Here is a 1,153,433-nt window from a genome sequence, read left to right on the forward strand (position 1 = left end):
TTGGGCCAATGTTTGCTGATAAGTCTCCATATCCCTTACCTGCTGTGTCCATGGCAGTGTATTGATTAATATAATTGGTGTAAGTAGTAGCTTTAATGTTTGTAACCTGGGACCCTTGAGTTAATTCTTTTCTTGATTGAGCCCACCACACCTTTGCCCTATAGGAATGCAACTTTATCTAATGCTTTTGGACGGTGGCTCCTGACTTTGGAATAATCACCTTTAGAGAAAAATAAGTTTCTTAAAATGTTAACAGGCCTCCTGGCCAGAAGATGATGTAAATCACCTGAACTTTTGCATATGATAAGTTTGAAAGCCTGGCTTCGATTAGGATCAGGAACTGCTGTCCTTGCATGACTCCACCCCTTCCCCCATTATCCTCTATGCATAACTTAAGGTATAAAAACTACTTTGGAAAATAAAGTGCGGGCCTTGTTCACCGAAACTTGGTCTCCCCATGTCGTTCTTTCTCTTACCTTCTGGCTGAATTATTCAGCCTCTTTTCTCCACTGAATTTCCTCACTGAGCTATCCTTATTTCAGCCTCTCTTCTCCACTGAATTTCCTCACTGAGCTATCCTTATTCTATTACTCTTTATATCCTTAATTAACGTTTAATTGAGCAGTTGTTTCCTGATCCTCGCCGACGTCGTCCCCGCTTCGAATGCCCTGGATCCACTGGGGCTGGACCCCGGCAGGTGAGGGTGGGATGATTTGAGAAAATATCATTGAAACATGTATATTATCGTATGCAAAATACATCGCCAGTCCAGATTCGATGCATGAGACAGGGTGCTCGGGGCTGGTGCACTGGGATGAACCTGAGGGATGGGATGGGGAGGGAGGGGGGAGACTGGATCAGGATGGGGAACACATGTACACCCATTGCTGATTCATGTCAATGTATGGCAAAAACCACCACAATATTGTAAAGCAATTGGACTCCAATTAAAATTTTTTAAAAATAATGAAAAAAAAGAAGAGGTGGCAAGAATACACAGGAAAACTATACAAAAAAGATCTTCACAGCCCAGATAATCATGATGGTGTGATCACTCACCTAGAGCCAGACATCCTGGAATGTGAAGTCAAGTGGGCCTCGGAAGCATCACTATGAACAAAGCTAGTGGAGGTGATGGAATTCCAGTTGAGCTATTTCAAATCCTGAAAGATGATGCTGTGAAAGTGCTGCACTCAATATGCCAGCAAATTTGGAAAACTCAGCAGTGGCCACAGAACTGGAAAAGGTCAGTTTTCATTCCAATCCCAAAGAATGTTCAAACTACTGCACAATTGCACTCATCTCACACGTTAGTAAAGTAATGCTCAAAATTCTCCAAGCCATGCTTCAGCAATACGTGAACCATGAACTTCCAGATGTTCAGGCTGAATTTAGAAAAGGCAGAGATAAAATTGCCAACATCCACAAATCATCGAAAAAGCAAGAGAGTTGCAGAAAAATATCTATTTCTGCTTTACTGAATATGCCAAAGCCTTTGACTGTGTGGATCACAACAAACTGGAAAATTCTGAAAGAAATGGGAATACCAGACCACCTGATCTGCCTCTTGAGAAATCTGTATGCAGGTCAGGAAGCAACAGTTAGAACTGGACTTGGAACAACAGACTGATTCCAAATCGGAAAAGGGGTACATCAAGGCTGTATATTGTCACTCTGCTTATTTAACTTCTATGCAGAGTACATCATGAGAAATGCTGGGCTGGAAGAAGCACAAGCTGGAATCAAGATTGCCAGAGAAATATCAAAAACCTCAGATATGCAGATGACGCCACCCTTATGGCAGAAAGTAAAGAACAACTAAAGAGCCTCTTGATGAAAGTGAAAGAGGAGAGTGAAAAAGTTGGCTTAAAGCTCAACATTTAGAAAAATAAGATCATGGCACCTGGTCCCATCACTTCATGGGAGACAGATGGGGAAACAGTGGAAACAGTGGCTGACTTTATTTTCTTTTGCTCCAAAATGCAGATGGTGACTGCAGCCATGAAATTAAAAGATGCTTACTTCTTGGAAGGAAAGTTATGACCAACCTAGACAGCATATTAAAAAGCAGAGACATTACTTTGCCAAAAGAAGGCCTGTCTAGTCAAAGCTATAGTTTTTCTAGTAGTCGTGTATGAATGTGAGAGTTGGACTATGAAGAAGGCTGAGCACCAAAGAATTGATGCTTTTGAACTGTGGTGTTGGAGAAGTCTCTCGAGAATTCCTTGGACTGCAAGGAGATCTAACCAGTCCATCCTAAAGGAAATCAGTCCTGAATATTCATTGGAAGGACTGATGCTGAAGCTGAAACTACAATACTCTGGCCACCTGATGTGAAGAGCTGACATTTGAAAAGACCCTGATGCTGGGCAAGATTGAAGGCGAGAGGAGAAGGGGATGACAGAGGATGAGATGGTTGGATAGCATCACCAACTCAACGAACATGAGTTTGAGTAAACTCTGGGAACTGGTGATGGACAGGGAGGCCTGGCGTGCTGCAGTTCATGGGGTCGCAAAGAGTCAGACACGACTGAGGGACTGAACTGAACTGATACATAACACTGGTAAATTTGAAATTTTAGATGTACTGAATAATTTTCTATGAAAATATCAATTTTAAAAATTAATCCAATGAGATATAGATTCTGGGAATTGCCTGTCAACAAAAGAATTTGAAAATATAGTGAAAATCAAAATCCATAAAGGCATTTTTTTTTTTTTTGGCTTTACTGCACAGCTTTTATGATCTTACTTTCCCCACCTAGGTACCCGGCAGTGAAAGTGCTAACCACTGGACTCCCAGGGAATTCCTGGCATAGATGGTTGTACAGAGAAAACCCAACAAACACAAAATGATCATATATTTCTATTACTTAAAGTAGTCCAGAATAGGGGCAAAAATGAATGTTTCTCTTTTTACTAGGCCAACCATCTCTGAAAATGCTGCTGCTGCTGCTAAGTCGCTTCAGTTGTGTCCGACTCTGTGCGACCCCAGAGAGGGAAGCCCACCAGGCTCCCCCGTCCCTGGGATTCTCCAGGCAAGAACACTGGAGTGGGTTGCCATTTCCTTCTCCAATGCATGAAAGTGAAAAGTGAATTTGAAGTCGCTCAGTCATTTCCGACTCTTCGTGACCCCACAGACTGCAGCCTACCAGGCTCCTCTGTTCATGGGATTTTCCAGGCAAGAGTACTGGAGTGGGGTGCCATTGCCTTCTCTGCTCTGAAAATGAGCAGCACAAAATAAGGAGTGTTACATACAGATCTCTTCCACTTATTACTGTATACATGAAGTTATGAAGTAAAATACTGACAAATGTCATTCCATAGATTTGGTTATCCTATAATGAATGAATTTTAGTACACTACTATGTTAAAGCAGAAAAGCATATTAACATTTCAGTAGATAACACAAAGCACTGGAGAAGTGTCAATATCTGTTGTGCAAAAAAAACTACATAATATAGAAATGGTGGGAAACTTCCTTAATTTATGTCTACCAGAAAACTATAGTAAATTTCATTCCCAGTGGTAAAATATTGGACACATTCCCATAAATCCATGAATAAAGCAATACTCTCAACTCCTTCATCTCAACTAATCAACATTGGACTGGAAGTCTTATCTAACTAACACAATAAAGAATATAAGAAGCATAAACAGTGGGCAATGACAGATAAAGCTGTCAAGTATTTTTGGTATAATATTCTAATACAATTTTCTACATGGAAAATTTTAGTGGCTCAATAGACAAACCAGTAAAACCACAGAAATCAGTAACATGGTGAGATCAGTTCAGTTCAGTTACTCAGTCATGTCTGACTCTTTGTGACCCCATGAACCACAGCATACCAGGCCTCCCTGTCCATCACCAACTCCCAGAGTTTACCCAAACTCATGTCTGTTGAGTCGGCGATGTCATCCAACCATCTCATCCTCTGTCGTCCCCTTCTCCTCCTGCTCTCAGTCTTTCCCAGATTCAGGGTCTTTTCCAATGAGTCAGTTCTTCATATCAGGTGGTCAAAGTATTGGAGTTTCAGCTTCAACATCAGTCCTTCCAATGAACACTCAAGACTGGTCTCCTTTAGGATGGACTGGTTGGATCTCCTTGCAATCCAAGGGACTCTCAAGAGTGTTCTCCAGCACCATAGTTCAAAAGGATCAATTCCTCTGCGCTCAGCTTTCTTCACAGTCCAACTCTCACATCCATACATGACTACTGGAGAAACCATAGCCTTGACTAGATGGACCTTTGTTGACAAAGCAATGTCTCTGCTTTGTAATATGCTGTCTAGGTTGGTCATAAGTTTCCTTCCAAGGAATAAGCACCTTTTAATTTCATGGCTGCGATCACCATCTGCAACATGGTGAGACAGAAACCTTTACAAAACCAAAGTGCTCCTATATACCACCAATAATTAATTGGAAAATATAATTAGGTAAAATAGGTAGGGCTTTTGCACAAACAACTCTGGTCTGCACATCTATCCATCCACTCACTCACCCACCTACATGAAGAAAAAGAAGAAACAAATACTAAAAAACAAGGAATAAATTCAATAAGAAATGTGGAAAATGTATATGAACAAAATTGTCAAATATCATTGAAGTGTTTTTAAGAAGATTGTAATGGAGGGACCTGACCATATTCTTGGAAAAGAAAACTCAATATCAATAAGAATAGTCATTTCTCACCAAAATAATCTATTTTAATGACTAAATTGGTTACAGATCTTGGTGGAGAAGGAAATGACAACCCACTGGGTTGGGAAGATCCCCTGGAGGAGGGCATGGCAACCCACTCCAGTATTCTTGTCTGGAGAATCCCATGGACAGAGGAGCCTAATGGGCTGCAGTCCACGGGGTCACAGAGAGTCAGACACGACTGAGTGACTAAACAACAATACATATCTTGGAAAACCATAAAGCTACAAAAGAGTGGAACAGATTTATATGTACTGACAAGACAAATAACCAAGTGAAATGTTTCCCAGAATGATTCCATTAATGCAAAAGAAACATTGTTGCATGATTGTTTGTACACAGAGCCAGAGGTTGTATATAAATAGTAGTATCACAGAGAGTAGAAGGGGTAGGATGAGGGCAGGGCAGTAGAATTGTAATTTATTCCTATGACTGCACGCTTCAGATTTTTACAACAAGCTTTATTTTTCTAATTAAAAACTTAAAGGATATTAAAGACAATAGGACTTGCTTGTGCATGTGCATGCTAAGTCACTTCAGTCATGTGTGACTCTTTGCGATCCTAAGGACTGTAGCCCACCAGGCTCCTCTGTCCATGGATTTTCCAGGAAAGAATACTGGAGTGGGATGCCATGCCCTCCTCCAGGGGATCTTCCCAACCCAGGGATCGAACCCACCTCTCTTATGTCTCCTGCATTGGCAGGTGGGTTCTTTACCACTAGCGCCACCTGGAAAGCTCTAGAATTTGTTTCAGTTCAGTTCAGTCGCTCAGTCGTGTCCGACTCTTTGCGACCCCATGAATCGCAGCATGCCAGGCCTCCCTGTCCATCACAAACTCCGGGAGCTCACTCAGACTCAAGTCCATCGAGTCAGTGATGCTATCCAGCCATCTCATCCTCTGGTGTCCCCTTCTCCTCCTGCCCTCAATCCCTCCCAGCATCAGAGTCTTTTCCAATGAGTCAACTCTTCGCATGAGGTGGCCAAAGTACTGGAGTTTGAGCTTCAGCATCATTCCCTCCAAAGAAATCCCAGGGCTGATCTCCTTCAGAATGGACTGGTTGGATCTCCTTGCAGTCCAAGGGACTCTCAAGAGTCTTCTCCAACACCACAGTTCAAAAGCATCAATTCTTTGGTGCTCAGCCTTCTTCACAGTCCAACTCTCACATCCATACATGACCACAGGAAAAACCATAGCCTTGACTAGACGGACCTTTGTTGGCAAAGTAATGTCTCTGCTTTTGAATATGCTATCTAGGTTGGTCATAACTTTCCTTCCAAGGAGTAAGCATCTTTTAATTTCATGGCTGCAGTCACCATCTGCAGTGATTTTGGAGCCCAGAAAAATAAAGTCTGACACTGTTTCCACTGCTTCCCCATCTATTTTCCATGAAGAGATGTGACCGGATGCCATGATCTTTGTTTTCTGAATGTTGACCTTTAAGCCAACTTTTTCACTCTCCACTTTCACCTTCATCAAGAGGCTTTTTAGTTCCTCTTTACTTTCTGCCATAAGGGTGGTGTCATCTGCATATCTGAGGTTATTGATATTTCTCCCGGCAATCTTGATTCCAGCTTTTGTTTCTTCCAGTCCAGTGTTTCTCATGATGTACTCTGTATATAAGTTAAATAAGCAGGGTGACAATATACAGCCTTGATGTACTCCTTTTCCTATTTGGAGCCAGTCTGTTGTTCCATGTCCAGTTCTAACTGTTGCTTCCTGACCTGCATACAGATTTCTCAAGAGGAAGATCAGGTGGTCTGGTATTCCCATCTCTTTCAGAATTTTCCACAGTTTGTTGTGATCCACACAGTCAAAGGCTTTGGCATAATCAATAAAGCAGAAATAGATGTTTTTCTGGAACTCTCTTGCTTTTTCCATGATCCAGCGGATGTTGGGAATTTGATCTCTGGTTTCTCTGCCTTTTCTAAAACCAGCTTGAACATCAGGAAGTTCACGGTTCATGTATTGCTGAAGCCTGGCTTGGAGAATTTTGAGCATTACTTTACTAGCATGTGAGATGAGTGCAATTGTGCAGTAGTTTGAGCATTCTTTGGCATTGCCTTTCTTTGGGATTGGAATGAAAACTGACCTTTGCTGCTGCTGCTGCAGCTAAGTCGCTTCAGTCGTGTCTGACCCTTTGCGACCCCATAGACGGCAGCCCACCAGGCCCCGCCGTCCCTGGGATTCTCTAAGGCAGGAACACTGGAGTGGGTTGCCATTTCCTCCTCCAATGCATGAAAGTGAAAAGTGAAAGTGAAGTCGCTCAGTTGTGTCCGACTCTTAGCAACCCCACGGACTGCAGCCTACCAGGCTCCCCCATCCATGGGATTTTCCAGGCAAGAATACTGGAGTGAGGTGCCATTGCCTTCTCCCAAACTGACCTTTACTAGCTTCTAAATACTTTCAGATTCAAATTCCCCAAAATTAGTTCAGAACCAGTATACCGAACACATACCTGATTCTTCAAGAACAAAATAAAACATACATAAAATATACAGATACAAGCAAAATATATGTTTTTTGTTTTCTTCACAGTCCAACTCTCAAACAAATTATATGTTTCTCTTCTTTCTGAGTATAAAAACACCGAAAAGCGATAGTGTTAGTCACTCAGACATGTCCGACTCTTTGCAACCCCATGGACTGCAGCCCACCAGGCTCCTCTGTCCATGGGATTTTCCAGGCAAGAATACTGGAGTGGGGTGCCATTTCCTTCTCCAGGGGACCTTCCTGAACCAGGGATTGAACCCAGGTTTCCTGCATTGCAGGCAGATTCTTCACCATCTGAGCTATCAGGGAAGTCCCTACCCACCACATAGGAAGACTAAGTAAGGCACACAGCAAATATTATGCACTAAAATATGTGAACTGTTATTATTCCCAGACAGCAAAATCAGAGAAAAACATGCAGTAGCCAATTTGGATATAAAACATATTAAACTGCATACATAAGCTTGACTCATTACATGTAAAGACAAAATAGGTATTGTTGGGGGCCAGAGTGAGGTACTCCGCCCGTGACAAAGGTCATGAGGAAGGAGGCTCGACATACGCAAAGGCGGGATCGAGCCTCAGGAGTCCCCCTGGAACTCCTCGAGCATCTACCCCCATAACCAGACCCTGCCTACTTTACTACTTTGTGCTCTCACCTACATATCTGACTTTATGGGGGTCTGTCCCCCACCACCTCTTTCGGAGAAGGAGTTAACCTAGAGCTCCAGTTAATAATTCCTGGGCGTGATAAGAGTGTTTTAACCTACAAACTCTTCTGAAGGTTCTCTAGCCTGCCTGACAGGCTTGTCCGGCCACATGTGATTGCTCACAGCCTCCCAACCGTGAGAGGCACGAGATGCTTTAAACCTTCTAAAAACAGGTTCCTTAGAAAAGTTAGAAAACTATTAGTATAAGTATAGTGGGCTGATTAGAAATTGTATTGGTGAAGGGTTTTTCATTTGTTGAGCCAATGTTTGTTGCTAAGTCTCCACATCCCCTGCCCTTACACACATTAATGAATATATAGAAGAAATAAGTATTAACCTTTGATATTAATCACGTTAGACCTTAGGCTAAGTAAATTCTTTCCTTAACTAAAACCCACTACACCCTCACCCTATAGGAACGTAACTTTATTTGGGTGGTGTCTGTTTTGAGAATAATCAGCCCTGGAGAAATAAGTGTCCTGGTTGACTGACTGCTGTCACAAGGAGAGGGTCGTAAATTGTCAGCAGGCCCCCCTGGCCAGAAGATGATGTAACACCCCTAAGACCTCTGTATACATTTGTATGAAGCACCTGACTTTGATAAAAGTCAGGACTGCTGACCCCGCGTGACTTTTGCATAACATCTCAGTGTATAAAAGTAGACCATGGAAAATAAAGAATTGGGATCAGTTTCTCGAAATACTGGTCTCCCCATGTCGCTCTCTCTCTCACTCTGGTTGAGTCTCCATCTGGAGCGCGGAACCCACCATGCTTACTAATTATGCCTGGGCTTCTAAGATCCGACCAGGGAGGCCTCAGTGTCTCCTCTCCTTCGGGAGAACGGAAGGACGCCTGTGGCCTACGTAGGTGGTGCAAACTTCTTGTCTTGAAGTTTTATTGGTCTCCCGAGTAAACCAAGCTACTCAGCCTCTTTTCTCCACTGAATTTTCCTACTGAGCTATCCTCATTCCATTACTCTTTATATCCTTAATTAACATTTAATGAAGCTATTGTTTCCTGATCTTCGCCTACGCCGTCTCTCCTTCGAATACCCTGGATCAGCCGGGGCTGGACCCGGGCAAGGTATCATAACTATAGGAGAATCATGACTACAAAATACACGATCTTAAACCAGATTTGAGGTTAACAGGGAGAGGGGAGAAAGGAGCCCACAAAGCAGGTGAGAAGTAGTGAGGAAGGAAAGCCAGAAGCTTCACATGGATTTACCCGGCCCATGATCCTTTCACCACCAATTTTAATGTAAAATAATGGTTTTTGCTTAAACTTACAGATAAAGGGAAAACAGTTTTATCCTTAAAGATAATCTATCATAGAGATAGCACGGAAAATAGGAGTTTTCCCCCCACTGCATTGGAATTTAATATAGGTTTCTAGGCTATTTTCACTTAGGGCAAAGTTTCTCAGTCCTGGCACAACTGACCGGCACTATAAACCACTGGGTTGGATAATTCTTTGTTGTAGGGGGCTGTCCTGTGTATTATATATTATAGTATGTTTAGCAGTGTCCCTGACCTCTATTTACTAGGGCCAGCAGCACCCCTGTTTCCTAGCTATGACAACCAAAAATGTCTCCAGACATTGCTGAATACCTCCAGGTGTGGGGGAGCATGTGCAAAACGGCCCCAGGCTGAAAATCAGTGACTTACCGAAATGATGAACATTCTCCTTTGTCAAGAAATATTCTCTAAATGCATCTTTTAATGATTTTAAAATATTACAACACATGGGCTTCCCTGGTGTCTCAGACAGTAAAGAATCTGCCTGCAATGCAGGAGACCTGGGTTCAATCCCTGGGTCAGGAAGATCCCCTGGAGAAGGAAATGGCAACCCACTCCAGATTCTTGCCTGGAGAATCCCATGCACAGAGAAGCCCGGCAGGCTACAGTCATTGGGGTCGCAAGAGTCGGACACGACTGAGCAACTAGCACTTCCACTTTCACAACATATAATAAGTTAACTCAAGCATTACATATAATTAGGCATTTTACTTTCATCATCTTTCGTTTCATGATAAATAAGAAACACTTGTACAAAATTCTTTGGTTGGATAACTGATTATTTCCTTAAAATGAACTCCCAGGTTGCATTATTCAATCAGAAGGCATGAACATTTAAAAAATGAACCCTTGTTCCATTCTCCAGCAATATTGAGCCAAAGACACACTCCTTTGGAGGGAAAATATGTTTTCATACCTATGCAACACTGTGTATTATACTTTATAAAAATTATTTATGAATCAAGTACATTAAAAATGATATACCACATCACAGTATACCATTTTTATTTATCAGCATTTATTTTCCTATTTACCCTTCAGTGGGCTTAATCATTTTATTTGATGACTGAATCTTATATAAAATATTATTCTTCTGTATGCAGTGGTATTTTTTGAAGTAATTTCTACTTGTATATGACAGATGTCACCCTCTGTGTTCCCTGTATAATTTCATTTTACTGGCCCTGACTGCATTGCTAGGAAGGATCTGAAATGTGAGAGCAAGACAACAGAAAGGATTTATAGAAATACTCTGAGAGGAAGTGGACATTCTTTTCTACCAGCCCAAGAACAAGAATTTCTTACTTATCTATTGATAAACAGTCTAGTAAATTCAGGCTCTGGAAATGAACCTGAAAGCAAAGATAAAGCAGAGGCAGAAGAACTGTCACCATGAATCAAAAGCTAATATTGAACTGTTCTCTAGCATAACTCTAATATCTGTGTCATAGCAAAGTACAAGAATGGATATTCATAATACTATTTGTGCATTTTCAGAAATATTATATGAAGTACAATATGGTCTATTTGACAAGGCAGAATTCTAAGGTGATCTCCATGATTTTCACCCTCTTGATGGCGGTTGGAGATGCCCTAAGCAGAGGACCCAACAAACCCACAACTGGACTCCTGACCCATTGTTTTAGGCCATTACTTACAGTTACTCAGAATAGAAAACTAATACTGTAGGAGGTGACTAATATTAATTTAGGGTAACTTTCACTAAGATTGTTAAACTATTTGAGCCTGTAAAAAATTAAATTTCAATGATCATATCTGGAAATTTATTCTTTTTGAAGAGCTCAGGCCCCAACAAAGGCTTGATGAGGAGAGGGCAGTTTGTATATTTCACTGCCTGTTAAAATGTATCATTAATGCATAACCCAGGATAGTATACTGAAATCTAAATTTATGATCTAAGTTTTTAATATATTCCATTTACGACAAAGATAAGAAATGACACCAGAGAAATAACTAAAAATAGTAACTCTGATTTTGACTCTTTTCAGTGATGCTGATGAGACTAAATTATGCTCTGTTCAAAAACACCATGATCAGTAATGTAACTAATTGACAAATGAAAGCAGAAGGGACATCTGCCAAAATTTGGGTAATTAAAATAAATGCCTGTCTTCATTATATACACATTAAACTTATCATACAATTACGGTGTGATATTTGTATTCTTTGTTTCAAAGAATTTTATAGTATCAAATTGTTTTTCTAAAAATAAGCATGAGAAATTAAACTTACACAGTTGCAAAAAGGAAGAAAAAAAGGAAGAAAACAATTTATTCCAAAATAAGGTTTTGGTTTTTTTTTTTACTATTTAAACCATAGCTCATAGGAGTCATTTGAATAGACAATGCATAACTTATAAAATATATAAGAATGATCATTAAATTATTTGTTATAATAAAACACAGAATCACCTCACATACTCATCAATAATGGGGATTGTTAAATATTTTTTATGTTATGTAATAAATGTTATGTAGTCATTAAAAAGAATGTTTGTCAGATTTTACTGACATGGACATACCCATAATGTTTTATTGAATGGAAAAAGTTGTAACACAATACATACAGTTTGAGGACATTCTTATTTTAAAAATATTGTGTACATATTTACACTTGGTGTGAAGAAAGATTTAAAATATAAGGTTTGTGAAAATAAAAGGACAAAGATTTAGCAAAAGCAACTGCTAAGAGAAGATTACATTGGGGAGAAGGAATAAGGAGGAGGCACTCCTTTCATTCATTATAATCTTTATGAATCCTGAATCTACACGGTTCACAGATACAGAATAATGTATAAAATGTTGCTCTTTCAATCTAATTTCTAAAATATCTAATGACACATCTTGCAAACATCAAACCAGATTCAAGCACAAACCCTCAGAAATGGGGGTCATAGTCCCCTTCTGTCCTCCTAATCCACTACCCTTCTTCTGCCGCGTGGCCTTTTATGTGGCTTGTCTGACCATGTCTCTCCTGGCCCCCATGGCTCAAGCCCTCAGGCTTCATCTTCTCCTACGTATTCTAATCCAAAAACCCCTAAAAAATTCTTAGCCAACTGAGGCAAACTTCTTTCCACTTTGAATAAACTTGAGCAGAGAGAATGGAAACATCTACACATTAATAATTTATGACTTATCACATTACACTCATAATTTATTTTTTAATATCAAACACATTTTAGTTAAGTTAACATTTTCTTGATATGTACTTTTTTTTTTTTCCATTTGCTTCTTGGTAGCAAGATCAGTTCCAGTTCAAACCTTTCCATTTTCATCTGATCAGAGTTAATTAAGCTTAATTCAACAAATTTTTCTTGACCACTTAGTGACCAAAATGAAGATGGCAACCAGATGAAGATAGATGTTCTCAGAGAGATTACACTCTAGAGAGAAGAGGCAAAGCCTTGAACAACAGACATAATAAAGAAATAAATTACCTGGAGTGGGACTTGGAAGAGAAGAACATGGTAATAAGAAGTGTGCAGTGGGGAGTGCACAAGTCACTTAGATTTTAGAGAAACTAAAGGAAGCTGTGAGGAGCCAGGACAAATCAAGGACTCATCATCACACTGAGGACAGGTCCAAGATGCAGTGGGAGGGCGCTAGACTGTGGGAGGGGACATGTCTGTGGTCCATTTCCACTTGCTTGTCCCTTAAACCACTGTCTATGCCTCTGCAAATGCAGACAGGCCCCTCACGCCAAGCCCCTAATTGGAACTGAGAGGCAATTCATCTGTTTCCTAAATGTTCCCATCAAGAGATTTTGGAGAGGCTTACAATTAAGAACTGGCCACAGTTAGGCTGTTGACCTAAAAATTTTCTTCTGGCCTTTTTCCTTTGTAATGTGTAAGTCTTGATTGACCTTGCTCCCACATGAATCTGTTTCCCACCTGAATACATAGCTTAAGTTCAACTCTTAAGAGAGTGTTTTACAAGAACCTGGAATCTCACAATATGTCATAGACGTAGCAAGAGAAAATATGGTCCAAGTTAAGAATACCCTTATGTTGACTAAACTTTTCATTTTCCTTAACCACTTCTCCACCTTCCTTGATACCTTGGATCGTGGCCCTAAACACTGCTGTATTCAGGTTTTATTAATATTAATATTGGGGAGTTATTGTTGATTTATTATAGGTGACTTTTTGTCACTGTCGTTTGTTTAAAGTAACTGTGCTGTGCTTAATCGCTCAGTTGTGTCTGACTCTTTGTGACCCCATGGACTGTAGTTCACCAGGCTCCTCTGTCCATGGGATTCTCTAGGCAAGAATACTGGAGTGGGTTGCCATGCCCTCCTCCAGGGGATCTTCCTGACCTAGGTATCAAACCGGAGTTTCCTGCATTGCAGGTGGATTTTTTACCAGCTGAGCTACCATGGAAGCCCTAAAGTAACTGAGAGATTGACTAAGTGAGAGACCTGGAAAGGACTCCAAACACTGGGGGAATCCTGAATACATGGTAACTGAGTGACTGTGGGACAAACAGATAAAGAGATTGAGATACTCAGTGACTGATTTGGAATGGCTCATACTTGCCCACTGTCAAAGAGTAACAGAACTAATTAATTGTCCCTTGACTTTCAATTCAGGGCTTTCCATTCCCTCCATTCCCTTTTGTTATGTGAGTCAAGTATACACTCCTTTGCCTACTCAAACACCAAACATTTTATTTGTGGAAATATGTAAAGACATTATTTCAGTACTCAGATGCTCTCCTCCCCATGCCCCTCTGATTCTCTGGGTGAGTGAGATCAAAGTTACAATCCCATAAATTTCTTTGATGTGCTGGTTAGACCATCAATATAGCAAGCTGGGCAGAAGACAAAAAGGGCATTTAACGACCACAAGAAACACTTTTACAAGCTTCCCTTCTCTATAAATCTGACATAGTGATTTACACAGGACTCATCTGAATTTACCTCCAAGTAGCAGAAATAACCTTAAGAATATGGATCCTGGTAAAATCTTGATATCCTGATTAGCACAACACATCAAAATGGCAAAATGCCATTGGAACTTATTGCTGTGTTTAATCAACAAATTTTATATGTTTCAAAATTTTTAAAAAATCCTTACGTGAAAGTCACTCAGCCGTGTCCGACTCTTTGCAACCCCATGGACTATACAGTCCATGGAATTCTCCAGGCACACCATAAAAATGTGTCTAAATGATTAACAGACAAAATTGCTGGCTCCATTTAATGAAAAGAATTCTTTCACATTCTCTGCACAGCTTAAAATTGTCTCTACTGACCAAGATATCACTTCTCTCTTTGTGCTTCTGAAGTATTTGGAATATATTTCTACTCACATAGGGTTGTAACCACTTTCTTATATTCCTTTCTGCTAGACTTGGAGGAAAAGGAACATCACCCTAACAATCCCAGTGACTGGTACAACACTGAGCATTTACTAAGTTCATGGATAGATGTATGGATGAATGGTTATACAGTTGTGATATCTATAACACTTCACCACCACTACCACCATATAAGAGTTTATCAATGGTTTTCCTTTTAAATTAGCACACCTTTTCTTTTTTTAAAAATTAATAAATTTATTTTAATTGGAGGCTTATTACTTTACAATATTGTAGTGGTTTTTGCCATACTTGACATGAATCAGCCATGGGTGTACATGTGTTTCCCATCCTGAACCCCCTCCCACCTCCCTCCCTATCCCATCCCTCAGGGTCATCCCAGTGCACCAGCCCTGAGCACCCTGCCTCATGCATTGAACCTGGACTGGGGATCTGTTTCACATATGATACTATACATGTTTCAATGCTATTCTCTCAAATCATCCCACCCTCGCCTTCTCCCACATGGTCCAAAAGTCTGTTCTTTACATCTGTGTCTCTTTTGCTGTTTCACATATAGGGTCATTGTTACTATCTTTCTAAATTCCATATATATGTGTTAATATACTGTATTGGTATTTTTCTTTCTGACTTACTTCACTCTGTATAATAGGCTCCAGTTTCATCCACCTCATTAGAACTGATTCAAATGCATTCTTTTTAATGCTGAGAGTCATGTATGGATGTGAGAGTTGGACTGTGAAGAAAGCTGAGCACCCAAGAATTGATGCTTTTGAACTGTGGTGTTGGAGAAGACTCTTGAGAGTCCCTTGGACTGCAAGGAGATCCAACCAGTCCATTATAAAGGAGATCAGCCCTGGGATTTCTTTGGAAGGAATGATGCTAAAGCTGAAACTCCAGTACTTTGGCCACCTCATGCAAAGAGTTGACTCATTGGAAAAGACTTTGATGGTGGGAGGGATTGGGGGCAGGAGGAGAAGGCGACGACAGAGGATGAGATGGCTGGATGGCATCACCAACTCAATGGACGTGAGTTTGAGTGAACTCCGGGAGTTGGGGTCGCAAATTCATGGGGTCGCAAAGAGTCGGACATGACTGAGTGACTGAACTGAACTGAACTGAACTGAACATTCCATTGTGTATATGTACCACAGCTTTCTTATCCATTCATCTGCTGACAGACATCTAGGCTGCTTCCATGTCCTGGCTATTGTAAACAGTAGCACACACTTCCACAGCAAGGTTTCTTTTGTTACCCAGTCTACCTCCCAAAATTATGACATTTATTATAAAACATAGTTGTGTAGCCATCATACATATCAATAAAATATTATAAATATGTTTAAAGTTCTATGTGTATATTTCTCTCTACACCCTCTAAAGTTTGGATTATTCTGAATTTGTTGTTCATCATTTCCATGCCCACCTTTATATTTTTACTACACAGACATGTATCCTGAAATCACAGATAGTCTTATTTGCATGATTTTAAACTTTATTCACATAGATGATATTGTACTATATGTTATTATCTACATGGATCTTTGTGTAATGTGCTTTTTGTCTCTCAACATGAGATTTTTTTCCATTTTGACACATATAGCTCTAGCTGGGTTATATTTCCTGCTGTGTAATATTCCATTATAGTAATGTACCACAATTTATTTATCCATTCTTCTCTTGATGGCTATTTATGCAGTTTATAATATTTGACTCTGGCAATGTTAATATGAACATTGTATACAAGTGTAAATACCTGTGCACAAGTGTGAATCATTTTTAGGTGGGATTGGAACTACAAGGTCATAGGAAATTAATGAATTTGACTTTACTCAATATTGTCACACTGCTCTCCAGTGAGTGTACAAATATATATGCCCACCAGCAACATGTGAAAGTTCTGGTCATTTCACATCCTCACCAAGACTTAATATTATCAACTTTTAATTTTTGCTAACTTCAATGGTATGTACTGGTATGTTATTTTAATTAGCAGTCATCTGATTACTAATAAGAATAAGCTTATTGAGGCTTTCTTTCTGTGAATTGCCTGTTCATACTCTGGTCATGCCAAACTGGGTTATTTGTGGGATTTTTCCTATTGCTGCTGCTACTGCTAAGTCGCTTCAGTTGTGTCCGACTCTGTGCGACCCATAGACTGCAGCCCACCAGGCTTCCCATCCCTGGGATTCTCCAGGCAAGAACACTGGAGTGGGTTGCCATTTCCTTCTCCAATGCATGAAAGTGAAAAGTGAAAGTGAAGTCGCTCAGTCGTGTCCGACTCCTAGCGATCCCATGGACTGAAGCCCACCAGGCTCCTCCGTCCATGGGATTTTCTAGGCAAAAGTACTGGAGTGGGGTGCCATTGCCTTCTCTGTTTTTCCTATTAATATATTCTAAATAATTTATTGTCAATTTTATGTATAATAAACATCTTCTTCAAATTTGTGGCTTATCTTTTTTCTTCTTTACAAAAGTAGTATTTTTGATGCTTAGAAGCTTTTAATATTTAATGTAGTTAATGTGTCCATCTAGTATCTTATGGTTTGTGCTTTTTAAATCTTCTTTAAGAAACTTCCCCTATAGTAAAGCCTCAAATTATGCCTCCTGTATTTTCTTTAAAATATAGAAATTTTAAAGTTTTGCTTTTCATATTGCAAAAACTGTTTAATTCTACATGCTTGGTTGTACTTGACCAATCTTACCTGAATATATATATATATATATATACACACACACATATGTGTTTACATATGTGTGTGTGTGGCTTTTTTCAAAGAACAAAATTTAAGTTGTGTTGATTTTTTCTATTGTATCTTTGTTTTCTCTTTCATTTCTACTCTTTATTAGTTCTTTCTAATTTCTTTGAGTTTATTCTAACATCTTTACTGAAATGTTTAGCTTTTTAATTTTTAGGTTCTTCTTTTCCTTAGTATAAGAATTTAAGATTGTTAATTTTCTAAGAACCACTACTGCTACATTCCCCACATTCTGAAATACAGTATTTTTTTTTATCATTCCTTAATTACAAATGTTTTCTAATTCCATTATAAGTTTTTCTTTGATCTATGTGTTAATTTAAAATGTGCTTTTAAATTTCCAAGTGTACAGATACTCATAAATGAATGATTATGTTTGTGCTCCAATAAAAGCTTAGTAATAGACACAGAAATGTGAATTTTATATAATTTCCAAATGTCAATAAATATTCTTATTTCTTTCTCAACACTTAAAAATGTAAAGAACACCCTTGGTTGTTAGATTGTCTGAAAACAGGCAGAGAGCCAGATTTGGCCCACAGGCAAAGTTTGCCAACTCCTGGTTTAGAACATTTTCTAATACAAAAAAAGCAATGCTTGTGTTTGCTATTATAATTAAGCCAAGCAGCATTAATAATCACTTATTTTAAAGGATACTTTTGTTTCCACAGCAATTTTCCCAGCTGACAAACTGGCCAACAGAAGCCTCTTATTGTACCACTGAGGACAAAGTCAAATAGCTTGCAGCACATGAGACTGCAGCCTCCTATTTACTGATTGAATAAGATGGTTGAGTCTGCACTGATCTGGGAAAGCAGAACTTTAGAACTAGGACTTCAGTGACTGAGACCTGAAATGCTTAAGTGACTTGATCCATTTCTGACACTGGGAGAGTTGCATTAAAAAACCCTAGTCATCTTTCAACTCGGTCGCCTCCTCACAGACCTCTCCCCTGAACTGTCCAAGGTTAATGCCCCTGTCGTCTGAACTCACTTTGCTCTTTGCACATACTCCCTGTAGCAGCTCTCAGTGCACTGCTTTTCTCTTTCATTTGAACATTCCTTATTCACCCTCCTATCTCTCATAACTACATCAGTGAAGCCAACGCCTGGAAATGGCTCATTTAAAGATTATTAAATGAATGGATGTGGTCTCCATAGAGCAAAGCTCATATATTTCCAGTAGACAGGACCAACTGACAGAGTAAGAACGAGCCAGTCATTTCTCAGACCATACAAGAAGAATGATACGATATGCAATTCCCTTGCATATCCATACAAACCTCAAGATCTTTAGAACACAAGCGTTGTGATGAGACCATAACAAAATTATCTGAGTATGGCTCTAGACTGCCGGTTATAAAGTCATCTTCTGCTGCTTAGTCACTTCAGTTGTGTCTGACTCTATGTGACCCTATGGTCTGTAGCCACCAGGCTCCTCTGTCCACGGGATTCTCCAGGCAAGAATACTGGAGTGGGTTGCCATTTTCTTCTCCAGTAAAGTCATCTAACCATTGCTAAATTGATTTTTATAATAAAGATTTAAGAACTATGGGTAACTTTCTTCTCAGGCCCAAATAAGATTTTATCATTCAGAAAATTGGTAAAAATTAACTCAAACAGCTGAATTATACAGAAGGGAAAGCAGTAATTCATTTTTCCTGTCAGTTGTATAAAAAGCCTTTCTTATGAAGAACAAACTGTATTCTAATTTCATAATATTTTATCCTCTTAAAATAACTGAGTGAAACTGAGAAAAGCATTTAACTTCATAGGACTTACAGTAAATTTTCAAAATGCTAGAGATTGACATGCAGTGCAAAAATCTTAATTTTGCTAAATAACACCATGATAAGTCTATTCCTCTATTACCACTACTTCATAGACAAGAAAGAACACTTTAACATCAAAGTGTAGGAAAACAATGTTATACTGGTTAAAATGGAATCCTTTTTTTTTTTTTAAATTTTTGGCTGCACCCTGCAGCTTTTGCAATCTTAGTTCCCTGACCAGGGATTGAACCTAGGCCACAGCAATTAAAGCACAAGTCCTAAGTCCTGGACTGCCAGGAAATTCCCCAAAATGTAATCCTTTAGATTAAATAGATTTAGCTTTTAAAATGAAGGCTAAATAGTTACTATTTTTCATATTATGCTGCAGATTTGAGAAAAGATTTTCAGAGGTCCCCCAAGCTCTAATAATCCAAAAAGTCCAGTGTTTGAGGAATACTGAATTAGACAATATCCAAGGTCTCTTGTAACTCTTTTTAGCATAGTTATTTTTCTGCATCATTATATATTAGATACTTCTCTTCCTTATAACAAGCCTCATAATAAGTCACCAAAGACAGCTCTTTCAGAAGCTTCTAAGTTTTCTTTTTCTTAAACGTGATATTGAATTTGCTTTCTAATCTACATCCTTATCAATTTCAATTATCTTCCTGTTTGATTTACAGGTTTCATCACTAGCTCACTAAATTAGCCATATATCATGTCTTTCACCACAAAAAAGTCATATGGTTTTCTTTTAAAATGCTTATATGGCAGAACTTCCATTTATGACAGAGGGAAAATTTTGGCAAGTCCTCTCCCCAGCAAACACATATAAAGCTGGACAAAACAGTCACAAACAACCATTTCAGAGCTCCAAAAATTGATCAAAGGCAAACAACAAATAGAGAAGCACTTATTGATGAAAATCTCCCCAGACTTCAGGACAGAACTGTGGGAGTCTATGGGCTGCTTGCCCAGAGCTGCTTTCATCTCCACTACCTGGTTCAGCAGACAGGAATGGTAGCTCTAGGTAAGGCTAGATTGAAAATCAGCAGCTTCACTGCAAGAGAGGGTTCACTTGATTTGGAGCAGGGCTGAAAACCTATTCCCCAACAGTGTTGTCAGTGAAAGCAGCAAACTCTGTAGGATATTAAAAGGGAAAAGCCACAGTCCTGCCAGCCTCAGGTACCAGGGCAGAGGGGAAGCCAGGAAGGAATTTAACAAGGAGGTAGTCCTGGAAATAAGAACGTGTTACAAGAAAAGCTCTCCACACATCTCCAATTGACTAGGCGAATTACATGTATAGGCAGGGAGAGCTGAAAGTGCCCAGCGGAAAGTAAAAGTCGAGGCAGACTTTAAAATTGCCTGAAGTCCGAATGTGCTCCCAACCCACACACACACTCACTGGTGGAGTGTGGCAGCCAAACAACTTGAAGTGTTTGAGCACAATCTCTGCCCGATCACTGCCTCAGTATTATGCTATCCAGATAGAGCAGTGACGTCTATATATCCAGGATAAAAATCTCAACTAGAGGAAAAAATGAGCAGAGGGAATATCAACCACACCTGCCTAATTAACATTTAAAGGACATGCTACTCAACAGCAATATAATACACATGTTTCTTCAAGTATACATGAAACTTTCCTCAGAATAAACCATATCCTAGTGCACAAAAGAAATCTCAATAAACTTAAAAGGAATGAATAATTTAAAGTATGTTCTACACAATGGAATTAAACTGGAAAACAACAGAAAGGAATTTAGGAAATCATCAAATACTTGGAAATTAGGCAATGCTTTTCTAAATACTATATAGGTAAAGAAGAAATCACAAAGGAAGTTATAAAGTGTTTGAACTGAATTAAGACAAAATTACATAGACTAAAATTTATTAGATATAGCTAAAGTGTTGAGGATAATTTATAGTTCTGAAGACTTACCTAAGAAAAAAAGAAAAGTCTCAAAGCAATGATCTGTTTCCAACATTATAAACTAGAAAAATAAAGAAATTAGATCCAAACCCAGCAAGAAAGAAATCACAAAGATCATAAAGGAAATCAATCAAATGTACAGTAGACAGACAATAAAGAAAATCAGTCATAAAAACTGATAAATTTCTAGTCGGCCTGACCAAAAAAAGAAGAGACAAAACAAAACTCAGGAATGAAAGTCTGAATATTCCTACCAATTCTAGGAAGTTTAAATGAACAAGAAGAATTATGAACAAATTTATACCAATATATTACACTAATTAGTTGAAATAGACAAATTCCTAAGATAAGCCAATGATAGACCTAAATGTAAGAGCTGAAACCAAATCTAAGAGAAGACATAGGAGAATTCCTTTGTGAAGTTAAGTTAGGCAATGATTTATTATATGTAGACATAAAAAGCACACAGTATAACAAAAAGTGGTAAACTAGACTCCATCAAATTTATACTCTACAAAAGACAATATTAAAAAGTGAACAAGAACTCCACAAATCTGGACAAAAACATTTCCAAAACACATCGATTAAAAGGTTCAAATCTAGAGTACATAAAGAACTATTATAACTCAAGCCAGCAATAAGACATTTGCATGGAAAATTAATATCACAATGTTATACAAATACACAACTCTTTGAATGGTTAAAATGAAAAAGACTGAAAATGTTAAGTGCTAGCATGGATACGGAATAACTGGAACTCTCATTCATTGTAATGAGAATGCAAGGTAGTGTAGCCACCTTGGAAAACAATTTAACATGTATTACAATTTTAAAGGCAGGAGGAGAAGGGGACATCAGAGGATGAGATGGTTGGATGGCATTACTGACTCTATGGACATGAGTTTGAGCAAGCTCTGGGAGTCGGTGATGGACAGGGAAGCCTGACATGCTGCAGTCCATGGGGTCACAAAGAGTCAGATACGACTGAGTGACTGAACTGAACTGAACTGAAAATTTTAAACATATATTTAATATATATCCCAGAAATCCCACGCTGAGATAATTACCCGATAGAGATGAAATCACAGGTCGAAAAAAGACTGGCATATGCATATTTATAATGAACTTAATCATGATCACTCAAAAACTAGAAATGTTAACACCCTATCAATGCAAGAACACTGGAGTGGGTTGCCATTTCCTTCTCCAATGCATGAAAGTGAAAAGTGAAAGTGAAGTCACTCAGTCGTGTCCGACCCTCAGAGACCCCATGGACTGCAGCCTTCCAGGCTCCTCCGTCCATGGGATTTTTCCAGGCAAGAGTACTGGAGTGGGGTGCCATTGCCTTCTCCAGTGAATAAACTATAGTACAACCATACAATGAGATACCATTCATTAATAAAAAGGAACAAATTATTGATACATACAAGAACATGGATGAATCTCAAAAGCTTTACATTAAACTCAAAAGGTCACACACTGGATGTTTCCACCGGAAAATGTAAGACAATATGGACAGAAATCAGATCAAGGGCCAGGGGTGACAGGGAGAGGAGACAGGCATAAAGCAGCACAAGAGAACTTTTTGGCATGATAGAAATGTTTTATATCTTGATTGTGATGATGGTTACATGACTGTATATATCTGTCAGCATGCATCTTAAATAGGTACAAAAGGGGAAAAAAGATTATCAACAAATATCATCTTCATGAGAAAACAAGTTTAGAAGTAGATCCCCTCATCTTCTCACACTAAAAACTAATACATCTGTCTAGCAACTTATTCATTTCTTCTAAGTTTTCCAATTTGTTGGCATATAGTTGTTCATACTATTCCTTTATGTTTTTTGTTTTTTTTTTTTTTTTTTTAATTTCTGTGGTACTGGTTGTTATTTCTTCTCTTTCGTTTGGACTGTAGCACGCCAGGGTCCTCTGTCGATGGGGATTTTCAGGTAAGAATACTGGAGTGGGTTGCCATTTCCTACTCCAGGGGATCTATCTAACCCATGAATCAAACCTGTGTCTCTTGTGTCTCCTGCATTGTAGGCGGATTCTTTACCCGTTGAGCCACTGGGGAAAGTTCCTGCTAGATAGATACAGCCCACCAAAACAGAATCAAGAAGAAATGAATAACCTGAACAGGCTGATCACTAAAGGTGAAACAGAATCTGTTACACACACACACCACACACACACATACACACACAAAAAAAAACCTCTATTTAAAAAAAAAAAAAACTTTACAATTAAAAGTCTAGAACTGGATGACTTCATGGCGGAATTATATATATAATTTAAAAGTCTACTTTTCCATCTGACAAAGAGTTAGTATCTATATAATATTTGTCGAGTAAATGAATGGAACATAAAAAAAAATAAATAAAAACTCTAACAATACAGCTGAGAACACTGGAGAAATACCCAGAAGTTCCATAAGTCAGTGCATTGGCTGTGTGACGAGAAAGATATGGTGTAACCTATCTGTACAGTCCCAGTACCCAGCGTGTATGCGTGCTAAGTCACTTCAGTCATGTCCAGCTCTTTGCGATCCCATGGACTTCTCTGTCCATGGGATTCTCCAGGCAAGAATACTGAAGTGGGTTGCCATTTCCCTCTCCACCTGCTGCTGCTGCTGCTGCTGCTAAGTCGCTTCAGTCGTCTCCGACTCTGTGCGACACCAGAGTTGGCAGCCCACCAGGCTCCCCCATCCCTGGGATTCTCCAGGCAAGAACACTGGAGTGGGTTGCCATTTCCTTCTCCAATGCATGAAAGTGAAAAGTGAAAGTGAAGTTGCTCAGTCGTGTCCGACCCTCAGCGACCCCATGGACTGCAGCCTTCCAGGCTCCTCGGTCCATGGGATTTTCCAGGCAAGAATACTGGAGTGGGGTGCCATTGCCTTCTCCCCTTCTCCACCAGTACCCAGCAAATAGCCATCATCTCATAGCTTCTTAATAAACATTTGTATAGCATAATGGACAGGTAAATGGTTTCTAACGAAGATACTTGGCCAAACTCAGACACTCTGCCAGGTGTGGAGGTGGAATATTAAATGGTGAAATCTAAAAACAAAGGAGTCTATAAATTAATCTAATTCCCCACAGTACCATGTCAATAGTGCCTGGATGATTGTTTGAGAATCTTTGTGCATAACTGTAGTGCCGAATCAGTAAACAGACAAGCACTTTAAAAAGCAATCATGTATAAAGAACAATATGTCTTTCAAATGACTCACTTAAAGATTAAAACAGATAGACAAATCAAAATAGAGAACTTTGGGGGATATAGTTCTCTATATATAGAGAGAATAGAGAACTTTACAAAATAGAGAATTTTTAACAAATCTTAAAATTCTGTGCAAGTAAAAAAAAAAATCTGTGTAAGATAAAGCATGAGCTGAAATAAGGTTCTGTAATAAATTTGTTTCACTTGAAGTAGGCAGAATTTCTTATTTGCATTGCATTTTTCAATAACGAAGCAAACTTTAAAAATTCTCTACAAACTGTTCATTTCTTAGCTCTTGATTGTTTTCCCCCAAATTCAAATCAATTTGTATTATTTCTAAAGAAATGTCAGACAGTTCTCAATTGTTTGCAATGATTCACTATTTTTTCTTGTTCAACTTTTTACTTTGCAAATTTCCTAATAATATCCTTTATATAAATTTTTCTTTTTCTAATCCAGATGTAATGCATTGCTTCTAATTGTCATGTCTCTTCATACTCCTTCAATCTGGAACAGTTCCTCTCCCTTTCTTCCATGACATTTTCATTTTGAAGAGAAGAGGGGTCAGTTTTGTTGCAAAATATCCCTCAATCTGGGTTTCTAATGATTACATCATGCTTAAGCGTTTAAGGTGGGCTTCCCAAGTGGTGCAGTGATAAAGAATCCACCTTCTAGTGCAGGAAATGCAAGAGATGCAGGTTCAATCCCAGGTTGGGAAGATCTGGAGAAGGGAACGGCAACCCACTCTGGTACTCTTGCCTGGAGATTTCCATGGACAGAGGAGCCTTGTGGGTTACAGTCCATGGGGTCGCAAAGAGTCAAACATGACTGAGCACAGCACAAGCATTTTAGGCAGGTCCCTCACAGACCTGTTATACATAGGTTGTGCTATATCACATCAGAAAGAAAGGAATGTTCATTTGTGCTAGAATTGGGGGTGTTGATTTGGATCATTTAGCTTAGGTGGTAACTATCAGACCTTTCTACGGTAAAGGAATCTTTTATCCTTTGTAATTAATAAATAACTCATGTAGAAATACATTGATAGTTCATGTGATAGGGAGGCCTGGTGTGCTGCAATTCATGGGGTCGCAAAGAGTCAGATACGACTGAGCGATTGAACTGAACTGAACTGAACTGAACAGTTCCATTACATATATTTTAATACTAAAATATGACATTGTAAGGCATAATATCTTCAAAAAGAAACACATTTAGCCTCATGTGGTATAGTTTTGGAAGAGAAAGATGTGTTTACTTACCATACAGATTTTCAGAGGTTATCATATATTCCTATTATTTTTAAGACATAGATTTAAGTAGATGTTGATAGAAGGGCTCTATAGAAATTGCCTATTTTCTTCTGGTACCAACATGAGGCTTATTGTTTATGCTTTGTGCCCATGAGCCCTGTTGGACAGTCATTTCTCCTGTTTAAAATTCAAGAGCAGTCCTCTTCATTCTGAAGGAAACAAAATGCTTTTCCAATGTACTGACAAATGTACCATCTCACCAAATATCAAGAAACCCAAGAGGCCAGACTGGATCAATAAATAAACTTCCATCCCCCTGCCTAAGCTCCAATGATTTAGTTCCATTTGAGAGTCCCTTGGACTACAAGGAGATCCAACCAGTCCATTCTGAAGGAGATCAGCCCTGGGATTTCTTTGGAAGGAATGATGCTAAAGCTGAAACTCCAGTACTTTGGCCACCTCATGCGAAGAGTTGACTCATTGGAAAAGACTCTGATGCTGGGAGGGATTGGGGGCAGGAGGAGAAGTGGACAACAGAGGATGAGATGGCTGGATGGCATCACTGACTTGATGGACGTGAGTCTGAGTGAACTCCGGGAGCTGGTGATGGACAGGGAGGCCTGGTGTGCTGCGATTCATGGGGTCGCAAAAAGTCGGACGCAACTGAGCGACTGAACTGAACTGAACTGATGAAGTGTAAACCTTGAAATACAGTTTGAGATCAAGTTAGACAGACTTTGTTACAATACAAACTGGTAACCCACTAGAAACTCTACTGGCTTAAAGTTAGCATGTTATAATGGAAAGAGCCCTATAGTTTAAAACAGCCAGTGTTTTTATCTTAACTCCATCATTTAAACCTAACCTTGGTAATTCACTTTCCTTTCTAAAAATTCATTTATTCTTCTTTAAATTGGGGCTCGCAGTATCAGTTCTGTAGGGTTGTATAAGTAATAAAACATTAATGAGTTCTGAAAATCATAAAGCACTTACAGATATTTGCTAACGAGGGATAAATGCCCTTCAAAATACAATTATTATTATTTCCCACATGAAAAATCATTCCACTTAGATCCGACGTTAAATAAAAATCTATTGATCAAATAATTTCCAAAGCTTTGAATGTCTGAAAATGGAGCATCCTGATTGTACAAATGAAGCAACACTGAAGAGAACTGAAATTTAGTGATGCCAAGAATCAAACATAAACTGCTCAAGAGACTGACTACTTTCCACACTGACTTCATGGGATGAAGTACAGTTTTAGAAGGAACAGCTGCCAAGTTGGGTTGTCAGCTTACTGCATACCTTTTACAGTGATGCTGGAGCAGTCTACACAGAAGGCTATGGGAAACACTCAAGCACTGGCTGCTTTTATCAGTCACGTGTACACACATCCACATCTGCGCATGTGTGTGTACACACAATGGTCTGGCAATGAAACATATCAGTTTAACCAAAGTGTAACTCCCTTCAAGTAATGACTACATGCTGATTTATGAGTTCATCTAATCTAGTTCTTGAATAAACCACCAGAATAGTAGCTGTGTGTACCTTCCAGTGAAAGAACCTGAAAGGGTGGAGGCAAATGGTCCAGCTGTAATGTAACTGGTGTTCTATTCACAAGTGCTAAAATATGCATTGGTAAAGCTAGTGACTGTACTTGAAGCTTCATGTAAAACAGGATTATGTACCAGATGAAAATGTGTTCAGCTAAATCAATCTCCCACCCTAAGGAAATAGCAGAAGGCAAGAGTTGGATGGACTGGGGCTCAGAAGGAACGATAAGCAAGAGGAGCACTCATCTGCTTACCCATTCTCCCCACCCCCACGCTTCTGTCACTTCCTTCTCCAATTAATATGGATTTATGGACATTTATTCCACAATACCCTTCTTTCACTCTCCTCTCAAATCCACTTGGCCAAACCTTAGCCCTAATAAACCCAACTCCCTACACTGACACCACTTTCACCATATGCTGACAACTGCTCTAGAGAATTCAAAACAGAATGGATTCATAATATCGTATTGAAGGAAGTCAGCCTTAAATGGGCCCCAGAACTCCTTTGACTAGTAATCCTTTGTGTTCCTCTGGTCATCCAGTTCCCACAGCAGCTACTCTCAGATGTAACTGTTATGCCTGACATTCCAATAATGTATTTAATGCATAAAATTCCAAGAATGAACACTGCTTAGAAGGAACTCACAATAACAACTTACATATTAATAATCCAGGCAGTTCATATTAAGAATGATTAAAAACTCTACAAAGCAAGGGAGAGTCTGTCTGATTATGAGAAAAATCACATATATGAATAAATGTATTCATATACATGAACAGTAAATTCAACGGAAATGTAAGAAGAAATCATAACCAAATAATAGAAAGAAATTATTCTAGTAATCATGTTCAAAAATGCTCAAAATGCTAAAAAATCACGATTGAGCTTCAAACTTTCCCCCAAATTTCCAGGTTACTAAGGCAAAAAGAGAAAGAAGATCTATTATATGAATCTTATTGAATAAGCAATATGTGGAAATTCCCCCCGAAAGAGTATTCTTTTTATTTACTAGCAATGAAATTAAAATCAAATGTCTCATGTAGGTCATGAACAACATTTTTTATTAAAATGACAAATACCATGTTAAATTTTGTATGTTTATTTGTAGTGGTGGCTTCTGACAAAGGTAAAAAGCAAAACACTGAATAACAACTCTATGATTCCATGGGGGGCTAAACTGAGCCCATGAATATAACATTTGCTGGTTCAACTTGGTCCAATAATAGAATTAAAATACTCGCAGCAGGGTTTCACACCACAGCACTGTTTGTCTTTGCATGCGTGCTCAGTTCCTCAGTCGTGTCCAACTCTTTGCGACCCCATAGATGGCAGCCCACCAGGCTCCTCTGTCCATGGGATTTTCTAGGCAAGAGTACTGAAGTGGGTTACCATTTCCTCCTCCAGGGGATCTTCCCGACCCAGGGATCCAACTCGTGCCTCCTGCATTGGCAGGCAGATTCTATACCTCTGAGCCACCTGGGAAGCCCACACCGTTTACCTTTAGGGCCAGATAATTCTTTTGTGTGGGGACTGTCCTGTGCATTGTAGGATGTTCAGCAGCACCCCTGACCTCTAACACTAGATGCTGGTAGCACTGCCCTTCCTCTTCCCAGGTCATAAGAAGCAAAACTGTCTTCAAACATTGCTAAATGCCACCTAAGGGGCAAATTCACCCCTGGTTGAGAACCAGTGACCTAGACTAAATTAAAACCAAATGACTCCTCAGCTTTCACCTTCCTAGTCCACCATCTACACTGATCAATTTCACCTTGCCACTGGCCTTGTGGGAAATTCACCATGAGAGACATTGCCACCTTCAACATTTTCACATTTGTTTTTGACATTCCTCTATCCCTCCATATTCCTTCTTAACCTGCCAAAAATCCTTTGCAGATTTAATTTCAAAAGATTTTTATAAATAATTCTTTGCTCTGAATAGAATGCATCATACAGACAGATGATACAGGCTTCTATTCACTACTGTTTCTATCAGAAAACTGACCTCGTAGGGGAAAGCACAACTACTTCTGTGACTGAAAATTGTCGGGCATGTTGAAATATGCTTTTCTATATTCACTCCTCCTCTCTCCAGTCCTTGCATAAATTACCGTGAACTACTGGTGTTGGTACTTTATAGTTTTCCCTCTAAGGAGATTGCTGTAGACCACTGTAGACCACTCAAACTACAGGTTAACATTTGTTATGTGCATTCTTTATTTGTCAGGTATTATGGTAGATACTTTACAAATATTATCAATGTTCCTCACCAAAACTTTGCTATAGAAGCATTATTGACATCCATAGGGTATCTCAGAAAAGGAGATGCTCAGGGTTTGGGGAGAGAAATACAGTAATAGGCACTCAGCTTAAGAGGGAAATGTCTGCTGTCAAAACACTGCCTTCATTTCTTGCCCCTTTGCTTTGTTTCAATTAACATTCTGACTTTCCTTGTCTTGAGTAAGTCAATGGCTAGCTCCAACTTGATTTTTTTCCTTTTCTTTCTTCTCCTTCCTAGTGCTAATGAATAGTGCTTTCTCTAAAAACTTTCTTGGTGGTTCAGTCGGTAAAGAGTCTGCCTGCAATGCGGGAGACTAGGGTTCAATTCCTGAGTCAGGAAGATCCCTTGGAGAAGGAAATGGCAACCCACTCCAGTATTCTTGCCTGGAGAATCCCATAGACAGAGGAGCAGGTAGACTACAGTCCATGGGGTCTCAAAGAGTTGGACACAACTGAGCGACTAACACACACACTAACAACAACTTTCATGCCCATTTGTCTTAGAATGGTCCATATTCCTTTTGTAACTAAGGAGTGGTTAGATGCCTGTGCTTTGTTGTCATTTTTCAGATTTGCCATAGAAAGTAAATGCTGTTTTTGTTGTCAGCCTAATCAATCACTGCCAGACTTACAGAGATTTCAATTACCACAAAATCAGGCCTCACTGAGTAGCTCAAGATGAGGCTTTCCATGTTGCTGGTCATAATCAAGAGGCCCCAAAACAATTATAAAGAATACCAAGCACCAATAGCTCTACCTGGGGAAGAAGGTCTCATCTGGAGGTTTACTCCATCATCCTGTATTTGGGTGTTCAATTTATTGTGGGATATTGTGCTAATGGTAGTGGCACTGAACAAGCTTTCTTAGATGACTGTGAAAGATGATACAGTGTAGATACTAACTTTTCTGGAAAGCCCGTTCTTTTGAAATGATCTTGACGACTAACATTCTCATTGCAGGATGCCAGTGTGCTTCATGAAGTCTGGGAAGTGTCCTATGATTCTGTAAGTCAAACTGGTCTCTATCTTTACCACAATAGCATAATGAGAAAGACAGAGTTCCTGCTAGGAGTGGGGTCCTAATACCTGTAACAATTCTCATTTGATCTGCAATAGTTCTCACTTGACAGATGAGCAAATGAGGCTCAGAAATATTAGGACCATAAATTAGCAAATGGAATGTACAAGGCTGAATTCTAAGATAGTCCTCAACATTCCCATGGTATTGGTGTACAGGCCCCATGTAATTCCTTTTCTTTAGATGTGGACATGATCTATGAATATGATGGGAGAGTTACTCCCACAGTCAGATTACATTAAATGTCAAGGGTATTTTAGATGTAAAGTCCCTAATCAGGTGATGTTAAATTAATTAAAAGGGAAGTTATCCTGGGTTGTCCAGACCAAAAAGGTGAGCCCTTTAAATGGGGTCGAGGGCTCAGAGAGATTCTCCTTCTGCCTTTGAAAAAGTAAAAAATATGAAGAAAAACAAGTGGGAAGGAACTTCAGAGGTCTCTAGGTGCTGAGAGCAGCACGAGGCTGACAACCAAGAAGAAAGCGGGTTCATCAGTGATACAACCACATGGAACTGAATTACAGCAACAACTACATGAATGAGGAAGTGGACCCAGAGCTCCAGAAAAACACAGCCCAGGCAACATCTTGCTTTCAGTTTGGTAAAACACTGAGCACAGGGCCAGCTAAACTATGCATGGACTCCTGACTCTTAAAAACTGTATGTCTGCAAAGCTATCAGCTAAGTTTGTGGCAATTTATTATGCAGGAGTTGAAAACTAATGTATCCTTAATGTTGAGAAATAAAATTCAATGTTTGGCATTGGAAGGAGACTAGTGACCTACTTAATAAGCTTGCTTTTTCCATCTTATGGGAACTTCAAAGACGTGGCCAATTTTTAAACAAAAATAATAGAAAAAGACTGTATAGTTTATAAGCAAATAATTCCAATGCATTTAAGACTACACTGACCACTAATCAGGAATAATTTTACCTGTACAGGTAACACATCCCAGATACTAGCTTTATTAACATTTCTTTTGACTAGAAAAAGAAGGCACAATTTAGTTCAAAATAATGCATTAGATATCTATAAATGCATCACAAGGTCCAATTTATAAGAAGCAAAGGCTGAGATGTTTCTGTTTGAATTTTTCTGCATTGGGACTATCTTTTTTACTTACTTCAGTTCAGTTCAGTTCAGTTGCTCAGTCATGTCTGACTCTTTGTGACCCCATGAATCGCAGCACACCAGGCCTGTCCATCACCAACTCCCAGAGTTCACTCAAACTCACGTCCATTGAATCGGTGATGTCATCCAGCCATCTCATCCTCTGTCGTCCCCTTCTCCTCCTGCCCCCAATCCCTCCCAGCATCAGAGTCTTTTCCAATGAGTCAACTCTTTGCATGAGGTGGCCAAAGGGATTCCCGAATAGCTCAGTTGGTAAAGAATCCGCCTGCAATGCAGGAGACCCTGGTTCAATTCCTGGGTTGGGAAGATCCACTGGAGAAGGGACAGGCTATCCACTCCAATATTCTTGGGCTTCCCTGGTGGCTCAGCTGGTAAAGAAGCTGTCTGCAATGTGGGAGACCTGGGTTCGATCCTTGGGTTAGGAAGATCCCCTGGAGGAGGACATGGCAACCCACTCCAATATTCCAGCCTGGAGAATTCCATGGACTGTACAGTCCATGGGGTCATAAAGAGTCGGACACAACTGAGAAATTTTCACTATTTATGAGAAGCAAAGGCTGAGATGTTTCTGTTTGACTTTTTCTGTATTGAGACTATCTTACTTACTTACTTACTTACTTACTGCTTATCTTATTTATACCCCAGCAAATCTGTTTTCAAAAGGCTAGGACTGAGGAATGAGTGCTGACTTTCATGAATAATTTTTGCTGATCACTCTGTTACACTCCATGTAACAGGAAAGTATTGTTTCAGGCCGATTCTAGTTTTCCTCTCATAGATTGCTCACTCATATTAGATGATTACATCAAATGTCTATATGATTGAGGAAATTACAGCTTCTCAATTTAAGATCTGAAGATTGTCTCTTGCTGTAAAGAATCCATTGGACTGATGTGTGAACAAACTGAGTTAACTTTGAGAACCTAAAATTACAAACCATTAAAAAAAAACCTTAGTCATGAGGAGTTTAATATAAGATGAATTTACAGAATAGCAATGAACCCTAAGTTAGAATTACCCAGTTTTTCTAGAAATAAACAGGCTCAAAAGACATAAATCAAAAGGAAGCAAAATCCAAATCAATGTAAGAGGTTAAAACAGTCTCATCTTTGTAACCATTAAGAGCTGCCTTGTATGATAATCAGTTGCCAGTTCCTAGAAATGATTATGCAGAACTTGGAATATCACTAGTTATGAAAGTTATGGGGCAAATCCCCACACTACATGGGTGAGTGAACCCAAAGAACAATAAAAGTCCCCATTTCAATTCTAAGAGTTTTTATGATTCTTTTTTTAATTTAAATTTATTTATTTTAATTAGAGGCTAATTACTTTTATGATTCTCAAGAAAACAGATGTAATCATTTAAAGAGATATCCCACACAATGATATGCCTATGTTAGAACATGATTTATGATATATACATCACTTACATATTACAGGAAAAAATTTACACCTTTTTCCTTAGGTAAAATGCAATCTTGACAGTTTGCTCAAACTCTTTAATGGTGAAGGAAGAAAGAACACCCAGCCACAGTTTCTGGTATTTAAGGCCCCATCCCTAGATACTCATATATGGGGAGGGGAATTAAGGAAGGAAAGAGAATAATTAGATAATTGAATACAATGACATGTGCATAACTTTATGAACCATCATGTTCTGCACCACACTGGAAAATTCTACCTCAAACATGTTGGAAAACACCTCTGATCAAGAATAACCCTCAATATCCATTTCTTGGGAAATCCTATGTACAATGGGCAACACTGTGATCTTATTTTCATTGAACCAGTTATCCCTTCTTCAGAGAATGCTCACATTTTTCAGTTAATTTGATTAATATTTGTCTTCTTTATTTTATTGCAAACTCCATGACTCAGGGATGATGTTAAATTTTGATCACAATCACCAGAATATTAAAAAAGGACATCAGTAATCAAAATCTATTAAACAGGCAAATAAAATAATAATACAAAAAAGTCAGGAAGATAAAATGACTTTACCAAACCCTAACGTGCCCATTCATGACCTCTTCTTCCTGCATCAAGGCAAGAGATGAAGGTGGCTTTGCCTCATATGTTGATGGAGATAGAAGTAGAGATACTTAAGTTATATTTTGAAGAAATATTTTGAATAAAAAAGATGTAATCATTTAAAGAGATATCCCACACCATTATATGCCTACATTAGGCAAAAAATTAGTTAGACATTATATATAGTTAGAAGCTGCAGGACTAAAAAATGCATTGCTATAGGGGATGATGAAGAGGAATGAGTCTAGGTAAACTAGCTTATAACCTGAGTTACCAAGTGGATGGTTTATTGATATGAGGATCACTGGGACATGAGCAGGATTTGTATTAGTTGTCTACCACTGTGTAACAAATTATTCCAGAACTTAGAAGCTTAAAACAACAAACACTTATTTTCTCATTGTTTCTGTGGGCCAGGCATCCCAGTGTAGCTTAGCTGATCCCCTCTCTCAGAGTCTCTCACAAGAAAGGACTCAAGCAATCACAATGTTGGCAGTCATCACAAAGTTCAGCTGTGGCAGGAATAACCTCCAAGTGCACACTCAGGTCATTTTTGGTAGAAAGCAGTTCTTCAGTGGTTGTTGGCCAGAGACCATTCTCAGTCCCATGATCACTCTCAGTCACGTAGGCCACTCCATCCAACAGCTTACAACACAGCAACACAGAGTGAGGAAGCCAGAGAGAATGCAAGCCACGTGGAAGTCAGTCTTCTGTAACCTAATGTTATTGGTGATGTCTCATCACTTTTGCTCTATTTATCAGAGGCAAGTCATTAGTTTTAGCCCACACTCAAGGGAGGAGACACAGAGATGTGAATATGAGGAGGCGGGATCGCTGGGAACCATATTGGAAACTCTCTACCACAGGTAGAGACAGAAAAATAAAGAGCTTCTTTTTTCCCTAAAATGTCTTAAGTTTGAACTTAAGTGGCCTCTGAGATAACCAAGATGTGTCAAGTAGGTAACTGTCATGATTCATGAGTCTGGAGCTCAGAGATGTGGGTGAGAAATGGGACTTTGAGCACTGTCAGTTTATACTTAAAGTCATAGGAATAGATAATACCGTCTAGGAAGAAAGTGGGAGGGAGAGACAAGAGGCAATGGCTTGATACCAAGTTCTGAGGAACCCCCAAATTTTAGTTTAAATAGAAGAGGGCAGGATGAGAAAGAAAATTCAAAAGGAGTGGCCAGAGGAGAAGGATAAAAACAAAGACTCTGGGCGTTACTGAACCAGGAGAGAAAATGTAGAACAAAGAATGGCTAACTATGGAAGATGTTGCTGAGACATGGCATAAGATGATGACAGAAGAGTGACTTTATAGTTTTAAAAACCAAAAAGAAATATAGAAAGATCTAATTATATATCAACATGAGGCCAGGTAAATAGATTGTGGTATATTCATGCAATGGAATACTCTGAGTAATAAAAATGAGTGAAAAAGAGAGACACTCCCATCAAAATGGAAAAATCCCAAAAACCTAATCTTGAGATTTAAAAAAGCAATTGTTATTCACCTGGTCTCAATAATACAGTTTTATAACCATTAATGCATAATTGTGCTTTTCTCACTGGTTTAATAATTTTCTAGTTTAATAACTTCATCATTGTTCACCATTTATTTTCTAAACTGGATATTTGCTTCACAGATATTAGATTTATTGTAAAAAAAATTGTTTTGTGTCATCATAATATTATGATTGACCTAAAGTTCCATAAAGTGATCTGATAGGACAATGAAAAAAAATAAATAAAATGAAAAAATCTAAAATTAAGTATATAGTTTTAGAGATCCATTTGTATTTAGGAATAATGTAAAAGTAAGCATAGGAATTATTTTTAAAAATTCTTGAAAGCAGTGATATCTGGGAGCAAGCAGGGAGAATGCAATCAGAGAAAAGTATACAGACAACAGACATCACCTGCTCTGTAACAAATTATTACTTTCAAAAATCTGAAGCAACTATAGGATAATATATGAGTATTACTGATAGAATTTTCTCTTTCTGTTTATATATTGAAAATATTTCATAATGAAAATTTTAAAATAACAAAAATTGACAAGATTTGGCAACCTTTTAAAAGTAGCTTTAAATGGAGTAGTTTAAAATGTGCTAAAGAGAAAATGAGAAGTAAGAAAGGGTAACTTCTCCTATTGAGAAGCTGGACTTCACCCTCTGAGTGATCTTGGAGAAGTTATTTAACCTCTCTGAAGCTCAGTTTTCTCATCTGTAAAATGATGTGCGTGTATGTGTATGTGTGCATGCATGCTTAAGCGTGTATGTTGTTGTTCAGTCACTAAGTCATGTCCAGTTCTTTGTGACCCCATGGACTGCAGCATGCCAGTCTTCCTTGTCCTTCATCACCTCCCAGAGTTTGCTCAAACTCATGTCCATTGAGTTGGTGATGCCATCCAACCATCTCATCCTCTGTCGTCCCCTTCTCCTCCTGCCTTCAATCTTTCCCAGCATCAGGGTCTTTTACAATGAGTCAGCTGTTCAAGCTACTCAGGTGTGTATGTGTGTGTACAGATATATGAACATATTCACACATGCAAACACACAAATATATATACATACATTGGTGAATGTATTGCAGGCAATAAATAAATCAGAGCTATAATTCAACCTTCACAGTGAGGACTGAAAAAAGACAATTGTTCAGAGTTTAGCTAGAATGTAGATTACAGAGAAAAGAAATGAAAGGAAGGAGGAAGAAAATGGCAGGGAATACTGCCAAGTGGTATTCAGATCTATCTGTGTTAGTACAAAGAAACTAGAAAAAAGATCTTCAGAAGCCAGCCAAACTTCATGGCTTGACTGTAGTTACTCAACTTTCAAAAGAAAGCAGTGTTCCAGCTCTACCCTTTCTACCACTGCCCTCCCAAAAAAAGCATAAAGGAAAAAAAGAGAGAAGGCATCTCTTCAGTAACTGCTTAAATTAAAAAAAAAAGACGGACTGACACAGGAGCCTAAAGAAGATGATCATGGTAGTTATGACTAGAATGGGAAAGGCAAACTAAGCTCAGAGACCCTGAACAGAAATTTCAAGGGAGTTGATGCTGAGAAGGAGGAATAGAGCAGAATTCCTGAAGATGGATTCAGGAACAAAAGGTCCTAAGAACCTTTACTCATGTACAATGTGTCCATTACTGGTAGAGAGCCTCTAACAACTGTCTTTCACTTCCTCCCATGCCAGGCACTGTTCCTGGCACTAGGAAACCATGGCGAACATGACAAAGTCTATGCCTTCGTGAAGGTTATATTCTAGTGGGAAGAGACAGATAAACAAGCAATGAAAGAAACTGTGATCAGTACTAATTTAGAAAAATAAAGCAGATGAGCACTGGAGGGGGAAGGTTGGGAATTAAAAATCCCATGAGCAGGGACACACTCACTAATAAGGTGACTTGTAACATGTAATAAGTATGGTGATGAGAGGCCAGGAAATGAAGGATGACTTGGGGAGTCTGAACTCCTTTTTGTGAATCCTGGCTCAAACAGGATAAAAGACAAGATGAGATTTGATCTGATGGTTTCAAGGCACAGTGATAGTGGCATCAAGGCCAAGACTGTGAGCGGGGAAGGAAGAGATGGGGGAAACACAGCGGTCCAGACAGCTGCATCCAGACCCTAAGGGCTCCTTCTTGATTCTGATTAGGTTTTAAAAAGAGTTTGAGCTGAATAGTCTACTGAAAGGCAAAACTGAACTGATAGAAGAAATATGTTGTTGGTACCTGACCCTTGCTTGACCTGGGAAAAACTGTGAAGAATGCCGTAATTAAAGGCATCAGTACAGGAGAGAGTCTTGAATCCTAAGGGACATGACCAAGGAGATAAACAGATCTGGGCTTCCAGAGACATAATGATGCTGATGATATCTCGAGCGTGGGTGACAAGCCTGGGGTGCCATGTTCGAGCCAAGCTCCATGGTGATTTAACAACACACAATGACCCCGGAGTGAGCTGCTCCTGCTTAAGGGAGAAGATAAGGTGCTAAGTGAATCCACAAGTATTTCATCTTCAGGTCCATTTCTGAGAGAAATCCCAGTGTTGAAAATGTTTGATGTGTGTGCCCGTCTTATTTTTTTTTAACCAAGGAATGAGTGGGGCCTACCTACCAACAAAGGTTCAGCTCAGCAAGTCCTGTGCTACCAAATGGGATCATGACATACATGCTACCAGCAGTTTTCATGAGTGCAGACGGATTCTTAGTTAAAATAATAGCAAACAGCACACAGTGCTTTTTTAAAAAATATATAAATTTATTTATTTTAATTGGAGGCTAATTACTTTACAATATTGTAGTGGTTCTGCCATACATTAACATGGCTTATATTGCACCTTCCAAAGTACTTTATATGTACTGAGTCACTTTTTTTTTTTTCAATTTAAATGTTTGAGGGAGGATTAGGATCTGTAGATTTGAATTTGAACTAGCAATAGACAACCACATAATCCTTACTTTCTATTCCCTAATAACAATAAAAGCATTGTCAATAGGAAATTAAGAGCAAAACAAAACAAAATCATATACAATACTACATACCTATTAGAATAGCCAAAATCTGAAACAGTGACCACAGCAAATTCTCCTGAGGATGTGGAGTAACTGTCCTTCATTGCTGGTGAGAATGTAAATAGTAGAGTCACTTTGGAAGACAGTTTGGCAGTTCCTTGTAAAACTAAACACATGATTTCCCTAAGATCCAATAAACAAACTCCTTCATATTTACCCAAAAGAGGTAAAAACATACATCTACACAACACTTGCACATGGATATTTATAGCAGCTTTACTCAACACTGCCAAAACTTGGAATCCACCAAGATGTCCTTTAGGCAGTGAATGGATAGATGAACTGTGGGACATCTGGACAATGGAATATTATTCAGTGCTAAAAAGGAATGAATAATGAAGCCATGAAAAGAAATAAAAGTGAAAGTGAAAGAAGGAAGTCTGAAAAGGTTACATGCTGTATGATTCCAACCATGTGACATTCTAGAAAAGGCAAAACTATGGAGACACTTTCGGAAAAGACTCTGATGCTGGGAGGGATTGGGGGCAGGAGAAGGGGACGACAGAGGATGAGATGGCTGGATGGCATCACTGACTCGATGGACGTGAGTCTGAGTGAACTCCGGGAGTTGGTGATGGACAGGGAGGCCTGGCATGCTGCAATTCATATGGTCGCAAAGAGTCGGACATGACTGAGCGACTGAACTGAACTGAACTGAACTGAATGGAGACACTAAAAAGATCAGTGTTTGCCAGGGGTTAGAAGGGGAGGAAGGAATGAATAGGTAGAGCAGAGAGGATTTTTAGGGTAGTAAGAAATACGCTGTGTGATATTATAATAGGGATACATGTCATTATGTTGTTCAGTTGCCAAGTCATGTCCAGCTCTTTGAGACCCCATGGACTGCAGAATGCCAGGCTTCCCTGTCTTCCACCATCTCATGGAGCTTGCTCAAACTCATGTCCATTGAGTCGGTGAGGCCATCCAACCATCTCATCCTCTGTTGTCCCCTTTTCCTCCTGCCTTCAATCTTTTCCAGCATCAGAGTCTCTTCTAATGAGTCAGTACTTTGCATCAGGTGGCCAACAGCTTTAGCATCAATCCTTCCAATGAATATTCAGGACTGATTTCCTTTAGGATGGATCTCTTGAACCCAAGGGATTCTCAAGAGTCTTCTCCAACACCACAGTTCAAAAGCATCAATTCTTTGGTGCTCAACTCTCTTTATGGTCCAACTCTCACATCCATACATGACTACTGGAAAACCATAGGTTTGACTAGACGGACCTCTGTTGGCAAAGTAATGTCTCTGGTTTTTAATATGCTGTCCAGGTTGGTCATAGCTTTTCTTTCAAGGAGCAAGCACCTTTTAATATCGTGGCTGCAGTCACCATCTGCAGTGATTTTGGAGCCCAGAAAAATAAAGTTAGCCACTGTTTCAATTGTCTCCCCATCTATTTGCCATGAAGTGATGGAACCAGATGCCATGATCTTAGTTTTTTGAATGCTGAGTTTTAAGCCAGATTTTTCACTCTCCTCTTTCACTTTCATCAAGGGGCTCTTTAGTTCCTCTTCGCTTTCTGCCATAGGGGTGGTGTCATCTGCATATCTGAGGTTATTGATATTTCTCCCGGCAATCTTGATTCCAGCTTGTGCTTCATCCAGTGCAGCATTTTGCAAAATGTGCTCTGCATATAAGTTAAATAAGCTGGGTGATGTACAGCCTTGATGTACTCCTTTCCCAATTTGGAACTAGTCTGTTGTTCCATGTCCAGTTCTAACTGTTGCTTCTTGACCTGCATACAGATTTCTCAGGAGGCAGGTAAGGTGGTCTGGTATTCCCATCTCTTGAAGAATTTTCCACAGTTTGTTGTGATCTACACAGTCTAAGGCTTTAGCATAGTCAATGAAGCAGAAGTAGATGCTTTTCTGGAATTCTCTTGTTTTTTCTATGATCCAACAGATATTGGCAATTTGATCTTTGGTTCCTCTGCCTTTTCTAAATCCAGCTTGAACATCTGGAAGTTCTCAGTTCATGTACTATTGAAGCCTAGCTTGGAGAATTTTGAGTATTACTTTGCTAGTGTGTGAGATGAGTGCAATTGTGCGGTAGTTTGAACATTCTTTGGCATTGCCCTTCTTTAGGATTGGAATGAAAACAGACCTTTTCCAGTCCTGTGGCCACTGCTGAGTTTTCCAAATTTGCTGGCATATTGAGTGCAGCACTTTCACAGCATCATCTTTTAGGATTTGAAATAGCTCAGCTGGAATTCCTTCACCTCCACTAGCTTTGTTCATAGTGATGCTTTCTAAGGCCTACTTAACTTTGCACTTCAGGATGTCTGGCTCTAGGTGAGTGATCACACCATCGTGATTATCTGGGTTGTGAAGATCTTTTTTGTACAGTTCTTCTGTGTATTCTTGCCACCTCTTCTTAATATCTTCTGCTTCTGTTAGGTCCATACCATTTCTGTCCTTTATTGTGCCCATCTTTGCATGAAATGTGCCCTTGGTGTCTCTGAATACATTTGTACAAATACATAGAATGTGCAATATCAAGAGTTAACTATAATGTAAACTATGGACTTTGGGTGATGATGATATATTGATATAGGTTCATCAATTTTAACAAATGTTGCACTCTGGTGGGTATACTGATAATGGGGGAGGCAGTGCAAGTGTAGGGGTAGGAGGTATATGGGAGATCTCTGTATTGTCCCAGCAATTTTGCTGTGAACTAATATTGCTCTTAAAAGAACAGTCTTGGGACTTCCCTGGTTGTTAGTTAAGAATCCACCTTGCAGGGCATACAGGTTCAATCCCGGGTTGGGGAACTAAGTCCCTACATGCTGCAGAGAAGTTAAGTCTGTGCACGGTAACCACTGAGCCTGCACACCACAGCTGTAGAGTCCATGCAGCACAACTAAGACCCAACACAGCCAAGTAAATAAATAAATAACTCATTTATTTTAAAAGTCTTAATAAAAATATTTAGAAAAGCATATAAGAGAAAGTAATAGTGTTGTACCATAAACTTTTCCTTTATTTTTGGACAGTAGACCCTTGACCCTTCATTGACCATTTATTCAGCCTGAATGAGCTCTTCTATGAGGGCTGAATTTGATGTTCTTTTGAGATAAATGTTAAAAAAAGAGAGAGAGAGAGAAGGCATTGACTGTTAGGGGCCTGAAATGCAGACATCTCAATGAAGCCTGCCCATAAAATCAGCATCTAGGAGTTAACCAGTTCCTGACTGACTAAGAAAGGGATGCTATGAATAGTCACAGGCAGGAAGTCTGGCTTTTCCCATATGGTTGAGATAGGTGAGGCTTATGTGTTCACATGAATTTCCTGCTTAACAGTTCATCTCTTTCTGTTTCTCGGCATTTAACCCTGTAAAAGAACTCAACACTTTATAAGAGCCTGGCCAAGGAACCAAAGAAGCAGAGACAGGGTATCTGCTATTGACTGAGCAAGTACTGGAAGTCAGAGCAGGAAATGGACCAGAAGCCACAAGGCAAGCCAGTGAGGAAGTGCACACAATCATCAAAGATCAGGGCAAGTAAGGATTCCAAAGCTAGGTCAATCAGTGAGAAGCAGGATATAAATAGTCTGGTATATGGGGCAAGCACTATTCTAAGGCGAACAGTAGCCTAGTGAATGGAGAAAATAGAAGAACCATGTAAAACTCAGGAGGTCAGATGCAAGTTCTGAAGAAGTGAGACCAGAGTTTGCCTCCAATGAGAGGTTTTGGCTGGCTTCGCGAGAAAGCTGGGCCTTCCTCGAGTGTGGACAAACCCGAGGCCCACGCTAGAGTCATTTGGCAAGGTATTTCCAGAGGAAAGAATAGAGAGAGAGCCATGTTGTGAGCCTCTTAATGAGCACTGTGCTTTGGCCTGATCTTCCAAAAGCAGAGTTTTCTATTTTTTTGGTACTGTACTCTATATATTTAGAAGTAGAAACAATTGATTTAAATAGCTTATTTTGTAAGGATAATGCTCAATATAATTATTCTTTCTAGGCGAGCATTCCTTTAACTAACTTCGTTTAACAAAAGTATAGTTCTCAAGGTCAAATAAGTATACTAAGTAATCTATGACAGAAGTGAAAGGGATTCAGCAAAAGAAATCTCCTTTCCCCAAAAGCTTTTCCGGAGAAACACATTTGCAGCATTGTATTAGTCATTATTTTGCTTAAAAGATGGCAAAGGACAGTTATATAAAATCAATTCACTCCAAATTTAATGCACTCTGGTCTACTCAATGTACCACAATAAGTATACTAACCATATTGAGCTTTTCTTCCAACTCAACCACATGTAATACGCTGCACATTAGATATCCCACAGATTCTCATAATTTTTCTTCCATTTCTTTTGACTTAACTTATTCAATGAACACTTTTCTCTCCAGTGGGGTCTTGGCTTCACCCTCAGCTTTCTTCTACTGACTTCTTCAATCACAAGCTCCCAGGAAGCAGTATAACTTTCCCTCATATCACACCCCAGTCTAATAAAACCCTAATAATAGCTCTCTTCTCTAGGTAAAGTAGTCAATATCATTCCTTCTTTGCTTATCCTTCTATACTACTGCAGGAGAAACTGCAAAAAAAAAAAAAAAAAAAAAACCAAAAACACAATGAACATCAGCAAAGTGGTTATTTTTCTTGTGCTAAAGTCCCAAGCAGTATGGTAGCTGTGTGATGCCACTGGGGAATCTATGCCACATCTGTCTTTTTGCTCAGACTCAGCATAGAATATGGTTTTCATTTAATGTTTATTGCCTTATGTTTGCAAAGTGGCTGCTTCTCTTCCAATATTATAACTATGCCCTAAGCGGGAAAAAAGGGAATGTGACAAACAAAAGCCACCCAAGTCAGCTATCAGTTGTCATTTTGAAGAACATCCCTGAATACATGTTTTTCCAAAGAAGACATACAAATGACCAACAGATACATAAAAAGGTGCCCAACATGACTAATCATCAGGGAAATACAAATCAAAACCAGAATGAGATATGACCTCCTTTTCCAGGGAATCTTCCAGATCCAGGGATTGAACCTGGATCTCCTGCATTGTGGGCAGATTCTTTACTGTCTGAGCAACCAAGGAGGCCCTCAGTGGATATTATTCAGCCATGAGGAAGAAGGAAATCCTGCCATTTGCAACAACATGGATTGACCTTGAGGGCATTATGCTAAGTGAGATAAATCCGACAGAGAAAAATAAATACTTTATGATCTCACTTATATGTGGAATCTAAAAACATGATCTCATAGAAACAGAGATGAGAATACTATTTACCAGGGTCTAAGGAGTGGGGAAACAGGGAGATGTTGGTCAAAGAGCACAAACTTACAGTTAGAAGGTAAGTTCTGGCAATCTAATGTACAGAATGGTGAGTATAGACAATGACCCTGCACTATACATTTCAAAGGTGCTACAGGACTAGAGCTTAAATGTTCTCACGACAAAAAAGAAATGCTAAGTATGTGACATGATAAAGTTACCTAAGACTATGGTGGTAACCACATATCAACATATAAACATTTCAAATCAATATACTGTATACCTTAAACTTATACAATGTTATATGCCAGTTATTTCTCAGTTTTAAACGGGGAGAACAATAAATATCAGCTATCTGATGATAGACAAAAGAAATAAGTACAAAAATACACAATGATAAGCTTTGATAAATGGTAAGATGAAAAAGGTCAAGTTGATATGAGAGCATACATTGAAGCAGAGTAATCTAGTGCGTGGAACATGAGATATTCATGAAAAACCTATTGAGTGAAACCTGGGAAATAGGAATTAACTAGGTGAGGGAGCACTGTGTTCTCTCCTTGCTACCTCCAAACTGGGGAAATTGCCAAAGAGTCAAAACTGGAAAATGAAGCTTTTAAAATTTACTGTAAAACAAGGACTTCCCTGGTTGTCCAGTGGTTAAGACTCCACGTTTCCACTGTAGGGGCACAGGTTTGAACCCTGGTCGAGATTCCACAAGCCACACAGTCAAAATAGATCAGTCTTATGGACTCTGTGGGAGAGGGAGAGGGTGGGGAGATTTGGGAGAATGGCATTGAAACATGTATAATATCATGTATGAAACGAGTCGCCAGTCCAGGTTCACTGCACGATACTGGATGCTTGGGGCTGGTGCACTGGGATGACCCAGAGGGAGGGTATGGGGAGGGAGGAGGGAGGAGGGTTCAGGATGGGGAACACAGGTACACCTGTGGTGGATTCATTTCGATATTTGGCAAAACTAATACAATATTGTAAAGTTTAAAAATAAAATAAAATTAAAAATAATTTAAAAATATAAAAAAAAAGAAGAATATGTTCAGGAAAAAAAAAAAAACTTTATTATGAAACGAACTTTAACATGGGTGGGGGGTGCATATATTTTAAAATCCCTGAACTTGGAAATGACAATCTTCTCAAGGTTAGTCTACGTGAAAATCAATCCTTTTGTCTGAACTCACTCTTGGAATTAGAAAAAGAAGCCAACATTTTTTTCTTCTTTTTTCAAAATCCAGTATAGTGCTGCTAGTTATAGAAACACAGTTTAGAAAACTCACGTACTCTTGCCTTTCTTTATGTATCTTGGGGTCCAACCACAAAGCCCTCATTAAGCTAATGTATTTGTCCTTTACTGTCTAGCATGTTATTTTCTACTGTTGCCTATTGGGAAATAGAGGGAGATTTGCAATTTAATCATGACAACTGCACTTCTACATCCTTTACCCCATTTCTCCATCACACCCTGCCATCGTACAGTTACTACTTCCACAGAAGCTTACACTCAGTAAACTCACAGAGCCCTTGATTCTGTATATTTTCAGCAGCAATTCTGGCACGGCTCTCTCTCTCTAGAATTTCTTCAATAGGCACACACATTCATACTCACACCACATATGCACACAAGTACGTATATATTTCTATTTCTGGGGATCCATAGACTTTTAAAATTCTGTTCTTTCCTCTTTAGGATACTGAAAATGCTGATGGAAGAATACTATCTTTTGTTTTCCTTCTTTCTTTCTACACTATCTGGCTCAATTCTCTGTAAATTAGGCACTGAGCCGATAGGGATATCTATTATCCTATCATGCAAGTCGGATCCTATCAAACTTCTGAATTTGTGGAAGTGAGCTTCCAGCTCACAGAACAACTGGAATGCGGCATTCAAAATAACTTGTAACTATACATCAGGTAGCATCCACTTGGCACTGTAAAATCTCAGTGTTATAGAGACAGGCCATTTACTACTCATAGAATAGAATGCTGAATACCGCAAATGAGAGGGACAACAGCGTCATCCCTCATGGGCAGCAGCTGTCCCCTCTTTGTTTAAGCAGAGAGAGACAGACCCTAAGAAATCCCCTCACTTTGCTCTCCCCCCTGCCCCCACAGTTTCTTGTCACTGTTTCCTGTCTGCATGACTGCACTGTTGACAGCCAAGGCTTGTGCTGTCAAATCTGAGTCTGACATCCTCTGGATGAAGGTGTGGGGGAAACCCAAGCAGACACCTTCCCAAGCTTGGCTTGGAGGACATGTAGGAGAAAAATGAGACCTGGGTCTACCAGGACTTTTAGGGTCTAGCACAGTCCATGCTTCTCAAGAAAACTAGGAAAATATTAATATAGTTTAAATAATATATCTGATTTGAGAATGATTTTCAAAGAAGTACTAATATGTGATTTATATTAAGTTAGTTCCAAAATGATTTGTTCTCCTATACCCGTATGCTTTCTTCATGATTTAGGTAATGGGCTTAAAGAGTATACTCACATAGTATTTTCCTAATAGTGCCAAGCTGGGGGATGTTGCTGACAGCTAGAGAGAAGCAGTGGAAGTAATTCTAACAAGTTGGAGAACTGCAAGAGTACAAACCTGGTGCAGGTCAATGACAACTTATCTGGGTCAAATCATAAAGGAAAAGATAAAACTAATAACCTCAGAAACTGGCCTAAGTCAGGTTCACATAGTACTAGTAACTGTAAATTGAGCAAAGCAGATCCTGAAGAGTTTGTTTTATGGATTGTAAGGTTCTTAGCTGCTACAAGTAAAGATGACCTCATGTTTAAGAGTAGGCGGTTGTATCCACGGGGCAGAGCTAGGGACAGCCGCTGCTCCAAAATATTGCTCTTCCTCTTTCTGCACATCTGGATGCTCACCATTTGGAAGTCATTACTTTGGAGTACGTACTGTCCACTGGTATTATTATCTATTGCTACAAAACCCTTACTTCACTGCAAACACTTGCTGTCAGAGTTTGCCTTTCTGTGCTAAGGGCACCCCAGCCCTTGTTCAAAAATAGAAGGAAGTCACTAAGTCAGTTCCACATTCAAGAGGAGGGAATCACACAAGTGAGTGAAGACCAGGAGACAGAGTTCCCTGGTGCCATGTCAGAAGCCACCGACCACACCACTCCTGGCTGCCCTGTTTTTAAATGTTTGCTCTCTGGGGAAAGATCACATATGAAGCTTCTCATATCTCAGTGTAAATACATTTGTGAGGTTTCTTTGGAATCAAGAGGAAGCTAGATAAAGGCTGATACATAAGAGGTAGAGGGAACTGTAAAAATGGTCAGTGTCTTAGAAAGGGGAGATGGGCAAGAGTTAAGAGAATAGGCCTGACATCACCAGAGCTTGAGAAAATAGTATGGTCAAGTAAATTAAATATGAGTCAGCAAATTGGCACTGCAATGAAAACAAAGGAAGTTTGAGCTGGATAAAGAGGAATATAACACATAAGGGCTCTGGAGATGATGTTCACTGTGTACCCCACAATGGTGAGATCTTTGGGAGACTATAAAATCTCTCTTTGACCATGGATACAATGAGCTTGAATGTTCCTCAGACTAATATGCAGAAAATAAGGGAAGGCTGGGGATAAAATGGAAGAAGGCCACAATAAAACCTATTTATCTTCCCTGAAGAAAAGGGCTCTGAAACATTGAAATACACTGCTAAATCTGTAACTATAAAGAACTCTCAGGGAATTTCCTGGCATTCCAGTGGTTAAGACTCTGTGCTTCCCCTGCAGGGCACACGAGTTCCATCCCTCGTCAGGGAACTAGGATGCCACGTACTGCACATGTGGCTAAATAAATAAATAGCAAACATTAATGGTATATGGGTCTTATGCCAAGAAATAACAATTCCCACTGAAGTAGAACATGAATTCTGCATTGGTTCTTTAGCACCAGCCTTAATGTAGGTGCTATGGATTTGTCTAATGCAACCATATATTCTAGTCTGACCTTCCTAGGAAGAAAATTCTTTGTGGGATGCTACTAGGTACAGCCAGTGACACAGTTGGTTTCCATACCTATAAAGAGCTAAGAGAGAAAAAAAATATGTGAAAGAGCAAAGAAAATGTGATAAGCAAATTGAATGAGCAGAAGGGCATAAGAAAGGGCCAATACACTTCCATGACAACAAACAAGACAAACTAAAGAGACTTAGAAAAGAAGGGAATTTGCAAAAAAGAAAGGGTACAAGTGAACTTATTTATAAAACAGAAGCAGAATCATGGACGTAGAAAACAAACTTATGGTTACCAGCAGATAAAGGATAAACTGGGAGACTGAGACTGGCATATACACACTATGATGTATAAAATAGATAACTAATAAGAACTTGCTGTATAGCACAGGGAACTCTACTCAATACTCTGAATAGCTTCTAAGAGAAAAGAAACAAACAAAAAAACCCACAGTGGGTATATGTATATGTATAACTGATTCACGTTGCTGTACACCTGAAACTAACACAACATTGGAAATCAAATATGTTGTTGTTTAGTAGCTAAGTTGTGTCTGACTCGGCAACCCCATGGACTGCAGCCTGCCAGGCTCCTCGTCCATGGGATTTCCCAGGAAAGAATACAAGAATACTGGAGTGGGTTGCCATTTTCTTCTCTAAAATCAATAATATTCCAATACAAATTTTAAAAAAGGAGGGAATTTTCTCAACCTGATAAAGGGTTATCTACAAATAACCTACAGATAACATCATACTTAATCACTCACTAAGTCACTTCAGTCACGTCCAACTCTGTGTGACCCCATAGGCGGCAGCCCACCAGGCTCCCCCATCCCTGGGATTCTCCAGGCAAGAACACTGGAGTGGGTTGCCATTTCCTTCTCCAATGCATGAAAGTGAAAAGTGAAAGTGAAGTCGCTCAGTCATGTCCGACCCTCAGTGACCCCATGGACTGCAGCCTACCAGACTCCTCCATCCATGGGATTTTCCAGGCAAAAGTACTGGAGTGGGGTGCCATTGCCTTCTCCGATCATACTTAATGGTGAAAGACTAAAAACTTTCCCCTTAAGATCAGAAACTAGATATGAATGTCTGTTCCAACCATTTTCTATTCAACACTGTACTGGTGATTTTCATCAGAGTAATTAGGCAAGAAAATGAAATAAAAGGCATCCAGAATGGAAAAGGAAAAAGTCAAATTATTCGTGAATGACATGATTTTGTACATGGAAGCAAACAAGGAAAACGATGGTAATTACCCAAAAGTACAGAGATAGTATCACTGAAATAATACCGATGTCATATACTTATGTAGCATTTTACAGCTTCCAAAGAGCTATGCATCATTTTATCTTCATAACCACCTGTAAGGTAAGTACTATTATTAATGCACATCACAAGTGACAAAACTAATACTTAAAAAGTGATGTATTTGTTAATGAAGCCAGTTACTAAATATCATAACTGTCTCCCAAATCTCCAGCTCCAGGACTCTAAATCAATGCATAATGGTTGCTTGGTTTCTTGTCTTTTAAGAGCAGCATGGTAAAACAGAACTTTCTGCAATGGTGAAAATGGTCTGTATCTGCATTGTTCAATACTGTGGCCACAAGATCCAAGTGGTATTGCACACTTGAAATGTGGCTAGTACAACTGAATAACTGAATTTTTAATTTTATTTAAATTTAAATAACCACATGAGGTCACCATGTTGAACAATGTAGCTCTAGAGAGTTAGTCCCTGCTCAAGGACAGAAATGGTATGGACCTAATGGAAGCAGAAGATATTAAGAAGAGGTGGCAAGAATACACAGAAGAACTATACAAAAAAGATCTTCATGACCCAGATAACCACAATGGTGTGATCACTCACCTAGAGCCAGATACCCTGGAATGTGAAGTCAAGTGGGCCTTAGGAAGTATCACTACGAACAAAGCTAGTGGAGGTGAAGGAATTCCAGTTGAGCTATTTCAAATCCTAAAAGATGATGCTGTGAAAGTGCTGCACTCAATATGCCAGCAAATTTGGAAAACTCAGCAGTAGCCAAAGGACGGGAAAAGGTCAGTTTTCATTCCAATCCCAAAGAAAGGTAATACCAAAGAATATTCAAACTACTGCACAATGGCACTCATCTCACATGCTAGCAAAGTAATGGTCAAAATTCTCCAAGCCAGGCTTCAACAGTAAGTGAACTGAGAACTTCCAGATGTTCAAGCTGGATTTAGAAAAGGCAGAGGAGCCAGAGATCAAATTGTCAACATCTGCTGGATCAGAGAAAAAGCAAGGGAATTCCAAAAAAAAATCTACTTCTGCTTCACTTACTACACTAAAGCCTTTGATTGTGTGGATCACAATAAACTGGAAAATTATGAAAGAGATGGGAATACCAGACCACCTGACCTGCTTCCTGAGAAATCTGTATGCAGGTCAAGGAGCAACAGTTAGAACTGGACATGGAACAACAGACTGGTTCCAATTTGGGAAAGAAGTACGTCAAGACTGCATATTGTCACTTCACCTATTTAACTCAGAGGCAGAATACATCATGGGAAATGCTGGACTGGATGAAGCACAAGCAGGAAGAAATATCAATAACCTCAAATATGCAGATGACACCACCCTTATGGCATGGTGAAGAGGAACTAAGGAGCCTCTTGATGAAAGTGAAAGAGGAGAGTGTAAAAGCTGGCTTAAGACTCAACATTCAAAAAACTAAGATCATGGCATCTGGTTCCATCACTTCATGGCAAATAGATGAGGAGACAATTGAAACAGTGACAAACTTTATTTTCTTGGGCTCCAAAATAACTGCAGATGGTGACTGCAGCCATGAAATTAAAAGACGCTTGCTCCTTGAAAAGCTATGACCAACCTGGAAAGTGAAAGTGAAAGTTAAGTCACTCAGTCATATCCGACTCTTTGGGACCCCATGGACTGTAGCCCACCAGACTCCTCTGTCCATGGGATTCTCCAGGCAAGAATACTGGAGTGGGTTGCTATTTCCTTCTCCAGGGGATCTTCCCGACCCAGGGATCGAACCCAGGTCTCTGCATTAGAGGCAGACACTTTAACCTCTGAACCACCTGGCTGCTGCTGCTGCTGCTAATCGCTTCAGTCATGTCCGACTCTGTGTGACCCCATAGACAGCAGCCCACCCGGACAACATATTAAAAAGCAGAGACATTACTTTGCTGACAAAGGTCCGTCTAGTCAAAGCTATGGTTTTTCCAGTGGTCACGTATGGATGTACGAGTTGGACCATAAAAAAAGCTGAGCGCCGAAGAATGGATGCTTTGGAACTGTAGTGTTGGAGAAGACTCTTGAGAGTCCCTTGGACTGCAAGGAGATCCAACCAGTCCATCCTAAAGGAAATAAGTCCTGGATATTCATTGGAAGGACTGATCCTGAAACTCCAATACTTTGGCCAGCTGATGCAAAGAACTGACTCATTGGAAAAGACCCTGATATTGGGAAACATTGAAGGCATGAGGAGAAGGGGACAACAGAGGATAAGATGGCTGGATGGCATTCCTGACTCGATGGACATGGGTTTGAGCAAGCTCCAGGAGTTGGTGATGGACAGGGAAGCCTGGCGGGCAGCAGTTCATGGGGTCATGAAGAGTCGGACACGACTGAGCAACTGAACTGAACTGAACTAAATCAGACTCCTCCTCATGGTTCTAGTCCCACAGTGACCAACCTATATGCAATTTGTTGTTGACTATGAGGAATATATACAGAAGCACAAAGAGAGACAAACCATCCTTGGGAATAATTAGAAGTTGTTGTATATCCTCAGAAATACATACAACGACTCTGCAACATATAAACATGTAGGAGTGTTCTAACCAACCAAAAATAGAAGAAACGCTTTCCTAAAAACTACAGCTTTCTTTTCATTAAGGGGGTGGGATGAGGTCAGAAATAATATACCTTATGTTTAAATGATTATATATGTTTTTCTGTTCTTACACCCACTCCAGTGAATTCTTGCTTCTAACTCTACCACTACAGATTTGTTAAATGAATCGCTGTTCTTCTTTAAATACCTCCTTCATGTTTCCACTTTATACTTTTTCTTAGGCTATCTTTTCTGCTGGGAATGTCTTCCTCCATCTTGTAAATCCAAACATGACCACATCCTTCAAGGCCTAAGTCAAATTTATAATCTCCTGGAACACTTTCTTATCTCAGCTAGATGATGTCCTTCACTCTTCAACTATTTCATTTGCAACATGTAGTACTGTACCCACATATTATAGTTTTATGTACACATCTTCTCCCTGATTAGACCCAGTCAGTAAACCACAACTTATGGACAAAATCTGGTCTATTGCATGTGTTGTAAATAAAGTTTTGTTGTAATAGAGCCATGCTCACTATTTTACAGCCATATTTTCTATGGCTACTTTGCCCGATAATGTCAGAGTTGAGTAGTTGCAACAAACTGTCCCTCAAACGCTTATATATTTCCCACTTGGCTCCTCACAGCAAGTTGTTTGATCCTGTATCACTATAAGCTTTTGGAATGAACTATAGAAACCATATCTGATTTATTTTTTTAAATCTTCACAAGACCTAGAGTATTGCCCTATATATAGCAGTAACATCATAAATATTTTAAGAATTTTCTTTTTATAAGGAATTAACAGTGTCTGCTTATGTATATCAATTTTCTATTGGCAAACATTATCCCACCCAATTTCTCATTTACTCATCAAGACAGCTTCCTGACACAGAAAAAGTAGGTCTCATTATCTACATTTTACACCATGAGAAATTGAGGCACAAAGAGACTTATGCCTATGGTCACAGCTAGTAAAGAGAGTTGCAAAACTGGGTCATAAACCCAGATCTTCTGATGCCTGACTCTGAGCTACCTTGTTCTGCCTCTCTGTGCTTACCTGCTTTACTCTAAATTGACCTAAGGTGGTGATGGAACCCCAAATAACACTTGTCGTTGTATTGTTTTTCAGTCACTCAGTCATGTTCAACTCTTTGCGATCCTATGGACTATGCCCGCCAGGCTCCTCTGTCCACGGGATTCACTCAGGCAAGAATACCGGAGAAGGTTGCCATTTCCTCCTCCAGAGGATCTTCCCAACCCAGGGATCGAACCCACTTCTGCATTGGCAGGTAGATTCTTTACCACTGAGCCACCAGGGAAGCCCATGTATCTACTGAGTAAATTAATAATCATGTCTCAGGTAACTCATGTTCATTTTTAACAGAATTGCAACTATTTTTATGAAAGAAAGTGAAGTCACTCAGTCGTGTCTGACTCTTTGCGACCCCATGGACTGTAGCCTACCAGGCTCCACCATCCATGGGATTTTCCAGGCAAGAGTACTGGAGTGGGTTGCCATTTCCTTCTCCAGAATATCTTCCCGACCCAGGGATCGAACCCAGGTTTCCCGCATTGTAAGCAAGACGCTTTACCTTCTGAGCCACCAGGGAAGCCCATGTATCTACTGAGTAAATTAATAATCATGTCTCAGGTAACTCATGTTCATTTTTAACAGAATTGCAACTATTTTTATGAAAGCTAGTCATTTAAAGTATTTTTATGCTTCTAAATAAAAAAATGTATTTAAAAATTAAATTTAGAGAACTCTCTGGCAGTCCAGTGGTTAGGAGTCTTTGCTCTCACTGCTGAGGGCCCAGGTTCAATCCCTAGTTGGGGAACTAAGATCCCACAAGCCACAGTCTCCACCCTGCTAAAATTAATAAATAATAATAATAATTTAAAACTTAATATATAAAAAACTTTACAGAAAATAATTCCCCCCCTTTTTTTCCCCCCAAAACTTCAGAAGACAGAGGAAATGTACATTTCCCACGCTGGTCACACTGCCTCTCTCTGCTCTGTTTGTCTTCCTTACAAAGGCAGTTTCTCTTTTCCATTCTGTATCTTAAAGCTATTGACTTCAAAAGAGTACCTATCAGATTTAGCCATAAGCAAGAATCATATGCCCCACTGGTATGTTCAGTCTGCACAGGCCAAGTTTATCTAATTCAAATCCATTATCTGTTCAGCAACACCTCCTTACTATTCAGTATTGATTGTTTACACATCCAATATGAAACACTGGAAGAAAAGCAGAGTGGCGAGAATACAGGACATTTGTTTTATGTCTTCCTGTAAAAACCGTCTGACTTTACTCTGAATATATTAAACACTAGATTCATGAATTGTTAAATAGTATTTGTAATGTCTTTGCACTTATATTAGATAACTGCATTGTTTTTGATACACAAATAGGATTCTTTAAAGAAATACCCCCTTCTCTGCAATGGGTCACATTCTTTATAGTTATAAAGAGCCTACTTATTTCTGCCCAGTAAGAAAAAATGGATTCCTTTTGAGCCTCTTTGAGGTGTTAGATTCAGCTTAAATTATGCATGCAATGTAATGCAAATTAAAGGTTTCAATATAAGAAGGTGGTTCTCTGAGCTGGAGGCTATCCAATTGGCAAAATATATACCATCAAGTATATATTCAACTCTCTGTGGACAACCAATAAATGTTTGTAGACTAAAAAAAAAAAAAACCAACACTTATTTTTTTAAGAAAAGCAAAAATTAATATTTTTAAAACTACTGTAATAAGGGCTATTAGAATGTCTAGAAACTAAGGAACATGTGTCTAATACAGATGTGACCTCCTTTCTTGGTTCATCACCATAAAGACTACTGGGCTGGCTGGGGACTCCAAGATTTTAATTCTTATTACACAGAGTTATTCTGCTGTCTTTTTGTCATTTGCTTTTGTACCCTACCTTTGGGTATTTGTTTATTTTTACTCTGCCTTCTGAGAATGACTTCAAGCAGCCTACAAAGGCACATATATATTTGAGATTAAAATATGTTTTGAAAAGATGAAGCATCTCTCACCCTGTGTGACATGCTACACTACATGAACCAAAAAGACTAGAAACGTATTGTGAAGTCAAACTGGGCTCACCAAAGCCTCTGTCCCCAGAGTTCTGATGTCAGCAGTGACAGATAATGGAGCCAGATTCCCTGCAATTGAATCCTGGTTCTGAACTCGGTTCTGCACTGCCATGCCATGTGATTTTAGCCAAGTGTCCTCTCCACTAGAGGCCTCAGTTTCCTCAGGCTGAAGTAAGGGATACTAAAATAACATCCACCTTAATTTAAACAAGGTGTTGGAACAGTACCTGGCACAAAGAAAACCTCACCATGCCATCAAGAAGGAGTATTAGTACTAATCATAGTCATGTTTCAGCATCGGCCTGGCAAACAGTGATTCAAAAGTACTCTATTCTTAGTCAGGATAAACCACGTGAGTTGTTTGTGTTTTTGTTTTGATGCCATCTCCATTTCCTGTCTCCTTCTCAGTATATTTCTCCTTCCTCTTGTCAATGGTGAGTATCCTCACCATCCTAGTGCTCTTCAGGGGGAGGGTCCCATACTGTGGCCACTGACAGGCCAAGCTTTACCCTTGGAAGACTGTCACCAATCCCTACTCAGAATTTAAGAGTATCATAGATTTTAGGTATACCCTTAAGGGCATATTTTTATCATGTAAAGGAGGATATAGAAAATGGAGCAGCTTTTAACCTTGATAAAAGCCTTCTCTTGGCATGATGAGTAACAGTGTGCTGCAAATCTGCCACTACTTCTGTCTCTTGACTCCAAACACACTGGTTAATCAGTGGGCTCCAAAGGAGAGAAAGCAGCATTGTGTGAATGAAGGAGCTGAGGGAAGGCACAGAGGGCATTCTGGACTACAGCACTGTCAGGGAAAAGCACTGGGAAGGCACATACAAGGGCATTCTGGGTTTGGGAAATTCTGGCAGGGACCTTGTCTGAAAGGCTCTGACATGACAGCAACTGCCTCTTGGGGAAGCAATGAGAAGGAGTAGAAAAAAAGGAGATGCCAATTGTCCTGGATATCTATTGCTGCATAAAGTAGTTTAAAACAATGACAATCATTCATTTTGCTCCTGAATCTGTAAGGTGAGCAGGACTCAGCAGGAAGGATCATCTCTGAAGCACATAGCGGCAGCTGGGAAGTTCTACTGAAGCTGGGGAATCCAACTCCAACACGGCTTATTCACATGGCTGAACTTGGCGTCAGTAGTAATCCGGGCACAGTCCTCTCCATGTGAGCTTTCCCACAGAGATGTTTAGGCTTCCTCAAAGCATGGAGGCTGGGTTCCAAGAATGAGTGTTCCAAAAGACAGGAAATAGAAATACCATGTCTTTTAAGGTTCAGGCCCAGAAACTGGCACAGCAACATGCCACTGTAGCCTACCAGTTAAACCATCATCAAGTTTACCCAGGTACAAGCGGAGAGGACGCAGAATCATCCTCCAGTGAGAGGTGTGTCAAATAGTTTGTGGCCATCTTAACTGGCCACACTCAATGGTCTGAAGTAGACTAAGATTTACATAGCCTCTCTCTCTGCTCCTTCTCCATCACCTCAGCAAAGGAGAGGAGCTGCAGTTGGCTACCTCATAATGATGTAGCCCTTTCTCTAGCCTCAAGATCACAGAAACTCTTCAGTCTTTGAGTTGGCATGTATTAGAATCCCTTCCTTTTGGGGGTACTGATACCTCTTCGCAAAAATCTACTTCTTGCTGCCCTAAAATTGGTCTTTGTCTCACTAAGTCAGATTAAACTGTAAAAGCAAAATGTTACAGCTATGGGGATGGAGGGAGAGAGGCAATTACATGTACAGTGTTCCCCTCAGGGGATCTTGGGCCTTATTGGCCACCAAGTGACTTTGAATTTTTGATATGTTTCAAAATGATGACATTCTCAACTATATATTTACAGATAGAACTTAATTACAGATAAGACTTGCTTTTTTGATGGCTTTTCTGGTAGTAAAACTATCCACATGATATTTATTTAGTCCAAGGCAATGGAAACATGTTAAAAGTCCTTGTAAGAAAACCCTGAATTTAAAGATATCAGAGAAATCTTGTTTTCAGTTATTTCTGCTTCAATATAGATTGTATCTATTAAATGCTTCTGTTATTAAGTGAAAAAGTGTATATACCTAAGCCCAAGGGCTATTTTGCTAAGAGCCAATTTCCATTATGAGATTTTATAATGGGCTTAAAGAGCAAATGTTCAATATATGATAAAATTAGTTTTTTAAATCCTAGGTTTGGTGGGTTCAGAAAATCAAAGGAGTCAAAGGATTCTCAAATAAAGCTAAAAGATAAAGTTGATTTATACGTAGGGACCAAGGGTGGTGACTCCTGCGAGAAGTCTGGCAGAGGGCAAGGGGGCTCATTGTACCAAGGCTGTTTTTTCTAACAGACTGAAAATTTTCTTATAAAGCTCAGGTTCTTAAATTTTACCCAAAGGGAAAAAGGAAGCATGAGAGAGTTTAATGACTAATGATTTCTTCTCTAAAAATAAATCCCACTTTTAAATGTGGCAGCCTGGGAGGAGACAGACTTGCTCCCACAAGCATGGAGGTAGGAGGCTTGAGTAATAGGGTCACAAGCCACCCTTTCCCCACTCGGCACCAGCCACAGAGTTTTCTGTCACACTTCTGGGAACCCTCTCAAGTCAGAGTTGCTTCAGGACGGGCACAGTGAAGCCATCATTTCACATCAGACCTAAAGGCATATCAATTCTTCTCTCGGCAGAGCTCAGAAGGATGACATAATGCATTTAGTGAAGGCTCACATGTCTCTTAAAAGATGATTCATCAGGATAAAAACTAGGACAATAAAATTCTACAGAATGGCTCTGCATCTCTAGGGTACTCTGGGATTAAACTAAACTTGAGAAATAAAATAGACTCTGTCTAGACTGGAAATATATATATATATATATATATATATATATATATATATATATATATATATATATAAAATGGTAAAATAAAAAGAACCAAGCAAATGATTAGCTTTCACAAGTTCTTTGTGCTGGGGAGTCTCAATAATGGTCAAGCTGAAGTTAAAATATAAACTGTCAACCCAAGATGGTGTGTCCATGATTTAGGCCATTGCTACTCAAAGTGTGGTCCATGAGACCAGCAGCATTAGCATCATCTGACATGTTAGAAACGCAAATTCTGAGGCTCCATCCCAGACCTACAGACCCAGAATCTGTGGCAATGGGGGCCAGCAATCTGTGTTTTACTAGCCCTCCAGATGATTCTTAAGCACGCTAGTGTGCAACAAGCCCCAACTCAGATTGCAGAGAGAGGAAAAACGACAAAATAGACATTTGGTTGACTTATGCTTAACTCTCAAGAATGCATAACAAAAATGAGGCATAATTCATGTGTTATTTAGGTACTTGGGAAATTGCCTAAAGTTTGATAGGATTTGAGCAAATGCTAATAGATGAAACTTGACAAGTTCACAAATCATTTACTAAAATCACTCATCCCCAAATTACTAAAGATGTACTCCACACTTCAGAAAATAGTGATGTTAAGTTATGTATGGGCTTTAAGGATCTAAATAATACAAGGAAGAAGTCAGGCAGAGTGCTGGGGCCAGCAGAACATGGTCTTGCCCCTTGGACAGAGGAACACCTGGGCCCAGTACAAAAGTCAAGAGGCTAAGCTGGGCTGGACAGAACATGTTCCCCTGGCAGGGAGAGGCAGCAGGGCCAGGGAGTCCACACGGATATAAGGGGGCAGGTGCAGATCACGGACAGCAAGCAGAAACACAATCAGAAGCTTGAAATCTAACCTATTCCAATTTGGTTAAATTTCTAAGTGGTTCAACACCAAGGTGATAAACAATATAAGGGTTTGGGGGTCAGAATCCAAGCCTGCCTTGGGGAGATAGGGGAAGGAGAGACAGGACGTATTCATGACTGGAACCTCAGATAAGTTAATTCTGTTAGGAACCTATGTGCCTGAAACACCCACACTCAGACCTTTGTCTGCAACCTGACATCGGGTATAGTTTTTAATAATTGTACATTTTATGTTAATGATGTATGTTTGTGTGATGATGGGTAGATAAAACAGGCACAGTGAGAGGACCCAGTGAAAGGAACCAGGTGACAAATGGGGAAGGGGATCAATAGTTCCTCAGTGGAATCTCAATTATGTATTTGTTGAACTGAATGCAATGGATGAGAATACACGTACCAAGTTCTAAGTAACCTGTGATAGAATCACTTCCCTTAGTCCAGTGACTGTCTCTGTTAATCTTATCATATCCCTATTTTACAGATTAAGAAATCAAGGTTGACACAAGGTAAAGCAAATCAGTCCTTTCAGATCTCAGGCCCTCTTCCACTGTCTTGGGCTACAACAGGTAGGAGAATGTCAACGGGTAACCCAGCTCAATGCTGTTGCTGCTCCTGGGCCATCACAGTTTGGGATTTTGAGTTTGAGTTCCTGGCATAGGTGGGGGTGGGGGGCTTGATAAGAGTAACTTAAAGTCAAAGTAGCTTTTAGAACAGTTAGTAGACACCTACTCAGTTCCTGCTTATTTTACTATAACTCTACACAACCCAGTAGTATCTTAGGGCCTGGGTCTTTGGGAAAGAAGTTCCAATCCCCACCTTCTCTGTTAGTGGGACTACTGAAATATATGATCAACACGGCAACTTTAGTAGATAGATATTATGTAAGTGTGTCTTTATGTTCCAAATCCCACCTCCTTAGGCTTGAGAAACTCACGCACAAAGGACTCAGTCTTGCATTCTCAATGTCTAATACTATAAAATACACAGTAATTTCTTAGTAATGGTTTGTTGAATGAATGAATGAATCTAGACCTAACCCCACAGGGGATTCCTTCTGTAATTTCCAAGGGACTGTTCTCACTCATTTATTGAGCATCTACTGTGTACAATGCACAATTCCAGGAAGTGGGGGATACAACAATGAACACCAACAAAGGCTCTCAGTTATCAGCTCTACTGCATTCAGACTAAGGTTTTAAAAACTGGGAATGAGGTAGAGAGGAATAAGAATGTACTAAGACTACTTCTGACTTGTAACATTGCTTAATTTAACTTGGCTTTTCTGTTATATACTTGCTTTAAATGAATCCATCGCATTGAGCGGATGGATTAGACAGACAATTCTAAGAGAAACACTACTGAGTTTCTCAGAATTGCTGACTTGATACACAACCAAAGCCACCTGCCTATGAACAAACCTAAGAAGATAACAGATTCCATACCCACATAAGCATAAGCAGGCAGGCTATTAATTCTATGTATCACTCATGCTGCATAAAGGGGAATGAGGGGCCCACAAACTCACTGGAGATCCAGAAAGTTAATTAAAACACATTCTTCATTGTAATAAGTGCTCTACAAATGCACTGAGAAGGAAGTCCAATGCTCTGAGGCTGCATTTTGCATCTTCCTTTCTAGCACTGAGAACAGGTCTCTGAGGAGCCACTGAATCCTGAGTTTAACATGGAATTTGTATGTCAATGGATGTTCCACAGGCCCCTGGAAAGAGTGACAGCTACAAATACTACTATTTACTCCCTAATTCTGGTTATACACAGACATTACATGCATGGCACACTCCAGATCATATTTTCTGAAAGCCCAGGTGTTTGTTCTAGTCTGCCAAGGATGGCAAGTCAATCTTCATTCAAAACCAATCAGTTCAGTCGCTCAGTCATAACCGACTATTTGAGACCCCAAAGACTGCAGCACGCCAGGCTTCCAGGTCCATCACCAACTCCAGAAGCCTACTCCAACTCACATCCATCGAGTCAGTGATGCCATCCAACCATCTCATCCTTTGTCGTCCCCTTCTCCTCCTGCCTTCAATCTTTCCCAGCATCAGAGTCTTTTCAAATGAGTCAGTTCTTCGCATCAGGTGGCCAAAGTATTGGAGTTTCAGCTTCAGCATCAGTCCTTCCAATGAATATTCAGGACTGATTTCCTTTTGGATGGACTGATTGGATCTCCTTGCAGTCCAAGCGACTCTCAAGAGTCTTCTCCAACACCACAGTTCAAAAGCATCCATTCTTCGGCACTCAGCTTTCTTTATAGTGCAACTCTCACATCCATACATGACTACTGGAAAAACCATAGCTTTGACTAGACAGACCTTTGTTGGCAAAGTAATGTCTCTGCTTTTCAATATGCTATCTAGGTTGGTCATAACTTTCCTTCCAAGGAGTAAGCGTCTTTTAATTTCATGGCTGCAGTCACCATCTGCAGTGATTTTGGAGCCCAGAAAAATAAAGTCTGACAGTTTCCAGTGTTTTCCCATCTATTTGCCATGAAGTGATGGGACGAGATGCCATGATCCTCGTTTTCTGAATGTTGAGCTTTAAGCCAACTTTTTCACTCTCCTCTTTCACTTTCATCAAGAGGCTCTTTAGTTCCTCTTCACTTTCTGCCATAAGGGTGGTGTCATCTGCATATCTGAGGTTATTGATATTTCTCCCGGCAACCTTGATTCCAGCTTGTGCTTCCTCCAGCCCAGCATTTCTCACAATGTACTCTGCATATAAGTTAAATAAGCAGGGTGACAATATACAGCCTTGACGAACTCCTTTTGCTATTTGGAACCAGTCTGTTGTTCCATGTCCAGTTCTAACTGTTGCTTCCTGACCTGCATACAGGTTTCTCAAGAGGCAGGTCAGGTGGTCTGGTATTCCCATCTCTTTCAGAATTTTCCACAGTTTTTTGTGATCCACACAGTCAAAGGCTTTGGCATAGTCAATAAAGCAGAAACATGTTTTTCTGGAACTCTTTTGCTTTTTCGATAATCCATCGGATGTTAGCAATTTGATCTCTGGTTCCTCTGCCTTTTCTAAATCCAGCTTGAATATCTGGAAGTTCATGGTTCATGTATTGCTAAAGCCTGGCTTGGATAATTTTAAGCACTACTTTACTAGCATGTGAGATGAATGCAATTGTGCGGTAGTTTGAGCATTCTTTGGCATTGTCTTTTTTGAGATTGGAATGAAAACGGACCTTTTCCAGTCCTGTGGCCACTGCTGAGTTTTCCAAATTTGCTGGGATATTGAGTGCAACACTTTCACAGCATCATCTTTGAGGATTTGAAATAGCTCAACTGGAATTCCATCACCTCCACTAGCTTTGTTCGTAGTGATGCTTCCTAAGGCCCACTTGACTTCACATTCCAGGATGTCTGGCTCTAGGTGAGTGATCACTCCATCGTGATTATCTGGGTCATGAAGATCTTTTTTGTACAGTTCTTCTGTGTATTCTTGCCACCTCTTCTTACGGTATCACTGCTCTCCTAAATCAACATTTGTCCACACTTATGAAGTACCTGAGAAATAGATGGTCATTTATATAGTCTCTTATTTCTCCAGGTTGCCTTCTTTCTTTATGCAAACTATCTATCACCTATCACCTTCCTAAACTGTCAAATATGCTTCTGTATGACTGTCAAGTAAATCATCAGAAAAGACAACTGTCTGAGATTCCTGCATTTTCAGCTCAGTACAATATCATGTGGTCTATCTCAGATTAATATAAGGAATAATACACTGGATATGGTTGTCTCTCAGACTGTATTATAGCAGTTGTCACAACCAACCTTAACTAAAGACAATGCTTGCTCATTGAGTGTAGCTGCTGTATCAGGGAGCCCCGTGCATGTGGAGTGAACTCAGGGTGGGAGGCATGCCTGAAGTCATTCTTCTTCTGTTCTAGAAAGGCAAGCAGTGCATACACCATTTATTACATAACCCATCAGTAGAGTCCAGAATAGCACCTGATCTTCAAGTATACTTGCATTCCTGTAGCTAAATGCATGAATATTCACATGGGGCAAGAGAAACAAAAACTATAAAGAGATTCATATCAGTCTTTAAAATGCATCCAATGAGTTACAGATTGAATCAAGGTAAAAAGTAGGATTTACAGAACCATTCACTCGACAAATTTTCCTGAAGCTAGGGGTTCGAGAAGCAATAGACACAATTTCCTAGGGAAGGAACTCACATATGTGAAAAGAATGATAACTCAGCATGACAACAGAGCTAGCCAGAGGGTACTAAGGGTGCAGAGAGAGAAAAGATTTCTAATGCAGTTTGGGAAAACTTTCCAGAAGAAGGCAATGCCCAATCTCAGTCTTGAAAAGTGGGAATGTAACCTGAAGAAGGGAAGAGATGGACGAATATTCTGGGCAAGGAAAATGTACTCCAAGGCAGCTACTGTGGTCAGGAAGGACTGAAAAGAGGACACTCAGAAGCTGAACTCGGCATCATGCTTGACAATTTGGCTACAAGTAAACCAACTGTTTTTGGTTTGTTATGATGTTGAACTTTTCTTCTGTTAAACAGTATTGTATATTTATGTCAAGTTGCCTTTTATTAACCTCAGATACACAGATGACACAACCCTTATGGCAGAAAATGAAGAAGAACTAAAGAGCCTTTTGATGAAAGAGGAGAGTGAAAAATCTGGCTTAAAACTCAACATTCAAAACACTAAGATCATGACATCCGGTCCCATCACTTCATGGCAAATAGATGGGGAAACAATGAAAACAGTGACAGACCTTATTTTCTTGGGCTCCAGAATCACTGCAGATGCTGACTGCAGCCATGAAATTAAAAGACGCTTGCTCCTTGAAAGAAAAAGCTATGACCAACCTAGACATCATATTAAAAATCAGAGACATTACTTTGCCAACAAAGGTCCATCTAGTCAAGGCTATGGTTTTTCCAGTGGTCATGTATAGATGTGAGAATTGGGCCCTAAAGAAAGCTGAGTGCTGAAGAATTGATGCTTTGGAACTGTGGTGTTGGAGAAGACTCTTGAGAGTCCCTTGGACTGCAAGGAGATCCAACCAGTCCATTCTGAAGGAGATCAGTCCTGAATATTCATTGGAGGGACTGATGCTGAAGCTGAAACTCCAATACTTTGGCCACCTGATGTGAAGAACTGACTCACTGGAAAAGACCCTGATGCTGGGAAAGATTGCAGGCAGGAGGAAAAGGAGACAACAGAGGATAAGATGGTTGGATGGCATCACTGACTCAATGAACATGAGTTTGAGTAAGCTCTGGGGGTTGGTGATGGACAGGGAAGCCTAGCATGCTGCAGTCCATGGGGTTGCAAAGAGTCAGACATGACCAAGCAACTGAACTGAATTGAACTGCCTTTTACTAGGCTCTTACTGGACCTTATCTTTATTTCTCCTGTAATTCTAACCAATGTTCTGGGCATATTTTAAAATAAGAATTGAAATCCAAATATACTTTATTGGTTTTTTTGTCACCTTATCTCCATGTAACTCAAAATCTTCACAGATATTTTCACAGCTCTACTCTATGCCAAACTAATTGGAGAAAAATAATCCGAACTTGTATCAAAACCTACAGAAAAGATTTCATGTGGTTAGAGCGGAGGGAGGGCAGAGCAGAGATGGTAAAAGAACTGAAGTAGGTAAGATAAAAAGTAAAGTGGGTTTTTAAAACTATCATTGGAACATACGATTTGGCATAATTCAAAAGTAATAAATCTGAGGAGGCATATAATTTTATCACTTCAAGCTTAACTCTCAAACATGGACCTTTTAAATGCCAGTAAAAGTTAAGATCTTTTTCTCAAAAAGTAGGGCATTCAAAGCACAGAACATCTTTTCAGGATGTGCTCTGAGTGTTGACAAGGAAAGGCTCATCTTTACCACTTTCTGAATATCACTGATGGGCTCCAAAGACAGACATAGCCATCAGCGGCGTGCACAGATGCTCATAACCATTTGAAGAAGAGGTTTTTAGTTGGTGGGGCTGGTGTGCTCCATTTGCTAATTGCTTCCTCTGTAATCTCCCATTCAGGCTCGCGTTCTGCCTTTCTAGTCTCCGATGTGATCAGCAGCGGGGGGCACAGATCCAGTTCCCACGAGACTGTTACACGTGCACACGGCACTCTGCCTGTGCAAACTCATTTTGCCAGTGGTGAATTTCAGTGACTTCCGTAACGTGCCCCATCAGATTTCAAACAGGCTTAATGACCTCTTGAGGCTGCAATACACCCAGTACTATTTTGTCTTCAATGCACATTCTTTTGTCGGGGGCTAAAATAAAACATTTATTCAACTTGAAAGTTTTCTGATCTACTTGTTAGTATTTCTATGTTCATATATGGCGTTGGGCCATTTCCGCTTCTCTTTCTTCCTTGAGTTTCTTTAGAACACTTACATATAAGCCAAACTTCAGTTTTGGTCTGGCACAGCCAGCGATGTCTTAATTACTTTTGGATTGAGTGGCAGGTCACGGACAAATACGGCACCTCTCAAGGGAACCTTGAGGACAAGGGTAGAGGTAGGCTATGGGCACCCTGGATAAAGTGATGTGCTAGGTGGGATAGTTCCACAGATGACCATCTTCCAAGGCCTCCCCAGGAAGCAGCAGGCAAAGCGCTTTCTCCATGAGATCCTTATACACCAGCAGTCAGATAATCAACTGTTATTTATTGTATGTCACACAGACAGTGAAATTACACAGACTCATAGCCCATCTAGATAGGGACCCTGAGCCATCCCTACATTAAAAAACCAAAGGAGATTTCTCTTTTTTATTAAAAAAAGAAAAAGACATCTTCCCAGACAAATGGAAAAGTACTAGTCAACTAGTTCTTTTAAGTGACTGTGCAGCTGTTCCCCATGCAAGCTATTTGGAAAGACAAGATGTTTCCTAAAGCAGCATTCAAAGTTTGGATAACTTTTCATGAATCCTAAGAAATGAAAGTTTTGGAGGTAGGATATGTCAAGCTGACAAAACAATCATTTCTCCTCTGAGCATGAGCAATCACATTTCCTATGATATAGATACAATGTATGGATTTACCACAAAAAGGCTTTAAATTTTAAAGGTGCCCTTCTATGGCAGAACTTTAAAAAAGAGGATTTTGGATGACACTTAGGCAGAAAAGACTATATTATCATAGTCAAGATTTCAGTACAAGGTTAATACACATGGTCACCAAATTGGACTTGCCATCCCAGACCTCTCATCTTTGTTTCAGCCCCAGACTCTGAGCTATGTCTTGCTCTCACCTCAAATCTGAAAAGGCCCAAAGGGAAAACTCTTCACTTTCTTATCGTTCATTCACCCATACAAAAACAGCAATACAAACAAAGAAAATGCGTGGTTCTGCTTCCCTAGTTTCCAATTCCTTCTAAAGATCCCACCATTATCATAGCCTCATTCAGTCAACATGTGCAAGGGGGATCTAGATGGATAAGCCACATGGCCAGCCTCTAGAGCACAGCATTAAAATGTGTCATAATTTTTGTGGCAAAATTATGCATGAAGTATCAGGGAATGAAGATCAGCAGCATCCATCACAGCCTTTCAAGGTCAGAAGATCCTTTGAGAGAAGACAGCACTTAGGTCAAGACTCAAAGGACTGAAAGGAGAGGAGGGCATTCCTGACAGAAAGGAACAGGTATGAAAAGGAAGCATAAAATTTCATGGTGAATTGCAAATAAGTCAGTGGAATCATGGGCTTCCCAGGTCACACTAGTGGTAAAGAACCCGCCTGTCAATGCAGGTAGATATAAGAGATGCGGGTTCAACCCCTGGGTCGGAGAGATCCCCTGGAGGAGGAAATGGCAACCCATTCCAGTATTCTTGCCTGGAGAATTTCATGGACAGAGGAGCCTGGCGGGCTACGGTCCATGGGGTTGCAAAGAGTCAGACATGACTGAAGTGACTTAGCACACACGAACAGTGGAATTAGAAGGCGAGACAGATGTAGGAACCTAGCAGAACAAGGACAGAAACATGAGCAGACCATGAAGAACTCTACTAATAAGTTTGACCTTTACACCAGTAGGGAATCACTCGAATGACTTGTCCAGATCCATTTAAACAAATTATACCAGTTTTGAAAGTTTGGATTATTGCTCAGAAAATATTTGCTGAACCTCCCTTCTACTTGTAGTATATACGTCCCTGCCCCATTGACTTGGTTTTTGTCGTGTATCTTACTTTCAACAAAGGGATACAACTCTAACAGAAGCTTGAAGTACACTTTGCCCTTTGATGGCCATGTGAAGAGCATGCTCTAGGAAGCCTCTGTCCCTTCAGCCTGGGCCATGAGACCCACATTGTAGACGTGAAGCCTGGAATTCAAAGCCTGGTCTGTGGACTCTGAAACATGGAACCAAGCCCCACCAAGTTGCAGCCTGAAAAAGAGTCACATTAGCGAATCAAAAGACTTACGAGCAAGAAAAAGAAATGTTTTTTAGTTGTTGGTGGTGTAGTTGCTGTGTCTGATTCTTTGTGATCCCATAGACTATAGCCCACCAGACTCCTCTGTCCATGGGATTTCCCAGACAAGAATACTGGAGTGGGCTGCCATTTCCTTCTCCAGGAGATCTTCTCGACCCAGGGATCGAACCTGCATCTCTTGCTTGGCAGGCGGACCCTTTCCAACTGAGCCACCTCGGAAGCCCCAAATGCTTTTAGTTCAGTTCAGTTCAGTCACTCAGTCATGTCCGACTCTTTGCAACCCCATGAATCGCAGCATGCCAGGCCTGCCTGTCCATCACCAACTCCCAGAGTTCACTGAGACTCACGTCCATCGAGTCAGTGATGCCATCCAGCCATCTCATCCTCTGTCGTCCCCTTCTCCTCCTGCCCCCAATCCCTCCCAGCATCAGAGACTTTTCCAGTGAGTCAACTCTTCGCATGAGGTGGCCAAAGTACTGGCGTTTCAGCTTCAGCATCATTCTCTCCAAAGAAATCCCAGGGCTGATCTCCTTCAGAATGGACTGGTTGGATCTCCTTGCTGTCCAAGGGACTCTCAAGAGTCTTCTCCAACACCACAGTTCAAAAGCATCAATTCTTCTGCGCTCAGCTTTCTTCACAGTCCAACTCACAGACCACTAAATTTGCGAATGTTACACAGCATTACTGCAGCAGTAGATAACACATGCATGTTGGGAAATAAGACAAATTTTACCTTGTATTTAACCTTCTACTCCTTCCAAATCCAAAATATCAAGGTGATATTCTTACAGTCCCTCGTTAGAATTGTATTACTGGAACAGCATCCGAATCAATATTTCTGAGTCTGGTTTTGCTCGGTTCCCATGCATCCTGAAGCCTAGGCTAGACTACTTTTCTTAAACACCACCTTCATATCATATCTCATGTCAAAATCTGCAAGACTTCCCATTACATAGCCTTACAGCTTCAAATGCAGATGTTTCCAAACACTACCAAGTAGTTTATATCCCTTCACTGTTTGTAGCCCAAAGTAATCTTTTATGCCATATCTTTGTTCAGGCAGAACTTCTCCCCCTCAGCCTCATTTAGAATATTCACTATTTCTTTTCAACTCATCTACAAAGCTTCATTTTATGCCACCTTTCTTCCATGTAGTAATCACCCTTCCCAGACTTCTTAAGAGTTGCAAGGACTATACGTTTCTATAACATTTTTAGTCTACATTCCAGGAGCCTTTGTCAAGCAGTGACTTTATATATATATATGTGCATCTTACTTTCCCAAGTACCTTGAAATCTCCTAGAAAGCCAGAACTACATAAAATTTTACTACATTTTCTTGTCCCCCTGCCAAACTCTTTGTGGAATGGCTGGACACAATAGGCAATGGAAATTTGTTTGATACCCTAAAATAAGTTTTCACTTGATCAATACACATTGATTAAGCCCCACCTCATGTACCAGGCATTATGATATGTGATGGCTGAAAAAAGATAAACAAGCCATCACCTATGGCCTCAAAAGCTTTACAATTTACAGCAACAACAAATATATACAAAAGAAAGCATCACTGTTTCCCTCTGAAGGAATCTTGTGTCATTTGTTGTATATATTTTAACTGTTTATACCTATTGCCAGACTAAAAGGATGAAAGAGGAGCATGACAGATGCACTTGCTGAAGTCACAGTCATGTCTTACCCAGAGAATTTTCCTAACCTAATTGCCACCACTTTGGGAACATGATTGTCAATCCCTACTTATTTTCTCACAAAGGCAGTGAGGAGAAGCCAAAAGTTCATCTGGGAGGGAATCTTCTGCCAAAGCACACTATTTATAGTCTTCCAGTCTACCAAACAAGTCTCCCCTCTCCCACCCTTCATCTGACAAAGATGTAGCAACTTCCCTCATTTATCAAAGAGTCAGTGTATCACATTACAGAATCAATGAACTAATTAATGGAATTGTATTTTCTAGGTATACACTCTGCTTTTTTTTTTCTTTTTGTAAATGGAGATTCAGTACCTAAATAACTGCATCTTTATACCTGGCACATTTGGGGTAAAATTTAAAGTCCTGTTATTGATTATGAACTAGAACTCAGTAACAGAAGTTTAAAGTAAAATTGCCAAAAGATTCTGAAAAATAGTCTTGATGCATTTACCAAAGATGAAATTTAACTGAGGACCACTTCCAGCCTTCAGTATGTCAGCCACATTAAAAAAAAAAAAAAAAAACTTTTCATTGAAGTACAGTTGATTTACAGTATTGTGTTAGTTTCAGGTGTATAGAAAAATAAATCAGTTATACATATACATATATCTACTCTTTTTTTAAGATTATTTTCCCATATGGGCCATTACAGCATATTGAGTAGAGTTCCTTGTTCTTATCAGTTATCTATTTTATTTATAGTAGTGTATATATGTCAATCCCAATCTCCCAATTCATCCCTCCCTGCCTTATCCCCTGGTAACCAAAAGTCTGTTTTCTACATCTGTGATTCTGCTTCTGTTTTGTTAACTCACTTCATTTATACCCTTTTTTAGACTCCACATATGAGTGATATCATATGATATTTGTCTTTCTCTGACTTAATTTCACTTGATATGACAATCTCTAGGTCCATCCATGTTGCTGCAAATGGCATTATTTTGTTCCTTTTTATGGCTGAGTAATATTTCACTGTATATATGTACTACATCTTCTTTATTCATTTCTCTGTTTATGGACATTTAGGTTACTTCTATGTCCTGGCTATTGTAAATAGTTGCCAACCACATTTTAGCAAACATTAAGAGTTGCAGTGTTGGACATTTCAGATGCAATTTGATACTAATTATGAGAGTGGATATTTAACCACATAAGCCAAAAATTTTACCTACATATTTATTAGTCCAAGACCATGAAGGTCCCTGGCTATGACAGATGCCAAATCAAAAAAGGAGATAACATCACCATTGGGTAAAAGCCTTCTAATGACCAAGAAGGATAACTACATTAATTTGTGGTGACACAGTGAGATTTTAATAAAGTACTAAGTTTCTCTTTTTTTACTTTTTTTATTGAAGGATAATTGCTTTACAGAATTTTGCTGTTTTCTGTCAAACTTCAACATGAATAAGCCATAGGTATACATATATCCTCTCCCTTTTGAAACTCCCTCCCATCTCCTGCCCCATCCCACCTCTCTTGGTTGATACACAGCCCCCATTTGAGTTCCTGAGCCATACAGCAAATTCCCATTGGCTATCTATTTTACATATGGTAATGTAAGTTTCCATGTTACTCTTTCCATACATCGCACCCTCTCCTCCCCTCTCCCCATGTCCATATGTCTGTTCTCTATGTCTGTTTCTCCATTGTTGACCTGTAAAAAAATTTTTCAGTACCATTTTTCTAGATTCCATATATATGCATTAGAATACAGAATTTATCTTTCTCTTTCTGACTCACTTCACTCTGTATAATAGGTTCTAGGCTCATCCACCTCATTAGAACTGACTCAAATGTGCTCCTTTTTATGGCTGAGTAATATTCCATTGTGTATATGTACCACAGCTTCTTTATCCATTCATCTGTTGATGGACATCTAGGTTGCTTCCATGTTCTAGCTATTGTAAATAGTGCTGCAGTGAACAATGTGCCTCTTTCAATTTTGGTTTCCTCAGGGTATACCCTAGGAAATGCCTAGGGTATGCCTAGGAGTAGGATTGCTGGGTTATATGGTGGTTTTATTCCAAGTTTTTTAAGGAATCTCCATACCGTCTTCCATAGTGGCTGTATCAATTTACATTCCCACCAACAGTACAAGAGTGTTCCCTTTTCTCCACACCATCTCCAGCATTTATGGTTTGTAGACTTTTTGATGAGGGCCATTCTGACTGATGTGAGGTGATATCTCATTGTAGCTTTGATTTGCATTTCTCTAATAATGAGCAACGTTGAGCATCTTCTCATGTATTTGTTAGCCATCTGTGTGTCTTCTTTGGAGAAAAACGTCTGTTTGGGTCTTTTTCCCATTTTCTGATTGGGTTGTTTGTTTTTCTGGTATTGAATTTAATAAGCTGCTTGTATATTTTGGAAATTAATCCTTTGTCAGTTGTTTCCTTTGCTATTATTTTCTCCCATTGTTGGGGTTGTCTTTTCACCTTGCTTATAGTTCCCTTTGCTGTGCAAATTCTTTTATGTTTAATCAGGTCCCACTTGTTTACTTTTGTTTTTATTTCCATTACTCTAGGAGGTGGGTCATAGAGGATTTTGCTTTGATTTGTGTCACTGAGAGTTCTGCCTATGTTTTCCTCTAAGAGTTATATAAAATATACAGAACACTTCGTGAATTTGTGTGTCATCCTTGGGCAGGGGCCATGCTAATCTTCTCTGTATTGTTCCAATTTTAGTATATGTGCCTCCAAAGTGAGCACTAAGTTTCTCTTAATACTTTAAATAACTGCATTTTTAAAGATCTAACTGCTGAAAGAGCATACAAGAATTCATTGTCTTCAATTCTCAATCTTTCCATTTGAAGGAGCATTTTCCAAGAAAAGTAGACTATTTGGTGGGGAAAGAAACCTGAAATGTTTAAGACAACTCTATTTACAGCTCCCTGGCAACTAAAATGGGAAACTTAAGAAAATAAAGATAGCAGGACCCAGACAAGAGTGGGAAAGATTGGGATGACAAAATTAAATTTCTCTGGGACCTCTTCCAGTCTGATCTGTGACTTAAAAAAAATGTGTTACAGTATGCCACTGCAAAGAAACAGATGTCAGAAAACCCAAATTTGAGCAGAAGTGGTGCTTCAGAGTACCACACTATAGTGTGACATTCTTGATGATCATCTTTGATCTTCAGTTACTTTTGAAAGACTCTTCTAAACTCTTAATTAAACCCAACCTTCTTTGTAAAGAACTATAATTTAGCAGTGAGAAACATTTCAGAACAAAGACAAAATACATAATCTTGGGGGGAAGAAAAGGTCCAAAGACCACATGTTCAAGCTGTTCTGAGAGAAAAGGGAGAGCTGTTGCAAGTATTTTGGAGTGTTAAGTGGAAAAGGGACTGGGAAAAAAGGATTTTTTAAAAGTGATACCAGGATTTCAAATTATTCTGGGCTGACTTCAGAGCAGACATATGGCATTAAAAATGCAAGAATGAAAAGAAAGAACACAGACAGAAAACTGGAATGAAGGACTAAGCATAGAGCTTCCTACAGAATTGATGTCTTCTAGAAGTCCATGGGGTCGCTAAGAGTCAGGAATGACTGAGCGACGTCACTTTCACTTTTCACTTTCATGCATTGGAGGAGGAAATGGCAACCCACTCCAGTGTTCTTGTCTGCAGAATCCCAGGGATGGCAGAGCCTGGTGGGCTGCTGTCTATGGGGTCCCACAGAGTCAGACACGACTGAAGTGACTTAGCAGCAGCAGCAGCAGAAGTCTATAACCTAAATGTAAACTTTAGGTTGCTTGAGTTATCGGGATGAATATTGCTCATTATCACTCATTCTCTGGAGAAGTAGCAAGCATAGAAATCTCATTTTATAGGAATTATCTTTTAGATTTAATCTAAACACACACACACACTGAACACAGTTTGCCATTTCTATCTCTGTGAATTTAAAAATGCTCCTGAAGACAAGGAAACAAAGCAACAGAGTTGAGTCTTACAGACTCCACAGCCCCTTTTGGCAGCTTCTCCTGGCAGCTTCTCCCTCATCTGAAAGACCTCTCCCACTCTCAAACGTGCTATTCAAACAGTATTGTTAAACTTGCTCTATCCTGCTATCTTCTCAGCATAAGAGCAAACCATCTGTGGCTTCTCACTGTATTTAGTAACTCAACACCTTACATCTCCGAAGACTATCAACCTTTAAAAGAGAATAAAAAGTCAATGCTAGATTCAAAGAAATGAGCTCCACAAATAGTAGGGAAGGAACTGGGGTGAAAAATAACCTTCCTCTGACCTTCAAGCCCCCTTATGTGATGAAACTCTCCCGTATGTATATCCCAGGCTCTTCCAACCCTGGCACCGCTGATATTTGGAGATGAAGAACTCTTTGTCACAGAAGACTGCTGTGCACCGTCGGATGTTTCGCAGCATTTGTGGCCAATAGCATCCCTTTACTCAGTTTTGAAAATCAAAAATCCCCAGATATCGTCAAATGTCTCCTGGGGGACGAAATCATCCAGCCAAGAAGCGCTGGTCTATGTGAAGACAGGCTTTACTTGCAAATACCAGTCATCTTAAAATTCAGTGCCTCAGATTGTGGTTTTTATCCCTGTGCAGTTGCTGTTAGTACATATATTACTCTTTAGAAAACAAAAAACAACACAGGAAACCTGCTCATCACAAAATAATTAGCAGAACTGGACTCCAGTCAAGAGCTTTTGTTCTTATCTCATTGAAGAAAAATTTACACATGAAAATATTCTCAAACAAGGACTCAATACATTATCACATTCCTTGCCTTCAGACTTGTTTACAAATACCTATTTGAAAAGATATTAAAGGGCAAACAACTATATTCCTTCAGACTCACTGTGGCTTTTGAAATTACTGCATCACAAAAACAGATGGAATGAAAAAATAACTTTTAAGAACATATGAAGAGGCAGAGCTTTGTTTTTGCAAAAATGCTAATATTAGATCCCTGACTTGTACAATACATGTTTCTGGCTCAAGTTAGACATACTGGTCTATAGAATACGTTGATTTTTAAGTGAATGCTATTTTTGCTCAAGAGTTTTTTTAGGGTAGTACTCCCCATCCCCATTCCTGATGGTTTCCTGAGTTCAGTAGGACTCAACTGGGAGCAGTTTTGTCTCCCTCCCCCAGGGTGAGGGATCTGTCAATGCATGAAGATATTTTCGGTTATCACAACTTAGAGGTGGCAGGAGAGGGAATATAGCTGACGTATAGTAGGTGGAGACCAGGGATGCTGCTAAACACCCTATAATGCATGGGACAGCCCCCAGTTATCCAGCCCCGAAAGTCAGTAGTACTAAAGCTGAGAAATCCCAGTCTAGACACGTAATTAGAACTCCTGGACACAGCCCCTGATTTGCTTACAACCTATAGGAAAGAGATGGTACCCACATCTTCTCCATTTGCTTAATCACCATGCTGCCTAGGATAGGGATACAGCTACTGGAGGTACCCCGTTTATCTATTACTTGAAAAATCCAATTTTTTGGAAAGAGAAGACAAAGAAATAACTTCATTCTTCTTGATTAACGCATTCTTGGTAAACTAAAACAATTAAAGTCTTGTTGGAATAAATTCCTATCTTTTAAATGGATGAATTGCAACATTTGCAAAAAACAAGGACTATTTTGGAACCTGGTATCTGTTGGTTATACATTTGAACCTCCAGGGGGCGCTTAAAGTTCTTTTCCTCAGCCTCTACCCCCTGAGAGGCAATAATGCTGAAGGGCCTCCCCAGGGCAAAAGGAGGCGGCATGCTAGAGGGTGAGGACAAACAGTGAGCAATAAACAGAATTCAAGTGGGGGCGGGGTAACGAAAAAGAGAGAGAGCTCAAGTGAGGCTAGAACCTTTCTCCCTCTTGAAGTAAATCTCTTCACCATGAATTTATTTTCTCTGCATCTCTTTTTAGGAATTCCAGCTAAAATTTTTGAATGAGAGCTCTGACCTCACTTAATTCTTTTTGAAGATTTATGTAATTCTATCACATTGTTCCAAATTCTCTAAAGGCAGTGAAACTCAACAGAGGACAATCAAAATATTAAGGTTCAAAACACAGGTGGTGGTGAAATATCCCACCAAATGCAGGCATCTCCTTGGGACTCTGGGTAAGCCACACTAGATCCCTGTCCTGAGAGACTAAACACGTGGCAACAGCAATAACATGTTGGTTTTTGTAATAATCCTTGAAAGTATATAAATAAACCAAATATCTGCAAATAGAAATCTTGGGAGCTCTTCTTATGAGTAAGAATTTAAAGCAGCAATCTTCTCCTGGGCTTGGAGACTTTTAGAACAAAAAGTTTTAAGTGGAACTGGAAAACAGTTATATATTACAGATGCACCCATATTGCTCATGTAATATTTATAAGCCTCAGAATGATCATTCTGATTATTCCCAGCTGATTTTAACAACGGATTTTTTTCCCCTCTCTTAATTAGGTGCCTGCGTGCAAACAAAAGCCTATTATAGCACTCAAAAAGAACACACTGAATAAAATTAGAGCAGATCTATCTTCTAAATCATTGGATAGTAGTCTAGATATAAAAATAAAATGGTTCCCTGTGATCTGGATGTGAGTGCACTTGTAAGAAAGCTTCAATGATTTCAATTGTCACCCTTTGTAATCTGGGCAAGCAAACCCCAAATCAACTCTAAGTATTAATATAATGTATCTCAGTTGAGATGCACGCCTTTTTGGTGTCAAAGGTATGGTTGCCTCCTTCTCTGTTTAGAGTAGCAAATTTGAAAATGTTCTCAGGTGAATAAAGGGTAAATGACTAAAATGTAAAGGAAATAATTTTTCCTACTGTTCAAAGCACAGAAGTATTTCAGATTGAAGAGGATGTAAGAAGGATGGATGTTAGAAGCAGTCACTATCTGTAAGCTTGACTCTGATATCTATTCAACTGCAATTAGTGTCTAAATTTAAGTCCCTGTCTGTGGTTGGAAGTGAGGGACAAAGTTAGGAATTCTGCTGCAGTATGCACCTACCTGGCCTTTTTTTGAGGCATCTTATCATTTATGTTTCAACAAAAAGATAAAATAGATTCAAAGACATGGGATCCACACAGGTTAACAATAAAAAGGCTTGTTTTATATGATAATTACTTGATGTAATCATACTTTGTGTTTATGCTTGAAACATTGGACCTTATTTTGTTTTTTATTTTTTTTTATTTTTATTTTTTAACTTTACAATAGTGTATTGCTTTGGAAATGCTGTTAAGGATTACATTCTGTGACACAAGGACTTCCCTGGTGGCTCAGACAGTAAAGCGTCTGTCTACAATGTGAGAGACCTGGGTTTGATCCCTGGGTTGGGAAGATTCCCTGGAGAAGTAAATGGCAACCCACTCCAGTATTCTTGCCTTGAAAATCCCATGGAGGAGGAGCTTGGTGCAGGCTACTATCCATGGGGTTACAAAGAGTCAGGCACCACTGAGAGACTTCACTTTCACTTTCTTTCTTTCTGTGACACAAAGACCCTAACGTGACCCTGAAAGGTTGTTGTTGAACCATGCAAAGACCCTGGGATCCTTGGCCTCCTGAGGAGAAGAATTCAATCCGGGGACAGAGACTAGGCTTGATTGCTCAGAACTTTTGTGTAATAAAGTTTTATTAAAGTATAAAGGAGATAGAGAAAGCTTCTGACATAGACATCAGAAGAGGGCAGAAAGAGTACTGGCTTGCTAGTGTTAACAATGGAGTTATATACTCTCCAATGAATCCAAAGAATGTCTGGAGGTTGTAAAGACCTCACCGGACCTACTCCCATAATTTACATTTTAAGATAACAGAATTAGCCAGAAGGTTTAATCCAGAGACTGTCCTCATGCAGGATACATTATTATATAATCCTTGTAAAACCAGACCTACTCCCATAATTTAAAAATAATAACATCTATTTCTGCTTTACTGACTATGCCAAAGCCTTTGACTGTGTGGATCACAAAAAACTGTGGAAAATTCTGAAGGAGATAGGAATACCAGACCACCTGACCTGCCTCTTGAGAAACCTATATGCAGGTCAGGAAGCAACAGTTAGAACTGGACATGGCACAACAGACTGGTTCCAAATAGGAAAAGGAATACATCAAGGTTGTATATTGTCACCCTGCTTATTTAACTTATATGCAGAGTACATCATGAGAAACGCTGGGCTGGAAGAAGCACAAGCTGGAATCAAGATTGCCGGCAGAAATATCAATAACCTCAGATATGCAGATGACACTACTCTTATGGCAGAAAGTGAAGAGAAACTAAAAAGCCTCCTGATGAAAGTGAAAGAGGAGAGTGAAAAAGTTGGCTTAAAGCTCAACATTCAGAAAACGAAGATCATGGCATCTGGTCCCATCACTTCATGGCAAATAGATGGGGAAACAGTGGAAACAGTGTCAAGACTTTATTTTTCTGGGCTCCAAAATCACTGCAGATGGTGATTGCAGCCATGAAATTAAAAGATGCTTACTCCTTGGAAGGAAAGTTATGACCAACCTAGATAGCATATTGAAAAGCAGAGACATTACTTTGCCAACAAAGGTCTGTCTAGTCAAGGCTATGGTTTTTCCAGTGGTCACATATGGATGTGAGAGTTGGACTGTGAAGAAAGCTGAGTGCCGAAGAATTGATGCTTTTGAACTGTGGTGTTGGAGAAGACTCTTGAGAGTCCCTTGGACTGCAAGGAAATCCAACCAGTCCATTCTGAAGAAGATCAGCCCTGGGTGTTCATTGGAAGGACTGATGCTGAAGCTGAAACTCCAGTACTTTGGCCACCTCATGTGAAGAGTTGACTCATTGGAAAAGACTCTGATGCTGGGAGGGATTGGGGGCAGGAGGAGAAGGGGACGACAGAGGATGAGATGGCTGGATGGCATCATTGACTCGATGGACGTGAGTGTGAGTGAACTCCGGGAGTTGGTGATGGACAGGGAGGCCTGGCGTGCTGCGATTCATGGGGTCACAAAGAGTAGCCCAGGACTGAGTGACTGAACTGAACTGAACTCCCATAATTTACATTTTAAGATAACAGGATTAGCCAAATCCAGAGACTGTCCTCAGGCAGGATACATTATTGTTAAATGATCCTAAGGAATGTAGAGGGAAAAAAGTTTGTCTTTATTCCTCCTTGAGAATTCCAGACCCCTCTCTTGTTGGGGACCCCTAAACTTCTTATCAACCTGCCTAGGAAATGACTCTCTAAACCCCACAGTGATTCCCACCCTCCTGGTACGGGCATATTTCACCATAATTCATTTTCAAAATTAGTAAGAATTATAGAGGTGCTTAATGCTACAAAAAATAAGGTACTCTGAGAATAAAGAGGGACCTATTCTAGGGTGAGGTGTTGGCAGTGTATGTTACGGAGAGGAGAAAATACAGCAGTTCTACATATACTAAGTTTCAAGAAAAAGCACTGACCATAATGTGAATTAAGATCTTGAAGATGCCAAGATATGGAAACAACCTAAGTGCTAGTCGACAGCTGAATGGATAAAGAAAATGTGATATACACACACACACAGAGTTGTTCCTTGAACAACATGAGTTTGAAGTTGCATGGATCTACTTATATGCTGATTTTTTTTTCAATAAATACACAAAAAATACATGTAAAAACCATCATGTGCAAGACTTGTATTGAAGAGGATCACTTATCCTTATATAGATATAAGGTGATATTGAATATAAAATTAAATGTTCGTTTTCTTGCTGTTTTGCAACTTTGCTTTCAAAGAATTACAGTATTGTATAGTATATCTGTCTGTCTGTCTTTCTCATGTATCAGCCTATCATCAGAAGTGCTTTGTAAATATAATAGCGTTTTCAATACTAAGTTATAAATATGATTTATAGTGTATGACACAAAAATGTTATAAGCATTCATTAGTGTATAGTGCTACCGTATCAAAGCAATCATATTGATTGCAGGGTTCAGTTCAGTTCAGTTGCTCAGTCATGTCCGACTCTGTGACCACATGAACCACAGCACACCAGGCCTCCCTGTCCATCACCAACTTCCAGAGTTTATCCAAACCCATGTCCATTGAGTCGCTGATGCCATCCAACCATTTCATCCTCTGTCGTCCCCTTCTCCTCCTGCCATCAATCTTTCCCAGCATCAGGGTCTTTTTAAATGAGTCAGCTCTTTACATCAGGTGGCCAAAGTATTGGAGTTTCAGCTTCAATATCAGTCCTTGCACAAGGCAACCATAAAGCAATCATATTGCTGCTTATTCATTATCAATCATTACCTCTGCAAAAAAATATGAATTTTCACATTATCTTTTCATTTTGACATCTAGTGTTAATAATACACATAACATCTACAGTATTTTGTAGAACATAAGACAATTCTGATGTAGGTATTGACAATTTTGTAAACAGATGTCAACTCACTGTATCGATACATACAGTAGAATACTGAAAATGTATTTTCTCTTCCTTATGATATACTTTCTTTCTTTCTTTTTTTGCCACTCGGCATGTGAGATCTTAGTTCCCTGACCAGAGATTGAACTGGTGCCTGCTGCAGTAACAGTGTGGAGTCTAACTGCAGGAGCAGCAGGGAAGTCATGCTTACGATTTTCTTAATAACATTTTCTTTTCTCCAGCTTACTTTATTCTAAGAATACAATACATAACATATATAACATACAAAATAGGTGTCAATTGACTGTTTACATTATTGGTAAGGCTCAATGATAGGATGTTAGTAGTTAAATTTAGGGGGAGTCAAAAGTTACATGTTTATTTTCAACTGTGCAGGGGTCAGCACCCCGATCCCTACACTGTTCAAGGGTGAACTGTAAATAAAATGGAATATCATTCAGCCTTAAAAAAGAAGGAAATTCTGCCATGTGACAATAGATGAACAGAGAAGACATTATGCTAAATGAAATAAGCCAGACACAGTAAGACAAATCCTGCATGAGTTCATTTCTATGTGGGAATATAAAAAAGTTGAATTCATAAAAGCAGACAGAGCATAGGATGGTATTACCAGGGGCTGGGAGGTTGGGGAAATGGGGAAATTTAGTCAAAGGGTATAAAGTTTCAGCTAGGCAGGATAAATACATTCTGGAGATCGAAAGCACAGCAGGCTGATGACAGTTATGGTACTGTATAGTACTTAAAATTTACTAAGAGTAAAGTTTAAACATTCTCACCACGCACACACAAAATGCTAACTATGTGAGGCAATGGGTGTATTAACTAGCTTGACTGTGGTGATAATTTTACAGTGCATATCAAAATATGATGTTGCATACTTTATATACACAGTTTTTGTCAGCTGCATCTCAATAAAGCTGGAAACAATTTTTTTCCATCGTAGAGCTATTCCTTTTTGTCCCCGAGTTTTCTAATCGTTTCCAAACAAATTTTTGTATTTGTGGGGTGTGATTTATTCTCTACAAACACACTCTACTCATTAAGATTCCATTTTTTCTAGCAGCCCTGACTTATGTTGCTCATAATAACCATTTCATTACTTCAGTGATTCAGTTTAGATGTCTCCTGAAGTAATTACCAAAAAGATTTCTTTTTCTTCCTCTCTAAGATGGATAGCATATATTCTTTGAATCGGTTTTCAATTCCAAATGTACTTTGTTTCTTCTTTTTTTTAAAGAGGTACAATGTTCTATGCTATGCTATGTTAAGTCACTTCAGTCGTGTCCGACTCTGTGCGACCCCAGAGACGGCAGCCCACCAGGCTCCCCGTCCCTGGGATTCTCCAGGCAAGAACACTGCAGTGGGTTGCCATTTCCTTCTCCAATGCATGTACAATGCTCTGGATAGCGCAATCTTGCTCAGGTAGCTATGCTGCAATATTCATGGGTAGAGTTCTCTTCTTACTTCTCCACTTAACACCATTTAACACATTCTATCCTTTTGAATCACAGAGAAGGACATCGGCCTTGGAGATGTTTTCCAGGAATAAAACCAATGAGAAGCCCCAATGACATCAGATTGTTCTGAGTATCCATCAGAGCCCCAGAGAACAAAACTACGTGGGCTGACAGATGTCCTTGAGTCTGTTGTGTCCACAGGTGCCATTTCTGAGATTGCAGGACCATACCGGAATACTCCAAAAAGCAAATTTACACAAATGCAGCCATTTTCTCAGAGCTTGTTTTCTATAGTTCCAGCTACCTTTTAATAAGCAGCAGCAGCAAAATTTATCGACCTAAATGCCTTCTCGACATTTTTTTATTCGTTATACATGAGAAAAAAACACTATTTGCTTCATAGTCAAGTACAATTTGCTACTGTTTCCAGGTACAATCCAGGTACCAGGATTTATCCTGTTTTGTTTGTTGGTTTGTTTGACAAGAAAAAAACCTCTGTGATAAATATGATCCTGTGCAATGGAAAGTTAAAATAAAAATCTGATGCAATCCAAAACAAAGGACAAAATAAAGTGAAAATGATCACAGAACTGGTCCCATTAAAGCTGATGAGTCATGGCAAATAAGGAGGAAATAAACAGGGTCTAATAAAGATGCTGAATCACAGCCCTTCAGGGTCTTTTTGAGCCAGGTTAATCTCTTAAATTGGCTAGTCATTGGTAATTCTCTTTAGGCAACAACTTGAATAGTGATGGGCTTGTTTGATACACAACAGAAGTATTGTGATCTGAGGAATCACATTATATTTGGTAAATTGATCTAACATTTAAAGCTATGTCTTCCAATTAACACATTTAAAGGGTTAACCAGATTGATGCCTTGGCCAGAAAGTAGATTTCCCTTTCCATTTAAATAAAAATCAGTTTACTGATCAAGGTCACAGCTTACCGGAAAAAGGATGTGTAGTCAAGAGTGTTGCGTTTTAGATATTTCTTAAAGGGGGAAAAAAAAAAGACAGTACCAGATCAAGACTGCATGACTTTTTATTTTTTTTTTAAAGAAAAAAATAGCTTTTAGAGAAAGCACCTTTATCTTTCACGGTATTCACTATAAAAAGGCCAGTAGGCCCTCCTCTATTGTCCCTTAGTTCTTCATGAAGAATTTGTCTTTAAATTTTTTGTGTGATAAGCTACAGATTATTCAGATACCTCTGTTGCAAGACCTAACATCTCAGGCCTGAAAACTTGAAAAGAACCTACTCCCCACCTCAACATCAGGGAAGTTTAGGATTAACTTGGCAGAAGAGACACTCACCCAAAGAGGGAACATTCAGGAGTGCCACAGAGAGGAATACATAAAGTCTCCCTGTCCCTATGGCTCTGCCACAGCCTCAACAATTCCCAGTGTAAGAGCCACTGCTGTGAATGATGGTCTTTCTCTCTGGAATACCCTGATAAAATGCAAACAGCATGTATGGAGAGGGAAGGGTACTCACTGATACCCACTGCTACTGATAAGTCGATTCAGTCATGTCCGACTCTGTGCAACCCCATAGACAGCAGCCCACCAGGCTCCCCCGTCCCTGGGATTCTCCAGGGAAGAACACTGGAGTGGGTTGCCATTTCCTTCTCCAATGCATGAAAGTGAAAAGTGAAAGTGAAAGTGAAGTCGCTCAGTCGTGTCCGACTCTTCGCAACCCCATGGACTGCAGCCTACCAGGCTCCTCCATCCATGGGATTTTCTAGGCAAAAGTACTGGAGTGGGGTGCCATTGCCTTCTCCCACTAACTTCATGTAATTCACCACATAACTAGAAATGCTTCAATTTCAGCTGAGAAACTGGCCAGCACTTTATAGACATGAATTTTCAGAGCTTGCATCAAAGACTTTATTTCCCTCCAGGCTCTCTGCTCACCCACAGGGAAACAGGCAAAGTAAGGCTGTACTGTACATGGCTTCTAGGTAGTTCAACTTTCTATCAATTATATTTTTAACTAGGAATTATATTTGTCCTCATGCATTACCCATCAGAAATAGAATCCATCTTCTCTGTGCAGCGAATGCCCCCAAATTTAATATCCCTCAATGCAAAAAAGGGCTTCCCTTGTGGCTCAGACAGTAAAGAATCTACCTGCAATGTGGGAGACCCAGGTTCCATCCCCAGGTTGGGAAGATCCCCTGGAGAAGGAAATGGAAATTCATTCCAGTATTCTTGCCTAGAGAATTCCCTGGACAGAGGAGCCTGGCGGGCTACAGTCCATGGGGTTGCAAAGAGTCGGACATGACTGAGCAACTACACTTTCACTTTCTTTCAATGCAAAAAGGTAGGCTTCCCTGGTGGCTCAGCAGTAAAGAATCTGCCTGCAATGCAGGAGCCACAGGATATGAGGGTTCGATCTCTGGTTTAGTAAGAGCCCCTGGAGGAGGGCATGGCAACCCACTCAGTGTTCTTGCCTGGGAAATCCCATGGACAGAGGAGTCTGGCGGGCTACAGTGCATAGAGTGGCGAAGAGTCAGAAGTCAGACTGAAGTGACTTAGCATGCAGAGAACAATGCTAAAGGAGTAAGGAAATGTCCATAATGAGGCAGCAGTAGGCAGAAGGCTCAGGCAGCAGTATGATTGCTTTCTTGCCCCATGGTTATTTATTTGGATCTTATAAAGGCCCTGCTATATGCCTGGTGTTTCTGAGTTACATTTCTACATGTTTTAAACCTCCCCAACAAGTCTGCAAAGAAGGTAGCATTTTTTCTCGATTTTATGGAACCAGAAACTAAAGCTCAAAGATAATTTTCCAAAGCCCCAATGTGTCTGACTGCAATGCCTGCAAATTTTCTCGAGAGCATGCTTTGTCCTATATTCAGAATGGTGTCACTTTCTTTGGATGAAGGCTTAAACAACTGAAAGCACTAGGCGGAGACACAGGCCTCACAGATGCCAGGCATCTGCTCTTGTTCTCCACAGGCCTCTGCCCTCCTTTGTGATGTGATTAATGCTCAGGGTCATCAGTGCCTCATCAGACTCTGATAAAGCAGAGAACCAACAGTCAAATCTCAGCATCCTAAGCCAACAGTCTCATTCTCCTGACTGCGCTTACCTTCTTGACCTGAGCTGATGACCCTGTGTGGTTTTCCTGGCCCCCAGCAGCCCTTCAGGAGCTCTGCTCCTTAGCCTGGTGCAGTGGGGAAACCAGACCTCCTCCATTAATCTTTCCTGCTCTAGATTTTCTGACCGTGTGGACTTCATCTTTCCCACCCAGTCTTGCCCCACCGCCACCACCATGGCAGGGGTCGGCCTGGGTCAACAGCTCCCGGTCAGCAGCAGCCTCTCTCTGTGACCCTCTCTGCTCACTCCAGCCAGGAGCTCCCACTTAATAACAGCCTAGATTCCAGGCAAACCACACACAGGGCTCAATGTCCTGCACATACAATGGCATGTGGCTGGCTCAGAAAGAGATGCTCATTAGCAAAGCTGCTCAGAGGGCTGCCCCCCAGACCTCCCGCATGACTTTTCCCACCTTTCAGCTCCCATGGATCTCCTGGTTTCTGATGACTACTCTGGACTTTTAACCTTTACCCTTTCACTTTCCTAAAAAGTGAAAGTCGTTCCGTCCTGTGTCTGACTCTTTGCAATCCCATGGACTGTAGCCTGCCAGGCTCCTCTATCCATGGAATTCTCCAGGCCAGAATACTGGAGTGGGTAGCCATTCCCTCCTCCAGGGGATCTTCCCAACTCAGGGACTGAACCCAGGTCTCCCACACTGCAGGCAGATTTTTTACTGTCTGAGTCACCAGGGAAGCTTGCTCTTTCCTAGACCACTTGCAACTCTCCGTCTCTTGACTTTGACCTTTTATCTCAGCAAATCCTTCACCTCCTGGATGACCTGTGTTCCACTTTAAACCATTCCAGATCTCTAGTTCAAGTCTGCCTCTCAGCTTTCAGCCCCTCTGGAACTTATGTCTATGCCCACCCCTTTGAGCTGTAGCCGGGTCTGTCAAGCCCACCTCCCTTTCATCTAAGAAACCTTCTATCACTGTCAATTGCTGGACTGAATCCTAATTCTCAAGAGTTGAGAAGAATTCCTTTAACCACCATCCTGAGAGCCCGTGAGCTTTCTTTGGCAGACAACAAGTTTTACTGCTTGTTCCCTAGTGTTCTGTAGGATTCCTTATCACAAGCACATCTCTATTGGTCCAGTTTCTTTCTTATGAAGTGGTTAGCTTTCTCTCTTAATGACAAAGGAGAATAACACAAAAGACAGAGAATGAAAACTTATCAGCAAAAAATCACACACAGGCTTTCTTCTAGTTAGAAGATGAGCTTTATAGGCAGTTTTCCACTTTTGTTCAGATATGCTCTGGAGAGCACTGCTTCTCTCATTTTCAGAACTGCTGCAGATCCTTGTTAAAACGCAAATTCTTGCTCAGTAGGTGAAGGGGGAGAGGTGTGTTTCTAGCAGGCCCCTTGTGACAGCTACATCAAGGCTTACAATCTGTGCAGGGAAGCCCTAGATCTAGCGACATCAGGGGATGGATGTAGGCCCAGCCTCCTCCTTCAGCAGGACATAACATTAGATGGCCCTAGTCTCTGATTCAAATCTTGGCCCTCATCTTAGAAACACCACATTTTACAGAATACATGTAAACAAAACCAAATGTTTTCAAATGTAACAATGATTTCTGTATTCCTAGCTATGGATGGGAGCCTGAATTAATAGACACAGTGGTTGTTTCTTTCCAGAAGGGGAGGAGAAAGGAGAGAGAAAGTGAGGCATTGAAGTGGCGGTTACTGGGCAACCTAAAGAAAAAAGTTACTAAATCCTGGTGCTTAATGAATAAAAGACCCCCAAGGACATGACGCCATGTGAGAGGGAGGCAAAGTCAAGCCTCCATTTCAGAATGTTGCACTAGGCTAAGTCTAGATAGGACTTGACTGAATTGAGACAGGAAAGAGTCGTACTTGTTTATTGAGGTTTGGCAGCTTTTACTGGCTGAAAAGTTTTCCCTTTTTTTACTCAACCTAAATCCTTGAGCTTTAATATGAACTAATTTATCTTACATACTCATAAGGCTAGGGCAAACTGATTACTCTCTCTTCTAGATATGGCATATAATTGAAAATTTTCTAAATTTTTTGAATCTCAATAGCTAGCATCTGTAAGGCATTCTATATGTGCTTTCTGTGAGTCAATCTCAGCCAATTCTCTCAACAACACAAAGGATAAGGTACTCTTTTAGTCCTGTCTGGCAGATGAAGAAAGAAGAGAGGGAGAGCAGAGAATGTGCCTGAGGTCCCAGGAGTGAGCAACAACGGCAGGATTTGAACTCAGGCATATGACTAACTATCCTGCCTCTTCATTATTACATGTTTAAAAAAAAACTGGGCAATTACACTATATTTTCTCATCCATGGAAGACTCCTCTGGAATTCTAATAAGAAGTCCTCCAAGTGAACTCAAGAGCAGGAACTAAATATGATCTGAGAACCTAGCTCAAGAGAGAACATAGAAGGGACACTTTACTCTCCTTACCTGTGGTTCTTTCATCCACTTCTATACTGAATTATGGTTTGGATTTCTTCCCCTACAATACTAGCTGCTGTTCAGTGTATAGTCTGTCTTCTTTGAGCTCAGTATCCTTTATTAAAAGTCATATTCAGGATGCTTTAGCTTCAGAATTTTAAAAATACAGCTGGAACTGGCTCAAATGATAAAGTGTTAGTTGCTCAGTTGCGTTTGACTCTTTGCAACTCCATGGACTATAGCCCACCAAGCTCCTCTGTCCATGGAATTCTCCAGGCAATAATACTGGAGTGGGTAGCCATTCCCTTCTCCAAGGGATCTTTCCAACCCAGGGATCAAACCTGGGTTTCCCCATTGCAGGGAGATTCTTTACTGTCTGAGTCACCAGGGCAGCCCTAAATGATAAAGGGGATATATTAATCCACATAACTGAAAACTCCCAAGATAGGACAGGGTCAAGAACCCAGTTCCTTTTCAGCATTTCACATTGCTGTTGAAATTGCTGAACACATCTGGGGCCTGCCCCACTTAAGAGTTCTAGGATGTGGAAGGCCAGGGACTCTCATAGCTACTTGCTTCCTCATTTCTACTTGAGAGGAGGACCATCTCTTCCCCAAACTATCAAAGTCCTGAGCTTCACTCTGATAGAACCAACTCATTATACTGGATCTATTATAAGATGCATATTTTCATATTGTAACATCTCTGAAGTATTGCTAAAATTACATCTTACAACTCATATATAGTTAGGTCAGGGTTTTTCCTCATTTTTTCTTCAAAAGTGGAAGTGTTAGTTGTCAATCATGTCTGACTCTTTGCAACCCATGGACTATAGCTGACCAGGCTCCTCTGTCCATGGAATTCTCCAGGCAAGAATATGGGAGTGGGTCGCCATTCCCTTCTCCAGGGGATCTTCCTGACTCAGGGATTGAACCCAGGTCTCCTGCATTGTAGGCAAATTCTTTACCATCTGAGTCACCAGGGAAGTGGTTCCTAAAATAGTGTGTCCTTTTTGGTACCTAACACTGGGACTAACCAGTCAGGAATGATCTCCAGAGCCATGGCAGCCTCAATCCTTGTACCTAATGCATTACTGCTAGTTCCATGGAGGAGGGTGGAACAAGTGCTGGGAAGAAAATTGAAATGTTCTTTAAGTTACTAGGCACATACTCAGAGAAGGCAATGGCACCCCACTCCAGTACTCTTGCCTGGAAAATCCCATGGACGGAGCAGCTTGGTAGGCTGCAGTCCACGGGGTCGCTAAGAGTGAGACACGACTGAGCGACTTCACTTTCGCTTTTTGCTTTCATGCATTGGAGAAGGAAATGGCAACCCACTTCAGTGTTCTTGCCTGGAGAATCCCAGGGATGGGGGAGCCTGGTGGGCTGCCATCTATGGGGTCGCACAGAGTTGGACATGACTGAAGCGACTTAGCAGCAGGCACGTACTAACATGAAAAGTCTAGTGCTAAGTTATTCATTCTTTTATCCCATCATTTATTTATTCACTTAAATGAAAGCATTTATTGAATTCCAACTACGAGCTGGTATTCTTCAAGGTACTAGAATATAAATAATTGAGATATAGACATTGCAACTGACTAGCTCATACTCTCTGCTGCTATTACATTGTTAAATTTTACATATACATATGTTTCTACATAAGTAATACAATTACAATATTATAGTAACTCTGGAGTCATGTTCTACCAATAATAATCAGATAATAATCAGCTAAAGGAAATGGCCAGGCCACAGATAAAGTGCTGTATGGAATTTTTTACTCCAAAAGCTTTGCTGCAAGAGAAGGAAGCATGTCTCCTTGGCTCTAACAAAATCTGGGGCATGTAACACAGCAACTCAGATTTCGATTTTGGAGTAAGAATGGCAGACCCATCCATGGCTAAGATGCATTCAGTGACTCACAGATTCCAGAAAGGAAGGAAATAAAGAAATGTTGGGTATCAGATCATGACCTGCAGATATTTAGGAAGCCCAGTGGAAAAATCCCTGACAAATTCAGCCATTATAAACCATGTGAGACACACAAATGATCTGGAAGAAGGGAAGAACAATTGCCAATTACACATACTGACTATCAGATCAATACTATATTTATTTTCAGGGGAAGCTTAAACCAGGGGACAATAAAACAGAATTGGATTGAGCCAAAGGATGATTATCCAATTTCTATGAGATTCTTGGCTGGGAACAAATTCTCTGTCTCAGCTGTGTATAGTATGAGATAAATAACAGGCATTTGTGATGAGAGCCCCAGTGAGGTCAAACCACATTAGCAAAACTAGCAAGTGCTTTAGGCCATCACTGAAACCTTCCGGGAAAAATCATTTCACCCAGCCAAAGTGGCAGAAATTTGCAGTCAGCAGAAATTTTCCTCCTGACAGCTACTCTTTCTGTTCCCTGGTGGTTCTTATATACCTCCTATTTATGAAGAACAGTGGCATCCTGCAGATCATCTGTACAGAGCGCTATTAGTTAATTTTTATGATTGAGATGTGGTTGGTTAGTGCTGAGAGCATGCCCTTCTCCCGTTTTCTAGGCAACCAGTGTGCTTAGGCATTTATGCTGATCACAGTGTGTGGACTCTTGGCAATGATGAGGCAAAAGTGATCAAAAAGTTTGCACATGATATGGCAGCATCAGACTCCATCTAAGAAGGCAAGTCCCATGCCGATATGACATCTGTGTACTACAAAGTGCCAAGGGCCTGCAAGAAGATCAGATAACCTGATGGGCCCCAGGAGAGAAAAAAAAAAAGACACCAGGAAAAGCTCTCCTCTTTAGACTCTCTTGATGAAGGTGAAAGAGGAGAGTGAAAAAGTTGGCTTAAAGCTCAACATTCAGAAAACGAAGATCATGGCATCTGGTCCCATCACTTCTTGGGAAATAGATGGGGAAACAGTGGAAACAGTGTCAGACTTTATTTTTCTGGGCTCCAAAATCACTGCAGATGGTGACTGCAGCCATGAAATTAAAAGACGCTTACTCCTTGGAAGGAAAGTTATGACCAACCTACATAGCATATTCAAAAGCAGAGACATTACTTTGCCAACAAAGGTTCGTCTAGTGAAGGCTATGGTTTTTCCTGTGGTCATGTATGGCTGTGACAGTTGGACTGTGAAGAAAGCTGAGTGCCGAAGAATTGATGCTTTTGAACTGTGGTGTTGGAGAAGACTCTTGAGAGTCCCTTGGACTGCAAAGAGATCCAACCAGTCCATTGTAAAGGAGATCAGTCCTGGGTGTTCTTTGGAAGGAATGATGCTAAAGCTGAAACTCCAGTACTTTGGCCACCTCATGCGAAGAGTTGACTAATTGGAAAAGACTCTGATGCTGGGAGGGACTGGGGGCAGGAGGAGAAGGGGACGACAGAGGATGAGATGGCATCACTGACTCGATGGACGTGAGTCTGAGTGAACTCCAGGAGTTGGTGATGGACAGGGAGGCCTGGCGAGCTGCGATTCATGGGGTCGCAAAGAGTCGGACACGACTGAGCGACTGAACTGAACTGAACTGAACTGATAATCACTGCTCATTAGGGATGAAGATTGTTATAGTGACAAGAGGGGTAAGGGGAATTGAAAGGGAAATGGAGAAGATATACACTTTTAGAAAAGTATATCACTGGAGAAGGGAATGGCAAACTACTTCACTGTTCTTGCCTTGAGAAACCCATGAACAGTATGAAAAGGCAAAATGATAGGATACTGAAAGAGGAACTCCCCAGGTCGGTAAGTGCCCACTATGCTACTGGAGATCAGTGGAGAAATAACTCTAGAAAGAATGAAGGGATGGAGCCAAAGCAAAACAATACCCAGTTGTGGATGTGACTGGTGATAGAAGCAAGGTCTGATGCCATAAAGAGCAATATTGCATAGGAACCTGAAATGTTAGCTCCATGAATCAAGGCTAATTGGAAGTGGTCAAACAGGAGATGGCAAGAGTGAACATCGACATTCTAGGAATCAGCAAATTAAAATGGACTGGAAGGGGTGAATTTAATTCAGATGACCATTATATCTACTACTGTGGGCAGGAATCCCTTAGAAGAAATGGAGTAGCCATCATGGTCAACAAAAGAGTTCGAAATGTAGTACCTGGATGCAATCTCAAAAGTGACAGAATGATCTCTGTTTGTTTCCAAGGCAAACTATTCAATATCACAGTAATCCAAGCCTGTGCCCCAATCAGTAACGCTGAAGAAGCCAAAGTTGAATGGTTATATGAAGACCTACAAGACCTTTTAGAACTAACACCCCCAAAAGATGTCCTTTTCATTACAGGGGACTGCAATGCAAAACTAGGAAGTGAAGAAACACCTGGAGTAACAGGCAAATTTGGCCTTGGAGTACAGAATGAAGCAGGTCAAAGGCTAATAGAGTTTCACCAAGAGAACGTACTGGTCATAGCAAACATCCTCTTCCAACAACACAAGAGAAGACTCTACACAGGGACATCACCAGGTGGTCAACATTGAAATCAGACTGATTATATTCCTTGCAGCCAAAGATGAAGAAACTCTATACAGTCAACAAAAACAAGACCGGGAGCTGACTGTGGCTCAGATCATGAACTCCTTATTGCCAAATTCAGACTGAAATTGAAGAAAGTAGGGAAAACCACTAGACCATTCAGGTATGACCTAAATCAAATCCCTTATGATTATACAGTGGAAGTGAGAAATAGATTTAAGGGACTAGATCTGATTGATAGAGTGCCTGATGAACTATGGACAGAGGTTCGTGACACTGTACAGGAGACAGGGATCAAGACCATCCCCATGGAAAAGAAATGCAAAAAAGCAAAATGGCTGTCTGGGGAGGCCTTACAAATAGCTGTGAAAAGAAGAGAAGTGAAAAGCAAAGGAGAAAAGGAAAGATATAAGCATCTGAATGCAGAGTTCCAAAGAATAGCAAGGAGAGATAAGAAAGCCTTCCTCAGCAATCAATGCAAAGAAATAGAGGAAAACAACAGAATGGGAAAGACTAGAAATCTCTTCAAGAAAATTAGAAATACCAGGGGAACATTTCATGCAAAGATGGGCTCGATAATGGACAAAAAAGGTATGGCCCTAACAGAAGCTATTAAGAAGAGGTGGCAAGAATACACAGAAGAACTGTACAAAAAAGATCTTCACGACCAAGATAATCACGATGGTGTGATCACTCACCTAGAGCCAGACATCCTGGAGTGTGAAGTCAAGTGTGCCTTAGAAAGCTTCACTACGAACAAAGCTAGAGGAGGTGATGGAATTCCAGTTGAGCTCTTTCAAATCCTGAAAGATGATGCTGTGGAAGTGTTGCACTCAATATGCCAGCAAATTTGGAAAACTCAGCAGTGGCCACAGGACCGGAAAGTGCCACGGGTGGAGTTCCTCAGGTCCAGCCCCGGTGGATCCAGGGAATTCGAAGCGGGGACGGCGTCGGCAAGATCAGGAAACAACTGATTAATTAAACGTTAATTAAGGATATAAAGAGTGGTGAAATAAGGATAGCTCAGCGAAGAAATTCAGTGAAGAAAAGAGGCTGAATAAAATTCCGAAGCAGGGAATTTACATCACCTACGAAGGCCGCAGGCGTCCTCCCATTCTCCCGAAGGAGAGGAGACACTAAGGCCTCCCTGGTCAGATCTTAGAAGCCCAGGCAAAATTAGTAGGCTTGACAAGCTTCCCCGCCTCAGAGGAAAAATTCAGCCAGAAGGTGAAAGAAAGAATGACATGGGGAGACCAAATTTCGGTGAACAAAAGGATGTACTTTATTTTCCAAAGTAGTTTTATACCTTAAGTTGTGCATAGAGGATCATGGGGGAAGGGGTAGAGTCATGCAAGGACAGCAGTTCCTGATCCTAATCGAAGCCAGGCTTTCAAACTTATCATATGCAAAAGTTTAAGTGATTTACATCATCTTCTGGCCAGGAGGCCTGTTAACATTTTAAGAAACTTATTTTTCTCTAAAGGTGATTATTCTAAAGTCAGGGGCCAGCCTCCAAAAAGCACTGGATAAAGTTGCATTCCTATAGGGCAAAGGTGAGGTGGGCTCAATCAAGAAAAGAATTAACTCAAGGGTCCAAGGTTACAAACATTGAGGCTACTACTTACATTTCTATACACCAATTATATCAATCAATACACTGCCAAGGACACAGTAGGTAAGGGATATGGAGACTTAGCAGCAAACATTGGCCCAACAAGTGAAAAGCCCTTCACCAATACAATTTCTAATCAATCTTTTAACTACTCAAAGGAATCTGTATTTAGACAGTTTAGAACATCTCCTGCCTCTCACAGTTGGAAGGCTCTGAACAATCACATGTGCCCGGAAAAACCTGTTCAGGCAGGCTAGAGGATTTCCAAAGGAGTTTGAAGGTTGAAACACTGTCACACCCAGGAATTATTAACTGGAGCTGTAAAGCTAACTCTTTTCAGAGAGAGGTAGTGGGGGACAGCCCCCGATAAAGTCAGAGGTGTAGGTGAAAGCACAAAGCAGAAAGTAGGCAGACTCTGGTTTTGGGGGTAGATGCTCGAGAATTTCCAGGAAGACTCCTGAGGCTTGATCCCGCCTTTGCGTATGCCGAGCCTCCTCCCTCATGACCTTTGCCACGGGTGGAGTTCCTCAGGCCAGCTCCTGGCAGGAAAGGGTCAGTTTTCTTTCCAATCCCAAAGAAAGACAATCCAAAGAATGCTCAAACTACCACACAATTGCACTGATCTCACACACTAGTACAGTAATGCTCAAAATTCTCCAATCCAGGCTTCAGCAATACATGAACCATGAACTTCCAGATGTTCAAGCTGGATTTAGAAAAGGCAGTGGAACCAGAGATCAAATTGCCAACATCTGCTGGATCATCAAAAAAGCAAGAGAGTTCCAGAAAAACATCTATTTCTGCTTTATTGACTATGCCAAAGCTTTTGACTGTGTGGATCACAAAAAACTGTGGAAAATTCTGAAAGAGATGGGAATACCAGACCACCTGACCTGCCTCTTGAGAAACCTATATGCAGGTCAGTTCAATTCAGTTCAGTTCAGTCACTCAGTCGTGTCTGACTCTTTGCAACCCCATGAATTGCAGCACGCCAGGCCTCCCTATCCATCACCAACCCGTGAAGCTTACTCAAACTCATGGTCATTCAGTCGGTGATGCCATCCAACCAACATATCCTCTGTTGTCCCCTTCTCCTCCTGCCTTAAATCCTTCCCAGCATCAGGGTCTTTTCAAATGAGTCAGTTCTTCACATCAGGTGGCCAAAGTATTGGCATTTCAGGTTCAGCATCAGTCCTTCCAATGAATATTCAGGACTGATTTCATTTAGGATGGACTGGCTGGATCTCCTTGCTGTCCAAGGGACTCTTAAGAGTCTTTTCCAACACCACAGTTCAAAAGCATTAATTATTTGGCACTCAGCTTTCTTTATAGTCCAATTCTCACATGCATACATGACTACTGGGAAAACCATAGGTTTGACTAGACAGACCTTTGTTGGCAAAGTAATGTCTCTGCTTTTTAATATGCTGTCTAGCTTGGGCACAGCTTTTCTTCCAAGGAGCAAGTGGCTTTTAATTTCATGGCTGCAGTCACCATCTGCAGTGATTTTGGAGCCCCAAAAGTAAAATGTCTCACTGTTTCCACTATTTCCCCATCTATTTCCCATGAAGTGATGGGACCAGATGCCATGATCTTCGTTTTCTGAATGTTGAGCTTTAAGCCAACTTTTTCACTCTCCACTTTCACTTTCATCAGGAGGCTTTTTAGTTCCTCTTCACTTTCTGCCATAAGGGTGGTGTCATCTGCATATCTGAGGTTATTGATATTTCTCCCGGCAATCTTGATTCCAGCTTGTGCTTCTTCCAGCCCAGTATTTCTCATGATGTAGTCTGCATATAAGTTAAATAAGCAGAGTGACAATATACAGCCTTGACGGACTCCTTTTCCTATTTGGAACCAGTCTGTTGTTCCATGTCCAGTTCTAACTGTTGCTTCCTGACCTGCATATAAGTTTCTCAAGAGGCAGGTCAGGTGATCTGGTATTCCCATCTCCTTCAGAATTTTCCACAGTTTTTTGTGATCCACACAGTCAAAGGCTTTGGCATAGTCAATAAAGCAGAAATAGATGTTTTTCTGGAACTCTCTTGCTTTTTACATGATCCAGCAGATGTTGGCAATTTGATCTCTGGTTCTTCTGCCTTTTCTAAAACCAGCTTGAACATCTGGAAGATCATGGTTCACATATTGCTGAAGCTTGGTTGGAGAATTTTGAGCATTACTTTACTACGAACAAAGCTAGTGGAAGTGATGGAATACCAGTTGAGCTATTTCAAATCCTCAAAGATGATGCTGTGAAAGTGCTGCACTCAATATGCCAGCAAATTTGGAAAACTCATCAGTGGCCACAGGACTGGAAAATGTCCGTTTTCATTCCAATCCCAAATAAAGGCAACACCAAAGAATGCTCAAAGTACCACACAATTGCACTCATCTCACACGCTAGCATCTCATTGGGCTATTGCAAACATGAGTACAGTGTCTGGCATAAAACAATAACTTGCACCATGAACTAGACCTAAGGCTCAAAAACTAGGCGTTGGGAACTGGTTGTCCCCAGCTGGTCACAGGAAAAGAGAATTCAACAGTAGAGAAGATGGAATAGAAAGAGTTGGTGGACCTACCCAGTCAAACAGAGAAAACAGAGGACACAGAATTCTAGATGTTGGCCATATCTCTCAGTGAAGATTCCTGTGAATCTTTCACTTCTATGAGAAAAATCAACAGGTCAGTCACTGTAGCATCTGCAATGAACTACCCACTCCAGCTGCCATTCATCAGTCTTCTTAAAGAAACCACAATGCCCAGGAGTTAGCCACTTGTCAGTGTATCCCAGGCTCCTATCAGTCTGGGTCTAAGCTGAAGGAAGTTGGAGAGCTTCCCCTCCATTCTTGAGTCTGTAAGATCAGTTCTGGTCCTGATGCACTGTAAGGCCAGATGTTCATTGTAAAAATGCAAATGATCAAGGCCCACAGTAAGAGCTCAAGGCACCAGAAATTCACAAATTCAAACCCTTATTGCTATGAATGCATTGTGCAAATAAAAGTCATTCAGGGACTCTTGGGAGTCACAGCTCTAATCGAGACAGCAAATTGCGACTCTAAAGCTAAACTAAGAAATGCATCCATCAGAGTCTCACAAGTCATCACCATATAACAGCACTATCCATGCAAAACCAGTCCATGATGCTGTACATTTTCAGCAGTAATGGGAGTGGCAGGAGGTAGTGTCTCCAATTTCTGAAGGCAATGAATTGGGAAGAAATCCCACCATGGATGAGATATATTTACATCTAAAGTCTTTGCTCAGTTCTAATTCCAGAATAGTAATAGCACTTTATTTTTTAAATGGCTGTTACCTTTTGCCATGAAAAACATAAAAGAAACCCAGATAAATGACTAAAACTCACTCCCAAGCTACTTACTTTCTGATGGCTAGGGAAGTGGGGCCTGAAATGAGCACAATTAGAAGAGAATCCTCCAGTGTAATCCAAATAAGTGTGGGCACACAGAATACTTAATCTATCCTACTTGAAAAAAAAATCAGCTGTATTCATATAAGTTAGTTTCTTAAAAATAAATGAAAGTAGAGACATAAAGGATGAAGCATTCAGGAGTATTATGGATCAAAGCCAGAGTCTGTGAATTAAAGGATTGTCACTTGGCATTACTGGAAATAAAAAAGAGAAGAAAAGCATATTCGACTTACCTGGTGTTACTTATTGATTATGCTTTAGAAAATACTAGACTCATGAAAAATTAAGTCTTGGTTAAAGCATTTTGAAATCACAGATTATTTTTATATATCCATGCTATCTTTTCAACCCATTGCCATGGTCAATTGATAAAAATTAAGGCTAAAATAGCATTATTATGATTAGATGCAAATGTGTCCATGCCATATGACGGTTTCATTCATTCTATTCTTTGTATAAAAGCTTCTTTCTTTCCAACTTTGTATATGTTTTCCTCAATTTAAGTTTCTTTTGCACAGGATTTGTGTCTTAGATGGATTTTCAAGCATAGCACTTAAAAAATACCACCTGACTGAGTCACTAAATATAAAATATAGAGTTGAGGAAGTATGACACTATTGTGAGAGACTGTGAAATAAATTTCATATTTTAATGCAAAACAAGACAAATTTGTGAATGAAAAATGTTGCCTGCTTTATCAGTAAACAAAGGATGCTATAGCCATCAAGCTGCTTTGGCCTCCCCAACAGTGAGCCCTAAGGGGACTTGGTAGGAGAAAAATGGGCTGCTGGCTGCCAAGCCCTCAGCCACTGTAGTCACCCCCAATGGTGCACCCTAAGGGGACTCAGGAGGAGAACGAACAAGGTACTGACCCTAGATAAAGTGCATATCAAAGGAATGATTTCAATGAGCCCAGACTCCTGCATCTCCCCATACAAAGAAAAGCACTAAATTCATTACCTTGAGATATCTGGTTTTCTTTCATTAACAATAATCTTTTGACTTTCTGACTACCGGGTCTTTGCTGCAAAACTCCTATAAATCCTCCTCCTCTTACCTTTTTCCTCGGAGATATGAAAGTCCACCAAACAAAACATAAAACTCCACTTTTAGGTTGTGCAGTTTTTCAGTCGACAACTTTAAACACACAAAAAAATGTCTCTGCCCTTTGGCACCCTCATTTGCCTCTACTGTGCACTGTGGATCTACATTTAGGCATCTACCAAACCTTTCCATCAGGAGAAACACCGCTCAGACATAAAGGGCAATGTTCTCCTAGCGCCAACAAGACAACTCCTTAAGAGATTCTCTTTTTTCTTGATCTTATAAGGGCCCATGATGACCCATGACCTGTTAGACTGTGTAAACTGTCAATAATTCATCATTAATGTACAGCCCTGTCTCAAAAACATATATCTGTGCTTTGATTCCTAATAAGTGGAACAGTTCTCAGAGTTTTCTGCAATTCTGTTTCCAGGTTGCAATCCTCAATTTGACTTGAATAAAATTTTCCATTTCTTTTCTTAGAGCAACTACTTAAGTTTTTCATTGACAAGATATAAGAAAACTATTATTTTCCCCTTGTTAGGAAAGAACCTGCATTGCAAGACTATGGAACATAAGGAGTTTGCTTCTAAATAACAATCAAATCAAGGTACTATTCAAGTTCCATACTGGGGTGAAAACAACTAATGCCATTTTCTTTTATATTCATGTATTGTTTGATTTTTATTTTAAATTTAAGATGCTGAGAGAGTGGAAAGCAACAGACAAGAACCATGTACAACTAGCACAAGAATACTAATTTCTATTCCCAACAACGATGAAACAAGAGGATGCTTTTGCTGGACTCATCCTGCCAGACAGCCCAGGGACTCCTGAAGGAATGAAACACTTACCGAATCAAACAATGGGGAGAGCACGTGGTAAATGACAACACCTTTGGTAGCATGTGAATTGATATAAATAAGCAGATACAATATCTTTTTGGACACTGAGGTGAGTTATAGTGAATTGATGAGAGTCTTATTTCTGATTAAAATATCCATAACAAAATTATTCTGGAGTATGAAGTAACATGTAGGGAAGGGATGCCACTTGTTAGCATATGAAATTATCCAGCCCATATATAAGAAGCTTGATATTTCCCTTCCACTGCATCATAAAGGCCGGGAGAAATCAGTTCTACAACTGATCTTCAAGATAATGACTGTCCATCAAAAGAAGATGTCAAACAAGTTTACAAGAAAATCTGAAAAAAGCAAAAAAGATTACTAGGTAGCTCCAATGGGAAAACTATGAACTGAGAAGAACACAACCTTCTGGGTTATCTGATTCTAGCCTATCATTTTCTTTGAGCTACTTTACAACAGTAAATTGTAGATGACAGCAATGTAAAATAATTCTTGCTTATGGACATGCAAATAAATTGTCTGGTGGCAGTTGACTCCCTCAACCACATTCCTCGAAAATAAGGCAGCTTTGTGTCCATTTGCAAATTCGCTTTAACATTTCTTTACTCCATACGTATCAATAGTTCACTAATGCTACTTTGAATTGGCTGTAACATCTTTCTGGGACCCTCATTTAATTAATGAGTTACCTAAAATATTTTACATGTTCAGTTTGTATTTGTATGAATCATGATTTTACCTTTTGTTTAAAATTATCCTTTAACAGGTTCTATGAAGGAAGTTGTTAATAGTCAAGGTCTCTAGAGGGAGATGAGACCAGCCAGTGAGTTCATCTACCTTTTTATTGCTCTAGTTCTCTGGCTTGCCAACAATCACAGCTTTTCTATAAGGGAGAAAAGGCAATACAACAGGCATTCTTGTCCTCTTACAAACTGGTCTTTTTAGTGTGAACAAATAAATTTTGACTGATGATAAACCATTCTCTTGTGAGTATGATTAGGCTACACATAAGGCTGATTGACTCTGAGTACCACACAAGCCTCATTTCTGAAACTCCAAACCTGAGGGCCAGATACTAGAACATATGTTAGTAGCCAGCCTGCTTTCTTTGGCAACAATTCAACCTCAGTTCTCTAACTTTAACATGGAAAAAAATTTCTAATGCTCTTGAAATATTCTAAGTATATTTTCTGAAAGGCCAGAGATGAAAAGAACAAAGATGCTATTTAAAACTGGTACAGAAGAATGTTTCAAAGAGTTTGCTACACAAAAGAAAGCACAGTGATAAAAGAGGAACTGTCCACAAGCAAGGAAGAGCTAGGTCACACTAGAGACTAATTCAAAATGTGCACACATGTATCATAGGACCACAACACCCATGAATTCCACTAAGGGTCAATCTAACTCTACTAACAGTAAAATGAGCTCTTGTTACTATATTCAGCATCTTCTACTGTAATGGCTTTATCTGATTTTTGAGTAGCCAATGTCTCTAAAGCAGTCCTCCTCTCTTTGAAGCTCACGTACATTTTTAATTGAATTTATTACAATACCATCTTTTGGAACACAATAAATAGAATACATAGTGAAGGTAGCCTCCAGTCTCATTGGGGAAAATGGAATGCTTAGACATGGAGTAGAAGTGGGCAATGAGTTCAATGCATGCAGAGAGCTGGAGAGAGTGGAAGCTTTGTGGACACACCAGCGATCAAGCACATGGTGGGCAGTAATAATAGAGCACATCTTTCAGAGGGCATGAGCCATTGCATGGGAAGAAAAGTATCTTTTCCTTCTACTTTTTTAGGTTCTCAGCTGAGGCCACCATAAGAAAAGACAGATTAACAAGAGAAAAGCACCCACATTTATGTTTTATGTGACCTGGAAGCCTTCATAAGGAAATAAAGACATGAAGAAATGTCAAACCTAAGTTCTAGTGCCCAACACAGAGAGTCCAACCAAACCAAAATGGAGTATGGAGCACAGAAAGGTTTATTGCAAGGGTCATCCAAGGAGAACAGGTGGCTCATGCTCAAAGACCTGAACTCTCTTTGATGGGTTTCAGGGAAGAATGTTTCATAGGCAAAATCTCAAGGGAGGGCTGCAGGGTGTGTAACCCTCCTCCGGTTGGTGGGGAGGTAAAGAGTGGTGTTCCTGAAATCTCAGCTATCAGTCTTCCTGTTCCAACAGGTTTGAGGTGCGCTTACTTGTGTTCAGCCTGGAGTTCCCATCCTCCACCTTGGTGGGAGGCCTGCATTCCTGTAGAACTCACATATATGTACCAAATTGTTATGTACATCCCTGAGAAGGAACCAGGACCAGGCCAGGTGCCACTGGCTGCACTATTGTTTCTCTCTGCTTCCTCTCACTTCTCTAATTAGTAACTGTTTGAATCTGCCCTTTGGAACTCAGAGAAGGTCTAGGAGGTTGAAATCTTTGTTCAGTAAACAAGAAATGGGGAACACAGAATACCCTTTGTATTCAGGAGGGCCCCATGAGGTCCTGCTTGGTTTCAGAAATAGAATGAAGTGTTTTCATACTAGGTCTGATAAAGAATGGAAAGTTGTGGAAATGAGATAGGACAAAGGGTATGAGCTGTGGGTGGTCAACTGGAGGAAACTGAGCAAGCACAGTTCCTTCAAATTCCCTCCAGCATTGCTCCACTTGCAGAGAAAGGAATGCTCCTCTCCTCAGGTATGGGGGAGGGGGGCACCTCTCACTTCAGGGTCTTATGACCTGACTCAGGGGAAGGGCAGAGGCCTTCCTGCTCCTGCCATTTCTCAAATTTCTTCAGCTTAAAATGTTCAATATGCCAAGGTATCATAGTTTGAGGTAGAGTATCCTGAAACCTGTGGGCTTCCCAGATGGTGCTAGTAGTAAAGAACCCACCTGCCAATGCAAGAGACACAGGAGGCACGGGTTCAATCTCTGCGTTGGGAAGATCTCCTGGAGGAGGGCATGGCAACCCACTCCAGTATCCTTGCCTGGGAAATCTCATGGATAGAAAAGCCTGGTGGGCTACAGTCCAAAGGGTCACAAAGAGTTGGACATAACTAAAGTGACTCAGCATGCATGCACATCCTGAAACCTGTAACACTGCCATACTGTTTACCTCTGTCAGAGTTGATTTTGCAACTTGGCAAAGATGAGCCTGAAATGTGAAGCCGCTGAGGCCCATAGCTGAGAGAAGCTGGGAATACCTTCACCCCCACATTGAACCCTTATTTGTCCTTCAGAAATCTAGGCTCAAAAGGGGACACCTTTCTTTGCCATGTGTTTTAGAAGTTTCCTGTAGTAGAGTGATAAGACTGAGACTAACCCTTTGGAAATTCAATTTTGCATCTGTGGAGTGAAACAATATCCACTAAATAGGTTGTGAGGTTTAAATGAAATAAAATGTATAAACTGCTAGTAAGGTAAACTAGTTAAAGCTGAGTTGGAGGTCTGTGATTGGTATGAGGTTTCCCTGACTATGAGGCATGTAAGTGCAGGCTGACTTAGGTTTAGATTTGTGATGGGGATCAGGCCATGTGAACATCAGCCTCCATTTTGTGGGGCCCAATATAAGAATTAACTTTATCACTACCTAAGACAAGGTCTGGCTGATTGTTAACACATGGCTTTCTTGTTATTGCTGTCACTGTGGTTGTTTGGGAGGAGTTGTAGCCTCCTCCTTGGTGATAAGACTTCCCTGTGAAAGAAAAAAGTGAAAGTGTTAGTCACTGTCATGTCCAACTCTTTTGGGAATCTATGGACTGTAGCCCCCAGGCTCCTCTGTCCACGAAATTTCCCAGGCAAGAATATCAGAATGAGTTGTCATTTCCTTCTCCAGGGGACTTTCCCGACCCAGGGATTGAACCCGGGTTTCCCACATTGTGGGCATATTCTTTACCGTCTGAGCCACGAGGGGTTCCTACTCTGTTAAAAAGCTGCCAAGGACATGAGCAAGGTTAAGAACAAATTCTCAATGGAAATCAGCAGTTCCTACAAGCAATTCATGATCTTATAATGAAAGACAGAATGATAGCAAACAACAGTGCAAACTGTAGAATGCTATGTCAAGACTCCAGGATGATATTAAAAAGGATCTGCATTGTTTTATCAGAGAAGGCAATGGCACCCCACTCCAATACTCTCGCCTGGAAAATCCCATGGATGGAGGAGCCTGGTGGGCTGCAGTCCATGGAGTCGCTAAGAGTCGGACTTGACTGAGGGACTTCACTTTCACTTTTCACTTTCATGCACTGGAGAAGGAAATGGCAACCCACTCCAGTGTTCTTGCCTGGAGAATACCAAGGACGGGGGAGCCTGGTGGGCTGCCGTCTATGGGGTCGAACAGAGTCGGACACGACTGAAGTGACTTAGCAGCAGCAGCAGCATTGTTTTATAGAAGCTGTAGTCAGCTGATAGTCATAGTGGACCACGGCACTGAAAAATGTAGTGTTAAAAAAAATAACCTTTTTTCGTCCCTCACCTCCACTGAAAGATTCCCCTGCTCTTAGTTGTGTTTCTTAATTTAAATTATTAAGTTTTTCATATAAAAAAAGCACTTCAGCCATGAGGATTATTTTTAGGAGGTAATAATGGGACAACCTGTGAACACCCTCTTAGCCACAATGTTCTCTCATTACTGTAATTAATGACTTCCCAGCATTTCTTTGTTCACCAAAATCACATATTGGTGTACACCAGATTCACTGACAGGGGGAAAATTATGTAATATCTTTTTCAGTTGCAACTCTTTCATCCAGCTTTAAATAGTTTACACAATTCTATCCATCCTCAAAGTATTTTTTAAAAATCTATGCTATATATTTGCATGTGTTTAAAGAGAAATTCAGCATTCACCCAAAAAAGCAACATCTCTTTAATTATAAAACACATCAGTTAACTGAACAAAAGTCAACAAGTGTGTTTTGTATTAAAGAGAATCTTTTTATTAAATAAATGCTAAGAGGCTTGTGTTTTAAAATGTTCCAGTCACATACAGTGACAACATTAGACTTTATCTGAGCCGTAGGGGCTTGGAATATAGGAAAGGTTAAGAAATACCTCCATCCTTTTGTTTTCCAGGGAATGGCTTACTTAATATGGCTTCCCCATATGACTTACATAAGACTTGTGCATTTACCTAGGACAATGTGAGACACGACCCTCCACATTTCCTTTCGTTGCCATAAGTGATTAGCTAGACTGGTTTTACCACTGACTGGTGTGGACAAAATGCCTGCCAATAGCATTGGAATGCCAAGCCCTCTTGACGCTTCAAGAAAATCAGCTGACCCCAGAGAAAGACATTTCCTGCTCAACTGTTGGAACACACCACTTGCTCATCCCTCTCTGCAATATTTGGGTTCTTTCTAGCCTTATTTACCTGTTCTTATATAAGAAAACTATTTTCTTCCCAGCCTTTGAGATCTTATAGCCAAATTGTTCTCTCTACTGTTAAGTTCTCTTTCCCTAACGCAATAGTCCCTTCCACTTACTACAATAATCCTTGTGAATAAAGGTCTTTCCTTACCTAAATCTGGATTTGGTTTTTATTTGACAAGAGAAATCTGGGTAAAAGTTTTAAACAGTACCATGGTTAAGAATCTTTGACTCCTAAATTCCAGGATCCAAAAAAAGCTCCCTTTCTTTTTATACCCTCTCCACTATTTTTTAATTTCTTAATTTTATCTATTTGCAATGAAGTTAACAATAAAGTGCTTCTTGAAGGAAGAAGGATATTAACACAAATGATAAACTAACAGAGGCAGGTAGGAGACAGGAAGTCTCATTCACTTTTAGCCTAAATGAAAATGGTACCTGATGAAAGTGAAAGAAGAAAGTGAAAAAGTTGGCTTAAAGCTTAACATTCAGAAAACTAATATCATGGCATCCGGTCCCATCACTTCATGGCAAATAGATGGGGAAACAGTGGGTGACTTTATTTTTCTGGGCTCCAAAATCACTGCGGATGGTGATTGCAGCCATGAAATTAAAAGACGTTTGCTCCTTGGAAGGAAAGTTATGACCAAACTAGACACCATATTAAAAAGCAGAGACATTACTCTGCCAACAAAGGTCCGTCTAGTCAAGGCTATGGTTTTTCCAGTGGTCATGTATGGATGTGAGAGTTGGACTATAAAGAAAGCTGAGTGCAGAAGATGCTTTTGAACTGTGGTGTTGGAGAAGGCTCTTGAGAGTCCCTTGGACTGCAAGGAGATCCAACCAGTCAATCCTAAAGGAGATCAGTCCTGGGTGTTCATTGGAAGGACTGATGCTAAAGCTGAAACTCCAATACTTTGGCCACCTGATGCAGAGAGCTGCCTCATTTGAAAAGACCTTGATGCTGGGAAAGATTGAGGGCAGGAGGAGAAGGGGATGACAGAGGATGAGATGATTGGATGGCATCACCAACACAATGGACAAGGGTTTGGGTGCACTCCGGGAGTTGGTGATGGACAGGGAGGCCTGGCATACTGCGGTTCATGGGGTCGCAAAGAGTTGGACCCGACTGAGCAACTGAACTGAACTGAACTGAAAATGGTACAGTGGGTGCCTATTTGTGGGCACGTATATGCAAGCTTCAGAGGTTTGGATTCATGTCACCTGATTTCTTTTTGTTGGTTTTGCACCAGCTCTCAGAGCCATCTCGTTATGTCTTGCACTCTGAACCCCACCTGATCTTGGTCTTCTCACTGCATTTTGAATTTATATGTGCAAAAAGAATCTCCTGCAGAGTTTGTTAAAACACTGCTTGCTGGACATCACTCTCAGTTTCTGATTTTGGTGGAGCCTGAAATTTTGCATTCCTGATCAATTTCAGGGCAATACTGACGCTGCTGGTGGTCCCCACCTTGACTCTATTCATTATTTGGCTATCCTCAGGCAGGAAATTCCAACCCCCTTGGCCAGGGCAGCCATCCACAAGAGAGGTGTTGGTGACAGGGGAGATGTTGTATGAAAGTGGGTAGGGTGATGGCTGCAAATACATCCTCAGGGTTAGCTTTTCCCCTTCTAGAATCTCTAGGACAGGAAGAAATGCAAAACATCAAGGCCTTTCAAATACACTTTTTTGAGCTTTGAGTAACAGCTTCAATCTCAAGCATCTACTTCCTGCAATGGGAGGAGAAAGGAGACATTGGTTGGACTGCTGCCAGTTCCCACTGCCTTTCCAAGATTACAATCGGGCTCTGGGGAAGGCAGATTAGGTTTTGCTCCCCTGGGATGCAAACTGCAGCATCTGCGATAAATTTGAGGAGGTGTTACCCTGATAAACACGACTTCCCTTGTATGCTCCAGCTGTGATTTAATGCTCCCATCCTGATGTACCAAGAAGTGTCGATTTTGTAGCTTCAAGAAATAAAAGCACCAAGCTTAGCCTGACGGGGAAGGAGTCTGCATCCTGTTATTCTGTTAAAGCTCCCCTTAGGGGGATAAGGCTCCCACAGGCCCTGGGTCTCCCTGAAACACTGACCAGTGGCTGGACTATTCATGAAAGCAGGACTGACTCACTCACTAGGCACATGAGGCTTGATGCCCAAGCCTCGATCTTGTGAACATATTGAGCGCCACTGAAATGGGCACTTTAAAACGGTGAATTTCTTTAAAAGGTATGTGAATTATATCTCTTTAAAAGGTATGAAACTTTAAAAGGTATATGAATTATATCTCAATCTTTTTGCACAGAGTGATCATCGTCCAAGGCCAACCACAGTCCTTGCTGAGCCTATCCTTGACCCCAAGTAAACTTATAATAATACTGTTCTCACTTAAGAGTTCTGGAAATAAGACACATTCTAGATATGAAAAAAGAGGAAAAGGGAAAAATTCCGTCCCCCCACCCCTGCAAGCTAGCCTTCACCACCATATATGTACACATTTACAGAGTTCATTCTAGAAATGTCAACATTATCTGATCTCTTCTTTGGAAACTTGCCATCTCCCTGGAAGGCTCTAACTTGGATTAGGTGTTGGAAGCTGCTCCTCGCCCCAACTCTTCCCCTTCTGAACAAATACTCTGCGACTTTCCGGTTTCTTTTTTGTTTTTCCCATAAGGGCTCCCAAGAATAGGAATTCTTGAAGTACCAACAGTGAAGAAGGATGAGTAGGAAAAGCATCTTCTTATGAGACTTCACGGATCAGTCAGTGCATGAGAGGACAGCCATCTGTACATACACATACACCTCACAGCCCACACAATTCAAAAGCCAGACTGGGCTTTTGTTACTCAGTGACATCACATTTATCATACTAATGGGACCTCAAAAAGAGACTCTCCAACAGCCTTTTCTCAAAGCCTCTATTATACCTTAAAGTGGAATACTGATAGCCTCTCAGAGAACTAATTCACAAGCCAAGAAGGAAATTCTAGGAACTTTAAGTAATATCTCATTAAATTCTAGCTTAGCAGAGCTCTCATATGATTAACCTTACACATTTTCAAGACTATTATTTGTTTTTTGAGAACACAGGGAAAATGTTCTAAGGATTCAAATGCTCATGATTGCTAGGGAATCAAGTATTTTTTTTAAATGGTATGTCCAAATGCTACATTAAAACTTTAATTAGCCAGAATACCAGGACACCATGAATAATTTGTTAATTCATTTATTTTAAAAAGAAATTTATCAAAAAGCCTTGGTTTTCAACACTAGCTGCTGAAGGTCTCTCTGAAATATATTTTTCTTTTATTATTTTATTTTATTTTCATTGAAGTATAGCTGATTTACAATATTATATTATCTTAGTTTCTAGTGTGCAGCAAAGTGATTCAGTTTACACACACACACACACACACACATATATATATAAATATCTTATTTAATGGTCTTCAAGGTTGTTTTTAATCTACAGGACTCCTTCTTCAATCAAAGTCCTATGTGAAAGCTAACCCATGATGGCTGCAAAGTAGAGCTGTTGAGGTTGGAGTGGGCATTGATGGTTCAGGCCCTACCCACATAGCTGCCCCTTCCCCTCTCCAGGGTTGAGAGATAATCCACCCTAGAGGTATTAAAGAGATGCTTCAGAATCCATTGAAGAATAAAGTACAATTTGAAAGCCATAATTATTAGCCAGTTTCCCCTTTCCAATACAGTTTCAGGGGGATTGCTATTTTTTTTACGATTGGATTTATTTATTTATTTACCACTATACAGTAGGTTCTTGTTGGCTATTTATTTTAACTCCCAATGTATTTTTAATTAATATTAATAATAGCTACATTTATTACAGGTTAACTATAAACCAGGACTTCCCTGGTGGCTCAGTGGTAAAGAATTCGCCCACCAATGCAGGAGATAAGAGTTCAAGCCCTGGGTGGGGAAGATCCCCTGCAGAAGAAATGGCAACCCACTCCAGTATTCTTGCCTGGGAAATCCCATGGACAGAGGAGCCTAATGGGCTACAGTCAATGGGGTCATAAAGAGTTGGACACACTCAGCAACTAAAACAACAACTGTAAACCAGTTCTGTGCTAAGAGCCTTACTTGTTCAAATTACCTCAATTAATCTTGACATCCACCCATGAGCGTTAACTTATAGCCAGTATACAGTCCTTTCAAACAAGATTTGCTCTGCCTCCAGCTCATTATTTGAACAAGGCAAAACCATGAACTAGATGAAGTAAATAACTTTTGCCTTCACCTCATATCTTTCTCTTTTGTTCTCTCTCTCTCTCTCAGAGCCTCAAGCTCCAGGTATTATCTGTCTTTGTGCCATTAATTTTTTTCAGTGCCTAATTACCAAGTGTTCACTTCATATCAGGCATTGAGGCTACCAAGACAATCTCTGACTTTCAAGAGCTCAGTCCAGAGGGCATTGCCCAGATGCTAGTCTGCTCATTTCAGGCAACTGCTGGGCTCAAAGCATTGACACAGTTCAAATTTTGGGGGGGAAAGCACCCAACTTAAAATATTTAAATAAAGATCCACAATATTTTATCTGAAACCCTTGGTGCCAGATGTGTTTCAGAATTTAGGAATTTTCAGATTTTAGAAAGGTAAGGTGGTACTTATACCACTGTATTTGTCTGGATAGACTAGATTATACTCCAGGAACGAATATGTCCAATATCTCTGCTCTCTGTCTCTTCAGGTCAGAACAGAGACTGTCAGGAGCATTGCTGGTCAGAGCTGGGGAAAGAACGAAAACTAATTACAAACTGTCTCCTAAAACTTTGACTCGGAAGTGACATAGATTACATCCGCTCACTTCTCTTTGGCCAAATCAAGTCACATGGTCAAACCTAACTTCCAAGGGGAAGCAAAGTGCCAGCCTCACAATGTGCCCAAAGAGTGAAGAACAGGAAATGTCTGTTACAAAGCCCTTTGGATTTCCACATCATATATTATGCAGCAGAGTCTGCCACAGCAAGGAGTAAGAAAATCCAATATCTGTGCCACAAAAACTGTGAATATTTACACTGAGGGGTGGCTGTAAAAAGAGACGATGTATGACCTCACATTGGTTCAGTTCAGGTCTTGTACACAAATGACTTTGGGAGCCAAACTTACAAAAGTCTGTTTTTCAAGCTTTGGGCATTTCAGATGTAAAGGATAGTAGATATGCGCTGTGATCAAATTTCTATTTTTGCTCAGTTTTATATTTATTATAATTTGATTCTTTTCCATAAAGACAGTGTCTATTTGCAAAATTAAATGTAAAGGGAGTGTGGTCATGACCTTGAACCCTGGAGGTGGACTTCCAGATCTGCTACTTATTTCTTGAGTATAAATAATCTGGGATGGGGCCTGGGCATCAGAATTCTGCAAAGCTCCCCAGGTGATACCAAGGTACAGTCCCATTAGAAAACTGCTGCTCCTATGGCATTTCCTGAAACAGGAAATCAGCATTCTCTAGTTGGAAAAAACAGTGTATTTGTTTTTTAGCTCTCTTTCCTCAGTAACAGCGCACAAAGCTTTTGTGTCTTGCTCTAAGAGAAGAAGGGAGGGAGTTTTGGAGCATAATTGTGGTTTGTGGACATACGTGGTGCTGCTCTCAGCTTATTGGGAGGTGTTGGTTCAGAGAGTGGCTTTCTGTCCTATTTGCCACCATGGCTCAAGGTTCAGGGTACAAGGACTAGCAACTGCTCTTGGTGGCCTCAGTTCTACCCCTGGTGGGTGGTCATGGTAGCAGCAGCCTCTGGATTATCTGAGCATATTCTGCTGCTCCTGGCCTCTTCCTGGGAAAGCTGTTTTTCTCACCTGCCATTTGTAAGTTAGCCTCATACTGCCTAAAATCTATGTTCTATTAATTTTATACAAAATTACAAATGCATGGCCTAAAATCTATGTCCTATTAATTTTGTGTGAAATTACAAATGCTAACATCCCACCAACTGCTGGAAATAGATTTCTTGATAAAAGCTGAAATGAGAGTAAAATTTGTATGGTAAGAAAGGAAAACAATGATCATAAGCTCCAAATTAGTCAGCCCTGCAAAAGGGTGAAACAAGTAAAATCATTTAAATGGCCTACTATGTCTGGGTCAACTTACAGAAATGGAAACCCCTAATACTACCCTTTATTAATGCTTAACTGCCATGTTCAGGTAAAGGTGTTGGTAGAAACAAGATATTCCAATATTTATTTACGTTCACTCCTGAAACTCCAATAAAAGCACTGTAAAAACTACTTAAAACAACTAATCTCAAAATAGCAAGAATTGAACAGGGAACAAACAACAGCAACAAAATTCTGGAAGCTGGAAAGCAGATGGGTAAGAAGTAAGAAAGTTAGCAGACCAAAAGACACTCCATCCTAACTTGACAGTGGGAAAAGCCACAATGCAGCTCAATGTATATCACAGACCAGGGGTCAGTGAATCAAGTTTGACTGAAACACAGATATGCCCATTGCTTTCAGTATTGTCTATGGCTGCTTTCATGATACATCAGCAGAGCTGAGCAGTTGTGAGCAGCTGTAATTTTATGGTTGAGCAGTTACATGGTCCACAAAGCCTAAGATACTATCTGCCCCTTTTGAGAAGCTTGCTGATCCCCATCGTACATTACTCCAGAGGATCAGGAACTGGCAGTATCAAGTACCTCAGGGAGTTGGTGAGAAGGTGAAGTTATTAAAAAAAATTGTTGGTTAAAAGTATGTTTAAGAAGCAATTAGATTTCCAGTTTCCCAGATCCTGTACAAAAGGGACATCCAGAGATTAAATACAAAAAGGGAAGGTGGTTCATAGAAATTAAAAATAGCTCAATGAATGGGTCAGAAAATAAGATTAAATGTTCCAAAACCAGGGGAAAAATATAAAGGACTAGTCTAGTAGTTCAATATCTGAATATAATAAGATATCTACAAAGTAAAAAGAAAATGGGAGACAGGAAATCATTGATGAAATTATTTTTAAAATATCAGGTACTGAAGAGAATCAATGTTGAGAATGAATTTGCCCAGTGAGTGCCCAGCAAAATGGATGACCAGAGACCCAAACAAAGGCCTGTCAACATCAAAGAGTGGAACAGAAAAGATCCCTCCAGTTTCCAGAGAGAAAAACCAGGTCAAATCAAGAGATGAAGAATCAGAACAGCTTTGGTCTTCCCAACAGCAGTACTGGCTCCTGATAGATATACATGGAAGCAATGCCTTCAGAGTTCGAAAGGAAAATGGTGCCATCTGCTTGGCACAGAGAGATATTCAATAAATATTTATTCAGATCAGATCAGTCACTCAGTCGTGTCCGACTCTTTGCAACCCCATGAATCGCAGCACGCCAGGCCTCCCTGTCCATCACCAACTCCCGGAGTTCACTCACACTCATGTCCATTGAGTCAGTGATGCCATCCAGCCATCTCATCCTCTGTCGTCCCCTTCTCCTCCTGCCCCCAATCCCTCCCAGCATCAGAGTCTTTTCCAATGAGTCAATTCTTCGCATGAGGTGGCCAAAGTATTGGAGTTTCAGCTTTAGCATCAGTCCTTCCAGTGTACACCCAGGACTGATCTCCTTTAGAAGGGACTGGTTGGACCACCTTGCAGTCCAAGGGACTCTCAAGAGTCTTCTCCAACACCACAGTTCAAAAGCATCGATTCTTCGGCACTGAGCCTTCTTCACAGTCCAACTCTCACATCCATACATGACCACAGGAAAAACCATAGCCTTGACTAGATGAACCTTTGTTGGCAAAGTAATGTCTCTACTTTTGAATATGCTATCTAGGTTAAGCTGCAGCAAATTACCAACCTTATTGCTGATTTGTACTTTCTTTGTTTCCAAGTCCCCTAGAGGGATATTACATGGACAGAATATGACAAGAATATGAACACCCATGCTCATTCCACCTTGCCTGGCACAGTTGTAGGACTCCAGAGGTGATTAGTGTATAAATAGGTATACCTCCACCCTGTCCGGCCACCACTATCTTGCTCCCAGATGTTTTTATTACCCTCGTAACTCTACTCTTGCTCGCTTAATAGAATCTTCTCACAGCAACAAGTGAAAAAAATTGCATCAAGTCAATCTCCTGCTTGGTATTGCCCAATGACTGACGATTGCTTTCATAATAAATTCTGTACCATGGGCTGGCTACGAACCCCTGCACGACTGGCCCCTTGGCTACTTCTGCAGCCTCACCTCACTAAGTTTCTGGTCTTTTCTTCATAGAATGTGCTGTGATCCTTCTTGCCATGGGGCTACTGCACATGGCATTTTTTAAACCTGGAACTCTTGTACACCACTTTCACACAGTTGCCTCCTTTGTATCTTTCAACTCCTAGCTTGAATATGACATCCTTAGAGAGGCAACTCTTGAACACTTGATCTAAAGGAGCTTCCTACTTCAATTATTCTCACTCGTATTATGGTTTTCTCTTCCTTCGTACCACTTAAGAGCACAGTGTAGCTATTGATTTTATTGTGTCTCTCCACACAAGTGTAGACTCTGTGAGGGCAGAGATAATGCCTGCTTTGTACATCATTGCTTCCATTGTGTTGGCCATGCTATGTGTTTAATAACACTTGTTTGAAAAAGAAAATAAGGAAGGAAGGAAGGGTAAGAGACATGGAGAAAGCTGACTTCTCAGCTCACCATCGGTAGTTTCATGTACCATACTCAGGTCACTGTAATGACTTGAGATTCCAGTATGGAATTCTGCCCAGATTTCTGGTTTTGTGACACAGGAATTCACCTGAAATTCTAGAGTTTCATCCACAGTACCTAGGTACTGTAGCATCACTTTCTGCTCAATTATCAAGATTCTCCAGCTGGTCCTTCACTTTTGGCAGAAGGAAAGGTCGCAGATTGCAAAATCTAACCATTCACTTTTAGCATACTTTTCAAAGGATGATGATTGCTGGCTTAGATTATCCTGTTAAAAAGTTGATCCGTTTACACGAAATGTTCAGAATCCATAAATCTGAAGAGAAAGCATATTTTACTGGCTGCCGAAGTTTGATACTCGGTTGCAGGAGCTGGGAGGAGAGGGAAAGAGGAAAGGACTGCTCAGTGGATATGGGGATTCCTTTGTGGGTGGTGAAAACATTCTGGAACTAGCTCAATCTGAGAGAATATACTAAATGCCCCTGAATTGTGCACTTTAAAATGGTTAAACTGAGGAATGAAAATGTCATTATTTACAAATTTTGCCAAAATAAATAAATGGATCCTATGTGACTTCCTTTTACTTATTCTAAAAATAAGAGACCAGGATTATTGAAGACAACCTAATCCTTAACATCCCTTTTTTAGACACAAAAATCTGGTCCTAAATGGATAATAAATCTCACTATGTTTGGGGGGAGCTTCCATTTTCTCATTTCCAGTAGATTTTACGAGGTAGGAGGTTCCTATTTTACCTTAATTCTACTATAGCCAGAATTCTACTTTGCTTCTTTTGTGCCTTAATTTGTAGTTAAAGCTTTTTAAATTAAATACTATTCAGAAAACTAAGATCATGGCATCCAGTCCCATCACTTCATGGCAAATAGATGGGGAAACAATGGAAACAGTGACAGACTTTGTTTTTGGGGGCTCCAAAATCACTGCAGATGCTGACTGCAGCCATGAAATTAAAAGACGCAGGCTCCTTGGAAGAAAAGTTATGACCAACCTAGACAGCATATTAAAAAGCAGAGACATTACTTTGCCAACAAAGGTCTGTCGAGTCAAAGCTATGGTTTTTCCAGTAGTCATGTATGGATGTGAGAGTTGGACTATAAAGAAAGCTGAGCACAGAAGAATTGATGCTTTTCAACTGTGGTGTTGGAGAAGACTCTTGAGAGTCCCTTGGACTGCAAGGAGATCCAACCAGTCTATCCTAAAGGAAATCAGTCCTGAATATTCACTGGAAGGACTGATGCTGAAGCTGAAACTCCAATACTTTGGCCACCTGATGCAAAGAACTGACTCATTGGAAAAGACCTTGATGCTGGAAAAGATTGAAGGTGGGAGAAGGGGACAACAGAGAATGAGATAATTGGATGGCATCACCGACTCGATGGACATGAGTTTGAGTAAGCTCCAGGAGTTGGTGATGGACAGGGAAGCCTGGCATGTTGTATTCCATGGGGTCACAAAGAGTCTGACACAACTGAGAGACTGAACTGATTATTTAGGTAATGATATATTTTAAAATGCATCTTGCAACTACAAATCAACATAATCATCCAGAAAATTTCCACAGGGTAAGAGTTTGAAGCAAAGTTACTATTAAAATGCAAAACGTAGCATAAATTTCCGCTACAGCACAAATTTTCAAAGATACATTTACACTGGGAAGAATCAGTAGTAGCTTTTCCCTTGCTATTTTATATGCATCAAAACCAGAAGCCAATTTGAAATAATGTTTAGCCTTTGTTCACCTCCAAAGGTTTAGCATTCATATGCATCTGGGTGGTGTGTTTTCCTCATTTCCTCACCACACATGTCCTTCCTGGAAGCCTTTGGTCACAACTGACTATTGGGGATTGATGTTTAACAGGGCTTCTGTTGGCCTCACATGCATGGCCTTAGGAAGGTAAAAGACCTGAAGTTCTCAGCACAGGAGAAAAGCCTTCTCAGCCTACAAAGTGATAAAGATAATCCCTCCATGCTGCTAAGTAGCTTCAGTCGTGTTCGACTCTGTGCGACCCCATGGACTGCAGCTCACCAGGCTTCTCCGTCCATGGGATTCTCCAGGCAAGAACACTGGAGTGGGCTGCCATTTCCTTCTCCAATGCATGAAAGTGGAAAGTGAAAGTGAAGTCGCTCAGTCGTGTCTGACTCTTAGCGACCCCATGGACTGCAGCCCACCAGGCTCCTCCATCCATGGGATTCTCCAGGCAACAGTATGGGAGTGGGATGCCATTTCCTTCTCCATCCCTCCATAATAAGTAAAAATAACTGCCATGCCTTCAATCTCCCTTGCCTAAGTCCTCTAAATTAGGGGATAAATCTAGAAGCCTGCTTGAAGTTGACTGGATTTCTTCAAACTTTGAACACTAGATTTTTTCCAACAAAGGTACTGCTCTCTTTAAGATTCTCAATACTTGAGACTGAAATGTTTCTTAAGCAAATGAAACACCATTCATGCTTCTCATTTTGGAATAAGCCTTCATATATGTAAGCTGTTTTTTCTTCTCAGGAAGGGATGATATGTAAGAATTACCTATGGATCTGAAGTGGCATATGGCTAACTGTGGGGAAGGATGGGCAGAATGTTTCTATATTTCATCAAGTGTTCCGGGCTGTGGGGAATGTGGTTACTAGCAAATACCAGAATGGCCTACAGGTAAACATATGGCACTGCACATAATAATCATCTCCTAAAACCTTCTGAATGTACTGTAAAAAAATTCAACACTACTTTATTGTACTGCTAGAAATTCAGTGTCACAAAGGGCCCAAGTTTACTGGCAAACTTGAACCTGACCTTCAGCATTCACAAGAAAAGACCAATCACACTGCAAGTAATTTGTCTGTCCTAGGTTGGGGATACAGAAGTGGAAGAGACAGTCATGGTTCATAACTTCAAAGAGTTTATAAGCTTGCTGCTGCTGCTGCTAAGTTGCTTCAGTCGTGTCCGACTCTGTGCGACCCCATAGACGGCAGCCCACCAGGCTCTGCCATCCCTGGGATTCTCCAGGCAAGAACACTGGAGTGGGTTGCCATTTCCTTCTCCAATGCCATTTCCTTCTCAAAATACTACATACTACCCAATTATGTTTGTCAACAACACATTACTTTCTCATGTGGGAACAGAAAACACTTCCTCAAATGCTCTCTTTACATTTATAATGAAAGTCAGTCTACCTCACAAATTAAGTAAACCACTCTTACCATGGAGACTTTCCTGGGGGTGGGGAAGGGGTAGAGCTATAGTTTAGAAACCACTGTTTCAAGCAGGAAGAGAGTTGCTTCTCCATTTCTCAACAAATTCTGTACCGGTATTGTGCTTGGAGATGCTGAATGTCAAGATGTTCCTTCCAGCTTCAAACTTCCTATTTCTGTTTTAGATAAACTGCCATGCAGGTTGGCAGAACCACGCTTAAGTGTGAACTCAAGCACACTTTCCTAGTTTAAAAGTTAGGTAGACTCAAGTAAGGCAAGCAGACAGACAGAATCCTTGCAATTTCAAGTCTGAGTACCCAGTGCAGTGACCCAGTCAGCATGCAGGGTTCTTTTCATCTTACCAGCACAGTAGACTAAATCCACACCTCTTGGTTGAAATTCTTTGAAATTAAGATTATCAGAGAGCAGACTGGTTGCCTGGCATTGTCAAACCATCTTGATAAGCTCATCCCCCTTTAAGTATGACTGGCAATGGGCCAGGAGAGCTGGGTATATGCCATGAATAAGCCAGGACTACTTAACTGAAATAAAAATTCCACACCTTAAGCTTTCTTCTGAAGAGTTTAATTTAAAAAGAAAATTAGCACAGAGGCAAACATAAACAAAAGGGCAAGGTTATTGCATGCTTAGCACCAGACTGATCAACTGAATCATAATTAGAAGTTCTGCCACTGAAATAAAGTAATTTGATGCTACATTTATTCTAGCATTATATTGATCATCCCTAAAGAAACAAAACTAACTTCAATAATGTCACCAAATATTTTAGAAACTCAGTTTCAGTCCTACAAATGCACACAATTATTCTCCCCAATTGAGAGTAGGTGGATACAACTGGTTTCTGAAATAGAATTGATGGTGGAAGTACTGAGAAACAGTAAGGGTTTTGATTCTCTGGAATTTCTGGGCAGTGATTTGGGTGTAGGAAGAATTGAAAATCATTTTGCAGCAATAAAATAGAATGTTTGATTTTCTGCTGACTTTTTCCTGGTTTACTGCAACTCCACACATCTGGAAAACTTTCAATGATCCAAATGAAAGATATTTCCAACGAATCATTTGAGGTTGCTGAGATTAGCTCATAGCTTAAATACAAAAAAGGAGAACAGCCAATGGAAGAGAGGGGACTGCTATGAAAGGCAGTAAGCCCATCTTCATGAGGAGCATTGCAAGGGGATGGTTAGTACAAAACAATAAATACTGCTGACAAGCCATCTTCCAAGAGGAAGAAACAATTCTTTTTTATGATCCATGAATAATGAGGCCAATCTGAAACTGGCAGTCTTTTCCACAATTGGGGCAGATGTCTCCATGTTAGAACCTAGGACTTACAGTGGCAGCGTTTATCTTTCTCTTTTGTGGAAACGTGTACCTGATTTTGGAGTGTCTAAGCCCTCAACCCCTGTGCTGGCATTTGGGGATTTGGTCTTATGAATAATACATAGATATGCACTGAGCAGCTGCTGTATGCCAGGCACTATACGGTGGCAGTGGAAAGCAATGCCCCTGCACTCAGTGGAGAGAGACAAATTATAAAGAGCAAACCAATAATTCAATGTATACATCAAGAAGAAACTTAGAATAATGGGAATGATATTTTAGCAAGGGTAGTCAGGAAAGGTAACTCTGGTGCTACAGACAGAATTTAAGCAGGCCTGTGAATGGAATCAGGGGCTAGTCCTGCCAAAGATGTGAGTTTCAGGGAGAGGAGGATATGGGCAAAGAGTAGGCTGGACAAAGGTACCCAGGAAAATGCGTGTCAAGTTCAAGGTATTTTTGAATATTTCTTGTATTATTCTCTGGCCCTTAGGAGACCTCCTTTTGCTCAGAGAGGAGAACAGTACTTGCTTTGGGTATTTAATATCTGGAACCTGGTTTGAGACATTCTACTCAAAGTAATGAATGTTGAAGAATTTCATTGCACATTATATAGCTGGAGATTTCTGCTTTAAAATGACATAATCATTTGAACAGTTGACTAATCTCTCAATTTGAATAACATTTTCCCAAAAAGTTATTAATATTCCCCCAGAATTTTGATATACTTTAAAAAATATTTTTACGAATTAAAAAACTTTATTGAAGTACAACTGATTTATAATGTTGCTGATAAACCTTTTGTATGTTGCCTGAATCATTAATATAACTGGCAGTATTTAATTCATAAAATTAAAGCAATCATGATATCTGAAAGTAGAAAATTTATGACTTCTAGGATTCCTATCACAGGAAAGAGAGAATGTATATATCGATTTAAAAGCTTTTTAATTCCATAAAGTTTTTCAGTGAATACTTCATCTTTCTTAATTCATGCCTATAGTAGTTTTATCTGCTAGATTAGAATTCATTTTTAAAAGAGGAACTAAACGTTATTAATATCCCTTTATAACAAGTCTCCCACCTAATGGCAAGAGGCAAACACAGTGTTTTCCCTGGGCTCAGGATTGTGGTATATACAGCCACCTTACAATTAATACCATGATTTAATTAATGACACTACTTCATGCTGATTATCATACTCTTAACAGGACAAGATCCATGGGGTTGAAAAGAGTCAGACACAACTGAGCAACTGAGCACACATGCGCACGTGCACGCACACACACACACCAGGAAAAGAAGCTTTTCTCTTTTTTCTAATGTAATACCTAAACAATATTTCTGGCCAATTTCATTACAATGTCCTTGTTATGATCAAATCCTTTTGAAGTGACTTGGGAATTCTGAAACACAGGTGACTGTTTGCATGTGTGCATTCATGTAGTCATAAATCTATTAATCAAATATTCACTGAATACTTACCCTGTGCCTCTTCTTCTCCCAACTGTTCTGCTTAAGGAAAATGACAAAAGTGCAACTTTTTAAAAAAATCTCCTTGAGACAGATTAAATATGGCTACCAATTCTTGGTCTTCTCTCATCAAGAAATGGGGGTTATTTCTCCATTTCTCATTTTCCGTTGAATCTGGTGTACTGTGACTGCTTTAACTAAGAATGCAGCAGAAGTCAAGCCATTCTAATTTCAGACTTCCCTCTTAAGAGTACTCACAGTTTCTGTTTTCTCTCTCTTAGAACTCTCACATTTAGGACCTCCAAGTCACCCTGCAAGAAGTCCCATTCTCTTTCTGGAGAGAACACGTGGAGAAGCCAAGTGGAGGGGAGAGCTACTGCGACAACGTGGGGAGGGAGAGAAGCCTGGCCACCCCAGAGTCCCAGGTGAGCCTCTAGATGACTCTAGACCCAGCGTTACCTGACCACAACTGTGAGAAACCCCAAGAAAGGCCAGCAGAAAAGCTGCACAGCTGAACCCAGTCAACCAACGGAACTATAAGAGAGAATAAAAGGACTGTTATTTTAAGCCCCTGTATTTTGGGATGGTTGGTTATACAGTAATTAAATAATGAAATGATCCTCAAGGGAATTTGGGGGCTGAGGTCAGTATTCCAGAGGAGGCAATGTGTGGCCAGAGGGTTACAAACTTTCTGCCCTTTACAGAAGGGACTCGCTGAAAAGGATGAATTCCCCTTCCTCTAGTAATGAACTGGCTATTCTGGAGCTACATAAAGGCAGCCTCTTAGACATCCTCTAAGAGGGTGGTAGGTTAAGTCACTGTTTGAGAAGAGATTATGGGACCTCAGAGCCGAGGCACAGCGAGTGTCTCTAGAGGCAGATGCACAGCTCCAGCTCCACTGTACCTCAGGCTCACCCACAGGTCTTCATCACCCCCTCTCCCAAAGACAAGCAGGCTTACAGTAACTGTCTGATACCTTTCCAAGCCATGAGCATTGCCTTTTCTCTCTTTATCGATGTACAGTTGATTTACAATATTGTGTTAGTAGAGCTCCATCTTGAAGATTATCAATAATGTCTCCTGCACCCATTCCCTGCTCCCAGGATGATGTCCAAACTCCTCAGGAAGACACAGAACAGACTCTCCACATCTTCATGTATTAGTTTCCTGTGGTTGTCATAATAAATTACCTATATATAAACTTCATGGCCTAAAAACAATAGAAATTTAGTCTCTCACAGTTTTGGAAGGCAGAAGTCTGAAATCGAGGTGTCTGTAGGACAGTGCGCTCTTCAGAGGCACAAGGATTCTAGAAGAATCCTTGCTTCTTCTAGCTTCTGGTGGCTCTAGTCATCCCTTAGCTTGTGGTTGTATCACTCCAATCTCTACCTCTATCCTCACATGGCCTCTGTGTACATGAGTTCTTCTCTTCTTATGGGGACACATCACTGGAGTACAGGTGCTCACAGAGACGGGGACAAAATGCACACCAATATTGCATTTTCCTGGGCATTCTGGAAAACTGTTTCTAAGCCTCCCCTGCATTTAAGTTTGGACCATGAGATTAATTCTCATCAAAGAAATGAAAATAGAACGGTATATTCCATTTCTAGGCTTTTCCACTAAAATTTCCCAAGAAATCATTGGCTTTCTCTTCTTTCCATCTGTGTGTCTGTGCTGTTGCTGCTGCTAAGTCACTTCAGTTGTGTCCGACTCTGTGCGACCCCACAGACAGCAGCGCACCAGGCTCTGCTGTCCCTGGGATTCTCCAGGCAAGAACACTGAAGTGGGTTGCCATTTCCTTCTGCAATGTGTGAAAGTGAAAGTGAAGTCGCTCAGTCGTGTCCAACTCTTTGCGATCCCATGGACTGCAGCCTACCAGGCTCCTCCGTCCATGGAATTTTCCAGGCAAGAGTACTGGGGTGGGGTGCCATTGCCTTCTCCGTGTGTGCCTGTAGCCTTGTGCAAATTTCATTAACTCTTTGAGTTTTACTTTGTCTGTCAAATAACACTGATAACTGTGTCCCAGGGTTGCTGTGAGAAGTAAAGGAGAGAAAAATCCAAGCACAGAGTAGGTTTTCATTAAATGCTATTTTGTTTTCTTCCTACATCCTTCTTAGAAACTGAAGAAATTCATCCTGAGGGGAAGCTAAAGCTTAGCATGTATCAGTGTTATCAAAAGAGACATTTTCCTTTGCTGCCTAAATCATTATTTTAAATCAAAACTCATCTTAACAGGACTAATTACTGTATAGAGATATTGTGACTAATTGTATGGGGACTGCAGAGAGTGGAGATGGGGAAGGAAGAATGGAGGTTGTTGGAGCCAACCTGCAGGCAAGAAGACAAGGTCACTGCATTTGGTTAACAGGGCCACTGTGTAGCTGACTGGAGTTTCCTTGTCATAACAAAGCTGGCATTTAAATAAATAAGTTAGTGTTAATCATCAATGTTGATTAAAACCTGCAGTTACTGCAGAAGCTGAAAACATACTTGGCTTTTTTTCCCTGCCTTATTTTTCCCCTGGTCTTAGCAATGTAGAATCTCAATGGTCCGGAAGAAAATTTTTCTATTTTTATTAGAAACAAAATGAGCAGGGTGTGGAAATTATATAAGGAATTTAGATGGTGGAAGGGAGGAGAGTTTGGTGTGTTTGTGTAACGCTTCATAAAAGGATGCCAGCTGTGTTGTTTTTAATTCAGGAATTATAGGGCTAAAAAGAGATTTACTCACCAATAAATATCCATTTCCTTATTCTTCATGGCCATATTGTCCTCCAGTAATTCAGGACTAATTCCAGACCAGTTTAATATTAATAGTTACCCAGCAGATAACAGCACTGTCACAGATGCTGAGCTCTGTACCATGCATAAACTGAGACTCTGAAGAGGAGCAAGGAGGAGGAACGGAGGGCTTTTTCTAAAGATACTCTACACTGTTTAGCTTTAAAACCTAGAGAATGGGATATTATGAGGCAGCTTCAATCAACAGTCTTGAAGTAGAAGCATAAACTAGTTTTTGTAGTGGAATTCTGATTTGGCCAGCGTTTTCCTCAGTCACTTATCCTCAAATTCAACTCTTCAAGTAGGCAAGAACTGCCACTGGACCCGCCAATGGTAACTGCCAAGCATGGTTTCTTGGTGCTCACTGTTGGCCCTGAGTTCCTAAGAGTTTTCTGAAACATCGCAGCCAGACCAGTCACACCTGCGCAGCACCTATGTCACCCAGCTCCTCGACCGCTGTGGGCAGCCTCCCGCGCTCCATGGCCCCTGTCCTCCCCACCGCGCAATCCTGTCTGATGGATTCTTATGTATCACAACAGACATTTGCGTAGTTCCTATTATTTGCCCTTTAGAATTTGACATATAATCACAGCATCTACCTAGAGCAGTGGTTCCCAACTGGGGGACAGGTTTGCCTCTCAGTGGACAAGAGTAAGAGGATGTACAGAGTCAGGGGACGTCTGAGGAGAAGGGCAGTCCATGTTTGGTCCAGAGCCTCAACAACATCAGGATTCAGTGTCAGCTTCTATGATCTATTCACACTTGCCCCACTGTGACAAAAAGGGCGGCCACAACTCTAAGTATTATATTTCTATGGAACTATGTCTCAAAGCAGGAAGGAGAGAGAAGCTTCCCATTTCCATATGCTCCTCTGTCAAGGAAGAAAGTTTCTGTCTAGCCCCAGGCCCAATAGTTTCCTGAGGTCACTTTAGCCAGAACTGAATCACATATCCATGTCTAAGCCTTAGTGGCAAGGGAGGCAGGGAACATAGGTTCTGGCATTTTAGTGGGCGGGGGTGTCTGCTGGCAAGGAAAAGGCCTTGGGAGGTTCCACAAGAAGGCAGAGAACAGTGTAGACGCTGCCTGGCTCTGTCCTCAGAAAGCTCACAGCCTATGGCAGGAAGAATCAGAATAGTACAAGGCCGCTGCTGCCATCTAGAGCTAGAAGGTAAAACACAAAACAGGAGCTGTCAGCACTGTCTGGAGAGGTCAAGGAAGGCTTCACAGGAGACACATGCCTGGCCTTTGTCCTGAAATCCCTGTTTTAGAAAGAGCATCTTCACCCAAGTCAGAAGCTCAGAGAGTTGTCTTTGAATCCCCTCTTTCCACCTCTCCACGTGTGACTCACCCCCAATATATGTCAACACTCTTCTCTCTCCCAGCTCCATACTTTCTCAGTCTTAATTCAAGGTCACAGACTTAGTTCAAGATCTCATCCCCACTCCCTCCTGATTGCTGGACCCCTCGACTTTAATCCATCTTCCACACTACCTCCATAGTTATTGTTCCAAACCTTATATAGGGTCATGTCAAAACTGCTTGCTGACTCCTTACTTTTTAAATAAAATACAATCTGGCCTCCTTGGAGTGCCAGGCCCAGGGCACTGCAGTCTTTCCTCACCTGCCTTCCTAGCCTCACCTTCTGCCTTTAAGCTTCTGTACAGAAAAACAGGGCGATTTTGCTATTACCCAGATATGCCACATAATTTCATGCCTCCATGCGTTTGCACAGGCTACTTGTCCTTCTTTCCCATCCACTTCCCTTATTTGTTAAAGTTCATCATTTTAGGTCCAACTTAAATGTCACCAGATCCATGAAGCTTCTTCAGTCTCTCTGTGGCAGAATTAATATGCTGCCTCTTCTGAGTGTTCAGAATGTTCAGAATGTTCTGTTGAACCTCTACTGTGTTGAGGAATTCCCTCACTGTATCTAATATACACTTTCAATAGGCCAGGTACTTATAAAAGTTTTTTATATGAAACTCATTTAATCCTCACAGCTGCTGCTGCTGCTGCTAAGTCGCTTCAGTCGTCTCTGACTCTGTGCGACCCCATAGACGGCAGCCCACCAAACTCCCCCGTCCCTGGGATTCTCCAGGCAAGAACACTGGAGTGGGTTGCCATTTCCTTCTCCAATGCATGAAAGTCAAAAGTAAAAGTGAAGTCGCTCAGTCATGTCCGACCCTCAGCGACCCCATGGACTGCAGCCTACCAGGCTCCTCTGTCCATGGGATTTTCCAGGCAAGAGTACTGGAGTGGGGTGCCATTGCCTTCTCCAAATCCTCACAGCAGCCCTCTCTATAATTATCACCCATTTAACAATGGGGGAAGCTGAGGCACAGTGATCTCAAGAACTCTTCTTGGTTTCAAATGCAGTCAATGAGTCCAGAGGTGAGTTCATCATTTCTATACCAGCACTGTGTGATGGAACTTTCTATGGTGATAGACATGTTGCATATCTCCACCATCCAATATGGTAACCATTAACCACACACAGTATTGAGCACTTGTAATGTGACCGGGGTGACTAAGGAACTGGATTTTAGGTTAATTCATTTAAACAGCCATATGTGACTAGAGGCTACCATACTGGACAACACAGCTCTGTACCATATTCTTCTCCATATAAGGGCAGAGACTACAGCTAGTTCATATGTCCCTAGGACCCAGCTTCAAGGCTTGTTAGATTGAAATAGACTTACTTCCTTTTCTGCCATAAAAATGTAGTGCAGCCTTTCTACCCCTACAAATGAGGGACAAGACTATTTTGCTGAGTTCCATTCTGCAGCATATGCTACACAATTTCTATTATTAGAAAATTTGGTTAACCACTCTAATTGAAAATGTTTCTCAAAAAAGCTGTTTTATTACTTTTTGATACCATGAGCTCACAAAGCAACCTCATGTAGCTTAGAAGAGACTCCGACCTCTGTGTTCAGAAATACAATTCCACTTATTGACAATTCTTCTTTATATTTACAGGTCAACATCTAATAACATTTTTAAGGTCAGCACACAGCACCAAGGAATAGGAAATAAAAGTCAACTGCAGTAAACACAAGCACATCCTGAAAGCTATTAGTTTTACATTGCTAGAAGGCTATTTGTGTGTGTGTGTGTGTGTGTATCACCATATCCCATGAAGATTTATGCTTAACTTTGGAAGATATCCATATCAAGAAATAACATTAAATTTCTGAACACTATTCACAAATCAGTGTGAAAATATCTAAGTGACAAAGGCAGCATATGTTTTGTCTTCACCATGTTATTTAATGTATACATAAAAAAAGGTTAATTTTTCTCCTCCATTCAGCACAATGCACAGAGAATAATAATATCCATAGAAATAACTTTCCCATGTGGTTAGCTACAGTTTAAAGAACAGGCAGGGTTGTTTGCACATTTTGAGTTTTGTTTTCTTTATCAGGGAGGAAAGAGAGATGGCAAGAACCTGACTGTTAAAAGTTGTAAAGAATTTTCCAATAATCAAAGGATTGTGCTTTAAAGCTGTATATAACATAAGCCTGCAACAGGATACTAAATGGTTTTGTTGAATCGGGGGTTACAAAGTTGTGGCCCTGGGATGTATTTTATTTTACCCACACAATTTTTTTTTAAGAAATGTATTATCTGAATGCTTTCAGATAGGACCTGCATGCTCAAATCTTTCATTGTTCCCACCATTCCTTTTTGCTTTCTATCTGTTCAGTACTCCGTCTCATTTGCCTGTTTGGCCCTCTGGAGGCATTTAAGTTTGAACACCTGGCTAGGCAGTATCCCACTAACTCAGAGCACCCAGGCACTTTCCCCTGCAGTCCAATTCTTACCTAGTTATTATTCAAATGACATCATAATTGAAGGACACCGTGTAATGTGCTGCTCAGATGTAACACACCATCAGTTCACCAAGTTAGATTTATTGATCTTTTAAACAAAAAGGACAAATTCACTTCCTGCATTTATGAACCTTCTCTAAATCTAGAGGAATTGATTCATCCAGGAAATATTTACAGAAGACAGAGTCGTAGACCCACGTTCTTCAAGTCACAGAATCCTAGCAGAACTAGAATTCTGGGATATGTTGGCAGGTTTTAGTGCCTACAGTAGTTAAAATGATTATAGTTATCAAATCTACAAATCCCTCCACTTTCTTTCCTCCACATCTGTTTTCTCCAGTGTTTGCTGGGAATCCCAGTGAAACAGGAAACTTGAATTCAGGTCTCACCACCCCTCTGCTCACTCACTCAATCTACCATCTTCAGCTGCTGTCTTTATCCTATTTCACAGCTTTGGGGAAATTCTTGATCTTTCTTCTACAGGAGATGCTGAAACACAATCAGTTAGAAACCTGCAAATACTGAGTTTTTCCTTATTTGCCAAAGGAAAAATGACATCAAAATGCCAAAGGAAAAATGACATCAAAATGTTTAATTCCAGAAAGCAACAATGTATTCGAATATTTACTGAACCATGAACCATCCAATATCAACTAGTTTTCCTCTAAGACTCAGGTAACTCAAAGAGATCTTGAAGGTCAAGTTCACTATTGGTCAGGGTTCTCCAGAGAAACACAACCAACAGGATATGCAGAGATAATAGAAAATGTATTATAGGAATTGTTTCATGAGGTTATGGAGGCCAAGAATTCACCCTTCTTCTGCCTTTTGTTCTATTTGGGCCCTTGATAGATTGGATGATGCCCACTCACAGTGCTGAGGGCGCACTTTATTTACCCAATCTACTGATTCAAAGGCTAATCTCTTCCAGAAACACCCTCACAGGCACCATCTGAAATAATGTCTTATCAGCTATCCCTTGGCCTAGTCAAACTGACACATAAAATTAACTATCCCAGTCCCATGCCTTATGAAGGAGCAAGGACTGTTAGTGATCATGTAGTTACTCCCTACCGAAACTGAGATCAAAAACATCTAGACCAGAGATTCACAACCCTCAAACCCATCAAAATGATCATGACCCAGAGGGGCAGGACTTGACTTTAACATACTGATGCCTGGGCTCCACTCCAGAGAATCTGAGGTGAGGCACCAAATATTGGCACTTGAGGTGACTCAATGTGCAGCCAGCATGGAGAACCTCAGGTCCAGACTAGCACTCCGCCAAGTACTGGCTTCAGACAGTCAGCATCACAGTGGGAGGGGATGCCCAAGAAAATTGGAATTTCTGCCTACACTTCCAAAAGGGCGACAGAATTAGGATACCTGGGGCCAGGGCTCAGGAATTTGCATATGCCCAGCTCTCTCTGAAATACGTAGGCCTAGTAAAACTATAAAGCAGAGGCTAGACAAAAGTATAGAACTACAAGGACCACTGGCATTAGAGGCAGATATGGGTATTAATCTCAACTTGCCCACTTAAAAGCTACAGGCCCCCTTTACAGGTGAGTTTCTTAATCTCCTAAGCATTAATTTCTTTAGCTCTAAAATGAGGTAAAGGTAATGGCCTCAGACTTAAAGGAAATAATATGTTACAAAGCCACAGCATCACAGAGTTGGTGATCCATAAATTCCCTTCCCCATTTGCCACTGTCTAGAAGAAGCCTCTTTTGTGTAATCTCATTTATTCTGCCATAAATTTCAGAAAACAAGCAACTTGGGAGTCATGTCCTACAACCGTGATTGAGAAACAAAGTGCTTCCACATCTAGAAATATTGCAAGGATTGATGGATTATTTTTAAATTGTCTATTTGACCAAAAGAAATTTGCAGGCAGGGTCCCAAATCTTGTTTTGTCATCATGTACACATAGAATTTTTTACTCCATAGATCAAGATAAGTTCACTAGCTTGTCAGGCCAGTGGACTCAACTGTCAAGTGGCATTTTTGTCCTTGGAGAAATCTGAGTCTTTGTATTTTTTGTGTGTGTTATTATCCTAGCAAGTCATTTGCTATCTAACCTACCAGAGCAGTAGTAAACTCAAACTGTCTGTTCACTGTGTCAATCATTTAGACGTGTACCAGGAGGAAAACATCTTTCTGGTAAGTGATCTTTTTGATCTCGAGAAGAGAAAACAATTTGTCCTGTGTTAACCATGTGTTTTCATTTCCAAGGTAACCTTCTAAGGCTGCTTGCTTGCATGCTCAGTCATGTCCGACTCTTTGTGACTCCATGGACTGTAGCCTGCCAGGCTCCTCTGTCCGTGGAGTTTTCCAGGCAAGAATACTGGGTGGGTTTCCATTTCCTATTCCAGGGGATCTTCCCAACTCAGGGATTGAACTCATGTTTCCTGCATTGCAAGAAGACTCTTTACCTCCTGAGCCATCTAAGGCTGAGCTAAATATAAAGATGTAAGGCCAACATGGTTACACTAAAACTTTCAAACTAAGAGGCAAAAAATAAGACAAGAAGCTGGGAGTGGTTTAGAGAAACTCACTTTCCCCCAAGTGTTAGCTTCTACTGAGAAGACCAAGGGCCATGATTTTCCTTTCTTCAGTGGTTTCTGAGGAGGAGCCCACCTTTGCAACTGACATGGCCTGGGAAAGCCTTCCCCTCTTCTCTGCACTGCTCACCTTCTTCATGCTCAATAGCACTCATTTGTGAAGCAGCTGCACTGAAGTCCCCAACTCTCTCTCCTGCTATTATCATCACTGTAGCTCTCAGTTCCCACGTAGCCCCAAAATGGCTGCCAGCTACAGTCCATCCCGGCTGTCTACCCTGTGCTCCACACTCTTGCTAACCTGGTCTCTGTACCCTACCCACTGAGTCTCTAGGAGAAGCCTCCCTGATGCCAGGACCTATCAGGTCCCACCAAAATTATGCCAAAGAGTCTCTCTCTGGCTGCTCTCTAAGGTGTCAGCACGCAGTTGGGGTCCATTCAGAAGGATGAAGAAGCCCTTTGCCCCAGCATGGTGTCACAGTTTGGCATTCTGCACCACAAAGCTTCTGTAATTACTCCAGGGTCTCCTAGAGTACTTGAATGATTCTGTTAACCTTGGCCTCTATACTGCTTTCACTGTAGGGGGTTTAAAACCAGCTCAGAGTAGAGTATATGGATGATTTGTCTGAAGAATATGACAAAAGCTGAATCAATAAGGAAGGCTTCTTACTGTGGAACAGAATTATTAACCATGTGAAAGCAGATAGACCTTTCTACTATAGTAGTAGATAGTAGTAGTAGTAGATAGTAGAAAGTAGTAGTAGAAAGACCTCAATAAAAGAAGGTAGGGAGTTCCTAGCTTGTTGCCTTAGATCAACAAAATCACCAAGGTCCCAGGATCATTTCTATCTTTCCACTTTGTCACTGTCAGCATTTTTGCCTTATTTTGTAACCTCGTGGTTACAAGATGGACACTACAAATCCAGGCATTACATCTTATAACCACATTCAAGGCAGTAAGAAGGGGGAAAGTGCAGTGTATAGGAAGTGTTTTTCCAAGCTCCCTCTTTTGCCAGGCAGTAAAATCTCTCCTGGATATCCCTTAGTAGTCTTACTCGTATGCCTCATTGGTCAAAAGTCACATGGCCACCTAGTTAATAAGAGGGGCTGAGAAAGGGAGTATTTGTCCAAAGGAAAGGGGATTACCATGCATTTATTTAGACCACCAGTTTAGACCACTTTCTGAGACTCATCTTGTATAGTACATATTGCCATCTAAGTAAAATTGAGTTCTTGGGGGCAAGGGAAAGGGGGGAATACTATTTTGGATAGATTAGCTTAGTGTGCCACGGAAAGTAGGAGGAGAAAACACTGTCTTGTTACTTGAGGAGCTACTTCCATTATCACCGAAAATAGACTTACTCTGTACATGTCGATAATACTGTGTATCTTTAAACATAACCATAATATAAAAGTTCAGAAGCTGTGAGGACAAGGTCAAGACTTCAGAGTCCTAACATTAAAGGGAGAACAACAATCAAAGGATCAATAACAATTCTGTCTTAGTATGGTCACTGTTGATATTCCTAAAAGGTGCTGATGAGTATTGACCTCCCAGGAGTGTTGGAGGTCAAGGCTGATGCAGAGTCAATTCCAACTTGCTTCCTGAGAAGGGTAAAAGTGAGGACCAAGACAGGAAGCTCAATATTGGTTTCAGCTAATTGTGTGAAACCACTTGACTTGATGTTGGCAGGGCAAAATCGAACGCTGAATTTAAAACCCAAATTCAACTCTTGCCTTCCTTATAGCCAATATTTTAAGACTGTCCCTTATCCTTCATCTGAAAAGGTCAAGGATCAACGGGATTTGATGAAAGAGACATACACCCTCCTTAGCCTCAAGCTTAGTGGCAAAGTCTCTTCTTAATGATGTGAGTTAAGTGAATAAGACAGCATTTTATGAAGTCTACCTTTCATGATGAAGAGTCCTGTCTGGTTTTCATCGAAATAGATATTGTAATAAGCAAAAAATGACAACGGTTTAAACCAGATGATAACAATTTATACCTACTCATTTGAAAGAGAAAGACAGAGGGGATAAGTATGACCACTTCAAAATAAATGACACCATTCCTGCAATAGCCTAATGTTTCACTTAATGGATGTCTGGGTCAAGGAATTTAGACTATATATATAAATGTGGTTTTAATTTGCTCTTCAACCAAAGTTTCATTCAACTTTTCTTCAATAAAAGCGCTATATTAGAATAAATATTAAAATTGAAAATATTACACTTTAGAAAACAACGGCAATATATTCCATTTTGGGGTTGATGTCTGTGCTCAGGACTGACATATAAAACACATACCAATCATCTCTGCAGCCTTTTTCATTTACTAGAGAGATTTGGAAGATGTCCAGTGGTACATTAGACTAGTAATCACACTCAAAGACTATAAACAAAATGAAAAATGGCAGCTATCTCCTGCACAATGCCTTCCAAATCCTGCCTTCCTTGGTTTCCTTTCCATAGGCCTCCAAGAGTGCCCTGCTTATAAACTACATTCTTCCAGTTATTTAGGCCCCAAACCTCAGAGTTATGATATTTATCCTATCAGCAAATCCTGTTGGCCCCATATTAAAATCATGTCCAGAATCCACCTATCTTCTGTAAGCTCCACAACCAGGCCAATGGCTCCAGCCTCCCTATTCACTCACCTGGATTCTTGCAATAACCTCCAATCTCCTGACCCTTACTTTCACCTTTTTGTCAGCCACTCATTCTCCTTCAGGGAATTCTGCCCCATAATGGGTGTGATAGAGAAGAGGCCACTACCATTTCCATTTCAATTCCATTTAACAAGATGATCTCCCATGTCAAGTACAAGTGGACACAAAGTAAATTCCTACCAATTCTATTTTCTGGGGTGAGAGTTAAATAACAAATCTCACTGAAAGGAAATTTAATAAGTTGTTAAGTTATCATATCTTTTATATTGGATTGCTTATGATTGGATAAAAAAACAAAAGATAAACAAGGAACTTGGCACCCGTCAGACCTGAAGACTATTGTTCAGTGGTTTGGACCCCTGAGTCACTAACAGAGTATTTTTCCAAAGACCAAGCATTTGGATAATTCTTTAATACCCAATACTTTTGTATTATTGTGAGGTTATGGTAACAGCAGAAAATGATTCAGGGAAGGATGATGCTATACTGGTAGCAAATAACAGAGAGATGGAAAGGAAGGAATATTTGGAATTGTGTTCTCTATTTTTAGTACAAAATGACCCATAAACATTCTTTCACATAGTAGTCCATCTAAGTGCATGTGTACTCATGTTCAAAACTCCTCCTAAAAATAAAAGTATTATCAGGTAACTCAGTGACAACAATAAAATAATCATTAACATATTATCTATCATTTCAGCCTTAAACCTTAGATTCCATGAGAAGAGAGAGAAATATGTCAAGGGGTGACAATCAAAAGCAAAAATAAAGAAATAAAAGTGAAGGATAATAGCACAAAGTGTCAGCTGCAAAGAAAGTCAACATCACTTCTGAGTCAGAGCAAGTGAAAATAAGATTAGGATTGATATCAGGTTTTAATCCACAATAAACTCTTCAGCCATTTTCTTCTGCACTAACAAATTATTCTGCAACATGCCTCTTGCTACAGTCACCAGCCACAGCCTGAAAGGAAACAAATACACTCTCTATCACCCAGGTGCATTTTTGGCATGAACAATTAGAGTGCCACAGAGAGAAATGTAGAGCATGATGCCGTTAGCTGCTACATCACAGACATGTCCTACAAATTTATAGTTCAGACTTCCTGCATTCCTCAGTACAATGGAAAAGCCATTTTGTCATCTGTATGAAGCTGTTGCACAAACATAAGTCTGTCTTTAGGGCAGGTAGATGTTATGTTCACTGCAGAGTGGAGTTTGTCAAACTACCTCTAAACCCTTACTCAGACAACCAAAGCAGTCTTCTCATCTCATCCATTTTTTTCCCTTCACTCAGACTCTAACCTTGGGATATCCTTTGCTCACTGGTACTCTCACAGTCCACACACAACTGGTCAGGAAACCCTGTTAGCGCTACTTTCAAATGACTTCTAGAATCTGACTTCTCCCTATCTCCAGAGCTGCCATTGTGTCCAACACCCCCACAGTCTCTCACCCAGATTAGTGACAGGGCCATGTCTGAGGCTCCTCCTCCAGGTGAGGTTGATGCTGCTGATCCAGGGACCACACTTGGGTGGCCAGGCTTTGGGGTGTGTTTCCAATGGAAGGATATTGGAGAGAGGGGGAGAGACTGGAAAACAGGAGAGTATCCTTGGCTGTGAATAATAGGATATGGAGCCAGTGACACACAGCACGTGAGAGAAGGTACTGGAGACAGTCCAGGCTACTGGAGTCACCTGCCTGCCTGCCCCCCACCCCTTACTTCTGCCCTTGCTCTGAGAGTCTCTTCTCAACACAAGAGTCAGATTGAACCATGCCCTGCTCAAAACCCGCAGGTGACCTCCATCTGAGAGCAAGTTAGTCATTACAGTGACTGGTCTGGACCCTCACTGACCGATTTCCTCTCTTATTTCCTTCTTCCCTCTTCCCCACAGACCACTCAGTCACAAGGTTCTCTTCCTTTTGGCTTGAGCCTCAGGCTGCTCTTGTTGAGGTTTCTTACCAGGTGTTCTTTGCCTAGGATGTTCGGTCCCAACATATGTGTCCTCTGTCCCTCACTTCCTTCAGGACTTGATACAAATGTCATCTCAGGAAGGCCTATCCTGAGCACCCAACTCCTCAGTGAGCCCTCATCTGTCCCTCACACTCTTCCCCACTTCTGCTCCCCTTACCCTCTACTAGTTTTCCCACAGCACTTATATCTTACCCACTGTACAGTCTATTTACTTATTACCTTAACCAGTTACTGCCTGTCTTCTGCATCAGAATGCAAGCACTGTGAAGGCAGGGATTTTCTCAGCTCCATTCACTGATGTATCCCCATTACCTAGCACAGTATAGGGCACAACGAACATATGTTGAGTAACTGAATGAAAGTAATCTTTGGTGATAATATCGTCTACATGAAGGAAAAGCTTTCACTGTGACAAAAAAATTTTGAAGAAAAATAATTTTTTTTAGAAGTTTATGTTCTGGAAATAGTCACATATACAGAAATATATAACAGTACAATGAAGGTCTGTCTAGTCAAAGCTATGGTTTTTCCAGTGGTCATGTATGGATGTGAGAGTTGGACCATAAAGAAGGCTGAGTACCGAAGAATTGATGCTTTTGAACTGTGGTGTTGGAGAAGACTCTTGAGAGCCCCTTGGACTGCAAGGAGATCCAACCAGTCCATCCTAAAGGAAATCAGTCCTGAATATTCATTAGAAGGACTGGATGCTGAAGCTGAAACTCCTATACTTTGGCCACCTGATGTGAAGAACTGATTCATTGGAAAAGATCCTGATGCTGGGAAAGACTGAAGGTGGGAAGAGAAGGGGACAACAGAGGATGAGATGGTTGGATGGTTGGATGGCATCACCAACTCAATGGACATGAGTTTGGTAAGCTCTGGGAGTTGGTGATGGACAGGGAAGCCTGGCGTGCTGCATTCCATGGGGCTACAAAGAGTCAGACACGACTGAGTGATTGAACTGAACTGAACTGACAGTGAAGGCCATGTACCCAACACCCAGCTTCAACAATTATCAACACATGGCCACTCTTGTTTTAGTTATACCTTTATCCATTTCCCCAGTGGATTATTTTGAAGCTAGTCTCAGGAACTGTATCATTTATTTATAAACATATCAGTATCATCTCTAAAATATAATACAAGGGTTATTATCACCCCTAACAAATCCAGACAACACCTTCATCACCAGAGGCCCAGGAAACCACTGATCTAATATCTGTCACTCTGGCTGAATTTCAACTATTCTAGAAATTCACGTAAATAGAATTGGACTCTATGTACTCTCTTGTAACTGGCTTCTTTGCTAAACATACTGTTTTTGCAGTTCACCCATGATTTATACCATACTTCAAAGTAGAACTGGAACAGCAATTGTCACCCAGGTGGTACTAGCAGTAAAGAACTCGCCTGCCAATGCAGGAGACATAAGATACAAGGGTTTCATCACTGGATCAGGAAGATTCCCTGGAGGAGGGCATGGCAACCCACTCCAGTATTCTTGCCTGGACAATCCCATGGACAGAGGAGCATGGTGAGCTACAGTCCATGGGGTAGCAAAAGAGTCAGGCATGACTAAAGAGACTGAGCATGCATGCAAGATGCAGTGAATATTAAGTGACTTACACTCTGATTAAGTCAGATACTGAATTTAGCAGCTTCTAAACTTTATGGGCTTCCCTGGTGGCTCAGAGGTTAAAGCATCTGCCTCCAATGCAGGAAACCCGGGTTCAATCCCTGGGTTGGGAAGATCCCCTGGAGAAGGAAATGGCAACCCACTCCAGTATTCTTGCCTGAAGAATCCCATGGATGGAGGAGCTTGGTAGGCTACAGTCAACGGGGTCACAAAGAGTTGGACACGACTGAGTGACTTCACTTTCACTTTCAAACTTCCAACCACAAAAATACAGGGTTAAATCCTCATTGTCCAAAGTGTGTTCTGTTGGGGACCAGCAGCACTGGCATCCTCTGGGAACCTGCTAGAAATGCAGGATCCCAGGCCCTGCCCTAGATCGACTGAATTAGCATTTACATTTCAACAAGATCCCCAGGACACCTTGTTTCAGCAGCACCTGGTTAAGTAGTCTTTGGGGGAACAGTTCAGTAGCCCCATCCTCGTGTCACATGCAGACTGTTGCGTCAGGGCTCCCTGCGTTGGTCACTTGACATGAACTAATAAGCAAGGACTCCTAACATCACCTTGGCTTCTTTGCAAACACCAGCTTGGCAACAGGGGGTAGAAAGATCAGGCAGGAACACTGTGGGGAAAAAGCAATTAATGTAGTCAAGTTTTAATTTCCTTCTTAAAAATACATCTACTGCTAAGATTTAGAAAAGCTAATTGAATTGTCTAAACCATGATAGCCTAAAGAGCTCAAGAAGGGTGTCTGTGCATTTACACAGGGGAAATCATTCAGAACTCAATGGTTGACAGTCTGAAATGCAGGAATCACATCGAAGAGCATCCATAAGACACAGTTTATTTAGAGGAAAGAATCTTTGAATTCTTACATATTTACCTAAAGCAGAAGGGTAGCTTGATTACAGGGGATTACAAAATACTGGAAAGGATTCAGGTGCAAATATAAACAGTGACTTTAAAATGGCTATAAAATCTCAGGATGCTTACACAACCCTGTCAGAACCATAATCTCCCTATTACATGGTTAAGAGGTTTCTAGAAAAACAAGGCACACAGTCCCTGGGTAGGTACTAATGGAAGACCGAAAGGCAGACGTTCCCCATCTTAACCCAAAGTGAGATGAACCTACACACCACAATAGTTTATCTGCCCATCCACTGGTCTCTGCAGTGTCACCACCAGCAGCCAGATAGTCTTGTTCTGTTATTCTAAAACTGCCCAATTTTGAAGTTCAGAAAACTTTTTGTTGATTTTAACAGAGTCAAGAGGCAGTCCTAAGATGGCGAAGGAATAGGACAGGGAGACCACTTTCTCCCCGACAAATTCATCAAGGAACATTTGAACGCTGAGTAAATTCCACAAAACAACTTCTGAATGCCGGCAGAGGACATCAGGCACCTAGAAAAGCAGCCCACTGTCTTCAAAAGGAGGTAGGAAAAAAATATAAAAGATAAAAAGAGAGACAAAAGAGGCAGGGACAGAGATCAATTCCGGGAAGGGAGTCTTAAAAAAGAGAGAACTTTCCAAACACCAGGAAACACTCTCACTGGCTAGTCTGTAGTGAGCCTTGGAACCACAGAGGGCAACATAACTGGGAGGAAAAATAAATAAATAATCAAAACCCACAGATTATGTGCCCAATGGTAACTCCCAGTGGAGAAGCAGCTCAGACACCTGCATCCACCACTAGCAAGTGGGGGCTGGGCAGGGAGGCGAGGGCTGCATTGCTTAGAGTAAGGACCGGGCCTGAATGCCCCCAGGGCAATCTGAGGGAACTAACTTGGGCTAGCAAACCAGACTGTGGGATAGCTACCTCGTAAACTGCCCTAACCTAAGACACCGCCAGGCCCTCTCACAGAACAAAGGACTGACTAGAGCTATGCGAAAAGCCCTAACCTAAGACACTGTCTGGCCTGCTAACAGAACAAAGGACTGAGCAGAGCTAGCTGGCTGCAGACCAGTCTATCCTCCTCCAGTGACAGACAGACGAGGTCAGCCAGAGCCAGAAAGGGACAACTGCGGCCCCAGAGAGGCATTATCTACCAAACTGCATGCAGGCTTCATTGCTAACCAAGACTTCTTGGAATTCTGGACAGTCAACATCCGCCTGAGAAGGTGCGCTGAAAACCGAGCAGCAGGGACGGGGGAGGTGATAAGTCGCAGCGACCATGCTCACCAAACACCTGGTCATCTGAGCTGCTCGGACCTGGGAAGGGCACAAAATGCAGGCCCAACCAAGTCTGCGCCTTTGTGGAGTACCCCAGTGCCTGAACCTGAGCAGCTTATTTAGACCCGGGAAGTGCATACAACCCAGAGCCAGCCTCAGACAGTTCCCAGCAGAGCATCTTAGAGCCTGAACAGTGTAGACTGGGAAAGCACACACGCTGTGAGCAGGGGCAAACCCAGTGTGGCTGAGATATTGTGAGCACTCCCCACAGACACCCGTGATATTTGTTTGCAGCGTTCCTCCCTCCCCACAGCACGACTGAACAAGTGAGCCTGAGAAAAGGGACCACCACCACCTCCTTGTGTCAGGGTGGAAATTAGACATTGAAGAGACCAGCAAACAGAAGAAGCTAAAACAAACAGAGGGAACTGCCTTGTAAGTGACAGGTGCAATAGACTAAAACCCTATAGTTAGCACCGACTACATAGGAAGGGGCCTATAGATCTTGAGAAGTATAAGCCAGATCAAGGAACTATCTAAAAATGAACTGACCCCACATTGTCCAAAACAACACCAGAGAAAGTCCTAGATATATTTTTACTATTATCATTCTTTAATTTTTTTAAATTTTTATATTTAAAAATCCTATTACTCCTTTAATTTTCATTTTTATAACCTACTATTACTTTGCAAAAAAAAAAGACCCTATTTTTTAAAGCAAACTTTGTATATATATATTTTATAATTTTTGTGACTATGTTTTTGTTTGTTTATTTTTAATATTGTATTTTTGAAAATCCAACCTCTACTCTAGATTTTTAATCTTTGCTTTTTGGTATTTGTTATCAATTTTGTGCCTTTAAGAACCCAATCTTCATTACCCATTTTTACTTGGGAGCAAGATTACTGGCTTGATTGCTCTCTCCCTCTTTGGGATCTCCTTTTTCTCCACTAGGTCGCCTCTATCTCCTCCCTCCCCTTCTCTTCTCTACCCAACTCTGTGAATTTCTGTGTGTGCTCCAGACTGTGGAGAACACTTAGGGAACTGATTACTGGCTGGATCTGTCTCTCTTCTTTTGATTCCCCCTTTTATCCTCCTGGCCACCTCTGTCTCCTTCCTCTCTCTTCTCGTCTCTGTATAACTCCGTGAACATCTCTGAGCAGTCCAGACTGTGGAGCACACATAAGTGATTACTGGTTAGCTTGCTCTCTCTTTTGTTTTCCCCTCATCTCATCCTGATTTTAACAGGGTCAGGCTTGTTACATTGGATGAACCCAAGGCCCTCTGTACTCCTCTCCTTCTTCCCCTTGACCAAGTGCTCCCAGGGCAGTGACTAGATCTGTCATTCATTCTTTCTGCCTAACAGTTTTCATTATGCTTGAAATATTTCCTCTTGGAACCAAGTGCAACAGCCCTGTGCTAACTTTCTATCTATTTCAATGGATCTCAGCTGGGGGCAATTTTGTCCCCCAGGGCACATTTGGCAATTTCTGGAGACATTTTTAGTTGTTACAACTTGGGGGTGCTAATAGAACTTAGTGTAGGCTGCTAAACACCCCACAATGCATAGGATAGCCCTACAAAGAAGAACTGTCTGGTTCCAATTATCAATTAGTGCTGCTGTTAAGAAACCATGCTCTTCTCTAGTCTGCTATCCAAGCAAAAGCAAGAATCTTATGGTCCAAAATAACTATCTGGGAATCTTTCTGGTCCTTTGAGTTTACATTTCTTGGACTGTAGTTGAGCCCAGCCAAGTTGACACATCCAAAAAGCCATGGCAGAGTTAAATGCCTTATCATACCCAGCTCACCGGGTAAAGTACACCTCATTCATGGTTAGTACTCAATACGTGTGACAATTATCCTTACCAGAGCCATAAAAGTTTATTTAGTCCAAGATTCTTGTACCAAACTGCTTTGTGCATGTAATGCATTTTGATATTTTGAAACTGAAATTCTCAATTTCAGTTTTACATTGACTTATATTAGCTAAAACATATTTTCATCCCTAACCAAAAATAGATTATTTGTCATCAAGATGTCATAGATTCTTGACAGACAGTATGAAAGCTTAATAAAGAACTCATGGGGAAAATATATGCAAAATAAAGTGCAAGCTCAAGCACCTGCACAGAAAGGAGTTCCTAACAAAAGTGTCCTTTATAGACAGAGTCAACTCCAAACTTTTAAAAAGTAAATATACTCTTAGCCAGGATTCCTCAAGACTCTCAAGGTCATGGAAAACAAGGAAACACAGAGAAACTGTCACAGAACAGAAAAGACTGGGGAGACATGTCAACTAAATGCCATGAGGTATCTCAATGGGGTCCTTGAACAGAAGAAGGGGTAGTGAAAAAGTGGTGAAATCTAAATCTAGTCTGAAGTTTGGTTAATAGAAATACCATTGCAGCATGGAGATCTATGATGTTAACACTGAAAGGAAATGGGTGAGGGCTACATGGAAGCTGTCTGGGCTATCTGTGCAATATGCTTGTAAATCTGAAATTACTCTAAAATTAAAAGGGTTATTTAATAAAATAATAAACAAACATGAATGATCCTCCAGGAATTTTGATCAAAATCCTGAGGCCCAGACATGTATACAGTGACAAAGCTGCCACTGATTTTGAAGCAAACCCCAGGACTGAGAGTCTTCCCAAGCTTCATTTCTGAAAGAGCATATCCTATTGCCATTTCTTTTATTTTTTGCATAGTATACAGGATTGCAGTTCTCTGAGCAGGGATCGAACTCGTGCCCCATGCACTGCAAGCACAGAATCCAAACCACTGGACCACCAGGGAAGTACCCTGCTCCCAGTTATTGTTATAAAATCATCCCTTCAGGAAGAGAGGATACCTGAGGGACAAGAGAGCAATGTCTGCCCAGGATCCTTGTTGGGCTCCCCAATCTCTGACCTAAAGCAGAAGACCCCTAGGAAACGCAAGGCTAGTCTTTTATTCTAGGCCCTTTCTTTAACTATGGAAAGTCCCCTCAGTCTCACCATCTCAGAACTTAATTACTGAGCACAGTAACTCCATTCTCTGCACAGTAGATTTTTATGTACTGATTCTTGTGCCTCTGGTTGTGTCCTCCTGCACACGTGTCTTTTTGCTCATCCTGTCTTCCTTCCAGCACATGCAGGAGTGAAGGAGCAGGTGGTTGTCAGAGCCTTCAGGCCTCCAACAGCCCAGACTTGGAGGAGCTCCACTCCCTCAGATGCTCATTCTCCCAAGGAGGGCTGCAGAAGGACTGTCCTGGCGCTTAGTCTGAATTACAACAAAAGCAAGCTCATTGTTGAAAAACAGAGCACGAAGGTTGTACTATTTCACTTGGCAAAGACCTTGGGTCTCCACCTATGTTATTCATTTCTACTCTATTGTGAGCATGAAAGCAATCTATTCAGATAAGCCCTGAGGCAGGATTTAAATGCCAAAGCCAAAATAAGAACAGGAAATAATAAGAAAAAGAAAGGAAGGAAGGGGAAGAGAGAAGGAGAGAAGGGGGAAAATTAGTTTCAAAAAAAAAAAAGCAGTATCATTTTCGACCAACTTAGCAGCATCTGAAAAATCTCTGTCTACTCTCATAGACACACACACACACACACACACACACACACACAATCACACATATGTGCACACATATGGAAGTGCTCAACCCTCTACCTAAAGCTATTGAGCCATCTGATCAAGCACAGAAATAACAATCAGAATATTATATTATAGTATTTGGTAACTCATTCATCAAATAATTCATTTATTTATCAAATAATAACTAACTACTATGTGCCAGGAACTGTTTTGGGAGCTGGTGATACAACAGTGGATGAGTCAAAGTTTTTACACTCACAAAAACTTTAGCATTACTAAATAACATTTATCAAAAACACATTAATCGCCAGTTATTGGCCTATGTATTCTCTTAAAATGTATTTTTTTTCACTTATTTCTCACAGCAACCATATGAGGAGATAAAATTATCACTCTTAGTTTTCAAATGATAACCCTGAGGCTTGTCAAGATCTAGTAAATTACCCAAAGAAACTGACAGCACATAAATTTGAATCCAGAAAGGGTAATCATAGCACCAGGGCTAATACTGCACAACTAACATTAGATGTCAGCTGTTAACCTATCATGTGGTGGCATAAAGTGTTGATGGGACCAAAGCAAATGTGAATCTTGCTCTTGACTCCAATGTGGAAGAATTCTGGGGCTTTCTTTCTTTGCTCTCTCTTCCCATGGCTTCTGGGTCTGGGAAGAGGAGTGCCCTTGCTTGCACTTGGTCCTCATTCTTCACTCCTTCCTCCCTCATTCCTGGAAAGGGAACAGCAAGGAGGAAATTGCCTTTCCAGCCCACGCACAGCTGGTGGAAGGAAGCTCTGGCAGGCACCGAGCTCTCCCAGAAGCGGGATTCCAGGAGGAGCTATTCCCTGCTCCTCTCCTTCGCGTGCCCACTTTTGGATGCACTTCATCCACATGCCACCTGTTATGTGCAGCTCAAAGATTGGCACTGGCTCCCTGTAAGAGCCCAAATAGGGCTCTCTGCTTCAGGTGGAGACCCGAAGAGTGGCAGGAAGGTGTGTCTGAAAGAGAAAGCGGAGAAAACGCTGGACTGCACTCTCTGAGCAATGGCTCTTGGAGACACCTCGAGAGGCAGCTGCCCAACAGGCAAGGCCTGTGTCAGGCAGCTGTGTGCCCAGGAATGAGGAGCAGTGCACATATGGCAGAGCAGGGCCGTACCATCTGTCACACACCCATGCCAGCCTCTTCACTTTAGGCATGGTGGGAGTGGGAGGCGTCAGGAGAAAAGCAGCAGCTCACCAAGCCAGCCACACACCAGGGCTCCCCTCTAACGGGCTGTTCCTCTAAACATTTAGACTCCTTCACTGCTGCCATATGGCAGTTGCCAGTGTATACAGTCCCATAATTAAGAGCGTGGAGTCTGGAATCAGAAAACCCTAGGACTGAATTCTGCTCCACTAGGTACAAGTACAGGTCTTTGAGTATCAGTTTCCTCTTTTGTAAAATGGAAGTTATAATAATTACCCCTCAAGGTTGTTGTAAGGATTAAATTCAAGAGTAACTGTAAAGATCTAAGGGCAGTGCTTTAAAAAAAAAAAAAACATAATAAGTACTAAGTAAACAAAGCCTTTTCCATGCTGAGTCAAGCCTCTGACTGTAAAACATTCTTCTTTTGTAGGTGGTAGCTTTTCTGTCTCAGTTTTTCAAAGTAAAAAGAGCAATGGCACTTCTCAGTAAACTTGAATGTGCCTTCAGAGCCCCTGAGGATTGTGGGAAAAGACAGATGCTGGCTTAGTAGGTTTGGGGAAGCCTGAGAATCTGTATTTCTAACAAGCTCCCAGTGATGTTCACACTACTGGTCCAGGGACTATAATTTGTATAGAGAAGGTCTAGGAAAACAGCTGTGGTACCCTGGGTAAGGCATCTAACTTTTCTACGCTTCAGCATTCTTAGATGTAAAATTTTTAAAGTTTGTCTAGATGATGTCACATTTCTTTCATGCTATCATGCTGTGATAGATTATTTGAAAAATGGCCACGTACAGTTCCTCCCACACTACCTGCTCTTCAGCAGTATGACTTTGCTGCCCCTCCCATTGAGAGGCGGAGCCCCTTCCCTTGATTCTGGCTGGTTCTGGGACTTGCCTAAACCAGGAGAATGTGGCAGAAATAAAGTTGTATGACTTTCAGTTTCTGGCCTGAGGAAGCTTAGCAGCTTTTCTTTTTGCCTTCTTAGGAACCAGATGCTATATAAAGAAACTCAGGCTAGACTGTTGTATGAGAAGAGGGGGAGGGTCACCTGCCCCAGCTCTAAGTACCACAGCTGAGGGGCCAGACATGGGAGTATAGCTTTCTTGAACATTCTAGCTCCAGTTGACCACCTAACTTTACGCAGCTATACAAGTGACCCCAGCTGAGATTTCATGCAGCAGATGAATCACCCTGCTGAGCCCAACCCAGAATTATGAGAAATAACAAATCTATTTCTAAAGCCATTATGTTTTGGGAGGTGGTTTGTTACACAGCACTTCACAGTTGATATACATGTTTTACTCCCACAGGAGATAATACAACCTTCAAAACCAGAACTGCTGGAAGAACTACAAAGAAACATGCCTACCAACTGGAGAACAAAATGTATGCCAAGAGTTGACTTTTACATTTAGAGATCTTTCTTCTATATTCAGTTTAATTTAATAAGTACTTACTCAGGGCTACTATGAGAGAATTTAGAGATATAATTTCAAGAAACTTGCAATATATTTGGGAATGGTAATATGCTACAAAGAAAACAATAAGAAAACATGCACCAATTAATAATAGTACACTAAGCCTGAATTTGAGTCCCATGAAACAGAAGACTGGTTCCAAATCAGGAAAGGAGTATGTCAAGGGTGCATATTGCCACCCTGCTTATTTAATGTATATGCAGAGTACATTATGTGAAATGCTAGGCTAGATGAAGCACAAGCTGGAATCAAGATTGCCAGGAGAAATATCAATAACCTCAGATATGCAGATGACACAACCCTTATGGCAGAAAGTGAAGAAGCACTAAAGATCCTCTTGATGAAAGTGAAAGAGGAAAGTGAAAAAGTTGTCTTAAAACTCAACATTCAGAAAACGAAGATCATGACATCCGGTCCCATCACTTCATGGCAAATAGATGGGGAAACAATGGAAACAGTGACAGACTTTATTTTGGGGGGCTCTAAAATCACTGCAGATGGTAACTGCAACCATGAAATTAAAAGACACTTGCTCCTTGAAAGAAAATCTATAACCAACCTAGACAGCATATTAAAAAGCAGAGACATTACTTTTCCCACAAAGGTCCATCTAGTCAAAGCTATGGTTTTCCCAGTAGTCATGTATGGATGTGAGAATTGGGCCCTAAAGAAAGCTGAGTGCTGAAGAATTGATGCTTTGGAACTGTGGTGTTGGAGAAGACTCTTGAGAGTCCCTTGGACTGCAAGGAGATCCAACCAGTCCATCTGAAAGGAAATCAGTCCTGAATATTCATTGGAAGGACTGATGCTGAAGCTGAAACTCCAATACTTTGGCCACCTGATGTGAAGAACTGACTACACTAGAAAAGACCCTGATGCTGGGAAAGACTGAAGGTGGGAGGAGACAGGGACAACAGAGGATGAGATGGTTGGATGACATCACCGACTCGATGGACATGAGTTTGAGTAAGCTCTGGGAGTTGGTGATGGACAGGGAAGCCTAGTGTGCTGCAGTCCGTGGGGTCACAAAGAGTCAAACATGACTGAGTGCCTGAACTGAACTGAAGCCTGAATTTGAGAATCAAAATATTTTAATATCAACAATAAAATTCTATGGACACCTAAAAGGAGTTCAGTCAATGTATTCTAGAATTATCACAGAACAATTTACTAGAGGAAGTACAACTTAGGCCTAGATAAATGGAGAAGTAAAAAGAGGTATGTAAAGATTGAGTAATGGTGTTCAAATCTGCTATACAAAAATGAAAAACTCAGTCTTATTGACAAATGCATTCTAGAAAGTTCTCAAAGTCCTTTATACAGAGAATGACAATTTTAAACAGACTTTTGAAATTATTATTTGCTATAGCATACGGCATGTATAATTTCACTAAATTAGTAAATTGTGGAGATTCAAGAACATTATAGAATACATGTGACAGAAATACAATAGTAGAATTTCAGAGATGTAATACAGGTAAAAATTGGGATGTAATAGTGTGAAAGCCAAAAGATGATGACACAGAAATTTAAAGGTGAAAAGTGTATACAAAATAGACTTGGGACAAATAAATGTAAAAGATTCAATGTATATAGTGATCATCTTGAGCTCTTTCATCTAAATCCCAGTAGTAATACACTTCATTTTGAAAAGTATTTTCTATTAAGTGGTTGCTATTGGCAATGTGAAAACTCAGAATTAAAATTTTCCAATAATATTCCAATAAAATGAGTTCAGTGTCTAAGGATAAAATGTGAGGAAAATAAAATTATACTTATTTTTAATAATATTCTTTATAAACATTTTCTGTAAGAAAAGTACGCACTTAAAATCATATTTTAACTGTACTGGATAATAAATCAACCAATCTATTTTTTTAGGACAAGAAACTAATCTTTTAGGCATCCTCTCAAAACTCCATTTATCTATGTTATCATTTTGCTACCTCTTTCCCCATGAAAACCCAAGGGGAAAGAACAGAATCCTGACATACTGGTAATATGAGACCTCAGAATAGTACTTGTTTTAGACAAAAGCTCGAACCCAAAATCATAGCTGAGTGTTCAAGTATTCACAAAGTCTAGCTTAGTAAGGGTATAACGTCACTCTCCAACTAGCATGTAGATCAGTGCCAGGTACATAGTCAGCACTCAACAGTTACTACCTGAACACATGTCAGTGCATGAAAGCTTTCTCAAAGACAGCTTTGGAGAGAGTAAGTAAGAAAATACAGGGCTTTTTTCTCAACCTCGTATAGTTAAATCCTTTGAACACTCTTTCATTTATCCATTTAACAATGAAGCTAAAAGGCCAATATTGGAAAAGCTACAGTAATTTAAACTCTAAATAAAGGGTTATTTATTTGTTGAGTACCTACACCATGCTGGGGAAAAACAGACAATAACAAAGTAATACATTTATGGAATGTTAAATGACTGCAAATACTCTGAAGAAAATTAAAGCTGCATTTAGAGGAGGAGAGAAGTGAGCATGAACAATTTTTAAGTAAAGGGTTCAGGAAAATTTTGTATCTGAGAAGGAGACATTTGAGCAGAAATGTGAGTGGTAAAACATTCCAGAGAAAGGGAGCCATTAGCACCAAAATCCTGAGTCAGAGACTCGCTATAAAGATATGACTAACAGATTACAAAATTAATACTAAAAAATAGAGAAACAGAATAAGCCAAAAAGTTAAATAATAAAAAAATCAAAGATGTGATCACTGGAGCTGGCTTTGTGTGTGTGTGTGTGTGTGTGTGTTTATATTCTCCACTTCAGGGTTTTGAGTTCTGTATTAGGAAGAAGAGATGACATTTCTCAGGGCAAATAGATTAAAGACACAGAACTTTCAACCCATTAGCTTCAGTCCCCTGGGAGGATTCTGTTCAATCCTGTCAGCCATTATCTATAATACAGGATAACCATCTTTACCTGAGTGGGCTTTGAAAAGGCAAAGCATAGTCCTTGTCAGAGAAGGGTCCTTCAAGTGCATGTTGAATTGCCTCAGGAAAAACCTTCTGACATCTCTGCTTTTCAAAACACTGAGTTTGTCTGGGCTTTGAAACCAGAAAAAAAAAAAAAATGGTTTGTCTAAATCGATCTCTTCTCTATAATTCCAACATGTTTCCCAGCTGTTTCCTTCTAGAAATCCCGCTTATTGAGACAGTAGAAGACTCTCTAATTGTCATCTTAAAATATCTTCAGAAAATAGCAGTACATTTTGAGGAAAATTATGAATGGGGAGTATGCATTGGTGGGGCTTGAATTATTGATTACTATTGGATTCACTTTCTTGATTTGTGTTAGAAGAGCTGAGAAAAAGACAAATATGACTCCTCAGGGCAGGTGCATCTTTGCAGAGTAAAGCACTCTCTAATCTGGGCATCTCAGAGGGACACCCTGGTTTCATAAGTATTTAGCCATAAATTCATCCCAGCTACTGAAAGCGTAGATGGAATAATCAATCACACAAATGAGCCTTAATAAGATTTTGCTTTATTTGAGTATATATTCAACTCAAAGCTTTGACATAATAGCTTTTGTGCACAGTTAATTTAATAAAGTCTATTAAATAGAGACAATCTATCGGGCAGCACTTCCAAGCCTTTTCTAATGGGGAGGGAGCTATACACCTCTTTGAGAAACTGAAGAAAGTAATGCCCTTTTCCTCAGGAAAAAATGCTTAAACAAATGTCCTCAGAAAAAAAACTGCTTAAACAAATAAGAATCTGAATTAAGTATGGAGGAGTTTATGAATCTCCTGGGTCTGTTGTTGAGGCCCCCCTGCCTCACAGACACTGGAAGACAAAGAATGTGACAACGGTAACACCTCAGGTCTGCTGGGCACTAGAAGAGCTTGAATTTTATAGGTGATGTGTATACTCAAGCAGGCCATGTTGACATACAGCTTTTTTTAACATTAAAAATTTTTAATTGTGGTAAAATATACATAACATAAAATTTACCATTGTAATCATTATTTAGTGTACAGTTCAGTAGTGTCAAGTATATTTGCATTGTTGTACAACCTCTGGAAGTTTTTCATCTTGTAGAACTGAAACTCCAAATGCATTAGGCAAAAGGACAGCTCTCCATTTTACCTCCCTCTCCCTCCCAGGAACTACTGTTCTATCAATACTTTCTGTTTCTATGAATCTGACTACTCTAGGGACCTCATACAATAGTATTTATCTTTTTGTGTCTGTCTTATTTCACTTGGCATAATGTCCAAAAGGTTCACCCTTGCTGTAGCAGTCATCAGAATTTCCTTCCTTTTAAAGGCTGAATAACGTTCCATTGCAAGTATAGACTTTGAGACCCCATGGACTGTAGCCCACCAGGCTCCTCTGTCCATGGGATTTCCCAGGCAAGAATACTGGAGTGGGTTGCCATTCCCTTCTGCAGGGGATCTTCCTGACCCAAGGATTGAACCTGGGTCTTCTGCATTGCAGGCAGATTCTTTACCATCTGAGCCACCAGGGTAGCCATATGTATAGACTACATTTTGCTTATTCATTCATCTGTGATGGACACTTGGTTTGCTTCCACCTTTTGGTTGCTGTGAATAATTTTGCCATAAACATGAGTGTATAGCTATCTCTTCAGGATCCTGCTTTCAGTTCTTTTGGATGCATACCCAGAAGTGGAATTACACAATGATTTTGATGGAGCTATTTTTATGGTTCCTACTGACATAAGGAACACTTGTGGTGATCATTTAGTCAATAAGCCATCCAACTCTTTGTTATCTCCTGGACTATAGCTCGCCAGTCTCCTCCCTCTGGGACTTACCAGGCAAAAATACTGGAGTGGGTTGCCATTTTCTTCTCTAAAGGATCTTCCTGATCCAGGGATCAAACACGTATCTCCTGCACTGGCAGGAGGATTCTTTACTACTGAGCCACCTATGACTCACCAATTTTGAATCAGGTCCCTTGTTGAAAGGGACTCTTCAAAATGTATGATTGGCATTCTGTTACCAAGTCATGCATAGGACAGACTTCCCTGATCCTTATTCTATACTTAACCCCTCCACAATTATGTGAATTTCACTTTCTACTTTATTCATTTGTTATTTTTTTGAATATTTATAAATATGCATTAACTTTATAATAAAAAGGCAATAAAGATTATCTAAAGTCTGTTAGAACTATGTATCTAATGGTTTCTCAACTGTCTCTTAAAACCATCAATTCAAAGGAAATTTATAATGTGAATATTGGGAAATGAATTCTATAGAGAGAGAATATATATATATTCTAATATAATATATTAAAAGATCTACTAGAAATTTTTATTTGAAGATTTTCTATGCAGTGTGGAGCTAAGAATAGGAACACAAATTCCTCCTTTTTCCCCTAGTATCCAACATAACACTGACCAATAAAATTAAGTATGCTCAAGAAGCCTCCAAATATCAGAGATGCATATCTTTTAATTATCAAATGGAAAAGGAAACAAGTCAAATTTTTAGTTGAGTATGTATAAGCCTCTGTTGAACATAAACAAAGTAAGGCCATTGTAATTTTATAGGTGAAACTAATTAACATGAGGTGTTCAGTGGTAAAGAATCCACCAGCCAAGGCAGGAGATGCAGGAGACATAGGTTTGATCCCTGGGTTGGGAAGATCCCCTGGAGAAGGAAATGGCAACCCACTTCAGTATTCGTTCCTGGGAAATCCCATGGGCAGAGGAGCCGGGTGGGTTGCAAAGAGTCGGGCATGACTTAGGGACTGAGCATGCACACGCATAGACTCTTCAAGATGTCCATGTTAGCTCCAAGAATGAGTGGTCACTCAGCTGAGAATGGCCTTTAAGAGCCAAGGACAGTGGTTAAGACATGACTCCCTCTTATGGGTGGTTTGCCTACCAGGAGATGCTGAACCTACTCTTTACCTCCTCACTTCTAACTCCCACCTTCTCTCAAGCCCACCACAGGGGAGATGAGACCCTAGGATGGAGAAAGGGCATCCATTGGTTTATTTTTTTGGTTATCAGAACAGCTGGAATTTTAATGATTTGTTCTTGGGGCCATGCCAACACCATGACATCAATAGGTACCTGAGTCACAAGAGCTGTAAAACACAGCTGGGTCTAAACTGTTTCAATAAAGTAATCTCTTCAAATACCAGTGTCCATTTATATTGTTCAAAGCGAAACCCAAGAACTTGCTATGGTATCCCAAGCCACTGTGGATTCAGGTCTTCAATAACTGATTTTAGAACATACATGCTTTTAGAAGTGTACTCTATTACTTTAGAACTCTGCCTGGAAGATTCAGTCCCCTTAGCCAGTGAGAATTTGCACTTGTTTGCTTATGGCTGTTTTCAGGCACTAGGAAAGTTTACAAGGAGTCCGGAGGCTCTGTCTCTGTGTAGACTGGGAGTGTTTTCCGAACAGATACTAGGTCTACTCTTTTTTTGTTCCATCCTCTCTGCCCACTCTCCACCCACACATTAGTATTATGTTGTGCATATCTAAAGTATTTGTAAATTTTAAGATGTAATTATCTTCTAGAAAGATTAGAGAGCCCTTTACCAGGATGTCATAAAAAAGGAATATGGATGGATGAGAATCCTTGAGTTACAGCATACGCTAGATGTGCCGCTCCTTTCTCTCATGTAAGGACAAATCCTGATAGCAAATTATTGAGAATTTTGGTGAAAAAATTAGAACTTTTCCCCAGACTTATTAAGGTATAAAAATTGACTATTTAACAAACTTCTCAGGTTCTAATTTCTATCTTTGTGCCAATGAGTCCTGATTTGTATTTTCAGCCCAGACTGCTCTTTACAGTTCCCATCTACTAGGTATTATTACCTCAGAGGCCCTTTACACTACAACACTGCAAAACTTAGCTCGTTTAGCCTCTAAAATATCAGCTCCATAAAAGCTGGGATGTTGTTTTGTTTGCTGTTGAATCACCAGGACCTAAAATAGTGCCTAGCATGCAGGTGGGTGCTCAATAAAGATTTGTTGAATGAAAATGAATGAGTGAAAAGATCCTCCCAGAAGGCAGTCTTCCAGTAATGCTCCACATGTTACAAGAGGGTTCTCAAGCACTTGACAGTTAAAACTGAACCCTATACCTCTCAGCCTTCCAGCCTCCTCTCTTGAATCAAATCGCCCTCTCTGCTGCTTCATCCCCATTAACCTCTAAATATGCTCAAAATCTACTATCATAAAACAAACTGTTACTTTATTATACAGTTATCTATAAATCTTTTCACTCTGTATTCCTATAATTTTGAATACCCTAGAGATCCCACCAGAGAAGGCAATGGCAACCCACTCCAGTACTCTTGCTTGGGAAATCCCATGGACGGAGGAGCCTGGTAGGCCACAGTCCATGGGGTCGCAAAGAGTTGGACACGACTGAGCGACTTCACTTTCACTTTTCACTTTCATTCACTGGAGAAGGAAATGGCAACCCACTCCAGTGTTCATGCCTGGAGAATCCCAGGGACGGGGGAGCCCGGTGAGCTGCCATCTATGGGGTCACACAGAGTCGGACACAACTGACGTGACTTAGCAGCAGCAGCAACAGAGCTCCCACCTCACATCCCACTCTTTCTCTTCTCCGTACCTTTCTCAGGCAAGGAATAGCTCGCTTGGAATGCCCTCCTACTCTCCTGGAAAAGCCCTTTTTGATCTAGCTAGCTTCCTCTTACCCCTTAATTTTCATTGCAGGTATTATTTCCCTTATGAAGCCTTTCCCGGTACCCATCTCCTCCCAGGAAACCAGGCTAAGTGTTCTTCCCCTGTGCCCTCATAATATCCCCAGCCAGGCCTTCCCAAATTTTTTCACATCTTGGTACACATGGAAAATGCTTGAGGCTGAGTCTCAGCCCACCACAGTCCTTGTGCAGCACCATCCGGGTACACTTGTGACTGAGTCACAGTATGCCAGTATGGCACATCACGATGCTTCACACTCTGCTGTCAGGAGGGCACAATCACTACGTGCATCCCACTGTGCTCTGATTATCTGCATTTGTGTCTGTCCCTCATTGCACTTGTGAACTCCTCAAGGGCAAGAATTTTGTATTCTCGTATTTTACATTTTAAATGATCACATACTAAAATTGACCTTTCTCTGGATGTACAGTTCTATAACTGTTATCACATGCACAGATTCCTCCAACCATGACCACAATTAGGACATTGACTAGTTCCATCACACAGGGTTCTATCACACCCTCCTTCTACTTCTAACCCTCATTGGTCTGTTCTGCCACTATACTTTTGTCTTTTCAAAAATGTCATATAAATAGAACCATACAGTATGTATCCTTTTGAAACTGGCTCTTTCCACTTAGCATAATGTGTCTGACATTCATCCAAATTGTCATGTATATCAATAGCTTGTCCCTTTTTATTGCTGAGTAATATTTCATTGTGAGCATTTAAGACAGTTTGTTTATCCATTCATCCACTGAAAGATATATGGGGTGTCTCCAGTGTGGGCCAATTTCCAATACAGCTGCTATAAACATTTGTGAAAGGTTTTTCTGTGAACACCAGTTTTCATTTCTCTAGGGTAGATACTCAGGAGTGGGATCTTATGGCTTTTATGGCAAATGTATATATACTTTTATGAGAAACCAACAAATGGTCTCCAAAGCAGCAATAGTGTTTTGTTGCTACATTGTGCTGGCAATGTATGACACTTTCAGGGGCTCCACATCCTTTCCAGCACTTGGCATTGTCAGCATTTTTTCATTTTTCCCATTCTATTAGGTGTGTTGTGGTTTCTCATCATAGCCTAGACTTTTATCTTGGTACCCCAGCATTTAGCACATTGGTAGATCCTCAATAAGTACTTACCAAGCTGAAATAAACATCCCATTTTTTGACTCCTGTTTCAAGTTCACTAACATTTTAATTATACTTTCTATAATGAAAGCTTTATGTTTAAAACCAAAGAAGCTGCACAGAAGTATTGAACTCCCTTGTACCTTCCTATACTCACTGCTCCCAAGTCCTAGAGGAACCACTGTTCCTTTTGGAAGATTGATATAGTGATATAATATAATATATATTATATAATATATAAATATACACATATATATATGTATATATAATATAATATATATACATATATAATCTATGACTTTCACTGGAACATAAATCAAACTTAAAGACCTGCCAACAAGATTGCTTTGAAAGGCTCACTATCACCGCTACTAGGACTAACAATAAGAATCACCATAAGTTACCAGATAATTGGGTGAGCCAGGCACTGTGCTAGAAGCTATTCCTATAGTAACTCATTTACCCCAGAACCCCATGAGATAGGTGTTATCTTCTCTTTACAGACATCGGGACTGAGGTTTAATGAAGCTGACAAATTTGCCCAAAGTCATACAGCCAATAAGAGAAGGCATCAGGGTACACACTCAAGTCAGGCTGGTTCCAGAAACCATAGTCCTAACCCCCATCCTGTGTGGCTCACTCTCCTGAGCAAAGGAACCAGCTACTCTCTAAACAACAAAAACTCTCTCAAGTCACTTAAAATCTGAAGGATTATCACAGTTCAGGAAAGCAAACCATTCTCCTCATCACATCAGTCTTATAATCAACAATGAGTTTTTGATCCTTCTGATCAACAATGAGGCACCTGGATGAGGGGTGCAAGGAAGCCCAGTCTGGGAAGTCTGCTCTGACTGAATGAGGACAGACTCGGGATTTTAGATCTTATTCCCGTGAAGCCAGTAGCAGGAGTGGGACTCAAGTGAGCAGCACTTGTAGTTCTATGAAAATTATCCCCATCCACTGAATCTTGAGAGCATCCTCCACAGGAGACATGAGTTGAAGTTATAATAATAGTTGCTTTTTAGGTTGAGTCATAAAAATACAATGGCATTATATATGTATGCATATAAAATAAAATTAGTAATGTACTAACCTGAATCATCTAATGACTAAGCACATTCAGGGATAACACAGATCTTCAGTCCTTCAAGATATATCTAGCATTAATTCTAATAAAACAAGACATACTAGACTTTTCACTGGATTCATGGAGTTAAAACTCTGGGCAACAAACCATCAAATTGGAATTCAGTGGTTCGGCTTTAGAATTTTTGATTTAAAATATTTCTTATCTCTTTTATTACCTACTTTCTCCCAAACTCATAAACAATATGCTTCAATGAGCTTGGAGCTGAATCTATTTCTTTTTATGTTATTGACCAGGCCAGAAAGAGACACAAGTCTCAGGATCTTCTTCTATCTTAAGGTGTTACTTTCCTTAGCCCAAATATTCAATCATTTCATCCTTCAAGAATGAAATCAACAGGAAAATGTGTGCACTAAAAAGTTACCAGATGAAATTATGTCATAAGCAAACAATAGTTTGGAGGGCATAATAGCTAGTTCCAAAATGTCAGACCGTTCTGTGTGATTTAGTCCCACATGAGGACATAATTTTCTAAATTTTCCTTACAGTGAACTACATAACAGAGGTTTCATTTGCACTCATGCAAATGAGTTAAACTGGTTTAAAAGGAAGAGTACCACCAAGTGATTACTGCTGTGGAAAATGACAACAACTCTAAAAAATATTTGGCTCAAAGTCCCAAGTAGTAGAAGTCAAGGGTAATGAATTTTGTCCATTTGGAGAGCTTCTTTAACCTGTGGCAGTTCCTTTATAGTCGTGCCTCCACACAGTGTTCCTATAGCAATGCTTAAACACTCAATTCTCATATGGTCTCCCGAAAGAGTATCATTTAAACAAATTCGTAAGTGGCTTAAAATACACAGTGCCAGTGATTAATGAGGAAGCATTAAATAGCAGAATGACTGGAAACTTTCCAATCAGCATTCCAAAATGTATTCATTACTGACAAATTTCTCATCCTTGAAATTTTGACAACCTCGAGAAAGAATTTCGTTTTTATATAAACCATAATCCACTCAGCAATGATCTGAACTTGCTGTAAAATTGTGGTTTTTCTCAAAGGAGAAAACCTTATTTATCAAGACCACAGAACATAGAGATTAAATACAAACCAATTTGCATAGCCAACATAGCATTTTCTGTTTAAAATTCAAAACTTTTCATCCAGACAGATACATTTGTCTCTGAGAAGACACCTTTTTAAAAAAGAAAATAAACACAACATAATCCAATTTCCCTTTCAAAAAGAGCAGTCCAAAGTTTACCGAATTATAGCCTATTATAATACCATATCTAAGGACGAGCAGCTGAAATCAGTTTCTTTTTCCTCAAAATGCCTTTGGACATTCAGTCTTATGGAAATAACCAGAGTTGAGTAGAGTTTTGTACTTTTCTTTTACAGGATATTCCCGCCTCATCTGCAATATTCTTTTGAAATACTAGAAATTCCTGGACAAAAACTCAGAAACATCTCATTACTTTTCTATCAAAGGCATCATTCTTGTATAATTCTGACACATGGCTTTCAACCCTTGTGCAAATAAATTTGTCCAACCAAAAGACACGAGATAATCTCTGAAAACAATAAGTCCCCTGCTATTTGCACTTGAGGACTCTTACTCACTGGCATATGTGTGCTCCTTCCTCCTCTACTGCCTTGCCGAAGCCCCAGGGAATGGAGAAGGTCTGCCAAGTTCCTCCTTCAAGATCCTTATCCATGGTAGGAAGCCAAAACAGCCCACCTCTTCCTAAAGATAGAAAGAAAGAACTTAGTTTTTGATTATCTTATAAGAAGAAATGTTTGTACCATAATAAACAACTGCCAGACAAGAAGAGTGAGGGGGAAGGAGAGGCGGAATCGATGCTGAGAGGCCAATCGTATTTCATCACTCAGCTACTTGGAAACCAGATATGCTGAGATAATCACGTGCTTTGAGAGATTTGAAGATGCAAAAGAGGAGTAGCTCTGTCTTCTGTAAATTATTAACAGGGACCTTTTTCCCAACCATGAGCAAAGATTCACATGTTACCCATTTCAGAAAAAAAGTAATCATGTTTGGCAGGGAGCACATAAATCGACGAGCCAAGGAACAAGATTTCTGATCTGAGCTCTGCCACTGACCCGTATGAATCAGGACAACTCTGTGCGTTTAGAATCAAAGTGATATTACGCTGGGAATAAAGCAGCACCTTCTGATGAGGCCATAACTGCAGTTGCAGCATCTGCCTCTGATGAAAATGAATATTTGCTCCTCCCCCTCTGAAAACTCACTATGAGCTTTTGGCACTATGAGCTGGAATGAAGCCACACCTGCACACAATTCTCACAGCTCTCGTAGATTTCAAAGTGCTGTGAACTTCTCTCATGGCTTTCTTGTGTTTCATCCAAATTTGAGATTTAACACGACTGTCTTAAAGCCATTTGAAGTTGCCAATGTTAATGCTAGAGCCTAACTGGTAATTTAAACTCAGTGGGAAAATGCTGATTCAGAAAGCATCGGCTTCCAATGACAGATGGGGACATTTGGGGCACACTGTGTTGAGTGCCGTGGAATGTCTCTTTTTCTCTAGACCAGGATTTCTCAACCTCAGCATTATTGGCATTTTCAGCTGGAAACTTCTTTGTTGCCAGGCTGCCCGGTACACTAGGGGATGTTTAGCAGCATCCCTGGTCTCTACCCACAGATGCCAGCAGCACCTCCAGTTGTGACACCCAAAAATGTCTCCAGATATTGCCAAATATCCAGCGGGAGGTAGAATCACCTGGGTCAAAACCACCGCTATAGACCCAATTCTTTTTTTAAATTGTGCTTGTGCTTCGTTACTCAGTTGTGTCTGACTCTTTGCGACCCCATGGGCTGTAGTCCACCAGGCTCCTCTGTCCATGGGCTTCTCCAGGGAACAATACTGGAGTGGGTTGCCATTTCCTCCTCCAGGGGATCTTTCCATCCCAGAGACTGAACCAGCATCTCCTGTGTCTCCTGCATTGCAAGCAGATTCTTAACCTGTTGAGCCATTGGGGAAGCACTGTGCTGGGTCCTTGTTACTTTGCACGGGGTTTCTCTAGCTGTGGTGAGCGGGGGCTATTCTTCATTGTGGTGCTCAAGCTGCTCATTGTGGTGGCTTCTCTTGCTGCAGAGCATGGGCTCTAGGCATGCAGGCTTTAGTAGTTGTGGCTCACGGGCTTAGTTGCCCTTCAGCATGTGGAATCTTCCGGGACCAGGGAGCAAACCCATGTCCCCTGCATTGGCAGGCGGACTCTTATCCACTGCACCACCAGGGAAGTCCTAGACCCAATTCTTAACTAAAGCTTTTCAAAATAGGAGGAATGTTATTTACATTTGAGATAGGCTTATGCCAAAGACAGGTGGTACGAAAATAGTCAAGGCTGTGGGTTAACCCGAGGACTCATATGAGGGTGGCCAATTGATTTGTTTTAATGGACATTTAAAGTGGAAAATACAGTGAATTCCCTGGCTGTCCAGTGGTTAGAGCTCTGCAATTCCATTGCAGGGGGCACAGGTTTAATCGCTACCTGGGGAACTAAGAAAGCCACAAGTGCCCAAAAATAAATAAATAAAGTGGAGAATACAAACTTTACATTTACATTTGTCAAACTACTCCCTACTTGTGATGGTTAATTGTATGTGTCAACTTGACTGGGCCAAGGGGTGCCCACATATTTGGTTAAACATTATTTGGGATGTGTGAGATTTCATCTAGATGAGATTAACATCTGAATCAGTACTGAATAAAGAAGACTGCCTTCCCCAATGTGGGTGGGCCTCATCCCAGGGAGAATTCACTCTCCACATGTTTCCGAGCAGGGACATGGGCCTTCTCCTGCCCTCAGGCTAGAACTACACTACTGGCTCTCCTGGGTCCCCAGCTTGCAGATGGCAGGTCATGGACTTTCTCAGCCTCCATAATCATGTGACCCCTTTCCTTATAATCAATCAATAAATCTCTGTATGTATATATATACATACACAGACCTCAGAGATAATGTGCATTTGGTTCCAGATCACTGCAATAAAGCAAGTATCACAACAAAGCAAGCCACATGAATTTTTTGGCTTTCTAGTACATATAAGAGTGATGCTTATACTATCCTATAGTCTGTTAAGTGTGCAATAGCATCATGTCTTAAAAAAAAAAGTGTGTGCCTTAATTAAAAATAGTTTATTGACCCAAAAATGCTATCATCTGACAACACAGGGTTGCTCTAAATCTGCAATTTGAAAAAAAAAAAAAACAAAACCAAATGCTGTATCTGTGAAAGGCAACAAAATGAGGTATGCCTGTAAACACAACAATAGCAGCCTACTTAAATTCAACACTGAGAAAAAGTAGGTGCATGGTTTCAAAAGCAAAAGTACAGAGCAGCCATTCCACAGGTATGGCAGACCTCTCCTCATTAAGAAGACTGGCATGCCTAGGAGAAATCCTGCAATGGGGTAGTTGCCATGGGAGAAGGAACAACCTTCAGAGCCTCAGAATTTCCTTTCTGAGTAGGAGCAATGACCGAGGGGAAGAAAAATTTCTCACGTGGTACAGTGTGTCTGGATGGCTGGCTGTCCACTCCAGGGCCTTATTGTGGAAGTTAGTATAGAGGGGTCAGTCACGAAGGGTTGAGGTTTGCACTTTGTGGTTCCTACGGGAAGGGGTATGAGTGGGTCTGGAAAGAGATATGCTGCATCCCATTTCCTTTGGGATAAGACAGAGAAAGAGTTTTTAATAAAGCAGAAGGGTGTTCTGAGATGGTTAAACCACACCCCCCTCTATGGACTGGATTGTACAAGGAGGAAACTGTGTGCCTTGGTAACTGTCCAGGGTGATCAATGTGGCCTGGATGGGGGAAAGACCCTCCACCTGAGCACTGGGACCCAGAAGCAGGTGCTTCAAGAAATAAAATCTCTTTATTTCTAGTCGATTTATCATATTTATTCCTTGATTTGGTGCTATGAATTTTTCTTTTCTTTTTTTTTTTTTAAACTTGGAAACACTCCTTAATAATGTCAAGAGCTACCAACTGGAGAACAGAAATTTTATCCATATTTACAGCTGGACACCAAACATCTATTAAATACCTACCAAACAGCCTGTACAAGTGCAAATATGAAAGACAGATCACATGTTGCTATCCTCAAATACCTTACATTTGAGGATTGGAGCGAGATGGTAAATATCCAAGAGCAGCAGATCTGAAAGATTTCAATTCATATTTTCATTTTTGTTTTTACATTATGTTGAACTGCTTTGCTTAGTTTAAAAAAACTAAAGGTACACTTTGAGTGACTTTAAAATTACGAACATATCATCTTTTCTGACTAGCCAATAGAAAAAAACTATATTCTATTGCCCAGTCAAAAAGAAGTAAGATTACTATTTGAGAGTTGAGAAAATAATTTTATACTCTTCTAAAGGAAGGTGCTGAGAATTATTTAGAATTGTTCAGATAAAGTCCTTAATTCTGGGTCTGACATTCTAGGCTTCTGCCATCTCTTTCCAACCTTCCTTTCTGGTCCTTCCTCTCTTCTGCTTTTACTCATACATTCCGTGCTAATTACACTAAAGAAAGCAGTGAGCGCCCTGTAATTTTCCATCTCCAGACATTTGGGTTTCTTCTCTTCCTTCCCATTAGAACACCAATGCCCTTCTTCCTGACCAAAATCAATTCTTCCCCAAACACTGGTTTCACAACCCATCTCCTATGATGCATTTCACTCTCTCCAGGAGAATTAATCTTCCCCCTGGGTATTTATAAAGGACATGGTGTATGCATGCATGCTCAGTTGTATCTGACCCTTTGTGACCCCATGGACTGTAGCCCACCAGGCTCCTCTGTCCATGGGATTTCCCAGGAAAGAATACTGAAGAGGGTTGTCATTTCCTTCTATAGGGGATCTCCGTGATCCAGGGATCAAACCTACATCTCCTGTGTCTCCTGCATTGGCAGGCAGGTTTTTTTTTACCAAGGTGCCACCTGGGAAACCCAAAGGACATGTTACCTCTGTAAAAGCATCTATCACACTCTGCCTTCCATTGCAGGGACTTGTGCTCAATTTGCTAAACTCACTGACTGTCCTAATACGGTTTTTGCAGATACTTTAGGATTTTCTATATAGCTGATCTGCAAATTAAATCAGTTTTACTTCTTCCCTTTCAAAACCTTATTCCCACATCCCCTACCCCTGCCTTGCTTTAATGCACTGGTTAGAACCTCCAGTATAATTTTGAATGGAAGTGGTGAGAGTGGAAATCCTTGCCTGTTCCTGACCTTATGGGAAGAGCATTCTTAAGTAGTACAAAGAATTGATAAACCAAACTTTATGAAAAATCAAAAAACATGTTCTTCAACAGTGTATGGAGTAGGGAAAACATTTTTGTGTTTCTGAATAAATTTTGCTGAAAACTTGGGATCCTGAGCTAAAATCAACCCTTGGGACAGTAATTTAAAACTAGGTACACACCGAGAGAACTCCAGAGAGATGGACCTAACTCTAGGGGTATATGTTTACATTTCAAGGGAAAATGAGGCTCAGGGCCTTAGAGAGCCAGAGACATTCAGGTTTATACAGTCCCTGAAAAGATTTCACTACATTCCAAAAGATTAGAGTAAGAACCCAGGATTCTTCCATCCTATATCTGAGGAGCCAAAGTTTTATTTTTGAGAAAAGAGGGGGAGACAGCTGCCTCTTTCTCTTGTACACAAGCAGAGAAATCCATTTTTCTCCATGCCTCACCTATGGATTATCTGGCCCCTCACATAAGAGGTTTTTCCATCTGACTTTCATTGTGATGCCCCAGGGATAACGTCTGGGGCAAGGGGGCCAATGTAGTGATTATTAGGCAAGTAACACTAACGACAGTCTGTCTCTGACTCAGAAAGCCTCATGAACACATTAAGGATAAAATTAAAGAAGACGAATATTAAGAATGCAACAAAAAGACACTGGGCATGATTTCTGTCTCTCTTGTGGTAGGAGGCTGTAAAGAAAAGGTCTGAGAAATGGCACACACCGTCAGGTCAAAAGCAGTTTTTGTGCTCATTTACCTGCCAATTTTCTCATTTTTTTCTTTTATTGTGATAAAATACACATAACATAAAACTTACTATTTAAAGCCACTTTTCAATTTACAATTCAGTGCCACTAAGTACATTCACAATGTGCAACCAGCACTACTATCCATTTCTAGAACATCATCCGCCAAAGAAACTCTGTACCCATTCAACAATAATTCCCCATCACTCCCTCCCCCAGCCCCTGGCAATCACCATTATACTTTCTGTCTCTATGAATTTGCCTATTCTAGGTACCTCATATAAGTAAAACAATACAGTATTTGTTCTTTTGTCTTTGGCTTATTTCACTTACCATAATGTTTTCAAAGTTCATCCATGTTGTAAGATGTATGAGAATTTCATTCCTTCCTATGGATGAATATACCCCACTGTATGGATAGACTACATTTTATTTATCAGTCCATCTGCTGATGGACACATGGGTTGTTTCCACCTTTGGGATATTGTGACTAACGCTGTGAGTCTCTGCTTTCAGTCCTTTTGAATATATACCTAGGAGTGGAATTGCTGGATCACATGGTATTTCTATGTTGAACTTTTTAGGGAACTACCAAACTATCTGACAGAGCAGATACACCATTTTTCATTCCCACCAGCAATGCACAAGGGTTCCAATTCTCCACATCCTCACCAACACTTGTTGTTTTACAGTTTCCTTCACTTTTATACTTTTGTAAACTGTTCAGTAATTTTAAGCTTTAAAAAAACTTTTTTTATCTAGAGAATTGGTCTCAATAACTGGCCCTGCCACTCTCAGAAGCAGGAGACCTTTTACTTTAAAAAAAAAAAAAAAACAACGAATTTCCATGACAATATCACACACAGTTGGTACAATAAATCTCAAAGTAATCTCACTGGCTCTACAGAATCTGGGGAAACTTTTGATAGAATGCTAACAACAACTACATCTTTAAATTTACATTAAAATATATTATTTTCAAGTCCTATGCTCATTTTTAGTACTTTTCCTTAAACAGATTTCTGCCCTTCTCATGTGGTTGACATGGTGTTAACATGAAATGAACATGTTAACTCTAAAAATAAATCATCCACAGAATAAATTATTTTAAGTTAAAACTACCCTTTGAAAAGAAGCCTCCTTGGTGTTTTGTAAAAATGTTTTTCTCCAGTAACAATAAAAGCTGACTTTAATGAAAATTGAGGAAATGTTGACACTACTTTCCTGTTATCTATACACTGTCATTTATTTTTCTATTTTCTGTCATTTTCTCTGTAAAACAGTAAGGAAAATACCACACAGCTTGCTGGAATAAGAACAATCTTTTTCAACTTTGAACTTATAGTTAGAAATAATTGACAGAGAATGAGATTTTTATCCTTCCTGCATAAAGAAAAGGAAATGTCATTAAAAACATAAATTGATTATAGCCTTTTGAAATTGAAGGGAAATTTTTCTTCCCAAACTCTTTCTCTCAATCTAAATGCTCCCAGTAATATTGTTCAAGGTTCAGATAAGTTGGTTATTAAGTAAATTAGCTTTGAATATACAAGTGGCATTCAAAAACCTGTCTAACCATGAAAGATTTAAGTAAGTTCAATTGTACCTGCAATGAAAAATGACTAAAAGATTAGAAAAGCTCATTACTTAGAATTCACATAGCAATTCATGTTTTCTATGCATCCAAAATCAGATGCAAGTCATTGTTCAAAAAGGATCTGCATTTTTCGTTGGGCACCCTTCTCCATAAAACTCATAATGGCAGAATTTCCTATTTCCATCCATCTTCCTTCCCATCATTCATTCAATGTCTATTGACTACCAAGAGTGACCTAGGCATTGTTTCAGGCAGTAGGGCTAGAGAAATGAATAATGTCTGGGTAAGTGCAGTGACGTCAGCATTCCCTCCCTGCAGTGTTTGAGACTGCTGGCTGTAGTTTTGCTTCCCTTCCTGAGCTCTTCAAATCAATAATTCCTTATCTAGCACCCCACATCCATCTGCTGTTTGGTTCCTGACCTGGCTTTGGTGGTGGTGGTGGTCTAGTCGCTAAGTCGTGTCTGACTCTTGCAACAGCATGGGAGCCTGCCAGGCTCCTCTGTCCATGGGATTCTCCAGGGCAGAACACTGGAGTGGACTGCCATTGCCTTTATCCCTGGGCACCGCTATGTAAGTGTGCTAAATAGCACTCCTTCCACATGCTGCATCTTGCAAGCCAGTCCCAATCACCCTCCACCTTCTCTCCAGCTCTGAAATTCTGTCTAGCTGTAATGCCCAATGTTCCCAATGAAAGCTAGGATTCAGGATGACAGATAAAACCTAAGACTCCCATTATATTTGAATTTCAAATAAACAATGAATTTTTTTAGTGTAAATATATCCCACACAATACTTCAAATGGGACATACTCATACTAAACAATTATCTGATATTATCTGAAATTCAGCTGTAACTGGAATCCTGTATTTTTTTATTTGCTTAATCTGGCAACCCTAGTCACAGCAAATAAACTACATTCCTCAAGAAACTGACCACTGTGAATTAACATGCATGCTACCAGAGGAATCACAGCAGAACTTGCTTGGGACTGGTTCTAGGTTGAGTTCCCCTAGAAGCAGACCCTAAGACAAGAATCTGAGTGCAAGCAGTTTATTTGGGAGGTGACATAAAAGAGGGCAGGGAAGGAATCCAAAACAGTGTGCAGTAACCAACAAGTTACTGCTCTGGTTAAGTGAGAACCCACTTGAGAGATGTGTCCCCCAGGAGACAGAAATGCTGTGATACTGTTCATCAGCTCACGTTTGGCATCAGTTAAGCATCACTCCTGGGGATTTTAACTCCCCTGCATTTCCAGCCAAGCGTGTCTGGGCAGCCAGCTAAAAGCCTCTGGCAGAGAGTGATAGGTGCTTGAAGCAAAGCCAGCAGAGATGGTGAGTGCCAAGGAGAGAGGAATAGGCACTGCCATGACAGCATCTGCCACAGTGATATCTCTGGATGATGAGCCCTGTATAAACTGAGTTAATTTGGGAATCAAACCTAAGTCCAAAAATCGCAGCAAGTAAGAATTGGGAAAGACCTCAAAGATAATCTAGTCTAATTCCTTACTTCACAGATCAGGACGTTGAGTTTCTTATCCAAAGGAAAGAGTTACCTTTTGGCAGGTCCAAGATGCTGTTTCTATTACTGTAGGTCACCATCAAAAAGTGGTGAATGAGTTGCAAAGAATTTTCATGTTTCCTGACCCGGATCCTACCATTTCACACCCAAAGGAGAAGAAACTCTTTGAGCTTGCTCAGGAGTGGGGTGTTGAGCAAGGACCAAAGTGATCTGGGTATTATGTAGACTCAGAGCGTCCCCCTCACTGTGAACTGAGAAGCCACCCTCCTGCTTGGATCTGGGAAATAGAGTAGGGTGTGAATTAGGTATCAGGCCCCTTGTATGCAGAGGTCACCCTGCCCTAGAGCACATCACTACCGTTTTTCTGTTTCCCACCCATCCAATCCTTTGGCCACCTCATGCAAAAAGCTGACTCACTAGAAAAGACCCCAAAGCTGGGAAAGACTGAGGGCAGAAGGAGGCAACAGAGGAGAAGACAGTTGGATGGCATCCTCAACTCAATGGACATGAGTTTGAGCAAACTTTGGGAGATGGTGAAGGACAGGGAAGCCTGGTGTGCTGCAGTCCATGGGGTCACATAGTCAGGCACAACTTAGCAACTGAACAACAACAACAATGCTCAAGTCAACAAGATGCTTGGTTTTCCCCAGATCACACCAAAATCTCATATAATGAAAGTTGCCTGAGGAAATACGGGACTTATCCAGGAGTGCCAGCTTAGGCTCACCTCTTTACTCCATCATCTCAGTATTACTTCAGAGTGGTCCCATAGAAACTTTAGGGGTGGACAGAACTCTTGTTCTGATTCCCTCCCAAATTTGGGGTGAAAATCGAGTGGAATCATGGTGTGAAATCTCTAAATTTCTATAGGCTTGCAATCTACAAAAGATAACATAAAATAGATATTCCAGCTCCTGGCACAGAACCGCCACATAGTAGATGCTCAGTTAATGTTTAATGAATGAATGATAGAGTCCTTGAATTGCAACTTATTGCTTACTCTCACTGAAAAATAAAAGTATTCCACTTGTTCCTCAGTTTGCTAGGAACCCTTGACTATATGATTTGATGGTGAGGTTCATATTCCATGGCCTGGGATAGAGGGTGTAACCAATAGTATTATGAGTAGTTAAGGAAGAGGATGGCAAGTATTGGAAGAAATACCCAATGCAAACTTTATGACCTGAAGAAAATTTTAACAGATCTGTCTTTGGAAAGTATCCATGAGGCTTTAATTTATTTAAGCATTTATAATTTAAACCAAAACAAGAAAACCAACCAAGATAATGTAATTGATTCTAACTTATAATTTTTCTCCTGCCATATGTAGCAACTAATAATTTTCTTATCTGGTTCATAAATGACCTCACAGTAGGTCAAGGAAATTTGACTGGGATCTAATGTCATATTTAACATTATTTTTCACTTCTTAACTCAATATGCCAGACCTACACTTAAAGCATTACAGATTGTAAGTGAAGCCACTTATCAGAGTCACTTTGCAAGGTCTTTACTCTTACTTTAGTAAAGCTGTTGGGGAAAGCAGTGAGATAGTAGCAAGCGAGATAATAACTCTCTTCTCTAAGCACTAAACACCAAACCATAGAAACAAATTCAACCTGCAATGCTCTGTATGTCTTCAAGATATCTGTGGTAAAATCTTTTTGTTTTTATTTATTTTAATTAGAGGCTAATTACTTTACAATATTGTATTGGTTTTGCCATACATCAACATGAATCCGCCACGGGTGTACACATTTTCCCAATCCTGAACCCCCTCCCACCTCCCTCCCCATACCATCCCTCTGGGTCATCCCAGTGCACCAGCCCCAAGCATCCTGTATCCTGCATCAAACCTGGACTGGCGATTCATTTCTTATATGATATTATACATATTTCAATGCCATTCTCCCAAATCATCCCACCCTCCCTCTCCCACAGAGTCCAAAAGACTGTTCTATATATCTGTGTCTCTTTTGCTGTCTCGCATACAGGGTTATCGTTACCATCTTTCTAAATTCCATATATATACATTAGTATACTGTATTCGTGTTTTTCTTTCTGGCTTACTTCACTCTGTATAATCAGCTCCAGTTTCAACCACCTTATTAGAACTGATTCAAATGTATTCTTTTTAATGGCTGAGTAATACTCCATTGTGTATATGTACCACAGCTTTCTTATCCACTTATCTGCTGATGGACATCTAGGTTGCTTCCATGTCCTGGCTATTATAAACAGTGCTGCAATGAACATTGGGGTACACATGTCTCTTTCAATTCTGGTTTCCTCAGTGTGTATGCCCAGCCATGGGATTGCTGGGTTTATGGCAGTTCTATTTCCAGTTTTTTAAGGAATGTGGTAAAATCTTTATGTCTATTTAATGAGAACTTTTACTTCTTGAAATCAACTGTATTCTAAGAAGACAATGAGTATAACCTTAACTCTATATCACTCTGAGTTTTCTTTAGGGACATAGTGTCTTTTTAATCTTTTATTATTTTTAATTGGAGGATAACTGCTTTACAATATTGTACTGGATTCTACCATACAGCAATGTGAATCAACCATAATGGACATAGTGTCTTAAATTCTAGGGAATTCAGACATGAGTTCTGAAAAGGATCTTGGACACCACTGAGTCCACTGAATTCATTTTACAAATGACACAATCAATGCCCAAAGAATTTAAGTAATGTTCTCCAGCCCAGGGATCACCAAACTTTTACTCTAAACGACTAGACAGTAAATATTTTAGGCTTTGTGGGTCCTATGGTCTCTGCCACCCCTAGTCGGCTCTTTCACTGTAGTGTGAAAGGCAACGTGGTTGGCCCTCCATTTTCATGGATTCCACATCCACGGATTCAACCAATCACAGATCTAAAATATTCACAGACAAAAAAATTCCAGGAAGTTCCAAAAAGCAAAACTTGAATTTACTGCACACTGGCAATTATTTACATGGCATTTACATTACATCTACAACTATTTACATACCATTTACATTGTATTAGGTATTATAAGTAATCTAGAGATGATTTAAAGTATATGGGAGGATGTGTGTATATGATATACAAATATGAACAATTTTACATAATGGACTTGAACATCTTAGATATTCATATTCATGGGGGTCTTGGACCTAATCCCCCAAGGATATCAAGGGATGACTGTACTTTGACAAATGAGCATGGCTGTGTTCCAATAAAACTTTATTTACAGAAACTAGTGGGAGCTTGGACTTGGCCTCTAGGCAGTAGTTTGCCAAACCCTGACCTAGACTGCACAGCTGAGTAATGTCACAGCCAGGCCAGACTCAGCTTATATAACCGTATATGTTTATTTATTTAGTCATCTAACTAATACCTACTAAGAGTATACTGAGTGCAAGACATGAGGCAGAATGGTAGGGCATTCTGGTACAGTTGAATAACTCCAAGTTCAGACTGTAATATTTTGTCTACAGGGATAAAATTTAGCAGTCTCTACTAATTGGGTCTCAAGAAAACATCTTCATTTGGTGATCAAATTTTTGATCATTGAAACTGTCTATGAGACACAAAACTTTGATCTCCTTTAGAGCTAATAGCGTGATACACCTGCAGTTGTAAGTCTCTTTTCTCAAATACATAGGTGGCCTGATAGTTTTATTCCCAGAAACAAGCCGTCAGGATTTCCACTATCAGCACCCCTACCCTCCTGCTGGATCATGAGCATTTCTTCCAGTGAGTTTTCACAGAATTTGGCTCACCCTACAACCAACTCCTCCTTTCTAATACAGAGTCTCTGCCAAAGGATATCATGGGGAGGAACCAGTTTCATAAACCAATGATCCAAAGGCACTGGTTCAAGTGAAGCAGAGGACAGGAGAAATGTTTTGAATCTTTCCACAAATATTTACAAGTCCCAACAACATTCTGGGCATACTGGGTTGAACTGTAAAGACAAAATCCCTTTCTAGAGGGGCTTAGAGTAGAGTTTGGAGGACATTAAACAGTGAAAGGTCCTGTGAAAATAAATAAATGAGAGTAATTGAATGCAGAGGGATGGGGGCTGTGGAGAGAGAGAGAAGGGGGCTACATAATATACAGTGATCAGGGAAGGTCTTTTTAAGAGGGTATCATTTGGGATAAATGCTACATGGTGACAAGGAGCCAGCCTCATAAGGATCATGGTAATAAGAACTGATTCTTAATGCACTGAGTTCAAATGTCCTGAGGTAGAAACTTGCTTGGTGTGAGTTCAGTGTGGTTAGACTAGAGAAAGCAGGTAAGCACAAGAATAGTGTGAGATGATGTCAGAATGGGGGGCAGTGGTGTGCAATCCCTGGCCACTGTGCCTATGAGTCAGTGTTTACAAAGTAGGGTACATGTTCCACAGGGCAGGACCCCAGACCATGCACTGGGGTGAGGGATAAAGAAATTAGCATTTTTATTTGAATATATTTCTATCACAAATAACAGGAAAGGAATTAAGCTTTGCTAATAGGTCATATAAAGACTGACACTGGTGCTCTCTTAGTCAGGATGTCTGAACGTCACGAACCAGGTATGTTACTGGAAACTTTCCGAAGGAAAAGGGTTTTCAAAGGGTCTGTAGGACGCCTGCAGTGTTTTTGTCCTGTTGCAGCTGATGTGTGCCTTAAGTGAATGTATGTTATATTCTTCAGCTGTAACTAAATGAAATAAATACAATACATGAATGCTTAAACAGCTCTGTGCAAAGGAATCAAGCACTGAAAATAAGTCAAATAATAAGAAAAATGGTACAGTTTACATTGTTTCTTCTTTCCCTAGTATAACCTCTTTAATAGCAACAATTCCTGGGTGAGAACAATAATGATCTAATTCAATACTTTCAAAAGTGTTTGTATGCCACATTTCATATCATGGTTCAGTATTAGATATGTATAGAGAGTCCTGTAACTATACACAGATACACAGATATAGGTACATAAGTGAAATAAGAGTGTATCAAAACAATACTTATTAGTAACATACGCTGATATTTTATCTTGTTTTTTAAATGTTTTATTAATTTTAAGAGATAGTTATTATTAATATTATAATCTACCAATAGGTTGCAATATGCAGTTTGAAAACTACTGACACAATCAGATCTGAGGAGAAATCAGCCACACAAAACTGAGTTGAGACTATCTAAATATGGATTGACCTCCATTACTGTTAACCATCAATCTCACCACAAAAGTATATTTTTCCCTTTAGAAGTTGGCTAATGGTAGCAATGAAGTCATCAGAATTCACAAAATATTTTAAAAACCAGCATGCATGCAAACACCCAGGCCACAAAACAAACCACTACCATATTTTTCAGTACTATTAAAACAATGAGACAATACTCATATATCACTTAACAAAATCTTACTAAACTTCAAAGTCTCTTTATATATATATATATATAATCCGGAGAAGGCAATGGAACCCCACTCCAGTACTCTTGCCTGGAAAATCCCATGGATGGAGGAGCCTGGTAGGCTTCAGTCCATGGGGTCACTAAGAGTCGGGCACGACTGAGCGACTTCCCTTTCACTTTTCACTTTCATGCATTGGAGAAGGAAATGGCAACCACCCCAGTGTTCTTGCCTGGAGAATCCCAGGGACGGGGGAGCCTGGTGGGCTGCCGTCTATGGGGTCACACAGAGTCGGACACGACTGAAGTGACTTAGCAGCAGCAGTATATATATAATCTGTAAACATATATAGACATATAAAGACACAGGCATATATAGATAGTCTCACCATTTTTTTTTTTTTTTTGGACTGAGGTGATATATAAACATTAAATAAGTTTGGAGATCACCATTATAGCTCACAGAATTTGTCTGCCCTGGACCTTCATTATCCATCTGTGGATCTTCAGGACTCTAGAACTGAAAACTGGGATTTTCCACCTTGTTTCTCCTACTATTGCCTAAACTCAATGTTTGCAGTCCTTTATTACCTGAACTACTAGCCTGGAACGTGTACCCACACTGTGAAATCCTTTTCCCCAGTGCAAGTAACTGATGGACATAGGACCTCTAAAGAGTAGGCCACATAGTAGTTATTCTCATGCCAGACCCTTGTTTTTTGCCTTGTTTTGATTCAACTTACTCTACAATCTGGATATCCTTTTAGAAAAATCAAATGTGTAAAGGATTTGGTATATCCCAATCAACACTCAGTTTACCAGTTACATAATTTACTCTAGTTAGAACTATATTTGGAGAGATATAAACAAGTCTTCCCTGGTGGCTCATATGGTAAAGCGTCTGCCTACAATGTGGGAGACCCAGGTTCAATCCTTGGGTTGGGAAGATCCTCTGGAGAAGGAAATGGAAACCCACTCCAGTACTCTTGCCTGGAAAATCCCATGGATGGAGGAGCGTGGTAGGCTACAGTCCATGGGGTTACAAGGAGTCGGACACGACTGAGTGACTTCACTTTCTTTCTTTTAAACAAGTCTAGTCATATTAGATATATGAACCTCAGCCAATGTCTTAGCCTTCTAGACCTGTTTACATATTCATAAAATGGTGAAAATACATAGCTCTAATTAATCCTACTACAGGGATCCCCTGCTTTTCAAAAGTTTGCTTTACGCTACAATGTTTTACACTACTTGTTTTCACTAACTTAAAGAAATAAGATTTCTGCTTTTACAAAAAAAAAAAAAGCCAAAAAGTGAAAACAGTGCTCAGCGTTTGCTTTGTAGCAGCCCTTAGAGAGGCAGCATGAATCCCAAGCAGTGAGAGTGATACCAGCAACCTCCTTCCTCAGGAACTACACTCAGCACCTCAGCATCAAGCCAACACAGCCTTGAACTACGTCTGTGAGCATCTGTGCTTTATCTTATTTTCTGCATACATTAGCGAAATGTGTCCTAAGGTAACTGCCTCTTCGCTTTACATCATTTCAGCTTACGAAAAGTTTCATAGGAACACTTGACTTTTGGATAGTGGAAAAAACAGCATAAGGGTTAATTAGAAAATCTACAGAATGCACTTTAGCACATTGCTCAGTGTAGAATGGGTACTCCATAAATTGTGGCTCTCATTTTCTTGTGGAGATTCAGTTCTGTGTAGCACATCTTCATATGGTGTATACAACTGTCATAGATGTGCTTTAAAAAATCATACTTTTCCTCTAAGATCAGGAACAAGACAAAGATACCCACTCTTGCCACTTTTATTCAACATAGTATGGGAAGTCCTAGCCAGAGCAATTAGACAAGTGAAAGAAATAAAGGGCATCCAAATGGGAAGGGAAAAACTAAAACTATCACTATTTGCAGATGACATACTATATGTAGAAAACCTAAAGACTTCTCAAAAAAAAAAAACTGTTAGAAACAATAAATGAATTCAGTAAAGCTTCAGGATATAAAATTAATACTCAAAATCTATTGTTTTTATACACTTCATTATACATTTTATTAATACTCAAAAATAATGTTTTTATACACCAGGGCTTCCCTGGTGGCTCAGATGGTAAAGCATCTGCCTGAAATGCGGGAGACCCAGGTTCGATTCCTGGGTCAGGAAGATCCCCTGGAGAAGGAAATGGCAATCCACTCCAGCACTCTTGCCTGGAAAATCCCATGGACAGAGGAGCCTGATAGGCTACAGTCCATGGGGTCACAAAGAGCTGGACACAACTGAGCGACTTTACTTTCACACTAATAACAAAATATCAGAAAGAGAAATTAAGAAAAGAATCCCACTTACAATTGCATCAAAAAGAATAAAATACCTGGGAACAAATTTAACCAAGAAGGTAAAAATCCTGTATATTGAAAACTACAAAACAATAATAAAAGAAATTGAAGAAGACACAAATAAATAGAAAGATAATCCATACTCATTAATTATAACAATTAATACTGTTAAAATGCCCATACCAACCCAAAGCAGTAGGCAGATTCGATACAATCTCTACCAAAAGTCCAATGGCATTTTCCACAGAAATAAACAATCCTTAAATGTGAATGAAAGCACAAAAGATCCTAATAGCCAAAGCAATCCTGAGAAAGAAAAACAAAACTGAAGGTATCATGCTCTCTGATTTCAAACTATATTACAAAATTATAGAAATCAAAAAGTATGGTTTTGGCATAAAACAGACACATAGATAAATGGGACAGAAAATAGACCACAGAAGTAAATCTGCACATAATGGTCAATTAATTTATGATAAAGGAGCCAAGAATATACAGTGGGGAAAGGAGAGTCTCTTCAATAAATGGTACTGGGAGAACTGGACAGCCACATGCAAAAGAATGAAACTTGACCACTATCTTACATTGCAAACACAAATTAACTCAAAATGAATTAAGACCTGAACACAAGACCTGAAATCATAAAACTCCTATAAGAAAACATAAGCAGTAAGTTCCTTAACACAGGTCTCAGCTATGATTTTTTGACACAAAAAAAGTGGAAGTGACAAAAGCAAAAATAAACAAGGGGACTACATCAAACAGAAAAGCTCTCTACAGCAAAGGGAACCGTCAACAAAATGCAAAGGCAACCTACAGGGTGGAGAAAATATATGTAAAGTATATATCTGATAAGGGGCTGATATCCAAAATACATACAGAAGTCATACAACTCAACAGAAAAAAAAATCCAATTTAAAAATGGGTAGAAGATCTGAATAGACATTTTTCCAAAGAAGACATGAAGATGGCCAACAGTTACACGAAAAGATGCTCAACATCATTAATCATCAGAGAAATGCAAACCTAACCACAATGAGGTATTACCTCACAACTGTCAGAATAGCTGTTATCAAAAAGATAAGAAACAAGCGTTGGTGAGGATGTGGAGAAAAGGGAACTCCTGTACGCTGTTGGTGGGAATGTAAACTGTTGGTGGTGCAGCCACTATGGGAAGCAGTATGGAGGGTCCTAAAATTTAAAAATAGAACTATCATATCATCCAGCAATTCCACTTCTGATATTTACCCAAAGAAAAAGAAAACACTAACTCAAAAAGATACCTGCACTCCCATGTTTCCTGCAGGATTATTTACAACAGCCAAGATACAGAAACTACCTAAATGTCCATCAATGAGTGAATGGATGAAGAAACTGGAGTATAAATACACAATGCAATACTATTTGGCCATAAAAAAGAATGAAATCTTGCCATTTGTAACAACACAGATGGACCTTGAGGGCAATAAGTTGAAAAAAAATGGAGAGAAATAAACAAATATGTCCATGTATATGTACATAAGGTATGAATTTAACTAAATACATATATGTTACACACATATGGCTTTGAATATTTTGAGTGTATTATATAATACACAAAATATACAATACACATACACACAAAAAAAATTCTAAAGTCTTTAGTCCTGGTAGTGAGTGCAATTCCCAGCCAGGTACGTGGGAGAGTTCAGCCTCTGGCACTCTGGCAGAGGGAAAGGCAGCAATGAAGCAGAGCAGGAGCAGCAAGCACAGGGGTTGGGTAGGATGAAAACCAGATGAGGATGACATCCTAGAGGGCCAGAGGAAGCAGGGAAGGTGTGGCAGACGACAGGAGAACACTGCTGGGGCACGTGGCTCCCCTCTGCTCTCATTACCAGAGGTTCATAGAGTCGGAAGCCCAGGAGACTTGGGTGGAGAGTCAGATAGGCTGACTGGTCACCTGTGACTTAGGGCTGTAGTCTCATACCTCCCTAGCACGCAGATTTGTACACTGCCAGTGTTTCATCCTGCAGAATAATGCAGCAAACAGCTCTTCTTCGCAATGCCAATTACCACAGAAGCAAGGGTGGCATATCTTGCCAAACTAGTGTAACACAGCGTTCAGGCCAGGTGGTCCTCAGATGGCCAGACATTCACTGTGGGTGACTGGGAAGAGGCAAGGACTGGGAAGAATCTCCCGCCGCCGCCGCTGCCACCGCCGCCAAGTGGCTTCACTCGTGTCCGACTCTGTGCGACCCCACGGACTGCAGCCTACCAGGCTTCTCCGTCCGTAGGATTCTCCAGGCAAGAACTCTGGAGTGGGTTGCCATTTCCTTCTCCAGGGAAGAATCTCCCAGAGGAGTTCAAATACAGGAAGAATTGGTCATTGGTCATATTGCTGGCAAAATCCAGACTAGCCTGGCAGTCGGACCCACCTCCCCACACTCTTGCCGTTCTTTGTTGTCAAGAGAAAAAAAATCAAGTCACATACTTTTACATTCACAAATAAGAAAACAATACCATCCTAATGATGTTTGCAAGAAAATGAAAACAATCTTTCCGTCAGATCAGCACTGCTGTCTTCGTCACTTTCTGTTTCCATAGACACTAGGTCAACTTTGAAAATGATTCATAAACATTCACCTGTATTTTTCAAAGATGAAATGGAAGGGCAGGGATTGGAATCTTGCATTTTATTTTCCACTCTCTGGATAAAGTGAGGTTATGAAGCCACTTATTTTTTTTCTCTTGGTCTCATTTCCATCCACCTATAAGACAAATGATACGTTTGACTATCTTCTTCGCACAAAACACATTATACATTTTTAAAGAACAGTGTGATTCACTCAGTTTTACTCACTGGCAAAAATCCTTCTTTTGGGAATGTCACAGATGGATGTTCTTCAGACTTTTCTACCTCTACCACCCTCAATTTAAATAATGATTAACTTTATGAAACTACTGAGGACAATGAATTATAAGGTTTCTCTTACATTTTTCTGCACAAGAGTAAACATTTACCAGAGAAAACCCCATTTTACTATAAGCAGAAGTCAATATTGCCAACAACATCAAAGAGCAGTAAGGTCAATAGCAAGTGTCCATTAAATCCCTTCCAATTTTGGAATGCATCTTTGTGCCAAGGGATTAGCAGATGAGTGAAAGTCTTCGTGGATAAATGAGGTACCAATTTTCTAGAATAATCCCAGAGCAACAAAAGAATGACAGGATAGTTTTACATATAAAGACAAGAGGCCTGACTGCTGTTGCATTTGCTAAATAACCCCTCAGTCACTCAGAAGAAAGCATGAGTTTTCTCCAAAGAATACTAAAAGCTCCTATTCTCCAATAGTGCAAGCAAATCAAAACCACTGGCCATTTCCCCCTTCCCTTCTACTTACCCTGTTCAAAGTCCTGGCTTACTCTCAGGACTGCTCTAGATCCTCTAGGCAGTTTCCTCTGTTCTTGCCCCGCAGTGTGCCTGGCCATCTGTTTAGTGCTGCCAATGCAATGCTCTTTGTGCCCTCAGTCAGCACCCAGGCTCCTCTTGCTCCCACATCTCTTCACTCCTGTTAGCTATCTGATCAGTCTTCATTTATTTATTGCATGTATTCCCAGTATAAATTATTTTCACAGATGCATATAAGTGTGTGACTTGCCAAGGCTGCAGCGTGTGTGGGAATCCAGTTCCCCCTTCCTCTGCTTCTGCCCGTCAGACTATTGTCTCCTCTAGTTAGCACATGCAGCAAAGTCACAGCCTCAACTTGTGACAGTACCATGATATCCAAGGCAACCAATGGCAAGGTCCTAAACATAGAATTATTTCAATGCAAGACAAAGCATAACGCAAAGCTGAGGAACAGGCAGACAAAGCGCATGCTTCAACATATGTCTTCATTAATATTAAATTGAGTTAGTTTCTAGGTGGCAAAGAGTTGTTTCACAAATTATTCAAAGAAGGAGCACTGTAAATTAAGAAATTGTATGGCCATGTCACAATGCCTGATAAAATGTATTAAAAGCATACTGAGGAGAAAAAAATTAACAGAGAAAAGAATTTTTAAGTTGTTTTTCTCAAACACTTAAGACATCAGTTCTGAGTCTGAAGCACTGAACTAGAGGCAGAAACTATTAATATTATTCATTATTTTGAGTTTACATGGAATTAACTAGAGTTCAAATAATATTTTCTTTAGTCACACATTACATATACAACTTTAATCATACTTTATGACTGAACTATGAAATAAACTGCATCATCATTCTTGTATTAAGTCAAAAACTTTGTGACTCCCTGCCTACAAACACCCAGGTAACCTAGGGAGTGCTGCAGATTTCCATAGTTTTCACCAGTTTCTCCAGAGTCTCCTCAGATATCCATGAAACCAAAACAAAAGCAGTGTGTTCACCATAAAAACACCTCTTCAAGACAACCTCCCTAGCCATGCACCTCCAACCAGGTTACTATCCTTAAAAACTTTGAGTTGCTCTTGGTCCCTTGTCTAAGATGTAGAAGTCAAGATGAGATTAAATGTACAACGATTTTTTTAGTGAAAATGCTTGTGCAAAGAGAAATACAGATGAAGCCAGGCAAGGCTAAGACAGCTGATGCACCCACCTTCTTATGGATGGAAGCAACCCAGACTTCCTTAATGTATAAATAAAGGTTCAGCAAAACTGTCTGGGAGTTCTTGAGTCAAGGTCAACTGACAAAGGAGTTTGTGTCTCCTGGAACAGCATGCCTTATTGTCTTCAACCTGCTTGGTCACAGTTGGGGAGCAGCCTCTGGGAAGCAAGATCCACAGTGGATTCGAACTGTAGGAGTGGGGGCCCTGGGACAACTGTTCCACAGTGTAGGAAGGTCTACAGGGTGCATTCCCAGGGCTTCAAGTACCACTACTACACAGAAATTCAAGTTTGTACCTATAAAATAAATCCTGAGCCTCAAATTTTCACCAATCACCACCTAAACCACCTGCAAACAATTTCTAGCATTTTGTTTTAGATACCTTTTTAGTAATTTAAGTACCATTTTCACCTGCCCCACAGGTGACCAAAATGCTTTCCCTCATGTTATTTTCTCCTTCTAATACTTTCTTCATCTCAAACCCTCTTTTCAAGATCCTCCCCATTTTATACGGTCCATATGAAATGTCAATCAACTACTAAGACTGTCCTCAAAATTCTTGCTCTCACCCCATCTGCTCAACCTCCATCCAAGTTGACAGGTTCTCTCTCCTATCTAGGAACCTTCATGGGACTTCACCTACTTAGACATGAGCATTTAGAATGTTAAGCACCCTCCATCACTTTAGTTGTTATAAATTTTATCACCATCACAAACCCCTGGAAGGACTGCACATACTTCAAATTTGTATTCCTGTAATATTACACAAAAAATAAACTGAATAAATGAATTAATTTATTCGTGAAAGACCAATTCTGGCCTGGTGTATACAAACAACCCAGGTCTAAAAGTAAAGCTAAAAGACCTTCTTTATAACTTAAGTTCTATGCTTGTGCTGATTTTTTTAAATTTTGTAAGATAAACAGAAACTATTAAACCCAAGGGTAGCTCAGTGGTATAGAATCCGCCTGCCAATGCAGGAGACATGGGTTCAATCCCTGGGTCAGGAAACATTCCCTGGAGAAGGAAATGGTAAACCACTCCAGTACTCTTGCCTGGGAAATTTCATGGACAAAGGAGCCTGGTGGGCTAAAGTCCACAGGGTTGCAAAAGAGTCAGACACAACTTAGCCACTAAATACAAACAATATTGATTCTAACATTCGAGGCTAAAAATCCCATAGACCTGGGAAAGGACAGCTGCAGTCATAGAGAAATACACAGTAAAATAAGCTGACATAGGAAGTTGACCCAATAAATGACTATTTTGTGAGAGGTTTAAATATAGAATCCTGTTAAATTAATTAAACAAGGCCATTAGATTGAGGTGACGCTAATGCCCTAGAGGCCCACCTAAGTAAACTGAAATCTAAGTTTGTAAATGCCTCAAGGTTACAAGATCAAAATGCTAAGAATGACCAATCAGAAACAGCCAACTAGGCTTGAAGTTACAGTCAATCAATAATTTCCTTACTTTGCTTTTGTTTTCTATGTCTTTCTCCAGGCTCCTGTCAGTGGAATGTCCCTAACCACTTCTGACATGGCCCTGCCTGATTCAAACTGATTTTTGCTCAGAGAAATTCTACGAACTTTTAATATGCCTCAGTTTACCTTTTAACAGCTCTGGTATCAGCACAGGGAACCAAAGAAGCCCCGAGAGCCCCCAGGAGCAGTGAGCAAACAGGTACCTATGAAGTCACTTGATGGGCGGCCCACTCGCCTCCCGAGGTGACGGGTGGGTCCCTCTCAGAGCCTGGACCTTCACACGTTTCTTTTCTCACATTGGGTCCAGAAACTGCTCAGAATCAGACTGGATCCAACTTAGAAACTGAACTGAGTCCAGGGACAAACTGTGTCCACCTTAAAAACTGGGCCAGGACAGACCAGGTCCGACTTAAGAACCAAATGAGGTCCAATGGCCAACTGGGTCTGGCAAAGAACTGGGTCCGAATTAGAAACTGGACGAGGTCCAGGGACAAACAGGTTCCGACTTAGAAAGTGAAATGGGTCTGGGGACGGACTGGGTCCAACTTATTGAAAGAAACCGGAAACCTGGTCCAGGACGGACTGTTTGTTTATTTTTTTTAACTGTGGTAAAAGTCACATAATATAAAACATACTATTTTAACCATGCTGCTGCTAAGTCGCTTCAGTCGTGTCCGACTCTGTGCGACCCCATAGATGGCAGCCCACCAGGCTCCCCCATACCTGGGATTCTCCAGGCAAGAACACTGGAATGGGTTGCCATATATTTAACTGTAAAGTTCAGTGACACTATGTACATTCACATTATCGTGCAACTCACCATCAGGATGGACTGGGTTTGACCTAGAAACTTCACCGGGTCTGGTATGAGTCCTCAGGTTAATAAAATGTCTTGAAATCAACCTTACTGGACTTCCCTGCTGACCTGGTGGTTAAGATTCCCAGCTTCTAATGCAGGGGGGTGGGGGGGGGCAGGGTTTGATCCCTGGTGGGGGAATGAAGATCCTACAAGCCTTGTGGCACAGCCAAAAAATTTAAAATAAATAAAGACAAATTTTTAAAAATGAAGTTATGGGTGGGACCCCTCCCCCACCCCCCCAAAAAAAAATAAAAATGAAGTTAATTTTACCAAAGATAATCTTGAGTTACAGTGGCCACAGTGGAGAACTTTTAACCACCTGAGATGACCTTATCCAGTTACAAGGTGCCCTAGAGAAAAGGGTCTCAGCCAGGCACTCACTATGAAGGGTCAAGACAGAGTTACTTTTCCCCTTCTGTGGTTTCTAGTGACCAGGATGAGACCCACTGGAACAGCTCACTTGCTCTGAATCATGCAGACGGCATTATGAGGAAACTGGCAGAGGCCTGGCAAAGGGTAACAATTCTTAGCAAGGTCAGCTCTCCTGGATTTGCGGAGCACGGGCGAGAAAGGAAGGGGAAATTTCATATTGTCTTTTCCGTTCCAAATTCACAAGGGCAGGAAAACACATTGGCTATCGATTCTTTCCTTCCCAGGAATAGCTACTGCCTTCTTGTTTGGCTCATTTTGTGCCCTGAGAACTTAGCTTGGCCAACTGTCAGGTTGGGGACCTTAAACATATAGCCAGACAGAAATACTGACTGTTGCCAGCTGTCAGAGGAAGTAAGTCTTTCTTTCTTTTGGTTATTTTGTGGAGTGGCTCAGGATCTCCAGAGGGTACTGTTATTTACATTCTCTCTGAGAACCTCCCTTGTACCCATGAGGTTGTTCAACGTGCTGAGAATATTTACTCTTCAATCAGTTGAAACCTCCTGACAATATACTCAAGAAGTTTCTGTGGGTTTTTTTGTTGTTGTTCACTTTTTCTAAGTAGCTCCATGGTCAGAAGTTGGCCAAATTGGAAGCTGATATTCAGAGCCTGGTAAGAACATTTTTTAGGCCTTCTGCCCAAGCACTATGCACCAAAAGGGAAAGAAAAACATTCTGAAGCCATGGTGGAAGGCTTTATTAAAACATCTCAAAGACAAAGAGCTAGAAATCAATGATGTAATCTCTGTTACATAATTTGTGAGCAAGAAAGGTAATTGAAGATGATGGCTGTCAGTTCAATGTCTCATTAAATTTTCACAACTAATCTAAACAGTGCTGCACTCAATATGCCAGCAAATTTGGAAAACTCAGCAGTGGCCAAAGGACTGGAAAAGGTCAATTTTCATTCCAATCCCAAAGAAAGGCAATGCCAAAGAATGCTCAAACTACCACACAATTGCACACATCTCACATGCTAGCAAAGTAATGCTCAAAATCCTCCAAGACAGGCTTCAACAGTACATGAACCAAGATCTTCCAGATGTTCAAGCTGGATTTAGAAAAGACAGAGGAACCAGAGATCAAATTGCCAACATCCGCTGGATCATCAAAAAAGCAAAAGAGTTACAGAAAAAACATCTACTTCTGCTTTATTGACTATGCCAAAGCCTTAGACTGTGTGGATCACAACAAACTGTGGAAAACTCTGAAAGAGATGGGAATACCAGACCACCTGACCTGCCTCCTGAGAAACCTGTATGCAGGTCAGGAAGCAACAGTTAGAACTGGACATGAAACAACAGACTGGTTCCAAATAAGAAAAGGAGTACGTCAAGGCTGTATTTTGTCACCCTGCTTATTTAACTTATATGCAGACTACATCATGAGAAACGCTGGGCTGGAGGAAGCACAAGCTGGAATCAAGACTGCTGGGAGAAATATCAACAACCTCAGATATGCAGATGACACCACCCTTATGGCAGAAAGCGAAGAAGAACTAAAGAGCCGCTTGATGAAAGTGAAAGAGGACAGTAAAAAAGCTGGCTTAAAACTCAACATTCAGAAAACGAAGATCATGGTATCTGGTCCCATCACTTCATGGCAAATAGATGGGGAAACAATGGAAACAGTGACAGAGTTTATTTTCTTGGGCTCCAAAATCATTGCAGATGCTGACTGCAGCCATGAAATTAAAAGACGCTTACTCCTTGGAAGGAAAGGTATGACTAACCTAGATAGCATATTCAAAAGCAGAGACATTACTTTGCCAACAAAGGTCCATCTAGTCAAAGCTATGGTTTTTCCAGTAGTCATGTATGGATGTGAGAGCTGGACTATAAAGAAAGCTAAGCACCAAAGAATTGATGCTTTTGAACTGTGGTGTTGGATAAGACTCTTGAGAGTCCCTTGGACTGCAAGAGGATCCAGCCAGTCCATCCGAAAGGAGATCAGTCCTGAATATTCATCAGAAGGACTGATGATGAAACTCCAATAATTTAGCCACCTAATGTGAAGAACTGACTCATTTGAAAAGACCCTGATGCTGGGAAAGATTGAAGGTGGGAGGAGAAGGGGACAACAAAGGATGAGATTGTTGGATGGCATCACCGACTCAATGGACATGAGTTTGAGTCAACTCCAGGAGCTGGTGATGGACAGGGAGGCCTAGCATGCTGCCGTCCATGGGGTCTCAAAGAGTTGGACACGACTGAGTGACTGAACTAAACTGAATCTAAACAGAATTAAAAACAACCAAATTAAAGAAACAGAAGTAACATAAATGTTTGTAAATGCACTTTTCAACAATAATCATGCTTTATGGTATGTCTACTTAAAAATAGCTTTCACAGCCACTATGGAAAACAGCACGGGGATTCCATAAAAAAGTAAAAACCGAGTCACCGTATAACCAGCAATTCCACTCCTGGGCATGTAGCTAAAGAAAGCTCTAATGAGAAAAGATACATGCACCCCAATGTTCACAGCAGCACTATTTACAATAGCCAAGACATGAAGGCAACCTGTATGTCCACTGACAGATGAATGGCTAAAGAAAATCTGGTACATTTATACAGTGAAATATCACTCGGTCATAAAAAATGAAATAATGCCAATTGAAGCAACATGGATGGACCTAGAAAGGATCATATTCAACGAAGTAAGTCAGACAAACATCATACGATATCACTTATACATGGAATCTAAAACATGATACAAATGTAAAGTGAAAGTGAAAGTGGCTCAGTCGTGTCCAACTCTTTACGACCCCAAGGACAATATAGCCCATGGAATTCTCCAGGCCAGAATACTGGAGTGGGTAGCCCTTCCCTTCTCCAGTGGATCTTTCCAACTCAGGGATAGAACCCAAGTCTCCCACATTGCAGGTGGCTTCTTTACCACCTGAGCCACAAGGGAAGCCCAAAAATACTGTAGTGGGTAGCCTATCCCTCCAGATCCACTGGAAGATCCAATGGATCTTCCCAACCCAGGAATCGAGCCGGGGTCTCCAGTATTGCAGGCAGATTCTTTACCAACTGAGCTATGAGGGAAGCCCTAATACAAATGAACTTATTTACAAAATAGAAATAGACTCACAGAGATAGAAGACAAACTTATGGTTACCAAAGGGTAAAGGGAGGGGAGGGTTTACTCTATACCAGAAACTAACACAACTTTGTAAACCAACTATACTTCAATAAAAACAGTTTCAAAAATATTTTCGGTAACTTAAAACCCTAAAGTTACCTGAGGTAAGTTGAATGATGGCTATTAATTGAACATCTAGATCATTTTCAAATAAGATAAAATACTGAAACATTAATTAATGAACATAAGTTTATTCACTTTTGGTTTTCTTTTGCAGAAAAGAAAGATATTTGGTTCTACTAGTAAATTTGTTTTGTGTCCAAAACTGCTAAGAAGAATATACTTCTAGAAACTGTGAAAGGTATTTATAAATTTGCCAATCCACAGAATGCTAGTATAACAGACATTCCACACTGCTTACTTCTCAGTTTTCACTAGGGATAAAGTATTCTAAGGGTCAAGAATTTTAATAAATATATGTAATAAAAACCACTTAGAAATAATAAAGGTGAGAAGAAACAACTGTACCTGTAAACTGAACTTGATCCTGAATTCTTTTAGTTTCCTCCAATATCTGCTACAACTCTCCCAACTAGTGTTTCCAGTTTTCTCCCACTCTTCTGATTTGGAATCACTGAGAACAATGACTACCCTTGAACCTCCTTGGAAGGGACAATACCAAGTCCTTCTCACTACCCAGATGGCAGTCAAACTTCAGGGACCTGAACCTGGGTACACATCCCCCACTTAAAAAGGGTTTTTCCAGACCTTGGAACTGCACACCAGCTGGAGACATAAAACTGACTAGGGAGGTTCCTCCCCAGAAGCAGATGGCATCTTGAGGGAGACAGCTCTCCTGAAATCATGAATCAAAATTGTCATCCCCAGTATGAAATCTTTATTCCTTTGCCTTCCTGCTACTTTCATTTTCCTTCTGTTAATGCTGGGAAGACAATGCCCCTTAACTCTGAGCACTATCGATGCATCTGGGGCTAAGGCCATAGCGACAAAACAAAGTCACAAGACTATCTCACTAAGGTGGTTTAGATACTATAATTGCTATAGATTACTTGTTGGCTGAACAAGGAGTGTGTGTCACAGCAAATATCTCCTGCTGAACCTGGATTAACACCTCTGGTATTGGAGCAAATGCAATAAATTAATCAAGCCACCTGGCTAAAACTGGTTGATACTCCTTTGGGTACATTCTTTGATGTATTTGATACCAATTGGTTTGATTCATGGAGGCCCTGGTTAAAAAGTATACTTCAGGCTCTTGGTATTATCCTCCTATAGTCAGCACTGTAGAGCCCCTGATGTGCCGTGTTCTCTCAAAGTTCTCAAATGTGTGTTCACAGCCATCAGCAGTACCTCAGATGGTCTACTGTACTGAGAGACAAAAACAAGATGATCATCAAAAATAATTCTCCCACAGATCAGACATCATAACCGATGAGTTTCACAGTGAGACAAGAGCAACTTAAGTCTGTTGGTGCCTGAAAGTGGCTCTAATACCAAATTTTAAGTCAATGTCTCCTGCATGAGAGGATGACCAAAAGGGGGGAATAGTTTCATTAAAAAGACAACATTATTAGAGCTGAGGTGGCTGGAATGCCTTGGTAGCCTAGTTAAGCAAACAAAATCTAAACTTGTAAGGTCTTCAAGGTTATGAAATCAAAATGCTATGGACTACCAATCACAAACAGCCAGCTAGGCTTTAACTAATAGCCAATCAATACTTTCTTTGCTTTCCCCATTTTGTCTATAAAAGTCTCCCCCAGAGTTCCTGTTAGTGGAGTACTCCTAATCACTTCCAGTTTGGGGATTCCCTCTTCCAACTGACTTTTGCTCAAAAAAACTCAAAATGTTTAATATATCTCAATTTATCATTCAACAATCTTAATAATACCACTTCATCTATCTATCTCCTTTTTCTTGATTTCTTTTTCAGATATCACTTATCTCAGCTATTGGGCTTCCCTTGTGCCTCAGCTGGTAAAGAAGCTGCCTGCAATGTGGGAGACCTGGGTTCGATCCCTGGGTTGGGAAGATCCCCTGGAGAAGGGAAAGGCTACCCAGTCCAGTATTCTGGCCTGGAGAATTCCATGGACTATATAGTCCATGGGGTCACAAAGAGTCAGACACAACTGAATGACTTCCACTTTCACTCTCCCAGATATCATAGTCAACCTCCTATTTGAACTTGTGACTCGTTTCCTTTGTACCAAACACAGCTGACCTTTGAACAACGTGGGGCTTAGAGGACTGCACAGTTGAAAATCCAAGTATGGCTTTATAGTTGGCCCTCTGTATCCACAGTTCTTTATCTGCAGAATCAAACAACTGCACATCGTGTAGCACTGTAGTACATATTTATTGAAAAGAAATCTGGTATAAGTGGATCCACATGGTTCAAACTTGTGTTGTCCAAGAGTCAATTGTATATCCATAATTAATACAAGGAAATAAAATCATTAAATGCTTTTAAGTTGCTTAAGAGTCCCATAGCAGAGACTGAACTGTGACTGGAGTCCCTCAGACAGCAAGGAGATCAAGTAAGTCAATCTTAAAAGAAATCAACCCTGAATACTCACTGGAAGGACTGATGCTGAAGCTCCAATATTTTGGTCACCTGACACAAACAGCTGACTCATTTGAAAAGACCCTGATGCTGGGAAAAATTGAGGGCAGAAGGAGAAAAAGGCATCACAGGATGAGATGGCTGGATGGCATCACTGATGCAACCGGCATGAACTTGGGCAAACTCCAGGAGATGATGGGAGACAGGGAGGCCTAGCGTGCTGCATCTCATGGGGTTGTGAAGAGTTGGACACAACTGGGCAACTGAAGAACAGAATGTTGTAAAGTTTTCAATAAAAAATAACCAGCAGTAAAAGATAATTAATCAATCTTCATATCTGAGAATAACCAGGAATTTGAGCTTTATGGAAGCCCCTAAAACTCATTTCACCTTACCTGCAGCAATGAAGGAACCATCTATTCCTAAGTTGGTGCAGAAAGAATCCAACTGACTTATGGAATTGTTACCTCTTTCATGAGTTCATTTTTAATCAGGTTTCAAGAACCTCCTAAGATGCTTCCAAGGCAGAAACATTTCTCCAAGACAATTTGTCTCTTTTAAATATCATTAAAGTGTGATTGGCAAGGAGCCCTTAAGGATCAGACATCCAGAGGGAGAAGAACATATTACTAATAGCTAGTCAGGTGCCAACTGGCTCAAATTTGCCAACTCTCTTTCCTGGGAAAACCAAGGATATCTAAGCAAAGGGAACTTTGATGATAATCAGGAGACATTCTCTGGCCTCAATAAGCTGCTTGGCAGGAGATGAATCAGGATTGCAAATGACACCTGGGTCATGGTATGGCTTCAATCACACAGTCCTGATACATCCTGGAAGAAGCTGAACTTCAGGCCAAGATTTCATAGAAAATTCTCCAGCAAGTTCTCCTTAGACCCAATCACCAAAACATGATTAACCCAAGAGATAGTAACCATGTATAGTAAGTTTGCTTCAAATTGACAACCAAGAACCACAGCAATAGAGTCCCTTGGACTGCAAGGAGATCCAACCAGTACATCCTAAAGGAGATCAGTCCTGGGTGTTCATTGGAAGGACTGATGTTGAAGCTGAAACTCCAATACTTTGGCCACCTGATACGAAGAGCTGACTCATTTGAAAAGACCCTGATGCTGGGAATGATTGAGGGCAGGAGGAGAAGGGGACAACAGAGGATAAGATGGTTGGATGGCATCACCGACACAATGGACATGGGTTTGGGTGGACTCTGAGAGTTGGTGATGGACAGGGAGGCCTGGCATGCTGCGGTTTATGGGGTTGCAAAGAGTCGGACATGACTGAATGACTGCACTGAACTGAACTTTTAAAAGACAAAACAATAAACTGAGACACTCTTCTTTCCAAAATACATGCCCATTGTTGTAGATTGCCAGTGTTCTGGCAAATGTGTTCTTACTTTCATATTGTCCTGAGAAATGTGTCTGTTGCATTTAATTGATAATTTGCCTCATCTAAGTCAACAACAATATTCAGTAATTTGCAAGGCAAAGGCTGTTGCTGTTTAGTCACTCAGTTGCGTCCGAGTCTATGCCACCCCATGGGCTGCAGCACGCTGGTCTTCCCTGCCCTTCACCATCTCCCAGAGTTGGCTCAAATTCATGTCCACTGGGTTGATGATGCCATTATCATCTCATTCTCTGTCGTCTCCCCCTCCTGCTCTCAATCTCTCCCAGCGTGAAGTGTCCACTCCATCTCAAGATTCTGTCTCAAAGCATCATTCCAAGTTCAAAAAAGCAGAAGTGAATATATTTTGTAAAACTTGTTCATGTGAAAGCCTGAAATTCCTTTTTAACACTGAAGGAAAAATCTCAAAACACTGCATAATGCTGTACTTCCCTGCTTTATGCTTCCTCTTTTTAGCTATTATCAACTTCATACTGCAGACAATAAAAATTGATGGCCTGGATAATTTTGTCCTTGTCTGCGAGTGTATTTCTTCCCATGTGCCATAAATGAATACTATTTTAATTAAATAAATGTCAAATAGTTCAGTTCAAGCATAGGAATGGCCTTAATAAGTCTCTATTATGTACACAAGTGTTGAAGAATATGGTGAAGAAACAAAGAATATTTTCACATCTTCAACTTTATTAGAACCAGGGTAAGAAAAAATAAATTATTTTGACAGCTACATTTTTAAGGATTTCTGCAAGTATATTTGTTTTCTTAATAATCTATATTATAAATATGCATCATTTTGTTAAAGTTATCTTGGGATAGGAAGAAGGCTCATTTACACAGGGGTATTATAAACTGATTCAAAGTACATTTCACAGAATATTTCTTTTCAGAATCAACTTATTTTTTTCTACAAGAGCCTTCATAGTAAGTATTCTTTTAATGTATATATGGAACATTCTACAGGAGAAACTACAGACAGGGCCAACATACCATCCCCCCAAATTTGAAAAGGCTGAGATCATACAAAATGTGTTCTCACCATAGGCTCTGAAAAAGTACTGAAGTGTAACCCACTTTACTGCTGAAGTCTGCTGCCTCCTCCTCCTGACACATAAGTAATTTCCAAACAGAAAGTGTGATTGTAGGGTCCAGATGGCACAAAATGGCTGAATGGGAATATCCTAGGCCCCAACTCACCCATCATTCATTTTTCTGCCCAATGGGCTGGACTCTTATTTTTAGCTAACACCCAGTAAAGAAACAGGTTTCCCACCAAAACTAGGACTGTCTCCTTAGGCATACCAGACAAAGATGTTTCACTAACTTCTTTGTGATAAAGAATTAGAAGTTGGTAACAAAATCTCACTGTATATCTTTTAGAGGGGGTTTCTGGTATATATTTATACTTGAGTCGCTGTGGGTACACTGCATATAATTTGAATTCCATGTGGTCAGTTTCAGTTCAGTTCAGCCACTCAGTCGTGTCCGACTCTTTCTGACCCCAAGGACTGCACGCCAAGCTTCCCCGTCCACCACTAACTCCTGGAGCTTACTCAAACTCATGTCCACCGTTTCAGTGATGCCATCCAAGTGTCTCATCCTCTGTCATCCCCTTCTCTGTCCACCTTCAATCTTGCCCAGAATCAGAGTCGTTTCCAATGAGTCAGTTCTTCACATCAGGTGGCCAAAGTATTGGAGTTTCAGCTTAAGCATCAGTCCTTCCAATGAATATTCAGGACTGATTTCCTTCAGGATGGACTGGCTGGATCTCCTTGCAGTCCAAAGGACTCTCAAAAGTCTCCTCCAACACCACAGTTCAAAAGCATCAATTCTTCGGCACTGTGCTTTCTTTATAGTCCAATTCCCACATCCATACATGACCACTGGAAAAACCACAGCTTTGGCTAGATGGACCTTTGTCAGAAAAGTAATGTCTCTGCTTTTTAATATGCTGTCTAGGTTGGTCACAGCTTTTCTTCCAAGGAGCAAGTGTCTTTTAATTTCATGGCTATAGTCACCATCTGCAGTGATTTTGGAGCCCAAGAAAATAAAGTCTGTCATTGTTTCCATTGTTTCCCCATGTATTTGCCATGAAGTGATGGGACCAGATGCCATGATCTTTGTTTTCTGAATGTTGAGTTTCAGGCTAACTTCTTCACTCTCTTCTTTAACCTTCATCAAGAAGCTCTTTAGTTATTCACTTTTTGCCCTAAGGATGATGTCATCTGCATATCCGAAGTTATTGATATTTCTCCCAGAAATCTTGATTCTACCTTGTGCTTCATCAAGCCCAGGATTTTGCATGATGTACTCTGCATATAAGTTAAATAAGCAGGGTGACAAAATACAGCCTTGACATACTCCTTCCCCTATTTGGAACCAGTCTGTTGTTTCATGTCCAGTTCTAACTGTTGCTTCCTGACCTGCATACAGGTTTCTCAGGAGGCAGGTCAGGTGGTCTGGTATTCCTATCTCTCTCAGAATTTTCCACAGTTTGTTGTGATCCATACAGTCTAAGGCTTTGGCATAGTCAATAAAGCAGAAATAGATGTTTTTCTGTAACTCTTTTGCTTTTTCGATGATCCAACGGATGTTGGCAATTGGATCTCTGGTTCCGCTGCCTTTTCTAAATCCAGCTTGAACATCTGGAAGTTCTCGGGTCATGTTCTGTTGAAGCCTGGCTTGGAGAATTTTGAGCATTACTTTGTTAGTGTGTCAGATGAGTGCAATTGTGCGGTAGTTTGAACATTCTTTGGCATTGCCTTTCTTTGGGATTGGAATGAAAACTGACCTTTTCTAGTCCTGTGGCCACTGCTGAGTTTTCCAAATTTGCTGGCATACTGAGTGCAGCACTTTCACAGCATTATCATTTAGGATTTGAAATAGGTCAACTGGAATTCCATCACCTCCACTAGCTTTGTTCACAGTGATCACTGCTTCCTAAGGTCCACTTGACTTCACATTCCTAGATGTCTGGCTCTAAGTGAATGATCACACTATTGTGGTTATCTGGGTCATGAAGATCTTTTTTCTATAGTTCTTCTATAAATTCTTACCACCTCTTCTTAATATCTTCTGCTTCTGTTAGGTCCATACCATTTCTGTCCTTTATTGTACCCCTCTTTGCACGAAATGTTCCCTTGGTATCTCTAATTTTCTTGAATAGATCTCTAGTCTTTCCCATTCTATTGTTTCCCTCTATTTCTTTGCACTGATCACTGAGGAAGGCTTTCTTGTCTGTCCTTGCTATTCTTTAGAATTCTGCATTCAAATGGGTACATCTTTCCTTGTCTACAAGATGGCTATATCTATAAGATAGTGGAGTACAAGGACATGCACTCACCTTCTCCTGCGAGAACTCCCAAATTACAACTTGCTGCTGAACAACCATCGACAGGAGAATGTTGGATCCCAGCAAAAAAAGATACCCCACATTCAAGGGCAAAGGAGAAGCTCCAGCAAGATGGTGGGAGGGGCAAAATAGTGATTAGAATCAAACCTCATACCCACCAGAGATGCTTGGAGGGCTCAAACAAACCTTGTGCACACCACGACCCAGAGACCCCATAGAGACTGAGCCAGAACTGTGTTCAGTGTCTCCTGTAGAGGTACGGGTCAGCAGTGGCCTGCTTCAGGGGCAGGGGCTCTGGGTTCAGCAGGCCTGGGTATGGCATATGCCCTCTTGTAGGAGGTCACCATTAACCCCACCATAGAGCCACCAGAACTTACACAGGACTGGGGAAACAGACTCTTGGAGGGAAAAAACAAAACCTTGTGCGCATCAGGACCCAGGAGAAAGGAGCAGTGATGCCACAAGAGACTGACCCAGACTTGCACGTGAGTGTCCAGGTGTCTCTGGCAGAGGCGTGGGTAGTGGCGGCCTGCTGCAGGATCGGGGGCACCGAGTGCAGCAGTGTGTACACAGGACCTTTTGAAGGAGGTCACCATTATCTTCATTACTTCCACATAGTTTAGCCCCAGGTCAAACAACAGGGAGGGAACATAGCCCCACTCATCAACAGAAAGCTGGATTAAAGATTTACTGAGCATGGCCCCACCCATCAGAACAAGACCATTTCCCCATCAGTCTCTCACATCAGGAAGCTTCCATAAGCCTCTTATCCTTCTCCATCAGAGGGCAGACAGAATGAAAACCACAATCACAGAAAACTAACCAAACTTATTATATGGACTACAGCCTTATCTAACTCAATGAAACTATGAGCCATGCCCTGTAGGGCCACCCAAGATGAACGGGTCATGGTGGAGAGTTCTGACAAAATGTGGTCCACTGGAGAAGGGAATGGCAAACCACTTCAGTATTCTTGCCTTGAGAACCCCATGAACAGTATGAAAAGGCAAAAAGATAGGACACTGAAAGATGAACTCCCCACGTCGGTAGGTGCCCAATATGCTACTGGAGATCAGTAGAGAAATAACTCCAGAAAGAATGACGAGATGGAACCAAAGCAAACACAATACCCAGTTGTGGATGTGACTGGTGATGGAAGTAAAGTCTGATACTATAAAGAGCAGTGTTGCTTAGGAACCTGGAATGTCAGGTCCATGAATCAAGGCAAAATGGAAGTGGCCAAACAGGAGATGGCAAGAGTGAACATTGACATTTTAGGAATCAGTGAACTAAAATGGACTGGAATGGGTGAATTTAACTTGGATGGCCATTATATCTACTACTGTGGGCAAGAATCCCTTAGAAGAAATAGAGTAGCCATCATAGTCAACAAAAGAGCCCAAAATGCAGTACTTGGGTGCAATTTCAAAAACAACAAAATGATCTCTGTTTGCTTCCAAGGCAAACCATTCAATATCACAGTAATCCAAGCCTATGCCCTGACCAGTAATGCTGAAGAAGCTGAAGTTGAACATTCTATGAAGAGCTACAAGACCTTCTAGAACTAACACCCAAAAAGGAGGTACTCTTCATTATAGGGGACTAGAATGAAATGCAAAAGTAGAAAGTTAAGAGACACCTGGAATAACAGGCAAATTTGGCCTTGGAGTACAAAACAAAGCAGGGCAAAGGCTAATAGAGTTTTTTTTGAGAGAACGCACTGGTCACAGCAAACACCTTCCAACAACACAAGAGAAGACTCTACACATGGACATCACCAGATGGTCAATACTGAAATCAGATTGATTATATTCTTTGCAGCCAAAGATGGAGAAGCTCTACACAGTCAGCAAAAACAAGACTGGGAGCTGACTGTGGCTCAGATCATCAACTCCTTTCTGCCAAATTCAGACTTAGATTGAAGAAAGTAGGGAAAACCAGTAGACCATTCAGGTGTGACCTAAATCAAATCCCTTAAAATTATACAGTGGGAGTGACAAATAAATTCAAGGGATTAGATCTGATAGACAGAGTGCCTGAAGAACTATTGACACAGGTTTGTGACACTGTACAGGAGGCAGTGATCAAGACCATCCCCAAGAAAAAGTAATGCAAAAAGGCAAAATGGTTGTCTGAGGAGGCCTTTCAAATAGCTGAGAAAAGAAGAGAAGCGAAAGGCAAAGGAGAAAAGGAAAGATTTACCCAAATTGTCAGCTTACCCATTCTCAAAAATTTCTACTGCTATCATACCCAAGCTAAAGCCAAGTCTTTCCCCAAAGCCTGGGTTAGCAAAATCCATGTGTGTCAGTCGCTCAGTCGTGTCTGACTGTTTGAGATCCCATGGACTGTAGCCCGCCAGGCTCCTCTGTCCATGGGATTCTCCAGGCAAGGATACTGGAGTGGGTAGAGATTCCCTTCTCCAGGGGATCATCTCTACCCAGGGATTGAACCCAGGTTGCCTGCATTGCAGACATATTCTTTACTGCCTGAGCCACCAGGGAAGCCCAGGAAAATCTATAAGAAGAGTTTAAAAATTAACAATTTATTTCTTAGTTCTTTACATTGAGAATACATAGAATACTCTTGTAACTCAATAATAAAAAGACAAACCATTTTTTAAAAGACTTAAATAGATACCTCACCAAAAATGATACACAGATAAATAATAAGCATATAAAAGGATGTATATCATTAGTCATTTGGAGAAAGGAGAACCCTTATATACTGCTGATGGCAATGTAAAATGGTATAGCCGCTTTGTAAAATAATTGACAGTTTTTTTTTTTTTAAAGTGAAACTTCCCATATAAACCAGCACTTCTACTTGCTGGAGTCTACCCAAAAGAAAAGTCTACACAAAGACTTGCGTGAGAATGTTCATAACAGCATTAGTCATAATAGTCAAAAGGTGAAAACAACCTACATGTCCATCGACTGGTGACTCCATAAACTCAAGGCACTCTATCCATACAATGGAATGTTGCTCAGCAATAAAAAGAAACAAACTACTGATACATGCTACACCATGAATGAATGTCAAAAAACAATTGCGCTAAATAAGAGAAACCAGACACAAGGGATTGTATATCATAGGATTCCATGTATTAGAAATCTCAGAAGGGCACATCTACAGCTTCAGAAAGCAGGTCAGCATTTGCCTGGGCCTGATAAAGGCAGGGGTGAAGGTTGGGGCAAAGGGTTAGGAATTAACTAGAAATGGGCTCAAGACAAATTTTGAGGATAACAGGAAAATTCTAAAACAAGATTGAGATGATGGTTACACAATTCTATGAAACTTACAAAAAATTAAAAAGAAAACCATTGGGTCCATTTAATCCAAAATCTTTATTTTACAAATGAGAAAAGTGCCTTCTTTAGCCCATAAAAACATATGAATGTCTTCCAGCACCTTTTGCTCTGTCTCATATTTGAACTCTGACATTGATTTCTAATTTTTCATGTTGAGGATCCTATCTCTCATGGAATGAAGAATATGCCTTAGAATATAGGGCAAGAAATTTGTGCTAGATTCTTGATGAGTTACTTTGAACTGAACTGACTTGATTTAAATTTACTGGAATAAGCTTGGTGAGACTGAGCCATTCTCCTGAATCAGATCTAACACTGTGTTTCGTCGCTTAGTTGTGTCCGACTCTTTTCAACCCCATGGACTGTAGCCCGCCAGGCTCCTCTGTCCATGGGGATTCTCCAGGCAAGAATACTGCAGTGGGTTGCCATGCCTTCCTCCAGGGGATCGTCCCAACCCAGGGTTCAAACCCAGGTCTCCTGCATTGCAAGCAGATTCTTTACCATCTGAGCCACCAGGGAAGCCCAGATCTAACATACTAGCTTTTTTATTCATTAATTACTCAGCTTGTACTAATGCAAATTCCCCATACACAGAAATACTCATATCCAGGGGTAAACGAAAAATAGCCTCTAGGTTAAATACAAAAGCCAAATCACAGACTCCTCTCACTGTGAATCAATATTCATTTCTAGTTTTCTACTCAGTCCATGGGATTCTCCAGGCACAAGCACTGGAGTGGGTTGCCACGCCTTCCTCCAGGGGCTCTTCCTAACCCAAGCTCTTATGTCTCTTGTATTGGCAGATGGGTTCTTTACCACTAGCGCCACCTGGGAAGCCCCAGCAATATGGAGAGTCCATAGTGAGGGGACAGGCTGGGTGAGCTCTAAGTTTCCTTGAAGATCTAACATAAATCTTTCCCTTCTCCAGGGGATCTTCCCAACTCAGGGATTGAACCCAGGTCTCCCACATTGCAGATGGATTCTTTATCAGCTGAGCCACCAGGGAAGCCCAAGAATACTGGAGTGGGTAGCCTATCCCTTCTCCAGCGGATCTTCCTGACCCAGGAATAGAACAGGGGTCTCCTGCATTGCAGATGGATTCTTTACCAACGGAGCTATCAGGGAAGCCCACATCAATCTCAACTCTGTATTACTCCTGACTACTGTTTGTCATTGCTACCCACTGTCACCTATTTCTATAGCAGTTGAGCACGAGTTTATTTTTGTCTCACTCTTCTACCACATCCTTAGGAAAGTAAGATTTTTGTCAGATCGAGCATAGAAGAAACAATCTCAGCTTTAAAAAAAGCCTGAATCCAGGAACATTTCAAAATAATTTCCTCAAAATCCAACATCAACATAAATATTTGAGATTGCTAACTTAAAGAATTGACCAGTAGGATTTTTTTTTAATAAAAAAGAAATGTATTGAAATAGAACTCCTCTTCAGGTTAAAAATGAAGTGAAATATAAACCAAAATATTATTCATAGTAACATAATTTATAGTCTGAAACATAAGTTCAGTCCAACATGGCAATGAGCAGTCAGGATGCCCAAACTCTATCCAAAGAAGTTTTGAGGAAAGTGATTTATTATTTTAAGGATTAAATTTAAGTATTGTTGAGCTCATACCTTTTATTTGATATTTCCCAGTATTAGGGAATGAGTGGGACAATGGGAAAATGGAAAAGACAGTCTCTCTGGGGAATACTATGGGAAAGTTGTTGAGATAATTTTCTTTAGATTTGGCCAAAACCTTTTTGGTAAAGAAGTACACAATGCTGGCTTGTGTATTTAGAAAGGGGTGGGTAAAAATACAGCAAGAAAAAGCATATAAGCTAATATCTCATTAAGCTGACCACACCCTGAATACCAGTTGATGATTGACTTTATTCCTTTTTAATTATCTGGAATGTGCAACAGTGGGAACCCAGCCAGGGTCGGTATTGATTGGAAAGATGCATCTTTCTGCATCAAAAAAGTGTCTGATTCTTGGACAAAAATAAAACACACTAAAGAGCTGCTGCATAGGACAGGGAGCTCAGCCTGGTGCTCCGAGATGACCTGGAGGGGTAGGATGTTGGGTGGGAGGGAGATTCAAGAGGGAGGGGATATATGTACACATATAACTAATTCATTCTGTTGTACAGCAGAAACTAACACAACATTGTAAAGTAATTATACTCCAATTTTTTAAAAAAGCAAAAAAAATGGATGCAGATTTTAACTTTACACGTTACTTTTTTGAACTGTCAGACTTTTTTTTTTTCATGAAAATATACTTCTTTTACATTTCAAAACCTAATAAAAGTATTCAAGAACAAAATAGGGCTTTTTCATTTTTCTCATATGCATTTTCCCTGAAAGGAATGGGGGTGGTGTTATATCAATAATGAATTTTAAAAATAAAAAGCCTAAATTCTGCCATCAAAAATATTTAGATTCAAATTTCATATCACTGCCCCCCCCCCATATATTTGTCCTAAGCTCTCACCAGAGCCTAAAAATTAGGTTTATCTGTTTGTTTCCTCCTTAAATAGTGATCAACTCTATAGTTGGGTCTTGGCATCACTGATCATTTTTGCTCTTGTGCCTAGCACACTGCTTGTTCATTGAACTAAACCACTAATGTCCTGCCTCCTCCAACTCCATCTTTGTAATCTTTGCTGAGTCCGCTTCCTACATCCACTGTAGGAGTGATAATAAAAACCTCACAGAGTTGTTGATTAAGATGGCACAATGTACATACAGCACTTGGGCTTCCCAGGTAGCTCAGTGGTAAACAATCTGCCTGCCAATGCAGGAGACGGGGGTTCGATCCCTGGGTTGGAAAGATCCCCTGGAGAAGGAAACAGCAAGCTATTCAAGAATTCTTGCCTGGAGAATCCCATGGACAGAGGAGCCTGGCGGGCTACAGTCCATGGGGTCACAAAGAGTCAGACATGACTTAGCAACTGAACAATGACAACAAATATAAAGCACTTGGCACAGTGCCTGGTGTGTAACAGTCTGCATTCACCCTCACCTCTTTAAAAATAGGTCTCTTCCCAATGAGAAATAGTAATAGTTTTCACAAGGTAAAAAAACCCAGACTTTTTTATCAGACTTTTGTTTTTTTTAATTATTAAAAATTATATGTGTTATAAATGTTTCTTCCCAGTTTATACATATATATTCATAAAATGTGTATATATATATTTTGTTGGTGTTGTGTCTTTTGGCCACACTGCGCAGCATGTGGGATCTCAGTTCCCCAGATTTCAAACCTGTGCCCCCTGCATTGGCAGTTCAGAGTATCAACCACTGGACCACTAGGGAAGTCATGATCTGACTTCTGAATGCCACTTTGAAGGAGGCAAAGATGGGCCAGGAAAACCATTAGCCTTGGCACGTGTTTCAGGGGTCCCAAGACTGCCCATACATTCTTTGATGTGCGAGAAGAGCTCACAAAATTCAGAAGCCATTGGACCCATGATTACAGGGTATTAGAGTAATCACCAAAGGGGAAAAAACACAGCAGGAGGAGTCGGAAGGAATCCATGTCCAGATTTCCTCCATTCTCTCCTGGCACCAGGTAGGAATGTGTTTCTTCTAAAAACTAGATGCAGCAACAGATGGGCAGTTTTCTGCCCAGTGAGGCCTGCTTGAGACTCTGAGTCCAGAGTTTATATCAGGCCTTGGTCACTTCCCTTGTGGCTCAGCTGGTAAAGAACCTGCCTGCAATGAGGGAGACCTAGGTTCAGTCCCTGGGTTGGGAAGATCCCCTGGAGAAGGGAAAGGCCACCCACTCCAGGATTCTGGCCTGGAGAATTCCATGGACTGTATAGTCCATGAGGTCGCAAAGAGTTGGACATGACTGAGAGACTTTCACTTTCACTCTGGTCACTTAGGCATGATGACCTTCCACCACTACTGAACTTCCAGATTCCCAGAAGGAAACAGGTGTCTAGGAGCCCAGATGGGCCAAACAACCTAATGCCTGGAGAACGCTTCAAAGGCAAAGTTCCCAGGTATCTACCAAGGGCCAACCTTGTAAAGCGAGCCGTTTAAAGACAGCCACCTCGAGCCAGCCATGTTAACTCTTCCCTGCACACCTGGCAAGGGATAAATTGGGCAAAGAGGGCAGAAGTTACAGGAAAGGAGAGTAATCAGAACTGAGGAAAGCAGAGAAAGGAGACAATTGTTGAAAGGAGGAGAGAAAATGAAGTAAAAGGAAGGCAAGGAAAGAAGATAGGAAAAGGAAGAAGGTAGACAGAAGAGAAAGTCATCACCTGGCTGGCCCAAGCTGACCTTTCCTCCAGCCACCAGACCCATAAGCATCCTGGCTCCGTGCTGCCCTCCCAATGCCCCACCTCTTCATCCACTCTGTTTATATACATAACTGGCCTGCTGCCTTGGAGTAATCTGGCTGTTCTGATAAGGAGAAAAGAGAAGGGAAGGGGAGGGAAAGCCCAACAGTGATGAGATGGAAATAGGAAAAGGCATTTGAGCTAAATGGAACAAGATGGCAAGAACAGGCTCCGGGGGCCCCTCAACTTTGAAAGAAATACACAGTCCTTCCAGTTTTAAAAGACAAGAAACAGTGGGAAAATATCATGGCTAAATAGGCTCTTCTGAGTGTATTTTAAATTACAGTGGCCTCCTTGACTTCTGAGAGGTCCTTGCTTACTTCACTCATTTAAATACCTAGAGCAAGTTTTGTTTTTTAAGCTGAAACTTTCTAGGGTTCTTATTCTTTCAACCTTCCCTTTTTTGACTTGCTGAGTTCATGAAAAGGAAAAGAGAAAGAAACTCTTCCTTGCTTTAGTGCCTTTGTAATTGAAAAATATGACAGATCCTTTTCTCACATTCCATCATTTAAAAAATGCTGTCAGACTAAGGCTTTGCCAAGTTTCAACACCAAGTGAAATCTTACCAAAAAAACTGAAAGATGTATTAAAAGCAGATGGGTTATAGGTATAATCGTACAGCCTACACATGTGTTATGTTTTTTTTTTTTTTAAATAAGCTGATCTCTCTTGTGTTAAAAGTATAATATTAGCTACATTTATGTACTTAACTACATATATATCCTTTTATTATGCCTCTTTCTTATAACAGGAAAGTTTCACTTTTGTAAAAGATGTATATATTCACCTGGATGAAATGAGACACTCTAGATAAGGCAAGAAATTAGGAGGAACATGATAGCTTGCCATCCTCAGTTGCCTAGAAAACTACAACATAGGAGGAGGAGATATTTTCACAACTTCAGATAATGGTAGTTGAACAAATACAAGATAATTTGCATCAGGCACAGCAAACTCACTTAAGGAAAAACCTAATGTCGGTTACAGCCTTCTAAAAGTAGAATGGACTGCCTCATTCAGTAATTAAGTGAGGGGCACTGTCACTGAAGGAGCTCATGCCTGGAGCCCTCGTGTTGGTGAGACTCAGAGATCAGTGGAGAACCCGTGGAAGGACTGGCTGGAAGAGTGAACACAGAGATTCCCACAGAGTTTAAAGACAAAGAGTGAAGTGGGAGCCTGGGAAGCTTTACTGACATGGTATAGATCTCCAAAGTCTTATTGAGATGGGCCAGGGGCCAAAGAAAGCTAAAGAGGTTGGAAAGCACAGTTTAGCACAGACATGGACAGGAATTCTGACTGGATGGAGCAACCTTAAAGATCAGCAAACAGAGGTGTACTAGTTAGGTTAGGCTAGAATACGTGGGGGTAACAAAGTAACCTGGAATCTCACTGGCTTAACGTGACAAGAGTTTATCCTTACTCAAAATACATGCCCCAGTACAGGTGGGTATGGAGTTCAGTTCCACACAGGTATTCTGGGGTCCAAGCCCACGGACCTCTGGTGCCTTGTAGCTGCTTCATATGGGTTACAGAGGCTCCAAGTTCTATGAACATAAGGAACAGAAAGAGGCAGTAGTACACAGACTCTTAAATTGCTCACACCTGGAGAAGGCAGTGGCACCCCACTCCAGTGTTCTTGCCTGGAGAATCCCAGGGACGGGGGAGCCTGGTGGGCTGCCGTCTACGGGGATGCACAGAGTCGGACACGACTGAAGGGACTTAGCAGCAGCAGCAGCAGCAGCAGCAGAGTTAGGCTTCACCTCTCCTCTTACTCCCATTGGCCAGTGCTCAGTCACAGGCCCCAACTTAACTATGAGAGAGGCCAGAAAGACAGGGGAGGAGACAGATAGTCAGTGAGGTAGGTGGGTGCACTGCCCAGCGGAGGCACCACGAACATTCTTTATTCCAGCCTACCACCTGTAAGGCCTTCCTTGCCTGGCTATTATACATGTTCTGAATTTCTGACATAGTGACTTACCATTGTCTGAGCACTCAAACAGAAGCCAACGAATGGCCAACATCCAAAGCACTAAACACCACATGCGAGCAAGGATGCAGGGCAACCAGAACTCTCTCATTCACTGCTGGTGGGAATACAAAATGGCACAGGCACTTTGGAAGACAGCTTGGCAGTTTCTTACTAAACCAAACATACTCTCACTATATGAACCAGCAAATGCTACTCCTTCGTATTTACCCAAGTACCAAACTTATGTCTACACAAAAACCTGCACATAGATGTTTATAGCAGCTTTATTTATTATTACCAAAACTTGGAATCCATCAAGATGTCCTCCACACAGGACAGCAGTGGTGACACAGACACAGACAACAAATGTATGGACACGGTGTGGGGGGAGGGAGGGGAGGGAGGGATGCATGCAGAGAGTGACATGGAAACGTACATTCAGTTCAGTTCAGTCACGCAGTCGTGTCTGACTCTTTGTGACCCCATGGACTGCAGCGCGCCAGGCCTCCCTGTCCATCACAACTCCCGGAGTTTACTCAAACTCATGTCCATTTAGTGAGAGATACCATCCAACCATCTCATCCTCTGTCATTGAACCCTTCTCCTCCCGCCTTCAATCCTTCCCAGAATCAGGGTCTGTTCAAATGAGTCAGTTCTTAGCATCAGGTGGCCAAAGGCTTGGAGTTTCAGCTTCAGCATCAGTCCTTCCAATGAACACCCAGGACTGATTTCCTTTAGGATGGACTGGTTGGATCTCCTTGCAGTACAAGGGACTCTCAAAGGTCTCCTCCAACACCACAGTTCAAAAGCATCAATTCTTCTGCCCACAGCTTCCTTTATGGTCCAACTCTCACATCCATACATGACTACTGGAAAAACCATAACCTTGACTAGACAGACCTTTGTTGGCAAAGTAATGTCTCGGCTTTTTAATATGCTGTCTAGGTAGGTCATAACTTTTCTTCCAAGGAGCAAGCATCTTTTAATTTCATGGCCGCAGTCACCATCTACAGTGATTTTGGAGTCCAAAAAGATAAAGTCTGTCACTGTTTCCCCATCTATTTGCCATGAAGTGATGGGACCAGATACCATGATCTTAGTTTTCTAAATGTTGAGTTTTATGCCAATTTTTTCACTCTCCTCTTTCACTTTCATCAAGACAGTCTTTAGTTCTTCTCTTTCTGCCATAAGGGTGGTGTCATCTGCATATCTGAGGTTATTGATATTTCCTCCCCACAATCTTGATTCTAGCTTGTGCTTTATCCAGCCCAGCATTTCTCATGATGTACTCTGCATATAAGTTAAATAAGCAGGGTGACAATATGCAGCCTTGATGTACTCCTTTCCCTATTTGGAACCAGTCTGTCGTTCCATATCCAGTTCTAACTGTTGCTTCCTGACCTGCATACAGATTTCTCAAGGGGCAGGTCAGGTGGTCTGGTATTCCCATCTCTTTCAGAATTTTCCACCATTTATTGTGATCCACACAGTCTAAGGCTTTGGCATAGTCAATAAAGCAGAAATAGATGTTTTTCTGGAACTCTCTTGCTTTTTCAATGATCCAACAGATGTTGGCAATTTGATCTCTGTTCCTTTGCCTTTTCTAAAGCCAGCTTGAATATCTCAAAGTTCTCGGTTCACGTACTATTGAAGCCTCGCTTGGAGAATTTTCAGCATTATTTTGCTAGCATGTGAGATCAGTGCAATTGTGCGGTAGTTTGAAAATTCTTTGGCATTGCCCTTCTTTAGGACTGAAATGAAGAGTGACCTTTTCCAGTCCTTTGGCCACTGCTGAGTTTTCCAAATTTGCTGGCATATTGAGTGCAGCACTTTAACACCATCATCTTTTAGGATTTGAAATAGCTCAACTGGAATTCCATCACCATCTTGGCTAATAGAGTTTTGCCAAGAGAACACACTGGTCATAGCAAACACCCTCTTCCAACAAGACAAAAGAAGACTCTAAACATGGACATCACCAGATGGTCAATACCGAAATCAGACTGATTATATTCTCTGCAAATATAATAATCTGTTCTCCAAAGATGGAGAAGCTCTATACAGTCAGCAAAAAGAATGCCAGGAGCTGAATGTGGCTCAGATCGTGAACTCCTTATTGCCAAATTCAGACTAAAATTGAAGAAAGTAGGGAAAACCACTAGACCATTCAGGTATGACTTAAATCAAATATCTTATGATTATACAGTGGAAGTGGGAAATAGATTCCAAGGATTAGATCTGATAGACGGACTGCCTGAAGAACTATGGACAGAGGTTCATGATATTGTACAGGAGGCAGGGATCAAGATCATCCTCAAGAAAAAGAAATGCAAAAAGGCAAAATGGTTGTCTGAGGAGGCCTTACAAATAGCTGAGAAAAGAAGAGAAGCAAAAGGCAAAGGAGAAAAGGAAAGATATACTCATTTGAATGCAGAGTTCCACAGAATAGCAAGGAGATAAGATATCCTCCCTCAATGATCAATGCAAAGAAATAGAGGAAAAGAATAAAAAGGGAAAGAGTAGAGATCTATTCAAGAAAACTAGAGATACCAAGTGATCTTTTCATGCAAAGATGGGCACAATAAAGGACAGAAATGGTATGGACCTACAGAAGCAGAAGATATTAAGAAAAGGTGGCAAGAATACACAGAACTGTACAAAAAAGATCTTCACAACCAAGATAATCACGATGGTGTGATCACTCACCTAGAGACAGACATCCTGGACTGCAAAGTCAAGTGGGCCTTAGGAAGCATCACTATGAACAAACATACATTATCACATGTAAAACAGACAGCCAATGGGAATTTTCTGTATGAATCAGGGAACTCAAACCAGGGCTCTGTAACAACTTACAGGGGTGGGATTGGGAGGGAGGTGGGAGGGAGTTTCAAGAAGGAAGGGACGTATGTATACCTATGGCTGATTCATGCTCATGTTTGGCAGAAACCAACACAATACCATAAAGCAATTATTCTTCAATTAAAAATAAATATATTTTTTTAAAAGGTGTCCTCCAGTAGGTGAATGGATAAATAAACGGTGGGATATTCACACAATGGAATATTAGTGCCAAACATAAATGAGCTATTAAGCCATGAAAAAAACATGGAGGAAATTCATATAACTAAGTGAAAAAAGCCAATCAGAAAAGGCTACAAACTGTATGATTCCACCTAGATTACACTGGAAAAAAACAGAACTATGGCAATATTAAAATGATCAGTGGCTATCAGAGGTTATGGGGAGGAAGAGATGAATAGGCAGAGCACAGACGACTTTTAGGGCAGCTGCTAAATGAAATGATTACTGGTATTTGACCATTTAGTAGTTTCCTCAACATCTTTATACAGTATGCTTTATGTCACAATATCTTGCTTTATCAAAATCAAATTTCTATTCATCTTGCTACTGCAGATGAAGATTTAACCAACTTCCCTCACCCAAATTCCCAGAAGTCCTTCTTCCCCAAATTCTGCAATAGTCATATCTAAGGCAAGATTTTGTCTCAAAATTAACCTATCAAAAATGAAGTCATTATTAAGCCTTTCATATGACAGGCAGTCTCTCAATTACTTCATTTTGAATACCAAAGTTCTATGTGGGGAAGATACATTAACCTGAAATGACCTCAGACAAACTCAGTCTGAAAGCTTACAGAGGTCACTTGACATGATATAAGGAAGGTAAATCAATTTAACACAGATTGAGTCATCATCTGTGGAGAAACAACTTTAGACTGCAGCTCTAGGTGCCACTATTACAAGCTTAAAAAAATCAGATTATTACAATAAATTAAGTGCTTATGTTGTAGAGCTTAATATACATTAGTTCAGTTCAGTTCACTTCAGTCACTCAGTCCTGTCCGACTCTTTGCGACCCCATGATTTGCAGCACGCCAGGGGCTCCCTGTCCTTCACCAACTCCTGGAGTTCACTCAAACTCATGTCCATTGAGTCAGTGATGCCATCCAGCCATTTCATCCTCTGTCGTCCCCTTCTCCTGCCCCCAATCCCTCCCAGCATCAGAGTCTTTTCCAATGAGTCAACTCTTCACATGAGGTAGCCAAAGTATTGGAGTTTCAGCTTTAGCATCATTCCTTCCGAAAAACACCCAGGGCTGATCTCCTTTAGAATGGACTGGTTGGATCTCCTTGTAGTGCAAGGGACTCTCAAGAGTCTTCTCCAACACCACAGTTCAAAATTATCAATTCTTCAGCGCTTAGCTTTCTTCACAGTCCAACTCTCACATCCATACATGACTACTGGAGAAACCATAGCCTTGATTAGACAGATCTTTGTTGGCAAACTAATGTCTCTGCTTTTCAATATGCTATCTAGGTTGGTCATAACTTTCCTTCCAAGGAGTAAGCATCTTTTAATTTCATGGCTGCAGTCACCATCTTCAGTGATTTTGGAGTCCAAAAAATAAAGTCTGACACTGTTTCCACTGTTTCCCCATCTATTTGCCATGAAGTGATGGGACCCGATACCATGATCTTAGTTTTCTGAACGTTGAGCTTTAAGCCAACTTTTTCACTCTCCTCTTTCACTTTCATCAAGAGGCTTTTGAGTTCCTCTTCACTTTCTGCCATAAGGGTGGTGTCATCTGCATATCTGAGGTTATTGATATTTCTGCCGGCAATCTTGATTCCAGCTTGTGCTTCTTCCAGCCCAGCGTTTCTCATGATGTACTCTGCCTATAAGTTAAATAAGCAGGGTGACAATGTAGCCTTGACATACTTCTTTTGCTATTTGGAACCAGTCTGTTGTTCCATGTCCAGTTCTAACTGTTGCTTCCTGACCTGCATACAAATTTCTCAAGAGGCAGGTCAGGTGGTCTGGTATTCCCATCTCTTTCAGGATTTTCCACAGTTTCTTGTGATCCACACAGCCAAAGGCTTTGGCATAGTCAATAAAGCAGAAATAGATGTTTTTCTGGAACTCTCTTGCTTTTTCCATGATCCAGCAGATGTTGGCAATTTGTTCTCTGGTTCCTCTGCCTTTTCTAAAAACAGCTTGAACATCTAGAAGGAAGTTCACCGTTCACGTATTGCTGAAGCCTGGCTTGGAGAATTTTCAGCATTACTTTACTAGCGTGTGAGATGAGTGCAATTGTGTGGTAGTTTGAGCATTCTTTGGCATTGCTTTTCTTTGGGACTGGAATGAAAACTCACCTTTTCCAGTCCTGTGGCCACTGCTGAGTTTTCCCAATTTGCTGGCATATTGAGTGCAACACGTTCACAGCATCATCTTTCAGGATTTGAAAGAGCTCAACTGGAATTCCATCACCTCCACTAGCTTTGTTCATAGTGATGCTTTCTAAGACCCATTTGACTTCACATTCCAGGATGTCTGGCTCTAGGTGAGTGATCACACCATCGTGATTATGTGGGTCGTGAAGATCTTTTTTGTACAGTTCTTCTGTGTATTCTTGCCACCTCTTCTTAATATCTTCTGCTTCTGTTAGGTCCATACCATATCTGCCCTTTATCGAGCCCATCTTTGCATGAAATGTTCCCTTGGTATCTCTAATTTTCTTGAAGAGATCTCTAGTCTTTCCCATTCTGTTGTTTTCCTCTATTTCTTTGCACTGATCGCTGAGGAAGGCTTTCTTATCTCTCCGTGCTATTCTTTGGAACTCTGCATTCAGATGCTTATATCTTTCCTTTTTTCCTTTGCTTTTCACTTCTCTTCTTTTCACAGCTATTTGTAAGGCCTCCCCAGACAGCCATTTTGTTTTTTTGCATTTCTTTTCCATGGGGATGGTCTTGATCCCTGTCTCCTGTACAATGTCATGAACCTCCATCCATAGTTCATCAGGCACTCTGTCTATAAGATCTAATCCCTTAAATCTATTTCTCACTTCCACTCTTCCACTGTATAATCATGAGGGATTTGATATAGGTCATACCTGAATGGTCTAGTGGTTTTCCCTACTTTCTTCAATTTAAGTCTGAATTTGGCAATAAGGAGTTCATGGTCTGAGCCATAGTCAGCTCCTGGTCTTGTTTTTACTGACTGTAAAGAGCTTCTCCATCTTTGGCTGCAAAGAATATAATCAATCTGATTTCAGTATTGACTATCTGGTGATGTCCATGTGTAGAGTCTTCTCTTGTGTTGTTGGAAGAAGGTGTTTGCTATGACCAGTGCGTTTTCTTGGCAAAACTCTATTAGCCTTTGCCCTGCTTTGTTTTGTACTCCAAGGCCAAATTTGCCTGTTACGCCAGGTGTCTCTTGACTTCCTACTTTTGCATTCCAGTCCCCTATAATGAAAAGGACATCTTTTTTGGGTGTTAGTTCTAAAAGGTCTTGTAGGTCTTCATAGAACCGTTCAACTTCAGCTTCTTCAGCGTTACTGGTTGGGGCATAGACTTGGATTACTGTGATATTGAATGGTTTGCCTTGGAAACAAACAGAGATCATTCTGTTGTTTTTGAGATTGTATCCAAGTACTGCATTTCGGACTCTTTTGTTGACCATGATAGCTGCTCCGTTTCTTCTGAAGGATTCCTGCCCGCAGTAGTAGATATAATGGTCATCTGAGTTAAATTCACCCATTGCAGTCCATTTTAGTTCTCTGATTCCTAGAATGTCGACGTTCACTCTTGCCATCTCCTGTTTGACCACTTCCAATTTGCCTTGATTCATGAACCTAACATTCCCGGTTCCTATGCAATATTGCTGTTTACAGCATCGGACCTTGCTTCCATCACCAGTCACATCCACAAGTGGGTACTGTTTTTGCTTTGGCTCCATCCCTTTATTCTTTCTGGAGTTATTTCTCCACTGATCTCCAGTAACATTTGGGCACCTACCAATCTGGGGAGTTCCTCTTTCAGTATCCTATCATTTTGCCTTTTCATGCTGTTCATGGGGTTCTCAAGGCAAGAATACTGAAGTGGTTTGCCACTCCCTTCTCCAGTGGACCACATTCTGTCAGACCTCTCCACCATGACCCGCCCATCTTGGGTGGGCCCACAGGGCATGGCTTAGTTTCACTGAGCTAGACAAGGCTGTGGGCCGTGTGATTAGATTGACTACTTTTCTGTGATTATGGTTTCGGTGTGTCTGCCCTCTGATGCCCTCTCGCAACACCTACCATCTTACTTGGGTTTCTCTTACCTTGGACATGAAGCGTACCAGCTGTGACGGACCACGCAGAAGCACCCAGCTGCCACAGACCATGCAGAAGTGTGGCCCAGAGGGGCTACCTGTTGCCCAAGGTCAGAGGCGGCAGCCGAGAGGAGCTACCTCACGTCCGAGGTCAGGGGCGGTGGCCAGGAGTGCCAGGCTGTGATGGCGCAGGAGCGGCAGGGAGGAGCTACCCCATGCCCGAGGTCAGGGGTGGCGGCCAGGAGGAGCTACCCCATGCCCGATGCCAGGGGTGTCAGCCGAGAGGAGCAGCCCCATGTCCAAGGAGCGGTGGCTGTGCGAGCACAGGAGGGCTGAGAGGAGCTACTCCACTTTCAAGGTCAGGAGGGGCGGCTGTGAGGAGATACCCCTCGTCCAAGGTAAGGTGCAGCGGCTGAGCTTTGCTGGAGCAGCTGTGAAGAGATACCCCACGTCAAAGCTAATACACATTAATACATGAATTATAATAAAATTTCTATTGGCGGCATCACGCTCAGATTCAAAAAGGGCTGTGAACAATTGGAAGTGCGCATGGCACTGTTTTCAAGCAGCTCTATCTAGAGAAGCGTACGTCCACGTGCATGTATGGGAGTCTGAGAAAAATGCATCATCAAATGTGAGAATGAAAAAGGAATCTAGGTGGAATTCCACGCATTCGGGATGGAATTCCCTGGTGGTGCAATGGTTAGGATTTGTCACTTTCACTGCCACGGCCTGGGTTTGATTCCTGGCCCAGGAACTTAGGTTTCTCAAGCCACACAGCATAGCCAAAAAAAAAAAAGGCTACTTTGTAAAACAATATATTTGATATAACACAAGGTTTAGAATACATGTTTAAAATATGTATTTATATAATTAAACTTTAACTGAAATATGATAGGTAGACATTTGGCCAAAATATGGGTATTTTTATACTAGTTTGAACCATTTTACTTGCCAGATTCAACCATTTGTGACCTACAAAATATGAAAACAATATACATTTCAAACTGTGTTAAAAGCATACTGCTCAATAATAAAAAGACAAATAATATAATTTTTTAAATATGTAAAGGATTTAAATAGACATTTCTTCACAGTAGATACACAAATGGCCAATGAGCACCCAAAAAGAAGTTCAATATTATTAGTCATTAAAGAAATAAAAATCAAAACCACCAAGAGATACCACTTCATACCACTAACTTATATGCAGAGTACATCATGTGAAATGCAAGGCTGGATGAAGCACAAGCTAGAATCAATATTGCCGGGAGAAATATCAATAACCTCAAATATGCAGATACCACCACCCTTATGGCAGAAAGTGAAGAAGAACTAAAGAGCCTTTTGATGAAGGTTAAAGAGGAGAGTGAAAAACCTGACTTAAAACTCAACATTCAAAAAACTAAGATCATGGCATCTGGTCCCAACACTTCACGGCAAAGAGACGGGGAACCAATGGGAACAGTGACAGACTTTATTTTCTTGGGCTCCAAAATCGCTACAGACACTGACTGCAGCCATGAAATTAAAAGACAATTGCACCTTGGAAGAAAAGCTATGACAAACCTAGACAGAGTATTTAAAAGCAGAGACATTACTTTACTGACAAAGGTCCGTCTAGTCAAAGCTATGATTTTTCCAGCAGTCATGTATGGATGTGAGAGTTGAACCATAAAGAAGACTGAATGCCACAGAATTCATCCTTCAACGTGTGGTGTTGGAGAAGACTCTTGAGAGTCCCTTGGATAGCAAGGAGATCAAATCAGTCAATCCTAAAGGAAATTAACCCTGAATATTCAGTGGGAGGACTGTAGCTGAACCTGAAGCCCCAATACTTTGGCCACCTGATGCAAAGAGCCAATTCATTGGAAAAGAACCTGATTCTGGATTGAAGGCAGGAGGAGAAGGGGAAAGCAAATGACAAGACTGTTGGATGGCATTACCAACTGAATGGACACAAGTTTGAGCAAACTCCAGGAGATGGTGAAGGACAGGGAAGCCTGGTGTGCTGCAGTCCATGGGGTAGCAAAGAGTTGGACATGACTGAGCGAATGAACAACAGCAACCCACTAGAATGGCTAGAATCAAAAAAGACAGATAATAACAAGAGTTGGTAAGGTGGAGAAACTGTAACCCTCATACACTGCTAACGACAATGTAAACTGGTGTAGCCACTTTGGGGAACAGTTTGACAGTTGCTCAAAAAGTCAAAACCAAAGTTCCCATATAACCCAGTAATATCAGTTCAGTTCAGTTCAGTCACTCAGTCATGTCCGACTCTTTGCGACCCCATGAATCGCAGCACGCCAGGCCTCCCTGTCCATCACCAACTCCAACAGTTCACTCAGACTCACGTCCATTGAGTCAGTGATGCCATCCAGCCATCTCATCCTCTGTCGTCCCCTTCTCCACCTGCCCCCAAGCCCTCCCAGCATCAGAGTCTTTTCCAATGAGTCAACTCTTCGCATGAGGTGGCCAAAGTACTGGAGTTTCAGCTTTAGCATCATTCCTTCCAAAGAAATCCCAGGGCTGATCTCCTTCAGAATGGACTGGTGGGATCTCCTTGCAGTCCAAGGGACTCTCAAGAGCCTTCTCCAACACCACAGTTCAAAAGCATCAATTCTTCGGCGCTCATCACTAGGTAAATATCTAAGAAAAGTGAAAAAAATATGTTCATACAAAGAACTGTGCACAGATGTTCACAGCAGCATTATCTGTAATAGCCCTAAAGTGGAAATAACCCAAATGTCCATCAACGGACATAAACAAAATGTGGTCTATCGATACAGTGGAATATTTTTCAGACATAAAAAGGAATGAAGTACTCATACATGTAACACATGGATAAACCCTAAAAACATTATACCAAGTGAAAGAAACCAAACAAAGAGCCATTATATGATTCCATTTATATGAAATGTCTAGGGTAGGCAACATATATGCAGAGTACATCATGAGAAACACTGGGCTGGAAGAAGCACAAGCTGGAATCAAGACTGCCGGGAGAAATATCAATAACCTCAGATATGCAGATGACACCACCCTTATGGCAGAAAGTGAAGAGGAACTAAAAAGCCTCTTGATGAAAGTGCAAGAGGAGAGTGAAAAAGTTGGCTTAAAGCTCAGCATTCAGAAAATGAAGATCATGGCATCTGGTCCCATCACTTCATGGGAAATAGATGGGGAAACAGTGGAAACAGTGTCAGACTTTATTTTTTTGGACTCCAAATTCACTGAAGATGGTGACTGCAGCCATGAAATTAAAAGACATTTACTCCTTAGAAGGAAAGTTATGACCAACCTAGATAGCATATTGAAAAGCAGAGACATTACTTTGCCAACAAAGTTTCGTCTAGTCAAGGCTATGGTTTTTCCAGTGGTCATGTATGGGTGTGAGAGTTGGACTGTGAAGAAAGCTGAGCACCGAAGGATTGATGCTTTTGAACTGTGGTGTTGGAGAAGACTCTTGAGAGTCCCTTGGACTGCAAGGAGATCCAACCAGTCCATTCTAAAGGAGATCAGCCCTGGGTGTTCTTTGGAAGGAATGATGCTAAAGCTGAAACTCCAGTACTTTGGCCACCTCGTGCGAAGAGATGACTCATTGGAAAAGACTCTGATGCTGGGAGGGATTGGGGGCAGGAGGAGAAGGGGACGACAGAAGATGAGATGGCTGGATGGCATCACTGACTCGATGGACGTGAGTTTGAGTGAACTGTGGGAGTTGGTGATGGACAGGGAGGCCTGGCGTGCTGCGATTCATGGGGTCGCAAAGAGTCAGACACGACTGAGCGACTGAACTGAACTGAGAGTAGGCAAATCTGCAGGGACAGAAAGTAGATTAGTAGTTACCAGGGGCTGGGGAAAGGGGAGTGACTCCTAAAAGGTATTTTTCTTTTTGAGGTGATAAAATGTTCTGGAGCTAGACAGTGCAGTTGTTGCACAACTTTGTGAATATACTAAAAACTACTGAATCATAAACTTTCAAAGGGTGAATATTATGGCATTTGAATTATACCTTAATGATTTACAAAAGAAGACAGCAACATTTTCCAAATTTTCAGAGGGGACTAGCCCTTACACAGGATTGACTTTTAGGCGGTGTTATTTTCTTGGGTTTTCCTTCTAATCAGCAAAAGGGAGGTTGGGGGAGGCCATAATTACAGACTAAAATATGAAATGAGATTTCGTTTCTTCCTATCTATATTGTGGTATGAAAAATCCTGACCCCATGATATGCATAAAGATCTAGCCTTCCAGTTCTCTTAATTCTATTTTTTAAATCTGGTAACAGTAGGCTGGCAGTCCTGTATGAAAACTAGCCTCTCAGTTCAATAGCAGCAGCAGCAGCCCACCTTATTATTCTATTCCATTTTATTTTTCAAAATTGAACTATAGTTGATTTACAATGTTGTGCCAATCTCTGCTATACAGCAAAGTGACTCAGTTTTACACATATATACATTATTTTTTTTTCAATATTATTTTCCATTATGGTTTATCCCAGGAAACTGGATATAGTTCCCTGTGCTATGGAGTAGGACCTTGTTATTTATCCATTCTAAGTGTAATAGTTTGCATCTGCTAACCCCAAACTCCCATTTTACCCCCCACCTTGGCAAGCATGAGTCTGATCTCTATTTCTATAAGCACTTTTTGTAGATAGGTTTATTTGTGTCATATTTTAGATTCCACATATAAGTGATATTGCATAGTATTTGTCTTTCTCTTTCTGATTTATTTCACTTAGTATGAGAGTCTCTAGCTGCATCCATGTTGTTGCAAATGGCATTATTTTGTTCTTTTTATGGCTGAGTAGTATTCCCTTGTATATATGTACTGCATCTTCTTTATCCATTCCTCTGTTGATGGGCACATAGGTTGATTCCATGTCTTGGCTATGGTGAATAGTGCTGCTATGTATACAGGGCTGCATGTATCTTTTTGAGTCATGTTTTCGTCCAGATACATGAGAGGAGTGGGACTGCTGTGTCATATGGTAGCTTTATTTCAGTTTTCTGAGGAACCTCCATACTGTTCTCCATACTAGCAGGGGCCCACTTCAGATGGGATACTCATTCTCCACTTCACCAAGCCCCCTCCTCAACAGTTATCACCCACTCACATCACCAACCTAGTTCTGAATATATTCGAATTTGCGATTCCTGGTCAAAGAGTCCATTATAAAAATTAAACTTCAATAAGCAGTGCTTATATTGGCTTCAGTTAGGAATGTGTTTAGCTGCAAATAACAAACATCTAAATAACAGCACCTTAAACACTTAGGACTTTATTTCAAGACATCTGGAAGTGGGTAGTTACTGAAGCTGGATCAAGAGCTCAGTGATAATAAGATCTCCATGTTGTAGAGGCTACTAGCTGTCTATCAAATATTATTTTATCTTTTCTGAGTTACATGAACCTTGAGATTATTTGAAAGGATGATATAACAAGCTAAAAATGAAATCTCCTGTGGCTCAGCTGGTAAAGAATCCACCTGCAATGTGGAAGACCTGGGTTCGATCCCTGGGTTGGGAAGATCCCCTGGAGAAGGGAACAGGTACCCACTCCAGTATTCTGGCCTGGAGAATTGCATGGACTGTATAGTCCATGGGGTTGCAAAGAGTTGGACACAACTGAGCAACTTTCACTTTCACTTTCCAATTAGGAGTATTTCAGAAAGCTCCTTATCAGTGAGATAAGTAAAAGTAACTGAAGGGAACTTACAAGAAGGCAATTTTAAAGGGTTCACACAGCTGGCATATGCCTTCATTTCTCTTTGCTGTTCTCCTTCTTTATGCCTGAAATGAAACTATGATGGCAGGAGCTCTGACTGCCATTTCGAGAAGAGAGGGATCAGGAAGACAAAGCACAAAATCAAAAGAGCATCTGTCCCTGGTTAAATCATATAACCACCATAACAATCTTGGACTCCAGACTTAATAAAAACTGTCATTTAAGCCATCCTTTTATGGGTTTTTATTACTAGCAGTTGAATGTAATTTCTGACTGATACACTGCCAGTGTATCTATAGCTCCTTTGGCTTTTTCACTAAAATATTTAAATTACTGCTGCCTTGCTCATGACAAGAATATGGAGAAGGGGGAAAGGATCTGTCACAGGTTCAGCTTTTGTGTTCACTGAAAGCACTGGGCATTATTCAGGCACAAAGGATATCTTATCTAGTTGTGGTTGAAATTAGGAGCACACAAATTTTTCCTTGACTATGTATATACTACCACACTTCCTATTAAGGAAGTTTTGCTAGTTAGGAAAAAGATGGCATATATGCAAAACATGCATTGGAGCTCAGAATATACCACTAATGCTCTAGTCCAGGTTCTTTCAATTCCATGTTCCCAACTACCCTGTGCTCAGTTTTCTTACCTACTTTCAAACTAAAGCAAAACACTCACTGCAACAGTACATAGATGTAAATGCACTGAAACCATGTAAGATACAGGTTCATCCAATTCACAATAACTTCCATGTGGAAACAACCTATATATCCAGAGACAATGAACGGATAAAGAAAATGTGGCCTATTTATACAATGGAATATTCAGTTCAGTTCAGTCACTCAGTCGTGTTTGACTCTTTGCGACCCCATGGACTGCATTATGCCAGGCCTCACTCTCCATGACCAACTCCCAGAGTTTACTCAAACTCATGTCCACCGAGTTGGTGATGCCATCCAGCCATCTCATCCTCTGTCGTCCCCGTCCCCTCCCGCCTTCAATCTTTCCCAGCATTAGGTTCTTTTCCAATGAGTCAGTTCTTTCATCAGGTGACCAAACTATTGGAGTTTCAGTTTCAGCATCAGTCCTTCCAATGAATATTCAGGACTGATTTTTTAAAAATATAGAATATTTTTAAATGGAATATTAGTCAGCCTTAAAAAATAAGGAAATCATGGAAATGGGACCACATGAATGAACGTGGAGGACATTATGCTAAGAGAAATAAGCCAGTCACAAAAAGACAAATATTCTATGATTCCATTTATATGAGAAAGTGAGAGTAGTCAAACCCATAGAGGCAGAGAGTTGACTGGTGATTGCCAGGCACTGAGAGGAGGTGGAAACAAGGAGAAGCTACTCAATGGATATAAGATTTCAAATACAAAAGATGAATAACTTCTAGAGCTTTGCTGTACAACATAGGACCAGAGTTAACAATAATATGTTGTGCACTTAAAAAAGTGTTAGAAGAATAGACCGCATGTTAAATGTTCTTATTATAATAAAAAAAATGTTAAGTTAGATTTAGCCAGATAACTGGAAAAATATGTAAGTGTGTATATATATATATAATATAATTTCCACCTAAATGAAAACGCAGCAGCCTAAAAGATCCCATAAGCCATAATAAAGATCGAAGTTGTCACAACTAAGATTCAGTGAAGCCAAAGAAATAAATATTTTTTAAAAATAAATGAAAACACAGAAATTTTAAATTCTTGTAGTAAACTCAACACAGCCCAAGAATACATCTTTTTTTCAGACCCAGTTTAAGCCATGCTGTCCTGAATAGTTAATAATGTCTCCCTTATATCTTTCTTCTATATGTGCCTTTCTCACTGTGCTTGTCATTTTGTGATATACTTGTTTTCTCATCTTTTCCTACTTATCTAGGAGCCTTTTGAGGTCAGCAACTGCTCTTCTCTATTTTCTTACAGATAAATCTAATTACTTACCACTAGATAAATGTTCTAAAAATACTGGTTGCTTTGAATGAAGCTCTATATAAAACTCATCACACTTTGAAGGAGGCCCATCAGTATAATAAATCTGAAATTATCTGTACTTGCATTTGTGCACAGAGAAGGCAATGGCACCCCACTCCAGAGCTCTTGCCTAGAAAATCCCATGGATGGAGGAGCCTGGTAGGCTGCAGTCCATGGGGTCGCGAAGAGTCGGGCACAACTGAGCGACTTCCCTTTCGCCTTTCCCTTTCATGCATTGGAGAAGGAAATGCCAACCCACTCCAATATTCTTGCCTGGAGAATCCCAGGGACGGGTGAGCCTGGTGGGCTGCTGTCTATGGGGTCGCACAGAGTCGGACACGACTGAAGCGACTTAGCAGCAGCAGCAGTAGCATTTGTGCAACGCACACAAAAAGGAAAACCCACTAAAAAGTACTCGAGCCTCAAGAACTTGATTTTGACAACCTGCAAAGAAGACCAAAGAGGGCATCTTGTTCTCTTTGATGGGTATTTATTATTTATTCTTCTTACCAGAACTCATAGATTTTGTTCATCCTTTTGGTTCCATCAGCACCAAGAGGCATAACGATTGTGAAAGGTCCCCTAATGTCTTTGGCGCCCCATTCCCAGCCTTCTATTTTAGGGCAGAGCCGATGATGTCATTTACAGAGAGTCTTGCCAGGCTCTGCATATGGTTTGTAATATAAATAGATCACATCTTACGCATATCAGCAAGACAGAGGAGGCTTGCCCTCCCCAAAGTCTGCTGAAGTAGAAATTCTCAACAGAAAAGTAGGCAAGCCACCTCTACTTTATACTTCTCAGGGAATTTAAGGATGTGTTCGGCAAAGATTTCAAACTCTGGCAAATTTAGATGAATCCTGGACTATCCAAAGATAAAATATGCCCAAACTAAAGATAAATGATAATCCTGTTTCATTTTAGACTTCTTCCTTCCACTGGGCTTTGTGACTGCATAGTTAATATCAATTTATGTTCATGGTCTGTATTATAACCTATTGCATTAGCCTCAACATATATTGATTAGATTTTGTTTTGTTGTTTATAAATAAAACCTGATAATTGGGCTTACTCATGAGAGGAGTCACCATTAAAATAAAAATAAACCACTATGATTCTGAGCAACAAACTGTCACAAACAGGCAATCTTTCCAATCTATTTCAATACCTAATTATTTTTTTCTTTTTAACACTTGTTATTTGAAAAAGTTTAACACTCATAAGAAGCTACAAAAATAATATAGATGTCTGTGTACCCTCTACCCAGCTTGTCCCAGTGGGAACATCTTTAGTACCTACAGTCCATTGACAAAACCAGGAAACTGACACTGAGACAATATACTGACATTAACTAATAATCTTATTTAGATTTCACTCCTTTGTCTCACTTTTTTGGAGGTAAGTGTGCAGTGTCTAGTTCTGTGGCATTTTATTACGTTTAGACATGTATAACCACCACCACAACCAGGATACACATTATTATTATTATTTTTAAACACCTATGGAAGTCCAGCTATGCACAAAGGACTGCTGGGTGCGTTTATTTAACAATTTTATGAGGTAAATTTATTGTCTCCGTTTTGGAGAAAGGAGACTTAAATAAAAAGGAAAAAGCAGACATTTCCCCTTTTTTTCATCTTTTAGTATCAGGAGTGTGGCAAAGACACACTCCTGTCTAATGACGCTAAATTCAATGTGAGGGATTTATTTTTTTTTACTTTTATAATCAACCTTTCTTAAGTCATAGCTCTCCAATTTTCAAATGTATAAAGTTCACAAAATCTACTCACTTCTTAAAAATACCACCATTAGGCACGAAGTAAGGGAAGAGATCATAAAAGAGAGTCCATCCTACAGTTCAGGATGGCAACAGCTCCAAGTCTTAAGTCACTTTTGCTTTTTCTCAAAACCACAGCAACTCTATTTCTGTTCTTATTTTTCTCTTGCACCCAGACAATAGTGTTTTTGTCCTCTGAGGATTATTCTAAAAATAAAATGTGAAAGAAGAAGAAACATGTAAAGGTCTCTATCTTTGGTTTCTAAACATTACTTTTAACCTCCTATTTAGTTTAACTGCCATTCCCTACCAGAAAACGCTCTGCCCACTGCACTGTCTTCAGATTCCATACGGCTGGAAAACGCACATGGCCTTAGTGCTTCCTGCGCCCCTGCCCCTTCTACCACCACTGGGGGGCTCACAGAGGAAATACGGTGGAGCTCACTGGGGCTAGGGGACATTACTTCCTGTCTAATTTTCACCTCTGCCTTTCAGCAACCATTCAGCCAAGTCCAGCCTAAGCAAGTTGGGACCTCACATAGGAGTTTTCTTCCTACTTCCCTGGCCTCTCCTTCTCAGTCTCTTTTCCCATCTCCTTCTCTTATTTCTGACCTCCAAAGCCAGAGTCCTTGGAGCCCAACCTCAGTCTTTTCCCTAAAATACTGATACTCTACCAAGGGTGATTTTTCTCCCCAGGGGCCAATTGGGATTGTCAGTAGACATTTTTAGTTGAGGGACAGGGTGGGAGGGGGGCAGGGTGAGAGGTGTGCTAATGGTATCTAGTGGGTAGAGGCCAGGGATGCTGATAAATACCCTACAATGTATATTGTAGGACAGAACAGTCCCTGCAACAAAGAACTATCCCACTCCAAGGGTCATTGTGGATTCCCAGACAGTTCAGTGCTAAAGAATCCACCTGCCAATGCAAGAGCCACAGGAGAGGCAGGTTTGATCCCTGGGTTGGAAAGATCCCCTGGAGGAGGAAATGGCAGCCCACTCCAGCATTCCTGCTGGGAAAATCCCATGGACAGAGGAGCCTGGTGGGTTACATCCATGGGGAATCAGAGAGCCCGACACGACTGAGCGACTGAGCACAAGCACAAGCACACCGGGTCAACAGTCCCCGCATTATAAAGGCTTGCCCTAAAGATCTTACTCAGTGCCACACTATACCCAGACTCAGTCCATATGCTGCTGACTCCCAGACTTCAATCTCCAGTCCTGTCTTCTCCCCCATCTCCGGGTGCTTATACACAACTGCCTCCACTTAAATCTATCACGTGCTTCAAACTTAACTTGTTCACAACTGAATGTACTGGCATCCACAAACCTGCTTCTCCCCTAGTCCTTCCCATACTGATGATGAAACCATGCAAAGTAGTCATCTTAGACCCAAACTCTGACTGCAGGAACACTCTGATTAGGATCAAAGAACAGTGGAGCTGTGAGGGATTTCATTTGGGAGACGAGGAGAGCAAGATTCAGTAGTTTTGAGATGTCCCTACAGCTACACATTTAACTTGATAGTAGAGCCAGAATGAGAAAGACTTTCCTACAGCCAAGTAAGCTGACTTGGCTCCCTCAGGTAAAATACATAGCTTAGTTGCATTCTCTTTTTTCACAAGTCAATGTTAGACAGCTTCGTACAATGCAGGTCCAGCAAATCACAGCCCAAGGGCCAATGTGGGGCTGCCACCTGTTTTTATATGGCCCATGAACAGAATGATTTTACCACCCTGAAATATTTGGGGCAGGGGGAGGAAATTCAAAGAACAACAATAATGTATGACATATGAAACTGACATTAAAAACAAATGTTAGTGTCTGTGAATCAAGTGTGACTGGGACACAGACACATTCATTAATGTTTTATCTATGGCTGCCTTCATGCTACAGAGCTGAACTGAGAAGCTGCAACATTCACTGTATGAAGGGCAAAGCTGAAAATACCTGGCCCTTTCTAGAACAAGGTTAGTGACCTCAGTACATTAAGAGTCCAAATTAAACAAACAAACATGGATTTCAGTTTCATCTCAACCAGCAGTGTGATCTTTGACTGTGTTTCAATGTCTATGAGCCTCACGTTGAATAGGGGTAATGATACTGCCCTTAAAGGATTGTTTAGGAGTATTAGAAGTAATGCTTGTAGTGATCTGGAGTACACTAGGAGGAACTCAACAAATACTAGCAAAAATAATAATACTACTTACTAATACTATTATTACCACAAACTTTACCCCTCAAAATGTCCTCTTTGGTACGCTTTGAGAGATTTTGTGTCAAATGCCTTCTGAAATCCAGGCAAACATAGAACTTAAAAGTCCTAGTCCTTTTCATCCATTAGTTGCATGATAACAGAACAAGTACCCATCACATTATGTTTTTTGGTAACAAGCTGGAGGGTGGTTAATATCTTTATAACTCATATGACATTGTGCCCAATTGTGAATTCCCTGAGTTTCCTGGAAAAATCATCTCCTGAGTAATAAAGGTGACACTACGTGAAAGAGAAAACCATCGAGACCTACTCCATCCTTTTTCCAACTTTCTTATCCCAAGACTGTCAGAAAATAAGTTTAGTTAACAGAAAACGGGGAAATCAACATTAAGTTAGTGAAGAACATGTAGAAACAGTCCCCAAACCCCCAGGACCCCACTCTTTCAGATTTCCCAGAGGGCACTGCATGTGGCCAGAGAGGCAGAGCCTGGCTGTGGTTTTGGAACTGGCATCCCCCACAAGCTTCCAAAGATAAGAGATGGGAGCATGGCTGACACTCACCTTGCCCACGGCTGCCCTCGGGGCCTTGACCTCAGCCCTGGCCACATCCAGTCCTGCAGGAGACTCTGCCATCCCTGGGGGCTTCTCGGCCTCAGGCTTGCCTCCTGGCTTACATCTCATTCCTGGAGTGGAAAAGAGGTCAAGCCTAACTCTTTTTCTTTGTGTGACCGCATCCTTTCCCCCTCTCACATCCCGCCATTTTCTCTGGCTCTCCAGGTATTTTGGCTAAGCACAGGGTCCTTTCCAGCCTCCTCACACTTCCTCCTTCCACTGGACTGCCCCTTTCTATGGTACCTTCTGGGATGATCCACATTTCTCATGAGTGACAAGACGTCATCTTGCTAATTAACATACGGCCTAATTATGGCGGTGTTACACTTTAGGAGACAGAATTAAAGTCTGAAGTGACCTAAGTAATTAGGAGAGGCAGACAGAGACAAATGAAAGCAGTAGCAGTACCGTGGGGGTGGCCATCACTTGGCCACGTCCAGTGAGGCTGAGCACCACAGGCCAAGACTCAGGTGCGTGGACACCTCGGGATCAGCTCCAAGCCAGGGTACTGTGGTACCTGCTTGGAGGCAGCATCCCCATGTAGGGCAAGATGGGCTTTTCTTTCCTCCTCCCTGTCTTTATAATTTCCCTGGCACCGAGGTGCCTCTTGACAAGATAGAGTAAATGAATTAGAAAAATGCACGCCCACAAAGATGAATTTTCACCCCATGCTGCAGAAGAGACAGGACTGACAGCTTAATTGCTGTGCTGAGGGTGACGCTGCTAGGAAGTGGTCCCTACTCTGCTAGGAAATCTGGCCAAAAACTAGGACAAATGAGGACAGGAGGTGTGCATTCTGGGTTCCCCCAGAAGTTGACCTGGGGTCACGAATGTGAGTACAAGTCACTTATTTGGGAGGCGCTCTAACAAGCACTGGCAGGGAGTGAGAAAATGAGACCGAGGAGGGAAAGAAGGCAATAGAAGGTATGTTAACAAGCAAGCCCTGCGGCTCAACTTGGCTGGGCAAGTAGGAGGGATAGGAGAACAGAGGTCAGTGAACTTTTCCTATAAAGGGCAGAGAATAAATATTTCAGGCTTTGGGAGCCATGGAATGTCTGTCACGATGACTCAATTCTGCCATTGTAGAAAAAATGTAGCCAGAGACAATATGTAAATGAACGGATTTGCAGTAAAACATTATTTGCAAAACCAGGCAGCCAACCCAATGGCTGTAGTTTGTCAGCCCCCTGCTATAGAAGAGTGTTTCTCAAACTCTCATGGTGAAGGACCCATTTTTTTTTAAATGTCCAACCCATTGAACAAGACTTTTGTAAATACAACAAAAATGAATCAATGGAAAAGCAAAATTTAAAAAACAGGCATACAAAGTATAAGTCTTTTAAAATTAATTAAAATCAAAAGACACAGAATATCTTGGTCTAGTTGATTTAGGAAGTTTCTAAATGCCCACTCTGAACTTCTGCTAAGTTATCACAGAAAGGTGGAGTCCTTGATCTCAGCCAAGGCCCTCACCACAGTTTACAGCCCCATGGTCTCTCTTACTAGGTGAGAAGGCTGGGACTGTTACCCACTGATACTTCTATTGTTATCAAGGGCTGTTCCCCAGCACATCAACTCCTGGTCCTTCTGGCCTATCTGGCAAATGGACCATGCACATTTCTGCCATCTGAGAAGGAAAGGCACCAGGGGCTCCAGGTAGGAAGTTGAAGGCGAGTATGGGAATGGTGAGGACCAAGAGTTCACTGGCAGGCCACTGTCGGTGTCACTACAGTGTGATAGAATAGAAAGATCATGGGCTTGGAATGCAAAGAAATTGAGACAGAAGTCCTGATTCTGCCACTTAACTTCTCTGTTTCTACATTTTCTTGTCTGAAAAATGAGTATAATATAGTGAGGGTTGGACATTGTTATTTTTTTGCTATTGTTGCTGCTGTTAAAGACTTTATTTTTTTTAGAGCAGTTTCAGGTTCACAGCAAAATTGAGAATAAGGTATTGATACAAAGAATTCCCATATACTTCCCACCCCATATGAGCATAGTGAAGTCGTTCAATCATGTCTGACTCTTTGCAATCCCATGGACTGTAGCCTACCAGGCTCCTTTGTCCATGGAATTTTCCAGGCAAGAGTATTGGAGTGAGTTTCCATTTCCTTCTCCAGGGGATCTTCCTGACCCAGGGATTGAACTCAGGTCTCCTGCATTGCAGGCAGACGCTTTACCTTCTGAGCCACCAGTGAAGCCCACCCATACATGCATAACCTTCCCCATTAGCAACCTCCCACCAGAGTGACACAACTGTTACACCTGATGAACCTACACTGACCCTGCATAATTACCCAGAGTCCATAGCTTGCATTAGGGTTCAACTCTTGGTGTGGTACTTATGATATGTGTCTATCATCATAGTATTATACAAAGCATTTTTACTGCCATAAAAATCTTCCTTGCTCTGCCTGTTCATCCTTCCCTCCCCTCAACCCTTGGCACCACTGCTCTTTTCACTGTCTCCATAGTTTTGCCTTTTTCAGAATGTCAACTAGTTGGAATAATCTTTTCAGACTGATTTCTAACACTCAGTAACGTGCATTTAAGGTGTCTCCGTGGCTTCTCATGGCTAGATAGCTCACTGTTTTTTTTAGTACTGAATACTCTACCGTCTGAAACTACCACTGTTTATTCACCCATTCGAAGGGCATCTACATTGCTTCCAAGTTTTGGCAATTATGTAAACATCTGTGTGCAGGTTTTTGTGTAGAAATAAGTTTTTAGCTCCTTTGGGTAAATACCAAGGAACACAATTGCTGGATTATATGGTAAGAGTGTATTTACTTTTGTAAGAAACTACCACACTGTCTTCCAAAATGGCCGTTCCCTCCAACCAGTGAACGAGAGTCCCTGTTGCTCCACGACCTTGTCAGCATTTGGTGTTTGTCAGTATCTAAATTTTGGCCATTTTAACAGTATCTAGCAGTATCTCATTTTTGTTTTAATTGTATTTCCCTGATGATATATGATGTGGAACACCTTTGCATATGCTTATTTGCCATCAGTATGTGTTCTTTGGTGAAGTGTCTGTTAAGGTCTTTGGCCCATTTTTTAAAAAGGATTGTTTATATTCTGACTGTTGAGTTTTAAGAGTTCGTTGCATATTTTAGATAACAGTCCTTTATCATATATTTTTTTAAAATATTTTCTCATTTTGACTTGAGTTTTAAATGGTCTGATAAAAAGCCCTAGCATGTGTGCAACATTTGGGGCACATTGACAAGAACTCAATAATAACTCCCTTTCCACAAAATATAAAAATTATACAAAAAGTTAGTGGTAGAAATCTAATGGACTGTCTCCCATTAACCTGTATTTTTGTCCCTTGTTCTCCATTTTACGTCATTCAGCTGCATTCACCCACCTAGTCTGGGTGTGCTGAAGGTGGTGAGGATGAGTTATAAAGAAGATGGGGCTACAACAGGAGCCTTAGAGAATGAAAGGGAAAGGGAGGAGGAAATTGAAATAGTAAATGTTTATTAAGCACTTCTTATATCCTGGGTTCCATGGGATATGTATGTAAGAATAATACATGGCCCTTATTGTTAAAGAATTTATGGTTTAACCAGGGTGGATAATAAAACCATGAGATGAATATAAAGTGATATTCATTGATAGTCTACTATGTGCCAGGGATCTCACGAGATTCTTTGTATACATTAGCTATGATTCAGTTGAGAACACTGCAAAGAAGACACTGTTAACCTCATTTTAAAAAGGAAACTGATGTGCAAGGAAGGTATGTGACTCATTCCAAGCCACATGGCTAGTAAGTAACAGAGCTGAGATTCAAGCCCAAGGCTGTCTGATTCTAATGCTCACACTCTTCATACACCAAGCTATTGAGAAAAGCTCCTAAGACAAATCACAGATAGTTTCATTGTGAGAAGTGCAACCTGGACTGAAAAAAGAATACACAAAGACTCATCAAAAGAAAAACAATCCATAAGGAAGATACAAAATAAATGGCTCCAGTGTAATTGAAGTCTGTGAAAAAATGGAAATAGGAGAAGTAGGGTCAGGTTTGAGGGTTCTGACTGGTTTTGATGGTGTTTGCCAAGGATACTCTCAATGAGATTTTTCTAGGAGCTGGAAACAAAAAATCAAAATTCATCTGAAAAAAAAATTTAAAAATTAAACAAAAGTGTAATAAGGCCTGACACTAATACAATGCTGTATGTCAACTATAGAAACTACATGTATACAGGACATATATCTATGTCTATCTGTATCTATCTACAGATATCTATATCTACATATCTATACTACAGCTATACTTGTGTTCAGTCACGTCTAACTCTTTGGGACTCTTTGGGCTATAGCTCATCAGGCTCCTGTGTCCATGGGATTTTTCAGGCAAGAATACCGGAGTAGGCTCCCGACCCAGGGATTGAATCCATGTCTCCTGCATCTCCTATATTGGCAGGTGGATTCTTTACCACTGGTGCCACTTAGGATGTTGATTATAGCTTCCCAGTTGGTTCAGTGGAAAACAATCCGCCTGCCAATGAAGGAGACACAGGTTCAATCCCTGGGTCGAGACGATCCCCTGGAGGAGGGCGTGGCAATCCATTGCAGTATTCTTGCCTGGAGAATCCCATGAAGAGAGGAGCCTGGTTTCTCTACAAAGGTCACAAAGAGCTGGACACAACTTAGCACACACGCACACATGTGTCAGTTATATCTCAATAAAAAATTTTAAAATAAGTTTTAAAAGTACATACTATTTATAGAAGTGCAATAAAGAAGACTAGTCCTCACAGGAACTTACACGTACTAAAAAGCAGTAAGAACTCGAACAATGAAATACGGGCTCAAGAACAGACACAAATCAGTCAGCAGAAGAGAATCAGCAGCCCAGAAAATGAGCTTTTTTGTTCAAAACTGAATATTTAATAAAGAAAGCATTACAAAACAGAAAGGGAAAAATCATTTACCATATGTTGTTGAAAAAACAAATTAGGAAAAAAGTCGCTCTCACCTTATGCTATATATCAAGTTAAATTTCCAGTGGATTTAAGAGTTTTTTTAAGTTAAATATAGAAAATATTTAATTTCTGGTAAAACATGCTTAGACAAATAATGAAATTTAAAAAAGGAAAATGCAGAAAGCTATTCTCACATCTAAAGTTCAAATAAGGGTATGGTTAAGGAACAACAGTACTTCAGCTCCATGGAATGATAGACGGCCATTTGAATAATTATAAAACTATAGCAACATTAAAAAATATTTAGGCTGGACATAACTATGAAAGATATGGCACATTATTTTTCTATTGTTGCTGTAACAAATCACCACAAATTTATCTGGTTAAAAATAACACATATTTATTATGTTACAACTTTGGAGGTTAGAAGTTTGACATTGGTCTTACTGAGCTATAATCAAGGCGTCCTCAAGGCTGCATTCTTTTCTGGAAACTGTGATGGAGAATCCATTTCCTTGCCTTTTACAACCTCTAGAGGGCACCCACATTCCTCAGCAGATGGCCCATTCGTCCACCTTCAAAGTCAGCAAAAGACAATTGAGTTGTTCTCACATCACTGCACTCTGACTTCTTTCCAGAGTCACATTTCCCTCTGACTTGTCTTCTGCCTCTCTTCCATTTTTTTTTTTCAAAAATAATGGCTTTATTGAGATATAATTTACATGGCATACAATTCACCCACTTAAAGTGTACAAGTCATTGGTTTTTAGCATATTCAGAGAGTTGTGTAACCATCATTATAATCAATTTTGGAACATTTTTATCACCCCTGCTAAGAAAACTTATAACCATTAGCAGTTACTTCCCCTTCCCCCGCAAGTTCTTATTCCTGGATGAACACTCATCTATTTTCTGTCTCCATGAATTTTCCTATTCTAGACATTTCAGGTAAAAGGAATCATACAATACACAGTCTTTTGTGACTGGCTTTTTTCACTTAGCATAATGTTTTCAAGGTTTGCCTATGTTGTGGCAGTATTAATACTTTATTTCTTTTTATGGATGAGTAATATTCCAGTATATGTATATAACATATTTTGTTTATCTATTCATCAGTCATGGACATTTAGATTGTTCCAGGGGATACTGTGAATAATGCTACTATAAACATTTATGTACAAGATTTTTTTTTGGATATGGTTTAATTTCTCTTGGGAAGCCCTTGAATAGTTAAACATGGTGTTATCATATGACCCTCAGTGCTTGGCTCACCCCACTCTATTCTTAGATAGAGTAAAAACCCAAGAGAAATTAAACCATATCCAGCAAATTTGGAAAACTCAGCAGTGGCCACAGGACTGGAAAAGGTCAGTTTTCATTCCAATCCCAAAGAAAGGCAATGCCAAAGAATGCTCAAACTACCACACAATTGCACTCATCTCACATGCTAGTAAAGTAATGCTCAAAATTCTCCAAGCCAGGCTTTAGCAATGCGTGAACCATGAACTTTCAGATGTTCAAGCTGGTTTTAGAAAAGGCAGGGGAACCAGAGATCAAATTGCCAACATCTGTTGGATCATCAAAAAAGCAAGAGAGTTCCAGAAAAAGATCTACTTCTGCATTATTGACTATGCCAAAGCCTTTGACTGTGTGGATCACAATAAACTGTGGAAAATTCTGAAAGAGATGGGAATACCAGACCACCTGACCTGCCTCTTGAGAAACCTGTATGCAGGTCAGGAAGCAATAGTTAGAACTGGACATGGCACAACAGACTAGTTTCAAATAGGAAACAGAGTACGTCAAGGCTGTATATTGTCACCCTGCTTATTTAACTTCTATGCAGAGTACATCATGAGAAACACTGGGCTGGAAGAAGTACAAGCTGGAATCAAGATTGCTGGGAGAAATATCAATAACCTCAGATATGCAGATGATACCACCCTTATGGCAGAAAGTGAAGAGGAACTAAAAAGCCTCTTAATGAAATTTTCAGTGAAAGAGGAGAGTGAAAAAGTTGGCTTAAAGCTCAACATTCAGAAAACTAAGATCATGGCATCTGGTCCCATCACTTCATGGCAAATAGACGGGAAGACATTGCAAACAGTGGCTGACTTTATTTTGGGGGGCTCCAAAATCACTGCAGATGGTGACTGCAGCCATGAAATTAAAAGACACTTACTCCTTGGAAGGAAAGTTAAGACCTACCTAGATAGCATATTAAAAAGCAGAGCCATTACTTTGTCAACAAAGGTCCATCTAATCAAGGCTATGGTTTTTCCAATGGTCATGTATGGATGTGAGATTGGACTATAAAGAAATCTGAGTGCCAAAGAATTGATGCTTTTGAACTGTGGTGTTGGAGAAGACTCTTGAGAGTCCCTTGGACTGCAAGGAGATCCAACCAGTCCATTCTAAAGGATATCAGTCCTGGGTGTTCATTGGAAGGACTGATGTTGAAGCTGAAACTCCAATACTTTGGCCACCTGGTGTGAATAGGTGACTCATTGGAAAAGACCCTGATGCTGGGAAAGATTGAGGGCAGGAGGAGAAGGGGATGACAAAGGATGAGATGATTGGATGGCATCACCAACTCAATGGACATGAGTTTGGTAAATTCCAGGAGTTGGTGATGGACAGGGAGGCCTGGCGTGCTATTGTTCATGGGGTCACAAAGAGTTGGACATGACTGTGCAACTGAACTGAACTGAACTGATGTAAAGGATCATGTCATCTGCAAACAGTGAGAGTTTTACTTCTTCTTTTCCAATCTGGATTCCTTTTATTTTTTTCTTCTTCTCTGATTGCTGTGGCTAATACTTCCAAAACTATGTTGAATAGTAGTGTTGGCCTCTCTTCCATTTTTAAGGACCTCATGATGACACATTGTACCCACCCAGAAAATCCAAGATAATCTTTCCATTTAAGGCCAGCAATAAGTAATCTTTGTTTCATATGCAGTGTTAATTTCCAGGTTTTCATGTAACCTAACAAATTCCCAGGTTCAGGGGATTGAGACATGGGCATCTTTGAGGGGCCATTATTCTGTCTATCACATGTGGTTTTCAACTGATGAAGAAAATACATAAAAAGATAACTTAAAGTAGGCTGGCAGGATAGTAAATGAATACCATCCAGACAGTCAAAGGGACAGTGTGCATGCGTGCTCAGTCATGTCTGACTCTTTGCAAGCCTATGGACTGTAGCCTGCGAGGCTTCTCAGTCTATGGGATTCTCCCGGCAAGAACACTGCAGTGGGTTGCCATTTCCTCCTCCAGATCTTCCCGACCCAGGGATTGAATCTACATCTCCTGCACTGCAGCCAGATTTTTTTTTTACCACTGAGCCACCTGGGGAGCCTTGGGTGTTTGAGCTCAAAAAGGCTGGAAGCCATTGATGGGTAAGCAGCGGTCCTTGAGCAGGGCTGAATGCCCCAGGGCAGACGTTCACCCTTTGACATGCCTGTGTCCTGGGGATCTTGTAGAAGCGCAGATTCTGCTTCAGTAGGTCTGGGCTAAGCCTGAGATTTTGCCTTGTAAATATGCCCCCAGTGGATACTGATGTGCTAGTCCCTGGATCACATTTGAGTAGCAAGGTACTACAATGCTTCCAATTCCCAGTCTACCTGGCTTTCAGAAAGATATGTCACTGGTGACCAACAATTCTGGTTTGCTTGGGACTGAGGAGGTTGCCCAGATACAGGACTTTCAGGGCTAAAACCAGGAAAGTTCTAGACAAACCAGGATGAATTAGTCATCCTATTTAGAAATGTGAGGATGGACACTTATTAGAAAAAGCAATGGAGACTTCCCTGGCGGTTCAGTGGTTAAAACTCCACACTTCCATTGCAGGGAGCATGGGTTTGATCCCAGGTCAGGGAACTAAGATCCCCACACGCTATATGGCGTGGCCAAGAAGAAAAAGAAAAAACAGCAACAAAAATCCTGTGTATTTTACTCCCAACTAATCTCTAATGGATCACAACTGTGTTCTGACCAAGCCTAAACTTTGGCCCCAGGATTCTTCCTCACGTTGAGTTCCAGCTATCACTACCAATCCATTGGCAATGGCAAAGGAAATAAAACCTATTTCCAACTGAAGTTGGAACTAACAGTCAAAAAACATGCTGCAGTGCTTCTTGCTCTCTCCACAGAAATGATAGACACGATGATGACAATGAGGGTGATAATTACAACTCAGCAAAAATTTGGTGTGTGTTAAGGTCATTTTTCATATTTTTGTAGCAGTAATTATAGGTGAGAATGACTCATTCAGATCCCAATGATAATTATAAACACAGCTTGATGTGATGGAGAAAAAAAAAAAAAACATATCTAAGGAAGGGAAGGTTGGGGTCCAAACAAGAGACATAACTGCCAGGAGCCTGTGTCGCTCTTAGAAAAATGGGAAAACCACTGACCTTAAACTTATGACTAATGTTTGGGTCAAATACTGAGCACATGCTTACAAGCCTGCACTCCATTTCCTTCTTTCTGTTCTCCTTTTACCAGTGGATTCACTTCTCTAGTTACAGACTTATCAAGAAGAGCATTCATGACAGGAGGAATGAAGCCTGATTGCTGAATGACAAACCGTATGAGGAATCAGATCCTTGACATCAACCTCCGGAGGGGTGAACCTTGTTTGAACTCAACTGTTAACATCGCTTTCACTGAGCTCCAAGTCTCAAAAAGGAGCATCACCGGCAACTCCTCCAGCCACATTCGCTATCAGCACTGTTATTAGTTATCTATTGCTCTCTAACAAATGACTCTAAAACTTTGTGTCTTGAAACACCACACATTTGTTATCCCACAGTTCCTGTCGATGAAGGATCTGGGCGCAGCTTAACTGAGCTCTCTGCTTCAGGGTCTCTTGCACGGCTGCACTCAAGGGTAAGGCTATCTGAAGGACTGAGGAGGGAGGATCCACTTAAGTTCACTCAGGTGCTTGTTGGGAGGAGTCACTTCATCAAGCATCGTTTGACTGAGAGCCTCAGGGCCTCATAGGCAGTTGCTTAGAGGCTCTCCTCAGTTCCTTACCATGCTGGCCTCTCCAGTTGGCTTCAAGTCAGCCTGTGAGTGTGGAGAGAAGGGAGCCCTCCTACACTGTTGCTGGGAATGTAAATTTGTGCAGCCACTATGGAGAACAGTATGGAGATTCCTTAAAAGATTAAAAACAGAGCTAGCATATGATCCAGCAATCCCACTCCTGGGCATGTATCTGGAGAAAACCATAATTTAAAATGATACATGTACCCCCAATATTCATGGCGGCACAATTCACAATAGCCAAGACATGGAAACAACCTAAATGTCCATTTACAGATGAATGGATACAGATGTGGTATATATACACAATGGAATACTACTCAGCCATGAAAAGAACAAAATAATGCCATTTGTAGTAACATGGATGGACCTAGAGCTTAGCCTACAAAGTGAAGTAAATCAGAAAGAGAAAGACAAATACCATGTGCTATCACTTACACATGGAATATAAAATACAACAAAAATGAACCTATCTACGAAACAGACCCACAGACATAGAGAACAGATTAGTGGCTGCCAAGGAGGAGAGGGGTGGAGGAGGAATGGATTGGGACTTTGGATTCAGCAGATGCAAACTTTTATATATAGAATGGATCAACAACAAGGTACTACTGTTTAGCTCAGGGAACTATATTCAATGGCCTGTGATAAACCTTAATGGAAAAGAACATGAAAAAGAATATATATATATATATATATATATATATATATATATATATATATATGTTGTGCTTACTCACTCGGTCATGTCCGACTCTTTGGACCCCATGGACTGTAGCCAACCAGGCTCCTCTGTCCATGTGGATTCTCCAGGCAAGAATACTGGACTGGGCAGCCATTCCCTGCTCCAAGGGATCTTCCCAACCTACAGACTGAACCTAGGTCTCCCACATTGCAGGCAGATTTTTTTTACTGTCTGAGCTACCAGGAAAGCCCAAGAACACTGGAGTGGGTAGCCTATCCCTTCTCCAGGGGAACTTCCCAACCCAAAAATTGAACTGGGGTCTCCTGCATTGCAGGCAGATTTTTTACCAACTGAGCTACCTGGGAAGCCCCCCCCCCCACCACCACCACACACACACACAGTGATATGCATGCTAAGTTGCTTCAGTTGTGTCCAACTTTGCAACACTATGGACTGTAGCCTGCCAGGATCCTCTGTCCATGGAGATTCTCTAGGCAAGAATACTCTGAGTCTCTTACATCTCCTGCAAGCATCCCCTACTGAAATCACTGATTCCAAACCAGCAACAAGCATTTTGTGAAGCAACCACAGAAATGTTTCCATTCCTGCTTCTAGAAATAAAAGCACATTTCCCCCATCGCATTATTTAAGGAATAAAAATAAAAGATGATGTGTACTTTATTTGTTGCTATGGTGCAGTAGCAAGACAATAAGGTCATTAGGGGAACAGTCATAAAAGTCACAATGTCTAGTTTTGGAAAAATTGAGTAAGTTGGCCTTTAGTCTATGTTCATGGATCAGTCATGAAAATTGGTGTCAGAAGAGCTATGTGTCTTAGTTGTTCCACAGTTATCCCTGACTTCCTAAACTTTACTGAAAACTTAACTCCTCTGAAAGGGGTTCCAGGGTTAACCTTTTCCAGCTCCAACCCTTCTATTTATTGAATAACTTCAAATTATTACTCATGAATAATGTTCCATATATGTTGAGTCAACTATGTAGCTTGAGAACTCCTTCTCCCCATGAGTGTAAAATATTTTAATATTATGGATTATGTCAACCCAAATTACAGACACTAAAAATAAAAACAGAGCTGGGACAGACCTTAGCAATGATCTGCATACTAGTTCTCAATCTTGACTCAGAGCATCCCTCCAAACACTTGCATTAGAATCTCTGGGGGTGAGACTTGGGAATCAGTAGTTTTAAAGCTCCCCAGCACCAGAGCCAACGTTTAGAACCATTGCTCTACCCTAAGTGATTTTCCTAACACTGTGGCTAAAGAGTATCAAAACCACCAGCACCATGCTTTCTTTAGAGCTGGGACTGATAGTCTGTATTCTACACTGGGTGTGATCTGAAGGAGTTGTCCCCAACCTTGGCTACCTAAAAGAGACACTGAAGTCTTTTATTAACACATACAGATTCCTGTCCTCATCCCAACATAAATACTGCTTTATATCTTTATGAAGCTCTCCAGGTGATTCTAATATGTAGGCAAGGTTGAGCACTACTGATCTAAAATGTGAGCGTATAGCATACGTCTCTGCTCATCTTTCTTAACCACAGACCACAAAGTAGGAGGATGAGACTCCAGCATGTCTAAGGGGCTTTATCAGAATGAAGTCATGTCTATTAAGCTTTTAATGTCCAAAAGGAGAATGTAGAATAGATATAATATATTTCAGTTCAGTTCAGTCAGTTCAGTTGCTCAGTCATGTCCAACTCTTTGAGACTCCATGAATTGCAGCACACCAGGCCTCCCTGTCCATCACCAACTCCCGGAGTTCACTCAAACTCACACCCATCGAGTCGGTGATGCCATCCAGCCATCTCATTCTCTGTCGTCCCCTTTTCCTCCTGCCACCAATCCCTCCCAGCATCACAGTCTTTTCCAATGGGTCAACTCTTCGCATGAGGTGGCCAAATTACTGGAGTTTCAGCTTTAGCATCATTCCTTCCAAAGAAATCCCAGGGCTGATCTCCTTCAGAATGGACTGGTTGGATCTCCTTGCAGTTCAAGGGACTCTCAAGAGTCTTCTCCAACACCACAGTTCAAAATCATCAATTCTTCGGCGCTCAGCTTTCTTCACAGTCCAACTCTCACATCCATACATGACCACTGGAAAAACCATAGCCTTGACTAGACGAAACTTTGTTGGCAAAGTAACGTCTCTGTTTTTCAATATGCTATCTAGGTTGGTCATAACTTTCCTTCCAAGGAGTAAGCGTCTTTTAATTTCATGGCTGCAGTCACCATCTGCAGTGATTTTGGAGCCCTAAAAAATAAAGTCAGCCACTGTTTCCACTGTTTCCCCATCTATTTGCCATGAAGTGATGGGACCAGATGCCATGATCTTCGTTTTCTGAATGTTGAGCTTTAAGCCAACTTTCTCACTCTCCACTTTCACCTTCATCAAGAGGCTTTTTAGTTCCTCTTCACTTTCTGCCATAAGGGTTGTGTCATCTGCATATCTGAGGTTACTGATATTTCTCCCAGCAATCTTGATTCCAGCTTGAGCTTCTTCCAGCCCAGCATTTCTCATGATATAATATATTTAAGCTACCCCAAAATTACAGAAATATTTCTGTGAAGAATGAGGAAGATTTCCAACAACAGGCTTCATTGTTTAAACCTCTAATATGAGAAGAAATATAACACCGATCGTATAAAAATCAATCCAAGGCATAATGTAAGGAAGTTTGTGATACAAATATTATCTTAAATATGAGATATTCAAACATGATAGAAAAAAAACAGATATGTTCTTAGGAGCCTTGAGTGAGTCAGTGTGAGAAGGAGTTATTTAGGAGTAAGTAAAGACATCAAAAATGCTGATAGGGATTCAAACAAGAAAAGTATATTAGTTATCTGTCACTACATAACAAATTATCCTAAAAACCAGCAGCTTATGGCAACAAGCAAGTATTAGCTTGTAGTTTCTGTGGATACAAATATTGGAAGCAACTTAGGGGACTGGTTCTGATTCAGTCTCTCATGAGACTGCAGTCATGGTATTGGCTAGGCTACAGTCATCCTAAAGTTTGACTGGGGATGAAGAGTCTGCTTCCAAAATGGCTCCGACGATGGACAAGTTAATGCTGGCAACTGGCAGGAGGTCTCAGTGCCTTGCTATGTAGACCTGTTCATAGGGCTGCATGGATGCCCTTATAAAATAATAGCTGGCTTTCCCTACAGTGAGTGATCCAAGAGTGAGCAAGGAATAAGTCACACAACATCTCTGAAGTCATGTATTACTTTTCTATCTTACATGAATTATTAGAAGCAAGACATTTAGTCAATGCCACACTTCAGGGGAAAGTAATTAGGTTTTACTTTTTGAAGAACAAGTCAAAGAATTTGTGGACATATTTTAAAACATCACATAAGGCAAGAGAGAAAAGACAAAGACCAGAACGGGCTTGCCAGTAGATCTAAGACAAACTTCATTTCCTGTAAATGACAAGCAACCCAAACTATTCCTTTTCTGACAACTGCCAAGAGGTCCAGCTATAAGCCTTCAGAATGGGCTAGAGAAGCTTCTGGCAGGAAATGCGATTATCTGAGATTTTTAGTAACACTTTCACTCTACAAATATCTATCCACCTGTTTCCTGAAGGCTGGAATTGTTTTAGTATTGAGGCAAAAGCCACATCTGGAGAGAAAGGACAACAGAGAAAATGACAACTGAAATAAACACTGATATAGCTGAAAATGGAAATGTTTACTAACCCAATCAGTGGGAAGTCTCAGATCACAGAGTTAAACTTCTCATGTAGGGAGAAGATGACAGATTCCAAGAAAATTAGGAGAAAGGACTGTGAAATATGAAATTGGAGTCACTACATCAAGGGATTTTAAAATGGAGCTGGGAGGCCATTAAGGAGGTGGACCATAAGCACATTCTCACGGGGTGAAGCCATGAACTTTTGAACTGGGTCAAACCACAAATACTCCAAGGACTCTGAAACCTGTCACAGTAAGGAACTTTCACTTCCCTCTAGTAACAGCCTTCATATTCAATCAAGTTTAGCCAAGACTAGCTTCTGTCTCCAACTCCAAAATTACAAAATTCTTTGTAATGCAAACCTTCCTTCTTTGCCTTTAAAAGCTCCTTTTACTTCCTCAGTTCAGTTCAATCACTCAGTCGTGTCTGACTCTTTGCGACCCCATGGACTGAAGCATGCCAGGCCTCCCTGTCCATCCCCAACTCCTGAAGCTTGCTCAAACTCATGTCCATCAAGTTGGTGATGGCATCCAAACATCTCATCCTCTGTCGTCCCCTACTCCTCCTGCCTTCAAGCTTTCCCAGCATCAGGGTCTTTTCCAATGAGTCAGTTCTTCACATTAGGTGGCCAAAGTGTTGGAGCTTCAGTTTCAGCATCAGTCCTTCCAATGAATATTCAGGACTGATATTCTTTAGGATTGACTGGTTGGATCTCCCTGCAGTCCAAGGGACTCACAAGAGTCTTCTCCAACACTACAGTTCAAAAGTATCAATTCTTCAGCACTCAGCTTTCTTTATGGTTCAGCTCTCACATCCATTTACTCCCTAGTGGAACACTGTTTGGGTTGCTACCCAAATCAGTGTGCCCCAGATTGCATTCTTTGATCCCCAAGCAACATTTTTTGCTTGATTATTGCCTCCTAGGTTCATTTAGGTTGACAGGACACAAAAGGGTTAGGATGAGAGCTAGGTTGACTGGACTTCAAAGTCCCCACAATTTTGCCCAGGTAGGGCTTCTAGTTGCTCAGTAATTGATCAGAAATACTTCTGGAATTTTGCTTCATACTCTAAACAATGAGAAATACTAAGGCAGACACTTAAGATCTCATTCTATGGAACTCTGAGAGTGAATCTCAAGTTTCATTCTTTGCTTGCTATGTTGTTCAGCAAGTCACGTAAACATCCTGCATCTCTCCTTCCTCATTTGGACAACAAGGAGAATTAACAAGGCCTACTTTAAAGGTTATTGGGTGAGTTAAACAAGTTATTATTTCCCAGAGATAAATCCACGCGCCTATGGACACCTTATCTTTGACAAAGGAGGCAAGAATATACAATGGAGAAAAGACAATCTCTTTAACAAGTGGTGCTGGGAAAACTGGTCAACCACTTATAAAAGAATGAAACTAGAACACTTTCTAACACCATACACAAAAATAAACTCAAAATGGATTAAAGATCTAAACATAAGACCAGAAACTATAAAACTCCTAGAGGAGAACATAGGCAAAACACTCTCCAACATAAATCACAGCAGGATCCTCTATGACCCACCTCCCAGAATATTGGAAATAAAAGCAAAAATAAACAAATGGGACCTAATTAAAATTAAAAGCTTTTGCACGATGAAGGACACTATAAACAAGGTGAAAAGACAGCCTTCAGAATGGGAGAAAATAATAGCAAATGAAGCAACTGACAAACAACTAATCTCAAAAATATACAAGCAACTCCTGCAGCTCAATTCCAGAAAAATAAGCAACCCAATCAAAAAATGGGCCAAAGAACTAAACAGACATTTCTCCAAAGAAGACGTACAGATGGCTAACAAACACATGAAAAGATGCTCAACATCACTCATTATCAGAGAAATGCAAATCAAAACCACAATGAGGTACCATCTCATGCCGGTCAAGATGGCTGCTATCTGAAAGTCTACAAGCAATAAATGCTGGAGAGGGTGTGGAGAAAAGGGAACCCTCTTACACTGTTGGTGGGAATGAAAACTAGTACAGCCACTATGGAGAACAGTGTGGAGATTCCTTAAAAAACTGGAAACAGAACTGCCATAGGACCCAGCAATCTCACTGCTAGGCATACACACCAAGGAAACCAGAATTGAAAGAGACACGTGTACCTCAATGTTCATCGCAGCACTGTTTATAATAGCCAGGACATGGAAGCAACCTAGACGTCCATTGGCAGATGAATGGATAAGAAAGCTGTGGTACATATACACAATGGAATATTACTCAGCCATTAAAAAGAATACATTTGAATCAGTTCTAATGATGTGGATGAAACTGGAGCCTATTATACAGAGTGAAGTAAGCTAGAAAGAAAAACACCAATGCAGTATAATAATGCATATATATGGAATCTAGAAAGATTGTAACGATAACCCTGTATGCGAGACAGCAAAAGAGACACAGATGTATACTCCTTTGGACTCTGTGGGAGAGGGCGAGGGTGGGATGAAGTGGGAGAACGGCATTGAAACATGTATAATATCATATGTTATTACTGGCGAAACAAATCACCAGTCCAGGTTCGATGCATGATACAGGATGCTTGGAGCTGGTGCACTGGGATGACCCAGAGGGATGGTATGGGGAGGGAGGTGGGAAGGGGGTTCAGGATGGGGAACATGTGTACACCCGTGGTGGATTCATGTTGATGTATGGCAAAACCAATACAATATTGTAAAGTAATTGGCCTCCAATTAAAATAAATAAATTTATATTTAAAAAGTTATTATTTTCACATCATTAGAAAAAACACCTCTTGACAGTATGGCAAGATGCCCCACGACTCAACCTCAATATTTCTGCATATTTGCTGATTAGAAGCAGTACCCAAACTTCTAGAAATCTGCATCCTCAGTTGCTGCAGTTATTTATCCTTCCAATTGACCCTGCTGTCTGAGGGACCATTTAAGTGAGCCTTCTTGTTCACATACCTATGTTAAGGGCAGACCCACAATCCTTGGGTAGCTCCTGACTACTTGAAAGTAGTAAAGTTAATTATTACACATCAATAAATGTTTTTTGCTTCTTATATCAGTTTTTGGGCTTCTCTGGTAGCTCAGCTGGTAAAGAATCTGCCCGAAATACAGAAGACCATGGTTTGATTCCTGGGTAGGGAAGATCCCCCTGGAGAAGAGATAGGCTACCCACTGTAGTATTCTTGGGCTTCCCTGGTGGTTCAGATGGTAAAGAATCTGCCTGCAATGCAGGACACTTGGGTTTGATCCCTGTGTTGGGAATATCCCCTGGAGGAGGGTATAGCAACCCACTCCAGTATTCTTGCCTGGAAAATCTGCATGGACAGAGGAGCCTGGTGGGCTACCATCCATGGGGTCACAAAGAATCGGACATGACTGAGCGACTAAGCACAGCACAGCATATTGGCTTTTACCCACAAAAATGTCTTAACTTACCTTTGATATTTAAAAACAATTTATTAAAGTTTCCAACTCAAAAATTAATTATTCTCAGTTTTTCCACTCAATCTACTAATCATATTATTGTACTTCTAAATCTACCAAATTCTAATAATCACTCATGGGGGATCATTAATTAATGCTTGTTCCCATCACCAATGCAGTTGATTAGAGACTCTCTTTAGTATATTAAACAGCACCTAAATTTTTAATACATTCTATGTCTTTTTTACATGCTTCAATTGTGTAACAAATCTTCACAGGTACTTAAGTCATGTTTATAAATCTAATGAATTAAATTTGTAAATATGCTGATAAACTCAAGCTTTCCTGAATTTTCTAATACTGTTACTGAACACAAGTTGGTGTGCCCAATGCACATTCAGGCCAAACAAATCAAAATGTGGGAGTTTGGAGCAGAGAAAGGTTTACTGCAAGGCCATGCAAGGAGAAAGGGTGGCTCGTGCTCAAAAACCTCGAACTTGCAGATGATTTTCAGGGAGAGGTTTTTATAGGCAAAATTTGGAGTACGGGCTGCAGGGCATGTGACCTTCCTCTGATTGGTTGGTGGTGCTCCAGGAATCTTGAGCTCAGTCAGAGGTTACCATCCTCCACCTGTGTGAGTTCCCACAGAACTCAGAGATATTGTTACGTATATTCCTTGAAAAGGATTTTGGACTCTGCCCCAGCACTGCTCTATTCTTCCTTCCTTTCTTCTTTTCTCTCTTTCTTTCATAACACCCATTTATTAACTCACAGTTCTGTAAGTCATAGTCTGAATAAACTTGATTGGGTTCTCTGCTCAAGGTCTCACAAGGCCAGAATCTAATTCTTGACTGGGTTGGGTCCTTTTCAGGAAGCTCTGGGGAAAATACATGCTTTCAAACTAATTCTTACAGGTAGCAGAATTCAGCTTCTTTGCTGGCTGTCGGAAGGGGGTTGATCTCATCTCCTAGAGGCTGCTCTTAGGTCCTTTCCACATGGCTCCCTCTCTCAAGCCAGCAATGCAGAATTTGTCATGTACTGAGTCCCCCTTGTGCTTCTACTCTGTGATTTCCTCTTCTGCTACACTGTTTCTCAGCTGTTCCACCTTTGTTTCTGCATTCCCTCCCTTCCCTGATTAGCAACTGTTCCAATCTGCCCTGTGGAACTCAGGAAAGGTCAAGGCGGCTGAAGCCTCTTTCCTGCAAATAAGAAAGGGAGGTGGGGCGTAGGGTGGGGGTCAGGACATGGAAAGAATCTGTACCAGGAAGGGCTCCGTAGGGTCCTGCTCTATTTCAGTATTGCTTATAAACTTCATAAAATTTCAAGCTAAAAATCACAAGCTTAAATCAATAACAAATATACATTTTGAATTGAAATCACAAAGCTGACTGGTTATTTTAATAGGGGAAATTCTCTTAGATATTGAAAACATCTTAGGGACTTCCCCAGGGGTCCAGTGATTAAGATTCCATGCTTTCATTGCAGGAGGCAAGGGTTTGCTACCAAGTCGGGGAGATACAATCCTACATGTCATGTAGCATGCCTCCACCCCCAAAAGAAAAGAAAGGAAAAAAAAAAAAAAAACACCTCAAGTAGTAAATATGTATCGATTATTCTTAACCACAAAAATATTAATGCTATAGTTTTCATTTTCTTAAAAAGTTTTTTCTAAATTCTAACTTTTCCTTGGATTAAAGGCTATGGTTTTTCCTGTGGTCATGTATGGATGTGAGAGTTGGACTGTGAAGAAGGCTGAGCGCCGAAGAATTGATGCTTTTGAACTGTGGTGTTGGAGAAGACTCTTGAGAGTCCCTTGCACTGCAAGAGGATCCAACCAGTCCATTCTGAAGGAGATCAGCCCTGGGATTTCTTTGGAAGGAATGATGCTAAAACTGAAACTCCAGTAATTTGGCCACCTCGTGCAAAGAGCTGATTCATTGGAAAAGACTGTGATGCTGGGAGGGATTGGGGGCAGGAGGAGAAGGGGACGACAGAGGATGAGATGGCTGGATGGCATCACTGACTCGATGGACATGAGTCTCAGTGAACTCCGGGAGTTGGTGATGGACAGGGAGGCCTGGCGTGCTGCGATTCATGGGGTCGCAAAGAGTCGGACATGACTGAGCAACTGATCTGATCTGATCCGATCTGATCCACAAAGAAAAACACAACTGTTTCCTTAAGCATTGAACATCTTAATGTTTTCATTCAAGCAGTTATGGCATCCCCCAAGAATGTTGGGTTACCTCTCCAGGTGATATTTAGGCTTGTCTTCGAGTTCCCTGAAAAGAGGCCCTTCCCTCAGTCCTCATGAACAGATGCACATACATAACTCTCAAGGGACACACTGAAGGCTCTTTATAGCTGACACACTAATGCTCTCCACATGGGGTGGTCTCACAGCTCAACTCCATGTAATCTGATTCTTGAGTCTGCCAATAAAAACCTGGAATCCCTTCCACAAATCTAAACGATGAGGTTTTGACTATATTTGTTTCATGAATATACTGAACACTTTTTCCTCCAGCTCTAGAGGCTTGAGTGAACCCTACAGTCTTTTCATATCCTTAGTATCTAGTAAAGTCAGAGTCCTATGGTTATTATAATAATATGCAACTGGAGAATGGATTGTTAGGGCAAATAGAGAAGCAGGAGGAAGGTAGTTTGATGATTCACAGGAGACACGACAGTGTCCAGGACCAGAGTGATGTAACCAAGGACTCTATGAGGCCTTTCCAGGACAGACCTCTCCCTCTATGTCCTCTGCCTGCCTCTTCTCTGTCAAAAAGATGTAGTCTCCCAGGCCTCCTGAGTCACAAAAGCCTGACTCAAGAATTAATGATTGTATTGCTTTTCAAAAATTGGGCTTTATTATAAAATATTTTGGTTTCAAATGACTTACTAGTCAAGAATCTGCTAAATATTATCATGATGGTTAAATCTTATGTGTCAGTTTGCTTAGGCTATGGTTGGTTGCTTGATAAAATACTAGTCTAATGAAGGTATTCTGTAGATGTGATTAACATCTATAATCAGTTGTCTTTAAGTAAAGGTAATTATTCTCCATAATGTGAGTCAGTTCAGTTAAGCCACTCAGTTGTGTCTGACTCTTTGCGATCCCATGGACTGCAGCACCCCAGGCTTCCCTGTCCATCACCAACTCCTGGAGCTTGCTCAAACTCATGTACATCAAGTTGGTGATGTCATCCAACCATCTTATCCTCTGTCATCCCCTTCTCCTGCCTTCAATCTTTCCCAGCATCAGGGTCTTTTCTAATGAGTCCAATAATGTGTTCCAATAATGTGGGTGGGCCTTATTCAATCAGTTGAAGCTCTTAAAAGCAATAACAGGTTTCCCAGAGGAGGAATTCTGCTTTAAGACTCTAACAGAGAAGTCTTGCCCAAGTTTCTAGCTTGCTGGGCTACCCTACACATTTAGACCTGCCCCTATAGATTTCAGACTTGGCAGCCCCACAATCACATGCGCTAATTCTTTAAAATAAATCTCTTCAATATGTTATATAGAAATGTATGTATAAGGCACATACATGCAGATATATCCTATTGATTCTGTTCCTCTAGCGTTAAAGAGAGACTGATACAGTTAATTATTCCCATGTTACCTGCAGGCAAAAATTAATAAGCAAACTACATCTAATGATCAAAAAGTAACCTTGGGGCTCCTCTAATTATGTACCCTACCTCATGTACATCTAACGTGTTTCAAATTTTTGATGAATCAAAGAAGGAAGAAGGGAAGGAGGAATTTCCATTTACAAAGTGAACGTTTCTGGAGTCTCTGTTTGGAAATAGAGAGGAAGGTTGTAGCAGCTGGTCTTACTGCTGATACACACTATCCTCAGCACCTCTTGGAGGGCTCACCATAAGACACTCATAAAAGAAAAGGGCTGATGAGTTGTTCTGCACAGAAGCTGAGAAAAGAGATTTCTAGAGACAATATGCCATTGATAAGAAATTATTTCAAATTGTGAAATGCATCTGTGTAAAAGAAAAGTATGGAAAAACCTGCACATTCTTTTGTTAGCAAAACTGAATTCAGCTAGATAATCTTTCCCATATTATTACAAAGTGAGTTTTACATTAATTAGCAAGCTCTCCCAACAGAATGAAAGGCAGCTGATTTTCTAAATCACTTGCTTACTAATACATGATTGCAATTTAATAGGCTGCTATGAACAACTTATTTTTAGGACATATGTTTTGCATGTCATTATTTTCACAAAGAGCTGTTTTGAAATATAAATTTGTTTTCATGTCCCTGACAGATTTGTATATATGCAGAAAATGAGAAATACTGTCACTGGATCATAGAACTAAATGTAAAAGCAAAACCTTAATATTTCTTGAGGAAATCACAGGAAAATATCTCTTTGACCTTGAAGTAAGCAAGGCTATCTTTAAAAAGGACTCAAAAGGTATTAACCATAAAAGAAAAAGTGATTAACCACATTTGATCAAAATGAAAAATCTCTGCTCACCAGAAGACACCATCAAGAAAATGAAAAGGCAAACCACAGACTAGGATAAGATTTGCAATACACAATCCATGACAAAGTACATGAATCCAGATGCTAAAAAGAACTGCTCTGTGTGCGTATGTGCTCAGTCATGTTTGTGACCTCATGGACTATAGCCCGTCAGGCTCCTCTGTTCATGGGACTTCCCAGGCAAGAACACTGGAGTGGGTTGTCATTTCCTTCTCCAGGGGATCTTCCCAACCCAGAGATCCAACCTGTGTCTCTTGCGCCTCCTGTATTGGCAGGCAGGTTCTTTAACATTGCACCACCTGGGAAGGAATACATGGACATATTCCTCTGTAAAAACTCCCTGAACTGTGCACTGAAGACCTTTACCTTTTACTGCCTATATGTTATTAGAAATTTCTTCTTCATGGGTAATTGTTGCTTCCCTGCTTTCCCCATTCATAAGAAAATTTCCAGAATCTACATAGGACAGTCACGATTTTAAAAAGTAAGTTAGACTGTTTTCAAAGGCTCCAGATAGAGCAATATCCTAAGATATTACAGCAACTGCTCTACCATGGTTTTACTAATGTTTAGCTTCTATAAAAGAGGCAGAATGTAATAATTGAATCCTCTGCTCTTTGCTAAAGTGGGCCATGACAACATGGACAGCATACAGGTACGAGGTCACCTATGGAAGAGCTAACAGCATTCCTTCTTTGCAGCTCACCTGTCCTCATCAGTGTAGTTTCACTGGGTCCGGTATGTCACATCATCTCATGTCTGTGTTCTATCATGACAGCTGTGTGGATCTCAGGAGCCTGCTGTGGGGCTGTGTCCAGGTGGCTGTCATCCTCTCTGAAAATGCTGTTGGCTCTGTGGCCCCCTAAGCCTCTCCAGTGACCCCCCACCTCAGGCAATCCAAGTAGAACTCCTTGTCTTCCAGAAGCACATGGGTGCTCTCCATTACATAAAAAAGACTCATATTTCCAGTCCACTCTCCCTACGATTGGGTTTCCCAGGTGGTTCAGTGGTAAAGAATCCGCCTGCCAAGCAGGAAATGGGGGTTTGATCCCTGGGTCAGGAAGATCTCCTGGAGAAGGCAATGGCACCCCACTCCAGTATTCTTGCCTGGAGAATCCCATGGACAGAGAAGCCTGGCGGGGTGCAGTCCACGGGGTCACAAAGAGTCAGACACGACTGAAGCAACTAAACAGCAGCAGGAGAAACTCCCTACAACTACGGCAGATGTCTATGAACTTGGGCTGGGGGACAATTTGAGAGCATGCAAGGGGCTTTTTTCACAATGGTTCCTCCATTCTACTTTGTCCCAAACCTCTGATTTAATCCCTACTGGGCTCTGAACTGTGAAGTCTTGACATCTGCCTGGTCCACCTCTAACCCTCTGGCCCTGCCTGCTGTTTGAGGAGTTTGACCCTCAGCTGCTTCCCTATTGGCTTGGACCTTAATAGGCCACCTGCCTCTCAGCATCCCATGTTATGCCCTGCAGATTCCAAACCCTGGCCCAGGTACAGGGCCAACCCTAGATCCAGGTATGGGGCCATCACTTCACTACCACTGATCACTCTGAATGGAGGCTGAAGAATGATTACAAGTGGTAATATGTTGGTGGGAAAGCTTCTATTTGAGAACAGTTTAAAGTACTCAAAGAATAGCAAGTTTATACTATCTCCAATTTAACAATTTTCCTATTTTGTAAATGTAGTTGAAAAAATTCCTACTGTATGTAAAACTTCTTGCCTTTTCATACCGTTCACTCCAATACTTTGGCCACCTAAGGCAAAGAACTGAGTCATTGGAAAAGACCCTGATGCTGGGCAAGATTGAAGGCGGGAGGAGAGGGGGACAACAGAGGATAAGATGGTTGGATGGCATCACCGACTCAATGGACATGAGTTTAGTAGACTCTGGGAGGTGGTGATGGACAGGGAAGCCTGGTGTGCTGAAGTCCATGGGGTCGCAAAGAGTCAGACATGACTGAGCAACTGAACTGAACTATGTCAAACTTTAGGCAGGCAGCTCAAACTGGAATTTTGATATATGGAAATCCTTTTCTCAGTCTGGTGTTTTGAGGTATATATCTGAATGGGAATTTTCTTTAAATGCTATAATGCTACATACACATAGCCACATTTATGGGATACTAATACTAATACATTTTCATAAATAAAGGGCTGGATTGAGAAAATGATGAGCTTTTCTGTTATCTGAGAAAAGTACTTTCCTTCAGATCCATGTATTGACTCTGAGCAAATTTACTGCCTATAAGAGGTTCTGTTTTGGTTTTCTACCTAGCTGAGTGTAGGAACTAGCCTTAGTTTATAGCAAAACCCAAGAAGCACATCTTTATAGACTGAAGTGAAAAGAACAGTTTCTGCAAAATTAAGTATGCATCACACTTGAAAACGCTGAGGTCAAAGAGAAACTTAGACCCTCTCAGGAAACTCTTTTGTCCTAGGCTGAAATTCAAGACTGAAGTTCAATTTAGAAGCCTGGAACTATCATCTATTATTTTTTACCCTGGCCACTGCACCGTTAAAATGGAAGATGTGGCTAATCAATTACAGCAGCTGAGGTGGAATACTGCATAGCTTGTAATCTCTGAAGCTTAAAAGGAAATCCGTTTACAAAAATTCAGAGATACATCAAAATGACAAGGGGAATAAAAGTGCCTTCATTTTCAATTAACACCAGCCAGAGCTTTAGAAAGCTGTAACATCCTCATTCCCCTTTCCTTTACCTCTCCCAATATCTTCCAATTTCATCATCACCACATTGTGGAAATAGAACTGATGGGATGTTTACAAAACAGATGTTTTCAAGGGATGCTAATAATATATTTACACTGAAGAGATACTTTTCCAAGGGGACATAAATTACAAGTGACAGAATACAAGGTACACAAGGATGCATTAAAATGTATACCACAGAGCAGACAATATCACAGGAGATATTGTCTAGTCAGTATTTATTGAACACCTGCTATATGATAGAAAGTTTCCATGTTTCTCCTGAAGAATTAATAACCTTTTACTCTGTCAAATTATGGACTACCTGTTTAGAAGATGACTCAAAAAGAAAAGTATAATAATTCACCACACTCAGAACTAACAGGGAAGAAGTAAGGATATTCAGGATACTATCGTCTTATGACTAAGTGAACGGAGAATCGTATATGTGAGTGTGTATATACATCCTGGTGGCTCAGCTGTAAAGAATCCACTCCACCACTAATAGAGTTCCCTTCCCATGGCCAGTGCCCTCAGAAGGGAACTCTATTAGTGATACAGAGGTCCAATTGTTGTTGGTAATTTGTTCTTCCTACTTATTTCTTTGCTTCTCTGCCTGAACATAACTTTCTCATACCAAATACAGGTTTTTGTTTTTTTTTTTTACCTCTAACTTCAGCCAGCACACATCAGCAAGACCGTTATTCTGGTAGCATAGCCTCAGTTTCTCGATCACTACTCTGTAAGTCAGTGGTTCTCCAGCAGGGCTGACTCTGTACCCCTAGGGTCTTGGGCAATGTCTGGAGATATTTTGACACAACTTGGGATAGGATGCTACTGGCATCTAGTTGTTGGAGGCCAAGAATGCTGCTCAGTGTCCTGCGATGCATAAGCCAGCACCCCATGACAAAGAATGATCCAGCCCAAAATGTCACTCGTGCTGAGATTGAGAAATTCTGCTCCACACTTAGGTATAATCAGGCCGACTATGTGACCTGCTAATGGCTTAATGACTAGGTCATTTTATTTTAGCATCTCAGATGCAGAATCAGAGTTCCTGGTTTATGGCACATTCTCATCACTGGACTCTACAAGGCCTGATTTTATTTTCTATCCCTATTCCCCAACTCAACCACTCTAACATACTTGATGTGTATCTTTTATTTGTATATGACCTTGGATAGCCCTTAGGGGTGTGTTTGTGCATGTGTTTTTTGTTTTTTTTTGTTTTTTTTTTTCAGGTAAGAAGTGGATTTATTCAGAGTGAAATACACTCCAAAGACAGAGTGTGGGCCATCACAGAGGGCGAGTGCAGCAGCCTCAAAACGAGACGTGGTTAGCTGTTACGGGATGGCAATGAGTGGGAGGATTGTTCCAGCCGTTTTGGGGATGGGGTGCAGATTCCCAGGAATTGGGCCCTCACCCACTTTTTTGGTCTTTTGATGGTGCCTTGGAACTGTCATGGTGCTGTGTACATGTGTTTGATGTTACGTGCTTGGCATTGGGCTCTAAACTCACAGCCTTATCTTTCTGATTGCACACAGCACTGTTCTCAAGATCCACCCACACTGCTGTGTGTGAATCCAGTATGCTCTTTCTCTAAGAAAAGAGAGAGGCATGCTAAGAAATATTCCAGAGTATGCTTTCACCACAGTTAACTAATAGCCTCCCCCACTCCCACCAGTGGTGGCGTTTGTAACACTTCACTAGTACAAATGTCATGACAAACACCTTAGGAAATGTTTCTTCTATATCTGTGTGAGAATTTCCCTGAGACATGTATCCAGGAGAGAGACTACTCAGTGCTATTTCAGATATTATCACAAAGTCTTCCAAGCAATAACGTGAGATATTTAGCATCATTGTTTTCGACTGTAGAGAAGAAACAAAGGAAATGTCCAGGGATTACATACAGTGCCCATCAGCAGAGCTAGGATTTGAACCTATTTTTTTCTGAAGCTCACACCTCACTTTCTCTTGAGAAGCTTCTAGATGTAGAAGAGAATGAAATCCAGAGCAGAAATGGCACTAACAGAACAGTGAGACAGAGGGATCTGTGGAAGTCTGTAAAACATTCTAGAATCTTCTACCCTTCCCCAGATGAAGTATCTTCCTCTCCAGCCTCTTTATTATTCTCAAGGTATCCAGGAACAAATTTCACAGGGACAACTGAACCCATCACAGGGAGGATGAGAAGGCCCTGATGGCCTAAGCTTCAAGCCCAAAGGACACTCTGCCAAAAAACCCCAATCCTCTCCTGGTGTTGGAATGTCTTCCCCATTTGTTCTTTCATTCATTTTCAGCATTAATCAATCCTTATATTCTCTTGCCTTCTAGCTGAATCATGTTTAGAGAAGTCAAAACTGGATTAGGCTGTGTACCAGGCAGGCTAATGAAATCAGAAGGAGGAAGCTAGTGAAATACCCCAGGCTCACAATCTAGATTCCCAGGCTTGGGTCCAAATGCTATTGAACTGCTGAGAAACCGTGAGCAGCTCACCTTCTCTGAGTCTCACTGAACTCCCCCGGGAAAGAGGTGAGGTTCAACTTGTTTCAAAGCACATTCAGGGTCAGTAAACGTCCCTCAAGAGCCCTTCAGAATGGCAGGGCGTTTGGGAATGAGAGTGCCAGCACTTGTCCACTTTGACCAATTTTATATACAGTTGTCTCTCCATATCCACAGGAGGCTGGTTCCAAGACCCTCCTCAGACACCAAAATCCAAGGATGCTCAAGACTCTTATATAAAATTGTGTGGTATTCGCCTAAGCCTACACACATCCTCCTGTATGCTGCTGCTGCTAAGTCGCTTCAGTCGTGTCCGCCTCTGTGCGACCCCATAGACGGCAGCCCACCATGCTCCCCCGTCCCTGGAATTCTCCAGGCAAGAACACTGGAGTGGGTTGCCATTTCCTTCTCCAATGCATGAAAGTGAAAAGTGAAAGTGAAGTCGCTCAGTTGTGTCCGACTCTTAGCGACCTCATGGACTGTAGCCTACCAGGCCCTCCGTCCATGGGATTTTCCAGGCAAGAGTACTGGAGTGGGGTGCCATTGCCTTTTCCGATCCTCCTGTATACCTACATAAAATCAGCTCTAGACTATGTATAATACCTAACACAATGTAAATGCTATGTGCTCAGTTGCTCAGTTGTGTCTGACTCTTTGCGACCCCATGGACTGTAGCCCATCACACTCTTCTGTCCATGGGATTTCCCAGGCAAGAATACTGGAGTGGGTTGCCATTTCCTTCTCCAGGGGATCTTTCTGACCCAGGGATCGAGTCCAAATCTCCTGCACCTCCTGCATTAGTGGGTGAATTCTTTACCATTGTGCCACCTAGGAAGCCCCAAATGCTACATAAATAGGTATAAATACAATGTAATGTAAATAGCCACCAGTGCATGGCAAATTCAAGTTTTCCTTTTGGGAACTCTTTAGACATTTTTTTTCCAGAATATTTTCGACCCATGGTTGATTGAATCTGCAGATGCAGAACCAGAGAAACAGAGGCTTGCTGTAGCAATGCTACAGATCATACATGTCTTTTTACAACAAAGGGTTCCAGCAAAAATGAAAGATTCTGAAAAATGATGGATCACAGTGACTTTCAAACCCGGCTCAGTGCCAGATACTCTCTCTTTCTGTGACAAATCCCCCTTCTCTTAACCCCAGAGCTCTGGCTTCCTTTAACTTCACTTCTCCTAGAAAATAAAGACACTGAAGGAAGAATCGTGGTAGAGGGACCAGGCCACCTTCTCCGCTGGACACAATAAACCCGGGGTCCAGAGCTCACAGTATGTCTAGAGGCCCACACACATTATTTGCATTTTCATTTCTTTTCAAATCAGAAGAAAAAAGTAGTATAATAATAACGTACAAAAATGACTGCAGCCTGGATTAGATATGTCTTTAAGCCAAAGAGTGTGTGAGTGCTAAGTCGCTTCTGTCATGTCCAACTCTGTGTGATCCCATGGATCGCAGCCTGACAGGCTCCTCTGTCCATGGGGATTCTCCAGGCAAGAATACTGCAGTGGATTGCCATTTCCTTCTCCAGGGGACCTTCCCGACTGAGGATTTGAACCCATATCTCTTACATCTCCGGTATTGGCAGGCAGGTTCTTTACCACTAGCGGCCTCTGGGAAAACTGTAGTAAAATACAATTTTTACTACATATTGGTGGAAGATGGGGCCCAGGAAGGCATCATCCGCCCCAGTCGTGGGAGATACATGGCCTCTAGAAGACAGATCTGGGTTCAGATCCCTGCCTTTGCCTTCTTGGCGGCCTGTTATTTGTCTCTGTGTCTCTGTCTCTGGTCAGCTCAGCGGGGACTCAGGTCCCCCCAGGCACTGCTGGGAGGCTTAAGTGAGCACGACTGCTCAAGGCTCTGGTCCACAGGAAGGACAACACCAGCCCTCCTCCCCCTCCTGCATCCTTTTGGCACAAGCCTCCAGCCAGATCACACAGGCAGACATTTCACAGGGCACTTAGCCAAGATTTGCTCCTTGACCTTGCCTCTAAATTTCTACAATCTCCTGCCAGATAATTCAGCCCTGCTTTGTTCCCTCTGTGAGGGATTAAACAGAAATCAGAGAATGGTTTTATAATTACCCCCTACTTTTCGGTGGAAAAACTCCCAGTGTTGACATAAGCTGATGTAAATGCCGGAGTCCCTGCCTGGACCTTACCCTCTCTCATATTTATGCCCCAGAGCTGAGAAGCAGCCAGACCTGACAAAAAAAGTAGAAATGAGTAGAATGTTCAGCTGGATTCACTGGAACTATCTATCCCTGGAAAGGTACACCTTTCAGAAACACACAAAAACTTTTAAACTTCCAGGTGAGTATTTGCTGTTTTCGTTGAAAAAATAAGAATATGGCATTAGTAGAACCACTTCAAATCAAGAACCTACTTAAAATAAAGCAGAACTGATGGGCCACCTTAAAGCCATGGAGGTAGTTCTCTGTATGAAAGTATTAATAGCTAGAATTCATTTGGGAAACTGTGTAGAATGTGTGTGTGTGTTCTTGTGTGTGTGAGTATGTGTGTAGAGAGAGAGCAATAATAGACATGTACATACACACACGTGTGTGTGCATGCTAAGTTGCTCAGTCGTGTCCAACTCTTTGCACCCGCATGGACTGTAGCCCACCAGGCTCCTCTGTGCATGGGATTCCCCAGGCAAGAATACTGGAGTGGGTTGCCATGCCCTCCTCCAGGGGATCTTCATGACCCAGGGATCGAACCCGCCTCTCATGTCTCATGCACTGGCAGGCAGGTTCTTTACCACTAGTGCCACCTGGGAAACCCTACACACACACACACAACCAGTTAAAAGGAAATTAGGATAAAAGAGTGGCCTGGGACCCTAGCCCCACCCCCAGCTGGATCACCTGGACTAAAATCAGGCTGCGCTCATGCTTCATGTAAGAAGCAGCATGCCTCTTACACTCTTTCTCCAGTGAAAGGGGCCTCACCTGAACATAGCTCCCTCTAGGTCCGCTGACGCCCTTCCTGAGACAAAAGGGGCCATAAGTCCCCAGGGACTCTGAAGGCCTTGGGTCTTGTGTAGTTGACATTTCTGGACAAGTCCTGCAAACATTGGACACCCATATCTAGACTTCTGAGTGCCAACCTTTGGATTATTCCACCTTTGACATGGTTGCTCTCAGGCTCTCTTATAAGAAGGCAAACTTACAAGGGGCAAGGTGATTCTGCTAGGACGTGGACCCCTGATGCATATGCAGCAAAAAGCCAGACTCCTTTCTATTGGGAGGATGGGGTGCTCACACCTCTTGTCAACCCTGGCTTGATAAATCTGCCCTTTCCCTATAGGACATACTCCTTATCCCATACTATGTAACATCCAGTTAATCCCACATCTTGAGGAATGGCCCAGAGGCAGCCATAGATATAGGCTGAGATACTGCTGCTGATCTCTGTCTGAGTGGTGGGGCTGTAGGCAATGGATATTTTTTTATTTCTACTTCTTGGACTTTATCAATTTTTTTCCTTTCCCTTAGAATGGGGGAGGGGATAGTTACCACGTAAAATGAACGTGGGGACTTCTCTGGCAATCCAGTAGTTAAGACTTTGCCTTCCATACAGGAGGTACAGGTTCGATTCCCGGACAGGGAGCTAAGATCCCCACATACCTTTCTGCCCCAAAACCGGAACAAAAACAACAGAAGCAATACTGTAACAACTTCAATAAAGACTTTTTTAAAAAGGATCCTCTACATTTAAAATAAAATAAAATGAGTGGGAAACCAAGCACATGGCAGCCCCTCAAAAGAAACCAATCTACTTGGTGATGTGGTCTGGAATTAACCACCCATTCCTTCAAAGGTGTAATCTATGAGATACTGGTTTTAAAGGAAAGCTAATCTCTGCTTTCATTTTCTCACACTAAATGTTGCTGAAAGAGAAAGCAGTTTGTGTCTCTTCGGGTTAGCAGATACTACTCTCTGTTATGAAAGAGTCTCTTAGAAAATGTCTTGTTGCATCTTGACAAGGTTGCTTTCCCTCCAGGACTCTCAGGGAAAGCTATTTTTGTGAGAAATAATAAATCAAGCTAAATAAAAGGTGGCCTAAAAAAGGATTTATACTTTCATTTGTGAGACTGGTACGTGGCAGTACATGAATCAAAGTCACCTCATTTAATTGACTGTCCTAACAAGGGTGGTTATCTGGCTTCACAGCCTACAGGAGAGAAGAGAAGTGGAACAGGGAAAGGATGAAGACAGCATGTGAGAGGCTTAGTGGGTAACGATGACAGTGGTGAGTGGACACAAATAAACCCCTGCCTGGCTTAGAGGGTAAAAACCGAAGTGGTATCGAGATATTTTAATAGCAGATATCAAGAATTTCAAACAAAATATGTGTGGTACTGTTGGATCAAAATTAAGAAATTGAATTTGTGTTCCTTTGTTTGTTTTATGAACGGTGCCTGGTACGTGGCAAGCATTTGCTGTAGGGATACTGAATGGATAAATGACACAGATCCCTGACAGGAACACAGTGAAATGGCCACACAGATTTTGCTGGAGCCAGTAGAAATTCTATTTTCTTTTTGGCAAGTCATTTAGAAAAATGGATCAGATCTTAAAAATGCCATTGATTTGGGATTCGGCAGTTGTATTTCTAAGAATCTGATCTAACAACATAATTTTAACAAACATATTTTCAATTGATAGGCTATCAGCAGTCACACTGGAAACAAATCAAGTTTCCAATAAAGTGGAATGGTTAAATAAACTCAGTGGACTATTACACCACCAGTATCATAGGATGTTTAGGACAACCTGTAAAAAATACAAGAAAATTCTCTAAATTCTTTACATTTATCTATCAATCTATTTATCCATCTACAAATATATATACACATATGTGAACATGTATAATTATATCCATATGTACCAAAGCATATATGTGGTATGATTATACTTTTGAACTAAAAGAATAACTATTATTCCCTATACCAACAGTGGTGGTGGTGGTGGTGTAGTTGCTAAGTTGTGTTCGACTCTTGCAACCCCATGGACGGTAGCCCACCAGGATCCTCTGTCTGTGGAATTCTCCAGGCAAGAATACTGGAGTGGGTTGTCATTGCCTCCTCCAGGGGATCTTCCCAACTCAGGGATGAAATCCAAGTCTCCTGCACTGGCAGGCCGGTTCTTTACCACTGAGTCACCTGGAAAGCCCACCAACAATACTGCAGAGTAATTAAATAGTCACTGAAGGAAAGTTTCACTTTACAGAAGTATTCCAGGTAATAAATGAAGACTGAATGAAAGGATTAGATTAGAATAACACCCAACTAGTTACCTTTGCTGAGTAACAAATTACCCCAGGACCTGGTGCCTGAAAACAAAATTGTTTCTAGGGGTCAAGAATTCAGGGCTGGGGCTTCCCTGGTGGCTCAGTGGTAAGGAATCCTCCTGCCAATTCAGGAGACATGGGTTCAATCCCTGGTCTGGGAAGATCCCAGATGCTGAGGGGCAGCTAAGGCCGTGTGCCACAACTATTGAACCTGAGCTCTAGAACCTGGGAGCTGCAACTACTGAGTTCACATGCCGTAACCCACGTGCCACAACACAAGAAGACTGCACTGCATCTAGAGAACAGAGAAAGCCTGTGCACAGCAACGAACACCCAGCAAAGCCAAAAACTAAAAAAAGAAAAAGACTTCGGGAGTGGCTCAGCCAGAGCTTCTGGTCAGGATCTTCCAGGAGCTGCCATCAAGATGCCATGTGAAGACTTGACTTCCAAGCACACTTGTGGGGCTGTGGTCAGGAGGCCTCAGTTCCTTTCCCCTAGTCCTCCTGACGTGGCAACTGGCTTTGCTCAGAGCAAGAGGCCCAAGAAAGAGAGGCAGAAGCCATGTTGCCTTTTAAGATCTTGCATCACAAGTAACTTACCATCACTTCTCTCATATTTTAGGGGTCAGGTACACTAACCCTGATACGAGCCGGAAGGACATCACAATCATCCATGGCTACTGACGTCAGAAGAGAGACAAGACCAGATATGAAGAACCACTGAAGTAACAGAAGCAGCCATGAAGTAGTCTGGTCAAACAATCTGAACTTGGATCTGATGAAGCCTCTGCTCCCATCTACATCAGTAGGAACTAGAGGAGCCTAAGAAACTAGGACTTCCCTGGTGGTCCAGTGGGTAAGAACCCGCCTGCCAATGCAGGCTACACAAGTTCGATCCCTGGTCTGGGAAGATTCCACATGCTGCAGGACACCTAAGCCTGCAAGCCACAACTACTGAGCCCACCGGCCAAAACAGCTGAAGCCCACACACCCACCCCAAGGAGAAGCCTGAGCGCCACAACTAGACAGCAGACCCTGCTCCCACAAGTAAACACAGCCAGTGCGAAGCAGTGAAGACCCCGGGCGGGCAAAATAAAACTCATTAATTAATTTACAAATGATTGAGTCAGATAATCTGAAGTTTGACTTGGGTAGAAGACACCAAATAAATGCTCTTATCTTCTTTGCTTTAATTTTGTAACAGACGTTGTCAAAAGATATCACCATCTTACCTTCATGATTAATATTCCTGCCCTAACTCTTCAAGCTTTTAGTGACAAAGTAGATCCATTTACTTTCTTTTGGTGTGATTCAATATTCTTATTTCCACAGCATTATTTAGACTGAGACAGAATTCACATATCATAAAATGCACCCATTTAAAGCACACAATTCTGTGGTTTTTAGTATATTCACAAAGTTATGCAACTATGACCACTAATTCTAGAACAATTCCGTCACCCCCATAAAGAAATCCCATATCCATTAGCATTCCCTTCCCAGAGCCCAACCCCTTCACACATGCCCTCCCCCTTACCCTAGGCAACTATTAAATCTATTTTCTGTCTTTATGGACTTACCTATTCTGGGTATTTCTTATAGATGAAATCATAGAATCTATACATTCTTTTGTGACTGGCTTCTTTCACACAGTATGATGTTTTCAAGGTTCAGGCACATTGTAGCATGTATGAGCACTTTGATACTTTTCATGGCTAAATAATACTCCATTGTGTGTATAGACCACATCTGTTCATCTCTTTTTCAGCTGATGGGCATTTGCACCGTTTACACTTTGGGACCATTATGAATAATGCTGCTATGAACATTTGTGCACAAGTTTTTGTATGGACATATGTTTTTCTTTTGGGTAGATACCTAGAAGTAGAATTGTTGAGTCCCATGGTACCTCTGTGTTTAAATTTTTGAGTAACTGCCCACACTTACATCTTCCCTGTGTCTGCTCCACTCAAGGTCTTACTGGACTGGCTTGCCTTGTTCACATGTTCCTCCTCAACCAAGCACCATGATGGCCAAGAGTCTGTGAGGAGCTGACTGGCCAGTCTATGTACTTTGCCCAACCTTGGAGCTGGAGAGGAACTCACTCACCTCACATACAAGCCACAAGCCACAGAGGACTGGCAGTGAGGAAGTGGGGTGGCCCTCACAGGAAATGTGAGGAAGGGGGAGCAAAGGAGGGAGCAAAATGCAAAAATGCCTGCCCTGCTGGCTTTCTATGAGTACAGATCTAACTGACTCAAAGAAATGACGAATTGAGAACAAGACATAATCTACTATGACCTTTTTGCCTCTGTCTGGCACTTTGTACAATAGCTTGCATGTCGTCAAAATAATTTTTAATACTTCCACAATTATTCCTGAAGCAATAAATCTAACTCCAAGAAATACGTAAAACAAGAAACACCAAAAAAGCAAATGAAAGTCTCCCTACTCTGAGCAACCAGGGTTAAAATTTCAGTGATTTACATGTTTTTTTCTATACATATGTAAACATGTATACAAACAAAATATTTATTAACCAACTAGAACATTTCAATTTGACTGGCTCTCAAATTATACCTAATTTGTTATTTTGGAAAAGTCTGGTTTTCCGCCATCAGGTTGATATTTAAATGCAGGACCTCACTCCATTTCTTGCTTTATGTTGACATAATAGCTGTTACTACCTAGTACCTGTTTATACTTTATTTTGTCCAACATTTTTAAATGCTTCCATTTGTCATGGTATTTTTACATGGTGTGATATGTGGAATTTACTTCAAAAACTTTAACAGCAGTACAAGAAGTGGGTAAAAGTATGGATAAAAAAGATGGGCTGTTAATTGATAATGGTTGAAGCTGATGATCATACCTGGGGGCTCAGTACTCTACAGGGTCAAGTTTTGTATATGTTTAACATTTCCCATAACAAAACGCTTAAAAATAAACATTTTATACACGACTGTCCTAGATGTAAGCCAAATTTTTTAGAAGTTCTTACTTTGCAATTTTAATTTGAGCTGAAAAAATCATTATACCATCCTTTTCTGTTATAAAACATAAAATATATATCATTGGACAAATTTTCTCTTCCTTTGTCCAAGAGGTACCGTGAAAACATATATTTATGTTGGAGTCCTATGTGGAAAGATTGTCCTTGTTATACCAATGCAAAATGAGTATTACAGAATCATGTAGCAATGAATGCCCAGGTAGACCATTCAATTTAATGCGATGCAGAGCAGACTCCATGTTGACAAATTAGCTACAGAACAACCAACTATGAAAAACTGTGCCACATCAGAGGGGCCCAGGCATCAGTTCTTTGTCAACCTGCCCATCATGAAGGCCAATAGGAGCCATGCACCCTGAAAGCATGTGATGTTACTCAAGCTGACAGGAGGCCAAGCCACGATTTAGCAAATCTTCAGCAAAACCTATGTGATTGCCACAAATGACTCTGTATTATTTCTGTAATGCTGCCTTAAACAATGCTATTCTTTACTGTTTCATTTTTAAAAAAAATAACTCCCTGTTTTAAGATGATTAAAATCTGCTCAGATTCTCTTCGGCTGACTTGATCGAAATACACAATTTAGTCATCAACACTGAAAACAGTATGCATTATATCGCTCTTTTTGAATATCCTGATAGCACACTACTTCTGTGGTGTGTCCCTGGAAAAGATTTGATTTGGTTCATTTAGATACAGGAGATGGGGGAAACAGGAAACTATCCTTAGGAAAAGAATATCCTTAAGATTACTGTTTACAATGAGATGCTAAAGATGAAGTCATCAGTTTGGAAGTATTGAACAGTGTACTGGAAGAGTAATTTCTCAACAACATACACTGAGAGGTGTCCACGGAATGCCTCTAGATGTGTCTATGAAGGCAATTAGGCTAAAAAGTGGACAGCCAATTGTAGCGTGTTCATTTTCCCCTGTCAAGGTCCACATCCTTATGAGGTGGCAATTTCCACAGTAATCTAGGAAATTGAAATGAAATAACTGTCATTTCTAAGTCTTCAAAAAAACTCATTACTGGCTCTTTCAAACTATTCTGTGCCTTTTAGAAAATATAGGAAGAGGGCTTTTCTGTTTCATAGGGGATCCTTGATTCCTCTCTCAAGTCTTGAATCGCCAATATCAGCCATCAGCCTCACAAGCATATTTAATGTCTCAATTTCAGTCTCTCTGAAGAAGATACTTCAACAGATGGTTGAAAAGGAAATAGGACAAGAATCAAAGAAGATGGTTTCAAAAGGAAGCTTAGAGAAACTAACCCAATGCATGGTAACTTCATATGGCTAAAAAAAGTGCCAGTCAGCTGGCTGGTGGATGAAATAGAATAAGGTCTGTGCATCACCGTGGACTGATTTTCCTTAAGGAAGTAGAAAAGAGAAACAGCCCCTCCCAGAGATCCAGGCTCTAGGCTGGGTTCTAGAAGCCTGATCTCAGCAATCAGAGAGGTGGAGCCCACCTTCAGGCTGAGTGCTCTGGAACTGAAGGGAAAAAAAATCAGGAAACGAAAAGATAATATGTAGGAAGCACCAATCCGAAAGAGCCAAAGAGGAAGGCAAAATCCACTTCCAGACAAAAGGTGTGAGGAATGAATTCTATTTATTTTTCTTTCATTTCTGAGACAGTTCCTGGAGAGATTCGTGGTGGCTGCACGAGCTGAGAAGGAACTTTCTGTGGCAGGAGGAGGAGGCAACAACTAACTGCTATCCTAGCCATGCTGAAATTTCCAACCTACAGCACTTCTCGCTCGTGTGGTCTGTGCGAAGCCACACCATGCCCAGTGCTATTCTAATCAAGCAATGAAGGATCCGTGGGAGAAGCTAAAGGGATTCCATCACACTTACAAAACAGACACTTAGTCACAGCTGCTCTCCAGTGAAGTGTGGGTACTTAATCACAGCTGCTCTTCAGTGAAGTGTGGGTTTTCTCGACCCCCTTCCTGCATACAATAGGCACACACCTCCGGGGGAGGGTGTGACAGTCTGATCCAGGGGCACACTGGGGAACGGTGAGGACCAGATAAGGAAAGGCGGCGTTCCCGCCTGAGTTCTTACAGGCTGAGAAAAGGGAGCCCAGAAGGCAGCACGAGCTTTTTTGTTCTGGTGTCTCACACACAGGTAGAGAATAAACTACTGTGACCTAGAATGAAATGGCTGTAAAGGGCAATATGATCAGCTTGAAAAACAGTTGCAATATTTACTTTTTAACAGACTGCATAGTGTTTTGCTTCCCTATTTTAATTTCAAAAGGAAATACTTCCCTTTGGCTTTAATGTAGGTCATTGTAGCAATGAGAAGAATGATATATCTGATTTATATAATGTATACACATAAAAATAGATGAAAAGAGTATCTTTGGTGCTGAGGAAGGAAATTCCTTTCCCTGAAATCCCTTGTGCTTTTAAATGGCATGCAAACCTCCCCTAAAACCCCCTCCCAAAAAACAAACCAAAAAAAAAAAAAAATGGTGTGCATACTAATGAAAAACTCTCCACAATTCCTACCCACATATGGGCATGTGTGGATGTGAAAAAACCCAACCATGACCTCATACAGCAGTAATGTATCATGAATGAAATATGAGATATTGAGGGATTACAGAAAACTGTAGAGGTCAAAAAAAAAAATCAGTCACTACAAAATGGGCAAGAGGGTTTTGAAATCATGACTTTCCTTTAGCTTCATTATTTGAAAGCCCAAGAACTCAACTATTTGGAGTCACAGGATAGAGAGCTACTGAATGTATTTTGAAAACTGAAACTATCCCACTGTTTGCCTTCTGCTTACCAAACAGGATTTCACATTATCAAATACCCTTTCCCTGAAGACATTAAGTGATTTTATACAATCTAAAAGGCAATGGTAATCAAGTAAGGAAAAAGCATGTATCACTCTCAAGTCATAAACAGATTCTACAAATGGTGCTTGATGCTATTAGCATGGGGGTGATGCTAACGGTATAAAAATAACAAGTACAAACTCACTACTTGTTCGTTATTGTATTACTTTAGTTAGTTTCAGATAGTTTATGTGGGTATTATCAGAATCTGAAATCTCCTTCCTAGATAATTCAAGTCCTTTAGAAAGCAGGAAAAGCACTACAGAATTTCTCTAGACTAGGGGCAGCAAGACAGCCTGCAGGACACATCCTACCCACCACCTGCTTTTTGTCAAGATGGTTGTACTCGAACCCAGGGCTATCCAGTCAAGTCTATGTCGTCTGTGGGGCTTTCATTCTCTAATGGCGGAAGCTGAGCAGTTGCAGCAGTAACTGTATGGCCCAGAAAGTCTACATTGTTTACTATCTGGCCCTTCACTGACTGATGCACTAGACATTTCATTATTTATCCTCACTGTCCCCAAGGTGCAAAAAAAAAAAAAAAAAAATACCAGCTAAGTAACATCTCAGTATTTGGGTGTCATTTACCCGAACATAATTCATGGGATTTACATTGTTTTGATAGAAAGTCTGCAAATGGGGCCGTCAAGCAGTCCTCCCCTGGCTGTGTTGCATTTTGCTTTCTCCACCAAGACATGGAGTTTGTTTTTTCTCCCTCTGAATCTGGAGTGGCCCTGTGACTTGCTTTGACAGCAGAATGTGGTGGAAGATGCCCAGTGGTTTCTGCTTTGTTCTCAGCACCATGAGCCACCATGTCAAAGTGTCTCCCCTGCTGGAGAGGAGCCACCAGTCCCCAGACTGACCAGGCACCCCAGGCTTGAGTGAAGCCATCTGGGAGGTTGCAGCCCCACCTGAGCTCCCAGCTCAAGGCAGTCACGGGGTAGCACCAGCCAGCACCATGGGGAACTGTGTGACAATCTAGGTAACGGGCAGAGTGGTGAGAAGGAATACTGTTGTTTGAAACCATCAAGCTTTGTCATTACACAGCAATCAGAGCACTCAACTTACTGTTCTGATGTCCCATTTGGTATTTCAAAACTTAAAGCTACTTTGAAAGAATTCTAAAACAAGCCAACTCCATCATGTGGTGTTTTTGTTTTTTTGTTTTTTTTTTTTTATATCTTCAAAACAAGAAACATTCTGTTCAGATGGCAGTGTGAGCAGGTTGGATGAAAAATGTCTCTCCTAAACTACAAGTAAGACATGGAGAATTATCTAAGCAAGAGTGAAATCACCTGGCAACAGCAATAAGACATAAAATATAATCATACCCTAACGTTGCAAAGATTTTTTTTTAATCCATCATCTTATATCAGGGGTTTCAGAATCTCATGTTTGAAGAATACATTTTTCCCCCCATTCTACTTGTCTTATTAAACAGAAAATGGGTCAGGAGAAACAAACACTTCACAGAAACCAAAACCACAGCTGTTGAATAAGTCAGCTGATAAGAGGTGACTTGTAATTGACTAGTGATAAAAGGATCAAAGTTGATATCTCCTCCCAGAAAAAAAGAGAAAATAATTGAGAAGAGGAAGGCTATGGAGAAGAAACTGATACAGACGTGAGAAGAAAAGTCCACCTGGTGTCACAGAAAGGTAGAGCAGGGGATTAGATTTCCCAGGGAGTGTGGAAAAGGGCGTTTAAGCAAATATAATTTAAATATCATAGAACAGGGGCTTCCCTGGTGGCTCGGCGGTCAAGAATCCACCTGCCAATGCAGGAGACTCTGGTTCCATCCATGGGTCAGGAAGATACCCTGGAGAAGGAAATAGTAACCCATTCCAGTATTCTTGCCTTGGAAATCCCATGGACAGAGGAGCCTGGGGGGCTACAGTCCATGGGGTCACAAAGAGTCAGGCATGACTTAGAGAACAGAAGGACTTCAACTAACCTTTGAAATACCCTTGCCTCAAAGAGGAGCGGAGAAGGCAATGGCACCCCACTCCAGTACTCTTGCCTGGAAAATCCCATGGACGGAGGACCCTGGTGGGCTGCAGTCCATGGGGTCGCTAAGAGTCGAACACGACTGAGCAACTTCACTTTCATGCATTGGAGAAGGAAATGGCAACCCACTCCAGTGTTCTTACCTGCAGAATCCCAGGGACAGTGGAGCCTGGTGGGCTGCTGTCCATGGGGTCACACAGAGTCGGACACAACTGAAGCGACTTAGCAGCAGCAAAGAGGAAGCTGGAAGGAAAAAAAATTCCAACATGACTGTGGCACCTGCTATAGTGGTGGGAGGATGGATGATATCTTTCCCCCTACTTTTTAATTGTGCTTTGATATGTCTCTGCCTTTCAGTTTTTGCCTTGGTTTTATTTGGGGGGCTGAAAAATGTTAGTATCGTGTGATTTAAAAAAAATAGGGGTGGGTTGGTTTAATAATAAAAAATAATAACCTTATATAGATGAACCTCTCTGCAGGGCAAGAATAGAGACACAGACTAGAGAACGGACACGTCGACACAGTAGGGGAAGGGTGGGTGGGACAAACAGAGAGTAGCGTTGACATGCATACACGACCATGTGTAAAACAGATAGCTAATGAGAAACTGCTCTATAATTAGCACAGGGTGCTCAGCTCTGAGCTGTGATGACCTAGAGGGCTGGGCGGGGGGGTGCTGGGAGGGCAGTTTCAGAGGGAGGGGATACATGTGTATATATATATATAGGTGAGTCACTTCGTTGTACAGCAGAAAAAACACTGTAAAGCAATTTTACTCCAATTTAAAAAATAAAAAAATAATAACCTTAGCATTTTTAGAAAATGATTTTTGAATCTAAGTAGGAGGAAGAAAATTAAGCATAAAAAGAAATATATTGAAAAAGAAAAACATAGCCTTATTGATCAATCTAACTGCAAATTTCTTGTGGGAATCCCCCCTCCCCCATAAAAGTGGTCACTTTGACAAATAAAATCAATTTTAGAGAGGAAAATGCCTCAAAAATAAATTATGAGCGTTAAAATGAGCCTAACAGCAGACTTCCCTGGTGGTCCAACGATTGAAACTCCCGTTGCCACTGCATCGGGCATACCTTCTATCCTTGGAGGGTAACTAAGATCCCACATGCCACGAGGTGCCATCAAAAAGCGAAAAACTAAATAAAAATAAATGCGCCTAACGACAACTACTGAAGAATAACTCTGAAAATGTAAACAAACAGGCAGGCACAATTTGAAAATGTGGACTGGGTTTCGTAAACTTTACCTGTAAAGCATCAGATAATACATATTTAAGTCCTTGCAGGTAAAAGACAAAGATAATTAAGGCTAACAAATGCACGGGAGCGGGCTTTCTAGAAGCATTTTCACACGTAACCAGTGAGAGTGTAAATCACAAAAATGCGTCTGGAAAGCAATTTGGCAAATGTTTCAAGAACTTTCCAAACGCGTATAACGTGTTGATACCTGTAGAGCAGACAGCGCTGCTATTCGGCTGCTGCTGGGACCAGGGGTTTGAGAAGGGGCTTCTGAAGGAGGGTGGACCTCCAACAAGGATGCTTCTGGAAAGTGCCGAAAGAAGGCGGAGGCTACAACCCGCTGCGGCTGCCAGAACGAGGTGCCCTCGCGTCCTAGACGGGAAATGCGAGCGCAGCAGGACGAAGCCCCGCCCCTCTCTGTCTTCCCTCTCCAGTGCCCTCTACTGGCGGAAACAGGAAGCAAAGCCAGCACAGGAAAAAATGCGGCTTGCCAAGCCCCATTTTCAGCAAAACAGAGGACAGCAGAAAGCGGTGCATTTGAAACTGCCAGATAATCACTGAAAAACTGGCAACACTTGAAACCTCTTTATAAAAATTCCCTTAAGAGTACAAGATGTGCTGGATATTTCCCAAATCAGAGCCTTGATTCCAAACATCTTCAAGGACAGAACAAGCTTCCCTGGTGGTGCACAGGGTAAGAATCTGCCTGCAATGAAGGACACGTGAGTTCAATCCCTGGGTTGGGAAGATCCCCTGGATCCGCACTCTTCTTGCCTGGACAATTTCATGGACAGAGGAGCCTGCGGGGAACTACCGTCCATGGGGGTCACAGAGAGTTGGACATGAGTGAGCAAAAATAGACATACAGATGTTTCTTTTAGAGTGATTTCTGGGTGCAAGCAGTTTGCTGCTGCTGCTGCTAAGTCGCTTCAGTCGTGCCGACTCTGTGCGACCTCACTTCATTATTATTTTAATCATGATTTTGTGAGCTTCTGACTTGGAAGTTTTACACTTGATCTTAGCCAAAAGGCCAAGGAGTGATGGCTTGGAAGTTTTAAGGACAAAGATGTAGCTTTCCAGTAGTTTTACTTTTCCTCATTTTTCTATACAAAATGCATGATGGAGTATTATTTCTGTTACTTCTAGTACAAACCTGCATTTCTTATTGCCAGTTATAAGACTTTTAAACTAGCAGCTGTATTACAGAGCATCTATAATGTAACCTGGCATAAATCAAAAAAACCTCAGGCAGCTCTCAGATATGGTTACACATTGAAAGCACTAGGGTGCTGCTGACATCATCCTGTCATGATCTGCCGGTCTGGACTAAACCCAAAGGACAAAGGGCACACACAATTTGTTGAGAAGAGTATTTATTGGGAGGATAGGCTTCTTGTGGACTGATGCACTTTTGACAGGGGATGTATAAAATCTAAGAACATTTAGCTACTTACTTCATAAGCAACAAAGAGTATTGTTGATTTTCTCCTGGCTACAGAGAGAATATTGTTTGACCTAACCCTGATTGTACCATGGTTTAGTTCAGTTCAGTCCTTCAGTTGTGTCCAACTCTTTGCAACCCCACGGACTGTAGCACGCCAGGCCTCCCTGTGCATCAACTCCCAGAGTTTACTCAAACTCATGTACATTGAGTCAGTGATGCCATCCAGCCATCTCATCCTCTGTCATCCCCTTCTGCTCCTGCCTAGCATCAGGGTCTTTTCCAATGAGTCAGTTCTTCGCATCAGGTGGCCACAGTATTGGAGTTTCAGCTTCAGCATCAGTCCTTCCAATTAATATTCAGGACTGATTTCCTTTAGGATGGACTGGTTTGATCTCCTTGCAGTCCAAGGGACTCTCAAGAGTCTTCAACAACACAGTTCAAAAGCATCAGTTCTTCAGTACCATGGTGTATTTACCATATCATGTCTCAGGATGGTAAAAAACAGGTTTTAAAATTTGTCCTCCCTCTCAACTGAGAAAACCAAAGAACTGGCTTGCCCTATAGACTAAGGAACCCATGGCTCCTCAGAAATTATCTAATGTTTGAATTTGAAATATTTGAAATATTTTTCAGGTGACCAATCAGCTCCTTTCCATAACACTTGCTCTGGAAACCAATGAGTGCTTTTTACCACTGTGACGGTTTTATTTCTAATTTCTATGAGCCCATCAAAGAACAATCCCCAGTACCACCTAAAAACACTGTTGTGGGGGAGGGCTCGATGTGAGATAAGGTAACGTGGAGAAAGTTTCAAAGAGACTTCAAATTTCCGTCCATTTTCTTTTCTTTAGCTCCCTGTGTTTTAAATGTCTCACAGGACAGCCTCCCTGAAATTTAACACCCCAGAACTCTAGTAAAGCCAAGTCTCTGTCTAATGGGGTAACTTTAGACTCTAGAAAATAAAAAACCCACGTGTCTGAGCATCCAACAATTCTGGCTGTATGACCTAGAGAAGGACTGGCATTTGAATACAAGAACTCTGTACAAGGGCTAGTTCTTTGCAGCACTGTTAAAGGGGGGCTTGGAAACAATCTGAATGTCCAACAGTGGTAAAGGAATTAATACAGGACAGCATATCCACATGACAGATTTTTATACAGCAATTAAAAGAACTCAGTGTGCCTACGTGAGAACACAGACTGATGCAGTTTTGTATAGGTACAAATGTATATTTATACATGTATGTATATGTATATATGTAAATATGAATCTATATGTTAAAATGTGATGAAGAGTATAAAAGCAGAGAGTTTCATGTGCACAGTATCTGTCCACACTACACCAAACTCAGAAGGGTCAAGGATTGAGATCCAGGTAATGGTGAAAAAAAAGAATTTTAGCCAAATCCAAAATATTTTAGTTCTTTTTCAAACAGTGGCTGGAAACAAATCTTACAAAAGAAAGTCAATTTTATGGTGAAAGTATATTTTATTATATTCTCAAGTTTTCTGCAAACTTTAAATTTTTTACAAAATAAAATCCAGGTTGTGCTAGCTACAAGATCTGGGATCTTGGGGTGCGTTGCTGTCTTTGTCCATTCTCTCACTTGGTACCTGATTAGAAGCAAAAGCACGTATGCGTTCCTTTGGTTAGCTGATGGCTTCTAAACATGCCAGAATTTCAGCAATTTCAGCCAAGGCAATGAACTTTGAGCTGTTCCATACAGAGTGTGCAAAATGAATAGGCACACTGCGATGTTAGCTATTGCTGGATAACTGACCACCACCAAGTTCAGTTCAGTCACTCAGTCGTGTCCGACTCTTTGGGACCCCATGAATCGCAGCATGCCAGGCCTCCCTGTCCATCACCAACTCCCGTAGTTCACTCAAACTCATGTCCATCGAGTCAGTGATGCCATCCAGCCATCTCATCCTCTGTCGTCCCCTTCTCCTCCTGCCCCCAATCCCTCCCAGCATCAGGGTCTTTTCCAATGAGTCAACTCTTTGCATGAGGTAGCCAAAATATTGGAATTTCAGCTTCAGCATCAGTCCTTCCAATGAACACCCAGGACTGATCTCCTTTAGGATGGACTGGTTGGACCTTTTTGCAGTCCAAGGGATTCTCAAGAGTCTTCTCCAACACCACAGTTCAAAATCATCAATTCTTCAGCACTCAGCTTTCTTCACAGTCCAGCTCTCACATCTATACATGACCACAGGAAAAACCATAGCCTTGACTAGACAGACCTTTGTTGGCAAAGTAATGTCCCTGCTTTTGAATATGCTATCTAGGTTGGTCACAACTTTCCTTCCAGGGAGTAAGCGTCTTTTAATTTCATGACTGCAATCACCATCTGCAGTGATTTTTGGAGCCCCCAAAAATAAAGTCAGCCACTGTTTCCACTGTTTCCCCATCTATTTCCCGTATGGGACCAGATGCCATGATCTTAGTTTTCTGAATGTTGAGCTTTAAGCCAACTGTTTCACTCTCCTCTTTCACTTTTGACCACCCCCAAACAGTGACTTAAAACAATAAGCATTTATTTTTAGTCCATAATATATGGGTCAACTGGATGGTTCTGTTAACCTAGGATGGGCTTGGCAGATTTTAACTGACTTGTCTATGCATCTGTGGTGGGCTGGTATAGGCTGGGGGTTGGTTGGTTGGTCTAAAATGGTTTCACTCACATGTTGAGCAATTGGCTGGCTTTTGGCTGAGTGATGAGACTAACTAGGCAACATGTCTCTTATCATCCAGCACGTTAGCCCAGGCTTGTCCACATCTAAGGAAAAGAAGGGAAGTGAATCAATTCTGGCACATTTTCTTGGCCAAAGCAAATCCCCAAGCCAGACTAGTTGGTGATTTCTATGTAGGAAAACAGCTCTCTCGTTGAGATCTACTCAGTCTTACACACGCACACACACACACAGCCAGACCAAATTCAAGGGGGAAGGAAAATTGATTTAAAATTGAAGTACAGTTGATTTACAGTATTAAATGTTAGATCCTACCTCGTAATAAGAGAAACTGCAAATTTACATTTTAGGGGCTAGGGAAACGGAGATGGGGTGTATGTAAAGTTTTAGAAACATTCTTCATTCTGTCTACCACACTATGGCTTCTTCTAGACCACCAAATTAAAACAGGGTTTTAATGCTATGATTGGTTAAGTTTTATGAACTACAGATATAAAAGATAAAATGGATTATCATGTAAGAAAAGAAAATCTTACTAGGTTTTCCCTCTAATAGAGCATTTTTGTTTTCAGTTTTTGTACTACCCAAACATGTTTAAGCAGCCTTCATCCTCTGACTCTAATAGGTGTGTTTCTATACAGCTCACAAATCATCTCACTCAAAATTATTTTGTGGATAATAATGGGTAACTAATAGAGGCTGACGACCCGAAATTGTCTCAAAAGTCACCTTTATGACAGTGAAGATTGAACAGTAAATAGAACCTGCAGGCTGGTGTAATTTACCTTGTGCCAAAGCAGAGCTCCAAAATGACTTATTAAATCATTCCACTGAAAGTTGTAAATCTGAATGAGAGAAGTACAAATCAATAGAAAAACAGTCAAGCACTTTACCACTTATGCTTTTTTATGACCTTTTAGAAGGATAAAGGTTGATGTCGCAAAGAAATTCCAGAACAGGAAGACTTGTAAAGACGACCTGGCTATGGTTTGCATTATTTTTAATTCACATTACTTTTGCTGTCACTAAACTGTTTGTTAATCTTTTTGGCTTATATCAGAATATCCATGTATCATTATTCCTCATGCCCTGCCATGCAGAAGAATTTGGGAGTCAGAGAAATTTGAAGATCTGCCAACTTCCCATTTGCCTATAAAGGACATTGTATGAAGGCATGGCCCTGGGTCTCCTGACCTTCCCGTGAAGTGTAAAGTCAGTGGAGTGAGGAAAGGAGCCTTGCCTGCCTTGGGCAATGATGCATGAAAGAAGACATGTGAATGATTAGATCAAATGGCCAGCCATTCAGCTCTCAAAAAGGGATTTCTGTGGAATATTTTCTTGAGTTTTAGGCATAGCCAATCCCTAGATCTCCACGCTTTAACTGAGATGTAATTCACATGCCATAACACTCACCATTTAAAAAATATAAAATTCTGTGTTTTTTAGTAAACTCACAGAGTGGGGCAATGATCATGACTGTCTTAATTCCAGAAATTTCCATCACCCTGAAGAGACCTCAGCCCTATTAGCAGTCAGTTCCAATCCCCTCTTCTCCCCATCCTCTGACTACCACTAATCTACTGTTTCTATAGTTTGCCTCCTCTGGACATGTCACAGATGGAATCCTATGTGGTCATTTGTGTCTGCCTCCTGCTAGACCCCTTTTGATGAAAGAACATATGAACCCAGTGTTACCAACTCTTGGGGGATCCCTGCTCTCTCCCTGCCTGACTGGAGGTCAATCCCAGCCTGGCAATCCACCTCCACAAAAGGTCAAAAGCATACATCCATCTCCTCAAGCTATAAGTGAATGGTTGACATTTTGGCCACAGTCATTTATGGTGATGAAAGAAAGGATTACACTGTAAGTCCCCCAGCAAACATGCCCCAATCCTCTTTTGCTGAAGCAGACCCTTCATTGCTTTTCCTTTGGTCCTCAGAAATATCCACCATCTCCTGAGACCACAATCAGACTGTTCAACACATGAACTCTTGCTTATTCACTCATTTATTGTAACTGTATTTGTTGGTGTGTGAGGACAGATGTAATACGTACGCTTTCGATGCCAGAGGTATATTGGCAACATTTCCAACCACAGCAAGGTGACCTGGGCTGGGCCCCTACTGGGTGCGCCAGTCTACACGCAAGAGGAGTAGAGCTGGGTTAGCATGTCATCCCACGTGTTGAAGACACTCACTGGGGACATACATTCTGCTTACTGGTCCCACTATTTACACCAATCAGAGGGAAAGTTGAAGCAAAGAAATCGTCATTTACAAATTCACTTTGAGTTTAGAAGATGTATTCCAGGAAAGAGAGACATAGAAAATAGCATTGTTTTTATTGCTAAGTAGACACAACATAATTCAATCAGCTTAAAAATGCACTAAGGCTTTGTCCCAAATGAACATCTGGAGGAATCTGGCTTAAGCATAAGAGAAGCAGAAGCTAAAAAAAAGTGTCTCTCCAATTATTAACAAAGAAAGAAAGAAAAAAAAAAAGATTTAACTGGTGTGTTGAAGAGTCTAATTTCATTCGGGTGTAGACATGACTTCCCCAAGTTACTGCTTTTAATCTTAATCTATTGAAACCCCTTTTCCCAATGGATATCAAGTCTCTTAACATCATCTTGCTAGATTTTATGTAATGATGGAAGGCAATAAATATGTTGGCCCCAAACCAGCCCAGAGTCAGGCAAAAAGACAGTGATGGGCTGCAGCAACTTCAGGGAACCACCTCTCAGTAAGGCAGCCAAGGTAGGAAAATAAAAGAAAGGAAAGGAAAACAAAAGTCCTTAACAAAAAAGGCACAAAGGGAAAGTAAAATAAATACAAAATTGAGGAATCAAAGTTACCTTACTGTTTTCCTACAACAAATAAAGAGAAAAGGACAAGACCAGAGTAAAAACTCTCTCCTGGTTCTTTCCAATAAGATCGAAAATCATTTATTTGAAATGGCCAAAAATAACATTTTACAGAAAAGGAACCATAATATTACACAACCAAGTGTAGCTATAAAATCTCAAACATTCAGGCAATGCTTTATTTAAATCACCAAAAATAAGGTTTTATAGAAAAGGAATTGTAACAAGCAAATGTATACCTGCAACTTTTCTTTTGCCATCAACATCGATTCCCTCTAAAATATTCAGGGACTACTTTGCAGTTTCCAAGCAAAACTAGAATTTGTGGGACAGAGTTGCTCAGCCTTATCACAAGAATGAAAACAGTTTGCAAAACAATTTTGTTTAATGCTAACAAATAACTAAAAGACGTGGTTACTGCTAACAAGTATCTCCGTCTACTGAAACAGCCCAACCTAATCACATGTTCATTAACAATTCACTGTGAACACAGCTGCTGTTTTCTTGCCATCACAGATCACGTGTATAGGTGGCAAGGGTTAGATGCTGGAGGCCATCGAGGCACCGAGGAAGTAATTCTTAACAGAAATAACTACAGTAGGTAAGCAACTCAAACAAATGGGCCCACCTCTGCCAAAGCCCCCCAGGGTGGGTGTCACATTTACTTTCTGCATAAAGAAGGCCCACTGACTCCCTAGTTCTTTACTGGGAACCAAGAACTAGATAGAGAAACTGTTCTTCTAGGACCATCGAAACCTTAATAAATTGCCCTGGGATTCTTCGTGCTGTAGTGCGCCTCACAGGCAGCAACATAGGCGGACTCTGGGAAGAAGTCGTCATGGTACTCTGCTAAAAACCTGGAAAAAAAAAAATAGCCCCTGTGATCACCAGAGTAAAGACTAAATACCAGGAAGCAAAACGGGAATTTCCACAACTGTAACATTTCACTCTTTTTGTATTAGGTAGAAAAAAATAATATAATCTTGATTTCTATATACTGATTATGTTCACTGCACATACCCAGCTTCTATGTTAAAGACTGTTTCATTGGAATCCTTTCACTATCAAGTGTACAAATTTCTATTTCTATAGCTTCTAAACTCCACTAGGTGGCAGTCTTGATTATCTAAACACTTCCATGCAAAAAGGCCTCTGAGTATTTCTACATTTTCCTGTTTTAAAAAACAAACTATAAAAAATAAATTATTAACTCAATAAATGTCACCTGAGAAATGCACAGTACTTACATGGGCTAAGTTAAAACAAAACTGAATGGTTTAATCAGTAAAGAGCATTTTGAGTTCTACTTTGCCGTTGCCAAAAGATGCTGTAAGTTCCAGCTTAGTAGTAAAAACGTAAGACTGACTTATGCCTGACTATGGATTGATGTTGAAACATAGCCAGTCACTGAAGAATCTGCAACACAGACACTGTCTTGACTCTGAAGTATCAAATATTTCACCATGAAGGGCTCAAATAGGCTCACATGGGCCGCATTAACTAGTATGCTAATTAGCTTCCTGTTTGTTTCCCTGGCCTCCTCCCAACTGTCCTTATTCCTAAAAAGGTAAGGATATACCTCTGCAATACCTTCTTCAGTAAAAACCAAGTCAAATTCATTTGAGGTAACTCTTTCTTCTTTGATTGTACCTTTTTTATAGCAACTCTCAATCCACTGATTCTGTAGTTGACACGTTTGGATGTATTTTCATAACCCATTACAGCTGAACAGTATGGGGATTGGGGCCCCAACCCTCTACAGAGTTGAAAATCCCTGCATAACGATTTTATTAGTTGGGCCCTCCGTATTCACTATTCCTCCCAGTTCACAGATGCAACCAGCCACATGGATCATGTAGTGCTAAGTGTTTACCATTAAAGAAAATCCACATGTAAGTGGATTTGTGCACTTCAAACCCATGTTGTTCAAGGGTCAGCTGTACCATTTTATTTGTAAATCTTTGTATGTAACCTCCTAAAACCCTAATTTCTATTTTGTTTTGGGCATAGCTCAGAATTAGAAGGCTCTCCTGTGCTAACTAGTGGCTGTCTCATTTTGGCATTATTTGATTTCAGTGTAACAAAATGTTTATACAAAACAGAGTTGTAGGTTTGTTTGAGGGGAAGGCTGAAAGAGATTAGGGCATTTTTGAAACTTTTTTCTATAAAATGTTTTAAAGTTGAATTCCACTCATTTGATACATTATTCAAAATACCCAGACAAAGACTCATTTCTCTGGCTGGAGTGTTCTCCACTCCAGTAAATCCTACTTGACTAGCTCTTACATGTTGGGACCTAAATACAAGGAGAAAGTATCCTCTTAAAGAGAAAGAAAAAACAAGGTCAGGTACATGGGACACCCTGGGTGAGGCAGAGTGACAACAAGCCTGGAACGCCAGGAGAAACCAGTCAGTAGACATCTAGGTGGGAGAACTGGGCCATAGGCATAAAGGAGGCTGGGGTCTGCAGCCCCAGGTATGCGGAGGGCACAGCCTCAGGGTGAATGATCCAACCATATAATAAAATGGCTCTGTCAGGTGAAGAAAACGCTACCTTTCTCCAAATTCACAAAGTATCAGCACAGACTATTCATCATTTCTCTTAACTCCAAAGGAGACACCAAAATCAGACCTACAAATGTAGGTACATGGAACAAAGAAAAGTCACATGCTTAAGGTACTCTTGAATAAAATACATAAAATTAAATAGTTATCAATCTCAATCACTTCTTTAGAAAATTAATTTTCTACTCACATGGCTATCCAACTGGATTCTTCCAGTGACACAAAAACATTTTACCTCCATACCCTTTGTTTAGAAACCAGATAAACTATGAAAAAATGAAATAGCTCCAACTCCCCATATTACAATTACTATTAGAACCAACTATACTTAGGTAATACTGCAGAGCTAGCTTCTACATCTGCTGAAGACAAGTTCAAAAAAGTCATATATACGGTGGCAGAGTAAGTTTTGACAAAGTAATAACAATACCTCAGAAAGAGATCAAAGTGCTTCAGTAAAGCCTTCAGATTCTTCTCAGAAAAGGACATCTTTCCAAGGATTTCTGGAAGTTTCACTGCATTAAAAAGAAAGCAAAATCATTTACAACTGGCAGAATCTGGCGATCAGTAGGAGATCCTCTGGGTCCCTGTGATCTTATTCAAACTGAAACTAACATCTATGCTGCCAAACAAAACCAAAACTCTTACTGAACATAGAGTAGTAAGTACAAATATTACAAACACAATTTGTATGAAATTTAAGATTCATTGTTTTTAAGAGATCAACATTCAGTGATTTTTCTTAGACCCCCAAATTACCACAAGATGTACCTAAGCCTACAGCTGTTAAAATTAAAGTGGAAAATAAAAAAGGTAAGAAGAAAGCAGGGCAAAGGATTTCTTACCAAACAAACGCAGCAAGTGTTGTGCCCCATAAATGTAAGAGGGTGGAGGTGGTTGGTCACCTGGGGGATAACTATCAGGTACAAGTTTCCAGGAGAGGACCTGGGAAAAGCACAGAGAATGCTTTGTTGTTATATCTTCACACTCCGTTACCCACAGATCTGTACATTTGGAATTCCAGCAGAAATACACACACTTTGACACTCCCAAGCCGGCAGAAAGACACAGCTCATCAAGTGTCGCGTTTCTACCCTGGAGCTTCCCATCCATTTGGCACCTCTGGAGCTGCCTCACAGCTGGACCAGAAAATGGGAAGAAACCAAACATGGAACAGGACAATGACAAGAAGCCAATGTGGAGGTCCTAAAGCCATCCCACCTTCTTTGGCAACATGGAGACAGTCCTAATCACCTACAATTAAGACAGATTGTGTGAAGATGAAAAAAAAATGCCACTGTATCAAATAAACACAAACTCATAAAAATAAACAAGCAAAGAGGACTTAAAACTGGGAAAATATTCGATTTTCTAATTTTCAATAGCTTCTACCTGTAAATTAGCTGTAACTGTTTTGTCATTCTGCCCCTTCTCCTTTCTTGGAAATTCTGCTGTTTTAGACAATGAAGTAATAAAAGATGTTTTGAGAAAGGTTACCACTGTGTCAAGATTCTCTAAGATTCTGCTATGTTACAGTCACTCTGGAAACTAATTTCACCCACTGAATCAAGTGAAAATAGACTTCAGCCCTGGAAACTGCCTGCTTTTCCTTCACTTTGAATTCCAGAAGTGTGGGTGGATTGGGGGCTTTTGTTAAAGTAACAGTTGAATTTCAAAACTCTCTGATGAGCTTCCACAGAAATATTTCAGCAAATTATAGGTCTATTCTACCTAGTTGCTGCTTTGCCTTTTGGGATCTGCCAAGTTTAATCTGGAAATAGTTGGGTCAAAGGAAGACCTCTATAAGACAAAGCAGAAGGATGCCAAAATGAGCCCAGAAAGGCTGATGTATTCAATTTAATCAAATTAAATTTTAGAAATTAACAAGCACCACCATGGTTCCATCTGTCTCCATGCTGAAGGCCCAGGCTTCAGCCCGTGCCTCACCAACCCCACGCTTCTGTGGTACACAAGCCTCAGAGCAGGAGTAAGTTTCTGCCCCTTTATACTATCCCTAGCACCGAACTCCGTGGTGCACACAGCTACAGCTCAGCAACTGTTTTGACAGTGACACTCAAAGTGAACATGGGGGAATCCACCATCACTGGAGGCACGAAGGGCACGCTCATGCAAAAGCAGATCATGTGGTTAGTTAGCGAGCCTGGCTACTTCCCTCCCTCAATTCTGCAGCTCAATGTAGTGAATCAGCTCTCTCAAAGATGCATTATGGGTGGAAATAACAGGTTTCCAGTGGAGGAAGTCTCAACCAGGGTGTGCACAGGAATCGCCTGTGATCTCAACCAGGACTACACCAGTCCAGATCCTCCCTGGTGCAGTTGGGCAGCAAATGGCATTGGGAGAGTGAGTCTCAGGTGGTCAGGATGCAGGGCCCTGGGGAAAACATGCTGCAATGGAGGCTTTATGCAGACAGAATGCACTAAGGTCTCATCATGAGAGCCTGTCCAACCCCAACCACTTTTTCACTAGACCTTGTAGCTGTAACTATCACCACTAGATGGCGGCGTTGCAACAGTGACCAGAGTGGGAATGGCTGTGCCTCAATATTCAGATGTTTTCTGTGGGTCCCCAACTTTAGGGCACCAGGGTCCAGTTTTGTGGAAGACAATTTTTTCACGGCCCCAGGGCGGGGGACGGTTTGGGGATGATTCAAGTGCATTAGATCTATTGTGCGCTGTATTTCTATTATTACATCAGCTCCACCTCAGCTTATCCGGCCTAAGATCATGGAGGTTGGGGACTGCTGTAAGAAACAGGATTCTTCTTGAATAAAAACACCTGCAGGCTTTCTAGTCTGAAAAAAGGAAAATTAGGGACTGCTTGCACTAGGAATTTCCTAACCCTCCCTTAACATCACTGGAACACGAACTGGGTTTTCTAGCAGAGGTCAGTCAACTTATAACCCTTGAGCCACAGCAACCCCCTCATGCTAAAAACAACTGTTTTTTAAATGTTTTTTTTTTATTAAATGAATACTACTTCACGACATATAAAAATCATATGAAATTTGATTACTAGCATACATATTCATTGGAGGGACTGATGCTGAAGCTCCAATACTTTGGCCACCTGATGTGAAGAACTGACTCTGGAAAACACCCTGATGCTACGAAAGATTGAAGGCGGGAGGAGAAGGGGACGACAAAGGATGAGATGGTTGGATGGTGTCACCGACTCAATGGACATGAGTTTGGGAAAGCTCCAGGAGTTGGCGATGGACAGGGAGGCCTGGCATGCTGCAGTCCACAGGGTCACAAAAAGTTGGACACAACTGAGTGAACTGAGACTGAGCACACATGAATGAATTTTGGGGCCACCCAGCACACTCATTTGTGAACTATTTACACTACTTTCACAAGCTGATGCACAACCCTGAAAGTATTTACAATCTGACCCTTGATAAGAAAAGTTTGCTGACCCCTGTCACCAAACATCGTCTCATAAAGCCATCCTCCTCTGTGCACAGAAACAAGGAAAGCCCACTTGCTAGGCAAGATTCATACAATATCCCCGTGGACTAAGACATCTCCTGAACTCCTGAAAACTCACTATGTATCTCAGTTAACTGGCCTTAAAAACAGTTTCAAACTGAAGCTTTCCTGTCTGTAAAAGGGAACTCTGCTGGTAAGGTTATTCTCAAGAACCTGAGGTAATTTAGATCAAGCGCCTGGCACAATGCTAGCATACAGCATGCCCTCAAAGGGATGGCTATGAATATTGCTGTTAAAGATGGGTTTTATATTTTTAAATGGTTAAGACCACAAGTAGAATAATATCATATAAATGAAAAATTATCTGATATGCAAATGGCAGTGTCCATAAACACAGCTTTATTGGAACACGGCACACTCATTCATGTACACAGTGTCTGGGGCTGCTTTGGAGCTGGGGAGTCTCAACAGTGACTATGAAGCCCACAAGGTTGAAAATATTTACTCTCTGACTTTTTGCAGAAAAACTGTACTGACAACTGTTCTACAAAATAACAATACTCCTATTTCAATGCTGTTGCTGCTGCTGCTAAGTTGCTTCAGTCATGTCCGACTCTGTGCAACCCCATAGACGGTAGCCCACCAGGCTCCCCTGTCCCTGGGATTCTCCAGGCAATACTTGGACTTATTTGAAATAAAAGAGGAATGGAGGTGCAGGGCTATAATCTCATTTTAGATACCACAAATACAATGTTACACATCATACAAAAAATTCTGTTAATATCCACAGCAACAACCTAGATGTCCATCAGCAGACGAATGGATAAGAAAGTTGTGGTACATACACACTATGGAGTATTACTCAACCATTAAAAAGAATACATTTGAATCAGTTCTAATGAGGTATATGAAACTGGAGCCTATTATACAGAGTGAAGTAAGCCAGAAAGAAACACCAATACAGTATACTAACGCATATATATGGAATTTAGAAAGATGGTAACGATAGCCCTGTATGTGAGACAGCAAAAGAGACACAGATGTATAGAAGTCTTTGGACTCTGTGGGAGAGGGCGAGGGTGGGATGATTTGGGAAGATGGCATTGAAACATGTATATTATCATATGTGAAACAAATCACCAGACCAGGTTCGATGCATGAATACAGGATGCTCAGGGCTGGTGCACTGGGATGACCCAGAGGGATGGTATGGGGAGGGAGGTGGGAGGGGGATCAGGATGGGGAACACGTGTACACCCGTGGTGGATGCATGTTGATGTATGGAAAAACCAATACAATATTGTACAGAAAAAAATAATAATAATTATTTTAAAAAATTGAAAAAAAAATACCTACAGCAAGAGTAACATAATGTTTCTTCCCAGCAAACGGGATTTCCTCTTGTAAGACTTTTTAAGAAAACACAAAAGGAAGGGTTCAATGGGGGTGAACAACAGAAACTAATGCTTTACCTCATTTATTTCATTAGTTCTTCTGCCTTCAAAGCCAGCAAACACCGCACTCCCTTCCTTGCTAGGGGTCAGAGGAACAGGCGAGGATGATCTGCTATGAACAGGTGTCTCTTTAAAAGGAAAAGACTTTAATTAGTCACCAATTAATTATCCACTAATTAATCATACAGCTACTGAATTAAAGATTGCTGAAAGACCTTTACAAAGAGCAGAGAAGTTATTAATTTTTACCAATAAGACTTCCCTGTCAAGAATAGTACCTGGAATATTATTTGATGGAAAAAAGGAAAGAAAAGGAATCAAGTTCAGAGATATCCCTAGTGGCTCACAGAATTCACCTGCAATGCAGGAGACCTGGGTTTGATCCCTGAGTTGGGAAGATCCCTTGGAGAAGTGAATGGCAACCCACTCCAGTGTTCTTACCTGGGAAATCCCATGGACAGGGGAGCCTGGCGGGCTACAGTCCAGGGGGGGGTCGCAAAGAGTTGGACACAACTGAGCGACTAACACTTTCATTTTCACACTTCACTGGGATAAACTACGTACAACATGATGAAACTTGAAAACATTGTATGTTAAGTGAAAGACGCCACGGACAAAAGGCCACATATTGCATGATTCCACTGATGAACTCATGCCTAGAAGAGGTAGATCCATATGTACAGGACGTTAACTAGTTCAGGGCTGGAGAGAGGGACTGCAAACAGATGGGTGAGCCAGCGCGAAACTGGTCAGTACCAGGAATCCTGATTGTAGAGCTGAAGGCACAGGAGTTGCGGGGGCGGGGGGGGGGGCTCCCATCTCCCGCTGGACTGGGTTCAGGAGCACGGTGCCTGACCCAGACCAAGCACAGAGTCGGCATCACCTCTCCCCGGCATGGCCCTCCTGTGGGCAGTGGACCTACTCTTTTCCAGGTGCAGGAACAGCTTGGGCATGCTGGCAGACGTGTCCTGCTGCCGGCGCTTGGGCTGGGGTGAGGCGCTGCTCTCAGACAGCCTGTCGCAGTTGGCAGAGTGGCGCGTGGACCGCCTCAGAGACTGAAAGGCTTCCGGCTCGCCTTTGCGCCTTTTGGGGGTGGTTGGTTCACCTGAGGTTGGCTGACTCTCTGTGGACTGTGGTGTGGATGGATTCAGCAAAGGTGGGCTTGGAGAGAGCTCCTCCTGGTTCCTACAAAAGGAAGGGGAACGCATCACACGCGCCCGGTACACAGAATCTCTGCCAAGCCTGGAGGGGTTCCTCAATGTCCTTCTTCAGGCAGAAAACACAGCCTCCATTCCACTCCAGGAGGCTTAGAAACTTTCACTTCCAGACATGCCAAAACAAATACTTTCTTAAAGGTACCTAAACATTATTATACCATTTTCACCCTTTAACTCTTCAAGGCACCCTGGCATTAAAGGCTGTGATACCCTTTGTCCTTGTTTTGTATCAGTGGTTCGCAACTCAGGGGTGATTCCACTCTGGGGGGAACACAACTCAGGGGTGATTCCACTCTGGGGGGAACACAACTCAGAGGTGATTCCACTCTGGGGGGAACACAGACACCTTCTGGAGTCAGTTTTGATGGTCACGACTGGGAAAGTGCCATTGGCATCCAGTGGGTGGAGGCCAGGGATGCTGCTCGCTATCCTACAGCACGTAGTTCGGCCTCCGTCACCAACAATGATCCAATTAAAAACATCGGTCGAGCCAAGGCTGAGAAACCATGGTGGTGAGACTAAGAATACAACGTCATCTCGTGACAACGTAACTACTGATAGGGCTAGAATGCCACAAACATTGCCCACATTTTGTGGAAACACGCGGTCCACTCTAGACACTGGGAACCTTGAGGTTTGGAGGAGGGTGTGGGGACATCAACATAGGTCCCCGCTGGGAAGGAAGGCAGCCAAAGAAGAGACGGTCATAATGCAGACAGACAATTACCAGGCAAGACCTGAGGAGGAAGCGGATCAAGGGGCTGAAGGCGAAAGGAGGGCAATGCTTAGTGCAGCAAGTGGGAAGCTGTCAGTGACTTTGGGGAGCAGAGGGAGGCAGGAGACCAAGATAGACAGGAAACATGCAAGAGGAGATGCAGGGGTGGAAATCATGAAAATAGACCAGTCTCTCGGGAAGATGGGCCTGAGGCAGACAAGGAAGTAGCTTACACAGATAGAGGCATGGACTCAGGTGCAGGGGGACTTGTTGAACCCAAAGAATGGAGATTTGGAAAAGCTTGGTCACTGAGGGAAGACTGTGACACAGCAGAGCGGGAAAGAAACTAACCTTTATTTGAGGCCTAAGGCAGCCAGCCCTTCATGCACTTCCTCATTTAATAACTACCTACAGAAGCAAATGTTCTTTCCATTGTTGACAGGAAAAGCTAGAGACTCAGATGACACCTCACCAAGTCACAAATTCAAACCCACACCCAACCTTCTCAGGCCACGCTCTCTTCACCCCAATGTCTTTGGAAAGAAGGGCATTGGCTACTCTAAAGCCAATTTCTGTACACTGAAATCTTCACTTGGTAAAAACTTCCAGAGACATTTGAAAGTGAATGATGACTCAAACTTACCCAAGAAGAAAGAAAACCACCAGGACAGACAGTGGTTTGCCATCTATTCCCTCCTCCAAACGTGTTGGCCCCATAGCATCCAACGGAAATCTTTAAAAACAGATCTAGCTATTTGATTTCTGATAGCTGATGGTTGAACTACAAGCTAACTTACCTATTAGTGCTTGTGGTACTTTCCTTAATCGGAAGAAAAAATTTGGACGAAGTCACCTTTTTATACTGAACTTGTTCATATGGATAGAGCAAAACCAATGGGAGAGTGTAATCAAAGGTTATTCTTAATCCATCCACCATCTCCTTACAAAGGTCAACGCTGGAAAGATTAAAGAGATTAGAGATGCAATAAAATAACAGAACTTTTCAAAATGTCACAATGAAGGTGCATATTTCTAATCAGGAAGAGTGTTAAACACTGTATATTACACCTAAGTGTGCAAAACACAAAGTCTGTAGGTGCTAACGATAATTAAATGGGAGCACAGACCTAGAATATAGAGTGCAGTAAGCAAGTATTTGTAACTTACACACTGAACACAAGTAAATATGCTCAGTGCCACACAAGGAGCCCAAGTAGCCTGTGCTCCGGAAAGTAGACACACCCCAGACACCTGCAGCTGAAGGGGTCGGTTGGTCGTGATGAGCTGACACATCTGTTTCAACTGCAACAATCTACTTGTCTGACTCCACTCCTATGGGGTCACATTCCCAAGGCAAGCTATGAGGACAATTATTCAGATTAGGGTAAAGACCTGTTTGTAAACAGGTTTCAACAAAATTCTCATTCCCCATTCTGGTACTTTTCAAAGCAAAAAAAAAAAAAAAGAGTTTGCTCCCTAAATTACATCATTGAAAACTTCTTCTAGTGTTGAGGCAGTGCATATCCTCAATGAATTCACATCACACTCCTAAAGAGTTACTGAACATTCTGGAAAAAGACAGTATTTTGAAACTTAACTGGTTACTGTATGAATTAAGTGTAACAGTATGTGAACTGTTTCATAGTAACTGAAACAGAGACAGTGTTACCTGTTCTAAATGGAAGTTTATTCTCTAACACCCAGAGTGAACCATGAAATGCCAACCCTCCCTCCCCTACTTACTTCTTTTCTGCTGGGATATAATGCACATTCATGTTGGCGTGTGGCATAACATGATGGTGACGAGGCCTCTCATTGGCTGAAAAGGCTGCATTGATAGCAAAATGCTTCACGTACGATTCCAAAATAGTGATAATGTTGGTCTGGCATGGAAGTTTCACTAACTGTTAACAAAAACAAACATTTGATGTACACATTCCATTGGATAAACATATATTCCAAGAAACAGTGGTCTTGTGTACATCATTTTTGAAGCTCAAAAATAAAGTCAATTGTGTATGAAGATAATTCTTTAGGTAAATGTGCTTTGAAACTCTCTGACTTTTCTTCTACTGATCATATCCCCATGTATATTACAATGATAATTTAAAGTTAATTGATAACTAATTTTAAAAATAAATGCAAGCAATGATTCTCAGCTTAGGGACCCATTAGAACCATTTGGGGAACCTCTAAGATATCCACAGCTGCCACCCCCAACGTCATAGATCAGTTTTCACCTTAAGCTTGAAGCCCAGGCATCAGGACTCTGCAAAGCTCTCTAGAAGATTCTAACAGGCAGCCAGGGCTGGAAAAGTCTGAGCACACTTCCATCAGGAGAACACTACTGCCAGAGAAGTGTAAAACCCAACTCAGCACAGAACCTGAGTTTCATTCCGCCAAGGCTCTCAACTTTCTGTGACTGCAAAATATGGCTCTACTACAAATCCATGTTTTATGTGTTCTCCTTGTTTACCCGTTTCCTCCTGTTGATATAGTAACAATCATCCTCAAGCTTCTTCTTCAGAACGTCAGGGATTTCTATAGTTATTGTTCTTTCTTCCATTTCCTTTTTTGTGTGCAGCTCTGGTCCTTCCTTCTGCAATATCACAATTCCATTTTAACTACCTAAAACAGAGAGTCTACACCCAAAGGAGGACTAACATAAGCACAGGCTACAATGAAACAAACCACTTAAGCCTTGACATTTACACCAGTAATGATGTCACATGTTCTAATGAGAAGTATATTAAAGGCCAAAAGTTAACTTGTTTTAGGGCGCTAACGACATTGCAAATGCTTATTTCTTTTCTTCCCAATTTAACTTTACCAGTGGGATTCACGTTAACTTTGTATTCAGCAAACAGAAGATGCTAAACTCTTGATACACACCATTTAAAAATTAATCAGCACTAATTTCACAATTAGTGAAAGTTCACAATTTCACTGCAAAGAAAGAGGTGAAATGGTTTGTGGAAACATTTCATGGGTATAAAAAGCCACAGAGAAGTTTTTACAATAAAAAGGGTTTTTTTCCCTTATATATGAAGTACAATTTTATCACATTTGGTTAAAAAGATGGATTTTTACAAAACATTTCACAACTAGAAAATTTTACCACCAAAATATATGCCAAAGAGTTTTTACAATAAGAACTGTATACCACTTCAGTCTTTTCTTCAGTATCACCCTCTTCACTTATTTCTCCATCCTTTTCTTCACTGTCAGAGGAACTGCTTATTGCTAGGTAAAACAAAAAACAGCAGTCAAACCTGCATTACACACTTCCTTAACCCTTACATCTACAATTCCTTAGGATGGCATGGGTGTCCTACTGCTAGTAATAATAAACTACTGTCCAGCATAAAGTTTAAACGTCAAACACAAATATTGGACCTTTCAGAATAGAAATTTATTTTGAAAAAATACAATACCAACCTCAAGGGGTGCAAAAACCACACAAGTAAATGATGTGCAAGTGTTTAGTCACCTAGGATCTTATTGTTCGCTGTCACATTCACAAGTGGAGCAAGGTACCATGAAGAAAACATGAGAATGGAGCTCTGAGGCGCTACTATAAGACACTGATTGAGAAGGCAGGGGTCATGTGCAAGACCCACCAGGTCTAATTAGGAACTTTCTGACTGCTACTTGAATTATCAAAAACAAATGAGCAAATGTTTTATGAAATGAGCTTACAATGTTTCCTTGTCTAAAGTTTCAGTGAATCTTTCCCCTCAACCCTGCAGTATAAAAGAACTAGGTAAAACTCCTTTTAACCAGAGACGATAAGTCAAGCCACTCACAGTTTTCATCGTTTTCATCTTTTTCGTCAGCAGGGAGGCTTTTTAAGACAGAGTCCACACCAGGCAACCTGCAGCGCTTCCTCTTTCTTCCTGTGCTTCTCCTGAAATGGATAAAGACCACTGAAATGTTGACTGATATGGGTCTTGAGGTTAAAAAAAAAACAACAAAAAAATGCAGTAACAATAATTCTTAAGTATCGAAGATATAATTACATTTTACAACATAAGTGGTAACCTCCATTATTTCGAATACAATAGAAACACTATTTGCTACTACGTTTCAAATATGTTACATGACTTGATAAGCCACGTTTATCAGATTTTTAAACTTTTCTCTGACAAAAATTCTAAACCTTAAAAGAAAACACATTGAGCAAAATTCATGTTTTTGGTATTCTTACAGGCGAGCTACAGCTTTTTTGGCCAATTTCCGCTGTAATCTCCGATTTTCATCAGTGTCACGAAGGACATGATCCTCTGCTGCCCATCTATCCCAGCTAAAGAAACAAAAGAGGAAAAGGGTGTAAAATTCAGTATTTTAGTTTGACATGAAACAAATGTTAAAAGCACCACACAGGAACAGAAGTGTCTCAAAATTACTTATCTTTCAGAAAACTATTTAAATATTTTAAATCACAAAAAGAGAAACCACAACTCATTCAGACACAGAAGCAATGAGAATCTCCAAAAGCAACCATAGAGAATCCAAATATAGTCGACTCAGAAGTAATCAGAGTAGGCAAGGTTTGACAAAAAAGCAAAAACAGGAAATGAAACTTTCCAAGGAGTGTTTCTAAAACTTAACAAAGAAGTTTGCAATGTTCCTGTGCACAGATGATCAATTTTCAGTCAGGTTTAACAAGTACACTCACCTTCTGTTCCAACCATTAAAATGGATCAGATATTCTGGGATCTTTCTGCCTTTTTCGTCTTTCCCAACAATAACATCGACGATCTGAAACCAGAAAATACCGTCCACAAACAATAGAACATACAGAATATCAGAAGCTGGATTAGGAAAACTAGATCATGGGCTTTTTTGTAAAAGAAAGGAAAGCATTCTCTCCTTTTTTAGACGGAGAGCTGGGCTGAAACATTTTCCCTTTCAATTCCATTTTTTCCCCTGAGTGGATGCCTCAAAATAGGAAACATCCCTCCAACCACCCCCTGATTGGTCTCTGAGTGTGAGAACGGGTGTAGGTTCTGAAGCCATTAGTCAGCCGAGTTGTCACTAAGAGTCCCGGCCTGACAAGCGAGCCTCTGCCGATAGACCTCTGGGAGTTGTAGTCTCCTGGGCTCCGCAGGATCGTCTGGCCAGTTAGGCTCGGAGATTCTGCCACCCCGCCTAGCGGTTGTCCCCAGGGGGAAATTCGGGGGCAAATGAAGGGGCGTGTCACCCTTGGGGAGACTCAAGGCGGGGAGGGAGGAGGCACGGCAAACATAAACGTGAGGCAGGGGCAGCGGGTTGGAGCCCCAAAGTAGAACGGAAAGCCCAGAGGGGCGCTAGGGCCAGCCCCCACCCGCGACCTGCGAGACACACTCCTTCACGCCACCTAGACCGGAGGAGCCGCTGATGTGGCTCCATTTTCTCCCAACCTCCGAAACTTAGGCGGACAGGCAGGAGCCGCGACACGGCCAACTGAAAACCTAAGTGGTGCAAGGCCCTGGAGGACGAAGACACCCACTCAACCTGGCTCTCAGAGAGAATCCAGGCCTACGGGAGGGGCCGAGCCCAGACCACAACCGGCCCAGGGCAACGGCGTCGCCAGTTGACAGCCAGCCCTGCGGTACAATCTATGGATTAGGACGGGGGCCGCTCGATCAAGGCATCGCGCGGGAGCCCAAGCGGCCCTAGACAGCACAGGACGGGGAGAGTTAACCTCCAGGAAGAGGCCTTGAGCAAGCGGCCTCCTGGACGCGGAGCCCCCGCCGCCCTCAGGTGCGCAAACCGACGCCGCGGCTCCTGCAGCGCGACACCGCTCGCGCTAGGATTCCGACAGCGCCGGCGCAACCCCCGGCCCAGGCCGGAAGCGGAAGCGTCCCAGCCCCGACTCCCCATCGCGGCGTCCCGCGAGCGCCCCCTGCCGCCCGTGCGGCGCCGCGCAGGCCGAGGAGCCGCGAGCAAGGAGCGCCGAGCCCCGCCACTTCCCCCGCTCCACGGCACCGTCAGCACCCGCATCCGCGTTCGCCTCCCGTCCCGGGGTTCCCGGCCCGCGCCTCCTCCCTGCCCCTCCGCGGTGGCACCTTGGCATCGTACAGCACTCGCGCCTTGGTGGGGTCAGGCTCGAAGCACAGCACTTTCTCCCCTGAATGGAATTTAAATTTCATGCCCTCGCTCGCGCTCATTTGCTCATCGTGGCGGAGGGCGAGGCTCCGGGGCGGGCGGAGCGCGCGCGGTGGGGGAGGGGGGTGGGGGCTGGGAGGTGGCGCGCGGCAGCGGGGGTGGCGGGGAGGGAGCGGGGACTGGCGGAGGCTGTGGCCGGCCCGCCCTCGGCCCCGCCTCTGCCCGCCCCGCGCCACCGCTGGACCTCCGAGCGGCCAAGCGCGCGCGCTCCCGATCGAGCGCGTCCCTGCGAGTCGCCGCCGGGCTCCCGGGTGGCTGGGAGTCGGGCAGCCCGCGGCCCCTCCAGCCCTCCTGGGAAAGGCGGCCGCAGCGGGCTGCGCCCACGAGGTCAACGCGCCGGACGCGCGCCGTCTTGGCTCCGGGGACCGGAGAACCTGGGGTGGGCACTGGCGGCGGGGAAGCTCCCTGGCCGCGCCGACTTGGTCACCTTAGCAGAACGCGGTGGCCACCGCGGGCAGGACGTCGGGCCGGAGTCGGGTCTAGAGGGGCAGTGGGCTTGATTCGGGGTGGGGGTGGGGGTGGGGGAGCGAAGCGTGGTGGAAGAGAGATTAAAGCATCGGGGTTATAGCGGGGCCAGGATGAGCAGGTGGCAGCTCTGGAGCACGCCGGTGACAGCGGGCGAGCAGTGGGTGGCGAGGCTGATGGGTCTTTACCAGGGTCGTTAACATCTCATGTCTCAGCTTCCCCCCGTGGTTTTCCAACACCCACAACTGGCAGAGATGCTCCCTCGAGGTCTGTCTTCTCCAACACACTGAAACCTCCCTACAGGTGAGAGTTGTTCTAAGGCCGATACTTGCAGGTACCGACAGAGAGGGGATGCTCAGGACGAATGGCGGATGCTGGGAGACCCTTTCTTGAAGGACAAACCTCTACAAACAGGAAAGATGGTGCTGGGTTTGTTTTCTTTTGAGGAGTGGAAAGCCTTTAGGCACTGTAGAAGACTCATCTGCAAACTGACTGAGGTGGTGAACTGCCAGTCCCCCACACTCTGGGCTCTGTTCTTGCCTCCAAAAATGTACACTTGCCTCCTCCTTCACTGGGCTCCTGATGCACATCCTTCACATTTCAGTCTGGACACAGCCAAGGGAAAACCCCTCCGCCTTCCCTAGACGATGATGCACCCCTCTAGGGATTCCCTCTCAGCCCTCTTGTATTTACTGCCCTGCAGTAGAAGGGCTGTTTACTTGGTAAATGTCTCCTGAAGTTCGGGAGGGCAGGGCTACAGGGAATCTCATCCAGCTCATCGTTACATACTCTTGCTTGTATGTCCAACTGCGACCCCCTGGACTGTAGCCCGCCAGGCTTTTCTGTCCATGGGATTTTCCTGGCAAGAATACTGGAGTGGGTTGCCGTTTCCTCCTCCAGGGCATCTTCCTGACCCAGGGATCGAACCTGCATCTCCTACATTGCAGGCAGATGGTTTACCGCTTAGCCATCAGGAAGCCAGGCCTGCCAATGCATACTCTTGGCACACAATGAATAGTGATGAATTGGTTGACTAGATTACAGACTTATGAAATAGAGAAGGAAATGGCAACCCACTCCAGTATTCTTGCCTGGAGAATCCCATGGACAGAGGAGGCTGACGGGCTACAGTCCATGGGGTCACAAAAAGCCCCAGCTTAGCAACTAAACAACAACAACAGTTGTTGGGATAATACAGTGGAGAAAGCAGAACTGGAGCTATGATTCCTCTTCAGGTTGTGGTTTATCTGGGATGAGATCTTGACGATGGTGTTCCCCATAAATGGCAGGGGGACCTCTGGGCACAAATAATTGCATGTCATACTTAAGCCATAATTTAATATTAATGTTTTTCTTTTTCTTGCTGGTAAATGGAGATTTCCTCTCCAGACTCTAAGCCCTCAGAGCAAAACTTGGATGCTTTCTTTTATTTCTCTCCATTTGTACCCCTTATATCCTTGAGCAATGCCTTTTCCCCTATCTTCCTAAAAAGTCCAAGAATGCACAAGGCTTCAGGATCCTAAAAGTTACAAATCCCACTAATGGGAGCACCCCCTGGCAGCCCTCATCCAGATTAGGACCCCTAGAGAGGTCTTCATGTCTAATGTGGGTGGAGCATCCTTTTCCTCTTGGGTTAAAGGTAAAGAACATGGTGGGCTCTGGGATCTGGTCCTACACTTGTCGGTTCCTAGTTTGTGTCTAACCTTGGACAACTGAGTAGTCTCTCTGGGATGCAGTTTTCATACAATTAAAGTGACAATAATAGTGGCTTCTACCTCAGGGTTGTTTTAGGAATAAATCAGTCTATTCAGTGTATATGCCTTTGTGCCTAAGAAGTGGTGGGTCAATGCTTGCTATTAATATCAGGCACTTCGTGAACACTTCTCCTTGTCCCGATTCATTCAACATATATTTATTGAGCCTCCTGTGTGCTGGATACTAGACACACAAGGTAGGATACAGATACCCCTGGCCTCAAAGAGGATACATTTCAGGAGAGGCAGAGCAGCATGCAAGCAAATACAAGCCTCGTGGGTAGTCTGATAAAGCTGCCCTGGAAGAGGACGGACACAAGGGCTTACATCTCTTTAGGAGGAGGGGAGTGTCAGAAAAAGCTCCAGACTGGAAGTGCTCTTGTTAAACAATAAACTAAAGATATTAAACATTTTAAGAGCAGAAATCTATTGGAATCTGGCAGCACCACACCAGGCGTGGTTAGGAGTGCTACACTGTCAGGAGCTTCTGAGAGGCTTTTACAGAGATAAGGCAGAAGTAAGGAAAGTGCTGATTGGCTACAGCCTAAAGACCAGTTGGCTGTTTCTGATTGGTTGTCCTTAGCATCTTGATTTCATAACATTGAGGAACTTACTTACAGGCTTAGATTTTGGTTTGCTTACCTAGGCTGCCAAGGCATTAGGGCCACCTCAGTCTGATGGCCTCTTTGTTTAATTGATTAAACCTATTCGCCCTTTTGGTCATCCTCTCATGCAGGAGAGTTTGACTGACAATTTGGTGTTAGTGCCGCTCTCACTCACTCACAGTTAAGTTGCTCTTGTCTCATTGTGAAACTCACAGGTTTTGATGTCAGATCCGTGGAAGATCTGTTTTTGATGTTCATCTCATTTTTCATCTTGTTCCTGTTTCTCCAAGTGCAGTGAGACCACCTGATACACTGCTGATGGCTGTGAACATGCATTTAAGACTATCGAGAGAACACAGCACACCAGGGGCTCTACAATGCTGACTATAGGAGGATAATACCAAGAACCTGAAGTATACGCTTTGACCAGGGCCCCCAAGAATCAAACCAATTGGTATCAAATATATCAAAAAATGTACTAGAAGGAGCATCAACCTGTTTTAGCCAAGTGGCTTGATTAATTTATTGCATTTGCTCTAATACCAAAGGGGTTGATCCAGGTACAGCAGGAGATATTTTCTATGGCACAGACGACTCCTTATTCAGCCAGCAAGTAATCTATAGCAATTATAGTATCTAAACCACCTTAGCGAGATAGTCTTGGGACTTTGTTATGTCACTATGGCCTTAGCCCCAGATGCATCGATAGTGCTCAGAGTTAAGGGGCATTGTCTTCCCAGTGTTAACAGAGGGAAAATGAAACTAGCAAGAAGGCAAAAGGAATAAAGATTTCATATTGGGGATGAAGATCTTGATCCATGATCTTGGGAGAGCTGTCTCCCTCAAGATGCCATCTGCTTCTGGGGAGGAACCTCCCTAGTCAATTTTACCTCTTCAGCTGGTGTGCAGTTCCAAGGGTCTGGAAGAGCCCGTTTTCAGTGGGGGATGTGTACCCAGGTTCAGGTCCCTAAAGTTTGGCTGCCATCTGAGTAGTGAGAAAGACTTGGTATCGTCCCTTCCAAGGAGGTTCAGGAGTTGTCATTGTTCTCAGTGATTCCAAGTCAGAAGAGTGGGAGAAAAGTGGAAACACTAGTTTGGAGAGTTGTAACAGGTATTGGAGGAAACTAAAAGAATTCAGGATCCAGTTCAGTTTACAGGTACAGTTGTTTCCTTTCACCTTTATTATTTCTAAGTAGTTTTAATTACATATATTTATTAAAATTCTTGACCCTTAGAATCCTTTATTTCTAGTGAAAACTAAGAAGTAAGCAGTGTGGACTATGATACTAGCATTCTGTGGATTGGCATGTTTATAAATACCTTTCACAATTGCTAGAAGTATATTCTTCCTTTTAGTAATTTTTCAGTGTGGCACAAAACATGTTTCCTGGTTAGCATCAAGTATCTTTAGTTCCTCTGCCAAAGAAAGCCAAAAGTGAATAAACCTGTGTTCAGTAATTAATATTTCAGTATTTTATCTTACTTGAAAATGATCTAGATGTTTAATGACTTTCATTTAACTTATCTCATACAACTTTAAGGTTTTAAGTTACCAAGAAGACTTTGGAAACTAATCTTAGGTAAACATATCATAAGGTATGATTATTGTTGAAAAGTACACTTTTAAACTATTACTTACATCTCCTTAATTTACTTCTTTTCAACAATTATGTTTACTCATGAAAATTTCATGAGACATTGAACAGCCAGCCATCATCTTAAGTTACCATTCTTGCTGACAAAACAGAGATTACATAATTTTACTTTACATTTACATAATTTAACTTTAGTTAACTCTGGTAGAATAAAAATGTTCAACTTAATACTGATTAGTCTAAAGAGATGCCTGTTTTAATTAAACCAACACAGTTAAACTAGGTTTCATTTACCAAAGATTATGCTAGACCATGTGAACTTGAAAAACATTTGGGTTGGTTACTATATTTCTTAGCACACACTTGATCTATATAAATGTTTGTTTTTTCAGCCTATTAGAGTTCTTTACAAATTAATTTTGGCTATACTATCCAAAGGTAGGAAAATATCACACATCTATCACATACATAAACATACAGACAGATGCAGAGATCTTATAGGCTTTGTTTAACATTTTTAGCCATGGGATACATACAATAAGGCAAAACTCACTAGTTTATAAAATGGTTGGATCTAAATTGCATATCAGGTAGACAGAATAAGTTAAGGTTACTTGCTCAGATGGCTTATTTTTTTACTGATATTAGTGGGAAAAAGTTTTAAGATCCTTCGTCCACTCACTCTCCAAATACCTGCTGTTGCTGCTGCTTTTTCTTCTTTTTTCCTGATAAGCATGACTTCTCTGAAGTTTGCATTTCATGAGATGCCTCTGGGTTCCTAGAGAAAACTAGGTAAAACATCATTTACATTTCACAGCTATCCCTGGGAGGGAAAGGATCGATAGCCAATGTGTTTTCCTGCCCTTGTGAATTTGGAAAGGAAAGGACAACATGAAATTTCCCCTTCCTCTCACCCATGCTCCACAGATCCGGGAGATCTGACCTTGGTAAGAACTGTTACCCTTTGCAAGGCTCCTGCCAGTTTTCCCATAATGCTGTCTGCAGGATTCCAAGCAAGTGGAGCGTCCCAGTGGGTCTCATCCTGGTCACTAGAAACCATAGAGGAGGAAAAGTAACTCTCTCTCGACCCTTCATAGTGAGTGCCTGGCTGAGACCCTTTTCTCTAGGGTCTTGTAACTGGATAAGGTCATCTTAGGTGGTTAAAAGTTCTCCACTGCGGCCACTGTAACTCAAGATTATCTTTGGTAAAATTAACTTCATTTTTAAAAATTTGTATTTATTAATTTTAAATTTTTTGGCTGTGCCACCAGGCAGGTGAGATCTTCGTTTCCCTGCAAGGGATCAAACCCTCGCCACCCCTGCACTGGAAACTGAATCCCAACTCCTGGGCCAGCAGGCAAGTGTCCAGTAAGGTTGATTTCAAGACAACATTTTATTAACCTGAGGCCTCATACCAGACCCGGTCAAGTTTCTAGGTCAAACCCAGTCGGTCCTGATGGTGAGTTGCATGACAATGTGAATGTACATAGGGCCACTGAACTTTACAGTTAAATATGGTTAAAATAGTATGTTTTATATTATGTGACTTTTAACCCCAATTGAAAACATTAAAACAAAAACAGTCCATCCTGCACCAGGTTTCTGGTTTCTATTCATAAGTTGAACCCAGTCCGTCCCCAGACCCATTTCACTTTCTAAGTTGGAACTGGTTTGTCCCTGGACCTGGTCCAGTTTCTGATTTGGACCCAGTTCTTTGCTGGACCCAGTTCGCCATCAGACCTCATTCGGTTTCTAAGTCGGACCTGGTCTGTCCTGGCCCAGTTTTTAAGGTGGACACAGTTTGTCCCTGGACTCAGTTCAGTTTCTAAGTTGGATCCAGTCTGATTCTGAGCAGTTTCTGGACCCAATGTGAGAAAAGAAACGTGTGAAGGTCCAGGCTCTGAGAGGGACTCGCCCGTCACCTCGGGAGGTGAGTGGACCGCCCATCAAGTGACTTCATAGGTACCTGTTGGCTCACTGCTCCTGGGGGCTCTCGGGGCTTCTTTGGTTCCCTGTCCTGATACCAGAGCTGTTAAAAGGTAAACTGAGGCATATTAAAAATTCGTAGAGTTTCTAAGCAAAATCAGCTAGAACTGGGCAGCACCAAACCGGTGTGATAAGGGGTGTGCTGCTGACGGGAAGTGTGGGGGCTGTGGGAGGCTTTTTAAAAATTTATTTATTTTAATTTATTCTTTAATTGGAGCGAAATTGCTTTGTAATGTGTTGGTTTCTGCCGTACAACAGCGCAATTCAGCCATAATTATAGATCTATCATCTCCCTCTTGCGGGAGTGGGTGTGAGGGCTTTTATAGCGAAAAGGCATAATCAAAATAAGGAAATTATTGATGGGATGTAGTTTCAAGCCTAGTTGGCTGCTTGGTATTAGTTGTCCTTAGGTTTCAATTTGGTAACCTTGAGGCATTTACAGGCTTAGATCCTGCTTTTGATTTGCTTATATAGGCCTCCAAGGGGTTAGAGTCACCTCTATCTAATGGCCTCCTTGTTTAATTAATTCAATAAGTTTATAAGGTATCTTCCTCCTTTTCCAGGTTTTGGGTTTCGCTTTTTTTGTTTGTTTCGTTTCTGGCAGGGCATTAGAGGATTAAGATAGCCATCAAATATCTTATAACAGAATTTTTAAAAAATTTCTTAATAGGTCATCTAGATTGAGCTGCAGAGATCCCTTCTCTTGGCTGTAGCAAGGTATGTCCACGTGCCAAATTTATGCATTGTTCACACTTGGCCTTTGGCTGGCCCAGGTGCGTGGCTGCTAGCAGAGCCTCAGTTTTGTGCAGGTCTTTGCCTCCCAAATCCTCAGAGAATCATCCTGCTTCCCTCCTCCCCCCCATTACCGAAAGAGATGGATATGATATAAATTCTCCTTTTACTCACTGGGTTTTATTATCTGGGCGGGAGTGTCGATGAAATGCTGCAGTCGGTCTTCCTCCATGCTCTGAGAATGAAGGCAAAACCTTAGGGCGGGGTCACTCAACTGGGTCCCTGATACCTTTTTGCGTGTGACTCCCCAAAATTATCCAGCCCTGCTGCCTGACTCCAGGCTTCTTGTTATGCTGTAGACTGGTGCAGCTGAAACTATCCTGATCACGCCTCTTCTGCAATTGCAGACAGTTAAGTTTTTGGCACCTAGCATGATCTTTGTATTCATTGTAACGTTATTGCTGAAATGCCCCCCAAGCCCCGGACTGAGAATGTATTAAAAAAAAAAAAAAGGCATAAAGACATAACTGATGGTGAATTTGAAGTAGTCCTTCAGTGTATTCAGGGTTAAATAGACTTTGTGAATGAAGGGTAACAACCGTTTATGATACAGTTGCAACTGAGATTTGCTCTTTTAAGTTTGGAGAAAAATTTGAATGCATATCTGGAACAGCCTGTGGCCTTAATACTTTTGATGTTGAAACTTTTTCATTATTTTTGTCTCTAGTGATATGCAGACTTACATTCTAAGAATGTGTTTTGTGGTTAAGGAATATTCTGATACAAACTTGTAGTGACTCTTTTACAAAAGTGGCAATGCGTCTTAATTTTTAATCCCTAAGTGCTGCTTGTCAGGTCAAGTGGGGAATGACCTTTGCTTCTTGGCTCCCACCCTTGGTGTTTCGAATGATATAGAAATGTCCTTCCAAGGTGAAATCCAGCTCTTTACATGTGGTTTCATTATGAAGAGTTCCAGAGTGACACTGTCAATGACTGCCAGCCAAAACTCACCAGGAATACACTTTTTCAGCTTAAGTGGAACCAGTTTATCTCTTTCCTTCAGTCTGGGAGAAGGTACACTGTGGGGAGCCTTGTTAGAGAACTTGGGCTTATGTTGAGTGATCTGGGGAGTGATTAAGGAAGTGGAGCTTCATTCTCTGGTTCAACGCTGTCTGGAAGAGGGGATCATACGACTGGGTATTTGAACACATCTTAACTGGGAGGGGGATCCAACTGAGGCTGAAGCTGTAACTGACAAAGACACAGCCGTCACTTCTTTGCATGAATAAGGACTGTTTTGTATTTTGTGTTTGGACAGTATTTGAGTTTTGTCTGTTCAGGCATGATTACAGAGTGGGTGTCTTAGTGACCAAGGTCCCTAAACTGGCCTTTTCTGCTATTCTGTGACATTGTTTAACGTCAGTAGGAGAACAACCAGGCCCAGTTGTGAAGTCCTGACCAGTTCCTAGGTGTCAAAAGCTGCTTTTCTTCTTTTTATTTTTCCTCAGTGGCTAAGGTTTATTGGGGCTTCCCAGGTGGCTCAGTGGTAAAGAATCCACCTGCCAATGCAGGAGACAGGGTTCAATCCATGGGTCGGGAAAATCCCCTGGAGGAGAAAATTGTAACCAGCTCCTGTATGCGGTCTCACAGAGTTGGGCACGACTGAAGCGACTTAGCAGCAGCAGCAGCCAGTATTCTTGCCTGGAAAATGCCGTATAGAGGAGCCTGATGGGCTACAGTCCATGGGGTCACAAAGAGTTGGTCATGACTGAGTGACTAAGCACACAAGCACAAGATTTATTGAGTGTTTCTGCTGTGGTAGGCATGGTACTAAGTACTTTACACTTCAGACTGCATCATCCTCACCACCTTATGAGATGGTATTCTGATTATACTTATTGAATCGATATAGAAACTGGGACCTGCATAGGTAACTGGCCTGTCCGAGGTTGGGGTGTGAGTTCAGCCAGATGCCAGAGCCCATAGTGCTCTTAACCACTCCTTCCCAGAAAACCATAATACTGTGCTTGGGCAATCAGACTTAAGTCAAGGTCACTTTATAAATAATAAGGCTACTAATATATATGAGGTCTAGCTTGAATTTGAAACAAAGCACAAGTATGAAAAAACATAACAGCAGCACATCTGTATTAGGAAGCCTTTTAAAATTATGCTGTATAATGATACTTATTGACATGGAAAATTATTAATGGTATAGTAACAACAAGGAGAAGGCAATGGCACCCCACTCCAGTACTCTTGCCTGGAAAATCCATGGACGGAGGAGCCTGGTGGGCTGCAGTCCATGGGGTCGCTAAGAGTCAGACACGACTGAGCGACTTCACTTTCACTTTTTACTTTCATGCATTGGAGAAGAAAATGGCAACCCACTCCAGTATTCTTGCCTGGAGAATCCCAGGGACAGAGGAGCCTAATGGGCTGCTGTCTATGGGGTCGCACAGAGTCAGACACAACTGAAGCGACTTAGCAGCAGCAGCAGCAGCTGCAGCAACAACAAAAAGCATTGCAGAAGGAATTTGGATTTCTCCTCACCCAAGGAGCTTTTTAAACCTGCAGTTTAGACCCCCTGTGACAAAATACTGATGGTGGGCCTCCAGCATCTGTGCACGAAAGAATTCAAACTCTTATTGAACAGGTTAAGCCTAGTGTTTTGAGGGGTTAACTGAGGCAGGTATTTGTCAGGCTTTCCTGTTGTGTGATCAAGAACATTCATGGCCAACACCCAGCTTACATTTGGGTTCTGATGATTTCAGAGCTGTGGAACATGGCTGTTTAACATTCTCTATGGACTTTACCCTTCTACAAGGTAGGTACAATTTTTTTTTTCTGGCCACACCACATGTCATGCAGGAATTTAGTTCCCTGACCAGGGATCGAACCTGGTCCCCCTGCAGTGGAAGTGCTGAGTCATAACCTTTGGACCGCCAGAGATGTTCCCCAAGATAGGTACTATTTTCTCCACTTATAAACAATAAAACCAAGGCTCAGTGACCTTTAGGGACTTGGCCAAGGTGGCACGTCAGTAAACCTGTCTTCCACTCTGATTGCAGTTCCCATGTCCTGCTACTTTCTCAGTTTACTTGTTAACTTCCCATTGAGTTTTACAAGCTTTGAAAAAGGCTTGCAAAAGTCTAAAGAAGTTTTAAATGTCTCTGTCTTTATGCCGCCATGTAATCTCTGCTCTCTGCACCTGTGACATATCAAATTAGGGCTTGCATAGGGAATATTATTTGCATGAAAAAGGACCCTGAGCTTACAGTCATAGAATCATTTCAGTCTTCAGGATATTGAGTCATACCAACTACAATAGCCAGATTATGAGTCTCCTTACAGTTAGAATTTCAGAGAAATTTACAGAAAATAGTTTTATACGAGGGCCAAAATATCAAATCAGGTTTTCTTAATTTGACCTAATAATGAGAGTCTCCAAATGCCAAGACCTCTGAAATATTAAAACCTAATTGAAGTTTGCATAAAAATTTCAACAGAAGCATTGAATGTTTTATCTCAAATTTGTTTTACTTAAGGCTCATGTGATGTTTCTGAGTAAAATAACTATATTCTTGACTAATTTCAATAAAATGACAGTGTTATAAATAATAAAATCTGCTTCTGTTAATTATATATTGTGAATTGGTGAATCTTGACTGGGGAACAGAATTCATATAAGCTATAAATTTTGCTGTTAACCATATTCTGAAACTTATTAGTTTTTTGATCATTTAAATGTTCACATTCCAATCAGTGGATCTAGAAGAAAAGCAGTGTTCTTTGGTTTTATCATGTTTGAAAAATGACCCTTTAGTCCCTGTAATTAATTTGTTTTTTAGATGCTTGGAGAGAACATGGTAAAGAGAATTGAGATACAGTAAATATTTATTATTAGCTTTAAGTTCTCCCAGGAGTCATGGCTATAGGTTTACTTCCCCTTTCCTTGAATCTATGAGTATTGTTTATAAGATGTCATGTTGACATTGTTTTTAAGACTCTAAGGAAGAAACTACCATATGAGTATATGATGAATGGATCATGAAAAAAGTGGCATAATCATCAGATTAAAAATCATTGGCCTAGATTATCCTGCATTATACTAAAAATGGAAACTTTGGGCTCAAACGTAACTGAAAATTATTTTCATATTTTATTTTTCAGAGATTAATTACTATAACTATGATATTTAAAAGAACATTCAAAATTCTAAGGATGTACAGTGACACATAGGATTCAGCCTCCAAGCTCTGTCTATGTACACAATACTCTCCAATGAGGATTATCATTCACAATGATGATTCTGAGGTATTGTCAGATCTGTTTCCATGCTATCCAAAAGGTCGGATTCTTGGCATCACTGTCATGTAAATTGTGTGACAGTGACTGTATCTGGTTAGCCTCACAGGATTTGCCATATTCCTTATTCTGGTAGAAGGTCTCTCTTTTTAGTCACAGGCTGGGCACATGGTCAGGGTTGACCCAATGTAGTATTATCTCATCTCCCCACCAAGGTATTAGGCAAAAAACCAGTCATCTCAGTTGTTGTTCAGAGCCAAATAGAATCGTTCCCTGTTCTTTCTTGGTACTTGGACACAGAGAGAAAGCAACTAGACTGGGACTGGGGCGACATCTTCCCCACCTGATGGAGAGGCTGATCTTCATAACAGTGTACAAAGCTAATTCATAAAGAGAAGCAGAAACAAGTTGAAATCCTGATGGGAAAAGTGTCCTGATTATGATGTTTCCGAAATTCTCAGATTCTGCAGTTTTTTCCTATGATAGCTGGGTAGCTCACTCAATCTAAGGCAATGCATTCTGTTTTCTTTAATCTGGGTTTTCAGATGGGTTTCTGTTACTTGCAACCAAGAGTCCTAATGAACATAACAGTCAACATGCTAAGAACTTGCTGATGTGGCCATTATTTTATATGTAGCAAAGGTGGAAAAGTGAGCCAAGTTATTTAAGACACAGTTTTTAACAGAGTTTGAAATTAATATGAAGGATTTATTCCACAAACCTTGAACCAAATTTTGTTTTTCATTTTATTAGCATCCACTTAAAGTTTTAATAATGAAAAATAAGTATTAGCTGTAATGAGTATTCTAATCTCTCCTTGGGTTTGCAAATGCTTTTCTGAGTGTGGTAACACTCAGTCCTGACTTGTGCATGCTGTTATGTAATTGTTGGTATGTTGCAGGAGGAGACTAGAAAGGATGATGAAAGACCAGTTCTCAAGTAGGAACAGAAAGATGCAAAAGGGGCTGAAATGTGAAACTAATTCTGCTTTTCTTTACTCAATACTTGGTTTCCATTGGAAGAAAACAGTAACTAGTGAATCTGATTCTCAGAAGGGCTGTAACTTACAGCTGGTGAAGTTGCACAGACAAGATATGAATTATTTTGTGGCTATATAAACATGTTACTAAAAAGAGATTGGACTCTGATTAATGCATTAGATGGTCAGATCTGCAACCCTAGTTCTTCATGGTGGTATTTCCCCAGATGGCCACGTCAGCCCCACTGATGGGGCCAGCTGGTGACCTGCAAAATCATGACTCCAGACACTTTACTCCCACGTGTCAGAGTCCTGTTTCTAAACTGCCTGCTTGCCCTGTACCTATGGAGTACCCAAAGTATCTCAAATGTAACAAGTTCAAGGGAAACTCGACCTTTCTTCCTAAACTTCTGCTGTGAATCTTAGTGGCTAAATCACCATCCACCCTCTTAGTCAAATCATATACCTGAATACCAACTGTTAACTTTTCCCCCTCACCCAGTCATTCAATTCTACTTTCTAAGTAGCCCTTCAAATTTGTAGTTATTCATGACACCCTCTTCCTCTCAACTCCCTCAGTAATCATACACCAAGTCCTAGCGCTTAAATAGCTATCCAATGTATATCTTTTATTCCATCTGAGCTGCTGCCACCCTCATTTGAGCCACTGTCATCTCTTCCTGTGTAATGGGACCTCCTTGACAACTCCTATGTATCTTCAGGGCCTTGCACAATTTCAAGTAAACCATCATTTCTCCAAAAATGCCTGTCAACTGAACTAATCAGTTGGTCAGTTAATTAGTGAATGTTCAGCCTTCAAAGGTCTCAGAACTTGGCATTGTTCTTGGTATATCTCAATTGCTCCAGAATTGCTTGTTGAATAAAAGAAAAAAGAATCTTTAGCCTTCAAAAGTCATCTTGATCTCAATTTAATTTAAATTGAGAATGTATAATAGAATATTACTCAGCCATAAAAAAGGATGAGAATTTGCCATTTGCAAAAGCATGGATGGACCTGGAGGGTATTATGCTTAGTGAATTAAGTCAGACAGAGAACAATGAGTACTATATCTTGTCACTTATATGTGGGATCTAAAAGATAAACAGATGACTATAACAAAACAGATCGTAGATATAGAGAGCAAACTAGTGGTGACCAGTAGGAAGAGGGGCAAGATAAGGGTAGGGGATTAAGAGGTATAAGCTACCATGTATAAGATAGGCGAGATACAAAGATGTACAGCACAGGGAATATAGCCAATATTTTATAATAACTTTAAATAGAGTATAATCCATAAAAGTGTTGAATTACTATATTGTACACCCGAGACTAATACAATGATGTAAATTAACTATACTTTAATAAAAATTTTAAAATGTGGATAAACAACATTAATAGCTTTGATAGAAACCCAAGTCTATATATTTTTATTTTCCTTTTATTTCTCAAAATGTAATAAAAAGGGAAGGCCTAAGCAAGAAAATACAGATAGACAGATTTTAGTAAAAGTTACATTGATACTCAAAATGGAAATCACATCCCGGAAATTTATCAAGTAGTAACTGTTCATTAGGAAAAACAAATTCAAAGTTACATTTTATTTTCAAAAAAAGAGGAATCGAGTCTTAAATGAAGCAGGCTACCCAGGTAATGAATATTACAGATGTGAGGATTAAAAAATCATTGCAGAAAAAAAGGAACGTAGAACACTGCTGCTGCTGCTAAGTCGCTTCAGTCATGTCCGACCCTGTGTGACCCCATACATGGCAGTCCACCAGGCTCCGCCGTCCCTGGGATTCTCCAGGCAAGAACACTGGAGTGGTTCGCCATTTCCTTCTCCAACGCATGAAAGTGAAAAGTGAAAGTGAAGTCGCTCAGTCATGTCCGACTCTTCGTGACCCCATGGACTGCAGTCCACCAGGCTCCTCCATCCATGGGATTTTCCAGGCAAGAGTACTGGAGTGGGGTGCCATTGCCTTCTCCGGTAGAACATTGCACTTAGCAGTAAATTTGGAAAGCTCTTCCTCTGAGATGGAGAATGACACAAAAATGCCCATTATACCTCACTCCTATTCAGTACTGAGGTACTCGCTAGAGCAATAAGGCAAGTAAAGAAGTGAAAGAAAACGTTTGAAAAGGGAAAAATGAAGTTTTCATTATTTTCGAATGACACTTATCTATGTAAAAAAAAAAAAGAACAAAACTAACGTTCCATCAGTATTTAAGCTATAAGAATTATTTAATGAATACATTTACTAAGGTTACTACAACTATGTGCCAGCAATAAGCAAAAATGAAATTTAAAATACCATTTACAGTAGCATAAGAAAAGCCCAATACCTAGAATAGAATCTAATAAAAGGTACAAAAAACACACAGTTGTAGCCACGGGTTCCAGGAAACAAACTCACTCAGAAGGACAATGCAGATAGTGGAGTGCAGTTTATTACACTGGAGGGCCCAAGGCAGAGTCTCCTCTTGGCCAAGGACCCTGACCATATAAGGTATACCCTACGTGTACATGCACAAACCCACCTCCCCAAATTCCCCGACAATCAAAGTTAACCCATGATTCATATGCCTTAAGCCTAGGTAGTTAACAGTGGACTATTATCAATAGGCCTGTGGTCATACCCCAATAAGCATAATAGAATGTATGATTCTATTCGGTTACACAGATAATTAGGGTATTCTTTTAGCAATGGAGAGCCCTGGGGCTCTTCCTTCCAGGGTCCTGGTTTTCCAGTTGGTATGTCGTTTCCATAGATACTGGGCATATAGCTCAAAGTCCACAGTCTGGCCCAAGATGGAGTCCTGCTTTCAAGATAGAGCCTGTTCTGTTTCCTCCTTCAACACCATTATTAAGATAAACAGACCTAAATAAATGGAGGACTATATCGTGTTTATATATTGGGAGATTCAATATTATAATTTAGTTCTCCCCAAATTGATCTATAGATTCATAAATACAGTGTACTCCTAGCAGTGTTTTAAAAAGTTGACAAGTGGATTCTAAAATGTACATGGAAATGAAAAGGACTAGAAACAGTCAAGAATATTTTGAAGAATAAGAAAAAACCTAGAGGAATTAGAAGATATTGGATATCATGACTTATTATAAACCTACAGTATTTAAGAGACTGTGGAATTATGTAAGAATAGACAAGCAGACGAATAGAGAGTCCACTGAGAGACCCCCACATGTCACTTGAATTATGTAAAAGCAGTTGTTTCAGTGTGGTGGAGCAAGGATGGTCTTTCTAATAAATGATGCTGAGTCAACTGTATGTTCATATGAAATAGGTATCTTGATCCCCTAACTCAGCCATCTGCAAAACCAATCTCAGGTGGATTGTAGGCACACATATGAAAGGTAAAAACAATAAAATAGAAGAAATCTTAGGAAATTTTCTTCACGACCTTGGAGGTAGCAAAATGCTTTTAAACATAAAGGGCACTAATTAAAAAGAAAAAAGTGTACTACATTGAAATTAAGAACTCTTGTTCATTAAAGGGCAGCATAAAAATAGTGAAAAAAATGTGGTCACAGTGTGGGAGAGGATATTTGCAAAGTGAGTGACTACAGCAGGGGCATGCAAATTACCAAGATTTTATCATATGCCTGCAAGTTCTTTAAATGGAAATGACCCATGGCTGATTCTTGTCAATGTATGGCAACAACCACCCCAATATTGTAAAGTAGTTCAGTTCACTTCAGTCGTGTCTGACTCTTTGTGACCCCATGGACCGCAGCACACCAGGCCTCCCTGTGCATCACCAACTGCCAGAGTCCACCCAAACCCGTGTCCATTGAGTTGGTGATGCTATCCAACCATTTCATCCTCTGTCGTACCCTTCTCCTCCTGCCCTCAATTGTTCTCAGCATCAGGGTCTTTTCAAATAAGTCAGTTCTTCGCATCAGGTGGCCAAAGTATTGGATTGCTATTGCTGCTGCTGCTGCTGCTAACAGTCGTGTCCGACTCTGTGCGACCCCAGAGACAGTGAAAAGTGAAAGTGAAGTCGCTCAGGTGTGTCCGACTCCCAGCGACCCCATGGACTGCAGCCCACCAGGCTCCTCCATCCATGGGACTTTCCAGGCAAGAGTACTGGAGTGGGGTGCCATTGCCTTCTCCCAGTATTGGATTAGCCTCCAATTAAAATAAATAAATTAAAAAAAAATTTTTTTAATGGAAATGACAGATAATACCAAGTTTTGGCAAGGCTATGGAGCAACTGGGACTCTCATACCTTGCAGGTGGGACTATAAATTGAAACAACTACTTTTGCAAATTGTTTGGAAGGCTTCAGTAAAGTTTAACATGCAGTACCCTATGACCCAGCTGTTGTATTCCTGACTCTATGCCCTCCAGAAATGCATACATAAGTTTACCAAAAGACAAGAAGGTTCATAGTTGTTGTTCAGTCACTAAGTCATATCCGACTCTGTGACCCCATGAACTGCAGCAGACCAGGCTTCCCTGTCCTTCGCCATCTCCCAGGAGTTTGCTCAAACTCAAGTCCATTGAGTTGGTGATGCCATCCAACCATCTCATCCTCTGTCACCCCCTTCTCCTCTGACCCTCAATCTTGTAATAGCACCTAGACTATCAGCTATACAAATATTCAATTGTAGACTGGATACATAAACTGTAATATATTAATAAAATAAAATACATCACAGAGAACAAACAATAAAGGTGAATCTCTCAAGGATATGATCATTTTTCTACTTTTAAAAATTGAATTATAATTAATTTGTAATATTGTGTTAGTTTTAGGTGTTTGGCAAAGTGATTCAGCTATGTGTATATATATGTATATAATTTTCCATTGTAGGTTATTACAAGAAATTGAATATAATTCCCTGTGCTGCCAAGTCGCTTCAGTCATGTTCGACTCTGTGCGACCCCATAGATGGCAGCCCACCAGGCTCCCCCATCCCTGGGATTCTCCAAGCAAGAACACTGGGGTAGGTTGCCATTTCCTTCTCCAATGCATGAAAGTGAAAGGTGAAAGTGAAGTCGCTCAGTCGTGTCTGACTCTTAGCAACCCCATGGACTGCAGCCCACCAGGCTCCTCCATCCATGGGATTTTCCAGGCAGGAGTACTGGAGTGGGGTGCCATTGCCTTCTCCTATAATTCCCTGTGCTACATAGTAAATACTTGTTGCTTATGTATTTCATATATAGTAGTTTATATTGTTAACCCCAAACTTCTAATTTTTCCTTCCTCCTTTCCCCTTCAGTAACTGTAAGTTTATTTTCTATATTTGTGAGTCTCTTTGTTTTGTATATAGATTCATTTGTATTATTCTTCAGATATCAGATGTAAGTGATATCATATAATATTTTCTCTTTGACTTGACTTGACTTAGTATGATATTCTCCAGGTCCATCCATGTTGCTACACATAGCAATAGTTCATTCATTTTTTATGGCCAAATAGCATTCCATTGTGTGTATACTCACCACATCTTCTTAAACCAGTTAACTGTTGTTGGGCACTTGGGTTGTTTTCCTGTCTTGGCTGTGGTAAATAGTGCTACTATGAACATTGGGGTGCATGTATCTTTTTGAATTAGAGTTGTCATCTTTTCTGGATTGGGGGTGGGATTGTGGGATCATGTGATAGCTCTATTTCTAGTTTTTTAAGGAAACTCTGAGCTGTTCTCCGTAGTGGCTGCATCAATTTACATTCCCACCAACAGTGTAGAAGAGTTCCCTTTTCTCCACACACTGTCTAGCATTTATCATTTGTAGACTTTTAGATGATAGCTATTCTGACCAGTATGAGGTGATATCTCATTGTAGTTTTTATTTGCATTGTTCTAATAATTAGTGATGCTAAGAATCTTTTCTTGTGTCTGTTGGCCATCTGTATGTATGTCTTCTTTGGAGAAATGTCTGTTTAGGTCTTCTGCTTATTTTTTGATTGGGTTGTCTGGCTTTTTTGTTACTGAATTATATGAGCTGTTTGTATATTTTGGATATTAATGCCTTTGTAGTCACATCATTTGCAGGTATTCTCTCTCTCAAGGTTATTATTGAATGAAGGAAGCTACATACTGACCAGTACTGGTGGATAATTTCATTTATTTACAGTTCAAACATGGGGAAAAAGTATATGGTGGTTAAGAGTTGAGATAGTGTTTACCCTTGGGAAGAGGGACAAAAGAGGATATTCTAGGTTCTAGGAATATTCTACTTTGTTATGTGGTCACTAGTTACTTTTGTGAAAAGTCACTGAGCTGTGCTGTACTTTAAAAATTTGTGTATGTCAATTTAAAAAATTACCTAAAGAGTTTGCTTATCAGGCATGAAAAATAAGGTGTCAGAGAAGAATTTTTAGAGAATGCTTAGAAATCAATAAGTAAAAAGATTAATGACCTAAAAGACAAAAAACAGGCAAAGAAATACACCACTTAACATGGGAGAAATTTAGCAGAAACATTTGAAAATATGTATAACCTCATTAGTGTTTAGGGAAATGTATCTCCAAACAAAAATTTTAAATTTCACATTCTCAAGTTGGCAAAAATGTAAAGTCTAGATAATGCAAAGTTCTGGTAAAGGTACTAGGAGATGAGATTTCTTAAATGCTAGTAGAAGTACAAATGGGAAAAACCACTTTGGAGAACAATTTGACCATAGATCATAAAGTTGGAGATGCACTATTTTTGATTCACCAGTTCCATTTTTAGGGAGCTATCTAGAAAAATTCTTAACTTTATGTAGCAGAGACAAGTATAATAAGAATGTTCTTTATAGAATTGTTATTTCAAAAGCTTATGAAAATTATTTAAATGGATGATAAATGGAGAATGGATAAAATATATAGCATATATTCATATAATAGAATACTACACAACAAATAAAATTACATAGAGCCATTGTATCAAAACCGTAGTAGTTAGTAAAACATGATGTTAAAAAGCATAGAAAATAATACTGTAAATGATATTTGTATGCAAATGCACAGACACAACAAACTCATAGTGATGGTTCTTTTTCCAGGAAAGGAGAGAAACAGGGCGAGGGAAGGGGCACATTTCAGGGAGGGGGTTTTCCCATTGCATAAATGTGTAACTCATGATTTTTTACTTAAAAATTACTGAAACAAGTAGTATACAATATAAAGAATTTATACAACTGTGTGGTAAGCATGCAAGTATTTGTTATATTATTTTCTCTAACATTCTATGTAGCTGTGATATTTCATAGTAAAGTTTTAGCCAGAAGAAAAGGTGAAACACTGGGCTAGTTTCCACAGAAGTAAACCCCTCTGAAAAGGAGAGCTAGTTATACATGTGTGTTGATGACACTTAACTTGATCAATATCTTGTTCCTATATTCAAAAGTACAGTCAAACGCATTGGGGATTGTTTTCAGATGATAATAGCTGACAGTTATACAATGCTTTCTTTGTCAGACTCTTCCTTTTCCTGCTCCCTTCTTGTCGTTCTGTTTTCTCGCCCTCTCTTCCATCTTCCTACCCTTCCTTCTTTTGCTCTTTCAGCCTTTAAAATTGTAAAATATTGCATTTATTAAAAAAAAAAAACTGCATACAGCTTAACAAACTGTTGTGAAACAAATTCTTCGAAAACCAAGATTGAGGTGCAGAAACATAGCATGGTCAGCCCCCAGAAAGCCCCCTTATGCCAGATTCTGTTCCGAGGGGCACACAGAGGCAGCATGAGGTGGAGCCTGTATTCTGCGCGAGGTCATTTGGTTCCATAGTCTGTGTGATGTGTTTGTATACACATACCTTTCAGTTTCCTCATATGTAGGCTGAGTAAGATATTCATATCTGACTCATAAAATTGTTGGAAAAGGTTAAATAATATATTGTTAAGTGCTTATAACAGAGCCTGGTACATATAATTCGTCTCCTGCAAGGAAGTAAGGGCCAGAAAACTCACGAAAGAGGCGTGAAACAGAACACATGTACAGTTTCCTGATGTAATATTGAAATGAACACGTAAAAGTTTAGGAAAGAGCACACAGTTCAGAACTTGAGAGTCCTAAAGAGACCTAAAGCTTTCCTACCCCCAGTACTTTTATGTAAAGGAGAAAAGTATATTTTGCAATGGATTTGTAGTATAAATTCTGCATTTAGAAAGAGATGTGCATCCTAGGAGAAACACAGCAACAGAGAGACAACAGGAATAGGAAAGAAGATTATGCATTGTGGTCATTGCTGATCACTATCTCATCAAAAAAGAAATTAGTAAGCATCACATCCTAGGGGAGAGACTAAGGAGATGAAACCACAGAAGCACGTTCCTGGCCTCATGAAACTAGATACTAGTCATATAGATGAATTTATAAATTCAGTGAAAAAATAATGTAATGATAAAGGAAATACAGGGGGCCAGAGGAGCAATTTCACGTCTGAAGGTCACAGAAAGGCCTTCTACAGGAGAATTTATGCTGAAAGAGAATGATTGTAGAGGAAACATTAGTTGTGGAGCTGAACAGAAAAGCAGAGGCAAAGATTTAGAAGATGTGGCCAAAGCTGACTTTGTCTAAAGTCTAGACATCAGAGAGCACTTTGGGGGCTGCTCAATGCCCAGTGTAGTCTTTCTGACCACAGCAGACAATGGGAAAACGTGGTCAGGTACGTCACATTAGCTCGCCACGTTTTCTAAATGCTTATGTTGGATCGTGGCTGATCTAAGTCATTTATCTTATGAACAGCTCTGGGGCTTCTCACTGAGATTGATAGATTAAATGTGATAACGTTATAGTTTATTGAATCTTTTCTACCATTTTTTCATTGTTTATATCCCAAAGGAAAAAAATACAAATAATACTGGATTTATTTTATAAACAGAAAGCTCCTAGATTCCCTATAAAGACAGTGTCTCTGACCAAATAGAGTTGTGCTATCAAACTTCCCTTTTTTGGAAATCTTTAACAATTTTCATCCAACAATGTTTAAAAAACAGTTTTTAGGATTATAATAAACTGATGTTGTAAAATAGCACTTGGGACAAGTCATGCATTCTTTTCTCATTGTTTAAACTGTGTCATTTCAACTGGACCTAAATATTAATTCACTTTTATTAGTTTTATAACATTTTCCAGGCAACTTTTAAATGGGAACTGATTATTTTGCAGATAAGTCTCTTACAGACTTGAGACCAATGGACCTTCCAAAAGGATCATGAAAACAGCAAAATGTATAGTGTTCTAATTTTTAGTTCTTTCATAAGTGAGGATGATAAACTTACAGAATGGCCTATATATATATTTAAACTTACATAATTAGAATTTTATGCACAACTGACTATCCATATCAATGTTGTTTATACTAAAATTTTAAGTTTCAAGGGGAAAAAAACTGTGGTTGATAAACTCTGAGTTATGTAATTATTCTGGAAGACAAATGGGGATAGTGAGCTTTAACATGAATTTGCTGGAAGAACTCAAAATAACATAAATCTAAAACCCGCAACATCCCTATTTCTTCCTAATGGCCCTTTCTTTAGCTTTGAGGACACATTAATCCTTTTAATTTCATTTTCCAATGTACAAACTGAAGGTAGTCATGCCTATTATCTTCCAAATTAATAGCAATCATCCACCTTTTAAAGACTTTATAAAGGCAGTAGTAAAGGACTAGGATTAAAATTTGGAGAAAAAGGTCAGGTTGTACTGGACAAGCAAGCTAGTTCCTAGGAAGCTATGTTGTGTGAATGTGAAAGTTGCTCAGTCATGTCTGACTCTTTGCAACTCCATAGACTATACAGTCCATGGAGTTCTCCAGGCCAGAATACTGGAGTGGGTTGCCTTTCCCTTCTCCAGGGGATCTTCCCAGCCCAGGGATTGAACCCAGGTCTCCTGCATTGCACACAGATTCTTTACCAGCTGAGCCACAAGGGAGCCTTATGGAAGCTATGCTGGGTATGTTCTAAATTTCACTGAATGTCACTGCTCTGCCTAAGTGACTTTATTTCATTTAGCAAGCAGTATATAGGCATTTTATATATACAGGCTTCCCTGGTATATATGTGGGCTTCCCTGATAGCTCAGTTGGTAAAGAATCCATCTGCAGTGCAGGAGACTCTGGTTCAATTCCTGGGTTGGGAAGATCCACTGGAGAAGAGATAGGCTACCACTCCAGTATTCTTGGGCTTCCCTTGTGGCTTAGCTGGTAAAGAATCTGCCTGCAAAGCGGGAGACCTGGGTTTGATCCCTGGGTTGGGAAGATCCCCTGGAGGAGGGCAGAGCAACCGACTCCAGTATTCTTGCCTGGAGAATCCCTTTGGACAGAGGAGGAAAGAGGAGCCTGGCAGGCTACAGTCCGTGGGGTCACAAAGAGTCAGACATGGCTGAGCGACCAAGCACAGCACACATATAGGCATTTTAACCACACCAGTTTATTAGTATGTATGTATTAGCAGTATGTATGGGGCTCCAAAATGGTTTGAATTTTCAGAGTCCATTTGAATTGATCCCATTTCTGACATAAAGAGGTTTATTAAAAGGATTTAGGGGACAATGAAATAATTGAAAGGGATGGGAGAGTGAAAGTCATGCAGTTGCAACTGTACTACTGATTTCAAAGTTACACAACCATAGCCAGGATCTGGAGTTGCAGAAGCTTTGGCTGCCATAGCCACAAGTGTCACTGCTTATTCATACCTGTGAAGCTGGAGAGTAGACCCTAGGAGATGGAGGCCAGCAACCACACAGACTCATAGCTGTCTGACTGTATGCAGCTTGCACAATATCTTTTAAAATTAGTCACAACTGTTGACATATATACATCACTATGGGCTTCCCAGGTGGTGCTAGTGGTAAAGAACCCACCTGCCAATGCAGGAGCCATAAGAGACGCGGGTTCAATCCCTGGGTCAGAAAGATTCCCTGGGGGAGGAAATGGCTACCTACTCCAGTATTCTTGCCTGGAGAATCCCATGGACAGAGGAGCCTGGTGGACTATAGTCTGTGGGGTTGCAAAGAATCAGACATGACTAAAACTACTTAACACACACACACACACACACACACTCTACTATATATGAAATAGATAACTAATGACAACCTATTGTATAGCACAGTGAACTCTTCTCAATGCTCTGCTGCTGCTGCTAAGTCACTTCAGTCATGTCCGACTCTGTGCAACCCCATAGACAGCAGCCCACCAGGCTCCCCCGGTCCCTGGGATTCTCCAGGCAAGAACACTTGAGGTTGCCATTTCCTTCTCCAATGCATGAAAATGAAAAGTGAAAGTGAAGTCGTTCAGTCATGTCTGACTCTTAGCGACCCCATGGACTGCAGCCTACCAGGCTCCTCGGTCCATGGGATTTTCCAGGCAAGAGTACTGAAGTGGGGTGCCACTGCCTTCTCCATCTCAATGCTCTCTGCTGCTGCTGCTAAGTCACTTCAGTCGTGTCTGACTCTGTGTGACCCCATAGACGGCAGCCCACCAGGCTCCCCTATCCCTGGGATTCTCCAGGCAATAACACTGGAGTGGGTTGCCATTTCTTTCTCCAATGCATGAAAGTGAAAAGTGAAAGTGAAGTCGCTCAGTCGTGTCTGACCCTCAGCGACCCCATGGACTGCAGCCTACCAGGCTCCTCCGTCCATGGGATTTTCCAGGCAGGAGTACTGGAGTGGGGTGCCATTGCCTTCTCCGCTCAATGCTCTATGGTGACCTAAATGGGAAGAAAAACTAAAAAGGAGGGGTATATGTATAACTAACTTTGCTGTACAGCAGAAACTAACATAACATTGTAAAGCAACTATACGCCAATAAAAAGTAAACAAAAATTGAATTGTTAGTCACAATTGGACTTTTATATAATATAACCCAAGGACTAAGTGATAAAAAACAACCACTGTTTACACATCTTGATATAAAATAGGAGGAGAGAGAAAAAGAAATATGGTTAGTATATAAAGATATATACATAGAATGACAAGGAAAAAATATCTGTAGCTACAATATTCCTCAACTTGGCAACTAATCATGTGTATATTTGGTGTTTACAAATGTCTTTCCTTTTGCCTTTGAATAGTATTTCAGCTGGTTAGAATTGTGTATATGGTGAGATAATGTCACCCAGTCTGGTGATGAACTTACCACTGCCATGAAAACCAAACAGGTTAGAATTCTAATCCCAGTTCTCCATCTTGGTGCCAAATACTGTTTTAGTCAATTACATGCAGAAATCAATAACAACAAAACACTAGATATTTCAAGTAGAAAGGAATTTACTACAGAAAATTAGGTGCTAGGAAACTCACTGCAAACAAGGCAAGAGCTGAATTCAGGAGGGCTAATGGTTTAAAGATCACACCATAATCACCGTGATTAATAAGTCAGGAAGCAGTTACTGTCGCTGTCACCACCACAACTGGGCCTCTTATTCATGGAGCTAGTAAGTAGACCCTGGAATGTGGGGTGTACAGGTACTGCAATTGCTCATGTCCACTTCACTTTTCAGACTCCAAAGCATCAGGAAGATGTCTCTTTTTATTTTAAATTTCATACACATATAGCTTACTAATGAAATCTAAATCATGTCACAAATCCTAGCTGTATGAGAGTCCGGTAAATGTAATTTTTAGTCCTCTAAACCCCCATGAATACAAGGTAGGAACAAAGAAGGGCATGAGGAAGTTCTGTGCTAGCACACTTATTATCACAGACATTTATTTATGTTACTTCTTGGCTTTTGTTATTACACTCAGTCTTAGGAGGAGTATCTTTATGCACACACCATTTCTCACATATCCTAGGAATTGTATTGTTGGCTTAAGAGATAATGCACGTTGAAAATTTCTATTAAGCACTGCCACTCACACAGAGTGTTCTGTGGATCAGAAGTATTGGCATCACCTGGGAGATGGTTTGAAATGCAGCATCTCAGGCCTCACCTTCAACCCACTGAACCTGAGTCTGCATTTTCACAAGATTCCCGAGGGTTTGTGTACACATTTCAGTTTGATTAGTACCTGGATAGGGATTGTACATATTGAATTCCCAGTGGCAATATACGTATGGTGTTCTCACAGTATCTCCACTAAGACTGTGCTCAGTCTTCTTAATATGTTTCAAATTAATATTTGAAAATAGCATTTCTTTTTTATGAATGAAACTGAGCATCTTTTCAGATTAAATAAGATGATTTTACATCAGTTTCTTTGAACATACATTATACATCTATTGAATTACTGGTCTTATCAACTTAAGAATGTCTTTAACAGGAAGAAAACTAACCCTTCATCTTTGCAAATATTTCCCCCATTTTGTCATTTTCCTTTTTGTTTATAGATTAATTTCCATACAGAACACACACATATTTTTATCCGGTTGATTTTGTTAGTCTTTTGTTTCATAAATTAGAGATTATTGTCCTATGTTTAGAAAAACTTCTATTGCCTTGAAGTTATTTTAAAGACTCGTGTTTTGTTTTGTGAGGATAAAATCTTTGATTGATCAGAATGTATTTTGCTGAGAGGTATGAAATAAGGATCTAACTGGATATTTAGCATTGATGACTACACATCAAGAATTCTTAGCCTGCATTCATGAATGCACAGAGCACTTAAAGTCCTGAAATTGCATGTGTAGTTGTGCATGGATTTTCAGTTTTCTGAAGCAAACATCTGTAGGGTTCATTAGATTCTAAAAAAAAACAAACTAAGAACCATTTCTCTATGTGTCCATTATTCAATCGGTTTCAGTTACTTTCTGAATATATATTCATTACCCCCAAGTGTCCAGTTAGATCCTTCTCTTTACCTTCAGACATGGGCATACCGAAGTTAGTGGGGCCCAGGGTAATCATCAGAACCCTAATAAGAGAGGCAAGAAGATCAAAGAAGAATAAGATGGAATGACAGAAGTAGAGATTGAAATGATACACTTTGAAGATAATGGAAGGGGCCAGGAGCCAAGGAATACAGGTGGCCTCTAGAAGTTAGAAGAGTCAAGGAAGTGGATTTTCCTCTGGAGTCTACAGAAAGCATCAGCCTTGCTACAGGGACTTTGGTTTTAGCCCCTTAAGACTCATATAGGCCTTTTGACCTCTAAATCTATAGCAAAACACATTTGTCTTATTTTAAGCCACTAATTTTTTGATGATTTATTACGATAGCAATAGGAAGCTAATACATGATATACCATTGGGAAGGCAGCAACAAAGTAGCTCAAGAACTTAACAAATTTGCTAGTCTCATAACAGGTGATATCATGGCCCAGATGATACAGCATCCAAGCCCGTCTTAACAGGATACATTTATGTAAAGTTAAAGGAAAAACACACTGGACTTGCAGATCAGCTCTCTTCTGTTACCCTAAAATTGCAAACAACTGAGGCATTACTGAAAAGATGGATGGAACTGAAAGAGATGGAAGTCCATAGAACTTTGACTCTTTTTTCCCATCTGGCACTCTTACCTTCTTTGTCTTAGATTCTCAGCACCTTGTGCCATACAACACCTTTCTGTCAATGTATGAAATGTCTAGTTATGTCCCTGTTTCTCAAATAGGGGGAAAATGTAAGCAAAGATTCTCAAGCAGAAGGGAACATAGCAGTGAGGCATGCCCAAAGTTAAGAACACACTGAGCATTAGAAAACTAGAACTGAGTTTAACTTGAGGGCAGAGGAGAAAAGTGGAGAAACACTAGCCAAGGCAGGTTTGAATCTAGCATGTGCAATATAGTCTGAATGTTTGTACCTCCTCAAAATTCCTTTGTTATAAGCCTAATGCCCAAAGTGATATTATTAAGAGGTGGGGACTTTGGGGAGGTGACTAGGTGATGAAAGCAGAGCCCTCATAATTGGGATTAGTGCCATTATAAAAGAGGCTCCAGAGAGCTCCTCATGCCTTCCACTATGTGAGGACACAGGGAGGAGCCAGCAATCCAGAAGAGGCCTCTCTGCAGAACCTGACCATGCTGGCACCCTGATCCTGGGCTTGCAGTCCCCTACAACTGTAAGAAATACATTTCTGTTGTTTATTAGGTGCCTGGTCTGTGGTATTGTGTTGTAACAGCCTGAACAGATTAAGACACCACCCACTTCTTGAAAATGGGCACCTGGTGGAGCTTGGTCCCATGCCATCTGAATACCTCACTTCCAAAGCCACACTAAGATAGTGTGACTATGACAGTATGGTCAGACAACCAGAATTTGTAAACCAGGGTCAACTCATAACTCCAGCCTCTTGCTGCCCAGGGGAATCTGTGGAGCTGAAATCGACAGACTCCTTTCAAGGCCACAGGAAAGAACCTTTAGTAACACTTGCTTCAGAAGATCTCTTTCCTTAACCCCAGTCCCCTGCTCCTTAAAGCAAAGAGTTCTATCATTCTCTAACTGTAGTCAAGGACAGAATTTGTTTGTTTTTAAAAGGCATTGACAGACAGTGTTAGCTAAGCCAGATGCCTTTTCATGTTTGGTGAAATGCAAATAGTAACAAAAATTGTTAAAGGGATGTTGAAGAGTTCAAAATGACTGAGGATAGTCATCACCACTGTGGAGGGGCCTCAGAGTGGGTATAGGTAGCAAGAATATCTAAGGTGACTTTGAATGGAGCTGTATTTTGATCATTTTACAAATGAAAATGTGCCAATATAGTCATGATATAATTAAAAATAAATTTGTAAAGAAAATATCTGTATTTGAGAAGCTGAATGTTGAGGAACTAAAGATAAAAAAGACCCCCAAACCTCAACAGTAAGAAAATAGCACTGAAATCAACCCAGATAAAAGGAAGCAAATGATGCCTTTACATGGATGAGCATAAGCCACCTAGAGATGGAATATCAAGGGAAAAAGAGACATTAGATACTAAGATGATGAAAGAAGAGTCTGGAATAGAGTCAGGGCATACCACGAATATACAAGGAGAAGCAACTCTGTTATTCGTCTTCATTCCTCTGGTTCTAGAATAGTTCTTTGTAATTATGCATGCCTACATGAACACACATTGCATCTGTTTTCTCTTATTCTATTATCATGTAACATATAATATAGTGACTCTGCATCATAATATTTAAGTTATGGGATATTAAGAGAAAGAGTAAGCGTCACTTAAGGACTTATCTCCTCATCTGGGAAAGGAGTTCGTATGTTTTTGGTTGTACACAGGATCATGTTAAGTAGAATTATGACCTTGTTAGTTATTGTGTTTGGAGATTAAGCATGGTTAAAGGAGATACATATTAGTGTCAAGCTGACAAGGTGTGGCCTTGTGATGGGTGATTTTATATATCAACTTGACTGGAACATGAGATACCCAGATATCTGCTTAAACATTGCTTCTGAGTGTGTCTGTCAGAGTGTTTCCGGAAGAGATTAGTATTTGAATTGGTGGACTGAATAAAGCAGATTGCCCTGTCTGAGGTGGATGGGCATCATCCAACCAGTTAAGGGTCTGAAGAGAACAGAAAGGTGGAGGAAGGGGGAATTCTGTCTCTGCCTGGCTGCTTGAGCTATCAGTCTTCTCCTACCCTTGGCCTGGGATGTACACCATAGGTACTCTGGCTTCCCAGGCCTTCGGACTCAGGTTGGAATTTATACCACTAGATTCTGGGTTTCCAGCTTGCAGATGGCAAATCCTGGGACTTTTCGTTCTCTATAATCTCATGATTATAATAAATCTTATAATAAATCTCATTTTAGATCTCTCTTTCTTACCTTCTCTCTCAAGATAGATATCTAGAATGAGATTTATTATAATATTTGCATATATGTACATAATACCTCTATATTCATTTCCCCTATTGGTTCTATTTCTCTGAAAAACCCTGACCAATATAGAAGGAATGTATAAATACTACTTGAGCTTTTATAGTCATTGTGGCCCTGTGTGTCTATTACTATTCCTATACCATTTATTCATTCACTTCTTAGAATTGAATCAAGTTCTCAATGAATCCTTTTGTTAATTTCATAAAAACATACCTTAAGTGAGTCACATTCCATTGTCCTAACTTTAAGCCTAATGTACGCATATGGAAAATAAAAAAAATTATGTTGATTAAAAAATAAAGTATAACAAAAGACCTGAGAGAATCAATCAGTAGAGAAAATGGGGAAGTATTTTGGATATGATAACACTTTGTGTAAATGTGATCTGTAATTATAGTATTCAGTCTCATGTGACAGGCTGAGACTGAGTTCCTGAACTGCTCTTGGTGGTGGGTCCAGTTTCTGTAGCTGAGTCGTTGTCCCTCACAACCTTTTATTTTGTTCCCCTTAAGCAGAGCCTATTTCTTTCTCCTTGGGAGTGTTGATGGATGTGAACTGGTCCTTTGTTTTCTCTTACAATGTGTCCTTCCTCATCAGTGCTGCCAATTTGCAAGAAGACGCGGAAGCTGAGGTGCCTACCAGCATATTGTGACCCTAAGTTTATTGAAATGAAAAATTATAAAAGGCCCAATGTGTCCTAATTCTGCCATATATTATGCTTTTGTAGCAAATAATTAAAGGGTCTTATGAAAATGGACAGTTATTTGAGAATTATAAATAATTAATTATCGCTGATAAACTTTTAGCTGGAATTGTCTTATCAGATTTTCTATGCAGTTACGTGGAACTGTGTTGTGACAACGCAGGTAATAAATGCATAAGTATTGACAGAACAAGGAAGGGAATGTCTGGAATAAGAATGGCAAATCTAAGGCATGTGTGTTATCCTCATTCACTTCCCAAACCTGTGGCCAACATCAGACTCTTACCACTTTAAGCCAGATAGAACATCAGAATCCTCTACACAAAGTTCTAGGAAAACACTGCATGTTCATTGGTGTTGACCAAAGACTTGAAGCCTCTTGTCATGTCCAGGAAAATGTAAGGGTATCAGAGTGGAGGAACATAGGCAGGGGTGACAGGAAGAGGCTGAGGAGCTGGTCAACATGTTATTGCAAAGGGATGCAGTACAGTAGCCAACTAGGTGATTGCCTTTCCATATTCATAGAGCCAAAGAGCATCACTTCTCAAAATTTAAGTATCGGTACATAGAAATCAGCTGGGGATCAGAATCAGCTTCTGATTCGATAGGTCTGCACTGGATCCCATGATTCTGCATTTCTAACAAGCTGATAGATGTTGCTGACAGTGCAGGTCCAAGGATTGCATCTTGAACAGTGATGATGGAAATTTACTTACAGAGAGTTAACTCATCTGTTGGGCACAGGACTCTGTACTCTTCCTCTGTGTTGTAGAGGAGAGAGACTAGAGTAGGAGTCAGAATACCCAAGTTCAAGTTTAAGTCCACCACTTATTTTGTGACCTAAGTCTTTAAGGCCAATTTTTCTTATTTGTAATATTGGAACAGAAATACATACCTTATGCACTACTCAAGGGGATCAAATAGTTATCTTTGTATGATATTTAGAAAAGGCTCATTAAGTGTTAGTTAACTCTGAACCTGTCACAATCACTAGTATTCCAAGAAGACTCAGAATTTCTGGCTACACACCACCAAAGTATCTAGAAGAAAAATTTTATCAGCCTTCCAGATGGCTGTCGACATGATGCCAAGCATCCAAATATTTGGACTGCATTCAAAACATATTCGACAAGCATTTTTCTCCCTTTCAGATGGGTGTTTTGGCTTCAAGAAGACAGAGTGAGGGGATTTTACGTAGAAAGATGTTATCTATCTAACTTCACTGGCTCTTTTGTATACTTTGGAGCAGCTTACAGACATCGAAGAATGGTAATGCATGCAACATGGATAATCTCAGTTTTCAGAAAGCCTTTGATAATGTTCCATCTAATGGACTGCCTAAACCCAAGACAGCGGGGATGCTTGATAGAACCATGGGAAAAGGAAAAATTGGCTAGAGAACAAAACAGAAAGTTTAGAATAAGACAGAATGGAAAATAGATAGAAGATGGGGTTGCATTCAAAGAGTAGGGGAAGAAGTCCAGATGTTTGCATTGTGACTGTGACATAGATTGATGTGCAAACTTCCCAGGTAGCGCTAGTGGTAAAGAACCCATCTGCCAGTGCAGGAGACATAAGAGATGTGGGTTCGATCCCTGGGTTGGAAAGATCCCCTGGAGACGGGCATGGCAACTCGCTCCAGTTTTCTTGCCTGGAGAATCCACATGGATGGAGGACCCTGGGGGGCTACAGTCCATGGGGTCACACAGAGTTGGACATGACTAAAGCGACTTAGCACATGAGCTACAGAAGAGGCAGTTAAGACTGTAGTTTTACCATACAAGAACATCAAGTTTGATGGTGATGTGAACTTTATGACACTCTTAACATTATAAGGCCTACATATTACACTAGAAAGACAGTTAAGGATACTTGAAATGAAACCACTTCTGATTTAAGAATTAAAAATAGCCAGCTTCAGCACAAGACTTTTAGTAGAAATTTTATGTCTTTAATTACTTTATCTTAACCCTGGGTGAATAAGAAAAACATATTCTTTTAAATCAGTGGTTCTCAACTAGGGGCAATTTTGCTTCCCCTTGACCTCCAGGGCCATTTGGAGATATGTGGACATTTTTGTTTGTCACATCTGAGGGGGAGGCTCCATCTAATGGGACAAGGCCAGGGATGCCACTAAGCAGCCTACAGTTCACAGCACAGCTTCTTAACAGAGTTTTGCAGCCCAAATGTTAACAGTGGCAACATGAGAAACCTTGTACTCTGAAGTGCACAGGAGGGAAGAATTCACAAGAGAAGAATGTTCTGTACAAAGCATCTGTCTGAAAAAATCATTTGTTGAATGAAGTACTCATTATCACTGAAGAAAAGTGATCTAATACTAGAAACAGGAGGAGGGGGAGAGACAGAAGAATAGCAGAAATATAAGGAGAAAGATTCCTTCTCAGGCGAAAACCGTGAGCAAAAGACATTTAACCTTGCTGTGAACTTTTGTGTCCCCCTCAACTGGTGTTCCTCTTGGGTCTTCTGCTTAATTCACTTCAAATGAATTGGTCTGGAATTTGCTACAGAACAGGATCTGTAAAAAAACTTCTGTTACATTCTGGCATGCAGATGTTTGAGTCTGTACATGCCAACCAGTCCCTTACTGACATCATTCTCTTTTAGAGAAAAATGTAGGTTCAATGAGAGAATGAAGAAGGTAGTTGGAACAAAGAAGGAATTCCAAAAGTTTTAAAAATGTATAAAATTTTCCTTTATTTTATGTAATATAAGAGAAGAAAGTAATTCTTCTAACTAGATGTTCCTAGAGGCACATTAAAAATAAAAACAGACTTGCTTTCAATAACCACATTCTAGGACCAGTGGAAGAGGCAGCTACCATATGGTGTGCATTGAATGATTTCAGGGGTTCTGGAGAGGACTCCAGGCCCTGTTGTCCACTCTAACTCTTGTCATTTCACCCTAATGGCCACTTTAGAAGTTTTGCTTCCTATCATGGCACAAAACATTCTATTCAAGGTTCCTCAAGCAACTTACTCAGCTAACTCAATTTTTTACTTAACATGGTGTGTGTGCTTAGCTGCTCAGTCGTGTCTGACTCTATGCAGCCCCATGGACTGCAGCCTACCAGGCTCCTCTGTCCATGGGGATTCTTCAGGCAAGAATATTAGAGTGGATTGCCATGCCCTCCTCCAGGGGATCTTCCCAACCCAGGGATCAAACCCAGGTCTCTCACATTGCAGGCAGATTCTTTACTGTCTGAGCCACCAGTTAACATGGGGATGAACCAGAATAGAATGGAACATAGCTCATAAGTTGAAGAGAAGTGGGAAAAAAGAAATCTGGCTGAAAATAGCAGGAAAAGCTGCCTTAATTTGCATTTTATTCAAAATTCAGACTTATTTGTAAGAAGGCAGAGCCCTGAATCATTCAGAATTCCCTCTTTCTTAATTCATTGGAAAGCAAAACATACCTGTGTCAGGGTCTTGGCTAGAAAAATGATGCTTATTGACCTCTGACTAGTTCTACTTAGGAGCTTGTGATGTATACCTCCGGAAGTTTGTCTGGTTTCCCAATATGAGAGGGTTTATCTGGTGGAAGGGGTGAATTATGTTGACTAATGTCATGTCAGAGCTAAGGACCCTTGAAGCAACTTGAGAAGAACTCTACAACTAAGCCCGTTTTTATGCACAGATATTCATATAAACTGGTAGTGTCTTGAGTTTCAGCATTATTGTCATCTTTCTTGGTTGCATTATTTATAAAGGTTAATTGATGAGCCCTATAAATTAATCAATTTATTTTTTGAATTGGTTTGTGAGATACGTGTATGTATGGGAATATAGACACTATATATCTTAACAGATAAATGTGAACATTCTTTTCATCCTTTTTTCATATTCTATTTTAGATTTTATTAAGGTATTAGTGAATTTTAAAGGTCTATATTCAATATCAAATAGGGCTAGGTATGGGGCTTCCGTGGTGGCTCAGTGGTAAAGAATCTGCTTGCAATGCAGGAGCCACGGGAGACATAGGTTTGATCCCTGGGTCAGGAAAATCCCCTTGAGGAGGGTGTGGCAACCCACTCCAGTATCCTTACCTGGAGAATCCCATGGACAGAGGAGCCTGGTGGGCTACAGTCCACAGGGTCTCAAAGAGTTGGACTCGACTAAAGTGACTGAGGACAGGGCTAGGTATAGGACTTTGCAGGTGGGGCTCAGTGGTAAAGAATCTACCTGCCAAGTAGGAGACCTGGGTTCTATCCCTGGGTCTGGAAGATGCCCTGGAGGAGGAAATGGCAACCCACTCCAGCCTTCTTACTTGGAGAATCCCATGGACAGAGGAGCCTGGCAGGCTACGTCAATGGGGTTGTAAAGAGTCAGATGCGACAGAGTGACTAAGCAACAACAGGGCTAGCTATGCTTCCCTTTATTACATTTTTGTGGATCCCAGCTTATCATTGAAAAATCCTCATTTTTGTTTGAAAATGGGAAGGAGCAAAAAGACAATGGTGAATCGGTACCACCACTTATCCTCAACTGACCCTTTAGTGAAAGGGGCCATTAAATGCATCTTATATCTATCTACCTATCTATATATATCTACCTTGTATATATATCTTATATTATATATATATATATATCACCATATACAAAGGGGGAGGATATGTTATATATATCTTATATGTATATATTTAAAATGATTCTCAAAGGACACAGATGGCCAGTGTAAGTTTCCACCAGCCCCAATGCTAAGCAGCCAAGAATCCATTGAGGTGCTAGTCTGTCTGGCAAATGCTGTGTGTAGTTTTATCAAAGTGGTAGAGGCGAGATACTGGGGTGTCCTGAATATAGAGAGAGTCCCTCACTGGCTCTCCAAATTCTGGTGGTTGTTTAAAAATCCATTTTGCATATGTGCAAGCTTTGGGGCCATTTTCAATCACTTCTAAGACTCTCTTTTCTTCCACTTATTTCAGAACATTTAAGAGGGTCATGAGTAACATTGATAATGTGGAAACTTTACAAATGGAAGCTGCTCAGTTTGCATTTGTCGATTGTCATATTTCAGTCATAGATCATCGTCACCATAAAGCATGACTTAAGTCTCAGTATGTGAAGTTGACAATTAACTTTCCGCATGTGAGGGATTGATTTATGACTTTGAGTCAGTCAGTCAGAAGAAATGTAGAAGAATAAGAGAAAGCATGCAAGAATGAAGAAGAGAAAGTTACAGATTTCAAACAGCTTAATAAGGAAGATTAAATATCTATTTTTTGCCTTGTTCTTTATCTGCAATAGTCATTTTGTAAATGTTCTGTTGGCACTAACCATTATACATATTTTGGAAGTTGATGTATATGTTTTATGGAAGAAGCTATCAGGGACTTACCCCTGGATTATCCTCTAATGTAGTGTACTCATAGACAAACCCACATTGAGGGCATCACTATTACCAAGCATGTGTAAAGTCCTGACCCTGGAGGGTACAAAAGATGCCTAAGAAAGAGTCTACCCTCAAGGAAACAGCACTAATGATGGTGGCAAGAAGACATACTTCAGAAGGTTAGATGGCAATAAAAATGTTTTCCTTCTACACCAAGACATGTTGTTGGTGACAGGTACAGCCAATACTTCTTTACTAGGCAGAAAAATGCAACCCTCTCCCCGCAAAGATCTCTGCATCCTCATCCCTGGACACTGAAATGGTACCCTGCACAACAAATCACTCTTGCCAGGTATGATTAAGTTAAGGCTAGTGAGATGGAGAGATTATCTTGGATTATCTGGGTGGACCCAGTGGTATCACAGGGACTTTCTAATTTGGAGGCAGGAAGGTCAGAGGCAGAGCAGAAGACGTGAGGAGTAAAGGGGATCAGAGTAAGACAGGGCCCTGAACCAAGGAACTCAGATGATCTCTATAATCTGAAAGAAGCAAGGAAACAAATTCTCTCTTAGAGCTTCCAGAAGGAAGCAGTCCTACTGACCCATTTTGCATTTCTTACTCCTACAATCACTTTGTGTCATTTTAAGCCACTGAGTTTGCAGTAAATTTTTACAATAGCCATAGGAAGCTAATGCACTTGCTATAAGAATGCACCTCATTTCAGTGAACCCCGAAGTCCACAGCTGTCAAAGGGAGGTGAGACAAAATCACTATTAAGTACTGACACATCATATTCTTGACTAATTAAATATCTAAATATGTGTTCTTCAGTGAATAAGACAGAGCAGAGGAAAAGCAGCCCAAGTGCAGAGAGGAGGAGGTGGGAGGCAATGCTTAGTTTTTCTGTCTGAATTTGCAAAGTAAGGAACGAAGGTGGTATGATTTTCAGGACTTCTCCAGTTTCAACTCCATATGAGGTGAAGTATCAGAGAATTGTGCTCCAAGTCTACCAAAGCCATTAATTGTTGGTTTGATTCTCAATAATGAACAAAGGTGTTTTTTTGTTTGTTTGTTTGTTTGTTTTTACTGAAGTCAGTTTTACTCAAACTGATGTTGTGTTGCCATTATCAGGTAAAATTGCAATGTTACGACACAGATTTTTTTCTATCAGTCTACAAAATTTTAGTTGATTATTTTTTTTTTTGCAAAAGAATAATCTTGGTTTATAGAAGACCTTGGGGTGGGGTGGAAATGGACATGAAAGATCAAAGCAGAAGTACTAATTTAGGGATGATGGCACAGTGAAGGCAGCCAGTTCCTCATTGTGAGCCAGGCATCTCTTCCTACTGAAATTCACAAGAATAAGATAGAGTAGTATTACTGCAAGCACCGTAAAAAGAAAATAAATAAAGTAGGAAAGTCACTTAAGAGTGAGAAACCACTTGGTGTTCAAAGAAATATATTTTTATTTTTTAATTGCTATCCTAGGATCACTAAGGGACATGGACTTCTTATCTTAAAGGTCCCAGGAAGCTCAAACTTCAAGAACAGAGGATAACAAAGAAAAAGATCCCTGTACATATAAAATGCCAGATATTCAAGTGGCATTGGAGGATCCAAATGAATACCTCAGTAATGGTACAGAGACAGTTTTCACCAGAGAATCTGGCCATGATGGGAACTTCAGTGTGAGATGGCAGGGAAAGTAAAAAGGAAACAAAACACCCCCTCCAAAAGAAGAGAGAGAGAAATTAAGGCAAATAAAAATGATTTATGCAGGAACATTGTTGGGAAAGAACAACACTTCAAGAACTGAAGTGAAAGAATCCAAGATGCCACCTCAGTGTGTTAATTGCCCCCTTAGTTCTAAAATCAATTCCACACCCTAACTGAGCTCTTTCCTGTGCTTCTAGGTTACAGTAACAGTGATGGTTAATAAGAACCAGCCCCTGTGCTAAGTACCCCCCCATACATTATCTTCCTGTGGAAGGTAGAGAGACAGACGAGAAAATCAAGGCCTAAGCTACTTGCCTGAGACCTCAACACTTCCAGTATGGAACCGCTCTCAAACTAAAATCTCTCTGGTTCCAAAGGTCATGTTTTCAAGCCCCCCACTATACTGAAGTTAAATTCACACGTGGCTGCAAGAATATTTCCTGGAAATGTCTTGGCCCTTATCCCTTCCATTAGTGCTTCTCTCCCCTTCTGTCCATCTTTCCAGCTGTAACTCCTATTAACTGTACGTTGGAGCCCACCATTTCATCTGTCTTTTTTCTTGGCTCCTATTGTGTGTATTAGTCACTCCGTTGTGTCCGACTCTTTGCAGCCCCATGGACTGTAGCCCACCAGGCTCCTCTGTCCATGGAATTCTCCAGGCAAGAATACTGCAGTGGGTACCTATTCCCTTCTCCTAGGGATCTTCTCAACCCAGGGACTGAACCTGGGTCTCCCACATTGCAGGCAAATTCTTTACCATGTGAGTCACCAGGGAAGCCCCTATTGAGAAATTTTCAAATATTTATCCTTCTGGTCTCTGGTTTTCTCGTTAGCTCTCTCTTCTAATTCACAATTATCTATTCAGCTGTATCCACCCTACTGTTCAGCTTATTTACTGAAACCTTTATTATAATCATCAAATTGAATTTATCTATTATCTATCCTTGTTATTTCTATGAAATTTGATTTCCTTACATGCTTTATAAGTTTTATCTGTGAGCTCATTTTTAGAAGAAATGATCTTCTATAGCAGTCCTTTAATCAGCCTATTATTCGCCTATCATGGCCATCTTTGTCAGGACTCTACGGGGTGTCTCATAGCCCTTCATCTCTTTGGCTGTGGAGGCATGAACAAGAGACACCCAGGGCAAGTATGCAGCAGATATGCCTCACAGTCATCCTGAAGGAAGTCTAGCAAGTGGTTTGTAGACTAGACTGGGAGTTGGAAAACTATAGCCCATGAGCCAAATCCCCCTCTTGATTATTTTTGAAAGTTGAGTGAGCTAAGAATGTGGCATTTTAAAATGGTTGAAAAATACATAATATTTTGTGATGTGAAAATGACATGAAATTCAAATTTCAGTGTCCATAAAGATTTACTGAAACGCACTGCGCCCTTTTGTGTACATATTGTCTGTGGCTGCGCTCACCCTACAGTGGCGTTGTTGAGCACGCGAAGCAGAGAACACATGGTCCACAAAACCTAAAGTGTTTATTTTCTGGGCCTTCACAGAAAACTTTTGCCAGGCTAGATCATCCCTATTTGAAAGTGAAAGTACACTCCACAGATGTATGTCAAAATTCTCTGCTGATATAAAGAAAACTCAGAGCACACAAAATAAAAAAGAAGGGCTGTGATTACCAGTACCTTCAGATACCAAGGAAATACCTAAAATGCCCCCACTTCGCACCATTATTTTCTCAGGAAAACATGCCATTCCTCACCATGACCACCAGATGGCGACGCCAATGGTGGCGCAAAGGTTCATCGACATTTACGTACATGATCCTTGATTTTCTGTCTTGGAACCACAGTGAGGAACTGGTACGGGTACGCAACAAATGAAAATAAAGAATTAAGTTCAATTTTAAAAGGAACAGAATCCAATATTATTCTTGTCTCCTTGATCCTTCTTTTCACATAATTTCCTTCAGGAGCATGGGAAATAGAGGTTTGCATTACTTCACTGCTCACTTCTTGGTCAAGGATTCCTGTGTCTTTTTTTCCATAGTATGTAGTATCTATCCCTATAGCTTGTCCACAGTTGGGATAACATGTACACTGCTTTCCTTCTATTATTAGCTTAAAATCATTTTGGCATTTAAAGGTATATTTATCAGAATATCAACTTCCATGAGAATATAATGAAAGGAAAACCTACTTTGAACTGACAAACTTATTCCAGTCTACATATCATTGGTGAGAGCTCATGGCATAGTCACATAAGAAGCAAGGGGATCTCCCAAAACAGTGCCAGATGGGGTGGCTGCTTTGCAGTGATCACCCCTCATGATGGAAACGGAGCACAATTGTTGGTGGGCAGCTAGCATCCTGCCATAATGAATATACATCTTTAACTCAAAGCACTTTAAAAAAAGAAAACTTAGTAATTGCTGTAGGTTCAGAAGTGTCTCCTCAAAAGATATGAAGTTCTAACACCCAGTACCTCAGAATGTAACCCTTAGAAATAAAGTCATTGCGGGGCTTCCTTCGTGGCTCAATGGTAAAGAATTGCCTGCCAATGCAGGAGACGTGGGTTCAATCCCTGATCTGGGCGGATCCCACGTGCTTCAGAGCAACCAAGCCCATGTGCCACAACCATTTGAACCTGTTCTCTAGAGCCCAGGCACCACAACTACTGAAGCCCTTGTGCCCTAGGGCCCAGGTTTCACAACAAGAGAAGCCACCCCATTGAGAAGCCCATGCATTACAAGCAGAGAGTGGCCCCCACTCACCACAACCAAGAAAGCCTGTGCACACTAACGGAGACCCAGCATAGCCAAAATAAGTCAATTCATTAAAAAAAGAGAGTCATTGCGGATATAGTTTACCCCAAAGTAGAAAGTCTGTGTATATTCCAGATATATTAGTTATTTAAGTATAATTTAATTGATTTTAAATTAATTGAATTTTAAATAAATTTGAGCAAATTCCAGGAGATAATGGAGTACAGAGAAGCCTAGCATGCTCCACTCCACAGGGTCACAAAGAAATGGACATGACTTGCAACTGAAAAATAACACCAAAGTAAATTTAAAATTAATTTTTTGTTACTTTTATGCTGCTATTAATAGTGAAGTAAGTCATGATCATTATACTGCACAAATAAGGAGAAGGTTAAGGAGATGGAGAAGGCAGTGTGTTCTTTATGGATATTTTCTTTTCACTCATCATTCCAGCATCATGTGGTTCTGCCTTGGTTTTTGGATGGAAACAGAAGGATGTTTTAATTTCCAAATGCACAGACTTTCAGCCTTTCAGATATCTTTATCACGTGTCTCTTTGTTCAGTCCTATTGGCTCAGACATCTCTGGTGACTAGTCCTGACACCATCCACACTTTAGAATGTCACGAACCTGAGGAAGCTTAAGAGACTTCTCTCTCAGGAGAAAAGGCAATCTCACTCCGTATGGAGATCTTAGAATAAAACACTCATGCCAAAGGCTTGTTGATGGCAGAAGGTCTTTATAAAGGAATATATATGTATATATTTTTTGGTTCAGACATATTACCTGGAGCAGAATTTCTCTGCCTGGTGTGATTCTGCACCCACCTCCCCCGGGCAGGTTGACAATGTCCAGGCACAGATTTGGCTGTGACAACTGACAGTTAGTAGGTAGAAACCAGGGAAGTTGCTAAACATCCTACAATGTACAGGCAATCCCCCAGCAGAGAATTAGCCAGTTCCAAATTTCAGTCATGCTGAGGTTGAGAAACCCTGATGTAGAGTAACACGTGTAAAAATAGCTCATATTTAGGTAATCCTTTTATGGCATTTGCTTTATTCTCAAAGCTGAAGTTTCAAATAGAATAATCTTGAGAATTCTAAGAATAATACTAACTTTCTGTGAAATTTGATCATTTGCCAAGCACTGTGGTAACTGCTTTATATAAGCAGGAGTGACTTACAAATTCCCAGATCTCAGTTTTGCTTTTGATGTACAAAATTGAGAATCTAGGAAATAGAGAATTTACAATTTTTTTTACATTAAATTTATTCATGAATAGAACTTAATTTAAAAATCATAGAAACAGTGAATAAATCATCAAAGAAGCTTAATTCCATGAGTGCTAACGCTTTTAGAAAAAAAAAAAACACAAATAAGCATAATGTTACTCCAAGATGAACATGTTGAGAATGCTTCCTCTTTTTGAAGAATATTTATCCCTTTGAGAAAATGTACATGATGCAATGTTCAATTAAAAATTCAGCTATAAAAGTATGATTTCAATTCATAGTGATACTTTTCTTTATAAATGAATGCATTGACAAAAATAGTAGAGAAAAAATGTAATGAATGAAATATACTATAATATTATTGTTTTTTGAGGTAAGTTTCTTCTTTATTTTGGTTATTTTATAAACTTTCCACACTGAATGTGTATTACGCACTACAAGAGGCAGAGGGGAGGAAAACAAAGAGGAAGAGACAGAATGTCCTTGGATGGGAACTCTTAACACATTCAGTGAATAGAGACATGCTTTTGATTGAACTATTTATGACTGATAATATTGGCTTCATTAATTGTACATAATTGATTGTATGGAAAATTTATTAATTATACAGAATAGATCTGATGGGATAAATTACCCTCTTTCCATATTTGAGGAAATTTAAGCAAAATTAATTACTAGTTCACCTAACCAAATGTGCTTTGAAAGTCTTCATTTCCTTCATGCTGTGTCTATTTCTGCTCAATTTTGTTTTTGAAGGTGTGTGAAAAAGAAACATTTCAAATATTAGCTATATTTATTTCAAACATTCTTAGGTATTTGGCCAAATAGAGAAAACTCCCTGTATTTGTATTTAATGGTTCCTTTACCTATGAATCTAAAAACAGATTGTTGAGAGAAATTAATTCCAACTTCCAACTACCTTTTAAAAAAAATTCAGTTTGAGATCTTTCACAACTCAGACTTCTTAGAACTCTGGCTTCTGACCACAGATACTTAAGATAAATAGTATGGAACAGTCAAAAACCATACCTCAGTATTCTGAGCTTTGTACTTGGGAATGCAGCAAGGCACACTCAGATTCAGGAATCTTCTCTGCTCAGTTACAAGCATAGATGAAAAGACTCTGGCCCAAATGTAGGCATGGTCTCCTCAAAGATGAGAAATCATTTTTTCCAAAATTAAACTGACAGGAATTTGAAAACTAGTTACAAATTTCACATTGAGTTAGCAGACAGGCTGTTCCAATTAGGAATGGTAAAAAGAGGCTCATTTCTCATTTCTTTTTATTATTATCAAAAACACTTATAAAAAGAGGCTCATTTCTCTTAATTATTATCAAAAGCACTTAATCAATGTTGTACTCAAGTGGTAGCAGACCAGTGGTTCTTAACCAGGGTGAGTTTTCACCCCCAGGGGCCATTTGACAATGTCTGGAGACAGTTTTTGGTTGTCGCAACTTGGTAGTGGGACACTACTGGCATCTGGTGGGTAGAGGCTAGGGACACTAATTTTGAAATGTGTGTTCAATAGATATGTGTGTTCTTGACATTGATTGTATTTCCAAAGTGGGTTTAGAATTTTTAAGGTATCTGTTACTGAGAATTGACAGGAGCCTTGAAATCAGGGGCTTCCCTGGTGGCTCAGACGGTAAAAGCGTCTGCCTGCAATGTGGGAGACCCAGGTTCGATTCCTGGGTCGGGAAGATCCCCTGGAGAAGGAAATGGCAATCCACTCTGGCACTCTTGCCTGGAAGACCTCCGTCCATGGGGTCGCAAAGAGTCGGACACGACTGAGCGACTTCACTTTCACTTTGAAATTAGGAATCCAGAACATTAACACGCAAGCTATGTAACTTTTAATGTACTTAACATTGTAAAAACTCATAGATTTTTAGAATTCAAAGTTGCATTCATTTGTTCCTACATGGGAATTTTTCTTATATTTAAACATGAAGCTAAACATTAAGTAGGAATGTGTAAGTAGGAAATGTGCCGATCATTAAGTTATTTTCTCTCAGCCCAAACTCAGTCTTCTATATTTTCCTCTTGGTATTGGGGCTGAGAATCTGAAAAGTTCATTTTCCTTTTGCCAGTAGGGTACTGGCAAGCAGGGTACTGCAGGGGAGACTGCAAAGCTGGAGGAGGCGGAAGGGGCTTGCCCTTTACTGTTTGCTTCTCGTTCCTGTCAGTGTCACCCTGGCAGTGACTCTTTACCCGGCAGTGGCAGCTGTTTTCAAGTTCCTAGGTTTTTTCCCCCACCCTCATTGTATGACCTTAGAGGCACCAGCACAGGCCAACCTGTGCCCTCTCTTCAGAGGTCTGGGTATTAGTTCTCTGCTGACCTCCTCTGATCTCCTAGGCTCCAATATCCCCAAACTCTTCTCTTTATTTCGTTAGCCTTTGAGTGGTAACTATTGCTTGCAGTTACTTTGTCTGTCTTACCTCAGTGGGCCCTTTATGTCCCTTTAGTACTCCTATACCAGTTCAACCAGTTCCTTATATCTAATTCTTTCTGTTAAAATACCTGGTATGATTGTCGTTTTCCTGATTGGACCCTGATTGAAAAATTAAATCTTTTTTTTACAAATGATTGCCACAGTATAGTTCTTTATCCTCATCTGCAATATGTAGAAGTATGAAAAATGTAAGTTTTAACACTGCTTGAACTCTGTTAAGAAACAAAACTAACAGAAAATTAACCAGAAAACAGATAAAGCTATAGGCGTTGTTAGAGTCTACTATTTTATACCTGGTTTCTTTGCTGCTGCTGCTAAGTCGCTTCAGTTGTGACTGACTCTGTGTGACCCCATAGAGGGCAGCCTACCAGGCTTCCCAGTCCCTGGGGTTCTCCAGGCAAGAACACTGGAGTGGGTTGCCATTTCCTTCTCCAATGGATGAAAGTGAAAAGTGAAAGTGAAGTCGCTCAGTCGTGTCCGACTCCTAGCGACCCTATGGACCACAGCCTACCAGGCTCCTCCGATCATGGGATTTTCCAGGCAAGAGTACTGGAGTGGGGTGCCATTGCCTTTTCCGACCTGGTTTCTTTTGGCTGACTTAAAATAACATCACATGTATGGGATTACATTCTGTTTCACCAGTGGAAATCTTTTTACAGCGTGTCTTTTGATTGTCCAAATCATTGGACAGTTTTTGGTGGCATCCTTCAGTTCCTTTTCAAACTTATCAAACACTCCCTTAGGTTCATAAGGGATGAGTGATCATAATTATTTTAGCCTACATCACTGGATGCCCAACCATTCTACCCCTATTATGTAGAGCAACCAGACACAAAATAAAAACTCATTATCCTCAGAGCATAGCCCAACTCTGCTCCTGAATGTCAGGACTTTCAAAGAAGGTACTCAATACATTCTGTGAGAGTCTTTAATGCATCTACAAGAGTTGCATCTGATGGTGGTAAATTTTTACTGAAGAAGGCATCAGAGATAAGGTATTATTTGAATTGGATCTTAGGGGATAGACAGAAGTATTCTAGGTGGATGGGAGTGGAGAGGAAGACATGTCTGGGGGAATGCTTTCTGGGGAATTAGTTGTGTGGGCTGCCCTGGAATGCAGATGTGGGGGCAATATATGTGGTTAACCATGCGAGAAACATGGGCTGTGGCTGTGCTAAGAGGAGGGCATGGCAACCCACTCCAGTACTCCTGCCTGGAGAATCCCCATGGGCAGAGGAGTCTGGCGGGCTGCAGTCCATGGGGTTGCAAAGAGTCGGACACGACTGGGTGACTAAGCACACACACATGCCGTGCTAAGGAATAAAATTTGGTCTGCAGCCAAGAGGAAGCCATTGAATGATTTTCATCAGGAAACTGGCATGAATAGGTCTGTGCTTTAGAAAAATACTTCTGGTAGCCATGAAGGAGTCAGATTAGAGAAGGAAATTTGAGGCTAAGTAAGACCCAAGTGGGGAGCCATCTCTTTATCCAGATGGGAGACGGTAAGGCCATGATGGCTGTAAAGATGGAGAAAAGGATATGCAAGCTTTCCAACATTATAATAATAAGAAGAAGAACTTAGGACTTACCTGGTGGTACAGTGGAGAAGAATCTGCCTGCCAACTCAGGGGCTATAAGTTCGATCCGTGGTCCGAGAAGATCCCACATGCTGTGGAACAACTCAGCCTATGTGCCACAACTACGAGCCAGTGTTCTAGAGTCTAGGAGCCACAACTGCTGGAGCCCAAACACCTAGAGCCTGTGCTCTGCAACAAGAGAAGCCGCCACGATGAGAAACCCGTGTACCACAATGAAGAGTAACCTCCACGCACCACAATTAGAGAGAGCCCTGCACAGCGATAAAGACCCAGCACAATCAAATCAATGAAACAGTAATCTTCAAGGAAAAAACCTTAGCACCCAAAGCTGGGAGAAGTGGGAAATGGCAACTGAATGCAAGATCCTTGACAAAATGAGAAATATAGAAATAGTGGGTCTCTGTCCCCTAGAGGCCCTCTTCCTATCACTTTCTTAGCGTGCTTTGGATATGTAAGACATCCAACAAGTATTTGTTGCATGATTTCCTTAATTAGGTTAACCTTCTTCAATTGCTATTCTCAGGCCTCTATTTTAGAGAAAAAAATTTCACTTCAGTTTTATTAATAACATTTGAATTTCTATAGTAGATATAGATAATTACTGTGTCATGTATGAAAGTATATAATGAATGGGAGGCATACTTTTTATTTTCCTCTTTTTCTTCTATTTTTTCTCTTTTTTTTTTGGGAAATTAACTTTGACATTCTAATTAAAAGATAAAAAACAAAAGCGAATTGACAGCAAAGTTTTTAGGTATTTTTTTTTCCATATTCTTTTTTTTAAATTTTATTTTATTTTTAAACTTTACAATATTGTATTGGTTCTATACTGAATGTGCAAATTCCCAAATATGCCTTTAGCAGAAGATGAGAACTTAGTGGTGAAGACTTAAAGGTGTGAGGTGGATCTGACAACACTGTGTGAATATGAGTGTTGTGCTTCTGCGGGGCTCAAATTGGCCTCGGAATGAGGAATAGGAGGAGGAAAGAGCTGCAACATTGGCAGCAGCAGAGGAAGAGGGACACGAGAAGGGGAGGAGGAATAGGAGTAGATAAGTAGATACTGAGTTAACAGAACAGTGGATATTGAGCTCAATAGTTGACTTAAACCTGCTAGAAACCATATTGTGGATGTTAGTCACAAGTGCTACTATAAGGAGTGATATTTAAAAACCAATTTTGAGTTCTGTTTGGAATTCCTGTTGTGTTTGAATGTTTTGTAATTTAAAAAATAGTGTACTAAGGGACTAGATAGTGACTTCTAATGCACAGGTTTCCTTTCTTGGGCAATAGAAAAATTCTAGAGTTAGTATGTATCTTGCACAATTTGTGAAGATACTAAAAACCATTCATTTTTACACTTAAAGAAATTTGAATCATAGTTTTAGTTCATGTTTTAATTGTCATCTTATGTTCTGTTAATGAAATTAGTAAACTTTCATGTGACTTTTTATTGAAATATGGCTGGTGTATAGTATTATATGTTACAGGTGTACAATATAGTGATTCATACTTTTAAAGGTTTATACCCCATTTATAGTTATTATAAAATATTGGCTATATTCCCCATGTTGTAGCTTATATTATACCTAATACTTTGTACTTTTTAATCCCCTACCCCTATCTTGTCCCTCCCCATTTCCTCTCCCCACTGGTAACCAGTAGTCTGTTCTCCGTGAGTCTGCTTCTTTTTTGTTGTATTCACTAGTTTGTTGTATTTTTTTAGATTCCACATATAAGTGATAACATACAGTTTTTGTCTTTGTCTGACTTATTTCACTTGGCATGTGCATGCATGCTAAGTCGCTTCAGCCATGTCTGACTCTTTGCAACTCTATGGACTGTAGCCCACCATGCTCCTCTGTCCATAGGATTCTCCAGGCAAGAATACTGGGGTGGGTTGCCATTTCCTCCTCCAGGAGATCTTCCTAACGCAGGGATCAAACTCATGTCTCTTAGGTCTCCTGCACTGGCAGGCAGGTTCTTTACCACTAGCGCCACCTGAGAAGCCCAGGAATACTGGAGTGGTTTACTATTCCCTTCTCCAGGGGATCTTCCAAACCCAGGGATCGAACCTGGTTTCCTGCATTGCAGGCAGATTCTTTACCATCTGAGCCACAAGGGAAGCCTCACTTAGCATAATACCCCCCAAGTCCATTCATGTTGCTGCAAATAGCAAAATTTCATTCTTTTTATGACAGACTAACATTGCTTTGTGTATATATATATATACTACCACTTCTTTATCTGTTCATCTGTTGACGGACACTTAGGTTGCTTCTATATCTTAGCTATTTTAAATATTGCAGCTAGGAACACTGGGGTACATGTGCTTTTCAAATTAGCGTTGTTGTTTTCTGATACATACCCAGGAGTGGAATTGCTGAGTCACATGGTAATTCTGTTTTTATTTTTGTGTGTGGGTGTTTTGTTTTTAAGTTTTTGAGAAACATCCAGACTGTTTTACACCGTGGCTGCACCAATTTACAGTCTCGCCGCAGTGTAGGAGATTTCCCTTTTCCCCATATCCTTACAAATATTTGTTATTTGTGTTCTTTTTGATGATAGTCATTCTGACAGGTGTGAAGTGATATTTCATTGTGTTTTTGATTTGCTTTTCCCTGATGGTTAATGATATTGAGCATCTTTTCATGTACCTGTATTTCGTCTTTGGAAAAATATCTAATCAGGTCTTCTGCCCATTTTTAAATCAAATTAAAAAAAAAAAGTTTGTTTCTTTATTTTTGGCCATGCTGAGTCTCTGTTGCTGTGTGGAGCTTTTCTCTAGTTGCGGTGAGCGGGGGCTGCTCCCTAGTTGTGGTGCGCAGGTTCCTCACTGTGGTGCCTTCTCTTGTAGAGCACGAGCTCTAGGGCACGTGGGCTGCAGTAGCTGCAGCTCCTGGGCTCGAGGGCACGGGCTCAGCAGTTGTGGAGCACAGGCTTATAGTTGCTCCACAGCATATGGGATCTTCCTGGATCAGGGATTGAACCTGTGTCTCTTGCACTGGCAGGCAGATTCTCTACCACTAAACCACCAGGGAAGCCCCAATCAGGTTGTTTTGTTGGTGTTGAGTTGTATGAGCTCTTTATATATTTGGGGTATCAATCCCTTATCAGTCACATTGTTTGCAAATATTTTCTTCCATTTAGTAGGTTGTCTTTTTGTTTTGTTGATGGTTTCCTTTGCTGTACAAAAGCTTTTAAGTTTAGTTAGGTCCTGTTTGTTTATTTTTGCTTCTATTTCTTTTGCTTTAGGAGATAGATTCAAAAGATTATTGCTATGATTTATGTAAAAGAGTGTTCTGCCTATACTTTTCTCTAGGAGTTTTATAGTATTCAGTGGTGGCTCAGATGGTAAAGAATCTGCCTGCAGTGTGGGAGACCTGGGTTCAATCCCTGGGTTGGGAAGATCCCCTGGAGAGTATGGCAACCCACTCCAGTATAGAGAAGCCTGGTGGGCTACAGTCAATGGGGTCGCAAAGAGTTGGACATGACTGAGCAACTAAGCACAGCACTTACATTTAAGTCTTTAATCCATTTTGAGTTTGTATATGGTGTTAGAGAATATTCTAATTTCATTCATTTACATGTAACTGTCCAGTTTTCCCAGCACCACTTACTGAAGAGACTGTCTTTTCCCCGTTGTGTATTCTTGTCCCCTTTGTCATAGATTAATGGACTATAAGAGTGTGGGTTATTAAAGAGCGTGGGCTTTCTCTTCTGTTCCATTGATCTATGTATCTGTTTTTGTGCCAGCACCACACTGTTTTGGATTACAGTAGCTTTGTAGTATAATCTGAAGTCAGGGTGTTCACTTGATTTTTAATAGATTTTATTTTATTTTATTGCTATTTTAAATAGCTCATATATTTACTTGGTTCAAAAGACAAATATATGAAATGTTATTACTTGAGAAGTTTTATTCCTACGAATATTTACTCTTATTTCCCACCTTTTCTTCACGAAAGGTATTATTCTATACACAATGTTATATATGTTGCATTATCCACTCAACAGTGTCACCTGGGTATCTTCCCACACTGCAACATAGGAAACTTTCTGACTCTTGGATTTACAGTTGCACAGTATTCCATTAGTGGAAGCAAGAAGATTTAGTTCATCAGTCCCCTGCTTCATGTGTTTTTTTAAACATAAAGAAACATCTACATAGAATTTCAAAATGTCAGTGAGTAAAGAAAACACATACACAAATCACACAGATGTATGGCTTCAAATACTTCAGAATGGTTTCAGAATGAACAGAGTAAAGAAACTTATTTGTTAGGTTCTAAAACAATAATTTATAGAAAATATACTATAGAAAACTCATTTGGAATCAAAATACTTACCAGTCACAGAAAAGAAAAATGTCAGTGTCCATAGTGCAATTCTTTTTTTCAATATTTTGAATGAGGATACATTTCTTTTTAAAGTTTATTAAAGGTTCATATAATGGTGCAAATTCTGTAATTTTACATTTAATAGTAAAACAAAGCATTTTGTCATAGAAAATTTATTTATTTTTGAAGTTTTATTGACTTATACTTAGTCTATGTCTAAATTTGAAAGCACAAGCAACATGCTTCCATAGATTGCAGCAAAGTAGAAATGTTTAAAGTTCAAACATGCTAAAGGAGCTAATTTTTTACTTTCACATTTAATAGGAAACAATCAGCCTTTTATGATTTATAATAAATTTAATTAAAAAATCTTATTCAAAGGAATCTTAGATTAATCCTAGATTTAAAAATCCACGGTTTTTAAAACCAAGTGGTCAGTTTTGCATGTGTTCATACTCTGTAACAAAGCTGAGATTCAGATGGCAACCTTTGAAAAAAAGCCAAGAGGTTGAAAGTCAGTATATCGGATTCTTTTCCTATTCATCTTGATAAAAAGCACTGACTTTATATCATTTATACATTCAGCAATTATATCCCATTGTGTAGGAAATAACGAAAAATGAGGAACAATCAATAAAATAGATGGTGTGCCAGAAAGAAAAATCCATTCAGACATTTGTTAGCATGAATGATTTGATCATGCTAACACTAGTTTTTGAATAAGTATTATCTATAATAAAATACATTTCCCAGTGAGCTAGAAGGTGAGATGATCGCAGGTGAATCTTTTGACAATTTCATTGAGTATCTGTTAGTTGTTTTCCATGTAATATACATTGGCAAGTCTTGATGGCCAAATGTAGCATGTATGACTTTTTAAATCTTTGTGATAGTCACCAGAATAATCTCATTTAAAATCTAGCTTGATTTTTAAATGCAACTGATTTTGGTACTTTTAGCAAAATGGTATAAGAAGTTGTTTTTTGAGAATTGTTTTTCAATGTGGCCTTCAAAAGGAAATTTATTTTCTTTCCCTGGTCTATAGAGCAATACCAATCAAAAGTTCCTCTTTTATTGCTCTTGTAACATTCCCATATCACAAGGAACTTTTGCTCAGTCCCTTATAACTGTGCTTTCTAAGTGTTCATTAGCTAATTCAATCTATTATTCAATTTATATATTTTTAAAAGTCTGTTATGTGAAAAGCCATGTACAATTTGCTGTTTGAGAAGCAAAGTGAAAAGTGTATGCCTGCTTAGTATACATGTAGTAAAACAAAATAGAAACACATGAAAATTTAAATAGTAACATATGAAATGGATAATATGAAGTGTACCATTATAAGAGGAGGAGAATGCAGGTAGGATACATGTGATTGCCCAGTACCCGGAGTGAAGAGATACCATGCACAATGCAGAGAAGATCAAGGTGTGTATGGGTGTGAGTTTGGGTGGCTTCACAAAGAAGGAAAGATAGCAATAGGCCATGGACAGAATTTGGGTGAGCAGAAGGTAAGGAAGGTCAGCAGGCATGGAGATACTTAGTAAGAAACCTTGGAGAGGAAGAAGTCATTCTGTCTGGGGGCCAGTGACAATGCAAGTGTGGCTGGGGTCAAACATAAAAGGAGGAAAATAGGAAGCCTGGGAAGCTGAGGTTGGAGTCAACCAATGAAAGGTCTTGAGTGTGGAAATAGGGACAAATTTGCCATTCATTTTCTCCATACTGGGTACCATTTATTCATTCACCAAGAATTTATGGAGTGCTGGGCATGGTCCTGAGGAGCTGGTCATGAAGTAGTGACTAAGATGCTCAGAGTCCCTGCTGCCCTGGAGCCTCTGTTGTGGAAGGGGAAGACAGAAGATAAACCACAAAGCAAATTAACAAGATCATTTTAGCTACTGAAATCATGGTGAAAATAATGAAATAGGATGATGAGAAAGACTATGATTGAGGGCTATGGACACATTTGAATTACATATATGTGTTTTTTAAAGCAAGGAAATAACACTATCAAAACCATGTCTTGATGAAGTTCCATTTATCTTGACTTGATAAACACACAAACACCAGTGGTAAAGAGGAGTCTCCTGGCCTCCTCACCTCTTATGAGTTTTATAAAACATTTACTGAATGGAGCTTTTCTGGAGACTATTCTTTAATTTTGTTTTGTGCGTTAAGAAGATCTCTAATGATAGAGATTTTGATCCAAGTAGAATAGTGAGTTCAAGGCAAGTTGTCACCTTCCCAATGTAGGTCAACAGGAAGTTTCTTTTGGGGGTTTTGGTTAATTATAACATTGTAGAATGGGCCAAGGCTTTGGAAAAGGAGTGTTCCCTTGACCCATCCACTGTCAGTTACTGTCCATGTTCCTTCATGATCATTTCCACTGAATGTTATCATTCTTAAGGAAAAATAAATATTCCTAATGACTATTGGTTTCAGTCTGTGTTTGCACAGGTTACATGAATCATCAGCATTTTAGGCAGTGCAGATTTGCCCAAATGAGTCCCCCCACCCCGCACCCTGTGACCAGATGGGCAATGTTAAGCCAACAGCATAGTCAGCAAAAACTGCCGGTAAATATGAACAGAAATGAGTGTTTCAGATAAGAAATGATCTCCTGGTTGTGCTGCCAGAAAACAACTGCGTGAGTTTAGCATTCTGGCTGAGGATTTCTGGAGCAAGTCAATTTCATAATCTCCTAAACTCTGCTTGAAGATGCAGATCCCAGCAGTTCGTGCTATTGGTCTCTCACCATGAAAGCACATCTTCCTTTCCTTCAAAAGTTTTATTCATTTTCCACCTCCTTTCACCTTGTAGCCAGAAATTCATTGCAGTATAGCATAAAGAAGTGGACTTTGAAGTCTGGAAGACCTGGATTCATAAAACAGCTCTATCTGGATGGCTCTGGGGATCATTTCACTTTTTAAGCCTCATTTCCTCTTTCATGTAGATCACTGACTAAATGCTTACCATATCTGAACTTTAAATAATGTAATGACTATAAACCATAGTATGTATATGTATGTGTGTGTGTGTATAAATGAATGGATGAATGAATGGATACCTTGCACATAGAAGATGATATACAGACAAATGTTTGAAACTAAGCACCCCATTCCTCTGCTTCCCCCTATAATTCCTTGTTTGGAAAAATTGCTATTATTCTGTATGTGTACCCAGGCTATTTTTTTCTCTCCCTGTTTCCATAATGTCTTAGAACTGTGATTTTCAAACTTTAATATGCTACAGATCACTTGGGGATCTTGTTAAAATGCAGATTCTGATTCAAAGAGTCTGAGGTGGGCCTGAGATGCTGCCTTTTTTTTTCTTTTTGTAAGTTCCCAGGTGACACTGTGGCTGCTGGTTCATGGAACATGGTTTGAGTGGCAAAGTGTTAGAAGGGAAATTGAAGAGATAGTATTAGGAATGCATTCAGCTACATGTAATATAACATCTAAGAGTACCTTATCAAATTTTGTTCTCACACATCAAGAAATCTAGAGGTGGCAGATTGCTGCTAGCATTACTTTTGTGATTCCATGATATCTTAATTTTCCCTCATGTTTATTGGTGAGTGGCCACAAAATGGGTGCTGCAGTTTCATGCTTCATTTTCACATTCAAAGCACCAAGAAGGGAGAAGGCCCATGCCAAGCTGTTTTCTTTAGTCACGAGAACAGAAGCTTTTTCAGAACTCTCTGAAAACTGTATCTTATGTTACAAGTATCATCTTGGTGTCACATGGCTAATGTTGCTCCAAGATAGCATGGGAAAATGAGTCTTCTAGGAAGAAGGAGAGAGTGGGTATTGAGTGGGAAACTAGCAGAGTCTGCCCTATGTTCATCTTATCTGGGATAAATAACTTCTATATAGCTCTTCTTTGATACTTAACCTCTTAATATACACTTAAAATATTCGTAATAACTTCTGTAGGCTGAATGTGTATGTGTTCCCCCGAAATTCATAAGTTGAAACCCAGTATCCATTGTGATGGTTTTTGGAGGTGAGGCCCTTGGGAGGTGATTAGGTAATAAGGGCAGAGCTTTTATGAAAGGGATTAGTGCCCCTATAAAAGAGACCCCAGAGAGATCACTTGTTCTTTCCACAGTGTAAGGATACAACAGGAAGATGGCCTTTTATGAACCAGGAAGCTGGCCCTCACCAGACATTGAATTTTTGCTGGCATCTTGATGTAGACTTCTCAGGCTCCAAAACTGTGAGAAATAAATATCTGTTGTTTGTAAGCTACCCAGTCTAGGTATTGTTATAGTAGCCCTAACACACTAAGACAGTAACTCTTCGAAGATTTACTTAGCTACTTTAATTGGTCAACTGCTTTTTATAGCTCTTATATCACATAAGACTAATATGATCTTCAAGACTACAGAAAATATAATTGTGGGTAAATAAAGTCAGCTTTCAATTATTAAAGAAAATATTCAGATTCTTACTGAACATACACCATATCACTTAAGTAATCCAGACTCTTAAATACTTTAATTTATATTTAATTAGGTCTCAGTGAAGGAATTAGATGCTAAGAATAATAGGTCAAAGGGAACATGGGAATGTTAATCCCTTAACTATAAATAGAAGACTAGTGATACACAGTAAACACAGATCAAAATGAAGTTCAAAAGGCATGCCTGAAATAGGCTTTTGCAAATGGGACTTCTAAGGAGGAATTATTTTAGCAAAAATAGCTTCTATTTTAAGAAATCATGCATGCTAGAGTAATGTATTTAGTGGCAAATAAATTAGTGGATGTCTAATAAAATCGCGTGAAAAAGAATTCTTAATATGAAGAGACAAGCAGATTTATTTTCTAGGAAAATTGAGCCAACTCTTAGGAAATGAGAAATACAAATTTAATATTAATATTAAATTAATTTTCATTAATGTTAGATACCAATAATAAAATCAGATTTCAATTACTCAAGACTATATTGACATTTCACCCACTTTATTTACTGAATCAGTCAGTCAATACACATGAGATCTTTAAATAGTCTGTTAGGGACCGTAGACTAAGATTTTAAGTAAACATAATTACCTCTGTGTCCTAGTATGACACGAACCAAAAAAAAAAAAAAAAATCTGTTTCCAGAGATGATGTGCAAAGATATGGTTTTGACTTTAGATACAGATTTGGATTTAAAACATTCACCTGCCACCTTCTTCAGCTGACTGATGCTAGACTATTTCCACACCATATTACTAATGTTGACCACGTAGGATTGTTCTGAAAGTGAAATGAGAGGATAGGTAGGGTGTCAAGCAGTCAGTAGGCCTTCAAAAATGTTCTTCTTTCCTTCTCTGTACCTTTCAGAGAATACTCAGTCTGCTTTCTGTTACTTGGTTTTCAGATACTAGATTATCAGAAAGGTGCTTTGAGGGAAAGTATGGGAGGCAAGAGACTGTGGAAGCCTAACAGAGTGGCTCTATTATTTTAAAGTATTATAAGCCCCCAGGACATCTGAAATAAATACTAAAATAACATCTAGAAGCAAATGTAAATGATTTTTACAATTCCCTACTCTTCGATTGTTTGAAAGTCTCAACCTTTAGCAAATTTGGCCATAGTACAGATAATTAAGAGTTGATTAATTCCATTGACTAGATTTAGGCTCAAGGACAGCTGGTTTGGCTTCATACTTTGTTAAATAACATCTTTTTAAGAATCCATGTCAATTAGTGTCTGAACTTAAGAAGTCTTAACGGCAGAGAGAATTTGGGTGGCAAAGATCATTTCCGAAGAAAATGGGTATGCTACTACTGCAGAAATGAGGAGCAACTTCCTACTTGACGTTTTGGAGCAAACCAGGCACATTCACCATTACAGCAATATCAAAGCGGCTGGTTTCTTTTTCTGTGACACAGTAATCATTACCTATTATGTCTAAGATCATAAAAATGATTGGTTGTATTTTTGATGCAGGATTAAAGCAGGCAAGGGATAGAAGTAGGGCTAATTTACCCGTTATATCCTATGAGCATATGATTAAGGCTTTGGGGCTTTTTAGGGATTTAAAAAATATTTAAGACACAAAATAAAATTTATAGGCTCAAGAATACAAAGTGAAAACTTTAAAATGAATAAATGTTTAATTAAATGTCCACAAAGCTTAACATTATGTCAACTTCAATAATTAATAAACTTAGTATCCATAAACATTTCAGTATATTTGAAAACCATCAGTAAGTTATATTTTCTCACTTTGTGAGAGTTGGTGTGTGTGCATGATGACTGCTGAGAAATTATAACCAGTTCATAAATCAGAAGTTACTTGTAGCCAAATATCATAAAACATAATTATAAAATCATTAAATTTTTTGCAGCAATTGAATTATGCTTCCTTTGAGATGAGGGTTTGTTTTAGTATGTTTTATTTAACGTAGAATGGGGACTCCAAAAGTAAGCAAGCATACTTAGACCAGCCCTTGTAGTAAAGACTTGTTGTTCAGTCGCTGAGTTGTGTCCGACTCTTTGTGACCCCATAGACTGCAGCATGCCAGGGTTCCCTGTCCTTCACTGTCTCCTGGAGTTTGTTCAAACTCATGTCCATTGAATCAATGATGCCATCCAGCTATCTCATCCTCTGTTGCCCTGTTCTCCTCCTGTGCTCAATCTTTCTAGGTATCAAGGTCTTTTCCAGTGTGTCAGCTCTTCACCTCAGCTGGCAAAGTATTGGAGCTTCAGCTTCAGCATCAGTCCTTCCAATGAATATTCAGGGTTGATTTCCTTTACGATTGACTGGTTTGATCTCTTTGCTGTCAAAGGACTCTCAGAAGTTTTCTCCAGCCCCACAGTTTGAAAGCATCTGTTCTTTGGTAGGGACTTGATTGTATATAAAAAAGTATGAGTTGAACACCCATCTTATAGAAATCCTTTAATATAGAAAACTCAGTAATGTGATTAATATTTGATGTGCAATTATGGCTGTTATTGGCAGAAGAAATCTCTAAGTTTTATACTTTAATGAATAATTCATCTTTAAAATCTTCTCTAATCACCTTTCTTTTCCTCTGTCCTTACTGATTCCACATTTTAAGATTTCTCAAATATAAAATTCTAGACTTGGTTTTTATGGAGTGTCAGAACTTACTTCTAACTGACACAATTATCTATAGCTGTGAAATTAAGGCTTTGTCTTCCTGGTATCAACATTGCCCTTTCCCACTGCCCTTCGAAATAGTCCTTCACTCCTTCTCCTTAATCTTCATTCGTTTACAAGTTCATTCAGCATTTATTAAGCCTACTATACCAGACAGTGTGATAGGTTTGGGGAATGTGAAGGTGCCTGCCTCAAAGAACCGGTAATCCAACTACCTAGAATTACTGTTATGCAAACACGAGCACTGTCCAAACAGACATACTCCAGTCCTGCTGAAGCACTGTTTATTGGGGGGAAACTGAAGAAAACAGAAGCAGTGACCAGTGTGCAGGTCTCTAGGGCAATGCACAGAAATCTGGCAGGACCAGACACTAGACCCTAGGAGAGAGGAGAAATAAAATAGAGAGGAAACTTAATCCAAAGGACAGCAGAAATAGAGAAAAAGGAAAAACAGAAAAGAAATATTGGAACAAAGGAAGAGCATACAATAAGATGGAAAAAGGAACCCAAATAGTTTATAATCATAATAATTGTAATTAACTCTCTAGTTAAAAAGCAATGATCAGCAGCCAAAATTTAAAAAAAAATTTTTTTTCTAAGTTGTATTGTTTACAAGAAAGGTCTACAGTAAAAAAGCACAGAAGTGTTGGGATTAAGATAATTAAAAATATTATATCAGATAAATATTAATCTAGAGTTGATATATCCATATATCCTCAAAATAGACTTTGAGGCAAAATATGTTACTAAGAGGGCCACTAAATATCAATAAAAGTTTTAATGAGTAAAAAGTGTTGACAGTTTAAAACTTGTGTTGTCTAATAATAGAGCTTCAAATTCTGTAAAAATCAGATCAGATCAGATCAGTCGCTAACTCGTGTCCGACTCTTTGCGACCCCATGAATCGCAGCAGGCCAGGCCTCCCTGTCCATCACCAACTCCCGGAGTTCACTCAGACTCACGTCCATCGAGTCAGTGATGCCATCCAGCCATCTCATCCTCTGTTGTCCCCTTCTCCTCCTGCCCCTAATCCCTCCCAGCATCAGAGTCTTTTCCAATGAGTCAACTCTTTGCATGAGGTGGCCAAAGTACTGGAGTTTCAGCTTTAGCATCATTCCTTCCAAAGAAATCCCAGGGCTGATCTCCTTCAGAATGGACTGGTTGGATCTCCTTGCTGTCCAAGGGGCTCTCAAGAGTCTTCTCCAACACCACAGTTCAAAAGCATCAATTCTTCAGCGCTCAGCCTTCTTCACAGTCCAACTCTCAAATCCATACATGATCACAGGAAAAACCATAGCCTTGACTAGACGAACCTTTGTTGGCAAAGTAATGTCTCTGCTTTTGAATATGCTATCTAGGTTGGTCATAACTTTCCTTCCAAGGAGTAAGCGTCTTTTAATTTCATGGCTGCAGTCACCATCTGTAGTGACTTTGGAGCCCAGAAAAATAAAGTCTGACACTGTTTCCACTGTTTCCCCATCTATTTGCCATGAAGTGATGGGACCGGATGCCATGATCTTCGTTTTCTGAATGTTGAGCTTTAAGCCAACTTTTTCACTCTCCACTTTCACTTTCATCAAGAGGCTTTTAGTTCCTCTTCACTTTCTGCCATAAAGGTGGTGTCATCTGCATATCTGAGGTTATTGATATTTCTCCCAGCAATCTTGATTCCAGCTTGTGCTTCTTCCAGTCCAGCGTTTCTCATGATGTACTCTGCATATAAGTTAAATAAACAGGATGACAATATACAGCCTTGACGAACTCCTTTTCCTATTTGGAAAAGGAAAATATCTGTAAAATATCTGTAAAAATATCTGTACAATATCTGTAAAAATAGATATTGATAAATTATAAGGAGAAATAACAAACTTACAGTAATTGAAATAGTTTTTACTTTTCCCTCTCAGTAATTCATAGATGAAGAAAACCATAATGATATAGAAGTTACAAGCAAACTTGAATGTATATGTATATATATGCATATATATAGAGAGAGAGAGAGAGAAAGAAAGGTTGATTATAGTAAACAATTGTGCTATATATTCTTTTCAAGCACATGTAGAACCTTATAAAATTTGAATACATACTGGAACATAAAATAATCTCAACAAATGTCAAAGAACATTATCATACATCTCATCTTTTCTGATCACAACTACATTAGAAATCAAAAACAAAACAATAGAAAACAAAAACATACCCTACACTTTTGGAATTTAAGGAAAAAAATATATATAGTTTAAAGGACAAATACTGGAAATTTAAAAATACTTGTAATTTAAATATATTAAAATACTATTTATAAAATTTGGGGGATGCAACTAATGTGATATTTAATAGGAAGTCTATAGTCTCAGATGCTTTATTAGTTCAGTTCAGTTGCTCAGTCATGTCTGACTCTTTGTGACCCCATGGACTGTGGCACGCCAGGCTTCCCTGTCCATCACTAACTGCCAGAGCTTGCTCAAACTCATGTCCATCAAAGTGGTGATGCCATCCAACCATCTCATCCTCTGTCGTCCCCTTCTCTTCTTGCCTTTAATCTTTTGCAGCATCAGGGTCTTTTCCAGTGAGTCCGTTCTTCGCGTTAGGTGGCCAAAGTATTAGAGTTTCAGCTTCAGCATCAGTTCTTCCAATGAATATTCAGAACTGATTTCCTTTAGGATGGACTGGTTGGATCTCCTTGCAGTCCAAGGGACTCTCAAGAGTCTTCCCTAACACCACAGTTCAAAAGCATCATCAGTTCTTCAGTACTCAGCTTTCTTATATTAGAAGACTAAAAATAAGTGAAACCTCCACATTAGAAAGCTAGAAAGAACACAGAATAAGCTCAAAGAATGTAGAAAGATGAGAATAATAGATAACATAAATTAAAAGAAATATATAATAGTTCAAATACAAGCCGTTTATTTTAAAAGATTAACAGTAGTGACAAACAACTGACAAAACTCATAAAATAGAGAAATCAAAAAGCCAAAAGCCCACAAAACGGTATTAAGAATATAAAAAGGACTGACTACAGATGCCGCAGAGATCCAAAAGCTAATGAGAACGACTGGCTTAGACTGTGCACAGGTTTTATGCAAGAGAGAAGTTAGAATAAAGAATATATGTGTAGCATAGGTTGAGTGCTGAGGTAGAAAGGAGGAAGTCTTCTGGTTTTCTCAGAGAACTAAGAAAGAGGGATCTCAGTGAGAATGAGAAAAGCAGATAGGGAATTTATAGCTCCTTAAAAGTAGAAAAAAAAGTGTTAAGTGTTAGTCACTCAGTTGTGTCCAAATCTTTGTAACCCCATGGACTGTAGCCCACCAGGTTCCTCCGTCCATGGAATTCTTCAGGCAAGAATACTGGAGTGGGTAGCCATTCCCTTTTCCTGGGGATCTTCCCAACCCAGGGATCAAACCTGGTCTACTGCATTAGAGGCAAATTCTCTACCGTCTGAGCAACCAGGTATAGCTCCTTGACTATCCCGCAAATCACTGTCATTGATCTTTTTTACACCTTTTCACTAGAATTTATTCCTCTTAAAAAAAGGTACAAGTATTTCCTTTGACAAAGACTTGGGAGGCATGTAACTTAGTACTCATGATGCCTTTGGCCAGAGCATTTGGGCAACCCCTCTCATGCTTAGCACCATCATGGTGCTAAGTACTTTGAGAACATATTTAATTTTTCAACTCTGTAAAAAGCCACTTGGATCACCCTGATAAGAAAGATGAGTCAAGGTGAAAAATGTATTTTGAACCAAAATAATCTATAACTTTACAGAAACAAGTGTTATTTGCTTCTTAAATAGCATTAGAAACCCTTTGTATAAAGGATTTCCACATATTCCAAACAATGATAATACACACCATCTCTATAGGTGGTTATGTTGGAGTACTCATTCAGCTGGCAGGTCTTTAAAAAGAAAATTTGAATTACCTTACTTAGGATAATTACACATTTAATGTTTTTTTTTTTTCTTGATTGAGGAAACAGATTAATAAACCCACCTAATATTTCATATGTGCTCAAAAATGGAAATTATTTTGTCAATGTTTAATATCTTTACTATAATATATATGTTAAAGAGAACATATAGTCCCTACTCTGAGGAGTATATTTCTCGATGATCCTTTAAACAAAACTAGCAATAGACTGGGGTATGCATTGATTTCTTTAACTATTTAAGATTTACTATATGAGTGATAGTTAAAGAAACTGCACACATCTATAATAATCAAAGGATTTCTCTAATTCCAATTAGATGATTAATTGACTATTCTTTATTAAAGTTTTTTCTGTGTTTGTCCTTTAAGAATTGGGTAATCTTGTCATGAGTTGGATTAAATAAGCTGGGAACTGGGGGTTAATTTTCCTTACACCGATGGTACCAATATCATCAGTGGTACTAGTTCAATTTATGTCACTACTGTTCTTTTCCTGATGCTTTATAATACAAAAGTGTTTTTCTGTAATCAAAATGTGACTATAAATTCAGTGGGAAGTAGAAAGTTTATTAATTTAAGTTTATGTCATCATAAGGCTTGTGCACAGAAAGAATGAACAAAAGATTACATGAATATATATTCAGTCTAGAAACTGATTTGTCTGAGTACCATATGCATGTTGGTAGAATAAACGTTTGCACCCCATCTTCCTTTTTATGCAGCCAAGAGCTCACAGAGCAGTGCTTTTCCATTTGGATTCCATCATTTATTTTGTTTATCACTTCCTGGCCCTTTCCCACGGGACAGCACCAAACTGATGACTCAGGTTTCAAAAAGCCACTCAATAGGTCAAAGATAAAGTTACTTCTCTTCTCCTGCTAGCCCCCTCCTCCTTGCTTACTTTATCTTCATGTGAACGCTGTTGAACTGCATCACGAGACACACACGCACGTGTGCGTGCACGCACACACACACTAAAAAGAGGAGCAAGCCTTTGCAAAACAGTGAGTACATGCTTAGCCCCCAGTCAGATATTTGTGCATCAATCTTTCTTGTTCCTGCAAAGACAGAATAATTGGCATCATAAAGCCATCAAGTTCAACCCAGGTTTCTAAGTTCAAGTCAGAGGCTTGAGTTCTAGGCTCAACACTTGAAATATGTCTTGTGAGTAATTTCAACAGTTGATGTTCTATCTGTTTCAAGACTTTTTTCACTGGTCACTCACCTGCCCCCACAGCATGGCAAGTTACATATCCACATAAAATATGATGTGAAACCAGTGCCAGATCCCAGGAAGAAAGCTAATTAGAAGCATTATAAGTAATAGCTCTTGAAAAGACTTTGGTGTCAGTCTTCTTAAGTGTACTTCTGGAAAAGTGCGTGTCAAACTATTCATGGTTAAACAAATGTATTGCTCTCTTTGAATACAAGTAATTTTGGAGTTTTTTAAAACTTAATTTTCCGCATTTTATAAATATTTTCCTTCAGCTTAAATTGCGGAACATGCTAACTCTAAATTGTGTCAAAATAGCAATATTTCATAAGTCCAGATGTCCTGTTTCACATAAAAGAATGAAGATTTTACTTGTTTATTTTGGCAGATGAATGAAACAGGTGACCCTTCCATTTGGTCCCACAAAAGCAGTTAACAATTTCTCTTCAGTCAAAACAGGAAGGGAATTTTGGGGGCAACCCTCCGGCATGGGGACCATCTTGCCCTCAGGCCTTTGATCACAAACTGCTATCACATGTCCTCCATCCAACCCCATTCTCCAGAGATGAAATAGGGACCGAGGGTGTTCAGTAATTGAGAAGGTCCAGGTTATATTAACCATAGATTCACAAGATTGGATTGATCCCCCAGACACACGGATGGCTAAGGGAGCTTCAACAGATCCAATGACAAGAGTTACGTGGACTCAGGGGTTGGCCATTTCTCTTCCTTAGCACTCTCCATCCCTGCCTAAATCCTACCCAGGGGTTGCAGGCTTCTGACAGTAAGTGGCAGGCACCACTGTCTACCTGGGAGCTGGTATTCCCACTGTTTGTTTAACAGAGTTAATATCTGGAGGGAAGTGAGTCCCTTCTGCTTGCTCTCTCACAGCCCTCTGTGGTATCGTTATCTGTGACATTCTGATAAGGCTCAGAGTGGAGTGGGCTGTGGGGATCAGCCAGCAAGTCCAAGACAGAGCAGGAACTAGAATCTTTGTTTACCCCTGGCCTGTTCTACATCATTGCCTTCAGAAAGAAGCCAGCAATTGCCCATCAGATGCCAGAACATGATATTGCTCCATGAAGACAAACACTCTGTTGCCCTATCCATCTATTGTTTTGTGAGACCAAACTTTGAATGTTCTTTTGCATTTTTTAAGCTTTTAGTTTCAGTATTTAGACCTTAGATCCACAAATGAGTTACTAATGTTCTCCAGTGTATAATATATGATCCCCTTCATTATCATTTAAGCATTTATTCTTCCCCTTTATTTTCCTCTCACATTACACTACGCTGACAGGTTCAATATATGTCTTTACATAGGCATGTAGTCTTGAAAAAATTTCTCTCATAGTCCACTGTTATCATCAGTCTGGGTGATATCTCTTTCCAATTTTATTTTGTCTGTTTTCTTCTTCATTCTGAACCCTGTCTTAGGCATACATCCTAACATGGTTAATATATATCTTTGAATAAGAATATATTCTAGGAAAATATTCATTGTTGTTTTGCATTTTATATTTAAAATTTTAATTTACATAAATGATGTTGTATTCAAGATCTGATTCTGTAGATTTTGCTTAACTCTGTCATTTTAAGATCTGTCTTTTTTGTGTACTTTCAGTTTACTGCTTCTAATCACTGCTTTGTTTTCTATGGGTGACTTTCATTTTGGTGTTTTTAATTTATTTTGAGGTCACTTGTACACAATGGTTTTAGATAGTGGTCCAAATTACTTTTACTTTATAAATAGAGCCAATTTTCAAAACATTATCCAAGAAACATTATTGTCATCAGTTTTGAATGAAATTAGGCTCCTCTCTCTCCCCTTATTTTAAAGAAATTTTAATTGAAATTAATTGAAATGCTTAAATATCTTTCTTTCTTTCTTCATTTGGCTAGGTAAGCCTATTTAATTCAGTTAAATGAACATTTCTCAAGCACCTACTCAGAGCTAAATATGCTGAGTACTGGGAAAGTGAGATGAATTGAAGCCAATGTTCCTTTTTACTTTACAATCTAGTAGGGGAGACACTTCCACACTAACAACATAATGTAGAAAATACAGTAATGAAGGCACATACCGAAGGTTATAAGAACCATGAAGAGACTTCATAGAAGTGAAGTTCAACTGGACCTTGATTCTTGAAGCAGGTGTAAGTGTTAGACATTTTTAAGGAGGTTAGAGGTCACATTCCAAAAAGAAGAAAAGGCCTCTTTAAGATACCAAGATGTGACAAGAGGTGGGTTTTAATAGCAGCCAGGCAATGCCATTAGGAGAAAGGAACGGTGTGAGTATGAAATGCCAAGTTAGATTATGACTGGTTAAGATCACACATGTTTCTGAGAGCTGGCAGTGGTCATTGTGGTGCTCAACTGGGAGAGGATCCTAATAAAGTTTAAATTCTTGGAGTAAAACTTTGGGCCAGATGAATGCAACTGAAAGAGGAAGAAGCTGATATCAGGGAGACAAATTAGGAGACAGTTGTCAGAATCAAGGGTGAGACAATGAGGGCTTGCTTCACAGCAATGGCGGCGGGGAGGTGGAGGAGGGGATGGATTGGAGAGGTATCCAGGAACAAAAAACATTTGTAAACCACCAATGGCTCTGGAAGTTGAGCAGAAGGCCTCTGAATTGATGATTGCAGTGTGTCTGGTTCTTACTTGTTTAATATGGCCATGACCTAATAAAACTATGGTGCTAAGTTTTAAGGCTGCAGTCCTGTATAGAACTTGAGAAAATTTCTCTCTGCCTTAGGAAAATACTTGATGGGCCTCTGGGCTCTGTGAAGGTCTGTTCCAGGACCTAGTCACAGATGAGGAGTTTGAGGAAAATAGGGTTGTCTACTTTGTGCTCTGGAAAAAATAGATTTGAGCTCTCAGAACTGGTGGAAGTGAAGGGGGACTGAGATCTGTGGAAAGAGTAAGAGGATTCTCTGTAACAAAGGAAACCCAGGAGTGTTGATGTCCAGTTTCAAATGACTTCTAAGACTGTGTGGTAAATCTTCTCCAGTTTTTTCAATCTTTGATAACCTCTACTATAGAATTCAGCACTTTTTTGAGTTGCACTTTGACAATGAAGAAGAGGAGACTGTGCATCCAGCCTGGGGCAGAGTGGTTTGAGGACAAAGGTAGAAGAAGCCTGGAGAGGTCACTGAGGATGGCAGGGCTCAGGAGTTCAGGGGAGGAGGAATAGGTGTCCAACACTGCAACACAGACACACCCAGAAATCCTTGAAAATACCCAAGTAGCACTCAGGGCTGGTGAAGTGGACAAGAGCCTAGATTTCAGTTACTTTAATTGGAAACTTAAGGGAAGGGCAACTCAGCAGGTCAGAGACTGGGCACTCCAGTTACAAGATAACCAAAACATTCATTCCAGAACCCTAGATACAAAGACTCTAAACCCAACTTGGTGTGCCTTGTGTGGCCTGCATTTCCTCAGTGACTGAGAGAAGATAGGTTATACTGGGTCCAAGATAACTTCTGATTCTAAAATTCTAAACTAACCTGATCGGCTGCTTTAAGTGCTGACTAACATGGTAAGTCTTGCAAGTGGTTTTCAGAGTGTTGTTTTGGTTCACCACATTGTACACCAGGGTCAAATGTCTTCTCTTGTGTTGATTTTCCCTCAATCACTCTCTGCTGCCTTTATTTCACTTAAATGGGGGAATGTGCTTTATTCACACCCCAAATCTTCAATCAGTTGAAATTTTTTATGCAACTACAAAGAAGGAAATACTGCATTTTTAAAACCTCAAAATGACTTGAAGTGTTCAGTTCATAGCTAGAGGGGATTTAATCCTCTTTCTACCAGGGCCTTGTAAATTCTAGAATAAAGAGCATACCTCTCTCCCTTGGTTCCATTTTAAATGAATTGTGCTCCTCTATGACAATTTTGGAATTCCTAAGCACCTTTTCTCAACTGACCGCTTATTTCACCTCCAGACTTTCGGGGCTACTGCTTTTTTTCCCCTAATTGTGGACTTGAGATTGCTCTCAAAATAACTTTTACTGTGAAGCTTATGTCTCTTCTCATTGTGGCAAAAGTGATATGGGCAAAACATATACTACTTTTGTTTTCTAAAATTAAAAAAACATAATTGTGCAACAGCCATAAGTAACAGTTAAAATTATAATATCAATAATAAAAGCATCTTTGTGTCTCTACTCTGTAACAGACAAAAGAGTAGTTGTAGAGAAAAAGTATTTGCTTTTTAGTATGTACTTTTCTAGCCAGTGGTAGAAAGAAAATATACTTTATTTAATGTCTGTAATTCCCTTTAGTAGGTGTACTCCCTAGAATGCAATTGTTGGCATATGCACTGATGAGTGTTCATAAAAATAGTTGGGACACATTGTAGATTATTATTTAGAAGAGAAATCTATTAATTTTTTCTTTAAATTAACCTGTAAATTAATTTAATTCCTTTAAATTAATCTCTTAAAAATTATTGTAGGGAAACAATTATTTTGTTCAGTTCCTTTGCTGAAATTTAGTACAATTCCATTCAAAGTACTTTCTTTTAGGGAGAGGAAATTTGAATTAAAATATGTGTGAAAAAATAAAATTCATCAAATATAAATCATTTACAGAATATTCAAATTGAAGGTGTAAGAATGCCAGTAACTAGATAAAAATGAGGTGGTGTAAGAAACAGAGTAATTTCAAAGAGTAGTATTAACTTGAAACTATCTTTTCCAAAGCATGAAGAATAATAAAGCAGCTATTTTACTGCCAAAACAATTCTGAGTTAACAAGAGAAGTCTGGCTCCAAAAAAGACCACCAGACTTGAAGCTAAAGATAGTGCTAAGAACACACTCAGTTCACCCAGCTCACATTTTTGTGGTGACCCAGTAACAAAGGAAAAGCTTATGGCATCTTTTATGTTGTTGCAAGTGGATGTAGGTCTTAGCATTGAGGGCAAAGCTCATTTTCCTATATATCCAAAAATCACTGGTGCACATCTTTTGTGGATAAATATATAAATATTTTGGTTTACTCTCAAAATTTTCTTGTTTTTCTCCATGTTGTGTTACTTATATTTTCCACAGAATGAATGTATTCAACTTCAAAACAGCACCATTCATTGGGAAAATTTCTGTAAAATCACAGATGGTTTCTTTGGAAGCCCCAGTGTAAAAGAAAATCAAGGCACTTCACAGAGGAGGAAAATTTTCAGTTCCTATAATGCATTGTGTGTACATGTTATGCAGGAAAAAAATGTTGGGTGGCCATTGTGAAATTAATCAACTTTCTGAAGACCAGTTTCATTTCAAAAAAACTGGGGGAGTGGAAATTTCTATTAGAGAACTTTTCCAGGATTAAAAAATTGTAAAAACTAATGGAAACATTATAACGAGTTGCTCTTTATAAACATAAACACTTGGAAAGAAAGAAATTGAAATATGAATTATGAGCAATCAAAATACTTCCTATTTTCTATCAACTGATACACCTACCAAAATACAAAATAAAATGTTAAGTGTAATTGTACTTATTAATTTAAAAAACACTCATTGAGTATTCATCATGTGTCATGCACAGTCCTAAGCATTTTATAAGTATTAACTCATTGAATTATCATAATAGCCCAGGAACAAAAATGGCTGTTGTCCCATTTTTTCAGTGGAGGAAATGGAGACACAGAGCTGGAAAAGAGCAGAACCAGAAGTCAAATGCAGCCCTGATTCCAGCATATGTGCTCTTCACCCCTTGCTCCATTGCCTCTCAGATATGTCTTTGCTATGTGCATGATTTGCTAGATGATGGCCCATGAAGAAGAAAACAAGGTAAGCTCTCTAACACTGCAATATTCAACAGCCAGAGATGCTTGTAACAGGGGAGCTAAGAGAGCCTTCTTGTTTGTCAGTGCTCCCTGCTTCCCTCCACACCCCTCCTGAGAGCATGCAAACAAACCCCTTTGCAACCTGTCAGTGTGCAATTTCTGACCCACCACCTTTTTTATTTCCATTCCTTCCTATGTTTCTATTCCTAAAAGCCCCATTGGGCAGAGAAGAAGCAATCTGGGTTGATGGAATTTCTCCCCCACCTCAGCTCTCAGTCTTGGTTCTAAACTATGTATTGTCTTTCCAGGAATGATGAATGTATGAGTCTCATAGATAATCAGGCTAAAGAACCTGGTCCCAGGACGGATTCACTGATATGCATAAATTTTATATATTACAAGAGCTAGTATCTTCTTTTTTTTATTGATGGATAATTGCTTTACAATGTTGTGGTGATCTCTGCTGCACATCAACATGAATCAGTCATAATTATATATATATATATATAATATATATATACTTAACTTTTAAAATTAAAGTATGAAAATGAAAGTGAAAGTGAAGTCGCTCAGTTGTGCCCGACTCTTTGCGACCCCATGGACTATAGCCTAGCAGGCTTCTCAGTCCATGGGATTTTCCAGTGGGTTGTCATTTCTTTCTCCAGGGTATCTTCCCGACCCAGGGATCAAACCTGGGTCTCCCTCATTGTAGGCAGACACTTTACCCTCTGAGCCACCAGGGATGTTACTTTTTGATATACAATAAAGTGATTCAACTATATATATATATACATATACATATTCTTTTTTGTGTTCTTTTCTATTATGGTTTATTACAGAACATTAAATTTAGTTACCTGTGCTATAAAGTGGAGAAGGCAATGGCACCCCACTCCAGTACTCTTGCCTGGAAAATCCCATGGGCGGAGGAGCCTGGTAGGCTGCAGTCCATGGGGTCGCGAAGAGTCAGACACAACTGAGTAACTTCACTTTCACTTTTCACTTTTCACTTTCATGCATTGGAGAAGGAAAAGGCAACCCACTCCAGTGTTCTTGCCTGGAGAATCCCAGGGACGGGGAGCCTGGTAGGCTGCCATCTATGGGGTCACACAGAGTTGGACACGACTGAAGTGACTTAATAGCAGCAGCAGCTATAAAGTAGGATCATTTTGTGTATCTATTTTATATACAATAGTTTGTTTTTGCTAGTCCTAAATTCTTAATTTATTCCTTCCCCCACCCCCTTTCTCCTTCAGTAACCATAAACTTGTTTTCTGTGTCTGTGAGTCTAGTTGTCTTTTATAAATAAATTAATTGATTTCATATTTAGATACTAAAAAAAAAATATATATATATATATATATATATATATATATATATATATATAATTTACCATCTGAGCCACCAGGACTTCCCTGGTGGCTCAGATTATATAATATAAAATATATTATATAATTATATAATATATTATATAACTATATATTAATTATAAGTATAATTATATAATATATTATATAATTCACCATCTGAGCCACCAGGACTTCACTGGTGGCTCAGTTGGTAAAGTGTCTGTCTACAATACAGGAGACCCGGGTTCTATCCCTGGGTTGGGAAGATCCCCTGGAGAAGGAAATGGCACCCCGCTCCAGTATTCTTGCCTGGAGAATCCCATGGACAGAGGATCCTGGCAGGCTACAATCCATGGGGTCGCACAGAGCTGGACACAACTAATGTACCTTAGCAGAGCACAGTACTCCCTCTCCATTCCACCTCTCTAGGTCATCACACAGCACCGAGCTTGAGCTCCATGTGTTATACAGCAGCTTACTGCTAGTTATCTATTTTACACATGATATAGTGTATATATATCTATGCTACTTTTTCAATTTGTAAGAGCTAGTATCTTAATTAATCTTGCTTAGTTCAGTCCCACTTTTTAAAAGAATTCCTCTATCATCTGTACAGTGCTGCAATACTCAAGAAATTCATTAAAAATCTGCTGTTTTTCTATGTGAGTTATTTGTATAACTGCTCAGCTCTCCTAGTTAATTCCCATTGTGGTTTCTGTGGAAATAATGAGGCAACTAGCTTAGAAATTGTGTTCTGCAAAATTTCCTTTAAAGCCTAATAAATAATGAAAGTTACATGTTTAAGCTTTGCTTTATAAGACACATTTATTTTCTTTTAAAAACTGATTTTACTACTATGACATTGTCATTTGGTATTTATGTAGCACTAATTCATTGTGGATGAGTGAGTGAACAAAGATGCCTGACACATGAGTGGATTTTTATCAGTATCTGCATCATAAGACGAGCAAGTTAAAGGACTGCGATTGTTTAGAGATTTGGCCAGAGTAACATAGTTGGAGTTAGGAATAACCCCTTGAATCTTGGAGTCTTGTTTAATTAGTCCATCTACTTCTGATCATTTGCATTGTTTTAGATATTTCTGATCTAGAAATCATGACATTGGGGCTGATCTTCATAGCCCAATGTGATATAGGCTCTAGAAAATACCTCCTATTTGTGCAGCTAAAGAATTCAGGTAACACTCAAGATCTCTATCATGAATTCCCTCCCAAGTAGATACTCCCCTTGAATGTTTGTTTATTTTTCTTACCCCAGATAGAGTGTTTTATTTCCCTGTTGAGTTATTGAGATAATTGTAACTCTGTTGACCTGGCCTCAGAAAACTGGAAAGGATCCTGACTTCCATTTCAGCACCAGTTTCTGGATCTTGTCAGGTCTTGTGTTTGTTTAAAAGATGATATATTTTGAGGTCAAATTAGTCTAAGCACCAAATTTAGGATTTTGTGAAAGAGAAAAAGGCAAAAGGGCAAAGGTTTGCAAAACCTAATGTGAAGAGAAATGTTTGTGTAAGGTTTTTTAAGAATTAATGAAAACATGAAAGGTCGTTGAAACACTGCCACTTGCAGGGCTATGAACCCAACTGACAGCAGCGTCTGAAAGCATGAGAACTAGAAAGTGCACATGCCCTTAAAGGCAAATGCAACGCAGGGAAGTCAGCCAATGGCATGTGTGCCAAAACTATATTTAGTTTTGGAAACTATAATTTCACTGTAAGTGAAGTATATTACAAGATTTTTTTTTTTTTTTGAAATCACAGAAGTACTGTCTTTTCAGAGATTATAGATCTGTGGGTTGAATAGGAACTCTTGGTCTTGTGAAGATAAATGCCATTGCCAATCAGGGAAATATTTTTAAAAGCCTCTAACAGGTCTCTTAAGAGAAGCCAGACTTTGCTTTTCTCATAAGGACAATGAAGTGAGCCTTGGGAAAAACTTCAGGTCTATTAAAGCTTACTCTTCACATTTGCCTTTGTTGCTCAGGGCTTTTAAGGTCACCACCATTTGCCTTTTTAATATATTTTATTGAATATATTTTTTTGAAGTATAGTTGATTTGCAATATTTCAGGTGCACAGCACAGTGATTCAGTTATACAAATACAAATATATTATTTTTTAAATTATTTTCCATCATAGGTTATTATATTAACTGTAATTCCCTATGCTATATAGTAAGTCTTTGTTGCTTGCTGCATATCTATTTTTTAATTAGAAATCTAGCATTCTATTCATACTAAGTCAAACAACTGGAATCTAATGTCATAATTTTTTAGTTAGGCAAAAATTCATAAGTTTTCTAAAATATATGTTATACATATTTTTATATATGTTTACAAAGGCTTTTCTACTACACTTGATAAAGGCTTGAGAAAGAACATTAAAAAAAGAGATGGAAAAATTGGAGAATATAAACTAAATGAAATGGGAGCACTGAATATGAAATAGAAAAAGTGAAACAAAATAGAAAAGATAGAAAAAGTGAAATAAAAGTAAAAGATCATATAATCCAGTTGTTTTTAAACATGACTGCTCATGAGACACATATCTGGAGCTCTGGAGAAAAAAGCAATACCTGAGCATTTGTATTTTTAAAAAACTTTCAAGATAATTCTGGTATGCATCTGGATTTTAAAAAGTGATTATAGGTTTTTATATTAGATCCTAGTTTTGCTGATATAGAGTTCTATTATTTTTCTCTTGACCAATCATGATACAATGGTATTAAGTGAGTAATCGTTACATAATCACAATAGTAAAAGATGTTTATCAATTTTCACAATCAATAGCCAGACAAAAATAAAGAATGATTATAGTTGCAAGCTATAATGGGAACATGATTAACTTTACAATATAAAGTAATTACCTAAAATTTGGGGGGTTCAAGCAGAGTGATGTGTTAAGTAGAAGTGCATACAGGCACACGTTTTCATCCACCCAGTCAGTCTATGTCTTTTGGTTGGTGCATTTAATCCATCTACATTTAAGCCAATTATCAATATGTAAGATCCTATTACTGTTTTCTTAATTGTTTGGGGTTTTATTTTTTTGTAGGTCTTTTCCTTCTCTTGTATTTCCTGCCTAGAGAAGTTCCTTTAGCATTTGTTGTAAAGCTGGTTTGGTGGTGCTGAATTCTCTTAACTTTTGCTTGTCTGGAAAACTTTTTATTTCTTCATCAAATCTGAAGGAGAGTCTTGCTGAGTAGAGTATTCTTGGTTGTAGGTTCTTCCCTTTCATCACTTTAAATATATCATGCCATTCCCTTCTGGCTTGTAGAGTTTCTGTTGAGAAAGCAGCTGATAGTCTTATGGGAATTCCTTGTAGGTTACTTGTCATTTTTTCCTTGTTGCTTTTAATATTTTATCTCTATCTTTAATTTTTGTCAGTTTGATTACTATGTGTCTTGATGTGTTCCTCCTTGGGTTTATCCTTCCTGGGACTCTGTGCTTCCTGGACTTGGTTGACTATTTCATTTCCCATGTTCAGGAAGTTTTCAGCTATTATCTCTTCAAATATTTTCTCAGGTCCTTTCTCTCTCTCTTCTCCTTCCGGGACCCCTATAACGCAAATGTTGATGCATTTTATGTTGTCCCAGAGGTCTCTTAGGCTGTATTCATTTCTTTTCATTCTTTTTTCTATATTTTGTTCTGTGGCATTGATTTCCACCATTCAGTCCTCCAGGTCATTTATCCATTCTTCTGCCTCAGTTATTCTGCTGATTATTCCTTCTAGTATTATTCATCTCTGTTTGTTCTTTAATTCTTCTAGGTCTTTGGTAAACATTTCTTGCATCTTCTCAATCTTTGCCTCCATTTTTTTCCCAAGATCCTGGATCGTCTTCACTATCATTATTCTGATTTCTTTTTCTGGAAAGTTGCCTATCTCCACTTCATTTAGTTGTTTTTCTGGGATTTTATCTTATCCCTTCATTTGGGACATAACTTTCTGCTTTTTCATTGTGATTAACTTTCGTAATACGGTTTCTGTTTTAGCTGCTGTGAGACTGTGTTTCTTCTTGCTTCTTCTATCTGCCCTCTGATGGATGAGGCTAATTGGCTTGCATAAGCTTCTTGATGGGAGGGCTCTGGTAGGCAGGGCCTTGATCAGTAAAGCTTTAATCCAATTATCTGCTGATGGGTGGGGTTGCACTCCTTCCCTAGTAGTTGTTTGGCCTGAGGCAACCCAGCCCTGGGGTCTACAGGCTCTATGGTAGGGTTAATGGCAAACTCCAAGAGGGTTTATTCCAAGGGGGACCTTCCAATGCCCCTGTATCTGTCTGTGATGAGCCCCTGCTGACCCATGCCTCCACAGGAGGCCCTTTAACCCTAGCAGACAGTTTGGGATCAGTCTCCTGTGAGGTCATTGCTTCTCTCCACTGGGTCTTGGTGCACACAAAATTTTGTCTGTGCCCTCCAAGACTGGAGTCTCTGTTTCCCTCAGTCCTCTGGAAGGCCTATAATCAAATCCCACTGGCCCCCAGCGCCAGATTCCCTGGGAATTCCCAGTCCTTTGGTCAGTTCCCCAGGCTAGGAAGCCTGATGTAGGGTTCAGAACCTTCACAATAGCGCAAGAACTTCTTTGATATTATTGTTCTACAGTTTATGGGTCACCCACCCGGTGGGTATGGGATTTGATTTTATCGTGATTGCGCCCTTCCTACTGTCTCACTGCAGGTTCTTCTTTGTTGTTGGACATGGGGTATTTTTTCTTTTTTCGTGGGTTCCAGCATCCTCCTATTGATGATTGTTCAACAACTAGTTTCAATTTTGGTGCTGTCACAGGGGTCAATGAGTGCACATCCTTCTACTCTGCCATCTTGAACCAGAAGCCCCCTTTGCTTTTTTGATTATTGTCTTAGTCTGAGTTTTCTATAGGCAAATAGAAATCAAATGGGCTACCACCTCCTCAGAAACGTCTTTTTTCATCACTGTAGCTAAGGCAGCCCACAGTCCCTCTGTTTTCCACTCTTTATAGCACATAGTAGTCCTTGAAGTTATATATTAATTTGTTCATGTATTTGCCATGTGCCTGCCTTTATAATTTGATAAGCTCTTTGAAGGCAGAGATGCTTTTTTTTTTTTTTTCTGTTTACTGCTATATATCCAGCACAGAGGAGAATTCCTGGTGCATAAGTTGCTGCTCAATAAATATTTGTTTACTGTTTGAATAGATGTATAAAGCCATGATCACTCATTTTAAGGAAAAACATTTCAAGAGATGCTTTGACTAGAACTTGGAGGTTCAAACACACCTACTGACAACTGTTTGTGTATGAAAACTATTTGACTAATTTGAGACAGGTCAGTCAAGAGATTTGTGCCAAAGTTTCTTTCCCTAGAAGGATCATGTGTGAAAATCAGCATTTCGAAGGTGTCTTGTGGTTGCCACACAAAGGGGGCTCCATGTTGGAAGAAGTTTCATTTCCATTAGCAATAGAGCCTAAAAGCTGACAAAGGAAAAAAGAGGAGAAGAGGTCTTTCTCACCAGCAGGTTACTTTCATTTGCCTTTTTCAGTCTTATCAAAGGAAAGTGTCATTGAATCCAATGTCTACCTTTAAAAAGTTGATGATGTTCTACATTAGACTGATAATTTGAGCCCTAGAAGAGAAAGAAGCTAGTTGACCATGCGTTAAACCTTTTCAAATAAAGAGAGGCATCAACAAAATATGGCATGAAAGGGCTCTCAGTCATCTTTATCAATTACTCTATTCCTCCAGGGTAGTTTGGGATTATGTTTTATCTGGCCCTTTCATTTCCAGTGTTTTTAATTTGCCTTTTAAACAACAGTAAATGTCAAACCAGGACACTGAAGCAATCTGTGAAAACAAATACTTTATCTTGCTGGAAATCAGTAATAATAAATCCATCTGGCTTATCCTTAGAAGTCTTAGCCTCTGGATCTGGTCAATCATCTGAAAATCCCACGACTCTCCTTTGGAAACTTTTTTCCTAGCAAGATTCTGACTCAAAAAAAGTATATTCTCATCTTTGCAATGATTTCTCCAGTAAGTTAAAAATGTACAATAAGAAAAAAGCCCTCTTTTAGTTATAGCCAATATATATTTTGTATCAATAATACTCATTTCTTAGTTGGTGGTCTCAAGAGATGCATTAATGAATAAATCAAGAGATGGATTCCAAAACTAGTTTTAGCTGTATATATTCACTGCATCTCTCAACAAATCTTGAAACAGACTTTAAATACACACACACAAACATATATATATCTCAGAACTATTTGGCTCAGTTGAATTAAAATGAACTGAGCTGGATATGGTGAATTTTATGGTATGTAACTCATATTTCAGTAATGATGTTTTAAAAGATGAACTGAGCTAATTAGTGTCACAGATGCAATTCAGAGTAACAAATAACATTATAGAGGATGACTTCGGTGCGTGAGGTGGCAAGAATTCTAGCTCCAGTAATCTCTCATTCATTCACTGACTTACTCATTTTTTTTTTCATTTAAATTAGTGCCTACCTTGTATCAGGCATTGTAGAATATTCTGAGGATATAAGATGAATAGAATACAGTGTCCCATATCATAGGCATATCATTTGTCATTTTTGTGCCACAGATTTCTCTATTTCTTCAGTAAATGGACTGGATACTGTGCTTTTCTCCTTGTATGAGTCCCATTGCTGATGGAGATAGTAACAACTAGGTCAAAGAAAAGAGGCATAGATTTGAGGACATACTGAATGCATAAAAAATTGCCTTGGCACTGCTGAGCTGTAAGTGCTTACTGTCAATAAAGTATATATTTTTTAAAATTCAGGACTTTTTGAATAAAAGGTTTATGCAATCAAATCAAAGTGGATTATTTCCTCAAATCAGGCTCTTGAGTAGTTTAAGCATATTTTTTTCTATTTTCTTAATGATCCACATTTTGTCACATTGTCTGAGCCAAATAAATTCTTTCTTGGCCCTCTCTGCTTTATCAACTCAATCTCCATTTAGAAAGACACCGTTTGGTCCAACATCAATTTGGAAATGCCTCAGGGATCATCTGGCTCAAGTCCACTGACTTTCCATTGACAAGAACTCATCTGGGCAAGAGGAGCCCTTCTGAGTAAGAAAAGGGAATTTAGTAACAGTAACTTCTCATAACCTTAAAACCCAGTTTGTCAGGGTTGGCCTCCTTTAACTTTATAGATAACAAGAATTTGATGAGCTTACCACCACTCTAAGGACATCAAGCAAATCATAAAAGGCAAATAATGGCCTTCTACTCAATTTCTTATGAAGTTATGACAAACCTAGACAGCATATTAAAAAGCAGAGACATTACTTTGCCAACAAAGGTCCGTCTAGTCAAAGCTATGGTTTTTCCAGTGGTCATGTATGGATGTGAGAGTTGGACTATAAAGAAAGTTGAGAACCAAAGAATTGATGCTTTTGAACTATGGTGTTGAAGACTCTTGGGAGTCCCTTGGACTGCAAGGAGATCCAACCAGTCCATCCTAAAGGAGATCAGTCCTGAACACTCATTGGAAGAACTGATGCTGAAGCTGAAACTCCAATCCTTTGGCCACCTGATGCAAAGAACTGACTCGTTTGAAAAGACCCTGATGCTGGGAAAGATTGAAGGCAGGAGGAGAAGGGGACGATAGAGGATGAGATGGTTGGATGGCATCACTGACTCAATGGATATGAGTTTGAGTAAGCTCCAGGAGTTGGTGATGGACAGGGAAGCCTGGCGTGCTGCAATTCATGGGGTTGCAAAGAGTCGGACATGACTGAGCAGCTGAACTGAACTGAACTCAATTTCTTATTCAGTACACATGAATCAAACTAAACACAGCTTGTTTATGTCTTTCATAAGAGTATTGTGTCCAGTTTGGGGTTTACAACTTAAGAGGAACATGAAGTAGGTAAAAAGTGCCCCAAAGAACATGTTTAAAGCACTAGATAGTGATACTGGGAAAAACATTTAAAGACTTATCCTGGAGGGAAAAAGGCTAGAACTCTTTCAATAAGTGAAAATATGCACAAGAAACATACCTCTGGCTGCCTAATTCCCATCTGCATTCAGAAATTATGAAGGGCAAGTTCAAATTAAATGTATGACATTCCCGTTCATGTTTTAGGATGACTGTGATCTTTTGGTCTTCTTAGCCAGATTTCCTTGTGGCTCAGACAGTGAAGAATCTGTGTGCAATGCAGGAGACCCGGGTTCGATCCCTGGATTGGAAACATCCCCTGGAGAAGGGAAAGGCTACCCACTCTAGTATTCTTGCCTGGAGGATTCCATGGACAGAGGTGCCTGGCAGGCACCATAACATCGAAAAGAGTTGGACATGACTGAGCGACTTTCACTAGCCAGATTCAACATTCATGAAGTGCAAATGGGAAGTAGATGGGTTTTGACATTGGACAGGTATGGGTGTGAAGCACTAATTTATGAAATGGTAATAAGAATATTCACATCACAGTAATATTGTGTAGAAATTATCTGTGTAAAGTTCTTGACATGGAATAGGTGCTTTTAAAACATTAAGCTCCCTTTCCTCCTTTCTTCCACACCTGACTCCCATACCCAGACACTCCCAGTCTTGGCTATGTGGTCTAGATCAGGGTTCCTAACCTCTGGGATCTAATACCTGATTATCTGAGGTAGAGTTGATATAATAATAATAGAAATAAAGTGCACAATAAATGTCATGCACTTGAATCATCCCCAAACTACCCCTCTGTCCCCCAGTCTCTGGAAAAAAAATGTCTTCCACAAAACTGGTCCCTGGTGCCAAAACAGTTGGGGATGGCTGGTCTAGATCATGTGAATCAGGAGATTTGTGTGACATTATTTATCATGCATCTTCCATAGAAAATATGTTTTAAAAACCCAGTTCATATTGTGTGTTGGGATTAACTTACTGGCTCCATCATTGACTGCTTAACTTGTGTAAATCCTGGCTCTGCCATTTACTAGGTAACTTAGGCAAGTTTTTAACCTGTTAGTGACTTGGTTTCCTCATTTGAACAATGAAGATAATAACTACCCAGGATTAGATAAGATAATCATGTAATACACTTGACAAAGTACTTGATGCATATTAAGGGTTGGATTTTATTACTATCACTGTTACATTATTAGGTATTTGATTTGTGATGGTACATAGACAAGCTTAGACAAGCCATACTATGTGCCTTATTTTGTAATCCATGCTAATAAATTTTATTAATAGGTAATAATTCTGTGTTTGTTATATATCAGTATGTTATTCACTCAGTCGTGTCTGACTCATTACAACCCCATGGACTGTAGCCTGCCAGGCTCCTCTATCCATGGGATTTTCCAGGCAAGAATACTGGAGTAGGTTGCCATTCCCTTCTCCAGGGGATCTTCCCAACCCAAGGGTCAGACCTGGGTTTCCTACATTGCAGGTAGATTCTTTATCCTCTGACCCAACAGCAAAGTGCATAGACATCTCATAGTTATTAAGTCCATGTATCAGAGAAAGTACTGAGTCTCTGAAGAACTAAATAATTTTACCCAAGATTGGTTGGTCTCCCTCCTCCCTCCCTCTGTCTGTGTCTGTCTGTCTCACACACACACGCCCCTAGGACTCAAACTTGATGATGTCCAACTCAAAGGCCATGCATTTAATGAAATAGCAATAGTTTTATAAGCAGATGCCTATATCATAATTGCTTTTTTTAGTTCTTCCACAACAAGTCAAATCAACAAAAACATCTTCCTCTGGTTCAGTTCAGTTCAGTCGCTCTGTCGTGTTGGACTCTTTGCAACCCCATGAACCGCAGCACGCCAGGCCTCCCTGTCCATCACCAACTCCCTGAATCTACCCAAACCCATGTCCATCGAGTCGGTGATCCATCCAACCATCTCATCCTCTGTTGTCCCCTTCTCCTCCTGCCCTCAATCTTTCCCATCATCAGGGTCTTTTCAAATGAGTCAGCTCTTTGCATCAGGTGGCCAAAGTATTGGAGTTGCAGCTTCAGCATCAGTCCTTTCAATGAACACCAAGGACTGATCTCCTTTAGGATGGACTGGTTGGATCCCCTTGCAGTCCAAGGGACTCTCAAGAGTCTTCTCCAACACCACAGTTCAAAAGCATCAATTCTTCGGTGCTCAGCTTTCTTTACAGTCCAACTCTCACATCCAACACGACTACAGGGAAAACCATAGCCTTGACTAGACGGACCTTTGTTGGCAAAGTAATGTCTCTGCTTTTGAATATGCTGTCTAGGTTGGTCATAACTTTCCTTCCAAGGAGTAAGCGTCTTTTAATTTCATAGCTGCAGTCACCATCTGCAGTGATTTTGGAGCCCAGAAAAATAAAGTCTGAAACTGTTTCCACTGTTTCTCCATCTATTTCCCATGAAGTGATGGGACTGGATGCCATGATCTTAGTTTTCTGAATGTTGAGCTTTAAGCCAACTTTTTCACTCTCCTCCTTCACTTTCATCAAGAGGTTCTTTAGTTCTCACTTTCTGCCATAAGGGTGGTGTCATCTGGACATCTGAGGTTATTGATATTTCTTCTGGCAATCTTGATTCCAGCTTGTGCTTCCTCTGGTGCCTGAGGATAATTCCAATTTTCTGAGATGCACAGGGTAAGAGCCAGCACAGACCTGAAAAGTCAAAGATAATTAGAATATGGGGCTGGGAGGTTGATTTATGATTATCGATTGAGCCCTTAGTCTTATGTGATATGAAATGTTCCAGCACTGGGAATACAAGGGGAAACCGATAAGTGATGGCTCTTACTGCATGAAACTTTTAATCTTGGCGATGTCAGAGCTTGAACATACATAATTGCACTAATAAATACCATATAACTAGCATTTAGACAAGTGCTATGATGAAGAAAAGGTCTGAGAGTAGAGCACATATAACATCTACCTAATTTAGCCCAGAAAGTAGAAGAAGTCAGGGAGAACTTCTCAGAAGAGTAACATTTGAACTGAGACCTGGAAGGTGAGAAGGGATTTATTTTGCTCCAGTTTAGTTGACTGGGCTAGTTAGTATCCAAACCTGAATTATACATTAGACCTATGATTCTCATTTCTAGGTTTCTCTCACTGCTCTATAAATCAACAAGTTCTGACAGTTTGTTTTTGCCAACTCCATGACACTGCTTTATAAGGCCATTTCTATTTAAAAAGGGAGGAAATCCCTTAGATTTGGCTCCCTGATTCACAACCTGCTTATTATCTGAGTGTCTTATTTCCATTCCTATATTTTTAAAGACATGGTGGGAGTTCATTGGTATGTCTCTAATGTGTGTCATCACAAAGCAGTGAACTGTGAAAAATACCCTAGGAATTCCCAATAAATTGTACAGGAGGCAAATGAACGGCATCCAGCTATGAACCTGAGCAGTTCTCTTTTTTCAACTACATCCCTGGAGGTTCTTTCTAGAGCAAATCTTACCAGGATTTGGTTCTACATAACTTTTGAGGAGTTTGATCAGCTCCCACCCAAGGCATTTCTCTTGGGTTTGTTCTGTGAAGTTATTTGTATCTCAGGTATATGCTCAGCCACTTTAATGCAGAATGAATTAAACACCAAAAAAGGTACCCTAAAGCATCATAACCCTCCAGACCTTAGTGTCTTTTTCTGGCTTGAGCCTGTGATACACTTCTGTGTTTTGCTCAGCAGTTACATAACCAAGTCCCAAGGGCAGAAGTTTCCTGAGGGGCAGAGTGGACTCCATTCTGAAGGAGACCCATGTGGTGGACCCAGCTGCAGCTCAGCTGCTGCTATGACAATGATGTCACCAAGCTTAGCATCTAAGCAGGATGTGCCATGGATCCTTCTTCTCCTTTCTTTTAAAATGAAACACTGAAAAGCATTCTTTAGCCATTCTCTTGCCCTGTTTTTAAAATCTTTGAGGTTGCTTTTTTGCTCAATGAATTCTTGGCTCTGGGTTTTATCAAGTTGTTAGAAAGAATAAAAACCAATGGAAATAGTGAGAGACTTTATTTTGGGGGCTCCAAAATCACTGCAGATGGTGACTGCAGCCATGAAATTAAAAGATGCTTGCTCATTGGAAGAAAAGCTATGACCAACCTAGACAGTATATTTAAAAGCAGAGATATTACTTTGCAACAAAGGTCCACCTAGTCAAAGCTATGGTTTTTCCAGTAGTCATGTATGTATTTGAGAGTTGGACTATAAAAAAGCTGAGCACCGAAGAATTGATGCTTTTGAATTGTGGTGTTGGAGAAGACTCTTGAGAGTCCCTTGGGCTGCAAGGACATCCAACCAGTCCATCCTAAAGGAAATCAGTCTTGAATATTAATTGGAAGGACTGATGTTGAAGCTGAAACTCCAATCCTTTGGCCACCTGATGTGAAGAATTGACTCATTTGAAAAGACCCTGATGCTGGGAAAGATTGAAGGAAGGAGGAGAAGGGACAACAAAGGATGAGGGGGTTGGATGGCACTTCCGACAATGGGCATGAGTTAGAGCATGCTCCGGGAGTTGGTGATGGACAGGGAAGCCTGGCATGCTGCAGTCCATGGGGTCGCAAAGAGTCGGACACAACTGAGTGGCTGAACTGAACTGATGCTTAAGTAGTATAACAGAGTTCTACAAACTGGCTGGTTTAAAACAACAGAAGTTTCTTCTCTCATGGTTAAGGAGGCCAGAAGTCTGAAAGCCAGGTGTCAAGAGGATAGCTTCCTTCTGGAGGCTCTAAGTAAGTAAGTGTGAGTCGCTCAGTCGTGCCCAACTCTTTGTGACCCCATGGACTGCAGCCCACCAGGCTCCTGTGTCCATGAGATTTTCCAGGCAAGGATACTGGAGTGGGTTGCCATTTCCTTCTCCAGGGGATCTTTCCAACCCAGGGATCGAACCCAGGTCTCCTGTACTGCAGGCAGATTCTTTACTGACTGAGCTACAAGGGAAGCCCTATGGGAGGATATATATCATGCCTTTTTCCTAGTTCTGGTGACTGCTCGTAATCCTTGGTGTTCTGTGATTTGTAGACGCACCATTCCAATCTCTGCCTCCATTTTCACATGGCCTTTTATCCTGTGTGTATATGTGTGTCCAGATTTTCCTCTCCTTTCTCTTATAAAGACAGCAGTCATTGGATTTAGGACTCACCCTCATTTAGTCTAACCTCATCTTAACCTAATTACATCTTTGAGGACCCTATTTCTAAGTAAGGTGACATTCATTGATTACAGCATTTAGGACTTGGACATATCTTTTGGGGGAGGAGACAATTCAACTCAGCACAAGAGGTAAAAAACCCTGCTCTCTATTTAATTTTCCTTCCCTTTCTATACTGACTAAAGGCACAAGTGAACCATTATACAGTGCAAAATCTAGTGGTTAGTGTTTATGGAATTTTAATAAAAGCATATCCAGGAGTTGATCAGATCAGTCGCTCAGTCGTGTCCGACTCTTTGTGACCCCATGAATCGCAGCATGCCAGGCCTCCCTGTCCATCACCAACTCCCGGAGTTCACTGAGACTCATGTCCATCGAGTCAGTGATGCCATCCAGCCATCTCACCCTGTGTCGTCCCCTTCTCCTCTTGCCCCCAATCCCTCCCAGCATCAGAATCTTTTCCAATGAGTCAACTCTTCGCATGACGTGGCCAAAGTACTGGAGTTTCAGCTTTAGCATCATTCCTTCCAAAGAAATCCCAGGGCTGATCTCCTTCAGAATGGACTGGTTGGATCTCCTTGCTGTCCAAGGGACTCTCAAGAGTCTTCTCCAACACCACAGTTCAAAAGCATCAATTCTTCAGCGCTCAGCCTTCTTCACAGTCCAACTCTCACATCCATACATGACTACAGGAAAAACCATAGCCTTGACTAGACGAACCTTTGTTGGCAAAGTAATGTCTCTGCTTTTGAATATGCTATCTAGGTTGGTCATAACTTTCCTTCCAAGGAGTAAGCGTCTTTTAATTTCATGGCTGCATTCACCATCTGCAGTGATTTTGGAGCCCAGAAAAATAAAGTCTGACACTGTTTCCACTGTTTCCCCATCTATTTCCCAAGAAGTGGTGGGACCAGATGCCATGATCTTCGTTTTCTGAATGTTGAGCTTTAAGCCAACTTCTTCACTCTCCACTTTCACTTTCATCAAGAGGCTTTTGAGTTCCTCTTCACTTTCTGCCATAAGGGTGGTGTCATCTGCATATCTGAGGTTATTGATATTTCTCCCAGAAATCTTGATTCCAGCTTGTGTTTCTTCCAGCCCAGTGTTTCTCATGATGTACTCTGCATATAAGTTAAATAAACAGGGTGACAATATACAGCCTTGACGAACTCCTTTTCCTATTTGGAACCAGTCTGTTGTTCCATGTCCAGTTCTAACTGTTGCTTCCTGACCTGCATACAAATTTCTCAAGAGGCAGATTAGGTGGTCTGGTATTCCCATCTCTTTCAGAATTTTCCACAGTTTATTGTGATCCACACAGTCAAAGGCTTTGGCATAGTCAATAAAGCAGAAATAGATGTTTTTCTGGAACTCTCTTGCTTTTTCCATGATCCAGCAGATGTTGGCAATTTGATCTCTGGTTCCTCTGCCTTTTCTAAAACCAGCTTGAACATCAGGAAGTTCACGGTTCACATATTGCTGAAGCCTGGCTTGGAGAATTTTGAGCATTACTTTACTAGCGTGTGAGATGAGTGCAATTGTACGGTAGTTTGAGCATTCTTTGGCATTGCCTTTCTTTGGGATTGCAATGAAAACTGACCTTTCCAGTCCTGTGGCCACTGCTGAGTTTTCCAAATTTGCTGGCAAACTGAGTGCAGCACTTTCACAGCATCATCTTTCAGGATTTGGAATCGCTCAACTGGAATTCTATCACCTCCACTAGCTTTGTTCATAGTGATGCTTTCTAAGGCCCACTTGACTTCACATTCCAGGATGTCTGGCTCTAGGTCAGTGATCACACCATCGTGATTATCTTGGTCGTGAAGATCTTTTTTGTACAGTTCTTCTGTGTATTCTTGCCATCTCTTCTTAATATCTTCTGCTTCTGTTAGGTCCATACCATTTCTGTCCTTTATCGAGCCCATCTTTGCATGAAATGTTCCTTTGGTATCTCTGATTTTCTTGAAGAGATCTCTAGTCTTTCCCATTCTGTTGTTTTCCTCTATTTCTTTGCATTGATTGCTGAAGAAGGCTTTCTTATCTCTTCTTGCTAGTCTTTGGAACTCTTCATTCAGATGTTTATATCTTTCCTTTTCTCCTTTGTTTTTCGCTTCTCTTCTTTTCACAGCTATCTGTAAGGCCTCCCCAGACAGCCATTTTGCTTTTTTGCATTTCTTTTCCATGGGGATGGTCTTGATTCCTGTCTCCTGTACAGTGTCACGAACCTCATTCCATAGTTCATCAGGCACTCTATCTATCAGATCTAGGCCCTTAAATCTATTTCTCACTTCTACTGTATAATCATAAGGGATTTGATTTAGATCATACCTGAATGGTCTAGTGGTTTTCCCTACTTTTTTCAATTTAAGTCTGAATTTGGCAATAAGGAGCTCATGATCTGAGCCACAGTCAGCTCCTGGTCTTGTTTTTGCTGACTGTATAGAGCTTCTCCATCTTTGGCTGCAAAGAATATAATCAATCTGATTTCGGTTTTGACCATCTGGTGATTTCCATGTATAGAGTCTTCTCTTGTGTTGTTGGAAGAGGGTGTTTGTTATGACCAGTGCATTTTCTTGGCAAAACTCTATTAGTCTTTGCCCTGCTTCATTCCGTATTCCAAGGCCAAATTTGCCTGTTACTCCAGGTGTTTCTTGACTTCCTACTTTTGCATTCCAGTCCCCTGTAATGAGAAGGACATCTTTTTTGGGTGTTTGTTCTAAAAGGTCTTGTAGGTCTTCATAGAACCGTTCAACTTCAGCTTCTTCAGTGTTACTGGTTGGGGCATAGACTTGGATTACTGTGATATTGTATGGTTTGCCTTGGAAACGAACAGAGATCATTCTGTCGTTTTTGAGATTGCATCCAAGTACTGCATTTCGGACTCTTTTGTTGACCATGATGGCTACTCCATTTCTTCTGAGGGATTCCTGCCCACAGTAGTAGATATAATGGTCATCTGAGTTAAATTCACCCATTCCAGTCCATTTCAGTTCGCTGATTCCTAGAATGTTGACACTCACTCTTGCCATCTCATGTTTGACCACTTCCAATTTGCCTTGATTCATGTACCTGACATTCCTGGTTCCTATGCAATATTGCTGTTTACAGCATCGGACCTTGCTTCTATCACCAGTCACATCCACAGCTGGGTATTGGGCACCTACTGACCTGGGGAGTTTCTCTTTCAGTATCCTATCATTTTGCCTTTTCATACTGTTCATGGGGTTCTCAAGGCAAGAATACTGAAGTGGTTTGCCATTCCCTTCTCCAGTGGACCACATTCTGTCAGAATGAGACAGTAGGTGTTGCAAGAGGGCATCAGAGGGCAAACACACTGAAACCATACTCACAGAAAACAAGTCAGTCTAATCACACTAGGACCACAGCCTTGTCTAACTCAATGAAACTAAGCCATGCCCGTGGGGCAACCCAAGATGGGTGGGTCATGGTGGAGAGATCTGACAGAATGCGGTCCAGGAGGTGATAGGCATGTTCTATATTTTAATTATGGTGGTGGTTTCATAGGTACACATAGCTATCAAAGCTCATTGGTACAGTTTATTGTATGTAGATTATTCCTCAATAAACTAGGTAAGAAAAACTATATCCCTGAGGCACAATACCAATTATTTTTCTTTTCTCCTTTCTTTTCTATGCTCCATCCCATCTTGTCAGTAGAAAAACATATTGGACAAATAGGTTCTCCCATTTCCATCCAAAATAGAGAAGTGGAAATCCTGGGAAAAAATAAAATTTTCAGAGGAAAAAATCCATATTATTTAGTTACTTTCAAAATCAGAAATACTGACAAATGTTTGTACTGTGAACATTTTAATTAAAAAATATTAAAAATTATTTACATTATTATATAATTCTCCATCTTCAAAAGTAATTCTAAAACATATGCTATGGAAAGGTTTTAAAAACTCCTTTAACCACAGCTGAACCATGTACCATGTTCAGAAAAAATTAACTTACCTTAAGACTCCAAGTGCACCTTCACCCACAAAGACAGAAGAAAGTTAAACAAAGAAGGAATGCCACTGGCACAAAAATGCATGTTCAAAAATGTTTATAAACCCAAATTAAGTTTAGTTGTCAGTTAACTTTATAATATTAATGTTATTATTAAAAGTGTCTTGAATCATTTCAAAGCCAAAAACGAAACTGATGATGGTCATCCGTTTCAGATTTGGTGTTGGAAAATTCTTTCAAATGCTAGTTGCAGGTAAACAACAATTGTTTGTTTTATGCTTTGGTCCCTAGAACTCTGCTAAGCACATCTAAACTGCAACTTAAGATTTTTATATAACCTTGCTTTTTACCTGCCTCACTAGGGGGTATCCTGAAAACAGAAGAGTTGGTATTTAGAAATACTGTATTCACACCAGTTGGAAAAATAAACAAGTAACAGGGTAGAACATTGTGTTTATGCAAACTTGCTTTTTAAAGTTGAGAGGATAAAGATGAAACACTAAAAAACATAGAAGTGAAACTGCTGGTTGCTCAGTCATGTCCAACTCTTTACAACCCCATGGACTATAGCCCACCTGGCTCCTCTGTTCATGAGATTTTTCCGGCAAGAATACCAGAATGGATAGCCATTCCTTTCTTCAAGAGATCTTCCCCACCCAGGGATCGAACCTGGGTCTCCTGCATTGCAGGCAGATTCTCTGTCATCTGAGCCACCAAGCGGAGAAGGCAATGGCAACCCACTCCAGTACTCTTGCCTGGAAAATCCCATGGATGGAGGAGCCTGGTGGGCTGCAGTCCATGGGGTCTCTAAGAGTCAGACATGACTGAACGACTTCACTTCCACTTTTCACTTTCATGCAATGGAGAAGGAAATGGCAACCCACTCCAGTGTTCTTGCCTGGAGAATCCCAGGGATGGCAGAGCCTGGTGGGCTGCTGTCTATGGGGTCGCACAGAGTCGGACACGACTGAAGCGACTTAGCAGCAGTAGAAGCAGCATATACTGTCTGAAGAAATTGTCATAGATCTTGATGTTAACTAGACGAGTATGAAAACTGGGTGCCTGTTTTAAAGGCAACTGGGTGCCTTTTAAGGAGTTTTATAGGTGTTTTAAAGAGTTTAAAACTTTAAAGAGTTTTAAAAACTCTTTAAGGTTTAAACTTTAAAGGTGTTTTAAAGGCAACTGGGTGCCTGTTTTAAAGAGAGAGTTCATGGTTCCAGTTCTGGGCAATGTGAAACTGACCCAAAAGACTGAGTCAAAAAACTGATCTGTTGGTATATAAATGTAATAGAGGGCAAAGAATTTTCTACACTCTGCTCTGAATATATAGAAACCCAAACTGTCTTTCACTTAACTTAAAAAGTGCCCTGCCTTGAAAGACCATATTGGTATTATTTAGTTGATATTGACAACACCTCTAAAACTTGGAGAGGGAGGTGAAAATCCCAGCTAGACTCTTCACTGGGTTGACTGAGTCTTTTTCTAAGAGTTTTAAACAAAGGTTTCATTAGCAAATTAGAAAGGTTTGAGTAGATCCTTTGAGTGTAAGACCAGGTGAACTCACATGAGGGATGGTCCTTCAGTATAGCTTGATTCATCAAGTAATTCAAAAATATTGATTTTGTATAGATGATAGTACACTCCCATCACTCTGCTTGTTCTCTCCAGGATGCTCTATGCTAGGCACGCTGCATACATTAGGTCCTTTACTCTTACTCAGCCTTTTGAAGTGAACATGATTTTGTAGACTGGGAAGTGAGGATGAAAGTTGTAAAGTGATGTGCTCAAGGTCACACAGCTAGATAACAAATCAACAAATTGAAATGCATCCAGAAATGGTCCCAAAGCACTTCCAAATCGAACAGCTTCTTAATCTGCAATTCTAGTCCTACAAGAGTTAGTAGTTGATGTTAGATCACATGGATCTGAGTACTAGCTCTGCCACTTAACTAGGGAGTTAGAAGCTTTTAGATCTTGTTTCCTTCATCTGTAGAACTGGGGGTTAACTATTATAGCTGTGGGTGTGTGTATCTATTGATCTGGATAGTACATGCATAATTTCACCCAAGTGCCTGCCACATAGGAATTTCCAACAACTATTATTTGTTCTTATATTGTTATAATAACAATTGATTAAAGGGTTAGGAGCAAGATGAGTAGATAATCTTGAATATAACACTAAATTTAAGTTACCAGATAATATGGACATGTTTGGTGCTTTGTGCTTTTTCCCTTTAGTGTTTGCATGAATATTTTTTCTGGATATCTCTTTTGGTATTATAATATTAAATTGTCCTTTAAGGTAGAGAGTCAAACTTATATCTTAGTCTTTTCACCACACAGTACCAGTTAGGACTCAATCTCTCAAATACTGTTTTATCCTGTAAATCATTATATTCACTATCTAGAGAATAACTATGACACCATTTCCATCTTTTGAAAATGATCATTGTTCCTCAGTGCTGGGTTGGTATTTAACAAAGTGAGTTTTTGCTGATATTACCCATATAAGATTATCCTGCAAATCGAGATTTATTTCCACTGACATCCATCATTTGTAGTTTAAGTTCTTGGATATTATATTCATTCAGGGAAATTCTAGAATATGAATTTTAAGAAACCACTCTTGCTTCAGCTGCAAAAAAAGAAAAAAATTCTAGCTTAAAATCAAGAAGAATTTTAGGCATGGGGTAGTATGACTATTTAATTAGAATTCTTAAGGTCTGTAAAAGTTCTTCACCTGTTCTCATATATTCCATGTCATACAGATTAAAATCATGTCCTCCTTTTCATATTTCAGGAGCTTGGAGTTAGAACCTTTGACTTCTATGGGATAGTCAGATACTGTATACTGTTTACCCTAGGTACCACTAAGAATGTAGAAATGATATCAGAGGAATCACAGTCAGTTTGAGAGGCACAGGCAGGATGAAACAAAAATCAGTGATGCTGCTTAAGACTTATTGGAAGCCAATCAGATAGAAGTCTGAAATATTATATGGCAGTAAATCAGGAAGTTCAATGTGATTTGGGACTATATAAGCAGTGGGATTATATAACAAACAAGGGTAAAATAGGATGCCCTAACCTGGAATATTGGATCTCAGGACGGAAAAGAAATAAGCAACTGGAGGGTGTCCAGAGGAGATCATCTACAATGATGGTTTTAAAGCAAAATATGAACTTTATAGTGTAGCCAAACCACAAAGTCAGACCCAAGGGTCATGATAGAAATCTACAGATAGCTTGAGGGTCTAGACACCAAGGGGAAAGAGGAATCTTGGCTGGAGATAAGAAAAATTTCAAGGGATGAAGTTAAGAAAAGGGAAATCTAGGTTTAACAGAATATATTCCTTGGTAATAAGATGTATGTTTGTAGAACAGTGTCTCAAGGGAATAGAAAGACCACTGATGCATTTTCAAGGATCCCTGATAAGAGGATAGCTTGACATCAGACCAAGGTCTCTAGAACTTTCGTTAGAATATTCTTGTGCCATGACCAGATGGAATAGATATATTTTTTATCATGAATTTCTAGGATAATTATAACATGATAGTGAACACACTGTTCTGCCCTTTAATAAAAGGTATCCTAAGACTTTGATTAACTTCAACTCTGAGGGAAAAAACAAAACCTAAAACAAATACAGACACTACTTTTCAACATTAAATGCCCTAATAAATGAGCAAAGTTTCAGAGACCTGATTTTTAAAGTTGTTGTTCAGTCGCTCAGTTGTGTCTCATTCTTTGTGACCCCATGGACTGCAGCATGCAAGGCTTGTATTCAAAACTATTTCTTTCTAGACTTTCAGTTATATTGCTTCTGAAGCAGGCTAATGAATTGTAAGAAAGATTCTGGGGATCAACGTAACAAAACCAGTCATTTTTTAAATTGGTAAATGAAACCCAGATCTTCCTTAATCAAGCCTGGCATAAAATGGCAGTCAATCAGAAAGGCCAATGTGAATTGGGTCTGTATAAGCAAAAGGGATTATATAACAACAGTAAAATAGGATGCCTTAACTGAGCATGAATGAAAAAGCCATGCACCACAATGACTGCAAAATAAGACTAATAGCAGTCAAATTGGAAATCTCAATACTTAAAAAAAATCATTTAAAAAACCCAAACAATCTTATAAAATCTTTCTTTCCAAAAGTGCCATTACATTTTCCCCATGTGTTTTAAAAGCACATATACTTACACCAGGTTTTTAAAAGGGAGCCAGGGCTTAATTTTATGGATATTTAAAACAATTCATTCATTGTTTCCTTATGCTGAGGCAAGCTCTAGGTTGATGAAGTCAGGACCTGTAGAAAACAAGATGATGAATGAATTGGATGCATCTGCTCTAAGCCTGAAGTGGCAATAGAAGAGTCCCTCTGCTCATTGGCTCCCCAGCATCCATGACCAAGCCTGTATGACTTTGTGCCTGGCCAGTATTCTTATTAGCCCTACATCATTGTGGCAGGGTTGCATTTTCAACCCCATGGTCATCTTTTGTGGTTAGACAAATATTTAACATATATGAATTATAAATACATTTGCCCAACCACCGGAATTGTAAGTAATCCTGTGAAGTGTGGTTTTGCTAACCATATACTCCAAATGCCAAAATCCAACAAAGCATAAGCAGTTCCATGCATGGGTATCCAAATGGCAGAGACATTGTTTTCTTTGATAGTGACAAGTTACATGATATTGTGAACTAAGGAAAGGTTAGGCAAGACCCTCCGTCTTTTCCGTCTTCTGGGATTTGTTTGAGAAGGGAAGAAAGCAAATGACAACAATCCCCTACATGTAATTTGATGTGTGCAATCAGGCAGGAAAGTCAGCAATTTTAAAGGCTATGGATCTCCACAGCACACCTAATCAACAGCCACTGGAAAGTATGCTTATGTTTCAGGGTGAGAAGAGCTGGGCGGCAGGGAGGGTGATAGGAAATTAGTTTCTCACTTTGTCTTGTGGTGGCAGATGGATCATAATGCTACAGGAGGGAACTCCCTGAGCGCAGTGGGTCCCGATGCATTTACAAAAGTGGGTACATCAGAGATCCTGGGGTCCAAATGAAGCCCTTTGTGGAAGTGTTGAATTCTTCTGTTAATTAGATTTCATGAGGTGACCCTTACTAGACAGTCAAATACCTAGGACTGTTTAACACACTTTTTAAGATGAGAAAGACATTAAATTTTCCCCTGAAAATTTTATTGGGTATAAAACAAGCTTTCCAAAATCCATGTCAGACAATTCTGATATGATGCACAACAGAAGGCAAATGTTTGTGTCAAACACTTGCATTTATAAGTTCATAGTAAACTTCTGTTCTTTAATAAAAGTAACGGTAAGGGAAAGCCACCTTCCTATTTGCCTAAAATCCTCTTCATCCAGAAGGGGTAAAAGAGGGCACAAGAACACAGTTAAAGTACTCAGGCATTTCCAACGTTTTCTCTGTTCCCCTGCTGAGATGGTTGTGAGATGCGTTACAAAACATAAACGTTAGGTCAGAAACGTAGAAGCCTCGTAGAAGCAGGCGAGACTTTGAACTTTATATTCTAAGGTGCTCCCAGACTTGTTTTCAACAGGGAACATGGACATCGCCAGCGTTTTCCAGCTTCCCAGGAATGTGGCCACAGTGCTCTGCACCCAGAGGCGTCCCACAACCGAACTCTCCAAGACTGCTCGCTTTGTAAGCGCCAATCCCCGCAGCCTGTGGGCTGAAGCTGCGCGGGGCGCCTGCCGCCTGCTCGGCCCCACTAACCCCTCCTCCTCGAGTACAGTTACTGCGCGACCCTTACACGGCGAGGACCCCTCGCCACCCCCCACTTTTCTTAGTAGGTCCCCATCTCCAGCCCATTCATCGGCAGCCACTGCATTTGAACTGAATCTCTATCCTTCCTTTTTAAAAACAAAAACAGCAGTTGGGGGGTGGGGGGGTGGGGGGAAGGAAGGCAGGAGATTTAACTCCAACTTCAGAGCGCCGTCTTGGGCTGCCCATCTGACACCAGTGGGTGGGGTGCAATCTGACACTTCCTTTCCTTTCCAGAAACGTGAGTGGAGCTGGCGCCCCCTTCGATCTGGGGGAGGGGAGACCGGGGAGAAGGTCCGCACTTCCGTCCTCAGGGTTTTCTCCCCAGGAGACCCGGTATCAGTGGTGAGCGGCGCTCGCTGTGCGCCGCTCCCAGGTTTGGCGCCTGGAAAACTCCACGTTTTGCTTTCTCCTACTTCTGGCTCCGCCCCAGCTCCAGACCTGGCGTCTCTCCCACCCTACCCGTCCGGGCCGCCCCCTTCGCGCTGCCTCTAGCGCGAGCGTGTGGGGACATCCCCGCGCCAGCCCTGGGCCCAAAGCTGGGTTGAGAATATTAAGAGTCCCTCTCCAGCGGGTCATGGACAGCCGGCCCTGGGGTTCTTCCCTTAGCTCCCTGGGCGCAGCCAGGAATTCTCTCCCACCGTAGCCGCTCAGCCGTTGGAAGGCCCTGGGCGCTGCGCGCTCCGTGTCCTCACTTTGTAGCGAGAAACTAGCACCTCGGGGGAGCCTGGAGCTTGGAGACACTCTTGCGCCTAGCCAGTCAGAGGAGTGGGCGCAGCAGCCAAGTGGCGGCGAGACGCGTAGCTTCAGGGGCCCGGATACGGCGACGGTGCCCTGGGGCGCAGATCGGGTGCCCAGCTCCAGCGCGGGAGGAAGTCCCTCTCACGGAGAGCGGAGAGCGAGGGACGCGCCCTGGGCGCACGCCCAGGAGGCCTCCTCCTCAGCCCTCGGGACCGTCCTTAGGGCGCGAGGAGGAGCTTGCTGGAGACTTCGAGGCTGTCCAGAGCCAGAGAGCCCGAGCGCGGCGTCTCCTGCCTCAGCTGGGAAGGGGGAGTGGCGCTGGCCGCCGCAGCTGGGAACCCAGCGAGCGCCTGACCTTCCTCTTCTTCCTTACCCTCTTCAGGACTTAGGCTCTGCGGGAAGGTTCTCGCCACCGAAGGAGTCCTCCCTCCCCACCCCTTTTCCTAGAAGGCTGGTGATGGATCTCCTGCTTCTGCCCCCACCGGGGCACTTGGAGCGCGCTGGTGGCGCGTGAGCCGGGAACTGCCCTCTACCGCCCTCGGCGATCCTGGGGCCGACGCCGCCTGGCAGCCTCTCCTGAGCCCCCTTGCTTCCTGGCCCCAAATCGCTAGCAGTTCCGAGAGCTGGAAGAGGGTGGCCCTCAGGCACAGCCCGCCGAGATGTCCGCGCAGAGCCTGCTCCACAGTGTCTTCTCCTGCTCCTCGCCGGCCTCGGGCAGCGCGGCTTCTGCCAAGGGCTTCTCCAAGAGGAAGCTGCGCCAGACCCGCAGCCTGGACCCTGCTCTGATCGGCGGCTACGGGGGCGAGGCGGGCGCAGAGGGCGGCTCGCGGGGGACCAGCGGGGGCCGCCTCTGCTCTCCGCTGTCCCTGGCCGAGGGTCTTAGCCCTCGCTCGGCGTTCTCTCCCCGGGGCCCACCTTCTCGGGCCAACCGCCTCCCGCCCCCTAGACCCCTCTGCTCATCCTTCTCCACACCCAGCACCCCGCAGGAGAAGTCGCCGTCTGGCAGCTTCCACTTTGACTATGAGGTCCCCCTGGGTCGCGGCGGACTCAAGAAGAGCATGGTGTGGGACCTGCCTTCGGTCCTAGCCGGGCCGGGCAGTGGTCGGAGCGCCATCCTCTGCTCTTCCGGGGGAGGCCCCAACGGCATCTTCGCTTCTCCCAGGAGGTGGCTCCAGCAGAGAAAGTTCCAGTCCCCACCCGACAGCCACGGCCAACCCTATGTCGTGTGGAAGTCCGAGGTAGGGTCCGGTGCCGCGTGTCCTCGTGGCCCAAGGCTGGCCACCTGGGCAGTTCTTTAATTACTTCTCGTTTACACAGCCAGAGCTCCTCTGAGGGGCTTTCTTGGTGTGGCTGTTCCTCTGTGGCTGATGAAATGGTGTCTGGAAATGGGACGTCCCTAGTGGCCACCCGCATGTGTCTTGTTAGGACTCCTTGGCTCCGCTCGGAGCAGTGGTACGAGCTGAGGAAGAGATGCTTTCTGTGCGGCAGGTGATTTCAAAGGGTCACTTATCCCTTCACCCAATATTGATATTTTTTAGAACTCCAAATGGTCTAGTTCTAAGCTGTTTGTCAGGATTGGAGGAAATCATATTTTGAAATATTTCTGCCATGTGGTTATTTTACAGAGAATTTGGGAACATTATTCTTGAGGGTGGTGTCGGTATGTGTGTGTAGGTCTGTGTGTTTAGGAATGTAGCTACTACTAGAATTCTCTAGTTTTTATCTTTTATTCTCCCTAAAGGTTTAATATCAGAGATCTATGGTATTAAGTACTAGTTTAATCCTGGAGAAAAAAAAATCTCTGCTTAAGGCTATCAAAGATTATGGAAATATGCCTCAGTTCCACTAAGGGCAACTTGTAGTTATTTCACTAGCTACATGACTCAAGAATCATGAGCAAAAAAAGGGACTCAGAGGGAGCTATTGGTACCTTTAAAAATGTTTGCTGGTTAAAAAGAATGGAGAACAGAAGTAATAGGAAACTGTGGCTGATGTGTACTTGGAAAGCTGCATGCGTTTAGAGAGTAAATACTAGTTGTTTTAAAAATGAACAACTCTTGTTCAGTTCACAAACTCTATAGATTTGCCTTGGGTCTGTTTCCATAAGGGGAGATTTCATCCATTGTAATTAAATATTTTAAAGTACAGTTAGAATTACAGAAATGGAGTGTAACACCATGTAACTGCTGGAGATTTAGACCAAAGGAAGAAAACACAACCAAGAAAAACAGTTGGAAAGTAGTGTCCAACAGCATACCTTGCTCTCTTAACATGAGACAACTAACTGTGAAATTTTGGCTTTTATCAGACCTCTTTAGAAAAATCAATATTTAGCAGAAATATTTGCATCACGTGTTAGTGAAATATTAGTTACTGTGTCAAAAATAACTGCTAGTGTTGGGTGGGGAGCATGGATTACAAATACTAACAAACATTGTTGACTGTCCTGCCCATTTTCTTGAGGAAGGTAGACAGTAGAGAGAAAAGTCAAATAGGAGAGGGAGAGGTTCTCTTCAAACCAGAGAACTCAGCATTAGAAAGAGGGTCAAGGATCTAAATGCTGAATTTCTGTTGGTCTTTAGAGGACCCTGGATTCCTACTCTATATCAGAAGCACACATTAGCAGATTAGCCTGTAGGAGTTGAAAGAGAAAGAAATGCAAAAAGCAAGCCAAGTTCTTGGATTGGATAGTCACGGACATTCACGTTTAAACCAATTGCATCATTAAGAATGTCTCTGCTTTTCTTTGCAACTGTATGTACTTGGAATATAGTATGCAGATGCTGTTTGTCACTATTATGATCAAAAGGCAATCTACTGTGGATGATCACAACTGGTTAGAAATTTTCTTCTTATCCATTAAAATCTCATCATCAATGGACAAGTATCTGAACTTTGGCAATACTGGGTGGCTTAAAACTGTGCTATGCAGTGTACAGGCAGTCTGCAGGCTCACCTACCATGACTTTCACCTCTTTTGTAGTGGTTAAAACTAAGTACATAGCCATCTAACAAAAGAACAAAATTTTTTTCATAAAATGTTCTTGTGTGTGTGTGTGTGTATGTAATCCCTTTAGTCTTGAAGCAAACATGGAATGATTGGTTAGAATCCTGGCATGAAAGTCCAAGGCTGATTTCGTTTGAGTCCCAGATATCCTAACTTAACCCCAGGGTCTGGAACTTAATGGCCTGGATTACCTTTCAAAGGTTTAACACCCTGGAACCCTCTCAGAAACCAAGGAAGTTCATCCTATTGAGCACTGCTTGTCCTTCTCACTTGTAAGCAAGCTGAGTCCTTTATCCTAAAAGAGAATTTTTACTAATGATGTCAAAAGTGCAGCATATGAGCACCTTCTTATGCTTCTCCTGGTCGCTCTGGCTTGGGGTTTCTCTGCCTCTGCACTATTAACAGTCGTGGCTGAGTGACTCTTCGCTCTGGACACTGTCCTGTGCATTGTAGGATGTTCAGCAGCATCCTGGGCCTCTACCCACTAGATGTCAATAGCACCCCTCCCCACCAGTATGACAGTGAAAAATGTCTGCAGACACTGCTGAATGTCTTACGGGGGTCAAAATTGCCCCAGTTGAGAACGCCAACACCAGTGAGTTGAATGTAGCCCCGTAGGATGGCCATCTTGACTGCCCACAGAAGTGCTTTCAGCTGGCAGAAAGTTTCCTTTTGGGGTCTTCTTCTGATTCCAAAACCATGTAGATCCCTCTTGAGTCTTGCCTGCAGATTCCATGGGTCTCTTATAGTTTATTCAACTTTCAGTTTCTCTTCCATTGAATCCATGGGCAAACATGGGAATTCACCTTCATTCAGATGTAGCCAGTAATGGATCACATCCATCTCTATTTAGTTCTTTGAACAGATTCTCTGGTTTTAAACTAAATTTTTCAAACAATGGCTCCTGCTCCCAAGACTCTCCTAAATGCCTGTAGCTCTATGCCTTCTGCTCATTCAGAGCTCACAAATGGCAATTTTATGGCTTAAAACGAGGAGGTGTTAGACAAAGTCAGCTACAACTCAGTATTTCCTTACTATGTGTTTTAGGATTGCTCTAACAAAATCTGAATCATGGACATGCTGGGTAGAATATCTATTAAGTAGAAAAAGGGAGAAGAGACAGGGATAAATGGTACATGGTGATACAGTTGGTGCACACTTCTCAGCTTTGTTCTTAGCAGCCAGGTTCTGTCCTTTACTCTGATCATAAACAAGAGAGTAAGGTCTCATTCTAACCCTGGGGTTCTAATTATTCTGGATCAGAGCTGAGCTGACATAGAGTTCGCCAGCCTCTATCCATGAATTCTTTTTTCTTCATTCACACCACAAGAACTTCTTGAGCACAAGCATTTCTCTATGTACCTGGAATGAAGAGAGGCTAAATTATGGTGTCACCCATTAAAGAGCTCACAGTCTAAGGAGGAGCGTGGATGACTCAACCAATAGCTGCAGTGCAGAAGGGTCAGCACAGTGAGGGACTGGGGAATGTGATTCACAGTGCTTTGGGGAGGTTTAGAAAACTTCACTGTGCAGAAAACACTTGAACTTGTTCTTCAAGGGTGATTGCCACTTATCAGAAGAAGAAGGGAAGTGATTCCTTGATAAAACAGAAAGGAATGGACCTGGAAAGGCACAGGGGTGTTGGTGATGTGAGTTTCCAACAAAGAGGACTTAGAAGAGCTTAAGTGCAATAGTTTGTTTGGAGGAGGAGGTTAAGATATCTGAAATTTAATATATGTAGCAACCACATGGTTTTTAGTATAACAACCCAATGAAACCAGAAGTGAGACACATACTTGGAGGCATGCTGTGCTGCTTAGTCGCTCAGTCGTGTCTGACTATTTGTGATCTGGTGGACTGTAGCCCACCAGGCACCTCTGTCCATGGAGATTCTTCAGGTAGGAATACTGGAGTGGGTTGCCATGCCCTCCTCCAGGGCATAATAACTATCTATGGGCTTGGATAAAAATGGCAGAAAGGCCAAAGCACATTGCCCATCTTCCAGGACACCCTTTGGGATCAAATCTGCAGGGAAGTGAAGGGATGTTTTTGAAGTTAGAAGTTTGGTGTGCCTGGAGCATAGGCTATATCTCACTGTATGTTGGACACTAGCATTCAATAGGTTGGGTAGGAGTTTGGACTCTGCGTTTCAAAGAACAGTAGTTCTCAACCTGGAGGCAACTTTGTTCCCAGGGGACATTTAGCAATGTCTGAAGACAGAATTGATGCTTTTGAACTGTGATGTTGGAGAAGACTCTTGAGAGTCCCTTGGACTGCAAAGAGAGCCAACCAGTCCATCCTAAAGGAGATCAGTCCTGGGTGTTCTTTGGAAGGAATGATGCTAAAGCTGAAACTCCAGTACTTTGACCACCTCATGCGAAGAGTTGACTCATTGGAAAAGACTCTGATGCTGGGAGGGATTGGGAGCAGGAGGAGAAGGGGACGACAGAGGATGAGATGGCTGGATGGCATCACTGACTTGATGGACATGAGTTTGGGTGAACTCCGGAAGTTGGTGATGGACAGGGAGGCCTGGCGTGCTGCAATTCATGGGGTCGCAAAGAGTCAGACACGACTGAGTGACTGAACTGAACTGAACTGAAGACAGTTTTGGTTGTCATAACTGGGGGTGGTGATGTGTTAACTTCATTTTGTGGCCATAATAAATTATCCCAAATGTATGGGTTAGAGCAATACAAATTTCTTATCTTATACTTGTACAGGTCAAAAGTCTGAAATAGGTCCCCTTCGACTAAAGTCAAGATGTTGGCAGGGCCACGTTCCTTCTGAAGGCTCTAGGATCCTTTTGCTTTACTTTTCCAGTGTCCCCATTCCCCCATCTTTAATGCCAGCTGTGTTCTAGTTTTTTCTTCCTCAGACACTCTTAAGGATGCTTGCGATTACATAGGGCTCACCTGGATAATCCAAGGTAATCTCATTGCTTTAAGGTCAGTTGATTAGTAACCTTTAATTCTATCTGCAGCCTTAATTCCCACTTGCCATGTACACTAACATATTTACCCGTTCCAGAGAGTAGGACGTAGATATCTTTGGTGGGACATTCTTCTGCCTACTAGGAGGGAAGGTGCTAGTTGCATCTAGCTGGGAAGAATCCAGGGCTGCTGCTAAACACTCTACAGTGCACAGGACACCACCCACAACAGAGAATTATCTCGGTTAACTCAAAGTCAAGAGTGCCCAGGCTGAGAAACCCTGTGGTGGAGAATGGGGTAATTGGTAATTTTTAAGCATGGGTGTGTCAGATGATTCAATATGTGTTTTAGAGAGATCACTCTAGTGTTTGTGGGGGGCATGCATCAATAGAATGAAACAAGCAGAAGGACAGATACTCACAGGAGATAAGCATGGGGTGACCATGCCAAGCATCCTACAGACAAATGGGAGTTGGCATAGAAACATAGCACTTCCGTATTTCTTACTTTTCCACTTTACCAAATTGTTTTCTTGCACTATTGAGCTACATTGAATATTTTTGTCTCAATAAACCAGTGGTTTTCAACCAGAAGGTAGGTTTGCAGCCTGGACGTATCTGGCAGTTGTTCAGTCATATCTAACTCTTTGCGATCCCATGGACTGCAGCACACTAGGCTTCCCTGGCCTTAAGTATCTCTCAGAGTTTGTTCAAACTCATGTCCATTGAATCCATGATGCCATCCAACCATCTCATCCTTTGTTGTCCCCTTATCCTCCTCCCTCAATCTTTCCCAGCATCGGGGTCTTTTCCAGTGAGTTGGCTCTTCACGTCAGTGGCCAAAGAATTGGAGCTTCAGCTTCAGCATCAGTCCTTCCAATGAATATTCAGGGTTAATTTCCTTTAGGATTAACTGGTTTGATCTCCTTGCAGTCCAAGGGACTCTCAAGACTCTTCTCCAACACCACAGTTCAAAAGCATCAATTCTTTGGCACCCAGCCTTCTTTATGATATATAACTACATGGCAATGCCTGTTGACATTTTTGATTGCCAGTGCTGAGGCTGGGAACGTGTGTTACTAGCATGATGGGTAGAGACCTGGGATGCTGCTAATCATTCTACACTACACAGAAGAGACTGCCGCAACAAATCATTCTCCTGCTCCAGTTTTCAATAGCCCCGAGATTGAGAAACCTTATATAATGTACTACTTTATACAAGAAACGGAATTCTCAGTTTTGCTTTCTGGTACCATTTTCTCTCATGTTTCTGGCTTTACTCTGTCATTTCTTCTTCTTTCCTGGTATATGTCAACCATGGCTTTGAATTGGGAAAAATACCATTTTAAAAGGTAATGAAGATAGGGAAAAAATATGGGGTATCTAAACATACGTGTAAGAAAGAATTGAATTGTAAATATGTAATGACGAAAAGTGGTATTAAAAGTTAAAACATGGGCAGAGAGGAATATTGTGATTAAAAATAGAGGCTCACCCATGCCGAAAGAGGAAGTAATTAGAGTAAGGCAGCTTCAAACAGGAAATTGACAAAGGGCATTTTACAAGGAATTATGTCTGAAATCTGTTGGTCTCTGGATGGGAGGTGTGCGCGAGAAACCCGACGGCCCCCCTTCACACACCCCGGCCCACCACGATTACTCCCACACCCACGTGCAACCCCCACAAGTAGGGAGGGGACATGGGGCATGCACCCTGCCAAAAAGTCAGTTCCTTATGGCAGGTGGTAAGGACAACCACAGACGAGGCAGCACCTGGCCCCCACCAAGAGGGGGGAAACGGGCACGCCTCTCTTACCATCTGGACTGCTCCGCGCCCCCCCCCCCCGCCCCCGACCCCCGCCGCCACTTCCAAGAGAGCCACACACAGGACACACATCCCTTGGACCGCAAGGAGATCCAACCAGTCAATCCTAAAGGAAATCAGTCCTGAATATTCACTGGAAGGACTGATGCTGAAGCTGAAGCTCCAATACTTTGGCCAACTGATGGGAAGAACTGACTCATTGGAAAAGACCCTGATGCTGGGTAAGATTGAAGGCAGGAGCAGAAGGGGACGGCAGAGGATGAGATACTTGAATGGCATCACTGACTCAATGGCATGAGTTTGTGATGTCTGGGAAGCTCTGGGAGTTTGTGATGGACAGAGGAGCCTGGTATGCTACAATCCATGGAGTTGCAAAGAGTTGGATATGACTGAGAGACTGAATTGAACTGAACTGATGTCTTAAATCAGCATAATGCCCTAAGAATTTATAACTTGGGAAAATATTCACTTTTCATGTGCTTTCTCTTGGATTATTTCTCTGCTAGAATTCATTTCATTTCTAAGGCAATTTTTAACTTGAATAGAGGATAATATTAAGACAAGTTCTTCTGAGATTGAACTGAACTTTCCCCGGGATTTTGGAATGTGACGATTGGCAAGAGCATATTTTAGACTCTGAAAGGATCTTAGGTAGTATCTAGTTGCAGCCTCCTTACTTTCCAGTTAAAGACAGGGATTGAAAGAGTTAAGTTCAAACGCAGACAAGTTGAGGGCAGAACCACCCTGAAATCCTCCTTGACTCTCAATACAAACTGCAAAACTTCTGGAAAAAAGTAAGCACTCATGAAAATCTAGAACTCTGGCAACCCTTTTTTTCTAGCCCCATTACTTAATGAAACAATTTACTCAAAGTTGCCCAAATCCCATGGCTTTCTGAGACCTCATTTGGCTGAACTTCTGGGCAGAAGTGACAGCACTGTTCTGCCCATCCCCACTACTCCTCTAGGCCACTGCTCCCCCTCCTCTCCTCCCCACTGCGCACAGAAGAGTCCCAGTCCCCTCCCTGCTGCCTGATTCTCAGTCTGTAATGTCTCTTCCTGCTCTTCTGTTTCTGTGCTTGTCATCCACACATCCTCACAGTCCTGTGTTTTTCCTTCAGATCATTCTGCCTCGATGATCTCATTCACTTTTGTGACTTCAGCCATTATCCCTCTTGGGGACACTCATAGTTCTGTGTGCTTGAGCATCTAACATCTATTCCAGTTTCTTGCAAGACATTGCTCACGGTGCCCACTGGACTCTTCCTGGTCTACATGTCTGAAGTGGAACAAATCAATCCCCTTTTCTCTGAGCACACTTCATTTTCCGTATTCCTTATTCTTGGTTGGTGTCACCATTCTTAGGCCAGTTTAGTTTTACCAGGCCAGAAATGTCTTCAGTTTTCCCCCTCTTTTTTTTCCCCTCCTGTCGTCTCCAATAAGTTATCAAATCCTGTTGTGTTTATTTCTCATTTGCTCCATGCTTGAAAGGATTTGAAGAGGAATGTATCCAAGTTCTTACATCTCTCTCCAGCTGTTCCTTCTCATTGCCGCTGCCTAGTTTGGGTCCTCATTTTCTGTGACCTCCTGCTTGGTCACCCTGCCTTCAGTTTTCCCCTCTTCCCATCTGGCTTATGGGCCTTCTATTCCAAAGAAACAATTGTAATCACATTAACTGCCTGAGTAAAAACCTTTGCTGGGACTCAGTGTGTACAGAATGAAATCCAAACTGCTTAGCCGGTCATTTCAAAGCCTTTTACATTATAATCTTAGCTGACCTCCTCCCCTTTCCCTAGGAATTTTCATCCAACAAAAGCAAACTAGCCACTTAGCCAGGTCATCGTTAAATTGTTTGTCAAGTGCCAGCTGTGCCCTAAACATTGGAAGTTGTGGAATAAACAGGCATGGACCTACAAGGTGCTTACCCCTTTGTGAAAGCAATCATTCCCAATAAATAAATTGCTGCACTTCCTCAGAATGCGATGGCATTATGACAGGAGGACTGTGGTGGACACAATAATGCCCGCCCCCAGGATGTCCATGTCCTAATTCCTAGAACCCATGGATATGTTACCTTATATGGCAAAAGAGACTTTGCAGATGTGATTAAGTTAAGTATCTTGAGATGGGGGAATGATACTGGCTTATCTGGGTGAGTCTAATGTAATCACAAGGATCCTTATAAGAAGGAGACAGGAAGGTCAGAGTTAGAGAAGATATGAGGACAGAATCAGCCAGAGAGAGACAGACAGACAGATGTAGAAAGAGACAGAGACAGACAGACAGACACATATACTGATTTCAAAGATGCTACACTACTGGCTTTGAAAATGGAGAGGGAAGCCATGACCCAAAGAATGCAGCAGCCTCTAGAAGCTGGAAAAGGCAAGGGAACAGATTGTCCTTAGAGTCTACAGAATGACAGTGGCTCTGCCAACATCCTTCTAGCCTGGTGAGACTTCTGATCTCCAGAACTGTAAGAGAATAAATAAGTGTTGTTTTAAGCCATGACGTTTGTGATGATTTGTTACAGCAGCCATAGGAAGCTGATACAAGTACTAAGGAGGTCTGGGATGTCTCACCTGAAACCAGTAGATAAGGAGGCCTTTGCTAAACAAAAAAGAAGGGAAAAGATAGAATGGTATGTAATTAAGAGGGTCATAATATGCTTCAAGAACTTAGATAAATCCAACTGAAAGCACCTAGAGGAGTAGGAAGATGGAGAAGCATGAGTTTGGCTGGGCCTTGAGCTTCATGATACAGCTCAGGATTTTATGATTTAATTTAAAGGTCTCTGCAGGGATTTTTTTTTTTTTTTCTTTCCTCATTCTGCTTTTGATTGCCTGGTCCCATATCTGAGAAAAGTCCATCATACTTTATGACTTAACCAGATGTCACCTCCAAAGAAATACGTTCTGACTATCATACATGTCATGACAAATTCATGATTTACACAAATGTGAGCTCAGCTTTCCATAGCTAGATTGTAATTTTTTTAAGCCTGCATAGGAAACAGTGTTTCATATCAGAATCTATTCAATGACTGAGGGAATCTGTGTTCTGACAGTGATTCTTCAAATCCTGAGACACACCTTTGAGGCATGATGTCTTAGTCTAAATTTTACTGCATCCTCTTTGGGCCATTGCTTATGATAAAGAGACTGAGATTATAACTGCAACTATGTTCCAATGTGGCAAAACTGGAAAGGAATATGTGGAAATGGAATTAGGTACTGTGTTAGCTAGTAAAGAATGAGGTTTTCATTGGCTATTAGGGAAATACACATCAAAACCACAATGATATACTAATTCATATGGCAATATAGTCATATGGCTATAATAAAAGAGATAATATCAAGTGTTGACAAGGATGTGGAGAAATTGAAACTCTCATACACTGCTGGTGAGAATGTAAAATGGTGCACCAGCTTTGAAAATACTTTGGCAGTTTCTCAAAAAGTTAAACATTGACCGTATTACTCAGCAATTCTACCTTTAGATATCTACTCAAGAGAACTGAAAATACATGTACACAAAGATTGTAAGTGAATGTTCATAGCAGCATTGTTCATCATGGCCAAAATGGTGGAAACAATCAAATGTCTATCAACAGATGAATGGCAAACAAAACATGGTGTATTTATGCAATGAGAGATTATTTAGCAATAAGAAGGCCTGGAGTACTAATATTTGCTACAACATAGATAAACCTTGAAAACATTACACTAAGTAAAAAAAGCTAGTTAAAGGACCATATATTGTGTGATTCTATTCATACGAAATGTCTAGATTAGGCAAATCTCTAGAGACAGAGAATAGGTTAATGGTTGCCAGAAGCTGGCAGTAGGGAGTGATGAGAAGTGACTGCTAATGGATACCTGGTTCCTTTTTGGAGGGATGAAAACATTCTGGACCTTGATAGAGGTGATGTTTGCACAGCCTGAGACATATACTACAAACCTTTGAATTGTACACTTTAAAAGGGTAAATTTTATGGTATGCAAACTTTAATATCAATTTAAAAAAGAATACTGTTGATGACTTTTAGAGAAAATATATCAATATTGTTGCTACATCATCTTTTCAGTAAAACAAACGTGAATGAAGAGAGTTATGTAGCAGGCCCAAGCCTAATATGTATTAAATACTGTCCTTGAGGATGCAACGAGGAGGTAGTAACAGCTCTAACAGATTCAATGGAGGAGTCAACAGCCAGCCTGGGATTTTCTGAGACTGGTTACTGTGGAAATTCTGTGTCCTGATTAGTATGCTTTGGAAGCAAGTGCAGAGAAGCTATTAAAAAGATTGTTTTTCAGAATAGGCAGAGACTTTAAAATGTACTTAGAATCTTGAAAAATTGCCTGGCCATATCACACTAGAGCTATTGAATAGCCACAGATTTTTAGGAGCCATTAGAACTAAAAGCAAATTGACAAAATACAACACGTCTTGTGCCGATGGACCCAAGAGGAGAAGGCTGAATTGGAAATGAATTGAGTTGGGTGACCCCATGGATCAAGATAAATAACATGGTTTTCCTTCGGTATACCTGGACACTTGTGGAAACAGGTGAATTAACTACTACTCATAGGAGCTGAAGGGCTTCCCAGGTGGCTCAGTGGTAAAAGAATATACCTGCCAATGTAGAAGATGCAGGAGACGCCACTTTGATCCCTGGGTCAGGAAAATCCTCTATAGGAGGAAATGGCATCCCATTCCAGTATTCTTGCCTGGAGAATCCCATGGACAGAAGAGCCTGGTGGGCTAGTCTGTGGGGTCACAAAGAGTCAGACATGACTGAGCAACTGAGCATGCATGCACAGAAGCTGAGGTGTGAATAAGCATCAGATTAATTCTCAGCTTGCATTGTCAATAATTTCTTTTCTCGGGGGTTGAGAAACAGTTAGGCAAGCTGAGACCCAAAGGTGGATGGGGAATGGGAAAGATAAACCTTAGGTGACAGTAGCCACATTGCCTCTGGGTTTATTCTAACAAGGTTTCTGCTATAGTTAATAATTTGGTTTATGGAAATCCTGAACCAGGCCACCAGGTTTTCTGGCTTTTGAGCAAAGTAGCATTGTGCTCGTAATGGAACTTCCAATTGATTCTTTGCCCACTTATTTCAGTTGTTTGCTTCAGATTGTTGGTGTTGTTTAGTTGCTGAGTCATGTCCTACTCTTTTTGTGACCCCATGGATTGTAGCCCTCCAGGCTCTTCTGTTCATGGGATTTCCTGGATAAGAATACTGGGGTGGGTTGCCATTTCCTTCTCTGGGGGATCTTCCCAACCCAGGGATTAAACCCGCATCTCCTGCATTGGCAGGCAGATTCTTTATCACTGAGCCAGCAGCATAGGTGATGATAATAATAAGTGAAATAACAATTATTAATAGTGTTTGTAGAATGCTCAGCAGCTTTTTTTTTTTTACTATTATTACAACAACTCTGTGGGGTGATAGAGTCAACCTTCGTTTTGCAGATAAGGACACTGAGACTCCAATTAAGAGGCAGCCAGACTTAGTTGGAGAAGAAATGAAGTGAATGGGTTAGAGCTGGACTCTGATCTAGACCACCTGGATTCAAATCTCAGCTGTGCTCTGTGACCTTGAACAAATTACAAAGCATCTTTCTGCCTCAGTTTCATCGTCTGTCAGATGGGGATAATTAAAGTGCCTACCTCAAAGAGTTTTTGTGAGGACCTCATGATCTGATTACTTGGAAAGTGCCCAGCACATAGGAAGTAATAAAAGATGGTTAGTAGAGCAAGGTTACATAAATTGGAGGATGTGTCCAGGTCACACAGCTAGGAAGCAACAAAAGTAGGACTTGAATTAGAGTATTAGTTGAAAATATTTATTCTGCACCTACAGTGTGTTCCAGGAACCTTACTCTTTCCACCAAGGCACTCAAAGAGGGCTTAGGTGATCAAATGAATGAATAGACCTGACTGAGTTGGACAACAGCAAAAGGTAATTGAAAATTTATCTTCAAGTTGTTAAGTAAGGTATACTTTTCATGATAGGCATTGGAGGCTGTCACCCCAGGGATTTGGACTAGTGACTTGGAACACAGGAATTTGCTGGACTTGCATTGTGGATTTGGTGTAACACAAGATATGCCAACAAGCCAGGGGGGAACCTTCATTCCCACACACTAGTCCCAGTAACTTCATTGCATCAGACACTTTTTGGAGAATACTTAGCATGTTGGAAACTGGATAGCTCCCAGTTTAGTCCCGGTTCTCTAGCTGGCAAATGCCATGTACTTTCTCACTTGAAGCCTGGTGTTCTCACTTCCTCATGCTACCACTACCATGTGAGCTCAAGCTGACTATTGTTCATGGCTAATCTCATCAACATCTTCCCAGGGTAACAAGGCAGCATCACTAAGTTGAAACAATACCATCTATACTCAGATGCTTTTTTTGCTCAAAATCTAACTGTAACTCCCATTAACATTTCTAGACTGACTTTGGCATTCTATGAACAAAATAGAATGTTGGGATGGAAGAGCCCTTAAAGGTTTTCTGTCCAGTCGAGACATCCCTGTGATGCTTAAATCCTATCTACAACATCTCCAGTTTATGCCCAGCACTGGCCCTGCCCCAACGGAGACCTTCAGAGTTCTGCCTTTTGATTATCATAGACACGGTTGATTCTTCCTGGAATTGTGTTCAAAACAAGCCTCCCTAGGACTTTGATCATGCTACAAATGAATTCTGCCTCTCCCCTCATACAGATTATCACAAATATTGCATTATTGTTGTCAGTAAGGAAGTATAGGTTCGCTTATGAAAGCATCTGTTTATGAAAGCATCTGTTATGAAAGCTTATGAGAGCTTCTGAGCATCAACACAAAGTTTGGTCATATTTTCTCTTTGACAGAGAAAAATCATGGATATATAAAACCAAAATTGAAGAATTGTTTACATGAAAATTAAATTATTGACCTGAAGGTATCTGTCAAATTACTTAGAGAAATCCAGGATTAGAGCTTTTTGTCTCTAGGTTCTTGCTACTAACCCAGTGAGTCAGGTTTCTTCCTTTGATGATTTATAAGACAACTCAAAGACAGGTACAAGTTTCATATTGTATCACAGAGGGTAGCTCTGGGTCTTTCAGCAAGCCCCCAAAGAGGCATGTTGAATCTGGTTTCTAATGGAAATATATTGTCAAAAAATGGTGTGGTCAGAACGTGTTTGTCAAAACGCCAATAAAATAAACATGAAAGGCGATATGGAAATAGTAAGCAGCCTTGAATGTCATGGAGTGTGATATGAGTCCCAGGCTAACTTCAGAAGCTCAGAGTCATGAACTCAGGAGATATATTGTTGCTCTGCTGCAATGACAACATTTTAATCTTTTAATTTATGATTAAATTGGAAATAAATTGCTTTTGCACTGAGGGTGCCCTTTTGAAGATTAGTAAAAAGTGCTATGCAAATGATCAGATATTTAGGTTCTTGTTCAGGGTTCTTATAACTGAAAAAGGTTATTCAGAGTGACAAGATATTTTTTAGAAAGTGAAATAGTTTATTTCTCTTTGCAATATTATTCAGAGTTTCATTTTTTCCCCAGGGGAGAGGGATGGAAGCTAGATGCAGAAGAATCAATATGTCACGATTGTCTAGTTTGTCTTTCCTCATCTAGAAATATCCCTTTTGTAGGAAATGTTTAAATAATGCTATGTATCTTACTGATCCCATAAGGTATCATTTCTAATTTATATAAAGATATGGAAGATATAACTTATGTAAATGTTCACTGGAATCTAAAATCATTTTAAAAAGTAAAGTTATTTTTTAAAAGTTCAAAGTAAGAAGTTTTACTTTCAGAGTTCAGAGTAAGAAAGTTGAATGGTCAAGAAGAAAATTAACTTAGCATACTTACAAAGATTCCTTTTTAGTTATTAATTAAATGTTTCTATGCAAAATTTTGGGCTTCATTCATAGCTCAGTCAGTAAAGAATCTACCTGCAGTGCAGGAGACCCAGGTTCAATTCCTGGGTGGGGAAGATCCCCTGGAGAAGGAAATAGCAACCCACTCCAGTATTCTTGCCTGGAGAATCCCATGGACAGAGGAGCTTGGCAGGCTATAGACCATGGGGTTGCAAGAGTCAGACATGGCTGAGCAAATAAACCACCACCACCATGCAATATTTTTAGACTTCCCTGGTAACTCAGCTGGTAAAAATCTGCTGGCAATGCAGGAGACCCCAGCTTGATCCCTGGGTTGGGAAGATTCCCTGGAGGAGGGTATGGCAACCCACTCCAGTATTCTTGCCTGGAGAATCCCCATGGACAGAGGAGCCTGGCTGGCTGCAGTCCATGAAGTCACAAGGAGTCGGACACGACTGAGCAACTAAGCACAGCACAGCACATGCAAACTTTTTACAGGGCAGAAAAATTAATTTTTTCCTCTTATTTGGAATGACTTCTGCAGAGTTTTAGACCACAATCTATTAGTGTAATTTTTCTGACTGTATGTCTATTCATACAGCTTTTAAGTTCATGATAACACCTTGCTTTAGAAATAAAAATGATTGGTTGGATGTTGCCATATATAATTGGAACATGGATAAATCATTTTCATAAAAATCAAAACTTTTAAAACTTCATGAAAAAATTGTGGGAAGGGCACAAGTTCTGTGTCTTAGTTTGAGTTCCACCAAAGAAAGGACCTGGGTGAATGTTGTTTCTTTGGGAGGTGATCCCGGGAAGCAGGAATGATGAAGAAAAAATGAAATGCCATTATAAATTTGTGCCATAAAATTCACATCTGTGGACAAAGGAATGACCACGATTCCAGCAGGACCACTGGAAAGCTTGCAGAATGCCTCTCAGAATCATCTACCTGTGTTTCTGTTATCTATTTAGGTATAACAAACAATCCCCCAACTTAGTGGCATGACTCTGTGGGTCAGGAATTAAATGATCACAGCTCAGCTGGGCAGTTCTGCTCCACATGGCATCAGCTGAACTCACTCATTTGGCTGCTTTTAGCTGGTGTCTGGGATGCCTGGAAAGTTCAGGAGGTCTACACTTATATGCCTGGTGCATTGGTGATCCTCCATGTGGCCCCTCTCCCCGAGAGGATAGCTAGGGCTTCCTCACTGCATGGTAATCTCATGGTATTTGGTCAGCATGAGTCACAGGGCCCGCCCAGATTCAAGGGCAAGGGAAGTAGATTCCACCTGTTGATGGGAGAAGCAAAAATCACTTGTGGCCTTCTTGGATCTGTTTCAAGCTAAAATATGGGGAGATGGAGAATGTCTCCACTGGTTTCTTTTCTTTCTTTAAAAAGTCTTTACTGAATTTGTTACAATATTGCTTCTGTTTTACATTTTGACTTTTTGGCTGCAAGGTATGAGGGGACTTAGCTCTCTGACCAGGGATCAAACTCATATCCCTCTGCACTGGAATGCAAAGTCTTAACCACTGGACTGCCAGGAGAGTCATTCCATTGGTTTCTATCCTGAATTGGTTGGACCTTGTAACCTCTTGCACACAACCTAGTGTTCACTAGAGATGGGACAAAGGTCAGTGTGAGCTTGAACAGAACTAACTTCCCAGCACAATCCTAGCCAAATTCAAAAATTTTAGCACAGGCTCATGGGGAGCAGCAAGTAGAATGTCAACCACAATCTTATTTAACTGAAGGACAGTATAATCATAGATTTCGGAGGTGTGTAAACCTGGGGTCAAACCCCAGAGCCACTATTTACAAGGTACAAATTTCAGTTGCTTCACCTTTAAAGGGAATACAACTGTATTCTCTTTGTAGGAGGTTGTGAAATCAATTGGTGAATGCACTTAGGCCCCATGGGCCATGAGGTGTCATACAGCTATGTCTATTGTTAATTACTCCATCTGCTTCATTCCTAAATGCTGTTATAGGCAGTGAACATGGATCTTATAATGCTTTCAGAGGAAAAAAGGCAACAATACTATTTTTGGCTTTTTAAACTCTTAAGAAAATATGCAGTACCCGAGGCAACTATGTTACAGTGCAGTTTTTCCTCTACATATTAGGTTTTAAGATTTGTGTACAGTAATTAAGATTGTATAAAAAAGTGCTGTTTATTTCCTGTCAACTCTCATATACATACACCCATGAGTAAATGGCAAAATAAGTCCTTTCTTATGCAGAGTTGGGACAAAGAAGTTAAGACTATACATCCAATCCTGTAGTAGTTGTTCTTTAGGTAAGAGTTGTTATATTGATTTTGGAGAAGGCAATGGCACCCCACTCCAGTACTCTTGCCTGGAAAATCCCATGGAAGGAGGAGCCTGGAAGGCTGCAGTCCATGGGGTCGCTGAGGGTCAGACATGACTGAATGACTTCACTTTGACTTTTCACTTTCATGCATTGGAGAAGGAAATGGCAACCCACTTCAGTATTCTTGCCTGGAGAATCCCAGGGACGGGGGAGCCTGGTGGGCTGCCGTCTATGGGGTCACACAGAGTCAGACACGACTGAAGTGACTTAGCAATAGCAATAGCAATTATATTGATTTATATGCTGCCCTTAGGGAATTTCCACATAGTCTTTAGTTGGCAGTAGCTGCAGCTGTGATACCCCTTACCCTCAACTGGCTATTAAAGTATCATTGTGCAAAGCTACTTGTTCTTAGAACTTACTCCATTGAGATCCTTCCAATTGACTGGATGTTAATAAAACTATAAGCAAGGTGAAAATACAGCCTTCAGAATGGGAGAAAATAATAGCAAACGAAGCAACTGACAATGAATTATCTCAAAAATATACAAGCAACTCCTGCAGCTCAATTCCAGAAAAATAAATGACCGAATCAAAAAATGGGCCAAAGAACTAAATAGACATTTCTCCAAAGAAGACATGCAGGTGGCTAACAAACACATGAAAAGATGCTCGACATCACTCATTATCAGAAAAATGCAAATCAAAACCACAATGAGGTACCATTTTACACCAGTCAGAATGGCTGCTATCCAAAAGTCTACAAGCAATAAATGCTGGAGAGGGTGTGGAGAAAAGGGCACCCTCTTACACTGTTGGTGGGAATGCAAACTAGTACAGCCACTATGGAGAACAGTGTGGAGGTTCCTTAAAAAACTGGAAATAGAACTGCCATACAACCCAGCAATCCCGCTGCTGGGCATACACACCAAGGAAACCAGAATTGAAAGAGACACATGTACCCCAATGTTCATCACAGCACTGTTTATAATAGCCAGGACATGGAGGCAACCTAGATGTCCATCAGCAGACGACTGGATAAGAAAGCTGTGGTACATATACACAATGGAATATTACTCAGCTATTAAAAAGAATGCATTTGAATCAGTTCTTTTTTTTTTAATTTTATTTTATTTTTAAACTTGAATCAGTTCTAATGAGGTGGATGAAACTGGAGCCTATTATACGGAGTGAAGTAAGCCAGAAAGAAAAACACCAATACAGTATACGAACGCATATATATGGAATTTAGAAAGATGGTAACAATAACCCTGTATGCGAGACAGCAGAAGAGACACAGATGTATAGAACAGTCTTTTGGACTCTGTGGGAAAGGGCGAAGGTGGGATGATTTGGGAGAATGGCATTGAAACATGTATATTATCATATGTGAAAAGAATCGCCAGTCCAGGTCCGATGCATGAGACAGGGTGCTTGGGGCTGGTGCAGTGGGATGACTCAGAGAGATGGGATGGGGAGGGAGGGGGGAGGGGGGTTCAGGATGGGGAACACATGTACACCTATGGCTGATTCTTGTCAATGTATGACAAAACCAATACAATATTGTAATTAGTCTCCAATTAAAATAAATAAATTTATATTAAAAAAACCACAGAGGAACACAAACAAGTATCTTGGGTTAGAACAGGCTTTCTAAAGCTTAGAGGCATGAGGTGGCAAATGAAGAAATTTAATTTTTGTTATCATTAGTTGATAATCGATATCAGCTACTGGAGTATTATCAATCATTCTTACCAATCAACTCATTCACCAAACATTCAGCACATCTCAAGTGTTGAACTCTGGCTTTATCAAAATGATAATTGTTAACAACTAATATTTTTGAATGCTTGCCTTGAGCTCGTTATCCTACTACATGCTTTAAAAAGGCAGTGGCAGTGGGAAGGTGACCACAGTGGTAACCACTCTAGGCCAAGGCCCAGAGTGCTCCCAGGAAGTGGCTTACAGAGACATCAAAGTGATTGGCAGTGGCTCATTTTGGGGTCGTGTACCAGGCATGGCTGGCAGACACCAGGGAACTGGTGGCCATCAGGAAGTTTCTCCAGGACAAGAGGTTCAAGAACTGAGAGCTGCAGATTATGCGTAAGCTAGATCACTGCAATATTGCAATGCTGAGATGCTTTTTGTATTTCAAAAGGGAGAATAAAGGTGTTATTCAGTTGCTAAGTCATGTCTGACTGTTTGCGACCCCATGGACTGCCTGGAAGCATGCCAGGCTTCCCTGGCCTTCACTATCTCCTGGAGTTTGTTCAAACTCATGTCCATTGATTCAGTGATGCCATCCAACCATCTCATCCTCTGTCACCCCCTTTTCCTCCTGCCCTCAGTCTTTCCCAGCTTCAAGATCTTTTCCAGTGAGTCGGCTCTTCACCACAGGTGACCAAAGTACTGGAGCTTCAGCATCAGTCCTTCCAATGAATATTCAGAATTGATTTCTTTTAGGATTGACTAGTTTGATCTACTTGCTGCCCAAGGGACTCTCAAGTCTCTTCTCCACCAGCACAGTTTGAAAGCATCAATTCTTGGTCACTCAGCCTTCTTTATGGTCCAACTCTCACATCTGTACATGACTACTGGGAAAACCATTGTTGTTCAGTCACTCAGTCATGTCCAACTCTTTGTGACCCCATGGACTACAGCACACCAGGCTTCCCTGTCCTTCACTGTCTCCCAGAGTTTGCTCAAATTCATGTCCATTGAATCAGTGATGCCATCCATAGCTTTGACTGTACAGACCTTTGTTGGCAAAGTGATCTCTGCTTTTTAATATGCTATCTAGCTTTCTCATAGCTTTTCTTCCAAGGAGTGAGCATCTTTTAATTTCTTGGCTACAGTCACCATCTTCAGTGATTTTGGAGCCCAAGAAAATTAAGTCTGTCACTGCTTCCCTGGTGGCTCAGATGGTAAAGCATCTGCCTGCAATTCGGGATACCCGGGTTCAATCCCTGGGCTGGGAAGATCTCCTGGAGAAGGATATGGCAACCCACTCCAGGACACTTGCCTGGAAAATTCCATGGACGGAGGAGCCTGGTGGGCTACAGTCCATGGGGTTGCAAAGAGTCGGACATGACTGAGCAACTTCACTGTTTCCCCATGTTTTCCATGAAGAAAGATGAGCTTTACCTAAATCTGGTGCTGGGATATGTGCCTGAGACAGTGTACCAGGTGGTCTGCCACTTTACCAAGGCCAAGTTGACCATTGCTATCATCTATGTCAAGGTATACATGTACCAGCTCTTCCAGAGCTTGGGCTACCTCCATGCTCAGGGTGTGTGTCACCCATACATTAAGCCCCAGAACATGCTGGTGGACCCTGTCACCCCTGTCCTCCAGCTCTGTGATTTTGGCACTGCAAAGCGGTTGGTCTGAGGGGAGCCCAATGTCTCGTACATCTGTTCTCAATACTACCGGGCCCCAGAGCTGATCTTCAGAGCCACTGAAAGTGAAAGTAGCTCAGTCATGTCCAAGTCTTTGAGACCCCATGGACTATATAGTCCATGGAATTCTTCAGGCCAGAATACTGGAGTGGGTAGCCTTTCCCTTCTCCAGGGGATCTTCCCAACCCAGGGATCGAACACAGGTCTCCTGCATTGCAGGCGGATTCTTTACCAGATGAGCCACAAGGGAAGCTCATTCATTAATATGTGTGTGGTCAGCTGGTTGCCTACTGCCTGAGCTCCTCCTAGGCTAGCCCATCTTCCCTGGGGACAGTGGGGTAGACCAGCTGGTAGAGATCATCAAGGTGCTGGGAACACCAACCTGGGAAGAGATTTGAGAGATGAATCCCAACTACACAGAGTTCCAGTTCCCCCAGATTAGAGCTCACCCCTCGACAAAGGTATTCAAATCGAATGGCCCCTGAGGCCATTGCACTCCACTCTAGCCTGCTCACACTGGAAGCTTGTGCCCAAAGCTTCTTTGATTATCTTCAATGTCCTGGAACCCAGCTCCCCAGTAACCGCTTCTCCTTTCTTCAATTTCAGTCCTGTCCTTTCTTCAAATTCAGTCCTGGCCAACTCACTGTCCAGCCATCTCTCAAAACTGTTCTCTTCTCACTTGAGGACCCCAACAGGCACTCCCTTCCTCACCCCATCCTCACAAACTTTAAGTCACGCTCAGACCGGCCTGGACTTAGCAGTTGACCAATGCCACAGCTCTTCTCACCAACTCTTCCTGAGGGTGCCACCAACTACCCCTTCCATCTGGGAACCCCCAGGGGGCTGGGAATGGGGGCCATGGCCCACCAAGCTCCTGCCCTGACTGGGCCCCTGGACTGGGGGCAGAGGTAACAATGAGTCCCTCTCCCCACTGCCAGGAGGGAATAGAAGGAAGGACAGAGGATGAGGGGTGGGCATGAGGACTTTCTACCCCTCAGTTTCCTCCCCTCCCCTAGGTCTCCACCTCCTTCAACCTCCCTGCCCTCCTGTGTCCCTTGTGAATAGAAGCAGAGCAGTGCCTTTCCTCTTCCCTTCCCTGGCCCCTGGGTGTGAATAGATTGTTCTTTTTTTCCTTAAAACATCAATTCACACCATCCAACCTGGACCCTTCCCTTCCTACAGCTGTGTTCCCCCTCTTGTCCTCTGCCCCTAAGGCCTCCTCCCTCCTCTCCCCACCCTGGAGGGCAGAGGCAGTGGGGGAGCTTCTCATGTCTTAGTTTTCACATTAAGATTTGCCTGTGTACAGACCTCCATTCGATAAATTTTGGCATTAAAAAAAAAAAAAAGCAATGGATCACTAAATCCTCAAAATAATCCTAGGAGGTTTGAAGCCAATAAATGGCAAAGGGAGGATTTAAATCCGCTCTGAGAATTTCACCCAGAAAAGAAAATAACATGTGGTCCTTGATCTGAATGTTCTCAATCTAGAGGGACATGTAATAACAATAATAATGGCTAACAATTATTGAGTGCTTACTTGAGTCAAACTCTTTTAGAATTACTTTATTTGCATGACTTCATTGAGTTCTCATATCAACTGCGTGAGATGTTTTTATTAGCCCAATTATCTAGACAAGGAAGTTTAGACACAGGATTAAGTAATTTGCTCTAAGTTACACAGCTGGTAGGAGATTGGGTCAGGATTTGAATCCAGATAGCCTGTTTTTCCGGAGAAGGCAATGGCACCCCACTCCAGTACTCTTGCCTGGAAAATCCCATGAATGGAGGAGCCTGGAATGCTGCAGTCCATGGGGTTGCTGAGGGTCGGACACGACTGAGCGACTTCACTTTCACTTTTCACTTGCATGCATTGGAGAAGGAAATGGCAACCCACTCCAGTGTTCTTGCCTGGAGAATCCCAGGGACGGGGGAGCCTGGTGGGCTTCCGTCTCTGGGGTCGCACGGAGTCAGACACGACTGAAGTGACTTGGTAGCAGCAGCAGCAACAGCAGCCTGTTTTTAGATCTCTGACTTATAACTGGCACTTCATATAGGCTATTGGAGAAGGCAATGGCACCCCACTCCAGTACTCTTGCCTGGAAAATCCCATGGGTGGAGGAGCCTGGTGGGCTGCAGTCCATGGAGTCGCAAAGAGTTGGACATGACTGAGCGACTTCACTTTCATTTTCCACTTTCATGCATTGAAGAAGGAAATGGCAACCCACTCTTGTGTTCTTGCCTGGAGAATCCCAGGGACAGGGAAGCTTGGTGGGTTGCCGTCTATGGGGTCGCACAGAGTCAGACATGACTGAAGCGACTTAGCAGCAGCAGCAGCAGCAGCAGCATATAGACTATATTCAGAACCTTATCACATGAGATAAAAGAGAGGTTTCTAGATGATGCTCTAAGAATGGATAAGAGGGAAAGTCAAACTCTGCCTGAGGAAGCCAGAGGAGATGATATTTCAGGTCATTCTTCAAATAAGGAATAAGATGATATTTGAGGTCAGTCTTCACATAAGGAATGTGTCTGGCAACAGGGATGGGGAGGAAGGCAAGTAGAAGAAACAGAATGAGCAAAGGTATGAAAGAATTAGTAAGCAGGGCATCGTCCAGAAACTAAAAATCGTATGATATGGTTGGAAGGTAGGTCATGAATACTTAAATTGTTTTGCATATGAATTAATATTTAACCCAAGCAGCCTTTAAGATTGAAAAAAAAAAAAAAGCAGGACAAACAATAAATACACACTGTCTTTTTAACTTTTAATTTTGAAAATTTTTTTTGGCCCGACCTCCACCTCGTGTCTTGTGGGATCTTAGTTCCCCTACTAGGGGAACTAACTTGGACCCTGGCAGTGAAAGCATTGAGTCCTAACCACTGGACCACCAAGGAATTCCTGAAATAATTTTAGATTTACAGGAGAGTAGCACAGATACTCAGAGAAGGTGATGACACCCCACTCCAGTACTCTTGCCTGGAGAATCCCAGGGACGGGGAGCCTGGTGGGCTGCCGTCTATGGGGTCTCACAGAGTTGGACACGACTGAAGCGACTTAGCAGCAGCAGCACAGATAGTACAGAGGGCTCCCAGATACCTTTATCCAGCTTCCCCTAACATTAATTTCATATATAACCATGGTGCATTTATGAAAACTAAGAAATACACCTTGGTGACAGGCTTGTTACCAAAATAATCTTGGAAATGCCAACTGAGGTACTTTTAAGAGAAATACAGAACTTACTTGGATTTCACCGTTTTCTTTTGTTAACTAAAATTATTTCACATTTGTTTGGTTAAAGAAATAGAGTTAAAATATTAATGAGGTCATTTTTATTTTAAATAATTTTTAATTGGAGTACAGTTGATTTACAATGTTATGTTAGTTTCTGCTATACAGCAAAGTGAATCAGTTATACATATATATCCACTCATTTTTAGATTCTTTTCACATATAGATCATTACAGAGCACTGAATAGAGTTCCCCGTGCTATACAGTAGATTCTTACTAGTCATCTTTTATACTCACATATAGTAGTATGTATCTGTCAATCTAATGGGTTCATATTTTTCACCAGTAAAAGTGGCAAAGGTAAAAATGTTCAGTTCTCAAAGTTAGCAAGTTGGCAAAAAAACCCAAACTTACAAATTGGTATCAAACTTCATAGAGTTATTTGGCAATACCTGCTAAAATATTATCAGTGCGTGTACTTATTAAAAAAATCTTTTTTACTTAAATTTTTTCACTTTTTAGTGTGTTAGTCACTGAGTTGTGTCCGACTCTTTTCAACCCCATGGACTATAACCCGCCAGGCTTCTCTGTCTGTGAAATTCTCCGGGCAAGAATACTGGAGTGGGTAGCCATTCCCTTCTCCAGGGGATCTCTTTCCAACCCAGGGATTGAACCTGGGTCTCCTGCATTGTAGGCAGATTCTTTACCATCTGAACCACCATTAGAGTACAGTTAATTTACAATGTGTTGTTTTCAGGTGTACAGCATAGTGATTCAGTTATACATATATATATATATATATATATATATGTATATATATATTCTTTCTTTTTCAGATTCATTCTTTCAGATTTTGCAATAGGTTAATACAGAATATTGAGTAGAGTTCCTTGTGATATACAGCAGGCCCTTGTTGGTTATCTCTTTTACATATATTAATAGTAGTGTGGATTTCACTGTTTTTCACATTTATGTTCTTTTTCAGTTCCAATTGCAAGATCCCATTTAGTTAGCATGACTTAGTTTCTTCCAAGAAGTCTTTCATGATCTTTCCACATTAAAAAAGTGCCAGCCAGGTATTTTGTAGAATGTTCCTCAATTTTGGTTTGTCTGATGTTTTCTGATGATTCAAGTGTGGGAAGAATACATGCAACATGATTTGAACACCAAGGGTCACTGTTCATCTACATTAGTAAAATATAATGTGTCTGTTAACTGATACTTTTTAACTAATCAACGACATGCTCCTGTCCTGCCTGTATGGTAGCATGGTCATATGGTTCCAATACTGAGGGTACAGACTGTGGCTAAGGGGCTAAAGAAAGCCACATCCTAACAGTGACAGCACTAGCAACCAACGTATATGATTGGCCCTTCAGCCATATGCTTTCTCTCTAATCTGGATTTTCCCATCCTTCTTCTCCATCACATCAGAGACTCTCTCATAGGGTACTGCTTTGTCTGCCTTTATTGCCTCCCTGGGCCATCAACAGCATTTCTTTGGGTGCTGTGTTTGTTGGCGTGTGAGATTGGGAGAAATCCAAGATCAAAATGCTCTTTGCCATTCCCCTATCAGAGGGGGTTGGAAGAGCTGAGCTTTGAATAAATATTCATTTACATCAGCAGCATTCCTCTGTGCTTGTCCAGTGCTTACTTCTCTCTTGTTAACAGTGCTAGAATAAACACATAATTCTACCAAAATATTAGCAGTGTGTGCTGTTTTCTTTCACTTGCCAAGATTGTTTTATAATAAATACCATTAGAAAAAAATACCATTGGCCAACGTCCTCAGCAATTACATTAATATCTCCAAAGAGCAAAGTATGAATTTGCGAGGTGCTTTGCAGAGAAAAATGGAATACACCTTTATACTGCATTCCTTGAATATATTGATCTTGTTACGCTTCAGCTTGATTTTAACTTAAAATATTTCTCTTGGTTAACAAAAGTTGATATCATTATTTTCTATGATACTGACTAATTAAGTATCTTTTACAAGGTAAATCTAACATAAGGTTTCTTTAAAACTGAGCAATACTAAAACAGATGTTTGTAATGTGCTTTCCTGGTAGAAATTTGTAGATTAAATTGGATATTCATGTTTGTCAAATAAAACTTCACTCAAATGGAAGAAATGGGTTTTCTCATGATTTTGTCCACTTGTTAATATTATGTCTTAGTTTCAGCTCTCACTTCTGTCCTTTAGAGATGCAAATTATTGTTTCCCTCCTTGGTTGAATTCTAGTCCCATATTTCCTTTTGCCTATAGGATAGTTCTCCTTATAGGTTCCATCTCACTTCAAACTCTAAATGTTCAAATAATTAGTGATCTTTTCTCCCTGAAAAGGAACAGTAACTAAATGAATAAACATATCACAACCAGCTTTTTCTCTAAACTTTCCTGTTTTCTTCCATGATAAACCATTTTTGTAGCCTTAGAACCTTGAAAATATTTTTGACTGTTCCTTCTCATTTATATTCTGTATTCATATGGCCCCATATAAGGGAAGACTTATCCCTCTTTCTACACAGTGGTCATATTTATCTTTTTCTCTCTGTCCATCCTGGCACTGACCCTCATGTGTCATGCTAGTCCTTCTAACTAGCTTCCTGAATGAGATTTTTCTCATTTCAATTCATACTTTCTTCTTCCTTAAGCACTAATATCATCATTTGATTTCCTGTTATATAGTCCCTGTTACAAGTAAGACAATATATCAAAAAATGTTTTTAAAAAGACAAAATATGTCATATAGACTCTTCCTATAGTTGTCACCCATTGTCAATAGTTTGTACCTTTTGGTTGCTGAGGAGTAAATTTCATGGTATAGATATACCATAGTTTATCTATTAAGCTGGGAAATAGTATTTGGCTGGTTTCCAGTTTGGGGTGATTATGACTAGAGCTGCTATAAACATCTGTGTAAATATTTCTGTGTGAACAGGAGTTTTCATTTCTCCAGGGTAAATTCCAGGATGGGAATTGCTGAATCATATGGTGAATATGTGTTTAACTTTATGAAAAACTGTCAAACTATCTACCAGGATGGTTGTACCATTTTGTATTCCTACCAGCAGTGTGTGAGAGTTCTAGATTTCCTGCATCCTTGTCAGCATTTGGTGGTGTTGGTGGATTCCATTTTTATCCATTCTAATATGGGTACATGTGGTATCTCACCATGGTTTTGATTTGCGTTTCTCTAAGCATGAACAATGTTTAACATTTTTTAATATGTTTATTGGCCCTTCTTATATCCACTTCAGTGAAGTATCTGTTCAAGTCCTTTGCCTATTTTTAATATTTTTATAAGGTAAAATGCTCCCTAGGTTTCTCTAGGTAAGAGCATAATGAGAGCATCCATTTTCTCACACCAGTGGAAGCAGAAACTTCTAGCTTTGGAAGGCTGCAGTGTCAGAAAGGTTGAGTTTCTGGTGACAGTGGCACCTGTCTGGTGATAGTGTGGCTGCTACAAGGTTGAGATTTTGGAGGTAACATAAACTATAGCATCTGGAGTTGGAGGAGGATCAAATGCAGTTTAATTATTAGGTCAGCTCTATGCTGTTCCCAAAGAAAGGCAATGCCAAAGAATGCTCAAACTACTGCACAATTGCACTCATCTCACACTCTAGTAAAGTAATGCTCAAAATTCTCCAAGCCAGGCTTCAGCAATATGTGAACCGTGAACTTCCTGATGTTCAAGCTGGTTTTAGAAAAGGCAGAGGAACCAGAGATCAAATTGCCAACATCTGCTGGATCATGGAAAAAGCAAGAGAGTTCCAGAAAAACATCTATTTCTGCTTTATTGACTATGCCAAAGCCTTTGACTGTGTGGATCACAATAAACTGTGGAAAATTCTGAAAGAGATGGGAATACCAGACCACCTAATCTGCCTCTTGAGAAATTTGTATGCAGGTCAGGAAGCAACAGTTAGAACTGGACATGGAACAACAGACTGGTTCCAAATAGGAAAAGGAGTTCGTCAAGGCTGTATATTGTCACCCTGTTTATTTAACTTATATGCAGAGTACATCATGAGAAACACTGGACTGGAAGAAACACAAGCTGGAATCAAGATTTCTGGGAGAAATATCAATAACCTCAGATATGCAGATGACACCACCCTTATGGCAGAAAGTGAAGAGGAACTCAAAAGCCTCTTGATGAAAGTGAAAGTGGAGAGTGAAAAAGTTGGCTTAAAGCTCAACATTCAGAAAACGAAGATCATGGCATCCGGTCCCACCACTTCATGGGAAATAGATGGGGAAACAGTGGAAACAGTGTCAGACTTTATTTTTCTGGGCTCCAAAATCACTACAGATGGTGATTGCAGCCATGAAATTAAAAGATGCTTACTCCTTGGAAGGAAAGTTATGACCAACCTAGATAGCATATTCAAAAGCAGAGACATTACTTTGCCAACAAAGGTTCGTCTAGTCAAGGCTATGGTTTTTCCTGTGGTCATGTATGGATGTGAGAGTTGGACTGTGAAGAAGGCTGAGTGCCTAAGAATTGATGCTCTTGAACTGTGGTGTTGGAGAAGACTCTTGAGAGTCCCTTGGACTGCAAGGAGATCCAGCCAGTCCATTCTGAAGGAGATCAGCCCTGGGATTTCTTTGGAAGGAATGATGCTAAAGCTGAAACTCCAGTACTTTGGCCACCTCATGCGAAGAGTTGACTCATTGGAAAAGACTCTGATGCTGGGAGGGATTGGGGGCAGGAGGAGAAGGGGACGACAGAGGATGAGGTAGCTGGATGGCATCACTGACTCGATGGACATGAGTCTGAGTGAACTCCAGGAGTTGGTGAGGGACAGGGAGGCCTGGCGTGCTGCGATTCATGGGGTCGCAAAGAGTCGGACACGACTGAGTGACTGATCTGATCTGATGCTGTTCTGAAAACCTTTTGGAAATTGTTCTGGAAAACTTGGTTCTGAGCCTCTCCATGATCCTCAGGTGCCCCATATCTTTTCAACTCCATGTCTGATGAGCTGGAGTCAGCTTCTCAGAACTTAGACAAAAATTATATACTGCACCAGTTATCTATGGTTAGAATAAACTGTTTAACAAACAACCACAAAACTTGGCTTTGTGTACCATGGAACAATTATTTTTGTACCTTCTGTAGGTTAATGGATTAGTTCTGTTAATGTGGGCAGAACTTGGTTGATCTCTGCTGTGCTGCTTATGCATATGTGGTTATGTAGCATATTGGCAAAAGAGACTTCATCTCTGGTCCACATTGTCTCTCATTCTCCAGCAGACTCTCATGGCAGAGACAGGGCTGTAAGACAGGGAGAAGATGCTCCAAAGTCTCTTGAGGCATAGCCTGCAAACTGTATACCATCACTTCTGCTGTCTACTATTGTTCGAGCCACAAGGCCAACCCAAATTCAAAGAATAGGGACATAGACTCTGCCTATTAATGGAAATTTCATGCCACATTGCAAGGCCCAATTCAGTAATCAATGCATTCTATATATAAGTGACTTGGAATTTTGAAGTGAGTGTGTATAAAAAGATAATTCAGAAGGAAATACATCAAAATATTAAATTATAATCTCTCCAGATGAATTGAAATCTTTTTGAATTTTTGTATTTTCACTCATCTCAAGCATGTATTACTTGTATAAGTTAAGCAATAATTATAAAAAAATTTTATAGAAGTATAGCTGCTATATAATGTGTTAGTTTCAGGTATACAGCAAAGTGATTCAGTTATACATATATGTGTATATATAGATATCTTCTTTTTCAGTTTATTTTCTATTATAGGTTATTATAAGATATTGAATATAGTTCCCTGTGTTAAACAGTATGTCCTTGCTTTTTAAAATGTATTTAAAGTGAAGTGAAAGTCACTCAGTCATGTCCAACTCTTTGCAATCCCATGGACTACACAGTCCATTGAATTCTCCAGGCCAGAATACTATAGTAGTAAAGGTCCGTATAGTCAAATCTATGGTTTTTCCAGTAGTTATATATGGATGTGAGAGTTGGACCATAAGGAAGGCTGAGTGCTGAAGAATTGATGCTTTCAAAATGTGGTGCTGGAGAAGACTCTTGGAGTCCCTTGGACTGCAAGGAGATCAAACCAGTCCATCCTAAAGGAAATCAACCCCGAATATTCATTAAAAGGACTGATGTTGAAACTGAAGCATCAGTACCTTCTTTGGCAACCTGATGTGAAGAGCTGACTCATTGGAAAAGACCCTAATGCTGGGAAAGATTGATGGCAGAAGGAGAAGAGAGTGACAGAGGATAAGATGATTGGATAGCATCACCGACTCAATGGACATGAGTTTGAGCAAACTCTGGGAGATAGTGAAGGACAGGGAAGCCTGGTGTGCTGCAGTCTATGGGGATGCAAAGAGTTGGACATGACTTAGCGACTGAAGAGCAGCAGCAACCTGTTGTAAAAGTGTGTTGGGCTTCCCAGATGGCCCTAGTGGTAAAGAACCCACATGCCAATGTGGGAGAAATAAGAGATAAGTTCCTGGGTTGGAAAGATCCCCTGGAGGAGGGTGTGGCAACCCACTTCAGTATTCTTGCCTAGAGAATCCTCATGGACAGAAGAGCCTGGCAGGTTACAGTCCATAGGGTTGCAGAGAGTCAAGCATGACTGAAGCAACTTAGCACGCACAAGAGCATAAAAGACAGGGTGGTTACTTCTCTCTCTGATGAAGGTGCTAACATTTCTTCCCAAATAGCAAGAACTGTAAATCGTAGCCCTCTGGGGGGTAAACTTGTTTAGATTTTTTTTTTTTTTTTGGTATAAAATTTTAAATGCACCATTTTTGCATGGGAACCTCTACTTTTAAACCAAATGTTAAGTGTTTTTGTACTTATTTTTCACAATAGCTGTCAAGAAGTAAGAATATAGAAGGAGAGACATTTTCCTCTTAGCTCTTAAGCTTGGGAGACTGGAGTCACGTGAGAAGGAACTCTGTGGTGTGGACTGTTCTGTTTGACTGTTGGATGGATGGCTGGATGATGGATCTGTGCTTGAGGTAATGGGTAAGAAAACTGATTTTCTTTCTCAGTGCTTTTGGAAAGTCTCAAATTGTTCTTCACAAAAAATGTAGGGAGGTTCTACAGGAGAACCCCTTTATTAAGGAGATTTCAGTTATAGCCTTTAGTTTTTTTAAAAAAAGCTTTATTGAGATTTAATTCATATATGACACAATTCACTGATTTAAAATGTAGAATCCATTTGTTTCTCATATAGGCCCAGAATTGTGAAAACATCAATTTTAGAACATCATCATCCCAAGAAGAAATTCTGTATTCATTAAGCAATCACTCCCTATTCTTCCTTGTCCCCAGCCCCTGGAAACCACTAATCTGCTTTCTCTTTCTGTCTCTTTGGATTTGCCTATTCTGGGCGTCTCATGTAAATACAATCATACAATATGTAGCATTTCATCTCTGGCTTCTTTTACTTAGCATAATTTTTTCAAGGTTCGTGTATCAGGACTTCATTTCGTTTTGTTACTGAATAGTATTCCAACGTGCGAATATTCCAATGTGAGAGCACATGTGGCTTATCTGTTCATCAGTTGATGGACATTTGGGTTGTTCCTGCTTTTGGCTCTTATGGATAATGCTGCGATGGATTCTCTTTTACAAGTCTTTGTGTGTGGACATACATTATCAATTCTTTTGGGTGTATACCTAGGAGTGGCATTTTGGTGTACACTAAGGTTTAAAGAAATTCACTGCTTAGGCTCATTTGGAAAATATGACAATAGATAGTGCTGGAAAGGTAGTGTTTTTTTGCCTAACCAAGGTGTGATTCTAAGGCATGTTATATGTAAATATCTGAGGAGAGTTTCCAAAAAGCAGCTCTACAGATGCTTCTGAGAAACAAGACCAAAGTTGGAATAAGTGCTCGGCATCTTTAGGTGAGTATTTGAAGCAAATGTGCAAATTCTGCTGCTTGTTTCCAAGATATACCACACATATAAGAAATTAAATCTTATATTTAATATTGAATGTAAGGTATATTGCACATAGTTGTTATTACCATACATACATGATGAATTGGAAAAGATGAAATGGCTCCATGCCATGGACTGAAAATGCGTAAAAGAAAGGGTAACGTTATAAACTATCCATTCTGTCAAGAACTATGGGAAAGATATGGATGTTTGTTATTTTTTAAAATGGTATTTTTCTATTGGGAGAAGAGCATAATGAGAAAAAAAGATGAGAAAGCAAGTGATGTTGTCAAGCTTTTGCCAGAATGATATGATTGATAATTACCTGCAGCTGAGCAGAAACCACGTGGGCATGCTTAGAATTTGCTTAAGCAGTTTCTAGGCTTTCTCCCTGTGGGCTGTTGAAATTCTTCAGCCTAAGAGCATTTATTTGAACAAGGAGAATATTGCCTTGTTCTGACTATAGAGTCTATTCAAGCATGCAGAATGCATGTTTTGCTGAAATGCTCCAAAGACAGGTTGTGGAAATATTTATAATGTACACATCAGTTTATTTATATAATTTAAATGCATGCTTTTGTAATTTTAATTTTTCTCTAAAGTTTTTCAGTGTCTATAAGACCAAATTTATTGCATCATCCATTACATGTGGTGTGACCTTCTTCAGGCTGAAAGTGCCCATTCAGCATATCACAACTAAAAGGTTCTCCTCCTTCTTAAATGCCGAGGCTTTGAGCTACTTACCATAACTGTCGGTGTGCCAAATCCCAGGCTTTGCGCCACTGTTGCTGAAGAATAAGATAAACGACTTTGGAAGAAGTTTTCTCCCAACTGGGCAATGTTCTTGGAACCACAAATGTCCCCTTCTTCCATGCAAGGGAATAGGTTGTACTCTCCCCTCTCTCTGTGAGTATAGTTTCAGCAAGTCCTTGTCATTGCTGTTAATTCAGAGGTGCTGCCAACTTGAAGGATATGGTGAATGTGAAACAAGGGGGCTCCCCCCAATTCTTTTTTAGGCATAATATGATTGCTATGCCTCGATCCTTTATGAAACCAGATAGTTAGGTGACTGTTTATCCTAGGGACAAGTCTTTTCCCTATACCCTCTTCCATTTACCAGCCAAGAAAAGAATTGATCCCTCAGTCCATCCACCAGCAAGTATTTGTCAAATACCCATGCCTCTGTCATTGTTCAAAGCCTTGTAATATATAAAACAAAACAAAACAAAAAAAAACTGCCTCAGCCTTCATACAGATTACCATTCTGGTTGGATAGGACACAGGAAAAGTTACAGAATAGCATAGAAATATTAAACTGGAGTAAAGCTGTATTGGAATACCTGCTAATTCCATCTAAATTGAGAGGACGGAGAATTTGGAATGATTAGAAGTGATTAACAAAGACCTCATAGAAGGTGGGGGACCTTGAACTGGCTCTGGAAGAAGATAGACTGTCAATATATGAAGTGGAGACTCTTCCAGGCTTCTGAGGTTGGGGAAGAAATATGAGCAATGGCTCAGAGAGAGAAGCAGCCTGAACAGCAGCTCCAAGGAAGAAGCAGTCCCTGCATGCATGAGATTATGATTGGAGTTTCAGTACAGGATAAAGCAGCAAAGAAAGCTGGTTTATAAGCACCTGAGCAAACCGTTTACTTTCTTGATGTTTCCTTGTTGGTCTCATCACATGTTTTCAATAGAAGATTCTTCAAAGGACAAGGACAGTTGTGGTCCTTTGAAAAACTGAAAAACTTTTTTTCAGGGACAGCTGAAAAACTTTTTCACTGTTTGCATGTATATATTCAATTTGAAAAATGCCATGAAGCAAACAAAAGCAGAGTTAGGATGAACACCCAGTTCCATGTACAAGTTTCCGTCTTCAATTCAATGAAAAGATTAGTCCTTTTAGGTTTTTGTTTGTTCAGATGGGAAGTAAAATCTAGACATGGACCTAGAAGATAATGCAGATGACAGGTTTGTTTTCTTGAGTGATGGATGTGGAATAACAGCTCGCCTGATGAGAGAGCAGTGAGGATGAATTAGAATGCATGCTCGGTTTTCCAGGGCATTGCTTTTGTCTCCTTTACATTTTATTGGATTTTAAAATTATGGGATCAGAAGCTTATCAAAAACACTGCTGTAAGAGAACACATTGAATACAATTAACAACAGCATTCAGTCCTCTGTTAACATCAGCAGTCATCCAAACGTGTATTTTTTCCTAGCATAAAATCATAGCTGTAGGGCTGACCTTTTGCTTATTAAAAATCACTTAAAGTCTTAATATAAATTGGCTTAAACCTAAAAGGAAGCTTAAACAATCATAATTAAAGTTCACATCTACTTTTAAAACTCGATGGGATTTGGGAGTTGGTGCTGTAGCAGGTTGGTGATGATCTGTCAGTATTTCCCTCCTCCCTTTTCTCTCTTGTTCTTACTCTTACTACACACACTCTCTGAAATATATGACAAAAGTGAAATCCTGTGAAAATTTATTTTGAAGCCACAGTATCATACAGGTGTCTAATTCAGAGGGAATATCTTTAAAATAATTTACAGTATTTTTGTAATCTGTACCAATGTCCCTTTTTAATTTCAGTCTTATGTTTCTGCCCCCTTCCACTCCTCTGCTGCCTTGGCAGTTTTTCCCCTTTCACATTTCTTAGATTCTGGGTTTTCAGTCCTGATTTTTGGCATTCAGAAATCCCTTCAGATGAGATTTTCAATTCATGCTTCCTAAAACCTCTAATTTTCAGGTTAGCTAAATTATAAACTTTCCCATTTACAAGTGTGGCATTCCTCTGCAGCCTAACATTTGTCTAAAAATAGAATTCATTATCCATTAGATCGTATTCATTCTAATATACCAAATTAGTGTTTTAACCTTTGTTCTTACTAGCTAATAACATTTTCAATTTAAAAATGTAAGTCTTTTAGTCTGGAGCTACATATGATTTTTCTTTCATCTGTTGAAAATGATTATTTTCTTCCTTTGGGTTGGAAATTAAAACTTGAATTTAATATTAGGAGAGTGGTAATTTGGCCCTATTTTCTCTGTCTGCCAACTGACTCCTTGTTCAGTGGACAGATACCAGGAAGAATTATTGTTACAACTGAAAACAAGTGGAGATTTTAATGAAGGGTATAGAGTGAATTTTAGATGACAATTTTCACTTAAAATATCTAAACAGTTCAGTCAAATTAGTTGTGTGGTTGTGCAGACAATTCATTTAAATGTCTGAAATTCGGTTATTTGCACACAGAACCCGAACATTATTTCAACCTTCAGTTTTGAATGTATGCCAACTTGCCAGCAACTTTTGAAGATTTAGTTCTGGCAGATTTACCTCAGACCACTGATTTTGCATTGCTTCTGTCAGTATTTTTCAGTGTTACGCTTGCTCTTTTTTGACTTTATCGTTTTCTTCAGTCCAACTGTAAACATTATTCAGAATTTATTTTATGTTGGAGTAGATAGTCTTAGATACCAATTGCCTAATAAAGGCTCTCTTTCCCACTTTTTGTTTCTTCTCATGGTATTGTTTATATTTTGCCTTCAATAGTTGCCCCACCACTGTTTGAAAACCTTGCACTAATTGCTGTCCCTATCTGCCCAGTCCTCTGATTTGCTTCCTTATGGGAATTCAGAATAAGTTTTGTCCTGACTTCGTTGAAAACTCTCATTCTTGTAGCTCTGGCCATATTGTTTTGTCAGGAACGACAACCTTCTTTGTATTATGAACATTATTTCTCATTTTTATTTCTCTGTAAGGAGGGATTAACCACTATTTATTATCTGAATGTTGATGGAACTACTCAAAAACTAACTTCAGAGAGTCTTAAAAGAATCATTTTAACTTAAGCCACCCAACCACTAATAATTAGGAAAATTAAAAATGCCAATAAAAACATTATCAAAATTTAAATTTTTTATAGCTAATACTTCAGAGGAAGGAGTAAAAACAATTATAGAAAAGTTTAATTAGGTTTGGGAAGAACTTGGGGGACAGAAACATATTTAAACTTAGTGAAGTGACTTTTTGAGTCTTTCACAGAGAGACATTTGAATGAAAACTCTGCTTATCATCAGAAGTTAGTTTTTCTTTTTCCTCTATTGGTGTAACAGGGTTTTTTCTCAAATAGGAGCTGAAATAATTAGCCTAGTGATTTTTGCTTCCACACATTATTAGGGGAATAATCCTGATGGAGTGAAAGTGAAAGCAAAATTTAGAATAATTTTTTTTTTAAGGTTGGAATTGTTAGGATTTTATTTTGTGGTCCCAGAAGAGTCTTGGATGGTGGCAGGATTTTGTATCAAATATTATTGTTCTCTTTTGTTATATTTTAATGAAATTGCCTGCCCTAAACATCAACTTGACTGTTTCAACTCTTATGTTTGAGGTGTGCTGCTGGCATAATCAGACCACAATAAAACCCATGATGTACTGAGTAATGAATGCTATGCAATAAGCACTTTTTAAAAGTGACTTTTCTTCTTCAGAAAAATCTCTATCTTGCTAACTGTTGATTGCATATTGATTAATCAATTATTTTTCCCTCTTGCATCAAATTTTTCTGCTTAAATTTACAGCTTATAAGTGTGTTAATAAGGCACAGCCTTGAAGCAATATTTTAATTATAAAGTAGTTCAGTTTTGGTATTATAGAGCCTTTCATGCAGATATTTTTATCAAATTGATCATAGCATAAAATTTTCTATAACATAGAAACTGGAAAATTCCAGTTTATAACTGACTGAAGTTATTGTTAAATTTGGCCTGACCAAAATTTGGATTTCGTATTCCATGGTTACCAGTGAACTCTCTATAACAAGCTGTGATTTTCTTGTGATGGCAAGAATGCTGAGTGATTGTGATTTTTTTTCTGGTGTCAGCCATTCACATGATTTAGGGCTTCCAATTTTACATTATGTACAGAAATGATGATGCTCAACTGGGGTTTGATTTGCTGAGCATGGAGATAGCAGCCCCTTCCCCAAATCTCAGTTGATTTCATACCAGCAAGTCTTTTAATTCTGTGAGCCTTAGACTTAGTTCTAAGGATAAACCTGGGGGAAAAAAGCCTTATCTCAATCCCTGTCCTGCAGAATCCTGGAAAATTTCCATAATCTTCCTTAAGCCATTGGGGATCTTTGTTCACTACAAACTCTAGATGTGCCTGTTACCATGAGGCTTTAGGAATTTTTCTGATATCTCTTCTAGTATCCTGATAACTGTAAAGAAGGGGAAAAAAGGGGGGAAAAGACTATGCAAAAAAAGAAGACTCTCATTTACAGTCCATTCCTCTAGTTGGCTCTCTTTCTGCATTGACAGTAAAAAGTTAAAACAAATTGCCATTTTATGTTGAATTCACATTGAATAATAAATGAACAAATAATCTGAATGAACAAATGATCTCTTGCTGGTGCTAGTAAAAATTACTATCTGTTGAGCTGATTGACCAATTTAGTGAACGTGAATGCCTACTACTTAGAGTATTTTTGCTTAGGGTGCTCATATAATTTATTGTAAAAATTAGGACACTTTGATGTGCAATGTTGTACAACTATCACCACTATTTTCAAAATTCCTCATCATCCCCAATGGAAACTCTGAACTCATTAAACACTCATTTCCCCTCCCCTACCAGTCCCTGTTAAAAACAGAGGTATTTTTCCTGTCTTTATGAATTTGTCTATTCTATATTCATATAAATGGAATCATGTGATATTTGTCCTTTTGTGTCTGTATTATAATTTTGTGTCTGTATTATTATTTGTGTCTGTGTTATTTCAAGATTGTACATGTTGTAGCAGGTATCAGAATTTCTTTTTTATGGCTTATAATATTTCTTATATATTTATATATTATTTTATTATATATAATAATATATCATATATTATTTTATTATATACAATAATATATCATATATTATTTTATATATGTAATGGAGTATAATAATATTAATATATGTGGTAATATTCCATTATATATATATTGTTTATCCATTCGTCTGTTGATGGACACTTTTGTTGCTTTTTTCCTTTTGGCTACTGTGAATGGCGCTGCAATGAACACTGGTGTACAAATAAAAAGAATTAGGACACTTTGGAGTGTGAAAAGGTGCACTATCAATAATTATACCAGAGTACCAGCTCCAGTGTTCTTGCCTGGAGAGTCCCAGGGACGGGGGAGCCTGGTGGGCTTCCGTCTATGGGGTCACACAGAGTCGGACACGACTGAAGTGACTTAGCAGCAGCTGCAGCAACAAGCATAACATAAAACTACTGATCAAACCTCACCTGAAATGTCTTGTTCTTCTCCCTTCCACCTGCATTCAAGTGGTACCCACTTTAGAAGGGCCAGATCAACTCTCTTCCAAGAAGGATCTTTGGAGTACTTGGCCTTCCTTTTTCTGAATTACTGAGGCATCAGTGGCCTAAGCATGTCAGAAATTAGAATGTTTTATGTCCCTAGGAAAGAATTATGTGCTGTCTTTTGATGTGTGTTTGCTCTCTCTTACCATTTAGAATGTACCCTTCTTGAGTGCAGAGACTGTGTCTCCCTGAAGCACTGACAAACACTGCAGCGCCCAAAGTCAGGAGAGAAGAAATTCTTGTTGAGAAGTTGATTATAAATAATGCTATGGTAAATATCCTCACATATCCATCTTTAACTCCACATCTTATTATTCTAGTAAGAAGCATTGCCAAAAGACGAATCAGTCATTCAAAGGTTATGAATAACGTTAAGGATTTAGGAATATTGCAGAGTTACTTTCTGGAAAGGTTAGGCCATTAAACATGCCTCTGAGTATTTCACGTGCCAACTTTGAATAGTTAAAAAAAAATTAGCCAACCTGAGAAATAGTATCATTTTGTTATTTTAATTTCTATTTATCTCATTTTATTTTCACATAACTATTAGTTGGTTAAAGCTTACTCAACATTTAAATGAAAATAATGTGCTGTGTATATAGCTTAAACCACCAAATGTAAAAATAAATATATAAATATGAGGAAGTTTGTAAGTGCACATCTATAAAGTGTTCCTTATGTGCTTTATGAATATTATTTGATCCTCCTGGCAACTCTAAGTATGAAAGTGAAAGTGTTAGTTGCTTAGTCATGTCTGACTCTTTGCGACCCCCTGAACTATATAGCCTGCCAGGCTCCTCTGTCCATGGGATTCTTCTGGCCAGAATACTGGAGTGGGTTGCCATTCCCTTCTTCAGGGGATCTTCCCGACCCAGGGATCGAACCTGGGTCTCCTGCACTACAGGCAGATTCTTTACCACCTGAGCCATCAGGGATAGGTGCTACTATAATCCTCATTTTATTGAAAATAGGCAATGAGCAACTTGCTGAGGGCAGCACAGTTAAAGAAAGCATGTTTTAAACTATGCCTAGCGATTTAGCAGCAAGCAGCAGCAGCAGTGATTCAGTTGGCTTAGCTCAGGCTACTACAACAAAATACCGTAGACTAGGTAGCTGAACGCGTGTATGTGTGTTTGTGCTCAGTCATATCCGACTCTTGTGACCTCGTGGATTGTAGCCCGCCAGGTTCCTCTGTCCATGGAATTTTCCAGGCAAGAGTACTGATAGCAGAACAACAGACATTTAATTCTCTCAGTTCTGGAGGTTGGGAAATCCAAGATTAAGGTGCAGGCAGATTTGGCTCCTGGTGAGAACTCTCTTCTTGGGTTGCAGATAGCTGCCTCTCCCTTTGTCTTCACGTGGTGGAGAAAGAAAACTCTGGTCTTTTCCTGTTCTTAAAAGGATACTAATCCCATTATGGGGGCCCCCATCCTCATAATCTCACCTAAACTTGATTACTTCCCTAAGGCCTCACTTACAAATACCATCACACTGGGGGTTGTGGTTTCACCATATGAATTTGGGGGAGACACAAACATTCAGTCCATAGCAACAATGTATCAAAAGGATGAACTGAATCCTCCTCAATACCGCTTCCATGTATTTGTGAAAACTGGAAGAGTTTTTAATTTGACAGTTGAGCTGCAGTTCCTGCTAAGTCTTAATGTATCAAACAGAATTAGAGAAATTGTATTTAGTTCTTTATACTGTGATCATTTATGCAGAATCTGTGGGAGTTAGATTTAGGTCAATTAAAAACACAATGTTCTAAGGGAAAATAAAGAAGATAAATAATCTAATTTAGAGGGTTATTGTTCAAACCAAATTGCTTTGCAAGTGATAATAGTTAACCTGTGATTGGGGCATTTCAATTCTCTGCCTCAAAGGCAGATTTTAATAAGAAAATAATAATCCCACAGGTTTTATACCAGCAGGAAAGGAAATTGCTATGTGTTATATTAGGAAATGAAATATGCCTTTCCAATGGTTATCACCCTAAAACACACTTTAAAAATTGATTAAGCAAAACCTGACAGAAGTTGTTTACTCTTACTTTTATTTTCTTAACTTGATGTTTTTGCTAGAATACATATATATTAGCTAATCTGTGGCCAGCAGCAAGTGTCTGCATGGCCAGCAGCAAGTGTCTGCATGTTTTAACTATTCCCAAACTTCATTAATTGAGTAGCTTGAAAATAGTGCTTCATTTCTAGTTAATATTAATAATTTAACCTTTAACATTGGATCATCAGGAGAATATCAATGTCATATTTAAAGTAAATACTCTTGATGCATTAAAGGACTCCAGTCAGGTATTAGAAAGTAAAACTGTTTTCTCTAGACCAGTAATCAGTAAACTATAGTTCATGGGCCAGATTCAGCCTTGCATGCGATTTTTTTCTCATAACCCAGAAGAATTATTTTGTGACACGTGAAAATTACATGAAATTCAAATGTCACTGTCCATAAGTAAAGTTTTATTGGAACAGACACACTCATTTATTTATGTATTGTCTCTGGGTGCTGTTGTGCTATCACACCAGAATCAAGTAGTTATGGCAGAGACTCTACCCCCATGAAAGCCTAAAATAGTTACTATTTGATCATTTGTAGAAAATGTTTGCTGACTCCTGCTCTAGACTTCTGTGCATCTCTTTGCCCATACTTTGTTATCTTTTAAACAACACTAGAACACACACAACATGGGGAATCATGCAATGTGAAAAGTTAATTTTACCTTTTTAGGGAAGAGGTGATTACAGTTTATCTTGATGAATTTTTTATTTAATGATATAATACTGCAGCACAGACAGCTTAAGATCTTTTACCCATGCATATTTAAAATGATCATAGATTTCCAGGGGCCAGAATTATCTGAAGTATTATTTCTGTTCCCTCTATGTGAGTGACATGTCTTTTAGCACAAAGGTCAATAACTCGCTTCATTTTATCTGTTTTCAGCATTTTAAAAATACAGTACCAGGTAGTTCAATGGACTCTTTCATTGTTATTTCATTTAATCTTCTCAAGAGCCCAAATAAATTTTGCATATCAATTTTAGTGATGAGGAAACGGGCCCCTAAAGATGATGTTTTTTGTTTAACGTTGCATAGCTAATCAAAGATCGCTCCAGAATCTATAGCTTAATTCACCTAATAGCAAAGCTTCACCCAAAGTATTTTGTCTTATTGCTAAAGGAAGAATGTGATTAACATGAGTCAGAAATCTTTCCCCAACTCATTTTTTTCTACCCCATACTCTTCTTCCACTCATCCAAATAGAAAACAATATCTGTGCATTCATCCATCTTTCCATCCATCAAATATCAAATGTTTATTGAGTACCTAGTCCATGCCAATCATCATACTAACTGCACTAGGCATTAAGCATACAGTTGTGAGCACAAGAGACGTGGTCAGTGTCCTCATAGAGGTTGCAGTCCTTTTTCATCTACCAGAACCGCATGGAAGATGAGCTTTATTTGCCCACAGATCTTGGGCCCAGGCACCCCCATCACATGTGGAGTTGGGTGTGTACATAGCTCACCACCTGCCCTTTCAGATGTCACTTGAATTGGACTTCTTGAATATCTTGCTTTTTTTTATGAATAGTCTAAATAGTGGAATGAAGATGTTATAATTTAATTTTAAATTGGAGGATGAAAAATATGTCAGACATTAGCTTTTTTTAAAAAAATAAGTGTAACACTTTACTTAAGTATTTGCCTCAGAGCTACTGAATTCTACTAACCACCATGTATATCTTTGGTTATACGTTTTTCTTGATCCTGTTCCAAAAGATATTCACCTGTTACTTGTTTTGAGAGAACAGAAGCCAGCAGGGGGTAATTAAAAGACTTGACCTCTAGGCTAAACAGACATTAGGCACTGGTTGGGGAAGCCTCAGATTCTCTTCAAAGAACTTTTCTGGTGAAACTTGGAAGTGCCGTATGGCTGCTGGGAGAAGTTTTGTTTTGGTAGTAGTTACTGGTTAGGCTCTGTAAATTTTCCTTTCAGACGTTTGGCTGGTTCTCAAACACTGCCTTTAAGAATTGTATTTTGTAAGTTAAGAGCAGAAGCTATTATTAGCTGTGTGTTTGTGGTTGAAACATGAGGTCAGATTTGGCAGAGAACTCTTCAGGGTGTGTGAAGAGGAACCTCAACCCAGCATCTTGCTGCCACTTGGTGCCTTGAGGAGTAGCTTATTCTTGGGCCCAGAAATAATGACTTTGCCTTCCAATTTGCGGGATTATGTGCTTTAATAATGAAATGCTGCCTTTGGGAGTTAAGGAGTGACTTGTAGCATTTTTCCCCCAGAATTCAATGTTCTACAGAGGAGAATGTCTAATTAGTTCACTGACCATGTTGGTCTTACTCATTATTGTACCCCCAGCTCCAAGTTCAGTGCTTGGCATAAATAATAAATATTTGTTAAGTGAATGAATGAATTAAAAATGATGATAAAGAGAAGGTTTAGAAAGATTAAGGACATAGGTTAAATGGAAGAATACATGTTTTTAGTCAGAGCACATTTGTGGGTTAAGCATTTCCAAAAGATGGCAGATACCCCAAGGTGAGGTGACCTTGGAGTAAATATGGAGTTTTCTGGACCAGTGGAAATTGAGAAACCGTGACATTATGGGTTGCACAGATGCTGAAATCATTAAAGGTAATGGCAGGGAAGAAGGTGAAGAGAGAGTAAAGTAGCCAAGTGCCCTCCTTTTGTAGTTCTCTTGGGATGAATTGACTAATTTTGTATAGATGTAGAAATATATGTAAGACCTACAAGACCCACTCTCCAACTTGTATGCATTCATGTGCATGCATACGTGCAAACCCACAACATGCATACACACGGAGTAGTGTCTGAAGCATCCGAGATGATCACATGACAATAATAATAGTTAAACACTCATTGTAGGCAAATGACCAAAATTAGCCATGGTTGGGAACTATGGAATGATTAGTACACATAATTATTTTCCACTGATAGCAAAACAGAAAATATTTATACACATCTGAAATTTTTAAACAGGGAGAAAACAATTCTAGTTTGCCAAACTGTCTTTATATCCATTTTGTTGAAAATGCTCCGTATTAGGGAAGAAGAGTTCATCTGTTCACTGCCTGCTTGCTTTGGTTTTTGTTGGTACTTTCAGGGGAGCTTTGGAGGAAGTGGTTATCATTATTCCAGTTCACAGTTGTACCTAAAATTGCATATGACTAGAATTTCTTTATGCTCTGATAATCAGCTTGCTGTAGAGTACCACAGAAGGAAACAGTCTTGCTGCTGTTTGAAAGTGAAAGTCACTCAGTCGAGTCCGACTCTTTGTGATCCCATGGACTGTAGCCTGCCAGGCTCCTCTGTCCACGGGAATTCTTCAGGCAAGAATACTGAAGTGGGTGGCCATGCCCTCCTCCAGGGGATCTGCCCAACCCAGGGATCGAACACAGGTCTCCCACATTGCAGGAAGATTCTTTCCCAGCTGAGGCACCAGGGAAGCCGTGCTGCTGTTTGCATAGATGCAAAATATACAAGGAATATAGCTATTTTAAAAGGAAGCTTTTGTAAAAATAGACTCATAAGGCTTTCAATAAGGAATCCTTCAAATCCTCAATTGTAGACAATAATGCAGTTCTTTTTTTTACAGGTTCATTTATATCTTTAGTAAATCAGAAGATGATGTTAGAGGACAGTTGCTCTTCCATTGTAACAGTAGTATAATTTCACTGTAGCTTTCAAATAATTGTCTGTGAAATAGTTTTGTGATTTCTTTTTCAGAAGTTTAGCCATGACAGCAAAATCATAAATATTTCCCCCTATGTCAAACATTTTAGGTGGCAGTTGGATCCACCTAGTACATTTTGTTTCCCTCTAAAATCTCAAATATTACACAAGCCAGTTCTTTTCAAAAGTTGTGGCTTAATAAACAATTGGATAGCAAAGGGATTTATTGCAAAGAAAATGGTTCATCTTTGTCTCATTTTTTCTCAGATTTAAAGTGACATTCAGCACACTTTTATATCACATTGTAAATGAAAGTTTGATAGCTCAGTTGGTAAAGAATCTGCCTGAGTGCAGGAGACCCTGGTTTGATTCCTGGGGTGGGAAGATTGGCTGGAGAAGGGATAGGCTACCCACTCCAGTATTCTTGGGCTTCCCTTGTGACTCAGCTGGTAAAGAATCCACCAGCAATGTGGGAGACCTGGGTTCCATCCCTGGGTTGGGAAGATCCTATGGAGAAGGCAAAGGCTACCCACTCCAGTATTCTGGCCTGGAGAATCCCATGGACTGTATAGCAAAGAGTCAGACACAACTGAGCAACTTTCACTTCACTTTAATGAAAGTTTACCTATGGCTCTAAAAATAAGAAAAAGAGAAAGTGAGTTGACTGGAAAAATAATCTTTAGAATTTGAATTTTGTGGAAATAGTAGCTTTGTTCTAAATGGGGCATGCTCCCCAAGGGCTTGGAGGTTGCAAATGCCAGTCTCTGCACTCCACAGGGAAAATGATTTCTATAATAACAATCATCATTTAATGAGGGATTATTACTTATCAGACTATGTACTGGGTGAATTCAATCAATAATTACATTTTGTCCTCCCATTATTAATCTTGTATAAATTCTGTTAAACCTCCCTTTACGCATGAGAAAACTGAGGCCCAAAGATTAGATAATATATTCAATGTCATGAATCAATAAGGGCAGAGCCAATGTTTGCAGCCAGGTTTGTGTTCCTAATCACTTTGACCTAATTATGCTGTAGCTGCACTGTGACATTTGTTACTACTGAGGGAAACATGATAATAAAGACAATTTATTTGTAACCTGTATGTTTATGTATTTATGACTAACCTCAGCATTTTTATGTTCTAAAAAACTCTGTAAGTGGTATGATTTTTAGGTATCATTCTGCAACATATTTTCTTTGCACATCATAATTTTAATTATTCTTGTTAACTTTTATATGGTATTCTACTAAATACTTCATGCGTATAATATCAATTCTTTTATCTTTTTCTATTGATGAACAGCATTTTCTTCAAAATTTTCTTGGGTGTTCTTAGACCCTTCTTCTTTTATATAAATTTTATGATAAACTTTTGAAGTTCGAAACAATCATGTTGAAATTTTGTTTGGAATTTATATATTAATTTAGGAAAATTGACATATATGATATTGAATCTTATCATAAAATGGTGTACTTCTTCATTTGTGTGAGTGTGCATGCTCAGTCATGTCCAGCTGTTTGTGACTCTGTGGGCTGTAGCCTGCCAGGCTTCTCTGTCCCTGGAATTCTCCAGGCAAAAATACTGGAGTGGGTTGCCATTTCCTTCTCCAGGGGATCCTCCTGACCCAGGGATTGAACCTGAGTCTCCTGGGCAGCAGCATGTGGATTCTTTACCACTGTACCACTTCTTCACTTAGTAAATTGATATTCTCTTTTCTTAGCATTTAAAAATTTTCTAAACATACCTTATGCTAATTTTATTACATGTATTCCTAGGAGCCTTATAGTTATAGCCTTATTGATATTTTGTATGATGTATTTTCTTCCTAATTTGGTTATTTCTGGTATATGGTAAGACCACTGATTATTGTGTGTTGAACTTGATTCAGCAACCTTATTGAATTCTCCATTTGTCCTAATAATTTGTCTATAAATTCTTCAGGCTTTCTATGAAAGATCATCGTATCATCACCAGAGTTTGACTAAAGTAAGCACTCAATAATTGTTAGCCATTATTATTGTTATTACATGTCCCTCTAGATTGAGAACATTCAGATCAAGGACCACATGTTATTTTCTTTTCTGGGTGAAATTCTCAGAGCGGATTTAAATCCTCTTTTAAAATAATGTATGAGTGATGATTTTTATGGATTTTTTTCCTGTAATATAATGTGGTATATTATTAGCTTTATTTTACTTTGAACCATCCTTGCATTATTGATATACATGCTAGATTTTGAAAATTCTTTCAGGCTTTGACATCTATTTTTATTGTCAGGTAGTTCTACAATTTTAATTATTCATACAAACTTATTCATATAAAATTATTCATCCCTATCAAACTGGTATAAAAAGCATTCTGGGTTCATTCAGAGAATTGGTCAATTTTCCCCATTTTCTGAAGCTGTTTGAACAAACTACAAAACCGTCTGGGCCTGATTGACATTTTCAGGGGCATACTTCTAATTGTCAATTAAATTTCTTTAATGGTTATCTATTCTGTTTTGTGTCTTTTTGAACAATTTTCACAATTTTAAAATTTCTTTTAAATTATCCATTTTATCCACATTTAAAAATTCATTTCATGATGTTCATATTATTCTTTCATGATTTAGAAGCTTTACTGTACTTGTATTATTAATTATTAAGTTCTGTATGATCAATTATTATTTGTATTAATTATAAGTATATTATTAATATTGTGTATATGTGTATTTTCTCTTAGTATATCTTAAGATTTTCAATTTTATTAGTTATTTTTAGTAAAAAACTAACTTTCAGTTTTACATATCTTTATTATATCTTATTTCCTATTTCATCAGTATCTACTTTTCTCTTATAGTCTATTTTTCGTGTGTTTTATTTATTCTTGAAATGCGTTGAGAATATATCATAGGTCAGGCACCATTGATATATTTGGCATACAATTAGTACAAAACTTTGGCGGTTAATAGAAATAACTGTTCCTGATTTAGCTGATCCAGCCTTCTTTTTAGAATCCCTAATAAGAGGTTCTAGATCTCTAATAAATGTCTAAAGTTGGAGACCCTCAAACCATCTACCCTGATACTTTTTTTTAAATTAATTTATTTTTTATTGAAGGATAATTGCTTTACAGAATTCTGCTGTTTTCTGTCAAACCTCAACATGAATCAGCCATAGGTATGCATATATCCCCTCCCTTTTGAAACTCCCTCCCCTCTCCCTGCCCATCCCACCCCTCTAGGTTGATACAGAGCCCCTGTTTGAGTTTCCTGAGCCATACATACAGCAAATTCCCAAATTCCCGTTGGCTGTCTATTTTACATATGGTAATGTAAGTTTCCATGTTACTCTCTCCTTAAATGGTCTTTCACAAGTCTTAATTTTTTTCTCTTTCCTCTGGTTTCTGGGCAAACTACTTGCTACCAAAATATAATTTACTAATTTACTTTTCAGCTATTTCAGGTCTAAAGATTATCCCATCTTTTGAGTTTTTAATTTTAAAAACTATATATTTTTCCAATTTTCAGTTGATTTCTTTTTACAGTTAGGTTTTCTTCTTCCCTTCTGTTTGATTTTATGTCATAATTTCTTCTATTTTTGCAGATGTGATTTCATCTGTTATTTTCCTGAACATTTTAAACATACTTCTTTTAAAGAGGATGGGATGATTTGAGAGAATAGCATTGAAACATGTATATTACCATATGTGAAATAGATCACCAGTCCAAGTTCAATGCATGAAATAGGGCACTCAAAGCCAGTGGGCTGGGACAACGCTGAGGGATGGGATGGGGAGGGAGGTGGGAGGGGGTTCAGGATGGGGGACACATGTACACCCATGGCTGATTCATGTCAACGTATGGCAAAAATCACTACAATGTTGTAAAGTAATTAGCCTCCAATTAAATAAATTAATTCATTTTTTAAAAAAAGAAAAAGTATTTTTAAAGCTATTTTATAAAATTAATTTTGTCAGAGTGAACTAACATTCTGAATATTTATACTATTGGCTGTCTTTTTCAGTGTTATATTTCTTCACATGTTTTATAATTTTGGTTTATAGGCTAATTTTGAGTGGGAAGTTTTGTGTGTATTTTTCTGGCTCTCTCTTACTCATTTGTTCTTGTTCTTTCATTCTCTTTCCTCTCTCTCTCTCTCTCTCTCTCTCTCGTTAATGGGATCTCATTGTGTCTGGCATTTTTCAGTTGACTTCTACCTGGGTCCCCAGAACACAAACACATTAATATGCTGATTTGGAGTTCCTGTCCCATAGTGAGATTTGAAATAATACAGAGCCAGTCCGAAGCCAGTAGCAGCTTGGTTCGGATCTTGGTCTAGGCAGACTGTGTTGATGCCGCTTGCTTCCATAGGTCTTCAGCTACTTATAATCCAGGGTTTCTCAATATGAAAACTGTTGACGTTTTGGTCCAGATGGTTCTTTGCTGTGAGGGACTGTCTTGTGCATTATAGGATGTTTACCAGCATCCTTTGCCCATACTCACTAAATACTCATTAGAAGGACTTCTTTCTAGTTACAACAACAAACATGTCTCCACACATTGACAGAAGTTCTTTGGGGAACAAAGTAACATCTTCCTCCTTGATAACCAGTGGTATAACCTCTAAGTCATGGGATCAATTAGCAATAATTGACTCAACTTCTTTTAACAAGCAGAGTGTTCTAGCTTTACATCTAGAATATGACCCATGTTTAGTGCTTCATATTAAATAGAGGACTTTAAATCCCCCACTCTAAAAGAAATTTCTGCCCCTGCCCCTTTCAGGGCCTAGCATCCAGCAGGCTGTGACTTCATGCTCACTGCTACTGGTTCCTGAGGATGTATATCGTACTTTGTATTTTGCTGTTGTCTTTTGGTATTTTCCTTTTATATTTTACTTTCACAATTATCTATATGAAACAGAGGGGACACATTACAACCTAAATTTAAAATTGTTTCTTACCCACAAGTCACGTACGCATGGTCAGTCGCTTCAGTCATGTGCAACTCTTTGAGACCCCGTGGACCGTAGCCCGCCAGGCTCCTCTGTCCATGATTCTCCAGGCAAAAATAACTGGAGTGGGTTGCCATGCCCTCCTCCAGGGGATTTTCCCCACTCAGGGTTTGAATCTGAGTCTCCTGCGGCTTTTGCATTGCAGGCAGATTCTTTACCTCTGAGCTACAGGAAAACCCAACAGTCAGAAAGAAAGTCATAGAAGAAAGTTTTACAAAAAATGTTTAAAGTTTTTTCTTTGAACTTGAGGTTTTTTTCCTGTTCAATTTCTTTAGATACTTTTTTTATTACCTCCCTGCCCCAGCTTGATTATGATCTTTTTCTTCTTTTTTAAAATTTATAACAAAAGCCACTATAAACCTGTTTTGTTTGTAGCCAAATTGTGTATTTAGAGTATTGATCAGACTAAATAAAACCTCTAGATATTTTTTAATGACTTGTGCAGACATGTCTCTATGGCTTTATATATTATCACTTTGGGACAGAGAATAGGCATTGCATGTTGCAAATCAAGAAAATGAGATTATCCTGCAAAGTAAGGAGTAAAGGAAAGTGCTGCCTGTAGTTATAATGCAGAAGGACATTGAAGTCTGTGAGAGAGAAGAGGGCAGCAGGAGATTTAGACCTTGCTGGAAAATCTTCAGGAATGAAGCAAAATGTAGCCAAGTTGGAACCTACTCAGGCCCTGTCCCTCCATGTTAAAGTTAGTTAAGTCAAGTCCAGTATCTATTTATAGTTAAGCCTTGGTTTTTATTTAATGATGTTGGACAAGGATAGGAGAGTGGGGGAGGGGACTGCTAGGAGGAAGGGAGGAGGCAAAGCTGCTGAAACTGATATGCTGATCTGTTGTTTGGATCCAGCCCTTCATCACACATAGATTTCTAGCCAAACATAATGAAAATTAGTTTTATTAGAGGGCAGTAATCCATGTCAACATTTTCACTACAAGCTGAGTGAAGACATCAAGTCCCTAAAGACTGAATAAACTGTAGAACAAATCATGCTGCTCTTTTTCATTGAGTCACCAGACGTGCATTGTCACGGATCCCACCTGAGGTTTAAATGCCTTTATAAATTATGCTTTTATATGTTAACAAAATGAAGTTAATAAGACAATCCTGCATTAATGTTGAAACATAGATTGTTTTCGAGCTGTAAAGAGCCTTAGAGACAGACAACTGATTCAACATTTCAGTGCTGTAGAGGAGAAAACCAAGATTTGAGAGTTCAAGGAACTTGTTTAAAGCTGCAAAGTATCTTGGTTCCAGAACAGGGACTAGATCCTATGTATTCCTCCTAATCCAAGCTCTTGCTACTTCTGCCCCAAAGAGAATCAATTTTAATTTTGGTCGCTAGCCATAAATACTTTTCTGGTTGACTTATGTTCTCTGCTTTTAAAGTTGGAAATAGATTAAAGTTTATAGTTCTCATAAATTAGCTTCAGTTACTAAGGAGATTAGTGTATTATTAATCCCTCCTATTTAAAAAAAAATTCTTTACTAAAACCCACCTTCCTTGAAAAGTGATATTATCCAAAGGATTAACTCTCCAGCCATGCACTCAAACAGAGAGGATTGTGAATAGGGATGGTCTGCATTTTGAAAATCTTTGTTTGCCTGGTAATTGGGTTTAAATGTTGTAGAAAAGCAGAGGGGCTTATATTGACAATGCTTGTACTTAGAGGTGTAGATGAAATGTCTTCTTTGTATATGTAACTGTTGTTCACTCATAGCAATTTGATTTTATGTTGGAATTTCAATAGCATGGATTGGGTAATGGCCATCTAATTATTTACCCACAGGACATAATATTATGTATGAAGAAATGTTATATAGAGCAATCACTTTTTATTTCTTCACTTCCTCTTCTTTTCGGTGATTCCTACTTGTGGCACATGTATGTTGTCCATGTCAATTAGCCATGTATGGGCCCACTACAATTTACAGTAAATCATTGGGTAAAGTGTTTTATAGGATACATGATATTATAAATGTGGAAATGATATAAACTCCTAGAATATATCAGCTATCAATGAATGTGCTTAGTCTTTCAGTTCCGTTCAGTTGCTCAGTCATGTCCAACCTTTGCGACCCCATGGATTGCAGCACGCCAGGCCTCCCTGTCCATCAGCAACTCCCAGAGCTTGCTCAAACTCATGTCCATTGAGTCGGTGATGCCATCCAACCATCTCATCCTCTGCTGTCCCCTTCTCCTCCCACCTTCAGTCTTTCCCAGCATCACGATATTTTCCAATGACTCAGTTCTTCGCATCAGGTAGCCAAAGGATTGAAATTTCAGCCTTAGCATCAGTCCTTCCCATGAATATTCAGGACTGATTTCCTTTAGGATTGACTGGTTAGATCTTCTTGCAGTCCAAGGGACTCTCAAGAGTCTTCTCCAACACCACATTTCAAAAGCATCAATTCTTTGGTGCTCAGCTTTCTTTATAGTCCAACTCTAACATCCATACATGACTACTGGAAAAACCATAGCTTTGACTAAACCAACCTTTGTTGGCAAAGTAATGTCTCTGCTTTTTAATTTGCTGTCTCTGCTTTTTAATATGCTGAGATTTCTATTTCTTAAAATGGAGTCATATGCTTTGGTAGAATCTTCCATTTTGAAGGAAAGCTGATGTGCAACATAATCCATTTATGTGTGGGCTAAGTCACTTCAGTCGTGTCTGACTCTTTGCAACCCTATGGACTATAACCTGCCAGGCTTCTCTGTCCATGGGATTGCCAGGCAAGAATACTGGAGTGGATTGCCATGTTCCCCTCCAGGGGATCTTCCAGACCCAGGGATCAAACCCAGTCTCTTATGGCTCCTCCTTTGGCAGGCAGATTTTTTATTACTAGTGCCACCTGGGAAGCCCCGTTTATGTGTACATGTAATGCTATATTGTTTTCCTGTGGTGCTATAACAAATTACCACAGACTTAGTGGCTTAAGGAGCTTCCCTGGTGGCTCAAACGGTAAAGAATCTGGCTGCAATACAGGAGACCTGGGTTTGATCCCCGGGTTGGAAAGATTCCCTGGAGAAGGGAATGGCAATCCACTCCAGTACTCTTGCCTGGAGAGTCCCATGGACAGAGGAGCCTGATGGGCTGCGTCCATGGGACTGCAAAGAGTCGGACACGACTTAGCTACTCATTTTCACTTCTAGTGGCTTAAGACAGCACACGATTATTAACTTACAGTTCTAGAGGTCGGATATCTGAAATGGGTATCAATAGGCTAAAACTGTGTCAGCAGCTCTGTGGCCAAAGCTTTTATAGTTCCCTACCCATTTAAGAGCCAGGTTGTCCACTCAAAGGAATGTATTATGATGGCTAACACATTAGACCAGACCAGTTTCTCAACCTCAGCCCTACTGACATTCTGGGCCAGGTAATTAATTCTTGGTTATGAAGGGCTGTCCTGTAAATAGTAGGATGTTTAGCAACATTCCTGGTCTCTCCCACTAGATGCCAATAGCACCTCTTATCCAGTCCTGACCACCAGAAAACGTCTCCAGATATTGCCAAAAGTCCCCTCCGGAGCAAAACTTCCCTGCTCCTCCTTAAGAACTGCTGGACTAGGTAGGCATAGAAGGCTTGGGTTTGAATTCTGTCCTCCATACATTACCTTGCAACCTTGAGGGTGTCACTTGAACCTGTTAAAATATTTCAACCTTTTTAAGATGAGTAAAATGTTTTTTAGGCTGCATGAGCCTCAGAAGGGACAGTATAGATAAAACAAGTCTGTAAACTGTAGTTGTTCTGCAAGAAATCAGCATTGTTGATATTTATTTATGTTTAGCACTTGAATTTAAGTATGGCTATTAATAGTTCAGTACTGATACACTGTCTCATAATATTTGACTTTTTAAAAAATGTTCCATTTATGACAATTAGATTATAGCTTGAAAGAGATGTTTTAGGCATTTTTTCTTTGCTGTTGGTGCTTGTGAGAGGGCAAAAATAAGTAAGACTGGGTCTTTTTAGTGGAGGACCATCTTTGAAATAACTAGGAGTTGCTTTGTGGCCTTCTCAATACTCACAGGGTGCAGCCTGCCCATAGAACTTGCACAGATGTTCTGTAAATTACTTTGATCCATCTAGCAGTTATTGAACATCTGCTCCTGCTAGGAACAGTGCTAGGTCCTGGGAAGAGAAAGGAAAACAAGTCAAGGTTCTGTCCTTCAGAGTACTTACAGGAGTAGTAGGAGAAAAGGCATCGACACTACAGAAGTGCTTTGAAAAGAGTCAGGGCAATATAAAGAGAAGACTCAGTTTGCAATGGAATGGATCATCATTCACAGAAATAGGAGCCAGCGTGGAGGAATGAGGTGGAAAAGGAGAAGGTGGGAGCACAGTCTCCCTGAGAAAAGTGGGTCCCCTTCTGGAAAGGGCAGTTCTCAGGAAGAGACAACTGGAGCTAATACAGTGCTGGAAATGGGTCAACCAGGGTGAGGGAGCCTGGAAATGGTACCACAGCATCCACTATAGGCTCTGATGTCCCTCAACCTTTTTTTCCTAAGGAGGCTTTAAAATTTAAAAATATTTTTAATTGAAATATCATTGATTTGCAATATCATATTAATTTCAGGTGTTCAGCATAGTGATTCAGTAGAAGCCATTTTTAGACTTTTTTCCCTAACTGACCCTCCCACATGAAATTTCAATAGTATAGATATGCTGTTTATTTATTTATGTAGTGCATGTATATCTGTACTTTATATATAACAAATAGTAAATTTTCTTCTCCCTCCAAAATCAATTTTTATCCTCTCGGTGATGATGTCACCCTGCTGAGAATGCATGCATTAAACCCATCGCTAATGAATTGTGTTCTTGTTCTTGGTTCCCCTAATTCATAAAGGCCTTACCAATAATTTTATGTTTCAGGGGCTGCCCTAAAAACAACTCCCTTATCAGCTCTTGAGGGAAGAGGCTAGAAGTGGAGATTCTGAGAAGCACAGACACAGTGATTCTGCTTGTGTGCCTTGTGTCTGCCCAACAGGTCCTTGAGGTAGGGCTTGAGGTGGAGTTGACTGTGTGGGCCATGTAGAAGTTTCTGTTTGCCAAATTTGACATATAGGGACATGGGTGCCGCCAGCAAAGTTTCTGCCCTCGAATGGACCATGTGGTACATGAACCATGGGTGAGGGACCATGATGGCCTTGAGACCAAAACCCTTCTAGTTTCTTGCCAAGCACTTCTGGCTTGATCTGGGGTTATTAGAAACAGGTCAAACTAAAAATAAAGTGCATTCTTATATTCTCTTTTGGTATTTTTATTCATGTGTAGAGCTCTCTCAGAAACCTGGGAGTGGGGAATTAAAGGTAGACGGCAGGCAGGATTTAATCCAGAGGTATCCTACACCACCAACCACAGACTCTTCCTAAAAGTGTTACTGTATTTCCCCTTTTCCAAAGAATGGCAGCCTGGCCACAAACTATAGAGCCAGAAGTATGATGGGATAGATAGTAAAATGACAGTTAAGAAGTATAGTGAAGTCGCTCAGTCGTGTCCAACTCTTTGCAGTCCCATGGACTGTAGTCTACCAGGCTTCTCTGTCCATGGGATTTTCCAGGCAAGAGTACTGGAGTGGGTTGCCATTTCCTTCCCCAGGGGATCTTCCTGACCCAGGGATCGAACCCAGGTCTCCTGCATTGCAGGCAGACACTTTACCCTCTGAGCCACAAGAAGCTTTGTCAGGGCTTCTAGTAACTTTGTGTGTTAGGGTTTTGGTTGCTCTTAATCTAAGCTGACTGAACTAGCTTAAGGACGTTTCATAAAAGTATTAGAGGACTACCCATGGATTCTAAGAACAGGGATATAGCCAGATTGCAGGAAAAGTTTGGAACCTAAAATTAGAATTATACATGTAGTATTCTGTATACTCTCAGTGCTAACGTCTGCTTGATTCATCTTTCTCTGTTCACCATCCTTCTCAGCTTCTTGGTGCCCATGGTGACCAAAAGGTAGCCTGCTGTTGGAGGCTATATCAAATGGGCCCTGCTCCCCATCCACAACCTGACAACAACCCTTTAGCCTTGCAGTTCCTGATTCCAGATGCAAAAATATAATTGAGCTTGCTTAGGTGGAGTGAATGCTCCAGTTTCGTCAGCTTAACCAAACAAATAATGGCTTCTGGAGGCCAATTCCTGAAGTGGGAGTGGATTGCGTAAGCAAGTAGATAGTAGGTCCCAGAGAAAAAAGCAACGAATTGTTGGCTTGTAAAAGTGTCTGTTTATAGGCAGTGATCACTGATTTTCCCTCCTAGGGTAAACCATTCAGTTTCTGGAAATTACGGGCATTTTGAATAATGTAAACTTGAGTGTTTAAACAATATTCTTTCCTTATTTTAAGCCTACAACTGGTAGGCTTAGTTGGTTGATACATAACCAAGGAATAATAACTTGATTTAAGTTTTAGTTACAGACTTCATTCTTAATTCTTAAATCAGAATTCTTATGACTACCTACTATGGATCTAAAGGGGAATGAGTGAGAATGCAGAAGGATTAGAAGCAGAGTTGAGTGGTGGTTACCAGGGACTGGGGTGAGGGAAACAGGGAGATGTTGGTCAAAGGGCACAAATTTCCAGTTATAAGGTTAATAAATTCTGGGAATCAAATATCCATTGACTGCTAAATGGATAAATAAAATGTGGTACTTTCGTGAAATGAAATAAAAACCAATAAAGTACTGATAGATGCTATGACATGGATGAACCTTGAAAACATGATGCTAAAGTGAAAGAAGCCAGACATAAAAGATGACATATTGTGTGATTGCATTTGTATGACATGTCCAGAATAGGCAAATCCATAGAGATAGAAAATAGATCAGTGATTGCTAGGGGCTGGGGAGAAGTGCATGGGAGAATGCGTGGTTGCTAATGGGAATGGAGTTCCTTTCTGGGCTGATGAAATGTTCTTAAATTGAGTGTGGTGAATGTGGCATGACTCTGTGAATATACTGAAGCCCGCTGAATTGTATACTTTAAATGTTGAATTATATCACATGTGAATTATACCTCAATAAAGCTGTTAAAAAATTAAAGGCATATTTTTGTGTGTGTATCTATGTATGTTTCTGTGTACATGTACTTAACACATATTTTTGACCTTTCTGGTTTTGGCAAATGCAGCAAGAATCATTATAGTGGGCCTTTATTCCATACGGCTGCTGGAGGAATGTGTGTAAGAATTGTAAGCTCTGCCGTTGGTTGTGTGAAGCTGAGTGGGTCATTTCACCTCTCTCAGCCTCAGTTCCTCATCTGAAAAATGGGGATAAGAAATCCTCTTGGCACTTTTTAGAAAATGAAATGAAATAATATATGTAAGTCAACTGATCCATTAGGCAGAGCAGGCACAGCACCTGGGACCCATAGTACTTCAGGGACCTACAGAATGGTTTCAGTGCTTTTACTCAAAAGAAAAAATATATCTTTTTAGGTCCAGAAAAATGTCTTAATAATGTATAATATTAATAGACTCATTTTGTACCAATGGCATAGATATGTACTATATACTTTTTTGTGAAGGAGGGGGCCCATGAAGGCTTGCCTCAGGCCTGGGGAAGGCATCATGTGCAATTGAATATGGCAACTCAGTGACACGGACTGAGTCTATCGTATTGCTTTGCAAACTCAAGGAAAGTGAAAGCATTAGTCACTCAGTTGTGTCTGATTCTTTGCGACCCCATGGACTGTAGCCCACCAGGCTCTTCTGTCCATGGGATTCTCCAGGCAAGAACAGTGGAGTGGATTGCCATTCCCTTCTCCAGGGAATCTTTCCAACCCAGGGATCGAACCCAGGTCTCCTGCATTGCAGGCAGATTCTTTACTGTCTGAGGCTCCAGGGAAACTCAAGGAAACCTTCCTCTAAAACCACACCAGCAATTTATCAACAGGGCAGGCAGCCTGTGCAGGGCAGCTCACCTTCACACACCTGGAAGCATCCACCTAGAGGTGAGGAGGGGCTCTGGATTGGCCAGATGAGGTTACTGGTTGGTTTCTCAGTTTGTTAGTGCCTGTCCTCCTCTTGTAGGGCATCTTTGCCACTGTTGCTCCTATTTCCTGAGTCCCTGTTATGAAATAAGCACTTTATGTTCTTGTGGCTGATCCTCATGATGTCCTGGAAAAATAATTTGTGTTGTCCTGAGAATAACAGGTGCAGTCATGCCCTTCCCCGTGTCGTCTGTAGCCTTCTAATGTTAGCCACAGCTGCAGTTTGGGGCATGCCGATAGCTTCTCACTGCAAGAAGACTGCCTCTGTCACCTCTGTCACCTCTTCTTCTCTCTTTCCTCCTCCTTCGTGACATCTGCTGGGGAGGGAGCTTCCTTTAGCATCCCACAAGCTTGTTTTGTTGCATGTGGACATGCAACAAAAACCTGAACGTGCTGAGGGGAACAGACACTCCACAGGCCATCCCTCAATCGATGGTGGAAGGAAGTAGGTAGAAAAATGCTACCGTCTTCTCCTTTGTAGTGGGTGATCCTCAGATGTGTTCTTTGTGGTTTCTCTGACAAGACTGAGCCCCTCCTGTCTATAGCAGGAACCCGCTCACTGATGCACCTCTCGTTGGCTTTTCTGCCGTTTCTACCTTATTTTCCCCGGTCTCCCTCTTGGGCTTCTTGAGATCAACTCCCAGGTAAACTACCTGCATATTCATTTTTCTCCAGAGTCTTCTTTTGGTGGAGCTTAAATTAATGTAACAAATTTGTAAATGCAAAAACACAGGTTAGGGAGAAATTGGGGAACTTGCCCTAGGTTCACTGGCTGTAAACAGTAGAGCCAGGTTTGCAACCCAGCTCTGTCTGGTCATAGGGCATTCTGTCTCTCAGCCATTACCATGACTACTATTAGAGGCCAGGAGTTTCTTAATTGTGATGAAGTATGCCATTCATGATGCCACAGAGATATCCAGCTGAGACCTAGGTGGGCAAAAACCACATAGCTGAAAGCACAGGAAATCATCAGTCACACAGCCAGCCTTGTCTCGCTCTGAAGATTAGGTCCCTTCTCCTAGGACCCCATGCTTCTCTTGGGTATTTATGATGGTGAGGATGATGATGGTGGTGGTGGCAGCAGCTTTGGTGGTCATGGTTTACTAACTCATCAGTGTCCTGTGTACCACAGTCATGTTGTCATATTTAATACATCTCACAATTTTGTAGGAAAGAAAAATAGCATCTCTTTATATTTTGAACACTAAAATATATCAGAATTATAACTTTCTCATTTGTATTATTGTTCTGTTACTTAAGTTTATATTTGTAAGAGGAGTGTCATTTCAGTCATTCTGCTCACACAGTCCTGCCACTTTTGCATGATAATCCATTACTTTCTCTAGAGTTGTTGTTGTGAAATATCACTTCATAAAACTGAAATTTATTTATGAAATGGTAGTAAATGGGAGATTAATGAAAATCAGGCTTATCTATTTTTTTTCCAGGGAGGAGGACAAAACATCTTTAAATAATAGTCTGTTTTATGCACAAAGTATAATTTCATACAGATTGCACATTTAATTATTGAATTAGTGTTTCTGAAGTAAATATCCTAAAAAGAACCAAAATGTGATTATTTTCTCTGATTTTTTAATTGTAGCCTGTAGTGTCGGCTGTGCTCTTAAGCTCTTGTACTGGTTCACTTAAAACTTCATTGAGAGAAGCCAGAAGATTACAAGTTATTTATTAGCCCGGCTTTGGGACTACTATTAAACATAAATTTAAACTACAATATAAGGTCATTGTACAAGTATATTTTCATACCTAATTTAACAGTACCCAAACAGCCAGCAATAAGAACTAGATTACATTCCTTCATTGCTATTTTTAAAATTTGTATTTATAAAGGAGGATGGAGATTTTTAAAACCCTGAACATAACCTCAAATTGTCAGTTACTTTGCCTTTAATTCTAATTTGTTAGCTTCATGAATTTTTCCTCTGGGCACCTCAAACATCACCTGACCTGTCTCTGAACACTAAGTAATGGCGGGAATATCTTCCTTGGCTTGCTTTAATTTAAACAGAGTCTGGAACTGACTAGTGTGCTGTAATCACCACCAGTGATCCTCCTTTTTTATCCGCTCACTGTTAGAACGGACTTTTTCAGGGAACTCTGGTCAGAAGATGCTGCCTATGAATAAGCTCTGTAAATTGTGCATAGTCACTGTCTGCCATCTTTTTAGACTTCTGTTGATATTATCTCTTGAGATGGTGGAAACTATGATAATAGAAATAAGTAGAATTAAGGTTGTTTTTTTTTTAAATATAAACCAGCACTGAATGTAGGAAAAAGTGAGAATTATATGTTGTCAAAATGCAAAGAGGCAAAGCAAAAACAAAACCCCATGGTCTGCAGAGGAACACATTTATACAGATTATAATCCTACCTGTCTGTAAGTGACAGGTAAGTATTTAAAAATCATAATGAGGATTCTTCTAATGTTGTTCTAAATGTAATACATAAAAATTTTAGGAATTACGTGTATAGCTCATGAATTAGCAACTGTAAGCACTTAATCGAATTAATACTTACTGAGGGAGAAGTATTTGAGCACCTGAAATAAGAAACAGAAGAGAATTAAGCATTGAATGAGGTGATTTCGCATTGTGGCGTTTTTAATCACTATATTTTAAGCAACATTTGCATTTTGCTGAGTGTCTTTCTAACGTATTTGTCTTATTAAATTACTATTGATAAGATAGGTTTCATTCGAAGGTGCAAAAGTGAAAATAACACCTAAACTAAAAAATGACTAAACTGACTCAGGCTTAGATGGAGATTATAAGATTTTAAAAAGTAAAACCAAGCCTCAGGAGGTCTAAAAGCAATTCGAGAAATTCATGGTATCTTTCACATTGAAAAGATGCTCCCACTGCACTTTCCCCTAATGTTCTTGGACTTCCTAAGGGAGATACTGGTTATTGATTTCATTTTCACTTTAGCTGATGATGTGACCCCATCAGGTTCCATCTATTCATTCTCTCTGGTTTCAATCATTAATCCTGTGCTCTCTAAAATCTGCCAATCACCTTGGATCTCCATGGACAACCCTTGCCCTCAAAGAGATCATAAAGCATGCACATAATTATGAATAAGTGGAAGCTGCAGCCCCTTCTTGGGATTCTCAAAAGTCAATAACACAGCAAGGAGCTTCATGAAATATAAGACAACTCTTTGAAAATCATCACAGGGACACCCACTAAGTGTTGTACCTCCATTCCTGCACAGTTTTATTAGTTCTCTCACTTCATTTATATAACTTAGAAAATCTAAACCACTTCCTATCCTGTCCAACTGGGCATCACATTCAAATAAACACAAATGCAACAACCCCCCAAAATAGGAAAGTGAAAGAAATTCTCCAGGCCAGAATACTGGAGTGGGTAGCCTTTCCCTTCTCCAGGGATCTTCCCAACCCAGGGATCGAAACCAGGTCTCCCATGTCGCAGGCAGATTCTTTACCAGCTGAGCCACAAGGGAAGCCCAAGAATACTGGAGTGGGTAGCCTATCCCTTCTCCAGTGGATCTTCCCAACCCAGGAATCGAACTGGGGTCTCCTGCACTGCAGGCAGATTCTTTACCAACTGAGCTATTAGGGAAACCTAACCCCAAACAGGAAAGCACCTTAAATCTTTGTTACAGTCAAAAAATTAAGTTGTACTTTAAAGAATTTCTTATTCTTTAGACAGTTAAATTAAATTCCATGGCACACAGAAAATCTACAATGACCTAAAAATCTCTAAATCCTACTCATCACAGCATAATTTTTGTCTCTCATCACTTTCCTCTTTTAACTCCCCTCTCTTCCCTTTCCTCTTCCTACTCAGCTTACTCAAGATCTTGTGTCTTTCACAGCACTGCTCCCCCCAGCCCCCCCGCCCCCATCCAGTTGCTTTATGACTCTGTTCTTTTCTCCCTGGGCTGGAGTAGCTTTTGACTGTCATGTAGGTCATTCTGTCTTCTCTGGATTTGATTCACGTCACCTTTTATCCATTATCTAGATCAATACAAACAAAGGCCAAGCCCTGTACTCTCTAGGCTTACAAGGCAGAAGTAGAGATGAAGGGACAGCTCCCTTGCTCTGCATCAGCAGTTATCATTTTAACCTGGCACTCAGATATGGAATCTCTCATGAAAATTTAAGAGCTTTAACCATGGCACTCAAACCCAATCCTAGGGACCAAATGGAGACTATTGCCTCCACTCTCCTTCTCCCTTCCCCTCTCCCTCGTGTATAATCACTAACTCTTTTCTCCTCCGTCAGTTACTTAGCATAGATCCCCTAGCAGATTGCTGGATGCCAACTGTAGTGGATATTCTGGTGCTGTGTCCAGGGATTCAGGGATAACTCACTCAACCCAAGCCACTGGGAATGGTACCTGCTGTAGGCTCACAGCTGTTCCTTTCGCTGGACTTGTCCTCTGCCCCATAGAAGTGACTCTCCTAAGGTTACACTCCCTCTGAGAAGGCAATCCATAGCCACTGACTGGCTGATTTGGAGATACAAAAGCCTGGCCTCCCTGCCTCTTAAGGGCCACCCTGGCTCAACCTCCTTGTCTGGTCATCTGAGACCTCCATTGCAACTACACTGCAGGCCAGCTCTTTCTGCCTGATCCCTCCCTCCTTACTTCCTCATAAGTTTGTCTCTCTGGTATTCTCTTTTTTTAAAAAAAATTTATTTATTTATTTTGCATTTTAAAATTTTTTTAATTTTTTTACTTTACAATATGGTATTGGTTTTGCCATATATTGACATGAATCCGCCATGGGTTGGGATTCTCTAAGAACCTCTGTATGAAGCTCCCTGGCTTCATGAGTCTTTTTCTAGGGAACCTAATCCTAAGAGTACCACAAATGGTGCTATTTGTTGAGGACAGAGGCTCCAAATAACCTAGGTTTGAGCCTAATCACACAATAAATAACAACTGTATCTTTCATGTGTTGTGTAGATTTCATGTGAAGACTGGAAATTTCCAGATGTCTGTAGAACATAGCCTTCTAACTCACGCATGAAACTTGGAGCTGCTTTGTGATTTAAGCAGAAGTTTCCCATTGTTGAACTCATTCATTTCTGCCTTCCTCACAATTATTCCTCATCAAAATGTATTTTGAGTGCTTGCGTGTTTTTGTCCTTTTGGGTCATACTGATGGGCTCTTTGTACACTGTAATAGCTTGTGTTCTCAATTCTCCATTTGTTACATGCAGTGTGATATTGCAGTGTACTAGAGTGGGTAAAGTATATTTTCACACTCCATTGTTGTTGAGCTCGGTCATATGACTTGCTTTAGCCAATGAAGATTAGCAGATGTGATGCAAGTACAGGTCTTACATAGGATTACATGGTTAAGTTTGGCCTTTGGTCTCCTAATATTGCACTGATTAGAATATGCCCTAGGTAGCCATTCCCCTTTTAGCCTGGGCTTCATAGAACAGATCTAGATCCAATCTGTGGTCCAGAGCCAAACCCAGCTGACTCTAGCCAGCAACAGAGTTAACTAAGTCATGTGAGCAAGAAAATGCTTATTTTTGTGAGCTCCAGAGTTTTGGGGTTGTTAGGTAGTATTGCAGCTACAGCTGACTAGTACATACCATTATTTTTCTACTCATGGTTTAGCATTCTTCTGCTTAATTCATCTTAACATCTCTTCCTTTTCCTCTTCTTAACCTTATGGTTTTCCTTGGTTCATCCTCTGAGTGCTTCTAAGCCCCAAAGTCCTGTTTTTCGCTGTTGTACTTTCATGTATTTCAGTGGTGTTATATGTGCCATAAAAGGGATAAAGGACAAAGTTATTTGGGTTGGCATAGACTGAGAAAGCTTTATGCATGAAGTGCTACATGAGCAAGTCAGGGAAGACAAGGCATATTTCAGCTTCTGTGATTCTTTAAGAAACATTGCCTTAGCCCCTACTATGTGCTAGGCACTGAAGAATACAGTGATAAGCAAAGCAGCCAGGATCTGTGTTATCATGGAGTTTAGAGCTTAGTCTTGGAGGTAGCCACTAGTCACACAGTGACACAGAAAGATACTGGCATGAATGAAAGGTGGAGACGTTAGTGGTAAATGTTTGGGGATTCACAATTGGAAGCCTGACCAGCATGGTCACCAATAACTGAGTGTTATCAGTGAGGAAGTAACCTGGTTAATCTGTGTGCCTGGGCAGGGGTTGTAGAAAGGCATCATTCTTTCTAAGACTTTGGATTAAAATGGTAGGGCTAGTCCCAAAGGATTAATAATGCAGAGGTTTCTGGAGCTTGAATTTCATGTCCATGGCAGCTGTTGGTGTGAGCACTTCAGGGTCCTTGCTCACCCCTAGAACTCTGTAGGCCTATCAACCCCACATAGGCACCCCGGAAATTCATCCCTGGATTTAAGGGTCCTTGATACCAGTCCTCCACTGTCCCTTTGTGTGGAGGGAGTGCCAGGTTGGGAGTTTCAGGTATCAAGAGTAGTAGCTGAAAATCCCTGGATCTCTCATTCCTGCTGTCACTCTCTGAAGTTTGGGAAATGATCACACTAATCCCACTTGGTTAGAATACTTTTAACATAAAAGAACTTTGGTTTACAGCCAGAGTAGTTGATCCAAAGGAAGAAGTTGAAAAAGCATTCAAGGAAAACATTTTTTCCTTGATTTTAATCTCATATTGGGGAATAGGGAGATATTACACAACAAAGGAAATGAACACTGTACTCTTTAACAAGTTTCCTCAACCTATGAGTCTGAGTCAAAAGAGAACAATATTCACATCAAATGTTCCTTGGCACAGATCCTCTTAATCTGAATTGCATCTGCTATTTCCCAGGATAAAAATTTTTTTTTTATCAATGGCTGAAATTGCTTGAGAACTGATTGTGGAATTTCACAACTTCTGCTCAGGGTTTAAAGGACACTTGACAGCCACTACCAATGGGATATACTAGACAACCTCAGTGCTCATTTCCAGGATAGGAGCCCATCTCATTGACATCCTTATGAAGGTTGGATGGGTTGGTTAATGCTGAATATGTAGCTGCAACTCAGTGATTTAGGTTAGTATTTTTAATGTCTTCATCCATTAAAAAATTATGAACATTTTCCATTTCCATTTTGACTTACCATATTCTTTCATCTTGTTAAATCAAAGGAATATAATAAGGCATATTTACAATGGACTAAATGTTTATGTTCCCCCTACAAATTCATATGTTGAAATTCTAACCCCCAAGGGGGTTGTATTGGTGGGTGTAGCCTTTGGGGGTAATTAGGTCATGAGAGCAGATGAAAGAGACCCCAGAAAGATCCATGGTTATAACAAAAAGACAGTCATCTATGACTCAGGAGGCAAACCTTTACAAGACACCAAATCTGCTGGTGCTTTGACCTTGAGCTTCTTAGTCTCCAGAACTGTGAGAAATACATTTGTTATTTATAAGCCACTCAATTAATGCTGTTTTTGTTATAGCAACCTGAGTGCACTAAAACAGTATGACTAAAAAATATACCTTTAAGAAGATTTTGTTCTTTATGCATAACCTAAGTCCTCTCTCCACAGTTCTCTTTTCTTCTTTAAGTATAAATAACAGTATTTTTCCTGGTAAATTATATTCAGATATATAATCCCTCTTTCCCCACAACATGAATGAAGAAAAAAACGTCCTGTTAATAAACCAAACAACATCTTGTATTAGAATTGCAGAAACCACTGGCCGTTTGATGTTTCAAGTCTGAGGTATTTGAAGTATCCCTCAACACAGACACATATATACAAACAAGGTGTATAAACATCACACACACACACACACACACACCACCTTGTATTTGTAAGCCAAAGCAGCAATTGACTGAGAGTAAGACACATACTCAAGCATTCTTTGGTACCTTTGTTTTGTGAGAAACAAAAAGGCTTTCATATTGAAGTTTGGTCAATTTAAAAACAGGACTGGAATTTTCACATCTAAGGTCCTTTTCATTTGAATAGCATTCACTATTTCCCAGTATAAAAAATTATACTCTTAGGGGACTGAGTTACCTGAGAACTGATTTGGGAATTTCACAATTTCTGCTCAGGGCCTAAATGCTGCTTGCGAGCCACTACCAGTGGCATGGACTGGAGAACTTTGGTGTTAAATTTTGGGACAGGAACTCCACTCCATATTTTAGACCCAAGATCATATTCTTGGTGATTTCTTGAGCACACAGCCCAAATCAATTCTACAATGAATGTGCATAATGACAGTCTTTATGACTTGGTAATGGTCATAAAGTCAGGTGGGCCAGTTCACTGGCTCTCAGTCATTGGGAATTTTTAATACACATTGCTCTTTGTTCTTATATACATCCTGATTTTCTGGGCAAAGCATGAGTCCATAAATACTCAGGTGAATTGAGTTAACCCTACCCAGTGGGAATTTTTGCAGCTTGATGTTAGAAGACTCAGATTTTAAATTTTAATTTAATTTTTATTTTATATAGAAGTATAATTGATTTTTAATGTTGTGCTAGTTTCAGGTATACAGCAGAGTGATTCAGTTATATATATACATATATCCATTCTTTTTCAGGTTCTTTTCCCATATAGGTTATTACAGAATATTGAGTAGAGTTCCCTATGCTATACAGTAGGTGCTTGTTGGTTACCTACTTTATATATAGTAGTGTATATATGTTAATACCAAACTCCTAATTTATCCCCTTCCCCCACCTTTCCCCTTTGGTAATCATGCATTTGTTCTCAAAGTCTTTGAATCTGCTTCTCTTTTGTAAATAAGTTCGTTTGTATCTTTTTTTTTTTTTTTAAGATTCCACATATAACTGATATTTCATGATATTTGTCTTTCTCTGACTTACTTCACTTCCTATGATAATCCCTAGGTCTATCCATATTGCTGCAAATGGACTTATTTCATTCTTTTTTATGGCTGAGTAGTATTCCACTGTATATATGTACCACATTTTGTTCATCCATTCATCTGTTGATGGACATTTAAGTTGTTTCCATGTCTTGGCTCTTGTAAATAGTGCTGCAATGAACATTGGGATGCATTTATCTTTTTTAATCAGTTATTTCTCTAGATATATACTCAAGAGTGGGATTGCTGGATAATATGGTAGTTCTGTTTTTAGTTTTTGAAGGAACTTCCATAACTGTTTTCCATAGTGACTGTAACCAATGTACATTCCCACCAATAGCATGAGTTCCCTCTTCCCTTTTCTCCACATCCTCCTCAGCATTTTTTTTTTTTTTGTAGACTTTAGATGATGGCCATGCTGACCAGTATGAGGTGATACCTCACTAGTTTTGATTTGCATTCTTCTAATAATTAGCAATACTGAGCATCTTTTCATGTGCTTTTTGGCCATCTGTATGTCATCTTTGGAGAAATGTCTGTTTAGATCTAGAAGATTCGGATTTGAGTTCTGGTGCTTACGCTTGCACATCACTGCTCTGATTCTCAGTCTCCTCCAATGGTAAATGGGAACAATGATAATTCACCACACAGAAGTTTAGTAAAGCTGAAAGATGTTGAATGTAGGAACTGAGCTTGGAGCTGACATATAAGCATACCTGGAGATTGTAGACAGTGGGCTTTGCCACATCAGCATCCCTTTCCTAGACTTGGGTGATACCCATTAGGTGAGTTGTGGTGTAAAGCAGAGTCACACCTTCCTCTGTGGAGACTAAAGGCACAGATCTTTTTTCTCCTGCCCCATCATGAGCATAGCAAGGCCATGTGACCTAGACGCCACTAGTCAGATTCTTCTGCCTGAGCTGTTCCCTTGAGTGAGTGATGGAGAGACAAAGGCCTGGAGATGACTAGCAGGCTGAGGGGGCACCGGGTCCCATGGCAGTGACATTGCACCGGCATGGTGGCAGTGTCAGGTATCTAGGATAGTTTTGTTACATAGCTTCCTTTCATTCTTGTGCATTTTCAAGCTTGACTTGAAAACAGTGATATTCTTCCAATATATTGCAATATATTCTTTTTTTAAAGTCAGAGTCAGGTTTCTGTTGCTTGCAACCAAGAATTCTGGCAGATACCCAGACATATGTTTTGTTTGATACACTTTAAAATGCTTTATTAATGTGAGGTATTGCTTTTATTATTGTGATATGTCATTATCTAAGGAATAAATTAGAAATATTTTTGAAGGATTCAAAATTAGCCTTTTAAAAGTATCAATTGCATTTTAATGTTGTAGCAAAATGTCTAATAATAGGGAATATTTATGATATAAATATTTTCAGGTTTTTAAAAAATCTTTAATTACCTTTTGGACTCACTACATTTACATCCTTGCTCAGCAACCTCCACCCACCCCAACCAACCCAATATACACAGCACTACTGTGACCAGCAAAACCACATGGTTGTTGTAGATTCTTTTCAGTCTTTTTCATCCTTGTATTTTTTCTCCTCTGCTGGACATATGTTCTTGGTTTCTTTCAAATGCTTTCATTCTGTGGTGGTTCCTCAGATATTGCTCAGAGTTGTTCTGTTCTCAATGTTGACACTCTCCCTGGACCTCTTTATCAGCCGCCATGGTTTACTGTGGTTTCTGTCAACATTTATGGTTGGTAAAACCTGTACTGTACTGAAAACTCCAAAACAGAAGGGATTCCTTCATATTCATCTCTACATATCTGTAGAGACTAACAGAGTACCTGGCACATAGTAGAGATCTTAAAGAATCTTTCTGGAGTTAACTTTGTTTCTTATATTCTGACAGTATCAAGTCTCTACCTTCAGTAAAGATGGCTTCTGAGTTCCTGACCAGTAACATTCACAGCATATGTCTACTTGGATTCTCCAGAGGTCTCAAACTCAACATGTTTTTAAAAATTTAATTACGATACTTACTCTGGACCATAAGTGATCTGTCCCTCTGTGTGCCTGGCATCTGGTCTCTTGAGGCAGATATCTTTTCAGGATTCTTTTCAGGATTCTTTACCCTCACATGATTCATCACGTCCTCTTGATTCTCTCTCTCTCCAGCTCTACTTCCTCTTCCTGGCATCAAGCCTGCACTAGTTCTCTTTTGGGTAGGTCCAAAAGCCTCCCACATAATGGGACTCCTTCAGATGGACCCTCCTCCTGTCTAGTGCTTTGTCACCCCCACAGCCTTCCCCCAAACCCTACTAACTCCTACTTGTCCTTCAGAACTTAACCTCCACCAGTTCTGCACAGTCTATGGGGTTTGTGCCTCTCTATAGCAGATGCTCTGAGTGCCCCTGAGCATTTGCCATACTTCCTCACTGTGACCTGTTGCCTTCCATCTACCAGCACATGCTCTCTGCCTCTTTGGACACTGCAGTCTGCCTGGCCTCATGATGGTGCCAACTGAAAGTGCCAAGCAGTTCGCATCTGCCAGGATCAACCCTTAGTCTAATGACAAATGGATATTAGTACATACACACACCAACTTCCTTAGCTTTGTTGGAATCACTCTGAGGCATATTCTACACTGTCTCCCATAAGTTCCAGCGGGATCAAACCCAAGTTGCCAACATTGCTAATTTGCACTACTGAACACCTTCCCTTTGCTGTCTCACTTCATACACTACTAGTTTCCTGGGAACACCTCCAAAATAAATTATATGTACTCAAATGCTTGCTCACTACCTATAACTCAGATCAATCCTGACAGAAGCCTTTGGGAGACTGTAGAGCATCCCTCAGAATCATCCCAACTGGGAGCCCAGGAGATCAATGTATTAGTATTTGCTCCCCAACACCTCATTTGCCATCAGCAAGGCCTGCTTCCAGGGGCATTAACTTTCTGGTATTTTCCAGCTTGCCTTCCTCCAGGAAGTCTTGCTCCTTCAGCCAGAAAAAAAGCCCTGAGGCAGAGATTTACAGGTATTCCTGGTGGGTAGCCTTCAACAGGCAGAGTTGAAGGTCAAGGTCAAGGTGAAGCGTCAGCAGTATCTGCTCTATGGATTTAATTTTTGTACAAGATTTTGTTATATTGCCACAACACAGAGGTTTTACTGTTTGCTTCTAGGTCTAGAGTCTTGAAATAGAATGCAAGACTATTTTGCCCCCATATTAAACACTGAGAACATCTAGTTGCTTGACAACCTCATTGAGCTGGTGCGTTCGCATCCAGATAGGCTCTGGGATTATGTAGTCAACATTACAACTGTCCTTCTGCATACTATTTTCCTTTGACTTTCCTTCGATTTTCATGAATTCATGCATGAGCAGCACCCTGGCCTGGGTTCATCAAATGGTTTCTGAGAATACGGCATATCTTGGTCATCTACCTACAAGAAAGTTTACAGGAAAAAAAAAAGCTGCCCTAGGCCTCAAGACATTTGACCACTGCAAGCTTAGACTTATTACAAATTGGCCCCTCTATTCCATTTACTTTCTGCAGTCTTTATTTTTCACAAATGGAAACTTTTGTTTTGAAACTGTATTCGATTGTGCGGCTGTGTTTCTTAAATGAAAATATCTATTTGGATTATAAATATGGCACTTTAATTTGGTCTTCCTTTAAGTGTTTGTCAGTTTAGCGTATAAAGCAGCTGAATTAATCATCTCTGCACTCCCCCAACCCAACCCTCTTTCAGAGTTCCCTGTGAAGAGCATCAGGCACACAGATTGCTGAAGCCAGACTCCTGAATGTCCGTTTCAGCCATTTTCTCTACCTTGTGCCCATCCCACATCCACTCAGTTGCCAAGTGCCATGTCTTCTATTTCTTAAATCTCTCTTCATTCTCCCTCTCTACACCCTCACTGCCCTCTGTTCAGTCACACCATGGCTTGTGACAGCCTCAGGACTGGACTCTTTGCCTTCAACTTGATCCATCAACGGAGCACTGTCTCCTTTTGTTTTTCAAATGGTTTGTCGGAAAAATGAAAATCTGACATCCACCTCCCTATTGAAATGCTTTGATATTTCTCCATTGCTCTTCAAATCAAGTCCAAACGCCATGACCTTGTTTGTAAGACCCTTGGGGATCTGAATCCACCTCTTTACTTCTTCATCGCTAGTCTATCACTATCTAGCCTGTTCTTGAATTCTGTCTCAAACAAATTACACTCTTCAGCTCCTTAAATACACTTTGTGGTCTCTAACTTTTAAGTCTTTACATACGTTTTTCCCTCTGCCTGGAACATTATTGCTTAGCCGTGATTGCTCGCTTTTCTCAAGAGACAAGTTCAAGCCCTGACCTGATGTCAGTTTTTGATTAAAACTGTTGACTTTGGCTTTATTTTTTATATTAACAGTGATAAACTCCATAATTCCTTACAGCTTACAGAATGATACTTGCCTCCCCCCCAGGGATTCAAAGTAATGTTTAATGTAATATATTTGAAAACAAAAAAAAAGGCAAGAGTCAAAACCTTGCCATTATCATCAAGATCAAAGTTGGAAGAACAAATATTAATCAGCTCTATTAATTGGCTTCAAGCTTCAATCCTACTGAGTGTTTCTTGGTGGTCATAGACAAGCTGTAGACTAAGTTAACATGGATTTTCCTAGCTCTACCATATTTTTAAAAGCTATTAACATTTTGGCTCCAAACTTCTTTTTCTCTTCATGTCTAGGTTGCCAGGAAGTGACAGACCATTTTGTCTAATTATAACAGTACTTGGACCTTATGATGAATTTGCAGAAAATCACTTCTGAAAATGGCTGCTTAAAAAACAGTGATACAAATGCATGCAACTGAAATTAATCAAAGTATTTCTGAGTAAACATTACCCTTGAGGCCCCGTGTTAAGTCTGTGAAAAGCAAGATAAGCTCATAATTTACATCAATGTTTACAGGATGACCAGCCATCCCAGTTTGCCCAGTGTTGTGGGAGGAGAGGGAGGACTGTGAGATATAATTTTTCAGTGGTAAATTCAGAAAGTCCCATGCAAACCAGGATGGGTTGATCATCCTAGCTACATGTCAGAATATGGGTTCATAGCAACTCCGTTTTATAGAAAGCACCTTACAATTAGTTTTGAGGAAAAAAATGGTTTATTAAATGCTTGGATCATGTGGGCAAAGAAATATTAAGACATTCATAAGCCAGGAAAATAACCCAATCCAAGACAACATGGTATGAAACCTTAAAGAAGGTCTCAAGAACTAGATCACCTGGGCTTGAAAACAGGTGTAGGTTGGGAGACCAGAATAATAGGCCAAATGTGTACAACCTCCATATTCCAAGCCTGGAGGGGCCAGACCTTATTTGTGAAGTGCTTGGGTGCTAATTTTGGCTAATTTAGATAATCTGGGACAAGTTTAACAAAAATGACCATATAATAAAAGTGATGTTTTTGGAGGAGTAGTCTAAGCTTTGTTTTGAGCTTTCATTTCTAAGAGAATGGATAAATTGGCAGGAAATTGTATTCATCCAGAAGCCATTATTGCAGGCTTTGTTTTCTACTTTGCAAGCAAAAGCAAGTATTCAGAAACTTGTGCTTCTTCAACAATTCACAATATTACAAGGTATATTGAAAACTACCAGGTTGCCTTATTTTACGTAAAACTGTTTTGTGAAAATATAGATTTACATATGCAAAAAATTGAAAGGTTATTGTATTGAAAGATATATTTCTTTCCTAAATTAATGTTTAAAATAGTATTTTAAAATAGTTTTAAATTTGGGAAATATTATTTGCTATATAATATGAATATTGATTTACTTAGCTATCACTTCTCTGCTTAACTGGGACCTGCAGGATCAATAGCAGTTACTGTGATGAAAAAACAGGGAATTAAAGTCCAGGTAAGGGAAATACATGCAAAGACCTTGAGGCTAATAGAGTGTGAAAAATTCAAGAAATTAAAGGAAGCTCTCAATGACTAGAACATAGAAAGTAAGATGAGGCTGTGGGAAATGAAGCTGAAGAGAGGTAGTACAGTCATGAAGGACATGTAGAAGTGGTTAAGGACTTTGGACATCTTCCTCATTGTTTATAGGGGGCTCTTAAGTGTTTTAAGCAGGAGAATGGCAACCATATGCTAAAGCCAGAGCCAATTCATTGGCATGTAACCTGTGCAGTAACATAGGATCCAGTGTTCAGAGGGGTCCAAACTTGGTTTAAGGCTCTGTTGTCACCATCTTGGGATTCTTAACAATTTTTGAACAAGGCATCCTATAATTTCATTTCTGGGCCCTGCCAATTATGTACCTGGCTCTGGCCAAGGCTCCAGGTAAATGGAGCATGGTGAATCCATGGCTACTGAATGCTAAGAGGACCATTTTTTTCCTGTTTGCTGCTTAAACAAAACAACAACAAAAACAGACTATAAGGGCAGTTTTAGGTTCACAACAAAATTGAGGAGGAGGTACAGAGATTTCCCGTATACCCTCTGCCCCCACCTACAGACTACCCTGCTATCAAAATCCTGTACCAGAGTGTACATTTGTTACAATTATGTTGATACATCATCATCACCCAGAGTTTGTCGTTTCCATTATAGTTCACTCTTCGTGTTGTATATTCTATCGGTTTTGACAATTGAATAATGACATGTATCCACCATGATAGTAATATACAGAGTAGTTTCACTGCTGTAAAAATCCTCTGTGCTTTTTTTGTTCATCCCTCCCTCCCCACCCTTCTTAAACCCTAGCAACAGCTGATCCTTTTACTGTCTCCATAGTTCTGCCTCTTGCAGAATGTCCTATAGTTGGAACCCTATAGTATGTAGCCTTTCCAGTTGGTTTCTTCTCAGTAATTTTTTCCCCCCTGTTCAGCTTTGGATAATTCTACAGGCCACTCTGTAATAGCCAAAGGTCATATTTCTACTCTTGGAAAAATGAGAAAAGAAGGTTTTTCAAGGGTAATCAACTTTAGAGGGTTAAAGGACAAATAAACATTCCAATGGCATGATATTCCTGGGCGATAATGTGAAGAAAGCATGGATGGATGTGGCAATTTTTATTCTGATGTTTTCTTCAGGCAGTTTTATGTTTCTAGATTAGTGCAGGGTATTCACAGAGTTGCCAAATCTTATCAACCAACTACTCATTCATTGCATATCCTAAGGAAATAAACTTCTAGAAAACTACTAGTCAAAGATATCTGTTAAATATAACTCCTTAGACCCCCAGACAATAAAATTACTGTGCATGCCAAACGTTTATGAAAGAAAGTGAAAGTCAAGTCGCTTAGTCGTGTCCGACTCTTTGCAACCCCCATGGACTGTAGCCTACCAGGCTCCTCCATCCATGGGATTTTCCAGGCAAGAGTGCTGGAGTGGGTTGCAATTTCCTTCTCCAGGGGATCTTCCCAACCCAGGAATCGAACCCGGGTCTCCCACATTGTAGGCAGACACTTTACCGTCTGAGCCACCAGGAAAGCCAGTTAGTGTCATAACTTCTGGGGACTGACAAGGATTAAAGGTTCAAATATGTTCTAACAGGATGCTTGTTGCCTTTGAGGATCATCTTCTATCTAACCACAAATTTCCCAGACACCCTACAAGCCACGCTTTTCCCAGAGTGCAGCCCTCTCCACTAACAGTTTCCATTAAGTTAATGACTCCTTGCTTTCCGTGCCATATTGGACCTTAATTCCCTCTTCTTCAAAGAAACCAAAAACTGCAACTTTGGGGGCTTTTCTACAAATTTTATATTAGAATGTGTCAGAAATTCTGTAAAACTTTTATTATTATGTGTGTGTGGATTATATCATTCGTATACTATGTTTCTGTGTATACTATATACTGTGAATAGTTTTGAGGGGTTTTTCTCCTTGTACAATTAAAACATGCTTGTTGCATTTTGCCAGATCTTCATCCTTTTTTTTTTTTTTTTTTTGCTTTCTTGTTCCAATCAATTATGGCACACACTGGCTCCTGGGGGCTTTCATACCCAACAGCCAATACATGTGTCTCTTTTTGGGAGGACCAACCCTTAGGCTGTGGGTCCCACTACTTAGTGAGCACACAAATTCCTGGGAATTTACTCCTTATGGCATGTGAGTAGGGCATGGTGGGGCAGCCAGTAACTGATTGGTGTTGTGGTGCTATACATATGTGCGTGTGTGTGGTGTTTAAATATTCCAGCTCCCTGATGAGATAAGTAATAAGGAACCCACACTATCTCCCCAACTTCCCCCAGTCCTGTGAATTAATTCATAGTTACTCTTCCCAGAATCTTTGCCTGATAACACATCTTTCCTTGGCATCTTTATTTTCCTGGTCTCACTTTCCCACTTTGCTTCTTGTTCATCCTGGGAATACTTCTTATGAATCACTTTTGCACAATTCTTCCCCTCACGTCTACTTTGAGAAACCTACTCTAAGAATTTGCTCATGCAGAAAATTTGCGGATCATTGAAGGTGTTAAAAAAAAAAAAAAAAGAACACGAAAGAAATCACACACCATTCTCCTATCTCAAGACACTCACTGTCAGCCTTTATTTAATGAATAAAAAAATTTTATTGAGGTATATTTTGCATCTCATATAGTTTACCCTTTCAAATATATATTTCAAAGAGCTTTTAGTAAATTGCTAAGTAGTCTGTCCATCACTGCAAATTAGTATGAGAACATTTTCATTACCCCAAGAAGACATGTCATACGCATTTAAATGACATTAATCCTCATTTTCATCCATCCCAGCCCTTGGCAACCACCATTCTACTTTCAGTCTCTATGAGTTTGCCCATTATGGGTATTTCATATAAATGGTATCATGAAATATGTGATCTCTTGTGTCTGCCTTAATTTAGCATAATGTTTTTGAGATTCAGTAATGTTATAGCATGTATCGGTTCTTCATTTCTCTTTATTACCAGATAATATTTCATTGTTTGGATATACCTCCTTTTGTTTATCCATTCGTCAGTTGGTGGACATTCCAGTTGTTTCCACTTTTTGGACTACTGAATAAGGCTGTTATGAATATTCATCTGTGAGTCTTTGGCCATATGTTATCAATTCTTTGGGGTATATACCTAGGAGTGCTGGGTCACATGGTAGTTCTTTAAGTTTTTGAGGAACTGTCCAGATGTTTTGTAAAGCAACTGAACTATTTTACAATGCATCAGTGTATGGGGATTCTAGTTTCTCCACATTCTTGTAAAGACTTATAGTAATTGACCGCTAAGAGACTCCATCTTTGTAGAGGTGTGATCTAGATTTTTCTCAAACATGAATGGATTTTTTTAAACCTCCTTATTATCATTGTAGTGTATTTTTAAAGTATCAGATCCCCATCCAGGGCCATAGAGCCCTCTGAACACAGAAAGTTAGTATAATTTGTGTTTTCTCTTATTCTATTTGTCTTCAGCCTCCTTCTGATTCTCTTTATCAACCCCTCTACTTCTCCAAAATAAGGCTGATAATTAAAAGCATGCCCAATTAGTCTTATAATTATTTTTTCTTCTCAACATCAGCTGATTACTTTTTATAAAAGATTTTCATGGGAGCGTTTTGAGTGTCTCATCACTGAGTTTCAGGCTGATGTACTCGGCTCTCATAAGCTAGAGATAAGCTAACAATTCACACATATCAAGGGGGACTTGGGAAGTGAGGGCAAAAGTTTTTGCAATGAGGTAAATTTTCTTCTGCAAGTCTCTCTCTCTCTTTTTTTCTTCAAGTCTCTTAATGAGACATCACCACATGACTGGGCTGGTCTGGATTTTGTCACTCTCGTGTATCAACCTTTCCCCTCCAAACCAGCCTATCAGGTTCCTCATTAGATAATTTTGTTCAGACTCAGCATTTCAGCAGATAGTAACTAAATACCTTCTTTCCTTCACCCAGAAAAGCTCCCTGTTTTTATAGAAAACAAGAAGAGCTTGCTGAAATACTTCTCAGAGGCAGGCTTTCCAAGTGAGTGTATTTTCCCAGGCTTTTGATATTTTAATCTATTCACAAACTCCTAGAAGCACAGTATGCCCCTTTCCATGCAATCTTTTGCCTAATATCCATGCATGAGAAGTTCCAAAAAACAGTTATAAAAGTTCTTAATTATTTAAAACTGTGGTGAAACAAACCAACACAAATTTCAGTGCAGCAGATGAATATATCTTATTACCCTACATACAGCTATTGACAATAGGATTACAGATTAAACAACAGATTACAGATTTATTTTTTAATTACAGCTTTATTGAGAAATTAACATACCAAAAATTCACATTTTTAAAGTATACAAATCAGGGATTTTTAGTATATTCCTGGAGTTGTGTAAACCATCGTAACTATCTAATTCTGAAACATTTTCATTGCCCCCAAAAGAACCACTGTATCTTTTGGCAGTCACTCCTCATTCCTCCTTGTCCTTCCCAGTCCTAGGAAAGCACTAACCTACTTTCTGTCTGTATGGATTTGCCTTTTCTGGACATTGCATATACATGCAATCATGCAATACGTGGTGTTTTGAGGTTGACTTCTTTCATTTAGCCTAATGTTTTCAAGATTCATCTGTGTTGTAGCACATGCCAGTACTTCATTTCCTTTCCATGTTGAATACTCTTCTATTATATGGATATACCATATTTTGTTGACTGATTCATCATTTGACAGACAATTGGGTTGTTTCCACCTTTTTTGGCTGTTAAGAACAATGCTTCTATGAACATTAGTGTATAAGTTTTTGTGTAGACATTTGCTTTCACTTCTCTTGGGTATATGGGATTCCCTCGTAGCTCAGTCAGTAAATAATCTGCCTCAATGCGGGAGATGTGGGTTCAATTCCTGGGTGAGAAAGATCCCCTGGAAAAGGAAATGGTAGCCCACTCCAGTATTCTTGCCTAGAGAATCCCATGGCCAGAAGAGCCTGGCGGGCTCAAGTCCATGGGGTTGCAAGAGTCGGACACGACTGAGCGACTCAACAACCACCGGCACCACTCTTCAGTGTATATCTAGGAGTGGGATTTTTGGGTCATATTGTAACTCTTTGTTCACATTTTTGAGGAACTGACAAACCATTTTTGCAAAGCAGCTGTATTCTTTTAAACTCACAATAATCATGGATAGTGATCTACATCTGTAGATCAGGAAATGGTGACCCAGAGAGCTTAACATTTTTTGCATAAGCTAATAAGTCAAGCCCGTAATCTTCAAAATGTTGGCTCATTCCAGAAATGAGGCCCTCTCAGATTCCTCTAAGAATATCTAGCATTCCTTAAGAATGTCCATTACCTGGGGTAATGGGTGTGTCTACCTCAAATTATGACATCTTAAGATGCAATTCTGTAAATGGAAAAACATCTGTAAAAATCATACTTCTGTTTTAACAGCAAAAAATGTTAATTCTTTCTACAGTGAACATGCATCTCTTTGAAAATCAAGGAGATGGGTTAAATATATAGAAAATATCATGCCACTGAAATCATGTTACTATAAAGATTTATTCTATTAAATGAAATTAACTCTTCTTCATTTGTTCTTTCAGTGGGGGTGAAGAATCCTGTGGCCCAGAGATTTTTACAGTGTTTTCCATCTTGCAGTATATTAAGGGATTAGTGTTTTCAGGAAATTCATTTCTGCTGAAAGACTCACTTTTCTAGCCCCTCAACAACATCATAGGGCTTCCCAGGTGGCTCACTGGTGAAGAGTTCACCTGCAATGCAGGAGATGCAAGAGACCCGGGTTCGATCCCTGGGTTGGGAAGATCCCCTGGAGAAGGAAATGGCAACTCACTCCAGTATTCTTGCCTGGGAAATTCCATGGACAGAGGAGCCTGGCGGGCTGTAGTCCAGTCGCAATGAGTCAGACACGAATGAAGACATGCATATGCACACACATACACACACCAGTATATGTGCTCTACTCTAGTTATTCCCAACAGATCTCTCCTCAGGACTGACCTATGGAATCTTTTCTTGAAGAGAGCAAATCCCAGATTTGTTTCCTGTTTTAAATTATTGGGAACTGATGTCTCAGAACCATGCAATTATTTATGCTTATAACTGCATTCCTATCTCCAATCACAGTATTCTTTATTACTGGCTGTAGTTCTTGGAACCCTTTAACCATTCTTGATGCAGGGTCTTCTTTCAGGTAACCTTCTAGGCCTATAATTATCTTCCAAATTCTTTTTTCCCTGTATTAAAAAAAAAAAAGAAGCATAGTTAATTTATAGTTTTATGTTAGTTTCAAGTGTACAGCAAACTGATTCAGATATGAGCTTCCCAGGTGGCTCAGTGGTAAAGAATCTGTCTGCAATGCAGGAGACACAGGAAATGGTGGTTCTATTGGGAAGCTCCCCTGGAGGAGGGCGTGGCTACCCACTCCAGTATTCTTGCCTGAAAAATCCTATGGACAGAGGAGCCTGGTGGGCTATAGTCCATGGGGTCACAAATAGTGGGACATGACTGAGCATGCATGCATATGTATATATATATTCATTCTTTTCAGATTCTTTTCCATTATAGGTTATTACCAGATTTTGAGTATAGTTCTCTGTGCCCTACAGTAGGTCATTGTTGTTTACCTATTTCATATATATGTTAAGTTGCTTCAGCTGTGTCTGCTATGGACTATAGCTCACCAGGCCCCTCTGTCCTTGGGATTTTCCAGGCAAGAGTACTGCAGTGGGTTGCCATTTCCTTCTTCAGGGGATCTTCCTGACCCAGGGATGGAACGTGCATCTCTTATGTCTCCTGGATTGGCTGGCAGGTTCTTTACCACTAGCACCACCTGGGAAGCCCATTTTATATATAGTATTTATATTTTATATACAGTAGCTTGTGTATGTTAACCCCAATCTCCTAATTTATCTGCTCCCTTCCCCACTATCCCTTTTGGTAACCATAAGTTTGTTTTCTATGTCTGTGAGTCTATTTCTGTCTTGTAAATAAATTCATTTGTGTGTGTGTGTGTGTATATATATATATATATATATATATTTAGATTCCACATGTAAGTGATATCAGATGATGTTTGTCTTTATCTGGCTTACTTCACTTAGTATAATAATCTCTAGGTCCATCCATGTTGCTGCAAATGGCATTAAGTATTCTTTTTTATGCTGAGTAATATTCCATTATATATATGTACTGCATCTTCTTTATCCATTCCTCTGTTGATGGACACTTAGATTGTTTCCACGTCTTGGCTCTTGTGAACAGTGCTGCTGTGAACATTGGGGTACATGTATCTTTTTGAGTTTTAGTTTTGTCTGGATATATGCCCAGTAGTGGGATTGCAGGATCATATGGTAGTTCGATTTTTAGTTTTTGAGGAAACTCCATACTTTTCTCCATAGTGGCTGTACCAGTTTACATTCCTCCCAACATTGTAGGAGTTTTTTTTTCCCTCCATACTGTTTCCAGCACAAATTCTTATCTAGAATCCCTTTTTCTTTGGCAGGCATGTATTCTTCATGTGGATTACCAAACACATTGCTTTAAAATTTATGCAATTTCATGCCTTTCCATCTGCAGTAATTATAATCATAACATTTTGGAGCTGTGCACATGAAGGTTCAGTACTGCAAAGCAGTTTTGAGAGAAGAATGGTCTGAATGTATAAGAAATCCAGGTAGACTCTTGTTTGATAAATGAAGTTGCTTATATTCCTTGAAACAGTAAGGTAATTCACACCCTCCCTCACACAGCAACCTGTGAACATACCCTCCTCTTTGGGGTACTGTATGGGGTATGACAGACTGGTTCCAAATAGGAAAAGGAGTTCGTCAAGGCTGTATATTGTCACCCTGCTTATTTAACTTATATGCAGAGTACATCATGAGAAATGCTGGGCTGGAAGAAACACAAGCTGGAATCAAGATTGCCGGGAGAAATATCAATAACCTCAGATATGCAGACGACACCACCCTTATGGCAGAAAGTGAAGAGGAACTAAAAAGCCTCTTGATGAAAGTGAAAGTGGAGAGTGAAAAAGTTGGCTTAAAGCTCAACATTCAGAAAAGGAAGATCATGGCATCCGGTCCCATCACTTCATGGGAAATAGATGGAGAAACAGTGGAAACAGTGTCAGACTTTATTTTTCTGGGCTCCAAAATCACTACAGATGGTGATTGCAGCCATGAAATTAAAAGACACTTACTCCTTGGAAGGAAAGTTATGACCAACCTAGATAGCATATTCAAAATCAGAGACATTACTTTGCCAACAAAGTTTCGTCTAGTCAAGGCTATGGTTTTTCCTGTGGTCATTTATGGATGTGAGAGTTGGACTGTGAAGAAGGCTGAGTGCCGAAGAATTGATGCTTTTGAACTGTGGTGTTGGAGAAGACTCTTGAGAGTCCCTTGGACTGCAAGGAGATCCAACCAGTCCATTCTGAAGGAGACCAGCCCTGGGATTTCTTTGGAAAGAATGATGCTAAAGCTGAAACTCCAGTACTTTGGCCACCTCATGCAAAGAGTTGACTCTTTGGAAAAGACTCTGATGCTGGGAGGGATCGGGGGCAAGAGGAGAAGGGGACGACAGAGGATGAGCGCCGAAGGATGGCTGGATGGCATCACTGACTCGATGGACGTGATTCTCAGTGAACTCCAGGAGTTGGTGATGGACAGGGAGGCCTGGCGTGCTGCAGTTCATGGGGCCGCAAAGAGTCAGACACGACTGAGTGACTGATCTGATCTGATCTGATGGGGTATGATCCTGATCTGATCTGATCTGATGGGGTATGATCCTGGAGGAGGGCAAGGCAATGAACTCCAGTATTCTTACCTTGAGAATCCTGTGGACAGAGGAGCCTGGCGGGCTAAGTCCATAGAGTCACAAAGAGTCGGACACAACTGAAGCAACTTGGCATGCATGGAATATGACAGAATACTGGCCAGGAAGGCATCACTGGGACCTGCCACTCTCTAAGGGGCTGATAAACACTCCAGAGGATGAGGATAAATGCCCAAGAAATGGATTCTGCTTTTGGCTCTGAAGCTGGTCAGACTGGCAAAATATCAATTACTTGGTAAAATAGACCTCATTAGCTAAAGTGAGTAATTCAGCATCTCTCTCTTATGGGGTTTTAGTGGCTGACATGTTCCCATTCAATAATAGTTATCCATTAAAGTAATAAACACAATTAGCAGATTTTCATTTTTATAAAACTCTTACATAGATTTAATAGCACATTTCTCATTAATTGTATTCCTCAGTACTTTATGGATTTAGTTTTGTTTGTTTCTTGGTTGTTTTCCTTATCTAGATGAAATCTATTTTTCCATTATATTTTCAATTTGGTTATTGATGGCATATAGGAAATCTATTGATCTGTATGTTGTTCTTATAGCCAGTAACCTTATTGCTTTTTTGTACTAATTCTAATAAATTGTAAATTCACAGGATTGTATTTGAAGATAGGAACTTATTTCTTGCCAATAATAACAGTTTGATACAGTCCTTTTCCATATTTAAGCTCCTTTTTGTCTTCTCATCTTATGTATTGATGAAGACTTCTGGTACAGTGTTGAATATGAGCATCTTTGCCTGCTCTCTGATGGCTCAGAGGTTAAAGTGTCTGCCTGCAATGTGGGAGACCTGGGTTTGATCCCTGGATCAGGAAGATCCCCTGGAGAAAGAAATGGCAACCCAGTCCAGTATTCTTGCCTGGAGAATCCCGTGGAAGGAGGAGCCTGGTGGGCTACAGTCCACGGGGTCGCAAAGAGTCAGACAGGACTTCACTTTCACTTTCACTTTGCCTGCTCCTAGGAATAATGGGATCACTTCTAACTTTGTACTGTTAGCTTAGGATGATTTCTAACAAGTTTTGGTAGATATCCTTGACTAATATAAAGCAGTTTTTATCTTGATTTATTAGTATCAATAGTTGTATTTTTCTTTTAATTTGAGAAGTCTTTGAAATTTTGTAAAATATATTTTAGCATCTATTGAGATGACAATGTTATTTTCTTTGACCTTTAATATAAAAACATAGAGAATTCCATTAATAGCTATCCTAATGTTGAACCTTTTTGAATTCCTGGGATAAAGCCAACTTGATCATGATTTGTTATTATGTACTTTTTTATTTACTTAGCTTTGTAATCATTCTCCATAAAAAAATACTTATTGGCTGAGTATATAAAAATATTTAATGAACCATGAAGTTGTTTGAAATTATTAGCAGGAAATACAAATAAACTAGTTGGCTATCATATTCACTTTTTTCTGAATAATTCCATTCCATGCAGACATGAGCAGTAGAATTTGATCATAAAAGAGAAATGATTTCTTGGCAGTGTCAACCATGTTTTCCCTGGTAATCCAGTGGATGTCTTAACATTGAGTAGCCTGTGTGGCTTATTTTGTATGTTTAAACAACCTGTTCAAGTTCACCAAAGTTGCAACAAGCATCACTTACTGACAAAACTCCTTACATTTACTTGATTTAAATGTGTTGCATTACTCTTTGCCCAGCAATCTCTGGTTGCAGAAGCTATAGCTTTTTCTTTTATTATTTGCCAAGAGCAGTTAAGAAGGTATAGCTCTTCAGAATATTAACTCCTGGTTTCACACCCAACCTCTGCCATTAACTGGCTATGAAGACCTTAATTCTTCAATTTCATCATTAAAAAAATGGGACTATTTAAAAGTACCTTATGGGTTATTATGAATATTAAATGAGTAAATATAAAACACTTAAAATAGTACTCAGAACATGGTGACTGTTATGTTTTAGCTGTGGTTTTAAATAATCAAATTAGAGTTGTTAATTTTGTTATAGATGTCGGTATCTTATGATCACACATGAGAAATTTTTTTCTTATATATGACTCATGGAAGCATCCCACATGGAATTTGACTAGTCTTTTACTCATTCAAGGCATTTCTGAAAATAGGCAGTTTTGTTTGACTGTTTTTCCAATAAAAAAGGGCTGGATGATTTTTCCAAAATATTTTACATTTTGGAAAATTCAGAAAGATGAGGTTGAGGCTGATTATCAGAATAAGACAATCTGTCTACTGATAGAGAAAAATCATCAAACATTGGCAACCTGTAATCAACAAGCAAAGGGACTTGGGGAAGATGAGTTCTGAGTGGCAAGGGATAACCCTCACCTCTCATTGTTCTCAACAAGGCTATTCTACCACCTGTGTGTGCACAAGGACAGTTAAGACTTAGCCAAAGTATCTTTCGGGGAATGAGAGAGAGATTGATTGATGAAGAGATTGAGTTTGTGTGCAGACTGTTCCCAGACTGACTTCCTGGATTCAGATCTGAGCTTCACTACTGCTCACCAGCCAGTTGACCTTGGGTATGTTTCCAACGCTTCAGTTCTCCTTTCTGTAAAATAGTGGTGATAATAGTTAATTCTCAGGGCTGTGGGGAGAATTTCAAGGGAAAATCCCTGTGCAGGAGCAACATAGAGCCCTGCGCACAGGAAGTGCTCAATCCATGGTGTCAATCATTAACACAATGAGGTCAATCATTTAACACAAAAGCATTTATCAGTTCTTTTTGTTCTACTAAGCAGGTCATCATATCTCCAGTTAGGCAGCATGTTGTATATGGAAGATTGGCAGCAGGGGAATTCACTATTTGTTTTTTGTTTTTTTTTTAAGACAATTCATTGTTTTTTTAGTATATTCAGAGTATTCACAGATATATGCAACCATCACCACAGTGAATTTTAGAACATTTTAATCACTTCCAAAAGAAACCTCATACCTTTTAGCTCTCAACCTCTCTCTGCACACACTATATCCACCTAACTAGCCCTAGGTAACCACTAATCTACTAGGTAACCACTAAATTGCTATGGTTTATTCTGGACATTTCATATAAATTGAATTGTAGAATATTTGGAGTTTCATGACTGGCTACTTTCATGTACTTTAATATTTTCATGATTTATCCATGTTGTAGCAAGTATCAGTACTTCATTCTTTTTTATGGCTGGATAATATTCCACTGTGTGGGTGTAACATATTTTATCAGTTCACCCATTAATGGACATTTGAGTTATTTCTACATTTTGGCTATTAGAAATAATGCTGCAGTGAATATTTGCATACAACTTTTTGTGTGATTATATGTGTGATATACACATACAACTATTTGTGTGTGATATTTCAACTCTCTTGGGTATGTACCTAAGCTTCCCTAGTAGCTCAGACCATAAAGTGTCCGCCTGTGATGCACGAGACCCAGGTTTGATCCCTGGGTCAGGAAGATCCTCTGGAGAAGGAAATGGCAACCCCCTCCAGTGTTCTTTCCTGTAGAATTTCATGGACAGAGGAGCCTGGTGGGCTACAGTCTGTGGGGTCGCAAAGAGTTGGACACAACTGAGCGACTAACACACACACACATACACGTACCTAAGAGTGAAGTTGTTGGTTCATATTCCATATCAGGAACTGTCAGACTATTTTCCACAGTGACTGTGCCATTATACATTCTCCCTAGCAGTGTATGAAGGTTCCAATTTTTCCACATCCTCACCAACACTTATTATTATCTTGGAGCCACTTTAGTGGGTGTGAAGTAGTATCTCATTGTGGCTTTGACTTGTACTTCCTTAATGATGGATGATGTCAAACATCTTTTCCTATGCTTTTTGGTGATTTGTATATTTTCCTTGGGGAAATGTCCATTTGGATTCCATTTTTAAAAATTGAGTTGTTTTTTCAATTATTGAGTTATAACAACTGATTGATTTTATTGAGCTCTTACTCTCTGATAGATCACTGCTGCTCACACATCTCTGTATACATAGGTCTCCTGGGGCCCTGGTTAAAATGCAGATTCTGCTTCACTAGGTTCTGTGTGGGGCCTGAACGTCTACATTTCCCATTAGCTCCCAGGTAGTTCTGCAGCCCATAGAGCCCATTTGAGTATAAAAGAAGGATGTTATTTCCAGGGGCTTAATTTCCTCCACAGCGTGAAAGAACTGTAGGAAACATGAGTTCAGAAAAGAAACTGGAAATGAAAAATGCAATTTAATGAAGTTAATTGTGAACACTATGGGTTTGTTCAAATGAGTTGCTTTTTTTGGTAGTCATCATCCTCATAGTTCCCTCACCTACCCTATTGAACATATTATTTCACTTCCGAGGGGATGTCTCTGGCATTTAATGAGTCATCACAGTAGTTAAGGCTAGTTGCAGTGGCTGGTGGTATAATTTGGAGGCGCTTTCTGTTCTGCTGTTGAGACATTAAAATGGAAAATATGAGGCCAGAAATGGTTTCTCTGGGAATGCACATACATAGTTAGAGCTCATAATGAGCCTGTCAACATCTTCTTCTCTGTCCCTCCTCATGGGAGATTTTGTCTCCTGACAGTTTTCAATGAGACTTTCACAAGTGCTGAGTCTCGTACCTTTTACAGTAAAATATTTGCCCAGATGAAGTAATCTCCTTTGGAATTTGAGATTTCTCTCTGAAAATACAGCTAAACCTGTAAGCTGTGAAGAATTATAATAATTTATCTAGAGATACCTTTTAAGCAGCTGGAAGCACTGGAAATTTTCTGGACTGTAAGTTTAGGGAACTTAGGCCGAAAATCTCTGCCCCCAGATAAGTGGGCCTTAGGGAATCTGCCATATCCTTAGGTAAGAGGGTGATGGATGGTGAGTTAATTTATACAGTCAATCAAGATCTTGTTCCTTTAATAATTAACATTTAGTATGCACACATTGATGAAATTGGAAAATATCTACTCTGAAGTAATGTGACTAAGTTTTAAATTTAGCTTCAATAATACGGTTTTAATTTATAGTGGTATGCTACAGTAACACTATAGTATTACTATACAGGTAATACTGTGAGGCCAAGGGTTTGTAACCTTCTCTTTATTTCTTAGTTTAGATGGCAAGTAGAGATGCTCCATAATCAGCCTTTGAAAGTGTTTACTTTTTCCAAGTGGGCCCATGATTGTTCAAATGTTTCTCTAAGGAAAGTCCCCTTGAATAGAGGAGTCATCCTCAGTCATGAAAACAAAAGAAATCCCGCACATGCACCATCAGTATTGAAGTGATAATCCTCCATTTGTGAAGTACAGTCACATTATTTAGATGGTGGAATCTCCACCATGTTATTTGCCAGCTGGTCTTAGGAGGTTGGAGTTGAGGGCAATGCCCATGCCTGACTGCTGAGACCCTAGGGCCTCTTCTGTGCTAAGCACAGCAGTGTTGCCTTTACATCTTTTTCATACTGAGCCACCACTCCTTTAACTCTTCCTTTAAAAGTGTAAAAATGCCCCTTTCTCCTTCCTTCCTCCTCCCTTTCTTTTTTTTCCTTCAAAATTTAGTGAGAACACTCATACATCCTAGAGAGTGTGCCAGACATTAGAACATAGTACTCCCTTGAGATAGTGATCTTGATGTGGTCCTTGAGACAGTCATAAGCTGTAGACTGGAAAGGAAGAAGTGCAAGTGTGGGCAGAAAGATGATGAATTCCATTTTGATTTTTAAGAGCTAGGAAGCCATTTAAAACAAAGTACCTCATAGGTCTCTGTAAAGCTGAGAAGAGAGGTTGAGAGAGATAAAGATTTAGGTTGCCTTGGTCAATGGGATTAATCTAACAAAATAAGTTATAACAAGGATAAATAAAAATTCTTTAAAAGAGGTAAATGCAGAAAAACCACCAGGATAGAAGGGATACAACTTAAAAGAATGCTTATGTGTTTCAGCTGGGAATAAGCTGGCAGCAGAAGAAAACTTGCTGAGACAATTTCCAAAGAATAAAATTTTTCTTGGGTTACTAACAGAAATATAGCATCTAGAATTAAGGAAGTGGTCGTCCTGCTGTATTTTAGGCTGGTTGAGACTATAATTAGAATAATGCATTGAGTTCTTAGCTCATGAGCTGTACAAAAATAGGGGGAAGCTTAGATTTTGTCTGTGTCCTATAGTGTGCCAACTCATGCTCAGAGATTTCTGTTACACGTAACAGCCACTCATTACATCTAAGTCTACATCTAGGTGTGTGATCTTGGCCAAGGATGTTAGGACAATACTGATACTCTTGTTGGAGAGTTACTATGAAGAATAAATGTAGAAGCACATGTCAAGCCCTGGATACAGCCCGTGATACATAGCAGCCTGAAAGTGAAGTTGCTCAGTCGTGTCCCACTCTGCAACCCTGTGGACTGTAGCCCACCAGGCTCCTCCGTCCATGGGATTCTCCAGGCAAGGATACTGGAGTGGGTTGCCATTTCCTTCTCCAGGGATCTTCCCGACCCAGGGATCAAATCCAGGTCTCCCGCATTGTAGGCAGGCGCTTTACCGTCTGAGCCACCACCCACCACCCGTGCACCTTTTGGGTCATGTGACCTTGGGTAATCTCTCTACTTTTCTGGGCCTCTGCTTTTCTGAAAAGGAATGTGGTCGAATTAGATGATTCCAGAGTCACTTCCTCCTGATGGCAAGTGCCTGGGGAGAACATCTCCAGTTCTTTTCCTAGTGTTTTCTTTCTAGTCATAGAATCACACGGCCATCAGAGGGCAAGCCAGAAGTGTCAGTGACTATGGGAGCAGTCCTCAGATGGTGACGGATGACCAGTTGGGAGGCAATCACCTGTCTTTAAGATAAATCTGAAGCATTTCTGCCCTGTATCATAGAGTCTCCCCGCAGAACTGACTCTTGCCTGTCCTTGGTGATGTCTGTCTGGTGAACTCACGTTTTATTGGCTTCTTTCTTTTCCCTGCCTTACTTCTTCACTCCCCTACCATTGTTTTCTGGTGTCACATCCTATGAAATGAAAGTCACTCATCTTCATCTGTGTCTGACTCTTTGCTACCTCATGGACTATACAGTCCATGGAATTTTCCAGGCCAGAATCTGGAGTGGGTAGCCTTTCCCTTCTCCAGGGGATCTTCCCAACCCAGGGATCAAACCCAGGCCTCCCACATTGCAGGTGGATTCTTTACCAGCTGAGCCACAAGGGAAGCCCAGTTGAGTGAAAGTCGCTCAGTCATGTCTGACTCTTTGTGACCTCATGGACTGTATAGAATTCTCCAGTCCAGAATACTGGAGTGGGTAGCCTTTCCCTTCTCCAGAGGATCTTCCCAAGCCAGGGATCAAGCCCAGGTTTCCCACATTGCAGATGGATTTTTTTACCAGCTGAGCCACAGAGGATGGCCCCTAAGAGATGCCTGTGTCTAATCCTGAAACCTGTGAATATGCTACCTTGCACGGCAAAGGGACTTTGCATCTGTGGATTAAATTAAGGACTTTGAGTTGAGAGAGTAGCCTGAATTATCCCGGTGGGCCCAGTATAATCAACTAGGGTCTTTATGGATTAAAAAGGGAGGCAGAGCACTCAGATTCAGAAAAGGAGAGATGATGACAGAAATAGAGTTTTAAAGATGCTATGCTGCTGGCTTTAAAGATGCAGAAAAGAGCCACAAACCAAGAAATGCAGGTGACTTCTAGAAGCTGGAATAGGCAAGGAAATGTATTTTCTGTTGGAGCCTCCAGAAGGAATACAGCCATGCCCACACCCTGGTTTTAGCCCAGTGAGATCCATTTTGTACTTTGACCTCCAGAATTTAAGACAGTAAATTTGTCATGTTTTGAACCACTAAATTTGTAGTAATAGGAAACTAATAGCCCTTCTAAGTAAACTATTTGCCCTGGATGAATCTTTGCTTTGACCTCTACTTCTGGGGTAACCCCAGTTAAGACACTTCCCAATCTCACATTGTATACTTATTTCTATTTAACTTAAAATATCAGTGCTTTTTAATTATTCAATAGGCATTAAGTTATTGTGTAATTCTCTCTGTTTGATGTTGCTCTAAGATTAGTCATAAAGATGAAATGAACTCAGCTCTTCCCTGCAAGGAGCTTACAGTGTAATGGTGGAAATAACCCCCTGTGCCTATTTAGTGCTTTTTCTCTCAGGAGTCACATAACCATAAGTATTTAATAAGCATTCACTGTGAACATTGATCAGAGCAATAGCATATATACATATATGCCATAGTCACTACCAACAAAAAAGCAAATTCTCATTTCAATAAAATGGCAGTATCCCCCTAAAAGAGGCCAATCTCATTTTGTCGGTGAGAAAAAAAAAGGAGAACAAGGAGTTCTAAGTGAAAACAATGCAGGATCCCATTTTAGGGAAACTGAAGCAATGATTTCACCTTCTAGTTCCCGTAAGAAGCATGGAAAGTTTATTTTGTTCCCAAGGAAATTCACTGTTGTTTAGCTCCTGAACCATCAACACATTTAAGAAATTATAACCTGCTGCAGCATTTTGGCTGTGAAACGTATTGAAAGTTGAAATCAGATGCACAAGATATGAGTTCAAATTCTGGATCTGTCAGTTCATAAAGTCATGTGATCTCAGGCAAAAGTGTAACTGCTCTCAACTGCATCTGGTAAATGAGGGTAGTTCCACAGCTAATTGGCTTATGGAGGCTGGCAAACACTAATGTTCATATAGTTGGGCATCTAGGAGAGTAAACTTCTCCAGCCTTTTAGGCTCAGATTCTGGAATCTTGTTCCTTTCATTTCTGTGAGCATAGTTGACATTCTCTCCCAGATCCCCTCCCCTTTCTTTTAACCCTTTGTCCTAAATGCAGTCCAAAGTATCCAATGTGTGTTACCACTTTAATTCTAAAGGTGTGTGGTCAGCCTTCCAGGTCATCACAGGTGAAAGTTTTAGTAAATGTTTCACTGTTGCATAACATGTCGCTTGCGTTTTCAACCACTGATATTTATTACCTCTGCCTGTTACCTGCTGGCTAAGCCAATTCTACTTACTACAGTATCAGGTCTTGGTTATAGCAGTACCTCATGGTAAAATTCTTATATCTCTTCTAGGCTGGCTAACTGTTGTAACAAAAAGCTAACTGCTAGGACAATCTGAATGTCTCTGTGGCTTCACACAACAAAAGTTTATTTTTTTGTGCTGGCATTGGAATTGAATCAGGCATTTGAAGGGCACACTTCCATTCAGGCATTCAAGGACTCAGTCTTCTTCCACCTTGTGGTACCTCCGTCTTCAGTCAGTGTGCTCCATGGAATGGCATGACCTGGAGCTCTGTCTCCATTCCATTGACCAGAACTCGATCATATGGCCCCATCTTAGCTGCACAGTGGGGGTGGGTTGGAGCGATGTGCACCCATAGTTTAGCACAGATTCTTAGTCATCAGCTTGCCATTTCTGCCTCTCTATGCTTTCCTCAAAATGTTGCTATGTGGGTTAAAATGCATAATAGATGGAAATTCCTTTTAGAGGAAGAAGTGTGGCATAAATCAGGATTGTTTTCCTCAAAGAAACCTTGTTGCCTATTATGATTTGGTTCTCCTGAACACAGTTAGGTACCCAATAAGTTAGTGGGGTTTAAAGGACCTAACCCCTGATTACCAGGTATTAAAACTGTTCTTATGGGAAAATGCCTATCCACTTCCAAACCACTGGCCTAAAGTCAGCTACTAATTTAGAAGCTTTCTCTATAAGCTTTATTGAGTTCATTTTTATTTAATTTCTACCTTATCATGCTGCTGCTGCTGCTGCTGCTAAGTCGCTTCAGTCGTGTCTGACTCTGTGCGACCTCATAGACGGCAGCCCACCAGGCTCCCCCGTCCCTGGGATTCTCCAGGCAAGAACACTGAAGTGGGTTGCCATTTCCTTCTCCAACGCATGAAAGTGAAAAGTGAAAGTGAAGTCGCTCAGTCGTGTCCAACTCTTCTCGACCCCATGGACTGTGTCCATGGGATTTTCCAGGCAAGAGTACTGGAGTGGGGTGCCATTGCCTTCTCTGCTGCCTTATCATAGTTTAATTCAAATTTATACTTGTGGTTTTATGTGATTTCATGTTTTGTCTATGTTAAAGTATGATTGTCCCTTGACCTTGACTCATGAAGTCATTAGTAACAGTTACTGACTGCCTACTCTATGTCAGGTGCACTCTAAGTATGTTAAGTACATTCTTATTTTAATCCTCCTGGTGACCCTGCAAGGCATGCACAGTTATCTCTATTTGATTATTGAGAAAACACACTCAGAGGTAACTATATTGGTTTTATATTGCTATGTGACAAATTACTGCAAACTTCTGGTTGTGTTCTGTACTGGAGGCTCTTGGGGGAGAATCACTTCTGAGCCCATTCAGGTTGTTGGTAGAACTCAGTTTCTCATGCTTGTAGGACTGAGGTCTCTGTTGCCTTGCTCACTGTTGTCTGGGGGCCTTTCTCAGTTTTCAGAGGCCATCAGCATTTCCTGGCTTGTGGTCCTTCCATCTTCAGAGCCAGAAATTGCATGCCAAATCTTTCTCAGGTTTTCAGTCTCTCTGTCTTCTTCCGTCTTTTAAAGGAGCCATATGATTAGAATAGGTCCATCCAGATAATCTCCATATCTTGAGGTCAACTTGGGACTTTAATTACATCTACAGAATCCCTTCTTAGTAGTATCTAGATTAGTGTTTGATTGTTTAACCAAGGAATGGGAATTTTGAGGGGCCATCTTCAGAATTCTGCCTGCCACAGTAACTAAGTCGCCAATTCACCCAGCAAGAGAGTTGTAGGGCACAGACTTGGAACTCAATCTGTACAACATGAAAGTCTATGCCTTTTCCATCTACCAGGCTGCCCCTCTACAGAAATGAGTGGTGGGAAATACCCAAAGAGAATTCCTGGAAGGAAAGCCCAAGCCTAATTCCTAACCTAGAAGCATTTAATTTAAATAATTCTTACATTAAAAATTGTAGATTCAATGTTTTAAAACTCTGCATCAAAGTGATACTGGCTCTTTCCAAAACGGCACCACCACAGCGGTGATACAGTTGTGGGCTACATAGACAGATCTGGATAAATTCCAAGAGCTGCCACTTACTCTGAAACCCTAGCCCCAGTTTCTACACAGTAAAATGGGTATAATAATAGTATCTTAGAGTTGCATTGAGAGGCTGAAACAATGACACTTAATGATGTTTATCATAGTTCCTGAGGCGATGTAAGCGTTCGGTTGCTAACCATCACTCTCATTATCATCATCATGTTGCTATAGCCTACCTTCAGCCCATATGGTAACTATGTAGTAAACATAATATCAAATATTTATAGTTTCATGTCAATAACATATAAAATATACCATGCTCATTTATCATATGAGCAGCAAAAGTTATTATGCCTATGATATCACTTTTAGCTTGCATTTTCTTCTGAAATCTCAACTGCAGATTAATAAATGTAAGACAGTAATTTTTTGGTCTCTTGGAGACTCAGAAAAGAGGAGAACATATTTTCTCTGCTATTCTGGTAATTTAGAGTTTGTCCACTCGGTACTGATTCTGCCAATAGCTTAAATGGATATATTTCATGTCAAAACTCATGAGACTTGACTTAGTGTCACTTTCAGAGCCCTTCTCTTACCTTGCCCTTCTCCTGTTCCCTCTTGCTCCAAGACCCATTATTGGAAGGTCTCTCACATATGTTTCATTTTACTTTTACTCCAGACTCAAGCTTGCTGTAAACAAGAAATTTATTTTTGGTTTTTTGCTCTGCATTTTATTCTGAGCTTTTCTTTTCTGCATTTTCACCACATTCCTAAGCTTCTGTTAAGCCAGCTTTTTAAATGTGAGAGAAATAAATGTCATGGAATGAAGACTTTGTGGCAGCCAACAGAAGTGCCTGTTGAGTCCTCTGTGGGAGGGAGCTTGAGACCCCTGGATGGTTTAGGCAGACATTTGCATGAAGTAGTACGAAGGACAGAGGTCTCAGGAGGAAGCCCCAAGGCTATTTCTAAGTAGCATATACTAAAGAAAATGTGGGGCTTAATTAGGATGGAGGATGTGATTGGGAGAGGCTGCTGCAGTGCACACATCCATCTAAAGTCAGTAATAGAAATGCTCATTGGTACAATAGTGTTATAAATGGTGCCAGAGTCAGAACTTAGAGTTTGATCACCTTACGAGGATTCCGTGTGTTATTAAAATGTAAGAGGAGATGAATTTTGAATTAATAAAACTTTGAAATCCTTCTAGCCTTCCTACCTTATTTCAATACCTAAACTAGCCACCTTGGACATCCTTTACAAAGTAACAGACCTCTTTTGCTTTACAAGTTAACCTTTTAGTATTTTTGTTGTGCAAAACAGGATTTCTCAGTGACACTGTTGATATTTCAAAGTGAAAATGTTAGTCACTCTCTCAGTTGTGTCTGACTCTTTGTGACCCCATGGACTGTAGCCCACCAGGCTCCTCTGTACATGGAATTCTCCAGGCAAGAATACTGGAGTGGGTTGCCATTTCCTTCTCTAGGGGATCTTCCCGAACCTTCCCGACCCATTGCAGGCAGATTCTTTACCATATTTGGGACCAGATGATTCTTTGTTGCCCTTTCAGCATTCACTCATCAGAAGGCTGCTTATTGTAAACACCTGAAACTTTGCATTTGCAGGCTTTTTTTTTTTCTCATGATAGGAAGTTCTGGGGAGTTAAAGGCTATGAAAGCACCCCTCAACCAGTTGAAGGAATGATGAATGGGAAGTTGGTGGTTAGTTGCTCCAGAATCCTAGTCCCTCAGTCAGAACAATTCTGAGGAATGTTCTATACCCAAGCATTCCCAGGTGGGATTAAGCTCCAGTTGCCACAGAAGTAACTGGTTTGATAACACACCTCTATTGCTTTCTTTCCTTTCTCTGACTCACCTCCCAAATAAACTATTCACCCTCAAATCCTTGTCTCAGGGTCTACTTGCTGGGGAACCCAAACCGAGATTCTATGTTCCAAACATGGCAATTCAATATGTTTAGAGAAATCGTGAGCTAATTCACAGAGATTTGCCTGTGAGATGCTGTTGATTGGTGTTGTCACCAAGTGCTCCAAGGCCTGCACCCTGGGTGGGCCAGGGTGTCACCAATGTGTATGTCTCTGATGATGTGGACGTTGTTATTTCTCGTGGGTTTGTTCTGAGTAGAGCTTTTGGGAATTGTGTTTTCCCACAAGTTCCACAAATGTTTCCACATTTTAGAAATTGTTTGAGCATGCTCTAAGCCATGACTTTGAAAGTCAAACAGTTTGGCTGGTGATATTATTTTTAAAGAAACAAAAACAGTTTTGTTTTTAATTTTGGCTTTTGTTATGCTTTGCAATCTTTTTCTGCTCTAAAGGCCTTAACTTCCTTTGTTTAATGCAGGGCTTTGCATGATGCTCATGGAGGTATTTCATAGACATTTTTTATATGGATGTGATTGCAATGAATTTTTCTGATAAAATTTGCGTTCTAAAGTTCTTATACATATAGTGTTTCATTTGATCCTCACACATACCCTGAATAATAGGATTATCATCACGGTTTAATGAAAGAGGAAACTAAGTTACAGAGAGTTTAAGCAAGTTTCCGTTTAGCACTTCAACTATTCCTGAATTAACAAAAAACTTCCCTTAATGTAATCAGCATTCTGCAAAGACACAAAGGAGGAGAATGTAATCTCCAAGGGAAGCGTGACCTATATTAGCAAGCCGTAGGATGTGGTGAGCTTGAGGGTGAAAGGATATAGACCTCAGCCTTGGTCATAAATCTTGTCTTCTTTTAGATTTTTAGTTGGCTATATTCTCCTGGCCGGGAGGGAAGCAAGCACTCTTTGCTAGCATGCTTTGATAAAATTAATGCTAGTGAGTCAGAGATTAAAAAGCAGCATTTTCCCAGGTGCTTTTCTCACCTCCTGGAAATCTCCACTATTGCCTTCAGTCTCCAGTGGTTTCTTGGCATAATTAAAGTTACAGTCTATCTTTTCTGCATTATCAGGCAGGAGCCCAGAGGCACCATGGTGTTGGTTCACACACTGTCTTGCTTGCACTAAATTTGTACCTGGAGTGAAGAGGAAATGCATCACTATTTAAAATATCGACGGATCTTGAGGTCAAGTCCAAAACTAGTAGACTCTCTTCCTTCCAGTAATTTGACTCTTGCTGCTGATATCCAGCTCTGAGTCAGAGTCCCCACTGACAGGGGCCACTGATGTTGAGCTCAGTTAGATTTTTCGAACCTTTGCCTGTTGCTCACTCTTGGTACCCAAGTTGCTCTTATGGTACCCAGTTAACTCACTTTGCCCTTCCCCCAACAACGAGCCCCAGTTAGGATTAAGCCATTCTGCACTAACCAGGAATCAGATGGGAAAACAGAAAACTCTTAGATGTTTCAAAAAGAAAGTGATTTAATACAAGAGTAAGAGGCTTACTAAAGAACTGAGAAGGACTACAACTAGCATTCTAGAATTTAGGAAGACGGTACCTTTAAGAAAGCACCACTGATGATCTCAGCTACCTGCTAAACCTGGAAGCACCTAGCAATACCTGCATTTGGCATCTGCCAAAGCCTACACACTTACTTTCCACTTTCTTTGTTTAGTGCCAGGCTTTGTATAATGCTCATGGAAGCACTGGGCTGGGTTTTCTGCCTTGTGAGGGTGTCTTGTTTGTATGACCTCACTGTGAACTGTGATGGCAGAGATTCTAGAAAATGTAGCTCCCAGACTTCTAGCCCTTGGGATATAAGAAACAGCATAAAAGATAAAATATGATATTGAGTAACTTACTGTTCAGACCATATCCTGTCTCTAGAAATTTTCTGAAACTGCTCTGTGAGACTGGTGCCTTCATAAAGAGGATGTTATTTCTCCAAAATTGAAAGTGCTAAGGAAAATATTTATGATCAGGGGCAGGTCAATAGAAAAAAGGGAGAAATCAACTGGAGAGATAGTGGCCCTTAAAGTTAAGATTCTGTAATAGTTGTGATAGTTGTTGATGTGAAATAGGAAGATAATGGGACTTAGGCTTGAGGCAGAGCTACCAGGCAAGTTGGGCAGTGTTGTACCCATATGCTACTATACTAGGCATAGTTGTACCCTGAGATGTCCTACTTTCTGGTAAAATATGTTGTGCACTTTAATCGACTGGCTGGGTGTCTATTCTACTCCTGTATGCCAAGGACAGAGTCTTGAATAAATCTGTTTGGCCAGAGACAGGCCTTGGAAAAAGTCTCCAGAAGGCAATGGGAATCGGGCAGAGGATCATCCCTATATACCTGCTCTATCAAACGAGTCCTACAGGGCATGGGACCTGGCCAGGAGTGCTAGAACCACTGTGGTATATTCTACTTGTCGTCTGATTCACAACATTTGCTTCCAGAAACTGTGCTTTTGGCTTGGGTACAAGACTGGCAGGCAGAAGCATCCATGAAATTGACATAATGCTGTTTAAAAATGTTACTGCCTGTTACGAGTGACAGAGTCTAATTTATTATTCCTCATATATGATTTATTCCTCATAGAATGCTAGTTGTTGGTTTTCTGTAATGTAAAATAGTCTTTGTACATTTATGATTAGGTTTTGTTAGGCAATTTTACTCTACTTAGATTAATTAATAATAAACATCAAGCTATGATGTGTTTTTTTTTCCCCTTGAGAGCACCTTATAAAACCAGGCCTCTGTAAAAATAAATTGTTTTTTTTTTGTATGAGCCAAATTAAAGGTACTCTACCTAAGTATCTAGGAACTCCTGATTTAATCCAACTAAACATTAACTTCAAATATTCTTAATACCTTAATATCTAATGCTTCTGTTCCATTTCTTATAGAAAATTTGTATTAGAATTATAATGAATATTCTGAAAATTTTAAAAATTCTGATTGCAAAGTACTTTACAGATATATATGTATATATAATATTGAAATTTTGTTTCTTTGATAATGATTAGCAGGCAAACAGAAAGGCATAATAACTTAATAGTGAAAGTACTAAAATTTAAAACTATTTTCCAAAGTACTTAATTAATTGGAAGCTGTATTTTTTCCCTTTCTATATATTTTGGAGATGTCCCTTAGTTGCACTAAACACTGGTTTATTGTCTCTTCTTGCTATCTCTCATTTTATTTTTTTTTCTTGGAGTAAAAACACCTTTTAGACTTCATTTGATTTTTCTGTTGACAATGATAAGGTAATATGTAAACAAATTTTTTATAAGAGAGTAGGTTTAGGGGCTGCATCTGACTATGACATTTAAAACATGATGTTTTAGACCTTGAAACTAGTGTAAAGTTTGACAAATCAAAACTAAAAATGCTAAGAGACATAGTACAGAAAATAAGGCCTGCTGGAAATCATTCTAAGCTGATAAACAATGACTTATCAAACAGCATTATTTTTCAGTTGTACAAGAAACCAAGAATACCAATATTTATTCCAGAATTTAACTTTACCTTGATTTACTGTGTAAACATAAATGTGAATTTATGGCAATTCCTTTTAGACTTAAGTTGTGACATGAAATTAGGACCTGTTAACTATAATCAAGTTTTTAATTAGTATAAGTGAGAAATATGTGCAAAGTATGTTTTCAATCTTTGTATAAATGCATTATTGTTCTGACTCATGGGAGTATCTTTCTGATTAATCAAAGGGTGTGTACTTATTTGTGCATGCATGCATGTAAGAAAGAGAGGAATACTTGCTTTTTGCTTCTCATTATATATATCTTGTGGGATTTCATAAAACTGAAAAGTAGCTATGAAGAACAATAACACTCAGTTTTCTTTAAGAGACATTTCCATATGCCTGCTCTGTGACCCATGTTATTTATATACCTGAACATCTTTATTATTTTTAAATTGGTTTTCTTCTGGTTTTTTAAAATAGGATATTCCAACTCTTGGCTTATTTAAATACAGCTGGTAATTAATTTTTCAGTTTTAATATTGAAATTTCTTATTTCAAATAATATATTCATTTCATATCTTTTTGTTTTCATTTCATATCTTTTGAGTTTTCTAATAAAAGAGCATTTCCTTTTCTCTTTTCAGCTCAGTCCCTTGAAAAATGATATTAATATGTGGCCATAAGGATGCATTTATCCCAGGTGCTTAATGGTCATTACAGTTTTTTAAATTACTTTTAGTTGTTGTGGGGTTTCTCCCCAAAGCAGAAATTAGGCAGTACAAACAGATGGCATAGAAATTTCACAACAAGCGATTAAATTAGAAATATGACAGTTGGCATGTGTTCAAAGTAATAAAGTTCCAAAAATAGAAAGTGAATCAAATTAACATAAAGGCATTAACTTCTTCTGGGTGGCGTGAGTTTGCAAACGTCTTGAGTAATTAGATTTGCTTATACTCAAAATAGCCAGTGAACCTTGAGTGACATTGCATTTCAAAGGTGGGAGCCAGAGGGAAGGTCACCGTTGGTATTAGAGTGGCAAAAAAAGAATCAATTTCACTTTGTTTTTGTTGGGAACTTATAGGAAATTTGGCTTCACCAAATATAACTATTTCTTTTGGAGTAATAGCCAGCCTTGCTTTTATTTAATGTATCATTTTTAAAATATATTATTTCCTTGTTATATACTTATCAATGTTGAACAGATCATATATATTTATGGTAAAAATAACTGAGATGGTCCAAAACAGTATGTGCCTTTTAAAGGTCTCTCTCCCATCTCAATCCTGAGTCTAACATTTTACTTATCCAGAGATGACAACTGATAACCGGTTTCTTTTAATTAAAATTAAATTGAGGTATGATTGACATATAACGTTATGTTAGTTTCAGGTGTAGAGCATGATGATTTAATATTTGTATACACTGTGAAATGATCACCATGATAAATCTATTTAACATCCATCACCTTCTAGTTTCTTGCAAATATTTACATTCTTCCTGTGATGGTATATACATTTGTAAGCATACATTTCTCTCTCTCTCTCTGTCTCTCACACACACACACAAGCACACACAAATTTTAGTACACTCTTTGTACACAATTTCTTACACTTGACATTCCTTGGAGATAGTTATAGTTTCATATCTCTTCAGGTCCTTTATTGTATTTAACCTGTTTCCTACCGATGTTGTTTGAGGTCCTTTGCTTTGGATCAAGGGTTGACACTTTCTCTAAGGGACAAGTAGTAAACATTTTAGGCTTTGCAGGCCATGCAGTCTCTGTCACAACTACTCAACCGTGTCCTTATATCATGGGAGCAGCCTTAGACTATATGTAAATGAATGGATGTGGCTGGGTTTCAGTAAAATTTACTTACAAAAACAGGCAGCAGGCCAGATTTGGCTCCTGCTCTGGATGATCAGACTATTTTAACAAGCACTGTTATAGCACCAAGTACTGTGACTGGCCTTCAGCAAGTGTTTAGTAGATGTTTGTTTATTAATTGATAGGTTGTCTGGAAAATTTTTATTAGCAATAAGGAGAATGCTAAACAATGAAAGACTTGAACAGGATATCTTGGTATCAAAAAAAGTTAAAAGGAAAATACATGACATGAACAGCATTCTACATTTGGTGTTTTTTAAAAAAAAGTAAGGTGGTACTTTGACTTCTTTTTCAGTGCGGTAAACAGTAATGAGAAAATTATGTAATGGAGGAAGGACTTATCTGACTCCTCCTAGCACTGCTACTCTCTCTTCCTATGGGCCCTCAGTCTCACCAGAAAACTACAGAACCGGGTCCAATGACGTGACTTGTTTTGATTTTGGGCGGTGAGTGTATCTTCTTGAAAATGACTATCATCCCCATTATGTCTTCATCTCCATGTCCTTCATGACTTTCCCCACATTCTCTTGTGAGGAATCCTAGATATCATGTGATAGCTTCCCTTTTCATTAGACACTAAATTTGATACCTTAGACTCATTTGAAGTTGTAGATCAGGAAAAAAAAGTCTAAGTCTTGCAGGCCAAATCCAATCTACTGCTTGTTTTTGGAAACATAAAGTTTTATTGGAACATAGCCACACCCATTTATTTATGTGTTGACTGTGTCTTCCTTCACATTATAACCTGAGTAGTTGAAACAGAGACTGTAGAACTCACACAGCCAAAAATATTTCTTATCTGGCTCTTTATGGAAAAGGTTTGCCAAATCCTCTTGTAGATTGTATGATTCTTTTCTCACCTGAGAATCTGGCACTCTCTGCTCTAAAGCTGCAGGGTATTACTTATAATTTTTTTTAGACTGAGACCTTGAAATAGGATTGTTTCTTAGTTTTTATAGAACAGGCATCATTGGTTGATTTGTCTTTTCACACAGTGAACTCCTCTTTTATTGAGCGGACAATTATTGAACACCTACTATGTTCAAGCCTCAGAATACAAAGGCAGATAAGATTGATTTCTTGTTCTAAAAAACTTGACACCTGATAGTTGACACAGATAAATGACTCAGTGGTTATATTAAGTGATAGAAGTGTGAAAGGACTGCTATGGAAGGAGCCATCATATTATCCTGGAAGACCGTGAAGTCTTCCCAATGCAGGAAGATGAAGCTTGAGCTAAGTTTTGCTGGATGAGTGGGAGTAGGTCAAGGAAGGAAGAGGAAGGCATTCAGGCCAGGTGGAGTGTACACTTAGCATGCACAAAAGTGCTGAGGTCTTAACCACTCTAAAATAAGGAAAGGAGGGATGACAGAGACAAAGAAAGGGATCAAAAGCGTCGGTGGTACGAGAGTGGGTGAAAGTATTGCCTCCTCTTCCATACTGCCACTAGCTATCAAGGGATCATGACCTTGAAATTGCTGGAACATGAAAGACTCTAATGTTCTGGAGCTGTTGCCATCTCAGAACTCTTCAAAGAGAAGTAAGAGAAGGTTTGTTTCTTCAGCTGAAAAGTAGGTATAGCCAGAGCAGACAAGTTGCCAAAGGCAAAATGACAGGTTCCAGTAAATCTCCAAAGTAGTTAACCTGGAGGTAGAGGGAGTTTACATGACTTTACTCTAGAATTCTCCATGGTTGAGGGTGACATCTTCTTGGAAGTACTGTTCTCCTTTTCAAACTCTAGCTAAAGCTCTTCATCTTAGGAGAGCAAGTAGGACTGATAAAGTCTTCATAACCCTCTGCAGCCCAGTTCAAGTTAAAAGCAAGAGAGAAGAAAACAAAAGCAAATTAAGCCTATTCTTTTGCCAAGAAGAAGTGTTATTTGATTTTTATTTGCATCCTGAATGTTCCTTGGAAAAGAACATGCCATTTGGCAATGTCCAAAGGCCTGTTGACAATCCTCCGACATCATTTTCTGTTTCCATTGCCTCACTCGGCACGAGGGCCCTCATAAGCTTTCCAGTCAACGATGAAGCCCAGATGTTGTGGATAAACCACAGCCTTTGGGGGGGAAAATAAGCAAACACCAATAATAAATAATGCCTCGAGGTCATGCTGTGGCCCCCTCTAAAGTGTCCTGATGGTCAGGCCTCATTGTTTCCAGAACATTGCTTGGATTTTAATTTTGACAGAAAATAACATGGAGCCTAGAGGCTTGGGAATGGTAACTCCATCCCAGTGATTCCTGGTGATGGTCCCATTCCAGCTTTCTTTAACGTGGTGACTTGAGTGCACATCGTGGTGTGTCAACAAGCCATTTCTGTTGAGAGTGATGTAGCGAGTCTGCTCCCAGTCTGGGTCATTTCTCATCCATACAAAATATTGGAGACCATGTTAGCCTTGAGTATAATTTGGGAGTTAAGATATGCTCAAAAGAAAGCCTGGGTTTGATTAACAGGTAAGAGGTTAGATACCTCCTTTCTTATGATTTGATCCCAAATTCCCATTTTATATTGTGGTACTCGTGACATTTTTCTAACTAAGGATGACTTAATATTACTTACCATGGGGATGAATTTTGGGTGAAGTTTCTCATGCATACAGGTTTTCCCATGATAATTAACACTGCATTGAATCAAAAGCCTCATCTTTAGAAAAAGCCAGTCTTCTTCCCATTTTGAAAGGATTATTTCTGAAAGGATGTTGTTCATGCTTGGGCTCCTGTAATATCTCTATTCATTTTTTTTCATGGAATTATTGTTTGTGTCTTTTTTCTTCTGTATACTTTTTGCATTTCAGTAGAAATAAAGAAGAAATTGCTGAAATTCAGGAGATTGTTGTGGCTCTGGGGGTAAAACTTGCAGTCTATTGGTACCATTTATGATCCCTGCAGGCTCTTAGCATTTTATTTCTGTTTCAGGATTGGGGCTGCTATCTTTCTCATCATAAGTAATCTAGCATTTGTGCTGCATTCTATTCATAGCTGTCATGCTATCTCTGACAGCATAATTTCAAAGCTTCTGATCTGCTTCCAGAAAAGACTTTTACATGAGTGATAAGATTTATAGAGGAAACTGTCAACTCAATAACAGGTATTAACTTCTTGGAAGGAACAAAACATCTAGCACCATCTCCTCCTCCTCCCTTTTTTCCTCCTTTCCTATTAGTAAATCTTGGTCTGCAATAACTTTATATTTCGTTTTAATCACAGTATCTTTGTTCTTTTCAGTAACAATGTCCTAGGGTAGAAAACGTGATTGTTGTTGTAGAAAAGAAGCAAGAAAAGAACTTATTTAGATGAAGATTTGATGAGCACCTACTATGTGCCAGTCTCTGAACAAGTTATTGGGACACAAACATGGATTAGACATGGTCTCTGTCTTTGGACCTAGTAGTGTGATAGTCATATAAATATAGTATAATATAGGAAGCAATAAGCAGGACTTTCTAGAAGCACTAAAGTCTCTGAAAGCAGAGCCATTTCTTGGAGAAGAAATTCAGATTCTAATATTAAATTCATGGAAAACAAGGGCAACCTTGGAATTACACCATAGCACAATTAGCTACAGTTTGTTATCCTAATAATAACTGGTGTCCTATTCTGGAGAAACTCCTTTGTTTTAGTCCTCAAAAAAAAACTACTTTTGTGGGAAACACAAAAAAAGCAACATTTTGCTTTTGGGGGGTTGGAGGTAATGAGACTTTTTGAGAAACTCTGTTATTTACAAAGAATGGGTCTATTGCCGGAAGTTGCCCAGTGGAGTGTTGGCCAGTTAAATAGCAGCCTTGCCATGGTATGGTACAGGTTGGCCAATTTGCACTGGCAATGTGGCCTAGCCTCTTGGCTCTTCCTTGCAACTCAAATCACCTCATGAGCCCTGGGAGCCACGTGAAGGTCAGAGGTACCACTAATTCTGACTCCATGCACCTCACTCTCCTGGAAAGAAAGGTGTTGGATCTTAACCCATTACTCAGGAAAGTGTACTGAGCACTCATTATGTAATAAATAATAGCATTTGGAGGAGGAAAGAAGAGGAGTGGGAGGATGGTGATGATGGTGATGTTGATAATGATGATGACGATGGTGATGATAATGCTAATAGTGTTGATAGTGCTGCTGCTGGTGCTCTTGATTGTAAGGACACATGATAACAATAATAATGGAGCAGGGTCTGTTCCTTACTTATTCTTGCATATCTGTACTTGCATTTGTGCACAGAGAAGGCAATGGCACCCCACTCCAGTACTCTTGCCTGGAAAATCCCATGGACAGATGGGGTCGCACAGAGTTGGACACGACTGAAGTGACTTAGCAGCAGCAGCAGCAGCAGCAGGGATTTCCAAATTTTTGTTCAAGTATGGAACGAGCAGTCAGTTTCTCTCTTAAAAGGTAACACAGAGCTTTCTGCCCTTCATGTTCAACACCCTCCAATGGACTTCCATTTCATCAGCATTAACACCCATCTTTCTTGCCTTGGTCTATGCATTCTGTCTCTCCTCTGGTATCACCCTGAATGGTATTGTTACTGCTCCCTAGACACACTGGCTTCTTTGCTTTTCTTCAAATATTCATATATGTTCCCATCTTAGGTTCTCTGCACATACTCTCCCATCTGCTGGAATGCTTTTTCACCAACTAGCCTTGTGGCTCACTCCTTTACTTTCTCAAATTTCTGCTCAAATGTCCCCTTCTCAGAGAGGTTTCTCCTTACCACTGTGTATAAAAAGGCATCACCCCTGCTTCCTTCCCATGTCCCTTTATCTGGAGCTATGAGCTGAATATGTCCCCCTCAGGTTCATATGTTGAAGCCCCAATTCATTCCCACTATGATGATATTTGGAGGTGAGGCCTTTGGGGGTGATCAGATCATGAGGGTGGCACCCTCATGAGTGGGATAGTGTTTTTATAAGAAGAGACATGAGAAAGATGATCTCCCTTTCCAACATGTGGGGATACAGCAAGAAGACAGCTGTTCATAAATCAGAAAGAGGGCTCTCACCAGACATAGATCTGATGGCACCTTGATCTTGACTTTTTAGCATCCAGAACTGTTAGAACTGAATGATTATTGTTTAAGCCATTTGGTATTTGTTATAGCAGCCCAAACTAAGATACCTGCCTCTATTTTTCTTTGTAACATTTACATGGCATGCATTGTTTGTGTATTTATTTATTGCCTTCTTTTTCTCTCCCACTGTGTCTCCACTGACTGTAAACTACATGAGGGCACCTGCTTCATTTCTTTAGAGTTATTTCCCCAGAACCTAAAACAGTGCATGGTACATAGGCATGCATCTGTAAATGTTGGTAGATGAATTTGAAATGAATTAATGAGTTGTTTGTACCATCAGAAAACATGTTTTACAACCAGGCTTGTATTCTGAGACACCTTTCTAGGTTTGTCCTCATCACCCTTTTGGTTGTATGACCCTTTTCAGGACAAAGATTCCATCAGAAACTTTTGTTGTCCCCAGCGGAGCCCAGGGCAGCCTCATTTGCAGAGTAGTTGCTCAGTAAGTTCTTATTCATTGAAAGGTTCCCTAAAACGCCTTCCTGCCGGGATTGCCCTTGCTCCTTGCTCTGCTTCACCACATTTTCCAACCTCCTTGTTTTCCTTCTTGTGTTTTTGCCACGTCCTCATGTGTCTTTTTCATTGTAGGTATCTACGGGAGAGGGAGATTATACAAAAGCATTTGTGCCTCTACTCTCAAATAAATGAGGCGGGCTCAGGTTCATTTTGTATTATTCACACCACCAAAGACCAATTACCAAGAAGGTTATAAAAGTCAGAGAGTAGTTTTTTTTCTATTTTTGATGAAATGCAGGTCCTCTTTTTAAAAACCCCAAATCTCTTAACTTAAAAAAAACTGCGTAAGATGATTCTTCAAAGGAATTTGTGGGTGATCACATTTAGATTTTTGCCATAGTTTTGTTTTGTTTTGTTTTTAGCATTTTCGGCAGCTTTTGAATATAGTACATTTCCACAAACTCAGTGTCCTAGAAATGTCTTTCTGAAATAGTTAAATCCATGTTGATATTCACGCTGAACTCAGTATCACTGCCTCCCTTACCCAAAGGAGCTTGGCCAGTCACTTGCCAGCTGAAGCTGGCCTGGTATTTGCTGACACATTTTTCAAGAACTGATTGTGCAATACATGTTGATATTCTCTGTTCTTCTTCCTTCCCTTATTCATCCATTTGGCTCCTTCCTCCTTTTCCGACTCCCTCTGTTCCCTCCCCTGTTGGCTTTTTGGAATCTATTATCTGCTTTAGTAAACCTAGTGGTAAATTGCCTCAAGGATAAAAATACTCTGCATTTCAAATCAGAAAGGACTGTTTTTCATTTTTCTTGAGAATCTTGTTCTGTCATAACTCTTATTTTAAAAAGTTTTAAGCAAGTTCTTTTTTGTTTGAGATTGGATTTTTCTATTCTCAAGCCTGATTTGTCACAAACAAAACTTTGAAAACATACTTTCTCACATCCTTCCTCACAAAATATATCCTCAATGAATAGCTGTCATTTTCGTTAGTAGCATTGTCTTAATATTACATCAAATAAACTCCTCCAGGTTTTGCTTCTAATCTTCTCTTATAGCTCGTCGGATTACCTTGCTGTAACAAAGCAGGACAAACTGGGTGGCTAAAACAGCAGCGGTTTTTTCTCTCACAGTTCTGGAGGCTAGAAGTCTGAGAGCAAGGTGTTAAGAGAGTTGGTTCTTTTCAAGGGCTGCGAGAGAAAATCTGTTTCATGTCTCTCCTATTTCCTGGTGTTTGCTGGGCCGTCTTTGATATTTCTTGGCGTGTATGTGCATCAGCTGCATCTCTGTCTTCCATCTTCACATGGTGTTCTCTCTACACACATTTGTCTCTGTGTCTAAATCTCCACATTTTACAAGGACACCAGTTATATTGGGTTAGGACCCACTCTAATTACCTCATTTTAACTGGATTATCTGTGTAAAGACCCTATTTCTTAAAGTCACATTCTGAGGTCCTGGGGTAAGAACTCCAGCAAATCTTAGAACAACCCTTTAACATTCATCTTCTGAAAACTGAAACTCTGGGTTTAGTAAATGGAACCCATTTTCTTCATTATCAAGTCTTTAATTTTGACTCTTTAGATACAGTAAAACTTCACCTGATTAGGATGAAAGGCTGTAACAGATAGAATTTCCTAATTTACTGAGAATTAGCCTGTAAATGACACTGTGAGTTACCAGCTCAGATTCCTCCATTAGAATATACATTACTGAAACTTTGATGACTAACAGACTTTTCATTCAGTTTATAATTTCCATTCTGACCTTTCACTCTTCATCCAGGCCCACATTCCATTTCACAAACCCACCTGCCCATAATGCACAATCAAGATACCCTAGTATTATCTGTAACTTTTGTATAGGTCCCTTTTTCCCTATTCTAATCACTCCTCCAGCTCCTGAATCTTGCATCTCTCTCTTGCATTTGTATCCGTTCTCTGAATTTCTACACTCACCCTCCCCTAAAGAATTTGTCTTAGATATACTCTACTGGCTCTCACTGTCTCAAATCAAGTTGTTAGTTGAGCCACCCCGGGCAGCTAGGTCACCACTGCCAACAAGTCCACCCACAAGCACATAGAACAGACCCCCTTAGTTTCTCCACAAAGTGGGGAATTTGACAAAAGAATACATTGTCATCTTGAGATAAGTACTGTGGTAGCCTCCTAGAGTTTTTCCATGGCTAGTCTCTACCTTGTCTGATTTGATTAAGGTGCAATTATTTGAATAATCTTTATAATGCATTGGAGAAGGAAATGGCATGATTCTGAAAATTCGATTTGCTGCTCAAAACTTTTCAAGGTCCTCCCCTCCCCAGTTGCCTATTCAATGAGTGCAAATTCCTCAGCCTGACATTTCACCTGCATATATCTGCTAGAGCTCCAAACCAGTGGCTCTCAGTCCTGGCTGTGCATTGAAACCACTTGGGGAAATTTACAATTAATTGATGCTTGGATCTCACTCCTAGAAGTTCTGATGTAATTAGTCTGGGGTGCATCGAAAACTTGAAAAGCTCCCTAAGTGATTCTAATGTTCAGTCAAGGTTGAGAACCACCTGTTTAGAGCAACAAGTCTCCAGTGTTAATGCATACAGTAATTGCCTGGTTCAAATGCAGACTCTGAAACTCAGCAGGTCTGAGGGTGATAGAGTGAGCTTTCTGAGATCCAGGACCACATTTTGCCCATCATTGTGTCTCCAAAGTGTACTGTAAAGATTCTCAGTGAATAGTTAAAAACTACATTTTTACCTGCCCACAGCTTTCCCACGTTTTCCTCTGCACAGTGAAGTCTACGTAAACTTAGGCCTACCTCCTCTTGGAAAAATATCCACAACCACAACCAGAAGGCCGGCATTTTCTTCATTCATTCGTTCATCTGTTCGACCAACGTTTACCAAGTACCCTTTAGGGCCAGATACTGGGCATTGGGTTAATAAGATGACATTCCTGCCCTCAAGTTTACATGTTGGTAGAGGGACTATACTCTAGGCTGGCACTTTATAGATTTTCTGGGCAAGAACCAGGTGTTTTGTTCCAATCTGTTTTACTTTTGTAAAATACAAAATTCGGCTCTTTGGTGTCTCTGCAATGTTGAATAAAAGTTTCTGAGTGTTCTCAGGTTCTTCACTTGTCACGGGAATGGCAGAAACTAGTTTTTTTAGGATACAGTAGTCCATGGATCCCACTCTGAGTACCTCTGCTCCAGCACCTTGCCAGACAAAGTGGAGTCTGTGGACCGGCTGCACCAGCATCTCCAGCAGCTTCTGAGAAATGCAGAAACTCGGGTCCCAGCCCAGGCCTGCTGAGTCAGAATCTGCATGTTAACTCGATCCCTAGAGGACTTGGATGCACATACAGATCGAGCAGCACAGTTCCAGTGCAGTGGCTCTCGACTTTGGCTGCATATTAGATTTCTCTGGGAGCTTTAAAAAATTTCACTGACCAAGCTGTATGCCAGACAAATTAAGTTAAAATCCCTGGGGTTGGCACCCAAGCATCGGTATTTTCTTATAATTCCCCTGGTGACGGTGAGAAACAGCCGATGAGAACCAGTGCTGAATGATTCAGAATCTAGGAGGTCCTGGAAAGTGGTTGCTATTATTCAGTCACTCAGTTGTGTCTGACTTCTTAGTGACCCCATGGACCATAGCCCTCCAGGTTCCTCTGTTCATGGGATTTCTCAGGCAAGAATCCTGGACTGGGTTGCATTTCCTTCTCCAGGGGATCTTCCTGACCCAGGGATTAAACCTGCATTTCCTGTATTGGCAGGCGGATTCTTTACCACTGAGCCACCAGGGAAGCCCGGAAAGTGGTTAACCTATTGCTTTAACCCTCAAACCAGCTTAGGTTTCCAGAGACCCATTTGTCGCTGCCTTCCCTTCTCTTAGGAAACTCAGGACCAAATACAGAGTATTGTGTGGTGGGCAGTTTTAGGAGGATTGCTTGGGTCAGTGGTTCTTCACCTTTCTTTGCCTAATAGTTTGTGTAATTGGACAGGTTCATCTTTAAAATGTGGTTTCAAGGGCTGTCTTTAAACTGGGCTGGATCCCAGAGTGTGCATTGGAGCACACTGAACACATTTCATTGGGGTGAAGACCAGCAGCTATTCTTTTCCCTCTTCTTTTTAAGGGCAGAGTCTGCTCCCAGGAAAATGTCTGGAAACACCAGATACTGTCTTTTCCAGCCTCCCTTGTGGCTTAAAAATGGCCCTGTGACCCAGTTTTGTCCAGTAAGATGTAAGGGCATGGTGCTGAGGAGCTCTCTCCCTGATAAAAGGAGAAGCACAAGGAGAAAGTCTATTAGAGGTCCATGCTGATGCCCGCTCACCTCAACTTTTTAGTGTTTCAATTTCTACCCCTGGCAGCTCAGATTGCTCAGTGGGCCAATTGGTTAAAGAAATAGAAGGGACTGGAAAATAAATCCTGCTTAGAAATACTCCAGTATCTTCCTCCAAATGTGGGCCATGGACCAGCTGCATTCGCTCCACCTAAGCAATCATCAGAAATCTCAGACCCCGACCTGGACCCACAGAATCAGCAAGATCCCCAGGTGATTCCTATGCACACTAAATTTTGAGAAGTGGTGGTCTGTAAGAGACAGAGTTTTCTTTCTGGAACAGCTTTGTAACACCCCTGATCCTTCTGATGCCGTGTTAGGTAGGCTTGGCACAGAGGGAAGACCACCAAGAGTCTAGGCACATTCTTCACTTGGGAATTCAAACATCCATTTTCACACTGCAGTGTAACTGTTGTGACATGTTCCGTTGGAAAGTCACTACCTAGATGCCATCATGTCGAGCCACAAGCTATTTTTAGGCTTTCTGGACAGGCCAAAGATTCTGCTGCCCAAATGACTTCAAAAAATGTGAGGCTGAAACATTTCAGATTTTCCTGTAACCCTTGCTTTTGAAATAATGTCTTGGGTGTTTACTCTTGAGTTTAGCCCCACTGTACTAACTAAAGAAACCCATGTATTACTATGTCCCACTTAATAGGTTGTGCTCCTCCCCCCACCCCACATCTTCATTTACAAAGACGTGTCATGTTTCCTGGCACTGTTTTATCTGAGAAATAGAACCCAAAATGGATTTTATATGCATAACATTTTATAGATGGTCATCATCTTCATCTCAGATTTTTCTTGGGGTTTGAGATGGGAAAGAACATTGAATGTAGACCTGAAAAAAAGAGGGGGTGGTGGAGGTTCAAGTTTCCTCAGTTTCTGCTAGAAGAGTGTGGAAGCTGCCAGGAAGTGATTAACAAATAAGCATGCAGCCACCTGAGACAGTTCACGAAGCCTGGAAGAGCAAGTGTAAAAAAAAAAAAAAAGAAAAGAAAAAACCCAGCAACACATGCTCCTTCAAAGAAAAGAAAAAGGCCATGGGAGAATGAAATTACTTAAGTCTAATAGAATTAGTCAAAAGTGGTTTCCAAATGTGCTTCATTACCCCTTGCTTTGTAACCCTCTGGACACTAAGCAACACTCTCATGGAATCTGGGAAAAAAACAGATGTGAGTTTAGGCTTAATACTTTCTTAATCCTTGGGCTATTATAGTTTATAGTGTTTTATAGATACATATTTGAAGAAGTCTTGCTACCATAATTAAATTCTTCCCACTATGATCATTTTAAAGGGCTTAATGGATGGAGAAAGACATTTACGTACAGGGAGTAATCTTTTATTGTAAACCCAATAAATGCTGGGCATTAGGGATATAAATATAAATAAAATGATGTTCCAGCATAAAAGGTAAAAACAATATATAAATCAGGAGTCCCACAGAAGACAATAAAGTGATCCTTAAATCATAGTTCATTTCTTAATTCTTCCAGTAGGAGAAGGCTCTTGTTTCATATTTTTCTTTATTATTTTGAAGGCAGGACTTCAAAAGAAATAACAACAGAAGGTTGGCGGCAGGCAAATCACAGTGACTCCATTCCTTCATATCCAGATGGGAGTCACCCAAGTTTACCTACTTAAATTAATAATTCTTTTTTGTTGTTGTTGTTGGCAAAGTAATGTCTCTGCTTTTTATTTTTTCATTTTATTTTATTTATTTTTTAATTTAAATTTATTTATTTTAATTAGAGGCTAATTACTTTACAATATTGTGTTGGTTTTGCCATACATCAATATGAGAATTCTTACCTCTTTTCACAAAAACATAATCCATTATTACTTTGTTCTACTTCACTTTTTTGAACTGGAAGGAAATATGTAACTGATGGTAAGATACTCTTTGAATAATAAACTTATTAAAATTTCCTGACTGCAATTTGAGGTATTACATTGAGCCAACATCAGCTCATGCAGTGCTCAGAGCAACTTTTATTCCTATTTGAGAGATGTTTGACTAGGTTTAAGGTATAATTTTCAACAAATCTCAGCCAGAAATGAAGGGATCCAGTCAGGGTGTCCACTTGACCCCCAGGCTTAAGTTTCTAAATGTTGGCTTGTATACTGTCTGCTTTGTAATCTGGAACTCATAGGTGATGAGCCATCTTGAAACCCAAATCTGTTTTATAAAAAAGTGTTAGTTTTATCTGAGAGAATTAGTTCCTATGTGAAAAAGTCTGAAGGAAGGAAGCTATACAGCTCCCTGAATTTTTGTATTTTAAGTTTAAGGGTTGTTGAAATTAATAGGGCTATTATTCAATCTGATATTTACAGATAAGCATAATATCTACTTGAAGTCAATGGTTGTTGAAAGGTGTCATAGTTTGGAGAATGGAATATTGATTTTCCAAATAGGATGTTTCTTATTCCAAGAATATATGTAATAGAATCATGGAACATTTGTAGTTGCCAAAAATAACTTCCTATATTATGTAGAGCACTCCCCTCCTCCTTTATTTTACAGATGAGAAAATCAGAGAAGGAAAAGCATTTGATGCAGGCTACACAGCTTGCTACCATCTGAGATGAGTTAAACCTGAGAGGTTGTCTATTCAGCGCTGTGATGGATCGATCTCCAGCTGAACACTAAGTGTAATCATGAGCTATTTACATAATTCTGGTAGGAAGTTTCAGGGTGATGAGATCATTTCTTCATTTCTTCAAAGATTTTCTTATTTATTTGTTTAAGGTAATGTTTTAATTTCTGCCAAACAGCTTCAGCCCTATTGGAAAACTTGGATTATGTAAATCTAGCATGAAATATTTATCATTTCTTCTATTTGCTAAAATGTTTGATCTTCTTACCACTGTATAGGAACAGGCTGGATTCAGAAAGGCTGATTGTTTATTCACAAGATAGAAATCACACTATGCAAATGACCAACATGTCAGTGTGAAATTAAGTTCTGCCAGAGAACTGACGATATGATATTGACCCTTGCTTGAAACAAATAAACAAGATGAATGATGGAGTGAACTCCATTCCAAACAGGACACCAACAAATATAATGAAAACTTAAAAGGACTCTTGTTCTGGGTGCCAGATTCTTCAAACCTCAAAATAAAGTGATTATGAAGTCAATTTCTAAATGACAAGGATAACCTAGCCTCTAGGGCTGGTTAGAACTTTGGTCATATTCTTAAGGCCACTCAGGTTTTTGGCATGCTTTGAGCATTTTCCACTCTGTTCCACATATAGTAAATCCCTGACTTCTGACTAAAGTTTGGCCTGCGAAATTTCCCCTGTACATGGATTTTAAGCATTCAAACATTTTGTGTTCTCTGAAATAAACATTAATTTGACTTATAGACCCCTGCTGTTGATGTATATCCTATAGTCATATATTAACTTTTTAATCTTTTAATTTATTCTTTCTCTTCCCCATTACTGAGCATTATCCATCACATGAACAGTGCACATTTCAGATGTTTTATGTATCACTTTGTATGCTTCATAATGCCAAATGTCTAAAAGTATTTAAACCAGCCTAGATACAAGGGTTGTTGGCAGCCCTAAGACTGAAAAAAGAAAGAAAGTCACTCAGTTGCTTCCAACTCTTTGCAACCCTATGGACTGTAGGCTGCCTGGCTCCTCCATCCATGGGATTTCCCAGGCAAGAATACTGGAGTGGGTTGCCATTTCCCTGGGAATCTTCTCGACCCAGGGATTGAATCTGGTTCTCCCATACTGAGGGCAGACTGTTTACTGTCTGAGCCACCGGGGAAGCACCAAGGCTGAAGGAACCTTCTAAATCATCAAAGATTGAGTTAAACTGAATATAGTCTTAGCATTAAAGCAATTTTCCTGCATTCTTATTCTTTGAAAATTGGTACCCTATCTATGAGTATATGCCCTTGACTGCATTGCTCAGTTCCTTAGGGAATCTTGATTTCAACAAAGATTGTTAAAATTAAGCAAATTTAAAAATTAGCACTAGAATTTAAAATTTCTCCTTCCCTTTTCTACACACACACACATACACACACACACACACAATTATTTGTAGGGTTTAGGGACCCTGTGTATAGCACACTGTTTAGGGGTACTGTCTTTGGAGTTAGGCTATCTTGAGTTAGACTCAGCTTTGTCACCCACTTTTGACATTGGCAGGCTCCCATCCTCATGTGAGCAGCGAAGTGGGGGAAGATAATACTTACCTTTTAGCATTAGGATTTAATGAAATAATTTGACCGAAATACTTTTGCGTCTTCCAAACGAGGGACTCTTAAATGTGGCTCTCCTGACATTTGGAGCTGAATCGTTCCTTGTTGTGAGACCATCCTGGACACTTACTAGAGGATGTTGAATAGCTTCCCTGGCCTCCACCCATTAGAAGCCAGTAGCTCCCAACCCCCACTTCACTTCTAGTTGTGACAACTGAAATGTCTCGAAACACTGCCAGATGTCCTCTGTGGAGCAAAACTTGCACAGGTTGGGAGCTGTTGCTCTAAAAGTAAAATACTCTCATTTTTGATAAAGCAAAGTAACTGTTAGCCATTCAAAGTCTTTGAAGAGAAGGAACCTTGGAATGAATCAAGCCACTAAGGACATTTGAACTGAGAAGCTGCACCAGGCAGAAGCACTCCCAAGCCCCTTTAAGAGCCCTGAGGGTCTTCTGTCTACATTTCCTTCCCTCCTGAAATTCTGTTAGTATCACAAATGAATCACCACTGTGTAAATTCTACTAGCTCCATTTTTCAAGTCATTACTTCATCTCTCATTTGAAACCCTGGGTAATAAAAGCTATTCTTTTTTGTTCCCTCCCTCCATACATATTTCCTTTCCTACTTGGAAGAGATGCTTTCTACCCCGTATCTTTTTTTAAAATTTATTTTAATTAGAAATTTCTATTAATTGAAAGATAATTGTGTTGGCTTTTTTCATACAAGAACATGAATCAGCCATAAGTATACATATGTCTGCTCCATTTTGAACCTCCTTCCCACCCCCACCCGTCTAGGCTGTCACAGGGTACAGCACTGAGTTCCCTGTGTTATACAGCAACTTCCCATTGTGTGTGCTTAGTCGCTCAGTTGTGTCTGACTCTGCGACCCTGTGAACTGTAGCCTGCCAGGCTCCTCTGTCCATGGGGATTTCTCCAGGAAAGAATACTGGAGTGGGTTGCCATGCCCTCCTCCAGGGGATCTTCCCGGCCCAGGTATCGAACCCAGGTCTCCCACATTGCAGGCGGATTCTTTACCATCTGAGCCACCATTAGCTATCTGTTTTACATATGGTAATATATATGTTTCAATGCTACTCTCTCAATTTGTCCTACTCTCTCCTTCTCCCACTGTGTCTGAAGTCTATTCTCTATGTCTGCATCTCTATTCCTGGCCTGCAAATAGGTTCATCAGTACCATTTTTCTAGATTCCATATACATGCATTAATATATGATATTTGTTTTTCTCTTTCTGACTTACTTCACTCTGTATAAACAGGCTCTGGACTACAACTGACTCAAATGTATTCCTTTTTATGGCTGAATAATATTTCATTGTATATATGTACCACCACTTCTTTATCCATTCATCTGTTGATGGACATATAGGTTGCTTCTGTGCATGTGTGCTAAGTCGGTTCAGTCCTGTCCAGCTCTTTGCAACCCCATGGACTGTAGCCTGCCAGGCTCCTTGTCCATGGGATTCTCCAGGCAAGAATACTGGAGTAGGTTGCCATGCCCTCTTCCAGGGGATCTTCCTGACCCAAGGTACGTCTCCTGTGGCTCCTGCGTTGCAGGTGGATTCTTTACTGCTGAGCCACCAAGGAAACCCAGGTTGCTTCCAGTGTAAGTAGTGCTACTATGAACATTGGAGTACATATGTCTTATTTAATTATGGTTTTCTCAGGGTATATGCCCAATAGTGGGATTTCTGGGTCATATAATAGTTTTATTCCTAGTTTTTAAAGGACTCTCCAAATTTTCTCCATAGTGGCTATATCAATATACATTCCCACAAACAGTACAAGAAAGTTCCCTTTTCTTCACACCCTCTCCAGCAATAATTGATTTTAGATTTTTTGATGATGGCCATTCTGACTGGTGTGAGGTGATACCTCATTGTGGTTTTGGTTTGCATTTTTCAATAATGAGTGATGTTGAGTATATTTTCATGTGTTTTTTGACCATCTGTATGTCTTCTGTGGAGAAATGTCTAAGTCTTCCACCCACTGTTTGATTGAGTGGTTTGTTTTTCTGGTATTGCACTGCATGAGCTCCTTGTATATTTTGGAGATTAATCTTTGTCAATTGTTTCATTTTCAACTATTGTCTCCCATTCTGAGGGTTGTCTTTTAATCTTGCTTACAGTTTCCCTTGCTGTGGAAAAGCTTTTAAGTTTAATTAGGTCCCACTTATTTATTTTTGTTTTTAATTTCCATTATTCTAAGTGGTGGGTCAAAGAGGATATTGCTGTGATTTATGTAAAAGGGTGTTTTGCCTGTGTTTTCCTCTAAGAGCTTTATAGTTTCTGGCCTTATATCTAGGTCTTTAATCTATTTTGACTGTATTTTTGTGTATGGTGTTAGGAATTGTTCTACTTTCATTTTGTTTTACACATAGCTGTCCAGTTTTCCCAGCACCACAATGGCTGTTTTTTCTCTATTGTTTATTCTTAACTTCTTTGTAAAATATAAGATGCCCATAGGTTTGTGGGTTTATCTCTGGGCTTTCTGTCTTGTTCCATTGATCTATATTTCTGGTGCCAGTACCATACTGTCTTGATGACTATAGCTTTGTAGTATAGTCTGAAGTCAGGCAAGTTAACTTCTCCAGCTCCATTTTTCTTTCTCAAGATTACTTTGGCTATTCAAGGTCTTTTGTGTTTATATACAAATTGTGAAAAAATTTTTGTTCTAGTTTTGTGAAAAATGCCATTGGTAATTTCATAGGGATTGTGCTGAATCTGTAGATTGCTTTGGGTAGTATAGTCATTTTCACAATGTTGATTCTGCCAATCCAAGAACATGGTATCTCTCTTCATCTGTTTGTGTAGTCTTTGATTTCTTTCATCAATGTCTTATAGTTTTTGGTATGCAGGCCTTTTGTGTCCTTAGGTATGTTTATTCCTAGATATTTTATTTTCTTTGTTACAATGTCTATGCCATATTTTAATATGTCTATATGTTGACTTAAATAAGATCGTTGCTAAAAAGGTTAATATGTGCCAGTTGATCCTTGAATTTACCTCCAGCAAGCCCAAAGAATTTTTAACTTTGCATCTTAGACTCAAAGATTCTTTAACCTCAAAGAGTCTTTCCTTGTCAGCCTTAATTACAGGTTCAGGTCTCATAGATAGCGTATACTTGAGGTGGAAATGAGAGGGGAGTGGAGAAAGCAAACCCATTTTCAGAAAATGGAGTCTGCTCTCATGCCTTCCCATTGTACCTTTCTGAATGTCTAGTCCCAGTCTGAGACTTGAATTTGGGTAGATTGCTTGAACTGGGAGGTTAGGGGTACATGGAATAAATCAGTCCATAAACTATAGAATATTTTGTCCACCTCTCTCCTCTTCTCTCTCCCATTGTCCCTCCTCTGATTCCATTGGCATGCGGACTGGCTTCTGGGGAATAATCTGACAGGCATAGAATTTAATAGTGATTTTCCCCACCATTATTTACAGCTCCACAAACAAACAGTCTAAATCTAAGTAGGGGAAAGTCTCACAACCTTAAAGATAGACATAATTCACAAAAGGCTCAACATTCCCATTGATATGCCTTTAGTTCAGTTGAATTGACATATTGGAAGCCAAATAGTTATATGATGTTTACAGAGATTTTTATAAATGTTAACCAATTCAACACTCATATTAAATAGATGTGGTTGGTATTATTATTTATCCTCATTCCACTCATAAGGAGACTCAGGCACAGAGAGGTTAAGTAACTTGCCAAAGGTCATAAAGCTAGTAAGTGGTGGCACCAGATGTGATAAGCCTTGTATAACAGAGATAAGTAAGAAGCCTGTAGTTTCATGGGGGACCTCTAAATTGTTAATCCTGTGATGGAGTGTGTGTGTATGTGTGTAAGTGTGCTCAGTCGTGTCCAACTCTTTGCGACCCCATGGACTGTAGCCTGCCAGGCTCCTCTGTCCATGGGATTTTCCAGGCAAGGATACTAGAGAGGGTTGCCATTCCATTCTCCAGGGGATCTTCCCTACCCAGGGATCAAACCTGCATCTCCTGTGTCTCTGGTATTGGCAGGCGGATTCTTTACCACTGATCCATCAGGGAAGTGCCCCCACCCACCATTCGCCGTGATAGAGTGGTGCAGTGCTATTAATCTTGCCTTTTTATTTTCTGTATTTCTGATGGTTTGACCTCTGGAACCTTGCTGTCTCTGGAGGGAAATGCCCCTCCCAGGCCTAGTCAATTCCTAATCACAGTAAATAACTCACCTGCAAGCATGCCTTTCATATGCAAACTAGCCAATGCAGAGCTTGGACCCCAACCATTTCTTTTATAGGCCTCTCATGCTCCAGGTCCCTACTTCCCAGTGCTAATCACCCCAAGGCAGACACCAAACACTAGAGACAGTTCTTGCATCCCTGAACCTATTTAAATTATTTATACTAGCCAATTCTAAGGCTGCTTACAATGCCTAGCCTATTCCTTTCCTTGAAAACCACAATAAAGGCTCTTGCCCACGTTTCCCCTTTGCTCTCTCAGCCTCCTGACCCTAGTATTTCCCTGTGTGGCGTTGTGTAGTATGGCATGGACCTAACTCTTGGGACCTGTGAGTCACAAACTATCTTTTCAATGGCAATTGTTTCCTGATCTACTGGCCTCACCATACTTGAATAATAATAAAGTCTCCTTTTAAAAACAGTTGTGTGCCCATGAAGCTCCATACAGGCACACAGGAGATGAGCACTGCTGGACATTGCTTTCAGGCCACTCAGATGTACCACAGTGTGCCACAAAATGCCATTCTTATGCCAGTGTTCATCCATAACCACAGTTTGGCTCCCCACTGCCCTGGTTTGTGTAACAGATGACTGTTCATAAGTTGCAGTACATAGAACCATCACTTTGCTTACACAGTACCACTTACAAACTGCTTCCAACACCGAGTGATTGCTTTGTCCCTTCCTTATCTGAAGGAGCACTGTGCTTTGTTTAAAGAAACAATCTTTATTGAATTTTCTGCTTATTCTCTTGGGGCCATGTTGGTGGCAATTAGCCATTCCCAATGATGAAAGCCACTGTTAGCCACTGGTTGGGAACTGATGACGTTTAGAGGCCTCTGCATAGGATCTAAGACTCTCTTGAGCTGGACTAGTCATTTGGTCGAGGAAAGACAGTTGTCTGTCAAATGGATAATTTAGCTTTAGGAACTCTTCCCAACTTCCAAAAGGTGAACATTTACCTTGATTATTGAAAAGAAGATTCTAGAACTGGGTGAAAGAGTAGAAGGAAATGTAAGGTTTCTTGTAGCAGAGAGCCCCTTCCTTTTCCTACCAGCTTTTTTCCTAAGGCTATAGAATTGAGTCTCATGGTACTTTTTCTAAATTAATTATTTTAAATATTGCAATTGCTGATTGTTTTGGTCCCTAGATAACCAATAAGCTTAGAGCTAACTGGTCTACCCTGGCTAGTTATCTCCCTAACACTTATTGATTTTCATCCTACATGAATTTAAAAGATCTTAGAGACTAAATTAAGGGATAGTGGCTGGAAACAGAGTATGGGAAAAGCATGAAGATATGTACACTGCGATTACAGGTCAGTGTAGGCCTTAAGTCACATTCCTTTCTGTATCCTCAGCATCTAAACAGTCAGTGATTAGGCGCTCTGCTAACATTAATTGAATGAGGGTGTTTTCCAATGTTCGATCACTTAGGCTAGTTAAGAAGTGCGAGTTGTGGTCTGGATCTCTGGGAAACATTTCCTGAGAGAATAGGAAGAAAATGTTTACCCCCAAGTGTCTAAGTTTATGTCCATGTGGGTGGCTAAGGGGTCGTCTGTTCAATAGGGTTGCAGCTAGGCACAATTACAGATAAATTAACTTTCTTGGAATCAATGGAATTGTTTTAAGTTTAATTCATAGAAATGAAACAAAGCCCTTACATGGATCTTGCCAAGAAAGTAGAGTAATATTCTCAAGCCCTCTATACTTGCTTGTTATGAGTAAGTTAATTGTCTCTGTTTCATTTCTCACACAGCACTTGGAGAGTGCTGCTGGCATCTGGTGGGTGGAGACCAGAGATCTTACTAAATATCCCACAGTGTATAGGATAGCCCCCACAGCAAAGAATTATCTGGCTTCAAATATCAATAGTGCCAAGTTTGAGAAATCATGATTTTTATTTATACAGAACAACCGGATTAGTTTCCAGGAATCTATGCTGAAAATTGAGTGTCCAGAATATTAAGAAATGGAGAAAATGATTGTTTAAAATTACTTTAATATTTAAAAAATTAGAAACATTTTTTGAAAAGCCAAATGGTTTTCATTATTGAAGTCTTACCACTGAGATTATATACGTAGCTTTGATCCCTGGGTCGAGAAGATCCCCTGGAGAAGGAAATGGCAACCCACTCCAGTACTCTTGCCTGGAGAACCCCATGGATGGAGGAGCCTGGTGGGCTATAGTCCATGGGGTCACAAAGAGTTGGACATGACTGAGTGACTTCACTTTCTTTTCCTTCTGCCTTTAAGAAATTCAGTCATTGGTTACTATTGTACATGTTTGAGACATTAATTCTTTAACAAGTAGAGAAAAAAGTTACAAAAATTCTCCCACAATCTTCATTTAAAAAGCCATTCTGGGTCTCCTCTCTGGGCAGTTGACTTTTTGAGAAGAACAGATTTGTTGCTCTTCTTATTTTAGAGATAAATTTTATTGGGAGGTGCTCAACCACAAAGGGCTAAGGAAAGCAAAGAGAAATATCGTTCAAGATCTCAGAGTCCCTTTTCATTACCAGATTTAATTGGGTTTGGACTCTTTAAACATGAAAGCACAATATTCCGATAGTTCCAAATGTCTCAGATTAGAAGAAATTTAGTATGACTGATTCTTTTTCTCAAGTGATCTGCAAGACCAGTGAGCCAGTTCAATGTACATATTCAGTATTAAAAATATCAAAAGTCACTGTTAATCATACCATAATTAATTTTTGTCTCTTTTATTTGTATGTACCTTGGGCTTTAGAGAGCTATGAGAAAGAACTCTGTATACCTTGTAGAAATGATGAGCATATATTTACAAGGAGGAAGTCCCCTTTCTGTCACAAAGGATACTAGAATTTTTATTTATATCTATGTCTTTAAAGTGGGTTCTTGAGTCCTATGATTCTCAAAGTATGGTCTGAGGAACTTTTCAGGGTTTCTGAGTCTCAGGAGTTCCTTGAGGTCAAAATTATTTTCATTATAATATGAAAATATTATCTGTGTATTTAACTCTAATTCTTTTAGGAGTCTACAGTAAAATTTTCATAAGATTACATGGTGTGTGATGATTGATCGTGTCATTACATGGTCAGCTAATGGAGTGTGTGCTTATGTTCTAAAACTTTTTCAGTTTTAATTACTAAATCAGTAAATAGTATACATAAAAACTATATAAATGCATGCATTTGGAGCCCTAAGTACTTTGTAGGAGCTTAAAGGGGTCCTGAGGCCAGAAAGTTATGAGAACCACTGCTTTAGTGAATGACAGAGAACATGAATCAGGTTAAACAAAAAATCAGGGCTAAGAATACTTCAAATACCATGGCTAATAGCATGACCCAGCATCATCTCTTATTACTTTGTAGATATCAAGGTAGCAAGAGGCTCTTGGATTCTGTGAGGAGCTTGAGAAAACCAGAAGCAGTTGTTTCTGAGTTATTGTTTCAAATCCAGTGTCTAATTCAGAGTTTTGATATCTTGGCGGTATTGACATTTTGGGTAGGATCATTCTCGGTGGTGGAGATTGTCCTGTGCATTATAGGATGTTTGGCAGCTGCTATGGTCACTGCCCATTTGATGCCAGTAGCAACCTCCAGTTGTGACAATCAAAAATGTCTCAAGACATTTATGAATATCCCCTGAATAGCTAACTACCACAGTTGAGGATTATCTCTAAAGGCTCTGTTGTCACAATAGGACATTTCTGCTTACATCCCATTTTCCAGAATTTAGTTACATGGCCATTCCTAACTGTAAAGGAGGCTGGGTAACATGACATTTTAGTCTAGCTGGATATATGCCAGCTTAAATTGAATCCTCAGAAGAAAACAAGTATCAAGGGGCAGCTCCAAGCCTCCATCATTCATGAAGAGAGAATTCATGTGGGAAATATTTGTGATTATGATGGTGCATTCTATCACGTTAAGACAAAAAAAAAAGTCGTTGGATTTTGCTAAAGTATTAGGTCTAGAAATTTGAAGGTTCTTTCAGAGAAACAATTTCTAACTCATAATTTTCTTTTAAGCAAAGATCCTATTATGCTGTTATTTGGGAGAATTAAAATACAGCATTCATCCTTGGTGGATAAAGTTCAAATATCAGAAACAAATATGAAAATAATTGTACAGACTCTTTACTTTCTCCTAGTCATATTTTGGTCCAGGAATATGTTTTCTTGTGCTTCTTTTCACACCAATAGCTAAATTATTTTTCAATTTTCATTACGATTTTATCCTCTCTCTTAATGGTCATTGTCCACAAGAAACAAACAAACAAATCTATCTCTTAATGAAAGTTAGCATGATTTGCATGAGATTCTCCAATAAGCTGGATCTGAGTCTAGGATTCAAGTTCAAGGGGGTTATTTGGCGAATATGATGGGAGGAGTAGAGAAGAAACATGAGAAAGAGAAGGAAGAAATCCAATAAAGAGTCTATTATAAAACAAATTACCACTTTAGCCAATGGACTACAGTCCCTTTAAGGAACCTGAGAGTCAGTATAGAACATATATCAGAGTTATCCCACCCAAGGGCAAGGAAGCTGGCTGTTTATCCTCCAACTCTCATATGCCATTGGCTCTGGGCTACATCCAGAGACACGAGCTCCCCAGCACTTCTGGCCTGTGCTGTCTCTGACTAAGAGAAAGCCCTTAGGCAGGTGGTTGCAGACGTGTGCAGTAGGATGCCATTAATATGTACCGGAACACTGAATGCTTAGAGGATGTGGAGGGGGGAGCACTGACTGTGCTGCTCCGCCCTATAAGCTGGTCAGTTGGCTCAGCTCACTCACCAGGCTCTGGCCCACCAGCCTTGTGGTATGTTATGCTGTGGGATTATTGAGGTTGGCTAAGCAAAGGAAAACCAGCTGATACAGGACCTCAAAAGGATGCTGACAGAATACTTGGATAATGAATAAACACACAAATTTCATCAACTTGATGATCACGAAGACACATAATTTAACAAAAATATGAAGCTAGTTTGCAAGAGCCATAGCATACAGCTAAACATTCCACCTCAAAGGAGATCTGCAGAACAGCAATGGGAAGTTGAATGTTTTTGCTGTCGTTTAACTTGAACATATCACAGATCCATCCCCTCTAGGACATTAATCAGGGACATCTTTGCACCATACTTACTCTCAGATGTTAGCCAGACCTCTGCTAATGAGCGTCTGGAATGCAGCCCCAGAATCAATGTCTGTTCCAACACAGATGGGCATGGAGATGAGACAGGTGGGTGCTTTGGAATGCGGGGAAACAACATGGTGGCCTGAAGAAGCACACACGCCCTAGAGGCTCCGTTTATAGCATGTCAGAGCTGCTTGACCACTGTGGCCTGCTAATTGCAGCAAGAATGCTCATTATTTGGAGCATGTGCTGTGCTAAGACGCTTCTGTCGTGTCCAACTCTCTGCGACCCTATGGATTATAACCCACCAGGTTCTTCTGTCCATGAATTTCTCCAGGCAAGAATACTGGAGTGGATTACCATTCCCTTCTCCAGGGGATCTTCTCAACCCAGGGATCGAACCTAGGTATCTTGCATTGCAGGCAGATTCTTTAACATCTGAGTCACCAGGAAGCCCTGCTTTTGAGCCTAAGTAAACCAAATAGCCTCATGTACGGGCCCAGTGTTCATTGGCAGATATTGCTTGAGACCACACTATTTGCAGAACAGCAATTTAAGCAATCTATTGAAGAAGACAGTATGGCTACCTTGAGCCTCACATAAGTGGGACTGATTCTAGAAAGCGAGTGTTGGTCAGTGAGCTGAGGGACATGAGGAAGAGATAAAGACTTCTGTGGACAGTGGAGAGTGGGGGCAGGGGACCGCACATCAGCAGCACTGCTGCTGCTGCTGCTGCTAAGTCACTTCAGTCGTGTCCGACTCTGTGCGACCCCATAGACGGCAGCCCACCAGGCTCCCCGTCCCTGGGATTCTCCAGGCAAGAACACTGGAGTGGGTTGCCATTGCCTTCTCCAATGCATGAAAGTGAGAAGTGAAAGTGAAGTCGCTCAGTCATGTTCGACTCTTCGTGACCCCATGGACTGCAGCCCACCAGGCTCCCCCGTCCCTGGGATTCTCCAGGCAAGAGTACTGGAGTGGGGTGCTATCGCCTTCTCCGATCAGCGACACAGTAAGTGGTTAAAAATATAAAACTAATAATATTGAGTGATATGAAGGGGAGATGGCGGGGGTTGGGGGAAGTACCAGGATACCAGTATTCAGAAGTATACACTAAAAGATCCTGTACCTGCACTGTCTGATACAGTAGCTCCAAACCACACATAACTATTGAGCACTTAAAAACTGCTGAGTTCGGGGCTTTCCTGGTGGTGCAGTGGTTAAGAATCCGCCTTGCAATGCAGCGGATACCGGTTCAGTCCCTGGTCTGGGCAGATCCCAAATGCCTCCGGGCAACTAAGCCCATGCGCCACAACCACTGAGCCTGTGCTTTGAAGCCTGGGAGCCACAACTACTGAGCCCCAAGCTGCAGCTACACAAGCCCGCATGCCCTAGAGCCCGTGCTCTGCAACAAGAAAAGCCATTGCAGTGAGAAGCCCTGTGCACTGCAATTAGAAGGTAGTCCCCTCTCGCTGCAACTAGAGAAAGCCCACCCACATCAAGGAACACCCAGCACAGCCAAAAATAAAAATAATTTTTTACAAAGTGGTGAGTTCAGATGGAGATGTGCTGTAAGAGTTAAGTAGGCACACTGGATTTCAAAGACTAATATGAAAAAATACATAAAGTATGTCATCGATAATTTCTATGTAGATTGTGTGTTGAAATGGTAATATCTTGGCTATATTGGGTTAAGTAGAATATAATTTAAAATCAATTTCATCTGTTTCTTTTTACATTTTAATATGGATTTTGAACTGTGGTGTTGGAGAAGACTCTTGAGAGTCCCTTGGACTGCAAGGAGATCCAACCAGTCCATCCTAAAGGAGATCAGTCCTGGGTGTTCTTTGGAAGGAATGATGCTAAAGCTGAAACTCCAGTACTTTGGCCACCTCATGCGAAGAGTTGACTCACTGGAAAAGACTCTGATGCTGGGAGGATTGGGGGCAGGAGGAGAAGGGGACGACAGAGGATGAGATGGCTGGATGGCATCACCAACTCGATGGACATGAGTTTGAGTGAACTCTGGGAGTTGGTGATGGACAGGGAGGCCTGGCGTGCTGCGATTCATGGGGTCACAAAGAGTCAGACACGACTGAGCGACTGAACTGACTGACTGACTGACTGATGGCTACTAGAAAATTTTAAGTTACATCAGATCAGATCAGATCAGTGGCTCAGTCGTGTCTGACTTTGCGACCCCATGAATCACAGCACGCCAGGCCTCACTGTCCATCACCAACTCCTGGAGTTCACCCAGACTCACGTCCATCAAGTCAGTGATGCCATCCAGCCATCTCATCCTCTGTCGTCCCCTTCTCCTCTTGCCCCCAAGCCCTCCCAGCATCAGAGTCTTTTCCAATGAGTCAACTCTTCGCATGAGGTGGCCAAAGTACTGGAGTTTCAGCTTTAGCATCATTCCTTCCAAAGAAATCCCAGGGCTGATGTCCTTCAGAGTTACATAGTAGCTCTCAACTGTGGGTTATATTATATTTGTATTGGACAGAACTGTTCCACACCAGTCCAATACATGTTCCATGTTCTGTGCCAGTGATTCTCAACCAGGAGTGATTCTTGCCCTCCATGGGACATCTGCAATGTCTGGAGACATATTTGATCATAACAACTGGAGGGGAAGGAATATTGCTGGTATCTAGTGGATAGAAGCCAGAGATCTGCTAAACTTCCTACAATCAGAGGCAGTCCCACAATAGAGAATTATCCAGTTCTGAATGTCAACAGTGCCGAATTTGAGATACCTTACTTCAGGTAATACAAGGATATTTTGCTTAAATTGTCTCACTAAATCCTACGAATTCCAAGATGCACTGGACACCCCATACGATAAAAATGATCCAACATCAAATATCATTAGTGTCAAGGCTAAGAAACTCTGCCCTTGCCATCATTGTAGAGTGCTGGGAGACCCAACAAGGGGCTACAGTTTCAACTTAAGTGTGAGGGTGTAAGGGTTTTCTCTGGAGTGAAGACAGCGAGACCCATAATAACATCCTCTGCCGTACATCTGTGAATCGACAGACAGTACATTAAATACCTTCTATTGGTGTTATTTAATCCCCAGGAGAGCACTAGTGAGGTGGGGATATCTCCATTTTACTGATCACATTGCCTGCAGTTCATAGGACTCAAGGAACTTGGCTGACCAATTGCACTTAGGGAGGGGGAGGCAGATTGGAATCGCAACCATCTAACTCCATGGCATGAGCCTTATTCACCACAGGGACGAGGATTGTAACCACTTAGATAAAAGTTCAGGTCTCCAGATACAATCTTTTTCTGTCCATCAGAAGGCCCACCCCCCTAGTCGAGTCACCTCACTGGTTTCCTATTGACCACTTCCATCTTCCAGTTCTCTTCAGGCCACAGTGATCTTTCCCCAAACCCTAAACCTTTCAATATTTCTTTAATTACCCTTCAGATATATTCTTTGTCATGGGTTAGAAACTATAAATTGGATTCAAAGAATTTTTCTTAAGTCTGCACGATGTATTTGGGGCTATGCTAAGAATTAAAAATAGCTTCACAGCATTATGTTAGTGACTGTCATTAATAGAAATGTATCTCATGGACAGGCTTAATGATGGCACTCTTCCCTGTAAACAAAGATTTGAGGGGGAGTATTTTGCTCATGTAGAGTGGGACCCGTGACCATGTGGGTAAAAACACATTTAGAAGATTTAAATAGTTATCAAACCAGCAACAAGTGTGTTGAAATGAGAACACTTTCATTTGGGGGTTAGGGCAACTTATGTTTTACTTTAAAGATTTTTAACTTTAAGTCTACAGATTTGTTCTACAAACGATCAATACTTGGAGGAAAGAGCTCTGATTTATATCTTTTTCTGTATTTCCAGCAATAACTGAATACACAGTGCACTTTGCTAGATACCATCTATCAATTAAGTCAAAAACCTTGTGATGATCCTGAAATAGTTTTGAAAGTGTAAAAGCTCTTACGCGCCCCCTAGTGGGGATAAGGTGATATACTTTTTTTTTTTTTTTTGGAATATTAGAAACACTGAGAATGAAAATGCTTTATTTCATTTCTCTTTATACCTCAAAAATACTTTATACGTTACTGAAAATCTCTCTTCACCTTGGTAGCCCCAGCATGACTTAAGGCCTGTGAATAAAAAGCAGAAAGTGGTGTCTTCTTAAAAATATACATTCTTATATTTTTTAATTTAGTTTACCTTTTGTAGTCTTACTCGTCTGTCTGCCCCTGCCTCTGCCCTTGTTGTTGTTGTTTAGTCACTCAGTCATGTCGAGCTCTTTTGGGACCCCATGGACTGTAGCCATGGGGTCCCAAAAGCATACTGAAGTGGGTTGCCAGTTCCTCCTCCAGGGGATCTTCCATCCCAGGGACTGAACCCAGGTCTCCTGCTTGGCGGGTGGATTCTTTACCATTGAGCCAGCTGGGAAGCCCACCCACCTCTGCCCTAGGCATTACAAAAAAACCTTTTGTATTAGTTGCAGTAAGCCTATGTCCTGAAAAGAATGAACTCTGAAATCTGACCGAATTAATAATACGCAAATTTCTTTCCCTCTTATGTCACCATCCAATGAAGATATTTGATGAGCAGCCTTCCTTGTGGTGACTCAGAGCTCCTCACATCTTGTAGCTCAGCCCTAAAGGAAGTGATCAGAAAACTTCCTGTGGAGGTATTTTAGGCTGTGTGGACTACAGGCTCTCTGTCCAAATGCTGCCAGCTCCATGGTTTTGGCATGGGAAAGCAGCAGTAGACAATATGTAAGTGAATGAGTATGGCTGTGTGCCAATAAAGCTGTGCTTATCAACACTGAGATTTGAATTTCATGTAATTTGTATGAAATATTCTTCCTTTTTAATGTTTTTTAACCAGAAAAATGTAAAAATCATTCTTAGCTCATAGGCAGTACAGAACCAGAGGGCAGTTGTAGCTTGCTGACCCTTGCATAGGGGTAAGGAATCTTTTACTTCCAATCAGAGATTGGAGAAGGGTCTTAAACGGGAGATTTTTCTGGACCAGCCTGGAAGTAGTGCACCATCCCTTCTGCTTCCATCATTGGCCAGAACTCAGTCATATGACCACAGCCAGGGAGGAGAGGGAGTGGGTTTTGGTGAACATGTAACAGTATAGCCACAATTTCTAAAACAGTTTACCTCGTTAGTTTAAAAATGCAATTTCATTCATTCATTCATTCTTAGCCATTCTTAGTCGATGCCATTCCTTAGCCATATTCTTCATAATCCCTTTTTATGTATTGGGTTTAAAGCCTAAAGGTCTTAAAGCGAGTATGTTCAGGAAAACATTTGTGATATTATAAATACCAAATATTTATAATAGCTAAGAAATGGCATCAAAGAATAAAGAATGAATGAAATTGTATTCTTAAAGAAACAGCATGAACTCTAATAGAGGTTGTGGCTACACTGCTAAGTGTTCACCACATCCTTTTCTAATGCCTATTCACTTCTGCATGTCAGCTCAAGGCAGGTCAGTGTTCTCACAGTATCTGGTAGGAGCAGCGTTTCTCAGTCATGAATGTGCGTGTGATCAGCTGGGGTATCGTACCAGCACTGCAGGGTGCCTGCACGTTCGCATCTTTAGTATCAGTCATGTTGGTGTTGCTGGTCTGGGGACCACACTTTGAGTAGTAAGAGTTAGAGTGCGGTGCTCATAAGGCTCAGTTTTTTCATCTCAGTAATCTTATATACATTTGGCTTTAATGGCTGGGACCCTATGCAGCTGTCTGGATTTTGGACAAAATGGGGGTAAAAAGAGATAGTGAACTGAAGCCCAAAGCTTGGGCTAGCTCGCATTGTGTTTTTTGCAAAAAAAAAAAAAAAAAAAAAAAAACCACCCAGTCTTTTCTTTGGCATTTTTCATGCTGCCTTACAGAATTTTAAAAGCCCAGACCAACTTTATACCACTGAAATGATCAGACAGAATTAATGAAATATTCTGCTTTTCCCTGATGTCTACTTTGGGACATTTGAAAAGCAAGAAGTATTGAGTATGGTAGCATTATTATCCCACAGAATGAGTGTATCAAATACTTCTCATATTTGCACATTTTCATTGGTTTCATTCTAATCTCTATTGGCTAGACCTTTTTTGAGAATGAATTTTACTATATCATTGTCACTTTCTTGTTTCTATAATAATTAACTCAGTATATAGGGAAATTTAGGATGCTTTTCATTGAAATATAGGCATCTTCAGAAGTGCTAGAAAACCTAACAGATTGTTAAAATCCTAACAATATTCAGAGTTTGTCATATATTTGTGGAGAAGCTAAGTTTATTTACCAATGCCTAATAATGTTCCTAGAAAGTAAAAATAATTTCTAACCCAAAGTAGTACGTATCAAAGCAGATATACTCTCAACTCTGAAATTAATGAAGAAACGTGATCATAGGGGAAACAACAACATATGAGGCCTTTGTACATTGTAAACTTAAAACTGAAAGGAAATATTAGTATAAGATGTGCTCCACCTAAATATAGAGTGAAATGAAATCATCTCTCCATGTCTGTGCTCAGTCGCTCAGTTGTGTCTGACTCTTTGTGACCCCATGGACTGTAGTCCGCCAGGCTCCTCTGTCCATGGGATTTCCCAGGCAAGAATACTGGAGTGGAGTCCCATTTCCTACTTCAGGAGATCTTCTCCACTCAGGGATCAAACCTGCATCACTCGCGTCTCCTGCATGGACAAGAGGATTCTTTACCACTAGTGCCACAAATTTGAACAAATGTTAAAGCAAGAATGACAAATGGAAATTAAATATCTGATGCAGTTCAGGTTTTAAAATAAACCTCATAGCACAAAAAAGTAGCCCCTGTCATTAAATAAACTTGACAAAAATGAATCAACAGTATATCCAGAAAAGAAAGGAAATTGAGTGATAGGTGAGTAGTGCAGGGTAGGATGGGATGTTGTGACCTAACTGGAGTGCTTATTTTTATTTCATGTTGTTTTTCACCTTGCCAGGAGAGGGCAGCCAGTCCCCACACTGAAAATCAGCTAGCAAATTAAATTTCAAATTTGCATCTACCATTTTCAGAGATTTTTCTTTTAAGCTTACATCAACTGTCCATTTTACTGACCATAATGGGAAGCTTGATGATTTCAAAGAGCATTAAACAAGCGGATCTGAATTTGGAATGTCTGCCCTGCTGCTGCTGCTAAGTCACTTCAGTCGTGTCCGACTCTGTGCGACCCCATAGACGGCAGCCCACAACGCTCCTCTGTCCCTGGGATTCTCCAGGCAAGAACACTGGAGTGGGTTGCCATTTCCTTCTCCAATGCATGAAAGTGAAAAGTGAAAGTGAAGTCCTCAGTCATGTCCGACCCTCAGCGACCCCATGGACTGCAGCCTTCCAGGCTCCTCTGTCCATGGGATTTTCCAAGCAAGAGTACTGGAGTGGGGTGCCATTGCCTTCTTCGAACGTCTGCCCTAGATCTCAGCAATTCTGTGTCTGCAAGCAAGTTTATGAACAACCTAGATTTCTTTGTATGTAAAACAGATGTAATAATACCAGCTGCCTCCTCAAAGTGTGGCAAATAATGTTCATGAAAGCCCTGTGTCCATTTATTCATTCATCTCTTCACTTAGTCAATGCATTTAAGCCTTAATAGTCACTGTTCTGGATGCCAAAATCCAAAGATGAGGATTACACCAACTTTGCTTTCAAACGATCCTTTGCTAACTGAATAGAAACGGGATGGTGGCACTGTAACTGGGCCGCAAATAAAGGGATAGACTGGTGAGGCTTGGTCCTGTCTACTCTATAGCCCTGCCCTGTTGTCCTCATCTCCCACTACTCTGCCCTTCACTCACTCCATTCTGATCATTCAGACCTCCCAGCTGTTCTTTAGACTCAACGAATTCCCTGCTTCTTTGAGGATTTGTATTTTCAGTTCCTTGCCTGAGTGCTCTTCCCTTAGTTATCTACAGGACTCACTCTTAGGAGTTGATTTTTAGGTCTTGTCTCACTTGTACAGTCCTTAGAGAGGCCCCTCTGTGCACATTATCTGAAATAGCATCTCCCTCTCTATTTCACTTTCTTTCAGTCTGAGAATTAAGACCTCAGTCCCTAAAGCATCCTTTTGTGTGTAATGAATTAACTTCTCTCCTATGTGTCTAGAATGATAATAGCTATGCATTATATTTAGAAAACTTGAGAAATAGTTATCACTTTCTGTGCTCTGATGAGGCAAGCAAGTTGAATCTGTGGTTTAGTTCTTAACTTACGATACTGTATTATGAATATGTTTGTTTATTTGTTTTTCTCTCCTTTGTCTTCACTGAAACACAAGCTCCAGGAAGATAGAAATGATGGCATGTTCACTGTGATACTTCCAGCACCTAGAACCATGCCTGGCAATATGTCTTTGCTGGACTAATGAATGAATGGATGACAAATGAATGAATGGATGTTGAGAAAGCACTGGCAAGGTAACTCTTGATCTGAATCTACTAAAATAAGCAGGGACTTCCCTAGTGGCTCAGATGGTAAAGAATCCACCTGCAATGCAGGAGACCTGGGTTCAGTCCCTGGGTTGGGAAGAGTCCCTGGAGAAAGGAATGGCTACCCAGTCCTGTATTCTTGCCTGGAGAATCTCATGGACAGAGGAGCCTGGCAGGCTACAGTTCATGGGGTCTCAAAGAATCGGACACAACTGAACGACTAACACACACACACATACACATACACAAGGTAAGCAGAGTTTTACTTGGGAGTGGGAAAAATATTCCAAACAGTAACACAACATGGCTTGATGAAATAGGCTTGTAAACCTAAGAGTGCCATATTCAGGTAACGTAGTAGCTTTCTGAAGTAATAAATCCATACTCTCTAGCTCTTCTGGGGTTTTTCCTCCTTCTTTGAGGAGTATTATATACTATATGCATATTGTGTTATTCACAATATATTTTTAACAAAAATAAGTCATATTCCCTGAACAGATTTCCACCTGTTGACTCTCTGTGTGTTCAGGAAAATACAAATTTTAACATTAGTTGAAAAGCTATATATAATTGAAATTTAATCTACCAGGGAAAATGCTACTAGATAAAATTTCAAACCTAGCACATTACTTTCGGAGAAGGCGATGGCACCCCACTCCAGTACTCTCACCTGGAAAATCCCATGGATGGAGGAGCCTGGTAGGCTGCAGTCCGTGGGGTAGTGAAGAGTCGGACACAACTGAGCAACTTCCCTTTCACTTTTCACTTTCATGCATTGGAGAAGGAAATGGCAACCCACTCCAGTGTTCTTGCCTGGAGAATCCCAGGGACAGAGGAGCGTTGTGGGCTGCCATCTATGGGGTCGCACAGAGTCGGACACAACTGAAGCAACTTAGCAGCAGCACGTTACTTTGGCTTCTCAGAGTTATTCTTCTCTTATTAACAAAAAGAACCACATATCAACTCGTTGATTAAAGCAATAATATTCTCCCAGTGCAAAAATCTCTCTCTCTCTGTCTTTGAGCAATGAAGTGTATATGCAGTGACCATTAGATCTCTGCTACTTAAAGTGTGGTCCCTGGACCAGTGCTGGTCCTTGTGTAATCCTTGAAGGTCTATAATGAGATAAGCAAACCAAGTGAGAGGATACACATTTAAAACCTTTAATGGAAATGTGACAGCATAATTTTATATGTAATTTATTTTATTTTTATTACATTTTCCAAAAACATCAGTATACAATGAATTCAAATAAAAAAAAAATCAAACCCTGGTGTTTGAGTACAGGTCGTTTGAGGAACATTTCTATAGAGTGTGATCTGTGGACTGCTTTTAGTCCCACAAAGTCGAAACTATCAGACACACAGAAGATTTAGCTTGGAGTTCATAAGCCTCAAACTTCAGGCAGGTGACAGTACCTCCTAATAGTGCTGAGGGCTGATTTTTATGAGGCACTTAATACGTTCTAGCTGTGCTTTGTTGCTCAGTCGTGTCTGACTCTTTGCGACCCCATGGACTGTAGCCCGCCAGGCTCCTCTGTCCATGGGATTCTCCAGGCAACATTACTGGAGTGGGTTGCCATGCCCTCCTCCAGGGGATCTTCCTGACTCATGGATTGAACCCAGGTCTCCTGCATTGCAGGTGGATTCTTTACCGTCTGAGCCACCAGGGAAGCCCACTGTATTCTAGCTGCTGCTGCTGCTGCTAAGTCGCTTCAGTTGTGTCTGACTCTGTGCAACCCCGTAGACGGCAGCCTATCAGGCTCCTCTGTCCTTGGGATTCTCCAGGCAAGAACGCTGGAGTGGGTTGCCATTTCCTTCTCCAATGCATGAAAGTGAAAAGTGAAAGTGAAGTCGCTCAGTGGTGTCCAACTCTTAGTGACCCCATGGACTGCAGCCTACCAGGCTCCTCCGTCCATGGGAGTTTCCAGGCAAGAGTACTGTGTTCTAGACATAATGCTAAAAACTTGAGAGCTATTCTTTAGAGTAAGGGATGGAGAAAAATAATAGTAGTGGTTACTGTGGTGGGGAGAGAAGGTACCATGAAAATGACAGGTGTTCTTGGTCTATGCCAGCCAGGCTTCTTTTAGGAATTATACCTCAGCTGATAAAGAATACACCTGCAATGCAGGAGACCTGGGTTCTATCCATGTGTTGGAAAGATCCCTTGAAAGAGGGCATGGCAACCCACTGCAGTATTCTTGCCTAGAGAATTCCATGGATAGAGGAGCCTGGAGGGCTATATTCCATGGGATCGCAAATAGTCTGGGCACGACTGAGGAGGTTCGGCACTCTATTTCATTTGACATTATAGTGAACCTTCTCTGTGTCAAATCCAGCACCAGTATATCATTATCTTAAGCTGTCAACAAAATCCTTATTGAGAAGAAATCAGACTCAGAGTGTCGAGGAGGAGAAAACATGGAGTCAGGGGCCTGGGAACAAGGGACCGGAAGCTGGCTTCCCGGGAGCTTGGGGGGGGAAAGGCGTGAATCTCGGGGGTGGAGACTCAGCGTTCATTTGCATAACCAGCATGCACTGCACGCAATATAGATTGAATTTTCTATTATTATTCATCGTAGATTTCTTTTAAACGTAGTATTTCGATGAATGAGCCTTCACGCACTTAAGTGAAAAGATCTGCCGCAAACTCTTGACCAAGAGTTACCCTTGACACTGCTCACCCTAACTGTCTTAGGAGTGCTTGTTCTCAAGGTGGGTCTTTTGTGTTGCAATCAGTATGCAGCTTTGCGTCTAAAAGGGTATAAGCTGCGCGGTCCTAATTTTTGGAGGCTTTGTCAGCTGGACAAAGCCAATATGGTTGTATGCAAAAACAGACTTTGCAAAGGGAGAGTTTTGGGATAGGCGTTTGTTTTCTCGTGTTCTTATATATAAGAGCTTTCTGTGTTTGTTTACTGTGTTAGGCTTTAGTCTTCTAAGTTGATTTTCTTAGTCATGTCCGATTATTTGGTAAACCCGTGGACTGCGGTTTTTTGGCTTTTCTTATCACTCACTCGTAGAGATTACTCATGCTCTTTGAATCCATGGTGCTATCTAACCATTTCATTTTCTATTGTTTTCTTTTTTCTTCTAATCTTTAGTCCTTCCTAGCATCAGGGTCTTTTTCAGTAAGTCAGTTCTTTGCATCTGGTGGCCAAACTATTGGAATTTCAGAGTCAGCATCAGTTCTTCCAATGAATATTCGGGACTGATTTCCTTTAGGATGGACTGGTTGGATCTCTTTGCAGTCTGAGGGACTCTCAAGCGTCTTTTCTAAGACCACAGTCCAACAGCCTCCATTCTTTGGCCTTCAGCTTTCTTTACAGTGCAACTCTCACATCCATACATGAGTACTGGAAAAACCATAGCTTTGACTGGACAGACCTTTTTCAGCTAAGTAGTATCTCTGCTTTATAATATGCTGTCTTGGTTGGTCATAGCTTTTCTTCCAAGGAGCAAGTGTCTTTTAATTTCATGGTTGAAGTCACCGTCCTCAGTGATTTTAGAGCCTAAGAAGGTAAAGTCTGTCTGTTTCCATCGTTTCCCCATCTATTGCCATGAAAGATCATGGCATCTGGTCCCATCACTTCATGACAAATAGATGGGGAAACAGTGTCAGACTATTTTTCTGGGCTTCAAAATCACTGCAGATGGTGATTGCAGCCATGAGCTTACTCTTTGGAAGGAAAGTTATAACCAACCTAGATAGCATATTCAAAAGCAGAGACATTACTTTGCCAACAAAGGTCCGTCTAGTCAAGGCTATGGTTTTTCCAGTGGTTATGTATGGATGTGAGAGTTGGACCGTGAAGAAGGCTGAGCACCGAAGAATTGATGCTTTTGAACTGTGGTGTTGGAGAAGACTCTTGAGAGTCCCTTGGACTGCAAGGAGATCCAACCAGCCCATTCTAAAGGAGATCAGTCCTGAGTGTTCTTTGGAAAGAATGATGCTAAAGCTGAAACTCCAGTACTTTGGCCACCTCATGTGAAGAGTTGACTCATTGGAAAAGACTCTGATGCTGGGAAGGATTGGGGGCAGGAGGAAAAGGGGACAACAGAGGGTGAGATGGCTGGATGGCATCACCAACTTGATGGATGTGAGTCTGAGTGAACTCCAGGAGTTGGTGATGGACAGGGAGCCCTGGCGTGCTGTGATTCATGGGGTTGCAAAGAGTCGGACATGACTGAGCGACTGAACTGAACTGAACTGATGAAACCAGATGCCATGATCTTCGTTTTCTGAATTTTCAGTTTTAAGCCAACTTTTCACTCTCCTCTTTCACTTTCACTTTCATCAAGAGGCTCCTTAGTTGTTCTTCAGTTTCTGCCATAGGGGTGATGTCATCCGCATTTCTGAGGTTATTGATGTTTCTCACAGCAATCTTGATTCTAGCTTGTGCTTCATCCAGCTTCATCCAGTTAGCATGATGTATGCTGCATGTAAGTTAAATAAGCAGGGTGACAATATATAGCCTTGACGTTCTCCTTTCCCAATTTGAAAGCAGTCTGTTATTCCATGTCCAGTTCTAACTGTTGCTTCTTGACCTGCATACAGATTTCTGAAGAGGCAAGTCAGGTGGTCTGGTATTCCCATCTTTTGTAGAATTTTCCACAGTTTGTTGTGATCCATGCAGTCAAAGGCTTTGGCGTAGTTAATAAAGCAGAACTATCTTGCCTTTTTTCTGGAACTTGCTGTTGTGTTTTTTTTTTTTCTGGAACTCTTTGTTTTCAGTGATGATTGGATGTTGGCAATCTGGTCTTGGGTTCCTCTGCCTTTTCTAAATCCAGCTTGAACATGTGGAAGTTCCCAGTTCACATAATATTGAAGCCTGGCTTAGAGAATGTTGAGCATTACTTTGCTAGCATGTGAGATGAGTGCAGTTGTGTGGTAGTTTGAGCATTCTTTGGCATTGCCTTTCTTTGGGATTGGAATGAAAACTGACCTTTTCCAGTCCTCTGGCCAGTGCGGAGTTTTCTAAATTTGCTGGCATATTGAGTGGAACACTTTCACAGCATCATCTGTTAGGATTTGACATAGCTCAGTCGGAATTTATCACCTCCACTAGCTTTGTTCCTAGTGATGCTTCCTAAGACCCACTTGACTTCCCATTCCAGGATGTTTGGCTCTAGGTGAGTGATCACACCATCATGGTTATCTGGGTCTTGAAAATCATTTTTGTATAGTTCTTCTGTGTATTGTTGCCACCTATTCTTAACATCTTCTGCTCTGTTAGGTTCATACCATTTCTGTCCTTTATTTTGCCCGTCTTTGTATGAAATACTCCCTTCGCATCTCTAATTTTCTTGAGGAGATCTCTAGTCTTTCCCATTCTATTGTTTTTTGTTCCTCTTTACTTTCTGTCATTAGAGTGGTGTCACCTGAATATCATATCTAAGGTTGTTGATATTGCTCCCAGTAATCTTGATTCCAGCTTGTGCTTCATCCAGCCCAGCATTTCGCACAGTGTGTTCTGCATATAAGTTCAATAAGCAGGGTGAAATATGCAGCCTTGTCGTATTCCTTTCCCAATTTTGAACCAGTCCATTGTTCCATGTCCAGTTCTAGTTGTTGCTTCTTGATCTGCATACAGACTTCTCAGGATGGTCTGATATTCCCATCTCTAAGAATTTTCCACAGTTTGTTGTGATCTACATAGTCAAAGGCTTTAGCACAGTCAATGAAGCAGATGTTTTTCTGCAATTCCTTTGCTTTCTCTATGATCCAACGGATGTTGGCAATTTGGTTTCTCTGCCTTTTCTAATTCCAGCATGTACATCTGGAAGTTCTCAGCTCACGTACTGCTGAAGCCTAGTTTGGTTATGCATATATGTGTATATATCTAAATTCTCTTTTTTTCTGATTCTGTTCCATTATAGTTTCTGACAAGATACTGAATATAGTTTCCTGTGCTATGTGGCAAATCTTTGGTTTTTTTGTCATTCTTAATAATACCAACCTCTCTTTCTTTTTTCCATCCAGTTCTAGAAGTCATAGCTGATTTTTAGCAATTTGCTATCTTAGGGTTTTCATTTTGCCATTTCAGCTCTCCAATACATGGGTTAACCATTCTTTATACTAAATTTTGCCTATGAAAATAATTTTATTTCTGCCTTTTGACAGGACATGATTGATACATCAACTACAGTTAGTTATTCATTGTATTTGCTTTATAGCTTATTTAAATCTTTGCTTAACAAAATCTTTCATTCTAATATTTTTATTTTACTAGAAGAGCCTGGTGGGCTGCAGTTCATAGGGTCACAAAGAGTTGGACATGACTGAAGCAACTTAGCATGCAAAAAATATAAGGTAGCTAGGACCAAACCTGACAAAGATGTATATGCCATAGAAGGAAATATTAAAGAGCATCTAAATAAAAGAAAGATATACTATACTAATACATTCATGGATGGAAAGACAAATATCTCTAAATATGCCAATCTTCTCCAAATTAAATCTTAGAAGGAGGCCTGGAATCTGCATTTTATCATCCTAGCAGAGTTTGAAACTGTGGTTTTGGACCAACTTTAGAAAACACTGATGAAGAAGGATAGTATTTCAAGTCATAAATATTTTCTCCAGGACATTTTATATCAAGGCCTTCAATAGCGCCTAACCTCACAAGTATTCTGTATTTGTCTTTACCATTGTCTTTATACACATTTCCTTGAAAGTCTGTAATTCTGGCTGAGACTTATGGAAATAAATCAGAACAAAATTCATGAAGCCTGTATATGCAGCATGTGTATTTGAATTTTTCAAATGCATGTACTCTCTCCCAATATTCCAGACAGGACAAGAGTTTTTATTTGAAGTATCCTGTTCCTTCTGGAGCTGGCACCCCAGCATCTGCCAATCTAATTATACCCTCCACAGCCAGCCATCAGTATGCCTGAGCAAGCTGGCTATAATAATCATTTCTAAAATCTTACAGTGTCTGCCAGAAATGTGGAAATGTATAGCAAATGCTGAAATTGGCCAAATTCCTATGAAGACTAAAATCAGGGTGAGCACCCAAGGACAGCATTGGGTAATCGAATCAAACAATCACCTCTTTGTTCTACAGAAAGGCAAATACTCCTTTGCACTACCTGCAACCCCAATAGTGTGCAAGAAACATGAAATTCAACTCTTTTGTTGAAATAATACCCTTGGCTACTTTAAAGGTTGGTAGGAGCTTTCCTGTCTCTGAAAATACTCTGAGGTAGACAAGTCAAACTAGCATGGTTACTTTAACACCTGTTGATCCTTCAAGACATGGCTCAGATGTCACTTTAAACCTTCCTTAAACTTCCCCTCCACCAGTACAAAATAATGCTCAAGATGTTACTTTGCAATAATACCTCTATCTTCTGAGTTATGTTAGTTTTTCATTTCAATTTTATTTATTGGAATACAGTTGATTTACAATGTTGTGTTAGTTTGTGCTGTACATTGCATCAGTTTACATATACATATATCCACTTTTTTTTAAGATTCTATTCCATATAGATTATTCCAGATGAATTATTTTACTGTTTGTTATCACTCTCCATTGTTGGCCTGAGAGCCCTTATTCTAAATTGTGGTATGCCTGGTGTCTAATTAAGGGCTCAGAATGTAGTAGATGGGCTTCCCAGGTGACTCAGTGGTAAAGAATCCACCTGCCAATGCAGGAGACACAGGAGATGCAAGTTCCATCCCTGAGCCGGGAAGATCCCCTGGAGAAGGAAATGGCAACCCACTCCAGTATTCTTGCCCAGGAAATCCCATGGACAGTAGAACCTGGCAGGCTACAGTGCATGGGGTTGCAAAGAGTCAAACAAGACTTAGCGACTAAGCATTTACGCAATGTAGTAGAATGTAGTAGGCACTTGGTAAATGTTTATCTGATGAATGAAAACTTTCTGTTGCCACCAAGTTTACCCTGGGATGATCTTGGTCCTGTGGCTGCCTGAGGTCTTCTCAGTACACAAAACTCTCTGAGAGGTCGCAAGAAAGGATATCACCTGGGCAATTGGAGGTTTGGCCCTCATCTGTATAGATTCAGAAAACCGAGTGGTCAGTGCATTTTCACCATTCAGAGGCTCTTTTTCTCAAAAAGTATGTATTGAGGGCTTTCTCTGAGCCTGGCATTCTGCTGGGTGCTGAGAATAAAGGAGCTTCATGAGCACAGCCCCTGCCTTCACTTCATTTACCACTTGGCTGGGGGGGTGGGGGTGTCCATTCAAAAAGCCCTAAAAGGAAACAACTCAAGGGAGTTCCCTGGTGGTCTAGTGGTTAGTTATGATTCTAGGCTTTCACTGCTGGGGCTCAGGTTCAATTCCTGGCAGGGGAACGGAGACAAGCCAAAACACAAAACAAGACAAAAACCAAGCCCCTTGTACTGGAGAGTAGAACTGGCCTGGTATGGGAAGTACAGTGTGCTAGAGTTGCAAAACAGGAGCACCCAAAATATTTTGAGTGCTCAGGGGGCTTCCAAACACACTCCCAGAAGGCACTGTCTCCAGAATATGGCTCTCAGGCCTGATTTACAAAGTCAAAATGTCCCTTTATTAATAATGAGCAATGGGAGCATCTCACTGAATGCAAATGTACACTGTGGACAGAGAATGTTGCCTGCCATTTCAGTAAACAAAGGATATTGAGACCATAAAACTAACAGGCACCACTGTCACCCCAAGGGTGGGCCCTGAATGGATTCAGGATGGGGAAAAATAGGATAGTGCCCCTAGATAAAGTGTATATCAAAGGAATGATTTCAATGGGCCCAGACTCTTGCATCTTCCCATACTAAAATCATTAACTTGAGATGTGTGTTTTTGTGATTAGCAGTAATCTTTTGATGTTCTGATGGTTGACTACATATTTTTTTTTCTCAGCAAAGAACTTCCTATATATTCTGGCTCCTCCCTTACCTCTTTTTTTTTGCCCCACTGAGTGGCTTGTAGGATCTTAGTTCCCTTAGATCCCGTTGTTCTCCAAGCAGAGATTGAACCTGTGCCCCCTGCAGTGGAAGCACGGAGTCCCAACCACTGGCCCACCAGGTAACTCCCCTGCCCCCTTACCTTTTTGGAGCAGTCTCTGAGAACTAAGAGACTGCATCCCGGGCTCAAGTCCTCAGTGAGTTTGCCAAATAAAACATAATTTGGGGGAGTTCTCTGGCCGCCTAATGGTTAGGATTCTTCACTTTCACTGACAGGACTGGGGTTTGGTCCCTGGTTGGGGAACTGAGATGCCACAATTAGGTTTGCCTTTGTCTTCTCAGTCAACTACACACGTCTCCATTCTGTCTCTCTCTGGAGTCAGATTCACACAGGGAGACAGATTCTAATGGGAAGGTTATTTGGTGAACAAGAAATCAAAACAATTCTCCCTGTTAAGAGGCATTAGATTTGAATGTTGGGGCTTCTATCCTCACACGAGGGACAGCCTTGGAAATGGAGCCATTAGTTTTGAACTTCTCTTTTTTGACCAAGATCCTCTCTTTCCCGTTGAATGGGCTTTGCCAACGTGGCCTCACTGACTCCCCTTTTCTAGGTTTCCACTCTTCTGATGAGGTACAGCACTTCTTGAGATTTGTCAGTACCTTTGTCTATATTATAGAGTATGATGAGGTCTGCTAATTTACTGCCAGCAAAGACAGTGTAGTAGTAGTAGCTTGTGTGTGTGTGTTGTGTAAAACTAAGAGCTAGCAATGACCCCACTCAGGATGTCACACACCAGGGGTAGTTGGCTATATTAATCGGGGAGTCTGTATCATAGCTTCTAGCTACTGCAAATGTTTCTGTTAGCCATAGCTCAATCAACAGCAGAGACTTTGCTAAGTAGTGAAATGAAGGTTAGAAATGGATTTTCACTGGTGAAATTAGTAACGTGTTAGCCAGTATGATGGGTGTTAGTAATGGGTTAAGAGTGGTAAAGTTAATAATACTCAAGACATGTGCATTGCTTAAAATTTGTGAGTCTCTTCAACCTTGCATTTACAGGGTATGAGAACCTAGCCATCTGAAGCCTGTTCCCTAAGGAGTAATACTACAGGCCAAACCTCTAAATAGCTCTGTGTCCAGCTATGAACTCTGAGGGTTCCAGTTCCCTGATCCTGGCTGCAAGGCCAGCAGAATCCTGCAAGTTGATCTCTTAACCAAATTGCTGGGAGCATCACTGAGCTTACTACTCCTGATAACTTTGGGCCTCAGGCTCTCGGTTGTTTTTAGCATCTGAATAGTGTTATTCTTTCAGTCCTGTCAGACTCTGTGATCTCATGGACCGTAGGCCCACAGGATCCTCTCTGTCTATGGAATTCTCCAGGCAAGAATACTGCAGTGGATAGCCATTCCCTTCTCCAGGAGATTCTTCCCCAGGATTCAATTTGGGTCTCCCACTTTGTAAGCAGACTCTTTACTGTCTAAACCATCAGGGTGACTCTAATCACTATTTTTTTAAAAAAAGTGTCTGCCAAAATAGGAGGGCCCAGTTCCGTACCTGGGTCATGAAAATTGTCCAGTACATTTGCTCAGTTCTGTCTGACCGGCTTTCCTATCTGTCACTAACTCCCAGGGCTTGCTCAAACTCATGTCCACCTCAGTGATGCTATCTAAGCATTTTCCCCAATGTCGTCCCTTTATCCTCCCGTCTTCAGTCTTTCCCAGCACCAGAAAAATCTCCTGGAAAACCCATCCACAGTTATGAGAACCTTACTGAGCAAAGACCAAGCAATCTTGCTGACTGATCAACCTGACCTGCCCTGTGAGAAATCTCTATGCAGGTCAAGAAGCAACAGTTAGAACTTGACATTGAAAAACAGGCTGGTTCAAAATCTGTAAACGAGTACATCAAGGCTGCATATAGTCACCCTGCTTATTTAACTTATATGGAGATTACAGCATCTGAAATGCCACGCTGCATGAAGCACAAGCTGGAATCAAGATAGCTGGGAGAAACATCAGTAACCTCAGAAATGCAGATGACACCACCCTCACGGCAGACAGCAAAAAAGAACTAAAGAGCCTCTTGATGAAAGTGAAAGAGGAGTGTGAAAAAGTTGGCTTAAAACTCAACATTCAGAAAACAAAGATCATGGCATCCAGTCCCATCACTTCATGGCAAATAGATGGGGAAACAATGGAAACAGTGACAGAGTTTATTTTCATGGGCTTTAAAGTCACTGTGGACAGTGACTTCAGCCATGAAATTAAAAGACGCTTGCTCCTTGGAAGAAAAGCTATGACCAACCAAGACAGCATATTAAAAAGCAGAGATATTACTTGGCTGAAAAAGGTCTGTCCAGTCAAAGCTATGGTTTTTCCAGTACTCATGTATGGATGTGAGAGTTGCACTGTAAAGAAAGCTGAAGGCCAAAGAATGGAGGCTGTTGGACTGTGTGGTCTTGGAGAAGATGCTTGAAAGTCCCTTGGACTGCAAGGAGATCCAACCAGTTCATCCTAAAGGAAATCAGTCCTGAATATTCATTGGAAGAACTGATGCTGACACTGAAATTCCAATAGTTTGGCCACTTGATGTAACGAACTGACTTACTGGAAAAGCCCCTGATGCTGGGAACGACTAAAGGTGGGAGGAGAAAGGAGACGACAGAAAATGAGATGGTTAGATAGCACCATTGATTCGAAGGGCAGGAATATGAGTAACCTCCAAGAATGGGTGATAGGAAAACCTGAAGTGCCACAGTCCACGGGGTTACAAAATAGTCGCACACGACTGAGAGAGTCAACTGAGCAGACCAAAGCCTAGCCTCAGAATTTCACGTGATAAACACACAGATAGCTCTTAAGTACAACAACCCAAGAAAAAAAAAGCCTGCCTCAAAACTTTCCCTTCATAAGGTCTGTTTTTGCATACAACGATGTTAGCCTTGTTTATCTCACAAGGCCTCCAAAAATGGTGTCACTGGGCTTATATTCCTCCTCAGGTCTAACTAACCAAATCTTAAGTACAAGACAAAAGACTCAGCTTGAGGATGAGCAAGAATAAGCATAAGAATGCTTCAGTGTGCCTGTGCACATACAGATGAGGGAACACACATTCCTAACACAGTGAGGCAGAGGGGCGTGAAGTGTAAGTCCGGGTCAAGAGTTTGCAGCAGATCTTTTCTCTTAAGTGGGTTAAGGCTCATTCATCAAAATACTATGTTTAAAAGAAATCTATGATAAATTGGAACTATATCACGAGGAGTGAATTCTGGTTATGCAAATATTTGCTGAGTCCCCGCCCCCGAGATTCACGTCTTTCCCCACCTTAGCTCCCGGGAAGCCAGCTTCCAGTCCCTTGTTCCCAGGCCCGACTCCATGTTTTCTCCTTCTTGACACTCTGAGTCTGATTTCTTCTCAATAAGGATTTTGTTGACGGCTTAAGATAATGATATATGGGCGCTGCATTTGACACAGAGAAGGTTCACTATAATGTCAAATGAAATAGAGTGCTGAACCTCCTGGGAGGAGAAAAGAGATGACAGAAAATGATATGGTTAGATAGCACCATTGATTTGAAGGGCATGAGTATGAGTTAAGTTTCAAGAATGTGTGATAGAAAAACCTGAAGTGCCGGAGTCCTTGGGGTTACAAAATAGTCGGACACGACTGAGTCAACTAAGCAGACCAAAGCCTAATCTCGGAATTTCCCCCAATAACCACATGGAAAGTTCTTAAATATAAGGACCCCAGGAAAAAAGCCTGCCTCAAAGCTTTCACTTTGTAAGGTCTGTTTTTGCATACAACGGTAGTGGTCTTGCTTCTCTCACAAGACCTTCAAAAATTGAGGGTAATGCAGTGATGTTTCTCCTCAGACCTAACCAACCAAATACGAAGTGCAAGGCAAAAGACCCGACTTGAGCACGAGCACACATAACACAGTTAGGGTGAGGAGCGTCAAGGGTAAGTCCAGGTCAAGAGTTTGCAACAGATCTTTTCTCTTAAGTGACTGAAGGCTCATTCTTCAAAATACTACGTTTAAAAGAAATTATGATAAATTGAAATAGTAAATTGAAACTATATTGCATGCAATGCATGCTAGTTATGCAAATATTCGTTGAGTCCCCGCCCCCGAGGTTCGCTATCATGGCGAATGAAAGAGAGTGCCGAACCTACTCGGTCGTGCCCAGACTATTTGTGAATCCCATGGACTGTAGCCCTCCAGGCTCCTCTGTCCGTGGAATTCTCCAGGCAAGAATTCTGCAGTAGGTAACCATTCCCTTCTCCAGGAGAAGCTTCCCCAGGATCGAACCTGGGTCTCCCGCTTTGTGAACAGACTCTTTACTGTCTAAGCCATCAGGGTGACTCTAATCACTATTAAAAAAAAAAAAAAAAGGTGACTGCCAATATAGGAGGGCCTGGTTCCATCCCTGGGTCGTGAAAATTGTGCAGTTCATTTGCTGAGTCTTATCTGACCAGCCTTCCTGTCTGTCACCAACACTCGTGCTTGGTCAAACTCATGTCCATTCAGTTGGTGATGCCATCTAATTGCTTTTTGTAATGTGGTCCCTTTCTCCACCTGCTTTCAATCTTTCCCAGCATCAAAAAATCTCTTGGAAATCCCCATTCAGTATTATGGAAATCTGACCAAAGATTCCCATACAAGATGAGGGTCGTGCCCTCATCTTCTCCTGGAAGAAGTCCAAAATTACAACTCAGTGCTGAACAATCATCAACAGGAGAACGTTGGATCCCACCAAAAAAAGATACCCCACGTCCAAGGGCAAAGGAGAAGCCCAAACAAGATAGTAGGAGGGGTGAAATTTCATTTAGAATCAAATCCTATACCCGCCAGTGACACTTGGAGGGCTCAAAGAAAACCATGTGCACAGCAGAGCTCAGAAACCCCACAGAGCCTGAGCTAGAAATGTGTTTGAGTGTCTCCTGTGGAGGGAGGGTGGGTCAGCAGTGGCCTGCCGCAGGGGCAGGGGCTCTGGGTGCAGGAGCCCTGGTCATGCACCCTGTGGCATAAGCCCTCTTGAGGAGGTCACCATTAACCCCAACCATAGAGCCGCCAAGCAGATGGCCCACAAACAATCATACCAAAGAAATTCTCGCACTGTTAAGGAAGTTCTAGGACTCACAACAGATTTACCAACCTGGGGATCTGGCAAGGGAACTGAGAACCCCCAAGGAATTTGACTGTGGAGGCCAGTGAGATTTGATTACAGAACTTACACAGGACTGGGGAAACAGACTCTTGGAGGGCACAAACAAAACCTTGTGTGCACCAGGACCCTGGAGAAAGGAGCAGGGACCCCACAAGGGACTGACCCAGACTTGCCCGTGGGTGTCCAGGAGTCCCTGGCAGAGGCGTGGGTCGGCAGTGTACTGCTCCAGGGTTGGGGGCACTGAGTGCAGCAGTGCCTGCCTGGGACCTTTGGAAGGAGGTGGCCATTATCTTCATTACCTCCACCTTAGTTTGGGCTCAGGTCAAACAATAGGGAGGGAAGGCAGCCCCACCCATCAACAGAAAATTGGATTAAACATTTACTGAGCATGGTCGAGCCCATCAGAACAAGACCCAGTTTCCCCACAGTCAGTCTCTCCCAGCAGGAAGCTTCCATAAGCTTCTTATCCTTATCTGTCAGTGGGCAGACAGAAGGAAAACCAGTGTCAAAGAAAACTTATCAAACTGATCACATGGACCACAGCCTTGTCTAACTCAATGAAACTATGAGCCATGCCCTGTTCAGTTCAGTTCAGTCCCTGAGTCATGTCAGACTCTTTGGGACCCCAAGTACTGCAGCACGCCAGGGTCCCTGTTCATCACCAACTCCTGGAACTTGCTCAAACTCATGTACATCAAGGTGGTGATGCCACCCAACCATCTCATTCTCAGTTGTCCCCTTCTCCTCAAGCCTTCCCTCTTTCCCAGCATCAGGGTCTTTTCCAATGATTCAGTTCTCCTATTTTGGCAGTCACTTTTTTTTTTTAAAGTAGTGATTTGAGTCACCCTGATGGCTTTTATAGTAAAGAGTCTGCTTACAAAGTGGGAGACCCAGATTCGATCCTGGGGAAGCTTCTCCTGGAGAAGGGAATGGCTACCCACTGCAGTATTCTTGCCTGGAGAATTCCATGGACAGAGGAGCCTGGAAGGCTATAGTCCGTGGGGTTTGCAAATAGTCTGGGCACGACTGAGTAGGTTCGGCACTCTCTTTCATTCGCCATGATAGTGAACCTTCTCTGTGTCAAATCCAGCGCCCATATATCATTATCTTAAGCCGTCAACAAAATCCTTATTGAGAAGAAATCAGACTCAGAGTGTCGAGGAGGAGAAAACATGGAGTCAGGGGCCTGGGAACAAGGGACCGGAAGCTGGCTTCCAGGGGAGCTGGGGCGGGGAAAGGCGTGAATCTCGGGGGCGGAGACTCAACGTTCATTTGCATAACCAGCATGCACTGCACGCAATATAGATTGAATTTACTATTTTAATTCATCGTAATTTATTTTAAACGTAGTATTTCGATGAATGAACCTTCACGCACTTAAGTGGAAAGTTCTGCTGCAAATTCTTGACCCAGAGTTAACCTTGACGCTGCTCACCCTAACTGCTTTAGGAGTGCTGATTCCCAAGGTCGGTCTTTTGTGTTGGGCTTAGTATGGTCAGGGTATAGGAGAAACATAAAGAGCGCGGTTCATAATTTTTGGAGGTTTTGTCCGCTGGACAAAACCAACATGGCTGTACAAAAAGTAGACTTTGCAAAACGAAAGCTTTGAGATGGGTTTTTATTTTCCTTCTTTAGTGGAATGTTTCCCTGGTGGTTCAAATGGTAAAATATCTGTCTACAATGTGGTAGGCCCAGGTTTGATCCCTGAGTTGGGATGGTTTCTTAGAGAAGGAAATAGCAATCCTCTCCAGTACTTTCGCCTGGAGAGTTCTGTGGACGAAAGAACCTGGTGGGTTGCAGTTCATGGGGTCGCTGAGAGTCAGACATGACTGAACGACTTCATTTACACGCATTGGAGAAAAAAATGGCAGCCCCGTCCAGTGTTCTTGCCTGAGGAATTCCAGCTACGGGGGAGCCTGGTGGGCTGCCGTCTATGGGGTCGCACAGAGTCGGACACGACTGACGCGACGCAGCAGCATTCAGTACTCTTTCCTGGAAAATCCCAGGAACGGGGGAGTATGGTAGACTACAGTCCATGAGATCGTACAGAGTCAGACATGACTGAGCGACTTCACTTTATTTTCTTGCTGTTGCTGCTAGCAAAGTCACTTCAGCCGTGTCCAACTCTGTACGACTCCTTAGACGGCAGCCCAGCAGGCTCCCCCGTCTCGGGGATTCTCCAGGCAAGAACACTGGAGTGGGTTGCCATTTCCTTCTCCAATGCATGAAAGCAAAGTCGTTCAGTCGTGTCCGACTCTTAGCGACCCCATGGACTGCAGCCTACCAGGCTCCTCCGTCTATGGGATTTTCTAGGCAAGAGTACTGGAGTGGGGTGCCATCACCTTCTCCATTTATTTTCCTAGGGTTGTTATACTTAAAGAGTTTTCTGTGTTTGTTAACTGTGTTGCGTTTTGGTCTGCTCAGTTGACTTTCTCAGTCGTGTCCGATTATTTGGTAACCCGGTGGACTGCAGCCTTTTGGGCTTCCCTATCACCCATTCGGGGAGCTTACTCATACTCATAATCTTCGAATCCATGGTGTTATCTAACCATCTCATTTTCTGTCATCTTTTTCCTCCAACCATTAGTCCTTCCTAGCATCAGGGTCTTTTTCAGTAAGTCAGTTCTTTGCATCTGGTGGCCAAACTATTGGAATTTCAGTGTCAGCATCAGTTCTTCCAATGAATATTCAGGACTAATTTCCTTTAAGATGGACTGATTGGATCTCCTTGGAGTCCAAGGGACTCTCAAGCGTCTTCTCCAAGACCACAGTCCAACAGCCTCCATTCTTCAGCCTTCAGCTTTCTTTACAGTGCAACTCTCACATCCATACATGAGTACTGGAAAAACCATAGCCTTGACTGTATGGACCTTTTTCGGCCAAGTAATATCTCTGCTTTTTAATATGCTGTCTTGGTTGGTCATAGCTTTTCTTCCAAGGAGCAAGCGTCTTTTAGTTTCATGGCTGAAGTCACCGTCTTCAGTGATTTTAGAGCCCAAGAAAGTAAAGTCTGTCACTGTTTCCATCGTTTTCCCATCTATTTGCCATGAAATGATGAGACCAGATGCCATGATCTTCGTTTTCTGAATTTTCAGTTTTAAGCCAAATTTTTCACTCTCCTCTTTCACTTTCACTTTCATCAAGAGGCTCCTTAGTTGTTCTTCACTTTCTGCCATAGGGGTGGTGTCATCTGCATTTCTGAGGTTATTGATGTTTCTCACAGCAATCTTGATTCTAGCTTGTGCTTCATCCAGCATGGCAGTTAGCATGTTGTGTGCTGCATGTAAGTTAAATAAGCAGGGTGACAATATATAGCCTTGATGTTCTCCTTTCCCAATTTGAAAACAGTCTGTTATTCCATGTCCATTTCTAACTGTTGCTTCTTGACCTGCATACAGATTTCTGAAGAGGCAAGTCAGGTGGTCTGGTATTCCCATCTTTTGTAGAATTTTCCAGTTTGTTGTGATCCATGCAGTCAAAGGTTTTGGCATAGTTAATAAAGCAGAACTATGTTACTTTTTTTTCTGGAACTTGCTGTTGTTGTTGTTTTTTTTCTAGAACTCTGTTTTTCAGTGATGATCGGATGTTGGCAATCTGGTCTCAGGTTCCTCTGCCTTTTCTAAATCCAGCTTGAACATGTGGAAGTTCCCAGTTCACATAGTGTTGAAGCCTGGCTTAGAGAATTTTGAGCATTACTTTGCTAGCGTGTGAGATGAGTGCAGTTGTGTGGTAGTTTGAGCATTCTTTGGCATTGCCTTTCTTTGGGATTGGAATGAAAACTGACCTTTTCCAGTCCTCTGGCCAGTGTGGAGTTTTCTAAATTTGCTGGCATATTGAGTGGAACACTTTCACAGCATCATCTGTTAGGATTTGAAATAGCTCAGTCGGAATTCCATCACCTCCACTAGCTTTGTTCCTAGTGAAGCTTCCTAAGGCCCACTTGACTTCCCATTCCAGGATGTTTGGCTCTAGGTGAGTGATCACACCATCATGGTTATCTGGGTCTTGAAAATCATTTTTGTATAGTTCTTCTGTGTATTGTTGCCACCTATTCTTAATATCTTCTGCTCTGTTAGGTTCATACCATTTCTGTCCTTTATTGTGCCCATCTTTGCATGAAATACTCCCTTCGTATCTCTAATTTTCTTGAGGAGATCTCTAGTCTTTCCCATTCTATTGTTTTTCTCTATTTCTTTGCATTGATCATTGAGGAAGGCTTTCTTTTCTCTCCTTGCCATTCTGTGGAACTCTGCATTCAAATGGGTGTATCTTTCTTTTTCTTCTTTGTCTTTAGCTCATCTTCTTTTCTTAGCTATTTGTAAGGCCTCCTCAGACAACCATTTTGCCTTTTTGCATTTCTTTTTCTTGGTAATGGTCTTGATCACTGCCTCCTGTACAATGTCATGAACCTCCATCCACAGTTCTCCAGGCACTCTATCAGATCTAATGCCTTGAATCTATCTGTCACTTCCACTGTATGATCATAAGGGATTTGATTTAGGTCATACCTGAATGCTCTGATGGCTTTTTCTACTCTCCTCAATTTAAGTCTGAATTTGGCAATAAGGAGTTCATGGTCTGAGCCACAGCTCCTGGTCTTGTTTTTGCTGACTGTATAGAGCTTTTCCATCTTTGGCTGCAAAGAATATAATCAACCTGATTTTGTTATTGATCATCTGGTGATATCCATGTGTAGAGTCTTCTCTTGTGTTGTTGCAAGAGGGTGTTTGCTATGACCAGTGCGTTCTCTTGTCATAACTCTGTTAGCCTTTGATGTGCATCATTTTGTGTTCCAGGGCCAAATTTGCCTGTTAGTCCAGGTATCTCTTGACTTCCTACTTTACAATCCAGTCCCCTATAATGAAAAGGACATCTTTTCTGGGTGTTTGTTCTAGAAGGTCTTGTAGGTCTTCATAGAACCATTCAACTTCAGCTTCTTCAGCATTACTGGTTGGGGCATAGACTTGGATTCCTGTGGTATTGAATGGTTTGCCTTGGAAATGGACATAGATAGATCTTCATTCTTTCTGGAGTTATTTATCCACTCTTTTCCAGTAGCATATTGGGCACCTACTGACCTGGGGAATTCATCTTTCAGTGTCCTATCTTTTTGCCTTTTCATACTGTTCATGGGGTTCTCAAGGCAAGAATATTGCAGTGGGTTGCCATGCTCTTCTCCAGGAGAATCTTCCCCAGGATTGAACCTGGGTCTCTGCATTGCAGGCTGACTCTTTACTGTCTAAGCCATCAGGATGGCTCTAATCAGTAAAATAATAATAATAATAAGCTGTCTGCTATTATAGGAGGACCTGGTTCCACCCCTGGGTTGTGTATATTGTCCGGTTCATTTGCTCAGTCTTATCTGACCAGCCTTACTTCCTGTCAGTCGCCAACATCCGGGCTTGCTCAAACTAACATCCATCCAGTCGGTGATGCTATCAAATCATTTTATTAAATATTGTCCCTTTCTCCTCCTGCCTTCAATCTTTCTGAACAGCAGAAAAACTTCAGGGAAAACCCCATGCAGGCTTATGGGAATCTTACTGACCAAAGGTACAGCAGAAAAATCTCTTAGAAAACCCTGTTCAGAGTTATGGGAGTCTTTCTGACCAAAGATAAAACCTGTGATTTCAAATGATCAACCACACAGAAAAACTCTTAGCTGCAGAAGCCCTAGAAAAACTGCTCAAAGTCACCCTCTTTTCAGGATCTACTTTTTCACACAAGAATGTTGGCCTTTTTTATCTCACAAGACCTCAAAATATTGTGGGTAGCTCGCCTTTTTTATCCCTTGGGCCTACCTAACCAAATCTTAAGTGCAACACAAAAGACTCAGTTCAAGCAGGAGCAAGAACAAAGGTAAGAATCCCATACTATCACCTGTGTACATACTCATGAGGAGAGATACATTCCTAACAACTGAGGCTGAGGAGCATCAAGGGTCAGTCCTGGTCAAGACTTTGCAGCAGTTCTTTTCAGGTAAGTGGATGAAGGCTCATTCTTTGAAATGCTACATTTAAAAGAAATCTATGATAAATTGAAGAATTGAAACTATATTGTGTGCAGTGCATTCTGGTTATGCAAATGAACGCTGAGTCCCCACCTCTGAGATTCACGCCTTTCCTGCCTCAGTTCCCATGAAGCCATCTTCCAGTCCCTTGTTCTCTGGCCCCTGACTCTGTATCTTCTCTTCATCGAGGCTCTGAGTCTTATTTCTTTTGAATAAAGGATTCATCACCAGGCCAAATCTCAGAATGATTTTATGGAGCAGGTTTTTTGTACCACCTTCTTGGCCTTCTCAGTCCAGGTGGGGAAACCTTTGATCCATCCTGTGAATGTATCTATCATGACTAGTAGGTATTTATACCCTTTAGAAACTGGCATCTGCGTGAAGTCCATCTTCCAGTCCTCTCCTGGGTAGGTCCCATGCTGTTGTATGGATTGGGCCAGCTGGGGTCTTCAAGGTCCTTGGGGGTTGTTCAATTGGCAGGTGGGACAAGAGGAGACCACTTGCATTATAGTCATTTGGAGGCCTGTTCCTCTGAAGGACCTTTCTAGTAATCTTTGGAGGGCCTTCTCCCCTAAATGAGTGGTAGCATGTAAGGAGTTAACCAACTTCCACCAGAGGTTCCCAGACAGAAAAAGGAGTCCCTCCTTTTGGAACCACCCTATATGATCTTCTTGAAAGCCCTCACTCTTAGCTTTAAGAGTCTTACCTTCAGTATATGGAGGAGTTTCTAGCAAATTAGTCTGTGGAACTAGGGTGGCAACCCCTATTAGGTCACTGTTCTGTAATGCTGCTCTCTTAGCTGCCTGATCAACTGCTTGGTTCCCTCATGCCACTTCTGTGTTCTGTTTTTGGTGTCCTTTACAGTGGGAGACTGAAACCTCAGTGGGAAGATGGACTGCCTCCAAGAAACTAAGGATTTGATCACCATACTTGATTGGGGACCCTTGGGTGGTCAAGTGGCCTCTTTCTTTCCAAATAGCAAGGCATACTTGGAGCCAGTGTAAATGGCTGCTCTTTTTACTTTTCCCAGCTCCAAAGCTCAAGTCAGCTTTATGAACTTTATGAGCTTAGCCAACTGGGCTGGAGTATCTGGTGGCAAAGGTTTAGCATCTGTAGTCTCAAAATTGGAGACTACTTCATATCCAGCTCTTCTTTTTCCATCTAAGATAAAGTTGCTTCCATCAGTGTACCAGATTTCTTCAGGATTCGTCAGAGGATCTTCTGACAATCCATCTCGGGGTTTTGTCCTATGGTCCAAAGTTTCTAAGCAAGAGTGAATGGGGAGAGAGCCCTCGGGGTAGGCAGGAGAGTAGCTGGGTTAAGAACCTCACAAGGGAATATAGTCAGACCTGGATTTTCCATCAGCACTACTTGGTATCTCATGATCCTTTGATCAGACATCCATAAATGGCCTCTCTCATTCAGGAGTTGTTTCACTTGGTGGCTAATAAAAAATATTTAATTTGCCTCCAAGAGAGAGTTTTAAAGCATCTTCTATCAGGACTGCAATAGCTGCAAGAATTCGAAGGTAGGGAGGCCAGCCTCGGGTGGTTGGGTCTAGCCTCTTGGATATGTAAGCTACTGGCTGGGACTCAGGTCCAAGCCTTTGAGTTAAGATTCCCAAGGCTATTTCATTTTTGTGGACATACAGTTGGAATGCTTTTTCCAGGTCTGGCAATCTCAAGGTGGGTGCTTGTGTTAAGGCTTGTTTTCGTGTAGCCTTTGCCTCCTTTGGAGGAGTTCCCCTTGTCAATGGGATTGAGTCGACCTGTCCCTTTAAGCTTTCATATAAGGGCTGGGAGATTAGACCGTAGCTGGGTATCCAGATTCTACAATACCTGGTTAGCCCCAGGAAAACTCACAATTGTTTTCAAGCCATGGGGGAAGGCAACTGCAGGATTCCTTGTACTGAGTTGGAGGACAGCCTCCTAGACCCATGTGTCATCTGAACTCCAGGGTAAGTGACCTTTGTCTTAACCATCTGTGCCTTAGCAGGGGAGACTTTATATCCCCTCTCTACCAAAAAGCTTAGAACCTTAATCACATGTTGTTGGACGTTTTCCTCATCTGGGCAGCAGACTACTAGGTCATATACATATTGCAATATTTTCCCATTTGGTCCCAGGTCCAGATCTAGGAGATCCCAGCGTAGAACCTGTCAAAACAGGTGGGGGCTATCTCTGAACCCCTGGGGTAATACTGTCCAAGTCATTTCAGCTGTAGGGGCTGAAAAGTTTCCCACAAGTTTATCACAAGGGTGGCTCCCAGCTTAGTGAGTATATCTCTTCCCAAAAAGGGAGTAGGACACTCAGGGACCACCAGAAACTGGTGGGAAAATATTTGTCCACCCCAGAAACAAAGAATTGCTCAGGCAAATCTTGTTGTAATTGTTTTTCCTATAGCACCCAAAATGGTATAGGTTTGGGAGGAGAAGGCTCTGGAGTAGGAGGTCAGGACAGAATAGGTAGCCCCTGTGTCAACCAAGAAATTCTCAGACCTACCTGCCATATCCAGTTGAACCCTTGGCTCCATCCCCGTGATGGTTATCTGTAACCGGTGGGCTGGCTGGAGTGGGCTGCTTCACTCCTGTTGAACCATCATAAGGGAAGGCTTGGCACTTGACCTTGAGGCTCTTGGGTCCCCAGGGCAGAGTACTACCCAGTGTCCCAATTGATGGCATTTGTAGCAAGCCACTTTAGGAGACTTGCCACGGTGTGGACACTTCTTGGCCCAATGTCCCGTCTGTCTACAGATTAGGCATTTGTCTCGTGCCTTGTCCTTCAAGGACTTGGGGTTTGCCATAGGGCTTCCCTGGAGGGCGGCCAGCATCTGGGCATGCCTTAGCTCTTTCCTTCTCTCTCTTTCTGGGGCCTTGGACTCCCTCTCCTATTCTCTGTGATAAAAGGTATTGGTGGCTATCTGGACCATCTCATCTAAAGAGGCAGCAGGGTCCTGCTGCTATAGCTGTTGTATATTTATCCTTACGTCTGATGCACACTGGGACAGGAATTTGTCCTTTAAAATCACCTGTCCCTCATAAGAGTCTAAGTCCAGATTGGTAAACTTTGGGAGGGCCTCTTTTAGACTTTCCAGAAAGGCAATGGGGTTCTTTTTGGACTCCTGAGTTATTGTTGAGACTAGGCACAGTCCCACAACTAATAGGCTTCCTTCTATTTCCATGGGTGGACTTACTTAAGGGTGAGTCTTTCTGAAGTTAATCCTACCCAGTACTGTTGCAACCTGAGAGCTGGGCATCCCTGGGTCAGGGTGCAGATCCTCAGGCAGGTTGAGGCATGTCAACCTTCTGGAGATCAAATCCCCAGGCAGGTTGAGGACCCCTGGACTGGCAGATCTGCGAGCAGGCTGAGGCGTGACAAACTCCAGGGGACAAGATCCTTAGGCAGGTTGGGGCAGGTCAACCTTCTGGGATCCCCAGGTTGGAGCTGGGTGTCCCCAAGGTCTCCAGTGTGACTAGTGCTGGGTACGATTAACGGGCTGTAATCTTAACTCATTGCCAGTTTGTCCACCCTGGATGGGAAGATACCGTGATGTAAAGCAATCCAAGCCTGTGCCTTGAGACTGGGCACCTGGCAAATAGCTCCAAGCCTAATCCTCTTAAGGTGATATAAGTCACTGATTTCTTCCTCTAGTCCTCCATAAGAACAGTTTAAAGTGTCTCCAAAGGTAAACATTTCATTGTCATAGACCCATTCTAGGTAATAACAGAAGTAATGACAAAGGAGTGGGTTAACTGGTCCTGTTAGGGGCATTCAGTTCAGTTCAGTTCAGTCGCTCAGTTGTGTCCGACTCTTTGCGACCCCATGAATCGCAGCACGCCAGGCCTCCCTGTCCATCACCAACCCCAGGAGTTCACTCAAACTCATGTCCATTGAGTCAGTGATGCCATCCAGCCATCTCATCCTCTGTCGTCCCCTTCTCCTCCTGCCCCCAATCCCTCCCAGCATCAGAGTCTTTTCCAATGAGTCAACTCTTCACATGAGGAGGCCAAAGTATTGGAGTTTCAGCTTTAGCATCAGTCTTTCCAAAGAAATCCCAGGGCTGATCTCCTTCAGAATGGACTGGTTGGATCTCCTTGCAGTCCAAGGGACTCTCAAGAGTCTTCTCCAACACCACAGTTCAAAAGCATCAATTCTTCGGTGCTCAGCTTTCTTCACAGTCCAACTCTCACACCCATACATGACCACTGGAAAAACCATAGCTTTGACTAGATGGACCTTTGTTGGCAAAGTAATGTCTCTGCTTTTGAATATGCTATCTAGGTTGGTTATAACTTTCCTTCCAAGGGGTAATCATCTTTTAATTTCATGGCTGCAATCACCATCTGCAGTGATTTTGGAGCCCCCCCCCCCCCAAATAAAGTCTGACACTGTTTCCGCTGTCTCCCCATCTATTTCCCATGAAGTGATGGGACCAGATGCCATGATCTCAGTTTTCTGAATGTTGAACTTTAAGCCAACTTTTTCACTCTCCTCTTTCCCTTTCCTCAAGAGGCTTTTTAGTTCCTCTTCACTTTCTGCCATAAGGGTGGTGTCATCTGCATATCTGAGGTTGTTGATATTTCTCCCGGCAGTCTTGATTCCATCTTGTGCTTCTTCCAGCCCAGCATTTCTCATGATGTACTCTGCATATAAGTTAAATAAGCAAGGTGACAATATACAGCCTTGATGAACTCCTTTTCCTATTTGGAACCAGTCTGTTGTTCCATGTCCAGTTCTAACTGTTGCTTCCTGACCTGCATATAGGTTTCTCAAGAGGCAGGTCAGGTGGTCTGGTATTCCCATCTCTTTCAGAATTTTCCACAGTTTATTGTGATCCACACAGCCAAAGGCTTTGGCATAGTCAATAAAGCAGAAATAGATGTTTTTCTGGAACTCTCTTGCTTTTTCGATGATCCAGCAGATGTTGGCAATTTGATCTCTGGTTCCTCTGCCTTTTCTAAAAGCAGCTTGAACATCTGGAAGTTCATGGTTCACGTACTGCTGAAGCCTGGCTTGGAGAATTTTGAGCATTACTTTACTAGCGTGTGAGATGAGTGCAATTGTGCGGTAGTTTGAGCATTCTTTGGCATTGCCTTTCTTTGGGATTGCAATGAAAACTGACCTTTTCCAGTCCTGTGGCCACTGCTGAGTTTTCCAAATTTGCTGGCATATTGAGTGTAGCACTTTCACAGCATCATCTTTCAGGATTTGAAAGAGCTCCACTGGAATTCCATCACGTCCACTAGCTTTGTTCATAGTGATGCTTTCTAAGGCCCACTTGATTTCACATTCCAGGATGTCTGGCTCTAGGTGAGTGATCACACCATCGTTATTATCTTAGTTTTCTGAAATTCAAGTTTATCTGTGTTATCAATAAAAATTGTGGGAACAAATAAAAAGATGCACCGGAAGAGAGTGGTTAAGCTAAGATAACTATCATGCCTTGAATACTAACTATCTACCATGTCCTGTATTGAGAGTTTTATACATGTATCTCATTTAAATTTCATAATACTCATAGAAGAAAGACATATCATTTAAAACTTATTTTACAAATGTGGACACTTAGGCTTAGAGAAGTTGTCACTTGCGTAAGATCAAACATCTACTGAGTTGTAGAGCTGACATTCCAGCTCACATTTAATTTTGGCCTGGATTTTTAAATACTTCATTGCAGTCCAGGTGTCAAGTAATACAAGTACTTAGGAAGCAGATGGACTAAAAGAAACACACATGCACACACACACACATGCTTGCATGGGCGTCTTTCATATCAGTAAACTTTCATCTGGAGTATTTCTCCTTTAATATTCTCCAATCATTAAATCAACGGTTTCCAAACTTTCCAGTTGTGGAGGATTCCCCTCCCTTATTTTAATCTCTCATGGTTCAGATTACTAACTGTGGTAGTTTTAGTTTTTGCTGTCTAAAAAACTACCACATAATGACATTATGATTTTTGTGCTTTAAAATGAACTCATATATGATTTCACAGTAGCAGCAAACAACATATGAAAAATGTTAAATTTTATTTCTTGAGATCACTTATTTATTCTACAAATGATGTTTAGTGAGAATAAAGTTTTGAGGATTAATTTGTATGGCTTGAGACTCTCCTCACCCCTGCCTCCAAGTGTCTATGTACCACTGGTTGGGAATCTTTAAAGTAGAGCAGTTAAACTTAGACCCAGAATGAATGAGCTTCCTTTCCTGAATGCAGAAATTAGCTCCAAGGAAACTACTGAAGATGGGGATAAATGCAAAGGGCAGGGAAGTGGAGTGTCCATGATTTGATTCTGGACCATAGAAGATATTTCTGGTGCCCTACCCACATCCACCAGGAGGCTTTAGACTGCAATCACATGAAGCTCTTTACTAGAAGCCTTTCTCTGCCACCCCTCCCTACTTCATGTGTTCAGCCAATAGCAGGGGAATCTGGATGGCAGGAAGTTCCACACAGGAAGCAACCCTTGACATGACCTTCCTTGCCTCTTGGGTAGGCAGATTTTAAGTCAAGCCTTCTGCAGTCTTCTATGGGACCCAGCAGGGTTGAGCCCTGGTTGCCCACAGTAGTCACCTGCTCATTAACGTGCTCTAAATTGGCCACCTTTCCTTCCTTGTCTCACTTCTCCCCTCCTGTCCAAATCCTATTTGGGACCACCTCTCAATTAAACTACTTGCACACTTTCTGATCTCACTACCTGCTTCTGGGAGAACCCAAGGTTAAGGTAAAAATTAAGAAATTATTTTTTATATTTTCAAACTCTGCTGTAGGTACCAATAGTTTCAAGATTAGATTCAATTCTTTCTCTGATATTCAGTGCCTTGAGAATGAGTCTAGCGTTTTGAGAGCTAGTAGGTTGGAGAGCCTGGTTAATATCAATTCTCGACAGAGGGGATGTGTAGTTACTAACAACATGTGTAAATAGAGCCTCATGCCATTATTCTTGTGTAGGTTTTTTTCCTCTGTAAATTTTGGTCATTGTAAATAAATAATTGACAGATTTTAAAAATATAATACATAGCCAATAGCTGGTATCCTTCAGTGCCCCCTCCTAGCATTTTCTGGGGGACATTTTCCTTGAACTAAACTATGGAAGATAAATTAAATGCTTTTATTTGGTGAAAACATTGTGTAATAATAGAACAATGTATCCACTCAGCCTCATGCCAAGCAATGTGGGGTAGTAAAAGTGAAATTAAACTGGGAGTTGGGAGCCTTGATTTCTGCATGACCTTGGGAAGTCCTAAAACATCTCCAGGTCCAATTTCCTTAGAGACTGAATTATTTCTAAGAATCTACACATCAATAGATGTGTATGATCTCTTTCACCACTACAAGTTCTAGTGTAAATTGCAGAATTGAAAGGGATGCAATCATGGACAGACTTCAATATCTCAAGCTTTCCTGCTCAACCACCCTGGAAATAGGGCATGCTTACAGTACCTTGAATACCTCTGAAGATAAGTATATAATTAAGACAGGCTAGAATAGTGGTTCTAAGGGTGATTTTTTGCTTCCTAGGGGACATTTTGCCATATTTGGAAACATTTTTGGTTGCCACAACGGGGGAAGAGGAGTACTAGTGGCACCCAGTAGTGATGCTTCTAAACATTCCGCAGTACACGGGACAACCCCATAATAAAGAGATGTGTGTGTGTGCGTGCTAGTCACTCAGTTGTGTCTGACTCTGGGACCCCATGGGCTATAGCCCGCCAGGCTCCTCTGTCCATGGGATTCTCCAGGCAAGAATACTGGAGTGTGTTGCCATTCTCTTCTCCAGGGCATCTTCCCAACCCAGGGGTGGAACCTGGTTCTCCCACATTGCAGGCAGATTCTTTACCATCTGAGCTATCAGGGAAGTCCTAACAAAGAGTTACCCAGTGCCAAATGTCATTGGTGCCAAGGTTGACAAATTCTGGGCCAGAATAAGCTAACAAACAGAACAAAGCATCTTATGGCTCAAAACAATAGAGATTTATTTATTTTTGCTTCCATAGCAGTGTAGGGCGCTTCAAGCTAGACTAGGATGGAGTTGAAGAAGTCAAAAGGGATAGACCCAGTTCTTCTCCATGTAAAGATGCCATCTTATGATGCTCTGTCTCTTTTTCAACATTTTGTTCTCAAGACCACTTAAGGTCCGTCCATTCCAGCTGGCTAGAACAGGGGAATAGTATGGAGGAGCATGTGAGAAGTTTATGTGAGCCAAATTGAATAATAACACGCAGCTCTTCCTCTCATATTCCATTGGCTGGAAATCAGTCAGTGAGTACTCCTAACTCCAGGACAAGTTGAGAAATATGGACTAATTATTTCCCCAGAAAGAAGAGGAAAGAGTACTGCTGACGAGTTAGTATTCTCTGCTCTAATAGGCAATTGTACTACTTCCTTTATCATAAAAATAAGAGTGAGAATAATACCCTAGTTGTTGAATACTCACATGTTTTCTGAGTTTGTGTGCATTTTGTGTGTTTACTTATTTAGTTCTCCCAGTTGCCTAATGGGGTACATCTTGTTGTCTCCATTTTACATTTCAGGAAACTGAGGCACGAGAGGTTAAATAATTTCTCCAAAGTATTCAACTAGTAAGTGTCAGAGCCCAGTTATAAACTCAGGCTGATGCTAAAATATAAACCCTACTCATTGTACTCCCATTCTCATTTTCTCCTTGAGTATCCTAGTTATTATTTCTTCTGTCGAACCAGAATATGCCTTTCTCTAATCCCTACCCCAAGTTGCTGGTTACACTTTTGTCATTGGGGAGAAATAGGCAAATCTTCTTTAGACTTTCTAACACAGGGAAGTAGAAGCATGGGTAGAAGTCAAGAGATTCTGAGCCAGGATGATGGCAAATATAAGAGATGTAACATCGACAGGGTAGCATCTTGACTAGTGAGTATTAGATCTGAGACATAGTAAGTACTCAGTAGCTGTTTTTGTTAAGTGAAAATATGAGTGCAGAGAGAGTTCAGAGTTCCCCAAAAATAGGGTTAGAAATAGCCACATAAGATTTACAGGTAAGCTGGATGGTCTGTGTCTGTCCATAGAAAGTAAAATTTAACAGGAAAATTAGTACATTCCATTGGGGATTTTGTATTTGGGGGTGGTCTGGCAATGCAGAGGCTCGTGGGGACTTTTGACTCCATCTCAATAATTTAGTTTTCATTTGTTGTTTTCAAAATGCCAGTAAAACTTCATGAATCACATAAAGTTTTGAGATAAAGCTCAAATAAATTTTAGAGAATGTTTTGAGCAAATAAATTGTTTACTGCTTCTGGAAGGGGACAGATTTCTTCCATTACTAATTTGTATGAATCACTTTTTAGTAAACAAGATGATTTTGTGCCCACGACAACGGCACATTTTGTCCTTTTAATACAAAATATGTTTTAAAAGAGAAATAAAAGTGAAACATTTAGCAGGGAGATGTCCAAAAAATATTTTAAGAGGTGTAAATTTCCATGGCCAAAAATTTTTTTTACCTTATTTCAGAAATTTGGCCAAAATTATTGAGAGAGAGCTTTGGTAATCAAAAAAGGAAGAGGTATATTTTTATGCCCTAATAGGTATATATTATATAGCTGCTACTCAAATTGATAATTTGAAGAAATAAAAAAAAAAAACTCCCTAACGTGACAGTGTGATTAACACAGAGCCTAGGGTAATCACTGCATTAGAATGAAACTTTTCTTTCTTGATGAGTATATTAGTAAAAGGTTTAGGAATGATTATAAAAAAATTCTCTGTGCCCTTACTGACCTATGAACTAATATTTTGTTATCTGAGAACCTGAGACAGTTTTTCCTGCTATATGAAACATTGGTGCTGTTTTTTAGGAAATGATGATAGATACTCCGGTACTCATTGCAACATTATTCACAATAGGCAAAATATGGAAACACTGTAAGTGTCCATCATGGATGAATGGAATCTAGAACAAAAAAGAACTTTGGACAATAAGAGAAGGTCAAATTATGAATATATCAAAAATGACAGAGGAGTTTGGGTTTCTGCTGATAAGAATGGAGAACTGATATGCTAGAAGACAGAAGACTGTGCATGCCAAAGAGATCAGAAATGGGGTGTATTAGGCAGCATAAAACAGCGGTTGTCACATGGAGGCAATTTGGTCTCCACAGGGGACATTTGTAATGTCTGGAGACACTATTGGTTGTCACAGCTAATGAAAGGGTAGTTCTACTGGTTTCTAGTGGTAGAGGCCAGGGATGCTGCTAAACTTCCTATGATATTATAGACAGTTCTCCACAACAATGAACTTTCCAGCCCAAAATGTCAATAGGGCTGAGGTTGGTAACCCTGATACAGGCTAGTTGCTGCAAGAAATAACCCCATATCTCAACAACTTAACATATCTATCATGCTCATGAAAAGACCAAAGCAAGTGGTTTAGGTCAGTGGCAGTCCTGGGAGTTCTTCAAGTAACCACTCAGGGACTCAGACACCTTCCCTTGTGTAAAGCCATTGTCTTTTATATGTAGGCATGAAGGTAGTCATGGAAGGAGTAGGAGAGTGTGTTTGTAGAGAAGTTCTGTTCAGTTCAGTTCAGTCGCTCAGTCATGTCCAACTATTTGTGACCCCATGAATTGCAGCACGCTAGGCCTCCCTGTCCATCACCGACTCCCGGAGTTCACTCAAACTCACATCCATCGAGTCGATGATGCCATCCAGCCATCTCATCCTCTGTCATCCCCTTTTCCTCCTGCCTCCAGTCCCTCTCAGCATCAGAGTCTTTTCCAATGAGTCAGCTCTTCGCATGAGGTGGCCAAAGTACTGGAGTTTCAGCTTTGGCATCAGTCCTTCCAAAGAAATCCCAGGGCTGATCTCCTTCAGAATGGACTGGTTGGATCTCCTTGCAGTCCAAGGGACTCTCAAGAGTCTTCTCCAACACCACAGTTCAAAAGCATCAATTCTTCAGTGCTCAGCCTTCTTCACAGTCCAACTCTCACAACCATACCTGACCACTGGAAAAACCATAGCCTTGACTTGACGGACCTTTGTTGGCAAAGTAATGTCTCTGCTTTTGAATATGCTATCTAGGTTGGTCATAACTTTTCTTCCAAGGAGTAAGCATCTTTTAATTTCATGGCTGCAGTCACCATCTGCAGTGATTTTGGAGCCCCCCAAATAAAGTCTGACACTGTTTCCACTGTCTCCTCATCTATTTCCCATGAAGTGATGGGACCAGATGCCATGATCTTCATTTTCTGAATGTTGAGCTTTAAGCCAACTTTTCACTCTCCTCTTTCCCTTTCCTCAAGAGGCTTTTTAGTTCCTCTTCACTTTCTGCCATAAAGGTGGTGTCATCTGCATATCTGAGGTTATTGATATTTCTTCCCACAATCTTGATTCCAGCTTGTGCTTCTTCCAGTCCAGCATTTCTCATGATGTGCTCTGCATATAAGTTAAATAAGCAGGATGACAATATACAGCCTTGACGGACTCCTTTTCCTATTTGGAACCAGTCTGTTGTTCCATGTCCAGTTCTAACTCTTGCTTCCTGACCTGCATATAGGTTTCTCAAGAGGCAGGTCAGGTGGTCTGGTATTCCCATCTCTTTCAGAATTTTCCACAGTTTATTGTGACCCACACAGTCAAAGGCTTTGGCATAGTCAATAAAGCAGAAATAGATGTTTTTCTGGAACTCTCTTGCTTTTTTGATGATCCAGCACATGTTGCACTTCCTCTTATATATATAGGGCCAGAAGTGACCCGTCATTTCCATTCACATCCCTTTGGTAAGGCCCCACCTGAATGAAAGATGGCTAAGAAATGTGCTTTAGTTCTGTGCCTAAGAAGAACTATGTCTCTTGGAAGGTGGTCACAAGTCTTACTCCTCTTTGAAATCTCAGCTCACTTGGGCATAGTTCACTGTCCACATTTCATGCATGACTAAACAGACGTGTAGAAATAAAGAAGGTGGGAATAAAAGCTTTGTTGTTGTTGGTGGTGCTTTGTTTTTTACTGGACTCTCCTGGAGGAGAGGATGATGATTTAAGATGTAGAACATGATGAGTTTTCAGTAATGGTAAAATGTTCTAATAGAACCAGACCCTAAAATATTAGATGAGTGCAGCATTGGAGATATAGTTTTGGTACTGATTATCAGTTCAGTGGATTTCACTGCTATATCCTTGGAGCTCAGTTCAGAACCTGGTAAAGATCAGGATCCCTGGGGTGGGAAGATCCTGTGGAGTAGGAAATGGCAGCCCACTCCAGTATTCTTGCCTGGAGAATCCCATGGACAGAGCAGCCTGGCGAGCTATAGTCCATGGAGTCACAAAGAGTTGGACACAACTGAGCATGAGCAGGATGGGCTTAGCTGCTCTGCAGCATGTGAGATCTTCCCATCAGTTGAGTGGATTTCAATGCTATATCCTTGGAGCCCAGTTCACAACCTGGCAAAGAACAGATGATTAATATATTTAGTTGAATGAAATAGATCATCAATGTATGTTTCAATAAAAGAAATGAGGAAAAGAATAATTTTTCTTTTCATTATAATAGAAAGAAACCTGATGCTAACATATCTGCATATCAGTTAGCTATTGACACATAATAAGCCACCCTAAACCTCACTGGTTCCAAAAAGTAAATATCTACCATTGGTCACATACCTAATGCTCAGATAAGTTATCCTTCTGGTCTTGTCTGGGCTGCCTTATACATATGCGGTCAGCTGTGGGTGGCTCTGACAGAATGTGGTCCACTGGAGAAGGGAATGGCAAACCACTTCAGTATTCTTGCCTTGAGAACCCCATGAACAGTATGAAAAGGCAAAATGATAGGATACTGAAAGAGGAACTCCCCAGGTCAGTAGGTGCCCAATATGCTACTGGAGATCAGTGGAGAAATAACTCCAGAAAGAATGAAGGGATGGAGCCAAAGTACAAACAATACCCAGTTGTGGATGTGACTGGTGATAGAACCAAGGTCTAATGCTGTAAAGAGCAATATTGCATAGGAAGCTGGAATGTTAGGTCCATGAATCAAGGCAAATTGGAAATGATCACACAGGAGATGGCAAGAGTGAACGTTGACATTCTAGGAATCAGCGAACTAAAATGGACTGGAATGGGTGAATTTAACTCAGATGACCATTATATCTACTACTGCGGGCACGAATCCCTTGGAAGAAATGGAGTAGCCATCATGGTCAACAAAAGAGTCTGAAATGCAGTACTTGGATGCAATCTCAAAAACGACGGAATGATCTCTGTTCATTTCCAAGGCAAACCATTCAATATCACAGTAATCCAAGTCTATGCCCCAACCAGTAACGCTGAAGAAGCTGAAGTTGAACGGTTCTATGAAGACCTATAAGACCTTTTAGAACTAACACCCAAAAAAGCTGTCCTTTTCATTATAGGGGACTGGAATGCAAAAGTAGGAAGTCAAGAAACACCTGGAGTAACAGGCCAATTTGGCCTTGGAATACAGAATGAAGCAGGGCAAAGGCTAATAGAGTTTTGCCAAGAAAATGCACTGGTCATAGCAAACACCCTCTTCCAACAACACAGGAGAAGACTCTACACATGGACATCACCGGATGGTCAACACTGAAATCAGATTGATTATATTCTTTGCAGCCAAAGATGGAGAAGCTCTATACAGTCAGCAAAAACAAGACCAGGAGCTGACTGTGGCTCAGATCATGAACTCCTTATTGCCAAATTCAGACTTAAATTGAAGAAAGGAGGGAAAACCACTAGACCATTCAGGTATGACCTAAATCAAATCCCTTATGATTATACAGTGGAAGTGAGAAATAGACTTAAGGTCCTAGATCTGATACATAGAGTGCCTGATGAACTATGGGTGGAGGTTTGTGACATTGTACAGGAAACAGGGATCAAGACTATCCCCATGGAAAAGAAATGGAAAAAAGCAAAATGGCTGTCTGAGGAGGCCTTACAAATAGCTGTGAAAAGAAGAGAAGTGAAAAGCAAAGGAGAAAAGGAAAGATATAAGCATCTGAATACAGAGTTCCAAAGAATAGCAAGAAGAGATAAGAAAGCCTTCCTCAGCGATCAATGCAAAGAATTAGAGGAAAACAACAAAATGGGAAAGACTAGAGATCTCTTCAAGAATATTAGAGATACCAAGGGAACATTTCATGCAAAGATGAGCTCAATAAAGGACAGAAATGGTATGGACCTAACAGAAGCAGAAGATATTAAGAAGAGGTGGTAGGAATACACAGAAGAACTGTAAAAAAAAGATCTTCACGACCAAGATAATCATGATGGTATGATCACTCACCTAGAGCCAGACATCCTGGAATGTGAAGTCATGTGGGCCTTAGCATCACTATGAACAAAGCTAGCGGAGGTGATGGAATTCCAGTGGAGCTCTTTCAAATCCTGAAAGATGATGCTGTGAAAGTGTTACACTCAATATGCCAGCAAATTTGGAAAACTCAGCAGTGGCCACAGGACTGGAAAAGCTCAGTTTTCATTCCAATCCCAAAGAAAGGCAATGCCAAAGAATGTTCAAACTACTGCACAATTGCACTTATCTCACATACTAGTAAAGTAATGCTCAAAATTCTCCAAGCCAGGCTTCAGCAGCACGTGAACCGTGAACTTCAGGATATTCAAGCTGCTTTTAGAAGAGGCAGAGGAACCCGAGATCAAATTGCCAACATCCTCTGGATCATGGAAAAAGCAAGAGAGTTCCAGAAAAACATCTATTTCTGCTTTATTGACTATGCCAAAGCCTTTGGCTGTGTGGATCACAATAAACTGTGGAAAATTCTGAAAGAGATGGGAATACCAGACCACCTGACCTGCCTCTTGAGAAACCTATATGCAGGTCAGGAAGCAAGAGTTAGAACTGGACATGGAACAACAGACTGGTTCCAAATAGGAAAAGGAGTACGCCCAGGCTGTATATTGTCACCCTGCTTATTTAACTTATATGCAGGGTACATCATGAGAAACACTGCACTGGAAGAAGCACAAGCTGGAATCAAGATTGCTGGGAGAAATATCAACAACCTCAGATATGTAGATGACACCACCCTTATGGCAGAAAGTGAAGAGGAACTAAAAAGCCTCTTGAGGAAAGGGAAAGAGGAGAGTGAAAAAGTTGGCTTAAAGCTCAACATTCAGAAAATGAAGATCATGGCATCTGGTCCCATCACTTCATGGGAAATAGATGGAGAGACAGTGGAAACAGTGTCAGACTTTATTTTTCTGGGCTCCAAAATCACTGCAGATGGTGACTGCAGCCATGAAATTAAAAGATGCTTACCCCTTTGGAAGGAAAGTTATAACCAACCTAGATAGCATATTCAAAAGCAGAGACATTACTTTGCCAACAATGGTCCATCTAGTCAAGGCTATGGTTTTTCCAGTGGTCATGTATGGGTGTGAGAGGTGGACTGTGAAGAAAGCTGAGCACCGAAGAATTGATGCTTTTGAACTGTGGTGTTGGAGAAGACTCTTGAGAGTCCCTTGGACTGCAAGGAGATCCAACCAGTCCATTCTGAAGGAGATCAGCCCTGGGATTTCTTTGGAAGGACTGATGCTAAAGCTGAAACTCCAATACTTTGGCCTCCTCATGTGAAGAGTTGACTCATTGGAAAAGACTCTGATGCTGGGAGGGATTGGGGGCAGGAGGAGAAGGGGACGACAGAGGATGAGATGGCTGGATGGCATCACTGACTCAATGGACATGAGTTTGAGTGAACTCCTGGGGTTGGTGATGGACAGGGAGGCCTGGCGTGCTGCGATTCATGGGGTCGCAAAGAGTCGGACACGACTGAGCGGCTGAACTGAACTGAACTGAACTGTGGGTGGCTCTGATGATCTTGGCTACCTCTCTCGTATATTTAGAAGTTGGCTGATTTAGGGTAGTCATGGTGATAAAACTGGGCTCATTTATGTGTGTTTTCCATCAGACTCTCCTGAGCTTTTCTCATGGTATGGGTAAGGATCCATGAGAGAGTAGATGTACTCAAGACTTCTTAAAGTTTAGGCTTAAAACTGGTCTCATCACTTCTTCCAAAGCCTATTAGCCAGAACAATGGACAGGACCAGATCATAATCAAAAGTGGGGAAATAGACCCAACTCTTAATAGTAGTCATTGCAAAGTCACATTTCAAAGCATGTGGATATGGAGAGGCTATTAGCACCATCAGATAAAATCAGTTCATCACAGTGTGCAAGGAGATTACTATACAGCAAAGAAAGACCAAGCACTATCCTTGATTTGTTCACTTTTGAGCATCCTGACCTCCAAGATAGTAAATGACATTCTTAAAATAATTTCAAGGCCAGATTTATCACTTGATTTATGAAGAACTAATTAAAATTCTAGTGTATTCCCTGCCCTTTAAAAATAAGTATCTTTCAGACTAAAGCTAATGGCTTTATATGCTAAATCCTGGCTCAGCTTGCCCTGAGTTATTCTAACCATTTTCATGTCATGGTACATGGAAAAAAATAATTTTGTGGCACATTAAAGTAAAAGGACAAGGATGCTTATGACTGGGAGGACTGGCCATGGAGGTTCTGGCTACCCCAGGTCCCACCTGGCTGGACTGAAGGCTTCCCACCTCTTCAATCTGTAACCCAGCAGTGGGTGGGCTGACTAGGATCTTCTGCGGTAAACCAAAATAGCAATGAGTCCAATGACTCTCACCACTTATTTGCAAGATCAGGCATAGAAAACAAACCTATTGAGTCTCAATCTCATGCACTTTCCATAAAACCATGTTGTCTTCAAAGATATGTCTTCAATCAACATATGTTTATCAAGTGCCCACTGTTTGTCTTGAAATGTGCAAGGTGCTGAGAGTGATATAGAGGTCATATATGGCCTGGTCCCTATTCTCCCTGGGGTTAAGGAAGGAACTCTCATCCACCTATTCTGGTCTCTTTTCTGGCCCAGTGTCTAGTCTAATGCAGGTAAGGAGGTTAGTGCCTGTTTCTTCTGGAGTTGCAAGCTTGGCATAGTCTTCCACCTCTGTTTTAGTAACTGCATTTCAACATAAGGTAGTCCACAGAAGCACAGGGTCAACCACCAGTTTACTTAAGACTCCTTGACAATATGAGGCAGTATGAGGTATGTATGGATATAAGAGTTGGTCTATAAAGAAAGCTGAGTGCCGAAGAATTGATGGTTTTGAACTGTGGTATTGGAGAAGACTCTTGAGAGTCCCTTGGACTGCAAGGAGATCCAACCAGTCCATCCTAAAGGAAATCAATCCTGAATATTCATTGGAAGGACTCATGCTGAAGCTGAAACTCCAATACTTTGGCCACGTGATGCGAAGAACTGACTCATTTGGAAAGACCCTGATCCTGGGAAAAATTGAAGGTGGGAGGAGAAGGGAACAGCAGAGGATGAGATGGTTGGATGGCATCACCGACTTGATGGACATGAGTTTGAGTAAGCTCCAGGAGTTGGTGATGGACAGGGAAGCCTGGCGTGCTACAGTCCATAGGGTCACAAAGAGTCAGACATGACCAAGCGACTGAACTGAACTGATGATGCTTGTATAGCTCAATGCAGGAGATCCTCCAGTTATGCTACTTTTGTGCTATTTTAAATATGTTCATTTCCTGTGATGAAATCACTACTAATTATTATTTTTTTTTTAATGTTTTAAATCAACTTTATTCCAATACATTTTTTTTAGAAAAACTGCTGGAGAAAGTCAGTGCAAATGTGTTTACTCTACTTCTCTCTCCAAGACACAATTCTTCACACATCCCATTACTTTTTTTTTTTTTTTAACACTTTATTTTTTTTTTTTTTATTTTTTTGCACATTTTTAATTTTTAATGTCAAGCTTAAAGAAAAGTTTCAAAAATAATACAAATAATATCCATATAACCTCTGCCCAGATTTTTCACTTGTTCTTATCATTTCACCCCATTTCTTTATTATTTGTCTGCTCCCCACCCAAAAAGTTTTTTTCTAAACTCTTGGAAGGCCTGCTGCAGATATCATGGTTTTTATTCCCATGAAGTATCCCACATACTTCAGTACATATTTCTGAATTTCCTAAGAATAGGGATATTCGGTTAATAACTATAATAATACAGTTGTCAACTTCAGTAATTTAACATGGATAAAATACTTTTATTAAATCTACTGTCTGTATTCTAATACTGTTAACTGACCCTCAGTGTCCTTTTTAGCACTTTTTCCTTCTAGTACAAGATCTAGTCCAGGATCAGATATTGCATTTCATTGTCATGTTGATAAAGTCTCTTTTAATCTGGAACACTTTTACAGCCTTTCTTTGTTTTTTATGATATTACTTGTTAGGATTTGTCTTACATACTGTGGTGCTCCCATGTTGGGTGGATATATATTTATAATTGTTATATCTTCTTCTTGGATTGATCCTTTGATCATTATGTAGTGACCTTCTTTGTCTCTTTTCACAGCCTTTGTTTTAAAGTCTAATTTATCTGATACGAGTATTGTGACCACTACTAATTATTTACTAGTTTATTGTTTGGGAAGGGGAATCACTTACATTTTGCTACATAGTAAGCCACTTGAAAACTCAGTGCCTCCAAGAGAGGTGGAAAAATTTTTTCTGGAGAGAGCCAGATTGAGTATTTTCAGCTTTGTGGGCCATATGGTCTGTATCACTAATATCCATGTCTGCCATTATAGTGCTGAAGTGGCCCTTGGCAATACATAAATGAATGGCAGTGGCTGTGTTTCAGTGCAACTTTATTTATGAACACAGTGTTTTGAATTTCATATAATTTATGTGTCACAAAATCTTCCTATGCTGTTTCCTTCTACCCTTTAAAAATCTGAAATCCATAAATAGCTGTCTGGTGGATGAGTTAGGTGGCAACTGGCCATAGTTGGTCTGCAGGCCAGAGTTCATGGTCTCCTGGCCTAAAAGGACCATCATTACTACTCGTTAGTCTTCAGGGTGGGTGAGGGTATGGTGGAGCGATGTAAGCTTGGGCCCAGTGACTTTGTTTCAAGGTCTGGATCCAGTTAGTCTTGGCTTCTCACCAAGTGAAGGCTAATGTTCTCATTTGTGTGTTCATTCTGGGGCTCAGGCTTAGTGGCAGGAGCTCTTGAGTGAGTGTCTGTTCATGGCCATGGCACAAGAGAGCAAGCCTAGTCATCCAGGCACTTTAGTTGCCTCATGCAGGCTAACATTCCATTGCTCAGAACAAGCCACTTGGTGGAATTTGAAATCAACAGGCAGGAAAATGCACTTTTAATGAGAGCAACTCCATACAGTGTGATTTCAGGAAATGGGGCTTTTAATGTCATCTACCAGTCACATTTCTTTTCCTTTATTGAAAGGTGTAATGTAATGGTCTCCATTTATTTTTCCTCCAACTTTGTTCAAGGTGGAAAAGAAAGGAATCAACAATCCATCTTGGATTCTTTCTGGAGAGAATAGCTTCCTGTGACTATTACTCATTTGCAGGAAAATGTCATTTATAATTTTGCTCTCATTTGATATCTCTTTTACTGGAAAATGCACATTACACATTTTTGGCTATTCCACGACCTAATCTGATATACTAAAGGTCAACCAAATGTTTCTGTTAGAGAATTTCAAACCGCCTACTGCTGTGACTAGCCTTTGTTTAGCATCTGAAGGGTATCTGTTACCCAAGAGTTTCTCTTATTCTGCATACCAGGAGGTGAGACTTTATTCCTGAAAGTTGGATCTATGAAACCACTGGACCTTTTCCTGCAATGGTTGTATCTACATCATTGACTGAGGGCTGTTTCACACAGCTTTTTTTTTTTTCTGCCTTTAGCCACATTCCTTCCACTTCACCATTTGTTGATGCAACTTTTAACACAGGACAAAGTGTCTTATGTTTTTCTAACCTTTCTTATTTTCTGGATTTTTTTTTCTGATAACATTCTGCATTTTAAAATTATGAATTTAAATTCCTGAATAGAACATTTCTCAAAACACCTCTTTTTTGAAGCATGTATCCTGAATTTTAAAAATAATAAATCAGTGAACAATCATCTTTCTGCAGCAAAACATCAAGAAGACCAAGAATGCACACAGTCCACCTGGCCAGGCTAGGAGGGCCATTTAGCTTTGCAAGACCTCAGTGTTTGCATCTGAAAATAAAAGTCAATCCCAACTTGGAAATTACATGATTCTGAGGCATCATAAAAAGCACAAAACTAGAATTCTGTATAGCATTGAAATAAAAATTCCAAAAAGTTATTTTTATCATCTGGATATAGACCATATATTGGACCAAAAAACATTATTCTTGATCTCTCAGTTTCTTCCCTTCTTTTCTGCCCCCAACTTTTCCTGATCCTGAAAGTGAAAGTTGCTCAGTCTTGTCTGACTCTCTGCGACCCCACTGTCCATGGAATTCTCCAGGCCAGAATACTGGAGTAGGTAGCCTTTCCCTTCTCCAGGGGATCTTCCCAACCCAGGGATTGAACCTAGGTCTTCCCCATGGCAGGTGGATTCTTTACCAGCTGAGTCACAAGGGAAGCCCAAGAATACTGGAGTGGGTAGCTTATCCCTTCTCCAGGGGATCTTCCCAACCCAGGAATTGAACCAGGGTCTCCTGCATTGCAGGCAGATTCTTTACCAACTGAGCTATCAGGGAAGCCCTTTCCTTATCCTAGGTACCATAATCTCCAATTTTATTTTCTTTACCGGGTAAGATGTCATGAGTCTTTGAGGAGCTTCTTATGGACAAATGTACATCTCCCCCAAATTTGTATGTTGAAGCTCTGACTGAGTGTGACTGTATTTGGAGTAAGGAGTAATTAAGGTTAAATGAGGTCATAAAAGTGAGGCCTGATCCAATAGTATCAGTGTCCTTATAAAAAGAAACATCAGAGAGCGTTTTCTTTCTCATTCTCTCTGTGTGCACACACAGAGGACAGGGGAGATTCCCCTAACTTTACCTTTTCATAATTAATTACATGAAGGTATTTATGAACACCATGAACATCATACTGGATATGTCACACAGAACAGATCCAAAAGAAAATATACTTTCCCTTTTGATCTATAATGAGATATATATATATATGTATTGTGTACCATAGCTACAACTATGGTAAGACTTCTTGTGATATGTTTAGTAGTAAAACCTTCAAGAAAGCAGCATGGTGGTTGAGAGGGGAAACCCTGGAGCCAAAACATGGAATAGTTAGATCCTCGCTCTCCTTCCCACTGGCTGTGTGAGTTGGCAAGTTGCCTGAACTCTCTATGCTTGGTCTGTAAAAAGAGGGAAATAATTACATTTACTTCATAAGGTTGTTCTGCGTATTAAATGAATTAATATTTGTAAAATGTCTAGATCAAGATATAACACACAATACACATGATCTCAGTGTTTGATAAAAAGAATAAAAGTAAGCATAGAAAATCATGAAATGTATTCATCCATACAAACAAAATTAGAAAAAAAAGGGGGAAACATTTGGAGTTTATGTGATAAGTCATATATGTGATTGGGGAATTCTGTGAAAACCTTGCTATTTCTTTCACGAAGGCAGGAATGTTGAGACTGTGACAGGCAAGGGAGGGGTAGGGAGTGGAGAGGATAGATGCCTGGATCTCAGCTGTGACTTTGCCACTGGATGCCCTTGAGCTAGCATGTCACCTCCCCTCCCTGGAGCTTGCTTCTTCCTGTCTAGAAATAGTTGGATTAGATCTATATATTGGCTTGTTCGAAGACCAGAAAAAGAAGATCTTTTGTGATCCTAAAAGCACATTGTACAATGCTGTTAGGTCACATTGGTTAAAGGTTTTACTTGAGTGAGAGGCAAAGAATAAATGATCCTAAACATTTTAAGAGGTAAGAAAATTCACTCAAATAATGAGAGAAAATATTAAGAGATATTGGTACCTAGAAGCTTGAAGTATTATACCACGATTGTTTTAGTTCTGAGCATTGACCACAGGGGTGGGAAAATAATTTGTGAGTCATTGAAATGTGTCTAATGATGCCTTTATAGCTGCTCTTGGTAGAAAAATATTCCTAACCTGACTACATATTCAAAGATTTGGAGATTGGGAAAAGGTGGTCACTATCATAGGGTGAAAGATTTTAACCTGAAAACCTTTAAGAGAATTACTGATTAGCATCCCTGTTTACTCTATACTCCCTGCTTCATTTGGTGGCCAGTGTTGGCTGGGGGACCATGCAGCTTCAAGACTTACTCTAGATTTATGGATCTTCCAGGTGATTCTACAGACTGTAGTTGCAGTGGTAGAGTGTGTTGTGTGCCAAGTGGCTTAAATGGTTTAGATGTCAATGCTGCACCCAGATTATGAATGTGTGTGTATGAGAGAGAGAGAGAGAGAGAGGTCAGTCAATGTAGACCAAGGTTGCTCAACATCGATGCTATTGACACTCAGAGGCAGATGAGGCCTTGTGCACTGCATGCTCTTTCACAGCATCCCTGTCCTCTACCAGGTAGAAGACAGAAGCACCTCCCCCACTCCCTGCACACACAGGTCACATGTGACAATCAAAACTGTCTCCAGATATTGTCACATGTCCCCTGAAGGATACAGTCGCTTCTGGTTGAGACCCGTTGCCCTAGACTGACAATCAGATGGCCTGCTCTGTCATTGTCTGAATGACTTTAGGAAGGTACTCAACCTTTGTGAACCTTGGTTTCTCCCCTACAAAAATGGGGGTTAAAATCAGTACCTCAGGGGCACGCTAAAGGATTGAGAATTCGTGTAAGTTAAAACGCATATTAGAAATAATTATGCTGTCCTTTTTGAAGACACAAAAGCAAATTTCCATACCACAGAAATGGTAGAAGCCCCAGAGATAAATATTCCTGTCAACTGAACAGATATCTCTGGTTTGGAAGATGTGTACAGTGAGATATAGAATCTTTCCTGCTCGAGTTCACCCTCTAGAAACTGCTTAAAAGCTGTGCTGCCTTCACCATCCCTTGTGCCACCCTAAGGTCACTTCGTGGAGAGTGTAGGCGAAGAATTCACCCTGTAAAGAGCAGTTGTCAGCTGCCCCTCCCTGATCATAAACATTCATGTTCCTTTGTAGCAGATGACTGAGTCACAGACCGCCAGATAGTTCTCAGGAACTCCTCTCCCCTTTAGGATGAGGTTTTTTTATATTTATACTCAACTTTCACCACTGAGTAACCCGTAGGGATTCAGGAGTGTATTAATAGATGAGGCTCAATTAAACAAGTATTTAGAGTCCTACAAGGCTCTGCGCTTGGTAAACAGTGGTGAAAACAAAGATGATTACCACACATCATGCTAGAGTAGGGAGGAAAAGCTTGCACATAAACAACACTAATAAAAGAGCGAAAGACACAGGCTAAAGAGAAGAACTAGAAACTTCCGACTGAGGGCTGGGGATAAAATCAAGGAAGAATTGTGGGAGGATGAGACATGCATTGGGGGTTTGTACGTTGTATAGAATTAAGGTAATCCCCAAATTCTTCCTTATTCTCAAGTTCATGACTCTGTGCCATTTATATGATTGATTTATCCCAGTATAAAATGAAGGTAATGCAACCTAACTTGTCTTGGCTACCTCAGAGAGTAAAATGAGAGCTCATATGTGGGATGCACTACACTGGTCTTATTGAGTGGCTTGTCACCTCCATTAGTCCTTCTCTCATATGTTGCTCTTTGGGGAGGAGGGGATTTCAGGGAAGCTTCCATGTTGGTTGAATGAGAGCCATCCAGACAAACCTATCAGTCATTTTCTACTTTAAAAAAAACTCCACCTTTCTTCTGGATGTCTTAATTTACCAAGACTAGGGAGAAGTATAAAAAGGAGCAGCTACTAACTTTTGGGTTTGCTCTCCCCATTAGGACTTTCCCATTGTGGCATCTGAAAGATCTCTATAACTTTGTCTGTGGCTGTTAACCACTTCCATTCATGTTTTTCAATATGTTTTTACCTCCAGGAAAGCATGAAACCACCATCCCCCACTCACTGTCTTTTCCTGAATCTCTCTTCAGCCTTATGTCTCCTGGCTAAGTAAGCAATGCGTATGTGTTTTCCTCATTTGGCTAAAGACCTACTTGTTTAGCACTTAATGGAGGTGAAAGATATAGTTGGGTTTTAATCAATGCTTTGGATTGTATCTTGTTCAACAGACAAGCAAGTTTAGACAAAAGGACTTAACAGAGTTCTAGGCTTCCCTCATAGCTCTGTCGGTAAAGAATCTGCCTGCAGTGTAGAAGACCCTAGTTTGATTCCTGGTTCAGGAAGATCCCCTGGAGAAGGAAGTGGCAACCCACTCCAGTATTCTTGCCTGGAGAATCCCACGGACAGAGGAGCCTGGCAGTCTATAGTCCATGGGGTCGCAAGAGTCGGACACAACTTAGCAACTAAACAACAACCAGCAGAGTTCTAGAGTATTTAATTATAAATTTAAGACACTGGTTCTTAGCTGGGGGAGACATTTTTGGTTCTCTCAACTGGGGTAGGAGTGCTATTGTCATCTGGTTGGTAGAGGTCAGGAATTCTGCTTAACGTATTACAATGCACAAGACAACCTTACAACAATAAACTATCTTTCCCAAAATGTAAATAGGACTGAAATTGAGAAATCCTGATTTAAAATAGATACCTGATTTCCAAGGAGGCATAAAAATTAAACATAATAAATGAAGAGCAATTACCAATAGAAGTATAACTGAAAGAAAAGAAGCAGAAGCATAGATGTCACCATGGTCCTGAAGTGACTTTGTCATTTGGGCTAAATATTTGATTAAGTTTGGAATTTCCTGACAAATGAAGAAAAGGTGGGGAAGGGGAAGAGACAGTTCTTGGGCTTCCAAAACAATCTTTAATAAAAAAGTTAATAAACGAAGAACCTCCCCACCCTCTCACTGAATTCAAAGAGAAATATATCCTGTAGTGTTTTATGTATGGGATATTGTGTAATGAAATAGACATTTTCAACTATGGTTTTACCAAAGACATGGATTGTGTGTGTGTGTGTGTTTATGTGTGTACACACAAATGGATATTTCTGATCTCAGCTCTTTACCAGAAAATAACAGAGGGTATAACATTAGATCCAGAGAGGGCAATGGCACCCCACTCCAGTACTCTTGCTTGGGGAATCCCATGGACAGAGGAACCTGGTGGGCTGCAGTCCAGGGGGTCGCTAAGAGTTGGGCACGACTGAGTGACTTTACTTTCACTTTTCACTTTCATGCACTGGAGAAGGAAATGGCAACCCACTCCAGTGTTCTTGCCTGGAGAATCCCAGGGACAGAGGAACCTGGTCGGCTGCCATCTATGGGGTCGCACAGAGTCGGACACAACTGAAGTGACTTAGCAGCAGTAGCAGCATGACATTAGATCTTGTGAAATTAAAGGCATTTCTTTGAGGAACTGGACAAGTATGATCTGTATTGTCTTTGTTTCTGAACTAACAAATCAGGGGTAGAGTCTCTGAAGATCTGAGAAAGATGGCTGACATTTCCATCAGACTATGGGATTCTCTCTCTGGATTATCAAGTGACTTCAATGAGTTTTGGGCAAGGGCTAAAGAGTAATCAGATCATGGTGGAATTGTCTGATGAGTGCCTGAAGTGCTGACTTGAGCTCATTCAGTGGTATTTATTTCTAGTCTATTCTATCAGTCAGTGTGTTAGTGTTCAGGCACACAAAGGTGATTAAAATGTGCTCCCTGTCCTCAAGTAGCAAAGACTTGTGTGTGCTTCCCTGGCATGAAGATCTGTAAATAATCATGAATTAATACACATAGTAGAAGAATGTGCAATGTGCCATAAGAACTCACATGAGCAAGTGATGACCCTGGGGTGTAGGGGAAGGTTCAGTGAGGAAGTGAGGTTTGAATTGTGTGGGTTATTGAAGAACTCCTTACAGAATTTATCTACAAACATTTGCTGTATAAAATGCATGCATAAAAGTATATAAATCATGGCAAAACCAATACAATATTGTAAAGTAATTAGACTCTAATTAAAGTAAATAAATTTAAAAAGTATATAAATCATAATACATCCCTGGCTCTATTTTCACAAAGTGTACCCACGCATGTAACCAGTGCTTAAGCAAGAAATGGAGCATCACCAGAAATAGAATCCCGAAAACCCCTCACACCTATGTTCCAGTAATTATCTTCCCCCAAAGTAACTATGGTCCCAACTTATAACCATGTAGTTTAGTTTTGCACTTTATATAAGTGTAGTCACATGTTACATGTTATTTTGTGTCTGACTTTAGCATTTTTTTGTGAGATTCATCCAGGTTTTCATTTGTCGCTATAAATCATTCATTTTCATTACTGTGTAGTATTCCATTGTATGAATATACCACAGTTTATTTAATCCATTGTACTATGGATGAACATTTGACTTCTTTCCAGTTTTTTACTATTATAAGTTGTACTTCTATGTATGTTCTTGTACATGTTTTTTAGTGGCCATGTTTATATGCTGCTATGTGCATACACATAGAAATGGAATTACTGAGGCTTAGTGAATGGCACCCACTCCAGTGTTCTTGCCTGGAGAATCCCATGGACAGAGGAGCCTGGCGGGCTAGAGTGCATAGAGTCACAAAGAGTCAGACGTGACTGAAGCAACTTAGCACGAACACAGTATACACATATATTTTGGGGAAAAAAATGCTTATTTTTGCTTCCAACTCTTAAGTTGTGGGGCTTAATAAAATGTTTTCAAAACATTCTTAGGTTTACTCTCAGCAGGTTACAGTGTAGTAGGCTAGTAAGTTAGGTGGCAATGGGGGGCACAGAAACAGAGAGGGAGCCCCCACAGATGAGGCAGGTAGACCAAAGCAGTGATAATGGAGAGTCTTGGGAAGGACCTTTGAAGGAAAGAAAGGGCCCCATGAATATTTATTATCTGAATAAAAAGAAAAAAGGGTGGACCAGGTGACTCTTAACGTTCTCTCAAATACTCTCATTTTGTAAAATCACCTACAGGGAAGTTGTTACATTTGATAAGGAAATTTTCTCCCTTCTTCAGATATCCTCCTATGCCAAAGGCTTTGTTGGGAAGTACTGTTCCTCTTCTAATAAGAAAACTGTCAGTAAATAAAACAACCCACAACAACCTAGGTCTGAATCAGTCTTTGAGGAAAAAGCTGGTGCACACACACATAAATTTCAGAATATAGCTCAGTAAATCTTCCTGCTTCCAGATTGTTTCCAGCTGAAGTCATGCTTGGCAAAACTAGATGCCTCTGAATGTAAAGATGGCCTTTGTCCAGGAGCAGACCTCCATGCGGCTCCTTCCTCTTCCCATTTGCATCCAGCAGTGCCTGGGAGAGGCTGGGATCAGAGTCCCTTCAGGCAGTAAGAGTGAGATGGAGGCAAAACAAGGACATTAATGCTGGGAACCAGAGGTCAGGGAACCTGAAGCCAAGGGTAGCAAGGAGATGTGAGGAAATGGGTCATTTCATAAACACCCAAAAGGGGAACCTTTGCTCTCAAGAGAAGAATTATTGGTGAAAAACAAAACAAAAAGAGTTAGAGGATCTCTGAATCTTGGAGGGACATTGAGAAGGAAAATAAGGACACGCCATTTTGATTAAGAAAGGAAAGTAGTGGAGAAGCACAGGACTACTATTGTGAAGATACATGAATTAATAGGAAAAGAATCCTATGATATGTTTAGAAGGAAGGAAAACTCTGCTTGATGAGCTTAAGAAAACACTTTCATAAATGTAAACTTCACAAATATCTTCAGATCAAACGTGTGACTGACTAAAGATGAGTGACCTCAAATCCAACTAAAAACACCAAGGTTATGTCTGCACAAAAAAGTCGGCTTGACTCAATGCATTAGGGGGAGAAAAGATTAAGTTAATAAAACAACACCAAATCTTAAAGTGCCAAGTACCTGCTTTGCCTGAACATTTTAGTTTTCACTTGTTTTGGCATCCTGTAGACACAGCCAGAATATATTATGACAACAGAAATATCCTGTTCTGAAATGTTATTTTAGTTACAGGGAAAGGGACAAGTGCATTCCTAGATATAACTCAGTCAATGGGTACCACTGGGTCTTAAAATCTTTTTCAGAAATTGCTAGAGACCCTGACCAAATACAGTTAAGTATATTCATTTTAAAAAGCTTCCAGAAAATGCTGTTTTACCAAGTGGCTACAAAACATGGCCAGAATTAACTAGGTCACATTTTCTATGTGTGTTGACTTTTATTTCAACAAAACAAAATATTCTTTGATAAATTGGACAATATATTACCTTTAAAAAATTTTCCTCCCCCCAAAAATGCTTTGATATAATCAAACTTTTGTTTACTTTTTATCATTTAATGTATGGGATGAGTGTTGCCACACTATCATTATGATGAAATAAAGTTCCAAGAAGTGAAATGAGTAGCCTGAAGATGTCTAGGCAGGGAGAGTACAGACAGGTCTTAAAGAGGGTCTAATGATTTTTTTACCTTGATGCCTCCACTGGACTTGGTTCCAATTATGTGCTTTGGTTTCAATAACACAAGTGATGTCTGTTTATGTATGAATGTTGTAAAAATGGTATTAATATGTACAATATTTTTTGCTAGTTTAAAATAATCAGAATGCACTTAACTAAAGTGAATCATACTCAAATGTCAGTGCTAATGAAGAACACATGGTGATTCTCTGAATCTCACTCATTGGTCTCAATATAAAGTTAGCACAGTAGCTTTCTTGTGACTCTTATAATAGCAGATATAGCATAATAAATCTTATAATAGGCAGAGCTTGTTACCATGATAATGAAATATTGTAAGTACAGAAGGATAGGATCCACATAAGAAATTTCCCTGTGTATCATCCAGGCTGCTTTTGGCTGAATGTTTCAGAATATATAACTGAAAGCTGCTTAAACAGTAAGGAAGATTTGAATTTCACCTAGGCATTGTATTAGTTATCTATTACTATATAGCAAATTACCACTAACTTTGTGGCAATGCATATTTATTATCTCATAGTTTCTATGGGTCAGGAGTGGCAGACACAGCTTAGCTGAATCCTCTACTTCAGGGTGTTTTACAAGGCTGCAATCAAGGTGGCAGCCTGAGCTGGAGTGTTATCCGAAGGCTCAACCAGAGAAGGATGCCTTTTTAAGCTCATTCTAGTTGTTGGCAGAATTCAGTTCCTCAAGGGCTGTTTGACTGAGGGCTTCAGTTTCTCAGTGGCAGTTGACCAGAGGCCATCCTCAGTTCTTTGCCACATGGGTACCTCAGGTCACTCAGTGAGTGAAAGAGGACATTTATACCTTTATTATTGTGAAAGAAAGACTTTTATAGAAAGTCAGACTTTCCTGGCAGACTTCCCCTGAGGCCTCATTTGTCAGTAATGGGTCATGTGCCCATATTGATATTGTAAAGGAGTCTGGGAAAGTTAAGTGTGAGCATGTGACATTTTTACCCTTATTAAGAGACAAGTCTCTGCCAACAAGGAAAGGTATGTGGAGGGCAGGAGCTGGAGACTTGCTGTTGAGGAGGCAATAAATATCTACAACCAGCAACAGTTACTAAAGGACAGGCTTTTCCAGGGACATGTGTCAGTAGTCCTGTTTCACATAATGGCTGAATTCTCTGCCTCTTTTCTCTGGTCTTGTTTGAGATGTTTATTCATATAGTGTGTTGCAATGTCATTGAAGTTTTACTTGGATGAAATATTTTTGGAAAACAAATGCAAACATAGGTTCTGAAGCTGCTCAGAGTTCCCTATTGTTATTGTTTTTATCCCAGTGTTTCCTGAATAAATTAGTAAGCTGGTTATAAAGTTCTTATTCTCAGATTTCTTATTTGAAAAATGTTTGTAATGTTTCTTATGTTTCTTTTTTATTTCAAACCGAAATGACTAGTTTTAAAATTTAACTGCCACTCATCTGAGTCATTGGTTTAGACATGCAAAGATAATCATTAAAAGAAAAGCAGGTGATAGTACAAGCATTTGATCTACCCTCCACCCCTACCTCTTCAGCAGAAGGCTCTAGATAAATACACAAAAGTGGATTCGTTGCAAAAATTCCTCTGTAATCAAAGCTGGGGCCTGTGACCATCAACACCTTCCAGCCCTCCTTGCAAGTCCCTCAAAGCCTGGTGACCACCTCCCATAGGTGAGCCTGCTGCTGCTGCTGCTGCTAAGTTGCTTCAGTCGTGTCTGACTCTTAGCGACCCCATGGACTGCAGCCTACCAGGCTCCTCCGTCCATGGGATTTTCCAGGCAAGAGTACTGGAGTGGGGTGCCATTGCCTACTCCGATAGGTGAGCCTAACACCAGTCAACTTGACCATCCATCCTAGTTGACTGCCAGGAGTTTGCCTAAAACGACTCTACTCCTGTAGTACCACTCCTTTTGGTAGTCACATTGCAGTTTGCTCTTGCAGAACTTCTTTTCATACTTGAAGAAGCTAAATCATGTCTCTTTCCATCCTATAATTTGCTGTTGGTGGTCTGGACTCAAGTGACTAAGCTCTCTTTATTCCTTTTGAATTGAGTCATATTTATTAGGCCCATTTGCGATGACCTTCTGAAGCCCGCTTCTATAATCTCCCTCAATTACTGTAATGCTCAGTGTTGTGTCAGCTACAGGTTTTTAAAGCATGTCCAGGCATACTAATTGACTGATCCAGTGCTCAGTTATGTCCCAAATGGCCTGACCATTTTGTGGGATTTTAAAAGAAAACATGCTAGAGGGAAAGCAGAGATTTTTATTAGTTCCCTTAATGCAGTGGTTCTCCTCTCAGCCTGGGTGGGAGGGGAAGATTCAGCCCCCAGAGGACATTTGGCAGTGTCAGGAGACATGTTTGGTTGTTACAATGGGGAGGGAGGGTGTACTGCTAGCATCTAGTGGATAGATCCCAGGCTGCCGATAAATACAGCACAAAGAACATCAGCATCTCTCCAACAAAAGACCTGACCCCACAGGTCTATGCTTCTGAGGTTAAGAAATCTTGATTTAAGAAATGGCCTCTGGTTTTGTATGGGAATTTTATATAGCAATTTGATATGAATTTCTATTAAATATTTTTATGTGCAAATGAAGAGCCCAAGTCTTGACGTATTTCTCCACATCTTTATCTCATTTCTCTCTTGAGCAATTCTATTACATCTGGACCCCCACAGCTGAACTCCCTGCAAACACCCTTAGGATTCTTAATCTCTTCTCCATATCCCAAACCATTGATAGTTGAGAGCACAGACAGGGTCGCACCCAGGAATAGTCAGGTAAGAAAGCTGCATCTGTGGGCACTTGCCACCACTCCTGCTGGACTCAGTGCTGCTTTTGTCCCCATGAATAATCTCTCATTGCCCTGTGATCCTCTGTCACTCTCTACAGATCCAAATTGCTGGTCAGGAGCATGTGATTGAGTCTGAGCTTTAAGGATGGGCTGAAAATCAGGAGATTCACATGTTTAATCCACCTGGTAATTCCCATCCCCCATCAACATTTCAATTCCCCAGAAATAACTACTGTTAACAATTTGTTGGTTATTTTTGCAAGTATTTTCAATGCATATACAGACATATATTGTATGATATACTTTTTATATTATAATGCACATGCAAGTTTGAGTTGGCTAAGCTATCAGATCAGATCAGTCGCTCAGTCGTGTCTGACTTTGCGACCCCATGAATCGCAGCACACCAGGCCTCCCTGTCCATCACCAACTCCCGGAGTTCACTGAGACTCATGTTCATCGAGTCAGTGATGCCATCCAGCCATCTCATCCTCTGTTGTCCCCTTCTCCTCCTGCCCCCAATCCCTCCCAGCATAAGAGTCTTTTCCAATGAGTCAACTCTTCGCATGAGGTGGCCAAAGTCCTGGAGTTTCAGCTTTAGCATCATTCCTTCCAAAGAAATCCCAGGGCTGATCTCCTTCAGAATGGACTGGTTGGATCTCCTTGCAGTCCAAGGGACTCTTAAGAGTCTTCTCCAACACCACAGTTCAAAAGCATCAATTCTTAGGCGCTCAGCCTTCTTCACAGTCCAACTCTCACATCCAGATTCCCATAATTCAGTGGCTTCGAGAATAATGAGATTTATTTTTCCTTCAAGTCAAAGCCTAATGTGTGTAGTCCAGATTGGTGGGCAGATCTGCTCTAGTCATTTGGGGATGTAGTATGACTGTGTCTTTGCCACCTTCAGCACATGATCCTGCAGGTCCCTCTGGGAGTCACCATTCCACCTACTGACAAAGAGTGCAATGCAGCCTGAAGAAGGCACAAGACCTAACTTAAAGGACAGGCTTGGGCAAGAACCTACTTGCATGGCCATGCCTAACTTCAAAGGGCGCCAGGATTGAAGTGTAGCTGGGCACTTTGTTTCTCTCTATCTCTCTCAACATAAATAGGACCACATCATGTAAAAACTCTAGCTCGAATATTGTCCATATAAAGATGCATCCTTTTAAAAGAACTGTTAACTTGAATGAATGGATTGTGTATTTTTGATTCTCATAAGGCACGTGTGTAATTTTTCCCCATGAAGGGCCTCTTTTGAGCCCTTCAGTCTGTTTAAACTGTGATCGAAAGCTCAGCACAAATAGTACTTGGCCAATATACAGTAGTGCTTTTTGAATGACTAGTTAGGTTTTCTTTTCTTTAGCCATTCTTTTTTAGCATAGAAATTTGCATTCTGATATAGAATGTTTATAAAAAAGCTATGACAAACCTAGATAGCCTATTAAAAAGTGGAGACATTACTTTGCCAACAAAGGTCCATATAGTCAAAGCTATGGTTTTTCCAGTAGTCATGTATGGATGTGAGAGTTGGACTATGAAGAAAGCTGAGCGCCGAAGAATTGATGCTTTTGAACTGTGGTGTTGGAGAAGACTCTCAAGAGGCCCTTGGACTGCAAGGAGATCAAACCAGTCCATCCTAAAGGAGATCAGTCCTGAATATTCATTAGAAAGACTGATGCTGAAGCTGAAACTCCAATACTTTGGCCACCTGATGCAAAGAACTGACTCACTGGAAAAGACCCTGATGCTGGGAAAGATTGAAGGCAGGAGGAGAAGGGGATGACAGAGGACAAGATGGTTGGATGGTATCACCGGCTTGATGGACATGGGTTTGAGCAAGCTCCAGGAGATGGTGATGCACAGGGAAGCCTGGAGTGCTGCAGTCCATGGGGTCACAAACAGTGGGACACGACTGAGTGACTAAACATAGACTGTTTGCTTTGTAACTTTCCAAAATCATGTATTAAAGAATTGTTCATTTGTTCTGTTTATTATTGCACTGTTTTTTAAAAATTTTTTTAAATTCATTTTGATTGGAGGCTAATTACTTTACAATATTATATTGGTTTTTGCCATACATTCACATGAATCAGCCATGGGTGTACATCTGTTCCCCATCCTGAACCCCCTTCCCACCTCCATCCCCATCTCATCCCTCAGGGTCATCCCAGTACACCAGCCCTGAGCACCCTGACTCATGCATTGAACCTGGACTGGTGATTTATTTCACATATGATAATATACATGTTTCAATGCTATTCTCTCAGATCATCCCACCCTCACCTTCTCTCACAGAGTCCAACAGTCTGTTCTTTACATCTGTGTCTCTTTTGCTGTCTCACATATAGGGTCATCATTACCATCTTTCTAAATTCCATATATATGCATTAATACACTGTATTGGTATTTTTCTTTCTGAGTTCGCTCTGTTTCTTCACTCTGTACTTCGCTCTGTACTTCGCTCCAGTTTCATCCACCTCATTAGAACTGATTCAAATGCATTCTTTTTAATAGCTGAGTAATATTCCATTGTGTATATGTACCACGGCTTTCTTATCCATTCGTCTGCTGATGGACATCTAGGTTGCTTCCATGTCGTGACTATTGTAAACAGTGCTGCAATGAACATAGGGGTACACGTGTCCCTTTCAATTCTGGTTTCCTTGGTGTGTATGCCCAGCAGTGGGATTGCTGGATCATATGGCAGTTCTATTTCCAGGTTTTTAAGGAATCTCCGCACTGTTCTCCATAGTGGCTATACTAGTTTGCATTCCCACCAACAGTGTAAGAGGGTTCCCTTTTCTCCACACCCTCTCCAGCATTTATTGTTTGTAGACTTTTGGATAGCAGCCATTCTGACCGGTGTGAGATGGTACCTCATTGTGGTTTTGATTTGCATTTCTCTAATAATGAGTGATGTTGCGCATCTTTTCATGTGTTTGTTAGCCATCTGTATGTCTTCTTTGGAGAAATGTCTGTTTAGTTCTTTGGCCCATTTTTTGATTGGGTCGTTTATTTTTCTGGAATTGAGCTGCAGGAGTTGCTTGTATATTTTTGAGATTAATTCTTTGTCAGTTGCTTCATTTGCTATTATTTTCTCCCATTCTGAAGGCTGTCTTTTCACCTTGCTTATAGTTTCCGTCATTGTGCAAAAGCTTTTAAGTTTAATTAGGTCCCATTTGTTTATTTTTGATTTTATTTATATTACTCTGGGAGGTGGGTCATAGAAGATCCTGCTATGATTTATGTCAGAGTGTTTTGCCCATGTTTTCCTCTAGGAGTTTTATAGTTTCTGGTCTTATGTTTAGATCTTTAATCCATTTTGAGTTTATTTTTGTGTATGGTGTTAGAAAGTGTTCTAGTTTTATTCTTTTACAAGTGGTTGACCAGTTTTCCCAGCACCACTTGTTAAAGAGATTGTCTTTTTTCCATTGTGTATTCTTGACTCCTTTGTCAAAGATAAGGTGTCCATAGGTGCATGGATTTATCTCTGGGCTTTCTATTTTGTTCCATTGATCTATATTTCTGTCTTTGTGCCAGTACCATACTGTCTTGATGACGGTAGTTTGTAGTATAGCCTGAAGTCAGGCAGGTTGATTCTTCCAGTTTCATTCTTCTTTCTCAAGATTGCTTTGGCTATTCGAGGTTTTTTGTATTTCCATACAAATTTTGAAATTATTTGTTCTAGTTCTCTGAAAAATACCGTTGGTAGCTTGATAGGGATTGCATTGAATCTATAGATTGCTTTGGGTAGTATACTCATTTTCACTATATCGATTCTTCCAATCCATGAACATGGTATATTTCTCCATCTATTTGTGTCATCTTTGATTTCTTTCATCGGTGTTTTATAGTTTTCTATATAAGGTCTTTTGTTTCTTTAGGTAGATTTATTCCTAAGTATTTTATTCTTTTCATTGCAATGGTGAATGGAATTGTTTCCTTAATTTCTCTTTCTGTTTTCTCATTGTTTATGTATAGGAATGCAAGGGATTTCTGTGTGTTAATTTTATATCCTGCAACTTTACTATATTCATTAACTCTAGCAATTTTCTGGTGGAGTCTTTAGGGTTTTCTATGTAGAGGATTATGTCATCTGCAAACAGTGAGAGTTTTACTTCTGCTTTTCCAATCTGGATTCCTTTTATTTCTTTCTCTTCTCTGATTGCTGTGGCTAAAACTTCCAAAACCATGTTGAATAGTAGTGGTAAGAGTGGACATCCTTGTCTTGTTCCTGACTTTAGGGGAAATGCTTTCAATTTTTCACCATTGAGGATAATGTTTGCTGTGGGTTTATCATATATGGCTTTTATTATGTTGAGGTATGTTCTTTCTATGCCTGCTTTCTAGGGTTTTTTTTTTTTTTAATCATAAATGGATGTTGAATTTTGTCAAAGACTTTCTCTGCATCTATTGAGATAATCATATGGTTTTTATCTTTCAGTTTGTTAACGTGGTATATCACAATGATTGATTTGTGAATATTGAAGAATCCTTGCATCCCTGGGATAAAGCCCACTTGGTCATGATGTATGATCTTTTTAATATGTTGGATTCTGTTTGCTAGATTTTGTTAAGGGTTTTTGCATCTATGTTCATCAGTGATACAGGCCTGTAGTTTTCTTTTTTTGTGGCATCTTTGTATGGTTTTCGTATTAGGGTGATGGTGGCCTCATAGAATGAGTTTGGAAGTTTACCTTCCTCTGCGATTTTCTGGAAGAGTTTGAGTAGGATAGGTGTTAGTGCTTCTCTAAATTTTTGGTAGAATTCAGCTGTGAAGCCGTCTGGTCCTGGGCTTTTGTTTGTTGGAAGATTTCTGATTACAGTTTTGATTTCTGTTATTATTGCACTGTTAAGTAACAAGGGTAATTAAGATGATACACAGCACATTGTATTCTGTTTTCTAAGAACTGGAGACAAGTCTGAATTCCTGTGATGTCTGTTGCTGGTTTGCTTTTACACTGTTGACATACCTCAGAAGAGGTGAGGATGGCTGAAGAATAACATGATGCCCATTTCAGTTCTGACCTTCACTGCTTCAGCCCCCCACCCCCGACACTGTTCTTTGGCATTACAGTGTTAACATTAAGTATTCTTTCTGAAAAACTGACAGGGCTTTTGTCTGATAATCTCAATATTGACATTCTATGAATGAGTTTTGACCATAAAATTGAATCTGTGCTTAAGCACAACAGTTTTAGTATAGTTTCTTTACACCTCTACCAATCACTTGAAAAAGAAAGAAGAAAAGGTGGAAAGCTTGTAATACATGAGGCACCTCTAGGTTTGGGTTTTCCCAAGACTATGAATAGTCATAAACTGTCAAACAGAAGCAGATCTGAACATCAATTGCCATCTGAAACACTGCCACCATCTGGGACAACTCATTGCAAATCATGTGTATCAGTTTCCTATTGCTGCCTAATGCATTACCACAGATTCAGAGGCTTAAAATAGCATGCATTTATTAATTAGTTCAGTCTCCCTGGGTCAGAAGTCCAGGCATGGCTTAACTGGATCCTCTGCTCAGTGTCTCACAAGGCTGCAATCAAGGTGTTGGCCCAGCTGCATTTCTTTCTGGAGCTCAAAGACCTCTCCCAACTCACGTGGCAGAATTTAGTTCCTTGTGGTCATAGGACCAAGTTTCTGGTTTTCTTGCTAGTGTTTGGCAAGGAACTCCACTCAACTCCTGGAGTCTAGTCACGTTCCTTGTCACATGGTTCTTTAACAAGGTCTCTCACAGACCTACTAACATGGCAACTTACTTCAAAGCCGGCAAGGGAGAGTGTGTTGCTCTAGTCTGCTAAGATAGAGCTATATATGCATGTGTGTGCTAAGTCGATTCAGTTGTGTCTGACTCTTTGCGATCCTGTGGATTGTAGCCCACCAGACTCCTCTGTCCATGGGATTCTCCAGGCAGGAATACCGGAGTGGGTTGCCATGCCTTCCTCCAGGGGAATCTTATTGTTCCAGGGATCGAACCCACATCTCTTGTGTCTCCTGCATTGGCAGGCGAGTTCTTTACCACTAGCACCATATATATAGTGGAACATAATCATGGGAGTGGCATCCTGTCACCTTTGTCATATTCAGTTGGTTCAAAGTTAAGTTCTAAGCTCTGCCCATATACAAGGGGACTGGACTACACAAGGATGTGACTCAATAGGGGTCATCTGAAGGTGTGTATGCCACATTGCTTTTATGATTTAACTCTTTGCCTTCTTTTCATTTGATCTCCAGTGCTCCTCTGATGCCCGTCTGGTGCCAGGTTTCAAACCTCCACCTGTTTGGTCTGCACATTGTTTGATTCGCATGTCTGTTACTGTACATGAAGATTTGCTGGGGCACAGTCATGCCTGTTTAAGTATCTCTCTGGTTGCTTTTACACTTCAGTGGCAGAGTTGGGTAGTTTCTACAGAGACTGACTTGTGCTATATGCTAAGTCTAGCTGATAATATTTGCTATCTGACTCTTTATAGAAAACATTTGCCCACTTGTGCTATAGAATAAAGCAGACCAAGTTTGTTTCATTTTCATCTGAAATTTCAGTAGCCCCTATTTTTTTCAACCTGTTCCTTCTGCCAATATTCACCCTAGTTGACTCTCTTGTTACTATATACCTGCATTGACACAGTCATCTCCTAATTGGGACCCAAAAGCTAATTAGATCTTCTCCCCTTTGGAGCCTTTGTTGGATTCCTATTGATTGAGCATCAAAGGCTCTTCCCTATTTGGTTCCAAATTCTTTTTTCTCTCTCTTTACCTGTGCTCTTTAATAGAAACCCATCTTCCGCAGGCAGGCTGACAGCAAACACAAGCTCAAAGACTCTACTCAGTTTTACCTCTGTTGTGTGATTCATTTAGCACTTCTCATAAATTGTCTGAATTTAATCATTTTCTCTTACCCTATATAAGCCTTGGAGCCTCTGTAGATCATAAGATCATTGCACCCAAGAAGTGTGTCATATACCTTGCATCTGATAAAATGCTTAGCAGTAGACTGAGCTGGAAATGAGGTATAGGAAACATACCCCATTGTTAGGTCTGTATGACAAACTGCCTTACTATTTAGAAAAGTAAAGTTTTGCTCTATTTTATGTTATTTTTAATGGTGGTGATAATTTTTTCAGTTCAGTTCAGTCACTCAGTCATGTCCAATTCTTTGTGTCCCCATAGACTGCAGCATGCCAGGCTTCCCTGCCCATCACCAACTCCTGGAACTTGCTATATTTAAAATTTTTCTTTAAATAAATAAAAACGTACAAAAAGGTTGAACTTTTCCCTAACCCATTTGGGAGTAAGTTGGCAACGTGATACCCTTTCTCTGCTAGTACTTTAGTATGTAATTCATCTAATAAATGGCCACAATATAATCAGCAAACTCAGGGAATTAAGATTGATATGTTACTTCCATTTATTCCTGGGGCCCTATGCAAATTTTACCAACTGTCCCAATACTCTCCTTTGTATCAAAAAGATCCTGTCCAAGATCAGGAGTTGGATTTAGTTGTTATATCGTTTTAGTCTCTTTCAATCTGAAACAGTTCTTCAGTCTTTTTTGACTTGTAGGACCTTGCTACTTTTGAAGAGTATAGGCCAATCGCTTTGTAGAATATCCCTAAATTTGTGTATGTCTGATAGCTCCTCATGGTTGTTGTTGTTTAGTTGCTCAGTCATGTCCAACTCTTGCAACCCCAGGGACTATAGCCTGCCAGGTTCCTCTGTCTATGGGATTTTCCAGGAAAGAATACTTGTGGGGGTTGCCATTTCCTTCTCCAGGAAGAGATCTTCCTGACCCAGGGATAACCCACGTCTCCTGCATTGGCAAGCAGGTTCTTTAGAACTGAGCCACCTGGGAAGCCCTCCTCATGATTAGGTTTAGGTTTTTTGTTTTTGCACTAAATGTATAAATATCTTGCTCCTCATTAAAGTTTTTCCCACTAATTTCAGCATCCATTGATGTTTCTTGACTAAATTATTACTGTGATAGTTGCCACATGATAACTTTCTGTTTCCATCAATCCTTCTACAAATATTATTTGGCATTTCACCATACGGACAAGCTTTCTACTCTCCCTATTTGCTTATTTATATCACATGAACACCTTATTCACCCCTTTTGTGACTCCAGAAACCTATACCTGGCCAACACTGTTGTTTCCCTGTGTGGGCCTTCCTCATGGCATTTGAGCTCTAACTGCCAGCATCAGGCAGCCTGGAGCAAATGCCCTGCTCAACTTACTTGGGCTCTGATTTGCTTTGCTGGGTTGCCACCTCTACCTTACCCTGTAGAGATACATACCCTGCATGGCCCACCTCACAGCTCTTAGATTGGAATATTTAGAAAGAGAGGAAAGGAAGCTCTCACATTCTTCTCATCACATGATATTATAATTTATTTACTTTCCTATTGTCTGTTTTCCCCTCTTCATTTGCTCTATTCACTGGTAAGTTAGCAAGACCTAGAACATACTTGCCCTGAAATAGGCATTCAAGCATACATTGAATGAATAAGTGAGCAATGAATACATGGAAACTTAAGCTGGTTCACCCCCTGAAAATAAGTCCTAACAAGCTTAACATTTTCTTTCCTTTTATCCCTTGAACTCATTTTAATTTTGATGTAGAATTAGCCCATGGTAACCAGTGGTTGTTTTGGGTTTCCTACCTGACCTAGCCTGATGTTGGCGTAAGCTTATTTTCAGGTCACCACGACTCAGCCTTTTTTTTTTTTTCCTTGCAAGAGAATGGCTAAAACATCATTTTTCCTTTTTAGGAGGCAGCTCCTGTGTTTGTGCTGGGCTCACATTTCATGCCTCCCAGGCTTCTCCTGCTTCTATCCTGTGTGCAGCCTTAATAGTAGGCCTAATGGACATTTCGATACACAGAGAGCAAAATCAGTCACAATCAATTGCTGCTTCTGTCTCAGAATCAAAGTGTTATTCAAGAAGACATGTACTCAGGAAAGCTGCTTCTACACATAGAAAGAAAGAATTGAGGACCACTTCTGCGAATGATATGAGTAATGAGTTGGAGAGAGAAGGCAATAAGGCATCCAGATGCTCCTGGAATCAGGAGGCACATTCTCGTCCTTTCACCAGCTTGGTAAATTCCTGTGGGAAAACCTTCCTCTTGAACCTGCCAGCTGGGGAGACGTAACAGCTACTATGCTCACTCCCCCCACCCCAAGTCATCACAAGGAAAAAAGGAATGTATATGAATGAGCTTTGCAATTTAAAATTATATTTTCATTTAGCATTGTGGCTCAGCTGGTAAAGAATCCGCCTGCAATGCAGGAGACCTGGGTTCGATCCCTGGGTTGGGAAGATCCACTGGAGAAGGGACAGGCTACCCACTCCAGTATTCTGGCCTGGAGAATTCCATGGACTGTATAGTCTATGGGGTCACAAAGAGTAGGACATGACTGAGCGACTTTCACTTCACTTAGCATTTATTATAGGGTGCTTCTCAGGTGGCACTAGTGGTAAAGAACCTGCCTGCCAATGCAGGAGATGTAAGAGACTCAGGTTCAATCCCTGGTTTTGGAAGATTCCATGGAGGAGGGCATGGCAACCCACCCCAGTATTCTTGCCTGGAGAAATCCCATGGACAGAGGAGCCTGGTGGGCCCCAGTCAGTGGGGTCGCCAGAAGTCAGATACAACTAAAGTGACTTAGCACAGCATTTATTATAATTAATTTCCTAAAAAAAAAAAAAAGTCACATATTACAAAATGCTGTGTAATTTCTGAGTTTTTTATACTTATGTGTGTGGAAGAGAGAAAAGGTAGATGGGCCTTTAAAAAGAATGTTTATTTCTTAACTAAGAACTGCTTCAGGGGCTGAGAAGGCAGACTACATTATGTAGACTCAGAATATTTTTGGAAGTTAAATGGCATTTCCTACCATTTTACTTCTAATGCATTCAACTGCTCACCTCTCTCAAAACACCTTGTGCCTTGCATGCCGTTTGAAAGATTTATTTCTTTCCTCCCTCTTTTCTTCTAAAACGTTTCCCTGATAAATCCTCATTCATCCTGTAATGAAGAACATTTTCTCTATGAAATTTCCAACAGCTCTCCAGCGAGTTTAGAACAATTATCATGCAATGAAATTATGTATTTACATTCTGTATCCACCATGGGCTGTGAATTTCCAGACGGGGAGATGTTGCATTTCATTCTGTTTTATTTTCTTTATGTTAAGGGTCTCAAGTGTACAGAATTGAAGTAACTACACCGGCTAGCTCATGACACTCTTGAGTGATGTGTTATGTGTCTTTTCATTTTTAGTAACTAGCCTTTAATAAAAGAATGGCTAACAGCAAAACAATGAACTTAGGCACACCTGGGCTGAATCCCTGCGCCACTTAGCTGTGTGACTTTGGGCAATTTATACAGTGTCTCTGAGCTTCTGTTTTCTCAATTGTAAAATAGGAATAATAAAAAGGCCCTATTTAATAGTTTTTCTTTTTTTCTTTTTGAGTGTTAAATGCAATACTGAAAATCAAATGCTTAAGAGAGTTTCTTGACGATAAACAGTCGGTAACATTTTAGCTTTTTTGTTGTTGTTGTTAATGGAATGAAGCTGAACAGATACTTGATAAATGAAACCTCCATGAAGCTTTTTGGAATTCCAATCTGTTATAAAACTATTTTCCCTTTTCCTTTCTCCTCCCTCCCTCTTCCCCCTCTTCCTTCCTTCCCTCTTCTTCCTGCTCCTCTCCCTCCCTCTTCTTCCTTTTCCCTGCCCACACCATCTCTCTCTTTCCCTGTCTCCTTACCCCACCCCCACTTTTGCCATCTCTGAGCATAGCTGCGGCACAAACCAAGGCAAAGTTGAATCAAGTACCGAGGTCTTTTTCAAGGGAAGCCAGTTTTCAAGCTCAGGCACACTCGACTTCTAGGATGCAACCCAAATACTATCAAATAACAGCATTAAGCTTCTTTGCAGATAAGGCTGGAATACCTCATTCTCCAAGGTTTTTAAATTTAAGGGAAGTGAAACCAGGCATTTTATAAATATTAGTTCAAATTATTCTCATAGCAGTTCTGCATTGTTGGAATTATTATTCCCAGTTTACAGATAAGGGAATTGGAGCCAGTGTCACTATACGAATTAGCTTTATTGTAGGTGCAGTCTCTCAGTTCTTTTTGCTTCCCTGAGGGTTTGTTTCCTCATACTACAGATGTAGTCGATTTCTACCCTTTCTCCCAATAGTCACGGGAGAAGATCAACAGCCAACAGAAACGTCCATCCTTATAGCTCACGGCCCCAGAGAACGTGAAACACTATTGTGACATCCAGTTTCTTGACCAGTTTCATGGGAGGACTATAATTGGGCTTTGTCTTGGGGTATTTTCATTGGCAGGCAAACAAGCAATCGGCAGTGGTTTAAGCAAAAAGAAAATATTTCCTTATCTCACAGATCTAGAAGTCTGAAGGTGGGGTGCTCTTGGGTTGAGTCAATGACTTACTATAATCAGGAGCTGGGCAGTGTGTTGTGAATCTTTTGAGTTTATACTCAGAGTTGCAGGTGACTGTTGCTGCTCCAAATATCACGTCTTCATGTCAGGAAGGAAGTCATAGTAGGAGGGAAGTTTAGTAAAGAGGTCCTTCTGTCCACAAGTCTTACTTTGGGGAGTTGATCTCTACTCTCTAAACTGGAGACTTCTTTTTATATCCCATTGGCCAAGTGGGTCATATGTCCATCTGAGACCAGTCAGTGGCTTGGGATGATGGAGTTACCAGGAATGGCTTGGAACAGTCATGACTCAGCCTCTGAGGCTAAAGGAAGGGACGGCTCCCGTAATAGCAACGGTTTTTTACCTTCAACCTGAACACAGCACAGGTTCCCTGGGCAGGAGAGAGTGTGTGCAGATGGTCATTGGTAAGGGGATGACTGGGACTTCCCAGTGGCTCAGTGGTAAAGAATCCACCTGTAACGCAGGAGCCAAAGGAGACGTGGGTTCAATTGCTGGGTCGGGAAGATCCCCTGGAGAAAGAAATGGCAACCCACTCCAGTATTCTTGCCTGGAGAATTCCATGGGCAGAGGAGCCTGGCAGGCCACAGTCCATGGGGTCACAAAGAGCTGGACATGACTGAAGCGACTTCAGTTGCATGCATGTATGCACGCAAGGTGATGGCCAATGTCAGCCATAGCCCATTTTGGACTCATGTCCATCCCTCAGATCTGTTGAGGATCATGGATGAGTTCTGCCTCTGATTGTGTTCCCCACATATGGACTCTAAAACTGGGATTAATGTGAAAGGGATTGATCAGGACAAAACAGTAAGGGAAGTGGGATAAAGAGTGGAAGGAGGCTCCACAATGGTTCGGGGTCCATGAAGTCCCTTCCAGAGAGTAACTTTAGCTCATCCCCATGGAGGAGCACTGAGAACAGCACAGATCCCACTCAGCACTGCTGTCCCCGTCAGGTTTCTGCCCCCAGCCCTGTGGGGGCACTTTGTGCTCTCCACGTGTGCAGGTGAAGGTGGTTGTGGAAACTCGAGTGTGGGCCTCCAGTTAGGAGACACAAGACTGGCTGTTGGGAATAACAAGAGTCCAGAGCTACTCAGCACAACACCGGGGAAGGGACTGGAGGGGGTGAGCAGAGCCCTGAGGGCATCTTCCACAGCGTCCATGAGAGTCCAGACCTGCATTGTATGCACCTCAGAGCCAGATGCTGGGTAGGCATTGCTCAGTGGTTGCCAAGTGAACTGGAACACTCTGGGCATGAGAAGATCCTCCAATGGAAAGGTGAGTGCTTAGAGGTCAGCATCTCAGGGCACCCCTTTGTAAGCCCTTTGCACGTTTCCCCAACTCAGGAGGGCAATGCAGCGGTCTTGCACATGCACAGAAATGTTGGCTGTACAGGTACGGTGGAGTCAGCCCGGGTCTCATCTTCAAGTTAGCTGCTGCAAGGACCCCAGCTGTCAGTGATGACTTCTACCGCGGCTCCTCTCTTTCTGCTGTAGGTCCCTCTGACTCTCTTTAGTTAAGTGTAGGGTTTCTCAACCCTAAGAACTATTGATATTTGAGGCTGGATCATACTTCACTGTGAGGGTCTGTCCTGTGAACTGTCGACTTTTTAGCAGCATTGCTGGCCTCTACCATCATTCCCCCTCCTCATATGACATATGGCCCCCAGACCTTGCAAAATTGCCCTTGGTTGAGGACCACTGGCTTCAAGCACTGGCTCCTGGAATGCTGGCTTGCAGGACTTCACCTGCTATCCTGGGGTAAATGTCCTCCACCTGATGGAACTCTATAGACTTCATGTGAATTTGTCAGACTTAGTGCCACAACTCTTCTTTTGTGTTACTTAGTGAATTGGTTCGGGGTGAATTGATTTGGTACTTGAGTCTCGTCTCTCGTGTTCTAAGGAAGGAGTACTGTGTCTGGATTCCATCTCCTCTCCCTGCTCATACTCACCCAGCATGGCCCAAGCTGGGGCTTTCTTCCCTTAGAATTTGAGTTGCCAGATTTAGCAAATAAATTTGATTTTCAGTGAAAATCATTTTTGATTTTGTTGAAAATCATCAACAAATGATTTTTCAGTGTAACTCTATCTCGTGCAATATTTGGTATACTATAGAAGTATGCATTCTTTATCTGAAATCGAACTAAGTGGCTTGTATTTTGTCTGACAGCTGTACTTGATACATTCCAGCTCCAGGGACCCCAGCACACAAATGCCGCCATTACTGACTCCTGATGCACTCGGCTTCTTTCACCACAAAATCTTAGCTCTGCTGCCTAGTTATTTTCTGTTCCATTCACCACAGCCTCACCACTTAGACTATTTCTATCACAACACTTAAGCATAGTCTACTTCCATAGTTCCTTGTCCTTTCCTTCTCCGGCTTTTGTGATCTTCCCTCAACTCCTCACAATGGACTTGAGTTTTAAAGGCCTGATGGCCTGATGGATTTGTGTGTGGATGGGCATGTGTGTAAAAAAAAAAAAATAATAATAATAATAATTACTGTCCCTAAGAGAAGCACATGGGAATAGAATAACCGAATAACACAGTCATGGAAGGGCTTCCCAGGTGGCACCAGTGGTAAAGAACCTGCCTGCCAATGCAGGAGACATAAAAGACCTGGGTTTGATCCCTGGGTCCTGGGTTTGATCCCTGGGTCGGGAAGATCCCCTGGAGGAGGACATGGCAACCCACTCCAGTATTATTGCTTGGAGAATCCCATGGACAGAGGAGCCTGGCGGGCTACAGCCCATGGGTTCGCAAAGAGTCCGACAGGACTGAGGTGACTAAGCGTACACACACAGTCAGGGAGGGTCCTGGGGAAAGAACTCTCCAGCATTCCACACTAGCCCCTATTCAGAAAGCTAGTATACCCATGGAAATAATAGAGACAGAGGAAAAATCCTCCATAAATAATAACACTCCGGAGCACATCCTTGTAGTTTATTTTTAAAGATCAGATACAAGTAACCTTTGATATGTTGCACATACTTTGGATGATTTTTCTAAAAGATTTTGGTTGTTAATACTATTGTGGCCTAACAAAGCAGCTGAATTTTGTGTTGTTTGAACAAAGCAAGTCAAAAAATAGGAAAAAGTGTTTGCTTGTCATCTCCCTTAGACTTGCTAACTCTGTTCTGTGTTAGAAAGGCCAGTGGTAAACTTTTGGTGGCTTAGAGAACTACAGCTGAGTGCAAAGATGCAGGAGGCAACCTCATGGGAATCCCACATCCAAGTGACTCACATAACTCATGTCTGTTCCTTTAGTAGCCCAGGGCAATTTGGGCGTGGGTTATAGTATATGTATTTCTGTGTTCTTTCTGAGTATTTTGGTTCATTCAACTAAAAAGACCAGAAGGAAAAGAGTAGCTAATGTGCTAACATTTTAACAACTACTAAAACATTACTTAAAAATAAAGCAGCTTTATTGAGACATAATTCACACACCATAAAATCCACCCATTTAAAGTGTACAGTTATATGGCTTTCAGTATGTTTACAGAGTCATGCAACTTTTACCACAATCAATTCGATTTTTATCACACCAAAAAGAAACCCCATACCCACTGGCTGTTACTCCTCATTTCCCCCACCCCTACCTCTAGTCCTGGGTAACCACTAATCTACTTTCTGTCTCTATGGACTTGTTTACTCTGGACATTTTGCATCAGTGGAATCATGCCAAGTGTGGTCTTTTGTTTTTGGATTCTTTTATTTAGCATAATGTTTTCAAAGTTCATCTATGTAGTATCATGTATCAGTAACTTTATTCTTTTTATTGCCAAATAATATTCTGTTATATATACCACAATTTACTTATCCACGTATCAATTGATGGACATTTGTGTTGTTTTCACTTTTCAGCTATTATGAATATTGCTGCCATGAACATTCATGTATTATACAAGTTTTTGTGTGAATATGTTTCACTTCTCTTGGATAGATACCTAGGAGTGGCATTGCTGAATCCTATGATAACTCTATATATAACATTTTGAGGAACTACCAAACTATTTTTCAAAGTGACTGCATCATTTTAATTCCCACTAACTGTGTGAGGATTCCAATTTGTCTACCTTCTTGCCAACACTTGGTATTACGTGTCTTTTTGATTATAGTGCTCCTAGTGGGGGTAATATGGTATCTCACTATGGTTTTGATTTGTGTTTACCTGATGGCTAATGATATTCAGAATCTTTTCGCATGCTGAGTGATGATTTGAATATCTTCTTTAAACAAATGTCTATTATATCCTTTCCACTTTTTGAAATTGTGTTTCTCTTTATTACAGCATTGCAAGAATTCTTTACATTTTGGACTCAAATTCTTTACCAGATATATGATGTACAAATGTTTTTATCCCATTCTTTGGGTTATCTTTTCATTTTCTTTATGTCTTTGGAGAACAAGAGTTTTTAATTTGCTGAAGTTCATTTTGTCTATTTTTTCTTTGGTTCCTTGTGCTTTTGGTGTTGTATCTAAGAAGGTTTTGCTGAACCCAAGATTATGAAGATTTACTGCTATGTTTTCTTCTAAGAGCTCTGGTTTTACCTCTTACATTTAGGCTGTGATCCATTTTGGAGCTAGATTGCAGTGGGCCAAGTATAAAATAAAAAATGCGAAGCTGCGTTTGAAAAAGTTATTAGAATCTCAAGATGGCAACAGCTGAGCATTCACCCATGTTCAGAGCCTTTCTGAGGATGGAGCCCTGTGCACAGGTTTCACCACCCACCCTCCATGAAGGTGGCCCTGAATAGAGTTCTTCTAAGTTTGAGAATTTGTAGATTACCTCTGCCATACGGTACCACACTATAATCAGAATCACACATGTGCAGATGCTTCCTGAGCAACTGAACACCCACCATGACCTGTTGATCTGAAAGCTGCTACTTTGTCTGAAATGAGTATGCAACTAGATGTCTCCAGTATTAAATCTTTTTGGCTGAATCTTTGGAGCTGTGGTGCAAGGAGCTGGACTGTGATGTTGCCCTTGTTTGGGAAGGTCTTTGCTGATTGTACAGTCACGCACAAGCTCCACTCATCCAAAGGCATATGAGCAATCTTCTGACACCCATGGCTCTCAAGCTCAGGACCCTGCAAGTCAGATTAACTGTGACTGCAGAGTGCACGGGTTGTTATGAGTAACTCTGGGAGAAAGCTGCATTTGTTTAAAGTGGGCACTGAAGTTGATTCTGAATGCAATTTAAGATATCTGTGATGACCAGATCATTGTTTCAATAGCCTCATTGCCTGCCTGAAGCTTTAGCATGCATGAGTGTTTTTGCTAGGAAACAGAAAATGTTTGGGTTCCCAATTTAGAATTTGTTCTTTTGTGAGTTCAAAGATTTGGGGCTTCCACATCTCAGCAGGCTCCTGTTTTTGTTTCTTTGGGACCTCAGAGAACTAGAGCTCTGTGTCACTTTGCCCTCGGAAGAATTTTGTTGTTTATCAAGGATATTCTTGATAAGTGGCATATTTGGAATCTCCAAGAAAATGAGAAAATAAGTAAAGTGAACACAAGTTCTGAAGAATTCCCCACCCCTCAAATCTTCCTGGCTTCAGACTTTATTTTTGGTTTTTTTTTTTTATACTTTGTCAAGGTATGATTTATAGCCATAAAATATACCAATGTTCAAGTATACAGCTTGATGAATTTTGAGAAGCATGCACACTCATTGTGCAGATTGAAATATAAAACATCTCCATCACCTCAGAAAGTTTCCTTATGTTCTCTTACAGTTAGTTCCCATTCCCAGAGGCAATCACATGACTTAGGGACTGAGCACGGATCTATCTATATATAGATATAGATGGGTGTATATATATATATATATATGTCTCCACATAACCACCTCAAAAATCAAGTATTGATTGTTCAATATTTCAGATATTTCTATCACCACAGCAGCCCTTCATGGCCCCTCCAAGTCAGTGCCTTCTCCCCTCATACCAGGCAATCATTGATGCACTTTCTTTTGCTCAGCATGTTTTTGAGATTCATGCATATTCTTATGTATTTTGGTAGTTTTTTATTATTGAATTATATTCCATTGTATGAACATATCACATGTTATACCTATTCATCTGTTGATGAACATTTGAGTTTTCCCAGTATTTGGCAACTATGAATAAAGCTGCTTTAAACATTGTGTACAGTTTTGGCAGGGGATACATGTTTTCATTTCTCTTGAGTAAATATCAAGAAGTAAAACGGCCATGTCATATGGTTAGTGTATGTTTAATCTGTAAAAAGCTATCATACAGTTCTCTAAAGGACTTTCATGTTTTGCACTCCTATCAGCAATGTATGAGAGTTCCAGCTGTATTTCATTCTTGCCAACCCTTGCTGTTCAGTACTGTAATCATACAATATGTTTCAGTTCCAGTAGGCTTATAGTGATACCCTCATTGTGGTTTAATTTGCATTTCCTGATGACTAATGAAGATAAATATCATGTGCTTATGAGTCATTCATATATCTTCTTTTGTAAAGTTTCCAAATGCTTTTCCTAGTTTTAAAATTTGCCTAAGTTTTTAAAAATTTATTTCTAAATTGTAAGAACTTTTTATATATTTGGGGAGCAAGTTGTTTGTCAGATAGAAGTATTGTGGATATTTTATCCTAATGTGTGTCTTGCCTTTTCATTTCTTAATAATTTCTTTCAAAGAGGAGGAAGATCTAACTTTTATAGAGTTCAGTTTTTAATATTTTCATCTAGGCTTATTGCTTTTTGTATGCTAAAAAATCTGCCTACCACAAGAGTGCAGATTTTCTTCAGTATTTTCTTTAAAATGTTTTTAGAGTTTTAACATTTACATTTATGTATGTGTTCTACCTGTCTATCTATGTATAAATAGATAGTTATATAGCATGAAGTGTTTTTAAAAACCTTTTTCCAGTACAATCTATTGAAATTCTATTCTTGACCATTGAATTACTTTTTGACATTTTTGTTGAAAACCAATTGATTGCATTATGTATATTTGTGTTTGAGGATTCTCTATTCTGATATTTTGTTGTGTATGTCTTTCTTTATGCAGTGTCACCCTGTCTTGAATATTGTAGCTTTAGAGTAACTCTTTAAATCAGGTAATATAAGTCCTCTACCTCTGTTTTGTTCAACTGTGCTAGCTAATCTTGGCTCTTTGCATTTCTATAACATTTTATAATAAGTTTGTTAATTTCTGCAAGAACTGATGCTAGAATTTTAATTGTGATTGCATTGAACTAATCTATTTATGCCTAAATTATTTTCTCAGTAAAATTCTTAAATTTTGAGTTTTTTGATTATGCATATATTTTGGTACATTTATCCCTGAGTGCTTTATGCATTTTGGATAACATTTTTATTAATTATATTCGTAAACTATATTGTTTTCCTAATTTCACTTTCCAGTTCTTGGTTTAGCAAACAGAAATATAGCTATTTTTGTACATTGACCTTGCATCCTGAGATCTTGCTAAATCTACTTATAAATCAGTGACTTTTTGGCAAGATTTCTGGTTTTTCTTCCCATGTAATTAATACATGATTATGTTTTCTGGAAATGAACTTAGCCTATTTTGTTTTCAATGTGTTTCTTTTGCTTGTCTTGTTGCACTATCTATGACCTCTGAATGAATTTCATTATGGTTTTGCTAAGAATTTCCTTGTTTAATGCCTTTTCATATGTTTATTGACCATATGAGTATTTTATTTTGAGAATTTCCTGTTTATATATTTTTCCACTCACTATTGAATTGTTTGTTTGCATTATTTATCTGTAGAACCTTTTGAAAATATATCTGAATACAAGTCTTTTGTTGGATATATGTTTTGTTAACATTTTTCCTAGTCTGTGACATGTCTTTTTCACTTCAGCAATGGTGTCTATTCATGAGCAAAATGTTTTTAATGTGATGAAGACAAATTTATCAGATTTTCTGTCCTAGGAACTGTTTGCCTATTCCAAATTCATAAAAATATTCTAGGCGCTTCTATTCTTCCAGAAGCTTTTAAGTTTTGGCTTTTACAGTTAGCTCTATGATTATTTTGAAAAAGCTATATGTGTATTTTGTCTTTAATTTACATAACATTCAAAAGACTTTTCACCATTTTTCAAATGTAAATTTGAAAAAGATGAAAAATATATAGTATGTAATGTTGGCATTAGGTACGGAAACAAATAGTTGTGATGCTGGTGATACAAATGCATGCAGTCTTTTGGTATACAAAAGAGCTAATTCTGCAGTAGGAATCAAAAGCATTAAAATTAAAAATGTTAATTCCTGAGACCTCACATTTTCAGATTCAGAAATTTGTTCTGTGAAAATAATCCTAGATGTGTGCCCAAATTTAGCTTCAGTTCAGTTCACTGACTCAGTCATGTCCCACTCTTTGCCACCCCATGGACTGCAGCACTCCAGGCTTCCCTGTTCATCACCAACTTGCGGAGCTTACTCAAACCCATATCCATTGAGTCAGTGATGCCATCCAACCATCTCATCCTCTGTGTTCCCCTTCTCCTCCTGCCTTCAATCTTTCCCAGCATCAGGGTCTATTCCAATGAGTCAGCTCTTCGCGTCAGGTGGCCAAAGTATTGGAGTTTCAGCTTCAGAATCAGTCCTTCCAATGAATATTCAGGACTGATCTCCTTTAGGATGGACTGGTTGGATCTCCTTGCAGCCCAAGGGACTCTCAAGAGTCTTCTCCAGCACCACAGTTCAAAAGCATCCATTCTTCAGTGCTTAGCTTTCTTTATAGTCCAACTCTCACACCCATATATGACTACTGGAAAAACCAAAGCTTTGACTAGATGGAACTTTGCTGGCAAAGTAATGTCTCTGCTTTTAAATATGCTGTCTAGGTTGGTCATAACTTGTCTTCCAAGGAGTAAGCATCTTTTAATTTCATGGCTGCAGTCACCATCTGCAGTGATTTTGGAGCCCCCAAAATACAGTCTGACACTGTTTCCATTTTTTCCCCATCTATTTGCCATGAAGTGATGGAACCAGATGCCATGATCTTAGTTTTCTGAATGTTGAGGTTTAAGCCAGTTTTTTCACTCTCCTCTTTTACTTTCATCAAGAGGCTCCTTAGTTCTTCTTCACTTTCTGCCATAAATGTGGTGTCATCTGCATATCTGAGGTTATTGATATTTCTCCCAGCAATCTTGATTCCAGCTTGTGCTTCTTCCAGCCCAGCGTTTCTCATGATGTACTCTGCATAGAAGTTAAATAAGCAGGGTGACAATATACAGCCTTGATGTACTCCTTTCCCGATTTGGAACCAGTCTGCTGTTCCATGTCCGGTTCTAACTGTTGCTTCCTGACCTGCATACAGATTTCTCAGGAGGAAGGTCAGGTGGTCTGGTATTCTCATCTCTTTAAGAATTTTCCACAGTTTGTTGTGATCCACACAGTCAGAGGCTTTGTCATAGTTGATAAAGCAGAAGTAGCTTCAAGCATGTGTTATCACAACCTTTTTTTTTTTTTAAGGGCCAAGGAAGAATGGAAACAGTCTCTAATAGTGGATTGTTTAGATTATCATATACCACTATTATGGAAAACTGTCTAACCATTGAAGATGATGCTGTAGAATATTCAGTGTCATAGATGATGTTCATATACATGTTCATATACATTTTAAGTGAAAGATGAATTACAAAACTGAGCTTATGGGTTGATAGTCTTTTGATCTGTGTGCGCACACATAGATGCCTACAGGAATTTGTGCTTACTCTTGTTTCTAAAGCACATGTATTTCAGGAAAAATTGTATATATTTAAAATTTTGTCTCTAGAAGAATAGAGAGTGTGAGGGAAGGGGAAACACTGAGGTAAGTGATAGCCGGGAGTCAGTGTGTTACAATGAGAACATCTGTTTCATGCTAGAAAATGTTTTTAAGTTACCATCTGTTTGTGCTTTTATACTTTTAATGTGTTCCTTTGATTTCATATCTTTATTCTTCTGTATGTCTAAGAAAAGGGGTAGCTAGTCCCTGCCTATGAATTGAAAGCGTGACAGAGAAAAGTGCTCCTATCGAAACCATTTCTCTTACTGCCTAGTATTGTATCCTTAGGGCTACAGTGCCTTGGGTGATTTATAATTTGGGGAGATTCATGTCTCCATTTAAATTCCCTTTGAATAGACACGGAAGTAGATGTCAACAAGAAACACTTACCTGATCTAGGGAAGGGGGATGTGGATCCGAAGGAGCACCCACAGGTGAAGCTGTATACGGACTTGGGGATGAAACTGTGCTGGACTCCCTGGCATTTTGCCAAGGCTGACTCAGGTTTGGTGTGAGGGCAGCACTTCCAGAAGCCTGTGCCCAGGTCTTTTTGGAGTCATATGGGCCTATGTCAAGCCTCTGGCCTTTGGGAAAGAGTAATCAAAATGTACAAGTCTTGATCAACCTTGTTTGAGGCACCTCCATCTGTGTTACACCAGCTTCAGCATCCTGAGGGTGTGCACTAGACTTTGTGCAGCTAAAGGCAGTTATCAGAAAGGCAGTTTAATCAAGGCACATGTGTGAAATGCCAACTGAACTCAGGTCTAATGAGGGAATTTTCTATTTTATTCATCTTCATCTTTCAAACACTCTGTGTTACAGTTTTTCAGCAGAAGATTCACATGTAGATAAAAGGTACCTTTTAGCCCAAATTGTCCAAATGAGCATTTGGAGTATTGTATTCGTTTCCTAGGGCTGCCAAACAAATGACCGCAACCAGGGTGGTTTAAAACAACAGAAATTCATTCTTCTCAGCTTGGGAGGTCAGAAGAGCAAAATAAAGGTGTCAGCAGAGCCACATTCCCACTGCAGGCTCTAGAGGAGAATCCTTCTTGGCCTCTTCCTAGCTTCTGGTGGCTCCCAGCTTCCTTGCTGTCCCTTGTCTTGTATTAATAACTGCATCACTCCAATCTCTGCCTTTGTTGTCCGGTGGCCTTCTTCCGTGTGTGTCTGGGTCAGTATGTGTCCTCTCTTCTTTTTATAAGGATTTAGTCACTGGATTTAGGGCCCACTCTCATCCACTGTGATTAACTTAACTAATCACATCGACAAAGACCCTGTTTACAAATAAGTCACATTCACAGGCACTGGGGGTTAGGACTTAGACATTTCTTCTAGGGGAGCACAGTTCACAAGCATATTCAATAGAAGCATCACTTCAAATGTCACTCCTTGGCTGCTGTGTTGTACCATTAAGCTGAAATTCATTCCTGTTTATTGCATTTCTGACCCCCTATATCTCCCTTGTCTTTGGTTCATACGATGACTCTGGGAAGGCCCCTAGGCCCTTCTCTGGAATTTGTAATGGAGATAGTTTGTGCGTTTCTGTATTCATAGAAACAGAATGTTCAGCTTTAGCTCCCAAGAGAGTTAGAATTCTGGCAGCGTTTGGAGGGAAAGTGGATGTGAGGGAAGGGCAGGGATGCTAAGGGAAGATGAGGCCCCTGAACGTGGAGCTGACCTAGACAGAGGTCCGGGGGGTGACATCCTAGATGATGACGGTCCAGAGAGGGACGAAGAACCAGAGATTGAGTCCAAGGAAACAAACGCACAAGTCTGGTGCAGTGGAAAGCATGGGGTAGATATACAGAATATGCAAACTGGGGCCCACCTTGGCAGACAGGCAAAAGGAACGGAAATTTGTTGTTCACATCCAGTCTCTCAGCCAGGCCTCTCAGCTCTACAGCTCCCTGTACAGCTGTCCAGTATCTTCCCATTTCCTCCGCTGAAGCCCTATCCCAGCCTCCGTCAACGCTCTCCTAGACAGCCAATTCCCTCTTCTTTTCCTGCCATCCAAACTGCTCTCCAGAGGGCCACTAAGTTCTCTTCTTACAGTGTAAATCGAAAGTCGCTGTATGATCTTGTCCCTGCCCACCCATCCCATGTCATTATACTTTAGCCACTCTGCTTTCTTTACATTGCTTTAGCATCCCAAGCTCCTGCTCCCTCACAACTTTGCACCTGGAACTCTCTGATTCTCTGGGGCTCTACACCGCCTGGAACTGTCCCCCCAAGTTGTTGATGTCTGCTTCTTGGCCTCTATTCCTTGGAGTTACCTTCTGTAATCCTTCTGTCTAAAGCCATGCCTCCCCATCACTCTCTATCCAAAATCCAATTTTATTTGTCACAACCTGAAATTATCAAGTTCGTTTATTTCAATGGTTCTCAACCTGGACCAATTTTGCCCCCAGGTACATTGGATAATGTCTGAAGATGTTTTGGGTTGTCATCCCTTGGGAGTGAGGGTAGGGTGCTACCACATCTGGTGACTAGAGGCCAAGGATGCCATTAAACACCCTACAATGCATAGAAGAGCCCCCATATGAAGATTTATCTGGCCCCAGGTGTCAGTAATGCCAAGGTCATGCCAATGTTGAGAAACTTTGATATATTTGTTGCTTTTTTATTCTCTACCTATGTATGACCTTCTCTTTCAACGTACATCCCAAGACAGCAAAACCCTGTTCTGGCTTGTGTTTTATTCACTCCTCTATCTCTGGTCTCCAGAACAATGCCTGGGCCATGATTGGTGCTCAAAAAATCATTGATTGATAAAAGAATGCATAGCTTCAAGCTGTGCGTCTGACTTTTTGAGCCTGGAACCCTTGCCTCCATGCTCTGAGCTTCAGTTGCTTCATCTGTAAAATAAGAATCATAAAGTTGCCTAATTTATTAGAGTTATTGACTGAATAAATGAGAAAATTGCCTCTAAGACACTGAACAGCATCCGTGGTAAGCAGCAGCCCACGATTCACAGGGGCTCTTACTGGTGCCGTGTGCCCTTTGCCCTAAACTTTTGCTTCCATCTCCTTTTCCCTTTCCTATGTTTAGAAAAGAAAAAGTCCTTCCCCTCACTTTGGCCTGAGTTTGCTGTCTTAGCTCTGCACTCTCGCTTCACTTTACCTCTGTAGCCATGCTCAAATTCTCTCTCCTGCTCAAGTACACTCTTCTTGGAGACGAGGACAGGGAATATTCTTCTTACTGTAGACCGCAACACCTCTTAGAGCACGCTCACACAAGAGATACTCAACTAAATGTGTTTCTAAGTGTATTAAACTGCTGTTGACCTAGTTCAGCTCCAGTCTTAGGCAGGCTCTCGATCCCTGGGCTCAGGGCTTAGACTATGAACTTGCCCTTCCCCCGAGGATCCTTTCCTTCACTCTCACCACTTAGGGGGCTAGAGAGAGTTTTCTTTATGTTCTTTTTTGCCAATTATTAAGAGAATTTATTTTTATATATTAATTTGGAGAAGACTGATATTTTTACAAAATTACATCTTACCATCCAGAAATGGTTCTTCATATATTCAAGTCTTCTTTAGTATCTTTTCATGAAATTTTATTGTCCATTCACACACATGTATATCATTAATGCAAAATTCTTACAAAATTGAGTCATAGCTCTTTTATAGTTTTTGTGACAATTATAAAAGGGATTTTCAGTTTTGCTATTGTTGGTAGTTCAATAAGCTATTGATATTTAAACAGCCCTGGTGGCTCAGATGGTAAAGAATCTGCTTGCAGTACAGGAGACCTGGGTTCAATCCCTGGGTTAGGAAGATCCTCTGGAGAAGGGAATGGCAACTCACTCCAGTATTCTTGCCTGGAGAATCCTATGGACAAAGGAGTCTGGCGGGCTACAGTCCTTAGGGTCTCAAAGAGTTGAACTTGACTGAGCAACTAACACTTTCACTTTTGCTATATCAAAACATTTAAAGTAAATCTTTTAATTGTTCTAAAATGACATTAGCATTATATTGTCAAGTTTATAATTTCCATTGAGATTTTTCTTTGATACAGTAATTTTTTAGAAGAATATTGTTCTTTTTTAATTTTCAGTTGTGAAAGGGGTTTGTTTTTTTATGATTTTACAACTGTCTTTTTAAAACTACTTATTTTATTTTGTAAATCTGTGATGAGCTGGCCTTCTTATTTTGGGATAAAACTTACAGAAAAGTTGCAAAAATTGTGCAGAGAATTCCCTTGTGCCCTGAACCAATTTCCATTCCCTCTGATGTTATCTTTCCACATTACTGTTCTATGATCCTCTTTTTCAGCCGTCTGGTGAGACATACCCTTCAAAGAGACCCAACTGCTGAAATGTAAATTTTTAATTTAGTGTGAGCAGAAAATGTTGTATATGCAAATGACAAGAAAGAAAAATGTCTAGAAAGGAGGTGGAGATAAGGCCACACTACTCTTCCCAGGATTGTTACATAATTTGGGAGGCTCAATGCAAAATGCAAGTGCTGAGCCCCTTGTTCAAGACTTATTAGGAATTTCAAGAAGGGGACAGCAGAGTATTAAACGAATTGTGGGGCCCTTTGCAGTGCCAAGCCCTGGTGACTGCCTGGGGTTGCACACCCATGAAGCCAACTCTGACTGTTCCAACCAATATTTCAACTTCCTCCATGGTCTCAATATCTAGCAGGTTAAAGGAAAGTCTTTTGCATAACCAGGCCAGATCTACTCATATGTGAATTTTTCTAGAACCATACTCCAAGTCACAAGCTTTGCAGCTTGCCCACCTTCTAAATTTCAGTTCAGAAGACTTTGAGATGAGGACAATGGTATTAGGTACCCTGAAATGGCAGCGAAGCTAATTCTAAAATAACATCCACGTTAGCTCACACAGGCTGATATTTTCTTTGCTGAAGATCAGGCAAATGAAGTGTTTGTTTTGAGTGCCTTCCAGTAATACTTACAAGTAGCCAAGATTGCTTGGAAATTGTACCTGATGCTGAGAGGCTCTTGGTGAATATATATTTTTTTAACCAGGTTGACTCATTTAACTTGTCCAAATGGGACACTTTCACAAGGGAACCTATCAGCCAGTCTTTTCTGATGAAATCACAAAAATACCTATGAGGAAATGAACTATAAAAGTTCTTGGGAAGCTGGGATTTTGAAAGTATCTGGGAAGTACACAGCTGGAAATTGATTTAGCTCCATCTTTTATTTATAAACCTTCAGCAGCATTGTATTTTGAAATTTGAGGGCATGCTGTTTACTTGTAGTATAAGAAGTCCCCCTACATGTGAACCTTCGAGTTGCAAACTTTCAAAGATGTGAATGTGTTCCGATATGCCAGCTGCCATACTGTGCTTTTCAAGGTATTATAAGATTAAAAATGTTTCCTCTATTTTTTGTTTGTTTGTTATGTATCATTTGTGTTAAAAGTATTATAAACCTACTAAAGTACAGTACTATATAGCCAATTGTGTGAGTTGAGTACCTAGGCTAACTTTGTTGGACTTAACGAACAAATTGGACTTACAAACACAGTCTCAGAACAGAATTCATTCGTATGTAAGGAACTTACTGTATTTTCTTAGCTGACCTAGCCAGGTAGCTGCACACCCAGATCAATCTTCAGTGTGACTACACACCTCTGGCCACGCAGACACACCCTTCTTTCTGCACTAGTGTCCTAGTGCTATGCTGTGCTAAGTCGCCTTAGTCATGTCCGACACTGTGCAACCCTATGGACTGTAGCCTGCCAGGCTTCCTCTGTCCATGGGCTTCTCCAGGCAGGAATACTGGAGTGGCTTGCCATGCCCTCCTCCAGGGGATCTTCCTGACCCAGGTATCAAACGTATATCTCATAAGTCTCCTGCATTGGTAGGCGGGTTCTTTACCCTATCCCCACGTCAAAGAAGGCATTCTGGATCTGTGGCAGCCTTCTCATATTTCTACTGCACAGGGACTGGCTTCTCTATTAAACAGCATCCCACTCATTAGGAGAGATGCACCTATCTGTCTCTCCTCTCTCTTTCGATGCACAGGAGTTGTTCCACTGGCTTCTGGGAACTGATTGCCACTGAAAGCAAATGGGCAGATGACCGCTTAGAATGACACTGGAGAACTTTTCGTTCTGCTGTCTTTCTCTTCCCTGTGTGCGTGCTCTGTGTGCAGCTGGTGTGCAGACCTAGTACTTTACATCTTGCCACTCTGGGGCCCTAGTTCCTGGAGTGTAAAGAGGTCACTCACTCAGAATTTCTGGCTGTTTTAGTGGCTTGGAATTTCTAAAAGTCTGCAAGAGACTGTTTAGGAGGCTGTGTCAGCATTCTATGGAGACGATATAAGCATAAATCAAATATATATAATTATTATATAACTAAACACATATAAGTTTGTAATAACTAAATGTATATAAGTATTAACACATAATTATGTAAATATATAAATAACTTTAAAGCATAAATGATATATGTGCTGTGCTGTGCTCAGTTGCTCAGTCGTGTCCAACTCTTTGTGACCCCATGGACTGTAGCCCACCAGGCTCCTCTGTCCATAGGGATTCTCCAAGCAAGAATACCGGAGTGGGTTACCATGTCCTCCTCCAGGGGATCTTCCCAACCCAGGGATCGAACCCAGGTCTCCTACATTGCAGGCGGATTCTTTACCAGCTGAGCTCCAGAGAAGCCCAAATGTTATGTACTTAAAATTAATATATATTATATATATATATATGAAAGTATTAGTCCCTTAGTTGTGTCTGACTCTTTGCAACCCTATGGACTGTAGCCTGCCAAGCTCTTCTGTCCAGGGGATTCTCCAGGTAAGAACACTGGAATAGGTAGCCATTCCCTTCTCCAGGGGATCTTCCTGACCCAGGGATCAAACCCTGGTCTCCTGCTTTTCAGGCAGATTCTTTACTGTCTGACCCACTAATGCTGCTGAAGGTTGATGACTAATCATTCTCTAAACCACCTTCTCCAAGGTAACTCATATTCTGATCTCTGTCACCATAGAATAGCTTTCTCCATTTATCTACTTTATGTAAGTGGAATCATACTTTTTGTACTCTTTTGTGTCTGGTTCTCTTGCATATGGTTGTATCTGTGAGTTCACTCACAGTGTAGCATTCATCTGTCATACTTCCTTCTACATATATACCACAATGTATCCATTCTCCTGATGATGTACACTGGAGCTGTTTCCACTGGCCAGGTTTAAGGCAGGAAATTTTCCTGTTTTATGATTGGAGAGAGGGGTGTTTCCCCTTGCCACAAGGTCATATACTGTTGGAGTTCCAGCTTTATGGGAAGGAATGTTCTATTCAAATTGCCATCTTGGGCAGACTCTGGAATTTGCATTTCATCTCCTGAATCCATGAGACCAGAAAACTAGAACTTGGATTCACCAGGTTCAACAAGTTGCTTCTAGGCAAACAGTGGCTGTAGAGCTACAATGTCCTGTCTAGTTATTTTGAGACCTAGGTGTTTCTTATTTTCTTGCCTACTCATACATGCAATTTAATGGATTTTAAATATGTTATCCAGCATTTATAGATGTTTTTTGTGGAAGGTCAACTTGATATTTATTCTGCCTTACTGTACGAAACATAAATAAATATGTATGTCTAAAATGCCCCTTGGTTTTTGAGACCAATGTGTATGTTCTAAAACTTATAAAAAATGAGGTACACCGATATTCCTTTTATCCATATTCTTTCTCAACTTATATAAGGACACCAAAGAGATTATAATTTTTGCTAAATAAATTTTCTTCTGGGTTTGTTTGTGAGGATAACTATAAATATGTTCCTTTCAAAAGTTTGGGCTTGTTTCTTTTTAATACTTCCTCCACAAATCACTTTGGGTGATTCAGGCAGAAAATATTTTTAAGGAACTGTTTTTTACACGGTTTTGAGTTAGACCAAAGATGGAAGTATGGAGATAGGAATAAAAGGAAACATCTATTATGCAAAGGGAAAAATAATGGTTGCCATTGAGGAGGTCTAGAGAAAGTGCTCTGCAAATTCAGAGGAGAGGTGAATTTTTGGATTCCTTTTGAGTGGATCAGGAAAGTCTCAGTGTAAGAGGACAATCTGAGCTGAGCTCTGGAGAGGGGGCAATGAAGAGCTTTTCTTTTGGAAGAAGAGGAGACATACTCACTGCATGAGCTCACATGGGAGCATATAGTTGAGTTGTCTGTAAGGACACATTCCTAGATTAGAACTGTGCTGTCCAACATGGCAGCCACTGACCCCACATGGCTGCTGAGAAATTGACATGTGGGTAGTGCGACTGACAAACTGACTGTGAAAGTCAAAAGTGAAAGTGTTACTCACTCATGTGTGACTCTTTGTGACCCCATGGACTGTAGCCCACCAGGCTCCGTGTCCATGGGATTCTGCAGTCAAGAATACTGGAGTGGGTTGCCATCCCTTTCTCCAGGGGATCTTCCTGACCCAGGGATTGAACCTGGGTCTCCTGAATTGCAGGCAGATTCTTTACCGTCTGAGCCACTGGGGATGTTGGTTGTAATTTTATGTAATTATAATGAAGTTAAATTTAAACTTTACTAAAAGAATGATGCTATTTCAGTGTTTGGAAAATGTTTAAATATGTTTGGTACAACTTGGGTATGTGAGTTGACTTTTTCAACTGTTCATTTATGAAACCTAAATCCAAATCAAATATTTGTAATGAAAATTTATTGTCCAAATTGAGATATGCTCTAACAATGCAAAATGTTTTATTAATCATTATTTTTATATTAATTTCATGTTGAAATGATACTCTTTGGGATATTCAGGTTAGATAAAATATATATCATTATGATCAATTTCACCTGTCTAGTTTTACTTTTAAAATCTAGCTGCCGAAGCATTTAAAATTACCTATGTCTCTTGCATCATATTTCTGTTGAACAGTGCTGAAGTCAGAGGAAGGTTGGAGCATAAAGTTGGAATGTCCTAGGAACTTTAGCAAGTTAACTTCTCTGGGCTTAAGTTTCCTTATCTCCTATGGTTCTTACCTCATACAAGTATTGAGAGGGCAAAATTAATTTTCATGCAAAGCCTATGTAAACACAGTAACAACTGGCTCAATAACTGGGTGTCATTGTTCTTCTTTAATGAGATAAAGAGGAAGAAATTCAAGTTCTGTAGAAAAGCGGGAAACAACAAGGTTGCCTGATTTTATAAAATCTGTGATGGCTTGGGTGGTAAGAAGGATCAGTGCGTACTAGTGAGGGAGTGTGGTGAATCAGCAAATGCAACTATGGAAGCTGAAAGAAGATGGCAGGTGATGGATGAAAGGTGGGATTGGAGGATTGTTCTAGGATTGGAAGGCAATTTTAACTTTACCATGGATAGACAGGGTGTAGGTGGGAAAGCCAGGTCACCTGCCATGCCTCTTTTTTAGCATCTACAGAATGACACACTCCTTTGAGGCCAGTTGCTTAATTTGATGGGAAAAAAGTAGAAGGAAAATTGTTCATAGATGTTGGTTTTGCTTTGTGTGTGAGGCCTGCTGCAGCTAAATAAAAAGGGGCAATTTATCTAAAGGTAGATCTAAGGAACTTCTGATGAAATACTGAAGAAAACAGTGTATACAGAGAGAAGTAAACTCGTGAAAGAAAGAATTGGCAAATTTTTTAGCTTTGCAGTTGGACTTGCTTGACAATTACTGAAGATAAGGAAAAGAAGGAGGGTTTGACTGAGATTTGTTAATTTTTGTAAACAGGTAGGAACATCCTGTGCCTTTCCCCTCTAATTATAGTTTATGAATAATTGTTTGAGTATTAGGACAGTTGTCTCTGTGCCTTTTAATATATTGTTATGTGTACTCCTTGTTTATCTGTGATTTAGTTTCAGTTTTCATATCTATGTGAGGTAGACATCAGTAAAATTAATCATATCATCTTTAAAATGATAAATAAAAAAGCTCAGCAAGAAATATTTGAAGTGAATACACAGTGGTTTCTTCAAAATAAAGAAAAGTAAATAATAACTTTGTAAATATTCCTCATTAGGGGAAAGCAGCACTGTCTTTGGCCACAAAGAGGTCATGCTTTTTATATTCTCAAGGTGGAATTAATTTTACATTTTAAACAGTGCATAAATGAATATGAGATTTAGGTGAACATATCAGAAAACTCAAATAACAGTAGTTCATAAAGATAGAAGTTTTTTATTATTATTACTTAAAGGAGGCTGGATCTGCATTTACCTGGGGCCAATGTTCCTTTAGTCTCCCTCCTCCATCTTCCCAGCACCTGTCTTTCTCCTTAAAGGGATTTCTGGTCTAAGATAACTGCTACTGCTACTGTAGTCGCTTTGTAAGGACACATCACAGGCTGGGTGAGAGTGGCAGTATTGGTAGATTTCTGCGAAGGTTCTTTAAAGAGCCTAGGCAGGTAGGAAAAGCCAGGCTGCTGAGTACAAGTGGAGAACTCTGATCCTAGGCTAAGAGATGTTTTCTCTCTGGTTTGTTCATACTGCCTACTGGTACAAGTGTATATTTGTTAGGGGTACAGAGCATGGCTAGGAGGTAGATAATAGTTTGATAATCAGTTCAGTTCAGTCACTGAGCTGTGTCCAGCTCTTTGCAACCCCATGGATTGCAGTACACCAGGCTTCCCTGTCCACCACCAACTCCCAGAACTTGCTCAAATTCATGTCCATTGAGTCGGTGATGCCACCCAACCATCTCATCCTCTGTCATCCCCTTCTGTCCTACCTTCAACTTTCTCAGCATCAGGGTCTCTTCCAATGAGGCAGTTCTTCACATCAGGTGGCCAAAGTATTGGAGCTTCATCTTCAGCATCAGTCCTTCCAATGAATATTCAAGACTGATTTCCTTTAGGATTGACTGGTTGGATCTCCTTGCAGTCCAAGGGACTCTCAAGAGTCTTCTCCAACACCACAGTTCAAAAGCATCAATTCTTTGGCGCTCAGCTTTATTTATGGTCCAATTCTCACATCCACACATGACCACTGGAAAAACCATAGCTTTGACTAGATGGACCTTTGTTGGCAAAGTAATCTCTCTGCTTTTTAATATGCTGTCTAGGTTGGTCATAGCTTTTCTTCCAAGGAGCAAGCGTTTTTTAATTTCATGGCTGCAGTCACCATCTGCAGTGACTTTGGAGCCCAAGAAAATAAAGTCTGTCACTGTTTCCATTGTTTCCCCATCTATTTGCCATGAAGTGATGGGACCAGATGCCACAATCTTTGTATTTTGAATGTTGCATTTGAAGCCAGCTTTTTCACTCTACTCTTTCACTTTCATCAAGAGGTTCTTTAGTTCCTCTTCACTTTCTTCCATAAGGGTGGTGTCATATACATATCTGAAGTTATTGATATTTCTCCCGGCAATTTTGATTCCGGCTTGTGCTTCATCCAGCCTGGCATTTCCCATGACGTACTCTGCATATAAGTTAAATAAGCAGGGTGACAATATACAGCCTTGACGTACTCCTTCCCCAATTTGGAACCACTCTGTTGTTCCATGTCTGGTTCTAACTGTTGCCTCTTGACCTACATACAGATTTCTCAGGAGGCAGGTCAGGTGGTTTGGTATTCTCATCTCTTTAGGAATTTTCCACCGTTTATTGTTATCCACACAGTCAAAGGCTTTGGTATAGTCAATAAGGCAGAAGTAAATGTTTTTCTGGAACTCTCTTGCTTTTTTGATAATCCAACAGATGTTGATCTCTGGTTCCTTTGCCTTTTCTAACTCCAGCTTGAACATCTGGAAGTTCATGGTTCACGTGCTGTTGAAGACTGGCTTGGAGAATTTTGAGCATTACTTTGCTAGTGTATAAGATGAGTACAATTGTGAGGTAATTTGAACACAATAATGAGACATCACTTTAAATCCAACATATTGGCAAAAGTTAGAAAGTTGGAAATGCCAGGCATTGGTGAGGACCTGGGGATCTGGGACTTTTCATGTACTGTCAGGGTGTAGACTGGTACAGCCATTCAGGGAGGGAATCTTTTGTACTTTGTCAAATTCAAGTACCTTACCCCATGACCCAGGACTTCTGCTCCTGAGTATATATATCCCGGAGAAACTCTTAAACAGGTCCATTAGTGACAATACAGAGATGTTCATCAGAGCATTTTTTGACAGTGGGAGTTGCAGGCAACCAACTGTCCATCCCTGGGGGAATGGCTAGGCTAGACACGCACTAGGAAACATGACACAGCAGTTCAAAGTGCCAGGCTGAATATATGTGTAGCAACATGGGTAGGTGATTGTTTTTAAAGGGTTGAATCTCTGTCCTCTTCTATTAGTCATTAATTGAAGTTGACCATTTGTTCCAAAAGTTTATTCCTTCAGAGAGTCTCTCAATTGCAAAACTTTTAATTCCTATGCTGATCTTGGGGACTGAAGAATTAAGGACCCACTGAAAACACTGAGCTCCCTGGAGTACACCAAAGGCCATTAGATAAGCCACTCCTGCTCAAAGTGTCCTTCTTCTTCAACTGGTTAGTGCTTCTTCACCTTCTGTCACCAACTCAGGTGAGCTTTCTCTGACTCATGCCTGCGTCCATGTTCTTCTTCTTCTTCTTTGTACAGCACCAAGTATTCACCCCCATGATACATAACCCCATCATCTTGTACCCTGATTGCCTGTTTACCTTTCCCACTTTGTTTACCTTTCCCACTAAACTGTGGGGTAAGGGCCGTGTCTCAGACTTCTTTCCCAGCTCTTTGCTCAGTGACTGGATCACAGTAAGTGATCAGTAGATGTTTTCTGAATGAGAAATTAATAAATGAGTAAATGAGTCAAGGATGAATGAATGAATGGCCTAGTCAGGAGCTTTCCCATGAATCATCTCATACTGTTGCTCATGTTTCACTGGCCTGCACCTATTGACTTTGCAGTGCTCAAGGTTGAGAGAAGCTGCAAAATAAAAATATTTTGGCTGAACACACTGTCCTTCCCAAAGGACAGAGGGGCTCTCTAACCAAGGACACAGGCAAGAGTGAACAACCAACAGTCCCTTCTCTATAAACTAATAATGGCGTCTTACAACTGAACTCCCTGAGAGCACAATCTACCCCGTGGGTCATGTCCTTTCTCTGATCAATGACTGGTCAGCAGTTTGATGCTCAAAGTCTGATCTATTTACAACCAGTCCTGTTCTTCCTGACTTACATGGAATTTTCTGTCTCTTCTATTTCTGTTCCTCTGCTGGTTTATTTTCTGCAAGTGGAGCTCATCTCTGGTTTTCTGGGTAAGCACTTTCTGAATTAGCTGGCTTCCAACTGGGGGCTATGTTATGTTTTAAAGTGAGTGACTTTGAACATTAAGTCCAGCTCAGCTCTGCAAGCTACTGCTTCCTTGGGAGCCAGGCGAAGACAGACATAGACAGAACAAAGTTTGCCATTCTGACTTTGTTCTAAGTTATTTTTCTAAGTTATGTCCATCCTGGAAGGCCACACTCATTGAACGAAAAGTAGTCTGGAATCAATATTTAAGTGAAGAGTGTGATTGCTCATGGCCTCTGTCGCCTCTTCTCTCTCACCCTTCTCCATATGCCCTTTCCCTGTCTTCTCTGGAGTACCCATGGTTGAATGCAAGGCAAATTCTTCTGCATATATGTGACTTGTACCTGTCGCTCCACTCACCCAACACCACCTGCCACTCTGCTCAGGTTCTTGTGGGCACTGCAGTCCTGAACTGAGCAGGAAGAGAGAAATCTACCCATGCTACTGACAGGAGACATGTAAACTGCCACCATCACATGATAGTGAGCTGGCCGCCCAGATTTCAGCCTGGGACAGACCATGGTAAATTTCCCAACCACTGAGCAGACAACAGGGGAGAGATGGGAGCATTTTCTCACATCCTTCCAAAGGTCTTACCACTCCATTAAAAAAAAAAAACAAAAACATTTCAATCAACCACGCAGCTAGTAGAAACACCTACACGAGTTCAGCAAGGTGCCAGCATGGGTCCAGCACTTGCTGCTGCTGTTTGTTTGATCTCCTGTTGCGTCACCATAGGATTTAGGTTAGAAAGTTGTGAGAAAATATATCATAGAGTCTTTGCCACAGAAAATTGTGAATTCCAATCTCACCCTGGCATAGCTGTTGTGGTTGATTTGGGGAAAGAAATGGCTACTTCCTAAGATTTGGGGGGATCAGAATGTCATTCTAAGTCTCACAGAAATTCAGTGAATCAGTTTGGAGTAAATTTTCAAACATGGTATGGTGGTGATATTTTCTTTCTTGAATGAGTCATTAAAATGACAAAATTGCTAGATTCCTATTGTGTTCTTCCTTGACCAGGACTACAGTAAAGTTGGAACGTGTTTTCAGAGGGTTGGGAAGGAGGAAACACAAGGACACCATTATACACCATACAAATAAAGTAAAAGGTCATTTTCCCACATCTTCTCAAGGTTTAATCTTAATCTGGGACAAACACAGTTTAATATTTTTTTTATGGAGAGGACACTGCTATGGGTGGAGCAGAGATGAAGCAGTTCCCTTTGACTCAGCTGTGACTCAGCTCGGGTCACATCTCTTGGCCTTAATTCTCAGAGAGAATTAGATGTGTGTGATTTTACAAGCTGGACTTTCTTTTATAAAACATTTTAAAAGCACTAGAAGGAAATGTGCAGCCCATCTTGTGCTAAAAGGCCAGCAGACATTGTTGCTTTCTGATTGCCCCTGGTTCATTTTGTGTCTCATAAATAAAATATTTCTGCAAAAATATGGAAAATATCCTTGCCCTAAATTGGGAAAACAGCTTTGCTTTAATTTCCTTCCCTGAAAGTTGGCAACTGGGTAAAAGAAAATATTTTTACTTCCAGAAATGCTATTGTCCCTCCTCCAGGCTTCCTCCTAAAGACCTAGGGTATGAGCAGTCTGAGGGGCATCCTCTCTGATCAGTTTCTGGTCAGGTCTGATCTTTTTCTCCTTGACATTGGCCCATGGTTTTCAGCCACTAGAGCCTGTGGCAGGGAAGATTTTCTGGCTGCAGGAAGTCTAAACTCCAGTCACATCTTTCAACTCCATCCTTAGTTTCCAAGATAGGAATGAGGCTTCCTTGATAACATTCTGCTGAGCTGTCCTACATGCAAGAAACTGTGTTTGTTTCATCATCTCTGAGATATGTTTTCAGAACCTGCTTGTGATGGTTACAAAGAGATCTGTACCTTGGTGAGATCTGGGGGAGAAAATTCAGTCAGGCACATCTATCAACACTGACACCGTGTTCGTTTATTCATTCAGTAAGTGAAGCTTCTTTGAGTTTCTTCTCTGTGTCCAGCAAATGTGCTAGGCACTTGAAGTGTCAAAGTGAAAAATACAGATACCTGCTGCCTTCATAGCTAATACTCTAGAGGCAACACAGACACAGGCATTTTCTTTCTCTCACTCTTTTTAAAAACAGCTTTATTAGAGTATAACATATATACTGTAAAATTCATTCATTGTAAGTTTACAATTCAGTTATTTTGAGTAAACTTACAGAATTGTGCAGCTATCACTATAATTCAATTGTGGAACATTTCCATCACACCAATAACATCTGTCATCATTAGCAGTCACTCTCCTTTGCTCATCACAGTCTCTGGCAGTCACTAATCTACTTTGTCTCTAAAAATTTGTCTATTCTGGACATTCTGTATAAATGGAATCATACAACACATGATATTTTTTGTCTGGCTTCTCTCACTTCCTTTACATTTTGAGGTTTATTATGTTGTAGCATGATTCAGTACTTCATTCCCTTTTATTGCTGAATAGAATTCTATTGTATGACTATGCCACGTTTTGTTTATCCAGTACCTAGTTGATGGATGTTTGGCTTGTTTCTGGGTTTTTTGACTGCTGTGAATAATTCTGCTGTGAACATTTGTGTACCAATATTTGGAAGGATATATGTCTCCATTTATCATAGAGATAACTAGAGATGGGATTTCTGGGTGAAATACAGATGTTTAAACAAGTATTTATAAAAAGTGAGTGATTTAAGGGCAGGAAGATTCAGTCTGGAATCTATAGCACAGTTTATTACCTCTAGTCATAGAATATAGGATGAGCAATAATCTGAACATACACGTTCAAATTCTTCTCACCTTACTGACTGGGTAAACTTGGGGAAAACGACTTCACCTCTCTAGATCTGTCGCCTTATCTATATATGATGATGTTAATACCTATAGTGTATATTATCATGAGGGCAGATTTAAATAATTTGTTGATTGCCTGGCTGATACATGATATTTGAAGATGTCATGTACAGCTTGGTGATTATAGTCAATAATACCATATTACATATTTAAAAGTTGCCAAGACAGTAGAGTTTAGACATTCTCATCATAAGAAAAAAAATGTGTAACTCTGTGTGGTAATGTACATTATCTAGACTTATCATGGTGCTTATTTGGCAACATATACAAGTATTGAAACATGATGATGTGTACTTGAAGCTAATATGTAGTGTTACATGTTAGTATTGTGTTACAATTGACATATGTCAATTACAGCTCAGTTAAAAGGATGAAAATAAAACTTACTTGAAAAATAAAAGTACATAAGGCTTTCAGAAATTATTCTAAAAGATATTTAATAATGAAAAATTCATACATGTTACTCAGGAAAGTTAGTTTAAACTAAGCTGATCTTAGGCAGTCTGGCCTTATTTGGGCAACTCTGTTTGAAAGACTCTAAAGGAAGAAAGTTTGGATTTCCAAATACTCAAGAATGTTGCATCGACTTTTTGTTGAGGGAAGGCCTGCCTGAGAATGGATGTGGCTTCCACACTACTCATGTCCTCAGCCCCTCTGTTCTAGGTGTGATTAGCTCCCACTGAAAGAGCCAAGTGACACTCACTCCTGTGCAGGCCTGCTCCTTTAACTGGGCTGAAGCATCATGGTTCTCAGAAGTAGGGTGCAGATGTGTTTCCTGCCATCAGCTCTTAGGAGGGACTAACATTCTCCTATAGGATTGACTCCTATAGGATTGACTCCGACAGGATCTAAATGGAAAATTTATCTTGGAAAGGCCTTTGAAGCGGACAGTGTGTTCCTTCACTGAACTCATCGACTTTGGTGTGCAGAAGCAAAGTGAAATTAAACATCTCTCCATTAAGTCATTCAATGAGCATTTATTAAGTCTTTTAGGTTCAGGTACTATACTAAATGTTGAGGAGAGAATGAACAAGACAGGAATCTCTACCCTCATTTTGCTCTCTAGTAAGGGGAGTCTGTAGGGAAGCAGTAAGAAATACATGATAGAATTACAGGTACCTATAGTGAAGGCAATTAAAGCAGGCTAAGGAACAGGGGTCATCAGAGAAATGAGGATGCTATTTTAGAGAAAACCAACAAAAACTCTCGGAGATGGAAATTTGTTTCTGAAGAATGAGCCGCTGCCCTTTGAATGGGGCTTCCCAGGTGGCTCAGTGGTAAAGAATCCACCAGCCATGCAGGAGCCACTGGAGGTGCGGGTTCGATCCCTGGGTCAGGAAGATCTCTAGAGTAGGAAGTGGCAATCCACTTCAGTATTCTTGCCTGGAAAGTCCCATGGACAGAGGAGCCTGGGGGCTACAGTCCATGGGGTCGCACAGAGTTGGCCATGACTGAGCGACTAACATACCCTTTGAATCATGATAAGACCATGTATGATCTCCTCCCTGCCCCCCGCCTCCTCAGTGGTTTCTCATCTTTAATCCCCACACAGCTGTCACAGCAGCTTCTTAGTCCTCCTTGAGTAGATCATTCCTTCCTTCCTCAGAGCTCTCTATTGCCTCTTCTCTCTACCTGGGACGATTTCCACATGGCGGGCTCCTCCTGTGTCCAAGTTTCTTCCTGACTAATGAGTTTGGTGAGGCTAGACGATTCATTTGAAAGCATGGGCTGTGAGCAAAACAAATGTTATTACTTAATGCCCAAGGTGGTAAATGTCCCTCCATACGTTAAGATGGTCAGATCACAATTTGGAGGGCCTGCCATCAGCTGGAGTCCTGTGAGTAACTAGGAGAAGCAGAGCCCCCTGAAAACCCAAATTGAACACCTATCATGAATAAAAAACGTTTTCATTTCATAAAACACTGAGGTTCCATGGTTAATTTGTTGCCCTGGAATAACCTAGCCCACTCTGACTCATATGGCCCATTTGAATGCAACAGAAACTATTGTCTCCCATTACAAACATGGAAACTGAGGTACCAGAAAATAACTTACCTAAGGTCACACAGCTGGTAAGCAGAACTGAGATTTAAACCCAGGTAGTTTGGCTCCTAGGACTGTGCTCTAAGCCCCATCATAAGCTGCACAAAGAACACGACGGATGCACTTAAATCTAACTAATAGGTTAAACCAAGAAAAGCATAGTTGAAATTTCTAGCCTGAGGGAGCTGTTCTGGGGCAGTACACACAGCAGGGGATCAATAAATGTTAAGTGAAAGAGTACATCTTTTTAAGGAGCAGTGTGTTCTGTTTCTGTGGCTGGGTAACAAAATACCACAAATGTAGTGGCTTAAAATATCACCCATTGATTAGCTCACAGTTTCTGTCAGCAGTTTAGATATCTAACTGGATCCTCTACTTAGGATAAGATAAAACTGCAAAGAGGGTGTCATCGTGAGCTCAGAATCCTCTTCCACACTCATGTTGGAAGAATCTAGCTCCTCATCATTGCAGAACTAAGGTCCCTCTTGCTGGTCCCATAGACAGCCAGGGATTGCTCTCAGCTCCTAGAAGCCCCCAGACATCCCTTGCCACATGGCCCTCTCATAGACTTTTTCCTAACAGGGCAGCTAACTGCTTCAAGGCCAGCACGGGAGACAATTTCTCCACTCAACTACTATGGGGTCTTATATAGCATCATGTCATCATGGGAGTAACATCTCCTTTGCCATATAAGGTAACCTAATAAGGTAACCTAATCTACAACCTTACCTTATAGTTCCCATCCCATTCCCAGGTCCTGCCCGCACTCAATGGGAGCGAGGTATACAGGGCATATTGCAGGGAATGTTGCAGGCCATTTTAGAGTTCTGCCTACCACAAGCAGTAAACAAACAGAAACTGTTATACTTTTTTTTTGATTAGTCAGATTCATTGCCTACTGTGGAGAAATTCAAATTTCATAGTCTACAAATTTTTATTGTTGTTTAGTTGCTAAGTCCTATCCGACTCTTTGTGACCCCATGGACTGTAGCCCACCAGGATCCTCTGTCCATGGGATTCTCCAGGCAAGAATACTGGAGTGGGTTGCCATTTCCTTCTTCAGGGGATCTTCCTACCCAGGGATCAAACTTGCATCTCTTATGTCTCCTGCATTGGCAGGCGGATTCTTTACCACTGAGCTACCTGAGAAGCCCATACAAGTTTTACCTCAAGGCAAAATAAGAGAGTTAAGAGAAAGCACATAAATCACTTTTAGACCACCAAACATGGTTAAATAAAGAGATATGTTCTGTACAATGACTGGGGTGAATGGTGATTTCAAGATAAGTGAAACTAATTTTTAATCAATTTCATTGTGGAATAATTTTATACATAATAAACTATATCTGTTTCAGGTGTACATTTTGATAAATTTTGATAATTGTTATGAAACAACCACCACCAAAAAATAGCAAAACGTTTCCATTACTCCCAAAAGGCCACTCATACCCCTTTGCCATCTAGACTTCTATCCACACCCCCAATTCCTGCCCCAGGAAACCTGTCCAGTGCCCCTATATTGTTGTTGTTTAGTCACTAAGTCGTGTCCGACTCTTTGCTACCCCAAGGACTGTAGCCCATTAGACTCCCCTGTTTATGGGATTTTCTAGGCAAAATGCTGGAGTGGGCTGTCATTTCCTTTTCCAGGGGATCTTCCTGACCCAGGGATCGAACCCATATCTCCTTGTAGGCAGGCTCTCTCCTGCTGAGCCACCAGGGAAGCCCCAGTATCCTTTTAGCTATTAATTAAAGAAAGGCACTATGATGTACAGTTGAGCATTTACTAGTTGGTTCCTCCCTCACTTTGATTCCTCCCTTGACCACAGACGTGCTGTGTGACCTTGAGCAATTTACTAATTTCTCTCTGCCTCAGTTTTATTATCTCAGGACAGTATCTCTCTCAAAGATAGTTGCTATATCAAAGAGCTTCTGTGAGAACCAATTTAGTTAATATATGAGAAGCATAAATAGTGTTTAGCACATAATGAGTACTAAATAAGTGTTTGCCATGTTTCTTTTATTGTTATTGTCAGCATTGCTTGCTTCAATTAAAGAGCCGTTTATAAAGATGGCTTATGGAAGATATTTAATGTACATTAAAGTCTATTTATGCCTCTGCCTAGAGCACTCTTTCCCCAAATATCAATTCTCTAATGTCCTCCTCTTCTACCATTTTCTCTAATCTCAATCTCTCATTGAGGATCCTAAACATCTTATCTGATATTGCAAATTGCCCCACCTTACTCCCTCCCTCTTGATGCTTCCCTATCCTGCTGCACTTTCTTAAAATTGAAGTATAGTTGCTTTATACTGTTGTGTTGGTTTCAGGTGTATGGCAAAATGATTCAATTATACATGTACATATATATATACGTGTGTTCTTCATGTTTTCATTATAGGTTCTTACAAGATATTGAATATAGCTGCCTGTACTGTGCAATAGGACCTTGTTTATCTATTTTACATATAGTTGTTTATATTTTATACGTAGCGGTTTATAGGAACTCCTAATTCATTCCTCCCCATCTTTCCCCTTTGATAAGTACAAGTTTGTTTTCTATGTCTGTGAGTCTCTTTCTGTTTGGTAAGTAAGTTCATTTGTATTACTTTTTAGATTCCACATGTAAGTGATATCATATAATACTTATCTGACTTCACTCAGTGTAATAGTCTCTAGGTCCATTCATGTTTCTGCTGATGACAATATTTCATTCTTTTTATGGCTGAGTAATATTCCATTGTATGTGTACATATACACATATATGTCTAAATAAATACACATACACACACACACATATATATACAAGATATATATATATATACACACATCATGTTTTGTTTTTTTTTTAATCCATTCTGTTAATGGGCCTCTAGGTTGCTTCCATATCTTGGCTATTATAACGTGTATCTTTCTGGATTAGAGTTTTCTCTGGATGTATGCCCAGGAGTGGGATTTCTATATCATTTTCTAACTCTATTTCTAGTTTTTGATGGAATGTCCATACTGTTCTGCATAGTGGCCTCGCCAATTTACATTCCCACCAACAGTGTAGATGGGTTCCCTTTTCTCCTCCCACCTTGGCCTGTTATACTTTTAATTTGTCCCTACCATTTATCACCATCTAATATTCTAAATGCAGCAGTGAAAGTCGCTCAGTCATGTCCAACTCTTTGAGACCCCATGGACTATACAGTTCATGGAGTTCTCCAGGCCAGAATACTAGAGTCAGTAGCCTTTCCCTTCTCCAGGAGATCTTCTCAACCCAGAGATCGAACTCCAGTCTCCCACATTACAGGTGGATTCTTTACCAGCTGAGCCACAAAGGAAGTCCAAGAATACTGGAGTGGGTAGCCTACCCCTTCTCCAGGGGATCTTCCTGACCCAGGAATTGAACCGGGGTCTCCTCCATTGCAGGCTGACTCTTTATCAACTGAGCTATCAGGGAAGCCCTAGCTCAGTCAGTAAAGAGTCTGCCTGCAGTGCAGGAGACCTGGGTTTGATCCCTGGGTTGGGAAGATCCCCTGGAGAAGGAAATGGCAACCCATTCCAGTATCCTTGCCTGGAAAATCTCATGGACAGAGGAGCCTGGTGGGCTGGAGTCCATGGGGTCACAAGAGTCGGGCATGACTGAGTGACTAACACTAATTAACTAATATTCTAAATAATTGTATATTCTATTTCCTCTTTATTTTCTATCTCTCCTTGCTATAATATAAGCTCCACCAGGACAGGAATGTTTGTCTACTTTGTTTGCTGATTTATCCCAGCCTCTTAGAATAATGTTTAGCACATAAACAACACTCAATAAATACTTGCTGAATGAAATGGACACCTGTAGTATGAGCTTTATATATATTATCACATGTAATTCTCACAACAAAACCATAAGATGTAGATGTTATCACCACCATTTAATAAATTAAGAAAGCAAATAGTAGAGAGATATAGTAGCGTGCCAAAAGATACACAATTAGTTGGTACAACTCCAAAACATACTCTTTTAGCCATGGTGTGCCTTATGGGGGAACCTGAGGGCAGAGGTGAAGAGTCAGGAATTATTGTCCAGCTTTAGGAACCCACAAGCAATTTGTATGTTTACACACATTAGGTTTTACACACTTGCTTATGCCAAGCTAATTCCTTATTCCTGCTTTGCCACATTTCAAAATACTGGAATGGCGAGAGGCAGAGGCATATTTCTGAAGAATGAGCTCATTCCCTGGCCTGCAGCCTTGCCAAAAGTCATCGCAAATCTATTGCAGAAGGTTGGACTCCATCAAGTTTAGGATTATCTTGCTTTACTACAACTGGGACCTCAAGAGAATCAAGATTTAAGTCATCATAGTAACTCTGTGAATCAAGGACCATCCTATTAGAGGAAAGAATTTATTTTCATACTGAGATATGTAAAGTCTAGACATCACAAAGTAAAGACGTCAGTTATGGACCTGAAAATTCAGCACACATTTAGTTTCTTTGCTCTATCTGCCTTGGTATGAGTTTTCCCAAACCAGACGTTGAGACTGGAAATTGAGTGCAGGCAGTTTATTTGGGAGGTGATGCCAGGAGCACAGTGAGGGAGTAGGAACATGATACAGAGAAAAATGGGAAGCCAATAAATAATATGTTAATGAGCTGATAACTATTGTGGGAACTTGGAGCTCTGTGCTGCTGAGACTATATAGGACACACCTCGGAAGTGTCCCATTGGGGTGTGATGAAGCGGGGGAACGCATGCCAGCATTGGGAATCTTTTCTGAGCCCTCAGCCTCTCTGCATTTCTAGTCTGCATGTGCAAGTGATCCAGCACTCCCATGGCCAAGAGACTATCCTGAGGCAGACACAGGAAGCCGTCTGAATGTAAGAAACTGTCTGCAAGTGACCACTGTTGAAAGACGAATCTCACTGTGTCTCTCGTATTTCATACATATTGTGAATAGGGGCAAAACGCCTGTGTTTTGGAATATTTAAAAAAAATATATTTGTATAGTGAACATCCTTGAGAGATGAAGGCCATGTCTCCCCCTAGAGGGAAGGGCAGGTCTGTTTGTGGCCCAGCATAATAAAGATAGTGTCTCCCTCTGGGACAAAGTTCAGGCAGGCTTACTGCCCATTATAAAAATTTATGTTCCCTAAAGCTCAGGGTTCCTCTCCTGCAGTGCAATCTGTTATGCGCACAGGTGTCAGCTGAATCTCTTCAGGTCGCCTTGTGGGACTCAGTGGAAAGAGGAACTGGGGCCAGAGCCAATACTCTGGCGACTGCTACTGACTGTTGTGAGGAATAAACCATCCATGACATCTCCACACTGTGAGTCTCTGACTTCCACGTCTCATGTCTCCTGCCAGCGCCCATGAAACTGTGGCAGGAAGACTTGTTTGCTTGCCAGTAGGGTCGAATCTCAGAGAAGGCAATGGCACCCCACTCCAGTACTCTTGCTTGGAAAATCCCATGGATGGAGGAGCCTGGAAGGCTGCAGTCCATGGGGTCGCTAAGAGTCAGACACGACTGAGTGACTTCACTTTCACTTTTCACTTTCACGCATTGGAGACGGAAATGGCAACCCACTCCAGTGTTCTTGCCTGGAGAATCCCAGGGGTGGGGGAGCCTGGTGGGCTGCCGTCTATGGGGTCACACAGAGTTGGACACGAGTGAATCGAGTTAGCAGCAGCAGCAGCAGCATATAGGCTATATTCAGAACCTGGTGGGCTGCCGTCATAGAGTCGGACACGACTGAAGCAACTTAGCAGCAGCAGCAGCAGGGTCGAATCTCAGACCTTTCACAGTTCTGGAGGGTCTCTAAGGTGGATGTAGGGGATATGGACAGTATTCAAACTGTGACTAGTACATGCAATGTTTCTCTCTCTTGACAGTGGCATTAGCCTTGATAGTATTAATACTAAATCTCGATTTTATTCTCTATGTTTGATTGAGCCTCAGAGCTAAGCACTGTGTTCCTCTAGTACTATTCCCCCTTTAAGGATAACAACAGCAGCAAAAATAATATTGGGGAAAATCTCTGAACATGTAAAAATGTACTGCCTATTGAATACTCATCACATATTCATTTCTTCAAGGCCAGACACCTCTTCTAGTTTTGTACAGAATAGATTCACTAGTTAGTGAATGTCATAATTCCTTTATTTCTAAATTATGTTGAACATGTTAGAAAATTACCCTGATTGTCTTTTGTAACCAAGGTTTTATGTTGTTCCCCTTTTCAAGGAGTACTTTCATGTTCTGTTATATGCAAAGAAGGTTCATCTTTACCTGGGTCCTAGGGGATATTAATGGGCTTAACCCACACCCTGCCTCTAGTCATATTGACAAGGAAACTGAAATTCTTTATTCTTAGACACCAGGTCTGCCATACTTCAAAATTCCATAAATATCTGAGTCTGTAGGTAAAGTCTGTTCTATTTCAGTTTTCGTTGTCTATTCTCTCACCCTTGCCACATTCTCTTACTGACATTTGATAGGGCAGGTCACTCTACATGGATTTTTTTTTCTTAAGGAAAATCTCAGCCATTCTTAAGCTTTTTCTTATAAAGTTTCATTAAAAAAATTAGTTGAGATTCTGCTTGGAGTTTTATGAACTCTATCTTAAAATTTGGGGTATATTAAAACATTTACTCATTTTGCCTTTATATGGTATTTATCCCCATTTACTTGGACTTCTTTAGTGACTTTCAATAATTAAAATGTATAATTTTCTTAAAGCTGTTGTATAATCTGATAGCTTTCTTCTTGAGTACATTATATATTATTTTACAATTATAAATGGCACAGTTTTTAATATTGTAGCTTATAACTGCTGACTTCAAGTTTATCAAAATGTGATTTGTTTTTACATATTGAAATTATTGCAGCCACCTGTTAATTTTAATAATTTATCTGTGGAATCTCTTGAGTTACCTATCTAGGCAGTTATATCATCTGCAGATTATGCAACAAGCTAGAATTTTTTAAACATTTTCACATATATTATGCCATCTGATTCTCCCAGAGCAAATATTTATCCCATCCTAGAAATGAGAAAATGTATCCAAAAATTGTAAGTGCTCTACCATAGATATCAAGTAACTGAAGTGGAATAGTCTCCTGTCCTCTTTTTTTTTTTTTTCCTGTCCTCTTTTTTCAATATTGTATGATGCCTCCTGAAATCACTCAGCATGAAAAGATGATGAAAATTACAATCAGAGAGAAGTCACAGATAGTGAAAGTAGGTGAAAAAGAGGAAAATAAGTTCAGTTACCATGTGAATGTCAAAATATAATGAATTGGCCAGGTTTTGATTTATTGACCATAGAGACTTAAAAACTCTTTCTTTTCTTCCCCCCAGTTTGCAAGGTTTAATATTATTGCTATGTTTACTTTAAAACTTTAACATTTTTCTTTTGCCCCAGGGCTCCTGGGCTAATGAAGTCCTTGGCTGCGCTCATACAACCATGGCAAGATCGGGCTGCTCCAGTCACTTCCTAAGTGGTAGGGATGGGTATCATTAACTGTTCTGCCTCTCATAATGCTTTGGAGAATGACAAAGATGTCACCATCGAGTCTAGCCATGTTTATATCATCCTAACCATTATTCCAGGTGGAAGGTCACAGTTTCTTGTTTTGTCTTCATGCTGCAGAATCTGCAAAAGTACTTTAGAGTTTGGGTTCTGAAAGAGTATATCCCATTTCTTCCTGTGGTTATTTTCAAAAGAGGCCTGGAAAGCAAATGGAGGAATTTCCATTTGGTAAATATAGGAATTTCTTCCACTACCTTGGAGAATATGTTTCCTCTCCAATGTCAAGAAGATATATTAGAATCTGCCCATTGAATAATGAGGAAATTGAATCCAGGAAAACTCATGAAAGATTAAGTATTGGTTTCCATGTTTACAATAAAGATCTGGCATCTCCCCAAGTTGTGCTTGAAAAAAATGTTATTTGTTATAAAGCCAAATAGCTCCTATTCCAAGGTAGTACAGTATTGGTTCATAGTCTGCAGTAATTCCAGTCAAGAGGCCAAACTGGACTTAGGTGTATGTACTAAATACAAAATATTTTGCATAATATGTGGCCTGCATCGTAAAGTCCCTCCCTTTCCAAATGCTACCTAAAGTGCCTAGTGTGGACCAAAGACTCAAGTTCCCCAATTGAACCATCTGTTCCACATGGAAGTAGAAATTGAGAATTTGTAAGCAGGACTTGCAGCTGTGACTCACAATAAGGCAGGACTGGATCGGCAGTACAATCAGTAAACAGAACACAGCATGAGCCTAATCAGCTCCAAGACCTGAAAACCACACTCCTTGATTCTTGCCAATGCAGTCCCATATGGAAACTTACTATAGGAAATACTCCAGTGAATTCAAATGCCAGATTGTTGGAAAGCCTTCTCCAGAAAAATAAATCCCTCTTATTCAGGCAGTTACTTCCTTTTGAAAAAAGATCCCCTTAGTTTTAATTCAGGGGCTACAAATTGGGCCTCCTTTCTCTTTTTTGGTACTCTGAATGCTTCCGGGAAAGTATTTTAGAGATTGTATTTCAGAAGTGTGATTTTGTAACAAAGGAGGTCCATCATGGAAGGTTCCATGAGAACCCTCTCATTTCACGAACCTTCAGTAAACAGTTTTCCTCTGAATATGACCCTTTTTCTAGACTCTGGCATGACAGAGACAGCATGAGACAAAACCAAGGGAAGACAGTGAACCCCACCTGAAGTGCAAAGTCACAGGAGATGGCTCCAGAAGATGTATAATTAAAGCACATGAAAATGGAACAATTATCAAAAATGAGAGCTGACACGTATGCTCTACATGCTGCTGTGCTTACTCTTCTTTTGCAAATACTATTACAAAATAAAAATGTGGATTGACAGGCTTTTTTGAGCCTTGCTAAGCAACAGCATACCTTCAGAGGGCTGGAGATATGTCACGTAACTCATATGTGGCTCAGTTTTGGAAGAGTAAAAAGAATACTGTTGATACAACCAGAAGTAATTTTGAGATAACTCAAGTAATTTACTTAAACTTCTTGGAAATAAACAAACATTCAACCAGAAATACTACTTATTGTCTTTCTCCTTTTCCATCCACCATCCTCAAGCACTATAACCAGATCCGTGCCACTTTTCAAGTGCTCAGATCCTCAATAACCACTTTTGTGAGTCTCAATTCCCCTTGGAAGCCAGGGCAGGCACATCCTGAAGCTGGACAAGTCAGAAGATCTTTAGCATGCTGGGGAAAGGAATATCTAAGAACACTCTTAAAACTTTGTTAAAAAAAAATATATATACGTAGCCCTTCTCACATAAAATTGCAGCAAATAAATTTAATACATCCTAAATGAAACTGTAGCTTACCTGTTTCTATGTTCTGAGTGACCCAAGGGTATCTAATTATTTCTGGGTTTTTCAAACTCACAGTAGCATCACCTTACTTTGAATAGGGGCTTTTATAAATGTCCATATAAAGATGCTTGTAAGTCAACCTTTCAGAATATAGTGGTGAGGAGCAGTTTTGGAAAACTTGGCTTTGACAACTTTGCAAGGCTAAGAAAAAAATGTAGAATTCATTTAGCTTCTGCATAGCTTCCTTTGCTATTTGTCTTAAAAACTCAGTGAGCTTCCCACCTTTGGGCAAAGCTCAGGGGACTTTGTCACAGAGAGAGATTCTTGTGTTCAAATTGCTGCTTCTGTGACAAGTCTCCTTAGAGTAAAATTCTGATTAACTAGCATGATTGTTGTGTGAACTGAATGTTGAAATTTTGAAGATTTGGAATTTTAATTATTTGCTTACTGAATTTAAACTGCTCAGTCATGTCCGACTCTTTGCCTCTCCATGGACTATACAGTCCATGGAACTCTCCAGGCCAGAATACTAGAGTGGGTAGCCCTTTCCTTCTCCAGGGTAACTTCCCAACCCAGGGATCAAACCCAGGTCTCCTGCATTGTGGGCAGATTCTTTACCAGCAGAACCACAAGGGAAGTCCATGAATACTGGAGTGGGTAGCCTATCCCTTCTCCAGCGGATCTTCCCAACCCAGGAATAAAACTGGGGTCTCCTGCATTGCAGGCAGATTCTTTACCAACTGAGCTATCAGGGAAGCCCATTTGCTTACTGAGAAGCATATAATTCTTCAGAGATATTATTCTGAATGTGCTGCTGCTAAGTCACTTCAGTCGTGTCCGACTCTGTGTGACCCCATAGACGGCAGCCCACCAGGCTCCCCGTCCCTGGGATTCTCCAGGCAAGAACACTGGAGTGGGTTGCCATTTCCTTCTCCGATGCATGAAAGTGAAAAGTGAAAGTGAAGTCGCTCAGTAGTGTCCAACTCCTAGCGATGCCATGGACTGCAGCCCACCAGGCTCCTCCGTCCATGGGATTTGCCAGGCAAGAGTACTGGAGTGGGGTGCCATAGTAAACAGCTATAAAAAGAACACTAAGCATAGCCTTAGTCAGGAGAAGTGGATCTCTCACTTTGTATGATCTTAGGAAAGAAAATCAAGGAGTTTCTGGATATGCCTTTGATTAGATTATGTGGATGAAACTATTGCATACACTATAAAACCTTATGTAAGTATAAAACATTATTATTCTTACCTGTTGGGTGCCCAGGACAACATCATAGACATGCAAGCAGATATCCCTCAAATGAATGGATAGATGAATGAATAATAGGTACTCTAAATCAGTCAATGGAAAATTTAGAATTTCAGATTACATCTCAACTAACCAAAATCTCCTGCCAGAAGTCTGAGGTGGGGAGTGGAAGTGTGATTCATAATTGTTCTTTTTCGTGCTTTTCTAAATTCTTGTGTGAGATTCTTTTATTATCCTTTGGTTTTCATCTTTTCTTAAATGTGAATCAAAGCAGTCCCTTCACTTCAGCAGACACTTATTAAACCTTTATTAAATATCAGGGAAGATATCATCTCTGCCTTCAAGGAGTTGCCAGTCTAGTGAATTCAGACATATAAGAGAATGTCCGTACAATGGGGCAGTTTATGAACAGGTGCTATTTGGTCAAGGAGAAGGGGCATCATCTTTACCTGGGGACTCAAGGAGGTGACCCCTGTGCGGGATGAAGGAGGCCCTGTAGACAGAGGTACCAAAGGAGAGCTGAGCTGAGAGGACAAACTAGTGGGATTGTTAGTCGCTGGAATTTTGCTCTTCAGAACATTCGCTTGGGTTCCTAGATTCTGCCTTCACTCAGAATTTAAATCCATCTACAAAGAGCCTTGGTGCTTCCCTTGAGCTGATCTCCATAGATAGAGCCCCCTTTCACTAGAGGAACCATATTTTTTTTTTATTCGATGTGTAGTTGCTTTACAATATTGTTTTAGTTTTAGATGTACAGTATTTTGTTGTTTAGTCGCTAAGTTGTGTCCAACTCTTTTGTAAACCTGTGTTCTATAGCCTGCCAAACTCCTCTGTCCATGGGATTCTCCAGGCAAGACTACTGGAGTGGGTTTCCATTTCCTCCTCCAGGGAATCCTCCTGACCCAGGGATCAAACTTATGTCTCATGTCTTCTCCATTGGCAGGTGGGTTCTTAACACTAGTGCCACCTGGGAAGCCCCATATTTCATTATAGTTTTTTTTTTTAATATAAATTTATTTATTTTAATTGGAGGTTAATAACTTTACAATATTGTATTGGTTTTGCCATACATCAACATGCATCCGCCACGGGTGTACACATGTTCCCCATCCTGAACCCCCCTCCCACCTCCCTCCCCGTACCATCCCTCTGGGTCGTCCCAGTGCACCAGCCCCAAGCTTCCTGTATCCTGCATCAAACCTGGACTGGCGATTCATTTCATTTATGATATTATACATGTTTCAATGCCATTCTCCCAAATCATCCCACCCTCTCCCTCTCCCACAGAGTCCAACAGACTGTTCTATACATCTGTGTCTCTTCTGCTGTCTTGCATACAGGGTTATCGTTACCATCTTCCTAAATTCCATATATATGCGTTAGTATACTGTATTGTTTTTCTTTCTGGCTCACTTCACTCTGTATAATAGGCTCCCATTTCATCCACCTCAATGATTACAAGATAATAGGTGTAATTCCTTGTGCTATACAGTATATCCTTATCTGTTTTATATACAGTAGTTTGCATCTGTTAATCCCAACTCCTAATTTACCCCCCCACCCCCTCTTTCCTTTGTTAACATAAGTCTATTTTCTGTGAGTCTGTTTCTGTTTTTCGCATGCACTCATCCGTATTACGTCTCAGACCTCACAGGTGAGTAAGAACATATAACGCTCGTCTAACTTGCGGGCTTCCCAGGTGATGCTGCTGGTAAAGAGCCCACCTTTGAGGAGACGTAAGAGACACAGGTTCAATCCCTGGGTCAGGAAGATCCTCTGGAGAAGGGAATGGCAACCCACTCCAGTATTCTTGCTTGGAAAAACCTATGGACAGAGGAGTCTGGTGGGCTACTGTCCACGGCAAAGAGTCAGACACAACTGAAGCGTGTAACTTGTCTAACTTGTTTCGCTAAGTATAATATTCTCTAGGTCTGTCCATGTTGGTGCAAATGGCATTATTTCATTCTTTTATATGGCTGTATAACATTTATTCATAAATATATACATATGTGTGTATCTCACATCTTAATTCAGATACCTGTTGATGGGCACTTGAGTTGCTTCCATGTCTTGGCTATTATAAATACTGCCTCTGTGAACATAAGGGTGCATGTATCTTTTTGAATTAGCATTTTGGCTTTTTTTGGCTCTATGCCCAGAAGTGGGATTGCTGGATCATATGGTGGCTCTATTTTTAGTTTTTTAGGGAACCTCTTACTGTTCCATAGTGGCTGCACTAATTTACATTCCCACCAACAGAGTACAAGGGCGAGGAACCACATATTCGAATGTTCATATCACTTTTAACTGAAGTTTTCTTTCTTTAATTGTAATGCCTGAGTATACTGATTCCTCTATTAGAGCAATCAAGTCAGATAGCACGGGGAGACTGCACTGTGAACTCAGATGGTTACAGGAAATGTGCCTTGGCTCTGCTGCTATGGCAACAAGTGGTTCTCCTGCTTTCTGATTCCAGCATAGACCACAATGATAACATTTTCTTTTGCAGTGATTAAGAAAAAAACTTGAGAAAGCAATAAAGGCAATGACTTGGTGTTTGTCTCTGCATTTAAGAGCTGAATTATATCCCCGCATCTACTAAAGGGATCAGAATGGGCTTTTGGAAGGTGCAAGTATTGTTGGTAACTCTTCCCTGGGACTCTGTGTGACACTGGCCTTAGGAAAACTGAATGTGCCTAAGGTGCAGGAGGGCTGATCATCGCTGTCTGAGCTGTGCTGCACAGCTGGATCCGTAAGTGAGGATGTTTGAGCCTCTCACCTGGGAGCTCTACTAACAGCCTCCTTGATGATTCCCCAGCCAGACACCATCCTTTGGTGCTTCTCAGTGTGGGAGTAGGATGGGCAGGTGATTTTGCACTGCCCTCCCCCGACATTTGGCAAGGTCTAGGGCTTTCCAGGTGGTGATAGTGGTAAAGAACCTGCCTGCCAATTCAGGAGAGACGTGAGTTTGATCCCTCGGTCAGGAAGATCCTCTGAAGGAGGGCATGGCAACCCACTCCGGTATTCTTGCCTGGAAAATCCCATGGACAGAGGAGCCTGGAAGGCTACAGTCCATAGGGTCGCAAAGAGTCGGACATGACTGAGCCACTGAGCACACACGCAAGAGACATTTTCGGCTGTCACACTGGGAGAGGTATTATACTGATGGCATTTAGTAGGTAGAAGCCAGAGATGCTGTGAAACATGCTACAGTGCGCGGGACAGGCTCCCACCACATAGACTTGTCCAACCACAAGTGTCCGTAGTGCTGAGTCTGGGACATCATACTGTAGACCATGAAGTACATGAAAATTTTGGAACAGCTAGCTTTCAGGATGCGAGAATAGTCAGTATGAATAAGAGGCCATGAAATGGATTTGAATCTTCAGGGTGAAGTTTCTGGACTCCTCATGGGATGGTCAGAGATGGCCCACCATGGAAGAAGGTGCGTTACTAACCGCAGCCTCTTGAGAGCCTCATTCAGCTGGAAGCTTGTGTGACTCAGACGCCTGAGAGGCTCAGGTGCTCATTTTCAGAAATAAATTCCTTTCGCTTCTCACTGTATGACTTGTTTAGAATTTCACGTAGGTAGCAGAGCACATGGAAATGACACGTTGGTTGTACTTTGTTTGAACACCATGTGTTGAAATGGCTGCAAGAGCAGCAAGCTGTTTTCCAGAGAATTTCATTAATCACTCTTCTCATCAACCTGGGATTAAACACATAGGAGATAGCAAAAGAAAACACAGCTAGTGATGATGACTCACAGACATAGAGAACAAGCCAGTGGTTCTTAGTGGGGTGAGGGGAGGGTGTCGGGGGTTAAGAGATACAAACTCTTAGGTATAAAATGAGCTACAAGGATATACTGCACAGCACAGGGAGTATAGCCAATATTTTATAATAACTAGAAATGAAGTACAACCTTTAAAAATTGTGATCACTCTGTTGTATACATGAAACTTATTTAATATTGTACAACAACTATACCTCAATTAAAAAAACCACACTCACACACAAACATGAACACACATGCACATAAAAACAGGTACATGTGCAAAATCTTGGAGATTTTGAACATAAATCACTTATCAGGCTCTGTGTAAGTATCAACTAGATGTCAGCCTAATTCTTAATATTCTGGAACACCTCCCTTAAAGGGGCAAGAGCACACTGCCTTGTTATCGGTATCTGGGGACCATTGTGATGACACGTGTGTATGTGTACACAGCTCTGGAATGTGCTTACTCATCCACCATGGCTGTCAGGGTGAATACCTCACCTGTCACAGGGAAATAATACACCCCTGTGTAAGCGTCTCTAAGTGTTTCCCAGTGGCACTCTGGGGGTTCACGGCCTGTCAGTTTTTTCTGAGCCAAGGCTTTCCAGACATGTCCATCCACCAGCATCTACTAGCATATCTGCCCAAGGCATTTGCGGTCACTGATGTCAGTCAGATACAAATTGCCCTGGAATCCTTCTGAATCCTCGGACTTTCTCCTGTCAATTCACTAAGCCTTTATGACCACACCTCCTGCGACATGCCAGACCCCAGGTCCCAGGATGCAGATCTGGGAATCTGGAAGGTGTGGTCCCTGCTTTCCAGAGAACTCGGTCAGGGGAGGAAAGTGCAAATGGAGAACATCCAGTGGATTTTCATCCCAGAGAAAGCGTAGGAGTGCAGGGCCAGGAGTAGCACAGGGAGGGATGGGTATGCTGAAGGTGGATGTCAGAGGAAGGCTGATCTGGGAGCTCAGCCATAAAGCCCCAGTGAGAATGTACCTCGGTGGAGAGAAGAACGAGATGCAGACATGAAAAGAGAACAGCTAGGTCTCTTCCAAGGGCTTGCATGCAATGTACAGTGGCTGCCCAGATGTTTGGATCTCATTGCTTATGAGAGGTGGCGGGTCTATCCAGCATTTTAGAAAGACCATTCTGGAAGCAGAGAAGGGCATATATGGACTGGGACTTGGGAAGGTGACAGAAGGAGGCTGAAGCCAGGGAGACCAGTGAAGAGACCCTTCATTGGTGGTGATAACCAAAAGTAATGGGCTTGAGAGAGATCTCTGATGTAGGGTGGACTGGCCTTGGTGCCTTGTTGGGTTGGGGAATGGGGGGTGGTGCCTCAGCTGGCAGTGGCACAGAAAGCTTAGTGGGACATCTGGCTTCTCAGAATTTTCAAAAGCATCCTGTTCCCAACCACCTCAGATTAGCCTAAAAACCAAGTCAAAATAGCTTGCTCCCAGTCTCCCACGCCAAACCACAGTTCTGGTATATAATTCTGGAGGCCCCTGGGCTTCCCTCATAGCTCAGTCAGTAAATCATCTGCCTGCAATGCAGGAGACCCAGGTTCGATTCCTGGATCTGAAAGATCCCCTGGAGAATGAAATGGCAACCCACTCCAATATTCTTGCCTGGAGAATCCCATAAACAGAGGAGCCTGGTGGGTTACAGTCCATGAGGTCGCAAGAGTCAGACATGACTTAGCAACTAAAACCACCACCACCACCCATTCCCCCAACTCGCACCCTTACTGCCTGCCTCTGGCAATCACCAGTCTGTTCTCTGTATCAGCTTGGTTTTTATTTTTCAGATCCCACGGATAAGTGAGGTCTAACAATATTTGTCTGACTTATCTTACTTAGCATAATGCAGTTTACACATCAGTGCAATTTTTTCCCAATGTACTTAGTATTCACCAGGAAGGAGGAGGTGTGGTCCGTTTGATCAGGAGTGGAATGAGCTGAATCACAGCAAGAAGACAAAGGAAAGGCAAGAAGAATTTCTGAAGCTGACCTAGGTATCCGGGTTAGATAAGGAAGGAGAGTCCTTGTCTGAAGTTGACAGGGGGCTGATTATCTGGAAGAAAATCAAGACAAGAGGAAGGATTGGAGGTGGTGCTTAAAGACTGGAATATCTGAGTTTAAGATTCCAAAGTAGTACAGTTAGGGTGGAGGCAGGAGAGAGGGTGACTGGATTTGCTTGGAAGTGAAAGCCATTGCAATTAAGAAGGCATATGTGTGGAGAAATATGTGTTCACTCCTCTGTACTCCTTTCTTCTAGAAATCTGTCTTGGTTATTGCTAGTTTCATTAACATAAGAGCTATCTCACAGTGACCTTGGAACATTTTAGGACAGTTATATTCTATAAAGTAGATAGGTCTCAATTATTTAAAAACACTCACCACAACAAATTAAAACCCCTCATTCCTGTATTAGGAAATGCATATATCAATCCAACTCTTTTTTTGTCAATTACAAACCATTTATGCAAATTGCATGGTTTCAAGTGAATGCTTTGCAGAGTCAGCATCCTTTAGAAACATCTTTCTTGCTAGAACCATGTGTTTTTCACCTGTGATTGCGTTTTTTTTTTAATTTTTGGTTAAGTCTGTAGATAACATCCTTTCTTGAAGATTATTAATTATATATACAAATACCCTCTGTGAAAGTGTACACTTCAAAGAAGCCAGAGATCTAAGGCAGAAGTAAGTAAACTTTTTCTGTAAGGGGCCAGAAAATAACTATTATTGGCTTTTCAGGCCAGAAGGTCTCTGTCACAAAAACTTGATCTTGCCTTTTTAAGCCAAAAGCAGATGTAGGCAACATATGAACTAATCGTAGCTGTGTTGCAGTAAAACTTTATTTACAGAAACAGGCTATGCACTAAGTTTGGCCCACAGGCTGTGGTTTGTTGACTCTTAATCTAAGTTAGTAAAAGACTCCTGTATGTTGTAGAATTTTGTGAGAAAGTCTCAAGTTCAGATTTTAATTGGCTTGACTTTTCAATTTTTCCTTTTTCTTTACATATATATTATAGCTTGCTGTGACTCTATAGAAAGGAAACAACTTGTAAATGAAGATGACACATGGAAAGTTCAAACTACGGATCATTTGCTGTGCTCAGTCGTTCAGTTACGTCTGACTCTTTGTGACCCTATGGACTGTAACCTGCCAGGCTCCTCTGTCCATGGGGAGTCTCCAGGCAAGAATACTGGAGTGGGTTGCCTTGTCCTTCTCCAGGGATGGATCGTTTATGGAAACCTAATAGATGATGATGGGCTTCCCCAATGGCTCAGTAGTAGAGAATCTGCCTGCAATACAGGAGACCCGGGTTCCATCCCTGGTTAGGGAAGATCCCCTTGAGAAGGAAATGGCAACCCACTCCAGTATTTTTGCCAGGAAAATCCCATGGACAGAGGAGCCTGGTGGGCTATAGTCCATGGGGTCTCAAAGAGTTGAACATGACTTAGTGACTAAATAACAACAACAAGTAGATCATGATAGTCTATTGTAGACAGTGGTCAGGTTTGTCATCTTAACTTGCTTCCTTGAACACTCAAGCATGTCCTCCCTGGTCTTGAAGAAATGTGGGTATCTGACTCCGCAGTGCCATTCCCTTCAATGATGTAATCTATAGACACAAGGCAAACAGTGTAATGCATGCTGTACTGATGCCTGTATTCTAAAATATTTCCTCATGGAAATTCAGTATTTTGGACTGAAAATCTGTTCCCAGCTTTTAGAGACTTTTCATTAATAAACACCTTTTCTTGATAGTAAACTATGAGTGAGTGAGTGAGTGAAGTCACTCAGTCGTGTCCGACTCTTTGCAACACTATGGGCTGTAGCCCGCCAGGCTCCTCCGCCCATGGGGTTTTCCAGGCAAGAATTCTGGAGTGGGTTGCCATTTCCTTCTCCAGGGGACCTTCCAGACCCAGGAATCGAACCTGGGTCTCCTGCATTGCAGGCAGACTGTTTACCATCTTAGCCACCAGGGAACTCCTAGTAAACTATAGCTTGACCAAAAATATCTCTGACAAGATGTCAAGACTTACTGTTCCTCTTGTGATTTAACAGACATAATGAAGTAGAAGGATACTTCTCACAAATAAGTGTTAGAATGTCAATCAGAGTTTTGTGGTTTCCCTGTCCCCTGAATATATTTAAATACTTAGTATTAAGGCTTATTAAATATTTACTACTGAGGTTGCCACTCTCTGAGGTGGTTTGATGTTTCATTTAGGACCCCGAAGGGCTGTTTTTGATCAGTCATTCTTTGGAGTTAAATGTGTGTACGTTGGTAGGACAGGAAAGGAATGGAATGTCAACTTTCTGCCAACGACTCTTCTGGCTGAAAGAAATTTTTTCTTTTCAGTATGAGTCACATGGAGAATCTATCTTAGGAAAGGATCAAAAAAAAAAGTGAAAAGCAATTAAGAAGGAAAAAAAAACTGCTTACATCCATGTTGGTCCTATTCCCATTGGAAAATGGGTAACAAATAGCATTTTTTGGTTACTGCTTTTTCTTTTTAAAGCAAAACTGAACTTAATGAATTGTTCATTTGGCACATGCCCAGATGAAATGGGCCTTATTCAGGACTCATTGTGAAAGAAGATAGCAAAAAGCACAATCTGCTTTTCTCACTCTGAACATGGAAATTCTTATCGGAGTGGTCAGTTGGGACAACTGCAGGGAACAATATCTAAAGCGATCCTTTTAGCCCAGATTGTAGAGCAAAAACCAAAAGAATCATTAAGGATGATTACCTTCTGGATGGAATAAATTAGATTTACAAGTGATTTCAAAATGTTACTTGAAGGTATACAGTAACAGGAGTCTGACACTCTATTAATCCTTCTGCATGAAGCAACTGGTAAAGCCTTAACGTGCTGTGAAAAGTTACCCATGCCAGTTTGTGACAGGATCTCCCTTCTATACATTCATTGGGCGTAGCAGGTACTACATCGTTTTAAATCTCACGCCAGTGTGCTTTGGAGTGGGTGTGATCCATCTTAGGTATTGCTCTAGCTTCTGCTCATTCTAAGTCAGGGTTTCTTTTCTTTTTTTTGCTATTTATTTTTCAATTGAAGGCAAATTGCTTTACAATGTTGTGTTGATTTCTGCCATACAACAACGTGAATCAATCATCATTATAAATATATATATATTCATATATACACATATTATATCAGTTCAGTCACTGAGTTGTGTCCAACTCTTTGCGACCCCATGGACTGCAGCACATCCTGTCCATCACCAACTCCCAGAGCTTGCTCAAACTCACGTCTATCAAATCAGTGATGTCATCCAGCCATCTCATCCTCTGCCATCCCCTTCTCCTCCTGCCTTCAATATATATGTATATCTCCCCTCCCTCTTAAGCCTCCCTCCCCTCCCTCATCCTACCCCTCTAGGTCATCACGGAGCACCAGGCTGAACTCCCTGTGTTACATAGCAGCTTCCCACTAGCTATGTATTTTACACATGGCAGTGTGTTTATGTCAATGCTACTCACTCAATTCATCTCATCCTTTCCTTCCCCCGCTGTGTCCACAGTCCATTCTCTACATCTGCATCTCCATTCCTTCCCTGAAAATAAATCCATCAGTATCATTTTCTAGATTCCATATATATGTGTTAATATACGATATTTATTTTTCTCTTTCTGTAAGTCAGGGTTTCCTAACCTCAGCGACCATCGATACTTGGGGTCAGGTGATTCTTTGTAGTGGGTGCTGTTCTAGGCAATGTAGGATGTTTAGCAGCAGCCCAGGCTTCTACTTACTAGAGGCCAGGGGTACCCCTCCACCTCTCCCACTCCACCCCTTCCCCATTATCACAACCGAAATGTCTCCAGACATTACCCAATATCCCCAGGGAGGCAGAATGACCCTGATTGAATAACGGTGCTTTAATTTGATATAGCACAGCCTTGGTTTGGTATCATTTAACTGATATTCTAAAAAGCACTGGCTACATGCCAGTGCCACCTTGGGCTTCTTTGTGTGAGTGTGATCTTTGCTTTGCAGTGAGTTGTATACGGAAGAGGGTACATGTGTAGGGTGTGCACACATCTAGATTTGTCTGGAATAGCTGAGTTTTTACCTCTTGCCTGGATGTAATTATTAAATAGCATCACCCAAAAGAATGTCCAAATAAGGGTGAAAATTATCCAGCCCCCTTGCCATCTGGGGCACTTTGACTTTAGAGAATAGGTATGAGTTTTAAAGACTCCTACAATCTCAGGAGGCTCTTTTCCTCTGCAGAAGTCTTTGATTCTTTCCTGTCCTGTTTCGGAATCTGGAAATTTACCTATTTCATGCCTACATGGACTGCATACTCAAGTCTTAGCTCCTAACAACTTCAATTTTTAACCAGCTAGGCCATGTGAGCTCAGACAATAGGGAAAAGAATGGTGCTTTTAAAAGAAGTTTCTTCTCTCAATAGAGACAGTTTGAAGTTCTAAGTAAAGAAAGAGTTGCAACTGATTTTATAATGGCTTTTATACTGGCTTTTACAATCACACTATTACTGGGATCAGGCTTCCTGCTTGGATAAGTGCTTTGCGATACTTCAGACAGAAGAGTGTGAGTTTAGAACAGACTGGGCTACAATAGAAGGGAGTTGAAGAAATCAGAGGTGGTTTGAAAAGCAATCATTCCTTTGGTCTTAAGAATAAGGAAAAACATTTTTTATTCCTCAATAAATCCTGTTAAACATAGGACAGACTGCTTGTTAAAGCCTTGAGTGGACGTTTGGATTGTGTGGTTCCTGGCATGTACCTTTGCTTAAAAAAGCACACAGAAAATCTCCAGGTAGTTATATGCACTCTAACCTGTAATCAGAATCGGCCTCCTACCTGAAAATATGAAGACAAGATTTTCAATCCATAGTGAAGGCAAGATAATTATGTGAGAACACTCCATTTCAAAGGTCAGCATTAATTTGGTTATTTGTAACTCAATGTCAGATGAGATTTTATTTTTAAAGTAATACAAATTCATGGAATCTGTGTGAGATGTTGGATGTGCAATCTCCCTTCCTCCCCATACTTTTCTTCTCTTTTCAGCCTCCTAGAACCTTCATCTTCCCTTTAACCCAGACCAAATCCTCTGGGTCTGGAGGGCCAAAGTTACAGTTTCCTGACTGGAAACAAAGTAAGGCCAGGTGGCTTCACCTACTAACAAGTCCTTGTCCCAATCTCCTTGACTTCACATTGGGGTGATTTTTCCCCCTGGGTACACCTGGCATCAACATTGTAGTGGGTGTTGTCTCTAACACTTTAATGAAGGTTGTGTTTTTCTCTTCAATTGGATTTCAGTAGATTTTTCAGGTATTTCCTGAGTCTTGTTGCTTTTCCGTCTTGACTGTGAAATACAAGTTGGCAACTATACTGTATTTGCCTGTGATTGTCAGTCAGTAGCCTTCCGTTGAAACGATCATCTCCAAAACTAGTCTTTAGCTCAGAATAACTATCCCTTATCAAATAAGGGAAACTTACTATAGGGAACATGGTAGAAGTGATTGTTTATAAAATCATTGAATTAGATTATGCTTTGAAAAGTCTATTTCATATTTTCAAGTTATATATTAATAGAAAACTGTCTTAGGATATCGTGTTTAAGGAGAGTATGAGCCTGGCTCTACACAACTGCAAGTGACAGCAACCAGGTTGTTGCCTTATAAGGGAACATCCTATATGAGATGAGATACACCTGAACCTCAGCTTAAATGCACTCAGAATATAAGAAGTCAGTTTCACAGTAGTGTACCAGAAGACTCAACAATGCCCAAAAGAGTGTAACTTTGAGTTGCATAGGTTTAGAATATTAGTATTATAGGCCTCAGTGCCTACCTATTAAGAGGCTATGGAGCCCTGCCCTTTGCCTTCAGACCCCAAAGTCTCCTTTCTTTGACTGTCTTTCTCACCAAAAATATGCTATCCTTTTGCCAAATGAAGAATGTTCTTCGCCATCTTTAGCATAACCATTCTCATCACAAAGAACTGTTTTTTTGGAGCATTAACTACATGATGCACAATGTACTGTGGGCACAGAGAATTATGGAATATTTCTTCTCCATGAACAAGACATGATCAAGGGGAGGACAGGACAGAAGCAGTGAGAAAGTACAAAAAGATAAAAGAGCATGTACTAAGTGTTCAATGACAATGGATGAAATAGCAAACAATAAAACTGAAGGTTAAAATTTTAGTGAGGAGTTAGTAGGGAAAAAAAATACAATCAAAGATGGGAGTTTTCTTTTATCCATTAAGAATTACGTTGTTAGAAACAGGTTGCCAGAAACAGAACTGAAAGAATGTCTTAGAAAAGGTAGGTAGTAAGTTTTCTTACACATAAAACAAATGGAAGGATTGGGCTAGGATAGCAGTTCTACAATGTCATCAGTGTCTCGAGTTCTCTCTGTTTTGTCATTCCTAGTGCCAGCTTTCCTATTCAAGATTGTCTCATGATCACAAAATGTCTGCTATATATCCAGCCATCATGTCCATTTCTTGGACAGAAAGAATAAGGAAAAGGGGAGCTCAGAGGGTCATCCTTGCTGAGAGAGCTTCCTTTTAATAATTTCTTAGAAACCTTCCACCCAACGCTTGGTCTCTGATATCTTTAATTTTTTCAGCCAAGTTAATACCTGCCATAATTGGCACCTCCTCCATTGTCATGGCACCAACAAATAATAGAAGAATGGATACTGGATATATAGTAAGTTTTGGTATACAATTCCACTTTTGCTGATATTGAAAAGTCAAAACCACGTAGATCTTCTAAGCCAGAGGTGGACAAATGCCTATGGGCTAAATTCAGCCCACTGACTACTTTGGTAAAAAAGAGTTTCATTGGGACTCAGCCACACCCATTAATTTATGTATAGTCTATGAATGCTTTTGCATTGTCACAGCCGAGTTGAGTTGTGACAGAGACTGTCTGGCCTGCAAGACCAAAAATATTTTCCATCTGTCCCTTTATATGAAAACATTGCCAACCCCAATTCTAGACAGATAACCAAATGGAAAAATGGGCAAAAGAATGGAATGGACTCTGCAAAAGGGATCTCTGAAGACCAATACACACATGAAAAATGCTCTAACTCATTAGTCATCAGGGAGATGTTAATTAAAACCACAGTACAGAACCACTGAGTACCCATCAGAATGGCTCTAATTAAGGAAGAGTGAGAACTGATAATATCAAGTATTGCATTAATATGGGACAACTGGAATCCTCATACATTTCTGGTAGCAGTATAGGTTGGTACCAATACTTTGGGCAACTACTGAGCAGTACTGCTAAAGCAGAAATATATGTCCTCCCTATAATGGAGTCATTCTATTCTCAGGCATATACCCAACAGAAATGCCTACCTATGTTCACCAAAAACCATGTTCTAGAATGTTCTTATCAGCACTATTCATTAATAACCCTAGACTGGTAGCATGCAATAGTGATGAAAGACACCAGATTGGGAAAAAAAAAAAAAAAAAGACCGTCCACTGCAGGATTCTATTGATCCAAAGTTCAGAAAAAAGGCAAATAAAATCTATGATGGTGTTGGTCAGGAGAGTGGTTCCTTTTAAGGGGTAAAGGTTGGGAGCAGGTTTTTCTTGTTCTAAGTAGTCTTTAAACAGGGATGTTCACTTTGCAAAATGCACTGTTACGCAGTTATGAATTCAGTACGTTCAGTTTATAAATGTATTATATCTCAGTAAGGAGCACCCCCATCCCCCCAGAAAAAACTCCATATCCTTTACATGATGGAAACCTTGCAGTGAGTAGTTAGTTTTCTATTAAAAGTGTTGCCCAGATGATGCGTTCTTCCTCATACAATCTCAGGAGTCTCCACAACTGGGGCAGCCCTTTGTTCGAGACTATGTTTGCATTCTAGTCTCAGTAACAAATGGGGCACATTTTCTGTTTCTGGCTTTCTGTTTTAGACTACATCCCCCCTGACAGTGTGGCCGCCTAGGTGGTCTCAGCTCCAAGCAGCCCCTGCCCAGGATAAGAAGGTTGTATCTAAGCTGCACTGGATTAACCCCCTGAGCAGACCCTGTGCCCCTGGGCTTTCTGGCCAAAGGAGAAAGTGAAGGCTGCAAGGTCAGCTGAATGTGTAATTCATGGATCCTAAGAAGGCCTTTTGGAAAGAGGGTTTCCCCCCATTTCTGTTTAGTCTTAACATTGTGAAGTTGTAAAGAGGCGCTGGAGACTGAGGGAGCTGTTTGTATGCTGTGTTGTCTGCCTCAACTGCACTCTCGAATTCTGGCTGGCTGCCCAGTCTTGTGTGGGAAGCTGCTTAAGATGTGTGTACTTCTCCAAAACATCAATTTTAGATTTTAAAAGGATTAAAATATTATTCCTCCAAAGCCAGAAACTCGGGCAGCTTTTAAAGGAGAAGTTCAGAAGCAATAGCCAGGTCTTTTTAAAGAATTACCCAAACTTTTGGCTGATTAGTTCAGTTCAGTTCAGTTGCTCTTTGTGACCCCATGGACCGCAGCATGCCAGGCTCCTCTGTCCATGGGATTCTCCAGGCAAGAATACTGGAGTGGGTTGCCATGCTCTCCTCCAGGGATCTTCCCGACCCAAGGGTCGAACCTGTGTCTCCTGCACTGCAGGCAGATTCTTTACCAACTGAACCACCAGGGAAGTCATACAGACTAAATGAGCTAATATGTGAGGTACTCAGAAGACTTAGAAGTCACAGCCCATTAAAAAATTGATGCCATAAAAATAAATAACAGTTCAAGTTTGCTTCCTTGAAATGTCATAAGGCTTTTAAGACACCACAAAGTCATCGGACTCTAAGGGCCAAATGTAGACATGAGTGTTCTAGAATCTTCTGCTTTTCTCATCGCAGAGCACATGATGTGGTGTATAATTGAATCCAGTGTAGACATGTGCAAAGTCTATTCAAATTTGGAGTGATTTTGGAGGAACAGCGTGTGTCCAAAAGCAGGTTTATATTTGCAAGGCGAGGGCACAGGAAAAGCTTTTCTTTTGATGAGAATTAGAAAACCCCAATCAATGAGAGGGAAATACTTTGACAAATGATTTGAGACTAGTGAATACAAACACAACAAATGTTTGCTTTTGGTTATGATTTATATTGCTCTAGAAAAAATGGGAGTGGGGGGCTGACTTCTGCACACCAAATGAATCCCATATACCTTTACCCGAGACTTCTAGAAATAACAAAGGTGTGTCTCTGAAAGCTTAGATATGCGGAAAAAGAGAATCCAGTTTGGAAGTCTGCCTGCTCTGAACAGGCTGGTTTATCTTAGGCAAGTTGTCTGTCTGCTTCAGGGCTACAAATTAAATAAAATAATTGAGATGTTAATAGAAACAAATATATGAAAGATACATGTTTTAAGTCCAAAGGAAAGACTTATAAAACTCCAGGAGGGTGAAGATGAATACTAAAAGTAGAAAAAAGATCAAACGAAATAAAGTGCTATTTTAGTTTTCTAAGTCAGGGGTCAGCAAAAATTTTCTGTAAGAGAATAGATGTGTTAGGCTGTTGGAAGCAGCCATAGATAAATACATACATGAATGGATGTGACTGTGCTCCAGGAAGACTTTATTTATGGATGCTGAAGTGTGAATTTCACATAATTTGAATGTCATCAAATATTATTCTTTTGATTTTTCTTTCAACCATTTAGAAATGTAAAAGCCATTCTTACTCCTATGCCAGATCTGAGACAAACATCTCCCCTTAGAACAAGCAAAACAAAAAAATGTAGAAATACAACATGCCTTCCTTTTCAGGTTTTTTTGTAAATTATTTGAGTGATGGTTTTCTACCTTTGGTATTTTCCTGGATTTTTCTCTGATGCTTTATGCCCCTGCTAGAATGCTTTGTGCCCCTGTAACACTTTTTAACATCAGCTGTCATGCATATATTAAATGCTTATCATGAACTGAAATCCTGGGGACAGACTTCAGAGGAAAAAAGATATTAGCAATAGAAAGTGGTACAGAAGCTCCTCTATTTATGGAATTTCAGCTTGTGCACTTTCATAGATACAAACAAAACCATACTCTGGAATAAAGCCCTCTGGCTCTCTCCTCATCATCAAAATATGCACTAAGAGGTTCTGGGAGCTCTCTTTGTTTTTCTGCTTCCCCGCACCCCACCCCCCCGACCTTGTTTTTCAATTTACCTAATATTTACAGTACTTCTGTTTGGTGCTGAGTTTTGCCATTAACCCCATCTTGTATGATAACCTCAGGGGAAATGAGAGAAGAAAATGCTAGTAAGAAGTAGAAGAAAGAAAGACAAGATAGAAATAATTTTTCAAAATCCAAATAGGTCAGAAAAATTGTTGCAAGTCCCTTGGCAGGAAGAATAGCTTTGAGGACAAAAAACCTCATCATGCAACCTGAGAGTTCTATACCTATGTGATAATAGCAAATGTCAATATAGAGTTTATATATGCTCAGCACGTTTCTGACTAACTGCTAAATACACACATGCTCGTATACTAATTTAGTCCCCAGAAAAAGACGGTAATCAACAAATGATGTCATAAAATGATTGATGAAGCAGAGAGAAATTTAACTGTATGTCTGGGGATCAACATTTTAGACCTTTTTTTTTTTTAAATTGATTTACAGTTTTGTGTAAATTACTGCTATACAGCAAAGTGATTCAGTTACATACACGTTCTTTTTCATATTCTTTTCCGTTATAGTTTATTGAATGTAGTTCCCTGTGCTCTACAGTAGGACCTTGTTTATCTAGTCACTGTATAATAGCTTACATCTGCTCACCCCCGAACCTCCCACTCCATCCCTCACCCCCCGCCTTGGCGACCACAAGTCTGGTCTGTTCTCCATGTCTGTGAGTCTGTTTCTTTTTTGTAGATAGGTTCATTTGTGTCATATTTTAAAGTCCACATAAAGTGATATCATGTGGTATTTTTTGTTCTCTGTCTGGCTTCACTTAGTCTGATAATCTCTAGGTCCATCCATGTTGCCGCAAATGGCATTATTTGGTTCTTTTTATGGCTGGGTAGTATTCCACTGTATATATGTACCACATCTTCTTTATTCATTTATCTGTTGATGGGTATTTAGGTTGTTTCTGTCTTAGACCTATTTATGATAATCCAAGGGAAAGAAATAAATCCAATAAGTAAAATAAACTAGTTGTGAATGGTTCCATGGGTTTGCAGCTTTTGAAATTTATCCAAACTTAAAGTCCATCACTAAATGACAACTGGAAATGCTAAAGCTGCTGAGAAATTCCCCATAGTGCAGAAATTCTCTGTATGAGCAGATTAACCACTTCAGAAGATTTTTAGCATATGAAATGAAATAAGTCTACTGTGGGCAAAGATGCCAGATATAGTATTTATCAGCGAGGAAGGGGGTAAGCTGGAGTATGAAGTCTTGGAAGATCAATTCATACTTCACTGGAAATACATCAGGGGCTGCCAGCTTCTACTCTGCTCAGGATATCTGGACATAGGAACAGTCATAAACAGCTTTTAGAGCTTAACAAGTTTTCAACCAAAAAGTATAGTGGACGCTTGCTGTTGGTACTCTGCCTGGAATATCTCAGATCTATTACCATTCTGTGTGTCTGTTCCATCCCCCCATTTCTGTGTGGTTTGCTTCTAATGACCAACATCTGTGAACGTCTTCCGAGGATTTCCTTTGGGATTCTTGAGCAGTTTCCCTGTACCCACAAAGAACAGGAAGTGCTTGGGAGTTTACATCACCCTGGGGCATCCCACAGCCCGTGATTGGTAGCTGTGAGAATATTTAAGCTCAGCTCCTTTGGCTTGAGGTGGGACAACTCCTGAGCTCCCCTCAGGATCAGACTGAGACTGAAATTCTGCCAGAAATCACACCATTACTTGACTTCCTCCCCTTTCATACCCTGTTATGCTTACCCCTTACCAGTTACTCCTGGGAACATGTACTTAATAAATCACTTACCCATGAATCCTTATCTTAGTGACTGTTTCTGAGGAACTCTACCTAAGGCAAGAAGCAACTGTATTATTAAGAAGAGACAGCATAGGGCCTTCATTTGGCATTGAAAGAATAAATGAAAGAATGAACTTAATGAATTAATAGATGCCAGTCTTAAACCTTGAACCACGCATGTTATAGTCAGGGAAACAGCAAAGGGATAAAACATTAACTGCCATTTTAGACTTGCAGATCCTATAGTGGAACTCCTTACATGGTGCAGCCCCTTAAGCTGATGGTCATACAGGCTCATTCTAAATACTACTGGGAAGAGCACATCTCCACCTCCCAGAATAGCTGCCTCCTTCTCTTGCATTAGTCAATTTATTATAAAGACCTTCCATCTTTCTTTCCTTTCCTTTCTTCCCTCCCTCCCTTCTCTCTGTGTCTGTCTCTGTCTTTTGTAGTTTTATGGAGATAGAAAAGAATCCACCTCCAATGCAGAGACCTGGGTTCAATCCCTGGGTTGGGAAGATCCCCTGGAGGAGGGCATGGCAACCCACTCCAGTATTCTTCCCTGGAGAATCCCCATGTACAGAGGAGCCTGGAGGGCTACAGTCCATAGGGTTGCAAAGAGTTGGACATGACTGAGTGACTAAGCACAGCACACAGCACAGAATTCACATTTCATACAATTCACCCATTTAAAGTGAATAATTCAGTGGTTTTTCATACATTGAGAGCTGTGCAACCATCCCCATAATTAATTTTAGAACACTGTTATCACCCCAAAAAGAAACTGTGGGCCCTCTAGCTATCAACCCTCTCTGCTCCCCAACCCCTTCTGTCCCCAGCCCTACACAGCCATGGATCTACTTTTGGTAGCTTTTCCTGTTCTGAACATTTTGGGTACATGGAATCATGTAATATGTGGCCTATTGTGACTGGATGCTTTCACTTAGCATAATGTTTTCAAGATTCACCCATGTTTTAGCATCTGACAGCATTTCATTCCTGTTTATGACCAAATAGTGTTCCAGTGTGTGGATAGACCACATTTGATTTATCCGCTCATCAGTTGGTTAACATTGGAGTTGTTTCTACCTTTGGCTATTGTAAATAATACTGCTATGAACATACGTGTACAAGTTTTTGTGTGGACATATGTTTTCATTTCTCTTCATTGTGCACCTAGGAGTGGAATTGCCAGGTCAAATATAGAAAGTTGTTTCTTATGCTGAGCCAAAATCTGTTTCTTCATAATTTCCACTCTTGATCCTGGTCCAGCCTTCTGGAGAAAGCTGACCAAGCTTTCCTTTCTTACACATGACATCTCCTCAAATCGTTCATCATTGTGCTCATGTTCATCTTCAACTTTCCCAGACTGAATTTTCTTTGTTCTTTTGATCAGACCACTGTAAAAATGAGACTTCACAGAAATGCAAAATGATAGCCTTGAAGCTGTCACATTGTCTGTTATGATGTACAAAACAGCTCTCTTTTGTTCCAAATCTCAGACTGTCCCATCAACCATAAGGAACTAGTGGCCGACAACTTTGCTTTGCCAAGACAGGTGACAAAGAATTATTTCTAGGTAGGAAGTTTTTTTTTTTTTTCAATAGTATCTGAAGGAATTTTTCCCTTTGGAATATCTAAAAGGACTAAAAATTTGTGTAATTTATACATGTTTGTCATTTCTGGACATGTTAATGTGAGAAAGTGAGTCTCATGTCTTGAAAAATAAAATTTAACAGAGATCAGTTATCCCTAAAAGCTTTGAAACAAATAATGTATAGCATTCTTTTTACTTTTAGTCATGAAGACACTGAAAAGAAAACTTGACAAAACTACAGGAAAATGTAACAAGTCACTCAGCAGGCTCTGGGTTATGATCAACGAGGTCAAACGTTATGTTCATTTCTTTTTCAGTAATTACGAATGAATCCGATTCTTGCTTGTTTTTTCAAACATTTAGAGATATTTTCCACCTTCTTTCAACATTAAATCCAGAGCTCTGGGTGGGTTCTGACATTGTCTTATGCCAGCCGCTTGACCTTGAACAAGTCATTCAGCCTTTCTAAGCATTACTTTCTGCATCTTACTCTCATGATGGCATTGGTTCTCACACTATGTTGTACATGACAACAATCAAGGGATCTTGCTAAAAATATTATTCCCGAGGTGGTGCTCTAAGAAATTCTGATTCAACATGTTTTGGGGAGGTCTACACAGTCTATTTTTTTTTAAATCCCACCCCAAGTGATTCTGATGCATGTGTTCCTAAAGACCATATTTTCAGAAACACTGATTAGCTATTTCTTCCTGATCCCTTTTCCTTTTGTCCTGTCTTCTGCTGAAAAGGAGAAGTCTTATTGTCTTTCCAGGTAATATCTTTCCATGTATGTTGTGTCCATGAACATGAAGAAAGATGGCAACCAAGCTTGAAATAAGCAAATGTCCTAGTCTAACACATAGAATTCTGATATATTAGGATTATTGTGACCAGAAGGACAATTGTATCCATAAAGTAGGGTTTGTCAACCTTGGCAGTATAAACATTTGGGACCAGATCATTCTTTGTTTTGTATATGTGTGTGTTGGTGGGGGGTGGGTAGGGATTGTCTTGTTCACTGTGGAATTAAATATCACTAGCCACTACCTCGGAGAAGGCGATGGCATCCCACTCCAGTACTCTTGCCTGGAAAATCCCATGGACGGAGGAGCCTGGTAGGCTGCAGTCCATAGGATTGTGAAGAGTCGGACACGACAGAGCGACTTCAATTTCACTTTTCACTTTTATGCATTGGAGAAGGAAATGGCAACCCACTCCAGTATTCTTGCCTGGAGAATCCCAGGGACGGGGGAGTCTGATGGGCTGCCATCTATGGGGTTGCACAGAGTCGGACACGACTGAAGTGACTTAGCAGCAGCAGCAGCAGCAGCCACTATCTACTGATTACCAATAGGACATCCCCTAGTGTGTCTCCAGACCCTGCTAGATGTCCTTTGGCAGACAATGTTGTCCCTGGTTGAGAACCACTTTTTTAGAGCATGGTCCCAAAGAAAAAGAATCAAGAAATTAAACTTGGCTCCATTGCACAGCAAGGCAAAGAAGGCAAGGCTAAACCATTGATGTCCGACCTTTATGTGTCAAGCATTCCTTGGAGATCTGGAGCTCTGGCCCATGCTCTCTATTTGGTGGATTAATGGGATACAGATAGTTTAGGTGACTTGGCAAGCAAAGGACACTCTGTTTCATTCTCCTCATTTTATTACACTCCTAACAGCGAACTCTTTAACGTTTGCCTTATATGTTCTGCTCCCTATAAAAAATTTAAATCACGATCATAAAATAGATTAATTAGGGGAGGGGAACTGATACGTGTGGAATTGCCTGAAATGGGTGTCATCATTCATAATACTGAAACTCCAAAACCGGGGATTTTTGAGGATGTAACAGTGGTTTCCTTGGGTGACTAGTCAAGTGCTCTAAATGACTCTAATAATAGCTGCCAGTTTTGATCATGCAAATGGTCAGTTTTTGTACCCTCTGTTAGCCTTTTGACATGCTATGCTGAGTGGAAACCCACTTGCATGTAAGTTCCAAAACTCAGTCCTACTCTTCCACTCTAGGGAAATGTCTCCTTGTTTTCTTTGTTGGCACAAGACCCACTCCACTAAAAGAAAATGTGTTGTTGGTGTGAGGTGTACTGCTAAGTGGAAATTATTAACGAGTGAATTTCTTATGTCTATGAAGTATTTGTTTCTCAACCTCTGTACCCTTGATGTTTGGGGCAGGCTAGTTCTCTGTGGTGGGAATGTTGTGCACTGTAGGATGTTTAGCAACATCCCTTGCTTCTACCCACTAGATATAAGTGGCACCCCCACAAAGCTGGGTCAGTAAAAAGTATCTCCAGACATAACCGTGTGTCCTCTTGGGGGAAAATTGTCCCCACTGAGAACCACTGGCCTAGGAGGTATGGATGGGGCACTGGCAGCGTCTTCCTCCCCTCTTCGTAAGAAGACACCACAGCGATCTAATGAATGAATCTGACTTATCAAAGAGTCTCTACTTTGAAACACACTGGAATGGCCTGTGAAGAGATTTGGACCCAACTTCATTTACATCTCAGCCCCACCATTTACCAGATGTGCGAAACAAGTGAAGCACTCTCATGAATAAAATGGAGATAATCGTACTCTCCTCACACAATTATTCTGACGATCTAGATTTGCTATTTGTAAAGCCTCTGGTTGAACAAAGGGCCAGCGACGTAGGTGCTCAATAATTAGTGGAATTGCTTTCATCCAAATTAGCACCTGCAGCACTGGATTGTCATGAGTGTTCTATAGGCTTTACATGCTTGCCACACCGTGCAGAGGAAAGCAGGTTGTAATTGGTTGGGTGGAGATAACAGAATAACATCAAATTGTGGATATGACGAAAGTAGTTTCTTGATTCTCCAACTATTTCTTGGGAAATCATAACTAGAGGGAATACAGTCTCTGTTTTTTGTCTGTTTGTTTTTTGTTTTTTACCTAATGAGCCTGAAATAGAAAACTTATTTTAGAAGCATCTCTCTGTGGATACTTTTTTAGGGCACTCTCCTTGGCTCCAAGTCACTGAGTAGCAATTCTTCAGTGAAAAATATCAAAATGGCGAGAAAAGGGCAAACCAGTGATGCTAAACTGACCCAGTGAACAAAAGCAATGGTCACTTTTGTTTTCAGCCACACCTTCTTTCCTTGCATCCATAGATCATCAGATTCGCAGTTCCAGTTGTGGATGCATAGCTTCTTGATATTCTCTGTAGTAGGGGTCAAGGTTGAGGGCAAGAGTTCTGAGTGATGCTCTCTCCTCTGTCCTATATCACCACAGCCCCAGGCATCATTCTTGGGACCTCCAGGAATTACTCAGTCACTGGTCATTGGACCAGGTCTGTCTTTGGCTGGCATTGTCTCTCTCTAATGTACCTGGAGAGAGGAATGGGGCACTTCATTCTTCCTTGGATCTGTCCCATCCCCATATCCCTGTTAAGGTTAAAAGGAAGGGGGGAAGATTATGGCTGTGGAACAAAATGATAATTCCTTAAGTGGCCCTTATATTTATAGTTTGGTTGCTGAGGTTTGCCCCCACTATACTGTATGCTGAACTTCTGCCTAAAAATAGATCCTCCTTCACTCAGAAGATTAACTGGTACATCCATTACTGTTACCCACACATGTGGATGGACTCAGCAATAGTGTTTCCAATGCTATGACCCTAGCACAGCTGGTAGGTCTTTCTTCATTTGCAAGAGACATGTGATTTTGGACAAGAAGGACCTTATGCCTGCTTCCCCATTTCTCCTTCCCGATCCTGGAGTTTGATTTCCTGAATTTTATCTTCATAGCCCCATGAGAAAACCTAGAAGAGAGACAATTTTAAACTGTATTCAGCCTTTATATAAACTATGTTCAGTCTATTTATACTGTAGTGTAAATAAAGACTCTAATTGGTATGATCAGTTTGGAAAACTGTCGGGCATTGTCCAGTAAAGTTGAAGGTATGCATGCCTATGAGCCAGCAGTTCTGTTTCCAGGTTTGCACCCTATTCAAGGGCGGGCACATGTGCGCAAGGAGATAGGTATACTGATGTTCAAGCCGTGTGTTTTCAGTAGTCCAAAACTGAAAAAGACACTAATGTCCACCAGCAGTAAACACAGCCAATGGACTACTAGACAGCAATGGGAATGAACAAACCATAGCTACATGTGACAACATGGAAGAACGTTAGAAACATGATGTTGAGTAAAAGAAGCCAGATGCAGTAAAAATGTAATTATGAATCCATTTATATAAAATTGGAAAGAAGGCAACACTAAGCTCTAAAATTTGTAAACACATAACTTCCTAAAAAGTAGTAGTCCTCAAATAGGGGTGATCATGCCTCCCTGCCTGCAGGGGACATTTTCAGTGTCTAGAGATACTTTGGCTTGTCACAACTGCAGGAAGGAGATAATACTTTCATTTGGTGGGTAGATGCCTGGGATGCTGCTAAACATCCTGTGATGCACAGGATGGCCTCCACAACACAGAATTATTGGTATGACACCAAAATCACAAGCAAAATCAAAGCAAAAATAAACTATTGAGACTTCATGAAGCTAAAAACTTGTGAACAGAGAAAGAAACAATCAACAAAACAAAAAGGAAATCTAAAGGACAGGAGAAAATACTTGCAAACCACATATCTGATAAGGGGTTAATATCCAAAATAGAGAAGGAACTCTAAGAACTCGGTAGCAAAACAAAAATGTATCTGATTAAAAAATGTGCAAAGGACCTGAATAGATGTTTTTCCAAAGAAGACATACAGATGGCCAACAGGCACATGAAAAGATGCTCAGCGCCACTATCAGGGAAATGCAAATAAAAACCATAATGAGGTATCACCTTATACCTGTTAGGATAGCTGTTATAAAAAAGACAAGAGGTAAAAAGTGTTGGCAGGAATGTAGAGAAAAGGAGCACTAGTACACTGTTAGTGAGAATGGAAATTGGCACAGACATTATCAAAAACAGTATGAAGGCTCCCCCCAAAATTTAGAATTAAAAACAGAACTACCACATGATCCAGCAATCCCACTTCTGTGTATATATCCAGAAGAATTGAAATCAGGGTCTCTAAGAGACATCTGCATTCCCATGGTCACTGTAGCATTATTCACAATAGCCAAGCTATGAAAACAACCTTAGTGTCCATCTACATGGATGAATGGATAAAGAAAATATGGTGCATATATGTACAATGGAACGTTATTCAGCCACAAAAATTCCTACCATTTGAGACATTAATAGACCTTGAAGGAATTCTGTTAAGTGAAACAAAGCAGAGAAACACAAATACTGTATGATCTCACTTACTTGTGGAATCTAAAAAACCTGAATTCAGAAATAGAGAATAGATTGCTAGTTACCAGGGACCGGCAGTGGGGGGATGAGGAGGTGTTGGTCAAAGGATTAAAAACTTGCGGCTATGAAATAAATTTTGAGAGATCTAATGTGCAGCATGGTGACTTTAGGTAACAGGACTGTACTGTACACTTGAAAGTTGCTAAGAGGGTAGATCTTAAATGTTCTCATCACACACACAAAATTGTTCACTGTGTGAAGTGATGGAGGTGTTAAGTAATCTTATGATCATCATTTCACAATATGTGTGTGTATCAAGTTACCACACTGTACACCTTAAATTTGCACCATGTCAGGTATAGCTCAGTAAAGCTGGTGGGAGGATTATTGGTCCCCAAGTGTCAGAAGTGCTGAGACTAAGAAACCCTGCTATAAAAGGGAAGCAAATAACTCTGTTAAACACAAGACAGTGTCTGCCCCTGGTCTGGGGTTGAGGGGAGGGTGTTATAATGCAGCCGAAGGACACTAGCAATATTCTATTCCTGATCTCAGTGATGGTTAGATGGGTATATGTTTTGCAATAATTCATTTAGCTGCACATTGTATGTTATTAATTTTTCTGTTTCAAAAATTTAAAAATACTCTTGGAGGTGGGTTGACAGGATAAGTAGGATGGAAGAGTATAGGAGGTGGGTTTGGAGGAAGAGGTTCCCCACCAAGAGGGTCCCATACCTGCTCTGTCCACGACAGGGCTGGGTGTGCAAGAAGGGCCTCGTTCTCTGATCTAAGTGCATTTTAGTTCTCGCATGAGCCTTTGGCTCCTCCTACACCCTGAAGCGGAATTTGCTTTCATGGATTTAGATAAAGTTTTCCTTTAAAAAATGTAATCACCCTTGGGTTGGCATGAAATGTGGAAAATATTAACTCAGTTTATAGGCAGGCAGAATAAATGCAAACAGGGATTTTAATTTAAATGTCCTGGCCGAGAGGGCAGCTGTCAGTACTGGAAATGCTGTAATATTTGGGGATAGGAAGTCATGAAAATGCCATTGATAGCGTGACATATTTTCTCTTAAAAGTGATGCTAGTAGAGGAACTCCTAGACATTATTTTTGAGTCCTCTCTGGGGAACACTGTAAACATCAGAGAAATTTATTTTAAAAAAAGATGACTAACCAAAAGAGAGCATTAGCTCATCAGGCTCTTAACCTAACCAGTGAATGATATGAACTTCAGCCTTTTCTGAAGTGAGGTTTTTATGTGTTCTCTTTATCACCCTCCATCACCCCAAAAGATCAAACCTGAATTTTGAAACCACCTGCCATTTAATGAATAGGTTAAATGACCTAGAACAATAACTGCAAATTATACGCACTTAGAATATTTATTGAATAAGTAACCTAGTGAATAGTTAAATAACATGGGAAGGATACTTGGAAGTAGAGATGTGCAAAAAAGAATTTTTTCTTGCTGCTGCTAAGTCACTTCAGTCGTGTCCGACTCTGTGCGACCCCATAGACGGCAGCCCACCAGGCTCCCCCGTGGTGTTTAAAATACACCTTTAAATAGATTCAAATAAAAATAATGTGTGGAATTCAAATTGTTTAAGATTTTTATTAAATTATAGTTGATTTACAATGTTTCAGGTATACAGCAAAGTGATTCAGTTACACATATATATGCACACATATATTCTTTTTCAGAATCTTTTATATTATAGGTTATTACAAGGTATTGAATATAGTAATATGCATCTGTTAACCCCCGGTTCCTAATTTATCCCTCCCCCTTCTCCTTTGGTAACCATGTTTGTTTTCTACTCTTTCTGTTTTGTAAATAAGTTCCTTTTTATCATTTTTTAAGACTCCATATATCTGGGAGTTAGTGATGGACAGGGAGGCCTGGTGTGCTGCGGTTCGTGGGGTCACAAAGAGTCGGACACGACTGAGCTACTGAACTGAACTGAACTGAATATAAGGGATATCATATGATTAAGTTGTTCAAGATTTAGCAGACCTCTTAGAGTTCTACACAATCTTCTAGATTCTTTGTCAAGTCTCGAAGAAATGGATTGAGAACTGAAGAGGTGCATAACTCACTCAGAGATGAATTGAAGAGTCTTGCAGCATGGACTGATGATTTCTTTTCTTAGATGCTTTGTCCTATCTCCTCAAACCTTTCAAACACAGGGAAAAAAAAAAAACAACCCTGTTGCCCTTGAAAATTTAAGTCCAACTTAGCAATGACAGTTTAGCAAGAAATCTGCTAGCAGACAGAAGTCATTCCTAAAGTGTAAGTACACAGTTTGGGGAGTGATGAATTATTTTGGGCTTACAACAATGCTGTTTAGTGACTTAATAAATTTTTCAAAGACAGAGTACAAACAAACTAAGATCTAAGATAACCCAATTTTGACCTGGAGGTGGCATCATGTTCAAGGATAATGATCAAAGCACTATGTTTAAGTTTTTTTTTTTTTAATCCAGGAACCCAATTATTATGGTGTGTATGTAGATAGATAGATAATGAAATTTTTTTTTTAGGGAAAGGGATTTTTAGCTTTGAGACCTTAATGGCAGGTGTAACAGAGGAAGAAGTCATCAGGCTAGAGAGCTACTCTTTCTAAATAGAGCACCAGGAAGCAGAGGTCGACATGGGGCATTTGCATATGCATCCCCTCCTTTGGCTGGCCCTCCAGCAGCACTCTGTTAAGGGTGCAGGGTAGTGAAGCTTGTACTGCTTCTCCTCCTTGTTCTGAGGGTCTTCGAGGACATAGCTCTAAGGGTTGCTTTCAGCAGCGGAGCAGAGTGAAAGTGAAGAGGGGACTTTAATGTGTTGTCTTTCCAGCTCTGCCTGGACGTGTCTGAGAGTAGGGAGGGCCTCTAAGGTGACTAGGTTCACTCTTTTCACCCACTCTGCAGAGGCAAAGGTGATCTGAGCAAGGCAGGCTGTAGGGAGGAGGAAAGTGAAGTCCCTTAGTCGTGTCTGACTCTTTGAGACCCCATGGACGGTAGCCTTCCAGACTTTGCAGTCCATGGGATTTTCTAGGCAAAAATACTAGATTGGGCTGCCATTTCCTTCTCCATGGGATCTTCCCAACCCAGGGATTGAACCCGGGTCTCCTGCATTGCAGACAGATGCTTTACCCTCTGAGCCACTAGGGAAGCCCACAGGGAGGAGGAGACCTGGGCAAATGGTGAAACTGACTTTCTCTTAAGACTGGTAGCACTCTGGCTGGAAGTTCCTGGTTTGGGCAGGGGGTTGAGTTTAAATTTATTTTTGTTTCTTTGCTATTACAGTATAAAATACACATGGTGAAGGGTGTAAATTGCCCAAATCTGAACTGTACCATTCAGTGAATTTTTACACATGGGTGTCCTTGGGTAGCTGTCATACAGAATAGGATACAGAACATTTTCAGAACCCTAAAAGGTTCCCTTGCATCCCCTTCCCAGTGAGTACCACCTCCCCATCTTGGAAATCATGATTCTGGCTGCTATTGCCAGAGATCACATTTCCCTATTTAAGTTCAACATGTGAATTTCAACTTCTGAATAAATAAATGGAATCTTACAGTATGTTCTCTTTTTCAGTCTGATTTCTCTCTCTGAACACAGCATTTGTGAGAATAATCCATGTTGTTGTGTCCAACAGTAGCATTTTCCTGTCATTGCTGAGCAGTATGTATTCCCTTATATGGAGAGACCAAGGTTGGTTCATCACGCACCAGTTGATGGACATTTGGATAGTTTCCATATTGGTGATTCTGTTTAATGATATTATGAACATTCTTGTCCATGAGAAGGACACTGGCATCCCTTTCTCTATGTATTTACAAGTGGGGTCAGAGGGCAGGCATATGGTCAGCTCTAGAAGATGCAGTCTTACAGTTTTCCAGGCAGATGCACTGTCATGGTATCTAGTAGCAGATTCTTTAGGACACCTGAACCCCTGGCTTCACATTCTCACAGCTGTGAAGAATTGACACATGTGCATGCACGCTCAGTTGTGTCTGACTCTCTGCGACCCCATGGACTGTAGCCCACCAGGCTCGTCTGTCCATGGGACTGTCCAGGCAAGAATACTGGAGTGGGTTGCCATTTCCTTCTGCACAGGATCTTCCCTATCCAGAGATGGAACCTGTGTCCCCTGCATTGGCAGGGGGATTGTTTACCACTGAGCCACCTGGGAAGCCCCGAATTGACACAAGCCACTCACAAATCCATCCTCTACTTGATAGCCACCCCTCTTGGGCTTGGAATGAATGATTTCACAGAGTCTGGAGTTTCTCTACTCTGGTCCCAATCCCTACCTTTGTCCAGATGTAGCTTGTGAGAGGCTGCTGGCAAATCACAGAATATCAGGCCTGGGGAGGGACCTTGGCGCTCAAAGTGTAGGCTTCCACCAGGATATTGAGAAGTAGAAGTCAGTTTTAGGTGGCCTTGTGAATCTGCAGTGTGTGCTAAAATCATTCGGTTAATCTGGCAGCATTTGCAAATAGTGTGCGTTTCTTCTCTTTCCAAATCCTCGCTGTGTTGTTTTCTGATTTGCTAAGACAAAGAAAGGAGGGTTCCGAGCACTCCCCCCACCCCCAACTCAGCTCCATCCTGGCACCCACGCTAGTCTTCAGTGCCAGCTGAATTCCTGCAGATTTTCCAGGACTCCCCCGTGCCGCCGGGTTCTCTAGACATGCCCAGGTCCTGCACGCCCTCTGGGACTCAGTTGGCCCGAAGTGGTGTGGCCGAGCAAGCCTCCAGCCCGGCCTCCCTCTCCCCAACAGCTCCCCGAGGCAGCTGACTTGGCCCCTCTCCGGCCTGCCCCCTCCAGAGGTTCCCGCCACTGAGATTCTCTCAGAGGAAGGCTTTCCAAAGACTGAAACTCCACCCTCGCCGGGGGCCGGTTCCGAATCGGCTTTCGGCGTCAGGCCCACACCTCCTTCAAAGTTAGTCAAAGTCTCTTTCTTGGAAACCCAAGCTCTCTCCCTCTCGCTGGTGGTGAAGGCGTTAGCAGCCCCGGCCCTGGCATCCCGGGGCCCGTGGGCTCGGGGAGGGGCGGGGGTGGCAGGAGTTCGGAGCGCCGGCCGCCCTGACACCTGTCGTGGGCGCGCTCGGTCGCTGTAGCCCCCAAACAGCTGGCAGCGGCGGTCGAGACTGGGGCCCGGCAGGAGCGGAAGGAATTAAACGCCCGCCCATCGAATTTGACTCGGCCTCTCCCTCCTCCTCCTCCTCCTCCTCCTCCTCCTCCTCCTCCTCCTCCTCCTCCTCCCGCTTCGCCGTCGCCTCCTCCCTGTCCCCACCGGCTCCGCGGCGGGACGCTGGTGCCCCGGACGCTTTGCACCGCGCTCTGGGCGCAGGGAGCAGGGCTCGAGTCCGGGGGCTGCCCGAGGATGGCGGTAAAATAGGGGGACCCCGAAGAGGCGCCACGACCCCAGCCTGAGCCCCAGAGCCTGCTACTCCTCCCCCGGTGGCGACATGGGGGACCCGGTGAACCGCGAGAAACCACAGCTGCACTATGCGGTGAGTGTCCCGGCGCGCGCAGAGGCGACAGGGGGCGCCACACGGCCGACCTGCGGGGACGGCGCGGAGTTGAAAGGATCCGGGGCTCCGCAGAGGTCCTCGGTGTGTGATTGGGGCGGGGGGCGTTGGAGAGTGCCGCGTGCATCACCCCGAGTGTCACCTGTTCAGAAACTCGGATGCCCCTTAGAAGGGGAACCCCCACTCCCAGAGCCCGTGGTCCTCTGCCCCGCGCAGTAGTCACTGCGTTTGGGGTAGGGGACTGGACCTTGCCGCCGCCTCTCTGGCCAAGGCTGAGAAATGGGACTCCCGGGGCTGGGCCCAGGTTTGCCCACCCAGTCTTTGGTGAGATACACCGCAAGAACCCACAGAGAACTGGACGGGAGGCTGGGCGGCTTGGCGATCCCAGCGTGTGACCAGTGGACCCTCCGGAGAAGCCCTGCAAGGCGCTTTGGGGTGCCTCTGGTTTGCTCCTTGGAAAGGGGGCGTGCATTTCCCTAGGAGTTTGTAGCGGGACACAAGGTTGCACATTTTCTGATTTAATATAAGAAGGTGGTAGGGTGTCATGTGTTGGTGGCCTCTCTTCCTGTTGCCTCAAATATTGCACATTTCTTGGGGTCCTACCGTATGCCAGGCACTGCGCAGAGCTGGGGACCGCAGGACACACGAGACATAAAACTCGTGGAGTTTGCCTCCTTTAAAGAAGGAGTCAAGATTTCTAAGTGAATGATGGGACCGACCAGATCCAGATTGTAGACTGAGTTTCTTTTTGAGAAAGAGAGAAGACTTAAGAAAGAAAAGTCCAATGAACATAGAGATGTTTCTGAGGAATGGGTACTACTTGTGAAGATTCTGAGCACCGCCTCCAGGAAGCCGACAGGGATCTGTTTTAGTTTACCCCAGTCTTTGGCCATGTCTCTGTGGTAGATGTGTGGCTTTGACATGGGGCATTGCAGTTGTTCTGGCATCTGCTACTTTACTGAGTTCTCTCTGACATGATTTTCACTATTGAGATGCAACATTCTGGGGGCTGACTTTCAAAACTAGGGAGAATTAAGACGGAAAGTTAGGGATCATCAATATTTATAATAAGGCACAGGCAGTTATCTGCTGGGAATTCGTGTCCTCCACAATGCACTCTCCACATTTAAAAAAGGGAACGCTTTCAAGAAAGGAGTCGAGGTGAACAGGGGTGGTAGGTGCAGAGATCCCGGGGAGCTGCTCCAACTGGTTCCCGGGGCGTAGTAGAGTGGCTGGTTGCAGACGGGGCGGGGTTGGGGGGACACGACAGGTTGGGCTCACCGCGACCTTCTGGGGTTTCACTTTGCTGCGCTGGAAAAAAAAAAAATGAGGGCCTGAATTAGGAAATTCTTAAGGTTCCTTCTCAGGCACCCGTTCTAGGAACCTATGACGGCTCTTTCTCTAGTTTTGCCAGCATTATTTGCCTTGAAATGCTCAGTGAGACACTAGTAAGTTACTAATGCCTGTTCTTTTTTTTTTTTTTTTTTGAGACACCAGCGGCTCAGAGATTTGCCTTTTAAAGCGGTATTAAGGGCAACCAGTTTTCAGCAGAGGTTTCTTTGCACAGAAAGATCTAGGGTCTGTGCTCATTATGTCTAATCAGCATCTCATCCCACTACCTTCTTCTGATTTTGAACTGTGTGCTGGTGCCCTTTGAATTGTAATCTGAGGTGTCAATATCATTTACAAGGTAAGGGAGGAAAGGTGAGAAGTGACTCCTTAAAAAAAAATCTATTCGTTGTATGAATGATTATTGCCTTAATTATGCAAATACACTCAATGCATCACGAAACAAATTAAAAATGATTTTCAATCAGATGTCTCATTTTCCTAAAAGCAAAAACTTAAAAGTCAAGCAGATGGTAATGCCTCCTCTTGCTCTCTGAAGATATGCTGATGAAATCACCCTGTATTCTAGCACAGATGACTATATACGTATTTTCTGATTTAAGACTCAGAAGGACGACTCCAGAGAGAATATGTTGGCTCTCAGGTCGAAAGAAGTCACCCCGGTCCTCTGAAACATGCATTAGAATGACAAAGCAGCAGCGCTCAGCAGCACTGTATCAGTCACAAGTCAAAAGAATGTTCTGTATTAAGTGTGACCCATTGTTTTTCATATTAACATAACCCTCTATGGCTTAAGATTTTTCTAACGCTGCACTCTTTGTCTGCTTCCCCCACAGTGATTGAGGTAATTCCAAGAGCTTCTTTTGCCTTTTTGCATAAATATTCCACTTATTTTGCCCAACTTGGTTTTGCCCCATTGTGTATTATCCTGGAGTCCTGGAGGCTGTTGTTTTTTTTTTTGTCTTCATCTTCTAGAAAAGAATTATCCTCAGGTGTCCTCAGTACCTCTTGCCTCCTCTGAAATCTAATCCAGGGGCAAGTAATACTCTTTCTTCAGTGCTTTTTTTTTCATTTGGCCAAGGGGACACTGTATTTAAGAAATCAGTGGCTCACCTTTTACTCAAATGTTCATCAAACATTTTTGTGGGCCAGGTATTCGGCCATTTTTCCAAAGATGATGAAATAGTGAAAATCTTAGGAATTGCTATGAGTTCTTCACTCATCTTTTCAAACGGTCCTAATAGTGACAAAGAGAGAAATACAAAACACTTAAACAGAGAAGAGCATCCTGCATTTATAAAATCAGTTAGCACTTTCCTGAAGTATAGCACAACTGTCTTGTTTTATCATCAAAACAAAAATGCAGCCAACATTTTCCTCCCAACCTTTCCTCCCACGGTTTTCCCACATGGAGTTTATGGTGACTCCATCCTCCCAGCTGGGTGTCATCCTTTGATGCCTTTTGGTGACTTGGTAAACTTCGTATTTTGAAAATCCTGCTTTGGTCCCAGGTGAGGAGGTGTCAAAGTGCACGCTTCCTGGCATTTGGACCAGGGAGAGATGAAGGAGATGCTCTCTACCTCAACTGAGCTGGAGGTTGAGTGCAGTCAGCATATTTTAGAGATGCTTAAGACACTGAACTAGCCAGACTGCATTTGGAGAGGCTATAGAGGGTTTTTTGGGCTCCAAAATCACTGCAGATAGTGAGTGCAACCATGAAAATAAAAGACACTCCTTGGAAGGAAAGTTTTGACCAACCTAGATAGCATATTCAAAAGCAGAGACATTACTTTGCCAACAAAGGTCCGTCTAGTCAAGGCTATGGTTTTTCCAGTGGTCATGTATGGATGTGAGAGTTGGACTGTGAAGAAAGCTGAGCCCCGAAGAATGGATGCTTTTGAACTGTGGTGTTGGAGAAGACTCTTGAGAGTCCCTTGGACTGCAAGGACATCCAACCAGTCCATTCTGAAGGAGATCAGCCCTGGGTGTTCTTTGGAAGGACTGATGCTAAAGCTGAAACTCCAGCACTTTGGCCACCTCATGCGAAGAGTCGACTCATTGGAAAAGACTGATGCTGGGAGGGATTGGGGGCAGGAGGAGAAGGGGACGACAGAGGATGAGATGGCTGGATGGCATCACCGACTTGATGGACATGAGTTTGGGTGAACTCCGGGAGTTGGTGATGGACAGGGAGGCCTGGCGTGCTGCAATTCATGGGCTCACAAAGAGTCAGACACGACTGAGCGACTGAACTGAACTGATAGAGGGTCAAGGATGACATGCACAAATCAGTGCTTGCCTGGCAGCACTCCTAGAGAAACTGCAGCTTCTCACTGTTATTGTCTTAAACACGTTGCAAAGTGTTTGGACACTGTCTGTGTCAATTTCAGCCTCAAGTCCAGCTGGGCGGTTAGGTTTTCTATTTGGTGGTTGAAGAAATCCAAGTTTAGAGTGGTGGAGTTCAGGGTGGCACAGGTGGAGTTAGTGACAGAACAGAGAGTTTTATGCACATGCCCTGATCCCACAGAGCTCATTTGACTCAGAAAATTGAGTTAGAAGAGCCAAATTCTCCTCCCTTCTTCCTCTTTTGTCACTATAATAAACCAACAATCAAATATCCTACTTTCAGTGACTTAATGTGACCCTTCATATCATTGAATTACACAGCCAGATAGCTCTTTAATTGGACTGCTATAGACAAAACCCCAAATTTGCACATCCATTAAGTTGAATGCCATTTTGTCTTGCGTTTCTCAGCCTCAGCAAAATGAGCGTTTTGAGTAGGATTGTTCTTTGTTGTGGGGCTGTCCTGTACTCTGTACAATGTTTAGCAGAATCCTTGATATCCACCTACAAGATACCTGTACCATAGCCCCACCCACCCCAACTTGTGATAACCAAATGTATCTCCAGACAGGGCCAAATGTCCCGTAGAGGGCAAGATTGCTCCCATGGAGACCCCCTGGTCTATCTAATTTTCATGTATATTTTTAAGAAAATGTAACATTTACTGTGTAGCGAGACTGAGAAAGAGAAGACAGAGTAAATCTTCTGAATATTATATATATTCTATTCAAAGAACATGCAGAACTTCAGAGAAAGACCAACACAGAGATTCAGAGAGAGCCTCAAATGCATCCCGAGTGCTGGGGGTATAATAATGAGTCAGCCTAGTTTCACTGATCGTGGCCTTAGCAGTGTTCTCCCACTCTTGTTGGGCCCCCAAAAGTCAGATCGCTTGGCCTGAGTTAAAGATTACCTTAATCTGGGAAAAGATGAGGAAAGCATCTTTCCTCATATGCTTTCTTGCATTAACTCCAAAGAGAATATTGCAAACCTTGATCATCTACCAAGGTCTTGTGACAAATGCCTAATTTCATGACAATCTGTGCAATTGAGTATGGTGACTTCAGTAGAATCACTACACTGAATATTAATTTTAGAACAAATTATCAGAGGCGTCTTGGAACACCTTATGGAATACTGTTATCTCCAGCATCTCCCTGGAGGCACTCACTTATTTTCACCCTCTTTTTTGTGAAAGAGAAACAATAAGGTTTCATGTTGCTGCCTGTAAAGATAAGTCTACAGATGGGTTACGTGTCTTCTGTTCACTGAGGTGTGGCAAAAAGCAAGGGGCTTAGGCTCTGATTTGGGACATCCCCCCATGAAGTCCAGATGTCAAGATGCAGCCATTTTTGTCCCTTGACTGGTCCACTTCTGAGCTTCTCTGTTGCTGACATCACTTCCTGTTTGGTGCAGTCCCCTATCCTCTGTGCTCTTGACCACAGCCTCGTTACTAACCGCTGACTCTTTCCTTGCTCTACTTATGGTTCCTCCTCCCTAAGGAACCCACTGGAAGGGCTAAGCTGCTTACCCTGGCAGGGAGCCTTTCCTCACCCAAATCTGTTGAGGTCTTATTATGAAAGTTTCCAAGTTTGCTTTCTATGAACATTTGATTTTGAAAGACTTTAAAGCCAGTAAGTCTACTTAATAATTCAGTGGTGTTGGTTACAGGACGCGTGTGTGTGTGCTCAGTTGCTTCAGTCGTGTCCGATTCTTTGTGACCCTGTGAACTGCAGCCCACCAGGCTCCTCTGTCCGTGGGATTCTCCAGGCAAGAATACTGGAGTGGGTTCCCATGCCTTCCTCAGGGGATCTTCCCGACCCAGGGATTGAACCCGTCTCTCTGCATTCCGGGTGGATTCTTTACTGCTGAGCTGCCGGGGAAGCCCCTGATTACAGGCTATTCTTTGGTAATTCCAAAGACACCCAGAACTGGGCACCTTTGCAGCACTGAGCTGATATGGATCAGTTATCATCCATCAGTTCTGCCAGTATAGACATCTTAGGAAATTCAGCGGAATTTGTACTGGCCTGCTGCATGGCTCAGAATTCACTTTTATAATACTCTGCTTGCTACTCATTTGTCTCCTCACAAAAGCCCAGATTTTGCAAGTTACAAATCAGAGGGAGATTATTGAATCACCTTAATTAACACCTCTACTAATCATGGATACCTTTTCCATTCCCCATCCCCACCTCCCAACACACTTTCTTTTCTGCTGCCCTAAGTTTTTCCTGAATATAACCTCTTTGGTTTGGAACTCTCATCATCTTAGGAAGCCACATCTCCCATCCTTCAAAACACTTCATTTTTTTAATGTTATTTATTTACTTATTTACAGCTGGGTCTTCGTTGCAGTGTACAGACTCTGTTGCTGCCTGTGGGCTTGCTCTAGTTGTGGCAAGCAGGGGCTACTCCCTAGTTGTTGGGTGCGGTCTTCTTACTGTGGTGGCTTCTCTTGTGGAGCACAGGCTCTAGGGCACGCGGGCTCAATAGTTGTGCACAGTCTCAGTTGCCCCGCAGCATGTGGGATCCTAGTTCTCAGACCAAGGATCGAACCCATGTTCCCCTCATTGACAGATAGACTCTTAACCACTGGACCACCAGGAAAGTCCCTCAAAACACTTGTTAAGCACCACTGCTGGTTGATAAACAATCAGATTTCTGTTGCATGTTGTGTAGCAGAAATATCTGTTAATCATAAGAAAACAGATACTACCCTTGGTCTCAGTCCTTTCTAATCATAAACTTGTATTATTTACTTTTCCTGTTCCCCACCTGGTGATGACTCTGAACCAAATACACTTGAGTCTCAGCTTGGTCGTGATATTATTGTCCAGTTGTATGTACTCTTCACTGGGTGTTTGGTTTCTCACCTGCCCCTCACCTGTATCACTCTTGGCCTTTCCTGCCTCAGTAAATGGTCGGTGACTTGGTGAGCTGCCCAAGCCAGACACCTAGGGGTCATCCTGAAGCCCTCCCTTTCCTGCATGCCCCACCTTGAATCTGGCCCTGCCAGGTCTGTTTTCACAGCACTCTCCAAATTCATCCTCCTCTTTCCACCTGCACTGCTGTCATCTATACCCGAACACACAGCAGCCATCATCCTCACTAAGACAACATGGTAACCCTATAGTCCAGTCGTGGGACCAGTTGAGATCTTTTTTAAAAAATGAGATTGTGTCATTTCAGTGCTTAAAGCTCTTTGACTGGTTTCCATTACACTTAGACTAATACCTTCATCTATGACCTTGGCCTTCCAAGTCTTCCTACATAAATCTCCCTGGTTCCTAACACCCTCCCTCAGCTTGACACTGCTCAGCCACATCAGTGTACTTTTAGTTCCTCAAATGTGACCAGCTCTTTCCTTCCCTGGACCTTTGTTCCTGCTGTCTCTTCTGCCTTGGATGTTGTGTGGGTCTCTCTCTATATATATCCTATAAGTTGTGGGGGAAAAAACTCACTTCCTCGACTGCTCTCTCCAAAGTGCTTCTGAGTCCATCAATTACCATTGATCATAGCACACTAGATGCTGCATTCGTTGTCTGCTCCACTACTTGGTATTATATTATACGTGTTAGACTCCCTACGTTCAGGGCAAGGACCTCATCATTCTTTTCCCATGATATTCCCACTGTCTAGAATGGGTCCTGCTACAGGATGGGCACACAATAAACATCTATGAGGAAATGAATTTGGCTACTTGAGTGGTTTCACCTATACACATCACAATCCACAGTGGATTCAAAACTTCACTCATCATCAGCTGGTGATTGCAGAACATACTGGCTTGAGGGCTTCACCCAATTTCCACTAAATGAGAATCTTCAAGGCTGACACTTGGCATCAGTGATTCTGACAGCAGCCATGTTTGGAAACCACCAATTGATTGAAATACATGGTGGACCACGTACTGTTCAAGAAGCCTCTACAAAGTCTAGATTCAGCGGGAAGGGGATCCAGAGATTTCAACGTAGGCTTCTCCTGAGGTGACTCTGAGGTAATGGAGTACCAGTTTTCAGAGAGGTCTTTTGTTTTGTAACCTGGCATTTTCATTTCAGCTGAATGCACTAAGAGTACAGGAGGCATAAGAATGCTTCCTCTCCCATAGCATGAGGGCAAAAATGTCCCTTAGCATCTGTTTTCTAGGTAATCTAAGCCAGTGGTTCTCAACCAGGGGACACTGAGAAATGCCTGGAGGCATTGTTGGTTGTCACAACTGGCAAAGGATGCTACTGGCATCTAGTAGTTAGAGACCTGAGTTGCTGCTCAACATCGTGCACAGCACAGCCTAACAGGATTGTCCATTGCCAAAGTCAGTAGTGCTGAAATTAAGAAACCTTGCCTTAGATTTATCTCTGTAGACATCAACATCTTTCTGTTTGTGAGGTTCGTTTTGTATTGTGCTCTCTCAAATGAATTGTATGTCTTTCCCTGCTGTTTAAGAGTGAGACAAAATGTGACTTACCTCTTCCAGATGTGAGTGAGTCATGACTATGAGCATCATGTTTCACACTGTGGGGGAAGGGTGATGGTGGACCTTCTAGAAGCCTCACTGCCTTGGGCTTTTCTTCTTCACTCCTCAACTCCTGATGCCCTTTGTCATCTTGGATCTTGTTTTTAAACGTTTCCCGTCTTCTCTCTTGTGTCAGCCTTCAGGTGACTTCTTGATGCATCAGCATTTAACGATCTTGTCTCAGTTCACTACCTCTATTCTGAGATAGCAGTTTATTAAACATGGTAGTCCTGGCTCTAGAATTCATTTCAGTTCAGTTCAGTTCAGTCACTCAGTCGTGTCCAACTCTTTGTGACTCCATGGACTGCAGCACACCAGGCTTCCCTGTTCATCACCAATTCCCAGAGCCTGCTCAATCTCATGTCCATCGAGTCGGTGATGCTCTAGAATTAGTGATCATCATCTCCCAACTGATGTGAGGAATTCTCCGAAAACCTGCATGCTTGGATGTTGGGTCCATGACTGTAGGTGAGTGGAGAGCTAGGGTCTGTCACTCTCCAACAATCACTTGTTGAGGATGTGATACAGACTGGCCTGCTCTGGGGGAAATGCAAAGGCACTGAAAGAAAAACAAAAGTGAGAAGGAGAAAGTTAGCTTCTCCCAGCTCTTCTCTCTCAATTCCATCCTGGTTAAAAATCTCCCAGTCAAGACACACCTCCTTGGTCCAATGTGGGCCCCTCGCCAACACAGGAGGACAGAGTGACAAGATCAGTCAGACTTGAGTCATTGCCCACTGCTATTGCTAAGGAGGCAAACTGACTCAAAGGCATTGGATTTAACAGAATAAGTGCTTAATTCCTTTTCAAAATTTTAAAAATTATATGATTTTCTATGATCTTCATCATCCTATGATTTGTACTCAGACTTAAATGGTTTCTAACTATCCTTGTTTCTCTATATTACTTCTTGGAGTGGCAAAGTCTTACATGGCAGCATCTGATTGGCTGGAACAGGCCATATGATTTCATGTTAATTTTAAAGGGAAGAGAGAAGGTCTCCCATGAGGAATTTCATAGTCGGAGATATGGACTATTGGCCGATAATTCTATATGATATATTGCCTTGAAATAGCAGTTTGCATGATGAAGGGTTAATAAATGAACAAATGTCAACTGCAAAAAAAAAAAAAAACCCCACAAAACTCCCAATCAGCCCAGGGTGGCAGGTGTGTTGGCATTCTGTCTGTCACTGACAAGGATTGTGGGGCCCCTTCTCAAGCCCTGGCCACATCGGTGAATGTTATTTAGCATGGCCTGTCTTAGATTGTAAGTTCTGAAGTAATGGGGGAGTAAATAGTTTTAAAAGTCTTAGGAGCTTGCAAAATTTTGGACCAAGATCAGCAAGGTTTACAAATGAATACAGTTATTTAATATCTTTTAATGTACCTTCTCAGATTTTCTGGTTCTAATCTTATTTTCAAAAGACCAACTATTCTGATTTGTTTTATTCTTAAGTACTTTCTGAATACTTAAAAACTTAAAGATAGATCAAATAAAACAATAAGGACTACCACCCATCCTTATATGGTACTGCTTTCTCTGTCTTTATGGTGACTGCTTGGATGTGGCTGTGGGATACATCTCAGTTTGGGTAAATTATACACAAAGAACGAGACTACTTTACTCAAATATGAGCAGTGTTGATGAGGGCTCTTTCCTTGAAAGATGTCATGATCCTTTGAAATGAAAATAAAAACCGGTCAGGATTTTCTCTCCTTTTTTTTGGTTGTTTGACACACTCTTAGAATTCTTCCAAGTTGAATTTGTATAGTAAAATTTGAGTGTTTGGAGTGCCAAATACATTAGACTTCTGAGATGAAGTTTTCAGAGGAATTTAGAGTTATGGCTTTGGGGAAAAGTTGCCATGGAAACAGCAAAAGATGTTCAGATGAATCAATTTTAAAAATATTTTTTGAATGACCCCTTTCTCTAGCTGACTGAGATCTTGGTAAAGAAAGGTGTCCATCCAAGTGAAATAAAGAGGCTAAAAGTATGTCACCAGTGTGCAGAGCAGTTTGGTTGTGTATTTGCTGAGCTCCCCTGTGCCAGGGAACACAGGGCATGAGCTCTGCCCATCAGGACAGGACTCTTGGACATCGCTCTGTAGTCCTTACTTAGCAGTGCCGTTTTAATTTAGTGCTGTTTTAATTCAATCCACAGAGTAATAATCGTTTAGCAAGAAAATGGGATGTCAGGTTTGCTGATGGAATTTGAAAATGGTCACACCTAGTATTATTTATGTGAGTATTTATGCACATGACCTGTAACAGTCCCATTATGATGTCAGTTTGATGGTCTGAGCAGAATGTAAACCACAGTCTTAACTTTAATCTCAAAAGATAAGGTGTTCTCCCACCTTAGCTACTGACTCACAGAGAAGGGCATTGTATCCATAAGAATGTGACAGGAAACAGATGCGACACTCAAAAATGCCTAATTTAAGGAAAGGACTATTAACCAGAATCAGCAAGGGGCGGTAAGGTACATAGAAATTAGCAGTGGGGAAGCCGTGACTGCAGGGAGACAGAGAGGGTCCAAAACCTCTTGTTGACGGCCCACCTCACAGGAAGGGACCCTGGAAAGGTACCCAGTGAGGACTGCAGCAAGGGCAAGATACAGAGAAGCAGGGATGGAGTGGGATGAGAGATGAATATTCTGACCTCTTGGTCTTCTGCTCACTCATCTCCTTCTAGTACTAAATCCAACAAAATCCACTGAGATCAGTTTCAGAGGGCAAAGGCCAACACAGAGAAGGGAGGACATTGTTTGCTTTGTTTTGGTAGACATGGGGGAGAATTGGCAAACAGAAAATTCATCATATGCATGTCAGTCTTGTTTGAAGTTTAATTGCATTATGAAAGACCCTAAATTCCTGAGTATATAGAGGACTCCCAAACTGCTTACAGTGGCTCTTTCCTCTCCCCATGGGTTATCTATATTACCATATTTAAGCTAGTAATGTGTCATGCCAACTCCATCTGTATATGATGTGCATGCCTTTAATATTCAAAGCTTGTTACTTTCATTATACAGTGATGTATTTACATAGGTATTGTAATTAATTTAAAATCAAGAAACTCCATACTTAATTCAGAAATGCTTTGATCTAAATTTATTAATACAAACTCAAACTATAATAAATTCCTTTTCCTCTATAACCCTGGGGATACTTTAATGTCTTTTCTGAAGAATGATAAAGGAAGAATGGATTTAGTTTTTTTCTGGTTGATGGGTAAAGAGTTTTAACCCTTAAAGTTATACATCAACACCAATGGGTTAACCTGTGCTTTATTCTCATTTCTGTCTGTCGGTAAAGGAGTGCTTGCAGCTGAAGACTGTACTCCAGTAATTTAGCAGAGAGAAAGCTCCCATTTCAACCTTGACTGCAGAAAGGGCCTTTCGTTCTTAAGTTAGTTCCTCCTCAAGGCCCCTGTGTTTCCACTTTCATAACATCCATCTTACATGTAAATTGCATCTTTAAAGATCGTATTCATTATAGAACTGAAAAATCCAAAGAGACAGAGACCAGAACCAGGGCCCATGTCTAGACTCCATCTCCTTGGTCACATGAGGCATGTGCCTGGCACTTGGTGTGTTCTTGAATGTCAGCCAAATTAATCAAGAACTTAATGCTCTTAGAAGTACTTAGACTGATTTACCATCTTAATAATAATAACAGCCAATACTTACTGAATGCTTTCCATGAACTCTGGACATATTGCCTGTAGTATCTCATTTAATCCTTTAAAGACCCCTGTTAGGTAGGTCCTATTATCATTCCCACTTACAGGATGAGGAAACTAAGGCACTGAGTTTGGATCTCTTTCAAGGTCACAACAGCTAGCAAGCAGTGGAACCGGGACTCAAGTCCTCATTGGTTTGATTGCCAAGTCTCAGTGCTTGAACCACTGCATGGTGGCTGACTGCAAAATGACACTGGGTTGGGATGTTACCTTTAACATGACAGTTTTAAAAGCTTTTCATTTTGTAAATATTCTAGAGTCATAGGAAGTTGCAAAAGTAGAGTAAAACCAAGATAGAGCATGTACCCTTTATCCAGCTTCCCTCAATGATAGCATCTTCCATAATTACAGTACAGTTTCAAAATCAGGAAATTCACATTGGTATAATGCTGTCAACCTGACTATAGACCTTGTTCATGATTCACCAGTTTTTTACATGCATTCCTTTGTATTTTGTGAGGGAGGGAGGGACAGTCAGGAGGAAGGAGAGAGAGACCGAGAGATGTGCGGGCAATTCTATCACATGTCTAGATTGGCGTATCTGCCACCACACTGAAGATATGTGACTGTTTCATCGCCACAGAAGAGCTCTCTCATCTACCCCTCTGTAGCCACACCCACACTACCTCCTACCTCCTTCTCTAATCCGGGCAACCACTGACCCGTTCTTCATAAAATGCCACCTTTTAAATTACTTCCTCTGTCCTTCTGGCACAGTGGGAACATTCCTATCTCCATCGATCATTTATGTCAGAAAGGTCCAGAGACCTAACAGAAGAAAGTTAAGATGAATTGACAATGAGATCAGAGAGGGTTTTGGAGTTCTTGTTGTTAGTAACATATACAACCACAAATGAAGAACATCCTGTTTGGTATTTTTAGCTGAGCATTGTGGTTATTTTGTAATTCCAACTGTTGTGTTTTCTTTAGCAAAGTGCTTTTGATTGAAACAGCACAGAATTTAGCTCCTGCATGAATGCTCCATGCTCCTTCTCTGCATGGCTGTTCTAATGGAACATCCATTTCAGGAATGACAACTGCATGGTTGAACTTGCAGCCGCCTGGGAAAGGTACAGGAGAGCAGGCACTGTACCGTCCAAAGGTATTTATGAACAAGGATAAACACAAGTCCCACATGCATTTGCAGTAGCCATGACCCAGTTGGGCAGCACAATTGTTGTATAAACCCTGATGTTAATGGTACACATGAATTTTTATTCATTCGATTCGAAGGGAGTGGCAGTTCATAGACCTCTCTTGGGGAAACGGTTGAACCTTATCAAGATTAGCTGGTTCAAAAAAAACCTTAATAGCTGTTTTTATTCAGGATGGCTACAGAGTGAAACCTTATCATTCGGGACACAGTTCAAAAGACTTCCTGCACTTATTTGGTTCCCACTATTTAAAAAAAAAATTGTAAAAAGAGCTGATGCTGTCTGATTCTTCTAACATAGGCCCACTTATTGGATACTTAAATTATTAGTTTTTACTAATTATCAGTTTTACTATATGATTTGCCTTGATCTTTATTAGAACGGAAAATATTTTTTAAAACCTTGACATTCTTAGACCAACCTATTGCTTTCAATTCAGTAGGCAGGGAAAGCCCTCATTACCCTGTGGGTCCTTCATATCCCCTTGTAGAGACTATAGGAAAAACCTGGGTGTGAAGAGCTACGGGGCCTTCCAGGAGATTTCTTCACTGGGGGACACTATTTTATTTTGGATATCATTAAAAAGGAATGAAATAGAGAACTCCTGCCATGCATACACATGTGCACACAGACACACAAAATGGTGCTTTATGCTGTGTTATCGAAAATGTAGAATTGTGTTTCTTTCAGTTAGCTATTGCCACACTAAATTGCTGCATAAAAAAAGCTACTTTGAAAATCAATGGTTTAAAACACCCATCACTTACTGTCACAGACATGTGGCTTTATCTGGCAGAACTCAACTGCTGGACCTGAGGTCAAGCTGCCAGCCCTACAGGGCTTGACTTCTTGACGATTCCATTCTACATGTGTTTATTCTAGGACCTAGGTTGGTGGGGCAGCATTAATTTGGAGAAGTGCGGATGCACAATATGACAAGTGGAATTGACTAAGGATTCTTAATGCGCAGGCTGAGCTCAGGCACACTCTCATCTCTACCCATCTACCATGACCAAGGCAAGTCATGACCAAGCCTAATGTCACTGAGTAAGGAAATATACTTCCTCCATGATGGTACCATGGCAGGGGTATGAGCACAGTAAGGGGTGAAGAAATAGGGCAAATCAGTCACTTTCCCACAGTATGTAATCAAATTTTGAAAATACTGACATGTTTAAGAAGACGCAAATCTATCTCAATGTTTTCCTGTTTGCTCAATGATTCCTTTCTGTTATGTATCAATATGTATTTCCTTATGACCTAATTAAGCAAGAGAGGCAGGATAATGGGAAGATCCTTCTGATACCAGTCTCCACAAATCCACATTGATTGGATATATACTGAATAGATATTGAGGGAATATTATAGAAATAGACTGAATCTATTAACATTTAAACAGAATCGTCACAGTCTTCCTCTGTTTCCTTGGGCTTAGCAACACTGGTTCCTCAATATATTAAAAGGAAAACATTCACCTCCCGGGAGATTTTTTAATTCATTTTAATTTACTAGTGTCACTTTACAAAGATTTATAAATTTGGCTCCCGTTTTTAAAACCGTCTTCTGAGATTGTGGATGAGGTCATTTACAATAAGAAGAAACAAATATAAATACCGTAGTTCAAACAAATCAGAGCCAACATTTGGAAATTAGCTGATGAGTTTGATCAACTTTGCTATGTACATGGATAAACTAAATTAAAAATAATGCACACACACAGAATTTCATCTCTGAAGTTTAAAACCTTTGCCCTGTCTTCCTCTAGCAAATCAACTGACTGAACAGTTGCCAAATTCCATTTTCTTTTTCAGTTTGCTCTGTAGGTGGTCATACCTAGTAGAGCACCCACCATATCACAGTCACTCAGTTGTCTAAGTTGGAGGCCAGCAAACTACGGCCCATGGACCAAATCTGGGCTGCTGCCTGCTTTTTTTTTTTTTTTTTAACAGCCTGCAAGGTAAGAATAGATAAGTATTGCATTTTGAAATAGTGGGATAAAATGCAAAGAAGACTAGTTCATCACATGTGAACATTATATGCAATAAAAATTTTAGTGTCCATGAAAATAGCCATGCCCTTTCATTTACATATCAACTATGACTGCTTTCAGGTTACACCAGCAGAGTTGAGTAGTTGCGACAGACTCCATGGCATGCAAACTCTAAAATATTTTCTGTCTGGCTCTTTACCCAAAAAGTTTTTGGATTTCTGGTCTGAAGCTGTGTCTCAAATGACCACAGATGCTGTAGATAGATCTACTGTTATATAAGTGTGTTAGTGTTAGTGAGTCAGCCGTGTCCAACTCTTGGTGACCCCATGGACTATAGCCTGCCAGGTTCCTCTGTCCATGGATTCTTCAGGCAAAAATACTGGAGTGGGTAGCCCTTCTCTTCTCTAGGGGACCTTCCTGACCCAGGGATTGAACCCCAGTCTCCTGCATTGCAGGCAGATTCTTTACCGTCTGAAGCCACAAGGGAAGCCCACTGTTATATAAGAGAGAGGGCAAAAGAAAGGGGACACATATGGTCCGTATGGAGAAGAAACTTGAGTGTGTTCAGATAAGGGCAAAATAGCACTGAACATTCATTTATTCACTAGAATGTGTGGAGAACCAGATGTGAGTCCAGTGCTAAAGGAAAATTTCAAAAAAGGATAATATCTAGTTCCTACTCTCAGACTTCCTCTTAATTAAAAAGTAAGATGCATTCACATATAGCTTATAGTGTCTAAAACCTATCTTCTTCATCTCCTTCTCTAAGTCACCAGAAAATCCTCTGCAAGTTTTAAGTTAAAAATTGTTTTGTCTCATATTTTCCCTCGTAGCTCAGCTGGTAAAGAATCCACCTGCAGTGCAGGAGACCCCAGTTCAGTTTCTGGGTCGGGAGATCCCCTGGAGGAGGGCATGGCAACCCACTCCAGTATTCTTGCCTAGAGAGTCCCATGGACAGAGGAGCCTGGTGGGCTACAGTCCATAGGATCGCAAAGAGTTGGACACGAATGAGAGACTAAGCACATACCTTATTTTGTAAACATTCTAGGCAGAAAAATTTTCGCAAACTTTGCTATTCTTACCCCTTCAAAATGGAGAGTTGAACTCGGAAAAATGTCATTTACTCCTTGGTTTAAAGTGCTGGCTCTTGTTTTGCATTTGCGATTTTTACATTAATCTGTCCAGAACTCCCTCAGAGCAAGGAATGTAAAGGGCCTCCAAGGGCTGACCCTAAAAACATCAGTGCACTTTTCTTTAAACTCTTTAAACTCTATATAGCTTGCTGAGTGCAGCCACAAGAGCTGGGCGGTGAGAGAGCTGTTGGTCCTCCAGGGCAGCCTGTGTTTTGCCAAGGGATGTGGCCCCATCTTATGCTTTGGGATGTTTCTTTTGGCTGACTCTTCCACATTCTTGTGACCCTTTGAATGGAGATGTCTTTACAGCTTTAGCCCTACAACCTGGCCTCCCTGCTATCATTTCCTGCAGGTCTTGTCTTAGATCCCAGCAACTTCCTGAGTAAATATCACTTTGGTGTCTCCTAAGAGGAACTTGGGATGCTCACAAAACCTGATTCCCACCATACGTGAAGCATAATGTCCATGAGTGTTCCTGTCATTGGACTCTGCAAGAGGCGAGCCTGGAATTCCCTTCAGTTCCAGAGCGAGGGGCAAGCTGTAGAACAGGGGCACTGAACAGAAAACCAGGTGAATGCCACTGAGGGTGGGGATCCTGTCACCCCAGAGGAGGAAATTCCAGTTGAAAATAGAAAGCAGGTCAGCACCCTTGTGAGAGCCAGTGTACTAGACTCAGAAACTGGCAAACTGGGGGCCTGTGAAGGCTCCTGTCAGAAGTCTGTGAATTGGCCTGAACAAGGCTGTTGTGTTCTAGGGCAGTAAATTGGGTGGTACAAGCCCAAATGAAACGTGATTTATCTACTTTCACAATTGTGCTGGGCTGGAGAGTTATGGGGAAATGACTTAATTTCATACATTTGTCATGTTGACCAATGGTCAATTCTTTAACTTACCATGATAAGAATTTTTTTCATTGGTTGTTAAAGGGGCAAAGGGTTATTTTGTAGAACCTATTTCATAACCTCTTGTTAATTTAATTAAAAGATCTCAATTAATGATTGTTCCTTAAAATAACAAGATCTATAATTAACTTGGAAAGCTCACAATATTACCGGGTTGCTAAGGAAGTTAGTGGCTTTATGACTAGTCTGATGAATTTCCAGAATATCTTTAAAGAGAGTCTAGAAACTTTATCATAGCTCTTAAAAGCTATGGAACAGGATGTCATTTGGGGAAGTTTCATTTGCTTGCTCCAGCTCGTGATCCAAATTTGGAGGAGACTAAATTTCTCCAGGGTTTTGTCTGCAAATGAAGTTAAGGATATGTGCTATAAACTCTTTTAAACCTGTGAAGAGTTTGATTGGGGTTGAGGGGATAGGAATACTGGAAGAGAGTAAAATGGACACTTTTGACTTTAATGAGGAAAACATTGCATGATGGAAAAATGCTGTCTGTTGGTTGGTTGTCATAAGCTTTAAAGTAGTATTTTACAGTGGAAAAACATGTTGTTTGTAGGACTGTTTTTCAGAGGTTTCTTTGCAACCTTTCATTTATTTGTTACTAAAAAAACTTTAAACATTGAAAACAGCAAAATCTTGGTGTATAAGTAGGATTTTGTTAAAGAAGAGATGTATTTTTGATTTATATTACGTATATGTGTGTGAAGATATAATACTTTCCACAAATCTCTAGAGATAGAAAGTAGATTAGTGGTTGCCTGAGGCTAGGAATGGAAAAGGGGAAATGACTCCTTATGGTCACCAGGAATGTTATTAGGGTGACTGAGATGTGCTCAATCCAGACTGTGGTGGTGGTTGCAGATTTTGGTAAATTTATAAGTGAATTTTATGATAGGCAAAGTACATCTCGGTAAAGTTGTTTGTAAAGTGTAGGCCTGGATAAAAGAATCAGAAAGTATACACTTGCAAATGAAGGACTGAAATCAGTCTTACACAGCCAAACTTTAAATACATTAGTAAAATTATGGTACATCTTTTTCCCTTCTAGACCACCCACCTAGAAAAATAAAAATGTAAGAAACGAGACAAAGCCCCATTTTTTATTCCTTATTTGGGGTTCACAGAAATCTGACCAAGCATACATTTGTGGTTAACACAGAAACATCCTACTGAACTAGACACTGTAGACTTCTAAGAAATTCAACTTTCTAAGCGAAGTACTATCTTAGTTTTGTTACAATGTCCGTTTTAAACAAAGGCACATTAGGTGATTGTTTGCTTTACAACACTATTTCCTGTAGTGCTCTTTTAGCAATCACAAAATCAGTATGTATTTAAAGCAGTATCCTTAATAAAATAAAATTCTACTGCATCCCAGCAGTATCCATTACAGAAAGTGAAGTGCACGCCCGAGGGTCCTTCCTCCTCCCCTCGCCTAGGTCTGTGTGTCTGTGAGTACGAAGGCCCAGTGCTACCTTTGCAGCCTCATGGGAGGATGTGACAGGGGCCCTGAAGCTCCACGGCTCTCTAGCCCTAGCTTTTGGCAGCAAGACCCTGAGAAGGCCAGAAGGTGTGTGGCCACAGGTCCCTGCTCATGCTCCTGAGTGAACACTTGACTTAGGTTTCCAGTGAATGTGAAAGTGAAAGTTTTAGTCACTCAGTCATGTCCAGCTCTTTTTTGACCGCATGGACTGTAGCCTGCCAGGCTGCTCTGTCCATGGAATTCTCCAGGCAAGAGTACTGGAGTGGGTTACCATTTCCTCATCCAGGGGATCTTCCTGACCCAGGGATTAAACCTGGGTCTTCTGCACTGCAGGCAGATTCTTTACTATCTGAGCCACCAGGGAAGCCCTTCCAGTGAATCATGGGGTGCAATTCAGAGACACCCACCCCTTCTCTTTTCTGAGGGCTATTGAACCAGATCGCCCTGGTTGTGGCACATATATCTTTTATGCCTGGAGAAGTGATGTTTATGGCAAGATATCCAGGCTGAAGAGGCATTAGGTTGGCCAGGAGAGGGAGAAAGCCCTCCAGAAAGAAGGAATAGTTTGTGCAAAGACCCTGAACAAAGAGGAATAGCAGGTTCAAATAGCTGAATGAAGAAAGTTCAGAGTGAATAAGGGGGAGAGAACATAAGAAACATTTTGAGAAGTGGGTGGGCGTGGGCAAAAAGAATGACAGGGTCTTGTAGGCCACAGAATAAGAATATTAGATTATAGCCTAGGACCAAGAAGAAGCTATTGAAAAATTTTTAAACAGTGTAATGGTGTATGTGTGTGTGTGTGCTGTGATCAATTTCCTCATCCATAAAACAAGACACGATGAAGTTGTGTTAGAACCTTTGGATACTCAAGATAGAAGATTCTTTATTGCCAGAATATCTACAGGATCTCCAGACCAGGATATCTTGTCAACCCCAATAGGAAGAATTCATGGATGACTACTGTGGGATTCTGGGCTTCCCTGGTGTCTCAGATGGTAAAAAATCCACCTGCAATGTAGGAGACCTGGATTCTATCCCTGGGTTGGGAAGATCCTCTGGAGAATGGAACAGCTACCCACTCCATTGTTCTGACCTGGAGAATTCCATGGACAGAGGAGCCTAGCAGGCTACATACAGTCCATGGGGTCACAAGGAGTTGGACATGACTGAGCAACTTTCACTCACTCACTCACTTTGGGATTCTACTACTTTAATGTCTACTTCTGACTGTTCCTGGCTCCTCCTGCTCTGTCACCCACTGAACAGCAATTACTACATCTCTCAGGTAACTAGGAACAGAGAAAATCCCATTAGTTAGTTCAGTTTGAGTAGTGGCATCTGTGCAAAGAGAATGATGTCAGCATGTCTCTTCATAGGCCCCTACTGATTCAGTGACTATTAGTCAGTCAACATCCCTGGACCAATCAGATATTGATAAGGGTGGGTTTTTATTACCTGGAGGGAAGTTTGTGCTCTAGGAGCCTCCAGCGGCTGCTAACCTCAGCAGAGATGAATGTGGGCATGGAAAGAATTGTGTTGCTCTTCTCAGTAACAGATAAGCAAACCACTGCAAAGAACAGCAAGTAAAAAAAATCTTAGAGTTGTGGCAAGGACAACAGATATTGTAGGTGAAACTTACACAGTGCTTGCCTCACTGTTTACAACAATGCTTGTCAGTTAGTGTGCAGTGAGAAGTTGGTTGTTATTTTTGCTATTAATCATCCCATTCCTCCCACCCCCATACACTGTGTCACTTCAGTAGATTCTGCTTGACAGGTTACCAGCTTGGGGTCTTAATCTTTGATGCAAGAACCAGTGATAACACCTTCACCCAATGGATGGATGATGTATAGCTCTATTTTTATAGCTTTTTTAAAAAAGTTATGTTATTGAAGTCATTTGTTTTCTTTAGTTATTAATCTCACTGCTTCCTCCAACATTTTGTTGAAAAGCATTTCATCATGTTTTGGTTAAGCCATTTATGGTTAGCTCACAAATTCCAGTCTCAGGAGTACAGTTACTCACAAATTCCTTAGGACATTCACTGTGTTAACAGAAATTAAAAAAAAAAGAAAAGAACTATAGGATACATTCCTATATCTGATTCCTTCACAATTCTGTTGAATTTCATCATATACCTCCACCCCATTTACCTCCAAATGGCCAGTAAGCATATGTAACATGCATACAGTTGGCCAATAAGAACATGAAGACATGCTCAAAAGCATTAGCCATCAGAGAAATGCAAATCAAAACCACAGGGATGAACCATCTTATAACTTCTAGGATGATAATAGTCAAAATGACAGATAATAACAAGTGTTGGTAAGAAGATGGGAAAATTGGAACCCTCGTACCCTGCTGGTGGGAATGTAAAATGGTACTGCCACTTGGAAAACAGTCTGGCAGTTCCTCAAAACGTTAAATATAAAATTACCATATGACTCATCAGTTCCACATCTAGATATCTACCCAAGAGCAGTGAAATGTGTATACATATACAAACTTGTATATGAAGGTTCATAGCAACATTATTCATAGTGGTCAAAAAGTAGAAGCAATCAAAATGTCCATTAACTAATGAATGAGTAAATAAAAGTTGATATACCCACATAATGGAATATTAGTCTGCAATAAAAAGAATGAAGTACTGTTCCATGCTACAGCATGGATGAACCTTGAAAATATCAATCTAAGTGAGAGAAGCCAGACACAAAAAGTCACGTTGTATGATTTCATTTATTTTGAAATGTCCAGAATAGGCAAATCCAGAAAGTAGATTGTTGCTTCCCTAGGACTGTGTGGGAGACAATGGGGAGTGACTATTAATATTTACGAGGTTTCTTTTGGAGGTGACAAAAACGCTCTAAAATGGTTGTAGTGATGGTTACAAAACTCCATGAACATACTAAAAACTATTGAATTGAACATTTGAAATGCATGAATTATATAGTATGTGAATTTTATCTTTATCAGGTAGTTATAAAGATGATAAAGCCAACCAATGCCAGACTTGAATGATGTAATAAGGTAAGGTAATTGTCTAAGCACATTTACCTATGGAACAAAAGCTCCTCAGTTATCTATTGGATTGACCAAAAATTTCATTTGCGTTATGGAAAAACTCGAATGAATTTTTTGCTAGCCCAATATTTATGAGTTGGTTTGCCATACATGTACTTAAGAAACTTCTCAGTTTACTCAAAATATACATGACAGGCAGTTTATTTTATGTTGTGAGAAACAAACAGAATGAGCAAGGGCTGTTGACGAGAGCATAGTGTGGCCCCTCACTGAAAACTTGTGTATATTTTAGTGCCCCAAACCCACATATCCCACACATTAATCAGGGCCAACATGCTGGGAGCAACCCTGACTGCCAACCACAGGAAACGAGGATGCATTTTATGTGGACATTTGTAGGCAAATGTAGCATAATCTATTTAACTGGTGTGGTAGTTGCGGTGACGGGGTGTGTGTGTGGGGGGGGGTGTTTGTATGTGTTTACTTTGTGTGTGTGTGTGTGTGTGTGTGTGTGTGTGTTTATAGCAAGCTCAGTCAGAATGCCCTAGGCCAAACAGTACCAAGGCCCTCTAAAGGAAGAAAGACTAATATCTTGGAAAATGCATTCTTGCTTGCTCTCAGTTGTTCAAGGATCGCCCTCCTCTGCTGAGGTCCAGTTTAGTCTTCTGTTGCCAGAAGATCAAAGAGAAAAAAAGATGTTTCTCCACATACGTCCTCTGTATCGAACCTTTTACTCTGTGCCTTTATGTGTGCTTTCTAATCATAAGAACAGCTGTCTAGTGGGGGTTCTTTATCCCACTCTGTAGGTGAGGAAACTGAGGTTTGTGGAGGCTAAGTGACTTGCCCAGACTCACAGGGGTAGTAAATGCTGGCACTAGGGTTTGAGTTTCTGTTAGCTGACTCCAAAGTCCAGATTCAGACTCCTTCATGTGAGACTGTTTCTCATCTTCCCAAGGGGAAATGATACCCTTGATTCTTTTGCTATTGACTTAATTATCATCATTATTAAAGCAGAAAAATGAAAGCTCTTCCAAGAAGATGGTTAGAGCGTAAACTTTGGGCTATCCAGGATGTGTGCTTATCTGGAATGACTCATTCCCAGATGATCCAGGGTCACTGAGGATTTGCTGTACTGGGCCTTAAGAGCTGTGACCTACTCTTTTTAAAAAATATTTTTAGAGACATTTTTCCTTCCTGAGGTTACCCATAGCAGTATCCTTTGACCACATTTTCTTTGAGGTCTAGATTAGAAAAAAAATTTATAACCACCCACAAATACAAAATTTCTTAAGAAGAGGCTTTCAGGGGCATAAAACTTACAAACTGAAAAGAAATTTTGGTTCCTGTTGGCAGGCACTGTTGCTTTCATTGAATTCTAACTACACCGAATGGTTTTTAGATAAATTGAACAAATGCAAAGGGTTATTTTATATTTTATATTTTAATCTATACATTCCATTAAAAAGACTGAAGATTGACTTGACTAGATTGGAAGTCTTGACGCTTAATGAGCCTCATGTTCATCTTCGGACTCTTGCTCAGGTGGGATATGTGGAGTTAAACTTGAAGGCTTTGACGCAAGGGTGACCTTGTTGCCAACCTGAAGACTCCTTATGACTATGGCAGGTTCTGGAGCCAAAAGTTAGGGTGGTTTCCATTGGTGGGGTACAATACAGCTGAGCAATGGGAGATGCCAAGGGTGGAGAGGCTCATCTGAGAGATGAAGAGAATGGCTTTGCCTCTGACCCCGTGAATCGGCCAGGTGGTGGTGGTGAAGATGGAAAGGAGAGGCCAAAAAGCAAGTAGTACCTGGAAAGCATAGAGTATTTGAACTCAGATATCTGTAACATATTTGCATTCATATATTCAACATTTTCTCCTCTCCTGCCTTGTATAGGCCTGGCCTTTCTCCATCTATGTGTCTTTTTGAAACATCGCAGGATATTTAACATTAGCACCTAATTATAGGTCTGTTTCAATGTTAGAGCCTGTTTCATCTCTACTTTAACATGGTTTAAGTATGTCTGCAAAGGAAGAAAATTTACTTACATTGTTAACCATTGCTTTCATGTCTCAAAACAGCAGATTTGTTTATCTGACAGATTTTGCCAAGGAGGCAGTGAATGAAATTTTAGTTTTCAAGGATGTTTGAAGTTAACATTTTGCAGTAGATAGCCAAGCTCAGTCAAGCAACACTTTCTTATGAAAGCGTCTCTGAGCTCAACATAAATCATGCCTTAAAGTAACATTCAGCTTTCAGACCAGCACTATCCAGTAGAAATGTAATTCAAACCACATAGGTAATTTAAAATTTTCATGTTTAAATAAGTTTTCTAGAAAAAGGTAAAAAGAAACAGTAATATATTTTGTTTCACCTAAGACATCTGAACTATTACCATTTTGATATGCAGTCAGTAGTAAAATTAGTAAGGAGACATGTATGTATGTATATTTCATTTCAATCTTTGAACTATGGCATGTATTTTGCACTCCTAGCACGTTTTAGGAGAAGGCAATGGCACCCCACTCCAGCACTCTTGCCTGGAAAATCCCATGGACAGAGGAGCCTGGTGGGCTGCAGTCCATGGGGTAGCGAAGAGTCGGACACGACTGAGCGGCTTCACTTTCACTTTTCACTTTCATGCATTGGAGAAGGAAATGGCAACCCACTCCAGTGTTCTTGCCTGGAGAATCCCAGGGACGGGGGAGCCTGGTGGGCTGCCATCTCTGGGGTCGCACAGAGTTGGACACGACTGAAGCGACTTAGCAGCAGCACGTTTTAATTGCGACTAGCCACATTTCAAACACTGAATAGCCACAAAGGCCAGTGGCTACTATATTTGATACTAAGGCTTTAGAGGACTGAATTAGAACCCCAAAGGCAACAGATTTGACTCAGTTCTCTGCTGTGGAAGTTTTCATATCAATCAGTGGGCTTCTGCACTCTCTCCCACCCTACAGACCAGCTCTGGGCACCCCAGGACTGCATTTCTGTTCTCCCACTGAAGCACTCAGGATCTAGAATCTTGGTAGGTACGGTGCGGGTGGAGCCATGTTTTCATGTTGCGTGGTAAAGCCTAGCTACTTTTCTCTGCTGGTGTCCCACTTGGCTTTGAATTTCAGCCCCCTGGCTTTCCTACACTGAGCAGCCACTGCAAACTATTGTTTGCAGTGATACCTGTTCCTTTCTAAGAAGATGAAGGCAGTAATCAGATTTGCACTTAGCACAAGGTGTTCAAGTGACATTACGTACTTGTTTTGGCCATCCCCCTACTCCCAAATTGCTGGGGTGTATCTTCATCAGGGGTTATATAAATAGGAATTGCCCACCTCCTAAATAGAGTGTGTAATACAGGAGGTAACCTAGGCATCCTCCCACACCCTGCCACAATTGACGCCCACTTATTCCCCAGAACACCTAAGCCTTTATGTAATAGGGCCCTGGGAAGAAGGGAAGTGGCAGGCGAAAGAGGAATAGATAGTTCAAACAGCGCTCGTGTGTGAAACATTCAGATCCAGCGCTTAGATGCAAGACTCTTTTTGCTTCCAGTTTCAGGGTTTGTTACATTGCAAGTGTGGTTCGGTTGCCAGGGCAGCATCTTGGAGCTGATACTCACAGAGTGAGCCAGCGGTTGCTAGACCTCTTGATACAAACACAATTTCAGACAAAGTCATCCTAAGGAAGAGGCGACTCCTGTGTCATAAAACCCGAGTTGTATGATGCGTTTCCTCCTGTAAAATGGAGAGAGAGCTCATCTATTTTGTTAATTCATTTGCTATATAAAGTTTTGCTTAAATTAGACATGGGCTTGAAGCATGACTCACAGTCTTTAATGTTTGGGAAACATTCAGAGACGTTGGAATAAAAGCGGATGGTAATCTTTTAGCATATAGTTTTAAGATAAATGGTTGATTGAGTTTCTCAAGAACTGACTGAATTTTTTTTAATTTTGAAATAGACAGGGTTGCCTGTTTATTGTCATCCTACTCATAGTGACTACCCATAGTGTCAATGTTCATGTGTACAGATGAAACAAAACCCGTGATGATACTTCCACCACATGCAGGGAAATGTTGATTACTTTGCCTTTTTGCAGCCAGGGCAGTTTTTGTTTTTTAGAAACAGTTGCTGGTTGTGGTCTGAGAGGGTATCAGCATTCCATAGTATGCCAGCTTATAGAGAAATACCCTTAAAAATCACTTAAACATGTAAAGTTTCAAAAGAATTCATTAAATATTAATAATACATGCATAATAGATGTACCCTGGTAAATCTGCTCACCCAGTGTCATTTACATACTAGACAGTTGGTTCTCACTCAATCAGTTTTGCCCCCTGCCCCACCAGGGGACATTTGGAAATGTCTGGAGACATTTTTGGTTTTCACTAGTGGAGTAGGGGTGGTATGTTACTGGGGCATATTGGTTCAAGATCAGTGATGCTGGCTAAATATCTACAACGCACAGACCAGCTTCCACCACAAAGAATTATCCAGCCCTAAATGATAAGGGTGTGAGATTGAGAAACCCACTCTAGACATGTATTTTTCTAGAGTTTATATAGTCTCTTTTCATTCAAGGTTTTGGCTAGGCTATTAAGATTGTCTAGGTAAAAACTGTCCAGTTTTGTGCTGGCTGGACATAAAACTGTGAGTGTTAAAGTCAAGGTGATGCCTACCTATAACAATTGTCAGAAGGAATTTGTGCACTGGGTACGAGGCTGGCTTAGCTTCCCTTAGATGTCCTTCTGATCCCAGAAATATCATACTTTTTGTCTCTTGCCCCACCGAGCTGTTTTTCAGGAAGAATCCCTCCCAAAGTTTATGGTCATCATGACCAGCGTGTTCTCAGATCCTGCCATTAGAGCCAAGCAGAGTATTTTTGGAATGTTGATGAATGTGCTGAGATTGTTATTTTTAAATAGCATTCTGCTATGCAACACCATGATACAGTCTCCTGAACGGAGCTGATTCCAAGTGGAGGCATGACCTCTAATGTTGAATAGTAAACTATTGAAAACTTATCAAAACAAACAGCACAAGGGATTTCCAAATCTCCTGACTAGTAACTGCAATTGCTGTCCCCCCATATACATAGACATCCCCTTCTTGAAATTCAGACCCTCACATATTGGGAAAGAAATAGAATACTGCACAGTCATAAGACAAGTATCATTATACAGTGAAAGGTCAAGCTAGGTTAGTGTTAAACATTGAGTCTAATGTAGAAATCTAAAAGTTAGTGTCTTAAAATACTAAGCCATAGGAGTGAAAATAGAGGCTTCCATGGTTTGCATTTTGGCTGCCTGTTCTTTGGCTATGAATTCCACCTGAAGTAGAGGCAGATGTACTTTTAGTGAGGGAAAGCACAAATTCACTGACAATCATGTCACAACGTGTGTTGGCCTTTCTTTCCATGATTGGAACAATGACTAGCCTCACTTTGCCATCTTCTTCCTTTCATCCAAAATGCCCTCCCTCCTCCCACCTAAATCCAATGCGTTCCTGAGACCTAGCTCAGCTTTCTCATTCTCCTAGAAGTCTCTGTAGGTCTTCTAAACTTGATTTCTCTCTCTGCTGAATTCCTGTACCCATGTCTCTTTGGCATCTTAAAAAAAATGGAATTCACATACCATTACATACACAATTTTAAAGTGGGCAATACAATGGGTTTTAGTACATTCACAGAGCTGTGCGTTCATAACCACATATTTGAGAACATTTGCTCATCACCTGAAAAAGCAATGTGGCTTCCATTTGCAGTCAGCTCCCTGCCATTTCCCTTCAATACACCCACTTCCACTCCTGAGAACCACTAACCTACTTTCTGCCTCTAGATACTTCATATAAATGGAAATATGCAATATGTGTTTGCCTTTTTTTCACTTAGTGTAAGGTTGATCCAAGGTTGATCCATGCTGTAACATGTATCAGAACTTCATTTCTTCTTATGGCTGAATGGTATATATGGATATACCACATTTGTTTATCCATTCATGGATAAACAGTTGATGGACATTTATCAGTTGATGGACATTTGGGTTTTTCCACTCTTTGACTATTATGTATAATGCTGCTAAGAGGATTCATATTCGAAATTTTGTATAGACATATGTTTTCATTTCTCTTGAAATGAAATATACCTAGGAGTGGAATTGCTGGGTCATACTCTATGTTTATCCATTTAAGAAACTGCCAGACTGTTTTCCAAAGTGGCTGCACCATTTTCCATTCCCACCAGTGGCATATAAAGGTTCTGATGTGTCCAGATCCTCTTGGACATTTTGAGCTGCACAAGCCTGTTGATGTCACTTTTTGCCTTCAGGACGAACTCCCTCACACATGTTAGTCTCACTTCCCAAATTCGACTACAAGCTTCTCAAGACAGCGATCCATGTGTTCAGTCATCATCTTAGGAAATGTTTCTTAATTTCCTACTGGGTGCCAAGAACTAAGTCCTAAGGCTACGAATATGAAAAAGCTCTGTTTTGTGGAGGAGGTGCATACAATCACAATAACCCATTTCTGAGCGACAGGTGTGGTAATGACCGCCTATTCAAGGAACAGCCTTTGCTTCTCAGAATTCATATTGATTATCTCCCTCCCACAATGTCATACTTAAAAACACCACTCAAGCCTATTATTTAATCCATCCTATTTTAGAGAAAGAACAGAACTCTGTGTGTGTCCTCCTTTTGTCCAAATGTAGAAGGTCTGATTTTTCTCTTGGGCTTTTGTGTTTCAGTACCACTTAGCAAATATGCTTAAGAAAATAAATGCCAGCAATATTTCTAGCAGTAACTTTGGAAGTACAATGTGAGTTATTTTGAAACAGTGAATCATCAAGAATGTTAATCTGTTGACTTGTCAGTATAAAAGCTGTTTGAGACTCTAGGCTAAAGAGAGACAAGGAACCTTCTAAAAGTTTAAGTCCTCTGGATTCAACAATAAATTGTCCATATATTGCTTTCACCTGCAGTCAGTCTGGTTTCATGCTTTTCTTTCTTCAACTACCAGTCAAGAGAAATTAAGATATTTGGAATCCCTAAATCATGTAAAGAATGAAAAGAATCAAACTACAGACTATTGAAATAAAAGACTTGTTATTGCCATATGAAAGTACAATTATCTAAGTATAAGAATATGATCATTAAAACACATCTTATAGTGTGTCTTTTAGTGATTTAACAGTAGTATCAAATTGTTTTCATTTGATTTCTTAATTACCTAATATAAAAACGTCAAATCAGCAATGCCAGAGGATGTGTGGATGGAACTGGCTTGCATTTAGGAAGAAGATGTTGATCACTTGATGTGTTCAAGGAGAGAGATTGGCACTTCTATTCCAGTTTGTAAATCATATCAATTTTAAAACTGACTTAAAAATTCTTCTGTGATTTGTTTGGACTCTTAAAAGAGGTTTGTTTATTCCAAAGAAAAATTAAGAGTGAATTGTGTGTTCATATTAAACATAGATGAGTGAAATTCATATTGACTCTGTGAACATACAAGAACAATAAGATTCTCCCATGGGTTCAAGGTTTTATTAGCACTTACAAAACACTTACTATTTACCAAGCACTGGTTTAGGGTTTTTACAGCCACTAACCTCTTTAATCTTGATAAAAACCCTAGAGAACACACACAATTATTGTCCCCATTTTATAGATGAGGAAACGGAGAGTTTCAGTAACTTGCTTGAGGTCAGCCAGGTAATTTGTGTAATCCCATGCAATCTCCCACTAGAGTGCTTACTCTAGTCTGTCTCTCAAATAACACACTCATCAAGTTGAATAAAGATGAGGATTCTGTTGGGCCTGACATTATTCCAGGTTTCAGAGGGCAGCTGGCTGCAGGAAATTTCATACAGTCTAGGACAGCAATGAAATTAAGTATGTGAGATAAAATATATACATTGTAACATTTCACATTATAGAACATATGTGTGACATTTTCATATTACATCTTTTCATATTGTATGTTATGCACATATGCATGTATATGTATATATTATACACACATTCATATGTAGCCCCTTGCAGGGTACCCTTTCCTGTGTGTCTCCATGGCCTTGATAATGATGTGAGCTCCCCATCCCCAATCCTCCCTTCTCAAACTTTTGGGAACTTCTATGCTACTAGTATTCTTGGGAGTTATTGTTCTTTCTTCTTGGTATGTTGAAAGATCAACAATGTCGCTCTTTCTCTAGAGGCCAAGCATGGATTATGGAAGAGAGGTTCAAAGACCTTGAACCTGTCTACAGTTGGGCAACCCGACAGTAACTTTTATGCTTTGGAGGCAGATCTTCTTGTCATGGTTCTGACATGCAGGGGTATCTCATGGCGGTGGTTTGTATTACCAACTTCTCCCAAGAATGACAAACCTCTATTTATCTACTGGGCAGTGGCTTCCCAAAGATGGGCCCCATTTATGAGCAGTTCCTACTGGCAGTAGTTCCCCCTCAACTAATCATTTAGGGTGTGTGGTATGGTGGTGGTGGTATGTATGTGTGTGTGTGTGTGTATTTTAGTGGGCTAAAATAATGAGTGTTATCAAATCTTCTATGCCTAAAGGATGTAAAATTAAGTAGGACATCACGTGTGCTCATGACAGTAAGTTATAAAGGCAGAGAAGACACTGGATTGAAACTAAAATTTCTAGACAGGCTCTGAGATATATATTTTTTTAATAGAGCTTATGTTAAACAGATGTAATGAGTATAATCGCAGCTGTATATGCTTCTTTAATATGTCAGTGTTTCTCATTTTGGAATTCATTCCAGAACTTATTTTTAAATGGGCTGCTAGGTGCATAGTATATTACCTTGCCTTCCAAGTGCTGTCTCTGAATTTAGATACTGGATCAGTATCTACCAAGAATGACAAAATTATGAGTCCCAGAACAGGCCTGGTTATAATAAGCACTCAATATATACTTTTGAAAGAATAAGTGGACTGACTACAGTTTATCACAAGATTTAGGTGGCACTAGTGGTAAAGAACCCGCCTACCAATAGACATAGGAGATGCAGGTTCGATCCCTGGGCTGGGAAGATCCCCTGGAAAAAGAAATGACAACCCGCTCCAGTATTCTTGCTTAGAGAATCCCCATGGATAGAAGAGCCTGGCGGGCTACAGTCCATGGGGTCACAAAGAGTCAGACATGACTGAAGTGACTTAACACGCACACAGAACAAGATCACTTTAACCTCTGTTCACTTTGGAGGAGCGAGCAGTTACTATAAGAGGGGCGATCACTCAGGATTGTCTTTTGTCACCTCTAAATAAAAGGACAACTGAGAAGGGGTTGGAGAAACGTGGGGCATTGGGTGAGCAAGATGGCTCCTCTCTTGGACACCATCAAGGAAGTGTCTTGTGTGGCGTCATGCTCAGAGCCAGAATTTGGTTGACTTCTTGTCCTTTTTTTTCTTAATTTATGTATTTTTAATTGAAGGATAATTCCAATATTGTGTTGGTTTCTGCCATACATCAATATGGATCAATATGGATCAGCCATAGGTGTTCATATGTCCCCTCTCTCTTGAGCCTCCCTCCCACCTCCCACCCCATCCTACCCCTCTAGGTTGTCACAGAGACCCGGTTTGAGTTCCCTTGACTTTTAAGAGGTTCTAGAGTTCTCCTGAGATGGGAGCTATAGTGTAGGTTAGTGATTCTCAACATAACCTATTGTGTTTTGAAATGTTTACTTTTCAATAGCCCATTTACCCTCTTGTCTGTGTGTGTGTTAGTCTCTCAGTCGTGTCCAACTCTTTAAAACCCCATGGATTGGGGCCCACCAGGCTCCTCCGTCCATGGGATTTTCTAGGCAAGAATACTGGAGTGGGTTGCCGTTCCCTTCTCCAGAGGATCTTACTGACCCACGGATTGAACCTGGGTCTCCCTCACTGCAGGCAGACTCTTTACCATCTGAGTCACTAGGGAAGACTACCCTGTATTCTATTGGAAGCTAAAACTAAACTAACACTAAAACTGATAGTAAAGTCGTATGCTTTTGCTATAAAAAGTATGAGTTCCATGTTTCTGATATGATAATACTCCTACAGGGTGATTCATAGGTTAAACCATTAGAACAGAAAAGAGGAAATATTTTTACTGGGCTATGCTCTTCTTTTTAAAAACAAATACTATTTTTTAAAAAACCATATCACTGGCATAGCATTCAGCTCTTTTCACAATTGATTGTCTTTAAGCATACAATCTTTAACTGTGAAATCATTCAGAGATAATTATTTTGGGGAGGAAAATGACAAGAGAAATAGTTATGTAGTCAGTTTTTGATTATCCATGATGATTTTGCCACTGGAATTAAAATCCCTTTTTAACAAATAGCAACAGTTACCATCTCTTTCTTTGCTAACTCTTAGAACAAAATGTTTTATTAGGAAACAGAACTGAATTTTATTTCTCCTCCTGAGCCTTGGGTCTGTCTTGTATTTTTACTTTCTGTAGCACCTGATGTTTCCCCCATTTCATCAGTGTGCTGGAGCTGGCTTGTACTGCGTGGAAAACCAATCGTGTGTATCTCTTTCCAGCTCCATGTTCTGTTTCCCCACCTTGGTACCCTGAAGTCTGCCCCAGTGGGAGTATTTATACCATGGAAATTGACAAAGGCTGTAAATCAGGGCTTTCCCCCAGAGTTAATTATTAAGCATTTTGCCAGCACACTACTGCCCCACTCAGTCCTCACTTTTGTTTTGGATAAATATCTCTAAACTGTATTATATGTCAGCCTTTTTACAAACAGAAGATGTGAAGGAAAAAGTCACTCTTCCTTGGCCTCATTTTCATGATTCATATATCTGTGTTTGCTTTTAGTGTCTCTTTCTTCATGTTTCCCATCAGGAGGCTTCTTCCTTTTGAAAGCATTCCTCACTTCTATTTTTTGACTCTGATTACAGCCTGTGACTTAGAGAAACAAGTTCACTAGGTATGCGTATTGAAGAAAAACAAATGAGAGTTTGTGGAGTTCTGTAATATTAATAGAATAAAGTTTGTGAGTACAGCCTTGGCCCAGATCTTTTATGACAACTAGTTTGATTGCTAGGACTGGCTTCATGGGCATGAGATCTGAGCAGTCACTCAGGGCCCAGTGCCCAGAAGGGCTTCACGCATGGTGAAATGCTCCACAGTCACCATCTTGAAATTGTGAATACTTTTTGAGCAAGAGGTCCTGCATTTTCATTTTGCTCAGGGCCCCATAAATTATGTAAGCAATCCTGATAGTTGTTCAGATGTCTGTTTTACTTCTGATTTTAGAAAGTTGAATTTCTTAGAAGTCTGGTGTCTAGATCAATGGGATGTTTCTATATCAACCACAGATGAACGCTTGGTCAGATCACTGTAAATCCTAAGTAAGTAGCAAAAAAAATAATTGGTGGTGTTGTCATTTATTGTATTTTGATTTTTTTAAGGGAATGCCCTAGAAAGGAAAAAGATATAATGGTAAATGATTTATCTTAAGTTTGAGTGTATTTTCCTCATTTGCAAGTAAGTACTTTTTGATTCTCTTATTAATGCATACTTTTAAAATAATTTTATTAACATATTAGCTGCATATCACAAAATTCACCATTTAAGTGTACAATTCAATGACTTTTAACAAATGTACACAGTTGTGCAGACAGCCCTGCAATCTTCTTTAAAACATTTCCATCACCCCAATGTGATTGCTCCTGCCCATTTGCATTCACACCCTCTTCCCACCCCCAGCCCCTGGCAACTGCTAACCTACTTTCTACCTGAATAGTTTTGCCTTTTGTGGACATTTCAAATAAGTGGACTAATAAAATATATGACCTTTTTGTGACTCACTTCATTCACACAGTTTCATGTTTTTGAGGTTCATCCATGATATCGCACATAAATGTACACTTTCAGGCAAAGATTCATATGAGGTTTGTGCAGGGGAAATAATCTCTACTGTTCTTATCTGTGAGTACACATTCATTTTACCTCAAATTTCCGTTTAGAATGGAAAGGTAACCCAAGTGAATTGCGAAGGATCCCCATTTTCAACATTTACCCACATACCATTTGGCACTTCCAGATCAACCATTTGCTCCACCTCCTAAGAAAGTTTACACTCTATTTCTAAAAGTCTACATGAGCTTCATATTTGATTTCAACTACTACCAAGTACACTTTCTGGAATTATCACTCAATTGCAAAGATATTCTGGCAGTTATAAAGAAGCTCTTTTGAGTTAGTGTTCATCAGTATTAAAAATACAGTTTTCTTAGCTTAAAAACAGAGTAAAAATACCTTGAATTAGAATTCAGGCTCTGGACTCAAACAACTCTCAGCTGAAATCTTAGGTTTACTACTCAAAGTTGTGACCTTAAATAAGTTACTTAATCTCTCCAAGATTCAATTTTCTATAAAGCTTTATCATTATTTCTGTCATTATTATTTACGCTGGCTTTCTTTTCTTTTCTTTTTTTTTTACTTTAGGGAAAATTGTTATTGGAAATGTCTTCTTAATGGGGGTTGGGGAGTGCATGGTTTCCATTAAAGAAAGCTCTGTTGACCAATATTTCAAATTGTCCTTGTTTGGCTTTTTTTTTCAGTGAAATCATGAGTTTATTTAAAAAGATGACCTAAGAGGGCAATCATAAACAGTTTCTACATTCTCTTTTTTTCCTCCCAGTATCTTTCTCTTTATTGTTACTTTGAAATGGAAATGAGTCTCTTTATAAGATTTAACATTTGAAACAAACCATTTTAGTATTTTGTATTTTGGTCAAAACAACAAAGAGTATAGAGGTAAACTCAGCAATGTTTTTTCAAAAACACCTTGTTTGGCTTTCTAATGATTTTTAAAAGCAGGTTGATGATGATGGTTTACTGCAGCCCAAACTCCCGCAACCCCTTGGACTGTAGCCCACCAGGCTCCTCTCTCCAAGAGATTTCCCAGGCAAGAAACTGGAGTGGGTTGCCATTTCCTTCTACTACACTGACTTTCTTTAGGGAGTGGAACTATAAAGGATTTCCTCTTTTCACAGTCAATTTCTGGTGTTTTGGTTTTTGCTTTTCTTTACTTCATTATTTTTTAAAACAAACATTATTATTTTTTAAGTAGGAACAGGTTCCCTGGTAGCTCAGAGGTTAAAGTGTCTGCCTGCAATGCGTGAGACCCGGGTTCGATCCCTGGGTCAGGAAGATCCCCTGGAGAAGGAAATGGCAACCCACTCCAGTATTCTTGCCTAGAGAATCCCATGGACAGAGGAGCCTGGTGGGCTACAGTCTACTGGGTCGCAAAGAGTTGGACACGACTGAGTGACTTCACTTTCACTTTCAAGTAGGAACAAGTCACGATTTCAAAAGCTTAAATTGTTCTCTGACAGATTTGTAATCATTATATGATCTCTTTTAGTGCTCAGCTTTTATAAATTTTAGAATCCATAAAAATATGAAATTCCATTTCCTTTAAATAAAAAAATCAGTGATTGCTTTAAAATCATGAATAACACAAGGGGACTGACTATTTCATGAATTTGGCAGTGTCTTTTTCAGAAAATTCCTAGTACTTTACACTTAGGCAATAGAAATGGCCCCATCAGCAATCACAGGAGAAAGTAAGGAGTGTGATGAACACATTAGTTGGATGGGGCTTGTCGCCCTTACTTTCTCATTCTAGATGGTGTAAGTAAGTGTTAGTGGCTCAGTCATGCCCGACTCTTTGCAACCTCATGGACTGCAGCCCACCAGGCTCCTGTGTCCATGAGATTTTCCAGGCAAGGATACTGGAATGGGTTGCCATTTCCTTCTGCAGGGGATCTTCCCAACCCAGGGATCAAACCCAAGTCTCCTGAACTGCAGGCAGACTCTTTACCGACTGAGCTACAAGGGAAGCCCATTCTAGATGGTAATGGGGTAAAATTTACTTTCTGAATATTCATTTCAAATGTGTGTGTATTCTTAGGATTGTATCCTTGGTTCTTCAGAGCATGTTGAACAAATAAAGAAGGCATCTAGGTGAAGCTAAGGGACCCTGGAATCCAGAGGTCTTTGTTTCTATTTCTGTTATTTTTGAGATGCTCTGTGGCATCTCAAAGCTCAGTTTTCCCATTTGAGAATGGGGGTAATCCCCACTCTACTTCATAAGTTTTTCCTGAGCATTGAATGAGATAATTGATGAGAGGTTATTGTATAAATGTAAAGACTCCCCCCAAATATGAGCCAGTGTGTTTTCTAAGATCATTTATTACTTGCTATCCCTGTAATATTTCTCTCCCTCAACACTCCTCTGCTGATGAACAGTAAGGATACCTTCATGTTTCATCAGGGCTTGGAATGGCTGTGGGTTTCTTTGAGCTCACTAATCAGTTATTACTATTGATGAGTTAATCAATAATCAATACCTGAATAAGAAAAACAGGATAAGGAAATGAGAATGATGGTGTAGGGTTGAGAGTAGTACCTTGAGAGAAGACCTGAATAATGAAAAGGAGCCTACCATGTAGAACTCTGCTGAAATCAGAGCATTCCGGAACAGAAAACAGCAAATGCTAAGTCTGAGGATTGTTGCCTGTGTTGATATAAAATCAACATGGAATGGCTGCCCTTCCAAAGGAGTAACTGAGTTGTTTTAGCCCACACTGGAAGCTAAGATAAAGGTATGTGGATTGCATAACAGTGAAAGCTCTAATTTAGGATGGAGTAATTCCTTACTTGAGGAACGCTTTTTAAAAAAGTTTCTGTTTCATCTCTATGCCCACATAGCACCCAGCCCAAAGCTAGGGGCTCAACCACTGATGGTTCTCAATGCTGGCTGCAAAATAGAATCCAGAAAACTTTTGGCACTTCTGTATCCAGAGTGTGGCCCTTAGACCAGAACTATTAGTATCAAGAAATGCAAAACCTCAGGCACATCCAGACTCACTTAATCAGAATTGCATTGTGGTAAGATCCTTAGATAATCTACATACACGTTGAAGTTTGAGATATGCTGTACAATATCATGCCCAAGGTCAGGAGAATCTTCACTTCTGGAGATTCTGGTTCATTTGTTCTTGGGAAGAGCCCAGGCATCATTTTAAAAAAAGCACCTCCAATCTTCAGTTGATCAGAGTAGACTGTGGGGCCAAGTTTGACAACCAATGGATTGGTATTTCCCATTTATAGACCCTCAATAATGAATAACTGTCAGGTACTCGGGGCTTCCCAGGTAGCACAGTAATTGCCTGCCAATGCAGGAGCTGCAGGAGACTTGGGTTTGATATCTGGGTTGGGAAGATCCCCTGGAGGAGGAAATGGCAACCCACTCCAGTATTCTTGCCCGGAATCCCATGGACAGAGGAGCCTGGCTGGCTACAGTCCACGGGGTCACAAAGAGTTGGACTCTACTGAGCATGAACACATGTACCAAGTACTTGATTTCATCAATTATTTAAATTGCTTGTTTTAGAACACCCAGTCGTGTTTCAGTGTTTTCTGACATACTACAAATAGTCTTAATAATTTGTAAATCTTCCTCTAAAATAGTCTTTGTTTCACATTTTAGAATTATTGTTACCACAGATCAGGGACTGGAGATAACTGATTAGTTACCTGGCTTGATTAGTCTTCAAGCCAGGTAAGACTTTTTCTTCACCTCTAGCCACACCCACTGTCCATATTTGGAGTCGTATTACTTCTCAATATCTACTTGCTTTGCAGTCCTGAAAATCATCTTACTATCTCAGATTCACTTTTATTTCTATAAAATGAGTACATTTACTAAGTGGTCTGGTAGAAATAAATATAAGTGTATGGCTTTAAAAAACTTCATTTTTTTCTACAAATATATGATGTGAGGAGTTTAAAATGTAATGTTCAATGTGGATATATTATTTCAGGCACCATTTGTTAAATATTGATAATAAAGTGTGCTGTTTAGAAGTCTTCATTTAAAGGACTTTCAGCTAGTTTGAATGTAAACTCCAACAGTCAAATTCAATTTGAAACCCAGTTTTCATTTCAGCATACTGATTCTCTAGTCCTCCATCTTTAACTGTGTGGTAAACCCACAAAATGATTTTATTAGTGGTTTAATGTTCTGTGGGAGGTTTTCTTGTTTGTCTTTATTTTGGCATATAATTTGTGCATGTTGAAAATTGTTTCATTTGTGTTGAGATTGGAAGGCAGTGTATATTAGTTATTATTGGTGGAAACATTAACTTTATTGTTTGGAGCAGGGTTTCTCAGCCTTGGCACTGTTGATATTTTGAGCTGAATTGTTCTTTGAGGCTGCCAGCACTGTCCTGTGCATTTTAAGCTGTTAGCAGCATCCCTGGACTCTCGTCACTAGTTGCCAGTAGCATGTCCCCAGTTATGACAATCAAAAAATGTCTGAGACATTGCCCAGTGTCCTCTGAGGGGACAAAACTGCCCCTAGTTGAGAACCACTGATGTAAGGCAGAAATGAAAGAAAAATAATCTAGGTATCTTAAAAACTAAAACTAGAGTTGCTGTATGATCCAGCAATCCCTCTCCTGGGCATATATCCAGAGAAAATCCTAATTCAGAAAGATACATCTACAACCCCAACGTTTGTTGTAGCACTATTGACAATAGCCACAACAAGGAAGCAACCTATGTGTCCATTGACAGGTGAATGGATAAAGATGTGGTACGTATATGCAATGGAATATTACTCAGCTGTAAAAAGAATGAAATAATGCCATTTGCATCATCATGGGTGGACCTAGAGATTGTCATACCAAATGAAGTCAGTCAGAGAGCGAAAGACAAATGCCATATGATATCACTTACGTGTGGTATGGGAAATGTGACACAGATGAACTTCTTTACAAAACAGAAACAGACTCACAGACATAGAGAACCAACTTATGGTTGCCAACGGTGTAGAGGGTAGGGGACGGATAAATGAGGAGTTTGAGATTAGCAGATGCACACCACTATATACAAAATAGATAAACAACAAAGTCCTACTGTATGGCACAGGGAACTGTTCAATTTCATGTAATAAACTGTAATGGAAAAAATATGTATATATATATTACATATATAAAAATATATAGTACATACATATGTAATTTTATATATATATATATATATATATATATATATATGAATATATATATGACTTCCCAGGCGGCTCAGACAGTAAAGCATCTGCCTACAATGTGGGAGATCTGGGTTCGATCCCTGGCTCGGGAAGATCCTCTGGAGAAGGAAATGGCAACCCACTCCAGTACTCTTGCCTGGAAAATCCCATGGATGGAGGAGCCCGGTAAGCTGCAATCTGTGGGGTCGCAAAGAGTCGGACACAACTGAGCGACTTCATTTTACTATATATATATATCTATAAAATGAAATCACTTTGCTGTACACCAGACACTAAAACAACATTGTAAATCAACTATAATTTACTTTAAAAAAAGAATCCACAGATATTTTATGATCTAAATAAGACATTTCATTTCTCAGTGTAGCCAGTTTTTATTTTGTGGCTAGGTGAATTGATATCAGTGTGAAGAGCACTACTACATTGGATTTCTATTTAGAGATGGTTACAAATATTTACAATAATTAGCTGAGAAAACTTTCTCCTTTCTGAATTTTAAAGCTCTTAGTGTCAAATGGAAAATCAAGTAATTTATCTGCCAAGTTAAAATAAGAAAATGACTTTGACCACAGTTATTGGAGAGCTTCAGGTGCAAGTGCCTGTTTGGGCCTGCTAACCTCAACACAGGGGACCTCACACTTTTACTCTGGATGGGCAAAGCAGTGGGTCTCCACCCTGGCTGCTCACTGGAGCAGAAGAAATGTTGTGCTTGGGCCCCAGCCCCCAGACATGCCAGCTCACTTGTCTCAAGAGGGGCATAGGTATGTTTCTGAACTGCCCAGGTAATTCCAGAGTGCAGCCAGGGTTGACATCTGCTGATGTAAGAAGATACAGCTCCACTGCCTTTATCCTTCATCCATCACTTCCCCACATTTACCTGTGGCCTGCTTTCTTCCTATCTACACAGTGCTGACCAGACTCTTTTGCCTATCCTTGATTATTATTTTTTAACCAAATGATTTTTCCCCACTGTTTTTCCTTTGCTCAGACCTGGACTTGCAAGGAAACAACTGGCTCAGTCTAGTCCACTTAATTCATGACCTTCTTTTGACTGCTGCCTTCATTTCAACTGTTAACCTCATTCCACCTGAAAAACCTTTATTGTTTTAAAACGGGTATTTCTTCTTTTGCCAGCAGATCATTATCCCCAATCCCCATTTATGTTTCCCATTATTACTTGCCTCTTTTTCCTCCTTACAGCTTAATTTTCTTTCTTTCCTTTGTGCTCCCTCTTACTCATTTTTCCATGCTTAAATGACATGCTCATATTTTGTGGATTCTTATGTGTGTTTTAAAATGCCGGGAGAGTATGTTTCACTTGACGCTGATCTCTTTGCCTTTTTGATCCTCACCTGCCTGTTATTTTTAACTTGAGACTCGTGTGTTTTGTTTGTGCATTGGTTATTTCAAATCGATGCTCTTATGTCCCTGTTTGCCCCACCTGAGCATTTCAATGTGACACCTCATGTCTGCAGGGCTCCCAGGTTCCTATTATGGCTGGTGGCTCTGGGCCAGGGAAACCAACCCAGGCCTCAGGCATCTCGTCACGTCTGGATTCACCTCTCCCCTTCCCGCAAGACAAGCTCACCTGCCTTATAACCCAGGAGCCAGCCTCTCCTTAAACCCTGTTGTCGCTATCGCACTTTTAAATAATATCTAAAGAGTCTTTCTCCTTGGCTTGCTTGAGGGTATTTCTGCTAAACCCCACCAGCAACTGTCATCTTGTTCCTTCAGCTAGTTCTTCCAAAATAATTCATAACTTGCCTCGTTGCTAAAATGTATGCCACATGCTCTCAATTCTAGTATCTGAATCACAGCAGAAAAAGGCCCCTTGGATTCATCCCAGTGATGGTGCAGTGGAGGCTCCCACAACACAATATATGTGTGGGCTCCCTTTGGCCTTTTCATTCAAACTTAAGGATGGATTCATCGTGCCTGCTCTGTCCCTTTCCTTCTTCTAGTTTTACACAAATAGTCTTGTTTTCTTGTCCCCTCTGAGACCACAACACCACACCTGTTCCACAAATATCACTTGACTTGTGATTTTCAAAGCCTGAGCTTTTGTTTGTGTGTGCCCAGGTACCAGAATATTAACACTGACTCCAGCTTCATGAGAGACCCAGTATATCCATACCCAGTTGTACTTTTCCAAACACCATTTTAAAACCTCTAAGTTTAATTTACAAATCTCATTTCACTTGTAAATCTTAACAGGTTTGCATTAATGTAAAAAGAAATACTGTTTTTCTGTTGATCCTTTAAATGCCAGCCAGTGAGATTTCCGAATTTAACCCTTAAAATTTCACTGAGCAGCTAAATAATCCTTACGAGGTCTAAATTTTCAGATTTAATACATTAGTTTTTTTTCAAATATTTGAACAGTGATTACAAACTTAAGTCATTAAACCCTAAGTATTTTAATTAAAATCATAAGTTTAATATGTCAGATTCTCCCAAACAATTCAAAGACTGCAAAGCACAAATGAAATATGCATATCCTAACATATTGACTCCAGAAGTTATCATACTCAGCTCAATAGTATTTAAATGAAAGTTTTATTAATCTCTTTATTAGCCCCATGTATTTTATTAGTATTAGGACTAAGGCCTATATTAGTATTGATACTAGTATCAATACCATCACTAGCAATAGCAATGATATTTAAGTTAAATTAATACTAGCACAAGTATTAGTGCTAATAGGAGTACTGCTATTAGTGCTAGTGTAAGTAGTACTGGTAGTAGTGCTAGTATAAGTACTACTACCAGCATTAATATTATTTTTGCTAATTATTATTGTTAATGCTAATGTTAGTGCTAGCATTGGTACTAACATTAGCATTATAGTAGTACCAGCACTAACATTAGTATTTGCATTATTATTAGCACTAATACTAGTATTCAGACTGATATTCATGTTTTTGTATTATACTAGGCTCAGCACTAGTGTTAGTATTAGTACTACTGCTATTAGTAGCATTGCTAGTGATGTTAATACTTAGCATTAATATTAACATTAATATCAGTTTTAACAGCAATACTAGTGCTTGTGTTCGTGTTTGTTCTAGTACCAGCATCAGCGTTAGTATTCACCTTACTGCTACTAATAGAATTGCCATTATTAGTTGTACCAGCACCCGCATTATCATTAGCATTAGCCTTAGTCTTAGAATTAGTGATTAGTATACTTTGCAGAGTTTCTGACCCAAGGTTACTGACCCAAATGAGGAAAATAGAGATTGTGGATACAGAGTTATTGGTTGAGAATGTGGCTCCAAAGTTAAAATTCAGCTGTTTCGGTCAGCAATTTCTGGACCAAGACACCAAGAACTGGAGTTTACCAGCCTGGCAGTACAACCTCAGTGGCCTTTGTTGAGCTACAGTCATTCATAGAGCAGTAGTGTTTTCTGAGCCTCAACCTTCTCCTGCACTCTGGTGAATTGTGGTTACTTATATCCAAGAATCTTACTTCAGATCAGTATTTTCTTATTTGATTTTCATTGAAAATTTCTGTGACAACTTTTTATTGCCTGATTGGAGACAGTGATCTACCATCCTTGTTTGCCCAGGACTGAGGGGTCTTCTGGGACGTAGGACATTCAGGGCTAAAACTAGGCAAGTCCAGGCTGGCTGGTCATCCTAGATTCTAGACCAGTGATACTCTGGCCTCTCTAGACTGGGCTGGGAAACTTTCAAACATATCAGAGCCCAAGTCCCACCTCCAGAGATTTTGATTGAATTGGTCTAGAGGTAGTGCCCCAGCACTGATACTTTAAAAAATCTCCCAAGTGATTTTCATGTGTAGCCAGGGTTGAGAACCACTGTTCTGCACTCCCTATCTAGTTGGAAACACCTTGTGCAGCATCTCACTGCTCACCTTCACCAAATGGGATTCAGCAAATCTTGAACTGGGTAAGCATGTGTGTGGGTTCACCAGTGTACAGCATTTCCAGTAAATATTCCTGGGGGCAATTAGGGCTTCCCTGGTGGCTCAACTGGTAAAGAATCCACCTGCAATGCAGGAAACCCAGGTTCAATCCCTGGGTTGGGAAGATCCCCTGGAGAAGGAAATGGTAACCCACTCCAGTATTCTTACCTGGAAAATCCTATAGATAGAGGAGCCTGGCGGGCTACAGTCCTTGGGAACACGAGTTGGACATGACTTAGTGACCAAACCACCAGTAATGTACACCTTTCTTGCATATCATGTCATTTGTTTTTGAGTATTAATGTGTTCTCATGAAAGTGAAAGTGTTAGTTGCTCAGTCGTGTCCGACTCTTTGTTACCCCATGGACTATAGCCCACCAGGCTCCTCTATCCATGGGTTTCTCCAGGCAAGAATACTGGAGTGGATTGTCATTTCCTTCTCCAGGGGATTTCCTGACCCAGGGATCGAACCTGGGTCTCCTGCATTGCAGGCAGATTCTCTACCGTCTGAGTCACCAGAGAAGCCAAATGTAAGGACTCTGGTAGTAGGTGTCTGAGCATCCACAGGTGGCACCTGACTTGTGAAAAACCTCACGGCGCTTCCAGCTGGGGTGCAGGGCCTGGTAGTCCAGCCAGTCCTCAGCCACAGGGACCACGGGAAGAAGCAGTGGCCAGCTCTGTTCCGGCCAGTACCTTCCACTGTTCTAGGTCTGCAGACTGATGGCAAGGATCCCGCCTATGGCTCCCGCCTTCTCCAGTTCCTCTTCTTCCTCCTCTGCAGCTGCTTCCTCATGTGTTCTCATGGCTTTTCATAAAATTATTATGTTTTTGTTTTGTTGCTTAAATTGTCATACCTTCATCAGTGAGCACTCCTCACAGCTGCCCCATTTATCCATTTAGCACCATCCTTTTATTTAAATTTATTTATTTTAAAATTATTTTATTTATTATATTTGGAGGCTAATTGCAATATTGAGGTGGTTTTTGCCCTACATTGACATGATTCAGCCATGGATGTACACGTGTTCCCCCTGTCCTGAACCCCCTCCCACCTCCCTCCCCATTCCACCCATCTGGGTTGTCCCAGTGCACTGGTTTTGAGTGCCCTGTTTCATGCATTGAACTTGGACTGGTCATCTATTTCTCATATGGTAATATACATGTTTCAATGCCATTCTCTCAAATCATCCCACTCTCGCCTTCTCTCACAGAGTCCAAAAGAGTGTTCTATACATCTGTGTCTCTTTTGCTATCTCGCATATAGAGTCATCATTACCATCTTTCTAAATTCCATATATGTGAGTTAATATACTGTATTGGTGTTTTTCTTTCTGACTTACTTCACTCTGTATAATAGGCTCCAGTTTCGTCCACCTCATTAGAACTGTCTCAAATGCATTATTTTTAATAGCTGAGTAATATTCCATTGTGTATATGTACCACAACTTTCTTATCCGTTCATCTGCTGATGGACATCTAGGGTGCTTCCATGTCCTAGCTATTGTGAACAGTAGCACCATCCTTGAAAGCATTCATGTTTCCTGGTGACAACAAAGTATAAGAAATCCATCCTGATTTTTCTTGCTTCATGTCGTGGATTCAACTACACTCCAAGGATTTCTAGTTCTTTTGAGTGGGGAAAGTTTTAAAGATAAAATCTTGGCTATAGGGGTGCACATCAGGTTGTTTTACCAGAGTACTAATAGCAGCTAGATCTTGGATCCATGACCATCTCTGCAACTGAAATTCATTCTACTCAGTGCTCTGTGGTGACCTAAATGGGAAGGAAATCTTAAAAAGAGGGAATATATGTATAACTGATTCACTTTGCTGCACAGCAGAAACTAACACAATATTGTAAAGCAACTATACTCCAATGAAAATTAATTAAAAAGAAGAAATCCTTAATTCTTTCATATGCTTTTTGTGTATCTCATTGGCTATCCTATGAGTTTTTCCCTTATTGTATATTTTTTTCCCATCAAACTGATATTACAATGTTTTTGCCCTTTTTTTCAAGCATTAAAATTCTTTCACTCCTTTATTTACTGTCTTTTCAAGTTTCAACTATGAATCAGAGAAATATGTGAATAGACTTCGGGTATTTTCTAATTTATGCTGAGAGACAGGGGAAACACCCTGCTCTCTTTTCCAGGCCCAAACTCTGTTTCCTTTTATAGTTTTGATAATTTCTCCCTTCTCCAGTCCTCATATTTTCTCAAGTTCCATCACTCCTCCACCTATTTCTTCATAAGCCATAGCCAACTGAGTTTTATACACAAAGTGGAGAGTGGACCTTCCTCTGAAATGATAGGAAGTAACTACTTTGTTACTGTTTTAAGAGAAGTGGAGATGAATGAGCAGATTTACCCTCTCAGTCATATCTCAGGCTGATCACTTGTGTCTGAAATTACAGATTCAGGATATGGGTCAGAAATTTGGGATCAGAACAGCACAGCCGCTAATGGCAGGGACCACAAACAAGAATCAGTAATAAAACCACATAAATGTTATTTTTCATGAGCTTCATACTCACCTTGTATTGTTTTGTAGAGAAGGTATAGGAAGAAAGAGGTAATATCCAGCAAAGTCCTTCTGTAATCTCCTTGACTTGTTGTTAAAATAAATATTTTTTTAAATTGGAGTATAGTTGATTTACAATACTGTGTTAGTTTCAGGTATACAGCAAAGTGATTCAGTTATACACACACATACACACACACACACATATATATATTATTTTTTTCAGTTCTATTCCATTATAGTTTATTATAAGATATTGAGCATAATTCGCTATGCTATACAGTAAATCTAGAATAAATCTTAGTTTTAGAATTCACTCTGAGAAGAGAGTAGGCAAACCCTCACCATCCAAAGGATTTCCCTCATTTGAGATCTTGAGTTTTGTCAAGTCACTTAAGATCAGTGATAAAATCCCCTTGAGAGTTTCCAGATTTTTCTCCACAGGGAACCATGAAGTAGACTGTTTATTTGTGGAACTCCTAGTCCTAGTACTTTAAACTCTTTCCTTTGCTGACCTAAAGATAGCCAGCAAAAAAAGACTCTTAAAAATACATGCTTTATTGATTTTGGAATGTTCTGGTAAATGCTAATCTGACTCATGTCTTTTACTTAGGGGTGGCTTTGGCTCAAGCCCCAAAGTCATTTTAGACAAGAGGAAATAGAGAATCTAATAAATAATACAGAGCTTACATATCCAGATACAAAATAATAATTATTGTTGCTAATAATATGACTATAGATGCCACACCAATCTCTCCATTTAGGTAAATTCCTAATAGATAAATCCAAGTGAAATTTGATATAAGTATAGGGTTCTTTGGACTTACTATTTTTGACTTTTGTTACAGGTGCATTTTCATTAGTATTTTTGTTAGTTTCACCTGTACTTTTACTTGTTTTGGTAAAAACTCGGTGACTCTTTAATGACTTAGGAAACAGTTTAATAAATATGTACATCCATGCTTCAGACTCATAACTACAAGTGATTATTTCTGAGAATATCCTTGGAAGCTACATCTTTTGTTTGTTCTAAGACGACAAAGCTGTATTCGTTTTGGTTGTACATATAACACACGCTCATAGTAAAAATGTTACAACTATAGAGAAAATTATAAAGACTGCAGCATAGTAAGAAAAGCTTCTGTGCAGGATCCATATGATATGCCTATTTTTGCCTCATTTTACATGGACATCAATGAAAATGGGCCAATAACTCACCAGAGCAGAGTCAACCTTCACAAACACAGCTTTATGGAATTTTGTTTGAACATAAAAGCATTCTCTATATAATAATCATTAATTTAGTATTTGTGTGTGTGTGTGTTTGTGCTAAGTAGATTTAGTTGTGTCTGACTCTGTGACCCCATGGACCGTAGCTCGCCAGGCTCCTCTGTTCATTGGATTCTCCAGGCAAGAATACTAGAGTGGGTTGCCATTTCCTTCTCCAGGGGGTCTTCCCCACCCAGGGATCAAAGCTGTGTCTCCTGCACTGCAGATGGATTCTCTACCACTAGCACTACCTGGGAAGCCTGATTTAGTATTTAGTTAACAAAAACCTTTTTATCTGTTCACTTACTTACTTGTGTTTGAGGGCATTGAAAGGTTTTTGAGAATGATCTGGATACCCTAGCTTTAAAACAAGTAAATGAAGACAGCTCCATACTTTCCTCCTAGGGTTGGGAGAAGTTTTATAAATATTTATTTATTTATCTGGCTGCATCAGCTCTTAGTTTTGGCCTGTGGGTTCTCGGCATGCAAACTATTAGTTGTTTTGCATGTGGGATCTAGTTCCCCAACCAGGGATTGAACCCAGAGCCCCTGCATTGAGAGTGCAGAGTCTCACCACTGGAGGAAGTCCCAGATTTGGAGAAGTTTTAATTAGCTGTTGATGTTAATTGCTTAGCCTAGTACCTGTCCTATGGTGGTAGGCTTTCAGGAAATGGAGCTAAAGTCATTAGCGCCTTCATCACCAACATCATCTTCTTTATCATTACCACCATCACGACAACAGCCAACATGATCACACCATCATCTTCACTATCATCAATCTTACTATTTTACCTTGTATAGATAGAGACATTCAAAGACACTTCAAATTATTCCATGAACATAGGGATTATCTGAAAACCACTGTGGTTCCTCTGCCTAAATGCTTGTTGTTCTATCTTGGAGGATTTCATTATTCATTGAAAAGACATACCAATTACTGTACTGGGATATTAAAACACACTGTAAAAATAAAAGTCTTAAGAAATTTTGCTCACAGAATTACCAAAATATTGATAACATGTCCGCTACTGGCTGATGGAATAGATAAAAATGGAAAGAACTGGGTTGGGATGGGAATAGCATTGTCTTAATACTTGGTTCAGAGATGCTAAAGGGAGCCAAGAGGCCGTTTCCGCCTACATTCTTTAAATGCACCTCTTTTCTATACTCTTCTTCATAATAAATTGTTGGCACTGGCCATACACTTTTCTTATCTCTAAACTGCAGAACTTTCTTTTACGTAACATTATTTTTTACTTGTCTTATTCCTAATTCTTCATCTTAAATATCAAGAAAGAAAGAACACCAGGAGATGGTTAACGTTTTCATCTCTTGCCTCCCAGGATCAAAAATAGCTGTTGCTGCAGTGTTTGGAATAGAAAAACTTTAAAGAACCTTATATACAGAACTGGTTTGTACAGCCTTCTCTGCTGATTTCACGCCAGGAGATATTTTTATCCTGTTAGGAAGTAACTAAAAGCTTTACTCAACTCCACCAGCCTCTGTAATGCATATCTGACACATGCTTGTGACCCTGTGAGAAAGTTCTGTACTCCTCCTGGTGGCGAAAGAGAAAAACTAACAATTGAGTTCGTCATTGGAGAGTGTTGATAGCTTATGAGATGTGTAAATGTTGCCATATGCTTTTAGCCAGTGTCTTGTGAAATCCTTGTCTCAACATCTTTGGTTGGTTTTGCTTTTTGGACAACCACATTCTTTATCTTCTAAGGTCATTGGGATGAAAGAAATTTGACAAACGGGCATACCATTTTGCTTTAGAGAGAACTTGAGAAACCCAACTATGTCTTAAATCAAGATAATTTCAGGATCATAACACTGTGTTCGTCATATTAGTCACAGTGCTAGCTTCTAGGCCTCATGACTATAGAACTAGATGTTGGGCTTATTTTATTATTTTTGCCTCTGAACACTAATTTCTCTAACTCAGTAGACAGAACAGATAAACTCTGTTTATCTGTGATAAACAGAGTTTGGAGAATGTCAGCTCACAAAAGGAGTCACTAGTCCATGCACGATACAGGATGCTTGGAGCTGGTGCACTGGGATGACCCAAAGGGATGGTACGGGGAGGGAGGAGGGTTCAGGATGGGGAACATGTGTATACCTGTGGCAGATTCATGTTGATATATGGCAAAACCAATACAATATTGTAAAGTTAAAAAAAAAAAAAAAAACCACCACTCCTTATTGAGCCCTGATTGGAGGCCAGGCTGTATGCTACATGATCGGATACATTCTGGGTCAATCAGTCCTTGCAACAGCTCTGTGGGGTCAGACAATCTTGATTTAACAATCTGGACACTGCTACACTGAGTCACATGGATAGGAAAATGGTTCAGCCAGACTTCAACTCAGATCTTTTTTTTTTTTTTTAATTGAAGTATGTAGTAGATTTACAATATTGTGTTAATTTCTGCTGTACAGCACAGTGATTCAGTTATACATATATGATGTGGCGTGTGTGTGTCTGGCTCTTTGCAACTTCATGGACTGTAGCTCTCCAGGCTCCTCTGTCTATGAGTTCTTCAGGCAAGAATACTAGAGTGGGTTGCCATTTCCTTCTCTGGGGGATCTTCGTGACACAGGGATTGAACCCGTATCTCTTATGTCTCTTGCACTGGCAGGCAGATTCTTTACCACTTGTGCCACCTGGGAAGCCCTATACGTGTGTATATATATATCCTTTTCTATATTCTTTTCCACTATGGTTTATCACAGGATATAGAATGTAGTTCCCTGTACTCTACAGTAGGACCTTGTCTATCCATCCTATATATAGTGGTTTATATCTCCTAATCCAAGACTCGACTCTATCCCTCCTCCACTCCCAACTCAGATCTTTTTTTATTCAGAACTCATTCTCTAAGCCAGTGGTTCTCAGTGGGGGCAATTTGACCCCTAAGGACATTTGGCAGTGTCTGGAGCAATTTTGGTTGTCACACCTGTGGAGGAGGTACTGGCATCTAGTGGATAGAGACCAGGGATGTTGCTAAGCATCATATAATGCACACAATGGCCCTCACAGCATAGAATTATCTGGCTCCAAAAGTAGATAGTGCTGAGGCAGCGGAAACTTGCCTTAAACTAATACTACACAAAATGTGGTTCTTGGACCAACAGCTTCTGAATCACTTAGAAGCTTGTTAGAAATGCAGAATCACAGGCCCCATACTAGAACTAGTGAACAGAAAGCTCCAGAACTGGGATCCAGGAATATGTGTTTCAACATGCCTTCTCCATCCTTCTTGCACACTCAAATGGGACAAGCTCTGCTGTGAAACCCCAGGCTATTGTGTGTTATATTGAGCTGGACACAATTGTATGGTTTCCTCATCACTTTCAGTGTTCCATTGTTGAATAGAAGTTTCTCTTCAGGCATCCAAAAGGGGAAAGTCTGGCATTTACTAGGAACAAGTGTGACTCATGGGGAAATCAGCACAGTTACAAACCCAGGAACCATGCCCAGCTGAAAGTCTAGGGGGCTCTTTTTTTCCTGTTTTCTCAGCCTACGGAGGGAAGTCTTGGAGACTCAGTCCAAGTTAAAAAAAAATGTGAGTCTAAGCACTGGTTTGGTTTGGGGTTTGATTATCTAAAATTAGGCTTGCAATTGAACTTAGTAATGACCTGTTGAAGAGGATAAAATCCACAAAGTGTTAAATTGAAAATTGCATGAGTTTCTGATTTACTGACAGTTACCAAACAGATCTTCAACTCCGTATGTACATTTTTTTGGACCATGAATTGTTTTTTGGAGAGCCAGTGGAATCAGTATTTTAATCTGGGTCTCTTTTCAGAAAAATTGCTCGTTACTTGGTATTTTATGTGATTTGTGTGGGGAATACATCACAGGCAAGAATGCATTGTACAGAATAAACATTTCAGGCAAGACCCACATACATGTTCAGGTAGTTTGTGCTGCAGTGCCACACCATTCTCTACCTCATTCCTTAAACAACACTGCCAGAACTTAAAAAATAGCATTTATTTAAAATTTGAAGAAAAACACAGTATCCTCTAATTTAGTCATTATATTGATGGACTCCTTTGATTTCAGAAAGTTAAAATTTTTGTAAAACCTTGAGAAGGTTTTCTAACTCGTCTGTTTTTTCCTTCACCATCTATATTAAAGTTTAGAAGAAATGAGTATTCTCCTAAAGTAGTCTGTAAAGGTTGGCTGCATTCAGATCACTCAGGGTGGTAGACAAATTCCCTGATCTGCTTCTCCTGGGTCAAGGACTGAGTAGCTGGGATGCTCAGAAACCATATATTTTAAAAAATGTTTTTGAAGGATAGTTGCTTTACAATGTTGTGTCAGTTTCAGGTGTACAGCAAAGTGAATCAGTTATGCACATACATATATCCACTCTTTTTTAGAGTCTTTTCCCATATAGGCCATTACAGTGTATTGAGTGAAACTATATTTTTTAAAACAGCCAAGTTTAGGAGCCAACACTAGAGTGTGAGTCTTCAGCATCAAATGTTTCCTAATGTGAAGGAATCAAACTGATGCATCTTAGTTATGGTTATATTATTTTGGTGGCAGAATATTTACTGTAAATATTTTATACTGTTAAATGGTCAAAAGTAAAAATCATTAAACCTATAGGCTAACATATATATAGAAGTTCAATAAAAAGCGTGTTAGTCACTCAGTCATGTCTGACTCTTTGCAACCCCATGGACTGTAGCCTGCCAGGCTCCTCTGTCCATGGGATTCTCTAGGCAAGAATAATGGAAGGGGTTGCCATTTCCTTCTGCAGGGGATCTTCCTCACCCAGGGATCAAACCACGGTCTCCTGTATTGCAGGTGGGCTCTTTACTGTCTGAGCCACCAGGGAAGCCCAGAAGTTCAAAAAGTTCAATAAGGATAAATGCTTATTGAGTAGAGGATTTGGCAAGTGAATAAAGGATAAAACAATTAATTGACTAAGGCATTTATATGATCTCCGTACAAAGTTGCTGTGACTTTGTTAAGTAGAAAAAGAAAGGCCAAACCACGTGGCAACCTGAGGATTTGGGGACAGCAGCATCACTGATGAACTCACTCTAGAATGATCGTTGATCACACACTGCTAAGGGAGGTTGGGAAATACATGCGGGAGTTTTCCAAGTAAGTGAAGTTTTACCGTGTATGTATTGACTTCCATTTTCTTCAACGTTATTCACATAACAACCGAAAAGTGCGCAAAGTGTCATTTTTAGAAGTAGCATTGAGCATCTACCCTGCCGCCAGAGCCATGCAAAGACGTGACTAAACCACTCACTTCCGGCCTTTGAGGGGCCGGCGTTCAGAGCATGAGGCTGGGGCATGAACCGCTCCACCGAGCTGCAGACTGAGGGATAGTTTGCTCTGTGTGAGCACAGAGGACAGGGAACTGCAACAGGCTGTTTCTGAACACAGGGGCCTCTAAAGATGGGTGTCTTTTCCCCATGCTTCTGCTTCTCCACTGTGGCTGTGGCTGAGCGAACTCTGCTGTAATCGGGAGGTCTTCAGAGAGCCCCGAGGTGTTCAGGAATGTCTGCAGAGTCCCAGAGGTCTCGGACGGTAGAGGTCCCCTTGCTGGTTTTCCTCTCTCCCCTCATCCATCACTGTCCTCACGGCCTCCTCTCACAGGCTCTGAGGGCAGAGTTTAAGGCTGCCACAGGAAACCAGAGAACCGTGCTCATTAAATAACCTTAGTTAGAAACACGATATGAAGCTCATCAACTCTGGCCAGAGGGAGTCTCAGAGCTTCCCCATCTTGAGAGGAAAGTTCACTGGAAAGCTTTGGGTTTCCTTCCATGTTTAAGATCATCTGAATAGTTCAAGTCCCTGCATAACAGACAAGCAAATAAGTGGAGCCATGTCAGTCATAATTTTTTCAAGGGCCCAAAGGAATAAATATTGCTATTTGTTGTTAAAGGGTTTTATTTGTTAAATCTCATGGCACAGATTTTTATTTCTGGTGAGAATTCATAGAATTGTATGCTCTGCAGGAACCTAACTTGTTTGCCGATTCCTCCTTGTGATTTCTGAAGAATTCTTGTAGACTCCAGAGTCTGGGTTACTTTATCTTTTCCTGTGCCAAACTGGGGCTTCCACCATGGCTCAGCGGGAAGGAATCTGCCTTCAATGCAGGAGATGTAGATTTGATCCCTAGGTCGGAAAGATTCACTGGAGAAGGAAATGGCAACCCACTCCAGTATTCCTGCCTGGGAAATCCCGTAGACAGAGCAGCCTCGTGGGCTACAGTCCATGGGGTCGCAATGAGTCGGACACGACTGAGCAACCAAAACAACAATGCCAAACTGAGCAGTGACCAAGAGACAATACAGGGGAACCTGAATGACAGCATGAGAAAAACAGGGAATGTTCCTAAGACCTCTTGTCTGCTTAGGTCTTTCCAGTGTGAAGACAACACATTGAGTTGGTGGTATCATGGCAACAAAAGAGGATTTCCCCACGAGCTTTTCTGTGCCACACGTTCAAAGGCTCTACAACACATACCATGGAACTTAGCATAAACACTGGGTCAGAGGTTACTTGTGCTCAGGTGGGACATATTTTAAGAGAGATAATCTGTGGGAAATTTATGAGAAAAATCAATGGATGTTTTGCTGTTTCACTAACAGGAATTGCTCACTTTTTTTCAAGGACACATTTTCCCCTCAACTCTCAAGTAAGTCACTAGAGATCAGCAGTTCATTTGTGTAGTTTGGCAGGCAGAAAAAAAGAAATTCTAAAATGTTATCAATGTTTATTAATCTCTAGGAAAGGTACAGTGTCTCAGAATATTATAATGTAAGGCCAGAGGACAGTGAATGATCTAGAACCAATGATTAGTAGCAAGATTTTACTTTTGTACAGGGGTGTAGAGTATATAGACTCTATCATGTAATAGTCATATTAACTATTTCTGCTTTGTGGGGTGGGGAAAACAAGCAAACATTATTAGTACTGGTTTATAGAAGAAAGTCGAAGATTTAACCAAGATCTTACCATCTAATAAATGACAGAGCCTAGATAAGAAGGGAGGCCTTTGATTCCTTTTATGCACGTTTTTAGGAAGCTTAAAAACAAAAAAACATGCTTCAACATACTTTAATTTTCTGATCACCTCTTTGTGTGTGTGTGTGTTTAAGATTTCTGGTACTCATAATGTTTCCTTCATTTCTCTCTTGAATGAAGATAGTCTTCACGTGATTTTATTGCTGAGGGTTGGAGCTTCATCTGAGGCAAGAATCAAGGTTGAAGGCCAGGCAGGGAGTGGAAGAAGGTACTGTGATCTGGGGATTCACAGTTAGCAAAGTAGCAGTGTGGCATCTCCTTGTGCCTTTCTTCCATCATCACATCTCTGTCTCTGACAGAACTAGGCTGGGACAGGCTCTGGCTTTTCAAGACCCATGGGATTAGATTAGGTCCACCTGGATAATCCAGGGTAATAGCACCGTCTCAGGGTCCACACACTTAATCACAGCTGTGAAGTCCCCTTTACAAGGCTCCAGGGGTTAGTGTGTGGGCCTCTTTAGGGGGCTGTTATTGTGCCCACCACACCATCTTAGTCAATGGATGTGTTTCTGGTACTGTGTTCCCCATCACCCTCCGTCAGGTTTGGGAGTGCGTGCACATGACCATCTCTTTTTCCTCTCTTCTCTGTGTATGTTTGCCTTGGAAATGAACAGAGATCATTCTGTCGTTTTTGAGATTGCACCCAAGTACTGCATTTCAGACTCTCTTGTTGACTATGAAGGCTACTCCATTTCTTCTAAGGGATTCTTGCCCACAGTAGTAGATATAACAGTCATCTGAGTTAAATTCACCCATTCCAGTCCATTTTAGTTCATGGATTCCTAAAATATTGATGTTCACCCTTGCCATCTCCTGTTTGACCACTTCTAATTTACCTTGATTCATGGACCTAACATTCCAGGTTCCTATGCAATATTGCTCTTTATAACATTGGACTTTACTTCTATCACCAGTCACATCCACAGCTGAGCACTGTTTTCACTTTGGCTCCATCTCTTCATTCTTTCTGGAGTTATTTCTCTACTAATCTCCAGTAGCATATTGGGCAGCTGCTGACCTGGGGAGTTCATCTTTCAGTGTCCTATCTTTTTGCCTTTTCATACTGTTCATGGGGTTCTCAAGGCAAGAATACTGAAGTGGTTTGCCATTCCCTTCTCCAGTGGACCACGGTTTTTTCAGAACTCTCCACCATGACCCATCCATCTTGGGTGGCCCTACACGGCATGGCTCATAGTTTCATTGCGTTAGACAAGCTGTGGTCCATGTGATCAGTTTGATTTTATATATGTCTGTATGTGTGTGTACACATACATACATATATATTTTGTTTTCTCTTTTCATGGTGTATCTCTATTTAGCCCCCTTTTTACATTCTGTTTTTCCTTTGCCATATATTTCTTTTCTCCTTTATAATTCTTTCCCCCTCCTCTTTACCATTTTGTTTGCATTTCTTATATATTTGGCTATTTATGGCTGTTTTGAACTTGTTTTACCTTCCTATTCTTTTCTCTCTAATTTAATTTTCTTATCACTTTTCTTTAAGCCTCTTTGGTCTCTATTTTTGTACATCCTTGACCCAATATTTTTCTGTCCTTCTTCAACTTCCCCTCCTAACCCTCACTCTAATCCACAATTCTTATCTCCATGCACACATGTTTCACTTTGGTGGCTCCTTCAGCTTTGACTGTGCAGTTTAAATTTGAGCAGACAAGATAGGTGGAGAAGGAGACACAGCAGGGAGAAGTCACTGGTGCTGAGACTCACAACCTAGGCTTGTATCAGTTTGCCTTAGAAGGCCTCAAGTTCTACACACAAACTCAACCCTCTGGAGCTCCTGCTAAAATCTCTTAGGGAGACCTTGACAGACAAAAAGTACATAGTTATTGATTACACATATGTAAATATATCTATATGTTCAGTAGGAAGGGTCAGAATAGAATTTGGAGTAACCTAAAATATTTAGTATGGATTAAATTCTTTTCAGAGTAAATTTTACTACTTTTGCAACAACAGTGACAAGCTTTTAAAATATAAACATTCTATATCATTGCTTCCTCAGTTTATCTTTGTTTATTTTGTAGAATTCTAATAAAGTGAGCATTTGGTCAGCTGCAGAATTTATTTATGGCTATTGCTGATAATAATGTTACTGATAATGAAATGGAATTACACATGTGTAACTGAGGTTTTTAGTCTTTTTAGACCACAGACCTAATTCGTACAGAATAAGATCTCAGTTATACATTCTTCTCTCCATAGAAATGCTCATGTACAAAATTCTATATTCATTTTCAGGAGATTCCATTCATAAACTCATCCTATAATTATTTACTGAACATGTACAAAAAAACAAAACAGGGTTACTGTTCTAGGCATGATAGCTATGTCAGTGAATAAAAAGGTTACATCCTTTTTAGAGATCACAGAGAATAGGGAGATTGACAACAAATCAACAAACCGCTAATAAATAAGCAGACAGAATGACGGACCAGAGTTGGTAGGATGCTAAGGAAAGCTTTCTCAGAAGGTGATATTTCATCAGAGATGTGACATAATGGAAGAGCTGATTTTTAAAGAATGACTCAACTGTTGTAACATCTTGCTATCACTCAGGTTCCTGCGTAGGAAGTCATTTTAGATAGACAGACAAAGCCCTTTTTGTCTGTTAATGTGAAGAGCAGGTTTTAGTTTAAATTCTTACACATAGCCCTGAGTAACTAGAAATTAGCACATTCCAGGGAAGACAGACTCTTTCAAAGTTATTTGGTTTTCCAATTTGACTAAACAAACGTGATTAGCCATTAAAACCATAGCTCCAAAGATGATATTAGATTGCCCACTTCTCGGGAATTGACAGAAAAAATCATTGCAGATCAGTTTTGAAAAGGAAATTTTTAAAAGCTGACACCTTAAATTTTTACAGCATTGTTTGTGATGCTGGAAGTGTTTTATATTTGCTCTGTCCTAGTGAATAATCTTCCTTAGAGGTTTTCCAAGCTCCTGTTGTTTGAAACACCCCCAAAGGGCTGGAAAGACCAAATCTCTAACCTAGAGACAGGCTTTCTTAATATCTCAGTGGTGGCTCCCAAGTTTCTTACCAAGTAAGCTGCAGTCCTCTTGAATCCAGTTTTGGATTTTAAAGCTGCCCTGGGTTGACTCACTCTGTGTCTAGTACCACGGAGAGCATGTCTGGACTGTGGTGACTCTGAGAAGAGGGCTTCTCTCGAAACGCCCTTTGCCTCAGAAGGCCAAGATGTAGAGATATCTTCCGGGCCCTGTGGTTGTATCTTTGGACAATTTCCATGGGTCATTGGCCTTGACTCTGGTATTTTATGTTACACAGCTGAAAGGCAGATAATTGCTTGGTCTCAATTAATAACAAGAAATTGCTTAGACATTGAAATATTAATCAGAAGGGTGGGTGCTGCTCTTTTAATCAAACGCTGATTAATTTAATCCCAGTTGTATTTCCTAGAGGAAAGAGAAGTTTGGTTACAAACACCGTGTCTTATTTTTCATCATTCACGGTCCCACCGCAAAGGAAATAAATCACAAATCAAATTTACCTCACCAACACTACCTGTGCCCATGTTACTGTGGTGTTCACAGATGTTCAATCATCCCATTCCAGTGAAGCTCAAATGGGAAAAACTGGTTAAGCTGTATATATGCCTTTCATTTAAATTTCATCCTCAAAGTATGACCTTCAGAATGTCACATCTTGGGGAGTGAGGGTAAATTGCTCTTCATAGTGAAGGCAGAATTCCTTTCTGTTATTTATGTGCTTGAAATGCAAACTTCCTGTGCTCTAAATCCAGAGAGAAGGATTTAATTTTCAAAAGTTAAAAAGTTCTCTGGTCAAATGTTAAACCTTGTGCTTTAGAAATCTGGGCAAACATTGCTACCATTTTCTTTATTGCTTTATTCTTTTCTTTTGTGTGTGTGTCATTATTATGAACTTGAGAAAGCTAGTGATGTGGCATTTTTTCCCCAAAAGTGAAAAAAACACAATCTCTTGTTTTACATGAATTTGTTGGGCTGATTTCTCTCCTACTAACATTCACGTATTCTGGGATTGAGCATTGGCTACCATAAGCTCTTTACAGGGTCAATACTGACAGGCAGAGATTTAGCATTCTAACTAAAAAAATAGAGAGAGAGAAGTAAAAAAAAAAAACTAGAACTCATTCATATAAAAATTCAGAATATTAGAACCTTTAGTTTCATGTTTAGGAATTTTTATGAATAATTTTTATTTCAATATCTCCATATGGTAAGCATTTCTTGAGTCATTTTTTGCACCTGATAAAAGAGAAAGGAATAAAGCAACAATAGTTGTCTCGGCTTTTGTATTTCCAAAGTCATTTCTTAGCTTTTCAGTACAATTAGAATTGTAAATCATTGCACTAATTATTAATAATTTCTTAACTCTTAAGATGCACACAAAATGAGGAATATGAGATTAATACTCTCAACATGGAGATTTTAAAAAATAAAATCACTCTTTATCACTACCCACTTATATAGTTATAGATAGTGTATAGTTAATCACTGATTCATTAATTGGAAAGTATTTGTAGTAAGAAAAATAATATCTAGTTGTACATATTGGCATGAGGTAGTAAAAGTGGTAATAAAGAAATATAGATATTAATTATTTACTTTATTTACCTATAAAAATATACTTCTGTGGAATTTCCCATCAGATTTTCATGACACATCTAGATATCATGAAAATAAAGCTGTAGCAGATACTTGAAGGCCTTTGGAGGAGAGAGAAAGAACATTTCAAAAGCAGTTTGGATGTTAAGTTGCAAATTATTTATGGCAGATGGTCTTGTTTCTCTTTTTGTTTTATCAAATGTGAGTATTCGTGTCTTAAAATTAAAAGCAATACACCAAGTTTTTTTTTTCATTTAAATTTGGTTTTTCCTAATTGTTCTTGGTCCTCAAATAATTATACGTTTGCATTGTTTAAAAATATATAATGAGATACATTAAATCTAAATTGAGTAGATACAGGGACATTTCTTATGTTACAGAGAAGTCTTTTGGATGTATTTGTCTATTCCAAATTATTATTTTGATACTTAGGATGTGAGTATAAATTCAAGTGCTAGTATTTATTATATGCTTGCAGAAATCCAAGATACTGAATATCTATGTTACTACCTGTCTTTTCCCACTCAGTATGTAAAACTAGACATTATCTTTCTCACAAATAATATTTGATTCATTTGTCAGTGATTAACTATATACCAAAGGGATATTAATAGAGAAATTTTTTAAAAACTTCTTTGTACTAGCTTTTAATGTCATGTTAAGGATTATAATTATTTTAAATTATTGAAGATGTTTATGAATGCTTAAGTCAATTATTTGTCAGGGAAAGTTGAATTTTTTTAGTGGAGGACAGAGGAGCCTGGCATGCTGCAGTCCATGGGGTTGCAAAGAGCTGGAGATGACTTAGCAACTGAACAACAACACAACATAATATTTTAGTTAGTTAGAGCCAGATAGTAAATATTTTAGGTTTTTCTGGCCTTATGGCCTTTGTTACAACTCTGCCATTTTAGCACAAAAAACAGCCCTGAAAAATACATAAATGAATGTGCATTGTGGGTTCCAACCAAACTTTACAATAACAAGAGGGACTGAGTTTGGTTGATGGGTCATAGTTTGCCAGCTGCTAGCTTAGAGGATAAACAGCTGCATGCCTGTTGAACCAATTTGGTGAGAGAAACACTTGAGTGAACATCTTTATTTTGATGCTGCCCGTGTCTTGCTGTCCATTCTTTATCCCTCCAATAAGATAATAGAAATGTGCCAGAGGTTTTTCTCCCTGTCTACACAGACACCTTAGGAAATTTTTGAGATTTATGCACCAAGTGAGATGTCAGTGCCAAGTGCAACCCTGGTGGAAAAAAATATGTTAATTTTGCTCATCTTAATAAATACATTTCCTATTTCAGTCTTCCTGATAGTTGGGCCAGTCTTTATTATGAACATATTTTCAATTGTAGATGTCCTTTCAAAATGACCTGGCATCCAGGTGCCAAGATAGTTATCTCAGGATGGAGCATGATTAGCCTGTAGATAGTGATAGACTTCAGGAAACATTCCCAGGTAGCTCTTTGAACTCTCAATGGGAAAGCCATTTTCCTGTGTTCTCCATGCCATAGGTACTGTGGTAAAGTCCAGTGTTAAATGAATAAGTCAATGGATGAATCAACTGAAAAGTTTAGTCTACAGTGAGCTTTGAATTGTAGGAGGTAAAAGCACAGCACATTGTGACTTTGAATTCATCATCCAGTTTTACAATGACCAAATAGTCAGAGATAACTTTTCCAGTGAGAGAATTATCCGAGTTTCTGATCTTGCTTTTTCCCTTCCATTGTTGACTCTACCCAGAGAAAGAACATTAGTCCTACATTAGGACTGACATCAGAGGAAAGAGAAATGTTTATAGCTGGAGATGACCTTAAAGATGAGGAAGAGGATAATAATTTTGATGGCTGCAAGAATGATTGTGACCCCATTGATTTAAATAGCAAGTTATTGTTTACAAAATTCTATTTCAATCCTATCACTTTATGATAGTTAAAACAAAGATTCCGGTTATGTGACTTTTGAAAGACTAAAGGAAAGAAAGTGAAACTGAAATATTTGGAATTTTGCCTCCTGATACCCAGTTAGGAAAAAAAGGAGACAAAGTTTAAACCAAGATCTCGTTTGAAGAGTCTGTTCAACCCCCCTATTTTACTGATGTTCACTGTTTCTTCTACTGGTAATACTGAGTTTTAGAAGAGTTTTACAGTCAGATTGCTCATGGCTGCCTCTTCTGACACTTGACAACTGGGGAAGGCAGCCATGGTGTGGAGAACTGAACCTGCCCAGTGCCGATTGAACACCATGAACTGGAGTTTATCACCAACTTTCAGCTAAATGTTTGTTCCTGCTTTCCTGTGAATCTGTCCAAACATCAGAGTTTGTAACTCCTGCCTGTACTGGCAACTTGATAATTTAGTATACCCAAACGTCCGTTTTTAAGGAACGATTCATAGTCTTCATTACTTTCTGATGTTTATCTTGAGTACCTTCTAACGTTAAGCTTTGAGTAAAACGGAAGAAATGGCAGGGAAGTGATGGAATAGAGTGGAATGGGGAAGAAGGCAAACTGCATTTTAATTATTATGATGACAACAGTTTCAACTACCACCATTTTTTAATATTTTCAAGGGGTGAGAACAGGATTATTTACCATTTATTATCTTATATCATCCTCACACCATTCCCCTAAGATAGACCTTATTCTTTCTATCTTACCTGTAAGAAAACCGAGGCTTATAGAGATCAAGATTACATAGGTAATAAGCAATAGAGTCCGGATTTGACTTCAATGCTGTGACATCCACAGCACACGCTCATAAGCTTTAAGTGATACTATATCATAGTGGCTGGTCTCTACGTTGTGGCTAATTAGGAATCCTTGCAGACCCTCACCACTCAAAGTGTGACCATCAGGCCAGCAGTATCAGTATCATCTGGGAGCCAGTTGAAAAGGCAACATTTGTGTCCCCATCCCAGACTTGCTGAATAGAATCCAAATTTTCACAACAGCTCCAGGTGATACATTACACTTCAAAATTTGAAAACGGCTGGCTTAGGCTTTTTCATCGGAGAAGGCAATGGCAACCCACTCCAGTACTCTTGCCTGGAAAATCCCATGGACGGAGGAGCCTGGTAGGCTTTCTAATAGGAAGCATGATTTTAGAAATAAGAGTTAACCTTATGGAAGTCAAAAATTGAAAGCATCTTTGTTCTTTTTTCAGTCCTATATCTGAAGAAGTGATATAGTCTAACCTTTTCTAATTTAAAAATCTTAAAACAATTTCAAACAGATTACTGGAAGCTGAATCCAAATGTGATAATTAAGGCAAGTTAGAAGTTAGTATTGGAGGAGGGATAAGAATGCTGTTTTAGATGATAAGAAAATAAACTTGCCCTCTCTAATGTGTCACCTGGATCTTCTGACAGATATGGAACCATTAGCCAAATGGGCCATGATGAAACTTTGAATACATGTAAGCCTTTGAAAGTTCATTATCTTGTGGGCTTCAGAATGGAGTATTTATCTTAAGGGTTTGTCCACCCTGATCTGTACCTCATAAATGAAAACACAACGTGTGCATCCTCAATGCTGAAAAATAAACAACAACCTCATTTTTTTGTAAACAGTACTGCGATATGCTTAGTGAGATTTACAGATGCATCCGTTTAGATAAACCATAAGAATCCTTTATTTTCTCCTCTAGAAGCACCACGTTTTTTTAACTTATTTTTTAAAGTTGAAGTATCGCTAATTTACAGTGTCATGTTAGTTTCGAGTGTATAGCAAAGTGATTCATACACACACACACACACACACACACACATATATATATATATATATATATCCTTTTTCAGATTCTGTTCCATTATATGATAGATTATTGCAAGATATTGAGTACAGTTCCCTGTGCTATACAAAAATCTTTACTAATAATCGGTCCATATGTGAGACCCATGGCCTTGTATACTACATAAAAAATTCATTTTATTACCAGCACTCCTTTCCAGCACCTGGAATAACTCTAGTACATAGTATGGAATCAATTAAAATTTGTGGGGTGAGTAAATGAATCAATTGGCTTTTTAGAGATGCTGAAGAAAAAAAAAAGCACTATCCATCATTCCTATTTTAGTTCTTCAGAGTGCAGAATTGCTCCAATACAGCTCACATAGATAGTTCCGGGTCAGTACAGGAAACAAGAAAGGAGAGGGCAAAGGCTGACTTGAGGCTTTGCCAACTGTCTCTTCTATTCTTGTCTTGTTTCCTTCATTTGGAGAAGCAGATGTGCCTGCCTGATAGGGTGGAAGCCCTAAAGCTTCAAGATCTGGAGGTAACAACATCCTGGTCTCTCAGACTTCCTGGGTGATTCATTGGCCAGCCACAACTGTGAGATTCATCACTTCCAGAAACCCAGCCCCAGCAGTGCTCTTATGAAATGGGCTTATGATCCAGAGCAAGGGACAATAATTGGCAAATTATGGATAGCCATATTGTCTATGCATAATACTTCATAAGCTTAAACCAAGCTAATTTTAAGCTTGAAATATTCCTTTGTTATAGATAGTTTCATTTGAAAGCACTGTGTCAATTTGTCTTGTGGCAAAAGATCCATCACAAATGAAATTCAAATGAGCTGCCAGGCCCTATTTCTTTCAATCTCAGAGGCAAAGAATTTGTCTTCCTACCCAAATTCCATGCAATCATGCTTCTTCAGGGTCAGCTCTAGATAGTATCATCTCATTTTCTTCTAGCTTCAGCTTCTCTTCTACACACTTAATTATCTCCCCATATCAAAACCTTTCCTTGAGCAAACCTCTCCTGAAAGCCATCTTATCTGTTTTTTTTATAGCTAACACTTTGCATAAAGGTAGTTTATACTCAAAACTACTTCACATACTCATCTCTATTCACTTCTCAATCCTCTGCCAGCTGGCTTTCACCCTATCACTCTCTTGATTCTGCTTTTTCCAAGGTTATGGACGACCTCATTGCCAGTTCAGGAAGATGAGTCCTTATTGCATTTAAGCCCTGTGGCCTTTGAATTCAGCTCTGTTTCTCCCTGGCAACCTCTTTTCCTCCTTTTTCCATAGCTCCTTTATTTCTCTCCCTACATTCCAAGGCAATACATCTTAATCACCTTTGCAGGCATCTTTCCCTTCATTTGTTCTTAAACACCTTTCCATTTCAGCCTTCTTCACTTAACACTGTACTCACATTCCCTTCACTGTTGTTAATTCCATGGCTTCTGCTACCATTTACTTTGTTTCAGGATCTCTTGTGTTGCAGAGAATAGAGACATGCTTGGTTATTTTAGATAGTAAAAATTCATCATAAAGTTATAAGAGAAGGAATGGAAGAGGAGAAAAATCTCTTAGTACTTGGGAGCACTGGAATACCACTCCAGGCAGGACCCAAAGGAACTCATCACTGTGCAAAACTTGAGTCTTTAATGATGGTGGACATTTACCAGGCTGTAGACTCAACTTCACCTACCCACTCACTATTTCAGTCTCTTGCTTTCTCTCCCTCCCTTTGCCTCTCCCGCATCAACCCCCCTCTCTCTTCTTTAGCCATTTCTTCTCTCTAGTCTGTATATCTTGACTCTCCTCTTTCCCACAAGGTTTCTCTTCATCTGTGTTATCTGCTGTTTCCTTCTTTCTGCTGTCTTTGACAACTCATAGTTCTCTGAGTTCTTTATTCTCTAAGGTAAAACATTGCTGTCATGTTTATATTTGCCTTCTGACTGCTTTCAGTGACTTCTGAAACTCGGTAGAATATATACATATATACATGTGTATAAAGAAATGAAAGAAGGAGGGAAAGAAGGAAGGAATGCAACTCTGAATGAGATCGACCCATTTCATCTTTGTGTCCTCAGTGGCTGCCCAAGGTATTGAAAGGTTGCTGTTAGGAGCCATGAATAACACTGGGATCCATGGCCTCTGGAGGAGAGGAATTCAACCCAGGGCCAGTGATGAGGCTTGATCTCTCAGAGCTTTTTATGTAATAAAATTGTATTAAAGTATAAAAGGGGCTTCCCTGGTAGCTCAGCTGGTAAAGAATCCACCTGCAATGCGGGAGATCTGGGTTCAATCCCTGAGCTGGGAGGATCCCTTGGGGAAGGGAGCGGCTACCCACTCCCGTACTCTGGCCTGGAGAATTCCATGGACTGTTTATCCATGGGGTCGCAAAGAGTCGGATATGGCTGAGCGACTTTCACTTTCAAAGTATAAAAGAGATAGCGAAAGCTTCTGACACAGACATCAGAAGGGGACCAAAAGAGTGCTTCTGTGTTAGTTTTTAGCAAAGAGTTATATACCTATTACCAAGCTGCTAATTAGAAAAAAGAAAACGCCTCAGAACTGAGAGAGTTGCACCAGGCCCCTCACCAGCAACATGCATTTTGAGATAACGTTGGCACAAGTGAGTCAATCTGGGCCATAAGACAATTGACATGAATCTTGAAATAAGGCAGATTTCTAAGCAAATGCATAGTTCATTAACATACCTTAGGAAAGACATTTCCATGAGGAAAACGCATTGGTTAGCTCAAGGTTTGAGATAAAGTAAGTTCAGGTGGAAATAGGTGTCGCCATGACAACACAGGATTAGCCGAGAAAAGAAAAAAAAAAAAAATCTGCCATTTGCAGTTTTATTTCCTCCTGCCGCTTGGGGACCCCCAGCTTCCCAACTGAGGCTGTTAACACTCTCAATATAACAGTTGCCAGTTATTGAGCACCTACTGTATATCTGACATTATGTCATTTATATGTATTTCTGACATTCACACACTCCTAAAAAAAGATGGTATTTTCCTTTCTTTTTAAACATATAAGGAAACTGTGGCACTCAGAGACTAAATTACTTGCTCTAGATCATTGTGCCAGAAATGGTGAAGCCAAGATTTCAAAACTGTTATGTTTTCTAGGACAAATTTGAGTACCTGAGTAAATGAATGCAGTATGGTTTCCTGTATTCATTTTTAAATAAAACAAGGAGTAACCAAAGTATATTTTGATAATAGTGATTGAACAATAATTGATTGGTTGTTTATATCACTAGAATTTTTAGCTTGTGAAGATACAGACAAGAGGAAGAAGTAACTGTCTTCAAATTAGGAAGGCCTATGGGCTAGGTTGAATGAATTAGAGGGGATTCAGCTACAAGTACCAGAATACTGTCTCTCCAACATAATGGAATAGCAATGAGATTGCAGTCTAATATAATAAGAATTTCAGAGTGGCATGGGATCCTTGGACAGAATATTAGAGTGGCCGATCTTTCCCCCTGCAGGCTCTTGAATGCTCCGTGTGTTGGCTTTACTCTTGGGCTTGCAGCAAGATGGCTGCCTCAGTCCCAGACATCACATTGACAGTAACAGTGACTGGAAGAAGTACAGGCCATCTCTTCCTTTCTCATTCTTAGCTAGAGACTTTCCTAGAAGCTTCTTCATATCTCAGTGGCCGAAATTTGGTCACATGCTGTGGCAATGACTGCCAATCACTGCCCCTTCTCCCCACCCACCTGTCACTGCCTCCCATACAGCTAACTGTGGCCATGTAACTAAGTCCCCACTAATGAGGGCCTCCTGTTGGCTAAAGTACAAATATACCGTCCAGAGCTCAAGCAGCCGTGTTGGACTTGATAGTCAAGTAAGCTCGTGTGAGGCTCATCCCTGTGCCGTGGCAGTGCCCCAGGTTGCCTAACAGCGCTTTCTTTTCCCCTAGAGGGAATTATACTTGCATCTTATTGAGAGCCACAGTTCTTTCTGTGTCTTGCTCTTTTTCTAATTGTTATAGGATTTAACTTAATGTGCTATCCATTTCCCTTCTTAAAACAATCCTGGCAAATGCAGTGGTATAATTGCAACTTACTAAAAACAATGAGGATCTGTCAGATGGACCCATCTAACAATGAGATGGGTCATCTCCCCTTTGTCATTTGGGGGAAGATTAAATAGCCAAACAGTGTCAGGCCTCTATTTGGAAGGAGTGGGGAAGGGGAAATGACTGTTGGATCAGCAACAGAGGCTGCTAACCAAGTTAAGTAACTTTCCCAAGGTCATGGATAAATACTGGTAGAAGAGAACTTCTAATTCAGGTTGTCTAGAAGCAAGTTCAGTGGACTTTACCAGCGGAGGTTAGTTGACAATTTGTCATTGATACTACAAAGGAACTTCATACATATCTGGGAGATAACACCCCAACATCTATTACTTTATTCCCTCTTACTAAGATATAAATGGTTTGCAGTTACCTCTGCATTGGTGAGAATTGGCAACCCTCTCCAGTGCTCTTGCCTGGAGAATCCCATGGACATGGGAGCCTGGCAGGCTACAGTCCATGGGGTTGCAAGAGTCGGACACGACTTAGCAGCTAAACCACCACCATGTAATTGTTACCTGCACAGAAAAATAGCAGGCAGAGCAGACCACCTCAGAGTTGTGTACTTGGCCAAGTAGTAATTTGCCTTGCTAATGTTGTTTGCCTGAGGTAAATGCTAAAATAGCCTGTATTCCTAGCACGGAAACTGGGCAGAGTGAGGACTGATGTGAACTGGGATTGTTTTGAGTTGTGAAAGGAAGGCAGCTCTAACGTGTGTTTGTGGGCTTTTTACAGTTTGGAACTAGTTTGAAAAACAACCCACATTGCACCATGCTTGTGGATTTCCTTGTCAACACTCCTGATGCTGACCCTAGAGATTTCATTTCCCTTAACATGCTTAACATCCATTCGGGGATAAGGCATAACACTTGGATTTTAAGGGTAGTGGTCTTGTTAGTGATTTGTGGAGCTCAGTAGCCATTTCTAAATGCAAAATCAGTAGGGATGACACTGCTCAAAGATCTTGTACCTCAACTTTATTTTCTATGATGTTTTTTCTTTTTGTTGTAAGAGGACCTTCAAAGTGAAGTATCAGAGGGAATGTGTTTGTATATTCTCTTCGTCAACTAAGGATGTAGAAAAACAGTTTGCATTTGTTAATGGTATTTGTATAAGATTCAAAGTCACATTTTATCTGTGTGACTGACTGGTAAATTGCTAATGGTCTTCAATCCCAGTGGATTTTTACAAAATAATTTCACTGAAGCATCTTCTTAGAAGACAAGGGAAGGAAAATTGTTTTAAAGTGTGAAGCAATGCAGTGCACAATTACAGGGTTTAATAATGCTTATATTAAGGTAGCTCGGAATAGTGAATGTATTGAAATACAGTGTTCGGAAGTTTGCTGCTGAACAAATCTTTTAGTATATGTTACATGAGATTTGGAGGTTATAATTTTAATATTTATGAGCAAGACTGTTTAGTTACCTTTAACTTTCCTTTAAGAGATATTTGCAGAATTAATGAATTTGTTAATTATAAATGTTCCTCATTTTCTAATTAAGTTTCTTCTTTTATTCTGTGTGATTATATGTATTCTGGAATATTTCTAAAAAAGTTGCACATAAAAAGGTTTTTATGACATCACTAATTCCAGTTGGTACATTTGTATTACTAATCAATGGAGAATTTACCCATTCTTTTACATAGTTTTTTTCTAAACTAAGATGAATTTATTTTTAGGAAGATAAATACATAGGATTTAATTTTGAGTTTCTGCAGGACTTTCCATTAAACTGTTACTAGACATGAATTGATGACCTTTATGATGATAAAACAGAATGAAATAACCTTAACTGATTTTTCTCTTATAAAAAAGCAATAGAATTACTAAATTATGGGAGACTTTACAAAAGGACTGAGATCATTTATGGCTGTATGAGGAAAACAAGATATAATTAAGAGAAGCATTATCATATGACCTAGAAATACCACTCCTGAATGTATTCCTAAGAGAAATGAAAATGTATGTCCATACAGAAACATGTATATGAATGTTCATGGCAGCATTATTTATAATAGCCACAAAATTGAAAGAATCTAAATGTCCATCAAGTGATAAATGGATAAGCAAATGTGATATATGCATATAATAGAATTCTATTCAGTCACAAAAAGGAATGATAAATGTTACAACATGGATGAGACTTGAAAACATCACACGAAGTAAAGAATGTAAACACAAGAGGCCCACACTGTTCGACTGCATTTATATGCAATACCCAGAACAGGCAAATCCACAGACAGTGAAAGGAAATTCATGGTTGCCAGGGACTGGGGGAGATGGGAATGGGGAGTATGTGTTATTGAGTATGGGTTTCTTTGGGGGTGATGAAAATGTTCTGAAATTGATTGTGGTGATTGTTGCACAAGTCTATGAATATACTAAAACCCATTGAGTTGCACACTTTCAGTTCAGTTCAGTCGCCCAGTTGTGTCCGACTCTTTGCGACCCCATGGACTGCAGCACACCAGGATTCCCTGTCCATCACCAACTCTTGGAGCTTGCTCAAACTCATGTACATAGAGTCAGTGATGCCATCCAACCATCTCATCCTCTGCTGTCCCCTTCTCCTCCTGCCTTCAGTCTTGCCCAGCATCAGGATCTTTTCCAATGAGTCAGTTCTTCACATCAGTTGGCCAAAATATTGGAGTTTCAACTTCAGCATCTGTCCTCCCAGTGAATATTCAGGACTGATTTCCTCTAGGATGGACTGGTTTGATCTCCTTTCAGTCCAAGGGACTCTCAAGAGTCTTCTCCAACACCACAGTTCAAAAGCATCAATTCTTCGGCGCTCAGCTTTTTTTATGGTCCAACTCTCACATCCATACATGACGACTGGAAAAACCATAGCTTTGACTAGACAGACCTTTGTTAGCAAAGTAATGTCTCTGCTTTTTAATATGCTGTCTAGGTTTGTCATAGCTTTTCTTCCAAAGAGCAAGCGTCTTTTAATTTCATGGCTGCAGTCACCATCTGCAGTGATTTGGGGGCCCCCAAAATAAAGTCTGTCACTGTTTCCATTGTTTCCCTATCAATTTGCCATGAAGTGTTGCACACTTCAAATTTGTTAATTTTATGGTATGTGAATTATATCTCAATTTGAAAAAAAAAATCATAGTGAAGACCCAAGTTTGAAAAGAAGCATACCTGGTTGGTACTTCTAGCTCCTTTGTTCATATAGCAGGTATTTATTAGGAAAATTGCTGTGTCCCTAGGACACTACTGGTCATGACTTATAGATATCCAAGGTACTACTTGGGCTTTAAATGACTTATTAGCACAGAGGAGAGATGCTTTTTGGCATTCAGACAGTCCTGTGCCACTAGCCAGAGGGACTCCATACCTGAGAATACTGCAAACTTGGGGAAAGAAAGGAGAAAAAGTACTATAGCTATTTGAATGCAGTGGATAGAATTAGAAGTCTGATCAACTGACCAAAATACATATCAGATTTGAAGACCAATAAAGAAAGGAGCCAAATTCTGAGAGTGTAGGGTGCAGATTTCTCTAACTGTATCCCTCATCTAACTTGAAGAGAGTTTCCCACCAACTGAATGAGAGAAAAGTCAAGAATCCCGTGAATCAGAGCCCCTTGGATTTCATCCATCCTCAATGCTCTGGCAGTGATTAAGTCCAATGATGAAATGTGAAGAATGATGCATTGTGTATGTATCTGTTATTTTCATATTAATTATAAAAGGTGACTAAAAGAAAATGACTTCCCAATTCAGTGCAGTTTGGGGTTCGGTTATAAGCATGCTATTGCAATTAAAATCCACAGTGAAATACTCAGAGACTGCAGGAGAGAATGCGGTAGCATTCTCAGTTGACCTGAACTATCATCTACTGGCAGGTAATATAGCTATGATGAAATTCCCCAGCAACAAAAGGTGAAAACAAATTAATTAGAGGCACAGTCTCAGTTAGTACTAAGTGTATTACCAACATAGGAATAAAGAGGCAAAGGGAATATTTGAAGATATCATGCCTTCTAACAAATATGCCCTGTGATAATGTTCTAAACTTGTTTAACACTATAACGTCATTTTCCTCATTTCTGGGTCAAAGCAAGGTGGATATTTTATGTTATTTAATTATGTGATAAATTCTCAATTTCTTTTGATGTAATTTAACTATGTAGTGAATAGATGGATGTAAATCTTCTAGAAAGTTTTATTAGATATTAAAATGTGCACATAATAAAATATATGCCATGTATCTTAGAATGTTATATCAAGTAATTATATTAAATCACTACAGTATTGAATCACAGTCTAGCAAAATTCATTAATGTCCCACCAGATATAAAAAAGTATAACAATGTTTTTCAAAAAGCAAAAAATTTAGCAGTGATGAAAGTGTTTAAGGAAAAAACCCTAGGGAATTCCCTGGCAGTCCAGTGGATAGAATTCCATGCTTCCACTGAAGGGGAAACAATTGGGGAACTAAGATCCTACATGCCGAATGCATGGCATGGCCAAAACAAACAAACAAACATATTGATACTATGATATTTTGCCACAAAACAGCCAAAGCAATTTTTATCATTCTGACATCAAAATACTTCCAGTCAGGTTAGAGTCATACACCCTAGTGAAAGCAGTCAAGCAAATAGCCACTTTATCAAACCAGTTTCCACTGCTGGCTGATTATTCCTCATTCTTTAACCTGAATCCCCTGAAGAAAAAATGGAAAGTTAACCAAGCAGCAAGTGGTTGGTGAACACCTACCACATGGCTACTACCTAAGATATTGTAGGGAACATGGAAAAGCATGAGGCATCATTCCTAGGACCAGCCTTAAAATTCTAAAGTTTGGTTCAGGCCTTTATTAATTAATTAGCATGAATCCACTTATCATGGAGAATACACCACTTGCTACACACCTCAGCCACACAAAGCCATCAATAAATTTCTTCTCTCTCATTTTTAAGCATCCTCTTCTCCCTTAATGAACCCTTGCCTCTTCTTCATGAAGGGAAGTGAAACTCGCTTAGTCGTGTCTGACTCTATGTGACCCCATGGACTGCATAGTCAATGGAATTCTCCAGGCCAGAATACTGGAGTGGGTAGCCTTTCCCTTCTCCAAGGGATCTTCCCAACCCAGGGATCGAACCGAGGTGTCCCACATTGAAGGCAGATTCTTTACCAGCTGAGCCACAAGGGAACCCCTGGGGTTTTTTATGCCTCTTCTTCATATATTTCATCAAAACAGTGTAGGAGAATTGAATCTTGGTGGTGCAACCTCAGAGATCATGTACTTGGCCTCTCACCCAAAGTAGGAATCCATTTTATCTACACTGGTAATAGATGATCAAATGGTTAGCTACATGAACCTCTGAATTTAAAGAGTTCTCTTCCCCCTAAGCCACTTATCCTTGGGTAAATGTTTTCTTTAGAAAGAATCTCCTGGGGAAAGGTCCAGGCCTACTCCCAGGAATTCCCATTCAGTCATTTGAAATCTGCTCTCTTGAAAGATAGGCCAGATGTACTACTGAATTCCCTTGATGGCCACTCAAATATTTTAAGCCAGCATTTCTCGTACCTCACAGTCTCTGCCACTCCAGACTGTAATGTGTGAAAGTCTCTCAGTTGTGTCTGACTCTTTTCGACCCCAGGGACTGTAGTCTGCCAGGCTCCTCTGTCCATGGACTTCTTCAGGCAAGAATACTGGAGTGGGTAGCCATTCCCTTCTCCAGAGGATCTTCCCAACCCAGGTATTGAACCCAGGCCTCCTGCATTGCAGGCAGATTGTTTACCTTCTGAGCCACCTGGGAAGTCTCACCACTCCAGACTAAACAGACTCAAATCCATTTGTGAAATTAATAGATTTATTAATGATGATATATCTAGAACTTTCTCTCCCCCATCCACACTGCTCCCTTCAGGGCTTGCTGGATGGGTCAATGTCTTCCAAAGGTGTGGCCTCCAGAACACAGTTTGATGCTCCAGGAGTGCCCTGACCTGAATGGAGTACATTGCATTACTATTTTTATCAGGTTGGATTCTAAAGTTCTTTTCATGCTGCCCAAGTTTCCGTTACCTGGTTTAGCACTTTTGTCAGACTTCATTTGAGCTTCGTGGACAATCTAAGAGCTCTACCTCTTCCTCAAATGGCTTCTCTATCCCAAATTAATTTTCAGTTCAGTTCAGTCGCTCAGTTGTGTCCGACTCTTTGTGACCCCATGAATCGCAGCACGCCAGGCCTCCTTAAATGCAGACTTCTCTCTAATTTTTTTAATCTTTTTGTCTTAGTCTCATTCTAAACTTTTGATCTAATTAAATTATTATAAGTTTAAATTATAGTTTAAAACACTAATTCTCTCTCCTATTATCTATTCTTTCTAGTTATTAGTACATGATATTCATAGTTTTTACATCCATTTGAATGTGTAACCATTTCTGCTACATGTTATATCTGGTAAATTTCAAAAAAAAAAAAAAAAAATGGCTCAGACGGTAAAGTGTCTGCCTGCAATGTGGGAGACCCAGGCTCGATTCCTGGGTCAGGAAGATCCCCTGGAGAAGGAAATGGCAATCCACTCTAGCACTCTTGCCTGGAAAATCCCATGGACGGAGGAGCCTGATAGACTACAGTCCATGGGGTCGCAAACAGTCGGACACAACTGAGCGACTTCACCTTCACTTTCACTTTCACTGAAATTGGTCATTTACCTAAACCTTTTGGAGTCATCCGTGCGGAAAATATATTGAGGCTGATATACTACTGGGGCACCCCTGTAAATACAAGAACTATATATTACTGTGTTTACCTTTGAGTTTACTCTATCATAGGGCACATTCCTTTCTTAACTAAAATCCTATAATTAATAGTCAAAATGGTGATGATGGTGTAGTAGTAGTGGTAGTAATGATGATTATAATGATAGTAATGATGATGATGGTGATTGTGGTGATGGTGGTTGTGTCTCTTTCTAGATGCCAGGTTCTGTCTTAAATGCTTGGCAATTATTATCTCATTTAATCATCACACCAATCTTGTAGGGTTAGGTGTTATACACTGACCCTCACCAGTTTGGGCATTCACAACTATTAGATTCTCTTTGGTAGATAAGTAAAACCACTGAAGAACTGTGAGATGGTAAAGGCTACCTACCCACTCCACCATATCACTATGTGTGTGTGTGTGTGTGCAGGTGCTAAGTTGCTTCAGTCATGTCTGACTCTCTGCAACCCACTGGACTGCAGCCCTCCAGGCTCCTCTGTCTATGGGATTCTCCAGGCAAGAATACTGGAGTGAGTTGCCATGCCCTCCTCCAGGTGTGTAAGTACATGTTCATTTCAGTTCAGTCACTCAGTCATGTCCTACTCTTTGCAACCCCATGGACTGCAGCATGCCAGGCCTCCCAGTCCATCACCAGCTTAGAGTTTACTCAAACTCATGTCCATTGAGTCAGTGACGCCATCCAACCATCTCATCCTCTGTTGTCCCCTTCTTCTCCTGACTTCAATCTTCCCCAGCATCAGGGTCTTTTCCAGTGAGTCAGTTCTTCGCATCAGGTGGCCAAAGTATTGGAGTTTCAGCTTCAGCATCAGTCCTTCCAATGAATAATCAGGACTGATTTCCTTTACGGTTTGATCTCCTTGCAGTCCAAGGGACTCTCAAAAGTCTCCTCCAACACCACAGTTCAAAAGCATCAATTCTTTGGTGCTCAGCTTTCTTTATGATCCAACTCACATCCATACATGACTACTGGAAAAACCATAGCTTTGACTGGATGGACATTTGTTGGCAAAGTAATGTCTCTGCTTTTTAATATGCTATCTAGGTTGGTCATAAGCTTTCTTCCAAGGAGTAAGCATCTTTTAATTTCATGGCTGCAATCACCATCTGCAGTAATTTTAGAGCCCCCCAAAATAAAATCTATCAGTGTTTCTACTGTTTCCCCGTATATTTGCCATGAAGTGACAGGACTGGATGCCATGATCTTAGTTTTCTGAATGTTGAGTTCTAAGCCAACTTTTTCACTCTCCTCTTTTACTTTCATCAAGAGGCTCTTTAGTTCTTCACTTTCTGCCATAAGGGTGGTGTCATCTGCATATCTGAGGTTATTGATATTTCTCCCAGCAATCTTGATTCCAGCTTGTGCTTCATCTAACCCAGTGTTTCTCATGATGTACTCTGCATGTAAGTTAAATAACCAGGGTGACAATATACAGCCTTGATGTACCCCTTTCCCTATTTGGAACCAGTCTGTTGTTACGTGTCCAGTTCTAACTCTTGCTTCTTGACCTGCATACAGATTTCTCAATAGGCAGGTCAGGTGGTCTATTCCCATCTCTTTCAGAATTTTCTAGTTTGTTGTGATCCACACAGTCAAAGGCTTTGGCATAGTCAATAAAGCAGAAATAGATGTTTTTCTGGAACTCTCTTGCTTTTTCCATGATCCAGCAGATGTTGGCAGTTTGATCTCTGGTTCCTCTGCCTTTTCTAAAACCAGATTGAACATCTGGGAGTTCACGGTTCATGTATTGCTGAAGCCTAGCTTGGAGAATTTTGAGCATTACTTTACTAGCATGTGAGATGAGTGCAATTGTGCAGTAGTTTGAGCATTCTTTGGCATTGCCTTTCTTTGGGATTGGAATGAAAACTGACCTTTTCCAGTCCTGTGGCCACTGCTGAGTTTTCCAAATTTGCTGGCATATTGAGTGCAGCACTTTCACAGCATCATCTTTGAGGATTTGAAAGAGCTCAACTGGAATTCCATCACCTCCACTAGCTTTGTTCGTAGTGATGCCTTCTAAGGCCCACTTGACTTCACATTCCAGGATGTCTGGCTCTAGGTGAGTGATCACACCATCGTGATTATCTGGGTCATGAAGATCTTTTTGTACAGTTCTTCTGTATATTCTTGCCACTTCTTCTTAATGTCTTCTGCTTCTGTGAGGTCCATACCATTTTTGTCCTTTATCAAGCCCATCTTTGCATGAAATGTTCCCTTGGTATCTCTAATTTTCTTGAAGAGATCTCTAGTCTTTCACATTCTGTTGTTTTCCTCTATTTCTTTGCATTGATCGCTGAGGAAGGCTTTCTTATGTCTCCTTGCTATTCTTTGGAACACTGCATTCAGATGCTTATATCTTTCCTTTTCTCCTTTGCTTTTCGCTTGTCTTCTTGTCACAGCTATTTGTAAGGCCTCCTCAGACAACCATTTTTCTTTTTTGCATTACTTTTCCATGGGGATGGTCTTGATCCCTGTTTCCTGTACAATGTCACGAACCTCCATCCATAGTTCATCAGGCACTCTATCAGATCTAGTCCCTTAAATCTATTTCTCATTTCCACTGTATAATCATAAGGGATTTGATTTAGGTCATACCTGAATGGTCTAGTGGTTTTCCCTACTTTCTTCAATTTCAGTCTCAATTTGGCAATAAGGAGTTCATGATCTGAGCCACAGTCAGCTCCCGGTCTTGTTTTTGCTGACTGTATAGAGCTTCTCCATATTTGGCTGCAAATAACATAGTCAATCTGATTTCAGTATTGACCATCTGGTGATGTCCATGTGTAGAGTCTTCTCTTGTGTTTTTGGAAGAGGGTGTTTGCTATGACCAGTGCTTTCTCTTGGCAAAACTCTATTAGCCTTTGCCCTGCTTCATTCTGTACTCCAAGGCCAAATTTGCCTGTTACTCCAGGTGTTTCTTGACTTCCTACTTTTGCATTCCCATCCCCTATAATGAAAAGGACATAGTTTTGGGGTATTAGTTCTAGAAGGTCTTGTAGGTCTTCATAGAACCGTTCAAGTTCAGCTTCTTCAGAATTATGAGTCAGGGCACAGAGTTGGATTACTGTGATATTGAATGGGTTGCCTTGGAAACAAACATAGATAATTCTGTTGTTTTTGCATCCAAGTACTGCAATTCAGACTCTTTAGTTGACCATGATGGCTACTCCATTTCTTCTAAGGGATTCTTGCCCACAGTAGCAGATATAATGGTCATCTGAGTTAAATTCACCCATTCCATTTCATTTTAGTTCACTGATTCCTAAAATGTTGGCGTTCACTCTTGCCATCTTGTATGTATATGTATGTGTGTGTGTGTGTGTGTGTATAACCATTTATTAGCCAGTTGGCATCACATATTGAACCTATTTTGTTAGCTTGACAACAACAGTAAAAATGTTAGATGCCCTGTCCTTTCAGGTATTCTGAGCATCTCTTTGCATGAAAAGTATACCCGATGCAGTCACAAAAGATGATTGTCTTGTTAGAAATCCTAGACCCTTTATTGGCGAAGGTACACCACTGTATGGGCATACCTTCCCCAATGATGAGGTAAAGGAGACTGACCTAAAAGTAAGTAGAACAATTAGGGAAGAGGGAATCGAAACAAGGAGTGAGGGAATCAGGGTAAAATTCATTTGGGCCACGTGTCAGATATTCAAACTCATCCTAAACTTGATGTGATCAACTGTTGAGAAATAAGTGTGGCCCTTGGGACACCTGAGCCCAGGTTGACATACATGCCACCCATAATTTTTTTTTCAGTATAGTGGCAGTTTTACTGTTGCCTGAGACAGATTGCTTCTGGTCAAATGAGGATACTCCAGCAAATACATCAACACTGAAGACTTCTAAGCACTCATCAAGCTGGGTAAATTCCCTGAAAAGAAGGAGCTTAGTTTTCAGGGTGACTTGAAATTAGAACTTTGTTCCCCACTGTTTTTATCTTAAAATACTTTTGCCTGGGAGAAAGCACTGTGTGAAATTAATACCTTCTCCAGCTCCACACCAGCATGCAAGTTAACCTAACTTGGATGGGGAAATTCTTTCTTGCTGTCTTTCCAAATGTCTTAAGAGAACCCCTTTGGAGGGGCGGGGCTTACCTTTGTGTATTGATCAGACTGAATATGTCAAGGAGCTCTGTCTACCCCGGAGGGCAGATTTTTGTTGAAACATGTGCAATAGTGCCAAGGATAGTGCATTTCACAACTGAAGCAGATGTGCATACTTATAACTTACCTTCAGTTTGGAAACGTGTTACTTAGTAAGGCTCTAATTTCTAATTAGCTACCCATGGATGGCTGTGGAACTGAATATGGTTGTACTCATTAATACACTTTGAAGGCATTTTTCAGGTGGGTTAATATCTACATTATATGGACAAATTGTATGTATTCATACACATATACACAGTATATATACATCTGCCTGAGTAAACATATTTTGTATACTTAGTACAAAGTATACATATATTGATATTTGATATGCCAACTTGAAAGATCATTCTTGGGCATTTATTTTAAGAACTAAACTCAAGTCTGCTCTTACTTCACTTTGGATTCTCCATGGTGCTAGAATATTTTATCCTTTGGATGGTTAAGTGAGAAAGATTTAACAACAAAGCTGGAGTGTCATTTATGGCTCTGTATTGGAGAATTAAAGGAGTTGATTCAGGTTGCTGAAATCTCTCTTCTGGCCCTCTCCCTGGAAGACAAGTCACCACAGTGAGCTTGATCCCTGTCTTTGCCCTTGCCTTTTGCTTAATGACTCTGAGTATGTGACATAAGATAGCACATCTGGAAGACCCTCTGCTCTTTCATACACTACCCTGATCTTCGATGGTTCCTATGCTGTCTTTAAGTAAATAATAAAGGCCTTGGCTTCTTTTGCTAGATCAACTGAGGGTATACTGGATATACGTGCTTCTGTAGATCCATTGCTTCATTTGGACTGGTTAACAGTGTGTGTTTTTAAGGTGCCTAGGCTGGGAATATCCTTCATTTCCTAGTGTAATTATCCAACATCTCCTCTGTTGCCTTATTAGCTGTGTGTGGGGGGGGGGGCACTATTTGAAATTGTTTTATCAGTTTGTACCTAATTCTTCCTGCCATTGATGAGAGCAGTATCTTTTGCACATGTTTCACTAATATAAGAGGACTATTATGTAACAGTGAGTTTCTCTGTTGATTCGAACATGATGTTACTTAGGTCCCAAGTCTAAACTTGATTCTGGAGTAGGAAATGGCAACCCACTCCAGTATTCTTGCCTGGAAAATTCCATGGACAACAGAGTCTGGTGGACTACAGTCCATGGGGTTTGCAAAGAGTCGGACACGACTGAGAGCACACGCATGCACACACTAATCTTGATTATGATTCTTTCACTTCCTGTCCCATACTTTGCCTCGTTGTCCCACAGTTGTCTTTTGGACTTGGGAGAGTCAGTTAAGAATGAGGATTAACAAGAGCAAATCAATCCCCACAATCAAGTACAAGCAAGAGAACACCATTTAGAGTACAGAGCTCAGGCCTGGATATGGTTCATCTTTTCCTCAAGAGAAGACAGACATTTCTGTATAGATGGAAACGTATTTGCATGGAGCATTGTATAGTGCAGTGTGTATGTGTGCATGTATGTGAGGTGTCTATATGCATGTACATGTGTGCATCATGGGAGGAGTAGATCTGTTGTCACATTAATGATGATAGCAAAAATACCCACTGGTTACCACGGAGCAGGTCATGTGCCGACTGTTGGTCCTGCCGTATGTTTATTTGTGCAAGGGTTTACTATAATACTCACCCAGGCATTTCCAGAAGGAAAGGGTGAGGATTGATTTGTCAATGCCTAAGGGTCTCCCAACATGTGGTCTACTACAACTGTGTTTGTCAGTGAGTTGTTTGGGCCTCACAGGAATTTTCCCACAGAAAGGATGTTCTAACTGGCAGGCTCCCAGGACCGCCTACAAATCCATTTAACCATAACAGAGCTGACGAGCACTGTCAGGACTGGAGTTGGCTTCCAAATGGGAAGTCAGCCTGGTATTAATAGCACAGTTCCAGCTGCACTTTGGGTCCAGCGGACTTCTGATGGACCGGCCTGGGAACCCAGGCACTCTTTGTAACATTTATAGGAAATGGATTCCTTGGTGAGCATGGTGGGAAGGGAGTACTGTGGTGGCTTGAGAATCATGGCTACCCATTTCCCCCTTCTCTGATCACTGCCATCGTCGGTATCCAGCAGGAAGAGACTAAGGTGAATCCTAGGGAAATTCTTCTCCCAACTTCAAGTCTGGGGAAAGCCTGCCCTGGTCCTGGTCCGCTCGCTTGGGTTGACTGTTCCCATGTACAGGATATTTGTAAGTTGGGCATTCCTAGGCCACTTATATTTAATTGTGTGATGCAGATGTTTATTTTAACATAGTAGCTATTTATCCATGTAAATTTTACATTAAAATTACAGGCTTATTTTTATTTTAAACATGTATTATTCATTTTGACTGATTTCAGCCCTGATGATGTTTTTGTGCTTCTTTAATGGGTTAAAGGCATTATATTTATGCAAATTGAAAGGGTGTGTGCTGTTGCAGTACAACACTCCGTTTTCTGGTTGTAGGAGGAAATAAGAGAAGTGGGTGGTACCGTGGTGTGTGTGTGTGTGTGTGTGTGAGGATAATTTGAATTTGACCCGAAGTTGTGTACTTTGAATACGACCCAAAGGTGTGTTGTTCAAACCAAGATATGCTTTAAGATATTAAAAATTGTGTTTGTACTCAAGAGAGCACTTTCTCAGTAGTGTATTTGGAAATATTTCAGGCCATTTTTTCTGCAGAAGTTACAGACCTAAAAGATTTTTTTCCCCTGGAAGCTCTTTGAATATATAAATTTTTAAAAGGATTTTTAAAGGCTAGATGGCAGCAAGGAAATTGTTTTCTGTTCATCTTAAGTAAATATGTCTGTGTTATAAGTGCTGCGTCAGAGTTATCTTATGGGCTGCATATGACTCAAAGGGAAAATAATTTGTTTAGTAACTTGATTTTCTTCCTTTTTTTATGATTCACAAGTTGTCAAGCTCATCCTGTTTGGGACACTATAAATGTAGTAGTAGTATTAGTCGCTCAGTCATGTCTGACTCTTTGAGACCCCATGGACTGTAGCCTGTGGGAACTTGTAAATGAATAATAAATTTAAATGTAAATCAACTGAAATGTATATGAAATCCTACTGGATTCTTAGGAGGTCTCTCAGTATTTATGAACCACACTTCTCTTTTCTAGGATTCTGTTTTGGGACACAGTCATAAATGCAAAAGGAAGTTTTCAGCACCTAATGACATTTATACTTATAATATTGGGCCCTTCAGCCCAAGCATTGAAAAACTATCTGCAGTTGGAATTGCTGAGACATGGAAAACTTTTCTTCCAGAAGGATTTTTTTTAAATAAAAATTATACTTTAAGATTATGAGTATAGAATTATAACACAGACAATTCATCATACTTAATAAGCCTCTCTAGATCAATCTAGATTATCTCTAAAAGGTCTATTTCACCCAGTCCCATAATTACATACTTGGGGAAATAAAATGAAGTGTATCGGGTTTTCAAAGTGGCAGATCTATTTGGAATCCTTCTAACCCAGTCGCTTATTGTGTAGGAAAGGGAACTGGAGACCAGAGGGATTAAGGGGCTTGAGTAAGGCGGCTGTAGTGAGGACAGGGCTAGGAGGGCCATGAGCAACAGTGAGAATGGCTGTCACCTGTTAAAGGGCTTCAGTTTCCTGGGTTTACTTCCATCTTTTCGTTTAATTCTCACAACAGTTTTGCAAGGCATGGATCATATTCCAGTTTTTAAAATGATAAAACTGAAACATAGGAGGTTCTCTAACTGCTCAAAGTCAATAGGCTTTAGGAGGCAGAGCAGAAATTCAAACGCACACCCCCTGATTTGAGAGTCTGGTGTCTCCTGCCTTGAGCTGTTTTCACTGTACCAGGGTGGCTCCCTGGCTTCAGTATATAGCCCAAAATCCAAGCAGCATTCCGTTTTTCTACATGTTTACAGGCATCACTCATCTTTTGAGCTTCACTTTATCACGCTTCATAGATAATGCTTTTTTCACAGATTGAAGGTTGCGGCAACCCTGTGACAAGCAGATTTATCTGCACCATTTCTTTTTTCAACATTATTTGTTTACTTTGTGTCCCTGTGTCACAGTTAGGTAATTCTCACAATAATTCCAACGTTTTCGTTATTTTCATATTTGTGATGGTGGTCTGTGATCAGTGACCTCTGATGTTACTATTAATACTATAACCTGCTGAAGGCTCGGGTGATGGTTAGTATTTTTTAGCAATATTTTAAAATAAATTTTAAAATATTTTAAATTTTTTAAATGTAATGTTATTGCATACTTAATGTTGTTGTTCAGTTGCTCAGTTGTGTCCAACTCTTTGTGACCCCATGGACTGCAGCATTCCAGGCTTCCCTATCCTTCACCATCTCCTGGAGTTTGCTCAAACTCATGTCCATTGAGTTGATAATGTCATCTAACCATCTCATCCTCTGTTGCTCCCTTCTCTTCGTACCCTCATTCTTTCCCAATATCAGGGTCTTTTCCAATGAGTCAGTTCTTCGTATCAGGTGGCCAAAGTATTGGAGCTATTTGCCAGGGGATATCCAATAAATAGACAGCAGAAAATAAAGTAAGTGAGATGGTGGTAAGCGTCGAAGAAAGAAAAGACATAAAGGGAAAAAGTCAAGGAAAGGAGACACTAGAAAGATGGGATGGGAATTATTAAAAAAGGACTTTGCTGTGAGTATGTATTTGGGAAGTGTTTGTTATTGCATTATTGGTTCAGTGAAAGAGGCTGGCAGGTGTCTATTTTTTCAGCAGCTTCCTTTCCAAAACCATAATATTCCATTCTCTACCAGTGGTAAAAGGCTTATTCTAACTCCATCTCCATCTTCATGATACATCTTCTGCCCCTTGTGGGAACCATTGTTATCCCCATAGTATCAAAAAAAGAAAACAGGGGTCAAATGAGTTACCCATAAATGGAGAACAAGACAAGCATAGTGCCTGGGCTACTCTTTCCAAATATCTAATTTACAGGGAAGGAGAATCTCAGAAATGCTAAAATGACTAGCCCAGAATTACATGGCAAAGTGCTCATTATTTTATTTATCCAGCAAGATATGGATGGAGTTTCTACAGTGGGCCAGGCTGCTGAGATGGATCCAGAAAGTGGTATTCCCAGGAGATGTTCTCTGACCTAGGCGCACATGCAGGGACCTCTGTACCCTACCCAGTGCTCATTTATGCATACCATGATGGACAGTCTTCTCTCTTTTCCAGACTCTGAGAAGAATGGTGTTCCCACTTATATTTCCCACTCTGCATTTCTAGTGTGTTATGGATTAAATGAGACCATATCAGCTGGCCTGTGGACCAGAACAACTATGTATACCATTGTTTCCATGGGCAAATGCATTTAGACTTTCACACATCCAGCCATCTTTACAAACTTTCAGACTGGGGAGTGTCTGGGTTGGAGAATACAAGCAGAGATTGTTTAGCGTCCATCAAGGCACTCTGGCTGCCCAACCTCCCAGATATTGACATTGCCTGGAGTAAACAATATCCTCTTCAGTCCTAATGATAGCATTAAATGAGATACAAATGAGCAATAATAGCTTCCTCAAAATTTTACGGAAAAGATTTTATTTTCTTTACTTGGAAGGCAAAGTGATGGTCACACGTATTTACCTTTAGGGAAAAGGTCTTCAAATGGTAATCTGTGGATTGTGTCTACGAGCCATTCTATAGTTTGTCATAGTTCTCTAGGGCCGTGGGCATCTACAAGGAGATTGTAGCTCATTTAATCTGTGTTTATTCCATTATCTATGTATGAGACTATCTATGTAGTGCCACAAGTGTGTCTTGAATGGAACAGAATGGAAAGAAATGTTCTCTTGGCCATTGCATACTAGCAAGTGTCGTTTTCCCATCTTTCTTCCATAATGCGAATGCCATGGGCATTTCAGTTCCTGTTCTACATGCCTGTCATCATCTGCTTGATTAGAATGATACTGCTGTAGATAATAAGTACTTTGAATTTATATAAGCTTCTTAAGGAATGATGAACTTAGATTGAACTGCGGTGAATGCTTCAGTAAAATTCAAAGGAATTATGATTATGGTTGCCTTGGCAACCATAGTTCTGTATTCTCTTTGTTGTATTACTTACCATTTTCCTATATTGAGGTCATTTTGAGGAGATCATTAAGGTCTCATTTTCAGTTTATGAGGCTTCTGGGAATGATACAATTTTATGTAGCTACAAATGTATCTCCTTTTCTTAAAATTTCCCCAAACACTGGAAAGTCTGGACATGTGAAATGAACTAAAAATAAGCTATTACTTATATTGACACATACATGTCATCTTTACTGTCTATTAAGGTAATTATTTATAAGGACTGAAAGACATTGTTACTGTACATTTCTCCTTAGCATGCAAATATGACTTTTCATTTCTTTCAAAAGTGAAGAATTCTTTGTCAATAAATTTCCATAACTGTTTTTACCTATAATGCAGTTATTAAACTGAAAATAACTAAACAAGAAAAATAATTTTACTTTAGGAAAGGGCCAGTTTGAGACACAGTCAAACAGTGATATTTTAACAACATATTAAATAATTAATCATCAACACATCCACTGTTAAGTTTTTTGGTAACCACATTAGTTTTTTTAAAGTGAAAATGTGGTAATTAACACTGTAATCTTTATAATTGGTTTATTGGTATTAAAAGGAAAATATAGTATAAATTGTATATTACCACATGACTACAATATAAAAATCATTGTAAAACATTTTATTTTGTCCAATTACTTATTATTTCAATCTAAAGGAAAATTATATATGTTAACATTCTAGGACAGGAGTTAGGAAAGTTTTTTGTAAAGGGTGAGGTGGTAAATATTTTAGGTTTTGGGGCCACACAGATTTTTATTGCAACTACTCAACTCTGTAACTGAAAGCATCCAGAGACACCAAGCTGTATTAAATTAATACCGTGTTTATAGAAACAGATGGCAAACTGGATTTGGTCCTCAGGCTGAAGTTTGCCAGGGCTTCCCTAGTGGATCAATGGTAAAGAACCTGCCTGCAAAGTAGGAGATGCGGGTTCGAATCTCTGGGTTGGGAAGATCCCCTGGAAAGGGAATGGCAATCCACTCCAGTATTCTTGGCTGGAGATCCATGGGCAGAGGAGCCTGGCAGGCTACAGTCCACGGGGTTGCAAAGAGTCGGATGCGACTGAAGTGACTGAGCACGCATGCACAGGAGGGTAGAAGCAGACATTTCATGATAGGTTGCTTAGTTTAAAAGCTAGTAGAACATTTGACAAAAATAAGCTAATAACATTTCCTTATATGTTGGGCAAGTTCAAAACTGAACTTCAGTGTCAAAGGCCTGACATCCCCTACCTGAATATGCCAACAATGTAAACTGAGTCAGTGAGATGAAGCCCCTTTGCCTATAGCTGGTTTCTCCATCCTTGTGGAGTTTCCTTGGTCACCTGACACCAAGTGAAACATATATTTTCATCTTTATTTTCCTTTAGAGTATTCTCTGGTGCTTTGTTCAAACTAATCTTATCATCCTCTTTTAGGTTTAGGGCTTCCCTGGTGGCTCAGCTGGTAAAAATTCGCCTGCAATGCAGGGGACCTGGGTTTGATCCCTGGGTTGGGAAGATCCCTTGGAGAAGGGAAAGGCTACCCACTCCAGTATTCTGGCCTGGAGAATTACTTGGATTGTATAGTCCATGGGGTCACAAAGAGTCAGACAGGACTGAGCGACTTTCACTTTAGGTTTAGTCAAATATTTCAAACATAAAGAAAAGTACAGGAAAAAAACACAAATATTTGACCCTCAGTTTTAATAAATTTTAATATTTAATATTGTTTAAGATATTTTAATCTTTTTTAAAAATAAATAATACATATGAACACAGCTGAAGCCTATAACAGACTTTTAATGTGTATGATTTTTCCACATTCTAACAATTTTTAAAGAGGCAATTTATTTTTAGATGGATCTGCATTTTTCCTACTTATTAAAGTGAATTTCTTGAGAGCCAAAAGGATGGAAAGATTAGCGAATTGATTTTAGATGTGCAAATTATCATTGGTACACAGTAGACCAATTTGACCTGATTTGATACATTTTTCTGTCCATCCAGGACTAAATTAATGCTATGAGTTTACTTCCAAGAGAGACTTTGCAAATTCCCTATATCTCTTCCATGTGGTAAATGAGATGTGTGATTAAGAGACAGTGAGTATAAATCATCCTAATTCATAATCAAGGACTGAAGACAGCTTTTCATTTCTATAGTGACTTATTCAAATGCATTATTTTTCTCTGCTGCCCTTAACACAGTTAATGCTTTGTGGAACAAACGCTTTCACAAACATTCTGTCATTCAGTCTTTGGAATGTCCCATGTGGGGGTTAGAACAGATAGTATTGCAATCGTCTCCTAGGTGAGGAAATTAAGGCACAGTGATGTCAGTGCAGTGCTTATAAGTCTTGGCTGAACCTTAGTTCCACTGGGTGAGCTTTGATAAAGGATCCCTGAGCCTACCCACAGAGATTTGATACAACCAGGCTGGAACGGACCGAAAGTGTTAGTATATTTCATTGATTCTTCTGTGCAGCCAAGGTTGAGAATTTCTGCTGGACTAGGGAACTGATCAAAGTTGTTCAACCCTGTGGTTCTCGAATGGGGGCTATTTATCCACCACCCCCCCCCCCCGCCAGGGGAACATTTGACAATAAGACAGTTGATTGACACATGTTGGTTGAGGACACTACCGGCTTCTAGTGAGTGAACATCCTACAGCCTCGCCTCTCAACATGAAACTCTCCAGCCCCAGGACTTCCCTGGAGGTCCAGCGGTTAAGACTCCGCACTTCCACTGAAGGGGACATGAGTTTGATCCCTGGTGGGAGAACTAAGATCCCACATGCTGTGCAGTATGGCCAAAAATAAAAGAACGACAAAAAAAGAAAAAAACAAAAAAATCCCTATCCAGCCCCAAATGCCACTATGTCAATTGAGCTGAGGTTCAGAAACTCCTACTTAACCTCTAAGTGTTGGACTGAAGTCCCTAACTCTAAGCCATTGTTATTTCTTCAGTCCCAAATTGCTAAATTATTCAAATTAGTCATCCTCTTATTATTTCTCTAATAATGCATTTTTAAAGTGACTTTAAACTTTTTCAGGAACCAGGTGGTCTCGTGTCTTAACCACACTAGGATAGGCAGAAATCCTACTTTTCTCAGAATACCAAAACTAACACAAAAACAAGCAAATAGCCACAAAGGATACAACATCAAAAAGAAAAGAACTATTTCTCAACTAAGTATATGTATGATCCCAAATAAAAAATGTGAATTATGTAAAGCAGTAGCTCTCAAAATTGAGCATGCATTGAAATCCCCTGGAGGGTTATTAAAATACAGACTGCTGGGCCCCACCCTCAGAGTGTCTGATTCCCTAGGTCTGGTGTGGTGTTCAAGCACTTGAATTTCTAAATTTCTAACAAGAGCTTCCAGCTGAGACAGACTCTTCTGGACCTGGTAACACACTGAGAATTACAGATGTAAAATGTGTAATAGCTTCTCAAATGCATAATCCCAGGACTATCTATTAAAGCATCAAGTTAATATTCCTAAAAATGCAAGCACTATTTCATCATAGTATACACATGATTTTAGAATATAATCCATCAATAAGTACAAGAACCTTCCAGTTCCATGATTACAGTCAGGACAGACCTATGAAATCAAACCATTTGCTCCCACTTCTAAGAGCAACAGGAGCTAGCTTCAGTAAGCTTCCTGTCCAAAACAAGTCCAATGTTAAGAATGTACAGCTGTCCACCTTATCAGAAATAAAAAAGTGACAATACCCTGAGACATTTTAAAATGCACCTAAGGTACACGATGCACATTCTTCAAATTATAAGGAGATGCCTAAAGCAAAAATGACTTGAACAGAATTTTCCTACTTTTGGATACATTAACACATGATTGTAGGAGGGTGGATGGATATCTAAAATTTCAGGGAAATTTATTGCCTGTATTAAATAACAAATCCTAATTCCTTAACGAATTGGAATATTGACATAGGTGGCTAAATAATCATAGAATTAAACATGGAATCTGAAACCTATTTCAGAAACAAGTCAATTACTTTTCCAGTTCATCAGCCCATGACACTCTAAAGATAGCAGCGATAAAGGTGGTGTGGTTTGTGATTTTCATAAACTAGCCTTAAGTTAGATATTACAGCATATTTTGTAGGTGAAAAACCTAAACCCTGAATAAGCAAAGTACATGTCCCTTATTTTCCACAGCAAGAGCTCATAGAAACTAGAATATGCTCTTATCTCTGCCTCTTAGATGTTTTCTGAATCTCTTGATAGTGAAGATTTGATCTCTTTCTAGAACCTGGCACACTTCCTAGTACATACCAAGGGGTAATTAGGCTTCTACTGAATTTACTTAAGTGAGTTTGTGAGAAGTTCATGCATTTCTGTATTTCATGAATTTTATATTGCATAGTTCAGTCCCATTTAAATTCAGGATCCTTACCCCCAAAATCCCAAATAAGATCCAGTCTATACTGTCCAAAGTACAAACTTTAATTATGAGCTAGGGATTAAGAAAAGTAAAGGGAAACTATGGGAGAATTTTCCAACAAGTAAGCACTTCTGTTGTACCGGCATTGATGATATATATGGCAGTCAACAATGTAAGACTTCCAAAGGGTAACTGAATAGCCCTGTACTGTAAAGTATAAAATATACACATCTAAAGGAACAAATAAAATCTAAGAATTGAAAAAAATATACCTAATAGCATCGTTCTGCTCCAGTGTTTAAGAGCAAACCGAGAAGTTGCTATGGCATTGACTTATGCGAGCATAGCAACAGAGCGAACTCAGTGATTCAGCTTGATAAAAGAGGAAATTATCTCACCATTTCCCTTTCCCTAAATCAGTCAGATATCCAAATATTTCATGTTGAAATGGTATATCCATCAACATGTTCTAATGGATAAAAGTCAGTAGTGGGGGTGGGGAGGAAGGTCATAAGATGAAATCTGTATGACATATGCTTACTTTAGAGAATGCAACTCACATCTAAAGAATCTATTAATATCTCTGCATCCTGCTTTCCCCCGATTTAATGGGGTTTGTCAGTGGCTTATATTGGGTGAATATTGGGTGAATATGAGTAATAATTTGGCAAACGACAACAATTTATCAGCCCATATAACTTCGTTCTAATGAAATTTGACTGTGGTGTATTTTGAGAAAGAAACATTGTTCGGCCGTGAAACTGTAATTCCCTGTGTGCAACAGCCCTCCAGGGAAGGGATAGATTATGCCAGCATAATATGTGAAGTTTAGTCATTATCACTTGTACCAAGCAGAGGTCAGCTGTGGGTGTATATGTGGGAGGCACCACTGTGGTGAGCCAATACAAACAGAGCCAAATGTCACAAATAAATGCTGACATTTTATCACGTTATTTTAAATATTATTTTACCACTGTGTTTTTTCTTGTATTGTTTAACCTCCACATCTTTATTTCCCATTTCCTTTCTTTAAACTGATAAATGAGAATTGGGCAAGTATGGTTTGAATCACTACTTGACCATGAACATGGGAAGTTAATTGACCCCACAAAAGAGCCCCAAACCTATGAAACTTGGATTCTTAGATTTATTCTGTTTTTTTTTGTTTTGTTTTGTTTTTTGAAAATACAGCAATTCTTTATTTCTTTATTGTTTTTTACTTTAAAAATTTATTTATTTTAATTGGAGGCTAATTACTTTATAATGTTGTAGTGGTTTTTGCCATACTTGACATGAATCCGCCACGGGTGTACATGTGTTCCCCATCCTGAACCCCCTCCTACCTCCCTCCCCATCCCATCCCTCTGGGTCATCCCAGTGCACCAGCCCCGAACACCCTGTCTAATGCATCGAACCTGGACTGGTGATCTGATTCACATATGATAATATAAATGTTTCAGTGCTATTCTCTCAGATCATCCCACCCTCGCCTTCTCCCACAGAATCCAAAAGACTGTTCTGTACATCTGTGTCTCTTTTGCTGTCTTGCATACAGGGTCATCATTACCATCTTTCTAAATTTGATATATATGTGTTAATATACTGTATTGGTGTTTTTCTTTCTGACTTACTTCACTCTGTATAATAGGCTCCAGTTTTACCCACCTCATTAGAACTGATTCAAATGTATTCTTTTTAATAGCTGAGTAATATTCCATTGTGTATATGTACCACTGCTTTCTTATCCATTCGTCTGCTGATGGACATCTAGGTTGCTTCCATGTCCTGGCTGTTATAAACAGTGCTGCGATGAACATCGGGGTACAAGTGTCTCTTTCAATTCTGGTTTCCTCAGTGTGTATGCCCAGCAGTGGGATTGCTGGGTCATATGGCAGTTCTATTTCCAGTTTTTTAAGGAATCTCCACACTGTTCTCCATAGTGGCTGTACTAGTTTGCATTCCCACCAACAGTGTAAGAGGGTTCCCTTTCCTCCACACCCTCTCCAGCATTTACTGCTTGTAGACTTTTGGATCGCAGCCATCCTGACCGGCGTGAGATGGTACCTCATTGTGGTTTTGATTTGCATTTCTCTGATAATGAGTGATGTTGAGCATCTTTTCAGGTGTTTGTTAGCCATCTGTGTGTCTTCTTTGGAGAAATGTCTGTTTAGTTCTTTGGCCCATTTTCTATTTATTCTGGGTTGACTTGGGTTTCAGAAACATATAATTTGATTAATTTATTTTTAATTTACATATAGTAAAATCCATCTTTTGGAGGGGTACAATTCTGAGTTTTGACAAATACATAAAATTGTGTAACCACCACTACAATAAGGACCCAGAAGAGTTCTGTCATCCCCCCCACCCCACAGATTCCCTCCTGCTGCCCCTTCATAGTCAGTGCCTCCCTGAACCGCCCCAGGACCTGTCATCAAAAACCTGTTGGTGCTCTTCTGTTTTAACTATTTTTTTCCTTCTCCATTCATTCAGTACAGTCTATCATGTGCTGGGTTCTGTTTGAGGTTCTGGGGATGAAGTAGTGAATAAGATTCACATGGAGCTTTCCATGCAGAAACAAGATAATGAACAAAAGTAAATCTGTAATTCCAATGTGTAGTAAATGCTGTCTAGTAAAAAGATCCTGCTTGCTCCTATGACATACCTGTGAAAAGCTATGACAAACTTAGACAGCATATTAAAAAGCAGAGACATCACTTTGCCAACAAAGGTCTGTATAGTCAAAGCTATGGTTTTCCAGTAGTCATGTACACATGTGAGAGCTGTACCAGAAAGAAGACTGAGCACTGAAGAATTGATGCTTTTGAAATGTGCTGGAGAAGACTCTTGAGAATTCCTTGGACAGCAAAGTGATCAAACCATTCAATCCTAAAGGAAATCAACCCTGAATATTCATTGGAAGGACTGATGCTGAAGCTGAAGCTCCAAAAGTTTGGCCACCTGATGCAAAGAGCCGACTCATGTGAAAAGTTCCTGATGCTGGGAAAGATAGAGGGCAGGAAGAAAAGGGGGCAGTAGAGGATGAGACGGTTGGATGGCATCATCGACACAATGGACATGAATTTGAGCAAACTCCAGGAGACAGTGAAGGACAGGGAAGCCTGGCATGCTGCAATTCATTGGGTCACGAAGAGTCGGACATGACTTAGTGACTGAACAACAACAATAAGTAGATCCCTATGATAACAAGTATCAGAAGATGAAACCTCATTTTAGACAGAATGTTAGAAAAGGTGGCTCTGAGAAGTTGGCATTATATCTGAGGACTGAAGTCTAAGAAGGAGCCAGCTATGTGAAATGAGCAAGGGGTGGGGACACATGGGCAATCATACCATGCAGAAGGAACATTGTATGGAAAATGGGGGTCAGCAATCCCAAGAGTGAGAGAATAAAGCAATGGCATGAGGTGCTGTGGACAGATAGGCAGGGTCTAGCTAAGGTGTATCAACTTCATTCCCTTGCAGCAGGACACCATCAGCTAAGTCTGTACCTGGAGATGATTTGATTGATGTTTTGAGTTCTGTGTAGAAAGTTGTTTGTTATAGAGTGAGAATGGATACAGGGCAGTTACTGGGCCATGGCAACCATCCAGTTGACTACTGACGGGCAGCAACTGTGGAGATGTAGAAGGAATGGATTTGAAATACATTTTAGAGGTAGAGGGCTTCCCCAGTGACTCAGCTGGTAAAGAATCCACCTGCAATGTGGGAGACCTGGGTTTGATCCCTGGGTTGGGAAGATCCCCTGGAGAAGGGAAAGGCTACCCACTCCAGTATTCTGGCCTGGAGAATTCTTTGGACTGTATAAGCCCATGGGGTCTCAAAAAGTTGGACACAACTGAGCGACTTACACTTTTCACTTTCAATCCATGTTACAAATATGAATTCATTCACTTATATTTACTGAGGGCCCACAATGAGTGAGACTCACATGAGGAAGTAGGGATATAATGTTAAAGAGGAACCTACAAGATTGGAGGTAAACTGGCAGGAGAGATAGGACTTCATTCAACAGTCTCACACATATGTGTAAAATTAGTGTGACAGAAAGTTTCACAGAGGAGAGGGTTCTATGAGAGGGCATAATAAAGAGATCTGACTTAGTCTGAGCAGAGGTTGGGTTCTGGAAAGGTGTCTCAGAGCACTGAAGAATGAGGAGTGGGGAGAGGGTATTGGACGAAAGGTCATGTGACAGAAGAGCAGAAATTTGGGTTTTCAAATGCCAGATACACTGTGATTCCAGTTTAGGAGTCCAAGAATACATACCAGGAACATGCATTTCCACAAGCACTTCAGGCAATCCATTTCCTCCACAAACATTTATTGAGCACGGAAGTGGGCCTGAGACTCTTCCAGGTGCTGAGAATTCAGTAATTTTTTTTTTTAATTAATTTCTTGGCCTTCTGGTTCCGAGGGATGATCTCCCCAAAAGCTACCCAGTCAATGGTTTTTAGAGCAAGTTTCCGTCCAGCCATCTTGAGATCTTCACCGACCCCAGGCGGCCCGCAGTCCACAGCAGCCAATTCAGTAATTTATGTTAAAAGTTTACTTCTTTCATGGAGCTTGTTTCTGATGAACCTGATTCAGGAGATTCACAGACCCTGGGCACGTCTTGAGAAGATTTGACTTAAGAGATGTTAGCCTAGAACAAGGTCATGAGGAGTGCCACCATTTAGAGCCTGAAAGGAAGAGCGGCAGCAAAGAAGCTCGTGATCAAGTGGCTAATGAAGGAAGAAATGAGGAAAGTGGTGCACATAAGCAAAAGTGGGGACCATGGGGTCACAGAGAGTCAGACACGACTGAGCGATTTTCACTAACGGCAGTGGAGAAAATGGAAAAAACAGAGAGGTAAGGGTAGAGAAAGCACTTGAAAGTTACAATAGAAATGGTATAGTGTTTGCAGTAAAATAACATATGTTGGTATCTGATAGAAAAATAAATACACTAATAACAAAACATAAGGAAGTAAATCAAAGTGGTTGATTATTGTTTTGTGTCTATATCTATATTTGCCTTTCCATCTATTTATCTCCATCCTGGTGCATTTTTTTTCCTCAAAAAAGAAATACTACAATCATCAGAGATTGTCAGTAGAAAGATTCTCTGGAGGATCAGACAAGAGGAAGCATTCTCAGGACCCATTAAGGGGCCTGGAGACAGTGGGCTCTAGGACTTGTGTGGAGAACTTGAAAGCTGTCACCTCTTGAAAGAAAGGACTGTAAGAGGTGAAGTAGACTTAATCTGTGCATGTACCCCTGGGATTTTACTAACTGACCCAGAGGAATTAGATTGAACAAGCATGTGGAGAATGTCTGGGGATCATACTTGTTTCTGTTATTTCCTGTAATGGCAAGAGTAGCCTGCAGAAGCTGTGCATTCTGGGTCACCACTACAGTCAGGGTTAGTGTTTCCTGGGAACTGGAGAAGGGAAATGAAACCAGACCATGTCTAGATTCCTTCCCAGATCTCTTGAGTTGAATAATTTGAAATTGCCATTTTTATAGATCCAAAATGGTACAAAAATTAACCATTTCATACAGTTCAACCAAAAAGTATAATTCTGGTACTACAGTGCAAAAGTGTGGATGGCGGGAGACCTTCTTGTTGGTTTAAAGATTGATCCATTGGTGCAAGTATGCGACCATATATTAAAGCCTCTAAGTTTTGTGAGCCAGACCAAAGGCATTCTTGTTCCTGACTCTATTTGAACAGCATATTTGATGAGAGAGTGCCAGCATCATCTATTTATTACCCTCCATACTCAGCGATTATGTGACAAGAAAGGAAAAGACCTTTAAAGCTGGGGTGATTGTCTAGACAGTCCTAAAATAGCTCTTCCCAGGTGCAAAGGAAGCAGTAAAATGCAGACAAAGCATGAGGGTCCTTTGCCAAAAATACAGTGCATTTGAACTTTCGTAAGCTCCTTGTAAATTCTGAAGGAGAAAATCGCCAGAAGACTAAATCTCGATAATTATGATCACTAGTAAAAATGGTATAGTGTTAGCAGAAAAATAAAATCTGATTGAGGAATATACCACCCCCTCAAACAGAGGCATTCTCTGCATGCTAAATTACATAGAAATTTTTGAGATAATTATTTGAATAATTTAGAGCTAAAATAGTTCAGGCTAAAATATTTAGCTGACTGAAACACCTGTGCAAGCTTTCATTTAAAATATACAAAAACTTGGTTTCATTTTTCACTTCACAGTGGAGGTCTTGTAATAAAAACAAGATAGTTTATGTAAGTCCCCTGTCAAGTCATATTCTGTAGCATTGGTGCAGTTAATAAGATTGCATTGAATCCAAAATGCACTTTTGTTAAATAAACTGTGCCAGTGGGTCATACCCTAGAATATAATTTAACAATAAAAAAAATGAGCTATTGATACATTCAACAACTTAGGTGGATCTCAGGGAACTTATACTGAGTGAATAAAGCCTGTCCCCCCAACAAGCTACATGCTATATCATCTCATTTATGTAACATACTTGAAATGACAAAATTATCGAAATGGAAAATAAATCAGTGATTGCCAGATTTAAGAAGGTGGTGGATTGAGAGGGAAGTGAGAATAACATAAAAAGGGTAGCAGGAGGGATCCTCGTGACTATGGAATGTTCTGTGTCTCGACTGTTGTGGTAGTCACGTAAATCTACACATGTGATAAAATCGGATAGAATGAAATAAACATACACATTTACACACACAAATGAGTGCAGGTAAAACTGGTTACATCTGAATAAAGTCATTGTATGCTCTCAGTGTCAGTTTCCTGGTTGTGACATTGTATGCAAGATGTTACCATTGGGGGAGACTAGGTGCAGGTACAAAAAGGCTCTGTATTATTTCTTCCATCTGAACATGAATCTACAATTCTCTCAAAATAAACTGTTTAATTAAAAAATAAACTTTCTCAAAACCATTGGCATTGGTTCAAACTTTGTTTATTAACGTGGGAAGAAAGGCTCCACCCGATTTGGGGATGGAGGAGCCTTCTGAAATCACCAGGGAACCAAACCACACATGTATCAGTAGGTAAAGTTTCTGCACTGTGCACGAGGGAAGGCGTGTGCTCTTTAGAACGTTTTAGTTTGCTTTGTGTGTTTTGCACCCTAAAAATTTACAAATGAAGGTGGATACATGAAAACATACATCTCTAAGATTCATCAGCACTCTAAATACAAGAGTAAACCAGGTGTTGTTGGGAGGTTATGCAATGGCAAGTATGGAAAAAAAAAACCCTGGATAATTGAGTTTATTCAAATTGAGAAGGCCTATTTCTAGGCCTTCTCTCTCTATATATATATATCTAAGAGAAGCCTGTTGAAAATAAGGGTAGCAGAAAGACAGTCACTGAATGTGAGTGATGCCTCTAGTACTTGTGAGAACCCACTTAGCTAGCCCTTTAAAGTCTATTAAAGAAACTGAAATGAATAGATTACATTCAGAAGTAAACAGTTTGGAAATGTTCTTATCCTTAGGTACTTTACTCTCATTGACTTAGCAATATGCTGAATTTTGTTAGCTGTTTATATGTAGCTTCACAGTTGATTTTAAAGTCAGCCATTGTCGGTTATGGCTAATCACTTTATTTTCCTAGGGAAGTCAAATCAACCAATAGTTATCAGTTATCTTCCCCATGACAACACTGGGTGAGGTGGAATACCAGGATGAGACCAAAAGTGCTTCCCCATGATGATTGCAGACCTCCAAATCTAATCAAGTGAGAGAATAACACATAGTAAATCAACACCACCTATATTGCATGTGAATTCAGGTAGACAGTTTGGTCTGTGGGCCTAACTGCCTTTACTTTGCAGCTCACAGAACCCTGTGTTCATCCTACTGTCTTAAGCAGTTTCATTTGCTTATAGTGTTAGCTCATTTATTTTACTTATTTTATTTAACAAGCTCTCTAAACTACTGACCATATGCCAGGCATTATAAGAGCATCATAAATATTAGTTCCTTTTTATACTCAAAGCAAACCTAGATTATTTGCATTTTGCAGATGAGGCAGCTGAGGCACAAGTTTAAGTCACTTGCCCAAAGTCACACAGCTAGTCAAGTATGCTTTGCTTTTGGGATTTGCCTCCAGATACCAGTCTCTATGATCAAGCCATTAATTCACATTCAGCTGGAGTCCTAAATCAGGCGAAAGAGATGCTCACATCTCAGATGTGACTATATTCATTCCCTCTGGCTTTATTCCCTCATTCAGTCCTTCCTTCATCAAGCATCCTTTAAATGTTCACTATGTTCAAAGCATTATGATCGGCAATGTAAACACAATATGATTTTGGCTCTCATGGAATTTACATGCTATACAAGAGATAAGACTTATGCATAAATCTTTAGGATTGTCATTTCACATACTGGGTAACTCGTAAAGGTTTATAAGCCATGGAATGGCATCAATAAACTTCTGCTGGCAATGAGCAGAAGGGGTTAGAGAACGGGAGGCTGCAAGTAGGGAGACTATCCTAGCACATGAGTCCATTCAAATGCCTATGAGGGGCTCATCAAAGAGGTAAACCTTAGAGTTACCACATGACTCAGTAATCCCACTCCTAGGGAGATGCTTAAAAGATGCAATTCTACTCCGAGGTATATGTTTCAAAAGAATTGAAAGCAGATATTCAAAAACATTCTTGTACGTGACTGTTCATTGCTGCTCTGTTTACAATGCCCAGACAGGGAAAGCAACCTGGATGTCCATGAACAGATGAATGAATAAACAAAATGTGGTCTAGCTGTACAATGGAACATTGTTTGGCCATTAAAGGGAATGAAGCACTGATTCATGCTACAGCATGGGTGAATCCTGAAAACATTAGGTCACATATTATACAGTTCCATTTACAGGAAACATCCAGAATAGGTAAATCCATAGAGACAGAAAATGCATGAGTGGTTTCCAGGGGTTGGAGGAAGAGAGGGAGAATGAGGAGAGATTACTTAGTCGTACTACTGATTTTCCTCTTGGGATGGTAAAACTGTTTGAGAACTAGATCAAGGTAATGATTGTACAACACTGTGAATGTACTAAATGCCACTGAAGAGTACACTTTAAAAATGGCTAATTGGATTTTGTGTAAATTTCACCTCAATAAAAAACCAAAAGAAAAAAAAAAAAAAAGCCGATTTGGACTTGGGCCAAGGTGAGAATGTGAGAATGGAGAGGAATAAGGAAGAGAAGTCACTCGGGAGACTTGGCCCGTTTAGTGGTGGTAATAAGAGAGAGCAGGAAGGGGGAAATCCTGAAGGTTCCAGCTAGAGTGCCAAGATGAATGGTGACCACATTCACCAAGTGACTTGAAGGATTAACCAGATCTCTTGTCTTCATTTTGATGCTGCCACTTGCTAGCTGTGGGTCTGTGGGCAAGTTTGTATACCTTTCTGCCTGGACAATGGGCACACTGGTGTTGTCATGATGACTGAATGAGTGAGTATATCTGGAGCCTGACATATAGGAGGCCCTCAATGACTGTTTGTGGAATGCATGAACGATGACACTTATTTGTTTTTTTCAACATTAGGCTATCCTATTCAGGGATGCCAAAATGGTAGTTACTATACTTTCTGGAATTCTAAGACACATGTGTATCTTGTTATGTGTGTGCATTCATGCTCAATTGTGTCCAACTCTTTGCAACCCCATGGACTGTTGCCCACCAGGATCCTATGTCCATGAAATTTTCCAGGCAAGAACACTGTTGTGGATTGCTATTTCCTTTTCCAGGGGATCTTCCTGACCCAGGGATCTTCCTGATCCAGGGATTGAACCCACACCTCCTTGAGAAACCTCCTTAGGACTTTTAGCCAGCATGGTGGTGCACCCTGGGCTTAGAACTATGCTTGGAAGAGTAGCTGGCCTGTGTGTGTGTGCTCAGTTGCTCAGTCATGTCTGACTCATTGCAGCCTCTGACTGTAGCTCATCAGTAGTAAGTGTTAAACAGTTGTTAGCTTTAGTTGTTGCTGTTGTTACTGTGGTGGTGGTGGTTGTGGTTATAAAACGATGGCCAGAATCTACTTGAGAATATATTGGGTTGGCCCCCAAAATTCATTTGGTTCATGAATATGTTGTTCAATAAAGTTCTTTGTGAAAGTGAAAGATCTTTTTGAACTTAAAACTGAGCGAACTTTTTGGCCAGCCCAACATTTTTGGCACAGGTGCAGTTCTTGAACAACTTGTTGTAAAGAGATGAGATAGAGAGCAAAGGGTTAACTAAGACTATTTAATCACTAAATTGCAATGTTGAAAAAAAAAGACTACTTCAATGTTGATCCATAAAATCTTTACCAACAGAGACAGAATGAATAAATCAGTCTCCCACCAGCAGCTCCAGGAACTTCCCAAAATGATCTCATAATCCTGGCATCAACAGTGCTCAGCTCTGTCAGCCTTCCTGAAATTTATTATTAAAGTGAGGAACCTGATCTCGTGTAGGTTTAATGGGATTAGTTGAATTACAAAGATGATAGAGCTGCCATTTAGAGGAAAAGCGCCTTTCTACCACTTGCCTGTTTTAATGAGTCCCCATCATCCCTCTATGATTACCAAATCAATTTCCTTTCATAGATTAGCTATTTTATAGTCCTGGGAGAATTTGTTGAAAACATTCAGTTATTTAGCCTCAAGAACAATCTAGCTGTGGGTTAATATTCTTTGGATTTAATGGGTTGAAAATTAAAATAAGAGTAGAATTTTTGTACACAAAAACCTTTAGATGAATTTTGGCAATTCCAGGGCACCAAACTAACTTTTGAATTGGGAGATAAGTTGTACTAAAAAGATTTTGTACTGCTTTCCACCCAATCTGGTCCACTAAATGCTGGTCCTCTAAATCACTGGGTACATTCCTGTGTCAACAAAGGTCCATCTAGTCAAGGCTATGGTTTTTCCAGTGGTCATGTATGGATGTGAGAGTTGGACTACAAAGAAAGCTGAGTGCCGAAGAATTGATGCTTTTGAACCGTGGTGTTGGAGAAGACTCTTGAGAGTCCCTTGGACTGCAAGGAGATCCAACCAGTCCATCCTAAAGGAGATCAGTCCTGGATGTTCATTGGAAGGACTGATGCTGAAGCTGAAACTCCAATACTTTGGCCACCTCATGCGAAGAGCTGACTCATTTGAAAAGACCCTGATGCTGGGAAAGATTGAGGGCAGGAGGAGAAGGGGATGACAGAGGATGAGATGGTTGGATGGCATCACCAACTCAATGGACATGAGTTTGGGTAAGCTCCAGGAATTGCTGATGGCCAGGGAGGCCTGGCGTGCTGCGATTCATGGGGTCGCCAAGAGTCGGACATGACTGAGCAACTGAGCCGAACGGAACATTTCTGTACCATAGCTATACTGCCGCAAAGTAATACTACTCAGATGTTTGCGGATGAACAGTACAAAGTCTGGAAATGACTTTAGATACCTAATTATTCTTCCTTCAGTAAAATGAGAACATTATCACCAATCTAATACCAAAACAACAGCATTCACAACACAAGAATGATTTTCTTGTAATGTCAGGGATTCAGTGTAAACTATCAGTGAATGTTTGAATGGGCACCAAGTTAATGCATGGCTCCTTTCAGTTCAGTTCAGTTGCTCACTCGTGTCTGACTCTTTGCAACCCCATGAATCCCAGCATGCCAGACCTCCCTGTCCATCACCAACTCCCAGAGCTTACCCAGACTCATGTCCATCAAGTCGGTGATGCCATCCAGCCGTCTCATCCTCTGTCGTCCCCTTCTCCTCCTGCCCCCAATCCCTCCCAGCATCAGGGTCTTTTCCAATAAGTCAACTCTTCGCATGAGGTGGCCAAAGTACTGGAGTTTCAGCTTCAGCATCAGTCCTTCCAATGAACACCCAGGACTGATCTCCTTTAGGATGGACTGGTTGGATCTCCCTGCAGTCCAAGGGCCTCTCAAGAATATTCTCCAACACCACAGTTCAGAAGCATCAATTCTTCAGTGCTCAGCTTTCTCCACAGTCCAATTCTCACATCCATACATGATCACTGGAAAAACCATAGCCTTGACTAGACGGACCTTTGTTGGCAAAGTAATGTCGCTGCTTTTCAATATGATATCTAGGTTGGTCATAACTTTTCCTCCAAGGAGTAAGTGTCTTTTAATTTCATGGCTGCAATCAACATCTGCAGTGATTTTGGAGCCCCAAAAATAAAGTCTGACACTTTTTCCGCTGTTTCCCCATCTATTTCCCATGAAGTGATGGGACCAGATGCCATGATCGTTGTTTTCTGAATGTTGAGCTTTAAGCCAACTTATTCACTCTCTTCTTTCCCTTTCATCAAGAGGCTCTTTAGTTCCTCTTCACTTTCTGCCATAAGGGTGGTGTCATCTGTATATCTGAAGTTATTGATATTTTTCCCAGCAATCTTGATTCCAGCTTGTGTTTCTTCCAGCCCAGCGTTTCTCATGATGTACTCTGCATATAAGTTAAATAAGCAGGTGACAATATACAGCCTTGATGTACTCCTTTTCCTATTTGGAACCAGTCTGTTGTTCCATGTCCAGTTCTAACTGTTGCTTCTTGACCTGCATATAGGTTTCTCAAGAGGCAGGTCAGGTGGTCTGGTATTCCCCATCTCTTTCAGAATTTTCCACAGTTTATTGTGATCCACAAAGTCAAAGGCTTTGGCATAGTCAATAAAGCAGAAATAGATGTTTTTCTGGAGCTCTCTTGCTTTTTCCATGATCCAGCGGATGTTTGCAATTTGATCTCTGGTTCCTCTGCCTTTTCTAAAACCAGCTTGAACATCTGGAAGTTCATGGTTCACATACTGCTGAAGCCTGGCTTGGAGAATTTTGAGCATTACTTTACTAGCATGTGAGATAAGGGTAATTGTGTGGTAGTTTGAGCATTCTTTGGCATTGCCTTTCTTTGGGATTGGAATGAAAGCTGACCTTTTCCGGCCCTGTGGCCACTGCTGAGTTTTCCAGGTTTGCTGGCATATTGAGTGCAGCACTTTCACAGCATCATCTTTCAGGATTTGAAATAGCTCAACTGGAATTCCATTGCCTGAACTAGCTTTGTTCGTACTGATGCTTTCTTTCTTTTTTTTTTTAATATAATTACTTTACAATATTGTATTGGTTTTGCCATACATCAACATGAATCCGCCACGGGTGTACATGTGTTCCCCATCCTGAACCCCCTCCCACTTCCCTCCCCATACTATCCCTCTGGGTCATCCCAGTGCACCAGCCCCAAGCATCCTGTATCATGCATCGAACCTGGACTGGTAACGATAACCCTGTATGTGAGACAGCAAAAGAGACACAGATGTACTGATGCTTTCTAAGGCTCACTTGACTTCACATTCCAGGATATCTGGCTCTAGGTGAGTGATCACACCATTGTGATTATCTGGGTCATGAAGATCTTTTTTGTACAGTTCTTCTGTGTATTCTTGCCACCTCTTCTTAATATCTTCTGCTTCTGTTAGGTCCATACCATTTCTGTCCTTTATCGAGCCCATCTTTGCATGAAATGTTCCCTTGGTATCTCTTATTTTCTTGAAGAGATCTCTAATCTTTCCCATTCTGTTGTTTTCCTCTATTTCTTTGCATTGATCGCTGAGGAAGGCTTTCTTATCTCTCCTTGCTATTCTTTGGAACACTGCATTCAGATGCTTATATCTTTCCTTTTCTCCTTTGCTTTTCAGTTCTCTTCTTTTCACAGCTATTTGTAAGGCCTCATCAGACAGCCATTTTGCTTTTTTGCATTTCTTTTCCATGGGGATGGTCTTGATCCCTGTCTCCTGTACAATGTCATGAACCTCCATCCATAGTTCATCAGGCACTCTGTCTATCAGATCTAGTCCCTTAAATATTTCTCATTTCCACTGTATAATCATAAGGGATTTGATTTAGGTCATACCTGAATGGTCTAGTGGTTTTCCCTACTTTCTTCAATTTCAGTCTGAATTTGGCAATAAGGAGTTCATGATCTGAGCCACAGTCAGCTCCTGGTCTTGTTTTTGCTGACTGTATAGAGCTTCTCCATCTTTGGCTGCAAAGAATATAGTTAATCTGATTTCGGTGTTGACCATCTGGTGATGTCCATGTGTAGAGTCTTCTCCTGTGTTGTTGGAAGAGGGTGTTTGCTATGACCAGTGCATTCTCCTGGCAAAAGTCTATCAGCCTGTGCCCTGCTTCATTCCATACTCCAAGACCAAATTTGCCTGTTACTCCAGGTGTTTCTTGACTTCCTACTTTTGCATTCCAGTCCCCTATAATACAAAGGATATCTTTTTGGGGTGTTAGTTCTAAAAGGTATTGTAGGTCTTCATAGAACCGTTCAACTTCAGCTTCTTCAGCATTACTGGTTGGGGCATAGGCTTGGATTACTGTGATATTGAATGGTTTGCCTTGGAAACAAACAGAGATCATTCTGTCGTTTTTGAGATTGCATCCAAGTACTGCATTTTGGACTCTTTTGTTGACCATGATGGCTACTCCATTTCCTCTAAAGGATTCCTGCCCACAGTAGTAGATATAGTGGTCATCTGAGTTAAATTCACCCATTCCAGTCCATTTTAGTTCGCTGATTCCTAGAATGTCAACGTTCACTCTTGCCATCTCCTGTTTGACCACCTGCAATTTGCCTTGATTCATGGACCTGACATTCCATGTTCCTATGCAGTATTGCTCTTTACAGCATCGGACCTTGCTTCTATCACCAGGCACATCCACAACTGGGTACTGTTTTTTCTTTGGCTCCATCCCTTCATTCTTGCTGGAGTTATTTCTCCAGACTTTGTTTCTTTCTTAGTAGGAATGAATGCCAGATGCCCTTTTCTTACCTCACCTTCTCACTCCTAACCCATTCTGAAACTTGACACCAGTTTCCTGAAGTGGTGGTGACCCATAACCTAAAAACTCATAGACACCCAGGAAAAGTAAACACACAGGAAATTTCTTTTTCCCTTCATAGTATGATGTTTTCTATTTTTCTTTCCTTTGGGTGGAGTAAAACATGAGAAATTTACACACTGCTAGTTCCTAGTTTAAAATGATAAAGTAATTTATATTTAGGAACACAGTTTGTTTTGTTTTAATTTAATGTGCATTTATTGTGTAATATGTGGATTATTTGCATTGTCTATTCATGACTTAATTAAGGGTTTCTACCATGGCATTATTTAGTGAATTAGTTTAAAAAATGGTTTTATTTGGAAAAGACACTAATAAGCCAGTGAAGAGAAATTTTAGCCAGAGTTTAACAAGTGTTTAGTTCATGATGAGGCATTTGCAGCTGTAAGCAATCATATTACTCTGCCATCACTTAGGTCTATGGAAAATGAAGATGTTTACTTAGGGCTGTTAAAAGTTCGATTTTTATAGTGAATCCTAAGCAATACAGAATATCACTATGGCTGACATCAGGGTGGGGAAAAAGATAGTTAGTCAAACTCATTGCTTAAGCTTTAGCTGTTTTAATTTTTGTGATGCATTTTTCTTATCATGTCAAGCGATTCCTGTTTTGCAGTGAAGGCATTGCTTCTCCCTTAGTATCAAAGTATTAATACATACTTTCTGCTCAAATAAGATATATTCAATTAGAGAATAGCAGTGTAAGGATTACTCATTTCAGACTGCTTCTATTGTCCCTTCAATCTTCCATTTTGTTTCTTGTTCCCAAAGATGCCAACAATAACAAGAAGGGTAGTTAAATTTCTGCCTTCCATGGAGGAAGAAAACTGTCTTTGGTAATAACATACTCTCCAATAAGGGATTCTCATCATATTTGAATTGGGTGATTCTTGCTTTGTTACACAAATTAAACCAAGAAATACTTTCATCTAGAGCAAGGTTTCTCAGCCTGAACACTATTATCTTTGGGACCAGATTTTTTTTTTTTTTTTTTAATGAAGGGCTGTCCTATACATTGTGGCATGTTAGCAGCATCCCTGATCTCTACCCTCTAAATGCCAGTGGTACTGCACCTCCCCTTGTTGTGATACCCAGAAATGCCTCCATATATCCCCAAATGTCCTCTAAGGTGGGAAGTCACTCTAGTTGAGAATTACTAAGCTAGCAAGAAAAATAGAACTATATTTTTTTTAAAGAAGTTTCATCTGGGATGTTTTCCTTTTTCAAATGAAATCTATTTTAGACTCTTATATTTTAGTTTTTATAATTTCAATAATAAATGTCAAATAATTGCAAAGTGAAAATTTAGGTCTAAGATGTTTATTTGCGTGAGAATGTGAATAACAGAGTGATTGTATTTTCTGAACCAATAATTTATTGTACAGACTAACAAAGATTTTATTCTGATATACATTTAATTATATGAAATGTCTTCTGGTGATATGATAATATGATTATACTTAGTGATAAATAAATCATCTTTATCAGAAAATTATAAAAAGAAATAAACAATTTAGAAAATAATAAGACTGTTCATATTTTGTTTTATTATTGAAGTGGGCAGTTTGTCCTCACTTGACTTGTTCAATAATTATCCTTAAAATTTCCTGACATTTCTTGTCAAATTTGAATAATTCTTCTATAATGTCAGTGAGTATATCATAATTTTCATAGTTGTTGATAAGTATTTTAATCTCTGGATCTATTATCATTAAGTAATGTAGTCACATATTTTTAAATAAATTTGGCTAAGAAAATTTGCCTATTTTCCTTATTTGGAAAATCAATTCCTCAGATTAAAAATCTAAGTAGAGTCAACCACCTTTGACCTGCATATACTTTTTCTTTGTTCATTTTACTAGCAAGTGCTACTAAGACAAATTTTAAGGGTAAAATCTCACTTAAATGGTTATTGCAATTGACTATTTCTGAAATAATCTCCTTACAGAGAGTTTTTGCCAACTGATTCCTAAGTAATTAATATAAATTATCAATATTTACCTATGATATATGTGATAATTAATGTAAAACTTTTAGAATTTCAAGGTATACCATCCTCAGTAATATTACTCTGAGACTCTGTCCAAATAGGAGAAACAGATTGTTTTCCTTCATTTAAAGTATAACATCAGCAACATCATTCCCATGCGGTTTCCAATGATAACACAATCTGTGCTTTCATTCTGGAGAGAGCATTTTGCAAAACACTGATAATGTTTCGGTTTAAGCCTCAAATTACAAATGCTGGATGAGAATCTTTAGAATTTTCTTAAGATCATCAGAAGTATTTTAATGGCTTTTAATAATTTCTATGTCTAAAAAGCAGTCACTCCAGATTTGTCAATCTGTTGTGATAAAATACAAAAATTTGTATACAACACTTTGGCAAAATTAACAGAATGAGTTCTGATGAATATAAACTTTTGAACAGTTTTATAATATTTACTACAATTAATCAAGCAAGTTTATATAAATGTGTGCTGTCAATGCTTTTAACTGGAAGAATTCCCTCACTCCCACCCCAAAACACTTTCGCAGTGTCTGGAGACATTTTTGTTGTCAGAATTGGGAGGTAGTGGTTGGCTTCTGGCATTAGGGAGTGAAGACCAGGGGTGCTGCTCAACATCCTTCAATGCACAGGACAGCCTCCCATGACAAAGAATGACCTGGCCTCAAATGTCAGGAATACCAAGGTTGAGAAACTCTGTGCAAGAGATGATTCACTAAAATATTTTCTTTTTTCTCCAACAATTTTTTGAGATGTTCCTCAGACGTGGGACATTTTGCATCTCTAAAGTTGACATTAGTGTTTCACTGAGGATGCCAGCTGTTTTACTCATGTATGTCTCATCACAGTACAAAGAAAAGATGATTCCTTAGTTGGTCACTTATCTCATTTTCTAGAGCTATCATTTTAACTGCAATTCCTTCATAAAGATTTCTTGCTGAGATACCAGCAGCTGTGATATTTATGGTCAGTTTATATTAACGATGACAGTTAAAAGTTTCACTCTATTCCTGTGACAAGTGTTTTTGAATTCTGAAGCAAACTTGTTTTGATAACTGCTTTGTGTGTTATTGTGCTTTTAAGATCTTAATTTGAACAGTGTGGAAGCTGCTATAGCCAAACTGTGCATCTTTTGGTGTGATGGGTAGTTATAACTTCTTTTGGCACAATTGTTTTAAAAATAGGATTATATTCACTTTGAAAATGAGTGTGTGTGTGTGTGTGTGTGTGTGTGTATGAGATATCTGTTGAAGTTCTGGGAGGTAAGATCTAAGAGCCAACAGATTTTTAAAAATGTATTCTTTTATTCATGCATGCATTCACTGTATTGGGAAGTTCCATATGAGTAGCATTTATCTCACTATTCTTTAAAGATTACACATCTTTAGAAAAGATATTCATTTTGGAAAATGTTTACTTACTGCATCTTTTGTACTAATTTTTACTTCAAAATAGCATTTTGCCACTAAATTTGTGCCTAATCAAATTAAAACTATAGGCCAACTGTTGCATATGAAAACTCTTATCGTTGCCATTTCTACCATTGTAATGCTTCCAGTAAATTATCTTCACAATTTGCAATAAATTATCTTTTTATATTGGGGATGTCTTTAACACAAAAAACAGAACCTAACACATATACAGCTGTAAATGTTAAAATGCAGATATTTGTATTATTACAGCCTATTAGTACTTTCTTTTTGACATTTTTTTAGTGGCAATTTTACTTCAGTATTGCTGACTCAGTTTAGTTATTCAGTCATGTCCGACTCTGCGACCCCATGGACTGCAGCACACCAGGCTTCCCTGTCCATCACCAACTCCCAGAACTTGCTCAAACTCATGTCCATTGAGTCGGTGATGCCATCCAACCATCTCATCCTCTCTTGTCCCCTTCTCCTCCTGCCTTTTATCTTGCCCAGCGTCAGGGTCTTTTCCAATGAGTCCAGTTCTTCACATCAGGTGGCCAAATTATTGGAGCTTCAGCTTCAGCATCAGTCCTTCCAATGTATAATCAGGACTGATTTCCTTTAGAATTGACTGGTTTGATCTCCTTGCAGCCCAAGGGTCTCTTAAGCATCTTCTCTAACACCACAGTTCAAAAGCATCAATTCTTCGGCAATCAGCTTTCTTTGTGGTCCAACTCTCACATCCATACATGACTACTGGGAAAACTATAGCTTTGACTAGATGGACCTTTGTTGGCAAAGTAATGCCTCTGCTTTTTAGTATGCTGTCTAGGTTTGTCATAGCTTTTCTTCCAAAGAGCAAGCATCTGTTAATTTCATGGCTGCAGTCACCATCTTCAGTGATTTTGGAGCCCAAGAAAATAAAGTCTCTCACAGTTTCCATTGTTTCCCCATCTATTTGCCATGAAGCAATGGGACCAGATGCCATGATCTTAGTTTTTTGAATGTTGAGTTTAAACAATGATTGCTGTCTGTATCATTGTTTCAGTGGCTACTTGCTGAAACATTTGAAATTAGCAGCATTTTGAATGCTTAACGGGAATGAGAGGGTCTTACAGATAAATTGGAGTTATTCCACAAAGTTTGATGTGAGTGTGTACATGCACACACATCTGTTGATCTACAGATATATTGAGGTAGAAAGAGAGACTTTTTCTGAACTGCTCAAAGCACACATCTTCCTTTTTCTCCATTAGGGCACAAGTTTTTTTCCCCATTCTTCCATCTATCCTGTTCTCACATGAAAGACATTCGGGATAGGTTGCAGGTGGCCTGTAATTTATAATCATTTCAGTAGTGGCATTCATCATTCCTGGGATTAATTCCTCTTGTCACACATTAACTCCTCCTTCAGACAGTCTTTACTTTGACCTCTTTAAAAATTTGCCTCCCTTTTCAATGTCTGCATTTCACTTTCTGGAGAAATAACGTTTGTTTCTCAAGGATTTGAACAAATGGAATATGAGGTTTTTCCCAACTGCACGAGAGCAAAGTGACTTTCTTTTTCTCAGTCCTACAATTGTTTACCCATTAAAGTCACCAATTACATTTCCTTGTGTATACATCTTGTCTCCCACTAACTGGTACCCACTGGGGTCTGAGACAGCACAGCCCGTATTCTTTAACTTAACCCTGAAGAAATGCAGGCCTAGCTTTTATTTAGGTTAAAGTTGGCATCTGGGGAACTGTGTTCCCATTGCATGCTGCAAACCTGAGCCAACACAACCCCTAAGTCAAGCGCTATCAAATGAACATGAGGAAGCAGGCCACAGAACTGTCTGATAAGCTTTGCTCTTTGAACCGCATCTTGAGTATGGCTAACATGGTTGACATCCAGCGAAGCCAACATTTACTCAAGGTAATATGGTTGGTTCAGTACTGTAGACCTAAAAAAAGAGAGAGAAAGAGAAGTTAGGAGAATAACATCTGCTTTTCTGTGTGATATTTTCCCCAACTGTTTAGAGAATTATAAATTGCTCCGTCAAGAGCTTGTTTACAAGAGCTTGGCCAATTTCAAAATGAAGCTGCCTTTGCGTCGTCCCTGTTTCATCTCACTGTTTGGAAAATAAATCTGAATCGTTAAGATGTAAATACATCAAGTTAAAAGCCAAAGGCAGTGAGAACCAAGTAAAAGCAAGAAATGTATCACAATTTAACTTTTCTCCTGGGAGGAAGAAGGTACATGGTGATAATTTTTATATCTTATAATTCTTTATTGAATTAAGTGGAAAGAATTTGAAAGCACCATAATATCTGTTTTGTATAGTATGTAACACTATGGTTTTTATTAACAATTTATGATAATGAAATTCAAGCATGTGGGGATAACCATATGTTCACTAAAATATAGATTGGTAATGAGAGATAAAGCATAGGCAGGGCTTCTCAAAGTGTAGGCTTCACACCAGCAGCATTGCATCACCTGGGAACTTACTAGAAATGCAGATTCTTAGATTGTGTCAAAGACGTGCTGAATCAGAAGCTGGGGACAGGATAGAGGAACCTTGGTTTTAACAAGAAGCTCTCCAGGGGATTCTGATGCACATTCAAGTCTGAGAACCACTGGTATGTAGATGGACAGTGGATGGATGGGTGAATGGATATACAGGTACAGTTACAGGTATGTTTATAGATATAGACGTAGGTAATAGGCATCAGTACAGATATAAATACATATAAATATAAATAAACATAGACATGTGGATATATATGCAAATCTAGCTATTTGAAATTGCCATCACAGGATTTTTGTAGAGGAGCAAGCTATTTATTTTTCACAATTGTATGATTGAAGACAGCCTGTTTTGTTTTTTTTCCTAGGTAATGACTTTATGACTTCCAAACTAGGAAACTCTGCTTGGGACTCATTTGTGGCATGCTTCTCCATTAGGTTTATGTAGTGTTTGTCCCACCATGTCTGTCGCAGGGGTAGTTTGCTTTGCTGCAAGGCTGCTTTTCTCTTTCTCCTTTGTCCTCTTTGAGGCTGCTTTCTGTGATTGGATGTACAAGTGGATGATAGCAGAACTCTGATGCCAATGATTTTCAGTCCATGTTGTAGAATTTTTTTTGTTTTGTGTTTTACTCTTGCATTTTTATTTTTGAGCATATATAACTCGTTTTCAGCCAGCCATTCATATGAATCACTGTTTACAATGGGGTCATGATAGGAACAACTTAAACATCTGATTAAAAGAAAGTTTTAAAATACCTTAAAGGGGATTTCAAAATAATATGATACAATTTGGGAAGAAATATCTCAATATGCAAGAAAAATATTTGGGAGAATATTCACTAAAGTATAATCAGTGATTGATTCTTGGATTATGGATTATTAAATATTATTCATTTTGCTTATTTTTATATTTATGATTTTATAATTGTAAGCTTACGTTGCTTTTATAATAAGCAACAATAATGTAAACTAATAGTACATAGAAATAAAAGTCATAAGAAATGGATTACAATTTTTTATCTTCTCCTCCTCCCCAGTATACCCCAAATAGAATAGTCTGTTAATTATGCCAGCTCTAGTTTGTGCATCAGTTTTCAGGTTTAAAAAAATAGATGGTAAAATTAAATGACAGATCTGAGCACAGAAATGATAAGAAGTTCACTGTAAATAGATAATTGATTTAGTCATTGAAACCATGCAGAATTCCTATTTAAGAAGAATGAATATTTAAGTGTATGTGGCCATAAGAAAATATCTCCCTTTGCTTTTTACGCAAGATGTATGGTGACTCGTCATGCTCAGGAAGTGTTTTGAAGTGGATAATGGCTCTTTTCCTGATATTTGCAGGCACATGGCTTAATCCTCTTTGGAAAGCCTTCCTTTGAAGATAAACATAGACGTTGGTTTTAGCTTAATTCTCCTTCCCTAAAATCACTTCCTGCTTTGAAATTATACAATTCTATAACAAATGTGGATAAGCAGTAATTAACAAATGGGAAAGTGAGCCATTTTATTTCTGTCCTAAACATAAAGCTGAACCCATGGAATTGTGCCCCAAGCTGGGACTTGGCTCATTTCTGCAAGCTGCAGGGTGCCCTGGAATAAAGCAACGTGCTGCGAACTGTGATGGTAGACCCTGGATCAGTTTGATGCTCCTCACTGATAATAATGGGAAAACCCACTTAAACCAGCTTAAATAATTAGGAATTGTTGAGGCTTGTGTCATCCAAAATTTCACAAGTATGATGGGTTTCATTCAGTGACTCTGGTCTTTTTCCTGCAATTCTCTTGACTTTATGTTTCTCTAAGCATCTCTATAGCTTCCCTGGTGGCCCAGACTATAAAGAATCTGCCTGCAATACAGAAGACCTGGGTTTGATCCCTGGGTTGGGAAGAGAGAATGGCTACCCAGTCCAGTCTTCTTGCCTGGAGAATCCCATGGACAGAGGAGCCTGGCAGTCTACAGTCCTTAGGATCGCAAAGAGTCGGACACGACTGACTGACTGACTGACTGACTAAATATCTCTAAGCTCTTATTGAGAGAACCTGTGGCGGTCTGGGAATAAATCTGACGTTTAGGGCAGTGGTTCCCAACTTGGGGTAATCCACCCCCAGGAGACAATGTCTGGCAATGTCTGGAGACGTTGTTGATTCTAACAACTGAGATGCTAGTGTTGCTGCTAAGCATTCTTCACACACAGGGCAGTCCCCATGACAGATGACCCAAATGTCAACAGTGCTGAGGTTGAGAAACCCTGACAGAGAGGAAGAAAATGTTTCCGTCTTCCTGTGTCTCTTGCTAACAGTCAAAGCAAGATTTTGCATAAGCCTCCAGACACCTTTTATTCACATGCTTTCATCTGGGTTCCAGGATCAGTTATGGGCAGGAAGGGTGATATTACCAAGATCAGCTCATTTGGCCCTTAAATATATGCGAATGCCCACTCTACACACTGTGTCCACATGAAGAATAAACACACTTCGTGGAACAGTACTATTTTGTTCTGAGCAAAAAAGGGCAATTTAGGTCTCATTAAGAATCCTGTGAACTGCCAAAGAATAACCACTCTCTGTAGCAATCCAAGTCCCCGCTGTGGGATTTGGGAGAGCTCTTCTGCACCCCTATTTTTTGGGGGGTCATCTGCATCAATACCTTTCTAGAAAAAGATAAGACTGGAAGTGACTCACTAACAATCTGAAGACTTTCTCAGGGAAAATTATCTTCAGTGAGGAGGAATGATAAATGAGTATTTTAGGGAGGGTTTGCAGAACCACTTTCTATGCTGAGTCATTTCGAAATTTTTATTATTAATCGAGGTGAGAGATGATTTTAGCTTGGACCAGAGTGGAACAGTGGAAACGATGAGAAAAGGTCAGATTCTACCATGTTTTGAATATAATGACAGTGAGATTCACTAATGGATTGCCTGTGGAGTACGATATGAAGTCAGAGGTGATAGGGAGACAAGGTTTTGGCCTGAGTCACTGGAGGGATGAACTTAGATCAACTTAGCTAAGGAAAACCATAGAGAGGGAGGTTGGGAAGAAGTTGAAGAAGTCAGGGAATTCAGGAAGAACGGTCCTGCTTGGCTACATAAATTAGGGAGTAATAACAGATGGGATATTTAATGGGAAATATGAGGGTCAAGGGAACCCTGGAGAAGGCAAATGACAAAAGCAAAGACAGGATCTGAAAAGTAGGAGAGTGAACAGTTCTGTTGAGCCGGAGTGCAGGGTTTGCTGGGAGGAAGGGCAAGAGAAGGATTCGGAAGACTGGATTAGGGTCAGGTCATGGAAAGCCTAGGGTCTTGTGCTGAAAGATCTCAATTGACTGAAGAACAGTGGAAGGATTTTGAGCAGGGAAGGGCCATGTGAAGAGAGGAAGGTCACGGCGGACCAGGCAGGAACTCACCTCCAGCATCTCCAGCATGGGGTGTAGGTGTGGGGGCTCAGTAGCTGTGGCGCACTAGGCTTAATTGCCCTGCAGCATGTGGAATCTTCCCAGTCCAGGAACTGAACCCATGCCCCCTGCATTGGCAAGGTGGACTCTTAACTGCTGGACCACCAGGGAAGCCCTCCTGCTTACAATTTTAATTTTCTTAACACTATCCACATATAGCCTAAAACATAGCCTGGCCAAATGATTCATCCTTCCCCTCCAGGTGAGAAATGCCAGGCCCTTTCATCCCCTGTGGACCTATAGGCTCACAAAAGATATTTAACAAAGATGATTCATTTTCCTGAAAAAATTATTGATAATCTGCATTTCTGGACACATAATGAGCTTAACATTAATTAGTAGTGTATGTTTTTCCTTTATGTGAAACATTATCTTGGATTTCGCAGAATTGAACCACAGATTTAAAGAGCGGACACTGCTTTCTGTTGTATATTTTTCTAAAACAATACACATAAGTCTAGACAAAGAGAAAAGAATAGCTTTCAAATTTTGTGTAGGACTTTCCGGAAAATTTCTTAAAATGCAGATTCCTGGGCAGGAGTCCTGTTGTGGTTGATTCAGGGCTGACTCCAGCTGGTCCATTTTGTCCATTACACACCATTATCTGATTATGGGGCCTGGAAACTGCAAGCTCTCCAGGAGCCCCCACAAATGTCTACAAGCTTGAAAAGGAAATTATTGGCTCCCAAGGTAATAATGTAATTCTTACCTAAAAGCATAGTATGGCAATTTCACTGTCAGTATTTTTAACAATCTTATCACATGTAAAAGTGATTTATAATGTACATTTTTCTCTCCTAGCAAGTATTCCTGAAAACACACAATGATAACTTAAAAATAACAGCCAAACAAGAATTCTATGAGTTGTTGCTGCTAAGTCACTTCAGTTGTATCCGATTCTGTGTGACCCCATAGACGGCAGCCCACCAGACTCCTCCGTCCCTGGGACTCTCCAGGCAAGAACACTGGAGTGGGTTGCCATTTCCTTCTCCAATGCATGAAAGTGAAAAGTGAAAGTGAAGTCGCTCAGTCGTGTCCGACTCCTAGTGACCCCATGGACTGCAGCCCACCAGGCCCCTCCGTCCATGGGATTTTCCAGGCAAGAGTACTGGAGTGGGTTGCCGTTGCCTTCTCCGCTATGAGTTACTCATTGCCAAATCATGTCAAAATCAAAATTATAAAAATTCTCTACAAGACTGTGATAGGCCTCAAAAGTAAGTGCTTAAAATAACAGTCCTGGCGCTCTACTTTGGTTTAAAAAAAAGGCATCCCTAGGTGATTCCAGTCACACTTGGAGAACCAGTGGTTTAAGCGGATATTTCATATTACCAAAGCCTTCTTGTCTTCATCCAATCTTTTATCAAATTTCTCAGCATGCACTATGTGCAGGGCAATATGCTCAGTGGCGGAGATAGAGTCATGAACAATATTATCCTTGTGAAGCCTCCAGACCAATGGGAGAGACAGTCAACAGACAAATGGACAAGCATATGAAAACAATTACAAGCTGAGATAAGTGCTGAGAAGAAAATCAATGGAATGTTGAGATCAAGAAACCAGGGAACATTGATTTCAGACTGAGAAGGTCAGAGAAGCCTTTAGCAAGGGAGTGGGATTAAAGAATCAAGAATGAGGAGGCAGGCCTATGAAAATTCCTAGGAAGAACAGTTCAGGCACAGGAACAGCACAAAGAGAAACCCCTGTGCAGTACCCAGCTCGTCTTGTTTATGAGTGTCAGGGCAACAGGAGGAAAGACAGAGGAATGATGGGGTGGCTGAGGAAGCCAGTCCGGACCATTTTGCTCAGGGCACTTCTTTGCAGATGGACTGTATTCTAAGTGAAGCAAACTGACAGTCTTTGCTTGTTTGTTTGTTATTTTTTTAAAGCTTGGGTATGGAATGGTATTTTGTGTAGCCCAGCTCTGGACTCAAACTGATTGAGTGTGAATTGTGGCTTTGCCCTCCTTACTCAATCCCTTACCTGTAAAATGGAAGTAATAATAGTATCTACTTCATAAGGATGTTTAACATATTTCATAAATACATGATAAGCACCATATGGTGCATGCTAAATCATTTCAATCGTGTCCAGCTCTTTGTGACCCCATGGACTATAGCCCGCCAGGCTCTCCTGTCCATGAGATTCTCCAGATGAGAATACTGGAGTGGGTTGCCATGCCTTCCTCCAAGGAATCTTCCAGACCCAAGCACCATATGTGTTTTGGTAATGAAGGTTTGTGTTTAAGAAAATCATTCTGGTTTCCCCTCTGGGAAGAAGGAACAAGGGCAAGGGCAAGAGTGGACATGGTTAGGTTGGCTAGAAGGCTGTTCAAGAGAAATATGATGGAGGCTGGAGGTGGGATGATGACAGCAGAGTTGGAGAAGAGGGGTTGGTTTCCTGAATTTTTTTTTTGAAGGCAGAGTTGACAGAAACTGGGAATAGATGAAATGTGAGGCAAGAAGTGAAGAAAAGAATTAAGAAAAACCATTTGGTTTCTGGCTCAACTAATTGGATGCATAAAAATCATCTTCCATCACTATCAATCATCATCAATATCATCGTCATCAACCTTTATTGAGCAGATCTGCATGCCAGGCACTGAGATAAATGCTTTACAAACACCTCTTAAGACGTGGGAGGCTTAGGCACAAAGACATTTGCCAGAAAGGCAAGTCAAGAGTTCAGCATTGGATAAGTGAAGTTTGAGATGACCCTGAGATACCAGATGGAAGGGTCAAGAAGGCAGTTGGATAGTCGACTCTATAAAACTCAGAGATGACTGGTTTGGAGATAATGTTCACGAGTCATGAACTCTGCAACGGAATTCACCACAGTGTTCTTTTACATAATGATTTGAACTGTTCCAATAATGTTTTATTTCTTTTGGCCTACTCCTTTCTTTTTGAGTTCAGGACCTGCTTCCTAACAACCTTTGTGTCAATTGAGTTTTCAGTCAATTCTCCATAGTGTAAAATAATGCATTGCATGAACATTTCTGATTCTGAATAGAACTCAACTGAGCTCAACTTGTCTACTCTGAAGTTCATGTTCTCCATGAAACATTTCCTAGTTAAAACTCAAAGAAACTTCAGTTCAAGTTATGGTCTGAAATCAACAGAATTATATTAATTCATATGGGTATAGAAAATCATTTATTTACAGTGTTTAAAGTGACATTTAAATTGACATTTGAACAGTTTTTCCAATCCCACACAGTTAGTGGCATAAGGTCTTGAGAAAGCATGAAACATTTTTTTATCAGCTTCATATTTCATCAAGCTTGCCAAACACAGTTCGTTTTCCATAGAAATTCACAAACCTGAGCAGTGGCCAAATTTTCAGAGTCGCTGAATATCAGCCAGTGAATAAAATTGTTAAACCCTTTGATCACCCCCCCCCACTTTTTTTTCCGTAAAAAGTAACATAGCATGTGCCTCTGAGTTTTATTATATGACATCTATTACACACAGCACTCAAATGCGTTTGAGAAAAAGCCTGTATGAACATTTTGGCACAGAATGAACACAGACAGGGTCTATTGTGAACATTCATTTGCAACCTTGCTTATCCTCAGATGGGAAAGCCTTCTCCTCTACCGATGTTCTTCAGAGGGCAGTGGTACCAACTTATAAAAATGAATAATTTTTTAAAACATTTATTTTGCTGAAGTATAGTTGATTTGCAATGAGCTTAATTTCTGCTTTAGAGCAAGGTGACTCAGTTATACATATATATGTATATATTCTTTTTCATATTCCTTTCCATTATGATTTATGACACAATATTGAGTATAGTTCCCTGTGCTCTACAGTAGGACCTTGTTATTATCTTGCATTCACTAACCCCAAACTCCCAATCCATCCCTCCTTGTTGGCAACTACAGGTCTGTTCTCTATGTCTGTGAGTCCATTTCAAAGATAACTTCATTTGTGTTATTTTAGATTCCACCTGTACCTGATAGCATATGTTATTTATCTTTCTCTTTCTGATTTATTTCACTTAGTATGACAATCTCTAGGTCCATCCATGTTGCTGCAAATGGCATTATTTCATTCTTTTTTATGTCTGGTGGTATTCCATTATATATATACACCACATCTTATTTACCCATTCATCTGTCGATGGACATTTAGCTTGTTTCTGTGTCTTGGATATTGTGAAAAGTGCTGCAGTGAACATTGGGGTGTATGCATCTTTTCAAATTATTGTTTTCTCTGGATATATGCCCAAGCGTGGGACTGCAGGATCACATGCATCTCTATTTTTAGTTTTTTGAGGAACCTCCATACTGTTCTCCATAGTGGCTGCACCAACTTACATTCCCACCAGCTGTATAGGAAGGTTCCCTTTTCTCCACACCCTCTCCAGCGTTTAGCGTTTGTACATTTTTTGATGATGGCCGTTCTGACCCATGTGAAGTGGGACTTCATGGCAGTTTTGATTTACATAAAAATGAATAGTTTTAAGAACTTTTAAAGGTTGAAAAATTTCCAACAAATCCAATAGGCAAAAATTACACAATGGTCCAAAATGTGATAAATCCCAAACACTATGCATGATTGTTAATTGGGGCCTCTTGTGAACCTTTCTCTTAAGACATTTGTCCTAATATCAGAATGCTCTGATTCAAACAAAATCTTGAGCAGGGGACAGGGTATAACTAGTTATCAGGAAGAAAATGATGTTCTTGGGCACTGGCATATTGTGCCCAGGAATAGTTTGGAAAGATAAAGGCTATGGAAATAAACAAATAATAATAATAATGAGTATCATTAATTAAAATGTCAGTAACTCTAATGTAGTTCTCTTTGTGAATGATAAAATTATATAAGAATGTTGAATCTCTTTAACCCAGTGAACATTGTGATTTTCTCTTCATTGAATTGCTTGCCTCATTGGCATCCTGATAATTTCATCCTGATAATTTTTTACTTATAATTGTAAAAATGCACAAGAGCTTGTAGAGGCAATACTCTTATTTTTTTTAATGCTCAAAAAAAAAAAAAATAGCTCCTTTTGCTTCAAGAAAAAAACAAGGTAAAGAGTAACGATTAACTACTGAATTTCAGCTATGAAAAAGTGACTGTGCTGTCAGGGGCCACTGTGCTTAAGTCACACCTCATGTATTTGGAGAGCATGGCTCCATGCGATACCGGAACAAGTGTGAGTTTGGAAGGACTTTCACCAATGGGAACCGTGGGTGTGCTGGGAAGGGAGTCACCACCAGGGAACGAAGGAGTCAGGGCGGAAAGGGGCCAAACCATGAAGCTGCAGCAGAAGTCTTAGCAGAAGTGTCCTAGAAAGGAAGCTGAGGAGAAGGGTCCTGACTTGCCAGGGGCCAGGAGTTACAGCTTATGCTTGACAGAAGCCCTGTCTCACCATGGCCCCTGGCAAGCCACATAGGTGAACTTGCCAGAGTCATGGTGATCTCAGAGGAGCCCAGTGTAATTGGGGAAGTGTTGTGGCATGGGAATAAGCAAGAGCTAACACTCCATTTTTTAATGAAACAGCTTTATTGAGGTTTAATTCACATACCTTACAATTCACTCATTTAATGGGTATAATTTAACAGTGTAGTCAGAGTTTTGCAACAACTACTGCCATCAATTTCAAAACTTTCATCAGCCCCAAAAGAAACCCTGTGCCTCTTAGTCATTGCTCCCCCCAGTCTTCCCGTCTGCCTCAGCCCCTGGCAACCACTAATCTTTTGCCACTCTACAGATTTGCCTATTCTGGGCATGTGGGCTGCTGTCTATGGGGTCGCACAGAGTCAGACACGACTGAAGAGACTTAGCAGCAGCAGCGGCGGCAGCAACATAGAACTGGAATCATACAATATGTCATCTTTTGTGTCTAGCTTCTTTCATTCACTGTAATGTTTTCAAGGTTCATCCACACTGTAGCATGTATCAGTTCTTCTTTCCTTTTTATGGCTGAGTAATTCCATTGTATAGGTATGTCGCATTTTGTTTACTTATTCATTGGCTGATGGACGTTTGGGTTGTTTCAATTTTTTGGCTATTGTAAGTAATTCTGCTGTGAATCATTTTGTGTACAAGTTTTTGTGTGGATAAATATTTTCATTTCTCTTGGGCATATAGTGAGGAGTGGAATTGTTGGGTCATTTGAGAACTTCACATTTAACATTTTGAGAAACTGAAAACTGTTTTCCAGAGAATTTACGTTCAGACCAGCATCGTATGAGAGCTCCAATTTCTCCACCTCCTTGCCAACAGTTCTTTGTATCCATCTGAGTGGGTGTAATGGAGTATCTCATCGTGATTTTGATTCGTATTGCCCTGATGGCTAATGCTGTCAAGCATCTTTCTTTTCATATCCTTATTGGTCATTTGTATATTTCCTTCAGAGAAATGTCTATTAAGAGTTTTGCCCATTTAAAAGTTGGGTTATTTGTTTATTTATGATTGAGCTTTAAGATTTCTTTATATATTTTGGGTCCAAGTCCCTTATCAGATATAAGAATTAGCATATCATGTAAATGATGTGCCCCCTCCAGCATTCATATTGCACCTCTACCATTTACTTTAAACTGGTATACACCCATGTAACCATTTACCTTGGAATTATAACTTTCAGAACTTTCCCCCTAGTAAGTTCTCTGTGCCTTTCCGCCTCGTGTGCCAAAGGAGGCCTTTCAGAGCTGAGAGTTCCCCAGGGTGTCTGACTCAGAGGATCACAGTGACCCCAGGCCTTCTCCCTCCCAGGGCCTCTAGCTACGCATTCCAGCTGGGGAGCCTGCCTGCCCGGCTCCTTCAGCTCCCCAAGCAGTATCCCCGTCTCCAGCCTCCTCCTCTGTTCCCACACTGACCAGGGGCTCTGCTTGGGGAGGATGGGAGGTCAGTTCTGCCTGGAGCTGCTGCTGCTGCTGAGGTGTAAGGACCCTGCAGAGGTAAGAAGATACAGTGTGTACATTTCAGGCTCTGTGTGTTTGTGCCTCCTGCCTGAAGTGCAGCAGGACCCAAGCCAACAAGATCGTGGATGGCTTCATGAGGTAATAGTCCTGGAGCTGCAACGGGGAAGGTAGACACAAGCAGGAAAGGATGAGAGCAGCAGTCACTTTGGAGGGATTGACTCAGCTGGTGCCAGCACCTGAGTCTCTTTCAGCTTCAAAGTTCAGATGGTTCAAATGACACTTCAGATGTCTCTGCCTATTGCTTTAGGAGAAGGTTCAGAGCCTTCAAGCCAGGCTGACTGGAATGCTACATATCATTGCCAAGACACTCATATTTTTATTGAACACGTAAAGCAAATCTCAGTAAGGATCTGCCATTTCTTCGGCACCTTTCCTTTTGGCTGTTTTTTCAGTATTTAAAAATGGATGCAATTTGACTTTAGCAATGCACATTGGCTTATATTGTTAGTGTTGCATGCATCTTAGTGGCCTTTGATTGCAATATTTTTCTGAAACAAAGAAACTGAATGTAGTAGTGGATTTGACGATGGCAGTGTCACCTGGCTAGTCCGTGGTAGAACCGAGACTAAGTACCTTTGCTTTTGAGCTTCTCTTTGGGTCTGGATCATTGGATGCCATATAATGATGAAAATTCAGGAAAAGGGCAAATCTTGCCCTTCCCCTCAGTACAATGGAGGATGAAGATTCTATGACATTTACAAGCAGAATGGATACTGATGTGAAACCTCAAAATGTGGTCTGACTCTTGCATGCAGCAAAGACAGATAACTGATGGAGAAAAGCAGAAAGCCTTGGTTTTGCTGCTTGCAACCTCTGGTACAAACCTTGTTTTGTGTGGGTCCAGCTTTTTATGATTTCATAGAAAGACCTAAAATTTAGAATATTCTGAAGGTGTTCACAGAGCTTAGATACTTGCTGGTTTTATATAGCTACAAGTAAAGGTTTCTTTGAATCCTTCCTAAAGGAACAGAGGGTATCATATTAAACATTAGCTTCTTTGATGAATGTTTTTAACACCAAGAAGGTGAAGCCACAGGCCTTCCTACAGATCAGCCATCTCTTACCTTAAACTACATGACCATCTACTTCAATTCATATGTGGAGTTCTTCCCTATCGTGCGCACATTGTCACTATCTATATATTGTTAAAAGTATTGTAAATATATGAAAATTATTTAATTTGTTAAAAACCAAATTACTTTTGGAGAAAATTTATTTGTCTTAAGTCACCGTCGTTTACAATCTGTTGAATGATCCATTTTGAAAGAAGGGCAAAGACTTAAATACTGCAATTCTGGTTATTTACAGTATTAGCAGCTATAACCGAAATCAACTCAAGCTGCAGTGACTGCAGGTTCCAAGCTACCTAACACTGTTCGTCCGACACAGTTTTTTCTACCTGTGGGAAAATGAGCCACAAAGGCAGTAAATCCCCTTTTGTTTTCCAACTCTCTTCGAAAATCCTACTGATAGGAATTGTGCATTTAAGTAATGTTCAGTAAATATAGTTAAAAATCCATCACTGTTTTTTCTATTAAAAAAAAAATAATTTGCAGTTGGTCATTTGTGGCTATTTCCAGATTAAGAACAAAGTATTTGTGGAAACCAGGTTGAGCCCAAGTTCCTGATGACAGGGAGAACATTGGATTTTGTGAATCTTCCTTCTGAGCCTGAGTTTGTTTCTGCATGTCACTGTGCAAATTCACAAACGTTTCCTTCTCTAGTCAGCACGCTGTGGGGGAGCCAGTTGGGAGTGCCACCTTGATAGCTAGGACTTGTGGAGGCTTCAATGCAGGAGGCTATTGAGATACTTAACCTTTTCGTGTATTTTAATCTGTACATCAAGTGCCGGGTAGAGAAAGTATGCCAGCCAATTAGTTCTGAGTTAATGTCCTGGGAAGAATATGTCAGCAACCTCCCTGTTCTGACCATTCTCAGTGAACTTTAAAATGCCACTTGAAATGGCCTCTCCATGTGTTGGGTATGAGTTCAGTGCGCCTCCTGGGAAGCAAGATAATGTAGGGTCAAGGCCTGAATTTTCTAGATGTCCTTAGTTCCCACTGTAGCTTTCTCTGAACGAATCAATGAAAGACAGCACCTAGCTGTTCCTATAAGGTCTGGACTTGTGTTTGTTTTCAACCCACCTTTTGGAGCCAAGGAAAGGGTGAGGGCCGTTTATGCTCAGGTTCACACTCACAGCTGGGATGGACGACTCTCTCCTGGTTGCCATGGCAGTGATGCCCTGGAGTGGGGATACTTGCCTATATTTGCAGAGCTTTCCTCCCCATGTGTGGTGGTTCACCACAACTGCAGAGGAGTTATCTGATTGAGAGTTCTGTAGCTTTCTTTACAATGAGCTCTTTATCACATCCTTGGGAGGTCAAATGGGCAGGAAAAATTAAGTGGCAAGAGGAGACAAGCTTTATGACTCTGATCAGTTGAATTTATATTTGCTGTTAGCAATATAAATTGGTTTAGTTAGGATCCTAGGAGCAGATGACAAATTAGTTAACCTTTTAAGTGATACTCATCAAACATGGGACAGGGTTTGTGTTTTAAGAAATACCTCGTTTCTTTTTCAAGTTGAATGTTTGAACACCTCCTCATCTATAAACTGAGGACAGAGACAAGTTTTCTTCTACAAGCTTGTGAAAATTGAAGGAGCCAATACATGTCACGTGCTTAGAACAGTGCCTAGACTATAACAAGAGCCCAGTAAATGTTTGATGTTATTATTATTAGCTTTACTTTTATAGGACTGTGCGGTAACTTTTTAATGCAAATGACAGTTCCTTGAGTAGATATTAAGCATACCGACCAGCTTCTAGATATTTTTCTAAATCTCCCTCAAGGAGTTTACCAGTTAGTAGAGAGACAAAAGTAGAAACAAGTAGTTTCTTGAAATAGGGGCACACCCAACATATCCTGGGAAACCTCGAGGCCTGAGCACTCCAGCCTGTATGGACCAACAAGAAAAGGTCTCCAGATGAGGAGGCATTGAGCTGAAGCTCGTTTATGGCCATTCTCCTGATTTGTGGTGTATGGAGGCCAGGAGGGAGGGGCTTAATCACATTTGAAAGAGTGTCTTGAGTTTGATATTTGGACAGATAAGATGTTCTGTGTCTTGAGTCCCTCAAATATTGTAGGTTTCCTAAGGTCTGCACTCAATCAAAGTAGGTCTCCTTTACTTACATCACACTGCTTTATATTCCCATGGTTGTCAGAGGTTTTTGGTAATAATTTTGTGCCCAAAACTTTACTCATCAAATATTGGGAGAGTGATGGTTCTGAAAATCATGAGAATTAAGGCATCTTAAATTCCTGCCCACTCTTTGCACACACTACTTATCTCGTTATTCTGCCAAATTCAAGCAAATTTAAAAACCAGATGTTTCCCAAACAAACTAAATGAGCTCTAATTCAGTGCTTATTCTAATGGCTAACGATCTGATTATTTTTCTCCTCCTTTCTTACTCAGCTAACACAACCACTTTTATGTAACTTCAGAAGAAGCAAGTAACTGTTCTAATTTCTGCAGAATTGCCTTGATTTAGAGAACTCAGCTGATTTAATCCTAGAGTGACCATCTCTTCATCTTGCACGTTTTCTTTAACAGCCTGGTCACTCCCCAAGCTGTTTAGAGTTTTCTGATGCAGTTGATACAGAAAGTGAAAATCCTTTTGTATGAGGTCCTATAGCAAGTTTGCTAACTTTGAGATGTGAGCTTTGGGTTTTCTTTCTCAGTGATGTTTTTAAAATGCATACCGACTCAGACATTTGTCCAGAGTCTCAATCTTTCTGTATGTTAGGTTTTGAACACACAGCATGACTCAGTGTTGGTGTTCTTTTCCAGAGTAGGGTTACTCAGCACGAGCAGTGCTGACATTCAAGGCTGGATCATTCTTTGTCGTGGGTGGTCTGTCTTGTGCGTTGAGGATGGTCAGCAGCACCCCTGGTCTCTCCCTACTAGACACTGATAGTACCACTTCAGGCCCATCTGCATCCCCACATTGTGACTCCAGACATTGCCACACATGCCCTGGAAAGCACTGCTGCCTGGTTGAGTACCCCCGCTCTAAAGAAACACAGTTTGGTAAAGAAATGCCTTGAGGGGAATTAGCTGAGCTGAGACCAATGCCAGAGTGACAAGGAAAGGTTCAGAGTTGGAAGTCGCCATATACGGGGGCCAGGCCTTACAAAGAAGGTAAAAAGAAGACATTCCGAGGGAGAAGTTCTAATGCTCTGGCCGCCAGTGAGCCCATACTGCCCTCCTGGTGGATTTACTCTCCTGCTGCCTTTAGAGTGACCTTAGAGGTGGCGAAGAACAGCCTCTCGGGGTGTCAGATAGAAGGCAGGGACCATGGAGCATAGCCATCGTGAGAGAGGTGTTCAGCTGGCTCTGTCAGAGATGGCACATTGACATGAGGCAGTTGTGTTCAACTTTGGAGCCTTTGGCAGAGAAAGCTTTCATAGTTTCAAATTCTGTATCAGTCCCTGCTTCCATCTGTGTAGTGTCCCCTTTGTACGTCTGTAGATCCAGGAGAAGGCTCCCCCTTTCTGAATACGAGTGGAAGAATGTGTTGACATAAAAGGACTCAGAGATGGACGTTAGTACCACTTATAGATGAAGAAATTGAGGCATAGAGAGGCAAGAAACTCATCCAAGTTTCCACAGCAGATAGGCCAAGGTCACGATTGTGACCCCAGAACCCCCACATTCCACAGACAAATTCAAAGCATGGAAAATTCTTTGAAGAAGAAAACAAGATCTGGCTGTTCTGAGGGAGATAGTTAACATTGTTGTAAAATTTTTTGATTAAGAAAAAGAAAATAAATGCTGCACCTTGAACTATTTTTTGTTGACCCTAGGGCCCGTTATTTGTAAGGGGCCTTCACTAATCTTGATTTTTTTTTTGAAGGGTGATTCAGGCATGATTTATTGAGGGAGATATTTTGGGACCTAGATGACCATTTCTTTCCTCTCACCCCAACCTGTTCTGTCCTCACCACTCCCAGCCCCATCTTATTCCTCAAGCATTATCTATTTCTAGAAGAGTCAGGTGTTTCAGATGAAGACTAGATGGATAGCCATTCCCTTCTCCAGGGGATCTTCCTGACCCAAGGATTGAACTCACGTCTCTGGCATTATAGGAAGATTCTTTACTGTCCGAGCTACCAGGGAAGCCCATCTTATTTCTCAAGTGTTTTTTATTTCTAGAAGAATCAGGTGTTTCATATGAATACAGGATGAATTCTTCCCAGCAGGGAAGTGTTTTGGAAGAAGTAAATTTCAGCCAGTGACTCCCTAGTGATAAGGCTCTAGACCAAATGAGAGCAAAGGAAATTATAAGGCAAATCACAAAACAACAACTAAAAATTCCAATTAACAAGAATTTCACAACAAATACAGGCTGATGGCTGTTTTATTAAAGCAATGTGGAACACAGCTAGAGGCCACTATGTTCTGGAAATGTAGGAAATTGGCTGAAATCATTTTTCTCTTGTGATCCCCATGTTAAGCCGCAATCAAATCCCTTTTAAGAAAAATCAATACAGTTCCTTGCTATTTTGTATTCTTTTTAAAGCCTTGGCCTTAAACTCAGTCTTTTCCGCAAGTGTTTATTTCTAAGGGGCAAACTTCATAAATGGGAGAAAAGTCAGTGTTTCTGTGTTGAGTTGTGAGAGGAAGTGGTCAACTTGACTTTGTTTGTAAATAAAATGAGCAACGTGACCTTTTCCCCTTGTATTTTTGTATTGAAAGAAGTATAATATGCCTTGATAGTGATAATTAGTACAATAGCCGTATAGTCTCTAAATGCTTGGAATGGAGAAAACTTTCATTTAAAATTTCAGTTTGTTCTAATAGCATATGTCCTTTTACTGGAGGTAAACTTCGTGGACATGTAAGTGTGTCTGTCGGCGTGTGTATTCTCAAGCATGCAGGTACCCATTTATCCTATGTTGCGCTCTTGGTTTGAACCACAAAATAGAAAAGAATGTAAATATTTTCCAACGCTTACAGGCAATCAGCCACTCTCAGGGATGGACGAAAGTTTGTTATTTTTTTCTTTATCTTTCCATCAGCTTACACTTTGGCCTAATTCCAGTGAAACCCTAGGTCAAGGGCAGCCCCCGCCTTCTACCTCCAGTGTGGATGTGGCTGGTAGAGGACTGAAAATAAATGACCATTTCTTTGGAACTAAAAGTGTCTCTTACAAGCAGAAAAATCAATTTAGCGGAACTCTGGATTTGTCTATTTTAAAAGACCACTAGAAGGGAACCCATTTTGGAGTCTGTGATTCAACCTCAGGAAGACAAGGGTGTTTCTAGGGTTCTTAGAAAATTCCCATACAAGATTGTACTTCCTGGAGTGCTTGGAAAATGACTTGTAATGGATAGTTGAGATATTCAGTTTTAACCAGCAAGTCTGTTTGTTTCATCTTTTGTTTAAAATCTTTGAATTCCTCGGAGAAGGCAATGGCACCCCACTCCAGTACTCTTGCCTGGAAAATCCCATGGATGGAGGAACCTGGTAGGCTGCAGCCCATGGGGTCGCTAAGAGTCGGACATGACTGAGCAACTTCACTTTCACTTCTCACTTTCGTGCATTGGAGAAGGAAATGGCACCCCACTCCAGTACTCTTGCCTGGAGAATCCCAGGAACAGAGGAGCCTAGTGGGCTGCCATCTATGGGGTCGCACAGAGTCGGACACGACTGAAGTGACTTAGCAGGTCTAGTAAAACTCTGGGTGGTAAAAGATATGTTTTGCGTCTATGCAGTCCAGTATGGTAGCCACTAGCCACATGTGTCCCGTGTGACTGAGGAACTGAATTTTAAATTTCATTTCATTTTCATTAAAAAAAATTTGAATAGCCACATGAGGATCTTTACTGAACAGTGCCAAGTGTAGAGCATAATTACCAGTCAGCATATGTCTTTGATTTTAAATATTCCATTATATTATCACCCTAAATTTTGATTTGTAAAATGTGACAACTATTACTCTTTCTAACTGAGTGATGGTTACTTCCAGGTAATCCTTCATTTCCCATCCTCTTTGCATGCTAACAATGCATATATTAAAATAATGTGTCTTACACTTGTATTCTAATTTTGCTGCTGCACAGCATTGTTAAAGGACTCTTGCCTTCCAAATAGCTCATTAGCCAAGAGCCATATATCTGGCAAGGAGTAATAAGCATTACTCATGAATTTAAGATGCCAATCTTGGGTTTTCTTTCAAATTGTTTTCAATTTAATAAAACCAAACTTCCCATAAAAAAAATAGGGGGTTATGAAAATAGAGCCTAGAAATTAGCATGTTAAATTGCATCTTCCTTTGCCCTTTCTAATAAGTGAACTGTGAGCATTTTCTGGTTAATTAGAATGGGTACTGACTGAGGTTGAACTCTTCAGATGATTCAGACCCGATGTAATTAAGCATAGGAGAGAAAAATATACATTATAGCCAGTTGAAGCCCCAAAGTAAAATTAGATAATTGACTAATTTTAAGTCAGCAGTAGTTTAGGTATTATTTGAATCAAAAGAGAACCAACCCATTTAATTTGAAATCATCACAAGCCTCCTCTCTTTAAGGGTTTAGGACTTAAGACATTGAGTTTTCTCTTTGACCTGCCTGCTCTTTGAATCCAGCTAATCTTTGATACGGAGAAGGCAATGGCACCCCACTCCAGTACTCTTGCCTGGAAAATCCCATGGATGGAGGAGCTTGGTGGGCTGCAGTCCATGGGGTCGCTAAGAGTCGGACATGACTGAGCGACTTCACTTTCACTTCTCATTTTCATGCATTGGAGAAGGAAATGGCAACCCACTCCAGTGTTCTTGCCTGGAGAATCCCAGGGACGGGGGAGCCTGGTGGGCTACCGTCTATGGGGTCGCACAGAGTCAGACTGAATTGACTTAGCAGCAGCAACAATCTTTGATAGAATTTCAGTAGGAGCTGCTTTGGTGATCATTTCTATTTTACTTTATTTTTGTTGTTTCTAAATTCTTTTTCCTTAACTTTATAATGCTCATATCTTCTTTGTTGTTTGATTGTATTATTCGTTTTTGTTCCTGCTAAAGCCAGTTGCCCCTTTCCTTTCACCCGTCTTTGGTCCAAATATTTCTCTGAAAAATCAAGTACATATGAACTGATTTCTGCTGGGAATTTACCTGAAGGGGACTCACCAAGATCCAAAACTAACATCAAAGGGAACTGAAGGAAGGAGGTGTGTTTGAATTGAAGCAGAAAAAAAGGGAAAACGAACTTTAAAAATTAAATTTGTTCTTGATTACAGAAGTAATTTATTATATTTTTTGGTAGAAAAATTGGGTCTTCATACAAACAGATGTATCTTCTTTCTAGTTTTTTTCCTACACACATTTATATATGTGTGTTCAAATTATCTACACGTTATGAAAAGTGAAATGTTAGTCACTCAGTCGTGTCCAACTCTGTGACACCAAGGTCTGAGGCTACAGTCCATGGGATTCTCCAGGCATGAATACTGAAGTGGGTTGCCATTCTCTTCTCCAGGGGACCTTCCCCACCCAGGGAACAAACCTGAGTCTCTACATTGCAGGCGGATTCTTTATGGTCTGAGCCACCAGGGAAGCCCTGTTTACATGTTATGGTTACATGTAATATTCACATTTGATATACAGTCTTGGTCTTAAATTTTACTTTATCACATTTTTTCCACTAATAAATTTTCTTCTAGAGATACTTTTTACCACATAATTCCTTCAAATACATTTAGACAAATTTCGAAGAGATGCAGGTTCTCAGTAGAAAACATAATCATCATCTTTGAACATATCTTACCATACATTTTGATGACTCTCTTTGGGTAATTCCTAGACATATATTTGCACCCTGGAAAAGTTATGCATATTGAAGCCCTCACCAATAAGAAGTGAATGAGAGCAGAACAGGTTTTAAATGTATTAGTGACATGGGAGTGGTTATGGTGAGATGAGAATTTCCTTGAGGTTATCTACTCAACTTCATCTGTATTTTTAGCTTAATTTCAAAGACATAGCACCCTTTTGTCAATAATATACTCTTGTGTTTCTTTTTTTGTTGATTTAAGAAGTTTTTATATATATTTGTGTTTATTAGTGTATTTACAATCAGATCAGATCAGATCAGTCGCTCAGTTGTGTCCGACTCTTTGTGACCCCATGAATCGCAGCATGCCAGGCCTCCCTGTCCGTCACCAACTCCCGGAGTTCACTGAGACTCACGTCCATCAAGTCGGTGATGCCATCCAACCATCTCATCCTCTGTCGTCCCCTTCTCCTCCTGCCCTCAATCCCTCCCAGCATCAGAGTCTTTTCCAGTGAGTCAACTCTTCGCATGAGGTGGCCAAAGTACTGGAGTTTCAGCTTTAGCATCATTCCTTCCAAAGAAATCCCAGGGCTGATCTCCTTCAGAATGGACTGGTTGGATCTCCTTGCAGTCCATTTATAATCAGTGTTGCTATTTATTTCAGCCTATACTTTGAGTCTTGGTCATTATTATCTAGTGATTTTTCTTCCATATTTTATTCAAAAACATACGACATTGGGCAACTAAGCTTGAGTTTAAATGAATTAGAAATGCTCCTTTTTATTTAATTTACATCAGCTTTGTAAGTATTGCATGGTGATACTTACAAAGTATGTGGTGTAACTATTACGTGGTGATACTTTGTGTTACACTAGGTAGCCACACATATCTACATGTAGTTTGTCGATTGCAGTCATCTGCCACAGATAGGCAATCAGGAAATTAAATAATTTCAAAGTGACTGGAACTTCCAGAATAACAATCCAAAGGTCAATGTACTTTATTTTGTTAGGAAGAAAATGTATACAAAGTAACCTACATATTAGAAGATGTAAATAGACACTAACAAAAAGAAGGAATTGCCTTCAGCAGAAAGGAATGATTAGACTAAGTAATATCAGGCAATTAAAACAGGCATAAAAGCTTTATTGCTTCTGAGTTTCCAAGACAACTCGCTTCAGTGATGGATGTTCATAAGTCTGATTCTGGACCATCAAACAGATCCTATGTTCTGGTTAACATGCATGTCCATTATAGAAGACTATGGTAAAAATGGTTTATTAAAACATATGTTTGGGCATTTAATACAGAAGTTTCAGTTTCTTATCACTTACACAGTACACCTCATTCCATAGTGAGCAGTCCTCAGAGTCCAGAGCCTGAACTTTTTCCTGTAATTCAAATATGTGGTTTGAATATATGTATATAATTTGAATTATTATAAAACAAAAATAATTTTGTCAGTGATTTTCCCAAATAGAGAATCCTTTTATATCAGAAAACCTGAAAGCAACTCCAGTCTGATTTGAAATTTTGTGTTCTTTCCAATATCACACATAGTTTTCAAATAACATCATTCCTTACATCCTGAAAATGTTTCTCAGTACGAATAAACATAATGGCAATATTTTCATGAGCTGTGGAAGACAAAGTGTGGTGGGGGCATATATTTTGGGGACTATACCAGGATATATATTTCTATCTTTCTACTGGATTTTTTTAGGAAAGTCATTGACAAAACAATTCTCCTTAGTCCTGACCATATAAGCGTTACATTGTTGGAAGAGAAAGTTTGTTGGCATGACATAAATGATAGGGCTCTTGATGTCGATGTCATGACCCACTAATCAATTATGACCCACAATTGAAAGACACTAGCATGGAAATAGGGTGCATCATTCATCTAGAGATAGATGGTTCTAAGGTTGGTTATTTCAGGGGCACCGAAGACCTAGAGAGTTTCTGCCTTTCTACTTGTCCCTCCTTGTTACAAGATGGCAGACACAACTCCAGGCATCACATCCTCAAACAAATAGATCCAAAGACAGAACAGCACTTTTCCCTAGCATGTGTATACAGTTTTTTTTTTAATGTATATATTTTTAATTGAAGGATAATTGCTTTACAGGCTCAGTAACAACTTAGGTACACAGTTTTAATTAGACAGTAATTCTTTTTCCCAAAAGCTCTGCCTCTCCTATTAGATTTCCCTTTCAGCCTAATTCATTGTTCAGCTTCCAACACAACCATTCCCTAAACCAATCACTAATGAGGGAAACAGATGCCACATTTGGTGTGGATATGGTATTTTATAGTAATTGATGCCATAATTGGAGGAGTGAGCATTTGTTCTGTGGGACAGGGGAGGGGGCTCCTCCCTCCTGAATTTATGGAAAGCCTGATGCTGGGATTAATTCCAGCATTGCCAACAAGGACCGAGTGGTGAGGAAAACTATTGGACACATGGCTAATGATGTCTGCCTGGGTCAGGAAGACATCCCCTGTAGAGAGAAATGGCAACACACTCCAGTGTTCTTGCCTGGAGAATCCCATGGACAGAGGAGTCTGGCAGGCTACAGCCCATGGGGTCACAAAGAGTTGGACATGACTGAGCGACTAGCACTTTCTTTCATATTTGCCAAGGCATTTTGACTACACTTCTGCCACGGTCTTAACACTATTAGGCTTTCTCTTATCATTATTTGACTTCCCTGGTGGCTCAGATGGTAAAGCGTCTGTCTACAATGTGAGAGACCTGGGTTCAATCCCTGGGTTGGGAAGATTCCCTGGAGAAGGAAATGGCAACCCACTCCAGTACTCTTGCCTTGAAAATCCCATGGACGGAGGAGCCTGGTGCAGGCTACTATCCATGGGGTCGCAAAGAGTCGGGCACGACTGAGTGACTTCACTTTCACTTTATCATTATTTGTGAGCTTATTTTAGCCCTTTGGTAGATTCTAGATTCCTTAGGATGGGGACTTACCATTTTTATCAGGTCATGGAATACTGCCTTACCCTAGAGGGTGATTAATAAATACATACTAAATTGATTAGAATTGGCCTATGTCAGTTGATTAAAAGCTTTCTTTCTGACTTTTTAATTTATTCTAAATTCTTTAAAATCAGGTTATTTGCTTAAACATTGACACTCTCCCAGTAATGTTTATTCATTCCAGAAAATGATTAAGGGGCCTTAATCATAAAGGTATTGGAATAAAGTTACTGTGGGTACTGTGTAATATAAACGCTAAAAAACCTGTTTACAATTCTGTTTGGGTGTAGGAGGAAAAAAGAATTCAAATATAAATATAAGTGGGAAAGTAAAGCTGTACTGAGTCCATTTTATGCATCTGTTAACATTTTGAAGACTATACAGTAGAATTTATCATCTTAAAGATTATGAAGTGAAAGAAATGAGTTGTATATAAAACCACTGTGATTCCCTATTTGAAGCTCCATTTAATATAAGTTTTCTTAGGAAAATACCTCGAAGATTTAAAATTCAGTACATTATTTTATGTATCACATAATTTCATCAAAAAATTGCTTTCAGTAGAATGAGATCAAAAGACCAGATTCTGGTTATTAATGTGGTGTGAAATATAAAGCCAGTGGTCCAAGTTTTCATTTGTTTTGTAATATAAACATTTCAGAAAAGCTTATCTTTTTAATGTAAAGAATTCTTCATATAAACTTCCCTCATTTGGTTCTGGCTTCCCAGGTGTTTCAGTGCTAATGAATTCTCTTGTCAATGCAGGAGATGCAGATTAGATCCGTGGGTTGGGAAGATTCCCTGGAGGAGGAAATGGCATCCCCCTCTAGTATTCTTCCCTGGGAAATCTCATGAATAGAGGAGTCTGGTGGGCTACCATCCATGGGGTCACAAAGAGTTGGACATGACTGAGCAACTGAACAACAATGTTTTGTTCTGGCTCAGTGACTATATACTTCTTCATAATTTTTCACATTACCAACTATTACAACTACTATGTAAACTTCTATTTTTTAAAAGTTTTGAGATGGTATAATTTAAATTGTCTCTAAAGAGAAATATAGTCCTTATTTGCCTGCAGAATGGTCAATTTGTAGGTGTAAATGAGCAGTTCCTATCTTATTCAAGAAGATCCATTTATATCTTCTTTGCAGTTACATGAAATTTTAATTCAGCACAAAATCAGGAATGATTTTTTAAACTTTTTATTGTTTGCTTATTTTTAGTTACAGAATTTACTAAGTAAGGTGGTGGTAGGAAAAAATCTTTGTGTTCTTGTGTCTTTCTGAAAGCAACTGAAGTATTTACTTCAGGTCTCTTCTCATTTTCTGATCTTTTAATCCTGGAAAAAAATTGCAAAAGAAGCAAGTAAAACAATTTACAAATATTCTTAGTGAGTACCATTTATAGTAACAAATATGGGTTCAATTTTGCCAAAACAATATTATAGCCATTGAAGTTGAACTCTATAATTTTCAAACTTTCTTTGTTGTCTCATAGTCATTAGATATGAGGTGTCAGGATGGAGGCCCCTGCCTTCAGAATACTTAAAACAATTATTGAATAATAAAACAACAATTGCTGTATTTTGTTGAGTACTTTCTGCATGGTCATTTCTAAACTCATCACTTTATTTTCTTAAGACAACTCTAAGATGCTATCACTATTTAACTCTAATTTTAGATGGGAATTTTAAAGAGTTCAAACTATGTACCCAAAATCACCTTTCCTTGAATAGCTCTAGCAAGATTTATAAAGTTCATAACACTAATTATTAATAAAGAGATAAATGCATTTTTTGAGATAAACACATTTTCTATACAAAGAGGTAACCTGTACCTTAGACTAGAATAATCAACTGTAGGCACCAGATTATTTGGGATACAATCATTTTTCAAATATGCTCCATATTTTCCACAAATATGCCTGTGTTCTCCACAAATATTCCCATAATTTTGAAGCCTTATATAACATATAATTTTTATTGGAAAACTATGGTATTTCTTCTTAGACAAAGGCTTGAAAGTTATTTGATTTAGTTACTTCCTCTCATTTTAAAGGGTAAACACCCATATAGTTGAAGTGACTTGTTAAACAGCATCTCCTTTTTGAGTGCAGAGTTATAACTGGAACTCAGGTATCCCGGCTCCCCATCCAGGTCATTTCTACCCCACCCCTCACTTTCTCAGTAGAAAATCATTAATAACATTTATAGCTTGGAATTACATTTGAAGACATGCATACAGTAGAATTACATAATCTCTTATACACAAGAGTGAGGGTTTATATATATGGATAAGGGTCACTTATTGACTATTTCCCACTCACTTGGAAGAGTGGGAAAGAGCTTTCTGTAATGAAAGGATATTTTGTCCTTTACTGTGAAGACTTATTGCTAAAAGCTTAATCTACAGAATCCCAGCACTGAAAAGGAATCTAGCAATCTGTGTAGTTTAGCTTCCTCCAAGTTAGATTAAAAACCACTTTAAACAAGTAATTTTCCTTTAGGTTTTTAAAGAGACCTCCCACCTACCTGTTCAAATATCTGCATCCCCTCACTGGCAAAAATTACCCTTTTAAGAGAAATCTCCGGTTCAATTCTAGCCTATTATTGCTGGTCAAACCTTTGAAAGATAAAGAGAACTAATGTTCCCTTATAGTACTGTCTGTAAAATTAACAGGTTTCAATAATAGATATTCTGGTAGGAATTCAAAGTAATTATAGAGTTTCAGATCAGATCAGATCAGTAGCTCAGTCATGTCCGACTCTTTACGACCCCATGAATCACAGCACGCCAGGCCTCCCTGTCCACCATAAAAGCTATTGTGTTAATTCTAAGCCATATAGATGAACTCATTTATAATATAAACTTACAGCACACACTTGGACTAACTGAATCACTGAGCTGTAGCTGTAGCTACTGAAACTGTAGGCCTTGGACTGTGAGAGATTTTCAATCTCTGGGGGGGCCATTTTCGCTCGACCATTTTCATAAGTGTTGTAGTGACTTCAAGGTATACTCACCACTTCCTCCCGCTTGGTCTTGTCTGTTGCTGGCCAAGCTTCCAGAGGCAGGTCAGGAAGCATGGGGGGCAGAGGCTGCATGGGGAATATCGGAGGCAGAGGTGGCTGTGGCGGCAAGGGCTGGATGGGGTGCACAGGTGGCTGGGGCTGCAGGGGCTGCAGGGGCTGCAAGGGCTGCATGGGCTGCATGGGCTGCAGGGGCTGGTGAGGCTGCAGGGGCTGGTGAGGCTGCGGCTGGATGGACTGGGGCTGGAAGGGCTGCTGGGCGGGCAGAGGGAGGTTTGGCTGGTGGTGTTGGGTTGGAGTCATGGAGTGTTGGCCAGGAACTGGCATCATTGGTTGCTGGGGGACCACGGGCTGCTGAGCTGGCACCATGGGGATGTGGTGATGAGGCTGCAGGGCGTGATTCTGGGGAGTCTGCTGGGACACCACGGGAATGATTTGGTGGTGCAGCCATCCACCCATGGGTTCGTAACCATAGGAAGGGTACTGGTGAGAAACAAAGAGTCAGGTTTACCATCAGCTCCATTGACTTCCAACTGGAGAAGCAGCAATGTTTTCTTTGTCATTATGGCAATATTAATATTTACTCAATTTTTTTTCCTGTGTAAGAATTTCTAACTGTGTATACAGATTTGACCGTTTACCAACTAAAGTTCCCATTAGTGTCTATATGTGGCATAGATATGTTGCCTCACTTAAAAAGGGAATTGAAATGCATGCTTAATATTTTAAGGGAATAAAGAACCAAAAACATCTACATACCGGGTGTCTTATCATGCTCTGGTACCACTTCAGAGGGGTGAGCACCTTAAGAGAAAGAGAGATTAGAATACATTTGTTTTAATTTAGTTGCATGAAATATAGACTCACTAATGCAGTCTCGTCAATACTGATACCCTGAAAATAGGAGTTCTAAGGAAGAAAGAATAAGGTAAACATTTGTTAGGTGTTTCCTATGTGTGAGGTTCCACCTTACAGCCATCACACACATTTTTCATGTTTTCTTAGATACTCTGAGGCAAGTATCATCACTTTCACTTTTACAGACAAGGTCATGGAGAGTTAGAGGCTCATGAGGTTGACTGAGATTATAAAAGTTGTAAGTCTGTTTAATTCCTCAGCTCCTGTTCTTCTTTACAAGAGAAAAAACAGAAAATTAATGTGATATAATTTTAATTATATCCTTTTTTGATGTGATGTAACAATGAAAAAAAATAAAGGAGGCAGAAACACTGTCCCTTATACTAGAAACACAGGTTTTCAGGTCACATATGTCATCCTTTTAAGATATAACAGAAAATCTTGCCTCAAATTTTTATTGACACTTTTTCTCAGTTTGTATGGGTAAACAAACTCATGGATTGTCATTTGAACCTATGAAAGAAGTAAGACTTTTCCTTCTTTCTAAGCAGTATGTATTTGGTTCACCCCAGGTCCAGCGACTCCTTCAGATCGTATTTGATATCAATACAATAAACAATTATTAACTTTGCTCAAGTCATACTTAACAAAGCACCTTTGATATTGCTTAACTATTTTGCTCCCCAAACAATATTTTGAAGGCAGGGGATTATCATTATTTCCCTTCTCCAGATGAGGAAACCAAAGTTCTAGAGAGAGAAAACAATTGACCTAATGTCTCATGGTAAGTATGGGGGTGAGGAGAGCCTCAAACCCAATTTCCAGAAATCTCATGCTTTCCATTGCTCTCACAGACCACTTGGTCACTAATATCTCAGTAAGGACAAATGAGGGAGATACACAGAGTGTGACTATCTTAGAATTGGGAGTTTTCCAGCTGGAAAGGATCTTAAATAGCATCTTACCTGATTCCCCATGTTTTACAGGCTGGGATAGAACAAAGCTGTTCAGCCAGAGTTCATTTCTGCCCTACCGTGCAGTCCCCCTGAGTGGTAGTTCATGGGAGATAAACTTTATAGCCATATAAGGAGGAGGAACTGAGTCAGAGAGGCCAGGTGGGAGGGTTCTGGGGCAATGAAGGCTTGGGATGACCCACCAGGGCTTAAACCAGGAAGCTGGTAGTGAGAACTGAAAAAGTGGGACTGAGAAACATCTTGAATGAAGAATCAACACACTATTCTTTACAGAGCCCAGGGCATTGTTAACTCAAACAATGGTCAAAATTAGTAAAGAGAAAAATTACCTCATAGCTGAAGTTGATATAACCAGGGTGCCCAGGATGAGGTGGTAGCTTTTATAGGAAGGGGGAAAGGAGAAGAAAAAGAATGATAAAGAGGAAGAGAAAAGGGAGGGGGAGAGAAAGAAGGGGAGAGAGAGAGAGAGGGAAAGAGATTAAGTCAATATGCAATTTTCACATTAAGAGAGACTGCAGCTACTTTTAAAAAATCTATATAGTGCAGAATATATTTGAGGTCTACTTTTAGTTTGAACATGTGCCCTGTGTAGGAGAGGAGCCCTCTTATTTTAAAGAGGTCCAGAACAACTAGATGTCCTAGGAACAGAAACCAGCACACATTTATCCTCCCCTGATCTTCAGACACCTCTCCGTCCATGTTGTCAATCAGTCTTACTCTAGCCCACCCATCATTTTATTTCTTGATGAAGCTGTCTACTGAAAAAATATTCACAACCTAAAAGTTGAGAGTTATAGTTTATTCAGCGGGAATTTTTAGGACTTCAAGACCAGGAGGCAACATCTCAGGTTACCCAGAGAGAACTGCTCCGAGGAGGCGATGGTGGGGAGCCAGGATATATAAGAATTTTGTAACAAAGGGCAGGTGGACTGAATGTCAAAAATATTGTTAATGAAAGAAAACCAGATATCTCAAGGAATTTAGTGCTTTTTCTGTATACAGGAAGATGGAGGAGTCTGAGCTCACTGAAATCATTCCTTTGATCTGCAGCTTAGCTGTCTGGGGCCAGCATCCTATATTCTCCTTCCCTGAAAGTTTCCTCAGGGCTCACCTTTGGGAGTGACTGCAATCTGATGGCTTCTAGATGGCAGGTATTCCTTCCTCCCTGAGGTCCCCTAGGGCTCACCAGCTCACCCTGAAGGGGGCTGCAATCACTGAGGACTGTGACATCCTTTGTTTACTGATATGGCAGGCAATATTCCTTGTCTCAAAACTCACTCCAAGTTGGGAAGAAGGATATGTTTTTCTTACACAATTACAAAATGCCAGCAAGAAGAGCATTGTCTGACGAACATTCCCTTATAGATCAGGAGGTGGCTATGTGGTTAAGTAAAAGATACTACTCACAATGGGCATGCTAAGTAAATAAGGCATGAGCAGCAACCAAAGAAACAACTATGTGAATGGAAGCATGTGAAAACAAGATGGGTGTGGCGCAGTGGAGACAGTACAAATCACATGGGAAATGGAAGAGTTGATTTCTGAAGTTTTGGCTGATTCTTTTCATTATTCTGTCATCTTTTTATGATTCTGTCAATGTTTCTATGGTAGAAGAATTTTGAAGCTCAAAATAAAAAACAACCTGAATAATTATCGAAACCAGGACTGTCTGTCTTGTCAAAAGTGGAGGCCAAGTGATTGATGCCTGCATTGTGGAATTCTGGTTGGCCCTGAGGGGTGGGGGGAAGGGGGAGAGGAGGACATTTCAGACCATCCCCCTCAGGCTGTGAGCTGATTAAGGCTCTGTTCTTTTAAAATGCTCAAATTTCATAAGAGGGTTTATTACTCTCATCTGAGTGTGAATTGTTTTCCTTTTAGTTAACTGCCTTTCCTCTATATTCTTGATTGAAGCCCTCAGAGAATAGGGGTGTTAAATCGAAGAGGGGAAAAAGGACTGAATTTGCAATGCTGGGGCCCTCAGGGACCTAGGAATTGCCACAATGCAGGATTTCAGGAAGGCAGAGCACAGAATCTTGGTCTTATGGGTGAGAGAGGAAGAGAGGAGGCAGATATTCAAGCTTTGCTGGCTTCTGGTTGTATCAACTGCTCTTTAGGCCACTGAAAAACAGATGGATCCTGCTTTGCCTGCATGTGATCTAACCTCTTATGTACCTGTATTTAGAGACAATTGGTCAGACCTCCCAGCCCTTGGTACATCTCAATATAACATGTATCCATATGTATTGAGCATAGATTGGATTCCAGACAACCACACGGACGTCCTTCGCTTAACAGGTACGCCCAAAAGGATGAGGTCTCTTAGAACAGGGAGATGGTTCAAGAAAGGAATTCCTAACACAAAATCTTACCCTCTGAAGGTCAACAGCAGTGGACATGGGGGAGCAGGAAAATATTTGGACACTTATGAAAAGCTGAATTTTTGAGAAAACTGACATTTTTGTAATGTTTGCCTAAGGCTGGTTGAATACTTTCTCTGGAGGCCTTTTAAGGGTCCCTTCCAAAAGTTTCCTCCATCTAGAGATGGGTGATGATATTTACAGGCTAATTGTTCCAATAGAATCTCCTGGGGTGCTTGTTAAAATACAGAGTCCTGGGCCCCACCCCAACTGTACTCAATCAGAATCTTTGACAGAAGCATCTGGGAATCCATTTTTTATAACAAGTTTTCAAAGTGTTTCTTAAACACAGAGACATTTGAGGAAATCTGATCATGTACTGTTTTAAACCCTAACGCTTACCCACTGTGGGGCAGACTTTTGTTTCCAAGCTTGTGAAACTGGACATTTACTTTTGAAGGAGGGGTTTTACTCACAGGCATAGAGAAGGCTGCTCCCAGGAGGCAGGCAAACAAAATCCAGGTCCCCATTTCTTGATAGCCCTGAAATACAAGTCAACACCCACTTTTCTTATCTCTTCTCAAAGAAGGACATAATTAATGCTTCATGAAACCCACATAAAAATCTATATTAGTCTGTTGCTAATAAAAAGGATGGACCATTTCTTGTGAGATTACTTCATTCCTATATGATTCCAGTTCTCAACCCATTTTATTGTTTCTGGAATTACAGTGGTAATAAAGATGTTTTTCATTTAGGTTGAGAGCTGAACAAGCTTTAGGGACATAAATGACATGAATTTGCAGGCCATTTTCCTATACCTATATAGCCTGTAGAGTCATAGAAGCTAAATGTAGGTTATAATTAAAATGATTAAAAACAGAATTAACTCTAAAAACTGAGATCATCAGGGTGCATACTATTTGATACTTTTAGAACCAGGAGGCACAGAAACGTTGGTTTTGGTACCATCCACCTGAGCACTGCTACTGTTAAAAATCAGTCATCTGAGAAAATAGAATAAGGAAGGAATGGAATTTAATTTCAGGTGTTCTGACTGACAGGACTTAAGACCCTCAGGTAACATCCTTGAGCTCCAGATGTGGAGCAAAAGATGTGGTTGAAGAGAGGGGAGAGGACGGTGCTAATATTCTGTTATTATTCTCTGAACGTCGAATGGCTTTTATTGAAAAGATTCCATATTTAGATGATGACATTTTCCTTTTGTTTGACACTGCACTGTAATTATTCCACAAATAAGACCCTTGGAACATGAAGCAAAACAAGCCATCCTAAAATACATTGCCTTGTGGTGCAAATTACTGGCTAACTTTGAGAACTGTCAGAAGAAAAGCCTTAAATTTGCATCGGAAATGAGTATCGGGTGTAATAATGCAGGCTATGAGAAGTACACTGACATTTTTACCTCCTAAATCTGTTTTTTTCTGAAGTTTGCATTCATGAGGAAAACCATTTTGTTGATGGTTCTGTTTGATGGAATTAAATGAAATGTTTTTCAAAGTAATGTATCACAGCCTGTGAAAAATTACTTTTGCCTTAATTGATAAGTAATTAAATATTTTGCTGTGAAATTTGGCCCTGAAAAGTGCTTTGGGATTCTGGACCTAAAATTTAAAGAAATATAAACAAACATTTTGCTGCATGAGAAAGTAATAATTCATTTAAGTAATCAGTTTAATTTAATCATGGTCCAGCTGAAGAAGCAACTGAATATTGACAATATAAGTTATTAGAAATGCAGAACACATTTGTATCTTTTGAACATGAAATGCAGAAAAAGAAGTAAGTACAATAGAAAGGATACCAAATTATGAATAAAATCCACATACCTTTGAACACACGTTCTCAGTAAGTTTCTGTCTGAAACTCAGGGATGCTTGATTCTTTAGATTTCTTCCAACTAAGAGCTCATTTTATACCATTCACAGCATCTAGAGCAACCAATCAGGTTTCTGAAGGAAAAATGTGTTGAGTGTAACTAAAAATCCCTGCATCATGACTTTTAGAAGCTGTGATCAAATATAAGACTGTATGTTGTGATTAGTGCATATAGTCTTTCATTATAGGCAATAATAGGTTTAACAGGCAAAAAATTTCATCAGTCTGTTTTTAGGTCAGCAAATGAGTTGACTGCACATGCTGATATATTCAGATTTACTATTAAGAAACAGCCATGTCATTGTCTGTTCCCTGGTTCTAACGAATATAACATTGTTCTTTACCAAAAAAATGTTAGATGGCTGAGTTTCTATAGTCTAATCAATGTGCCCTCTAGGGTTCCCCAGCCCTCAGATCAGGATAAATTGATTGAAATCTCCATTCTGGTAAAATCCCAACGCTCTTGCCAATAATTCTCTGAGGAATTATAATTTCAGGATCACCACTGCTCTTTTTGCTACTTCCATTAAAGATATTTTCTCTGTTCCCTGTGAAAATTCCTTTATCACCTTCTCCAAACTTTATCAACCTTAATGGTGATAAAGGTGATAAAGGAATCACCTTTATCACCATTCTGGTGTCCATGGAAAGAGGATAAAGGCCCTTCTCCTTGGCTTCATTCTGTAACCCATCTGCCATCCAAGCCACCATGAACTCAAGATTCTCCCAGTAACCAAACTTTACTCATGATTTGAAGGACAGGCCAAGGACATACCACATACCACACCACACACTTAAAAACACATTTTGATTCCTGCAAACAAATGTATATCACAGGAAGCATTGCCCTGGCTCCCCCACCCCACACAGCAGCTCAGCCTCTCTTAGTGGCTGATGGCCCTTCTTAACCTACATCCTTCTGGCCCAATCCCTCGTTCTCTCATAAGCAAATCCGAATTCTACTCTTTTTTTTTTCTTTCAGAGACTCCTAACTGTCCTTCTAGTTATCTTATCCCCATGTTCACAGCAGCCTCTCCTTTGCCTGAAGAACAACCAAAGCCCTGTTCTGAGAGGACCTCCAGTCTAGCTATTAAATTTTTTTATTCTTCTACCTTAGTAAAGCATATGGATTTTTATTTTGTTCTAAAATATGACCAGTAAAAAAGCAAAATTTGTTGGAGAAGGAAATGGCAACTCACTCTAGTATTCTTGCCAGGAGAACCCCATGGATAGAGGAGCTGAGCGAGGTGTCGCCAAGAGTTGGACATGGCTTAGCAACTAAACAGCAACAGCTGTATAGCACAGGGAACTGTATTCAATATTCTGTGATAAACCATAATGGAAAGAATATTAAAAAAGATGAATATATAAAGAAAACAAAATTTGTGACTATTGATAAGAGGTAGCTGATGAGGAGTCTATCATTATTCGATCAATAAAGGAAATTCTCATTATATGCCCAGATACTGCTAGCAGTATAGCTGGATCTTTTTGACTACTTAAGTAATATTTCTAAAGTTTGTTCATGTACATATATCTTTATATTGATACTCCACATTGGCTGAATTAAATTCAAGGAGATAATATCCATGAAAAGCAATACAGTATTAAGAACTGGAGGTTAGACTTACCTGTGGGTCCTGAACCCAGCTTCACCAAGGGGTTGAGGGACTTGAGAATATATGTAGCCTATCTGAGCCTCAGTTTCTCATCAGTGAAATGAGGACAACTCTAGAGCCTACAAGAGGATTCATGTAAAAACTAAATGAGAGACATCTCTGGGGGGAATGGAAAGTTATCACCTTCCTCAACCCCAGCACTTGGCACACAGTTAATGTTTAAAAATGCTAACAAATAAGATTCTAAGATAATCCTTGGGGATGAATTAGTAGAAATTGAGTAACCATTGTGAAGAAAGGTAAGGTAGACCTTTCAACCATAGAGATAGAGAGAAATTACAAAAGAGAAAGTGGAAAGTTTTAAAAGGCAAGTATGTGATTGAAAACGAACATAGAATATGCTTCTAAAAGTCAATTGTGTCCATAGTCTGCATTTATTCATGAGTGTATTCATTATATGTCAAAGGTAAGAAGGATTCCTTTTGAAGGAAGTTGCAAAATGGATGGAGAATTGATATCAGCTTACTTGGAGGGAGAGGAGGTGGGAGGTCTGTGGCAAGGAGATAAGGGAGAGTAGGAGGGACAGTAAGAGGGAGAGGAAGGAAAATGTAGATCATATTATATGCTTTTGTAATCTTTCTCCTCATTTTATTTAACTACATACATTGAAGTGCCTGAAAAGATTAAGGACAAGTCATTTGTGAACTAGTAGTGGTTTTGTAGGTTTATAGAATGTGTCTCATTATTTTGCCTCACCTTTCAACAATGAGAAAGAGTCATACATTTGGCCACAAGGATCAGCAAAATGATTCTTTATTATGGCATTAATTTCTCTGGTCCATCAGATAGTGAGTCATTGCCAATCCACCATGGGCACTTGTTCAGTGTAATGGCAAATGCAATAGAAACAATGTGGTTCTTTCTATTTATTTCCCCCCACTGAATATCCCAAGTCACGAGGTACTAAAATATGGATCTCTATGCTTGAAATCTCTTCCACTAATTTAGGTCCCACAGGCAATTTAACAGTTACTCAATGTTTTTCAATTGAAAATTTTTTCCTATAAGCAGTTGTTTCACTTATGAATAAGTTAACTTTATAAAACAGAACTTACTAGACTGAACTTACTAGGTTTATTTTGTTAGGTAGAGGCTATAACATTTCCAAAGTATTTGTGTTATTGTTTTTCTTATTCTCTGACATCAAATATTTTTTTTTAAATCACTATTTCAAAAATGCATCACAAAATAAAATATTTTCCTCTATGGAAATATCTATGGAATATCTGTGATAGAATGACCCCAGAATGTGTCTTTATTCCCTTACACATTCATTTCAAATATATGTGTGGAATACTTATGAACCTAGGACCATTTGTATTACTTAGGGGACAAATATTGATACATGAATGATTTTATTCCTGTTTCCAAAACTTTTTCTCCAAAATGACTAGTGAATAAATGCCCTTATAGATTCCCATTCTTGCTTAATGGGAACAAGGAAGATCCGAGAAAGGGTTACAAAAAACATTACATTCAGACACCTTCTGTCCCAGAAACAGCTGCTTTAACTCCCTCCTGATTTTTGTGGAATCAAGCAGGGGCTGCAGGACATGCAATTCATGTGGAAGGACCTCAGGCTGGGATTTTGGCACAAATCAAGAACCAAATGGTCCCTGCCTGCCAGTGATCAGAGATGAGGCAGTTCAGTTCAGTTCAGTCGCTCAGTCGTGTCTGACTCTTTTCGACTCTGTGCACTGCAGCACACCAGGCTTCCCTGTCCATCACCAACTCCTGGAGTATGAAAAGAGATGAGCCAAGCATAGGTTAATCCCAGGCAACTAGAATCTAACCCACCACCGTCACACTCCTTACTTTGTCCCAATCAACTACTCTTAGTAAAGAGAAGCCATGGAAGTCAAGAGCCGAAGCACCCTTGAGCTCTGAGCGGAAGCATATCTTAAATATCTTCACTTCCTGCGATGCCTGGCCTCAGACAAAAAGTTGGATACTCAACAGCAACAAACTTCATACATACAGAAAGTTTTCATGTGGTGCATTATAGTTTTTTAATAAGTTCTTTTGCCCATTTTTTCGTAGTTATTCTTTTTCTTGACTTACAACCCATCACACTTTGCTGTTCTCACATTCCTTATGCTAGCAACTTCTCCCCTTGTAATCTTCTGATTTACAGTGTGCTGGAAAATCACATGGCCAAGCATGTTAGGAATATGTGTGGACTGTAAGTAAAGAGATGCTCTAAGCTGAGGTGGCCTGGGAGGCTTACTTATGAGAAAAGCTCAAAACTTTCAGTATTGTGGCCCTGGTTTTTAATGCTGGGAGGATATTTTGTTTTATTTTTGCACTTTCCCCCTTTGCTCAACTTCCTGGTTTTCAGCAGTGGTCGAGATATGCAAGTGACATTTGGATAAGTGAGGTGTTATGAGTTCCAGAAGACTTTCCTATCATCTACAGGAGCCCATTTCTTGAATCTTCTTTTAAAACAGATCTACAACTCTCTAGTATTCTAGAATAATTTCAGGAGTGGGTTTTCTTATGCGGCTGGAACTAAAGTCAGATTTTAAGTGTTTCTTCTGTAGACATTTACTTAAAAGAAAATATCATTCTCCAGGCTGGTTGTTTTGTTTGGGTGCCTTGCTGGAATGGAATTGTACCCTCTTCAGAACCCTGGGACACCATCACTCATTGATTCCAATAAACACACTGACTTCCTTTTGGAACCTTTAAAAGTCAGGTATTGTGTCATACTTCCTTGGGAGCTCTTTGGTAGCTAGAAAAATCTCTTTTACAAAGTAGGTGCTGGCTAAATGTGTCAATTAATTGATGAAAATGTAGAGATGAGCTTTTAAACAACTCAGATGGTTACCTCGGTATTGCTGTCAGTGCTCCTCTTGACTTTCATGCAAACAGCCTGTGATAAGGACCTAAAAAGGGAGATGCTGTAAAGGATTTAGAATCAGTTATCACAACATCCTCATTATATTTGGCTCTGACCTGTTAGTTTAAATTTAATATATTACAAGCAAATATACTATGATAGATAAAATTGATTTTTTTCCTTATTTGAAACTGAGTTAATTTGCTTGATATAATAAAGTTTTGTTATTATTATTATTATCTTTCTAGGCTTCAGCCCAAGGTGTAATTTGAAAAGAATAATAGCAAAAAAACCTAACCTCACTCACCCATATTCACATGTTTTAGTGACTGCAAGCCATCAGTACATATTCCAGAATATCCTGGACTCAACTGTTTTGTGGCTGGTCATTTGAAGCTATGGGAAAAAACAGGAATCTTCTACTGGCTAACAACATTTAATAAGTGAGTAGACTTGGGATTAAAAAAAAAAAGCATCAGAAAAGCAGTAACAGGGGTAAAGAATTAGAAGAATGGCATATATAAGAAGATAGAAGTGCATGATGATGTTATTCAAGGTGGTGATCAAAGGTGGTGACTGGTGGTGACTGGCTCAGCAAGCCCCAAAAGTCCTGAAATGAAAAAAGGAAACTTTACTGAAGCAGCAAGAAATACAACAGCACTGCAGTAAAGGAAGATAGTCCTAGGACCCTAAACTCTTATCCCTCAAAGGCCAAAGCTCTGATCTAACTTCAGTAGCCATTGCTGAGCTCTTCGTATGTACCTAGCACGGTCATTGGCGCTGGAGTACAAAGATGAATAGGTCAGTGACCCAATTCTCAAACTGCTCACAGTTTCTAGAAGCATTCTTCACTCTGCATAGGGGTGGAGAATGCTAGGAGAGGGTGTTGGAACAGATGGTCCTTCTCACCTTCAGGAAGTAAACACGCTCTTGGCCTATGTCTGTGTTTGTGGAGGAGAAAGGGATGAGGAGGGCAGAGAAGGAGCACAGTGACAACAAAAGACGCGGGGTCTGTGGGAAAGGCGGCCCACCTAGAGTCTTCCAGGAGCTCTCTGGCTGGACTGGGGAGGGGTATATTAATTTTCCATGGAATCGCTTCAGTCTTTCAGCCTGAGGTCCTGCAGTGATTGGACATGAATGGATACCCACGCGCTGAATCACCAGGGAAAGATTCAGTTACAGGCAGTGCCTGCTGTTTCCAAGGACAATATAAAGTAGATAGAAGTGTTTATGAACCAACATCTAGAACAAAATGCCTCCCAATGAGGGACTGGTTCAAATCCACTGTGGCACATATAAAGGGTATCCATCTGTATTTGGTGACATAGAAATATGCTTGTGATACATCAGTTCAGTTCAGTTATTCAGTTGTGTCCGACTCTTCGTGACATAGTTTAGTGGAAAAAAAGATTTTTAAAGTCCTTTGGCTCTGAAATAATTCTCCTTCTCCTCCTCTTTCCTCTTCCCCTCCTTCTCACTCTCTCCCTTTTTCCAGTTGGGGAGATAGTCACCAAAATATTAACAGTAGTTATCTAAGAGATTTATTCCTGAAAGCTTTTGGGAAACCAAGATTTTATTTCTTTTAAATAATTGGTGAACAGAACAAATGCCGGAGAGATACAAGTTTAGGGTATAATATTGCTCATCCCTGTTCAGACAGAGTGCTGAGTGATAGGCCTGGATCTTTCACAGGCCCTAGGTTTATTTAATATTCATTCTCAGGGGGAGGAAAAGCTGAACATACAAATCAAAGACGGAAGAAATGATTTTTAAAAAGCTATAGGGTCCCTTTTAGATCACTAGTGAAAGCTATCTGAATAATATAAACACACACAGAACTCATACAGCTTGTAATTTGTCAGGTCTGTAAGCATTTCCTAAATATCTGGTGGAGCAGTTTTCAGTAAGGGAAATTATATGCAGATGGATAGTATGTTGTTTGGGTTATAATTAACTGGTAACTGTCAGGAGTGAAAATGTTATGTCTGTGTTAACAGAGGTAACAGAGTAACATAAGAACAAGCATTTTTATTTCTGCTTATTGAGCAAAATACACCAAAGTAAGTTGTACTTTCCTAAGGGAATTCGATGTACACATACTCAGATTGGTAGTCTCCAAACAAAAGCAATATGCTATGGTGCAGAGAACTTGTCTTTGGTAAAGGACAGCATAGGTTAGAGTTATGGTTGGGCCATTGAGCCATGATGCTTGACCTGAGCCAGTGTTCTTGACTCTTGTATACTTACCTCCCTACCTGGAAAATGGGGAAACATCAGTAACAGGAAGCTGGTAATGTCTTGAGCATACAATTGACTCTTCCTAAACATGGTTTCCAATATTATGACAATGTCACTACTTGCTCAAGGAGACACAGCAAAGGAAACAGTTCACCACCCAAGAGGCTGGAAATGATCATTCTCACATATTTGATATGCAGAATTTCTTCTATTGTTCTTGGATAGAAAATTCTTACTTTGTTACAATTCAGTAGGATACCTTTCATGTTCATTTCTTAAGGAATTACCCACAAGGACATAAGTGTAAAAAGTCAGAATACTATTTTCATATGATCAGCTAATTCTACAGGGAACAAGAAATAAATGGTGAAACCGAAGTGCAGGCAATGCCCCCGGTTCTGGTTGTGTTGTCGTTTCTGGTATCCATTCTGGTTATTGTTTTAGCTCATGGCCCTTTGAATATAGACAGCACTGTGAGCAGCTTTTCAACTAGTATTTTCTTTATCACATCCCTCAATTATATAAAATTCAGTGATAGTAGTTGAGAGTTATTTCCAAACTTCTATTTAAAAGGCCACATCATGAATGGTATGTCTGGAATATTAACTACATTTGAAGTTGCTCTAACTCTGAGGAAATAAATTAGCAGGAATACCAAAAGTTCTTCCCAACCCAGGGATCGAACCTGAGTCTCCTGTGTCTCTTGCATTGGCAGGCAGATTCTTTACCACTAGCACCACCAGGAAGCCAATAATTCTACTCACATCCATTTTATCATAAGAAGTTTTACTTGAAATTAAAGAGATGCAGTCACCTATCACAGAATTCAATGGAGTGAGTACAAGTTTGTTCTAATTGTAGATGACATTTGCCCCAGTATAATGCTAACACAGCTTGAAAAAATCATAAAATCTCTTTTTTTAAGTTACCTCTTTTTTAATGTTAATTTTTTTACCTTTTTTTAATGTTACATTTTTTTAATGTTTTATTAATGCATCATCTTGATTATCATGTGCTCTTAGGAGAATCACAGTCCTGTGCTAAGTTTCTTCTCAGTAGCATTCTATATGCTTCCAGAATTTTTAAATAATTGGGATAAAATGTGTATTGAGTATCTGTAATATTCAAAGCCTAGCATACATGTATGGAGAAGGCAATGGCACCCCATTCCAGTACTCTTGCCTGGAAAATCCCATGGACAGAGGAGCCTGGTAGGCTGCAGTCCATGGGGTCGCTAAGAGTCAGACACGACTAAGCGACTTCACTTTCACTTTTCACTTTCATGCATTGGAGAAGGAAATGGCAAACCACTCCAGTGTTCTTGCCTGGAGAATCCCAGGGACGGGGGAGCCTGGTGGGCTGTCATCTCTGGGGTCGCACAGAGTTGGACATGACTGAAGCGACTTAGCAGCAGCAGCAGCACACATGTAAACATATGGCATGATATCCATACCACACAATATTATTCAGCCATAAAAAAGAATGAAGTACTGGCAAGTGCTGCAGCATGGATGAACCTTGAAAACATGATGCTAACTGAAAGAAGCCAGATACAAAAGACCACATATTGTATGATTCCCTTTTCAAAATGCCCAGAATAACCAAATCCATAGGGACAGAAATTAAATTCCTGGTTGCCGGGATGTGGGAGAGAGAAGCATGGGGAGGGACTGCTAATGGGTTTGGGGTTTCTATGAAGAGGGTGATGGAAATGTTCTGGAATTAGATCAGTGGTGACAGTTGTACAACCGTTTGACTATACTGAAAGCCGCTCAGTTGTAAACTTTCAAGTGGTGAATTTCATGGCAAGTGAATTATATCTCAATCTGAAAAGAAGACATATCAAGAATATATACATGCCATTGGTCTCTCCCCTTAAGAAGCTTACCCCACCTTTATACAGTATATAAAATACAGAACCAGGAAAGGTTAAACACAGTGCAGTGGTATGGAGTTAAAGTATGTAAGAGTTGCCCCATGAGATACAGTTGATGGTGACGACAGCAATGATGATGAAACTAAAGTTTATTAAATGTCATCCGATGTTCTAGCATTTAACATGTTTAAATAATAGTTGATTACCTTCCACATGCCAGGCATGTTCTACATTCATGGAGTGTATCAGTACACAAAAGGCAGAGATCCCTGTTCACAATCTCACAGACAGCAATATGAACAACAGATATGATAAATAAAAGATATGTTAAAAGATGAGAAGGGCTAAGGAAAAGGAAATACAGAGCTGGCTAAAGGGCATTAAAATGCTGAGTTGTAAGGTACAATAGGGTCGTCAGTTTTAAAACCTGAGCATCTCTTGGGGGAGAGCCAACACAAAGGCACCAACATGGCATGTTGGGGAACTGGCAGGAGGCCAGTGCTGCTGGCATAGTGTGAGGTCGAGGCTGGAGTATAAGACGAGGTCCAAGAGGTGACAGACATCTTGTCGTGCTTCCATGCTTAGCAATTAAATGTACAATTCCTTACCTGAAGTAACTGCTGTCATTTACCGTGAATCAGAGGCTTTGGAAAAAGGTAGAAGGGTGTCTGGACTTTGGGAATGCAGAGGATTTGGATAGATGTAAAGGCTATTCCATCACAGGGCTTTGTCATTGGAAACAGCAGAAATGGAAAAATGCAGAGGGCTCTTGGGTATGCAGAAGAAGACCAACTGGGCAGGAGCAGGGATTTTAGATTGAAAAATAGCGATGCAAGTGGCCAGTGGGAAGAGAGAGACCTGGATGCCAGGGCAAGGAATGTGAGTTGTGTACAGTTGGCAGCAGCGAAGCATTACACGTTTGCTCTCACCCTGCTTGCTTTCTTGGGTTTCTAACATGAAAGTTTGTCAGGAACGAGGAAGTTGAAGTGGGAAGTGGTTGGCTGACTTGGCCATCTTTACATCACAATGAAAGCTAGAGTAGACCAGACCCCTGGGTACCCGCCCTGTCCCAGGCACTCCTGACCTATTAGCTCACAGATAAATGTAATATCTGAAAGGGCCCCAGACCAAATAATATTATGGAAAAAAACAATAACATTCTGGGAACATCTTAATTTAAAAAGTAAAAGTCTGTAATCTTTCCTATAAAATACAGAATTGCATTTAATAAGGGCTGCCACAGAATATTCTCCAGCCAAACCTAGAGCTATTCAAAAATGCCCTTGCTTAGTCAGAAATAAAAGCTACTTAATGAAAGGTCTATAAAAAGAATTTTAATAACTTTATTGTCCTAGCAGTTACATATCATAAAGTTTACCTGTTTAGAGTGTACAGCTGAGTGGGCTTTAGTATATTTTTGTATCTTTATAAAGTTTGTAACCATCCCCACAATCTAGTTTCAAAACATTTTCATCACCTGAAAAGAAATCCCATACTCATTAGCAATTGCCCCCTATTTCCCTTTGCCCAAGCCCTAAACACCTACCAATCTGCTTTCTGTCTTGATGGGTTTGTGTATCCTGGACATTTCATATAACTGGTATCATACAGTATGTGTTGGAAAATGGATCTTGCTAGCAGGGTTTCTCAGTGTCAGCATCCTTGGCATTTGGACTACATCATTCTTTGCTGTGGGTCCGTCCTGTGCAAGTAACATGTTAGCAGGATCCCGGCCTCTATCCTCCAGATGCCAGAACCACCTCCTCTCCCAGTGATAACAACCAAAAATGTCTCCGGACATGGCCGTATGTTCCCTGGGGAGGAAGGGGAACAACAGTTCTCCCAGTTGAGAACCACAAATCTATACTTACCTAAGAATTGAGCTGAGTGTAGAGGTGTAGGAAGTGGCGTGGATGCCTGCACCCAGCCTCTGTGGTGGAAAAACCACTGTTTCAGGGCCTTTGACAATCTGAATGATGAACCCCGAGTTTTAAAATTCTGTGATTTCTTTTAGAAAAGTGAAGAGATGAATAGGGGAAATGAGTTACTTAGATAAAAATTACAATTGAAAAAAATATCTGATGGGAAAAACCACCCACTTTTCGGAGTATTAAAAAAGATTAAAATTGTTATTTAAAAAAGAAAATGGTATGTCCCAGTGCTCTTCACCTTCAGTATGCAGATTTGGAATCATGGTCCCAATAATTTAAAATGTATATCAATTTGGATTTGGCGTGTTCTATGCTACAAATGTCGGAGAAGGTTATGGCACCCCACTCCAGTACTCTTGCCTGGAAAGTCCCATGGACCGAGGAGCCTGGTAGGCTGCAGTCCGTGAGGTCGCTAAGAGTCGGACACGACTGAGCGACTTCACTTTGACTTTTCACTTTCATGCATTGGAGAAGGAAATGGCAACCCACTCCAGTGTTCTTGCCTGAAGAATCCCAGGGACGGGGGAGCCTGGTGGGCTGCTGTCTCTGGGGTCGCACAGAGTCGGACATGACTGAAGCGACTTAGCAGCAGCAGCAGCAGCATGGTACAACTGTAACACTGTATCAATCGTTCTCAAAGAGTTATGCTTAACTCAGCTTTAAAATTCTACTGCAGATTATAAGTACCCCTTGAGCAGCAAAAAGAAGCATGAGATTTGATTTAAACCGTGGATAATGAAAACAAGCGGGCAATTGCAATTTAATCATATCCTACTAATCTAACAGTCTAAGGAATGAAGAAAGAGGAAACACGTAAGCTTCAAAAATGTGTACACTTCAGAAAGTCAGTTTATAAGCGTGACCTCTTTTCTGTGAGTGGACGAGGTCCTCCTCCTCCCTGTAACCCATTTAAAAATGAATGCTAGTTCTCAAGATCTGCCCTGGTCAGAGTGGGAATCTTAAAGTTATGCAGATAATAATTGGCCCATTTCCTGCTCTCAATTTTAAAGAAGTGTTTTCTCAAACTGCCTGAGTCTGTGTAACCTTGACTGTCTAGGACTTGATGCCCTGTGTATGGCAGTGCTCTCAGACTCTTCCCACTCAGTTCTTTATAGAATTGTTATGAGGATTAAATGAAATAATGTCAATCAAGCACGTGGACTAGTGTTTAAGCCTGTTAAGCACTTAACAAACTGCTAGCTCATATATACACATTAGCTGAAACATCTGAAACCATAACATGGTTGAATACCACCTTGTGGTCAACCTTCTAGTAAAAGTGCACACACTGAAACCAAGTGTCAACAAAAAAATAGTCACAACCTAGGACTTGACAGTTATGTTCTATTAGATGGGAATTTTTAGGACTTCGAGACCTGGAGACAGCATCTCAAGTAATCCCAAGAGAACTGTTCCCAGGAGGCGGGGAAAGGAGTCAGTCAGGTTATATAGAAGTTTGCAATAGGGCCAGATAGTCGGAACATCAAAAGATTATTGTTAATTAAGGAAAACCAGATATCTGAAGTTAAGGAATTTAGCGCTTTTCTATATGTGGGTAGATGTGAGACTCTGGGTTCCCTGAAATTATTCCTTTCCTATGCATCTCAGCCTGGGGCTGATGGCTGCCGCTGCCACTTCTTCACCCATCCTACCCCCACCCCTACCCCGACCCCACTCCTCAGTGCTTTCCGGGCTCAGAAATTCACATTTGGAAGGCCAGAATCAACAATGGCTGTGACATCCTTATTTATTGATATGGCAGGAAATACTCCATTTCACATAAGTCATATTGGGTCCCTTTCCAAAATGCTTCTTGAAGGGCCACATCTGATTCTTTTACAATATAAATTCAGGAGAAATTTGTTTCAGTGCAGACTATAGTTTAGAGCCACTTGGGTAGCTTTTAAATAACACTCTGTGTCCCGTTCCACCTAGCTTCTCATGTAATTGGTTTGAGCAATGGCTCCAATTCATCATGGTTTTGAATCACCTGGGGAGCTTTTACAACTATAGATGGCCAGGTGCCACCTCTAGAAATTCTGTTTCAGTTGAATATAACATGCAACCAGAGTTGAACTCCATGAGACACAATCTAGTTTACCTTATGAACTGTTAATATATGTCTCATAGACATTTACTGTGTATGAAAAGCTGTAGTTCTATCAACTTTACCCAAATCAATGGTTCTTTCTTTCAAGTGAAGTTCCATTCAGTGCCATGAGTGGAATTAAGTACACTCAGCACAGTGGCATTTGCAATTGGTTATAAAATAGGAGTGTCAGTACACACTGCTATATTTAAAATGGAGAACCAACAAGGACCAGCTGTACAGCACAGAGAACTCTGCTCAGTGTTATGTGGCAGCCTGGATGAGAGGGGAGTTTGGGGGAGAATGGATACATGTGTATGTATGGCTGAGTCCCCTTGCTGTCCGCCTGAAACCATCACAATGTTGTTTATCAGCTATACTCCGACACAAAATTAAAAGTTTAAAAAACACGTGGCGGATGCATGTTGATGTATGGCAAAACCAATACAATATTGTAAAGTAAAAAAATAAAAATAAAAAACAATAGGAGTATTGGACCCACTGAGTTTTAGCATGATGGCAAACCCACGGTGGGCACTCAGAAAACATTTGTTGACGATGGTTCAAGGAAAAAGTGTTTTCCATGGTCTGTTGGTTTATCTACAAGTGAGTATTTCATTTCAAACAGATTCTCTCACAGAGTCCGCATGAGGCTGCTAAAATGTTGATTCAATGAGTGAGTGAATTTCATGAACCACCCATCTGGGTAGGTTACTTTGGGTGTAGCTGTTTTGATTTTTCCTTCCTCTGAATATACAGTTTTGTTCATGTAATCAAACAAATCCAATTGTTTTCTCGTTTTGTAGACACATTCTTTGTGTGGCCAAGAATCCCGTTTGTGGTGGCCACACCACAACTAGATTTGGATGTGGAGCAGCCCAGCAAACAAGTGTAAATTTGAATCAATTGTTAAGATTGCCAGCAACAAACCAACAGTGACCACCCTCACTGGATTCAATTAGGAGCCCTGCAGGCAAGGCACTAGGTTTATCTCATTAGCATCGCCTTCATCTAGCAAAACCCCGTACTTCCCACGTGATGACATAATAACCGGCTCAAATGTAAGGCGTATCTTGTTCATCTTAATTTTCTCTATGCCCTTCTTCTCTGAGTACAAACATAATACATGTTAGTAAATAAACTCAAACAATATTGAAATACATTAGGCAGAATGTCAAAATCCCTAAGAAGCCCCTCCTCAAGCAAAAGTTACTATTAACCATTTGCGAATATCCTTCTGCTTTTTCTGTGCTTACACTCAAACGTGTTTCCTATAAAATTTATGATAGACATCATGCCGTTCTGCAACTTCCTTGTTTGCCTTTATATAGCGTGGACATTTTCCCAAGTTTATGAGTGCTACTTCATTTTTCTTAATGGCTGCATAGAATTCCATTTACTATATATCCCATTTTGTAGTTTATGTAGCTAGTTACCCACCGATGGATATTTAGGTTGCTGATGTTTATATATGTATGTATGTGTATATATATATATATATATAGAGAGAGAGAGAGAGAGAGAGAAAGAGAGAGAGAATAGAAGCGTGTGTGTGAGTGCTAAGTTGCTTCAGTCGTATCTGACTCTTTGCAACCCCATGGACTCTAGCCCGCCAAGCTCCTCTGTCCATGGGATTCCCCAGACAAGAATACTGGAGTAGATTGCCATGCCTCCTCCAGGGGATCTTCCTAACCCAGGGATCAAACCTGCCTCTGCTGCGGTTCCTGCATTGCAGGCAGATTCTTTACTGCCGAGTCACTGGGGAAGCCCCTATAAAATAGAACACACATGTAGAAAAGGGCACCTATCGTACATAAGCTTACAACTTCATGTTTCCCCAAAGTGAACACACCTATACCATATGAGGAAACATGACCAGCACCCTGGGCTCCCCTTGAACTCCCTTCCAGTCACTTCTCCCCTACAGTAACTCCTGATTTGTCTTTTTACAGCACAGATTTGCCTATTATGCTTTGCATTTAGGGTTTTATACAGTATGTTCTCTTTTGTGTCAGGCTTCTTTTGCTCAGAATGATGTCTGTGGAATTCATCCATATTGTTGTAGGTGGTTGAAGTTTGTTTATTCATTCTCATTGCTACACAGCATTCCATTGTGTGGATATATTTACCACAATTTATCCATTCTACTTTGATGAGTATCTGTGTACTTTACAGACTTTGATTGTTGCAAATAACGCTGCTATGAACAGTCTTGCGTGCATGTTTTGGTGAACATAGGCTAGCATTACTGTTATGGAGTTTGTTTTTTGCTATCAGAGTTGATGTTGAGGTGAACATCTTTGTAAATGTATCTTGCCCATTCCGTATTTCTGCAAAATACATTTTTAGAAATAGAATTGCAGGGTCGAATGGTATGCCCAATTGTATTCTGAGTAGATATTACAGAAACTGCTCTCCAAAAGTATTTTAACTACATCCCAAGCAGCCCAGTTGTGGCTGCATCCCTTTGCTATCTCCATTGCCTGTGACACAGACACTGCTGTTGCGTCTTCTGGACTATAAGGACAAGGCTAATGAAAAGCAAATCTTCATGCCCTGGTGGGCTACTGCTCTTCCCACGTGGCCATTGAAGGACAAAAGTAAAATAATGTAGTATTCCAGGATGGCAGGGCAGAGTGTGAAAGTACCAGCTGAAACTAGTTAGTAAATCGATGCTATGAGAAGATGCACCAAATGGACCCTGTGATTCTAAGTGGCCCCATCCCTGGTTGAGATAACCTCATTTCCCAGATACAGACTCTAACCTAGAAATGAGAAGGCGCGTGTCCTACCAACAATTAGCACACCCTGGCCTGAGGAGGCATTTGGTTTGGGTAGTGTTTCCTAATCCTGGAGCTCTTGACACTTCGAGCGGAATCTCCCTTTGTTTGGGGGCTGTCCTGGGTCCTCTAGGATGTCTAGCAGCATCCCTGGCCTCTGCCCACTAGATGCCAGTAGCACTCCACCCCTCAGTTGTGACAACCAGCAGTGCCTCTGCGTATGGCCAAAGGTCTGAGCAGGTACAGCCACCCCCAGTTGAGAACCACTGGGCTACTGCTTACAAGCCCCTTGGCTCTAAGTCAGATTACGTGGGGACTGACTCCACCACTTCCTGTCACTTGACCTTGGACAGAGTACTCAAATTCTCTGTGCCACGGTTGGCTCATCTGTAAAAACAGAGATATTAATAGTAATACTTAACTTAATCGGGTGTTGTAAAGATTAAATGAGATTCCTCACATGAAGCATGTAGCACAGACTTTGGCACAAAAGAAGCATTCTGAGTCGTTAGCTTTATCAGTTGTAATCTTTATTATTATTATTTAAAAACCTAGGTGGTGGAAAAAAGTATTCACTTTCTGGAAAAGGATGTGGATAATGTGTATCTGAAAAACATCAAAGGACAGTGCTCTTGGAACAGGCAGTGGGAAATGTGGAGAAAGCATTATTTAAGTGCTATGAAGGAAAACAGCAGCATTTGGTCGTACCTCTGTTCCTTCTCAAATTAGCCTTTATGGGAACCAGAGTTTGTGGAAAATGGACTCTGGCAGCAGAGTTAGGCATTTTGAGGAACATACTCAGTCACCGTGGGGGAAGTATTTTACTGCGTTCCTCTGGTTAATGAAATTAGTAAATTTTCAATAGTTTGTTGAACCCTTTTATTTTAAATAATAAAATTCAGTTCAGTGCTAAGGCAGCCATGTTGTTTTTGCTATTATTGAGGAGAGATTTTGATGTTATAAGCTTTGTTGGGGTGAGTCTCTCCTCATAGTCCGGATTCCAGGGAACGTTGTCTTGTCAGTGGGACAGAGTGGCTTTTTGAACAGGGTTCTAGATGAGGGCTGTGAGGCCTGGGCTGAGTCTTTGTGTTGCCAAAGTGCCATCTTGGCTAGTCACTTCTTTCCTCTCGGTCTCAGGTTCTCAGCTGAGCAGGTAGGATTAGCTCAGCATTTCCCAGCTCTGTTCAGAGGAATCTGAGGGGCGTGAAGACATGTTCTGAAAAGAAAAAAAGAAAAAGGCGAGATTGTAGCAAGTGCATTTAGAAGATACTCTGAGTTACAATGCTCCCTCTTCAGGACTTCCCAAGTTTTCCTTAGTTATAGTAATCTTGACTCTTTAAGATGGGGCTCACATGAACAACTTTCTCGAAGTTACTTGATCATGGAACAGTTTGGGAAATCCGTCATTAAATAGTCTAGGAGTCCCTTGTAAGGCATAGACATTTTCTGACTCCCCCTGGATTCCTTTTCTATTGCTGCTGTAACAAATTACCACAAAATCAATGGCTTACAATGATACACGCATTATCTTACAGCTCTAGGTTAGAACCTGACACAGGTCACAATGGACTAAAATCAAAATGTCCACAGGGCTGCATTACTTCAGGAGGCTCAAGAGGAGAATCCATTTCTTTGCCTTTTTTAGTTTTTAGGAGCCACCCACATTCCTAGGCTCATGGAACCCTGTCTCCAACTTCATAGCCAACAAGACTGAATCTTTCTGACCAATTTTCCATAGTCGTATCTCTATCACTGTGAAATTTGCTGGAAAATGTGCTTATATTTCAAAGGCCCAGGTATTTATATAGGGCCCATTTGGGTAATCCAGGGCCTCTCTACATCTCAAAGTCATTACTTTACTTACATCAGCAAAGTCTCTTTTGCCATGGCAACATAAGTTGAACCTTGAACAATGCAAGGGTGGGCATCAGGGGCAGTGACCCCCTGCACAGTTGAACATCCACATCCAACTTACCGTAGCCCTCCGTAAATGCAATTCCTCTGCATCTATGCTTCCATATCAATGAACTGCAGATCATGTAGTACTGTAGTATTTACTTTTGGGAAAAAAATCTGCATGTTAGTGAATCTGTGCAGTTCAAACCTGTGTTGTTCAAGGATCAACTGTATTTCCAGGTTTCAGGGATTAGGGTGTGAACATCTTTGGGGAGGCCATTATTCTGCCAGCCACATTATCTGTCTAGTGGTTTCTCCATTTCTCGACAATAGAGGCTGTGAGGGACTGTTCTGTAGAGCCAAAAAGAAGCTCATTGAGTCAGAAATAAAGCTTGATTATCTTTCTTATTTATTTGCTTCTGGTCCTATTAAATGTTGCAGGATGGAATGACTACCTTGCAAGAGGTACTAAGCTCTTCTGGCCTTTCCTCACCCAAAGAACAATAAAATCAAAGAACACAAGGGCAATTAAAACAAGGCTAATGAACAGTTCTGTGCAGTTATTTTGTTTTTAGCTTCTCTCCTTATATAGACAAGAATATCTCCTTGAAAGGAACTAGACTCTGAACTGTACTTTATTTTTTTAAACACGTAAAATTGCCAGGCTAGATATCAACACTTAGTCATTGGAATTAAAATGTGAGCATAAAGGGATTAAGACTTTACTTGCTCTTTTTGATAGAGCCATTACCTGGCTCAGTTTCTAAAAAAAAATTAACACTCCAAATGTTTAAATTCTTCAAGCCACTCATGATCATCAGCCTGTGAAAAGAAAATAAATTGAAGAATTGTATTCCTTCTCACTGTTTAGTTAAAGCTCCAAAGCTAATCTATATGAAGTGGAAGTACTATATAGGTTTGCTTGTACTTGATATTTTTTTCACATGAAAGGAATGAACTGAAAAATGAGTTTTGCACTAAAAATATTTTGAAGTGTTGGTGTTTGAACTCATGTTGTTTAAGTTTTTGTTGTTGCCTTTGTTTGGCTATTTGTAGTGTTATCATTGGAGAAGGCAATGTCACCCCACTCCAGTACTCTTGCCTGGAAAGTCCCACGGACGGAGGAGCCTGGTGGGCTGCAGTCCATGGGGTCGCTAAGGGTCGGACAGGACTGAGTGACTTCACTTTCACTTTTCACTTTCATGCATTGGAGAAGGAAATGGCAACCCACTCCATCGTTCTTGCCTGGAGAATCCCAGGGACGGGGGAGCCTGGTGGGCTGCTGTCTATGGGGTCGCACAGAATCGGACACGACTGAAGTGACTTAGCAGCAGCAGCAGCAGTGTTATCATATAATCTAGTAATTCCACTCCTAGGCATGTACTCAAGAGAATTGAAAACATATTAACATGAATACTTTTACATGTACAGCTCTATTCAAAATGGCAAAAAGTGAAAGCAACCCAAATATCCATCAATTGATGAATGGTTAAACAATATTTGGTATATTCATATAGTGAATGTTATTCAGCCATAAGAAGGAATGAAGTACTAATGCGTGCTACAGTATGGATGAACCCTGGAAACATGCTACGAGAAGGAAACCAGAAACAAAAGGCCACATTTTGTATAATTCCACTTAAGTTAAAAGTCAAAAATTGGTAAATGTATGGAGACATAGAGTAGGTTAGTGGTGGTCAGGGCCAGAGATGAAGGGGGAATGGAGAGTGACTGCTAATGGGTATAGAGTTTCTTCTGGGGGTGATTAGAATATTATAGAATTAGATAATGGTAATGGTTGCATGTATCTGTGAACATACTAAAAAAAAAAAACACTGACTCATATAGTGTAAAATTATAATTTTTATGGTATGTAAATTGTATCTTTAAAATTGTATCAAAACTTTGGGTCTCTCGTCTGACATGTAAAAAGCTTGGAAGACACCCCTCCACCTAACAAGTACAAGTCTGACAAACTGAAAAGTCAACAACTCTGCTTAGATCCATAAGAGAAGGAAAGTCAGAGGGTGCACTGATGCCTCTAAAAATTGGAGAGATCAACAGGTGAATACTGAGAATCATAACTTATTGAAGCAACAGTCTCTAAGGGAACCAGTGCTGGAGTGGGGAAACCTGAACTGCATTGACGAATTGCTGGAGACTCAGTGTGAATAACTCTGAGAGTTGAAAACCTCAGGGAAACCCAATCATCAGAAGGCCCCCACACTTTTGTAAGTTTTACCTCCTGAATCTCTACCAGATGATGTGATCATTCAACCATTCACAGATGATGTGATCATCTACATAGAAAATCTAAAATGATCAACAAAAATCCTGAAACTAATAAGCAATTATAGCAAGGTTGTAGGACACAAGGTTAATATACAAAATCACTTTCCTATATACAAGCATTCAACAAGTAGAATTTAAACTTATACCATAATACCGTTTATATTAGTACCCCGCAAAATGAAGTACTTAGGTATAAATGTAACCAAATTTGTACACCATCTATATGAGGAAAACTACACAACTTCAACGAATAAAAACAAGGAAGAATTAAATAAATGGAGATATTCTGCATGTTTATGGATAAGAAGACTCAGCGGTGTCAAGATGTCAGTTCTTCTCAACTTGATCTACACATTCAAGGGAATTCCAGTCAAAATCCAAGCAGGTCATTTTTGTGGATACTGGCAAACTGATTCTAGCATTTATGTGTGGGAACAAGAGACCCAGAACAGCCAACACAATTGAAGGGGAACAAAGTTGGAGGACTGACACTATCTGACTTCAAGACTTAGTATAAAATGGCAGTCATCAAGACAGTGTGGTATTGGCACTGCTGCTGCTGCTGCTGCTGCTAAGTCGCTGCAGTCGTGTCCGACTCTGTGTGACCCCATAGATGGCAGCTCACCAGGCTCCCCCGTCCCTGGGATTCTCCAGGCAAGAACACTGGAGTGGGCTGCCACTTCCTTCTCCAATGCATGAAAGTGAAAAGTGAAAGTGAAGTCGCTCAGTCATGTCCGACTCTTAGGGACCCCATGGACTGCAGCCCACCAGGCTCCTCCGTCCATGGGATTTTTCCAGGCAAGAGTACTGGAGTGGGGTGCCATTGCCTTCTCCAGTATTGGCACAAGAACAGACAAATAGATCAATGGAACAGAATAAAGAGCCCAGAAGTAGACCCACACAAATACAGTCAATTGATCTCTCCCACAAGAGCAAAGGCCAGACAATGGAGCAAAGTTTGTCTCTTCAACAAATGGTGCTGGAACAATTGGACATCAACAAACGAAACAATGACTCTAATCACAGACCTTACACTGTTCACAAAAATTAACTCAAGGTGGATCACAGACCTCAATGTAAAATGCAAAACTGTAAAACCCCTAGAAGGTAACACAGGAGAAAACCCACATGACCTTGGGTATGCTGATATAACAACAGAGGCATGACTTCATTAAAATTAAAAAATCTCTGCCCAGTGAAAGACAATGTCAAGAGAATGAGAAAATAAGTCACAGACTGGGAGAAAATATTTGCTAAAGACACATCTGGTAAAAGGTTGGTGTCTAAAGTATACAAAGATCTCTTAAGACTCAGCAATAAGAAAACAAACAACCTTGTTGAAAAGCAGCCAAAGACCATAACAGACACTCCACCAAAGCAGATCTACAGATGGCAAATAAGCCCATGAAAAGATGCTCCACGTAATGTGTGATCAGGGATATGGAAATTAAAACAGCAATGAGATAGTACTATACACTTACTATAGTGGTCCAGATCCACAACAGTAACAACAGCAGGTGCTGGGGAGCGACAAGAACTCTCATACATTGCTGGTGAGAATACCAAACAGTACAGCAACTTTGAAAGGTAGTTTGACAGTTTCTACCAAACTAAATACACTCTTCCCATATGATTCAGTTACCCTTTTAAAGGTGCTGAAACTTATAGCCACATGAAAATCTGCACATGGATGTTCATTCATAATCACCAAACCTTGGAAGCAATCAAAGTGTCCTTCAGATGGTGAATGGATTAATAAACTCTGGGACGTCCAGACAATAGACTATTAGAGCCAAAAAGAAATGATCTATCAAGCTGTGAAAAGACATGAAGAAACTTGAATGCATAGTAGAAAAGACCAATCAGAAATGACTATGTACTGCATGATTCCAACTAGATGACGTTCTGGAAAAGGCAAAACCATGGAAACAATGAGAAAATCGGTGATTGCCAGAGGTAAGGGAAGCGAGAGATGGATAGGTAGAGCACAGAGGATTTTTAGGGCAATGAAACGACTGTAGGTGATACTATAATTGTGAATACATGTCATTACACATCTGTCCAGACCAGCAGAACATACGACATCACACATGAACCCTAATGTAAACTATGGACTTAGCCTGATGGTGACACATCAGGGTAGGTTTGTCGGTTCTAACAAATGTGCCCCTCTGCTGGGGATGTTGGGAAGGGGGGAGGCTGTGCTTGAGTAGGGGCAGGAGTTGTATGGGAGTCTCTGAACCTTCTACTCGGGTTTGCTAGGAAACTGAAACTGCTCTAAGAAATAAAGTCTATTAAAAATGCATCCATTTGTTTTACCTCTCCAAGCCCCAGTAATATTTTACTATAATTTACTTTTTAGACTTCAGTTTCTGTACATTTCATTGCTCAAAGGAAGCATTTGTTCCTTATGTCAAAGCAGAAGTATTTAGACAGGCCTGTGAAACACTTTTTATCATTTTAAACATAGTATATTGAAGAGAAAACATTTCTGGAAGAAAAAAAAGCCTGAAACATGGCAACTAAAAAGTCAGCTCTGTGCCAGTAAGTGCAGATGGCTTGTTTTTATGTCATACCTGGCATTTTGTGTTGTTCTGCAAATTAAGTTGACCCTTTTAGATGCTTTCACACTTAATAGTAAAAGCCAGAAAGTAAGACTTTTTTCATTTTTATTGGAAGTGATGTTAGCTACTTTAGAACAAGTGTCCTAAATATAAGTATGGCCTGCCAGTCTTGTTGTTTTGCTAATGGACACAAAATAGTTTTCAGTTTAGACTCAGAAGTGTACTTTCCCAAAAGCTTTCTTTCAATCAACAAATGTGCAAAAGCACAAAATGTAAGTGCTATTTCTTCGAAATGCCACATCTATGTGCAATCTAGGCAGAGTGAAAAGGCCCAAATATAAAGAGTCAAATAGATTTCCTACGTCTAAATGTCAAGAAATTAGCTAAAATGTGATGGGCTGGGTGGTGTGATAGTTGCAGAAGAGGGAGGCAGCCTATGAAGTTAGAGTTTTCTGGGAAAATATCTGACATTTAGACATTCCCCATCCTCTCTTCCCTCCCTCCACAGTGAGACATCACAAGTTATTCCCTACGTAGCTCCAGGGTCTAGGTCGTTTGGGGCCTCAAAAGAGACATAAAGGGAAACTACGCTATTGAGCAATCTATAGATTCATCTGCTTATACATACGTACATGTTGCAATGGGAGTTGTAAAAAGATGTGATTCCTTTGCAACTCTGTCATTTCCTGTGCTGCATGTCTGGTGATTTATTTTCAGTGAGTCCAGAACAGGACCAACTAACTTTTTCTGTGAAGTTGTAAATATTAGTCATTGAAAGTCATATATCTCTAGTGCAACCACTCAACTCTGCCATTCTATCAGTCATGGCCCTAGACAAGGTGGAAATGAATGGACCTTGCTGGGCTCTAGTTTACAAAAGCTAGTAGGGGCTGGATGTAGCCAGGGCTGTAGTCCGTCCACCTGTCCTCTAGATTGATAGTTGCCACCTCAAGGTCAAGTCATGCCTGAATCAATGCTAGGAGTAATTTATTCTTGATATCGGATAATTTAGAAACTTCAGAATTTTATTTTGTAAGAAAAATAAATGAGAGAGGATTTGAGATCAGCCTCGAGTGCCCTCACACAGTCATTCTGATGTACTTTTGGAGTCATACCGCCCATACTTTGAGAGAAAAGTTTGGTACTCACAGGGAGGTAGCGGAGTGGGGTGGTTAAGACCCCAAACTCTGGGGTTAAGGCTCATGAATTTGAATCCCAGCTCAGTCACTTACAGTCTATTTCCTGGGACAAGTTAATTGCCTAGTGCTTGATTTCTTTATCTGTGAAATGAATACATATTAATATACATTACCTCATAAAATTGTTTAATGATTAAAACAAGGAATACATAATTAAGGCTAGGAATAATGATGGCAATAGGTGGCATTAGTGGTAAAGAACCCACCTGCCAATGCAGGAGACATAAGAGATGTGGATTTGATCCCTGAGTCAGGAAGATGCCCTGGAGAAGGAAATGGCAGCCTACTCCAGTAGTCTTGCCCAGAGAATCCCATGGGCAGTGGTACCTGGTGGGCTACAGTCCACAGGGCCGCAAAGAATCAGACACAACTGAAGCGACTTAGCACACACACACATATTTACATCCACAAGAAATGTTAGTTATTCCTCACCTATCTAAATTCCCTGGGGATAGTGCATAGTTCCCTGCTTATCTTATCTGTGCTGTGAGTCACTGACAAGCAATCCTTACCATTGATAGTTGTGTGGACTACAAACTCTGATGATGCTAACAGATTGTCATTTTAGGTTTTCTTACATTAAAATGTTTTTCTACCCATAGACAGATACTTAACAAGGAAGAAGGCAGGAAAACTCAGTGTAGAAAATCAATCAATAGTGTTTGTAATTGAAAATAATATTGGAACATGTTGTTAGACTACATTGAGAAAGCTCTACAAAGGGATAATGTGCCTGGAGATTGTACAGTATACTTCTGATGTTGATATCACTGAACCCTGGAATTCTGAGTCTTATAATTTTTATGAATAAATTGTTTATCTGTGTTTATTAGCACATATTTCCTTGTCCCATTAATATTAACTGGTGGTATGGAAATCAATCAAAGTGAAGACTCATTAGAATAAATAAGTTCAATATTTTTTGAAAATCACAGAATCATATTATTTTTCCTTGTAAGAATTTTCCAAATTGTCTTCATATTGCCACATTAATTAATCACTTATTGGAACATGCTTTTATGAATTCCATGACTTCCTCCCAAAAGTTTGTCCTGCTATTTGCTTTACTCACCACAAAATGGCAGGGCAGGGTGTCAAAATCTGGGGTAGGAGAGTGTGTGTGTAGCACATGTCTCATTCATCATGCATATTTTACATGCATTGCTCAATCCTCCCCACAGGACTATTTTTTTAATTAAAGTATAGTGGGCTTACCTGGTGGCTCAGATGGTAAAGAATCCACCTGCAATGCGGGAGATCCAGGTTAGATCCCTGGGTTGGGAAGATCTTCTGGAGGAGAGCACAGCAACTCACTCCAGTATTCTTGCCTAGAGAATCCCATGGACAGAGGAGCCTGGTGGGCTACTCTTGGGTCACAAAGAGTCGGATACAAGTGAGCAACTAACGCTTTCACATAGTTGCTGCACAATATTATATAAGTTGCAGGTGTACAATAGAGTGATTCACAATTTTAAAGATTGTACTCCATTTATAGTTATTACCAAAAAATTGGCTATATTCCTCTTGTTGTATAAAATATCCTTGCAGCTTATGTTATACCTAATAGTTTGTTTACTATTACTCCCCTACCTCTGTCTGGCTCCTTCCCCATCCCCTCTCCCCACTGGTAACCACTAACTTGTTCTCTAGGTCTCCCACAGGACTCTGTAACTGAGCCTTAGAATGGTTAGATACAGACATGGCTAGCTGTGGGCTGAGCTGGAATTCAGAGGGACCACAGAACCTGCCCTGCAACCACTGTGCTGTCATCCGCATCCCATTTGAAGGAAACAGTGGCAAATGAGCAGATAAGACCTGTTTATCACACCTCAAAGACGGTGGCTGCTTCACTGTGCTACCATTAAAAATATTCCTCATCATGTCCATGGCAGTAATCATAGAAAGTGGCATCTGGATCAAGCCTGTGCAAGGGAAAAAAAATTTAAATTATGGGTGCACAAATGTGGGAACTGAATTCTTACTCGGTAGCATTATTAGGTTCTATTTCTGCTGCCCCTGAGAGAGAAGGAAAGAGGATCAGAATCTACCCTTGGTATCAGGGAAATCTGGCAGGGTCAGTAAATAAAGGACTAGACAGTATACCTTTCATATGGCAATGTGGCAGGATGTGAGAAGGGAGAAGTGGGGACAGCAGGAAGAGAGGCAACGGTGCATGGCACACATTTAGTGGAATTAGAGAAAAAGTGGGAGGAATTTGCCACCACTGATGATTTCCTTAATCGCAGACCTTTGCAATGAATGATTCTCACCCTGAACCACACATTGGAGTCCCCTGGAGAATTGTGTAAGCCTGCCAGTACCTACACCCCAACCCTAAAGAGTCTCAGTGATTTGACCTCTTCCTTCACTGTCCAATACGATAGCCACTCGCCACAGTGGCTACTTACATTTATATCAATGAAGATGAAAGAAAATTAAAAGTTCAGTGACTGTCTGCTTAATCACATCTCAAGAGCTCATTAGCATGGGTGGCTAGTGGCCAGCATATCAGACAGTAGAAAAATTTCCATAATCACAGAAAAGTCTATTGGACCTCTCTGGTCTGGAGGTGGTCGAGGGCATGAGTATTTTTGAAAACTGCACCAAGTAATTCTTTTCTTTTTTTAATTGAGGTATACGCCAAGTAATTCTAATGTGCAGCCAGGTTAGAGAACGGCTGGTCCTTGTAGTGAAAGTCACTCAGTCGTGTCCGACTCTTTGCGACCCCATGGACTATACAGTTCATGGAATTCTCTAGGCCAGAATACTGGAGTGGGTAGCTGTTTCCTTTTCCAGGGATCTTCCCAACCCAGGGATAGAACCCAGATCTCCCGCATTGCAGGTGGTCCTTGTAGAGTTTGTTCTAAAATTTGTCACCATCTCCATCTGAACTGATTTTGCTTTTGTAGCAAATATCCCAAGAATATTATTAAAACTAGACTTTTTTTCTGCAGTCTAGTAACAGATGCATATACTTGAAAATGGATGCGAACATCTCACTATGCCCCTGAAGGTGTTTCTCCCAGTATAATATTGGATCCGACTCTCTGGGGAATCCACATTTATTGGACAAACTGAAGGACTGTCATAAAGAAAGCATCTCTAAGCACTGCTTGCTTTATTGCTCCTGTGGGAAATAAAGCCCACGGGCCCAAACCCAAAGAATGGACTTGGAGACACGAGGTGCAGTGGGAAGCGAGGCTTTAGTGATGGTCTTGCAAGATCGGGTGGCTGGTGGGCAGGCACACCCAGAGTGGTTACAATGGGTTTTTCATCAGGCACCCTAGCCCCTCCCCCAGTTCCTCCCTGGCTGAGTACTATGGGGTTAACAATCTTCCCGATATCACCTGGATTTATTATTCTCCTTGCACTCTTCTTCCCATTCTTATGTTTTGAATTCACCAATAGAATGAGCCCGAGTGAAAATCCTAGGCACTCCACTTTCCCTTTGTCTGGATTTTCCCCCACGAGGATCCTAATGGCTATCACATCAGCAGGCTGTCACTCTAGGCTAGTTGTCCTTGAAAGTGGACCACTTTGAGTTTTTATTTCTGACACTGCCTCAGTCCCTTTCTTTCAGTTGATGCCATGCGCAGAGCCTCCCTTTCCCACCACACTGTAGACCTCAATGTTTACTTCCTCTTGCTCTCCCGTCCTGTCTGTTGTGCACCAGTTTGCGTCATTCATCTTTCCTCAAACACCGCTTTCACTGTGTCACACCTTTACCCCAAAACTTGGCATGTGTGTTCCGCTTGTAAAGGATATGACCCGAGAGGCTTTCTAAAATGCCTGTTTCTCCTTCTTTCAGACACCAGTCCCCCACTCTTGCTCCCGGAGGTGATCTCCACCTCAGCTTTCTGTTTGTTTCCCCCAGCTGCCCTGCCTCTCTGTATGCACATTTCTGTCCCTTTGTTTCATAAAGGCTTTGGGAACTTGGCTGCCCTCCATGCATTTACCAGATTTCTCCCAGTTACAGAGGGGCCATCCAGTCCTGGTCGGGTGCTTTGTGCCATACTCACTTCGCGCACGTGTCTTCCAAGAGACTCATTGAAGAAAATGTCCCTGGCATGCTGTGATATAGCCTAAGGGCTAAACCCATTGCATTTGGAAACAGGCTGTCTGGGTGTGAATTCAAGCAAGTTACTTTCTTGTCTGCAAAAGGAGAACAATCCTAGTACCTGCCTCCTATGCTATGCTATGCTATGCTATGCTAAGCCACTTCAGTCGTGTCCGACTCCATGTGACCCCATAGACGGCAGCCCACCAGGCTCCCCCATCCCTGGGATTCTCCAGGCAAGAACACTGGAGTGGGTTGCCATTTCCTTCTCCAATGCAGGAAAGTGAAAAGTGAAAGTGAAGTTGCTCAGTCATGTCCGACTCTTAGCGACCCCATGGACTGCAGCCTACCACGCTCCTCTGTCCATGGGATTTTCCAGGCAAGAGTACTGGAGTGGGGTGCCAACCTGCCTCCTAGAGTATAGCAAATATTCTGTAAGCCCTAACTAAGTGTTGGGCTTCCCTTGTAGCTCAGTCAGTAAAGAATCTGCCTGCAATGCAGGAGACCTGGGTTCATTTCCTGGGTCAGGAAGATCCCCTGGAGAAGGAGATGGCAACCCACTCCTGTATTCTTACCTGGAGAATCCCATGGAAAGAGGAACCTGGCAGGCTACAGTCCATGGGGTTGCAAGAGTTCAACACGACTGAGCTACTAAACCACCACCACCGCCAGGTGTTAGAGACTCTTTGTTGTGGTTTTGATTGTTTCAGATTTGTGGCCTTTAGTAACTTTCCAGATATCTAATACTTGGCTTTGATGGTAGATATTTAGATCTGAAGGATCTGAAAGTTAGTCTGTCTGCAAGTGGGTGACAGTAGGAGCAAGAGAATACTAGAAATGAGACAAAGGTCAAGTGCTGGGAGTGAAGAGGGCAGATAAGTATTGTTAGGGAAGCAAATGATAGCCACGAGAGAATGCAGAATTGTCCTTCTGTGTTTTTACTTGTTGTTGTTTAGTCGCTCCGTCGTATCCCACTCATTCACTACCCCATGGACTGCAGCCCACCAGGCTCCTCCGTCCATGAGATTCTCCAAGCAAGAATACTGGAGGGGGTTGCCATTTCCTCCTCCAGGGGACCTTCCTGGCCCTGGGATAAAACCCATGCATTGCAGGTGGATTCTTTACCACTGAGCCACCAGGGAAGCCCAATATAAAGGTAGAGTCTGATAATGCAACTAAAAGATACCACATCTTCACTGTACTCTGTACAGTATCAGAAGGATTGAAATGTCCTTAACAATTTTTCACATTTTTTACATACCATCACAAAAAATACTAAGACCTCAAGTGCTAGTTCTATGTTACTGGTCAAAAGAGGGTAATTGGACCAGCAAAAGTTTGATCAGTGATAAATATGATCTAGATGAAATTTCACTATGCCATTGCATCATGTCAAGTCATAATCCTAAAAGAAGCATCACCTGTTTCTAAATATTTGCTATATATTATTTAAAACTATTTATTCTTTTGTTCCTAAAAGACTTTCTACATGTTCTGCAAAGTGACTTATAAAGAATAGTTTTTATTTTATCATCCGGTTGATCAGCTACTTTCTTTCCATGTGAAAATGTTGAAACTGAAGGAATGACCTGCCACGTGGATCAGTGGGGAGAGGTACATGAGAAGTTCCAGGGATAGGACTCCAGATTCAAACTGTTTAGAATTGTGATCTGTGTGTACGAAAGAAGTTTAAAAAGGTGAGGTTGATTGCCATATCACAAACATTCCCAAATCTCACCATAATGTTTGTTACTCACTCATATTGTTGGGCTTTCCTGGTGGCTGGAGACCTGGGTTCAATCCCTGAGTTGGGAAGATCCCCTGGAGAAGGAAAAGGCTACCCACTCCAGTATTCTTGCCTGAAGAACAGTCCGTGGGGTCACAAAGAGTCGGACACGACTGAGCACCTTTCTCTTTCACTTTCACTTTCGTATTGTCATAGTCTCTATGATTGGTAGGATGGCTGTGTTCCAAACAAGGATTCAAGGACCCAAGCTGTTTTTTCCTGTTGCTCCACTATCTTCAACACAAGAAGATATTGATTTGGTTATTCACTGCCTCAAAAAAAACCCCCGCCCTCCCTGCCCCCCAGCTTTGGTGGCCTAAAACAACCACTGCTTTATTCGCTGATGGTCCTGTAATCTGATCTGGGCTCAGCTGAACACTTCTGCTGGCCTTGACAGAGGTCACTCATAAGACTTCACTCAACTGGGAGGTTGTCTGGAAGCTGGATTGAGCTGAGACATTGGGACAGCTAAGCTCTTCTCACGCTCCATGTGGCCTCTCCAGGTGGTTTCTCCAGTAGAGTAGCCACAGTTATGACATGGTGGTTCAAGGGTCCCAAGAATGCAAAAGTGGAAATTGCCAGGACTTCTTAAGTCTTAGGTCCAGAATTATCTCACTGTCATTTCTGCCACGTTTGATTGGTTAAGGCAGATCCCAGAGGTGGTCAGAACTGAAGAGCAGGGGACGCTTGGGCATGAATATTGAGAAGTGTGGTCCATGCCTGGGATGACCTCATGTAGCTTTGAGAGATGTTGTCTCCAGGTTTTTATGCGCCAAGGCTAGAAATGAAGCCTGTCACTTCCTGCTACAGTCCATTGCTTAGAGTTTAGTCATATGACCTCTACTCTGTGCAAAGGAGACTGGGATGGGTCATCTAGCTGAGAGCCCATGAAGAGGTCTTTGTGCAGCCTGTGAGTCTTTTCCTCTGTTTCTATATCTCCATGACCACACCCATAATATGCAATTGTGGGAGTGAATGCATACCACATGTGTAGTGCATATCATCTAATATATGCTCAATATATTCAATTATTATTATTTTCTGTTTTGCAATGAATATTTGATTTTATTCTGTTTAAATCAGCACACATGGCAATGGATGCCATGCTGAGGAATCTGAACTTTATCCATGAGCTAAAGAGGAGACATCAAAGGGTTTTAAGCAAAACAGTGGTATCATCAGAAATGTGTTCACTCCAAAAGTTTGAAAGTGGTTCTATAATATTTTTGCCCTGAAAGTGCAAAATGTCCCTAGTGATATAAACAGTAATAATCCAGAATAAGAGTCAGGAGTAAATGCTTAATGGCTTAGATATTGAGGCTGTAAATTGTTGTTTGGTGTCCTTGGCTAATCAAGAGTTAAGTGGGTAAAAGATCACCGTGTTCCTGGCATTTTTTTTCTGGGTGGCAAAACTCTTCCACAGATTGGACCTTATGATTGCTTCCTGATACTTATTTCAAAGGCTGTTTGGGTGACTTTTTGGCCTCTTCTTGGTTCTACTTAAAGAGTATTTGAATCTTAAAGAAGATTCCTTATGTCACCCTTTGTTTTTCTGGCTTGAATGCATTTTCCCAAAGAATGCCAGAGATACTCAACTTCTCCATTATTTCTGCATATCCTCTCAAGGCTTGACTTGTTTCCACTGTTAAAACAAACTAGGAATTTCACAAAACATTGTCTCTTAAGATTACTTGAGATTAGCCACTTGAAGAAATGCTCACTTTCACATGAAACATTCATGGACCTGACAGTGTTGTCTCCATCAAATGAACAAGCCACTCCAGGCTTAGGTAATTGTACTCATTAAATCCCTGCGTCTATTTCTTACTGAACACCATGACGTGGCTCTGACTACAGCTGCTTGTGAACTATGGCTTTGTCTTCCAGCCAATTTCATAGAAAAACTTTAATATAGTTGGGATCACAGCTGCATTACTTATGAGCTGTGAATTTGGGAGTAAGTTACTTAACCTCTTGAGCTTCTGTTTTTCATCTATTATATGGGGATAAAAATGTAAACTACTTTTTATAATTCTTTCATCAGTTAAATGAGTCAGTGCCCATAAAATGTTTAGAACAATATCTGACACTTAATAAGGATTCATTGAGGACTACAGGGTGCTTGCATCTATTCATAAACTGAAAGATCACTTGCCCAACAATGACAAATGAATCGCATACTTATCATTTCCATGCAAAGTATTATATTAAATAACTTTGGTGGGTCTAAATTCCATAAATGAGTATTCAGATTACATGAACCTTATTCACTATCTGCTGAAATGATGACTTTTCAACATCTGAGTTTTGAGGTTAGTGGAGGTGAGGGTATATGCTACAACAGGCAAATTTTTACTCTGAATTTCTCTTTAAGTGTAATTGTTCTAGTAAAGAAAAACATCTGATGTATTTTATTGTTTTTAAATTCTTTCCTCTCACTAAATAAATATCAGGAGCAACAGAAGCTGTGTGTGGCTTATATCAAGTGATGATTAACCTCACAGAATCCTAGTAAAAAATGTACCGAGTCCCTAAATTTTGAGTCAGTAAGCTCTTCCATGAAATTATTGCTCAGTTTGTCAGTTATAATCACAGTGATTCTTTTGTTGGAACTTGTGACCACAGGAGAACTATAACTTCATATTGAATGGAAAACAAAGATGTCTTTTTGAGTTATTTTTGGTTCAGTGCCATGTGGAATACATGGAGATCAAGGTAATTAGTGATCATGATATGTTTTTAATCTTTCCTTTTCTCTCTGTTCTTCAAGGCTGTCTCCCTGCTGCCCCCACCCGCAACCTGCACCCTCCTAAACAGGGCCACAGTGGTTACACCCACTCTGACCTCCACACCCCCTGTGCAGGAAATGAACAACTTCTCAAGGACTATTGTTTTACAAAGAGCGTAAAATTCAGAGCATGTGTTGTGCTTCAGTATAAGGGAGAATGAAACCTTTTTGTTTAGTGTTTTTTTTTTACTAGTGTTAGAAAAATGAAGAAGTCTGTGTTTTTAAAATGGAATGCAAGAACTGAGACTTTATCCTAAACAAAGAAAGCACCCTATGTGCTTTATCACGCTCTCAGAGGTTTTACCCAAGGCTTCCGTCATTCTTTGGTTGATTCCTAATAAGGACAGTTTGCACAGTTACAATCCAATTACCATTTGTAGATCCCTGTGGAAAGGGGGATTTTTTTAGAGGAATCCTTTTGTAACTCCAGAATATCTCTTCAAAATAGTCTTATTAAAATAAAAATCAGGAAATCCAGTTTCAATTTCTCTGCATTCTTTTTGTTCCTCCCCCTTAGCACTGCTTTCACACACACACACACACACACACTCAGTCACTCGCACACTCACTCACTCACTCAGCGACATAGTCTGCCTCCATTCTGAAGGGACAGGAACTTCTCAATGGTCCGATGAAAAGATAGCATTTTTTTTTTTTTTTGGTCCCGAGACGTATGGTAGCAGAGGTCTCTGGCAACAAAAGGTATCGTGGGAGTCACAGCTATGCCAGCTGGGCCATTTCTCAGACACTAGCTGCAATCTGCCATTTCAGGATGTATTTTTCATCAAAAAAATAATTTTTTTTAAACAGACTCAAGTTCCTACTCCAAGCTTAGCTCAGTGAAATTAGAGAGGACAGCAAAGACACAGCTGAATATAATTCATGGGTAAGCAATATAAATATCTATACTTCGTCTTTTCCAGATTATTGTGATATAATGTTGTGATTCTTCCACATTTGTCTTGTGATTTGGGAAGAAAAGTGGATTGATTAGTGTCTGAAATGTGTGACAGCTAAGTCTGTCTGTGCCAATGGAGATTTATGGGAACATTATTTTTAGATTGATGATATTGGAGCAGCTTGAAATGAGCAAATCGGACCAGAAAGGAGCGTGCCGTGATGAAGTGGATCTGGGCTGATTTCTACAAAGATTCAGCACAGGCTGTTTTCAGGTCTGAAAGGGTAAAGTAGTTTATGTGCCCCTCTAGACTTCTTGAACTCAGGGCAAGATTTTAGTTTCCGTGGCTATGATAAATACAGGCTTTGCAGAACAGCTCAGACATTAGATAAGCCTAATCATAAATCGAATGTGCTCTGCTTTATAAAAGAGTAAAACCTTAAGCTTTTGGATTTTTACATAATTTCTGGTTTATACTATTATAAGGGTATGTCTCAGAATGAAAAGACTCAGTGGTGGAAAAGGTAGAATGTGACTCTTACAATGCAGATCCCACTGCTATTGCAGGGGTCACCTAACTTCTTTGGATTTTTCTTTGCTCCTTTGCAAAGGTAGGAATTGGATTGATTCATCAGGAGATGTGGTGAAATACATACGGTTGTGAGTGTCTAGATTCTGGAATCTACATCCTGGCTGCAAATTCCAATTCTGCCATTTACTAGGTGCGTGATCTTGACACGTTAAGATAATCTCATCTGAAATATGGGGATAATAATGCTAACAAAGTTCTTAGAGTTGTTGTAGGAATTATATGAGTTAATATAAATAAAGGACTTAGAACAGTAGCTAGCAGAGAGTGGACAATGTTAGCCATATCTCCAAGGTCCAATCCATCTCTGGAGGTCTGTCATTCTAATTTCAGTGAACTAAATTTAAGTATAGAAAGACAAGCAAAACCATCAGCTGCTGGAGCTGTCATTGAGAAGTTTCTAATTCTTGCAAGGGTCTCCATTTTTCCACACTCTTGGGATCTGTGCGGGCTCTTTTATCTCTTCCCCATCCAAGATTCAAGTGAATCTTAAAACTCAGAATTAAATCGGTGGCTGGTAGACAAGTCCACAATTCAACTCAGGATACACAGAGATGAAACTGGCCTTTTGTTCTGATGTTTTCGCCTTTGGGAACTTCGAATATGTGGTTGTGTCTCTTCCCTGCCAAAGGTTCTTTCCACTGAAACAAGATGTATGAGTGAAACAAGATGTGACGAGAGAAGTTTGGGAGTTGTTTGTTTGTTTGTTTGTTGTTTTTGAGTGGTGGTAGCACAGCACTGGGTTTCACAGTGTTCATTTCAATTTTGGTTTATCAGTAATCCAGACAAATAGGCCATTTGCAGAGAACCACTTTTATTTCACTCCAGCTTTTACATACTTTACAATGTCCCCAAGTCTTACTGTGTCATGTGATATATTTATAGGTTCTTTGGGATGTTGCCCAGAGAAACAAAATCTTAGGAGAGGAGAATGATGATCCCAAAGAGAAACCCTAATCATAGGTGTGCCTTTACTTTTAGTGTAGTCCAGGGGCCAGCAAACTTTCTCTATAAAGAGTCATATAGTAAATATTTCCACCTTTACAGGCCAGTCTCTGTTAGAACCACTCAACTCCGCCATTGTAGTGTGAAAGCAGTTGTAGACAGTTCCGAAAGGAATGACTGTGGCTATGTGCCAATAAAACTTTATTTGCAAAAACAATCAGTAGATGGGATTTGGTTCACAGTCAGTGATTTTCCAGGCCCTGGCTTGTCATCATCCCCATTTCATGGATTAGGAAAACAAAGCATGGGGAGAGAAAATAAGCTTGTGAAAAGCCACATGGCTGGAAAGTGGCAGAACTGGGACTCAAGCCCAGGCAGCCAAGCTTGCCAACCTTTGCTTTTAGCCACAGCCCCAAGCTGCCCCTGTGTCAACTCATACTTGTCTGGGATGCTCATCTCCTGAAATCTGCCTGGCTCATTACCTCACCTCCATAAGAGTTAGTTCAAATATCACCTTCTCAGTAAGGTTGCCCTGGAAACCTTCCCAACACTCCTGATGCCCCTCACTTTCCTCTACCTTCTCTTTTTCTTTGGAGCTTATCACTTTATTACTTGCTATGTAATCGACTCATTGATTATGTTTATTTCTCATCAGTTTCCTCCACTGGCCTGGACACTCCTTGAGAGGAGAGCTCTTTGTTTTGTTCCCCAATGAATCCACAGTATCTAGAACGGTGCCTGGCTTATCAAAGGTGCTCGTTAATATTTGTTGAATGAGTGAAGTCCATTTTTCCATCATGTTACTCTAACATATTTTGGCACCTCTTGTGCTAGCAATCAATAGCTAATATACTAAGGCAAAAAGTAAAAATGCACTGTTACACCAACCAAATGTTCAGAATTTTCTAAAGTTTCTGCTTTTGAAAAAAAAGCAGAATATATAAATAATACAAAAAATTAAGCGAGATATAGAAGTATTAAATATTCCTAAAGATCTGTTGAGAAGGAGTGCTTGAAGAATCAAGAGAAGAAGAATTAGCAAAAGTTATTTGTTGAGTTCATAAAGGAATAACCTCTTTGAAGAGTCCAAACAGGAGTGTAACAGCTATGCAAATACCCTCAACTTTGCCCGGAAACTCATGAGGAAGGGATTTCCTTGTCATTGGAGATGTGTTTATTTTGGAGTTATAAAGAACTAGGCAGCCCTTTTCAGAAATGTGGGTTGTGAGCCTGGTATTTAAACTTATGCCATACTTCAGCAAGTATTAATTATTAGTAAATGACAGGTGGCCATAGTAGAAGACAAAAGAAATTCAGCCCCTGGCATGGTTTATTTAAATGGCATGCCGGTTTTCCCACCCTTAACTTACTGATCTGGTCTTTTCTTCTGCTTCTCACCTATATGGAATCACAGTCCAGCTGTGCATGCGAGCATGCTAAGTCGCTTCAGTCGTGTCCAGCTCTATGCAACACTATGGCCTGTAGCCCACCAGGCTCCTCTGTCCATGGGATTCTTCAGGCAAGAATATGGAGTTGGTTGCCATGCCCTCCTCCATCTTACTCATAGTGGAACCGTTTATTTATGAATTCAACACACATTTCTTAAGAGTTATTGGTATCACTAAAACTGCTAAGTTTTTGAAAGGGAGGCCAATTTAGAGGAATGATGGTTAAAATTAATTATAAATTTGTGTGTGTGTAAACATGCTTAGTCACTCGGTCCAGTCTGACTCTTTGTGACCCCATGGACTGTACCCCTTCAGGCTCCTCTGTCCATGGAATTTTTCAGGCAAGGATAGTCAAGTGGGTTGCCATTCCCTTCTCTAGGGGACCTTCCTAACCCAGCAACCGAACTCCGGTCTCCTGCATGGCAGGCAGATTCTTTACCATCTGAGCCACCAGTGAAGTCCAATTATAACTTTAATTACCATGTATTTAGGGCTTGCTGGGAACTCATACGCACTCAGCAAACAATTCACTTGCATTGTCTCATACCATCACTACAAACCTGGGAGTAAGTCTTATTCTTTGCTCCATCTTATTTATGAGAAAACTGAGGCTTAGAGATGTTCTGAATCATGCCAAAGAGCTCATAACCATATGAATCCAAGTCTTTACTGCCATCCCAGTGGGTCCCAATCTTTATTGTGCAAAGATGAGAATCTCCTGAGGATTCTGGTTTATGGCGAAGGTACTTGGGCCCTGTTCCTTGTGACCCTAATTCCCTGAATCTGCCTTAGAGCCCAAAAACCTACATGTTGACAAGAATCATCTGCCCAGGTAATTCCACTGCCCCAGGTCTACTGGCCGTATTTTGAGGAGCCTTGCATCACTTCTTGTTGGCTCACTGGGCTTTGGGAAGTTTACAGTTGGATGAGGTTAAAGAGATGCTGCAATTAGAGACGAGTCTCAAGGACATAAGAAAACAATGTGGTATAGACCAAAACCAAAATCATTTCAGTCAATTTTATTTCATGGGAAAATCAAGTCTGTTTGTAAAGATGCGATTTAGCTCAGAAAAATGACCTTTCTGAATAAATCACAGATATTAGATGGTTGGTTTTTCAGTTTGCCTTTTGCTTCTTTTTTCTCAATGTGGAGACATATACTTCTGGCGGGAAGGAAATCTCTTTAGTTAATGCTTTCGGTGATTTGTTCTCCAGTTAATGAAGATTTGAGGCTTTTTTGTTTGTCTCTTTTAAATTGGCTTGTGGCGTTTGTCCTTCTTAATGCTAATTCTACATAACTTCTAGGATTCTGTTTATTTATTTATATAACATACAGAAAACTACATGTATAATATACATAATCATGGATAGCATGCATAAGGGAATATATAAGGGTGCATACCTTTGATGATAAACAAAACGGATACTTGAGTGTTAATATCTTCTGACACCATCATTTTAAGGAGACTGTGTGTGATTTGGACCTAAGAGCAGACCTAACTCATGCTAGGCCAGGTTTTTTCCATCTCTGTATCATGAACATCTGGAGCCAGGTAGTTCATTGTGGGCACAGGGGGCTATCCTGTGTATGGTAGGATGTTGAGGCAATCCCTGATGTCTACTCACTAGTTGCCAGTAGGAAACCCACCTGAGAGTCATGATAGTCAAAAATGTTTCCAGAAATTGCCAAATGTCCCCTGAGGGGGCAAAATCACCCCCAAGAACCACTGTGCTATATCCTTTTGTTACCCTTTATTAGTGCTGCCCCATGGTATCCCAGAATGAAAGGATATTTTTATAATATCAAGGTCTTTTGTCTATCCAGAAACATTGGGTCACTTTCAATCTCACATTTATGAAATGAAAGCAAATTAGAAATCATCCACTTTCAATCTAAAAGAAAAAAAATCCTGTGACAACCTCTCAAAAACTGGATCCGGAGAACCTTAAAATGAGTCATCCACTTATGAGATAAACAGTCACCAAAGAAAAATGCTGTCCTGGAGTGTGTGTTTCAGAATTGAGGAACAGCCAGAAACATTCTAGGCTGTGCTGGTGGGCTTTGGCGTGCTTCGGGGTGCTTGTTTATTGCTCCGGGGCCCATGTAGTGAGTGTCGCAGGGCAACACTGACCTTTGTGTTTGTGTCTTCCTGCTCATAAGAGATCTGATGTGTGAGTGTGAGTGTCATAGTTTCATTATTCCTCAGGGCTCATATTCTTACACTTATTTTCTGCCCCCATATACTGGCATTTGGGGGCTCATCTACAGGCTTTGTTTCAAAAGACTGTTTCTTAGCAATTTATTCAAATCCAGAAGATATTCTCCCTCATAGACACAGTATTACATGAGTTGGTGAGTTTCCAGTTTCCTATTGGACTCATGATGTACCTTATCCATGTAGTTCTTAGACTGACAAATATTTATTATTTGTGAATTATTTCTTCTTCAGTGATAATTAATTGCCAGGCACTATCTTGGGTACTGGGAACACCAAGGTCAGTAAACCAGACAAGGCTCTTGCTCTCATGAATCTAGCTGATATATATAGCTCATGATGCAGGGTGCTAGGGACTGGGTCTTGGCCACGTGAGAGTAGATGCCAAATAAATATGTATAGGGTCCTAAGTGACCCCAATCTCTTTATATCAGGGGTTGGCAAACTACAGTCAGTGGGCCAAATTGTTTTTGTATGACCTCCATGCCTAGAAAGGTTTTTCCATTTTTAAATGGTTGAAAAAAGTCAGAAGAATAATATTTTGTGACTTGAAAATTATATGACATCAGAATTTTAGTGTCTATGACTAAAAGACACTTACTCCTTGGAAGGAAAGTTATGACCAACCTAGACAGCATATTAAAAAGCAGAGACATTACTTTGCCAACAAAGGTCCATTTAGTCAAGGCTATGGCTTTTCCAGTAGTCACGTATGGATGTGAGAGTTGGACTGTAAAGAAAGCTGAGCACTGAAGAATTGATGCTTTTGAACCGTGGTGTTGGAGAAGACTCTTGAGAGTCCCTTGGACTGCAAGGAGATCCAACCAGTCCATCCTAAAGGAGATCAGTTCTGGGAGTTCATTGGAAGGACTGATGTTGAAGCTGAAACTCAGCCACCTGATATTTGGTGGCTCAATTTTGGCCACCTGATGCGAAGAACTGACTCATTTGAAAAGACCCTGATGCTGGGAGAGATTGAGGGCAGGAGGAGAAGGGGACGACAGAGGATGAGATGGTTGGATGGCGTCACCAACTCAATGGACATGAGTTTGGGTAAAATCCAGGAGTTGCTGATGGAAAGGGAGGCCTGGCATGCTAGAGTCGGACATGACTGAGTGACTGAACTGATGACTAAAATTTTATTGGAACTTTTGTTTACATGTGGTTTACGGCCGCCTTTGTGCTGCATTGGCAGATCTGAGTAGTTGTGACAAAGACTATATGAACCACAAGCCTGAAATATTTACTATGTGTAACTTTCTAAAATTCTAGTTAGTGGGGAAAGTGCTTTCAGGATTCCAGTCTTGGAAACCTTCCAGCTTAAATCATTGGCGGGATACCTCTAGTGTGAAGCAGCACTTTAGCACCAGGAGATAAAAATCTGACAGGTCGAGATCTACCTTCTACAGTGTTTGGGAGCTTATCCTCATCTGAACTCAGTCCCCTTGACCTCACCAACATTCTCTTCTAATGCTCCCTCCTATTCCTTCTCTGTTAGTTTCCTATTTATTGCTGATGTGACAGATTATCATAAATTGAAAGCATCAGAAATTTAATGTCATACAGTTTTGGATGTCAGTCTCACTCCACTGCAGAGAAGGCAATGGCACCCCACTCCAGTACTCTTGTCTGTAAAATCCCATGGATGGAGGAGCCTGGTAGGCTGCAGTCCATGGGGTCACTAAGAGTTGGACACGACTGAGTGGCTTCGCTTTCACTTTTCACTTTCATGCATTGGAGAAGGAAATGGCAACCCACTCCAGTGTTCTTGCCTGGAGAATCCCAGGGATGGGGGAGCCTGGTGGGCTGCCATCTATGGGGTCCCACAGGGTTGGACACGACTGAAGCGACTTAGCAGCAGCAGCAGCAGCAGCTCACTCCACTGAGATCAAAGGCTGCATTCCTTTTGGGGGCCCTGGGGGAGAATCTGTACCTTGCCTTTTCCAGCTTTTAGTAGCTGCCTGCATTTCTTGGCTTATGGCTCTTTCCTTCATCTTTAAAGCTGTGAGCCTAGTATCTTCAAATCAATCTCTCTCTCTCACACACACACACACAGCCACCTCTGCCTCCCTCTGGTAAGGACTCTTTGATGACGTTGCATTTGTCTGGATAATCCATAATAACCTCACTATCTCAGGATGCCTTAACTTAATCACATCTACACAGCCCCTTTTGCCAGGTAAGGTAACACAGTCACAAGAATTAAGAGGTGGCCATCTTTGGGGGCAGGGGCTATTATTCTGGCTGCCACACTTTCTGTCTAGTAACTCCGCACTATACTTCTCTCTGCCTCCACAGAACTTGACTGCAGGCTGAAGAGCATCTCTCAAGCTTTGTATCCACCAGCCAGGATGTTGTAGTGGCTAAGAGTATAGGTTTTCATCTCTGAGTGTCAGGTTCAAGTCATTTGTTGTTGTGGTTGTTGAATGAATGAGGAATGAATGAGCTTATGGCATCACTGCATTTGTTCAATAAAAGAAAGCAGAACACGCTTACTGCTGGGTGCCTTAAAGCTCATGTTAGTTCAGAAAATCACATCTTGTGGTAAATTTGCATCTTTCTTTGGTGGTAGTTAATGTCTTGAATTTTCTAGGAAGAGCAGACTTACTAGAACCCAACCCGAATCTGGTCAACATTTGAGCACAGTGGTTCTCAATCCTGATTGTGTGGGCCAATCAGAAAACCATATGCGCTCAACTGCAGAGCAGATACCTGCCGCAAAACTTCTGTGTGGTCATTAGTCTAGTCTCTGTCTTTGCTCATATTTGACAGTTTTCATAATATAAAGGCAAATATATTTTACACATGTAAACACTGTGACCCTGGGAACTCTAGGAAGAGGCAACCAGGAGATGTGGAAAGCTCATGGACTGCCCTCCCCCCCCACACACTGGTCTGTGTGGTTCCATGGGCGCTGCATCCGGGGACTCTGTCCTAAGCTGTAGCAACCTGAATGAAAAAATGAGGAGGCAGGAAAAAAAAGCTGATTTTAGATTTCAGGGTAAATGCTTCATTGAGAATACTCTGATTAAAACTTTAGGATAACTTGCATAAACCTTGGATGAATGTTTTGAGAAAAAGCTCTTTAATTTTAAAAGATGATGTAGATTGAGACAAGGAAGGTGGATGCATTCGTCCAAGTATCCTAAGTCCCCTACATACGAAAGAGCTCTGTTCCAAGATTGAGATCATAAGTCCAATTTATTCGTTAAGTCCAACAAAGTTAGCCTAGGTGCCCAACTAACACAATCGGCTATATAGTACTGTACTGTAATAAGTTTATAAGACTTTTCACACAAATAATACATAAAAAGCAAACACAAAAAATAGCAAGCTTTTATGTTTGCCTCTGGACTTGAAGATATTGTACTACTGTGCTCTATACAGTTGTTATTTAGTCGCTCAGTCGAGTCTGACTCTGCGACACCATGGACCATAGCCCACCAGGCTCCTCTGTCCATGGGATTCTCCAGGCAAGAATATTGAAGTGGGTTGCCATTTCCTTGCCCAGGGGATCTTCCCGACCCCGGGATCACTAATTTATCACACCTTAAAAAGCAATCCAACTATAACTCTAAGACATGTTTGCAGCTTTCCCAGCCATTGTACTGTGACATTTCCTTGACTTTATGTGTTCTTGGCTCTGAAATTAGACGTTTATTCTCAAAATGTCTCTACTGCATTAAGGATAAAAATAAAAATGAAGAATACTGTTCTAAGTCATTTAGACAGTCACACATCTCCTGACTTTATCCCAAGATACTATGAAAGTAGTTCATAGTATCACAGGGTTTAGCCTGTGAGTTGTGTTCATTTTATAATTTCCCCAGAATGAACCTCATGTTTCCAACTTAAAAAAAAAAATGTTGAAATTACATGCACTTAATTTGAAACGAAGTCATTAAAAATTCACAATGGTGGAAATATAAACTGGGAACACTGAGAAAATTGGGACCTAGGGGAAGATGGAGATTATTTAATGAATTATGACTGCTGATTGGCAGGTAGCAGCAAAAGACAATGAGATGGTGGAGAGGATGAAGGGTGATGAACTGAAGTAGCCCATACAGACTTTTCCAGGTGTGAGTGAACTCTTTAGGCTTCAATTATTCAAGTTTCTGGTACATTATGTTTGTGATTATGAAACAACTTGGTCCATTACCCATAATCAAAAATGTAACTGAATGATATTTTTAAGATGCCACACATTTGCTAATATACAGCTTTTGAGGTGTCTTTGAAGTCCCTCTTCATTTATTATTTGATAACTTTCTCTCCTAGGAACATTGTTTTTTCAGCCATGTCCTAAGGATGGGGTTAAGAACCAATTGACTCTGGGGACAGTTTCGTCTCCTTTGAGAAATGACTTTTCCAAAGCCTGATCAATACAGCTGCCGTGCTTTCAAGAAAGCGCCCAATTCTTTTCTTTTTCTGGGTTTGTCTGTAGCCTTCTCTGGAACCATCAGCTGCTGCAAGAACTAAAGTCGCAGGAGACAGCAACTCCATACATTCAAGTCTTTACAAATAGATGAAGCCTTTTCTCCCTTTTGGCTAATAATTCCAAATTTTCCAAAGAAGTTACAAATTCTACAAAGTTAAGAGTCATGGGCTATGATGTATAATGGACTCAGAGGAATTTAAAACACCACACTTCATTTTTTATTATGCTAAGGGTGGTCATTTGTGAGCAGTTTCCAAAACTATGTATTACTTGATTGTGAAGGAACTATTGTAGTTGAGAGAAGACGAAGGCTCAAGAAAGATGTAAACTGGCCAGATTCTATTTTGCCAGATTTGGGAATGTGTTTTATTTATTTGTTTTTAGAGATAAAATATCACTTTCAAAATTTGAACATCTTTCTTTTCCACATGCCCCCCCCCCACACCAGACCTAATTCCCTTCTGCTCATTCTCATCTTAGTGATTTAGTGTATCATCGTCCCAGTTGTTCAAACCAGAAATGTTTAAGTCATCCTAGATTACCCCTTCCCAGCCCCCAACTAGATACAGTTTTCCCCCAAGCATTTTTGTGGTTCTAAGTATCTTCCCATCTATTCCAATTTCAATCAGCATCCTACCTAGTCCAGTGTCTCTTCTGATCTCTGGATCTTTGGCTTACTTTCTCCCTCAATCCTTTACAACAGTGTTTCCAGTCATCTTTCCCTTATGCAAGTCTGATCATGTTCCTCTCTTAACCAAGGTTCCTTAATGACTAGCCATCACTGGCTGAGTAAAATCCTACAGAGATAGCCCTCCAGGATCTGGCCCTGATTTCTACGTGGCTTTACCTACTGCTGTTTCCTTTCTTCTAGCCTTGTAATTTCCCCCAAACAAGCCTGTTCTCTCAAATTCATTTGCCTTGGCACCCACTGAATTGTTTTTCCAATGTTGCATTTCTACTGAGCAAACCCGTACTCCTCTTATTCAACTTCAAGCCTCCAGTGAAACACTGACTTCTTATAAAGCCTTCCTTTATCCCCAGATTTATATCACAGCCTTTTATTCTAGGCATCCCATTGCATTTGGCTCTTACTTCTAATATCACAATCTCTGTATTTCATGGATTAAGTGTGTTCTTTGTACCAAAATTCAACTCCTTAAGGACAAGGACTGTTGTCATTTTGATAATCTCAAGCCTAGTACTATTTTTAGCATGTAATAGGTGTTCATTACATTTTGTTCAAATTAATTATGCAGCAGGACATTGGTTGTTTACTCGCTCAGTCGTGTCTGACTCTTTGCGATCCCATGAACCTCATGAACTATAGCCTGCTAGGTTACTCTGTCCGTGAAATTTTCCAGTCAAGAATCCTAGAGTGGGTTGCCGGTTCCTTCTTCAGGAGATCTTCCCAACCCAGGGATTGAACCTATGTTTCCTGCTTTATATGCAGATTCTTTACTACTGAGCCACCAGGGAAGCCCTGGAGGACATAGTAAATAAAAAAAATAAAATGTATCTTGTAGGAAATGGTTTATTTTACTTAAGCCATAAACTATTATACATAGGTTGGCAAATTGTAGCCCACTGTCCTACACCTTCTTTTGTAAATGGAGTTTGATTGGCACACAGCTGTACTCATTCACTTATAAACTATGACTGCTTTCATGCCACAAAGGCAGATCTGAGTAGTTTTGACAGAGACCACATGGCCCACAAAGCCTGAAATATTTACTTTCTGTCGTTTTACAGAAAAAGATAGCCAACCCCTGCTACAGATAACAGAGCCATTGGAGGGCATATTTTTTAAATGCTTTTAAAGAATAGGTATGTAATTCCATTTTGACACTTCAAGCAGCAGTAGGCTCCATTTGATACCTAAACTTCATATTTAAAAATCACCAAGGACTTCCCTGGCATCCCAGTGGTAAGGACTCCACAGTTCCAATGCAGGGGACCTGAGTTCAATCCCTGGTCAGGGAACTAAGATCCCACATGCCTTGTGGTAAAGCAAAAAAAAAAACAAAAGATATCAAGAAATCACCAGCTCATCTGGAACTTCCCATCTGGGATGCACTCGTGTGTGCATGTTTAGTGAAACATAGCCTTCCCTGTGAGGTCTTTCCCAGCGCCCTGCCCCCCTCCCCCAATCTAACACTGTAAATCTCTGTCCTCTGCTAACACTGCTGGCCCCTTCCCTGCTTTTTCGCCCATCCTTAGCTGTTATTATTCAATACACTATATTCTTTACTTACCGTGGTTTATTTTCTACTCCTGCCAAAGTGGTGCAGTGGTAAAGAATCCACTAGCCAAGGAAGAGACACAGGTTTGATCCCTGGGTAGAGAAGATCTCCTGGAGGAGGAAATGGCAACCCACTCCAGTATTCTTGCCTGGAAAATCTCATGGACAGAGGAGCCTGGCGGGCTGTAGTCCATGGGGTCACAAAGAGTCGGACACAACTGAGCAACTGAGCATGCACACCAGAGTATGATATCTCCATTTGCTAAAACAATGAATAAATAAATTAGTGAAATCCCAGATAAAGAGGGGGAAAAAATCCAAGCATTAACATACTTCATTTACTCTTTGGAATGAATCATCTAGGCAGGAATTTGCTACCAGTATGGAAGAAAGGTGTCTTAATAGTCTCTGGGGCCAGTCTTTCTGTCTCTCTTCTTTCAGGTGAATAATTAATAAGGATGATGAAGTCTTTGGGGATTCCTTAATGTTTCCCACATCCACAGCAAATCCCTGGCAGTGTCTGTGGGGCCCAACACTGTTCCTTCTCCCAGAACTTTTCTTGATTGTTGAGGAAACAGTAGCTACCTCATCAAAGCTGTTGTGCCTTGGCTGATATCTGTGATTCCTAGGAATTCCTTCTCTGTGAGGGGACATTAGGTTTCAGAGGACTGCGAAGTATTGTTTCTTATGTCATCACTTTCTCACTGTCTGCATCAAGAGTAGAGATATTCACTCTCAGTGGAATCAGTGGTGTATATGTGTGCACACAAACAAACCCAGGATTCTGGGAATCTCTGCTTTGATTCTTTGATGTGGAGTATTTTCACATCAGATGTCTATACGAATATGTACTTTTTATTGATCATATCTCTATACTTACTATGATGAAAATAACTCATTAGACTGCTATAAAATAGAAACTCAGTGGTTACAATTTAGCATAGAATTTAAAAGCCTAAGTCTTTTTAGCTCAAGTCCTGGTTGATTTCAAGTCTTTTAAGTTTTACAATTTTGGGGAAATTACTTAACCTTCTTAAGCCTCAGTTAATCTGTATTTGCGTACTGTGTTTGCTCAGTCGCTTCAGTCATGCCCGACTCTTTGTGACCCCATGGACCGCCAGGCTCCTCTGTCCATGGGGATTCTCCAGGCCAGAATACTGGAGTGGGCTGCCGTGCCCTCTTCCAGGAGATCTTCCTGACCCACTGATCTAACCCACATGTCCGGCATCTTCTGCATTGCAGGTAGATTGTTTACCCAGTGAGCCACCTGGGAAGCCGTATTATATGTATACATACTATATATTACTATAATATCAACATAATGTATCCTAAGTAAACATTGTGATAATGTATCATAAGTATATATTATATATAATAATATATTGTGGCATATATTATAAATATACTAGACTGTATTATTATACAGTTGTTATTAAATACTATATAGGATAAGGTCAGAAATGCTAACTGCCTCTTAAGGTTGTTTGAAGGAGTAACTAAAAATCCCTTGACACCATCACTGGTACATGGGAGGCTATCAACATACATTCCTATGTCTAGTGTGCATGATGGCAATTCAGTTCAGTAACTCAGTTGTGTCTGACTCTTTGTGACCCCATGCACACCAGACTTTCCTGTCCATCACCAACTGGAGCTTGTTCAAACTCACGTCCATTGTGTCAGTGATGCTATACAACCATCTCATCCTCTGTCGTCCCCTTCTCCTCCTGCCTTCAATCTTTCCCAGCATCAGGGTCTTTTCCAATGAGTCAGTTCTTCACATCAAGTAGCCAAAGTATTGGAGTTTCCGCTTCAGCATCAGTCCTTCCTTTTCATAACTGGAACTAGCTCAAACTCATGTACATCAAGGCGGTGATGCCATCCAACCATCTCATTCTCTGTTGTCCCCTTCTTCTCAAGCCTTCCATCTTTCCCAGCATCGGGGTCTTTTCGGATGATTCAGTTCTCCTATTTTGGCAGTAATTTTTTTTTTTTTTTGAATAGTGATTAGAGTCATCCTGATGGCTTATACAGTAAAGAGTCTGCTTACAAAGCGGGAGACCCAGATTCGATCCTGGGGAAGCTTCTCCTGGAGAAGGGAATGGCTACCCACTGCAGTATACTTGCCTGGAGAATTCCATGGACAGAGGAGCCTGGAGGGCTATAGTCCATGGGGTCGCAAATAGTCTGGGCACGACTGAGGAGGTTCAGCACTCTATTTCATTTGACTTTATAGTGAACCTTCTCTGTGTCATATCCAGTACCCATATATCATTATCTTACTGCTACTGCTAAGTCACTTCAGTCCTGTCCGACTCTGTGCGACCCCATGACGGCAGCTCATCAGGCTCCACCGTCCCTGGGATTTTCCAGGTAAGAGTACTGGAGCGGGTTGCCATTTCCTTCTCCAGTCCATGTAAGTGAAAAGTGAAAGTGAAGTCGCTCAATCATGTCCGACTCTTAGCGACCCCATGGACTGCAGCCTACCAGGCTCCTCTGTCCATGGGATTTTCCAGGTAAGAGTACTGGAGTGGGGTGCCATTGCCTTCTCCGATCATTATCTTAAGCCGTCAACAAAATACTTATTGAGAAGAAATCAGACTCAGAGTGTCAAGGAGAAAACATGGACTCAGGGGCCTGGGAACAAGGGACCGGAAGCTGGGGCGGGGAAAGGCGTGAATCTCGGAGGCGGAGACTCAGCGTTCGTTTGCATAACCAGCATGCACCGCATGCAATATAGATTGAATTTACTATTTTAATTCATCGTAGATTTCTTTTAAACGTAATATTTCGATTAATGAACCTTCACGCACTTAAGTGAAAAGATCTGCCACAAACTCTTGACCCAGACTTACCCTTGACACTGCTCACCCTAACTGGTTTAGGAGTGCTCGTTCCCAAGGTGGGTCTTTTGGGTTGCCCTTAGCATGCGGCCGGGTTCGGTTAGGAATTCAGGTTGCGCAGCTCCCAATTTTTGGAGGTTTTGTCAGATGGACAAAACCAATATGGTTGTATCCAAAAACAGACCTTGCGGAAAAAAAAATATTAAGGCAGGGTTTATTTTCTGGGCTTGTTGTATTTAACACTTTTCTGTGTGTTTGTTTAATGTGTTATGCTTTAGTTTGCTCAGTTGATTTTCTCACTTGTGATCAATTATTTTATAACCTGGTGGACTACACCTTTCGGGTTTTCCTGTCACCCGTTTTCGGAGCTTGTTCATACTTACGCACTTTGAATTCATGGTAGTATTTAACCATTTAATTTTTTATTGTTTTCTTTCTTCTCCAACCGTTAGTCTTTCCTAGCATCAGGGTTTTTTCCAATGTCAAATTTTTTGCATCAGGTGGCCGAAGTATTGGAATTTCAGTGTCAGCATCAGTTCTTCCAATGAACATTCAGGATTGGTTTCCTTTAGGATGGACTGGTTGGATTGGATCTTTTTGCAGTCCAAGGGACTCTCAAGAGTTTTCTTCAACACTATAATACAAAATCATCAATTCTTCAGCGCTCAGCTTTCTTTACAGTACAACTCACATGGCTACTGGAAAAACCGTAGCTCTGATTAGACAGACCTTTGTCAGTGAAGTAATGTCTTTGCTTTTGAATATTCTGTCTAGATTGGTCATGGCTTTTTTTCCCAAAAGTAAGTATCTTTTAATCTCATGGCTGCAGTCACCATCTGCAGTGATTTTGAAGCCCCCCCCCCAAATAAAGTCTGTCACTGTTTCCATCGTTTTCCCATCTATTTGCCATGAAATGATAGTAGGACCAGATGCTATGATCTTAGTTTTTTGAATGTTGAGTTTTAAGCCAACATTTTCACTCTCCTTTTTCACTTTCCCGAGGCTCTTTAGTTCTTCACTTTCTTCCATAAGGGTGGTGTCATCTGCATCTCTGAGGTTATTGGTATTTCTCCCGGCAATCTTGATTCCACCTTGTGCTTCATCCAGCCTGGCATTTCGCATGATGTACTCTGCATATAAGTTAAATAAGCAAGGTGACAGCCTTGATGTAGTCCTTTCCCGATTTTGAACCAGTCCATTGTTCCATGTCCAGTTCTAACTGTTGCTTCTTGACCTGTGTACAGATTTCTAAGGAGGCAGATCAGGTGGTTTGGTATTCCCATCTCTTGACTTTGCATTCCAGGATGTCTGGGTCTAGGTGAGTGATCACACCATCGTGATTATCTGGGTTGAGAAGATCTTTTTTGTATAGTTGTTCTGTGTATTCTTGCCACCTCTTCTTAATCTCTTCTTCTGTTAGGTCCATACATTTTCTGTCCTTTATTGTGTCCATCTTTGCATGAAATGTTCCCTTGGTATCTCTGATTTTTCTGAAGAGATCTCTAGTCTTTCCCATTCTGTCGTTTTCCTCTATTTCTTTGCATTGATCACTGAAGAAGGCTTTCTTATCTCTCCTTGCTATTCTTTGGAACTCTACATTCAAATGGGTATATCTTTTCTTTTCTCCTTTCCTTTCGCTTCTCTTTTCTCAGCTATTTATAAGCCCTTCTCAGACAACCATTTTGCATTTCTTTTTCTTGGGGATGGTCTTGATCCCTGTCTCCTGCACAATGTCATGAACTTCCGTCCATAGTTCATCAGGCACTCAGTATATCAGATCTAATCCCTTGAATCTATTTGTCACTTCTACTGTATAATCATAAGGGATTTGATTTAGGTCATACCTGAATGGTCTAGTGGTTTTCCCTACTTCAATTTCAGTCTGAATTTTGTAATAAGGAGTTCATGATCTGAGCCACAGTCAGCTCCCAGTCTTATTTTTGCTGACTATATACAGCCGTTCCATCTCTGGCTGCAAATAATATAATCCATCTGATGTTGGTATTGACCATATATGGTGATGTCCATGTGTACAGTTCTCTTGTGTTGTTGGATGAGACTGTTTGATATTACCAGTGCATTCTCTTGGCAAAACTCTGTTAGCCTTTGCATGATGGCAATTAGCAGTAGTTTTTTCTGTTACTGAGAAATAAAAATGCAAAAGTTTCCATGTGTTCCCATAAAAGAGAGGAAGAAGTATCTTGAAGTATCTTTCCACATGGTTTTCTTCGTGTCATTTTATGAGATCGGGTGACCTAGAAGATTCTCCAGACTGGGATGTTTGCAATTGACTGAGAAAATCCACAGTTAACTAAGAGTGGGTTGGATTTTAGGGACTGAGAGCTGATTTTGGAACACAAAAATGAAGTTTGCTTGACATTGTGACCAATTGAGGGAGAGGCTGAGGTCTGTGAGTCGCAGATCACTGTGTGACCCTTGATGTTTCCCCCTTGGTCTGCAGGGTGATTTCACCTGGAACAGTATGTCAGGTCGCAGTGTGCGGCTGAGGTCAGTGCCCATCCAGAGCCTCTCAGAGTTGGAGCGAGCCCGCCTACAGGAAGTGGCTTTTTATCAGCTGCAGCAGGACTGTGACCTGAGCTGTCAGATCACCATTCCCAAAGGTAAGGCCCCATTTTGCCATTCCGTGGGGGATGTTGCCAGTCACAAATGCTCTGCCAGAGTTACAAGCTGCAGATTCATCTCAGCCCTACCACTGACTCAGGAAGGAAGCTACAGCTTCTGGGTCATTGGCTGGCATGGGCATCCAGTTTGACAGATGTGTTCAATAGGACAGTTTACATGTCAACTAATATGTTTATTAAAAGGAAGATTGACGGGGCATTAAAGGGGAAAGCCACGTGCATCTCAACAGTCTACATGGCTTCAGCAAAACCAGTTAAAAAGAACTTTCAAAAAAGTCCCTTAAAAGATGAGAAGAAAAACCATGTCTATCTCAATATGATTTCAAAATAACCAGTTGAATGGTTTACCAACCAGTTAAACACAAGGTCTTTTGACCTTATGCAAACCCAGAATCAGTTATTATACCAATGTTAACTTATTTTTATCCACCTAGCATTCTCTGTTAGGGTTCATCTGCACTGAAGCCAGTGCAGGCCTAGTTGTCTGATGTTTTTACAAACACAGATCCTGATTCTACTAAAACTGGGAAACATATATTTGAAATCCTTTGATCTGTAAAGCCACATTTCTGAATGTTTTCTATTTTCTATAAAGGCACTTTTTAATGTGTTAGCATATACAGAAAGGTAATTTGAGGTGGAGTGAAAAGTTGTGATGCTACACAAATAGGGTAAACCTGACATGAAAAGAACATTGGAAGCTGTGCCTAAAACTTACATATAAAAGCTAGATTGCCTGCCAGATTTCAGTATCTGCAGAACTTCTCCTTTGTTTTCTTTTATTGAGGGGTTGAGGGAATGCTTCATGAGTAGTTATTCATAAAATAATTCATATCATGCATATGCACATACACATAGATACGTAGTTCTCAACCAAGGATGGTTCTCCCACCCCCAGGTGGAATTTAGCAATGTCTGGTTCCACTTTGAGTTTTCACAGCCTAGAGGGGTTAGAAGCCAGGAATGCTGAACATCCTATAATACACTGGACAGTTCCCCACAGCAAGCATTGTCAGGTCCCAAGGGCCCAAGTGTAGAGACTGGGCAACCTGAATGTACACATGAACACATGTGCTTACATTTCGCCAACAACAGAGCTGGTGGGGCTATTTTCTGGGCTTATTTGTGGCTAATGGTAACAGTTCTAGAGTAGGACTCTGAAGACTAGAATATGAGAACTTGTCTGATCACTTCCCCTCCACAGGTGATCTTGTGTAATTCACCTCTCTAGTAGGAGGTTCAGTTTCATTGACTAAAGAGAGCAGCACAAAAACACTGACCACCCAGAATTTTTCATTGGATGATGACTCTCAGGGCCACTTTTATTCTTTTTCTTAAAAAATTGAAGTATAGTTGGTCTACAATGTTATATTAGTTTCAAGTATACAGCATAGTGATTCAGTATTTTTACAGACTATACTCCAGTCAAAGTTATTATAAGATAATGGTTATGGTTCCTTGTGCTGTACAATATATCCTAGATGCTTATCTGTTTTATACATAGTACGTCGTACCTCTTAATCCCATATCCCAATCTTGCCCATCTCTCTTCCCATTCCAAACTTGTAATCACTGGTTTGTTTTCTACATCCATGAGTCTATTTCTGTTGTGCTATATACATTCGTTTATTTTTTGCATTCCATATATGAGTGATATCATTCAGTATTTGTCTTTCTTTGTCTGACTGATTTCACTAAGCATAATATTCTCTAAGTCCATCCACATTGCTTCAAATGGCAGGATTTCTTTCTTTTTATGCCTGAGTAATATTCTATTTTGTGTGTGTGTATATAAATATAAATATATATATTTATATATATATATACACACACCACATCTTCTTTATCCACTCATATGTTGTGAATACTTCAGTTGCTTCCATACCTTGGCAATTGTAAATAATTCTGTCATGAAACATTGGGGTACATGTACCTTGGTTCAGTGGTAAGGAATCTGCCTGCCAATGTAGGAGACGCTTGTTTGATTCCTGGGTCAGGAAGATCCCTTGGAGGAGGAAGTGGCAACCCACTCCAGTATTCTTGCCTGGGAAATCCCATGGACTGAGGAGCTTGGTAGGCTACAGTCCATGGGTTCACAAAGAGTTGGACATGAGTTAGCAACAAAACAATTTGAATGTGTGTTTTTTTCTAGATATATACGCAAATGGAATTGCTGGATAATATGGTAGTTCTATTTTTAGTTTTCTGAGGACCCTCCATATTATTTTCCACAGTGGCTGCACTGGTTTACATTCACACAAACAGTTTTGAAGGATTCCCTTTTCTCCACATCCTCGCCAACATTTGTTGTTTGTAGACTTTGTGGTGATATCCATTTAGCAGATGTGAGGTGATATCTCATTGTGATTTTGATTTGCATTTCTCTGATGGCTAGTGATTCTGACCTCTTGACCATCTGCATTTCCCTTTTTGGAAAAATGTCTATTCAGGTCGTCTGCCTGTTTTTCAGTTGGGTTATTTGTTTTCTTTAATGCTGAGTTGTATGAGCTGTTTTTGTATGTTGGATACATACAACCCCTTATTGGTCACATTGCAAAAATCTTCTCCCATTCCATAAGTTGTCTTTTTTTTCTTCTTCTTCTGTACTGCATGGCATGTGGGATCTTAGTTCCCTGACCAGGGATCTAACTTGTGCCCCCTGCATTGGAAGCATGGATTCCTAACCACTGAAAGTCCCCATAGGTTATCTTTTTGATTTTTCAAGGACAAAATATTAAGTTTAATTACACCCTGTTTGTTTATTTTTGCTTTTATTTCTTCTGCCTTAGGAGATAGATCCAATAAAATATTGCTCCGACATGTAGAAGAGTGTTCTGCCTATGAGCTTTATGATTTCAAGTCTTATATTTAGGTCTTTAATACATTTTGAGTTTATTTTTGTATATGGCGTGAGGAAGCATTCTAATCTCATTTTTTTGCGTTGGCTCTTTTTAAAAGTTGTTATGTTTTATGTATTTTTGCTTGCACTGGGTCTTTGTTGCTGCCCTTGGGCTTTCTCTAGTTGTGGTGACTGGGGGCTACTCTCTAGTTGCGGCATACGGGCTGCTCATTGCAGTGGCTTCTCTTGTTGCAGGGCATGGGCTCTAGAGCATGTGGGCTTCAGTTGCAGTTTGCGGGCTCCAGAACTCGGACTCGATAGTTGTGGCGCATGGGCTTAGTTGCCCTGCAGCATGTAGAATCTTCCCAGACTAGGGATGGAACCCATGTCCTCTGTCTGCATTGGCAGGCAGATTCTTTACCACTGAACCACCAGGGAAGTCCTAATCTCATTTTCTTACATGCAGCTGTTGAGTTTTCCCAGCACCACTTATCCAAGAGACTGTCTTTTCTCCATTGTATATTCTTGCCTTCTTTGTCATAGACTAAATGACCAGAGGTGTGTCAGTTTATTTCTGGGCTCTATGTGTCTAATTTTGTATCAGTAACACACTGGATTACTGTAGTCTAAGGATTAGGAAGGTGATATCTCCAACTTTGTTCTTTATTCTCAAGATTGCTTTGGCAATCCCAGGTCTTTTGTGGTTCCATACAAATTTTAGGATTATTTGTTCTAGTTCTGTGGAAAGTGTCATGGGTATTTTGATAGGGATTGCATTAAATCTGTAGACTGCTTTGGGTAGTATGGCCATTTTAATAATATTAATTCTTCCAGTCCCAAAGCATGGGATATCTTTCTATTTCTTTGTATTATTTTCAGTTTTCTTCATCAGTCTTTTATAGTTTTCAGAGTATAGGATTTTCACCTCCTTGGTTAAGTTTATTCCCAAGTATTTCATTCTTTTTGATGTGATTTTAAATGGAATTTTTTTTTTTTTACTTTTTTCTGATAGTTCATTATTACTGTATAGAAAAGCAACCAATTTCTGTATGTTATTCTTGCATCCTGCTGCTACTGAATTCATTGATTAGTTATAATACTATTTTGGTGGAGACTTTAGGGTTTTCTATACAAAATATCATGTCCTCTGCAAATAGTGGTAGTTTTACTTATTCCCATCTAATTTGGATGCATTTCTTTTCCTTGCCTGATGGCTGTGGCTAGGACTTCCAATACTATGTTAAACAGAAGTGGCAAGAGGGGCCACTTTTATTCTTTAAACTGGTATCTTGGACTCTGTTGAAGGTCATGAAAGAGTTCAGGAGAAGGCAGAGGCAGGTTAGGCCAAGGGACTGGTAGGACAGGCACATTTCACTGACTGATGCCTGGCTCCTATGGCTTTCTCATCATACTCTACTTGACACCACAACCATAGCCAGTTCCTCCCAGGAGGAAATTCCTAGCCTTGTTGTATCTTCTCATGCTAATGTAACACAGAGATACTCACCTCAAGTAAGAAGAAAATCCCTTTGGCAGTTGGTGAAAAATGAGTACTAATTGCCATCAGGCCGGGTTGCTGCTTCTTCCTAGGATAATCTCATTCTGCCTCATCTTGTCTTTGTTTGGTTTTAGGTTGGAGTCGAAACCTGCCCTTGCTTCCCTATTAATTCACAAGATGGCCCAGGTGGGGTCCAACAGCCCTGTTTCTGTTTTACGAGAACAGATGATCTTTCAGTTCCTAAGAAAAAATTTTAATAGAAATGTTGGCAAGCCCAGTTTATAGTGAAGGAAATGATGACTCTAAAAACTTATGTGAAATCCAGATTTGAGACATATCAGATGAGATATCAAGGAACAAATATTCTTTGTAATTTTGTTTTCAAATCCAGTGAATTTGATGTTTCTCTTTGTTCTTGCTTTTTAAAGAGTCCATTAAATAAATAACCTTTAACAAACAGAGAATTTTATATAACTTATCTGCTAGAAGCTCTGTCTCCATTGCTTATTTCTGCAACTATGTGAGTCCTAGTACATTCAGAGAAAGATTTGTTCTATCAAGATGTTCAAAGATGTTTGGGCTTCAGGAGTTATTTTGACACTTTCTATCAAAATGGGAGCTAATGATTTACAAATCATCTCTTACTTATGAAAGAGAGAAGGAATTGTGTGGCTGGGTGGGAAAAAACAGATATCACCCAAGAGTTCTAAAACTAGTGTTTGGGTGAGATGATTATAGACATTGAATATTTACCAAGATCAAATGCATGGCTGGTGCTGAGTGCTATGATGGCAGCTTCGGGCTGAGGATGGCCACTTTTGTTCCATGCAAAAACCTAAGTGGAGGTTCTAAACAGAGTCAGAGTCACTGTATGAATTTACTCAGGAAAATAAATACAGATACCACGGTCTAGAACCTAAACAAATGATATAAAGCCTACTGAGATAGTGGGTATAATGAAAATGGAAACATATTCAAGCTCACATTTTTGCTCTTTGTTACCTTATAATGACTGTGTGTGCATGCTCAATCACTCAGTCATGTCCAACTCTTTGTGACCCCATGGACTATAGCCCACCAGGCTCCTCTGTCCATGGGGATTTTCCAGGCAAGAATACTGGAGTGGGTTACCAATTCCTTCTCCAGGGGATCTTCCAGACCCAGGGATAAAGCCCACATCTCCTGCATCTCCTACACTGGCAGGCAGGTTCTTTACTACTGTGCCACCTGGGAAGCCCCTGGAATGACTATAGAAATTTATTTATGTGTATGTTTGGAGGACTGTCTTCCTCTATGAGACTGGTGCTTCCATAGCGCAGATGAATGATAATATAATGTATTCATCAGCTGCTGGGATTCACCATAGAGAGGGAAGAACTGAAGGTTGAGGGTTAGGAAATTACTGGAGTTATTTCCTAGAGTGGACTGCAGTGGTGGGATCCAAAGCCACAGGTAGAGAGTTTGAGCTCCTCCTGGGGTTTAGTAGCAGGTGGACATGGGTTATATGGGTACAGATGCAGGCAGATTAGATGATGGGAAAGCATGTGGAATTTCACTCCAGATTGCCTCTCCTCTCTCAGCAAAATAAACTATTTCATCTGTTAGGAGTGGGGATAAGAAGGAGGTCCTGGAGGTTTGAGGAAAGAGGAAAAGAATGGAAAAGCGGGAAGTGAATGGACCAGCAATGTTGCAGAATTACAGGGCAGCCCAAAAGGTCTATTCAAGGTTAGAAGCTGGGAATTTAAATTGCAGAATAAACATCTGGGCAGCTTTGTTGTTGTTGTTCAGTAGCTCAGTGATGTCCAACTCTTTGTGACCCCATGGACTGTAGCAAGCCAGGCTTCCCTGTCCTTCATTATCTCCCGGAGATTGCTCAAATTCATGTCCATTGAGTCAGTGATGCCATCCAACCATCTTATCCTCTGTTGCCCCCTTCTCCTAACAGTGGAGTTAGGATTTTCTAGTTGAGTTCAGTCTTGGTAGGGAGGGACATGGCAGTTGAGAAATCTGTGGTAAGAAGAAATCTAGACCCCTTAAAGATGGCCTGGAATCTTTGGCTATTTCCTTAACATGTCTAAATCAACTTTGCAGATGTGACCAACTCGGGTCTTTAAGACAGCAAGATTATTCTGGATTATCTGGGGGGGATTAAAACTAATCATATGAGTACTAAGAAGCAGAGAAACTTTCCTAGCTGTAGTCAAAGAGAGATATGACTTTGGAGGAAGAGTCAGAGAGATGCATTGCTGCTAGCTTTGATGATAGAGGAAAGGGCCACAAGTCGAAGAATGCAGGCAGCCTCTAGAAACTAAAGAAAGGCAAGGAAACAGATTCTCACTAGAGCCTCTAGGACGGAATGCAACCCTGCTGATACCTTGCTTTTAGCCCAGTGAGACTCATTTCAGACTTCTGGTCTCCAGAAATGTCAATAATAAATTTAAGTCATTTTAGCCACTAAGTTTGTGGTTGTTTGTTACAGCAGCTGTATTAATACAGTATACAAGAGAGTGATTACAGTCTCAGACCTTGGGATCTAAGCTGAATAAGAAGGGAAGTTAGAAATCAATGTAAAAGACATATTTTTCTTAAGTAAGAAGAATCAATTATATAAAGATATAAATTATGTCCTAAATTATCTATAAACTGGGCATGGTTCCAGAAAACATACTGAAAGAATTAATTTTTGTAATATCACTAAATTGATCTAAACATCATCTTGGCAAATAATTATATGAAAGTTAGTAGACGGGGGAAAATCTGAAAAAGAGGTCAAAGAGAAATTATCCCTAGCCATTTATTAAATGTTATAAAACTAAAGCAATTAAAAGAATATTGTACTGCTTCACAATAGGCAGATCAATGGAAGATAATAGAGTTCAGAACTGAGCTAAAATAAATATGAGAACTTATGACATAAACATTGCATTTCCTATCAGGGGGAAATGATGGATTATTATTGTATTTCTGACAATGAGACTACCATTGAGAAGAAAAATTGAGATTCTGACCTTGCTCCTTATATCAAAATAAATTGATGTGGAAGAAAGATTTGAAGATTTAAAAAATGAAACTATGAATGCACTAAAACAAAACAGCTAGATATTAATATATTTTTACGTGGAGAAAGTCACTACACAGAAAACATAGAGTGACCTGTTTCACTACATTTAAAAAAGAATAGAATCATCTGTGGGGCAAAAAAGTAAATAAATAAATAAATAGAAATGTATAACACATTTGAAAAACTAAAGGCTAACTTCTCCAGGATACAGACCTTTATTACAAATTAATATGAGAAAGAAAATAATTAAAATGTGGACAAATTATAGGCATCTCACAGGAAAAGAAATTAAAATGAGTTATAAATATCTGTAAAGGTGCTCTCACCCTCATATTCATTCAGGAAATGCAAGCTCAACAACAGGGAGATTATTTTTTCCTCTTAGATTGGAATGACTCCAAAAGTTGGATAGTATATTTTCTCAGAAAACAGACTCTCATATACTGTTGATAGGAATATAGTTGTTGCAGCAGCTTTCAAGGCAATTTGACAACATTGGGCTTCCCAGGTGGCGCTAATGGTAAAGAACCTGCCTGCCAATGCAGGAGACCTAAAAGTCACGGGTTCGATCCCTGGGTCAGGAAGATCCCCTAGAGAAGGGCATGGCAATCCATTCCAGTATTCTTGCCTGGAGAATCCTATGGACAGAGAAGTCTGGCAGGCTAGAGTCCATAGGTCGCACAGAACCAGATATGACTGAAGGGACTTAGCATGCATGCAACTTTGAAATGGCCCAATAAAGCTACTTCTACAAATGTATCTCACAGATATATACTTGTCAAGATAGGCTATTTATATATTAGTCAAGATAGGCTAACCACTTAGTACCTTAATAGTATAAAAGTGTCTTTCAGGCACTATCTAATGCAGCTTGGCCATAACAATCAGGAGAGTGGACTGTCCTCCACACAGTCATGCAGGAACCTAGGATTCTCCAATCTTGTGACTCCTCCCTCCTCTATATCTATTTAGCCAGGAGACACACACAATAAAAATGAGTAAGATTTACATAAACCTTATAAGATGACTGATGAGTTTAATTTGTTACTCCCATCTAGACTTCGGTGCGGTTCAGTCGCTCAGTCACATCCGACTCTTTGCGACCCCATGAATCGCAGCACACCAGGCCTCCCTGTCCATCACCAACTCCCGGAGTTCAATCAAACTCACATTCATCGAGTCGGTGATGCCAACCAGCCATCTCATCCTCTGTCGTCCCCTTCTCCTCCTGCCCCCAATCCCTCCCAGCATCAGAGTCTTTTCCAGTGAGTCAACTCTTCGCATGAGGTGGCCAAAGTACTGGAGTTTCAGCTTTAGCATCATTCCTTCCAAAGAACACCCAGGACTGATCTTTAGAATGGACTGGTTGGATCTCCTTGCACTCCATGGGACTCTCAAGAGTCTTCTCTAACACCACAGTTCAAAAGCATCAATTCTTCGGCGCTCAGCCTTCTTCACAGTCCAACTCTCACACCCATACATGACTACTGGAAAAACCATAGCCGTGACTAGACGGACCTTTGTTGGCAAAGTAATGTCTCTGCTTTTTAATATGCTATCTAGGTTGATCATAACTTTGCTTCCAAGGAGTAAGCGTCTTTTAATTTCATGGCTGCAGTCACCATCTGCAGTGATTTTGGAGCCCCCAAAAATAAATTCTGACACTGTTTCCCCATCTATTTCCCATGAAGTGATGGGACCGGATGCCATGATCTTAGTTTTCTAAATGTTGAGCTTTAAGCCAACTTTTTCACTCTCCTCTTTCACTTTCATCAAGAGGCTTTTGAGTTCCTCTTCAGTTTCTGCCATAAGGGTGGTGTCATCTGCATGTCTGAGGTTATTGATATTTCTCCCGGCAATCTTGATTCCAGCTTGTGCTTCTTCCAGCCATTTCAGTGAGGAAATTTTGAAGATGCTATAGAGAATCTAGTGTAGAAATAAGGATGTCTTTCAGTGGGAGGGATCGTATCTATCAATTGCGTTTTCCTGTAAGCTTGAGATTGCCCCATGGAGGCAACCATGGAATGTTTCTACCTGGTCAAAGGCTGCTCTTGGCATAGGCTCTTGAATCAGACTGTCTGTAGATAGTTTAACAGCTGATCCAGGAAACAAACGCGGAGATCATGATCGAGAAATTAAACACCTCATGGCCTTCACGGGCTTCCCTGATGGCTCAGTGCTAAAGAATCTGCCTGCCAATGCAGGAGACTCAGGAGATGCAGGTTCAATCCCTGGGTCAGGAAGAACCCCTGGAGGAGGAAATGGCTATCCACTCCAGTATTCTTGCCTGGGAACTCCCATGGACAGAGGAGCCTGGCAGGCTACAGTCCGTGGGGTTGCAAAAGAGTGGGACATGACTGAGCAACTAAAAAACAACAACAGCAACAATGGTTTTCACGAACTTTTCATTTATTCAGAGCACATCAACTGAGTTGTGTTTATGTATCAGGTTCAATTAATATTATTTGGATAGCATTTTAATACAAATGGTCTAAGACAGGGGTTAGTGAACTGACACCCACTGGCCAAACTCAGCTCACCATCTGTTTTTGTAAATACAATCTTATTGGCACACAGCTATGCTTATTCATTTACGTATTGTCTATGGCTGCTTTTGAGCATCAGTGGGAGAGTTGAATAGTTGTGAGTCCTTATGCCTCACAGAGTCTCAAACTTTTACTATCTGGTCTTTCACAGGAAAGCAAAATTGCTGACCTCTGGTCTAAGGTAAAATGAAAGGAAGTGACTAGTTGATGCCCAGTATGTAAGGCAGGTTAGTGTAGGCGATATGGCTTAACCTCATTATAATGGAAGCTAAATATTTAAAGCTGAATAGTTTCACAAGAGAGAAATACATACTCAAGTTTTCTTCAGTGCTGTTTTTTTCTTCACTTAATTTCTGCTATCAAAATTGAGAAAGGCTTTGTTTACATGTTTTGAAAACAGTGTCATGGAATGAGGAATAGCTGATGGTTTAAGAAAATGTGGACAATAGTCTAAGAAAAGAGAAGCCTGATGCCTCAAAATTGCTCAGTTATATGGCTTCCTTATAAAATGGTCCCTCACCATTGTCCCTCAGGCTGTGTAAAACCCAAGTAAACAACTCAGTGAAATCAAGAGAATGACATTCTTGGTTGGTTAACACTGCAGCTATCTTTGGTTTGTGATTTGAATGTTGATTTTAAAAAATAAGGGCAACCTGGTGGACAAGGCAATTGATCTTGGGTGTTTATGTAACAACCCTAGACAGAAACTATAACTGTCCAATTTCTGCATTATCCCTGCTGCCGTTGTCCACTTGGAGAGGTGAAATGCTAGACCGGTTTATCAGAGCTTTCTGTGTAACTATGGGTTGCCCAAAAAGTTCATTCGCGATTTTTGGCCAACCCAATAAAAATGAAGTTGAAACCTACTTTCAGATCCCCAAACTCCAGTGTAGGTAAAAATGCTGATAGGAAACAATCACCAAGTAGGGTGACCAGAAAATAATGTAGGCCACTGGGCTCAGAGACCCTCAGCAAATGTCTCTAGTGTATGAGCTGTAGAGGTAGTCGCATCTTTTATGTGTTCACAATCACCAATGATGTGATCTCCCTGGAGAGTTGTGATTTCCCGTGGGGTGAGGCTATTTCTTATTTGTCTCTGAATCTGGAACACTGGTTATACTGCCCAATACTCCAGTGACTCTCAGCAAAATCTTTGAGAAATGCATGAATGCATGTATGCATACCTGCATATTTACCTTTGAAAGTAAGCCCCTGCCTTCACTCTTCCCTTTCTCTCTAAAGACCACCAACCATCTTTCTCTTGTGTTCCACAGGATCCTCAGTAATGATCTTGAAATGGCAGTGCTTCCCTATTGCTTCACCCCATGCCCAGTTTCCAAATTTGATTGATGGTCCCACAGGGTTGACAGGATATTTGAGCAAAGTAATAACCATGATGAGCTGAAAACATCACCTAACGTTTTATACTCTCAAGAAAAGTCATTCATCATCATCATCATTATCATATCATCACCATATCACTTTGTCTTGTATCTATCCTCAATCCTGGGTCACCCCATCATTATGTCTCACTTTAACTATAACCATAGACTCTGCTTTCTTCAATTCAAGACTTCTCTCCGATTCTGCCCACTGCACCTAAAAAGCAGCAGAGTAATCTTCAACCACAGAATCTATGCCTTTGTTGAAAAACCAACTCCCAAGGCCCCCGTTGCCTACTGAGGTTACTATCAAAGCTATTTGCAATACTCTTTCACTTAAAAGAAGGAATCTGTTCAGTTTGTAGCCTGTGCTGAGCATGCCCCACAGATTTAAGTTTATCTTAGAGGAAAAGGTTTCAAACTTTTTGTCCAAAATCTATAGTGAGAAATACATTTTACATCTCAGCCCATCAAACACACAAGCCAAATGATGCTTATCGTTATCTGAGATACACCTCTACAATGTTCTCTTCTATTGCGTTCTATGAGCTACCAAATTTTCATGATTCATTAATAAGTTATGACCCACACACAATCTTGGAAAGCAGATGGAATGGAGAAGAGATGATCACAAAGAACAAAAAAAATGTCAGCGTAGAAAACTTTCACTTGTTCATTACTGTGGCCCTTAGGGCCTTGGTAAGATTGATGCTTTTGAACTGTGGTGTTGGAGAAGACTCTTGAGAGTCCCTTGGACTGCAAGGACATCCAACCAGTCCATTCTGAAGGAGATCAGCCCTGGGTGTTCCTTGGAAGGACTGATGCTAAAGCTGAAACTCCAGTACTTTGGCCACCTCATGTGAAGAGTTGACTCATTGGAAAAGACTCTGATGCTGGGAGGGATTGGGGGCAGGAGGAGAAGGGGATGACAGAGGATGAGATGGCTGGATGGCATCACCGACTTGATGGACGTGAGTTTGAGTGAACTCCGGGAGTTGGTGATGAACAGGGAGGCCTGGCGTGCTGCAGTTCATGGGGTCACAGAGAGTCGGACACGACTGAGCAACTGAACTGAACTGAACTGAAGATGGATGGGGCACTTTCCCTAGGGCCACAGAAAGAGGCTAGACCCTCGGCCTAAGCATGTAGTGCCTTCTCTACCTGGAGCCCAACAGTGGAGTGTCACCCAGGGGCTTCCCGTGCCGCTTCACTGCTCCCTCTCCTGTACCAAGCTGGGCATACAGCCTGAAGGAGGGCGCCATGTTGAGTATGAGGTTCTGAAGAGGTAGAAACCTCTGATGGAAGCTATAATGTCATGTCAAAAATAATCCACAGGGACTTCCCTGGTGGTCCAATGGTTAAGAATCTACCACCCCCAATGCAGGGGACATGAGTTCGATCCCTGGTGTGGGAAGATGTCACATGCTGCAGGACAACTAAGCCTGCGCACCACAACTCCTGAAGCCCGAGCACCCTAGAGCCTGAGCTCCACAATAGTCCATATCCTCCAGGAGTTCTTAGTCGGTTGATAGAGAAAGCACAGATACATCAACTGTGTTAAAACACAGAGCAGGGGATATCATCCTTTCCAAGTGACCTGTGGTGGCCCTGACAGATATAAGTTGCCTTATCTACCTATTCCAGGAAAGCCCAAAAATGACAGCGAGGTTTCGCTGCAGGTTTGTTTCGTTTTGTTTTGAAATTTTCTTCTTGGATGCTCTCCTCTATACCCCAGGGCTTTTACCACGTCAAGTTCTCGAGTGTGTGCTGCTGTGTGATTCTGTTCTGCTGCCAAGCAGGCAAGTCAGTACAATAGTCAGGGGTTATTTACGCCATATGTTTTGTGCCTTCATGTTTACAAATGGCTTCCTTCGTGTTCTCAGACAATATAGGTTTCTATCTGAGCTCTTGTCCCTACCGATTACATTTACATGTATGGATATATTTTTGTTGGAGTAGCAGCTATTACTGCACAAGGCTTTGGCATCTTGAACAAAACTTTTGTCACTGCATTTTCTGAAATATTCTGGCACCTTTCAAACATTTCAAGACTACACTATTCTCTCTTTTGGGATCATGGCCCAAAAGTAAACTTGATAATTACCCAGAATGTCCCATCCTTGAAATATGAATAGGAGCTTCCAGTTTTGCTTTTTTCTTTGTTTCCCTTTGGGCAAAACAAAGGCAAATAAGTATTAATTGAAATTAAATACTGAGTGTTTTTTTTAATCCATCATGCTTTCTAGATAATTTGAAATTGAGCCCTCAAGATGATTTAAAAATTCAATCAGTGGGTGTTTCTAACATTTTTATAAGTGGAAAGCTGTGGGAAAGTAGTTTAAGGAGGTCTTCATTCAAGATTGGAGAGGGCAAATTACAGCCCACAGGCCAAATTCAGCCCACTGCCTGTTTTTGTAAATAAAGTTTTATTAAAACACAGCATACTCATTTGTCTCTGTATTGTCTAAGGCTACTTTAGTGCTTCAACAGCAGGGTGGAATAGTTTTGGCAGAGACCATGTGGCCCACAAAGCCAAAAATATTTGCAGTCTGGACCTTTACAGAAAAAACTTGCTGACCTCTGATTTAAGAGATTAACATTAATTAATTTGATATAGTAATTCACAGTTATTATCCATGTGTTGGTCAACAAGACCATCCCATTCAATTTCTTCACTATCTTAGTTTTATTTTTCAATAATTGAGTGTTTTTTTTTAGTTATCAGAACTTCATAACTCTCAGATGTTTTAGTGTTTATTGTGATCAAATATTTTTTCTTCAAAGTGAGTAATAAATTCCTTTGGTGAAACTAAACAAGAAAGAAATGTCAATATTTTAATGAGTTGCTTAAACAACTGAAGCCAGCATGCAGATTATAGGAATGTAAGTTATGCGTCAGATGGGTGACTTTAATAATAAGTTAATCTCCAGTATGGGTTGATTTTTAGCTTTATTATTACTATCTGGTTTGATAACTGAGCATTTAGCTATCTTTGTCTTTAAGGACTTCACTTATTTACAGATTTGCAGTTCTTTGTAATCTGATCTTCCTGTTCCAACCCTCCTTCCTTATCTCAGATGCCACTCAAATCTGGATCTTCTAGGGCTGCCTTTACCTGACAAGGCTAGAACAAATATAAGTAGAAAAACATATCCTGCAACAGTTTTGAATTATCCACCGTTAAAGATGCTTTGGCTGCAAATGACAGAAACCAAAAAAAAGTGAACATATTGCAAAGCAATTGATTATATTTCTTTACTAGGAGCCCACAGATAGGCTAATTCTAGGACTCATTAATTCAGTGGCCTTCCACCTTTTTTCTCTGCTGCAATCATGGGTCACTTCCTTCTTTGTCTGGCTTCCCTCCTTGTCACAAAATGACTGTGGTAGCATCTGGCATCACTGCTTCTGTGGCAGCATGAAGAGGCAGAGAAGAGCAGTGACTCTTCAGCAAGTATTTTTTAATAGCAAAAAAAGATTTTCACTGCTGTCTCCTAGCAGGCTCCCCTCCCTTCTCAATCCCTAGAATTGCAACACCTGCCAGTGCCCATGGAGAAGGCAATGGCACCCCACTCCAGTACTCTTGACTGGAAAATCCCATGGACGGAGGAGCCTGGAAGGCTGCAGTCCATGGGGTCACAAAGAGTCGGACACGACTGAGCGACTTCCCTTTCACTTTTCACTTTCATGCATTGGAGAAGGAAATGGCAACCCACTCCAGTGTTCTTGCCTGGAGAATCCCAAGGACGGGCGAGCCTGGTGGGCTGCTGTCTATGGGGTCACACAGAGTCAGATACGACTTAAGTGACTTAGCAGCAGCCAGTGCCCAAATCAGTATGGCAAGCAGAAAGAACTAGCTTGACTTAAGATTCCTTTCCTGAGCCTTGGGTGAGAACTCATCTCGGGATGCATGACCACACAGAGGGTAAGCACATAACAAAACAGGGAAAGGAAAAATTGGATGGGGGTGTAGTAGGATAAAGATGGGTTTAGATTAGAAACTATTGATGTCCATATAGCAATGTCATCTTCTGCCATTGCAAACAAGCAGTAGAGAGGAAACCATTCTTAGATTGATTTGCATTCGTGTCTAACAGTGCTTTGCTTTTGCTGCTCAAGAAATAATTAAGAAATTGAATGGAAAGGATTAAAGATTCAATCATAGCACTGTTACTTGTATGGTATTTCTATAGCATAAGGGGCTTCCCCGGTGGCTCAGTGGTAAAGAATCAGCCTGCAATGCAGGAGGCCCAGGTTTGATCCCTGGGTGGGGAAGATCCCCTGGAGAAGGAAATGGCAATCCACTCCAATATTCTCGCCTGGAGAATCCCATGGACAGAGGAGCCTGGTGGGCTACAGTCCATGGAGTCACACAGAGTTGGACACGACTGACGCAACTTAGCACTCATACATATCATAAAGAACTGCTCAAATGGTTCAAAGAATAATCAAAAACAGGAATGGGAAAGGAAAGGATGAGGTTAATAGTCTTCATCCAATTGTACCATTGAGCCAGTGACTGAATCTATGAGAGCTGTTTTCATGACAGCAACTGGAGGAAATTTGGAGGAGTTTCCAAGGATTAAAGTCTATTACTTAAAGATAATTGATCCCCCCCCCAAAAAAAAGATAATTGATTCCCTTCTTGCTTATATAAAATGATATCTATCAAGAGAAGGTAGGTAGCATTAGCCCCTTAGAGAGGTAAAAAATCACACCATGTGTCAATGCCCTTGTCTGAGTCTTTTTAACTTGACCTGCAAGCTTTGGCTTTAAAACAAATAATGCTGAAACTCTTCTAATTTGCAATTTAATATCCTTGAGTTACTAATCTAGGGTATTTCTTTGGGATGAATGCTTTCTGTCTTTTTTTTCTCCTACCTCCTTGCTTTCCTTTATGCTCCAGGAAAGAAATATAACTTAAGGAAATGACTTGCCAAAAGCCATTTTTTTTGTCCTGATATTTGGACACTTTTGTTTCTGCAAATACAATACCTCCATAGACTAAGTTAAAAATACTGTTTTCAACTCAATGTATGCACAATAAGAGCATACATTCAAGAGCCTGGAAGGGCAGACTAGCTCCTAGTTTGAGAGAAGGTAACAGCAGAGCTGTTCTTTTGGATCACGAGCTTATACCTTTATTTATTTTTTTCTTAACTCATAGTACTTGAAAGTGGAAAAAATGACAGCAAGGAAAAGGTCTTTGTAGGGTATAATTTGTTCACGACCAGTTATTACAGTAAGCAGTGATTACATAGAATGCCTGGTTAAGGAAAAAACCATAGTTGAGCTTTTAAGCCCGTGGCATCCAAGCCATGCAGACAGCTTTTCTACCTCACATTTTGGTAGAATAATGGGACTGCTGGACAAATCGAATAGCTCAATGTTTTCTGAACTAGAACCTTACTTGTTTTGAGGTTCAAGAATCTACAAGGCCTTTTTTTTTTTTTTTTTCCTCTTGAGAAAAAATTTCAGAACTAGAGATTAAAGTGTCTGCCTGCAATGCAGGAGACCTGGGTTCGATCCCTGGGTCAGGAAGATCCCCTGGAGAAGGAAATGGCAAACCGCTCCAGTATTTTTGCCTGGAGAATCCCATGGATGGAGGAGCCTGGTGGGCTACAGTCCATGGGGTCGCAAAGAGTCGGACATGACTGAGTGACCTCACTCACTCATACTCAATTACCTTGCCAAATAATTTACACGAAAGGAGAAAGGTTTCTTAGTGTTTAGTTTAGCTGGAAGCGTGATCTCCAAGATCTGTCTTTCTTTACAACAGTGAGACTCACAGAATGTTCTTAGTTTCTGACCATGGCTTTGATAATTTCACCGCCACTTCAACATGTAAACTGTGGGGATTACATTTCTCAAGTACTTTGGGGAGCCGTGGCCCTAAGGAGAGGCATCAGCATTGCTTAAGAATACCATAAATATTTCCTTCCCCAAGAAACACAGACACTTTGGAAATTAGATTTTGAAAACTCTAATCCACAAGGTGATAGCAGGATGAAGAAATAGTGTTGGATAGATTGGAATTTAAACCAAGAAGAATGACTCATTGACCCGGTTTCTACCTGCTTTCTATTTCAATCAAGGTTAATGGAAAAAACTGCCAAGGATAAGGTGATACATAAAAGGAAACTTTAACCTATATAGATTTGATGAAATAACCAAGAGTCCATAGCCTGAAATATTTTTTGAAAATAGCATGAATATCTCTATATACAGTGAGGTTCAAAGTTGACTGAAAGGCAGAGCCAGTTTGGACTCCAATACATTGTTTCGCACTTTTTCCATGTAGATTGTTTTCTTCCAGAATTCTTGTTTTTCACTCTCTAGAGCCCTAGTTTCCACTGAAAAAAACTATCAGTGTCCCCACCCCCCCCGCCCCAAATTTGAGATTTTCTCATCTTTTTTCACCAGTAGAACACTTGCTTGATAAAAGTTTGGATTACTAGGAATAAAACACTAAGAGGCTTAGGACAAGAACGGATTTCCTAGACTCAGCAGGCACCATGTGATTTATTGGGAGAAATCCCCACCAAAATTCAAAGGCTCCTGAGAAGGGTAACTTCATCCTTTAAGACTGAATCTGAGGGGCTTCCCTGGTGGCTCAGTAGTAAAGAATCTCCCTGCCAGTGCCGGAGACACATGTTCGATCCCTGATCTGGGAAGATCCCACATGCCACACAGCAGCTAAGCCCAGGCCTGTGCTCTGGAGCCTGGCAATTGCAACTGCTGAGGACTGTGCACCCTACATCATCCCTTAACAGAGGTTACTCATTTTAGAAGAGAGGAGAGAGCCCTCCTTTGGCTCCTGTCCTAAATATATGGGGTCAATCCCAGTTTAACTCTTAGGCCAGAGTATCTCACTGGCTCCAATGGTTCCCCTATCCTCGGATTGTTGCCACATTTCCGGCCAAGAAGCAGAGGTGGCCACTTTCCTGGTAACTACTACTCTTTCCTGTCCAGGCTGCTCTCCTTTCCTTTTCTTGGGATGTACTTTGAATATGAAGCAGGCAACTCAAAGTGGCAGGGGCTCTTTTGAACTCATTCCACTGTGCATGTGTGTGGCAGTAACTGGCTCCATTGTCCAGCTCGAATTTTCCTGGAATATGACTTTGGTGTTTTGGTTGCCCAGCTCTCATCAGTCCCTATATTGTTTTCCAATGCTGATTTATTTAGCCATATTAACTTACATCGGTGAGATTAATTATCCAAAAACACTAGACTTGGAGTGTGGGCCCAACGAATGGCCTTCAGGTGCCAGGGGCCATAAATAATATTATTACTTCTTTGACAGAGCTCCAAACTGGAAATAAAATATCTTGTATAGTCTTTCACTTACCTTATTTTGGGGAGATCTGTGGCTTGAGAGCCATTGAAAGGGGATGCAGATGAGAATAAAGGATGAATTTTAGTTTTAGTGAAGGATTAAACATAGTTTTAGTAACTGCTTTTATAAGACATCCACAGATTGTAACTGTGGATTGTAACTCACCTAATGTACTTTCACACATCTGATTTAAAACTACATTTTGGCTTATCAGAATAGGCATCAGAACATGAAAAGTAAACAGATTCTGTACTAATCAGTGTTCTTGGATGCACATGACAGGTACCAAGTCTAGATAACTTAAAAAGAAAAACGATTTAGAGAACCTAAGAAATAGGAGGTATCTAAAGATCGTCTAACTAGCCATGTATGAAAACATCACCAGTGCCCAAAAAACAGATCTGGTCAAGCCTCTCAACTGTCCACTCCCTTTCCAGAAAACATGCTACACAGAATGGCGATAAAATGGATTCTTTATATTGGCCTAGACACATGTTTTCTTTCAGATCAGAGGGATGTGATTAGGCAGATTATTTCAATAATTTCAGCTAGGTCAGAAACTGGCTTGTGAGTCACCTTCTTGCCATAAAGTTCAGCTTTATGTGTGTGTTTCAGAAGTACTTAAGTGAGCACTACAAGCCTCCACTTTCTCACATGCTTGACAAATGAGTCTTCAGCCGTTGCTTGAATTCACCTAGTGCCTGGGGGAAAGGGCATTTAAAAAAAAACAAATGCTTAATTTGGGAGTCATTTTAGATTGGCAGAAAAGTTACCAAAATAATACAGAGTAACCTTATGCCCTTCACCCAGTTCCCCCTAATGATAGCATGTTTTATAACCTTTGTACCCTTATCACAACCAAGAAACCAACATTGGTTTGTTATTCTCAACTGAACTACAGACTTTGGGTTTCACCAGTGAAAGTGTTAGTCGCTCAGTCATGTCAGACTCTTTGCAACCACATGGAATTCTCCAGGAGAGAATACTGGAGTGGGTTGCCATTCCCTTCTCCAGGGAATCTTCCCAACCCAGGGATCGAACTTAGGTCTCCCGCGTTGCAGGCAGATGCTTTATTGTCTGAGCCTCCAGGGAAGCCACACTAGATTTCACCAGTTTTCCCACTAATAATATCCTTTTTATGTTCCAGGATCCCATTTAGGATACTACATGCATTTAGCTGAGCATTATGTTTTCTTTTTTAAAAACTAACAAATGTTTCTTGTCATACAGTTTCTGGGATTACCCTACCCTGGTTGTTCCGGTTCAGGTTCTGGTTTATGAGGTTTGCATCCAGTTGGCCCGGGACTGCAGTCATCTGAGTGCAGTCATCCTCCGTGACTGGCCTGGAGGATCAGGGTCCAGGCTCGCTCGCCTGGCTGCTGGCTGGAGACCCCTCTTCCTCACCACAGAGCCCTTTGCAAAGGGCTCCTCATGCCATAGTTCCCCCCGCAGAGTGAGGGCCACAAGACAGAGAGCGTCTGAGAGTGAAGCCACAGGGAGCAGTGCTTTTTTGTGAGGCTACACATTTCACTGCTGAGCAGTTCCATTTGCTGACAAAAGTGTCTTCCTACAATTTCCTCCAGAATCCTAGTTCTGGCCAATGAAGGGCTGGCCAGTAGGTCTCTTCACCCTCACCATGTTTAGCCCTCTTAAAAAAAGAAGAAGAAATGGTCTCCCTGTATCTTCCCTGAATGCTAAAGATGCTCCATTCACACAACTGTTCCCCACCAGATGACACGATCTGATGTCCCCCTCCCTGCCCACAACCCCATCAGAGGAGAAAAAAAAAAAAAAAAAACTTCATGGAAAGAAATAGAAGGTTTTTGACTCACGGAGTTTGCTGTATCCCCCTACCTGTAATCAGGACTTGGTATAAAGATAGCTATAGGCAGACTTGCATTTCTTTATAAATTGATAGAACTTGTTATTGTGTCCAAAATTCATCATTATATATAAGGCTCATCGATTCATAAACATTTTTATATTATTCTTTAAAAACACATACTGAGATTAAAGTTGAGTATTGTGACCGGTCAGAAAATGGCAATGTTTTCTAGTTCAGATGTCACATGGTTTGAGCCCATAGCTGTTCTCTAGGTAGAGTTATGCACAGACCGGTGGTGGTCAACCAGAGTGGTTTTGTCCCTGAGGGACACTTGGCCATGTCCAGAGGCATTATCATTTGTCACAACAGAGAATGGGTGGGTGTTCTGGCATCTGGTAAACTAAAGCCAAAGATGCTGCTAAATACCCCACCATGCAGAGGACAGCCCCTCAGGACAGAGAGTTATCCAGCCCCACAAGTCATTCATGCCAAGGCTGAGAAAGCATGGCATAAATTATTTGCAGTTTCTAAAAGGCCACTTCCCATTCTGCCACCCAAGTGTGTCTTTTTATGTCATTTTTTCCTTACTCTGTGACTGTGCTCCCCTCACTGCCTATGAATTCCTTTGGTTTGCGTTCTCTAAGAGTCTGTTTTTCTGGTGCAAGTAAATAGCAAGGCAGCTGTGGTTGGGGAAAGTGGGAGAGGTGCTGCCAAAAAGCATTCCTTCAACTTTTCTCTGCAGGAATTTTTTTTTGAAGATTTGAAACAAGCTAGAACCTCCCTTGTAGGCTAGGATGGAGTCGCAAACTCCAAGGCTTGCCAGGTGTGCCATGGCTCAGGGGCATAGGCATCTCTGCTGGCCTGGGGTGAGCGTGAGGACTGTGGGACTGGTGCTGCCAGCTCTCGCACCTTCCTCAAGAGGTCGGGAATCCAGACACCTATGTGAACTTCCCAAGATTTCGCCCTAGAGCTTAAGTTTTTGCAGATCTCCGTCTGGCTTAGAGATGATCATACTGAGTAAGTAAGCCAGACAGAAAAAGACATATGATATCACTTATATGTGCAGTCTTTAAAAAAAATGGTACAAATGAACTTGTCTACAAAACCGAAATAGATACAAGGACATAGAAAACAAACATGATTACAAAGGGGAAAGGAAGGGAGAGAGAAACTAGGAGTTTGGGATTAACATTACACACTACTAATATATACAATATATATTAGTATATAATAATATATACAAGAAATATATACAATATATATTGTATATAATAATATATACAAGAAACACAAGCTGGAATCAAGATTGCCGGGAGAAATATCAATAACCTCAGATATGCAGATGACACCACCCTTATGGCAGAAACTGAAGAGGAACTAAAAAGCCTCTTGACAAAAGTGAAAGCGGAGAGTGAAAAAGTTGGCTTAAAGCTCAACATTCAGAAAACGAAGATCATGGCATCCAGTCCCACCACTTCATGGGAAATAGATGGGGAAACAGTGGAAACAGTGTCAGACTTTATTTTTCTGGGCTCCAAAATCACTGCAGATGGTGACTGCAGCCATGAAATTAAAAGACGCTTACTCCTTGGAAGGAAAGTTATGACCAACCTAGATAGCATATTCAAAAGCAGAGACATTACTTTGCCAACAAAGGTCCATCTAGTCAAGGCTATGGTTTTTTCTGTGGTCATGTATGGATGTGAAAGTTGGACTGTGAAGAAGGCTGAGCGCCGAAGAATTGATGCTTTTGAACTGTGGTGTTGGAGAAGACTCTTGAGAGTCCCTTGGAGTGCAAGGAGATCCAACCAGTCCATTCTGAAGGAGATCAGCCCTGGGATTTCTTTGGAAGGAATGATGCTAAAGCTGAAACTGCAGTACTTTGGCCACCTCATGCAAAGAGTTGACTCACTGGAAAAGACTCTGATGCTGGGAGGGATTGGGGGCAGGAGGAGAAGGGGACGCCAGAGAATGAGATGGCTGGATGGCATCACTGACTCGATGGACATGAGTCTGAGTGAACTCTGGGAATTGGTGATGGACAGGGAGGCCTGGTGTGCTGCGATTCATGGGGTCGCAAAGAGTCAGACATGACTGAGCGACTGATCCGATCTGAATATATACAATAAATTATGAACAAGATCCTAGTGTATAGGATACGGAGCTATATTCAATATTTTGTAATAACCTATAAGGGAAAAGAATCTGAAAAAGAACACACACATACACACATATATATGTATAACTGAATCACTTTGCTGTACACTTGAAACTAACACAACATTGTAAATCAATTATACTTCAATTAAATCAATCAATCAATCACTGTGCGGGCTAAACACAACTGGAGTAGTGGGGTGGGGAAGTGGGTATGGTCATGTCGAACCCACTGGACTAGTTCTGTGGCAGCATCAGAAGAGGGTTTTGTCCCCAGAGTTGCACTTAGTTCTGTTTGACTTCATTTCATGTCTCAGGCAATTTGCACAGGCAGTTTCTTCTCCTTTCCAATAATGTGATCTTTATGGAACTCTGTGAGTGAAGGAATTTAAAGGGACTTAAATGTTGATGCCCCGTCCCATATCCAGGTGCATCCCTGAATTTGGCCGTCTACATCCATTCTCTGCTATTGCTTCACTAAGGAATGGGCCTTACCATGTTCTTGCCCATCACTCAGACTTCTTGTAGGGCAGAGTCTAAATGACCCTCACAGATGAACAGCCCCTGTTTTACAAATACCTTCAGAACCATCTCTCATGATGCAGACGCCTAGTGACCTTAAACAAAGGATTTTCAGCTTCTCATCACAAGTATCTGAGTTCTCCAAGCCACCCCTCTCAAGACAGAGTCAGGCTTTTTAGAAAGAGCTGTATTAGGAGTTTGGATTACAGTTCTACCACCTACCAGTCCTGCGATTTGGGGACGGTTTCCTTTAGTTCTCTGATGTTAATTTTCTCAACTGCAAGATAGATAGATCAAAAGGCTACATGAGTGGATTGTATGCTGATATGTATTAGATAATATCATACATGCAAAAATAATTGATGCCCATCCTGGTAAACATTTAGAACTCAAATATTGTTAGTTTCTCTTTCCTCTGTAACTCTCTATTACTTTGGACATGTTGCTCCCTGTATCTGGTCTTTAATGTCACCTCCCTCAAATAGACACCATATTTTCTTCACTACAGCACAGTGAGAAATCAAGAGGACCAATTTGGTGTGGGCTAATCCTGGGTGTAAGTTTTTAAATGTATCCCTTACCAATTTCTGCCCTGGACAAGTTACTTAACCTCTCCTAACATCATCTATAAAATCACAAAATATAATAGTGTGAGCTTTGTAGAGCTGCTATGAGAATGTAATGAGACCATGGATGCTCAGCTTCTAGTACATACTCCAAAATCACCCAGCTCTTCATTGTCCCTGTATGCCTGTGTCACAAGGAAGTCATGGTTGCTGGATGAGATCATGGGCATTCAGATATTTAGAAAAGTTAGAGGTACGAGAACTTTCTGGTGGTGCAAGACTTTTGTGCTGGGTTTGCATCCCCATTCGATTCATGTAATTTTTACATTGGTGCCATTCCATAAAAATGACAAAGTCTTTTGTTATTTTTATTGAGGAATAACATATATATAGTGATGTAAATAAATATGAATGTCCACACGTACAACTCAATGGGTTCTTAATACATATAGCTCATGGATCATGTTACCAACAACCAGATCAAGCTAAGGAACAATCTAAGCACACCAGGAGGCTCCTTCATACCCCTTTGCAGTCAGTCACCATTCCCCAAAAGTAACCCTTACTCTTCCATCTGTCACCAAAAATGAGTCTTTCCTTGGACAATATTTTTTACCCTTAGTATCTCTAGAATCAGCTTAATATGGAAAATACTCTTTAATAACCTCTACATATGCAGATGACACCACCCTTATGGCAGAAAGTGAAGAGGAACTAAAAAGCCTCTTGATGAAGGTGAAAGAGGAGAGTGAAAAAGTTGGCTTAAAACTCAACATTCAGAAAACGAAGATCATGGCATCTGGTCCCATCACTTCATGGGAAATAGATGGGGAAACAGTGGAAACAGTGTCAGACTTTATTTTGGGGGGCTCCAAAATCACTGCAGATGGTGATTGCAGCCATGAAATTAAAAGACGCTTACTCCTTGGAAGGAAAGTTATGACCAACCTAGATAGCATATTCAAAAGCAGAGACATTACTTTGCCAACAAAGGTTCGTCTAGTCAAGGCTATGGTTTTTTCTGTGGTCATGTATGGATGTGAAAGTTGGACTGTGAAGAAGGCTGAGCGCCAAAGAATTGATGCTTTTGAACTGTGGTGTTAGAGAAGACTCTTGAGAGTCCCTTGGAGTGCAAGGAGATCCAACCAGTCCATTCTGAAGGAGATCAGCCCTGGGATTTCTTTGGAGGGAATGATGCTAAAGCTGAAACTCCAGTACTTTGGCCACCTCATGCGAAGAGTTGACTCACTGGAAAAGACTCTGATGCTGGGAGGGATTGGGGGCAGGAGGAGAAGGGGACGCCAGAGAATGAGATGGCTGGATGGCATCACTGACTCGATGGACATGAGTTTGGGTGAACTCCGGGAGTTGGTATGGACAGGGAGGCCTGGCGTGCTGTGATTCATGGGGTCGAAAAGAGTCGGACATGACTGAGTGACTGAACTGAACTGAACTGAACTCTCTGAATCTGATCTTATCTGATTAAAATTAGGAATTGTATACTTCAGTGGTCCTGGGCTCTTCCTGGAACCAACCCAAAACCTCCATCTGACTTCTGGTCATAGACAGTGCTGACAAGTCCTCATGGCATGCCCTGCCCTGTGCTCCTTACCTGGAGGGAGACAAAAGCCTAGGAGATATGGTTCTACCCTCAGAGAGCTTCTCATCTAGCTAGAGAAATCACCACTACCTGACAGCAAGTGAGACCATGAAAAGCCTCTCCTAGAGGGACAAGCTCATGTTTTGTTGTTCTCAACTCTCCAGAGACCCTGTTTGGTACTGGCCTCTTTCAAGATGGCTGGATTAACCACACTCCATACCAGTGATTCCTTTCCTCTGGTCACTTGGCTGTGGAAGGCTTGCTGTCTTACCACCTGCTATTGTTTCATGTATGTCTGTGGGCTCTCCCATCTAGGATGTGGTCTCCTGCAGGCACATGGAGGGCAATCCTCTAGTGCTTTGTCCAAGATGCCTTTGATCAGGATGTGTGACTCCAGTTTTCTCTCTAGGTCACTGTAGCCCATAAGATAGTGCCCACTCTGGGACCAGTTAGTAAGCATATTGTTGTTGTTTAGTTGCTAAGTCATGTCTGACTCTTTGTGGTGTCAAATATGGTGTCTATTTGAGGGAGGTGACTCTTTGTGATTCCATGGATTGCAGCATACCAGGCTTCTCTGTCCTCCAGTATCTCCCAGAGTTTGCTCAAATTCATGTCCATTGAATCAGTGATACTATCTAACCATCTCATCCTCTGCCACCCCCTTCTCCTTTTGCTTTCAATCTTTCCCAGCATTGGGCTCTTTCCCAATGAGTCAGCTCTTTGCATCAGGTGACCAAAGTATTGAAGTTTCAGCTTTAGCAACAATCCTTCCAATATTCAAAGTTGATTTTCTTTAGGGTTGAATGGTTTGAGCTCCTTGCTGTCCAAGTCACTCTCAAGAGTCTTCTCCAGCACCATAATTCAAAAGCATCAATTCTTTGGTGCTCAGCCTTCTTTATGATCCAGCTCTCACATCTGTACATGACTACTGGAAAAACCATACCTTTGACTGTGTGGACCTTTGTTGGCAAGGTGGTGTCTTTGCTTCTTAATGCACTGTCTAGGTTTGTCACAGCTTCTTTTAATTTCATGGCTGCACTCACCATCCTCAGTGATTTTGGAACCCAAGAATAAAATATTCACTGCTTCTACTTTTTTCCCTTCTATTTGCCATAAAGTGATGGGACTAGATGTCATGATCTTAGTTTTTTTTTTTTTTTTCTAACTTTGGGTTGCAAGCCAGCTTTTTCAGTCTTCTCTTTCACCAAAACCAAGAGGCTCTTTAGTTCCTCTTCACGTTCTGCCATTAGAGTGGTATCATCTGCACATCCGAAGATGTGATATTTCTCCCAGCAATCTTGATTCCAGCTTGTGACTCATCCAGCCTGGCATTTCACATGTTATACTCTGTATATAAGTTAAATAAGCAGGGTGACAATATACAGCCTTGACATACTCCTTTCCCAATTTGGAACCAGTCAGTTGTTCCATATCTGGTTCTAAGCATATGCTGATCACTATTTGCACTGTAAAAACATTGCTGTGCAGCATGGATAGTCAGGAAGCTTGCTGCTAAGTTGCTTCAGTCGTGTCTGACTCTGTGCGACCCCATAGACGGCAGCCCACCAGGCTCCGCTGTCCCTGGGACTCTCCAGGCAAGAACACTGGAGTGGGTTGCCATTTCCTTCTCCAATGCATGAAAGTGAAAAGTGAAAGTGAAGTCGCTCAGTCGTGTCCGACTCTTCGAGACCCCATGCACTGCAGCCTACCAGGCTCCTCTGTCCATGGGATTTTTCAGGCAAGAGTACATTGCCTTCTCCGCAGGAAGCTTAAATTACTTTACAAGATAGAATTGCCCTTATCACACTTTCTGGCATCTGAGGAATGATGGGTTGAACATAAACTGTTCTGTATGGTTGTAAGTACATGGTACAGCAGTCTCTTGAGCAGATTCTCTATGCTCTGTGGGAACAAAAGACATTCTTCAAAAACTAAAGAGTCAATCAGAAAACTACTGATGGATCGCAAGGAAGGAGTGAGCAGTTTTATTGCGCAGCTCTGTTTGTTTTTCCTGAGGATTTTAAATGAGAAAATGGCTAAAGCCATGCCTCCTCACATGTTATTGCACATCATCCATCATTTTGTCTAGTTGCCTATTAATAACGTTCACCTCTGTCTAATTAGGGGCATTTTTAAAGAATGTGCCTGCAGTGCAGGAGACCCGGGTTCAATTCCTGGGTTGGGAAGAGCCCCTGGAGAAGGGATTGGCTACCCACTCCAGTATTCTTGCCTGGAGAATTCCATGAACAGAGGAGCCTGGTGGGGTTCGCCAAGACTTGAACACAACTAAGTCACACACTTTCACTACCTGCCTCAACAGAGTGATTTTTAGCAAGTATTAATGACTAAAATATGTAATTGAAGCAAGAAAGAATACCTTCAGTATGAGGCCCTCTCTGGAGGCTCCTCGGGTACTAGCAATAGTCTACATCTGAACTTGGCTGCTGGTTATGTGAGAGTTGAATTCTTCATTATTACTTACACTGTATATTCATATTTATACACATCTACACATGTCCTACATCCTCTAATTTAAAAAAAGTTTTAAAAAGTTGTTCTATCTTAAAAGAAAATGTCTCCTATCCTACATGTATTCTGGTTCTTTGACAACTTGCTTGAAATTTAGGATATGTCCACTGGTTATGAAAAATAAATCCCTTAGGATTTAATATATGGTTTAATTTTTCTTCTGGCTCAACTATTAAAACGAAGAGATGATAGAATTTTTAAAGGAATCTGCTCGTAATATAGTCAAATTTATTTGGTGATATGAACTACTGATGAACAAAGTATTGTTGTTGTTCAGTCGCTAAGTCATGTCTGACCCTTTGTGACCCCATGGACTACAGCACACCAGACTCCTCTGTCCTTCACTATCTCCCAGAGTTTGCTCAAATTCATCTCCATTGTGTTGGTGATGCTATCCAACCATCTCATCCTCTGCTGTCCTTTCTCTTTTTGCCTTCAATCTTTCCCAGCATCAGGGTCTTTTCCAATGAGTTGGCTCTTTGCTTCAGGTGGCCACAGCATTGCAAAGTAAAAGACCTGTCAGTTCTATTTGAAGAACAGATTAGAATCGTGTGCAATTAGTATGTTTAATGCCTATATGATATAACATGTCTATATGATAATGTCTGTGATGTCTATATGATGTAACACATAGAGATTAATGTTTATATGATGTAACAGATCATGGTAGGCCCGGTGGTGAGATCATCTTTTAGATACTGAAGATAAGAACATACACATGATGAAAGAGATTGATGGCTCTTTGCCACATCACAACTGATTTACATCATTTTCACCTACATATTTTATAACTGCAAAAGTGAAGACTGTCATGAACTATGTCCATTTTATGGGTATATCCTTTGCTTTCTGAAGGGAAAGAGGGCTTGCATGTGCCTGTTGATTATATTGTGATGTCTTCTGACTCCAAAAATTCAGAGAGGGGGTGTGGGGAACATCTGCAGCCCCATGAGGATCCCAGGAATGTTCATTTCTGTTGACGAATGCCTAGTCTGTCTTGTCCTGATAACAGTCTTGCCTTTAAGTTGTATTGGACTCAATCTCTTGCTTTACTACACTATTAAGGATATCTTGTGAAAAATAACAATTCTTAATCCCCTTTAAAACCCAAGGTTCCTTGCAGCATGGGCTGCATTTCTACTGATGGGTAGCAGTGCAGAGTCCTGATTTGCACTTCCTACACATGAAGTGGACAGCTGCATTATTCCAAAACACATTCTCACTATGATGACTGCCAATATTTTATAATGACATACTAGGAGTTCATTTGCAGCTGCCTACTGATATAGAAGGTATCTATATTCTTTAGTGAGTTCACCAGTGAAGTACATATGTTGCAAGTGCATATATATAAGATGCTAAAAGGATAAATGCCTTCCTTATTCTAGTAAAAATTAGAAACAACCCAAATGTCCGTCAGTGGGGGTGATGGGGGATGGTTAATTAAGTTATGGTATAGCCATACTATGGAATACTATGAAACCCGACCCCCCTACCCTGAAAGAGAGCAGATCTGAATTTATAGAATGTGTCAGGCTCCCCATTAAGCACTTTATATGCAACATTTTATTTAGTCTTCACAACAACTCCATGAAATTCCCATTTTATAGTTGAGGACCCTGAGACTTATCCAAAGTCACAAGATTAGTAAATGGTGTAACAATGATTAGATTTGAGTTCTATGGACCCCAAATTCACTTCCTTATTCAGTTACACTCTATTAGCTCATGGATGTCAAAGCTGTGTGTACTGTTGACTCCCCTCTCATGGAGATTTAATTTGAGATGACATTAGTTTGCATAAAAATGAAGAAACTCATGTAATAGTAAAAGCAAACATATCTAAGTGTCAAAACTAAATGGCTTCTGAAGGAAACAAGTTTTCTGTACTTTCCATGGTTGAAATCGAATTAAAGAGCACACACCAAGATTCTGGCTATATGTTCAATCCAAGTTAAGAATTTTCACGTATTTTCAAGGCCAGTATTCTGTTTAAAATGCCAAATTAAAAAAAATAATAAAATGCCAAATTATGAGTAAAGTGAGAGGTCACACTTCTGCTGAAATGTATTTATTGAAAATGTAAACTGTCATTTATCTGCTTGTTTTTACAACTTTTCATTTTTTTAATATTTACAGATGGACAAAAGAGAAAGAAATCTTTGAGAAAGAAACTGGATTCACTCGGGAAGGAGAAAAACAAAGACAGAGGTAAAAGACAGAATGAACTAAAGCAAATGTGTCTTCCATGGAGCATACTGGTTGAATTTGCTGGGGTTTCTGAATTGCATTGATTTACGTGGTTCAACTCTATTATGTAAACTGGATGTCTACAGTGGAATGCCATTAAAGGCAGTTTGGGTCTATTCTTTTGTGTTCGAGTGGCCCTGTACTGAACTGATGAGTTCAATTGGTTTGAGCAAAGTATGATTCATGCCAAGTTCATGGTTCCAATTATGAAGCTGGCCAATCAGCAGTGTATAAGGAAAACCTGGGTTGAGTAGCCATGGATAGCATCTCTAACGCTAACCAGCTGTCTGGCAAATCTAGATAGTTAGGCAGGGCTAGTTGAATGACAAAGAGTTTGGATTCGCCTACCATTTCTACTGGAAAGAAATAGTCTCATCCTCATGGTTAGTGAAGATGGGCTGTTGTCAGCATTGTAATGTTAGATCACAGCATGCTCATTTTTTTTTGCCCTGTGGGTTTTGGGAATGGTTGACTCTCTTCATACTGTCCCCTTCTGTGGATATTTAGGAAACCAATAGTTTAGCCACTCTGTCAGAGGTATTTGGCAGAGAATGCAATGGCACCCCACTCCAGTACTCTTGCCTGAAAAATCCCATGGACGGAGGAGCCTGGTAGGCTGCAGTCCACGGGGTCGCTAAGAGTCGGACACGACTGAGCGACTTCACTTTCACTTTTCCACTTTCATGCATTGGAGAAGGAAATGGCAACCCACTCCAGTGTTCTTGCCTGGAGAACCCCAGGGATGGCGGAGCCTGGTCAACTGCCATCTATGGGGTCGCACACAGTCGGACATGACTGAAGCAACTTAGCAGCAGCAGCAGCAGAGGTATTTGTGTTCCTTTTTAACTAATATTCATTGAGCCCACATAATGGGCACCTGGGCCCCATTAGCCCAGCATATCTTTTTGTGGCTTGTTTCTATGTCTTCATATGAAATGACTGCTGAGTGGTGTGGTCATATGAATGTATTTCCATTTTATGTGTCATAGTGAATGAGTGTTGAGTAAGGGAGGCCATATGTCTTGCCTTGGCGTTCTTTTATATAATGATCAAATTTCTGCTTGAAAGTAATGAAAGGCAATGAAATCAAAGGTATAAAAATAAATGCATTGTGATAAGTATTAGACAAGACCTAGATAGACCACTGATCCCAGACTCTACACCCATATCTTGAATTGTGCCTAAAGGGTCATGACATCTGGTTCTTGGACTAAAAAGAGATAAAGAATCCTAATAGAAAAAAATGGTATTGATGAACCTATTTGCAGGGAAGGAATGGAAATGCAAATATAGAGAACAGACTTACGGACACAGTGAGGGAAGGAAAGAGTGGGACGAATGGAGAAAGTAGCATAGACATATATACACTACCATGTATGACACTGATAGCTGGCGAGAAGTTACAGGCACTCTGTGATGATCTAGAGAGGTGGGGTGGTGGGTGGGGAGGGAGACTCAAGAGGGAGGTGATATATATGATACATATGTATGATATGTGTATGATGACGGTTGATTTGCATTGTCACATGGCAGAACCCATCACAATATTGTAAAGCAACTTTCCTCCAATTAAAAAATAAATTTTAAAAATAAAATTTAAAAAGAATTCTAGAGAATAGAAAACTAGTGTTTTACTGCCCTTAGAGCATGATATCTCAATCTTGGGACTCTTGACATTTTCTACGAAACAGTTCTTTGCTGTGGGGGCTGTCCTGCACATTGTCTGAGATGTTTAATATAAGCGTCCCTGGTCTCTACCACTCGATGCCAGTACCACTGCCCCCAACCAGAATATCTCCAGACATTTCAAATGTTTACCTCCAGCTGGAGGAAAGGACATGAAAATATCAAGGATCCCTGCCCCTGACTACATTGTATTGGTAGAATAATTTGTGAAGCCTTTAAATATCCCAGTGCCCCTGAAAATCTGACCCCATTGGTCTCTATAGGTACTGGGCATGAGTCATTTTATAACTACCAATGTGCACCTTCTAAGATGAGAACTCTGGTCCATACTAACCAGTTTACTCATCAGGGCACAGTCTACTGTAGCAGAATCTAATGCTAGCATAATGAATGCAAACAATATTTGCTCTTCTTCAGCTACCCATCATTGTCTGAAAAATTGTATTCTGTTCAATTAATTCATAAATTCATGGCCTTATATTTTAAATAAATATTAGTAGCCAGGGTAGCTTTTTTAAACTAGAGTTTTTACTCATCCTATTCCTGCCATGAGCCATCTTTATCTCGTTAGATTAGAGTGATCCTCGGTGTTATAGATTTATTAAAGGGATCATCCAGACTGATATTAGTAATGTGTTATCTTTAAAGTTGTTTATTCTAGGATGATGATATTGGTACTGGGATCTGAACACTCAAAGTGTAGACTTGAGGTGATTCTTCAAAAGTGCCCATTCATGTTAAATGAAACAGAATGAGCATTTCTCTTTTTTTGCAGATGTTTTAATTCCCTCAGCAGAGGGAGATGTATGTGTGCTTCTCCAAAAGGTTGGGCAGGAAGGGCCAGGGGAAGTAATCAACCAGTATGCACTGGGCTAGTATACATTTTTCAGACCAAATTGTATTTAGATATTATATAGGCTCACTGAAAATTTGGCAGTGTTCTATGAGGTTGCACGGTGTGCTGGCTGGGAAAAGGAAGGTGGATTCTGGTGATTCCAAGGAAAGGATACATCATGCATCCAACTAAGGAAAGAAATATCAAGATATATGGCATAAGAGGTGGTTGTGTTTGTTTGTTTGTAGCTTTGATAGTTAAAAAGATGATATCCTAGGCTTAAGTCAAGCTTAATGACATGGCTTTTTTCCTGACTAGAAAGTCCTGTGTATGGCCACACGTCCATCACATGGATGTCCTGGGAACCAGGGTGTGATGGAGCAGTGCGCAGGGCTCTCACAGTTGTGGCCAGTTCACATTGTTTTCTTCCATTCCAATATTACCATTTGGGTTCATAACAGCTGCACATGTGAAAAATGACAATCATTTGAATTCAAGAGTAAAAGAAGGAAAACAGGAAACTCTAAATGACCTTTTGGGTTAAGTCATCTAAAAATAGATAGGAGCAGCTTTTTAGAATCAAATTGCTCTCCCAATAGAGTGACTCATTAAATGTTTGATTTGTTGCTATATTAATTGATTCAATCAGACTGAATCATGTCCCGTGTTTTACTAAATTGCCTTAACATAATATGCAGCAGATCCTGTGACACTTCTGTGTCCCTCCTCCCACTTTAAGCAGTGCCCATATGACTTATAATTTCCATCTGGAAGCCAGGATTGATGCTGGTTCAGAAAACATATATTTTCATACAGAATACTTCTAAGTCCTTCATTTCTCTTAGTTAAATTACTTGGCATCCCAAAAGTATTTTTTCAACTTTCAGAACTTCAGAAAATTTCTTTCTTCTGTCAAAAAGAATCACTTTGGGGAAAAAAAAAAAGGTTTAAAAATAGCTGCTTTGTTCCAGTTAATATTCTTTCTAATCAGAGCACAAGGGGAATAGGTTTTACCATAGCCTAGGTCTGGGAGCTAGGTCCCCACTCTACAGGATACTTTCGGATGATGCCGTATGTTTATCGACATAAACTCTGGTGATAGTCCGGGTCTAGCACCTTTCTTTATGCTGAAATGACATCATGCCATGTTTTATTGTCCCTCCCTGTCTAGACGTGTTACTACATGTGAGCTGTGAAGTAGCCCCTATAGAAGAATAGTTGATACAACTTCATTCTGTGTCATATTAAATAACAGTTGAAACATCAGGTATTTGTTACTACTCTTTAAATTAAGGAGGGATGGCTTAATGGTATCTTTGAAAGGACTGTCACACCGCAGTATAAAACATGATCTGGGTTGGAGGTGTGAGACAACAGTGGAGGGAGGAAGCCTGAATCCAGATGCCAGATCGCTTTTTTTTTTTTTTTAATTTGTTTTAATTGGCGGATAATTGCTTTACAGTATTGTGATGGTTTTTGCCATACATCAACATGAAACGGCCATGGGCATACATGTGTCCCCTCCATCCTGAACCCCAGCCCTCTCCTCCCTACCCCATCCCTCCAGATTGTCCCAGAGCACTGGCTTTGGGTGCCCTACATCATACATCAAACTCCCACTGGCTATCTATTTTACATATGGTAATATATATGTTTCAGTGCTATTCTCTCAAATCATCCTGCCTGCTCCTTCTCCCTCTGAGTTCAAACGTCTCTTCTTTACATCTGTGTCTCCTTTGCTGCCCTGCACTTAGTTCTGGTGAAGGTAAGGTCCAGGATTGGGACCAAGGGAGCTGGTGAAAAAGGCGGCATGCAGGAAAAGAGAAGAGGAGGAGGAAGTCGAGGAGATGTGAGGATAGAGAATCAGATGGGTCATTTAGGTAGACATCCACGTCACCTGGGATGATGGTGGCCAAGGGTTTTGACTGCCAGGATAGAAGATAGCAATGAGCAGGGGTGCCAAGGAAGCTTGCAGCCCAAGGTTTCAGCCACGCAGTGGGAGGGAAGGATCTGGAAATTGCTGCAGGGAGCTGAGAGACCAGCACACCACCTCCAGGGGCTCAGGACCATGGGGAGGCAACAGAGACAGTCTGCAGTGAGGATGGCAGGGGATGCCATCTCCTCAGGAAGCACAGACAATAGATCAGAATGTGATACACACTGTCCCTGGCCCCAAAACACTGACTCTTGGTTAATGTCTTTATGGTTTGAAAAACCCATTATCAATTTTATTAACAGCTATCAGCACAGAGTCCGTAGGTTTCCTTTTCCCTCCAACAGAAGAGGTTCAAGCCCACAGATAAGCCTGTGCCCAGCACTTTATTTACACAAAAAGGAAGGTTTTGCTCAACCCGGTTGGGCTAAATCCTTGCTTTTACAATAACCACATTTCGAGAAGCAATTATATGCAAGGAACCCTGCCGAGAACTTTCCAGAGACTAGACTCTGTTACACAAGTTCAGGGCATAGAGGGATCTATCTCCTCTCTCAAGCTTGTGAGAGTTCTCCGGAGAAGGCAATGAGAAATTAAAGAGATTACATCAAAACACTACCACTGAAAGAATAAATAAACTCAGCCAGGGAAGAAAGCCTATTAGAAATAAAAACCTGTTATACGTGGCTGCATCTCTTGAATGGAAAGAAAAGAGAAGTGAAAGAGTCATTTGGGGAGAATGACTTTATGTATTCCATCTGCTTCATTTGTATTCCATGATTCCAATTTACAAGTAGAGCAACAGACTTTTAGATATGAAAAATGACAGATACCGAAGGAAACCATATTTCTTTTTTTTTGCCAAGGATATTAGAAATCTCTAGCCGAAGCTGGTTGGTTCCCTTTATATGGATAACATGTCTCAAAAAGAAATCAATACTCCTCATGTCATATTAAATCCCTGTTATGAATATACCTACTTGAGCAGACACAGGTCATTTGATATATTTATCAATGTCCTTTCTGGTGTTATTACTCTCCAAAAGTTTTTATGTATTCCAAATAGCTATCAGCCTTGCCATATACATGTTCCTAGACTTGCCCAACCTTTCTGAAGGAAAACTATTTGATTATTCCCATAGACAAGATAGCACTGATAAACACAATAAATCCTGAGCTGCCTGTTTGGTCTCTAATTTTGCTAGTAGTGAAAATGACCTTTTTTTACCAGCAGTGACTATTGGATCTTACTACCCTGTCCACATTGATCCTCAAAACAAATGCCTAAATTATTTTTTGTATCATCATGTGTCGACTAGTTTGGTGATAGAGGGTGAGAAGCAGCCTCTGAAAATCCAGAAATGTGGAAGTTTTGATTTTTCACTTCAAAATAAATTGCATGTTTTGACAGAACAAGAGGTGCAGACTTTTCAAGTGCCATTTCTGCTTTTACTGCAGATTTGAGTACTAGCCCGGTGATGTTCAAGCTGTTGCCATGGATCAAAGGGGAAAACCTTTTAGAGCCTCTTTCCACGTGATTTAATGTTCGCCTTTTCAACCTTTGAATTGTTTTCCCTTGATCATTCTGGTTTTATTCACAAGGGTTATAAAAACAAGGGTGAGGCTAGACTCCAGTTTCTGCTGCTAGGAGATGTAATTTTGAGCCTCACAGAAATAATCCATTTAATTTAATTTTTAATGCTTTTCAGCATGAATGTAAAGTATTACCAATAAAATGCCTGGCCCTAAGGACTGGTGTGCTTACAATGTATGTGTATACAAATGGATTTACTCTAGAGATCCAGAATTCGACTGTCTCCATCTCCGTGATGCTCCTTCCCCAAAATTGTCCTTCCTGGAGGATGTAACAAATTATATCCTGGGCCCTTCACCAGATAGTTGGTGCTGAGAACCCACTTCTTTGTGTGGCCAGGAGAATGGCTTGAATGTAGATCACGAGAGTGACAGCACAAACCCAGCAACTGGAGGCAGCACGTGGGGACAAAAAACACAAAGAAAGAACTGAACAAACTCCTTCCCCAGCTGCTCCTCTGCCTCTTGGGTTGTCATTTCAGGCGCTGGTCTTTGACTTGGAACCTCGAAGTGTAACCACTTACTTGAATTTCAGGCTTTCTGCATCTCTCTTAACAGCCCGTGTGGTGGTGGTTTAGTCAATCAGTTGTGTCTGACTCTTTTGAGACCTCGTAGACTATAGCGCACCAGGCTCCGCTGTCCATGGGATTCTCCAGGCAAGAATACTGGAGTGAGTTGCAATGCCCTCCTCCAGGGGCTCTTCCCTACGCAGAGGGGATCGAATCCAGGTCTCCTGCATTGGCAGGCGGGTTCTTTATCACTGAGTCACCAAGGAAGCCAGTATAGCACATGATAGACTCAATTATAATTATTTATGTATATGATTCTCTACTCCCTTACCCCACCCCACATTCTGAAGCCTGCAAGAGCATACTCCCCACTGCATAGCTTGACACAGTACATATAGGTATTCAGTAAGTGCCTGTTGAATAAATGTATATGCACAGAGTCTTCTCAGGCCTTGTAAGCTTTGGGGGTTCTTGAGACATCAATCAAAGACTTAAGTCTGTAAAATGGTGTACTTATGAGGGGGCTTCCCTGATAGCTCAGTTAGTAAAGAACCTGCCTGCAATGCAGGAGACCCCAGTTCGATTCCTGGGTCAAGAAGATCCACTGGAAAAGGAATAGGCCACCCACTCTAGTATTCTTGGGCTTCCCTTGTGGCTCAGCTAGTAAAGAATGCGCCTGATGCTGGAGACCTGGGTTCAATCCCTAGGTTGGAAAGATCCCCTGGAGAAGGGAAAGACTACTCACTCCAGTATTCTGCCCTGGAGAATTCCATGGCCTGTATAGACCATGTTCATCCTATCAAAAATGTCACCTTTCTTTATAAAGTTATTTCCTTTAAACATTCTTGAGATACACGGAGAAAAGCTGGAAGCCTAGATTTCTAAAACCCTTGTTCTTTAAACAAACTGACTTTCTTTTACTGAGATAGAAACTTTGGCCTCCCTGACAAACCCAAAAGTCACCTCTATATTTTTGAGATGAATCAGTTCTTCAGAAAATAGTCATTTGAATATGTCTGCCCTTCAGTCTGCAACATGACTGAGAGTCTTCCCTGGTCTGCTCTTCCTCTGAAAGTGAATGTTTGTTCTTTTGATTCCAGAGTTCATCCCACAAGCGTTTGGAATGCCCTTATCCCAAGTTATCGCAAATGACCGGGCCTATAAACTCAAGCAGGACTCGCAGAGGGACGAGCACAAGGATGCCTCCGATTTTGTGGCTTCCCTCCTCCCATTTGGAAATAAAAGACAAAACAAAGAACTCTCAAGCAGTAACTCATCTCTCAGCTCCACCTCGGAAACACCAAATGAGTCAACGTCTCCCAATACCCCGGAGCCGGCTCCTCGGCCCAGGAGGAGGGTGAGTTGGCCAGTGTTTTCTCTGACACTGAAGTTAGGACAACGGAAAAGCTCTAAGGTTATTCTCTGAGTCTTGGCTTATGTGAAAACTGGAAATACAGTTTGTGTCCAAGTATCTGTCAACAACCCCGTTCAGGGAGAATTTGCGCTGGCCCCGAGACACCTGACACACCCTCACAACCTTTCCCTGACCCCTTTCAAAGGTGTTGGGTGCCTCTCCTTGGTTACCCATGATATTCAGAACATTCTACAACATCACCACTGATCCTGCTCTAGTGTGATCTTCTGTTGTTACCAGAATTTCCGGTGAGACTGTGAGGCTTGAGGGCAGGGCCAAGTGTTTTTGTTAATCTCTTCACTCATCTAAGAACTATGCCTGGCTAAGTAAATTTGCTACTGGTCTTCATAAGCAGGGCTTCCCTGGTGGCTCAGACGATAAAGAAGCTGCCTGCAATGCAGGAGACTCAGGTTCAACCCCTGGGTGGGGGAGATCCTCTGGAGAAGGGAATGGCTACCCATTCCAGTATTCTTACCTGGAGAATCCCATGGACAGAGAAGCCTGGCAGGCTGCAGTCCATGGGGTTGTTGCCAAGCATCAAACAGGACTGAGCTACTAACACTTACTTACACTTACTTCATGAACAATGAGATTTTTTCTTATCAATAGGGCGTGGGTTTTTTCTCCAACATAACTGTAGAAACACACACACATATCCTCTTTCAAATCAATACTGTAATAACATGGTAGGTAGTGCTAGTGGTAAAGAACCCGCCTGCCAATTCAGGAGATATAAGAGACATGGGTTCGATCCCTGAGTCAGGAAGATTCCCCTGGAGGAGGGCATGACAACCCACTCCAGTATTCTTGCCTGGAGAATCCCATGGACAGAGGAACTTGACGGGCTGCAGTTCATGGGGTCACAAAGAGTCAGACACAGTTGAAGCAACTTAGCATAGCACACAGTAATGTGGCTCCATTTATTAAGTGAGTACTGTGTTCCAGGCACCGTGCTATTATCTAGCACTTCAGATTTCACATTTCAATCCAGGAAAGCTGAGTTTCTAGGCAAATTGGTTGATGATTAGCTGAATCAGGAGATAAATATCTCTGAAACTTCCTGGGTCACTGAGAGATCTCTCCTTTTCCTCTTGCCCGAAAGCCCAAATCTGCCATCTCCAGCCATCAACTCTTACCCTAGTTAAAACCCCAGACACTTTCCAGTTAACATCCACAATGCTCAGTCAGCCTCCAACATTTAGAACCTCTCCAAGATTCAGGGGCACCTGAGCCACCCACCGGTGTTTCCAGGGTTTCCCTGTGTTTACCATTGAAGAAATGACAGCATCCTGGAATATTTGAATTTGCATGATGGAAGTGTTCTTCCAGTCCCATCATAATCTCTCAGACTGTGTGTATAAGTCTACAAGGCAATGACACCGAAATGCCATGTATGAGCTTTCTGAGACTCTAGAGCCCAGGCAATGGGCCTCCCCAATGCCCTCCCCTCTGTCCAGGCCTTGCTAGGACAGCAGCTGCCAACCTCTTCCTCTAGGTTTCATCAAAGAGTGGGTGGCCATACAGACATCATTGGTGCCCTGTGCCCTTACCTTCAGCTCTTAACCATTCCTAGCGTTCCAGCCTTTTTTCCACCTGTCATTGACCTCATCTCTTGGCTGGAGGCTCTCTCTGATGGCCAGAGACACCCACCCGTGCAGATGACAGCCTGCAAGTAGGAAGACATTAATGTCGCCTCCCTACCCCTGCCAGAAGTTGCCCTTAATCAGTGACTCTGGAGACTTGTGGTAAATACTTCAGCTCCCTCGCTCCTTAGCAGGAATAGCTCTGAGGTACATGACTGACACGATCGTCCAGATTCCCAGGGCAGTTGGGCTCCAGCTGCGCACAGGTTTGTCACGGGCTTGGCGAGGCTCGCTTTGCTGGCTGCCTTCACTTGCCTTTCTCATTTCCCCACTCCCCTACAGCTATCTCCTGGGACTGTTCCCCTAATAAAATACATTGTGCCACTTCTGGGGAAAACCAAACTAAGACTGTTTATGGAATCCTATTTTAAAATCTACTTTCTAGAGCCATAGTTGAATTGTTGTTGTTTTTTTATAATTCACAAGCGTTCTCTGACTTTACCTCATTCATCAAGTATGTGATATTTTTTTTCTTGTTTCAAGGAATGAAGTGGTTGGGTCAAACTATTTTAATTGTATGTTTGCCATCTCTTGTCTTCCATTTGGAAAAAGTTGTCTATTGTTGAAATTGTAACTGTCAGTACCTTACCCCATGTCGTGAAGGTTTCCCAACTTTTTCAAAAGGTGTTTGGTTTTTTCCTTTTAAAATAGAAACAGCACAATTAAACAGTATAGTTTTAAGTGGGCAAAAGTATTTATTGGACAGCATTGGGCGAAGCAGTTTTTATTTTCTCCATCTGTACTCTTTGTTCATGTCTGTATATAATTTGCAGGGTGCAATGTCAGTGGATTCTATCACCGATCTTGATGACAATCAGTCTCGACTGCTGGAAGCATTACAGCTCTCCTTGCCTGCTGAGGCTCAAAATAAAAAAGAAAAAGCCAGAGATAAGAAACTCAGCCTGAATCCTATTTACAGGCAGGTCCCGAGGCTGGTGGACAGCTGCTGTCAACATCTTGAAAAACATGGTAAGCACAGTTGTGTGTCAGCAATCAAGTACTTTCATGTATTCAAGCATCATTCATTTAAACATTCAATTTCAATTCTATATTCATTTGATCAGGCTCTAGATCGAAATTTCCTTTGTGAAGAAAGTTTACATAGTGTTGGCATAACCCCAGTAGGGATAAACAAGATATGAGGGGGGATAAACTTGATGATATTCAAACTCCCTAGAGCCAAAGAGTCCTCAGAAGTGACACTGGAGACAGGAAATTGAAGGGAGGACAAGGCGTGTTGGGCTGGGTTATCCTCTGCTGCTGCTGCTAAGTCACTTTAGTCGTGTCCGACCCTGTGCGACCCCATAGACGGCAGCCCACCAGACTCCCCCGTCCCTGGGATTCTCCAGGCAAGAACACTGGAGTGGGTTGCCATTTCCTTCTCCAATGCAGGAAAGTGAAAAGTAAAAATGAAGTCGCTCAGTCATGTCTGACTTTTAGTGAACCCATGGACTGCAGCCTACCAGGCTCCTCCATCCATGGGATTTTCCAGGCAAGAGTACTGGAGTAGGGTGCCATTGCCTTCTCCGGGGTTATCCTCAGGACCTCAGGACCTCCTTTAAACAAAGCAGAGCCACTTCTATGTTCTTTACATGTTGAGGTTACTCAAGGCTTCCTTTAAAAGAAAGAATCAACTTCTTAAAAGAAGAGACCGGGAAACCATTCCTTAAGTGAATAGAAAATATGTAGTTTTGGACAATAGTTTTCTCTATTGTTATTTGCATTTTTGTGGAAAGATGTCCACTTAAAATTTCTTCATCGTACCCCTTTTGGCAACTCAGTTCCACTTAATATGCTGACTTTAAAGCTATGTACAGTTCTTTAAAATCTTTGTTGAACTTTAGACTTTTGGCTCATCAAACTGCCATGTCTACAACCTGAATTTGTTTGCTATCACGTTAGCATGCATTTTATGGAATGAGAAGAGTTTATTAATTGCTTCTTTTTTCCAGTTTTATTGAGAAATAATTCACATACCTCACTGTAATTACCTTTTTACTATAAAAGTGATGTACTCATCATAATAAAGAAAACAGAAACAGAAAAACAAATCCTGAAGATATATAGACATAACTACATTAACATTCTCATCTATTTCTAATAAAAGTGGGGCTTTACAAAAATTAATCAATTTGTTATATATGGAAATCACTAGATAACATACATATGAGTGACTTAATATAATTAATATGTATGAAAACTTTGCTTATACAAAATTTTAATATGTAGATGTATGTATGTATGTTCATGTGTTTGTTTATCTGTGTCTTCTCCTTAGAAGATAAACTAGACATCAAGAAAAGTATCTTAGACATTTGGAATTCCCAAAACTTAGTATCATGATAACAATGTAAATGTTCAATCAGTATTACATGAACAAAATTATTTTTCAAAATAGCTTAGCAAGTAAAGAGTTCAGTACCATAAATACATAAATTCAGCCTATACTTTGCTACGAGGTAGAAAAAGCGACTCATACTTTTATAATTATAATTTTTCCTTGTAAGGAATGTAGAGAGTAACCATAGGCACTTTAAAGAATTCTAAATGAGAAAATTCTACTCCAATCATGCAAAATTGCAGTGACAGTTTGAGTAACTGCTTTTGTGAAAGAAAACTTGGCATGTCTTTATATTTTCTGTTGGAAAATAAATTTTCATGAATTTTACTCTGTGAAATAGCATTTCCTTTAAGATTACTGAAAAACAGGGCAGTTCATGGGGTGGGGGTGGGGTGGGAAATAGTTCCAGTGCACTTGAGGGCCTAAAGGAAAGAAGATAACCTGCATGGTCTTTCAAGATCCTGATTCTGTTCTGAGTTTCCATGATGCTTAGACCAAATGGCTCTGGAAAAAATAAGAGACAGGCTCAAATTCAAACAGATATTAATCTTAATCACAAAAAAAGGGCAAACTTCAAAAGCAATTTTTGTAAGACTTTATTTGCCAGTTTTTGAAATGGATAGCAGAGAGTTTGAGTCACTTTAGCCTTATAGATATTTGTCAAAGATCTTTTCATTCTCTCTCAAATCAGTCTTGGACTTACACACACAATAATAAAACAAAACAAAAAAAAATGGAGAGAGAGGGAAAAAAAATAAACCGGTCTTGGACAGTAGTCTTGACTCCATCTATATTCGTGTACACTACCCTTCCCCACTTTTACTTCACCAAATGCTTTCTCTACTATTAGGCCAGACTTCCTTAACCATCCTTGCTTTCTCTGAACCACACATTTCAAACAAAAACAAACAAACAAACAAAAAACCAGACAACATAACAAAGAGTCAGACTCTCCTCTGTCTCGGATTTAGGCTGAGTTGGGGGCGGGGTGCCGATTTATTATGCCTGCCCTCCTTACTTGAATTCCCTAAGCCTGAGATTCAGGTGGCCAGGGTCTAGTTCCCATTCCAGGAAAGGGGAGGAAAAGGAGAGAAAAGTGATTGCATCAATTTCTGGGACAGTGTACAGCAATGTCATATTTCTTTCCCAGATCTACGACTTTTCTGATGGACACCTGTTTTTTCTCAGTGACTGTCTCAAGTCAAGGTTACTGAATGCCTGGACTGCATCTTCTTGAGGAAAATGACTCTAAAGCTTATATCAGAGAATGGCATTGGCTATCTGAAGGCTGTCATCTGCTCTGCCTAAAAATTAATTAATTAAAAACAGATTATAATCGATACATAGAAATTACAGTAATCAATCACTAGCTATTAATTGTTATTTTCAAAATCACGGTCACCTTTACTGAGTGGAAAAGTACTATAATTGAGGAAATAATGACATAGAAATAGGCATTTCTGCCCAGACTGTAGGGATTCAAGCAAAGGAATAGTCTCACGTGGGAAGAAAGTGCCCTTATGTGATATCTCACTTATGTAGAAATTTCAGCTATTTGGAAACCATCAAACCAACAAGAAAATAATGCAGCCAAAATTAAAATTGTGAAGTCATACTATTATAATAAGGGCTTACCAACTGTCTCAGTGATAAAGAATCTGCCTGCCAATGCAGGAGACGTAGGTTTGATCCTTGGGTCAGGAAGATCCCCTGGAGAAGGAAATGGCAACCCACTCCAGTATTCTTGCCTGGAGAATCCCATGGACGGAGGAGCCTGGTGGACTGCAGTCCATGGGGTCACAAAGAGTCGGACACGACTGAACAACTGAGCACAACACAGCACTATTAAAATAAAGTTTTCTGTTTTGCATGGAAATTCTCATTTAGACCAGTCAGGGCCTATATCTCTCTGTAGGTGCCATATACAAGTCTATGCATTTTATATGCATTGATTAATTGAATCATTGAACAACTTTTGAAGCGGATACTTATTATGCTCATCTTGTAGATAAAGAAATATAATTCTGTGTTTGATTCTAATATGTACTTGTGCAAATCAGCAATGACTAGCCTCTCAGCATGATTCTCTCAAATTATTCTGGAAATTCAGAATAACACGTATAAGATATAAAAGTGATAAAAAGTCCATTTTTTTATATTATTTTTTTGGATATTTTTGCGTATTATATTTTCTAACTGAGAAACTCTAGAAAACCAACTTTAAAAGTCTTATACCTAATACACAATGTGGCAAGACCATAAAATAAATATACAAAAATATATCCACGTCTTCTATAAGAGCAATAATATTATGTACTATACCAATAAAATAATTCATTTATATTAATATCAAACATACAGTATAGCTAGAATACCTGAAATAAGAAGAAACTTCTGTGAAAAAAACTGCAAAGCTTTACCAAGAGACATTAAGGAATTAAGAAACAAAGTATGATGTCTACTTTGTTTCAGGATGGAAAGAAATAATGTTATTAAGATTTTAAACTCTTTCCAATTTAATTATATACTGGACTAGTCAGAACTCTTTCAGTGGCAAGAGAAGAACCCAGATAAAAATAGATTAAGCAAAGCATACACCCCCCTCCCCCACCAAAATCCCATTTACATACTGGGAGTCTGAATGTTTTATCTAGATTCAGGATCAGACAGATTCAGGATGCAAATGATGTTTGCTGGCCCGTTTACTATGTTTTCATGGTCTGTTGACTCTCACACCAGCCCTCTTCGTGTGGCAGCAAAACAGACATGGGCAGTTACAATCTGGCATTGCCCTTATCCCAAATGAAGAGAAAGTAAGCCAGCAATGAAGCAGTAAATGTAGGTGATGATCAGCAGTGGCAGTGACTGATGGCTTGCATAGGAAAATAAGTCCTTCACACATTCTCTGCCCCCTTAAAAGAAGTGCGTAATAGCTCTTGTGAAGTAGTCTTGCCCCCAAATTCTAAGCGGAATAAGAGAAAACTCTATCTCTTTAGAGGAAATAAAGGGGAGAAAGGAACTTATAAACGGCACTGCAGAGTGTCTTCATCCAAACAGTGAGGGAATCTACGGTGGGAAATCAGTGCTATATCTTCATCAAACCAATTATGACAAGGAAAATGTATAAACAGCCAGGGGGGGAAACATACACATTAAGAGACTGCAAGGCGCACCAACCGATCACAGTTGGTGAACCTTATCTGAATGTTGACTGGATATTTAATGATACTGAGGAACTACTGTTGACCTTTCTAATTTGTGATCAATTGTTTAAGAGACCTAATTTTTTGGAGCAAGGCTTCTCAACCTTGGCACTACTGACATTTAGGACTAGATAAATCTTCTTGATGCACTGGTCCCATAATCCCATTTCTAGGACATGCTCTCAAGAGAATCAGAAATGTAAACTGAGACGGATGTGCAGAGTTGTTCCTAATCGGCAAGTTATGGTATCAGAACAAGTGCATATGTGTTCGTGGAACGTATATTGTCATTCAGAGGAGAATATGAAGTGAATTTTGGCACATTCATGTAATAGAGTATTTTGTATCCATTTTAAGTAACATTTACACAGAATTTTTACTGGCTTAAAAAATTCTTGTGACATAATATTAAGTAAATGCAGCAGCATTTCCTCTCTCTATATATAATTTTTTCATGGAGAAAAGACTGTATTGAAATAAATCAAAATATTAAATCATTACTTCTACACCAGGTATTTTTAAAGTATATCATTTTTTACACATTATAGATTTTCTTTCATAAGTACCTGCTTTAATTATGATCAGTGAGACAAGAAATATTTATCTTCAAATTGATAAAGCACTGGAAATTCATAGAAAGCTCATGTTTAATTCTTCTGTATAATGAAGAAAATGTTACAGTATTTTTTTCATATGGAGAAAGTGTGGAAATACATAATATCACAAGAATAATGTTTAACCAGAAGTGTTTAATGTAAAATGATCCTGGTGCTAGCAGGGCTAACTTCTAGGTACCTGGTGAATCCAGCATGGCATAAATAAGCATTAGTGCATTGCTGTCAAGTCACCATTACCCTGCATGTTGCAGCGTGGTATTGGCATTCTGTTTTATATCTATTTTGATTTGCTCCAGTTTGAAACCATAAAACAGGACTGAAGATTTTGTTTCCTTATTTGCAGGCCTCCAGACAGTGGGGATATTCCGAGTTGGAAGCTCAAAAAAGAGAGTGAGACAAGTAAGTGAAAAGTGGAGATGATATTGTACATTTCACTTGACTTTTAGGTGAATTACCTTGTGCAAAGTTCGAGCTTATGCAAATTCATTTCTGAATATCTTTTATGCACCATCTCACCGATTATAGTATAATTGAGTCCCAAGAAGTAAAAGGTGAACTCAGAAGCTCAGAAAGATTCAGGATCATACAATTGAAAGCACAACATCTATACGTGCCCCTGGCATGTACAACAAAACAAAACTAATTTATAAACATTTTATTGACACTGTAAATTCAGGAGATTCAGAGCGTACCTGATCAGTAAGTGAAAATAAACAGAAAACAATTATATAGTACCCATTTCTACTAAAATGCAATATGAGTGATCCCGTCAATATCTCTTCTGTGAAAATGCTACATTTATAGCTTTAACTTCTCAAAAATAATGGTATTAATTTTCTATGGAACCATTGATTCCCCAATTCATCTTCCATGTGGGGATTGTACCCCTCAGTTTCCTTCAACACTTTCCAGATTTCTTGCAAAAGAAGTTTGGTATTAGAGCTTCAGAAGCAGGTTCCTATGATTAGACAGATATCTGTGTTCATGACAGCTTCATAAAAGACAAACCTTCCTTTGAGAAAAGAATTCATATGTTGGCTAAAAGAAAATTAAAATATTATTTTCCCTCTGTTGGTTCCAACAGAAAGAAGTAAGGAACCCAGCAATTCAAAAATGAAGCCAAATGAAAATAATTTTAGTTGGATGAAGCTGAAGAAACGATATTTGTTCATATTATTGAAACTAAGTGAAATAAATGCCTTCTTGTGTCTTTTCTTGTCCAGACAAAAGGGGTTTTTCAAAAGAAGTATGTTTGGTTGGTTGGTTGGTTTTATTTATAATAGTCACTTAAGAGACTACTGAACAACATTTAACATTTCACAATAGGACTAGCAGGAAGAAGATAGCATAGTAACATTTCTTAGGCCTCCTGTGCAGAGCTGCAAAATATTTTCAAAAATGTTACCTCACTGAATTCGCCCACCAGCTGAGAGACAAAGCCTTTTCACCCACTTCTGAGGCTTAGAGAGATAAAGACATTTAATTCAAGACACACAGTTTAGATCAAGCTCTTTCCACAGTCCTTTCTTTCGGCACGCGCACGCATGTGTGTGTGTGTGTTCTCGCTCAGAAAAGTAACACAGTATGTTTGAATGGTCACGAATAGGGGTGGTGCCAATGGAAGCCTGCTTCGTTCTGGCTGCCTGGTGCACACTAAGGGCGAGTGACCTGGAACTGATGAGCCATTCAGGACAGTAATGGCCATTCTTATCAGGTGGCGAGGTGGCTAGTGACAGACATTATTCCTCAGATATATCTTTATTCACCCAAGGGAAAACCTTCGTATGGAGATTTACTTATGGACTCTCCAAAAAAAAAAAAAAATATATATATATATAATAATAAGTGGTCAGATTTCAAGCATGAAGTATGCTCCACCTCACCATTGATGGTGTTATATCACTTCATAACCCTCTACACTTTTTCTTCAGAACAACTGTCACAGTATTAAGAGCTAATTAGTGATTGATGAGGTTACCAGTTTATCACCTGACTGAGAGCTGGAGGAGGGGAAGGGCTTTGCCTCCTGACTCATCACCGCATTTTGAGGACCTTTACCAAGGCCTGGTACGCAGCAGATGGGCAGCACATCTGTCCTGAATGAGTGACAGAGCACACGAACACTTACAGAAGTTTACTGCCTAGAGCAGATTCATAAACTCACTGACTGATTTTAACATCAGAGAACAATACCTAAGAGAAGTTGAGCTGTCCGAGATGAAAGTAGGGTGTAGAGTTATGACTTCCTTCTGGCTATTGTGTTTTCCTACTGTGATAAATGCTAAAGGAGCGAGGGTAATGATGAAGGCAGGCAAACTTCCTGGAAAATGTTAATAAAGCTACTTTGACAAATCTAAGACAGATTTTATTTAGTTATTGTCACCCTTCAAGCCTCAGAGAAACAAATGGTTTCTCAGGGTGTTTAATTTCATTGTTTGCAGAAAAATCTCTTTGCTTCCTTATCTAGTATTTGTGGAAAATGTCAGAATTCCAACGTGGTAAAATTGCTGACATGCAAAACTGCTATACAATGGATTAATTCCTCCCTCCCACAGTCAGAGTTGACCTAACCCCTTAGCTCTTCCTCCCAACCTTCTGGATGTCGTTATCAAGCCCTGCTGCTTGTGTCATTAACAGTAAACCCACATACTTTTATTTAATAATGCATTTCCTATGTGTGTGTATATATATGTATATATATATATGAAAGTGAAAGTGTTAGTCACTCAGTTGTGTCCAACTCTTTGTGACCCCCTGGACTGTAGCCCGTCAGGCTTCTCTGTCCATGGGATTCTCCAGGCAAAAATACTGGAGTGGGTTGCCATTCCCTTCTCCAGGGGATATTCCCGACCCAGGGATTGAACCCAGGTTTCCTGCATTGCAGGCAGATTCTTTACAGTCTTAGCCACCAGGTGGCTATAGATATATACACATATATATGGGCTTATATCGGCTTCTCTGATGGCTATATAGTGAAACTAACACTTTCACTTCATTTATTCAGGGCTGGGTTTGCGTTGTTTGCTTCTCCTTCCTGGGGTCTGGGCGGGGTCTGTGTAAACCTACTCCTCGAGGCTGCGTGTCACAGCCCTTCTTTTGCTGGGCACTGAATGTTGAGGTGTGCTGTTCTGAGACTGCCACTGGAACCGTTGTCTTTCCAGCTACGTGAGGAGTTTGACCGTGGGGTTGATGTCTCCCTGGAGGAAGAGCACAGCGTCCATGATGTGGCTGCCTTGTTGAAGGAGTTCCTAAGGGACATGCCAGACCCCCTGCTCACCAGGGAGCTGTACACAGCTTTCATCAACACCCTCTGTATGTAACCCAGTCATCTGCAGGAATGTCTTACTGGGATGTCCCACTCACTCATCAAAACCTTGTGCATATGTTTCCTAATAGCTATTTTGACCTGATTTATCTATCTCTAATGATCGGGCTATTGGGGGAATTTTCTGAGACTTACCCTGGGGAGAATTGGCAGGAAGAAAGTTGCCATGAATCAAATGGAAGTAGCCAAGAAACACTGGGGATGCCTTCAGACGATTCTAGGATAGTAGAAAGTGCTACAAACTGATGCTTTGGAGTAACAGAGAGGATTGAGTCCATGCCTAAAAATGAGTGCATTTCTGGAACCCAGAGTGAGAAAGGGGGATGGGAAATATTCCAGGCAGAGCCCAGGATTAGGACTTGTAATGTGGCTGGTTCAGGGCTAGAGGCACAGCTCCCCAAAGGAGAACAGGAGGGCGACCGGGAGGAGGAAGTGGCTGGAACTGAGTGAGCCTCCATGCGTTCCTTCCTGCTGCAGGTGACAGGCTCAAAACAGAGAAGAAGACCCTGACTTTGTACCGGGTTTCGCTTATTGCCAACCAAGTCTACCTCTTGTGTACTGCTCAACAGATCAGGGCCTCCAAACTGTTAGAAAGTCAGATTTTAGAACATTCCCACATGGTTCGCAAATGGGCTGTGATCCCTAAAGTTTGTGAGGATTTCCACCAAGGGAAGGAAGAAGAAGAAAATAAGGGAAATGAATGATTTCTGTGGGTGTTACATTTCCCCAGGTCACGTTGGTCTTTCTGTCCCTCATAGAACCTTACTGTTGAATTGCTAAACCAGTGGTGGGGGGCAGGAATGAAAGGTGACTTGCCTTGCTAATCCCTTTCTGAAGACAGTTGAGCCGGAAGGGCGTGACCTCCACCTTGACTTACTGAGAGCCCCTCTTCTTGCCTTGCTCAGTGCTGGAGCCAGAGGAACAGCTGGGCACCTTGCAGCTCCTCATCTACCTGCTACCTCCCTGCAACTGCGACACACTCCACCGCCTGCTGCAGTTCCTGTCTATCGTGGCCAGGCACGCCGAGGACAACGTCAGCAAGGACGGCCAGGAGGTGCGCCCCCCACCGCCGCCACGCATGCGCGCCTCTTCCTTTTTCCTGTTTTGAAAGGGAGAGCTAAAAAAGAAAAAGGTGGCTTCCCTGGTGGCTCAGCAGTAAAGAATCCGCCCGCCAAGGCAGGAAACGTGGGTTCAATCCCTGGGTCAGGAAGATCTCCTGGAGGAGGGCGTGGCAGGCCACGCCGATATTCTTGCCTAGAGAATCCCACGGACACAGGGGCCTGGCAGGCTACAGTCCATGCAGTCGCACAGAGTTGGACACGACAGGGTGACTAAAGAGCAATGCATCTCAGTGCCACCTGGTATCAACTCCTACAGACAGGTTCTCCACAGTCCTTTGAACGCCTCTGGAATCTTCTTGTTGGACTTGGCCCCCAGTCTGAGGTCTTAGGCTCTGGTGTTCTTTGGTGCTTCAAGGTATTTTCCACTTTCTCCCTTGAACAAAGGAGAGATGCTGGCCTCAATTTTAAGTGACCTATTCAGTTCAATTCAGTCGCTCAGTCGTGTCCCACTCTTTGCGACCCCATGAACCGCAGCACACCAGGCCTCCCTGTCCATCATCAACTCCCGGAGTTTATTAGCGAGCAGCTGAGACCCGGGTTCGATTCCTGGGAAGATACCCTGGGGAAGGAAATGGCAATCCACTCCAGCACTCTTGCCTGGAAAATCCCATGGACAGAGGAGCCTGATAGGCTACAGTCCATGGGGTCGCAAAGAGTTGGACAAGACTGAGCGACTTCACTTTCACTATTTAATCTTAACCCTAACAAGAGACCTGCTTCCCTTTTTTGAAACCATGCAGTCATACTTCTCCCTGACTTTTTATTCCCCAGGAGATTCAGACCCTTTACTATGCTAACATGCATTGTAAATCAACAAGAAGGAGCCAAAGACATTCCAGGCTTACCTCAGAAGCTTTCTATTTTAAATCCTATTAAGCAGAACTCAGCTGTGTCATGGATTCATTTCTGTAATTGTCAGATTGCTTTCCCTAAGGCCATGCTCATATGTAATTTTTTTTGCTTTAATCCAGAAAAGCAATTCTACCTTTCTTATCCTCATCGTCCCTATCAGTGTGAGAATAGAACTTCCCTGAGTTAGCCGTTTATCTCCATAGCAGTTATTAGTGAAACTCTGCTGGCTTCAGGTTTCATAATATGACACTGACACCTTCCTTCAGCCCACACTGCTCTTCATTGGATATACTGTAATTCGCATAATTGTTAAGTAGTTATATTACCCGACTGGGTGTCAGCCTTTATTGACTATAAGCTATAGAATCATCTCCCTAATCATTGGGTTAAGGCAGAGCCCTGTCTGGGTTCCCAGGTACGTGAAACGCCTCTCTGACATTTCTTAAGTACTATGTGTGAAGAAAGTCAGGTTTTAGGTGATTAAGAAGGCATTGAGGAAAGCAAAATGTCCAGTGGAACTCACTTGTGCCTTTTTGGAATCATTTTCAGACTTTCTTTCAGTCCAAATGCTGAACAAGACTGCATTGCCTATGGCAAAGAAAAGAAAACATCCTTGCATGTGTGCGTGCTAAGTCGCTTCAGTCGTGTCTGACTCTCTGCGACCCCATGGACTGTAGCCCACCAGGGTCTTCTGTCCATGGGATTCTCTAGGCAAGAATACTGGAGTGGATTGCCATGCCCTTCTGCAGGGAATCGACCGAGGGATCGAACCCACATCTATTACATCTCCTGCATTGGCAGGCAGGTTCTTTACCACTGGTGCCTCCCGGGAAGTCCCCCTTTCCCTGGGGATGATGGGGAGCCCACCCTGGTTGTAAACACTTGGTAGCTTTATAACTCACTGAGTCTGTGTTCTTCGTACAAATCTGTTAACCTCCTAAACCTGGATTTCCTTACCTAAACTTTGGACACAAAACTTCTTCAACTGGTACTGCACAGTCATTGAGAAAACTAGTTTATTACAAGGCATAGAAAAATATGCTGGTAACAGCAAAGTTGTACGGGAAGCAAGAGATGACAAAGGTTCCTAGACACTCTTAACCTAAACCTTGAGTTAAAATGAAGGACCAGTAACCAAAAATTAGAGAGACAGAGGAAATATGAGGACAGCATTGCTTTTGTGAAATGTTCAGAAGTTACAGGAAGATGTAGCCCACACAGCCATCTTGGACTAGAGGCTGCAGTATGGGAAAGTACTGATGAGGTCTGAGAGGAAATTGGGCTAAGTTCCCAGGGTACTGAATGCCTTTGCCAGCGGTAGGTGGTTGATTCTTTTAAGCCATGAATCTTTGGAAGGATTTGACTAAGGTGATATAATCTATGTTGTAGATTGGTTTGAGACAGGAAGAAAGTGAGTTAGGAAGGTTTCATAGGAATAGCAATGTGAAAAACAGCACTTCACATTATAAATGTTTCCATATAAGAGTGGCCTTGGTATCTCAATCATGTATGTTCTGAGCACCTACTCTGTGTTTCTCTAAACCAGTGAGCGTCGTTTGGGAATTTTCTAATTCATGTTCCCGGAATGCCGTGGCATCCTAGAAGATGGAGTGGGTAAAAACACAAGGATTTATAGAATTAGAAATCTCAACACAGAGTCACTGCAGAACTCCAGAGATGAAGTGATGAACGTGGACCAGGAAAGTTAGGAATGGCTTTGTGGAGGAGATTGAATTGAAACGCCATATCAAAGGGTGTGCAGAGGTTGAGTAAGCAGGCCACATAAGTATGGGCTAGGAATGGGAGTTAGCTTAAAACCCCTTCTGGTAGAAAAGAAGGGCAAGGGAGGAGGAATGAGAGAGAGGTTCTTTATTCACGATGTTCAAGTTGCTTTGGTATGAACAGGTAGAATGGGTGCACTGGAGTGAGAGAAAAATTCAACTGTAAAATACAGTCAAGAAGCAAAGCAGTTTTCAACCTCTGCTCTCACCTGTTTGTTAATTTGTGCTAGGTGTGTCACCTGTGTGTCCGGCAGTTCTTACGCGTTGCAAAAGGCAGAAAATGATGCAGAGTGTCAGGAGCTTGGAGGCCCACACAGCCTCTGCCAGTACCTTACTATGTGAAATTGTTTTTATAAAACAGAGGAAGAGGAGGGAAAATAGAGTTGGGGTAGGGGGAGACCTGAACTTCCTCTTTTATGAGATGAATGTAATATTTCTTTTCTAATAGGTGCTTAAACTCCCATGTATCACTGACGGGATCTTAAAGATGTCTAAAAGAAGGGCATGAGAAAAATTATTGACCAGTAAATGAGTGCTTTAGGGGGAAAAAATAGTGGTATTTTATCAAATGTTTTGCTATCTTGGGTTTGTTTTGCTTTATTCCATTTTGTTCAGTTTGCTATTTGTTTTGCTCCTTAGGGGAAAAGAGAAATTCCCAAATATAAGAAAGATTTCATTTCCTCTAGAGAGAATATTGCAGGAACATCATGGAAACGTCTAGAGAGTGGTTTTCAGGTTATCCAAGAACTCCCCGGCATGGCATGGAATATGTGGTGTGAATGTGTGTGTGTGTATATATATATATTTTTTTTGGGGGGGGGGGTGAGAGGGTCCATAGCTGGCCTCCAGTTCTTCAGAGAATCTTATGGGGCAAAAAGAAGTTACAGACTACCAACACAGGGCCGGGATTGTGGGCCTTTGATGAGACACAGGCCTCAAGGAAGTGGAAGCTTGGCTTTGGATCTGTAGCAGGGTCAGTACCTGACTCTCCTCACCCTGGCCGGGCTTTGGAGCCAGTTCTCCCACATGCCTGCTATGCTGGCTCTGCCAGCAAGAGTGAGGGGCAGAGGCTGCCTGGAACCGGGCTCTGTGCATCCCTTCCCTTGTCTGTAAAATAATGATGACAGCAGCAGCTTCATCTTGTGAGTAGTGAGAAGGAATCGCAACACTCTGTGCAAAGCCCCTAGCCCAGTGACTCTACGTGCTAAACTTGAAAAATTTTTCTATTTTACTGACATATAGCTGGTTTATAGTGTTGTGTTAATTTCTGCTGTACAACAAAGTAATTTGGTTATATAGGTACATTCTCTTTCATATTCTTTTCCAAGATGGTTTATCATAGGGTAGTGACTCAAGTAGGGCTTGTCCGGTAGCTCAAATGGTAAAGAATCTGCCTACAGTACAGGAGACCTGGATTCAATCCCTGAGTCAGGAAGATCCCCTGGAGAAGGAAGTGGCAACCCACTCCAGTATTTTTGCCTGGAAAATCCCATGGACAGAGGAGCCTGGCGGGCTACAGTCCATGAGGTTGGAAAAGAGTTGGACCCAAGTTAGTGATGGAGCACACAGGAGCACGCATTGTATATATCTCCCTGTGCTCTAGTAGGACCTTGCTGTTTATCCATTCTATGTTTAAGTTTACTTCTGCTAATCCCAAACTCCCAATCCTTCTCTCCCTCACCGACATGCTGAGCTTTTAATAAATGTGAGCTATTCATATTTGGCTTAGAAATGATCTAGGATGCTTATTTAGAGATAAATGTTTTCCTTGAATTCTCTGATAAGTAATGGAGCAAGCCCAAGCACACATTACATTAGTTAGTCATAGAGAAAGGTGATGGGGCAAGTGAGAGAGAGATGCTACAACATGGGGACAAAGGTGGATGCCATCTGTGAGCAAATCTCCTTCCAGTTTAAAAGACAATTAAGTAAAACCAACCAAAACAAAAAAAAGCATTAACAAACCACAGCATCGTGGTCTGCAGCTGGAATTTTGGTGCATTTTAACAGCGGGTTTGTGTTGCATTCCCAAAATAGCACCAGGAGAAGACAAGCGAGCGGAAGCAGAGTTCTGGATTGTCCTTGTACTAAACATTCTTTTCAAAGAAAACAAAATCTTCTATTTGATCGTGTTGTTGTTGTTGTTTTAATTAGAAAACCCCAATATTACTTTAAGAGGGAAAGGGGAAGCATTCCAAATGCCTCTGAGTTCTAAAGGGATGAATTTGAAAATAGAGCACATTTGGTTTTATCCTCAGCCATGAGTTTCCAGGAAGAGAAATGAAAAATAATATGAAAACTTGTCAAGTTTTATATCGATGAAATGAAACAAAGGAAAAACGGAATTGAACTGTTGTACATAAAGGGCACTTTCTTAAAAGTTCCCAATGTTTACCACATGAAATCATTCCCCTTGGCAGCAAACCTGAAAATGGCCTCGCCTTCTAAAAATAACACACCCCTTATCTTTACTTTAGTGGTAATGATAAAAAATCCCCCTGCCAATGCAGGAGACGTAGGTTTGATCCCTGGATTGGAAAGATCCCACGGAGCGGGGAATGGCAACCCAGTCCAGTATTCTTGCCTGGAGAATCCCATGTACAGAGGAGCCTGGTGGGCTACACTCCATGGGGTTGCAAAGAGTCAGACACGACTGAGCTACTGAGCACCCACGCAGACAAGTGCCATGCCAGGCTTGCGGGGCTGGGTAGCCATCCACTCAGGGCTCCATGGGACAAGGTGGGGACTCCAGAGGCTGAGTCTTAGCTGTGGGTCAGAAATTGATTCTGTGTTTGACTTTTATGCTGTGCATCCACCTGTCTCTCGAAGGCCGTGCAGACCTTCCCAGGCAAAGGAACTTCCCCAGGCATCCACAGTTCCCATACTTACCTGGGCATTTATAGATTTTCAACTGATTTCAACAGGAGAAATAACTGGCCTAGATCAGTGGTTCTCAACCAAGAGCAGGTTTGCCCCTCAGGGGACACGTAGCGGTGACTTTCACCTGGCCCTCACCAGGCCTTCCTGTAGCACCCTCTGCCTTGCTGAGCTTCCTGGGGTGCCTTGGCATATTTAATCTATTTCTGTCTTTGCATACAGTGTTCTCACCACTGTGAAGGTGCCCCCTGCGCCAGCTCCTCTGTTTTTCAGCCCAGCAAACTATTCTCCTTCAAGGTTTTGGGCAAATGTTGCCCCCTCTTTGGAGTGTCTTCCCTGGGGCCTCCAGAGTTGATAGTTTCATACTTTATACTCATGCGTGCGTGCTCAGTTCAGTTGTGTCCGACTCTTTCTGACCCTATAGACTGTAGCCTGCCAGGCTCCTCTGTCCATGGGATTTCCTAGGTAACAATACTGGAGTGGGTTGCCATTCCCTCCTCCAAGGGATCTTCTCGACTACTTGTAATTGATCAGTTGCTTTTCTCCTCTAGAATGTGAACCCTTTAAAATAAGGAGTGGTTTGTGATCTTTGTTGAAAAAAACTTTAGAATAATTAGAATCCATGAAAAATGCCCATCTATGGTGGGTACTGAGTGGATGGAGTAATAAAGAGATGATGGGTTGATGGATGAAGAGATAGATAGAGGGATGGATAGATGGTCAGTTGAATGGATGAACATCAATATTTTTTGAGAGCAGACAGGATAGAAATTTTATATAGTACCAGTTTCACAAAAACAGCATTCTAAAATTTTACTCAGTATGCTATTGAGATGACCACTGAGCTATGAACTTCAAGATGTGAGGCAAAAGGAAAATGTGATGCCCTTCATGGATTCTGACAGAGATGATGTGGTCCTTGCAGAAAAAAATGAGAAAGTAAAAAGATTCAATTGATTATTTAACCGCTCAGTGTTTTGAAAAGCAAAAATCACAACCATCCTTGTATCCTCTGCTTCTGCAGGTCACTGGGAACAAAATGACATCTCTAAACTTGGCCACCATATTTGGACCCAACCTGCTGCACAAGCAGAAGTCGTCAGACAAAGAGTTCTCAGTCCAGAGTTCGGCCCGCGCTGAAGAGAGCACAGCCATCATTGCTGTGGTGCAGAAAATGATTGAAAATTATGAGGCCCTGTTCATGGTGAGTGTCCCGCGTTTGGCAGGACATCTCGGTAAGCTGCCTGTTGATTGCCTCTTGGTGGCATAATGAAACAGGGACACCACCTTTTGGCTCATAGTACTGGTCATTGACTGAATTCACTGGAAGCCAGGCAATTTCAGTAGGAATAGAAATGTACACACCTATGACATCACTGTAAGTTTATGATTCCATGTTTTAACAAACATATCCAAATTATAAATGTCACTTCACTGTCTCCTAAACAATAGTCATGTTTTGGAATCACTTGATGCATTGTATAGCAGTGTCCTTGCCCCCAAAATTGATAAAAAAGACCTCTTTTTGGAATTATGTGTGGCCCCCATGAATTCATGTATTTATAACCATCCTCAGCAATGGCCCCTCCTCCAAGGTCAATCTGGAGATTCTGCTTCCTGCATGAAGCTCTACCTATCTTCCCTGTGTCCTTCTCACATCACTTTACCATGTCACTTCTCTGTCCCTTGAACCCTATTACTGTTCCTATTGATGTTTATCTTATCATTGTGTTGAAGTCATGTATGGCTGTTTCCCCTAGTAGATTATAAGCGCATTTAGCACACAGGCTGTGCCCTTGTTATCGCCTCTCTGTATCCTCTGTACAATTTTGGAAGGCTCTCCATCTGGCAGGCACTCAGTAAATATTTTTTTTATTTGTATTGAATTACTGGTTCCTGTTTTCCTTCAGAAAAACTTCATTGCTTGCTCCCACTTCCCTTGGATCATTAGAACAAATGTCAACTCTCTTCTGTGTCTATTCACACTCAGAGCACATATCAAAATTTGTAGAAACCTTCTCGATGGTTCTTCATAGATTTCTTTTTTGAATTTGAAGACACTCATTATAAATCTTACCTATTCCACTAGAGCCTTTAGTGGCTTCTTCAGCTGAGTGTGCTAATTCCCTCTTTTGAATTTCCCTAATATTTTGTCTATGTTAATCAAAGGCCTTGCATTAGATTTATTTCCATCCTTGTCTTATACCAGTTATTTTTGTAAATTTGAGAGCCAGTGGTTTAGAATATTTGCTCTCTCTGTTGCACCTTTGTAATTGTGACCAAGTAATTCAGTATTCAATAAGCATCAGTTTCAGTTTTTGGAAAATGGGGAAAAAGTTAAAATATGACCTGTTTCCCAGGGCGGTTCCCAGAATCCTTTGATATGTGAAAGCATTCTGCAAACTGTAAAATGCTATGCAAATGTTCATCAATAATTGTATTATTGGGGCAACATAAATTGGCTCAGATCTCAGCACTTCAGCACAATAGACACAAATATCACATAAAATTTAATCAGATGTTTAGTGGACAGCCTTCCTGCTGGTGACATAGGGACCCCAGCTCCTTGCATTTTGAGACTCTTCAATCCCCTAGGATTTCATGGGCCAAACCTAAAAGGGACATCCATCCTGCCCACTCCAATACCATTGGCCAGAACTTAGCCACAAACTGTACTTCACTGCAAGGGAAGTGGAGAAATGAATTCCTTCTGGATGCCCAGGAGGAAGTGAAAATGGATCTATTGCAGTGAAAAGTTCATTGAGGTAGAAATGTGTCTTGCTCCTCTTTGAGTCTCTGAGGCACTGCCTGTGTGTTGCATGCAGTAGACTCTCAAAAAAAACATGGAAATTTTCATGAACTCTATATAATAAATTTCAGGGCTTCCTTGGTAGCTCAGTGGCAAAGAATCCACTTTCCAACGCAGGAGATGTGGGTTCAATCCCTGGGTTGGGAAGATCCTCTGGAAGAGGAAATGACAACCAACTCCAGTATTCTTGCCTGAGAAGTCTCATGGACAGAGGGAGCCTGGCAGGCTACAGTCCATGGGGTCACAAAAGACTTAACACAATTTAACAACTAAACAGCAACAACAGTCTAAATTTCATCCTTCAGCCAAAATCCTCATAATTAATTACATATTTGGGTGAATCAGATGTTTGAATTTTTCAACATTTTCATCAAATTTTAAGTCACATATCATCTAGCCAAGTAGTCTTGGCATTGCTTCATGCTCTGTAGATTAAAAAAAATAATAATAATACCACTTGTCAATCTGAATTCCATTCTCTAAACTCTGTATTCTAAGCAAAGTTCTTTATGTGAAACCACAAACCATCAGACATTTCTTTTCACCTCAGATACTAGCAAATTGCTTCATGGCTTCCTTCAAAGTCTAGTTGCTACCATTTTAATTGTTCCATTCCTCTACTTCCATTTCGCACTGCCTAGATTATTAACAGCACCAGAAGAACGTCAGTACTCAAATCTTTCCCAGCGTTTTCCAGATCTCATCTCTACCTGCCATTCTCTGTGGAGACTGATGTCAGAATTCTCTTGGGTAGTAGCTCATATTTGCGTTCCCCAGTTGTGATCTGTACTTCTCAGCAAGGCCTTCTGTGGCCACCTTGTCTGACATACAGCCCACAGTCATGCACGCACATCCTCACTTCCTATTCCCTCTCCCTGCCTTTTCCTCCTAGCACTCATCATTACTCATAAGGACTTTATTCATTTCTCTTGTTTGTGCTTCCCCACTAGAATATAAGCTTTCTGTCGGAGTGAATTTTTGTTCATTTCCATCTACTTTTTTTACTGCATTACCCCTACACCTGGTACTTGGTGGAAACACAAGAAATATTGGTTGGATTAATGAATGACTCAGTGGTACCTCTGTGACATGTGATGATTTCTGTATTATTGATCCTTACTCCTTATGAAGAGGTATGGGCATGGAGAAATTAAGGCTACCTTTCTCAGAGTAAGTTAACCATTCACATAAGCATTCTTGATCTCCTTAGACAACCTATGAGATTTATATATTGAGAAAAAGTAGGAGGACAGTACAAAGATCTGTAGCGTAGGTCAGTAAAAAGAAAACTGACTTTGCTATAGTCCTCTCTTTACTATACATGGATTCCCTGGTGGCTCAGGTGGTAAAGGATCTGCCTGCAATGCAGGAGACCCATGATCAATCCCTGAGTCAGGAAGATCTCCTGGAGGAGGAAATGGCAACTCACTCCAGTATTCTTGCCTGGGAGAATCCCATGGACAGAGGTACCTGGTGGGCTCAGTCCATGGGGTCAGAAAGAGTCGGAGATGACTGAGCGACTAACACTTAATATACATTAGCTCTGAGACCTCATCTTCTTTGATTTCCATTTCTTTAATTATCAAAGGACTAGGTTAGAATGAATAATAACCAAGATCCCTTCTAGTTCTAAAATCTGCACAGTTCTATGCGCTAGCTTCACCTCTTTTTATTAATTAATCTCCTCACTTGTGGATGATTTTTGGAATATCTGGCATTTCAGAATCTAGTTTGTTATACTGACACTGGTGACTGGTTGGCAAAGCTGGTCTGTGTGAATGGACAAAAATTCATTCCTGTATATAGCTGTTTCATTTTGTTTTGTTTTAAGAAGCTTTCAGAAGTAGCGCAGTAATGACAAACAAGAAAGGATGAAGCTAGACAGAACCTAATGGTTAAAGGTGGTTAGCTGTTGTACTCTTGCACAGTTCTTGGACATGTTTACGAAGTCAGAGTAGGAGGCATCACTTCCCGTTGGCATCAGAAAGGAAGACTTGTTAGAAAAGGTGGCTGTGAGCTTGTCCTTCAAGGCAAAATGCATTCTGGAGGCAGTGGTTCCATGGAACTGATGAAAGGGATATAAAAACCCACAGAGGCCTGGCAGGGACCCAAAGCTTGTTCTGAGTGTTATAATGTCCTTCATTTCCACATGTTGACACTGCCTTTCCCAAGTGGCCAGTGTCTGACTTAATGGGAAAGTGCCAAAAAGAACCTGACTGTCCCAGAACACAGAAGCGATACCCAGCTTTAGAGGCTGACCTGCAATTTGAGAGCGTGGCTAGGACAGTATTTTTTTTTTTTTAACTGGTTGTTTGCTTTTCAGACACTGGGTTAGAAATCATCCAGCTGGAAAGCGGTCATGATAACACCCACCATGATGATCACTCTATCAAAAGACCAAAGCAGCAGATTAAAATCACAGTTCTCAAACTTGAACATGCAGCAGAGTCGTAAGAAAAATTTGTCAGACATTCAGATTCCTGGGCTGCACTCCAGAGATTCAGACTGAGTAGCAATGAGATGGGGCCCAGAATTGTGCACTAATGAATGCCTCCAGGGCTTTCTGCTAGTTTCCTAATCACACCTTGGGAAAACCACATCTTGGGAAACTCCCAAAATGGTGGGAGGACCATGAGCTTTACAAACAGTTCCCAGAATTCAAATCTCTGCTGAGCCAGGTATTTGCTATGTAATCTTGGCCCTATTCTAAGTCTTCATTTTTCTGTTGGAAACAAACAAACAAAAAAGATGAAGCTTTACAGGATTATTTTGAGAATTAGAAATGATATCATAGGGCACTTAACGGCATGGACTAGGTACATCAAAGGGCTTCCCTGGTGGCTCAGACAGTAAAGAATCTGCCTACAATGCAGAAGACCCAGGTTCAATCCCTGGGTCGTGAAGATCCCCTGGAGAAGGGCATGGCAACCCACTCCAGTATTCTTGCCTGAGAAATCTCATGAACAGAGCAGCCTGGGGGGCTACAGTCTATGGGGTCGCAAAGAGTTGGACATGAATGAGCGATTAACACACACACACACACACACACACAGAGAGGCACTTCAGAAACAGAGAGAAATCACTGCTGTTATTGCATGAAATTGATCAGGTGCCTGCCCTATCAAAGTACCTCCAGGTGTCACCTTGGCAGTGATGCCCATCTGCACCTCACCATGTGACACTGTGACCTGCTCCCACATATATATACTCCTAGCCCTTTATTCTTTTCTTCCTTTTAGCTATAGCACTTAGCACCTTCAACTCCCTGTGTATTATGCTTGTTGAAACCTAATAGAATGCAAACTTTATGAAAGCAGGGATTTTTGCTTGTTTTATTCACTGATATCCACAGCACCTAGAAAATACTTGGCAGAAAATGGGAGCTCAGTAATTATTTGTTTAAAAAAATACTGTAATACTGTATTGCTAAGAAAAAAATGTGGTGTTTTTTTTTTTAATTCAGTACCCATACACCTTAGATTCCCCAACCTTTAAATCATAACCCTCCATCCCTGATATCAGTAACTATATAAAAATTGAAAACACAAAATCATACTCTCTCTGGAACACTGAAAATCAAGGGAAGAATCATGCATATCTAGAAATGATCAGTGGTATCACTGCAAGGCAGAAAGCATTCAGCTACTCCATCAGGGACCCGTTAAATTGTTCTGAAAGTTGTGGCTTCTGTAGCTGATGTTGGGAATGCCAGAGAAAATTCATCGTGGCGCTTGGAATTAATAAGAGCTTCGGAGCAGAGCGGAGAAAAGAGTCCGCTCCCTCTCAGGGCCGATACTACTAGGGCTTCTTTTTTGGAGAGAGGGAAAGAGGCAAAGGCACCGCCCTTATGGGCTGATGGAAAGTGCCGAGCACAGTGGAGACGTGGGAACGCCAGAGCGTTCCCACTCTGCTGATTGGTCAGCCTTAGCTGGAGATCAGCACAGCACACGTGGGAAATTTCGAATGAGAACTACTGGGAGCAAGGGTCAGAGGCTGTGATGAAGATTCCAAGCTTAGAAGCCAAGCTTTGCTCTGTGTTCTCTTCTTTCCCGGCACAAATTACATTTTCTTAAAATTTCTTTTGCATGCCAAGTCAAAAGGAGTCAAGCAGGAACCCAGATCATCAAACTAGAGACCACCCCCTATCGACATAGCTAGATAATTATATGTGATTTCCATTTCCCTTTTTATATAACCACTGTTTTTCTTTTTTAAATAACCACTGTTCGTGTGCCAGGAGTTGGGCTAGTTATTATGTACATCATAATAATTTATTCTAAATTTCACCATGATTTCATGAGAAGTAAGCCAAGAGTGTTTGCCCAAGTGATGCAACAACTGTAAGTGAACTATTACTACAGTGTGATACTCCCCCCTACTCAAAAGATGAGGTACTTTAATATGATGTCTCATATATGGAGTCCATTTGGCCAGGAGTGGGTGGGGGAGAATATTTTAGCCAATTTGAAAATGGGGAGTAAAGGGGACCTTTAACAGCATCGGTCCTTCTGAACTGATCATAACACTGACACACTCTATGTCCAGGCCAGCAGATGGCTACAAGAGCCAGTGTGTGTTCCTGCTGGAGCCAGCTCACTTTGTCCCTGTCTGCAGTGACAGAATGCATGCACTGTTGCCGCAGGGGGAGAGGAGCCAGAGTGTATTACACCTGATCCGTTTCCACTTCCTGTAACCTGTTGCCATGGAGCAAAGACTACTCCTTGCTCTTCATCTTCCACGAGTCATCCCCCATCACAGCTCCATGAATCCTGGGCTCTTAGACTGTATTTGTTCATGAATGCTTCCTAATTGCCAAAAACGCTGTGTGGCATGGGTTGGCACGTGAGAAAAATTTTTTGAATTTCTTAATGCATCCTGACCCTTCAAATGCACTGAGACCTCTTTACATAATATCAAGCCATCCTCCAAACCAGAGCTGCACAAAGGTCCAAGGCTGGGCCTGCCCGTGTTTGAGCTTTTGCTCCCATAAATAGCCAAAGCGATTTCTTGAGTGTGTTTGTTAGCTGAAAAGAAATGTCATCATGACTTTCAGTGACATCCACTTCTGCTGGGGAGCGTTAAAGTTCTCAATGCAAAGCATCCTTCTCGGTTCAGTGCCAAGTGGTGGATCGGTGTGAAACACCTGCTGGCAAGACAGAGCAGCAGGATTGGGTCCTGGGAACTGCTCTCCCAGATGCCCTTAATGGTTTATTATGGTGACTTAGCAAATGGAGAAAACTCAAACCATCTTTCCCTCTCTGTGGTTTATGGGATAAAATACATCATAGCAGTTACACCCGAGGCAATCATTCAATGTTTCATTTTTAATTTGATAGGGTGGATTTTAATTGTGACAGTTTTATTCCTTCATATGTGCAGTGTTTACATTTTTTCTTTCAAGCAGGAGAGTCCAAAGTTCTTTTGAGTTTTGAAATAGCATTATCCTTTGAAGGAACATATGAAAATCTAAGGAGTTGAGTCTCCAAATAAACACAACCATATATGGTACCCTTAGAAAATATCTAAAGTTGCTAAATACTTGAGTAAAACCCAATGGAGATTTTGCTTTGAAACAATAAATTGTAAAGGAAGAAGCCCTTTTGGGATGGGTTTGGTTTCTTCACGTAAATGTTCAGAATTGATTGATTTAAAAAAAGTAATATGCTTTTTATGATTCTACTCCTTAGTTTCCGTTTCACTACATACAAAGTTCCAGAAGAAAAAAAATTTGATTATTGAGTCATACATTTCATTTTTAGAGTTTTTGTATCGATGGCAACAGTAGTTTAAGAACTTATTAGAAAAATTCTAGTGATCCTCAGTTGGGAAAGGAAATTTATTTTCCAAGTCTAAAAATGAGTAACAGGGAAACTTTCCTATAGCCTGAGACTGGTACCGCTTCCAAGAAGAGAGAAACAACTAGACCGGTGTACACCATGAAGACCAATAATCCTGGGTTATTTTTTATTAGTATTTGTAGCAATTCCAACAACATTCATTCAGTATCCATTGCAGAGGAAGCACCAGCCTAGCTCGTGTTCTGAAAGAGCATAAAGTTGAGTGTGTGAGTGAATGAGTAAGTGGGTGAACGGTCCTGGATATGCTGGTAGGAGTTCCAACTGCAACTGCAGTCAACTATGGGTGGTGGCAAACGTCAGGATTTATTGGGCTGGCCAGAAAATTTGTTAAAAGATGTTATGCTGCTACTGCTAAGTCACTTCAGTCGTGTCCGACTCCATGTGACCCCATAGACAGCAGCCCACCAGGCTCCCCTTCCCTGGGATTCTCCAGGCAAGAACAGTGGAGTGGGTCGCCATTTCCTTCTCCAGTACATGAAAGTGAAAAGTGAAAGTGAAGTCGCTCAGTCTTGTCTGACTCTTAGCGACCCCATGGACTGCAGCCTACTAGGCTCCTCTATCCATGGGATTTTCCAGGCAAGAGTACTGGAGTGGGGTGCCATTGGAGAAACCCTAATTAACTTTTTGGCCAATTCAATATTATCTCACATAAGAAGAAGCCTGGAGGCACAATTTTAGCAGCTCAGTTGCACTTATCCTCTCTCTGGTCCACCATCTTTAGCTGAAGAGGCCACAATCATTTTCAGCAGCTCTTGCAGCCATTATCACATCCAGTCACAAAGAGAGATGTTTTCTCTCCTGCATCTCTTGTCATTATGAAGGAGAGCCTTTTCTAGAAGCTTCTACAAGACCCCCCTTGGGGTCTCTTGGCCAGGATTGGCCCATATGATCTTGACGTAGCTGTGAAGGAGGCCAGTTGACAGAGAACTGCAACCTCTTGAAGTTCCAGGCAGTCAAGTCAGATAATCCCTGCTTTCTGACAATGTGACCAGCCCAAAGACCTGAGGTCTGACAGAAGAGAAAAAGCCAAAAGGTAGAAGCTACACAGAGTCTAGCTTCAAGAGGTCATACAGTGTAGCTCTAGAAATTCAAGGGGCAGCCGAGAATGGAGACATGTTGAGAAGAAATCCCAGAACTTCCTTACCCACCAGAAGTGTTAGGCAGAAGAGAATAGGCATGTTTCTTTGCAAGCACCCAGGATAAGAGGTGGAAATTGATGGCTGTTAGGCAAGAAAAAAAATCTCAGAACAAATATTCACATCTCCAAGTGATCTGCTTTTAGTTTCTTCTTTTAAGTGTTTGACTTATTTTGTCTATTTCCAATACAGTTTTTATTCTAAAGTTCTTTGCAACTCTTCAGATACTTTCAAATTTGTTAGCCCTTTGCTCCACATAGCATCCCCATAAAGGAGAAGGGGACAGATAGGACATGCTCAGATTTCCAGATGGAGGAACAGAATCCTAAAGAAGATGGTTGATGTTTCCCAAGTTTACGTTAATTATAAGCAGCAGAGCCAAAACTGGAGCTCAGGAGCTATCGATTCCTGGTCAGATATTCTTTCAACAGCATCCTAATTACTGAAAAGGAATGTGTGTGTGGATGGTCTGCCTGGGTATTTCTTCTTCCGCACTGTGAGCTGCTATTTCCTGTCAGGTCATTCTCTTCACTTTGGTTTCTCTATTAAGTATCTAAATTAATAGAAAATGAATACTCATCCTATTGAACTGAGCCAGTAATTTGAAATTTTTATTAAATAGTAGGAAATGAAATGTGCAAATGTGGACCCAGATAAGAGGAATTATTGGGAAAACAGCACTGAATGCTGTTGTATGAATATTAAAAGTCAGTTCCAGGCATCATTTCAAATTCTCTACTTTCATTTTCCCACTGGCTCCAATTTTCTGAACTATTCCTTTATTTTTTAAACAAATGTGGTTTTATCATGTGAATTCTGAAAGCTGCTTTAAATCATGTTGTAACAAGATGGGCTATGAATAAATTAATTAAAGTAATGGCTTATGTATTATACACTGTAGTCAGTCTTGTGTAATACATAGGAAAATAGTACCTACCCTTCCTGCAATACACAGATCCATACATAGTTAAGCTATATTTTTTCAGTCATTTGTAAATAGTGTCTCCAAGGCAAAATAGTACCAAGAGTCTTTTAGAAAGGAACTGTAGATAGGGTTATAGCACTGACCCTTTCTATTTGCATTGCTTACCAAGTAAAGGTCACATATGCTACCGAAAATAAACGTCAGTAATTGTAATTTGTTAGGAATGAAGCCTAGTTGAATGAGTAAAACTCTGAATTGCAGAATGGTTTTTGAAAATGTATGCAAAGTTATTTTCAAATAATGATCCCTCATGTAAGCTATTCTAATAATGAACCTGAGTTGATCAGAGAATTGATATTGTGATGTTTGCACCACTCTGAAGGCCATCCACTCCAACTGTTTATTCTTAGTGGGAATGGATTTGGCGCTTGGAGCAAAATTTTTTATTACATGTCTAAGCATAGGAAATTTTAAATTAAACTAACTGGACAAAAATACACATAGTTTTCCTAATTTGCTCGTGAAAGTTTCTTTTTAAAAAAAAAATTATTGTATACATTGTTGGCCTATACCATTTTTTGCTTCGCAGTTCATTTTTTTTTTTTAATGAGTTCCCTCTCTTCTCATTTTCACCCTTTGAATTTTACTTTTAGAAAAACTGTTGGAATCATGTGTATCTGTTGGGTCATATTGTTTGTAAACATTGTCAGTCTTTTAATTGATTTAATGTATTCAATAAAGTAAGAGAACAGATATTCCCATTCTGGACCTAAAGTCCTGCTCCTCTCTTCTCCTTCCATTCTCATTCCTAGGCCATTGCACTTGGTCACCGAGCTTTAAGTACTATCTATATGTGTGTCCCCCAAATTTCTATGTTCCACCCAGGACTCTTCCTGAACCCCAGACCCTTATTCCTGATCACTTAGTAGAGCTTTCCTTCATTTGGATGTCTCACAGGCCTCTCACTCTTATACCTAAGTGAAGTGAAAGTGCTAGTCATTCAGTTGTGTCCGACTCTTTGCAAACCCATGAAATGTAGCCCACCAAGCTCCTCTGTCCATGGGATGCTCCAGGCAAGAATACTGGAGTGGGTATCCTATCCCTTCTCCAGGGATAAGCCCGATCCAGGGAGCCAACCTGGGTCTCCTGCATTGCAGGCAGATTCTTTACTGTTTGAGCCACTAGGGAAGCCACAGTCCTAGGCTCTACCCCCAGCCTCCTCCTCATCCTGCAGTTTCTCTGTATCAGTAAACAGCAAGCCGGTCCTTCCTGGGAACGTTGACGTCAGCCTCTCTTCTTCATCCCCTGCTCCCTCTCCTCTTCCTTGTCTCTCTCCACCCGGTCGATTAGCTGCTGCTATGGTCTCTACTTTCACTGTCTCCAGGATCCAAATATTTCTCATCCACTCACCACGCTGGCTTGGCCCTCCCTTACTCTCTTCTGGATGTATCGACAACAATTCCCCCATCTGCGCTCCCAGCTTCACCCTTTGCTTCTTTGCAATCTCCTAGCACCTCGGTAGCCAGAGTGATGACAAGTTGTGTTCGTCTTCTGCTCAGAACTTCCAGAGGCTCCCTGCCTACTTCGGTTGAGAGCAGAAATCATTATCATGGAGTAAGACTCCACAACATCTGGCCTTGGTTACCTGACCTCCTTCCTACCACTCGCCTTCTTCCTCTCACTCTGTTCCAACTTCCCTGGCCTCCTCGCTGCTCCTGACTCAGCATCTTGCTGTTTCTTTCTCCCTTCTCCTTGGAATGATTTTCTCCAATTCCTTCCTCCTTTCTGTTCTCTGCTAAAATGTCAGTTTCTCTGACAATCCCATTTAAATGGCACGCTCCCACCCAGGATTCTTTGTTCCCTGACTTGGCTTTATCTTTCTCCAGGTGATCCTTGCTATGTTTTCTGTTTATTTCTTTAGTGCCAGTCTTCCCATATTCACTGTCAGCTTCAAGGAGATATGAATTCTTGTCTGTTTGGTTTGTTGCTGAATCCCAGAATCCAGTGCCTGGCACTCGGGAAGCATTCACCAAATATTTATGTAATGAATTAAAGGGATGAGGTGGGAAAAGGTCAGAGTGAGACGCACAATGGTACTGAAGTAGAATGTGTGTGGGTATGACAGCTAGGGGCAGAGATGGGAACAGATTGAGGCAAGCAAGTGAGGGGATGGCTTTGATTAAAAAGGGTTTTGGTCAAGTGTCTTGATCAGAGCATTGTGACAACCAGAGAAGAAATTTGACATACGTGTTGAGGGAAACAGAGAGTACGCAAGTTAGATACTGAAGCTCCAGTATTCTGGCCACCTGATGCGAAGAGCCAACTCATTGGAAAAGACTCTTATACTGGGCAAAATTGAAGGCAGGAGGAGAAGGGAGCAACTGAGGATGAGTTGGTTGGATGACACCACTGACTCGATGGACATGAGTTTGAGCAAGCTCCGGGAGACAGTGAAGGACAGGGAAGCCTGGCGTGCTGCAGTGCATGGGGTCGCAGAGTCAGACATGACTGAGTGACTGAACAACAACAGGTTAGCAAGCTGTTGTATCAAAGGCTCATCTAAGATGGATCTTTGTTTTCGATTAAAAGCTCAAACCAGCTTAAGGAATTTGGGGGCTCACACAGCTGAACAATCTAAGAGCAAATGTGGCTTCAGGCATGGCTTTACCTGGGACTCAAATGATGTCAAGAGACCCCTTTTTCTTTCTCTCCATTTCTTGGAATTGTTTCTTCAGTTGTCAGCACTATCTTCAGGCCCTGTATCCTGTCTCTCCCAAGTCCCTGGGGACTTCTCGCAGCTTTGCATTGCTTCTAATGAAGTCCCATGCTCAGCACTCAAGCACCCACGCTTTAGTCTGGGGATGAAAGACTCATTGGTTTAGGCGAGGGCACACCTCACCCTCAAGCTGAAGGTTGGGGAGCCGTTAGTTTTTCAGAGGGAACTTGCAGTATGACTGTCAGGGAAATGAAAGCTGGTAATGGCTAACAGATGAGAACTCCAAAGGGATAATGAGGGCTCAAACTTGGATCATTGCAGCTGGAATGGAAAAAAGAGGGAAGAAGTAACAGGCATCTTGGAGATGAAATCAAGTGGGTTTCCTGGCTCTGAATGTGGAGGGGAAAGGACACAAAGAAGCTGGAATCCAACCCAGCTTTTTAGCCTGTGGGACTAGGGTTTGACAAAGTCATTAATGAAGATTCAGAATGAAGTAGGAAGAACAGATTTATTAAAGGAGGAAAACATTTTGTTGCTTTCTCATCCCTGTTCTTCTTAATAAAATTGTTTCCAGCTTCTTAGAGTTAAGATGAATTGAGTTCTGCAAGAGGCAGGAGGCAAATTCTTCCACCAACCACTTATTCTCAGAAGACTTGTCCCCACAGTTTTTAAGAGTCTTGTCTCTGAGCTCACATGTGAGAGAATCAGAATGAAAATGTATTTTCCCTCAATAGTTGAAATTTCCTTTGGTTGAGCATCTACAGAGTAGAAAACCGTTGGAGCCAAGTTCAATCTTGTTTTCTAGAAAAGTCCTACATGAGTGATTTAGGATTGGAAGGCCGTCCTCTCATGCCCTGAGGATTAAGCTTAGAGAAACACATGATGCTCATCTATAACATTCTAGAGCATGCCTCATCCCACTGTGAAGCAAAAACTCTTAATTGTTGATAGACCAGGATGCAAGAAACAAGTGGAGGCAGGCACTGAATGGCAAAGTGGCATCTGCAAATGTAGTAGCAGCATTTTTTGAGTGTCTGCTATCTGCCAGGTGGTGTTTCTAAGTTCTCAACATGTAATGCGTCCTTTACATCACCACGTCAATCAGCCCTTTTGGTGAGTCCTCTTACTGTCTCTAGTTTCCAGATGAGAACACCGAGACCTGGAAAGGTTAGATCCATTGCCCAAAGCCCAACAGCCATATACTGGAACTCAGACACAAGCAGCCTCTGGCTGCAGGGTCTGTGCCCAATAAACCAATCATATGTTCCAGAACCACCCAAGACAGTCCCCATTTCTGCCTGTTGTCTTGGCATAGTTATAAATATGAACTTAGAAAGTGTCCCCATTTGGACAAGAAGTTATGAACACCAGTCCTCTTAACCACGATATTTTGCTCATTCAAAGTCAAGAAAATCGAGTCCAAGCAACAGAGGGTTCCAAGTGGTTAGGGTCTATCTCCAGTCACAAGTGGAGTGACAGTTCACCCCACTTGAATTGAATTGAGTAGTGAATATGAAAGTGAAGTGAAAGTGTTATTTGCTCAGCCATGTCCAACTGTTTGTGACCCCCTGGACTGTACCTCTGTCCATGGAATTCTCCAGGCGAGAATATTGGAGTGGGTTGCCATTCCCTTCTCCAGTGGATCTTCCCAACCCTGGGATTTAACCCAAGTCTACTGCATTGCAGGCACATTCTTTACAGTAAGTCTGAGCGACCAGGAAGCCCAGTGAGTATGACTCTCTGGTAATCATCCAGTTTGTTCTAAGAATGAAACTGGCTGCATGGATTGGTGTAGATTTGGTTTTCACCAACAAATCCCTCTGTTCTCTTATAACTTTTGTTGTCTGTGCGACCCCATAGACTGTAGATAACTTTTGAGGCATCCTTTTAGACGCTATTGTCAGCCTGCCAGTGACCACAGTTCACCTCTTGCTGGAGTGGTTTTATTTATGCCTTGACACTTGGTCCGTGCAGGTTCCCCCGGATCTGCAGAATGAAGTGCTGATCAGCCTGTTAGAGACCGATCCGGATGTGGTGGATTATCTACTCAGAAGGAAGGCCTCCCAGTCTTCGTGAGTATGCTTGTTTTCCCATCTTCTCAAATCATCTCGGGGATGTCTATTTCCATTTCCAAAGAATTAGAAAAGTTTACATAACTCCACGAAGGGTGACTTGAGTGGAATTTTGGTGACTTCCTGGCAAATCTGATCTGTCCCCCTAAAAAGAAAATCCTTGTCTTACCAATTGACTTGTCAAATTACAAAATGCCTTTGGGGATTTTTCTGCTTCATTTTTTGTCTTTTTCCAGCCCCTTGAGACTGTGTTTACCAGAAAAAAAAGAAAAAGCCACTAAATCACACTGGCAGGAAGTGCAGGAACTGACAGTGATATGCATCAGTGATTCCACTTCTACAGTGCTTAAAACTGTGCTTAGCAGCCCCCAAGGATGCGCCTGGATGCATCTTACCTGTGTAACTCACCAGCGGGACAGGTGCATCACCAAACCACAGGACAGGCCTCAGCCAAGGCCTAGGTGGCCATTTGAAATGAGACATGTTCACCCTCTCGACTTGCCCACTCTTTATAGCTAGCATCCTTTTGATAGAAATGCACACTGGTCTCCACAGGCCCCCATGTTTGCAATGAGGAAAATACAAGCCTCCCGGTAGGCTATGGTTTGCCACCATTTTTTCCCCCAAAGGAGAAGCACTGAATTTTTTCTGCTGGTTAGATTTTATGATTTCTCTTCACCATTGGCTATAGAGGCAGAGTGTATGGAGGGCGCCAAATATTTAACAAAGCCAGTTAAGGGGACAATATTGCATCATGAACCAGGAGCGATGTTGCCATCAAGGCACCAAACCCTCAATTTGTGACAGGAAAAGTTGTGATCCTTCGTGAAAGTATCATTTATGCTGTGCTTTTTAATCTACTGAATTTCAACAATTCTAAGACACATTTTCCCCCAGGTTTTATAATCCCTGAAATTAAGATTAATCTTTTTTTTATAAATTTTTTATTGGAGTATGGTTGCTTTACAATGTTGTGTGAGTTTCAGGTGTACAGCAAAGGGAATCAGTTACACATATGCACATATCCCCTCTTTTTCAGACTCTTTTCCCATATAGGTCATTACAGAGCATTGAGTAGAGTTCTCTGTGCTATACAGCAGGTTCTTATTTGTTATCTATTTTACACATAGTGGTGTGTATATGTCAATTCCAATCTCCCAAACCACCCCAGCCCTTCCCCTCCTTGGTATCCATAAGTTTGAGATTAATCTTATAATCAGTGACATGTCTTCATAGCATTTTCTCTCTTAGTCATACATAAATACTGTAATGGTCTGTCTTATTCAGTGGTATCTTGGAAAGATGGACATGCATTAAATTGTTCTTTTATACTGATGTTGAGTTTGATGTACTAATTTTCATTTAAAACTATTTCAAATGCTTAAACATTATGTTCTTTACAGAAACTTGGTGGAAAGAAATTGCACACTGCTCAGGCCTCCTTCTTTTCTGGGTCATTACGTCCATAACCCTGCTCAGTTCAGTTTCACTCTGTGTCCTATAGAGCAGTGAAGAATTTTTAAGTGGATCATCCTTTCAAGAGCACTTTTTAAAATCCATTTCTGTGCAAATCATTATCAAGATAATTTCTGCTTCAAGTAAGACATTCTGCCTAGATTCAAGCCCTAAGAGCAAGGGAGAATAAAAATTAATTCAAATTATATATATGGGCTAGCATTTCATGGTCTTACTTTTCATATCAGAAAATTAGGCTTTCTTAAATTTTCCTGAGATACCTAGCTATCATCAAGGTGTAGATTCTAATTTAAACTAACACAGGGCTTTTCTTCGCAGTAGATCTTGTGCGACCAGAATTTAAAGGAACTTATTTCCTTCCCCTGCAAGGGAACGGACATTGTGGCCTTCTCTCTGTGAATCCCCCGTCAAGCTGCCTTTAAACCACTTCTCTGTGGGAAAGCTAGAAAACACACACCTAAAAAAAACACTGATTTTTAACTTGCCGAATTTCTTGCTTTTACATGGCATTTAAAAGCACATGAATGTTATACGTTGAAGAATAGGTGATAGAAGTTATTTCTGTGTGGTTTTCAAGTACACTCTTTGCATATAAACACCAATAAATGGGCCTTTCTTTCTCTGATCTTAGGAAAAGGAGGAATCATATTAAGCCCATCCCAAGCTGTAGAGTGGTTTGGCCTCTTCTGTTGCCTGTCCCCATAGGAACAAGAATCGCAAGGCCTAGGCAAGCTGACCCTATTCCAAGATGTTAGGTGAGTGACAGGGCTTCAAGGAAAGGGAGGTGAGCTCACAGGAGCATGGAAGATGGCAGAGATGAGTGCCATGGAACAGAAATCTTTGGGAGAAGACTGACTAAGTAAGGAGAAGTGAGTGTTTAGTTTTTCCGTCTGGATACAGGTCAGACAGCAGCTCAGAAGGATGATAATGCTGCCAGGAAATGAAAATACATACATTAACAAATAAATATGGATTTTTAATGGCCATTTGAGGCTTGCAAGTCCTAACCCTCGAGCTGTAGATAGTCTCTGCAGGCTTTAAAGTGTGCTTCTCCACTTTACTGTGCATCTGGATCGCCAGGAGTTCTTGTTAAAAAAACTCTCTGAATCAGTATGTCTGGGGAGGGAGCCTGAGAAACTGCATTTTTAACAGACCCTCAGATGGAACTGTGATATGGCTGGGCCATGGTCCACACTTTGAGGAGCAAAAGCTTAAAATCTTAAGGCAATTTTTTTTCCATTTTTTTTTTTGAAGTATAGTTGAATTACAACATTGTGTTAATTTCTGCCATACCACAAAGTGATTCTGTTGTGCACATATGTACATATATATATGTATACACATATATATACATTCAGTTTTTAGATTCTTTTCCAACATGGTTTATCACAAGATACTGAGTATAGCTCCCTGTGCTCTACCGTAGGACCTTCTTGTTTATCCATCCTATTTATAAAAGCTCACATCTTTAAGAGCTTGCAGGTTTGTTGATACTCCAAGGGACAAATGGTATGTGCTGGGTCCCTGGTTCTCAGCCTTGTCTCCCCATTTGAATCACCTGGGGAACCTGAAGAATACCTCCACCTGGGTGCCCCCCTAGAGATTCGGATTCACTTATTCTGGGGTGCAGTCTGGACACCGGGATTTTCAAAGCCCTCATGTGATTCTCTCTCAAGTGGCCAGGCTAAGAACTGCCAGCTGAGAGCTGCCCCAGTAGATACTACATATTTCCTGTCATCCAGAGAGTTGAGGTTAGGTGATTTGTTACATTCCAAAGGGGGCTCTGTGTTGACAGAGAAGGCAACCAGTGCTCCAGACCATAAATCCACATGAACTTTGGAGAAGAGAAAGAAATGTTTCCTGCTGTCTCATGGATAGCTTCTGAGAAGAGCAAGGATTTGAAGGGAACTTTGTAGGGCTGGAGAGGTTGTCAATAGGCCTGGATGTTTGGGGAGCTTGAACCAGGGCCTGGTCATAAAAGTAAATATGTCAGCTGGCTGGGGACACAGTAAAAAAAGCTGGCCAGCACAGAGGGCAGAAGCCCTTAAATGGCAAGCTTAGAGGTGATGCCTAAACCAAGAAGCAGTGGCGAAGAATTAGAGTGATCGTGGTCATGATAGATTACAGTGCTGACAAATTGCAGGACCCCAATGCTGGCAACACTGGCATGCCAATTACCCATCAATAGCACACACTTATATGATATAAAATGCTGGTCATGAGGTTTGAATTCAGAGCCAGATTGCCTGAGTCCAGATCCCATTTCCACTTCTAGTTAGCTGTGCTGTCTTGGGTAAATCAATTTCTCTCTCTGTCTCAGTTTCCTCATCTGTAAACTAGAGATAAAAAGTCATACTGGGATGAGGACTTCCCTGGCAGTCCAGTGGTTAAGACTTTGCACGTACAATACAGGGGGGCGCAGGTTCGATCCCTGGTCAGGGAACTAAGATCTCACATGCCATGCGGCCAAAAAAAAAAATAGGAAAAAGTCGTACTAACTTTATAGTTATTTGGCTATTAGTATCCGGCTTTAAATAAATGCTTAGTATTCGTTAATGATCATTATCACATTGCTTGGCATTTCATCATTCTGTTCATTTATAACTACTTACCAAAGTAGTTGGTAAGTAGGTGTAAGTAGTTTTAAGTGGGGTGTCACTAGATTCTGCCTTGGTGTCCATGAGACAGTAACTTACGAAGGCAACATGGCATGAGAGAACCCATCCATGTTAAGTTGTGGCACTCTGGGAAAAGGCAAAGCCCACCTGATCTAACTGGCATCGGGATGGTGGCATGGTTCTAGAATGGAAAGAGGGGTGAGGACGAAAGGCACCGAAGTTGGGAAGGTGACCTGATCGCGTCAGGCCAGGTAGAGTTTGAAACGGACAGAAAGCGGTTCCGTTTGCAGGTCATGAGGTGGAGGACCTGGATAAGCTGTGGTGCAATGGAAATGGACAGAACTCTTGTTCTGAAGATTTTATTTAGTGAAAACTCAGCTACAAGGGCTATAAAAGGCAAGAATGGAAAGGATTTTCAGGAAGACCACAGAGTGGAAAGCAACAGTAGCTTCTAAAATGAACTCTGTAAGTGCAGTGATATGCACGAGCTCCCTCGTTATTCTCTTCCGACTCTTTGATTTATTTCCTGAAGCTTCTGTTCTGTGCCATCAATTCACGTACCTAAATAAGGTTTTAGGTTCCCGTGCCCCACGTGGCAACTGCATAAGATTTTATTTGGAGTGGACAAGTAAATTTTCAAAAGTGTCAAACCAAGAACAAGAACATCCTCATCATAATTTCTGTTTTGAAAGATGAAACATTTAGTAATAGTTGGGAATTTCATGCTTCCATTTGAGTTGTTTCCTCTTCTGTATGTGACAACTGAACTGGGGGAGTGAAAGGAGGATTCATTCTTTTTCCTTGTGCTTGTCTACTTACATTTTTGGCTTCAACCAAAATGGAATGCCAAGAGGAGATTAGAAGAGATTTATATTACTAAAAAGGCAAGACTTCTAGTTTTTTAATTGCTTGTCTGGTATATTTATTGGAATTATATGCTCTTTTTTTCCAAAGATACTTAGAATAGATTCCCCCCCCTCCTTGATTTAGGGATGTAAGGAAGTAGGGGATGAGAACAGAATCAAAGAAGACAAGGTGTGATAAACACAGGCATTTGCAACAGAACAGAGCAGGGCTGGGACTAGGGTGAGGAAAGTGAGGTGCCAGTTTTAAGGGTGTGCTAAAACAGTCATCAAAATGAACAACAATTAAATGTAGCAATTTTTAAAAACCAATGTCATCGCCAAAGATCTACAATGAGCAAAATAGCAACAAAAATTTTAGGACACCTGGGCAAGTTCTAATGTCTATCTCCTGGTGGGAGTGTGGATCCATGTCAGCTTCTCTTTGGAGCGGGCTGCCTTTGTCCCTAGGATTCTGCATAAGGGATGTTTTGCAGAAGTGAACATGATGAATGTGAAAATCTTCCATAAATCCAGAGTGGCTATGGCAGTGGATTCCTTTCCAATTACAATTAACAGCGTCGACGATGGTTATGTGCTTTGAGTTCCAACAGACGGAGGGTTTATCAGTTCCCGGCTGAACCAATCATGAAACCAAAGCAAGTCTGAAATCCCCAAGGATGTTCCTTACTGGGGTCGCTCAGCCAGGGGCCGGGCCGGCCATTTCCGGTGATTGAACCGGAGTTTTCCGTCTATCCACAGAACGAGTTCTGTGCCTCCGGCTGCAGTGCAGGCCTGCCCACAGTACCCTGCCAGCGTGTTTACACCCTGACCTGGAAGGACCAGCTAAGGGTGAGAAAGCAATTCGATCTCCGTGTCCATCTCATGCCTGTTTGGTTGGCCGAGACTGGCCATGCATGCTGTGGATGGTCCCGAGGCTTTCAGGGCTCATGGGAAGGCTCTCCAGTCATGGAGGCAAACCCATGTCAACTGGCAGTGTATCCACTCAGCATTCCCCACCTCAATCCATGAAATTCCAACACCTAGAGAGACAGACCATGTGCCTCTCAACGATGTCTCACTGCTTAGAGTAAATATTTTCTATAAATAAACACATGAATATTTTAGCCCTTTATTTGGAGCGCTGAACTTAAAATTGTCTTCCAAGAGGTGAATTAGCTTAGAGGCAAATCTTAGAGAAGATATCAGTGACAGCTTGTCTCATTTTTTTCAAAGATACTCACAGGGAAGGTCCTGGATTTGTTTCCAGTTGATTTAATGATAAAGCAATGGAGTGACACTAAAAGTTTTGAAAACTCTGAACTCCCACTATTATAGTGAGACTTCTGAGGAATAAATATAATCATTTTATTTCATTAATTGGTGGGCTCTCGTGTGGAAAGACAAGTCTTCCCAGGTGGCCCAGTGGTAAAGAATCCGCTGGCCAGTGCAGGAGATGCAGGTTTGATCCATGGACTGGATCCTGGGGGACTGGATCGCCCGGGAAGACGAAATGGCAACCCACTCCAGTATTCTTGCCTGGAGAATTCCATGGACAGAGGAGCCTGGCGGGCTACAGACCATGGGGTCTCAGAGAGTCGGACACGACTGAGCGCATATGCACACGTGTAGAAAGACAACCCTTGGGCGTGGGTTCTTGGGCAAATTTGGCCACCACCTTACTGACCTCTGCTGAGAAATTAAAATGATAAATAGGAAATACTTTAAACATATAAAAGAGCCACCAACTGTAAGCATAAAACAAGGCATTTTACTATTGATTTTGAATAATTTTAAACTATACAGTCCAGGGAATTCTCCAGGCTGGACTACTGGAGTGGGTAGCCTTTCCCTTCTCCAGCGTAACTTCCCAACCCAGGGATCAAATCCAGGCCTGCCGTGTTGCAGGCAGATCCTTAACCAGCTGAGCCACAAAGGAAGCCCAAGAATACTGGAGTGGGTAGCCTATCCGTTCTCCAGAGGATCCTCCCGACCCAGGAATCGAACCGGGGTCTCCTGCCCTGCAGGAGGATTCTTTACCAGCTAAGCTATCAGGGAAGCCCATGATTTTAAACAGTATCTATCAAATACATTTTCAGAGTCTTGGCCCCATGCAACGTCACCATTCCCTCATTTCTTTCAGTCCCCTCTTGACATGTGATCAGAGTTGTTAACAATAACTTCATCCAGTTGCTGCCACACAATGAATTCTATATACATGTCAACTTATGTGCTTCTGCCAGGCCAAGGGGTTGCTTCACATAAGAGGCTACCCAAGCTGTTCGCCATGTGCACTCAACCTGCATCAGGTTCCATGGCTAGGTACACTGGCTGGGGAAAGAGGGATCCCCCACCTGCCCATGTTCCTGGGGGTGACCCCAGCCCCACTGAGGAGGTCCATGGGCTGTGTCTGCCGCTTTCGCCTCCACCCCCAGGGATTAGCTCTGGCCTCCTCCTCCGGTTTCTCCCTCATGGGGGCTACAGCTATGGTGACCTCGGTGGCTTGACTTGGACAATGACACCGAACAGCAGAGAAAGGCAGCTTGGCCCCTCCTGCCCCCTCCCCTTATCATGTTCTGATCCATAACCAGATAGCATTCAGCGATCTGGCTCCTGCAGGCTGGAGCTGGCTGCAATGGGCACGCTCTCTCCTCTAATCCGATGTAGCCCTGCCAGCTGGAAGTCAGAACCAGCCCATTGCCCCCACTGCCAGCCAGGGCTGAGGCTGTGGCCAGTACCTGTGGTCTCTCTGCTCACTTGCCTCCGAGGAGATCCATAGCTCACGGTCACATCTATGGGGCGAGGGAGGGCAGGTAGGCTTGGTATCTCAGGTTTGGTATCTGACTTCCCCCAAGTATCAAAATTACCTGGAGGGCTTTTAAAGCCCTACACCCAGAGGTTCCCTTTCAGTCCTCAGAAGCAGCACCCATTTGGCTTAATGATCTGTTGTCACCATCTTGAAATTCTAGTCATTATTCTCACTGTGGGGCCCTGCGGGTTCACTTGGCCCTGGGCCCTGCTTGTGATTGCCAGTCCCGTCAGGAGATCCAAAGGGCAGCCTTCGAATTCGCATTTCCAACCAGTGATGCATTTCGCAGATGATGGGGACGCTGCCATGTCAGAAGTACTGTCCCTAGTACTTGAGATGTTCAAGAAATTTCTTTCATGGGGTGTTTTTCCTGATGCACGTTGACTGTTGACTGAATCTGCAACTTATGTTTTGCTCTATATATTCTCTTCTGTATGTTTTGTAAGACAGATGAGCAAGATATGAGACCAAACCATTGTGGTCTCCATGAGCTATAATACGACCTTTCCAAAACTCTCTTCCTGTTGTAAGGGGGCCCAAAAGCATCTGTGGCCCTGATAGATGTTTTAATTTGGCAAAGGAATTGACTAGACTCTCTTTAAAACAGGTCATTAAAGCAGGTTTTATGTGCCCACTCTTATCGAAATAACACTGTGACTTATTCTTGCCGAGTAGACATAAGACACTTTCATTAATGAATGGAAAAATGTCAACTAAACAGGGAAAAACAACTGAAGTTAGCCCAGCAATTTGATGTCTAGCCCTGGTCAGAATGTAGAACCCAGATTCTGAGCTGAGTTCTGTGTGGCTTCCAGTTCAACACACTTGTATTTGCTCATTCTCACAGTGGAGTGTCCCCAGTGAGAGTCAAACCCCATGATGACAGACAAGGGTCTGTTTGTTTTGTCCTGTGTTCCCTCCATAGAATCAGAGAGAGTTTCCCCCTTTAATTAAATGATGGCAGTTAAATCGTTTTTTTTTCTCCACTTTCCAGCAGAAGTAGTAAGTTCCTTTTATTTTTCCTTCATTCATTGGAAGCCTGAAGTTTCTGGAAAACCATCCTCGTGGGTTGTCCTCTGGCTCTTTCCCATAAGGTCGTCAGTCATTGGTTTAAAGAGTAGGCAAGGAAAGGACTGTTTATTCCATGTGGGTAAGAAAGTCCCTCAGCAGAAAGTGCTTGGGGCCCTAACTGCCTCGGTGACAGGGAAAGCTTGTCACAGCTGAGTTGCCTTCCCCTGTCAGTAAGCCTGGCCCGAGCCCCCAGTGAAGCTGGACCCCCTGACAGCATCCTTTCTCCTCCTGCATACACAGAACCCTTAGATTAGGAAGGGCTTGCTCAGGCATGTGGTTACCTTCTATAAGATCACCAAGGATTTGTCTTGAAAAATTAATCCAAAAGAAAGTAAAGACCAGAGAAGTGAAGTGGGGCGAGGGGTGGGGGTGGGGGGGCAGCAGAAGCAGGTTTGGGAACTTTTAATCAATCTGTGATCATTTCCCTTTAAGATGTTGTCAGGGCCACTGTTTTGAGGAAAGTAGAAAATACAGATGTTCCCAGGTAAGACTTCAAACACTCTTGTCATGTTCCTGATGTTCTTGTTTCCCTATTCGGCTCACATTTTCCCCATTATTTCTGTTGCTGTGACAACTCATGCTCATATAAAACTTAATGGATATGCTCATTAGTATGCTTTACATCAATTTGTAAAAGCACGCATGCCTTGTAGAATCCTTTTAGGTGTATTTAAATACCATGGATTCCAGTGATGGTCATGTTTATCTTTTTAGCCACCATTTTATCCATAAAACAGTTATTCCCACCACCACCACCACCATCATCATCGTTGTCAGGAAGGATGGATTGATTGACATTAGTATTGGGGTGAAAGGAGAAAAGGTGTCCATAAACTGCGTGTAACGTTTCACTCATAGTTTTGTCTGAATTATTTTTAATTCAGGATATTGAGGAAAGCTAAAGAGTTATCTACAGCTTTCCCTATTTAACAGATAGTGAGCATCAGATTTTAATTTTTAAATGGAAACAGGGATTGATCCAACAGGCATTTCAGCAATGCACCTTGAAGGGTTGCATCACTTCGCCCTGCCGTTTCCTGTGACATCTGTTGGGTTTTGCTGCCATCTGCTGGCCATTTCATAGAAACGCTTTCACCTGATTGACATGGAACCTTGCTCAGAAACTCTCTTTTGTTTCAGCCCCTGTGTCCACACATTCTCCCGCCGTCATTTGTAAACCTGTCCGCTGGTTTGAATCTGGTCTCTCATTGCTAACACACTCACGCACCTGTAATTGTCTCCTTGTGCCAGAAGCCCTGACATGCTGAGGTCTGAAGTCTCCTTTTCCATGGGAGGAAGGCACTCGTCCACAGACTCCAACAAGGCCTCCAGCGGAGACCTCTCCCCTTATGACAACAACTCCCCTGTGCTGTCTGAGCGTTCCCTGCTGGCTATGCAAGAGGACGCGGTGCCGGGGGGCTCAGAGAAGCTTTACAAAGGGCTGGAGCCGTGTGCGCGCCGGGTGGGCCATTTGCCCTCCTCGAAGTCGAGGGAGAGTTCTCCTGGACCAAGGCTTGGCAAAGGTAATTCATCCAGTCCCTCTGATTGCACCTGTGGCCTGGTGTGGGCGCTTTGGACCTGGTCTCCAACCCTTCCTTGTTTCATGTTTCTCTAATTCAATGAGCATTTACTGAGGACCTGCCAAACACTCATCCTGGGTCCAAGTCCCTGCACACCCAGCTAGGTGGGAAGCAGTCTCCAGCGCGGTGAGCCCCAGACAGTCCCAGCTGACTCTCCCCTCCAGCATCCGAGGAACTTGCTGGCTCCTGGCCTGTGGGCTTGGGTACATATCTTTTAGTCTAAGATGGCACCCCGCCATTGCTGTTACTTTTATACAGAGAACAAGCTGAACTCACTATATAAGGAGCAGGCAAGTTCCAAATAAGTCTCCATGGCAATGATGACTTTTAGGCAAAAGAAGATTTCCATGGTCAAAACATTTGGGAAAGCCTGAGTTAACCAAGTGAACTGTTTCTCTGCTGTACAAGTTCTCAAAAATCTTTACACTGCTAGCAGGCACCATGAATTTCCACGATGGGAGGGAGGGGTTGGTTTGCAGCTTTTCTCAAATGGATTTGACCACTGAATGTTCAATTTTGTACTCCCCCTCCACAGAACAATTCCTCAGGGTCAGGACTCGCAGGACACTTTTAAACTGATCACTGGAAGACAAAATACAAATTCTTGCTGCTGTATCACAAATATATAGTTTTCTCTGAAGAGTCACTCTGAAAGGGCTCCCTTTTTTTGGTGTTTTTAATCACAGCAGCTTTATTTTTATTTCACAAGTATTTCTTTCAAAAATTTCTTTTAATTTACAGTGAAAACAGTAGTTGGTATTTCCATCAGGCATAACATTTCTTTTTAAAATGTGAAAGTACTTGCCTCATCCGTGAAATGGACTCAGGGACATCTCTTCAGGATTAAATGAGAGAATGAACACATATGAACTGCTGAACACAGGGAAGCACCAGTAGACATTTGCTTCTAGAAATAGTCATTATCATCACGTTGCCGAATTTGTTTGTTTAGATGCTAAGTCGTGTCTGACTCTTTGTGACCTCACAGACTGTAGCCCGCCAGGCTCCTCTGTCCATGGAATTTTCCAGGCAAGAGTACTGGAGTGGGCTGTCATTTCCTTCTCCAGGGAATCTTCCTGACCTAGGGATTGAACCCATGTCTCCTGCATTGGCAGGTGGGTTCTTTACCACTGAGCCACCTGAGATGCTCTTAGGTTTCAGGATTGTAGTAAGGATTAAATGAGATGGTGGGAACACCTAAGATAGAACCTTAGGCTGTAAATATTTACAGACAGATTAGGGAGGGTGTATGAATAAACACATGTAGGACTGTGACTGCTGATGCCACAGAGGAGTATTCCGTAGGCAAGATAAACAAACTATAACCATTGTTCCTCTGTCTCTATGTTGATGCGATTGAAGCTGTTGTCACCCATGACAACTCTACTCATTTCCTAGGGCTGCCATAACAAGTGAACACAAACTTAGTGATTTAAAACAAAAATTTATTATCATACAGTTCTGGGCGTCAGAAATCTAAAATGGGTCCACAGGGCTGTGTTCCTTCTGGAGACTCTAGGGAACAATCTGTTTCCTTGCCTTTTCCAGCTTCTGAGGCTGCCTGCATTCCTTGGTTCATGGCCCTTTCCTCCATCTTTAAAGCCAGCAACATAGCATCTTCTATCTTGCTTCCCTCTTATAAAGACCTTTGTGATTACACTGGGCTCACACAGATAATCCAGAATCATCTCCTCATTCCAAAATCCAGAACTTAGGCACACCTGCAAGACCCTTTTCACTATAACATCTTCACAGATTTGGGGGATCATGACTTACTCTGTCTACCACAGCCATCACAGAGAAAGAGCCTTTTCGTGAATCCCAAATGGAATAGGCCTCTTAAAAGGCAGGTCTGCATCATATTCTGTCTTGTATCCATCACAATCTCGAATACAATACTTCGAGTAGAAGAGGTGTCATAAAAATATTTATTGATTTATTTTTAATCTTCAGTTTTCATTTGGAGTTACATACCTTTTTTTTACACTTCTTCCTAGATATGGCAGAGGAGGCTTTCAATATCTGGGGAACTTGGCATTCAACATTAAAAAGTGGATCCAAAGACCCAGGAATGACAGGTAAAGGATTATATTTTCAAACTAATATTGCACTTATTTTTAAAGTTAATTTTCTTTGCTTTTCACCTTACTATCATCGTATTACATGCTTCTCAGATATTATTTGAAAAATGCTGTGTTGACGTAGGAGGAATATTCACAACCTAAAAGTTGAGTGTTATATTTTATTTGGGGGGAATTTTTAGGACTCCAAGCTGGGGAGACTTGGAGTAGTGTGAGAGAACTGCTCTGAGGAGGCAAGGGAAGGAGCCAGGTTATATAGACGTTTGCGACAAAGGGCAGGTAGTCTGAGTGTCAACAGATTATTGTTAATTAAAGGAAAACCAGATATCTCAAGTTAAGGAATTTAGCACTTTTCTCTGCCTGGGAAGATGCAAGAGCCTGGGCTCACTGAAATCATTCCTTTGATCTGCACCTCAGCTACCTGGGGCCAGTATCCTGTATTTTCATGTCCTGAGCTTCCTCAGGGCTCACCACAGGGAGTGGCTGCAGGAAGTGGCCACCATCTGATGGCTGCTAGATGACAGGTATTCTTTTCTTTTCCTGAGTTTCTTCAGGGTGGCTCACATTGGAAGGCTGCAATCACTGAGGGTTGTGACACCCTTGTTTACTGATATGGCAGGAAATATCCCATTTCCCAGCTGGAAATAGGGAAAAAGGAGATAAAGCTATACCTTTCCACCAAAGTACATCAATCTTTGACTTTCTTTCATTTGCAAGAGTTTTTAAAGATAGTTATACTCATTCTGACTGTGTGCCTTTATATGATTTGTCTACCTTTCATCCTCCAGTTATTTTCCATTATTGTCGTTAAGGGCTGTGTAGTATTTTGGATGCATATTCATAGTTTATAGCCCAGTGTTGGGACCACTGAGTTGTTCCCAGTTTTTTTAGTGATGTTGCAATAAGTTAATGTCAGGGACCTCTTTTATGTACTTTTTGGATTTTGTATTTTAAATTGTAAAAAGAGTTCACAAAATTTTAGAAAGCCAGTTATAAATCTGAAATAGGAAAGTGGGAAAATAGGAAAATCCCTTGGTGGTCCAGTAGTTAGGTTTCCGTGCTTCCACTTCTGGGGGCCTGGGTTCCATCTCTGGTTGGGGATATAAGATCCTGCAAGCTGTGTGATGCAGCCCCCCCAAAAAAATACAAAACAGAATAAGAAAGTGGGTCAAAATATAATGAACCTATCCAAGAATTCAGAGGTATAGTCACTTCACATTGCATAGAGGATACAGTGGCTTGTGTTCCATAAGCCATAGTGGCACTGCCATTTCATGGTACTGTCCATGTCACTTTAATCTCATTGGTATTGCAAATCACTGGGTTTGCATTTGGGTTTCTTTAAAAAACAAAATTGTGTTTATTATTATCATTTGCCTGTATTTCTCACCAGTATTTTTCAATTTTTCTATTAATCAGCTGAATTTCACCCACAGATTATCCTTATGTCATTGGCTATTTATGTATGCTAGTGTTTTTTAAATTGATTCTTACAAACTCTTCTTATAATAAAGGCATTAACCCTTTGACCACATTGTTTGCCACTGATATTCCTTGCATTTTCTCCCTTTTTGCATATCTTGATACTTTTTTAATGGTTTTACACGAGTAATTCTCTCTCTTTTGTGTGAATTCTTTCACAAAATTAATCTTAACTTGTACTTAAGCACTGGCAAATTAGTCATCTATACACTTTTCTCCGTCACAATATTTCATTATTTTAACACTTAATTCTTTAATCCATCTGGAATATATGTTAATATATAATATGAGGGCTTCCCTGGTGGCTCAGACCATACAGAATCCTCCTGCAATGCGGGAGACCTGGGTTCGATCCCTGGGTTGGGAAGATCCCCTGGAGGAGGGCATATAATATGAAGTGTGTGAATTGTTTTATTGTTTCCCTGTGTGTGTGTGTGTTCCCTTTTTCATTGTTTTGTAATACTTCCCACATTACATTTTTAAAGCATGGTGCATTTTTATTTTAATGGCCTCTACTCCAGTTTGAGTATTTGAGTATTGAGCCATTATCTAAGTACATCTCCCCTTATCCCATGAGCTGCTTTACTGTCTTTTCCCCCAAGGATAAATTATTCCAAGATATCCTGCTCTGTTTTCCTTCTGCTGGTTCAAGTCTGATCTGTCCCTGTGTACATGTTTATATGCCCCTCTCCCCACAAAATGATCTCCCTGCTTACTTTTTAAGAAATGAGAGAATAGGGAAAATCAACAGGAGACAGGCAGCCTAGGGACATATGCCCCAGGAACTCCTCATTTGCTTGTGAAACACACTTTTTTTTGCTCTCCTTTCAATTTCCTGAAGAAAGTTGTATCCGTTAGGGAAGGTTACAAACATCCTCTAAATGTCAGTGGCTTAACCTTTCACAGGTTGATTTATCCTCACTCCGCAGTCCAGGTGGATTGTGCAGGGTAATGAGGGGTGGGAATACTCTGTTCCAGTCATGCAGGGGCTCAGCTCAAGTTTCATCTAGCCAGTGGCTCCCCCATCCTCAGAGGCCTCAGAGTCTTCCATGGTTGCTCCATTGTGGGCTAGAAGTTGAGGGAAGAGACCAAGTCCAGACAACTACGAGTGCATTTGGTGTTTTTCCTACTAGACCAGGCCTAGAAATGGCTTCCATCACACCTCCACATTTGTTAGCCAGACCTTATATATGTGGCCCTCCTAACTGCAAGGGAGGCTGGGAAATATCATCCAGGAAGGAAAGGGGATGATGGGTGAATAAGGAGCCAGTCTCCCCGACAGTGGCAGGGGTAGAATATTCACATGGGCTGCTGCCTTCCCCTTCTGGCACTAAATGGGGCATTTTGGATTCAATTCATTTATTCCTACAGCTTTGATTGACACAAGAGAAACATGGAAACACTGTAAGTATGTCTCTTCCCAATTGCAAGTTGCACTGAGCAGGAAGAGAACGTTCCTTTTACTTTCTAGGTTCAGAAAGTTTCCATAAGCACGGCAGAGAGGGGCTTTCCGAAGGCAGAAATTAAGGCACAGGACTGTTTAGTCTCATTTGACAGTGAAGCTGCCCGAGTCCAGGCATCTGTCTTTGGAGCTGTTACATGAATTGTGCTGATAATCAAGAAGCATGGTCAGGTCTCTTACTAGGAAGTTTTCTACTGTAGTCAGCCACAGCTAAACATGTCCTGTGCTTTAAAAAAAAAGTTTTTTTGTTTTGAAACTTGCAAGGCATCCCGAGAGGGAGGCTACAAACCAATTGCATTTCTCGTCCTTCTCTCTGGCTCCCAGGTTCCTACGGCAACATTTTTGAAAGCAGCTCCCTCCGCCCGGGGCCGTGCTCCCTGTCTCAAGGGAACCTGTCCCCCAATTGGCCCCGCTGGCAGGGGAGCCCCACAGAACTGGACAGCAGTGCGCAGGCTATTCGGAGGACTCAGACCACGAGCCCGGCAGCTGAGGCGAGGGCGCACGCCCCGGTGGCCCGCGTCTGCAGCACGCCCCACATCCAGGGCGGCGGGCAGCCCACACCGAGGCCGAGGCCGGAGCCGTGCTGGACTCTGAGCAGCGCCGAGGACCTCGCCGAGAGCGAGCCGGAGGGGGCCTGGCTGCAGAGGAGAGCCAAGCCCCTGCCCCAGAGACCTGCAGAGGGTGCCAGGCACGACAAGCGGCCTCCTCCTCCTTATCCTGGTCCAGGAAAGTCAACCGTCGCATCCCCGGCCCACCAAGCCGCCGAGCCACCGCTGTGGAGGCCGCGGAGGCTGGAAGAAGGCTCCGGAACAGCTTCGCAAGAGGGAAGCCAAACAGTCGAGCCGCAGCGAGGGCACCAGGCCGCCCAGCAGAAAGCGAGCAGCGCCTACCCCAGTCCCGCCGGCGATCAGAACAGTAAGACCTTGGGGGAACCCAACTGGCTCGACTGGCAGAGGGAGCGATGGCAGATCTGGGAGCTCCTGTCCACCGACAACCCCGATGCACTCCCGGAAACGCTGGTCTGAGCCCCCCACGCTCACCCCTCACCTCCCAAACAGCCTTCTTCCACTCAGTAGGGGAAAAAGTGGGTGTTGGACAATTGGGCACTTACTTATTTTTCTTCTTTTACACTTTAAAAAAAAACAACACGAGAAACGTCAGTACACTTAAAGATAGAGCACCCTAGGACCCTGACCCTTTATAATAAGATTCTATTGCATAGCCAGCCTTCAGAAAAAAACAAAAATGTATGCTAACGTCCGATCTAAAAGCTATTCACATTGGCTCTGTATAAGATAAAATTCTCGCTTTGGTATAGCTTAATTGTATTTATGTGACTTCAGTTTTGACTCTTGTATATTCTGTAACAGATTATGTATGATAATCCTATATGTTATATTCACAGAAAACAGAAGGAACACATTTTTTAGTCACTTATTCTAAGTAATGAGATTCTATAGAATGTTCTAGAATATGCACAAGCGGGTTTCTGTGCTTTTGCCATAGCTTTTAACTGGGGACAGCCCTTCTTTCAATGCCTAAGAATAACACTAACAAAGCAAAATAGAACAGAATATGAGAAGCCATATTTTTATATAGTAGTGAGATACAAAAAGAATATAGTCACTGAATGCCTTTTCATATTGAATATGTTTTAAGGAAAATATTAAATTTGATACATTATGGAATATATTTTTAGAATCTGTTTAGAAAGAATTCAGTTAATTGAACAAGAGAAAGGCCGTGCCTGACAAAGAAAGAATAATTAAGAACTTGTCCTTCCCATTTAGGTCAAATTCAACTTTATATAGACCATATATAATATATATTTATAATGTACGATTTCTATGTATTTTTCAAAACTATAAACTGGAATCCAACTATAAAGTGTTTGGGTGAAAAGAGAGTACTCAAATTACAGAACATGGTTTTTCCTTTTGCCCCATCATCAGTATTAACCAAATTATATGCAGCGCTTTGTGAAGTAAATCATATTTGGAAAAAAAACGGAGCTCTGTATTTACACTGTGCCAAAGGCTGAGGAAATGTTTTTGGTAATTTTCTGTGCAATGTAAAATGTTCCTACCATACTTCAGTAAAAATTTGAAGTTTTTCAACTGCAAAGCAATTTTTGACCAGCAGGTGGCAATTCGCTTAAGTATTTTATGAGATTTTTTTTTTTTCACTTCATAAGGGAATGTGTATCATAGAAAAAGATTTTTTTTATAAAACATGCTACTCTTAATTTTCATATTGGCAATGACATTTTCAGTGGTGTTTCTTCAAGTTCTTGTGCCATAATGAATAAAAAGTTAAAGCAAAGGCTTTGTTCACTGGCATTGAATCTCATGAATGAACCCACACACCATTCCACATACACACTTCCCTATCTGCAAGTCCAAGTGTAATGAACAGTGGCAGTACTATCCACATACAGCTGAAGAGCTAATAAAAAGTCGTAGGTGGCTTGGAGACATAACCCAGTGAAATTGGTATTTGTTGCAAGTGAAGGTTGATTGTCATCCACTTGAAACTCAGTTGTTGATGAGGAAGTAGATGGGAACTCGGGTGGTTTCCCACGTGCTGGACAAGTGTTTCCCAACACAATCCTTGTATGTCATATCTACACCACAGGCCTTGGATGCCCCTTCTGTTTCAGGGTTGAAATGATGAAGTCTAGAAATGCTGTCTGACATTTCTTAACCGGGAGGGAGGGCAGTGATGGGGGTCTTCGGGCTCTGCCTGTGGGTCCAGCACTTCTGCCACTGGCGGGAATGTGGGAAGGATTTGCCTGCTGGCCTCTGGCTCTTTTTGGCTGCCCCCACACAGCCCAGATTTGCAAACAAGACCCAGAGCAAATGGTGCCTGATTGTAGCTCACAGGTTGCTTTCCCATGCCACCTCCCCTCGTCCTCCTCCTGTTGACTCTGTGTTTTCTTGGCTTTGGATTTAACCCCCGTCTGGCTAGTTCTCTCTCTCCTTTCTGGATTCAACTGCCTGATATATGGGGCTGCCCCCACCCCCTGCCACCACCGGGTTTTTGCCCTAACAGTCCTATTTGTTTTTCAACTGCCAGATCAGATGGCCCTGAGGTAGATGTCTGTGTCTTAAAAGGTAAAGTATGTCCATCTATTAATGGTCAGATCTAGAATAGTCCAGAAAACATGGCTCAGAATATTTTTATGTAATGCAATTGTGTGTGTGTGTGTGTGTGTGTGTGCTGTGCCTGTGTATGCCCACGTATGTCCATGTAATGAACGATATTCATTCTCCCTTTCTTTTTAGATGGTTTAGGCCAGTGGCCATATTGTTAACTCAGTGAGTGAAGGCTTGTTTCTCAGATGCCTTTATCACATTGAAAATAAGCTGTTTTAAAACACGCACGCACAAGACACAAAGACCTGAGTCAATGTTGGAGTCACTTCTAACACCTTGTAAGTGATAGAACACCTGACAAGAAAAAAATAATAAACTCTTTCAAGTTGGACAAAACCATTTAAAAGGCTGTCGAAGTCATTCATTCCTAGGAGCAAAGAGATCCTACAGTCAAGAAGAAAGCTACCTGCTGACACAAGTCTTACGTCTTTGAGTACTGAGTCACCATCTTTATGTGTCGGCAGGAGGCACAGTGATAGGACCCAAATGGCCAAACAGGAATTTGTCTTGATCTAAGTGGCTATTAACATACGTGTGTTGTGGGTTTTCATAGAAAAAAATAATCTCTTTTACCAATGGAGTTTGTGCAAATTGAAGAAATTTCTAAGTAAGCCCAGCTTGCTTCTTTTTCTTATGCACATTTTAATACACATCTGCTTGGCAGACAAACAGCACTGGGATCAAATCAGGTCCCCGTCCAGGCCTATGTGTACATCGCTCTGATAAGCAAACTGCAGGAGGCACCAGAACTAAGAAGAAAAGAAATGACTAAGAGGCACACTGAGATGAAAACAAGTCAACATCTCGACCCGACAGAATTTTAAAACAAGACTAAATCAGCAGCAAATGTTCTTGAGAAAAAAAAAAAAATCCAAAGCAAAGGAAAATTCCAATAAAGCTTGGAATTCTTCTGCACAGGATGGCTTTGTGAAGGCATGGAGCTCCAGACACCGGTCTCTGGAAGTGCGGACCCCTGGCCTGGTGTGGCCTGCAGTCCCCCATGGTGCACACAGCAGCAGCCCCAACTGCAGGCCCCCCGAGGTCACAGAAAGGTCAGAAGATTCTCTCAATTCAGTTGGACCAACATGTGTTCGCCAGTATTCTTTACGCAGCATGATGAGCTAACATTTATTAAGGACACCCACTCCGGTCTAAGTGTTTCACTCCCATTAACTCTTTCACCCCCTCACAAGCAGTAGACGGGAATCACAACTATCCTCATTTTCCAGGGAGCACGAAAGACCGCGAGTGACATCAAATGAGTTGCCCAAGGTTGCACAGCTGGAAGGTGACAGAACCAGGATTTGGTGGTGGGCCATCCACGTGTGGAGCTTCCCAGGTGGTGCCAGTGGGTAAAGAATCCACTCGCAATGCAGGAGATGCAAGTTTGATTCCTTGGTTGATTCCTCCTTGAGGGAGGGCATGGCAACCCACTCCAGTATTCTTGCCTAGAGAATCCCATGGACAGAGGAGCCTGGCGGGCTGTGGTCCATGGGATCACAAAGATTTGAACATGACTGAAGCAACTGAGCGTGCATACATCCAAGTGTGCAGACCTGCTGTTTGAACTGAACCTTCAGGAGCAAAGCTGTTTCTTGTTTCTCTACAAACAAGACGCCCACATTTGCTTAGAGGGTGTGTGTGTGTGTGCGTGTGTGTGTGTGAGTCTGTTAACAGTCACTTCAGTCGTGTCCGACTGTGTGTGACCCTATGGACTGTAGCCTACCAGTCTACTATGTCCATGTGCTTCTCCAGGCAAGAATACTGGAGTAGGTTTGAAGGGAAAAAACTTTCCCATACCCTCTTAATCACCTGGCAAAAAGGATTTATTTCACATGCATACAGGAACCAACAAAGGAAGTATCTGGCTCCTTAAATGGTTAAAGGTTTACAGACCTAACCTAGTAGGGAAAAGGCAGTGGAGAGAAACAATTTCTAAGGGAAAAGCAAATAGGTTTGTTTGAAAAAACAAATGAGTTTTCAGGAAACCAGACAGGAGATAAGAAAGTTTGTGATAAGGATGGTCTATACAGGTATGAGCAGTCTTTCTGTCTCCCTCGGAACCATAAAACTCCCCCAGAGAGGGGATTTATAGTAGCTTCATTTCCCACAAGTTGCTTTTAGTCAGATAAGGGAAGCTCTAAAAGGCTTTTTTTCTGCATCTGTTGAATCTCAAATGTCTTCAGCTTAAAGCCGTCTTGATGCCAAGTCTGGGGTTCTGAGTGGGTCTTCTCTAGCAGAGGAAAATGACTTAGAGAATGAATCAGAAACATGTTGAATCATGCAGGAAAGGATCATGGCAAGTCAGTGTTCAGAGTCCTCCTAAATTCAAATCACTTTACTTGGTCAAAGACTCAGGAGCTGGGTCCGGAATCTGCTTGGGAAAGTCTGCCATGAGGGGAGGCTGTGGGCAGGTGAGTCGCCTGCTTCGTTTTCCTTCCTGGCACTTTGCAGGAGGTGAGCTGGTTGCCTTGCCCTTTCCCTGGCCTCCCACCAAGAGACTTCCATCAGCCGCTGAGACCATCTGGAGAGGCAGATGTCATGGTGGCCCTGAGCACAGCCGAGCTTGGCTGAAGGGCAAAGACTTGCTAGGGACCAGGGCAGTGCTGGTTGGCCATGTCACTGCTGAGCAAAGTGCGCAAACAAAGAAACAGTTCAGCAGTGACAGCTCTCAGACGCCAGAGGGACAGGCTGCCTGGCCCCGATGAGAAATTTCACAGCCATTCTGCCAACGAGCATGTTATGGGTTGAGTTGTGTCCACTATGGAAAAGATGTTGAAGTCCTAGCCCTCAGTACCTGCCAGCGTGGCCTTATTTGGTAAGAGGGTCTCTACAGATGATCAAGTTAAGATGAAGTCATTAGGGTGGACCCTAATCTTGTATGACTGTTGTTCTAATAAAAGAGGAGAATTTGGACGTGGACATAGACATGTACCCAGAAAGAACAACTTGTGAAGACGGAAGTTCTGGAACCAGCCAAGAACTGCCAGAACTTTGGGAGAGAGGCCTGAAATAGACCTTCTAGCACCTTCTGGCACACCTCTGACAACATTTTGATCTTACTTGTTGCTTCCAGAACCATTTCTATTGTTAAAACCACTTCGATTGTGGCAGTTCATTATGCCCTTGCAATTGAATACGATGAACAGAGCTCAAGGAGCAGAGACCACCCAGAACACCTCTGCAGCTCGAGGGAGTGGCCACCAGGAGAGGGTTTGCCTTTTGAGACCACGACTCACAAAGAAAGAGCACCCACTAACAGAGGGGTTTTCTGTCCCAGCTGAGAAGTCATTCATTGCCTTCACCCCATTGTCATCGTCCTACGCCCCCGCCCCCCGCATCACCTACTGAAGTGATGTGAGAGGGTGAACTTTCCAAGGAAAGGTTTTCATTATGAAGACAAGACAAAGGTGGGATTGTGCAACATTCAGAGCCTAGAGGAGCGGGAGGACTTCAAGGAATCCTTGGGAATAAGCCACAAAGGACAAGTGGCATTTACATGTAATCTTCGCTTTCCCATTTCCTACTTGGGACTTTGACCCACGGCTGTGTAAATACACGGCAATTGTAAATACATGGCAATTGTAAATAAATCGTGAAGATGGGGTGTGTGGAAGTGAAGAGGGTTTGAAGGCTGCAGAGTCCAGTGAAGCTCAGACCCTGGTCAGCACCATTAGCATCTCTTGGGCACACTCTCCTCTTAGGAATGCCAATTCTAATGAGACTGACTCAATCAGGCCCCCTGGAGGTGGGGCCCAGCAATCTGCATTTTAACAAGCCCTCCAGGGGATTTGATCTCCACAAAATTTTGAGGAGCATCTAGCTGGGGAGACCACAGATGGGGGAGAGGCGGAGACGGGGAAAGGCAGCAAGATCCAAAATGCTGCTCTAATGCAATACTTTGCCTGAACAGTACGGAATCATATTTTTTTAAGTCAGGTGAAACAGGTGATCATAAAACGATTTTTGTCTTCTGTTTTAACAGCACATAAACAGACACCGTTTACTAAGTTTCCACTGTGGAGCCGAAGCCATTTCTTTCTCTGGGTGTGGGAGGGCCCACTTTCACATTCTTAGTCCATCCACAGCCACTAACATCCCACTTCCAGTTTCTTTGCAGCAAATTGAAGAAACCACTGTGAAACAATGAACCGAGAGTTATCCTGGATTTTTACAATATTTCCCCAACCCTTTCTGATTTCATGGTTGTATTTGTACTGATTCTGCTTTCAGCTCTTCTCAATCATTCCTTAGTATGTATGGATTTGGTTTATGCATTTATATCACATCTTCTTTTGTTTGGTTTAATTAAGTTATTGACTCTTGGTAGACTGACTACTCAGTTAATAGAGGGATCAGCCAGCACATTTTTTCCCATTTTTCAAGTAGATTTAGTGAGCTATAATTAGAAACCAGACACTTCACACATTTAAAGTGTACACTTCAGTGGTTTCCAGTAGAGTAACACCGGCGCACAACCATCAGTTTTAGAACATTTTCGTCACCCCTGAAATAAAACCCTATACCCATTAGCACTCACTCCCAATTCCTCTCTCACCCAGCTATGGCAACCACTAATCTACTTTCTGCCTCTATATATTGACCTATGCTGGACATTCCTATAAGTAGAATCATACAGTCTCCACCCTTTGTATCACTTAGCACATTATTTTCAAGATTCATCCATCTTGTTGCAGGAATCAGTACTTCATTCTTTTTATGGCTGAATAGATTCCATTGTATGGATGGACAACAATTTTTTTTTTATCCAGTCATTAGTTGATGGACTTTTGGGTTGTTTTTAAGCCCATTTTATAGAGGAAAAAGAAAGCACTGGTTAACCACGAATGGTGTGAAATTTTAAGAGTGCAGCCACTGATGTACTTTATGTAAAAACTAGTCTGAAGTAGGTTTTCAAAGCATTTATTTTTCCTTAGCTTAAAACATGGCATCACCCAGTCCATCAAATGTGAGAGAAATAGGCCACATAAAACCTAGAATTATGGTCAGAAAGGAACCTTTAGGAGGATCTATGGGAAGACCCAAAAGTCCATCAACTAATGACCTGATTTACAAAAAAAAATGTCCTCCATCCATACAATGGAATCTTATTCAGCTATAAAAAGAATGAAGTGAGTTAGCCTTATAGACCTAAAGGGCTTGTTCAAATCCCCCAGCCGATGCAGAGAGTCAATACAGAAATGAAGATTCCCCAAGCCTGTCTTCTTCTGTTACACTAGCCACTACCGCCAGATTTGAAACACCAACCTACGAGAGTGAAGGAAAAATAATGAAATGACAACTAAGACTGGGATTTTATCATTGTTTAGTGATATAATTCTCTAGTGGGCACTGCAGTTTTCTGCAGATGATTCCTCTGGTTAATCTAAGCACCAGGCACTCTCCTGGGAATGCAAAATGGGAGGGGTGTGAGGACACAGGCCTAATGCCAAATTGACCCAAACTGATTAAAGAGAAACATTTTCCATGTGTTGTGGGAGACTTCCACCTCTTATCTATTAGCAATAAGCAAGGATCGTAAAGCTCGGACAGCATCTGTTAATAGAAGCCATCTGATGGTGATGAAACTTAGCCCATTAAATGTTGGTCAGTCACGTCCTACTCAGTGCGACCCCGTGGTCTGTGGCCCACCAGGCTCCTCTGTCCATGGAATTCTCCAGGCAAGAATACCAGAGCAGGTTGCCATGCCCTCCTCCAGGGGATCTTCCCGGTACTTTTCAATACCTGCTATGATTTCAGAAAAAAATATTAGAATACTTTCCACGTGATGCATTGCTTTTGAATTGATTTTGCATACCTTTTACTTTCAGTAAACATAACTTTGTAATGTTTTTAATCTGGAGACATATTAAGTTGGACTTCCCAGGTGACTGAGTGGTAAAGAACCTGCCTGCCAATGCAGGAGACACAAGAGATGTCAGTTTGGTCCCTGGGTTGGGAAGATCCTCTGGAGGAGGAAATGGCAACCCAGGCCAGTATTCCTGCCTGGAAAAAATTCATAAACAGAGGAGCCTAATGGGGGTCCATGGGGTCGCAAAGATTCAAATCAGACAGGACTGAGCAGGCACACACATTTGAAGTTTCCACGGAGGGGACACCTTTGTGATCCTGAGGACACAATGAGCTACATCTCAGGTTAGGAAGCACAACGGCCTAATTACAATCTTCAGTTTTGTCAAGCGGATCTGGCATAGTACTAAACCAAATGTCACCCTGTCATGTTCATGGTTTTTAAAAGGTCAAAGTCTGCTACCCATCTTTTTGCCCTTTAGCGATTTTAAAGATCATGGGCTCCTTTAGAGCAAGCTAATTCTTACGAGTAACCAAAATCAGAAGGAGACCCTTCTGCTCCCTCTCTAGACAGACTCGTCTTGGGAGAAGCAAGGCAAGGGGTGGGTACTGTTTCTCGGTTCTTCTTTGATTCCTAGCCGCGCCTTTTCCTCGTGAATGACTAGGCACAGCTGATGTTCATTAAGCCTTTCCAGGCTGTGGGCTCTGAGTGGGTTCAGGTGATTTGGGAGGTGATTAGGTCAAGAGGGTGGAGCCTCAGGAATGGGATTATCAGCCTGTAATAGACACCCGCACTCTCCCCTTTCAAGAGAACAAGCCCAAAGACGCCATCTCTGAACCAGGGAGTGGGTCCTTCTTACAGACAGGGAATCTTCCAGCGCCTTACTCTGGCACTTTCTGGCCTCCAGAACGGTGAGTGATGAATTTCTGTTGTTTATAAGCTACCCAGTCGATGGTATTTGTAACAGCAGCCCAAACAAACAAAACCGCTCAGTTCTTTTGTTCTTTTTATGGCCAAGAAAGCTGAGGCCAGAGATATTAAGATTACACAGCAAGTGAAGGGCTGAGACGTGGCTCTAAACCAGATGTCTGCCCCCAGGACACGGGTTTGTCTATCCTTTTTTAAAGAAATTGAGCTTTAATTGCCATATAATATTGGGCTTCCCTAGTGGCTCAGACAGTAAAGAATCTACCTGCAATGCAGGAGACCCAGGTTTGATCCCTGAGTCACGAAGATCCCCCGAAGAAGGGCATGGCAACCCACTCCAGTATTCTTGCCTGGAGAGTCCCATGGACAGAGAAGTTTGGAGGGCTACAGTCCATAGGGTCACAAAGAGTCGGACATGACTAACACTTTCATACTTTGACCATGTTGAACATTTGTCCTTAATTGCTTTGCAACTGGAAATTTGTACCTTTTAATCCCCTTCACAAATTTTGCCTACCTGAACCCCCACACTCTGGAAACCACCAGTCTCAGCAATCTATGAGCTCAGGTTTTTGGGTAGTTGTACTGTTTTTTAGATTCTGCATATAAGTGAGATTGTATGGTATTTGTCTTTCTGACTTACTCCACTTAGCATAATGCTCTCAAGGTACTGCAATATTTTTGCAAATGCCAAGATTTTATTATCATGGCTGAATAATAGGCATATATGACACACACACACGCACGCACGCACACTGCCCTGATGGCTCAGCGGTAAAGAATCCACCAGAAACGAAGGAGACCCAGGTTTGATTCCTGGGTGGGGAAGATCCCTGGAGGAGGGCATGGCAACCCACTCCAGTATTCTTGCCTGGGAAATCTCATGGACAGAGGAGCCTGGCAGGCTACAGTCCATAGGGTCGCAGAGTCGGAACAACTGAAGCAACTTAGCATGTATGCATGTACACACACACACGATATAAGACATTTTCTTTATCCACTCATCCATGAGCAGACACAGGTTGTTCTGGGCTGTTGTATATAATGCTGCAGTGAACATGGTGGGGTGGGGTGGAGGTATCTTTTCAAGAAAAAGTATTCTTGATCACCACACACAGCCTCAAGCCTATGGCGACAAAAATGATCCATGGTATAACTCCCATAGTTGTTGCAGAGGTGAGGTGTGAAATGTGCAACTCCTCAGTTGAGGAGTAGCTGATGGGGGATAAACCATACTGGTGTCTCATTAAAAAATTGGTAACTGTATATTCAATATATATTAAAAATATACTTAAGTGAATTTGCATATAACCCATGGATTAACACAAGTCTTTTTAAATCAGCGTTGAATTTATAGACTGTCCTCCCTAAGGTTATGAGTTCCCTGCAGGTGGGGGCTGGACCTTTTGCTTTTTTGTGTTCCCGACAGGATGTAGAGTGTCATAAACATTTCATGAGTGGATGGGAGTTAGGGCACGACTAGGAACACTACATTTTCATCTGCAGTCCCAGTTGGCACCCCCACCTTATCTGCTAATCCTTAGCCTCAGGGGCAGTATGTTGTTCTAATCCTGAATAGCCTATGACAAAAGATGGAGCTTAAAAGCCTGGAGAATATCCAAAATGATTTCAAGTTATAAATGAAACCTCCTATCAGAACAGAGTATTGATCCCTGGATCTGATCAAGTATAATTTAGACACCAAGCAGCTTACGTCCAATAGGCTGCAGTCTTCTCTTCCCAAGTGGAGGGTGTATAAATGTGGTCTTGTCATCAGCTTCGCAAGACAGTTTACTTTAGAGGTGGTTTTTCTCAAGAAATATTAGAATCCTTTAAAAAGGGGTGATTCCCGCCTGTGGCTCAATTTTCAGTTTCCAGATACAACACTTAGTTTCTCATAATAATGCCTTAACCTTTACTTACTCAATGGCATTTAGGACCAAAAAACATGCCAACAGTAACTCCCTTCCTCAGTGGGTGAGAAATATGTGCTGTGACGAAAATGGCTACCTCCAGCACAAAGACTATAGCCGTCCTTTTTGTAAAGATTATTTCTGTCTGATGAAGTATAAAATTACTCTTAATAGATTTTCAAAACCTGTTAATTATCAGCTTTATTTTCTTTGAAAATACACAAATATTTTGAAACGTAGATGTTTAAGGTTATTGGATTTTTAAAACTCTACACAGACACACCAATGAAATTCATACCAAATGAATCACTCCAGACTCCTAAGTTCATGTACTAACTTAACTCCACGATATTCAGGATAAATGAGTTACTACTGCTGCTGCTGCTGCTAAGTCGCTTCAGTCGTGTCCAACTCTGTGCGACCCCCATAGACGGCAGCCCACCAGGCTCCCCAACTCCTGGGAGAACACTGGAGTGGGTTGCCATTTCCTTCTCCAGTGCATGAAAGTGGGAAGTGAAAGTGCAGTCGCTCAGTCGTGTCCAACTCTTCATGACCCCATGGACTGCAGCCCACCAGGCTCCTCCATCCATGGGATTTTCCAGGCAAAAGTACTGGAGTGGGGTGCCATCACCTTCTCCTGAGTTACTACTATGAACACTTAAAACAAAAACAACCAACAATCGTATTATGCTGCTCTAAGTTGAACAACCAGTGTGTGGGTGACTGATACAAAGAATTTCAGTGGCAAACTTAGAAATCCCTTAAAAAACAGATGTGAACAGAGAGTGAGTTGATGCAACCATTCTACATCTGGGAAAAATATTCTCCTTGTGAATTCTAGCAATGGATAAAATACTGTGTTTTAGAGCAGGACCACCCCTAGCATTGTGACTTCAGCCAGACCTTCAAGGTTCAGGTCAGGCAGACAAGAGGAAGGCTTCAGGCAGGGGAAGGGATGAACTCCAGAATGGGATTAAGTTGTCAAATGCCAGAACAGTGAAGCCTGCTTACATGGAACACAGTTACAGGTCAGAACAATGGGAATTAAAAGGAAAATACTTAAAAAGTTAGGACATACTCCCAACACATGTGCGCCATCAAATCATAGGGGAGTTGAAATTATTCTGGATCGAGGTCCAGTCTGAAAAAAAAATCACAACAGCAAGAATCTGGAGAACAAGACACACACACCTCAGGTTGGTGGAGTACATTGCTGGGGTGTGGCTGTATTTTCTTCAGGGGTCACTACTGTATTTGATGGACTTGAGAAATGCTGGTAACTTGTATAAAAAGCCTAACAGAACACTTTTAAATAAAATATTGGACCAGGTCAAAGTTGAGCATCCTGTGGGCTTTCAGGTCTACACATCAGTATTTAAAACAGGGAGGGAAAAGAGCAGCTCTCTTCATATTTTCAGCAAAGGTCTTTTTCAGAAGTTCAGACTTTTTAGATCAAATAGACAGACAATACTGCAGTTAAAGGAGAAACTCAGGGAGGGCCTCAACTTAAAATGATGTGCCGTCAACTGCAAGGTACAAACGGTACTCAGAAGAGCACATGCTGAGTACCCTTTGCTAAGTGGCATGGAAGGTAGGATGATCCCCTGGAATCCCTGTTACATCAGGAGCGCAATTCAGTTTGGGGAAAATAGTTTAATGTACTTCTCAGAAAAAAAAATCGTTTCTATTTTCTCATCTCTGACAAAGCGGTGCTTAGGAAGTCCAGCGCCACCAGGCCACCTTCATCCGGTCCCATACGGCCGACAGCGAATCCAACGCGGGCCGCACGTCCAGGATGGTGAACTGGTAGTCTTGGTTGACCTCACCCCCGTCGTAGTAGTCAATGACATATCTCACTTCCGTCCCGCAACGGTTGATGATCCAGTCGTGCCTGTCGAAAGGCAGCTCGTACCTGGAATGCAAACATGCTGGCGGGGGTTACCATGCCTGTGGGATGCTGAGCTGGGGTTTAGGCGGTGAGAAAGCCAGCAGGGCAGCACATGGGGAGGCTGGCTCTCAGGGTCCACCTCGGATGAGAGGTGAGACTCCGATGAGCATGGTCCACAGTGCTGTGGGAAGGTAGGGCTGGAAAGCGGGAGGCTCCCCCATCAGCAGACAGCTCGTCTGCTACAAGGGAAGAAGGTCAATGGCAGGAAGCACAGCCAGGCTGGGGAGGTCAGCTCAGCACCTGCAGAAATGCAGGTGAAAGTGAAAGTCGCTCAGTCGTGTCTGACTCTTTGCGACCCCATGGACTATACAGTCCGTGGAATTCTCCAGGCCAGATACTGGAGTGGGTAGCCTTTCCCTTCTCCAGGGGATCTTCCCAACCCAGGGATCAAACTCAGGCCTGCCGCATTGCAGGTGGATTCTTTACCAGCTGAGCCACCAGGGAAGCCCAGGAATACTGGAGTGGGTAGCCTATCCGTTCTCCACGGGATCTTCTGAACTCAGGGATCGAACTCAGGCCTCCCGCATTGCAGGTGGATTCTTTACCAGCTGAGCCACCAGGGAAGAAGGTGGGAGCTGTGAATCCGATGACAATAGGGAGCATGGAGTGCATAGGGGGACAGAGCAGGAGTGTGGGAGGAGCGAGGGGGCACTGCAAGAACACAGAGAAGATGACTCCGGTCAACTCTATGAGAAGAAGACAGGAAGTAACCCCGAGCTGCCCGCCAGCACCACCTTGAGGGAGCACAGGAGGTCTGCAGCTGAAAGTGAAGCATGTTTCGCAAGATGGCACTGCAGTTCTTTGACTGCCTGGTTTTAATGCCAAGAGCAAGCAGACCGTGACCTGAGGAACAGAACGTTTCTGCAGACACTCACCCCATCCAGGAACGAATTCTTGCCCGTGGCGAATACTCTTTTGCTTTGCCTCCAAACCGGATCAGGGATGGACCACAAGGACACTCACTAGAAATCCCCAAAGAAGAAATAAGATAACTCTCTTTCTCTTGAAAAACAGAATGTTGCAGTTTCTCCATGACACACATTTTTCTGTATATATTTTACATATTAGAGAAAGGTAACTGAAAAACCTCACAGAAATATCCCTATTTGCTTTAAAAAAAAAAATGCTGTGCTTTAACTTCTGGATCAAGTGCGTGCCACTCCCTCCCCTTCCCTCTGAGTATCTGTGCTGCTCTTGGCAGGAGTCCGGGGTCAGGGCCTATCCACATGGTGTACTCTCAGGAAAAAAAGGATCAGGTATCAGGCATAAACTCTTCTCTTGAACGAAGAGCAGTTGGGGTTTTTTCCAGATGAAAGTAAGAAAATGCTATACTCCTCTCTCGTTTGAAACCAATGAGCAACCTTCATGAAGAAAGAAAATTGCTGCTCTCCCTAGGAACTAATGTAATCAGTGTTGGGCCATCTCTTTAAATAACTGTACACAAGCTGACAGGTGGGGGACAAGGTCGTGCTGAGACAATCTACTCACTCTCTGGGCAGACCCTGGGCTTGAACTTTCTAGGTGCCCTGCCAGCCCCCACCCCCAAGCTCACAGGGGCCATGTGGGTGGGGTGGGGGGGGAGTCTCCTGGTCATCTGGCATAAGGCACACAGCACTGTCCCCTGCAGGGGGAGTGGAAAATACAAGAGGCTACTTGTCTTGGCAGCTGCTGTCACTATAAAGACAGGATTTGGCCTAAACAGGTCTCTCTAATGAACTGGGATAGAGCAAAGCACCCCACGTGTGATGGGCCCCCGGCTAAGGACTAGCCAAGCTCCTTTCATTCTCAGCTTTAACAACAGCACACTTGCAGCCTGGACTTCCCTGGTGGCTCAGACGGTAAAGCGTCTGTCTATGATGCGGGAGACCCGGGTTCGATCCCTGGGTTGGAAAGATCCCTTGGAGAAGGAAATGGCAATCCACTCCAGTACTATTGCCTGGAAAATCCCATGGACAGAGGAGCCTGGTAGGCTACAGTCTATGGGGTCGCAAAGAGTCGGACACGACTGAGCGACTTCACATTTGTTCACACTTGCAGCCTAAGTCTCCACATCGAGTGGATTTTGTCCAAGAAGTTAATCACATTTTGCCATGTATTAAAAACATGAGCCACCAACCATGATGACATCTGGTTCCGTGGAGACACGCCCCACCCCCTACCCTTCTCCAGGTGGAGCCCTCAAGCAGGCACCATTTCGGAAATGCTCACCCCAGATCGACTGAATCAGAAATCCTGGGAGCGGGGCCCAGCGCTCAGTATTTCAACAAACCCCTAGGTGATGCTGAGGCAGCTCAAGTGTGAGGACCACGGCTCTGAACAGACTGATGGCCCATCGCCACTAACTCACAAATGCATTTAGCTAGTCTCCCAGAGAAAAAGTGTGTAGTTTCTTAGTCATGTCCAACTTTGCGACCCCATGGACCACAACCTACTAGACTCCTCTGACCATGGGATTCTCCAGGCAAGAATACTGGAGTGAGTTGCCATTCCGTTCTCCAGGGGATCTTCCTGACACAGGGATCAAACCTGGGTCTTCTGCATTGCAGGCAGATTTTTTACCATCTGAGCCACCAGGGAAGCCCCATCTCCCCAAGAAAAATGATCATGTGCAAAGATGCCTCTTGATGTTTACTCCTGATGGGGATTCAATACATGCTGCTGTGTGAACAAAATCTTTCCCAGCTCCCTTAGGGCAGAGAGCGTTTTAGAGTTTCTCGCCCCTGTGCTCTGCCTGGAATGGACTGTGATGCTCCTCCTGTTGAGATCTGGGGTCAACGGCCCCTCCCCTTGCATGTGGGCAGGCTTGTGACACTATGGGACTTCCCAGACTCAGTCATCACAGGAGATGCAGTGTCCCTGGAGCCTTCTGTAACTCTAGCTCTAGGAACCTAGTCACCATGGTGTGAAGAAGCCAAAGCAGCCACATTTAGAGGCCATGGGCAGGCGTCCTAGCTGAGAGCTGGCATGGTATCACTTACCAGGGGAGTAAATGGGGCCTTCGAAGGCTTCCAGCCCACGGCTGTCCAGTCACCCCTGACCACTAAGTCTCGGTGGCTGAGACCCCACGCATCAGGAGGCAGAGACCAGCCATCCCTGCTCCGTCCTTTCTGCACTTGGGACTCACTGAACCCACGAACGTACTTAAATAGTTGGCATTTTACATGACTGAGTAGGGCAGTCTGTCACGCAAGTCACTGAGACAGGCCTGCTACCTAAAATGTTTTAATAGAATAGCACAGTGTTGGACTAAAACCCTTCTGTATTTCTTTCATAGAAAGCAGCTATGAAATTAAGATGCTGGAAGAATGGTTTTTTTAAGATCTTGAACATACTTACGCAGCGTGAAGGGCTTCCCATTTCAAAATCTCCTTCCAAGCTTGCTCGTTATTCTGGTTGTGAATCCTAATGATATTATACATGTCTTTCTGACTAATATCCTCATCCTTCCATTTCCACCTAGGAAAGAACATTTGGTAAAACTTGACAAACATTACTGTGAATGCCATGTATTCATTTCACTGTGTCACCAAAAATCCGATTTATCCAAATATCAAGGATCCCTCGATTTTTCAAGTGACACTTTTTTAATTAGTATCACAAATTCCCTTTTTCTAAGTATTTTATATAGCAGTGGTACTTAAAAAAAAGTTACTGGCTGTGATGGGTTAGTTTTATGTGTCAGCTTGTTTGGGCCATGGGGTACCCAGATATTTGGTCAAACATTATTCTAGATGAGATTAACATTTAAATGGGCAGAGCGGGCCCAGCTCTCAAAGCTGAAACAGAACAAAAAGGCAGAGCCTCTGCAAGTAAGAGGGAACTCTTTCTGCCTGCCTGCTTTCCAACAGGGACATCAGTTTCTCTTCCTGCTTTTGGACTTGAACTGAAATATAGACTCTCCTGGGTCTCCAGCCTGCCGAGCCGACTATGGGACATCTCCACCTTCGTAACCATGAGTCAGTTCCTTACCACAAATCTGTCTATATGTATATCAAGATATATACATCTTATTAGTTCTGTTTCTCTGGAGAATCCTAATACATTGCACTTATATTCTGGTTAAGTCTGAAGAATCAGTTGGTTAGTATAAAAATTTACTGTACACCTGGGGGATAAAACCCCTAACATTTAATTCTTAGATTAGATTCATCTAAAAATTAAATGTTAAAAAGGTTAGATTCACAAGCAAATTTATAGCCTCAGGAATATGCTCACTTACCCTTTTCTTAACATCGCATTCCAGAACATCTGTTCAGAAGGATAAACCCACTTTTTATCTGAATCTGCCCTCGGAATAGACGATTCCTCTCTCACAGTAGATAGTGGAAACGGCTGGTCGGGGGCTGGTGTCTGATTAGGAGGTGGCATCTACGTAAAGTAAGTGGGTTTAAAAAAAAAAGGTTGGAAATACAAAGTAGAAACAAGCAACATAATTACTTCCGGGAAAGCAAGGCATCACACACACAGCCCAGTTTCCTCATCAAACCAGCGACATCAGTTTCAGGCCTCTCGGCTGAGTCAGAGCGCAGAAGCTCTTTTCCTTGTTGACTTCACATAAATGGTAAATACATACTACAGTCAAACATTTGGTCTCTTTCTCAAGGATTAGAAAGTAAAAACTAATAACCATGATGGGCAGGCACTACTACAAATTTCTGAAAAAGATGGGGTGATAAATGTGTGTGTATTGATATGTATACAAAACAGAATACCACCACTTTCTCGATGGCATTCTGTCACTGGCGGTCACACAAGGCTGGCACCCAGCTGTGCCTTAAGAGGCACCCCAACCTTGCCGTGTGCCTATGGTGTTTCCCCAAACCAGCAACACCTTTCCGAACTCCAGCCGTGCTGCTAATAGATCTCCCGCCCACCTAATACTCTACCCCCAAAGCAACATCCTCTGGTGTGGCTGATTCCAGGTCAGCCTGCTCTGGCGCTTGGGGATAGTCCATGGCTTTCCTAGGCGCTCTCCGAAACTACACTTAGTGACACAGTCTAGATTTTCACTACGGATGGAATATCAGACTTCTCCATTTTAAAAGCGCAGAAGGATCAATCCCAGCAGCCTGTAGTTTGGGAGCCTGTAAGAGCATCCCTACATTAAAAACTTCTGGGCAGAGGGGCTGGTCGAGGGTTACCAGGTTAGAAGGATCCAGGTTCTCCTTATTTGCGGCCTTGGCGCCGGTGATGGGACACTGCACGTACTCGTAGGCGCGCTCCTGGTGCGCAGGCACAGAGTTCGTTTTGCTCCCACAGGTTGAGTCCGACGGCTCGGCACTCACTGGACAGCCTGAAACAGATCAAGGGTGAAAACACTGTCACCACAAAGGCAGGACATCTGGCTCTCAATCTGGGCCCCAAAAAGTCGAATGTCTGACTAGGGATCACCGGCACAGACAAAGTCAGGCTTCTACTGGTCACAGCTACCAAGCGCTAACATCCGACAGTCCAGGAAGAGGCTCCATAAATTAACTTTCCCCTTGGAAGAGAAATGGGTACCCATTCTCCTATTGTGTTACCCACCCCAAGAAAAATAAACCCCCAGAGTCTCAGCATTGGCAGAGTAGGTACTGCCCACAGCAGGGGTTTAGGAACGGAGCAGGGAGTTGCTATGAGCTGTTACAGAAGTACCTCTGGGGGCAGGGCCCCCCGTGAATGGGTCTCCCTGACTTTTATATTCCCCAGTTCCAGACAAGACCCAACTTCCACCAGGGCACAGGAGGCCAGACCTTCATTACGGATGTCTTCTCTCAGGGACTGGGGACAGGAGGTAAAAATGAGCAGAGGAGCCATCCAAAAGGCTCATGGAGAAAATTCAGGATGTGCTGTGCTTGTGCCCTGCTCCAGGACTAAAACAAGACCACTTGGCCGAGGCTCAATTCGCTGTCAGGAGACAGCGAGTTCATCAAGCAAAGGCACCCACTAAAGAAAACATCCCCCAGTCCACATGGGATCCAGATGCCACTTTGAGAACAGCAGCGGGCAGGGTAGTCAATGCCTAAGGATCCCAGGTGCCGCTGGAAACAAGTGTGCGGGCCGGGAAGGCGGTGTAGACACAGGAGGCAGGCAGGCAAGCGGAGAGCTATGGCCCAGGAAGACACAGCTGGTGGAAAGGAACCCTTATCTTGGGCAGCAGCAGTGAACACCAAGGAGACACTGAACTCTGGGCGCCCTACACGCAAAAGACAAATTTCTGTTTACTTCCTTTCCTCTGCGAGGACCCTGTAGAGCTGTCTACTGAGGGGTGGAGGGAGACTTGTTCTGCCCCCCTCTCCTCTCCAGTCTCTTCTGGCACACTGGTCCCAACTGGTGTTGGAAAGAAAATCCTGTTTACGTTTTTCATACCAGAGAACCAGTAGCCCCTTCAATCTCCTACAGATATACCCACCTTCTTTCCTAAAGCAAATTCATCTGACTTACAGCTCTCCTAGGAACACAGCAAATGAAATCAGACCCTAGACAGGACTGTGTGACTTTCTAGGGATGCTCAGAACAGACACACACCTGCTTCGTCCACATCTGCCTCCATTTTGCCTGTAAGGAGAAACCCTAGAAGAGCACTGGACTGGTCCTTATTCAAGGCCCCAGAATTTTCGCTGGTTTTGCCACTCACTAGCTGTGTGACTTGTAAGTTTCCTTAATTACGAAACAAGGGGGTCGGGGTAGGGGACGTACCACGCAGGATTTTGAGGATGAGAATGTAAACTCCACTAGGCAAAGGATTTTTTTCTGTTTTAGACACTGCTGTTCTCTCAGTGGAAAAACAAAACACACAGAACCACTCAGTGCTTGGCACAGGGTGGACAGGGAGCAAATTCTTGTGGGCTGACCGAAGGAATGAACAGCCGTAACACAGGAAGCGTCAGCACTAGATAAGCACGCTAACACTGCTCCCTACCCTCATGTCTGGAAACAAGTCGTCACACATCTGGTGGATTCAGAGCATACTTTTACAAAGACAATCTAAAGCGGCAAGTGGACCAATGAAAAAGGAAAGCATTTCAAGTCTCACCTTTGCACCTAAAAAAATGAACAGCAAGTCCATCAGGCAATGACTTATTTTTTACACAGAGAGTAATCCAACAGAGGGAGGAGTAAAGCTGTCTGGATAAAGAAAGACAGCATGATCTAGACCAAAGTTTCTCAGCCTGGGCACTCTCGACATCTGGGGCCAGGTGACTGTTGCAGGGTCTGCACTGTACATTGTAGGATATTTAGCAGCACTCCTGTCTTCTCATTAGACACACCTTCCCCTCTGAGTTACGACGTGCAGAAAGGCCTCCAGGCATTGCCAAGTGTCCTCTGGGCTGAGGGGGGCTTGCCTTCCCAGCTTAAAAACCCGCTAAAGTAGACCACAGCAAATTGTTGGAGTGGGGGCTGATGTATGGAGCAATCCCTCCTCGCTTACCCACGATCTCAGTCATGACCACAACCCTGGGCAATTCTATATCCTCAGCTTACAGGTGATGATGGGTTGAGACTTAGAGAAGTAACTTGTCTACAGTCACATACCTTGAAAGTAACAACAAAAGGACCAAACCCAGGTCACCCCACTCCCAGGCCTTAGGAGCCTCACCAGCATGCTATACCACCTCCTCAGAGCTCTTTTGGAGAATTCTTTTTATCTTCTAGATAAATGGTCCATTACCTTTCACTTTCCCTTCGTGCATTGGGCATCCAGACGTTGGGGCTGCTGTCTGATGATCTGAAGCAGCAGGGGTAGAGGTCTGAACCGTAGAAGCAGCAGGGGTAGAGGTCTGAACCGTAGAAGCAGCAGGGGCAGATGCAGACAAGCCCATGGTGGGACTCCCAGTGTTGAATCCAAGCAATTCTAAATTCACACGGGCCAAACCAGAGAGATGAATGCTTGATGCCTGGATTCCCACTATTCCCTTAGTAGTCTTAATGTGGCCAACCCTTGTTTTTCCTCCTTGTCACCTTTATAGAAATGTACTGGGCAGGGGCTCCACTTCACCCTCCACTTTGATGAGGGACAGCTTTAACAGATCAGCCCCTTTGGGACATACTAGTGTGAAATCTACACCTTTGAGGGGACGTTTCTAAGGGTGTGCGGACTTGGGGGGTGAAGTGAGGCGGTCCCTGAGAAACCATGTCATAGCGAGGGGGCTGTAGGCCCGGGGATGAAGGGAAGAGGGTCCCGAGGTGGTGATCCGATGAGAGAGGAAGCCCACCGAGTCCATACTAGACACGCGGCACGAGGGATAGGCGAGGAGCTGGGGGTCTGGGAAGAGTACGGCGCAGAAAAGAGAGGAAGGAAGGAAAGGTCAGCGGAGGGCACAGCGCGGCCGCAGTCTTCCTCGCACGGTCCCCGCGCGTGGCACCCTCGAGTCCCGGGATCCCAGACACCGCCCCCGGCCTCTGCTTCAGCCAGCCTGCCCCTCCGCACCTGACTCCTGTACCCGGCTGCCGGTCCCGCCTCTAACCGCCAACTCCGGCGCGGAGTGGCAGCAAACCGCCGCCACCACCTTCCCCTCCCCTAGTTCGGTCACAGCTGTTGCCCGGGTCACCACCGGCTCTCGCTCACGCCGCTACTTCCTCTTCCGAAGGCAGGACTTCCGGGCGCGTGGGAGGCGGGCGCACCGGCTGAAGGGGGAGGGTTTCTGTCCATCACAATGGAGTAGGCCCCGCCCCTCCTGTCCTCCTCGGCCTATAAAGGCAAGGCCCCTCTCTGGCCCCGCCCCTCCTGGCGAAGCCGACATAGACTTTTCGGCTTGAACAAACTTGCCATAGGGCGAGGCGCTTTAAGCTGCGGAGGCGTTGCATAGGAAGAGTTTTAAAATTTATACCTTTTAAATTGTATCCCGTCAGTTTTAATTATAGTAATGACTCAAGAAACATCAGTAGGTATGCAGATCTGTGGCCGAATCTGGAGATCCAGAAATGAACAAAAGTTCTCGGCTCCGCAGGTCTTCTTAACAGGGTGTGTGGAGTTCAGTTCAGTTCAGTTCAGTTTAATCGCTCAGTCGTGTCCGACTCTTTGCGACCCCATGGACTGCAGCACGCCAGGCCTCCCTGTCCATCACCATCTCCCGGAGTTTACCCAAACTCATGTCCATTGAGTCGGTGATGCCATCCAACCATCTGTGTGGATTTGAAGGTCTGTATTTTCGCTTGCCTCTAACAGAAAGTATTTTTTTCCACCAGGAAGGCAGGCAACAAATCCGGGTAGTGTTAGATATATGTGGCACTGATAGCAATTACAGAGAAATGATGTTACATATGATTGTCATTTCTGTCTCAAAATACTACTATTCATCACTACTTTAAAATTAAAGTAAGTTTATCTTGTTATTTAAAATGTAAATAAAAAGCATATATCTTTCTATATCACCGTAGTGCACCTGTGAAGTCTCTTTCCAGGAATTGCCCAGTGCCTAAGAGAACTGCTTCAGGAAAAATCATATTCCCTCTGTGGGGATAGGCTGCAGTGCACCTAAGCCCAGGCCCCTTAGCCTCAAGGGGGACAACTGAGAAGGGCCATCGCAGCTTCAGAGCTGCTCCTAGGATGAGCTGAGGCTCCCACTCTGACTGCATTACAGTTCGATTTTTCCCTTTGCCTTGTCTTTCCGTCACTCTCAAAGTTGTTCATGAGGACATTTGTATGCACAAATTTTGTGGAATCTCAGCCTTTTAATAAGTGTAATTTTGCTTAGATTTGATGACAGAAAATGACTACCATTAAAAAGATTGTTTATTATACTCACAGATCCCAAGAGTCGGAGTACATATCACACCATGAGGCGCCACACATGGGGGCACTGGGCACACCACTAGGCAGGGATGGAGAGGGGAACTGTGGGTATGAGCCTTTATTATGGTTTCTGTAGGAAAGAGGGCTTCCCGGGTGGCACAGTGAGAAAGAATCCACCTGCCAGTGCAAGAAATGCAAGAGATACAGTTTCAATTTCTGGGTGGGGAAGATCCCCTGGAGGACGAAACAGCAATCAGCTCCAGTATTCTTGCCTGGGAAATCACAGGGACAGAGGAGCCAGCAAGGCAGGGCAAGCAGGCTGAAATTTAAATAATTTCAGCAGGCTCTGGAGCATAGGAGCTATCCCCAGTTGTTTGGTACCTGGCCCAGGAGTGATGAGGGCAGGTAGATAGTGGCCCAGAATATGAAAGCCCAGTAAGGGAGGTGACTGGGGGCTGTGGGCTTAGATGCTGAAGTCAGGGAACTGACCAGCCTCTAGCCACTGCCTCAAAACTGGATCAAGACAGCATTTTAAAAAACTATATTACTTTGGTGTGTATTTCCTGGGCAACCTAGCCTTTAACCTACACAATCTTTTTTTTTTTTAACATGTTAATAACTATATTTCAATATAATAGGTTGATAACTAATAACTATATTTCAATATACAATCGACCTTTGAATAACATGGGCTTGAACTGCAGGTGTCTATTTACATGTGGGTTTTTTCTTTCCAATAAATACTAGAATCTGGGAGTGGTTGAATCATGGATATGGAAGGCTGACTATGGGACTTGAGCTTCTTTGCATTTGGGGATCTGTGGTGGGTTCTGGAACCATGCCCCCATGGATACTGAGGAGCAACTGTAATTGGCTTCTTTTGTAATTTGTTTTATGCACGTAAAAATACTATTTTGAGAAGATAACACATTTCACCAGATTCCAAAGGGGCATGTTTCACAAAGAGGGCAAGAACCTTTGGTAATTGAAGAGACAGGCATGCAGACAAATAACCATATTTGAATCTCAGTATATGGATGTGCAGATTGTTCCTGGACTTTTGGAAGAAGTGACTATTGTGAGGTTGATGTGCAGCAAGTGGATAGAAAGGAAGGAGTAAGTAGAAGAATGCTCTATAGAGAAGGAGCTACTAATACTAATGCTGGGAGTTACAGGAAAAGCAGTAGGTGGGTGAGAAGACTGTGGCAGGACACCTTTGGCCTCAGTTTCCACTCTGAATTGTTTCTTTTTCTTTGTCCCTCCACTAACATGCTAACACAAACATGCACACACATACACATGTATCCCTCCACTCTACCAATAGTTATAAATCATTTTGGATAAATCTTGTTTAGTACTTACATTCAGTTCAGTTCAGTTGCTCAGTCGTGTCTGACTCTCTGCCCCCATGGACTGCAGCATGCCAGGCTTCCCTGTCCATCACCAACTCCCAGAGCTTGCTCAAACTCATGTCCATTGAGTCAGTGATGCCATCCAACCATCTACTCCTCTATCATACCCTTCTCCTGCCTTCAATCTTTCCAGCATCAGGGTCTTTTCCTATGAGTCAGCTCTTTGCATCAGGTGACCAAAATATTGGCGCTTCAGCTTCAGCATCCGTTCTTCCAATGAATATTCAGGACTGATTTCCCTTAGGACTTCAGTATTTACATTATTATGACTATAAAAATATTTGTAATGACTGCTGATGACAGTTTTTCTTGTACAAAATTTCCATTAGAATTTAATCCTTGTTTTTCCTTTTTCCCCTTTGTCTAGTTTTAAATGATTACCTGTCAGCATTCAAATATATCAACTACTCTGTATGTGGCTCAGACGGTAAAACGTCTGCCTACAATGCAGGAGACTGGAGTTCGATCCCTGGGTCGTGAAGATCCCCTGGAGAAGGAAATGGCAACCCACTCCAGTACTCTTGCCTGGAAAATCCCATGGATGGAGGATCCTGGTAGGCTACAGTCCATGGGGTCGCAAAGACTGAGTGACTTCACTTTCACTCTATATGTACGCTCAGTCGTGTCTGACTCATTGCCACTCCATGGACTGTAGCCAGCCAGGCTTCTCTGTCCATGGAATTTTCCAGGCAAGAATACTGAAGTGGACTGCCATTTGTTTCTCCAAGTAGCTACTGTATATGTTTTCTTTCCCCCAACCCCTTGAGTCCTCACTCTTGGATAAACACCTGACCTCTGCCACTGCCCAGTTCTAGACTGTTTGGAAATTATTTCTGCCTGTTGTCTTCCTGGACCTTGCTGTCAACCTTTTCCTGTCTTGATTTGGATCTCTGGTTCTTGGATGTTGTGTATTCTTCTTTGCATTGTTTTGGGAGCACATCAGTTTTAAGGTCTTGGAAATCTAAAATGTCTGTGTTTTACCCTCTCACTTGACTGGCAGCTTGGATATATAATTCTAGGTTTAGAAACATATCATTCCAAATTGTTAAGTAATTGCTTCATTATCTTCTAGTTTCCATTGTTGATATTGAGAAATCAGATGTCATTTCTTTTTTTTTTTTTCTTTGATATTTTTAGGATCTTCTCTTCTTTATAGTGGTCTGAAAAGATATGCTGTTTGCTTTCACTGGCTTTGCACTTGATGGGCCCATTCATTCTGAATACTCATAGCCTTCATGTTAGAGATCTTGTTACTGAAAGGAGTTTATGGTGGCTTTGGCTGCTTGCTGCTCAAAAGCCAATAAACAGGCCAGATTGGTGGAAAGGAAAGGTTGCTTTATTTTAGATGCTGGCAACTGAGGGGGAGGGTGGGGGACATCTGTCCAAAGGTTGATTCCCTCTCTATAAAAGTTGAGAGCTTTTACAGACAGATTTGGTGGTGGTGGGGGTTACATGCAGAGACAGCATCAGATCAGATCAGATCAGTCGCTCAGTCGTGTCCGACTCTGCGACCCCATGAATTACAGCACGCCAGGCCTCCCTATCCATCACCAATTCCTGGGGTTCACTCAGATTCATGTCCATCGAGTCAGTGATGCCATCCAGCCATCTCATCCTCTGTCGTCCCCTTCTCCTCTTGCCCCCAATCCCTCCCAGCATCAGAGTCTTTTCCAGTGAGTCAACTCTTCGCATGAGGTGGCCAAAGTACTGGAGTTTCAGCTTTAGCATCATTCTTCCAAAGAAATCCCAGGGCTGATCTCCTTCAGAATGGACTAGTTGGGTCTTCTTGCAGTCCAAGGGACTCTCAAGAGTCTTCTCCAACAAAACAGTTCAAAAGCATTAATTCTTCGGCGCTCAGCCTTCTTCACAGTCCAACTCTCACATCCATACATGACCACAGGAAAATCCATAGCCTTGACTAGATGGACCTTTGTTGGCAAAGTAATGTCTCTGCTTCTGAATATGCTATCTAGGTTGGTCATAACTTTCCTTCCAAGGAGTAAGCGTCTTTTAATTTCATGGCTGCAGTCACCATCTGCAGTGATTTTGGAGCCCCAAGAAAATAAAGTCTGACACTGTTTCCACTGTTTCCCCATCTATTTCCCATGAAGTGATGGGATTGGATGCCATGATCTTCATTTTCTGAATGCTGAGCTTTAAGCCAACTTTTTCACTCTCCACTTTCACTTTCATCAAGAGGCTTTTGAGTTCCTCTTCACTTTCTGCCATAATGGTGGTGTCATCTGCATATCTGAGGTTATTGATATTTCTCCTGGAAATCTTGATTCCAGCTTGTGTTTCTTCCAGTCCAGCGTTTCTCATGATGTACTCTGCATATAAGTTAAATAAACAGGGTGACAATATACAGCCTTGATGAACTCCTTTTCCTATTTGGAACCAGTCTGTTGTTCCATGTCCAGTTCTAACTGTTGCTTTCTGACCTGCATACAGATTTCTCAAGAGGCAGATCAGGTGGTCTGGTATTCCCATCTCTTTCAGAATTTTCCAGTTTATTGTGATCCACACAGTCAAAGGCTTTGGCATAGTCAATAAAGCAGAAATAGATGTTTTTCTGGAACTCTCTTGCTTTTTCAATGATCCAGCTGATGTTGGCAATTTGATCTCTGGTTCCTCTGCCTTTTCTAAAACCAGCTTGAACATCTGGAAGTTCATGGTTCACGTATTGCTAAAGCCTGTCCTGGAGCATTTTGAGCATTACTTTACTAGTGTGTGAGATGAGTGCAATTGTGTGGTAGTTTGAGCATTCTTTACCATCTAAGCCACTGGCTATACTGGAAGACCAGAATCCCCAGAGTGGGGAAGCTAAGCTTGAGTCTGGCACCTTAGACCACTCAGCCATCCTGATATCCTGTAACTCCCAATCTATACCACAATTCTCTGTTCTTCTCCAGAGTTCAGCATTTTCCTACAATTCTCCATCTCTTTCACAATTCTCCATGCTTTTCCACAATTCCCTTTGTCTCCTGCAATTCTTCTACTCATCCAAAGTTTTCTGTTCTTTCTAATAATTTCCTGGTTTCCTTCCAATTCTTTTCTTCTCCCCAACTTAACACTTTCTCTCATAATTTTCCATTCTTACAAAACTTCATTGTCTTTCCCAATTCTGTATCTCAGGGAATTCCCCCTTCTGTCCATAATTCTTTCTTCTTTTCTACCATTAATTATAATCTCACCTGTCATTCTCTGTTCTCTGTCAAAATTTTAGATCCCTTTCATAATTTCTTGGAAGACCTGAGGCCCATCTCCAGAGTTTCCCAGGGTCAGGCTTTTGGGAAGAGGGAACACAGAAAGTTTAGCCTATTCACGAATGGCGTGGCCAGAGTGTGGGAAGCAAGCATGGGCCAGCAATGAGGACTTGATGCAGAAGCTAGGGTCTCAGCAGGAGAGCACAGCTACCTTTGCATGGGATGTAGGTGTGGCCAAGCAGGAAACAGGGGTGTGTCAGGAGGACTGTGACCCAGATGAGGCACGTAAAGCCAGGCAGCAAGGAGGGTCATGGTCATGTGGGGGTGGGGAATGGGCATGGAAACATGCAAGGGTGTGGTGGAAGTGGTGGGAAGACTCCATCAGGGTAACAGTGGGAAAATTCATGGTTATGATGGATTGCAGGTGACCTGGGAGGTCATAGCTAGGAGGGAAGGACAGGGGGGTCAATTTCTTCTCTCATACAATACTTTATTGCAGTACATGACAAAAATATTTTGTAATTATGTATTTTAAAGGATATTTATTTTACCTACCTATGGTTACCTACCTATTTTACCTACCTACCACTGGGATTCCCTGGTGGCTCAGAGGGTAAAGCGTCTACCTGCAATGTGGGAGACCTGGGTTTGATCCCTGGGTCGGGAAGATCCCCTGGAGAAGGAAATGGCACCCCATTCCAGTACTCTTGCCTGGAAAATCCCATGGACAGAGGAGCCTGGCGGGCTGCAGTCCACGGGGTCACAAAGAGTCGGACACGACTGAGTGACTTCACTTTTCACTTTCACCTGCGGTGCACCTGTGGCTGATTCATGTCGATGTATGGCAAAAACCACCACAATATTGTAATTAGCCTCCAATTAAAATAAACAAATTGATTTTTAAAAAAGAAATCAGAAAATATATTTTAAGGTTTCTATCCCTTATATTTAGGCCCGCCATGGAGGAAGTTCCGGTTTCCATGGCGCTGGGTCTGTGGCGGCGGCTGAGGATTAGGAGGAGCGGACCGCGGAGGCTGTGCTGCCTCGGTACTGCTATAACCAGAGTTTGGTAGCAAAAGGATCTAATTATTGGGCCCTCTTGACATAGAAAGAGATGTGGGGGGATTCTTGATCTGCTAACAGGACCTTTTCGGTAAGTGTTAAAATTTGAATATTGAAATGTCTATTATAACAATGTAGATACTGTATAACATTTATGGCCTACTATAAAGAGGGATATTTTCTTTGTGTAGAAATAACTTTGATTTTTTTTCTGATTTTTAAAAATAGAAACTACTTAAAATTTTTCTAGTCATTTCTAGAGTGATCGTCAGAGTGAATACCTAGCATGTCAAGTATTTTGTGTATTAGCATTTTAAAAATATTATCAAAAAATCCCCCAGTTTTTTAAAAATATTTTTTATCTTTTTTAGCAAAGTAATACGTTATATTAGTGCTACTCAAAATGTGTCACCCCAATGGGTCTAGTTTACACACTGTTATCAGTCTGTCCTGAGATGAGCTTGGACTAGAGGAAAAGTAAGGCATGGCTTCCTTCATCAGGAACCTCTTGCTATGAAAAATATATCATCTCCACTAAAATTGTGCTTAGTGACAGCAGATTTAAATTCTAGTACAAACTTCATATCTCAGCTTGGACCTGGAACTAGCAATTCCTGCCTGGCATTTGAATGGCTAGCACTGTCCTATTACTTACAGCCTAGATCCTGGTATGTAAATGAGCAGTCACTGAAGCAGCCAGTAAGCAGGCAGGGTGAAAGAGAAAATAAATCTTGAACAACATCACTCATTCAACAGTATGTATAGAGCATCTGTGATGCTTTGTGATGTACGCACATCTGTGATATGCCAGGTCTTGTGTTAAGTGCTGAGAATACAAAGGTGAACACAGTGGACAAAGTCCTGACTCGTACGGAATTTACCTTCTAAGTAAACAAATAGATCAACCAGCCAATGAATGATCCAGTACATGAACAGATGATTTCAAAGCTGAGAGATACCATGAAGAAAATGAAACAGGTGGCGCTAGTGGTAAAGAATCCGCCTGCCAATACAGGAGACATAAGAGATGCAGGTTTGATCCCTGGGTCAGAAAGATCCCCTGGAGGAAGGCATGGCAACCCACTCCAGTATTCTTGCCTGGAGAATCCCATGGACAGTGGAGCCTGGCAGGCTACAGTCCATGGGGTCACAAAGAGTCGGACATGACTAAAGTGGTTTAGCACAGCACACAGTGTGACGGGAATTGAAGGGTGACGCTGCTACTCAAAGTGTTGTGGTCCATGAAGCAGAGATTTGCATCTCCTGGGAGCTTGTTAGAAATGTAGAATCACAGCTTCAATAGCATCCCCCCACCACTGAGTCCAAGTCTGCATTGTAGCAGGCTCCCCAGGAGATCAGCATGCACAGGACAGATTGAGATCCTGAATACAGCCTCAGCTATGGACATCAGGAAGACCCCTCTCTAAGTGGTTGGGGCGGGGAGGGCTATTTTACCGGAGACCTGAATGATGAGAAGGACCCAGCATATAAAGATCAGGACAAAAAGCAGTGCAGACAACGGTAACAGTAAAGGAGAGCATCCTGTGATTGGAGTGAACAGCAGAAGGCCAGGGGGCGGCCCGGGGTGAGTGAGGGCGGAACTAGGAGAGGACGAAGCTGCTGGAGCTCTCTGGGCGGGGGGTGTATTTTCTTCTAAGTGAGATGTGAAGCTGGAGGAGGGTTTTACGAAGAACTACTCACCTGACAACAGGGAGAAGTTTGCTTTTCTCAACTTCACTCTTCACCGCTCTGCAGTAAGGTCCAGGGACCTTCCCTTGGCAGCGCTGCCCATGACCTTCACGGTCTTTGCTGGGGCCTGAATACACGAGGGCAAGTTGCTAAGACAGAGCTGGTGAGCATCCTTGTAGCTCAGGGCTGCACGGGTCTGCCCGGATTCACCGGGACTCGCCACATCTGTGCTCAGAGGGACCATGTCCACATCATGTCTGTCCCAGGGGCCAGGGCTGCCTCACACTCTCTGAGATCAGTGCCCGTTTTCATCAAAAGAATTTGTTGCCAGTAAAATTCAATTACTGGAGGTTATGATTCTGCTTAATATTTTAATACTATTGTAATAACTTCAGAGACTATATTATCGCTAATAAGTTCCAGGCCGTGTGTGTGTGTGTGTGTGTGTGTGTGTTTAGTTTTTATGAGACCAGGGTCTCTTAACATAAACCTCTTAAAAGTTAATTAATTCACTGATTATAGATAACCACCTTTTACCGTGGGTCACTCCCTACTTATCTGAATTCTACTTCCATGTGTCCATATGTACACAGGGCATCACTGTTTGAAAAAGTTTCTGTCATTTATAGCAGAACTTATTTAAGACTGAACTCTCCTTGATACCTACCTGGGAGGGCATTGACAGGCCTGCCATGGGACCAGTTCAAAAACCTGAAGGTTGTCCTCTGATGAATGCTGATGGGGAGATGCCCAGCCTTTTACTGTGTTTGGGACTCCATCATGTATGAGGTTTGATAGGAGGCAGGGCCTTGCTTCCATTTACAGCAGTGCTTCTCCAGTGGAGATGGGGTTTTATTGCCCTCATCCTATCCAGTTGGAAATGTCTGGAACCGTTTTTGGTTGTCACACTAGAGGTAGAGATTTGAGAGAGTCAATTCCTAGGCACATTGATAAGAAGTCTGGGGGTCCCCAAGGAGAGAGGTCTGGGGTTCTCGAGGAGCAGATAGGGGTCTGGAGTTCTCAAGGAGGAGGAAAGGACAAACTTTTTTTTTTCCCCTCTACATTCCTTAGTTTTAGTCACATAAAACATTTTTTTTCTTTAAGCCTCAAACTGATGATTACATAATAAACAACTCAGTTTAAACTCTGTACTAGGGATTATATAACAATAATGTATCCTGCTTGAGGACAGTTTCTCCTTCCTGAAAACCTTCTGGCTAATCCTGATATTTTAGAATGTATATCATGGGAGTGGGTCTGGTAGGATCTTTCTATTGTTAAATTCTAATCCTGTTATCCTAAAATGTAAATTGTGGGAGTGGGCCTGGTAAAATTTTTACAACCTTGAGACATTCTTTTGATTAATTGCAATAACCAGTTAAAAAAATATGCAACTCCCTTGCTAACACCAGCAAGGGGGGCATTCTTCAGCCCCCTTCTGATGTCTATGTCAGAAGCGTTCTCTGTCCCTTTTCTTACTTTAATAAAACTCTGCTACACAAAAGCTCCTGAGTGATCAAGCCTGGTCCCTGGTCCTGAAGTTAAATCTTCTTGGAGATCACAAATCCAACACCGTTTACTGTAAACTATCAGACTGCCATTGGCATCTAGTGGATCTAAGCCAAGGATGCTGCTAAACATCCTAAAATGTCCAGGACAGCTCTCACAGCAAGGAATTATCCAGACCCGTGGCAATAGTGCCAAGGTTAAGAAACTTTGTTCTTGGCAAACCAAAGGCCGGAAACGTGCTGTCCTTGATACCTGGCAGCTAGAGCAGGGGCTCCTATCTCCTCAACTTGGGCAGTATACAATATAGATATACATGTACTTGTGCATGTATGTGTGTGTGCGTGTACACTCAGTACTGTAACTGCATTGGGACAATTTAACTGAATTCCTCTTCTTTCTACCCCAGTTATTCTTTTTTTAATTAAAAATGTTTTACATTTAACTTTTTGATTAAAAATGAAGTACAGTAGATTTACGATGTTGTGTTAGTTTCAGGTGTACAGTAAAGTGATTCAGATATATATATATATATATATATATATATATAGTTTTCCAGAATCCTTTTCATTATAGGGTATTATAAGGTATTGAGTATAGTTCCCAGTGCTATACAGTATATCCTTGTTGGTTATCTATTTTCGCCCAATTATTCTGAAGCTGAAATGGTGGGAAAAGCTAGCGATTAGTGGCAAACTTGTTATTATGATTATGTTACTGTGATGAAATTATTAAGCCAGTTGCTGTCACATCACAAGTGGGCCATTACTGGTGATCAGATTTAACATGGCGGACTGGAAGTGATGGGAGCAGCACTGGTCGTGATGGGTGAAATGCACATCGCTCTGGAGACGAGCTTTGCAGAGCAATGTGACTTACCACCCTTCTAGGCAGGAAACATCAGGATAGTCTTGCTTGGAGGAGTGGGAGATTTCATCCTTCCTTCCCTGTGGAAATAATTGGTATGGATCTAGTTTACTAATAATTGCGTGTATGTGTGTGCTCAGTCGCTCAGTCATGTCCAACTCTTTGTGACCCCATGGACTGTAGCCCTTTAGGCTCCTCTGTCTATGGGATTTTCCAAGCAAGTATACTGAAGTGGGTTGCCACTTCCTACTCCAGGTGATCTTCCTAATCTCAGAATCAAATCTGCATTTTGTGTGTCTCCGGCATTAACAGGTGGTTTCTTTACCACTAGATAATAATTACCACAAAGAAAAATGGAGCAATAATCAGTTCAATTCAGTTCAGTTGCTCAGTCATGTCCAACTCTTTGTGACCCCATGGACTACAGTACACCAGGCCTCCCTGTCCATCATCAACTCCCGGAGCTTACTCAAACTCACGTCCATTGAGTCAGTGATGCCATCCAACCATCTCATCCTCTGTCATCCCCTTCTCTCCTGCCTTCAACTTTCCCAGCATCAGGGTCTCTTCCAATCAGTCAGTTCTTCGCATCAGGTGGCTAAAGTACTGGAGCTTCATCTTCAGTATCAGTCCTTCCAATGAATATTCAGGACCGATTTCCTTTAGGATGGACTGGTTAGATCTCTTTGTAGTCCAAGGGACTCTCAAGAGACTTCTCCAACACCACAGTTCAAAAGCATCAATTCTTTGGCACTCAGCTTTCTTTATAGTACAACTCTCACATCCATACATGACTACTGGAAAAACCAAAGCTTTGACTAGACAGGCCTTTGTTGGCAAAGTAATGTCTCTGCTTTTTAATGTACTATCTAGGTTGCGCATAACTTTTCTTCCAAGGAACAGGCGTCTTTTAATTTCATGGCTGCAGTCACTATCTGCAGTGATTTTGAAGCCCCCAAAATAAAAAGTCTCTCACTGGTTCCATTGTTTCTTCATCTATTTGCTATGAAGTGATGGGACCAGATGCCATGATCTTAGTTTTCTGAATGTTGAGTTTTAAGCCAACTTTTTCACTCTCCTCTTTCACCTTCATCAAGAGGCTCTTTAGTTCTTCTTCGCTTTCTGCCATAAGGGTGGTGTCATCTGCATATCTGAGGTTATTGATATTTCTCCTGGAAATCTTGATTCCAGCTTGTGCTTCCTCCAGTCCAGCATTTCTCATGATGTACTCTGCAGATAAGTTAAATAAACAGGGTGACAATATACAGCCTTGATGTACTCCTTTCCCCATTTGGAACCAGTCTGTTGTTCCATGTCTAGTTCTAACTGTTGCTTCCTGACCTGCATATAGGTTTCTCAAGAGGCAGGTCAGGTGGTCTGGTATTCCCATCTCTTTCAGAATTTTCCACAGTTTGTTGTGATCCACACAGTCAAAAGCTTTGGCATAGTCAATAAAGCAGAAATAGATGTTTTTCTGGAACTCTCTTGCTTTTTCAATGATCCAGCGGATGTTGGCAATTTGATCTCCGGTTCCTGTGCCTTTTCTAAATCCAACTCGAACACCTGGAAGTTCATGGTTCATGTACTGTTGACGCCTGGCTTGGAGGATTTTGAGCATTACTTTGCTAGTGTGTAAGATGAGGGCAATTGTGCAGTAGTTTGAGCATTCTTTGGCATTGCCTTTCTTTTTGATTGGAATGAAAACTGACATTTTCCAGTCCTGTGGCCACTGTTGATTTTTCCAAATGTGCTGGCATATTGAGTGCAGCACTTTCACAGCATCACCATTTAGAATTTGAAATAGCTCAACTGGAATGCCATCACCTCCACTAGCTTTGTTCATAGTGATGCTTCCTAAGGCCCACTTGACTTCACATTCCAGGAGCAATAATAGGGTTCTGTTAATGAAATTTCCTGCAGGTGTTGGATTTGCTGTCCATTTCTAAAGTATAAACTATAGCCAAGCACCATCTAACATAATTTTTCTTTTGAAGGGGAACAACAATATGGTAGGCTATGTCTGAAATAACCAATTTACTGTGTAAAGAGAAAGCTAAGCGTAAGAAGCTAAGATGAGAGGGAGTATCAGAAATGGCTGCTGATTTTGAGAAATATGTAGGTTTCAGGGCAAGATGAGTTCAGTGTTGGACATGCTGCCATTGTGATGACAATGGCTATGAGCAGTGAAATCCAAAAAGCAATTCGGAGTGTAGAACTGAAACTCAGGAAAGTAAGTGCTGGTTGCAAATAAAGAACTGTAAGTCATCTGGTGTGGTTGGCTGGTAAAACCACAAATGTGAATGGTGGTAGTCTTCAAGGCTTTTTTCTTTGCTATCATTCCATATTTACTAAAGAGCCTTCAGACTAGCTGAGCTTCCCTACTCAGAAGGGCATGCTTGGCTCAACCGCCTAGGCATATTCCTGCCTCTTCATCAGTTTTATTTGTTATTGTAAGCATTATGAATTAATAAATTGGAGAGAAGAAAAGTAAAAATGGAAGGAAAGTCAAGAAGGTAAGTTATAAGCGGCTATAGGAGAAGGACTGGGAAGGCTCTCTCAAGTGGTTTGGATTCACTGGAAAGTGGGGATAAGGAATTAAAGCCAGAGAAGACAAGTTGACAAACCAGTCTTCTACCACCACCACATCAGACACAGTTTTCCAAGAAATATGCTTCAGGGGATATTAAAATTCATGTTTTATCTCTTGAATCCTAGATACAGATGTTTGTGATATTATTTTATTGCATGGTCTCCTTATACAATAAAAACCAAAGATATGCTGGCTCTAAGTGCAGAGTTATTGGTACACATATTTGAAAGATATAATCAGAATATAGCAAAGATTTGGATTTTTTCTCCTTTTTCTCTTTCTCTCTCTCTGTCTGTCTCTCTCTCTTTTCTCTCCAGCGATGGCAATTTAAGGCTTTATAGCCAAAGAAATATACTATAAATTATAAGGGGCTTCCCATGTGGCTTTTGTTCCCCTGGAGTAGGAAATGGCAATCTACTCTAGTATTCTTGCCTGGGAAATCCCATGGACAAAAGAGCCTGTTAGGCAATAAATTGTCAACATAAATGCTAAAATATAATACTCTTGCTCCTCTTCTCTGGAGCCTCTCTACTAATTTGCTCAAGGTTCCTCTTCAGCCGCACTTTCCTTGAGGTTACATCAGAAGCAGAGGCAGCCATGTTAGTAGGAAGCCTAATGCATGAGGTTATCTGAAGAGTTCTCTTTTGCCCCAAATCAGGGTTCTCCAAAGAAACAGAACCAATAAGAGGTATAACTAGCTAGATCCTTAGAAATGTGAGGACTGACAAATCTTAAATTTGCAGGGCAGGCCAGCAGGCTGGACACTCAGCAGAAGTTGACGTTGTAGGCTTGAGTCTGAAATCAGCAAAGGAAATATTTCCTGAGCTGCTACCACATGCTGGATATGGGGCCAGTCTTGGAGGCCATGGGATGGGTGGGACACATTCCCTGCCACCTCACCAGTACTCTAGGTGCTGAGACAGATACATCCTCAGGTGATTTCATTCATTGTGGTTACTTTATAAGCTTACTGTGGGAGTATAAAGAAAATGTATTTAGCGTGGTGGCTCAGACAGTAAAGCATCTGCCTACAATGCGGGAGACCCGGGTTCGATCCCTGGGTCAGGAAGATCCTCTGGAGAAGGAAATGACAACCCACTCCAGTACTCTTGCCTGGAAAATCCCATGGATGGAGGACCCTGGTAGGCTACAGTCCATGGGGTCACAAAGAGTCGGACACGACTGAGTGACTTCATTTTATTGCCTTTACTCTGGAGGAGATGACCTCTGAATTGCCTTTTTGAAAGCCATTTTGGGTGTTTTTAAGTAAGTGTACAATTTAGCGGCATTAAATACATTTATAATGTACAAACATCACCATGAATTGATCTTTAAAGGCTAATTAGGGGTTATTGCAATGTATCAGACCTGTTAGATGCAATATTACACCTATTCTCTTTTTCCTTCAGTTAAGATATCTTGGAGGTTTTCCATATTATATTGATGTGTAAAGTGTTCCCTTTTGTTTTTATTTAACAGTTGTACACTCTTCCGTTGTATAGATTAATATACTTTACGTAACCGGTCTCTTACTGGTGAACAACAAATTAGATTGCTTCTAATACTTTCCCATTACTAACAGTGCTGCATTGAGTAATATTGTATTTACACATTGTTTCTCACATGTGAGCACATCTATGGAATAAACACCTAGAATCAAAATGACTGGGTCAAGAGGAAGTTGCTTTTATCTTTGATAGGTATTTCCAAATTATCATCAATAGGTGGTTATACCAGTTGACCTGTCCCTCTTGGAATGCATGTGTTTCCCCACACCTTCATCAATACAATGTATTGCTCTTTTTGTTACTGATTTTGCAGAAATTATTTATATAGTAAAGAAATTAGCTCTTTTTCTAAAGTGTGAGTGTATTAGTCTGCTTGAGTTGCCAAACAGAATAATACAGACTGAAGGGCTTAAACAACAGAAACTTGTTTTGTTCCTGAGGTCAGAGCTTTAGATCAAGGTGCTATCAGGGTTGGTCTCTGGTTTGCTGGCTTGGAGACAGCTGCTATCTTGGCCTCTTCTCCATGCATGTGCAGAGAGCGAGCTCTCTGGTGTCTCTTCCTTTGAGGACACCAGTCCTTTCAGATTAGGGCTGTGCCCTTATGACCTAATTGACTTTGATTACCTCCCGGAAGACGCAAACACCAAATATAGTCATATTTGGGTTAGAGCTTTGACACGTGAATTTGGAGGGGAAATACACAATTCAGTTCACAATGATGAACTAGACATATTTTCTCAGTTGGTCATTTTTCTTTTGTTTTTGTTTGTGGTGAATTTTGCTTTGAGTAATTTTTGTGTACCTTAATTTCACAGCCTTTTCTTTTATGATTTCTAGGTGTGGGGCATGGTTGGAAGTACTTTAAGTCCTAAATGAATTCTTCTGTTTTTTCAAGTTAAAAAAATTTCACCTGTTTACTTTTAAACCCTTAATACGTTTGAAATTTATTCTGGTGTAAGGAATGAAGTACAGCTCTAATCTCCCCTCTATCTTTTTCATTTACTCAATTGTCTCAGGGCTAGTTTTTCAATAAACCATCCCCCTATATCCCCCTACACACAGCGATTTGAGACATCATTGATCCCTGGGTCGGGAAGAACTGCAGGAGGAGAAAATGGCAACCTGCTTCAGTATTCTTGCCTGGGAATATCCCATGGACAGAGGAATTTGGCCGGCTATAGTCCATAGGGTTGCAAAGAGTTGGACACGACTGAGCAACAGAGCACGCATGCATGCTCATTATTAAGACACTAAATTCCCATGTGTATGTGGATCTATTTTGGACTTTGTACTCTGAACCATTATGTCCACAAACACACCAATACTATATTAGTTTAAGTATTGGGACCATCTGGCATCATTCTCCTCTCATTACTCTTTTTCAGAATTTTTCTTGATACTTTGCTTGTTTATATTTTTGAATGAAATTTGGAGTTGGCTGGTCAAGGTTGTTTGTTGTTGAAAATCGGGATGGTAATTTACTGGGATTATGTTAAGTTTCTATATTTAGGAGAACTGGAACTCTGTAGAAAAATGTGTCATCCTATACATGAACATACAGTACCTTTCCAAATGTTCAAGTCTTCTTTTGTGACCCTTACTACAATTTTAAAGTGTTTCTTAAAATCATTTAAAAATGTTGAGTTTATTACTTGTTATTTAAACTTTGTTTTTGTAATGACTGGGAGATCTTTTCCTCTTTTTATATCTTCAAATTTATTGTTGGTATATTTATGAAAGCTTTTGACTACATTTGCCTTGTGTTTTGCAATGTTTTGAACTCACAGGTTGTTGTTAGTCTTACTTTTTGTTTATTATCTTTGATTTTCCAGATTTTCCAGGGATTCTGTCATATAATTTCAACTTATAATAATTTTACCTCCTTATTTCTAACTATAATGCCTGTAATTTTTTCTGATTATGTGGGTTAGGACTTTACAGCAAAATAAAAATATTAACTCAGGGAAGTGGCTATGGATATTCCTAATTTTGAAGGGGTGGGGGCAGTGTGTCTAGTGTTATTTATCCATTACCCATTGGGTTAACTTTTTAGATTGGCATATAGTTTTTTTTTTAAATAATGTTCATGAAATATCCAAGTAGCTGTGTTTTATTCTGAGTTTTAACAAATCAACGAAAGCTTTGGCAAATGGATTTCTGTACAAGATGATAGAAGGGTTGATTTTTTTCATCTGGGTCAAATTATTTAACAAATTATTAAGCACCTACTATGTGCAGGGGGCTTCCGTGATGGCTCAGATGGTAAAGAATATGTAGTGCAGGAGTGAAAGTGAAAGTTCCTCAGTCGTGTCCGACTCTTTGCGACCCCATGGACTGTATAATCCATGGAATCCTCCAGGCCAGAATACTGGAGTGGGTAGCCTTTCCCTTCTCCAGGGGATCTTCCCAATCCACGGATCGAACCCTAGTCTTCCACATTGCAGATGAATTCCTTACCAGCTGAGCCACAAGGGAAGCCCAAGAATACTGGAGTGAGTAGCTGATCCCTTCACCAGCAGATCTTCCCGACCCAGGAATTGAACTGGGGTCCCCTGCATTGCAGGCAGATTCTTTACCAACTGAGCTATCAGGGAAGCCCAGTGACCTGGGTTCAATCCCTGGGTTGGGAAGATCCCCTGGAAAAGGGAATGGGAACCCACTGCAGTATTCTGGCCTGGAGAATTCCATGGACAGAGGAGCCTGGTGGGCTATAGTCCATGAGGTTGCAAAGAGTTGGACACGGCTGAGCGTAACACACACACACACGTGCAAGATATTATGCTAGACATGAAAAAGGAAGAAATGATAGACTTTGGCACTAACAATGAGGCCCTTAGATCACCAGGATTCAGGACACTTGGGCAAAAGAGATTTGATGAAATTAATCCTGTAAAGGTGAGGGAAGCAGGTGGCCAGAGGAGGAGAATGTTCTGGCCGGAAAGAAGTCAGGATCTGAGTAAAGGAAGCTGAAGGGCACACACTTCCACTCCGGATTTAGGAGTGGCAGGAATGCTTGATGTGTAGGGGGTCAGCACAAGGTCAGTATTATTTAGAGGACTATAAACCCGGCTTCTAATTTAAAAGCAGAGTGGGGGTGGGGTCTAGCAGGTGGTGAACCCAAAGAATTTACTGTGATTGGAAAAAATAAGCTGAAGTAATAACTCCACTGCTAGGGTAGGGAGGCAAGAACCTTCCCTTTTATGAGTTGAAAATAAGCCTCTTCAGTCTGGACTTGGTTTCTGAAATTCCACTTCCCCCTTTGCTCAAACATGAGGTGAAAAAAAAACACTTTATACCAGCCATCAAAAAGCATTGACTGTATTTGACATGAGGCTGTGAGCTTATGAATGCCATAAAAATATTCTTCAGCTGTTCCATACATATACTTGCTCTCTATCTCAAAATAGTTTGTGTTTTTAGAATCGCACAGAGCCTACATTTTGTTCTTCAGAGAAAACATTCAGTGGCTATGGAGGGCAGAGTTCTCATCTCTAACCCACGCAGTCAAGGCTGACTAGGTCTCTAGGCTTCTTGATGCTACCTGCTCAAGGTCTTTTCAAAAGGTATTGGTTTGGTGCTGGTTATTCCCACCTTCTCTGAGAATGAAGCCTTAGAATAGAGACCATATTGAAAAAAATCTTGAAAGGCTCATTTGCTTTGAAAACCATGACAGCAGGTAGTACATCTTATCCATCTTCTCGCCTTGGTACGTCACAGAACATCTGGCACATACCTAATCTATAGATGGTTGGATGGAGGTAATCAGGAAAGAGAAACAAAGCCCACAGCACATGACCAAGTGGATGCAAAGTTATTCTTGCAGTGAAGAAACATTTTTTTCTCTTTTGTTTTCCACACAGTATCTTTCTAAACCTGTCTAAATGGATGAACGGGGGGATGGACTGATGGGTGGGTGGGTAAATGGATAAGGGGATGGGGTGATGGGTGGGTGGATGGGGGGAGATGGATTAAATGTGGTCCATCAGTTCCTACTGACCATGGAAAGACTCTTCAGGATCATTAAACTTCTCTATGCAATGACCCAGGGCAACTCTGTCACCTATTGCTGAGTTTCATCTGGTTGAGGTTTGAAATCACTAAAACTTTTTTATTCCTTTGATTCTGCTACTTCGTGTCTTAATTCATCTGCAACAGGTCTTGACAACCTGATAGTGATAATTTCTAGTTATTTGTATGGGTTTGAGGTTGGCTTTTACAAAGTTTATGTATATATATATATATATAGTTCCAAAACCTTCATAGTTTTTGGCTTTAAATGTTTTCTCGCCTTCTCAGACAACGTTACAAAACATTTTATGGTGGAAAAGTTTACAAAGGGATAGCATGAGTTTAGAAATCATAATGACAGTGTTTTAATTGACTCAGAAAAGTGGAAACCCAAATATGGATCCTCTCAATTAAAAAAAAACAAACTCATTTGGGTTAATCACTTTGATATTGGACTCTACAGCTGTGATAGGTAAGAATTTTTTCCTAAGGGCATCCTGATTGGTGAGATCTGTCGATTGCATGATTCTTGTCAATTGCATGAATCTATGACCCTGTGAAACAGCAGCTATAAACTCGACATTACTAACACATATCCACACAAACATTTGAAAATCTGCAGTGTGAGATTTAAAAAAAAAAATTTGTTTTTAGATGACTTTGGAGGGAAAAGGCATAACCTAAGTTCTTTTGAGTAACTAACACAAAGATTTAAGAAATTGCCACTGGGGGGCGATGGAAGTTCAGAAACTGCCTGCTAGTCCCTGGGGCAACCCAGCACTTCAGCTGGTTTATTTATTCAAAGCTGGAATTTGGACCAGTGAACCACCAAGCTCAGGGAAATTCCTGGATGAGGAACACAGTCCTGGGAAAAACCTACCAAAGATGGAATTAGCACCTTGGCGGACCGCCTTTAACCTAAAGAGTTTTCCCTTCCTCTTGCGTTTTAAAAACTGACTTTAGTTCCTATCAGTTTGAAACAGAGGAAGCCAAGGTAAACTGCAAAGAAACAAGACAACGAAGAAGGGTACTTATTTATCATGACCTGCAAACACGTGTAAGTGCCCAATATCACTGGCATTTAGGTAACTGCCAGTCACTTGGATCAGAATTTTGGCTGGTGTGGATGGGCCTCGGTCAGGAACTTTCCTGGGGGAGGAGGGAGGTTGTAGAGTTTATCTCCAGAAACGGAGTCATAGCTAACACTTCAGGCGACAGTTAAAGAATCTAGTGAGGCAGACTTTAGATGGGTTTAGAAACGTATCTTCTGGAAAACAAAGGAGAAAAACATGGGTCTTCACTGAAGGGGTAATTTTGCAGCCACTTGGTGGTGGACTGTGAGTTTTATTTCTTCTTCCTGGTTACCTCTGTGGTACGTGGGACCACTGGTAGGATTGGCATCCAATCCCAGCCCCAGACGTTAGCCTGACCACTCTGTCAAGCATTATCAATGTTGGGGGTCCAGCCACTCACCTACTTGGTCTTCCCTTCTTTCCCAAGATTGATACCATCAGTGTTACATGCTCATGGATTTTGTCCGGCTTCCACGCCAAGAAGGGGCAAAGGTCAGGGAGAAATGGAATTTAAGAAAGCAAGTCCAGAATGCACTTTTGTGTGTACGAGAAGGCATACATATGGCTAAAAAGTTCATTCAGGTGTTATTGTTTAGTTGCTCAGTCCTGTCCGACTCTTTGTGACCCCATGGACTGCAGCACGCCAGGCTTTCCTGTCCTTCACCATCCTCCTGGAGCTTGCTCAAACTCATGTCTATTGAGTCAGTGATGCCATCCAACCATCTCATCCTCTGTTATCCCCTTCTCTTCCTGCCTTCTTCAATCTCTCCCAGCATCAGGGTCTTTTCTAATAAGTTGGCTCCTTGCATCAGGTGGCCAAATTATTGGAGCTTCAGCTTCAGCATCAGTCCTTCCAATAAATATTTAGGGTTAATTTCCTTTAGCATTGACTGGTTTGATCTCCTTGTTACAAAAACCCAAACAAACTTTTGGCCAACCCAATATACCCAGGAAACTGGGTTGCATCCCATGTCCCATAGGTTCTCCATTTCTAAAGCCCCTGAAGCTGGCAGAGGGAAGGCCTGGGAGTTCTAAGGCTGCAGCTGGGATTAGGACTCATGGATCCCAGTGCTCAGTGCCCTGCACCCTCTGAAAGTTGCAATGCATATTCCTGAGAATACTTAAAAGACTATCTGGAAGTGTGTTATATCAGTGAGGACATTTGGGGCTTTGAGTGAGAAGCCCAACTAGAATTAGTCAAACAGAAAAAAGAATTTATTGGTCTACATCCCTAGGAAGTCCAGGGCTGGGTAAGGCTTCAGGAAGGGCTGGATCTGGGGACTCTGCCTCCCTCTCTCAGCCTGGTGTCTTTCTGTGTGACAGCCTCTCTCAGAGCTTCTTTAACATCCTGGTTAATCAGCTCCTATCAGGTCACATACTTTCTTTTGGATTGATGACTATGTCGAGGGGTAGAACAGGGTAATACGATTTGCAGACAGCCTGGAGTGTTGCAATTGATTACAACCACATGCAATGGGAGACAGGATGTCCCTCAGAGCAAGTGATACTGGACAGACTAAAGCAGCAGGAATCTACATGCAAATGATCTGTCTGTATGGACAGGAAGATCAATAAGTCAAATAATAACAAGATCCATTTGCCAACAGTGTAATTAATCCCAATTGTAGTTTTGCCTCCTTAAATTCTACCACAGGCCTAATGAGAAGGCTCTGGATTCTTGAGTAAATAATTTGGGGAATGTCTCTACTAATTCAAAGAGGATCTAAGAACTGTTTTCTATTGACAAATGTCTCTATACAAAGGAACCCGGGTTATAATCAATACAGTAAGGAAAACACCATGACTTCAATATCAGATGCTGAAAAGAAAAGGGAACATACTGTCTAATAATGAAAAGGACCCACAATTGCATCTGGGACTAACAGTCCCGAGATTTTCCCTGGAAACCCCTTAAGGTCTCCGTAATTATTTGCAAGGCTCCCTTAATTCAAGTGATCTGCTTTCTATGGAAACCCTAATCATACAAAACACATGCAAAACTGAAACAAAGTAAAATTTCAAGAAACTGAACGCCTACAATAACTCACAGCCAGCACTGATAGGGTGTGACTGGAAACAGCCGTGGCATTTGGGGCCTGAGCGGCAAGAGTCTGTAAGGATGAGAGAGTTGTCAGAAGCCACAGTGCTGAGGGCTGATACCAACACACAGTTCCAAGGTCTAAGAGAAAAGCCCTAGGCCCTGCGGTGGGGTGGCCTGGAAGTCTTTTCCAGTCTCGTGAACCTTCTGTGCCCTCGATCGAGTTCTTCTCTTGAGCTCCGTGCCCGCAGGCTGTGACTCTGGAAGGCACTTCTGCTCCCAGTGAACTGGCGGGATTACTGATCTAAGGAGGCATCTTGCAGATGGCACCAACTATCACAGATTGGTCTAACCCAGGAGCTGGTGCACTTTTTCTTTAAAGGACAGGAAAGCTCATATTTGGGTCTTCAGGAGCCCTTAGTCTACTCAGCCAGCCTAGCGGGGAAAGCAGCCCTGGGCAAAATGCAGATGAATGGGCATGATGGAGGTCCAATAAAAGCTTCTTGACTTAACAAAGATGACCTTTGAATTTGACCCGATGGCCAGAGTGAGCTGACCTCTAGTCCAATTGGTTGTTCTTCCCGTCCTCTAAGAGTTAGCTCATCCCTGTCATCCGATGAATTCTTCTGTCCCTTGTAAGAGAGCACCCTTTTGTGGATGGAATTGAGTTTGGGGGGTACCCTTCCCTACCTGCTGGGCTTCCCTGGTGGCTCAGATGGTAAAGAATCTGCCAGCAGTGCTGGAGGACCCGTGTTTGATCCCTGGGTAAGGGTGATCCCCTGGAGAAGGACGTGACAACCCACTCCTGTATTCTTGCCTGGGAAATCCCATGGACAGAGGAGTCTGGTGGGCTACAGTCCATGGGGTCGCAAAGAGTCGGACACGACTGAGCGACTAACACACCTACACACCCGCCCCCTCCCTCCCCCACCCCAGCCAAATTCAATGGTGAAGTCCTAGGTTCAGCTGTGACTGCCTTTGGAGAAGGGTTTTTTCCTTTCCTTTTCTTTTTTTTTTTTTTTTTTGAGAAGGTAATTAAAGTTAAGTGAGGTCAGCTGAGAGAGGTACTAATTCGCTAGCCCTGGTGTTCTTGGAAGAAGAGGAAGAAGAAACCCAGCCCCTTCCTTCTCCACCAGAGAGGATGCAGCAAAAGTGGCCATCTGCCGCCAGGAAGAGCGTTTGTACCAGAAACCCACCCCGACGGCCCCTTGCTTTGAGACTTGCGGACTCCAGAACTGTGAGGAAACCAATTTCTGTTGTTTAAGCCCCCTAGCCTGTGATATTTTATAAGGGCAGCCCCAATAGCTTAATACAGGGACCCACAAATTAACTGTATGAATCAGCTTGTCTCCTGAAATTTCTTTCTTCCCGCCCTCCCTTCCTTCCTTCCTTCCTTTCTCTGGAAAAATTTTTACATCACTCAAATGGGGCTAAAAACATCTGCCCTGCCTATCTAACAGCTTTTTTTTTTTTTTTCCTGAAGCTTAAATGAAATCGGAAACACAAGGTCCAGTATAGTCCAAGTGAATATATTAAAGTATTCGTTTAAGCTCTACCACCTGTATTTGCAAGTATAACAGGACCCCGAGGGTGAGGCCTTCCCCGCCCCACCAAGCGAGGTTACTTGGTCAGTGGAGTGGTGGTATTTGCATTTATTGGCTTGTGTGCTTTTATTTTTTGAGAGGTAGAGGAGCTGCAAGGAGGCTTGGAGGAGATAACACGGCTGAAAAGGGTTCTGCTTCTGTGAAGTGAAAGCATTAGTTGCTTAGCCATGCCAGGCTCCTCTGTCCATGGGATTTCTCAGGCAACAATACTGGAATGTGTTGCCTTTTCCTTCTCCAGGGGATCTTCTTTTCCCAGGGATCGAACCTGGGTCTCCTGCATTACAGACAGATTCTTTACCATCTGAGACACCTCTGGCTAGTCCATAGTGGTTTTCCTCTACTCTTTGATGCTGACCCTCTAGCTGGCATGTGTGTGCACAGGCAGAGGGGTACAGGAGTTTGGGCTCAGAACTGGGAACATTTGAGTGAAGAAAGTAATGACAGCCTCTGAGCAATATCAGGGAGAAAAGCAGCAGGGTCATGTGACAGGAGTTACAGGCCGGGGACTGGCTGTAGATGACAGAAGCCATCTTTATGGCTTCTGCATATTCCCTCTCATCTCTCAACCCATCTCTGAGGTTTCAAGCTCCTAGTTTCTCATGAAAATGTTGGATCAAGATGCTTGTTTTTCCTTTGGTATCATCCATAATAGGGCTTCCCAGGTGGCTCAGTGGTAAAGAACCCACCTGCCAATGCAGGAAATGTGGGTTCGATTCCTGGGTGGGGAAGATCCCCTGGAGGAGGAAATGGCAACCCTCTCCAGTATTCTTGCCTGGAGAATCTCATGGACAGAGGAGCCTGGCCAGCTACCGTCCATGGGGTCACAAACAACTCAGACACTGCTGAGCAACTAAGTGCACACATGCACACACACACACACATGCACACACACACACACACACATCATCCATCATGTATAGTTCACAATAATAGTGACTGTGGTTAACTGTGTAATTCTGACCTGTGTGCTACCATGCTAGGCATTTTTTTTTATAATAAACCTTTAAAATTAGAGTTGTTTTAGATCTACTGAAAAGTTGTAAAGGCATACAGAGTTCCCATAGCGGCACACTCAGTTTGTCCTATTCTTGTCTCCCATGAGTATAGTGCATTTGTCACAAGAAGTAAACCAATTTTGATACATTAATATTAACATTCACTCTTGATTTGAATTTTTTTGTTTCCAAATAAGGCTTTCCTCTTCGTATTCCTTTTATTTATTTATTTGAATCTTTTGGCGGCACAGTGAGGCATGTGGGATCTTAGTTCCCCAACCAGGGATTGAACCCACCCCCCCGCATTGGAAGGTGAAGTCTTAACCACTGAAACTCCAGGGACATCCCAGAAGTTTGTTAGTTTTTATCTAATGTCCTTTTTCTGTTCCAGAGTGCCATCCAGGATGCCACGACAGTAGATCATCCTGTCCCCTGGAGCTTCCCTTGGCTGTGACGGTTGGTCGGGCTCTCCTTGCTTTTCAAGACCTTGACAGTTTGGAGGAGAACTGGTCAGGTATGTTGTAGAATGTCCCTCGACTGGAATATGTCTGCCCCACGCATTGTTTTTTACTCTCATGGCTAAGCTTCACTGTTGGTATGAATGACTCATTTCATCATCCCAGATGAAAACAGTCAGGCACAGAGAGGTCAAGGAACTTCACCAAAGTCACACAGCTAGCAAATGACAGAAGCAGTGATCAAACTTCAGGTTGACATGCCTTCATGCCATACACTGACTTGGCCTCCCCAGCTCCTAGCTGCTGAATTCTTGACATTGACATCATTCCCTTTAAAGCTATCAGGGTGACCTCTTTGGTGGCTACTCTTGCATACAGGTTTACATAATTTACTGATAAATTTCATTAGGTGAGAGCTTTTCTCCAGTTGTTATTTGCTGAACTATTTGTGTCCCTTCAATGGCTGCTTTTTAGGGCAGTTGGTTAATCCAGAAAGGATGTCACTAGAAAATATTCAACAACCCATGTTTCTCAGCATGGTTCTCCAACTGCACACTTGGTGTCTACAGTGGTCACTTGGACCACTTGTTACACACGCACTACGCCGGGGTAGGATGTCCTTCTGGGCTGGTTGGCCCAGGATGTGGTGCTAGAAACCCAAATGGGACAGTCTGGGCAATCCTGGGTGGTTTGTCACCCTACCGCAGAGTTCTGGGACTCACTCAGGGCCAGAAATTCTGCTTTTAAACAAACTATGCAAGGAATTATTCTAAGCACAGAGAAGTTGGAGACCCAGTGCATTGGATATGGAAACGAATTGCTGGAATTGCCGGAGATGGATTTCTGGAGATAACTGAGAGGACCTCGATTTTCGTGTCTTTTGGTTTGTCTGATTCTACCTGGAGTTGAGGTAGAATAATCTCATCCAGCCTCTGGCCCTGATAACACCCGTGGGGATGCTTTTGCCCTCCAGGTAAGAAATAGGCAGTACAGTTCTTCTCCAGTTCCACCTTTGAGTTGAGGAATGATGGAAGCTCTTAGAAGACATAAGGTCCTTAGGAGGTCATTATTTATCAGTTAGGATTAATGAATCTATATTAACTTGGGGTGGTGGTTCTCAATCTTGGCAGCTCAATAGAATCACCAGCGAGCATTTAAAAATTCTAACGCCCAGGGTCACCCCAGACCAATTTCACCAGAATCTCTGGGATTGAAACCCAGGCAGCAGTAGTTTTAGAGTTTGAGACCCGTGGATCCAAAGCAGTACTGTCCAGTAGAAATAATACCTGAGGCATTATATTCCAGTAGTCATATTTTTAAAAGTAAAAGAGAAGCATGTGAACTTTTTAACTCAACATATCTGAAATTCTATTTTAACCTCGAATCATTCTAGAAAACGTGACCCATGTTGCATACATTTTTTCATGCTAGGTCTTTGAAATCTGGTGTGTATTTTACATTTAGAGCACTTTCTCAATTCAGATACTAAGTTTTCATCGGAAATACTTGATCTGTATTTAGATTCATGTATCAGAGTTGTTCCCAACATATTTAGAAGTATTCCAGTAATGGAATAAAGTATTATATTTTAGATTTATATTTTAATAATTATAATAAGGCAGTTTCTCAGTCTCACCAATCACATGTCAGTTGAATAGACAAGTGGCTCATCACCGCTTGTACTGGGTAGCGTGGATCTAGGGCAGTCCTTCTCAGACTTGAATTTGTACATACAGACCACCAGAGAATCTGGTTAAAATCTTGGTATTGATTCACGAGATCTGGGGTGCAGTCTGAGACTCTGCATCTCTAACAAGCTCCCAGGTGGTGCTACTGATGTAGGGACCACACTTGGAGTAGGCAGGGACGAGAGTCGTCATGCAGGAGGGCTGCCTCAGCTGATTTCTTCACTTGCTTAGTGGTGGTATTCACCCATTTCAAAGGCTAGGAAATGTGTGTTGGTATGAATAAATCAGTATATGAAACAGACAGGTAGACAACACAACATAACACACATGAGTATGTATCTGAAGTGTGTGTGTGTATAAAATGTCTGATCATGTCTAGACACATGAGTAAGCTCTGCAGATAGAACTGTTGAGTACTACGTGTGTTATTTATCTTCTTCACTTTCTTTCAAATTCAACTGGCTCTTCTTCGGTTCACTGGAAGGGAACAACAGCTGAGTGTTTAATCTTGATTTAAGTCCCTGTGTTCCCTTGTTTGCTTTTTTCAATGAGTGCAGTAGGTTTCTGCATTGTGTTTCAGTGTTTGAAGGTTTTTAAAAAGTATTTGATGACCCAGGCTCTCTGTGGTTTGTGTACAGTTCAGAGTAAATCCCAGTTCCTTTTGTTGCCCTTGTACTTCTCTGTGGAAATTGCGTGCCCCAGTGCTTGTGTTTATTTTTATAGATGCTTTTTTATTCTTCTCTCGACATCACTATGGAAAGGTTATGTGTTGCTTCTGAAGTGTTGTTTCAACACTTATAGAATTACTCAGTTCAGTTGGTTCCTCTGAGCCAAAGCTGGTTTAACTCCTATGCCAAGTTCTAAAAAATGGATAAACAAACAAACAAAAAATTCGAAAAACAGAAACTAAAAATGATCTGAGTTTGCTTTTTGAGGATTTATAATTTGAAAAAGCCGTTTGTATATGAAAGGCAACCAAAATCATAGTGAAATTAGAGGAACTGGCTTTTTTTGTGTGAGCAAACACCATTATTTTTGGCAGTTACTGAATGAAATCAGACAAAAGAAGATAGGGATGTAGCCATTAAAAACTTATGGGGAAAAAGCCAGAGAAAATAACCCACTAAAATTGAAGGAAATAAAATGAGGAATAATAATTGGGTATATCAAAGGAGGATGGAGAAGAAAAATTATTTTTACTTTAATCCCAACTTTAATTTTATTATCTACTATTGACCAGGTGAAGTGGGGAAATTCTTTTTCTTTGTGGAACAGATTCTTTATTCTATACACAGTTGTAGAGCCACCCAATTATAAGGGCTGGCATCATCCATGAAAATGGCTATTAGTTCAAAAGTTTAATTCACTGGGCTAGATTCTAGAGGATTCAAAAGTCCCAAGGGAGATCAAGGTGGAGCTGAATATTAAATGAATATTTTCTTTATTTTTGTTTTAACTGCATGGGTATCTCTGGGAGAAGTTAATATGCTACATTTTTTATTTCCTGTGCATCATATTGCATTTAATTACAGCTAATAGTAATAATTAATATTCATTAACTACTTAAAATATCAGGGCCTTATTAATTGCTTTTTTGCATTATTTTATTTAATTCTCATAACAACTTCATGACATAAGTACTATTGGTGTGTAATTTTTAAAGAGCTAAAAGCAGGAGTTTCACACAAATAGAGAATGAATGCCTGTGAAGAATTTATTCAGCTCATTAATGATGGGAACCCTAAGAGGGTTAAGATGATGCCATGGGCATTTTGAAGAATTCAATATTTATAGACAGTTTGAGGGGAAAATAGCGTGTTAGAATAATATTGCTAGGGTAGATTCAAAACTGGTTAAAATCCTACAGGGCAATAAAACCATAACCTTTGAGGTCGATGTATTAATATATGACTTCAGAGCATGTGAATTCTAATCAAATAAAGTCAAACAGACATATGTCCCTAGATAATTAACTCTTCAGTAGGCAGGTCAGTGCTCCAGTAAGATTTTAAAAGGTCATGCCACAGCCCATTTCACCTCATTCAAAGTTGGTGATAATTTTCTTCAGAAAATTAAAATTATCCACACTTTACTAATGGAGAAAATTGATGCATACAGATGTTAAATAACATGATAAGGGAATCACAGTAAGGGCAGAGCAAGACTGGAACTCGGGTCCTTCTGACCCTTTAACCAACCCTTATACTAGTTGAAATCCATTTGACCTGTCTTCCATAATTCTTTGATTATTGTGTGTGTGCCCACGTGTGGGTGTGTATATGGGGGTACACACATGTGGGGAGGGAGAGTGGAAAGAATGAGAGAGGATTTGGAAACTGGTATTCTTAACTGGATATTGTGGGGGCTTTTATTGGCAAAGCTTTTTCAGATGATATTAACCTTTTGACCTTTATTTCCTTTTTTTTTTTTTTAAAGGAAAACCTCATTATCCCTTGCCCATTAAAACACCTGTCATTAAGGAGAAGGTGTCTCTATCAGTTTCTTAGGGCTGGGGGTAGCGCTTGCACTGAACCATCACACACATTATCCTTGCCCTTGACCACCAGCACACATTTGAGAGCTGGCTGGCTAGGGGAGTTAGACTTTGAAGTCCTGAAACAGGCTTTTCCTTGGTACAAAGCAAAATGTGTTCATGCCGAATCTAAATCCACGAACCCCAGTCTGTAATCAACTCAGCTACCCAGCTTAGATCAAAGAGAGTTAATCCATGCCTTTTAGGTGTAATTTAATGAAGATACACTCTCTAAAATCTAGCAGATTTCAGAGAAAGAGAGGGGAGAGAGGGGAAGAAGGGAAGAGAGGCAAAGAGAAAGAAAGAGATGATAGTAACTAAAGGTGAAGTTCACTTTTGTACCCATCTAGAAGACCAGAGCAGAGAAGGTGATGGCACCCCACTCCAGTACTCTTACCTGGAAAATCCCATGGACAGAGGAGCCTGGTAGGCTGCAAGTCCATGGGGTCGCAAAGAGTCGGACATGACTGAGCGACTTCACTTTCCCCTTTCATGCGTTGGAGAAGGAAATGGCAACCCACTCCAGTGTTCTTGCCTGGAAAATCCCAGGGACGGGGGAGCCTGGTGGGCTGCTATCTATGGGGTCGCAAAGAGTCGGACACGACTGAAGCGACTTAGCAGCAGCAGCAGACCAGAGACCAGATTTAAAGGTTAAAACATGGGGGTAGGAGGAGCATGTGGATTTAGAAACATGGCAGCCTGGATGGGCTTTGCTCCTTTCCTTGGCTCACCGAGTTCTAATCTCTTTGCCTCCCTTGAGCCAGGGAGTTGCCAAAAAGTGGGTCACTAGCGGGGGTGAGACTGTGGGCTCTGTTGTGGGGGGAGCCCAGGAGCTGGAGAAACCAAGGCTGGACTCATGCACAAGGCAAGGCAGGCACCTGATGATGGCGGGTGGGTGGCAGATTCTAGCTAAGAAGAAGAAGTGAAGTCACCCAGTCATGTCTGACTCTTTGCGACCCCATGGACTGTAACCTACCAGGCTCCTCCCTCCATGGGATTCTCCAGGCAAGAGTACTGGAGTGTGTTGCCATTTCCTTCTCCAGGGGATCTTCCCGACCCAGGGATCGAACCAGTGTCTCCCACATTCCAGGCAGATGCTTTAACCTCTGAGCCACCAGGGAAGCCCAAGATCCCAGCTGGATTTCCTTAATCTATGGTGATGCTACTTGAGTATTCTGGGTGTATGCCACTCCCTGTGAGTAATAAAAGAGACAGGTGTAAGAACTAAGAGTGGCCATGTGACCAGTTGTAGAAATGAGGGTTGTATTAAGGCATTTTTCTTCCTGTTTTGATAGGGATATATCTGTATATATCAATAAAATCCATCCTCCTTCCCACTGTTATGGAATAAGGAGTGAGTGAAACCCATATTTCAGTTTTTACATTGCCCAATGAAGGTGTTAGTCACTCCATCATGTCTGACTCATTGAGACCCCATGGATTGCTGCCCATCAGGCTCCTCTGTGCATGGGACTTCCCAGGCAAGAATATTGGAGTGGGTTGCCATTTCCTCCTTCAGGGGATCTGCCCGACCCAGAGATTGCACCCAGGGTCTCCTGCATTGCGGGCCAATTCTTGACCATCTGAGCCACCAGGGAAAGAGCTATTGTGATTAAACTAAAGGACAGTCATCAACTGTTTGTGGATAAAATAACAAACAGGACTTGGTGGCTCCACTTGTGGGGGATGCTTGGTGAGTTTGGGGCGGATAGGGAATCCCTGCAACAAGTAGGACAGAAGCACTGTGTTGTTTATTTCATTTGAAAGTTAAAAAGGGGTAATGGGAGACGGAGGGATGCTGCCTTGACCAAGGAGAGGAATGTGGTGGCCTAGCCATTGTCAAGTAGGTATGATTGCTGCTGCTGCTAAGTCACTTCAGTCGTGTCCGACTCTGTGTGACCCCATAGACATCAGCCCCCGCTAAAGATCGCTTCTACACTGCTGAAGAGCAGGTGGGCACAGCATCCCTTCCAATTCTCTTCCCTGTATGGTCTGGAGTTCAGATAAGTTGCTCAGTCGTGTCCGACTCTTTGCGACCCCATGAATCGCAGCATGCCAGGCCTCCCTGTCCATCACCAACTCCCGGAGTTCACTGAGACTCACGTCCATTGAGTCAGTGATGCCATCCAGCCATCTCATCCTCTGTCGTTCCCTTCTCCTCTTGCCCCCAATCCCTCCCAGTGTCAGAGTCTTTTCCAACAAGTCAACTCTTCGCATGAGGTGGCCAAAGTACTGGAGTTTCAGCTTTAGCATCATTCCTTCCAAAGAAATCCCAAAGAAATCGCAAAGAAATCCTTCAGAATGGACTGGTGGGATCTCCTTGCAGTCCAAGGGACTCTCAAGAATCTTCTCCAACACCACAGTTCAAAAGCATAAATTCTTTGGCGCTCAGCCTTCTTCACAGTCCAACTCTCACATCCATACATGACCACAGGAAAAACCATAGCCTTGACTAGACGAACCTTTGTTGGCAAAGTAATGTCTCTGCTTTTGAATATGCTATCTAGGTTGGTCATAACTTTCCTTCCAAGGAGCAAGTGTCTTTTAATTTCATGGCTGCAGTCACCATCTGTAGTGATTTTGGAGCCCAGAAAAATAAAGTCTGACACTGTTTCCACTGTTTCCCCATCTATTTCCCATGAAGTGATGGGACCGGATGCCATGATCTTCGTTTTCTGAATGTTGAGCTTTAAGCCAACTTTTTCACTCTCCACTTTCACTTTCATCAAGAGGCTTTTGAGTTCCTCTTCACTTTCTGCCATAAGGGTGGTGTCATCTGCATATCTGAGGTTATTGATATTTCTCCCGGCAATCTTGATTCCAGCTTGTGTTTCTTCCAGTCCAGCGTTTCTCATGATGTACTCTGCATATAAGTTAAATAAACATGGTGACAATATACAGTCTTGATGAACTCCTTTTCCTATTTGGAACCAGTCTGTTGTTCCATGTCCAGTTCTAACTGTTGCTTCCTGACCTGCATACAGATTTCTCAAGAGGCAGATCAGGTGGTCTGGTATTCCCATCTCTTTCAGAATTTTCCACAGTTTATTGTGATCCACACAGTCAAAGGCTTTGGCATAGTCAACAAAGCAGAAATAGATGTTTTTCTGGAACTCTCTTGCTTTTTCCATGATCCAGCTGATGTTGGCAATTTGATCTCTGGTTCCTCTGCCTTTTCTGAAAACAGCTTGAACATCAGGAAGTTCATGGTTCACATATTGCTGAAGCCTGGCTTGGAGAATTGTGAGATGAGTGCAATTGTGCGGTAGTTTGAGCATTCTTTGACATTGCCTTTTTTTGGGATTGGAATGAAAACTGACCTTTTCTAGTCCTGTGGCCACTGCTGAGTTTTCCAAATTTGCTGGCATATTGAGTGCAGCACTTTCACAGCATCATCTTTCAGGATTTGGAATAGCTCAACTGGAATTCTATCACCTCCACTAGCTTTGTTCATAGTGATGCTTTCTAAGGCCCACTTGACTTCACATTCCAGGATGTCTGGCTCTAGGTCAGTGATCGCACCATCATGATTATCTGGGTCGTGAAGATCTTTTTTGTACAGTTCTTCTGTGTATTCTTGCCATCTCTTCTTAATATCTTCTGCTTCTGTTAGGTCCGGAGTTAGAGTCTGCCAAAGAGAGTAACGTGAGCTTTGTTCAGATGAAAGAAATAGAAGTTATTATGATCAGGGGTGATTGCAGCTGCGTGTTGGGCAGAAAGATGACTCATGGTGGCTTTTTAGGGAGTGTTGGAGACCAAGATGCTTTGGTGGTGTAGACAGAGATAGTTGCTGGGGGGAGCCGGGGGTGTTCATAAATTCTTGGATATTGGAGGAGAGTTCTGTAGAGCTTTTGGTAACCACCCATATTACTGGGATGGGCTGGTGGATTCAAGTGTCTACTTTCCTGCATTTTGGTAGTGACTTTCTTTTTTTTTTTTTTTTTCCATTTTGGTATCGGCCTGCTTGACTTCTAGATATTCCAAACCTGATATAAGCCCTAATACTTCTTTATTGCTGGGATGGTTAGAATGACTTGATTTTCTTGGTCGAATCTAAGCTTATGCAGATAATTTGAGAAGTGCATCTCTGATTTATTTAAGAAACATGCTATTGGAAGATGGTGAAGATTCACTGAAGAAACGTAGGTAGTGCTGAGCGTGGTTTAAAAGTACAGGGCATGAAAAGCAGTGTAATTTTCAATGGGACCTTAAGTTTGGCATCTTCAGTCTGTTTTGGAGAGACATCCACGTTTTATCTCAGGGGTCAGCAAACTCTGGCTTGTGAGCTAAATCCATCCTGTCATGTCACCTACCTTTGTAAAGTTTTATTGAAACACAGCTCTGCCTTTTTTTTTTTTTTTTTTTTTTGACCATGACTGCTTTACCCATCTGGAGAAGGCAATGGCACCCAACTCCAGTACTCTTGCCTGGGAAATCCCACGGACGGAAGAACCTGGTAGGCTGCAGTCCATGGGGTCGCTAAGAGTTGGACATGACTGAGTGACTTCACTTTCACTTTTCACTTTCATGCACTGGAGCTGGAGATGGCAACCCACTCCAGTGTTCTTGCCTGGAGAACCCCAGGGACAGTGAAGCCTGGTGGGCTGCTGTCTATGGGGTCGAACAGAGTTGGACACGACTGAAGCGACTTAGCAGCAGCTTTCCCCATCGTGATAGTTATCTGCAGTAAAGGTCCTGTGGCACACAGAACCAACAACATTTGCTCTTTGGCCCTTTACAGAAAGTTTGCTGACCCCTATATTCTTGAAATTCCAACTGTCTTCAAAAATGGAAGCTTCCTTTCTCTGTCATCAACTTGGTTCAGTTGCTGGGATTAGACTACATAAAAATACTCAATTTTATTTGACAGAGAGATGGAGAATGCCTATAAGACTCTTTCATCTGGCTCCAAGTACTCACTTACTAACACTTTGAACATGGCATTACAACGGGTTATTTTTTTAAATTAATTTTTATTTTAAACTTTTTAAAAATATTGGCATATGGTTGACAAATAATGTGATAGTTTCAGGTGACCAGCAAAGTGACTGAGTTATTTATATACACGTATCTATTCTTTTTCAAGTTCTTTTTTCATTTAGATTGCTATATAATGCTGAGTAGATTTCCCTGTGCTATACAGTAGGTCCTTGTTGATTATCCATTTTAAATGTAGCAGCATATACATGTCCATCCCAAACTCCTCCCTCTTCCCCTCATAAGTATCCTTCCTCACTTCCCCCCATTCCATTTTGTAAGTAAGTTCATTTGTATAATTTCTTTTTAGATTCACTGTATAAGGGATATTGTACAATATTTCTCTGTCTGACTTCACTTAGTATGATAATCTCTAGGTCCATCTGTGTTGCTGCAAATGGCATTGTTTCATTCTTTTTTTATGGCTGAGTAATACTCCATTGTATATATATATACCTCATCTTCTATGGTTTCCCTGATAGTTCAGTTGGTAAAGAATCTGCCTGCAATGCAGGGGATGCCGGTTCGATTCCTAGGTCAGGAAGATCTGCTGGAGAAGGGATTGGCTACCCATTCCAGTATTCTTGGGCTTCTCTCGTGACTCTACTGGTAAAGAATCTGCCTGCAATGCAAGAGACCTGGGTTTGATCCCTGGGTTGGGAAGATCCATAGGAGAAGGGAATGGCTACTGGCTCTAGTATTCTGGCCTGGAGAATTCCATGGACTGTATAGTCCATGGGGTTGCAAAGAGACACGACTGAGTGACTTTCACTTTCACTTCATCTCCTCTCTCCATTCCTTTGTTGATAGACTGCTTCAATGTCTTGGCTACTGTAAACAGTGCTGCAGTGAACATTGAGGTTCATGTGTCCTTTTGAACCATCAATGTGTCATTTTTAGTAAGCTGAATTCCTTAATTATTTTGGCTCCCTTTGCAGTGTGTCTCTCCCTGCATTGCTTAAGGTAGACAGATAGGCTTTTGCTGTCTTACTGGCTCCCAGAAATCTCATCAGCACAAGGAATTTTCTGAAGGATAGTTCCAGTCTCTAATTGGAATTGTGACTGTCACAAATGCAAGGAGGATTGCTCCCTTCTCTCATAATCTTCAAATAATAACAAGAAGGGTTGAGATGTAGAAGTGGAGTATTTCACATCTTAAAATTCAACATGTTAGGAGCAGTTGAAAAGGTTTGATACAGAAGGAAATGGCAACCCACTCCAGTATTCTTGCCTGGAGAATCCCATGGACAGAGGAGCCTGGCAGGCTATAGTCCATGGGGTCACAAGGAGTCAGACATGACTGAAATGACTAAGCATGCACATGATACATTATTGGAAATAGAGAGGAATAGTGATTAAAATGCTTTAAAAGCAAAACCCTCAGTGAGTCTGTTGAAATTATTCATTTTTTACTGACTGGTCTTGCTGATCCCGTCCCTTTATTAAATAACAAAATGAAGTTTCTTTTCTCTTCTTAAAAGTGTTGCTGTTAAAAAGAAGCTTCTGGTTATTATAAACAGTGCTGCGATGAACATTGGGGTACACGTGTCTCTTTCCCTTCTGGTTTCCTCAGTGTGTATGCCCAGCAGTGGGATTGCTGGATCATAAGGCAGTTCTATTTCCAGTTTTTTAAGGAATCTCCACACTGTTCTCCATAGTGGCTGTACTAGTTTGCATTCCCACCAACAGTGTAAGAGAGTTCCCTTTTCTCCACACCCTCTCCAGCATTTATTGCTAGTAGACTTTTTGGATCACAGCCATTCTGACTGGCGTGAAATGGTACCTCATAGTGGTTTTGATTTGCATTTCTGTAATAATGAGTGATGTTGAGCATCTTTTCATGTGTTTATAATAGCCAGGACATGGAAGCAACCTAGATGCCCATCAGCAGATGAATGGATAAGAAAGCTGTGGTACATATACACAATGGAGTATTACTCAGCCATTAAAAAGAATACATTTGAATCAGTTCTAATGAGATGGGTGAAACTGGAACCTATTGTACAGAGTGAAGTAAGCCAGAAAGAAAAACACCACTACAATATACTAACGCATATATATGGAATTTAGAAAGATGGTAACAATAACCCTGTGTACGAGACAGCAAAAGAGACACTGATGTATAGATCAGTCTTATGGACTCTGTGGGAGAGGGAGAGGGTGGGAAGATTTGGGAGAATGGCATTGAAACATATATAATATCATATATGAAACGAGTCGCCAGTCCAGGTTCGATGCACAATGCTGGATGCTTGGGGCTGGTGCACTGGGATGACCCAGAGGGAGGGTATGGGGAGGGAGGAGGGAGGAGGGCTCAGGTTGGGGAACACATGTATACCTGTGGTGGATTCATTTCGATATTTGGCAAAACTAATACAATATTGTAAAGTTTAAAAAAAATAAAATAAAAAAAAGAAACTTCTGGGGGCTTCCCTGGTGGTCCAGTGGTTAAGCATCCACCTGCCAATGCAGGGGACACGGGTTCGATCCCTGGGCTGGGAAGATTCCACATGCTGCTGGGCAACTAAGCCTGTGTACCACAGCTACTGAGCCTGAGCACCTAGAGCCTGTACTCTGCAACAAGAGAAGCCACCACAATGAGGAGTGCACACAGCAGCAAAAAGCCTATGCGCCACATGACAGACCAGCACAGCCAAAAATAAATAAATAATTGTTTTAAAAATAAAGAAACTCTGGAGAGGTATAGTTCAGTACACGTTACAGCCATGTTTTAACATTCAGAAAAGATTCTTTAACTTTTGTGATACTGCCTCTGCTGTAACCCATTGAGCCTGTAAATATGTAAGGTAATTAATCTATTGATAAATATAATCCATGTGCACATGTCTTTCATGAAGTCCAGCACATGCTCATTTAGTTCATTTAAGTGTGTGTGTGTGTGTGTGTGTGTGTACATACATACTTAGTTCCTACTATAATGCAGGCTTTGCTTTAGTTCTGGGCTTGTGAGGACACGAATCAAATAATGAGAGAAAGGAAAGTTCTGGAAACTTCTCTTGCACTCATCCTTTTATATTTTAGAGAAATAGCTCAGGGTTATACAAACCCTGTGTTTGTGGCTATGGAACTATCAGCTCTCACGTGGCTTAGTCGGGGAGCCCCCTCCACACTTACCCCTGGCATGTATCCTCTTCTCTGCCTTAGCTCTGCTCAGGGGAACTGCAAAAGCACAGAGGAAGATCACTTTGAATGGCTGTTTTTGTGAAGAGTCAACTCTAAAGTTTGTATTGGACCCAAGTTAAGATGGAGCAGCAGGAAGCCTCTTGCACTTGGCCTTCCAACTCCATAGTCTGATATTTATTCTTCTTGACAGGAAGATAGACTGCCAACTTTGTTTTTAATTATTTGAGTAAAATTACATACATCAGTCTCCCTTTTCTCACGCCTTCCTCTGAAATCCCATCTTCTGTGTAGCTGATGCTGATGAAATTGCCGGTTTTGGCATTAGTGCTTCTGTCAGCCAAGGGAGATGAAGTGAGTTAATATCCACACCCTGACATGAAGCCAGGAACGTTTACCCCAGCTTATCCCTCGCTCCCTGCCTCCTTACCTGCCACCCTGTGGACGTACTGCATGTCGAGATCGCATCTAACCTGGCACCTGAATAAACACTTTCCAGTATGTTCTAATTCCCTACCTCCCCCCTCCCCCATTCATTCTTTTCTTTCTTTTTTTTTTAACAAAATAGTTGAATCTTCTTTTTGTATTTTAGTGTAAACATGGAACAAATGTGTAACTCATCATAACGGACATCTGTTACATGAATAGTGGCGAGCTCGTATCTTCAAGATTAATCACTGTTTCTATTCATTTGGAGTTAGCAATCTGTGACTTCAAGTAACTCCCTGATGAAACAGAACACACATTCTTTTCGCAGATGTATAGAAAGAGGAATAAATCAGCAATTTGGCAAGTGCTCCAGGTGCAGGACACAGTGCATGCTTATAATAAGAAAATATAATAACTGTCTTAGACTAATACAGGGTAAGTCTGACAAAGAGGAATTTATATAGTCGAAACTTCTTGAAAGTGGCCTCACCTGCATAAGTGTTTTCTAAACTCTAGCCCTGGGGGCCTGGAGTTTCCTGACCAAGTTTTCTCCTGTTATTTGTCCTCCTTGGAGACTTGAAATTCCTCATCACTTAGAAGCAAGATAGAAATTTGGAGGCTCTGAGGCATAACGGAATTATCGTCTGTAGGAGCCAGGGTCTTACTGGCTACCCTTCTTTGTCAAGGGATGTTTTCAAAAAGAGTGCGTTTCTGTGTGCTAGGACTGTGTATCCAAGACATCTATCATACACGGCCCATTGAGTAATTGAGTCTGCATACGCTAATGATTCACAGTTGTATCCCCCTGCACATTGAGACAGACTCTTGCCCTGTAACCAGAATAAGGAGTCAACGGTGTCAAGTATTTGCTGAGTTCATTTATGCTATGAAATCATGCCAGCATTCATAACAAGGTCATTTGTTCATTCAGTAATCATTTGTTGAGAACCTACTGTCCTGATCTTCGCACTGTTCTCATTTGGGGGATAAAGACATAACCTTTTTTCTTAAAAAAAGAATCATGTAATGCAGGAGACAGATATGTCTATACATGAGGCTGAATCTGTGGCAGATCCTTGAATGGGCATCTGTGCCATGGAATGGCACTCTCTCTCCATTGGCCTGTAGGCAGTGAGAATAAATTCAGCAGAAAACCAGAGTGTTGTTTGTCTGGGTCCTTGGTGAGCATATTGGACATAGCATAGGGACAGAGTGGGAATGTTCTTGTCTTCCATAGGTTCCATTCTGCTTCTTTTCTGCTTCAAGAAGCAAACTTGGTGAGTAGAAGATAGAAGCTGGAAAATTATATAGCAGGGTCAAGATTTGAGAGCAAGAGATGAGGGACAGCTTTGGCCACTTAACAGGTGTCATGATTGGATGGTAGGAGAAACATCAAATGATTCACCTCTGATTTCCTGCAGTTGACTATGTTGAGGACAAACAAGATTGTCTGAAAATGGTAGATTGAAAGTTGTCAAAAGTTGGTAGTTTCCTTAGGTTCAGTCTATTAGCTCTAACATTCATGTACCTGATACAAAAATCCCCCAAAACAAGAGAATGAAAAATATGTGTCAGTTCTGGCCTTTGCCCGTCCATTTCCCTCAGGGAAGACCACCGCTGGAATTCTTTGAGAAGGTAATCTTACATATTCAAGCGTTTCTGTAATGTTCCATGTTGTTAAAATGGGGCCCTTCCAGGGGCACTTGTGGCTGAGGAGCAATGACAAGGGACACCGCATTCCAAGAGCCCACCAGGCCCTTCATTCTGAGTAAGCCAAAGAAACCCGGAACAGAGGAGTCACTGACGTGGAAGATGAGTCAGGAGGATAGAGGAGAAAGATACATTTGTGAGGGAGTGTTTTTTTTTGAGGAAGTAGCACCGAGAGTCCTACCGTTCCTAACCCCAAGAATGAAGGCAGGGGACTTCTCCCCCTAACCCCTGTCACAGCGAGGAGCACACGTCTGGGCCTCATGCTGAGACCCGTGAGGTCTGTTCTTGCATCCTAGGACCCCACAGGGCTGGAGCTGGTACCTGACTCAACTGCAGAAGCCCACATGGCTTATGGCAGATGGAGAGGGCTCCATCTGGAGCAACTGTTGATTCATGTAGTCCGTAGAGCTCAGCCCCCGGGGGTACAGAGCCAGGCTCCAACAGTGGAACGTGTGCATCTTCTCTTGTCCAACTGGCTCCCGGATGGGGTCCAAAACTGTCAGCAGGCAGATGAGATTAGAAGAAAGGAGAGGAAGGAGAAGGGAGGGAGGGATGGAAGGAGGGACACGGCCTGCCCTTCGATCACCTTGCATGTCTCTAAAATACGCCAGAGGTCACAGTACATAAGTACAACTTCTTAGTTGAGACACAGAATGGAGTGAAATTCTCAGATCTGGCGGAATCATAAAATGGATGGGAGGAGGTGAGAGTCATCAGTTCCTTGGCATTTGCTCTGGGGAGGATGTGGGTCCCCTGTATGGATCCTCCCCTCCCTCATGTCAAGGCTGCTTTTTGCCTGCTAGATCATGAGCTTGGGGACAGCTTCTCTTTCTCAGAGACTTCTGAATCTAGATGAAAGACAGTTCCAGAATTTTAACCCTGGGCCTTAATTGAAGAAATTAGTCCTGGGATATTTGAGCCTTGGGAGAAAAAGACATGCTAGTGTTGAAGTTTCTGTGGTTTATTTTGTTGCTGGAGATGAATGGTTGATTCCACTTTGAGGATGATTGCTCCTCAGTTGTGGCAAGAAAAATACCCACAGTAAACTTTTTGGTTATGCCAAAGGGAAGCTGTAACTGTGAGCCATGTGCATAATAATTCTTCATAGCAGGCTGGAGTTGAACCCTCACAGGAAGGGAACCTGAGACTGGTAATCAAGGATAAACTAGCGTTTCCTCTCTCTAAGTCCCAGGAGAGTTGGGGTATGGGGGAGACAACAGTCAAAACCCCTCCCAGGATGAGTGGGTAATGGGAGGTGGGCTCTACTCCATAACATGGTGGATACCAGGAGCTGCACTAGTTCCCATCTGATTTCCTAGTAGCCTCATGTAGTCAGTAAAATTTGATTAACTTCTAGAGCCTGGTCTTAGCCATGCTTTGTGAAATTAAAGGAGGGATAGGGTCCCTGTTGGGCTTCCCTGGTGGCTCAGCTGGTCAAGAATCCACCTGTACTGCGGGAGACCTGGGTTCAATCCCTGGGTTGAGGAGATCCCCTGGAAAAGGGAAAGGCTGCCCACTCCAGTATTCTGGCCTGGAAAATTCCACGGACTGTTTAGTCCATGGGGTCACAAAGAGTCGGACATGACTGAGCGACTTTCACTTTAAAGTGAAAGTTGGGGGCAAAACTGTGAGAAGAGTTACTGTAACCTTCTGGGAAAGACTAGGAAATCGTCGGGCACTGAATTCCAGGACTGGCTGTAGGCCCCCAAGGGCACCAGGGTGAACTGAGGGATAGTTAACACACCATTAGGCATCTTGATTCATGGACCTGACATTTGAAGTTCCTATGCAATATTGTCCTTGAGAGTATCAGACTTTACTTTCACTACCAGACACATCCACAACTGGGCCTGCTTTCTGCTTTGGCTCAGCCTCTTCATTCCTTCTGGAACCATTTCTCCACTCTTCTCCAGTAGCATATTGGACACCTGCTAACCTGGGGGGTTTATCTTTCACTGTCTTTTCCTATTTTTTTTCCATCTTTTTGTCTTTTCCTACTGTTCATGGGGTTCTCAAGGCAAGAATGCTGAAGTGGTTTGCCATTCCCTTCTCCAGAGATGCCTGAGCTCAAGAACATTCTGTCATGAGCGGGCATTTGAGCACTATTACAGGAAGGTGGCACTAGTGGTAGAGAACCTGCCTGCCCCTGCAGGAGACATAAGAGGTGCAGGTTCCATCCCTGGGTCGGGAAGATCCCCTGGAAGAAGGCGTGGCAACCCACTCTAATATTCTTGCCTGAAGAATTCCATGGATAGAGGAGCCTGGTGGGCTACAGTCCATGGGGTCGCAGGACTTGGACTTGACTGAGAAACTTAGCACAAGCATCAGATCAGTTCAGTCACTCAGTTGTGTCTGACTCTTTGTGACCCCATGAGCTGCAGCATGCCAGGCCTCCCTGTCCATCACCAATTCCCAGAGCCTACCCAAACTCATGTCCAAGCACAAGGATACACAGGGACATTAAAGGAAATGTCACCATGAGGTACATCTGGACATCAGTATTGGAAGGACTTGAGTCATTTCTCTAATACTCCATCTTACCCAGCCACTGCTTGGGTGTCTGTAGTCATTCTTTGGTAACTTTGCATGGAGCTACTTAGTAGAAAATCCTTTCCCAATGAAGAGTGCGTTCAGGCTTCCTTACTTGCCTCTTTCTAGCTGTCTCTTATGCTCCTCACTTCTGCACTTGTCTCTTCAGTTAAGCATTCTTTGGTCGAGGAGCATGCTGTATGGTAGGAGCGTCACTTTGAAGTCATGAAAACTGTCAGCATCAACTTCACTTCTCATTGGCTGAATATTCTTGGACAAAGTATCTCATTTCCCCCAGCCTGTGTTTCTACAGTTAATACTTAGAAAGTGTGGATACTGAACTGTAGCCACTGTTTGCTCAGATGTTCATAGATTTGACCTAGTAGGAGCCTCTTTAAGGTGGTTCCACTGTCCCTTTGAAATGATTCTATTTGTCTTTGAAATCTTCCTTGATTTCTGGCACTATAAAAATCCTGGGTTCATCTTGTATCTTCCCTGCCACTGAACCAGATCTTGAATTGGCCATTTCTCCAAGAAACTCTGATCCATTTCAGAAGGGGGGATAAAATTAAAGGTCAGAACCTAAAGGTTTGGACATTATTTCTACTGGTCATTTTACTCATCAAAACCAGACAGTACATATTTTTTAAATGTATGACTTCATATTAATAATACATATTTCCAACTCAAATTAACAATACTAGTTTGCTGCTAAGTCACTTCAGTCATGTCCAACTCTGTGAGACCCCATAGATGGCAGCCCACTAGGCTCCCCCATCCCTGGGATTCTCCAGGCAAGAACACTGGAGTAGGTTGCCATTTCCTTCTCCAATGCATGAAAGTGAAAAGTGAAAGTGAAGTCACTCAGTCGTGTCCGACTCTTAGCGACCCCATGGACTGTGGCCCACCAGGCTCCTCCATCCATGGGATTTTCCAGGCTAGAGTGCTGGAGTGGGGTGCCATTGCCTTCTCCAACTAGTTTGCTACTTTAATTTTATAATCATAACTGTATTCTCTTAAATGGAAAATCTTTTTGTTTTACTAATAGCATGCTACAAGAAAAATTCAAAATAACAACACAAATATTGCCACAAAAATAAAACAAACAATACAAAGAAGTACAAATATTACTACAAAAAATAAAAACAGAATGAACAGTACCCAGCACAGGAAGCTACTAATTGAAAAATACCAAAATCATAGGGTTGTGATGAGGATGTAATGATGTATGTCAGTTTCTGAGAATAATACTTTGGACAACAGTCAGTACCAGATAAATATTAGTCTTCTACCCTTGCTCTGCTAATTCCTTGTCTATTTCAAACTTTTTCTTAGGGATCTTTTTTTTCCCCAAACTTATTTATTTTTAATTGAAGGAAAATTGCTTCATAATATTGTGTTGCCCTGTCCCATACATCAACATGAGTCAGCCATAGATACACATGTCCCCTCCCTCTTTAACCTGCCCCCAACCCCCCACCCCTCTAGCTTGTTACAAAGTCCTGGGTTGAGTTCCCTGAGTCATGTAACTGTTGGATAAAGCCTAAATATAGCCTGGCATTTTGGCCTTCTGCAAACCTCCTATGTGCTTTCCCTAATCCCCAACTACTCTCTTGTATTCCTGCTGGAGTTCATTGAATTCTTTCAACATGGCATATGTACATCTGCATTTCAGTTTCCTTTCAGTGTTCCATTCCCCTTCTTCCTTCCCTTCCTTTCAAATGCATTGCATATTCTTGCCCTTTGTAATTGAAACAATCACTTGAACAGACATTACATTCTTACATGTTTATTTGAACCTCTTTGTCTTTTCTCATGTTAATGCCATACCCTTTTATGATAGTAACTTTATTACATGTTTTAAAACAATGTTTTTTAATTAATTTATTTTAATTGGAGGCTAAGTACTTTACAATATTGTAGTGGCTTTCGCCATACATTGACATGAATCAGCCACGGGTGTACATGTGTTCCCCATCCTGAAGCCCCTTCTCACCTCCGTCCCCATCCCATCCCCCAGGGTCATCCCAGTACACCAGCCCTGAGCACCCTGTCTCATGCATCAAACCTGGACTGGCAATCTATTTCACATATGGTAATGTACATGTTTCAATGCTATTCTCTCACATAGTCCCACCCTCTCCTTCTCCCACAGAGTCCAAAAGACTGTTCTTTATCTCAGTGTCTCTTTGGCTGTCTCACATATAGGGTCATCATTACCATCTTTCTAAATTCCATATATATGCATTAATATACTGTATTGGTGATTTTTTTTTCTGACTTACTTCACTCTGTATAATAGGCTCTAGTTTCATCTACCTCATTAGAACTGATGCAAATGCATTCTTTTTAGTAGTTGAGTAATATTCCATTGTGTATATGTACCACAGCTTTTTTATCCATTCGTCTGCTGATGGACATCTGGGTTGCTTCCATGTCCTAGCTATTGTAAACAGTGCTGTGATGTTGAGCAAATCTATCTTCATTATTACATTTCAGAAATTTCTTGTAATTTTCATAAAACTTTATAACCATTTTCACCTGATTCTTCACCTCCATGCCAAAGAAAATAATCCCACAGTCCAAATGAAGTTCACTTGGATTCTTGGGGAAATAGCATTAAACCGATAGATTGACCTTTTTTATTCAGTCTTCCAGAAAAGGACCCTGGTATTTCCCTACCTTTTAGAAGATCTTATTTTAATAATTTTAATATAATTTTGTATATAAATATAAATAATGGAGTAATACTAATGATTTAGGAATAAGGAGATGTGGTTCTAGAACTTTTTTGAAAGCCCTTGTGACTAATATTTTGGAAAAGGTCTTTTCTCTGATATAGTTTGTTCTGTTTATTCTCTATGAACATTTCACTGCTATGTTAACATAGTCCCCTTTATGGTGGTATGGCCATCTTCTTTCAGTTGGAGATAGCATGGCAGAGTGAAAACTGCACAGGCTTTGGCATTAGATCTGCATTTAAACGCAGCCTTAGTCAAATTAGCCAACACCTCAGGGACTTGCTTTCTCATCTATTAAATGCAGATGAAAACATAGTCTCAAGGATAAAATTAGATACTGTGTGAAGTGACTAGTTAACTGTTTAATAAATGATAGTTATTAACATACGTATGCAGCAGTTTTACAGTTCTCAGCTTCTAAAAGAGTGAGCCAATGAAGGGATACAAGGAAATAGTTGCATAAATGAGATTTAAAAACTGCAGAAAGGAAATTCAGACTCTGGCCTTGAATTAAAATGAAATTTTAGTTTATTTTTAATGTTTATAGAAGTTTTCAAAGTTGCAGCCCATTTACAGTCATTACAAAATATTGACTATATTGCCTGTGTTGTATAATACGTCTTTGTAGCGTATCTTTCACTGAGTAGTTTTTGCCTCCTACTTCTCCACCTCTCTGTTGCCCCTCCCCTTTCCCCCTGGTAACCACTCGTAATATGGATTTTTAATAAAGAATCCAACTCCTTGTAATACATTTAATTATTCAGTATTTTAAGTAAGCCCTCAAATTTATTATAGAACTGTCTAAACAATTCTTTATAACTCGTTCATACTTTGACCAAAACAGAATAGATCTTTCTCTAACAGATTCAGAGACAACTTATCCTTCTCAACATTAATTGTATTTTCTTCAATTCAATTAAATTATTTGTTACCAATTCACAGGAAATTCTGTTTGAAGAAAACACTTAAAATTTGAGGATATCGTTCATTGGAATGCCACAAAAGTAGAGCACAAATTAGAGAAACAGTTTCCAAACCAACGTCTGGGATTTTGTTTGGAATTATCCTCAAAACCCCAATCCTGGAGCTTAGCTGGTAATATCAAATGACTTGCCATGTCAATTATTCCTCCTATCCCCTCCTTGTACCTCTTTTCTGCCAAATAGCTTTTTCCCTCTATGGCATTATTCATTCAGCTAAACCTCTGTGAATGTGAAACGAACTGAAAACTCACATGGTGTCAGAAGTGGAAATAGCAGCTCATATTTTTGATTGTGTTATAATGAGATATGGACTATCCTTTGTCGGCCATTCCTGTTGCTTCCTCGGCCAGCAGTGCCTTCCCAGAGTTGGAAATGTGACATATTTCAAGAAGCAGTTCTTTGTGCTAATATTTGGAAGGCAAGCTCCTTTGTGTGGTGTCCCACCCCACCCCATTACTGGTATGAAGCTACATATTTCAAAAATGTCTTGCTTATGAATACCAGGCAGAAAAAGCAACCACGTCAGCATTTAGAGAAGAAAGAAACATACTAAACTGGATGAAGAGCAGCATAAATGAAGTTTGGAAACCCCATTTGTTTTTCGAAAGGAGTTTCCTTTGTTCCTTTGCTCTCTTTTCATTCCAGTCCTTATGGAGCTGTTCCAGGGCTGGGGGAGAAAAAGGAAAGAAGAGAAACGTTGGATAAAAAAATTCCATAATGTCACAGTATTCTTTTTCTATCTTTTTGTTTTTCTTTTCATGTGGAACAGAGACTAGTTTGTTATATTTTGCCTAATTTCCTTTTGAATTTGCATTTGTAGTGCTTGGCCACTGTGAAGACTTCTTTTTTATTTTTTAATATAAATTTATTTATTTTAATTGGAGGCTAATTACTTTACAATATTGTATTGGTTTTGCCATACATTGACATGAATCTAAAAATTAATTAATTTTAATTGGAGGATAGTTACTTTACAATATTTTGATGGTTTTTGCCATACATCAATAATAAATCAGCCACAAGTATACATGTGTCCTCCCCATCCTGAACCCCCCTCCCACCTCCCTCCCCACCCTATCCCTCTGGGTTGTCCCAGAGCACCAGCTGTGGGTGTCCTGCTTCATCCTTCTAACTTGCACAGGTCATCTATTTTACCTATGGTAATGTACATGTTTCCATGTTATTCTCTCAAATCATCCCACCCTCGCCTTCTCTCACTCAGTCCAAAAGTCCGTTCTTTACATCTGTGTCTCATTTGCTGCCCTGAATGTAGGATTGTCAGTACCATCTTTCTAAATTCCATATATATACATTAATATATAGCATTTGTCTTTCTCTTTCTGACTTACTTCACTCTGTATAATAGGCTCCAGTTCATCTACCTCATTAGAACTGACTCAAATGTGTTCCTTTTTATAGCTGAGTAATATTCCATTGTGTATATGTACCACAACTTCCTTATCCATTCATCTATCAATGGACATCTAGGTTGCTTCCATGTCCTAGCTATTGTAAATAGTGCTGCAATGAACATTGGGGTACACGTGTCTCTTTCACTTCTGGTTTCCTCAGGATGTACACCCAGCAGTGGGATTTCTGGGTTGTATGGCAGTTCTCTTCCCAGTTTTTTAAGGATCTCCACACTGTTCCCCATAGTGGCTGTACCAGTTTGCATTCCCATCAGCAGTGTAAGAGGGTTCCTTTTTCTCCATGTCCTCTCCAGCGTTTATTGTTTGTAAACTTCTTGATGATGGCCATTCTGACTGATAAGATATGATACCTCATTGTAGTTTTGATTTGCATTTCTCTAATAATGAGTGGAGAAATGCAAGCTCCAGTACTTTGGCCACCTGATGCAAAGAGCCAACTCATAGGAAAATACCTTGATGCTGGGAAAGACTAAAGGCAGAAGGAGAAGGGGACAACAGAGGATGAGATGGTTGGATGGCATCACTGACTGAATGGACGTGAGTTTGAGCAAACTCTGGGAGATGGTGAAGGACAGGGAGGCCTGGGGTGCTGCAGTCCATGGGGTCGCAAAGAGTTGGACACAACTGAGTGACTGAACAAATAATGACTGATGTTGAGTATCTTTTCATGTGTTTATTAGCCATCTGTATGTCTTCTCAAAATGGATTAAAGACCTAAATGTAAGACCAGAAACTACAAAATTCCTAGAGGAAAATATAGGCAGAATACTCTCTGACATAAATCACAGCCAAATCCTCTATAACCCACTCCCAGAGTAGTGGAAATAAAAACAAAAATAAACAAATGGGACCTAATTAAGCTTAAGAGCTTTTGCGCAACAAAGGAAACTATAAGCAAGGTGAAAAGAGAGCCTTCATATGGGAGATAGTAGCAAGTAAAATAACTGACAAAGAATTAATCTCCAAAATATGCAAGCAGCTCATGAAGCTCAATTGCAGAAAAACTCACAACCCAATGAAAAAGTGGGCAAAAGGCCTAAACAGACATTTCTCCAAAGAAGACATACTGATGGCTAGTAAACGCAAAGATGTCTAAAGCAATGTAATCTCTTACTGATATTTGCCGATTGCAGTCTCTAGGGTCTTCCAGTTTACGCTCAATGTGCTTTCCCTTTCCTTACTCCACACAAGGAAACCTCTTCTTCCTTTCTTGCCTGTCCCGAAGACCATTGCATTTCTAAGATTTTCATCACACTTATTACTGATTTTGGAATCCTTCACAGTTTTGTTGTTCCCCTCTCCTATTGAAGTCTAAGAAATTCTACAATAAATAATACTTTTAATCTTATAGCTTGTCTCTTTGCAAACAGTTTTATTTTCTTTTTTGCTTCATTTAAAGTCATATTAAGAGCAGGATTACAGGCAAGTTAGTCAGGTTTGCCATGTGTGAGAAAGGAGGAACTGTTGGATTCAAAGTATAATTGTTCCCATGAATTTAAGGTCTAAAATTACCCATCTCGTTTTGCACATATTCCATTATTTTTTTTTAAATTTTATTTTATTTTTAAACTTTACATAATTGTATTAGTTTTGCCAAATATCAAAATGAATCCGCCACAGATATACATGTGTTCCCCATCCTGAACCCTCCTCCCTCCTCCCTCCCCATACCATCCCTCTGGGTCATCCCAGTGAACTAGCCCCAAGCATCCAGTATCGTGCATCGAACCTGGATTGGCAACTCGTTTCTTACATGATATTTTACATGTTTCAATGCCATTCTCCCCAGTCTTTCCACCCTCTCCCTCTCCTACAAAGTCCATAGGACTGTTCTATACATCAGTGTCTCTTTTGCTGTCTCGTACACCGGGTTATTGTTACCATCTTTCTAAATTCCATATATATGCGTTAGTATACTGTATTGGTGTTTTTCCTTCTGGCTTACTTCACTCTGTATAATAGGCTCCAGTTTCATCCACCTCATTAGAACTGATTCAAATATATTCTTTTTAATGGCTGAGTAATACTCCATTGTGTATATGTACTATAGCTTTCTTATCCATTCATCTGCTGATGGACATTCAATGCAATCCCTATCAAGCTACCAACAGTATTCTTCACAGATCTAGAACAAATAATTTCACAGTTTGTATGGAAATACAAAAAACCTCGAATAGCCAAAGCGATCTTGAGAAAGAAGAATGGAACTGGAGGAATCAACCTACCTGACTTCAGGCTCTACTACAAAGCCACAGTTATCAAGACAGTATGGTACTGGCACAAAGACAGAAATATAGATCAATGGAACAAAATAGAAAGCCCAGAGATAAATCCACGCACATATGGACACCTTATCTTTGACAAAGGAGGCAAGAATATACAATGGATTAAAGACAATCTCTTTAACAAGTGGTGCTGGGAAATCTGGTCAACCACTTGTAAAAGAGTGAAACTAGACCACTTTCTAACACCATACACAAAAATAAACTCAAAATGGATTAAAGATCTAAACGTAAGACCAGAAACTATAAAACTCCTAGAGGAGAACATAGGCAAAAAACTCTCAGACATACATCACAGCAGGATCCTATATTCCATTATTTTTTATCTTGCTATATTTATGTTGTCTGTTGGTAAATTTATGTGAAGACAGAAATACAAAATTACATGAAAAGATAAACACAAGGAAAGGGGTTCTCCTTCTCCTCCTCCCCTTCTTCTTTGCCACTGAGGATTTGTCAGTTTCCTTACTGAAGAGCGAAATGTGATATCAAGGCAGAATCCTTACTTGTCTTTACAAAAAAGGAGGGGTCTCCGGTTTCCTCCAGGAATGGATGGTGACTCTGAATGGAAGCAGTCACTCTCCAGGTCAGAATGATTGCTTAAAATGGGAGAATTATTTTGCCTTCGGATCTTGGATCATTTCTCTTCTGCTTCGTAGTAAAAAATCATTTTTGAATGTCCACTTTCTCATTGTTTTGGACTCTTTTTTTCCTTTGTATCCTCTTCATCATGTTACCCAGTTCTCCTTAGCCCATTAACTAGAGGAGAGATGTATCTGGAAAAAATTGGGTTGGGATAGACCTTGTATCAAGCAGTGAATGGAAATTAAAAGATTGTCATGTTTATTCAAGCTATTACCAGCTCCTCAATAGCCTGCACACAAGCTCAATTAGGATAAGATTGGAATGATTGCCTGTAAACAGCAGAGTTATTTTTTTTAAAGAAAGGTTTAGAACCCGAGTGGATTTGGAGATCAAACATTTTTCCTTTCTGACCATACACTGTTATGCTTGATCTAGGATTAGTTCAATTCCCAGTGACAGAAAGCCAATTCAAACAAGACAAATAAAAAAATAGAATACACTGATTTGTAAAACTAAGGAATAAAATAATTAGGTCTGACTTCGGGCATGGTGGGATCCAGAAAGTCAAACAATGTCAATGGGAGATATATGTGTCTTTCTGTCTGTATGTCTAATCTTTTTTTTTTTTTTAATCTCAATGGTTTTCTGGTTTTTAAAATGTTTTGTGATAAAATACATATAAAATATACTGTCTTCACCATTTTAAAGTATGTTATTCAGTGGTATTACCTACCTTAACAATGTGTACAAACATCATCACTATTTGCTCCAAAAGCTTCTCCATCACCTTAAACAAGCTCTGTTATCATGAAGCAGTAACTCCCCTTTCCCCTCACCTGTGGTAACCTCTAATATACTTTCTGTCTTCATAAAATTACCTATTGTAGATATTTCATATAAGTGAAACTATACAATATTTATCTCTTTGTATCTGGCTTATTTTACATAATGTAATGCTTTCCAGGTTCATCCATTTTATTGCAAGTATCAGTACCTTATTTCTTTTTATGGCTGAATAATATTCCATTGCATGATATACCATAGTTTGTTTATCCACTCATCTATTCATGGATAAGCATTTCCATCTTTTGGCTGTTTTGAATAATGCTAAACAAACATTGGTGTATAACTATCTGTTCCAGCCCCTGTCTTCAGTTCTTGTGGATCTATACCTAGGAGAGGAATTTCTGTCTAATCTTGATTCCTCTTTCTTCTTTGTTCATTTATCCACAGGCAGACAAAGACAGCTTATTCCTTCTCACGTTATTTAAAATCTCAAGTAAGCTTGAGATTTTCTCTCATTGCCCATGAGAAATTCTGGTTGTTTCTATCTTGGTCTCTATCTGTGATGGGTCATTCTACATAGAGAGAAGCTCCTTTGTGACTGTGACTAACAACTCAGAGTGGGAGGGCAGTTCTCTGTAGGAAAGAGAGATTCTGTTTCTAGAAATAGGGGATGCTAGTGGGCAGAGGCGGAGAAGGCAATGGCACCCCACTCCAGTGTTCTTGCCTGGAGAATCCCAGGGACAGTGGAGCCTGGTGGGCTGCCGTCTATGGGGTCGCACAGAGTCGGACACGACTGAAGCGACTTAGCAGCAGCGGCAGCAGTGGGCAGAGGTAGAGGTAAATCTGTCCACTGTCATCTCATTCTAGCTGTGAGCAGGAAACTCATCTTGGCTGTTGATCAGGGATCCTTGGATGAGTGGAATAACTTAAGAATGACATAGTTGGAGTCTTGCCAAAATGAGGGAAAACAGAAACTGTCAGTGCTTCTGATCAGAATACTAATTGCGATCCCCTCTTGGGAGAGTGTTTTGATGTTATCTAGCAGGGGTGGAAGTGTGCAGACACTCTGACGTTCTGTCCTTGATGAAGTCCAATACAGCCTCTAGAAACATGAAGGAGACGCAGCATTGTTTGTAATTGTCTAAAATGGACAACACTTGAAGCTTTTATCAGCTGGCTAAATACATATTGTAGTGTGTTTATAGAAGGGGAAGCTGATGCTGCCTTTAAAAATGACCTCGGTCTCTATGTATAGACAGGCTCAAAAGTATAACACTGAATGAAAAAAAAATCAAGTTTCAGTATCATATTGATAGCAGCTACACAGATATTGGGATTCCCTGGTGGCTCAGACGGTGAAGAATCTGTCTGCAATGCAGGAGACCTGGGTTTGATCCCTGGATCAGGAAGATCCCCTGGAGAAGAGAATGGCCACCCACTGCAGTATTCTTGCCTGGAGAATCCCATGGACAGAGGAGCCTGGTGGGCAATAATCCATGGGTTCATGAGTAACAGTTTCTTATAGATATTAGAAAACATATAACACTATATTCAGCATTGTTCTAGAATATATGTATATAAAATAGAAGGACAAAGCCCTGTATAGGGAAGACTCCCAACAAATTTGATAATGAGAGGTAAATAGGACAAGGGGAAAAATCAAGGTGATTTCAAGGTTTCTCTGTATTCCTTTTTTCATCCTAAAATTAGCTCTGTTAGATTGGAATTGACCCACACTGCTGTATATAAAATAGATAACTAATAAGAACTTACTGTATAGTGCATGGAACTCTACTCAGTACTCTGTAATGACCTATATGAGAAAAGAATCTAAAAAGAGTGGATATGTGTGTATGCATAACTGATTCACTGTTCTGCACAGCAGAAACTAACACAACATTGTAAACCAACTATACTCCTATTTTTATGCTTGGGGCTAGTGCACTGAGACGACCCTGGAGGAGGGTTCAGGATGGGGAACACATGTATACCTGTGGCGGATTCATTTTGATATTTGGCAAAACTAATACAATTATGTAAAGTTTTAAAATAAAATAAAATAAAGAAAACTGAAAAAAAAAAAAGAATGTGAATACAGATAAAAAATAGCTCTGTTAAATTGACTAAAAGTCAGTTATTTCAGGCTGTTTGATACTGTATTTTCCCCTCAGTGTCCTATATCCATTTTTTCAGGCTTTTCACAATTAAAAAGTAGCACATAGTTAGAGTTCAAATGGAATACAAGTTTTTTCTTTCATCTTAAAATTATGGAATACATATGCAGAGAGAGAAAAGGATACTTGATTAGTTAGTAGATGAAATAGTGTATTTTTTTTAACTTGGTGTTTTTTCAAGTAACCCTAAGAATAGGCTCTTGGCAGCATCTCCCTGCTGTGCTGTACTTCTTCACACCATTTTCTATCATTTATGCGTTAGAGAGCGTTTTGTCCTTAATCTTCCCTGTGCCGTGGTATTCCCCTAACTAGCAAAATGCCCAGTGTGTTTCCTATTAACCTCAAAATTCCTACCAGGATTTAGTCCTAGAGCCCTGAAATGCCTCCTATCATTTTAGCAAACAATCAGACTGCTCCCTGCACGTCAAAAGCTGGCAGAAATAAACTACCCAAATTGGTATTCCTGGGAGAAGAAAGTCCTGGGAGGTGAAGATAGATTGCAGAAATCCTATTCATACCAGGAGGGAAAAGTCATTAAATAATTGCGCATGAGGCAGTTGATGACAGCCTTGTCTCTTTTGCTTCTGTAAAAACACTAACAGAGATTTGCAACCTCTTGCCCGATTCTGAAGTGGTTAACATTTTATAACAGGAACCTTAACGGCCAGGAAAAGAATCTCAGAAAGAGCGTTGCTCGCTGGGCCCTGACATCACTCTATGGGAATGAGTATTGTCTTACACGATGGAATGTTCTCTATCCGTCCTCCGAGAGGGAATCTGGCTTGGTATGCAAATTAAAATATTGTTTGGAAAAATCTGTTGCCTCAAACGACAGAAAATTTTTTTTGTCTAATCCAGCTCTTTGGTCCTTTGTTGGCCACGCAGTTAACAGCAGGCTCAGCCCGGCAGTTCGTCTGGGCCACGCTCTTGCATTTTGTGACGGAGCACAGTCCTGGCTTTTTGTGATGGCAAAGAGGCAAAAAGCCCTACATTCTTGAGACCTAAAACAAAGGAAGGGATCATGGACTTGAAATACTTGTACGCCCTTAAAAGCGTTTAGAATTTGAGTGTGACTTTGTTCTCTCTGTTGGCAAGTCGGCGCTTGAGGTAGTGAGAAGCTGGCTTATTTGGATAGGTGGCCTTTCTCATCTCCCTTCAAGCTTCCTTGAAGGGGGTCTACCCCCAAATGAAGTCGTCTAGTCTCAAGTTCTGCAAGCTGGAAATAATTTGAAGTTATTCAGAAATGTCATACATTTCGCATGCTCTGCTCTCCATTGTTTGACTGGGGTTGAGCCTGAGTTCACAGGTGGGGATTCAAGGAGAGGCTAATGCTGTCGCTTGCAGGCATGACTCCTGCATCCCTCAGGCAGTGGTTCTCTGAGAGGAGTCCTGAACACCATCCTGAGCATCATTTGGGAGCTTGTTAGAACTATAGAGTCCACCTTAAACCTACTGGGAGCGAGACCCAGAGATCTGTGATGTAACACACTCAGGGCATGGCAACCCACTCCAGTACTCTTGCCTGGAGAATCCCTTGGAACAGAGGAGCCTGGCAGGCTACAGTCCATGGGGTCATGAAAAGTTGGACCTGACTGAAGCGACTTAGCAGCAGCAGCAGCCAGGTGACTCAGATACACACTCAAAGGTGAGAACCACTGCTTGAGGTAAATCTGTCTACTTGGATGGAGAGAAGCCCAACTCTGAGCCCTTTAGCTCTTCCCTTCCCCACTGTGGCTAAAATCAAACTGCCAAATTTGTCATCAGATTATTTACAGTGGAGTAATTTTAAGTTGCCATCATGTGCAAAGGACTTGAGGCGTTACTGCTTTGAAATTGGCAAGAAGATGTCTTTCCTGAGAAAGTAAATGTCTCCTCCTTAGTTGTCAGAGGGAAATGGGAGTCTGGGGTTAGTGCCCTTACAAAAGGGGCCGGGGAGACCTGGCTCCCTCTTCCTTTCTGCCACATGAGGTAATAGTGTCCAGTTAGCACCTGTGTGGTGATCCCTTTGTGCATCAAGAGATAAACTTGAAATTAATATTAGGAAAGTCTTTTCTTGATGGTGTATCTCCTCTAATGACTTCTATTACTTAATTGTGTTGCTTTGTACAGGACTCTTTGAAGTGGAAGTCACTCAGTCATGTCCAACTCTTTGCAACCCATGGACTATATATTCCATGGAATTCTCCAGGCCAGAATACTGGAGTGGGTGAAAGTGAAAGTGAAATCGCTCAGTCGTGTCCGACTCTTTGCGACCCCATGGACGGTAGCCTACCAGGCTCCGCGGTCCATGGGATTTTCCAGGCAAGAATACTGGAGTGGACTGCCATTTCCTTCTCCAGGGGATCTTCCCAACCCAGGCATCGAACCCGGGTCTCCTGCATTGCAGACAGACGCTTTACCATCTGAGCCACTAGGCAGCCTTTCCTTTCTCCAGTGGATCTTCCTGACCCAGGAATTAAACCGAGGTCTCCTGCATTGCAGGCGGACAGAAACAGGCCTCTGCAGAAACCAATTTGGCATTTCAGACAGATACTGACATTTCTGGTTGCAGAATATACATATATTATGTACATAGGAATATCTAAATGCAAGGAATGGAGAACTATATGTTTTTCAGCTCCTACTTTTCCTGGTGTCTATCTTTTAAAAGGCTCAATATGGAAATAATGCCATAATTATTGATGGAAGTGATTGAGAACACAAACTGACATTGACCAAGAACTTAGAATAAGTGAAGTGCTCACCATATGCTATCTTATTTAGTGTACCAAGCAGTTCTGAGAATAAGTCATTTGCCCCAATTTACAGATGAACAAACTGAATCTTTAGATACTTATTGTAGCAGTTCATCGGCTGTTCAGTGTGTGCGTGCATGTGTGCTCAGTCTGTCCAGGTGTTTGCAATCCCCTGGACTGTAGCCCACCAGGCCCCTCTGTCCATGGGATTATCCAGGCAAGAATACTAGAGTGTGTTGCCATTTCCTCCTCCAGGGGCTCTTCCTGACCCAGGGATGGAACCTGTGTCTCCAGCATCTCCTTCATTGGAAGGTGGATTCTTTACCAATGAGCCACCTGAGAAGCCTGGCTGTTCAGTGGTGGTTTCTTTATTATTCTTTTGTTAACAGAGGAATCCAGAATTATTGTGGGCAGTGTGTAGTTATGTGCTCAGGCACAGAGGGCTCAGTCTCAGGATATTAACTATGTTTGAGCTTAAGTCAAACATTATTCTCTTCCCCAGTGATTCACTTGAAGGTAGCTATGTGACCTGGTTCTGGCCAATTAAATGTAAGGGGAAAATGTGGGAACTGCTGTGAAAACCTATCCTCCCTAATAAGGTAGAGACCTGCATATATAAAAGACCTCGTTCCTTCTTACTTGGACTGCTGTCTTATAAGGATGTGGTGTTTTGTTGGAGCTGCAGCAGCCATATTGCAACTATGAGGTAAAAGCCAGGGGAGAACTGTTAAAGTTTTCTTCCTTGGCAGTGTTCTGTTTCTGGGTTTCTGGTTGTGAGTGAACAAACCCCTGTTGTTTAAGTCACTTTTTGTTAGGCATCATGTTGCTGGCTACTTAAAGTATACATTCTAAGAACATATGTGTTTATCAGGTACCAAAATAGGGATTAAAACCCACATTTAACTGATGGTAAGCACCATCCTGGTGTGTTCTTTCTCTTACCACTTGCCTTCCTGCCTTTTAACAAAGATAAAGTTGGTCTGATACTAGCCTGCTAAATTTGAATTCCTAGGAAAACGACCAACAATGAGGGTATTTGAAAACATCCTATTAAGTACAGTTTGTTCTAGACTACATTTTGACAAGTAATACTTTATCAGTATTTTTTCAGGTAGCCTGGTAAATTTTAGGTATGCATGTAATAAACACATTCTTCTGGTAAAAATTCAAATATTACACAAAGCCAAAATTGTCCACAGCTTACTCAATTCCACTTTCCTCTCTAGAAGTAATCATCCATCCCCTGTTCATAAGGTATCGTCCTGGATTATTTTCTATTTAGTTGGATTTTTACAGGCTCAGATTGAGATACTTTTTATTATGAGAGTCAAATTGCACTGTACTGCATATATTGTATCATGATTTGTTTTAACTTCACAACATGTCTTAGAGATTTTTTCCCACATTAGTTGATTAGGTGTTTTTTATTCTCATTACATGCAGCCCAGTGTTCTGCAGTAGTAACATACCAAGATTTTATTTAGTCATCCCTTTGGCTAAAAATGGTACCTGACACAATAGCCACTTGATAAACATTTGTTAAGTAAACTTGTCTTTGAAATTATTTAGGGTGTTTCATAATTTTTCCTTGTTTCAAACAATTTTCTATTGAAATGTAAATTTTAGAGTCAATTTGCCTAGAAATATTCCTGTTAGGAGTATGTAATTTTATTTGTAAGAATTGATATTTCTATAATTTTTTCCATACTTTTTTTTTTTTGGTACCCATGTATTTCTGTCATACAGGTACCTTGGAGAGAAATTGATTCAAATGGGATATAAATTTGTAAGGCTTAATAGTTACAGCCAAAATTCTTTTCAATGAAACTTCTATATTTTCTGTGCTATCACTAGTTTATGATGGTGACAGTAATGGTGATGATTATAATGATGCAGTAATAAGGGTGACGGTGGTGATTGTAGTGAGGGTGACAATGTTTGTGATTATACTATGCTGAAAATGAACCCAGGGCTTTTCTGTAATAGTTCAGTTTCACTCTGCTTATCCTCAGATATCCTATTACCTGCTATTTTATCACTCATTCTGAGTCTGGAGAGAAATCCTGATGCTTCAGCTAAAGCGATGTTAGGAAAACTAGGCTTGATTGATAATATACATTTTATAATTGCTAACAAAATATTGGGCCAGTGCTCAGTGAATGCTTGAGAATTGCAATGTTAAGTGATACAGACTTGCTTTTTAGGAATAAAGACTCCCACAACCTTGAACAAGTGTTATAATGTCCTAGGATGGCAGAGTTTTAGACTTTTAGAAGGGAAGGCAAGCAATGAAAATAAATTAGTTGACTGCTTATGTAAGTGCTTATATAGTTGTGTTGCTGAGTACCAGAAATCCCGGCTCAACTCCTCCAATCTGTTTCTTAATAAACCCCCAGATTTCTGTATTTAGGTAGATTCCTGAACCTTAGAGGCAGCACTTAACTGGATTCCTCCATTTACAATTTATTTATACATTTTTAAACTGGTTAAGCAAAATTTAGAACTCCTAAACTTTGTTCAACTATGATGGGCTCATCTTCTTTATTTATTTTTTTTAAATAATTGTGTTTGAGGTCTCCCTTTCCCAGGCTTCAAGGTTGAATTCTTTCTTCCTTTTGGTTTCTGCCCTCCTAAGGTTGGTCCAGTGGTTTGTGTAAGCTTTGTATAGGGTGAGACTTGTGCTGAGTTTTTATGTGTTTGTTTTTCCTCTGATGGGCAAGGCTGAATGAGCTGGTAATTATGTCTGCTGATGATTTGCTTTGTATTTTTGTTGTTTAGGTGAGGCATCCTGCACAGGGTGCTACTGGTAGTTGGGTGATGCCAGATCTTGTATTCAGTTCAGTTCAGTCGCTCAGTCATGTCCGACTCTGCGACCCCATGAATCGCAGCATGCCAGGCCTCCCTGTCCATCACCAACTCCCAGAGTTTACCAAAACTTATGTCTATTGAGTTGGTGATGCCATCCAACCATCTCAACCTCTGTCATCCCCTTCTACTCCTGCTCTCAATCTTTCCCAGCATCAGGGTCTTTTCAGATTAGTCAGTTCCTTGCATCAGGTGGCCAAAGTATTGGAGTTTTTCAGCTTCAATATCATTCCTTCCAATGAACACTCAGGACTGATCTCCTTGCAGTCGAAAGGACTCTCAAGAGCCTTCTCCTACACCACAGTTCAGAAGCATCAATTCTTCAGCACTCAGCTTTCTTTATAGTCCAACTCTCACATCCATACATCACTACTGGAAAAACCAAAGTTTTGACTAAACAGACCTTTGTTGGCAAAGTAATGTCTCTGCTTTTTAATATGCTGTTTAGGTTGGTAATACCTTTTCTTTCAAGGAGTAAGCGTCTTTTAATTTCATGGCTGCAGTCACCATCTGCAGTGATTTTGGAGCCCCCCCGAAATAAAGTCTGACACTGTTTCCACTGTTTTCCCATTTGCCATGAAGTAATGGGACCAGATGCCATGATCTTCGTTTTCTGAATGTTGAGCTTTAAGCCAACTTTTTCAGTCTCCTCTTTCACTTTCATCAAGAGACTCTTTAGTTCTTCACTTTCTGCCATAAGGGTGGTGTCATCTGCATATCTGAGGTTATTGATATTTCTCCCGGCAGTCTTGATTCCAGCTCGTGCTTCATCCAGCCCAGCGTTTCTTGTGATGTACTCTGCATATAAGTTAAATAAGCAGGGTGATGATATACAGCCTTGACGTACTCCTTTTCCCATTTGGAACCAGTCTGTTGTTCCATGTCCAGTTCTAACTGTTGCTTCCTGACCTGCATACAGGTTTCTCAAGAGGCAGGTCAGGTGGTCTGGTATTCCCATCTCTTTCAGAATTTTCCACAGTTTATTGTGATCCACACAGTCAAAGGCTTTGGCATAGTCAATAAAGCAGAAATAGATGTTTCACTGGAACTCTCTTGCCTTTTCAATGATCCAGTGGATGTTGGCAGTTTGATCTATGGTTCCTCTACCTTTTCTAAAACCAGCTTGAACATCTGGAAGTTCATGGTTCACATATTGTTGAAGCCTGGCTTGGAGAATTTTGAGCATTACTTTACTAGCATGTGAGATGAGTGCAATTGTGTGGTAGTTTGCACATTCTTTGGCATTGCCTTTCTTTGGGATTGGAATGAAAACTGACCTTTTCCACTCCTGTGGCCACTGCTGAGTTTTCCAAATGTGCTGGCATATTGAGTGCAGCACTTTCATAGTATCATCTTTGAGGATTTGAAATAGCTCAACTGGAATTCCATCACCTCCACTAGCTTTTTTCATAGTGATGCTTCCTAAGACCCACTTGACTTCACATTCCAAGATGTCTGGCTCTAGGTGAGTGATCTCACCATTGTGGTTATCTGGGTCATGAAGATCTTTTTTGTACAGTTCTTCTGTGTATTTTTGCCACCTGTTATTAGTATCTTCTGCTGCTTTTAGGTCCATACCATTTCTGTCCTTTATTGAGCCCAATTTTGCATGAAATATTCCCTTGGTATCTCTAATTTTTTGAATAGATCTCTAGCCTTTCCCATTCTATTGTTTTCCTCTATTTTTTTGCACTGGCCACTGAAGAAGGCTTTCTTATCTCTCCTTGCTATTCCTGAAACTCTGCATTCAAATGAGTATATCTTTCCCTTTCTCCTTTGCTTTTCACTTCTCTTCTTTTCACAGCCATTTGTAAGGCCTCCCCAGACAGCCGTTTTACTTTTTTGCATTTATTTTTCTTGGGGATGGTCTTGCTCCCTATCTCCTGTACAGTGTCACAAGACTCCATCCATAGTTCATCAGGTACTGTGTCTATCAGATTAGTCCCTTGAATCTATTTGTCACTTCCACTGTAAATTGTAAGGGATTTCATTAAGGCCATACCCGAATGTTCTAATGGTTTTCCCTACTTTCTTCAATTTAAGTCTGAATTTGGCAATAAGGAGTTCATGGTCTCAGCCACAGTCAGCTCCCAGTCTTGTTTTTGCTGACTGTATAGAGCTTCTCCGTCTTTGGCTGCAAAGAATATAATCAATCTGATTTTGGCGTTGACCATCTGGTGATGTCCATGTGTAGAGTCTTGTCTTGTGTTGTTGAAGAGGGTGTTTGCTATGACCAGTGCATTCTCTTGGCAAAATTCTATTAGACTTTGCCCTGCTTCATTCCGTATTCTAAGGCCAAATTTGCCTGTTACTCCAGGTGTTTCTTGACTTCCTACTTTTGCATTCCAGTCCCCTATAATGAAAAGGATATCTTTTTTGGGTGTTAGTTCTAGAAAGTCTTGTAGGTCTTCATAGATCTGTTCAACTTCAGCTTCTTCAGCATTACTGTTCGGGGCATAGACTTGGAATCACCACTTGTATTCAAATGGTTTCCTTTGTGTGAGTTCTCACTATTTGATACTCCATAGAGTTATATGCAGAATACATCATGAGAAACACTGGGCTGGAAGAAGCACAAGCTGGAATCAAGATTGCCGGGAGAAATATCAATAACCTTAGATATGCAGATGACACCACCCTTATGACAGAAAGTGAAGAGGAACTAAAAAGCCTCTTGATGAAAGTGAAAGAGGAGAGTGGAAAAGTTGGCTTAAAGCTCAACATTCAGAAAACAAAGACCATGGCATCTGGTCCCATCACTTCATGGGAAATAGATGGGGAAACACTGGAAAACAGTGTCAGACTTTATTTTTTGGGCTCCAAAATCACTGCAGAATGTGATTGCAGCCATGAAATTAAAAGACACTTACTCCTTGGAAGGAAAGTTATGACCAACCTAGATAGCATATTCAAAAGCAGAGACATTACTTTGCTAACTAAGGTCCATCTAGTCAAGGCTATGGTTTTTCCTGTGGTCATGTATGGATGTGAGAGTTGGACTGTGAAGAAGGATGAGTGCCGAAGAATTGATGCCTTTGAACTGCGGTGTTGGAGAAGATTATTGAGAGTCCCTTGGACTGCAAGGAGATCGAACCAGTCCATTCTAAAGGAGATCAGTCCTGGGTGTTCTTTGGAAGGACTGATGCTAAAGCTGAAACTCCAATACTTTGGCCACCTCATGTGAAGAGTTGACTCACTCGAAAAGACCCTGATGCTGGGAGGGATTAGGGGCAGGAGGAGAAGGGAATGATAGAGGATGAGATGGCTGGATGGCATCACCGACTCAATGGACATGAGTTTGGGTGAACTCCGGGAGTTGGTGATGGACAGGGTGGCCTGGCATGCTGCAATTCATGGGATCGCAGAGAGTCGGACACGACTTAGCAACTGAACTGAACTGAGAGTTAGTTCTCTGGTAGTCTAGGGTCTTGGAGTTAGTCCTCCCACTCCAAAGGCTCAGAACTTGATCTCTCTCCAAAGACCAACCTAGGTCCAGTCTACCAAGAGGAATTTCACCCGAAGTGAAAGGGCCTTTACTTCAGTTCCAAAAGCCAGTGCACAAGAATACAATGGAGATCTCTGACTCAGCAGAAACCGCCGCACTGCCCCCAGCCTGAGCCACTAGCCCTTAGAACGTAAAGGGAAATGCTGAGAGCTTGGAGACTTGGAAGAGCTTGGAAACTAAAGCCTATTTTTTAAATTAATTAATTAATTTTAATTTCAGGATAACTACTTTACAATATTGTGATAGTTTTTGCCATACATCGACCCGAATCAGCCATGGTACACATGTGCCCCCCATCCTGAATCACCCTCCCACCTCCCTCCTCACCCCATCCCCTGGATTGTCCCAGAGCACCGGCTGTGGGTGCCCTGCTTCCTCCTTTGAACTTGCACAGGTCATCTGTTTTACATATGGTAATGTGCATGTTTCAGTGTTATTTTCTCAAATCATCCCACTCTCGCCCTCTTCCACTGAGTCCAAAAATCTGTTCTTTACATCTGTGTCTCTCTTGCTGACTTGCATATAGGATCATCGTTACTGTCTTTCTAAATTCAATGTATATGCATTAATATACAGTATTTGTGTTTCTCTTTCTGACTTCACTCTGTATAATAGGCTCCAGTTTCATCTACCTCATTAGAACTGACTCAGAGGGGTTCCTTTTTATAGCTGAGTAATGCTCCATTGTGTATATGTAGTACAACTTCCTTATCCACTTGTCTGCTGATGAATATTAGGTTGTTTCCATGTCCTAGCTACTGTAAATAGTGCTTCAGTGAACACTGGGGTACATGTGACTCTTTCACTTCTGATTTCCTCTGGATGTATGCCCAGCATTGGGATTGCTGGGTCGTATGGCAGTTCTCTTCCCAGTTTTTTAAGGAATCTCCACACTATTCTCCATAGTGGCTGTACCAGTTTGCATCCCCACCAACAGTGTAAGAGGGTTCCTTTTTTTCCATGCCCTCTCCAGCATTTATTGTTTGTAGACTTTTTGCTCATGGTCATTCTGACTTGTGTGAGATGATACCTCATTGTGGTTTTGATTTGCATTTTTCTAATAATGAGTGATATTGAGCATCTTTTCATGTGTTCATTAGCCATCTGTATGTCTTCTTTGGAGAAATGTATGTTTAGGTCTTTTTCCCACTTTTTGATTGGATTGTTCCTTTTTCTGGTATTGAACTGCATGAGCTGCTTATATATTTTGGAGATTAATTCTTTGTCAGTTGTTTCATTTGCTATTATTTTCTCCCATTCTGAAAGCTGTCTTTTCACCTTGCTTATAGTTTCCTTCGTTGTGTAAAAGCTTTTAAGTTTAATTAGGTCCCATTTGTTTGTTTTTGTTTTTGTTTCCATTACTCTGGGAGTGGGTCATAGAGGATCTGGTTGTGATTTACGTCAGAGAGTGTTCTGCCTGTTTTCCTCTAAGAGTTTGATCTAGCAAAACTATGAGCAGATTGAAGACTTCTTTTGCTGTCACGTTGTGTATGTTGTTGTTCAGCCACTAAGTTGTGTCCTACTCTTTGCAAACCCATGGACTGCACCATGCCAGGCTTCCCTTTCCTTCACTATCTCCTGGAGTTTGCTCATGTCCATTGAGTCAGTGATGCCAGTTAACCATCTCATCCTCTGTGGCCCCCTTGTATGTTTTGGTTGTTTGTGGTTTATTTTTTCACAGAATATTCATGTGGTCAAGGACTAATGCCACTTATCCAATTAAACCTGATCAATTGCAATACGTCTTCTATGTCATTATGTTAAGCACTGGTTATTTTTTGTTTTGCATATAAAGTTTTTCCTAGATAATGAATCAAGTGCTTAAATGGTTGGGAAATTTATGAATATCCTGAATTATTTAGATTCAATGTCTCAAGTGTATTTTTCTTTAAAAAAGTTTCTGGAATTCTTGGGTAAAGATCACATCTTAAATATTTTTTGAATGATTCAAGAACTTGGATGCCAAATACCATGCTGTCATTATAATCTTACCATCTCTTAGAATGCTGTTGCCAAAAGGCCACTCTAGGGTAAAGTCTCTTTTCCTTTGTGTCCATCTGAGAAGCATCATTGTACCCAGCAGAGTCAATGGTGAAGGAAGCTGTTTTCCCCACTTGGTTATGGAAGCAGGCTCTGACCCATTCCAGGGAGGAACTTACTCACCTGCATCCCTATTTCTCTGTCAGTCAGGATGTATCTCCTAACAGATGTGAGCTGAAGTCTTGGTGAAGCTCCTGCCTATGACCCATTGTCTGATCCTAGATGCTCCAGTACTCTTGCCTGGAAAATCCCATGGACGGAGGAGCCTGGTAGGCTGCAGTCCATGGGGTCGCTGGGAGTCGGACACGACTGAGCGACTTCACTTTCACTTTTCAGTTTCATGCATTGGAGAAGGAAATGGCAACCCACTCCAGTGTTCTTGCCTGGAAAATCCCAGGGACGGGGGAGCCTGGTGGGCTGCCATCTATGGGGTCGCACAGAGTCGGACACGACTGAAGCGACTTAGCAACAGCAGCAGATGCTTTTGGAAGGTCTGCCTACTCTGTGGAAGCTACTGATCAATGGGAGTCCTACAGATGGATGATGGGAGGACATGAGAAGAGATGGAATAATTTTGAGTTAATCTATGGAAACTAAAATGCCTTTCCAGGTTGTTTATTTTTAATTCCAAAAGCTAACCTTGGCCCACTGCTGGAACCCTAGCTTGCATGTTTAAACCTGAAGCAGTCAAAAGCTGAAGCCTGGACTGAGAATTCACACATGGAGAGAGGCATCTTCCAGAAAATGAAGAGAAAGGAAAACTTTGGCCTTAAAATCAGTGTGAACTGTGGACCAGCAACACCCTAGAACCTAGGAACTTGTTAGACATTTAAAACCCTGGACTCCACTCCAGGCCTGCTCAATCAGCATCATAATTTTAACAATATTCCTTGATGTTTCCTATGTACAAACAAGTGTGGGGAGTGCCATTTTAGGCAGTATTAAGACAAGCTGCTTGTTTTCTCATCTCCGTTCACCCTACTGCATAATACCACTTTCTATCTCTCTAGGAGGAGTCATTTTGGAGCATGTCAGAGGAGCCTTACGGAAAAGTGTTTGCCTGTGTGGAGAAGTTAAGATCAGAAATGGCAATAACAAAATAAGCAGTAGAGCTCTAGCACGCCATACATTGATAAGCTCTGTGCAGTTAGAGTGGGAATCCCCAGTGTTTTAAGGGCTGACCCTGAGCAATTAAAGGCTCACGCTGAGAGGTTATAGCAGTGACACATCAGCAGGTTTTGGATAACTCAGCATGAGATAACACTGGGTAGAAACAGATGAAAGGATAGAATCACTCATGAGGTGTGGGATTGTGCCCTTTTCTAGCAGGTCCCGTCATGTCTGCACCTGACTGTCAAAAGCTCCGAATAAGAGAAGTGCTGTGATTGTTTTACATTGACCTTGGGTGGCCTACAAGACCTGGCATTTAACTCTGATATTATGGACTCAGTTTGGAGCTGACTCATTCACATACTCTGAAAGAACAGTATTTAACCTTATACCTTTTAAAAGCGAGGTATAATTAAGCTCTAGTAAATTGCACAAATCTTCATTTCAACTAAATTTTGACAATGACATGTATTAACCATCCAAAGCCAAAAAAATAGAACATTTCTGTTATCCCAAAAAGCTCTCTTGTGCCCCTCACTGGCTAATTCAACTTGGGGTTTATCACCATGCATTATTTTTCTTGTTTTAGAACTTCATATAAATGGGTAGATTCATGGGTACTCTTATGCCTTGCTTCTATCACTCAGTATATTTCTGAGAATCATCTATGTTTTTGATTGTACAGGTAAGTCAGGTTGCTGACTAGTATTGTACTGTGTGAACACACAAAACTTTACCTACATGTTGATGAACCCATAAGTAGTCTCCAATTTTGAGCTCATCAGTTACACTGCTTTGGTCATTTGTAAATAAATCTTTTTTTGGACATAAATTTTTATTCATCTTAGATTATGACCCAGGAGCGGAGTGTTGTTTCTTAGGACTGATGTGTGTTTGACTGTTAGAAATTGGGACAACCCAGAGGGATAGGGTGAGGAGAGAAGTAAGGGGGTTCAAGATGGGAGGGGGACACATGTATACCTGTGGCCGACTCATCCTGATGTATGGCAGAAACCATCGCAATTATGTAAAGTAATTATTCTCCAATTAAAATAAAGTAATTAATTAAAAAAAATGGCCAAACAGTTCTCCACAGTGGTTGTACTGTTTTAAACTCTGATGAGGAATGTACAAGAATTCTAGTTGCTCCATAACCTCACCAGTATTTGATGTCAGTCTTTTCAGTTTGGGTTTAAGGTCACATTTCCTTGGTAATTTGTAGATTCTTATTGTTCTTCTATTGCTGACTTACCAGGAATGTCATAGGTTAATTTCTCTCAACTGACAAGCCCCAGGCCTTTGGGACCTCAGAGTCCAGAGGGTCACGGGTACACTTTAATCAGGTCTGGTTTTGGAGATGGGAGATGGCTGCCTTGCACTTGTTGTTCAGTTGCTCAGTTGTGTCTGACTCTTTGTGACCCCGTGGACTGTAGTCTGTCAGGCTCCTCTGTCCATGGGATCTCTCAGGCAAGAATACTGGAGAGATTCTGTATTCTGGCAATACTGGTTGCCATTTCCTTGGGAAAGGCCCTATTCCTCCAGTGGGGAAATCCATTTTCTGTCCTGCCCCAACCTTTGGCACAATACTCCTGAGAACTTTGTGACACACCGTGGGAATGATTTGATGGCTCAGCATAGACTCGCTCTGTGGCCGAACTCTTGGTGTTGTCCACGTGTCCGCCACACATGACCACTGAACTTTCACTGCAACTTGGCTCCTTTCTCCTTACGCTTTCCGTCTGAATTTCATCTCCATTTGTCATTCTGCTGTGAGTGAGAACACTTACGGCTCTCCTCTCACTTGGGACTAGCTCATTGTTTTCTAGAAATTTGTTCCTTTAGGGTTCTTTGCATCCCCTGCTCTTGAAAGGAGTTTATAAAAGTTTGATTTTTGTAGCTCATCAGGCCTATTGTGGTGGTTGGAGTAAGAATGATGCTCTGTTAGGACTTTGTACATTTTAGCCAGAATCAAAAGTTGTGTACTCCCCGCCCCACCCCCCACTCCATTCTTCTCTGTGATGTGCCAAAAATCTTCTCTGGATTAAAGCCTAAAGACTGACATTGCTTTAGAAATCACAAGCCAGGAGGCTCACAGTAACCCAGTGTGGAAACCCTGGAGCTAGTAGAAGAGCCAAACTATGTAACACTTTCATGTTAATATTTTAAAGATTAAAATAGCATCCATTAAACCATGATAGCTGTCACCCCCAAGCACATTACTAAACATCACTGGGTCAAATTTCCTTGTCTATAAAATGAGAATAAAAAGAGTACTTGTACCATGGTCTTGATGTAGACTTATAGAAATTATATATGTAAAGAGCTTAGAGGTGTGCTGCAAATGCCCGAGAAATGAAACCTTGGCTGTTATTAATATTAACATATTAGGACTAATGACAGTTAGTAGTTATAGCATTGGAAGTTTTGTTTTTAATCAAGGACTTGCTTCTTCTCGCCCTTTTGTATTGCAGTGTGTGCTGTGCTTAGTTGCTAAGTCATGTCCGACTCTCTGTGACCCATGGACTGTAGCCCTCCAGGCTCCTCTGTCCAGGGGATTTCCCAGGCAAGAATACTGGAGTGGGTTGCGATGTCCTCCTCCAGAGGATCTTCCTGACCCAGGGATCGAACCCAGGTCTCCTGCATTGCAGGTCTTTACCACTGAGCCACCTGGGAAGCCCCAATTAAATCTTCAAGCTTTCTCTAGGGATTACTAAGAGTTAACAGAGCCAACCAACACTATAGTCAATATTCTAGTTCCATAAACAATGAGATCAGAAAATTCTGACTTAAAACTTTGTGCCTGTGGTAACAGTTAATATTCAGCAATATCTCTGGTTCTCCTGCCTTTGGGTGCGATTGTACCTTCGTGCCCCCTTGACATGAGGCAGGCAGGGCTGCATGACTTGCATTGACCAAAGAAATATGGCTGCAAATACATTGAGTCTTTAAGAGCTCATTTGTAACACCTCATGCTTTCTTCCTCTAGCTGTGGGGACCAGGGATGTTCCAAATGGTGGAGCTTCTGAGCAAAGGTGTTTTGGAGTAGAGTCATAGCTGGGCTATAATGAATATGTAGGATAAGCTGAACAAACCTCAACTTTAGATGCTGGAGAGTTTGGAGCTATTTGTTACACGCACATCACTAAGCCTATATTGACTGATGGATAGGGTACTTTTAGGATATGGTTCAGACTGTTTGCTTTGCTCTTATTAGGTAGGATTGCACCTGATGGAAGCACTGGCCAACAGAAAACTCCTGGATGCCAAAGTTTGGATGGAGGGGGAGCCAGAGGCACAGGTGCCAGAGAGTGAGTTGAAACCATATTAAGGCAAGGTGCCAAACATCAGGGTGTCCAAGTTTGTCCACAGATCAGGTGTGGGACTGGTGGAGAGAGGCAGGAAGTAGAACCAGAATATTTGGAGCTGAGAAGAGGCAGTGATGGAGCAGGAACTGAGAAAGAAATCCTGGAACCAGGTAAGAGGGTTTATCCATGGAGTCTCATTACCAGCAAAGGGAGAGCCGAGGCAGTCTCCTTGGGGACAGCTGTTGGGTGTGTGGTGACCTGGCTGAAGGTCACGGGGTCATGTCAGCAAGTCCTCGGGGTGCTTTCTCTTTGGATGAACCCATCTTCACACCAGCAGGATTCCTGGGTCTGAGGAACAGCAGAGAAAGTCCTGTTCTGGACACCTTTTGTGCTCATTCTTTTTCTTATGATGAGGCTCTCCAGCTCCAGATTTAAAGAGAGATCTCTCTCTGATTAGCTGAAGAATCACACTCCCTTTGCCAGAGAGAACCACTTCTGGAACATCAGAACACATATCTTGGCTCCCTTTTAGGGCACCTTGTCATTTAAATCATACAGAATGTTACAAATACAGAGCTATCCATGTATGTTTCTAATTGGGTCAGCGATGTTAACGTTGCAGCAGTGTAAGCAGAGCATTTAAAAAAAAATTCCTTCAGTCCTTTTGGAATTCAGCTCATGGGCTTAACAGACATGTATTGACATAACTAACTTGTTCAACATGTCTTTCTGTAAGTTATAAGTGAGGGGAAAGTAAAGCTTTGCATTAAGCTAACAGATGAGATTTTTGTATTCGGGATAATATACTTGATACACACTAAGAGGATACATAACCCAAAGTGCAGTTTCATCATTTAAGGCAAAATGACCTCCTCCTGGGAACTGAGGATTATTTTACAGGAAATAGAAATAATAGGAAGACTTTCTGGGCACTGAGTAATAACCTAGGATGTGAAATAACTTGACATGTGCCAATGGCCATGTATAGTATCCTTTGGTAGAAGATGATCGTCAAGATTGTATGGCAAATGGGTTACCAGGGCTGGAGAATGGACAATTCCTGTTATGACACACCAGAGACCAAGCTTTTTAAAAGCGTGTTTCATTCTCTTGCTTCTTAATCAGCTAGAAAGGTAGAAAATGGTCTCATAAGTCTGTTTTTATCTGTGGCTATGAAGTGTATGCGGAGAAGGCAATGGCACCCCACTCCAGTACTCTTGCCTGGAAAATCCCATGGACGCAGGAGCCTGGTGGGCTGCAGTCCATGGGGTCACTAAGAGTCGGACACGACTGAAGTGACTTAGCAGCAGCATTAAGTGTATGACTTTTTTTAACATTATAGCTTATTATTGCTTTTATTTTGACAATTAACTTACTATGATAATAATATGCATTGACACACCAGCACATCCATCTATACAGAGTAGATGTTTAATAAATTCTTATTGAAATTCATTGTAGAAATACATTTATAAAGTCGGAAATCTCCTTTGCCAGAAAGCTGAGAACTCTTCTGTAAGAAAAAAATTCAGTGCAATAAGAAACATTTCAGTAGTTTGTAATATATGTGTGTATGATATGTATCATGTATATGTTATTCATACATATATAGGCACACACATACTTTATAGGAAACATTTCTAAAGAAATATTATCAAATGATCTTTAGGTGTTTAGAGGAAGATTTGTACAAGAAAGGTAGATTCAAAAAGAAAAGCTGCCTTAACTTACTTTATTGCTTCTTTGCTAAAGGTATTTATTCAGAACATCAGAAGTAAAGCTTTAAAGTCAAATGTCTGGAGAAATTTAAATATATGTGAATGCGTATGTTTAAATTGAAGAAGAATGTTGACAGAAATAAATCACTTTTAGAGAGAATTCCCAGGACCTGGTCCCTTTTAGGAAAGCTCTCCTGGTCCTTGTGCAAATACATGTTCCTTTAAAGTACTTGCCCACATAATTTATGGGTTTATGTCTGTATGCCTCTGTTTATTTTCGGTATAAAAATCCTTGCTTATAAAAAGGGTAGTTAAGTATGGTACTACATAACTGTGAGCCCTTTGCCTGACTTAAGAGTTTGGACTTAAGGAACATAAACTAAAGTCAGAGGTAATTCAATTAACATTCTGAACGCACAAAGGTATGCTTGCTTCTCAGCTTTAGGGCACAAAACAACCCCGTTAAATTATAGCAGTAATTACACCACACATGCACATTCTTTAAAATTTCATGAATCACAAGGCTGAGCTCTAATTTGAGATGTTTGTGTCTGTCTCTGGAGAATCAACTGAAATAGAAATCTTGAAGCCAAAGAGCTCAACTCCATGTCCAGATTCACAAAACAAAACCCATCACCTTCCAGTCTCAAGACACATTCCAGATTCTCCCAGTTTCCTTACCACTCATTCTAACTCATCACTAAACTCTGTGGATGATAGCTCTGAAATAGCTCTTGAATCTGCCTACTTCCGCCCATCTTCCTTGCCATCGTCCTGGTCCAGGATGCCATCTTCTCTCGTTCATATCCGCATCAGTGGTCTTCTGCCTGTTCTCTCTGCCCCCATTATTGTCTTCTCCAGTCTCCATTCCACTTTGCATACACTCAAACTTTTAATGAAATAAGATCACACCTGGAAGGCTGCTGCAAACCTCAGTCTACATGTCACTTCTCCAGGCCTTTTCCTGGGTTCAACTCCCTTGCACCACCCTCCTGAAACCCCTTGTAATTCGTATGTCATAACAAGTGTCACATAGGATTGTAACTCCCTGGGTACTTTTCTTTTTCAGTATATCATAAGTTCTGTGAGGGTAGGGACTCTGCTCGTCTTGTTAATCCCAGAACCCTTGGCTTCCAGCCTGGGGGTGAACTCTCAAAATTTGAAGGAATTTATCATAACTTTTTAATATTAGGCCAGTTTAGAACCACAACATGTACCAACACTTTTTAATGTGCTGCTGCTGCTGCTGCTGCTAAGTCGCATCAGTCATGTCTGACTCTGTGTGACCCCATAGACAGCAGCCCACCAGGCTCCCCCATCCCTGGGATTCTCCAGGCAAGAACACTGGAGTGGGTTGCCATTTCCTTCTCCAATGCATGAAAGTGAAACGTGAAAGTGAAGTTGCTCAGTTGTGTCTGACTCTTAGCGACCCCATGGATTGCAGCCTACCAGGCTCCTCCGTCCATGGGATTTTTCCAGGCAAGAGTACTGGAGTGGGGTGCCATTGCCTTCTATAATATCCTTCTAATACACTATTTTTCTCATGCTAGAACATTTATGGCTCTAAAGGAAAGTTCCCCAAGGTGTGGTGTATCCTAATAGCCCTTATTTTAATAAGAATAGTAAAATTTTATAAATTTTTTCTTGCACTAAAGTTACCAACTTAAATTCCTTCTTTTGACTTTGAGTGAAGTGCTAATCATGAGATTTTAAAGTGTTTTTATTTTAGGTATGCTTTATGATATCTTACTGTGAAGTTATCTAGAACTATGGTATAAAGTGTGATAGGGAAATCTGCCCCTAGAATGTGTGGAGTGGGGTGTGGCATTGATTTCCTTAACTGTGTTAATGTGTTAGATGACCTTTCATGTGTTTTTCTTATTTCTTCCTTTAACACCTTATTTATAGATTTTTTTTTCCCCATGACCAAAAAAATCTGGTTTGGTTTAGGCTTAGAAGAATGTGATGCAAGAAGAAAAATTACATATGTCTTTCTGTATGTGTGTTTGTATGTATGCATATATGATGATTGATTAATGACTATTATTAGCCATAAGAAAAATGGAACATGTGGGAGTTCTTGGAAAAGTTCATTCACAGCTCTATTGTTAAGGAAAGGTCATTGTTAGTTCAAGTGCGTTCTTTTTTCCCCTAGCTTTATTGAGATATAATTGACATATAACATTGTGTAAGTTTAAGGTCAAATGAAATCTTGTCTTTATTGCAAATGTTTAAAAATGAGTACTATTGAACAGACTCAGTCTATTTTACGAAAATATTAGGAAATAAAAGCAATTCTCCTGGCAGAAGTCAAAACAAATGTTTAATTACTGTTGTTATTCAGTTGCTAAGTCATGTCTGACTTTTGCAACCCCATGGACAGCAGCACACCAGGCTCCACTGTCCTCCACTATAGCCATTGATAAAACTGTCCTAAAATCCCACAAGAAATATAAACCTAAGCATATACGTATATACAGAAATAATTGTAAGTGGCATGGTAATAGCCCAGGGTGAGGAGGAGAGGGAAAAGTAGGTAAGGGTATGGAAGAAAATAAGAAAGGTCCTGAGTTGATAGTTCTTGAAACTGAGTGATGAGTACATGGTGAGTTATTATATATTCTTCTGACTTCTGTATATGTTTGAAAGTTTCCATATACAAAGTTTTTACAGAGGAAAGAATTATGTAGAAGTAAAAACATCCTGAAGCTGATAAAGCTTAAGCCTGAGGACCACCACTGGATGGGTCCCTTCTAGAATGCTGGCAGGAGCCTCTGTCTTCAAATGGTCATATGTTTGTGTAAAATTTGTGAATGTAATATAATTTAACTAGAGTGGGCTAAAACTGCTGTCTCTTCCTATTTCAGAAGCCCCTCTGTTATACTTCTCTTCATGGTGTCCAAGAGGTCATGGGCTTTGGGAGGACCTGCTAAGGGAAAGTTGAGTTGGGGATACAAATACAAAACTTTTGGTGTGTTTACTTGTGGATGAAAAATGCAGATATAAAATCCCAGCTGTGACTTTGACACCCCCATGGTTATTGGAATATATTTATTATAAGTCTCTTCTGTGTATATTACCACTAGTTGTGCTAGCGTAGGAATGGTTTCCAGGAAGACTCCAGTCTCCGTCCCTCTGATGACTCATTCTGTATTATGACTTGAAGCATAGGACCACAGATTGTATTGGGGTATGAGTGTGCTCCACAGAATGTGGCAGAAAAGTGTGTAGATGGTGGGGAAAGAAATAAAGTTTGAAATGTATGAAGCCAGAAATCATTCTGTGGACATTTTTGCTAATCGACAGATGTGTAAAATTATACGCATTGGTTTTGGTTCTCATTGATACATAGTTAAACTGGAAATCCTCTCCAGTCAGAAATATACTCAATGTTACAAACATAATTATAAATACATCCTATTTTTGCATTTTGATTGAAGTCAAGAGAAATATAATTTATCAAAATGTTGTGCCGATAGTGTACAGAACTCTACTACCAGAAGCATAAATTTGAGTTTCCTGAAGTTTGTTCAAGTTGAGTGTGTGTAGCTGCTTGAATATCCAGTCATTGGATCTTATCTAAAGCATTTTTCCCTGAAGAATTGTGGGATCCTAAATTTAAAGAAACAGAAAACTGCCTCTGATGCAAGAAAACTACTTGCACGCATGCGCACACACACACACAGTGGATTGAACCAGCAATGAGTATTAGAGGTATTCAGACATTAGTAAGTGGATGAAAATGTTGCAGTATAGTGAGTACTCTTGTGAACTGAAAGATTTTTGGATGCCCCCTTCCAGAGTGACTTAAAATACATAATGCACTCCTTGAGGATAAAATTTAAAATAAAATGAAATCAGATGCGTTTCTAGGTTTGAAACCAGTTTCTTACAACTTCAAATTTGAGCCCTTTGTGAAGATGGTTTCAAAGATAACAATCTAAGTGTTTTTTTTTTTTTTTAAATAGTCCCTCCAGAGAACTGAAGCATAGCCAAATCCCTCAACATGGAAAATTCACTTAAAAGAGAAAAGCAAGTCTTCCTGTTTCACTTGGTTATTTTACCTTCCAAATATGGGATATAGGAATCTAGAAAGCAGGGTAACAGTGAGTTAATATTCATCGTGTTTTGTTTATCTTGGCTTTTAAAATACACATTTCTTATATTTCTAGCTTGTATAATTTCTAAATATACCCAAGCAGCCTTATAGCTTATCCAAGTTTTCACTTAAAAATGAAAATCTTAGTCCATTTTTCTCCAGGTTTCCTTCTCTTTTCCCAAACATTGTTCATCATTCTTTTCTAAGAGTTTGTTTACTCAGAGCATGCTGGCAGGGTAGTTTGTTTTTCAAACAAAATTTAAACACATTAACACACAATCAATGATGTGTATAATATGTATGGGTGAATGCAATTACATGATCCATTTATATCTTCCATAGCTAAATACAGAATGCCAGTTGTTTGTTGGTGTGTAAATGGTTATGCTTTTGATTAAATTACCTCCACTAGCTATGCTAATAATGGCACAGAAGTCTTTGCTTTTTCTTGAATTTTCTAGGATATTTTAATGTGTGGGGCTTCTCTGAGACAAGATTCCTCAAATATCCAGGAAACTTCTCACAAACCTACCTCTCATGACTACATTCAAATAAAGCTGGAATCAATGTGGTCAAAATTCTCCAAGCCAGGCTTCAGCAATATGTGAATCGTGAACTTCCAAATGTTCGAGCTGATTTTAGAAAAGGCAGAGGAACCAGAGATCAAATTGCCAACATCCACTGGATCATCAAAAAAGCAAGAGAGTTCCAGAAAAACATCTATTTCTGCTTTATTGACTATGCCAAAGCCTTTGACTGTGTGGATCACAATAAACTGTGGAAAATTCTCAAAGAGATGGGAATACCAGACCACCTGATCTGCCTCTTGAGAAATCTGTATGCAGGTCAGGAAGCAACAGTTAGAACTGGACATGGAACAACAGACTGGTTCCAAATAGGAAAAGGAGTACATCAAGGCTGTATATTGTCACCCTGCTTATTTAACTTATATGCAGAGTACATCATGAGAAACGCTGGGCTGGAAGAAGCACAAGCTGGAATCAAGATTGCCAGGAGAAATATCAATAACCTCAGATATGCAGATGACACCACCCTTATGGCAGAAAGTGAAGAAGAACTAAAAAGCCTCTTGATGAAAGTGAAAGTGGAGAGTGAAAAAGTTGGCTTAAAGCCCAACATTCAGAAAACGAAGATCATGGCATCCGGTCCTGTCACTTCATGGGAAATAGATGGGCAAACAGTGGAAACGGTGTCAGAATTTATTTTTGGGGGCTCCATAACCACTGCAGATGGTGATTGCAGCCATGAAATTAAAAGATGCTTACTCCTTGGAAGGAAAGTTATGACCAAACTAGACAGCAGATTAAAAAGCAGAGACATTACTTTGTCAACAAAGGTCCGTCTAGTCAAGGCTATGGTTTTTCCTGTGGTCATGTATGGATGTGATAGTTGAACTATAAAGAAAGCTGAGGGGAAGAGCCAAGATGGCGGAGGTGTAGGATGGGGAGAACACTTTCTCCCCCACAAATTCATCAAAGGAGCATTTAAACACAGAGTAAATTCCACAAAACAACTTCTGAATGCCGGCAGAGGACATCAGGCACCCAGAAAAGCAACCCAAGTCTTCAAAAGGAGGTAGGAAAAAATATAAAAGACAAAAAAAAGAGACAAAAGAGGGAGGGACAGAGTTCCGTCCCGGGAAGGGAGTCTTAAAAAGAGAGAAGTTTCCAAACACCAGGAAACCTTCTCACTGCCAAATCTGTACCGAGCTTTGGAAGCACAAAGGGCAACATAACAGGGAGAAAAACAATTAAAACCCGCAGATTGTGAGCCCTACGGTAACTCCTCCAGGGGAGAAGCAGCGCAGACGCCTGCACACACCATTAGCAAGCGGGGGCTGGGCAGGGAGGTGCGGCACGTGCTGCATCGCTTTGAGTAAGGACCTGGCCTGAATACCCTGAGCGCTATCTGAGTGAAATAATTTGGGCTAGCAAACCGGACCGTGGGATATCTACCACGCGAAAAGCCAGCCCCTAACCTAAGACACCGCCAGGCCCGCACACGGAACAAAGGACTGAACAGAGATAGCCGGCTGCAGACCTTCCCCCTCTGGTGACAGGCAGCCAGAACTGGAAGGGAGCAATCGCAGCCCCAGAGAGACATTATCTATAAAACTGTAAGCAGGCTTCTTTGCTAACTAAAACTTCTTGAGGGTCTGGACGGTCAACATCTGCCTGAGAAGGTGTGCCAGTGCACACCTAGATAACCAAGCGACGGGGAGGCGATAAGTCGCAGCAGTTGCGCTCGCCAAACACCTCATCACCTGAGCTGCTTGGACCTGGGAAGGGCACAAAACGCAGGCCCAACCGAGTCTGTGCCTCTGAGGACTACCCGAGTGTCTGAACCTGAGTGGCTTGGAACTGGGAGGTGCAGGCAGCCCAGGGCCGGCCACGGATGGTTCCCAGCAGAGCAACCTAGAGCCTGAGCAGTGTGGGCAGGGAGGCTACACGCGCCGTGAGCGGGGGCAGACCCAGTGTGAATGAGGCACTTTGAGCACACGCCAGTGTTATTTGTTTGCAGCATCCCTCCCTCCATCCCCACAGCGCGACTGAACAAGTGAGCCTAAAAAAAAAAAAGTGTCCTCCACCGTCCCCTTTGTGTCAGGGCAGAAACCAGACACTGAAGAGACCAGCAAACAGAAGAAGCTATAACAGAGGGAACCACCTTGGAAGCTACAGGCAATAGATTAAAACCCTGTGGTTACTACCTACTACATAGCAAGGGGTCTATAGATCTTGAGAAATATAAGTCGGACAAAGGAACTAACCAAAAATGAACTGAACCCACAATACTCACAACAAAACCAGAGAAAGTCCTAGATATGTTTTTACTGTTTTTACGATCATTCTTCTTTCTTTTTTTTTTTTAAAATTTTTTAAAAAAATTTTAAGTCCTCTATTATTCCTTTAATTTTCACTTTTATAACATTACTTTGCAAAAAAAAAGACCCTATTTTTTTTTCTTCAGCAAACTTCATATATATATTTTTTATAATTTTTTGACCTTGTTTTTTTTTCTTCTTCTTCTTTTCTTTAACATTGTTTTGAAATTCCAAACTCTACTCTAGATTTTTAATTTTAGCTTTTTGGTATTTGTTATCAATTTTGTACCTATAGTTTTTCTTATAATTTCTGTGACTTTTTTTTTCTCTGTTTCTTTCTTTTCTTCTTTTATATAACATTGTGTATCTGAAATTCCAAACTCTACTCTAGGTTTTTAATTTATGCTTTTTGGTATTTGATATCAATTTTGTACCTGTATTTTCTTTATAATTTTTGCGACTTTGTTTTTGTTTTGTTTTTTTTTTCTCTCTCTCTTTCTTTTTCTTCTTCTTTTTTTTAACATTGTATTTTTGAAATTCCAAACTCTACTCTAGATTTTTAACTTTTGCTTTTTGGTATTAGTTATCAATTTTGTACCTATATTTTCTTTATAATTTTCGCGACCTTGTTTGTTTTTGTTTGTTCGTTTTTTTCTCTCTTTCTTTTCCTTTTTTTCTTTAACATCGTATTTTTGAAATTCCAACCTCTACTCTAGATTTTTAATTTTTGCTTTTATGTATTTGTTACCAATTTTGTACCTTTAGGAACCCAATCTTCAGCACCCATTTTTCACTAGGGAGTGAGATTACTGGCTTGACTGCTCTTTCTCCCTTTGGACTCTCCTTTTTCTCCACCAGGTCGCCTGTGTCTCCTCCCTAACCCCTCTCTACTCTACCCAACTGTGTGAACTTCTGTGTGTTCCAGACAGTGGAGAACACTTAGGGAACTGATTACTGGCTGGTTCTGTCTCCCTCCTTTTCATTCCCCCTTTTATCCTTCTGGCCACCTCTGTCTCCTTCCTCCTTCTTTGTATAACTCCGTGAACATCTCTGAGCAGTCCAGTTGTGGAGTGCACATAAGGAAGTGATTACTGGCTAGCCCACTCTCTCCACTATTGATTCCACCTCATCTCATTCGGGTCACCTCTAACTCCCTCCTCCCTCTTCTCTTCTCCATGTAACGCTGTGAACCTCTCTGGGTGACCCTCACGATAGAGAAACTTTTCATCTTTAACATAGATGTTTTATCAGTGGTGCTGTATAGAAGGAGAAGTTTTGAAACTACTGTAAAAATAAGACCAATAACTGGAAGTAGGAGACTTAAGTCCAAACCCTGACTCCAGGGAACTCCTGACTACAAGGAACATTAATTGACAGGAGCTCATCAAACGCCTCCATACCTACACTGAAACCAAGCACCACACAAGGGCCAACAAGTTCCAGGGCAAGACATACCAAGCAAATTCTCCAGCAACAAAGGAACACAGCACTGAGCTTCAAGATACAGGTTGCCCAAAGACACCCCAAAACCAAAGACGTCTCATAACTCATTACTGGACACTTCATTGCACTCCAGAGAGAAGAAATACAGCTCCACCCACCAGAACACCGACACAAGCTTCCCTAACCAGGAAACCTTGACAAGCCACCTGTACAAACCCACACACAGCAAGGAAATGCCACAATAAAGAGAACTCCACAAACTGCCAGAATACAGAAAGGATACCCCAAAATCAGCAATTTAAACAAGATGAAGAGACAGAGGAATACCCAGCAGATAAAGAAACAGGATAAATGCCCACCAAACCAAACAAAAGAGGAAGAGATAGGGAATCTACCTGATAAAGAATTCCAAATAATTATAGTGAAATTGATCCAAAATCTTGAAATCAAAATGGAATCACAGATAAATAGCCTGGAGACAAGGATTGAGAAGATGCAAGAAAGGTTTAACAAGGACCTAGAAGAAATAAAAAAGTCAATATATAATGAATAATGCAATAAATGAAATTAGAAACAATCTGGAGGCAACAAATAGTAGAATAACAGAGGCAGAAGATAGGATTAGTGAATTAGAAGATAGAATAGTAGAAATAAATGAATCAAGATAAAAGAAAAATGAATTAAAAGAAATGAGAATCTCAGAGACCTCCAGGACAATATTAAACGCTACAACATTCGAATCATAGGGGTCCCAGAAGAAGAAAACAAAAAGAAAGACCATGAGAAAATACTCGAGGAGATAATAGTTGAAAACTTCCCTAAAATGGGGAAGGAAATAATCACCCAAGTCCAAGAAACCCAGAGAGTCCCAAACAGGATAAACCCAAGGTGGAACACCCCAAGACACATATTAATCAAATTAACAAATATCAAACACAATGAACAAATATTAAAAACAGCAAGGGAAAAACAACAAATAACACACAAAGGAATTCCCATAAGGATAACAGCTGATCTTTCAGTAGAAACTCTTCAAGCCAGGAGGGAATGGCAAGACATACTTAAAATGATGAAAGAAAATAACCTACAGCCCAGATTATTGTACCCAGCAAGGATCTCATTCAAGTATGAAGGAGAAATCAAAAGCTTTTCAGATAAGCAAAAGCTGAGAGAATTCTGCACCACCAAACCAGCTCTCCAACAAATACTAAAGGATATTCTCTAGACAGGAAGCACAAAAACAGTGTATAAAATCAAACCCAAAACAATAAAGTAAATGGCAACGGGATCATACTTGTCAGTAATTACCTTAAACGTAAATGGGTTGAATGCCCCAGCCAAAAGACATAGACTGGCTGAATGGATACAAAAACAAGACCCCTACATACATTGTCTACAAGAGACCCACCTCAAAACAGGGGACACATACAGACTGAAAGTGAAGGGATGGAAAAAGATTTTCCATGCAAATAGGGACCAAAAGAAAACAGGAGTAGCAATACTCATATCAGATAAAATAGACTTTAAAACAAAGGCTGTGAAAAGAGACAAAGATGGTCACTACATAATGATCAAAGGATCAATCCAAGAAGAAGATATAACAATTATAAATATATATGCACCCAACACGGGAGCACCGCAGTATGTAAGACAAATGCTAACAAGTATGAAAGGAGAAATTAACAATAACACAATAATAGTGGGAGACTTTAATACCCCACTCACACCTATGGATAGATCAACTAAACAGAAAATTAACAAGAAAACACAAACTTTAAATGATACAATAGACCAGTTAGACCTAATTGATATCTGTAGGACATTTCATCCCAAAACAATGAATTTCACCTTTTTCTCAAGCGCACATGGAACCTTCTCCAGGATAGATCACATCCTGGGCCATAAATCTAGCCTTGGTAAATTCAAAAAAATAGAAATCATTCCAAGCATCTTTTCTGACCACAATGCAGTAAGATTAGATCTCAATTACAGGAGAAAAACTATTAAAAATTCCAACATATGGAGGCTGAACAACACGCTGCTGAATAACCAACAAATCACAGAAGAAATCAAAAAAGAAATCAAAATTTGCATAGAAACGAATGAAAATGAAAACACAACAACCCAAAACCTGTGGGACACTGTAAAAGCAGTCCTAAGGGGAAAGTTCATAGTAATACAGGCATACCTCAAAAAACAAGAAAAAAGTTTAACCTAACCCTACACCTAAAGCAACTAGAAAAGGAAGAAATGAAGAACCCCAGGGTTAGTAGAAGGAAAGAAATCTTAAAAATTAGAGCAGAAATAAATGCAAAGGAAACAAAAGAGACCATAGCAAAAATCAACAAAGCCAAAAGCTGGTTCTTTGAAAGGATAAATAAAATTGACAAACCATTAGCCAGACTCATCAAGAAACAAAGGGAGAAAAATCAAATCAATAAAATTAGAAACAAAAATGGAGAAATCACAACAGACAACACAGAAATACAAAGGATCATAAGAGGCTACTATCAACAATTGATTATATGCCAATAAGATGGACAACATGGAAGAAACGGACAAATTCTTAGAGAAGTACAACTTTCCAAAACTGGACCAGGAAGAAATAGAAAATCTTAACAGACCCATCACAAGCACAGACATTGAAACTGTAATCAAAAATCTTCCAGCAAACAAAATCCCAGGTCCAGACAGCTTCACAGCTGAATTCTACCAAAAATTTAGAGAAGAGCTAACACCTATCCTGCTCAAACTCTTCCAGAAAATTGCAGAGGAAGGTAAACTTCCAAACTCATTCTATGAGGCCACCATCACCCTAATACCAAAACCTGACAAAGATCCCACAAAAAATAAAACTACAGGCCAATATCACTGATGAACATAGATGCAAAAATCTTTAACAAAATTCTAGCAATCAGAATCCAATAATGCATTAAAAAGATCATACACCATGACCAAGTGGGCTTTATCCCAGGGATGCAAGGATTCTTCAATATCTGCAAATCAATCAATGTAATACACCACATTAACAAATTGAAAAATAAAAACCATATGATTATCTCAATAGATGCAGAGAAACCCTTTGACAAAATTCAACATCCATTTATGATAAAAACTCTCCAGAAAGCAGGAATAGAAGGAACATACCTCAACATAATAAAAGCTATCTATGACAAACCCACAGCAAACATTATCCTCAACGGTGAAAAATTGAAAGCATTTCCTCTAAAGTCAGGAACAAGACAAGGGTGCCCACTTTCACCATTACTATTCAACATAGTTTTGGAAGTTTTGGCCACAGCAATCAGAGCAGAAAAAGAAATAAAAGGAATCCAAATGGGAAAAGAAGAAGTAAAACTCTCACTATTTGCAGATGACATGATCCTCTACATAGAAAACCCTAAAGACTCCACCAGAAAATTACTAGAACTAATCAATGACTATAGTAAAGTTGCAGGATATAAAATCAACACACAGAAATCCCTTGCATTCCTATACACTAATAATGAGAAAACAGAAAGAGAAATTAAGGAAACAATTCCATTCACCATTGCAACGAAAAGAATAAAATACTTAGGAATATATCTACCTAAAGAAACTAAAGACCTATATATAGAAAACTATAAAACACTGGTGAAAGAAATCAAAGAGGACACTAATAGATGGAGAAATATACCATGTCATGGATTGGAAGAATCAATATAGTGAAAATGCGTATACTACCCAAAGCAATTTATAGATTCAGTGCAATCCCTATCAAGCTACCAATGGTATTCTTCACAGAGCTAGAACAAATAATTTCACAATTTATATGGAAATACAAAAAACCTCAAATAGCCAAAGCTATCTTGAGCAAGAAGAATAGAACTGGAGGAATCAACCTACCTGACTTCAGGCTCTACTACAAAGCCACAGTTATCAAGACAGTATGGTACTGGCACAAAGACAGAAATATAGATCAATGGAACAAAATAGAAAGCCCAGAGATAAATCCACGCACATATGGACACCTTATCTTTGACAAAGGAGGCAAGAATATACAATGGATTAAGGACAATCTTTTTAACAAGTGGTGCTGGGAAATCTGGTCAACCACTTGTAAAAGAATGAAACTAGAACACTTTCTAACACCATACACAAAAATAAACTCAAAATGGATTAAAGATCTAAACGTAAGACCAGAAACTATAAAACTCCTAGAGGAGAACATAGGCAAAACACTCTCTGACATACATCACAGCAGGATCCTCTATGACCCATCTCCCAGAATATTGGAAATAAAAGCAAAAATAAACAAATGGGACCTAATTAAACTTAAAAGCTTCTGCACATCAAAGGAAACTATTAGCAAGGTGAAAAGGCAGCCTTCAGAATGGGAGAAAATAATAGCAAATGAAGCAACTGACAAACAACTAATCTCAAAAATATACAAGCAACTCCTACAGCTCAACTCCAGAAAAATAAATGACCCAATCAAAAAATGGGCCAAAGAACTAAATAGACATTTCTCCAAAGAAGACATACAGATGGCTAACAAACACATGAAAAGATGCTCAACATCACTCATTATCAGAGAAATGCAAATCAAAACCACTATGAGGTACCATTTCACGCCAGTCAGAATGGCTGCTATCCAAAAGTCTACAAGCAATAAATGCTGGAGAAGTGAATGTGGTAAGGTAATCAGTACTCTCTGTAGTGACAAGTAAGCCATAAATCTCTGTGGCATAACCCAAGCACAGTTGATCTGGTGCCGTGGAAGGCTGTATTACATTCACCCATTCAAGGGCCCAGGTTCCATACATTTTATGGCTCTCCTCTCCTCGGAGGCCTCAGAATTTTACAGGATTATTTTCAACCAAATGGTAGAACAAAGAGAGATTGCCTGGAGAACTGTTTTTAAGAACCTGACCTCATAGCTGATGGACATCACTTCCACCCACTCTGTGTAGGCCAGGATTCATTCATATGGCCTGGGGGCATCACCGAGGAGGCTAGGAAATCAATAACATGGAGTCTAGGTGGATAAGAAAATGGAGTCTGGTGAGTTCATGGCATTGTCTCTCCCACCATTCAGGGTGACCTGCTCTGATTTCAAAGGTACCAGCAAGGTTCCCTAACTATTCTCCTGTGGGAAACTGATTCCTTGATTTAGCTTGCATCGAGGCTGAATGGAAAAAAATAGATTTCTGTTAGGTGAGACTTGAAAATATTATCAGTCACTGAAGCTCCCGTGCAGAGGAGGCTTCGAAAGCAGATCTCATTTGAGGGTAGGTAGGAAAAATTCCCAGGGATATGGGGTACCATTTCGATCATGGGAATGAAATACTGCAGGGTGTGTGAGATGATTGATTCCTTTCCTGCTTACAGTGGTCTAACTGCTGACTGCCCAAGAAGGACAGTGTTAAAATCTGCTGGACCCCATCCTTTCTCATTGCCACCACTATTGTTGGTTCATTTCCTCTCCTGTAGTCTTAGTTGGGCTTTCCAGGAAATAAAGTCTGAGATGGAGATTTTCCTGCAAATAATTCATTGGTGAGTGCTGTCAAGGATAGAAGTAGGATAGAGAGAGGGAAGAGTTGAAATGGTCACGGGCTAGGAAGCTTTAGAGCTTTGAAAGTGTGTGAAAGTGTTCGTCGCCCAGTCGTGTCCGACTCTTGGCAACCCCATGGACCATAGCCCGCCAGGCTTCTCTGTCCATGGAATTCTCCAGGCAAGAATACTGGAGTGGTTGCCATTCCCTTTTCCAGGGGATCTTCCCGACTCAGGGATTGAACCTGAGTCTCTTGCATTGCAGGCAGATTCTTTACCATCTGAGCCACCAGGGAAGCCCTTAGAAGTTTGACAGGTCTTCAGAATTGTCATGCCTTGAGACAAGGGGACCAGGATTTTATAATATACATCTCTCCATTTGGCAGTCATTGAATGCAAGCTGCACTCAGACAGGGAGTGTTAGCTAGGGTGAGGCCACTCTCTTTGGTAATGAATCATTCCTAGAGAGGAACTCAGCTGTGAGTCACCAGTATCCCATATGCCGGCAGTTGTGAGTCTGGGTAGCACACTACAGCATCTACTACACTAGTGAAATCTATCTCTAAGAAATAGATTTAGACCCAAAGTTCTATTTCAGAGATGATAATGCCTAGGCCTCTACCATTGCTTTTCTGTAAACCACTCCGCCCCACCAACTCAGAATACTTTATGAGAAAGAGTATGAAAAAAGAGCCCAAAAATGTGCTTTCAATGGCCATGGTTCTGATTGGCAAAGTGCTCTTGCTTTGCTCAAGCTGCCTTTCACATCCACCTCCTACTGGCGTGGGATGGCCTCCTCATGTTGACTAGCTTACAAAAGGTATCCTCATTGAGGCACTCTCTACTTACCAGCATTCTAAGGGAATTCACACCCATCAGAAATCTTTTCTAGTAATTGTTATCTGACTTAGACATCTGCTACTCATTAGGTACTGTTTTACATTGCTTGCTATCCTTTCCTGTGTATATCTTTACCCCAAAAGGGAAGTAGTTGAGGGCAAAGGTTATGTTTTGTATTCCGTGAATCATTATCCATGTTTAGTAGAGTGCAAATCTCAAGTTATTTCATTAGCCTGACAAATATTTATTATGCACTTACTATGTTTAAGGCACTATGTTGGCAGCTAGGGGTAGTTAGGTAAGAATTGACACTCAAGAAGATGATTCTTGAGAGCAAGAGAGACAGACCTTTAGTTCCAATGCAAGTTGTACTGATAAAAATTTAAGGTGATATGGTGGGATCTAAACTGTCTGATGGGAAGAGTTGGTACAAGGGCTAGGGTTGAGGGCATGAATCAAGGAAGGCTTCAAAGTGATTAGCAACAATTAATGTGAGGGTATAAAGAACTCTGAAGCCAAGGTGTTTGATTCAAATGATGATTATTATGGTAGAAGGTTGAGAAGCAGGAACAGACAGAGCATAAGACTTTATGGTAGTGGGCATTAATTTGTTGAACCATGGTTTTAGCCCAGGATTTCTCAACTGTGGTGCCATTGATATTTGGGGCTTCACAGTTCTTTGTTATGGGGGCTGTCCTGTGCTTGATAAGTTTTTAGCAGTATCCCTGGCTTCTACCCACCAGATACCCATAGTTCTCCTCAGATCTGACAATCCAAAAATTCTCCAGATACTGCCAAATTGTCTCCACTAGAAGTCCAAATCATTCCTAGCTGATTCCTAGCTGAACAACTTGGCTAGAAACTTTAGCAATAGGCAACACTTGCCATGATAGCAGCTTCTCCATGAGCAGTGGAGTGTGTGAGAGAAGTTAGGAGTGTTTAATGCTAATGGAAGTCCAGATGCTAACACTTTCCCTTGGGAATAATGCACTTGTGGTGGGTGTTGTACTATGTACTCGTGATGATCTTTCCACCTCACAAAATATCTCTAAAGTTGAAATCTGGTATATGGACCTTATTTTCCCCAAAGTTAATAGCTCGGCCTTCTCAAGTGTTTTTTATGGAATACATGGTCATGGAATAAAAAGATCAGAGTTAATAATCATTTGTTTATTATTTTTTGGAAACTTTGACCAGCAGGGAAGTATGAGGATTTTTAGAAATCACCAGGGTACAGTGAAAGTTGCCAATAAAAATGTAAAATAATACAGATGTTGTTATGAAGCAGAAACATGTTATGTTTTAAATAAATCAGTATTCTTAACTATTAGCAAGAGAACTTGAGGTTTTTTTTTTTTTTAAAGAACAATGGTATTATAATTTTATTATCTTTTTCCTACACATCTGGAATTTTGAAAAAAACTTTTTGAATAAAAAAACCCCATTAGATTATTTAAGTCACTCTTGAGTTTAATTGTACTTTTGAGAATATATGGAAAAGTTCTGCCTCCAATCTCTTCTCCTTTTACAGAATCTTCCTAGTATTTTAAAAGAATTTACTGATGAGTTACTGCCTGATATATATATAGGCAAAATTCAGGAATAGTCTACAAGTTTGCTTTTAAAGTCACACATTCGTTTTCTTATATAACTATAAAATTTTCAAAGAGAGGCAAGTATGAAAAAGAAAACAAATATAATTTATAATATTCTTATTTAATTTTTGTAGCCTTTTTCTTTTTATATTTTAGAGGTTCCTTAATTCTAAAGTGCATAGAAATCATAGTGAGAACTTGTTTAAAAAGCATCTTCTACATGTACTACAAAAGAAGGGTAAAGTGTGAGAATTATATTATACCTGGTAAACAGCATTTTACCAGGTTGATCCTGATTCAGATGGTCTATAAAAGCATTTGGAAAAACTGATATGGCATTCTTATGTTGCCATCATCTCTGTATTATACATTGACTAATTAGAGGAGGGAAGAAATTATGGATTTTTGCATTTGTTTTGTCTAAAGGAATCCTGGCCCTTGTAAACATTAATTCTGCAACAGTAAACATCTATTTAAAGACACAACATTCATTTCAGTGTTGCTGCAGCCTTTGGGTGATTTTCCCTGGATTGGTAATTGTTCAAAGTTTTTTTGCCTTTGTTATTTGTAACAGTTACATGACAAATGCATTTTAAGATTAATAATCTTTGGGTGGGAATGTAAATTTATATAGCCACTGTGGAGAGCAGTAGGGAGATTCCTTAAAAAAACAAACTAGAAATAAAACTACCATATACCCTAACATATAACTGGAGAAGGCAATGGCACCCCACTCCAGTACTCTTGCCTGGAAAATCCCATGGATGGAGGAGCCTGGTAGGCTGCAGTCCATGAGGTCACTAAGAGTCGGACACGACTGAGCGACTTCACTTTCACTTTTCACTTACATGCATTGGAGAAGGAAATGGCAACCCACTCCAGTGTTCTTGCCTTGAGAATCCCAGGGACGGGGGAGCCTAGTGGGCTGCCGTCTATGGGGTCACACAGAGTCGGATACAACTGAAGTGACTTAGAAGTATAATCTAACAATCCCACTGCTGGGCATATACCCTGAGGAAACCATAATTGAAAGAGACACATGTACCCCAATGTTTGTGGCAGCACTTTTTACAATAGCTAGGACATGGGAGCAACCTAGATGTCCATCGACAGATGAATGGGTATAGAAATTGTGGTACATATACACAATGGAATATTACTCAGCTATAAAAAAAGAACACATTTCAGTCAGTCCTAAAGAGGTGGATGAACCTAGAGCCTATTATACAGAGTAAAGTGAGTCAGAAAGAGAAAGACAAATGTCATATATTAACACATATATATAGTATCTAGAAAGTTGGTACTGATGAACCTATTTGCCAGGCAGCAATGGAGGCTCAGACAGAGAGAACAGACTTGTGGGCATGGGGTAGTAGGGGAAGCAGAGGGTGGGACGAATGTGGAGAGTAGCATGGGAACATATAGGTTACCATGTGTAAAATATATAGCCAGCGGGAATTTGCTGTGTGACAGAGGGAGCTCAACCCAATGCTCTGTGACAACCTGCAGAGGTGGGATGGGGTGGGAAGCGGGAGGGATGTTCAAGGTGGGGGGGACATGTGTATACCTATGGCTGATTCATGTTGATGTATGGCAGAAACCAGCGCAACCTTCTAAAGCAATTATCCACCAATTAAAAATAGATAAAGAATCTTAAAAAAAGAAATTATTCAAGTTAAGCACTTTGAACAGTATTTGGCCCTCCATCATCATTATTGTCCCAGATAAAGGGAGGGAGGGTCAGGATGGAAAACACATGTACACCCGTGGCTGATTCATGTGAATGTATGGCAAAAACCACCACAATATTGTAAAGTAATTAGCCTCCAATTAAAATAAAAAATAAAAAAAGAAAAGAAAACCTTAATAGAAGTTTTCTTTCAGAAGGATTATTCATCTTCCTTTACTCTTTGACATGTGTTTATCTTCCCTTTGGCTGTTAACATTTATTCACCAATGAAAATATAGCACCTTTTACAAAAAATAGAATAATCTTTGAATAACTTGAAGACTTGTATTTCTCTTGATGTTAACTCTACTCAGGAGGTAATGGGGATGTGAAACACAGTGTCAGTGAGGAAGGGGAGGAGTGGCATAGACCTGGATGAATTTGGGAGGCAAAATCTGTAGTAGTTAACATCCGTTAAGCTTCAAGGGTGAATGAGAAAGGGATGTTCTGGGTGACCTCAAGTTCATGAGCCTGGGCAGCTTGAGGAAGGCGGCAAAGAGGAGCTATGTTAAGGAATTTGGGGGTTTGGGGGCAGGGAATGTAAGAAGATTAACATGATGCAAAGTTGCAGGGATCAGAGTCATCTGTTAGCAATGTGTACATGTTAGCGATGTGTACATGTTAGCGATGTGTACATGTTTAGTGATGTGTATAAGTAACTTAGGAATGTTGAATCATGCTTAAGAAGTTGATCAGTCTGAAACAGAAAAATAGGAACTAAAGGACTAAATAGACTAACCGAAAGAGGGTAAATATTAAGAGGGCCAAAAACTAAGCTATGTGGTGTGTCTTTATTTAGAAACCTGAGGAGGAAAAAAGGAATAAAGACAGCTAAGGAATGGACAGAGAAGAAATAGGAACACCAGAAAAAAAAAAAAAAAACCTGTTCTGGAATAAACACCTTGGGAAGAAGATGTGTCCAAAGCCAGAAGAATCAAAAGAAGGAAAAGGTTGAAACAAACCTGTTGAGCCTGGTGTCCAGAATTTCATTGGTGACCTTTGATAAAAAGTCATTCCTTAAGTAGATTTAAATGAAGTCAGGAACTTAAGACAATTTAAAATTCTTCATCATTAGGTTCCTTGTGTTTGTTGTTGATTTCTGCCTGCAGGGTACGTATTCACCTGCAGTCTTCCCTTGGTAACCCCTTCAGTGTGACCAGTTTAGTATTCTGATGCTCTTCTGTGACCCTTATTTGAAGCTCTGTGAATTAGGTGGGATGCTTTGGTGAAGTTAAATGGCTCAACTGGCAATTCACACCCAAGGCAGTTTATCTTCTCCCCAGTGACCTCTTTTTTTTAATTTAATTTTATTTTATTTTTAAACTTTACATAATTGTATTAGTTTTGCCAAATATCAAAATGAATCCACCACAGGTATACATGTGTTCCCCATCCTGAACCCTCCTCCCTCCTCCCTCCCCATACCATCCCTCTGGGTCGTCCCAGTGCACTAGCCCCAAGCATCCAGTATCATGCATCAAACCTGGACTGGCATCTCGTTTCATACATGATATTTTACATGTTTCAATGCCATTCTCCCAAATCTTCCCACCCTCTCCCTCTCCCACAGAGTCCATAAGACTGTTCTATATATCAGTGTCTCTTTTGCTGTCTCGTACACTGGGTTATTGTTACCATCTTTCTAAATTCCATATATATGCATTAGTATACTGTATTGATGTTTTTCCTTCTGGCTTACTTAACTCTGTATAATAGGCTCCAGTTTCATCCACCTCATTAGAACTGATTCAAATGTATTCTTTTTAATGGCTGAGTAATACTCCATTGTGTATATGTACCCAGTGACCTCTTGATGTGCCAGGAAATGAGAAAATGAGAGGGGAGTTGAACTAATCATCTATAACCCTTTTATCTGAATCCATGGTGTAATACCTCTCCCTTTTGCTCACCTAACACTACCTCAAATTTCAAAACCACTCAGTTCAACCTACCGGATCCCTGAAACAGCTTTGTTGTTGTTCAGTCACTCAGTTGTGCCCGACTCTTCATGACCCCATGGACTACACACTTCCCTGTCCTTCACCGTCTCCCAGAGTTTGCTCAGACTCATGTCCATTGAGTAGGTGATGCCATCCAACCATCTTGTCCTCTGTCATTCCCTTCTGTTTCCCAACATCAGGGTCTTCTCCAATGAGTTGGCTCGTTGCATCAGGTGGCCACAGTGTTAGAGCTTCAGCTTTATCATCAGTCCTTCCAATGAATTCCCTGGAATTCCCTGGTGGCTCAAACAGTAAAGAGCCTTCCTGCAGTTTGGGAGACCCAGGTTTGCTCCCGGGGTCGGGAAGATCCCCTGGAGAAGGAAATGATAACCCATCCCAGTATTCTTGCCTGGAAAATCCCATGGACAGGGGAGCCTGGCAGGGTACAGTCCATGGGGTCTCAAAGAGTTGGACATGACTGAGTGACTTCACTTCTTCACTTTTCTAGTGAATATTCAGGGTTGATTTCCTTTAGGATTGACTGGTTTTAAACAGCTAAACAAAATGATATAAAATGATATAATTCAGATATTTGGAAAAAGCACATGATGGGGTTGATGTGTACCTGCTTCCTTTCCTTTCAGTGAGTCCTGTCGCATTGTCTACTTCTCTACTGGCATGACTTCTAGCATGGCATAAGGCCATGAACCTTTACTTAGTTTTAAAAAGCTAAGTCATTGGGAAGTTGCAAGTTGAATTTGAGCCCTGACTCCATTGCCAATAATATTTCCACCATACCATGCTACCTTGACATAATCTTTCAAGTTTTGCTTTAAGAATGGATAGTTAACATTTTCTTCCTGCTGCCTCCTATGGTACATAAATACAGTTAGGAAATAAAGCCAAGAAAATGCATATTAGCTAATTGATTATGTATGACCCAAATGCTTAGGAATGAAAAATTTAGCCTTATGCCCATTCATACAGCATATGCAGCTAAGAACAAGTCCTAGTTTCTTAATGTACCTTTTGATAAGCTAAAAAAGGACCATAATGAACTTATCTTCTATAACACATCTCTTATGTTTTAAATATTTTATATAATGTCAATTTGTGGCATTAAACTTCTACAGCCAGATTATGAGATCTGACAGATCCCTCTTTGTAAGGCGAAAGTTGAAAATGTCTAATTCAGAAGCATCATAAATTACTTATACATAAGTTAAAGTTTTTAAAGTCTCATTTTTGGATTGTCCTCATTTTCAGAGAAGGAATGAGTTTGGAGAGCAAGTTGTAAGTATAGTTTTATGAGCTATCAACTTATTTCTAGATATTGGGATGTGGAATACCCGTAAAGCATGCTGGGGAGCTGTGTGTTCTTTCTGGATTGGAAGGTTGTAAGGCATGGACTAGGGTCAGGTTGAAGACACCAAGTCTAGGGAAAAATGAGAGTTGGGTAAGGTATGGTAATGTGTCCAGGTAATGTGATCTGGCTGCTGGGTCAGAGTGGTAGTCACTGAGAGGACAAACGTTCTGGTTGTAAATGAGTCCCCCAGAGAAGGCTCTCGGTTTATGGGAAATGGCACCCATCAATCACTCAAGGGACAAAGTTGGCGAGAGTTGGGAATGGGTAGGGATGGCAGGATAGTTCCAGGCCATCCCAGTGGAGAAACCAGAGGATAAAAATGATGGCTGTAATGGGAATTATGGGAATTAGGATGGCCAACAATTGGGTTACACTGTCTTCTCCTGGTGGTAGGATTTGGTACTCTGCGACTACATTGTCACAGAATCCCCACGGCATTGAGCCTACAGTGTTAACCCCAGCTACAAAAGGCTGAGAAAAAGAGAAGCTGACAACTTCAAGTCTGTTGGTCTTTGATCCTGTAGTTCCATGGCCACAAATACTTTTGTATGTGTTTGTGATTAGGTCTCCCAGAAGTCAGCAAGGCATTGTGAATATGAGCATAGACTGCCTGGGTTCAGTCGTGGGCCCTTAGACAAGTTATTTGACCTCTTTGTTGTTCAGTTTCCTCAACTTACACTTGAGGATGATAGCACCTACATCATTAGTTGTGAGGACTAAATGTGTTAATACTGGTAAAGTATTTGTAACCATGGCTGGCCTACAGTGAATTCTGTCGTTATTGTGTTGTCAGAACTAAAAATAAAACTTCATCTGGGTTAGTTGGTCCATTTGTATCAGCCTGTCTCCCAACTCATTCCTTCTCTGAAAATGAGGACAATCCAAAAATGAGACTTTAAAACTTTAAATAGGGGCATTGTTTAAAATGCAGGTTCTGGGATGTTATACCAGACTTAGTCAAATTTTTAAAGGTGATTCTAGGAATCTGTTTCTATTTCAATATATTTCTAACAAGTCTGCCAGGAAATTCTATTGATCAAAGTCAGATTTGGGAGTTAAATAGGCCATGTCTCTGGTTCACTTTATGTTTAAGGTCATTAGCAAATTATTTTTTGATTCACTTCTTAAGAAAGACCCTCAGTACATGGGACCAAAGCTTGCTTACTTAGTCCAAATCTTATTTCTTTGGTATAAGAAAGAATATAAGCAAACTGAACTTTCTCCCTCATCCTACTCCAGGTGCAAATATATCACTTATGAATTTTAGAATCTAGTCTCAAGCAACATTTTGGCATGTCAGTTACTGAAATTAACCTGGACTTTGATTTGGACTATAAGTGTTTTTCAGTTCAGTTCAGTCACTCAGTCATGTCCAACTCTTTGCAACCCCATGGACTGCATCACACCAGGCTTCCCTGTCCATCACCAACTCCTGGAGCTTGCTTAAATTCATGTCCATTGAGTTGGTGATACCATTCAACCATCTCATCCTCTGTTGTCCCCTTCTCCTCCAGCCTTCAATCTTTCCCAGCATCAGGGTCTTTTCCAGTGAGTCACTTCTTTGCATCAGGTGGCCAAAGATAATATAATAATAAAGGAAATGTAGTTATTCTGTATGTTAGAAGTCTCTAAGCAGATTGCTTTTTGCAGTGTTGTGTTTTCTTTTAGGAATTAGGCAATTGCTAATTTTTCATGGGTACATTTGTGAAAAGTATAGTCATGATAGAAAATCAAATGATAGAGCCTCTACAAAGACTTGGCTAAATGTACGTGCAAGAGAGTAACATTGAATTTTTAGCAATAACATGGCATGTTCTTAGTTAAAAGAAAAACAAAAACCTGATCTGTTCTTCTATAAATGAGTTCAGTAGAGCAGTAAGATATAAGTAATTTACTTGGAAAGAAAACAGAAAATAATTTGCTTCTCCTGTTACATAAGTATTTGTAGGCCACCTTTATTTAGGCAAAGAAAAAGCCCTGATGTATCTATTTTTTTCCTGATCTTTAATAGATCGTGTGCTAGTGGAAATAGAATTACACTGAGCTATTCTTTTTATTGTCTGGTTGCCCTTGTTAGCAGTATCATTTATTTTCAAGGTGACTGGCGCTGGTTAAGGGCTTATTCCATGACCTTGAAGCAAAGCAGAGTTAATTGATGTAGCGAAGGATTTGTTAGCACTTGTAGCTCAACCATGAAACCAGATGGGCAGGGTAACCTAACTGAGAAATTAACTGTATCTTTTCTTGCCTGTGGACTTTTCACACACAGATAAAGGAAGCATTTTTTCTTCTTCTTCTTTTTAATGTAGGAAGGCAGGTATGGCAAAATCTGTTTTGTCAAACTATAGTCCAAGACATGGTCCTCTAGAACCATGCCATAATCCTATCAAGAGGTACAATCAATTTCTCCTCCTCTGAGCCTGAGTAGAATTTTGGATGGGTCGATAGATAGAATGTAGTGGAAGGGACACTGTGTGAGTTCTGAGGCTAGGTCATAAGTAGTGTTAGGACTGTACCTGGCTCTCTCTCTTCGGGACAGTGATCCTTGAAACCCAGCCACCATGGTGTGATGATGTGTCAGCCACACGAGGACACCATGTGCTCATTCCTGACTTGGCAGCACCAGCCGGGACCTCTGCCCCCCACTCTGCCCCAGCAGCCACCAGAAACGTTAGTGCCCTAGCCTCCAGATAATTCCATATCCCAGTCCTCAGCCTTTGAGCAGTCCCAAGTCGAGGGGTTCCCAGCAAAATAAGAGTTGTTATTGCTTAAGATGCAAAGTTTGGGGATAATTTGTTAATCGGGATGACAGCATTCTGGAACCTCAGGGCTTCCTCTCTGGAGGTGTGTAGGTTTTTGCTTCAGGGGACAGAGAAGAGGCCCTTGTTTTGAGAAGTCAGGGAGGACAAGATCAGGGCTCAAAGAGTTGAAGAAGTGAGGCAGCAGTCCAGCCCTGAAGGAGCAAAGTTCCCAGCTCTGTGGGCTTCCCAGGTGGTTAAGTGGTAAAGAATCCGCCTGCCAATACAGGAAACTCAGCTTTGATCCCTGGGTCAGGAAGATCCCTTGGAGGAGGAAATGGCAGCCCACTCTAGTATTCTTGCCTGGGAAATCCCGTGGACAGAGAAGCCTGGCGGGCTACAGTCCATGGGGTTGCAAAAGAGTTGGACATGAGTGAGCAACTAAACAACAACAGTGTGGATAAGAGCTGGGAATTCTGAGAGCAGTGGATAAGGTGTCCCACTTCCAACTGGGCCTTACGGGAGTGGCAGAACCTCTGACAGAACTGGCAATGTGGGAGCCTGTGGACCAAATACTGAGCTCAGTGATCTTGGAAGTAGTGGTAAAGGCTGTCATGATCTCTTAGGTGTGCGTGTAGGTGTAGTGGGCAGAGGGTGTCAGAAAAGCCAGCTGCCTTCAGATGTGAGAACCAGAGCAAAGAGAAATGGCAGAGATACAACCTAATACTGAAAGATGTCCTTGGAATTCTCTCTGATCCTGAGAAGTGGTAGGGACTCTCAGGATTTCTTTTTCAACATTTATTTATTTGGCTGCACCAGGTCTTAGTTGAGGCATGCAGAATATTTAGCTGCAGCATGTGGGATCTAGTTCCGTGACCAGGGATCAAACCGGGACTCCCTGCATTGAGAGTGTGGAGTCTTAGCCACTGGACCATCTGGGAAGTCCATCAGAATTTATTCTGATGAAGGCTTTATACATATGTATATAAAAATTATTATTTGTTATAACGTCATTTGTCAACTGGCAAATTTGCAGGTTAATCCTTTTCTTACACTTGAAAGAATGGATTATCATATACCAAATATTTTTATGTATTTGATTTTGCTATTTTCACTCTATTAATTTATCTGTAACCACTAAAATGACTCCATTTTAGTAATTATGTACTTATATTTTTTTCCTGAAAGTCTCTTGACTCTCTCATGAGTGAATTCCTCCAGACAGGCTCTCAAATCATTTGGAGAGATTATCCTTGCAAACTCTGATTGTGATGGTCTTCTATGCAAATAGTTAAGAATGGCAGATTGAACACATACGTACTTTCATGGCTCTTCTTCCCAGAATTCCACTAAATGAGAGGAAAGGAATGTTAAAAAGAAGATACGAATAGACAAGGACAAAGAATGAGGAGACAATAGCGACAAAATCTTAGAGGCCAGTAGGAAGGTAGATGGGAGTTAAATGACTTCCCAGACATGAGAAAGCTGAATCCTAAGCTGGAAGTTGGGAAAGGAGAGAAATGACCTAATGTCCATTGCAGAATCCTCCAAAGGAGCATTATTTGGCAGGTGGAAGAACTGGTTGAAAGACTGTTTAAGAATTTAGCCCCTCATATCTCCATTCCAAATTTCGGCAGCTGAGCAAACATCCCTCTCCTGTTCTGGCCAGAGACTTGAGGTTTATTCTGTAAAGGAGATAAACAGATGATCTTTGAATGAGACAATATGAGGCACATGCTAAAACAGACCAAGTAGAAAGCATGGGGATTAAGATAAACCTTATATATGAGACTTGAGATCTCCAGCCTTCTCCCCTCCCATGGCTCAAGAGTTTTGGCAGCCAGACATGTACTTTCAACGCAGGAGGTCAGAAGTTTCTTCTCTGGAAATCTAAGTTGCAAAAGAAGTGAACAGAAGATACTCAAATCAGAGATCTTCCAAATATCACCAGAGAGACCAAAGCACCATTGACAACCATTGTCCCCAAGAGCTCCCAGTTATCTTTTTAGTGCCTCATCCTTAAATATGACCAGATAGTCAAGGACTGCCAGTTACTTTAGTTACTTTTTAAAAAATAACTTGAAATACCAATAACAATGGAAAGAAAATATGCAAAATGATTTTTATTAATATCTTCAGAGAATATATAAATCTATGAAGCAAGAAGTGGATACTATAAAAAAATTTAGTGAACAGAAAATCTTAGACATTAAAAATATGGTAACACACACTGTTAGAAGACAAAATCAAGGGAACTGTCCAGAAAATAGGATAGAAAATACAGAAGAAAATAAGACAAAAATTTTAAAAAGATAGAGATCCATATAGGGTGTTCTAGAATAATTGCTGTTCTATGACTTGAGGACAGATATCAGAGAAAAAGAAATCATCAATAAAATGATTCAAAAAATTCCCCCAGAATTAGAGAACTTGAATGTTCCAGTTGAAAGGGATGTCTAAATGTACAGAACAAAGGATGAAGCAGACCAAATCCAAGGCACATTATCAACAAGTTTCAGAAACCCAGGGACAGAAAATAGATTCTACAAATTCTCAGGAAGGAAAAAAATGTTTATACTAAGTATTAAGTATTTGAAGACATTAGAGTTACTACTAGCAACAGTAGAAGCAAAAAAGCAGTGTAGTAACACACAGTGAAAATTCTGAGGAAAAGCAACTTCAAACTGAAAATTCCACTGCCAGTGTCTGCAAAACAGAACTTAGCTTCCCAAGCAATCCTTTTCAGGAAGCTATTTGAGACATGCTTCTGCAAAATTAGGGAGTTAATCAAGAAAGAAGTCAAAGGGCCCAGGAAACAGGGACTCCAACCCAAGAGAAAGTCTAAGGAAATTCCCATGATAGTAATGGAACAGGTTCTTGGATGGCTTCCAGTTACTAGGTGTAGTAGTAGACAGAATTCTAAGACACGTCCTGTCCAGGATTTCCAATCCCTGATAGACATGCTCTAAATAGTCCCCTCCCTTGTATCTAGGTATGACCTGTGACCCTAATGTCACTTTCATGATTAAGTTTTACGGTGAAGGTGAAGAGATTTTGCAGATGTAATTAAAGCCCCTAATCAGTTGATTTTAAGCTCCTCAAAATGGAGGTTATTTTTGGTGGGACTGACTGGATCAGGTGAGCCCATTCAGAGGGTACAGAGATCATCAAGTGAAGAAGTCAGATTTGAGGTAGCAGATTGACTCTGCTGTTGGCTTTAGAGAAGCCGACAGCCATTTTATGGAGAGGATCACATGTTAGGGATTGGTGGGTGGTCTGTAGAAACTGAGGGTCTGTTTTATAACCTTAAGGAAATGAATTCTGCCAAGAGCCACATGAGCTTGGACGAGAACTCTGCCTCAGATGAGAATGTATCCCTGACCACCATCTTGATTTCAGCCCCCTAAGACTCTGAATAGAGAATCAGTTATGCCACGCCTGGACCCCTGACCTAGAAAAACGTTGTGGTAATGAATGAGTATTGTTTTAAGCTAGTAAACTTATGTCAGTAGATAAATAATGAGGGTAGAGTTAGAAGTGGATCCAGATTGGAGCAGCTCAGAACATTCTGGAGGGATTTATCCAGAGGCGTCAGTATGTCCTAATGTCTGGAAAGGTGTACACAGCTTGAGGATAATTAGATGTGCTGATATTAAGTACATACAGAACTAAGCAGTCAACCACAAGACCATTAATAACTTTAAGAAAAACAAAATGTTGCATGGGAAAGCAGTCATAGTATATAACATGACTCAGTTATAAATAGGATTTACAGAGACATAATAATCTAAAAAGCACATGACAGTCTAAGCAAAATCACAGGATGAATACTGTTGAGGAGGAAAAAGTTTTCCTCCATCCTCTTTGGGTTCCTGGCTGGGTCTGAAAATTGGACAAAAACAGGTTGACAGGAGAACAGCATACAAATTTATTTAGCATGAGTTTTATATGACACAAGAGCCTTCATAAGGAAATGACCCAAAGAAATGATTGAATGGTGAGTGTTTTTGTGCCAGGTTTGATGAAGAGTAGACAGTTGTGGAAAGATATGAGAGGACAAAGGGTATGAAATTGGTGTAGTGAAGTGAGGGAAACTGAACAAGACATTGATTCAGATTCCTGTCTTGGTCCCTTCGACTTTGGAGATAGGGATGCTCTTTTCAGTGGCACTAGGGGTCAAGAACCTGCCTGCCAGTGCAGGAGATACAGGAGATCTGGATTGATCCCTGGGTCGGGAAGATCCCCTGAAGAAGGAAGCACAAACCCACTCTGGGATTCTTGCCTGGAGAATCCCATGGACAGAGGAGCCTGGCAGGCTACAGTCTATGGGGTCACAAAGAGTTGGATACGACTGAGTGACTAAGCACACTTGCACGCATGCGTTGGGAGGTTACCTCTCACAGGAGGGTTTTCTGACCTGTTCCAGGGCAAGGTCAGAAAATTCTTCGCACACGTGCCTTTCCTCAAATCCCTTCAGCTGGAAAATGCTCTGTGATAAGGTGCCATGTTTGGGGGTAGCGTGTCCTGAGCCCTCTGAGTACTTTGAAGGGTTGGAGATGGGAGCTGTCTGGGGTTGGGAAGAGGTGGGCGGAGGAGAGGCAGGAACCAAAACCTTTGTCTTCCATAATAGATAATGACTAGAGTGAAAATATTCAGAAGTAGCAATACATGTGTCTATAGGAAGGAGAAAATTGGAGTTGAGAGACTTTTCAGTGAATCGGAGACCTTGTTAAAAACTTGTGGAGGTACCTGACTCTCTATGTGATTGTACAGATGGGACAAAAATGAAAGTGAATCTGAAAGAATTGAAAGTTCAGTAGATGAATTTTAAGGTACCCAAGATTGGTTCTTGAGATGACATTTTCATATAAGTGCACGTTCAAATTCGTCTCCCTTATGGGTTGTTGATAAATGAACAAGATTATAAGCAGTGAAATTCAATTAGCCTCTTCGATGTGTAAACAGATACCACAAAATAAAAGAATTTCTTTTTCTCCCAATTACATGCAGTGCCCTTGAAAAATGACCTTCAGGAAGCTAACCTGACAAAATAAACAAGAGCTGCCACTTCTCAATTTTTAGCCCATCATAGAGTGAAGGGGGTTGTATCTGTTTATCCATTTGTTCCTGAGAGTAGTTAAAATACCTGTGATATATTAACAAGCTCTGGTGAAAGATAGAACACTTCTTCAATGTCTGCCTTTTCGACAATCAGCTTCTTTTTTGAAATAGCAGGAACTCTAAATTCATTTATTTTCACTTTGTACTCTCCAATGGACATGAATTTGAGCAAACTCTGGGAGATAATGCAAGACAGGGAAGCCTGGTGTGCTGCAGTCCTTGGGGTCACAGAGTCAGACACAACTTAGCAACTGAACAACAGCAGTAACTATCCAGGAGCTGTGATTCAGCTAGATCAGGAAGGCCATGTGTTGTAGTTGTTCCTGTGTTTTCTAGTGAATAGTATTGACTAGCTGTGCATCAGCAGTGTGTACCTTTTACTGTTATACACAGTTTCTGTGCAAGTTTCTAAACTCTGTTACACAGCTATTGCTGTTTTCATCTGAAGGATATAGTGATGGCATGTAGGATTCTTGACTGGCTTAAATGAGGTAAGGGTGTGAGGACTTGTTAGCACAGTGACTCACACAAACTAAGCTTCACTGGTGGCTCAGACAGTAAAAGATTTGCTTGCAATGAGGGAGACCCGGGTTCAATCCCTGGGTTGGGAATATCCCCTAGAGAAAGGAAAGGCAACCCAATCCAGTATTCTTGCCTGGAGGATTCCATGGACAGAGGAGCTTGGCAGGCTACAGTCCATGGGTTACAAAGAGTCAGACATGACTGACTTTCACTTTCGCTTTTCACATAAAGTGAAGGTGAGAAATCAACAAGTGTTAGCTGTTGTTATCATTGTCTTTCAGGGGAACAGAATAGTTAGTAATAAGCATTTGTATTTGTGTTAAATAAGTGGAAGAATGAAATTCTAACTCTAATCCAGTAGAGGCTGTTCAGTTCTGTAGATGGAAGTTTTGGCACCCACTCCAGGAGATAAACAGTGAATAGATCCATTTCTACCCTCTTTCTGAAACTAAATTAAACCTACAAAGCATGGTAATTCACATGTTATGGGAAAACTTTAAGCAACTTTTTGGCCAACCCAATACATTCATGAAAGATGGAACTTTGCAGACTTAGAATTTAGTAACAAATTTTGTTTAAAATCCTCATGCTCTTCAGGAAGCTGATAAGGAAATTATGTTTAGATATCATTGATTTCTAATTCTTAGCTGATATAAAATAATTATTTTATCTCATCTAGAAAACCACAGCACTCACTATCTGAGACCACTATTTGCATATGGAAAGCAAGAAGAAAGTGCTAAAGATTTATCCTTGTGAAAAATGTGACTCTTTAGTTATTAATTAAGGCTTTGTTCAGGAAAAGAGAGGGCAAAAATGGATATGAATGAGTTTCCAAGTTCAGCTTTTCTCATCAACTTTACCCATTTATTTCTTGCTCAAAAACAAAATTTAAAGCACAGATACAAGGGGTTTCATATTTCTGAAAAAAAAATAAAAGATTAAAAATTCACTTCAGCAGAATGGTCATTTCTCAGGAAAGATTCCTAATATGAATGTAAAGAGTAAGAACCTACAAAGACATATTAATTTTTGTTCTGATTTATTCCTGTTGTTCCATTGCAATCCCATAAAGACACATGAATTAAGAACTTTTGAGTTAGGGACTGCTAAGTCGAAGATGTCTCTTGAATAGTTTCTTCCTTTAATAAGCCCATGGAGCCTAAATGCAGATATTGCTACCATAATATCTATGTGCACAGTTCAGTTTTTAGAACAGTTGTCAGGAAATTCCAAAAGTTCTCCAGCCCAATTAAGTGGGTGTTGTGGCCTGAATGTAATTTTTCTACTCCTCTCTCCCTTGTAAGCTTATACTTTCAGTGCAGTCCTGTTCATGTGGTAAAAACTGTGTCATAATTTACCCAGACTATATAATATGTCCAAATTCTCATTGTTCCTAAGATCCTTAACTAGGCATTTCCTGACTTTTGATTCTTCACCCTTTAAACACTTTTGCATTAATGCATTCCATACAGAATATCAGCTTGAGAGAATAGGAGGTAGGAGGATAAGTAGATTTATAAACTCATGGCGTCCACAAAAAACAGTTCAGTAAGACCACGTTTGCTGTTAGAATAAATACGCTTTGTGGGGCAGTCACCTGGTCCTTCTAAGCATAATGAGAGGAAGAGAAAGACATCGTTATTTTGTATTTTGTACAAAAGCTAGACAAGACTTGCCTCATTTATCATAGAGCTACAAAATGGAAACTTTTCCTGTGTTCACTCACAACTCTAATTTTTCAAGAAAATGGTGCAGAGGTTTGAACAACTCCCACTTCTTCTGAGTGGTCAACATGAAACTCAAAGTTTTTAGAACTTAGAAAAAAATAGAAAAAAATTTCAACAAGATAAGAAAGAGTTTTATTTGGAGATTCAAACCATTAAATAATGGGGATCTTGAAGGGGATTGGCAATGAAGAGAGATCAGAGCTGTCCACAAACCACAGTTGAAATTAAGTAGTTCTGATGTGATGCAAAGATAAACTGATGTTACCATAATTAGTTAGTATCAAACATGAGTTTGAGCAGACTCCAGCAGATAGTGAAGGACAAGGAAGCCTGTTACCCAGCCTGTCATGGTTAGCAGGTTCCCACTCTCTTGGGTGATCCCAGACTCCCAATTTTGTTCCATGAGACTTAGGAGACTGTCAGAAGTTCTGCTCAATTTCTCAGCTCCTCATTCCCTTCTCGTGGACTTGACAAATGTTCCAAAGGGAGAAAGAGCACCCAAAAGGCAAGATTACCTCTTTGCGACTCTCTCTCTAGTTCCTTGATTTTAAAATGGTTTTCTCCCTTGTTAGTTGCTGAATGGCATAAATCAGCTGTTTTAAATACTCTCACCACTACGATTCAACATAGTTTTGGAAGTTTTAGCCACAGCAATCAGAAAAGAAAAAGAAATAAAAGAAATCCAAATTGGAAAAGAAGTAAAACTCTCACTGTTTGCAGATGACATAATATTCTACATAGAAAACCCTAAAGACACCACCAGAAAATTACTAAAGCTAATCAATGAATATAGTAAAGTTGCAGGATATAAAATTAACACACAGAAATCCCTTGCATTCCTATACACTAAAAATGAGAAAACAGAAATTAAGGAAACAATTCCATTCACCATTGCAACAAAAAGAATAAAATACTTAGGAATAAATCTACCTAAAGAAACAAAAGACCTATATATAGAAAACTATAAAACACCGATGAAAGAAATCAAAGATGGCACAAATAGACGGGGAAATATACCATGTTCATGGCTCAGAAGAATCAATAGAGTGAAAATGAGTATACTACCTAAAGCAATCTTTAGATTCAAAACAATCCCTAACAAGCTACCAATGGTATTTTTCAGAGAACTAGAACAAATAATTTCACAGTGTGTATGGAAATATAAAAAACCTCGAATAGCCAAACCAGTCTTGAGAAAGAAGAATGGAACTGGAGAAATAAAATTGCCTGCCTTCAGACTATACTACAAAGCTACAGTTATCAAGACAGTATGGTACTGGCACAAAGACAGAAATATAAATCAATGGAACAAAATAGAAAGCACCTGTGGACACCTTATCTTTGACAAAGGAGGCAAAAATATACAAGCAGCTTATGCAGGTCAATACCAGAAACATAAACGACCCAATCAAAAAATGGGCCAAAGAACTAAACAGGCATTTCTCCACAGAAGACATACAGATGGCTAACAAACACATGAAAAGATGCTCAACATCATTCATGGTCACAGAAATGCAAATCAAAATCACAATGAGATACTATCTCACACTGGTCAGGATGCTGCTATCCAAAAATCTACAAGCAATAAATGCTGGAGAAAAGGGCACCCTCTTACACTGTTGGTGCGAATGCAAACTAGTACAGCCACTATGGAGAACAGTGTGGAGATTCCTTAAAAACTGGGACTAAAACTGCCATATAACCCAGCAATCCCACTGCTGGGCATACACACCGAGGAAACCAGAATTGAAAGAGACATGTGGACCCGAATGATCATCACTGCACTGTTTACAGTAGGCAGGACATGGAAGCAACCTAGATGTCCATCAGCAGATGAATGGACAAGAAAGCAGTGGTACATACACACTATGGAATATTACTCAGCCATTAAAAAGAATACACTTGAATCACTTCGAATGAGGTGGATGAAACTGGAGCCGATTATACAGAGTGAAGTAAGTCAGAATGAAAAACACCGATACAGTATACTAACGCAGATATATGGCATTTAGAAAGATGGTAATGATAACCCTGTATGTGAGACCGCAAAAGAGACACAGACGTACAGAACAGTCTTTATTTTGGACTCTGTGGGAGAAGGCGAGGGTGGGATGATCTGAGAGAATAGGTTTTAAACATGTATATTATCGTAAGTGAATCAGATCGCCAGTCCAGGTTCGATACATGAGACAGGGTGCTCGGGGCTGGTGCACTGGGATGACCCAGAGGAATGGGATGGGGAGGGAGGTGGAAGGGGGGTTTAGGATGGGGAAGATGTGTACACCCGTGATGGATTCATGTCAAGTATGGCAAAAACCACGACAGCATTGTAAAGTAATTAGCCTCCAATGAAAATAAATGCATTAAAAAAAATAAACTACATTCCTTTGCTAAAAATGGCCTAATCAATGTTGGCTTTGTGATGTCCAAAAACACCATGCTTTCCTTCCTTTCTTCCCTCCTTCCTCCCCCCTCTTCCTTTCCTTTTCTTTCTTATTATACAACTGTTAACGTTTGCTTTCCATTTATAGTTATTACAGAGTACTGGCTCTATTTGCCATGTTGTACAATACATCCTTGAGCTCCTCTTACACTTGACACAGTGTGCCTCCCACTCCCCCACCAATGTATTGCCCCTCCATCTTCCCCTCCCCGCTGGTAACCAGTAGATTGTTCTCTGTATCTGTGAGCCTCCATTTTTGTTATATTCTCTACTTTGTGGTGTTTTTCAAATTCTGTAAGTGATATCATACAGTATTTGTCTATCTCTGTCTGAGTTATATTACTTCATAGTATACCTTCCGTGTTGCTGCAAATGTCAATATTCCATTCCTTTTATGGGGCAACTTCCTTCTATGCCTTTGTAGCAAATGGCACTGCCACCGCACACATGACACGGCTCCCCGGCTCAGTTTCCATCTCTGAACACAAGCAGAGAAACACCAAGTCCTCTTCCTCTTCTCCCATGGGAAGTATATCTTTGAAGCTGAGTCTGGAACCAGTTCTTCCCCCCCTACTTTCTGGCAAACTGGACCTTCTGGTCCCATCTCCAACCCCACAGGACCCATCTCTCTCCCTCTTCACACATTTATCCCTGCCCTGCCCTCCCTGCCCCCCACTCTCAGAGAACTCGGAGACAAACATACTTTCACATCAGGTTGATTTTATTTTCATTCTTAATGTATGGAGTTGGTATAATAGTCAACGTCTGTACTGTTGGCCAGTACTCAGCGGCAAGACCCCCAAAGATTTCTGAGGTCTCTAGCCATACCTTCAAGTCACTGGCTGCCCAGCGGTCCCGCTGGAATGACAGGCATCTCCACCCTCTCTGGGACCTCCTCTGGTCCGTTCTGATTCAGCTCTTCATTCACCTTGGAACCCTGGCTACAGAGCTTTGAGCCTCCGATTTTTCTAAGGTTCCTCGTGGTGGGTGGTTTCTGAGAAGTTTTCCTGGTCAGCTTTGCCTGTAGGTGATTATTGACTCTCGCACTTGCCTTGGCCACCTGGAGAAAACAAGAGAGGGGTAGAGAATGGCATTGGTTTGGGGAAGAGGGTGAAGGTGGCTGGGAACGACAGGTTCAGAAGGGGTGTGGGCAGAGAAGGGTTATGTGCCAGGCAAGACCAGGGCAGGGGGGTCTTATGGGATGGGGTCAATGGGCAAGAGGAGTTTAGGTGGCTTCAGCTCACCTTGACATTTGTTTTGGGCCTCGATTGAGAGGAGGTCTTCATCCTTTTGCCCCGGGTAACAGGAGGCAGGTGTTTCCTAACTACTCTGGAGCCTTGGGGCTTCCCAGTCCGCTTAGTCATTTTGAGGCCTCCCAGTGGTCTGCTCCAGAGCCCCTGAGCACCGCTATATATACCCCTCCCCAGGGAGACACACCCTCATGCTTTATGAGGTCAGCAAGTCTCTTCCCCAGCCAATGGTGGCCCTGGGTGAGCCTTGACATCACAAAGTCCCATCCTGACACCTCTAGCGGAGGATGGGGAGCAATTCAGATGTTTTGGTGGGAGAAATGGGGCATTTGTAATTCCCCTAAAGAGGCCTGCAAACTCCCTGCCATCCTCATCTCTTTTAGTCAACTCTGATGGGGTCACATGGCAGGGAGAGTGTGTCTCCTCCAAACCTTGTCTATTATATCTATTTATGACTGTAAAAGTGTAAGGGAATTTAAAAAAAATCTGAAAAAGATACAGCTTAAGCAGCCCCAGTTAACATAAGTTTATTTTCTTTGTTCCATAGTCTCAAAATAACTGACAATTAAGAATGAATTTCATTTAAAACCTATTTTTCAAATTCAGCAAATACTTTGTGTTCAAATATAAGACGATTTTGTTCTTTTCAAGCTAAAAAAAGTTTGTTCCTTGCAGTGAATACTTGTTTCACTGATTTAGACGTAAATAAAAGCACATCGTGCGTCTTCTGACAGTTTTTGTGGTATCACCGTGTATTTAGAATCAACTGTTTGAATGTGGGGTGCCTATTAGTACATTCCCTCGGGGACTGCAGGCTGTGCAGGAAGTGATCTCAAGGTCTTGCAAACCATTAAGGATGCTCTGGGGAAGGGAGCAGTGGTAACCATGGCAGCCTGTGTTGGTGACAATTGTTGAACAGGGTCTTCTCTTAATGAACTCCCTCATAGAAGACAATGAATTGTTAAAAACCAGTGCTAAAACTGTGGCCGTGTGAATTTATATATATATATATATATTTATATATACATACACATACACACATATGTGTATGTGTTTGGATATATATATATACACACACACACACGCATGTGCGTTTATATATATATATGCACACAAACATGTGTGTGTGCATTTGTATATATGTACACTGAAACTTTGTACCTTGGGAATAATATGTAAAATATTAAAACCTGACATATATGACAACCAACTTTTCAAACTTAAACCAACACAATTTGGTTTTGCAGAGGAAAAGTATTTAATTAGTGACATTATTTTAGAATACTGGAGTATGGAGATGGTAATCAAAACAGAACCGGTGTTTACTTGGTTTTATTCTTGTAATAAAAGTCTTCGTTGGCAATGCGCCCCAGTATTGCCTGCACAGGATGTGTGCTATTCCCCCTGCCCCACCTGTGGAGCCCACAACTCCATTCTAAATTCCTTTGCTCTGAAGAAGACATACAGATAGCTAACGAACACATGAAAAGATGCTGAACGTCACTCATTATCAGAGAAATGCAAATCAAAACCACAATGAAGTACCATCTCACGCCGGTCAGGATGGCTGCTGTCCAAACATCTACAAGCAATAAATGCAGAAGAGGGTGTGGAGAAAAGGGAACCCTCTTACACTGTTGGTGCGAATGCAAACTAGTACAGCCACTATGGAGAACAGTGTGGAGATTCCTTAAAAACTGGAACTAGAACTGCCATATGACCCAGCAATCCCACTGCTGGGCAGTGGGAAACCAGAATTGAAAGAGACATGTGTACCCGAATGATCATCCCAGCACTGTTTACAATAGGCAGGATGTGGAAGCAACCTAGATGTCCATCAGCAGATGAATGGACAAGAAAGCAGTGGTACCTATACACAGTGGAATATTACTCAGCCATGACAAAGAATACACTTGAATCAGTTCTAATGAGGTGGATGAAACTGGAGCCGATTATACAGAGTGAAGTAAGTCAGAATGAAAAACACCAATACAGTATACTAACGCATATACATGGAATTTAGAAAGATGGTAATGCTAACCCTGTATGCGAGACCACAAAAGAGACACAGACGTACAGAACAGTCTTTTGGACTCGGTGGGAGAAGGCGAGGGTGGGATGATCTGAGAGAATAGCATTGAAACATGTATATTATCATATGTGAATCAGATCGCCAGTCCAGGTTTGATGCACGAGACAGGGTGCTCAGGGCTGGTGCACTGGGATGACCCAGAGGGATGGGAGGGGAGGGAGGTGGGAGCGAGGGTTCAGGATGGGGAAGACGTGTACACCCGTGGCGGATTCATGTCAAGTATGGCAAAAACCACTACAGCATTGTAAAGTAATTAGCCTCCAATGAAAATAAATACATTAAAAAAAAAAATAAACTACATTCCTTTGCTAAAAAGGCCTAATCAATGCTGGCTTTGTGACCTCCAAAAACACCATTCTTTTCCTTCCTTTCTTCCCTCCTTCCTCCCCCTCTTTCCTTTTCTTTCTTATTAAAAAATTGTAAAAGTTTGCTTTCCACTTATAGTTATTACAGAGTACTGGCTCTATTCGCCATGTTGTACAATACATCCTTGAGCTCCTCTTACACCTAACACGGTGAGCCTCCCACTCCCCCACCTCTGTATAGCCCTTCCCTCATCCCCTCCCTGCTGGTAACCAGTAGATTGTTCTCTGTATCTGTGAGCCTCCATTTTTGTTATATTCTCTACTTTGTGGTGTTTTTCAGATTCTATAAGTGATATCATACAGTATTTGTCTATCTCTGTCTGAGTTATATTACTTCATAGTATACCTTCCGTGTTGCTGCAAATGTCAATATTCCATTCCTTTTATGGGGCAACTTCCTTCTATGCCTTTGTAGCAAATGGCACTGCCACCGCACACATGACACGGCTCCCCGGCTCAGTTTCCATCTCTGCACGCACGCAGAGAAACACCAAGTCCTCTTCCTCTTCTCCCATGGGAAGTATATCTTTGAAGCTGAGTCTGGAACCAGTTCTTCCCCCTACTTTCTGGCAAACTGGACCTTCTGGTCCCATCTCCAACCCCACAGGACCCATCTCTCTCCCTCTTCACACATTTATCCCTGCCCTGCCCTCCCTGCCCCCCACTCTCAGAGAACTCGGAGACAAACATACTTTCACATCAGGTTGATTTTATTTTCATTCTTAATGTATGGAGTTGGTATAATAGTCAACGTCTGTACTGTTGGCCAGTACTCAGCGGCAAGACCCCCAAAGATTTCTGAGGTCTCTAGCCATACCTTCAAGTCACTGGCTGCCCACCGGTCCCGCTGGAATGACTGGCGTCTCCACCCTCTCTGGGACCTCCTCTGGTCCGTTCTGATTCAGCTCTTCATTCACCTTGGAACCCTGGCTACAGAGCTTTGAGCCTCCGATTTTTCTAAGGTTCCTCGTGGTGGGCGGTTTCTGAGAAGTTTTCTTGGTCAGCTTTGCCTGTAGGTGATTATTCACTCTCGCACTTGCCCTGGCCACCTGGAGAAAACAAGAGAGGGGTAGAGAATGGCATTGGTTTGGGGAAGAGGGTGAAGGTGGACAGGAACGACAGCTTCAGGAGAAGGGGTGTGGGCAGAGAAGGGTTATGTGCCAGGCAAGACCAGGGCAGGGGGGTCTTATGGGATGGGGTCAATGGGCAAGAGGAGTTTAGGTGGCTTCAGCTCACCTTGACATTTGTTTTGGGCCTCGATTGAGAGGAGGTCTTCATCCTTTTGCCCCGGGTAACAGGAGGCAGGTGTTTCCTAACTACTCTGGAGCCTTGGGGCTTCCCAGTCCGCTTAGTCATTTTGAGGCCTCCCAGTGGTCTGCTCCAGAGCCCCTGAGCACCGCTATATATACCCCTCCCCAGGGAGACACACCCTCATGCTTTATGAGGTCAGCAAGTCTCTTCCCCAGCCAATGGTGGCCCTGGGTGAGCCTTGACATCACAAAGTCCCATCCTGACACCTCTAGCGGAGGATGGGGAGCAATTCAGATGTTTTGGTGGGAGAAATGGGGCATTTGTAATTCCCCTAAAGAGGCCTGCAAACTCCCTGCCATCCTCATCTCTTTTAGTCAACTCTGATGGGGTCACATGGCAGGGAGAGTGTGTCTCCTCCAAACCTTGTCTATTATATCTATTTATGACTGTAAAAGTGTAAGGGAATTTAAAAAAAATCTGAAAAAGATACAGCTTAAGCAGCCCCAGTTAACATAAGTTTATTTTCTTTGTTCCATAGTCTCAAAATAACTGACAATTAAGAATGAATTTCATTTAAAACCTATTTTTCAAATTCAGCAAATACTTTGTGTTCAAATATAAGACGATTTTGTTCTTTTCAAGCTAAAAAAAGTTTGTTCCTTGCAGTGAATACTTGTTTCACTGATTTAGACGTAAATAAAAGCACATCGTGCGTCTTCTGACAGTTTTTGTGGTATCACCGTGTATTTAGAATCAACTGTTTGAATGTGGGGTGCCTATTAGTACATTCCCTCGGGGACTGCAGGCTGTGCAGGAAGTGATCTCAAGGTCTTGCAAACCATTAAGGATGCTCTGGGGAAGGGAGCAGTGGTAACCATGGCAGCCTGTGTTGGTGACAATTGTTGAACAGGGTCTTCTCTTAATGAACTCCCTCATAGAAGACAATGAATTGTTAAAAACCAGTGCTAAAACTGTGGCCGTGTGAATTTATATATATATATATATTTATATATACATACACATACACACATATGTGTATGTGTTTGGATATATATATATATACACACACACACGCATGTGCGTTTATATATATATATGCACACAAACATGTGTGTGTGCATTTGTATATATGTACACTGAAACTTTGTACCTTGGGAATAATATGTAAAATATTAAAACCTGACATATATGACAACCAACTTTTCAAACTTAAACCAACACAATTTGGTTTTGCAGAGGAAAAGTATTTAATTAGTGACATTATTTTAGAATACTGGAGTATGGAGATGGTAATCAAAACAGAACCGGTGTTTACTTGGTTTTATTCTTGTAATAAAAGTCTTCGTTGGCAATGCGCCCCAGTATTGCCTGCACAGGATGTGTGCTATTCCCCCTGCCCCACCTGTGGAGCCCACAACTCCATTCTAAATTCCTTTGCTCTGAAGAAGACATACAGATAGCTAACGAACACATGAAAAGATGCTGAACGTCACTCATTATCAGAGAAATGCAAATCAAAACCACAATGAAGTACCATCTCACGCCGGTCAGGATGGCTGCTGTCCAAACATCTACAAGCAATAAATGCAGAAGAGGGTGTGGAGAAAAGGGAACCCTCTTACACTGTTGGTGCGAATGCAAACTAGTACAGCCACTATGGAGAACAGTGTGGAGATTCCTTAAAAACTGGAACTAGAACTGCCATATGACCCAGCAATCCCACTGCTGGGCAGTGGGAAACCAGAATTGAAAGAGACATGTGTACCCGAATGATCATCCCAGCACTGTTTACAATAGGCAGGATGTGGAAGCAACCTAGATGTCCATCAGCAGATGAATGGACAAGAAAGCAGTGGTACCTATACACAGTGGAATATTACTCAGCCATGACAAAGAATACACTTGAATCAGTTCTAATGAGGTGGATGAAACTGGAGCCGATTATACAGAGTGAAGTAAGTCAGAATGAAAAACACCAATACAGTATACTAACGCATATACATGGAATTTAGAAAGATGGTAATGCTAACCCTGTATGCGAGACCACAAAAGAGACACAGACGTACAGAACAGTCTTTTGGACTCGGTGGGAGAAGGCGAGGGTGGGATGATCTGAGAGAATAGCATTGAAACATGTATATTATCATATGTGAATCAGATCGCCAGTCCAGGTTTGATGCACGAGACAGGGTGCTCAGGGCTGGTGCACTGGGATGACCCAGAGGGATGGGAGGGGAGGGAGGTGGGAGCGAGGGTTCAGGATGGGGAAGACGTGTACACCCGTGATGGATTCATGTCAAGTATGGCAAAAACCACTACAGCATTGTAAAGTAATTAGCCTCCAATGAAAATAAATGCATTAAAAAAAAAAAATAAACTACATTCCTTTGCTAAAAATGGCCTAATCAATGTTGGCTTTGTGATGTCCAAAAACACCATGCTTTCCTTCCTTTCTTCCCTCCTTCCTCCCCCCTCTTCCTTTCCTTTTCTTTCTTATTAAAAAATTGTAAAAGTTTGCTTTCCACTTATAGTTATTACAGAGTACTGGCTCTATTCGCCATGTTGTACAATACATCCTTGAGCTCCTCTTACACCTAACACGGTGAGCCTCCCACTCCCCCACCTCTGTATAGCCCTTCCCTCATCCCCTCCCTGCTGGTAACCAGTAGATTGTTCTCTGTATCTGTGAGCCTCCATTTTTGTTATATTCTCTACTTTGTGGTGTTTTTCAGATTCTATAAGTGATATCATACAGTATTTGTCTATCTCTGTCTGAGTTATATTACTTCATAGTATACCTTCCGTGTTGCTGCAAATGTCAATATTCCATTCCTTTTATGGGGCAACTTCCTTCTATGCCTTTGTAGCAAATGGCACTGCCACCGCACACATGACACGGCTCCCCGGCTCAGTTTCCATCTCTGCACGCACGCAGAGAAACACCAAGTCCTCTTCCTCTTCTCCCATGGGAAGTATATCTTTGAAGCTGAGTCTGGAACCAGTTCTTCCCCCTACTTTCTGGCAAACTGGACCTTCTGGTCCCATCTCCAACCCCACAGGACCCATCTCTCTCCCTCTTCACACATTTATCCCTGCCCTGCCCTCCCTGCCCCCCACTCTCAGAGAACTCGGAGACAAACATACTTTCACATCAGGTTGATTTTATTTTCATTCTTAATGTATGGAGTTGGTATAATAGTCAACGTCTGTACTGTTGGCCAGTACTCAGCGGCAAGACCCCCAAAGATTTCTGAGGTCTCTAGCCATACCTTCAAGTCACTGGCTGCCCACCGGTCCCGCTGGAATGACTGGCGTCTCCACCCTCTCTGGGACCTCCTCTGGTCCGTTCTGATTCAGCTCTTCATTCACCTTGGAACCCTGGCTACAGAGCTTTGAGCCTCCGATTTTTCTAAGGTTCCTCGTGGTGGGCGGTTTCTGAGAAGTTTTCTTGGTCAGCTTTGCCTGTAGGTGATTATTCACTCTCGCACTTGCCCTGGCCACCTGGAGAAAACAAGAGAGGGGTAGAGAATGGCATTGGTTTGGGGAAGAGGGTGAAGGTGGACAGGAACGACAGCTTCAGGAGAAGGGGTGTGGGCAGAGAAGGGTTATGTGCCAGGCAAGACCAGGGCAGGGGGGTCTTATGGGATGGGGTCAATGGGCAAGAGGAGTTTAGGTGGCTTCAGCTCACCTTGACATTTGTTTTGGGCCTCGATTGAGAGGAGGTCTTCATCCTTTTGTCCCGGGTAACAGGAGGCAGGTGTTTCCTAACTACTCTGGAGCCTTGGGGCTTCCCAGTCTGCTTAGTCATTTTGAGGCCTCCCAGTGGTCTGCTCCAGAGCCCCTGAGCACCGCTATATATACCCCTCCCCAGGGAGACACACCCTCATGCTTTATGAGGTCAGCAAGTCTCTTCCCCAGCCAATGGTGGCCCTGGGTGGGCCTTGACATCACAGAGCCCCATCCTGACACCTCTAGCGGAGGATGGGGAGCAATTCAGATGTTTTGGTGGGAGAAATGGGGCATTTGTAATTCCCCTAAAGAGGCCTCCAAACTCCCTGCCAGCCTCATCTCTCTAAGTCAATTCCGATGGGTCACATGGCAGGGAGAGTGTGTCTCCTCCAAACCTTGTCTATTCTATCTATTTATGACTGTAAAAGTGTAAAGGAAATAAAAAAAAAATCTGAAAAAGATACAGCTTAAGCAGCCCCAGTTAACATAAGTTTATTTTCTTTGTTCCATAGTCTCAAAATAACTGACAATTAAGTATGAATTTCATTTAAAACCTATTTTTCAAATTCTGCAAGATACTTTGTGTTCAAATATAAGACGATTTTGTTCTTTTCAAGCTAAAAAAAGTTTGTTCCTTGCAGTGAATACTTGTTTCACTGATTTAGACGTAAATAAAAGCACATCGTGCGTCTTCTGACAGTTTTTGTGGTATCACCGTGTATTTAGAATCAACTGTTTGAATGTGGGGTGCCTATTAGTACATTCCCTCGGGGACTGCAGGCTGTGCAGGAAGTGATCTCAAGGTCTTGCAAACCATTAAGGATGCTCTGGGGAAGGGAGCAGTGGTAACCATGGCAGCCTGTGTTGGTGACAATTGTTGAACAGGGTCTTCTCTTAATGAACTCCCTCATAGAAGACAATGAATTGTTAAAAACCAGTGCTAAAACTGTGGCCGTGTGAATTTATATATATATATATATTTATATATACATACACATACACACATATGTGTATGTGTTTGGATATATATATATATACACACACACACGCATGTGCGTTTATATATATATATGCACACAAACATGTGTGTGTGCATTTGTATATATGTACACTGAAACTTTGTACCTTGGGAATAATATGTAAAATATTAAAACCTGACATATATGACAACCAACTTTTCAAACTTAAACCAACACAATTTGGTTTTGCAGAGGAAAAGTATTTAATTAGTGACATTATTTTAGAATACTGGAGTATGGAGATGGTAATCAAAACAGAACCGGTGTTTACTTGGTTTTATTCTTGTAATAAAAGTCTTCGTTGGCAATGCGCCCCAGTATTGCCTGCACAGGATGTGTGCTATTCCCCCTGCCCCACCTGTGGAGCCCACAACTCCATTCTAAATTCCTTTGCTCTGAAGAAGACATACAGATAGCTAACGAACACATGAAAAGATGCTGAACGTCACTCATTATCAGAGAAATGCAAATCAAAACCACAATGAAGTACCATCTCACGCCGGTCAGGATGGCTGCTGTCCAAACATCTACAAGCAATAAATGCAGAAGAGGGTGTGGAGAAAAGGGAACCCTCTTACACTGTTGGTGCGAATGCAAACTAGTACAGCCACTATGGAGAACAGTGTGGAGATTCCTTAAAAACTGGAACTAGAACTGCCATATGACCCAGCAATCCCACTGCTGGGCAGTGGGAAACCAGAATTGAAAGAGACATGTGTACCCGAATGATCATCCCAGCACTGTTTACAATAGGCAGGATGTGGAAGCAACCTAGATGTCCATCAGCAGATGAATGGACAAGAAAGCAGTGGTACCTATACACAGTGGAATATTACTCAGCCATGACAAAGAATACACTTGAATCAGTTCTAATGAGGTGGATGAAACTGGAGCCGATTATACAGAGTGAAGTAAGTCAGAATGAAAAACACCAATACAGTATACTAACGCATATACATGGAATTTAGAAAGATGGTAATGCTAACCCTGTATGCGAGACCACAAAAGAGACACAGACGTACAGAACAGTCTTTTGGACTCGGTGGGAGAAGGCGAGGGTGGGATGATCTGAGAGAATAGCATTGAAACATGTATATTATCATATGTGAATCAGATCGCCAGTCCAGGTTTGATGCACGAGACAGGGTGCTCAGGGCTGGTGCACTGGGATGACCCAGAGGGATGGGAGGGGAGGGAGGTGGGAGCGAGGGTTCAGGATGGGGAAGACGTGTACACCCGTGGCGGATTCATGTCAAGTATGGCAAAAACCACTACAGCATTGTAAAGTAATTAGCCTCCAATGAAAATAAATACATTAAAAAAAAAAATAAACTACATTCCTTTGCTAAAAAGGCCTAATCAATGCTGGCTTTGTGACCTCCAAAAACACCATTCTTTTCCTTCCTTTCTTCCCTCCTTCCTCCCCCTCTTTCCTTTTCTTTCTTATTAAAAAATTGTAAAAGTTTGCTTTCCACTTATAGTTATTACAGAGTACTGGCTCTATTCGCCATGTTGTACAATACATCCTTGAGCTCCTCTTACACCTAACACGGTGAGCCTCCCACTCCCCCACCTCTGTATAGCCCTTCCCTCATCCCCTCCCTGCTGGTAACCAGTAGATTGTTCTCTGTATCTGTGAGCCTCCATTTTTGTTATATTCTCTACTTTGTGGTGTTTTTCAGATTCTATAAGTGATATCATACAGTATTTGTCTATCTCTGTCTGAGTTATATTACTTCATAGTATACCTTCCGTGTTGCTGCAAATGTCAATATTCCATTCCTTTTATGGGGCAACTTCCTTCTATGCCTTTGTAGCAAATGGCACTGCCACCGCACACATGACACGGCTCCCCGGCTCAGTTTCCATCTCTGCACGCACGCAGAGAAACACCAAGTCCTCTTCCTCTTCTCCCATGGGAAGTATATCTTTGAAGCTGAGTCTGGAACCAGTTCTTCCCCCTACTTTCTGGCAAACTGGACCTTCTGGTCCCATCTCCAACCCCACAGGACCCATCTCTCTCCCTCTTCACACATTTATCCCTGCCCTGCCCTCCCTGCCCCCCACTCTCAGAGAACTCGGAGACAAACATACTTTCACATCAGGTTGATTTTATTTTCATTCTTAATGTATGGAGTTGGTATAATAGTCAACGTCTGTACTGTTGGCCAGTACTCAGCGGCAAGACCCCCAAAGATTTCTGAGGTCTCTAGCCATACCTTCAAGTCACTGGCTGCCCACCGGTCCCGCTGGAATGACTGGCGTCTCCACCCTCTCTGGGACCTCCTCTGGTCCGTTCTGATTCAGCTCTTCATTCACCTTGGAACCCTGGCTACAGAGCTTTGAGCCTCCGATTTTTCTAAGGTTCCTCGTGGTGGGCGGTTTCTGAGAAGTTTTCTTGGTCAGCTTTGCCTGTAGGTGATTATTCACTCTCGCACTTGCCCTGGCCACCTGGAGAAAACAAGAGAGGGGTAGAGAATGGCATTGGTTTGGGGAAGAGGGTGAAGGTGGACAGGAACGACAGCTTCAGGAGAAGGGGTGTGGGCAGAGAAGGGTTATGTGCCAGGCAAGACCAGGGCAGGGGGGTCTTATGGGATGGGGTCAATGGGCAAGAGGAGTTTAGGTGGCTTCAGCTCACCTTGACATTTGTTTTGGGCCTCGATTGAGAGGAGGTCTTCATCCTTTTGCCCCGGGTAACAGGAGGCAGGTGTTTCCTAACTACTCTGGAGCCTTGGGGCTTCCCAGTCTGCTTAGTCATTTTGAGGCCTCCCAGTGGTCTGCTCCAGAGCCCCTGAGCACCGCTATATATACCCCTCCCCAGGGAGACACACCCTCATGCTTTATGAGGTCAGCAAGTCTCTTCCCCAGCCAATGGTGGCCCTGGGTGAGCCTTGACATCACAAAGTCCCATCCTGACACCTCTAGCGGAGGATGGGGAGCAATTCAGATGTTTTGGTGGGAGAAATGGGGCATTTGTAATTCCCCTAAAGAGGCCTGCAAACTCCCTGCCATCCTCATCTCTTTTAGTCAACTCTGATGGGGTCACATGGCAGGGAGAGTGTGTCTCCTCCAAACCTTGTCTATTATATCTATTTATGACTGTAAAAGTGTAAGGGAATTTAAAAAAAATCTGAAAAAGATACAGCTTAAGCAGCCCCAGTTAACATAAGTTTATTTTCTTTGTTCCATAGTCTCAAAATAACTGACAATTAAGAATGAATTTCATTTAAAACCTATTTTTCAAATTCAGCAAATACTTTGTGTTCAAATATAAGACGATTTTGTTCTTTTCAAGCTAAAAAAAGTTTGTTCCTTGCAGTGAATACTTGTTTCACTGATTTAGACATAAATAAAAGCACATCGTGCGTCTTCTGACAGTTTTTGTGGTATCACCGTGTATTTAGAATCAACTGTTTGAATGTGGGGTGCCTATTAGTACATTCCCTCGGGGACTGCAGGCTGTGCAGGAAGTGATCTCAAGGTCTTGCAAACCATTAAGGATGCTCTGGGGAAGGGAGCAGTGGTAACCATGGCAGCCTGTGTTGGTGACAATTGTTGAACAGGGTCTTCTCCTAATGAACTCCCTCATAGAAGACAATGAATTGTTAAAAATCAGTGCTAAAACTGTGGCCGTGTGAATTTATATATATATATATATTTATATATACATACACATACACACATATGTGTATGTGTTTCGATATATATATATACACACACACACACGCATGTGCGTTTATATATATATATACACACACAAACACATGTGTGTGTGCATTTGTATATATGTACACTGAAACTTTGTACCTTGTGAATAATATGTAAAATATTAAAACCTGACATATATGACAACCAACTTTCAAACTTAAACCAACACAATTTGGTTTTGCAGAGGAAACGTATTTCATTACTGACATTATTTTAGAATACTGGAGTATGGAGATGGTAATCAAAACAGAACCGGTGTTTACTTGGTTTTATTCTTGTAATAAAAGTCTTCGTTGGCAATGCGCCCCAGTATTGCCTGCACAGGATGTGTGCTATTCCCCCTGCCCCACCTGTGGAGCCCACAACTCCATTCTAAATTCCTTTGCTCTGAAGAAGACATACAGATAGCTAACGAACACATGAAAAGATGCTGAACGTCACTCATTATCAGAGAAATGCAAATCAAAACCACAATGAAGTACCATCTCACGCCGGTCAGGATGGCTGCTATCCAAACATCTACAAGCAAGAAATGCTTGAGAAAAGGGAACCCTCTTACTCTGTTGTGGGGAATGCAAACTAGTACAGCCACTATGGAGAACAGTGTGGAGATTCCTTAAAAAACTGGAACTGGAACTGCCATAGGACCCAGCAATCCCACTGCTGGGCAGTGGGAAACCAGAATTGAAAGAGACATGTGTACCCGAATGATCATCCCAGCACTGTTTACAATAGGCAGGATGTGGAAGCAACCTAGATGTCCATCAGCAGATGAATGGACAAGAAAGCAGTGGTACCTATACACAGTGGAATATTACTCAGCCATGACAAAGAATACACTTGAATCAGTTCTAATGAGGTGGATGAAACTGGAGCCGATTATACAGAGTGAAGTAAGTCAGAATGAAAAACACCAATACAGTATACTAACGCATATACATGGAATTTAGAAAGATGGTAATGCTAACCCTGTATGCGAGACCACAAAAGAGACACAGACGTACAGAACAGTCTTTTGGACTCGGTGGGAGAAGGCGAGGGTGGGATGATCTGAGAGAATAGCATTGAAACATGTATATTATCATATGTGAATCAGATCGCCAGTCCAGGTTTGATGCACGAGACAGGGTGCTCAGGGCTGGTGCACTGGGATGACCCAGAGGGATGGGAGGGGAGGGAGGTGGGAGCGAGGGTTCAGGATGGGGAAGACGTGTACACCCGTGGCGGATTCATGTCAAGTATGGCAAAAACCACGACAGCATTGTAAAGTAATTAGCCTCCAATGAAAATAAATGCATTAAAAAAAATAAACTACATTCCTTTGCTAAAAAGGCCTAATCAATGCTGGCTTTGTGACCTCCAAAAACACCATTCTTTTCCTTCCTTTCTTCCCTCCTTCCTCCCCCCTCATTCTTTCCTTTTCTTTCTTATTAAAAAATTGTAAAAGTTTGCTTTCCACTTATAGTTATTACAGAGTACTGGCTCTATTCGCCATGTTGTACAATACATCCTTGAGCTCCTCTTACACCTAACACGGTGTGCCTCCCACTCCCCCACCTCTGTATAGCCCTTCCCTCATCCCCTCCCCGCTGGTAACCAGTAGATTGTTCTCTGTATTTGTGAGCCTCCATTTTTGTTATATTCTCTACTTGGTGGTGTCTTTAGATTCTATAAGTGATATCATACAGTATTTGTCTATCTCTGTCTGAGTTATATTACTTCATAGTATACCTTCCGTGTTGCTGCAAATGTCAATATTCCATTCCTTTTATGGGGCAACTTCCTTCTATGCCTTTGTAGCAAATGGCACTGCCACCGCACACATGACACGGCTCCCCGGCTCAGTTTCCATCTCTGCACGCACGCAGAGAAACACCAAGTCCTCTTCCTCTTCTCCCATGGGAAGTGTATCTTTGAAGCTGAGTCTGGAACCAGTTCTTCCCCCCCTACTTTCTGGCAAACTGGACCTTCTGGTCCCATCTCCAACCCCACAGGACCCATCTCTCTCCCTCTTCACACATTTATCCCTGCCCTGCCCTCCCTGCCCCCCACTCTCAGAGAACTCGGAGACAAACATACTTTCACATCAGGTTGATTTTATTTTCATTCTTAATGTATGCAGTTGGTATAATAGTCAACGTCTGTACTGTTGGCCAGTACTCAGCGGCAAGACCCCCAAAGATTTCTGAGGTCTCTAGCCATACCTTCAAGTCACTGGCTGCCCACCGGTCCCGCTGGAATGACTGGCATCTCCACCCTCTCTGGGACCTCCTCTGGTCCGTTCTGATTCAGCTCTTCATTCACCTTGGAACCCTGGCTACAGAGCTTTGAGCCTCTGATTTTTCTAAGGTTCCTCGTGGTGGGCGGTTTCTGAGAAGTTTTCTTGGTCAGCTTTGCCTGTAGGTGATTATTCACTCTCGCACTTGCCCTGGCCACCTGGAGAAAACAAGAGAGGGGTAGAGAATGGCACTGGTTTGGGGAAGAGGGTGAAGGTGGACAGGAACGACAGCTTCAGGAGAAGGGGTGTGGGCATAGAAGGGTTATGTGCCAGGCAAGGCCAGGGCAGGGGGTCTTATGGGGTGGGGTCAATGGGCAAGAGGAGTTTAGGTGGCTTCAGCTCACCTTGACATTTGTTTTGGGCCTCGATTGAGAGGAGGTCTTCATCCTTTTGTCCCGGGTAACAGGAGGCAGGTGTTTCCTAACTACTCTGGAGCCTTGGGGCTTCCCAGTCCGCTTAGTCATTTTGAGGCCTCCCAGTGGTCTGCTCCAGAGCCCCTGAGCACCGCTATATATACCCCTCCCCAGGGAGACACACCCTCATGCTTTATGAGGTCAGCAAGTCTCTTCCCCAGCCAATGGTGGCCCTGGGTGAGCCTTGACATCACAAAGTCCCATCCTGACACCTCTAGCGGAGGATGGGGAGCAATTCAGATGTTTTGGTGGGAGAAATGGGGCATTTGTAATTCCCCTAAAGAGGTCTGCAAACTCCCTGCCATCCTCATCTCTTTTAGTCAACTCTGATGGGGTCACATGGCAGGGAGAGTGTGTCTCCTCCAAACCTTGTCTATTATATCTATTTATGACTGTAAAAGTGTAAGGGAATTTAAAAAAAATCTGAAAAAGATACAGCTTAAGCAGCCCCAGTTAACATAAGTTTATTTTCTTTGTTCCATAGTCTCAAAATAACTGACAATTAAGTATGAATTTCATTTAAAACCTATTTTTCAAATTCAGCAAATACTTTGTGTTCAAATATAAGACGATTTTGTTCTTTTCAAGCTAAAAAAAGTTTGTTCCTTGCAGTGAATACTTGTTTCACTGATTTAGACATAAATAAAAGCACATCGTGCGTCTTCTGACAGTTTTTGTGGTATCACCGTGTATTTAGAATCAACTGTTTGAATGTGGGGTGCCTATTAGTACATTCCCTCGGGGACTGCAGGCTGTGCAGGAAGTGATCTCAAGGTCTTGCAAACCATTAAGGATGCTCTGGGGAAGGGAGCAGTGGTAACCATGGCAGCCTGTGTTGGTGACAATTGTTGAACAGGGTCTTCTCTTAATGAACTCCCTCATAGAAGACAATGAATTGTTAAAAATCAGTGCTAAAACTGTGGCCGTGTGAATTTATATATATATATATATATTTATATATACATACACATACACACATATGTGTATGTGTTTCGATATATATATATACACACACACACACGCATGTGCGTTTATATATATATATATACACACAAACACATGTGTGTGTGCATTTGTATATATGTACACTGAAACTTTGTACCTTGGGAATAATATGTAAAATATTAAAACCTGACATATATGACAACCAACTTTTCAAACTTAAACCAACACAATTTGGTTTTGCAGAGGAAAAGTATTTAATTAGTGACATTATTTTAGAATACTGGAGTATGGAGATGATAATCAAAACAGAACCGGTGTTTACTTGGTTTTATTCTTGTAATAAAAGTCTTCGTTGGCAATGCCCCCCAGTATTGCCTGCACAGGATGTGTGCTATTCCCCTTGCCCCACCTGTGGAGCCCACAACTCCATTCTAAATTCCTTTGCTCTGAAGAAGACATACAGATAGCTAACGAACACATGAAATGATGCTGAACATCACTCATTATCAGAGAAATGCAAATCAAAACCACAATGAAGTACCATCTCACGCCGGTCAGGATGGCTGCTGTCCAAACATCTACAAGCAATAAATGCAGAAGAGGGTGTGGAGAAAAGGGAACCCTCTTACACTGTTGGTGCGAATGCAAACTAGTACAGCCACTATGGAGAACAGTGTGGAGATTCCTTAAAAACTGGAACTAGAACTGCCATATGACCCAGCAATCCCACTGCTGGGCAGTGGGAAACCAGAATTGAAAGAGACATGTGTACCCGAATGATCATCCCAGCACTGTTTACAATAGGCAGAATATGGAAGCAACCTAGATGTCCATCAGCAGATGAATGGATAAGAAAGCAGTGGTACCTATACACAGTGGAATATTACTCAGCCATGACAAAGAATACACTTGAATCAGTTCTAATGAGGTGGATGAAACTAGAGCCGATTATACAGAGTGAAGTAAGTCAGAATGAAAAACACCAATACAGTATACTAACGCATATACATGGAATTTAGAAAGATGGTAATGATAACCCTGCATGCGAGACCATTAAAGAGACACAGATGTACAGAACAGTCTTTTGGACTCGGTGGGAGAAGGCGAGGGTGGGATGGTCTGAGAGAATAGGTTTTAAACATGTATATTATCGTAAGTGAATCAGATCGCCAGTCCAGGTTTGATGCATGAGACAGGGTGCTCAGGGCTGGTGCACTGGGATGACCCAGAAGGATGGGATGGGGAGGGAGGTGGGAGCGAGGGTTCAGGATGGGGAAGACGTGTACACCCGTGATGGATTCATGTCAAGTATGGCAAAAACCACGACAGCATTGTAAAGTAATTAGCCTCCAATGAACTCCAGAAAGCAGGAATAGAAGGAACATACCTCAACATAATAAAAGCTATATATGACAAACCCACAGCAAACATTATCCTCAATGGTGAAAAATTTAAAGCGTTTCCTCTAAAGTCAGGAACAAGACAAGGGTGCCCATTTTCACCATTACTATTCAACATAGTTTTGGAAGTTTTGGCCACAGCAATCAGAGCAGAAAAAGAAATAAAAGGAATCCAAATTGGAAAAGAAGAAGTAAAACTCTCACTATTTGCAGATGACATGATCCTCTACATAGAAAACCCGAAAGATTCCACCAGAAAATTACTAGAAATAATCAATGACTATAGTAAAGTTGCAGGATATAAAATCAACACACAGAAATCCCTTGCATTCCTATACGCTAATAATGAGAAAACAGAAAGAGAAATTAAGGAAACAATTCCATTCACCATTGCAACGGAAAGAATAAAATACTTAGGAATATATCTACCTAAAGAAACTAAAGACCTATATATAGAAAACTATAAAACACTGGTGAAAGAAATCAAAGAGGACACTAATAGATGGAGAAATATACCATGTTCATGGGTTGGAAGAATCAATATAGTGAAAATGAGTATACTACCCAAAGCAATTTATAGATTCAACGCAATCCCTATCAAGCTACCAACAGTATTCTTCACAGAGCTAGAACAAATAATTTCACAATTTGTATGGAAATACAGAAAAACTCAAATAGCCAAAGCGATCTTGAGAAAGAAGAATAGAACTGGAGGAATCAACCCACCTGACTTCAGGCTGTACTACAAAGCCACAGTTATCAAGACAGTATGGTACTGGCACAAAGACAGAAATATAGATCAATGGAATAAAATAGAAAGCCCAGAGATAAATCCACGCACACATGGACACCTTATCTTTGACAAAGGAGGCAAGAATATACAATGGATTAAAGACAATCTCTTTAACAAGTGGTGCTGGGAAAACTGGTCAACCACTTGTAAAAGAATGAAAGTAGAACACTTTCTAACAGCATACACAAAAATAAACTCAAAATGGATTAAAGATCTAAACGTAAGACCAGAAACTATAAAACTCCTAGAGGAGAACATAGGCAAAACACTCTCTGACATACATCACAGCAGGATCCTATATGACCCATCTCCCAGAATATTGGAAATAAAATCAAAAATAAACAAATGGGACCTAATTAACCGTAAAAGCTTCTGCACATCAAAGGAAACTATTAGCAAGGTGGAAAGACAGCCTTCAGAATGGGAGAAAATAATAGCAAATGAAGCAACTGACAAACAATTAATCTCAAAAATATACAAGCAACTCCTACAGCTCAACTCCAGAAAAATAAACGACCCAATCAAAAAATGGGCCAAAGAACTAAATAGACATTTCTCCAAAGAAGACATACAGATGGCTAACAAACACATGAAAAGATGCTCAACATCACTCATTATCAGAGAAATGCAAATCAAAACCACTATGAGGTACCATTTCACACCAATCAGAATGACTGCGATCCAAAAGTCTACAAATAATAAATGCTGGAGAGGGTGTGGAGAAAAGGGAACCCTCTTACACTGTTGGTGGGAATGCAAACTAGTACAGCCACTATGGAGAACAGTGTGGAGATTCCTTAAAAAACTGGAAATAGATCTGCCTTATGATCCAGCAATCCCACTGCTGGGCATACACACTGAGGAAACCAGAAGGGAAAGAGACACGTGTACCCTAATGTTCATCACAGCACTGTTTATAATAGCCAGGACATGGAAGCAACCTAGATGTCCATCAGCAGATGAATGGATAAGAAAGGTATGGTACATATACACAATGGAGTATTACTCAGCCATTAAAAAGAATACATTTGAATCAGTTCTAATGAGGTGGATGAAACTGGAGCCTATTATACAGAGTGAAGTAAGCCAGAAGGAAAAACATAAATACAGTATACTAACGCATATATATGGAATTTAGAAAGATGGTAACAATAACCCAGTGTACAAGACAGCAAAAGAGAACCTGATGTATAGAACAGTCTTATGGACTCTGTGGGAGAGGGAGAGGGTGGAAAGATTTGGGAGAATGACATTGAAACATGTAAGATATCATGTAAGAAACGAGTTGCCAGCCCAGGTTCGATGCACGATACTGGATGCTTGGGTCTAGTGCACTGGGACGACCCAGAGGGATGGTATGGGGAGGGAGGAGGGAGGAGGGTTCAGGATGGGGAACACATGTATACCTGTGGCAGATTCATTTTGATATTTGGCAAAACTAATACAATTATGTAAAGTTTAACAATAAAATAAAATTTAAAAAAAAAAGAAAATAAATACATTAAAAAAAAAAAACTACATTCCTTTGCTAAAAATGGCCTAATCAATGTTGGCTTTGTGATGTCCAAAAACACCATGCTTTCCTTCCTTTCTTCCCTCCTTCCTCCCCCCTCTTCCTTTCCTTTTCTTTCTTATTATACAACTGTTAACGTTTGCTTTCCATTTATAGTTATTACAGAGTACTGGCACTCTTCCCCACGTTGTACAATACATCCTTGAGCTCCTCTTACACCTAACACGGTGTGCCTCCCACTCCCCCACCTCTGTATAGCCCTTCCCTCATCCCCTCCCCGCTGGTAACCAGTAGATTGTTCTCTGTATTTGTGAGCCTCCATTTTTGTTATATTCTCTACTTGGTGGTGTCTTTAGATTCTATAAGTGATATCATACAGTATTTGTCTATCTCTGTCTGAGTTATTTTACTTCATAGTATACCTTCCATGTTGCTGCAAATGTCAATATTCCATTCCTTTTATGGGGCAACTTCCTTCTATGCCTTTTTAGCAAATGGCACTGCCACCGCACGCATGACATGGCTCCCCGGCTCAGTTTCCATCTCTGCACGCACGCAGAAAAACACCAAGTCCTCTTCCTCTTCTCCCATGGGAAGTGTATCTTTGAAGCTGAGTCTGGAACCAGTTCTTTCCCCCCCTACTTTCTGGCAAACTGGACCTTCTGGGCCCATCTCCAACCCCACAGGACCCATCTCTCTCCCTCTTCACACATTTATCCCTGCCCTGCCCTCTCTGCCCCCACTCTCAGAGAACTCAGAGACAAACATACTTTCACATCAGGTTGATTTTATTTTCTTTTCATTCTTAATGTATGGAGTTGGTATAATAGTCACGTCTGTACTGTTGGCCAGTACTCAGCGGCAAGACCCCCAAAGATTTCTGAGGTCTCTAGCCATACCTTCAAGTCACTGGCTGCCCACCGGTCCCGCTGGAATGACTGGCGTCTCCACCCTCTCTGGGACCTCCTCTGGTCCGTTCTGATTCAGCTCTTCATTCACCTTGGAACCCTGGCTACAGAGCTTTGAGCCTCCGATTTTTCTAAGGTTCCTCGTGGTGGGCGGTTTCTGAGAAGTTTTCTTGGTCAGCTTTGCCTGTAGGTGATTATTCACTCTCGCACTTGCCCTGGCCACCTGGAGAAAACAAGAGAGGGGTAGAGAATGGCATTGGTTTGGGGAAGAGGGTGAAGGTGGACAGGAACGACAGCTTCAGGAGAAGGGGTGTGGGCAGAGAAGGGTTATGTGCCAGGCAAGACCAGGGCAGGGGGGTCTTATGGGATGGGGTCAATGGGCAAGAGGAGTTTAGGTGGCTTCAGCTCACCTTGACATTTGTTTTGGGCCTCGATTGAGAGGAGGTCTTCATCCTTTTGCCCCGGGTAACAGGAGGCAGGTGTTTCCTAACTACTCTGGAGCCTTGGGGCTTCCCAGTCCGCTTAGTCATTTTGAGGCCTCCCAGTGGTCTGCTCCAGAGCCCCTGAGCACCGCTATATATACCCCTCCCCAGGGAGACACACCCTCATGCTTTATGAGGTCAGCAAGTCTCTTCCCCAGCCAATGGTGGCCCTGGGTGAGCCTTGACATCACAAAGTCCCATCCTGACACCTCTAGCGGAGGATGGGGAGCAATTCAGATGTTTTGGTGGGAGAAATGGGGCATTTGTAATTCCCCTAAAGAGGCCTGCAAACTCCCTGCCATCCTCATCTCTTTTAGTCAACTCTGATGGGGTCACATGGCAGGGAGAGTGTGTCTCCTCCAAACCTTGTCTATTATATCTATTTATGACTGTAAAAGTGTAAGGGAATTTAAAAAAAATCTGAAAAAGATACAGCTTAAGCAGCCCCAGTTAACATAAGTTTATTTTCTTTGTTCCATAGTCTCAAAATAACTGACAATTAAGTATGAATTTCATTTAAAACCTATTTTTCAAATTCAGCAAATACTTTGTGTTCAAATATAAGACGATTTTGTTCTTTTCAAGCTAAAAAAAGTTTGTTCCTTGCAGTGAATACTTGTTTCACTGATTTAGACATAAATAAAAGCACATCGTGCGTCTTCTGACAATTTTTGTGGTATCACCGTGTATTTAGAATCAACTGTTTGAATGTGGGGTGCCTATTAGTACATTCCCTCGGGAACTGCAGGCTGTGCAGGAAGAGATCTCAAGGTCTTGCAAACCATTAAGGATGCTCTGGGGAAGGGAGCAGTGGTAACCATGGCAGCCTGTGTTGGTGACAATTGTTGAACAGGGTCTTCTCTTAATGAACTCCCTCATAGAAGACAATGAATTGTTAAAAACCAGTGCTAAAACTGTGGCCGTGTGAATTTATATATATATATATTTATATATACATACACATACACACATATGTGTATGTGTTTGGATATATATATACACACACGCACATGTGCCTTTATATATATTTATATATATATACATAAACACATGTGTGTGTGCATTTGTATATATGTACACTGAAACTTTGTACCTTGTGAATAATATGTAAAATATTAAAACCTGACATATATGACAACCAACTTTCAAACTTAAACCAACACAATTTGGTTTTGCAGAGGAAACGTATTTCATTACTGACATTATTTTAGAATACTGGAGTATGGAGATGGTAATCAAAACAGAACCAGCGTTTACTTGGGTTTATTCTTGTAATAAAAGTCTTCGTGGGCAATGCCCCCCAGTATTGCCTGCACGGTATGTGTGCTATTCCCCCTGCCCCATCTGTGGCAGCCCACTGCTCCATTCTAAATTCCTTTGCTGCAAAAAAGACATACAGATGGCTAACAAACACATGAAAAGACGCTGAACATCACTCATTATCAGAGAAATGCAAATCAAAACCACAGTGATGTACCATCTCATGCCGGTCAGGATGGCTGCTATCCAAACATCTACAAGCAATAAATGTTGGAGAGGGAATGGAGAAAAGGGCACCCTCTTACAGTGTTGGTGTGAATTCAAACTAGTACAGCCACTATGGAGAACAGTGTGGAGATTCCTTAAAAAACTGGAACTAGAACTGCCATATGACCCAGCAATCCCACTGCTGGGCATACACACCAAGGAAACCAGAATTGAAAGTCACATGTACTCCATTGTTCATCACAGCACTGTTTACTGGATGAACTGTTTGGACATGGAAGCAACCTAGATGTCTATTGGTAGATGAATGGATAAGAAAGCGTTGGTACATATACACAATGGAATATTACTCAGCCATTAGAAAGAATGCATTTGAATCAGTTCTCACGAGGTGAATGAAACTGGAGCCTATTATACAGAATCAAGTAAGTCAGAAAGTAAAACACCAATATAGTATAGTAATGCATATATATGGAATTTAGAAAGATGGTAATGATAACCCTGTATGCGAGACCACAAAAGAGACACAGATGTACAGAACAGTCTTTTGGACTCGGTGGGAGAAGGCGAGGGTGGGATGCTCTGAGCGAATAGCATTCAAACATGTATATTATCATATGTGAATCAGATCGCCAGTCCATGTTCGATGCATCAGACAGGGTGCTCGGCGCTGGTGCACTGGGATGACCTAGAGGGATGGGATCGGGAGGGAGGTGTGAGGGGGCTTCAGGATGGGGAACACATGTACACCTATGGCTGATTCTTGTCACTGTATGGCCAAAACCACTACAATTATTGTAAAGTAACTAGCCTTCAATTAAAATAAATAAAAAAAAATACCATGTTGTTTTCCTTTGGTGGAGGGGTGGTTCCAGTAATCTAATCTGCTATTATTGGAATCCTTCACCTTTTAGATTCATTTATACATCATTCCTTTGTGATGTTATAAATTATCTCTGATACCCCTACCTTCTAGGCACAATTCATCATGTCATCCCCTGTGCCAGCAAACTCCTAGGCATATATTTGTATACCCATATAATTACTTATTTAGGCATCTTTTTGTCCTAATAAACAATTCCTGGGTAAATGGCACCAATTATACCCAACCCATATTTATGTTCTCAGTGCCTAAGTTAATGTATATAGTAGGTGCATAATAAGTGTTTATTGGTGGAAATGGTTGGTATTTCATCTGAATTTCATGTCTATGTAAATTCATCTCAAAAATCACTTAATGGCTATCCTTCCACCACAGGAAAATAAAATAAGGGACAACAGAAGAAAGAGCAGAACTTATTTGTCTCTTTTAGAGTGATTCTGATATGAAAAAAGTTTTCTCTTTTTGCTTTATGAAAGTATGATAACACATTTACAGGAGACTTGGAAAATACAGAACAAAGTTACATAAAGTTCCACTATGTTACAATTATTTTTTTAAGTAGATAAAGATTTTTAGTTGGAGTTTCAATATCAAACTCACAAAAATTAATAGAATGAATAGAAAAGTAGAAGGCTATAGTAGACCTGAAAAGCACCATGAAACAGTTCAACATAATTAAGATTTATACAGTTTTCACACAAGAGCAGGATACAAATTCTATTCAAGTTCCCATAGACTATAAACCAGGAGACACTGGAACATATCCAGGGACATAAAATAAGGTGCAAAATTTTCGTGGTCTAAAGATATTGAAATCATATGGAATCTGTTCTCATATCACCATGGAATTGTGTTAGAAATCAATATCAGAAGATGTTTGAAAATAACCCACCTATTTTCAAGGGTAATGTGACAGTTACCAAGAGAGATCTTTGACTTAGCTGTAGAAAGCCTCAGTAAAGTTAAAAGACTGAAAACCCATGGAGGGCAATTGCAGAGAAGAAAGCATTTGAATGAGAAATTAGTATCAAAGATGCTTTAAAAACCCCATGTATTTGGAAATTCAGTGTCCACTTTTTAAATGATGGGTGCTGATATGGACATTTTTAAAAGCAAGGTTAGTCTGCTTTTATCAAAGGAAGGATGGCGAAATAGGAAGAGAAGTATAGTAACCATCAAGGTTAAGAGAAAAATGCAGGAAGGAGTCCTGATCCACAGATTTGAGGGCTGATGTTCCAAATGCTAGCCTGTTGGCATCATTCACCCTCTTTATGTATGCCTCTGTCCCCCAGAAGAAAATCATAAGCTACCCAAATACCTGCCTCCAACAGTTTACATTTACCCAGTGTCTGGTAGAATGGAAGTTCAAAAGTTATTTGGACAATTGTCCTTGGAGGTATCCATCTCAGTGTTTAGGTTTTATACATGGATATTTGATCACTGAATTTTGTAGAAATACATAAGAATACAGGAAAAAAGTGCCCTTTTGGCATAAAGTGTAGATGGGAATGAATTAAAGAAGTACTAATTTTTCCTCTCAGTGGGCATTCTTTGGTAAGTTAAGAAAAACTGCCTTGCTTACAATAGATTAATTATAACACATGGCATAAGCAGATGGAATTTGTGGATGGAAATTTATCACAATTTGTGTCTCAATTTATCAAATGGTGGGAGGAAGTTTATACCACAAACAGAATGTTGCCATGAAAAACCATTGCCAGATGTGATATTTTCTTTTTTCACCTATTAGACTATGAAAGCAAGTGGAAAAACATGAGTAAGGGTAAAAGAATGAGAATTTGTCTTTAAAATGAGAATTTTAAAGTTTGGAGGATTAATACCAATTGTACTGTTCTCTCTTATAAAGCATATAAAAGAAGACAGATACTTTATACCCATTTTTACCATTTCCTTCTTGTGTCCTCATTTTTTCCTCTATACCTTCCCTTATAAAGTCAAAGAAAATAGACATATGAACAGTTTCTCTGTGTGGTTTAAGGATGTCCCGTTCTTGGAACAGGAACACTATTCTACAGTGATGTTTCTAAGTTCAAATTTTACAGTAAAAGCAGCAGAAGCAAACTCTACCACCCAGATAGGATGTGTAAGGCATGAAAATCATGGTGTGACAGCCCTAAAATTGCTCTTAAAACAACAGGGGCAACAGGCTTCACTGTCACTTGTTCATTCAGCAAACTTTTTTAAAAACCCAAGGAAAGGTAATCTACAAGCATTAAACACACCAATCTGATAGTCTCTCCAGTAACCTGTGTAGTAGGTGATATTACCTTCTTGAAACTTTGAAAGACAAGGCTTCCAAGAATTGTAATGTCACACCCAAGGCAAGGAAATGAGAGAGGAGAACCAGAACACAAACTCCAGGATGTAGACTTCCAAAATCTCTGCTCTCTCCGCTTGACAACACTGTTTTGAGTCCTGAGGCAAGGCATGGGTGGGTCATGGTCGTGACATCTAGAAAGATGAATCCCTCCAATGTAATACAAAATAAAATAATGCCAAATGCTCAAATAAGTGCAGAAACTTCCCATGAAGTTTTTCATTTTCCCCAAAGGTGATATTGGGTCGGCCAAAAAGTTCATTCAGGTTCTCCCATACCATCTTACAGACAAACCTGAGTGACATTTTCAATATTGTGTTTAGTTACTATGGAAATAGCAGCAATCAAATATTTTCAAAGAGCACCTCCCCACCTCTGTTTCTCCCCTCCACCTTGCTTTGGTATTGTCATAAAGTAAAGTGAAAGTGAAAGTTGCTCAGTTGTGTCCTACTCTTTGTAACCCCATGGACCATAGAGTCCATGGAATGCGGAATACTGGAGTGGGTAGCATTACCCATAAGCACATGCTTTATTTTTCATTTTTGTAATGTAGTACTAAACTTCTCTTTGGGGCAGAGGTTCTCAAATAAGGTTAATGGACCAATAATCAGCCAACAGATGAATTAAGATATCAGTGAGACCCCTAATAGTGTGCAGAATGTTGTGTATATGGGCAGTTTTGTTGGGTGAAGGCTAGAGCATCTCTTGTTATCCCCAAAAGATAAAGAGCCACTCCTCTAAAAAGTTGGAGATTCTGGGAATTCCTCAAAGCATGGAGAGGACACTGAACAACAAATAAAAAGATTGCTTTTTAAAAAGAAATGCTAGACATTTCACTTGTCTGCTTGGAAATTAAGAACAAGGATTATAAAATTCAGTAGCTACCAAAAGTAAAGATGATGTTTGCTAACTTATATACCCAGCAATGTTCTAAGCATATTACCTACTTTCACTTACTTCTCCCCAGTTGTTTTTTAAATGTCATATTTTTATTTAATTTTTGTCATAATATAGGTGATTTATGACATTGTGTTAGTTTCAGGTATACAGCATAGTGAATCGCACACACACATCTATTCTTTTTCAGATTCTTTTCCCATGCAGGTCATTACAGAGTATTGAGTGGAGTTCCTAGTGCTATATGGTTGTTGTTGTTGTTCCGTTACTAAGTTATCCTTCACTATTTCCTGGAGTTTGCTCAAACTTATGTCCATTCAATCAGTGATGCCATCCAACCATCTCATCCTCTGTCATCCCCTTCTCCTCCTGCCTTCAGTCTTTCCCAGCATCAGGATCTTTTCCAATGAGTTTGCTCTTTGCATCAGGTGGCCAAGTATTGGAGATTCAGCTTCAGCATCAGTCCTTCCAATGAATATTCAGCATTGATTTCCTTCAGGTAGGACTGGTTTGATCTTCTTGCAGTCCAAGGGACACTCAAGAGTCTTCTCCAGCACCACAGTTCAAAAGCATCAGTTCTTTGGCACTCAGCCTTCTTTATGGTCCAACTCTCACATCTATACATGACTACTGGAAAAACCATAGCTTTGACTATACAGACCTTTGTTGGCAGATATCTCTGCTTTTTAATATGCTGTCTAGGTTTCTCATAGCTTTTCTTCCAAGGAGTAAGTGTCTTTTAATGTTGTGGCTGCAGTCATTGCCCACAGTGATTTTGGAACCCAAGAAAATAAAACCTGTCACTGTTTCCACTTTTTCCCCATCTATTTGCCATAAAGTGATGGGACCAGATGCCATGATCATCATTTTAGGATGTTGAGTTTTAAGTCAGCTTTTTCACTCTCTTCTTTCACTTTCATCAAGAGGCTCTTTAGTTCTTCTTCACTTTTTGCCATAAGGGTGGTGTCATCTGAATATCTGAGCTTATTGATATTTCTCCCAGCAATGTTGATTCCAGCTTGTGATTCACCCAGCCTGATATTTCACATAATGTACTGTGCATATCTACTTCGGCTTTATTGACTATGCCAAAGCCTTTGACTGTGTGGATCACAACAAACTGTGGAAAATTCTTAAAGAGATGGGAATACCAGACCACCTGACTTGCCTCCTGAGATATCTGTATGCAAGTCAAGAAACAACAGTTAGAATTGGACATGGAACAACAGACTGGTTCCAAATGGGGAAAGGAGTACATCAAAGCTGTATATTGTCACCCTGCTTATTTAACTCATATGCAGAGTACATCATGAGAAACGCTGGGCTGGGTGAAGCAAGAGCTGGAATCAAGATTGCCAGGAGAAATATCAATAACCTCAGAGATGCAGATGACACCACCATTATGGCAAAAAGTGAAGAAGAACTAAAGAGCTTCTTGATGAGAGTGAAAAAGTTGGCTTAAAGCTCAACATTCAGAAAACTAAGATCATGGGATCTCGTCTCATCACTTCATGGCAAACAGATAGGGAAACAATGGAAACAGTGAGAGACTTTATTTTTGGGGTCTCCAAAATCACTGCAGATGGTGACTGCAGCCATGAAATTAAAAGACGCTTACTCCTTGGAAGAAAAGTTATGACTAACCTAGACAGCATATTAAAAAGCAGAGACATTACTTGCCCACAAAGGTCTGTCTAGTCAAAGGTATGGTTTTTCCAGTAGTCATGCATGAATGTGAGAGTTGGACTATAAAGAAAGCTGAGCACTGATGAACTGATACTTTTTTTTTTTTTGAAGGTTTCAAGTATACTTTATTTCTTCAAACATGCTATATTTTAATGGGTACATAGTACTTTTACTTGAAATTAATTATGAGTTGATTTTGAAACAATTCAGTATTAAATCAGCTGGGATGATTACTGTTCTCTCCATTCCTTTGGGGTGACTCTGCCAACAGGCGATGGGTTCCACTCTATTCCAATTTGTGTTGCCATATATACCCCTACAGCAACACAGAAAGTGGCTCCACTAGCTAATACAGCATTACCATATTTGTCATGGAAATCAGGTGCCCGCTTTTGATGGATCTGCTTTGCCACTGCTTGCTGAATGCTTTGAACTCTCAGATGACTTAGTGCGTTTTTGGCCAAGGGAAACATCCTGAGGTTGAACATAAAATGGCTGCAACTACAGCTGCTGGTCTCTAGCAATTTGGCGTCTAGTACCCTTGCCGAGTCCTGAAAAACAACCTGAACTGATACTTTTGAACTGTGGTGTTGGAGAAGACTTTTGAGAGTCCCTTGGACTGCAAGGAGATCCAACCAGTCAATCCTAAAGGAAATCAGTCCTGAATATTCATTGCAAGGACTGATGCTGAAGCTGAAACTCCAATACTTTGGCCACCTGATGTGAAGAACTAACTCATTGGAAAAGACCCTGATGCTAGGAAAGATTGAAGGTAAGAGGAGAAGGGAACGAAAGAGTATGAGATGGTTGGATGGCATCATTGACTCGATGGAAATGAGTTTGAGCAAGCTCCAGGAGTTGGTGATGGACAGGGAAGCCTGGCATGCTGCAGTCCATGGGGTCTCAAAGAGTCAGACATGACTGAGCAACTGAACTGATACATACACACAGACATATACACACACAGATAGAAGTATGTATATGTCAATCCCAATCTTATATTAACTTATTGTCACAGGAAACCAAATGAAGTTAGTGTTATCGTCATTTCCGTTTAAAGTGAAGATATTCTATAAATAAAAGTATATGATAATTCTATATTCCTATCATACATAATGGAGAAAAAGAGAGGAAGGGAAAGAGAAATAGAAGGAATAATAGAGCAAAGAAGGAATGGTGGGTGAAAAGGTGAGGAACAGGAATCTAGTAGTGAAGTATTGTAGAAAAAAAAGTCATAACTGCTAAGACCATAGTGAAAAACACAATTCTGGTATTTGCCAAAGTCATATACATTAACAGATTAATCATTTTAGAAGAAAAAAGAATATGTAAACGATTAGATTAAAAACATGTATAAACACTGTCAAATTTTATTAGAAATGTTTGAATTTCAGCGTAATATTTGGAAATACAGACATTTCTGAAATGTTGGCTTTTCTTCATTTGATGGAGAAAATCCTTATTCACACAGTGTTGAAACAGATGGAAAAAATAGTAGTTTTGTCGAACAAACATCCATCTTCCATTTGGTCTTTTGGATTTTAATTAATGGAGCCTCATAGTTCATACTGTATATTGCTGAAATTAAGCCAAGAACTATATGGAGACCCCAGATGAATGCTAGTCCATTCTTCCTTGCTAGCCAAGTCTACCATGAAATTGAACCTGACCTGTCATCATTGGAAAGTAAATTATCTCTATTGTACTGAAATGCTCTCAATAGGTTTAAAGTAGCCCTGTATACTACCTGCGATAATAAACATACTACTGTAGAAATTTTAACTGGATTCTTTCTCCTCCTTAACAAAAAATTGAGGAAAACAGTGAATGCATTTAGTGTAGGGAAGTTCACATGATTTCCCTATCAAAAAAAGTTCACTATGCAAAAGGGAGTGGATGACTTAGGCTCAGTGTCACATTTTTCATTTTATTTGTTCATCTTTAAAAATGTGGAGTGAAGAGTGGAGTTGAGTATTAAAATAGAATTTGTTGTCCTACCTTTTATTCTCGGTGATCAGGGTAGCCCTTGGATGTCTTTTTTGAGTATTTTCTAGTATATTTGCTATTCATTGAATTAAGCCTCCCCTCCCTCACTCTTATCACCTGCTTAGACTGTCTACAAGATTATGGGCCATGGTATTGTACAACTTGAGGGACTGGAGTGGGGATCTGCCATTCAGGTACTCTGTCAATCATCCCGTTTACAGAACTTACTGGTTCATAACAATTTCAGTTAAATGGCTATCAAAGATTGATGTTAAATCCCTTGAATTGGCTCCAAATGACCAGTTTCATATACATTTCAAACATAGAAAGGGGACTTGCTTGCTCATTGTTCTCTTTATGTCTACTTATAAAAATATGTACTCCCTACTTGCCTATTCATTTCATGGATGCAGATTGTTGTCACAGTCAACACATGAAGCTGTCAGCAGGCCCATGGAGACCATTTGATGATGTCAAAGTAGAATCAGAGTAACACTGATGCAAATCCCATGGCTATTAACAAATCTCATTTTAAATGACTTTTACAGTTGAGATCTCCTCTCTAGCCTCTTCCTCATGACCGTGTCTCCATTTGAAAGTCACATCATTTATAATATCACAGGATCCTGAATTCAAATTGCTTGTGTATTGCTAATCTTGGGAAGACTCACGCTAGTGTTCTAATTTCCCTTAGGCAGAGTAGAAAACCACAAACTATTTAAATGGTTTTTAGTGTTGGTTAGACACCTTGGTGAATTATAGTGCTATATTATTGAGTCAGAATTTAAAATCTTCCCTTGAATTGGAGGTGTTGAGCCAAAGAGAATTCAACCAATGGTATATCACTGAACTATTTGCAGATAAAGAGTATTTCAATTAAGATTTCTTCCACTTTTACTCCTATCAAGAAGAACATTTATTAAATGCTTCAGTTCAGTTCAGTCGCTCAGTCGTGTCCAACTCTTTGCGACCCCATGAATCGCAGCACGCCAGGCCTCCCTGTCCATCATCAATTCCCAGAGTTCACCCAAACTCATGTCCATCAAGTCAGTGATGCCATCCAGTCGTCTCATCCTCCTGCCCCCAATCTCTCCCAGCATCAGGGTCTTTTCCAATGAGTCAATTCTTCGCATGAGGAGGCCAAAGTATTGGAGTTTCAGCCTCAGCATCAGTCCTTCCAGTGAACACCCAGGACTGGTCTCCTTTAGGATGCACTGGTTGGATCTCCTTGCAGTCCAAGGGACTCTCAAGAGTCTTCTCCAACACCACAGTTCGAAAGCATCAATTCTTTGGCACTCAGCTTTCTTCACTGTCCAACTCTCACGTCCATACATGACCACAGGAAAAAGCATAGCCTTGACTAGACAGACCTTTTTTGGCAAAGTAATGTCTCTGCTTTTGAATATGCTGTCTAGGTTGGTTAAAACTTTCCTTCCAAGGAGTAAGCATCTTTTAATTTCATGGCTACAATCACATTCTGCAGTGATTTTGGAGCCCCCCAAAATAAAGTCTGCCACTGTTTCCACTGTTTCCCCATCTATTTCCCATGAAGTGATGGGACCAGATGCCATGGTCTTTGTTTTCTGAATGGTGAGCTTTAAACCAACTTTTTCACTCTCCTCTTTCACTTTCATCAAGAGGCTTTTTAGTTCCTCTTCACTTTCTGCCATAAGGGTGGTGTCATTTGCATATCTGAGGTTATTGATATTTCTCCCGGCAATCTTGATTCCAGCTTGTGCTTCTTCCAGCCCAGCGTTTCTCATGATGTACTCTGCATATAAGTTAAATAAGCAGGGTGACAATACACAGTCTTGACGTACTCCTTTTCCTATTTGGAACCAGTCTATTGTTCCATGTGCAGTTTTAATTGTTGCTTCCTGACCTGCATGTAGGTTTCATATGCCAGATATTGGTTGCGTGCTAAATAAGGAGAATAATAATGCAAAGAAGGATCAAGCACACCCATGACAATGATGGGTTTTATGGAATTTATGAGTTGAGGAAACACAAATACACAATTCCAAGACAGAGGTCACAGTATAGGTATGCTCCATGAGATTGAGAGCCCAGTGCCTGAGGGAATCTGCTGTGTCTTGGAAGGAGGATATGAATTCAGTCATCAAGAAGGAAGGATATAGTGGATGATTGTTGCCTAGAATCTTAAGAACACTCTTGTAATAATTGAGAAACTTCTGGCCTCCCAAAATGGAAGGCAAAAAACTCCTCCAGCGTCATTTGGAGCCAGACACTTGCCCATGACCTAGGTTTCTGCAGTCAAAGATGCCCATTGGAGATGCTGACATAGAAATCAGCAAACTAAACATGTGGGATTTGCCTTCTGAAGAGAAAAGGAGAATTTTGGTGTGAGCTATGCAAGGATGGGAAAGCTGTGATGTTGGCCTCATTTGGAAGAGACTAGAGTGGTTGGGTATTGTCTTGGCTTTCACGTAAACAAACTGGTCCTTGTTTTTCTTAAAGATTCTGTACATTTCCTCATACCATTCAATATGTTGTGTGAGCTACTAATATCCCATAAGTAGAACAATTTTTTCCCCTATGAGGTATGTCTATCAGGTACCTGCATATCTTTCTTTCTCAAGTGCAGCTTTGCTCATCATGGGAATTGATCTAGGATGCAGCAGGGTGATCATCTACTGGATTCAAGATGGGCCCACAACTCCGTGGAGTTAATCCTCCCATGCAGCCTCGCATGAAAAGGAGAGTCAAGCCAGATTCCTGGAAATTTTCCCTTGGAAATTTAAATTAGGAATTGCAAAATGAAGGGTTGGATTTTTCCTTCCAGCTCTTCTATAGGAATGATCAAAAGCCTAAGGTAAAAAGTAGTGAGGTACAAGGAAGGCCATGAGCAGGACTCCCACAGTGGTGCAGTGCAGAACCTTGGCAATGAAACAGAGAGGCTGTGGTTAGGAAGATTCACAAGTCATGAGTTAGCTGAAGCTATGAGGTAATGAAAAGATAAATGAAGTAGGGGGAAAAGAATGAACTAATATTCACAGTGGCTGCAGGGAGGCCATCCACCCTGGGTTCAGATAGGAGAAGGTACATCGTATACAGATAATTTTAGGAGATGAATGCATGTGTGTATGTTCACTCACTCAGCTGTGTTCAACTCTTTGTGACCCCGTGGACTGTAGCCCAGCAGGCTTCTCTGTCCTTGGGATTTCCCAGACAAGAATACTGGACTGTGTTGCCATTTCCCTCTCTATAGGAGACTAACAAAACTGGCTAAAAGTTAGTCTTTTTTTCATTACTACCATGTACCTGTGATTGTAAATGTCAGTGATAAAATACCACTGACTCCCCTCCCTGCCACTTTGGTACACCATTGGTCAATGGTGGCAAGAGAAGGAAATAGAAATACAGAGTGAGACTCGACAAGAAAAGGACCACGTGGGTATGTTTGTGTGTGAGAAAGAGAGACAGACATAGAAGAAGAGAGAGACGGAAGTGGGCATAGTGGACAAATTGAGGGTTCCCAGGAGATCCAAAGAAATGACTGACCCTGGAATCCAAATTGGGAAGGGCACTTTATGAGTTTGTTTATTCTATTAGCTGATTACTATGTGCCTGATTCTCACCAGGTCCAGTGACTTTTCTGTCCCCAGATTTCTGCTTCGTTAAGGAAGGACTTAAGAAAGGAAGTGACAGCCTTCAAGCCTGACTCCTTGACTCTGCTTTCCTAGACTCCCTGTCACTAAAAGGCTTCCCTTGTGGCTCAGACAGTAAAGAATCTGCCTGCAATGCAGGAGACCCAGGTTTGATCCCTGGGTCAGGAAGATCCCCTGGAGAAGGAAATGGCAATCCACTTCAGTATTCTTGCCTAGAGAATTCCATGGACAGAGGAGCCTGGCAGGCTACAGTCCATGGGGTCACAAAAAGTTGTTCATGACTGAGCGACTACACTTTCACTTTCTATCAATAAAAAGGTCTGCAGTCTCTGGCCTCTGACAGTCCAGTCTCTGAAATGCATTTGATTTTCCTGAGTATTTTTCTGTCCTTTGTTACACAAAGGACATGCTGTTGTTCCCATGCCTTAGATTTGGTCTTGGCCTAGGTGAAACATTTCTTCTCAGATTCATGTTATACAAGCGTTCTGTTTGATAAAGAAGAAAAACATCAATTAAGGTTGGTTTGGGAAGGGGAGAAAATGGGGTGGATGAGAGAAGGAAAGAAGGAAGAGAAAACGGGGAATGGAAATAGGAACAAAAAGAAAAATTTTGAGAAGCTTGATACAAAAAAGTTAGGAAGTTCATTATGGCTGAAAGGCTGTGGGGAGAGGTCCTTAGGAAGTCTCTAAGATTTAAAAAATGATAATATCCAATTCTGGAGGGTTGAAAAGGGTACTGTGCATTGCTGAAGGCAGTAAAAATGTGTATGGCTCTTTTGGCAAGTATCTAGAGTTTGGCAAGAGCCTTAAACATGTTGATATTGTTTGGCTCAATATTATACCTCTGTGAATGTAGTCTAAAAATATTTCTAAATTTTGAAATAAAATGTACAAATATTTATGTACAAAATTTTTTCTAAGTAGTGTTTGCATGTGTGAGTAATGAGCAAGAATCAATATGACTAACAGTAGACACATAATTAAATAGTTTTCACAATGAAGTAATTCTTGTCACTTGATTGAATTTTAGGTAGCTAATGAAAATGGTGATTTCGAAGACCATGTCACATAGAAAATACTACGTCAAACTGTTATAATAGCAAACTGCCAAAGGCTGTATGATTCCATTATGTTTATAAATGAAGAAAAAAGTATGATAAACATTCAGAACACATCTATATATTAATAGTGGTTGTGTTTGAATAGTGAGATTGCAGGCTGTGTTTGTTTTTCCTTTTTAACAAAGCACTTTAAAAGAATTAAGGTATTATTTATACATTATAAAATTCACCCATTTTTGGTATACAGTATAATAAACTGTGATGTTCAGTCTATTATCACCATCCCAGTCAAGAAGTTCTCAGTGCCCTTTTATGGTGAATTCCCTCTACCCACCCCTAGCCCCAGACAACTGATCTTTCTGTCACTAAAATTTTGCACTTTCTTGTTTTTCATTTAAATGGGATCATATAGTATATAAGACAATAGTTTTTCTTTTTTTAATTGGAGGATAATTGCTTTACAGTATTGTGTTGGTTTCTGCCATACATCAGCATGAATCACCCACAGGTAGAAATATGTCCCCTCCCTTCTGAACCCACCTCCCATCTGCCACTGCATCCCACCCCTCTAGGTTGTCACAGCACTGGGTTGAGCTCCCTGTGTCACACAGCACATTCCCACTTGCTATCTGTTTTACATATGGTAGTGTATATGTTTGCGTACTATTCTCTGAGTTGGTCCCACTCTATCCTTCCCCCGCTGTGTCCACAAGTCTGTTTTGTATGTCTGCGTCTCCATTGCCTCAAATAGGTTCATCAGCACCATTTTTCTAGATTCCATACACATGCATTAATATACAATATTTGTCTTTTTCTTTCTGACTTACTTCCCTCTATATAATAGGCTCGAGGTTCATCTACCTCATTAGGACTCAAATGCATTCTTTTTTTAGCTGAGTAATATTCCACTGTATATATGTACCACAATTTCTGTATCCTTTCATCTGTCAATGGACATCTAGATTGCTTCCACATCCCAGCTACTGTAAAAAGTGCTGAATGTTGGGGTACATGTGTCTCTTTCAATTATGGTTTTCTCAAGGTATATGTGTATGCCCAGTGGTGGGGTTGCTGGGTCATATCATAGTTTTAAAGTTTTGATCTACTATTAGAATATTTCTTCAATGACCACATTAAAATATAATTTTTTAATCATGAAAAAATGATTTAGAAATCAGAATCTAAAACATACCGATTTCAACTTTTTCTACTAATGGCAAAGCAGGAAAGAAATGAAGAACTTTGATTACATGGGGTTGCAAAGAGTTGGACACGACTGAGCAACTTTCACTTGATTACTTAAGAGACAGTTAGAACAGACCTGCTTTATCAGGGAGCTTGTGAAATCTCTGACTTAGAAACTGTAATAGATTCATACTCACCAAGTGCTGGTGGAAAACTGACCTTCCTTCAAGGCTGACTGAGATGGAGTAGAAGATAACTTTTTTAAACCATTCTTTTTAATTGAAGTTAGTTAATTTTCAAGGCTGTTAGCTTCGGGTATACACCAAAGTGATTCACCCCAAAACTTTCCTTTTCAGGTTATTTTCCATTATAGGTTATTAAAAGATATTGAGTAGAGTTCCCTGTGTTACACAGTAGGCCCTTGTCATTTATATTATATATGATAATGTGTGAGCTCAGTGGTATCCAACTCTTTGTGGCCTCATGGACTGCAGTGTGCCAGGGTCCTCTGTCCATGGAATTCTCTAGGCAAGAATACTGGAGTGGCTTGCCATTTTCTCCTCCAGGGATCTTCAACCCAGGAATTGAACCTGTATATCTTTATTTCAAACTCCTAATTTATCTCTTTCCTGCACACCCTGCTTTCTGCTTTGGTAACTATAAGTTTGTTTTCTGTGTGAGTTTATTTCTGCTTTGTAAAGAAGTTCATTTGTATCTTTTTTTTTTTTTTTAGATTCTACATATAAGTAATATTGTAGGATGTTTGTCTTTGTCTGACTTACTTCACTTAATATGATAATCTCTGGGTCCATCTGTGTTGCTACAGATGGCATTATTTCATTGTTTTTTATGGCTGAATAATATTCCATTGTGTGTATATACCACATCTTTCTTCAATTAAATTGAAGTATAGTTAACTTACAATGTTGCATAGGTTTCCAGTGTATAGCAAAGTTATTTAGATTGCTTCCATGTCTTTACTGTTGTAAATGGTGCTGCTACAAACATAGCGGGGAGCATGTATCTTTTTGAATTGTAGTTTTCTCTGGATATATGCCCAGAGGTGGGATTGCTGAAGCATATGGTAACTCTCTTTTTAGTTTTTTGAAGAATGTCCAAAGTGGCTGTACCATTTTACATTTCCACCAGCAGTGGAAAGAGAGTTCCTTTTTCTCCACACCCTCTCCAGCATTTATTATTTTACTTTTTTTTTTTTTTTGTCACTTTGACTGGTGTGAGAGGTGATGCCTCACTGTAGTTTAGATTGCTTTTCTCTAATAATTAGCAGTGTCGAGCATCTTTTCATATGTCTGTTGACCATCTTAATGTCTTCCTTGAAGAAATGTCTGTTTAGGTCTTCTGCCCAGTTTTTGATGGGGTTATTTCTTTGCTTGTATGTTGTATGAACTGTTTGTATATTTTGGAAGTTAGTCCTTTGTCAGTAGCATCATTTGCAAATATTTCCTCCCAGTCTGTAGGTTGTCTTTTGTTTATGGTTTCCTTCACTGTGAAAATGCTTTTGAGTTTAATTAGGTCCTATTTGTTAGTTTTGTTTTTATTTCCATTACTCTAGGAGACAGAACCAAAAAAATAGTGCTGTGATTTGTGTCAAAGAGTGTTCTGCTTATGTTTTCCTCTGGGAGTTTTACAGTATCTGATCTTGCATTTAAGTCTTTAATCTACTTAGAGTTTATTTTTCTGTGTGTTGTTAGAGAATGTTACATGTAACTGTGCAGTTTTCCTGAAACCACTTATTGAAGAGACTGTCTTTTCTCTACTGTATTTTCTTGCCTCCTTTGTCATAGATTAATTGACCACAGGTGCATGGGTTTATTTCTTGGCATTTTATCCTGTTCCACTGAACTATGTGTCTGTTTTCATGCCAGATCGTACTGTTTTGATGACTGTAGCTTTGTAATATAGGCTTAAGTCAGAGAGCATGATTCCTCCAGCTCCATTCTTCTTTCTCAAGATTGTTTTTGCTATTTTGGGTCTTTTGTGTTTCCATACAAATTTTAATTTTTTCTTTCAGTTTTTTTAAAAAGTGCCATTGATAATTTGACAGGGATTACATTGAATCTATAGATTGCCTTGAGTATTTTAACAATATCGATTCTTGCAATCCAAGAACATGGTATATCTTTCCATCTGTTTGTGTCATCTTCAGTTGCGTTCATCAGCATCTTACAGTATTTAGGGTAAAGGTCTTTTGCCTCTGTAGGTAGGTTTGTTGCTAGGTATTTTATTCTTTTTGGTAATAATGATTATGATTAATTTCTGTTTCTAATATTGCATTGTTAATATATAGAAATGCAACAGATGGCTCATCAATGAATTCAGTAAAGCTGCTGAATACAAAATTAATATACAGAAGATAACATTTTACAGTTTATTTCTTTTTTTTATTTTTAATTTTATTTTATTTTTAAACTTTACAATATTGTATTAGTTTTGCCCAACATCGAAATGAATCTGCCACAGGTATACCCGTGCTCCCCATCCTGAACTCTCCTCCCCCCTCCCTCCCCAGTTTTACAGTTTATTTCTAACCTGATAAGAGGATAATGGGAGGAAAAGAGAAAGAAGACACATCTCTCAGTAGAAAACTAAAGGAGGCACACTTTTTCATTCCTCTGTATTTTCAATGTACACTATTATAAATTGAACATTCTGGAACATTTAAAAAATGCAAAGTTTCTGTGATCACCTGCTGTGTTTCTTTCCTTTTAAGAAAATATTTCTGCACATTGGTTCTTCATATTAGGCCATATTGTTGTGAGGTGAGTGGTGCTAAGTTGAGTATCATTATGACCACCATGAACTCAAAAGTCCTTTTTAGTAAAATTGCAGTTTGATTAACTGTCATCCTGTGATTATCTACATGAGGATCTGTGCACTTTAGATCAGTATGAAGTATAGACATAAATATTCTAAATGTCCATCAACTGAAGAATGGATAAAGATGTGGTGTGTGTATATACACACACACACACAATAGAATATTACTCAGCCATTAAAAAAAAAACCCAAATAATGCCATTTACAGCAACATGAATGGATTAAGAGATTGTTATCAGTTCAGTTCAGTTCAGTTCAGTCGCTCAGTCATGTCCAACTCTTTGCGACCCCATGAATCACAGCACGCCAGGCCTCCCTGTCCATCACCAACTCCCGGAGTTCACTCAGACTCATGTCCATTGAGTCAGTGATGCCATCCAGCCATCTCATCCTCTGTCATCCCCTTCTCCTCCTGCCCCCAATCCCTCCCAGCATCAGAGTCTTTTCCAATGAGTCAACTCTTCACATGAGGTGGCCAAAGTACTGGAGTTTCAGCTTTAGCATCATTCCCTCCAAAGAAATCCCAGGGCTGATCTCCTTCAGAATGGACTGGTTGGATCTCCTTGCAGTCCAAGGGACTCTCAAGAGTCTTCTCCAACACCACAGTTCAAAAGCATCAATTCTTTGGTGCTCAGCCTTCTTCACAGTCCAACTCTCACATCCATACATGACCACAGGAAAAACTATAGCCTTGACTAGACGGACCTTTGTTGGCAAAGTAATGTCTCTGCTTTTGAATATGCTATCTAGGTTGGTCATAACTTTCCTTCCAAGGAGTAAGCGTCTTTTAATTTCATGGCTGCAGTCACCATCTGCAGTGATTTTGGAGCCCAAAAAATAAAGTCAGCTACTGTTTCCCCATCTATTTGTCATGAAGTGGTGGGACCGGATACCATGATCTTCATTTTCTGAATGTTGAGCTTTAAGCCAACTTTTTCACTCTCCACTTTCACTTTCATCAAGAGGCTTTTGAGTTCTTCTTCACTTTCTGCCATAAGGGTGATGTCATCTGCATATCTGAGGTTATTGATATTTCTCCCGGCAATCTTGATTCCAGCTTGTGTTTCTTCCAGTCCAGCGTTTCTCATGATGTACTCTGCATATAAGTTAAATAAACAGGGTGACAATATACAGCCTTGACGAACTCCTTTTTGTATTTGGAACCAGTCTGTTGTTCATGTGCAGTTCTAACTGTTGCTTCCTGACCTGCATACAGATTTCTCACTGAATGAAGTAAGTCAGATAGAGAAAGACCAATACCATGTGAGATTGTTGATATGTGGAACCTAAAGAAATGGTACAAATGAACCTAGTTACAAAACAGAAGTTGCATCACAGATATAGAAAACAAACTTTTGGTTATGGAGTGGGAGGGGAAGAGGAGGGGGGATAAATTGGGAAGTTGGGATTGACATATACACACTGATATATATATATATATATATATATATATATATATATATATATATAGAAGAGATAACTAATAAGAACCTACTAATAGCACAAAGAACTCTAGTCAGTATTCTATAGTGACCTATATGGGAATAATACCTTAAAAAGAGAGAGAGACTGTGTGTGTGTGTTAGTCATTCAGTGTGTCTGACTCTTTGCGACCCCATGGACTGTAGATGCCCAGGCTCCTCTGTCCGTGGGATTCTCCAGGTGAAAATACTGGAGTGGGTTGGGACATTGCCTTCTCCAGAGTGTGTATATATATATATGTATAATTGAATCACTTTGTTGTACAGCAGAAACTAACACAACATTTTAAATCAGTTATACTCCAATAAAATTTAAAGTATTAAAGAAAAATGCTATATACACATATATGTTTATATGTATGTGTACATCCATATATTTGTGGCTAGAAATGTTAAAGATTTTTTACTTTTTAAGGAAAAGATAAAATTTTAAATGTTTTGTTGTTGTTCACTCTTTAATAACTTTATTTAAAACTGTTTCAATTGTAGTAAAATATACATAACAAAATATACCATTTAAATCATCTTAAATACACGGTTTTTAATACACACTGTAACTCCAATACTTTGGCCACCTGATGTGAAGAACTGACTCATTGGAAAAGACCCCAATGCTGGAAAAGATTGAAGACCGGAGAAGGGGACGACGGAGGATAAGACGGTTGGATGGCATCACTGACTCAATGGACATGAGTTTGACCAAGCTCTGGGAGTTGGCGATGGACAGGGAGGCCTGGCATGCTGCAGTCCATGGGGTCTCAGAGAGTTGGACACGACTGAGCGACTAAACTGAACTGAAATACACTTAGTAGCATTAAATACATTCATACTGTTGTGCAACCATCACCCCATCCATCTCCAGAACTTTTTCTTTTTTGTGTAAAACTGAAATCATGTATCCATTACCCAGTAACTCTGTTTTCCCCTTTTCCTCCAGGCCCTGGCAACCACTTTGTCTCTATGACTCTGACAACTCTTAAGTACCTCTTATGAGTGATAGCATACAACATTTGTCTTTTTGTGTGTGGCTGATTTAACTAGCATAAAGTCTTCACAATTCATCCATGTTCGAGCATATGTCAGAATTTCCTTCTTTTTTAAGGCTGAGTTCCATTGTATGATTAGACTGTTTTGTGTATCCATTTATCTGTTGATAGTCACTTGATTGCTTCCACCTTTGAACTCTTGTGAATATGTTTCTTAATAATAGAACATTTCTGGTAGCATGCTTCATGGTGATACAGGCAGGGAAGCTGATCCTCTAAATAATACAAAGATGCCCAGGACTTCTTTTTCTATGTATCATGATGCTACATTGTTAGTTATTTTGTGACAGTAGTACTGCATCTGGGAATCTGATTAGTTCATGGTATGCTACTTTATAGTCATATGTAGTAATAAAGTGAGGGCTTCCCTGGTGGCTCAGATGGTAAAGTATCTGCTTGCAATGCAGGAGACCTGGGTTCGATCCCTGGTTTAGGAAGATCCCATGGAGAAGGGAATGGCAACCCACTGCAGACAGAGCAGCCTGGCAGACTACATACAGTCCATGGGGTCTCAAAGAGTCAGACCGGTGGAGCCCACTAACAGTTTAACTTTCTTTCATAATAATAAAGCAGAGCAATGCTCAACTTGACTTAAGGGCTCCATTGTGTTACACATTTGACAGGAATTTTCAATCTGGAGAGTTCTTAATTTCTGGGAAATTTATGTGTTATTTCTTGCATACTTTTCTACCTACAATAGTCTCTGTTCTCTCTTTCTGAAATTTCTATTAATTTGAAGTTTGGACTTAAACTTAGCTTCTAGTATTTTTACCTTTCTCTCTAGTTTCCCCAATTTTTTGTTTTACTTCTTGGGCAATGTTATCAACTTCAACTTTTAATCCTTCTCATATATTTAATGCCTATTATCAGGATTTTACTTTCTAAAGTCTATTTCTTTCTAATAATACCACCCAGTCTTTCCTTCCTGAGTGCCATACCTTTTCTTACCTCTTGGTTGATATTTTAATTTCTTAAAGTGTCCTCCCTGCCTCCCTATCTTTTCCTCAGTTCCTCTTTGGTATTGATCTCTGTTATTCATGCTAGAGGCTTTCTGGAAGGTCTATGGATAGTTGGTGTCCAGCTTGTAAAAAGGAGCTAATTGGTTGCTCTGGATTCCTGTGTGCCTTTTGGGAAAGGAGGGCCTTTTAGAGGAATGGGCTTCAATGTCGATCATTGGGAGGAGTTATTTTTTGAGGGTCCCCCACATCTCAGGGTCAGTGAGTTTTTTCTCTGAGACGAGTTTTCCCAGGGGGATGTTCCCCATCTCCTTCTTGGGAGATTTAATGCTGGTTGGAAATTTCTCACTCATCATTCAGTGGAATTCTAAGTAATGGCCCTACAGCATCCTTTCCCTGACCATCCTGAAGTCCAGACCACCTGCAACCCATCCCCTCCCAAAAATATATCTGTAATCTTTACCAAAATGAGTAGTTTCCAGATCACCTGGATTAGGGAAAAGATACATGTCTTTAAGCGCTTTTAAAAATGCAACTAATTGTACTATTTTCTGCCTTCTCCGTAACCCAATTTTAAAGATAACTAGTGGCTCCAATTCCTGAATGATTCTGGCATCCTGTGGTATAAATTAGCTTGCTTTGAGGATTTCTCATTGCCATTGTCAATTCTATCTGTATTCCAGACTCCAAAATGTTGTGGGTATAGCCTTTCCCCCCATTTCTTTATTTTTGTGAGTTTTGGCCATTTTATAGCTCTGTAATCTTAGTGGAGTTTGGGGAGGGTGTAGAGGTAAATATGTATATCCAGGCTGATGTGTGATACTGGAATTTAGATGTGTGATTTTTTAATTCATAAAGTATTTTTTTCTGTCATTTAAAGACTTATAGCTGTACCTTGATTGCATTCTTGCCCAGACCTTGTGTGGTTAATTTTGAAAGTTTTAATCATTTTAGTAGGTGTGTAATTGTATCTTGTGATTTGAATTTGTATTTCCTTAATGACTCATGATACTGAGTATCTTTTCAAGTGCATGTGTTTTTTTTCCTATATGTGTATCTTACTTTTTAAGTGTCTTCAAATCTGCACATTTTTATCTTGTTGGGCTGTTTGTTTTCTTATTATTGAGCTTTGAAAGTTCTTGGTGTATTCTGCATACAAGCCTTTGATCAGATAGATGACGTGCAATGATTTTCTCTAAGTCTGTGGATTGTCTTTGAGTTATGTCTCCTAAAAATAAGCACAGAACTACTTTTGTTGTATTACTCAGTTGGGGAATATCCTTTTAGAGTGGATTTGATTTGTTTGTATTTTTTGATTGTTGTGATATATAAGTTTATTTCTCTTATTTTTTCTTTTTTTTCCAATTTTTTCTCACTTTTTTGTTTAAGTTGTTTTCAATCTCTGTATATTTCTCTGCCCGTTGGAATTATTGCATTCTGTTAACTTTTTGTTAGCCTTAAAATTAAAAAAGCATATATGACTTCTGTGCCAGGTGGATTTCTTCTGGTCACCACATGTTATGCCTCTGGATTTGGAGCAAAGTCCACTCTGGCATATGGGGCTTTTTTTTTTTTTTTTAATATGGGACTCTTTTAAAGTGGGCTTTTATAGGGAAAACTGAAGCAAGGAACTGAAAGATGCAGTTCTCCCTTTGATCCACCATCCTGCAGAGAGCTGCCCTGGGCCCATGGTGCTGCTGAGCCTGTAGTATGTGCCTGTGCTTGGTAGTAGGAGTGTGCCTCTTCCTATAGGGCAACATGGAAGGCATCCTCAACAATCAGGGTGAACACACAGGCTGCTTTCAGTTTTCTGTCTAGATTTGGGGTGTGTGCATGTGTGCTAAGTCACTTCAGTTGTGTCCAACTGAGTCTTTGTGACCCCATGGACTGTAGCCCGCCAGGCTCCTCTGTCCATGGGATTCTCCAGGCAAGATTACTGGAGTGGGTTGCCATGCCCTCCTCCAGGGGATCTTCCCGACTGAGATTTGGGGTGGCAGTTGATAGGAATTCTGAGGTTCCAGCTGTCCATTACTTCCTGTGGAGCCCAGTCCCAGCCTGCAGCCTGTCTGCAGCCCAGATGGGTTTCTGTGTTCTCATTCACTTCATGCTCACCACTGTGCCTCGTGAGTCACTTTCTACAGTCAGCCTCTTTCCAAGCGATACAAGACCTTAGAACTCTGATTATTCTCTTTACCATATTCATGTTACTGTGATCTAGATTTTTAGTTCCAACTTATTGGTACTATACCAGTTAGTCAGAGTCATCGTAATGTTCAGAATTATCCTTTACAAGAAGAAATTGTTTACATTATCACATTTTCCTATTTGTTCCTTCTTGCCTCTCACGTGTCAATTTTCTTTTCTGAGTTACATCTGAACTTCGGCAGTCCTTTCATTAAAGGTCTGAGAATTGGACATTCTCTCAATCTTGTTTGAGAAATACCTTTATTTTCCCACCACTTCAAATTATACTTTTTCTGTGTATAGAATTTTAGGTTGGGGGCTTCTGTGGCAGTCCAGAGGTTAAGACTTCATTCTTTCAATACAAGGCACATGGCTTCAATCCCTGGTTGGAAAACTAAGATCGTATATGCCATGCAGTGTAGCAAAAGATAAAAAAATATATAGGTTGACAGTTGTCCTCAACACATTGATGATGTTTTGCCATTGTCTTTAACTTCTGTTGAGAAGTCTGCTTGAAGTCTAATTGTGTTTGTTTGGTTTTTATATGAAATCTATCTTTTCTCCCTAGCTGCTTCTAAAATTTTCTAGTAGTCTTTGGTGTTGTGTGGTTTCCTAATGATATTTCTATGAATTTATTTTTCTCCTCCTTAGGACTTACTGTGTGACTTTGAATAGATCATATAATTTCTTGGACTAGTATTCACATAACACAGGGCTCCTATAAATTCATTATCAGACCACCCCCATGCCAAAGCAGAACAGACCCCACTCTTAATAAGGCATATGCCCTCTTGTGACACTTTAGTATCACTTTACTCATTTACTTCTCTAGCTTGAGAGTCCTTCTCCCCCCCCACCCAAACTTTTTTTGGAGAGGATTTCTCTCTCTTCTTTCCTTACATCTTCATTCCCTCCTTATCTTCCTTCCTTACTTTTTTCCCTTTAAAATTGGCTGTATACTAAAGTGTTTAAAATTTTATCCAGCATTTATATGCATTTATAGCATTACCATCACTTCATGACAAATAGATGGGGAAACAATGGAAACAGTGACAGACTTTATTTTCTTAGGCTCCAAAATCACTGCAGATGGTGACTGCAGCCATGGAATTAAAAGATGCTTGCTCCTTGGAAGAAAAGCTATGACCAACCTAGACAGCATATTAAAAGCAGAGACATTACTTTGCCAACAAAGGTCCATCTCGTCAAGGCTGTGGTTTTTTCAGTAGTCATGTATGGATGTAAGAGTTGTACTATAAAGAAAGCTGAGCACCAAAGAATTGATGCTTTTGAACTGTGGTGTTGGAGAAGATTCTTGAGGGTTCCTTGGACTGCAAGGAATCCAGTCCATCCTAAAGGAAATCCACCCTCCATATTTATTGGAAGGACTGATGCTGAAGCTGAAGCTCCAATACTTTGGCCACCTGATGATCGAGGAACTGATTCATTGGAAAAGACCCTGATGCTGGGAAAGACTGAAGGCAGGAGGAGAAGGGGGCGACAGAGGATGAGGTGGTTGGATGGCATCACTGACTCAATGGGCATTAGTTTGAGCAAGCTCTGGGAGTTGGTGATAGACAGGGAAACCTGGTGTGCTGCAGTCCATGGGGTTCAAAGAGTTGGACACGACTGAGCAACTGAACTGAAGTAATAGCAGCATCACCTCAGTGCTACTGTAGCTGGAAGTTTCCTGTATTTAAATCTTTAATTCTTCTGAAATTTACTTTGGAATATATTTAGCATTTTTCATGAGGATAAACTCTGCTTTTGTCACAATACTGTTTAATGAATTTGCCTTCCTTTTACCACTAATCTATAATATGTAATAAATATCTAATAAATTCTTATGTATAAAATTTCAGTTCAGTTCAGTCGCTTAGTTGTGTCTGACTCTTTGTGACCCCATGGACTGCAGCACACCAGGCCTCCCTGTCCATCACCAACTCCCGGAATTTACTCAGACTCAAGTCCATTGACTCAGTGATGCCATCCAATCATCTCATCCTCTGTTGTCCCCTTCTCCCGCCCTCAATCTTTCCCAGCATCAGAGTCTTTTCCGATGAGTCAGTTCTCATCAGGTGGCCAAAGTATTGGAGTTTCAGTTTCAACATTGGTCCTTCCAATGAATGTTCAGGACTGATTTCCTTTACGATGGACTGGTTTGATCTCCTTGCAGTCCAAGGGATTCTCAAGAGTCTTCTCCAACACCACAGTTCAAAAGCATCAATTCTTCTGCGCTCAGCTTTCTTTATAGTCCAACTCTCACATCCATACATGACTACTGGAAAAACCATAGCTTTGACTAGACGGACCTTTGTTGGCAAAGTAATATCTCTGCTTTTTAATGTGCTGTCTAGGCTGGCCATAACTTTTCTTCCAAGGACTAAGCATCTTTTAATTTCATGGCTGCAATTCACCATCTGCAGTGATTTTGGAGCCCCCCAAAATAAAGTCTGACACTGTTTCCACTGTTTCCCCATCTATTTCCCATGAAGTGATGGGACCAGATTCCATGATCTTAGTTTTCTGAATGTTGAGTTTTAAGCCAAAGTTTTCTGAATGTTGAGTTTTAAGCCAACTTTTTACTCTCCTCTTTCACTTCATCAAGAGGCTCTTCAGTTCTTCACTTTCTGCCATAAGGGTGGTGTCATCTGCATATCTGAGGTTATTGATATTTCTCCTGGCAATCTTGATTCCAGCTCTTGCTTCATCCAGTCCAGCATTTTTGCATGATATACCCTGCATATAAGTTAAATAACGAAGGTGACAATACTTTGACTTACTCCTTTCCCCATTTGGAACCAGTCTGTTGTTCCGTGTCCAGTTTTAACTGTTGCTTCCTGACCTGCATACAAATTTGTCATGAGGCAGGTCAGGTTGTCTGGTATTCCCATCTCTTTAAGAATTTTCCAGAGTTTGTTGTATCAAATTTGTATACATGTATGTAATTTACTATTTGGTAGATCACACTTTCTCACACTTCAGTCTTTTTCTCTTTCAAAATTTTATTTTATGTAACACCCATTTAATCTTCTTGATATAAATTTGAATCACTTTTAAAAGACTCTTCAAATGGACTGATGAAACTGTAATTGGAATTAGATTAATATTACTGTTGGGGAAGAATTGACATCCTACTCATTAGTCTTTCCATCCAGGAAAATGGAATGCCTTTTCATGCTTTTGAATCTTACATCTTATAATAGATTTAACAATTTCTTTATGTTTCCTATTAATCCTAGATTAAATCTAGATTTTTTTTCTCATGTTATGACATTATATTATTACTGGAGGTATATAGAAAAATATTTAATATTTCTATTTTTTATTTTGAGGTACTTTATTATATTCTGATTTTTGTACCAGTACTAGCTTTGTTTTGTTCATTTTCTGCATAGGTAAGATCAGTCACAAAGTAAGAGTTTTCCCTTTCTTTGGGAATAGCTGTAAACGTTCTTTTCTTTCATGTGTTAGTACACTGGCTACAACTTCTAGGACAATTTCAGGAAATGTGGTGATATTGGGCATTCTGAATTGCTCTTGATTTTCATGAGAATTCATTTGTGCTGACATTCAGTTGTGAGACAGACTGTTTTCCTAATGGAGATGTTAATTATTATCTTATGGAAGTACTCATATTTCTGGATTCTACAGTTTTTAAGAATTGGCAGCAAGTATTGAATTTAACAAAATATCCCTCTAATGTGTATTTGAAATAACATTTTTATCCTGTGACATATTTAAGTGATCAATCAAAATAATAAATTTCCTAATAGGAAATCTTAAATAAATCCCATGTTTTAGGTGTGTCATTCTAATAATACACAACAGTTGTTTTAATACACTGTCTTGATTTGCTTCTGTTTAATGTTGATTTTTGTTTATGAATTTAAGAATGATTTAGGCTCTAATTTTCTCTATAATCTTTTCTTGATAGGCTTTTAATCAGCCTTTTGTTTACATATTATGGTCTGAAATTTTTCTGAGGCAGCAGTATTCTGTCTCTTGAAGATTTGATAGACCTCATCTGTAGGACTCTTTAGACATGGTAGATTTGGGGGGAGATAATTTTTGATAGCCATAAAAGACATTTTAAAATTAGTGTTACAACCAGAAGTTTTCTATTCTCATGTCAGTTTGGTGATTATACTTTGTTAGCAAATAACGCTTTATTAAGATTTTAAGCTGTTAGCATATTATATTTTAACAATATTTTTCTCCTTTTCACATTTTTGTGTTTGATACTTTTCAGTATTTTTCACTAAAACTTAATTGAGAGCTTTCCCTTTATTATTTTCTTTATTTTTCAATTTCTCAGACATTTAGTTTCATAATTATGACTTCTATTTTCTAATTCATTAATTTTGCCTTTCATCTTTATAATTTCCTTTCTCTGAAGTATACCTTGTTCTGTTCTTGATTGCATTGAGTCATGTAGTCACTCATCACATGTGGCTTCTTAAATTTTTAATTTTAATTTCAGTTAATATACCACTCTAGCTGTATTTTCCATACTCAGTAGCCACACATGACTAGTAGGTACCATGTTGGACAGCACAAGTATAGAATATTTCCATTGTCACAGAAAGTTCTATTACACAGTATTGATCCGGACTGTTGTATTTTATAGTGAATTATACTTTTCATAAGTGCAGCATTGCTGGATTTATTATTTATTACACTCTGAGTAGTGCTTTCTAGTTTTGCTTTTAATGGTTTGGTACATATTAGCACATCCTTTTTATTTGTAAAGTTTCTACGTCATTTTGTTCTGTGTATCAAGTCTCTTGTAAATAATAGATAATTCTATTGCTTAAATATTTTTAAAACAAGTTTATGTTTATGTTAATATATTTGAGCTTCTAACATCAATTTACATGAAAAATATTTTTTCTGTTGTCCTTACCGGTTTCCATTTTTTGATGCATGTATAGCATGTTAAGACCATCAGCTCATTTCAACATTTCAAGAATCAGTAGCTCTTAAATTCTTTGTACCTCAATGTCTTCATTTGTACAATTTGTAAAGTGGAGATAAAAACAGTACCCATTTCATAGGTACTATATTTACCCATTCGGAGGACCATATAAATAAATACCTTGAAAGTGCCTGGTATATCGTAAATATTCATAACTATAATTAGTTAATTCCTGACCTGTTTTCCTCTGGAAACACTGAATGTATTTTAATTATAATGCTATGCTATGCTGAGTCACTTCAGTCATGTCCGACTCTGTGCGACCCCATAGACGGCAGCCCACCAGGCTCCCCCGTCCCTGGGATTCTCCAGGCAAGAACACTGGAGTGTGTTGCCATTTCCTTCTCCAATGCATGAAAGTGAAAAGTGAAAGTGAAGTCGCTCAGTCGTGTCCGATCCTCAGCGACCCCATGGACTGCAGCCCTCCAGGCTCCTCCATCCATGGGATTTTCCAGGCAAGGGAGTTACCATTAAACTAAAAAATGAAGCTTGTATATCTCTAATTGTCAGTCTCACAAAGGAAATACAATTATTTGAATCCCGTGTAAGATGAGGTCATTAGCTTGCTTTTATTTTTCCTTCCCTGTGTATATGCAGTCCATGATTTTTGTTGGAGTTATCTGAGTTGTGGAGCCCTATTATTTAATATTGAAACTATTTTAACCCATACCTCTGCTTTCAAGAATGATGCATTATTTTGGATTCTCTAATATAAACATATGTATGTGACTCACCTTGGATCTAAATATTTTCACTGCTTACCAACAGACAAAAGGTCTTTCTTAAATTCTTTTTCCTTTACATATTTACAGTTGTTGGCCAAACAGTATCAACATTGTATAAATTTTGAATCTACCTTTATTTCCTTAACAGTCTTTAAGAAGCAGAATCATCCCAAGAGTAAAAAATAAAGTTCAAATGATAGACAAAAAAAAATATGAAATATAACTGTCCAGCCTCTTCTGTTGAGTCACGTGGCTTGGATCATAGAGTTATGTATGTTTGGGTGTTTCCCATTTGGCTGTTTCAACATGGGTGTGTTACTCTTTACATGCTTTGCTTGGAAGCTGAAATTCATCTCTTCTCTCTGCTAGGGTGAACTGGATCATCACATATGATTTCAGTTACCACGTGTACCTAGGTAACTTCTAAGTCTGCGTGTCCATTTCTGTATTCTCTTCCTTTTTCTAGTACAGTAACGCCCGGTTTTAATAGGTTATTTCCAAGGTCTCTTATCCAGAAGATGTGTATTTCTTTGCCTATAAATAATGGGATTAGATTGAATGATCTCAGAGATTTATTCCAGGAATAAAAGTCTATGATCTGTAGCTGCCCTTCTTTTATTATTCTACCAACAGTGCTCTTTAACATTCTTTTAATCTCCTCCATCTGAATTTGTTCTTTTTTTCAATATTGGTCTGGAAGGCGGGCATTACTTCTCTAATAAATTTACTGGAGCATATTGCCTTTGTGAAACACTGAGCGTCTTTGATTCTCTCAAACCCACCCTGTTACAATTAGTAGCTCCAGGATCCAGATGGAACATAACTCGCAATCGTGTTCTCAGCATTCAACCTCTCACCAATTTTCTTCTTTCTTACTTATCCACAAAGGCTCTCAGTTCTCCAAGCCACCCGATAACTCACCTTTGGGTGCCACTCAGTAAGCAGAGTCGTAAGAGCTGACACCAGTGGGATGAAGGATCAGCCCAAGGCTTGGTGGCTTTCCCTCCATTTCTGTTTTCTCTGCCTTTTCAAGATTTTCAGGAGAACCCGACCACCAATCACTGGCACACTTCTTTCTTGGTTGATACTCACTATAGTCAGAGAGTTCAAACCATACCTCTCACCTCAGAAGAACTGGCACAGTTTTAGTCCAGTAGGTAAAGCGCATGTCACAGTACTGAGAACACCCAAGAGAAGGGCAAACCTCTCTAGGGGCTGGGAGGGTCACTTCAGTGCAAGGGTGATGACCACTGGGCCATGATCTCCAGAGATGATTTCTGGTTCCAGTGGACTTGTCTGGTCAGAACACCGCTTTTTCAATCTCTGCCAATCTCCCACCCCTTCTTGCCTCCCTTCCCTTCTCTCCCATTTGACAATAGTTTTTGTCTCTAATCTATACTGGAAACTTCACATTAGTAGTCTTTTAAGCTACTAATATTCCTCCCGCTACTACTGCTACCATTGCTATTAGACTGTTGCTGCTGCTAAGTCACTTCAGTCGTGTCCGACTCTGTGCAACCCCGTAGACGGCAGCCCACCAGGCTCCCCCGTCCCTGGGATTCTCCAGGCAAGAACACTGGAGTAGGTTGCCATTTCCTTCTCCAATGCATGAAAGTGAAAAGTGAAAGTGAAGTCGCTCAGTCGTGTCTGACTCTTCGAGACCCCATGAACGGCAGCCTACCAGGCTCCTCCGCCCATGGGATTTTCCAGGCAAGAGTACTGGAGTGGGGTGCCAGTACTGCTCTGCCGGGGACCAGCCCCGGCTGATCCAGGGTATTCGAAGGAGAGACGGCGTAGGCGAAGATCAGGAAACAATTGCTTAATTAAACGTTAATTAAGGATATAAAGAGTAATAGAATGAGGATAGCTCAGTAGGAAAATTCAGTGAAGAAAAGAGGCTGAAAAAAGGATAGCTCAGTGAGGAAATTCAGTGGAGAAAAGAGGCTGAATAATTCAGCCAGAAGGTAAGAGAAAGAACGACATGGTGAGACCAAGTTTCGGTGAACAAGGCCCGTACTTTATTTTCCAAAGTAGTTTTTATACCTTAAGTTATGCATAGAGGATAATGGGGGAAGGGGTAGAGTCAGGCAGCAAGCCAGGCTTTCTTCCTGCAAACTTATCATATGCAAAAGCTTAGGTGATTTGCATCATCTTCTGGCCCAGAGGCCTGTTAACATATTAAGACCTTTTCTTCAGAAAACTTATTTTTCTCTAAAGGTGATTGGTCAGGAGCCACCCTCCAAAAGCATTAGATAAAGTTGCATTCCTGCAGAGCAAAGGTGTGGTGGGCTACAACAAGAAAAAGAATTAACTCAAGGGTCCCAGGTTACAAACATTAAAGCTACTATTTACACCAATTATATTAACCAATACACTGCCAGGGACACAGCAGGTAAGGGATATGGAAACTTAGCAGCAAACATTGGCCCAACAAGTGAAAATCCCTTCACCAATACAATTTCTAATCAATCTTTTAACTACTCAAAAGAATCTGTGTTTAGACAGTTTAGAACATCTCCTGCCTCTCACAGTTGGGAGGCTCTGAACAATCACATGTGGCCGGAAAAACCTATTCAGGCAGGCTAGAGGATTTCCAAAGGAGTTTGTAGGTTAAACACTGTCACACCCAGGAATTATTAACTGGAGCTGTAAGCTAACTCTTTTTCAGAGAGGTAGTGGGGGACAGCCCCCCGTAAAGTCAGAGGTGTAGGTGAAAGCACAAAGCAGAAAGTAGGCAGACTCTGGTTTTGGGGGTATATGCTCGAGAATTTCCAGGGGGACTCCTGAAGCTCGATCCCGCCTTTGCGTATGCCGAGCCTCCTTCCTCATGACCTTTGTTATGGGCGGAGTTCCTCACGCTGGCTACCGGCAGTGATAGAATTCCAGTTGAGCTATTCCAGATCCTGAAAAGTGCTGCACTCAATATGCAATATGCACTCAATATGCAATATGCCGGCTCCCGGCACCCTGGTAGCTCAGATAGTAAAGAATCCACCTGCCATTGCAAGAGACCCATGATCCAGGGGTTCGATCCCTTGGCTCAGGAAGATCCTCCAGAGAAGGAAATAACAACCCACTCCAGTATTTTTGTCTGGGAAATCCCATGGAGAGAAGAGCCTTGCGGGCTACAGTCCATGGGGTCTCAGAGATTCGAACACAGCTGAGCAACTTTCACTTTTCACTGCTGTTACTACTGTTAGGGTGACCATTCTTGTCATCACTACAGTTGTCATTCTTATCACTCTTACTCTATGCCATGAAATGGGTGAAACCTTGACATACATCATCTCATTTAATCTTTACAATGGCCCCTTTGGGTAATTTTCATTATTGTCTCTTCTTTCAAGTAGGATTAATCATCTTAGGGAGGTGAAGTAAGTTTCCTAGAGTGTCTGAACTTGTAAGTAGTGGAGCTGTGCCTTTGAACTGAGGTCTGGTGGATCACAGAGCCCACTCTCTTAACTGCTACCAGGCTCTGAGCTGGAAAATTCCTGCCTGGGAGCTGACACCCTCTCTTTCTGGAGAACTGTCAGATATTGCTAAGAAACTCCAACTTTTTTTCTGCCCAGATATGATCTCAGAATCTTTCAGAAAGGGCCTATGCAGCCAGTAATGAAAATCCATCAGCTTTGGCACATGAGCCAAATCTGAACCAATCCTGTTCGTGAACCGTGTAGTATGTGACACAAAATGGTGTCCCCCTCCTCCTCTGCTTTCCATTTCATGGTTCTCCTTTGGAACTGAGATGACAGGGAACTGAAAACAAAGCCCAGTCGCTTGGAAGACACAATGATGTAGAGCCAGCAGCAAACACTGAAGCTCTTGTCATGATGTACTCGTGTCCCTTCCCTTGAATGACATGTACTGATGACTGTTCCGCATACTTGAACAATGTAACTTTATTCATTGTGTAATAAAATAAAACAGTTTATTCTCTCTTTTTTATTATATTCTCCTTTAATATTTTTCCAGGGCAGGCAGCTCTGTGCTTCCTGCACCATTGATCACACCACCTCTCCTCACTGGAACCCATTCTCGTTATTTAGAGAATGGAATTTGCAGTACTTTGAGCTTTCTGTAACCAGAACACTTTGAAATCATGAAATATACATGTATGAGAAGCACCAGGAAGTTCAAGTTAGTTATAACTGACACAGTGAAGCAAAGTTAAACTAAAAATGCTTATCTTTATGACTGTACCCTTAGAAAAATGCCCACTTATTCTTTGTGTTGGTATAAGATATGTCAATTCAAGAAGAAGAGATGTCTTCCTATTATGATGAAGCATTGCCAAAAAGAAAAGATCAATTATTCTCAAGACGCATTTACTAGAGCCTTCTTCCCACATACTAAATACTTATGTTTATGTGAGTTGTACATCTGTACAATGCAGCAATTGTTTCATCTTTCTCAGACTAATAGAGATGCTAGAAACATCTGGTAGTTGATAGTTAATTCATTTTTTCATTGCACCTTTTCATAGGAAGCAGGGAACGCAATTCAATATATCCCCTGAGAGAATCTTGCATTTATGACAGGTGTGTATTTCTTAACAAGTCGTTGTTTGACACCATTGCTTCTCCTTGGTCCAGCTGGAAGTACATTCATCTGGCAAAAAAAGAGAAGGGAGGAAAAGTGAAATCTGAAAGAAAGTTGGAGTTTCAGGTGGTGGTTTCATAAAGCATCCAGTTCACTCCAGTAATATTTATTCTGCTTATTTTGTGCAATTTCCTGCAACTGCCTTTTGCAAGTCTGTCACCGTGATGACTCTCTCTGTTTTGAACGTTCCTTAGGTGCATACTACTCATTTATTTGAGATGGTGAAATGAGGTTTCTTTTCAGCATGGGACTAGGAATTAATTCAACGTTAGGCTTTACCTGTGGGACAGATAGCCTCCTCCCAGCCCCGTCTGAGGCTCCGAAAGAGCAGGCGGATGTAAGATGAATCATTGTATCCTGGATTTCCTGACCCCTTCTGAGTATAACTCTGTGATCTCTAAAGACTTCTTTTTAGCTCCTTGTGACTTCACCGAAATTATCTTTGTCTTCCACAGGAGTGATGGTTAGTGAGGGTTATTTTTACTGAAAACTTCTCAGGTCTTGAAGTAGGAGGGTCAGGATGCTGCATTCTTGGTGGAGGGCCCAGTGTTTGGAATTCTTCCCTTGATCTGACTCGTGAATGTTAATTGTCCTGCCCTTGGGCCATGGCAACCGCAGCTGGCTGAGCCTGAAGAGCTGGTGCTACTTAGGGAGGGTTCAGGTCTCTCCAAGAAATGTGCATTAGTAGGCACATAGTGAATGTAGGGCCACCTTGATGACCAAAACTATGGCATCACCCCTACTGGCGTAGCTACTTCCTCAGTTGAAGGCTTGGATTGCCAGATAGCTATAGAATATTTATTATGAAAGCATCAGTGCTTAGTGCCGTTTACACCACTCTCACTTATCTCAAACTTCTCAGATTCCTAGGAACTGTTGAGAATCCAACCTTTTAGTTGGCTTAAATTACTCTTTCTTACATGTGCCTGTGCGCATGCGCACACACACATTATTTTCTCTCCTTTTCTCTCTCTCTCTGAAGAAAAGCTCTGCTGTTAAAAGAAACATTTGATTGATTTCCTTCTAATGGTCAATGTCATGCACAATAGGATGCTTACCCCCTGGCTCAGTAATTTCCCATTCAACTTCATTGAAAGAGACTTGGAATATGGACCACTTTTAATTGGTTCTTCAAGCTCAAAATATCTATGGTGCTCTGCATGTATGGCAAAAACCATCCCAATATTGTTAAGTAATTATTCTCCAATTAAAGTAAACAAATAAATTGAAAACATAAAAATACCTTGCAAATTGTAGAATGCCCAGCTCCTTTCATCCATTTCTCTCAGGAGTCATCCCGTAATAAGCTGACGATAATATTCCCACTGGACTTATGGGATCACTGGAGCAATGAGAGATTTAATCAGTTGACCAAGGTCAATGGTAATGAACAAAGTGGCCATGCCTCCAGGTTAAATTACCTGGCCAGTGCTGGTCCTATAATTTAACTGAGTGCAATAAATTATTTGGATTTCCTTGAAGCATCTCTTGTAAATTGGTAGAGCTAATCCAAATAAACAATCGGATTTGGACGGCAGTGGAAAGTAGGAAAGTTGCTGGAGCTGAGATGAGCTCAGTGCCCAGGCATCTGTATCCCCTCAAAGCCTTCTCCTGCTGATAAGTTCAGGAAGGCTTTTGCTCAGTCACACTCTCCCATTACCGGGCATGCCCTCCCTTATCCCTACCGCCACTTAAAGGCTATAAAGCAATGTGTTTTCGTGAGATACCCACTTAGAAACGGCTTTAATAATTGGTGTTTGTGCTGCCTCCAAGTCAGTCGTCTTTTCCCTGTCATTAGGGGTGGTCTGATGGCCTCAAGAATGCCACAAATGTGAAGAATGTACCGAAGTCTGGGGCTCTGATTTCAAGGCAATTTCACCTGAACCCCCACCCCCCGCCCACCACCTTCCTTTGTGACTGCAGTAAAGAGAACTTGAGTAATTAGGTTAATCTCTTTAGGAAAAATTTCTTTGGAGAGGTTGTGTGTCAGCAACACTGGGAAAGTCACTACAGACAGGTATTCTGATTCGTCTTGGCCATTCTGTCTTAAAAGTTTTCTTTGTCTTAGAAACCAAGGCAGTAGTTTGTGGAATGACCTAATAAGTGTTATATTTCTTCCATAGCAGGAAAGAGAGAAATTTCTTTTCCCAAGTATGGTCTTCTATTCCTCTTTTCTTTAAGTCTCAAGAGTGGTATTTAGTCTTTGAGAACATTATGCTTTGCATATGGTAAAGATTGCTAAAACCATTGGGGAAATTTACCAGGAAATTGGTGATTTTTTTTCCTTCTTCCTTTTCTTCGTAGGACTAACAATGATCCTAACACTGTTTTCTGTGATCGAAGATTCCAGGCTTCCAGGATTCCACCAACATCTGTACAGACTGGCTTTGCTCTTCTTGGCTAGGTGATCGGCAGTGGAGCTTCATCTGAGGGAGATGTACCATAATCACCCAGAGAGCTCCTTGAGACTTAGATAGCTGTCTTCTACCCCCAGAGTTTAAGACTCACTGTGTCTTGGGTGAGTCCCAAGGATTTGTCCATCTAACAAGTTGCCAAGGTGATGCTGATGTTGCTGGTCCCTGGACCAGTTTTTGAGAATCCCTGGAGAAGGAAGTAAGGGTATATAACACATGCCACAGAGCTAACATCTGGAAGCTTCTTTTCTTGTGCTAGGGTGACCTATGGACTTAGTATGTTGGAAGTGTCAGGACAACCTATGCTACTACCAGGAAGTGCTTAATTCTGTTGTCACCCTGTTTGAAAAATCGGCCAATGATATATTCATAAAATGTGCCTCTAGCTTCTAAAGAGAGATTCAAGATACCGTTATTTTTTTTAACTTTTATATTGGGGTATAGCTGATTAACAAACAATGTTGTGATAGTTTCAGGTGGACAGCAAAAGCGCCCAACCATACATACCCATGTATCCATCCTCCCCCAAACTCCCCTCCCATCCAGGCTGCCACATATAATTGAGCAGAGTTCCCTGTACTGTACAGTAGGTCCTTCCTAAAGATATCATCATTTTGTTACTTTTTGTTCCAAATCCTGTCTCTAGAAGTGTTGTGTTGTGAGAAAAATTACTAGAAAACTCACCAGGAAAGGAGGTCTTAGTACCATATTCAGTCTAAGTCTTCTTGGAGAAGGACTTTCTTTTTCCCTGTGTCCCATGGCTTAAAAGTTTAGTTAACCAGGACAAGCCTCATTGTGTCTGGACTGAGCTCATGAGTAGCTGAATAGTTTACCTGTAAGTGCAAAGTAATCCTCATGACTATATGATATTATATGGAAAATAATCAACAGTTTTAAAAACTGACATCACCCCACCTATTGTTTTCATTTGACTTAACTGAGAGTTCCTACATGCCTTGAAAGGAAACCTGGGCTAATTAGTAGAGGTGGGACAAAGCACCTGGCCAAGAGGCCCAACTCTAATGACATTTGCAAGCCCAGCCACAGGCCTCAGGCACAGCATGCGGCGCTGGGGGAGAAAACAGTGCAGTAAGAAGCCAGTGCCCAGCAAGGATGAGAGGTTGAGCGTGCTGCCAAGGGTCATAATGACAATTTCCAGCAATGTCACAGATGCTTTGCGGAAGGAATAACCAGATGATAATAGGCCAGCTGTTGGAAGTGAAGTTAATGATAGTGTCTTCCTCTTTCAGATGGCCTCTTGGGAGAGGCTAATACGTATACATCACCCTGACAACTTAGTGATGAATCAGTAGTCTCCAAATGCACAAATGTCAAGCGTTATACAGCTTTAGGTAAAAACTAGTTTGTGGTATTTCATGGCAGGAAACAGTATAAAGCTATAACCTGGGAACAATAGGCTACCAAATTATTGATGGTGAAAATTAATTTCTTTTTTCATCTTCCAGCTCAGTGCTCTGTGTTGTTCAGTGAGATTCTTCATGTTGGGTTAAAGCACTGGAGGATGATCATAAAGCTTCTAGGCTCTGGATGCCTCCTACCATGAGGCACTTGCTATCCTCTTCTTTAGAAGACACCTAGAAAGGAAAGCCTGGCCAACATTTGACCAGGGACATGAAAGATCTTTGTCTCCTGGCATTTCCAACCTCTGTTTCTCCAGGGCTGGTGTTTTCTCATTCTGTCACCCTCCCCTTGTTAACTGGAATCTCCACCCTGCTTTCTGTTCCCGTTCTGCCATGGTCCACACCAAAATCAGAGAATTGGAAGATCCCAAGTGATTCTAGTGTGACCTCTAAATGACCTCAGCTTTTTGGGTTCCCAGACCCAAGGAAATCCTGCCATTTCAGTTTTTGTTAATTGCTCAGACTAGGCTGGAGAACCTAGATGCATTCTGTAACTTACAGACACAACTTCCTCCAAGGCCCCAGGCACAAATAGAGAGCTAAAGATAATAAAAATTATATCCAACATATATCATTCACTTTGGCATTTTTCTAAGCCTTTTCTAAGTGGCAGAGTACAATTAAAATAGAAACCAATTTTCACATCCTCAAAACATACAACTTTATAGGAGTGTATTTGAACCTGTTTAACACTTTATTTTTAGAAAGAAAAGGTCAAAATAAGAAATCAGGATTCAAGACAACTTTCTTAAGCAGGAGACTACTGAATTTGGCTTATTTTGCTAAATTTAAATGAAAAAGTATACTAGATCTAGAAAAAAATCTTTAAAAATGAGACTTGGTGATTTTCATTTTGAGATCATCTAGCAAATATTTATTGAGCTCCTACTGTATGCTTGGTGGTGAAGAAATAGCCCTGAACAAAAGAGATATTTGTCTTCCTGGTGGTGTTTAAAGTCTAGTGGGAAAGACAAACACCAAAATTAAGGTAAAATCTGATGTGATTTACGTTGGTGGAAGATGGAAGAAGTATTCATTAGGGGACCTAAGCATGGTAGAAGTAAAGGTCTTCTAGAATATTTGGCATCATACTGAGATTGGAACGATTTGGAGGCTCAGCCTCAGCCTTCAAGCATTTCAAGTAGAAGCAACAGGATGTTTGAAAAATCAGAGGTGGGAAAGTGTATAGTGTACTCAAATAACTGAAAGATTGTCTAGTGCTCAATTTCATTTAGCTGATGAGGACATTCCAACCTGTGCTTAACCGCTCAGTTGTTTCCGACTCTTTGCAACCCTTCAGACTGTGGCTTACCATGGGATTTTTCAAGCAAGAATACTGGAGTGAGTTACCAATTCCTTGTCCAAGGGGTCTTCATGACCTAGGGATCTAACCCATGTCTCCTGTGTCTCTTGCACTGCAAGCAGATTCTTTACCCACTGAGCCACTGAGGAACATTCTCACCTAGAAGGGTGAAGAAGGTGTCCAATGGAGCCAGGTATGGGATGCAGGTCACTTGACTCGAAGAGCTGGCATCTTGCCCAATACCCCATGGCCTTCTGTAGACTGAGTAGACCTTTGGGGAAGGGCTGCTGCAACTCGTATGACACCTTTGCATGAAGGATAAATAGAATTTCTTTCTAGACTTCTGTAATATAAAATTTTTGCTAGAAAAAGTCCTCTGTAAAATGGCAATAAATATTCGTATCTACAGTGTCTGCCATCTTAATGGTTCCCTCTAGATGTACAAGTGCATTATCACATTGGCCTCTAAGGATTCAGATCAATCCAACTTAAAAGGTAGTCATCTCTGAACCCTCTGTGAGGGAAGAGTCCATAACTATCTCCCTCCAGTGGCTTTTTAATGGTTTCTGATGGGCTGCCCAGAGTGGAACCACTGACCTTGACCTCCTCTTAGGCATTTGTGTTCTCTTATCTCCTGATTTATGACCCATTGCCTGCTGTGACCTTCCACATTCCTATCTGTTCTCCCACCTGCTTGCCTTCTGATTTTCTGATTTATTACTTTCTATGATCTGGTTCATTTTCTGCCTGAAATGAACATAACCATCAAATCACAGAATCAGATATTTAATTTTGAAATTTTCCTCCTTATTGGGTTTCTCTCCCTCTCCTATTTAGTCTCTCTCTCTCTTTTTTTTTTTTATGGTTGACCATAAACCCTGTGGCTTTGTTAGAGAAGTTCACTGGAATCTCTTTTATAAAGGACAAGCTGGAGAAAAGAAGAAAAGCTGGACTCAGGTTAGAATAGATTTTCCCAATTGTGGTATGTGTTGTTGTTCAGTCGCTGAGTTGTGTCTGCTCTTTGCGATCCTGTGGACTTCAGCATGCCAGGCTTCCCTGTCCTTCACTATCTCCCAGAGTTTACTCAAACTCATGTCCATTGAGATGCCATCCAACCATCTCATCCTTTGTTGCTCATGCTTGGGAAATACTAACCCTGCATCATGTTCACAGGTGTTCAACAAAGAGAGGGAAGAGTCATTAGTCAGATAATCTTGGGTAGCTGCTGGGTGGAAACAGGCAACTGTTTTTCTACACTGCAATCTTCAGAGTCATTATTATGCCAGTGTGATTATGCATATGCAAGAGTATGCAAAATTTGTAAGGTTTATTTATCTGTATAAGTAATGAGATTCTTGTGTTCCATGGAATAGATCTTGGAGCTCTAACCAGGCCCTAGAAGGACTTGATTCAGAAGAAGGAGACCGTAGTCCATTCCTTGATGTTCATAGAGGCATGGCAAAGTCAGGGCTCATTCTGGGCAGGCTGCACAATCCCAGGCAGTATTTACTGGCAAGAGACAGAGTGGCCAGGGAAGGCCAGAGGCAGTGTGCCACCCAGGGAAACAGATATGGTCAAGTCTGATGATCACAGCTTCTCTTAGCTATTCAGAGCAGGGTTCCAGCTGCACTGAGAAACTGGAGTGCCCAGCTGGAAACAGGGGCTGAGGATTACGGACAGGGATAACTGTGGTGCTCCTAACAGCTACCTGAAGGCCTTGGCAGAATGGCCAAAAGCCCTAAATCAAGAGTCACACAGAGTTTTTTTCTGTCTCATGGAAACACTGAGATTCAGTGGCCCATGGCCATGTTGAAGCATAGACAATTATATATGTATACATATTTAAAAAAAAACACAAATGTTAGCATATGTATATAATGTTCTAGAAGGAAATGGCAACCCTCTCCAGCATTCTTGCCTGGAAAATCCCATGGGCAGAGGAGCCTGGTGGGCTACAGTCCATGGGGTCACAAAGAGTCAGACAGGATGTAGCGACTGAGCACATGGTGTTCTGCACCTTGTGTTGTTGGTTTTTGTTTTTAAACTTGGCATTCTATCTGTGAAGTCATCCTATATAAAGCTGTTTCAGGTTTTAAATAGCAATACAGAATTCTATTTTATGGGTGTACTGTATTTACTTAGTCTTACATTAATGGACATGTATGTCATTTCCAATGCCAAAACGAATATTGAACATACATAATTTCACATGTGTGAGAGTCTCTCTGCAGGATAAACACTTAGGACTGGATAAACACTTAGCTGATGGAGAAAGAATTCACACTTTAATTCTAACAGGTATTTCCAAACTGCTTTCCATAGTTGTTGTTCTGTCTCCCAGTCGTCTCCGACTCTTTGCAACCCCGTGGACTGCAGCTATGGTTTTTCCAGTGGTCATGTATGGATGTGAGAGTTGGACTATAAAGAAAGCTGAGTGCCAAAGAATTGATGCTCTTGAACTGTGGTTTTGGAGAAGACTCTTGAGAGTCCCTTGGACTGCAAGGTGATCCAACCAGTCCATCCTAAAGGAAATCAACCCTGAATATGCATTGGAAGGACTGATGCTAAAGCCGAAGCTCCAATACTTTGGCCACCTGATGCGAAGAACTGACCGACTAGAAAGAACCCTGATGCTGGGAAAGACTGAAGGCAGGAGGAGAAGAGGACAACAGAGGATGAGATGGTTGGATGGCATCACCGGCTGGATGGACATGCCTTTGAGCAAGCTCCGGGAGTTGGTGAAGGACAGGGAAGCCTGGTGTGCTGCAGTCCATGGGGTCGCAGAGTCAGACACAACTGAGTACACACACACACCTAACACGGAAGCCATACTTTGGTGCCATTTATCATCCTGTATATGTAAAATGTGTATATAGAAGAGTTATACATTTATACATAAATATACATAGGAGAGTTAAGAGGAAAGTGAAATATTTCTTGTCTACAGTAAAGACGGAAATGGGTGTCGACTATAGATGTATTAGATAGAGAACTCCAATAGCTCTTTGCCCAGTGCCCCAGCATATAGGAAGCCCTCGATGGAAAGAGGTCTATTACCGGTTGGAGGACAGATTAATTGGGATTGGGCTAGCATGGGCTCGCCTCTGGGGGCCTTTAGTACCTACAAATGAATGGAGTTGGAGACTCTGGGGCTGACATTCAATACATGTTTATTGAATGAAATTGAAAAATCTAATTTTAAAAATGATTCTTAAAACCTGGGATCCTTTTTGCTAACCAGGCATGTATTTTAAATGGTGTAGTTTTACAATCTTGATTTAGGATTAACATCCTGTCAAAAAATAAAGACATAAAGAACAAGGAAAGGAGCTTCAGATAGAAATAGTGGAATGTAGGAGATTGAATGTGAAGGCCTTAGGTCTAATATTTTGCATTCCTCTAATATATCATAGAGAGCTAGGCTTTTATTTCCTCCTTAGCTCTGTATTTACACTGTATGTGTTCCAGGCAGTCTGATTCCAGAGGAGACTGTACCACGATTGTCTGGGCGAGGGAGGGCTCCTGGGGCTGCCTTTGTCTCCTAATGTGGTGCCAGGCAAGTCAAACCACCTTGGCTTCACTTTCCTTCCCCGTAAAGGGGAAAGCCTTGAACTTAAGAAAACATATTTTCTGAAATAGGGAAGTGAGGGTGCTGTGATCTCTAAGCATTGGTGAGACAACTGATAAGTTATAAGAAGAGTTACTCCACTTTCCTCACGCCTCATGGAGTTGGATGGGTGGGGGTCATGGGAAGTCTTCCTACAGCTTTGACTTCTTAGACCATTCCCATGTGAGCTGGAAAAATGGGTGAGTGTGGACATGGATGTCCAGCATGTTCCCAACGATGTAAAAAATACCCACAGAAAAGTACAAGACCAGAGCAAGGGCACTGCAACCCTCAGGCAGGTGGTCCTCTCTGAGCAGTGGCATGAGTGACAGTCACCATGTTTCTTTTTTGTTGTTGTTAAAGATTCCAGCCTTGCTAAAAGGCGTGTTACTTTGTGATCAGAAAGTTGTTAAAGTACATGCATTTCTCTGAAAATAAGAAGGGAAGAGGGTGCCAGTGACCACCACCAGGGTTTATCTGACCACTCTGCCTCCACTGCTTGTGTGGTCCCTCCAGAGTGCTTGGGTTTCCCACGGATGGCCTCCCGTGTTCACAAGGTGACTTCCTGATGGTGTGGGAGTGCCTGCCGTCTCTCCCCTCCCCTCCTCTGGTCTCAGTGGGGAGGAATTTGCTTGCTTTTAATGACCCCAGAGGAACTACTTCCACTGCTGATATCTCTCAAGGGCGTGGCTGCTGCAGTTGCCACCAGTGGCCTCTGTCGAGAGTGTGTGTACTGGCCACCATGTCACCAGTATGGTCGTCAGAGTAAAGGAGCCCCTGCCGTCAATACCTCCTCCAACACCAGCTCCTCCTCCGCCATCACAGATTCTGTGATCCTTTGCCCTTTCATTAGCTCTCAGAAATCTTCCAGAAACAATTTTGGATTCTAGTGGATATTTATTAGAGTTTCATTGGCCAGAGACTCAGGGTGACTCCACACTGAGCAAACAAGAAAGTCATTCTCTTCTAGGACCTCTGGTGTGCTCAGAATGCCCCTTTCTTTCAAAGCACACCCGTTGTCTTTGAAGCACACTTCTGTGGTGGACCCTTGGCTCTCTTAGGGTGAGGAATCTTCCCAAGGGCTTCTTGGGCTCTTTTGTGCCTAGAAGCCCTGGTAAGTTCACACTGCTGGATCTTCTTGAGTCACAAGGTGCAAAGAGAGATTGCTCCGGCTGCCGCCCAGGCCTTTGATTGCTGATGGAGGGAGCCCTCCATCCTCAAAAGGAGCTAGAGGAGAAAGAAAACAGAGGAGAGGGGAAACGGCACCAAGGGATGCTGGAAATGTTGGGTTGTGGAAAGAGGATCAGACCGTCCCCCTCCTCCCTCTGCCTCTGTGATTTTCATTCCGGAAATGATCCAGAGCCAGAAAAGGGGAGGGAAGTGCTCTTTGTTGAAGGCCTGTGGAAGGCCTGAGAAGTGCTTCATGGCCGACCTGTGCTTTAACCCTTGCAGATTCCTGGGCAGATGTTAGGACCCAGGAGCTGGCACTGGAGGAGGCATAAATGGCAGAGGCTACTTTATCCTGATAGCCACACTGACAGGGCGGCTACCACACACACTGAGACTGAGAAATGTGGAGTAACACACAGCTCTGGAGAGGCGGGCTCTGAATTGTGACCATGAAGTACCCACCTGGCTCTCTCCACCTGTGTCCTTGGCCATGTATTCTGGCTGCTTCTCCACCACCAAGCTGACCTTTGGGATGGGCTCTTTTTAGGTCAGGCTTTCTCAGCCTCAGCATGAAGGACATTTGAGGTCCCATAATTCTCGGCTGTTGGAAGGTCTCCTGTACATGATAAAATGTTTAGCAGCATCCCTGGCTACTACCCACCAGAAACGAACAGCATCCGTGCCACCCCCCAAGTTATGACAACCAAAAGTGCCTCTAGATGTTGTCCAGCGCTGTCGTGGTGGGTGCAGAACTGCCCCTGGTCGAGAACCACTCATTTTTACGGGGTTCCAACTGTAATACGTTTCTTCTTAAGTGACTCCTCTTTTCTGCTCATGTCTTTTAACACTTCTTCATTACTTGCCCTAGCCACATTTGCCATGATAATGGATGGCTCATTTCAGACAAGGGGATAGAGCCCTGTGTGCAAAGCAAATTAGGCTGAGTCAACCACCCAGGCTGCAGACAGAGCCTGGGTAAAAGCGGCGGCCCTGAGGGATGAGCCAGGTGGTGAAGGAGCAGGGGCCAGTGGGGTGGGGGTGGGGGTGGGGGCTCTGGGTAGGACAGGCTGATGCTCCACTGCTCTTCTTCTCACTTCCTTCCTCCTTGAGTGGGCAAGAAAGTGGGTAGGGCCTTGCCTATACCTCTTCCATTCCCGTCCTTAATAGATTTTGAATTTGGGCCTCCAATTGCTGGGTCTCTCCTGCCCTGTGTTTCCTGTCCCCTTCCCCTTTTTACTGCCCTCTGCCCCTTCCTGGAGAGTTGGGGCATCCCAAGTAAAAGGGGGGCGATGCATCGGAATGAGCTGAGTTTTGTGTCTCAAAGGAAGCACCACATCCTTCACGTTGACTTCATTCCCTCCCAATGACACCAACTCTCTTCACTCAGCAAATTCCACAGCTGTACTTGCCAACTGTGATTAGACACATCACCGCACACATGGACACATGTGTGCTTTAACGCAAACACAGATAACGGTGCTTTTGCTCCCACTGAAATAGTATATTTTTGTTCCTCTACTCTATTGTCTTATCTAGACACCTCTTCATGTAGGACAGCTTCAAAAGTCACCTTACCTTTGATCATGTCTGCACCAAACTACAAATAGCACCCCCCTGTCTGTGTGGCTGTCTTTAAAGAACACTCGAGGAGGATGACTCAGTCCTGATGATTGGCTTTGGTGAAGGACAGATGGAAGGGCACTTGGGTACTCATGTGTGTTTAGTTGCTCAGCCATGTCTAACCCTTTGTGACCCCATGGGCTGTAGCACAGCAGGCTCCTCTGTTCATGGGATTTCCCAGACAAGAATACTGGAGTGGGTTGCCATTTCCTTCTCCAGGGGATCTTCCTGGACCAGGGATCAAACCTGGGTCTCCTGCATTGGCTGGTCCAAAGAATACGGATGCCCGGTGTTCCCACCCTGGGTCTTGGTGTCTTCTCATGTTGGATTGTGTCTGGGAGTCCCTGACATCATGGTGAGCGCTACAAGCCATTGTGTTATGGTGCTCTGTTAGGGCATCTTCATACTTCTGGTCCATAATTATTGGATGGAGAATTTTGCACAGTCTGGGAGATCAAGTCCAGATCTTAATTTTCTGTTCTTGAAAAAATGCCTCTTGCTCACATCTTCTTCCCAGCATTACGGATTTTGTAGTCTCTTCTTTGTTGGCACTTGGAAGTTGACCTACATCCACGACTTGCCATTTCTTTTGACTGCACCCCTCTCTTGTCTTCCCTTTCTCCTATTGTCCTCAACTCTTCTTTGCCCGTACTTTTGTCCTCTCCGCTCAGCTTCTCCTAGTTAATAGTTTTCGCTCTGTAAAAATGTTTTGCATCTATGTTCCAGTTATAGATAACATTTGTTGCTGGTGAATTTGGACAGGATGTTGCATTAAGTATTATGAAAAGCCTAAATACAGACACGATTCTTGCCCTACCATTGAGAAAATTTGTAACTTGAATTATAATAGAAGACAAATTATAAAACTATATTTTAATCCATTAATTCCACAAAAATTGAATGAATTAAATATGTTTGAGGCATGTTGGGGGCATTGGATGCACAGTGGAAAATAAAGTAGACCCACCTTGCCTTCACACAGCTTATAATCTCAGATGTCATCAGAGATAAGACACAACATCAATTTAATAATAGAGTTTTCAGTAGCAAAATCTGAGTTAAATGTTCATTGCAGTTGTAAGATACTCTTTGACTTTAGAAGCATTTTTATGTGAAAAATAGGTTTATATTCAGTTTGGTCTCCAGAAACTCTGAAATGAGGGTCTACATGTAAGTGATGAAGAAAATGCTTGCAGGTAATGAGTTTCTGGGGCTGGGCAAGCAGGCAGCCAGGGTAGAAGGCAAGCAGGGATATGATGTTGAGCAAAGTCTCATCCTCCTGATATGCCACAGGGTACCTCTAAGAGCAGCTACTATCTCAGAGGTTGCCACCTCCTCTGGTGCCAGGAACTGAGCTGGTTTACATGCTCCTCTCTTATTGATCATGAGCTAAGCATCAACTACCAGGTGTGTCAGGATGCAGCTAAAGCTGCTCCCCTAGGCCAAGGGCTGTGCCATGGGCAGTCCCTGGAGGCCAAATTGTACCCACAGCAGGGGAGGTGGCCCAGAAGGAGTGGAAAGGACCTCAAGGGATCTGGAGGGAGCAATTTTCTACCATCATTTCCTCTCAGATCAAGGACCCATGGTGAGCAAGACCATTTGTAGGCATGTATGCCCAGAATCCACCTGCCACTGCAGGAGACTCAGGAGACATGGGTTCAATCCCTGGGTCAGGAAGATCCCATGGAGGAGGAAATGGCAACCCACTTCAGTATTCTTGCCTGGAAAATCCCATGGACAGAGGAGCCTGTGGGGGCAGCTACAGTCCATGGGGTTGCAAAGAGTTGGACATGACTGAGTGAGAAAAAAAAAAAAATGTATATATATATATATATATATTCTTTTCCAGATTTTTTTGATTATTGGTTATTACAATATATTGAGTAGAGTTCCTTGTGCTATACAGTAGATATGTATATTTTAAAAATCGATTTTATAAGTAAAATGTGAATGTTGAAAATGTAAGATAATTTGAGAAACAAACTTCCTTATACTTTTAACATCCACTTGCGAGTTGCCTTGAAGATTTAGTAATATACCACTTCAGCCTCTCTTCTTTTCAATTTGTGCCATTCAGGTTATAAGAATTGTACTTTTCAGGGGAGATTGGCCTAATATTCTTACTTATATTTATGGGCATTTCTAGTATCACTACCTATATTTATGGGCTCTATTCACCACCACCCCACCTTCTGGGCAGCTAGCTGTGTGCCATAGAAAGGGAACAGGCACATGGCATCTACTACCTCTTCCTCCAAGAAATTGCCTGGTGGCTCTACCTTTTTAAAAACAGTTTTTAACTTTGAGATAATTAGATTTCCAGGCAGCAGCAAAAATAATAGAGATTGCATGTGTCATGTACCTTCTTCCAGTGGTGATATCCTATGCAAATATACTACAGTGTCATAGTCATGAAATCGACACTGGTACAATCTGTGGGTATAGTACTACTCTATCACATATGTAAATTTGGGTAACGATGACCACAGTGCAGATACACAAATGTTCCATGACCACAAGACTCGTTAATGCACTGCCCCTTAGAGTCACGCCCACTCCTCCTTACCATCTCTAACCTTTGGCAACCACTAAATTCTTCTCCATCTCTGTAACTTTTCTATTTTTATACCTTTATATAAATGGAATTGAAGACTACGTGGCCTTTTGAGATTAGCTTTTTCCTCACTTAGAGTAATTGTCTAAAGTGTGCCAAATTGTTGCATGTATCAAGATTTTGTTCCTTTTTGTTGCTGAGTGGTATTCCATGGTGTTGACATACCAGTTAATTTGTCTGTTCATCAGTTGATGAATGTTTGGGCTGTTTCCTCTTTTTGACTATTACCAATAAAGCTGCCATGAATATTTGTGTATAGGTTTATATGTTGATGGATTCCCTGGTGGCTCAGTGGTAAAGCATCTGCCTGCAAAACAGGAGACATGAGTTCAATCCCTGGGTCAGGAAGATCCCTGGAGGAGGACATGACAACCCACTCCAGTATTCTTGCCTGGAGAATCCATGGACAGAGGAGCCTGGCGGGCTACAGTCTATGGGGTCACAAAGAGTCAGATATGCCATGTGTGCGCACACATTTCATTTTCCATGTGGACATGAATCTTCATTTCTCTGGAATAGATGCCCAGGAGTCTGATTACTGGGTTGTGTATTAGTGTAGATAGGGATGTTTTAAAGCCAAAATGTGAGCACATTGGTTAATTTTTAGAAGATATGTTTTGTTTAGTTGAGATGTTGTGTCTGACTCTTTGCAATCCCATGGACTATATCCTGCCAGGCTCCTTTGTCCATGGGATTTGCCAGGCAAGAATAATGGAATGGGGTGCCATTCCCTTCTCCAGGAGGTCTTCCTGACTCAGGGATCAAACCCACATCTATTGCCTTGCAGGTAGATTCTTCGCCACTGAGCCACCAGGGAAGCCCCTTGAAAAGGTATGCTGCTGCTGCTCCTGCTGCTAAGTCACTTCAGTCGTGTCCGACTCTGTGCGACACCAGAGACGGCAGCTCACCAGGCTCCCCCATCCCTGGGATTCTCCAGGCAAGAACACTGGAGTGGGTTTCCATTTCCTTCTCCAATGCATGAAAGTGAAAAGTGAAAGGGAAGTCGCTCAGTCGTGTCCGACTCCTAGCGACCCCATGGACTGCAGCCCACCAGGCTCCTCTGTCCATGGGATTTTCCAGGCAAGAGTACTGGAGTGGGTTGCCATTGCCTTCTCCCACATAGGAAAGTACAGTGTCCTTAATATCAGATCATCATATTCCACTAAAATTTACTCTCTCTATGCAACTGATCCTTTCATTATAGCAAATCTGGAAACACGCTAAGTGTAGCCAGTATATATTATTTTCCTTTCAAGGAGTCCTATTTTAGTTTTCAATTTTCTCTCTTTCTCTCTGTTTTTTGACAAACATAATTTTCAGTGCCTGTAACAACTGGTAGCCCTTCATGTTCAAAAGGCATTGCTAAGTTACGGCTATTGTCTTATATAGCTTTCACACTTTTAAATACTGTGGAAAGAAAACCTTCTGTCACATAAGCCTAAGAGTATCAACTTCAGTGGGGCAGCCCTTACCCCCTCCCATCCAATGTTGAGAATCAGCTTGATGAAACAATTTCATGGTATTTGATTTAGTAAAGATTTCAGGCACTGTCCACTGGGCTTCTGGGATTCTCATCATAGTGGAAGTCCAGTGACTGAAGCATGAAGAAGAAAGATATTGCTGAATGTGTAGCAACCGCTGATGTAATTTGCAGTTCACTTCTTTTCAGCGAAATAACATAGAGTATTTGTGGCCAGCCTAAGTTTATTTGGAAGTCAGAATGTATTGAGAACCGAAAGAGAAAATGAAATAGAAGAGAGAACCTCATACATTAGTTGAGTGGCACTTTAGATGCAGGTATATTCAGGCTCCTAAAAGCATGTGTCGCAGCTCTGGATGTCTGCATTCTAGTGTTCAGTCCTTCCTAGACAGCTCTGTTGGCTTTGAGATGTATGATTTATGACTGGCTCTTATGAAGTATTTATAAAATTTCAGTAGAGAAGATTCCGACCAGTGTCATGACTAAAGGACAAGGGTTTAAAGAAGTTGGCCAAGGTCAGAAAGGAACTTGATTCTGAAGTTGACATTAGCTATCTGGCGCTTGCTTTCATCTTTTCAGTCACAATTAGCTTGAGTGATCATGAGACTTAGTTTTCTCGGGGAAGTCCAGGTTACGTGGCCCCAGTGCAAATATTAGGGTTGCCCAGGTGGCTTAGTGGTAAAGAATCTCCCTGCCAAGCAGGAGATGCAGGTTGGCAAGATTCCCTAGAGAAGGAAATGGCAACCCACTCCAGTATTCTTGCCTGGAAAATCCCATGGACAGAGGATCTTGGTGGGCTATTGTCCATGGGGTTGCAAAGAGTAGGACACAACTTAGCGACTAAACAACAATGCCAGTATTAACAGTGTCCTTTGTACTCTGAAAAATTTCCCAATTTCAAGACACATTCTGTGTCCACCCTACTGTTAGGTATGTTAAGTATGTATTTTCTTGATACATTAATTTAAAAGTTCATCTATTTTTCCTTTATGCAAGATAAATGAGTAATGAGCATTGTGTCCTTTAAGTCTTTACCCTGATTTAAAAACTTCAGTTTAATGACTGACATTTTCTTTTTGTTAATATTAGAATTTGACTTCTAGTTTTACACCCAAAGAAACCAGATGTATACATCCAGACAAGACTTTTATGCATTTTCTTTGCAGCATTATTGTAAGGGTCCCAAAATATTTTTAAACTCCACAAATATCCATTAACAAGGTCTGCGGTTTATTTCTATGATGGAATACTACATAGCAACAGCAACAACAGCAAAAAAACTGACACATAAAACTATATGCATGAACTTAAGAAATATGTTATGTGGGGGAAAAGCTACAAAGAGTACATATTGTACAACTTAATTCTAAAAGAAACAGCCAATTTGCATTAACAGAAATCAGAATATTGCTTGCCTTGGGAGGTGGCATGTGGGTTTTAACTGTGTGAAGGTAAAGAAACCTGCTAGGGTAATGGAAATGTTTTATATCTTGATCTGGGAGGCAGTGACATGAATATTGTTTAGTTGCCAAGTCTTGTCCTACTCTATGCAACCCCATAGACTGCAGCACGCCAGGCCTCCCTGTCCCTCACCATCTCCCAGAGTCTGCTGAAGTTCATGTCCATTGAATCGGTGATGCCATCCAACCATCTCATCCTATGTCACCCCCTTCTCCTTCTTCCTCCAGTGTTTGCCAGCATCAGGGTCTTTTCCAATGAATCGGCTCTTTGCATCAGGTGGCCAAAGATTTGGAGCTTCAGCATCAGTCCTTCCAATGCATATTCAGGGTTGATATCCTTTAGGATTGACCAGTTTGATTTCCTTACTGTCCAAGGGACTCTCAGGAGTCTTCTCCAGCACTACAGGTTAAAAGCATCAGCTCTTCAGCACTCAGCCTTCTTTATGGTCCAACTCTTACATCCGTATGTGGCTCCTGGAAAGACCTTAGCCTTGACTATACAGACCTTTGTTGGCACAGTGATGTCTTTGCTTTTTAATACATGAATGTATACATATGTAAGGGCATCCCTGGTAGCTCAGCTGGTAAAGAATCCTCCTGCCATGCAGGAGACCCCGGTTCAATTCCTGGGTAGGGAAGATCTCCTGGAGAAGGGATAGGCTACCCACTCCAGTATTCATGGGCTTCCCTGGTGGCTCAGATGGTAAAGAATCTGCCTGCAATGTGGGAAACCTGTGTTTGATCCCTGGATTGAGAAGATCCCCTTGAGGAGGGCATGGCAACCCACTCCAGTATTCTGCCTGGAGAGTCCCCATGGAGAGAGGAGTCTGGCAGGCTACAGTCCACGAGGTCATAAAGAGTCGAACTGGACTGAGTGACTAAGCACAGCACAGCACATAGTGTGTAAGCATTCACAGAGCTTTACATTTCAGATTTGAGCATTTTATTATATCACAATCTAGGAAAAGGCAGAAGAAAGGTAGAGAAGAAATTAGGTAAGAATCACATCTATCAAACATTTCTATCAAATTCCTACAACATGGCTATCATCGGTATATTCAAAGAAGTAATCTAAGCTATGAATAAAATCTCCTATCTCTTTGTGATTAAACATGGGTGATTTGGCTCTTCCATCCCCTCCTTCATCATATCCCTATGCTTGAGTCCTGACCATCTCACCAATGTTCTGTGGTCTTGGGTGAACATACCGAGCAAATGAGAACCTTGTTGTGGCACAAAGTTGGGGCAGAGGCAAGGTGATGCTTGAAGTGTGGTGAGCAGGTCCAAACTACTGGCTAAGGAAGGGAGAAGAGGAGAGAGTGACTTGGAGGGTCCATGGGGTCGCAAAGAGTTGGAAGTGCACCAATTGACTCTTACTGAAATTTGCTACAGAATAATATTATAATTACAAACAGGCAAGCTCTGTTTTCATGGCAACAAAAATACACTTGAAGGCAGAAGTGTGGTGGGAGTGAGGAAAGGCCTAGAGTTGATTAAAACAAGTTTCCTTTTTTTTCCCACCAAAACATTTAAAACGGCTTTGGAGCTAAAGAAGGTTCATAGTTGAAAGTACCAGTGAGTTCCTTTTTATCCCACGTTTCATCTTGGCTTTTGTGCCTCTTGTGTGTCAAAGTTTATATAGGTGCTGAGGGATTTAGACCAGTGGTTCTCAATCTGGGGTGATTTTACACCCCCAGCCCCCGTCAAGGGACATCTGGGACGTTTAAAGACATTTTTGGTTATCACAACTCATGGATAGGGTGCTACTGGCACCCAGTGGGTAGAAGCCAGGGCTGCTGGTAAGCTTCCTGTAATGCACAGGATGGCATTCAACATTAATGACTGATTCAGAGTTCACAGTGCTAGAGTTGAGAACCCCGGGTTTAGACTAAACCCTACATCTAGGGTGAAGGGTGAATGTGGAGTGTGTTAAGATCTAGAATCCCATTAAGGAACTAGTTCCTGAGGGATCTTTTCCTTTTACGATTTCTATGAGTTAGATATGAATTGCTTTCAAAGGGCTTGGGTGGATCCCATTCTCACAACATTGCTCAGTGACTTTGTGGGAGCATTAAGACAAGTAAAACCTCAAGAACAAATTTGTTCATGTTATTTTGATTCAAGATACATTGCAGCAAGTTGAAATGGGGTTATAGTGGAGGAGCAAGTTAATACTAACTACACAGCAATAAAATATAATGTTCTCATGGAAAGTACAGCAATAAATGAAAAGATCATTGAGTTTATCATCACAGAAACAGGGTACTAGTCCTGAACTGTTATGGATCCCTGAGTTTTTACTGTTGGATGGCTTGGAAAATCTTTGTAGATCTTGCTTTCCTCATTGACAAAAGGAAGAGGCCAAAGTAGATGATTTCAAAATCTCACTTAACACCAGTATTCAATGATTTAAAAGAAATCAATGTATCTTCACTGGAAAAATTGATACCATTAGTTTTGGAATACCTCAGACAACAAAATGACTAAAGGAATATACAAATTGTTATTCAAGAAACACTTCTTTAAAAAAAGATTCCTTCATGCTTGTCACATAGACAAAGTTCCTTTGTCTCTATAACATCAAGATGTGTCTTTCAAACTTGTCATTTTACTGTTTAGCAAAATGTGTTCTAGGTATAGAAAAATAACTGTGCTGAGCTGTTTAACATTTGTTCCTAATGTTAACTGTTAAACTCTGCTTAGAAAAATAATTCTGCTCAGAAATTTGATCTGTCTGCCTTCCTTTTGTATTGCTTTTGGCTCTTCCAGAACTCAGAAATGTCAATTTGTTATTCAAGTTTGCCTTCACTAATCCTTCCAAAAGAATGTGAAAAGTCCCACAGTCTTTTATATTAGGAAATAACTATGATTAAAACGGATTAAGTCTGAGCTCCTTTCTCTTGCTCTGTACTGGTGTAAAGACTGTTATCACCACATTTATAAAAGCGATGGGGTTTTTCATACTAAACTATAATTTCATTGTATGAGCATTCAGTAGGGGCATTGATACAGTTAGGCCTGGCAACTTCTCACAAGCTCAGTGCCAAGATCCTGTGGTGTCCTTCTGAAATGTTGGACAAAGTGGTGGATGGGCAGGGATTAGAGAGACAGAAGTGTGTGTCAAGTCAAAAGTCTTCAAGGGGGGCAGGCAGGGACTGGAGAGACAGACTGAGGGCTCTTGACTTGTAAACTTAGCAGGAGAGCATAGCATGGCGGGAGAATTCAGCTGCTTATGAATAGGAAGTAGACTTGTTTATGTGAATATCTTCTATGTAGCATCTACTTTTATCACCAGGGATAATAGAATGCTATCTCTTTACATGGAAGATGCTACAGGTTTTACATCAGAAGGATGGTGTTTTATTGGTGGCTCAGTGGTAAAGAATCCACCTGTTAATGCAGGAGACACACGTTCGATCCCAGAGTTGGAAAGATCCCCTGGAGAAGGGAATTGCAACCCACTCCAGTATTCTTGCCTGGGAAATTCAGTGAACAGAGGAGCCTGGTGGGCTACCATCCATGAGGTTGCAAAGAGTCAAACACGACTTAGCAACTAAACAACAGCAGAAACAGTTCCGTAGAACATGCAGATCTATCCACACCCAGTTTCTGTAGACCTATTTAGGGTGAGACAGTGTGAGGTAAGGCAAAGCTAAGCAACCTACAGAGGTGGAAACACATGTGACATTGGACTTCAGTTCTAGCCCCCAGGCTGGCATGTCAGTGACTTTAAAGAGACTGAATGCAGAGTGAATGCGTGGTGATATTTATCAGATCTTTCTCAGCTAGATTCTATAACCCAGAGCCAAGAGAATGCTAGAACCAAACGCTCTCAAGGGTCTGGGCAAAAGTGTTCCCCTTTTATTTATTTATTTTTTAAAGCCAAAAACATTTTTATTGGCGTATAGCTGATTAACAATGTTTTGGTAGTTCAAGGTGAACAGCGAAGGGACTAAGCCATACATATACATGTATCCATTCTCCCCCTGGAGAAGGGAATGGCAACCCACTCCAGTGTTCTTGCCTGGGGAATCCCATGGACAGAGGAGCCTGGTGGGCTTCAGTCCATGGGGTCACGAAGAGTCAGACACAGCTGAAGTGACTTAGCATGCATGCATGCATGCATTCTCCCCCAAATGCCTCTCCCATCCAAGGTGCCAAATAACATTGAGCAGAGTTCCCTGTGCTATACAATAGGTCTTTGTTGGTTATCTATTTTAAACATAGCAATATGTACATGACCTTCCCAAAGTCCCTAACTGTCCCTTCCCCCAGCAACAATATGTTCATTTTCCAGGTCTGTGAGTTTGTTTTGGTTTTGTAAGTAAGGTTCATTTGTATCATTTCCTTTTGAATTCCACATATAAGGGGTGTCATATGATATTTCTCCTTCCATGTCTGACTTGCTTCACTCAGTATGACACTGTCTGATGCTACTGCTGCTAAGTCACTTAAGTCGTGTCCGACTCTGTGCGACCCCAGAGACGGCAGCTCACCAGGCTCCCCCATCCCTGGGATTCTCCAGGCAAGAACACTGGAGTGGGTTGCCATTTCCTTCTCCAATGCATGAAAGTGAAAAGTGAAAGTGAAGTTGCTCAGTCGTGTCTGACTCTTAGCGACCCCATGGACTGCAGCCCACCAGGCTCCTCCGTCCATGGGATTTTCCAGGCAAGAGGACTGGAGTGGGGTGCCATTGCCTTCTCCATGACACTCTCTAGGTCCATCTATGTTGCTGCAAATGGCATTATTTCACTCTTTTTAATGGCTGAGTAATATTCTATTGTATATATGTTCCACATCTTCTTTATCCATTCCTCTGTCAATGGACATTTAGGTTGCTTCCATGTCTTGGCTATTGTAAACAGTGCTACAGTGAAAATGTTCCCCTTTTAGAGACTGGATGAGCAGGCTTCCTCCCCAAAATCTGAAATCCATAGATGTTCCTAGTTGTGCTTTCCAAAAGGGAGTGATTCATGTCTGCTACTCAGCAGTGAACTTCCAGCTCTCAGCTGCCTTCCAAGGAGCCACAGAGATGCACCTCAAGGGCTGTGTGGGGTCACAAGAGCAGTTTCTCCATAAAGGAAGGGCTTATGAAGTCCAGAAGGATAACCAACTGTCCAGGATGAATAGCAGTTGAATATTTTTTTATGGTTTACTCAAAGAAAGAGTTATGATGTCAATCCACTTTGAATTCAAATGGGGAAATCAGACTTAAGCTTACTGTTGCAGCTGTTGTTAAGTTGCTAAGTCGTGTCCAACTCTGCGACCCCATGGACTGTAGCCTGCCAGGCTCCTCTGTCCATGGGATTTTCCAGGCAAGAATACTGGAATGGGTTGCCATTTCCTTCTCCATAAGCTCTCTATACCATTCAGAAAAAGCAGCTGAAAAATGAAAAACAAACAGAGGCCAATCAGTTTACTGATCATATGCCAGATACCAGTGTAACCAAAACCTTCTCCTTTCTTCATTTCCCTCACCCCAGTTGAATGATGGTTTACACTTAATCACCTTTTTCTTTAAGATATTTCATTAACTGGGCTTTACAACTGGGTAGAGATGAGCTTCCCTGTTAGCTCAGATGGTAAAGAATCTGCCTACAATGCAACAGACATGGGTTCAATCCCTGGGTCAGGAAGATCCCCTGGAGAAGGGAATAGCAACCCACTCCAGTATTCTTGCCTGGACAATTTCATGAACAGTAGAGCCTGGCAGGTCCAGGGGGTTGCAGAGAGTTGGACATGACTGAGCGACTAACACTTTCACTTTTTCATGAAAGGAACAAGGAGAAAAGAGTATGTTTTTGTGCTAGATTATTTCTTTTTTTTCAAGAAACAGTTTATACCTCACTTAAAAGGTCATCCATGATGAATGCCTCTTCACACATGATTGCTTCAGTTGTGAAAATTTTGTAAAATGATTTGCAGTTCTAATTATTTCAGAGGAGAATTTTTGGCACAGTAATACTTTTGAGACAGCTTGGTGGTCATTTTATCTGTGTAACCACATTCTCCATTTTTCCTTGTCCTAAAAAGGCAAGAAAACAAACACATGAAATAAACATAAATTAAAAGGAACATCTGTTCCTGCTCCTTCAAAAATAATCTTCCTTGAAATCTTCCATAAAGTTCATCTGTTCCCTGAATGCTTGTAGCTCATGATACACTAGTAAGAAAGTCATGGGCTTTCCTTAGTAATCTCTTGGTGCTCTTGTTTTGCAGCAGTCTGCCTAGCTTCCTTAGAACTATCTCCTTGTCTTTGTGACCCTCTGTCCTCCTGGTCTTCTCGTTGCTCTTATCACTAGATTTTTGCCCATCTTTCCCTTTCCTTAATGTGATCCTTTCCCACATCTCTTTCTTCCCTCCTACCTTCCTCCCCCTGTTCCCTTCCTCACTGCCCTTCCTCCTTTCTTCCTATATATTAAATGTTATCTATGTCTCAGGAATTGGGCTTCTCAGGTGGCTCAGTGGGTAAAGAATCCACTTGCAATGCCGGAGACACAGGTTCAAACCTTGGGCCGGGAAGATCCCCTGAAGGAAGGCGTGGCAGTCCTCTGCAGTGTTCTTGCCTGGAGAATCCCATGGACAGAGAAGCCTGGCAGCTACAGTCCGTGGGGTCACAAAGAGTTGGTCATGACTGAAGATACTGAGCATGCGTGCATACACGCACGTCCCAGGAATACTGTCTGAATTCATGCCCCCAATCTGCTAGTCACTTGTCATACATGGCTTGCAATGGAGTGCATGTGATTGAGGAACTGAACTTTAAATTTTACTTTCTTTTAATGAATTTAAATTTAATAATGAAACTCAATTCAGTTATTGGGAAACTTTGAAGAAAGGAACTTCCTTCCCTTCTTTTTTTTTCTCCCTTTTTTGATCTGCCTGTACCAACATGGCTTTCCTTGTTTTTCCTCAATGAAGAACCTCACATCTTTATTCATTACCGACCCATCCTTCAAGATTCATCTAGACCAGGATTTCTCAACATCAGCACTATTGATATTTGGAAGCCAGATAGTTCTCTGTTGTGGGGTGTCCTGTGCACTATAGGATGTTGAAGAGTACCTCTGACCTCTACCCACTATATTCCAGTAGCATCCCCACACACACAGTTGTGCCAACCAAAAAATATCTCCAAATGTGCCCCATGGAGCAGAATTGCATCTCGTTGAGAATCACTGGGATAGATATTGACCATCCATTGACCGCAGTGGATGGCAAGAAGTAGACACAGGCCTTAGAAGAGGAGAGATAGTTTTGAAAATAAGTAGGTTTTCCCTAGCAATGACATTAATTAGTAAGTTTTTCTCAACAGTGAGGTTAATTTAACTTTTCTAACAAATTAGAAAGGAAATTGATTTTTGCTTTTCCTCACATAAAGTAGTTAATTTTGGAAGGTTTTTGTTTTCATACAAAGTTTTTAGGTATAAAGAACTAAATGATAATAAAGAGAACTGGTGTCCTTGGAACTTTCATCTTAATTCTGTATCAAAGATCACTTATTTGACCATTTTTCCCCCATGTAAGAACAATGAACTCCTTTAACAAAACTCTGGAACGTACCCAATACTAAAGGGAAGAAATGTGTAGTTACAGGTTAGACAAAGTGCAGGCTTAACCTTTAGACATTTCAATTAGAGAAGGCAGACATTCTCCTTTAAGCCAGGTGTCTGTCTCTTCAGTGTCTATCAATTTAATGTTATCGGTTCTAACTAGGAATTAAATATACTGTGTTTATATGCTGGCACTTTAGTTTTTAGAGAAGACATTAGATTTAGGAGACAGAGGGCCTTGGGAGAACAAGCCTACCATTCAGGTTTTATAAGACTTGCTTCCCAGGGGATTTTTATCAAAATTGTGATTTTCAGTCTGAAATTATTTAAGTGTGGTCACATAAAACAAAGAAGAGTACCATGAACTTTTGACTTGATAGTTATGCCCCTGGAAAGTTAACCTTATTTTCAGCTATTTTATGAAGTCTATTTGGATTTCCTTTAAATTTAAATCTTTGTCATAAGAAGATTAGCAGTATAGCATATATATGCATTAGTTTTCTATTGCTGCTGGAATGTATTACCACAAACATGGCAGCCTAAAACACCGCAAAATGTCACAGCTCTGTGAGTCAGAAGTCAAAGTTGGCATGGCTGCTGTCTTTGCTCAGGGGCTCACAAGATGGAAAGCAAGGTGTCAGCTACCTGTGCTGCCCTAAAGAGGCTTTGGGAAAGATCTGCTTTCAAGCTCACTCAGCTTGTTGGCCAGTTTGATTCCTTGTGGTTGTAGGACTGAGGTCCCTGTTCCTCGCTGGCTATTAGAGTACTGTCTGCTCCTAGCAGTTGTTTGCATTCTTTATTTTGCTTTCTCTGTGGCCCCCTCCAGAAACAGTGAGTCAAGTCTCACCTCCTTCATCATCTCTCTGACTGACTCCTCTGCCTTCCTCTCCTGCTTTTAAGGGCTTATATTATTCCTTTGTGCCCACTCAGATATTCTAGGAAAATCTCCCTACTTTAAGATCAGCTGACTCACAACCTTAATTCCATCTGAAAGGTCCTTTCACAGCAGTACCTAGATGAATGTTTGAGGAAGTAGTCAGCAGTTAGGTGGCTTGGACATTTTTGTTAATAGAATTTTGCCTACCACAGCATGCATGTGTGCAGGCAAAAGTCTTTCTCAACTTATTCCCCAGTCATAATGTTTTAACCTCTTCCCCCAAACAGGTAAGCACAATTACTAGCTTCTTGTTATCCTTCCAGAGTTTCTTTATGCATATAAGATATAAGTATATATACTCTACTATACTCCCTTTATTTATTATAATAATTATCCTTCTTTGTGTAGTGTTCTTTGGCTTGTTCTTTCAGGTATGACAGTATCATAGAGAACTTTCCATGTTGGTACGTAAAGAACTTTCTCATTCTTTAGAGTGTTGGACTGTATGGACATACCACATTTATTTAACCAGTTCAGTAGTACTGTACTTTAAAGTAGCTTCCCTTCTTTTGCTGCAACAGATGGTGTTGAAACAAATGCATCATTTCACATATGTGCTGATGTATCTATAGAATGAATTTCCAGAAAGGGAATCTGTAATTTTAATAGTTTTACCCAATTGCCCTCTATAATGCATGGGTCAGTTCATCATTGTTGCCCTAGCAATGCTTGAATGCTGCTTTCCTACAGCCTCAGCAGCTCAGAGTATTGTAAGATTTTTAGATGTTGCCCGATCCAATAGTTGAAAAATGGTGTTTCCTTTTTATATCTTCTGCAACATGGTATTTGAACTTTATGACCACAAACACTTTTGTCTCACAGTGTAATGCTTAAAAGTATAGATTTTTCTGTCGTGGAATATTATTCACCTGGGAAAAGGAACAAAGTTCAGATACATGCTACCACATGAATGAACCTTGAAAACATTATCCTAAATGAAGGAAGCCAATCACAAAAGGCCATATCTTGTATGTTTCCACTTATAAGAAAGGTACAGAAAAGATAAAAAAAAAAGTATGATAGTGGGCACCTAGAACTGGAGTGGGGAGGAGAGAAGTGACTACTATTGGGTTTTGGGTTTTAGAGGGATGAAAATGTTTTCAAATTAGATAGTGGTGATAGTTGCACATCTTTGCAAACATACTGCACACCCCTGAACTGTACTTTAAAAGGTTAAATTTGATGGCATATAAACTAGATTTTTTGAAAGACAGATAATTCTGGTCCTTACTGTTTGTGTGACATGGGCATATGAATTACTGAATCTATTTGAACCCCAAATGCCTCTCATCTGTAAAATGGAGGAGGGCTCCCACTAGTTTTCATAAATTGAGTTTTTAACCTATTTTTACACTGTCATTGAAATGGCTTACATATTTCATGTGTATGTAAATTCATTGATTGAAAATGTAATTTTTGAGAATGCTAATATATTTAATGTTTTTAAAATGTAAGTCTGTGGATTTTACATACACATGCAATTAATTTAAGACAAAAGTAAATAGCTGTATGAAAAAAATCTATATCTTTTCCACAAGGATTATATTTCTGCAAAAGCTTAGTTCTATATTTATTTGGCTAGAATAATGTTAGACATTTTAAAATAAGCAAGATTTCCCCCCACAAATGTTGACATCTTTAACATCTACATAAAGTCAGTTGTTTTTCTAAAATAGCTTTCTCCTTTTATGCTTCTTTCTCTTCATCCTTGGGCTTCAATTGGCAGCAAAAATTGTTTGAACTATTATGTGAGGTTTTTGAAACCTGTAACAAGAATATATTAGTGTCAGCAGTAGAAGGCACATAATTTTGTTTTTAGCAAGGGCAGCCATATGATAAAGGTTATACATTGAAAATAATATTTTGTAGCCAACTTACGGAAACAGAGATGGAGAGATTCTTACCTGAAGGCAGATCCAGCTATTTGGGCTAAGAGTTCCTGTGATGATCAGCACATGGAATATTTCCATATCAATGAACTTCTTTGACCATTTAATTCAATAAACAGTTAGTGCTTATTACATAAAACACAAAGTTCTTTAGGACTCATGGGCAGAGTGGCTCTGTTTTTCAAAAGAAAATGAAGCACCATTTTATATTTATGAAGACATTGGTCTAGAATTTTTTAATCTGCATGATCTCATAGAATTCCTATTAATGTCACTATGTTTACCATTTTTCCTGTGTGTCTTTGAAAGGCTAAACAACTGAATATTACTTCCCACTTGAGAGCTTATTTTCTTTCTTCTTTTTTCAATTTTTGGCTGTGTTGCATCTTCGTTGCTATGAGAGCTTTCTCTAGTTGTGGTGAGCAAGGGCTACTCTCTGGTTATGGTGCTTGGGATTCTCATTGCGGTGGCTTCTCTTGTTTTGGAGCATGGGCTCTAGCACATGATGGTTCAGTAGCTGTGGCTCATGGTCTTAGTTGCCCTGCAGCATGTGGGATCTTCCTTGACCAGGGATTGAACTCATGTCCCCTTCATTGGCAGGTGGATTCTTAACCACTGGGAAACCAAGGGAGTCTGAGAACTCCTTGATTTTTAAGGCAAACAAGCAGTATCTGTTGTTTAGTCGCTAAGTCATGTCCAACTCTTTGCAACCCTGCAGACTGTAGCCTACCAGGCCCCTCTGTCCATGGGATTCTCCAGGCAAGAATACTGGAGTGGGTTGCCATTTCCTCCTCCAGGGCATCTTCCCGACCCAGGGATCAAACCTGAGTCTCCTACATTGGCAGGTGGATTTTTTTTTTTTTTTTTTTTTACCGCTGAGCTACCAGGGAAGCCCAAGCAAGTAATATAAGGGGAAGTAAAATAAGCTGTGGATTTCTGGCTCTGGACATCTTTAGGGAAAACCTAGGGAGTAATTTATCCCTGATGGCTTAGATGCTGCTTCCCTGCACACATGAGTGGAGCTAATGACTTCTCTGTATGTGTTCCAAGGACAGAAGCTAGAAAGAAGAGTGAAGTTGAGGAATATATGGGATGACATCAGATCGAGAGGGCCTGGAGAGGATGTGGATTGGAGAAGGAGAAAGGGTACTGATTTTGAGGCAGTGGGGAAGAAAAAGGAGTAGTTAGAGAAGCAAAGAAGCAAAGTTGAAAGGTTGTAGATGATCTTAACCTGAGAAACAGTAGGTTCACCTAACAGTGAAATGATAGGAAATGGGTTTTGGATCCCAGGCAGAGTAGAAATAGTTGTACCAATCCAGTGATTTATAAATGAACCCAGTTATTCACTAGTTTGAGATCTATTCCAGCATCATTTAGAAGCTGATTAGCCAAAATGAAAAGTCCATTGTTAGGATGGAAGTCAATCAAGGCCGGGTGTTTGCAAGGCACACATACAAGAAGGCCCCAAAAGAGGAATTATAGGGTAAATATAAGGGCAAAAGTGGAACTATTGATTATTGGCCTTCTCCCAACTGGGTTAAGAGGGCATTCAACTGTGTGAGTGGTGTATTAGTTTCCAGTCACTGTTGTAGCAAATCACCATACATTTAGGGAATTAAATTAAAAATTTACTCTCATAGAGTTCTGGAGGTCAGAAGTCCAAACTGAGTTTCACTGGGCTAAAACTTTGGTGTAGGGCTGGTTTCTTTGGAGGCTCCACAGGAGAGTCTGTTTCTTGCCCTTTCCAGCTTCTAGAGGGCACTGATATGACTTCACTTGTAGCCACATCACTCCAGCCTCTGATTCTATCCTCACATCACCTTGTCTGGCTTTGTTTCTCCCATCATCTAATATGGACCTTCATGGTTACATCGGGCCCTTTGGGGTTATCCAGTGTTCTCTATCTCAAGATCCTGAATTTAATTGCATCTGCAAGTTCCTTTTGCCATATAATGTAGCATATTGACAGATTCTGGATATTAGGTCATGGACACCTCCCAGGGCCTGTTTTTGACCACAGATGCTGATCCACTGGAAAAGCAGGGAGGGTCCAGAAGTTGATGTCCTGACAAGAAAGGAGCTGTGGGAGCAGTAAGGATTTGCTAGAGTTGAAAGTCTGGGAACTTGTGGCCTCTTAGAGGACTCTCACAGTTTGAGATTTTGGTAGCAATAAATTGTGAAGTGTAGTGTGATGTTTCCTTAGAGGGGAGGTGCCAAAGAAATAAGTTCTTAGTACCCTAAAGGACAAGGATCTGTGAGGTGTGGTGTCTGAAAGGGTGTCCATAGGGTTATTAAAGCTTTAAAGGATGATGAAAGAGAAAATTGGGATGGATGCTCAATGTCTTAAAGGACCTAGGAAAATGTCGTCCCAGGATGTAAAAACATGAATGGCATATAGCAAAAGACGTAAAAACTAGAAATATAGCTGCACATTAAATCAGGAATCAAGAAGCTTCAGAGGAGAGCAGGGAGTGTTTCATCACCTCCTAGTCATTCTACCCCGACCCCCAAATCCTGGGAGGTGTGACAAGGGGCAGCCCATCTTCCTTTGGTCAGGAAGGGAAGTGGAACTTTAAGGTTAAGAGGCAGAAGAGGACAAAGGAAGGGGGAGAGAGATGAAAGGAAATGAAGTTGTAGAAAGATGTTACCAGTAGGCAGAGCTCCTCAGATGATAGAGTTGTGTTCTCTTCTGGGGACTGGAACTAGGAGGGTCCTGAATGTTGAGAAGGAGTTTTCTGGAGATTGGAGTGGGAAGACATTTGTCCTTAGAGAGCTGAGTGCTGATACATGAGACAACTGTCAAGCTGTGGTGTTAGAGATGACTCTTGAGAATCCCTTGGATAGCAAGGAGATGAAACCAGTTAAACCTATAGGAAATCAACCCTGAATATTCATTGGGAAGACTGATGCTGAAGCTCCAATACTTCAGCCACCTGATGCGGAGAGCTGACTCATTGGAAAAGATCCTGATACTGGGAAAGATTGAAGGCAAAAGGAGAAGAGGGAGACAGAAGATGGGATAGTTGGATGGCATCACCAACTCAATGGACATGAGTTTGAGCAAACTCCAGGAAATGGTGAAGGACAGGGAAGCCTGGTGTGCTGCAGTCCATGGGGTCGCAAAGGGTCGGACATGACTGAGTGACTGAACAACCCTTTCTTCCAAGAGGAAGACACTGAAGCATTCTTTTGCCCAATATTCCTCATCACACAGATGTGTCTGAATAAAAAAAAATACCTATGTGCGGCATCTGGGCACTTAGAAAGCTTCTTCATAAATTCCCATTTCTTTGAACCCTTTACTCATGTTGTAGTTATTTATGTTGTTCTTTTACACATAGACCTAAGGGCTCAGAGGGACTCCAGGATCAGCCACAGTCCATGTGGCTAACAAATGGCAGAGTTGGGGTGGATCTCGGTTTTCCTAATCCAAGTCCAATGTCTCTTTTTCTTCTTCATCTGGAAAGGATAATGGCTTGACAAATACTGGTTCAGTTGAAGGGAGGGTGAGAAAAATAAGGTAAATTTATCAAACCACCAGATAATTTCACAATTGCTTCTCACCAAAAGAAAGAGTGGATTCAGAGAATTGTTTTAAATTTAGAAATAAATATGAAAATGATACTGCAGAATCTTAGAGGAAAAATTTATTGCCTCACAAACCACCCAGTGTTGCATTGACTTGTTGTTCATTTTGTGGTGAACTTAGAAAAAGTTGGCTTAAAAATTTTCCATGCGATGTGGACATCGTAGTTCTGGCTTCCAAAATGACTATCATTTTGGAATTTCAAACGACAGAAAAGCAAGATGAACTCCTAAGCAAAATGGAGCTGAGGACTAGGACTCACAAGTTCTTGAATGAGCAAAAGTGCAGAGTGATTGAGGTGTGTGTGTGTGTGTGTGTGTGTGTTTCTCCTGAAGGATTTAATTGGGGACTGAGAAATCACTGTTGTCCCCCATGTGTCCTGGTTATGAAGTCTTTGAGATTCTGTTGAGCCTGTTCTTAGGCCAACTAAAAGAGAAATCAGATGGATAGAATGGAAATATAACACTCCTCCTTTCTAGAATTTTAACCTAGAAGCTGTGAATAATGAGTAAATGCATGATTTCTTTTAGCCAGATCTTGAGAGACTATCATTTAGCTAAGAGTTTAAACATTTTCCTAGTGTTTTTATTTCCAGTTTCTGGTGAAGATGTGAAAAAAAGGAAGGCAGGCAAAGAAGAGTTGAAAGAAGAGGGGATTTTACACACAAGTGAAATTTTTTTCCATAATTATCGTGAAAGAAAATTAAACATTGTCAGAGATTAGGGAAACAAATTCCTTCAGGTGACTTTTTTGGGGGCCTTTCAACAAAATATTTTACCTCAACTCAATTATTCTGCTGATGTTTATGTGAAGTACTCTGGAGGAATTTTAGATTTTATTTCTGCCAGTAATTTAATTATATGTCATAAGAGTTAGTTTATTTTAGCTCAACTAGTGATGAATACTTTCAGCTGAGGAATAAATCAGAGTTAAAAGATTGTGGGGTAGGGGGATTACTCATTTAGAACATTTTTAACTTTTTTCCTGTGTCAGACTTAGAAGATGTACCTCCAAAGGAGACCAAATGTAGTAAGCACCTGTAATGGATTTTAAGCATGGAGAAATATCACTCTGTGTTGTTGAAGGAAATTAGGAACCCAGTGGAAGGGTTGCAAATCATACTAATGTTGTATTTTCATGTTCCGATCGAAATTCTGCTTGACAAGCAACCAGAGATCATTACCAAACACTTTAAACCTGCAATTCTTCGTGAATGCATGAGTACTCTCTTTAATGGAAAAATGATGCATCAATTACCAAGAGACTGGCTTCCAGAAATGCATTTCCCAATTGCTAGAGGGATGAAATGGTATATATCATAGCAGACAGGTTGCTAGGAGGCAGAGACGGATATCAGGCTACACATTCCAAAAGGAATATGGAACTATCACATGGGGAATAAGTTTTCAGGCTCAGAAATAAGAGGACTACATAAAACACTGTCAGACACTCAACCCAACCTGAATGATTATGTTATTCCCCAGAAAAAGCAAAGAGCAAAAGGCTTTCTCAGTTCAGTAACTGCAATAACAGAAAGGACTGATGGAAACCAATTGGCTCTCTTTTCATTTTGTGAATACCCAAGCCAATGTCGGCCATCCTTCAGTCTTGCAGCATTGCCTCTTCCTCTTTATTCAGTCTGCCTTCCCCTCATCATCACCATCTGAGCTCCACAGTTACTCCGCCTTGGAGGTCCAACCTATTGACCTCCACTTCTACTTCCCCACAGCATAGTTATGGTTAGAAAAGCCCAGGTTCTCAGGGCCCCCTTTTTATGTCTTATGTGTAGCAACTTTGGCACTGTAAATATATGAAACCCTCGAGTGCCAGTTTCTTCTCTGAAAAGGAGGAAAACATTGACCTTAGAGGACTTTTGTGAGGAGAAGATGAGGTAGAGATACATAAACTGCTGATCGAGGCTGGCATGTTTGATTAATAATCTGTTAAAATTTTGAGTTCCATCAATCTTCTACCAGGAAGACTTAGCATCGTACTTCCACTCTTTTTTCACTCCCATTTATCTCTACATTCATGTTGAAGACATTCCCAACCTACTTGTCTGCCTGTTCCTCACCCTCCAGCACTTCATGGACCTCCATCTTCACCTCACCTCTGCTACCCAACTCGGCCACCTCCATCACTCACAGCTGTCCCATCTTCAAGATCTTCAACTCTGAATGACCACTTGCCTTCTTCTCCCTCTTCCCTGTGTTGCGTATACCACTGGTGTAAACTCAAGCCTCGGCATGGCACATCACAACATTGTTTCCATTGGTATTTTATAGAGAAGGAAGCTGTGGCAAAGGAAGACAGTTTGATGTGTCCAGGGTCTCATGGCCAGGAAGCAGTGGAATCAGGATCCCAAAACAGGTTCAATGTTGGCAGAAGCTGTGGTCTTCACCATTGCATTATGCTCCCTCCCAACATATTCTCCACTGTTCATTTGGAATCCCAGGCCCAGGGTTCCTTATCCAACTCCATCCCGGGTTTCCCTTTGCTCCAGTCTGCTCATGTAATAATCTTCATCAGGGTCTCATGATCCTCTTCAAAGACCTAAAAACCTCCAAGAGCATCAGTTCATCCAGGTGGTTGCTCCCTGCCTAATCTCTTGTGCCTTATTTCCCTCTCCTTCCCATCTCTCTTACCTGCCTCAGTGATACCTCTGAATTCTGTATCACTGGCCTCCAAAATTGCATTTCCAACAATCCGCTGCTCCTAAAATCCAACTGAACCCCACCACAGCCCAAGAGAAGCCATCTCTTTCCTCAGCATTGTTTATACAATGACCACACCATTTGTCCAATCACCCACTTTAAAGTCTTGGTTCTCTCTGCCCTCTGGCACTCAGTGGGTTTCCAAACAGATAGTCTATTTGTCATTGTCTCTCCCCTCAGCTTTTCCATCCCTGCTGCTTTGGCCTGAGTTCCTACAGTAATAAACTCTCCATTTCCTCCTTGTCAGGGCCTCCCTGTTGATTCTACTCAACAGGGAGCACTGTCCCTACCCTCATCTGTTGTCTTCATTCTGCACCTCCTAGTCTTATAAAGTCCACAGTACTTAGAAAGTCAGATATTTCCAGCTTCCCCTCTTGGAAAGAGATGGAATGTGGTGTTTAGGGGACATGGAAGATGTGACAGGACCTACAATCAATTCACAGAGGTTGGTACTGAGTGTTGATCTAGGGGGCAGGTGGCCCTCATGGCTTCAGAAAGAGCTCAGAAGTCAGAAGGGACTGTCTCAGTGAATAAGGGACAGAAAGAAAATTGAATCTCCACATACTTAGTGTTTATGTAACTGGAGACATAATTTTGGTAAATACGTATTTTGAATAGTAATTTGAAAACTGATCTTTAAAATAGATGAAAGAGGAAAACACACACATACAGTGGGGTCAGAGAAAATTATTTTGGTAGTTTTCACTCAGCAGCAAGTCAGCAGATAACCATTTCAAAGTGGCATGTGGATGTCCTTGTACTATGTATTTAACACAAAAATGTTGATTATGTATCTCTCTGGGTCAAATGCAGAGTGACTGATTTAGGAAAGCTCTAATACATGTACACAGTGAATCTACTTCATACAAAGAAATAAGTATGAAGTGAACTGGTAAATGGGAGATGCTAATATAATGGAAAATGCTAATTTATGACAAGGTAGACTATTATAATAATAGATTGGTCAAAAAGTTCATTCACATTTTCCCATGAGCTCTCATAGATGAACGAACATTTTGGCCAACCCAATACAATTGAAAAAAAAAAAAAAACAATAGAGAAGCAGAAAGTGAACTTGGTGATTCACTGCTCTTTGTTCTTTAGAGCTGGATTTAAGAGTCTGCTTTCCTTGAATGAGTTTTCTTATCTTGCCCAAGGCTGAACTCCTTAAGTGCTCGTCCCCTGGAGTCCTGTTTTGTAGGATGATGTGAATCTGTTTTTGTGGTACTGATCATAATACCTTTGGTTTTCTTGTCATCTTTACCATCTCAGCTTGTGCTGTACAATATGGTGGCCACTAGGTACACATGGCTATATAAAATTAATTAAAGTAAGTTTAAAATTCTGTCCCTAAGTTGCAAGAGCCACATTTCAAGTACTAACTGGCCAGAGTGGCTAATGGCCATGCAGATAGAGAACATTTTCATCATTGTAAAAGGTTCTAATGGGTAGTGCTGATAGCCTCTGATCCCCTTAAGAGATTGATACTGCCCTTTTTATTTCTGTATTCCCTAAACCTAACACCCAGTAGAAACTCAACATGCATTTGTGGAATGAGTAAGTACAGAAAGTTGAAACACTGAGCTGAGAGAATTAATAACTTATGTTATTTTGAAGACATGTATTCAAGTTTCTCTTGTTTGATTGCTCTGGTGAACATTTGATTGTAAATTAGAAATGATGGATTAAAGACAACATTACCTCAATTGTGTGCATTCAGGTAGCCTCAGCTTCAAAAACATTGCTTTCCTCAAGTATGAATGGCTGTCATCTCTGGGTATATTACCATCCAACTGTGAAGTTCACTTGCAGAAATTTCTTAATAAAGCACATTTCTCTTCTAAACTCTGGAATGCCAGACTATTTGCTTTCCTTTTGAAGCATCAGATTACCAAATGTAGCCAGACAGCTACTTTGTGCTTTTTTGTATTTCAGGCAAAAAATGAGTTGAAAACTGATTTTAGAAGAGATGAGGGAGAAACACAACCAGGAAATAGCATCAGATAAACGGTTTCAGCAGCTTGGGTTCAGAATCAAGATACTCTCAATCAAGTTGACTTAAACCATAAGGAGAAGTATGAGGTGACAGAAAGAAATGTCCATAAACAGAGCGGGTTCAGAGTGGTTGATTCTGTGACTTAATGATGTCCACAGGGATCCAGGTTCTGTATCTGTTTGCCAGGGTCATCTTTATGATTGGTTTAACTACACATAAGATGGCAGCTCTCCAGGTGGTGCTAGTGGTAAAGAACCCGCTTGCCAATGCAGGAGATGTAAGAGACTCGGGTTTGATTCCTGGGTCAGGAAGATCCCCTGGAGAAAGGAATGGTAACCCCCTCCAGTATTCTTGCCTGGAGAATCCCATGGACAGAGGAGCCTGGCAGGCTACAGTCAATAGGGTCACAAAGAGTCGAACATGACTAAAGTGACTTAACACGCATGCAAGATGACAGCTCAGGTGTCAGGCATTGTCTACAGACACAATAGTTTCTAGAGAAAGAGGAGAGACAGTCTGTCCTGTTGCCCTCTCAGGAGAATCAGAAAACTTTCTCAGAAGCCCCTACCTGACTTCTTAGCTCTCATTAGCCAGAGTAAAGTCACATGCCCGTTCTCTATCCACTCACTGATGAGAAGACTAATATATAACTCCTAAGTGAATCAAGTCCTTGGCTGGAGCTGAAAATAGGTTCAAACTTCCTAGCATGAAACATACCGTGGCACTTGAGTGAGGTATGTTTGAATGAAATAAGAATCCCTTAGCAAGGAAGGAAGGAAATGCATGTTGTATCTCTTAGCACAGAAGTCAACCAACAATTTCTGCTTCTAGACCATCCCAATATTTTACAATATATGTCAGAGAAATCTTCTAACCCTCAGTATACAAATAGGTAGTTTGATGGTCACCCCCAGGATATTTTGAAAAGTAAACTCACTGATGATACTGAGTATAAATCAATCTTATTTCAGCTAAATCCTGATTTCATAATTTAGCTAGTAGTGTCTCATGTTCAGTGGAGAATAATGGGTTGTGGAGATTTAGGTTCATATTCAAGTTGCCAAGTTTAGGAGAATGGAGTGAACAAACCCCCAACCCGAATCTTCTACCTCTGAATGAAAACAAGGAATCATCACACTCTCTTTATCTCCCCTCATCTTCTGGGATGATGGGAAATTTATCAAAATTTAGGCTAGTGATTGTCAGTTGGTGATGAGATTGGCCAGGACCATGGCCATCACAACCTCTTGGGGGAGCTTCTTTGTATATCCCTTTTACCCTTCTACCCATCCCTTTTTCATATGTCCTTGTCTTTGACAGTGAGAATAAATTTTGATGAAATGTTTCTCTTTTCCTAATATTCTAGGTTTCTCAAATTTTTGTCCACACAAATTACAAGAAAACCCGAATCTGATAGTAGTCAAAGTTCTCGGGTTGTGAAATAAACATTTACTGAGCACATACTATGTGTCACGCATGGCACCGGGTCACGCAGTACTCACCTAATCCATACAGACATTTTCCTTTGGAAATCTCATCCCTGGCTTACAATGCAGACACTCTAGCCTCAGATGGTTTGAGGGAACTGCCAGAAGTTCTCCTGCTAGTAAAGTAGAAGAGCTGGGACTCAAAATCACAGCTTTCCGCCCAAACGCAGCCTTCTTCCCAATAAATAAGTTATTCCAGAGGGATGTTTAAGCTTGTGAAAGATGAAGCATGTTGTTGTTGTTTAGTTGCCAAGTCGTGTCCAACTCTTTTGGGACCCCATGGACTGTAGCCCACCGGGCTCCTCTGTCCATGGGATTTCCCAGGTAAGAATACTGGAGTGGATTACCATTTCCTTTTTCAGGGGATCTTCCCAACCCAGGGATCGAACCCAGGTCTCCTGCATTGCAGGCGGATTCTTTACCAGCTGAGCCACAAGGAAAGCCTAAGTGTCTCCTGCATCGGCAGGAACCACCAGGGAAGCAAAATGAAGCATAGCAGGTCCAAAGTTGTAGTTTGAGAGTCCCAGAGAACTGGTAGAGGAACCACAGCAGCCAGTAAACGAAGAGCAGAGCCCAGCCTTGGGTTTGTTATTGATTCATGATTAGACCTTGGGTAGGATAGTTCACATCTCTAGGCCTCTCTTCCATAGAAAGGTTCTACTACATCAGGGGTTGGTACACCACGGCCCTTGGTCCAAATCTGGCCAATCACTTGTTTTTATAAATAAAGTTTTATTGGAACACAGCCACGCCCATTTGCTTACATATCGTCTATGGCTGCTTTCACCATGCAACAGCAGGGTAGTTGTGACAGAGACCATATGGCCAGCAGAGCCTCAAATATTTCCTGTCTGATCCTTTACACAAAATATTTGCTGACCTCGGTACTTAATCAGTGATCCTCAACTTTGGTGATGACTTAGAACATTTAAAAATTACAGTGATATATAGAACAGTCTTATGGACTCTGTGGGAGAGGGAGAGGGTGGGAAGATTTGGGAGAATGGCATTGAAACATGTAAAATATCATGTATGAAACGAGATGCCATTCCAGGTTCGATGCACGATACTGGATGCTTGGGGCTAGTGCACTGGGACGACCCAGAGGGATGGTATGGGGAGGGAGGAGGGAGGAGGGTTCAGGATGTATACCTGTGGCAGATTCATTTTGATATTTGGCAAAACTAATACAATTATGTAAAGTTTAAAAATAAAATAAAATTTAAAAAAATAATAAAAATTACTCATGTGTGAATCCCACTCCCAGAAATTTTTTCTTTAATTGCTCTAGGGTGGGGCCCAGGCATTGCTCCATTGAAAAATAATCATTCCATTCAATTTAATGTACAGCCAGAAATTCTCCAAGTCTAACATTCTTTGAGTCCATGAAGATGTATACGTATGTTTAGAGTAAGTTCTTTGTTAAACTATTAAATGACCAATTCAAAATTTTAACACTTTTAATTGAGATCTTCAAGACTGTGGCTTTCTACCACCACTTCCTAGCTAATGAGTAACTTTTCTGAGCCTCTGTTTCTTCATCTACAAAAAGTGGATAATCAATTTTTTCCCGCCTGCCTCAGTGATCCAATTGGACTGGAGTGTCTATATGTATCCGGACAACTGTGAAGTGTTAAATAAATGTAAATACTCATATTCTTGGAAATGTTTTCTGGGATCACTGGAATATACTTTAAAAATCTGGATATTGAGATTTTTTATTCTGAACTCTGGTAGGGAAATTTGGCCTAAATATGTATTTTCCGAATTTCATTCTACAATATTTCATGTTTTCAAGTCTCCAGATAGATGAACGGCATAGACCTCTTCTGTCTACAGTATTTGCAGTGTTCTTACATGAGCCCTTCCGTGTGTCCTCTGTAGTCTTCATTTATCCCCCCTTGTTACAGATCTTGGGGTCTTTTTAATCCCTCTCCATCTATTAGCTTCCTGAGCCTTCTTTCTGGCTGTGTGCCTCTGAATGCATGCCAGTGACTGTTTAAAGGTTTCCAATTTTTTGTCCGTTTTTCCCCCATTTTCCCTTTAATAAAATGCCTGGACCTGTCTCTATTTTTCCAAGTGTGATCTCATCAACATCTTCTTGAAGGGGAGGGTTATCACTTCACAGTCGCAGAGTGAAGCCTGTGAGTGTAGCCTCAACCGTGATGTGGCCATTGGCACTGGTGGTACTCAGTCTTTCTTTTACTGTTCTTACCTTGGATCCACTTATTACCTGGTATCAGTATTTTTCTAGACCTACAAATTTTCACTCTAGTGTTTCTGGAAGTTTTTTGCCATTGAATTTTTCTGTTTGTCTGTTTTTTAGTTTATCTATTTTTAATTGGAGGATAATTGCTTTATAATATTGTGTTTGTTTGTGCCATACATCACCATGAATCAGTTATAGGTATACACATGTCCCCTCCCTCTGGAACCTCCCTCCCACCTTCCATCCCATCCCCATCCCACCCCTCTGGGTTGTCACAGCACACCGGGTTTGAGTTCCTGCATCATACAGCAAACTTCGCTGGCTGGCTGTTGTACATATGGTGATGTGTACATTTCATGCCACTCTCTCATTTCATCCCACCCTCCCCATCCCCCACTGTGTCCACAAGTCTGATTATTTGGTTTTTTACTTTTAGCTAGTATTTTCCTCTTACTAATTGTGGTCTGTGTGTTCATGCTAAGTCACTTCAGTCATGTCTGACTCTTTGTGACCCTATGGACTGTAGCCTGCCAGGTTCCTCTGTCCATGTTCCCAGGTAAGAATACTGGAGTGGGTTGCCATTTTCTTCTCCAGTGGATCTTCCCAACCCATGGATCCAACCTGTCTCTTATGCTTCCTGCATTGGCAGGTGGGTTCTTTACCACTAGGGCCACCTGGGAAGCCCCAGTTGTGATCTACAGTTAGGAAATTACAGGCCTAATCCAACAGATGCCAATTTTTGCATATAAAGTTTTGTTAAAACACAGCCATACCCGTTTGTTCACATACTGTGTGTGTTCACATACTGTGGCTTCCATACTGCCGAGTAGTTGAGGCAAAAACCATGTCCCACAAAGCCTAAAATATTTACACTCTGGCCCTTTACAGAAAAGTTGGCTGAACCCCTGCTTTAGATGAATGACTTGGACTTTTATCCCAAAGGAGGTAAAAGTTAATCACAAAGGGAAGGGAGTTAGCCATGATATATTTATGTATCTGTTCATTTTGTTCATTTTTATAATCAAGCCAGCTTACAGTATATTGTCTTTTATGAGTTGATTGATTTATCACCAGCACCTGTCATGCAGGGCTCCTTACTCCAGGGAAGGAGAGGGAAGCAAGATCCTCTTCTCTTAGGGGTTCATGTGCTAGTGTGAGGACCCCAACAAACAAGCCAACCAGGACAAGCACTAAGGTCCCTGCAGATGGTGAGTGTAGGGAAGGAAGTAAGACCTCATAATCGGTTCAAAAGTTATGCACAGACTGATTCTGTAGTGGTCAGGAAAATGCTTCCTTGAGAATTGAACCTGAAAGCTGAATGAATGAAGAAGCCTCTGTATGAAAAGCAGGGGAAAGAGCTTTGCAGACAGAGGGGATAGCAGGATCTTAGACCCCAAGAGTGCTTTAAGCAGAGTTGAGGGAAAGGAAGGGAGATAGAGCCAGAGGTGTCAGGGTACAGGAGTCTAGATTTTGTGCTAACTGCAATGGAACCCTTCGGAGGATGGCCAGCATGTGAGAGACATGCTTTGATTTACAATCCTGAGGGATCACCCTAACTTTCCTCTGAAGAATGGATTATAGGGAATCATGAGGGAAGGCAGGCATCCCAGTTATAAGCTACTAATAGTTTGTTGTTGTTGTTGCTCAGTCACATCCAACTGTTTGTGACCCCATGGACTGCAGCCTGCCAGGCTTCACTTTCCTTTGCTATTTCCCAGAGTTTGCTCAAACTCATGTCCATCAAATCAGTGATGCCATCCAACCATCTCATCCTCTATCACCCTCTTCTCTTTCTGCCCTCAATCTTTCCCAGCATCAGAGTCTTTTCCAATGAGTCAGCTCTTTGCATCAGATGGCCAGAGTATTGGAGCTTTAGCTTCAGCATCAGGAAATTTAGTCAGATTTAATGCAGTCCAAACCTCTACTTGGGATGGGAGATCCAGTTTAACAAACTGGAAGGCAGAGGTGAATAAACTACCACCCATTCTCAATTGAGGAGTTCAGCCAAAGAGAAAACACACATACATGGTCCATTCTGCTAAAAAGAACCTAGTTACTGCTCATTATTCATTTTTTGCCCTGGTCAACAGGAAGCTCAGAGTTACATCTGTTATTTACTTTCCTCAAATGTATGAGTGTACATCTTCTGTCTACATCCTTTCATGACCTCAGTTTCCTGTTTTTACTTGGAATTTATGTACTTAGGTAAGAACTGTCTCAAATCCTGCTTTGAAAGAATTCTCCAAGATCTAAAGTAATGATGGAGTCTCTAATTTCTCAGCTCTACTGGAACTTCTGAAAGCGGTTTTCCCTTTGTTCGCTTAGTTTCTCTTTGTTTTCTTTGCTGTATTCGCTTACACTGGTTGTGGAAAGAGGCCCTTTGAAGAGTTTATTATATAAGTGATGGACTGACAATTGTAATTAACACCAAAGCACTCAAACAGTTGTTGCTAATTGTTCAAGGAGGCCATGGAACCTTCTCTTCACTTTTGAACTCAGTACACTTGGCAAAATTAACTCTTTTGTATATAACTCTCAATATAAAAAAGAAGTTCTAATTAGTTCCTTAGTGGAAAAGAAGTTTGACTGTGACAGATTTCTTCATGACCGTTAATGCTCTGAGCTACACAATGAACTAAGAGAAGAGTTCAGGGGGAAATGGCATGTTTAAACAACACTTTCTTTGATTGGTTAATGGAATGCTGGCCTCATGTAAGGGATACTTCTTTCTCAATAGAAGCACCATTCTGTTTGAAGTGCAGTCAGCTATTAGATGCTAAATGCAAGGCTGAAATGCAATATGTCTTTGTGTTGGATTTACAGTCTCAGGCTACACCAGAGAGGGGAAGAGTAAACAGCGCTCTATAAACTGGAGTCTGCCATCAGACTTGCTGGACCGGCCACAGCAACACTATTCATCAGTGTATGTGACATAACAGCGATGGCAGGTGCTTGCACAAGATTGCACTCTCAAGGCAGAATTTATTTCTTAAGATGCTCTGTTTCAGAGCTCACAATAGCACTTGGCATGGTAGCATCACTGAAGGGGTATTTGTTGAATCAGTAAAGTGAATGAGTTATTCTCTAAGGGTGGAGGGCATGTACCGAGATAACCAGGCTACAGGCTAGAATCTGATGACTCCCTTACAGGAGTTGAAAGCATCAACCTAAGGTTGCAGAGCAGGCTTGCAGAGTGGAGGAAGGGGTGCATGTGAACTGGGGCTTAGAGGCTGGGCAGGGTTTGGCAGGTTGAGGACCCTGGAAGGAGGCAGCCTGTGCTCACGGGCAGAAAGCATAGACAAGCATAGTGTATGCCCCATGATATGCTGTATGTTCCACTTGGCAATACCCGCAAGTCCCGACAATTAGGGAGCATCCTTTCCTGGTAACACACCACTTTTCACCCACCGTTCATGTGTGTGTGTGTACTCAGTTGTGTCCAACTCTTTGCCACCTCCTGGATTATAGCCCGCCAGGCTCCTCTGTCCATAGGATTTCCCAGGCAAGAATACTGGACTGGATTGCCATTTCCTCCTCCAAGGGATCTTCCCGACCCAAGAATCAAACCCACGTCTCCTGAGTCCCCTGCATTGTCAAGTAGATTCTTTACCACTGAGCCATGTGGGAAGCACCACCTGAGCTTAGGTATTAACAAAAAAAGTATCTCGCTGGTTTTTTTTTTTTTGTAGTATAAAGTAGCTGGTTTTAAGTAGAATATATTTAATTGTCATCCATAGTTGCTTCTTTATTAATGATCTATCAAGACAAACTTTCTTTTTCTACTGAATAAGGTCCTATGTAGCAGTCTTTAAAAAAATTTTTTTAATTGTGTTTGTATAACTATCTAAGGTCCATTGGGGAAAAACAAGGTCAGGGGAAGAGTGATTTGTTGACAAATAAATTATTGACTGTGGGACGCTTAGCTAGTGGTTTACCGTCCACAGTGACCTCATCGGCATGCATAGGCTGTCACAAGCATCAAATAACATATTGGAAAACAGTTCAGCAGTTATAAAGGGCCATACACATGCAGTACTGGGTGGGGAGTTTGGAAATCTCTCTCTACGAGTTGGGAGCCTACTGCACAGTGTCAGCGAAAGAGAAAGAAGTCCAGAACTAAGGGTAGAAATCTGGAGAGGATCCAGTGAATGTGAGTGTCATTTCAGGAACAGCTTGATCCAATTCAATGGCTATTTAAATGAACAAAGTTCACAGAAGGAGGACGTGAAAACGGCTAAAGTCTTGAACATATGTGATTAGGCAGATGGTACTAGTACGTGCAAACACACGTGTAAATGCACGCACATGTATACAGATATATTTGTGAGTACACACACACACATATTTTAAGGTGAGAATGGATTCCAGAGAATGTCCTTCATCTAATCATGCAGCAGGAAAAATCTTGTTCTCTGGCAGTTTTGCCGAAGTGTTTAGGGAAATACTGTGGTTGAACTTGACACCTCAGGGGAGATGGCCACCCTCCCTCAAGTGCCTTTTAGACAGTTGCATGAGATAGAAGGTGTGACTGAGGATGATTTCCTTAGCTGCGAGTGTCCAACTCTGAAGCAGAGTACTAAGCATGCCTTGAAGCCTCTTTTACTGGAGTTTTTAAATAGAGAGCTGATCTCTCACCTTATGTGGTCACTTTTAGACTGGGGACAAACAGTTGCCTAGCGGTTGTTTCTGATGGCTATATCTACTGATTCCCATGGTTGTCTGTGAAAGTAGGGATTGGCACTGCAGAGAGGAGGGAAGTAACATGAAAACCAAGGAGATTGCCCAAATTTGGTGATCTCTATATCACTGAGTCATTCTGCAGAGATTCACTGAGTGCACACATATGCCAGGACAACGTGGCCGCACTCTCAAGGTACTCAACCCAAAGGACAAACAGGATTGCTGCTACTTGTAATTCACAAACCCTAAATTACACAGTCGAATTTCTCTCTACTTTCTGCATTGCCCCTCATGTCTCAGCATCCCTGGAATCATTGCTGTCACCCCTAGGTGGGTGACAATGTGACTGTCACATAGGAGGACATTATCAAGGCTGAAATAGTCAAGCACTTGTGTGGTGGGTCCTGACATGTGCCAATAGAGCCACTTACTTAAAAATAGCTTCCCAGCAGCTATCTAGGAGGCCTGCCTGTCCTACTTAAGACTCCTGCCCTGGGATATAGTATTAGACCTTGAGAAGTTCCTTTTAGCTGGTGGCATTGGTTATTGTTGTTGTTTAGTTGTTAGGTCATGTCCAACTCTTTGTGACCCCATGGACTGTAGCCCACCAAGCTCCTTTGTCCATGGAATTTCCCAGGCAAGAGTACTGCATGGGTTGCCATTTCCTTTTCCAGGGGATCTTCCTGACCCAGAGATTGAACCCGACTCTCCTGCACTGACAGGTGGGTTCTTTACCAATGAGCCACCAGGGAAGCCCGGTAACATTGGTAGTAGTTCTCAAAATGAGCTCTGTGGAACATTCTTCCTGGAGGACACTCAGTAGAAAAGGAAAAGTTCCACATTTAAATATACTACAAAACAACCTGTACTCCACAGACCCATCACCGTGAACATTCACAAAGAACATTAACATGGAAAGCTCTAGGCATAAAAGCTTTTCAGAAGTTTTGACTCCCCAAACTTTTGCCACAGGACCCTTCTTTTCATAGGACTCTTGTCAGCAGCCATAAGGCTCACACTTTGGGAAATGCTGGTTCCTCTGATTGGGTGGCATCTGCAAAAGTAGATATTTGAGCCTCAAGTAAATGGAACATCAGACAAGACAGTTAGAATGGAGGAGGGGGAGGAGAAAACTCTGGGCCATGCATTCTCCTGGTAGCCTTCTCCTGCAGCCTGGGCCTTGTCCACAGCGCTGGGCAGAACATTGACCTGCAGAAATGGAGCAAAGTCCCATTCGGAGCTGCAATTTTGCTCAAGGAATTTTTAAGAGACAAGGGTGAAGGATTCCAACTGCAAACATATATACATGTGGGTGTAAGAAACATAAACAGAAAAGAGCACTTACGGGTAACAGAAGTGCCAGCTGGGACTTGAGAACTGGGTGGTTTGTGTTTGCACAGTTTTTTTAGCCCAGAGTAGTTCATAGAGTACATAATCCATATGGTGTGTTTAAAATAGACCACATAGTTTGAAAATGGAGCTCCTGAGAAATTCACAGATAAAAATCTCCCGTTATTTTCATATGTAAAAGCTGGAATCATCTTGTAAAGATAATTCAGGATGAAATATTTCCATTTCCATTTGAACGCAGAATTATTTGGTTTTCATTGCAAAAAAGCTCCAGCCAGAGTCTCCTATTAAAGTCACATGCCTGACTCCAGGCATTTTTGAAGTGTCTGTTACAATGCTTCAGTATTTAGCTGGCAGGAAGAGATATAAAGGGAAGATAGGCAAAGAGAAGATCTGGAATGAAATGTTCTAATAATTAGTTCTGGGGAACAAGGAAAAGTGACCTGTAGTATTTTAAGTGTGGATGGTGCTTGACTACTCGGATTTATGATTAAAATCCCAAATTACTTTCAACTCTCTCTTTGCTTAACTTTATTCCTGAAAATCATTCAATGGGGGGAAAAAAAGCTTTCATAGATTAGATTAAATAGATGCTACATAAATGGAATAGGTAAGTACATAAAGAGATTTCATACATAAAATACAATATTATGAAGGTTTGTTGTCATTTTTTTGGACCCATTTTTCTTATCAGGTTTGCAATCTTTAAGGCTATAGTTGCATTATAAGCAACTTATTAAGTTGGAGCACAGAAAGGTACTTTTAGAGAAGCATTAAGTTAAGCATGATTGTGCTTAAAAATATAAAAAATGGTACTTGTAGCCCACAGCCGTCAACTTGTTGATCTCTCTTGCTTGGTGTAAGGACCAAACACAATTCTTTGCATTTATTCAGACATGGTATATCCGAAATATGTTTCATACTATTGAGTTTTCCAACTAAAAATTATGTCGAGTAAATTGGTGAGTAGGTAATTTCCTAAATTAATATATTGGCATATCATTTCTTATAGTTTATTTAGTGTGTTTTGGGGGTTAAAAAGTTGATATTCTGGGAGAAAAGGAATTGTCCATAAATTGCTATAACTCAAAAATCATTATGGCAGAAAAATTATTAATGGCATTTCTTGTGTGTGAATTATATATTACATTTATTGAATCTGTATAATTATAATTTTCAGTTCACTTTAAAGAATTGTGCTGTATGCCCAGCGGAAAGATTTTAATTTTAGATAAAACAATAAGAAATAACTTATTTAGGGACTTACATCAAGTTTATAGACTCACGGTGAACTAGATGACACAAATTGATACAGTTGTTCTAGAAAGTTTGAGTCTAAACAAGCAAATAAAAATTAGTCTATTGGGAAAATCCCAGAGTACTCCAAGAGAGGACCAGAGCTTTCGTCCATGATTGGTGACTAACCAGCACTGTTAGTTAGAAGGCTTTGAAAAAGTCTTCTAAGCTCTGGAAGCTTCTCTTTCTTCATTTGTAGTAAGAGAGGTGTGGCTCCACTAGATCATTAGTCCTTCAATGATTCTGGCAACTAACAATGTTGTAGTTAGTCCCTAAAAGTAGAGAATACAATACATGTGGGATTTCCAATTTAAGATGTCCCCAGTGGTTACACAGTTATACCAAAACCTACACATATGCTTATACTTGAAATAAAGATTGATTTGAGTGTTTTGGATTAAAATGTTCCTAAATCATCATACACGACCTTCATTTATAGAAATTTGTGGATTTGAATACTATATCGGGTTGATAAATGTAGGTATCAGCAAACCATCCAGAAACTTGAACTGTAAACACATTCTGAATGCGTCAGTAAATCACTGGATACTTATTGTCAGCACCTACTATGTGCAGTGCACTTGGCTTCATTCTTTGGTATTCATCTCTGGAGTATCAGTTTGGTGCCAGATCTGTGTTTCAGGAAATTAGTTGCTACTGAACTTTGCTCTGAGAATTTCCAGAAGCTGGTTTAGTGCTACACGGGTGACTTACATAGGCATGAAATTGTCAAAGCTGTGTCTTCAATGAGATGCACCAGACGTCTGAAAACCAAAATTCTGCTCATAAAATTTAAATCTATTTTAATTGGATATTTATCCATAGTCCCATGGGATTATAAATGTTTTAAATGGAAATGAGAGTGTTTCAAACTTGACACTCTTGGAATGTGAGGCAAGGTTATTCTTTGTTGTGAGGGTTGTCTTGTGCATTACCGGATGTTCAGAAGCATCCTTGGGCTCTCTACATTAGCTGCCAGGAGCACCCCCACACACACCTCCTCATTGAGGCCACCAAAGGTGTTTTCCACAGGTTGCCAAATGTCCTAGGGAAGGGGCAAGAACTGCCCCCAGTTGAAAACCACGGCTTTAGAGCAAGATAAGTTGACAATGGTATTACATCACAAATTTTGTTTTCTTGAAAATAGTGGCACAATTATACATTGGACAAGTAGAATAGTTTGATGCTCATTGTACCTTGCTTGAAGTTTTTGATGCTCTCAGTACTTTCCTAAATTCCTCTGTTTGTGAATGGGATTCAGTGGAGTTACTTTACTGCCCTTTGAAAATCTTAGGCAACATGGAGCTAATTCATACACATGGAATAGAAGCTGGCCAGGGAATCAGGAGTTAGTTCATATATTAAAATGGATGAAGGGAGATGACTCTCAAAATTGCACAAAGAAGAACTTGTTCCTTTCCCTGGGAGTAGACTGAAGAACTTAATTTATATTGATGTGTTTTTTTTTTTTCCCAAAGAGTTGGAAGCAAGGAAAATAAAACCAGAATACAAGAACATTTTAAAATGAATAAATCAAGGCATTTCTTCCGTTCTTATTTCAGTGGAGAATGTTCTCACCAGATGATAATAGATAGACTTATACGTCTCCTCGAAGGTCATAATGCTTTTGCCCACACAAAACGTTTTTTTTTGAGTGACTATTGTATATACAGTGCTGCTTTCACTCTTTTTTTCCCCCCAACTTTTTTATAATCAGATTCAGATGAACAGTTTGTGCAAATATCAACAAAGGGAGAATCCCGAGGAGTTGATGTTTATGTATAATAAACAGAAAATATATAAAAAATACATATAAATGTATATTTATATAATATATACTGTATATAATATAGAATATTTTATATATTATGTGTGTGTGTATATATATATATATATATATATATATATATATATATATATATGTATATATATATTTGGGCTTCCCCGGTGGCTCAGATGGTAAAGAATCCACCTGCAATGTGGGAAACCTGGGTTCAATCTCTGGGTTGGGAAGATCCCCTGGAAGAGTGCATGGCAACCCACTCCAGTATTCTTGCCTGGAGAATCCCCATGGACAGAAGAGCCTGGTGGGCTACAGTCCATGGGATCCTAAAAAGTTGAACATGACTGAGTGACCAAGCACAGCACAGCAGAGCACAAATATTATATTTAAAGAATATGTATATATAAATCCAGTTTTTCCAGAAGCTGAGAGACCAGCCAGGGGACCGCTGTAATAATCTAGAAGAGATTGGACCGGGTAATTTGGACCTAGGTGGTCAGGGTAGAGGTGATGAGAACAGGTGATACAATTTGCTGAAGAATCAAATGTGAGTATGGGACGGTCAAAAGTATCTCTAAGCTCTTTGGCCAAACCATAAAGATGGAGTTGTCATTAACTGATATTAAAAGACTAGGAGCAGGAATGGCAGCAAATGGCAGGTCAGGGAGAGTATTCAGAGTTCCAATTTGGATATATTACATGTCCAAACACAACAAGCTTGGAAAATGCTACTAATGAGCCCCAAATGAGGAGGACTGAGAATTGAGACTGGGCTTACTAATGTGGAAGTAACTAGTGACGTCTCAGTAGAACAACATTGGTGAGTGGCGGCTGCAAAGCTTAATCAGAAGAAATTCACAAAATGGGAATTCACGTGAGCAGGAAATTGGAAACCAGAAATAGTCATAACACTTGGAAGGACTCCTTATAAAGGGAAATCAGGAAATGGGCAGTATCTGGAGAAGGATTGAGGGATGGGAGAAATAACTACATGTTTTGAAGGTGATTTTAAAACTTTGACTTACTCCCCGTAAGTACTCAAAAGTTGCTGGCAGGGTTTACCATTGGAGGGTGAATACACTTGCAAACCAATCCATCACCCTCGTCTCCTATTATCACTTAGGGAAGAAACACGTTCAGTGAGCACAGTTGTAGAAATGCAAGATGACTGAGTAGCATTTGTATACTTCAAGTGTACATAGCACACACATGGAAACACACTCTGTTTACTGGCCCTGACTAAGAAGAGTGGAAACACAGTATTTTAATTGTATATCATGTTGCTTTCTGGGGCATTGTATCAGGTTTGGACAGACTTGTTGGTACTAGAAAATACTGCTGACTGAATATAGCTGACAATAGATTAGTATTTGCACTGCAGAATGAAGTGGTAGACAGTGTTTTCATTGTGGTTTTATTGGCTGATTGAAGGACCCACCATAGGAGAGTGTAGCTGTGAACGAAAAAGAAATTCTCCTTGAACTAATGCCTAAGCCTAATTAGAACACGGTCCTCAAATGAGAGAGTAGAGGATTGGAAAGAACATGAGATTCAGCCTCGAAGCACAGCCTACTTGTTGTGTGTCTGGAAGGTTTTCAAATGGATAGCTTTTGCTGTGAGATAAAGAAATTGAAGTCACAAAGAATGTGTAGGAAAAGAGAAATCAGGCTCAATGTTCACTCAGTTCTTTAAAGGAGTTGTGTTATCAATGATAGGAAATAAAGAGCAGAGTAGCTGGAGGGGGATTGGAGTGCATTTTTTTAAATAGAAGAGACAGTAGGATATTTATAAGTTCAGTTCACTTCAGTCGCTCAGTCGTGTCTGACTCTTTGCGACCCCATGAACCGCAGCACACCAGGCCTCCCTGTCCATCACCAACTCCCAAAATCTACCCAAACCCATGTCCATTGAGTCAGTGATGCCATCCAACCATCTCATCCTCTGTCATCCCCTTCTCCTCCTGCCTTCAATCTTTCCCAGCATCAGGGTCTTTGCAAGTGAGTCAGCTCTTCACATCAGGTGGCCGAAGTATTGAAGTTTCAGCTTCAGCATCAGTCCTTCCAATGAATATTCAGGAAAGATTTCCTTTCAGATGAACTGGTTGGATCTCCTTGCAGTCCAAGGGACTCTCAAGAGTGTTCTCTAACACCACAGTTCAAAAGCATCAATTCTTCAGTGCTCAGCTTTCTTTATAGTCCAACTCTTACATCCATACATGACCACTGGAAAAACCATAGCCTTGACTAGACGGACCTTTGTTGACAAAGTAATGTCTCTGCTTTTCAGTATGCTGTCTAGGTTGGTGATAACTTTCCTTCCAAGGAGTAAGCGTCTTAATTTCATGGCTGCAATCACCATCTGCAGTGATTTTGTAAAGATGAGTTTTAAAAGTAGCTTAAACTTTTATTCCTTTCCCCACTTATAATTTCTCAGAAACTACTATTAGGTGAATGAACTAGCAAAATAATATCCATCACCCTCACCCAATAGCACCATATTAGGAAGGCAACCATTGCACTCTTGTTGTTGAGTCCCTAAGTCGTGTCTGACTCTTTGCCACTCCATAGACTGTGGCCTGCCAGGCTCCTCTGTGCATGGGATCTCCCAGGCAAGAATACTGGAGTGGGCTGCCAGTTCCTCCTCCAGGGGATGTTCCACATTCAGGGACTGAACCTGCGTCTTTGGCATTGGTAGGCGGGTTCCTTACCACTGAGCCCCCCTGGGAAAACCATTGCCCTTTTTACCTTCATTTGAAAGGTTAAAATCATCGACAGTTGTTTCTAAAATAAGAACACAGCTTTTCTAAACAATACACATTTCACAAATGTGAGTTTTCCCATGCTCATCCCTCAGATAAGAAGGGATACAACTGCTGTGTCCGTTTCTAGGACAGTGGCTGCGAGGAGGGCTCAACAATATGGGAGGTGACTGGAGTCATTGGATGATTGATTCATTTCAGAGGTTTGTATCACGGCCAACTGCATGGACATATTGTTGCTGAGTGCAGAGGGCTAGCTTTAGGGACATCCTCAACCCACTCCCATCTCTTTAAGAGGAAAAACACAAAGAGCAGGATGCATGGGGAGGCGACCCGCCAAACATCTGTGTTTAATTTTTCAGCAGCAGTGACCACCCAGGGGGCAGCGGCTTCTTCCCAGGGAAACTCAATTACACCAGCATGAGGTGCCTTAACTTCCTGGAGGAAAAATTATACCTTTGGTCAAGCAGAAAAATCTGTTTGGGAAAGAGCTTTCCCAAAGTGTTGTCCCTGCTTTGGTTCAAGAAGGAGTTTTAGAGGAAAACTTTCTGAACCCAGTAGTTTGCCCTCTCCTGTCACTTTGAAGTTCTGGAGGAGGCAGGGGCGGTGAGAGGGGGGTTCATGGCGGAACAGGTTAGCCTGTTGGGAGTTGCCAAGATGCTACGTTTTGTGCCCAGTCTGTGGAAGTCGTTATCGCTTGAGACCAGAGTATTCTAATTGGGCGTGTTTCCAGAAGAATTCAGAACTCCCTCCTTTAGGTCAGCGTTCCTCTCCATCAGCCAGAGAGATTTTGAAGACTTGCCTGCAAATGCTAATATGCTAATATGTGCTGGCCACGTCCTTAAATGTTCCAAGAGAAGCCATGATGGATTGGGGTTGAGACCCAAGCCATGTTCATGGTACCTCAGGTGCCACTCACTAGCCCAGCAAGCCTGCCCTGTGCTCCGTGTCACCTTTATACCAAATTGGCTCCCCTTTCCATTGGCATCCGTGGTCTGTGGACAGTATTCCTTCTCTTTTGCGTGTGACAGTATGTTCTTCACTAGTTTTTACCCACGTATACATGATGAGATGTACCTTTATTAGGTCTAACAACACGTGTGTGCTCAGTCATGTCCAACTCTTTTCAACCCCATGGACTGTAGCCTGCTAGGCTCCTCTGTTAATGGAATTTTCTAAGCAAGAGTACTGGAGTGGGTAGCTGTTTGCTACTCCATGGTTATTACATCTGATGCTGAGCCCGAATTTCTGTACATGATTTTGACTGAAGTTATTGGCTGGAGTATGTCCTGTTTCATAGCATTTCCTCCTGTTAGACTCCAGCACCCAGAAGGCAATGTCTTATTCTTACTCTATTTCCATCTTAACGAAATGGCAGCCTGCCCATTGCTCTGCCTTCACTGTTGCTTTAAGGGTAGAATTCAAGGGCCTTGGCCCTTTTGTCCTCAAGCCTATCATCATGCCTGGCATATACTGACAGCATTCTGGGCATATGTGTTGAATGAATAATGTAAGAATGAATGGGATGAACTGGTCAAGTCATTTAAAATTTGCCACATGGTCTCTCTCCATCAGTTCAGTTCAGTTGCTCAGTCATGTCTGACTCTTTGCGACCCCATGAACTGCAGCATGCCAGCCCTCCCTGACCATCACCAACTCCCAGAGTTTACTCAAACTCATGTCCACTGAGTCAGTGATGCCATCCAGCCATCTCGTCCTCTGTCATCCCCTTCTCCTCCCACCTTCAATCTTTCCCAGCATCAGGGTCTTTTCCAATGAGTCAGTTCTTCGCATAAGGTGGCCAAAGTATTGGAGTTTCAGCTTCAGCATCAGTCCTTCCAATGAATATTCAGGACTGATTTCCTTTAGGATGGACTGGCTGGATCTCCTTACAGTCCAAAGGACTCTCAAGAGTCTTCTCCAACACCACAATTCAAAAGCATCAATTCTTCAGTGCTCAGCTTGCTTTATAGTCCAACTGTCACATCCATACATGACTACTGGAATAACAGCTTTGACTAGATGGACCTTTGTTGGCAGCCTTTAGACTGTGGACTCTGACCCAACCTACCTGGGTTTAAATCATAGTTGCCTCCCTTATTGGACACTGTGACCACCCTCTGCTGTGAAAGTCACTCAGTCATGTCTGACTCTGTGACCCCATGGAGTATACAGTCCATGGAATTCTCCAGGCCAGAATACTGGAATGGGTAGCCTTTCCCTTCTCCAGCTGCTATGAGGATTACTAGGAGTTAGTAAGCAGGAAGAACTCTGCCTGGTGTGCATTAAGACTAAGGATTCACCATTTTTATGTCTCTTTGCCCTCTGGCCCCAAATCTATGCTTGAATCAATCCACTCTCATGGCAGATGTTTGGGGGATGCCTGCCTGCCTCCTGGAACATGGTCATCCCACTTATTTACCATTTTCTACAACCTCCAGGTTTTTTCAACATATTTATTTGTTTGCTTGTCTGGCTACACCAGGTCTTTAGTTGCAGCATGCAGGGTCTTTTTCACTTGTGGCATGTGGGATCTTCAGTTGCAGCATGTGAATTCTTGATTGCCATATGTGGGATCTAGTTCCCTGACCAGAGATCAAACCTGGGCCCCTGCATTTGGGAGCAAGGAGTCTTAGCCATTGGACAACTAGGGAAGTCCCTACAACCTCCAGTTTTAAAACTTTCACGGCATCCCCAGTCTGTGCAGGGTGCTGCACCCATGGGCTTGGGCACACACCTACCTGCCAGAATGCTTGTATTGTTTTGTGACTGGCTGTTGTCTATTCTTGCCACAAAAACATGAGCTCCTGATGGATGGGGGCATTCTTTTCCATTTGTGGATCCCTAATGGGACCTGTGGACAGACCTCCCCAAACGTCAGACTCTGAAGAGCGTCCAGACCAGAGTGACATTTCTGGGTAATGATACATCCCTGTGTTTGACTTAGTTTTTTAGGCATTAATGACTGAGCGACTTCACTTTCACTTTTCACTTTCATGCATTGGAGAAGGAAATGGCAACCCACTCCAGTGTTCTTGCCTGGAGAATCCCAGGGACGGGGGAGGCTGGTGGGCTGCCGTCTATGGGGTCGCACAGAGTTGGACACGACTGAAGCGACTTAGCAGCAGCAGCAGCAGCAACCAGATAAAATGGTAAAGCAGCTTTTCTCCAGGAGTAACTTGAAGATTCGAAGAACTGAAAGCTGAAAGATAATATGTGAATTACAAGGATGCAAAAGAATGTGAAAGCTGGCCAGGAACTTATCAAATTCCAAGTGCAGTAAATTAAATCAAACCAGAGGCTACTGAGAAAGAGACAGTTTTGAAACTGATCTGGTTTGGTGGGTGGGAAGAGGCAGCAACCCAGGCTGCACTGTGCTGGTGAATGTGTAGCAAACTTTTCAACCTTTCAAACCTCCTCCCAGGTTCAGGGTGATGGCATCATGGCCAGTTCATTATGAGAGCATCCTCAGAGCAGAAAAGAAACATGAAATATGTCCATCATTCATTGTTGTTGAGTTGCTATGTCATGTCTGACTCTGTGACCTCCATGGACTGCAGCACGCCAGGCTTCCCTGCCCTTCACCATCTCCTGGAGTTTGCTCAAACTTATGTCCATTGAATCAGTGATGCCATCCAACCGTTTCATCCTCTGTCACCCCCTTCTCCTCTTGCCTTCAATCTATCCCAGCATCAGAGTCTTTTCCAATGAGTCGGCTCTTCACATCAGATGGCGAAAGTGTTGGAGCTTCAGCTTCAGCATCAGTCCTTTCAGTGAATATTCAGGGTTGATTTCCAGGCACAAAAGACCACATAGTGTATGACTCCATTTCTGTGAAATGTTCAGAATAGGTATTCCCATAGAGACACAAAGCAGATTAGCAGTTTCCAGGGGCTGAGGGAAGGGAGGAATGAGGAATGACTGCTACTGTATCTGGAATTTTTTGAGGGGATGAGGAAATGTTCTGGAATTTGATAGTAGTGATGGTTGTGCAACCTTGTGAATATACTAAAAAACACTGAACTGTACGGTTTAAAGGGGTGAATTTTGTAGTGTGTGGTGTATCTTTAAAAAACTAGGTCCAATCCTTACCATTTTTGTGACATGGGCCTGTGAATTACTGAAACTGTTTGAACCTCAGATGTCGCTTGTCTGTCAAATGGAGGAGGGCTCCCACTAGGGATGTTGGGAGGATGGAAGTTGCTGATATTTGTGAACCCTTACTTATGGGCTGCCCTCAGTACATGGGAGGGCAGTGCCCTCTCACTCCCTGCCCAGATCCCAGAGAGGAGGACACTAAGGAACCAGTGTCCACAGGGGAGTCAGGAGCACCAAGGAAAAGGACTGCGTGAGAACTGCCCAGTCATCCCTCCAGGATTGGACTCTTCTTTTTTTTATGATCTGGTGGTGGTCTTGGTCAGCCATGTTGGATGTTATGGACTGAATGCCCCCCCAACCCCCACAAATTAATATGTCAAACCCTCACCCCTACTGTGATTGTATTTCAGATGGGAAATGATGAGCATTAGATGAGGTCTTGGGGGTGGGTCTTCATGATAGAAAAGTGCTCTTGAAAATGACCCAATCAAAAAATGGGCCAAAGATCTAAATAGACATTTCTCCAAAGAAGACATACAGATGGCTAACAAACACATGAAAAGATGCTCAACATCACTCATTATCAGAGAAATGCAAATCAAAACCATTATGAGATATCATTTCACACCAGTCAGAATGGCTGCGACCCAAAAGTCTACAAATAATAAATGCTGGAGAGGGTGTGGAGAAAGGGGAACCCTCTTACACTGTTGGTGGGAATGCAAACTAGTACAGCCACTATGGAGAACAGTGTGGAGATTCCTTAAAAAACTGGAAATAGATCTGCCTTATGATCCAGCAATCCCACTGCTGGGCATACACACTGAGGAAACCAGAAGGGAAAGAGACACGTGTACCCCAATGTTCATCGCAGCACTGTTTATAATAGCCAGGACATGGAAGCAACCTAGATGTCCATCAGCAGATGAATGGATAAGAAAGCTGTGGTACATATACACAATGGAGTATTACTCAGCCATTAAAAATAATACATTTGAATCAGTTCTAATGAGGTGGATGAAACTGGAGCCTATTATACAGAGTGAAGTAAGCCAGAAGGAAAAACACCAATACAGTATACTAACGCATATATATGGAATTTAGAAAGATGGTAACGATAACCCTGTATACGAGACAGCAAAAGAGACACTGATGTATAGAACAGGCTTGTGGACTCTGTGGGAGAGGGAGAGGGTGGGAAGATTTGGGAGAATGGCATTGAAACATGTGAAGTATCATGTATGAAGCGAGATGCCAGTCCAGGTTCAATGCACGATGCTGGATGCTTGGGGCTGGTGCACTGGGACGACCCAGAGGGATGGTGTGGGGTGGGTGGGGGGAGGAGGGTTCAGGATGGGGAACACATGTTTTAAAATTATTAAATTAAAAAAATAATAAATAAAATAAAAAAAAAAAAAAAAGAAAAGTGCTCTTGAAACGAGAGACACCAGAGAGCTTGCTGTCTGCCATGTGGGGACCCAGCAAGATGAAAGCCAGGAAGAGAGGCTTCCTCAGGAATGGAATTCACAACACCTTGATGTTGCAATTGCCAGCCTCTGAAACTATGTGAAGTAGATCTCATAGTTGTTGAAACCCCACCACCCGAAGTTTATGATATTTTGTCATGGCATTCCAAAATAGAATCAGGCTAAAATAGAATCAGGAATAGCTCTTTAGGGATATGATACACTCACTGAAGATCAAGCACATGAACCCATCTGCAGCAGTATCATAGATAAATGGGTGTGCTTTTTTTTTCTTAAGTTATCATTTCTCTTTCCATTGTAGTTATGTGGTTGCCAAGCTTTCTAGAGGGTGAATAATTTACAAGAAAACTGTATTATATTTTTCTAAAATGGAAAGATTCACAATTGAAGCCTGTGTCCATGTGTGTACACTTAGTCATAGTCTGACTCTGTGAGCCCGTGGACTGTAGCCCGCCAGGCTCCTCTGTCCATGAGATTCTCCAGGCAAGAATACTGGAGTGGGTTGCCATTTCTTTCTCCAGGGGATCTTTCTGATTCTGGGATCGAACCCACATCTCTTATGTTTCCTGCATTGGCAGGCAAATTCTTCACCTCTAGTGCCACCTGGGAAGCCCCATTGAAGCCTGTGTGATACAATAATTTTCCTTATTGTGAAGGAACAGTTAAATTAGGTTCACAGAGCAGTGAGATTAAAGTTCTGCTTGGCTAAGAGGGTTGAATTCTGACTGGTGAAGGCTCATTTTAGTCATCATTGTTTCTCTCCTCATTCCTGGAGGATTCCCATGTTTGCTGTCTTGGTGTTTCCATTCTTTAGGACTCAGAATGAGAAATGAGAATTCTGAGGACTTTGATAAGTCATTCTCTATTATGCTTTGTTGCTAAAATGGAACATCCAACATCCTTTATGCTCTTTAGTAATTATTATGGCTGTCAAAAATTGTTTAATAATGAATTTTTGCTTTAGCATTATCTACAAAGAACTGTGGCATATAAGAAATATTTAAACACTGGGAAATGCTCGCAAGTGTTTTTGGGTAGTATCTGAATAAACTTATGTTCAGATGTGCTTATAAGATTAACAACGCTGTCCAGAGTTACACATGGAAATTGACAATTGAAGAACTTACTTTTGCTTCAAAAACTTTTGTTTGAATACCAATGATAGGATTTGTATAAAGTATACTATGCATAGAAAGTTATTGACATTTATCTTATCTGCAAAGAAAGTGAAAGGTGAAAGCGAAGTCACTCAGTCGTGTCCTACTCTTTGCGACCACATAGACTGTAGCCTACCAGGCTCCTCTGTCCATGGGATTTTCCAGGCAATAGTACTGGAGTGGATTGCCATTTCCTTCTCCAGGGGATCCTCCCAACCCAGGGCTAGAACCCAGGTCTTCCGCATTGTAGACAGATGCTTTACTGTCTAAGCCACCAGGGAAGTCACACATGTATATCATGGCAACAGGAGCAAGCAAAGCTGACTGACTAGATGGTGACCTCTTTTCTGGGCTCCTGTCCCAGTTCCAGAAACACTGACCTTGTTCTCTGACTCCATGCATCAGAGTTTCCTACTCTTTTGACTTGGTGTCAATGACTTCCATCAAACCAGTTATGTCTCTATATTGGCTATGCTAAGTCGCTTCAGTCATGTCTGGCTCTTTGCAGCCCTATAGACTATAGCCTGCAAGTCTCCTTTGTCCATGGGATTCTCCAGGCAAGAATTCTTGATTGGGTTGCCATTCCCTTCTCCAGGGGACCTCCGTGGC

General features: G+C 40.8%; 5 protein-coding genes, 1 long non-coding RNA gene and 3 other non-coding genes across 16 annotated transcripts; 4 read left to right on the forward strand and 5 right to left on the reverse strand.

Annotated features, from left to right (window-relative positions):
- Positions 1 to 70,811: 70,811 nt before the first annotated feature.
- LOC133243655 (U6 spliceosomal RNA) lies at positions 70,812 to 70,918 on the reverse strand. Its single transcript, XR_009735196.1, has one exon. It is a non-coding gene; the product is annotated as a U6 spliceosomal RNA (small nuclear RNA).
- A 61,646-nt stretch (positions 70,919 to 132,564) lies between these two features.
- On the forward strand, positions 132,565 to 132,636 carry TRNAW-CCA (transfer RNA tryptophan (anticodon CCA)). Its single transcript has one exon. It is a non-coding gene; the product is annotated as a tRNA-Trp (tRNA).
- Positions 132,637 to 168,483: 35,847 nt separating this feature from the next.
- On the forward strand, positions 168,484 to 168,556 carry TRNAF-GAA (transfer RNA phenylalanine (anticodon GAA)). Its single transcript has one exon. It is a non-coding gene; the product is annotated as a tRNA-Phe (tRNA).
- Positions 168,557 to 264,689: 96,133 nt separating this feature from the next.
- Positions 264,690 to 280,328, reverse strand: MSL3 (MSL complex subunit 3). 2 transcript variants are annotated; one of them, XM_061407877.1, is made up of 13 exons: positions 280,075 to 280,328; positions 278,703 to 278,785; positions 278,232 to 278,327; positions 277,831 to 277,931; positions 277,188 to 277,267; positions 276,501 to 276,623; positions 275,768 to 275,928; positions 274,822 to 274,980; positions 273,015 to 273,277; positions 272,111 to 272,220; positions 268,035 to 268,134; positions 267,620 to 267,704; positions 264,690 to 265,481 (listed from the first exon to the last, which is right to left on the reverse strand). In XM_061407877.1, exons 1-13 carry the CDS (start codon positions 280,174 to 280,176, stop codon positions 265,382 to 265,384), a joined length of 1,563 nt encoding a protein of 520 aa, XP_061263861.1. In that variant the 5' UTR covers positions 280,177 to 280,328; the 3' UTR covers positions 264,690 to 265,381. The 2 variants fall into 2 exon arrangements, with proteins under 2 accessions (XP_061263861.1, XP_061263865.1); XM_061407881.1 differs by lacking the exon at positions 280,075 to 280,328 and adding an exon at positions 279,711 to 279,826.
- A 91,580-nt stretch (positions 280,329 to 371,908) lies between these two features.
- ARHGAP6 (Rho GTPase activating protein 6) lies at positions 371,909 to 913,576 on the forward strand. 6 transcript variants are annotated; one of them, XM_061407889.1, is made up of 14 exons: positions 634,433 to 635,335; positions 779,753 to 779,869; positions 825,003 to 825,162; positions 855,184 to 855,255; positions 862,951 to 863,207; positions 865,681 to 865,876; positions 871,412 to 871,467; positions 874,230 to 874,380; positions 875,299 to 875,447; positions 882,049 to 882,228; positions 896,443 to 896,540; positions 906,608 to 906,879; positions 908,934 to 909,014; positions 912,286 to 913,576. In XM_061407889.1, the coding sequence occupies exons 3-14, from the start codon at positions 825,024 to 825,026 to the stop codon at positions 912,984 to 912,986; spliced, it is 2,352 nt and encodes a 783-aa protein (XP_061263873.1). In that variant the 5' UTR covers positions 634,433 to 635,335; positions 779,753 to 779,869; positions 825,003 to 825,023; the 3' UTR covers positions 912,987 to 913,576. The 6 variants fall into 6 exon arrangements, with proteins under 6 accessions (XP_061263871.1, XP_061263870.1, XP_061263873.1 ...); XM_061407891.1 differs by lacking the exon at positions 634,433 to 635,335 and adding an exon at positions 769,119 to 779,282; XM_061407887.1 differs by lacking the exons at positions 634,433 to 635,335; positions 779,753 to 779,869 and adding an exon at positions 371,909 to 373,694 and having other exon boundaries at positions 906,611 to 906,879.
- Positions 753,759 to 770,655, reverse strand: AMELX (amelogenin X-linked). The gene is made up of 6 exons (XM_061408342.1): positions 770,644 to 770,655; positions 769,688 to 769,729; positions 769,580 to 769,624; positions 768,815 to 769,303; positions 753,991 to 754,055; positions 753,759 to 753,930 (listed from the first exon to the last, which is right to left on the reverse strand). The coding sequence occupies exons 1-6, from the start codon at positions 770,653 to 770,655 to the stop codon at positions 753,759 to 753,761; spliced, it is 825 nt and encodes a 274-aa protein (XP_061264326.1).
- An 11,825-nt stretch (positions 913,577 to 925,401) lies between the features above and the next one.
- On the reverse strand, positions 925,402 to 934,211 carry LOC133242014 (holocytochrome c-type synthase). 2 transcript variants are annotated; one of them, XM_061407893.1, is made up of 8 exons: positions 934,127 to 934,211; positions 933,475 to 933,550; positions 933,368 to 933,444; positions 930,858 to 931,009; positions 929,936 to 930,084; positions 929,053 to 929,172; positions 926,592 to 926,678; positions 925,402 to 925,680 (listed from the first exon to the last, which is right to left on the reverse strand). In XM_061407893.1, the coding sequence occupies exons 2-8, from the start codon at positions 933,516 to 933,518 to the stop codon at positions 925,482 to 925,484; spliced, it is 828 nt and encodes a 275-aa protein (XP_061263877.1). In that variant the 5' UTR covers positions 933,519 to 933,550; positions 934,127 to 934,211; the 3' UTR covers positions 925,402 to 925,481. The 2 variants fall into 2 exon arrangements, with proteins under 2 accessions (XP_061263877.1, XP_061263876.1); XM_061407892.1 differs by having other exon boundaries at positions 933,368 to 933,550.
- LOC133242015 (uncharacterized) lies at positions 933,378 to 941,663 on the forward strand. Its single transcript, XR_009734752.1, has 3 exons — positions 933,378 to 933,444; positions 933,475 to 934,837; positions 941,002 to 941,663. It is a non-coding gene; the product is annotated as an uncharacterized LOC133242015 (long non-coding RNA).
- Positions 941,664 to 1,068,182: 126,519 nt separating this feature from the next.
- On the reverse strand, positions 1,068,183 to 1,068,658 carry LOC133242018 (cytochrome c oxidase subunit 7B, mitochondrial-like). The gene has a single exon (XM_061407896.1). It carries the CDS (start codon positions 1,068,574 to 1,068,576, stop codon positions 1,068,319 to 1,068,321), a length of 258 nt encoding a protein of 85 aa, XP_061263880.1. The 5' UTR covers positions 1,068,577 to 1,068,658; the 3' UTR covers positions 1,068,183 to 1,068,318.
- Between the last annotated feature and the right edge of the window lie 84,775 nt (positions 1,068,659 to 1,153,433).

This window comes from Bos javanicus, chromosome X, assembly GCF_032452875.1.
Source record: "Bos javanicus breed banteng chromosome X, ARS-OSU_banteng_1.0, whole genome shotgun sequence".
In the NCBI taxonomy this organism is placed as follows: domain Eukaryota; kingdom Metazoa; phylum Chordata; class Mammalia; order Artiodactyla; family Bovidae; genus Bos; species Bos javanicus.

Bases quoted from the DNA above. Each gene is read 5' to 3' on its own strand.
- MSL3 (XM_061407877.1), bottom strand. From the start codon at position 280,176: ATGAGCGCGAGCGAGGGCATGAAATTTAAATTCCATTCAGGGGAGAAA. The intron at 272,221-273,014 runs GTAGGTCCACTG...TTCCTTTTAAAG, and splicing joins GTTCCTGCACCTGGAAAAGA to AGACACCTGTTCATAGCAGA. The intron at 265,482-267,619 runs GTATTGTTATTA...TTTTTTTTCCAG, and splicing joins CACTTTGATCTCTTTCTGAG to GTTTTTAGCAGAGTACCATG.
- ARHGAP6 (XM_061407886.1), top strand. From the start codon at position 373,116: ATGTCCGCGCAGAGCCTGCTCCACAGTGTCTTCTCCTGCTCCTCGCCG. The intron at 882,229-896,442 runs GTGAGTGTCCCG...TGGTCCGTGCAG, and splicing joins ATTATGAGGCCCTGTTCATG to GTTCCCCCGGATCTGCAGAA. The intron at 906,880-908,933 runs GTAATTCATCCA...ACTTCTTCCTAG, and splicing joins TGGACCAAGGCTTGGCAAAG to ATATGGCAGAGGAGGCTTTC.
- AMELX (XM_061408342.1), bottom strand. The intron at 769,625-769,687 runs GTGAGTCTATAT...CTTTCTCTTAAG, and splicing joins GTATTGACGAGACTGCATTA to GTGCTCACCCCTCTGAAGTG. The intron at 753,931-753,990 runs GCAGGAGGCACA...TTACCTCTGCAG, and splicing joins TGGGTCCTGCTGCACTTCAG to GGTCCTTACACCTCAGCAGC.
- LOC133242014 (XM_061407892.1), bottom strand. From the start codon at position 933,518: ATGGGCTTGTCTGCATCTGCCCCTGCTGCTTCTACGGTTCAGACCTCT. The intron at 930,085-930,857 runs GTAACCCTCGAC...TACTTTACGTAG, and splicing joins ACCTGGATCCTTCTAACCTG to ATGCCACCTCCTAATCAGAC. The intron at 926,679-929,052 runs GTAAGTATGTTC...GGGGATTTCTAG, and splicing joins TGGGAAGCCCTTCACGCTGC to TGAGTGTCCTTGTGGTCCAT.
- LOC133242018 (XM_061407896.1), bottom strand. From the start codon at position 1,068,576: ATGTTCAACCTCAGGATGTTTCCCTTGGCCAAAAACGCACTAAGTCAT.